Here is a 1,070,577-nt window from a genome sequence, read left to right as displayed (position 1 = left end):
CCCCCCCCTAGTTGGGTGGCCGGAGCTTTGTTTCGCCGGCGCCTGGTGGCGCCTGGTCGGTGCGGGTTTCCCTGTGCGGGCCCCCCCCCCCCCCGCCCCTTCCCCCCCCCCCCCCCCCCCTATGCGTACGGCGTAAACTGACCGATGAGACAGCTTCTGTTGAGTGACAATTATCTTCCCGGTAAGTTCCCATTCATGTGGGATGTGGAATTATTCTAAATATCTATAGGTGCTATGGTCCTTGCCCATTCCCTACGTGACAATGGTACAAAAGCGAAATTGGTGGCACTCTTTACGCCAGACCGACTACAATCGACCACCATTGATGAGCTAAGGGTACGTACAGCATCCCCATAATCTCCTATACTTTTGGCTTACCTATTAGACCGTCTACGACGAGCTGGTCCCGGTGAACTCAATGGTAAACGACACGCCGGCGAATCTCTGGCTCATGGACCGTCCCGACCTAATTGCCACATTCACCAAGATCGAGCTCTGGCGCCTGACGCAATACCAGCGGGTCGTATACCTTGATTGTGATATCATAGCTCTCCGAGCCCCTGACGAGCTGTTATCACTGGAAGCAGACTTTGCTGCCGCGCCTGACGTTGGTTGGCCGGATTGCTTTAATAGTGGAATGATGGTTCTCCGACCTAATCTACAGGACTACTATGCGCTGAGGGCACTCGCCCAACGAGGTATCAGCTTCGATGGCGCTGACCAGGGTCTGCTGAACATGCATTTCAAGGACTGGCATAGGCTAAGCTTCACGTATAACTGCACGCCAAGTGCCAATTACCAGTACATTCCTGCGTACAAGCATTTCCAGAGTACCATCAGTCTTATCCATTTCATTGGTGCCCGGAAGCCGTGGAATATGCCGAGACAGATTGTCCCGCTGGAGTCTCCGTACAATCAGCTTCTAGGCCAGTGGTGGGCTATCTATGACAGACACTATCGTCTGCCATTTGTAAGTGGTATGAAAGACTATGAAGATATGGACTGACATTTTTAGGTACCGACCACGTCAGCTGAGATTGAAAAAACGGCGTTGGCTCAAGGTCCTGTTGGAGATCCCACGAGCTTCCACGGCAAATCAGTCGAGCACGAACACTCTGCTGCCGTTCCTGTTTTGAGTATGGTACCGCAGTATGTTCGCGGAGAGGAGCATGTCTCAACATTTATCCCACCATTTCCTCCCGCGCCAATCACTTTTGCGCCTCGACTGAGCCACGAAACATACGAGCCAGAGATTCAAACACCGACACAGGCACAGCTCCACTATCCCAGTGGCCATATTCACCAACCACAGCCGCTGGTGCCGATTCGTCCAATTAGCGAGTATCAATCGCCCCCATCTCCGGCCCCAGATGCCTCGACCTTTGAGGCGCCAACGTGGGATCCTTCACGGTGAGAGCTTATCCCTCGGCGTCGTCTACAATGCTAATATCCCATAGAGAGCCGCCACCGGTCAACACGAGACCCGAAGGTATTAGCTTACAACAGAAAACCTACAATATGTCTGAAGACACGCATCTATTCCAACCCCCGTCATCCTACCCCGAGGCGCCGAAAAACATGTGGTATGAGGTTCCAGCCAAACCAGAGCCTAAACCTACTACGGTCTTCCCCTGGGAGCACCATGCTCCGAAACCCACCCGCGTCTTCGCCGAGGCACCTGTAGAGTTAGTGCAAACTCCCACGGTACCATCAGAAAAAAAGCAGCATTCACCTCCAAGCGAGTCTACTCCTCCCGGACCCTCATCTTCTTACACCCGGGTACCATATGAACCCAGTGCCGAATCATGGCAAACATACACTCGCTCCAACGCCTGGGATGAGGACCCAGAGATTCAGCGCTATATTGAGACGATCCAAGGACGGCGCACAAAATCACAAGTGACCAGCCCGGGAGCTCAATCCAACAGCCCCGGAAAATCACCTCCCACGCCAGGCTTCCACCCCAATACCAAAATTACCGACTTTCCAACAGAAGTCGAGCGCCCCAGTCTGCCTGTAACGCCGGCCCCGATCCACCGCACCAGCTACGGGAATGAAGCCTCCGGTACAGCCGCTCTCCCTACCGCCGAGGGCGTGTGTAGCCAGGAGGAATGGGTGGGTATTACGGCTGATGTGTTCTCTTCTCTCCTCAGTGCAACGTACTTATTATGGCGGTTTATAGAATCCCCTGGCTCAGCTCGAGGAGCTGCATCGTCAGCACTCGGAGGTTTTGGAGCATCCCGAGCGGCTGTCTAGTCGGCTTGCCGCTGCAGCATATCGTGAGCGTTGACAGTACTTATTCCTTTTCTTTTCTTTTCTTGTCTTTCTGAATTTTGGGATAATCTGACTTTATTTGTTTTATGATTGACTGATTAGGAGATGTACTCGATCTTGTTTGATTGTTGTTGCATATGCATGTGTATGGAGATTTCATGGGTGATATTTTGTTATGAAATAATAACTGAAGGGAGCATTGAATTCTTCCTACGCTTACATTTCAATTGGAGATCCATTTCCTAGGAGATATGAAGGAAGTCTCAAGGCTTTAAATTAGTTATTTCTACCAAAGAGTGTGTCGTTGGCTTGATATACGCTCCAGTTCGAAATTCCTGTCACTTCTGAACCAAAGTAATATTGAACGATTCGATCCGATTCGAATGTGGACATGAAATCGATATCCCCTCACACTATACGCAAAGTAGGCACCAGGTAATCGAGGAACTCGCACGGAACTAGACAACAGATATCGAGGCTTTGATTCCGGTGTATGATACCTGATATTCAATGGCAAGAAAAGCCTCTCCTGGTCAATGTAGACCACACCTCGAACACCTTTCAACGCGATGACCAACGTATTGGCCAGTACAAATTATAGGATTGCGAATAATGGCTTTGAAGGTCATGTAATTTTGATTGCGTGAGGTAGAGTATCAGGTTAGGTTAGGACAGAAAAAAACATTTACTCCTGAGCGAAAGTCTCCGCACCACCCTCTGCCTCTGCGGCCTGCTGCTCGGCAAGACGCTGCTGCTCGGCGGCCTGCTGAGCGGCGATAGCCTTGGCACCGTAATCCTGGCTCATAGGCTGGAGAACGGGCTGCTCCTCCTTGGGCTCGATGATAGTGACCGAGTCGGGGAGAGTCTTCTGGGGACCGGCCTTGCCCTCGGGGTCGGAGCCGCGCATGATCTTAACCTTGATACCGAGGACACCCTGGCGGAGAAGAACGTGACGAGTGGCGGAGTCGATGAACTCCTTGGCGGGCTGACCGGAGTGGATCATGAAACCGTCCTGTTACTTGTTAGCCATAATATTCTTCAAAAGCTCGTTTTGCGATTGATTCGTCCGGCGCAATTCCTCTGGTATAGACGTACAGTGAACTTCATGGACTTGGCGCGGGCGGCACGGAGCTTTCCGGACACAACAACCTCGCAACCCTTGGCACCGGACTCCATAATGAAACGGAGGACACCGTAGCAGGCACGACGAACGGCAAGACCGTTAAGGAGCTTGTAGCGGAGGGACTCGCACTGAGCGACAGCGGAGAGACCGCGGTTCTGGACCTTGGCGGCGTAGAGGGAGACGGAGTTCTCGGGGAACTTGAAGCGCTTCTGGATGAGGGAGGTGAGCTCGCGGATGCGGCGACCCTGCTCACCGAGAACCTCCTGGGTGTGGGTGGCACGGACAACTGGAAAGCCCGTTAGCATCAGATCCCCAATCGAATTCCGCAGATCCCAACGCGATCGTAAATCGTCCTCTTCCTCCTCTTTCCAGGCAATTTCACCAGCGATTTTCAAGCGATCACACGAGGGATTGGTTTTTCGGATTTGACGTACTGATGTCGGTGACAGTGGGAGTCACACGGACTTCCACACCGGAGTAGCCCTCCTCGGCCAGCTCGCGCTGGAAGAACTCGTTCAGCTCGGCATAGAAGACACCGTCGGCGACGAACTTTCTGCGCTTAGAAATAGCTCCCTGAACAGCGGCCATTTTGACGTTCCTGGTGGTGGTGGAATCGGGGGTTGTCGACGGAGGGGATCGTGGTCGAGAGACTTCAATTCTGAGAGTGCATTATTTAGTGGGGATTTTTCGGGACTAGGGCTGCTTGCCCGTTTGGGCCAGGGCTCAACCCTCGCTTGCCGGCGCTTTTCCTGTTTGGTCCTAGTGTTGTTACCTTGTCCCTGAGGCAATATTCGTAAGGCAATAAGGCATTACCTAGTCTACGGATTACGATTTAACATTACATCGAACTATACGGAGTACTCCGTCATTGGACGAATCATTCATGGTTGTTTAAACGCAGATGCATAACATACAGTTGTAAATTCTTGCAAATCATATCTGATTCCTTTGATTATCCCGTTCATTGCATCTCTACTTCTAACTCGGTCGGTTTATCGGTGCGCTCCGCTGGAAATGCAAGCTTAGATACACCCGACGTCACAGCAGCTGCCATCCCCGAGACATCAGTCGTTTTGACAGCACTATCTGGCCTTGCAGTCTCAATACCAGTCAACACCGTATTTTCCGGGATATCACTGGGTGCCGATGAGGAACGGGGGCCGTTCATCTCCGCATCTGTTCGACCGAATACCTCATTCCACCACCGTGTTTCATTGACCCGGGGAAATATAAGTCGTTCCTTGCCGCGCTGATTGTCATCAATGACAGGGTCATACAGATGGTTCGTGAATTGTTCCCTGCGAGCGAGGAAATAATCCCAAACGCTACGGGTTCGTTCACTGGCTTTCCAATCCACGCGTTCCTTCTCGTTGTTGAACAAAAATGTGCCATATTGACAGGAGTAGAGATGATAAAGAAGTCGTCGCAGGAAACGCTCATTAAACTCAAACCGTGTCGGATATTGATGAAGCAGCTGATATGTTGCGTCTAAGAACTGATGGAACACAGGGCTCGTCTCTTTTGGCTTAGTTATCTCCTTCTCGGGAACCCCCGAGCGCGGTATAGTAGGCTTCTTCGCAGGAGTGTCAGAGTCATAGGTTTGAAGCTCTCCATCCAAGTCCGGCAAAGAGTCACGGCTATTGTTGTCCCGACCAAAGAATCCTTTGGCACTAAGGAATGCATTTTCAATGGCCTTGCCTGCACCCCCGCCGTCACCAAATGCACGATTTGGATCTCCACCGATGCGTTCATTTTCAATCTGGAACCATTTCTCGCTGTTCAAATGACCAGACCGGTGTCGGAACATGTGTCCAAATGAAAGCCAGTCTTTCTCTACCAGCACCATGAATCCCTCCAGCGTCCGGAAGTAAGGATCCAAACAAATCTGGCTCAGCGCACTGAGCTGACTCGTGCGATCCCAGCCATCAGAGCAGTGGATCAAAACATGAGAATGAGTGAGACCAACTTGCCGAGTAATCAGCCTGGCTCCGTCCAAGATCCCGCCAATGTGCTTCAACCAGCCGCTGCGCGCTAGCTGGTCACGATTTGGCCCTAATGGAGTAACATCTGAGTCCTTCAAAGCATCGATCACTTTGTTCAGCGAGTCTCGCATGACGTGGATATTGTCAATACCAAGATATGCCTTGGTAGCGAATTTGTAGTTGTCCATGTTCTCTGATCCAAGTCCAACAGCCTGCATGGCAAATGCATTCACCGTAGGGCGTGCGTCCACTATCAGATTAGACTGCTGAGCGCCATATATCGAGCGATGATCTTCAGAATCGCCACTTGTAGCAGCTAACAGGTCGTCCTCGAGTTCCTCGGCATTGGTGAATTCGGGGACTATCACCTGGTTCATCTCCGGGCTGCTAGAATCCGTATCTTTCTCCGTGACCGAGAAACTCGCCAATGGCCGCTCAGAGCGAGAAGTCAAGAAAATAGCGGACAGAAGCTTTTCGTCTTGAATGCTTCGGTTCTGGCGGACACCGACGAGCGGCTGTGAGCTTCTGGTAATGGTGCAATTATTGACAGGGTGAAAGTATGTGAGGGCAGGGATTCTTGCTCGAGATCGATAGCGTCCTGCGTAATTAAGTGTATTGTCGGAGATGGAACAAGGTACGGGTATGAGAGCGGGATACGTAGGGGAGAACTTAAATGTGTTAGTAGAGCACATTTGGACTAATTTGTGCGAGCATACCTCGTAGTTCATGTTGATCTCTGAAAGACGCCATGCTTTCCCTTCGTCCAAGCAGCCCTGGCGTGCCCATTCCTTGCGCGGGTCATACAGCTCCCACCCATTAAACTCCTTTTCTGGCGGGGGAGGCTGATAGCTAAAGGCGTAAAGCTTATCAATACGACTCGATTTGCACGTCCACTGTTTGATGCTCTCGAATACATCTCGTGCTTTGTGCTCATTTACAAAGTAAAAACAAACGAATGTGAAGTCTCGGCATCGGAGGCGGATAGAGGAGAGCTGACGGGAAGCGGCGGGAGCTGGCCGCAGGGTGCAGAAAGCGATGATAGGGTATGTGATCCACAGCTCTCTGGGCCTTGTTATGACGCCCTTTATCTGGTCTTCTGGTGAGATTGGTGGGGTGTGCGAAAATATGAGGTGGTGAGGGGTTAGATGGAGGGTGCCATCGACCTGCTCTCCGCGGCGAGCCAAGGTCACATTGTCAACCTGGAGTGACATGGTCAGTGATTGGTCTGTGGTGGCACTCAAGATATGTTTTTCGAACCTTAGCAATCCGTGTTTTCTCCATGCCGTATAAATCACTGGCGCATGGTCTTCATGATGAATATGCTGGGTGAGGGGAACAGTAGGACAGGAGAAGCGGAGAATCGGAGGGCAGCAGTGATCACGAGTGAGATGGACCAATATAGGTATATATAATTTAGTGTGGGTCTGTAATCAATTGGGGCGACTACTCAGTCTCAAGCACCTGCCTGGGCCGCCTTGGAGTTATCGTGAGGCGCGCAGAGTACATGTAGTTGGGATGAGTGGTGTTACACGTCACGGGCCTTGATCGGCTGTGGGGCCTCACCAAGGTCACGCCTACAACCTATATTATGTTCTATGCATTTTTGCGATACCCGGTCAGAATAGATTAATTTCAAATGAGAAATCTCGGCCTATATAGATTAAAAGCCAAAGCATAATCCGTGTCTAGAGCATATATATTTTACATAATGTACAGTAAATACAAACCCAAGACGCCGCCATGATGGCCGTTGATGCACGCTGTACAAATTCAAAAAAGAAGTGACCCATGCTATTAATCCACGTATCTTTTGCCGTGGATTTTGAATGCCATGTCACATGCCGCGTTGTAGAACGAGTGGAACTCATGATCAAGCTGCTCGGAGTGGTTATTCCCTGCGGCCAAGTCAATTTGAGGAATCTGCATACCCAGAGAGACCTCGTTTGTCCGAGCAGCAAGGAACGAACCGCTTTCGTAGTACCGGTAGTCAAGCGGCCGTCCATCAAAGTTGTACTTTTGGATAACGGCGCCTCGAATGTCGCTGAGTGGAGGGAACATGTATTCCACAGCGATGCTGCTCTCTGCCATTGATTCGTCTGACTTCTTGGATTTGGTTTTTTGCGAGGCAGGCTGGTGAACAAGATCACAGGGAAGGATGATGTTGCAAAATATAGGAATGTGAACAGGACCTTGCGAAGCCCCACTGTTGACAATTGAGCCCTGGAGTGAGGTTTTAATGCTTTGCAGCATTACTTGGATCGGGAGCGAAAAGGAAGTCTCGGGGAAGAGGTGCTCAGAGGAGCTTTGCGGGTTTTCTGAGTTGGGAGATGACTTATACAAGAGGTCTTGGGAGATAGTTCGTGTGAAACGCAGGTCCAGACCATTTTCCGGAAGCAAGTAGTCAACGCTGTTTGTGGCGAGGATAGCCTTTACGCTGTGGACGTCCACGCCATTCAAGTTTGAATTCACGGCTATCTCAATTTCGAGTTCCGGTGGGGATGCTGTGTTTGAGGTTGGAGACAATCGAAGTCGATATAGCTGTGCCTCGTTCTTCGGGCGAATAGGCGTGAGTGAGTTGATGAAACGCGACACCAGAGGTACGTCGTTTGTGAAAGCCCGTGGAAGGGAGAGTCTCCCTAGCTGTGCCGGACTGATGGCTGTATCATCGAAAGAGGGCTTTTGCATAAAAAGGCATTTCCCAACCACGGCTGTCACGGATTCATGCAAACCGGCGACAAAACCGTTCTTCGGAGGAGTAACCCGGAGAAGCTTCAATAGTTCATCTGAGAGTCGTGTTTGATGCTTGTCGAAGAAAGGGGTTTCGAGGGATTCCGCCTCCGCGTTTTGACTGGAAGACATTGCCCAGCGGAACCAAGACTTTTGCTGCTCGAACCACGAAGCATGACTTTCTGGTTTGTAGCTATAGGCACTGGCAAGTTCTGAAGCAGGTAAATATGTTGAAAATGGCGTCGATGGAGATGTAGTGTTGGATAAGGCCAAGTTCAAGGTCCTCCGCGCATTATCCGCTCCCAACTTATTCTCGTTAAGATAGAGAATCTTTTGTGGTGGTCTGTGTGCTCGGTGTTCCACAAATACACCGTGTGTGCTGTTGACCCATTCCAAAAAGTCTGGTGTAAAAACTTGACTTATTCCATCTCCATGAATATATGGGTTGATTCCAACATCATCCTCGCGGATTCTGCCAGTGGCATCAATGATAATCTCGTGCACAGACTCACAATCATCTCGCTTGCCAGTAAGTGATACAAGGCCCGCAGATTGTGTGACATCAATACCACAGCCATGGAGACTAGCTAGCTCATGGAAAGAGAAATGCTCAGCATGGAGAAGCAAGGATATGAATTGAGCTGGTATGCGGAATTCCAGCTGGCCACGCTCGCCATCAGCCACCAGCTGCCAACAATTCCGAACGATCGTCTCTGCAGCCCGGGATTTTCCCCTGAAGCCCTTGGTCTTTCCCAATAACGATTTGGAGTTACTTGACCCCCATGTCCAACCTTTCTCTTCTATCACAGAATTGCGGTTGTACTCTGAAATAAACTCCGACAATTGCTTGTATGTGAAAGAGGAAGCTAATTTTGACCACAATGCCTTGAGATCGGCAGCAGGCAAGATCTGTCCTACTTGATATGATCCACGAATCTCATCAATTCTTTCATGGACTGACTTATCGCTGGGCGATGAGTTTTCCTCGTTAAGTTCATCCAACATGGTGCTGATTGTGCCGGCATATTCATTCCCGGGCTTTTTGTTGCGATTGCGATTCAACATTCGGCGGCGACGGGAAGGCACAACAACTATTTGCCCTGGCTTTCCAAGCGTATCCACATCCAATGTAAACGTGCCTGTTTCACGTTTTCCATTATCTTTCTGTTCGCGGTTTCGTTCGGATTTGGGGCCATCGAAAGCGTCGCGTTCATCATCGCGACTCCAGTTACTCTGGTATCGGGGAAGAACAGCGTGTGGGTATGACAATAATGGTCTCCGATATGAAAGCGACTGGAAGCTCAGAAGCCCCAGCTTGTTCCCTGTGGGGCGTCGAAGCATGACAGAACAATAGGTCTATTGCAAACCTGGTGAAGGCAAATATCTGTGATCACTTTTCTCCGGCGATAATCGGGGCGCTAGGCCGCGATAAGAAAATAATTCCTGCCTCAGGCAGAATTCCCTATCTACTATGTGTACGATTTTCAACAAGAACTTTGATTATGTAGGACAACGCTCTCTCAGATATCTCTCCTAATTCCGTGCGAAATGGTTTATCTAAAATAGATGATTCAAACCATATGCTAATAAGTAACGCAGAAAGGTATGTAGAATTCATTCCTTTGGTACAACTTCCCAGCTGCGCAAGTCCTCTCTTACATCGAACTCGGAAAGCTCATTATTTGTATCTGGCACCTTCCATGCCCGACCCATGACCCCCTCATACAACTGCTGCTCGATGCTTCCACCCTTCTTCTGATGCCCAAGCGCAGCGAGAGACTCTGGGGTCTTACTGCTCCTATGTGAGCGATTGCTGGAAGAACTCTTAGGGCGCCGCTCGAAACTTGGAGACAATTTTTTGCCAGACCGGCTTTGTCGTGGAGCCGTCTCTGTTGTCAATAGGATATCACGGCGATCGCCCGCTGAGATGCCAGCGTGGGAATTGTGTGCATCGTTGTTCCAGCAGGAACTTCCAGCAAACAACTCTTCAACCAACTGATCAGCAGGCAAATCACCAGCTCTGGAAGACCACGACGCTGCTAAGGTGCGCCGATACATGTCTTGCATATCTGCAGTCTCCCGGCTCTTGCTGTCAATAGACGGCAGCTGGCCAAATTCATCGGCGTTGACGGGCTGATCGGTGGATTGAACAACTCCGGCGATTCCTCCAAAGACAGTGGCAGATTTCAGATGTGGTCTTTTGTAATCAGCATTGAGAGTGTGGGTCAGAAATAAGTTTAGGGCTTCACTTACGTCGTGAAGTTGCGGTCTCCTTCTAGCTGACGCATCGCGATCCCAATCTTGACAGTACTGTTCACTTTACTTTCATGCATCAGGTATCGCCGAATGATCCCTTCGTCTTCCTCGGTTTTTTCCACGTATTCAGCAAGATTGAGTTTGATTTTGCCCAGCACGCTCTTTTCGGACATGGGCGACGAGGTGAACTCTTGTATGACTTCAAAATTGAGTTCACACTCCTGAAGAATTGATGTCCTGTCAATTGTAAGCCTTACTTGAAGGCATTTCTCATAACCCCAGTAAGCGCGGTGATCTAATAGAGTTGCTTTCTCTGTGTAGCCTTGGTGTTCAGTGGAGCTTGACGATGGCAATCGCCATCGCACAAAAGCAACGCTGTTTCCCAAGGGGACGTTATTGATATCGATGATCTTTTTGAGGTCAGAAATCTTAATAACATTTCGACGGTCTGTGTATAATGCATACCCTTAATATGAGCTCGAACCTAGGCTGTAGCAGAGTCAGTTACAGATGTAATTCAGTCGGCTTTATTGGTTAACTTACTCGTCTATTCTTGGGGACTATGGTGAGTGTGTTAGCTTACATCAATTAACAGGTATAGAGGAACATACCAAATGCCTGCATGTTAACGGTCACGTCACCGGCTCAAGCTTGTGGGAACTCAGATGCCACAAGCACATCAACTGGTCCACTCAGGACCGACCTCGAGGAAATATCTCGGTCTGAGGCTGAGAAGAAACTCAACTAGCATGAATATCAAATGCCAAGCAGTGATAGCGTCGTCAAATTGGCTAAGAGTCCTCCCCGCATACACCGTGGACATTATGGGCGGTGAAGTGTCATAACATGGCAGAATCAATAACCAGACTCGCCAGTATCCATCTCACCTCTTCTCCCAAAGTCTCAGGCGATCAATACCTGTTGCTTGCGAAATAGTACCAATTTCTTTCAACCTTATATCGCTCCACGACCATGGTGAAACCCGAGCCTACTCCTCCCGCTTCATCTCTCCCTGCCGAAGCCGCAACAGTCCCTTTGGATTCAACAACCCGCGTTACCCCAATCCACCCCGATCTCACCGAAATAAAAGTTCCACAAGGGGCACTGCCATCATATTGCTATGACCCAGTAACATGCCAACCAATCAAACATCGGGATTACCAAACTGAGCTTATGCAACTGGAAGAACAATACAAAACACGTGAGGCAGCGCTCCATGCGCAGGAAGAAATTGCCAAAGAGGTGAAAGAGAAGATTGAGACTGCGGAACGGAAACGAGAGGAGGTTCAAAAATCTATTGACAAAAAGGTCAAGGAACGCGACACCGAGATGAAGGTCGTGTCCAAGTTTCAAGAGACCAAGGCATCGGACATTCCGTCTTGAGGGAGGTGACAGCAGCGCTTTTTCTAAACCATTCAGACGACAAAGGAGTAACCAAGGTTTTCTTCACGCTATTGTCACCTTTTCTGGCGGACAGCCTACGCTTCACAAAAGAAACTCAATTCGCTTTCAGCTCGAAAGAACTCTTCATCTATAATTCCTGTGAAGGCAACTACCCCGACACTCACTATGGATCATATCATTGTCAACAATTCTTTAGAAAGAACATCTCTGTTTGGTTTAAATGTGGGGAGGCAGGCAAGCTAAGGAACATTTGCGCCTATGTCTATCCGTGTGAGAGTTCGCTTGAACACTATGCCAATGGGCTCTCCAATCCAATTCCAACATCTTGAAGCGAACGTCACTCGACTCTTTGGGGAATTTCAGCACAATTATAAACGCCTCTCGCGCACAATATTAACTCATGGAAATCGAAGAGCTATTATCACATGTCAAATAATTCTCCTATCTAAATAGCAACCCATCCAGATCAAATCGTCGGAAATTCAAACAGCATCAATAAAACACCCCGACATGCTTTGAGATGTTCTGTTTAGACGTATACGAAGGCTGTGAAAGCATAGACCATGCAGAGGACTTTCCTATGTACAACTAGAGATGTCAGTGGGAATGGGGTGATTGGACCCGATGCCGGCGGAGAACTACGCTTTTTCGTTCCGTTTTCACGGTTTCGAGCGGGCTGTCTATGACCTCCCAAGCCGCCGGCGAGGTTGGGGTTCATATGTCGTCAATCGATCCGTCCACTGTATGAAGCTAGTTGCTTGGACTTACGGGAGCCACGAATAGCGATGCTGGATTTTACGACTTGCAGATTTAGCATCTCGCTTAGTTTGCGTGGTTTGCACTATGGTTGCTTTCTTGCTTGATGGTATTAATCTCGTTTGGCTTAATGTCCTGAGCAGATATCGCACTTGACCGTTGGTTTCGTCTAACGAGACGATGCATTAAATCAAGCCAGGAGGGACAGTGTCGGGCCCTATGATAAGCGTATCTCAGTGAGAAAATGAACCACACCCTTCGATCAATAGTGTTTCAAGTTCACTATCCTCACTATGTTTCGTTCAACCTTGCTGCGGGTTTCCGGTCTACGTGATTTGTTCCTTAACAATGGCATATTTGACCTTGGTATATGCTCCCCCATGAGGCGGGTGAGTATATAGAGCTGCGGAGAGAACAACAATGTATCTCTATAACTATCCATTGTTCCTCGTGTAGTTCCTACCCTCCTCTTAACTTTATCCCGGAGAGCCCCATTGTGTGATAATCTTCTCTTCATATGTTTTCCTCACTCGCTATGCTTTTCTTATTTTTGGAATTACATCCTCATACGGTACTCGGCCACTCTATGCTCCCCTACGCTAAAAATAAAAGCTCCAACAGTCATTCGATGCTAGATACACGGTTCCCGCATTGCTACATAGTTTACGTCATCGTAGGAATGTGTCAACTCGCCTACTCCGTAGTAGAATATAACCTAACAATGATTGAGAACAAGGTGTAAGGCTATGGCCCTCAACACACTATACAAACGTTTGTGTGAAAAGCCGCCAAGAGATATGCCATCTCATGGCCACAGCTAGAGGGAGTTATTAAGGCCGAAGAGATATAATAGGTAGGAGTAACGAGTTTCTTTTTGAGAGAGACCACCACATCCTGTCGAATGATAACCCCTAATGACAACTCAGCAGTATTCTTACGTATCGTTATTCCAACGGCTTATCAGGAAACCGAGTCCTTGAGTCGTACTATGAGGAAGCGACAAGCCATACCTTACTGGTGAGACATGAACGATGAGGCTCAATATATGTATTCGTTAATGTAATGTATTTTGTCGAAGAACTGCTCTTCGGAGCTATAGGGACCAACTGAAAAATCTAAATGTATAGAAAGGTACAATTTATGCTCACCGAGTCAATATTATGTATAAAAGAGTAGTCATAACGCCACAATGTTTAATGCTACGAAAGATGTTTTTACGCTTTCTCAGTAGCGATGTCGTTACCATACTCTCCGACCTGACTTATTGGTAAGGGTGCTTTGTTTCCAAGGCTGCCAACTAGCATAAAAAATGTTCGGAGATTTTCAACACAGCCAAACGCATTACTCGGAGGTTTGAGTACTACCCAACAATAGGGGATGTCTAGGAAGAAGAAAGGAAATTCTATCAGGGCTGTTGCAAAATGAACAATGATTTGTGAGTCACGGGTTTCATGATCAAGTGTACCACTCATTCATGAATAAGCCCCTTGGGTATATTCCAAAAGCATAAGTCATAGTAAAGCAGTTGCTTAGCATAGCTAAAAGCAATGATTTATTCCGGATTCACCTAGGAGTTTGTCCAACGAACGGTATCGCGTCCAATAGTAGAGCATTGTCTAGCTTCGTTTCAAATCGAACATCATCAGACACATATGGGTCATAACAGATGCGGTCTGCAAAATATAATGGATCTCAGATATAACTCCGTTTATAGTGCAGTGATGTCAATATTCCAACTTGATGGCAGCCTTGACAATTACGAAACTAGGCTTGATAGAGCTGGGTTTCAGTACCCGCCTGGCTGTGGATGTGGTTAAGATCTACCTGAGATTCCAGCTCTCAACTCTTGCCAACTCATACCTCTTCTCCAGTGGGTTTTCAGCAAGACAAGTGAAGTGGACAGAGGGAGGCAAGAAAATATACGGAGTAGTAAGTTACTACTGTACTACTCCGTAGTAACTAGGGCTTTGCATTGTATGTCCATGTGGGGCCGGAGATATCCGCCACAACGTGGCGAGTAAATTGCACCGCCTCATATCTATTTTAGGAAAAGCGACCTCGGTCGCATATCGTTAGGCCATGCTACTCTATAGATACACAATAACAATGACGAAAGCTCATCCGACTCAAAGCGAACCCTCATACACCCACACAAGACCATGTGACCGAACTCATATGCAGCAGGGATTCCATTTTAGGGAAGAGGCAGAGGCGCCTGCGGAGTACAGAGTAAGATGAGATCATTGAAGACATGAATCATGTGGAGAAAACAATAGGAAACGGTATTTCAGTACGTGAAGGCTAGTGGCGCCGACCCAAAGTCTGGCAATGGAGGCTCAGCCCAATGGCAGATCGTAGCAGGGATCTCAGCTTCCTGTGCATTGGCCGGACTCGGTTGGTCTCAGCGAATCCCAGCCCTGAAGTGACTCAAGACGGGCTCTGCCCCACGCTTGGTCGACCCTCCATCAGCTGAGGTCTACGACTCTGTATCGTCCTAGCGGCACTCGATAGGTCCAAAAAAACCTTGATATGGTTGATATGGTTGTTATGGATGTGTTTCGTGTAATTTGTTAATACAGTAAACCTTGGAGTATTATTTTCTCTTCTCCAAGGCTAATATCCAGTTGGATATTGAAGCACAAACGATGTTGAAACAGAAAATGGGATCGAAACTAAGGCTTGGCCTGCAGCCAAATTTAAATTAGAGTCTTCACCCAAGCGTGGAATCTTTAGTGTTGAGGATCCTGTATCTTTTTTAACGATGTGTAGATCTTGGCGCACACTGAAATATGCACATCGCCCAGCTGAGAAATGTATATTTTAAGTCCCCGCTAGTTGTAGATAGTAATTTGATCGCTCTAGATGATCTATGGAGACTCAAATCTTCCTGTTTCTTTCCGTTCACGGCCGTTTCCATGGATCATTGGGGCTTAGCTGTTGCAGTTTAGGGCACCATGCAGCTGTTCTGGCCAAATGGACGTGCAACGGGTGAGACTGGCACTGTGCGAGTCAACCTGTCAAATTTGATGAAACGTTTAGATGTCGCGCATTTCGAACCGTTTCAAGTGGTATTATCGCCACTGAGTCTTCAGGTTGCAGATCGGGGAGTCCGAGATGTGTATGTACGTACTCCGTACACTGACATTGACTCCATCAAGCTGCATACCAGAATAATACCGTAGAAAACTTGGTTTATATGTTTTTTTTTTCCTAATATGTCCTAAGAGCCAAAAAAATAGAAAAATTAACATATTATTGTGGCCATTAAATCTCCGCTTATGGTCCCCCTCTTAATTATTATTCTTCTTAACTTCCCTCTTTTCTTCTATAACCTCACTCTTGACTGACTTTCATGTCATCTCCTTTCTTTTATATTATAATTTCTGTTCTTTTTGCGCATTCGCCCGCACTTTAATACTGGATTACTCGACATATCAACCCAATCTCAAAAAAAATCCAAAACTTCTTGTGTGGGCGAATGTCGCCTTTATGATTCATGTTCTATATTCTACATTCATTTATATCAACTATACCAACGCCGGACGTATCACCTTTCGCACAGTGTCATAATGCAAACAATCTTACTCCCATCTTCTGCCGCTGCTTTTGCGCCGCGATCATCCCCGAATGTCGTGTTGAATACCAAGGTTGAGCCTTGGTTGACGGCCACCCTGAAGCGAGTTAACCGGGTCAAGCGTCCTTTGAACAATGTCACCCAGCATACCCGGTGTTTGACGGAAACACTTTCGTCAAAAAATGCAATCTGGACTCTATGTTCCATGATGTTCACCAAGGCCCCCCAGGCAGAGCTAGAGAAGAACGAGAACCAGCTTTGGGAATCCCTGCACAGCCACCAAATGATTCACATGGAGGCCTATGTTGTACATGTCGACATGGTCTCCCGCAACGAGGTGGTTTTCAAGTTGACTCCGGAAACCATCGAATCCCTGGTTGATTTTCACAAGGATGTCTACTCGGTGGATGCCGCCGCCAACACATACGACTGGCCAGGAAAGCACGGTGAGCTGAAGAGGTTACAGGAGGAGTTTGTCCAAGCAGCCAACAAGTTTGTCTACCGTGCCAATGCCCAGGCACTTGAGGGGCTAGAAGAAGACGGCGCCGGAGAGCTACTAAGCGGTCGCAGCGACGAAGCAAAGGCAGCCATCGGCAAGCTCTTTGTCCCACTGGTTGCCCCTTCACCTCCAGTGGTGGATGTTATGCGCCCAATTCCTCTCCTGCCTAGTTCGACAGGCCCGGAAAACTGGTGGCAAAACCCGGTGCCCCAACAAGCACCACTCGAGTCGTGGAAAGTACTGTCGCCCAGCCCCAACCCGGCCACCACGGGTGATTCTAATCCGAATCTTTGGGCTAGTCTCAGTTTCAGTGATGCCCAACTTGCCTCACCGACCCCGTCTTACAGCCAACCCTTCACTCCTTCGCCGTTCCAGACCTACAACTGCCTACCAACCACCTGTATGCCAACTACCTGCATGCCGACCACGTCAGCCGCCATCAGTCCGCTCCCGTTGCCGACCATGTTCCCAAGCATATTCCCGAGCATGCTTGTACAACCTTGCAGCACAGCTTTCAACATGGGGGGCTTTAGCTGGGCCGACTTTGCTCCGCTACCGTATGGCACGATCGTCTAGCTCAGCCCTCCTGAGTAGACTCAGTGATGTCGACCATCTCCAGTCCAGGCTCCCTCGGTTCATACAACGTGGGTTCGAGAAACGTGGATCGTTTCTTAGAACTAGATGTGCGCGCAATTCTTTCGGTTTCTTCTTGACTCCCCAACTCCTCTCTCTCGTCTCTCCCTACCGGGAACCCGATTCCAAGCAACGACAATTCGCATCCTTGACGGCGTTCTCTTTGATTTGACACTGTGCATCTGTGATACTCCCTCCTGCCTTTTGCATGATAACCAGAATTATCTTTTTCTGCGCTTGTTTTGATAGTTTTGATGTTTGATTCTAGCGCCAGCGTGTCTTTTTTTTTCTTTCTCTTTTTCATTTTTCTTTGCATTAAGAAGCGGCGGGTCGGCTCTCTGTTATGTTTCGTTTCTTTTGTTGTTCCCGCATATATGTCATGAAGACTGGTCTGCCTCACGGCATGTGGAGGATATGAATTTGGACGTGGAATGTCCAACGTTATGTTTTCGATTCTTCTACCGCAGCTCCTGGAAATGGAAGAAAGCAAGTATGGGTTACCCGACTGGACTGGGTTCAGCGTCTGCCTTTGGTTTCCTCCTTTCTTACGAGGTCTGTCCTTCTGGTACTGGTTACTGGACTGGCTAGTTCTCTTTATCTGAGAATTAGAGGATATGTTTATGCGATGGCGTCACCTTCATCCATGTATCTGTGATACTTGATTGGAGCACGCATTTTTGTCATCTTTGGTTCAAGGAGGTGCAGATCAGCAACACGAGTGTGGGAGAAGATTGCCTTCAACCCTTGTCAGACTCGAGTACATCCGCCTGTGGTAGATTCCGAGCGCAAAGGGCGATGCACTGGATTTCCTCCTTTGGTCTGTGACCTGGGGATCTTCACATTCCGCCCCAAGCGGCAAGTGGTATGAGTGGCAGTCATCTCCGTCCTCTGTGCTACGAACTCACCTCTAATGGCCATAGTTGGCTGATAGATTCATCTTCTATCGTCCAGGCTGGTTTTTAGATATTCCTGGACAAGCTTGGTCTGTCGGTGGGCTCTTTCACTGGATGTAAGAGCCCTTCATTCTTTATCCCGACGACAAGAATCAGATGCTCGATCTGATAGATACTCTCCTTTATGATCTGTTTGGTCGAGGGGCTGGTCCCTCGCGCTGGTTGCTCCTTTTCTCCTGGTCTTTTTTGTTGATCCATCAGCAGCTCTGTCCAAATCTTCCATGTATCTCTTTAGCTTAGTTTTGAAAAGAGCTTGCACAATTTCTTCCTCTCAATTTGTACCTATTCGTCGGAAGTAAAGTATCAAACACAGTGTCCGGCATTTCCTAATAGAATAAGACTCATCATAACAAAAATTTGAATATAAATACATGTCTCAACATCCAGATGATGTTGGTTGTGTATACATAGTTATTTACCCCAGGTGTATGACGTCAACGTCAACCGCCAAGACAGCCCGGCCTACATCATATCCAAGTTGATCGAGACTCGGCGTGTTTCGTTCACAGGTCACTTCTTTTCTATACTTGCATCTATATCTGGCTTCTTTTATCTGATATTGGCTTTTTGCATGTAATTTCGTTGCATTTGTCTCTTATCTGGGATTTACCAGCTCATGCTTCAGCAATTGATAACCTAGAGCCTTTCTGCACAGAACCATTTCCGCCTAAGCAAGCCACCTGAGGATTGTTAGACATTGCAATCTTCATTAGATTCGGATTATCTTGGTGCCCAAGTGTCCGCCACCCGCTTATCCCACCTCCGTGGCCTAATCCCGGCATAACCACGAGCTGACAAACCCCGCTACTTGAAACAAGTGGACATCCCGAGGTCACTTGCACTACCGGCACAACTTGGATAACATCACAGAAGGAGAGGACTTCAAATATTAGGGCACTCCTACTGCACATATGGCTACCTTACACGATGCCCTCCAATGCCTCAAACCGACGTCATGGGACGAAGTCCCCCAGGATCCCGACGAGCTCCGTGACTACTTGCGCGCGATCTTCAAAAACAGCCGCCTGATAGCGGAGTCACTTCCAGACCCTCCAATCTCCGATAATCACGACTACCCAGGATTAGACGACACACCGAATTCCTCCGACCGACGAATAGTCCCATCACCCGCACGAGTGGAAGAGACCGATTCGGAAATTACAGACCTGCAAAAGGAATGGGGGAAGCCGCTCAAGATGGGCGGACCGAAGGACAACCCGTTAGACGTGACTGTGTGGAAACTTTCCGCAAATGACGGCGGGGGCTCATGGTTCGGGCGACGGAGTGTGCATGAGGGCATGCCATTCTCACGATGGCGGAAGAAGCTTTCATCTGAGTACGATGAAACGCTCAAAGTAAACCGCAGAAAGATTGAGAGGGGGCACACGCCTGACAAGAGCATTCGCGGGATCGGCGCCGAAGGAAAGATGGATACTATTGAGGTCAAGGATCATGATGGTTCGGTTCTGGGCCATTTAGTTGTTTACCATGTATCGGCGCAGTTTCCCAAACCTACTTCTCCCCGCGATTTTGTGGAATTGATCATCAATTCCGATTCTGGATTGCAAATTGGCGGAACTAAGCAGCCAGGTCGCAGCTGGATGATGATCTCTAAGCCGTGTGAACACCCCGGTATCCCGCATAAACAGGGATACACTCGCGGACAGTATGAGTCTGTCGAGCTCATTCGGGAGATTCCTAAGAAGCACAGCAGTGGGAGCAGCTCTTCTAGCCAGGGGAGTAAGAAGAATAGTGATTCTGCGTCCTCCAATTCGCAACGCCCTGTGGGGCTACCTGGGCAGGATGGAGCTGGGGATGAGGAACATGAAGAAATGAATCCTGTTGAATGGATCATGGTCAGCAGGAGTGATCCGGGCGGGAACATCCCGCGGTGGATGGTGGACAAGGGAACACCACGAAGCGTGGGGACAGACGCCGCTAAATTCGTCAATTGGGCTCTTCAAGATGACAAGCCGCCCAAGCGAGGAGAAATCACAGGAACGGAAGCTGCAGATACTTTATCAGGCGTCAAGGCTAAACCCGGGGAGTCTGTGAATGAATACGACTCCGACCAGGAAGATGACTCGGATTCGGATTACGAATCACTCGACAGCGACTCCGACCAGTCCCATCATGGTCTGATTGCTAGTGTCACTGGCTTGCTCAATACTGGACTGGAACGGTTCGCGCCACAAGTTCTAGGCTATGGCGCCCCCACTAGGGTATCGGGTGATCTACCAGCCGAGAATGAGGTTTCCTACATTGATGCAGATGGAATGAGACATCTACGTCCAGAAATTGCCCAACAAAATAAATCAGCGTTGGACGCCGAATCTTCAAGATCCCAAGAGCAAGACGATGTTTCATTATCCTCGGCCAATTCCGAAAAAGCAGCAACTGCCGTCGAGGACGTAACGAATAACATGTCCCCGGAGGAACTGATCCAAATGACAAAGAATGGCAAGCTCAGTTCCAACGAGAAGGAGCTCGCAAAGCTAGCCATTCGCAAACGCAAGGTTGAAAGCAAGCTAGAGGAAGTCCGCGCCGAAATCGACAAATTCCAAATCTCATCGCAACCGCCTAGTGTCTCAGGGACCCCAGTAAAAGGCATCAGCGAGGCAGATGGTGACACTACCGGAATGCGCAAGCGCGCAGCGACGAATAGGTCTTCCAGGCCTGCCAGCACTCGCACACAGCAGAGCCAAGGCCAACCGCAGAGCGAGATCAGCAATGAAGACCAACCATCTCCTGGGCGGATGGCAACCCCCGACCCGTCGCATCTCCCCAAAGCAGCCACCCACTATGTCCACGGAGAATCTAAGCTGCTTAAGCAGCTGCGCAAGATCGAGGCTAACCAACTGAAGGTTGCGTCGAAGATTCAAGCAAGGCAGCAAAAGGATGAGGAGCGCTCGGAGAAGTCTAAGTCCAAAAACAAGTCCGAGGTTGATACCTTGAAGCAGGAGGTACATAATCTCAAGAAAGAGGTCAAGCAGCTTCGCTCTGAGCGCCAGAAATGGGTCGATCTTGTTTCTTCGTTGCAGGCGGAGAATACGAAGTTGGCGGCAAAGTCGGAGGTTGCTTAATTGGTGGATGACCATAATTCTATGGCTTGTACATACTCGTTGTTTTTTTTTTCTTGTTTTGATTTTGACGGGAGGGTCTGACATGTCCTATGATTTTATAACGACATACTTTGTCCTATGTCTTTTACTGCATATTTCTACGGAATGAAGGTTGGAATTGGATATCTTCATGTCTCAATACATTATCGTCATGATGATTTGATTATGATATTGCAGACCATGATAGATCAAGTGAAGATACGGCTCTGGGACTGTTTTCCCTATGCATTGGGTGCAGTTGAGTAATCTGATGCTCTTCAAGCAATTCCAGGCCATCTACAGGCCATGGTGCTAGTTGGGTAGTTCAGAACTTGCTGATAACTTCATGTGGTAGGCAGGGTATATCACAAGTTGTCCGCTCACTGACAAGAATTGAAAGATTCTCGAGGTTCCAGAATACGGGCAAACACTCGGGGATACCAACTGCCAGAAAGAGGGATACGACGGCCTTGTTCGTTTAGAGCGTTTCATATGTTGAGTTGGAATTGTTATTCCTACCGAAGGAATCGAGGGGTGGTCGGAATATCGGGGGATCTGTATGGAAATCCGAGGACGCGACAAGGGGTATCAAGGAAAACAAGAATAAGCCACACTTAGTAGGTTTACTCTTGAGTCTAATCATTGGAGAGCACTTGTTAGCCAACCCATCCTTGTATATGCTGAGCAACTCCGCAAGATGCCACATACCTCTGGCGGATTACCAGCGCCTCTAACCATTTTCTCCAGCATCATTGCGCGCACCTTCTCTTTTGGTTCGCCCATGCCGACTGCCATGTAGGATAGCAGAGGAGGGTGACCAACGTAGGAGGAGTAGCTGTCACGGAGGATGTTGGATGTCCATTCGTACTTGGTGGTGTCGGCGTGTCCGGTACCGATGTAACGGGCCTGGAGAGCCTCAAGGTTCTGGATGGTACGGAGCTTGTCGGCCATGGTGGAGAATAGAGATGTTGACGTTGGACTGAGAAGGATCGCGGGAAACTTGAAAGGACGACAAAAGATAGAAGGGAACTAATTATGCCTCAGGCATATATTATATGGGTAACACGTGACTGTGTGGGCATCTTGGGATTCTTCAATCCTGTCTTTGCCTTCAACAAAGCCTTTGGTTGTTTAGAAAATTGCTACTCGGACTGTGACCATATCCAATGTCTGTGGACACATCTAGTTCATCATTACCGTCCCGGATAGCATCGCTGGTTCATGCACATTTCGATGCTCTGCCAACACGCAGTAAGCCAACCATATTTCCGGATGGATCGAGAGAATGGATTCCAATGACTGGTATTGTAGCTGTCAAAGGTATGCTCCATTACTTACCATGACCAGGTTATCATCCCTCATCCATGCATGTAGTGTGAAGGGGATGGGTCCATCATTTGCTTTTTACTTCATCCTCACAACACTTGATGTTCTATAGTAACGTTTTTGTCTCTTCCCTTATAGGAGAAAACACACATTCTGAAAGTCTGACCTGCATATCTGTCACGTAAGTTTTGAATTCCCCACTTCCAAGTCTGACCCATATTCACTGATATTCATGTAGGAGTGGCGCAAAATGCTTGTCAGCATCTCACATCCCACGCTGTAGGGGTCTTGTACTACATGACTGTCACGCCGAGATATTGGCCATCCGAGCATTCAATTATTGGCTCTTGACAGAATGCAACAGTGTCCTATTTCGGGAGAAGCAATTACCGAATGGCCATGATACTTGTACCCTCGATAATGAGAAAATCTCAGATTCCCCATTTATACAAAGGAGAGAGATTGAAGAGGATGAAGATAATACTAGTACACCGCCCACAGAATGGCCGCCTTTTAAGCTTCGGCCTGATATCAAGATTTACATGTATTGCACATGTGCTCCCTGCGGCGATGCGAGCATGGAGCTCTGCATGGCAGCTCAAGAAGACGCTACACCGTGGGAGATTTCACAGCAAGAAGCCTCTTTGTCAGAAATCCAAGACGCAGAGCTCCCAGATACAGAGACCCTTCTAGATGGCCGGGCCCATTTCTCTCTTCTCGGGGTCGTACGTCGAAAGCCAGCACGAATGGACGCCGAGTCCACACGCAGCAAGTCCTGCTCAGACAAGCTTGCATTACGGCAGGTTTCCTCCTTGCTGTCCTGTGAGACCAGTCGCCTCATTGCTCCTACAGAAAACGCCTATCTAGCAGGTCTGATTCTTCCTGAGGACGAAATAAGCCAAGTTGGCTGTGCCCGTTCCTTTGGCGAGAATGGCCGAATGCAGCCTTTGGGTGGGCGATATTGGCCTAGAGGGGCAAATTTCAAAGAAAGCACACCAGGATATCGATTCCGGCCATTCCAGGTTCTTTCGGTGCCGAGTGAAGAGGTGACAGCACTTTGGCGTTTCGCTAAGCCCAAATCCGGGCCTCTTCCTGCAGCTTCTGTGGAGCAGCAAGGAGACCCTTCGAGCCCCGGTACAAATGTTAGGAAGACCAGGCCAGGGAATGTGAGCGCCATTTGGGTATTGGCTCCCTCGTATCATCACCCATTGGTAATGACCATGGATACCGGCAGCAAGTCAGTGCCAACTCTTTGCCGTTCCAAGACTGGTTTGTATGAGACTATCATCAACGGTGTGAAGCAAGGAAACCGGGCATCCTCACCTGGTGCCCGTGGAGCCTCTTCTCTATCCCGAGCCAAGCTTTGGTCTCTATTTCGCGAAATTGGGCCTACATCCGTTCCACGCACCTATACAACTGATGTCTCCCCAGCCGGACCGTTATTGGGGACTGAAGATTCTCATATCAAGGCAGTTCAACAACACATGCCAGATATAACCACCTACCAGGATTTCAAAAATCCTACCAGATTAGGAGACCCGTTGCAAATCCGTATGCAGGCCATCAGGGATGCGAAAGTGGTTCTCAAGGGATGGATTCCTAATGCAGGAGATGAATCTTGGGGCTTGGATGTTTTGGTTGACCCCAAAAAGCGAAAGCGTTGATTGTGTCCAGGGATGAAAGAGTGCTAAAGATTACTCTAGGCCATACATAGTAAACCTATCGTATTCCCCTCTCAAGATACCCATATATCGTTTCTAAACAAAAAAAAGCCATATGTTTAAAAAACTTCTTGCTATCAGAGAGAAAAGAAGAGGACTGGTTTGTACCGTTCTTGATTGGCAGCCAAAGGCGTCAAACAAAAAACCGCGATCTAATCAATCAGGGTGTCAATGAGTCCAAGAGAATGTCAACAATGGGATGTCTCAGGGTTTTTCTCACACCTTTGATTGTTTGTTCTTGTTCTTCTCACCACTATCTTTCTTCTCCCATGCTTTCTGATTCCAGTCTCACCAAGCTACGACTTCACACCTTAGATGTCAACTCCCATGAGCAACATTCGATAGAGGAATCCGCTTCTTCAAGAGAGCACTGATTTCATACTCCAGCTTTGTCTTCAAAATGACTCCGAAGGCTCTAGCCGAGTGTGCAAAATGTGAGACAAAAGCTAAGACAATGTGTTTGGGCTGCTCGCATGCACCCGAATACCAAAGCGGCGATTCTCGAGTTGTTTTTTACTGCAGCCACAAGTGTCAGATAATGGACTGGCCAAAACACAAAGCCTATTGCAAGAATATGCAGCGACGGAGATTACTCTTCCGAGCTGCCCTGATATTGAAGGCAGCCATGTTGGCATACAGAGAGACTGTATACGACGTGGATCTAACCAAGATTGAGTATCGAGATGGAGTCCTGTATCTCCATCAAAATCAAAGACCGGTTTCATCTCTATCTAAACATGGTCCCTTCCCAAACCACATCACTGACAACATCGACCACAAGGAAGCGGCTCTCCTGAAAAGCCAATCCACAGCAGCCATGTCACTCTTAGGTCCCTTGACCAGAAAACTCCTTGGAGGTAAGAATTATTTCTAACTCCTAAGTACCCAAGTGAGACATGGCTGAAACAAAGCAGGGGTACCCTTGAAAATCGAGACCATGGTCGTCAATATCGGGAGGCCACGGGTTCCAACTAGGCTTGTTCCTGGTCCTGACTTGTACGGCGGTCCGCACGCGGTTTTGAAGATAGAACGGATGGAGAGGAACGAAACATGGATTATCGATACAACAGGTTGTCAATATGGATTCCGAGATGTGCTTGTTCCATTCGCCAAGTACTTTATTGACAACGAATGCCGGATATTGGACGGCCCTCGGGTTTACGACGCATGCGAGACAAAGGAGCTAGACTACTTGTCAACCCTTCATATCTTCAACAAGACAAAAGCACAACGGCAAGATATGCGACTAGAACGGCTGACCCGTCACCATTTTGCTGTCTTCGTTTATATGAGTGTGCATGATAACTTCCTTGTGGACTCTGGCGCCAGCTACAAGAGAAAGATTGATCGCTTCGTCAATGAGCTCAAAACTCACATGGTTGATTCTATGAGGAAGGCAGGTGACAATTTTGAAGATTCTGAAGATGATTGAAGAACAACGGAACGGTTCATACTGGTACATTTGTTCAATGAGTTTCAAACTCGCGTCTCACTTTCGATATCAATTATGTAAATAATTTCCCCTATTCCCTCCATCCCTCCCTCCTCTACTTGGTAGTTATTGCCATGGGATTGACACTGAGGAATAATTTTAAGTTGATCGGAACGAGCAATCTATCTTATTCGAGTAATTCCCGCCCGGTTACATAGACCAATTCATGCAGATATTCCTTTGGTGGCCAACTCCGATTGCTCGGTTAATAGGAAATTCCGATATCCCTGGCATGCCGAACACAGCTCACGGATCGAGTCAGAATATCAGAGATGACTCCGGGGATTGGGATAGCTAGTATCTTGCTCCTTATACCCTTGAGAGCAGGCTTGATTCGGTGGGCCTATTATAAAAGTAATCGCAGATAAAAGTATTCGGGATCATTAATATACAAAAATAAGGCATAGAAGTAAATCCAAAAACATGTGAAAGTAGTTCTTGATAAAATCTCTCAGTAGATTCCAGGGATGATGCGATTGCGGACGATCGAGGTATAACGCTTCCAGTCAGCGCCATACTTCTTCTCGCATTTCTCCTCATCACGCATCTCACGGTGGATCAACAAGATACCAAAGTAGAGCATGTAGAAGTATGTGAAAATCATACCCCAGCCACGGATTTCTGGGGTCTGCATGGCTTGCTTCTGGACAGCGCCACTGGCTGGGTTGATGCTCTCGATGAGAACATATCCCGCAACACCAGTTGGTAGGCAGTAGGCCCACGACATAGTCCAGTCGCCCAGGTAGTTGATGTGACGCGCCAGACCCCACCAGCCGGAGATCATCAGTTTAGATCCAGCGGCAGTTTCGATGTACTTGATGTTTTTCACGCGGGGGTCATTGGGATTCGTGCGGAAACGGTTCTTCTGATTGTTGGCGCCGCGGAAGATCGAATATCCAACGGCTGTGACACCTAGAACAACAGCCATACCGGTCAAGCCAAGCTCGTAGGGGAAGACAGAGAGATAACGGCTCTGGATGCTGTACAGATGGGGCACCCAAACCACGTCGCCAAAAGATAACATGAATCCAAATCCGTCCATGATTACATCCATGGTGGTCATGATTGCTGGCTCCATGTATAGGGCATCAAGAATGTAGAATCCCTGGAAAAGAGTGACCAGCACAATTGAGTCAGTGATATAGCCATAGGTTCGGTATTGGTGGGCTACATTGGACAGGTTCAGAATTGTCCATCCAAGCAAGCCCGGTCTCATCTCCATGAACACCTTAATATCGACAGTACGCGATGCCTCACTGACAAACGGAATGGGCAGGCGAACACGAGGGTTGAGTTCACGTCCAATGAAGAAGTCGTAGAGCATGTTGCCCGTATGGCCACCAGGTGCCAGCTCTCGTAGATTTGGGTTTGCCTGCCCTGGGGCTGGAACTGTGAAGCTCCTCACGTAGACGAACAGTGCAGCAAAAGAAGAGATCAACAAGTTTGCTGTAATGACCTGGACATAGTTGTCCCATAGAAATGTCCACACCACAAAGTCGGCTCCATAGAGATAAGTGCCCCCGGTGAGGCCCGAGAGGATAATGATGGCAGAGGAGAACGCTACAAATGAGCCGAGTCAGAAAAAAAAAAACTTCAATGTTTGAATGCGATGTGTGAGGGAGGACTGCTGCCAATGCCATACCATTGAATTTATACTTCAGTTGTCCTCTGCAGGCCAACACAACACCATCTGCCTCCTGACCGGGAAGGAAGACCTGCAAGAACAGACTGAAGACATAGTAGCTCAGTGTCCACAGTGTAACATTGGTATCATAAAGCGCCGTGATTCCCTCCTCCGGCCAACCCACTTCACGCTTCAATTGTTCGAGTGACAAAGTCGAGGGATTCAGTAGCGATGGTGCGGGACAACCAGAGACATCGTTGCAGACGAAGGTAAAGAGGTAGATCAGGATGGGCAATCCAAATATAATACCAAAAGCACCTAGTCTATTGCAAATGTCAGCTCAGCTTAACGCGATTGAAAGGGAAAAGACATACGGTCCACCAAACTCATAACCACGTTTCTCCGGCACTGGCTGCACGGGTGTTTTTATGGAGTCCTTTTTGGTAGGCATATTGAAGTGATGACTGGGCCAATGGATAGACAGAGAAATAATCCAAGAGCTGGGGAAGATCCTTAAATAAGACCCGGGAGCCTTAAGGCGCGTACGACATCGGATGGTTGGTGTTCCGCCAGGTTTGCTCCGCATCGCCCCCACAGCGGTGATGCTACGTAAGCCTCTATCTCTATCAGCCCGGCGTTACCTGCACGCATACAACCTACCTCCTTCGCACCGATCCATTAAGGTCATTTCTATCATTTTGCAGGTTATATATCTTTCTCTAGTCTCTCCACATTCTTTACTTTATTCCATTTCATCTCGTTCTATTCTCAGACTGCCTTAGGCCTGGGTGACCAGTCCACCATGAGGCTCACTAGCTCCGCTCATTACTCCATTTTCCTTCTATCCTCAATTCTCGGATTATCTAGCGCATCATACTCTTCCCATTTTGAAGATGACGCTCCCTGTGTTGCCCGCTCGCCGACCACTGGATTGTACTTCGACCTCAATGCGATCTCATTATCCCCGCCCAAAATGAAGGACGGAAACAAACTCGCGAAGGATGCGCGGACCGAGAGCTGGTATGCCAGGGGTCATGATTACCCGGCTAATTTCACAATCAACATATGCGCGCCGGTCATTGAGAACGTGACGGATGTGGTCGGGATAGAGTCATCGCGGTGGAAGAACGTCAGTGCATATTACGAGCGGGATGATAAAAGATACTCCATAGGGTATGGCAGATCTCTATCTAAACCGGATACACTAGTTGTATTCCCTGCTTACTGTGCTAACGATTCTCGGTCATATACAGGCAACAAGCATCTGAACCTTTCTTCCGTGGCCGCAAACTCGTTCTCAATTATACCAATGGCTCGCCTTGTCCGGACAATTATAACACGGGCAGTTCCAATGCCTCCACACGCAATAAGTCGACTATCATGTCTTTCCTATGTGACCGCGACGCTGCGCCAAACGTGGCCACGGCTTCCTTCGTTGGCTCCATGGATGAGTGCTCATACTTCTTCGAAGTCCGTAGCTCGGCGGCATGTGGTGGAATCGCCGTAGATCCCAACGCCGGCGGCTTGGGACCGGGCGGCGTATTCGGTGTGATGTGAGCACCCCTTCTGTGTCTTGGGGGAACACCCCATATAATCCATGCTGACCCTGTCCTCTAGTATGGTGATCGCCATCGCCGTATATCTGATTGGTGGCTGCGCCTACCAGCGAACGGTCATGCATCAACGTGGCTGGCGCCAGTGTCCAAACTTCAGCCTGTGGGCTGGCTTTTTCGACTTTGTCAAAGTAAGTATCCTAGCATTGATCCCATGTTGGCCTCGTCGCAAATTCAGACATGGCAAGTTCGTGTCGCATAAGTTTCGGGATTCAAATGGGGCAGGACTACCTGTTTCAAGGATGGATTGAACTCGCTCTGGCTAGTCTAGGGACCAATCCCTTCGGGAAAGACGATTGCGGTTGGCCTGTCCCATCCATTTCCTTATTTCTTGTCAGGCATAGATCATTCTTTTTTTTACCTGCATGTTCTTTCCTTTGATTCTGACCGCCTGTGTTGATCACGGCGTCTACATTTCCATATGTTTGACAAGATGTCTTGATTCATGCAAGTGGATTGTCCCTTGGGTACTTGTCAATGAATCTGCCACTTCATCTTCGGGATGGTAGGAGACAGCTCCTCTTACTTGGTTAGACGGACTATATGTTTTATTGCGTGTACTTAAATGATTGGTTTCAATTGCGAGCCTCATTGTTTGAAACATGACACTGACCACTTCTTTCTTTCTGCACCAACAGGACATGTTCGTGATTCTCTTTTCGTCGCTAGGTAACCTCTTCCGTTGCAGGGGGTCCGCCGCAGGCAATGGCTACACCCGCGCGGACTCGGACGGCCGTGGCGGTTTCATCGGCGCCATCGGAGGACGTGGGGGGCGTGGGGGACGCGGTCAGGGGCGTGACGTGGATGCCGAGAACAGGCTCATAGATCAACTGGATGAAGAGTGGGATGATTAGTCGAGGGTTGCTTTTACTTTATCTTCTCTGCTTTCCTATACACTTTCCTTGCCTTTTTCGTCTGGCAGCTATTGCCACTTTTGTTCCTCAGCTCTTTCAAACAATAGATTTCGAGGCCTTCGCCCTTGTCTTTTTATCTGTGATGCAAATAATTCCCGTGTTATCATATTTTGTAAGCGTTTACATATCTCTCGAGGTCGGTGGAATATATATTCACATTCAAGACTCTGTGTACCATATCAATTCACACATTGCCTACAGACTTGTTCAAATGTGAGCAGAATTGTGATTAAATTCTAAATGAACTTATCCAATCACATCTATCAAATTCAATTACGCATACCTACTTTATAACTATTTGATCTTACTTTCAATGTGAATTATAGTCGTGAGTCTAAGCAAACATAGTCACTACAGTGAGGAACAAATCATACAACTAGCATCATTGGTCTAGTGGTAGAATTCGTCGTTGCCATCGACGAGGCCCGTGTTCGATTCACGGATGATGCACAACATTTACTTTTTTGTATCTCATTTGCAGGATTTTATTTGGCAGAGGAAAAAGATTCCAATTGCTTTTTTATTTATTTCTTTAGATCACCGGAGTCATTCGGAAAGTTGTAATGTCTAACCAAGAAGACCGAGCCATTAGACTTATATTATTCAGAACATCTGCCCCAAAAAAGGGATATAAATGCCGTAGACAAGACAATAATATTTACACAAATCAACACAAATGGGGTAATATGAATAGCAGCGCGAAAAGTAACAAACCCCAGCCCCAAAAGTCCGACTCCAACCCTTTGAAATCATCGTAAAGAAAAGTGAAACACCACGTAGCAGTCGTCGAGAAAGCATTAGCTGATGGATAGTACATGATCCGATCATGGCCGTGAGACTTTCATATTCGAACCAGTCAAACCAAGGTCATATGCGCTTAAAGGCATGCCACCAGCACCCCTGAAGCCATACATATCTACAGAAGGGAGCCCGGGCGTGCCGCCACTATTAACTACCCCAGGCATGGGAGCTGGGGGTGGAGCTTGTGATGGTTGGTTTCCACCGCCAACAGGGTCAAGATTGAAAGGCAGGAACCACGCGCTGGGCTGGTAGAACTCGCCCATTCCAGCAGGGGCACTTGGGTCCAGATGGCCCGTGAACAGTGTTTGATCTGGACTTGGTGTTTGGACGCCATTGAGTGGTGGGATAGGAGGGTTGTTTGGGACAAATGAGCTGGGGTCGAATTCGGAAAATGAACCATAGACGAATTGCCGGTCTAGCTGCGGTAATTGGTCTGGTGGGATACCGAAGTCGAATGGCGGTTGGCCGAACGACATTGGTCGGGATTGTTGGAGCATGGATGGCTGTGGGAATGCGCTGCCTGGAACACTCGGGGTATTTCCGATGGTTACTTCCATCATTGATGGTGATGAAGACTGTTCCATGCCTGAAGCTCCATCGGATAGTTTGCTGTTCTTCCGAGACCGCGATTTGCGCGGTTGGCTTGGCTGTGGAGTAGGGGAAAGGCCGGCAAAGAAATCCTCCACGCTCTGGAGGTCAGGTTTCTGGCCCATAACTGCGTCTTCGCCCGTTTCTTTGTGCCGGGTATCGGGGTCCTCCCAATGCACTCTTGACACTCCATGGGGATACTTATCGAACCAGTCACCATATTGGAACATGGGCGTTAGCGATGCACCATTCTGAGTTGCCACAGAGCCCTTGATAGCTGCATCGGCGAACTGCCGATACCGATCCTTGGCACTCTCAACCATATAGTGAAACATGCCCCAATACTTTTTCATTTTATTGAGATAGCGGTACGTATGCCGTAGGTTCTCTTTTGACCGTGCCTCTAGCTGAACGTTCTTCGAGAATATCCCCCAGATGTGGACTGTACTTGCCGAGTAAGCACAGTATCCAGCAAAAGGAACAGTGAGGGGGTAGGCTGAAGCCCGATCAAAAAGCACTGAAATGTGATGCGCCGCTTCCACCGCGGCTCGACCTGCATTACTGAGGAAGGACTTTGGCATATCTCTTGGTGGACGCCCCCCCGGGGACAAGGGAATGGCGAACTGGTTGAGAAACAGCATGTTTTGGTGTATGATAATGTGGAGGAAAATGAATTGATTTGCAATCTTCTCCGCTGCATGGATTTGAAGATGCTCGTAGGTGAAGGTAAAAGGCGCCGGAAGAGACGCGGAGAACTCCTCAATTTGCCGCTTAAGCTGCATGTACCCTGACTCTGGATGCCAAAGTGGATGTAAGTCCTTACTCTTTCCACCTAGATTCAGGTAGTCGACAATGCGCCCCCAAATGACGATAGCGCGGATAATGTACGCTGAAACACCCATGTTTTCTTTAGCGTTAGATAATTGGCCGGCATCGTCAGGTACAGGATTAAGAATATCGCCATCAAGATCTTCCGTCGGACCAGGTATCTCCATCTGGAAGTGGGGTTCCTTGATAGGAAGCTGTATTTGTAGGAACTTCTCATTCCCAATAGGTGGCCGTTGGCTTCCGGAAGAGTTATACCGATCCATCAAGTAACATGCCCACATAGTCCGGCGCCGAATTTCTTGATCTGTGAAGCTCAACTTTGAGCTGTTGCCATTGTTCTGACTGGGTAATGGATCCTGATCAAGCTCCTGATGGAGCTGCAACGCGTATGCCATCCGTAATGCTTGACCTCCAAAAGACCAACTTCGCCCACCATGACATGTCCCAAACTCATGAAGACCAAGAAGTAAGAAAACCGTAAGAATTGTAATGTTCGGCTCGTCATGCCGGCTCAGAGCGAAGGCCGCTGCAGGATTAGCCCAGTTTTCTCCACGTAAGAATGGCGGATCTGAGTTCAGCTGAGGATGTGTGGAGAATCGCGCAGATACGGCACAGACAGCAAGAATTAGGACAGGGGGAATTGTGCCTGCTTTGAGCCGTCGCATAAAGCTGGGTTTGTGTAATAAGAGGTATGACTGCCCATAGACACAATCAAAAAATACCTCCGCAAGATGCTCTTGAATCTCCAGTGAGGGCAGAAACTCAGCTCCTTCGATAAGAAGCCCAGTCCCATCGGTGGATTTAGGTTCACGATTCATTGGGAACGTCTCGTGTGGTGGGCGGCTGTGCCCACGAGTCCATTCATCCATCTCTGCCGAAAATGCCTCATCTGCGGTTCGTTTCTTCTGTGCCTTTGACGGCTGAGCCGAGGCGGAAGGTCTGACAACCGATCTTCCAATAGAAAGCATATCCCTTGTCTCCTCCTTAGGTATTGTCTTGATTACGCGATCTTCCATCCTCTTCAGTCGCTTGTCCAGCATAGCCATATAATCCGTGCGCGGCGCCGCCTTCCGCGTAGTAACTTTATAAACACACGGAATCCTCGAGCGCGTACAATGCTTGCAGGCAGGCTTCTCGCCCGAGCAGCGGATTTTCTTGCGGCGGCATGCGATGCATGCCAGTGGCAGGCGCTTCCGCTCCTTCCCCGCCTTGGTCTTCATCTCGCTCCAAGCCGGTTTATCGTCGTCGTTTAGATGTTCAAAATTGGACGGGCCGTTGCCGGAGTCGTCTCGCCCGTTGTCTGGGCCTAGCGCGGGGTCGACGGTTTGTGTGCTACCAGGGTCACGGGAACTTGCATGGCTTTGGGTATCGAAATCCTCGAGAGCTGCTGCCGCCTCCTCCTGGCCTACATCAAAGCGGACACCAGGGGTTTTCGATGGCAATTCGTCGGGAGCGGGTTGGATCATGACGGGTGCGGATACCCCAGGACCCAAGCCCGAAGCATCCTTCGGCACGGTCGGGGAAAAAAGAAGGCGCTTCCGAAATGGAGCGCGAGGTCGTTCCGGGGAAGATCAATTTGGAGTGGAATTTGAAGAGCGGGGAAGAAGGAGAGGCGAAATGGAGGAGAAAGTGAAATCAGCCCCGAATATGGGGAAAAGGTTCAGCGGCGAATGGTGGCTTGGCAAATAATTACAATTCGGCCACTGGCGGCGCTGATATTACGAGACTCGACCACAATCTTTCTATATTGGAGTATAAAGAATCAATGAAGTCTGCTGTAGCTCATTGAAAACACTTGAAACAGGGAAAGTACATACGCAATCGACTTGAGGTTATTGGATTCGGAGGCGCCCCAACCATATATCCCCCTTTAACTCCTATATTATTCCCCTATAGTTCTACGTCTGGGAATATATTTGCAATCTAATTCCACTTGAGCCACGCATATTAAAAATGGCCCCAGACTCATAATACCACCTTCATGGATATACTCGCAGTATGCCTGGCTCTCTCAGGACGGACCGGGACAGCCGGATTGGCATACGGGCTGGCACATCGGAAGCTTGATAGAAGACTAGGACTAGCGTGCAGCTACATGCCAGGGGATCCTTATTGAGTGGCCAACATAATAAGATAGTTATTCATTGATCATCTCGAGTGCATTACAGAAGCAGGACCCCCTTTTTTTTCTCTTAGACTAGCCATCGATCGGTAAATGCCACCTACCGATAGATAGGCCAAAGTCGTCTGGTTTTTTCTCTCAAGAGTCGCTAGCGTCATTGCACGTGTCGCATTTCTGTACGCAGGCTATTCTCTAGTTTGCGCGACTGATCCTAGGTGGATTTCGGGCGTCCAACCTTATGGCGTGGTGTTGCGAGCTCAAGCGAGTTCAGAATCTCGGCCCCGAGAACATAGATATTGTAGCTGGGAAACACGAGCCACAGCCCACTGAATGATATTAGTGTTATATTTCATGTAAACATGCACTAGACGGAGCTCACTTAGGGAGGATCCAGTAGAGGAACAGAGTAAGCGGGTCGTTGTGACCGATGTTCTCGAAGCCAGAGAAGATCTCGTTGAGCCCTATTTTGTTTTGTGTTATAATCCGACACACAAAGCCCAGGAAATAGATATAGCTTACAGTAAAGGATGGTCTTGCTCAGGGTCATGACAGACGCGGTGTAGGCGACCAGAAGTGCGGTCGCACCAATGCGCCCAGCGACGACCTTGTCCCCCTTCAGCAACCAGGTGAATTCCTTGGAGATATTCTGCGATCTGCCACCTCTCCCAACCGTCGATCCATAGTGGTAGACAATCCAGAGGTAATAGATGTAACCGATAGTCTCGAGGACGTTGAGCATAGTCTGTGCAGCCGTGAAGCCATTATGCGCATTGAAGGCTGGCCAGCCATAGATATAGTCCACTTTTCCGTACAGCGCGTAAGGCGTCCAGATGGGAGAGTGTAGACTTCCACCGGGCATGCTATGTGGTCGCAACAAGACATAGCCTGTGTCCCATATTACCAAGGGAACCGAAACAATGAGCCAGATTGTCAGCGCAGCAGCGGGCGTATGGGTCCATTTGCGCGAATTGGCGCTGGTGGTAGCTGGGGGTAACTTGGCTAGCTCTTTCCCGACCTCGGGGGAGGGGAATTCGCGGGGATGGTGTCGCGTGGAGACCATGATGGAAGGGGTTGCAATGAATAATGTGAGTAGGACAGAGTCGAATGCAATCCTAATAACCTTTACTATGAGAGGGGGAAAAGTTCAGGTAGAAACCAGCCAGGCGCAGAGGAATGCCGGGGGTTACAGCTCAGGCGCGACTGACGGCCAATGACGTCGAGGGTGATCGTTTGCCATTTTTCACCCGACGGCTACTTGCCTCTCGCTCTCACTTTTGTATGCGGTTGAATTGGAAATCTGACTGCAGATTTTGGAAATTAGCGTGAATTTCGTTGGGTACGTATATGAGCGTGTCACATATATACATTACATATGTTATTGACGCAAATCAACACACATCGACAGTTTACGGTACCACGAGCTAACTTTTGGCATTTAGTATTAGTACCCTGGAATAACTGGTTAACTAGTTAGCTCTGAATCCGTTTAGGTCATCGGATCGTAAACTAGTTATCAAACTCGGGAAGCTGCCACCTATCGTCTATTCTTTCACATCTCTACTCATCCAACGTTTCAGGTTTATCAAGTTACCAAATTATTTCAAATGATCAAACTACACGCCATCGGTCGTGGCGCCTGCGGCACTGTATGGGCATGCGAAACAGGACCCGCATACAAAAGGGAGGACGGTAACCCAGCACGATCCCTCCAAAACGACTTCGAAATGCACAATCGAGTACTTCAAAGTCGACAAACCCTTATGAACCCGAGGAAGTCGACTCAAGTTGAAATACAAATACCATCCTGTCACAACTTTATCGAGCCAAAGAACAAGGAGTGGTGGGCTGCACATCTAGAAAGGGTTCCACAAGGCTATACATCATGCAATATGATCGGAGCACCAACGCATTCCACCCTTTGGGGGATCAACCCGACACCTTCTTATTCAAGCATTCTACCCGGATGAGATCAAACAAATTATTATCGAGAGTGAGCCGGATCGAGACTGCTTAATTCGACTATATTTAGGCAGGCGTCGAACACATATCCAGGATTCGAAAACTTTCTCACAGTTCCGAGCATTCTCTTTTCGAAATTACCCGCTACATGAAGACCAACTAGAAGAGCTGGCGATCACAACAGACGATCTTCAACAATATGCCCGAACAATGGCAGAAGCACTCGCTATGATGCACTGGATTGCTGGCATAGATGCTAATGATGTTGAGTTTGTCCTCGCAATCTACAATGATAACGATGGTGGTCGCATCAATAATGTTTTGGGAAGGCATAGCATGTGGATGCTAGACTTCGATCTATGTAGAAATATGACAATGGGCGAGAATGGTGTTGCAAAAGCCGTGAAGGCCTTCTAGAGAAACTATCCTTTCTATCCTCATCCGGGAAATGCCCTGTGGGACACATTCCGAGAGAAATACATTTATACCAGTGATGAGTGCCTGGAGCTTTGTGGCATTGAAGAAAGGGAAAAGCGGCGATTCCTGTCGAGGTTGTTTATTGAACAAGTGGAAGCCTGGGGCACCAATGCCAACTCTTGAAAGTCTTGGCAGCCTGAATAATTTATCTGTGGACCCAGAGGCAAAAATGTAGGGCAAGCATCATAGCTTGAGACATTCATGGCACACACAGCACAAAGAGAATCGTAGGAAGATTAAATATGTAGTTCACGTGACTTCAAGAAATGTCCACGTGACTGCTAAACAGCAGCCATAAAAACTAGGCAACGACGTGAAACATCATTTCGGAGGTGATTTCGGAGATTTCCCGAACTCGAAATTCAAAGGAGGGACTGTCAAACTGCCCACTACTCATTCTAATGTGCGCTTTGTATGTCAAGTTTAACTGATAGGAAGCTCGGTCATGCTCCACACTTCGGAGTCAGCAACTGATGGATTCAACCAAAGAACAGAAGGTCAGTCACATCCGTTTTGAGTAGATGCGGTCAATCTAACTAGCATAGAAGAATGTGCGACTCGCACGGGTGCGTGAAAACCAGCGCAAGAGTCGAGCCCGGAAGCTGGAGTACGTGAATGAGTTAGAGCAGCGTCTTGCGGTGTGTAAAGAACAAGCCCGCCAAAAAGACATCGAGCACCGACTAGCAACGCAAAATGTCGAAGCTGAAAATCGGCATTTGAGAACTCTTTTGGGATCGCTGGGAGTTTCGAGTGCTTATGTCCAGCAGTATCTGCAGGAAGCGGATACGGGAGTAAACACCAACCGGAAGGTTGCTATCCCCGCCATTCAGCGAGTAGAGAGAGATAATCCTCTATCTCTATCGCTTCGTGATACTCGCAGATCAAATTTGTCGATGGCAGTACCGCGCGTTTACAAAGAGGAATCAAAGACGACTGAACTACCAACAGCGGTTAGTAGTACGTGTGCCTTGACAGTGGTGCAACGAACAGATCAGCCGTCAAAGCAAAACCCCCAAGAAGAAGATCCGGCTTTGTGTGGATGCCGCTCCGAGAGACAGAATCCGGAAACGGTATCTGACGAAGATGTGCTCAATTCGACGCTGTGTGCCATTGCAGAAGAAATGATCAATCAATACAACACCAAAGGAATTGATGTCGATGAGATCCGACGAAGAATTTGGTCTGGGTTCCGAGCAGGTGCAAATGGCACAGGCTGCAGAGTCCAGAATCACATTCTGTTCCAAGTGCTAGACGATATCAGCAGTGATGTCTGACTTTGGCATTGACCTGGCTTCCACAGTCATTTGGGATATTAGTATTTGAGTGAAACTGCTAGTTGCAGCTGCAGCTGTCTTTGAATTTGGCCAAAGGCACGAGGATGGAGATCACAGTTTCTACTAAGAATCGCTTGCAATCATGTCATCTTGTCATCTGGAGGAGTGAGCCTTGAGTATAACAAAACCGGTCTAGAACCCACCAACGCCTACTAAACCAATTGCTCTGTTCCGCACTCCTCGGCCCCATACCCTGAATGCGACGCATTCTATGCCTCAAAATTATACCAATATGTGGGACCACTCTACACCGACAAGCCCATGCAGGATATTTCTCCGGTCCAATCCACCCCACCCCCAGATCCAGATGAAATGGGCAACAGTACCCCGACTTGCAGATCTGAATGAGAGATGGATAATAACCCATAGCCATCGCATTAGCTATGCCGATGATGCAAATGTGTTTCATATTTTCCGATGTAGCATCCCAGGCCACAAATAGCAGCTGAATTAATGAGCACCACCTATCCAAAAAGAATTCCAGTCAGAAAGCACAAGAACAAGCCCATCACGCTAATAGTACCCCGCAAACCATTCGCTCCTGCACGAGCCCCCAGACTGCTGAACACCCAACCGGCAAAAGCCCTGGAACTCAACAATATTGAGCCGGAACATTGATAATTAGCCGGTAACACCGATGATTAGCCGCAAATCAGGAAAAGATAACTGCTTGGCGGTGCATTCCGTGAGGGATCAGCGTTGTTCCTCATAAGTTTTTCTAATTGCGGGCAGTAGAGTTCTGGGATAGTCAGACTTACATAGAGAGGTGTTGGAGCATCCCTAAGTCAATGCGGGGTCCGATCTCCACGGCAGCAAAAAAGCCTAGCTACGGATGGAGCAGTCCTTGTTGTGCCACAAAGATGTTTGTGTAGGAAATAGACAATGCATTTATGTTAGAGCGAAACATACAGCATGCTGTCTTGAAGCCGAACAGAAATGCACGGAACACTTTTGTAATAGGATTGTTAGCATTGTTAGCATTGAGAATTGAGAATTGAGTTCAGGTGTGCTTCCCCACACTCTCTCGAAGTAACGTAATAAGAAGGGTTTCCCCATCCGGCAGGACGAGCGGTGATCAGTTGGACGTGAGAAGATGGCTAGATCAGATTAGAATATTGAAAGTCATCTCCGTATATTTATTTGATCAGGTAAGAGTGGTGAGGTATCTGCCACGGAATGGTTAGGAATTTAGGATAGCCGACATTATGTGTACTCCATAGTTCTACTCTGTATACCACCACAGCATAAGAAGCTGAATTCCAAGAAGAATTACCAACGACTTTTTTGCTTGTTCAATATATAACGAATAATTAGAATTAGAATTAGCGGGGAAGAGGCGCGGGCGCGGTGTTACGATCGTCACGACGTCGACGTGAGACGCCGATATTTCGCCGTCGTATACGGAATCGAAGCAAGGCGATGGATTCGGAAATCAATGGCTCTAGAAGTGTACTCCGTATGCTGTGTCGTGTAAAACGGAGTGGCTGGGTAATTCTGGTGATGTACTTGGGAAAGGGGTTGACTTCTCACCCTGCGTTTCTCCTTGTCTCGACCAGCCACAATTTGTACCTTGTGTCCCCTTTCAAGGATGAGTGTCTCTCCAACTTCAATGAGACTACGGAGTACATACTCCATAAGAATAAGTCATATCCAATGATAGGACACGATATAATGTGATTAGTGGGATAGTGCATATTTTGTCGATCCTTTTCTCCATTTTTATTATTTTTGTTGATCTCATTTGATCTCATTTTATGGAGTAGATATATACGCTATGCATTCTATTATAGCCCCTGTGAGTAATCAGGAAACAGAACATTTAAGATCCCAGTCTTCCCCTCCGAGATCTGTGGCTTGTTCCTTCCTCACGCCCTCTTCTTTCAATACTTGTGCCCTGTGAGATCCTATCCAGCGCTTTCACAGTAATGAAGCTCGCGTGGTTTGAGGTAGCCGCCTTGTCGGCCTCGGTGACCAGTGCCAGTGTGAGTCCAATTTAAACGGTTGACAATATCACTGCTAACCAAGTCACATGAAAATAGTCCCTGGCCTATTCTCCTCCATACTATCCCTCCCCATGGATGACTGGCGAGGGCGAGTGGTCCGAAGCATACACCCGAGCCGTCGAGTTTGTCTCAAACCTGACACTGGCCGAAAAAGTCAACTTGACAACCGGTACTGGCTGGGAGCAAGAACGATGTGTTGGTGAGACCGGTAGTATTCCCCGACTTGGCATGTGGGGAATGTGTATGCAGGACTCTCCATTGGGTGTTCGCTCTAGTAAGCTTGCCAGTTCCAAATAAGCTTGTCGTTGCGGTTAACTAATGAGACTGGAACAGGTGATTACACCTCTGGTTTCCCCTCTGGTGTCAATGTTGCCGCAGCATGGGACAAGCGACTTGCCTACCAGCGCGGTGTGGCAATGGGAGAAGAGCACCGTGACAAAGGTGTGGATGTGCAACTGGGTCCTGTTGCTGGCCCTCTAGGGAAGAACCCTGATGGCGGTCGTAACTGGGAGGGGTTCTCGCCTGATCCCGTTTTGACTGGTGTGATGATGGCCGAAACCATCAAGGGTATGCAGGATGCCGGTATCATTGCTTGTGCTAAGCACTTCATTGGAAATGAACAGGAACACTTTCGTCAGCCCGGCGAGGCTCAGGGATTCGGGTACAACATCAGCCAGAGTATGAGCTCAAACATTGACGACAAGACTATGCACGAGTTGTACCTCTGGCCCTTCGTGGACTCCATCCGTGCTGGTGTTGGCTCTGTCATGTGTTCCTACAATCAGATCAATAACAGCTACAGTTGCGCAAACAGCTACTCCCTCAATAAGTTGCTCAAGGGCGAGCTTGGCTTCCAGGGATTTGTTATGAGCGACTGGGGTGCACACCACAGCGGTGTCGAATCTGCTCTGGCCGGTCTCGATATGTCTATGCCCGGTGATGTAATTCTCGGTAGCCCTTACTCCTACTGGGCAACCAACTTAACCATCTCCGTTTTAAACGGTACCGTCCCCGAATGGCGCCTCGATGACATGGCTGTCCGGATAATGTCTGCTTACTACAAGGTTGGACGTGACCGCTTCCGCACTCCTCCCAACTTCAGCTCCTGGACCCGTGATGAGTACAACTTCGAGCACTCTATGGTAAGCGAGGGCTGGGGCAAGGTCAACGAGCACGTAAATGTCCAGCGTGACCATGCCCAGATCATCCGCAAGATTGGCTCTGACAGCATTGTTCTGCTTAAGAACAAGGCTGGTGCACTGCCCCTTACCCATGATGAGAGATTCATCGGCATTATAGGAGAAGACGCAGGCTCCAATGCCTATGGCGCCAATGGCTGCAGCGACCGTGGTTGTGACAACGGAACTTTGGCCATGGGCTGGGGTAGTGGAACCGCCAACTTTCCTTACCTGATTACACCCGAGCAAGCCATCCAAAATGAAGTCCTGGAATACAGTAACGGACAGACCAACGTCTTCGCTGTGACTGATAACTGGGCCCTCACGGAGATGGCCGCCCTTGCCTCCCAGGCTGATGTTGCCCTGGTTTTCGTGAACGCCGACGCTGGTGAGGGATACATCAGCGTTGACGGCAACGAGGGTGACCGCAAGAACCTGACGCTCTGGAAGAACGGAGAGGAGATCATCAAAGCTGCTAGTCAGCACTGCAACAACACTATCGTCGTGATTCACAGTACATCCGCTGTTCTGATTAGCGATTGGTATGACAATGTCAACATTACCGCCATTGTTTGGGCTGGCTTGCCAGGCCAGGAGAGCGGTCGGAGCTTGGTGGACGTATTGTATGGTCGCGTCAACCCTGGCGGTAAGACTCCATTTACCTGGGGTAAGACTCGCAAGGACTACGGCCCTCCTATCCTCACGGTGCCCAATAACGGTGTCGATGCTCCTCAGGTTAATTTTGAGGATGGCGTCTTCATTGACTATCGCCGTTTCGATAAAGACAATACGGAGCCCATCTACGAGTTCGGTTATGGTCTGAGCTACACAAATTTTGCCTTCTCCGACCTCAAGGTCACCCCTCTAGCCTCATCCGAACAGCGCGAGTACAAGGCGACGACTGGAAAGAGCCAAAAGGCCCCTGTTCTCGGCGAAGCCGGCAAGGTCTTGGATAACCTGTTCCCCGAGGGAATTACACGCGTCCGCCAGTACCTTTACCCGTGGTTGAACTCCACCGACTTACGTGCATCGTCCGGTGATCCCGACTACGGCATGGACTCCAAGGACTACCTTCCTGAGGGTGCTACCGATGATTCTCCGCAGGACCTTCTTCCCTCTAGCGGCAGCTCCGGCGGCAACCCTGGTCTGTTCAAAGATCTCTACCAAGTGACCGCCACTATCACTAACACCGGCTCCGTAACTGGTGACGAGGTTCCTCAGTTGTATGTCTCCCTCGGCGGCGATGATAACCCCTCAAAGGTTTTGCGCCAGTTTGACCGAGTCACCATTGCCCCTGGTCAGACCCTGCAGTGGACCACCACTCTGACCCGTCGTGATGTCTCCAACTGGGACGTTGCCTCACAGAACTGGGTGATCTCCGACGCCCAGAAGAAGGTGTATGTCGGCAACTCATCCCGCAAGTTGCCACTATCGGCCGACTTGCCCTCGGTTGAGTAAATGATCTTCCTTTTTGGAATGGAAACTGGAGGATAACTACACATGTCCACATGAGTCAATTCTCTTGATGTTGTACAGCCAACATTGCGTTTTTGCACATATTCTCTTTTTCTCAAGACATGGCTCCTGTGACTACTTCCATAGCTAATGAAACTCATTAATATCTCTTATGCAGTTCGTTCACCGAGGCATACAATTGCTATCTGCAGAACCATACTTCAACTCGGACGTAAAAGCCAGACATCCATTCAATCTGCCCCTCAACCATATCTCTCACACAAATTTATACACCGGTAAACCCGTAAAATGCAATCCATCCGTGTCCACGCAGCACCACCCTCCGCAACACCATATTCCCAACCAAATCCGACCGCCTCAAACCAGCTCCTAATCCATATCAAATCAACAACCATAATCTGCAGCATGCTCACATGACCCGATAAATACACCGAATTTACACCATCCCAGAGCACGACTTCTCAGGCACAGTAGCATCAATCTCCCAAGCTTCAACAACAACCCTGAAACCCGCCGTCTTCGGCATGACCTCCATAGACCGCGGCTCAACATGGTCATCGTATGTGCTTGTCACAACCAATGAAGTCGCACTCAAACCAACAGGTCTCGGGAGGGAAGAGGCTGCGGAGTTACCGCTTTGCGCGCAGACGGCGTACGAGGCGCTCTTTTTGCATGCGGGTCTTCAACTTCCGCTTTTGGGCAGGTGTGCGCTGACGGAACCACAGTGTTACCAGGAACAGGATCACCAGAATGCTTGGCAGTTGGGAGAGCGCGTGCTTGGTACTGGCGCTGCGGGTGGTGGTGGTGGTGGTGGTGGTGGTGTTTTTCTCGTGCAACTTGCTGCGCATACTGAGATGCATGTTGTTAGGGCGGGTGAGTCTGTTGCGAGATTGGGACGTTTTGATGGAGTTGGGGATGAGGAGGTTATTGAGTATGCGGAGTTTGTGGGACGTCCACCAGGGTCTGTTTGATGTTGTTGTTGATTTGGTGGGTGGGTATGTGTCGCAGCGGTGTTGGTAGTCTGTGAATGAGGAAGTGTCTTGATATCTGTCGGTTCGGCGAGCTTTGGTTTTGTCGAGGTTCATACAAAGCGTGAGTTGAGAAGTAATAGAGTTAAAGCGTGATTTTTTTATTCTTGAGGGAAGTGGAGAGGTCTTGCGTGCGCGACGGCTCGAGGGAAGTTGCAGTCATTTGTTGCTGCCAATTTTTGCTTATAATTATGTTAATGGAAGGGCTGATGCTTGAGGGAAGGTTGTGCTTTATATTTTAGATTCACTAGATCTATGAGCATTGTAGCAATTCCAAAATCACTAGAGCTCGCTTAGGTAGAGGTTAAATCATCTTCCCAGTATAAACTTTCCCTGGCAAGCTGTCAAAACGTCTTCGCGGTGTGCATTAGAGAGAGATACACCCCTCAAGTTCAAGGACTGTTCCTCAAAAGTCGGTATGATAGTGCGCAAAAATGCCTTGAAGGAATCATAGGTGATTTCAATGCAATAAAGATTAGTTAGGGATTTGTTGTGAATTTGAGTGTAAGACACGAAGGGCAGCAGAGCACAATGGTCATTGCTGCATATGCTCGGCATACTGCATATCAGGCTTTAGTGGCAGATCATCTCAACATAATCAAATCCGATACGGTTAAGAATCACACTATCATAAGATTGCAGCTTAAGCACTCGGTTTTTTCCCGAGATACAAATCCAATTGCAAAGAATGATGCCGGGTTCCTCAGCCGGCGCGGGATAAACATCAGCTTGGATTTCGAGCCATTCGGATTGAACCTCAGAAAACCATACACAACCCCTGGAAGAGCATGGTTAAGTACCATGCTATAGCTTTTTTCGGCTCTTCTAGAGGCAGCGGTTGCCTCCAATAGGAAACTCAAGAAGTCAGACATTAATCTAGGCGACAGTATTAGGCGGCCTGTCTCTATGTGAAGTGGTGCACACTTGAAGAAGTCAAGGTTCATCTTATGAAAGCCCTCGAACAAGGATGATACAGTCCATAGCTCTTGGACTCGTGTTCGGAGGTCAACCCGTTTAGTATGAGAGGTCTGCCGCCACAAATTATCTTTTAGTTTACAATGCCTCTTTCAAATCCATCACACTTGCGGAGACCCGATTATTGGTGCCAGATAGCACTCCAGCAGAATGTATGACCAGGTATCGACCTCCATCCTCCGACAGCACTCGTAGAGACCGTGTGTAGCCGTGCTCTTCGGGCGAAGTGATCTCTGTCCACTCTCCTTCGCCAAGAGCTTTGTTAATGAACAGAGTACTCTGTGTGCCGGAGCTGGCGATAATAGTGCCGTTTTTACCACCGTATGGTGTCCACACAACGTAAGGCGAAGATGTCGGCCGAGTACCACTCGAGACAACTAGACGCTGGCCTGGGGCGGAGGCGATTTTTTCGGGGTCGGACGACAGACGGTAGTATATAGGGAAGGAGTAGCTTGATGTACCGAAGAAGGAGCCATACTCATATATGTAGAAGTATTGACCGTTCGGGAGCTAGAAATGTTAGAATTCTCCGGGTATGACAGAAACCCATCGTAATTGCATTGGTGTCTTGGGTTTAGCTTACCTTGGTCAGAACTGGCATGCCGGGTCGGTCGGTATATGTCGGGTAGGTGACATCCTCTACAATATCTCCCCAGTTCTTTAGGTCAGTTGAGACCTGGTGAACCATTGTCTGTCCGTGTGTTGCATTATCCCGCTGATCCGAGTAATAACAAATCAACTTGCCCTTACTGTGAAAGGAGTTAGGGAGTTATTTCAAGGCAGAATATAAGAACATACTGAGCAAGTAGGAATGGCTCCCATACAGGAGTCAGTCCATTGTTCGGCAGTGCCTCTCCTCCGGCAGCAATATGGCTAACAAACTTCCAATTCACGCCATCATCTTGCGACGCGTAAAGATCGATGTGTGTGGACGACAGGTCAGTTGGAATACTACTACCAGCTAGAAGTAGAGTGCCTTTTTCAAATGAACCGATGCGCTCGGGCAGGGAGTAGAGGAATGGCTGGTAACGCAGGCCATATCCGTTAACAGTGTCATGGACCTTGGAGATCTCGTTCCAGGTCTTTCCGTGGTCCTTGGAGCGGTATATGGGGAAGTAAACCGCCGGTGGCTCTGGAGAGTAGTTTTCCCATGTTGCGAGAAGGTCACCATTAGGAAGCTGCTCGTTACGTGGGTAAAGTGTTCGTGGGACGATGTAGTCGGAGGGTGGTGAGAAGATGGTCACGTTTGTGAGCGGGACAGGAGAAGATTGCTTGGAGCGCGAGATTGTCACTGCAGCTGTAGCTGCAGCAAAAGCAAGGACCTGTGGAATTCTCATGTTTGGTACATATGTTGGAACTGGTATTCTATATCTCCATTGGCAGCATTATCCTGCTTTTATAACCGCATTTCGTAAAAAAGAAATACGGGTTGATTTTTTGAGATACATAGTATCCCGGGGTTATCCCACCGGAATTAACCTTATTGTGGACTAATTGGAGTGTATTTCATCTGAAGAATTTCCGTCAATTACGGCCATCGTAGATAATCCGGGGAAATATGAAATGACGACATCAATTGCCAAGATATCACGTGGCATCACGTGATGAAGAACATGGGGTTTCCACCATTCCTTCGGGGCTATACCCCGTCAGGATCGGGGGATAACCTCGTATCGACCAAAATATACTTTGAAATTCGAACCTTTGAAGTCCACGCCAATTGGGCAGCACAAGCCCCCAGGCAGTTTGGCCCCATCATCCAAAGCCAAATTTAGAAATGCCCGAAAAGTTGACCAATTATGAGTGTGGATCTACATTATTCCAACTACGTTGCCTATCAGCACACAGCCTTACAGCATCGCCACGTTTTGCTGGCAACCAACATACCTGAAAGTGGTTGATTGGGAAAAATCGGGCTATGTATCATGAGAAACTTATTTACCTTGGATTGCCTCCATCTTTCTGTCTTCCAGATTTCACCTTTCTCCAAGACATCCAAGACAGAAATATCCGTTTCCAAGTTACAGGTGCATTTGTCTTAAAATGGTACCTACCGACTTCGCACACCGGCCAAAAGCCCAGTTGATAGGGAAACTGCAACAATCGACGAGGGACCTCATCAGTCGTTCAACGGCCATGTGGGATAATTCAAAGTATCGCTACCATCAATCGATAATGGAAATCAGGCACAAACCAGCAAACACAATAAATAATTCGACGGATAGGTGTCACCAGTCAACTGAATTGATGCTATATCGACCGGTATCAAAACGGAATCAGTCAGCAGACCAGTTACACCGAGTCGCTCGTGTTGAAGACACAACACAACAGGTTGGAGCACGCGATGGGCAAACCCAAGAGCAAACGCCCCCACAATCACGATTTTATTCACGGGCATTCAACTCGCAGTCAACAAACTCATCTCCAAATCCCAAGACCACGTCACGCTCCACAAAAGTGAAATCAATCAAATCTGCCTCGGTCACCGGACCTTCACTATCTCTGGAGGAGCAGATCGGAGGGTTTTACAAAGCAACTATACTTGTCAGGTCCACGGTGAAGCAGGCAAGACAGTTGCGGGATGATAAAAGAGCACTCCTCGGCGAGATCGAGCTTGAGTGGATCAACTCGACCATCACCGGTGCCGAAACTGCCGCCAATGATTTAGCTGCGTCTGTGAAGCGATTCAAACAGAGCAGCCCACAGAACCGCTGCAGTTGGAAGCGTCGTGACTACGAGGTCACCCTGGAAAAGGAATCCCGTGTGCTTCTTGCTCATGACAAAGTCAAGACGGTTCTTAGCCATCTTGGCTCACTACAACTCACCTTGGGCAAGGATGAATTATTTTTCTCTCCATCTGAGGTTTCAATGGTCGCTTCTGCGATTTTGGAACTTCCATCTGAGACGACTGTTCTATCTGACTTTGAGCTTTTGCCTGTGAAACCTGAGCGACCTATACCGAAAATCGTGGTGACACAATATGATGACGATAATGAATACTCCCATAGCTATCAAAGTTCCCCTCCAAGCTACGAAGCAAGTGGAATGAATGCCATGGCAGAGTTTCGGTGATCGTACCACTGCATGGCTTCCGAACGCTGAACAGGAGCGGTGTGATTGTTCTGTAACTTATGATGGACGATACGACATGAATAATGGATCAAAGTTTTGGCTCTATAGTTACATTAAATTCCCAGTTCGCAAGCTTCTTGGCTTATGTCGATCCAATGCTTCTGCCTGGTCAATGAAATCTAAATAAAGCCACACCGCAAAAATACACCCAAAGTGGACACTGCGAACAACATCTAAAGACGCGACTGAGTATTAAGCGCGTTGATCTCCTCAATCACAGTGTCGACTGCCTCAACCGCCATTCCGTATCCAGCCTGGTAACCGGTTCCACCGGCGCCATAGTTATGGACAACAACCCCCCGACGTCCTGAAGCGCCTACTTTCACGTTCTCCCTGGCAACGCGAGCGCCACCCTCGCGAGATGGGCGTAGCCCAGCAAAAGCACCAAGAATCTCAGTCTCGCTTGAGTTTAGAGCAGGAAGCAAAGCCGTTGTTCGAGTAAGGATTGATTCTGACTCTTCTCCAAATGTATCCGGTGTACTGTTGATATAGTTCAGTTGCTGTCATATGGAACACCCGGGAGAAAATCCCAATGGACTAATGCTACTGGGACAAAGGGCTGAAAGGAACCTACTTACCCAACATTCTTTTGCATGAATCCACCAAGGATCACTTTTCCATTCGAGTATGGTCGAGGTATCACGTAGGTTTCATAGTCCTTACCATGTCTCATGATGTTTTGTTGAACATGAGGTGCTTTTGCAAGCAGAATCTGACCTCTAGTGGGAAAACACTTTGAGTCTTGGACTCCCGGTAACTCTTTCGCTGCATTGCCAGTGCAGTTGAATACCACCTTCGTATCCGTGCTGATATAGCCGGATGAGACTTTGGATAACTTTTTGCGAATGACTCGCACCCCATATTCTTGGGTGAGCTTCTGGAACAAATACCGAAGGTGCATTGGTGCATTGAGAGTTATTGTTGTGAACTCTATACCAAATGCAACACCCGCTGGCAGGTCGTGTGTGGCAATCTGTTTGAACTGTTCGATGGTAATATTGATAAGCATATCTAGGGTAAGCAAGGAACTCATCCATAACTCACATCTTTGAGATACGCGGCCATCGAATCGATCTTCTCATGGGCTGGAAGCTCATCCCAATACTCTACCGATGGTGTTTCCTTCACAAATGCATTCTTGCCATCCTTGGCAGCAAGATCGAGAAGATACATATATCCAATTTTGTCCCACCGCAACGCATTTGGGTCGCTTGCAGAAATAGCAGAGAAATTGGCACCAGCCCTGAATTCGGGTTAGTCGTTTGAATGTGAACTGGCAGCAGGAGCCCAACATACCATGGTGATGTGTAATTTATGGAAGTATCTCCTGGAAGATGTTCTGCAATGATGGTTATGTACTGGCTATAGCCCTTTTCGCAGAGAACTAGGGCTACATTTAGCCCGATCACGCCGGCCCTTACAAAAATCAGTATCAACACCCCGAAACAGTCATGTATGTTTTGGCTCTCACTTACCCGATGACCACTACAGATTCGCTTTTCATATTCTCCGGTAGATTTATTGACCTTGAATGGAATTTAGTTTCCTTATTTGTCCCTTTTCCGCTCCGTTTGAGAGCTTTAAATACTTTACAATCACAGTTCTTTGGATTAGATGGTCTGATTGATTTAAACCGCGGCAAAGTCCGCGGTCCATCCCCCGCGGGCTAATTGAGGGCTCCGATTGGCGGCATGGCTAGTGGGGACGGATAGGGACTGGCGGGGACAAGCGGTATCACATATCATTGGTCAATATTATTCTAACATCGATGAGCCTCATCACGACGGACAGTGATTTCGACGACCGATGGGGAATCATTATACGGCTATGGAGGTAACTCTGAAAAGGAATTCGTTTGCTCGGGAAATTGATTCAATTGTGCCTAGAACCCACTTTCAAAGAAGAGAGAGAGTAAACAGAGGGCAAAATAGGTAAAGTCTGGCGTGTTTTCTTTTTCCACTGTCTTTCATGAGATCTTTCCAATTCTCTCAGATATAGTAAGAAGCACAAGATCTGGAATTTTATAAACCACTCTAGTCCTACAGCAGATTTCTACCGTCTATGATGAAATCATCTCTTCTCAAAATATGATCGCTCGAGTACGACTGCTGTCCCAATTCTAATCGGAGCCTGCTAACGTCTTCGGTCAGCGGGCTGGCCACCCGTAGACCTCAGGCATGTAAGCTGATTGACCGTCCCAAAACACAAAGTAAATGCAACGTTATATCTTGGCAACCACGTTTCTATTTAGTTTCATTACTTGTCGATAGCTATCGACAACCATTCTCAGTAGTATATATCAATTTCAGATAAATCGAAAATTTACATTATTATGGTATTGAAAATTACATCACTGAACTCTAGAATTATATCACAGTCATTACACATCTTTATTAGGTTTCTTGAAACTTCTTCGAGTGGCTAGATATAAAAAAAAATCTCGAGGCTATAGAAAAAACCCCATTTAGAATGTCATTGTTGATATAGTTCAATATCAAGTTGTAATTTATCTCATTCATAATTTAGCTACTGGCCAGCCCGGGGCTAGTAACATCCCCGAGCTGGAACCCAGGCCGCTTAGGCATCGACTTCGGGAAGACCCGTAGACGTTTTCGGTGTCAAGACCCACTCACTAGTCCTAGGTAGCCCGATGTAATTTTAGTTATATGCCCAACATGTTCCATATCTAATTAGCTCACGTCTCCAGGGTTCTCCCTCTTACGGTATACTCACTTCTTCTTCTATACCTGTCCGTTTTCTCCAATGGTGCATGTTGCCGTGCTTCCACAGCCAATAGAAGGACTCATCTGGCGTGAAGATAAGAACTTGCTAATACCCAATATTGGCAATGATCTCATATAATGGAAATTATTAAAACAACTTCAAGACTTCAAGTATCAAATTCAAATAGGAGAAAAAAAATGCCTCAGGGTAGATGCGGAGATACCTCGGCGGTGATATCTCGGTATTCTGTCGGGTGAGACCGGTTCACAAATTTCAGACGACCCCTACTTCACATGTCATCATATAAAGGAGCGAAACCGCCGCGCAAATACAAATCAAACTTGAGATCAATAAATTTACGGATTGTCAATACATCATGTTTCAACATATTGATCATATCGGTTCACAAGAATCGATCCCTAGAATGAGCAAGTCAGAGTCCTCCTCCGTCGTGAATCTCAACGCCACCCTGCAGGAGTCACATCCTTCACCTCTCCAGCGCTTGAAAAAACATTGGAAGGAGATAAAAAAGGAGTGGGGACCTCTCATGGCGGCCAAAGAGAGCATTGATGACGAGTACACTTTCCCACCGGGCCGTTATTGTGGACAAGCGCACAGATAGCTTGACAATGGTGAGTGTTTTACAGTCTGCCGCATACATCATAAACTGATCTCATCTAATGTTGTTTTGAAGAAATATACAGGACTCAATATTCTTGCCAAGATGGGAAAGGAGTGGAACTTTTTCGAGATAGGGAAAGGCCAAGTCTTTCCTAATACTTCGACGATCGTGGCCATACAAGATATGCGACCTTCCTACTATCAACCTGGCCAGTTGTTTTCCACAAGCATCTCAACTTCTTTTCTTTTTTTTTCATGATACCGACGAACCCCTTCAAAATAATGGCGCTTGCTTTGCGAAACATAGATGGGGACTATTTTCCAACATGGCGTTACCCTTCTTTCGGTCACATTTCGCTAGCGGACCTCTTGGGATGTTGAGGATTTGGCTATTTCCTTCAAGATAGAACGATAATTCATAACTTATAATATTCTAATTCACATCATAAGTACTGCTGTCTGCATCTATATCTTGCTGTCGACCTCGAATGGAGCTACTAAGAGAATGGAAAGAAAACAGAAAATAAGAGACAGAAATGAATCAGGGTGGCAAAAACAAACAGAATTACATATTTTCATTTCCCGCTACAGCGTATCCGAAGCGTATCCCCTAGTTAACAAACTATAGTTACAGTGGTGTTTCATGTGTATTTGACCTTGAGTACTTCGGCCTGGGCCCACTTTGTAGGCCCACTTTTAATATTGCTAGGCAGAAACCTCCGAAATTCAATCCAATTCAATTAGAGAATAAGAAAACAGTGCAGGGCGCGCGAGGTTTAATATACTAATATAGTAGGCGGTCTAAAATGGCGGTCGGAGCCTAAGGTGGGACTCGAAGTACCCAAGGTCAAATACTCATGAAACACCACTGTACGATGAAAGTTCTTTGCCTGAGTATCGAGGCATTAATAGTGGGGATGTTAGTGAACTACGCTTAACTCTAAATTTAGAAGCATCCATCAAACACAAATTCTGGGATGTGAATTTTCTATTCAGATCAGTTAGGCACTCATAGGTTCTCCGGGTTTCTGGCCGTAAACCACCCGCAATTTTGTGTACAGGTGATGCGATGTATCTCGCAGCTCCATTCGAATTCCTGCCAACAGCCCTTCAATCTCGGAGCGTGTCCACCCAAGCACTCTTGAAAACAACGCATATGTATAAATAGGCATAGCTTCAAGCATGTTGAGCTGATGGTACCGACCAAGGTCCTTGAGCTTGGGGTCTTTAGGCCATGGACTCTGGGGCAGCTATTCATCAATAAGCAAGCGGTTCCATTTTCGTTAAGAGATGGCGGAACATACCTTGTAGATATCTTCTTTGACATTCACAAACCCAGCCTTCTCCATCCGCGTTTTCCAGGATGGGGACGATGTCATATCCTTGCCAAACATGCGCGCTGATTCATGCATGTGCTTGATGGATAAGAGAAGGTTGGTTGCGCCAAGGTGAGTTCCGTCGTCCGAATAAGTGTTGACGTCGAAGCTCGCTATCTCAAACCATCCATTGGGATTCAGGTTGCTAAGTACCCGTTTGAAAAGAAGGTCATGGTCACGGATGGAACCTTCCAATTCGCGTCCATGGATATAGTCAAATGGTTTGCTGTACGACCATGGTTGTTCAAAGTCGTCAATCTCAAAGCGGCAGTTTGGAGGCACCCTGGACATATATCAATATTATATAGGGAACCAACATAGTAGCAGTGGCACATACCATGATGGCTGAATAGCACTTAGGTCAATTCCTATTTCAATTAGCCAAAGATTTGATCAGGATGTAGGTAGATGCCCATACCAATCACCTCGCAGTCTGGATTTGTACTATATTTCTTGTTAGAGGGTAGACTTTATATATTGGAGAAGAACTTGCTCTGCATATTCGATTGCCCATAAGCCTGTTCCTGTCCCGAGATCTAGCACTCGCTTTGGATTTTTGATTGGTGCCTGGAACAATTCTCCTTTGAGGAGCATTAGGTAAATGTGGTGGCTCTGTTGCTCATTAAAATTTTTGTGTCATCAGAATCAGCAGGTGAGAACTAACCAGATCAAGACGGTCTTGTTCCCGTTCATCATTTGGCTGTTTGGACATTAGGCTAAGACAGAGAGTAATCGTTGATAGGGTCATGTACCAAAATGTATTCCCCTTCATGATATGAATGATATCTGCGACCGTTCTGTATCTGATCAGCACAGTTCGTGATCCGTGATCAAGTAGCGTTGTAACACACTTCATATCTGCGATTATTAGCAACCATTGAACAAATATTTCAGTTACATTAACATACTGATAGTCCAGCACGCTCGATGTGATACTTGTGGTGTAACTGGCATTGTCAAGTCTATCAGGGTCAGTAGATATACACACCATCATAAGTCACTGGTCTTACGAATCAGGGTATGATGAGGCCTCGGCATCGGACTAATGATGTTAGTTGAATAGGAAATAGTGCACAAAAAAGAGAAACACTAACGTCAGGTTCAACCGGGGTCGATCCGTGTTGTGTAGCTCGATGCATCTTCAATAGTTTCGGTCTATAGGATAGCACGCGAACTCAGCGAAAGCGCGTTATAAGTGATCGAAGGGATCAGGAAAAAAGTGAAAAGTGAAAATTGCAGGCACACCGATTGCAGTCCTAGGACCCCCCTTATGACCCCTCTGTCTTCGATGCAGCTGTTAGCGTCCCAGGTTGTCGGGTCCAGCGTTACCACGTTGTATCCCACGATGATTTGCACCGTCAGCCGGATAAGTACTCCTTCGAGTAAAGAGGGCCGCTGTAGGACGTACTTTTTTCCTTGGAGTACATATCCCCGTGCAACGTGCAACGGCTTTGAATGGCGTTAGTTGGATAATCTAAGTGGTTAAACAACAATCTAGCGTATTGATCGCCCGAAGCTGATTAGCTCACTCCTGTGTGATGATCCATAGTGCTAAAAAGGGGCTGTTTCTCGGCCAATCAGGGGTGTATTGCAACGGGTGGAGGCCCACAAGGTGTAATTTGTACCAGCCACGCCCCATTAGGTTTGGCTGATATCTACTCCGTACGATGTATACTAATCCAGCAATAGGTAGTTATATACAAATTCCGTTAATCCTTTGTGTAAACTCGGGGTTGCAAAGTCGAACTCCTACTACAACGAAGTCCGTGCAGTGACCACATCAGGGTTAGAGTGGGGCGGACAACGTAATTGTTTGTGAGTATCCTGTACTTTTGCCCAAGTCCTCGTATTCATTGTCAGAAAAGTGTTCAATTCGCTGCTAGTAACGCAGTACTTGACACCGTCAGTCCCGACAACTTGGTCGTTCGCTACTAGGCAGCGTACATATGTGAAGGAAAGACCTCGGAACTCATTCCACTCATCCTCCGTGAAGATAGTCGCCTCGGCCCAGGTCTCAAATATCTTCGAGAGTTAAGAAATTGTGATCCGTAACTAACGCATTGATGTTATTGCTTTGGGGACGCATATAACCAGTGCTCTAGAACTCGAATTCTTGGGTTCGAGGCACTATCACATGCTAGGTGTGTGATATTTATTTATATAACTTGTCGGAGACAACGAGTAATCGCGGAAACGCACAAGGCTACGGACCCGGTACGATAAATCCAAGGTGCAGAGAGACTGAACTACTTTTAAGTACTTTTTACAGGAGGCGAAGCAGCTAATCCTAAGTCGAGACCCTCAAGAAACATATTTTTGAATGACTACGGTGCAAGTATTTTATCTAATATGTCATGCATAAATCATCAATGAAAGATATATTAATTAATTCAGCCCAGTTCTGCATTTATAAGACCATCAACAGCAATATCTATTAGATGTATTGATAAAGAACGTTCTATCACCGAGGGCAAAAATGATAGTTTTTCCTTCAAGTATTTCTCCGGATTTTGCTGATAGAAATAATCTCGAATTCGTAAGTTGCCTAGATGAATGAGGCAAATGGGTGTTCAAATACCCAGCATCCTCTATCGACTCGAACAGAAGTCCGGCATCCTTTGGCATGGTCGCATGTTACTAGTGCAATAAAGATACTTTTATGTATTGCATCAGTGGCGCTCACCCATGTATATTACCCAACAAGGTGATATTCGCTGGACCTGACTCGTTTCCCCGCATGGCCCTTTGTTCAGGGATACAAAGCCGGCCTCTGGAAGTTGCATGCAATGAGGTGAATATCCCTAAACGATTGGTTGGTTTTGCCCTAAACATTTATTGCTCTCGCGTTGCTTTGATTGATTCCATTGCGTGGTTTCAACATCGAGTGTGCCTGCCAAAGAAGGACCGAAGTGGCCGTATTTCAATTTCTTACTCTCTAGGTGACTTCAACATCCATTCTGTGATTACTAGCTTGAAAATTAAAGCAATCGATCTTTTTATACAGTACAAGAATAGTAGGCCACATTTGTGGCCTCTGTCGCTGAGAATGATATGTTCCAGTATACTAGTCATTTTACATGTTTTCCTTTATATAGAAAGCTTGCTCTCCTTAACTTTCCTAAGTAGACAGGCGCAGGCAGAAAAAGGCTTAGATTGTATCTATAGCCTTTGGCACAAGAGCGGGAGATGGAAATGAACGAGATGTGCACAAAAACTATATGCATCGAACCTCCTATTGAGTATCGCTATTGATTGCTGATGTCAAATTACTCAAGTCTCTTGCTTAGAACAGCACCGTACCAGACTGTAGCAACCAGGCTGATCAAATTGACCAAACTTGAGATGCCATGCACGCGGCCGAACTTCTTGTTCAGAGCCAGCATCTCCTTGGAATGGGGCGCCGGGTCGTAGCTCCTCTTTCCATCACGAGTTTCTGCGAAGGTTAGAATATTCAATTGAATGTTACCCAAGCATGGTGGCAGCAGCTAACGCACCTTGATGCTTGCGCTCGCGCATCACGTTGGTGGTGATGGGACGCAACACGAACATGTTCACCAATCCGGTCACTGTCACAGTTGCCAGAGGCAAGAGAGTGTTAAGGCGGTTCTCGGGTGCAGCGAGACCTGACAGACCCAATACCTGTCCCCCGTGGGAAGCGGTCAAGGCGACCACTATAGGTAGCGCAGATTGCAGTGAGAAATATATGGGGAAGATGGCGGTTTGCAGATTAGCAAACTGAGGCCGCGGAAGGGCGCGGAAAGCAACGAAGCCTCCAACAAAAGACTTCGGATATGTCAGACAATGCTTTTAGAGGCGACGATTCGACCATGCGTCCGGTTCAGATATTGATCTCACCTGGAAGAACTGTGTCCCTAGAAGGGTGCCGTAGCTACCTCACTCATTAGCATATGAGCCATGACGTTCGCTAATAAACAAACCTTAGAACGTGATAGGGGCGAGGATCCATGATTTCGGATATGGTATGACCTTGGGGAAGTTGAGTTGAGTTGGCGATAAAGTTGATGTGAAGTCGCAACGAGGGGAAGAAGTGGTAATTATCGCTACGACCCAATTATTAATGAAACCATTATTTCCACTGCCAATCAAGCGTATCTGACTTCTAACGACGCACAGACCACCAAAAACCGACAAACACAGCGTGTGATGTCATGTGCCTTCGTGTTTCGGTCTAAACCGCAAATGGAAATATCACGCGTCTGCCTATTGTCTTTGAGCCTCGAGCAATTTTGACTTGCCGTTTTCCCCAAACACCACCATCACCATCATCATCATGGCGGAGAAAGAGGCTACAGTTTACATCGTAGACATGGGACAGTCTATGGGCGAGCGCCACCACGGCCGTCCTATGACAGATCTCGAATGGGCCATGCAGTATGTCTGGGATAGGATCACCGCCACGGTATGCGACTTGGCTTTGCTCAATACCAGGACACTAACAATCCTAGGTGGCTACCGGCCGAAAGACGGCTACGGTTGGCGTGGTCGGTCTCAGGACAGATGGTAAGTGGTAGCCTACCAGTCAGTACCCATTGGGAGCCTTGTCTCATGTTCGGAGTAGAAACCATCAACAACTTGGAAGAAGAGAACTTCTCTAATATCTCTATCCTCTTTGGGCTTGGTCAGTATGTGTGGTTTGATGAGTTGACTGTTTCATGTCGGGTCCCTTGACTAAATTTCCTTTCAGGGTCCTCATGCCTGATATCCGGAAACTCCGAGAGACGATCAAACCCAGCAATACTAACAGAGGCGATGGTATGTGACAGATGAAATCTCATCAAGCTGCTTTTTCTGACATTATACAAGCCATCTCTTCTATTGTCATTGCCATGCAGATGATCATTGAGTACACCAAGAAAAACAAATACAAGCGCAAGATCGTTCTGGTGACCAATGGTACCGGTATGATGAGTGATGACAATATCGAAGGTATCATCGAAAAAATGAAAGAAGTCAACATTGAGTTGGTGATCATGTATGTTCCTCGTCTATATGACTCCGCATTATGCTAATACCATCCAGTGGTGCCGATTTTGATGACGCTGAGTATGGTGTAAAGGAAGAAGACAAGGACAGTCGAAAGGTATTAAGCCGTCTTCAATGTATTCCAATATTCATGTTAATCAAGTTCTCCTCAGGCCGAAAACGAGACTCTTCTCCGAAGCCTGACTGAGGACTGCGAAGGTGTTTATGGAACGCTAGAACAAGCTGTTTCGGAATTGGATATTCCGCGCATCAAAGTGACTAAAAGCATGCCATCTTTCAAAGGCAACCTCATGCTCGGCAATCCCGAAGAGTATGACACAGCTATCACTATACCTGTGGAGCGATACTTCCGAACTTATGTCGCCAAGCCAATCTCAGCAAGCTCGTTCGTGCCACGCTCCAGCACCGAACCCGGAAGTCAAGCACCGGTTGAAGGCAAGGGTGAAGGTGAAGGTGACGCTCTTAGCTCAGTGCGAACATCACGGACATATCAGATCACAGACGAAACCGCCCCAGGGGGTAAGATTGACGTTGAACGCGATGACCTCGCCAAGGGGTACGAGTACGGACGTACAGCAGTTCCCATCGAGCAAACTGATGAGAATGTTGCAAATCTACAAACATTTGCTGGTATGGGGCTGATCGGGTTCGTTCAGAAGGATCAGGTGTGTCTTCATACTAATCCCATGTGTTATACCAGCTAATCCCGTCAACTAGTATGACCGTTACATGCACATGTCCAACACGAATATTATCATTCCTCAACGTGCAAATGACAATGCGTCTCTTGCGTTGTCTTCTCTCATCCATGCACTGTACGAGTTAGAGTCCTATGCGGTTGCCCGATTGGTGACCAAAGAATCCAAACCACCAATGCTTGTATTGCTTGCTCCATCTGTTGAAGCAGACTATGAGTGCTTGATTGAAGTACAGCTTCCATTTGCAGAAGACGTGCGGTCATATCGGTTCCCACCTTTGGATAAGATCATAACTGTCTCTGGCAAGGTGGTAACTGAACACCGAAACCTCCCAAGCGCAGCTTTGAAAGATGCGATGAGTAATTTCGTGGACAGCATGGACTTTATTACCACTGATGATGATGGGTAAGTAGAGTTCACTTGATTGTCCAGTCAACTAGCTAATCAAAAGAGCCAGGGAACCCACCGACGATCTCCCAATTGACGAGTCATTCTCACCATTACTGCACCGTATCGAATCAGCCGTGCGATACCGTGCTGTCCATCCCTACGATCCTGTCCTTGATCCCTCAGAGCGACTCACCCAATTCGCACACCCCTCGGAAGAGATGGCCAAGAACTCTAAGTCCCATCTGGAGAAATTGATGTCTACGGCAGATGTCAAGAAAGGTGAACCCTATTCTTAAACCCCATACATTCAGAAGAGCCCCTACTCACCACCGAATTTCGTTCTATAGTTCCACCAAAGACAAAAGGCCGTAAACGCCAACGCGAAACAGAGAAACCCCTCTCAGGTCTGGACGTCGACGCCCTCCTCAGTCTCGAACCAAAGCGAACGAAAATTTCCACCGAGAATGCAATCCCAGAGTTCAAGCAAACGCTTTCCCGAGCAGAAAACATCGATGCAATCCACGACGCTGTGCAGCAAATGGCTAAGATCATTGAGACCCAGATTACGCACAGTCTCGGTCACTCGAATTACGACCGTGTTATCGAGGGCCTCGGTACTATGCGCGAAGAACTGGTGGACTACGAGGAACCAGTGGTGTATAATGACTTTGTGCGCCAATTGAAGGGTAAGGTGCTGCGGGAGGAGCTGGGTGGGGATCGGAGGGAGCTGTGGTGGTTTGTAAGGAAGGGGAAGCTCGGGCTTATTGGGAAAAGTGAGGTGGATAGCTCGGCTGTCGAGGAAGAAGAGGCCCAAGAGGTGAGCTTTGATTTCTTAGTGGGGAGTAGAACGAGTGCTAACGCTGCATATAGTTTTTCGCTACCAATTGAACGGTCGAGTGGGTGACAATCTATGGTCTCGATCTTGGAACACATGAAATAGTGCGTATGCGAGAGATATGGAATACTCATGATATTTTTACGCCAAATTTACCCCCATGTAGATCTTGTTGCGTCCGTGATGTTATATAGAACGCGGTTGAAGCGAAACAAAGTTAAGAGTCCACCTCAGATGACTGGATTCGATAATACTGACCATCTAGATCGAGGGATACAAAATTAAAAGAGTTTAGGGAGAAATGGGACCACTGATGGAGCTCATGCAATATTGCCATATCGACGTAGAATTGACACATACAGGAGCGAAACCCGCAGACGAAAACATGTGGCACGAAATGAATCGGTACCCAATTGCAAGGCATCTGACGATTCGACAACAAAACCAAACGCCGCGCACAACATGCCCAATAATAACCAGTACTCGCTCGAGAAAACAACAATAGACCGAGATTTGCAAACTCCAACATTAAAAGCATCCAGATGCATCACGGAAAAGGGGTATGCAGAAGTATTGCCCGGATGGGACGAGAAGAATGGAAGAAGCGCCTCGAGGAAACTTGCACAGTTCCTTGGGGCGAAAGAAGAGAGCAGGACGTTTAGTGGATGGTCTTGATTGCCCGTGCGGGGCTGATGGTATTGCTACCAATACGGCCACTAGGCTTACGAACACCGCGAGACTCGCTGCGGGTGTTTTCCGTTGCCCTGCGAGGGCTGGAGCGAATCTTGCTAACCGAAATTGGGGCAGCGCCGCTCTTACGGGTCACAGGAGTCTTGGGTACAGAGTGGTCAGCCCAGTTTTCCTGATCCTTGTGGTTGTCTTCTGCGAGGGTGTAGCTGGCTGTGACGGTAGCAGAGTAACTGATAGACCGTGATGTGGGTGAGGCAACAGGAGATCTAGATGATCGCTGGGCTAATCGGCGGAGCTGAATCTCTTCTTCGCTCTCACTGCTCTCGTTGCTCTTCCTGTGACTGCGATGGCTGCGCTGCTCGGTTTCAACAGCGAGAGATCCGGAGACAGTTCGGGAATAAGGATGGTGACGCGAGTCCTTTCGGTGTGACTTGCGAGGCTGGCCAGGAGTTGGTGCAGGAAGATCCTGGTCCGGGTAAGTTGCAGCTTCATTGTGATCAATCTCTCCAAGGGCTGCGCGTTTGGAGTGACTATTGTTTGGTGGGGTGGAGACAACCCCGTTACTAGTGCGCTTCTTAGTCGACACTCGGGGAGTAACAGGTATGGACTGTGCTAGCTTCTCGCGCATGCTATCCTCAAACCACCATTCACGGAAGGCACCTTGGTTGAGGTGGAGCCAGTGCTGCTGAGGTCCAACGACCATACCGGGTCGCATGAATCTCATGAAGGCAATTACTTCATTGGCGGTGAATCCATACTTGTAGATCAGGTAAGCGCCAATCAAGCAGCCCGTACGGCCCAAGCCTGCCTTGCAATGAACTGCGATACCCTTCTTCTTGGTAGTTATCATCTCATGAGCCATCTTGATAAACCGTCTGACAAGCTGCAGGGGAGGGCACGTGCCATCCTCGAAAATCATGTCAATATGGGCGATTCCCATTGCGGTGAAATAAGACGGGCAGTAGAGCTCTGAGTTGAGTCGTACAACGAGACCGACGTTCCGCTGGTGGAAATGGGCCAGAACATTCTTGAATGGCATAGAAAGCTTCGAGGAAGAGATTTCCGAGATGGTTGTGGGCAATGCGTTGTATTCGGGGGTGCTGACAGGAATGGGTGCCACGGGCTCCTGCTGAGGGGATGCAAAGGCAAGGAAATCCGGCGTAACCCAGTTGAAGTCACCCATGTCGACTCGCTCAAATTTCTCATACCTATTGAACAAAATCAGTACTCAATCTTCGGCAGTATAACCAGTGGCACTTACTCCTCGAGATTGAAGTCGCGAAGTCCGCAAAGAGACTGCTCCTTAGCCTTCCAGACTCCATAAACGACATCTTGAATATTCAAAATAAAATCTGCCTGGCTGTATCCAGCATCTCGGAAAGGCATGTAAGGGGGGTCTGCCTGTGCGATGGGTGCTAAAGCCAAATGAGGTGGCCAAGATTGAATCATGACCATATAGCATGCAACAAGGCAGGCCGCATTGGCGCGACTCCGGGAATCAGTCTTGCTATAGAAGACTACTGGGCGGTCGCTGTTGGCTGGGTCGCCAAGAATCTCATGGAAAAGCACGGCAAATCGGTAGAGGTGACCAATGTGGAGTGGGCCGAAATCAGCGTGAAAGGCATTGTAAAGAAGGGTGTCATCGATAGTGAAGTAGACAGGAGAGCGGCGCTTGCTTGGAGTGGCGGGCTGGGCACGTGCTCGCTTGCTTGGGGATTTAGGTGCGCCCTGATGGAAGGGAAACGGGGTTCTGGAGCTGGGAGCAGAATCATAAGATGCAAGGTATAGGCGATCTAGGTGGTAGTTTTTCTTAGCTCTCTATACTAGGTAAAAGACATTCAAATTGTCCGAAGAACGTTGTACCAACCTTGGATGTACTCGATCATCTGCCCGCCGTGATTGAAGTCGGTAGTCATATTGGGGGTTGTTTGTTGACAGCCGCCTAGATCTGCAGTGATTGTGGAACGCTGGAGCGAAGGCGAATCAATATGGTACCGTTGCAGGTCCTGATGTTGTTTTGGGGTGACTCGGAAGATGGCGAAGCCAATGGTAAGAAAATAGTCGCGGTAAAAGTCAGACCTAAACGTTCATGATCAAACTGAGGGAAGGAGATCTATGAGCATAGAATGTTAAGGATAAAGAGGAAATGAAAGCCTGGATGCAAAAAGCCTGTACAGGTGAGGGGATTGGAGAAGAAGGAAATCAACACAAAGTCCGAGTTCATGATGTTTGGGGCAGCTGCCATGCCACTGTTATGTTGTGCCTTACCTGTTTGGGCCTAGTTGCAGCCGTTGACGTGACAACGCCTTGGCCTCAGGCATTCAATTGTCTGCCTTCCGCATTCCAAAACATGGCAACCACAACAAACAAACAATATAAACACCACAAACTTCACAAACGTCGCAAACACCACAAACATCAACATCAACATCACTCATTATTAGCTCACATCTCATACATCTCATACATCTCCTCTCCAGTTCGTACCCCGTCTTCAGCTTTGCCTCCTGATTGCACATTCCCATGTCAAATTATATGTTTGGCGAGTAATTGATTCATGTGGATAAACGAGCCCAAGAACAAAGCACTCATGCGCCCCTCTACTTCCATTTAGGTAACGAGGGCCGGTATATCATCCTCGTGATGGTCACTGCGGTATCAACCTAAAACAAACCATCGCACTGAAAGGTGATGTTCAAGCCGCTGCTCTCTAACACTGCCTGAGATTGAGTGACCTATCTGGTACAGAATATGCAGTTAGGGCCTCCAAGCTGCATTTTCTTAACACAACATCTGCTCAATACAGCGGCTTCTTGACGAAATTTGCTTCATGTTGAATATTCTCGATGGTGCCTATCATGTTCAATGGTTGTGACGGTACAACACTCGACCAGTCATCTCCGATGATCCTGGGATCACAATCTACCTGAATGACGTCTACTGCATTGCTTTGTTTCTGTAATAGAAGACAGTTGCTGAATCAAAAAAGAAACTTCAAAAAACAACATAGATGGTCTTCGGTTTCCACTTCCACTTCCAACATGGTGTGCCTCCACATGCCATCAAGTACCAAGGGCAGGGTGGCTGCTACAATCTCGGCAGAGGCTGTGGCTCATGCAGATTCAATGCAAGGACATCCCTCGGACGATGAACTGTATTTGTTTCGAAGCCAAAGTGTTCCATTCACGATTCAGTACCCCTGGGAATGCGGTGATCGACACAAATTTGGGGCCCCATATAATGACCCTTGCCTGAGCCTACCGTCAATCAATATACACCCCTCACTTGAACTTCGAGAGTTCCGGGTGTTGTGGTATTATTCTTACTCTGATGGAGCAATATTTGACTTGATTCCACAAGTTCGAATAGACCATGCTGAATCTCCCACGCAATATTCTCTGTAACTATGAGGCTGTGAGATAGTCACCCCAAATATCCTGCAAAGAAGAACAAGCTTCTACAGTTTATCAGCCTGCTTTATCCGGCCCAACCTTGCTGAAACTTATTCATCTACACCACTAAACTAAGACCTGCTACTCATCCTAACTCGAGGCCATGTAGGCACATACATCCCTTGTTTCGCGCAATCTCCGGTGAAATGAAACTATCTGCGCGGCTTTCTAAACTGCAGCCCGTTAGCGCCAGTCGTGCTAATCAAGTACCTTAATGGACAATACCAACTACAGTCAAAACATCGGTCCTAATAACCCCAAATGCGAGGGGCTCTCAACAATCGTGCGGGGCACTGCCAAAACAAACCCAGTGAATTGTATATAACCCGGCATTTCCATCCAAATGTGTGTCAATTTCTATACACAAGTCATTCATTCACTTTCAGTCACTCTTCTTCTACCTGTACACTTCCTACACACCAATTCACTCTTTTCACCCGAGACTCCACCCACATCGAAACAATGAAGTTCACTGGATTGACCGTTTCAATCATCCTTTCTAGCCTATGCTACTCCACCGCTCTTCCCGTCCTTGGCAATGTCGAGGGTACCTTTTCTAGCATCGAGGGTGCGGTTGGTGGTGTCACAGGCTCTGCTCCTAAGATTGCTGCGCCCATTACCTCAGCCACTCACGGCCTACCTGGCACTCTCAAGCGTGACGATACCGCTGCCCTCGGTGGGACTGTCGAGACCATCCCAAGCCTGGCCAATAGCGCTGTTACTGTCGCTGGCAGTGCCGTTGGTACCGGTGAAAGCCTTGTCTCTGGTGCTGCTGGTACTGCCGAGAATGCGGTTGCCGGCTCCGCTACGAAGCGCCAGCTCAACGACCTTGTTGGTAGCACTTTAGGAAGCGCTGTTCCTGCCATTATCCAAGAATCCAAAGCCGGTGGCCTGGCTCGTGCCCTCAAGCGTGACGATACCGCCGCACTTGGCGAGACCGTCGAGACCATCCCAAGCCTTGCCAATAGCGGTATTGCCATCGCTGGCAGTGCCGTTGGTACCGGCGAAAGCCTTGTCTCTGGTGCTGCCGGTACCGCAGAGAACACTGTTGGGCATACTTAGTCAACTCGATATGCCTCATATTATGTCGTTTCTTCCCGCATGTTGGTCATTTTTCGGGATTTTTCATGATTATTGATCGATGTTTCGTGTACAAAGCTTCAAGGTGTCTTTGGCACTTCTATAACTCTCAAATGTGTTTTCTTCTTTGCCTTATTTTTTCCCCAGAACTTAAAACCAGTGAAATCGATTGAGTATTAGGATTTTCTATGATTTTCTTTAGGCGTTATTAGGGGATAAAAATAAAAAACAATTGACGCTTTCTTCAAAATTTTCGTTTCGCAACAGTTTTTGTCTAGCCGTGGTCACCCAATACCCGAATGGGGATTGTCCTGAAAACTGACAATCTAGTCAGCGTAGTTAACTGCCAAGACATCAAGACCCTCCATTTTCCACCTTTCTGTTTCCCCAAAAATCTTCAGCGCTACTTTACCTGTTCGGAACATAAGAGATGCCTTACACTGACTTCCATCGACCGCATTATGATTCGAATCCATCCACCGTCTTTGTTGACTCAGATGGATCACAGGTCTATGAATCGCCCCACCAAGGTCTACTTTCCCAAATCATCTCACGAAACGATTCGGCAGCTCTGAAGTCGTATAACGATTGTCCTCATACCTATGTGTTCTGGAAAAATTACGAATTCGATGAAAGCAATCCGTTACACATTGCCATCTACAACGACAATTTCGATATTCTGCGTGAGCTCGTACAGATCTAGTCCTTGGATACAAGCTTGACACAGCCCTTGCAAGACTACATCAAAAGCCATCATGTCTCTCCTGTTGTAGAGGCTTGTGCAATTGGTAACCAAGAGATGGTGCTCTGGTTGATGAACCATAATCCCTCGTCAGGGACATTGGAAGATCGGGATTCAGAAGGTCACACAGCGCTTTTCAGAGCAGCCGAGGGCCTGAAAGAAGTGGGCACTATGATGATGCAAGCACAAGATGAAGGAAATGAAGCGCTTCCAAGACCAAATCTCGATCAGCGTTGGGCGCGTATATAACCATTTATTGGTTGGCTTCTGAACATGAACTGCCCTATGGAGATGGAAGACGAAACGAATGAGGAAAATGACAAACAACTACTAAAGGACGAATGCGCCTACACTAATGTTCTACCTGGAACTGTACTCGGTGAAGCTGTCTCCTACGCAAGCTACAATCTAGTCTCACGTCTTATTTCCAAAGGAGCAGATCCTCATGCATTCCAGAGATGGCATGGCGGCAATAGCTTTGCTATAGAGAAAGCGGAAAAAACAACACCATTACACATTGCTGCATTGTATGGAAATGCCGAAGCCATCAAAGCTTTGTTTGAGCATCGATTACCTGGAAAAATACAAATAGGGTGTCTATCGTCGATGATGAGGGACGAATCCCGCTACATTGGGCCGTGGCAGGAACTCACGTGGATACAATCGACTCTTATAAGATCACGTCGCGGATGGTAGCTAGTGTCAAGTTACTCCTTGATTCCAACCCGGATACTTTTCACGCTCGAAACAAGCTTGGCGCTACAGTCTTCCATTACGCAGCCAAAAACAACACAGGTAATGGGGCAAATATTGAGGCCATAAGCATACTTCTGGAAGCTGCTCGGGATTGTTCAGATATGCTCAACTCGCGAAATAATTCTGGGGTCAGTTCTCTTGGAGAGCTAATCGATTCTCACCAACTCATTCCCAGTGGTCTGACACACATGGAAGGGATTACCAGGCTTCTACTGAAACACGGAGCTGATGCGCGGCGATGTGACGAGGCTGGACGAAATATTCTGCAAAAATTATGCAGCCTTGCTTGGCTGGAGCCAATCAGCTCGACCTTTATAGACCAATTACTCCAGCAACTTGGTGTCAACGAGAAGGATGACTGTGGCTGTACAGCTCTTCACTATCTCGTAAAGAACTTCGATCAAGCCGATGCTATCCGACACTTTTTGAGTCACGGTACAGATGTGAATGCAGTTGACAAGGAAGGGAGTACCCCCCTGCACGAAGTGATGAAGGGTACAATGGTTCGGAAACGGGATGACCCTACTAGTCTTGAGCAACTTCCTATGCGCCTCAAGAATGCACAGGATAAGATCATTCAAATGCTATTGACTTCCGGGCATCTGAAGGAATTGTCAACGGAAATGGAGAAACACCGAGACAAGTACAGAAGAGGGTTTTAGAAGAACGCGCTCACCGATTGGCGGCGCAGAAAGTCGCCTGCGGAAGGGGTCGAGGAAGAGCAGTTCGGTAGATAGGATCGTGTTTAGTGCAATAGGCTACCAGTATGTTCTCATTCACATCAGTAGTATCAAAATTAAATGTTCCAACACCCACTTTGATGCTTGACCTACAACGTTAATCACAATCTAGGCGTACTAATGTCATCGTTTCTATCTGTGACAGGAACCAAGCATTCTTTCCGATCTTCCATTACCTACCTCGGAATAGGGGTATGAGTAATATTCCGCAATGTCCTCTGGAATACTCTAGGACATACAAACGTAGAAATGAAAGGGTTGACGCTGGAGGTGTCATGCTGTGTAAACCTCCATGGCTGTGCTTGCCAATCTTACTATTCAATTCTGTCAAGTCTGTCTCTTTTTCTTCTTCCCTTTCCTCAATATCGCACCCTTGGCTTTGACATGATGCTTTCACAATCTTCATTCCCTGACATGCCTGTACAACCCATCATTATGAACACACCTGATTCAATGCAATCCACGACCCTCATATCACTCCCTGGAAGAAGAAGCGAACTCGACCTGTTCGCAAAGCCAAGAGTTGGATCGCGGTACAAACGCCAAGAAGTCAATCATTCTCGACGAGTTGGGCGACGCATTGATTGACCAATTCTATATCGCCAGTCTAGGGGATCGTTTGGAGACACCCAATGTATCCGTTGTCGAGCATTTGCGCACCAGCCTTCATACAGCACCGATTTCCGATGTCAGCTCAGCCAGCAGCAGCCACGCCTTGACTGTCGTCGAAAGCCACGTCGAAATTACACCTGCAACAAGTCTAGACGAGGATGATACGTCCCTGGGATCGCGCTTTCCGCATCCTCTGCCGTGATCGACCTTTCTGAACAAAACGGAACAGCCCCCCGCCAACAAGAACGATACTGGGTAAACGACTGCATTGGGATAGGGCTAGCGTGGTGCATTTTATTAAGGTAAGCTGCTGACTTGGTTAACTAGTTAACTAGCTGCTCTCCAACTTTTGCTCAGGCAAGCCCTTGAACTTATGTAATACTCAGGCGCGTGATCAGTTTTAGTTACTCAGTGAGCAAAAAGCGGCTAGGGGTAAACAGGTCAGCACTAAAGCGGAAAGGGAAAGCCATGTCGCGCGGCCTCAAATCCGGTGTGTACAACATATGTTTTGGATCGATGTCAGGTCCACCTGCATGCCTTGATCACCTACGCATATACTAGTAGTACATAGACACACAGGTCACTGAGTCCCGCCATATATCCGATCAAATAAATATCACATATATTGAATGGCTGCTAGTGACATCTTAATGCATCTTAATAAAAATCTTGACTCTCCAGGGCTAGATTGCATCCATGGATTGATTACAGTCAGCAATGATTTGGAATAATGTTATGTACTGCATAAATGTACTGCTTTTGAACCAATCAGGTGACTCACGAACATAAATCAGGAGACAACCCAATCAACAATCGGCTCGGACGACTTCCTATTCCGTCGGCTCCTTGGATACCCCGTGGCCAGCCCAGGGCCAATTGGTAAGAAATTGAACCAACCGAGGTCAATTCATTATCAGGAGAATACAAGAAGAAAGTCATGTTCGCGTGTTCGCAAATGTCTACTCTATCACATTCTGCCAAGTCTCTCCGGTCAACTTTATCAACGACGTCATCCCATTTATCCCCGCGGACACTCCAGAGACACTTCCCTGTTACCTTCCCTATTTTCCGTCAAATAGCAACCATGTCGTCTGCTACATCGTTCTTCGACTTTGAGCCTCTTGATAGTACGTACAATTCACGTGGTGTAACTGCCAATATTCTTCCCTCATCATACCCCAAATATAAGCTGCGAAGAACCTAATCGCTAACCAAACCCCGCATACGAACAGAAAAGGGCGCACCCTTTCCTCTTTCCTCCCTGAATGGCAAGGTCGTGCTAGTTGTCAACACAGCCTCGAAATGCGGATTCACGCCCCAGTTTGAAGGCTTGGAGAAACTTTACCAGGACCTGAAGGCCCAGTACCCCGATGACTTCACCGTCCTCGGATTCCCGTGCAACCAGTTCGGCAGCCAGGATCCCGGCTCGGACGATGAGATCCAGTCTTTCTGTCAGCTCAACTACGGCGTTACCTTCCCCGTGCTTGGAAAACTGGACGTGAACGGCGCCAACGCTGCACCCGTGTGGACTTTCCTGAAGGAGCAGCAGCCTGGGATCATGGGCATGAAGCGCGTCAAGTGGAACTTTGAGAAGTTCCTTGTCTCCGCCGATGGAAAGGTTGTGCACCGCTGGGCTTCCCTTACCAAGCCCGAGGGACTTCAAGATACAATTGTTAAGGAGATTGAGAAGGCAAAAAAGGAGGGCACTCTTGCTTCGTTGAAGAAGAGTGAGGCTGGTGCTGAGCAGGCTAAGCTGTCGTAAGGCTGTGCTTGAGGTGTTATTTTCTGAATTATTGTGGTGATACCTTCATCTGTTTCATTGTATCTATATTCTGGTGCTTCTGCTTGTGACATACTCCTTTTCGGTTTACGATTTCGGTCTCCGATGGAAATCAAACCGAGCAGTAATAGTAATTCATATCCCAGTTTCAAAGCTCTTGGACACCTGTTTTGTAAAATTCACCAGATCAGTTCATTGGATCTATATCCAATTCTCCTTAACATGAGGCCCGACTTGGTGGTATGCCCGATGGCCCATGATGCCCTAAATTAAGCAGAGGAACCACCCTTGGGAATCAGATTTCGTAGCGACAGATCGTAGACCACATCCTCGACCTTCTTGACCTGTATTGCCACACAAATTAGAAATTTAAACGGCGAAATAGACGCTGTCATGTTTTGAACGTACGCTGTACTTGATACCGTCGCTGCGCTTGCGCAAGATATCGTTCTTCAAGTTTAGGAGCTGGAACCCAGCGAAAACTTCCTTGACGAAGATGCCAATCTGCATGGGACGGGTGTAATCACCCAGAGTGACTGAGTTGACAGCCAAGCGAGCCTGGAACAAATTAGCTGTGAACAGACAGAAAAGCTCTGAGATTTGGGAAACGAACCAGTTCCTCAACCATGGCAATCAGTGCCAGTAGGTAATCCTCAATCGTCAGGTGGAAGGCATCCTGCTCCTTTAAGTTGACAGGAACTGATCAAAGAAATGCTAGTTAGTATTATTGTAATTAATGTATACATACAGCACCCGTGGTGCTCATCATAGAAAGAGATAAACAAAACGTACTGTCCAGGAATTTGCCCACATCATCGATAGTCATGAAAGATGTTGAGCTAGGTCCCTTGTGCTCTTGCAGTCCTCCCAGCCATGCGCAAAGCTCAATAGAGGCGACCTGATAGATTGGATCAGCATCAGTCTTCCGACATTGAATTTCAGAACACAAACCAGGTTTTGCAGCTCACGGGTCCATAGCCCGTTGTACTTGTAGAAGGGATGTTGATCTGCCACGGCCTTCAGACGAGCAATCTCTTCCTTTTGGGCAAGGATTTCCTTAGTGACATCGTCAAGCACGGGCTTCACTATTGTAGAAGTCAGCAAGACGGTTCACGAAGAATAGAGGATTAGTGTGGAATTCTGCCTATGGGAAAAGTGTGGGAATTTGAACGTTGTACGGTGAAGAAAAGAGAAGCAGTTGATCCAAAGGATGATACCCCAATCCTCTCATCAGACCACAGATAGATAATGGATACTTACACTGATCAGCGGGCGTAGAATGGGCCCGTGACAGGATAGCCTGTGTGGAACGCCCTGTAGCATTCAATATCAGTCCTCATGTTCAGCTTCAATCCCGGGGGTGCCGTCCGGACAGGGGCAGGCACCTGGAAAGTCACGCATTGTAGAGCATACCTCTTCTGGCGAGTGTGCGGACAATCTCATTTAGTTCCTATTCAATATTGTTAGCTACCTGTCGGTGTTCCTAGCTCAAGGGTCTTGTTCCGGTGTAGGCTTGGCGCGCGAAGAATTCACCGAAGTCAGGACACGCTTTGGTATGACTTACATCCCGGACAGTGCTCTCCTCGTCGATCTTCGCCTGGAGATTCTCGAAAATGCGTTGATCAATCATTTTGTCGCTTGGTTGTGATTGTAGATAGATATTTGAAAAAGTTGAAGGAAGGTGTGGTGTTAGAAGTGCGCTACGTCAAAATCCACGTTGAAAAAGAGGATAGCGTGCACAAAACAACGCAATTATTTGCTTACATCGAAAATGATATGATGAGATTTGATATTGCTTTTTTAAATATATTTTACTGTCGGAGGATACTTCCTCCAGAGTAAAGTGATCTGAGGCACTTTTCTTTTACCATGATTTACGACGCAGCCTACAGCTACCACCCACGAAACGATAATAAAGCTTTGGAGGATTTTCAGCTTCTTGTTAGAGATTTGGATCCCACAAAGAATGAGGCTTGTATGTGACTTGTGTCTACCCCCGATCAAAACGATTGCAAAAGAGACTCCTCCGCAGAAACAAAAAAGAACGCCAGAACCATGACCATATTTGCATATTTTATTGTTGCCAGATCAAGTCTAGTGTTCGTCGTAGATGTCGTAAGGAAGCGATACATACACTGGCCGGTGCCAGGGTAATCACGCAGCGATGGAGGCAATGCTTAGTATCGGTATCTGGTCGAGTAATCTGCGAAAAGTCAGTTGTTAGCGAAAGGTGTTTCTATTCTAGGATGGATATTGAATGTACCTTTGGGGCTGACCACCAGACCACGGCCCTTCTTGGCGCCCTTGTATATCGTCTCGATGATGTCGATCAACTCCTGCTTGTCCTCCAGCACCCAGTTCAACTTGTTGTTATTTCCTGTGCCGAAATCGCACATCATGTGCTTGTTGCGGTAAAAGAACATGATCGTCATCCGGTCATAAAGCTCGTACATTTGGTTGAAGTCCGAGACTTGGTCAAGGTCGCATAGGTAAATGACAGCGAAGTCTGGGGTAGGCTGGTTAGATCCTTTCGGTTTACTGTTGGGGTATCTCGGTCACTCACTCTTTACCCGCTCGGCGATTTTGTAGAGGAGCTCATCTTGGCGGATACCTGGGAGAATGGATTAGCCAGGGACGGTGGCAATGTACGTAGATAGCACTCACAGTCGGGATCATGATCTCGCCCGAATCGGATCACCACCAGGCGTTCTTCCTCAGAGAGTATAGCCTGGTCCACATGCCAGGCTGTTTGCAGGTGAGGGAGGACAATTGAACCCATAACGATGGCTGGTTTTGTGTCGATAAGAGTTCGCGCGATGGGAGAAATGAAAGGCTTATCGATTGGGCCCCGCGATCGAAGCTATTGTGTCATGTGACCACTTTGGCTGTTCTGGACAATGTTGTATAACTGGGGTGTTGCCTAGACTGTTCTGTTTATTTCTCAGTGCGCTATGTTAGAAATATCACGGTGATTATTCTAAGGTTAGGCTGTGTATGACCTCATCCAGGCGCCTCACCTAGGCATCTTGGGCTAAGTACTACACTGTAGGACGCATTCTATGAACTACAACATATATCACAGCTGGAGATATACAAGGTAACGCCTTGTCTAGACTGTTTAGTCTGTTGTGCAGTTGGTGTAGATGTGCATGGGTCTAATCCACGCGCCTCGGTATCCGATTAGGCAAGTACAGTGTAGGACGCCTTCTACCGATGACAGCTAACAGTTAGCGTCTATTCAACTAAGAGAAAAACAAGAGCATCGCAGTTTGAGATATTTCAATACCCCAGGGTCTACTCCGTAGTAGCCGATCAATCTAAAAGTCAAAGAAGCCAATGATGCCGAAGGCAGCTGGCCGAGAAAGTCTCCTAGGTTGATTCTTTCTGGTTGTATTTTCTGATACTAATTTAAGAGACAAATTTTACAAGATAAGAGCCCAATCTATGACTTCTTCTCCAAGTGCCCGGACTAGCCGAGCAGTTGATGAAAAAGAGTTCGTGTCGATCGGGGGTAGTGTAAGCCCAATGACACTGTGCAACGAGGCATGCGCAAGCACAGGGGCCAAGTCGCGGGATCCAAAAATAGGAATAATCAAAGTGTTTCCTGGACGGAAACTTTCAGAGATTAAACTGAAAAGAACAGATACTACACTTGATCTAAGCCAATAGGCAAAGAGAGCTGAAGAAGAAAGAAAAGAAGAGGAACATCTGGGGGCAGGGACACCTTCTTATACACAAATCGATGTGGGTCTATCACCAGCGAAATTAAGCGATCCAATCGGGGATAATGATCCCGAGACTCCGGGGATGTACCTGCTCAGGCTAAGCGATAGTTATGCTGACTCACCCAGCTGACTCATTGATCCTTGCCCTACCCTATATCCCAATTGAGCCTAGCGCAACACACCTCTGGCCGTGAATTTTTGCTAACCAACATTGGCTCCACCGCGAAATTTAGGAAGTTGTCTTGACCACTCTCTCGCCGGCGCAGGATATTCACCTCTTTGCGACCTTTCCCAATCCCCCAAAATTCATCTCCCCCCAATCCATTAACAATGGCTCCCGCTGCTGTACGTTGAAGTCCAAATCGCTTTGCTGTTCCCCCCACCGGAGTCTCTGCGGGCTCGTCTTCGACAACACTGTGAAACTCGGTATTGAAAAATCTATCGAGTCTCCCATGTTGTCGCAACCGAATCTGCGAGACTACCACCGGGGATCGACATTATGGAGCAGTAGGCTAATTTGATTCCATGTGGTATAGGCTCGTGGTCGCAAGGCCCAGAAGGTTACCCAGAAGTTCGTTATCAACGCTTCCCAGCCTGCTAGCGACAAGATCTTCGATGTCTCTGCCTTCGAGAAGTTCCTCCACGACCGCATCAAGGTCGAGGGCCGCGTCGGCAACCTCGGTGAAAACGTCGTGATCTCCCAGATTGGCGAGGGCAGAATCGAGGTTGTTGCCCACATCCCCTTCTCCGGCCGCTACCTGAAGTACCTGTGAGTTTATCTATTTCCCGGGATGCCTCCCGATAGGTTGGACTATAATTTTGCTGACCATTTCCTTTTCTTCAATTCAGCACCAAGAAGTACCTCAAGAAGCAGCAGCTCCGTGACTGGCTCCGTGTCGTCTCCACCTCCAAGGGTGTCTACGAGCTCCGCTTCTACAACGTCGTCAACGACGAGGCTGAGGATGATGAGGAATAAGCGTGTCGCTCCTGTCATGTATTGTTTCTTTATCCCGTTCATCGATCGGTTCTAGTCTGTGTGTCGCGCTTGGAACGTCTGTATGGATTGAAAGCGAGAGCCATGGGGGGGATAAGATTGGTCTATGAGGCCACGAATAAAACTAAAAAAGTTTATACCCTCATTCTCTTCCTAACATAACGCGCATGATCATGTAGATTGTCCTTGTGGTATCTTGTACAAGACAGTAAAAAATAAAAAACCAACAAAATACGTGAATTGAGGACGAGAAAGAGAAATACATATCCAAGATCACCTGCTGGGCTTTCTCTTCTGAACCGTTGTCCATGAAGATGTCAAGGCTGATCCTTAGCCATCCGGACAGACCAACTTGCCCCCCTCGATTTTTTGTCCCTTCTTCTTCAGCTCTTTCCATTTCTCGCCCACCTTCACTCTCACGAGATCGCCCGTAGCAACTGAATCTTCCTTTGAGTCGTGCCCATTGTCTCCGACCTGAATGTCGCGGCCAAGGTGCCTTTGAACAAGGGCCTTGAGACTTATCCGAATGGGGAGACCCTTGGGGTGGGGGTACAAGAGGACGGTGTCAATCACCGTAGGGTGAATGATACGGCAAGCGTTGAGGTCGTTGTCGATTGCATGACCAATAAGAGGTGTCTCGGGCTGGAGGAGCTTCAGAAGTAGATTGCGCGCCTCTGCGGGTGACTGAACAAGTTGCAAGGGTGGGTGGATTTTATTTTTCTCGTCTCCTAAGGATGAATGTATGTTGGACATCGGAGTACCATATGGACTTGCGGAAGCATAGTGTTGTGGTGTGACACCGGAAAAGCGAGTGTTGAGATCTAATACTTCGCCCATAGGCCGAACCAGCACATCAAGAAGATCATCGCCTTTAGGCCAGCTGACTGCAGTGAGACGAATCAGTTCGAGACCTAATGTCGTGTAGCCCATCTCGCAATCAATAGAGACCGGCTCAAGTGGTCCTTTTTCCGGCTGAGGCGGGGTTGTCTGAAATTGGAGGACGGATGCAAGTCGCTTGGTCTCCGAGACTTTGAACACATGTGTTTTGGCTCTGGTACACCCGGTAGACGTTCCCAGTGCTTCGCTGCAGCAGGGAAAGTAGGGCTGGGAGGGACCGGTGACATGGTCTGTTTTCTTGCGCTGAGGGTAAACAGGCCGTCCTGGATGATAGTCACAGTAGCCACCGCTGGCCAGGGTACCATCTTCACGACGACCCGGAAATACCTGAAATCGTTGACCGCATCTATCACATTTCTCCCAGCCCTTGGACTCATCAACGCCTCTCTTGGCAGTTTCTATATCTGCATCCGTGGGCTGCTTTGTGACATATCCATGTTCTTCAAGACCAGTGAGGGGTGTGACTAGCTGGGATACAACTGCAATTTCTTCTGCGGGGGTCAGGCCTGTGTTGATGGGTCTGGGAATCGCTCGCGGCTTTTGAACGGGGTTTATCTTATAGTATCGCGCGTTCAGATGGGACATCACCTCTTTGGCCCATTCGTCGATACCCATCTTTGTAACTCTCACGATTCGAAGTTTGACAACATTGCCGTAAACGCTTGGACTGTCCCTCGCAAATTTCTCTTCCTCGTCAAGGGCCATTGTGATGAGTTCGTCGGGGGTTAGGACAAAACATCTATTCGAGCTATGCTTGTCTTTTCGTAGCTTCTCATTGAGAGCAGTCATGGCAGAGTGCAACTTCTGGAGAATGGCAGTCCGACTGCCATGAGTTGCCGGTGCATGGGCAAGCATGCGAGGATTCAAAGATTCTTTTGGGGCTTTGCGAGGGGGAAGTTCAGATGAAGATCCAGCAGATGAGGTATTAGTGCGCTTCACAGGCTCGTTCCCCAAAGGCTTTGGTGTGCCATGGTTTGAGGTAGGCTGGGCGGTTTCTTGAGCTCCTGGGGTGTCTTGTGTATTTTGATTTTGCTCGGAGGCGACTGATTTCGATGAGCGGCGTCCCATTTCGAGCGATGATTCTTTCAAGCTGTGAGATGGAATGAGGGACCCCAGCAACTGTGAGTTTTCCACTTTGGCCCGTTTAGAAGGAGGGCCATCGTCACCTGACACTGATATCTTCGAACGCCGAGCCTCAGCTGGGGTTGGGTTATTATCATGAGAGAATATGCATTTCAAAAGAGTGCAATCCTTGCCTCGCGGGCATGGAATTGCCCCAAAAAGGCCGAGCGGCGTGAACATGATGAATGGTCACCAGATGAGAAGATAGGTTAAGATGTAGAAATCCAGGTCTCGAATGCAAGAGCTAGTAGGCCGATCACAATTTTTAGAAGTACCTAACGAATATGTATAGCTATCGCTGCCCAGCGATCCTTTTGTGTTTGTTTTGTGCACTGAATAGACCGAAACGATAAGCTATTGCAGGTAGTTAATGGGATCGCATTATTCAGCACTTGCTTAGCTAAAGTGCATTATATCAAACATAGCAACCGGGAGATTTGAAGGTATTGAGAGGTCAGATTGATATCACTTGAGGACAACGTTGGAGCTGTTCAGCGAAGTGGTAAGTCAAGGATGCAAAGAAGACAAACACTCACATAATGCCTGATATTTCAGGCAGAAACGAGTGGCATCCAGTTCATCTTTATTTCCTGTTGACTCAAGGTTTGTCTCGATGCTAGAGAGTATAATTCTCATTTCAATTGAGCCTAAAACTCCTACAACAATGAGCACACAGATCTATGTTGTACTTGAGGACTTCGCCGGCCATCGAAGTCCCTTATCGCCGATAGCTCCAGGCTGACACGGATGCGGCCTTCGGGTGAATAGACATCCGGTTGTTGAATACCAGGCTCCTTTTCTTCCTTTTGCCTCTGGAATCAGTTCCATTCTCAAAGACGGAATCAAGGAATGAAACAATGGCAGGTACTTCCAAAGCCGACCATCTCTGTGTCTTAGTTCACGGGTACGCTGTATTCTCCTTCTCAATGACGTACTGACGAGCCGCTAACGCAAATCTCCCCAATAGACTTTGGGGAAACCCTTCGCACCTTGATTACATCGCATCCGCTCTAAGAGACAGATATGGCGGCGAAAACCTCTACATCCTCTGCCCAAAAACAAATAGCGGCAACTATACCTACGACGGAATCGAGTTGGGCGGAGAACGAATAGTGCACGAGGTCGAGGAGACTCTTGAATCTCTAGCCAAGAAGGGACAAAAGATCACGAAAATCAGTGTGGTTGGATACTCGCTTGGTGGTCTGCTCGCGCGCTATGCGATCGGCCTGCTCAATGCACGGGGTTGGCTGGATAAGCTGGAACCTATGAATTTCACGACCTTTGCCACACCACACGTTGGAGTGAGAGCTCCACTGAAAGGATACAAGGATCAGATTTTCAATGTTTTAGGGCCGAGGACGATCTCGGCATCTGGCCGCCAAATGTGGCTGGTCGATTCCTTCCGGGATACCGGGCGGCCGCTTCTCTCTGTTTTGGCTGATCCCGAGAGCATCTTCATAACTGGATTGAAGAAGTTCCGGCACCGCAGTGTCTATGCGAATATCGTCAATGATCGCTCAGTTCTCTTCTATACATCTGGTCTCTCTAAAGTGGACCCATTCCGGGATCTGGAAGACGTGAATATCAACTACGTCAAGGGTTATGAAGATGTCATTATCGATCCTGACATGCATGTGCTTCCACCGGTGGAAAGAAACCCCGAAACCGCAGCAGCGCGATTCTGGAAGAAGATAAAATCGTTGACTCTTTGGGTACCTCTGTCACTCTTGATCATTGTTCTCTCGCCTCTGGCTTGTACACTCTTCCTGGTAAATGCCGGGATCCAGACGTTTCGCAGTTCAAAGCGAATTCGTATGCATGAAATTGGCGAAAACGGCGAGCGCTTTGGAAGATACAGAGTACCGGTTTTGGTCCAAGATGTTCAGCATGTCGTGGAGCAGGCCTTTGATAACGTCAATGCTATACAAGAACCCGCTTACCTGTCCAACAGCGATACTGAGGTGTCTGATGCGGCGCCTGAGAAGCCCGCTAGATCGTCTGTCTCGAAGTCCGCGCAAAGCGATGACACTGAGTCTGCGTCGGCTAGACGTTCATCAACGACGGAGGTTTCGGTGCATTGTCCTCAGCTTGCATTGACTCCCGAACAATTTGGCATCATTGATTCCCTCAACGCCGTGGGAATTCGGAAATATCCCGTCCACATACAGAAGCACCACCACAGCCACGCAGCTATCATCGTCCGGGTTGAGAAGGATGGGTTCCGAGAGGGTAAGATTGTGATGAAGCATTGGCTAGACAATGAGTTCGCGTTGTAATTTTAATTAGACATATAGCCGCCCTCGAGCGTTAGAGCATGCATGTATTTATAGTCTCGACATTTCATCAACTGATTATCGAATATTACTTTATATAACTATAGATTCATCCTAGCAATATTCAAAATTATGCTCAATTCCCGAAGAGACACCCGGCCAATTCCCTTTTGCCGACTTATTTTACGGATAACAACAACCCAAGCAAGCTCGTCCTCGCAATATAAGTACCACCACAGGGATTGTGATCGAGCCCAGCTATACTCGCAATCCTGGTACTACCCTCTTCAGCACTATCCCGTGGTCAATATCCGTAGTGCGGCATCAGCAAGGTACACTGTCCCTATTCTGGGGACCTAGGTTGGCATGTTAGTGATGGTATATCGGGTTAAAGCTGGAAAGTTAGTACCCTTATAGGTAGTTACCTACTGCTACCCTCCTGGATATATGTACTTACTTTTCAGTGAGGAATTATGTTTTGTCTGTTTAGTTTTCAGATCATTCATTTGGAAAGTTTCTTTATCATTGATCGTTCTGGAATCCATTTCAGGCTTCCGGTAGTACTATGTAGGGAAAACATCTAACCCATGTTGTAATTTATCTGCAAAAAGAACCGTGCCATGAATTGCGACACAATGCAGAAGTTCAAGAGAACAAGGAACAAGGAATCATATCAGAACAGGTCGGGGAAAAAACGGAGGAATGGACTAGATTGAGACCACGAAACCGGTTGTCGAGAAAACGCAGTCATGAGTGAAAGAAGATCACATCATACCGACTTATTTGGGAGGTGCTTCGCTGATGTCATAGTCGAGCTCGGAAACAGTTATTCCTTTGGAAGTCTTTCGATGCTCGCGCTCGATAGCAAACTTGACGGCATCAAAAACATTATCGCATATCTTTCTGGGTGGATAGCGTGGGACAGCACCATCCTGGTAGACTCCAGTCTTAACCAGAATGGAGAACCAGTCATTTTCCGTAGTCTCGTTAAATTCATTTGTGCCACGGATGTCGGATTCCGGAGTATCGCCAATGAAGTACACGGTAGACGGAGACTTGTCGATGCCACACGAGTCCTTTCGCCACTTTTGCAAAAGCCGGGTGGCAAATCCATAGGTTCCGAGCTGCGGCTTACCGAAAGCAGTAGTGTTGAGGTCTTTGCCTGTGATAGCCGCGTAAACAGCCTCGAGGGAAGCGCGCAGCGCTCCCATCCCAAGACGTGAATGTTCATGCGATGTTGACCAAACCACATCGGTGTGCGAGAAGAAGACAGGTGGGCCTTCAGTGAAGATCTCCGACCGTTTATTCAACCAGCCGTCTTTGCTCATGAGGCAGTCCAAAATGATTTGCTGGTCACCAGCCCAGTCGCGACTATCTGCAAAGACGAAGATCGCTTCGATGCGGACCTTGTCTAAATCGAGCAGCCGGGAATTTTGGTGCTCCTCATCCGTCAGCGTTCGGAATGGCGTAGTATCGTGTCTCGTCTTAATGATATCTCCGGGTGTGATGACATCCTTGAATCCATATCCTTCAGCCACGACCCGGCATTTTTCACCCTCGCCACCAACCACCAGGACGGTGTTGTATCGCTCTGCCATTTCGCGCATGGGCGTGTGGCCACAGATAAACTGGCCAGGGTCGACTTCCAGGTCGAGTTGTTTGCTGAGGTCCAGGCATCGCTCTTTCTCTGTCTTCCCGCCGCCGTTGGTCAAGAAAATATAAGGACTATAATGTTGCCGTTAGATTCAAATTCCTTTTCCGTCTTTTCTTTTTTTGCTCGCAACTGTTTCCCCTCGCCCTGTCCTGGGTGAGGAACCATGGAAATAACACCAGGGCAAATACTTACACTTTGACTCCGTAGGGGTTTTCGCCGTTGATATACTTCATAGCATCAACGGCTTCGGGAATAGGCTCGCCGCCCTTGATCAGAACGCCATCGATATCGAAGGCTAGGGCGAAATCATCGCTAGTAACCTTAGGAGGGTTCGTCATAGGGGTGTTGATTGGAGATTCCTCAGATGATACTTGATCCTGCTTGGCCATATTTGAGTTGAAGATATTGTCAGGAGTGAAAATCATCGAATGCTTAAAGACGACGTTAGGCCCATGGAGATCGGTCACCCTTTGAGTTCCTGATCTATCTGTGGCCATGGAAGATGAAGGGTGTGGGGCGGCGGGTACAATGACGCTGGCGCTGCCTTGTGATGAAGCGTTATAATTACTTCGCGTCAAATCTCTTACAAATGGGTGCCAGCTATTGAGCTAGCTATTCCGATATGTGCGCTGGGTATGCGCTTGAGGTGTAGGTTGCAGGATACAAGCAGATAGAGTTGTATGTTACTGTATAGAGTAGTGGGGGGGGAGGCCAAGGGTCATTAATATAGCCCAAGGCCCTAAAGAAAGAGGTTTTACATCATCGACCCTTTTACCCCAAAAAAATGGGGCGTTCAGGTTCAGACCTTGTTCTGCAGGTTTTTCTGGGCTAAAACAAAACCGGAAAAAAAGTGATTATCGATCCAAAACGGCAGGCTACGAGTCGGGTCGATGACGCTGATTTGGTAAGAAAAGAAGCGCAACTTCGGATTTACCAAGTGCGCGGGTTGAGGGCAGTGGAGGATTGACAGGTGTCGCAAATCAGGACCAATCACGAGGGTAGGATTTGACAAGATCAGCCCGCTTCAAGCCTTTTTGCTTGCTTTACACCTGGTCGCTGCTGCATATCCTTAGGAAGCGCCTCTTGCATTCTTCGGATGTATCGCGTATTTTGAATTTGACACAAAGGCCCCGCGGCTGCACCCACAGGACATATCAGGCCATTGACGTCATGAAACTGGGTCCCAGGAACGGAAATAAAAACCAGCAAATTAACACCCATGGATCTACGACTTATACCGTATGAAGTTCTTAGTGAGGAGTAGGGCCTAGACTGGGTATGTTGGCGCCGCCACATGCTGGCCGATACTACTGTACCTCGGACCAACATTTAGCATTTGGGCTAAGGAATGCAAGCCATAGCCAAAGGTCACGGTTTGGATAAAGATGAAATGTATTTCTGAACGCACATAAAATATAGGAAGAAGTTGGCGCCAAGAGCAGTCCGAGTCTTACTATTTTGAATGTTCGGCGCAATGAACACTTTGATGCCCTAAACTCGGTCTAATGAACTCGTGATATGCGGGATACCTGCCAGACTGAGTCAGAGCGCCAATACATGCATATCTGAGCTAATAATGAGAAAGGAAACCATGGGTTGTATTGTGTCTGTCACTAAGAGAGAGAGAAGAAGGAAGATCAAACAAGGTGGGGAGCAAGTCCTATTAACCTAAAAGCAGAAACAGTCTCAACAACTAATTATAGCACCATACGGACTGCAAGCTTTCGAGTCTCTTCAGCTGATGGAGGATTCAGCCGTGGTCAAGGGATGTAGGGTGCAACCGGGAGTATTCTATAGCGCCATATGCGGCTGTCAACAACAGCTCCATGTAGGTAGTCTGTGCGGTTAAGGAGAGGAAGGGTCACGATCACCTATACAAGCAAGTCTTGTTGGGTTAGGATGAGTCCGGACCTAGGTTAGAAGACCTTAATAAGCCAAGTCGAAAACCTATGTTTCCTGACGAATGTTTGGTTGCCTAGGTGTGAGAAATATCAAGATGTATCTGCTGGAACAAGATCACGATCGATGGAATCCGGGGAAGAACTCTACCGGCTTGTCCACTGAGTTGCTTTACTTTTATGTTCCATTGTATAGAAGAATGTTACGCTGGAATTTAATATGGATATTTCCGTGAGGCATATCACAATCGAATCATGAGATGCATCGGACCGGTAATTATATTATGTAAAGTCCTCAGGCCGAGATGTCAGATCCAGACTCCTCCGCAAGGTCATCCATAATAGCGTCAAGGTCCATTTCATGATCAATATCGGCCCAGTCGTCAAAGAATACATCTTCCTCTCCATATTCGTTCTCCTCCCACGGAAGTGCCAGTGGTTTGCTCGGATGGTAGAACATGCGATGGTAGAAGGGCAGACATTCGCAAGAACACACGTCGTATTTGGGCATATCAAGAGGATAAGGAACGGAGACCATTGACATCTCCACGTTTAGTTCCGCGAACTTGCTTTTCCAGGTGTTGCCCTCCTGACATATCTCGGTGACGGGGGGGTTGAATTTGGATTCATTGATTGATGGGAGATGCTCTATGATTTCCGGTACCTCGCAGGTAAAGCGACGCAGCTTTGGAAGTTTTCCGTCCTTCACCATCTCGTAAATAACCGACGGGAGCCAGGCCTTCACTTCATCGTATCTTATCGTAAGACTTTCGAGGTTTGGCGGTAGAATATCATCTAATGGATCCAGTTCTATGCATTCCCTCCCTGCAAGTGTGGCGAGGGTTGTTGTGAGATGCTTGAGGTGGACTAGTTCACCGAAGTCTGTCTCCTCATCACCTCCCCAGTAAAGATCGTAATCTATGTATTCCAGGGAACTGTCGTGTATGAGGGCCGATTGAATGTAACAATACGGTTCTCCGTCGGGGTCTATCAATTCATGTGATCTAGGTCCTCTGAAAGTAAATCGCTTCAAGGCTGTTAGGTATTCCAGTGCTGTTTGGAGGTCAAATGGATTTATAACGCAGTTCAGAAGAGTCAGTTCCTCTAGGGGCGATGTAGATGATGCTGGAGGTGCAAGGTCGGCTTGGGACAATCGGAAAGTAGCGCCAGTGATACAGAGCTTTCGTAAACCTGGATGACAGAAAAGTGCTTCATTGAAAATCGGTAAACATCTGCCGTTCATCTTAGGATTGTGCTCATTATGATCATAGTCGCTTCCGATGTGACCTGGTAACATTAGATTTTTTTTATTCAGTAGAGATAGTCAATTACAAGACTCACAAACACGCAAAGCGGGCAGCCCCGATGGGGTTTGAAGAGAAGCGTGCCAGAACAAGGTTTCAGCCGCTCGCTCGTAAGTAATCTCGTGATCTGGAGGACTGAACGACGATTCTTCTGAAGGCCCATACCCCAACTCTCGATACTCTTTCACGCTTCCTGATCCAGAGGCAATCTTTTTCACCCATTGTAACAGCGCGTCATCTCTGGCATGGGTACTGGCCCACCGAGTAGAATCAAAGGGCCTGGGATTCCTTCTCAAACTCAAGTTCTCTAGATTCGGCAAAGTCACAGCCATCTTGTAGAACTTGAGATGACGGTAGGACCAGACTTCTGACCCAGCATCCTGCTTGTGTCGAATCTGACGAATGAGTGGTGCTAACTCTGGACGCTTCTCTATCGTGAGAGCAAGACGAGCACCACTTTCAGAATTGAACAGGCGTACGCATTTGTAGAGCTGAGGGTCAATTCTGGAATAAAGTGCGGGGCATGTTTGAGCAAGTCGGCTCAGATGTTGGGCGGATTCTTCATCTTGTAGGTATTCAATGATGATATCCCACAGCTCCAGAGGAAAGACGGGTAGTAATGTAGATCTCTGGGCGAACGTTCGTTCCGTTGGAGTGGCCATTGAGGATGAATCAATAGGACTAATGATATATTGAATTCCGTATACACTTCGGAAGATGATGAGAAAGATGTGGAGTCCACGGGTGATGGGTTTTCTACTCTTTTTTGGCGGGACCCAGCTTCTTATCTAAGCCCCGCCTTCTGACCTGTACGCTTGACGCGTTTTCGCGTTTCCTGTCCTGTTTTCTTGAAAACAGATCTGAAGATATACAAGATTAGAAATATAAAAAGGAAGCTATTAATACGAGGAAGCCAAGCCGATATTCAATGCTATTCTTATGCGATACAAACGAAATTCAAAAAATTCAAAAATTCAAAGCTCTCCCCCCTTATAAAAGAACATAGTAATATACAACAAATGCAAACTCTCATGATGGCATAAATTCCGGGTGACATAGCCCCATCAAAGAAAATAAATCTATTCATCAACGCGAAGAATCAAATCATCGCCCCTCCTCGACGGCGTCAAATTCCGACTGTTCGGAGAAACCCGTTTCGACACAGCGCCGGCCTTCCTTTTCGGACTATCAGGATAATGCACATCTCCAGGATGCATATCTGAAGGATACGGCAGTTCCCCAGACGGTTCTCGGGACTTCGGCGGCGCGAGGCCGCGTCCACGCTCCAGCCATAAGTCATCTGGGCAGTATGGCGCGACGACTTCGCTGGGTGGTCGTGGACTGTTGCGGATCTGGACGCGTTTGATATCGTTTCCACGTACGATCCGCGGCCTGGATACTATCTCTGAGCCTGGAGGGAGGGTTGATGATGATAGGGTGGGGCAGGATTGAGGCGCCTGTCGTCCTGGTGACAAGCTGCGATTCTGGGGTTGAGCTTGCGTGGTCTTGATGGGAGCGGCAGGGAGAATGTTTGGGTTTGAGCAAGAGTATGAGGTTTGTGAAACTTGATAGGGTGTAGCGCTACTGTCTGTTGACGAGGTTTTGTAAGCTGGGTTGGCGTTGGAAGGGATTGCTAAAGCTTTCGGGGACCCGGATCTTCGTTTGAAATTGTCTGTTGAGAATCCCTCTTTGAATGCACGCGGATTGGCTGGCAGTCCTGCGAGTTTTGGTTGGATACCTGGCCTAGGGGGCTTGTTTTGCGTCATTTCTGCTGTCGCTGCCGCCGCTGCTTGTTGACTTTCGTCCTCTTCAAATAGAGTCTCCCCACTAGGTGGCCGATGACTCCACTTCAGCGGCTTCGGGTATAGTCCAGCTATAGGATCTGGGAGTAGTCGTGCTATGCTGTGCTGTGACGATTGTGTCCGAGGCGAAGTTTCCCAGTCCGAGTCAGAGCTGATGGCAAACCCTATTCGTTCTTGGTCTGTGGGCTCTTTGCTCTGGCCCAAGTGGTGGACCTTGGCATATTGCGGTGAGTATCGTGGTGGTTGAACGCTTGCCATTGAATGGAAAGTACGTGGCCGCTGTGCCATTGTCTCGCGGTCACTCGTTGGGCTGTATGAAGACTCTAAACCCAAGCCGTTCGTTGGGAGCCGTGGCATGGGTTTTGAAAAGTCTGGAGGCTCAGACATGGCGCCTCCGATCTCGAAAATGTGTGGTGCTGTCTGTTCCCGCTGTTTTCGTCGCCATCTCTTGCAGCAGAAAAATACAGCAACACCGATGATGAAAAACCCTGCCACGCCTGATGCTACTGACATTCCAATGATCGCCGCTGGAGTGATACCATGGTCACCTTTCTTATTCGTATCTTCAGAAGAGTCACTGGAAATTTGTCCGGTAGAGGATGTTGGTTCAACTTGAGACCCTGAAGATGAAGAAGCAGCATAGAATGTGATTTCAGACGTTTGACTAGTAGTTGACGTCGGTGTCGATGTTGATGTTGCTATAGATGTACCCATAGAGGCCTCGGAGGTGTGTTCAGTTGTCGAAGTAGAAATAGTTGGTGTTGTCTCTCTACTAGTTTTTGCATCACTCGTCTTCGTCGTACTTGTGTCAGAAAATACCGTCGCGGTAATCGTCTGGTGTGTTTTCGGAAGAGCTTCAGATACCGAGTCGCATATGTGATAAGCCTTTGACTTTGCGATGACTGTCTGTGAGCATACAGACAGAACACAGCTCAAAGCCGCTTCCCCCAATGTCAAGCTACTGGTTGTCTTGGTACGACACAGACACTTGATATTAGACGGTGACGTGCATTCAATGAAGGTGTATTCGGACATGATGAAGCTATCGACGCAATCCTTCGCACAGTCCGGGACCATGTCATATAGAGCTGAGTTTGCTGCATCGCTGGAGGCATTTTCGGCGGCAGAGCAGAGTGTGGATAAGAGGAGGATCGCGATGAGTATCCTGTGGATAGGAAGGAGGAGCATGCTGTGGTAGCCCTATACATGTTTATCATGAGCGACGATCTGTCATGTACATTTCTCCCATCAACTGACCTTGGAAATTCCTACATGGGAACGATTACCCGTGAAAGCTTGTACATGCGGTTACCATAGTTGGTAGATGTGTCTGCGAATTGAGTAGCATATGTGAAGGTAGTGAAATTCCAGAAAGAGGGACTCCAATCTAGTTAAACACCAAGTCAGAGCGCGACATCATCAGAGGCGCGAGGCAAAACTTTCCATGACGCCCATCGACTGTTGCGTCCAAGTATCTGCATTTCGACATCATTCTGAAACACAGTGCTTGAGGCTGTGTATGTATAGGCGCTAGAGTGAAACCGCATAAGATTCGAGATGGTAAGACCCGCCCACCCACATCCCCACTTCAGGAGACGAATCGTTGTAATGGTATAGCGCCCTATCAGGATGGTGGGCCTAGTAGGCGTCTCCGATACGCGCCGGGCCATCGAAAGCGCTTAGACTGCAGAACGAGGGGTGGATGGCGCCGGACTCGGTTTCAGATTTCTCAAACTTGGTGGACGAGTAACTGGATTGTTGTTTTGGGCAATCCAACCCTGTAACGCTGTACAGGGTCAGAGTACATACAGCGTTACGGCGTTGTGGTTAGTTTCGCTTGAGTTGTAGGCCCTCGCCGGACAATATGTTATCTGAGGATTTCTGGAACTGATTCGGAAGCTCGCGGTGACCCGAGCCCTTTTTCCTGTCGGGTTACACGTGGCTGAGATTCACAAGGCTCATTATGTTAGGATCATATTTTGTTTGGTCTGCCTTTTTACCAGTTACGATGGATTACTCCGTATATTGCATGTCCGTACTTAACCGCCTAATCTACAGGCGCTCCCTACTCACAGAGAACTCAGGAGGTTTATAGTAAAAGCCCATTCCCATGAATAATGAAAACTAGCCAACGGGCATTGATACGAAATAACGCAAAGTCAGACCGTATGAGCTGGTATCATTCATAACGAAAAAGCAAAAAAAAAACCCGCAGTATGGAGCAAGACAAAAGAAAAGAAGCAAAATAAAAGCATAACCATGCGACCACACAAAATATTAGGGAATTATGAACATCATGTCGGACTCGCGTCGGACCCGATGCCAAGTGGTGGAGGCTGCATTAGGCTAGTCTCAACCGGACCTCCACGGAATCACGCTGACACCGACGCCCAGAATATCGAATCGCACCGACCCCTACTCTCAAAGCGCAAGGCAAAAGCAAGGGCTTATGTGAAATTGATCGCAGTGCATTCGCGTTTTCAAGGGACATTAATCTTGGAGAGCGTTGGTTGCGAGGTTGTGTGGGAGGTGGGTATCTCTAGTATTTGAAGATAATGTAGCTATAATATGGTCAGCGGCTGTCACAAGATGCTGGCGCCTCAAATAAACACATACATGGCGTGGATAACACCGGGGATCCATCCCAGAATGGTCAATAGGATGTTGATCAGGAAATCAGCACCACATCCGCGCTCCAGGAAGACACCCAGAGGAGGCAGGATAATGGCAAAGATGATCTTGCAAATGTCACTATTGGCAGTATTAGTATACTGAGCATAATCCTACTCACAGGCGACAGTGCGACCTGAACAGCGCGACCTGGGAGGGCTGGGAGTGAGGGTAACAGGAGTGACAGGGCGACAGGGTGACAGGGTGACAGGGTGAAGGCTAGGACTTGAGAAGAAGCCATAGCCCATGACATAGAGAATGGACAACTTACGAAGCGGTGAAAGGCATTTTGGGCAGATTTGATGGAGGTTTTGAAATGTTAACGGGAGAAATGGGAAGGGAAGTGGAGGGAGGGAAGTCTTAAAAGGGGAGGACAAGGCTGAGAGCTTGGGTCAATTACATCATGGGCCGCCACCTTGGTGTGGCTCGTAGAAGAGAAAAAAACCACCAAAACCAAGGAAAAACAGCCTGCAAATGTGGCTTAGGCTATGCCCTGATTTGGCTTTTGACTTTTCTTGACATTTTAATTTTAACTTGTTTATCACTACTTCGTACGCTGTGCGACCTACGGAGTACAATTATTACATTGTCCAGGGTTGCCAAGATACTGATCATCTGTGCTGGCGGCTGTCAATGTCATTCCCCCTAATGTTCCTCACCTATCCCGTTCATTCTTTTGCTCGCTGCCTAAAAGAAACTTGGCACTAGGGATTCACCTGCACTTCAATTTCGAATTTGTCGATCGTCTGTGTTCTAAGATTTGACTGTATATGTTGTACAGTACGGGGTTCCTTGTTACCTGCATGTACGGAGTACATCCAACATATGCGCCCATGCTGCAGTTTAAGTTTCATAATGGTGACGATCTCTACAAACACCGTCATTTCTAATTTTGGCGTGAATCTTTACTTGGTTAGGCCTGCCAAGTACTTGCCGGACTTTGTACGGTTTGTAGTGCCAAGTCCCCCTAGATCGTGGTTAGACAGGCCAGACAGCTCAGCCCTATGATGGGCCCTTGCCCCCCCACCTGCCAAGGCACCTGGTTTATGTGGTTGGCGTTTATGACATCCTCGAAATTAAAAAGTGGCTGGGGAGCATTGTTAGTGACACAGCAACAAGATAAGCATTGAGGCAGTGAAGGGACCATGGGTCACGCGTGATGCCGAGTTCTAAAGAGGAAATTACCAGACTGATCAAAGTCGGGTTTACATATCGTTTTTCAGCCAACATCAACTGCATCTAACAAGGAGTTCCATTGCGGTATGTATGTAGATCTGGCGCAACAGCAACAAACTCCGACCAAAGCTGTTAACTAGTATGTACCAGCCTCCTTACCCAATGTCAGTGGTCAAGTCCCCATTGGCAGCGAGTCTACTCCGTAGTGTTTCGCGAGTAGCTACGTGGTTCTTTACTTCTGCAAGAGACCCGCCCTGCGGACCGGGGCCCCCTGCGGACTTAGATGTTCAGGGCCACTGCTTTTGTGGTGTCCACAGCAGCATCTGCATGTTCTTCTGAACCCCGTGGATTAGTGGTCTAGATTCCACTTCTTGCTCCACACGACAAGGACAGTCGATTCTACTGGTGCATTATTATAACCAAACAGCGCATGAATACGGAGTACATACTCCGTAACTGCCTCTTCAATATTCGCAATTTACCTAAAGCTTGGAAGCATACGGAGTAATTATAAGGTGAATAGGGGCTACCGTGTGCTTTTGGGTAGTCTTTTATCGATGTCATTCTGGTTATTCCGCTGTCCCTTTTATAGCTAGAAATGTGAAAATTTGGGTAAAATGAAGAAAATATCCAGATGACTCTGCAACATATAGAGTACCCAGGGAATATATATCGATGGACGGCGGAGGCTCTTACTTGAATGAGGCTAGCGTGCCATATTGAGTGGTTCACTCACAACCTTCGCTCTGTATCATAACCTTGAACAACTCAATCTAAAGCTGGTGTCAAGTATGTTGTGTGATAGTATTGTACATTGTGCATGATCTCTCCTGAGTACGGTGAGAACAGATGTTCCGCTCCGCGACTGACCCACTATCCTCCGCAATGACTTCCGCATTTTCCTGATTGGATCAGCTTTAATCTTGATATCTCAATGTCAATGAGATTCAAACAGATGAGGGTAGCCTTCACTTCCGGACGCTGGCAGCTTCTGGGATCATGCAAAGCCCCTAAAAGCCTCGGTCGCGCCAATAGATGGTATGCGACACAGAATTTGGCCAAAGGTGGCCGGCCCTTTGCGTACACATGGCTCACAAAGACAGCAGAACAGACAGTGAGCAAAATCAACCCCCTTACACCTTTGGAATCCAAGCTAAATAGTCCAAGACCCCAGATGATATTTTATCCAGTCTTCCTTCAGGGCCTGTGAGCCCATCAGCCGCGCCCGCTTCTGTCCCTCTCCTCCTCGTCACCCCAAGCTTCGCCCACTGGCTTGATTCTTCTAGTCCTTTCTTGTCGCAATTTCTCAGTCGCCTTTACGGCAACTCCCCAGGGAACGATACTCTCTATGCCGTTACAGCCGTAGTTGACGCAATCCCGAATACTACATCCGAAAGCCGCAATTTAAGTGAGTCTGAAGGGCTGTCGCTTCTGATAGTAGGGCAATCAGGCGTCCAGGCAAAGGCTGCACCACCCCGTCTCATCAGAAGCTCTGCCAGCGAGGAAACCAATCTCTTGTTTTCATTCCAAACCGATGTGATTGGTCAAACCAGCAAGGGACCTGCGCATGAGATTGGGTTGCGCCTAGCAAACACTATATTTGTCAATGGGAGGGAAACCACAATTTTTGGTACACGTTGGCTTTGGGATAAAACCTCAAACAGATATGCTTTGGACAATTCGGTCGATTTCACAAGCTGCATGCTTACAGCCACTTCCCAGGCTGTAGATTCTGCATTGGAGTTGCCACTGTACCCAGTGACTGGACGGCGAAGAGTCATGACTAGCATGGGAAACATTTTACGGCAACTAGCAAAATCGATGGATCTGACATCGACGGACACAATTCCTGCTTCGTCCGAGCTCGAGAAGGAGCTTCCGCGTTATATCGCAGAACATAATATCGTTGACCAGCGTGTATCCGTATGGGCACTTGTCGAGAAACCTGACTTGGAGGTGGCTGGTTCAGGCTTATCTACCCATGATCGCTTGATCCAATCTCTTCACCGAGGTGGGAAATTGCACCGTGTCATGAGCGGTGGAGGTGGATGGGGAAAGAAGCAGGGCCTTCTTTCGCTAGATCCTGAAGTCAGCTTCTCTGGGACTGCCAACCGAGACGATCTTGTCGCATTGACTCAAGTTTTGGATCCTGATATCGCACAGTTGGACACACTTCCTTCTATTGATAAGGGGATTACTGTAGATGATCTATCTCTACTTTCACAGGTTGCTACTGCAGGTGATTATATTCAGTTCTTTGTGTCAGTAGAACCAACTGGGTCGCAGATCAAAGTTCCGAGCAATCATGACTTGCAGGAAGAGCCTATCAGCTATCACTTTGGAATGGTAGCTGATTCTATGAAACTTGAAACACACCAAACGGATGAGGAAAACAATGGGATCATTTCTTTGCCTCACACCTTTGGCGCATTGTCCGAGAAGGCAATCGCCTACTCGCAGCCCATCAAGGGAGAAACACGGTCGGAGTCGTGCACGAAGCTGGATATTCCAGGATCTCGAGTTGTCCTCGAGACTGTATAAACAGCATGATACATGTACAATAATGCATACATAACCAACTGAAAAAACCTACCCCAGCTGAATCTAGTCATACATGTCACATATGCTGTAGTCATTACCTGTCCGGTGGATATGCCAAGACACCACACGTGACCCAGAGAGGCCAGCATGTTTGCCGTCGACCTCCAAGCCTCTGGACTCTTTCCATCCTCTCCGACCGCATCCAACTGAGCTCGCCGACCTCGGGTGTTTTTATTTCTTTTTAAAGGTCTAACTACTCCACGAAACCTCGCCGAGTCGTCTTTGATCAAAATGGCAACTGAACTTTGGTAAGTCGTCAGCTAGACCTCCCTCCAGCCCCTGGGTGCTCAACAGCTTCCGATCAACACCCTGTTATCAAGCCCGTCATCCCCCATAATTTATGGATCAGCCTTGCTAACATTTAGATTGACAGCCCCGTCTATGCGGTGAGTCTTGTTAAATGCTAGATCTCGACACCCGAGCACAACCAAGCCAATCGCCCGTGTCTCGGCCCTCCGCGTCATCCATCTGCTCACAATGCATCCGAATGATAACTAATATTTCTTCCTTTAGCCCTTCTTTGGCGCGCTGGGCTGCACCTCCGCTATCGTCTTCACCTGCTTCGGTGCCGCATATGGAACTGCTAAGGCTGGTGTCGGAGTTTGCTCCATGGCCGTCCTCCGCCCCGACCTGATCGTCAAGAGTACGTGGATCTCAACAAGAGCTCTGCCGATCTGGCAATGAGATACTCCTAGTCTCGCGCAAGGATATATGGCAGCAATTCGCTAACTATTCTCCAGACATTGTCCCCATTGTCATGGCGGGTATCATTGGTATCTACGGTCTTGTCGTATCGGTCCTGGTCGCCAACGACTTGACCCAGCAGCTTCCTCTCTACACTGGTTTCATCCAGCTCGGTGCTGGTCTGTCTGTCGGTCTGGCTGGTCTTGCTGCGGGGTAAGTTTCCTACACAGCGAATCGCCTATTGTTCTAAGTTTGTTGCTAATTGGGATTACAGTTTCGCTATTGGTATTGTTGGTGACGCGGGTGTTCGTGGAACGGCTCAACAGCCTAGACTGTATGTCGGAATGATTCTGATTCTCATTTTCGCTGAAGTCTTGGGTAAGTCGTAGCTATTCCTCATACCTCTGTATAATTGCATCTAACCATCCCTCACAGGTCTGTACGGGTTGATTGTTGCTCTTCTCATGAACTCGCGCTCGAAAGCAACCTGCTAAACGAAAGACCTCCCGCAGCATTCCGGGAATGTAACGTCGAATCGCTTCATGGTCCGCGCGCGATTCCTGGTTCATTCCCGGATGTGCATTCTCAACATTTCCCCGACGCAAACCAATGTGCCCTCTTCGGTCGGGGAAGCTGACATGATAAACTTGGTGCGGGGGCAGGATCGGATGATATCGGAAAATGTTAACGATTTCAGCCCATTTGAAAGTGAAGATTCGGTGATTGAGTGGATGTAGAACCGGGAAATCTGTTCAAGAATTCGTCTGGGACTCGGTGGACAGGTGTGGGTAGATATTGGATTTTTTTTGGCTTTACGTTGCATGACACCGCGCTGGACTTTGTACTTTATATGAAATTCGCTGATCGGGGACTTACGTCTCCGTCCTCTCTTCCATTATGGTGGTTTGGCAGGATCTTCTGTAAGGAATTTCTTGTTTCTTTCTTGTCCTCTGCCCTCCCTGTCGACATATGTTTCTTCTATCTCAGGGTTGCTTAATTCTTTTGAGTGATTTGGGCTTGGTAGTAGTAGTGTGCATTCAGCCCTTACCTAGGTACGGTGTTGTGACTCATAGACCTTGGATGTAACTACGTATAGATCTTCTTAGGCGTCGGAATATTGTGAGTGAGTTTGTAAGATATCATATTTACTGAGATAAAACAATACCAAATCAGCCAAAGTAGTAGCGCCATAACAGAAGCCGAGTAATTAAGATCTATTTGCTTATCCGAATGCATGGGAGAGTCAATGCCCACATCACACAGCAGCCAAAGACCGCAATCACTTCTGCGCAAGTTCAGCAGTTCGCAGCTAAAACACCAAGAGAGAAGAAGTATTTGTGTATTTGTGGATATTTGATCGAGTATAGGGCGAGAGAGAATAGATAAGGGAGAATGGAAAAGGAATAAAAAAAAATGTATGAAAGCGAGGATATATGCCCTGAACTCTCACAAGACTTGCCTCGACCCAAAATGCACAGACGCAGGCAAGATGCAACTGATAGCAAAAAGAACAAAAGTAAACCAGGAAACTTCAAGCACAAGTCTACTTGTCGAGTTTCCGTCTTAGAGTACGCGTTCTCTTCATCAGCTTCTTGAACTTGTGCTTCTTCATCTTAGCCTTGCGCCGTCTCATGGTGCTGATAGCATGCATGGTGCGGTTGTTGCGCAGCCGTTCCATATATGTCATACCCGCAGCGGAATCAGAGGGAGCCTCGATAGAGATCTCGTCGCGCATATCAGATGGGTCTTCCATCTCTCCGCTGCGAACGAAAGGTCCCGTGTGTGCCTCATAGGTCTTGCGGCCGTCGGCATGACGAGCCTCGCGAATAGTCAGGACGGTCGAGTAGGTTTGATACTCATTGTCGACCTGGGCATCGATGGTCTCGGCAGTCTCGGCAATCTCGGCAGCGGATGTGTTCATGGCGACGGGCGGGGGAGGAGGCTGGAATGGGCGGAGACGACGGGTGAATTCCTCCACAGACATCTTTGAGTCGGGGCCATCAAGCATGCGGAGTTCGCCGTCCTGTTCGCTGAAGCTCCGAAACTGGTCTTCAGACTCTGACATGCCTTGAGAACCAGTTTCCATCGACTGCACGGCCGATGAAAGAGTGAAGATGACGTCTTCCGGTTCATTCTTCAGCGGACGCTTTGACGAGAAGATCGCTTCGAAGGCATCGGTGCTCGAGGTGGGGGGCACAGTGGTCGTCACCGAGATTGGCCGGTGGATGGAGAAGAACGACGCTATATGAACATCTAGCAGCGAACAAAAAGAAAAGTCAGCTTCCAGTCATCTATTTGCGAGACAAAACCATACACGGGGCTTGCTGGGGTTTGAGTACTAACCATGTGGCTGTCGGTGCTGTGTCGATGGAACACTTGGGAGGTTGGAAAATGCCGTATGTTGACTAGACTTTGAAGATCCGTTTCGGGTAGAGCTATCCTTCCCCCGACGGCGGTTAGCCTTGCTCTTCTCGCTAGATGAGTTGACTCCTTTTGCCGGGGCAGAGGTGTCCATTCGTCGGGAGCCATCGCTGGGCGGGACGGGCGGTTTGGAGGATGAGGAGGAATACCGGCGTTGGTGCAGAGGTCGGGTTGCGCCGAGCAAGCTGCTGGTAAGATTTTGACCGGAGCGAGTTATACCGGAAAGCGGCATGGGAGTCCATGCCGCCCGGCGTAAGGATGTTGACAACATGGTTGGTAGATAACCCAGTCACTACTGAGAGGGTGAATGAGTCTGAATCGGAGGCGAAATCAGTCGGCCCGGAACTCGGGGTCACTGATCATGCGGATGTTTATGTAATATTGATGCCTAAGGCGTGACAAGTTATAGACCACGCAATTGTGGTTCCACTTGATGGGGGAAAACCCCTTCTTTTATACATATTGACCGTATTGTTTCTTCGGGCTATTTCAAACGGCCGGATGATTTGATAGCTAAACTTAATCTCTCAAGGTACATCAAGGCTAGAGTCCGAAAAGTGAAAAAAGTGCCCATAAAAGAGCAGGATGTCGAGTTCATTCAGAGATAAGATATAGTAAATAAAGACCCAGAATGATTGTGATAATACAGAGCAGTCGTTAGTAAACACAGCTGCAAAGACAAACAAATGGTATCACTATGCATTAAACCAAAAAATGGAGGAAAATGGGGATGGCAACGACACAGTCGCTAACCGAAACGTGGGCATTAGTTGGCGAAATCGGATAGGCTTTTGGATGCAACGTGATAGACCCAATGATGTGAGCAGAGAGCAGATAACAACCTCTCAGTCAAGACGCCTCGTTAAAAAAGAAATCAAGAATGAAAAAAAAAAGAAAATACGGCAATGATCACGAAGGAGTGAACGAATTGTAGCCGCCCTGGAATGCAACCGGAAAATAACTGGTAGGCTGAAGAGCTTGAGAAATAGGAAATGAAGTCCGAGAAAAAAAAAAGAAAGAGAAAAATCATTGTCAGACAGGGTCATGGGGAATGCCTCGGGAATTTGAGGGCCTCTGCCTTATAGTATTAAGGTATGCAGATTCTTCTGAATGATCATGTCCTGTACTGAATCCATAGTCGCCTTGAGTAATGTTGTATCAGTTGCGTTAGTGTAATGGATGTAGATTTCGCGGTCTGGGATGCGGTTGATACCGCGGAATCGGTCTGCAAAGTACTGTGCCGAGGAATCATAGTCGGTGTCCGAGCCGGTATAATCTGGGAAGTGTTTGGAGATAGAGGAGATGGTGAGCTTTCCTTTGAAGAGATCAATCTTGTTGAGGAACAGAATGATTGGTTTGCGCTTGAACCATTCGCCGTTGACTAATGATTCGAATAACATCATGGCCTCGTGCATTTGATTCTGTAAGATGTGATTAGCGGTGCTGGCGAGAGAATTGGGAAAATCATGCTTACAGCATTCTGGTCTTCGACTAGACATTGGTCATATCCAGATAAGGCGACCATGAACAATAGACACTGGACACCCTCGAAGCAATGAATCCATTTCTTCCGCTCTGACCGCTGTCCTCCAACATCCATCATGCGGAAGTTCATCTGCCCGAGCTCAAACAAAGTTTCCGTAATACCTGTCGTCCGAAGTCGAGCCTGCAACATGTCCTGATTATCAGGAAGCCAGCCCGGGGCGAATATGCGATCGAGAGATCCATAGAAACTGAATTTCATTAGTCCAAGCCCATGTAATATATCACCAACTCAACTTACTAGTGCAAGTTGTCATGGAGAGCAAATTCATGCCCTCGTGCAACAGCGTTCTGCACACCTTCATCCTTCCACATGGCCCTCATCGCATCGCGAACCTCGAGATTGGAGAAGGCTTCGTTGGATCCTACATCTGGGTCCGTATTGTCTAATAGGTCGGCAAATGGCTTTCAACCCTCGTTAGCTGATGTCGGGCTCTTGAGAAAAAGGCTGGTTAGTACCTTGGTCTTTTCCTCGTTCTCAAAATCAATATCCTCGGCATTCATGATATCCAACAAGACCTTGAACGCAATGACGATGTTCGAGTAGATTACGGCACGGGTTTGATGACGCTCTTCCTCGGGGAAGCCCCGGCTGTGAATGATTCGCATCTGCTTGATTATGGTGGACTTGCCGGACTCTCCCGCTCCTGAATATTCTATTAGTAACGCGATCCTGAAGCAATCCGACAATCAGCGACCGAGAATCACCCACCTAATAGCAGAATCTTGATGGTCCGGTCCAGCGTCTTCTTGTCATTCTTGATGGTCCGGTCAATGCGCGCATTGCGCTGGAAAGCATCCTTATCAACCTCCTCGGGCTTTGAAACCAAGCAACCCATGGTTTATGTCCGGTAACGGCAAACTACCTAGCGCGATGGTGGTTAGCAACGGTTTATTACAAGCTGAACTAGTTTGACAAGGCACTCGACGGATCAACGCGTTTTCAATCCGAGTCAGGGATGCGATTGGATTGCGCCACACGGGAGTCCGGTCGAAGCTCAGAGACAAAAGACTCGACTAGACTCCACCAGACTCGACAGGTGACTAGACTCTCTCCGCGCAAGGTGATAGATGTGCATACCTTGAAAAAGAACAAAATCCTCCTCTCTATTATGCCTAAGTCCAACTCCGACCCAACGTCGAATGACTGGCGTGTAACGTGATAGGCAGAAGCTTGAAAGGTTCGATGGGTGCTTCCGTTATTCCCCACACGTATCGACCACGTTCCGTTGCGAATTGAGCGGTCGTGTTTCCAATTGGACTAGGTTATCCTCCGAGACAGGCGCCAAACGTGAGCGACACAACGTCAGCCTGCCGAAGGCCGAATAGGAAGCTTGAAGGGGAAGGACGTTGGCGGTGACGGGGGGGGAGCCGAGATCGCGTTCCAAAGTTCAAAATATGGACATTTCCCGAGTTCTGAGGACAAAAGGACGTTTCGGAGGCTGAGAGCCGAGTTCTCCGGAGGGGAGAGGGGGCGAGAAATGGAAGAAATGGAATGGCGCATTCAGGTCGTACGTCTCTCCCGTCCCACGAGCGAGTCCACAAGCGGGGAGGAGGTGATCACCTGTCAGATATTCTGGTATTTTGTATACTGATTTCGGTATCTTTGACTTGAGTTTGTGTCAATGTTCGGTATTTGGAGTATTTGGAGTATTCTCAGGTATTTTCGCGTGTTCTTCAGGAAAATACGTATGTCCTCGTTATCATTTCCGTTAATTTCTTTTCCCTTGACGATCTCCTCTTTGTATTGGAAATACTACAAAGGCTTTACTTTTACGGACTCCATCCAAATCTTCACTCCCAGGGGGCCGCTAAACCGATCCACTATGGGGTGGGCGCTTGACCCCCTGTCTGCAGCATCTACGAGTTGCGGACCTATCAATTGTAAACAGATACTGCAGCTCGGTTGTTCTATTGTTCGATTGCCTTTTACCGACACTATATCTTTTACAGTCTGACAGGAGACATAGAGGGATGAGGAAAACTTAGGGATCCATCAAATGGAACTATTGGAACCGCTTCGGGTACTCCGTCCACACCCACACGTTGATCCAATCAGCAGAAATTCTGTGACAATCGAATTGTTTTTCAATTTTCCTTATTTTGTCTTACTTTTGCAAATCTCCTTCCTTAAAGAAAAGAAGAAATCGGCATGGAAATATGTACAACACCCGATGTACGCAATATCAAAGGAATAATGTACGAAGTACAGAGTACTCCGTACGAAATGGTGCATTCGCCAAGCCAATTCGGAATGCAAAGCTCCAGCGATCGACACGAAGCTGCTGAAACCCGCATGGATGTGCCACTGGCCAATGCAAGGGCCATCCTGAAACGTTGGCGGATTCCTGTCCCGGGTTTAACACTAAGGGTATGCTTGGATCACTATGGGCATTTGCTCTTCTTCTTCTTTACTTCCAACCGAGATGTTGAGTTCGTCTACTGGAGCTTATGAAATTCGGATTCCCCAAGAGAACCGTATGAATACATCTACGACCACAGTTCTACCGAGGTTCTGACGGAAATAAGGCTAGCACCGGAGTACAGCGCTTAAGGGGTTCCGCACAAACCAATCAGAGAGTAGAGTTCAAACCCAACATTCGACATTCTGAAGGGCTCCATCAAGAGAAACAGATGTTCGGTACGAAGTATTCCGTGGGTGGACCGTGACTATCGTTTCTCTTCGCCCCCAAGCACACAATTTCTGCCGTGCTTGAGCCGCAGATGTTGTATAGAGTATCTTGAATTTGACTGTGACGAGGATTGCGAGATGACCAACTGTGCTCAACGATTCATTTCTGCATATATGCAACCCCGCAATACTCAGTACTCCAGGCCCGTCAAGAGGGGGGACAAAGACTGATTGCCCCGTTCTACCGGCAGTTGGCAGTCCCCATTTTCAAGATATGATTCTCATTAATTGCGGGCAATATCACCACACCATCGTGCTAGTAAGGCAGGGGTGATCCTTCTGGGACTGGTCAAATTCACCTGTGGGGATCGATTAGGCTCCTAAAAGCCATGTCACATTTAGCCGGAATCCTAAGAATAGACCATACAACGTTCAAGTTTGTATGGGATGATCCGGATCAACCTGGACCAACCTAGTTCGCATCACCGAACAAAAATTCTCCTTGACTCGACATGGTATAGGAATCGCCATGCCGGAGATGCGATCGAGATTATACTTTAGGAGTATGAAATATGTACTCCGTACATAAGTACGGAGTACCCGGAGGGTCGATCTGTCCATGTAGGTTGCCCCAGCTGCTTACTGATGTAAAAGAACAGCCCACGGGTCTCATGCTCAAAGCCTGAGATTGGGTTATTTCCCCACATGCAACTTTCGAGGAATTTCCCACGTGTGGCATGTCTTTTCTCTGGCAGGTTTTTATATTATCCAATCCCCTGGCATTCTATTTCTGTTGTATGCATAATGGGTGTTCCGCTGGTATCAAGAAGTTTCAAATAAAATCGGGAGCTCACAACACAAATACCTCACACAGTACGGAGTATATTGTATGTATATGTGTTCCGTACTCCGTACATACCTAACAGATCCCTCTTAAGAAACGGGTATCTACCATCTTGCTAGGGATTTTGACACTAAGGCGGTGTGAAGGGCGGTAATTCGAAGCCTGGCAAATGGTCGAATTAGAAATCGGAATCCCCTTAATCAATTCCCTTCCCGGAGATAGTCAATAGGGTTTAGGTTCGTCAAAGCTAGACGCCACACATAAATAAATCTATCTATGAAACTACACAGTACTACTCCGTACGTATGTCAGGAACTCTGTGGCCGGTATCAAAGTTAACGGTAAACCTACCAACGGCCAAACTAGTACTCAGGGGCGTTGAATGACTCGAGCAATTTAAACGTTGTCGATCGGCATTTGACTGGTCCAATCTCTTGGTTTTCAACGTCCGAGCGTGAGTCGTTCGGGAATAGCTCCGGAGCTGATATACCTAGTCCAGCATAGCACTCGTTTAGATAGCGAGACCTCATTGGGTTTCTTTTTCGAATGTAATATAACTGCTTCGCTTCGCTCCGCAATGAGAATAATTTACTCCTCTTACTACGGAGTATATATATATTCATCCTTATCTCTCCGACGCACCCGTCCTTTATATAAACGTTAGCTATCGCTTCATACAAGTCTAACTAGAAGACAACGTAGAAACTTGACCGAGTCTAATTCTTAACCCAGGGTAGGGTTTTCATCCTAGAGGCTAAGTCAATTATTATAAACCTACTCATCTAGTTATTATCGGCCTTAGATACGCCCTTAGTTTTAGACTACCCCTCTTAAACCTCTATACATCGGGAGGACTTTAAGACTCACAAAAGAAAGACATAAGTATCGCTCATCGTGGCAAACGGCCCAAGTCATTCAATATTGGCTTCTGATTTTCCGTTCCTTGCAGTTCAACTTGAACGGGTCTTCACCTGGCCTCGGTGATTTCGTCATTTTAAACTGTATTGCTGTGTGAACTCAAAACTGATAGACAATTTACGGAGATCAGACTGCTAATATCGGTGCTTCCATCTTTCGTTAGGAGGGGATCAGCGCCATCGAAATCTCGCAGAAGTTTCTCGATAAGTTCAGCACGGCCACGGCCACGGCCCACTAGCATGGAGAATGTTACCGATACTTGCAGGGACAGCTAGAAACCCCGGGTTTGGATCTCTAAGAAGGGGATCCTTATTCAAAAGGTGATGAAATTTGCCGTCTGGTAGTTATGTCATCTGATGAACTCACAGGCTGGTAGCCCTGTAAAGTGATTTAGGGGATACTTGACGTTCGACAAAGGTGGAGAGTTCTGATATGACGGATGGACTTAAGTTTCGCAGGTCCGACAATGTAGTTTGTACAAGTCAAACAAATAACAGAAGAGAAAATTTTGAACTTGGATGGAAAGGTATTTTGGACCTTTGTTCGGGAACGAGACCACGGGGGAAGGAAGTTATAGGCTTCAAGTGGAGAAGAGAGATGTAGTAAAGTGGGGCAAATAAAGTGGGGCTAGCCGTCCTAGTCATGTGACAATTCGTGAAGAAGCGAAGATACGGCACAACTCCGTATATTGTGGTTTATTTTATTTTTTTTGTTTACTAGTCCCCATGCTAAGAGATGGGGAATACTCCGTACCGATACTTGTCTGTCGATCCTTTTCTATAAGGGGATGAAATTAACTGATAGCGTGGCAGGTTTCCACTAAATAGAATTCTTGCACGGAGTACTAGATTCTCCGTAGTTAGTAGTTACTCCGTAACTAGTTAATCAATTAAATAATAATGATTAGCAAATTTTCACTTCGATAGGAATCCCGAGGTCCACTGGTACTCTTCGCCAGTGCCCAGAGTGCAGATTGAACAACAGATGTGAAGCCTTTGTGGATGCCTCGGAGACAAATTGTTGGTGACGTCACTGAATAATTACAGAAAGAGACCACATTTCACAGAACCGAGTCTTAGTTATATTCTCTATACTCTTCAGGTCTACAATGGACCACATAAAGAAAAGAGCGCTAGTGGTTGTCTTCCCCATGTTCAACATCCTTGATGTGAGCGGTCCAGTTTCAGTACTCTTCAACACCACGGACTTCTCCGTGAGCTATGCCGCGAAGGATGAGCTCACAACGTCTCAAGAGAACACAACAATTAAGAGAGACATATCCCTCGCTGAAGCCAAACTTCATCTGTCCGACTATGACATATTGATCGTCCCTGGTTCACGACCAAACAATATCCTACCGCTTGTGGAAACCGATCAGGGGCCGTTATCGGAACTTGTCGAATTTATCACCTGTTTTGCATCCGACATGGACCAAGATAGCATGCGGCAACGTACTATTCTGGCCGTCTGCATGGGATCCTACTTCCTAGCCTTTGCAGGTGTCCTTGATGGCCTCACGGCAACCACTCACCGTCTTGCTGTCCCCGGGCTCCGAGACGTAACCCAACGTTATGTGGATCGAACCCCTGCTGCGAAAGGGACTCGAGTCGTCCCCGAAGATCCCTCGGATCTGGTTTCCTACCTGGATGCTGGCCAGAATCAGGCCGGAGTCAGAATCATCACGACGGGCGCTATGGCCAATGGCATCGATGCCACATTGCATTTTGTTGGCCTTTGTTCGGGTCGGTCACTTGCGATTGAGGTGGCGGAGCTCATTGGATATCGGTGGAAGGAGATCTAGATGTGAAGCTAGTGGTACAAGGAAAGCCATGGGGCAGGGTTGTCTTGGCAGACCTGGCTGTTTTCATACATTCGCAAGCAGTGCGGAATACGAAATCACCGCATAGAGTCTAAGGTCTGGTGTTATATGCCTGTTTGACGCAAACAACCACGAGCGCTTCTCTTGATTGCACGATTTGCCCTTATCAATATGTCATACTCAAAGACCATGCCCTCAATTTGCCCATTTGTCTACCTGGCCTTTTTGTTTGTTTTCTAAAAGCGAAAGTCCATAATCGGAGTTAAGCATATGCTAGCAATTGTAATATTCAATGTCACCCATATGCCTGTAGTATAATGCGGACCTTCATCAGACTTAAACGTAACACGAATGATGGGACGCCCCTAAGGCCTCCACCAATCAGATAGGTTGTAGATGCGACTCCACGCTTCGAGTGGGAAGTACATATTGCTTGGAATGTAATCACACCGGAAATACAGAACTGCAGGCCTTGAGTCAGGTTAAAATGCTTTAATCTATTGCCCCTCTCCCCAAAGAGAAGACTATATCCCAGTAGGTGTTCCAATTTCTAGAACCTTGACAAGTTGCTATAATTCGAGGAACAGGCGGTAAAGCTATAGTACAGACAGAGTAAGCTCCCCACATTTACCCCTCACGTTGACTGCAGCTATCAAGAGGTCTCTCAAGATTTCCCGTTACCTCTTGTTTGCAATGGCAAATACCATATTATCAATAGCTGACCTTGAGGAGGCGGCTTCCAACTCTCTACCCGTCTCTGCGAGAGGTATTTATTGGTTCCCCTTGTTGTTATCTCCGATATCTATCTTTAACACAGAGAAATAGACTTCTTCAACTCCGGTGCAACGAACGAAGTCACACTCCACGAAAATTATGCTGCGTATAGGAAGTACCGTCTCTTACCAAGAGTTCTGAGAAATGTGTCACTTGTCGACACTGGAATCTCCCTCTTTGACCGAGATATCACATTTCCGCTTTGTGTCTCACCCACCGGAATCCAGGCTATGGCTCACCCAGAAGGAGAGCTGGCCACAAGCCGAGCCTGTGCCAAAATGGGCGTCAACATGGGTATCTCCTCTTATGCCAATCACTCGGTTGAAGAGATCACCGCCGCTGGAAAAGAAGTAGGGTCAATTCATCATGTGATGCAGCTTTACGCGATGAACGACAAAGCCAAACAAGAACGAATCATCCGTCGGGCTGAGGCTGCGGGGTGCAAGGCTTTATTTCTGACAGCGGATAGTCCCGTACTCGGGGTGCGCTGGAATGAATGGCGGAATGGATTTATGCCTCCAGTTGGCTTAGGGTATCCGATGTATGAAAGAACATCTGCCGAGATTCAGCAGCAATCTCACGATGATGGGTTTAGCTCGACAAACTCGGATTCCCATTCCTGGGCCACGGAGATACCGTGGTTGCGCAGCGTCACGAAGATGGAGATTTGGATTAAGGGCATTCTCACTCCGGAAGATGTCGAGACTGCTATTGAATATGGCTGCGAGGGTATCATAATTAGCAACCATGGCGGTCGTCAGTTGGATGAGACACCGGCCACAATTGATGCGCTTCCTGCCTGTGCTAAAGTTGCACGAGGACGGATCAAAATCCATATTGATGGTGGAATTCGATCTGGGGTGGACATTTTCAAAGCCTTGGCTCTTGGTGCTGAATGCTGCTGGGTTGGTCGTCCTGCACTTTGGGGACTTGCGGTAAGTGCTCCTTGTTTATTCAAGAATCCTGATAGGCGGTTATACTTACTTTTTTGGTAGTATAACGGTCAACAGGGAGTCGAGCTGATGCTCAGGATCCTGTTCGATGACTTCAAGCGATGCATGCAGCTCACAGGCTGTAGATCGATATCTGAGATCAGCCCCGCAAGTTTAGCAGTTGTCAATGCATATGGGCCTTTGTCTAGACTGTGATCACTGTTGTGATTACATCTGGTGCCCAAAGCCTTATTTCCATACATGCTTAGCTGTTGCCACTTTTTGATCCCGGTATAATAATAAGGTTCTAAGCAAACGGAGCCACCTGCCCAGAATTGGGGGCCACTTGGTGGACCTTGCCCGGTTCCTAGTCCCAAAGGTGAGGCTTGTAGTTGTCATGGCTTGCATATATTTAATCTGCATCTCCGTATAAAGCATAGGCCTAAAACACCACTATTAGAAAAATTATGACGGATATAGACCATCTATGAAATACTGTTGATAGAACTTGACTATGACTCTTTGGAGGGGGCAAAGTTGTGAAAGTAAATGACGTTAACCACCTGATTTTCGACCACCTGCCTTACAACTAGCATTTCAACCACCAACTTTGCAACCTGCTTTTCGGTTCGTAAAGTTGGTAGTTGAAATGCAGGTTGTAAAAAAGGTGGCTGAGACGTAGGTTGACCAGGGGCAATCGTGAGTCTAGAAATCAATTGTCGATTGCCCGATAACCCTGAACTCTATCGAGGAATTGATCTGCGCTGATTGATAATAATAGCCCATTCCCAGGGCTTAGGTGTGGCTTAACTTATTGTAAGTTGAAAGTGTATCGTCCCGAGGTCACCTGCGGGGGCAAACCGCTGAGTCATCATTGGTCTCGGGACAGCTGGAGCCGCTAAGCTAGCCCCGAGTGTGACGCCATTATCCCGATCCCAGCTTCTCCTCATTGCCTAAGGAGTAGTAATATGCACCGAGACTCATTCAGTCCATGATCCTCGGGTAAGTATCATCTTCTCGAAACAGTCTATCATTTTTAAGCACGGCTCCATCATCATTCAGGTATGTCTTCATGTCCGGCAGCTATGAGGAGGTGCTAATAGCTCCTCTGGGACCATAGCAAACGTGACTCCAACGACCTCGTTGCCCAATATGCAGTCCGAGAAGGGTCCGCTTCTGGATGTGAACGAAGTCTACGACTCCGAAGACAATGACTTTGTTTCCAGCCACACCCTCGACAATAAGCTACAAAGAACTCACCCCTGCTGGGCGAGGGCCCTGAGAAAAGGGCTCTGCGTCTTTGGGATCACCGGTCTTATTACCTACTATCTAGGCTTATCGCATGGTATGAGCCCCCTCTCGCTATTATAATGCGTCACTAACATGATCGTCCATATGACTAGGCTCTCCGTCTACTGAGAAGAATCCGTCCCCACACTCGGAAGCCCCCCAGCTTTGCCAGTCACAAGAATGCATTCATGCTGCTTCCGAAATCCTCTACAATTTGGATGCCAACTACGAGAACATAGACCCCTGCACTGATTTTGACCAATATGTCTGCGGTGGATGGAGAGAACACCATGACATGCGGCCCGATCAGGGATCGATATTTGCGGGCACAATCATGGAAGAGAATGCCCAGACTAAACTTCGCCATATCTTGGAGCGCACAGAACCGCCGCAGTCTTCTGATGCTGATAATTTCAAGAAACTCAAAGCTGCATACGATGCTTGCTTGGACGAGGGTACAGTCATCAAACGTGGCAGCAAGCCTTTGACTAATATTCTGGATGAACTGAAAACTATCTATCCCGCAAAGGCAGAGGGTCTTGTGAAAGGATCACATGATCAACTCACCAGCGCTTTGTTATATCTGGCTAATGCTGGTGTCGAGGCTCTGGCTTCTTCCGGTGTCACTGTAAGTCTATGCGACCTATCCTTTATGGGCGCCACTAATGACCCCTTTAGCCCGATGATCGAGACCCTGATAATGTTGTTATCATGATCTCACCGCCTCGTGAAATCGGACTTCCGGCAAGAGAGTACTATAATAACACAAAGACCGTGGCTGATTACACGACCGTTTTGAAGCAAGTTGTTCGGGGACTTGCTGGAGATGGATTCGATAAAATTGCGGAGGATGTTGTAGCCTTTGAAAAGAAGCTCGCGGATGTGACCCCGGACACCCAAACCCAGGAAGATGTCACCAAATACTACAACCCCCTTAGTATCAAGGAAACGGAGGCGCTGGTACCTGAGATTTCTTTTACTGATATTATTTCATCTTTGGCGCCCCGTGACTACAAAACTGATCGCCTAATTGTTGGATCGCCTTCCTATATGAAGGCGTTGTCCGTTCTCTTGAAAAACACACCCAGAGAGACTGTTCTGCTCTTCTTGCAGTGGAAGCTCATCCAAGCCTTTGCGGATGTTATCGAGGATGCCTCCATTGAACCTCTTCGGCGATTCGAGAATGAACTCGCTGGCAAAGAGCCTCAGGCTAAGGAGGAGCGATGGCGTAAATGCCTTGGGCGTCTGGATGAAGGGCTTGAATGGAGTCTCAGCCGTTTCTATGTGCTTGATGCGTTCTCTGAGGACTCGAAAAAGCTTGGCGATCAGATCGTTTCCGATATCAAGGAGCGATTTATCTTCACACTGGACCAGACTAGCTGGATGTCCCCAGATGTGCGAAGATTGGGCATTGAGAAGGTTGGAAACATCATCCAGAAGATCGGATTTCCTACAAAGAGTCCCAATGTTTTAGACCCTGAGGATGTGAATAAATTCTATCGGGAGCTGGAATTGTCCAAGGACACATTCTTTGAGAATGAGGTGGCTGTGGCGAAGTTTCAACTTCGCGGCGAATGGTCTAAGCTCGGAAAGCCCACCAACCGCGACGAATGGGATATGAGTGCACCGACTGTTAACGCTTATTACAACCCGCCAGGTAATGAGATCGTTTTCCCTGCCGGCATTATGCAGCCGCCAGCGTTCTATGGACCTTCGGCTCCGCTGTATCTGGCATATGGTGCATTTGGTGCTGTGAGCGGCCACGAACTTTCACATGGTATGTTCAGTTGTCTGCAAACCTACTGCCATTTTCCCACTGACCAACGTGATATAGCTTTCGATTCTACCGGTCGACACTACGACGAGAGTGGAAATTACACCAACTGGTGGGACGACAAGACAGTTGAAGCATTTGAAGAGCGTGCTCAATGCTTTGTCGACCAGTATTCCAAGTTTACAGTCATTGGTCCCGAGGGCAAGGTCCTCCACGTGAATGGACGACTGACACTGGGCGAGAACATCGCCGACGCTGGAGGATTGGCAGCATCATACCATGCGTGGAAGAAGCACGATGAGGCAAAGCCTGATCTCCACCTCCCGGGATTGGATGCATTTACCAAAGAGCAGCTGTTCTTTATATCTTATGGCAATTGGTGGTGTGGAAAGACTACTCAGGAGGCGGCTGAGCGGGCGGTCTATAACGACCCCCATGCGCCCAAATCGGCACGAATTATCGTGAGTTTCGTCGATGCATTCCTTTCTTTGTGTTCTATCACTGACCGCTGTCACAGGAAACTATGGCCAACTCTAGGGAGTTCAAGAATGCCTTTAGTTGCCCAGACAGGAAGCCAGCTTGCAAGCTCTGGTAGTTTTGAGTAGTGCACTCCTGTCAATGGCATTCACTTTTATGAGTTTTTAATCAATTCGAGGATTCTGACTTCGTCACGACTGAAGTATCTAGCTGCGCATCCCATTTCATCCTTGCCCGGTACTTGAATGGATATTGATGTAGCTCGCTCGTTTTTCTCAACCTTTCAATTTTTTACCGCTGGGCCAGAAGCGTTGCAAGCTAAAATTTCTAACTTTTAGCGAGACCGAAGTACTTAACATATATTACTCATCATTTAAATCAGCAAAGCAACTCGTTGGCACCAACGATGTCTGATACATCACTGACTCAATATATGGATGCTAACGATGTCGGAGAGGAGGACCTCCCGCTCGGCCAAGATGCCGAAGCCCTTAAGCTGCTGATCTCCACAGCGATCGCTGCCCGAAACAAGTGGGAATAGGCGGACCAGGCAGAGGAAAAAGAGGTTATGTAGTTAGTTACAGAGCACGGAATGAAGAGTCGGCCAATGGATTTAGTTACCTAGATCAGCAAGGACCTAGCCCCCTCACTTCTTCAGATTTAGATGATTCTAGGTCCCTTTTTTTTTTCCAATGTCGACATGTCAAATCTTATGGACCAGTGTCAGTTTGATCGACAGCTGACATGTGATGTCTCACCCGTATGCTTGGAGGCCAGATCGACATTGAGCACTCCGTATGTTGTGCTCCGTACAGAGTCGACGAGATAAAGGATCATATGAAGCTAACCAGAAATAGTGATAATTACCTGACCTCCTGAAATTTTAATCATACGATCGTGGGACCTCAGATCCTCGGTCATGTGAGAGAGTCCGGCATTAGCGCTAGATCTATTAAGTAGGGCAGCCAATGGTCCCAGTTAGGGCGTTGCTGCACGGTAGTTGGTTTGCAATGAGAGAGGTCACACAGCCTGCAATCGTATAGAGACTTCGATGTACTCCGTCCGAAGTAAAACATCTGAATTGATCGACCCAGATCCGGGATATGTCAGACAGCCGGTAGCTCCGTCAATTTCCAGTTTCGCGTCACTCCATTACGGACGAGTCAACCAACCAGAACCCCTGCACTGCCAATTTTACCTACGAAGTGCGGTACTTTGGAGGTGGTTTTCGCTTTTCACCGGCCTTCCGGAACGTAGTGACCTATCAGCTCTGGCGTGATTCGTAGAAAGAAATGAGGGATGAGTAGTAAGATATTATTCAAGTACATGTATATACCCCGTACTCCGACTCCTCCGGAGGGAGAGTCAGGTATGTATAGAAAATAAAGTAAGTAAAAGGGGCTGGACAGTTCTATGGAAGAACACGACCCAGCGTTCCCACTTGTGTTCTTCCGCCGCGTCGGGTCATCTCCACAAAAACAAGAGTCGGATTTCTTCCCTTTTTTTCCTTTCTAAATTTCCTTCGACCTCATAAGTCATGTATTACTTTGTATGATTTTGCCCTGACCGATTCCAGTGGTACAAACCCTGGCCCCGTCGCCACGGGAGCATTTTGCGCCGTTCTCATAGCTCTCGCGCCATGGAGCCCTTTCCTCCACCCGTCGACCCGTCGGAGTTCAAGGATGCCTTTCTGGGCCCGCAAGTCCAAATCAATGAACTGCCAGCCTCAAATCAAATGTCTAGTGGAGGGCCCCAGAATCCAATCCCGAATCTTCGCCGTGCCAATACTGTAGCTCAGACCGGCAATGTCAAGCGGAATCTAGAGTTGAAGGCAGCTCGCGAGAGAACAGCAACTGGGATAAGCGCCAAGGATAGCCATGAGCCTATACGACAGAACAAATTACAACGGTCTCAAACACATCGTGGCCCCCTAGAGGCGCGTTCACCTGGGAGGAAGGCCGGCCATTTCACCGTAAGAAGTGTCGGCCAAAATGGCAAAATATTTCTCAGGTACACCAATCAATCCATAATTCCTCGTGCTCGGTCATATACTGTGCAGCCTGCTGATAGTAGGACTATTTCAATAATTTAGGCCGATTGCCAATCCGCCCCAGACAAGCCCACAGCTTGCATCCTTCTCTCCGGTTGATACCTCGAAATCCAGTCCCCTTCAGCCGCAGTGTCATGCACATACCCGCGAGGACGCAAATCCTTTCAGGTGGTCGAGCTCCCAACTATCCGAGTTACGCCCGCGCCAACAGCCCGAAGATCCCGACCCCGTCCTCGCTGTGTCTCCTCCCGAGCTCTCGAACCTGCACCGCACGAGACCGGTCTCATTTTCGACGATATCGGACCAGCAATCGATAGCCGGTGCTGGGAAGCGTGGGGAGCTGCGGATTGTCATCGATAGATCCGAAGACCGCCCCAAGTCTGCAGGTGAGAATTCGACACCAGCATTGGAGGTTCCTATTCCGCGTTATCGGCTTGGGTCGCCGCGATTCAACACCGAAGGCAGTGCAATAATGCAGAGTTCTGTCTACACGCGAACCTCGATGTCGGATAACTTTCCAGATTCGACACTGCTTGGGGGTAGAGCCGACCCTCTACTGGGACTCCATAGTCCATATCCCCGAGACTCTTTCTCGCGGCATCGGCCGTCTTTTGCCATTTCGATGTTCTCAGGAACCGCGGCGGCTATGGACATGAACCGAGCTGAGCCAGTCCCGAGGAATTCTATGGTCTATGAACTGGAAGAGCCGGTGGAGCCATCCATTTACGAAACGCTGGTCTATGATATGGATGATGGGTCGGTTGTCCGATACATTCCTGGGACCAAGGATATCAGTGCTGCCACACCTGCCCGAATCGTTGCACAAATCTCCTCCGAGTCATTCATGGACTATGAGCTAGTATCGGACTTCTTCCTTACCTTTCGTTCATACCTATCTACAACACACCTTTTGGCTCTTCTCCTTGCGCGCTTAAAGTGGGCAATCAACCGGCTACAAGATGATGGACGCATTATTAGGATTCGCACATTTGCGGCTTTGCGACATTGGATTCTCAATTACTTTGTCGATGACTTTGTTACGAATTACGAGCTTCGGACCCACTTCTGCGAGACCATTAACAAGCTATATTCAGAGGTCAGATCTCGACAACATGGCGGCACGAGTGATCGAAAGATTCTTATTGACCTGAAGCGTTGCTGGAATGGCAAATGTTCGGTTTATTGGTCTTCCCCCGACTTGTCTCGTGCCTATAACGACCCAGAAATATCAATCGTGCCTGGAGATGCTCAGATTGAGTTGCCTAAAGTTGAGGAACTGCAGAAAAACGTCCCTATTCATGGAACGACGCCCCGTGCAAACACCACATTTCGGGAAAGTCTTGCTTTCCCCATACAGCATGATCGAAATGATTCTGCAGCAACTTCACAAAGCATTCCATTCTCTGACAAAAGCGAACAGAGCTTGATGGCACTCTCGTGTTCATTACCACCTAAATCTCCCAGGCGCTTTTCCATGTCTGCCTCGAAAGGCAAGGCACCCCGCCCTGTGGTATTGGGTCTCACAAAGTCCAAGTCTCCGTCTAGGACTCATGAACCACCTAGGTCACCTGTATCTTCCATGGTCTCCCGGCACCCATACACCAGTCATAGCCATAAAAGAAGCGGAAGCTTCTCAGACTCGGTGCGAGATGGTCGACTGCCAATTTTTGCGATGGAGCCTGAAACGGGACCCGCACCACAGGAGATGCTCGATCCGGTTAGTTTAATACGTGGAGAGATGTACCCTCCTGCAGAGTCGTATATGACAATGATGGCACCGGAGTCGCCGCCTCTTCCTCCGCCGTTGAAGAACCTAAATCCCGATCGTCGGAGTACACCGGGTGTGCCTAAGTCGTCACCTAACTCGGGTATGAGAACAATCATTGGCTCAATCAAACGAGCGCTGCACACGAGGAACGGTGGGCAGAGCGTCTCTGCTCGCATTGCGAATGCCCACGAGGCTATTTCATCGCCTTCCCGAGGAAAGACGTCGGCGATGCCAATTGGACTGGCTTTCGGCTCTGAATTCTACCGGGAGAGAAAGATGGCTGCCACTCCTAAATACCCAGGTCGAATTGATCTACTATGTGACGAGGTCCTCAAGCAATACCGCTTGGCCATGAACCAGGAAGGAACGAAAGAGAAAACCCAGCCACCAGCTGCTTCTGACTTTCATCAAGTGACCCCACAGGAGCCTGCTGCCAACACTTCTAATCTTGTACCGACGCAAACCCCCAATTCCGACTCCAAACTCAGGAGCGGTATCACCATGGGCAGCGAATCAATCATTATAGTTGATGATACCGGTTTCGAAATGCCCTTTATGTCAGGGGCAGCACAGGAACCAATGCCAATTGTTAATGACAATACTTGTGAAACGCCGGAACTCGAAATGCCCGATAACGCCTCAACGCAATCGATACCCGTCGAAGGAGAACATCTCCGGCCGGTCTGCTACAATGCCGAAAAATCAGTTTCAGCTGCTCAGTCGAATATGTTCTACCCCCTTCGCCCTCTTACGCCACAGAGATCGTCATCGGCCGAACGCGGATCGATGCCCACAAGAAAGAAAAACAATTCTCTATCTCTCCGACTCAGAAAGTACGCGTCCTTTCAAAGCGGGATCTCGAAACAGCGGTTTTCGATGGGCAGCGAGACGGCTCAATCCACTATTGACTCCTTGGCGATGCAAGATCAGAACAACAAACAGTCAGGGCCAGTTCTTCGCAGGCGTCGAGGTGGAAACCTCCGTCAAATGCAGAGTGGAGATGAGGCCGAGCCTCCTTCCTGTCGTGACTCGTTTGCGTCTTGGGATGATTCAGCCGTGGATGAAATGGGTAGCTCTGATGGCGGTGTCTCAAGTCCTCCTTCGACATTGATACCTCCAAAACCCCAATACTCACTTATCCAGCCGCGCAGTTCTCGGCAAATTAGGCGTTCCTTTGAGTCGGTCATTGCGAAGTTTGCACAGATTCCTGATGATGGCGACGGTGGTATCGAGTCAACGCTGTTGAAGCTGGAGGGAAAATGGGATGGACCATCCAGCGCCAATCGAGACGATTCGTCTGCACCAGCAGAGGTGCCTCACTCTCACCGTGAGCACTTTTTGATTCCGCATTGCGTCGAAACTTCCAAGCCTGAGTGGGATGTTCTCTCTCGTAGGCGACAGACGGACCATTCCGCGTATTCCACGGTTGGGGGTCGATTGGCACCACCTAGACCTTATTCTGATTCTGTTACCGAATCCGAAGAGTCTTTCAACTCTATTCCGCTTCTTGAAAGAGGATTGACCGACGAGTCCATGAAATGGCAGCCTACAAGCCAGCCACTCCAACATGACTCGCACGGTGCCCCGCTCACCCTCGTATCGAGCTATGAAACTTCCGAACTTGCCTCATCACACCCCTCAATTCAAATTGTGCACGAAACGGACAGCATGCGTCGCATTCCTCGTGGCGCAACCATTCCGGCCTCGGCCACTCATGATGCTGGCCAGGTTACTCCGAAGCGCCTCTCAGCTCTGTCTTCTGAGATGTCGGTCGACTTGATTGATCCGCGTGAAGCTATAGGTGCAAGGATTTCGACAGACACCCGTAGTCTCAGTTCGTCGACTGTTGAGATCCCCTCTCATCCTCTAGCGCAACCTCCCTCCCCGCCGATGACCATCCAACATCCGGGATCTTTTACTTCCTATCCTTCACCGTTGAACACAGTCTTGTTTCAGGCCCAGCCCCTTACGCCCGACACATCCCCGCGACGCAAAGAAGTGGGCATCTCTTCTTCGCGCCCTCTAGACATACAGCAGGTTTCGAGTGATGTGTTATTTAATTCAGAAAACAATCGTTCTGACCAGAACCCCATCATCAACACTTTACCTGACCATGTCCCCTTCATCTTAGCATGTGAATCCCAGGTCCTCGCACACCAACTGACATTAATCGAAATGGCTGCCCTGAGTGAAGTTGACTGGCGAGATCTGGTCGAGATGAGGTGGAGCAGTGCCTGCCCATTAGTCACAAACTGGGTCCAGTTCCTGACATACGAAGAACGCAAGGGTATTGATTTGGTCGTCGGCCGCTTCAACCTTATGGTCAAATGGATCCTGTCCGAGATTGTCTTGACCCGTGACATCAATGAGCGGGCTCGCACAATTATCAAGTTCATCCATACAGCTGCGCATGCACGCCGCATCTGTAATTACGCCACGATGCTCCAGATCGCCATTGCTTTGTCTTCGTCTGATTGCTCCCGGTTGCAGAGTACGTGGCAGTTGATTTCAATTGAGGATAAGCGGCTGTTCAAGGATATGGAGTGCTTAATTCAGCCGGTGCGCAATTTCAATGATTTACGCGTCGAGATGGAGACGGCCAACCTGCAAGAAGGCTGTATTCCATTCATTGGTGAGTTGCAAGCTCGTTTGCTTGAATAGCGCGCTAGATCTTGTTCGCTAATTTTTCTTCTTCTTTCCAGGCCTATACGTCCACGACCTCACTTATAATGCTCAGAAACCCGCACAAGTGAACAACACTAACGGCGGTCTACTTGTCAACTTTGAGCGCTATCGCACTGCTGCAAGAATCGTTAAGAGCCTCCTCCGTCTCATCGACGCCAGTACAAAGTATAGGTTTCAACCCGTGCAGGGCATCATCGAACGGTGCTTGTGGATTGCTTGTCTCCCCGAAGACGAAATCCAATCCCGCAGCAAAGCCCTTGAATAATCTCTCATTTTTTTTTTTTCCTTACCTTTATCCTTTTGATTGCATTCCTATATCCATTTTTGTTCTACAATCTTGACCTCCGTGACTGGATAGTTTATACCCCCTTTCCAGAGGCTGCTTTGTCCCTCTGCCATTTTGTACCGATACTTATATCTGGTTAATGCCTCTTTCTTTGGAATTCCTTTTTTGTACATACCTCGGCTATCCCGGCGCATTTGACCTTGTCAGCGCTCAGACATTTCGGGAATGCCCGCTGTCATATTGGTTTAGGACTCGCTCTCCAAGGCCCCTTATTAATTTCATGTATATTTTGTTGTCTGGGTTTATTGTCTCATGATTACAGGCCTTATACGTTGGGATTTGGGTGCTTCTTTCTGCAATATAGCGTGGGCTTGGATATTATATGCCTCCTCTATGGAGAACGATATATTTGGAGCGATTCTGCAGATGAATCTCGTATTGGTCATTCGTTATCAAACCCTGGAAAGGTGCTCCTTCTTTTCACATTTGCCATATTTATTTATTATGTCTTTCCCTTGGCTGAAGCCCTTGGCTGAAGCTATCAACTTAAGGTATAACATCATAATATATTCTACATTCATATAATGTTATTATATAGAGGGATATCTGATTCGACAGGAGACATTTTTGCAGGTTAATATGGGTTCCTTACCTACGATCTAAATATTAGCTAGAAATGAAATTCTCAACCAAAACATAAAGCGAGAAAAACCTACCAGGTTAGTTGCCTTCATTGGCTTCATATCCTAATATTATACACCTCGACATTCAATATCACGAAGGCATGTATTACAAAGCTGCGTCATATCTCCCGAGGTATTCGGGGCCGCATCGCGGGAGCTGGTCCAGGAACGGAACACCAAATCCACCGCCCGCTCATCACCACGACCTCCCTCCAACAACCAATTTCTGCGCGTGGAGGGTACCCTCCTTACATAACATATCCCCAGAGAGGGCCACCCGATCTCGTCCCGAACTCAACCCTTTTGATGTCCCGCCACAACTCTATCGGACAGCCAGCCCGCCACGATGGTGGACATGACCGAATCGCGGCGCGGGGCCTCAGAGGACCCCATCGACTCCAATGACTACAGCGACCATAGCCCCGCCTCATTCCACGAAGCTAAACAGGAACTCCCAGATGATTTACCCAGATCACTGGATGATCGCCGCTCCGTTCCGGTCTTCCAACCGGAGACTGAGATGTACGATGCTTGGCAAGGTGAGTGCTCTTGTGTCCGCGGAACTATTTCCCCGTTTCCCCGACGCGGGCGACCAAACTATTTTTCCTTGAGCAGTTACATCTTGGAAACTTTACTGGCTATTTGGGAGTTCAAGCATTAAGGTCTAATCGTTCAACAGGGCAATCACAATACCTGACCGCGCCAGTCGCCGCAAAACCCTTATCCTTCAGCCTAGCGCTCGACGATCACTCGCACGACAATGAGCACGAACTGCGGGCTCAATATGGGCGCGATATTGAAGATAACGACGCCCGACTGATGGAGATGCTTGCTGCTCAAGCTGCCCATCGGGAAGTGGATTCGCTTACTGCAGATGAAGAGACAATTGCCGCCGACGAGAAATTGTCCGATGACGAGAAGCGCGATATACTCCAGAAAAGCTTGAACATGGCGGCCAGTAATGGCGATGTGGATCGCGTGCGGAAACTGGTACAGGGCGAGGCCAGGACTTACGTGGATGTCAATAAGCCCGACGAGGAGGGAACTGTACCGTTGATCTATGCTAGTTGTTTCGTGGGTTGCTCCTAGGTGCAAAATATCGATGCGAGGCTGACAAGTTCTAACAGGGTCATCAAGATGTTGTTGCTGCGCTCATTGCCGCCGGTGCCCTCGTCGACAGGCAGGATCGTAACCAGTGGAGCGCTTTGATGTGGGCTATGACTAACAGACACAAGACGATAGCGAAGATTCTCCTCGATAATGGAGCATCACCGGATATCAAGTCATCATCCGGTGGTAGGGCTTTTGATTTCGCTCAGCCCGGTAGTGAGATTTCTGAATATTTGCATGAGAATGGTTACAATTTTGGCTCTGGTAATATCGACGATGACTTCTATGACGCTGGCTTGGCGCATGGCCGTTTCGAAGAAGAACTAGCAGAGAGCGAGATGAAGCGACGAATGATGATGGAAGAGAGCGCAATCAATCTGGAGGTCGATCTGTCTAGTCTAGGGCTTGACGAGAAATTCGAGGTCAGTTTATGTCGTGAAAATAAGGTTTCTCCCTTGACTGATTTGAGTTCTTTTATTACATAGCCGTTTGATGAGGATGAGCTCGAGGAAGATCAGCAGGAATTTGTCTGGGATAAGTGCCTGAATGATCAAATGTTTGTCTTTCAGGACCATGAGCTAGAGCGCATTTTGGATATTATCATCACCAACATGACTCCCCAGCGGTCTCCATCCCAAAAGCCAGTGCCTGCAAATCTTCTCTTCCTCAGCGCCCGTTACGCGCATTATCATGCCAGCCCCGAGCTGCTCGCAACGCTACTATCGTCTGCAATGGAAAAGATCAATGACGTTGTAGAACGTTACCAGTGGGATATGACAATGCAAGCCTTTTGGTTGTCAAATGCCACGCTTCTACTTCATTACCTGAAGAAGGATGGGGGCTTAGCGGAATCTACCGTCGAGTTCCAGCTCCATCTGGCGGAGTTGATCAACGAGATATTCGTTCTTATCATTCGTGACGCCGAGCGTCGAATGAACAAAGTCCTGGATGCGGCAATGCTGGACCATGAGACCATCCCTGGACTGGAAGATGTTGCCTTCCAAAACGAGTGGAAGCTGTTCCGCAAAAATAAAAGCAAAAACCCCGAGCCTGACGAGAAGCGATTCCGGCCTCCATCGCCGCGGCGACGAGCACAAATCTCGCCTCGAAATATCACATCTTTACTATCATCGACCCTCTTTGTACTTGATCTCTACGATGTTCACTCGGTGATCACGACCCAGGTCCTCTCTCAACTTCTCTACTGGCTCAGTGCTGAGATATTTAACCGGATCATGAGCACGAAACGTTACTTGGCGCGCACGAAGGCGATGCAGATTCGCATGAACGTTTCGTCATTAGAGGATTGGGCGCGCACGAACAACCGCGTGCCAGAGCATTACGAAAATGGTTCTACAAACAGCACTGGAGAGTCCACAATTGACGCCGCTCGTCGACATTTAGCCCCGGTCATCCAACTCCTCCAATGGCTGCAATGCTTCTCATCGCTCGGCGATGACCACGAATCTCTCGTAACAACCCTGCTCCAACTCCAACAACTCACCCCCGCCCAGCTTTTGCACGCAGTCAAGTCATACCGCCCAGAAGTAGGCGAGAAAGGCCTGACCAAGCAAGCAATGAAGTTCCTTCTCGACATGCAAAATGACCCCGAAGTTCTGTATCGCGAGCAGCAGGAAATTCAAGAAGACAAGGCAAGGGTAGCAGCTGGGCTAGGGCCTCAAGCAGCAGCAGATGCCCGTCCAAATACACCACCAAAGAATCAGCCCTCCGCAGCACCCACATCTCCTGACACTAGACTATCCCCAGGCCCCGCTGCTGAATCATCGCGACCTACAAGCATGGTCGCCACTAGGAATGAGGAGCGCCCAGGCAGCGGCAATAGTGTCTTCGTCGACCCCACCCTTTTCCTTCCCTTCTCCCTTCCAACTAGTACAGATATGCTGGTCAGCTACGGCGCTGGCTTTGGTGGTACAAACCGCGAAAGAGCCCGCAAATACATTCCCACAGTCCCGCCTGAGGTCCTGAGTCGATTCGATCGTGGCGATGTATAAAATAAGACAGCCATAAGGACTGCTTTTTCTTCATTTCCCCCCAGCTTGGATTATTGATGGCACTGTTCAGGTGCCTAAAGTGCGGGCACGGTGGGATAAGGATGGCTAATAAAGCGATAGGATACCCTTTGAACCCTTTCTTTTGCTTGAGGATATTCTGGCTGTGGCTTCCGTGTAAGCATCTGCCGATGCGTCGAGTATATATTCTAAATGAATCTGTTCCATGCATACATAACATTGTGTGCGGTCACTGTGGCTTCTATATGCATACCAACATAGGCTATGGCTCTTTGCCTAGAGTAGAATAATATACGTGATATGAACTCCATTTGGACAGACTGCTGCTCGTAGTGAAGAGGAAGGAGAGGGGAGAAAGAAGGGGGGGGGGTTTCACTCGTAGGTGGGGGACATTGCTCCTTCCAGAAAGATGATAAGACCGGAAAACAGACACTTGGTCGGAAAGAACCAAGAGCAGGTACTCGTAAACATGAATAATTAGAGCTCGCTCACAGCCTGGAACCAAAGAAAAGACACCGAGTAGACACAAAATATATCAGAGAGGGTTACGTGCTAAATGCGCAAGAGTATGTTGTTTCCTATTTGGGATTCCATCCTCCCACCCAAGAAAGCCAAGAAACTCTTGTAACTTCCTGACAACTGTGGTTTTTCTGAATTCAGAGCGTTGCTGCCCAGCTGGCAACATGAAGCCCACCTCCGAGCCCCCGAAGCGTACGAACGGGAATAATGACCTCCACGAGGCTACCAAAACAAAGAGCCAGTGTCTCCCATCATATCTTATCCCTCGACCATCCATAGAGGACCAACCGACAAACCCCAATCACGCTATGAGCTCACGTCGATACCTGGTCTTACCACCGGAGATCAATCGCCTACCTCCACAGCCAATGACGACTTCCCTAAACCCACAGCCAGCTGGATGGGAGGACAGGAAGATGTGGCTGCACGCAAAAATCGAAGAAGAGCGGCGCAGACAGGAAGAAGAAAAAACACACCGGGCTAAAGTTGTACTCGAACAGCGGCGCATCGAACAGTCAATACTGTCAGATGCTCTGGATGCTGGTGTCCCACCCAACATGGTCCCACTAATCTTTAACGGCATCTATACCACTGGTGCCAATCTTCAATTAGCGGCTGAACTGCAGAGGCAGTGGTCTGCACCTTCTGCGATGCCCCAACCGCAAAATAACCCGGGCCCAGCGTCATCTGCAAGGCTTCCAGTTGCGCCCCAGCCGCCTCAGCAGGGCCCTAGACAGCCTCCTCGAGCACAAGCTAGTGAGCTACCACCGACGGTCTCAAACCATCTGCGGGAAACACGCCATACTTGGTGGTCGGAGGCCATGTCGAATTCACATCGAGCGCGAGTGATAAACTCTGAACGAGAGCAGCTGAGGCGCAAGCTGATAGCTCAGAACGTAGAGTTCGCTGACAAGGACCTGTTGGATACAGCCTTTGAACACACTTTCCCAGTTACGAGCTCCATGGTCCAGGCCCATCCCTCTCGATACTGGGCTAGTCCTTCCGATAAGACATCTAGGTCGCAAGAAAAACGACAGCAAGCCCCCCAGAAAGCTCATCCCATGGTTTCCCAAGAATCTGGCCGGCTGCAGCTAATAAACACTGCCAGTGTCACAAATGTCCCATCTCACGTTCACCCGGAGCAAACAAATCCACTTAGCCCGAAGCGAAAGGATCAGAGATCGCATGAGAAAGTCCCTCCACCTAAACATCGTCAAAATGAGACATTATGCTGTGAACAAGATTTATCTGATGCTGTCCATGTATCGAGTCCCGTGGAAGACACAATTGTAAGCATCAAGTTGGAGTGATGCCTAACAGTGCGCCACTCCATTTTCTTTTCTTGGCTCTAATCAATTATTCTTTCGGATATTGCGTGTTGGCCGGCTTTCAATGTTCGGTGGATCAGCCCATTGGGGCAAATATGTCTTTGTGGGCGTTGAGGGTGACGTTCGAGCTAATTGCATGCTTGGACCTTACCTTGAAGAGCTTTTGTCAATTTCAGAGATACCAAGTGTTGTTATTGTTACTTTGATACTGTGGATTGGTCGGTCTGTATTGTTATTCTCATTTGTTCTTGACTGCTGAATCCTGCATGCCAGGAGTTACTAGCAGCAGTGGAAATACTTGCATGGATTGAACTTCAGCTTTACAACCATCTCTCTGTACTGTGAGGTATAGTTGAAAATTATTAGAAGCGAAGATGCCACTCGGAGGGGGCGTCTTTCCTATTCGGGCAATCCCTTTTGGGTGTCTGTTTATGCTCGCTCTAGTAGGGAGCTTAAGTAACGAAACATGTAGTTAGAAGTAAAAGAATGGATAATCATCCATGTCACATTTCTCTGGAATAATCAAGGTTGATATAAAGTTGTCAAAACTCTTGGCGTGTCCAGTATGACATTCATGAACGTCATCGCTAAATGAAACCTGATTTTTTTCGTGGGGGACTTGTATATATAGGAAGTCAATTCCGCTTGATACCTTAACTCATCTTCAACCTCTCCCCACCTTCAAAAATAACAATAAATCCTACCAACCTCCAAAATGACGACCTTAATGCGCCTGAAGACTGCATTCCAGGCCCGATCCCCAGTTACAGCTCTCTCCATAGCGCACACTCAAACACCTCGCGCCTCCATATGCCGAGGCTACGCGACCAAATCCTCGAATGACCCCGAGCAAGCCACAACCGATACAGGCTCGCCCAACCGCCCAATCCCTTCCAATAAAGCAAAACCCACCCTCAACGAGGGAGAGAAATCGCCTCTTGTAGACCGAGAGGGGAATCCGAAAAAAGATATTCCCGAGGATGTGAAGAAGCACAATCAGGATATGGAGCAGCGGTATGATAAGCCGTATAACGGTACTGCTGATGATGGCACGGTCAAACCTGCTTTCAAGGGCTAGCTTCCTTGGCTGGTATCCTGCTCTGCTGGTGATCCGTCCCCTATGATATGCTAGGTTGTGAGATGGTGCTGGTCCATCAATTTTCTTTTGGGCTTCTGGGTTCAGGCGCCTGCTTTGGAGCGATGTATGAATGGCTTTTCTTATCACTAGATGTTTTTGCATTAATCATGGGTTTTGTATTTTGGGTTCTCTGGGCTTGTTTATCAATATATACGTGTACTCAGATGGACGAGTGAAATTCCGAAAACACGTCGAGTCGCTTTTAGTACTCCGTAGCAGAACACAGCTCTTCAGATCTTACTCTGCCTACTAATGAAAAGTGGACATTAGCTTACATCTATGTTCATCGGATTCATAGGAAGATCATTGATTGTCGGTCAATCTAGCTATCCATGATGATGTACAAATCAAGGCAGTTCTCAGGCTTGTCCCAAAGCCAATATCCACCAAAGATAAAATCCTAAGCACATTGCAGCGAAGTAATCTGATGACACTTCAAAGACATCTATGTGTCTCGAGAAAGCATAAGTTGAATTTTTTTTTTGTCTTTTTCGATAGATTTTTGTGCATAGACAGGCAGCTTGGCCACGTCCCCACGTCGCCATGTCGCTCTTTCGTGAATATCATCAATGTGTCCGGAAAGCAAATATTACGTTCCAATGTACTCCTCAGCTCACAGGCAGCTTGGCCATATCACCCTTACCGCCCTTGATCCATTCAGGGTCAACCAGACGCTCGCGCTCCGCGTACAATTGTTTGTAAGCACCACGAATGGTTCCATCACTGACATGCGCAACCTGGGAAATCTCCTTGGCAGACTTGCCATGGCCCATAAGGAATGAAGCCATGTAGATGCAAGCCGCAACAATAGACAGGGGAGAACGTCCGGCCAAGTCACCCATGGCGGTAACGCGGTCGGAAAGGGAGACGGAAACACTGGTGACCTGGTAAGGAAGGTCGAGAAGGTTGCAGAAACGATTGCAAAGATCGCTTGGCTTGGTAGAGGTAGTCGCGTTGTAATCGCCAGCAAAATCGTGAGTTTCGCCATTTTCCAAAGCAGCATTATGGCGCTCGACATTCTGGGTGGTGAAAAACTTCTCTAGAGCCTTATAGATGCGACCAATCTCCTTTCGGGTGACCTTGGTCACAGCGAAGATCTCGGTGAAGGTACGAGGAACCTTGCACTGACGACATGCGATGAAGATGCAACCGGCAATAATGACTTCCTGCGACTTGCCCTTGAAGGCCTTGGCGTCGTCGACCATCTTGAAGAGATACTTGGCGGTATCAGCGACAGTCTTCTGGATGTTGAAACCGTCGCACAGAGCACCGATTTCCTTGTAAGCTGCTAGGAGGGCCTTGTTCGCCTTTTCGCCGGACTGCTTGTTTTGCGCGCGGTACAAGTCGCGGGCACGGCCAGATCCTCCACTTGCGATAGAAGTCTCCAGTTGGGCGCCGTTGAGCAGAGGGTTCGAGGCGTCTCCGACACGGGAGGGATCGTCATTATTTTGATCGTCGTTGGAGAAGGTACGCCATTCAGAGTGCAAATCGATCTCACGGTCCGCAAGTACAAGCCCACAGGAACCGCAAACTGTCTCGTGGGAGTCGGGGAATTCCAGGTTCGGGGGATCCTCTTTGCATTCGGGGCAAACGAGATGGGCGGACAGGTTTTTCTTCCAAGGAGCCGCGGCCTCGGGTTTTGTAAGAGAAGTAGCCATATTTTCGGTTTTCAGATAACTTGAGTATCGATTGCGGCAACGTCTTGCAAGTACTTTTGGCGCTATACGGGGTAGATGGTATTTCCGATTATAATAGCGAAGGAGAAGTGGCGAATACAGCTTGGCGGCTGTAGTGAGGAAAACGAAAGCGGGCCAGCTGCAGAGAATCCCTCAGCAAGGGAAAAGGTCGAAAACGCAAAAAACGAGCTCAAGGCCACTGTTTTGCGCAATCATGTTAGCTCAGCCCAAAGGAAATCCATTGTCTCCCGTATCGCTAATTTGTCTGCTCCTTGACCTCCAACAATGTCATGCCAAGATATACTCTAACAAAAGAATTTTCATTACCTTTCACAGGCCAGAGCCCTCGGAAATCTAAGGAGTCACCCCCAGTCGTAGAAAACCCTTCACCAGTCTGCGCTTTCTTGGGTTGAAAGTGGAACAGAAATCTCGCCTCAGCTTGTCCAGCCGTGTTGAACCAGTCAAGGTCTCCGCAAGAAGTCTCTCACGAAAATGGGGACAGGCTGAGGAGGAGAGAAAGAAGATGCCAAGGACTGGGGGAGGATGAGGGAGGGCAACGATGGGATGAGGTGAGGCTTCAATAGGCGGCACCGAGAAAGGGTCCAGATCGAGCTTAGTAAATAGGTCACGTGGTATATGATGTCTCCAAGGTTTGATTGGTTCGAGGAAGTATAGGATACTTTTTATATCAAACAAACCTTCTTTGTTCGCGTTTGCTGCTCTAGATAAACGAAATCTAACGAGGACAATGAGACTTCAACTTTGGATCTTGGCAGATAAGTGAAAGCCAACAATAAAGTCAAGAAATTTAAACATTCCTATACGGGTGGTCTCGGGAATTTGTGTAGACTGATCGGTTCAGAGAAGTGTGGCCTCTCCTCGTCTTGATAACATAATGTCAACGCTTGAATATAGCCTTAGCCAACTTTCACTTTTCATCGATAAATTGAATTACCGTCGACTATTTGTTTTGATACTAAAATGGAGTGTGGAAGCCCTGGAAAGATTCGGGAACAACATGGCCCGGCTGAGTCATCTGCCAAGAAACCTTTCCGAACAGAAGTCGTTTGAACCTCCAACTTCACGGAAAGACGGATCAGACCTATTCTGTTGAGAACCACCCCTCATTCCTCATCTACACCCTCAGCCAAGATGATGTCTCAATCTCTCCGGGCCTCGGTGAGTGCTGCTTGATCTATAGCAATCAATTTCGACCCTCGACTAACGCGAAAAGCAGCGCACCCTGTTCTCCCGTGCCTCTCGGGCACAGGTCTCGGTCGCTCGCCGCACCTTCCTGACCTCCGCTGTCCGCCAGGGTACGTAATTTACCTGGGGACTATCTTCAATATAATCAAGATGTCCCCTGCTATATCGATCGGTCGCATTCTCGCTAACCCGCAACCCGCCGCAGCCGACCCCGTCCAGGACCTGTACCTCCGCGAGCTCAAGGCCTACAAGCCCACCCCCATCAAGGCTGGTGACGCCGACGAGCACGTCCAAAAGTTCTCCGCTCCCGCGCCTCCCAAGTCTCCTGAGGAGGCCAACCTTGCCAGCGAATTGTCCGCCTACGAGAGCCAGGAGGTCGAGGTCGAGGGCCAAGCCGCCGCCGGCGAGGCCGCCCCCGTCGAGGAGAGCTGGTTCGAGGAGGAAGAGGAGGCACCCGCTGCCCACTAAATTCCTCTTTCTATTTCATTTAGCAAGGTCTGGGGAGATGCGGGGGGAAGGCCGGATTTAAATGCCTGCGCCGCAACTAATGTGGCCGCCTCTCGAGGTCCTGAAGCTTGTAAATTAGACCACATTTTTGAACGTTGAGACTTCTATTTCCCTTGTTTTTCACCTATTCTGCTTTTATGCAGGGTAGGATTTAAAAATCCAGGGCTACGCCGGGGGGTTGTTACTAAAGACAAGTATTTGGTGAGTGCAGCAGACTCCCGGCTAGGGTCATCCGCTTCAACTTTTCGGTCAAAGAGCGGGGTTTGTAGTATTCAAATGAAGTACTTCAAGAACCATGATACCACATAGAAGTCATCTAGATGGTTTGACTGTGTGGTGGACAGGTAGCATGGGCAAAATATGCCATGGAACCGCTGGTTTACACAATGTGCATTGTATGGCTTAAGTAGGCTTATTGCCATGCTCATGCAACAATCTTCCGGTACTGAGTACCCGGTCAGGCCTCGGAAGTATATGCGTATGGATATTCATATGAGGGAACTATTGGTACTGACTATTAATTATTGGGATCTACTGCTGCAACCAATACTCCGTAGATCAACATGTAACGAACAGACCAGAAGTTCATGGCATTGCAATTGATTCTGATATATCAAATTCATGGCTGGCAAAGCTAAAGCTACCCCGTAAAGTTTAGAAAATCCCGGAGCAAAGAAAAGGACGATTCAAGGGGGCGCAATGAAAACATTGGTCACCAAGGGTTTGTACAATGTGATTCATGGTCGTACCCGGGAACTCTTGGATACATCCAGAGAGAAAAACATCACCATTTATAGGGCTATCTGTACTCCGTCCCTAACTAGTAGCTAGGGAAAGTGATTTACTTTGGAAGCGTCCTAACTATGGATCCAACCCCTGCAGGGGAGATTATAGGTAGTGGAAATAGCTCCATACTTTGGAAATTGATTTGACTCTAATCGAGGCGTGTGGAAAGCGCTGTTTCTTATAAGAAAACATCGCCAAAAAAAATAGAGAATTAGGGTTGATGATGCCATTGGATCATAGCGAGGCGATATTCTAACATTCCGTGGCCAAGAATGAGATACGAGAGATCTGTGCCGGTGTACAGCTGTCCAGCTGTCAAAGCCCACTCGGTGAATTCTGCCTAGTATTATGTTCCGGAGAGGATGCGATTGGTCCTATCGCCTGTAAAGACCTTGCGATTGGGGCTGAACAGAGAGAGCCCAATGGGCTTTCCGAATCAGACTTGCTGCATGGCGCAGAGAACATGGACTCGAGCTGATACCGTGAGACAGAGCAGTATTACGCGATCATGATGTCTACAGAGAGAAGAAGAGGAAGAAGTGGAGTCAAATAGGGATGTCTCAGCTGAAAGGAAGCATCTGATTTTAATAATAAAATGAAGTATGATTACTCGTATGGAATAGGTTAGAATAATAAGTTAAAAATGTCTCGAGTTAATTAACCAAGGTAACTAAATAGTACTTTGGAGACTTTGCAGACTTGGGGGACTATTTGGATTTCTCCAACTTCTTCCTTCTTCTTCTCTTCTTCTTCTTCTCTCCCTCACTTCCTCTTGACATTATTCCCCCCCACACACGCACCCTTCTGCCTTTTGCCCGGACCGCCCTTGGGGGAGATATTTCCCGCCGATCACTTGCTGAATCAGAGTGGCGCCCTTGTAAGCGGCTGCATAGACGATCTATCCACCCCGAAACTCCGTAATTCCAGGGCTGGATATTATTGTTTTGTCCCTCTCTACCTCTTTCTGGCTCGCTGATTCCCTCCTAAAGTCGGCATTTCAGCATTGCGATTGTGCCTCATTTGCCCTTCCCAGATGCCGCGCGCCTGACCACTTTGAACCGGAACCTCCTGGTGCACAGAGGAGCTGGTCTCTTCTACGCTCGGAATCTTGGGATTTAAGGGGAAATGACCAATAATTCCTATCAATAACCAATCTGCCCTCCCTTTATCCTCTAGACAATGTCTTCGCCTTCACTGGAGACGAATGATGACCAGAAGCCCCAGCTCTCTCGTGCCGCCAGCTATACCGATCTTCCCAGTCAAACCGCAACGGAATCCAGTTTAAGACGTACTTTCTCCGATTATGCTGTGCCGACTTTGGCAGAATCACCCACAAAGGAAACCGTGGCTGCAGGGAAAGACATTCTTCGCCGCACCTCTCTTCGCTCCAAGGACAGGTCGAAGCCAACCACTATCTCACGTTTCACATTATCGTCGGAGGATTTGAAGGATGCCGATTTGAAGGATGCTGATTCACATGTGCCGGAAACCAGGGCACCAGAGCCCGCTGCGAGGCCATCCAAGAGCCGGTCAATGTCTGGAAGGATCGTCAGCCTTGCGAGGAAACCATGGGGCTCTTCCTCCCGATCTCCGTCACCGTCAGCGAAAAGGTCCAAACAGCAGGATTCTCAGTCCCCAACTAGTTTCAGCGGTCGAAAAACAGAAGATGATCAGACACAACCTTCCCGCAAGCGAACGATCCTCTATAAACGCCCACGCCGGCCAATGCTAGCTGTTATAGCCAAGGGCCCCGAAGACAGTCCCGGCTCTCCAAACAGTCCATCTGGCAATTCGCTACGGCACCGGTCCTCATTCGAAAAATTCACAGCATCACTTTCTGTTTCGACCCCGCTCTTACCACCTATGCCCAAGGGAGCTGCGGAAACTGCTGCGGCGTATGCGAATTCCGGCACCGAATCTGCACGGAAAAAGGACGAGCTTTGGGGCGTCTTTCGTGGCTTGGAGGCGGATTTCCAAAAGTATGCGCAATTACATTAACCCTTCATATTACAATTGCTGACCAGATAATAGGTTCCAAGCCAAATCTAGCTCGCTGAAAGCTAACGTCATCCGTACCTCGCTCCTCCCTTTTCTCAGCCGCCATCACCTCCATGGCTCATGCAAGAACCTCAGACCGGAAGACCTGGATCGCCGAGTCAATATTCTTAATAAATGGTGGATTGGAATGTTGGAGATGCTCAATGGCAAGCATAACCAGTCGATATCGGGAACCGACAGACCGGTGTTCCTGGAAGCTATCGTGGGAGTCATGGCTCGACCGGAATGGCGCATACCCTTCCCCATGGCCCAGAATGGAGATGGGCCTACGGAATCATTGAAATATGCGTCAACTTCAGTGTCGGAAACATCGGATGGGTCAGGCTCCTCGGGTTCGGATTTCCTGGTTGAATCGATTCATCACAACATCCGAAACATCTTCATTCAAAACCTCCTTTCTCAAATGGGATTCGTGGTCGAACGAATGTCTATGAGACATGCGCCAGCTAGCCTGGTTGCTTTTTGTGGCAAGGTTTGCGCATATGCCTTTTTCTTCTGTCCCGGGGTGCCCGAGATCCTGGTCCGCCTGTGGAGCACGCCTCCTAATATGTTCCGACGCATCTTGTCAGAATCAGCCGGGTCGCGCACTGGAAATATGCGTGCATACACGCAAGAACTCGCTCTGTGCTTTCCGCCGGCTCTCCGTCCCCTAGCGTTTCACTCACAATCCCCTCTGTTGCGATATCTACGCCAGAAACCCGAACTACCCTTGAATACCACTCATATTAACTGGAACCGCCCGTGGATTGCACGATGGGCTGGGCGTGACACGGACCTCTTTTTTGTCTTCGTCAAATACATTCATATTCTGTACGCTGAGTATTTGCCTCCGGGGACTGAAAAGGCAAAACGGATATTGGCACCTGGGCTGCTGATAGTTCACGCGCAACTTCTGCTCGTTCTGGAGGACACGATCTACAAACAATCGGCACAACAGGGGTCCGAAAATCCCCACACAGCTGCTGCAATCACCTTTGATGATTTTATCGAGTCGCCGGATGCTTCTGCCTCCACTCAGCATCTTCGAAGCGGCAGCAACACTCATCGGTTGATGGCAGAGAATCGTTTGATTATCCTTCTCCGAGACTTACTGTCTGCATCGTCGGTGGAACCAAATCGAGCTCGATTACTATTTGCCGAATCATTTTGTGGCATAATCAAAGCCGCAGCGCAGAAAACGTCTCTCTTTGATCATAATGCATGCTTTTTGTTGTGTGACTTCCTCGAGGAGGTCATTCCAATCATCACACGTTACGCCCAGTCGATTGAAACTGAATTGTTTGATTGGGGCTTTTGGCTCGATGTTTGTCGTCAAATGATGCAGAGCCACAATTCGCTCACGGAGGTACGGGTATTTTCTTTCCTCTTCTGCATCTGGGGTACCTGGACTGCGACAGAAGAAAGAAAAGCATCTATCTGTCTAGACTTCTTGTTGCATGAGCCGGTATTCTATCACTACTTCAATCACTGGAGTCCGATGGTGCGAGCCTATTTTCATCGTTTGTTGTGTTGGAGGGTCGGTCGGTTCCATACTGATCCCTCATCACTTGACTCCAATGTCTATGAGATTCTTTCAGATCGACTCCTACGAGTCTGGGAGTATTACATCGGGTTCCAATCTAAGGCTGAACAAGGCATGGCAGCTCCTTTATCCTCTGCTCCCTGTACACCCGCTCCAGGACGAAGAATCATCATTATCCGATGCGAGAACCAATTGTCTCCTGTCAATCTTTTCGTCAGCTTTGACCGAGTCGTTCCACCCGTTCCCTCGAATCAACTGACGTCACACAATAGAACCGGATCGTCCGACTCCAGTGGTTCAGATGGTCAACCAGCTAAACGACGGTGGGGGATACTCAAGGCTATGTTTGGCAGCTCTTCCAACCCACGTTCCGGCGATGGAGTCAGCAGCAGCAGTTCTGATGACTCCGAGAATCCCGTACCAGATCCACCAATGACTGTGGATAGCAAATGTATGGATGAACACGAACAAACTGCGACCCACAGTATGGACGACGAGATCATCCGCCCCAAAGCTCTCCACCAGCCATTCTTTTTCAAATTCTCTCTGGAATGGATGGATCGCCCGCAATGGCCCACGAAAAACAAACGTCTTTTCACCCCATGTCTCCCTGTCGCATCCCAATTGCACGTCGAGCATCGACGTTCTCCCGAGAAGTCGGAGTATGATACAGCATCAGAGAACCCGGGCCAGTCCGACCTCGAGAACGATGAACCAGAACCAGACATCATCACCACCGACCAAGATACTCCCACGCAGCCTACCTCAGATACCCGGCCGCGAACACCTACAACCAAGAACTCCCCTCTACCTGAACTTCCTTCCCAGCCTTCTTACGATCATCTTGTGTCCAGCAAATATGCAGGCCGTGCCCTGGCGGAATGGGCACACATTGTCTCCGAATGTGATAGCTTTTTCGCCCGTCGTCGTGACGAGGGCGTCCCTACTGATCAAATGGTGGAAACCCCAACCCTAGGGGTTGATAACTTCCGCAAATAACCAAAATCCAACATGAGAAAGGAGCCCTTCTCATCAACACGGATCAATTATAGACTCCCCGTGACATGTTCAAGCAGATGTCTGTTTTGAGATGTTTCGGTTCATTCCTCTTTTTTGTTTCTTCTAATTTCACAACACTGTGTGCATGGCGGATCTGGAGCATAGGGAATCGGCGTTTACTTAGCCTGATTTTGTTCTTCCAAGGATTTCTCATTTCGTGTACTAGGAGCGAGACACGCAATAATCATAGTAAAACATCATTCGACTTGATCGTCCAAAGAAACTGTAGTAGAGCATAGTCAACTATATATAACATTTCTTTATGTAACAAGTGATCTCTCTCTCATTCTAAATCTAACTCTGCTGCTCTGCCTCCCCCTTCTCCTGAGCAAGTTGCTTGTTCAGTAAATGCAGCAAAACTCCCTGCACATCCTCCCTATGCATAAAGACTTCAACAAGCCTCACCCCAGATCCATTCTGAATCTGCTCGCTAGCCAACACATCCTTCAACTCGCCACAGGTCCTCGCCGTAAAACTATTATTCGCCGCATGCTCTTGATCAGCTCCGAAATAGTTCAGCGCCTGCGCGTGTCTCCAGAAAGGCACATCATTGTACACCTGCTTGCGTCCGTGGATCACCCGCTCAATGGTATAGCCTTCGTTATTGATGATGAAAATAATAATGTTCAACTTCTCACGGATCATCACACTGATCTCCTGCGCTGTCATCTGCAGACTTCCATCGCCGATGAACAAAATAGTCTGACTCTTGCTTTCTGTGACCTTGTTGTGCTCACGCTGCGCTAGCGCTGTGCCTAGTGTTGCCGGGAGCATGAATCCAATCGAGAGCCAAGTGACCGCGCCGAAGATGCGGCATTTCGGAGGCAGTTTGAAGTTCCGGCCGCCATGCGAGGCGGTGCCCGTCTCGGTGAGGATTATGTCGCCTTCGCGCAAGAGCGGGTTTACCAGGCGGTAGAAGTTGTCTTGCGCGAGGGGGTCTGTGTTTTTGATGTTGGCCAATGTGATTTCTTGTTTCGGGGGTCCGGTGGCCTTGACTAGGCGGGTGGAGTCGAGGCTTTGGAGTATGTTTGATAGAATGTTGCGGGCGGACAGGTCGCGATAAGTATCATTGTCGATTTGAACGGTACTGCCTGAAAAGGCGATTGACACTGCGGGCTTGGGGATTGTCGTAAAGTAATAGGTGTTGGAGTCGCTATTGTGCAGTCCGAATGCCAGAATCAAATCTGCCTCGTCGAAGTACTCCTGCGCTGACTTGTCGCCAAAGGCTCCTGCGTACAATCCGTACACATTTGGCAGCTGCTCGTTGACTAGGCCTTTGCCGTACACGGTTGTCCATGTGGGCCAGTTGGTTGCTTTGATCAGAGCATCGATCTGCTCGACGATACCAAGACCTGTGCTTTCTCCGTCCACGAAGATGAGCGGACGCTTGGCACTGTACACTTTCTCCAAGATGCGAGCCAGCACTTCGGGCTCTTGTGTAGAGCTTGGTGGTTGAGGAATGCTGATCTTTGTTTCCAAATTTTTAGCCGACACCAGCACGTCGGGCATATCATCGGGCAATTCAAGGTAGACCGGACGGCTGTGGACCAACGCCTGGCGCAGGACATAGTCGATCCGTTCCGGCGCTGTGGCAGCGTCTTCCAGCCTCACTTGAGCTGCAGTGACATGCTTCGACATGTTCGCAAAGCGACGGTAGTCGCCATCTGAGAAAGTGTGGTGCATAAACGTGCGCGCGCTCTGAAGTGGGCGCGGTGGAGTTCCGACAATGTGTAACACAGGTGTATTCTCGGCATAGGCGCCTGCAATGCCGTTGATAGCGGACAGCTCGCCAACGCCATATGTAGTGATCAGTGCAGACAGGCCTTTGATGCGACCATATCCGTCCGCTGCATAGGCGGCATTGAGTTCATTGCAGTTGCCCACCCAGTGGAGACCGGCGGGAGTGACGAAATCTAATAGACGAAGGTTGTAGTCACCAGGGACGCCGAACATGGAGTCGACGCCCAGCTGGCGCAACCGGGTAAACAGGTACTCTGCGAGTTTTATATCTTGAGTCATAATGAATGTGATATTGAAGTTAAGAGAGGGACGCAAAACGAGTATTTATAGATGGATGGAATGGATCCCCGCATCTTATCGGCGACACGCCGATTCTCCGACTCTCCGATCTCGCCATTGTTAGCCGACTTCACCCTTTTGTCTCCACTGGCGGGACAAACTCCGCGAGACCAGCCATGTCACGCCTGGCTGCTTGTGAAGCCTGCAGAAAGGCTAAACTGGCATGCGACCATCAGCTGCCCATTTGCACGCGTTGTAGTGCTAGCAAGGGGATTTGCATCTATAGGACTACGCCCTTCAAGCGGAGAAGAGTCGAGAAGCAAAGGTCAGTTTCATACTTGCCTGGATTGTATCCGAATTGGCTAATAATATATTTGCAGCGTGAATCCACCAGATAAATCGCCATTATTTAATCCAAGGCGTAATCCATACCCAAACCCTGGGTATCTAGGATCATCTAGCCATGCAGCTATATTCAAGCACATCACTCCGGACGGAGACCATGGCCCCGGTAGTCATCAAGTCGCACCAGAGGATCTGCACTCGGATTTCTTTGGGGACAACCATCTTGTCCTACAGGGTGCAGATATCCTCAAACATCTCTTGACAACATATAAGTTGTCCGCCATGAAAGACCTCGTCATGTTCTGGCTAGCTAAAGGAGCCAATCTGGCCCTGGCAGAGCCCTTTGTTGACCAATGTGCCCAGAGCGTGAGCCAATTGTTCACATATCATGACGACAACTGGCATCTAGTCTATGCAAGACGTCTCGTGCAGAACTCGGCCCTACCGCTACACTTCAATGATACCTCTGACCTGGCTAGTTTCTCGGCTCAATTTTTGGATCACAATTCTCGCTGGGAAACGTTGGGGATATTCTTTGCCGCTGTTAGTCGTGCGACAGTTGACATCGCGTTCTTTCCGTCTCTATATACTACTGAGCAAGAGCAGTACACACTCCGAAGATTGTGTACTAAACTTTGTGATTTTGCATTGGAGATATCTCTCTCTTTAGATTGCTTGAATGATCTACAATTGATCATGCAATACGAGAACTTTATCGTCCATTCCTACGTGGATGGAGATCAGAGTAGGTTGCAAGCCGCAATTGTTACCTCCACTTAGCCATATGTTAATTTCTCAAAGGCTACCATTCCTGGCGCAAACTGGGCGATGCAATATCTTCCACATTTGCCCTTGGCTACCACGAGAACATCGAAATTAAAGCAGGAATCCCGCCATTCCTCAAAGAATTGCGCAAAACAGCCTTCGCGCGTATATACTCCGCAGACAAGAATATAGCAATATTCCTCGGCCGCCCACCACGAATGAACAAACGCTTCTGTCACTTTCAAATCCCATCCTGCAAGAATGCAAAAGAAGGCTCAGCCGACTGGACCCCAGACGCGGAACCCGGGTACCGGGCTGACACGCGGTGGTCTGCACTGTGCGCATCACTAAAGGAGGAGATATGGGAGCTTCTTCAAGACAAGCATGATCCATCATGTGCGCAGCGAGCAAGGTATTCAAAAGCAACGCAATGCCACACCGAATATCTCAAAGTAAACAATAGCTAATCAAGAAATGGCACAGTGATATACAGTGCCAAGCAGAGACGCAGTGGCAACAACTGCCATCCCACTTCCGACTCGAGAGCAGCCTAAAGAATTGTACACAAGGATCCTTCGAGCGAGACTTCGTCGCCGGTGTACGACTGCACCACTTGCATGTGCTATTCTTGCTTCGTCTTTTGCTTCTTAAATCACCGACTGAGCCCGATCTACCGATCATCGAGACGGCGGGTCAGATGCTCACGCTCGTTGTGGAGATTATTCTGCTGCGGGATCAGCTCACTAATTCTGGGACGGGTCTTATTTGGAAGGTATGTATGGAATTGACTTGATGTTCAAATTAACATACTCTGTCTACAAACCCCCCAACTTGCAAGCAGTAAACTGAAATTCATACTAACTAGGTCGCATACTACGGTCTCCCCGCTGCGGGGATAATGCTTCTGGCCATGTTGAAACAGCATATGCCACGAGCGCACCGTACACGGTCGTTACAAGATCTCAGTGTGTTTGTGGCGGAGGTTCAGATCGGCACGATTGTAAAAGCAGGGGACCCAAATTACCCATTGCTTTCTAAGGCTACGCGGACTATACAGCGTTTTTTGGACTCAACACATTCGGACCCAGCGCAGCCTTTGCCTGAAATGACCGAGGTTGAGGGGAATGATGAGTGGGCGGCGTTATTGAGTCAGGATTTGTGGGATTTTGAGGCTGGGTTTTGGCAGAGTTTGGCGGATCATCCGTCTTTGATGGCGATTGAGCCTTCTTTGCCGTCTGTCTAGTTTATGATACCTATGAGTAAAATATGAGTTGGGCTGGAAGAAGGCTCTTCATCTCTTCATTTGATGTCATATACTCATACTGACTTTTGACTTAGTTTTGACTGTCTTTGTCTAATAACTAGCATTGACTTACATGGTAGTAGGTCATAGCCAACATCCACATTGTTATAAGAGTGCTCTTTCCCGCTCCAGTCCACCCGGTCAGTAGGACCCTTTCCACATACAATAACCATGGAAAATCATATAAGAAGACTCTGAAAATGTGACTCTTACATAATGAAATATTTCCATTTGGAAAATGAAGTACTACCCTAAGGGTGGAGCACTTGGAGCGAGCAAGCAAACCATGTGGACTGGCAGGGTTGGAACCCTTTAGAAGCTAGATGATATATCCCAATATGAACGCCGGTGCCTGGGGCAAGGAGAAGCTAGATACATTCAAGAAAAGATGAGGATGAGGCGACCAATGGAACCAACAGAAGGACAATCTGCTAAGGCCCGTATGAGCTCAAGACATGCGTGGTATATGATGGGCGTAAAAAGAAGTTCCCAAAATGCAGGTATAGAGGTATTCCGACAACCAAGTGACAGGTGTCGGGCTGTACAGTGCTCGTTTAGAACATGATAATAGAATCAATCCGACAAGAGCGGATGAAGTATGGCGGAGAAGAACGACAAATAGGAAAAGGGTAGATAGATAGAATACATTAATGGAGCAGCTTGTCGCTGGCGTGGTGGATGGTGTTAGCGACCCGGTCGATCCAATATTGGGTCAATGTCCAATTCCCCGTGTTGATGCTGTCGCGGATAGCAGGGAAGATCGAGGGATCGTAGCCGGACCACAGCTCTGGCCCAAAGATAACGTGTCGGAATTGTGTGCGGTTGGGGATCTGTACAAATCATCAGTTAGGGCCGAGGAATGAATCAAGCAGAACGTCAACTTACACCTCCGCCTTCTTCCAAGTCAAGTAGATTGGTATCAAAAGCAGCCATTCGAGCATTATGGTTCACCCGCTGGACTGCCATAACATTGCTTTCATAACCACCCATGCCCCATACAGTATCGTGCCAGATTTTGTTCCAGGACTGGAATGTAACAGCATTGGCTCTCATCTCGGTCGCAGCCCTGAACATGGGCTGCATGTCTACCTCGGCGTTCTTTGATTTGGCAAATTTGTCCAAGTCTTTGACCCATCCGACAATGGAGTCGCCGTAGACTTCTAGGTCAAATGGCAGCATGGGATTCTCCGAAAGGTCTAGAAGGAGAAGCCCCCAGAATTGAGCCAGGATTTTGTGGTATTGGAAATCGGGGTCTGCGTTATTAACCATCCAGTCATATGTTTCGTAGCAGCTGTGGTATGGATAGGGCTCGCCCTCAAATCCGAAGTCAATGCTCGAAGTGCCAGCGATATCCTGGAACGCAACATAATCACTTCCAGCGCCAAGTGGAGTAATCTTTGAGCCCTTTTTATCCCAAATGTCTTTCAGTGTTGCGTTCGCATAGGGGTCAGAGATACGACCCAGAACCTGTAGCACGGTGCGCTCAAAAACAGGCGACGCAGACACACGGAAATCGGGGCCCGCAACGCCCACGTCGACATTCAGGTAGGCAAAGGCATTTGCACGGAGATCATCGATCTCCTTCTCGACATGTTCGGTTGAGCCGATCAAATTGTACTCCTCTCCGTCCCAACTGACAAATTCAATGGTGCGAAGTGGTCGCCATCCGTAGGTGAGCAACTCGCCGAAGGCTCGTACAACCTCTAGGAAAGTAGCAGTGCCACTTCCAGGGTCAACACTTCCCATGCACCACGAATCTCGGTGGTTGCCAACAATGATCTTCTTGTCACGCTCGTCCATTCCGGTTATTATGCCGTGGATGTTGTAGATAGGTTGCCGCTCTATTTCATCTTGCAGGTTCATCAGATGAACGATCGGGGAGTCCTGGTCACCTGTCCACCACTCTGGTACGTCAGGAACACCGCCCACCCATTCCTTTGGTACTTTGGAGCCATGGCCTTTGAGGCCCTGCAAAAGTATCTGTGCATCGCGCCAAGCAAGTGGGAGACTGGGAATCTTGGGTAGACCGGGGCTGTCCTCGGGGGACAGACGATGGTTTTCTCCCGGCGTAGATGCCCATCCAGGGCTGAGAACATCGCCAATTACCTGCGACATCATACTGACACCGCCCCTTTGCACGCCATCGCTTGGCATGTATCGCCCTTCGGGGAAGGCCGGGCCTTTGACAAATCCGTCCTGAGCGGGATCGGAGTAGATGATACAGCCGGCAGCCCCGGCTAATTCAGCAGCCTTGATTTTCAATGCGCGATCTGATTCAGTACCATAGTATCGGACCAAGGCAATTGAGCCATCGAGTGAAATTCCTTTATTTGCGAGCAGCTCGAAATCTTCCCGGGATCCGAAGTTAGCATACACCAGATGCCCAGTGACATTGCCGGATTTCGAATGGCCATGGAAGATCAGGTCCTTGGCGTTGTCCTCTTCGAGTTTCGCCTCCCAAGCTAGACTAGGTGGATCGATGATGGCGACTCTCCTCCCATCCTTGCGTGGGTAGTTGAGGTAGACCTGGAATTCCTCCCGCGACACTTCATCAAACCCTGCATTCTGGAACTCTTGTTCAATCAATTTTGATAGCGCAAAGCTGCCTTCCGTGCCAGCTACGTGGGTGTAGTTTGTGACTCGTCGCAAATTATCGGCGATATTGGTCTCGTTGATGTGGCCTTGAATGAAGTTCTCGACGGAGGCGGCGCTATAGGACTGACCCATGGCCATGCGACTGTTGATATTGAAGACATCTGCGATGAAGAACACATACACTAAGGTGACCACCAGTAAAAGAGCGAATACTCGGAGAAGCATGATGCACCCCTGATCTTTTAAGCGTGCCCTAGCGTCACTAAGGTTGATCGTGAAGCGGAAAGTAGGCATATATCGTTGGAAGGGTCGTTGTATAGCGGACAGGGTACGACCCAGACTCGATAGCTGCTTGGAAAAACGATGTCGTAGAGGGGTGTGTCTGCCGGTTAAGGAGGCCGATGCCGAATCATCCACGTCCATCTGGTCTAGCTCCCGCCGTAGTTCTTCCACCGACTCTCGGTCTGAGTGTGAGGCCAATGATTCCAGGTCATCCAGGCTAGAGCGCGCCGATTCGACGGTTGGTGGGTGGTAGCCGCGGGTTGCGGCATGATCGCGACCGAGTAGCCCCTGTCGTTCAACATCTGTTCCATCGCCAAGGTCGGATCGAGATGAGGAGGGTTGACCGGTAGCTTCGGCGTAAGAAGGGATGGGGACGGCCTGATAGTCAAACTTCTCGTCGCCCATTGTGGGAGATACGGGGCTCCGGAGAGCTGTAACTAGGGTGTAACGCGGGTGCGGAGATCTGGAGGATCATGATCTGTAGGAAAAAGGAAAATGAGCGACGTCCGACATCCTATGCCGATGAATGAGTATGTCCAGAATTCGATGGAGTTGTATAGGAGAGAGACAGGAGATAGGCAAACGCCCCCGGAGTGAGAGTGACCCACGCTTGGCAACTCGGTACTGCATTACGCATCATTTAGAGATTGGGCATTCTTTAATGCTATGACAACATATTAGTAGATTAGAATATTTTTTATTAGTCCAAACCGGTTTGGGAGTCATTTCTTTTTTATATATGTATCAGACCTCGGACGTGCAGTGTCGTGCAGATGTTCTCCATTATGCTACGGAGTACATACCCCATCCACGCCAGAAGATGAAGATCCGAGGGCAGTATCAGAATAATACAACACAGCAAAGGCAGACTGAACTCCGTACAGCATAGTAGACGGTATAAGTGACCACCTGAGAAGAGTCTCAAAGACTTCATTATAGAGAAGCAAGTTTCGGGCTAATTAGCTAAAACATCCGAAGTGATGCCACTGAACCATCTTGAGGTACGACCGGGAGGTCCATTGCTCCACTAAGCAATGATTCGAGGATGAGAAGGAACCTTCCACTATTCAAGATATTAAAAGATCTCAAAGAGGGAAAGCTGAGCCTGGAAGATGACCGGAGTGGAGACAAGAGAGATCGATAAGATGGCAGACTCAGTTTTACACCGTAGCTTGGATGTTGAGGGTTTTAATTTTCAAAGCCACGTAGCGGATTCTAACACAGAGATGTAACTATGTAACTGTTTATTACCTAACTATGTGCTAGCTAGTTACTTACTGTCAAAGTTGATGTTGAAGTGGTAAGTTAGCGGGGAGTGTTGTATACACTGCATCACGGGGTCCACGAGTCACGAGTATAGCTTCACGTCCAAATCTCCCCGTATAACCACTTCTTATATATCTCCTGGGGAATTATCCGGCCCAAAGGAACTGCAAGAGAAGTAGCAAAAGAGGGCAGATCTCCCCACTCGAAGAAAAAAAGAAAACGCGAAAAAAAAAGAAAAATAATAAGTGGTGACAGATCGTACACGGTAGAACCGAGTACACAGACTCCTTTTCATTCTTATATCAGTCGCCTTCTCTTCAGACTTCTCCCTCTTCTCTTGATCTTAACCTCAACCTCCTTCATATACTTCATCTCAGTCATCTTCCTTCACCCTCACCTTCTATTCCTCTTATAACACAAAGTTACCCCTCTATACCCCCCACCATGGCTACTCGTCCCCAAAACATCGGCATCAAGGCCATTGAGGTCTATTTCCCTACTCAGGTAAGGGTTCCACGTCTATCGTATCCCCTGGGATCGATGCTGATTTGTCAATTGTAGTGTGTCGACCAGGTCGAGCTCGAGAAGTACGATGGTGTCTCCGCCGGGAAATATACCATCGGTCTCGGACAGACCAAGATGAGCTTCTGTGATGACCGCGAGGGTATGTGCACGGGCATATTCCAAAGGGGATCAAGACCAATCAGCTAACCTTTCTCGGCAGACATCTACTCCATGACCCTCACCGTTCTCTCCTCCCTCATGAAAAAATACAACGTCGACCCCAAGTCCGTTGGAAGACTCGAGGTTGGCACCGAGACCCTTTTGGACAAGTCCAAGTCCGTGAAGTCTGTTCTCATGCAGCTTTTCGCTCCCCACGGAAACACCAACATCGAGGGTGTCGATAACGTCAACGCCTGCTACGGTGGCACCAACGCTGTCTTCAACAGCATCAACTGGGTCGAGTCCTCCGCCTGGGATGGCCGTGATGCCATCGTGGTTTGCGGTGATATTGCTCTGTATGCCGCTGGTGCTGCCCGTCCCACTGGTGGAGCTGGCTGCGTTGCTATGGTCATCGGCCCCGATGCCCCTATCGTCTTCGAGCCCGGTCTCCGTGCCTCCTACCTCACCCACGCCTACGATTTCTACAAGCCCGACCTCACCAGCGAATACCCCGTTGTCGATGGTCACTACTCCCTTCGGTGCTACACCGAGGCTGTCGATGCCTGCTACAAGGCCTACGACGCCCGTGAGAAGACCCTGAAGGCCCAGGCCAACGGTGCCAATGGTGCTAACGGTGCCATCGACGAGTCCCTGACCCCTCTGGATCGTTTCGACTATATTCTGTTCCACGCCCCTACCTGCAAGCTCGTCCAGAAGTCCTACGCTCGTATGCTCTACAACGACTTCCTGGCCAACCCCTCTCACCCCGCTTTCGCCGAGGTTGCCCCCGAGCTCCGCGACCTGGATTACGAGAAGTCTCTTACCGATAAGGTCGTCGAGAAGACCTTCATGGGTCTGACCAAGAAGCGTTTCGCCGAGCGTGTCAACCCCGGTCTCCAGGTCGCCACCCAGTGCGGTAACATGTACACTGCCACCGTTTACGGCGGCTTGGCCAGTCTGCTCAGCAACGTCGCTTTCGACCCTAAGGAGCCCAAGCGCATCGGTCTGTTCAGCTACGGTTCCGGACTTGCCAGCTCCCTGTTCAGCGCCAAGATTGTCGGCGATGTGTCCAACATGGTTGAGAAGCTTGACCTCCAGAACCGCCTCAATGCCCGCACTATCCTCGAGCCTGCTGCATATGATGCCATGTGCAAGCTCCGCGAGCACGCCCACCTTAAGAAGAACTTTAAGCCCACTGGTAACATCGAGACTATTGGATCCGATGTCTACTACTTGACTGAGGTGGATGACATGTTCCGCCGCAAGTACGAGATCAAGGCTTAAAGTTTCTTTGATGTTCTGCGATTGCCTTTACCGTTCAATGTGTTGTTTAGACGGTTCAAAGAGATTCCCCCGAGCGTTTTGAGTGTTTCGTCAAGGTGCATAGAAGACCTTTTTTCGTTTTCCTTTTTTACTCTTTCGGTTAGGTCATTTCGACCCACATGAAATGAATGTCATGAAATAATTAAAAGACAAATTAATGAGATACAATTCTAAAATAACTCGGTACTAAAAGGTCGATATTAACTACACACAATGTGCACTAACAGCAGTGAAACACCGGGGGTCAATGCACGGTTATGGGTTGACCACCCCGATTTAACCACCTCGATTTGATCTCAACCTCTTTCTAGGTGTCTCCTGCATGAACTCCTCATCAACTGCATTAATCGTTGCTAATTATGGGACATTGCTTAGTTTCAAGGATCAAACTATCCAATCACTGGATATGACGCCAGGTGCCCGGCGCGTACATCAAACTCATCACCACACATGTAGCCGCCGACGTCGATATCACATTCGGCCACTGGTGCATCTAGAGCAGCTACTCTCCCTTCAAAGGGTCTTTTTACCCTGCTCAGACCCTGGAACCACACATTTCATAACCCCGATGGCTATTTTTATCCGTTTGATTTCTTGGAACCCTTAACCGCTGACCCCGCGAGTCCTGAAGCAGAAAAAGTCACCAACAAGTCTGCTAATTACCCTGCAATGTGACCTAATTGTTGCCGTTTTTAGAACGCCTCGAGAATCTTGCAGCAGGCTAACCATTTGAGGCAATCTGAAGAACGATGTTGGAGAAAATGCAAAATATAGTAACATCTTAACGCGCGACAGTCCGATGAAACCGCACTATGCCGGACTAGACCCCCTTCGAGGGGTAGTTTCAAGGGCTTGTTGCTCAACATGCCTGTCTTCAGGCACAATGTCGGCAGTTTCGTGTTTCATCGAGTGGGTATGCCTCTGATCGGAGACTAGGATCCCAAAAAAAGATTCTCAAGGCGTTACAATGGGGCTCTTCTCCATGTTTCATCTTTTCTAGATCGACTAGGGTTCGTCCGTCAATCTTTTTATATACACCATGCTTGGCTGTTTGAGACTCTGTCGATGTTCATTTAACATCCAGACATCCTCCTTCTGAATCATGTCTCTGTGAACGACTTGGTCAGACATCAGATCCTTATTCGTTTGTTACTCTTATGATATATTGTTTCGGTGATATACCTAGTCAACAACTTCACTATCATGTCTGCTGTCGATTCCGCTCGCTTTCGGCTAACGACGCCGCCGCGTCTTTCTCTTGAGGAGTACATCGGCTCTGGACATAGTCGTCATGTCTCCAACTCTTCCGTCTATTCAAGCGAGTCTTCTCCCTGGTCGACTATGACTGGAAATACCAGTCCTACCACCTCGCCAACTAGACATTATCATGGCCCGAAGCTATTGCCAAAGATCAGGCCTCAAGACGTCGTGATTGAGCCAGTGTCTGCTGGCGGGCCTCTTCGTAACCGTCGCGTTCTCTCTAATACACGGAACCCGCCTCCTGGATTCATCCCTTACCCACTGGTGCGGCCATCTGTCAACCGCACACAAGATGTCGCGGACCGCTTGACATTGGCCTCTCCCATCTCGCCGGCCCCAATGACTACGCAGGGCTGCTTCCCTGCCTTGTCATCGCCCGTGACTATCACCCCTTCGTACAAGCGCAAGGCAGGCGGGAGCCACTCACGCTCAGTATCGGCATCTGTCATCGATGCCGCCACTTTGACCCGATTTGGGTATCCCACCTACCGGGAGCTGCCAAAATATGCGCCTCAAATGCAGGCCCAGACGACCCCGACCACCCCAGTTACGCCAATTACCCCAAACATCATGCCCTATCCATCATATTCTCAAAGACTGGGGGTGCAGAATGCTCCTGCAACTCCACTGACAGTGCCGACACCTCAATATAACTACCGCCACGCATCGGCTGCTCAGCATTCACCGGTCTCGCTCAGTCCCCAGGAGAACCTAACCCCAAGGTCCACTACTCTACTGTCATACCTGACCTTACCAATCCAACCAATCAATCTAGTCCGCAACGTTAGCGTAATTCCTACTCGCGGTCTACACGATTACTTCTGGTGGGACATCCGTAACCTGCGCAGCTGGAGCTCCTTCTCACTGGCGGCATTCGACTCCCTGGATAGCCGACTAATTCAGCTCCTGAAGACCGAAATCCCAGCAGAGCTCACACCGCACGTGGCGGTATCCCCGGCAAGCCTAGCGCCAGAATCAGAACACGACCTAGTGAGCCTAATCCGCGACCTCTACGCACCGCCCGTAAACGCCGCCCTAGCCGTCTCCCAAGGCGAAGACCACCTCCAACTCTACGCTGCCCCAGACGTGCGCAACACAGGCCAAAAAAACCACGGCCATCCGCACTTCCTAGCAAACTATGCCTCAGACACTGAGCAAACAAGCGCCGGTCTCCCGCGCGGCCGACTAGTTGGCATCGTGAAAAGCTTCGACCGCTGGAACACCGGCATGCGCAACGAAGCCCCCCACAGGCGCGTAAAGTACCTGAACGGACTCGCCCACCTGCAGCGGTGCATGCGCGAGCACTCCTGCCGCTACGGTTTTATAATCACCGAGATCGAGCTCGTCTGCGTTCGAGCAGGCTGTGACACCGGCGACGACATCCCCTACTTTGGGTACCTAGAGATCGCGGCATCAATCCCCCTCAAGACAGCAGCTACAAGGAGCGGGCGTGCACACGCGCGCGATGCACCTCTCACAACACCCATCAGCGCGCGCTCTTTCTCGTCGTCATTCCCCTCGCATCATGACTCCTCGGACCCGGACCCGGTTGAGGATGCGTTACCGGCTATGACGGCGGGTCTAGGCTTGTACTTTTTGTTGATGCTTTCAAAGTCGGTGCCGCTTCCGCATCAGCCTTCTGCTCATCTCAACGTTGGCGGACCTGGTGCGATGACTCGTCAGAGGATTTTGGAGGAGCCGAAGGATAAGTGGATTCCTGAGCCGCAGGTTGGAGAGAAAAGGGATGCTAAAAGAGTGAGAGGCTGGGTTTGGCCTTCGGATCCTTGGCATCGGAGAGAAGGGGGTGCGTCTAGGCGGAAGGCTGGCACGAAGGCTGGCGCGAAGACAAAGAAATGGCATAAATGACTCTATTTTCTGTAGGCACAAGTTTGGCTTTTATGATGGATGTTTGGGATTTAAGTATATTTTGTTTCGTTTCTCTTGTTGCTTTTCTTTTTTGGTGGTTTTTGGTGCCTGTTATTCCCCCCTGCAAATCTTTCCTTTCATAGTAATTTAATTTCTTTTCTTCTTCTCGTCTTGTCTCATATTGACCAATCAAATTGGGCTTCATGGATCCGTCATGAATATATATTGGAAGGTCCCAGGGTTTCAATTGAATTCAATTTCTTACCTTGTTTCATCTCCGCTCCAGGGCTCTTATGGATGTACACAGTGGCCGTTATAGAGCTGTTAATGCTTGCCGTACCATGTCTAATGTGGCTTAATTGGGTGGAGGTTCGAACAAGAGGCCAAGCGAAATCAGCAACATTAAGGATTTGTATCGGATTTGGTGCATTTTTTCTCTGGATGGAATCCATGGCCATTGATGCTTATATTCACATTGCTAGATATGGCTTGTGTATGTATGTCCAACACTACATTACATTGGAAAGGCTTAAGTATAAAGGCCAAAATGATTCAAGTCATCCCTAAGGTCCTCAAAGATTGACTCCAATGTGATCAAATCCGTGATGTTAATTGTGGAGTATGAAGCTGTCACTATATGTTGTCATCCCTCAAGGACCTTGGGGACAAGTACCTCGATAGTCAGCTCACGAGGACATTGTAGAAATATAGTATGCCCGTAGAATATAGGCTATAAAGAATAGTATTTCTCCTATGATCGTACGTTCCTGCAAATTTACTATTTTGTTGTACTACTATAATCACTACATTTTTCTCATACACCATAACTCTAGCCCTACCTCGCCTTTCTAACATGTCGGTATCCCAAGAATTACCAGAAGACGATGAGATCCGCGATGTAATCATCATCGGTGCAGGACCATGTGGCCTCGCCGTCGCCGCACGCCTAAGCGAAGAAACACCATCAGCAGTCTTCACAGACGAAGAACACCAGCGCTATCACTGGATAAAGAAGCACAGCGGGCGGATGAATCTGGTCCAAGGACGACACGGTAAGATTAAGGGCGTACGAGCCGCAAAATGGGATAGCGAACGCCGATGTCCTCGTCAAGAAGACCCGAGACGTACCTCTGACCCTGCGTCTCCTGTACCATCACTATCTTCCGCATCGTCGACGTCGTCAACATCCTCGACATCATCTATCTCAACTCTTGTGCTGGATGGCTCTGGGGATAAATGGATGCAGCGGTGGCACAATGCATTCCGCACGCTGGAGATCAAACAGCTCCGCAGCCCGATGTTCTTCCATGTTGATCCCGGAGATCGGGATGGTATGCTGGCTTATACACAGGAGAGTGGACGGGACGCAGATCTTTGGGAGATTTCTGGGTGCGTTGGGAAGGAGATGAGTAAACATAAGAAGAAGAAGAGAAGACAGGGTGGGCAAACTCAGTAAGTGGTGTCCAGTGCGAATGTGGTTGAAACAAAGCTCTAACCATGGGATCCTTGTAAGCAGAACAATTGGAGCTGAAATAGACGAACGTGATCGGAAAGATTACTTCTCGCCTTCCACAGACCTTTTTTCGGATTATTGTTCGTCGATTATCCAGCGGTATGCTCTGGATGAGCCCGGTAAAATCTTGCAGCGTGAGGCCACGGATCTCTCGTATGATTATCTCTCCGATAGTTCAACCTCAAAGCTGTTCACTGTCACCACATCTACCGGAGAGAAGTTTTATAGTCGGTCTGTTGTCCTGGCCATCGGCCCTGGCGGAGCAGGTGTATCGAAGATTTATCCGTGGAAACCCTCGACGGAACAAGAGGGTGCTGCAGCATGTTGTCACAGTACGGAGATCAAATCATTTCCCAGCCCCAATGTACAGAACAAGATCCAGCGGCGACAGGAAACCAATGTTGTTGTCGTTGGAGGCGGGCTGTCGTCAGCACAGATTGTGGACATGGCGGTTCGCAAGGGTGTGACGAAAGTGTGGTTCTTGTTGCGGTCCGGCATGAAGGGTATGTATAACATCCCCGGTAATCGTTGAATTTTGGACAATGTCTCATTTGAATAATAGTTAAACACTTCGACATTACTCTGTCATGGATGGGCAAGTACAAAAACTGGGAGAAAGCAGCCTTCTGGTCTGCTGATACCGATGAAGGTATTTGTTAAAAAAGCCCTAAACCAATCTAAAGACTGACACTAATATATTTCTCAGAGCGCCTTGAGATGCTTCAAACCGCCCGAAATGGCGGCAGCATTACACCACGCTACACAAAGATTGTAAAGCAGCACGCAGCTAAAAACCGCGCCTCCATCCACCCTTGCACAGTAATAAAAACCCACGACTACAATCCAGTAACCAAGACCTGGACCTTAACAACCGACCCACCAATCCCCGACCTCCCTGCGATAGACTACATCTATTTCGCAACTGGAGTACGGGCGGACGTGCGCGAGATGCCGCTGCTCCGCGAAATGAACGATAAATACCCGATCGAGGTCAAGTCAGGACTCCCATGTCTAACGAATGATCTATCGTGGCGGGATGACGTCCCATTATTCATGACAGGCCGCCTGGCATCTCTCCGGCTTGGGCCTGGGGCGCCGAATCTCGAAGGCGCGAGGGTGGGCGCGGAACGTGTTGCGTGGGGCATGGAGGAGGTTCTGCATAAGGGGCGGGATGTTGGTGGGCAGTGTGAGGGCTTCTGTGGGCTTGGTAATCGGTATGCTTCGCTGCTTGGGGAGTGTGATGAATAAACTTTTTCTCACATCGTTGTGAAGGATGGTATCATAATGCACAATATACTTGTTCTTTTGGACTGCAGATCATACTTTTTTGGATCTGTGACGAGGTGATTGGAGATAGTACGACATTTATGCTGGATATGTACATTGCCTGCTACATTCCTCCCTGCATTCCGTAAATTTACGTTTCAGTCGCCAGAGTTATCCTTGACTACCCGAGGATACTACGGGGAAGGCTGGAAATTTATTGGGTCAGAAGAATGCTGTTGATCTCTTGTTCTCCAAGGCTGTATACTTTCAATATAAGATAGCTGGTATAGCAACATGGGGTTGAGTTGAGTCTATACGGTTCGACTTCACTTTTTCTAGGAAGCCCAATATTTGCTAGAGCATATAACATGGCGACAAAGGCAGATACATTGGAGAAGGAGCCCCCTATGGAGATATTCAAGCTCCTACCGAACAACACAAATCCTAATTGGATCAAAGATAGGGGGCTCCGTAAATTGAATTTGGCTATTGTGTTCATGTTCTCCAGTGCTTCTTCGGCTGGGTACACCGCAAGTCTTGTGAACAGCTTGTTTGTTCTACCTGAGTGTAAAGTCTCCATCCCGATATTGTGATATTTATGCTAATAATGACATAGTTGGTGCTATCATTGGCGGACTAGACCCCAATATAGTTGGTTTGATAATTGCTGCCACTTCACTTGGGGCGTTAGTCTCCTTCGCACCGGCCTCTTATATTGCTGATGCATTCGGACGAAAGACGTGTATTTTCATTGGGGCCAGCATTGTGATCGTGGGAGCTATCATCCAAACCGCAGTCAAAAGCCACTGGGCCTTTTTTGGCACCAGAGTCTTGTCCGGTATAGGGATGGGCATCGCCCAGACTGCATCCCCACTCCTGGCCACTGAAATCGCACACCCACGGCAGCGACAGACGGCCACGGCCCTGTACAATGCATCCTGGAGTTTTGGCGTTATTAGTGCGGCGGCGGTTACGTATGCAACCATAGGAATAGCAAATAGTTGGTCGTGGAGACTTCCTTGTCTGCTGCAAATATCGTTCCCGTTGTTTTCGATCCTAGGATTGATCATGTTTGTGCCCGAAAGCCCGAGATGGCTTGTGTCCAAAGGCAGGAAAGACGAAGCTCTGAGTATTTTGGGGAAGTACCATGCGAATGGAGACACAGACGACGAGCTGGTTCAGTATGAGTACCGTTTGATATGCAGCACGATCACAGCCGAGATCACCAATACCACGGATTGGAGCTCCTTCTTCTCATCGAGAGGCGATATGCACCGATTAACCATCTGCGTATTAGTCGGACTTATGCAAGAATGGGTTGGAAATGGTATGTACAACGCCCTAAAAGAGACTTAGTCACTAACGGCATCGCAGGCCTCTTATCCTATTACCTCGCACCGATTCTCGCATCAGTGGGAATCACGAAGGCAGCCGACCAAGCTGCTGTGAACGTCAGCCTCAATGTCTGGAACCTCCTCCTTGCGGTAGCTGGTGCATTTGCATCGGAACGATACGGCCGCCGCATTCTATGGCTTATTTCCACGGGAGCCATGATCGTTTTCCTGTCCATGTCCACACTGGCCGCTGGTCTATTTGCCGAAAAGCATCTTCCTGCTGCTGGGATAGCGGCTGTTCCGCTCCTGTTTCTCTTCTTTGGTGCATACGATATCGCTTATGCGCCTCTCTTCATATCGTATCCAGCTGAGATCCTGCCCTTCCAACTGCGTGCCAAAGGCATTGCTGTCACCCTTTCGGTGGACGCTGTGGCGTGTTTTTTCAACCAATATGTCAACCCAGTGGCGTTTACGGCGATTGCATGGAAGTATTATTGTGTCTTTCTTGGCTGTCTGATAGTGTTCCTGGGTCTTATATACTTACTCTTCCCCGAGACGAAAGGGCGGTCTTTAGAAGAGGTTGCTATGATTTTCGACAAGGAAAACAAATCAGAGGGTGAGAGAGAAGACCGACAAGATACAGATATAATATAGATAGTGGCCATGGTGGCCAATCAAAGCCTGGCTGATGTTGCTGATGTTTCCCCCGCAGTTGCAACGCGCAGTTACAGTTACAGCGCGTGTAAATTGCAACCTCTCGCGCTGAACATTTGTTGATTATATATAACTATCTCTACTCTTTGTTTAGCCCTAACAGGATAAATAGACCTTGTCAGAGTCGAAAATCCCTTCAATTATTCGTCATATTGTCATGTTCTAGATCCAAAAGCTCCAAAGCTATCCCAATATTTCAACCAAACCTCAAATCAACATGAAAGAACCAATACCACCTCCCACGGCGAGTACTCCCAGCTACTCCTTCTCACCATCGAAGCAACTGCGATTCCTTGTCATCGGCGCCGGCTCTCGTGGAAACGCCTACGCCCGTGCAGTCACAACCGTAACACCGGGTGTAATCCACGCAATTGCCGAGCCCCACGCATTCAAACGGCGCGAGTTCGGACGAAAATATATATGGGGCCTATCCAAATCCCATCCAGAGCCTCAAGAGGGCCAGGAATTCACAGATTGGCGCGAATGGGTGCAGTGGGAACTGGAGCGACGGAAGCGGGCGACTCAAAACAATGAGGATAACACAGCAGACATAAGCCCAACTCCCGTGGGGGTAGACGGCGTCTTCGTCTGCACACTAGACGAAACACACGTCGAGATCCTACAAGCCCTTGCTCCGCTCCAACTACACATTCTCTGCGAGAAGCCACTTGCCCTCTCGCTGGACGACTGTCTAACAGTATACCGAACTCTCCAACCACCAGAAGGCCCAAACAACACCCCCCAAGCCCCAAAGAAGATATTCTCAATCGGCCACGTCCTCCGCTACAGTCCGCACAACATCCTCCTTCGCAAACTCCTCCTGACAGACCGCGCAATCGGCGACATAGTCTCCCTAGAACACTGCGAGCCGGTCGGCTGGTGGCACTTCTCGCACAGCTACGTCCGGGGCAATTGGCGACGCGCAACAGCAGCGGGCGACGGTTCCCTCCTCACAAAATCCTGCCACGACATTGACTTCATCCTCTGGCTCCTCTGCTCCCCACCCTCACCCGAAACAGCATCCAAACAAGGCCACAAGCCGCACTTCCCGCGCTCGATCTCGTCCGCTGGCACGATGACGCAGTTCCGCCAAAAGCGCAAGCCCGTTTCCGCAGGCAAAGCTACAAACTGTCTCTCCTGCCCCGCTGAAAGTGACTGTAACTACAGCGCGGTTAAAATCTATAATGACCACCATCTCGCGACGGGTCATACGGCTTGGCCTGTTGACATCGTCTGTCCGGATATCGAAGATGTGTTCCGTGCCCAAGGCGGCAAGGCTGCCGAGTCGCTGCTCCTATCCTGTCTTGCCGAGGACTATGACCGGGATACAGTGTCGGACTCGGATATCGCTGTGCGACCTTGGTACGGGCGGTGCGTCTACGAAGCAGATAACAATGTCTGCGATGATCAGGTTGTGACGTTTGCCTGGGATGATGAGGAGACGGTGCCGCATCGGCTTGCTAAAACGGCGAGTTTCCATATGATTGCGCCAACGGAGAAACAGTGTGAGCGTCGGGGCCGGGTGTATGGTACTACTGGCGAGGTTTCTTATGATAGTACAACTATTACTGTTTATGATTTTGCTACGGCGAAGACTTCTGTTTTTGATGTGCCGAAGCCACCACCGGGGCAGGTCGAATCGCATGGTGGCGGAGACTTCGGGCTTGCGAAGCAGTTTGTTAGCGCTGTTGAGGCAGTTGAGGGGGGGTTGGATGTTGAGACTGCACAAGCAAGGTTTGTTGGGTGTTCACTCGAGGAGGCGGTGCGGAGTCATGCTGTCGTTTTTGCGGCGGAGGAGGCAAGGAGGGAGGAGAGAGTTGTTAAGTGGGAGAGCTGGTGGGGAGAGAAGTTGAGGGTTTCTGCTGCTGCGTGGAAGGCATAATTACATAGATAGGTTTGATGATTTACAATTCTACGATGCTACGATTCTATGATACTTTTGTTTGATATCTGGTATAGTATAGGGGACAATAATGCATATGCTTCATTAGCTTCATAGACCTGGAGGTAAGCCAAGACAAACTCGGATTATAATAAAGATGCAGTTCATCTCATGCCAACGTATACTCTTCTAATCTGATCCTGCTTTTCGATCATCATTCTTCTCGTGTCCAGATATAACTGCAAAACAATTATAAGGTGATTCCCATCCAGCAGGTTCCACATTGACCCTAACAACCTAACTAAACTTAGGTCTTAACGTCAGGCTCCTCGCGGCCAACATACTCCTTGAACTTGAGCAGAGAAAGCGCCAGGGAGATGTTATCAGCCAGGTATTCCTGAGCGGTGAGACCGAACTTGGACTTGTCGGCCTCGTAGCGCTCAACGTACAGACGGATAGTAGCACCGCTGCTGCCGGTGCCGGACAGACGAACGACAATGCGGCTGCCATCATCAAACTTGGCGTACAGACCTTGGTTGCTGGAGACGCTGCCGTCAAGGTCGGTGTATGAGAAGTTGCCAGCGTCAACGACCTTGCGACCGGCGATTTCCGAGCCAACGAAAGTGTCGCGGTTGGCAACCAGGTCGGACAGAGTGCCAACGACCTTGTTGGCGCCCTCGCTGTCAACGTTCTCGTAGTCGTAGCGGGTGAAGAAGGTGCGACCGTATGTCTGCCAGAACTCGTTCTGGATGGAGCCAATGCTAGGGGTCTCGTTGGGCTTTTGCTTGGCGACACCGGCAACGATGTTCAACCAGGCCACGATGGCCCACAGGCCGTCCTTCTCGCGGATGTGGTTGCTGCCCGTGCCGAAGCTCTCCTCACCGCAGATCGATATCTTCTTGTGGTCGAACAGGTTGCAGAAGAACTTCCAGCCGGTGGGCACCTCGTAGCTCTGCAGACCTTGAGCCTTAGCCACGCGATCTACGGCACCGGAAGTGGGCATTGAGCGGGCCAAGCCGTATACACCCTGCTTCTGGAAGTACGGGATGAGCTTGGCATGGTGGGCGATGATGGCCAAGCTGTCACCGGGGGAGACGAAACTGTTGGCACCGTAGATCATGTTACGGTCACCGTCGCCATCACTGGCGGCACCGAAGTGGACGCCGTTCGCATCGACGGCCTCCACGAGCTCGTGGGCGTACACGAGGTTGGGATCAGGGTGACCGCCGCCAAAGTCCGGCTTCGGCTGGCAGTTCATTGTGCTGCTGGCGGGCAGACCGAGCTCCTTGACGAAGATATCCACACCGTAGGGACCAGTCACACCGTGCATGCCGTCGAACAGGACCTTGAAGTCCTTGTGGGAGCTGAGGAACTCCTTGATCAAATCGAAATCGAAGATCTCCTTCATCATGGTCACATAATCGGCGGTAGAGTGAACGATCTCAACTTCGAGGGGACCGTAGTTCTTGGTGCCAATGGTGGAGGTATCGACATCAGGAACATCGAGGTATTTGTAGGAAGTGAGGGCCTTGGCAGTCTCGAAGATCTTGTTGGTAATGCCCTCGGGGGCGGGAGCGCCGTTGGCCAAGTTGTACTTAATACCAAAGTCGTTCTCGGGGCCTGAAAGTGTTTGGTCAGTCTCCAGCAGATCTCGTAATACTCCCGACCATCACTTACCACCGGGGTTGTGGCTGGCAGTCAAGAGGATACCTCCAGTTGCCTTCCGCACACGAATGAGGTTGCTAGCAGCCGGGGTGCTCATAATTCCATGCTGTCCAATCAAGATCTTCTTAACGCCATAGGCGGCACTGATCTTTGCGATCTTGGAGATGACCTCGGGGTTGTAGTAACGGCCATCGCCACCAATGACGAGGAAGGAACCCTCAACACCCTCGGGAATCGACAGGAGAACACTAGTAATGAAGGACTCAGAGTAGTTGTCCTGCTGGAAGACCTTGACCTTCTTGCGAAGGCCTGAGCTGGGAGCAAGTTAGCTAGCAGTTCAATTGCGGGGCAACGAGTAACGTACGTTCCAGGCTTCTGATCAGTGAAGGGCTGGATAGAGACTGTCTGGACAGACATGATGGAATAAGATTGGAGGGGAAGAGGTACTTAGGAGAATAGGAGAAGAGGGGAAGAAGTTCGAGAAGTTCACCGACTTGTTGAGCTCCACGGAGAGGGGCCAACGTTTGGCGTCATGTGTTGATCATTCCGCTAGTACTCTTGTAGTACTTTGCCACAACATTTTAATCTACTTCGTATGTACTCTGTACAGCCCAAGGCTCTGATTTGTTCTATTCAGTCTAATCTATAAGTTGTTCGTCAAGTTACTCTTAGAAATTGTCCATCGCAGGTCATTCCGGCGGGGGAAGCAAGAGCCTGCGTCTTGTACAACAACCAAAGTATATTGTACACTGTATGGAGTCTTCTCACATTAGGGAAATGTAGCCGAAAACAATGGACAAGTTCAACATGCAGAGTTTTAAACTACTTCCCAGACATGTCTCAGAGTAACAGAGAAAAGCAAGCCACCAAATCAGCCACACCATCACTTAAACAGCTTCTCTTTATAGAACCGGATCTCCTCAATACTCTCAAGAATATCATCCCTAGCAAGATGAACCTCCCGCTTAGGCGGGACCTGCTCAAGCAGTTCATCACTCCCCCATCTTCGCGCCGCCTCCTTCAAGGAACTAACATCTAGTATGCGATAATGCAGGTGATCCAGCACCTGCGAGTACGGCGTACAAGCAAGGAAAGCCTTATCGGCGTGAACACTGTTGCCCGCGAGGAGGGCAGTGCGCGGGACCGGGACATGTTGGCGGATGTAGGCGAGGAGCGAGTCTGCGGCGGTGGAGGGGGAGGTGGTCGAGGCCCGCACGGCAGCGGTGAGGCCCGTGCGGCCGTGTGTATCGATGCACCACTGCGACATCGCGTCGAGGGCGGAGTCTGGGACGTGGATGACGGTTTCAAAGCCGGTCGGTTCGAGGAGGTTTAGTTGGGCGTCTGTGATGAAACAGCAGATCTGGATGATTTTGTCGGTTTCCGGGTTCAGGCCTGTCATCTTGTGAATGGGGTTAGTGGTGAGAATTTTGAAATGCGCTGTAGCAGGGTTTGGATCGGAGATGGGACGTTTAGACGTACCTCGCAGTCGATCCAGACCAAAGGGTCTGTCGAGCGTTCGAGTGGCATCGTGGATTTGTAGCGGATAGGGGCTCTTCCTGGCTATTGAAGCTGTTAGTGATTCGAGGTTCAATTGGGGCTTGGCAGAATCTCTCTGACTTGGTGGAGAAAGCCGGGCTGGACCAGAACACCGCGGAATGCAGATGCACGTAGAAAGATACTTCTGAGCATGGATGTGTAGTTGAGGAGTTTGAAATAGGTAGATTTGTCTCAGCTATAGCCTACGGTTTAGAAGCTTATCGGGGTTTAAGCCGGTCTAGCAAATGCTTGACAAACGCAGTCAGACGGACACCGGAAACCTTTTAAAATATACAATCTACGATGTATACAGTGACTTCTCTCGGCGTACAACGCCTAGTTCAGCCTTAAACCCATGATCAAGCTGCCCTGATCGGTGCAGCAAATGTATTTCTCCTTCAACATGTTCCCTGTATTGTAAGTAGTGGACATAACGGCGTAATTGTAGAAAAGCAATATTTATGACCATCCAGAGGACCCAGTAAATCCAACGAAGATCCCGCCCACTCGCAGAATCCTATCTAGATCCATAGGACGCAGCAAAAACGACCAGTGCTTTCCAAAGCGAAGAGTAGTAGCCTGTCAGGCCCAACGGCTCAAGCGAGATCTCGACATCAGATGTAACCTATTTTCGACGATCACAGAATTACAACTCCTCATCATGTTCTGGGGGCCCAGCAGAAAGATCAGGCGTAAGACTGAACCCATCACCGAATATCTTCGGACTGGTGAAAGTTGATTCCGTTGGAGCGGAAGAGCCTAGAGTTTCATTGATTCTACCGGACTCTGCGATCCGGCGTCTAAGGGCATTCTCATCTGCGGTCGAGACACTCCCCCGCTGTTTTTTCAGTGGACTACCGAAAAGGCCATCTTCTGGTTCAACGGCTAGCAGAGACGGCTCGGTGAGGTGCCCACCTGCAGATCCAGCTGCGGCAGCCTTTGGCGGTGTTTCTGAGCGCTGTTTTACAGGAGGCGTAGATCCAGTTCCAGAAGCCGGCGTATCGGCAGAGTCACCGACACTGCCTCCAGGTGGTTCGGCGGAGTGCTGACGCTTGAGCTGTGACGTCGTTAGCAGAGAATTCATAGAATGTTAGAATTATACCTACTCGAATCTTTCGCAGGCTCTCCGCCAGCTCTCCCTGGCGTTGAATGTCATCGGGAGAGAGGAACCGATCGTCATCCTTGGCTTCTTCGTCGTCTGCCTTGCCAAGTATGGGGTTGTCGGTGTCGTCATCATCGCTGTCCATATCGTCGACGCTCTTCTTTCCCTTCCGCGGCTTGGCTTCGCTGTCCCGGAAATTAAGGAATCCAACAGAGCCACCAGGTTTGATAGGGCCGAGGTTTGCAATATCAGCTTGTATGGACTTGCGCTTGCTGGCAGCAGGCGTCTCTTGCACTTTGGCATCTTTCAAGATACCCATCTTTTGCAATTGACCTATGTTGATGTAAAATTAGCAACCATTCCCATCAAGAGCGATCCAGGCAATACTTACGCTCACCACGGTACATAAAAGTGAAAACAGCGTATGGTTTATCAGACGGGTCAATACCAGTAACAGTCTGCGTACTAATGGTCTTTGGGTCGAGTGACTTTGGCTTCGCGAAACTTGTGGTATGGTCAACATCGGCGTCTCCTCCACCGCTGTTATCTTGACCACCCTCCTCATCGTCGTGCGCATCAAATTGCGGGGAATACTCGCCCCGCTTGATCTCTCCCGATGCCAAAACCCGGAACAAAGCAACCTTAATCTGGCCCGCCGTCTCAGGAATTGGATCATCGTCGTCAGAGTCGGAGGAGAGGTCATCATCTGAAACATCCTCGAGGGGCGACTTCTCGTCATTTCCGTATCGCATAATACTCTTGGACTTGGCGGGATGGTTGTCCTCCATTTCCATGACGGTCGGGTCCTCGTCAGCGGCGCGCTTTGCACGGCGCTTCTCCATCTTCTGTCGCCTGCGTTCAATCTTGGCTGCTGCATCCTTCCCTTCCAGGTCCAGTCCGTTAAGCCAGCGTTCCAGACCGACCTCGCGGAACAAGAACTCGCGCTCGGCAATTCCCCCGCCTTCGCTATCCGGAACGCTGACCCAGCGTGAATTCACCCAGGTCTCTTCCCCTCGTCGCAGTAGTGTAGCCACCTCCTCCTTTTGTCTTCCGTCGAAGTAGATGTATGCAGCCACGGTCTCGTTCGCCGAATTTGTCAAGCCCTGGTATGGTGCGACCGTCCCGGCGATTTGGCCTGATTCACCGGCCAATTTCCCTGCCACTTTTGGTTTCGGCCAGGGGCAATCTGCTGTCGGCTTTGGGGTCGAGTACGGGACATCTTGCTCGGGGTTTAGGAGGGTGACGGAAATGGCGAAGGTTGATTGTTCCGCTTTGCCGGTCCCAGATTTGGGGATTTTGGGTGGAGGAACGGGGATAAAACAACCTATGCGCGAGGCTCGAGAATGGCGTTGAATGGAATATTCGGGGATCGGGCCATCGGGCGTGTGAATGCTCACGGCAAGCCCTTTGAAGCAGGGCATGGTGGGAATGGGTTAAGTGGAATATGGGTATTGCACTGTGGGGAGAAGACTCCAATAAAGACGCAGGGCCAGATCTGCCCCGCAACTAAGACAGGGATACTTCAGGCAAAAACACGAGAAAAGTGACGCCAAATGGAGGATAGGCAAACTTCTTTCTTAGTAGTTTTTTTCTCCCCTCCCTCGTGGAGTTGAAAGAATAAGCTATAGGTGGGAGGCGGTCAAGGTAGTGGGTTTCCACTTACCCAGCAGCCCACAGCAGTTCCTTGAGCTCCACTGCAGCTGCTGGTATGTTTGTTTCTGGGTTTCAAAATGGAGGGTCACGATGACGGGGGGGTCATAAATATCCTGAGGAGTGGTTTGAACACACGACAATATGGCTTCCGGGCTCAAATAAGCACATAAGACGTCAAAATGCGAACAGAGGAATGGAAGTAAGAAAAGTAGAAGTGAGCTCTCTCAAGGACAAAGGTGAGGGGCGGAAGTGGACCAAAACATGAGCGTTGCCATCCCCGAACTCCCACGTGATAATACCTATCAAGCCTATAGTAGCCTACAGCATGCCTACTTCTCTAGTCATCGATAGTCGTTGATGGTCTATCCCATGACTCTACCTGGTGAAATACCACGATTCGCACCTATTTATCTACCAAAACCATCCCAGTCATCGCAATTATACCAACATTCAACTTGTCCAGGTCATATCTCCACATCAGCTGATCTCCCAGCAACCATGGATTCTGCGAAACCGTGTGGAGCACATTTTCCCTTCTTTGGGGTTATCCCGCTGATGGGAGTATATACCCTGCGAAATCTTTTATCTTTTCTAATATCTAGAGAGGGTCAAGTCTTGTAATAAATCTCATTTGCATTGTTTCTCAATTGAATATTCAAAGATCGGGAGCTAGATGCAACCCGGGGAACAAAAACCGCAATCAGAATCAATCCGAGTCATGTTGACCAGACCGATTTACGACTTTCCGTGGTCAGAGAAAACACTCTGCCTCCGCGACAAGATAACATCCTCGTTAGCACTCGCAAGATGGTCAAACTTGTAGAGAGGCTCCAGCTCAACATTTTGACGGAAAATGTAGCGTCTGAACCAATACGGCAGCGCCTTGGTGACTTGATACTTCATGTGGACCCGAGTAGGGACTGCGAAGATATAATCCAGTTCTTCAAGAGTGCGCTGCTTGGTTTCGGGAACCCAGAGGAAAATCATGACCATGGCAGTTACGTTCAGACCACTGAATTCTACCGTTAGATATTTGGTGAGAAACTTGCAATATGGGTAGAAAGACTTACGCATAGAAGGCGAATGCCCCAGTGGCAGTCATTGCACTCAACATTTTGGGGAACGTGATTGAGAGCACGGCAGCCCAACCTAGGCAGGTTGCCACGGCCCAGGACATGCCAACCTCTGATACCAATGTTAGTTCCAGAAACAATATTAAGGGAAAAGGGGAACCAAAAGTGAGAAACATACCACGATGGGAAAGAGGGAATACCTCCGCCGAATAAGTGAACGGCACGGGTCCTTCACCAGGCGAGTAAAATGCGGCGAATAGGAAGACAAAGAAGGCGATCGAAGCGAGATGACCTGTACCCTCGGGGGTCCAGAAACAGAAAGCAGCGCCAAGCAAAGTCCATGCCATCTGCGGGAAAGTGAACAACAATAGAGTCCGACGGCCATATGTATCGATGGTCCAGATAGCAGGGAAGGCGAACACAAAGTTAACCAAGCCGAATCCCCAGGAAGCAAACAAAGCCTGTGTATCATTTGCGCCGGCGTTCTTGAAGACAGTCGACGAGTAAAAGGCAACGATGTTAATACCGCACATCTGCTGAGCGATCATGACAACAAACGAAGCAAGAGTGGCACGGCGCACACGAGGAATAGTGAAGAGCTCGACGAAGCGGGTAACATAGTTACTATTGCCGATTAGGTCCATCTCGATCTTGATCTGGGTATGGATGTAGTAAAGATCACGGGCGGCCTGCAAAGGTGTGTTACGGAGACGGCATAGGGACCGGTAGGCCTTGTCCATCTCGCCACGTCGAATGTACCAGCGAGGCGACTCTGGGCAGAAGTAAACACCGAATAGGAGAGGGATGGCTGGGATGAAGGCCGATCCGAGCTGCAGACGCCAGGAGATTTTACCTGTATCCTTGACAGCAAGGTTGGCACTAAATCCGAGGAAAATACCAAAGGCGGTCCAGAGCTGCCAGGACATGACCAAACCACCGCGGATGACAGCAGGAGTATTCTCGGCGCAGAAGATTGGAATTGTCGAGGCCTTCAGACCCATTCCAATACCCAGGAGGAGACGGACCACAAACAACTGTATCCAGTTCTGGGTCACCGCAGAGCCAATGGGAGTAAGGACACAGAAGATAGACGCGATGAAGATTGTACCGCGACGGCCTAGGATCCGATTGCAGGGGTCGGAGAGCCAGCATCCAAGACAAGCACTAGCGATATATGGAGCAGCATTGACGATACCAACGAGCCACAAGTTCCGATTGGCGTGAGCACTCTTCTGGGGATCTTCTGAAATACCAAAAGCATCGGGGAATGACAGGTTAGCACCATTGGAGCCAGTCTGGTCCCAACCTCTGTATTTCTGTTAGGGATGTACCTAGTGTGTGTACTGGGGGAATCACATACTGCACGGCTGCACCAATAGAGCACAGGACAATGGTGAAGTAGAGTGATCTAGGCTGGCGCCATTTGTGAGCCACTTCGTCACGTAGGGCAGTGAGCTCTAGCTCAGTCAAGTCTGCCACTGTCTCGAACTCGGCAGGGTCACGCGCAACAAGCGCTCCTTTTTTCAACTCAGGTAGGATGTTTGTGACGTTGTACTCCTCAGCAAACTCTTCCACGTTGCGGAGTACCTGAGTCTTGGTCAAGTCGGCCAAGGGGTTCTTGATCCTGGTTGATGTTGGTACACTGAGAGGGAAAAGAGATATATGACAGGAGAATGAAATGAGTGAACTTTACCTAGCGGTAACATTGTTCTGAAGGTCAACTTGCTCAATGTATCCCTTCTCGGCGCTGTTTTGATCATTGCTGGAACTATTGGAACTGAGATGAGCATTGCAAAGAACATAAGGAAGATCCAAATCTTACCGCTGGCCAGAATCGACCTGAGTGATGACCTCTTGAACCATTTTGACGATTGCCTGGTCAAGCTGTTGATAGAAACTAAGAAAGAAACCAGAGACTGTGGCTGAGCTGGCTCTTTTGATGGAAAAGGGGAACAGATGAAGGTTGATAGAGGAGGGTGATGGAGAAAGGATGGTAGAAGGGTGATGGAGAAAGGGTAATAGAGGAAGGGTGATAGAGAGAAAGAGTTGGAAACCCAACCAACGATTTCAGTTACCAGACTAGTTCGTTTGATAGTGAATCAGGCTCCAGAGACAAACAAAATCGTGAATGGTGACTATTTTATTGACCTTGGGGGAGGGGCACCTTTTATATCCATTGAATCTTTTCTCAGACCAGTCCATTTGAAAAGGTGCACAATATCATTGGCTAGAATAAAAGATGTCAAAGCCTCACGAGTGAAGCTCCAAGGAACGACTTTCTACTTCCCGAAACGGAATGAATCTGGGGACCCGCATCGGATTGCCCACGGGGAAACTCTAAAGTCTAAGAAAAATGGAGACAAAGCCAATACCCCAGACTTGGTCTCGGCAAAATACTACATTGAAAGTGCTCTGCTACCTTGGTGAACAAGGCTCTCGGCCCAAGCACAACTACATGCAGCCAATGATCCTCCAGGATTTGTCGCTTCCGATCGGGATTTCTGTCCAGACCGGTTCAAAGTCGGAAATTAAAGTAAGCCTTCTACCGTTAAGCCCCAGGTATATTCTCTTTCAATTATGCGGTACTTGTCTCCATGCAATCAGATCTTACAAGCCCATCCATAATTCCTGTCGGATACAGATATGAAAAGTAATTCTCGCGAGGTATCAGGGTCGCCGCTCTCGATATTGGCGTCTCAGGGCGAGCGCCACATTCGCCTCTAGACAGGGGCCAGAATTGTGATTGGCGAAAAGGATTTAGGCATATGGCTGAGAGCCAGTCATTTTTTGGCGCTAAATTAGGCTTAAACCACGTTCGGGCCTGTTTCCGGCGACTTCACAGGGCTAAGATGTTCACGTGGTCGGTATATTTGCCCTTGAGCCCGCATCGAGACCCAAGTCCCCTCGGTTATAACGACTATAAAAAATGACGAACATTTGAAATTGAGACATTTTCCGAATCCAGTAGAGAGAGGGAGAGGGAAAAAGTGGAAATCCGGGGCAATGCGGGGGATATACTCTAAGGGCAGTCTATCACCTCGGGGATGAATTTCCCTCTCGGAGCCCAACCACGGTATGAGGGAAATATCGGAAATGGTACTAGGGTTTCATTTAATCCCGATCCCTAGTCAAGTTATCCCGGTCCCCTTCAAGCCGTGTGCCCCATAAGCGTTAGTTACTGGCATTAAAACAAGTAGCCCCAGACACGGCAATTATTCCAACCCGATAAGTTAGTCCCGGAACATGGCGCGCTGATCCTAAAGCGGCACATTGAAAGATCATCGCCATCATCACTCAATTTACTGTGACCGCCCCCGGCGATATCTCGAGGTTCGAGCGGGCCGCGTCTAGGGTTGCATCGTCAAGGTGCTCGTGGCTGGCCATGTGGAGATCAACGTGTTTTATCTGGGGAAATATTTTGATATGCTTCGGTAACCTCTCAACGCCCCATGCGAGTCATGACATCGATTTGTGGCAAAAGAATACTGGCTACATCCTTTCTTGTCCATTTTCGGCTTGTCCTGCACCGTTCAAAGTATTTTGTGTTTGACATGTCAGATGCAGAATGCCCCTTGGCATATTAGTTAATTCTATGAGCCAAATCCTAAACTAGCTCTTGGTGGGAAGAATAGCATGGTTACATTGCCGATCAGGCGTCCAAGCGTAGTATATGTACCATGTGCCATGCTAGATCCTGGGCCATGCTATCCCGTATAGAAGAGCATCTGTCCTTCCAGAAAGGGATCGCCCTTGCGGGTGCCTGCACACCCTACCATGTAATAAACTGTCGAATTGCATGGCCAATGCATCCTTAGGAGAGCGTCTGTGTGCCCTGCTGCAAGGAGCAAAGCAAATACAGAAATAAATTTCCAAAATTTCACCATCCCATTGTTCTCATCTACAATACTCGCAGGTGGGATATTATACCCACTTTGCTTCGTGCGGAAACGGCTTCAAAAAGTCGAAAAATGTATGTTACCTTAGCAAGATTGCATATGTTATATATATCTGATTATATCTGGCGATCGAACCTTTTCCTTTTCCGATTTACTGCTTCTCGTTGAGTGAGAAATGAGCTAGGATTTGTCTCTACCTTCCGATAGGCCAGTTAGAACTCGCAGCGATTCGAAATGTCTCGAGGATGGCCTCGAGCTGATCCGCTACGAGAGAAAAGATGGCAATTGTGCTGCCGTGCATGCGTACAAGCGCTTGGTAATCGAAGCAAGGGTCTACCATCTTTAGTCTCCTCGCGGAGGGAGTTTCAATAATCGTAACAGTCGTCTCTGGAGAAGTGATCTGAAATAGACCTACGGCCATCTGGCAGATTAGATAGAACTTCCCATTCCCCTCAAAGATCCCCCTCCCACATGTGGATCACCATACTTTGGTAGCACAGCAGATTTGAGGTTCATCTACTTCGATACATAATGACCAGAACTACATAGAGGTGTAATAGATTGAAGCCAAATGAATATTTATGAGACACAGTTGAATACTTCGATATTCAGTCAACCAGTGTGATATGACGTCATCTTATCTCCGAGGGCATCCATGATTGTGGAGAGCTGACAAATTAGAATCTATGAGCTTCTTATAACTACATAAGTACTACTTACTTGCTTCCTTAATTATTCCAGATGTTCTCTCGTTCATTGAAAGACTTACCTCGATTATCTCACCTCGCGTCCAGATTTCACCCATATTCTACTATGTCTTCAAACATTACCCTATATACCTGGCCCACGCCGAATGGCATCAAAGCTTCCATCACCCTCGAGGAGCTTGGTCTAGCTTATAAAACTGAAGGCCTTGATATCTCCTCCAATTTGAATCCCCAAAAGGAAGAGTACACAACCACCTCTACTACACAATACGACATGTCACATAAGCTGATGAAAGCCCTTGAACAGATGGTTCCTGAAGATCAACCCCAACGGCCGCATCCCCGCCCTACTCGATGGCTCGCAGCGCGTCTTTGAGAGCGGAGCAATCATGACATATCTAGTCGACAAGTATGACACCGACCGGAAGATCAGTTACGCCCCTGGTACCTCGGAGCACGTCGAACAAACATCCTGGTTAATGTTCCAGATGGGTGGGCTCGGGCCTATGCAAGGTGCGTTCAAAATCTCTTGTACGTGTGTTTCAGGTTCTCTCTCACACCCAATAGGACAAGCGAACCATTTCCGTCTCTTCGCCAATACGCGTTCCGATTACGGTATCAACCGTTATATCAACGAGACGAAGCGCCTCTTCTCGGTCCTCGAATCGCGTTTGAAGGAAAGCCCTTACCTCGCGGGTGAGAAGTATACTATTGCCGATATTGCGAGTTTCTCTTGGGTTCGTGGTGCTCCTGTTTCCTTGGAGATTGATCTATCTGAATTCCCCGCTTTGAAAAAGTGGGTCGAGGAGATTGATAAGCGTGCTGCTGTTCAAAAGGGAGTCGATGTTCCTCATTCGACTAGGACTCCTGAGCAGAGAGCTGAATTTTTCCGGAATTGCCGGGCCAAGATTGATGCCATGACCACTTCTGATCAGCATTGATTGATGGTAGTATATTGGGTTTCTGGTCACAGTGCCGAAAAACAATAGTACAAAGGAACAAGTCAAGCTCGTTGCAAGAATATCATAACATTCCTTGCATCTAGGAGTGATCCTATGTCAAAGGTCTGAATTATACATCAATTCCTCTAGTAACCAAATTCTGAACAATAAACAAAGAGGCAATAGCAATTTTGAATAGTCAAAGCTCCCCGGGCCTGTAGCTTCTCCAGGTCTTGAACCCAACCTGCTCATACCACCCGTCGAGCGCAACCCAGTCTACAAAGACACCTTCAATGCCTCGCTGCTTCATGTTTTCAATAGCATGACAGATCAATGCCAGTCCAATGCCATGCTTGCGGTGTGATTCATCAATTCCTACGGCACCAATGAGCCCTGTGTTTGGACCACAGGTTTGGGGGAATGCCCAAGACTTGTTCAAAGCATATGATGGACCGAGCATTAGTGTCCAACCAACCTGCTGGCCGTGAGAGTCGAATGCTATCATCACACTGTCGGGATACTTGTCGGGATGTAAAGCGACGTATGCCTCCACCCAGCTCTTGATAAAATTTTAGTATGAATTCCAACAAAGTACAAGTGGAGAGAAACACAGGAGTCTTACACTGTCCTTAGAGAAGTTTTTTCTTTGGCCAACCAAACAGGCCTCGTAATCTTCGGGTTTTAATGGCGCGAAGCGGAAGCCTCGCTCCCGGGCACGAGTGATATACTTCTCTGGCGACTGGAAGTTCCGAATATCTTGGTACAAATCAACCGACCGGGCACTGGGAGGGCTGAGTCGGAAACCACGGTGAGTGAAGAAATGTTGCACTGTTTCTGGAAGGTCCTGGGGTATCCCGGGCCAAAAGCGGGGGAATGAGCTGCCCAGCTTCACATTATTGAAGCCAAAGGTTGCCCGGAAGTATGCTCTTGTTTCGTCTAGCAAGGCAATTCCAATGCCTTGATGTTGGTACTTTGGCGACACGGCAAGAACTGCGATATACACGGTGTTTGGTGCACTATGGGCATTTGTATAAGCAAGACAGAAGCCTACTAGCTGCGATCCAAAACGCGCGATGAAATGGTGACCATGCGGGCGTACTATCAGAGACCGCAAACTTTCAGCGGGAATAAGGTAGGTCGGGAGAGCAGCGGCCCAGACTTCGACCACCTCATCCAGATCTCTTTGCGCATCAAATGGCATTACTACCGCAGAGGTCTTTGTCGAAGCATTAATCCCCAGCGGAAGAGCACCTGTCGGGACTAATGCTCCAAACATGATATCGGCAGCCACAGAAAATGCCTCGATGGTCGGCTCGTATGTGGTAATATAGGTCTTCACACTAGGAGCATCAAGGAAGTCGTAAGGGTTGCAAACAGCAATATGCACCAATGCATGAACACGTTCAGCGAGTTCCAAGCCTAATGACTCCTGGTATGGCGACTCTCTTGCATTGAATGAAGTGAAAATCACCACATCAGCGACTTCAAGGGTTCGCCATTGCTCCGAAGTCAAACCGGTCGCTCCGTATCTGAGCTCCGCAATGGAATTGTTGTGTTGCCGCAAGACATCAAGATATCTGTTAGACTGATATAATCCTGGCCTCCCCGTTCCTTCGCCGTCAACCGCACCACCGACTGGGATATTATCTCCAGGGAAGAGGAAGATGATGATTGAAGTCTTTGATAGGGGGAGAATGCCATTTTTGTCACGAACGAGTGTGGTCGATCGAGAATATATATCCATAGTCGTCTCGGCAATTCTATTGTTGAGCGAGTTCAAGTCTGCGAGATTAGATTTTTGAAGAGCGACATCCCAGTTCAAATACTTGTCCTTCACCGTAGCAACATGGCGACAAGCGTCCGCCAGTCGTGACTGCTCGATTCTGCCGGACTTTATTGCTTCACAAACTGCCTTGATCGATGCTACCTGCACATCAAAGGTATGACAGATCATGATGCTATCGCTGCCAGCGCGCAACGCTAGGACCGAGCCTTCTTCTGTACCGTATGTAGAGCGGATTCCATCCATCTCCAGGCAGTCTGTGATGATCATACCATCATAGGCCATGTCCTTGCGCAAAATCCCCATAACATCCGGAGAAAGTGTTGCAGGCCGCGTGAGATCGATACAGGGCAGCGAGATATGAGCAGTCATGACGGTCTCGATGCCTTCAGCGACAGCCCGCCTAAATGGAATCAATTCGCAACGCTCCAGCTGATCCCTTGTTTTGGGAATCACCGGTAGTCCATAATGCGAGTCCACAGCTGTGTCTCCATGACCTGGAAAATGCTTCACACTAGGGACGATGTTTTGCTCCCGCAAACCCCGCGCGGCCGCACTCGCAAACCGGCCCACAAATTCAGGGTCATCACCAAAGCTGCGTACACCAACAACTGGGTTTAAGGGCTCCGAGTTGATATCGCACACCGGTGCATAGTTCATGTTAATCCCGAAGAAACTCAAAGTTTCCCCCGTGGCTTTCCCCGCACTGTAGGCGCACTCCGGGTCATGCGTGGCGCCGAGTGCCATGGCGCCTGGTACTTGAGCAGCGATTGGCGGAGATATGCGAGTGACCAACCCATTCTCCTGATCGATTCCGATCAATAATGGTCGCTCATGTCCAGCCAATCTGGCTTCATTCTGTAAAGCTAGTGTCAAGGCCTGAAGAAGATTAGTCACGCGTCAAGATACTTGGAACCTCGGATATCGCACCTGGAGCTGTTCTGAATTCTCAAAATTGCGCGAGAAGAGAACGATACCTCCAACGTGGTAGTCATGAATCAAAATCTTGATTTCGGGACTTGGGGTGCAGCCATAGAACCCCACCGCGAAGAGCTGCGATCGTCAGTGAGATTCACAAAACAGGGGTTTCAGAGCTCATATACCTGGCCAACCTGCTTTTTAAGATCTGAAGAAACCATTCTGGGTTTGTTGATTTTATTTGGATGGTCTCATGGATTGCAGATGGTTTAAACGGGAGTGACGTTGAAAAGGATCGGAGTTGACTCGGTGTCCACCCGTGAACTTGATGCAACATTGCACCTACACTTGCGCTTGAGGATATTTCAGCTTAACCTCTTAGAGTCTAGCGAAAGCCAATTGCGATTGGAACATTTGAATGTAACAACATCTGATATAAAAGATAAGGCAAGTTCGATGGATGCGGGGTAGGTAACCTCCAGGGCTTGATAGGAGATATATATCTTGCAAGTGATATCTCGTCCAACTTGAACTAACACTTGCACTTCCAAAATGGCTGAAATTCATGAAAATGGTAAAAACCCCACATCGGTTCAGGTGGCCGCCTCACAGCCACATTCTACCTTGGAGGAGTATGAACAGCTCTTTGGCGTCGACGAGGACGCGTATGAGCAGCCAACCACCACTAGGAAAGAACTATGGTCCTATTATCTCTATTACAATGGCGATAACGGTGTCGGTCCGGGATCGTACAGTCAAGCTCTGTATGTACAAATGGCAACGCTGGAATTTTTCGACTAATCCCATGAAGCTTCCAGTGGGCCTTGAACGGTGCCGGACATCAACCTGGCTCGAATCCACCTAAAGCCTGCACCGATTCATCGGCATGTGTAGTGCCGTGGGCGGGAGGCACGAGATCAGTATCTTCCGTGGTTCTTATTGCCAATGGCCTTTGCTTCACTTTCATGACAGTGATATTCGTCTGGCTGGGAAGTGCTGCAGACTACGGAACATTCGGCCGATGGCTTCTTCTGGCATTGACAGTGGTCTGCTGGGCACTGCAGTATGGTATGATGTCCATCCGACATCCAAGCCAGTGGCCAACGGCGATGGCATTGTACGTTGTTTCATACATTGCCTACGGCGCGACGCTAGTATTCTATGCTGCTGTATTTCCCCGTCTGGCACGGTATACGCCGCATGTGCGCAAAGCGAGAGAAGAGGATCTCAGAGAGGGTAAGATCAACCAGGAAGAATACGATACGGTTGAATCACTGGAGAGAAATCATATCAGGTGAGTTGGGAAACTTTGAGCTCCTGGCCAAGATGTCGCTGACGATAGTAGCAACATTTCAACTGCACACAGTAACATTGGGTACCTATTCACGCTCGTGCTTAATCTTAGCGTCCTGCTTCCACTCCAAAACAACACTTTCTCGAATAACCTGGCCCTCTGTCTTACCAACTCATGTAAGCTTTCTGAGCAGTCAATCTAGTGTGGGATTTATCTAACGTTCTACAGATTGGGTCGTTCTTGGCATCTGGTGGTTTATTTTCCAGCAAAAAAGGCCAGGTCCAAAAATACCAAAAGGGTCAAGCTACACCACCATTGGCTTCAAGCAGATCTGGCTGGCCATTCGGGAAATTCGGTCTCTCCCACAGACATTTCTGTACTTTTTCGCCTATTTCCTTCTTGCCGATGGCCTAAACACTACTGGTGGGTTCATTCCTTCTTTGCTTGCTGCAACGAGACTCTATAGCCCCATGTGGACAAGGGAATTCACTAATATGAATTATTAGGTACCCTCGTCAGCATCATCCAAAACGACTCCGTCTCGTTTTCTTTCTTGCAGATTACATATCTCGGCATTACCCAAGCGGCCTGCTCGATCACCTCAACATTCGGCTTTTGGTATATACAACAGTACTTCAAATTTAAGACAAAGACTATGTTCTTGTTCACAAATTTCTTTACCGTTTTGATCCCCTTTTGGGGCATGCTAGGACTATGGACCGATCGCATCGGGTATCACAACAGGGTATGTATCAGGCCCCAACTGAGAGTCTGCAGCTAACAGCCATGGAGTGGGAGTTTTACTTCTACAATATCATCTTTGGGCTTTTCCAGGCTCCATACTATGCGGTAGGTGGAACTTTGAATGGTCTTCAACACAATTCCTGCTCCCATAGCTTCTAATATCGTGCCAGTACGCTCAAACGATGATCAGCGAATTGATGCCACGCGGCTACGATAATATGTTTTTCGCACTTTTTGGAATAACCAATCGCGCTGTAAGTCGGATGTCTTGAATGTTATATTTCCTTCGAATCACTAACCTTCTAGTCTTCAATAATCGGTCCCAATGTCATCCAAGCCATCATAAACAATACCCACAACAACTGGATGGGCTTCCCATTTTTGTTTGCAATCTGCGCTGGGGCAATGATCGCTATCTGCTTTGTAGACATCAAAAAGGGTCGTGAGGACTGTCGAGAATTCACCGAAAAGCGCAAGATAGATCGTGTCGTGGCGGAGAGTGGTCTAGATCCCGCTTATATCGCAAAGGGGAAGCAATCAGCTCGTAACGAAGATGTCCCCGAAGTGCAAAACGAGCTCGCAAGCACTTCGGTGAGGGAGTGAGCGTGTGTATTTTGCGAACATTTGAGTTGTTATTCTTCAGCTCTCTTTTAGTCTCTGTTTTGATATGTCACATGCTATCATTAAGTCTTACATAGATGTCATGTCTCCAACGAGATATTCTAAATCGACTCTTCATGTCTCAGCCTTTTTTGTTTCCTGCTGTATCTCCTTGGTGCTCTCCTCGACCTTACGCTGGTCCCTCTTTTCGACCTTGTCCCGCCATTGATCGCCGAAAACAGTCGTGAGCCATACACCGACCCCGGATACAATCAAAAATAGGGCGCTGATGGTACTAAACCACCCCACTCCCATGCTCTCTATCGCCGGAAGAACAAGTCCAGACCCCAGAGCACCGAACACGTACCGTGATAGGTAGCTACCGGCAACGACTTCAGCACTCCGGCCGCTTGACTGCATAACATCCAGGCTGTAGGTATTGAGACTAGGGAAGCAGAACAGCTGCGCCACTCCCTGGAAGAACATCGCAAGCACGGGGACTGGAATTCCACCAACAGCCTTATCGACCGTCCAGCCGTAGATCAAAATACAGCCGGGGATGACGACACCCAAGAATATCAGACAAGATTTAAGTCTGTCTTCGGGGACTCGGACACCACCGCGCTTGCGAATCCATTTCTTCACAGTGTGGTCTGCCCACCTTCCACCCATGAGTGTGCCAACAAGATAACCACAGCCTGGAGCGATGTAAAACAGTCCCGTCTCGATAGGGCTAGTGAGGTGGAAGCGTGGGTTGAGTACATATCGAATCGGAGTCAACAGAGAGTACTGGTTCCAAACGAGAGCGCCGGCAGCGAGACCCGTGCAGAAGAGGTTGGGGTATTTGAATAGCATGATAGCAACTTGGAGGGGAGAGATCCGGTGCCAAAGGTATTTGGCTTTTTGCCACGTCGTCTTGTCGGCTATGTCGCCTTTAGTCAAATTCGGGTAGGTTTCAGGGAAAAAGAAGAAGACAAGAAGCGTGCCGCAGCCTCCAAGAGCAGCCTGGAGCCAGAAGATCGCTCGCCATGAGCGAAAGGTGACAATCACGCCCTATATTAGTAGATCAGCGGATTGTCTCGGCGCCGGGGTTATAAGATAGACATACGCCAATGAATGGTCCAAAGGCTGGCCCAACCAGGGTTCCTGACAAAAACCACCCCAACGCTGTTGCCCGCGCTCGAGGTTCGTATACATCACCTAACGCCGAGCTCCCAACTACCAAGAAAGATGTTCCTTGGAATGCAGTCAAGACGCGGAAAATATAATACGCTGGGAGGTTGGGTGCTAGTGCCGTGCCGATGCTAAACGCGAAAAATAAGAATGCGCTCACAAGGAAAACCTAGTCCCAATTAGCATGTTACTTCAACATGAACATATGCTCGTTACTCACCGGACGTCGCCCCCAAACCTGACTAAAGGGCCCCCAAAAGGGAGCCGCAATGCCCATGAATGCCATATATAACGCATTGCTCGCGTTTATCACACTTCCTGTGGTGTTATAGGTCTTGGCAACTTCAGGTATACCAGCTAAGATAGAGGTAGAAGAGATAGGTGCCAGGAAAGAGCAGAAGGAAAGGATCCCAACGATAATGACCTTGCGTGCTGGTGAAAAGCGTAGATATTGCTCTGCGTTGACCTCCTGGAAGTCATCGTTGACAACCATATCATGATGTGAAACATGGCTTTGTACGTGATCAAGACTATTCACAGCTCCTTCTCGCTGTGAGCGTCGGGATTGGGATCTCTGAATTTCGGTTTCATTCGCCCAGGATTGAGACCGCCTGTCCTCGCTGGAAGCTTTCGAGGTAGTTGGAGACATGGCAGGAACCTTTTAGCAAGAGCAAGTGCGTGCTAGCTTGTGGTAAATCAGATCCGAGTCTATCGCAGTGCAGATGCAAGATATGAAAAAGAAATATTTGCAATCGTTCTTAAATTCGGCTTCTTTCCGAGATCATGCTCGTCGGGTAGATCCGTGAACGCAGAACGTCTTCAATTGAAATAGTAAAAAGTGAAGAGATGAAAGTGAATGAATTGAGTCTAAGCAAGTCAACAGCAACGAGATATATCGCAGACTTAAAGCGTGAGTCAGAGAAATTTGAATGGCTCTTTTCCCTATCATCTGGAAGGATCGGCGGGTTGCTTCCGATGTAGCATTTCTAGAGGCCAGCGGCCCCCGAACAGAGGGCTTGCTATCATCTCTGGGGGTCCATTCTTCCCAGTTTAGAGGCGATAGACGAATGTGATTCGGGGAGAAGACCGGCGGGTTTGTTGAGTAGGGCAGAGGGGCGGAAAAGAATCCGGGGGCTACGGGTGCCGGAGATACGGTTAATCCGTACGGAGTACTAGTTGGGCATGGAAGACGAAGAAAAACACCTAACTATACTATAATGTATGTTGTAAATCTTTTGGGGATCTTATAAGCTAATAGATATTTACTAGCTTTTTTCAAATTCAGGCTCTCATTCCTCATTCATTTTGTTACCTAGTACTGACCCACTACGGCTAGTGAGATGGGAGTCTTTCACATGTCGAACAGATGCTAGTATATAACTACCTACACGTAACTAACTACGTAATTATAAAATAAGTAGTTAACTAGTTGACTATTTAGTTAGTTAACTATTGATCATTTAATAAAAAAACTCTTTCAAAAGGAGTATCTGGAAGAATGCCTATTCTGGTGTTGTGGCTGTTCAGCCCCTGCCCATGACGTTATCCCCTTCTGACCGCCAATGACCGACTTTGTCCCTCTACCTACCTCCCCCACGCTTTTTGCTTTTGTCCTGGAGATTTCGAGCCCAATTTAATAGCTTGCGAATTCATTCTTATTCCAAAATATGTCTCCTCAGAGTCAGGTCCCTGCTAATAGCAAGGGCTCATGGACAAGTTTCCTAAAGGTATACAGGCTCATTTTGTTCGAGTATACCTTTGCTAACAAATTTCCAGTCGATTGCCTCCTTTAATGGCGATCTATCCTCGCTGACCGCTCCTCCCTTCATCCTGTCTACTACCTCTCTCACCGAGTATTCCGCCTACTGGGCCGAACACCCCGCCCTCTTCGTGGCACCAGCTAAGGAGGCCGATCCCGCGAAGCGTGCTCTGCTGGTTCTCAAGTGGTTCCTCAGCACACTGCGCCAGCAATACTGCAGCCGTAGTGAGAAGCTCGGTAGTGAGAAGAAGCCTTTGAACCCGTTCCTGGGAGAGCTGTTTATCGGCAAATGGGTGGGTGACGCGGAAGTAGGGGAGACTACCTTGATCAGTGAACAAGTCAGGTACGCGAGACCACTTTTGTATAAAACTACAACCCACTGATTGAATACTAGCCACCATCCTCCGGCCACAGCCTACGCTATCTGCAACGAGGCAAACGGTGTCGAGGTGAGTGGATAAAGATTGTACCAAGTCATTGAGATGTTAATAACTGACAGTACAACCACAGCTGCAAGGATATAACGCGCAGAAGGCCTCTTTTTCTAGTACCATCCTCGTGAAGCAGATTGGCCATGCGCTGTACACTCTCACCAAGCCCGGATCCGACGATAAGGAGCAATACCTGATCACACTACCCAACCTACACATCGAATCGCTGATCTACGGCTCGCCCTTCGTCGAATTGGAGAAGTCAACCAAGATTGTCAGCAGCACTGGCTATGTCGCTAAGATCGACTATTCTGGTAAGGGCTGGCTGAGCGGCAAGAAGAATACCTTCAGCGCAAGCTTGTTCAAGGAAAGCGAGGGCGAGAAGAAGCCTCTTTACACTGTAGAGGGCCAGTGGTCGGATAAGTTCATTATCAAGGACGCCCACACCAAAGACGTCGTCGACACCTGGAGTTCCAAGGAGGACCCCGTCACTCCGCTCACCCTGGCTCCCCTCGAGCATCAAGATCTGTACGAGAGCCGACGTGCCTGGAGCGAGGTGGCCGCCAACATCCAGAAGGGCGACATGGATGCCGTATCTGGGAACAAGTCGCGCATTGAGACCGCTCAGCGCGAACAGCGCCGCCTCGAGAAGGAGGCAGGCCGCGAGTGGGAGCGCCGTTTCTTCAGCCGTATTGAGGAGAGTGCCGAGGACCCCCAAATCCAGCATCTTGCTAAAGCCATCGATCTTCCTTTCGAGGCCGACAAGACTGGCGGTATCTGGCGCTTCGATGCTCAGAAGGCTGCTGGCGCTCAGCCGCCTTACCACAAGATTGGCGGCGAGGGTCTCGGTCTCACCGAGTAGACTATTGCTGGGATTGGACAATTCTCTGTCGCCCTCTGAATTTTTCTTGGGACCTAGCTTGCACAACATAGATTTGACGTTTTTGGATTCCTATTCTGCACCGTGTCATTTTGCATTTCGATTGTATATAGTTCCCGGTCCAGGTTGAAGTTGAAGCCGCGCACTTGCTTATAAGCTTGGACGGCTCAACTTTTCCATATAATGATATGGTATCTTGAAATAATTGATAGTTTACATCTTTGAACTTGGTGAAAGTTCATGTCGAGGCTGAATGCTGCGTCAATGACGAACAACTAGTACCTCCGTGACTACGAGAAAGCTACAATGTACAATACTAGAACAGTCTCTATATATAGGCGCCACACTGGACAGTACAGGACATACATAATTCATGACACTTTTAGCCCAGAACGCAACTGGGCATTGGATCTACCTCTACCAGACCCGTTCAGCCATACATCATAATCATCGACCGATATTGCACATGGTGAGGGACAAAGACAGAACAACAGAAGGGAGAAGTAGGTTAAAAAAAAAAAAACTGGAAAACCGTCCGCGGAAACAATTGACACACCGTACCCGAATAGACACCGACTAGGTTATAGCGAGAAAACAAAAAAGAAAAACAGAGAAACCTAGAGAGGAATTGGTGAATTTAATACAGAGACCGCATCAGATGGGAGCAGTGGTAGCAAAGAAAAGCAAGACGGCTGAGAGGAATGGCAAGGAAACGAGAAAGAAAACAAATAAACATCAAGAAGACAATCCCCCAAAGTAAAGAAAACCAGCCAAGCTCCCCCAAAAAAAGAGAAGTAGAGATTACACAGATGTTGAGGAGAGAAAGATGAAAAGAAATCGTCTGAGTTCTGTCTGTCCTTTTGACAAGACATTAGAGGTTTCTGTCCCTGTAAAGTGGACAAAGAACCAAACCCCTTTTCAAATCATCCGCAAATGCAACGCCATATGTGTTTGGTGGGTCATTATGTCTCCCCTTCGTTTCTTTTTGTCTTTTTAGTGGCCGTAGTTGCCACCCCAGCCGCCACGGCCAGAGTTCGCATAGTAGTTACCGAAGCCTGCCCCGTAGTTGTTACCATAGCCAGAGGCCTGGTGAGTCTGGGTGGCCGCACCCTGGTGACCGAGTCCACCGAGTCCACCGTACTGCGGGTTTAGCTGAGGGTAGCTACCGAAGGACTGCTGACCCTGCTGACCCTGGAGCGGGGGAAGACCAGTCTGTGCCTGGGGCTGACCTGGGACGCTGTTGGTAGCAGATCCCGGACGGTTCTGGGCGAGAGAGGGGCTAGGACCACCGGCCTTGGGAGCCTCAAAGCCTTTGGTCTCGTCGGTGGCAACAGGGGGCTGTCCGGCGATGGGAGGATTTGGGCCGAAGCTGCCCTGGGAACGGCTGAAAACATCCGACATCCCAGTACCAAAGGCATTGGCGCCAGTAGCAGACTGGTTATCAGACTGCTGGGCGGAGCCAGTACGGCCGTAGACAGAGTCGCGGCTGGGCATGGCCTGGCTGAAGCTACCGGTGTTTGCGGGGGAAGACGATTGCTGGTCATAAGAGAAAGCCCCGTGGGGTTGGCCGTACATGCCACCCTTACCGGCATAGGGACCATACTGGCTACCATAGCCGTATTGCTGGTTATGCTGCTGTTGCTGCTGCATGTAGTGATCCTCATACCGGCGAGCATCATCGTACCTCGGGCGGTTACCGCCACCGTATTGCTGCTGCTGCTGTTGCTGCTGCTGGCCCATCTGGTTCATGTAAGAAGCGTAGTGGGGGTTGTTGTAGTAGTTAGGATATTGGTAGCCATAGGCGTGCTGCTGCGCACTTTGGCCAGGCATATGCTGAGCAGTGGGAGTCTGCTGGGTTGCACCGGGAATGGTGGGATTGGGAGTGTTGTGGCCGCTGTTAGTGGCGTCAACAGGGCCGTAGCGGTTAGGAGGCTGCGTGGTGGTAATCTGAGCCTGGGCCTCAGCACCCGAGACACCAAACCCAGCTCCGGCGCGAGGACCGGCGGGGGCGTCCTGGGTCTGGCCGTAAGAGCCATAGGAAGCGTAGTAGGGGAAACGCTGCTGCTCAGCAGCGTAGAAAGGAGAGTACTCGCTGCCGGTGGTGGCAGTAGGTTGAGCAGGAGCCTGGTTGGCGAATGGCTCTGGGATCTGCGGCTGCGGCTGGCTCACCTGTTGGGTGAAGGGATCGAATGGCTTCTGCTGGGGCTCAGAGTAACGAGCGAAGTCGGTAAAAGAGTCGGCGGAAGCACCCTGGGGGACCGGAGGCAAACCAGGGGCAGGACGCCCAACGGCACCAGACTCCATTGAGTGGGGTGCCTGAGTCGCGGGTGGAAGAGAGGCACGGGGGGCAACGGGGGAGTGCTGCGGGGGCTGAGCGCGGGTCTCGGCCTCCTCGCGGTTTTCATCGATGTCAATAGCGTCACCGTTCAGTCCCATGCTACCGAATTGAACAGCAGCACGGTCTACTGCGTGATTGCCGGGCATAACCACAGCCTGCTGCTGTTCCATCACACGGCGTTGAAGGCCTGGGGTACGGCCCTGTTTGGTAGCGCTGGGAGGGTATGCAGACGCGGGGAAGCGGGAGGGAGTAGGGGCAGCTGCGGCCACAGCTGCGGGATCAATACCACTGCCAATGGTGCTTGCGGCGGTGGCGGTAGGAGCGGGGGCGGATGCATCGGGGATTTGTTCGAGGTTCGTCTCAGTCAAGTCGTCCTGAGGAGGGTTAACGGCGGCGGTCGGAATGGCGGGGATCACGGGATGGGTGGGCTTGGCGACGGGTGTCTTCTGTGAGGTAGCGGGCGCAGACACAGGTGCGGGAGCGGGGGCGGGGGGAGATGGCTCGGCGACAGGCTCGGTGGGCTTCTCGGTGACGGGAACAGGAGGAGCGGCTTCGGGCTTCTTTTGCACCGGAGGAGCGGGTGGTTTGGCAAAAAGACTCGCCCACCCCTTCTTTGTGCCCTCAGGGATCACACTGCTCTTAGGCTCGGGCAAGTCCAATTCGCCTTCAGTTGTGGGCTCTGCATAAGTCTCCTCTGCCTTAGGCGTATCCCACTCGGATGTGATAGCAATAATAGCAGAAGGCGCCGGAGTCTCTACAGCAGTGGATACTGCGCGAGATCCATTTGTAGTCGCTCCTGCACGGCCTCCACGACCGCCACGGCCTCGGTCTGCGCGAACACGTCCACGACCCTCTATTCCACCGCGACCACGGGTTCCACGAGCAGAAGCTGCAGTCGTCTCGGTCGAGGCACTGGGGGCCTCCTTGGGCTTAGGACGAGTCCGGTCTGCGGTCTTCTTCTTGACCTCACCCCACTGAGATACATTACCTGTAAAGCCAGTCAGTCACGGTCTTCGAATCACAAGGTTCGATTGATTTCGAGTCGGGGAGATTGGGGTTGACGGGAACTCGACCTTCACTGATGCGCTCAATTGCCTCCAAGAGCTCGCCGTTCGAGTCTTCCAGTGCAAATACCAGATCTTCGTCCTTCCAGTCTGGGAACATTTCCCTAAGAGTTGGCAGAGTGTCGGAGTACTTCTTCTTCATCTGTCCAATTTCACCCTCTTCAAAGGATGAGATGTCTGAATTATCATTTGCAGATCTGTTTCCACCACGACCACCTCTGGAGCTGAAGCCGCCACGGCCACCACGGGCGGATACTCTACCCCGCGAGGCGGAGGACCGGTTCTGAATATCGGACATGTTGATTGATGAAGATGTGTGAGATGGAGAAGTATTGAGGAAGGAGGTCACGATTCGCAGGGAAAGGCTATTGAAATGGAGCACCCTCGCAGAAGAGGAACAGCACCAGAACCACAGGCACAAGGGCCAGAAGAGACAAAAGAAAGAGGTAAAATCAAAGAGATTAATTGGGGGAGAGGGAGAATGCGTTAGGAGATGACAAGATTGAAGAAAGGATCAAAAGCTAACGGGATCTGAGTTGCTTCCCTTCAAGTCTTGGCGTTGCCTGGCTTTTAGCGAGTGGCGCTTATTGGATGCTGGGGGGGATTTACAGTAACAAAGGGATCTTTACTGGTTTCTTTACATTTTGAACGGAATCTGATTCCGAATAATTATATTGGAAGACATTTATAGATCTAGATAATTCGTTGCATTCCATTGACCGAATGGAAATAATTTTTGAAAATTGTTTCGTGTCAGTGTGGTTGGTTTCTTCTACTCGTCATTCACCTTTTTTTCGCTTTGGGCGACAGAAGGCTAGTTTCACCGCCCTCGTCGATCCTCCTCTTTACCTCGATGCACATCATCCCTCAGAACCTTGAAACTCTTAAACCATCATGAAGGGTACATCCATTTTTCAGTTCAAGTCCTGGCCTAAAATCCATCAACCCTTACCTCGTACTCCACGAGAGTCTCAGCAACTGTTAAATGCCCTCACGTCTTCTTTTCGTCGCCAACTAGATGGGGCTTATCCCGCGTCAGGCAACAACCATGGCCGGCCCCTCTCCAACCCTGAATCATCAGCGCATGCAACCGATCAGCATTTGCAGAATATCCTCGACAATCCGCTTTTCCGTATTACTCCGACTAAACCCATCTCACGAGAACCCACCACATTGCAAAGCATTGAGGGCCAGCGTCGACTAGCCGAAGAGCCCATGGCCGTATTTGATCAAATGGCTGCAGCTGGCTCAGTCACTACCCTCACAATCAATGATTGTCTGAAGTCTCAACTTCTACTTTCCAGGTCCCCGGCCGATATGAATACATCTCGGGTTGCATCGAGGATCGTTGATTGGTATTGGGCATCAGACGGCACATCGAGGCAAATGCTTCTGCGTTTGCGGTCAGTCACTACGTCGTTGACCAAGTTCATGGTGGCAGAGGGATTACACAGTACTGTTATGAAGTGGTTGCAGATGCTCATGAGCCAGGACCTAGGTAGTCAGAATGGCCGGATGACTGAAGGGCTCGCGCGGCAGACGTTTAATCATCTCCTTGTTGATTTTATAGATGCAGAATTCTGCTTCGGAAATGGCTTCAACTCAGCGATGGCACATTATCTGAGTGTATGCCAGATGCATTTCCAAAGTACTTCTTCCCATAAGTCAAGGAAGCCGATGCTCCTGGCTGCAGGCGCCCACCTGAGCCGTCTGGCCATGGAGCATAAACCATCGGGGGAGCAGGTATCAACACTAGTTTATGATCAGTTCAGAGATACGGTTTCTGTGCTGTCTCCTCGGTCATTACTGCTCGCATCTGTGGCTGTCTGCCACCCAACAGATCCTGATCCACGCCCGTTCCTCCAATTTGTGGAGAACCTCTCACCAAGCAAATTCCAGGCCTGGAATGAAACTAGGCGTGATGCTTTCTTTGAGATTGGTTCAGAGGCTCTCCGTGTCCTCGTTGACCGAAAGAGGTTCCGTGATATCTCACGGCTAGAGCAACATATTTCAGAACTGCTACCGGAACAGCCAGCAACTCCAGTCGCTGAGAAGTCACACACATCGTCTGAGGAGGAACATATCGCCCGTCTAAACTGGAGCTTTACATGATCTGCTGGTCTCAAAACCTATCGAACAATCACTCTACTCTCGCACAAAGCTAGGTTTCTTGAAAAACATTCAAGCCACCAACACTCAGGAGACACACATATCTCTCTATCTTTCAACCACAAAAGAGGTCAACTTCAGTGATGTCGTCACACTGCAACTCCCCTCCGCATGTCTGTGTACTATTACACAATTGAATTCTTTCAGCATGGATGTTTGACGAACCTTCATTTTCCAAATCATCACGCAAAGGAAATACACTCTCGCGACTCCACTCCGAGTTTGAGCCTCATATTCTTGGCGGTCGTACATACATTGCTTGCCAAATCGTCCGAGAGATTTGAGTCACCAGGCAGACTTGGCTGAACCAGTATTTTAGAGGTGTGTGATCTGAGATGCACCTGAATACTATCAATTATCTCAAAAATGCCTCTTCGTTGTACTAAATATACGAAATATCGACCTTCCTGTGATATATATATAAGCCATTGTCAATAGTGGCTCAGCCGGTTTTTAGACAAGCTGTTTGGGCTCAATGAAGAGCATAACCTAAACATCCATACATCATCTCCTAGCTAATGATAAGATTTACAGCCTTTGTGGTCGAGTACTAACCTCGAACAAACCCGTGCTAGTCACAGTACGTCTTGTGGATAACATTGCGTGGCAATTGTAATTCTGCAGCTGGTGAGGCTGTGCGACAGAATGCCGTGGAGAGTTGGAGGGCTGGAGCGGCGAATCAGCCGAGGGCTCTCCAGTGCTCTAAATACGTCACCGCGCGACCTCACCTAACGATCCCCCCAAATTGATCGACTCCTCTGTGGTTTTTTTTCTCCTTGTACAAGCTCACCTGAGCAAGATTTACAGTCGCATTGCTTTTGCGAATACTCTCCCACTCAATCTTTGCCAACTTATAACCCGCTGTCGCGGCATTTGACATCACCGATCTACAATGGCCGAAGGAGCCCGCAATGCAGATTCAGGTACGTGGTTTCCATGCACTACTGCTGAATCCGAGGAGTAATTGGTCTAAGCAGCCCAATTATTTCCTGGAAATATGGTTGCAGGACAGTCTTTCTTTGTTTAGTTAACGCCCAGGTGTAACTATGCCATATGCTGACTAAGGGATATAATAGATCGGGACACTGCCCAGCTAGTCAAAGAACACTCAGGTGCATTCCAGAACAGAGTAAACACAACTCAAACGGATAGCCCGCCTATTCCTGAAACAGCAAAGCCCGATATAGATACCGACCAGTTAAAGGCAGACGCCGGGCTAGAGACACCCGAGCCCGCTCCAGAAACTGAGCCATCCGTGACAGAGCCCGCAGGATCTGCTCTCGGCAATATTCCTATTGCCCATGAGTCGCAGGTTCCAGTAGGACCCACAAATGAAACAGTGCCGGGCGAAAAGCGTGGCATTGATTCAGCTCTGGCGGAAGATGAGCAACGAAAGCCTGAACCGTCGGATGGGCCTGATACCAAGAAACTGAAGACAGACGAAGATCATGTCACTGGTTCTAATGGTACCGCCGCTGCTGCTTCCAATCCAGACAACAAAGAACAGAAGAAGGCTGGTCGGTCCAAGAAGGAGAAGATCAAGGATGCTGTGAACAAGATTGTCCCAGGAGATGGCGTTGGTAGCCGGACTCGCAGCCGGACCAAGGGTGCTTGAATAAACCGAGGTCACTATATTTACAGATTCGCGAGTGACATCCATGTCATCATATTTGTTCCGACTTTGAATCATGACTATTCATGTTCGGCACTTCCTCATTGGTGTCACTGTACACGTGCTGCAATAAGATGAATATTCTTTCCTGACCGAAATTTGGGCGGGGAAGTTTTCAAATTCAAAAACCACAGAAGTTCTACGCAATATCTTCTTGATCATGTATGACGTTTTAAGACAAGCAACTGTTTCACTCCGTAGTATGGTTGTAGACATATGCGCTGCCTTACAACTTCCGCCCTATCACTTTTACTCTCTAATTTGTCCCAATGTTTGTCCCAATGTCAAAATTCTTCCTGGAGTACAAGTTATATTTTCAAATAATTTCGAACGTTTCCCTAAATAACGTTGAATCCCTAAACCCTCCCGGGGGTCTCTTTCGGAGGTTTGAGTTGGTGGCCGATAATCGGGACTGAGTCATTTCTCGGATCGGAATAACTAACCCTTTCTATCCCCGCTTATTACTGGAGGGGAAAGTCTGTGTCATTATTGGTGATAGAGCATTGATATTTATTTGATTACTTTTTCCCTTTCATCATATTCAATTCTCTACTTTCAAAATGGCTGGACAAAAGATTTGGCTGCGTGCTGAGACCAAGCCTGCTGAGGCCCGGTCTGCCTGTGAGTAGTCTCAGCCCACCTACAATGGCGGGGAGGCAATTGGCTAATATACCATCCAGTGACCCCAACCACCTGCAAGGCATTGATTGATGCTGGATATGATGTGACTGTCGAGCGGTCAACTCAGCGCATCTTTGACGGTACGTCCAATTTCCCATGTCCCCCATACTCCCACCATCCCTTGCTATTGGACTCAATGACTGATTCCGCTCTATAGATGAGGAGTTCTCCAAGGTATGATTCACTCAGTAATAGCTCGAACTCGCCCTAAATATCATCAATTGTTATAGGTCGGCGCGCCTTTGGTTGAGGAAGGATCCTGGGTTCAGGATGCGCCTAAGGATGCCATCATTCTGGGTCTCAAGGAGCTGCCGGAGGATGATTTCCCTCTGGAGCACGTCCACGTCACTTTCGCACATTGCTTCAAGCAGCAGGGTGGCTGGGAGAATGTCCTTAGCCGTTGGTCTCGCGGCAAGGGCACATTGCTTGACCTGGAATTCTTGACTGATGATTCCGGACGCCGAGTTGCTGGTAAGACTCTTGTCCCAAAGTGTTCTTGTCTTGACTCAATTGACTAACTCTTGTTTAATAGCCTTCGGGTGGTCTGCAGGTTACGCAGGTACCTATACTTGAACTCCGTTTCCTGATACAATCAATACTAAGCGTGGAACAGGATCTGCTTTGGCTGTGAAGAACTGGGCTTGGCAATTGACACACCCCAACGAGGCCTTGCCTGGCGAGGTTCACTATGCCAACCAAGACCTTCTGGTCGAGTCTGTTAAGGAGGCGCTCGAGGCCGGCAAGAAGGTCGCTGGCAAAGCACCTAAGATCCTTGTCATCGGAGCTGTGAGTCTTGCACAGATGCACAGAAAGCGATACACATATTAACAATGCTGTAGCTCGGACGTTGTGGCAGCGGTGCCGTGCAGCTGGCCAAGGATGTCGGTATCCCCGACTCCAACATCATTGAGTGGGACATGGCAGAGACTGCGCGAGGTGAGTCAATGACTATTCAACATCTTGAAATCTGGTCTAAGCTCACAAATTAATGTCCACAGGTGGTCCTTTCAAGGAAATCTCACATGAAGCGGATATCTTCGTGAACTGCATCTACCTCTCGGCCAAGATTCCAGGTAATATTTTACATACATCCACTCTTCCCGACTCAATTGGCTAATATCCTTTTTTCCCATTAGCCTTCGTGGACTTGGAGTCTCTCTCTGCCCCCAACCGAACCCTGTCTGTTATCTGCGACGTCAGCGCCGACACGTAAGTTATCAAATCCGAAACTATGCAAGCGAGCGCACAGCTAATCCTCAGAAGCTCCAACCCTTTGAACCCCATTCCTTTGTACAACATTACGACCACTTTCGATAAGCCGACAGTTCCCGTCTCCGGTCTGGAGGCTGGAGGTCTCCCTCTCAGCGTTATCAGCATTGATCACCTCCCGTCTCTGCTTCCGCGTGAGAGCTCTGAGATGTTCAGCGAGGCTCTCCTGCCTAGCCTTCTTACGCTCAATGACCGCGCCAACGCTCGGGTCTGGAAGCAGGCTGAGCAGCTCTTCCATGAGAAGGTTGCTACCCTGCCCAAGTCGCTTCAGGTCTAAACTTGTTGCGCTGGTAGGTGTCGAATAAATTTACATGATTGGGTGCATCGGATATAAATACTTACAGATAAGGAATGCTACAAAAGTTGTAAGTTCACACATGACAGATGCTGAAGATATTATCCATCGTTCATTGTTCCGTCCTATAAGGCAGTAGCTCTGCAGTAGCTCTATCAATGTGACAAGCTATGGAGTCAACTTAAAAATGGCTATTTTAAATACTTATCTTATTGTTTTCCGGGCCAATCATCTCCTGCGTTCTCAACCGAATCGCTTCGTGGCGGAGATGACTTGTCTAAAAGTTTATATTTCTTCTAAGAGGCATAAGCCCCGTATTTCCGATAGTTAGAGAGGCATTCTGAAATCCCTGTCATTCCTTGTCCTCCAGGCAAGACATGGCTTTACCCCAGACTACATGGAACCGCGGTCATCCTCATTATGTGCGGGGATGTGTGTAAGACGGATATCCGGAGAATCCGTCCGTGGGGTCTAAGTTCTAACCCACAGAATTGCCTCATTGGATGAAATGAGAGCCTCGCGCGAAAACGAAGAGAGGAATGTCCTCATGTCCTTCATCGTTGAATCGTGACGATCGCGGAGTTTGCCCCGTTTGACTGTGGCTAACCTGATATTGGACTCCGGGCGTGGTTCTTTCTCCGCATAACGCTCCACTCTCACCCTTTCTCCCCTCTTCCCCGAACTTATTCGATTCTGCCCTCAAAATTGATCTGTCAGCCTTTCAACCTCGGAAGACCCTGACCCACATTGGAATTCTCTTGTGATCAGGTCTCTTAGGACATTCAGCGCTCTTATCTAACTACATCCGGGCTAATTCGAGGATGGGGTAATGAGACGTCTGCCTGCTTCGACACCTACACGAACCGCCGAACCTCTTTCCCTCTATACCGCATTGCTTGATGCAAGAAAAGCCGACAACAGTCGCCGCCTATGCGGCCGGGGCATCGCTCGCTGCCGTTGCTCTGTTCTACGTCTTCGGGCCGAATTACACAATTGACGGAGATGAGTCAAACGACAGCAATCGCAAGAAGAGCATCGTGGGCCTGTCTAATCTGGCCAATGACTGCTTTATCAATTCGGTGCTGCAGGCATTAGCCGGGCTGGGGGACCTGCGGGTCTACCTGATCCACGAGTTGCACCGGCGCCAACTGGACGGACCGGAAATATACCATACACTGCCCAGCGAGGATGAGGTTTCGCGGACGCGGGCGCGGTCGGACAAGTTGCGGGAGTTGCAACAGGGAATAACCACACGAGCATTGAAGGAGATGCTGGACCGATTGAACGAGCGGCCGATCTATAAGAAAACAATCTCGGCCCGTGATTTCATCCAGGCTCTGGAATACGCGTTCCGCACGCGCATCAGCCGCAATCAGCAGGACGCGCAAGAATTCTTGCAGATCGTTCTTGAGCGACTCTGTGATGAGTACCATGCTGGTGCACGCGCACGTCAACGAGCACTGGGTGCCATTGGTGCAGCTGCTTCCAGCACGGCAGGCGAAGAGGGCAGCCCACAGGAAAGCTCGTCCGAGGTGGAGGTGCGCATCGATGATGGATCAGCCAATGGACTGCCTGCCATCATCGACACGAAACTCAGGAAAATTGACCAGGAGTCTGGGTTCCCGTTCGAAGGCAAAATGGAGTCGCAGATCGAGTGCCAGTTCTGCCATTACCAGTACAAGCCAAACCAGACGGCTTTCGTCAACCTGACATTACAAGTGCCACAAAAGAGCTCGACTACGCTAAACTCATGCTTCGACGGCCTTCTCAAGACTGAATGTATTGAGGATTTCCGCTGCGACCGATGCCGCCTGCAGCATGCGGTGGATGCCAAGACCACCGAGCTAGCCCGCGCCCGAACACAGGGTGATCGAGATCGGTTGGTCCAGGAGATTTCGCGCCTCCGGGAGGCTCTGGAGATGGACCCTGAGGCTGAGTTGGAGGGTATCGTATTCCCTCCCTCAGAGACCGCCCCTAAGCGCAGGATCGCGCGGCATATGCGCATCACAGCGTTCCCAAAAGTTATTGCCATCCACTTGTCGCGATCGATTTTTGATCAGAGCAGCTCAAGCAAGAACGCGGCCAAGGTCTCGTTCCCGGAGCGGCTCCCCTTAGGAGGCATATTGAGCCAGAAATGGTACAAACTGCTTGCGATTGTCTGCCACAAAGGCAGCCACCATAGCGGGCACTACGAGTCCTTCCGACGGAATCATATCTACCCGCCTTTTTCAACACCTGAGGTCTTTAGCTCCTATGCACAGAGTCGCACTGCCAGTCAGAACCCCTCCGCGACGGCCAGTCCTCGGATAGTACCACGGGGTAGCCCCGATGCCGACGGCGACGGAAGCGTTTCAGGAGCAGGCTCGTCGACGTCGCTATCTGGAGGATCCGCGACTCAACTCACCCCTCCTCAACCACGGCCTACAACCTCTGGCTCACGACGTTCTTTCCAGAGCAACTCCCGTTCCTCCAAACAGACGTTGTCCCCGACCTCGGACAGTAACAGTCCAACGACAGATCAGGGTCACTGGAGTCCGTCCGCCCCGCGTCCCTCTCACAGCATACCCCGCTCTTCCCAGGATAACCCCACTGGGGTCAGCTCGCGACTTCGGCGCCGTCGCAAACCGAATGATCGCTGGTGGCGCATCTCCGACGAAAAGATCAAGGAATGTAAGACCTCGGATGTGCTGGGCATGCAGAAGGAGGTTTACCTCTTGTTCTACGAAATGGAGAAGCCTGACGCGAGCGCTGGCAAGGGACTTTGATTGTCTTCTTTTCTTTTTTTTAGATTCCAGTACATACATACTCCCATACTTCTGTACAGATGGGGTGGATCGAATTAAAAGGGGATTTGAATAGAGATATGTACAGAATCAGACCAAGACATGTAGGTAGTGGAAATAGTTAGTTCCGATAAACGGCATGACCTCGGGATATAGATGATGTCACCAGACTAAGCTTAACTAGTTACTCCGTACCCCTCTAGTGTTCTTATTCTACATTCTACATTATTCTAAATCTCAGATGAATTAAGAAACCAGATATGTTGTCCAATGAGATTAACTAGAACTCGGAACCAGATTGAATCTTGAAACATGATTTTAGTTAGCATACACATGTACAAATAGTAATAGGAAATGGAAATGCAGCGAATGGCCTCGAACTCCTCGGCCCCGCCACGAACAAAATACGGATTCTTCGGGCACTTCTGGGGATCTGGGTGAGCTATTGTATAGCTGGGATAGCTATTGTAGTTGTAATAGCTGTAGCAAGGGTTTATGACTGTGGTTATCAACAACTTTGAAGCTTAAGCCCATGGATATAGGAACAATGGCCTCATCACTCCCGTTCTAAGCTCTTGATAGCTCCCGATCCCTCGACAACATCGGGCTATCACGGGGAAGGTCGGGAACACCAGCGCAAGAGCCCATAAAGTATATTATATCATCTGCCCATCTCTTCTTTTCCCTCTTTTTCCTGAAATCACACTGACCTCACTCCAGTTCCACTAAATCTCCACCACCGGTGAGTCTGCCCTGTCTCCCTTCACCGATGACGCTTGCCCCTCCATCTTTTGCCCCTCCTTCTTATTTAACTCTGCCCGCTTTCAGCTCTCGGTAAGAGCTTGGTTTCACTACATTTAACGACTTTATCATTGGATATCTGACCTTCTTTCCTTCTTTCCTCCTTCAGATTTCTACGAATCTTTGTACAAACTTCATAATGGGTGTCCTTGAGCAACTTAACCGCAAGTCCGGCGTCATTGTCGGCGACGATGTCCTCCGTCTCTTCGAGTACGCTAAGCAGAAGGGCTTCGCCATTCCCGCCATCGTGAGTCCCGAATGTGTTCTCCTGAGGAACCTTGCACTAATTCAATCTAGAACGTCACCTCCTCCTCTACTGTTGTCGCTTCCCTCGAGGCTGCTCGTGACGACAAATGCCCTGTTATTCTGCAGATCTCCCAGGGTGGTGCTGCTTACTTCGCCGGTAAGGGTGTGAGCAACGAGGGCCAGAAGGCCTCCATTGCTGGTGCCGTTGCCGCTGCCCACTACATCCGTAGCGTGGCCCCCGCCTACGGCATCCCTGTCATCCTTCACACCGATCACTGCGCCAAGAAGCTCCTCCCTTGGCTCGATGGCATGCTCGATGCCGATGAGGCTTACTTCAAGCTGCACAACGAGCCCCTCTTCTCCTCCCACATGATTGATCTCTCTGAGGAGCCCGTCGACTACAATATTAACACCACCGCCGCCTACCTTAAGCGCGTTGCCCCCATGAAGCAGTGGCTCGAGATGGTAAGTAGACTTGAGAAACGAGGGACAACATTGACATAATGCTAACCACTTTTACAGGAGATCGGTATCACCGGTGGTGAGGAGGACGGTGTTAACAACGAGGATGTTGACAACAACTCTCTCTACACCCAGCCCGAGGACATCCTGGCCATCCAGAATACTCTCGCTGCCATCAGCCCCTACTTCTCCATTGCCGCTGGCTTCGGTAACGTTCACGGTGTCTACAAGCCCGGTAACGTTAAGCTCCACCCCGAGCTTCTCTCCAAGCACCAGAAGTACGTCAAGGAGCAGACCGGTTCTTCCTCCGACAAGCCCGTCTTCTTCGTCTTCCACGGCGGCTCTGGCTCCTCCAAGGAGGAGTTCAAGGAGGCCATCAGCTACGGTGTCGTCAAGGTCAACGTCGACACTGACATGCAGTACGCCTACCTGACCGGTGTCCGTGACTTCGTCCTCAAGAACAAGGACTACCTCATGTCGCAAGTCGGTAACCCCGAGGGCGCTGATAAGCCCAACAAGAAGTTCTTCGATCCCCGCGTCTGGGTTCGCGAGGGTGAGAAGACCATGAGCAAGCGTGTCAAGGAGGCCCTTGAGGACTTCAACACTGCTGGCCAGCTGTAAATGTTGACCTCTGTGTGATGTCGCATAAATGATTCCCTTTTTTACCTCTTTCTATTACCCTCATATTATCCTCTCTTCATGCGGCCGAAAAAGCGTTGGGCGTCCTGGGGATGTGGGCGTCCAGGTTGTATGTAGCGTTGTATTCTGACACGCTGTAATGAATGTTCATATTACGGTTTTTATGATCGCTCTGGAATACAAACTGTAATGTTCTGCTTGATAATTGTATTCCAAGACCAGCCCCGTTGTAGGTACCAGCCAGACCGTAAGTATACTTCGATCTATCCATCATCAACTCCATTATCGAATTACACATGTAGGTTGTTACATTATATTTCGTCGTCAGTACAATAACTATGTACTTGGTGTTTTTCTTGTCCTAGTTATTGCATTATATCTCAGTCCTGATAATCCAAGCTCTCGGACACGAAGTGGTTTACTCGACGAGCAAACGGGCTTCTCACCTCTCATGTCTGCTACTTGCTTCTGTCTTATTATTGAAGTGATTGACTAACAATCTAATTTTCTCATACCTCTCATACCTCATCTCTCAAATGAACCTCCATCAATCCCCTTCTCCACTATGAAACTCATCTTGTCCCACCATCATCATACCAGCATTACCATGCCATCTACGCAATTAACCCAAGTGCCACAATCGGTACATACAACCAAATCCAAGCATAGCCCTTCCTACTAACTAAGCTATTACTGAACCAGGTCCTAGATCTCAGTGGAGATCTAGAAGAACTGGTATACACCAAAGCAGCAATTGGAATCTACGACCGAACCATGCTGGCAATCGTCAACCCGACAACAACACCGATGGAGCTCAATCTCCACCACGGGTCCTGGCTACAGGCCAAGTCGAAAGTGGCATCGCTCCACCGGAGCATCGTGGCGGATTTCAATCGGCTGCCGCGTCAAATGAAACGTACTTTCGTGAGGGCCAATCGCTTGACTTTGTCGGAGCATGGGTTTCGGCCATCTGCAGATAACTTGGAGATCACCCGTCCTGGTAGTAGGAGGGCTATCGCTTTGCTTTAAAATGGGGAGCTGGGTTACATACTAGCATTGGCATGTTGGTGGAAAGAGGATTGGCTGTCAATTGTTGCTAACTGGAATGTTGTGCTAGAGATTCATCAGCTTGCACCTCTATTCCTGCCCCTTTCTAATGCTCCATTTTGACTCCATACACCAAAACATTTGGTATGGACCTCAGCTGCTACACCATTCATCGCCATCCCATACTCAGTTAGCAACGTTAGATGATTCCACACTCAACAACATACTATTTCCCATTTCAGCGCACAAGAATGCTACTAGGGCAAGTTGTTCTGCTATAGAGATTGTGCTCTGGCTCTATGTCTATGGAGGGAGGTGATAGCTGTCCATATCTCTTTTGATTTGCGTTGGGATGCTCGAATGCTTTCACTGCTGATGGATGGCTCAAAGATGCATTCAAAAGCAAATTGATACTCAGAATTAAGATTTCACAAACACATTGCAGCGGTTCCTGTACTATGTAGGTTCTTTTGATTCACCTATCAATGTATTGTAATCCTGTACAAATTATCTACGCGAAAAGTGTGATGTAGCAATAGTGAGGAAATTGACTGGTAGAGCAATGGTTGATGGCCATATTTCTGCTGTAGTGAGGATGACCGTTCAAATCTGTCGAGATGCTCGTGTATGAAAGGGATGGTGGACTGAAAAGACAATTCACTATGTAAGGCTAACATCTATCTACAGGAACTACTGTCTTCTTCTAACAGAGCAGACCCAAAAAGGGATAATGGATAAAACACTCAGTTGATGACATGGCCAAGTAACACACTATAAATCAAAGCAGTGATGATCAGATCTAGCATTGATGAATTTACAAGAATAACATGATAGCGTTTCAGTCGTAACGGTGTGAGTCTCAGATAGTGACAACTCAATCTATGGTCCGGACAAGATTCCATGCAACATCTTACGCGCTCAGTTCCGAGACGGCAGCATATATGAGTTCCTGACATAAGATATCTTTTTGAAAGAGCACCCAACCCAATCCTCAAATCAGAGCACAGCAATACTATCAACAAGCGTGTTTACGAGTCCACTCCCGCGCAATCTCCTCATAGCGTGACCGGTCGTTTTTGTATTGCTCCGCGATCCGCCCCTCGACAGCGTCGTCAGGCATCGGCTCAGATAGTAGCTGCCGGGCGAATTGAAGAACTGCGGCGATCTTCGAGCTGGGTTTCCATTCGTCGGCTCGGAGCATGCCTAGGCACATGCTTCCTTTTTCGTCGTTTGTTACGTTCGGGTGGTATATTCTCGTTGCGAAGGAGACAGTCGGCGGCTTGAAGGGGTATTCCGTGGGTAGGGAGAGCTTGACTAGGAATTTGCCATTCTGTATTGTTTGCCGAGAGGTTAGAAACACTGTTTATTGGACATGAACTGTGAGGTTCGAGTTCGGGGACTCTTAATGGAGACCTTGGAGATGATGGGGGTAAATGGGGCTAGACTATGGTTTGACTTACCTGATATGGTGAGCCTTCAGGCCCTTCCATGATGACCTTCCACTCGTACACGTTCGACTCATCGGCCAGTTCAACCCTGATCCCTTCCGGGGGGGATTCGGTGAGCTCAGTCAGCTCCTATGAAGGTAGTCAGCACACTGGTAGATGAGATGATCATGTGGAAATATAGGTACTTGCCTTGGATATGCGCTTGACGCTGCCCATTATGGTGTTCGGTTGTGGATTTGGCGGGGTGATAAACAGGAGCGGGGAGGTTGAAGAATGCAGGGAAACGCCTAAGCGCAAGACGCGTTTAAATGTTGAAGCAACAAATAAATAGAGATCTACTAAATAATATGGAAAAGATGCTATGTGCAAAAAGATGCTTAAAGGACAAAGGGGGATTTTACGGTGAAGCTAGAAGCTCCAAGTGGGGTGCGCGGCAAAAGACGTCAGTGGAGAAGTTTGATATGTCGGCCGCTCTATCGATGTCCAGAATAGTAAACACTATAATTGAACACCCATTGTCTATTGATAACTCCCTGCCGTAACATTTGATGCATTTGATTACATTCTTGGCATTATCCAATGTATATTTTCGCCCATTACTCTCTCTGAATCATCACCATCAGTCCCATTAGTCCCAGCATGACTGTCTTGAGCCAGGGGTGCTCGCTGAGCATGATAGTAACGTATCCGACCATAGGTACGTAGCCACGAACACTGCCGACAATATCATCGGTCCGGTGAAGATAATCCTGGCCTAACCTTGTCAGTAACCTTCAGAGATGGCCCCGAATCTTGTATCGCTTACCATCAGCATACAGCTCAGTATCGTCTGCCAAATTGTTATCACCCTAACGATCTGTTAGCAATTTCCTAGGCCATTCGAATTGTCGAGTCATTTACCTTGGTGAGAAGCATATGCGAGTTAGGCTTTGTGTCCCTAGAACTTCGTTAGCATAAGGAAGTAGCCACAAGAAAAATTGCCGGGCAATGATCGAGGACATACACTGTGATTTCTTTCACCTTCTTTGCACTCGCCCGTCCTTCTACCTCAGGGAAAGTGCGAACAACCCTGTGGACAATCGGAATAGACTTTCCCCGAACATTATAAACGAGAACTTCTCCGATCTCCGCCCTTGTGTTTCGGTTCCAGAGAAAGAGCAAGTCCCCACGCTGAAATGCGGGCTCCATTGATCCTGTGGAAAGGGAATGTGAGCTGTGTTCAGACCGCCATAAAAATAGCTTTATTTACCGGACAGAACCACAACTATTGGAGAACTTGATGCGGACACAACTGAAAGGCCTTTCCACAGCATGAAAGCCGTGGAAAGAACAAGCGCAAAGTTCAGCACTTGTGCAATTGATTGCCGAGCATTTGTGATGCTGGATGAGAGGGAGGATAGCATGGTGGGCGGTTCGCGGTCAACGGAGATGGGAGGGTTAGGGTAGGTCGCTCTAATAGTGACTGTTCTTAGTCAGAAACGGTAGGGAGTTTATTTCCTTTGTTTTCCTCATGGTAGATGAAGACGGTACCTATTGTGTTCAGCTAACTAAGCTGGTTGGGTCGTGTTTTGATAGAGCTAGAGGGTGCGGAGATGTGGCCTCGTCGGAGATCGCCTTGGCGCAGATCCACTGGCCTTCCGCCTTGCAGGTATGTATAACCATCGTGTAAATTGTACGGAGTACCACACCTGAGTTCATACAATGGATTTCAGCTGGTCCAGAAATAGTTAATATTGTACCGAAATGAAGCAATATTGTTAGTAAGAAATGGCTGCTTGCTATATCCGTTTCAGGCTCTATCTAGGCAACTCTGTAACTATATATAACTAATCATATTCGAGATATACATGTTTTTCGCGGTCTATATCCTTAATCTCTTGTCCACTCAAAGACAGTATTTGTTATGTTAAATCTAGGCAATGATATACAAATCCTAGGCTCTTGCAGATCATACAAGACCCTCCGGACATCCTCGGACATCATCGGTCAGTGCTTGTTTCATTGTCTGAGATATGGCCACAGCTCGTTTGATATTCCTTATAGAAAATAATACATAGCTTGACATCATAAGCAGATTCTTTTTGTCTATTTTTCTCTGATTTTTCCAAGAGTTTCACCTTTTGGGCTGCGCGAAAAGTCACTATGAAGAATGTTGAAGATAGGCATCCCTAGAAATCAAGTCACTAGACTATGTCTCATGGCTGAAATTGTGGTCATTCTCCGCATTATACAATGGCCAATTACATACATGGTAGTGATGTTTGAGGTATAGACTTGATTTCAAACATGTAGCCTGATCTACCTACCATGTCTTAGCTAACCTATCAGCAGATGGAAATCTGGTAGATTATAGGTAAAATTCCTGGAGATATTTTAGGTGATTGACGCGCGCGTATCTATCGCCGACTGATCTCTAAAGACCCCATTGTGCATATTGCAAGGGGTTTCATTCTTCGGGGCAAGGTTTGCATAAAAATGTCCGAGCAGAAGCATTTTCAAGATGATAAAAGCTCGAATCCCACTTTTAGATTAGCTTTCACACAGGACTGATGTACTGCAAACAAGGGTGACCAAGTCACACATTATTCATTATCATTTCTATGGTTTGCTTCAATATGCAGTCTATCTCCTCAGAATCGACTTTATCGACAGGCGAGCCCAAAGCTTCAGCCATTGAGCTCCTGCATGACCATTATCTTGAGCTTACCCCCGATGGGAAATATGTGCGATGGTTGCGAGATCACCCAAGGCATCCTCGAAATTGGTCTAGCCTACGAAAGACTTACGATATTGTCCTTATCTGTCTCTTGGATCTATTTATGTATGACCAGACTAAATCTCAATGTTATTTTGTCAATAAGCTAACAATACTACTAGAACAGCATCCAGTACCGCAGGTGTGAGTCCATAAAGCTATCTATGACCTACCTTATTGCCGAGCTAACCGTAATATTTTCTAGTCAGCAGCTGCCGCAGAAGCCAAACATGAATACCATATCAGCGAAACGCTTTCGATCTTTATATTTGTCACAATGTGAGATCAGTTGGTCTTAGTCTACTTTGCGTACCTGACATTAAGCAGATTTCTTCTCGGCCAGGTGGTAGGCACCATCTTATTTCCCCCGTGGTCGGAGACATTTGGGCGCAAAAACATGTATATTGTGAGCAGTGGTCTCAGCGCCATTTGCTGTATGATAATCGGACTCGTCCGTTCAATGCCGGTCATTATCATCATGCGCATCGTCGCCGGGCTTCTTTCCGCGATCCCTTATACCATCATCGGCGGCAGCATCGAGGACATGTTCAACTCGCATGCTCGAATATGGACCATGTACTATTGGACAATTGCTTCAAATATTGGGCTCATTCTTGGACCCATTATGAGCAGCTATATTATTGCAGGCCTTGATTGGTATGTAGCACTTAACCATGGTCTATGTCAATTTCTCACAACTCCCCAGGCGATGGAACTTCTATATCTTCGCCATCATTATTACTGCAATTACGGGTGGTCTCTGCTTTATTCGCGAATCACGACCTTCCTTGTTGCTGGCCTCCGAAGTGAAACGGGTCACCGATATGACTGTGCAACATATTCCACCGCCACTCAACCACGACCATATCCCGGATCTCAATACGTTTTTAAAAGAAGCCCTATTTCGTCCAGCCCAGCTGTTTTTCCAAGAGCCTATCATTTTCGTCATCGCAATGATGATCTCCATCGCCATGTCCCTCATCTACATCTTCACTGAAGCCCTCCAACCCATCTACGAGTCAATGGGATTTGCAAAAACCGACGCTTCACTGATATTCGTTGCTATCGGCCTGGGAACTTGCCTCAGCACATTGACCCGTGTGTTAGACAGCTACATTCTCAACTATTTCCGCAGGCAGGGACGCCCAATTAAGCCAGAATATAAGCTTGTCGGGCTAGGACTTGGTGGTCCATTCTTGGCGATTGGTCTATGGTGGTTCGCTTGGACTATTCCACCTGGGACCCAAACTCCATGGATTGTGCCCACACTTTCCCTCGCTCTGGTAGGCTATGCGCTGACGGAAATGGATACCGTGCTGTACGGCTATATCTCCGATGCTTATCTGAGTTACTCGGCCAGTGCTACCGCTGCTGTTGCATTCATGCGAGCGTTGCTGTCGGGTGTCTTTCCGCTGTTCACGACGCAGATGTTTAACCGGTTGGGGAATAATCTTGCTATGTCTGTGCTTGCCGCTGTGGCAACTGCATTTTGTATAGTACCGCCTGTGTTTATCTTTTATGGAGAGCGGATTCGTCGGGCGAGCAAGTTTGCTCGATATAGCTGGGAAATTCAGGAGGAGCTGGGTAAAGAAAAAGAAGATTGGTAAGCTTGGGCTTTAGTTACTATCTGCCGCTTACTCCTAAGAATACGACTTCAGCTCTAGCGACCAAAATACCCGCAGAAAGGCCTTTCGACAATGTCAACTGAATGATCTAGCCGCCTAAAACCGAATTTGCGGCCCCTCATTTGCCTAGTATATTCTAACTAGTAGTCAGAAAATACCTCGTCATAACTAAATGAAGTATGATAGGACTTCCTAAGAGCTCTCGGACATTTTGTGCTACCAATAATGTGATTGGTGAGATAAAAACAGACCCTAGGAGCTCAAGCACCGAGCGATCTTTCTTTCGGCAAAAGTTGATGTTAAGCAATGAAAAAAGTAGGACATAAGAGAGAAAACCGGGAAGAAATGAGAAAAACAGCAAGAGATACCTCCGCATAGCCCTGATTGATGTAGTCATTTTGCATGAGCCAGTCATAGGCAGACGAAGCGAGGAGTTTAAGAACAAACTTGTTGGCACATAGCTTCCAAGGACTGCACGCCGATGATAATATCCCCTTCGTGTTGATTTCGGGGTCTGCGGAAGATGCTTTCAAAGTTGAGCACCAAAGGTGTACCATGGATTTGCCCATATCGGTACGTAACTCTCTGTGTTGGTCGGAAAGAGGTATCCATGTGATTTCGGGTCTTATACGGATTTGGGGAAGGTCCTTCGGACCATACCTCCACGTCTACTCGCCATGTTGGCTTGCGAGTAGTGGCGATGATAACTCTTGGAGCGAGAGAGAAGTATGAAGAAGGTTAGATTCTCTACAACGATCGAGATCTAGCTAAATAGCTAGGTGAAGCCTGACAAACCAGACATCGGCATGTGATCGGCACGTGACCACCACAACAATAACGACGCACTTGGTGAGATGTTCAGAGTTGCTATACCACCAATGGGCGTCCTTGCATTGCTGGGAGTAGGATTCTGATACGCCGACTTCAAGGGCAAGGGTAGGTAATCCCGCCCCCCTTCCCCCCACCCATCCCATCAAAGATATCGGATGGAGAGAGCCACCAGTCAGGCTCCTTAGCCACAGACTTTCCTTGAGTTCTTGGCGATGGGCGGGATACGAACGCCCCATTGTCATAGGAAAGGCCCATTAAGAATAGCTGGATCAATTTGAGAGAAAACGCCAATGATTGAATTGTGTTTCTCAAGGGAACATTCTACAAAGCATTTGAGATACAGACTATAAGGACCAGACCAACAAAAGGTAAACATCATAATAACTTCTGAACATAAGTAAGGAGATATATCAACATAAAATGCACCTATGCCCCTTCAGCGGTCTTAATGGTGGTATCCTCTCTCCGAGTCAGACTCGATTCCCAATACTTCTCTTTCTTGCCTCGACTAACGATCAGTCCATAGATATCAAATGGATCGACAAAAGTCTGGAGCCAATGACGGGGATCATCATAGCCAGGGCCCTCAATCTCGGTGACGCCATCTTCAGCGAGATAAATCTTGTTTGATCGCGGAAGCCAGCGCATGGGATGAAAGACATTCAGCAAAGTGGTATTGCTATACATGAGCACAACCTCAAAGATCCAAAAGTACCATTCCTGTTTCAATACAGGACTGATATTCTCGAGGTCAGTGTAGGCATTCAGACTCGCGGCAGTAAAGTATTCCACTGTGCGATAGATGGTACGAATCGTGATGAGGGTACAACTGCAGTATAACACCAGTAGCGCATGCTTGATCTTGTGGTTCAATACGCCTCCTCGGGCGCAGTTGAAGTGGAATCGGCCCGCCAAGGCCACAAAGCCTGTCATTAGGACGATTTGCATGATAAGCGCCGCCTTCAGTAGCGCCTTGCCTATGTTTTGCGAGCTAACACTAGAGTTTGAACTTGCGACTCGGGCCGCTCCGTTTGCGGTAATGCTCTCGATGGCCACACCTAGGGCTATGAAGGTTGTGAATACGCGGCCCGGATGGATTGGGGAGTGGTATGGGATGTAGTAGAGTATGCGGCCCAAAATGAAGAAGTTAGCACCCTCATATACTGGTCTAGAATAATCGAAGATTGGTTGTCAGTAGCGTATCCCATTATGGGCTGGATACTCCTTACGGTCCGGCGAGCAGAAGCACAGTGCTTGCTATATAGACGCCTATATTTCCCCATTGCCCGAACGCTCCAATAGTCCGCGTGATAAAACCTCCCGTAAACAGAAGGGCAGACCATGGAAGAAGTCCGGTGACTTTCCAGGACTTATATTTGCTGGGGGATCTGGTTAATTTGGAGTTTCATAATGGGTAGGGGTCACATACAAGGATTGATATGCATGGATGCCGCCAGAGATAGCGAAGAGAATCGCAAAGGCAATTGCAGCGCCTTTGTTAGGTGCATAGAACCACAAGCTTCCCTCCTCTTTTTTTGTCAGATAAACTATCAATCGTGATTGACTTGGGCGACTCACGATAAGATGACCTTGGTTCGAGCATAGTTGTTGTAGATCTATATATTGCTTGGTGCGAACGATCGATTTGCGTAAAAACACCGCACTGTGTAGTTGATGTAATTGATGGTAAGTTGGAGAATATGAGTATGCTCAGACTAATTCACCACACTATGTAGGTAGGGGACGTTAGACACATATATATACAACAACTGTATGGGCACTGTTCACTTTAGGTAAGTTCGTATTCCTTCAAAAGCCTCATGAACTTTATTTTGGCTACATGGCTCCTCAAATTTCCTGAATTTACGAATAATACGGAGTAGTCACAGCTAATCTATGCTTGGGCCTAAAATGACTTCGTATTTGCCTCTGCGCTATGCTCCTAATACGAGGCTCACTGCCACAGATCTTCGACTTATGATTCGCCAACTTTATCACGCTAATCCAACCTAAGTAATCTCGTTTTCGCTTGCTTGCAGTGCATGGGATAGGCCTTCAGCGTCATCAATTTAGTTCAGCTCCTAACATATACATAGTATTCCGTAGAGAGGTTGATAAAAATGGGCATGTAAAAATGGGCATGTAAAAATGGAATAGCTTTGAAGCAAGAGGGCCGGGAAGATGTCCTGTCGTGGAATCATATGGCTACCGCAGTCTATCACCACCAGTACTCCACTAGGTTTACCTGTACATTTTGTAATATGATTAAACGCTGAAACTGTACTGATATGCGTGACGAGAGGCCACTGTTGTCCGATTCATTCTTTCCCGCATACATAGTTGCACGTGATCTTGCTGTTGTCGGGGTGACTGATAGCCCAAAGCGGTAAGCGCGATGTTGATCTGTGGATGTTCTGGACTTTCCAGTTTGATCGCGCGACCCGCACACCTTCGAAGGTCAACGTCACCTGCGTGTTGTCTAGATACTCACGAGCCGCCCAAAATGCCGCCAAAACAGCCCCAGACATCGCTGTTCCAAGTTTACCTTCGGTTACGCCCCCCGATGACCCCAAACCCCAATGAATGTGACCGCTTTTTGAACGTTGAGGCGCCAGAGGCTTCGCAGGAGGAAACAGAGATCGTCTCGCCTGCATCAACACATGTTACTCTTCAACCACCAAATGACACGAGAAAGCGCGCCGTCGAGAGGTTTGGTTTCACAAAGGTCTTCGAGGAGACCGCCTCGCAACTGGATGTCTTCCATGACACTGGGATGGAGCCCATCATACGTGGAGTACTGAAGGAGAACCGAGATGGCCTAGTGGCTACCCTGGGAGTCACAGGCAGTGGAAAGGTCTAGTCCCGTGTATTGTAATATCGCGATAACCAAGCTAACGGGTTGATCATACACAGAGCCACACCATTTTAGGATCCAAGACCCAACGGGGAATGACCCAAATGGCACTTGACGTTATCTTCCGCTCTTTAGAGTCGACAAATAAGACCGATCATGGTAGCATTACCCCCGTGATGCTTGCCTCGCTGGCTGTCGCGGACGCTTCTGAAGCCCAATTGTTCTCCGCCCAAACATTTCTGGAAGCTGTATATGGCGAACCAAACGGACGTACATCGAGAGCGCAAACACCGATGAGCCCATCTCGCGCCAATACCCCTTTGACGGTACGAAACCCCTTTACGCTGAACTCCCCCCAAGGATCCCCAACCCCACGACCAAGCACCCCTGGATCGTTTCTCCCAAGACCGAGATCTAAATCTGGAAGCCCCCACAAGATGGATTTGTCTCATATTACCAGTCCCCATGACGCTGCTGGATCTGGCCTTGGCCAGATCTCAACTGAGCCCTCTGGATGGATCACCCCAGGATTTTCTAATCCTATCCCCTACACCCACTGCAATCTATTTGAGCCCAAATCAGCTAAATCTCGACTTTATGTCTTCAAGGAACCCACGCCTGCCTTGAACTTTCCTCGCCGTCACATACGTGAACGACCATGCGCCCTTCCTAGGCTGCCCGATATGAGCCACCTAACTGTAGATATGGACTCAAATGCCGACTATGTCGTTTTGGTGTCAATGTACGAAGTATACAATGACCGGATCTTTGATCTTCTGTCTCCATCAATTGCCTCGGGTCAGGGTAACATGTCCCGCGGAAATAACCAAAAGGATCGGCGACGTCCCTTGCTCTTCAAGTCTACCGAGGGCTCACCAGATCGGAAACTGGTTGCCGGGCTACGCAAAATTGCTTGCAGCAGCTATGAGGAAGCACTGGCCATTTTGGATGTTGGTTTAACTGAACGCAAGGTAACTGGCACTGGAATGAATAGCGTTAGCTCTCGAAGCCATGGCTTCTTTTCCCTGGAAGTCAAGAAACGGACATACTCAAAGCGAACTGGTGAACAAAACTGGGCTGGAAACGCCCTCACGGTTGTGGATCTCGCTGGTAAGTAGATTACATTCTTACTGTAAGTCTGTAACTAATCAATCTAGGCTCCGAGCGTGCGAGAACAGCAAAGACAGCTGGTGCCACACTTGCTGAGGCCGGCAAGATTAACGAAAGTTTGATGTACCTCGGCCAATGCCTGCAGATGCAAAGCAACATACAGGATGGAATGAAGGTATGTTTGGAACTCATAGTTAGTGTGCTCTTTTTGGCAGCTGCTAACCTACAAAGACCGCTCTCGTTCCTTACAGACAGTGCAAATTGACCGAGCTTTTGTTTTCGAATTCATTCCCATCATCTCACCAGATGTCCAGAGGCCAATATCCCCAGAAGGCTATCATGATCGTCACCGCTGACCCTGTGGGTGATTTCAACGCCACCTCCCAAATTTTGCGTTACTCCGCATTGGCTCGTGAGGTTACGGTTCCTAGAATTCCCTCGATCTGTGAATCTATTCTGTCTGCCGCTTCTGGCAGTCACCGCTCAATCAGTGGGTCCACTTCGCCAAATTTTGATTCAGCCGAAGAGCTCGAGAGAGCTGCTGCTGAGATCACACGCCTCACACGCGATTGTCACGGCCTTGCTGTCAAGCTAGCCGAAGAAGAGATTGCACGGGCTGATGTTGAGATGAGATTAAGCGCTGCCGAAGAAAGATGTCTTATGATCGAGCAAGATGTGCGAGAAGAATGCTGGGCAGAGATGGATGAGAAAATGGAAGAGGAAAGGCGACGCTGGCAGAGAGCATGGGATGAGCAGGTTCGTAGCCGTGGATCAGCTCAAAACTTGCAAAATGCTAATAAACCCAGATCGGTCGCAATGACGAGCACATCGACAAGAAGGTTGAGCTTGTATCCCGCGGATTTCAAAGTAAGTCTGCCATTGAGGAGCGAAATATGATAACTCTTAAACTGACCTTTCTCTCCAGTCTTTGAGGATTCGGCGTCGAACGAACGAGTGGAAGAGCTTGAGCAAGAAAACGACCAGCTTCGCCGCAAACTCGCCGCTTTTGAGCGTGAGATGCACAACCAATCCCCGACAAGAAAGAATAGACCCAAGAATGCCACGTCCGCGCGGTCTAATCCCCTCGGCCGCGGTAGCGACGTTGAAAACGCTTTGCAACGCATGGATCAATTGAAGCTTGCAGATACCATGTTTGCTCCTCCATCGCCAGGATCCTCGCCTATCAAGAAGACGAGGAAGATGGGAACTCGGAAATGGGACCTCGCCCCAGAGGACCAGATCTAAGCTGCCTTATCCTCTACTCCGCCATGACTGTTACGATTTATTCTTCTTGTGCTTTGAGATACTCAAGCTTTTAATTCCTATGTTTATTTTGGTTAATACGGAATGATATCCCTTGGCTAAGGCGTTTGGGGCAATCGATCCTTTGTTTAATAAATGTTCATATTTCATTTCCACAATCCCAGATTTGGATTTTGCGAATATTGTACAGGGTAGCTCGTAAGCCATTCAAGCCACCTGTCTCTTAACGCCATCCTATAGGTCAAATAGATCCTGCCCTGGGAAGAACACCCCATGTGCTCCATAAACCGGAAAGAAAAAAAGAAAGCAAGCCCACTCCTGGATTGTAAAGCAGATTCCTCAGGACTCAGAGGATGTAATGTCCATGGCATCTTGTTTCCCGGTATCTCGCTTGTCGGCGACATGCTCAATCTCAGTATCATTGGCAGATTGATCGGGAGTGTGGATCTCTCTCTTCTCTTTGTGTTCTTCCTCCAACTTTGTTCCATCATCCTGCATGTCCTCATCCTCGTCCCTATCACCCTCCCCTTCTTCGCCTTCATTCTCATGACCACCCTCATCGTCCTCGCCGTCACCTTCATCCGCACCTTCATCACCGGTCCCCGCCTCCTCTGCATCAGTGACATGAGGGAAAAGCGCCGAGGTCCCCTCATCACCTAGCTTCGTGTCCTCATTATCGCTCAGCTCAGTCTCGTCAGCACTGCCATGCTCATCTCTTTGCTCAACCGAGTCATCCCCAGTAACAGAAATCTGCTTGGCTGAGCCACGAGACGCCGAACTCGGCCCGGCAGCAGTATGCCCAACACCCTGCGGAGTCGCAGGTGGCTCCGTCTCGCCCGCAGCAATTATTTTACTCGCCACGGCCCGGGGAGCCAGCTTCGTGTTCACGATTGTGTCGGCGCGTTTTTGGATGTCGCGGCGGGCGATTCCCTTTGTCCGGCCGCGTGGTGCCGGGTTATCGGATACTGGAATGAATGTTGGAGCAGTTGAGGTCTCGGGAAGGCCGTCGCCTAGCGTGAGAACGTGGTCGACTTTCATCTTTTCTTTATTTTCCTCGGTTGGTTGTTCGACCAGGTGGGGCGTGTTGATTTCGTAGAGTCGGGCGTAGAGGTCGGCGATCAGGTCTTCGAACATGGTGATTTTCATGAGGTTGTTGTTGAGCTTCTTTAGCTCTAGGGCATCTCGGAGCAGTTCCAAGATGGCCTGGCTCTCTGGCCCCAGTTGAGGTAGGCTTTCCAAGCGAGCTGTCTTGGTAGAGAACTCTTCCCATCCGATTGGTTTGAATACGCTTTCTTCGTGACCTTCATTGATTTTGGCTGCGCGGCGGATGATCTTTGCGTAAGTTAGACAAATGTCTTCCCACAGCTTGGTGTGGTTGAAGAAATCGCCTTGCTTCTTTCTCACACGGCGCAAAAGTTGATCTAAGCTTGCACGATCGTCAAGCTGGTCAAGCAGGCCAACAAAAAAGTACACGTAGCGGGTCGTGTAAACGAAATGTCGACCCGGACGTTCAAATTCCGGCCGCCAGACCTGGATCGTAAGTGTCTTGGTGAATATTTGGGAAAGTTCCTGCTTGGCAGCAATGGCAGCGGTCGCGTTTTGCTGGTCGTCGTAAATGATATGCGCAGCCTATGGATTGTAAGCAGTATGAACAAAAAAAGATCAAGGTGCGGGTGATATACCTTTACACCCATACGATGATGCCAGTTAGACTTGTCAGCGCTCTTGTACTTCCGAAGGACTTCGAGTATGTATGTGTTCCAACCCTCCATATTCTCAGGGGGGTCGATCTTACGGGCCCAGGGAGTTGCAAGGAGGATCTTGCTTCCTTCGGTGGGCTGATATTGCTATTAGAATGGGTCCTTCATATCAGGAGCGATACAACTTACCGTCATGTTTCCTCGACGAACAAGTTTGTGCACAAAAGAGAAGAGTTTGAAATGTGGCTCAAAGATAGGATCAGAGCGTGAGTCTCTTCGCTGCGGAAGTGCAGCAATGGCATCGAGAATAGCATTTATCACCTCTTTTACTTCGACCTTTTTTGGGGTCGTTCTCAAGGAATCATCGCTGGTGAACATTTTCCAAAGACATTTGCCAAGCGTGTAGTGAGTCCTATTGAGTGTTAGTACTCTTTCTAATGTCCCCGCTCTGTAAAGTCCCGTTGAAACCACTTACATCCATCGCTTAGACTTGTCAACAGCTGCCCGTTTGAGAAGGTTGCTAGCAAAATTCCACGTGGAATAAGCTGACATCTCCTTAAAAGGCGTTCCCTTGTACATTTGTTGGCTCACCTCGCTGCTGTAATGACGAGGGAAGTCTACAACACTGAAGACCCCCATGGACAGCGGCTCGCGAGAGGATGAGTAGAGGCGGATACCAAAGTCAGAGTAAAGATCTGACATCGCTTCTCTAGTCTCTGCCGTTGGCTCTGCAGTCCTCATTGCTGTTGAAACAGCCATGGCATAACAATGAATAGCATTTCGCTGCAGTGCTGCCAAGTCCGACCGGTTGTTATTAATCTTATCAGCTGTCCATGTAATGTCTTCATCAAGCTTTGAGTCATAGGTTTGGGCAAGCCTATACCAGGTTTCCCATCTGTCTGTTCCATGATCCAGATCTTGTCTGAAGAACCCGATGGCGTCATCAAGCTCGCTTGTTGGACCAGGGCTGAGACGTTTCTGGGATCGGAATTTGGTGAGTGCGGCATGGCCGAGAAGGAAGAACCACCCCTTCGAAGCGATCTTCGCGTTCTCTGTAGGAACTATCGTCGTCGAAAGCTCTGTAATACCCTGAACAGCACGGAGAAGATTGGATGGGTTGATTGGAGCTTTAAGATATACATTCACAAGGCGACGATTGAAAGTCAACTGAGGTGTCTGTGAAGAAGCCTTAGCGGGGCCAATCGCTTGCTGCATCTTCTCGATGGTAGTCTTCAATTCAGACTTGAACAAGTCCTTCATATTCATCTTGTTGGCTTGTTGCAGAACAAAGTCGATCATCATGATCGCTGTAGGGCGATCTAATTTCTCCGGAGGACATCCATGATCCACAGTCCCATCGAATGCAGAGAATTTGATACCGTGTAGGTCGAGAAGTATTTGACAGACATCAAATTCATAATCACCCTTGGTTTCAAGGCCAAAGAGTTCCGATTTCAGAAGTTTCAAGAACTTCTTTTGCGAATATCTGCACATCGATCGAACGCCCAATGCATTATGGACGGAACGAAGAAAATGGATGCGGTCTTCAAGCGGATCATTGAAAAGCTCCTTGTTTTGAGCAATCGCTTCCATAAAGAGGGTATATTGTAAGATCCAGCATCGAACATACAGCTCTCGCATTTTTTCTTTCATGTTTTCTAGCGATTTCGCCAACGAGCCTCGGAAGTCGCGACCGGAAATCTGCCCTACTCGCACCGAGTCCTCGTAAAGGATAAAGCTATGTAGAAGCCTCACGAGGCGGGCTATAGCAGATATTGAGGTTTGTAAATGCTCCATGTCGAAACAGTCAAATGCTTGTTCCGAATCTTCGAGAATAAGCAGTATAGCCTTGGCCACAATGCCATCGAGGGCTTTCAGCCAGCCCAACAGAGCTACTTGACGATGTTGGCTTGTTTCCTCACCGTGTTTCGCTGCCTCAAGTTCTGCCATTATCACTTCGATGCTTCGTAAATAGCAAGAGACAACTTTAGGAGGGTAGTCAATGGCTTGGTATGCCTCCTGGAGTCGGCGCCAGAGGAATAGTCGCAATGTAGCATCTCCTCTATCGAGGAAGGCAGCCATCTCAGCGAGATGTGAGGTAGGATGGTTCATGTCACTCTCGGTTGGCATTTCAGCATACTCGATCGACGAGGGCTCAAGAATTGGCTCTATTGCTTCGATGAGAGTCACGGGATCCTCAGAGTCTGAGTTGAATACCTTGGCGAAAAAGTCCATGCACTTGAGCTTCAAGACCTCCTGGTCTATCACAGCAGCGGACAATTCTGACATCGTAGCATTATTTATGAGAGTGACACTTGGGTCTCCAAGGGACTGAAGTATCTGCTTCAGGTCTTGGAGACAGAGCAAGATATGTTCTCGCTGTGCGTCCCCGGCAAGATTGACATGAAATGCCGATGCCCACAAATGGCGCAAAGTGAGGTTTGATTGGGATTCGCCGGATGGGCTGTGGTTGATAAAATGATCTATGGATGACCGGGCTAACATACCCCAGCGGGCCAGCCGATCACGCTGTGCGAGTTTTGTTTCTTGGTCTGTCTCACTGCCAATATTCTCAACTGAAGCAAAAACATCTAGATGAAGCTCGTAGATGGTTTGTATCATCTCGAATTCAAAGAGGTCTTTAGCCTTATACTCAAATGGAGCTCTATCGCTTGAGCCAAGAATTCGAGCTTCAAGATTCGCAATCAGTTCGCTGCACGCCCGGTAGGTAAATTCATCCTCCCGAACTAGAATCTCTACCACTGTCTTCTTTAGACCCTTTGGCCACAAAAAATTGACGTAAGTCGACTTTGCCGTCGACCAGTTCGAAGTCTCTTGGCCGAAGTCCGGCATGAGAAGACACTTTAGCCATTCGAACAAAGTTTCATGGGAATGTAGCCAGTCAGAGTTGATAGCATTGGAAAAATTATAAAGTTGCTCCCCGGAAGGAAGCTCTTCCTCGATAACTGGCTTCCAAGCACCTTTTCTTGAGTGTTCAAGGAAAACAGCCAATCCCGACTTGCTTGTGCCACGGATGTCCTTCAGCGGAGATAAATCGTCTTTCTGCTGCATCAATCGAGACTTTTCGTCATCCCATGTCTTCATGAGCCCTCGGAGATCCCGAAACAATCGCGTCTCAATATCTTGGGGTGTATCGCTTGAGTCATTCGCAGAGCACTTTTCTCTTAGGTCTTCAACGCTACCGAGTACATCGATACCGATCTTCGAGAAGAGGGAGTCGACAGTGCTAAACATCCAATCATCGGCATTGACAAAAACCTCGAGACGGTCTTCGTAATACTTGTCTTGATCGAATGCAACTTCTTCAGGTGGTAGAGTGTCGGCATTTGACTCTCGGGCTCGGGTCCGTCTGCTTTTCATGCGGCCGCCCTCCGGTTCTTCGTTCGCAGCCGACGCAGACGATCTTTTGCGGACGTGCACTATAGAGTTCGTGTCAACTTCTTCTGCATGAGTCCCATCTTGTTCGGCCTGTTGATCTTGTGGCTGCGTTGATTGACGTTCCAGCGACTCCATCAATTGCTTTTCAGCACTCTGATCGATGGACGACTGTTCCTCGCCTCGCTCAGAGGGCTCTTTCGTTGGCTGAAGTAAATTTTCTTCGGGCTTGCCATTACTTTCGGTTGCCTCAAGCATCACGTCGGCAACCTCATTACAACCCTTGTGTCCCTCGTTATCTATAGCCATTTCCGTGTCCTCTGCATTGTGTGTGGGTGTGGTTGGATCTTGGGAGTTTATTGCTGGTAGGATAATACCGATGGACCGAGTGGGAACCGCAGCGAGCGAATCATGATCTTCATCGTCAAGTGTTTGGAGAAGCGCCTTGCCAACTGACTCCCAGGTCGACTCGGCAGGATTTATCTCTCGGCGTAAAGCGTGCAGGGCAAGAGGGCCCTTTGTCGGATTTAGGCATCGTAAATCGGCAGGAAGGGCGGGCAAATTTGGGTATGGATCCTCATGCTGTTTGAGGTATTTCAATAATGCTTTTTTTGGCCTCTGGGCGGGGATTTGCGACGCAGATAACTTGTCGAAGAGGGACTGCAGCGTGCTCCGCAAGCGTTGCTCCGCGAATATCTCCTCTAGGCCAAGCTGCTCTGACCTTAGTTCCAAGCGATTGTCATCGTCCGCTAGCACACTTTCCAAGCAATACCGAGACAAACGGTAGCTGTTTAAGGAACTGCTGAGTCTTGCGCTTTGCCTCCAGAGGTTGAGATCTGAGTCGTCACGCTCCAAGGCATCCCCAAAAGACCCTAAAGCCTTCCTTGATGCCTCCGTCAACTTCCTTTGTGTTTCCTGCTCGGATTCGGGGGTCTGTGGCGCGGTTTGTATGGAGTCTTGTACTGAATCGAGGACGAATTTGCCGTGATTTTTATAGGACAGATAAAGCGTTTGGAATAGACTAGAGGTAGAGTCGTTGACGTTGAACTCAGCGATTGATTCTGTAGCAAGTTCATCTTGCACATCGTCGAATGCACCCCTTTTGAAATCAGAGATCGACTCTGGGTATTTGAAGATCTCCGAATTGAGAAGAGCTTGATAGGCCTCCGCAGCCTGGGGATAATGCTCTGGCCCTTGTGAATGCAGCTTCAGGGCACCGTGGTAAAGCTTCAAAGCTTCCTCGATCTGAAGCTCCTTGGTGTCGTCAACTTCCTCTTCGACAGCCTCATCGGGCTCCACATTCAATGCGACCCAGCTCGACATGGTATGAGCTCCACGTAGGGTCCCTCAAATCTTAGCTGAAAAAGAGAAATCTGGCGACAGCATCGGGGAGGATACTAAGACCCTAGACTAGATGCGGGCAAGAAGCAAATCAATTGGTTATCGCGGACAGCACCCATGGACGTTATCACGCGTTGCACCCAATCGGGGAAAGTGATTTGGGGCCTGGGTGCCTGGGTGCCTTGTGGCCTGGAACCCTTTTCTTAGAGAGTAATAACAGTTGGGGTATTCTAGATCACTCTTCGCTTTCCCCTCAGCGCAACCCCTGAAACGTCTTACGATTCACGCAGCATTCATTGCATTAAGATACCCTCATCTTCGATTCCATCGCGCTTGTGCAGGTGCCATGGTCGCGCCCGCTGTTCCTGAGTATGTGCTCATCTCCCCATTTACGTGTTCCCCGGGTTGCGTATGCATGGCCATTGTTCGAGATTGTCAAGAGTTGCCACTACGAAAATTACAGGAGGTGTGACTGACATTGAGAATATAATTTAGGATCCATGAGGAGGAGGACATCTATGTTGCCGTCGATGCGCGAACGGAGTCCTTGCAGAGCTTGCGAGAACTAGGCCCTCCAGACTTGGTCTATTTGGTGAAGCAGCCTAAGGCCAATTCCACTCGCCAGGTAGGTTAGAAGATACCAACTTTTCTTTCATGATACAATCTTTCATCTGTGAACAATCGATTGATTTTCTATCGATCGCAGACCGGACTTTATCACCATGTCACCGGAATCGACGCCTCCTCGTCCGCGAGCTTAGCCGCCTATGTTAATACCCTCACATTCTCTCCCCTCGACAAGACGCATAAAGTGGTATCGGGGATTTACTGGTTAGAATCTATTTGGTACAGTGTTGGGTTCCCATGCTGATGTCTATACAGTTGCTACAATGCATTCTCCCATCTCGATATGCGCGTCGAAGTCAAAATCCCCGGAAGCTTGGAGAGCTACTGCATTGATGAGCGCGGTGACAAGCGAGTTGCTACTGAGGCTCTTTGGCTTGAGACCTTCCTTTGCGCCGTTCTGAGGGCTTACCTCTATGCGGACGACGGAAGTGGAGATTCTGTCAAGAAGATTGTTGGAGTTCGGCGATTCAACCCCGTGACAAACACGGAGATGGAGCACAAATTCTTAGATGCTGCCGAAAAGCTGTTCTTCTTGGGTATAGATATCGAACCAATTTGCCTGCTGTGTCTCTGACTAACAACATTTCAGGCCGCCAACTGAGCTCTGACCCCGAAACCCAAGTCCCTAACACTGTGAGCAACCACCTCACATCCGGCATCCTCAAATACATCCACACGACTGGCCGTTATACATCTGGAATCAACTTGTTTGAGAAGCTCCGCACAAAGGATGTAGAGGTTTCATCCCTACTGGCTCGTGTACAGATTATGGCAGACGAGGAGGTGCAAGCGGTACGCCTCATGTACGACGCTTTGCAGGATGTTCCGATGGACTATGCTCTTCTTGATTGCCAGGCTAGTTTCTGTCAAAGCAAAGGCGAAAGCGAAATGGCACTTGAGTGCGCTAAGCGTGCAGTTACTGCAGCTCCAAGCGAATTTAGTACATGGGCTCGCCTCGCAGAGGTATATGTCGGTATGGAACGCTGGGATTTGGCGCTTCTGACTCTCAACTCGTGCCCCATGTTCACCTATCAAGATAAAGATACCCCTCGCATGCCACAACCGTCACGCATCATGCTCCCAATTCTTGCTGAAAGCCTTCTCGATGAAATCGACGAAGGCCAGCCAAAACAGGGAGACCCTCACGACTATGTTCACCCCTCGCTTCGAAAGATCCATGCTGCTAGCTACCAAGGTACTTTCTTAAAGGCGTACAATCTTCTGACAAAAATTGCTGCTGCCATTGGATGGGATCAGTTACTCAAGGCTCGCAGCCAGGTCTTCGTGATGGAAGAAGAATACCGTGTTGAGCGACAACATGTTCCCAAGCCCGCTACGAACGGCAACAGCCCCGCCAACGAAGATGACTCTAGCTCTGTGGCTGGCCCTGACTCGAGCGAGCCGTCTTCGGAAGAAACTACTAATGGAGATGCGGGAGACAGTCACCCTGAAAGCCCCCTCGAGCGACCGGAGCAAACAGTAGCATCTGAAGTTGCCAAGTCTGGCAAGGAAGATGTATGTTTAAAACAATTCTGGACGAATTTCATAATGAGCTAACTGTTTGTCACAGCCCGACCCATCTCACGCTTCATACACGCAATTCCGAAACAAGCGACTCTGTGAAAGATGGCTAGATAACCTGTTCATGGTACTTTACGAGGATCTGCGCATCTACACCATCTGGCGGACCGAAATGGCCCAGTCCCGTCAACAAGCAATGGAGTACAAGAAGTCTCCTACCGAGTGGGAAATTCTTGGTGAGCTTGCACAGAGACTGCACCATTTCGACGAAAGCATTGAGGCATACCAGAGCTGTCTCGCCACTCGGTTCTCGCCCAAGGCTATGCGTGGAGTGTTGAGGTTATACGAAAAGCGAAATGACACCAGAGGCATGCTCGGCGCATTGATCCGTCTCATCGCTTGGCAATATCGCTGGTACTCCGAGGTATGCTCCTTTCTCTAGCTAATATTGCTCGGACCACTATAACTAATAAACTATTCAGTTCTCCCCCGAACTTTTGTTCCTAGTTCGCAAGCTCATTGAGGACGAGGGTGCTGTCAAGGTCCGCAGCATTGTCCAAGCGACAAACTTGCCTCAAGCCGTCCTCGACCTCACACACCAGTATTGTCAACTATGTGCCACCTTCCGCAGCAGTGGTAGCGACACTTGAATATGTTCGCGATGATCGAAGACAAGCTGAGTTGGAGTTGGAGGACAATTTGATGCCTTCCCCTGGATATCAAGATAGAAAGTGGAGCACAGGCAGGGCTAATGACCACCCTTGATGACACCCCTTGTTTTGCACTTTCTCTTGGTCCGATTGTTAGTTTTCTTAGATGGTATATATTTTATATGTTCCATATCTAGTCGTGTGCGCCATTCAACATGATAGGTGGATCCCGTACGGAGTAACCCTAGTAGTTTGGGGCCCGTATCCATTTAGGCCTCGACTTCTCACTGCCCAACGCTAGTATATGCATCGGAACCCACTGTGGAGAGAAACATAGGACTCAGCCAGTAGCGGCGATTTCTATGCACGTCATCTTCAAGTCCCCGAGAACACAGCGAGGATTGGCTACTTCCATGAACTAACTTGATGTCCCTGAATCTAGACACATAGGACTCTACATTCACAGCATCTCTAGTTGGATACAGGAGACTATCACAGCAAAACAATCCAATCACCCACTCAAGGCCGAATTGTATTTTAGTTCAATAAATTTTTTGCCGTAAAGAAACCAAATTCTCGATAGCAAAATCACTGCTCTTCTTCAGCCGCCTCAATTTCAGACAGATCTGACTCCTTAGGAACAACACCTTCCTTAGCTCGAGCAGCACTGGCAGCCGGAACACTCTTCGTGGCGGTATCAGCGGCACTCTCTTCCTCGGCGTCTTCCTCGGCGTCTTCCTCACCAAGCTCTTCGTCTCGTTCGCCACTTGCGCCGTTCGCGCCCTCGGAACCCTCGTCATCATCGACGGGAATGGCTTCAGTCTTCTGTTTCTTGGCTGCCGGGGCGCCTGAAAAGAGGTGTATGTAAGCGTGGGAAAGTTGGGGATGAAGAGGATATCCATAAAGGCTAAGGGTAAAACGTACCTTCCTCTTTGCCTTTCTCCTTGCTTTTGTCTTTGCCTTTGTCTTTGCCTTCTGCTGTTGGTTTTTCTTCTGCTCCTTCTCCTTCCCCTTCCTCATCTTCGTCAGACTCCGACTCTCCTTCCACCTCTTCCTGTTCTCCCTCGTCGCTTCCTTCCTCTACGTCGGGTTCGGAGTCTTCATATCTAATTCAACGCGCGATCGGGTTAGCAAAGACCAATTATGCTTAGGAGGTTTCGCGCGACGTGTTTCGAGGTCGTCTCGTGATGGAGGCATAGCTAGTACAACCGTGCAGAATTGTAGTGGAATGATGCGTAGGACATGCAAGAATGCGAAGAAAGGGAGAATTGATAACGGGATGGAACAACATATGAACTCACTCTTCCTCCTCTTCGCTCTCATCGCTAGGAAGGGCCTGGAGCTCCTCCTCAGTCTCTTGCTTTCTCTTGCGGGTAGTCATCGTAAAAATATTTAGGAGGTTGGTAAGAATTAACTTAGTACAGAGGGGAGGGAAGGATGGAATTATAAAGGAGAGAGAGAGAGAATGTTCTGAATTGGCAAAAGTCCCTTGAGTCTTGGGGGGGAATGGTAATTATAGAGAGGAGCAGAGCTCTAAGAAGAAGGGAAGGGGAAACCCAAGAGCATAAGCGGGAGTGACGGTGACGACATGGGAGTGACAAGACCTTAGGGTTAAGGTGATAGCTTACACTCCGGAGTGCGTGGTCCATGACAGAAGTGTGCGTGTCGCCAACCCTGGATTCTTGCGCTATTTACATTCCGTGCCCATCTAACTATGGTATCCAAATGTTGATATCCTTGGTATCCTTGATATTTTTAGGTTTGCGTCGATTCCTTGCTTTGCGGGGGTCTTCATGGTCATTGTGTTAGAAAGTCAAAATCTGCCATACTCGGATCTAGCAGATTCTCATCAAGACCAAATCCGTATGTGCCGACCATTCCATAGATCAGATCCGGTGGAGGGAATCCCTGTGCCATGGCATTGGCTCCCCCAGGGACCTCGCGGCCTTGCAGCGCAGTATCGTTGTTTCCTTGGAATTGCCAAGAAGCCTCCCAAGAGTCAAAGCGCTCAAGCATCTTGCCCAATCCACGTGCGATATGTCGAGTAAGATGTCGATCACCGGCAGAGACGCAATTCATTAATTCGATCACACGTTCAACTAGCCGTCGCACTTGTCGAGCGTTGATGCTTAGGTAAGCTGTGTTCCAATTGATTGCGACCTTGAGTAGGAAAACAGCGGAGAATGTAACCATAGTGTGGGTGAAGATCGGAACGCCAACAATCGCATCCCGAATATCAGGCTCCTCAAGAACCATATTGAGACATGCCATTGCGGAGGAAATTGCGATGTTGGCGGATTCCTTGCGGTCCATGGAGAAGACGGGTGTGTTGGATAGTGAGAGCGCACGAAGAGAAAGCGAGTTCAGCTGGAACTTTGCAAAATGGTAGTGCAGAACCACTCCTTTCGATGGATAAGTCCGCACATAGGTGCTATCGGCTGTAATGCATTCCAAGTTATGTTAGAACCGAGAGTTGCTGAGAATTAGGCTAAAATGTCACTCACCAGATCGAGGCTGCCAGAGAAGTCGCCATTGGTCTACTGCAACATTGTATACGCGCAACTGTCCAAAATCTTCCTCAGTCAATGTTTGTTCAGTGTCGCTACCAAACATTCGATATGCCTCAGTCAAAATCATAAAGAGAGCCACTTGAGCTAAAAGTCGAATGTCTCCGGGGACGATCATCGGCAGCGCGAGGAAGGTCTCATAGTTGCGGATCACCACATCCTCGTGGATGACAGGTGGCCGCCCATAAGCAATACTGAAGTGATGGTCGCACACGTAAAGCAGATACCAGAGCTGCGCGCGCTCATATTGATCCGTGTGTCCACGGGTCAGACGCTGATAACTTTGATGGAGACCCATCTCGGTCGCGATTCGTACTGCATGCCCGGACAACTTCCAACTCAACTCTGACAGCCAGAATGCCCCCACACAGAGGCCTCGGATATCATCCAAGGTGTGGGCCCGTGTGAGGGCCATATTGGATACGAGCGATACATACTCGCTGTAGCAGCGGTTCAAAGTTTCCGTGCGGTTCGGAATATGAAGTGCCGCGACAGTCAAAACGGCTGCAGAAAGAAGCGTCGATGCGCGACGGACGGACGTTAAATCGCGGTGTACAAGAATAATTCCACCCCACAGTAGCTGGTTCATGGTGCGACTGAAGTACGCGAATAATTCTTCCGCTTCATGGAGGGAGATCAATCGTCGTGAGATAAAATCTTCCTCTAGCAATGTCTGTTTCGGTGCCTCGACATGATTGTTTCTTAGGTTCCGTAATTTAGTGACCTCGTATAGACTGCGCATAGGAGCAGGCACTAATTCTGGGTCTTGGAGATCCTGCTCCGGCGACGGCTCCCGAGTAACATCCATCACGACGCCCAGTCCCTCCTGGTGACTGATTTGTGTCTGCGATCGACTGACGGAAGGGTGGCCATGATACGACTCGGCAGGACTGGGGCCATTGAGAGCCTCCCCGGAAGCATAGGTTGAGAGCTCAGGCAGTCCGCCTTGTCGCAATAGGTGCGAAACAGCCGCCTGCAGCTGTTGCATAGTCGCATTGGCCTGTGATTTCCATCTATACCAGCGCCATTAGAATAGCGCCCCCGATAGGTCCAAAGCCTCACCAAAGGGCCGGGGCGGGGTCACACGTACATCCCATCATCGTTAACAAATTTCTGTGAAAAGTCGTTTACGACGCACTTGATACCGCTGCGAGTACATTTTGTACAAGTTGACTCTCCTGACCGAAACTCACAGCGAATCTTATGACGCTTGCATTCTGCGCCTATTCCCTGTTAATTAGGAGGCATTGGAGATGATGTGGGGAAGACTCACATGCACGAGCTTTGGAGATCTTGGGGACAGAACGTGTCTTGCTCTCTTGGGGTGATTCCAGGCCAGCGTCATCAGGAGATCGTTTCAGTGGAGTACCGGTATCCATGATGTGATGCTACTCTAGAGGATAGTGGGAAGAGTCGGTGATACTCCGGCACGCAGTTTAGGGGAGAAATCTTCTCCCGAGTGGGGGGAAAGCGTCGGAGTAAAGCGAGTTGGCACGAGTACGCCGAAGAGCCAGAGATAAATTGCAGTTTATATTTCAAGGAGGTTGTTATGGCCAATAGGGTAATGTATGTACAACATAGCAAGAGAAAGGAAGAGGACAAAAATAAATCGTGTGACTTGGGACCCCCCGCAGACTCGACTTCCCCGAAATCCTCACCCTAGACGTTATTCTGTTGAGATATTGTTGGCTTTTTAAGATTCAGGTCTGAATTTCGAATTGGACATGTTCCTTGGATAGAGTCTAGTATATAGCTTATTGTCCTCGACTTCTAACTGACAGGCTGACAGGTCACAACACCCGTGGACAAGGCATTCCCCAGGATTCAACCCCAATTGAGATCCCCCAAACAAAAGAGGGCCCTGAAAGATGACACTCCAAGGCGATTCGCGCACAGCAGTTCCACAGCAGATCCACTTAGGAAGTGAGTCCCGGCCCAAGTCCGGTGCGGAGGACCAGCTACGGATCGCCTCGGACTTGATGCGAATGCGGAGACTAAACTTACATATTGAAATACATCATCATCATCATCCCTCCCATATTCCCTCTTCATCACACCAATCTCAAGAAAAATGCATGTCCTCATCACTGGCGCTGCCGGCTTCATCGGCCAATTGCTTGCGAAAGAGCTGTTGAATGACCCAGCCTATCGCGTCACACTGACCGATATACATCAACCTCCGATCCCCGCGGGCGTTCGCTATCCTCAATCCGCAACGGCAATCAAGGTCGATCTCTTGACAGGCGCCAAGGACATTGTCGATTCTTCCTTGGACGCCGTCTATGCCTTTCACGGCATCATGTCGTCCGGCTCCGAGGACAACTTCGATCTAGGCATGAGCGTCAACGTCGATGCAACCCGCAACCTACTCGAGGCGCTGCGACACACCTGTCCCGGAGTCCGATTCATCTATTCGTCCAGTCAGGCCGTATATGGCCGACCGTTGCCAGAGATTGTGACTGACAGCGTAATTCCGACCCCAGAGTCCTCTTACGGTGCCGAGAAGATCGTTTGCGAAACATTGGTGAACGAATACACTCGCCGTAAATTCATCACCGGGTTTATCCTGCGGTTTCCTACCATCTCCGTCCGACCGGGTGCACCCACTGCTGCAGCTTCGTCCTTCCTTTCCGGCATGATCCGGGAACCTCTTGACGGCCAGCAATGTGTGATCCCCATTAAAGACCGACAGTTCAAGTCGTGGCTATGCTCGCCCAAAACCCTTGTGGAAAATCTCCTTCTCACTCTCCGTCTTCCTGCGGACTCCGTTCCCCCGCACATTCGCCAGATTAATGTGCCTGGAATCTGCGTCACAGTCCAGGGCATGATGGATGCATTGGAAGCCGTGGGCGGTGCAGATAAACTCGCCCTTCTAACAGAGAAGGAGGACCCTGCGCTGGTTCCAATCTTGAAGTCATGGCCGACGCAATTTGATAACACTCAAGCCATCTCCTTGGGGTTCAAACGCGACGAGTCTTTCGAGCAAACCGTGCGGGATTATAAACAGTCATTGACACAATATAGATCTTGAAAGTTCAATGACATCGTTTATTAGTTGATTTCTAAACTCTTTGTCATTTTACCTGTTACATAAAACAAGGAGGTTTCTGGTAACTATAGACCAGGGTTGTGCTAGTCAGTCAGTTGTCAGCCCAAGTCGCCATCTGGGCACCACCCGCTTTTCCTACCAACTCACTTCAACTCTTGGGCTGTTCACCCACTTGAGTGGGATATTCTATAATTTTTTACTCCGAAAATCAATTGTTTCAAAATGCCAACACAAATCTCGCTTCTCGTGTACAAAGGCGTGCCAGTAGACTTCTCCAAATACCGACACACAGCGCTGCACGCCCTCTACTCCGACGGCCAATATGATTGGCTTCATGCTGTCGGCGCACACCCTTTCTTCAAATTTCAAAAGGACACAGAGAACCCGATTTCTGAGCCGCCAATAGCCTGGATTCCTGTATGTACGGTGCCGGACTCTGTCACTAGGGAGAAGATTATTTGTGCATGTGCTTGCACGCCGGTGCGCAATGGCAATAGCGACCGAGACTGGAACTGCCAGAACTGGGTGGGGGAGGCCTTGACTGAGCTCGTCAAGATTGGCTGTTTGACCAAAGAAGAGCGCGGAGTGGCGATTGGTAAAATGGTGGAGATTATCTTAGAAGCGGAGCTGGAAGACGTGAGTCCCGTTCTGGATAACTGTTCTATGCAGGAAATTATGTGGACTAATGTGGATTTGTTGCTTGTACGTAGGATGGGATGTATTAGTCTTTATGGCTTTTTTCTGCTCTGGTCAACTGGTTTCAGCTGTAGGTTGTCAATTTATGTCATGCCACAACCTGGGAGACTTCAACGACAAAATTTCTTCAGAGACTGCAGTAATGATATTTAGTTTAGGTCTCTTAATACATCGCTAGTCAAGGAAACATAGCCAGCTGTACATATGCCACTGGCACATAAAGCATAACACCATCAGATCGGAGACATCATTGCCAAACCTGCGATTCTCTCAGCACGCGTCCTGGAAATTGCATCAACAGCTCGCCCAAACCTGTCCGTCAATGGCAATAAGCCGATTAAACAGCTGATTCCTCGTCTCCATGGCAGTGAGTTGATATGACTGCCCTGGCATCTTGCCAATGATGAGCAAACCGTCAACCACCTCCTTACCATGAAGAGCCCAACCAACAACCAATTTCCCCTTCCATCCCATACCGCCTAACTTTCGCATCTCCTGGATCTCAGTCACCGGCATAGTGAACATAACCGATCCATCTTTGCGATTCTCCAATTTTGCGTCTCCATTCTGCGGCGTATCAGTTGTGAAATACAGCAGCGGAGGCTCCTTGGTCGAGTCAATAATCGCAGTACCGCGCTTGCCTTTGTATCGAGCATCAAATGCCACAGGTCCACTTGGTGTTATCCTCTTCCCTCTATCACGTAGGACGCCAACCCGATTCTTAGCATGATGTGAACCGATTGCTGCTCGTAAGCGATCGATCCCTCTTTTGCTCTCAACACCACTGGCCGTTGTTTCTCGAAATAAGCCTAGAATGCTCGATCCCAATGTCCTTTTATGGCTCTTCTCTGGTGCTGGTGGAGCTTCGACCGCCTGGACATGGTCGTCAGGCTTAACCAGTGCAGCTTGTTTAATTTCCTCGTTACTAGCACCTAGGGTCAGTTCCTCCGGATTCAAAGAGACTGGCCGCGAGGGTACTTTGTCTGGTGAGGTTGGAGGAGGCGGAAGTGGTGACGCATTAGCTTCGCCGATGCGGAGAAGAGTAATAGCCAGCTGAGCATTTGTTGGAATACCTTTCAGGAGGGAACTGTTGCGAGTTAGCATTGTGAGCATATGCACTGATTGAATGCATACTTTTGCAACTGAATAATCTTCCGCCAATTCGGTAGGCGGCGATTTAGATATGAAACCCCTCGTCTGATGACAGGGTCTCCAAAGAAGACGAGCCCGATCAGAAGTGTACTCAGCTTCATAAAAACGTAGCAAGATGTCATTAATGAAGCTAGGAATGCCGGGAACAACACCGTCGCCAGGCGCAGACGAGGACTCAGTCGAGGAAACGGAGTTGTTGCGGATAGAGCGCTAGATAAACAAATTTAACAACAAGCCATGAGTAAAACCACGAGCTCTTACTCACTTGCCCATCTTCTCATAGGTATCTGTGATGTCGCCTATTACGTGCATTGAAGAGTTTGCAATGTCCATCACGCTCTGTTTCATAGGTTGTCGTGTTTTGTCATGGGAGTCTGTCGGTACCTTCCCATGGGCAGCGCTTTGCGCATCGGCAGTATTGGCAACAATATCCATCGCGTCTGGAACGTCATCTTCCAAGGGTGCATCATCAGGGACCCCTTGATCATGCTTCCCAACTGCGCTTCCCACGGCCACACTGGCAACGCTTGCAACAAGATTACTGGCCTCTTGCTCGGCTGCTTCGCCCTTGAATTTCTCGGGGGCCCCGGTAATACTATCCTCAGACCCAAGGATTCCCGCCTTTGGCTTTTGTACACCACCCGTATCTTTGTTGACAAGAGAAATTGGAGCGGGAGGGAACATGAGTGATCTACACGGTGGATAGAGCACCAGGGCAAGTAGGATGACCAGCATAGTTGGAACAAGTAGATCGAGAAGGCATGATAGTACGTAGACCTACATAATATCAGTAGCGCTCCAAATACATTTCTCTAGAATGGAGACATACCGTGCAAAAGGCAGCGGTTCGTCGCGGCTCCTTCCAAGACCGTAGTCGAGCAATATGTTTGATACAATTGGTCAATCCAACAACAACGGTTGTGTAAAAACGTTCAATTGTAGCCCTGAGTTTATCCGGCGAGAATTCATCGTCGTCTTCACGCGTGAAATCCAGTTTCTGCAGGGAAACATCGGGAACTGCTTTGACTCGATACATTTGCTGGTGTGCAAATTGACAAGGTCGGTTTCAATTCTCCTACATTTTCATGTGGGGTGCTCAGGACATACCTTGTCGAATCGTCTAATGAGCATCCACAAATCCTCATTTGATAGCCCGGCCACTAATGGTTCCTCGATGACATCTGGAGATTCATCCCATCCAATATTGCTAATTTCCGCTGTGTCGCCAGCTTTTTGTGCAAGGCCTCTCTCATCCTGTTTTATTTGAGATAGCACATGGCTATCGGTTGGTCCCTCGGGAATTTCAGGATCCGTAGTGAGATTGTTGTCGGCCTTGATTGTAGCACGGTCGACTGAAGCGGATGGCATCGCCTGTCTGTCGGTTGCAGACATGAGTGTGAAATTGTTCTAAAGTTCCCTAGATTAACTTGAAGGGTTTGTTTTGAGGTCAACCCCATTGAGAGGAAGCTTTCCATGGGACCTGGAACCTGTCTTGTAGTTGCGCAGACTGTCGACGTCATCTTCCTTCGGTGGCAATCAACACAACCTTGGAAGCAAACTGGATTATTTTAAGTAACAAATGTCATAGAATAAATTGTGGTAATAAGGTTTGGCTGGTGAAAAAGCACTCGAAGACATAGACCTGACTTTTATTGTTTGGGTTTGCGCGTGGGTTGACGACCAAGGCGGCTGGCTGCACGAGTGCCATTCTGGGTGGTCATCAATTCTAGTTCTAACTGCAATGCAAAGGATGAAAATGACCTCGAGATGTAAATGCGACTAAATTATATAAATGAGCTCGTTGTAAATCGGCAAACCAAGTAAGATGGATGCAAGTTAAGAGCAGCCCTCCCCAGGTGGTCTTACAAGGATTGCAATCAACCTTCCTTATCTCTCTTATCAACACGTGCCAGTATTCCCAGAAAGGCAACATCATCGCGTCCAAGCAAGGAGAACTCATCTTGATGATAATTCGCTCTACTAATCTGCCATCCAGTCACTGGACACTCGACTCGCCATGAGCGAGGAGTGTGCAAACCCCCTACTCCTGGGGTGGATTAAAGAATGGCTGGATCAAGCTCGAGAACGGAATAGCAAAGGCGTGACCGTGTACGTATCTCTTGGCGCCCATCGGGAAAAGACTATATCTGACATCTTGCAGGTACAAGAAGGCTTATGAGTCAATGAAAGCCTGTCCGTTAGAATTTCAACATCCGTCTCAAGCGCAGCAATTGAATGGACTGGGTCCTAAATTGTGTGACCGCTTGACCGATAAACTAAAGGCCCACTGTCAAGAAAATGGACTTCCAATGCCGGAACTGCCTGGGAAAGGTTTGTGGTATCACTTGCACCCTGGCCCCGGAAACGGACGCTCAACTAGGTCGAATAGGTGGAAAGAGAGCATCTGAAGGCGGCGTGGATCAACCGGCGAAGAAGCCTCGGAAAGCCAAGCCGTATGTACCGACATTACGATCTGGTCCATATGCACTGATGTTGGCCTTGGGAACCCAAAACGAGAATGAATCCCAGGGGATGACCAAGGCTCACCTGATCGAGGTGGCCCAACCATTCTGCGACAGTTCGTTCACGGCACCCCCGGACCCGACCAAGTTCTACACTGCCTGGAATTCAATGAAAACTCTAATTCAGAAAGACCTAGTCTATGAACATGGTCGTCCACTTCGAAAGTATCTTCTTTCCGAAGAAGGCTGGGAGGTGGCCAAACGTCTCCAAAAGACATTACCTGGCGATGTTCAAACCGCCATGTTTGGCTCCCAAGCTACTGCAACGACTGAGTCACAGCAAAGAGCATCGACAGCCGAACTTGCCTCATTTCAACAAGATGATGATTTATTGGCAGACGCTCAAGAAAAACTATCCGAACACGACATTGCCAACATCGAGCCCATCCTTTTCCCAGCTAAGAGCTTCACTATCCATCTCGTTTTAGACACCCGAGAAGTCCGCACCTCCACCGACCGCGACTATATCTCCGGCGAACTGATCAAGCAAGGAATTAAGCCGCAAGTACGTGCCCTGGAAGTTGGCGACGCAATGTGGGTAGCCAAGTGTCACGATCCAACTTTCCTCACGAGACATGGCGAAGAAGGTGATGAGGTGATGCTGGACTGGATCGTTGAGAGAAAGCGTCTAGACGATCTGATTGGGTCCATTAAAGACGGCCGCTTCCACGAACAAAAGTTCCGGCTCCGTCGCTCCGGCATCAAGAACGTCATCTACCTGATCGAAGAGTTCGCAGTCACGCATCCTGACTCGACTAGCGGGAGTGCAGCTCAATGCCAGGAGATGGTTACCTCGGCCATCGCCTCGACACAGGTTCTTAATCAATACTTTATCAAAAAGACGAAACATCTGGACGAGTCAATCCGGTACCTAGCGCGCATGACTCTGCTCTTACGAAAGATGTATGGGGTCGAAGATGCGCCCTCCATCGGAGACACTGATAGCAATATCAACCGTAGCACGGTTCCTGCATCTCCAGTATCCAAAATTGGCCTCATCCCCGGCCGCCGTCTCTCCACTGACTCCTACCTCACTATACTGGATAATCTCCGCTCTCAAGATCCGTCCATCACATACGGGGTTTCATTCGTGACCTTCTCCGCACTCACTTCCAAGTCCGACGTTCTTACTCTTCGTGACGTATTTCTTAAGATGCTGATGTGTACCCGTGGCGTGACGGGCGAAAAAGCCCTTGAGATTCAACAGATCTGGCCAACGCCACGGCATTTGGTGGATGCGTACATGGCTCTAGAATCTAAGGAGCGAGAGATGATGATAGCGACTCGGATGTCGGAGGTTGTAGGGCGGAAGAAAGTTGCTAAAGATCTCAGCAAGCGGATTGCAGAAGTTTGGGGGGAGGTGAATTTGTCTTAGAAAGGTTTTCTTTCAAGGCTCCTTTGAAGATGACATAGTACCGAGTTCATTCGCAGGTATTAGATACAAAAGTAACGCCAAAATGAAATAAATGAATATATACCATAATGCCTACCTCTTCCTTCTCACAATCTTCATAATACTTTCTTTGTTAATCCTCAAAGCCAAGCTACTCAGCACAACAGAAATACTACTTAACGCCATGGCCAGAGCAGCCCACACCGGACTCAGTCTCCAGTGCTCATTGGTCATGATCATTTCACCATTAATGGTTTTATGATGATGGCCACTCACGATAGGATAGAGGACACCAGCAGCAACCGGAACCAAACAGAGGTTATATATAACCGCCCAGCCAAAGTTCATACGGACTCGATTGAACACACGGCGACTGAGCAGGACCAGCTCCAAAATCGTGCTGAGATCTGAGTTGAGGAGGATGAAGCTGGCGGAATTGATAGCGACGTCGGAGCCAGATGCCATGGCGATGCTCACATCTGCTGCTGCCAGAGCGGGCGAGTCGTTCACTCCGTCGCCGACGAAGGCGACAATGGGACGTGAAGGGCTTGAACTCGGTGTAGTCTCACCACCGGCCGGTGTTGTATTCTGCGAACGTTCTTGAATCTGACGAACAAAGCTGGCTTTCTCCGCTGGTAGGACATTGGCCATTACCTTGGAGCGCGGGATGCCTAGCATGTCTGCGACGGCGTGGGCGGTAGTCTGGTTATCGCCAGTGCACATGAAGACATCAACTTGACGCTTCTGAAGCTGGGAGATTATCTCGACAGCTTCCGGGCGAATCGTGTCTGATGTGGCGAAGATAATAGCTGGTATAAAGTTGGATGGTTCGGTGGATGGGGGTTGTACTTGACGTAGTGAAAGGACTGCAGTAGACTTTCCAGCTGACTGGTATTTCGCCAGCAGACTGGAAACGAAATATGTGTCTGTTTGGGGGGATAGTAGACTGTTGAGAAGACGTTCATTGCCAATTGCGGCTTCATACTGCCCTTCGTGCTCGGAGCCAGACACAGTAAAAGTTCCTTTCATGCCTTGCCCGGAAATCTCATGAACGTCTGACGACTTGACAGAGGAAGATTTTTGTGTTTTGCAGAATTCAGTGATTGCCTGGGCAATCGGATGGTTGCTGCTCTCTTCCATTTTCCGAGCCAGAGCCCATGCGACCTTCGCAACTTCTGGGTCACTGGTCAAAACTTCATGTTCAGAAACCTTCAGACTTCCACCCTCAGTCAAGGTGCCTGTCTTGTCAAAGACGATTGCATTCAAGCGACTGGCTTCTTGGAAGGCTTCACCACCACCTTTTACCAGGATACCATACTTCGCTGCTAGGCCGCCCCCAACGAAAAGCGCTGTAGGGGCTGCAAGGGCCAGACCGCAGGGACATGCCACCACAAACACTGAAATGGCAAATTCCAGCGCCCAGAATGTCCAGCCACCATGTGCGACATCGAGATAATCTGCGGGGAGCACACCGGAATGACCAAGTGCCAACCAAATAACGAAAGTCGAAATGGCGATCAGAGTAATAATAGGCACGAAATGCGAAGTGAGAAGATCAGCAACTCTTTCAAGAGGTGCACGCTTGCTTTGCCCCTCACGAACCACGGCAATGATTTGGTCAAGCATAGATGAACCACCAAGCTCAGTAATACGGATCCGTACCGGCTGGCCGACGTTAACCGAGCCTGTATAGACCATGTCGTCGGCTGTTTTCTTGACTGGTCGCGATTCTCCTGTCAAAGAGCTTTCATCGAATTGGTATGACGCGCTGTCGACGATGACTCCATCTGCAGGAGGCGAGGCGCCATGGGGAATACTGACGACGTCACCAACTTCCAGCAGGTCGACATTCGTACGCTTAACTCCATCTTCGGAAGTGTCATCGGACAACAGTGCCTCTGAAGGTCGAAGCTTGCCCAAAGATGTCACAGCATCGCCAGTTCTGGCTTTACTGTAGGCCTCCAGGAAGCGACCACCAAGAATGAACAGAGTTAAGAAGACAACCGAGTCGAAATAAGTCGTGCTATGGGGGCTCGACTTGGTACCCACAACTGCGTCAACGATAAGTACCGCCAAAGACGAGATATAGGCTACCGATGTGCCTGCAGAGATCAAAAGGTTCATACTACCAAAACGGTAGAATCTTCGAAGGATCGGCACTCGACTTCCAGGCCGCCATAGCGCATAAACCTCCTTCGCAGCACGGACATGGAACACATCAGTGCCGTAGAACATGACAGGAGTTGACATTATAAACAGCGCCCATTCGATGCGGGTCACACTGCCAGACCACATAGTTTGCTCCAGATACATTCGAACAGAGTTTTCAGATGAGACAAGAGACATAAATACAATCCCTATGAAGAAAGTCGGAATGGCACTGATAAAGACGAAAAGCAATCGCGCCAACAGACGGCTTCTTTCATGATGCTGGATCGCACGAGACCGGTCTTCAATACTAGGCGGGTGATAAACAGTCGCGCGAAAATTGTCATTCGCCGAGTTGATCGCTGAGATTATTTTGCGAACGGTAAGAAATGGTGGCTGTGGAGTATATGTGATTTTGACGATGGGGGTTTTCTCGGAGAGTGCCTCCTCGATGGTGACACCGGGAACCGATTTCACTGCCCCCAAAACAGTTTGTGGGCAATGGTGACAGAACATCCCATCCACTTGTATAGAGATTGTTCTGATATGGGCAGTGCTGAACTTTTCGGTACCAATTTTCAATGGAGAGACACTATTGACGGTGGCATCGTATCCGAGGTCTTCAATCTTCTCTATGATTTTATCAAGATTGTCTCGGCCTTCAAATTCCACCCTGCCGCTATGGGAAAGCAGGTTCACAGACACATCACGAATAAAAGGAAGTTCTTCAAGTCCTCGAGTCACCCCTCCGACACAAGAGCCACAGGTCATGCCGGTGATTGCAATCTCGCTGACGTAGTTTGCTGCCAGCTCTGCAGATGCCGGTGGTTTGGGGACTTGGTTCACCTCGTCAAGAGATGCTTCGAACCCAGCATCATTAATTTGCTCAACAATCTGGTCAACATTATCGCGAGGTCCAACATAAATTACTGTTGCGCTGTTGGTGAGAAGGTTGACAGTGATTTTGTTCACGAACCCGAGTTGTTGAACCTGTGCGGTGATGCTGTTGGCACACGACGCGCAGCTCATTCCTCCAATGCTAATCTGTGCGGTGAACTCATCGGATGATTCAGCGGACGGACTAGGATGTCTTGCGATGTCTGTGGGTAATATTGAAGCAGACACATCAGGTTGAACCTTTGCTTTGGAGGTGGCGAATGAACGGAGACCCTCCTGCACAGCATCCTCTGGGGTTGACTCAAGCTTTGTAACAGTGATGTCTTCTTCGTGCTGCTTGCCCAATGGTCGGAAGGGAATTTGTGAGGACTTCTCGTCCAAAGATCCTAGCTCCGTTCGAGAAGAATGACGAGAAAAGGTCTCTAGCTCTTCCTTCCTGCATGCATCGCAGTTGGCAATATGTCGTTTATGTCGGCTCGTCTGAATTCGCTCTTTAATATTGGACGAGATACTAGAAACAGAGGTTCGCGGCGAGGAGAAGAGCGTAGAGCCGCGGTGATTCCAGGAAGAGGTGTCGAGTTCCGCGATGAGCCTTCCTCGTTGGTCAAATGTCGTTACATAGTGTACTTCAAACGCGGCATGAATCAGCGCGTTGACGAGGTCGGCAGGCCGAATGGCGGAACTGTGGCTCGCACGCACTTCATGCGTCAAAATGGTGACTTCGATGTTTTCGACTGTAGGAGTCTCAGAGAGCACTTCGGTGATATATGCAACACATGATGTGCAGTGCACATTCGATACAAAAAAGACACTGGTCTGGGTATCAACCTCTTGATGGGCTGCCTCCAGATCGAAAGACTTGGTGTTGGGTTTTGATGACATGACTGACGGAGATCTCTGCGACCTAAAGATGAGGTACAGCGTGGAATATATCGATCTTGCAAGTCCTCAGCAGAGTCGATGATTCAATATCGCTCAGACAAGGTTAGAAACGGGCAGTTGTCGGGATTCAGTGTTTACAGAGCGGCCTGATATCAAGGTGAAGGGAAGAGCGATTATAAAACTGGGCAGGGAACCTTTTGCAATGCAGTATAATATTCCACTAAGAAAGAAAAGAAAGGGAAAATCCTAGAAGTGGGTGGCTAAGTTTAAACATGGCGAAGATGCGCCATTTGTGCGCGATTCCTCCAAACCACGCACAAATACCGCATTCCAGACATGTCGACCATGACCCCTGTGACCACTATGTAGTATGTCGCTAGTGTCGAGGCAGGCAATCAAGAATGAGGCCGGATTCTCGTATTCGACGTTGTAAAAGCAACCACTTCATGTGGAGTACCAAGTCTGATGATGCTGTTGCAGTAGCAGTCATGGATCATCTAGGAACCTCAGGCACCGAGGCGCGACAAAGACCAGACGGTTCTAAGCCTAATTGGGCTAGCGTACCCTGAGCCAATTAAGGTCACGTGATTCATGAATGGAATCCATCAGATCAGCCATGGAGCAGGAGACAAGCGACAAGAGATAAAGGAACTGAACTGAATCGAGCGATTTATTCATTTATACCTGACTCACTCACTCCTGGTTCCCGACATCCAATCAGCTAGAACTTCAAGTCGTATGTCCGAATTCAGCTCTGCAGATTCCGGCCAATTACATAAGCAGGTTGAATACTTTTTTCTCACCTTCCACTTTCCCTTATCGCGATTCTCGTGACAGTCGATAAACCCTTCGCTACAAAAAAAAAAAAGAGGCTGCGCGACGTCCAGTTAAAGAATTCTGAGGCTGTGAGGACTCGGCCTCCATCGAGTGCCCCTGTCTACATTCAATCTCTGACCTCTTACTTTTCGCTTTAACCAACATGTCGGCACCCAGATCCGGCGCGCGTCCAATCCCTCCCCGCGGGCCCCGGCCTCCTATGGGACGACTGGCCAGTCTAAAACCCCCCAACTCTACTCCTATCAATCGTCCAACGGCTATTGGACGCTCTCAACCACCCCGCCCGACAACACACCCGAAAACATCTAATTGTCCAAACCCAGGATGCCCTGCTCCGCATATTGTCGATGATGGAGGCGTGAGGGTCTGCACGGGCTGTGGTACAGTTATCAGCGAGAACAACATCGTCTCTGAAGTCACGTTCGGGGAATCCTCGTCTGGTGCAGCTGTTGTGCAGGGATCTTTCGTCGGAGAAGATCAGACACATGTACGCAGCTATGGTCCGGGTTTCCAGCGCGGGGGCGCCATGGAGAGCCGGGAAATGACCGAGCAAACTGGAAACCGGTATATGCTTCAACTTTCCCGGGCTTTGACCATCCCGGAGAGTGCGACCAAAGCTGCTGGTCAGGTGTTTAAGCTTGCCGTGGGACTCAATTTTATTCAAGGTCGTCGCACAAAGACGGTAGCTGCGGTCTGTTTGTATATTGCATGCCGTCGCCAAAATGGCAATACCGTCATGCTGATTGACTTTGCCGATGTGTTGATGATCAACGTCTTCAAGCTTGGTCGTACATACAAGGCACTTCTCGACGAACTCCGCCTAGGTGGCAACGTCTTTCTCATGAACCCCATCGACCCCGAAAGTTTGATTTATCGTTTCGCGAAGCAGCTGGAATTCGGACCCTCTCTCATGGCGGTTGCTGGGGAGGCAGTCCGGATCGTTCAGCGAATGAACCGCGATTGGATGACCACCGGTCGACGCCCAGCTGGTCTCTGTGGTGCCGCACTGATTCTTGCCGCGCGAATGAACAACTTCCGCCGAACCGTGCGTGAGGTCGTGTATATCGTCAAGGTGACGGAAACTACTATCAGCCAGCGTTTGAACGAGTTCGGTTCCACCGAGAGTGGTGAATTAACAGTTGATCAATTTCGTTCGGTCCAATTGGAGAACACCCACGATCCTCCATCCTTCACTCGCGGGCGAGAAGGTCGGAAAATTCGTATCAAGAAGTTGCCAGAGACTGCGGCGGAACTCGAAGATGATGACTCCCCAACGGAAAGTGAAGCAGAATCAGTGCAGCCGCCTCGTATAGATGCCGACGGTTTCGCTATTCCCAGTCTCCCTATCGACCCGGCTTTGACTGCAAGTAGCCTCGGTCGACGTGCATCAATAATATCCAAGGCAGTGAATGAAGTCGTTGAAGATATCAGGAACGAGCCGATCCACTCCAAGGGCAAGGGCAAGCGACAACCCACGCCAGAACCATCTGCCGAGCAGGTTGCATCTGAAGCGGCGCTGGAAGATGAAATGCGGTCTATGCTTGCCCAAGGATCATCTATGATTGAGAGCGTCGGCTCCGACCAACCCCCGCGGCCGACCGTTTCCGACAGCACTGAAATCGATGCTGCCGAGTTTGAAGATGACCCCGAAGTCGCCAATTGTCTGCTCTTGCCTGCCGAAGTCGAGATCAAGGAGTCCATCTGGGTGACAGAAAACAAGGAGTACCTCCGCACTCAACAAGCAAAAGCCCTGAAGCGGGCCCTGGAGGAGTCAACCGGCGGGGGCACACCTCGCAAACCGCGCAAACGCCGCCGTGGCCGCCTGGGAGATGTCACCTATCTGGAGGGTGAGGGCGAAGATGGCCGCAGCTCCCGTGCCTCGACACCGGCTGAGGCGACACGTCGCATGCTTGAGCGCCGGGGCTACAGTAAGAAGATTAACTACTCTCTTCTGGACACATTGTATGGGGGTGAAGGGGGAGATGCAAAGACACAAAGCCTGAGCCGAAGCCAAAGTCGCAGCCAAAGCGTCGTCTCACGGCGCAGCGCCAGCATCGAACCGCAGGCAGCCACACGATCCCGGCGTGCAACGCCATCAGATGCCAAATCCATCCGTCCTGGTTCTACCGCACCACTACCTACTCCGCCGTCCACTGCTCCAGATACCATTCAGGGTGCAAAGCCGCTCATAGCCAAGGATGGCCCCATGAACAAGCTTGGGACAGATCCTGAGGAGGATGAGGATGAGGAGGACGACTATGATGACGACGACAAGGATGATGGCGTCGACGACGCATTTGCAGGCAATTACGAAAGTGACTATGACTATGGCGATGATGATGACTGAGAAAGCAGACCTCAGAAGTCCTTACGAGCATTTTGTCATATGTCCTTTTGGTGGATTGGAGTTGTGAGGATGCGATCGGCATCCACTTGCTTTCTTTGTCTTCTATTTTACGGCCTTCGAGATGATACCATGTACCTATTTCACCCATATGAGCATTGGGGTTTCCAAATTTAATTATCGTATTAATATCTCACGGTTGGAATTGGCACCTTGCTCGGTTGCCTCGACGTGCTCTAAGCAAAACACTCGCTGAACCTGAGTAGTATCAAGCTCTAGCGCACCAATAGTAATGATGATTATCATTATACCACACCATTTTCCCACCTATTTACCTTTCACCTATTCCATGATTGTAGGTAAATATTACTTGAATGGTCAACCGTGCCACCACTAGTTAACTACATCATAGTTCCTGCTTTAGGTAATGTAGCTTGACTGAGCATGGTAAGTATTCGGTTCCTTAGAAATGCCCGCGAAAGGCACCAGGTCCTGAGTTTAGCATCTATTTTGGGTTTCAGATACTCTTGACATAAGCAGGTGAGGTAACAAGGGAAGTTAGAAGAATAGACTGAGATGAGAAATCTAATAGGTACCGACGCTCTTGGCTGGGTCACAAATGACAACGGGCCTAGGAAGTCAAGAGCTGTCGTCAGGACTAGGTATCAAAGTGGGCTTATTTAACGACCAGCAACATGTACTTATGTACATCTGTATACCTCCTGAATGCTAGTGAAAGCAATCATAGTTCGTACAACCAATATACGAAATCAACTGGGCTGGCTCTAGGTGATTTGTTCTTAGGCGTAGGTTTTCCCCTGCTATAACTCGCATAGGTGTATAATACAAGGAACTCGGGTTTATTATGGTATTCACGCCAGAATGATTTCAATCTTTTTGATTTGGTGAGATAGATAGTCGTAAATAAATAACGGTTGTCAAAAGCATGTTGAAGAACTCCCAGATTACGACGCCATTTTCCATGAAAGAGATGGAAAGCAAACCACCCAAAACCATCAAACTCTCCACCGGGCGGGAACCGAATTGGGCCGGACTGGGTCAGTCAGGAGCGTGAGTCTCATAACTAAATAAGCAATAGTGAAGAAATCTTGAGAAAATGTTTTTAAAAAAAAAGAAAGAAGAGAGGAAAAGAAAATATGATAGAACAGTCGGAAAGAAGACCGAGATCGATCGCGGATTGGTTGGATGTCGAGTCATCGGGTCGGATCGGTCGATGTCGTCGGATGGCACGGGATTGAGAAATCGAATGCATTTTTGGAAGAAGTTACGAGTCGATCTCCATTCCCATTTCCGCGCCTCCGCTCAGTTCGTCGAGGCTCGATGCTTGCGGGTTGTTGGACAGGGCTTGTTGGAGAAGTGGCAAGCCAGTGTCCATGGAGTTGAAGGAGACAGGCTGTGCTCTAGGCCGGTCGGTAGCTCCGAGGGGAGTAGAGCCCTCGAATATGATGGGGGAGCTACGAAGGTTTTGAAGACATCCTTCCCAAGAGGAGGCAACGAGCTGGCCTTGAGTGAGGTCTTCGGTGAAGAGATAAAAGGCAGGCAAGGATCCAGAAGTTGGAGTGGCAGCCACAAGATAGGCGTTCAGAGCGCGGCTTTTCATAAGCATCTGGGAGCCGTGCAGGTGGGCCGAGTATTGGTTGTCGATATACTTGGTCCAGCCACGAACAGCAGGCGCCATGTCACCGTCAGTGTTGACACGCTGCCAGCCGATACCTAGGAGACGAGTGGCATCATCTACTAGGGGCTCAACGGGCGGGGCAGGGCCTGCATTGAGAGTGCGGTGCTGATCGTTGGACCTAGGGTCGTCCAGGCGTTGACGGATCGAGGACAGTGCAATATCATCCAGACCTGGTGCAGATTTATCAAGGCGCTGAGACTTGCGGCTTACTTCAGCAGCATCAGAAAGCAGCGCGTTTGACCGCGAGGGGACAGGTGCAGCAGCAGCCTGTTGCGCCTCAGACTCTTGTTCATACCATGTGCCGGTTTGACTCTCGGCAGATATCGCAAGGCCAGTCTGCGGGTTTAAAAGAGCCATGCCTTCTCCATAGATAGGCCGGACCTTGGTAGCTGGCACCGCCTGGTGTGCCAGAGGCGCGCTGGGAGCAACGGCGTCTTCAAAAGTGGCCTCATCACGGGATCTTTTGCGGGAGGGCTTGGGCACCGCAGGGGCAGACGATAAATTGAAGCTCGAGGGGACAGACGGTGTAGAGCTATTGTTGGTGAAGACAGGGCTGGTGTTTGTCGGATAGCTGTTGAAGCTCCCTGGGGAGTCGAGGAAAGAGGACTGGGAGAACTGAGCGAAGGCGTGTTCCCGGGGAGGAGAGAGGACCGTGACCGGCCCGTCTGAGAGGCGATTAAGAATCATTGGAGACATTGTTGCTCGGAATCGTCTTATATTTAAGCCAAAGGGAACTGTTCTGTTAGATTAGGTGAGTAAGACACAAGAAGCTTCAACCACCTGTGGAAAGACGGAAGTAAGAGAGGTAAAAGGAGGAAGATATCTCGGTAAGTAAGTAGAAGAATATATATAGATGAGGGAGAAAGGTGGGTTTGAGAGAAAAGAGAAAGAATTGGGAGGAGAAAAATGGGCGAAATGGGGGAAAAGGAAGAAAGTCGAGCGAAGTAAGAGTAAGAGCAAGGGTAAGAGCGTGAGACAGGAAAGAACGATCTGAAGAAGTGGATGAATCGATGCGCGAAATGCGGAGGTACCAAGCCGAACGGTAATATACCAGCAAAAAGCAGCTATCCGATCGGCCGTAACGGTAATGATACGTGCCCTATTAACGGGTACTATTGGCTCATGCAGCCAAGACCTCAAGTGGAGTCGAGGTGGATGGGTCCAGGCCAGAGGCGATCGGCCTATGAGGACGGACCTGTCGCCCGCGAGGATTACATCACGTGAAATTCATAAAAGACGCATACATATATCACGTGCTTTATGTGAGGTCATATAAGGTTCAAGTCTATTGAGATACTATAACGACATGATGGGAAAAAAGAAAAAAAAAAAAACACAACGACCACAAGATCAGGTCCAAAGCAAACCGACACCAGAGCTCGTGCAAGTTTAACATCAATCAATGCTCGTAGAAAAAAAAAAAAAAAAAAAAGTACACTGCCAACAACAACACTTTCATGTCTTTGTATACATCACAGAAATGTGGCTGGAAAAAGAAAAGATTGGTAATAAAACAGCCAAAAACAAGTTCCTCCTTTCTCCATTGCACCTCAGGGGCCCATAGAGACAAAAGTATGAGCGGCAGTCTCTGCATGTAACCGAGAGACGGGAAGGAACGGATACCCGCTACATAACTGCACTTATCCTCTCGTGCTGTCGATCCGAGAATGGATATTGTGGCTTCAAACACTGGGTCGGGTTTTCGGTGTTCCAATTCATAAGACGGAAAAACAAGGATCTGATAAGTGCACTTAAGCATTACCAGCAGTAGCACCGCCAAGGTAGCCCTTGACACGGTCAACAGAGTCATTGGCGTAGCTGGGAGCCATAGAGCCAACGAAGAGGAAGAAAATAAGAGCGGCAGCACCAAAGACGACAAATTTGCGCTGCGCAGGGCGGTTGTTGCCATAGTCAGCCCAGGCACGGCCGGCAGACGAAGTGTACTCGCGCATCTTGTCGCCGCCAAGCTTGTACCAAACAAGACCCAGTAGAGCAATAGAATAACCGAAGAACTGGAGGCCAGTGACGGGAGTCTGCCACAGGAACATGGAGGCAGCAACCAATAGGATATCCTTGAGGACACCGCACAGAGTCATGACCAGGGAAGAGGTCTTGCCAATCTGTAGAGAGTATTAGTAACGCTTCCCTCGGGAGTAAGATGCGGGTTGCTAAAGTATCACTTACCAGGAAAACGACCGAGACGTTGAGCAGGAAAGCCACAACGGCATTGAGAACTAGAAGCCAGATACCAACGGAGTAGACATGGTCCATGGTGACATGGGGGAATTCCAAGAACAGAGCAACGACACCGTTCATGACGGCACAGATGGGGGCGAAGTAGTACAGAGAAACCATGGGGTCCATCTTAAAGTCGGCGGAGCTAAGCAGACCCTGTACCATGACCAGACGGGTGGCCTCGAAAACGATACCACCGAGCTGGAACAGGAAACCGACCATGTTGAACTTGATCTCACCGAAGGAGGCAATGATCACACCGATCACGATGATGGAGACGTTGGCCAGGACCTTCATGTTGGCCGGAGCCATGCCCATACCCCAGGTTGCGAGGAGAACAGCCACAGGGGTGGTGGCCTTGAGCATTTGGATAAAGGCAACGCTCAGGTAGAGGTAGGTCATGTTACCGCAAATCAAGCTCAGACTGAACATTATACCGATAGGGACGATAGCGCGGAGGTAGACACGGCCGGTCATCTTGACCTTCTTGCGGCCATCGAGGACAGTAGTGGTGCGAGCGAGGATTTGGGTCATGACAGTAGCGAAAGACAGATGCCATGTTGTGAGGATGATGGGGAAACCTATTCACAGCGTGAGGTTAGTGCCAGTTTCCTCGCATTGTATCTCCGGTCTGACTTACGGAAGTTGGCATAGTCGAGGAGGTACTTGTTGAACAGGATAACAGTGGAACTCAAGGTGATCCATGTACTATCAAAATATCAGCAATGTTCTCCGATCTGTCTGGTTCCTTCCGATGTTGCTCACGTCACATAGACCGCGGGGTGGAATGTAATGCCCGGCTGCTCTGTCTTCTCCGCTGCGGGGTTGACAGTAGGCAAAGACTGCTCCCGGGGAGTCTCGCCAGAGGCGCGGACCTTCTCGCCGTCGCTCATTGTAAAGGTTTGAGATTGATCGGACAAAAAGCGCTTAAATTCAAAAGGTCGTGGCCGGGACAGGCTTCCTTGACTAAATGCGGAGGAAGCCACGGAGAAAAGTGGGCAAGATAAAAAGGGAATTAGAGGGAAATGATCACTAAAATGCTCCAAAGATTAACGAGTGCGACAGAAAGACCAAAAAAAAGCGATAAATAAAAACGAGCGTGGATGAAGAAAGCGTGAATGAAGAAATGATGATGAAGGTTGAAGGGATGGAATGGGGTACGTACTCCGGGAGTAATTTTTTTCGGCACCAAACATTAACTTCAATTTGGGGGTTTGACGGAGAAATTAAGGGAAGAAAAGGCAGTTATTGTAAAGGAAATCGACAAGAAGCCAAACATAAAACAGCAACGACAAGAACAGAAACACCAGGTCAAGAGAGATCCACTCGCCGCAAACAGAAAGTGAGAGGAGAAGGCTGGTGTATGAATGTCTGTACATGTATGGAAAGATTGGTATACGAATTACCATTACTCCGGACCTTGGTTACGGCTCTGCTAAGGCCACCTATACTCTTCGCTTATAATTTCTACTGTTACGTAGTGGTTTCATCTGTATACCCGTTTTACCAGAACCAATACCACTTGTACTTTACTAGCTCTTAATTTTAATTTGTGAGGCCATGGACTTGCTCGTGGCGACAGTCTCCGACTCCCCTTTTCCCTGAAATAACCACCAATCACGCCAGCCTAGTCATGGGATCCACTGGCCCTAATCAACACGCTTATCCTTAATCTCAATCAGATTCCCATCCTAACTCATGTGAATATCTATATAGGTATGTTTGACATCGACGAAACCATCGGCACTCTCGGAATGTCCTAAATCAACGGGTTTGAAATTCAAACCCGAAACAGCGCAGATCCAAATTAATAGTAGGGCATTACGCAAGCAGCTGTTAGCCAAGGCCCACCAGAACCCGCGTTCAGTGACCCTCTGGTCCATCTGGTCCCTTACGGGTGGAGAATGCGGCGATCCGCCCTCTGTCTGACGCAATCAGGGGACTTCCAGCCCCCCACAAGCATATTGTGCTTGGACCAGTGGTGGTGGGGGGAGGAGACCCTTAAGCTTTTGGTGTTAACGGGAGTTAGTGTTTCGAGCGGCAATTGGCAATTGGCAATTGGCGGTGTTTGCTGGTTCGAGAAGTTGTTCGTCAAGGGGGCGATCAATGGGATCGGTTGTTTGTATTACTTTCTTAGGAGTGACAATCAGTGGAACCAGATGCTGGCATTTTGTAAATCTCGCTTCTCATCGAGACCGCCAGATGGGATGATCAACTCTGCGGATGTTGCTCCGGGAGGATTCAAGGTGTTTCCTTTTAGGACGGTCTTATTGTATTGGCTATTTGATGCATGTGAGACACAGGGACAGTGTCTGGTGTACTCCGTACATCGTGGTACAATGTATACACGGGGAAATCGATGTGATGAAACATGGATCACCATCTTTAATAATAAGTTCAAGATAGCCTCGTTTGGTCTAGCATCACCCTTGATGGAGGTCCATACAAACTACGGAGTACCAAAGCAATATTGGCGTCCTAATTTAACCACAGCCAACAATGTACCAATGCCTACATCGGTGGCGTTTTTAGCCCGGCCACATTTGATCGAGATTCAATGGTTGCCCCCTATCCATACAGTATCGCCCCTTTTTCTCTGTTTTCTTTTTTTTTAATTCTTCTAGAATAATGTTCTGACCTGGGATTGATATGATAACGGGCATTCCAGAGGGGAGATACTGAATGCTATCCAATACCCACTAGGGGAATTCTAATATCGACTCACCCGCATGCGAAAAGTAAATGCAGATTCCATGCACTCCAGGTCCCTGCTTTTGGAGGTATCATGATAAGCTTAAGACCAATAACGGCTTTGCGCTAAATGTGATGTGTTCAATCTTAACCAGGGTCCTTATTACAGCGTGATGAGATGAGATTGCCTTACGCGTTCTTTTACTCCAGATTACTTGCCTCTTAGATTGAGCCCTGCAGCACTGCCTCCCCCTGAGTACATTATTGTAATTGTAATTGAGCTTGTCGATGTGATAGGGCCTCGGGAGGGCCTGGATGTGAGGTTAAAAAAAAAAAAAAAAGGAAATTAGGCCATAATAAAAACAGGGAATAACAAATCATAACAAATCAGGAATCAATATCAATATCAATCCCAATACGAATCAGTAAAGCTGAAACAGGCACGTCGTCTCCACCGGATCCGTTTAACCCACAAACCCAGGTGCGTCTAGATACCCTTAGCTTGGCCGGTCACGTTGTCCTCCCACTTCCCCTTCTTCTTTGGTTCCTCCGCTTCTTTGCCCTTTATTATCCCTCCATTCCCTCTTCATCTTCTGCAGATTCCTGCAGCTGTGCTTCTATGCTGAACGTCGCCCGCAAGACATTCAAACGAGTCCCCAGTTTTCAGGACCTCCTACAAGGCAGAATGACCCACCCTGACATGTAAGCACTTGTCCACCCATCAACATCCGTCATCGCTGACAATTGCTTCGCAGTTCTGTTGACGTTCTCGTCATTGGTGCTGGCCCAACTGGTTTGGGTGCCGCCAAGCGTTTGAACCAGCTCGTAAGTCTTTCGCTGCTTATTTACTGTGTGGGAGAGGGGCACAAAAAAAGGGGGGAGGGGTATCCGGGAATTGAAAAAGCTAATTGAGTATACAGAATGGCCCCTCGTGGATGATTATCGACTCAAACGAGACCCCCGGTGGTTTGGCTTCCACTGATGTTACCCCCGAAGGTTTCGTAAGTTGCGACTCGGTCTCAATTGTCAATGTCAACACTAACCTAGTTCACAGCTCTACGATGTCGGCGGTCACGTTATCTTCTCCCACTACAAGTACTTCGACGACTGCATCAATGAGGCCCTCCCCAAGGAGGAGGATTGGTACACCCACGAGCGTATCTCCTACGTTCGCTGCCAGGAACAATGGGTCCCCTACCCCTTCCAGAACAACATCTCCATGCTGCCCAAGGAGGAGCAGGTGAAGTGCATTGACGGCATGATCGATGCTGCTATCGAGGCCCGTGTCACCAACACCAAGCCCAAGGATTTCGATGAGTGGATCGTCCGCATGATGGGTACGGGTATTGCCGACCTCTTCATGCGGCCATACAACTACAAGGTCTGGGCCGTTCCCACCACCAAGGTAAGTCTTGACTTCACGTCCCTGAGACGGAAACATGCTGATCGATGATCTTTAGATGCAATGCGCTTGGCTCGGTGAGCGTGTCGCTGCTCCCAACGTGAAGGCCGTGACCACCAACGTTATCCTCAACAAGACCGCTGGTAACTGGGGTCCCAACGCTACCTTCCGTTTCCCCGCCCGCGATGGTACCGGTGGTATCTGGATTGCTGTCGCCAACACTATTCCCAAGGAAAACACCCGCTACGGCCCCAATAACAAGGTCGAGAAGGTCAACGCCTACAACAAGACCGTCACCCTCGCCGACGGCACCACCATTGGTTACGAGAAGCTAGTCTCCACCATGGCTGTCGACTACCTCGCCGAGGCCATGAACGACTCCGAGCTCATTCCCCTCACCAAGCAGCTCTTCTACTCCTCCACCCACGTTATCGGTGTTGGTATCCGTGGTGCCCGCCCCGAACGCATTGGCGACAAGTGCTGGCTGTACTTCCCCGAGGATGACTGCCCATTCTACCGTGCCACCATCTTCTCCAACTACTCCCCCTACAACCAGCCCGATGCCTCCAAGAAGCTCCCGACCCTTCAGCTCGCTGACGGCTCCAAGCCTAAGAGCACCGAGGCTCAGGACGGCCCCTACTGGTCCGTCATGTTGGAGGTCTCTGAATCTTCCCTGAAGCCCGTCAACCACGAGACCCTTCTTGCCGAATGTATCCAGGGTCTCGTCAACACCCAGATGCTCCAGCCCGGCGATGAGATTGTCTCCACTTACCACCGCCGCTTCGACCACGGTTATCCCACCCCCACCCTGGAGCGTGAGGGTGCCCTCACCCAGATTCTTCCTAAGCTCCAGGAGAAGGGTATCTGGTCCCGTGGACGCTTCGGCAGCTGGCGCTACGAGGTCGGCAACCAGGACCACTCCTTTATGCTCGGTGTTGAGGCTGTTGACAACATTGTCAACGGTGCCGTTGAGTTGACCCTCAACTATCCCGACTTTGTCAACGGTCGCCAGAACACCGAGCGTCGCTTGGTCGATGGGGCCCAGGCTCTCGCCAAGAAGCAGTAGATAATGACCCCTTATTTCTTTTTAACTTGTCCCACCATTCTTGTCTGAAGTGAAGGGTTCTTTTTTTTCCTCCATTTTTTTGATACAATTGAAACGAGCTCATACCGTCATGGGAAAATTATACACGAGAGAGCATTTGAAGCGGCATCTGGAAGACGATCGATCTTTGTTGGCGTTTCATCTTGTTACTTAACACCATCCAACCCCCTTCACCCTATCATCTACCTATTATTCCCTCTTCCATTAGCCGACAGCCGGGACTTGCTTTTGATACACTTTTCTAGACTGCCTTGATATGTGCTATTGCTCATTTTAATTCATTCAGTTGACCGATGAACCTCTTCCCTTTCTAAAAATGCAGTGGCTTTCTCGATACTTAGCACGTGACAGTGTTGCACGTGACCCATATCCGACCGCTGCGACGTGCTAAGCAGATCTCACCCTATGTGGGCAGAGTGTTTCGTGGCATTTCTCACCCCACCAATACCATTGCTCCCTCCAGTTACACTCGCCACAATGCAGATCACCAACCAGACAATCACTAACACACACACCGCGAGAGCCTATCCCCATGTATATCCAAGCCATGTCCACCCATGAACCTAGGAACCAAAACCCCTGAATGGCAGGCCCCTGGATTCGACACAATCAATCTACCGGCAAATGCCGCCACAGCGCCATCAACCAGACACGGAAATATACCGGAACAAGGCAGTTCAAGGTTATTCTACGCGGTGGCGTAGTGGATCCGCGCGCAGAGAACGCGGGTCAACCATGAACCAATCGTATCGAGGATCGAAAATGTACAATCTAAACGGCATTTCCTGCAGGCAAAAGCAAAGAAAAGTCCGAGTACAACATCAGCAAAGTACCTCAGCAATGCAAAGTGACGTAGGTCGGGGGTTTAACACCATTCTTGTGGTGAGATGTGTCAATGGCTAAAAGGGCACTGCCGAGGCCGCGTCAGATCTGGAGGCAAGCCAGTTTTGTGGTTCTTCTCCACTGAACTATTGATAGATTTGGGTTGCCGATATTGTTGTTTCAGATATGAATTGTTGACTGACATTCCAGATCGCTTCTTTTGCATTTTAACGTGAGACATTGTAATCTGGCCCAAGGCTTGGAGGGTTATTTTTGATATTTCTTGTGGTATGTTCAACATGTCTGGGACTGCTTATGTGTGAGGCTGGTTTCAATATCTCATATTGGTAATTAAATATTAATGCATACTTCCATTGCCCGTATAGTCGATCATGAGGTTTTGGGGCGAGAAACATCATACCATAAATATACAGAATTAGAGTCGACAGGTCAGTACAAAGCCACAGGTATCGGTAGAAACCCCGCTGGGACAGCTCATGGTGGACTCGAAGTGGCCAAACCGCCGGAGGAAAGCCACCAATTCCAAGCACCCACACGATCTCTTCATAGGGCTCCTATATGGCGATTTTAGTGTGAGAGCCACAGTCCTCGCTGATGCTATTGGCCGCACTGGCAGGCGAAACTGCTTCATCGGCCAAGACTGCCTCGTAAGACATAGTGGACGCTAAGGTTAGGTCCCGGGGTGGGACACTTGCGGCCGGACTTGACGACACACCGCACGACAAGAATGAAACCTGCGGCGTCGAGGCTGGCGAGTCAATGGACATGGGTGTATATATAGCATCTGTGTGGCTTGGGCGGTGGTTTTCTCCGTGACTAAATTGAACTTCCGGTGATTCGTTAGATGGAGCAGGTTTTTCGACTTCGGGAGTTTGACATACCTATCTCTTCTTCAACTGCCTTACCGCTATGGAGCTCGAGTTCGCAGGCCTGCGGTGACAGAGCAAATTTCACCTTCAGTCGCGGTGGGTCAACAAATCGGTCTGCTTGCGAGTACACTCCGATGGGAATTGTCACTTGTACCGACGAGTGTTGGGTTGGAGATTTGAGGCATGACTTTGTCACAGAAGTGTGTAGAATTGCATCTGCAGAAACATGGCTATTGTATCTTGGAGATGTAGACTCAAAACATGACCCGTCTTGACTCAGCCCTGTGGTATCAATATCCACATCCGAATCCGTAGAGATACAGGAGCTAGGATATGGGTCCGTTTCGTCGCAGCTCTCTAGGTGCAGCTGCTCGAATTCGACAGTCAGGGTATGACGGATATAGATCCGCTGGAGGTGAGATTCAATATCCTTTTCCTCCAGGGCAATGATGGTTGGGGGCCGTCTGATCATGTTTCCAGGGATGAATGATGATCAGTCGCACGAAAGCCCTGGAGCCTGGAGGTCCCGTATATAGAAACATCGTGTCTTAGGAAGTCACGTATCTTCACAATCCAAGAAACCTCGACCAGGATATGCGGCCGAGAAGATATTGCAATCGCGAATGCGGCGTAGTCCCTAAATAGTGAATCAGCAAATGCGATAGATGCCTAGATGATATAAATCCTATCAATCCCTGAATCTGTGCAATATAAATGGTGTAAATGTATCCCATCGACTCGAAACTGGACAAATCAGACATACCCATTCCATCTCACCACTGAAAGGGATTAAAATAACATACAGATATCTTTTTTTGTACTCTGAATCTCTCTCTCCCCCTCTAATTCTCTAGGGAAAGCCCTGGAGGGAATATTAATAGTCAAGTCAGGCTCAGCCCCTCGACACTAGACCCAATTTCTACGGAGCCTCCTGTTGATCCTTCCCCCTCTCTCCAGCGTCGACTCTCTCACACACACACACATACACCTCTCTCTTTCCCCCAACTATTCCTCGGATCATGCATCCGCTGCGTTTCCGATAGCCTGTCTTTCATTGACCTTTTCGACCTTGCTTCCCCTGAATACCTCGGCACATCTCCGGTCGCTGCCAAACCTCAAATCTCCGCCATGAACGGAGATCTCAGCCTGTCCCAGACTCTGGGAGGGCTTCGGATAGCCAATCCAGACGATTCGCCTCCCCCAACGGAGGATGCGACCGGTGGGTCAACAGACTCTAATCCGTTCGGAGCGCCGGACGGTTCGGTATCAACACAACACAATCCCGCACATGACGAACACACCTCTGCCTTTCCTCCTGCAACCATCGAAGTCCCGGTGACAGACGACCGTCAGACTTCATTCCTTCAACCCTCCCCCGAGATAACACCACAATCAAACACATATCAGCCCTATTCGGCTCCATCCCTCTCAACGCCTCCGAATCCCAACCGACCCCTTTCCTCCGTATACGTGAATGGCTCAGCAACCTCGGTCCTCCACCGTGAGAATTCATATCGCATCCGAACAGATTCGGGTGCTTCATCCAAATCTGGGTCTCAGGCGCGCTTAGACACACGAGGAGGCTCGTCGGCATTACATGCCGGTGTGCTGGCGCGCGACAACTCCCACAGCGACCGATCCTACCGGACCGCGCAGATTCCGGGCAACGGCCCGGCGGTGATGCGTCAGTCATCTCGATCACAAGCAAGAAGTGGCGGCGCATCTCAGATGCCACGAACGGCTTACATGCCAGAAAACGGCCCAATGGCGAGTAGCGAGGATTGGCAAGACCGTGGCGCCGCGGTCTCTGTGAGAAAGGAGGTGGATGCCAACGGCCAAACTGTCTCTCGCTATATCAAGAAAGGCGTTCGAGACTTCTCGTTTGGGAATACTCTCGGCGAAGGCTCCTACAGTACGGTCGTCTTCGCAACGGACCGGCAGACTTTGAAGGAATACGCGATTAAGATCCTTGACAAGCGACACATTATCAAGGAGAGGAAAGTTAAATACGTGAACATCGAGAAAGATACACTCAATCGCCTGACCGACCACCCGGGTATCGTGCGGCTATATTATACCTTCCAGGATGAGCAGTCATTATATTTCGTGCTGGACTTGTGCAAAGGAGGAGAATTGCTCGGTGTTCTCAAACGGATGACAACATTTGACGAGGAGTGTACAAGATTCTACAGCGCCCAGATTCTTGACACGATAGACTACATGCACAAGCGCGGTGTCATCCACCGAGACCTGAAACCCGAAAATGTGTTGCTTGACAGCGGGATGCATATCAAGATCACCGATTTCGGGACGGCAAAGATCCTCAAGACTCCACGAGTTGATCCCAGTTCAAATGGCATTCTTCCTCTTGACTCGGCCGAGCTTACACAGGAAGAGCGGGCGAGCTCTTTCGTCGGCACTGCGGAGTATGTCAGCCCCGAGTTGTTGACGGACAAAAATGCATGTAAAGCCAGCGACCTTTGGGCTTTCGGCTGTATTATCTACCAGCTCTTGGCCGGTCGTCCACCGTTCAAGGCTGGGAATGAGTACCAGACCTTCCAGAAAATTGTGGCACTCGACTACGAATTCCCAATTGGATTTCCTACTGTTGCGCGTGATCTTGTCGAACGTCTTCTCGTCCTAGAGCCTACCCGACGTCTTCAGATCGAACACATCAAAAATCATGAATTCTTTGACGGTATCACATGGGGTCCAGATCTATGGAAACAGAAGGCACCCCGCTTGAAGGCCTATGTACCCCCCGCGCGCGATCCCATCAAGCTTAATGACAGTAAAAACGGGGAGAGTCTCCCTCCAGTCATCTCCACTGCACCCTCGAATGCAAATGCCAGTTCCCGCCACCTTCCACGAGTGGTAACCGAGCTACCCCCGCCGAGTCAGCTCGATATCGAATGGTCACCAGTACTGAACAAATCCAACGAGCGGATCTTAAAATTGGGTAATTTGGTTGTTCTGTCTTCGGCTGCCTCGCACAGTCCGTCGTCCAAGAACAGTAGTGGCGAGTTTGATGCACCCCGGAAGTTCTCTCGTTTCTTCTCAGGAAGCGCCACAAAGAAACGACAGCGGTTGGTGATGGTCACATCATCCGGGCGAATCATTCTGGCCGCATCAGGTGGTGATGATAAGAAGATAAAGCTCGAGATTCCCCTGCTTGCTCCGGGGACAAGTTACAGAAGTACGACGGATTCTAAAGGAATTTCATCCTGGATTGTGGACACGGTATGTACTTCATCCTTTATCGGTCAAAATGACATATCTAACGACACCCCACAGAGAGAGAAACATTATGTTTTCGAGGATCCCAAGCCATCCGCAAGCAACGCCGGCGCCACAGCGATCCAGGTACAAGAATGGCTGGACGCATTGGACAGGTCTCGGGAGATGTCACAGGAACAAAGCGCAGGCTTCTCCGACGATGCATTCCGCGACCTTTCCTCTGGGTTCCCTAGTCCCGCCAATACGCTAGACCGCACATCTGACATGCAGAAAGACGATAGAGGCCCACCATCATCTGGTCGGAATCACCTAGTGAAACAGCAGGCCACCGATAGCGAGTCAACGAAAGGAAGGAAACGATTTAGCAAGCGACATTCGAAGAATGGTCTCGCTGCGGTGTTCTAATGACATCGAATAAGAACGACACATATTGCGATCCATATATCCACGTGCCAATTGCCTTTCGGTTTTGTCGGTTTGATACCGACTTTCTTATACTACCTGCCTTCGCACCTCGCTATCTCACCATTTGAACACACCTCCACCTGTCTCCCCGCGTCTCTTTTTTTCATTTCTCTTCCCATGCACGGGCATTCGCACAAAGATGGGTTATCATCTCAGCGTATCGGTTATCCTACCCTTTGCATATTCCAGTGACAAGCGTGTTCTTCTGTTTGTTTGTGTTCTTTGCTGGGGAAACATGTTTCTTGCATTTAGATCTGGAAAGGAGCGCATACTTTTTTTCTTTGCCTGACTGCCTATTTCAGACAGAATACCGATTTTCCTTTCCCTTGTCGTTTGCTATGTCTTCCGCTGTTATATATCCCTGATTTGGCCTGAAGCATCACAACATCGAGCCTTTTTCTGTTCGGCTATTTTCATTTCTTTGTTGTTCCTGGTGAGTTATCAGGCTTTATTGAGGCTGACTTATTGATTATCTTTGAAAAATATGAAATCAAGACTGATACGCCCGCGTCCTCATTCCCCTCCTCATTTTCTTATACCTCTTGGTGTGTTGTTTTAGGGCAAATTTGCACAAAAGAATACTTTCCTTGCTTCGATATCGTCATATCTCTCCTTGTGTCTCTTGTTTTCCTTGGTCCCCAGGTTCCTTACAGTGGCATCTTGGTTTGGCCGCATTTTCATTGTGATTTTCTTGCTCGCTTCATTCCTCTTCGAATTCCATCCTTTGTCTCCCCTCTTAGTATCTGACTTTCTGTCTCTTTTTCCTTTGCTCTAGGCTGAGAGATGATATACCCGATTTTCCTATTCCGAAATCATTATTCAACCGTCTTGCTACAATTCTTATATATGTTGAAATCCATAATGAAATACTGCGCATTCCAAGCAGAGTGATCTTGAACAATGTACTGTTTGATAGATAACTATATACAACTAAGGAGACAAACTAGATACAAGTAGACATCAGTCATAAGCGGGAGACCCGTGGACATCGTCCCCCAGATTAGATGAACAGCCAGTCGAGGCTTGTATGATCTAGCTCCTCAATCCAGTCAAACTCAAGATCAGAATCATTATTATCATAACCATTCTGATGCTCACGGCGCTTGAGATCCTGTTTCTGCCACATCAGACGCAGGACCCACGCAGCATTGCGGACATTAACACTCGTCATGGCCTCATAGAGTGAACCGAGCTTTTCAAGGATAAGAGCCCGCTGCGAAGGGCGACACTCCGCGCCAGCAATGAAGGTGGGCCAGATGAGACATTTGAAGTGGGAGTCCGAAGGGGGGATGAGGGAGATTTGGGTGATGAGATTTGTGGCGATGAGTCTATGGTCGGGTGGGAGGCCGACATTTATCCATGGAGGCGAGAAGCCTTCTCTGGTGCGCGAGAGAACACGGCTTGTGTAGAGGTAGACGGCGTCTTGGTATGAGGTTGCGAGTGCGAGACGGTAGGTTAAGTTTGGGATGAAGAAGACATTTTGCATCTCTTGGCTCCATGCTACCGGGTCGAAGTCGCGGATTCCTTGGAGGAGGCTGGCGAATGAGTCTAGGGTGAGGGGCTGACCAGGTTGGATTGGGGTTGGCAGCGCTGTTGGTTGGGGGGTCATGGCGGCGGCTTCGGATTCTGGATACCAGAGGGCGTGGACGAAGAAAATCACTCCCAGGAGATAGGCGGGACATCCGACCCAAGAATTTTCCTCGAGGCGCTTGAGGATCTCTGGGCCCATGGATGAGGAGTAGAAGGGCTTTGAGAGCGCGCCTGGCCGAGCGAGCGTTGATCCCATGATTTCCATTCTGTATGGTCAGCAAGAACTCTTCGCTATAGGCAGAGACCCGAAGCTTACATTAAACACCCGTCAAGGGCAAAAGCGTCGAGGTCATCGAGAATTCCTTGTCCCGGGCCACTTTCAGGGCGGTCCTTGAGAAGCTTCTTCGCACCCTCGATATGATAACTCCAGGCCCCGCTGCCGGACTCGAATATGTCTATGAAGGCAAGCAATACGATAGCAGCTAAGGTCCTGCCGTCCTTCTGCATCGCCGGGTTGAGGAGATCCATGGATAATTGGCGAAGGGCGCGGTGCTTGTACTCCAAGAAATGATGATAGGCCTGCGAAGCGGGTTTTCGAGAACTTGCCGGTGCAACAATATCTTCAATCTCCTTTACTGACATTGATAGATTGCCTGATGACCATGGTAGGACAGATGAGTCCGATTCTGATACAAGGGAGCAATGAAGAGCCCCAAGAGCAGCGATGCTGCTGGCAAGAACAGGAGAATGATTGACCAATGCAGTAAGATCTCGGAACGGATTTTTGTGTTGGGAGTAAAGGGCGAAGTCATTAACCATATATTGATTGTCTTACAAGTAATCGTCAGTGGAGCCACAGATAATGCACTGGGGAATTCTCACAGTGATGTACATAGTACCTTGAGAACTGACTGAGATCTTTGAGCAGTGGATCTACCAGTCCCCATGGCGTTGGAGTATAGTCAGCGGGAGGAGCGCCCCGAGGAACATGAACAACTGCGGTGTCCTGTTCCTCGTGTGTATTGACCTCCAAGTGCGCAATTTCTCCCCCGAATGTTGGATTTTCCGTCTCAAAAGTCCATCCATCGGTCTCCGGACTAGGCTGTTTCCCAGAGCTGTGCGATTCGGCATCGGACGAGGATTCGGGGATAGAGAAAAAGCCGAACCCGCTGCTCGCTGCAGTCGAATCATATATATGCGTAGCTGGCTGGCGCTTTGGCTTGCTAGGCGGTATTCCCACGTCATCAAAGCTGCGGCCCATCATCTTTCCTCGACTAGCCACACCACCCTTGACCCAAACAAGCGGTTTCTGATACCCCAGACATTCCTTCCCCGCATCTCGACACTTCCGACAGGTGGGTTGGCCATTGTCGCAGATAATGCGACGTCGTCGACAGGTATAGCAGCCTTTGGTCATTCTCTGGGCGTTGTGAGACAAACGTATTTTCTGAACTGGGTAGCGAAGAACTGAGCCACTTGTGAAGTTTGTTCAGCGCCACTCTCCATCATCGGTAATGGTCAGGATTCGGAGGCAGGATGTCGACAAAGCCACACGACCATTTCTAGTCGTTTAGGAAGTGACTCTGGCGTCGACAAATGTCATAAACCAAGTTGTCAATCCGTCATGCTCCACGATCTCTTGGATGGTTCAGAGAAGCTTCCAAAATTTGCGGGGAGGATGACTAAGATAATCTTCCGACGATCGAGACCAGGACTGTTCAAGCTTCTTGCATCTCAACCTTCTACTTGCTCTTCCATATCAGTTACACCTGAAAGCTCATGGTCGAATGCTAGAAGAACTACAAGATGGTTTTGAATCTCTTGTTCCGAAGTCTGGAGGTAAGTGCTTTCGCCTTCGCCACTCCGATCTTCACTGACATTGTTCGAACTTAGATCTGGCTCACTGTCCGAGTACGTTGCTCCAATATTGATGTATTTTTGCTTGAGCTTGCATTCTAATACGATCTACACAGCTCCTTCGAAGTCCGATCTTCCATCGTATGGTGGGCCGAGTTCACCAGAAAGTTCAACATATTAGGTACGGGGTGCCTCCGGAGGAGCAGGGAGGCACTCATCTCGAGGGACAAGGTATGCCTGGTACAAATATTTGGTGACATAGTGTGGCTGACCTGTTCTGATTAGATATGAAGTACAAAAAATTCCTTGAGCATTTCAAGGAAGAGCTGAAGGACCAGATGAAAGGAAACCCGCGGAACAAATTTTAATACCCCGGCGCTTGTATGATACGAAAACTGATGATACCCACATGAAACCGATACATATTATATGCTTTGCTTTTACCTTCCGAAAATCTGGATTTGTGCTTCCTATCATCATTTTGACCCTTGTGTCGACACCGGGTATACAGTGGGATACACTTTCGCACTCCTTGGGTTGCATCCCTTGTTTAATCCGGAGAATGAACTTGATTTGAATCATTGACTTGCCCCTTCTACTATTCCCGGCTGTATTTGCAGTCAGGCTGGGATCCAATAACTGGGGCATATATATCGAGTTTCGGGATTGCTCTGAAGGATGCGCTGCAGTAACCTTGGCTACAGACGCAATCAAGATTCGTCGAATTGCTATATTTACATGTATATATTGTTGCTAATTTCGTGCTACTGAATCAATCAGCAAAGCAGATTCCAGCGTGTCTATTTCTTCAAAAAATATGAGAAAAAGTACAGTCGCGATGAATATCACTTTGAACCATTCTTATTAGTCTAAATGACTCGCCGAATACCAATGCAAGCCGATCATGCTGAAGCCGAACCCTTCCTCGGTCTTGGGGTCACTTTTCGGTGATTCACATCCAGTCGTCTCCTCATAACTCGAACTCGGGCCAGCTCAAGTGAATTCTTCACTCTAGCCAGAACACGTCGAAGGACAATTGGTCTGGCAGGCCTCCAGAAGACCTTCTGTATTTCCCGGGGGCTGGTCCGCATGAATATGACCTCAACCACCTGCAGCTTTCCGTCTCTCGGGCTCAGGCTCGGACTCTGAATTCGTTTCTCTTTTTTTTCGATGTTGGTAAATGCAACGAACTTGCGTCTACCAATTTGCTCGGTGTGTAGCCATTCCAGCTGATTTTCATTGCCGAAGAAGGTCACGGAGAGCATATTTCCAATGATGTTCAAATAATTCTCGGTGTCGTACTCATTGGAGATATCGGCATTGGAATCCATGTTGTTCTTGATTTTTCTGTCGGATAGACTAGTTCACGTTAGTATTCGTTGCAAACTTAAGGTGGGGTACAGATCAGTTGGGATGGTACTCACTGGGCGACAACGTGTGTAATATTCGAGAGATTGTAATCCTTGAATTTGCTTTCGTATCGAACGTCGAGGGCGGGAAGCGAGGTTGTGATATCTTCGGGAGAAGAGTGTATATCGGCCATGTTTCTTTTGAGTTGGGTAGACGGAGTGTGGAATAGAGTCGTATGGCATACGCTAATTTTGGATGTGCTAAAAGCTCTAAATGTCGAATGAACGCTGAATTTGCTGCAGATATGCTCAGTGGAGCTGTTATATGCAAGGTTAGTGAAGTCAAGTTGAAATACCAGACAAGAAGAATATATTTATATTGAGAGCTCCCGAGGAGCAAAAGGAACAACAAAGAGAGACTAGATTCATAGTGAAATGAATAAAGAAATCATAGGTCTGGAAACAGATCAAGTCGCACTATTTCCATCTCACTGCATGGCTATTATGGGATATTTGCCCTTTGTCGCCCTTGGCGAGGAACGAGAGCTGCCACTTGTTTTGAGCATAAAGAAAGATCCAAATATAAGGCTGCTATACTTTTCAATTATGCAGCGCTACAAGACGGAGTCTTGAAGTAGAGGCTCCGCTTTGTATTACCCCTTTGTTGTCAAGACTTCAAACAGCTTCTTGTCGATCGCTCGGCTCTCGAGATGCTAGGTGAAGGAATTCTTTGCATCTATAATGATGAGGTCTCGGTATAATGAATCAGCGGTAGCTTTTGCTAATCTCATAGGGGGAATGTTGGGTATCAGAAGCATCTCGACATCTCCAAATACCCTCAAGAGCCGGGACCATCATGTCGCCAATTTGACACATAGTGAAGGAATACTCCATTCAACTACTCCGTACTTAAGATTAGAGCTACGTATATGCGGGGACATCGAATAAGGGGAAGATTCGTAGTCAGTCAGTCAGTCAGAAGTAATAGTCGACTACTTCATTGAACTAATTTTACTTACTCCGCACATTAGCCTCAAATCTACGCAGTGAATGCGAAACGTTTGAGGTCAACCGGTCTGTTAACGCTTGTCGGAACGGGCATCGATACATCGCCGCTCATCCTAGGGCAAGAGTGAAAGAAAAACCCTTCTACAACTTGCATTACCGAGGTCTTCCCGAGGTCTTCCCAACATGTCTGACCTGAACAACAAATAAGCAGCCCTTAAGTGGTTCCAGAAGAGGCCGGAACCCCGAAATTCAGGCTGTCAGCGGCACGCCACATGGACCAATTGGGGTTAGGCGCAAAGGACTCCAGTTTCCAGGTCAACTCCGGCTGTGTCGGCTTTGTAAAATTAAGAGTCGAAAGGGGGTCCAGGTACTCGAGGGATTCGTGCTACCTGACACAGCACGGAAATCCCTGCAGGCTAGGTATTTCGCAGGAAGATGACAACCGTTGATTAGGCGACTAGTGGTGACAGGGTGGTATTGATGCAAGATGTCATACGGCGGCTTGATGAATGCCAATGATATGTGGAAGATCAGAGGCAGATCATGGGAGATGTGCTAAATATGGAGGGGGCAAGCGGGAAGCGAGGGGTACGTCGTCAGACCTGTTCCACATGTTAGATTCCTCTTTGGTGGTATATACAACATAGGTTTTGAGGTCATTCTGCTTATTCACTTATTCGCTGAATTCTCTAACTATGGTCTCATATGTATTCGACTGTGAAAAAAACCAAATCTAAAATAAAACATTTGCACCCACGGGACAAACGTCTGCGCGACCCAGTCGACTCCGTACCGTGTTTCCTATTGCAGGATCGGCCAATCAGCGGCGCAGGTGCCTCGGCGCGTGGATCTGGTCTGAGACTAGGGCGGCCCCATTCGGCCTAGCTCCCTTTCAAAGTTCGGGACAAACACAGCCCAAAGGCTGCCTTTTCGCTTTGACTCCTTTTTCATTTTCCTGCATATCCGACCTCTTTTATCAATTTCTTGACTTCGGGTCAAGTCCTTTCGTTCTGATACTCACACTCGTTATCCCCAACCATGCGTCTCTCCAGCCTCTCGCTCTTCGTCCAGGCTCTGCTGTTGACTGCGGTCGCAGCCCAGAGTGGGATTGTTTCCAATGTCGTGTCGGATCTCACAACTGAGTCCACTTCATCCACCTCTGATGCCCCGAAAACAACATCGACCGCTGAATCAACTTCCACAACCTCGGAAGAGACTTCTACAACGGACCCAACTACTTCCGCCGAGCCTACTAGCACCCCGACTTCTACCACCTCCACCGAGAGTACCACTAGCGCTGATCCTACCACTTCGACCACTTCGACCACTGCTCCTACGGCTGATCCTACCACCGATTCTACCACCGCTCCTACTACCGCTGCTACCACCTCAGCAGAGCCCTCCTCCACAGCGGAGGCTACCGTCCCTTCAACCACTTCCACCGCTGATTCCACCTCCACGTCGAGTACTGGAGGCGATAGCACCACTTCTCAGAGCACCACTACCACCCAGACCCCGGTCGTGAAGACCATCACCTCCTACGCGACCAGCGATGGATCCACCATCGCCAATGTAGTGACCACCACTTCCACCCCCGTTGCTTCTCCCTCTCTTAACGGCGACAAGAGCTCCGGCTCTAGCGGTGTGTCTGCTTCGGACAAGAAGATCATCATCGGTGTCGTGGTGGGTGTCGGCGGTGCCATCCTGATCGGTGCCCTGGGCTTGGTCTTCTGGAGAATCCACAAGAAGCGCAATGAGCGCTACGGCGATGAGGACGATCTGATGGGTGGCACCGCTGTGGGCTCCGGTCCCCGCGAAAAGGCCCCCAGCCCAGCCGGCAACACCCCCTTCAAGAACACACTAGACCAGTACCACAACCCTGGTCCCGTCAACGCGGCGTCTAACTTCTAGGTCTGCGTTGACTCGACACTTGTCGAAGTGTAAATCTTGTACGATCTTCATGCTTTTCTCAGGCGCTATGGACAGGGTATGCGAGTTCACGGTTGCGTTCTTCGGTTGCCAAATTGCTTCTCTTTTTTTTTTTTGGGCGTTTGACACCCCACTCCATTCATTCTAGATTGAATATCTGCGCATTTTTGAGCGTTTTTGTTTCGGCAACCACCACATTCCTTTTCTCGCGATCGCGACTCTCGATCCCTGCGTGACTGACAAAAATGCGGCACTACTTTTCCGTTCTGCCTGTTGTTCTATTTTTGATTCCCCGTATCTAAGCAATTAGTTTCGTCCTATGACGAACCTCCATTGTGCCTTGACCAATATTTTATTCATTTACCTTTTGCAGCATCGGACGTCACAAGTTGTATAGTGTTGATAGACGTGTGCTGCAAAGGTCCCTTCTATCTTGATCTGTATGTATGTAATTCAAGGCAAATGAAACCAACCAGTGAACCCATTCAAAGTATTATATGTCAACTAGTCCATAGGCATCGATCAATCCATGCCGATTAACATCCGCGTTGTTCCGGAATGCGAGATGTTCTCAGATTATACTCTAGAGAGAGTTATTCAGTTGTTGATGGTAAAAGACAATGTAAGAAACATTAAGGTCAACGGACAAGGGTATTGTTGAAGCAGAAGCTCTATAAGGCGAGTACAATGGTTGCATGAGGATCACTGCCAGTTTAGAGATAATCAGCATTTGGGTTGCCAACCCTAGCGACTAAGGAAGGTTTGAAGCAAAACCAGTGTGGACTTCCTATTTAGTGTAAGTTTCGACTATCTACGCTAGATCAGCCGGGTAAACTATAGAGATAGCACGATCTATGTACGGGGTACATGGTATCTCATCTTCCCCGCATCTAATCTACCATGAGGCGTTCAACGGGTATAACCGCCAAGAGATATGCGCCCGCTGCCAAGAAATCCGCTACAACCGCAATATGGCCTTGCGAAATTATTGTTCAACCAGCCAAGCAGGCAAAGTATAGGGAGGAGATCCTAAAATAAAGACCCCAAATCAAGCAAGAATCTAAACAATTATAAATGATGTCATTGAGGCGCCCAGCTGTGGACTTACGGTCACCCTGGGCATAAGCTGACTCGAAGGAAGCGTATAATGAAGTCCTTCAGCTGGTGTGGGATACATAAGTTTCTCCTCCGTAATATCATACTGGACTGATCCCCCTATAATAGATAAGCAGATCCAGCTCATCTTTCAATATATCAAAGAAACGATTCAGCTCACCCTTGCACTCTTTCTATTGGTTGCTTCCGCCCTTGCAAAGGATTGCAAGCTCCCCTCTAGCCTTGAAGGTTGTGACAAGCTCTCGTGTCCTGATAAATGTCTCGGTAATCGCTGGACAGTGGGGGACAATATTGTCATTGGAATCAGACTATCGCATCCCGATGTTCCCTCGTCCTTCGAGGAACCTTTGCATTGCTGTGGATATCATATTGGATGGATTGTTTGAAATAGGCAAACTGTGTTAAGTGTTATTAACTGGTTCATTGTCGAATATCTAGTATTCAAATCAAATCGTGAATCATGATGTATGGGCCCCGGCCCCTTACACTCCGGAGTAGAACGCGCTAAATTAGCGCGACTGTCCCAACAAGGACTTTATCTCTCCATCAGACCTCTACAACATACGGAGCAAGAATTTACCTTGTTCACTCTCGAGTCTCAATCAACACCATATACCTACATAGTAGCCCTGGAACTAAACCCCAATCTTGGAAACCACAAGAACCAACCGACGCATCCGACTTCCGCATCCGACCCACGGATACGCCAGAAACCCATCACCAACCCCATAACCATCCACCATCCACATTATCACAATGTTCGCAACACAATCCCCCCAAACCCCCTTCCGCCAATCCCACTACACCCCAACCCGCTCCTCCCCACTCCGCAAGCACAGCACCACCCCTCCACCGTGGACCATGTCCCCGACGCGCAACACCCAAGGCGCGTCGCAAAACACCGCACCAAACCCATTCAGCAACCCGCCACCGACCTTCAACATCCAAACCGAGCCAATCGCCCGACACACGCAAAACCACCAATCCCCAATCCCAGTGCACTTCAACGCGTCCGCCTCAGCCTCAACAACACCAACCTCAGCAAACCCATTCCTCATCCACACCCAAACACCCACCTCGCCGTCCTCCCCAACCCGCCAGAAACCAAAGTACGAAGCACGCTACGCTTCTACGATTGCGAACCCGCTTCAGGGTGCGGCGGGTCTGGCGCGCGCGAAAACACGGAAGATGTTCCTTAATCGCGTGCGCCATGAACGTGACGATGGACGCTTTGAGGCGCGCGGGGAGCAGATGATGCGTATGGAGCATCTTGCTGATCGGAGGAGGTGGGAGGAGAGTATGGCGAGAGATGGGGATGCTGTTGTTGGGTTCGAGGAGGAGGTGGATGAGGATGATATGCTTCCCGGTATGTTTTTTCCCCTGGTTTCATTAGGTTTGATTTGTGGATATATGTATGCATTGAAGATAGGGTGGACATGATGAACGGCATCTGCTAACGTTCTGGTTTTGGTAGATGATGCTGATGCCCTTGATGAGTTTATATCTCAGGAGGAGGCTATGGAGATGGCTCTTTGGGAGACGCAGAGGGGTGTTCCTGGGAGGGTTGAGGAGTTACAGTCTAATGGGACCGGTGTTCCATTTAGTGATGATGAGTATGATGATATCTTTATGGCATTGTCGGAGCCTCAAGGGGGTCAGTCTCAGTCTCAGGATATGGATATGTCGTGAGCGGGCTAGAGCTAAGGGTTAAGTGTTGATTTTCTTTTGCGAGGCATTGCATTGGGTGGCGTTTTCGGTCCATTTGGGCGAGATCCGGGTATGTACATAAACTAAACAAGGGTATATCGACGTGGGTTGCGCATGAGACGGACGATGTATGAGTGATGGGAAAAAAGCAAACCTTGGCATCAAGGCGATATCTTCCTTTCAAGCTTCGATCATACATTTTCAAGATCATATCACTGCTGTGGGCAATCAGGCACTCCGCCAGCTCCACCCATCGCACCTCCCAAGTCCTCCATGAGGGGATTCGAAACTAGTTCATCAGGCGGGCTTCCCGCCGCTTGCATCTGGAGACATAGTCAGTAAATGAAAGAACCAAGATATCTCGATTCAAATATAGTAAACTCACCTCTTGCATTTTCTCCCACACATACTCTCGACACTTGGGATCATCATCCGAGAACCCCTTCTCCTCAAACTTCCCCACAATCTGCTTGACAACCCGCGCCTGCGTCTCAAACCGCTCCATATCCTCAGCCGAAACCTTGCCACTGTTTTTATTCTTCTCAATCCACGGCCCGAACTTGACGTCCAATTCCTTCATCGGCTCATACAGCATCTCCTTGTTGGACAGCTGCTCCATCATACCCAGGAACATTTTCGACAGGTCTCCGTCTTCGCCAGCACCCGATGCCCCCGCCTCAACCGCCTTAAGCAGCTGTGCTAGCATATCATCTGAAATATCGTCTTCATTACTTACCGCGGCGGTAGCTTTATCACCACTTTCCTTCATGCGGCCCATTGTGCGCTTGATAGCGTCGTTGAACGAGTCGGCGGCTTGCTCTGCGCCTACGCCTGTGCCTGCAGTTGCCGTACCAGAGGAGCTCTGAGTGCCAGGAGCAGCGATGCCAGCCGCGGCTGCAGCTGCCGCAAAAGTCTCTGCCGAAGCTCCAGCTCCAGAACCGCCCTCCTCGGCCATCACGTCGGCGAGGAGCTGCTTGAGGAAATCACCTGGCGGGATCCCGCTCTCTTCGAGCTGTTTAGCAAATACATCAGCGCCTTGGTCGACAGTTGCTTGGAAGTTGGGATCTAAGCTGCTCCCGGCGGCCGCGCCTGGTCCCATCATGCTCGCCATCTCTTGTTCGAGTTGCTTGAGGAAGGCATCTTCGTCGAAGTCTGTGGGTGAGGGATCCGAGTTGGTGATGGCAGAGGGTGCGGGTGGGTTTGCAGGAGGGGCGGGTTTGGGTTTGTTGAAGTCATCGAGGACGTCTGTAGGTATGAGTATCTGTTCACCCTGGAGCGGTGCGGGGGAGCGGGGGCGGGGTGAAGAAGAGAGGCGGGTATGTGTTACCATCTAGCTCATCGAATTCCGAGTCTTCGTCGTCATCTGCAGCCGCTTTCTGCGATTGTGCTAGTACTGGTGCGGGTTCAGATGCAGGTGCAGGTGCTGGTGCGACGTTGGTTTGTGGCGCGGGCTGAGATTCCTGTGTGGTTGCGGTGGGAGCCTCTTCGGGGCGGTCCTCGGTGGGCAAGGAGGTAGCCATATTGCGCAAGAAGAATAACCTAAGCAAGTATGATCTCAATTGAAAATATGGCCCGGTCGGAGTTAAGCTTAACTTTGAGGTAAAAAGAAAGTCTGGAGATGAGGTTGACATGTGACGGGTGTTTGGCGGGGTGCCGATCGCCGAGGTTTCTATGTATTTTGCCAGTCCTACATAGGCAATGTTGTGTACTACTATAGTATAGTCAACTATATGATTTAGAAGTGAGGATATTGATTTACTTTCAAAGTCAAAGTCACCGTTCTCTATATTGCTATAAGGCAGATCTAATCGAGATCGCCAAACTCTGTCCATGTACAAAGTACCGGCATATAGAATAAGATCTAGTTCACTACTGCATACCTAGTTAGCATCTCCAAATTGTACGTAAACAACCTTCTCCGCATCTTCCCATGAGATCATCCAGAATATCCAGTCCTTGGCATACCACCCCCCGCATAATTTCAACCAGGTTGTTCCATGCGAGAAAAATCTGCAAGGCATTCCAAGTCCGGGGAAGGTGCGTCATCCCACGATGATCGCCCATTGGTCCCCGAGGGAAACCAGTCGGGCGCCTGATTCGCTTCCAGGTGCCCCAATGGGTCAGGGTCGTAAGATCATGTGGCTTCTGGATAGGGCGGAAGACACCGAAGCTCCCATAGCGGTTATAAATGGGATGATCTGGTATGCCGGTATCGGCTATACGGGTTTGCGCATGACATGCATTCAAGGTTCTGGGGCAATGTTCTCAATCATTCTCAATGTGTTGCAACTTGCAGGCAGTTTGCAAGTACAAGCTGCAAATGCAATATACAATATTGAATATACTCGTCTTTTTAATTACTCCGTACAGCATACCGTGGAACTGAAACACCCCCCCACCACACAACCTTGGTGGATCATACATCCGAGAATAAGGCCATTCAACTAAACGTGGAACCACCCAAAAAAAGCCTTTTCTTCCCAATCCAGTTAGAAGGTGGAAAAAAAGAAGAAAAAGGAAGGCGAGAAGAAAAGAAAAAGAAAAAAACGAAAAAGTCAAAGAGTCCAACCTGGGCAGGTACGCGAGAGCCCCTCCTGACCGGACAGAATTTTTCTTTCTTTTAGTCAATTGTTTTACACAGGTATTTTCTGTTTCCTCTTTTATCTCAATTCCTCTGACTCTTTCTTTCTCATAATTCGGTTTTCTTTATGTCACAACTTGAACTCCCTCTATCTCGCACGTCCCTTCTGAGTTAGCCGCGCGTGTGTGTCTCTCTCTTTCCCCTTTTATCCTTTTTATCCTTTTTCTTTTTTTCTTTTTTCTTTTTCTTTTTTCTCTCTTTTTTGCCGGCCAGCAGGTCCGGCAACGCGGGGAAAACTGGCTGTGTCTGTTCCGTGTGCGGAGGGCCGCCTACAGGCTTGAATTAGATTATATAATGGTCTCGATGGTTGACCATAGTGATATGGTCATGGACTCAATCGCGCCTAAACATGAACCCGGTCCTGATGGCTCCATCAGTTCCGCCGTCTCAACACCAGATCCGGAAGCCGAACCCTTGACCCAGGATGCCGCGCAGACTCAGAAGAGGAAGGGAGGCAGGAAACCTGTACGTAACATCTTCAACCTGGGGGGCCCCGCATTCCTCCTTTGTGTCACAGTCTTATCTCCTTTGCATTGTATACTAACCCCCCTTCAGATATATGCCACCTCCGAAGAGCGAAAGCAGCGCAACAGACAGGCCCAGGCGGCCTTCCGAGAACGCAGGACGGAGTATATCCGTCAGCTAGAGACCACCATCAAGCGCAATGAGGAATCTCTGCAGAGTCTGCAGCAGAGCCATCGCAGCGCCGCCGATGAATGTCTAATGCTGCGGTATAAGAACTCCCTGCTGGAGCGCATCCTCCTTGAGAAAGGTACCCCTTACCCTGAACCTCCGGTCCAAACTTCAACTAACTCCCAACCCCTTTATCCAGGCATCGATGTACAAGCCGAACTACGTCTGAAAACAGGGGCGCCGGGCGCCCCTCTCAAGGCAAACCCTATGCCCCCAAAGGCACCTAATGTGGCAGGGGGCCGCCCGAACCAGCGACACCCTGCAGGTATCGCCTCGAAGCCCGAGGCGTTCGGCATGTCACAGCGGGAAGGCGCATACGGGATCCCGTCACCGCAGTTCCAAGCAACACCGACCTCCCACGTTTCATCGCCCTCGCACGCCAAGTCCCCCGGTTTCGGCTTCCAGGGCGCCATGTCACCTGTCGAGGCCGGACGGCCCCAGCTTCTCCCCCAACCCCGGTCTTTCGGTCAGAGTTCGCCGCCGGCAATCAGTATGCCGCACAACGAACCGTCAGACCCCAAGGCTCAATCCCGTGGGGGAGCTATGGGGCCCCGCGGTGCGCGGGTCGCAGCGGCTGCTTACTATCCTTCTCCATTCCAGAAACACTACGATCAGCTCGGTAAGCCTCTCTTTGACTTTGTTACTTAGTTCTTCCCCGGCTGACCTTTCAAGCAGAGCAAGAGTACGATGCCCAGGCCGATATGGTCGACGATGACCACGATGGCTCAGCATCTTATGTCCCTGGGTACACCCCGCAGTCCGTCGCCTCGGGCTCCCACATGTCCGGTTTCAACCAACCACCAGGCGAGGGCACACCCAGCGATTTCGGCAATGCAAACCAGCTCCTCGGCCAGTACGAGCCGATGATGGACACAGATCCGTTTGGGTTAAGCGCTAGCATGCACTTCCCCACACCGTTCAATTACGAGCACAACAACTCGAGACAATAAACTAAATTTGTCTACATCCTTCTCTCTTATTCTCTTGTTCTATATTCATATATCCGTCCATCTTATGTGGCAAATGACCATCTCTTCCCTAAAAGTTTGATTTGAGCATTCTCCGGCGTTGTGAGGGTTTTGATACCAATGTTCTCCCCTGGTCTTCTCAGAGGTATATTATGTTACATTTTGTACATGAATCGAATCTTTCCATCACGGCAGTCAGCAAATGTAACTTACATTGCATATTTCCAATCTACTAAACCTTCAACGCTCTAGGATCAATGATACTCGTATCCCTAGTAAGCCCCGCAACGGTCTTTAAAATCTCTTTACGTCGCAAACTCGCCTGCGTTGCAGTGAAGCTCTATATTCATCTTCCAGGATATAGAAGATATTATAGTTACTACTGATTTATGATGTGCCCTGTGTCTGCTGGAGGACTCTTTGCCCGAGGCCAATTGGCTTAGCACCATTCTCATTTTTGTATCAGATACTACATACGCTGCAAAAAATACGATGTGAAAGTCCCTGAGTTAACCCATAAGGCACTTTGGATATTCTAATCATGCTACTTGTAGGCGAGCTAGAGGGAATATCTAGCTTGCTACTATGGAGTTAAGTAAACAGTTATGTCCGAGTTGTACATGGTTCTTTACTCGATGGCTCAATCTATCAAACGTCATGACATCGCTTTCTGTATAGCTTTCATCATATTCCATTGCATTCTTCAAGCAAGTTGTATACATTTGTACTAGGGAATCCCTAATTCCCCTGGCTTTCACCTTCTACATTTTAAGTTTCGTCAACCTCATTCCCGATCCTTTACACTCTCTCGTATATCATGACATTCATTTGTACTATGCACGTCTTCGTACCTAAGGACACCGACTTCACTGGCAGAGCAGTTGTCAACGAGCCCATAGCCGCCGTTCACACGGTCACAGGCCTTGCCTGCTCCGACGAAGCTGCCGCTGCCTTGGCAGCGAAAGACCTTAGAGTACTCCGAGGTTCTTTCCGAGACCTCGAGATCATCAAGCAAGGAGCCAGTGAGACAGATGGTTTAATCAACCTTGCATTCGATCACGACTTCAGCAAGTATGCGTAGAGCTGCCTTGATGAGAAAGAGACCATCGAAACTATAAGCTCGGTCCTGATAGGAACCAACAATCCTCTCATCACCACCTCTAGCACCTTGGGGCTCAAGCTATTGCTGAAGCTATTGGTCAAAGTACAAGGTCTCCCTGCTATATCAAAACCTCTTGACGAAGCGGGAAGTCTTAACAGCTTCATGTCTTTTGTTATGAACATTGATAACTCGACTTCATGCAGAAAGACCCAGGAACTCCTTCGCTGGAGCCACTTGCCGGAAGCTTTTGGATGGTATCAACGCCGGGTTTATGCACAGAATTGAGGAGTTGTCTTTCGCAACTTTTGGGGTTGGGCATATATCAGGACCGAAATGCATACCCAAGGGGAGAAACAAGGACCAATGCGATTGCCAGCCAAATGATGCAGCAATCCCCACCCCCACATGTCAACTTAAATCCAAACTTATCCATCCTACCTGTGCTATGGATAGCTCGGTGATTACATAGCTTCGCAAGGCTGGGAGTACGCAGGTGTTGTCCACAAGTCAGATCGACATACTCCACCGGGACATGTCCGCTCTGTGGAAGCTAATCAATGCATTACCATTTGATATACACACATAGTATCATATACAGAAAGGGTGAATATAGTACGTCCAACAACGAATAAACCCAGGTATACTCCCCAGAGCAGCCCTTGATGTAACGATTACGTAAGGTACCCTAAGCCCTAGACTGCGGGCAGCCAATCAGCAACCGCGGGCATATTCGCTTAGGAACAGAAGCCGCCTTTCCTGATTAGTCACCTTACACCCTGCAACCACAAACCGAGGACCTCTCTTCACCCTGCTCATTCATCATCATCAATCTTGACAGGCCGGATTCCCTTGGGTTCTGCCTTGTGCCCCGTTAACTCCTCTAGACCGATTGTCTAAAGTTGAGCGCCTCCCTCCGGAAGGTCTCCGAAACACAACAGGCGTCATGGCGGACGTCCGGTCCAAGGTACGCTGAATTGGAGCTTTCCTGCGCGCTGCTAGTGATGCAATGCTATATGAATCGCGATCTGGAAGCGATTTGCGGGGTTCAACGGATTTTTTTTTATGTTCATTAACTAATTCGAATTGTTTCTTCTAATATAGAACCTCTACGAGCTTCTGGGTAAATTTCCCCTCCCTTGAATACAATTCTCGGCTATCTTTTCCGACGACAATGAGCTTTTTTCCTATTCCGAACAATCCAGCTCTATTCGCATCCGTTCTTCGGCCGACTGATCGCTAACTTTGCCTATCACCAGGTAACGACCCAGAGCTCGACCCCAGCAGACCCGCTCCTCCCCCCACCAAGGCTATCGACCGCCCCGTTGACCGATCCGGAAAGCGTGATGCCCCCAAGGAGCAACCTGCTCGTCACAATGAGGCCAACGCTCGCCGTGGTGGCCGTGTGACCGCTGGCAACGAGGCCGGTATGTGGTTATAAGAATCGGGTTGACGGAATAATTGGACTAATAAATGGACAGCTTACCGTGACCGCAACGCTGGCCGTAACCACAACCGTGAGAAGCCCACTGACGAGGCTGCTGCTCAGCCCGCCCGCCGTGGTGGCCGTAGCGGCCGCGGTGACCGCCAGTCCCGCACTGGCCAGACGTAAGCGATCCCTCGAATGAACGAATCAACCCGAAAGGAAAATCATGAGAACCATGAGATTTCGTGAGGAATTATACAAGAGTGACCAAACTAACCCGAATTATACAGCGACACCCGCAAGCAGGTCCAGCAGGGCTGGGGTGCCGATAGCGGCGAGAAGACCTTGGACGATGAGCGCCAAGGCGAGAAGATCGCTAAGAAGGAGGAGAACGAGCCCCAGACCCCCGTTGAGGCCGAGGAGCAGGAGGAGCCCGACAACTCCAAGTCTTTCGCCGACTACCTTGCCGAGAAGGCCCAGCGCGAGACCCTCGCCGCCAAGCCCGAGCGCACCGCCAACGAGGGCACCAAGCTCGACAAGAAGTGGGCTAACGCCAAGGAGCTCGCCAAGGAGGAGGAACCCTCCTACATCCAGCCCTCCCAGGAGAAGGCCAAGCGCGAGAAGCAGCGCAAGGAGAAGAACTTCCTTGACGTTGACCTCCGCTACGTCGAGCCTCCCCGCAGCGGCCCCGCTCCCCGCGGCCGTGGCGACCGTGCCCCCCGTGGTGACCGCCCTGCCCGTGGTGGTGAGCGCAGCGAGCGTGGCCGTGGTGGCCCCCGTGGCGGCGACCGTGCCCCCCGCGGTGACCGCCCTGCCCGTGGCGGTGCTGCTCCCCGTGGCAACGCCCGTGGCCCTGCCGGCCCTACCGTCGACGAGAAGAACTTCCCCAGCCTCGGCGGCAACTAAATTGCCTGACCTTGTCGGGAACTCGTGCTCCCAGGCACGGATATTCTTTATCTTCCCGACTCTTTCATCCCTTTTCTCCATCTGCTAGGTGTGCAAGTTCACCCGGAGGTGGTATTTATTGTGTCGCTTCATCTGTGATGGTTTCTATTTTCTCTTTCATGGGGATTGGGCTTGAGGGGAGTTTGTGGGATGTGAGGGATTATCCGTGCTCTGTGGATGCAAAAACTGCCCAGATTTAAGTTTTTTCTTTTCTCTTGGGAAAAGACATATTCCGGGTTGGTCTTATATGTGTTGTGTGTGTGTGTTTACATTTGCCTTCGGTGAGCAAACGCGAATTGGATGACTGAATTCGACGGGCCCATGTAATTTGAATCGATCCAGAAGAAGTCAACCAAAAAAATAGGAACGCAAAATCTTCAATTGAATTACGGGACATGTCTGCTTCTTATACTTTCAAAGAATTACTATCTCATAGATCTACCGGTGGGGTTGTACATCCAACAGGCAGGTATACGCTTTTCGATGTATCGACGGGCTTGCATAGGAATAGACCAAAATCGGGGTTTTATATAACCTTGGATTTACCCAAGGCGCAGAAGACTTAACCCTATCTAGGTATGTACTAATGATAAGATAGCCAAAGTTGCAAAATTCGGGCCCAGAAACGAGAGACAACCGATTTACTGTGTCAACAGCCTCTCCATCCACGACCCCTCGCTGTGACGAAATGCAAACGTCTACAGCTCTCCCTCGCCATGGCGGTTCTGCCCCGACATGTCGAATTCTTTCGCGGCAGACTCGGCACTCTGGGCCCAAACCGCCAAGGTCTCCTCGTCGACTTCGTCGAGGAAAGACAGGCCAGGCATGGCCTTTCCACCACAGGCACGTTCCAACGCTAGGAAAGCAAAATGGCCACCAATGACAGGCCGAGCAAAGAAGTTCGGACCAGGGAAGCCCCCGTCACCCTCCGTGTTGTGCAAGTCCGTCAATGGACGATCCGTGGTGGTCTCATTGACCCAGCGGGCGACAGAATCGAGGATCTCTGTACGCACAGCCTTAGAGGCGACAGCCATTGAGAAGAATTCCCAGTCTGTCTTGGTGTACATGTGGCGGCTGTCGAGGGGCAGGCCGTACTTCTGACGCACGTAGTGGTACCACACAGACTGCTTCTGGTAGATATGACGAGGAACAAACCCAGGCGAATCGGTATCGGTACCCTCTAGATGGAAGCAGAGCTGGGCATCGGCGTAGAGGTTGTAGATCGTCGTCCAAGAGCCATACCAGTCGTAGGCAAGCTTGGCATGGGAACCATCTCGGGACATGCCAAACTTTTCCCATTTAGTGATGTAGTCACGGGCGACTTTCTGCGGGTGTAGTTAGTCAATCTGTCAATGCACAGATAAAAGACGGCTCGTACCTTGAAATGGGCAGCGTCAGCATCGTGACCAGCTACCTCGGCGATCTTGCTCATGGCGTTGATGCCCACAATTCCCTTGAGAGCCAAATTGGTCTGCAGAGCCAGCCAACCTGCAAAGTCATCGGTTGAGACTGTTCTCAAAATTAGCTTGCATGAACATACTATCAGAAAAGACAGAGAAATTGTTCTTACGCTGGTTAGCAGGCTCAAGAGAGAACTCTACCAGATATCCGGTCCACTGTTTCCAAAGGCTATAGCTTCGCTTCACCCATTTCTCAGCTTGGTGCTGGCCCTTACTACCGCCACCCCATTTGCTATCTTGGTGAGCAATCCCAGACAGTACCTGTAGATTGCCAAGAGGGAAGAGTCCAGAAGTCTCGCCTTCAGAGCTTGACGAGGGCAATCCCTGTGTTGACCAAATGGACGAGGCCGCGGTAGGGTCTTCATAGCGGAGCGAGTTCACAATAGCCAAACCCATAATGAGGATGTTACCACACTCTTCAACCGGCATGTACTCGTCCTTCCCGTCAGGATGTCCGGTAGCATTGGGGAAGTGTGTACCCAAATCGTGCATCGCATACTTATTGGGGTATTGGCCGCTCAGCATGTGCTCGATAAGCGGCTCCAAAAGGTACGCCAGCCATCGGGGGTTCGTGTACAGGAAAAAGGGGAACGCGGGGAAGATGACATCGATGGTTTGGAAGTTGCCATTTGAAGAGATCTCCTTTAGGAACAGGATCGGGTCGTCCGGAGTTCCTGAAAATGTAGTTGCGCCCATGACCTGCCGCGCACTAAGGGCAACGATGTCAACATAGTCATCAGCTCCCGACAAGTACGCGTCATCTGCCACTTGCTGCGAGTAATTGGATGCTAGAGAACTAGCTGCAGCGTAGTCCCTGTAGTGGAAATCCAGGAGCTCCTCCGTTGTTGGGTACCAAGATTCCCACAAGGGTCGCATCATAGTGAGCCCGCGAGATGATGCATACTGAACAACGGGGATTTGGATAAAAGCGAGAGTAAATGTGACGCTGTCGTTGTAGATTTTAGATGAATGGCCTAGGTGGAAAGACTTGGAGAACGCAAAAACCGGCGCTCGGTCCTGAATAGCACGGAATTTATCATCGTTGGTGTTTCGCAGAGTTCCAGAGCTAGCAAAGACACGGCGCACGTCAATCGCATCTCCAGATTGGAATTTAGCACTCTGTATTGTGATTAGCTATAGATCAGTTCATTTTGACAAGATCGGACTTACAGATGGTCCAGTGAAATGAAGAGTGCCCCATTCCGCACGGTCGCGAATCTCTGTGAGAAGAAGCTCGTTCTCCCTCTGTACTTGCCATTGATTAAGTGTAAGGTCCTCGTACTCGGTTTTCAAGCTATCCCATTCCCATTTGATCTTGCTACCAGTATCTCCGCTAACCCAGCGGCCGTCAACATCCATATAGATGCTGACGTCGACATCACCTTGCACATCGATTGTGACATAGGAAGCCGGGATTGACTGACGTAAAGTCGAAGTTGGAGTAATAGGTGAAAGGAATGAGATAGTAACGTCTAGAGGGTTTCCGGTACCAGTGTCAATGTGGTAGGTTAGGTTGGTCGTTGAGGCATCGTAGTTCAGGCCGAGGTAATTGGGAAACTTGGTCTTGTAGCTGTAATTTGTTAGTTCCTAAACCTTTCATATATGAGTAATTTTCGAATTCATACCCTGATTTATTATCCAAAGACTCATGGGGCTTGCCCAGAAGAGGGTAGACGGTATTCTGGCTTGGAACGTGGGCCATCAACGAAAGTCCCACCTCCTCCCCAGTATAGAACATAGGCCATTTTAACCAAGGTGCATCCCGAGCATTTGCGAGCCAAGTACTCAGATATGGATTTCGTACGATCAGGGGGATCACAGGCGGAGTGAGCGTAGATGCGGTGCTAACCGATGCCTGGAAGACAGCGGCCAGGACCACGAGCGACAGCTGCATGGTCACACTCTGGGCGAAGGTGACACAGAATTCGGTCCACGATACAATTTATATAACAATAATAGTTGGGGTTGTGTAACGAATGTACTGAAAAAGTTGTAGTAATGTTGGAGAAGAAGAAAGGTTCAAGGGAGGAAGCCGAATGCGGGGGAAGGATCAAGGATCAACATAAGTCATTCCTCGGCTTTTGGGAATAGTGAGATGGGCTTGAATTGCTCTGGTAATTACGGCTTTTCTTTTGTTTAATCCTATATCTTCTATACAATGCAATTCAAGTCAGCCCTGAAGAGTTCTCCTTTTCATCCCCCGATGATGTCATGCGGAGACAGTACTATCTAATCACAGAGAGAAACATGCATACTATGCCTATTCCGGATAATATATGTACAGTATAGTATAGGTTCATTGAATTGTAAAACATGGGCAGAGATCAGTCAAGAGTAGTAGTGGTAGGTTTGAAAAAAAAAACGATGTTATCCGCGATCTATACTGGAATGAAGGACTGAAACCACCAACATCCACCCTCATGAGTACTGTGTCCTATTCTGTCTGCATATTCATTAAGGACATGGGAAATGGTTTGATTGGGAAAGCAAGTTCAGGTCATTGCCATATCTCAGGTGTTGTTAATATTGTCTGTCTTGCATGGTTATATAGTTGCTATAAATAGTTATTCCTATTAGAAACGACATTGGGTCAGTTGTAGGTGTCTTATGTTATGTATAGCCGACAGGCTATGGAGAGGTTTCTATTAGGCAGAATGGAATTCCTAAGAGTCTAATACTATGTAAACTTATCGAACAAGCAAGAAGCACCATAGGGCAGCATCGGGTACTCCGTATATCGTTGAGACGTGACAATATGTAGACTAATAAACCAAGATTACCTACGACATCCCTGTAACTTACGGGTGGTAGCATATAGAAAAGGAACAAAATGAGGCTAGTCATGCACCTAGATGCATGGATTCTATAATATTGTTGGTCACAAAGGCATTGTTCCTCATGATATACCTCTGCCATGGGCTATTCTCTTTCTTCAAGATGATTATACTACTACATAGATATTGTCCATCCTGATCCCCGCAATCTTGTTCTTAAGCGAAAGTATTTCAAATAATATCACCTTTTCTGTTTTTCTCTTATAATTTAATCTTAGACCGCGTCCGTGGGGTCTCTAACCCTTGTGGATCCAGGACACGAAAAGCACTAGACGCGCCCAGGCTAGGATTGAGAAATTGATGTGTGACAGTATTATAACCCTTAAGAAAGAGTCCTAGAAAAGTGAAGTGGAACAATTGAGACCTGAAAGACGTGGAATCTTCAATATCAAAAGGTTTTATAGGGGAGCATCGAGAAGGAAGGTCAATTTTATACGCGTTTATAGGACACCAGTCTAAAACATTCTAAACCAAGCCATTCCACAGTATTAACAGTATCAAAACACAATTGCAATGTCCAAATCGAAATGCAAACGCGTTCTCAGACACGCCTGTGTGGAGCCCCAGTCCGTGCTCTATACAAGGCTAGTAAGTTATCGACCTAAACGCGATCGACGCGAGGACCGTTTTTCTTTTCCCAGTTCGACTTTCTACCTACTTCCTACTTTCTACTTGCTTTCTATATCTTAGCTTCCCACTTACCAATTGTGATAACCCTGGAAGTTGCAGTTCTCTTTACATATCGTATTGGTTCGCGTCAGACTTCCCCGCAGCACTTCCGGATTCTACCATCTCAACCTTCTATTCCCCTCAATACTCCCTCGGACTCACCTGTGCACTATTCGAAAGCTATATAATGAATTCAACTTCGGTGCAATTCAGTCCTCTCAAGGACGGACGACAAATTCTCGGCGAGAGAGACTCAAACGCGTGTCTGCCCCCCGCCACACACGCCAAACCGTCATTCCCGACCATTGGGACCCCGGTCAGGCGGATGCCAATTGCTACCTCACCTAAGAAGCTCCTCCCCTCTCCTATATTTGCAGGCCAAAAACGGACACGGGATCAAGTGGATGACAGGGGAGAACTTCTCGGACACGTGCAGGCGCGGGAATCCTCTCCGCAGCTCGGCGTCCAATCCACCGTAAAAGATGATATGCAAAGCCAGGTAAGCCCATGCGAGACAGACAAAGAAGTCCCGGGAATGACCAGTCCAAAGCTAACACTGTAACGCGCGAATGATAGCTCATCCAAACCCCGACACCACAAAACTCACAATCTGAATGCGGCCAAACACAAGATCTAATGGACATCGATCGATCTTTCAATGTGCCTAGCACCCCCGAGCAAGACATGCATAGCGTTACCTTAGACTCCGACGCGCGCAAAAAGTTCATCCAACAAGTATGCGAGCCATGATCTCAGTATCAAACACCTTCCCCAGCGGGCAGTTTCTAACAATTGAACAGAAAGCAAGCCTTCTCCGATCAAGACTACAGAGCGCGATGCGCAATGTGACAGACCACCAATTTGACCGCCGGGTCTCTGAGCTAGAAGCACACAGTCGTAAATGCCCACGGCTCTCACTCTCCGTCCTCGCCACGCCACCCCTCTCATCGCGCAAACAATTCACATCTTTCTCATCCTCGCAAATAAAGACACCCCGCATCGGCTGCGCTGGCTTCATCTCCACCCCCTCCCACAGCACACCCGATCTTCCAGGCCGACCTTCGCCATTGTCTTCCAGCGTTGTTCAGCAACGCGCAAAGTCACATGCCCAACGAACACCGCCTCGTGCGCTCGGCTCCCCAGTGCAGCTGAGTAGTCCTCCAGCTACGGTCATTCGCCGTGAAGCCGATAGGGAAACAAGCATGGGCCCAAGAGCCGAGCTTATGGATGATGTGGATGCTATGTCGCCGTCACAGCGAGGCGACGCGGTCGATGGGCTATTGAAACTCATGAGTACGACAGGCAATCAAAGCTCGGATGCCTGGACTGGATGATTCGACCGCGTTTTCTTTTTTTTTGTGTTTTGTCTATGCTGTCTGGGCTATTGCTTACCGTGTGGAGCATGCCCGAGTGGATTCAGTCGCATTACAGTGGATAGGAGCCATTGCCAGAGCAATGAATTGCATGATGTATAGGGCCATGACAAACATATCGAGGTTTGTTGATATACAAGTATTGGTCCGAACATGACGGGGTAATCCCATTTTGGAAGCATGCAGCATTATTAGAATAATTCGTCTATATGTTGCGATCAATGATACCATTTTTGCATTTGAACAGTGATTAGTTCTCGTCCTAATTCTAGTATACAGATTTGAAACCAATAGCAGTGCCACTTCCTAGGCAGTACATAAGACTCATATTATCAAGTCATTGAATGTTACACTACAAGTCCCAATCCAGAAAAAGATCGCTAAATATATCAATTGATTCAAGGCCGACAGCATCTATCTAATAACACGCCCCTCAGCGAACCTTCTTCAACTTATTACGCTTCCGTCCAAGGATATCGCGACCCTCATCAATCTCACCCGCAGCCTCACGCTTCGCAGCGCCAACATCCTTGAGCAGACTGGTTCTAACAACACGACTCTCAATATTGACACCTTCCTGCGCGAACTCCTCCATCTGCCTACCAACTCGCTCCTCAATGGCAAGAACGAGCTCGACATCACGCTGTCCAACAAGCGTGGTAGCCTCACCATTCCGTCCCGCACGCGCAGTACGACCAACACGGTGTACATAGTCATCCGGATTCCGGGGCACATCGAAATTGATAACCAGCTCTACGGACGGGATATCAAGACCACGCGATGCAACGTCCGTAGCAACCAAGACACGGGCAGCGGTGGCTCGGAAACGAGCCAGGTTAGCTGTGCGCTCGGATTGCGGGAGGATACTGTGAAGGGATGTGATGCGGTGGCCGAGGCGGCGAAGAGTGCGTTCTAGCAGATCGCATGTCTTGGTATGGTTGCAGAAGACGATGACTGGCTTAGTGACGTTTATTTCGGTGGAAAGCAGCGCGTGCAGGAAGGCCTCGCGGTGTGTCATGGGAACCTTCAGGTATGTCTGCTTCAGGGTTGGCGGAATCTTGCCTTGATTTTCGGTGCCGATCTCGGTCATGAAGATCGGTGGCTTATTGCCTGCGGCCGGCATAGATTTCAGTGCCCGCACTTCGGCGGTCATGGTCGCCGTGAATAGCAGTGTTTGACGTTCGGCCGATGGTGGAAGGGCTCCGAGACATGTTTCCACGTCTGGTAGCATGCTTCCCGGCCCACTGGCTAGCAGGCGATCGGCTTCATCGAGAACTACCATTTTGACGCGGCGGAGACCGGCCACTGTGTCGTCTCCGGACGTCTTGATGTGATCGGCGAGTCGGCCGGGTGTTGCGATGACCACGTGCGGCCGGTTCGCAAGTTCAATAGCCTGCTTCCGCATATCCATGCCTCCAACGACGAGGATAGGCTTCATATTTTGCGGCGCGGAAACGGCCCTGAACTGTTCATAGATCTGGAGTGCAAGCTCACTAGACGGAGAAAATAGAGTCAGTTACCGAGGATGAAATAAAGACGAAAGATAGAACCTCTCATATCCACTAGGACATTGAAACATACCGAGTTGGGGTCAAAACTAAAGCGTAGATCCCGAAAGGATTCCGCGCCCATTGCTGCATAATCGGAACTGCAAAGGCCATGGTCTTTCCGGAACCAGTGCGACTTCCACCAATACAGTCTTTCCCTTTCAAGATCTCAGGAATGCAAGCCTTCTGAATAGCAGTTGGCCTTTTGATCGCCATTGTCGCCAACGAAGAGACAAGCCAAGGTGCGACATCTAATTCCGAAAAAGTGGACAGCCCGCTCTGTTTACCAAGCTCAATTGCATCGCTAATAAGAACCGGATCATCTTCCTTCGATTCAGGCTCCTCCTCTACCTCGCCCTTCTTCTTGATACGAGAGAGGGTGGGGAGCGGCGCAGGCGCGACGTATGAGTCGTTGGAAGACTCTGAGAGACGGCGGCGCTTGGGGGCTCGGTCGTCGACATCGGGTTGTTCAACATCAGAGTTATCAGACACATCGGAGTCCTCGAACTCGGGGTTCTCTGTGATCGGGGGCGCCATCTTCTTTGCGACTGTCTATCAGGACGAAATAATTTTGTGGCAGAAAAAGTTATCTCTAATAAGCGGTGGGAGGTTGCGGGCCTGGTTTATAAGGCACTGTATATGCATCAAATGACCTTGGAGAAAATCCCATCGTATTTAGTTAAATAAGTAGGGTTTCAATTAATACTTAATAGACATCAATTGGTTTTGAGTCTGTGGAACAACCGATCTATTTGTTTAGTCGCTGCCGGAGAAACTAGACATCAATCAATATTCCAAATTGTTCATCGAATGGTGTATAATAGTGGTGAGAACGAAAACATAACCAAACATAATTCGAGAAACTTTTTATTGCCACATAGGCTATAGTAGCACCATTTAGTCCGCCCGACTAGCTGTGCTTCTGCGCGAAACCCGGGAGGCGAGCTCATACGCCTCACCTCGCTCTAGCTCATCCTCTTCGACTGCAGACGCCAGAGAAGCTGAAGTTCGGTTTCGTAGGACTCCGTCATCTCCACTCGAATATTCCTCCTGGGCACCACTAGCTATTGCTTCATCGTAGTCCTCCAGTCCGTGGGTGCCACCGACACTTTCCATGGTGAATGGACTAGCTGTCGGCCCATCGAGTGCTGCAAGCTCCTGGCGGGAGAACCATTTAGGAAGCAGGAATGAGCGCGCCGGGATTAGGAGGAGAATAATAACAGGGAACCCGATGGCAGCGATGGTCTGAGTGATAGCGAAAGTCGCACCAAAGCCAAACAATTCAAGAGCGACGAAGGCCCAGATGGCGAAACGGCGCTCGATTCGCTTCAGAGGATTCGACGCAGAGGTAAACTTCTTGTCCTCAGCGAGGAAAATCAGTTTTTGCGTAATGCCATTGCCTTGTAGAGCCTGGACACCCATAACAAAGAACAGACCAGCCATGACACCCTGTGGAATCAAGTGGAGCACGATGAGGAGGGGTCCAGTCATTGTTCCGAGGGTCAAAAGGCCCTGTGCGAAGTTGCTAACACGCTGCTCTACTATGTGGTCTGTAATCCGGATAGCTTTCCCCTTATTTGTATCATCTTCGTCTGCGACCTGGCGAGTGACGCAGAGGGCGGCAGTGTGGAAGGGGGCCTGGGGAATCAGACCATTGGGGAATGGTACTCCCAGAAGTCCAGCTACAAAGGTTGTGAGGCCGAGGAGCCAGAGGTCCCAGTGGAAGCCAGCTGGCTTTCGAAGAGGAAATTCGGTTCCTTGGGCAATGAGAGATGACACTGGAAGAGACGTGTCAGCCATACAAATCTACTGTAACTTGATCGATGTAGAATACTCACCATTATGATCAAAATAAAAGAGAATTGTAAGAAGAAGCGCAAATGGGATGGCAAGGAAAATATCCCCAACACTGATATCCCAGAACCGCACAAGCCAAGACCGGTCACTTGTAGGAAAGAAAGCTTTGCTAGTAGGGAGCGTAGCGACATCAACATCTCTCATTTTACCGATGTAGACGAAACCGGTAAAAAAGATGATGGTCAAAGGTGTACCATAGTCCTCAAGAAATTTCCGAATGAATCGCTTGAAAAGATGGCCGTTGCCCAGCTCTCCACAGATCCATGCACACATTAGGACAAGTAGTGCAACCATGATACTCAGATAAGCAGAGGTCTCTCCAACAGAGCCCCATTGTCTAGTGAGAACTTGAATGCCCTTCTGAATATAGATGCAAGCAACGTAGAATCCAAAGATGTCGCACGAGAACCGAGTGACATAGGTCAGGGCGTTGCAGGCATTAGTGATGGCCAGTATCCAATGCATAATCAAAGACCAGCTATTATGGATGTCAGCAAAGTCAATGATCGAAGATGACAAAGGAAACTCACATTCCAATCCAACACATAAATGCAAGATACGGTGTCCCTCGAGGAGCCATGATATCATAGACAGTATAGTTGAACACAGTGATGGGACCTACAATCCTCAGTTCAACTTTCCATGTCCATATATTCCAGGTTTCTTACCAGTGACTCCGACAATGACCAACGGTTGGGCCGCAAAAAGCGAAAATACAAATGCACCAAGAACGGAAGCAAGTAGGACTTCATTAACGCCATAGCTTTGACTTGTCTTCTCGAACATATCCAACGAGAAGGCCAAAGCAGGCAAGATACTACACTGATTGTTAGCAAATGAAACAGTGCGCCGGAGAAGAAGAGGTTGATTTAACCAATCAGAGCAAGCATACTTAGCAAAATACATATAGACCGTAGCAGGCACGACACGATAATCCCATGCATCAGTCCAATCGCTCCAATAATATGGTGCTCTGCGCTTGACGTCGTTGACCATTCCACGGAACAAATGGACGTGCCACCATCGTTCCTGGGCTGAGTGCAACCCCGTTGTCGACGCACCGCGATGCGAGTTTTCTTGCGGGCCGTCTTGTCGGTCAAGAGACTGGTCAGACTGGTGTGCGGTACCATGATCAGCTCTGCCTGAGCCCTTTGAGCGCACCGATGATAGCTGTTGCGACTGCCAAGAAGATTTCCGCTGAGCGGACGTGGAGTGCATGTTGGGTCCCGGGAGGGACAAATCCCCGTGTGACGATCCTTGCATATGCAATTGTGGGATAAATCCGATTATTCTTTAGTGTAATACAACTGTGTTAGAGATGAATCAAGGAGTCTACGGATGAAATGTAGACACTCTGGAAAGTTCTCATGAATTGCGTGAAGAGAGAAAAGGAAACTACCTATCTGCTGGGACTAACATAGTTGTTAGGAGCGGAGAGAAGTCACATGACTTCGAACACCCCCCACAACTAACAAATAGTCGAGTTTCCAGCGTAGTTTGAATACTATCTCTCCATGAAAAAACAAAACCAGATACCTGCTTATATACATATATGAACTTAACCCATATTATAGACCGAGAGGCCGATCTGTGAAATCCATCGCTTAAACATGACTCTTCCAAGTGGCTTTGTAAGTCCATCCGCTACCATCTCAGCAGTAGGAATCTTGATAAATTTCACTGAGCCATTCGCGACTTCCTCTCGAAGTCTATAAAACCAGATTGCGATATACTTTATATTCACATGAAATTTAGGATTTAAGGTAAGCGCAATTGCCCCATTATTATCAGCGTAGATAGGAATTAGCTTCACTAAGAAGCCTTCGATACCGATCTCAGAAAGCAGTTAGGATAACCAGATCGCTTCCTATACCGCTAGTACTTCTGTAATATACTCGCTCTCTATGGTAGACAGTGCTATATAAGGCTATTTCTTTGATATCCATAAAATAAGGCCACCCCCCATTTTAAAAACAAAACCGGAGGTTAACAGACCTTTTTCACTATACAGACCTGCCTAGTCTATATCATAATAACCAGAGAGTAAAGCTTCTCCTTCTATAGAATAGGAGAGGACTAGATTCTTCATACCAGTAAGATACCTAAATACCCTCTTTAATACTTAGAAGTAGGCTTCACTAGGGTTCTTCACATACCGCGCGAGTTTAATAACCATAAAAGAGATATCGGGCCTCATCGAAACTATAAGCTATATTAAAGTTCTAACCTTTATCTGAAATTCCTTAATCTATAACTTGGTTACAGTACCCTTATAGGGAATTAAGGCTGTTTTTTCGTCTATAGGTATAGCCACTAGCTTACAGCTTTTAAGTCTAAAGTATATAAGGATCTTCTCTATATAGTCAAATTGTAATAGGAGAATTTTTCCTTTATTATAAAAAACGTTTATTATAAGATATTATTCGAGACGTCCTTTATCAGAAATATTAAAGTACTTCGAGATTACAATCTTGAATTCTTAAATATCGCTCTCAGAGGCGCATAAGACTAGGAGGTTATCGATATAGATCATAATAAAGATAGGAGGCTTCCTATATTCCTTCTTAAAAAAGATAGAGTGATCGGATTGTATCCTACTAAATCCTATAGTAATCAGTATATCGTATAGCAGTCGATACCACTTATAAGGACTCTATTTTAAGCTGTAAATAGTTTTTATTAGGAGACTAATCTAGTTAGGAAATTCTTCTCTTTACCCTTTAGGAAGTTCAATTTCAATAGGTTCTTTTAACTTAATATATAAAAATGCTATTATAATATTAATATAGTATAACAGCCAACCTATAGTAGCTGCAATAGCTATAAAGATTTTAAATAATATTAGCTTTATAACAACTATATAAACTTTAAAGAAATCAAGATCCTTAATTTATCGAAAGCCTCAAGTAACGAGTCTTACTTTATAGGTACTATCATACTTAATTTTAAATACCTAGCGTAAGGTAAAGGGTTTATAACCCTTCCTTCCTTATCCTTAAGGGATTATCCTCTATATTCTATTAATCATTTACTGAGAAAGTTCTTTATAAGTAGTAGTAAGCCACTTCTCCTTCTTAATATAGGATATAGCTTCCTTCCAATCTTTTAGCTCAAAACTAATATTAGTAGGTTTTAGCTTAAAAGGTATATATTAAGGTTCTTTTAAGATTACTATAGAGTAAAGATTAAGTAGAATCTCTAAAGACTTAGTAAGTAGATATAAAACATTTGTATTAAAGAAGGAACGAGTTTAAAGGCTTTCGAGGTAAGCTTAAGTCAGTTTATACTACCTAGAGGAACGATAAGGTTCCCTAACTGGTTCTTAAGTTCTTAATAACGAGATATAAGTCAGGTCAGAGGCTCGGTCATCTAGGATCAACTTAAAATAAGAGTAACCATAGTATAAATCCTAAGATAAATCCTAGGAGAAATTTTATTCAACCTCTTCCTAGATAGGTAGCTATAGCTCTACTTTAATATAGGCACTTAGCTTATCCCGTTATTCTTCTATAAACCTTCTAAAGCTACCTACTATATTAATATCGTCGTTATTCGCTAGGTTAAAGGATTCTAGGTCCAGAAGTTATTCTTTAAGAATTACAGGGTTCGAGGGTTTGAGGGAAGGACTTATTAGGCCAAAAAGGCTCTTATTAAGATCGTCCTTAACTAAGGGAGGTAGAGGAATGCTAAAACATAGAGGTACCGAGGGTAGATAACTTAGGACTCATGGTATATTATTTATAACTAAGGAAAAGTCGAATTACTCCGTAGGTACTCTATAATAATCATATTAATTTAAAAAATTAACTAGAATATAGTGATTAGAAGGGGAAACCTCCTACTATAGCAAATTTATACCTTTAATATTTAAGTTATACTTCGGGTTAGGAAGTACCTTTAATATTAGTACTTTATTAAAAATAACGTTTCGAGAACGTTTAATTTTCTTTATCTATATATTATATAGGACGTAGTTATCGCCTTTATTATAAGTAATCAGTCTAGCTTCCTCTATATAAGGGTCTAACTTCATTTATCTTTTTTCTTTAGAGATTAGGAACCAGTATTAGTATCCTAGAGCCCAAAGATTTAATAAGTTAGGTTTTTTACTATACAGCGCTTTGTATAGCAATATCCCGATTTTTAAGATATAGAGACAGTTCATTATATAGTTAATACCTCCTAGGAGATAACCCTAGAGGTACTTCGGGAGCTAATACTCTATTATAATAGCTACTAAAGGCTCAATAAGGTAATAATTTTTAATCTCCGCAATACCATTTAGCTGCTTTATATAAGGAGGAATAGGATCCTATATCACTCCTTTAGATTTTAGGTAAGTCACAAGAGGTTTATACTCTATAGCATTATCCCTATAAACTTTTTTAACTATATACCCGAACTAAGTCTTAAGGTAGGTCTTAAGCTAGATATATTATTCGGTAACCTATAATCTAGACTTAAGTAAGAACAGCTAGGTAAAACGTATAGCGTCATCTATAAAGGTAATAAAATATCTCTCACCTCTATATAAAGCAATTGAGATAGGACCCCAGATATCTAGATAGATAAATTCTCTAGGGTTCGAGCGGATAGATCTAACTTTCCTAAAAGGGAGTATATATCCTTTTCCTTTAATATAAGGTATATAGGGATAAGTAACTCCAGCACCTTTTTTTAACTTAATACCTTTGGCATACATTTCTATTTTCCGAACTTAATCCTCGCCTATATAATAGGCGCAGCGATAAGTAAGGTTAATAGAAATTAATATAGGAGAATCTTTCTTAACTATAAAAACTAAGTTCAGAGACCCAGTAATAAGGTTACAGTCAAGTATAAAATCTACTTTATCTATACTACAACAATTCAGCTAGTAATATTCTCCTTTACAGAGTATATAGCTAACAATTAACTTAGGAGAACCATAAGTATCTTAGTACTTAAATATCATAATACCGTTCTTTACCTAGGTACTAATATCTACTTTATTAAGAGTAGATATAGAAATAAGGCTAGACTTAAGTTCCAGTATAAGCCAAACTTTTTAAAGAGTAAGAGAGGCCAGATAATCAGTTATATTATAATTAAGAAGTTAGAGAATAACGTCTCCATATCCTTCTATATAAAAGACTTTACCAGTTACCGTTAAGATAGGAAGTATATATTATCTAAAATTAATAAAGACTAACTAATAAGGGGTTATATAAGTACTTATACCTAAGTCAATTATCTAGCGAGAAACGTTATTATTATCGCTTACAGCCTATCCTTCCTTAGAAACAGAATAGGAACTATAAGTAGTATTTACTTAGAATAGCGCATTAGTAAACAGGTTATTATATCTATTAAGGGGGTTACTAGAAGGGGGTCCTTACTATAGACTAGGTAGGGCTATATACAGAGTATAAACCACATTCGCTCCTAGTTAAGGCTATTACTAGTATTACTAAACAGGGATAACCTATCCTTAAGTATCCACTTAGCTAATAATCTAATTAGGTTATAGAACAGGGACTTACTAGATTAGTTATTAGGTAAACTACTAAGATTAGGTATAATGAATTGTATTCGCTACTCCTCGCTTATTCCTTAAAGGGCAGTTTCTTAAGTAGTGATTTCTAAGAGTATTATAGATAGTATATAAAATAATATCCTCCTCTTTTTTATACTATTACTTCTTCTTCAGCTTTTTATTAGAAGAATTATTATTAGAATCGTTATTATTATTTAAAGATCCCTTTTTATTATCGTTCTATCCCTTCTTATTATCCTTCTTCTTATTATCAGAATTAGAGTAGGATAAACTGTCCTTTTAAGTAGACATTATATTTATAGAAGGATTATAGCTCGAGTGGCCTCTACTAGCGATTTTTATAGATCCTTCTATAAGGACAAACTTATAATAGATATCTATTATAAAATAGTGATTACTAAGATCAGGTTTCAAGGATTAAATGAATACCTAATAGCGAGGATTACTCTAAATAGCACAGATAAAAAAATTGAGGGTTATCGTAGGATCTAAAGAGGATCCCTTTTAATAAATCTCGAAGAGTACTTCCTTAAACTAGCAAACAAATTCCTAGGGATTGTTTCCCTTATACTAAAGATTACAGAGGGTTTCGAAGCGTTTAAAGTTAGTCTACTATAATAGTATACTGTATTCTCTCATAAGGATCTAAATAATTTCTCATATAACATCGGTCTACTTAACGTAAGAAGCTAGGATCAGATTAAGGGTACTGAAAATAAGATTATAGGCTCGAGTATTACACTAATCCCATTTATTAAGTTCCTTTCAATAGGTATCGCGTAGCTTTTTGTTTTCGTTTTATCGTTCCTTAACCATTTCCTTCACAATAAGCGGAGTGACCAGTTCTATCTTACCGCTAACTTTAACAAGAGCTAGCTAACGAACGGCATTTTCACTGCAGTCGAGATAGTTAGGACAGGAAGGCTTTATATTATCTTCTAAGATAATTTTAATATATACCTTATTATTTTCCTTCAAGGCCATATACAGGCGGTACTACCATATAGCGAAGTTACTTTCTCCCTTAAGTTTAGGGACAGTCCGATTAATATCGGATTCATTGCGATACTCAAAGTTATATTCAAAAATCGAAGATATATCGAGGGAAACTAGCGTCTCACTATCGACAGCCTGATCGTTAAGAGAAAAAAATGGTTCACAATCGAGAGTCGAATCTCCAAGAGATGGCTGTAAAGCTTCAGAGAGAGGCAACCCTCCGACAATAGGGTCAAGAGATAGAGAGCCCTCGGGGGTCGTTAATTCGGCGTTCCCCGAAATTTTGGGCTAGAGGATAGCAATCTACTACTCGAGGCAGTAGATCAACTTGGATTTTTAAGAACGGTCAGGAATGTGACGGTCGACAAATCAGAGTATCGAACGGCCAGCAAGGTTGACGGTCAACCAATTAGAGTGATAGAAGTGCACTGTTGTAGAGTGCAACAACCGTGGTCGGGATGTTAGTCTCGGCCGGTTGGGATTCCGATTCGCGAAAAAGGAATTCCAGTGTGGGGTGGTGCGACGCTAGCACCAATGGGAGGATAAAAGAGATTGAAGCTTGCAGTGATGCAGTGGCTTCAAGAACGAGGGCTTATAACCTATTAGAGATGAATCAAGGAGTCTACGGATGAAATGTAGACACTCTGGAAAGTTCTCATGAATTGCGTGAAGAGAGAAAAGGAAACTACCTATCTGCTGGGACTAACATAGTTGTTGGGAGCGGAGAGAAGTCACATGACTTCGAACAAACTGGTATGAATTTATAAAGTGCCAGTGACTTGTATTGTACGGAAAGACATATCATATAGGAGGACATGAAGCAGGACATAATTGAAGGGAGCTTGATTTTGCGGAGAAATGTTGGGGCTGACCTATAAGTGGGGCCTGAGGCATCTACTTCGAGTTAGGATCTGCCTAGCTGGTCAAACCGCTACTTTCATTTACGAGTGTACAGGACAAATACGATAATCCAACATTGAATTCAAGGCGAACTAGAAAGAATTAGTCGGTTACTCAAAATTGTATAGAAAAGGACAAGTATGGCGTTTTTGGAACAATCGTTAGCGAGCCGTGGGCTTCTGAAATAAATCCTCGTTGGATTGTCTTTCAAAGCCTCCATAGCCAATTTCTTCGCGCATGAACAAACTATTTGAAACGAGATCTTTTTTCTTCGCTGGGAAGGCGAGGTCATCACTGTGGGGGTGGGGGTGGGGGAGGCAGGTCGCTTGGAGGTGGTGGAGGCGGAGCATCGCCAGGCGGGGGCGGAGGAGGAGGACTGCCAGCACCTCCGGGGTACATTGGAGCCATACCAGGAGGGGGAGGAGGTGCGCCCATACCAGGGGGGGCAGCACCAGGAGCTCCCATGCCAGGAGGATAAGCCGCATATCCGTATCCACCATAACCACCACCATAGGCAGGCTGCTGTCCGCCAGGAGGGGCCGGTTGCTGCCAAGGAGCAGCACCCGGAGCAACACCAGGAGCAGCATAACCACCTTGAGATCCGTAAGCGTAGTCGCGGGTTTGGGGTGGACCTTGGGGTTGGGCCTGCGCAGCCCAAGGGGCAGGACCACCCTGGTTGCGAGATCCATAGTCGTCACGAGGTCCGTGATTGTCGCGGGATCCATAGTTATCGCGGGATCCGTAGTCGTCACGAGGGCGAGGGTCTCGGCGCTGTTGCCATGGAGCCACATCGCTTTGGGGCGGCGGTCCACGCTGCTGCCAGGGCTTCACATCACGGTCGTCGGGACGGCCATTGCCACCGTCGGGACCGGCTTCAATGCGACGGGGCTCGTATTCGCCAGGAGCACCACCAGACAATTCATTCATCAGTTGCTAAGGGGTTGTTAGTACCATGCCCGAGAAAGCAGTCATGAGCAAAGAGAACTTACCTCCATCTCGCGATCCACGGCATCACCAGTGCCAACAGCACGATCGCCACGTGGGCCGCCGGCGTTACGCCAGTCACTGCCTCTCTGGCGGTCGGGACAATCACGAGCCATATGGCCAGCATTGCCACAGACACGACAGATGATATTCGCAGTGAAGTTACGCTGCTCGGGGCAGTCATACTTACGGTGTCCAATTTGACCACCTGATAAGAACCACGGTTAGAATTAATCGCGCAACAAAGGACGTTTGAAAGGTGTTCACTTACAGTTCTGGCAAGCCTGGTTCTCGTCGTCACGAAGGGTACCGTTAAGAGCAGCCAGCTCACGAAGTTGGTTGCGCTTGAGCTCGTTCTGGCCTTCAGGGATGGATGCGGCCTAGCAACTGTTAATACCGGGTTTTGATCAACAAAATGAGACATGGGAACTTACTGTTTCAATGACATTGTGGACAAGCTTCTTGGCCTTGTTAACCTTTTCTTCGGTGTCCGCCATAATCAGACAGTGCAGGTCTTCTTCCTGGTTGCTACCGTGAGCGGCGTCAGACCGACCCTTTCCTTCTTTGACGGAGCCTTTGCCTCGAATGGCAATCTTGGCACCGGACTCGGTCTCCATCTTTTTCAAGGTGTTTCCACGAGGTCCTATGAGTAAGCCAACTGTAAAAATAGCAAGAGCTAGGTGTTAGTGATCCTGTAATTTTTTTAAATATGTGCAGCATCAAGCACCACGGTTTAGCAAGAAACAAGCTGAGGACATCCAAAGTGGTATGCCTTGTCAGCTCGAGTCGAGTAGGGACTCGTGATAGACGCAATGGAAGAATGGTTAGGAGTTAGAGGGTTAGTTATCATACTGAAGTTAATCTCTGGATAGTCATTCACGGGGACGTAGACCTTCTCCTGGGTCTTGGTGGGGCGTCTGTAGTCAGAAGGCGGGTTGTAGTTAGGGATGGTCTTGATGGCCTTCTCGACCAGTTTATGACGTTCGTCCTCAAGACGCTTGCGATAACGGTACTCGCGAGTGTTCACACGTCTTCCGAAGTTGTCGTACTGGGGAGGTGGCGAGGGAGATCTGCGATCAAAGTCAGTATACAAATAAACGGAGTTTACAAAGGATGAAAGCACGTACCTGTCACCATCGGCGGGGACCACGTCGTTGATTCGAAGCTTCTGGCTGATTTCCTCAATACGAAGGTGAAGCGTATAAGCTTCAAGCTGCTCGCTGGTGAAGTTCGCCATGATCATAGTTGGCAGGCCCATAAGACCGGCAGCCTTATTCTCTTGTTGGTCACCCCAGCGGTTGCGCTTCTTGCGCCTCTTGCCATCGCCATCGGTGTTCAAGGGAGCTGGATCGGCTTTGAAGCAAGGTCAGTCTTGATTTTGTTTTCACCTTTGAGTTTAGAAGAAACGTACCTCGAACAGGGCTACGCCCACGCTTTGGACCATCGGGACCCATAGACGAAGAGGGGATAGAAGAAGGGGTCACAGTGCGACTTTCCTCCTCTCCATCCTCGCCGCCCATGCGTCGCCGGCCAAGCGGGATGTTGTTGGAGCCAGTTATTCCCTGGTTGCGCCAAGCCATGACTGCTGCTTTGGATAGAAAAATGTGAGTAGTAAGTGATATAGGTGGAAGAGATGAAAGAAGCTGCGGTGTTCAAGAGGCGAGCATGAACACGTGATTTCAGCAAAATCTTATTTCGTAGGCGGTGGCGAGGCCATACTCGGATTTGGGTATCCCCGGACCCGATATTATGATGTTCTCCGCTTCGTCTTCATAGATGTACAGTCACGGTCTGTACAATTTCCGGATTTTTACTTCATTCTTCTCTTATTTCCTTTCAAAGGCTCCATTGGTCCAACTTTTAGTTAGGCCTATTCAAAGGGTAGACCTTAGCCTGATTTAACTAGGAGGCAGAGTTAGTAGAGCCGGTAACTATTGGGAAGGTTCGGATGGAGATTATGAAAACCAACGCTTTTTGATCCAGAGCAAGATGATCTTTAAAAGGGAAATGAGGTTTGGGGGGAGAATAAAAGTAGCATGCTGGGATGAGAGTTCGATGAAATATAGGCTGAGGATTCCACTCCTCGGCATTAGCCCAGTACCTATGCAGGTAGATGGCTTTAGCCTCTCCGGTTTTCAATCCAAATCTCCCAATTGCTTCTTCTTTTTCCATTGCTTCAGGTCAAATGTTACCGTAGCTCATCCTGTTGTCCATTCCACATGAAAGAAGCCCCTTCAATGGTATTGTGGATGCTATTGTCATTCAAAAGCTCAACCAAGCAAGGTGTTGGCTGGTACATAGGCCGCGAGTCAATGAAGTCGCGTCTGCAACAGCATCTCATATGCCATGCCATGGACTGAATGGAGTGGCTTTCCATCAAGAAGGGCAGGGCAGGGCCTCAAAGCTTGATCACAGAACCTATCACTCTAGCATGACGCATGACGGAGGGTCGATTTGATGATTTCAAGACTGACCCGTTAATGTCCCGTAGAAGAAAAAAACATTCTTTTTGGAAGGGATATCTGGACCAGTCATCCTTAGCAGAATTGTCGGATACTGTCTGGTTCTGCCTTAACGTGTCTGCCGAGCCATTGCATTCAAGGAATTTGCGGAGCATCCGGGGGTGTATCGCTCATTGTGTGTGTATGCAGATGCTGACCTCAACAGGCCAGGACTCGGGAGAGCGAGTCAAGGAACGCGGATAACAACACTGTGTATTCCGCTCGTGGTGTAGTGATATGGAGAGGGAAAGAGCTACCCGTAGGTATCTCCTCTCAGTGCCATCCGACTCCAAGGTTCCTTCCCAGGTTGGAAGTCTAGAGAGATTACGTCAGCAGTAGATTTTGAGGACCCTGCGATCTGGACTCTACACGACGATGAGGCCTTTCGGATCTATGCTTGTAGGTTTGCGATTTTTTCGATACTCAGTGGGCATGCACAGTCTTACTCGGTTATAAAAAAAAAACTGCGAGGGGCGAGCACTGAAATGGAAAGGGAAAGCCCTGGGATATGGCCTACAATCTGGGGTATACGTGCCCATGTAAAGTGTTCCATAACACTCATACACAATCAGAAAAAAAATTTAGTTTATGATCTCTTGATTGGAATTTCGGTTTGAAATCATCTGCGCAGCTATCCAAGTCATCAATCTCCCAGCAGTTCTTCTTTAAACTTTGCCTTTAGCCTGGGCCTGCATCCCCTGTTGAATCCAAGACCTGGCTTCAGCAGCCGTTTTATCCACAGCTGCCTTATTCTGAATTAGATCTTTAATGGTATGAGGAGAAGGGACATGACGACCACTCTCAGTACCTGGATGCGAAGCCATAAGCTTCTCCCAAGCCTTAACATTCGGGAATTCGTCAATATCGATATCAGCCCATCCCGCAGCAGCTATCCATCCCCAGTGTGAGATATCGGCAATAGAGACATGGTCACCGACAAGCCAACCAGACTGACACGTAGCAAGATGTTTGTCTAAAACACCATACAATCGGCGACATTCGTTGACATAACGGTTCACGCCGTACTCAATGCGCTCAGGCGCATACCGTGTGAAGTGGTTGGCTTGGCCTTGCATAGGTCCTAGGCCCGCATTCTGGAAGAACAGCCAGTTCTTCATAGCGTAGTATTCCCGCGTGCCCCTGGGGAATGAGATCTTGTTGTCGTGATCGTACTGCTCTGCCAGATATTCTAGAATGCTACCAGACTCAAATAGCCGGATCTCCTTTCCATCGCTAAAGAGGTCTGTCAAGGCAGGGATGCGGCCATTGGGGTTGATTTTGAGAAACCAGCTTTACGGTAGTTAGCTTTGTTTGTGTGGGTATTTGTAAAGACATACTCTTCCTTTTGAACGTTCCTCGATATGTCAATCTTCTCGACCCTATATTGCAGGCTACACTCTTAGTACCAAGCGTCAGAAGGTCGAGGAAACTACTGTACCCAAGCATCTCTAGCGCTATGGATATTTTGATTCCATTGGGGGTCTGGGTTGTGTAGAGGGTAATAGTTGGTTCTGGCATATTGACAAAGCAAGAAATGGAACTGAAGATTAAACAGATGATTGAGAAAGACGAATTCTTAATAGATGGTTTAAGTATGTATACGATGAGGTCACATTAGCTTTCCCCGGGCTAACCCCCCGGGGCCCACTTGTCGGATTTATAAGCTCGTGGAACTCACGGACTCCGGGAATGTTCTCCCATGTGAAGAATCATATCACCTAAGCAGATGCCCGGGACTTCTTGGGGAATAGTTCCGTTCTATTACCCCTAGTCGCATACATTGCGGCGAGTGCATCAAAATACATGCCCTGCACGGATTGAAGACGTGCGTATCCCTCGAGTGTGGATTGTGGCCTATGGGAATGGCGGAAAAGAAGCAGATATGGTGGATGGTTGTGCAAGATTGAAACAGACGAAAGACCTGTGTACCTAGTCATGTACTGCTTAGTGTCTAGTTAGGTCTGACTGTACTATTGTTATGGCTATGTAGTGAACGAGAGGCAGGGCTGTTCATCAGGCAGGTCGCTACAAGTTAAAGGCTTGTTTGTGGAGAACGACGAAGTCGGCGGTTATTCCCTGGACTGCTGTTTGAATCATTGGGCCTCGATGCTTAAGTTGAGAAGAATTTCTAATCAAACCGTGCATTCGCAGGAAAGATATGTACAACTCTATAAGCCCATGACGACAGGAAGATCGCTGCCAGAAGAGAACAAAACGATCAAAGTATACAAGAAAAGCCAGCTGCAAAGCAAAGCGAACAGGCAACAGGATTAGACTGTCGTATAATCCTGCATAAAAAGATGACAGGGACCATCACAACAAATACGCTCATACGCCAAAAAAAGACAGCCACATATGTCTACCAGTACGTCAGTCTACCAAGAGAAACTCTCTTCCACATAATCAACACTAGACTGAGCCTGCCTCTTTCGACAAACACGGCGAACGTCATCACTCAGACCGCCATTGCCGCAGACAAGAACGCCCATGGCACCAATTTGATTCTCGACCTCCATACCGACCAGTGTGTCAATATTCGGACGGCCAGGGAACATCTGCACGGTTGCAGAGGGGCTCTGGATCTCCTTGGTGTTGCGCGGCCGTGTAATAAAGAGCATAATGCGCAGGACTTCACGGCGGCGATCCATTGCCAAGATACTGGTCATCCAGGGCCGGATCCACTCCAAGTGTTCGGGGGACTGGATAATCCAGACGAGGGTGACGCGGCGGGCGGCGACGGTGCCATTCGCGAACCCGGCGACCAGATGACGGACGAAGGGGACGTGGTGGGTGATGCCGACTCCGCCGGCGAAGAGCATCACCGTACCGTATGAGTCCATGGTGTGAATGTTGCCATATGGACCCTCGGCGAAGGCGCGGAGGGTAATCTGTGAGGTCGGGGAGTTTGAAGCGCGCTGGAAGAGCTTGTCGGTCATTCCGGTCCGGCGGCGGACGAGGAGAGAGATGGTTTCTTTTTGGGGCGCATTGAGGATGTCTTTGCTTGTGAGTGGGAGAGACTTCTCGTCGGAATGACTGTCTGCCGTTTCACTCCAGCCAACGGAGAACGGGTGTGAGGTCCACAAGCCCACTGCTGGGATGTAGAGGTAGATGTGCTGACCCGGACGGAAGGTCCAGGGGCGGGCTAGGCGCAGGGTAATGCGCATTGCGTCGCCGTGCAAAGCCTCGATGGTTGCGGTGGTGGATTCACGACCGCAGTTGCGGTACACAATGATTAAGAAGCGGGTGGCTCGCTCGAGTGCCCAGAGGATGAGGGCAGCAAGTAGATAGGCTTGCGCTGGCAGCCCGTTGAGATGGACCCAGAGGAAACCCATGGAAACTGCCGTAATGGCAATGTGCAAATGGAGGAATGTCTCATAGAATGCATGGCGAATAGGCGAGGGCGAATGCAGCAAGAGCGCAGTGAACGCGCAAGCAGCCACCAAGCCAGTCAGCAAAAAGCTGCTACCACCCAGAGCCATTCCGACAACCTTCCAGCCTTTCGCTTGGGCTTTGGGAATAGCCCATGCAAACACATGTGCAAGACTCTCCAGCACCACGATGCGGCCGAGCCATCGGTGGAGCAGATTCCATGTACCAAAAGGCACATGGAGCATAGCAATTAGAGGGTTGCTACGGCCTGCCATCAAGATCAATGGGATCAAGTTCACCGTTGCCATCACGCCGGTACGGTTACGAATGACACCAGCAAGCGTGTCTGTTTCGGTTCCATAAGGAGTTGTCACACAGCAAAGCGTGACGTTCATGGCGATAACGCCGGTGATAAGGAACGCATGGAAGCGGCTAGGCAAAGTACCCATGTTAATAGCTGACGAGAGCTGGAGTTCAAGGTTGTGTCGGTTTCGGAACAATGCAGCATAGATTATATGCTCCTTGATCCAGGCAAAGGTATTGTGTGTTGAGACGAAGTACCGTTGCCGGTCATCGTTAAAGCTTGCCAGGCGTCGAAGGTGGCGAGAGAAGCAGAAGACGAGCTGCCAGATGTAATAAGCGGCGGCAGCACAGCCAAGGGCAAGGATTGTATAGCGTGCCAGACTATCGTTGATGGCTTCGTAGTAGACAGAGTAACCCGATCGTTTTTCGATGTATTCAATATCCGTCGCACTGGTCAGCCCAGCGAGGGACATCGCCAGCAGAAAGGAGTGCATGATGACAGAAGATGCACGTCAAGTGCTTGGGACTGAACTTGATGTGTGGTTTAGCGAGGCCGGCTCGCTAGAAAAGAGTGTATGAAAAGGGAAACGTTGATATCTGGATCGACCCCACAGAAGGCTCGGAAGATATTGTCGAGAGGTAACAGTAAACGAAATAACCTTAGGTTGCTTGGTCGAACCACAGAAGCAAGGGTCAAAGGGGTTTCCGTTGGGTGGCTGGTGTAAAGTAAAGGACCTGCCTATATCTTATGTATAGAAATCAGACGGAAAGCATGGAATAAAGCCGTTTTTCGATATGTTGTCAGTCCAATCGAGCTCGGTGGGAAGCGAAGATGTTCACAGAACAGCGGGCGATGTTTGTTAAAGGCTTGTTGTCGAAGGGCAACGACAGGAATGCTAGTGATCCAGTCACTGCTAAAAAATGGGCTAAAGATGAAGAATTGTCCACAGTGAAAGAATGAGGATTGTCTCAATAACAAAGACAAAATAAATGAGACAATATTGATTGTAGTTAGAAAAAGAGAAGAAAACGAACAATGAAAGATCGAAAATAGAAGAAAGGACTGTTTCCCCTTGTGTTTAGTCCTAGTGAAGAGAGAGTAAGACAGTGCCAGGGCCAACCGGACCAATATGTAGAATTCCAGCAAGACTCTCCACCTCCAGCACGGCCCATATCAATGTGGAATTCGGTCATTTCCATTTTGGTTTCCGGGATTGTTCTCAAATTTCTCGAAGGAGGGGGGCTTGACGCTGGGACCACAGGTGAGTGTAAGGGATTTCTCATGTGCGTACTCCGTATGGAAGATGCTGCAGATCCAATGCAGCAAATCAGGGGCCCGTATTTGCAGATAACCTCAGCAGAGCTTGGCAAAACATGGACATAGAACACGCGACAGGTCAAGCCCGAGTTGTCGTAAGTGGCGGGAATACCGATCAAGAGCTGTGACTGGCCAGCACTGTTCAATAGTGAAACAGCCAAGTGGATGAAGCAGATCCGTGTTGATGCTTGGCGTCTCCTTTAGCGCCCACGTCAACCCACATTAGGGGCTGTGAAACAACTCCGGTCATTATTTGCTCCAGTCGTCACTGTAAAAGGTTATCTCCCGTCTCCAGGGGGTGTTTTCTTGGCGGATTTCATTTATATCAGACCTGAATCTCCTCTCACGGAGAATTATCCTCCGAGACACTGTGCTTGGCCTGCATCTGATGAATATATTCTTGCCATTTTCCAGGTTGTCCTTTACTCCGTGGTTTGGCGAATTGGAACGGGATGATATGAATAATTCAAGGCCTTGTGCTAGAGTTTCGTTTCCAATTTGTTTTATCTTAGGTGCCATATAAAGTGCGCATGTGAATTGTCTCAGGTTCATGTCCAATCGTGGGGTCTTTCCGTTGGCATCCGTTGGCATTCGTTGGCACCGTTGGCATCATTGGCATTGTTGGGATCGTGAAGTCCAAAGACTAGTCCAAAGTTGAGAAAAACTAAAATCGATTACAGAGGCCATGAACAAACATCCAAACATCCAAACAGCAAAAATCCCTAATCCAACGCCATGGGTATCAAATCAAAAGTACTAAACACCGATTTCCTAAAACAAAAGCGGACCATCCATATCCACCGTTCCCAAATAAAAATGAGCCAAGGTCTCGTAAACGATTGATCAAAATCAGCCATAGACAGCCAAAAGATCTCTTTACAATGTAAAGTGGGATACACATCCCAGATTCATGGATGAACCAGGGGACTCTGGGGGGTATCCGACACTGCTCGCGAAGGTAATCTCAACTAAAATTAGCCAAGAAAGCCCCGGGTCAGGCCCCGATCAAAAAAAGCTGAGCTCGTCGTCACTGTCACTATCCTGAAAATATGGATTGACCTTTTGTCGAGGTTTCGGCGGCTCAACGATGCCGCCCATGGTTGAAACCGAAGGGCGCGTAGACCTTCGCCTCTCTACTGTACGATGGACCTGCTTCGCAGCACGCTCCAAAGGGGGCCGAGCAATAGGCTGACGCGGGCTGCATTCTTTGTGATTGACGATCACGACTTCAACCTTCCGTGCCTGTTGTGTTGCCGGGGTCATCCGTCTAGCCAGATTGGTGCTGCGCTCTCGCAGGATGTCCCGGCGAGTGACTAGTTCCACGGTAGGATTGTATCTAGTCGAGAAAGTAGAGCGTACTTGAGGGGTATTTTCACCCTTGTCAACTACAACCACTGGAGTGAGTCGTTGCCGTTTTCTAGGCCGTGTTGGTGAAACTTCGGTGTCCTCTAAAGTCCGCTTGGCCGCCATCGGCAGGGGAGATGAGGTCAAACTTGAGACAGAGTCCTGGAAGCGATCAGACCCAGGTGAGCCGCTGTTTGTGTCTGTAGAAGAAGCGATACAGGGGACCGGGCTTGATAGCATGCGCATGGGCCTTTGCATCAGGATGGGCTTTCCCTTGGTCGCTGGCGTAGATGCCACCCACTCCCCTATGCTATCTTCCCAGCGAAACAGACCCGTACTCTGGCTAGATTTCTCGGGTTCTTCTAAAGACCTTTGGGCAGTCTCTTCCTGGCGCTGTTTTTTCACGGCTGCCTCCTGAACGTCGATGGCCCAGATGTGGTCATCGGGATCTCCTGTAGCCTCTGCAAACTCCATGGCAGCTTCCGCCGCCACTCGCCCAAGCAAAGTGGACAAAGCTGGTGTATCAGCTAAGCGAACGAGTTGCGAAATCATGTCTCGTATTTCGCCGCCAGTATGTTCGGTTTCATCTTCTGCTTTCTTTCTGAGGCAGCGGAACGCTTGGTGTACAAACAATGCTAATTCTCTAATCATGTCAGAATGAGATGCTATAACCTCCGCGTATTCGTCAATGCTAGCTGTTGACACCATCGTATAGTGGTTGTTTAATAAAATTTCGTCGTTGCACTGTACAAGACTGGTAGCCAGCAAGATGCAGCCACGCCGTAATAATTGATGAGGGGTATTATCAGGCCGCTGCACGACAGAAATTGAGTCTAGTTCTCGCTGCAGAGCAATATGAAGATAGCGTGTAATGCAGCTCGCCTTCGTTCCATCCGCACAATCAGTGTCTTCGGAGGCACGAGACCTTGAAATGTGCATGCCGCAGATCGCTGCCATGAGGCTTATAACGTGATTGCTCAGTGCATCCTTCACTTGTAAGGGACAAGGCCGTGCAATATTTGAGATTTCCCACGCTATGGGGACAGCCCTGGTCGTACGAGCACGGGCAGTCATTCCCTTCTTTCCCTTCACGAGTAATTTTGGTGTAGGACTCTGAGCAGGGGTGACAGAGCGGACACCACTAGCTGAGAGAATCACAGCTTCAATCAGACGCGTAGCTGCAGGACAGTCTTCATCCTCTTTTGAGAGGGATATCGTTGCTCGTGTCATCCAGCTAGTCCACAACTTGGTTCCCATCCACTCTGGAGGTAGCACTCCCCGCAAGAGAAGCTTCGCAAGTTCATCGAAGATGTAAGAGCGATTGGCAACGCCATGATGAGCATACTTGTGTAACAATCGGACCGGATCCGAAAGGTCATGGCCAACCACTGGCCTTACAGCCTGGGGGTATGGGTAATTTTTGCGTGTGGAAAGCAATGTAGAGAGCAAAGAGTCACTTTCTTCGGGCGCAAAGGAACGACATTTCTCAATCAGCGCGCATGCAATCGAATCTGTTATCCAATGATTCTGTATCAGGGTAGAAATCAAGTAGATACCCTGGGCGCGAACAGCCTCGCGAAGTGGCTTCCAGCCTGTCCCATAAGGCGCATAAAATGCTTCCAATTCTGTAAAATATGCATTACACATATCTTCGTCCCCGTCTTCGTCCAACTCGTCCTGCGCCTCTTGCTCGCTCGCAATAAATTCTGGCAAACTTCGTGCCACCATGAACAGCAAGGATCGTGCCCCACGCCTGTTTGTTTCGGATAAGGGCTTCACTTCTCGCGTCGATATCACAGTATTGCAAAGGAAATTTTGGAAGACGCGATCAAGATTGTGTGCTATGCTGGCGAAGCCCGGATCACCAGACTGGTCAAGAAGTTCTTGCCAAGGGCTCTTGTGGAGCGAATATCGATCACGGAACACTTGCGGCTGTGGTAGTTGGCTATTGGGGTTGGCATGGCCTTCCGGGCGTTTTGACGGTGCACTCGAGGGCATCTCCCACCTCCTCCCAGTGATGAGTGGTGTCGCGACCTCAATAGCGCCGGGCAGAGTGCGTGGGGCTTCTGGGCTGTGTATTGATAGTCTATCGCGCTTTTTGCCTGCAGTATCTTCTGCTTTGGACGAATACTTGTGTCTGGGTCGACGTCGCTCGGGCTTTTTCCCTGGAATCCAAGCTGGGTCGTTTTCATCCGGATCCGCATCCGAGCCTGAGCAGTTGTGCCGACTTTCTGGTTTGTGGTCGGGTTCCGAAGTAGGCAAATCATTGCTCTCTGCTGTTTCTTGTAGTTTTGACTCGGTCGCGATCATCGACACCGTTTCTTTGTGCTTTGCGATTCGACGGCAGATGGAGGTCAAGGGGCGCAGGACACGGTTTGCCCATTTTGCGGTGGCTTGGGCATCCTCCATTTAGGACAAAAGGAATAATAATAACTGCTACTAGCATACAAAAGAATCAGCACTGTCACAGGGTTCTTCTGGTCATTGGGGCTGCACTGTACCAACCTCCCTACTAACAAACCCCTCAATGATACATGATAGGAACAATGATGGCACTCAACCAGGTATTGCCAATAATGCAGCAATAAGCCAATGTAAATAAGATATGCCGAAGAATAATTACAGGGTGCGTTGAGTGAAAAATGAAGGACAACATTGGATGAGCAAACAAATAAAACAAACGTTGACTAATACAACAAGGCGGGTAAACACACACATATTGCCTATTATGGCGATCTTAGTCTCCAGATGTATACAATCATGTTCCTGGAGGTAAATATACATGCATCTATTCCATTTCAAACACTTCATATCGACGTAATTGATTCTACTCAGAAAGAGAAAATGACCCAAGTGGCAAATCCGCATAATGCACCAGATATGAGCCCATTTTAAGACAACCGAGTCCTTTCCATGCACGGCCCAGGAGACCACCCAACCTGGCAGATGAAACCAAAAACGAGAAAAAAAAGGAGAGAGGAGAGAGATCTAAAATACAACAGTTCTTTTTGCTCATCAAGCCTGCCCACCGATCCCCAAAATGACAATGGATATAGATATTAACACATGTAATAGCCAAGAAAATAAGAACGGAAACCAATTAATGCTGTTTAAATTGGCTGGAACTGGCTGGCGTAGGAAATCGTTTATGCCTTGTTAGACTGCTTGGAGCCGCGAAGCTTAGGGTTGCTGGTGGCTGCACGCTTCTTCTGCTTGGAGCGCGAAGAGGTGGCGTCGCTACCTTCAATGAACTTCAGAAGCTCGTCGATGCTGCGAGAGTCGAGAGCCGAAGGATCGGTGGGAGTACTGATTTCGGGCGCAGACTGGCCAACCTGGGGCTGAACACGGGTTCCCATGGAAGACACACGAGGGTTCAGAGGGTTGCGGCGCAGACGACGAGCCTGGATGTCCTTGGCGTGCTTGGCGATAGAGACAGCGTTCTGAGTGAGCTGCTCGAGCCAGTTCTCGGCCTCCTTGGTGTTGCGATCTTCGGGTCCAAGCTGAGTGAGGAAGATGTTGTATGCCTCGCGCATCTTGCCGACGGCAGCCTTGGAGTCCTGGTCCAAAGCGAGTGCCTGGGCGAGTTGGAAGAGAATAGTGGCGGTATTGATAGAGTCCTTGCCAAAGAGGTCCTCACAGACGGAGAGAGAGGCCTCGAACCACTTGCGGGAGTCGTTGTACTGCTTGAGGTGTTGCAGCATCACGGCGGCGTTGTTCATTGTGGTGATGGAGTCGGGGTGGTTAGGACCGTAGATGATCTTCCATACATCCATAGCATGCTTGATGTAAACCAGAGCGGTCTTGGTGTTACCAGAGGCGTGCTCGAATAGACTCAGGTTAAGGTAGCTCAGAATAGTGTCAGCTGAATCGACACCCATAGTGCGTTCAGTGACAATGACGGCCTTGCGGGCCAATTCCACAGCAGCCTCCTTCTCATCAGTCTGGTAGTACAGCATGGAAAGCTGGTGGTAGAGCTTGGCGACCTCAGGATGCAGGATACCGTAAATTTGCTCGTGCAGAGACAAAGACTCAAGGATGAGCTCCTGGCCCAACTGCTTCTGGTTCTGCATGAGAGAGATACGGCCGGCCTCCAGGGCCTCCTCTGCCAATGCGCTGCGAGGAGAGGCATCACGGACCAAAGGAACAACATTCAGGATGTCATCAGCAGTGAAAGTGACAGCGGGCTTAGCTGGCGCTGGAGCGGCACGGGTAGGGGACTTGTTGTCTCCACCCTTCTTCTTGCCCTTCTTCTTAGGCTCCTCGTGTGTGGATCCGTTAGTGATAGGAACAACAACCTGCTCCTTGACCTGATCCTTGGTGAAGGCGAAATCACGGGCACCAAGCTGGATACCCAACTTGATAGAGATATCACGCAGAAGCTGCAAGTATCTCAGGGAGTTGCTCCAGTCCTTCTCAAGGGAGAAGCGGAAGCGGATGGTGACCTGCTTCTCGATTTCGGCCCGGAGGGACTCGGGAGTGACATTCTCAAAAGAGAAATCGCCCTCGGGGAAGATCGCACGCAGGGATTCGTCAATCTCCGCCTTGGGAGTAGCGTTGACATCTGAACCGAGGAGACAGTTCAGCAGGTGAGCAAGGCAAGGGGCGACGAAGGGGGCGGGAACGTTGTTCAGGTAGCGGTTGGCAACGTGCTTGAAGGCACGAGTAACCATTTCCTGAACCACGAGGATGGACAGGGCCTGCAGGCGAGGTCCCTTCTCGGCGGATTGCTTGGCCAACGTTCCGAGGTAACGGAGGTTGATACCACGCTTGTGCAACAGCTGGGTCAGCGATTGACCGTCCATGGGGAAGCCGACGTCGCCGTCGTGCAGGTCCTTGAGCAGGTCGGGGATGACCTTGGATCGCAAGTGATCACAGGCATCCCGGACTTCTTGCTCATCCTTTGCCCATTGCTTCTTCTCCTCCTCAGTCTGGGGCACCTGGCCGCTGAAAACATCGGGGTTGAGAGCAAGGTGGAAATCAGAGATGTCAACACGATCCTGCTCCGCATTCTCCTCCTCAGGCTTGCCCTCCTTGGCAGCCTCGGCGGCAGCAGCCTTACGACTCTCCACCTGGGCCTTCACGTACTGGCTCATCTTGTGGCGCCAGTAGGACTCGACCAACTCAAGTCTGAGAACGGACATGCGGTGGGGGTAAACATCGCTTCCATCTTCTTCCTGCCACTCGACATCCAGAGGAGCCACGCGGTAGAGATCCAGGACGTACTTCCTGCCGTCAGTGCCCAAGAGTCCCTTAGTCTCGACGCTACCTTCCAACTCGTGGCGCTTGTTTTCCTTGTCCCAGACAGGGTGCTGCTTGACACGCAGCGCCTTCGAGAGCTTCTCGAAGACCGGGATAAAGTCAGCGTGAGTAGCCACAACCTCCTTGCCCTCAACACCACCGTAGTCAATCTGGTGCTCACCGGGCTCGCGCTGCTTGAAGATACCAGGAACAATGCTCTGGCCAACAATACGCTTGCCCAGGTAGTCGACCACCACGGTTCCGGGAGTGAACAGTCCGTCGATATCAAGCTGGTTAACGGCCTTGATACCGAGAACATCCTTGCCCACAGCCACACGTGCGGCTTCGTCGCCACCCTCGGAGGTGAAAGTTCCAACGCCATCGGCACCGAAAGAGTAGAAGATGTTGTTGTAGACAAAGATCTGGGCGTCCCGCGCCTCAGTGGGGTTCAGAGGAGCAACCTCACCCCGGGCAACAAGGACTGCACCACGAGCGGCGGCCTCGTTATAATCAGCGAACAGCTTGGAAGTCAAACGTTCCCGGAACACGCGATCCTGAACGGTCTCGCGGGGCAGCTCGCGGGTAGTCTGGAACTCCTCGTTCCAGTCACGCAGAGTCTCGGCATTATCAACACCAGAGATCAGGTAGTTCTCCTGCGAACGGGTGATATCGGGCTGGTGAGCATTCAAGCTTGAACTGCTGGGGGCGATGAGCCATGGGCTGTTGGGGATGGCGTTCTGGAAGGGGAAAGTGGTCAAAAGATCCTTCTCATTGTTGTACTCCTGCAGGGCCTCGAAGGAGGCGTCGAACGAGGGCGAGAGTTGAGAGATGAGAGTGAGCAAGGAGTGGGCGCTGCCCTTCTTGGGGTGTGTTGGCTTCGGGGATGGGTCGAATCTGACGCTCGAGCACTTGTTCACGAAGAAACCAGACACATGGGCAGTGATCTGGAATTGTTCACCTTCGTTAGTAGAAACCACGAGGTAAAGCAAGTGGCCTTTCTGGCGGAGGTTGTACGGAACAGGGTTCCATGCAGACAACGAGATAGACTTCACTGTCTTTGGCAGAGGAGCCTCTGCGATGGGCAGGATAGTTTGCAGCGGTGAAGGTCCAGTGAGGTCATATTTGGAGAGCGAGTGTTCCTTGTCCGACTCGCCGGCCTTGATAGCGTCTGCCGTGATAGCATCGTGCAAGGACAGGCCAGCGGAGATACCATGGAGGTTATCAACACGGTCACCAGAAGCACCAATTAGCTCCCTGATCCGCACAATATGCATGCGGGCTTCCTTTTCGGTGTAGGGATCTTCGACCAGGACGATCTCGGAGTCGGCCTCGAGGTCTGGGACCTCAGACAGCTCAACAAAGTCGTTGATGCGGTTGCCGTTGAACTCGAGGTGGAAGCAAGTGTATTGGAAGGTTCCCGGTAACTCGACAATGGATTGGCGGACATCCTGGACCTGTTCTTGGCTGGAGACCTAGAGGAATAAACAGGTCAGATAAATTTTCGCTATTTGTGGCTTTTCCAAACATCGAACCCACCATCACTTGAATCTTATGAGGCGCATGAGGGAGCTTCACGGTGATCTGGAAAAGACCTATAGTCGGGTTAGAACGCCGCTACACAGTTTTGCGCCTGTCTACAAAACATACCACCGGTGTTGTCCTCCTCTGTGCCCTCGGGGGCATTGCCATTGGTAATCTCTTGGGAAGCTTGAGGAGCCTCTGTTCCTCCGTTAGCTTGTGTGCCCTGCATCTTGTTTTACCCGGAGCCCATGCTGTATTCTAATAGACCTTGTCCAGCACGGAGGTTCCAAGGAACACACACCTTTCGAGTGCTCCAACTCCCCATTGGTCTCTGCCATTATGTCGAGCCGGTTATGAAGAGAGCTTCGACGAAAGAATAACAGTAAACCCTTATCTCACAACCGTCACGCGGGCGAGAGACAAAGTTCGGGAAAATGGAACGAAAAGAAAAAAGTTGAAGACCAGTGGAGCTTCCAGGGATTCGGCAGATAGAAATCTTAGGATAGTATACAATATAAGGGCAATTGAGCAAGAAACAAAAACCCCGTACCCCAGGAAGTTGAAAATAAGGCAAGGATGAATGAATAGGACGGTGAAATTGGGAGACCGGAGAGAAAATTTCTCGGATGCGGCATACCCTCGGAAGTGCTCGGGCGGTGGGTTTCAAGGAAGAGCGCGGAGAGGACATTCATTCTCCACAGTGTCTATATTTTGGCTGTGACTTTTTGGCAAGGGTGTAATTAGTTTGCGATTATATATAGATTGGAAATCTATATTCCTGCCAAGGTAAGCCTATATAATTCCCATTGATTGGATGTTGACTTCAATCCCATAGATCTACAAGTATGACGCTGTAGTGCCTCAGGTATCAATATTTTTCGAATGTGCATTAGCGATTGTGTACACCGTGGCATTTTACTTTTCATTTTACTTTTATTGGTAATAAATCATTTCCCAGGCAAGGTTTGTCTTTAATTAGTCTATCTTAATATGCAGAAGATAAAATGTGTATCGTGAAGACGGTTTAATTCTAACGGAGCTGACGCTATATGTACTATGTACTTGACTAAAAAGAGAGGGGCGAGGTAGGGATATAGATGGAGCAAAATTAAATGTTTGAATTCTAAGACCTAGTGCTCGAGGAACTTTTCAACTTTTCAACTTTTCAACTGGGTGAATGAGTGGATTATAGACTCTGCCAGGTTGGGTATATATGTGACGTAGAACAAAGGCTGAGATCTATAACTCGGGGTTTCAACTATTCTCTAGTAGTAGATTAGTTACCTAGATACATATTTACTTAGTCATCCCTTCTAGCAGATTGAATAGGAATTGGATGAGCCCATGGATTGGATATCGCAATTGTTAGTTAGAATCCACGTACAGCATAGAGGCTATGGTACTTTATAGACACCTTATTTACTCTCCTAAAGCCAACTGGGTTTTTTCAAGGATCCACTGTCTTACACAGACCTTGAGGAAAACCAATTAGAGAAACCCCATATATTCATTGTAGTAATACATACTCTACTTGCGCAACGTAAATAGATGGCGATCTGATTCGCCAAGCCTTCCGCGTCCCTGGTTCATCGAGGCTGATGTTAACACCACAGCTCAGCCACAACTTAATTCTTTTCTTGAACTCCTTTCTTTCTTCTAGTCTTTCATTAACCTCTTTTGTTTCCTTGTTTTCTTGTTTCTCTTCTGATACTCAGTCTTTTCGATCCGCAAAATCTCCCACAGTCTCTCTTTCACCGACGCGTCATCCCCTAGAGGTGTGGCTTGCGCAACCATCTACAAGTCTAGAATCCTAGCAGTACACTCCTTCAACCTTTGTGATTTATATCGATACAGGTCCTACACAGCCATCTGCAGTTCTGGTTATCTTTGACAAAGATATACATTCTCACTCTCATTGCCTTTCACTGGACTTAGCAACCCGTACAAACAAAAAGGCCAATCACGATGCTATGGAGCCGACTCGCACAGCCTGCGAGGTGCTATGCCCGACAGGGCCTGCCAAGGCCTCCCAGGACTAACAGCCGCGTTGTATCACACACATGCAAGCGGTTCAACTCAACCCCTGGTCAAATGAATCCAAACCCCTCCGAGCAGAATGATTCGGATGAGGGCAAGGGCAAGGGCCAGGGCCGTAACGGCGATTCTGACCCCAACTTCAAATCTACTATTCTGAAAATGCTTGAAACTGCGGCAACTACGGCAGCATCAATTGCTATTCTAGGGTAAGGTGTACCTGCATTATTCAAGGCATGCGTTACTGTGGCTAATTTTCTCCCAAGCGCGGCTGGTTACTCCTATCACCAGTACTACAAGTACCTGATCTTGGAAAAGATGGACAATGCGTTCGAACCAGGTGATCCTGCCCTCGAGGTCGCGGGTGTTGTTTCTGGGAAGCACCAGTACAGCCATGAGGAACATTGGGTCATTCGCAACGAGCAACCTAGAATTGATGATATTGTAGCTGGTAAACAAAGTGGCCACTACTATCTAATTATCGGTGAAAAGGGCACGGGCAAGACGTCGATGCTTTTGGAGGCCATGCGCAAGATCAACGGCAACAGCTGTGCGTTGTTCGAAGCGCATGCTGATCTTGAAATCTTCCGAATCCGACTGGGCAAAGCTTTGGACTACGAATTCCATGAGGAGTAAGCTTATACTGTTATCATCTTAAACAAATAACGCTAATGGGAGTACCCAGCTATATTGGCAGCCTTTTCAGCATCCGTGGTCCGAGAGACACTACGGCTCTCTTGGACATTGAGCGCGCCTTCAACAAGCTTGAGAAAGTGGCTCTCACCAGAAGGCGGAATGGGTCGACTCCTCTTATATTGATCATCAACAGTACCCACCTAGTCCGAGATGACCACGACGGACAGGATTTGCTTGAGATGATTCAGCAGCGTGCCGAACAATGGGCTGCTAGTGGTCTTGTCACAACAAGTATGACTCCAACAAACGTCGGTTCCTCTTGCCATAGCTAATTTTGTTTTCAAGTTCTTAACAGCGATGACTATTGGGTATACGAGCGCTTGAAGCGTTATGCAACCCGCATGGAGGTCATTCCTGTGTCAGATCTGCCTAAGGACAAGGCGATGAGTGCTTTGAAGAAATATCGCCAGCAATTCCACAACGAGACACTTCCATATGGGATCCTCGAGCAAGTCTATGACAAAGTCGGCGGTCGACTATCCTTCTTGAACCGTGTGGCCAAATCTAAGGATATGACACAGACCTGCGATGAAATCTGTCAAGCGGAGAAAACATGGTTCCTAAATAAGTGCTGGATCCTCGGAATGGAGATGGATGATGATGTGATGGACCAGCAGAAGTACGCCGTAAGTACACACTTTAAGATCTTCTGGTTCTTGTTACTTCGATGCAACTCAGAACTAATTTAAACCACAACATAGTCTGCTGCTATGGTTCTGGCGAAAGCGCTGGTAGAGAAAGAGAAAGAGATGGAGTCAAACTACCACGAAGAGCAAGGCCACATCCTGCCAGAAATTCCGCTCCATGAAGCGCGCGAGATCATGACCCGTGCTGACTTCATTCAATCTTACGATCACGAAAATATCTTCACCATTGATTCAAGAGCCATGGTGCGTGCTGATTCCGTACCCATGCAGCGTGCCTTCCAAGAAATCTGCGCCAAGGAGAACTTCGACAACCACCTGGACAGAACCTTAGAGCGGATTGGAGATATCGAGAGTCTTGGCCGTACTCGCGAATTGACCATCAAAGATCTCTGGAATAATGGCAAGTATCGCATGGTTGTACGGGACAATCGCGGACGAGAGAGTGGGACAGTTGAATTTGCTGTGGCTGAACGTGAAGGTGAAGGTGAAGATGAAGACTAGTTATTTTGTATATGTCATACCTAGATTCACAAATTGGAGGTCCTATTGTAATTACAAATCTATACTATGTGGCAGCCCTGGAGACATCAAGTCGCCGAGTCCTCGAATCTGGCCCTTGGAAAGGCAAGAGTGACATCATCGTGTGCTCACCGCCAACCAAACATTTGGCCCGCCTTCTCTTTTTCTCTTCCAAGCTTTAACCGCGTGAACACAATTACCAGTGATTTCTACTCTTGACTCTGCATTTAATTTAACTCGCTTTTCACATCTACAAGCCTCGAAGCCTCAAAATGCCGACTAAGACCCCTAAGAAACGAACTGTATCGTTAAGTGAACACACGCGACCCGCGCGTGAGCTCGCGATCGCGGCCACTGCACAGACCTCTCGATTGGCGTGCATCCCATCTCCAGCGCGCTTCATCCTTGTCGTTTTAAGCAGTCTCACTTTGAGCTCCGTTCTTTTCACACTCACCTCTACTTTGACGGTTGGCGATCTCGGGCCTATCAGCAAACACCTTGAGGAATGGTGGGAAGTGGGCGGCTTGATCGCCTGGAGGGCTGTGGAGGTCGGATTAGCTTGGGTTCTAGGATTTGATGGTAAGTATCAATACCATACACATGGCCCCTTTTGCGTCCGGACTCGAGGCTCCTACAGCTATATAGACGATGCAAAAAACTAACCTCGTGGTTGCGATTAGGCCGTGATGTGGCATCGTTCCTATTCCTGACGCACCTACCGACATACTCTCTCTTGTCATTCTTCTACGGCATCCGCCCGACTTCTGCACTGGTAGCATATGGAGTCACGATTGTCTCCACGGCGCTTCCCTTCGCACTCCTGCGCCGGCCCTCGTCCGTCCACAACCTTTCGCAAACACCTGCTGGTGCAGTTGCCAATCGAAACATTCTACAGGATAAGACTACCACTATATTCACGACTCTCCTGGCAACCTCGATTTTCAGCGTTGTGCTGTACGCCAGCTATGCGACTTGGCTTCCTACACAGCTGGTCATTCACTTCGAGGGCCTCCCGGATATCAGCGCGGCGCATGCTGGTCCCGCTGGCTTGCCTGTTCTCTTCCTGACACTGATTCCTGCTGGCTGGGCTGCGCGTGACTTTTTATTTGTTAGCTCTACTGGTTATTCAACCGCTAACGATGGGTCTGCAAACTGCTGCGAGGGTGAATATTTGGTTGCGGCCATTTGTCGCAACACTTGGGGCAAACTGACCACCAAGACGAGAGTTTTGGTTTCTCGGTCCATTGTACTCGCGCTTGCAGTCTTACTCAACACGATTGTTCAAGTGGCCGGCACAATCAGTGATGTCTCTATCGAAGGTGCTGCCACTTGGGGAGCGGTCTGGTCATTCGCGATACTGATTGCAGGAGCCACCTTCGGCTGGATCGAAGCCGTTGATGGCGTATGATAATATGTGATAATGACAGCATGAGGGATTGTGCTCCCAGGTTGATTTTCGTTTCAGCTGCGACGGGTGCGCGAGAGGTAGAGGCAGTGACCCTTATCCTATTTCTTATGGCGCGCTTGGTTTTGATATGTCCAATGGTTTTCTTGAATTACGATATATACCTTTTGTTGATCAGCTGTGGGGTTATTGGCCTCATTCATTATCTTCGTTTTGTAAAATCCCCGAGTCTTATCTTTTTTTTCCAAATGTCAAGTACTGCTTCTTCATACTTCTTCACACTCGGAACGTTCCTCTATTACCCTTTCGTTATTGTTTGAATCTGATATCTTGAAAATGGCCTGGAATTGAAATTAATCATAAGTCTATGTCATTGGAACGTTAATCGCTGTATAACATCCAACACCCCAATTAAGTATCTAGTATTTGCTGGGGCAAATCGTACGTAAGAAGTGACAGGTATAGAGAAGCAAGACCAATCCCAAAACAGGAAACAGGCAAACCAAGTAACAAGCACAATGATCAAGCAATCACCAGTGAGTCGGCGGCCCCCCGTACCTGTCCGGTTGATCAACCGAAGTGCGCTCGGTTTTATACGAATCAGCCTTCTCGTTATTCAACATCCATCCAGGATGCAGCACATTAAACACAGCCACCGAAACAATCATCATAGCCCCATCGAGCCCAATAAAGTACGACTCGTGAGAAATGAGATAACCATCCCATCCCTCCGACAACTCGATCGTACGATAGATACTCCGAACATAGATACAGATGATGGAAAGTACCATCGCCCCGAACAGGGGAAGGATCGAGCCGGACCCCGGCTGCAGCAGATTCTTGCGCATAACGCGGCGGATGAAGTCGACCGCGCAAATGACGAATATGGTTACCGAGAAGAGCTGGAAGACAATTCCAGCGACCATGATGTGCGTGCCAGTTGCGGTGTCGCCGCCGACCGTATTGGCTTCTCCGGAGGCCATGCCGCCGCCGATGGCTTGGACGACGAGGGAGATTACGTCGCAGGTGCAGAAGATCCATAGGTACAGGCTTGGCTTCAGGAAGGAGGATTCGCGGCCGAGGATTTGAATGAAGCGGCCTAGGACGACGTAGATTCCTGCTGTGAAGAAAGTTGGGGCTGTGGAATGTTAGGGTGGGCATGGATAGTCAAGGGCAAGAAGGTAGCTTACCGATGATGAGGGTGGAGATCTGCATTAGGAAGGCAGTTCCGTTGTATGGACATTTGGCTGACCAGGTACGACCGGCCCAGCCGATTACTTCGACTGTTGATGTTGTTAGTATTGCGGGGAGTTAGGGTTTCAAATGTCATAGGCCTTACCCAAACATCCCACACTAAACACACTTGCCCACCATTGTCGCTTCCATATGAACTGGATTGTATGGATAATCAACGAGAGGCCAAATAGGGTGCAGAAGGCAATGCCTGCTCCTAGCGATGGGATATATCCATATGAGGTGCCAACGCCTTCGATATAGGCAGGACAGCCGTATTGCAGCTCTAGCACGTCGACCATGGCGAGAAAGAAAACGAATGACCCCGAGGAATCTATCAGGGGATTGGCGAGAAAATTAAAGCTAACAGTAAATCCGTAGTACTTGGATGGATTGAAAGATAGACAGAGATTCCCCAGACGACTAGAGAAGAGATTTATAGACAACCACCCCGTTTGTCCAAAATCGAAAAGATACCAAAAGAGAGCCAAGGATCAGGCTTCAGTATTATCCACGCGCACAATTTGAATATAAGTGAGAAAGAGTACGGAGTAAGAGCATGGCCGAGCATCCACTAGCCCCACCATCGGGAAAGACCTTTCAAGGCCAAAGCCACGGGTCTCTGAATGCACTACGGAGTACAATAATCTACCGGGGAGGATAAGACCCGCATCGGCGCAACCAATCCCGACATTCAAGTTGTTCATGTCCAATGGCCAGTTTCCAGCGTCCAAAGCGGATTGAGAAACAGGCCGACTCCGGTTGGTATAGAAAGGCACATCCATAAGATACGGTAAAAAGCGAGCAGGCAGCCAACCGCCTGGGGGTATCCCTAGCCGATGAGTATTGTACTTTATACACCCGACGGACTACTATGATGTGGTAGATTAAGGATGGCGTCAAAGTCAAGCCTCATAAAAAATGGGCGCGATCTGATAGATAACCGGGCCGAACTACAACTTACCTCGCAAGCCTACACTCTTTGGGATTAGCGTGGATGTCGCCAAGTTTGCCTCATAAGGGATTCTATTTATCTCCGCTAAAACCGCACACAAAGAAGAGTCTTATGAAAGGTCTAAATGCGTCACGACAATCGGTAACCAAGCGCTAGGCAGTTGGAGAGAATCCGGCTTCTATATCTCCGACTTCCAACGTCACTCCATCCTACAATAGACATAGCGAGGCTATGTCTACGGTTGCTCGTATTCAAGAGTCAGTTCCACACACCGCTTCAAGATAATAAGAGACAATCACAATCAAACAGATCAAGTCTGGCTCTGGCCCTAGTTTTGTCGGGATATCGGATGAACGACAATCCAGGTCCGCCGCCTCGGATGGCGCGGATGTACGTATGTGAAAAAAAATTACGAAAAAGAGTACGAGGATCCACATGCACCTTATTCGTGACTGGTTATTTGAATATCACATCTTCTCATATCGGCTTATGCATCCCTGGACAACATAATAGACTGGCAACGTCCATGAATGTTAACAAATAGCCAAAGGAACTCATACTTCGTATACTTATAGGCAAGCCAGAAAAGGTAACGATCGCCGATCTTCACTCTAGCAGATCGCAAAAGCAGTGGAGTATTTAACCTCACGAAAAGCAGGCCATTCACACTTGGTACAGCCAAATAAAAAATTCTCCGATACCGATTCTCCAAGGTCCAGTCAACCAACAGAACAAAGGTATTTCCCAAGTATGATGACCAAACGGAGATTGAGTCTCGCCTGCAACATTGCGGCGGTATTCCGGCCGGACAAATCGAGTGAGCCCATGCAACCATGCATATGTACTCCGTATAGCGAGACAACTCAGACACATGTCACCCGATTGGACACCCCGCCCATAGTCAGTGGCGGAGCCGGGGGCCATGCGATCGCAGAGAGTGGGGGCGATGTCATCCTCTGTATGGATCGGGAGCAACGGTTTTCGTGGGGAGAGATGCAGGAGATTGACACTGGTGCCTGCATCAGTATATCCCCATCCCCCACATCCATTCGCTTCCCAGAAATCCTCCAAACTCTGGCCGCCAAGCATGGCACCCTGACATGGTACCAAAAGTACGTCACAGATTCTGGGCAGCTTCCAATCTCGACCCGCGGACGCCGTGTTCGCTTACGTCATTTCTGGATACCTGCTGGGTGTGCTAGGGCTGCGATGATTAGCCCGGCGTATGAGTGATAGGCTGATTGAATATGATGAATCGGCTCTCACGTGTCGCTGAGAATCGCGCACCTTCATCTTTTTGTTGACTGATCAGACCAAGGTTGATATGAACAGACGACTCGGTGACCTTGGCCAGGGCTCTGTCTTACCTCGTTCAGCTACTCTTGCTAAAACATGGCTATAGTAAACCTATTCGATTGTGGATGGGCAGAAGAGAAGGAGAAGGTAAAAAAAAAAAATGACGAGCTTTCATTTTGGTAACTTTTCATGCCTGATTGCTCTAGAATAACTGACATTGCTTTAAGAACCTTGGAACTACTCAAGATCCCAGAATGGCTCAGCCGGTTTGTGGAAGTTGTGGAATTGTGGCGTGTCATAGATACCCGGAGGATCTATGAGTGAAAGTCAGTATTGCATGGAAAATTGCAAAGAGGATAGAGTACTCACCGTCGCGGTTTGCCACAATATACCTCCTCGTGTTGACGATACTCCCCTCCAGCTGAGCATTCAGCTCCTGCTGATACACCCGGATCTTCTCATTTCCCTTGGCAGCACCATGAATAGCGTGCTGAGCGACATGGTAACGCGAGACACGGTTGAGAAGCATCATATCGAAAGGCGTGGTGGTGCTACCCTCTTCAATATAGCCCGCGACAGTGACACGCTCAAGACGCGGACGTCCAAAGAGCAAGCCCTGCAGCTCAGTTGGGTAGCCATGGTAATTGAAATGAATAGGCTTATCAGCAGTGAAGAGGGAGTCGAATGCCTCAGTGGACAGGGCATGTGGATGCAGACCCTGGTTCTCAAGAATCATCAAGTCCGTCACGTTAATGACACAAACACGAAGCTCTGGTATGAGCTTACGCAAAAGCGCCGCCGCTGCAATGACTTCGAACATCACCTCAACACCAATACCGACCAGCACGACATCCGGATTAATTCCTTCGTCCGTGCTACAGAACTTCCAGATCGAGGCTCCTGCGCGACAGTGACTCTCGGCCTCTTTGGGGGTAAGGTACACTGGAGTTGGCTGTTTCGAACCCACCATCAGATTGACGTAGTTTCTCGACTTTAGACAGTGGTGAACGGTTGTCAGGAAAGTATTCGCATCCGGTGGCAAGTATACGCGAGCTGCAGTGGGCTTCAGTTTCAGCACAGAGCCAATGAAAGATGGGTTCTGGTGAGAGAAGCCGTTGTGTTCCTGGCGCGTCCAAGTACTCGATTCGATGTAGTTTATACTACTGACGCTGGTGTGCCAAGTTGTTTCCAGCGCCTAAATATTTGGTGAGCATAGAATTGACATTAGCAAGGGAAAAGGGAAGCTGACCATCTTAGTGAACTTTGCATACTGCACCATCATCGTATGAATGATGCCGAGGAAGCTTTCATAGGACGGGAAAATACCAATGCGACCGGTCAAGGTATAACCCTGCAGGAATCCTTGACACATGTGTTCGCTAAGGATTTCAATTACTCGGCCGCCGCGGGCGTTGGAGAACTGGTCCCATTGGAAATTGCGGTTTGTGCCTTCAAACACCTCATCGAGCTTGTTGCTTTCCAGCTCGTCCGGTGAGAACAATCGCACGTTCGTCGGGTTATCCTTGAATGTCTGATTGATGAAACTGCCAATCACTTTCATGGCGCTTGCGTCAGAGCCTTTCTCTACGCAGAAGGGCCTCCAATCTGGCAAATTCGGTCGTTTGTAACCATTGTAGGCTTCAATGCGCTGACCAAGCTTCTTTTTGTCTTCTGTGGGAATCACAGACTTGATCTCGTCAATTACATCACCGGTCGAAGTGAACAGCTCGTCTGGTTTGTAACTAGAGAGCCACTTCTGCAGCAGATCGAGTTGTTCCTTGTCTGTCTTTGCCTTGGGCAATGGCACCTGGTGCGAATGGAACGAGCCCTCGAGAAACATGCCATGAACCTCCTTGGGCCCCGACCAACCCTTGGGAGTACGCAGAATCAGCATCGGCCACCTCGGTTTCATGATCGGCTTCCCAGAACGGGCAGCCTTCTGGATCCTCTGGATCTCCTCGATAGCCCAGGTCATGGAGAAGTGCAAATCCGCGTCAATATTATTGAGATCCTCCACGAAGCGAACCTGGTACCCATATCCACTGAAGAGAGCCACAAGCTCTTTGTGGTCCATGCACCCAAATATTGTGCGCTCGCTGATTTTGAAACCATTCAGATGCAGAATTGGCAAAACTGCACCAGATTCCTTGGGATCAATGTACTTGATTGCATGCCAGGACCTGTCCGCTATCAGCGTTGTACAGTGCAAAGGGGAAAATAATCGACGAACGTGGCGGTGGCACCGGTTTCAGCCTCTCCGTCACCCACGATACAAGGCACTATCAGATCGGGGTTGTCCATGACAGCGCCAAAGGACACTGCTAGAGCGTATCCCAGTTCTCCACCTTCATGGATAGCACCAGGGGTTTCAGCATTGATGTGGCTGCGCATAACTGTTAGCCGAAGATCTAAATAGCATGGCAAGGCAAGGCACCAACCTAGGAAAGCCAGCTGTTGTGCTAAAGCTCGAGATCAGTTTGTGCAGGCCTTTGCTGTCTCGCGAATATTCGGGATAAAATCTCTCCAGCGAGCCCTCTAGCCATAGTGCGGCTAGGATTGCTGGTGCACCATGTCCTGGGCCGACAACGTACAGCATGTCCAGGTTCCTTGTCCGGATCAGGTAGTTCAGATGAGAGTAGACCAAAATTAGGCCCGGACATGTTCCCCAATGACCTGGGGGTATGACATCAGTCACGATGGCCGAATTGAATAATTCGGGGATGCTACTCACCGAGTAGTCGAGGTTTGATGTCGTGAGGTGTGAGTTCCGACTTTAAAAGAGTATTTTCTTGCAAAAATATCATAGCTAGCAATAAGTCAGTCGCGCCGTTGCAATATATATAGCACATAACCACAATTACCTGCCGCAATGTAACAAGCCGCTCGGCGAAACTTGAGCAAGGCATCACAAGCTTTTTCATCTAGTTTCTCATGATCCAACTTGACGCTCAGTTTCTCAAGATAATCTGGTAGATACGACGGCAGCGCAGCTGGATTTGGTTGGTCTATAATTTCTGCAGGCATGATGAATTTGATATAGTAGGGTTTTAGTGACTTGACAGGAGCAAGAGAACATTGAATGAGTTCAAGACACAATAGGTGAATGAGTGAAAACTACAAGTGGAATTGAAAGAAACAGGCAAAGAAACAAGTTGCCATGAAACATGCCGTGTACTTCGTGTTATCGACGTCAGCCCACACACCCTGACATCACTACGGCTAATCCTTCACCTTTTGAAATTCGTGCCGATTTTCAAAAACACGCTCGACGCGATAAAACAGGTTCAAAATGACTAAATCTATCCTAGCTGTTAACGCGGGTTCATCTTCCGTCAAAATCAACTTCTATACCCTCGAGAACCCACCGAGACTGATCGCAGATGCGTCGATCTCCGGAATTACTGCACCCCCACCTACATTCAAGTACCACAAGGGAGACAAGAAACACAAACAGGATGTCAAACAAATACTCAGCACCCCCCAAGATGCATTCAAGTATCTCCTGCAGCGCTGTTTTAGCGACCCTGAGCTTTCAGAAGTCGCTAGCATCGACGATTTGGAGTACATCTGCCACCGAGTCGTCCACGGAGGAGACTACCTCGACGCAGTCCTCATCAACGATGAGACACTTGATCGCTTGAAGAAATTGGAAGACCTCGCACCTCTGTAAGCTCATATATCTCGAGTCTTCATATTTCCGGGATTTTATACCTGGAATCGACTATATACCTGCCTTGGTCAATACCCCGCTAACCCCGCCCGACCAAAAGTCACAATTTCTCCGCGCTGGAGATAGTCCGCCTGTGCAAAGCAGAGTTCCCCAAAGTTCCAAGCATCACCTTCTTCGACTCTTGTTTCCACCAGACAATCCCCGAAGCTGTCCGCACGTACCCAATCAACCAGGAAATTGCCAAGGCCAATGGTCTGCGCAAGTATGGCTTCCACGGCATCAGCTACTCGTTCATCCTGCGGACTGTAGCACAATTTTTGAACAAACCGAAGGAGAAGACGAATCTTATCGTTATGCATATCGGGAGCGGGGCGTCGATCTGTGCGATCAAGAACGGAGAGTCGGTGGATACATCGTGAGTCCCGCAAAGTTTATATTGCATCTCAATCTATCTCGAGTTGAGAGTCGTGCTAACACGGTGACTAGAATGGGCCTCACTCCTTTGGCAGGATTACCCGGTGCAACGCGTAGTGGAAGTATTGATCCATCGTGAGTTACATCCAATGGGCTTTCTTGGCAATGAAACTATGGCCAACTAATACTTGGTGATCTAGATTGGTCTTCCACTATACCAACGAAGCAGGCCATCTAAACCCAGGCAGCACGACAAGTATGCATATTAGCACGGTATGAATACCCAAGAACCAGTGCCAAAAAGGAGAGCAAGGAAAATACTAACCCAATCCAACACCTTCAGGCTGAGAACATCCTCAATAAACAATCAGGTTGGGAAGCCCTCACAGGAACAACCGACTTCTCCAAGATCGCAGTGGCGAATCCACCAACCAAAGCACATAAACTTGCTTTCGATATCGTCGTCGACCGCATCTCGGGCTACATCGGCAGCTACTACGTTAAACTAAACGGTGAATTAGACGGTGTAGTCTTCGCCGGTGGGATCGGTGAGAAGAGTGCCTTGCTGAGAAAAGCACTTGTCGATAAATGCCAGTGTCTAGGCTTGGCAATCGACGATGCGGCTAATGACAAGGGGCCTGGAGATGATGAGACGGTCAAGGATATCTCCAAGGATTCCGGCAAGGGGCCCCGGGTTTTGATTTGCCAGACCAATGAACAGGTATGTGGTCTCAAATATTGAGGATTATTGACCGTGACCGTAACCTTGACCTCTCTTGGAGGTGAAGGTTTAGGTTATAGGTTGTTTTGCTTTGATTTACTGACTTGGGATTTCACTTACAGTTTGAAATGGCATACCACTGTGCAGCTTCGAGGAGCTGATTTCTCATGCGCGGTGTCTAGTTTTGTTATTAGTTTCTTCTTCTTTTGCTATTAGTAGCAACAATAGTATCAGTATCTACCTTGGTAGTTAATAGAAGAGGTTGGGGGGTTGAACATGGTTGGATTACGACAGATATAAGGTTCTCTACATTGTACACCTGTATTCCGTACATACTTAATCGATATTCCAAATAGTTAATCGAAATCAGATCCAAATATTAAAAAGCAAAAAGCATGTAACATAGTTGGCTCTTGTCACTGAGGGGGGGAACCCTATGTGGCTGGGTTGACAGGTAGTCTCCGATGGGTCATTTCAGCCCTGGATTGCCAACCCCGGTGATTGGGAATCGGGAAGGGTGCAGTCCCAGGTACTTGGTCATATATTTACGCCTCTTTCAATGCAATGCAGCCTTTATCCTTTATCATTCCTGGTACGTGAGTTCTGCAACAGCATACAGTAGGTAGGGGGAGAAGAGAGGCCTGAGGACACAGTCCCTACATACCAGCGCTAGCTTGGGTTACTTTGCTGTGGATCGTGTACCCCATACTCCGTACAATCGAACAGGAAATGAAAAATCGAAATAAAGGGGAAATGTAACCTGCAGCAGGAGTGAATGTGACACATCCAGGTTGTCGGATTTGATAGCTTCGGGGGGAGGCACTTCCCCGGTTCTCAGAGTTTTCGATTGTATGCAGGACCACGACAAGATAGGTGATTGACGCGATCGAGGGCGATCGCCTCGGGGAAGATCGAGGTCTCAATTGTGGTCCTGGTAGCTCTGATGATCTGCAGGTTAGCGGGTTCAGATAGCACATTGCAATTCGCGAAGTCAACGAGCTAGCGAATTAGGAGGCGCCCCTAGGTCGACTAATCAATCTTGCATTGCTATCTAGAGGATCAGACATCAAATCACCAGTGATGGCGTCCAAGGGCTAAGGCCGCATTGCAGAGATCGACACTGCAGAATGCGAATGTACTTTTGTTTCTTTGGCTCAGCAGCGTGTCATACAGCTGCACAGTATACTCCGCTACATGTCAACATATCTGCATGTACACAGTACAGAGCGCGTGACGCAGGAGGTATGTACGATGTACTTCGATCCTCAGGCATGATCCCCCGTGCAGGAGTACCTCGGGGAACATTACTCCGTATCCGTTGACACACATCAAGTGGCCGGGATCGCCCGGCCAAAAGCCGGTCTATATCGACGTGGGTCGTACCTGATTGTATCTGTGTGGCTCGATCAGTCATAATCTCCTCCTTCGTGCGTCATGTCGTGACAACTAAAATAGGTCCAAAGTACCGAAGTCAGGGGTTGACCCAGGGAAAAAAAAGAAAGGGGACGATCGAACCCGGCACACTGGTGCTGGAGCTGTGGAGCTGACGATCGTCAGTTTTGGTTCTTTTCTGCGAGTTAATCAGGTAACCCGGTCATTGATGTGGGTATGGGCCTGTCACCTCAGGATCCAAAGAGTCCAGAGAGGTCTAAAAGGTCAGTCCACTTTTTTTCCCCTTCTTTGTTCGGCTGTGAGCTGCCGTCGTGTCTCATGTTTCGGGAGTCGAATAGGAAGGCCGGAACTTGGTGGAGGCGAAACGATTTACCAAATAAAAAGGAGAAGCTAGGAATTGAGGCGGCTGAAAAAAGCGTTTGTCTCGGGACGGGGAAGCGGTTCCAGTTCCAACTGATTGGACTTTAATTTGCGTTCTATTTCTTCTTTTCTCCTTCTATTCGACCCATTTGGTCCCTAAATGCCATTGAATAATAGCGGAGTACCAACGGAATACCGACTGTGGACACTACCTAAGTATAGCCCGTTACAACCATCAGCTATGGAGCACATAGTGCTTCCAGAATTTTCCATCTATGGAGCCTTCCTTTGAGAGAATCGGAAAAATGAATGAAGATCGCCCGGCTTCACATCCGCGGCGTCCTAGTGCGCTATTTCCCTGCTCCTATCCATAGTGACATTTGGATTGTACGTTGTAAGAGACGACTCCAACGCCACACACCCAGAGGAAAAAGTAAACAAAGTCGAGTCGATATCCCAATTTCAGGAGCGATAACACATCCACATCTGTCAAAAAGCAAAGAGTCCGGCTGGGGCCCGATGCATCCGGACCGGGAACCCCCCTGCATCCTGATGCGCTGCAAGGCAAATCTCCAAGTCAATGCGGGTGGTGATCCGCGACCGTTTTGTCTCGATATCTCGACGCCACAATCAAGGCGTATGCGGGTAGCTACGATTTCCAGATTCAAACCAAGGAATGTACTTTTGAGAAATATCAGTGCAAGATAAATACAACATACAACAGTGTACGTACCATGGATCAGCCCCGGGAAGACTAAGACGTTCCGGAAACGATGGAAGCCGGTTCATGCAATCGCCCCAACCTTGTTTTCGAACTAATGCACCCTCCCTAGACTTTATCTCGGCTTAGTACATCATCTAGAACCTTGGAACATCGACACCGTATGAACCGTCGTCTTGGGTCATGCAAGATCCAGAATCCGTTGGGTTCGGACGTCATTCCCAACGAGGAAAAAGGGGGAGAAATACCGACCAAGGCTATTAAGGTTGACTGTGAGAGGATTGAGCTGATGGAGCTGATGGGGTCGATGGAGTCGATGGGGACTGATATGGGGACTCTTGTTTTTCTCCCGGTTCTAGCGCCCTTCTAGCTGTAATTGAAACGGCTTCTTTCCGTACGATAACAGTTCAGTTCCACTATAGGAAGCTGGATCATAGGCTTTTTTTCTTTTTTTTTTTTTTTTTTCTGGATTAGGACATGGAAATATGTTTTTACACATTAGGGTATGCTTGTGACTTCTTTTCCTCAAAAACAGTTGATCCACACGATGCTCTCCAGTACGGGGGGAAGTATGGAGTAGTTTTCCCCTATTTTGAACATGTGGAAACGTGTCACTGGGAGATACGCCTGAGATAAAGACACGAGAGAGAATGTCTTGTTTCAATAATGAGAAGCGTAACAGAGCAAGCCACAATGCTAGGATGTAGAGGTGAGATCGATCGAACATGGTTACGTTGAGAACTCTGAATCTCTTAACGGTAGCCATGTACGGTAGATCTTCCAGCCCCCGATTTCCACGAGGAAGACCCAGATTCAAGACCCGCGGGAGAGGAAGTTCCTCCATTCGGTATGGTGTGGACACGGGCTGAAACACGCCTACGAGTCCCTTTCACAAGCCTAGAAGGTCGTTAATGTGAACCCTGTCAGCTGGGGGTCACTATACCGCAAGAGGGTGATTGTGGCTGACCGTGGTGAGATGTGTCGGCCCCAGTGTGGCAAATTATGAGAGCGGATGCAGATACCCTTGATTACCTTCCAGAGCCTAGATTATGGATTATGGGGGTGGGGCTTCCTCTCCGAATGTTTCTAGATGTTATGTGTGATGTACGGAGGACGGAGTACATCCTGTACAACACCTGCGGACACCAAGGTTCTTCATTGTCTCTACCCAGCGTGCCGGGAACGAAAAGAAAGGCTAGAAGGCGAAAAGAATGTTCGTACGTAACCGAGACGGGATTTTACTTTTTCGATCATTACGGGGGCCCTCCTTTTGCTTAGTGTATCTCCACCCCCTATGATGGAGCCCAGGATCGTAAAGATAATCCTCTTTTCTTTTTTTTCCCCTTCTTGATTGGGGCGTAGGGAATCATCAGATAGACACGCCGGGAATGAAGTCAAAATTCCGATATGTTGGAATTGCTTTTGATAAGTCTTGTGTCTGGTTGATTGCGAATTGTAGGCGAATCGACGAGGAATTGATCCCAAGACTTCCGGGACCAGACCCGAAGTTTGCGACTGGTCTTACTAAGTGAGGATTGCACGGGAGGCCGCCTGAAATACGGATGGCCTTAATTAATAGCCGAAATACCCTTGGAGGGTTGGATTATTTGCATCATATGTCATAATCCGTTCGCTGTTGGGGTTGTAGTTTCTTGCCTCTTGAACAACGCACTCTGGACTCCATATACATACATCATGAAAACGAACAACACCGATGGAGCCACGACCACGCGAGAAATATAGAAATTAAAAAGAATTAAATCCAATGCTCGGAGTGATCCGTTTCTCGTTCCTGCGGCTGTTTTTCCCTTTTCTGTTCTCCACTTTTGCACAAAGGCTGCCCGGAGATTTGGTTCCTAGCTTTATAGTGGAGAGCTTCTATGGCTAGTTGATACATAATAGAGAGAGGTCTGGACTTCTGGGACCTGACAGTAGTGAAGACCTGGGTTGGATGTATCTCGTGGAATTGTGATGAATCCAAGGGTACCTTTTTAGCTTGTTTTGGTGTCATAAAGGACCAAACAGGCGCTATAGATTAGAACGTTTGGAGAAGAAAGGGGGGACAAATCCGTTCCCTATTCCCCGGGACCAGGGACGGGAGAGCCGCTGTGCTAAACAAAGAAATGAAAATATAGAAAAACATAGGGAAAATCAACAAATCAACAAATATATGAATTATATCGAATATACCGAATATCCAATATCAATTATATACTATTATTTTCTTTTCCTCTTTCGATTTATTATATTATTAAAAGGATAAATCTAATTTTGATTCCAATGCCTAAGGGAAAAAAAACCGTGTATATCAACGCAAACCCCCCTCCCTTCTTGTTTCCTTTGAACATACTTGATAACCATCTTTCTACACATCCACCCCCCTACAGCCCTCCTTTGCTCTCCCTTCTCCCTTGCGATACGTCGATTTGAACTTTTTCCGGATCGATCGGAGCCAGTTCCGGAGCACTTTCTCCTTGGCTCCCTTGCCGTCTTAAACCTCATATCCCTTCTGCCCGTTTTTCTTGGTTGGGATTGCGACTTTTTTTTTTTATGGATTCGCTGCAGCCACCCTCGCGCGCATCATTTTGAATATTTCGATTATTCCTTGATTTAATTCTCCATCTCTCTACTCATAAAAAGCAACGAGCTGCGACCTGTCCACCGACTCGCTTCTCTCCCAAAAGACTCCATTCTCATTTGTTGGGCTTCGTCACATTCCTGCCCTACGATCTGTTGGAACCCGCACTGGTGCCAGTGGTGATTCTTCAAAAGGACCGACTTTTCCGATCCCGACTGCATCTGCATCTATCGCCTGCACCGCTGGTTTTTATCTGGATCTGATTTTATTCTGTTAATTCGATTTTCTCAACTGGGGGTTGGATTGGCATTTCGTTTGTCCGCGCTTGTTTCCCCAAGGGAAACATCTATATAAGATCCTGGCGTCGACGTCGTGTTTACTTGGTAAGTCTTTCTACCTCATTCCCCACTCTCTGCCATTAGCGCCTTGGAACTCGCACATCTCTTTTCTACCAAAATTCCTACCTTTCAGCATCTAACCATGATTGCCTCTGCAGACCTGAACATGATCCTGCGGGACCTATCTGCTTTCAACATGGGAAGAGGAGCTTACGATACAACTGGCGTGAAGAAGCCCGGCGTGCCTCCACCACCACCGAAATAAATCCATTCGGAAACATACCCTTCGTCATACTCAACATTGCTTTCTACACCATTCGGTCATGTTTCGGATGGTCTGGCGCCCAACAGCGGCTGGAGTTCTCTCTTTTTTTTTTTGACACATGCGGTTTGGAGTTTTACGTGATTTTGGTAAGACATGTCCACTCCGAGCACACCTTTGGGCATCAAAACTAACCGAATTGCCAGAGATCTGTAACACTATCTTGTTGTTCTTCGCCCCGGTCACGGGTCATACGTTTTTCTCGCCTATTCGCTACAGGCATCGCGCGACAATATACCCTATTTAATTTTGCTCGACTTTCGCCAGCATTTTCTTTTCGGATACCAAGCGTTGGCACATTTTCTCCCCCTCTTTCCGACCTTTTGATCTTTCGTCTCCGCACATGAGCCTTATCCTTATTTTTCGGGCCCTCGAACCTTATTCCGCCTAACCTCACGTTCTTCACCTCTTGACACGAATCGATACCACGGTCCTATTTCTCTCAAAAAAGTGCCTTTGTTTTTATTTGTTTTTATTTGCATCTCTTTTGTCTCTGTGTCTCGTTATCGACCGGCGTTTTGGTATAGACGGGATGGAATGTTGAATGGGATGGGCTGATACCAAAATCTAGAGCCTCGACCTCACGGTCAATAGCATGCTTTGATTGCTTTCTTGTTTTACTATTGGATGGGTACAGCTCCCGGGTTTATTTGCATGAGTATTTGTACTTTTTTATTTTGACGTTGATGCCTGTGTATAATATTTTGCGCACAAAAACCATAATTGTCAGCGCCAATGGATTAATTTTTCTCTGCATTCTCTACCTTCTCTACATTCTCTATCTAGCCAGTCTAGACCACCATCGACTTCACTTGCAGTCATAGATGCGCTCTGTAACCCCAAGTTTGCAAACTCGCACTCATCTCACGTCGTACTTCGCTTGTACCTGACCGACCGCGGTTGCGCTAGCATCGGGCAGATTTGCTTGCCGACTAATGCCGAGACAGGAACGACAGCCCGATTGTTGATGCGGGCCTAGCTAGTGCGTCGGGATATTCCCGAGCCTGACCAGGGTCTTTGCTAACTGGCGCCCGACATCATCTTGCAGGCCAGCTAGGCTAGTGCCCAATCTGCGACAGCTGTCAAGGTGCCAGGAACCTGTTTGTCTCCCGCTAGCCTACTTTTTATCAAGTCATAGTACACGTATTTCGATGCACTCTTTTTCAAATCTTCATATCCATGTTATCTGCATGCCATCGGTGCAGTGTATCCAATGAGATGATATGAACCATGCTGGAAATCCTGGAACATCCAATTTAGGTCTGCTGTGAGTTTCTTTAATTAGATACGAAGATAAACTAAGCCTCAATAGAAGTATGAGCAACGCAAATGCAATGCTAGGTGCATATGTCAGTTGTATACTTCAACCTTGGACAGGCCTCCCCGTGACTGGTGACTGACGACCGCGCTAAGCCCAATCGAGGCACCCATCATCATCATCCACCTCCGCCTCTCTCCAACTTCAGGTTCAATCACCCTTGTTTCGACAACGTCTATACTACGCTTTGCATTTCTCATTCCTCGACCAGGATTTAACTACTTTACCAATACTAGGCACAAGCAACGCCTCGTGTCCCGCTGTCCTACCCCCAGACAGCCCCATTCCTGGCACTGTGGCTACTAGCTGAATCCACCTGCCACCTCATCCGGTCGCCTGGTCGCTGATCGATTGACAGTGAATAACGCACAGAAGGACGCCTAACTGTCACCTTTGCTCTTACCGTAGTTTCGTTGTCTCAGCCATGTCCGAATCAGCGAACGCAAATGCCCCGAAGCCGAGCAGCAGCGTCAAGCTTGTGCTGCTCGGAGAGGCCGCAGTGGGCAAGGTACTGCTCTATTCGTCATGTTACATGATTTTGACAGCTAACCGTCTCTTGTTATTCGCCCATAGTCATCGCTTGTCCTCCGCTTTGTCAACAATGATTTCCAGGAGAATAAGGAACCAACTATTGGCGGTAAGATTTCCCCATGGACTTAGCCCCCCCCCACAGGATACAAGGTACTGTTCCTGGCAGATCATAAACTTTTTGGAGAATCCAGGGACGGTGTGTTGTATCCAAAATTGAGTTGTTCCCCGCAAACGGGGCAACCCGGCCCCTTAATAATACTTTGCACTAGAATAACCATCTAACGTCGTCTTTCCAGCTGCTTTTTTGACGCAAAAATGCTCCCTTCCTACGCGCACGATCAAGTTCGAGATCTGGGACACCGCCGGCCAAGAGCGATTCGCTTCGCTCGCCCCGATGTACTACCGCAACGCACAGGCGGCGCTTGTTGTCTACGACGTCACGAAACCCTCTTCGCTGACAAAAGCCAAGCACTGGGTCGCCGAGCTGCAGCGCCAAGCGAGCCCTGGAATCGTCATTGCCCTCGTCGGTAACAAGCTGGACTTGACCAATGACGGCGGAGATGTTTCCGAGGCCGTTGGCGCTACACAGAGCGAGCCTGAGTCGGCCCAAGGTGGAGATGAAGGTGCCGGTGAGGAAGACGAGGGGCAGGATGTCGTGTCCGGCGATGCTCGCAAGGTATCGACACGAGACGCTACCGCCTATGCGGAGGATGAGGGTCTTCTGTTCTTCGAGACTAGCGCCAAGACCGGAACCAATGTTGTGGAAGTCTTCACGGCAATTGCAAATGCCATCCCCGAGAGCAGTCTGAAGACTGGTCGCGGTACCGGTGCCGGAACTGGTCAGACTTCGTTGGGTAATCGGTCAGCAGAAGACTCACGGGTCAACCTGGGTGATCGAAATGCTGCTACGGCTAAGGAAGGCTGCGCTTGCTGATTTGGGTCTTTTTTTTGGCAGATGTTTTTGCAATTATTTCCATGGATACGGGCGTCCTTCTTGCTTTTTTTGTTGCTTGTTCCGGTTTCGATGGAGACTCCGTGTGCTCTTATAGTACATAGTGTGCTACTCTCCCTGCAGCACCTCGTTTCAGCAATGATTAGAGTGTAAATTTTTGAGATTGGCATTGGCAATCAGAAATCATCTCCAGCGTACCTACATACCGTGAAGAATAAGACAATATGGCCAGAAAGAGTCCCGGGGTAGAGTTCTTGACTAAAGACGAGTCGGATAGTGGATCCCCTTCAGCGGCAGCCCCCCAATCAGCAACGAGCCCTAAGACGGACACGCTAAACTAAAACAGGAAATAGCGCGCCCTAAGCGAATGCGCCGATCCCACAGCAAATTCCCATTCGATTCAATCTGCGAACCTCCCCTCCGTCGACATCACCACCAGCACTTCCCGCAGCACCCCGTCGCTCGCAATAATGGCTGCCATCAACAAGATCGCCCCCAACTCGCCGTCCCGGCAGAACCCCTCCGAGCTGGAGACCGCGATCGCCGGCGCTCTCTTCGACCTCGAGAGCAACACACAGGACTTGAAGGCCAGCCTTCGTCCCCTGCAGTTCGTCTCTGCCCGCGAGGTAAGAATTGTTGTCCGAGGCTCCCGACATACGGATTGAATCGTTCTGGAACGGCGTCTGTGAATTTTCGAGGGATTCGATGCTCCGGGGTATATTGGTTGAATTTGTGGATTGATTTCAATTCTTATCCACCAACACCAAAAATCATCAATATGCAGAGGAATCATCAACAAAAGGAGGCAATATACAAATGGATATGAAAATTCGCAGAGCAAGACGCCGTTCCAAGAGGAATTCTGTTTCTGTGTGCAGGACACTTTCAACCGGACAACGCTCTGACATTATTCTCGCTATCTAGGTTGAGGTCGGCCACGGCAAGAAGGCCATCATTGTCTTCGTCCCCGTCCCCCTCCTGAACAACTTCCACAAGATCCAGCAGCGGTAAGCAACCACCAACCCTTCCAACCCCAATGGGCCAACCGAAACAAAGCCACTCAAACCAAAGAACAACCCGGACTAACACCCGCCTCCAGTCTGACCCGCGAGCTTGAGAAGAAGTTCTCCGACCGCCACGTTCTCTTCGTGGCCCAGCGCCGCATCCTGCCCCGCCCCAAGCGCTCCGCCAACTCGCGCACCACCCAGACCCAGAAGCGTCCCCGCTCGCGCACTCTGACCGCTGTCCACGACGCCATCCTCACCGACCTCGTCTACCCCGTCGAGATCGTCGGCAAGCGTACCCGCACCAAGGAGGACGGCTCCAAGACCCTCAAGGTCATTCTCGACGAGAAGGAGCGTGGTGGTGTCGACCACCGCCTCGATGCCTACGGCGAGGTCTACCGCCGCCTCACCGGCCGCTCCGTTGCCTTCGAGTTCCCCCAGAGCGGCGCTGAGTTCTAAATGCACATTTAGAATTCTTTGTTCACTTTGACTTTTTTTGGGGCTAGGGGGCTTGGAATGTGCTCGGCTGATGCGTGGGAGAATGGCATTGTTTCTAGGTTTTGAATTGTTGCTTAGATTCAACGCCATTGATGGGTTCCAAAGAGATGATCTCCATAAAAAATGCATTGACGGTTTTTTCTCTTTTCTTTTTTTGCCCCCAGTCACTGGTTGCATTGCTTTGTGTGTCCGGTGTGAGCTCTGGGTGAGGCGATGGAGTTGAGTTCTCTCTCTATCTCCCGATCTAATGAGGGTGGGATGGAATATCTGATAGTATTCCAATTCAACGATTCCGACTTTTCATTGCTTCTTTAGATGTTTTGTCTAGGATTGGATCTAGCCTGCTGGTAGATTATAGGCTTGATTACCCCTGGACAACTAGATATTGTTGGATAAGTAGCTCATCTGCTGTTATTGACTTGGCAGTATCAGACCCAAACGTCACTAGACGATATGTATTATGCGATGCTTCATGAACGGGAAAAAGGTACACTCGGGGGTATGAAAGGTATACAACGCAAACCAGTCGACGCAAAATATGAACAAAACAATGACATCCCCTATTTATCTACAACGAAGCCTGAATTCTTCCCACACCAAGCACCATCCAATATGCCAACTCCCTGGTAACCTTATCATCAGGCTTAGATCCCTTTCCGACATTCTGCTGATCAAGCTGTGCATCCGCATCCCAATCCATATGCACGAACACCGGAATCTCAAGCACATCCTCATCCTGCCTGGAAGCCGCAATCGCCGAGACATCCACATCATTAGTCTCGGTATCCGCATCGCCATTGCCGTTTTCAGCACTACTCCCAGGCAAGGTACCAGGGACAACCTCCAACACGACGGTCGTCCAGTTCCGGCCCTTGTCCCACACCTTGCCTGCCTCGGGGACTCCGCGTTGAGCGCCGGAGCGAGACTCGCTCGTTAAGGGCGCAGAGCCACCCTGCAACGCCTCGTCCCAGACATCGCTGTTCGCGCCAATCTCAAACTGCGGAGAGAGAACTGTGACTTTCGTTGCAACGCGGCCTGGGGTTACGGGGGGCGTGGCGAGGGTGATGCGGACGGGGTCGAACATGTGGTTTTTTAGCGTAAGAAGGACGTGGATTGGGCGCAGGGGTGGGAGGGAGTTGAGGTCAGAGGTTGGGGCCATGGCTGGGAGGGCTGACGTGGAAGAGAGGGCCAGAGGGCGGAGGGTTGGAAGGGGGATGTAGCTGAGGGCAATGAGGCGGATGCGGAAGCGAGTAGATTGCGGCTTGCTCTCGGGCTTCACGAGGATGTGCTTGCAGGACTTGCAGCGCTTGGCTCGCTTGGTGCGGAGAAGGACTGGGAGTGGGAGGAGATCGTCAACGAAGCGGACGTCCGGTGATTGGGTTGCGCGCTGGTCTATTGAGGCCATGCCATCCCAGCCACATTCTGGAGACTGAAGTCGTGCAATAATGTCCGCTTCGTTGTTTTCTGAAGCGATCAGAAGGCCCTCGCTTGCAGTCAGAGCTTCGCGCATAACAGGTGGCTTGGATTTGGGCTTCTTATTGCCGCCATACAGTCCGCTTAGACGCGACGAGGTCGTATACAGAGACATAAGCCGGTTTAGGGCGCCTGGCGAAGAGAATCCAAATTCCGAGCTAAGACGATCATTTGCTGAATTTGATGTCTCCGCGATTTGTGTACGATAGAAGTTCTTCAGGGCTGCGAACCGGGCATCCATGCCCATTGGAGGTGCAGCCGGGTCTTCTTTTGATGCAGCTTGCTCTCCATCTCGCTCGCTTGCGTTGGATTGCCCATCAATAGAGGCATAGCTAGACAACGGATGTTTCAGATCTCCATAAGAGCGAGAAGCTTGCCTCGAGCGGTCGAAAGAAGCAGGGGCAGTGGAATCTGTCATCTTTTGCAGTTGGCTGCGGATATTAGTCGGCTTGTCGAATTTGATGCCAATGTCTAGTGTTGTCCAAAGACAGTATCCGCAAGACAACACCCACGGACCCTGTCGAGGCCCGTTCCCGGTGGCATTCTCAATGGTAGTCACAGCCAGCGGGGCCGTACAGACAGGACAATTGAAGCAATTTCGGCCACACCTAGTGCGTGTTAACGGATAGTCGAACACAACCCTTTACACCCTAGTACATACCGATTGCCATCACTCCGCACCATACTGCTCGGCGTTTCAAACAAGCAGCTAGGACAATACCAGCTCACAATCTCCTCCGTGATACATCGGGGGCATTTGATCTGGTGACACTCCTCGCAGTAGAGAAGCTGTTCAGGCGGATACAGCGAGAAGTTGGACCGTGGAGAGCGGGGATCAAATGTGTGCTCTTCATCTTCGTCCTCTTCTTCTTGTTCGTCTTTTGCTGACAATTTCTTGTCCTGATCTGTATTCGCTTGCTCCGGTGGTGGTTTCTGCGTGGACTCCCTCGACCTTCGCTTCCTAGCCGGATCGGGGACCGGGGTGTCGGCGCAGGGACATGATATGTATGTATATGGAAAAGGACGTGACATTTTGATATTGACGTGGAGGAGCGAGCGAGATGTTATGTGGTAGCTTTTGAGGTGTGTACTTGGGTCAATTCATGACTCGTCTCTGTGGGGTCGAGAGCTTCGTAATGGAGTAAACAGGTTGACTGGTAGCAAATTCGTATCTTTTCGAGTAAAAATATTTTATTTCCAGGATCCCGACTTTGTTGCGCCAAATCAGACCCTGAGCGGAGCGTGTTGGCGCGTGGGAACTTGTTGGAGCAGGGGGTCACAATGGCTCTGCCACGCCCAATGTACTATGCACAATATAGTCAATATGCACAAAGTAGAAATTAAAAATAATTCCAGGCCAACTGTCTCCAAAGCGCCAATTTTCAAGAAGTCCACAGTTTGCGGAGAGGGAGCTCTTCCGCATCAACAACCGACGTCAGATCCCGCCATTTTCTGCCCGCCATCGCCGCAAAACCATGGACTTGCATGCTTGAAGGTGTAGAATCCTCCATATCCATTCCACAGCCACAATGATACCCCTACGAACATTTCGTGCAAGTCTCTCAAGGCAATGCTCTGCTCCAACAACTACTATCCGAAAATATGCCAGCCAGACGCCTGGTAACCCAATGCTTGAGGTCTTCAATCGCAAAGCCAAACACCTCCAAAAAGATCGGGCAGCCCGGAATGTCGAACAGAGTCGGAATGTCGACTACCTGAAAGATGAAGTAGCAATGCGGCTATGCGAGCGCTTACTGGTAAGCCACTCAACGAAGCAAGCGCGGACAATAGTGCAAAAGTAGAAATAGGACACATCAACTGACAAGAGCTTCTATCACCATGAATAGGACATCAAACGTGACTTTCCAAACGTTCTAGATCTAGGCGCAAACAGCTGCAACATCGCCCGAGCTCTCACATCCCCCAATATCGACTCAGCCATGCCGGAAGGAACCATCACACCACCACTATCAAACAAGATCTCAAAGCTCACATGCGTGGAGACATCGCGCGCACTGCTCTACCGCGACGAGAACGAACCGTTTAACAAGGAGATCAACATTCAGCGGGATGTGATTCCGGACTTGGAGACGTTGCCGTACGCACCGAACAGCTTCGACGCCGTGCTATCGTCACTCTCGATCCACTGGATCAACGACCTGCCCGCGCTCCTGGAACAGGTGAACACAATACTGAAGCCCGATGCGCCGTTCATCGCGGCCATGTTTGGTGGTGATACGCTGTACGAGCTGCGCGGGTCGCTGCAGCTGGCTGATATGGAGCGGCGCGGCGGTGTGAGCCCGCATGTGTCGCCTCTGGCGGATGTCAAGGATGTCGGGAGCTTGTTGAGCCGTACTGGGTTCAAGATGCTCACTGTTGATGTTGAGGACATTGTGGTGGAGTTCCCAGATACCTTTGCGCTCATGCAAGATTTGCAGGCGATGGGCGAGGGTAACGCAATCATGAACCGTGAATCGGCACCGCTTTCACGGGATGTATTGTTGGCTAATGAGGCTATATATCGTTCCATGTATATGGAAGAAGGTGCGCGTGGTATCCCGGCAACGTTCCGGTTGATCTACATGATTGGATGGAAGGAAGGCGAGGGCCAGTCGAAGCCGTTGCAGCGTGGCACCGGCGATGTCAACCTCAAGGACATCCTCGAGGGAGGTGACTTTGATAAACCATAAGCAATGGAAACAAAAGGGCAAATAGAAAGGGCCCAATATTTTGTCACAATATACTAATGTAAAAACTACGCTTAAGGCGACACTTGAGAGATATCATCTACAGACATGTATGGAATGCAAATCAAGCTTCTACCAGGAAGACGAGAACAAAAACAGTCAGAATGTATATCATAAGAAACGAACCTCCATCCGATGTTGTTTGCTCCGCTCAAACCGTCCTACGATCAGTCATGACCCGCACAATCGATCCAGTACCAGCAATATCCACAAGCCTCTCGTGCCAGCTCAGCAAAACGCTCATCTGCTGCCCACCGCCACCTTCACCCAAGTTGCGAGCCTGGATCTGCGAGAAGCCCGTATCCTGAGGCGAAACTGGCTTCTTCGGCGACTGGGCACCGCTACCGGGAGCAGCCGAGGACATTCCCTTGTACCTGTAATCAATAAATCAGCAATCAAATCCATGACTTTCCCTCCGACGGTTCCTCTCCTGGCAATCGAGATAGTAGTTCCACGTACAGGTATTTCATCAAGCAATCAGCCCGCTCAGCCCCTCCATCCCCGCTGCACACGCCCTCCAAGATGCGTGTCATCTCGCCCTGTCGGATACCCTGCAGCACATCGATAACGGTAGCAAGATGCACCTCCTTGGCACGGTCGTCGCCGCCCAGCGGCGCGGTGTCGAGGACAGTCCGCAGAGCGCCCTCTGGGTCACCGCCGCGCAGCATCTGGCGCACCTGTGTTGCGGCATTGGCGGCGTCACTGGCACTTGCGGGTTGGGGGAGTGTGGCGGGGAGGAGGGATTCCATGGGGAAGTTGGCCGAGGACTCGGGGTCCAGGGCGTCAATGTTGATGGTGCGGTAGTTGATTTGCGACATGGTAGCGGTTGGGGTTTGGTTGAGGGTTGAAACAGAGTAGCGTTGGGTCTCGATCAAATTTTGGCTAAGCCAGTCGAATGGGTTTGGTGTTGAGGAAGCTTTGTGGGGAGCTACCTGTTTCCGTTTGGTATATCGGTGCGGTGGGCGGAAGCGGGGAGATTAGGTTGAACAATGGGAAGGCAACAATGTCCAGATAAAAATGTACATGAGTATAATTGTCTGTGGGAGCTGATCGCTCTGAGATCTAACTTCTCCTATAGAATCTTTACATAATCATGGCACGTGGCTAAAATGTGCCATTTCTAGTTAACAACCCCCTGGGCCGGTATAGTCGCCTAAATGTCACGATGCAGTTGTACGGATCATCGTGATGTTGACTGTTTGTCTTGTTTGCTTGCCATTTGCAGAGCGGCCAGCTATAAGCAGATTCTAATATATTCCAATGATTATTTTAATGCATATTCAATAAGCAGTTCATGGAGCAGTTGATGAAGTAGTCGATGAAGTATTGATAACAAAAGGGACTTAATTTTGTTAGTGGCTTACATACAAATTGCAGGTACCTAATGTCATTGCATAGGGAGTTCGACACGAAAGCGGTGTATAAAGTAAAAGGCGGTGTGAAGAGGGATAGGCAGAAACAGGGTAGTTACCCAATTAGGAATGTGCATCTGAAAAGTCAGGCGGGGGTTAAATAAATCTTCAATATATATTGGGAGAGTGCTAAGATATGATACTAGGATACTGGGTAGAATTGCATGTATCATATATTCTAGGTACAACCCATATTGGGGTACAGCATAGAATTGGACCCAAGACCCAAAGTGGGCTGGGCTGGGCTGGGTTGGGTCGTGGGTTGTGCCGAAGTCTAGTTACTTCGTATTTAGGTAGGCTTATAGAAGGAATAGTTTTGGGATTACGTACTAGGATCTAGCGAGAAATACGTCTTATACTTAGGGGTACGGGAGCCCATGATCGTATTTAGATACTCTCGTTGAATAAGATATATAGACACATCTTCTATCAAACCCAGTGTTTTTTTGTACAAATAACACAATAAAATATCAAACAGCCAGCCCAACGCTAATAACACAAACGCTAAAATGACAGCTAAGGAGACGTAGTAATCGTGATAGGGGGAATGACGACAGGAGTAGGCGTGGCCAGACGCTCAGGAGAGGGCTTTTGCGTGTTCAGTTGTAGTCTCTCAGGAGCTTCTTCAGGATCAGTAGACTTTGGTTTCAACTCGAGTTCATCTTCTGACTTCCGCTTGTTGAAAATACGGCGAGTGAAACGCTTCACAGGCCTAAAGAAAGACCTGATGCCTCGACCGATTACCTTGCACCCCTTGGAAAGCGGGCGCAAAACAACAGCCATACCGCCAACAACGGCATTGAAAACAAGCCCGAAATAGTAGTCTGGGATAAGTCGGAGCACGATAGCCCAGGGCAAGCAGGCAATAGAACAGATCAAACACACGCCCCAGAGGGTGCCGTTCAAGCGAGTCACGTTGAATGCCTGGCCGCCCACGAAGACGATCATGACCTGGCCACCGATCATGATGGCGTTGATTCCTAAGAACCAGTAATTGCGGAACATGCCTTCGAAGATATTGAACTTGTTGTCGAGGCGGCGATTGTTGAATTCGTTGAAGATCTGCATCCACACGAACGTGTTGAACACCACGGTCGAGAGTTGTTTCGCGCGCATCTCGGGCTCGGAGCTGAGATGGGCGTTGAGGAGCTTTTCGCCTGCGAAATAAAGCATGAATGTGATGGCTAGCTGGTATACTGCTTGGCCAAGAATCATCTTCCACATGGTCATTGTGAAAAGGGAGGCGTGTTTGGAGACAGGCTTGCGGTCGAGAATCTTTTCAGTCGGGGCATCCGTGGCTCTGATTTTCCAAAACATTAGCGAGAGGTCCAGGGGAAATATAAGAGGAAAAACACGACAACTTACAAGGCGAGAGCGGCGAATGTGTCCATGATCAGGTTCACCCAGAGCAGCTGCACAGCTGTCAAAACACTGGTGTTCTCGCTGCTGTACACAGATGACACAAAAGTGAGGATCACGGCCGTGATATTGACCGTGACCTGGAATTGCAAAAACTTGGCAACGGCGTCATTAACAGCTCGTCCCCAAGCGATCGCTGTGATGATGGACTTGAAATTATCATCCAGGAGAATAATCGAACTCGCCTCCTTCGCGACCTCAGTACCAGCAATACCCATGGAGAAGCCGACATCTGCAGTCCGCAAAGCCGGTCCGTCGTTGGTACCATCACCTGTCACGGCGACCGTTTCACCGAGGGCCTTGAGACGTTCGACCAAGATTCGCTTGTCTTCGGGGGATGATCGTGCCAGCACTTGCAGGCGCGGAACCACTTCATCCATCTCCTCGTTTGTGAGTTGGCGGAACTTGGGACCTTCCATGACCAATCCATCTTCCGTCTTGATTCCGCAAGAAGTTGCAATAGCAGTGGCAGTGGCAACGTTGTCACCAGTCACCATCTTGACCTGGACGCCTGCCGAGTGACATTTGCGAATGGCCGATGGGACTTCGGGGCGAAGAGGGTCTTGGATACCTACAACTCCAACCCAAGTCATATCATGGAAGAAATCCTCGAAGTTTGCTGAAGGATCCTCAGAATGTTTGGCTTCGATCGGTGGCCAGCTTGCGAAGTCCTTGTAGACTATGCCAATCGTTCGAAGAGACTTGTGGGCATAATTGTCGATGATCTCCAGAAGGTTTTTCTTTTGTTCGTCAGAAAGCTGCTCCACATCGGGTCTCTCTTTGGAAATATCAATGTTGACAATTTCTGCGGTGCAGACGCCGACCATCAACTCGGACGCTCCCTTGACAAGCAGTCGGTAGCCAGCTCCAGGAACACGGTAAACAACACCCATGCACTTCCTGTCGGAGTCGAAAGGAATCAATTGGGTGATCTCAGCGGAGCCACGCTCCGAGACAAGATCCATGCCCATATAATCCCTAGCCAACTGAAGCATCGCAACCTCGGTCTTACTACCGACAAAATCGATGGAGCCGTCCTTTTCCCGTTCAAACGCAGTTGAGTTCAAAGCGATGCTCTTGATAATCAAATCTTTGATGGGAGCTGATAGTTTCTGGGAGATGGCCGAAGTAGTCATTGAACCTTCCACATCTTCATCTTCGGTTCTCTGGCTGAAGTTTTGGTTCGAGCCCCAGGTTCCGGCCACAACGGTCATTTTGTTCTGTGTCAATGTGCCTGTTTTATCAGAGCAGATGACCGTGGCGTTTCCCATTGTCTCGCATGCGCGAAGGACGCGGACTAGGTTGTTCTCCTTGACCATACGGGTAGTAGCGAAGGCCAAAGCCAGCGTTACTGCTAGTGGGAGACCCTCTAGCGAAGAACATGGATGTCAGCAGGGCTCAGATGATTGTAGACATCAGCACTTACCTGGAATAGCGACAACAATAACCGTGACAGCAACAATAAGAATATCCACAAACTCTTTGCCTTTCACAGCACCGTTCCTTTCCGGGTGATTGGGCAGATCGGCTACAAAGCGGAATAGCAAAACAAAGAACAGAATACCAGCAGCTCTGTCTCACCATCAGTAACCTGTACAACAAAAGGGAAGTATGAAAGTCAACTCACGCTGTACCCAAATACCCAATCCAATCCGCCAACTTACCCAGCTTGACTTGAAGCGGCGTTGGGTCATTAGGAGTCTGCAGCGACAACAAGATCCGTCCGTAGGTAGAATAGGGTCCAACACTGGTGACAACATAAGTTCCCAACCCTTCAAGGACCTTGCTACCGGAGATCAGAAACGGGTCGAGTTTCTTGGTTGCCTTGCCGTCGACAATTTGCTGCCAGACTTCATGGCCAGGGGTCTTCTTCATTTGATCCGACTCGCCGGTGGCGGAAGACTCATCGCACTTCACCCCGTAGCCTGAAACTAGAATTCCATCTGCTGGGATGGAATCGCCTGCCTCGAGATGGAGGATATCGCCGACCATAATATCGTAGATTGAAACCATGTCGGGTTTGCCTGAGCGGGTGACTTGAACTTGACGGTCATCGTTCTGTTGGCATGTTAGCTGTGCTCAGTTTCTGGATTGATAGGGGAAGACCTGCCCGTTTATTGAGCTTGGCAAATTGTCTCTCTTTTTGCCAATCGTTCGCAGCTGTAACGATTGTAACAATCAAGATTGCTACACAGATGGCGACTCCTTCCACCCACTGGACGCCTGTGCCTTCCGACACGGTCTCGTATATCCCCAGGGATAGCGAGACCACGGCGGCAATGGTCAATAATATAATAATTTTGTCATTATATGCAGCCCAAAATAATTTCAGGAACCCGGTCGATTTCCGAGCAGGTAGTTTGTTCTGACTGAAGACACGAATGCGGTCTTCGAATGGTGAACCATGACCAGATGACACCGGCGCCGGCGCCGAGGTGACAGGTTTTGATGGAGATTTTTCTGTAGCTGTGTGTTGCGCTGAAGGTGCCACATCCTGGAACTCGACATTGCCCTCCAGACACCCTTCATCAATTGACAAACCGGCCTTGAGATCTGTTCGCAGACCCCGCTCCAGACCTTGTAAGCCACCAAGAGCATGGAATGCAGCCAAGGACTTTGGGTTCTGCATTTTGTTCAGTTGACCCGGGGAGAACGCAAACCGATTATCCTCCACCTGGAAATCGGCTTCATTCCTCGGGTCCGGTTTCAAAGCATCCGACAGCGAGACATCGTCGTAGACATCTTTGGAAGTATGGGTCGGGTCTACCTCGGAGTTCGCCCGCGAACGAACTACGGTATCTGCTGAAGAAGCGAATGAATCCGCCCGCGGACGCAATGTATCGCCATCGATCGACTGTGACAGTCGATGCGAGGCATTTTGAACCATCAGCCGAGCTGGGTCTGGTGGGTTCCACGCCATATCTGGTGAGACAGGAGAAGTCGGGCTGTGATTTAGATCTGTAGGACCCGACCATGCAGAAGAGGCTGTAGACATAGATCGCTGGAAGAGAAAGAAAATAAAACAATTAGCGACAAATTTCCAGATGTTTATAGAATGATGAAATAGCTTGAGTGGCCTACCTCTCTGCCTGAAAAGTCCGTCACTATAACAGGACTCAATAGCGAGCCCTGATAGGAGGGGTCATTGTTTGAAGAAGACATCGCACGGAGTTGATTCCGAAAAGGATATGCGAATTAAATGTAAAAGCGGCTCATGAAGATGTTCATGTAATACGATCTGATATCAAGAAATGTCTCGTGTGCCGCCGGGGTTGCGAGACCTTGTTATCTCTTCCCCTCTCAACGGGGCTGTGTATTCCAAGGATGAATGCCCAGAGACGCCGAGGTTTTCGTCAATTTTCCGCTGGCAATTCGCGACGAGCGTTGTCGAGATGCCAAGTATAAGAGGGAATATTTTATTATCCACCTCAGAAGATTGGAGCGATCCAGAAAACGCAAAATAATATAGACTCTTGAAGTGGTGCCAGGTTGTGCCACTTATTACCCCGTACGGCACTGACACAGCCCCCTTCGGAGGTTGCAAGCGGTTATCTTGATCACGGAGCTCCGTGTATGATGTAGCGGCAGTGTCAGGTTATAGGGGAGGGCGAAGCTCATAGGCATCCATACCTGAAAAGATGAAGAATATAAGCGCTGGGCTTCTTTCCTGTAACTATGCCACAATTCTTCATATCCATGCTACGTGAATGGCGAAACGATGGGATCAGCAGCCGTCGAATAGCGTTACGCCAAGCGCAGGTATCCAATGCGAGGGCGTTGCGCACTCATTGTGGATAGGCCAACAGCTGCTGCGCCTCGGAGATGACCCAATCATTTGGCACATTCTCACCCCGATATATTGGCATTATTGTTTGGCCGTGAGCGCAAGTAAGGAGGCAAAGACGAGTCTCTTGGCGTCATGGTGTCTGTTCTAGGTTGCTGGAGATGGGGTAGGTGTCCACTTGATGAGCGGCTAGACTGTGCGCATCATGAATACGCGGCGCCGCTGTCAGAACCTATCAAGCACACGAGAGAAATGATTATTATTTACTTTCGCAACTCATTACCTAGGTAGTAATTTGTTGAGGTTTCTAGGTGAAAGGGGCGGACAGGGATAGCTTTCGTGGAGTATTGTGGCGGTGCTTAAAATATGTATGTGGCGATCGCCTCATACTGTGGCTGGAGGCTCATGAGCTCTATGACCCGGGAGGCAAGAAATAACTTGGTAAGGGCAGTGCGATAGGTGGCATTCATAATGGGCAGACTCACATCAAGAAAGGGGCTACTCCGAGGCTCTTGAGTAGCTAGGCAGAAGCAGTACAGCCCGATTTTGGTCTCAGGAGTCAGGACGCGTATGTGCGAATTCAGTTGAGCAAAGACAATATCCTAAGCCTCATCTGACACAAATGCTGAGCAGTACCTGCGGCTGCTTTCAAATGTATGTCATCAAAGTTCGACCTTCGATTTAATGCTTGAAATTGTTTTCTTTGGAAGTACGGCTCGTTTTTGCGACGCCGAGGAATAATCTCGTTCAACTCATCAAGCATATGGTAATATCTAATCCAACTGCAGTAGCTAGTCTCAGACAACAACAAGATGGACGTCTGACATGTCAGATGATGCAGTCCTTGATATTGGTCTTGCCACGTGGTCAGCATGCATCGTTGGCCATACAGTGGAATCCGTGCCCCAAGGCAAGGTGTTACACTTGTGTCAGTTACATGTAGTGACCAGTCCAAGACTGATTCCTCTTGGCAGAAGCTATCTATACGTATGGAGAATGCGTGACGTTTCATGTGCGAAGCTCGATGACTTTAGATTATCTTGATTATCCGAGCTGATAGTGTTTAGGTCTTGATTCATACATGTATCATACTAAGACGAAGTAATATATCCACAATGATGCAAATGTCAGAGGTAAGTGAGAAAATAATGAAGAGAAACGAATTCGAACAAGAAGAAAGAGAAATAGATGAATAGAAGAAGAAGAAAGAAAATAAAGATGGGGGGTATCAATAGTGAAAAAGAGAATATAACGACAAAATCACAATCAAAGACAGTAGATGCGCTTTTACAGCAGCATAAAGAAGTAGATCAGTAAATAATAACAATAAAAAGGTACGATCGGGGACAAGCCCCGGAGTCCAATGTCACAGAAGGCCTGCGACCCCACCCATCACTTCATTTCCGTCATTTCACATGTCCCATATCGCAACATTGACAGTTACTGATCAATGACCTCAGTAAAGCGACTGCTTCGACTCCCGTCGAAACTATGAAGACTGCGGCCGAGCCCATCCGGCCGCGGCGGCAGGAACGGCACTGCACTCTGGGGTTGTGCAACGGGGTGAGCCGGTGTCACAGTGATCGGAGTGGAAACGTTGACCGTATTAGAGACTGGGAGGTGCGGAAGTTTGGGCCGTGTCGGCGGGGTGTGTTCCTCGACCTCGCGGGTGTAGTTTGAGTCCAGGGGCACGCCATATGGCGAGGTTGGTGGAGGAGCATAGAAGGAGGGTGATCCACTTGGCCCGGTTGCTGGTGAGGGAGTAGGGAAGCCTGGTGCAGTGGGAGAATCGCCGTCTACTCCGCCCCCATATCCGTCTCCACCATGTGTGAAGACGGGAGGAAGCTTTCTACCGGAAATCTTTTGGAACCCACGCTCGCTGGAGCCAGAGTCGACAGTGCTTCCAGAGCGCGTTGTTGCCGTCGACTGGCGCCAGCGCTTTATGAATGCGGGGGCGAGGTATCTGGCCGTGAAGAGCGGATCATTGCTTTCGCGCCGCTCGACCATTTCTCTAGACCCAGCACCGGCCCCTACCCCAGCCGCAGCCCCAGCCCCAGCCGCAGCTGCTGCGTCTCCTAACATATTGGGGCGTCCCGCTTTACCCACAAGAAATCCTCGGCGGCGGAGGTAGTAAAATAAAAGAAAAAGAATGAGAGCGAGACCGGCAACTGATCCTACTACACCACCCACAATTTTAGGTGTGTCGGGATTGCTTGTCGAATCCTGCCCTAAAGCGTGCGTTTCGCTTGAAGTTGGCGCGGTTCCTGTGCCAGTTGCTGAGCCGGTTGACCCAGAGCCTCCATATACACCTGATGAAGAGGTTGTCTGGCTTGTGCTGGAAGCCGAGCTCGTCGAGGAGCCGGCGCTGGAACTGAAGCTGGAGCTGGAGTCGGTGCCGGAGCTGGAGTTGATGCTGGAGCTGGAGACGGAACTAGAACTGGCGCTGGAACTAGCGCTTGAACTGGCGCTGGAAACAGAGCCGGAACTGAAACTGAAACTGGAAGCGGAAGCGGAAGCGGAAGTAGAAATGTAAATGGAAGTGGAGTTGGAGCTGGAGCTGAAAGTTGAGCTAGAGCCGGAGCCGGAGGAGCCTGAATATGACCAATAATTGTGCGCCTGGGGTGATGTTGTCGTAACAGAAGGTGTAGAGCTAGAAGAGGTGAGGAGGCGAGTCGAAGTCCCTGTAAGCGAACTGGTGGTTGTGGCTGAGGCAGATGCTAATGATGATGTAAGTTGACTTGTGCAGTTTGTGGCGGTCAACGATGTTTGAGTGGAGTTCGAGAAGCTTGAAAGCGACGTTGCAGATAGTAGTGCCGATGTCGGCTGGGTAGGAGCAGGCGTCGGTGAGGTTAACCCTAAATCTATAGAGGCACTCGCACTCGCACTCGCAGTCAAACTTGGACTCGCAGTCGTACTTGCAATCACGCTCACAGTCGAGCTATCCGAGCTCGATAGAGTGTCAGTGGCGTAAATAGAACCCGATATCGTCGTCGGAAAGTAACTAGTAGTCGAATGAAAAGGGGTTTGTGAGCTAGCATCGACTATCTGCAATACAGTACTGATACTAGTCGGGTCGGCGGAGGTCGACTCGTCCCGCTTTTCAAATATTGAGTCAGATTCGTCCATGTCATGCTCAAGACACATAGAGTTTTTCGAGTCGCAATCTTCATCCGCGGGGATATCCGATGCGGGGATGATGGGGGTTTGAAAGGAATCATCCTCCAGTAAATCAGAGCCTGCATCCTGTCCATGAAGCTCTGCTTCTAGGCGGCGCCTGGCGCTAATTAGATTGCCGATGCGCGAGTGACGGAAATGACCATGAGACATGTTGACAGTTTTCCATACACGTCGTCAATTGTCAATCACATGCAAGTATCAAGCAAGACCGAAGACGTATGATCCTCACAGAGGTTGAGATTCGCAGTATTGCGAAGAACGGGACCGATAAGGTTTGAGTAAACGAAAGAAAAACACGTGCTAGCGTGCGCAAAGTTGGGGTAGAAAGATTGATAGATCGTCCCGAGAAAAGAATGACCCGGCTGACAGTATGAATGAATGGATGTTGGCAAAGCGTAGCCAAGCGATGTGTGGATCAACAAGAAAAGCGCAGTATGGACAGCAGGTCAATGATCTCGCGATATATGGCGCACAGTTACGTGGAGGGAATGGCAATCGAACAGACGACTAGGCGGAGTTAGTATGGGATGGATTCAATTGAGGCCCCACGCCATGTAAGCAAGCCAGACCGAAGACGACCAACACATACCTGGAGTAAACGAGTGACGAGAAGAGTGGAATAAAAAGCAAGAGCGCAGTCTCACGTCCTAATCCATTGTGTTTTGGATATCTGGTGAAACCAGAGCAATATAGAGTGTTTAATATGCCGCGAGAGTAAGCAGATGCAAATCGACAGCTCTGAGGGGCACACTGGCACGATCTTCGTCGAGAGGAATGAATATACACGAAATGGCAAGCAAAAAAAGACCCAAAAGTAAAACACACACAACAAGAAAGAGAAGCGAAACGGGAAGATGAAGGAAAAGACCCAGACTGGACCAAACAATCCCCTATCGAGGCCTAGTCTAGGCGACCCGTGTTAGTGACGAACTAGGCTCGGAGGCCGACAGATCCTTTCTTCTTTTTATTTTCTTCCCTTGAAATTCGGGGAATAGTATCTGCAATTGACTTCTGACGATCTTTTTTTTTTATAAAACGAAGAAAACAAACCCCAAGAGCAGAAAAAAAAACAAAAGCCAGGTCGCTCTCCACGCAGGTACCGCCAGGTACCGCGGGAGTCGACGAATAAAAAGTGACGAGGCCCCGATGAGCTTCTGACCAAGGGCACTAGGCTGTTCTGGGATTAGCCTACCATGCAGGTTTAATTATCATCGGCTTGGCCATCGAATGGTTGTATACATAGGCAAGGGACAAGGGCGACGTGCGTCAGTGAAGAGATTATATCTTTGTATAAATGTCTCTTGGTCGATTCAATCTTTCGAGGAAAAATAATGTGCCATGGTGTACGGAGTAACTACGGAGGCACACACTATATGGAGCACTTACGTTGTGCTAACGGACAATCATTCGCCGATCCCATTCTCCATAAACCTATTTTAAGCCTAGGTGTCAGACCACTCCGTGAAAAAATGGGATGTATGCATTTGACTCCATATCTACGCGCTCAGCTCGTCTTATTTGACACCCGCAATGGAAGGAAGACAAGAAAGAATAGAAGGGGGGGTATTTAGTAACGGGCTTTCCTCCTCACGGGCCTAGAACACATTTTTTCGCTTAGAAAGTCTCGAGCTCGTCGGCTGGAATCTCCTCTCCTTCGGCAGGGATCTCGAAACCGTCCTAATGGGGGGCGCACAGGCGTCAGTTGGGGGAATCCTCAGGGAATAGGTCAAGGGAACGGACCTCGGTCGAGTATAGAATGCCCTGGATGTGCTTAACAAGCGTGTCTTCTTCCTTTTCAAGCTCCGGGTCGGCTTCAATGGCGCTCTGGAGCAGCAGCTCAATATCGCGTAGCTTGGCGAAGTAGAAGTCGCGCTCCTTCTCTAGTCCTGCGATCGCTTCCTTCTGTGTGGAGATCTCCTGTTGCAGGGCAGCGGTGGCCGCTCCACTGGGCGCGGCCACTCGGGGACGGACGGCGCCCGTTGTTGGGGTCACCCCACGGCGTGCGCTGCTTGCAGACGGGGCGCGCGAAGCGGGGGCGGCACCAACGGCGCCGGAAGCCTTACGCCGGCCGACGGAGTCGTATTCACCACCGGGATAGTGCTGGTCCCAGTATTTCTTAACCCACTGGAGGAACTCCAGGTTGTCCTGCATGCGGCACTTCGTGAGGGACTGAACGGGAATGGGCTTGTTGACCTGGTGTCGGGCGAAGACGTCTGGATGATTGGATATGTTAAAAGGGGGATCGTTGGCCGATTTGGAATCCGCCTTCACATACTCTGAAGAATCTTGAAATTCTGAAGGTAGGCATATTCAGTGTTCACGTTGAATTTGACCCGGGACATGGGAACATCCACTGAACAAAGAGAGAAACCAGTCAGTATGTATCCCGCAACTCAGTACGGGCCCGTTTCTCTCGACTATTGCGCCGGTCGTATTGATTACATACTGAAAATCGAATCGAAGACCTGGCAGAGGGCAGCACTATAGAGGAAGATAGGAGGTCAGCCCAGCTGATCCATACAAAAGAGATCGCCCCGCGGGCCTTTTGAAAGTCGGGGAGAATCTCGATCAAACCATACCCAGTTCCACATTGCTCAATCTTGGTAAGGTTCAGCTGCAGCAGGTTATTAAGCCATGCGAGCAGTTCCTGTCTGAATCATAAAGCGATCGGCGTCAGTAAGGCCATATCGGTCGCGAGATGGCGGGGAATAGGAGAAAAGTCGAACCTGGATTCACCCATGATGGTGGGGTAGAATAATAATCAATCGAAACACTAAAGGAGAAAATAAGACTGGGATAAGCGCTAAGCGGGAAAAGAGCTGGATGAAGATATGACACGCGAGACCAGGACTTCTTGTCAGTCTACGCTCGTGTGGTTGATGGGAAACAGCGGAGGGATTGTTTTGATGCTAAATCCCACGGATCACACTGGCGCTAGCCCACTTTTTCTGGCGAATCATAGCTGGATTAGTTAAGCACTTACTGATGCCTGAGGTGTCTACTTGTACCTGAGCTCTCACATCGTAGCCTAAGATATTACCTCGGTGCATGAAACTATTATATCGTCAAGTGAGGCACAACTCCATTACAACAGGTCAAATTTCATATATCATATCACCCACCATGCTGTCGCTCAGTGTATCGAGTTATCACCTCTACTTAACCACTGACCGCCGTTTCTACCGTCTTCCCCGCCGCCATATTTGACCGGCAGAAACGGTCGATCTATTGATCTTGTAGCTGCCTTGTCGCCTCAGGCGGGTAGCCGCCTCTTTTGACTTTCTGTCAAATCTTTAAACAGAACCTTGGAATGTGTACAGCTTCATAATATTTATCGTACTCCGTAGCATGTGTGATGTCTTCCACGAGTGACAGCGACCCACTACAATTTAACCGATAAATTAAGAATAAAGCGAATATACAATGAGTCCGAGTATACGAATAATAACTGTAATAATGGTTCGATATATATAGATGATTGAGTGGTATACTAAATATATAATTTTGCACCAGTTCATATGCGTATAACAAAGAACAAGAATTCATTCTGCCAATATTCCAGGCCCTGATCCAATTTGTATCCAAGACGGAAAACCTCATATCCAACTCCCATAATCCTAGCAATGTATAATGATAATGACAATGACAATGACCAAACAAACCCACAAAGGGAAAGAAGCAGCGCTGAAAAGGGGGCATGCGGTATATAAACAAATGCAAATAGATCACTCCTCTAACAGGTCGATCCCGTCTATGCCATATCCAAAGTCCATAATGACAGCCCGGGAGTCCTGGCTCGTCGCAACAATGCGTCTATAATCGGACTGTACGCTCAACATCCAGCTTGTAGTCCAGCCAGGGAAGTCGATGGACATATTACCCGTATCACGGTCGAACACCTTGACGCTCATGTCATAGCTACCGCTAATGATGCGCTTATTGGCGCTGTCGAGATGCAGAGATCGAATGAGACCTGAATGCCCGTGCAGCTCATTGACGAGCTCGCCCGTGTTAGCATCGAATTGATAGATTATGCGGTCGTTGCCGCCAGTGAGGATGGTCCGGCCATCGTCACTGAATTCGACACACGCGAGGCCACGGTCTTTGCTGGTGAACTCCTTGACACATTGGCCTGAGATCACGTTCCACATCTTGGCAACACCGTCACCGCTGGCTGACACGATAAGGTCACCGCGGAGCTGCACAGCATTCACTGGTCCTTCGTGACCGTTGAGTTGCCTCAAAAGCGCACCGGTGTTTCGATCCCAGACACAGATGGTAGTATCCTTGGAGCATGATACGATGTACCGGTCATCAAAGCACACATCAAGCACACCGGCTTGATGACCGGAAAGACGACGAATTGGTCGGTAGTCGTCCTTGACGTCATACATGATACAGGTAAAGTCAGAAGACCCTGTGACCATGATCTCTTCGTCAAACTGCAGGCACAGGATTGATGCGCTGTGGTATATCGATTCTTTCTCTAATGGTGTTGTAATTGCCGCTATTTCGTCCGGCGTGGGCCACGGCGGGGTAATAGTCATAAAGGGGGCCTTTCCCGTGGCCTGGAAAGTTGGATTGTTCACTGGACCATCACGGAAAGTTCGAGCCGCTGGTGGCCCAATAATCTTCTTGCATGACCACGGATAGTGCGCGTCCCATACACGAACTGTCCGGTCACGGGAGCCAGTAATGATTTTGTTCCTATAATCTTGTCAGCAGTGCACGGCATCAACATAATAACGTTAACTTACTCGTCAAATTGGGAACAATAAACGCTGTCCTCGTGACCTTGAAGATAAATGGCTGCAGCCTTGCCATCCTTCCAGCGCTGATCGAGAGCGCGCCGAACAAGGAACTTCTTCTTCCAGTCCTGATTCGGGATTGACTTCCCTAATCCAGATGACAGCTTCACCTTGGAGGCCGTCTCACTTAATGGCCGACGGCCATATGCATTGCGGAATACATGCCTCCAAACATGGGAAGAGGATGCACGACACCAGGCGCGGGAGACGAGCTCTGCGTCCATGAGGGAATCAGGATCCAAATATGAAAAAATGTGTGATGTAATCTCAGCCGGAAGTAGAGCCACGGGATCTGAGAAAAAAAAAGAGAAGTTAACAAAACATGCGCGTTGCCCATCAGAGTGTTCATCCTTACCGAGTCGCGTCATGGCCAGCAACTCGCTGTCTGACGTATCCGATCGATCGCCCAAGTCAATACAAATACCGCTCTCCGAGTCCTGGGGAACTCTCAAATCAAGCATTTTGTTCTCTAATTCCGCTTTTCGCGCAGCCTCCATCTGCTCATTTTGAGCTGCGGCTGCGGCACGCGCCGCTGCACCTGCAGACATGTGATTCGGCAGAACTGGAGGTGCCTGCCCACGGCCCGGGATGGGGGCAGGGATAGAGGCAGTGGGTGCATAGAAACTGTGCAGGGCAGACACACTATTCAAAGAAGGGCGTCTATTGACGCTATATCCCTGGTGCCAAAGTGTTTTTGTTGACCGGAGATCCCAGCTACCGGAAGCCATGCGCTTGTGATTCGCATGGTTCGAACTATGGTGGTAGTAACGGTTTTCATCGTTATCAACCAATTTAGTGTCCTCGGTGAGAGGAGTTGTTTGCTTGGAAGGCTTGCGAAGACTGACGGACAGGCGATGGCCGAGAGCGACCAAACCATCCACAGGATGCTTCAAACTCGAAAAGCTCTTGGCGCCACGGCGTCGCGGAGCCACGTTCGGGAACGGGTCTATCTCTTCCACGACCGATGTGTGGTCATCCTGGCAGATTTCCGTCAAGCGTGGCTCATCCCATGTGTCCAAAGTCATCTCCTTTGACGTCGGGATAGCATGACCTGCAGTGCGTGGGCGCGAACGAAACGACAACGAAGAGCGTCGCTTTGCGGAGGTGGCGTTGGTCTCTCGTGGCGACATGACTGAGGTTGTTGGTGTGCCGAGGGCGAATTAAACAGGAATTGGATGAATATGAACGCAATATATGACGGCGAATGTTAAGACAAAGAATGTCGACGCTTTTGTCTATTTTATCGGGTATCGACCGATGTGATGCTTGGTCTTGGGGGGTTTCTGTGAGATAAGTCTAACAAAGTATGTATATCAACGACCATTCGCAAAACTCCAAGGACCCAAGAGAATGAAAAAGAGAGATTAATGAATGAACTATACAGAGACAAACAATAGGAAAAAAAGACGACGCAAGGAGAAGATAAAAAGGGCGGAAGAATTCCAGAAAGCAGAACGGATGGGCCTGGGTCAGGCGGTGAATGAATTAGGGAGTGATTGGTTCGACCACCGAGTTCTCCTAAGAGTCGCTAGTACTGGGATTCAAAGTATGGTTGGCTATAAGGATTAAGTACCGAATACCTTGGGAGTACTCGCCCCCGCAAGGCTCAGACTTTTTTAGGAGTCGGGAGGCAAATCCTGGGGGGAAAACAGCCGGACGGAAAATGCGGAGTAACTGTGACTTGGATCGCCACGATAAATCTACTGCGGATCCAAGTACCGACTACACTCTCACGGTGGCAATTATTAGGCTTTCGAAGGAAAATCCGAGACAATGATGATGACAGGCTCTGATAGGCCGATATTGGAAGAACAATTGACTTCAATCTATTCAGATAAACACCCCTAAACCCCCTAACCCCCCCAGCCCTCTACCACCTCCTGGATTTTGTATGTTGACACCGACTATATACATAATTCTTAATACTAAACATCATATCTCCTTTATCCAAAGATCTTCTCATATCCGGTCAAAGTGAACCGATAGTGAACATCACCCTTCTTCATGCGCAGCATGGCCTCCTTGAGTCCTTCCTCTCCAATGGGGATCTCTTCCACCCAACCCTTAAGACCCTTATCCGCAGCCAGCTGCAACATCTCAAGCATCTCCCGACGGCTACCCAGGTGGCTGGCACCAATGAGAACACCGTTAGAGATTAGGTTCTGGGCCTTAATGACCTGACCCTCCTCCTCAGGAAGACCAACACTGATCCAGCGCCCATGAACGTCCATCATAGACAGATAGCGCGCAAGATCGAAGCCCTCCGAGGAGTTAGCGCAGTTGATAATCAAATCAAACGAGTACAGGTGATCCTTCTCCCATCCCTCCTCCGCAGTAGCAATGTAACCGTCAGCACCGAGCTTGCGAGCGTCCGCTTCCTTGGCGCGAGAGCGCGAAATAGCCCACGTCTCCGCACCCAGCGCCTTGGCAAACATGACTCCGAAGTGACCGATGCCACCCAATCCAACAATTCCAACCTTCTTGCCAGGCCCAGCACCGTTGCGCACCAAGGGCGAGTACGCCGTCAAACCGGCGCACAGCATCGGAGCCACTTTGTTAGTCTCCAGTGCGTCCGGGATCGGGAACACCCAGTGCTCGTGTGTCCGCACGTGCGATGAGTATCCGCCCTGGCTAACGACGCCACTGTCGGCCCACTTCGAACCGTAGGTGTCCATAGGCTCAACCTGGCAGTATGTCTCGTTGTCGTTGAGGCACTGCTTGCACTTGCCGCAAGAGTAGGACTGCGCGCCGACTCCAACGCGCTCACCTTCCTTAATCAGAGTGACCTTGGGTCCGACACGGATTGCGCGACCGACGATTTCTAGGATGGTTATTAGCACGAGACAGTAGCCCTTTTTTGCTTTTTGAATACGTACCGTGACCCACGCACAGAGGGAACTTTTGTTCACCCCATCCTCCTAGAGGAATACATTAGTCGGTGTTTCTGCTTGGTATTCCAACGGGATTACCATACCGCTGATAGTGTGCACATCACTTCCACATATGCCACAGGCCTCAATCTTAATGTCGACGTCTATACTCGGTTAGAAGCAAGCATAATGGTACCGACAGCCTAACTCACCATAGTCGCCGAAAGGCTTCAGCTTGAACTATTCAGCGTAATAAATCCAGATAAGCGTATATCCTAACCAGAACACAGAAAAGAGCACATACGTAGCGCTTGTGGAACTGGGTGAAGCTGTTAGGTCCATCGACCTGGAAGCCCTCAGCTTCTTCGGGGTAAGGCATTGTGATAAGAATGAGTGATTGGTCTGAAGAATAGAACACGGACCAAAAAGTAAGAAAAGAAAAATAGAAACAAGAAGACAAGCGGGGTGAGGGGGATGTATATCTACAAGCGGGGATCGCACAACGTGCCCTATTCATCCCACGCGGGATATGCTACGTATTGTTACAATCTAGCTGCTTCTCTCCAGTCGGACAATGTCCCGTGGACCCGCTCCGAGAAAATTGACAACGGAGAAGATTCAGAGTGATCGGAGCGGAGGACTCGGAGGTGGCTGTCGCCCGAGAGGCCAACACGCTAAACAGAACGGAGGTGGTCCGGGCAGCGTGGGGTGGTTGTTCTATTTAGTGGGGTAAGATCCGCTACGTAGCCGATAACGTTAATACCAAGTGGTTTTTCCACCTATGAGCATGCCAGGAGAAATTATATGCCGGTTTGGCCTTATCGATAAGGGGTGATATAGGGCTTTGGCTTAGGGCTTGGGCCTTTTACATGGGTTTGGTCTGTCAGGGGCAAGTATGTAGATCTGCAAGACTTCTTCATTTGGTAAAGCCTACATTATAGTTTGCAGAGGGGTGTGGCACTCAATCAGCCCTAGCAAAGTCGACGTAGACAGAGAATTTCCCCAAATAAAGATCGGATGCCCTCAGATAGCCATATAAATGAGCCTTTCAAAGCTATACTGGGACAGCGGAGCTAAATGATGGTTTCCATATAGCTATAATTTCGTGTTCTTAGAGCTGAGCGATACTGGTGCGATAATGGTCAAGAGGCCACGCCCAACGAAGCAGTGAGTGCATCATATCGTAGTACTTCTTCTTGTCAATCTGACCCATGTAAGAATCCAAGGTGAATGATTTGACCTCGGTGAATTCTTTAAAATTCAAGACCGGGGTAAATTGAACCTGAAATCTACCATCAAAGTAGGCGTATAGTACACGGGCGCAGCATCTTTGGTCAAACACTATGATCATGGTCTATATCGCTCGCAATATATCAGTATGAAATTCTTTCGGCACAAGGCATGGGGTTAGGAAGGACCTGAACGTACCGGGAAAACTTCACTGAATCTATGAACACCCTTTGACTCAAGTGCGTTGACGAGCGATTCCAATTCACGGAACATGCCTCTCAAACCCCAGCTAATTAAGGCTATGAGCTCAGCAGCCGAGGGGCGATCGTAACCGCACGAGGTTACATCCACCAGAGCCCATGCATGCGACTTGTATGGGTGATCTATCTCCATTGATCTTGTGATATTGATTCCGTGTATTTTGTCTGGGAGATCGAGGCCGTATAGTCTTTGGAACCTGGATAAAATTGATCAGCCTGAATAATACAAATGTCACATCCCCCAATATCAATGTATCACTCACCAGTAGACTGACCAGTCATCTGTCTCGTAATTGAGGATATCCAGGTCGAAAGTATTCGCAATCACCATCTCATGATCATTATCTGCCTCCTTCTCGCTTTTATCGTGACTTTCATCACTTGGTTTGCGATTCTCGTCACCGCTCTCTTCACTCTTGTCGCCATCTTGCTCACTCTCATCATATTTTTTGTAGTTCATACTTTCCCCTTCTTTTGCCTTGTCACTGTGTATTTCCTCGATATCGCTTTCCTTCCTATGATCCGATTCGTCCTTTCCATCGCTCACCTTGTCGCCTCCAGTGCTATCAAGGTGCCCCGACTCATGAACAGTAGGATCATCATAATTATCTTCTTCTTCGCCTCCATCCAGCTCGTATGGCCACAATTCCGGAATGCTGCAGTCCTGATAGTCCATGAAAACACGTCGAAGTAGATAGTCTGCACGGTAAGTCCCTTTGCCGTAGTTGCCTTTTTGAGATAGAAACCAGTCCCAGCTTGGATCTGCACATATCTTCTCTATCCTAGGTGTACCTCTTCGTGGCATGAAATAATGCGTAACCGAAGGCGAAGTTATCCCAGAAGCAATGTCTAGATGATTGAGATCAATTCGCAGAAGCTGTAGATTCCGCTGGGGGATGGAGGAGGTTGTTACTTTCTTCATGGAGACAAGCATTTGTTCAAGTCTTTCCCATCTCAGGAAAAAGCACCAAAATTGGGGGGTTGTATTTACAGGGGTATCGCCCATTTTGGTAGTTTGTCCGAGGCAGAGATGTTGAACAATAAGGATATATGGCAGGATCATGAGGAGAAACCTGGTGCTAGTAATTATAATAAGTAGATTGTATGTTTACCTAGGATCATATCTAGTTGGTTGAGAAGAACAACTTATATAGGATTGTAAGACTGATTTAATGTACTAAGCCCCAACCAAAAGCTCGTCCGTTTCCTTAAATACCAGGCTGAACTGTCCCAGTGGACGTACTCCGCCGTGGAATTAAGAGTAAAGTATATTTTCATGAACTATGCCAGTTTGGGAAATCAGATAAACTTGAATGATGCAGGGCTTTGTAATGTCGAAGCGCCTCAGGCCACGATAACTATTTGCCTCTACAATATAAGCAACCAACGTTGGAAAATATGGCAACAAAAGAGATGTCATGAAACTTGATATATGCATTGGAATTATTTTACTAGACTTTAGATGAAGCTCCTTGCGATTTCCCAAGATTATGCCACATCGGGCAAGCTCAATTCAACATCCATAGCAGGCTTGATCTTATCGGCAACAGCCTGGTACTGGGCATCAGTAAGACGGCTGAGAGGTCGGCGAGGGAACCCGCCGTAACCGTAGTATGACTGGATAGCACCCTTGGTACCAGGAATAGCAGCCTTTGTGAGAACCCAGTCGGCAGCACTGAGTTGCTGCTGGGCCTCGATGGCCTCTGTGAGACGGCCCTCGGACCAAAGAGTGAAGATGCGGACACACAGGCGGGGAAGGACGTTCGCGCCACCGGCAAGAATGGCAGAGCCGCCAGAGACGAGGGTCTGCAGACTGAAATCGGCGATACCGCCGAAGGCAACGTATGGGTGCTTGGCGTTTGGCTTGGAGACTGTTGCGGTACGCTGGGCCGGAGCCAAGGGGGAGGGAGGGGTGATGGCGCCGAGAGCGGTAGCGACACGAGTCAGCTTGCCGGTATTGGCACAGGTGAACTTGGTGCCGACGATGTTAGGGTGTTCGGAGATACGGATGATGAGGTCGGAGTCCATGTCAATGCCAGCGACGGCACCGGGGTAGTTGTACAGGATAATAGGAACAGGGGAGCCGTCAGCAACAGCTGTGAAGTATTCGTACAGAGTTTCATCATTGCCGACTGCGGTGCGGTAGTAGCTAGGAGGCACGATCAGAACGTACTCGCCGCCAGACTCCGCAACCTCCTTGCACAGGTCGATGGTTCCGCGGATGCTGTTCTCGCTGGCGCCGGCGATGACGGGCACGTTGGTGAAACCAGCTTCATCGAGAGCAGACCGGGTCTCCCGATTGACGGTCTTGCGCTCTTCGCGGCTGAGATGCACAGCCTCACCGTTTGAGCCCATGGTGACCAGGCCGACTAGGCCAGCCTTGGCTAGACGAACAGCGTGACGGCGAATAGAGGGGATATCGAGATCTTCGGTCTGGGCATCGAAGAAGGTCATTGTCGGCGCGTAAACGCCGGGGCGGAGTGGGGTGGGAGACATGATTCTGAGATTATTGGATTTTGGTTGATGTTGATGTTGTTGATATTAGAGAAATGACCTAACTGATCTACTTGGGACTTGAGGGGTATATAGCAATGAAAACATCATTGGCCTTCGGGTCATACTTCTCTTCCCCCACGTCCGGCAAATGCCCCGAGGTACATTGTATGGTGGAGAATCAAATTCCACCAATCAGCACAAGCACACAGAATGTGGGGGACAGGAGGGGTAAAAGCGACGGGTAAAGATGGCTAAAGACGCACTTCAGCCGGCGTTGAAAAGGCCATTAGTCTAGCGGGTGATAAATCGCTTGAGTTCTTGAGTCGTACGTATAATAGTCTATGTGCGCATGGAAATCCCTATGTCTTGAAAGGAAAAATGAGCTTGAAAAGTGATCAACTGGCGTCAAAGCCATGGTGGATGACGATACGGCTATTGAATTTACCCCAGGGCTATTTCAAATGCCGGAAGAATTATATCCAGCGATTTAATACCCCGGCTTCCTGTAAATTAGTTTAAAATTTCCTCTTCCCCTTAGAAATTCCCCGGAATTCAATCACCATTTCGGAATTAACAGACATCATGGCTCCTCCTAGCGTTTTGATGGTACGGACAATGGTTCCCCGCAGTAGATCCTCAAGCTAACTGAGCTCGCAGGTCGGTACTGGTGAATACACCACCGGTTTCGTCGGCGGTGGTGCATCTGGCTCAGACAAGAAGGTCGGTGTAGTAGGCCTTAGTCTATTTGACCTGCGTCGGCGGGGTAAGGTGGGCGACTTGAGCATGGTGGGCGTGTCGGGCAAGAAGTTCCCTGGTATCCGTAAGTTGAGCGAAAGAACAAGCAATTAAACAGGAAGCTAATCGCGAGAATAGGTGACCACTTGCACCGTAATATCTCTCAAGTCTACAACAACCTCGATACCTCGTTCGCTTCGTTCCCCGCGGACGACCAGACCGACCCCGACGCATACAAGACCGCCATTGATGCCCTCCCCAAAGGATCCGCCATCACCATCTTCACCCCCGACTCTACCCACTATCCTATTGCGCTGTACGCAATTGAGCGCGGCCACCATGTGCTCATCACCAAGCCAGCAACCCAGCGGCTAGAAGACCACCTCGCTCTGGTCGAGGTCGCGCGCAAGAATGGCGTCTTCGTCTTCGTTGAGCACCACAAGCGCTTTGACCCTGCATACTCTGATGCGCGGGCTAAGGCAAAGACTCTGGGTGACTTCAACTACTTCTATAGTTACATGAGCCAGCCTAAGAGCCAGCTCGAGACCTTTAAAGCGTGGGCTGGTCGTGATTCTGATATTTCCTACTACCTGAACTCTCACCACATTGATATCTGTGAGAGCATGGTTCCAGATTACAAGCCTGTGCGGGTCTCAGCAACTGCATCTCAGGGTACCGCTGCCGCGCTTGGATGTGTCCCCGAGACTGAGGATACCATCACTCTCCTTGTGGAGTGGCGCCGCCGTGATAACCCGGCGAAGATTGCCACTGGTGTCTATACTGCTAGCTGGACGGCACCTCAAAATGCGGGCGTTCACTCGAACCAGTACTTCCACTGTATGTGATTCTATTTTCCGGCAGTAAACAGACATCTTCTAACATTGGAACAGATATGGCTGCCAACGGCGAGATCCGCATTAACCAGGCCAAGCGTGGCTATGAAGTGACCAGCGACGACCAGGGTCTAATTCATTACAACCCGTAAGACCCCCATTCTCATGGTAATGCTGTAACATGGTTCTATGCTGACTATTATCTAGATTCTATATGCGCTACGCTCCCGACGAAGAAGGAAACTTCAGTGGGCAGACGGGATACGGCTACATCAGCTTCGAGAAATTCATCGATGCCGTCACAGCTGTGAACGAGGGCCGTGTGACCCTCGACCAACTGGACGCCCGCCCGCTGCCCACTCTGCGTAATACAATCGCCACAACGGCAATCCTCGATGCAGGACGCAAGTCACTGGATGAGAGGCGGCCTGTGGAGATTGTCTCCGAGGGCGATAAGTGGGAACTGAAGTAAAGAGTAAACACGATGTAAATGGATTTAAATTATACCAACCAGTGTATTATTTTGGAATGACCGTATATAATACATTTAGTGCTGATTCTGTCATGCGCAATGTCTTACCTTGAGTCGACTAGGCCGCAACTTTAAAAATAGTAAGCTGATGGAATACGAGTGCGACTCCAATTCAGCCTTGTACTTTTAGAATTATCATCCCCCCTCGGCGATTTTTTGTATATATCAGACTAAATCATTCAGAATGATGCGCCGAAAAGAGGTTTATACCAATATCACGCCCATCCCCTCGTCTGTGCCCCGCCAACTAGCCCTCGACATCCTACACAGCCATAGCGAAATCATCACACTAAATCCACTCGTCCTCTCACATCAACCCATCAGGGCTCCACGCAATGCCGTCGCCGACGAGTACTACTCGACGTGGTACGAGATCACAGAACGAGTGCAATACGTCCCGGGGCTGGGCAAGATAGGATCGGGCAAGATCAGCTTCAAAGGCTGTTTCCACAATGTCGCATGGGGTCTACAGACGCACATGTACGCGCCGATGGGAATCGACCTCCGAAGCAAATGGCGCATTGGAGGCAACCAGCGCGACGAACCACCGGAACCGCAAGACAAGCGCGCAGACGGCGCCCCGCAAACCGGACTCTATCTGCGCGAGGATATCGAGATCGAATGCAACCGCACGCTGATTTCTTTCGTCAAGGGTCAGTTGAAGGTCGCTTCGAAGGTGCTGGTAGATCGCCTGATTAAGAAAGCCGAGCTTCTTGATGCTGGTGTCTTGCAGGCTATGATGGAGGATGGCAAATTGACGACATATAATCCGGCCGACCGATCGAGCAGAATTGGGAGGGAGCTGTCGCTTTCGTCGCGAAGACAGTCAGATCAAATGTCGAGGTCCTCGTCGTCTCGGGGACCGCGATCGCCGACGGATTCGCAGTTGGGGCCGATGTCTCCTGGATATGCCTTTCCGCCGCAGTACGGACACCAGCACAGTAGAAGCTTTGCTGTGGAATTACCAGGGGATTCTTATCATCCACAACCTGCACCTGGTGCATATCAAGAGTTGCCGGATACCAGTCGATATCCGAAATCATCACGGCTGGATAAGGCGCATAATGAACTATCTGTTATGGAAGAGGCTCCAGAGCGTGAAGATGGGTTACTTTACAGCCCTTACAAACCAAAGGGTTAGTTGGTTTTAATTTTTTATGTCAGAAGCAGACACAACTGCTATGCATTATGTATTCTTTAAGCTTAATACGAACACGTCCATTCTTCAAGTTGTCTACTGTATATCCCGACATCGTTCGATGAGATCCTGAATCCTAAACTATTACCTTCATATTATCCTACCGATGCGTGACAATAATTCTATCGTTCGGTTCCAGTGAGTTTCGACGAACTGCTTCGGGCATGATCTGTGCCAATGATGCTTCCAATGCTTCCAAATTTATGAACATCTGATTTTTGAAAGAGAAAGCTAGAAATCCAAGAAACGGCGCTACTCCGCACACAAATAAGAAAAAAACAAAACAAGACAGCTCGTGGTATCATGCGAGAAGAATCATTCAAATCCAATTAACGGCGGGATCCACCCTTGATAATGCCATCTTCACCCTTGTGGAGCTTGATACGGCACTGGGGGCAGTACCATTTGGCCGTGCGAGAGGGGACTTCGGTCAGGCCCACGCAGCTGAGATGGAACCATTCACGGTCACACTGCAACGAATAGAATATCAGCATTCTGCTAGAACATATCATAATAGGGATAGCTTACATCTTGGTTCTCACAGCAGATCATCGTCCCAAAACTAACATCTCCACAGAGACAGTATCGGGGCTCATTGGCATCGATCTGTTCGAGGACGCCGTCTTCGTCTACACGGACATCCTGGGAGTCGCGGATGCTGAGGCGCTTCTTTCCGGGCTTGGCTTTGCGGCGTCCGTAGCTTACTGCCGCGCCGCCGTCTTGACCAGTGGAAATGGGACCTGGTGCCGGACGCTTGCGCCGGCGGGCAGGGCCGGGAACACTTGGCGCATGTGACGGCTCGCGGATGGGTGGTTTGTGCGCAGGTGTTGCGCTTTTGATACGGCGATCGCGTCCACTTACTGCTATTGCGGTCGGGACGCTACTGAGAGTTCCTCCTTCGATTGAGGCGGCGGCTACAGAGCGCCGCGATGAGGGCCGGGTCACGGGTGGTGTAGGTGTGGTGACAACTTGGACAAGTGATGGGTTGGGTCCGGAGCCTGCGGGGCTGGGGAGAGGAGGGGAGAACGTGGCTTCAAGTGCGGGGGACGTGTGGGTCTTGATTGGGAGGGTGAGGTCGCTGTTGGTTTCAGCGGCTGGAACGGCCCCTCTGCTAGATCTGCGTCGAGATGGACCAGTCCTAGAAGAAAGAACAGCGACAGGGGCAGGCGGTGCGACCGGGGCAGCAACTTGCGTCGGTTTTGGAGGCTCGGGGGCAACAAGTTCTGTTGCTTCAGGGATAACCTCTTCGCGTTTCCTCTTCCGTGATGATCGATTCGCGGCTGGGGGAGCTTGGGCGGGGCTTGGCAAAGGTTTGACCGAGACACCACCTTCACCTTCCATCAATGCTTGTTCACGGGCCAACTGTTCGCGTTTTAATTTCTTTGCTTCGTTTAATTTCATTCCGCGATTGCTCAGCTTCGTCTCCTCCAAATCTTTGGCCGCCTCGCCACGCCGCGTTTCCTCAATGTTATCACAGTCAATGAACTCTCCGCCCGTCTCTTCTGCCAGGGCCTTCGCTGCACGGTATGCTTCCCAGCCTCGGTTCGCCAGGGCCAGCTCACGGTGAATCATTACTTCACTCGGCTGCCAGACAGCATTCTTTTTCATCTTCTTCCGCAGCCTGGTCATCTCCCATTCCGTCAATCGCAGCCATGGCAGGTCCTCACTGCCCAATTTCGCATCAGCTGGTGGTGGTTTCAACAGCGCAAGGGCCTGTGCTGTTGACTGTGCGGTACCCAGGCTCGGGCGACGTGCTTTTTCCTTCTTTGGGGGTCGCGCGGGCTTGGGAGCAGATTTAATGAGTTCGCCCTCCAAGTCCGATTGCTCGGTACTGGCAAGCGGAGAATCTGGATCAAAGGCCCCATCGGCGCCTAGAAGACGCTTCCTGTTTTTATCTCTCCGATTGCGATTGTTATCCAACCGCAGGGTGATACGCGTCGTGGCATCCTTGATGGCTTTCTTGCCTCCGCGCGCACGCTTCGATAAAGGTTCGGGCAACGGCGACGGTTCCTCTGTGGCAGGTTTCGGCAGTGCTTCGAGTTTCTGGCGGATGCAGCCTAATCGGTCGAAGTGGCGATCTACAACATCGTAGAGGCGACAGGCCTCGGCATATGCCGATTCACGCGCATTTATGGCACGATCGAGCTGAGAGGATATATCTTTGCGCAGTGCAATTGCGCCCGGTCGGGTATCCGAAGGAAGGTCTGGAAGCTGGCCGTAGATATGAGTGAGCTCGTGCACCGCTTGCGCCGAGTCGAGATATCGGTCATCGAGCCCGCGGATGAGGGTTAAGGAGCGGATTAAGTCTGCGGGGAGGTATTCAGTGTAATCAATAAAGTCTGTGACTGTGGCCTGCGCGTCAGGGTCGAAGGGGCCGTCTAGGATGACCCCTCCGCTATCGTCTGTGTCGTCTGTCATGGGCATTTTCTAGCACGATAGTAGTTGATGTTAGAATGTGTCAAATTAGGCGCGTTCTGCGATGATAAGTGAGGACATCGAGGGGTCTAGACGTCAGATAACAGATGGAGCTGAATGCCTTACTGCACGAGGTCCTACAACAGCGGATGATAGTTATTCCAATGCAGCTCTTGGTCACGTGAATATATCCATAGCCCAGATATACCGATTTGGAGCCCGCATGTAACGAATATGTACTCGGTTTTTACCATAGAGTTAGTGCTTCACTTATCCAATATAGTAATAACGAAATTGCCCTTACTCCGAGCTCCATTAATACCTTCTTATATAAAATCGATCATGTCAAAGCTGAGTCAGTCGGTTTTGACCAATTAAAATGGCCTATGAAGCCCCACCTCTCCGAATATCGACACTTTAATGATACCTATACTCCGTACTAAGAGGTCTATATGGAGGATAGACGAGGGAAAAGCCACGGAAGTCAAGTAGTATTAAAGCTGTTTCGGGTTGTACAATTGTAAAGCTCTATACATCTATCCAAATTGTATATAGATGGGCACCTCAGTGTAGAATGCGCTACATGTACACATAGTCTGTTCTATATAGTTTACTGTCTTTATTGAAAGCTATCTCATATCTATACTCAGCCTTGGTCTCTTTAATCAAGAGTTGATTCAATTTCATCTGACTTTTCAAAGTCAGACTAAAGTGCTAAGTGTTTGCTAATGTAGGTAGGATATTGATTGCCAATCACTAGGCAGTATCACCTGCATGTATAATATTGTTATAACGTGACGGCCTGTTAGAGAAAAGAGAGAAAAGAGAGAAAAGAAAGAGAAGAAAGAGAGCAAACAGAGAGATATAGTGATCTCTTTATGTACTTTACTATGAGCTACATCGTTCTTTCCCAGTTGAAATCGTCCCTATCGTCCCTTCCCAATCCGATCGTTCCTTCCTAATTAACAATTCTGATCCCAAAGGCTCGCCGTGCGCATCCTGGCGCGTTTGTTTATATTTTATATTTTCTTATCCTACTTCCTCCTCTCCTCTTCACCCTACACTCCTCAATCTTGCCAAAGCTTTTATCTCAGTCTTCCAAAATGGATGTTCGCGAGCGTCTGAAGATGCTTCTCGAAGGAGACACGGGTCTCAATGACTTGAATACCCACTTGAGCCAGGCTGAAGCCGTCCAACCTGCCCCCAGTGCGGATGGAGCTGATCCAGGTGCTGGGTTTACCAAAGCTAAGCAAGATGTAAGTCAATCTTACCCTGAGGGTGGCCAATTTCCTTTGTCGTACATTCGTACCTATGTGGTTGGAGACATAGGTGGGTCGAGAGACAGGCCGTTGACCCAGATCAACCAGCGTCATCCCCGTCGTACTCCGAAGATGCACATTGATATCCCGGGCTTGAACAAGCGCAAAGACGAGGGTGGCGGCGGTATTTCTGACTTGGATTGCGACGAGGAGTTGGTCACTGCAATCCCGGTGACCAAGTCGTTCACTCCGGCCACCACAATGGCTCGCTTCCCTTTCAGGTATATCCCTCAGAATGATGCCCAGAGCGTCAATGAGCGGTTCTATGAGGGGGATCAATTCTGGAATCGAACTTGGGATCTGTTTGTGAAATCTAAAATCAGTTAGCAAAGTATCTTGTCGCTAATCCTCACCTAGGTATCATCTGTCTGTCCCAATGGCTATTTCTCAAACCCCATTTCTTTTGATTCCCACTTCCCAAGCTCAAGCACTGCTCGATGAAATCAATTCGGCTCTGAACCTCAATTTGTCTCTCACGGGCGTTGACAAGGATGGCCTCGTGATTGACATCGACAATGAGATGCTCCCGCAGCCTATGTACCTTGGCCGAACCAGCACCCATGCTCGGAAGAAGAAATTGGAGAGTATTGTTCCCTCGCCTCTGGAGAACTGGGGACCCCACGCACATCTGGTTGAGCCCCCCGTTTTCGAGGATTTTGAAAAGAAAATCAAACAATCCATCGCCACAACCAAGATCAGGAAGAGCTGCAAGCAGGCGGTCCGGGATGCCCGAATCAAGAAGTGGCAGGAGAGCTTGGGTCGTGCGCAAGCCTACTTTGGGCTGCGCCCCCCACTGAAGCCAAATGATACACAACCGTCGTTTGCCAATGGTCAGATCAGACCGATCGATGTTCTGAAACCTGTCAATTGGGCCTTTCAAGATGCCCCCATTTTCATCTGTATTGACCTTGAGTGGATGGACCGCTATGGCTCTCTGACTGAGGTTGGAATTTCGACTCTGGACATGATGGATTTGGAAGGTGTCGTCCCTGGTGATTATGGCCATATGTGGGTGAAGAAGATTCGATCCCGTCATCTGCGTGTGAAGGAGCACCGGCACTGGGTTAACGTGACTTACATTACCGGATGTCCTGGTAGATTTGGATTTGGGGAGAGTGAGATAGTTCCCAGCGCTGAAATTCCGAAGGTTGTGGACGCTGCGTTCCAGCCCCCATACATGGTTTCCTTGGAGGGAGAAGATATCCCCCGACACAAGAACGCGAAGCGCAATGTGATCTTGGTCGGACTCGATCTCCACGGTGATATCATACATCTCCAGAAAGCGGGAAGCCAAGTTTTTACCAGTCTGAACGAACCCTCTTCGGTCATCCGTGAGACCATCGACGTGGCAGAGCTGTACCGTGCTGATGCTGAAGAGAACCAAAAGCGGGGCCTTCGAGCACTGCTGGGATCACTGAATATCTTGAGTTTCGACCTGCACAATGCCGGAAATGATGCCCACTACACCTTGCACGCTCTTGTGCGATTGATGCTGAGAGTCGCCGGGGAGAAGCCGTGGGCATACGAGCTCAACGGTGAGCGCAATGTTGAGAGCAAGGATGAGCGCAAGGATCAGCAAGGCGACCCCGAGTCTGAACCCAAGGCTGCAGTGTAACGACAACATTGATGGAGACCCGTTCACCGTCAACTCACGAAAGTGGGAGTGACTGAGGGGCTGGAGCCATGAGGTCAAGTTTGAGAATCTTTAAACATACCTCGTGGGATGCTCTTGAGAAGGTGAATGGGCGCAGTGAATTACAACAGAATGCGTGAGATCAAAAATGGGTGAAAATAAAAAAACAAAGGGGATGTATGGCTAGTTCTAGCTTTCTATGGTCTGAGCTGAATGAAAATCTCCGCTGATTTTATGTCAAAGCTTTCTCGTGCTAAGTAGTCCATACCGTATAAATGTACTGTATACTACGAAGGTGTATAGTATACCGTAAAAAGCAAATGATATAACTCCGATGTTATGTCCTACTGACGACACACCATGTTCATCCCACTATCGCCCCATCCCACACAATCTTAATCTCCGATCTCCCCCTCCAACAAACACAAACACCGACCATCTCAACCAATATATATTTCCCCCCAAAATCCAGAAAATGACCAGTCGAGGCCCCTTTACCGCTTACCTGCTCGGAAGCAACCCCAATGCACTCAAGCGCGCAACAACCCACCGCTTCCTCGCCTCCGCAGGCCGCGGCACCCTCCCCAAGTCGCAACTAAGCCAATGGCTCTCCCAAGACCGACTCTACGCGCAAGCCTACATCCGGTACATAGGGCTCCTCCTCTCAAAGATCCGCCTCCCAACCCAGGACCCGAAATCACCGACCACACACACCCCAACCCCGGAACAAAGCGCCATAACCGTACTCATCGACGCGCTCGTCAACATCCGCACCGAGCTAGCCTTCTTCGAGAAAACCGCCAACGACTACAACCTCGATCTAACAGCCATCTCCGCTGAAGAGGGCGGCTGCTCGCTCACCTCCTGCGGCCAAGGCTCGGACATCACCGTCTCGGCCGGCATCTGCTCCATCGGCTCTGGAAGCTGTCCGGGGATCACGGGCGGCGACGAGGAAGGCCCGCCAGCGGACGGGGAGGGAAATGCGGGCGGCGAGCAGAGCGGCGCGCCCGGACACGGCCTGTGTCAGAGCCAGGGAGAGTGCCAGATGCCGTCTGGTGGGGGGCTTTGTGTGCCCGGACCGCAGTTCAGTGAGTATGGGCGCGATATCGACCCTTCTCCTTCGGGCGGGGAGGGGTGTGGGACTCTTTTCTTCTGTGCGAGTCGCACCACTAGGGGTTACATTGATATGTTCATGTCGGCGGGGAGTAGTGGGGTTTCGATCTTGGAGGGGATGGCGGTGTTGTGGGCTACGGAGGTTTGTTATCTTCGGTCTTGGAGGTTTGCGGCGGAGTGTATGCGGGAGGATCGGAATACAGATTATAAGAAAGATGCGGATGGGGGTGCGTTGAGGGAGAAGTTTATTGGGAATTGGTCGAGTGCTGAGTTTGAGGAGTTTGTTAATCGGATTGGGGACGTGGTTGATGAGATGGCGGGGCAGATTAAGGGGGCGGAGGAGTTGGAGATTATGCGGGGAAGGTGTTTGGAGTGGTGGAGGCAGATTGTTTGGTTGGAGGAGAACTTTTGGCCAAATGCTGCTAAATGATGTAGAGTTATCTGATCAACTCTAGATCGACTTGAAATGTCACTATCTCTAGGGTTGTGCACATGCTGTCGCGGTTGAAAAATATTGTATGTAGAATATCATACATCTGACTTGAATCCCATGTGCACAAGGCTATCTAGAACGGGATGACGAGCAAAAGCAAAGACAAAAACAATAACGCCGTCCACAGACCGAGGCAAAATCAAATCAAAACTCCGAACCGGTCTCTGCTCTCAAACCAATGACAATGTCATCGAGCAGACCGTCAAAACACAAGTATAAAAATGACAAAATCCACCAACACCATTCGTAATGCGAAAGCATGAAGCATGAAGCAAGTAGTAAAACACATGGACACAGTCTGGGAAGTGGACATGTTGTACATCACAGAATAAGACAGTCTGCACCAACCATCGTAGGCAACATCACGTAGCAGCCGCACGGGCAGCATTGCCTAGTTGTCGATGGTATGAGCCGATAGGTTCGAAACCTCTGAAAATAGTATTAGTTTCTGCGCGCCGACCAAGTGTATAAAAGAAAACCTACCTAGCAAGATCAAACCCCGATCCATTATCATCATCATCCTCCTCTTCTCGCTCTTCATTCCTCGCATGAGACGTCCCGTTGGGTCCCATATCCCCCGAATCTGACTGGAGCGGGGGCAGAGTCCGACCGGAGCCAAGTCCATTCGACGTCCCGGGTTTACTAGGACTAACGAGATTCGGCGGCGGGGGAGAGCTACTCGGGAACCCGCCGATAATGCGGTCCTCGACCTCACCCTTCAGGGGACTCATGTCCGGCGGCGGACGGGCAGGGGTACTCCCGATATCAGCGAACTTCCAGAACTGCGCGGGCGAGCTCATGGGCATGAACTTCGACGGGATCTGCGCGGTACTGGGGGGCGGGAGACGGGGCTGTTGCCGTTGCGGGGCGGGAGTAATCATCGAAGAGGGCTCTTCGTTGTAGTAGGATGAGGAGAGGACTGGCGGGGACCCGGCTACGTTGTCGGACATGCCGTACGCGCGGGCCAGGTTGTTGCTGCTATTTTGAACCTGCGTGGAGATGCTGGAGTGGTGATTGTGTGAGCGCGACGGGAGCGGCGAGGGTTCATCGTAGTCGCGTGGGTTCATATGTCGCAGTGGGTGGTCGGAGCCGAGCCCTCGACCGAGCCGGGAACCACGCTCTGGTGTGTATGCTTCCACCGGGGCTACGGGAAACGAGCTGAAGCCCGGGGACGAAACGGGTGGCGACTTTCTCGCTGTTGCTGAGAACGAGGTGTCGATTTTGCTAACGTGAGTCCCGCGTGCTGATGACGGGGGCTCTTTCGTCGCCGGCGAGGACGGGGCAGATGACTGCGTGCCGCCCTTGCGTGTTTGCTTCTTCCGGTACTCCTCCCGATACTCTACTGCGATCTGCCACTTCATACCCTTGCCCGGCTCGTCGGTCCGGCGGGGAACCTTTTGGAACGCCTTGTTTAGCGAGAGATTGTGGCGGATGGAGTTTTGCCAGCCGCTTTGGGAGTGTCGATAGAACGCGTATTTATCCATAATCCAATTGTAGATACTGTTCAACGTGAGCTTCTCCTCCTCACTCGAGAAAATAGCCTGAGCGATTAGAGTCGCATAGCTGTACGGCGGCTTCAGGTCCTTGGAGGAATCCTTGCTGTAATCGATTTCCTCCGTGCTCTCCATCATCATGCCTCGGTTGTAAAGCGGGGACTGCTTAGCCGTGCGCTGGCCGGCGGTATCGGGCGATCGCGGTGGGGGCGTCACCTGGCGCTTGTTGAACTTCGGAGCAGGCGCCAACGAGGGCCCGCCGGACGAAGATGGTCGTGTAGCCTCGCTGTTCTGGGAATGCTGAGGATGGGCATGCTGCGAAGCATCCCAGGCAACCGAAGCCGGATCCGGCTCCTGTCCGCTCGCAATGCGCTGCGCACGCTCGATAAAGCTGGGCTGGATATTGGCCTCGTCGCCGGGCGTGACAAACATCATTTGTGTATTGGCCACCTCGATGATGTCGCCACATGAGAGAATCGCATCGGTGCCGCGCTTCACAATTGCATTGTTCAAGCGCACACCATTCCGGCCATTGACCCGGATGTGCCAGGCAGGGGTTTCCTCGCCATCATAAAAGATCTCAGCATGCAGTCTCGACACGAATTTGCTAGGGCCCAAGTCGACATGAACATCTGGCAGCGCACGAGCCGCTATTGTGACGGGGCTAGACTGTTCCACAGCCCGCTGTTCGCGGTCCGGTTCACGGCCGATATTGACATGCAGTGTTTTGACGTAATACGTCCAATTGCGGCCGGCAATCTTAGCATACGCCTGGATGCGCTGTGTATTCTCGGTCTTGGTGTTGGAGTGGTCGCGCGAGACGCGCAGTTCCTCGCGGGGGGTGTTCAGATATGAAATCACTAGATCGACGAGGTCTTGATTGGTAGCGGGTTCGTGTTCGCCCGTTGAGTCCTCGGCTTCGTCGGCGGACTCATGTTTGACGTTTCGAGGAGGGGAGGTACGGCGGTCAACCTGAGGATCAGAAGAAATCTAGTCTTAGCTCCTGTTTGCGCGAGGATCTATTTGGTCTCAAACTAAACGCTCCGTTGTTCTAACTCACCTTGCGCTTCTTCGCGGATGGCCGGCTGGGTGATGAGTCCGGAGCCTCTGCGTCGGAGGTTTCTTGCAGTTGAATTTCCTTGCGGCGCGCGCGGCGGCGGTTCGTAAGCGGCATTATGTATAGACGTTCACTCTTCCTGGTCTCTGGTATGATATAATAGACAACCAAAGCCGGAGTATTTTTTCCCTCCCGTTGCGTAGGCAATCAAGTCCGAGTCGAAGTACTCCACAAACAAGCGCGGGGCACTAGAGAGGAAATATGATGACAAGGCAGAGGCGAGAAAAGGCAAAACACAGTTTAAATAAAAACAAAAGTCTTCCAAGGTTGGAATCGGATTTCAGCGCCTCCAGAATCGGAAGACCGTTCAGAGGTAGAACCAGAGAACGAAGAACGTCGGAGCATAGATTTGCCACCACGGAAGAAAGGGAAAGGAAAAAAGGAAAAAAAAAGAAGCCCAGATAGACTGTAAACAAGATCAAGAGGCTGGATATCTTTTTTTTTACAAAAAACTCCCCCAATCGAAAGGTTGATATTGTGTGGCTGGATGTTATTATCGATAATCCCTAGGCCGATCGACACGCGCAATGGCGTCTGTTTGGGTGACCGCCTTGTCGCGTAACGTGTATGACACAGCAGAAAAGGATAGAAAGGAGAAGGGAATGAAGGGAATGAAGAGAGAGAATATAGGAAAGACAAGAGAAGGAAAACAAAGTGTACAAGTAAGAAAAGAAACCGAAGTGCGATTGGGGATGTGACCGTAAACAGAGTGGTGGAGTTTGTGGTAATAACGGTGTATGGATACAGGGAAAGCTGCCCGAAAGGCGGAGATAGGTCTGAAATACCAATACCAGCACGTGCTCAGCGTGGGATTGGGATGCTTCCGAGTGCAGAAAGTGGAACTTCTTCATATCCAGATGCAGAGATGTTCTATGTTGATGTTCTATGATGCCTACATAAGGATGCAGTTGGTGTAGATATCCTGTTTCTTTGTCTTTATTGTTCTTACTATGCACATATCCATGTCTAACACCTGTCTTAACAGCTAATTTAGATTTCCCTCCCTCATACATACACGAATTCTCAGATCAATAAAAATGAGATCTGCCCGTTTGCGTCATCCCCCGGATCTGGCTTAGCTTGGAATGTTGATTTGCCTCTTTGGGTTTGACATGTCGATCTAAGGTCACATCGCTTTGGATCTTCTCACCTTGAAAGGGTCTACAGGAAAGAGTCAAGACGCAAGCAACACTTTACGTAAATAAACACTTTAAACAGTTCAAAGGGTTTCATGGAGCGCTACCTAATATTCATACAAACAGGAACGACGCACGATGAAAGCACCGGAAGAGTATCAGAAAGAAAGCGGAAAATTTCTCCGTAAGAAAAAATTAAAGCCTTCAAAGAACAAAGAAGACCAGGTAGAAAGGGGGTGTAGAGCGGAAGGCAATAAACAAATGTCGTCACGGCGTGAAACAAGCTACGGCCAATAAAGGCAGAAAGAGCGGAAAGATTTACTGAGGCATCTTGGCGTCCCCATCCTCGTCCTCATCCACACCACGTAACATGGGATAGAAGACTCTCTCAGCTGCAGAATTGGCGTGCTCTTCCTGGGGCTTCTCAGAAGCGGCACGTGCACTGGCAGTCTCAACTCCCTCCATGGCATCGAGTCCGGGCGGAGAAGCCGAAGAGTTCTGCGCTCCATATTCCGCAGTAAGGCTACCGGCCTCGAGCAATTCAGAAACCAAGCGACGGAGGTTCTCAAGCAGGCGGACCTTTTCGACCCAGGCAACGTTGACATCGCGCTCGGCGACTTCAGTGGCCGCTTGCGCAGTACGTTTGACATCCTCCTGGTCGGGATCAGACGAGGTACCCGACAGAGCGGGGTCAATCAAGCTCTCCGAGATGTGAATGGCCTTGGGAGTGCGCTCGCCGTCATCCTTGACATCATGGGAGATATCCATGCGGTCCTCGGTGGCAGCACGGTCGGCCGGCCTGGCGCGTTGCAAGGTACCACCAGTGTAGCGGCGGCGGTCGTCGTGGTCATACGCGCCGCTCAGGGTAGAAGGCGGTGCGGCACCTGAGGCGGTCGGGTAACCGGCGGCCATGCTGTCGGCGACGGTGGCCGACGGCAAGCGGGGGTACATACCCGGGCCGCTCTCGTGAGGGGGCGACACGCGGTGAGCATGGTGCATGGAGATAGGAGAGCGGTTGGAGGTGTATGACTGTGCGCTGGAAGGCGGGGTCAAAGCTGGGGTGCCGACCGATGGGGAGTGGGCCGAAGCAGCCATGGGGGCTGAGCTAGTTGCAGTAACGTGGCTTGGCGGGAGCTGGGTCGGGGGGGAGTGAGTGGCGCGATAGTTCATGCCACCATGCACGTAATGCGCGCCGGGCTGGGCAATGCCGGCAGCCGCCACATTCTCATCGCTTTCGTAGATGGTATTCTGCATTTGTTCGAGGAATTGATCGATGTTGATTAAATCGTTCTTAGTCCGAACATTGGACATGGGGGGAAGGTGGTAGCCCGGAGCCTGGGAACCACCAGGGCTGTAACCACCACCGCCGCCGACCGCAACAGACGCAGGCATTTGCTGATATTCAGGCACGGGACCATTGAGGAAGGGAAGCTGAAGGGCCTGCAGACCCAACAGACGCTGGCCGACCGCGGCATAGGAATTAGGGTCGAACTGGCGGCGCTTCAAGTCGCCAAAAAACTCGTTCAACGCATCGTATCCACGCTTACGATCATAAGGGTGACCTCCCTCTTGTCCTTGGCTCAGGGCATAGTACACATTGCCGTAGGAATGCGGGTTGGGGGCCTGAGGTGGGGGGTGTGGCTGGTAGTACTGTGGGGGCGGTGCGTGCGAATACTGCCCATTGATGCCGTTGATAGGGCTCTCGAAGTAATGTGTGGCAGCAGCATAACCCTTAGGGTTCTGAGGGAACATCATATCCGGATGCTTCATGCCCGGTTCCGGAGAGCGGATCTCCGAGTCGTCGGCATGGGTCTTGACATGCTTCTTCAGATCCTGAGGTCGCTTGAAAGCCTTACCACAGAAGTCACACTTGTGAGGCTTGAGCGGCACGTGAACACGGATGTGGGACGTGATATGATCACGCTTGACTGTGGTGGTGTTGCAAGTACCCCACTGACAGGTCAGGTTGAGATTGTTGGTGCTTTTACGTCCAACATGTCGCTCACAAACATGCTCCTATCCGTTATTAGCATCTTTTTTTTTCTGGAATTGATTGATCCCACTTACATAGAGAGACTCAGCATTGGGTGACTTCTCAGTGCATCCGACCCACTGGCACGGCAGCTGCTCACTGGCGGCCGCAGCAGCGGCGGCGACGGTCGCTGAGACCGAGGCGGAAGGAGGTGAAGTGGCCTGGATGGCCGCCTGGATGGCCGCCGGCTCAGTCACCGGCGCCGGCACGGCTGTTTGGGTAGAAGGAGAATGGTTCTCCGTCATGATGCCAAGAAATTGGATTAGTTGGCGGAAATCCTAGAAAGCAAATGAGAAGAGAAAACAGAAAAAGGATCCAGCGACTACGAGAAGAAAGACCCGATATGTATACAAGAGGAAAGAGAAAAGGAGAGAAAACGGGGACTCCGCAGAAGAGGAAAAGGAGCCGAGCCTTTGCCCAGAAAATACCGCGTTGCTAAGCCTAGCGGAAAGACAAGGAGAGAAATGCGAAGACCAAGACCGGGCCAAGAGCCTGTGCGGGCCTCCAGAACCGAGGGGCGTTGGCGCCATGGCTTTTGACTGGTGGACCGAGGGGGGGACGAGGGGCTGTGGGTGAGCATTCCAGGGCTAACACGTACCACCGTAGGGTACAGTACGGGGGGGATGGTACGTGGGGTACAGTACGGTATGTATTTTAATAAGATTTGATCTCTGGCCGTCTATCACTGGCCTGTCCTGTCTAGTAAGCGAGGCTAAATCAGTTAGTGCACTTGCTGCGGAGTACTGAAATTAACCAGTGCACGGCAATGTTGCATAGAAACATCACGTTGCCGAGAAAGAAACAGAGTTGCCGGTTCATATTGCCAAGCCAACGTCCAAGAATCATCCTGATAGGCAGTGCTTCTTGGCAGCCAAGTGATTCCTCTTGCCAATAATTCCCGCTCCGGAGCACCAAGACTCAGGTCTTGGACTCTTGGAGTCTTGGTATGACCATATCCCTTTCGTATTAACTTTGTCTCTGGTGTGACGAGTCTGATTAATCTGGCTGCCTGGTGCCCTTGTTACGGCCGGCATGCATGAGTCGGTCGGTTTCGGATTTAGATCACCACATCTGAAGGTATTGCCATGTAACCATATGTTCTGGCTTCTATATTGTCTATTTCCTATATATTCTATACTTCTCTAGTCTAGTTTTCTATTCTATTCTATCCGTAACATTGGACCTGACATGTCAGACCCCAACTATACAACTCACCAGGATCAATCATCCCGAGGTCTTCACAAGGGCCTAGCCCAAGCATTCCAATCCTCCTTGGAGCATGGCTTGGCCATTGGCTTGGCCAGCCGAACCCGAGGCAACCACGTGGACGTCTGAGCTCCGCACAAGTACCACAAGTGCCACCTTACTTTCCCGAGCGGTACCTCCGCTTTGGCTGATACCAACTCCAAACGTTCAACCCAACCTTCGTCCCCTTTGTCACAGGGAACGCAGCGTGCCAAGTCTCAGGGTACCCTGTTCCATCCGACCGAAGGTTCTCCCAAAACACCGCATTACCCTTGATAGGCTTGAATGTGATCCCCATGTCATTCCCCTTCTCATCCCGCTGCTCACACTCCAAAAACTGACACCACTTCTCCCCAGCCGGCATCCTCAACCGCGGGAAATTCGTCCCCCCACCTTCACAGTCCGCGTCGATATACACCATAAACGTGCTGAAGCGGTCCCCCCCGCGCGCCAACGACCCGGCCCAGTCATAGTGGTGACGGTAGTGCCCGGAGGCATTGTAGCGCTGCGCCCACATGCGCTCGATGTATAAATCCGGGTGCCAGCCCTGGAAGCGGCGGGCGCGGTCTTCCAGGCAGCGGACTGTGTCGTCGCGGTCGAGGAGGGCACGGTCGGAGAGGCGTTTGGTCGGGTCTACCTGTTCTGTTTTGCCGTCGTAGACAATTGAAGGGGTGTATTTGTTCACACTGGGATTCAGGGGAGGGTTATCCGGTTAGCTTGGTTATATTGTGTGTTTTGTGTGGGTATCCGTGTTCTCGGGGATTTGGTTGCGGTTGAGATTGGTGAGTTACCTCATGTCCAGGATATGGTTTGCTTCGGTTTCGGAGATGAAGTTCTCGATGTATATGATCAGCGGTTCGCGTGAAAGGAGATGCACGCGGTACTCCTCGGCGCTGGCGCAGCGGAATGGCACGCCATCTTCGGGGCTGATGAAGCTGTCGTCGGTCAGGTTGATGCCCGGTCCTGGTGCGCTGGACTCATCGAAGAGCTCGTCGCTGTCGCTGGGTGGTGCCACTAGGCTCGGGAAGAATCCGCGCACTACCGGGTCCAGGATGAAGATATACAAGGGGACGAAGTAGAGGGCCCAGGTCAAGACGGTGGAAAGCTTTGGAAGTGACCCCATTGGATTGGCTATAAATAGTCCCGGCAATATGTATGTTGTAAGCCAAGTAAATGTACAGGAGGTTTGGACTGTTAGCTCTCCATGCGACCGGGGTGGAGGGTTGCAGATGCCAATTGATCTGTCTTTGTACAAAGATGAAGGCCCAAGGGCAATGGAAGAAGAATATGATCAAGAAAGAGTGTTGTATTGCAAGGCCATCTTGCGAAGGAAAGGGTTTGGACGTTGAGGTGGAAATGTCGAAGTATGTGGGTCTAGGCTAGGCTCTAGCCCGAAGTTAACGATGAGCAGGTTTCATTGGAAAAATAGCTACATATGTAGGTATACGGGGTTAGGGCGATCAGGAGTGAAGTCTGGTGTCAGGTAGCCTATTCCGTAGGCTGATTTAGGAAAAGAGCTGTACGGAGTATATCTGGATATGTGGCCAAGAGATTGAGCCTACAACTGTCGAAATGCTTATCTGGTTCGTCATTACCCAGATAGGCCTAGTCAAATGTGATATTCTATATCGCCGGAAATCGCTACATAGTCCTCCAGAGCTGCCGAAAAAAGAGTGACCAAATCCGCTATGTGTGGAGAATGTATCCATTAGATCCATTATGACATACGTAGGCCATCATAGCTAGTTATCTCAGATAGTTCTAGGCCACATACACCAGATATGACGTCCCGACGATACCCTCGCCAACAATATACAACAGGCTCACGACACTAGAAGTTAAATATTGCATACTCTCTTCTATTGCCTAAAATGATAGTATTTTCCCGATTAAGCGAAGATCTACATGATTTTAGAGTCCAGATCTCCAGGGACCAAGGATCCGAGCAGGGGTAAGTGGCAATGCATCCAAAGACCGAAGAGGGCCAAGTCAAAGTGCATGGTAGTTCTGAATACCACTGCAAATTGAGGCCAATTGGACAGCACTTGAGCATTAGCAAGACCTCGGGAAGAGGATGTCTAGTGTCTAGTAAACACAGACCCAGAGATGGTAGGTATGTATATAAACGTGCAAGGTGGCAAGAACTAGGGATAGAAGTTAGGGGAAGTCTCAGACTCTGATTGCCTATCATGTTCCTACCTTGTAAATTTAGTATACGGTTACCAATAGAATGTCTAATGAATATAAGGCCCAGATATCTCGGCCAAAAGGAGAAAGTAAAACATTCCATTCCTCCGTAAATATTCAATCTTCATCATGCATTAGAAACTTCCGACCTTCTTGGCTTCGGAGTCATTGATGATTGAACAATTCATGTTCGAGTTACCTATGTACTTAACTGTAACTACGAAATACACTGTCGATAGAATCAAACAGGGCTAGCTACCAGGTATAAGACATCGCAATGGAGCCCAACGAGTCTTATGGCGCGCTCGACTATCGCCGTCAGGGTCGGAGTCATTGCAGCACCTGGATCTCAAAAGCAAGGTAATACTAGCAGACATCCATGGCCAAGGCCGTAAAATGTGACCGCTCGAATTTCCCTCAGTCTTGGCCCGGACCTATCTAACAGCGAGGTCGGCAATTATCGCCGGCGACGGGTTGAATCCCCACATATTGCCCCTGAGAAGTAGAAGTTAGCGTCGTGATTTTCTGTCGATGAATAAGGAGTAGAATGTTTGCTCGGGTGAGCCTTACTGGTTCTACGCTGGTCCCGAACTGAGCTGCTCAGCGTAGAGGGATGGAGCGTGATTGAAACATTGGGATAACTTTCCATGCGGATTTCAGGGTCTCAAAAGACATGTTGACACGAAGTCAGCTTTACAACACGTGCAGCCTGTAGGCTCGCAAGTATTGAAAGGGAAAAACTGAGATTTGAGGGCTGGTTGGGGAAGGAACGTCGTCGGATAAGGGTTGATCCAGTACTTGATGCAACTATACCAAAGCACATAGAATGTTCACTTATCTCGCTCTTACTCCCATTGAATCAATAATGGACCAAACAAGACACATCAGGGGGTATAGAAATCCGGTATACATTTATAATTGCAAAAGAAAAGCGAGACTCCTAACCCCAACCAAATATCAACAGTTGTTACACCAAGATTTTGGGCATCATAATAGCATATCCTCGTAAAAGGCACAGCAAACGAATATGGCAAACCAGACCAAGGTTAAATGCTGTTAGCATTCATCCACTGAGCCCAATCCTCAGCAGACGCCCCGCTGCCCGGCCGATAGGCAGCATTATTGCCAAACAGATCATCAAAGGTTATCCCTAGATCCATATTCATGCCTATATTCTCATCGATGCCCATGCTGAAAGGAGGCAATCCATTTGGAGCGGGCATCTCTTGCTGTTGGGGTGCGGTTTCAGGTGCCATGTCAGTTGCGATGTTGGCCTGGAAATTGTAGCCCTGCCAGACGAAATTCTGGTTCGGGATTGAGACCAGGTCTGAACTGCTGCTCGCATCTGTCGGAGTCTGGCTCTGCGATATTGGGGAGTGGACGCGGGACGAAGTTCGGGAGTGGGAGGGGCGGAGGTGGCTTGGCACTGATGACTTCATCCCTGCGGAATTTGTGATGGGGTAGTTCGGTATGTTTTTAAAGTCAAAGGTGGGAGTGCCCCCTGCGCTGGAGGGATCCACTGGTGTGGTGGGCCCCATGCCTGGGGCTGAATCGAAGGAATACTGTGACGGCATACCTGCAGGGTCGTGCCGGAAGTGAGCATCTTCCAAGGTGGACATGGGCTGTGTTGGATACGCGAATGGATCGTCCGATGGGAACATCATTGGCATGAGATCTGGGAGGTTGGATGGATTGGTGAATTGCTGAGCCCATGCTAGACTTGATGGCTCTTGATTGGGCATGGAGGAGGTCATGCTGGAGGAAGAAATATGTTCCGGGGTTGTCATGGTTTCTGTTAGTAGGTCAGGCGTGGTTGAAATCCATGTGGACTGGTGATGAATATCAGCCGCAGGGCGATTGGTCACAGGCTGGACATTGTCCACACTTCGTTGCCGGCGATTCTGATCATCGGCGACAGCCGGCTGTGACATCATTTGCACTGGAAAAGTGCTTGACCGAACTGGCAGCGTCTTCTCGAAGGATGGCTTCGGCTGAGGTTCGGCATTGTTCGGCTCAGGCTCGGCGGTGTTGGATGGGGCGGGGCGCTTGAGATTGACAGGGGTCTTTGAGCTCTGGCGATTTTTCAACATCTCGGGCAATGTTTTGAACAGGCACTGCATTGTAATTAGTCAAGGACATTCCAAATTAGATAGAAGAACTTACGTTTAAGCTCTGAGAGCACCGGTCGGCAGCAAGACTCTTCTTGGCCAATCCGGCTAGAGTATTTTTGCCCTCCATGGCATCTTTCAGGACGCCATCTTTGGCTGTGGGCGAATCCGGGTTCTCAAGCACGAAGAAGATCAAAGAGAGGATAGCGAAATAGGTCGTATACATGGTAAACCAGAAGGATCCATTGAGCAGTCCTCTCTTTTGCATTCCGGTCGTGATGTGAACAATATTTCGGGAAACGCTGACGCAGGCTGCCGCGCAGGCATATGATCGCTTGTCTACGCCACGCGCTTGCGAACCGCCGGTGACGTAGTGGAGGAATGGGCGGTACATGACCATCTGGACGTGGGCGTAGCTTATACGCAGCAATTGCCGGACACTAGTTATGTTAGCTAAATTAGTTCCGAGCACCACTGTAGACTGGACTTACCGTTCTAGCTGGGGCGACACTTCTGTGCCCGGTCGCAGAGCAGGGGGTAATTCCTCCATCCAATTTTGCAGATCTCGTTCGATCTCCCGGATTTTGGAGTGGCTGACCATGTATCGCTGGTCTGACTTCGAGCGATAGCGAGCATTCTTGACTGGGTAGATATATTTCACCACCTTTAAGATGATGTTGGAAAGACGAGTGTGTGCATTGCATCCAGCCATCAACGGTGTATAGTTAGACGGGGGTTGAGTAATTCCTTCGGAAGTGATGAAATCACCATCAACTTCCATTGGGTACTCTTGATCGATATCGTCGTCACTCAGGATCTGGGGAAGACCCAATAATGTGCTCACGTAGATGTCCATCTTCCGAACGACCCAGAAGATGCGCTTTCGAAGCTCTCGTTCGAGGGGATTGAAGTCTGCCGCAACAGAGCGATGGAGACCTAATCGCAGTGCTGAACGAAGTGCAATTCCCACATATGAATAGCATGTGCTCAGCTTCGCGGATGATTGGAGGAAGAGAACCATAAAGCAGATTGCTTGTAGAGAAACCAAGTCACGGCAGTCAGTGATCTCCAGTAGTTGTCGACCGGCCTTGAAGAATTGGAACCTGTCAAAGAAATTAGGCGGTGCCAAAATCAATACAGATTAACCATGACTTACCCTTGGCCTATTGCGCCTTCGTAGCCAGCCAAATCCAAGGTACCCTGTCCTGATTCATCGTCCGAGAACAAGCAGCCAACGGCAATGGCAATATATAAAAGCGGCAAGAAGGAGTGATCTTGGTTTGTGAATTGTTCCGGGGGAGTATCGTAAATGCGCTCCAGACTTGCAAAAAAAGAGGGTATATGCACAAATTTCATCAAGGAGCAGGCATGATCGATCGCATTGTGGCACAAACGGCGCGCAGCCGCCCGCGGCGGCAGGTCATGTGTGGGAGGTAATGTTGAATCTTGAGGCGACTCGGACACAGACTTCGGACTATCCATCATATGCGCACTTATCGAGGGGCGCGATCGAGCCATAGGCGCTGTAATATCCGCGGCGCCCAGCTGTTTGCGCAACCGGCGAACAAAGAGAACGCCCGAGGTGTGACCGTGATAATCCCAATGGCCTTGGTCATCTCGATCTAAGCAGCCCGAATTATCGACCATGGTTTCGAGTAGTCCCTCGTCTGCGCCTTCTTGCGCCGGGTCAAGTGCGCCTGACGGTCTGACATCTTCCGTCGCTTTTGATTTTTGCGCGGCTGTGAATTTCTGTTCTGTCGCATGCAGGTCTAGTTGTGGATCATCGAGGTCGACATTTGGAAGAACGATTCGGAGTAGCGCTTCGGCTTTTTGAAGGCGATTTTCCAGGGCCTCGACATATTGCGGGGCGGGATTCCGACGACGGTTGGAAGGCTGGTCATATGAGCAATCTAGAAAGATTTGTTAGGGCAAATGGAAAAATTTCGAGATATAAACATATGGGGCGCATACCATAACTATAAACAGTGCAATGAGTACACGGCTGTTTGCCATCGCACTTGATTTTCTTCCTACGACACTCGTCGCATGCGCGGCCAACGCGCCGTCTCTTCTGCGCCGGCAGTGATTTGGAGTCCATGATGGTGGCATCAGGGGTAGGAGTATCGTGGTGATCGTCATCATGCGAATACTTCAAGTCGGTCATGGGCGCGGGATCCTCCTCATTCTCGCCAGAAAGAGGGCTCGTCGTAGTCGCCATGACTGGATATCTGAGGTGCGTAGAATGCACGGAGTCATGTAAAGATGAATATGGATCTTGGCGGGCAATTCAAAGTGAATACTATCACTATATGACCAAATATCACTAGGGCATGGACGGCCCTATATTGACAGTTGTAAGATAAGTAGAGTCACGAACGAAGACTGAAAATTCCTATGCCAAGTCCGACAATGTCGATCGAAGTCTCGGTGGTGAAAAAAAAAAGTTCGCTAGAATTTGGAGTAGTTGAAGGGTCTGAGGGGGACTAGGGTCTTGAGGGGGGGAAATGGAGATCGACGATGATGAAATGATTATTCCCGAGGGCGGTGTGAGGAAAGATTATATATCCCAAGAGTCCAGGATATCCCAATGTATATATCTTGGAGAAAAAGAACGGCCAAGTTCCCGAGGTCAAAATTCAAGCGAGTTGACACTATAGTTTAGTCATTCAGAGTCGCACGCCTTATGACTGGTTGGTGGATATCGGCGGTTCATATGGGCGACACCGATCAAATAAAGTTCCGCCGTCATTTTCCTTTTTTCCAGAATTTTCGCTCTTTTCCCTTTAATTTGAGGCATTTTCGGCCTTTTCAATGTATAACAGGCCGAATCTCCCAGGTCTTAGCCCGGCTCCACTGCCCCATTCGTCTAGCCCCCGGTCAATTCGCCGACTTCCATGTATGTGTTGTATATGGGATTGCAAAGCGAACGGCAGCGTTTGAATTATTAATAGGCGTGCTGGGGCTAGTTCACTCATGACTACCTCGTATCAGCCTCAGATGAGCCTGTTTGAGTAAGATATTACCGGTTCTGGCATATATCATCCATCGACGGAGTATCCCGGCACAGAAAAGGGTGATCGTCTGGGAACTAATAATACTTCCAAGGTTCCTCATTTCTATTTGTGTGATTCGACTATCGCGACAATAGTACGGAGCCCTCCGTTTCTATTCTTGTTCCCTGCGTAACAGGAATTGCCGTTGCAAGGTACAAAGTACACGCCTGGACCCTTGAACGCCCTTGCGCTGCCATCACGAAGGGATCTGCCATGCAAAGGGGTCCGTTGAAACAAGGCAATATGCGGCAAATAGCTTCGACAGTCCTGGAACGCGAAACAGGGGGAATGCGAACCTCGAAATGACCTATAAACGACAATCTATTTTGAGGCCTCCGAAGTTCGGGTTTCCGATAAGCCTCATCATAGTGCTCCACACGGAGTATATAACATTGTTCGCCAAGTCACCTGCGTCATAATCGTTCAGAATTATCAATTAGCCTATTATTAACTATCCACTTCCTTTTAGCCATCGATCCTGGCGATCCCTCGCATCGGGCATGGCATTCCATTTGAAATTAGCCCCTGTGGCACGTCCCACTTTCCCCAAGGTGGATCGGCATGTATAACAACGCCAACGCGACTTTCTCGCGACGTTCGCTGCCTCGGCCTTATATGGCTCGTCTCGTCCTATGCCGATTTCCACAGGCTATGGGACAAAGCGATACATACTATGACTTTCTACCTCGTCACCTTCTGCTGCGCCTTCGCCGCGCTGGGATCATTCCTGTTCGGCTATGATTCGGGCGTGATCTCTTCTAGTATCGAGCAGGAGGCCTTTCTGCGCCGGTTCGGGTCTCCTGCTTTGTCTGATGCCGTCGCCGGGGGCATTATTTCCTCGTATACCGGTGAGACTTCATCTTCGTTGCATCTTGCCGCGACCCGGATCTAATCTTAGTGATCAGGAGGCGCAATCGTGGGCTCGATGCTCGCGTCATATGTCTCGGACTACTATGGCCGCCGAATGGTCCTCTTTATCGGTGGTCTGCTTGCCACTCTGGGTGCTGGCCTCCAGGGAGGCGCAGTTAGTATCGCCATGCTTATCGCCGGTCGATGCATCGCGGGTCTGGCAATTGGGCAGATGTCTGCCATTATCCCCGTTTATTGTGTAGGTTGATACACGGCCCAGCTGCTAAGCCTCGTCTGACGTGAGCACAGAGCGAGGTTGCCCCGCCACAGATTCGGGGAATGCTGGCTAGTATGCAACAATGGATGCTTGGCTTAGGTTTCCTGGTTGCTGTGAGTAATCGCCGGGATTTCCTACCTAGATACGATCCAGCTGACAGGGTTTCAAGCGATGGGTGGGATACGGGTGTACTCTCCGAGGTGGAGCCTTCTCCTGGCGTTTTCCACTCTCCTTTCCAGTCATACCAGCAATAATTCTCATCTGTGGCATCTGGTTCCTTCCCGAATCGCCAAGATGGCTCATCGAAAAGGGTAGAGAGGGGGAAGGTCGCTCAGTCCTCGCCCGACTCCACCTCAACCGAAACGCAACCAACAACCAGCTACTCGAACACGAGCTCTTCCAAATCCAAGAGAGCCTAGCATCCGAGAAGCACTTCGCCGTAAGGTCCTGGCGCCACCTTCTCCTCTCCCCACGGTGGCAATGCCGAATCCTCCTAGCCTGCGGCTTGCAAGTATTCACCCAGTGCTCAGGCACAAACGTAATCTCAAACTACAGCCCGCGCCTCTTCCAAACGCTCGGCCTCACAAAATCAACATCCCTAATGGTAATCGGACTCTGGAGCGCGCTGGCGCAGCTCTGGAACACGCTCTTCATGCTATTCGTCGACAAAGTCGGGCGCCGGAAAATGCTCATCCCATCCCTTTTCGGCATGGGCGCAGCCCTATGCATCGAAGCCACACTCGCGCTGTACATCGATTTCAACGACCCCAACGCCAACCCACATGCCCTGCGCGCTGCCATCGCCATGTTCTTCGTCTTCTCGTTCTTCTTCACGGCTCTAGGCATGATCTCCTGGATCTACCAGTCCGAGGTCTTCCCCACGCCTATCCGTGCGCGCGGCTCGTCGATGGCGACCGCTGCGAACTGGAGTGTTAGTCTTGTCTTCGCGCGGTGCTCGCCTATCGCACTGACGAATATCGGGTCTAATTATTTCTACTGCTTTGTCGCGTTTAATTGGGCGGCGATGGTACTTGTTTGGGCCTTTTATCCGGAGACTGCGGGTTGTTCTCTTGAGGAGGTCGAGGATGTTTTCACGGCAAAGTTTGTTGAGGAGCAGTCGGAGCGCTCTTTTGTTGACGAGAAGACGCCGGTGGCTATTACGCCGCGCTCGCAGATTCGGCGCCAAGGACTGCATCCGCTGTCGATGAATCCTACTTATGAGCATCCTACTTATGACACTGCTAGTATCGGTAGCAGTCACAGTGGGTCTGGGAATGATATTGAAACTAAGGCGGTTTAGATTGTACGATGTAAGATTTATGATATGAATTGATGAAATGAAGTATTCACGAAGAGAACATCTTATGTTTTCGATGTGATTTCCTTGGAATCAAATCGCGCTACTCCGTCTACTTCGCAATAAGATTAGAAAAGGAAGATTTCAAGGTTCCACCAAATTGCCTCTTTGGGAATACCAAGACCCACGTCCGAAATAGGCAACTAGATCCACCAGCATTTTCAGCAGCTTGAATGCATTATTGATAGCAAAAATTGTCTCAATTAAGACCAAAATGACTATCACAATGGGTAAAGTCAATCACCAACTAGGTGTAGTGTTTCGTCTGTGAGGGCTTTGCTTTGATGAGTTTGGGACTTCGGTTCGAGTGTGGGGTGGATTTGGTGCTGACGATCGATGCGTGTAGGGTCAAGTCGAATGATTGCACTCTTTTGCCCAGAATTTGGATGTGCTGGACTTTGATGGGGGGATTGAGGCTATGGATCTGGGGTTTAATGGGGTAGGTATAGGATGGAAGATAGAATAGCATAGGGCTATCGGCTGCTTTGGTTCCATAGATCCGAATGTTGACGCGTCAGCTTATGAGAAGAGCATATGGGTTCAAGTTGCATGGGCAAAGCGCGTGTGGAAATTCAGTATTCAATAGTCTATACAGTATACCACTTCTACCTCTATGTGGCCGTCTATTTTTTGTGAGTCAAATCAGACCGTCTAAATCACAACTAGCGAGCAGCAAATACTTTAACAGCAAGTTATACAAACCCCAATAAAACATGTGGTAAATGGCCAATATTGCTTAAATAGGCTCGTCACGAGGCTCAACAAGGATCTCGTTGACGGAGACATGCTCAGGTTGCGTCAGGGCGTAAACAATGGAGTTGGCAACATCCGAAGGATCGAGGATCTTGGCTCCGGATGGCTCTCCGAATTTCTTGACGGCTTCAGCGTCCGTCGACATGCCCAGTAGGTCAGTGGAGGTGTTGCCGGGCTGGATACTCGTCACGCGCAAGCCAGCGCCTGCAGTCTCGAGGCGGAGGGCTTGGAGGGTGGCCTCGACGAAGAACTTGCTAGCCGAGTACACACCTAGACCAGGGAAGACCTTTCGTCCGGCATCGGAGGAGATGGCGACAATATGGCCGCGGCCGCGCGAGAGCATGCTAGGCACTGTTGACGAAAGAGCGTGCAAAAGGCCCTTGCAGTTGACGTCGACTGTGCGCTCCCACTCGTCCGTCTGCGTGTTTGCCATCATGGTGAAGTACATGACACCAGCGCATGCAACCAAGATATCCACTGGTCCGAGCTCCTCACTTGCTGCTTGAACGAGAGCTTCCACCTGAGTCTTGCTTGTGACGTCGGTTGATCGGAGGATACACTTCACGCCGTGGACTTCGACCTTGCGCTTGGTGCTCTCAAGAGCATCCAGGCGTCGAGCGCCAAGTGCTACAGCACAACCCTGCTTGGCTAGGGCGGCTGCTACCGCCGCACCGATGCCTGAAGAAGCACCAGTCACCACGGCGACTTGACCGCTGAGTGGCCCCTTCACTGAAACCCCGTTGGGTCGGTTGAGGGCATTCTGACGAGATGGGGGCCGGGGTAGCCATCCTCGCGCAAACCAGTGCCGAGTGTAGGTCTCCAGCAACAGGCTGTCCACCTTGGGACGCTCGATAACGGCCCGGAAAGGCCTGGTCAAAGCGTTATCAAGGACCACGATATCTCGGAGGAACTCGACAGTCGGCATGCCACTGCGAAGAATATCGACGGTAAACGAACCATCACCACCCTTGGCCGAGCCTCTCTTCTCGAACCACAAGGCCACCCATTGATCCCATGGGAGAGGTTTCGTCTCATAACCAAGCTCTTTAAGGTCCTCAAAGACCGACCGAGTATCGACCGGCGTAGGGTCTCCGAGATGGAACACCGTTTGGTCTGCCTGGGTCAGAGTGGCAAGGTGCACAATGGATTTGCTGACAAAGTTCACAGGGGTCATCTCGGCACGCCATCCGTCCACCTCTGGGGCGTATCCAAGCTGGATGGATTCCACAATCAATGCAGTGAGCAAATCCCACGCATTAGCGGAGCCTGTGACACTGTGACCACTGATGGTACCGCACCGGTGAATTTTGACTGGCAATCCACGCTCACCAGCCTTGAGAACGAGCTGCTCTGCAACCCACTTTGTCTGGCCATAGCCATCGAGTAGCTTTTTGGGGACATCTTCTATATCTAGTATAGTAGTCTCGGGCCAGCCTTTCTCGCCAGATGGGGGCAAGACACCATTGGTAGAGATATACTGCACGGTCGCGCCACCCTTAGCGGCGAGACGCAGAATCTCTCTGGTTCCACCAACGTTCGCTCCCCGAAGTGCAGCGTAGGGGTAAACAAGGTTGACAGTGGCTGCAGCATGAACAATTACTTGGACACGAGCCGCGATGTTGTCAAATTCCTCCGGACTCAGGCCCAGTCGAGGCCGGGAAAGGTTTCCTGGTAAGATTTCGAGACGCTCCAGGATAGAATCGCGCCAGAGTCCCATATCTAGGAGGTTCCTGCGGATTCGGGCCACACCTCCGGCTTGATCATCCTGCTCGGGGTCGCTGAAACGCACAAGACAGATGATTTTAGCAGAGGTGTTCTCAATCAGATCATTGAGCAAGAAAGCGCCCAGGAAACCAGTCACACCAGTCAGAAGCACCGTCTCAGCCGAGCTGATTGAAGTGAACGCAGTATTCGTGGGCTTAATGTCCTCGTCCAGTGTGGAATCGGAAAGCAAGACAGCGGGCAGATTTGCTTGCACTTCTTCAGTGTGGCCATCTCTGACAGCACGCACAGTCTCCAAGTGGCCGGAAAGAGTAGTGTTCTCCGCAAGACGAGGAATAGGAACACGGAAGCCGAAACGTCTGGAAAGCTTGGATGACAGATCAGCCAGAGACAAGGAATGTCCACCCAGATCAAAGAAATTATCTTCGGCCTTAATCAGGCTCTTTGAGACTTTCAGAACAGCCTCCCAGATTGCCGCAATGTCATGGAGACCGATCGGGTCTTTTCCTGTGCTTTTCTCGCTGCCATTGGGACTAGAGCTACGAGGCGAAGGGAGATTTTTCATATCAACCTTGCCAGAGACCTCGTTAGTAGGCAACTGGTCTAGTGCAACCCAGAGAGCTGGGATCATGTATTGGGCAAGACGGTTCTCGAGGACACGACGCGAGCTGGGGGAGTGGCCGGACTCGTTGATCACGACCGAAGGGCGATCGGAGGAAGCCTCCTTATCGGCAACAACATATGCGACCAGTTGTCGTTCCAGTCCATCGCCGTACGCAGTGACAACGCACTGACTAACAGCCAAGTATTGGCAGATGTCACTTTCGACCTTTGCCGGCACAACCGAATATCCGCGCAGCTTGATCATTGCGCCGACGCGGCCGGTGATCTCGAGGAATCCGGAAGGCAGCTTGCGGGCTAGATCGCCCGTTCTGTACATACGAGCACCGGGTGTGGAATCAAAGGTGTCTGGAAGGAAAGCCTTTGCAGTGGTCTCGGGAAGGTTAATGTACTCGCGGGCCAACAAAGGACCTCCAATGAAGAGTTCTCCCGATGTGCCCGTCTCCACCTCCTGTCCATCCTCGTTTAGAACGTAGGTGTGTGCAGGAACAATCGATGGGCCGACTGGGCAGTAAATGGAGTCGCCATCAACCATCTCACGGATATCTCCGCAGGCAATCTCATGCGTTTCACACGCACTGTAGCAGTTAAGCAAGCGGGCATTAGGAATAATTTTGATGGCCTTGCGGGCAAGATCGGTTGTCACCACCTCACCGTTCAGCCAGATGATGCGTAAATCAGGCACACGAGTACCGAACCGGGGATAGCGTGAAAGAACGGTAGCCAGGAGTGTGGGTGTCATGAGGGTTTCAGTGACCTTCTTAGCCGAGAGCAGGTCAACCAGAGCTGCGGGGTCATAGCTCGTTTCATCGGGCACGATAACCACGGTAGCTCCGCGCAGTAGCGGCCGCAGCATCTCCCAGATGAAGAAGACATTGCAGGCCACTCGATCGCCCGGTTGTACGTCCTGCACTGCAAATCTCAAATCGTATGATAGTACCGGGGCGCGGTGTGGATTGGCGATTCCTTTCGGCTTGCCTGTTGTGCCTGACGAATAGGACACAAACGCCAAACGGTCCAAATCGTCATCTGCGGGCAACGGAGAAGGTTCCTTGGCGTGTCCATTGATCTCGGCAATGGGTCCATCCAAGGCAATTACGGGGACGGGCGCCTTGATTTTGTCGGTCTCAGATTTGTGGGTGATAATCACGGCGGGGCTAGCGTCCTCGATAACATCCGCCAAGAGGTCCGCGGGGTAAGCCAATTCGAGAACAAGGAACGCACCACCCGCACGGAGCGCTGCCAGACAGGCAATCACGTAATGTGCGCTGCGAGGTAGGAGCACACCCACGAGGGTGTCCCGGCTCACTCCATAGGTCCGTAAGCGACTGGCAAGAGCCTCAACCTCTTCATCCAGCTGGGTATATGTATATGTCGTGGTCTCGTCTTCCAGAGCGATGGCATCTGGGGTTGCCTGTACCTGTCGCTTAAATAGTGTGGGCAAATCCTTAGTGATATCGAGGATGGCCATTGTTTCGGAAAAGGGGTATACAGGACAAAATAAGGAACTAAAAAAGATATGATTGTAAAGTTGTGGTCATAGGGAATGTCGATGTACGTCGATGGTAAAGAGAAGAACGAGGAAAGACGAAATTTTGTTGAGATTCCAAGAGCTTCGAGCAATGGAACCTATTAACCTTCCAGGGCCGTATTCGCGTGGGGTTCTCCGGGAACGGGCTTCTTATCGTGACTCCGATACCGTCTACTTCCATGTCAACCATTTAGGTCTTCTTCTAATTAGAATATTGAATATCCCGTTAATTCTGCTATAGTCCTCTTTCTACATTCCTCTTCATGTAAGCTATATGATGTCAAGCCTCAACAAATATGAAGAAATCACATGTGACTTCCAAGGTTGGCCCCACTTAAGCCATTTGCATGTGAAAGGGCGCTTTTCCCAACACTTTGGTTGGAGGCGTAATAACCTTGGAACCTTGGAACCTTCGAAGGCGCCATGGGCAATTGGAAGAATCTTTTTTATTTTTAGCGTTGGCCCAAGGAAATTAAGAAACCGCCGACTAAATAGGCGTGAACATCTACAGATTCAGGCATCAAACGCACAGACCACTTCAAGCAGATCTGTACTAATGCAGACCCTTGTCAAAGTATCAGTCTCATCTTCAGGCGCAAAGGAAAAAGCTCAATTGCCGCTGTCCGATACTTGAAGAGCTCTCGACAAAATACATTAACAGAACCGTTGACTTACAGATATCTCAATAGCCAAAAAAAGTTCACATTCATTGTCGCTAAAAAGATTAAACCACGTATCCACCTGGGCACGTGCCCACTTGCCTACCTAGGAATAGTGGCACGGCCGAATGGAGCTTCCCGAGATTCATCTGGAACCAATCCTGCGATATTCATACATAAGTCATGTTCATCCATAGATGTCTAGCTGTTGCAAAATAAAACGTTGCACTATTAATGCGTATTCTGATGCTACGTCATCTATGCAGCAATTGATCTTGTCCACGGTTTCCATTGGCTTGCGCATCTCACGCAGAATGGGTGATGGGGTGCATGCTATACTTCGAGGGATACCATGGGGCGAATAGTGCTCACGACCATCATTTATGATTAACACATATCCTTTAGCCCTGTCACTTCACAATCATCTAATTCCATCGATAGTTCACGGTATATTATAAGGGATAGCAAGGGTATATACAAGACAAGAAACCGTGAAAGAGTGATACAAGAGGGTAGAAAACATAAACATAAACATAAACATGAAAACATAAAAAAAACACAAGTCATCTGGTCCAGGCCAGTGCTATACATTACTCAATGAATGAGTGCATCGAGGATCCCACGACGAAGACCCGCGTCCCAGAGTCGATAAGTACCCAGAGAAGTCCGAGAGCTCCTCTACTGAGGCAGCAGGAGCAAAGCCGGCGGCACTGGTGGGCCGTCACTGCGTTCAAGCAGGGCTTGGAGAATGGCGTCAAATGCAGCCATTCATCTCGACTTCGCTGTCATCCACGGATTTCTCGAGCGAGCAAGATTGCTACACGCGCTAGGGTATTGCAGTACTCTTACTAATCCCACATCGCGGTAGTTGTTGAGTGTCATTAACGCTGTGAAATGGGCGACCGTTTGTGTTTGGTCATCTAATGTGTTGCATCGGGCGCTTGGGGTGCCGCGAGGATTTGATGGAGGATGGATGTTTCTTGGACTGCCCTGTGTCGGATCATGTCCAATGATTGGGGGTTGTCACATCAATATACGGCAAGCTGCTCACAGGATCGGAGAAAGTCGAATAATTCTTCATACTGGATCTCATCCGCTGGGATCGCTTCTGAGTAAGGTGGGAATGTTGGTTGAGGTTCGGGGCTGACTTCTGAGAAGCCCGAGGAGGTGGAATATAGCGGAGATAGCATTGAGCGGGGGCTTAGAGTGGGCTGGGGTGCTGGTGGTAAAGTCTCAGATGAGGCTGGCGCATGTTGGTCATAATCATAGAAGAAGGTCTCATCTCCCGGCAAGATATAGTTCTGCCAGTTGGTCATCTCGCGTGCGTCTCGCATGTGCACCTGGCTTATTTCCTTGTGGCCTAGTCGGGGATCAGAATCCTCCAAGGCTGCGGTATTCAGACAGGAAATGATTGCATCATCGGAGATTTCGTGAGGGTTGTCGGAGCGGTGCTCCTGGAGCACGGAGACAGCAGGATCGCTATGAACAAGGGGATTTTGGGTTTCGTCTTCATCACGAAGAATTAGCTGCATATACTAGAAAGGGTAATTTGGAATGCAACAGTACCTTTGATTATCCCAGACACAAAAGTCGGTGTATAACAGTCGTTGGCCATGGGTGACTGGTAATGGGTTTCATAGGAGGAGGCTGGCATATCGTCCACATAGGAGTCAAATATTCCGTGTGCACCTCGCTCCAACTCTATAGGAAGAGTATTGAATGTGTCGAATTGCGCATCGCTGATCATAGTAGTTGGCGATGGCACGAACTGATATGGGAGCATGGAGGGTGGTGGCCATGAGAAATTGTTGAGATGTAGATCATAGCTCGGACAACTTTGTGGATTTACATCAATAAAGTCGTCTAGTAGAAGAGGAACATCGTGAGATTGGACAGAAGATGACCGTGGAGGAAACCGAGGCATATCATTAGATTCAATCAACGGAGGATCCGATGAGATAGAATCCAAAACAAACATATCGCAGTTAGCCTCACCATTGAGATCTTCTCTGCGTGTAGCTTGCTGGATCCTGGTTGATCTCCTCACTCGGGGTTCGTTGTTCTTGTTGTCACCGTCTGAATTCGCTTTCTTCTCTGACCTTCGTTGTGCACCCCGAGTCTTCCTGCGCTCCCCACGTTTTGCTTGTGGTGCCTCTTCTTCACTTTCACTTTGGCGAGTGCCGCCTTTCTTCTGGCGCATATATTCTTGCATAACGTGACGCTTCACTTGGGTTAAGTTGGTTCGCCTATTCTTCGAAGAGTCGATGAATTGCCACCGCCCATTGCTGGCAGCCTTATCAAGAAAGGTTGACATCTTTCTGGCAGAAGAAACGTATATGAGCCGTGCGTCTCCTTGTGGGGCAAGGGAGGGATAGCATGGAGAGGTTTGAGGATATAATCGCTGGGGCGAGTCTAATGTCCGCCCTTAAAAGAAAGAGATCCAAGAATAGAACACCGAAGGAAGAATGGGGCAACTCTGCAAATATTGATCTAACGTAAAAAGAAATATACAAACGCACGATCAGGATAACTAGATACAGAGCATTAATCGGGATATGCTTCTCCACTCATCGTCTTTAGACTAGACTAGAACGGTCTTCCAGCACATTGGCCAACAAGTGTGGAGATCAGCATTACAGCGGGCCAGGGCGCAAATAGCCGTGTATGAGCTATGCACCTCTTGGTAGCTTGGGGGTCAAAGTACTAGAATTGGGACCCCAACTGGGGCGTCAGGGTCGATAAGATCCCCTGAAAAAGCTGTGACAAAACCAACTTTCCATGTTGTCTCCTCCATATTAGGCAAAGCTTGATCTACCAGGTCCATATTTCACAGCAAGTAAACTGGCTCCACTACCCCCATATGTCGAATCATCAATTCTGTGTGTCCGGGTGTCTACCCGGCATTCTACCCGATCTGCAGTCTAATTCCCGTAAGTTGCCTGTGAGTTACAGATTGAAGGTGATCATATAGTTCCCTCGCTTAGAGCATAATCACAGCTGTTTCGTACCTTGCAATATTTTGTAATTGTATCTTGCACGGCGTGATGTGTCAGAACCTTTCTTCGGCGGAAGCATTGCATGACGTTTCTAGCTGTTTCTAATTCGTTGCGGTAGAACCTGCAGAGTTATGCACATGAATGGATATAGAGGACCTCGTTGGCCACGAAATTAAATTGCTTTTGTGGGGCTAAATGGGAGATCTCTGCAGAAGGAAAGTTCGGAAACTTTTACAATCTCAACGGTATCTGAACCTGCTGATCATCTCGTCTATATTGCATTATCGAATTGGCTATGGATACTAGATTTGCCGTTGCGGTGATACAAAGCAATCATAAGATCGTAGAATACCCATATAATGACTCTTTGTAGAGATACAACAAGCCCTTCTGTTGACTCTACCCCAGTGGAGTATATAAAAGTTGGATTGACGTAGTACGCCACAAACCACAGGTTCTACAGAATAGAATGCTCTAAATATCGTTGCAGACCGAACCTTTGAGATTTAAACTATGAGACTATCCGAGCTCTCCGCCCCCACGTTTTACGCTTGCGACATGCCCTCTTGGGTATCCTTTTAGTCGATCACCGACCACCGGAACCAATTGCTATATTCCGAATATCCGTTCTCCAAAAAAACAATTAAGATACGCCAATCCCATGCCATGGGCGGTAATAATCTATAAAACACTGATGGGTTATCAGGACTGGTTGCATATGTGGGGGACATCCTCTAGGCTGTTAGTATGCTCCAGAGTGCGCGCAGTGGCTTCAAAAATACTGTACTGGTCAAGACAGACTCTACCTAGGCGAACTTGCTTGAGCCACCATTCGGTGAGAGTTTCAGCGTGAGATAAAACTTGGCCGGCGTTCTCCCCGGGAATGCCTTTTACCGGCAATGAAAGGCAATAGAACCCTAAGCTATGCAAGGCACAATCACCAATGATGACATTTCCAATCTGGATCCTGCATAGTACAAGGTTCAGAATCTCCTCGTCGCTTTGTCCACCACACGACATACTCTCGGGCAAATGCGCTGTAACCCAGCAATAATCTGGCATGTCGTCGTGGGGATCTGCGATTCGGCCCCTGTCATTCATGAACACACTGGCTTGAAGTTTACAATCGGACGTCATCCTGTAAAATAGTAGAAAAGTCCTTCTTGATTGGCTGATTGGTGGTAAAAAAATAGCTCCCTGTGGATTATGAGAGAAACGTGAGGGAACCACGGCCTTCTATACGTTGGCAACCGAGACAATCTACAGTGGCCTTTGCCAGTCTTTGACAAAGCTCCATAACAATGAGGTCTTTCATAGCCTTATAGATCAAGTCTATATATGCTCGATTTCCACGGATTTGTCGACAAAGGCCTTGCTTGTTCTTTGTTATCTTATGACAGATGAGTATGGCATGGTTATTTAAGGATCTACCCGCTTTCATTTCATACTCATCCTTCAGGTTTCATTAATCCGTATCCACAGGGACAATAATACTATGATACTACTAGTCTAGATCGTACATCGGTCGTTCCGTAGATTTCTCTACTTTGTTGCCACTAAAGTCCCACAATGTGTATCCACAGGTTCGATAATGCCCAGAAGAAAGCAAATTAAGGTGTGTGGAAATTAGAGTGCACATTGCATAGGGCGGAATGTGATTATCTTCCGGTCTTGGAGTACTTTTCAGGTACAAGTAAGATTAACCCCCGCTGATCGTCGAGGACCACTATATTGTAGTTCGATCTGACCATAAAGCAAGGAAAGCCAACCCCATCGGTCTCAGACTTAGATAATCTAACGGTTTCGAAATAGGAAAGAGCAAACAAGTTACGTGGCATTGTATAAGAATCGACGCATATACTCCTTTTGGTCATGATCGCCTTGGTGCACCTGGACAAATTCCCGTTGAGAGGGCTTGATTGTTCGCTTTGTCAAATACTACTTCTATTTGACTACCGCACGTCTCTACTTTTTATACGCATGAGCATCTACATGACTAGACCCTTGGATAGTTACCCCTCTCTGCCCGAAATATCAGTCACCATCTTCCCAACCGGGTGCGACCATAGATTCTGCCATAATTTCTCTCAAACCTCCTGACATGTTGACGAGCATTGTAAATCGCGGTTTCGCTTTTTTCTCGATTCTGCAATGTCATCTGTATCGTCTCGTTCTCTTTAAAATACCTCTGCTCTTGAAGATTCGTCCTAGGTAATGTTCAGTGCTATAGAGGACCGTTAATGGGAAACAACCTCTAGGTATAGCGGACGAGACACAGGCAACGTCAGTCATGGAAGACCCTGGTGCCATAAATATCGATAACCTGGTCCGGTAAAAGGGCGTCTCAGAGGACCCATTTGGACTGTTATTTGCCGAAGCAAGCGATGGAAATCTACAGAACTACATCGACCAGCATCATACTAGCATTAATATATCTCTACGACTTAAATGGTACACACAAGCCGCGGAGGCGATCCAATTCATTTATCAGAAAGGTGTGATACACTCTGATCTTCGGCCTGAGAATTTTTTGCTGCACACTGTTGCCGGAAACGAGCTCGATCTTCTACTCTGTGACTTTGGGGGGTCAACAAATGGAGATATAGATGGTCGGCATCTCCCCGATGCCAGATTTTTCAATCCTTGCCTTCCGCCGGAATCGACGATAAGCACGGATATCTTCAGCCTAGGGTCCATCTACTATACGATAATGACTGGCCATTGGCCCTACAGGTCTCCAGGTCCATTCGAGTCTCTAGAGGAGATGGAGAAATACCAAGAATTGGTTGACGATCTATTTGCCTCTAAAAGGTACCCGCCGGTTGACGGACTGGCGGCTAGACCTGTGATACAAAGATGCTGGACAGGAGAATACTCCGATTTGAGAGCTCTCATTGAAGACCAGAGTTGGCAGTTTGAGAATGATACAATTTCAATGCACCCATAATACATGCGGTTCTACTGAGCCAAGACAATGCTATCTGAGCTAGCGCGTCATAATAAATGTCCTTTCAATGCCCTTTCGAGATGAGCCTACGGCCTCCTTATCGTAAACCTCTCTGTCAACCCAAGCTCGAATTCCGATGCTGGTCATGGAGCTGATTGACTATGGGTTCGTGCAGCCAGCCTCCTCTGTCTATTTGAGGCCATTGGGCTGGAATGCATTTGCTGTAGTTGCCCGATTCATGTATAGCTGGCTATACATAGTACTATTGAACATTTCTGGGGGCTTGAGCGCTCTTAGGTACCCTTTCAAAACAATTGCCAATTACTACACCTCTCAGAATCCAGCTGCAGCTTTCTGGTCTATATCTAAAGACGAAGGTGACCGCCGATATCAGATCTCGCACTCTTCCCTATATCGTTACCGGAATATAGAAGTGCCACAATGACATTCATAATCCTTTTTTTGAAGAGATCTCTGTTGAGGATACTAGTGGCAATCAAAGCTCCAAAGAGATTTCAACCAAAGATCTTACTCGTCCTAGGAAGTATCCGTGGAGGAACAGAAGTGAAGTGGGCGTCTGTCGCGTGTCTGGGATCTGCTCACCGCCTTCGCGCTCTTCGCGCCCAGTCCGCAACTCCGACAATGTCCAATCCAGACATCAAGGCGCTGGACATTGAACCAAGCTGGAATCGAGAATTCTATATGCCCAAGAGAATGTTTCAGATTGTTTAGTTCTCTCAATCACCACACAAGCACCCTCGGCGAAGACATTGGACCAGACCTCATCTCTTCGATCGGCGGTGGTATCGCAACCCTTCAACCCCGTGAGAATTCAACAGTCAACGCAAGACCACCAAAAGCACTTTCCCAATTGTATAAGTGGGATCGCACAGACCGGAAAAATCCCGAAAATTCATCTGCAAGACTCTACACCCTCGATACAATCCACATAATGTGTCCGCTCTCAGTGGAACTCATATCGGTTTAGTTTTGCCCGCGCGATCTTCGCTCGCATATTTGAACCTCGCAGGAGTCCACAAGCTTCATAGCTCACAATTACGAACGGGAATTAGTCGGGAGCTATCATCTCGACCCTCCGCCTAACACAGCTATCCGCTCCACTTGTGAAAGCCATGGCGGAGATGGAGGCGGCCGTCGGCGCAAACCACATGAACGGCTCCGCGACCAAAAAGTCCACAACCGACCCCTACGAAACCAACCCCGATCGCATTCCCAGCGATGACCTGTTTATCTCCCTGAGTGCGCAATACGGCCGCTACACACCCCGCGCCGACGATTTCACCCCTCGCTTTATGAACTGGTATCGGTCTGACCCGACCGTGAACTCTTTCTGGGAGAAGGTCGCGCAGAAATACTGTACCCCAGAATACTCACTAAATATTTCAGGTTCGAGGGAGGCATTCGCGGCTGGGAGTATAATTATCCGGGTTGACCGCGAACTGGCCGACGGAGCGGCGGCTGCGAGATACTCATCTGCTAATGCGAATGAACTGTTAGCCGCGCAGAAGGCAGAGGACTCGCTCAGAGAGATCGGAGTTGCAGTCCCAGTGGTATATTTTTGCGGGACGATTGAAGGGAGGAATGTGACAATCGAGTCGCGCATTGCTGGTGTCTCGCTGGAAGTTGCATGGAGGTATCTCGACACGGAACAGATCGAAGTCTTCAAAAATCAGTGTCGCCAGATCCTCCAACGGCTCGGGACAATCCATTCCCCCTCAGACGAACCATCCTATGTATGCCGTGAACTCAATTCGCAAATTCCCCCCTCTGTCGACACTCGCGAACGAGATATCCTATTTACAGACAAAACCAAGGAGGAAGAACTATCTTTGACACATAACAACCTCATTCCAAGCAATATTATTGTCCAGGATGATCGGGTGGTGGGGATTGCTGGCTGGCGACAATGCGGATATTTTGGCACTGTCAGAGCCGAGAAGGTCCATCGACTCTTCAGGGATCTTGGGCCTGCGTCTCAAAATGGCGTCGACACCTCCGAGAATGGAGTGACGTGGTCTGACCTCTATGATAATGCCTACGACCCCAGTAAAGGCACTCCGCTGGTCGCAAACCAAGATACACCCCTTCCGTCAGTCAAAACCGAGCCAACAAGCTCTACCCTCGACAAATTCCCAGCTAGCAACGACTTGGACACAAATTCACTAGGTCTAGATGGCACGAGCGACTACGCGACGTCCAAAACAGTGGCGAATCTCAAGCATGGGCTGACGTCGAGGGCGTCATCATCCGACCGGTCCTCCCCAGCAAATTCCGTCAAACCAGCAAACAAAAAGCCCACGACAAACACTAGCAAAAAGGGAACTGCGAAGAAGCCAGCCGCCAAGAAGCGCAAGGTAAATGACCCGGACGCAGACAGCCTTGATGGGCGGCGTTCGAACACACCTGTTTCCCGGGCCAGCAAAACACCTGCCAAGAAACAAAATTCTGTCTCGATCGCAGGGTCACCCGCTCCCGAAGAGAAGAAAAAGCCGCAGAAGAAGAAGAAAAAAGGGCCCAAACCACCTACTGCCCAGGAGAATGACGACTCCGACAGCTTCGATGAAAACGCGATCTTCTGTATTTGCCGCCGACCTGATAACCATACGTGGATGATCGGGTGTGACGGCGACTGTGATGACTGGTACCATGGGAAATGCGTCAATATTGATCCTCGAGATGCGGATTTGATTGAGCGGTATATCTGTAAATGCCCATGAGCGACGGATCTATTACATTCAAAACTGACTTTATACACTAGGCCCAAAGTGCGCAAGCGAAGGAAAGGGATGCACAACATGGAAACCGATGTGCCGTCTGATCGAGTGCCGGAAACCAGCGCGCGCTAAGACGAAGCCCCCGAGCAAATACTGCTGCGACGATCACGGCCGGGAATTCATGCGCCAACAGATTCAGCATCTTAAAAAACGTACCGGTCAGGCTAATGGTCTTTTTGAAGATTTGGGTAGTATGGGTGGCATTCTTACAGCTGGGGACTTGAAAGCTGCCGTTATGGGGGTGACATCCACACAAGAATTCCGAAAGCTCGGAGATCGCATCATCTCCCCACCACCACAGGTAGATGACAAAGAAACTGCTATGGCTGTGATCAAACCGGATTCAAATCCGCAGACCGGAAGATGGTTGGGAGTCGACGTCCATGCCAAGGGCTTGGAATATTCACCCGATGAGATTGCGAAGATCGAAAAGCTGCGCACGCAGCGTGAGGAGCTCCTTCATCGCAAGGAGATGCTTGCCGCACGCACAACGTTCGTCTCTCTTCTCAAACCCCGCGCCAAGGGCGTAGTAGAGAAACTGAAACAGCACGAGCCGAAGGGCGGATGGAAAGATATCTGTGGCTTTGACTCGCGGCTCTCGTGGTCCGACGAAGAATTCGATGAATGGCGACTCTCCGACGCTGGAAAGAAAGCTCTCGCGGAGGGAACAGCGGAAGCTTTGGCTGTGAGCTCCTCAGCTGGCACTGATGCAGACGGGGACACGGCGATGAACGGCGATGGCGACGATGATATTGCATTTTGGACGCGTGGCGTGTGCACTAAGAAGCGGTGCGAGAGACACAAGCAGTGGGTCAAAGTGCAGCAACAAGATATTCTCTTTGAGGAGGAAACGGCAGAGCGGGACCTCGCCAAGTGTGAGGAGGAAGCTCGGTCCGTGGTGGAGCGGGGTGTGATGAGACGATGGGCCGAGAAGGATAATCAGGCTTGAATGCCAAATGGATTTTCTCAAGGGTCTTCCATGGCCAGCCGGATTTCACAAAAGCTTGATACCCCTTGACAAAAAAAGCCTCATGGACTGGAGTTGGTATTTTGCAGATTATAACATAGCAGGATGGTACCTAGTGGCTGAGTTTTTGGGCCAATTGCATACAAAACGGCGCTTTGCGAGGGGATCTGTCATGTTTGAGAATAATTTTTTGTAAGAGTATGAACAATTGCATCGAGATCGATCAAGGTCAACTTTTTCTCACAGTGATATGATAAATGGTTTATCGTTCATTGCTCGTTCCATATTCCCCATTTGCCTAGACTCGTGCCAACTCGATCTTTGATCACTTCGACTATCTGAGCTCCCCTCAAATCAGAAACCAACAAATGGGTATCGATGCCTTGGTCTGACGTCTTCATGAGCAAGGTGGGGAACAAAGGGGGGATATCAGAATGGAAGACGGAGTGGATGCCATCTTCCAACGGCTGCCTCGTAGCATCATCTCCATAGGTAGTAGTATTTCCAGTCGAGGGTTGATTTTTATCCCATCCTGGATACATAGATCCCAGTCCATTAGTATTGACAAGAATGATCGAGAGATGAGAGGCGTGCACACGAGACAAATGCGTCAAGGTGCGAAGTGTAGCTGTCAGAACGGCTGCACCTCGAGCTGGGTTGGAGGCTCGAATTACTCCTTCGGCTAGAGTATCGAGACCTGCAATAATGAAGACAATGGGATTGCTGGTGGATGGGCTTGCCTCGGCCGATTTTCTCTGTTTTTCTCTATTATCTTGGATGTCGCGCAGCGCTTCCGAGACCTTACCGATGGCCTGTGCGGCATTGGGGAAGTTTTGTACAGGAAGTAACTGCACAGAGTCAAGTTTACGGATTGCATCATCTCTTGATAGACCAGGCTGGTCATGGGAAGAACACTGCAGCTCATTGAGTAGAGTCCTCGGGGCAAAAGCCTCGAAACTTCGTGGGTGGATAATGAACGCGCTCGGCTCAGATGATGGATGGATACTCCGCAGGTGATTTGTGAGAATGTATCGAGGGATCTATTGTAATACATGTATTAGTCTCATGGACAATTTCCGAGTGGTATTGAGTCGGTCATACCTCTCCGATATACTCATTGCTTTCGCTGCTTCTCATTCGCAGCCTGGAGAAGCCGAGGACAACCCCACACCGAAAGACCCCTTCCTTGGAGGATTGGATGCCCTGTTTCCAATCATTTTTGAGGTTCCAGTCACTTTTTGCGGTTGTCTCATTTGAAGGAGGAGCTTCACTTTCCGTTGACTCCGGCGGTCGGAGTAGAGAATCAGCAAGGACCGGAAATGCGGGCTCTGCCGAGTAAACATCCATTGTGCTTGCCATGATTCCGCGTATATACAGCCTTGTCCGGTTGTTACAGATCTGATATCAGGATATAAGTAGAAGAAGCGAAGAGTGAGCGGTGGGTGGAGACAAACGCGAAGGTGGATATTCCCCGATGTGGTCTAGCCTCATCCAGCCTATGAGCTTCCTCTTTTTGATCGACTCTACTTGAACGTTCAATTCATGTTGCTTAGATACTAGGAATACTATGTTGGTCTTGGCCATGAAGTAGAAATTGCATATATGGAAATTTTGATAGAGAACAAGATGCTCAAGGTACATTGCTGTAAATATATTATCAAGCTCGTTTCCATATTCCACGCCCATCATGTACCCAGCCACCGTCTCCAATGACATCGTCCAAAATGGCTAGCAGATCCTGCCGCATAGGCTCCACATGCAGGTCACCGCTCCTGAACTCTTTCAAACAGGGCAGATTATTCACAGTATACCCAACCAGGGAGTACGAGGTTGCGAGTTCCATCCATGGATCATTAGGGTCCATGGACCCTCGTTGTTCAAGCTCGGTAATATGATTATCCTGAGGGGGAGCCAGCTGCACATCAAGGCGTCGCAGGTGCCGCATTCTCACAACCGCATCCAGTACAATTTGCGAGTGATTGTAAAATGGAAACACAGCCGTGTAGGAAAAGTATGTGAGGCCATCTAAGAGGGCTGGCAGATTGGTCGGGCGTTGAAGCGTACGAGTTGAATCACGTATCCCACTTGTGCCCCATTCTGTAAGAACCGATGGGACACATGAAAGGAAGTACTCGTAGTGGTTGTATGCTTTCAGAGAAGATGACTCGTTAAAAGTCATCGATGTCCAAGCTCGTGATGCTAGAAGACTAGTACAAGGCTGCAGGTCAGGCAGGTGGGATGGGTCCCGAGGTGTGCACTCTCGTTCCAAAACCAAGATCTGTAGGGGCATATCAAATGCCCAGTGGTGTCCATCATTGATCGGGGTAGCTAGAGTGTTTCCAATGAAGACTGGCGGCCCTATTACTAGAACACGACAAGGATCCAAATAGCGGAGGACTCGGCGCCACCAAAATGGATCGATCTGATGATCTGGGTTTTCATCCGCAATCGCAACAAGAGACTTCACATATTGACAGAGGTCTGATTTGACCATAAACGATTGGAAGTTGGGTTCATCATGGAGCTTGAGTCGGACGTAACTGAACAGTTTCGGTCTCACAAGTTGAGATAGGCGCCGTGAGCACAGTTCGAAATGCTTGAGGTCTTTTGTTGGAGACTGGGTGAGTTGCAAACTGGGTGCATGATGTAGTTGTCCGAATGATGGTGGCTCCGTGGATAAGTAGGAGATAATCTGGTCTAGGAGCTCATTGGGGAGAAGTTCTAATGGAGATGCCGGCACAGACATGCCGAATTGCTCATGTCGAGGACCTCGCCCCACATTACTATGAACAATTGGATATCCAGTACCCCGTACTGCCCAATGTAACAGTATACCAAGAGTGCACTAGTCGACTAAGATGGGGGTAGTCGTCGGCTGAGGGGATGAAAGTGAAGTGCCGGGCTTCCCCACTCCACTGGCTCCACTGAACTCTTTGTAATCGGTGACTCAGCGGATGGTCTTTCGAATGGTTTTTGAAAATGAGAGTTATTATAGATGTGTGGGCTCCTTTAGAAAGGAATATCAGGGTGTTAGACAAACATATACAATTAAAGGGACTACGAGTATAAAAAAACTTATAGAAGCGTGCAACCTCGTGGTCCGTGCACTATAATAGATTCGAGACATGTCCGATACGCAAGAGTATTAGGATGGTATTAGGGCATGAAGATAGTATTAGGTGGGTGTATTAGCATTAGAATAGTCGGAATGACGTGGAACAATGGCACTGTCCGATTGCCAAGGATCCCCCCTGTACTTACAGAACAATTGCTTCTTGAAATGACCCAACAAGGAAATCAGCATAGAATCTACTCCGTACAAACAGGGGAAACCCACAGAGTCACCAAATTGTGGAGAGCCTCAGCGTTTTGCTGTGGGGCATGTCTATCATGGCTGGATACGATGTAGAGCACCTCACATGAGATGCAATGGCAATGTCATGCCCCTCTTTTGATTTATCCGTTTCACAAACTTCCCTTGCTTTCTTCTCATGTTCATTTTCTCAGTAGATCTCTAAAGTAAGATACTGTAGCATCTTATAAGAACAACGCTCATCGTCTCTCGCAGTTATCTATATACTCCCTTCACAATGGCTCCTCAACTTCACCAGCGTCCTCCTTTCCGCGCAGAGCATTTGGGCTCTCTCTTACGTCCACACCAGCTTCTGGAAACCAAGCTCGCGTATGAGGCTGGCAAGATCCCCGAATCTCAACTGACTGCTTGCGAGGACAAGGAGATTAAAGCTATCGTTGAGATTCAACAAGAGCTTGGCTATGCCGCTATGTCTGATGGCGAGTACCGCCGTCACAGTAAGAGATCCGGAGAGCCATTGGGTGAGTGAAGTTGACAGATATAGTGTTCTGGGGTACTTTCTTCCCCGGTTTGGACGGCTTCGAGGAGGTCAACAATGTCGATGTGGATGACTTCCGTCCCTATGCCCCCGATATCGCCGCATTTCTAGAGGCCGGCCACAAGCCCGGTGAGAGCGTCATTTGTACCGGCGAGATCAAGCACGTCGGTAGTACCTATGTCGACCAATTCAAGTACCTCGCTAGCCAGGTCCCTGCCAACGAGGTCGGAAACCTAAAGATCACTCTTGCCGCGCCTAACTGGTACCACTTGCGCTACCGCGAGGGCAAGGCTTATCCCAAGTCTGTATACACCAACGACGAGGATTACTTTGGCGACATCGCCAAGGCCTACCAAGCCGAGCTTCAGATCCTGTATGAGGCCGGTTGCCGTAATGTCCAATTCGATGACCCCAACCTAGCTTGTAAGATGTACCTACCCATCCAGCCAATATCGATTGACGAAACTAACCTTCCACCAAGACTTCTGCTCCGATAAGTTCCTCACTGGCTTCAAGGAAGACCCTTTGAATGTGTACTCCGCCGATACCATGTTCGAGAAGTATATCAAGCAGTACAATGACTGCTTCACAAACCTGCCCGCCGACATGCACGTCGGTGTTCACCTATGCCGCGGTAACTTTGTCGGCAGCCGCCACTTCTCCGAGGGTGGCTACGACCGTATCGCCATCAAGCTCTTCCAAGAACTGAACGTCCACACCTACTACCTCGAGTACGACACCCCCCGCGCCGGTGGTTTCGAGCCGCTCAAGTTCCTGCCCACTCACAAGAACATCATTCTGGGTGTTGTCACTAGCAAGTTCGCCAAGCTGGAGGATAAGGAGGATATGAAGAAGCGAGTCATCGATGCTGCTAAGTTCATCGCTGAGGGTAACAACATCTCCCTCGATGCTGCGCTTAACCAGGTCGGTGTTAGCCCGCAGTGTGGTTTTGCTTCCCATCGTGAGGGCAATGCCATCGACTGGGATGGTATGATCAACAAGCTGCAGCTGGTCCGGGATATTGCGAACGATATCTGGCCCAACCAGGCTTGAACTTGGTTTTTAAGAGTAAACAATAAAATCACTTTTCTGTCCGTTTTTAGTTCTAAATTCTGCACGGAGCTTTTTAACATACCTTGGATGAATGTTTTAAATAGTTGTCTGAACGAGCATTTGCTATCTTTATTCTTGAATATGGTTAACGCTTTTTTGAAGTCCGATTCTCTGTCCTCGTCTCATTGTAACACAAGAAGCAACAACGGTCTCTGTCTGCTTACATGAAGCGCGAGGAGCAGCACTAGCTTTTGATGCCCCCCGATCTCACACAGGCTGCATCAGGGACCTTGCCACTTCAAGCTTTTGAGGCATAACAATCTTCTCCTTAACCAGTCTAGCGATCACACGCACAGTCCACCCCTGGCAATTCTCCGTAACAGATTTCCGATTCTCCGCTTGGGGAGGAAGCTCCTCCTCCGCAGCCTGTTTCACCAGCTTGGCTACTCTGGCCTGGTCTTCCGACACAACAGCCAGGGTGTAGATGTTGGCAGTGAAGCCAGCGTCAACGACATTGATCTTATCAGTCGACGGGTCGTACTTCATATCCTGTGCATCCCCCGTGACTTGGTACACATATCCGTAGTCCGGCTCGTTTTCGTCGGCAAGGAAGAGTGCCCAATGGTTGGGCTCTCCGGGGGCTTGTTCTTCTTGGACGAGATAGAGATAGAGATGGGGATTTTCGGCCGGTGGCTTCAACTCCTCGGGGTTGGAAGTGTCCTCAGTCCAATCCTGCGCACCCCGCTTCCTAAAGAATGTGCGGCCGTCGACCTCGCACACTTCTCTGAGACCCCTTGTCTTGATGGGAGTCCCCGGCGGAGGAAAGACGCTCGTCTAGGCGAATGGGGTATTAATATCCTGTTTCCTATGGGTATGAGCCGTTTTATTGATACCTGCTGTAAAATCTGCCGCATAGTGTCGATTTGGTCGAAGTTCATTTTGCTGGTTTTGCGAAAGTAGTGGTCAGTGTAGTGTGGTAGTTACCCAGGTAGATATCGTCAGATGACGAAACCAATCAAACACAACAAATATGCAGGGATCATTGCCTTTAAACACGAGTCATTCAGGCACCGTTGAAGAATATCATTGATTCAATCAGTCTCAGAGCTATTTCCTTGCACAACAGCCCCAAGGAACTCTTCTTCCGAGTCCAGTGATTCTTGGTATACAGTCATCATTTTTTCTTTTCCCTTGCCTTCTATTGGCTCTTTTGGGTCTGCTGTATGTCTTGAATTAAGCTCTTCAACCAATTTTTCGAGACCCTCTCCTATACCCCTTAGATTTTGCAGGTCCTCAAACACCATAGTCTCTTTTGCTTCTTTCTCCCATTTATCCAGCTCACTTCTTTTGATGCGTATTTCTTTGAGTTGCACGAGCAACCTACCTTCTAGGAGATCTTTGCTGCGTTTGAGCTCTTCGATTGTTGATCGGATTTCTCTTCGGAGTAGCATAACTTTCTCAGATCGGAGTGAATCATTCAGAGCTTCGAGAAAGATCTGAGCATTTTCGGCAAGTCGCTCAATGCCAGCTGCAGTCTTTCGAAGTCTGTGGACGGCCGAGTGCCTCAGCTCCCGAAGGAGGCTGATGACCTCATCTAATGGCCTCGTCAAATTTTCCTTCAGCCGTGTGGAATGCCGACAAAATAACTTGGTCCATTGGGTAAGCTCTACAGCCTCTGTACAGTCCCAGCCGTGTTCTTTCAAGATTTGGGGAAAGTCCTGCTGAGCGAACTCGAAGCAACCTTCCTCCAAAAGTCTTTGAATGGCTGTCAGGACAACATGTTGACCACGGTAGTGTATGTACACTGGGTAGAGCGATGGAACTGCAGGAGTTCTGTCCGAATTTAGGCTCGCAGGATGTACTGGGTTGGGTCAGCGCTCGATGCAGAGGAACTCACGACAATCAAAGCTCACCTTCAGTCTCCACGTCTGTTTCCCGTTGATGAGTAGCCCGAGGGACAATTGCATCTTCTCCTGTCGTCTCTCTCTGGGAAATTTTTTGAACTGTGTTTGCCTCATCTCTCGCTGCTTCCGCCTCCGAAGCTTCCCTTTCGGCGCTTTGAGTAGGCGAAACATCGAACAACTCTGGGAAGCGAATTTTGGCTTCCAGTGTAGAGTCAAACACCCGATTCTCCAAGAGCTTCTTGGCAACGTTGCTGGTTCGGTCGACGTTGTACTCCCGCAGAATATCTGCCAATGCGGTTTTGTTCTGTTCTATCAATCCTTTGACTGTCTTCAATTTTCGCACCTGAGAGTTCGAGTCACGAAAGATATGCTGGCATGCGAGGTAAACCAACCTCTCATCAGGGTCATTTCCTGCCATGACGTAGCAGAAGCTTGTTGTGTCCTAAATATTTGCCTAAGTGCCAATTAGCGAATATTTATAAACAGTAGTTTGCTGGAATTTCTGTGATGTAGACGCAAGCAGCGTCTCCAATCAGTGGAATACACCTGAAATTGTAACCTTGGAGGCACCTTCGCCTCTTCAACCAGTGTTATAATGAGACTGTCTGCTATGCTTTTTGGGAGGTCTTTTCACTTGATCTCAGGGCTGTCTTAACATTGTTCTTCCGTGTTTGGAACTCCAGGAATGCTTAGTTGGACACAATACCCGCAACCAACCGTTTATCTTCAGCATCTTGGCCTACGCACCGAGACCGATCGCAGGATCACGGTGCATTATATAACCGTCGAATTTTTGATTGCTTTCATCATTATTTTTATAAATCTCAAGAATGACAATGCACATATTCCAAGCAAATAGACCGAAGCTAGTTTACATTGTATACTTGCATGGTGCTTCATGAAGAACGTATCGGCTAGACTAGCTAGTACTAGTAATTTCAGTGAAACTTCTCAGAAGAGAATCCCACTGAATGTCATCAATGGGGAATATGCCGTCCAAGTCGCCATATATCGACGGCCAAACTGTAGGTGCCATAGCAACATCATTGGGAGGAACTTCCCCCATAGACACATCCGGCCTTGCATCCTGAGATAGCGCATTTTCAATGATATTTCTGACTTGGTGGGGATAAATTCGAGCAAGCTGCCGCATTTTATTGCAGAGACTGCCCACAACATCTGTCTCTTTTTCTGCAGTAGACATGCCCTCAAACCTCACATCCAACGTGTTGGCAAGCTCTGTGACAAGACTGGGGTAATCTGCCATATCGATAACAGCCTGGGCTTGGGATTCGGTGGAAGAGTCAATAGGACCAGTAATGAGATTGAGCAGGGTAAATACTAAAGTGGGAATGTAGCCCACTCCAATACATAAACGAGCACTTGTCGATATTGTCATTTGACTGATTTCTGATATTCGCAAATTTCTGATCGTGTGAATGAGCTCTTTGCTCCGTTGAATCATATTCATTAACATGGTGATGCGGACTGCGTGGGTAGATTCCATAGTCCACAGTTCTTCTCGAAGACATAGTTCCTCAAGGCGTACCTCAATGTACTTGAGTTCTGTGCGTATTGCATTCTCTGCAGAGATCGGTTAATCCCAGCCAATCATATAACTTCAAATAAGGTCCCTGACATACCCGTTGACGAAGGAATCCCGGCGAGGTCTTTCTCCACGGATGCTTTCAAGTTATTGAACTGTTGCAGCAGACAGCCATGCATGACCTGGGCTTGTACTGTTCCACCGCTTGGCTGTATCGAAGCATGGACGTCATCCAATGTTGCCAAAAATGATTGTATGTGAATGAACGGTGCGATCCATCGATCTGAAATTTGCTCGGTTGATGATAAATTCCGAGTGCACCTATCGATTTGAATATCTCGGCTCATGCTAGTTAGCCGACCGAGACTTCCATGGAGGCTGAGATGCAGTTAGTTAGAGCTGCATCTACCAGTGCAGACAGTCTCACCTAGAAGACAGCCAATATGTGCCAAGTAATGCCCGCTGCTCATCTAGAGTTAAATTGGTCTTTTTGTGTAGCCCCAAATCCTGTGAAATAGAAACAACAAATTGAATCAACAGCAGAAGCCGCGGGTGATGTTTCTCCCCAGGATATGAGTACCATGCGCTGTGAACAAGCAGACCACGGAGTAATTCGAGGTTTCTCTCAGATCGTGCCACGATTCTCATGGTGACATGCTTCATAATTTCATCCGCGACAATCTTGCGAAGAGGGGACGCACTGCCGATAGTGGCAGCTACAATGCACAAAAAGAGGAAAGGCTGTGTACGCCTCAGACTTTCAGCCGTCTCACCGCGTCCAAGCAGAACAAAAGGAAATTTAGGAATAAAGTCAAGCTGGAAACTCGAAACTAAGCGCTCAGCCTCGGCTTCGCTCAAAATACCCCGATCAACGATAGTCGGCTGGCCCTCCATCGCAGAGGTAGTAGGCGGATCGGGACCGTGTGACGGATCTTGAGCAGCAGCATGCAGCGCGTCGATGTCTACCGAATCCAAGTCCGGGTCATGACTAGAGGCCGAGTCGTGGGTGGGCGGGTTGAGAGTATCGGACGGGGTCATCACGGTGCGTTGGGTCAAGGTAGCCAGCTGTGACATCAGTTGGTCGACCTTCTTCTCCAGTACATCCACACGGCTGCATCCGTTATTAATAAAACTAGCGCTTTTTGTTTTGGGACGAATCACCTTGGTGCAACCTTGTGCTTTCGCTTCGTCTGCGGGAGGTCAAGGTACGTGCATGCCTTGCCCAAACGAGCGCACCGTTGGCACAGGTCAGCAGCCTGCGGTGTACATTTCGCCTTAGCGGCCGTGCAGGCCACACAGGCTCTTCTTTTGACAGGGACTGTGGCGCTCATGATGTCGCTGCGGGAAACGGAGCGGCCGATCAAGATGTATAAGCCGATTGCTGAGCAATCGGAGGGGGAAACGGGAGGACCGGAGCGTCCGGTCGGCGCCGATTTGTAATAATCCATAGATTCACCGAAGTATATAACACGAGTCAATGTCGAATATCGAAATAGAATCATCAGCATAGCAACTTATTCCAAGTAATCACTGGATATAGTTCAATCAATTCAATAAAAAATGGCCTCATACGCAATCACCGGAGCCTCCAAGGGCATTGGCCTCGAATACGTGCGTCAACTCGCCGCCAACAAAGACAACACAGTCCTGGCTATTGTGCGCAATCCCGAGTCGCAAGGAATTTCTGAGCTTGCCACCAGACATCCCAATGTCCATGCTATTAAGGGCGACGTCACAGACCCAAAGTCCATTCTCGATGCCGCTTCGGCCGCAGCTGCCATCACAGGCGGGAAGCTTGATGTTCTCATCCACAACTCGAACGCCGTTGATATGGCTGCCATGGGCCTCAATCCGTCCCAAATTCCCTTCGATGCTGAAGCCACTCGGAAGATTTTTGAGCCATCGCTTAGCACAGGGGTTTATGGAGGTCTATGGGCGACCAATGCCTTCCTTCCCCTGATCGAGAAGGGCACCCAGAAGAAGATTGTACATATCTCCAGCGCCATGGCGGACTTGGATCTCATCATCAAGTCAGGAGTCAGCTACGCTGTCGCGTACTCCGTCTCGAAAGCTGGAATGAATGTGCAAGTTGCCAAGTACGCAGCGGAGCTTGCGCCTAAAGGAATCAAGGTGCTTGCTTTGAGCCCTGGATGGGTTGATACGTGGGAAGGCGGTAAGGAGTCATATATGCCACTGCATTAGAGATAAAATCTAACAGCCTTGCAACAGAGAAACCGGCCGAATTAATTCAAGCGCTTGCCGGTATGCTGTCGCAGTTTCAGGCAGTGGAGCCAGGACTCACGGGGCAAATCCAGCCCGAGGAAAGTGTTCGAAAGGGTCTTCAAGTAATTGAGAAGCTGGATGCTGAATCTAGCGGCTTGTTCTTGAGTCAGAATGGAAACCAGACAAACTGGTTCTGAGCACTGATGAGCTGTATCAGTGGATGTACAGTCATATTCGAAATCAGTTTTATCTCCACCCTCTTGTGACTTGATTCCCGAACCCTAACTCCAGACACGCTGATCTACATTCTGTCGATCCCCAATTCCAAGAATAGAGATTTTATTTTACATGACGCGGGTGGGACCCCATGTACGGAGTATATTACAAGACAGAAATCCAACCAAGATATACAGGTGGTCTAAACCTCGATGTAGCAAATTGATGCTACAATGGCTTATACTGGAATTCTGGAAACCTCTAGACAAAGCAATTCAGCTCAATTTAGTATGCTAAGTCAATATACATCTCCCACCGGCATGGAAAGACATCGGTTTACTCCGCCGGTCCCTCGATGTTTCTCTCCTTTATGGAGGAGGTCTTGTGGGTGTGCAAGTTCTCTATCGTATAGCGTGTCTCCTCATCTGACGAACTGCGGCCCCCCAGGATTTCACGAACGAGTCCGACGCTCATGCTGGTTCTGGATTGCGGGCCTATTGGACTTTGTTAGACAGTGGTTCATTTGGACATGCATATAAAGGGTGCATCATACCGCCGACCGGCTTGTAATTGACCTTGTCTCCTTCTTTGAAATGAGGCATTGCTGTTGGTTGCAGGCGTGTGGAATTGGATATTCCGAGAACATGTATTGGGTTGTACAAATTTGCGTGAACAGGTAGAGTCTTCCGTATTTGCAGACAGAAAGAGTGCAACAGTCAACCGAAACTGTCATTATATTTATATTGGCTCATGATGGGGAAAGGAGTTCCGCTATCGTCATATTGAGGTAACTGGAGAAACGAGCTGACTGGGTTGGAATTGATGGCTATATGAACATCTAGATCTATTGCGGAGGTAGGCTCCGTGGAAACGACAGCACCCGAATCTGATAACGCACTTCAATCAGAAGTATGTCATTTGTTTATAATTTTTTAGGACCAATGCCAGAACTTGTCTATCTTGTCTCCGCTGTAGCCAATCATGTGCATAAGGGAGCGCATCCACAAAAGGGTATACAAACAATAAGAACGCTAGATGAAGAGCAAAATGAATTAAAGTATTAAATTGGACCCAACAAGCCCATATAAGAACAGAGGGGATATCATAGAAGTGAAGATAAACAATGGTAAACGCAACGAGATAACGAGGCCAACAAAAGAAAAACAAAAACAAAAAGCCCAAATGCTGCATGGTCTTGTCATCAGAACACGGACATGAAGAGAAAAGAGAAAACACTTGAGAATGCGAGATGTTGTACATCGAAGCTGCTCTATGAGCGCCTCTCGAAATCACAGCAGTGTATCTTATTTCTGGGGCTGGGTCTTGACATTGTTTGAGAGCCAGGCCTAGTAAGAAATAGCATGGTTAGATTGACGTTTCCAAAGAGATAGGTCAGCGATACGACTTACAAGACCCTCGAAAATACCTGTTCCATCTGTTGCAACACTGGGCGCAACGTACCACAACTTGTCCTTGAGCTTAGTCAATTGAAGCTGCTGAGTAACTTCCTCCGGGCTTAAGTCTAGGGGTGGGTCAGCGGACATATTCATCGGATTCCAGAGACAGGAGATACGCACGGCCAGGAACATCTTGCTTGTTGGCGAATACCAGAAGCAGAGCATCCTTCATTTCACGGTCGTTGATAATCTTGTGCAGTTCCGAGCGAGCCTCCTCCACGCGTGCTGTATCGCTGGAGTCAACCACGAAGATCAATCCTTGTGTACCGGAATAGTAGTGTCTCCAGAGCGGTCGGATCTTGTCCTGACCACCGACATCCCAAACGTTGAACTTGACGTTCTTATAGGTCACGCTCTCGACGTTGAATCCGACGGTAGGAATAGTAGTCACGTCCTGGTTGCTGAGTTTAAGTTTGTATAGAATTGCTGAAGAAATGTTAGCCAATCGTGTCCGGGGTCTCTATCTAAGGAGGAATCGTACTAGTTTTTCCAGCAGCATCCAAGCCCAACATGAGAATACGCATTTCCTTGGTACCGAAGATCTTTCCCATCATCTTAGAGACTTGTCCACCCATTTTTGCGGGATTTGACGCGGTGTCGGGCGTGCTCAGGAGCTGTTTGGCGGAATATCAACAATTGCGACCCGCCTTGTGTATTGCGGGTTTCGAATAGAGATTGAAAGGCACCGGACGTTTCCGTGCAAAGTGGCTTCGATTGAGATGACTTCGTCAACGAAAGGACAGGAAAAGGAGAAAAGTAGGTGTGTTGGTGCGTGAAGACCTTCAATCCAATTTCCCTGAGGCGGGGGAACCTAGAAAAGGGGCTTGGGCTGAGCTTACTCATCATCTCCTCTCCACGAGGTCCACGGGGGCAGTTTCATCCTCTCGGCTTTGGTTTCATGTATATCAAATCATTCTCGAACTTGTTTCATTCATGATTATACCCATTCCATGGACAATATATTCAGATATCTATCAAAACACTTCGATGTCATTAAATCGTAAGAACCGTGGTTGTGATCTTCCTCATCCACGGCGGTATTACTCCGACAGTATATATATCTTCCCTTTCCTTCATCAAGCACTAATTGCGAACAAATGTCATTTGATCAGGATATAATGCCAATTCTAACAATCAAAGGCCTTCTTAAGCGCCTATTTAACCTAATCAACACGCACCTCCGCCATATATAGCAGCATGCATCTGATATCGGAGCCTCTAGGTATATACTGGCCTATCTCCCCAACAAATACATTGGCGGTTTGGCCGAGTGGTCTAAGGGGATTGACTAGAAGTTCTAGAAATCAAATCTGTTCGTCGGCGCATGCAGCTGTCTTTGTTTCTTTTTCTTTAGCTTTCTCGAGATAGAATCGGAACTAACGGTTTCCTAAATATAGTGCAGCATGTCACCTCGCTTATAAGATACTTCGTACTCGATGACAATTACACTTCTACTATTTATGTACACATCCGAGTATTCTATAAGGTAACCATGGATAGGTTTGAAATAGTTCGAGAAGGTGAATTGGCGTTACGTCATGATTAAATGAAGTCATTCGTCAACTTCATGGATATGGCTGATAGCTACTTCTTTGATTATTTCTTGGATAAATTCAGTTGCTTAGAATTTCTAAGAATCATGCCCGGCGAAGGACAATCGTTCGAACGCCATGCCTCAGTCACACAGCAGCGTCGACTCGCGCTACAGTACAAGCGTAACGCTTGGTTAGGGCCACCGTCGGATGTATGAATGTCTCCGAAGTAGCAGTAAAAGCCACTTCTCGAAATTCTCAATACTAATAGGAATACTAGGCTATCTACGCCGGTATCTCTAGCAACTTTCATGATTACCATACGTCAACTATAGCGATCGCAATCCGCGATACCACATATTTACTAGACTTCCTCCAGAAGCAGTTCTCACCCGATCAAGCCTCTACAGAGGAGGCCACCGACTTCATCATTTCCGAGCTGAAGGCATATTCTATGAATCATCTGGAGAAAATTATTGGGATAGCAATGCCTGAACATGTTGCAAATCACTGCACTCGACTGTGCCCTCGCCTTTGGGCGGAGCTCGACATCATTCCCTTGGTCTTGTCGAACGCAACACTAATAGACAGAGTCAACATCGGACAGGTTAGCGAGACCCGAGACCCGGGATCTAATGGATGGAGTGAGAAGACGATCGACGAGCAGGCTGAATCCATGGCGCGAAAAGGTGTTAGGTTAGTTGGTCCCGCTCAATGCCATAAAGGAGCCATTGGGTCTAAGTGCGCGCAGGCTATTTGGACCGGACAACATGCCCCTGCTACAAGTGGGCTTCTTCGGGCTTGTGGAAGTAGACACAGCCTACCATGTGCAAATGGCGGATCTGAGCGATTTTCAGAAAACCGTCTCGGATAGAACTTGGTCCGCGATGCAGCACTATGCCAATGAATTGAAAGAACGCAATACCAAAGTGGCATTTTTCAGCTCCACGCCTCAGGGTGGTGGTGTGGCTTTGATGCGGCATGCTCTCTTGCGATTTTCACATTGTCTGGGTACCAACATTAAATGGTGTGTCTGTGCCGGTATCTGTGTCTTGAAATATGAAGCCTAACTCAATTATTGTAGGTACGTCCCGAAACCACGCCCGGGCGTCTTCCGAGTGACCAAAACAAACCACAATATCCTGCAAGGTGTCGCCGATCAAGATGACCGCTTAACACCAGAGAACAAGAAACTCCTGACGGAGTGGATTGAGGAGAATACCAGGCGATACTGGACCCGACCAGGCGGACCTTTACTTTCACCAGCAGAGGGCGGCGCAGATGTCGTAATCGTCGACGATCCCCAGATGCCAGGCATCATTCCCATCGCAAAGAGACTAGCTCCAAATCGACCAGTTATATTTCGAAGCCACATTCAAATTCGAAGTGACCTGGTTGCAATATCTGGCTCTCCACAGGCAGAGGCCTGGGAATACCTGTGGGATAGTATTAAACAAGCAGACTGTTTTATCAGTCACCCTGTGAGCGCATTCGTGCCACGGAATGTGCCCCCAGAGATAGTAGGCTATATGCCTGCATCAACTGACTGGTAAGGGCCGAAGTCCGATAATCTGCTTGCATCTGTCATCTCACTGACCGGGACATAGGCTGGACGGGCTGAACAAAACCATGCGCGACTGGGACATCGCGTACTATGGCCGCATCTTCAATACAGGCTGTCACAACTCGGATATGCCAACTATCCAATGGCCCGAGGGTTAGTACCTGAACCAGAACTAGTTATGATGATCACATTCCACGGTGAAAGCTAACACGAGGATAGACTCATATATCGTCCAGATCGCGCGGTTCGACCCGTCAAAAGGCATCGTGGATGTGTTAGTTTCGTACGAGAAATTTTACAACAAACTAGTAGCCGAAGCGCCTGATATGCACCCTCCCAAACTAGTGATTTGTGGAGACCGCTCAGTAGATGATCCCGACGGAGGGCGGATCTACGACGATGTAGTCGACTACCTGGACAAAAGAGTCCCAGATATCCGCCATCTGATCTGCGCGATGCGGGTGCGGCCCTGCGACCGAATCCTGAACGCCATTCTCTCCAAGGCGACTATCGCACTGCAACTATCTACATCCGAAGGTTTCGAGGTAAAAGTCTCCGAGGCAATCCACAAAGGCAAACCAGTAATCGCCACGCGTGCCGGCGGCATCCCGTTGCAGGTGACGCACGGGAAGAATGGGTTCTTGGTTGATGTTGGCGATACCGATGCTGTGGCGCAGCGCTTGTTTGAGCTCTGGACAAATCACGATCTGTATACCCGCATGTCGGAATACGGCATGCAAAATGTAAGTGATGAAGTGAGTACCGTGGGAAATGCTCTCGCCTGGCTCTATCTCTCTTCCAAGTTGCCGTATGGACCTGTTCTGCCCAATGGACGTTGGATCGAGGATATGGCGTTTGAAGAGATTGGTCTCCCTAACAAGAACGACGATTTGCGGCTCAAACGCGCAGTCCAGGTGGAGAATATGGGTTAGTTGTACTTTTTTGTTTGACTCTCCTTCATTAGCAGTTGCCAGTATGTATATACAGACAAAATCCGACCATCTACCACGGGGATACTTAATTAGTACACAGATCGATACATCAAAACACAACATTGAAAGTAGCATGGGGGTATCATAAAACCAGAAAAAGAAACCAAAACAAACCCACCAACCCCTCAAGGCCGTCCAACAACCCGATACCTCTCCCTAGCCATACCTCCCTCCGCCCCCTCAACACCATATCCCTCCCCAACCTCCCCGACAATCCTCGCCGGTCTCCCACCAACAATACACCAACTCGGCACCACCATTCCAGGCGGGACAACCGCGCCATCGAGCACATAAGCATAGTCCTTAATAATAGCCATACTGCCTATAGCAGCACCCTTCCCAACATGAACATGATTCCCGAGCGACGCAGCCTCCACAACCGCGCCCTCGCCGACAAAAACATGATCGCCGATCTTGAGCGGGTAGAACGAGTATATGCCGCGGTGTAGCCGGCTCGGCGGGCGCAGGATCGCGCTCTTGGAGATGTAGCTGTATCGCCCGACCGTTATCGCTACGCTGGGCGTGCTCGGGCTCGAGGCTGCTGGCGCGGAAGGGTTGTTTGGATCGGTGGGAGGGGGAAGTGTTGTCGTGCGGAATAGGTCGCCGCGGATTACGGCTTCGGCTTGGATTACCGTTTTGCCGCCCAGGATGATATGTTGCGTCCCGTGGATTTGAGACCGTCGGGAGATCTTGTTTCCTGTGTCCTGATTTTCTCGGCGGGTTAGGTAGGGGTTCTTTTGTTGTGGGGTCGGTTGGGTGGTTTCAATTGGGAGGGTAAGTTAGGGGGATCACTTACGGTCTCGATGTATTCGCCCTTTGCTGCCTTTGGTGGAGCCATTTTGAGGAGGATTGAAGAGCTTTCTGTCGTGGGATGCTGCAATTGTGGAGTTGGAGTTGCAACAAATATAGCTCGACCCCAGGAATCTAGAAGATGCGGCAGTATAGCCCCAAGGCGGTGTATGTAAACAACTATGACGATTTCGATAGACCGATTGCAATGAATTTCTTAGCTATTGTTAAGTTGCACTCAGATGGGAAAAACTGGAATTAATGAGATATTCATGAAATATACACTACGCTGCTGTCATTAAAGCTTCAACAACCTCCGGATATCCTGTCAACCAAACAGTTCGTCGAAAATAAAACAGTCAATAAAAAAAAGGCATACAATCATAGCCAACCCAAAGTAAATTACCCCCACATGGCATGTCCGCAATTTTATATACGATGCTTCAACTGACAAACCCAAAAGAAACCTCTCAGGAAGATGTAGTCTTCTTCTTCTGCTCCAAAGGACCATCCCAGTGCAGCTTAAGCGACATGGGGAAGGCACTGTAAGCACTTCCGTCACCGCGGAGGTAAAAGGAGTAGCCACCTTCCTGGGGAACCTTCTTAATCTGGCCCTGGGCACCGGCAGCACGGCGGAGACCCTGCAGACGACCGACGACACGCAGCATAGCAACGAGCGCGATTTTGGTGATCTGCTCGCCGAAATCGGTGGTAGGACCCTGACCGTGGTTGAGATATGAGCCAAGAGGGCGGTCAAGGTTGACCTGGTTGGGCTCGGGGAATACGCTGGGGTCGTGGTTGGCTTCGTCGAAGGAGGCGAATACTTGCTGCCCGGGCTGGATGGTGTAAGTTTTGCCGTGGTCCACGACGGTCACACTTTGCTTGGCCTCGCGCAAGGCGCCAAAGGTGCCGTTCAGGCGAATAGCCTCCAGACAGTAGCGGTACAGCTTCTCGTCCGATTCGGCAGAATCGGCGTTGGCGAAGCGGTTGATCTCAGCTAGGTGGGCCTTGTTCTCGGGCGCGGTGTAGAACTCGATGATCTGGGTAAAGACCTGACCCTGGCTGGGAACTAGACCGACGATCGTCGGGACGATTGCAGACCAGGTGATTTCGGAAGCGCTGGAGCCGGCTTCCTTCATGCGGCGGATAGCTTCTGTTCCGAACTCGCGGATGGCGTTGTCATGCGGACGGAAGCTGTTCATGATGCCAGAGAAGAGACCGCTGTTGGTGTCGGCCTTGACGGTCGCCTCAACGACCTGGCCAAGCTGGGTAGAGACGGCGGAGGCGGCTCGGTTCAGAGAGCAAGAGCGAGGAGCGTCGACGTCGAAGAAGAGCGCGGAGAAGATGGTGGCAAGGATCATGTGCATCTCGTGTTCGGTGAATAAACCCTGCGGATTCTGCTCGGTCTTCAGGGGAATGCCGAAGAGAGTAGATGCAAAGTGAACGTGGGCCAGGTTGCCGACATCGCGAGTGATATCGATCTGGTTGATCTTGCCCAGCTGGCCACTCTTTTCAGAAATCAAACGCTCGGTGATATCTTCGTAGAAGGTTTTGACGAGCTTAGGAAACTCCTCGGTGTTGAAAGCCTTGCCGATAGCCTCGCGTTGCTTCGTATCGAGCTCGCCCTTGCCGAAGAGGTCAGACATGGAGCGGGCCCAGCTGGGACGGAAATCCACCTGATTCGAGATCAACAGACTGGCACTTTCGTGAGAGGTCAGGTTGACACGAGGCTCAGTGAAGGCGGGTTTGTCCCAGGAGTAATCCTGCTCACGGCCTAGATCCTTCATGATTTTGCGGTTTTCGCTGGGGATTGTCATGGGGTAGTGGGCATAAATGGAGTCTGGCTTGTAGTGATTAGGGAAGGCGCGCGTGGCCAGCTTATAGAAGATACATCCCTGGTTGATGTTGAGGTCGTAGCGGCACTCGTTGTAACCCCAGTTGGTTAGGTTACGGGGGTTGTAATCAATAGTGTAGTGACGGTCACCGCGGACAAGGGCGACGGCATCCGACAGCACAGCACGGGAGATGGTGTAGGTCGGGGCGATGCCGACACCAGGGATCATGGGCTCCTTGGCCTCCTCGGTGACGATACCGGGGTATAGTTCAATGTAATCGGGGTGGTCGTAGAGATGACGGAGAGTATTAGCGATCTCGGGGTTGGAGTTGACTTCTTCGAAAGTCTCGTAAGCCTTCAAGCCGAAGTGCTTACGGAACTCGTTGAGAGAACCGACGTTCCATCTACGCGAAGCCTCGATACCGAGGATCTCGATAGAGCGCATGGCCTTGGGTACGTTTCGGGGACCGAAAGAGCTGGCCACATCCTCGGTGGCATGGGTCAGAATATTTACAAGCTCTCCATCATCGAAATATCCATTTTCGTCACGCTTCAGACGGGCGAAGGTACGCTTGGCGGGATCAGCATCGAGCAGACCCTCAACCTTCTTCATACCCATCAGTAGCTCAGGCATGGTGACCTGCTCGGCAGGCTTGCCCAGAAGGTCGTAGTAAATCTGCTCAATCCACTTCTCGTCACCCTGGCTAATGGCCGAGTGCCAACGGTAGGCCAAATTGAACTCGACAGAGCACTGGTTGCCGAGACCGGAAGGAGTGGAACCGGCCTTCTCGGCCTGGGCACGAGGATCCAAGCACCAGGTGGAGTTGGTGCGGTTCAGGTTGACAATGGTGCGCAGGTAATCATACAGAGTGATGTTGATGTACAGACCGCAAGTGATAAGACGGCCGGTCTGGAACAGGTCCTCATCACGCTTGGCCCAGGCTTTCTTGGTGTCCTCCTCGGACAGACCAGGACGGGGCTTGCTGAAGCGACCATTCTCGTTAATCTCAGCCAGCTGGGTAACGACATGGTTGTGGAAACGATTCAGCATAACCAGCAAAACACCACAGGCAGCAGGAAGGGCCTGCAGACGACCTTCAGAGAAGCAATCGGGCTTCAACTTTCCGTCCTGGCGGGAGCGGATCAGATCCTGCTGCTCCTGGATATCACCATACAAAATGGACAAGTCAAGGTAGGCAGAGGTCTTGTTTATGTGCTGCTGGCGGTAGTCGGTCTGGAAGATATCTATGTACGAAAACAGCATATTAGCGCCTGAATTATAGATTTCAGTGGGGTCGACTTACCGTGAATAATCAAAGAGGCCCAGTCGAAGAAAACACTGGAGACCTTGTTAGGGTGCGGAGTGAACTCCTGGCGAGCAAAGAGGGTATCAAAAATCAGACCGGCGTCGGGCAATCCGCTGGGCTGGATGGTCAGGGGAGAAATGGTGCGGCAGTATGCAGTATTAGCAGCTCCCAGCCACGGGAGAGTAGGGTTGTTGTTGGAGCCATCGGCCGAGCGATACTGGTACTCGTCTCCCATGTAACTATTCACAGCATTAGCGCGCAATTGCAACACAGCAGTCTCCAAATTGGGGATTTCTCACGAGAGAGGTGGGTGAGGAAGTGAGTTCCATAGCTCATCCAGGAACACACTGGTGAGCTCGGTGCGGTTTTTGGAGTTACCGGGCAAATCCGCGACCATCTGGATTATGCGCTCCATCAAGTAGGTCTTGTCATCAACAAGTTCGCCGGAGGCTTTGCTCAAAATCAGGTCTTTGACAGTGTTGGCATCGCGGAATCCCAGTGCCTTGATGTCATTGAACAGACCGGACGACTTGTCATGCTTCATGTATGCGCCATCACTGGTTTGGTTGGGCAGAGGCTCCTGCGAAGCGTGAATTGCTTGCGCATATTTCTCAAATACAGCAACGACCTCTGCACGCTTCACGATGTGGTTGTCCTCCTTAGTAGAGGTGGACTTCGGGACTGGCAAGACCTTAGAGGCACGCCTGCTGCTCTTGTCTATGCTCTTGGGCTCGATGTCATTGCAATCCTTGCAATCCTTGGCTTCCTTGGATTCTTTGGAGTCTTTAGAGTCCTTGGACCGCCTGAATTGGGTAGAGATTCTCCTCAACATTGTGAAAAAGGACCACAAGGACAAGTTGTGAGAATAAAGAAAATCAAAAGAGAGATACAAGGTTGCTACCAAGGGCCAGATAAGGGGGAATAAATCAGAAGCTCGACGGTGCTCTTTAAAACGAGCTGTTCAGGCGACGCAAGTCAGCTGCAGGACTGTGGAGCGTCTGAAATGTGGCGGATTTGCTATCGTCAATAGCTGATTGACTGCGACAGCATTTGATTTGATGGAGAGCAATAGGACGATCTCTTCTCGGGCCTAGTCTCTGTAACAAATATTCCAGCCCCGCATGGTGCAAGCTCAATTCCCAATTAAAGTCTCTATAGTGGACTCTCGATGATGAGGTATCTCAATATAGTAACTGATCATCATTTATGACTTGGTACACGAAAAAGGGGACATCTGCTCGAGGTAGTATGTACAGAATACGCGAACACCCTGCCCAGGTGGAATCATATGATTGAATATCAGATATAATAGCCATGGTTGCGGTATGCAGGGCATAACCCGGAGAGCTGAAAGGCAAATCCAAATGTAGATCTATATTGCACGCTTCGGAAGAGCGGATAATCGACCAATGACTGTGAGTGCTGTAATACCGGACTATAATCAGCGGTGTACATCATCTGTACGAGGTACTCCTCTGCCACACAGAAGTGCAGACGGATCTCAAGATCGAAATAAATCGACACCAAGTGGGGAAGATTTTCCGCGAAAAAGAAATTCCAATGTACTTGGTGGCTGGCTGTCTATTTCAGAACTTGCTCCAATTAGGGTTATGTGTGTAGGATACATCCATACTTCGTAGGCGTGACGCAAGGTCCCTATGGTAATGTGATAGAGCAGCAGAGATGTCCTTGGAAAAAAGCAAAAGAAAGAAACCTTTCTTTTTTCTTTTTTTCGGTTTTCGCTTGTTTCGATCGTCGCTGGCCCACCTGTTCATCCACTTACTATGGATTTTAAGTGACGAACGGGCCGCCAGCCAGTCATCGTCGCGAATTATTCAGAATCCGATCCATCTCGGGGCATCCACTTCATCCACTTTCAGGGTCTTAGTTCTTGTTTACTCCGTACCCCGTGTCGCTCCCACTGTCCTCGTGGCGCTTTTCCTAGGTAGAACGGGAGTTTCCACGCGAGAATGAGAGAATCAGAGATGACTCCTTTTGAAAAAGCAAAGATGGTCAAGATAGGAGTGATATTTCAATATCATAGTTCGACGAACCACGGACCATTGCATGGGGCCGCTCCCGGATAACCAATCCATGGATGGATAATCTATGCATAAATGCTTTAGATTAGCTACCGATTTACAATGATTCCTCTATTCGCTTCCCTTTTTTGGGGGATACGAAGAGAAGGCTGGAAGTCCCACTCTTCTTCCCTTCCCTTTTAGGTATTGACAATCCTTTCGGCTGGGAACAGTTCCACGTGAAAATGACAAGGTTCTGAGTTTCCATATTGTCAGTAATCCCAGATTCCCAGATTGTATTAGGTCATTATAATCACAATGACACCTCGAGAAACTTTCTCTAGTCTGACTTTGCCGAGGAAAAAAATTGACGGTTCACCAGTGGGTCGCGGCCCTAGGCCGTGAAGGAACATGAACCAATACGTATCGATCGATACGATGCTATGGCAAGCTAGCGCCAAAGCTAGATCCGATCGCTCAAGACCGAACCGATGCGCCGGAACTCTCTCAATAGGAACGCCCCCTCTCACCCCTTACGCCTCCTGAATCAATGTTGTAATATTAGTGACCGAGTTTGTGTGGAGAATGATCGACAATAATGTCCCGAGCACCACCTAGCATCATCTCCTTTCAAACCCTCATAGGGCCAATGATTAGTACTGTACTCCGTAGCAAAAAGTAAGATCTGCACGTCTCGCTTTGGTCTCTCTTCAGCTCCATCTCATGGGAATTCCAAATACATACACTAGGTGACCAGGTCCGCGCCGCGCAACTTGCATCCCTCGTGCAGATTTTTTTCGAGTCAAGCTCAGGCCTGTTTGCAACAAACTCGCATATCCAGCAATTACTGCCGGCACATCTCCATTGGGTAGGATGCACCCCCGCTACGACGAAGTAGGGTTTCGTGTAACCTGCACCTGCGGGCAAGTCAGCGATTGTTGACAGGAAATAATTCCAAAAAGCAAGAGGCCCGCCCATGTTTGTGATGGGAATGTGCCAAGTCTGGGGGCCCGCCCGTCAACCAGGTTTGGCTTATTTTTCACAAACTGCAGCGATCGGCTAGTGGGTTGTACATTGTTATCCTGCAAACCCCCCTTCTCTTAGATCCGATGTAGGGCGCTGATTCGTGCAATGATCCTAGCTGTACGGAGTACCCAGCTGCATAAGAGAGTCATCCTAACCTTGAGCCTTCCCCCTTTCTCGTATATTGCCTCCTTCAGCTCTGACTAGGTGTGCCTGGAGTCTTGAACCTTTTTTTTGTCTGACCGACGGAATCGCGCGATCATGGCTGATGGGTATGAAACTCAAGGCCCGCCGGGCATACCGAAGCAGTTTGTGCTTTGCTTTGATGGTACCGGAAACAAATTCGCCGGTGACGAGTCGGATAGCAATGTGCTCAAGATCTTTCGCGTAAGTGGGACCGCGAGCCAAGCGTGTGGACCATGCTAAGAAGTCGCAGATGCTTGACCGCAGCAAAAGCCACCAGTATCATTACTACCAGCCGGGCATTGGCACATATGTGACTTCGAAGTCACTGACTAGCCATGGCCGAATCCAACGTATCAAGTCCGCCTATCAAAAGGCCAAGGACTCAGCGGTCGGATCTTCCTTTGACGAACATGTCATGGGTGGGTACAAGTTCCTGATGCGATACTATTCCCCTGGCGATGATATCTTCTTCATCGGCTTTAGTCGTGGTTCATACATCGCGCGATTTCTGGCAGAGATGCTGGACTATATCGGTCTACTCGAAGCAGGAAACGAGGAGCTGGTCCGCTTTGCATGGAAGACATTCGCAAAGTGGCAGCAGCGGTCCAATGACTCGGAAGAAGAGCGCGAAGAGAAGAAGAAGCTCTTCACATACATGAAGGCCTTCCGTGAGACGTTCAGTCGGCCTATCTCGCGTATCCGTTTCATGGGTCTATTCGACACTGTCAACAGTGTGCCGCGCTTCGAGTCCGCGTGGATGCAACGTACCAAGTTCCCCTACACGGCACGCAGCTCAGCCAAGGTGATTCGCCATGCCGTAGGTATTGACGAGCGCCGCGCGAAGTTCCGCCAGGATTTGATCTCTGGGGCGCGTCCAAAGGAGAAGAAGAAACACCGCCGCCACCATTTGCAAATGCCTAAGAACCATCTGCACCTCTTCCACCAGGATAACAAAGAGAAGCCCCACGAGGAGGTCCCAGACACCGTTCCTGCCATTCGGGTCAATGACAAACCCGAGGAGGAACAACAGGAAGAAGAGAATGCCGAGGCTGAACTCAATGCATCCAGATATGGGCCCAGCACTGGAGAAACATACTACCATGCCGGGCACCATGCCTCGCACACAGGCTCGCAGCAAACCTCCCGCGCCGGGAGCGAAAACGGGACAACGCAGCCCGACACATACCGCGCACGCTCTCCCCGACGCAGGCTCGTAGTGCCCAAAGCGTCAACGGACGATCTCCGCTCATTGCGAAGCAAAGAGTCCTTTCACAGTTTGCACTCCAACACCCTCTCGGTGCAAATTCCCGTTCTCGAGGTCGATTCCAGCGACGACGAAGACGACCAAGACATCCACGAGGTCTGGTTCCCCGGCTGCCACGCAGACATCGGCGGCGGATGGACACTCTCGAGCGGCGAGTCATGGGCACTGAGTCACGCGCCGCTCGTGTGGATGACGCAAGAAGCGCAAAAGGCCGGACTCGAGCTTGATGAGCGCAAGATGAAACAATTCCAATGTCTGGAAGAGTTCGACGATGATTATAGCTCCATCCGGGAAGAGATTAATTCCCAGCGGCCGGGCCGGTGCGTTGCGCCTGATACTGATAACGATGATGCTTTCCGCTCTATGCCCGATGATAAGGAGCGCAGTGTTGCGAGTCGCGACTTCTGGCATGCGCTGTATACCGCCAGTACGAAGGGTCTGATGCATGACTGCCTGATGTTCAACCAGGGTATTCCTACCATGTCGGTTATCACGTGGCGCATTATGGAATGGTTACCGTTCCGTCGTATGGATCTGCAGCCTGATGGATCGTGGAAGCCGATTAGCTGGCCATTGCCTCGTGGTGAGGTGCGGGATGTTCCACTGAATGCTGAGATACACGTTTCTGCTATCCGGCGTATGCAGGCGGATCCCAAATACCGTCCTGGTAATGTGATTGTCGGTGGTGGTGGTCGTGGTATACGTGTTGCACCGGAGGAGTATGGTATTGGTGAGTGGGTGGTGTTCAAACATGAAGGGGATTTGGTGCGGGAGACTTACGTCCGCAAGAACATCTCCAAGTGCAAGGAGGGCTAGGAATAGACTAATTCTGGTTCTTCCTTGGTTCATATTATATATCCCTTTCTATAGTGTCTAATAGGTAATTTGGAGAAATTGTATCAAATGCTATGTGTCTATTCAGCATATCCCCTCTGCCTGGCCCTATACACTATCGGCTCATACACTCGTAAATAGTCGCGGCATATCTACTTTGGTGGCAATTCTATAGCTAATGATTATCCTTCTAGATATCATCAAGGAGAAACTCTTCATCTCAAAAGACCCAAAAAGACCCTAGAACACCTACTCCGTATAGTTGTCAAACATGTGAATATGTGGATATGTGGATAGAGCCGGCGAGGGACTGCCATATTGTGTTAGCTATGAAATGAATCAAAGAAGCCCGATAGTTAAGCTAGAAGAGCAATGAGGTTCAAGAAAGCAGCAAATTCTGGACTCAATACATCATCGTAGAGAGAGAGGTGATGCGCAATCACAACTTCGGCCTCCCCGCTCATCATCCCTTTCGACCTTCTGTTCAGAAGGACACCCTCATCGCCAGTTGAATCAAACATAGGAAGCAACCAGGCAGTTTCTGGAGCAATCGCAGATGATATTTGGTGCGATCAGGATTTTCAGTGAAAATGAAGTTCCGCTTGGGCCATGGGCTCCTCTTATGCGGTCAACCTTCGTCTTTTTCCCTTCTCACCTCTTTGACCTTATCATATTATTTCTCAGCCTCCTTCGTTTTTGCTTCTGGCAGGTCCAAGAGTCTCCTCCTTTACTCTATGCCATGATGCGAAGGTAATACTCACTTACCTCCCCTCTTTCCCTCCGCCCCCCCTTTTTCTTCTTTTTTTACACATGGAGACACCTGGAGAGATGCGCCCTCGCAAACCTGGGACCAACACCGGGGTCATCCCCGTTGTCCCCGAGGATAAGGAGGACGTCATGATTACTTTTTCGCTGTCTGAACCATCGGCATCACCTCGGACACGATCCCCTTTGGCCCGATCGCATCTCCGCTCTCGATCACTGGCGGGAATCCCGGGCATGCCGTCTATGACGCGCGCTTATTCTTCCCCAGGGCCGGACTCCCAGGGTCGTTATATCTTCATCAATGGCCGCGGGGCACCAGTCGATGCGAAAAGATCTCCCCTGCAAATGCGCCCTGACGATTACAGCGACCGCATGGGCGCCCTCAACATCTCCGAAACCATCTCCGAGAACGCAGAATTAGAAACCAATCCCAAATCGTCTTCACAGCCAGCCTCATCTCCCGTCCTGATGCCGCAGACTTTTCCCCGTATCAATCGCCTGCGTCCGACTTCACCCCTTCCTTTCCAGACTCCCATCAGCCCCTCCTTACATTCCCCACCCATTCTGGGCTCTAAATACAATGAGTCTTACCCCAGCCACCCCGGGTCTGTTTCGTCCATCTCCGTCCCCTCAACTCCGACCAGCCTGCGCTCCCGAAGCCCCAGCATTTCGTCACTAGAAACAATCCCCGACATCCCCGACGCTGAGAATGAGGCCCTTGAAGAGGATCGGATCGCGGAGCTGAAAGCCGCAGCTGATGCGGCGGACGCGGCAAGTACTGCCAACCGACGGCGCGGGGCATCCGATGCACCCAGTTCATTCACTACAATGCGGGGGGGATCGGGCGGATATGCAACTCGGAGCGAGAAGCGCAAGCGATGGAGTGTCTGTGGTGCCGAGCGACGGCAGGATCTCGACCTAGAGACCATTTGGGAGGATTGAAGGGTGTTTCCCAGTCTCAAACGAGTCCAACCGACCTGCGCGCCTTGTCTACTACGACCAAGTACTACCTGCGCTCCCACATTGTTTCATAGTGGAGTTGATCTCCACAACTTCTTATCTTTGCTTTACTCGGTGGCGCTTTGCTCCGTTCTCTGACTTTCCTTGATACCCTTACATTACCTCCAACTCGTACCTTTCATTTGCAGTCCTGTTTACCATTTCAAAAAGCGCGTTCGTCATGGAGTTCTACGGCAGTGGCGGTGGTACGTACGATGTACCCGCTTTTAGCGGCTTAGCATGTTCGACTCGGCCCATCCATTGTTTTATTATGCTGGTCATAACTCCGTCCTTTTCTGTTTTTGCGGTGCCTTCATTTCCTGGCATCTGTGATGTGATGTCTTCATTGCTTCAATACAATTGAGCCTTTTCCAGAATAATCTATCCTGTTCCGAGTAAATCCATTGTAACCACTACGATGTAGCTGGCATTGATAAGGACATCCAGGTGTTGATAACGGGAACTAATCATCCGAGCACCCAATGACATGCAAAGAATCTTCACTTGATCGTCAAACCTTCATATTCACCGACCTCATTTCCAGGTGCATCAGCCGCATATCCTAAGTTGCTTCCGGAATGGCTCCGAGTCCGCACATCGGCATCATCGGCGCAGGGATTTCAGGCCTCCGGTGCGCCGACATCCTCATCCAAAATGGAGCCCAAGTAACAATCCTAGAAGCAAGAGATCGCATTGGTGGCAGAGTATGTCTTCCTTATACCCGGCACAACTGCAAGAGGCCAAGTAGTTCTTTAACTTTCTTATCGGCTAGGTGCACCAATCAACAGTTGGAGACCATATCGTGGATATGTATGTACACGTACATGACTATGACTTGGAAAGTATGCAGCTAATGCTCAAATCAGAGGCCCCAATTGGATTCATGGCGCGGGGGAGAACCCCATCATGACCATAGCGGAAGAAACGGGGTCTGTCATGTATGATCCCGAAGGTGGAGCGCATATCTCCTACTCGCGAGACGGCCACCCTATCAACGACGAAGTGAGCGCTAAAGTCCAGGACTTTGTATGGACCACTATAGCAGAAGCCTTCAAATACAGCAATCACCATGGAGAAAGCATCCCCGTCGAGCAAAGTCTATTCGATTTCTTCTGCGATCGAGTCCAGCAAACCAAATTCTCAGATGAAGAGAAACAGCTTTGTCTCGATGCCTGTAGGCTTTGGGGTGCATATGTCGGTGATCAAGTCGACAGGCAGAGCTTGAAATTTTTCCGTCTGGAGGAATGCGTGGACGGGAGTATGTACCTTTAGCAAAATAGCCCGGAGACGTATAGCAGAGTTTCTAACATCATCAAGGCAACTTCATCGTGGCATCTACATACAAGCGCATTCTAGAGCACATCGCCGAAACCGCCACTGCAAAAGCCGACATCCGCCTCAATGAACCTGTCACAAGCATCAAAGCACCACCTCACAACAACCAATCACCAACAAAGCACCGAGTAACCGTAACAACAGCCACAGGAACAAACTACAACTTCGACGACGTAGTCATAACCTGCCCACTGGGCTGGCTCAAGCAAAACACCTCAGCATTCACACCGGCTCTCCCGCCCCGTCTCGAACAAGCAATCAACAACATCTCATACGGCCGACTGGAAAAAGTCTACGTGACATTCCCGCGTGCCTTCTGGCACACCCAAAACACCAGCACCTCAACAACTCAAACGCAAACTCAGAATACCGTCTTCGCCCAATTCCTCGAACCATCCTACTACACCCACCACCCAGCACACATAGAATGGAACCAAGAATGCGTCTCGCTCGCCTCGTTCCCAGAACCACACGCCCATCCCACCCTTCTCTTCTACACGTACGGCGACAGCGGCGCAGAGATAGTAAACCGCATTTCGGAGCAAGCGCCCTCGTCGCCCGAATACAGGGAATCTCTAATCGACGTAATGCAGCCCTTTTACTCCCGGCTCCCCGGGTACAGCGCGGAGAACCCGGATTGTGTGCCCGTGGCGCTTCTTGCTACGCAATGGCAGAAGGATGTCTTTGCTGGGAATGGGTCGTATTGTAATTTCCAGGTTGGGGTTGAGGAGGCAGATGTGGATGTTGAGGTTCTTAGGTCTGGGGATGGGATTGGTCCGGTTAGGGGTCTTTGGTTTGCTGGGGAGCATACGGCGCCGTTTGTTGCGCTTGGGACTACCACTGGTGCGTTCTGGAGTGGGGAGAGGGTTGCGAGATTGGTTTGTCAGGGGCTTGGGATTGGGGAGGTTGGTGGGATGGGGGTTAAGGATGATTCTTTGCCTTCTGCTGGGGATGTGTCTTGATCAGAAGGAAGGGTTGTATGGAAACTGATACATGAGGAATTGATAAATATTTAGACATTGGTATTATGACAGATGGTTCTTGTTTGAAGAACTATATCCTGGGAACAATGGTGATAGAGAGATACCGTACGTGTCTAAAAACCGCGAGGTGTGTCGATTATACAATGGACTCAGCAAGTTGAACATTTTCATTCATACTTAAATAATATATTTCAGTTCGTTGGATTCGTTCAAGGATTAGTATCTTTCTCGGGAGCTTTTCACATTTGTTCAGTGAAGCCCCCATCAATAGCAGGCCAGGAGGACCAACCAAGTCCACCGAGTAAAACACCATAGAGGAAAGATAAAGAACCATGTAGATCCATATGCATAAGAAATGCAGGGAAAGAAAAAGAGAACAGGGCCCGAATAAAAGTATATAATGGACAGGGTTCACGTGACAGTGGCAAAAGACCGCCTGCAAGCACATCATGAACACAGCAAGGAGAAGTACAGGGCTCCGAACAAAGGAAAATGAGTATCACAAAGGAAATGAAAAATAAACGGATAGGCAATGGCGCTTCAGAATGTCAATGTATCAATCATGCATCCCTTCAAGGTCATCGCCAGGCCCCCTGGCTCAGCGACAGGAGACCCTGCACACAGTCCAGGTCATCTTCTTGACTATCCCCGGTGCCACCAGCCATGAAAGCCGATACTTCTGCACTGAGTTCTGGCGGGGCTTTGCCCTGTGAGCCGGCCTGGAGTGCCCGATTGCGTTTGCCGTTGGCCGAGATGCCGAGACCGCGATTACGGTTAGCATCACGGAGGACCGGTCGTGGGATGTGTGAAGTGTTGCGGCGACGAATATTTGTCGATCGTGTTCCTGGAACCCAGTTCTCCTTGTCAGAGTCACCGAGGTCTTGCTCCAGATCCGGTTTGCCAGACTTGGAAAATAGAGGCTTCGAGAGCTTGGATGGGTTCACGTTCGCTTTGTTTCGGCCTGTTTCTAATCGCCCCAGAGATGAAACAGCGCGGGCGAGTTTTCGCCTCTTCTCTCCCATGGACTGAGAGATTGGCGTATTTGGCTCGCCGTGAGCAGCGAGGCTGTGCCGCCCTGAGGCACTCCGAGGTAATGAGCGCTGGCTGCGAGATTGGAAAAGACCCGGAGAACCGTTCGGCCCGCTGGTCGGTGTTGATAGGGCACTTCTTGCGTCCGTGTCACAGAAAGATTCCCAGTTACGTGGATCGCGAGAGCGACCGAAAGCACGATCTTTCTCGGTCACACCTGCCCGCGGCGTGGCTGGGAAGACGGCACTGCTGCTACGTTGCAGGCTTGTCATCTTTGTTCGGCGAACTGAGAACATCGCCACACGGTTCTTAGACGGTGATGGTTCGTTCTCTCCGCGGATTACTGCCTTTCCATCCGATGACATCGCGATACGTAAGGCGTTGCGGCCCTTGGGCGGAGACGGCGTTAGCTCGTCCTCTTTGTGTACCAAAGCCTCTCCATCAAACGACATCGACAAACGCAGCGATGGGGGTGACTTGGTAGGTGTGGTTTGTGTGTTTTGTGTGTTTTGTGTGGGTTTTGTGGTTGCTGCCTGCTCATTTTCTCCCTCGCCTCGGATATCCGACACTGAACGTTTCCTCTTCGGTATCTGCAGAAGAGGGTCTTCTGAGGGATCATTCACCAGTTGGGAAAACTCTTCCTGTGTGGTGGGCGGAGTTTCTCCAGCAGCCTCTGTTGCCACGCTTGTCTGAGTGCTCTGGGGCAGCTCATGTTCATCTTTATCTTCAGTCACTGGGTCCGAATCGTCTGAAAACTGCAACAGTCCCCCGTGCCATGGTTTTGATGCCATTTCCTCGCGGTGGTCGTTGATGTCAAATTGCTCTGCCCCACTTGAAGATCCCGGCTCCGTCGACGCGTTATCATCACTCGAAGGTTGACCTGATGAATCGACCCTACCCGAGCGCGGGGCGAGTAATTCGTGAGGTTGGAGGGGTTTGGATTTCCGACGGTCGTTCTGGCGGCGATTTTGGAACCAAATCTGTGAGCCAGTTAGAAGTTGTTTTTGTGTGTGAACTCTTGGCATCACATACTTGGACCTCTTTCTCGCCGAGTGAGACGCGGCTCACGATACTCGTGCGGGCTGCCTTGTCTGGTTTGGGATTTTGCTGGTATTCGGATTCAAGGATTGCGTGATCCTCCGGACTGCAAAATAGTTCACAATCGGGTTAATTGACGCGTTCATAGTATGGACAGTTATGATAGCGTACCTAGTTCGACGTCGCTTCTGGCGGGCTAGCAGTTTATTGTCGACACGAGGAGGGAGGTTCTGTGTGAGGGTTTTTTGCGAATGAACGAGAAAAGCGTAGTTAAGAGGATTGGAGTCGGTGGCCGGGAGAGAGGGCGAAGATGAGATCGCCACCGAAGGCTCCGGGTCAGACATGATACCTAAGAGAGCATGGAGGGGTTGGGAGGATAAAGAGAAAGAAGCAAGAACACCCAATCACCCAATCACCCGATCAAATAAATAAAAAACGAGGCACTGAAGATGGAAAAGCCGTGAGGCTGGTATGCAGAAAAAGGTATCAAATCGCGTCGCGGTGTGGACGCGGAGTAGAAAGAACGTGGCCCGCGCTAGTAGCAAAGTGCTCCTCCGAGGTACTTGGTACTTGGAGACACGGATCTCTCCCTGATTCGATTTGATCCTGATCCTTTCAAGTCTAAATTTCCTATCTCTCTGACTCCTCGGAATGTTCAATTTGCATTTTGTCTACATTTGACGCGTTGGGCTGTAGTGGTTTAGGCCCACACTTGGACTAAACTATACAGTCTGTGTGAAGCGCAAAGCGTGTCCTCGCGTTTGATACAGGCATATTTGAAATCCTCCAGAGTGCTCCGATTAAACAACCGAGGGTTAAACCATTCCATTGGCCTTGATTGCCTTATTTGCCTTCTTTCGCCTGATCTGCCCGTGAGCGCCCAACGCGTGGTAACGCGCCCTCACGTGACCCCACGAGGAAGACTTGCACGTGGTGGAATGTGATCTCTCCGATGATTTTGGGAAACGTGGAATGTCAATATGTTTGGAATATGTTTAGAAAAGAGATCCCATCTCTTGTGTTCGTAGATGCACGACGAGAGGGCATTTATGGCTCCCAATTGTAACACCCTTAGTGCATAGTGGGTCACCGGTGAGGTCCCCATCTAAGAAAAGCAAAGAGCTTCAAATGTTGGTCTACAGCCAATAGCCTAATAGCCTGCTTAGCAGGAGTTGCCGACTGGAATTCTCGGATCTGAGTGTAAGCCAGTTTGGGGACAATCACTTCTTCTATGGCATTGGTCGTGTTTTTCTTATATATTCGGTCTCCTAGTTAACTATGTTGTACAACATACAAGATTGACTAAGTATAGACCGCTTCAACCACCAATTCGCCATCCAATTAGGAGCATTCCTATGTCTGATCGGCATGCAATCTTATGAATAGTCGGAGCCCCTAAATAGTCACATCAGGCTGCACCCGATATATGCTGGCTATGTCATCGGTCTGTTGTCCATGTCCCACTCTAATAAGCCGAGTGTGCAGACCAAGACCAGAAGTGTTGATTTGCTCATTGGTTGACGCACGCTAAGCAAGCCAAGGGAAGAAGCGAGAATACCGCGTATGCATGACATCAACTAGAAATGCAACTGCTAGACAGGGAGAGAGTATATATTTGAATGTGCAGGTCTGCTAATAAGCACATACATTAAAGCTAAACGAATGCGACTTCTGAGAAACTCTATTGCTTCGACCAAAGCCTAGTATACAAGTACATGTTTCACATAGCTATCTGACCATGTAAGGTACTCTTTTTATATGTCCTTCTCACTGGTCATCTTGTGTTCACTATATACCATCACAGCCATACGATGCCTATCTAGTAGACCAGTATATCCCTTTCGCTCTGTCATCATCTAATCATGGGGACTTTCTCACTAACTTGGCAATCGACGTACGGACTGGGCTGTAACTACTGTCTAGTGTTTATTGACCTTACATTCTGCTCGCTCATAGTATCCATGATTCTAATTAGGTTAGATCTAGACCCGAATAGTCCCGGGGTAAAATAAAGTAGGAGTCTAGAATACCAGAAAAGAGTCAATACTCCAGCTAGAATCTTCGAAGAATGTGTCCATCACATTAATACAACCCTTGCAATGATAAAGTAGGGAGTAGGACAGTAGAGGCTAGTCGTCTTGGCTGTAAATCAGTGTTACTAGCATTATTCCCAGACCAATCTCGAAAGAATAGCATACCAATATTAGGCAAATACCAAGTAATAAGAAGGCATCTGGTTATATTCCAAGTATCTCGATGAACCCCATGATCACCAAAAGGACAATCCAGCCGATCAACATTCCGCCCCCGGGCTATCCCTTCCATCTCCCAGTGTTGATTGGTTCGATACAAAGCTGCTCAATGCCTAAATAAGACAATCAGGCCAAGAGGAAAACAACCGCCCATCGTACGATAATCCACGTCTTTTCCCCGCTTTGACGCTTGGACATGGGATAGCATCCCCAGATCAATGCATCTTCCCTGTCATTACTGCAACTCTTACTTTGGCCTCTTTTTTGGATTTTGAGGTCCTTTTCTACCTCTGGACTCATTTCTTCGTATCCTGACTGGTGTCGGCTCTTTGTTTCTTTTTCTTTAAGAAATATAGTGCTATAACACCATCAGACTCTCTGGCCCGGCACGGCGACCGGGCTGTGACACCCACTTTTAGCTTGTGATCACTGGCACTTCGGAACCAAAGCTTTTTGAATCCAATCTTCTATTTCGCTTCCGACCTTGGTCACTATCACACCCATCTCATCGACCCGACTCTGACCGTTCGTGCAACAAAGAATCTTGAACTCGGAGAGATGGCTGAAGACGCGAAACTGAAGAAGAACCATATGGCGATAGTCTTGGGCATCGGACTTGGAGTGGTGCTGCTTATCGCACTTAGTTTGATGTGAGTTAGATTCGATTTTTGCATCTTAGTGTATGCTATCTCTTGTGTCTCCTCCGTCCTTTCCCCATTCTCACCGATACATTTCCTCCGTCGGTTGTGACTTGTTACATAAACCATGCCACTCCATTCCACGCTAACCGTGTCATTCAGTCTGACAATACTCATCAACCGCCGGGACAGGCAGTCATTCTTGAGATCAAGGAAAAATCCTACTGAGCGGTTGCGCAAGTTGGACAAGGTCTCGCCAACTTGTACCCTCGAGAAGTGGTGGGCGACCACGAAGGGGAATCTCGGACTGTCCGAGGCCGTCGATGGACAGTTCGTTTGGTATGTCTACCTTGCTTTGCCGGTAGAACAGTCGCTGACATTCTGTTCAGCGCCGTTTGTTTGGAGCAGGTAGACCGCACGCAGGAGATCCGCGACCTGCGGTGCTTGCACGTTTTTCACCGGGAATGCCTGGAGAAGTGGTTCTTGGGTGACCATTTCAATTGCCCGCTGTGTCATCGCGCATACTATGTGGCAGACACACCTCCCCGCACAGATTATCTGTGGATGGTATGACCAGATACCAGCCAATGATTGGAAGGGAGGGAGAATACAATAACGATGTGATGAATAAATCTTTGCCTCTAAATCATCTCCACAATAATTCAATGACCAAGGTTTATGGCGCAAGGCCCTCGGTAAGGGGCATATAATCCGGATTGAAGTCCCAGATCGTATTGTAGTTTGACCAATTGAGGAAGTTGTCGAGGCCGGTTGTCACATCGTCCACCACATGCTGCTGCACAGGCTCTGGATCGAGTAGCTGATCAAGGATGCGAGACAGCTTTTTCTCGGCTTGTTTGCAGGTATGATAGTTGCCGTGACCAGGGCCTGCGACCCACGATAGGAAAGAAATAAACACGCTGAGGTTGCGGATCAGCTCAGCACGTGGGAGAGGAACAGCGTGTGGACCGGACTCATGCGATTGGCGCAGGAGTTCAAGGAGAAGGACGCTGGCGGAAGGGACACCGTACGTGAGGACCTGAATTTATTAGTAGATGTCTATGAATGGCAAAAATGGATGACATACGATCCAAGAAAAATGCCGGTCTAGATCGACCATTGGGGTTCGGAACGAATTAATCTGAATGACAATAGCTAGCACCCGACGAGATACATCGCAAAGATCCGCCTGTCCGGTGTTTGTGTTTTTGACGACTGCACGATAGAGTAAGAATGAAGTGTATAGATAATCCAAATAGAAATAGACAATGGTAAGCCACCCATCATGGAAATGGTCGTTCGATCGCCGGTCATATCGAAGCTGATCCGGAGATGACTGCCATATGGCGCGAGATTTCTCTTGGATTTCTCTGTCATAAAGTCAGCACTAGGAAAACACGTAAATTGGAAAAGACATACTCGGATTTCTGAATTAAATCATGTTGCTCGCGAGTCCCCAGTACAACCTCAAGAGTTTCCTCCCGAATGATAGCTAGCTGATAGCGTAGGCGAGTTGGGGTTACTAGGTGTAACCTCCCTTGACTGTTCCATCCGGCGCTGTTTAGCTCCGAAATAGCATTGCTGAGGACATCTCCGCCTGCAACCAGGACTTCGTCGCTTAGATCCAATGGAGCATCGAGTGTGCAGAATCGACCATTCATCAGTGGCGGCCGCCCAACAAATGTTGCTATCATCTTGTCCATGCAGAAGGAAGCAACGAAGCAGCGCCTCCGCCACTGGCGAAGAAAGAATGGGCAATTCTCAATGCAATTAGTCTCTAAGTGTAGCCCAGCTGCATAAATCGTGGATACCAGGTCACCTAATCGACGCCATGCTTGATAGCCTAACAGCGGTCAGTAAATCGATAGGACATGAGATCCTACAGAAAGGTAAAGCCTTACTGGAATCACCATATTGTTGTGTTCGCAACATAGCATCATTGAATTGCAACATTGCCAGCAATTCGTTTGCAGACGATGTCTGGTCACAGAAACCAAGGCATACCGTACTTATCACAGTCACCTGCTCTAGTAACCGGTCTTTCGCTCGAGGCTCATCCGAGCCCCGCGTAATGTCAGGGTCATTGTCTGGCGTAATGGCCAATTGCATTCCGCAAAGAGCGAAGATAGACCCGAGTGCCTCCCAGCGGAGGTTGCGACCGGTAAAAGAGGAACAGTACTCCTCGACTGACATAGACTTGTGAGTCCGCATCGGGCGGGAGGTATTTTGAAATATTTGATTCGCCAAATCTTGTAGTTGTGCCGTCGGATCACTGGAGAACCCGTCAAATATATCGCGCACTGAACGCAGAAGTTCGTCTATTACGATCTTAGGCACGACGGTGTTGTTCCATGTCCGACCATAGAACCGAGCAATCAGCATATCACACACAGTGAGATTATACAAAAACCGCAGTACATCAACCCCGGATTGAAGTCGATCGGGTTCCACTATCAACCCCGCAGAGGAATCTGTGCTCTCTTCGGGCTCGAACGAAATCTCACTGCGATGCTCAGTCAAAACCGCAGAGTAGCTTGTCGATCCCAGATATCCAGGAAGAGCTGCGGGTGGCTCCAATGGCGTGAAGAAGCGCCCATTACCCAGTGAGCCCGAGCCTGGGCTAGAAGCACTGTTTCTACATATTAGTATGGGCCTATCATCCGTTGCAGGAGATGCTTACTTTGAAGTTGGTTGACTGGTCAGTCGACTAGAAACTATCGCAGGATTGACTGAATCGGAAGGTCTCCGTCTAGTCATCGGGGCTGGATGATAAAAGCATTTGTCGCTGATTCTTTTTGCGGTGCATCGGCGACAAACCGGCCGGTCATGGTCACATCGCTGTTTGGATCTCCGACAGGGTTCACACGACTGCAAGGTGCCGTTTTTGCGCGTTGCGGGCGATGCAGAGCGCCGATCGTCGTTTCTCATGGCTCGAGAAACAACGCATAGAGGTATATATGATCGATGAAAGAAAGACCTCGGGAAATATGATACCCGCGATGTTTGCCTCGTCCAAATTAGGTTTAGCGTGCCACATCTAGGAGGTCAAAGTATAAGAAACGAGAAGGTCAGTACAATTCAATATGGAAGCTTGCAGATATATATATTTTTATTGGGGCTGCATGTTTCGCGGAGGGTTATATTAATCACTGGAACTGGAACCCTTCTTGGCACGATATAGGACCTTCACTGACGGCCTGCAAGTTCCTTCCTCAAAAAATCGTCTATTATCTATATGTCCCAAGGCTTTCTGTTTTCCTCGTTCGTAGACTGGAGATGATAAGTTACTTGACTGAGACGTCGAACTGTACAATCAGACTTATCCTAACTTTCACTTGAGCCCATTATGCTTCAAAGCTATAAATGAGTATTGGAAGTAGAAAAGTCGAAGAGTTTCAATATTAAGACTTGCTGAAGATTCATAAGCTGAAGTAACTACCTATGAGTTATCTAGATAAAATCTAACCAATCTAACCAATCTAATCCCCGGTCAACCACTTATGCAGCGTGGAGGTAAATCTTCTTGTTTCGATATAAGACATGAGTCAACAATAGCCCCAATCTCGGAATTGTCGGCAGGCCAATTTCCGCTCAAGAGTTGAAAATACTCGAAGTACATGTTTATTCTGCTTTCGGCACATGCTGCTCAGCCCCATCTGTTGACAACGGCTTAGTTTCCTTCTCTAGCTCCGAGCCCACAGATGATTGAACGTCATCTGTGGCTAGCTGGTGGTCGAGCCGAGCTTTTTCCTCATCTGTGGCGCCGGTGAGGTCAAAAGCAACCTCCTCGCCGAAATTTTTGGCGATTTCCTCTAGGGTGAGACCAGCAGTCTCGGGGAAGAAGAAGTAGATGACTGCAGTTTTTGTTAGCGAAATTTTAGTTGACGGGTCGATTTGATATTATTGGGAACACATACCGGGAATGAAGAATGCAGACCAGCAAATAATGACAAGATAATATTTCCAGCCGACATTCCCGAAGCCCATGGGGGCAGTTTGCAGGAGGATGAGGGTGGCTAAGTATGTCAGTTAGAATTTGGAGGCGAAATTGTAACGAAATACTTACCAGCAAATTGACCGAAGAGAGAAAAGCCCATGCCAATTGGTCGGATTTCAGTCGGGAAGATCTCGGAGACATAGAGATACATGGTGGTATCACAGAAAGTACTGCAGGAATGTCAGCTCGATATATTCAGCGGACTTGATATGTTGAAGTTTGACTCACCCCTGGAAGGCCAGATAAAGGTACATGAAGAATATACCAAATCCATTTCCGACCTTGTTTGTTGTACCAGCATACTGGGCGGTCATAGCAGCCAGACAGGATGTAGATACGATAATGCCGACAAAGCCAGTCATGTACATGCCGCGCCGGGAGTTAATTTTATCATGGAGCCAGGCGCCCAGAGGATTGTAGATGACACCTGAACTAGGTTAGCTAACGGTGTACACAGTAGACCCTGGATGTTTATGCTCACCAGCTGTTGTCAGCCAGACAGCACTCAAGAGCAGGGGCATGCCACCCTCCATGCCCAAGTTTTTGTATAGAAGAACAGCGTAATTGTTCTGGCCGTTGTCAGTCGGATATACTTCTCTGTCGGATATTACCACACTTACGATGATCAGAGGCCCGCCAAATTCAGCGCCCCATTGGGCAAGGAAACCGATAGCCATTCGCTTTCGGTATGTTTTCCTTGTAAAGACAGCTTTCCACACGCTGCCGTAAGTAGCTAATCTCTCAGCCTCGAGTCGGATTTGCTCTTTTGTCTGGAAGAACTCTTCCTTGGCAGCCAAGTTATTCGGGTCATCTGGTGATTCACGGAGCCGTTCGAGAACATGCTGCGCCTCATCGAGCTTACCCTTCGAAATCAACCAACGAGGTGAACGGGGGAGCCAAGGAGATCCCAGAAGCAGCACCAACGCGGGCAGACATTGCAAGGCGAGAGGGAATCTCCAGCCAAACCCAGACAGGGGGCCTGTTGCATAGTAGCAGGCATACCCCACCCATCCCGAAAGCATGTATCCGAAGACCAAGAAAATGGCGTGGTGGCCGACAAGCCAGCCACGGCGCAGAGCACTCGACATCTCGGAAAGATACATAGGGCAGACGGTTACGAGGATACCGATTCCAAGACCACAAATGAAGCGACCAGCTTGGAACATACTAAATCTTGTCAGCGCCAGTCTAACCCTCGAGCAGGAGAAGCGACATACGCTAGTGAATTCGAGCCGGCTTGAAGTGCTCCTCCAAATAGAGAAAAGAAGGCACCGAACTGGATGTTTGCCTTTCGGCCAAAGAAATCACACGACCACATTATAAAAAGTGTACCAACAGCACCACCAGCACTGAAAACACCATTTGCTGTCGAGATCGCGGGGGTAGTGATTGTCGCGTATCCCGGTTCACCCTCGGCGGGCAGGCTAAAGTAGGCATACCATCCCGGCTGGCCGATTGTACTGGAGATAATCGAAGAGCAATATCCATATGTCTATTTGTGTCAGTTTAGTGAATAGCAGAGACTTGAACATATCTGCGAGCTCACCATTGACCCAACAGCCACAAAAACAATAACCAGCCTGTTATAGGAACTGGTCTGAGACCCGAACCTACCCATGATAGAATGTTGTAGTCCTTACAAATTTCAAAGAATCAAGGGTGTATAATGAAGGATATCAGCATCAGGTTTGAATGGGGAGAAATTTCAGCATGTTTGTAGCCGACAATAAGTAGGGGGGCCCCGTTGGGGTGCTCTGTGTATGGCCCACCGAGAGTTGCATAAAGTTCGCAAGAAATACAAGTGGCTTGCCGATCACGGCACAAAGACTTTTGAGCCTAGACCCTGAAATTGCGTATGGTCAACATACCAAGTTAAGCAACGCTCGTTTGTCGAGTGAAGTTCGTTTCCAGCATGCTATACCAAGTACAGAGTACGATGTACATACATACACCCTGTGAGAGTAGTATGTTGTACAGAATACTCCGCGGGGGTCCAATTGCGGAGCCATTAGAGTGCGGATCCCGTTCCGAGGCTATTGAGACCTTACATCTCCACAACGGAGGTGCTCCGTACGATGTCAGGGAAAAGATCCTTGCGGTCCGTGCTAGTGTCATGCACGAAGTTCCATTTAGAAAAAGAACACGACATCCCGGGCTCTATAAAGTATACTTTTTGTTCCCAACTTTGAATCGCAGAAACCACAATAGAACAGCAGAACAGCAGAACAATGGCCCGATCTCCATTTGACACCCCGTTTGATCAACTCCCGAATCCAAAGCAGGTTTGGCTAGGAAAGCCAGGTAGCTATGAAGAGGGTCTAGGGAAATTAGCCATCCTTACCCCTGAAGTCGTCGCCGCGGCTTCCGCTAGCGAGATAAGATGTGGTCGACGCGTCACAATGGGATGGGAAATGACGAAGTTGGATTATCCTAATCTCAACCGTCAGCCATGTCACCATCAGATTGTGCCTCTTCTGGGAGGTGTGGCATTCGATGACATCTATACTATGAACCCACGTGAGTTGAGAGTGATTCTGCTTTTCTCCCTTCATTATATTGACTGTTTGACAGAGCAAAGTAGCCAGTGGGACGGTCTGCGCCATTTTTCCCAGACAGTACCTGGTCAGTCTGAACGTCTATTCTACGGTGGAACGACTAGTGAGGAAATCAATGATCGCCAAAATGATCGAATTGGTCTTCAGCATTGGGCTAAAGAGGGTATTGCAGGTACGCATCCCCTTCACATGAATACACGACTCCCCTGATATGAACTCACACAATTGCAATAGGACGTGGAGTCTTGATCGACTACGCCACATGGGCCGAGAAAAAGGGGATTAAGTACACCACATTCTCGACCCACCAAGTGCGCTTTGCCGATATCCTTGAAATTGCCAAGGAGAATAAGATCACGTTTCAAAGGGGTGATATTCTGTTCGTCCGTGTAGGAGTGACCAAGGAGTGGGACACGTCCATGACAGACGCCCAAAAACAAGCTTACTCGGACAACCCCAGCCCGGAGCATGCTGGGGTTGAAGCGACCACAGAGGTCCTTCGCTGGCTGTGGGACACTGGATTCGCCGCCATCGCCAGTGATGCAATCAGTTGGGAGGTGAGCGATAAGAAAGATAGACCACAAATTCCCCTCGATATGTGGCAAGCCGATCAAGAAACTCAACTGACAGATCCACAGGTCTACCCACCACAATCCCCTGACATATTCCTCCATGAATATGTGCTTGCTGGATGGGGAATGCCGATCGGTAAGTCGCCGGGACGTTTTACCCGAGTTCCGCAGGTCCATTATGTATATTGACTCATAACCAACAGGGGAACTATTCGATCTTGAGGCGCTGGCACGGACCTGCCAGGAACTCCAACGGTGGAGCTTTTTCGTGGCATCTGTACCTTTGAACATGCCCGGTGGGGTTTCCTCGCCTCCGAATGTGATGGCTATTTTCTAGGTCCAACTTGTCTGCGGAGTACGATGTATATGTACAATATATGGAGTGGTTTGTCACATAGTCAATCAAGCATCCGGTAGTCATTGCGGGTACCTGGGTAGGATTCCCTATATAAACCCTATTGACTGGCCGGCTCGTGTGGTACCGCACCGTTGGAAGTGTCAAAATTTCATGCTCGCTCAGAGTGTACAAAGTACGAGGGCAACTCGGGCGCGATCAACCGTCATGGAAACGTTGTACATTATGTTCTAGACTGTTCGCCGAAGGCTCGAGGCCGAACGGACCAGCGGAAAAGGATCTACGATGGACACATCGACACGGCAACAAAATAATGATACGCGGTAGAGTTTCCTAATAGAGATAAAATAGAGAGCACAACGTACGGAGTAGTCCGTACACTTTTTGCCTCGTATTTTTGATTTCCGTTTTCTTTTGGGGGCCAGGGTAACTTATCCAAATCTCCACCATCTGTAGCGGACGGACCCTGCGATCCACAACCTATACAGGTTCCACTTTAATTGACGAACCTGCGTCTTCAAAACATGCCGTCGTGGGTCAAAAGTGACCTCTGGAAATCATGCTGTGCGCAACCACGGTTGATGGAGCCGTTCGGGCCCACTTCCCGTATAGACTAACTCAATTGCAAGCCCAGAAATTGTAATTACAACGTGAATGCCAATATGATCAAGAGACTATGCAAGCGTTTGTATGCATATACATATGTATTGCTTGTGCTGAGCTGCTACAAGCATTTTATTGGCTTGATCTGGGCAGTTCATGCCAGGAATATATGTATGTAGGTCGAGTTCCAGGTCATGTACAATTACGATTTGTCATTTAAATGACAGCATGAAAGCTTGAATGCACGTAACCGTGTATTTGTGTGCACCGTGCACCAGGGTGTACATACTACACACTGTAGGTACAATGTATCCAACGTATGATCGTAGTGCCAAAGCAAGACAGCAGAAAAAAAAAACATTTTATTATTTACAGACCTTAGGCATGAATAAGTGATCAATCCTGTTGTATTTGTGAGTAGATAATAGAGTTCTGCTGGTTCTTCTGTTTGAAACGAGCCGATCATAGGTGATCAATAGCCCGATTTCAACAATGCAGCTTCGTAAAAGCATGTCAGTTTAAAATTTCAATCAGGGATGTCTGAACCCTATTTTCTGGCCCTTCTATTTTCTAGCTTCTTGGCTGATATTGCTTAAAAGATGGGGATGTCTTGCGCCTGGCCCCGTTACTGGTTCTAAACTTACAGCAATCCGTGATGTCCCCCATGCCGTTGCTGGAACGAGGCTCTGACAATGCGTCCATTGATCGGAGTGTGCAGAACTGGAACTACGCCTGCCAGTCATTATGTATCATTGGCATGATGGTCTTCTTCGGTCTGCGTGTTTATACTCGGTTGTTCATTCTCAGTGGATTCGGGAAGCAGGATTGTGAGTGAAATTTTTGGATGGAAGCGTACGGAACAGGTAAATGCTGACAGCCTCAATAGGGATATGCACAGCTGCCTGGGTAAGACTCCTACATACATGGAAAGAGGGCAACTTAGGCTAACAGAATATCTCGAACAGTTCCTCGGCATCTGTTACTCAATCATTGCACTCCTCAGTATGTCTCTAGTACCACAGGTGACAGGCTATATCTAACGCAAGGACAGTGGGTCATTACGGAGGAGGCTTACACTGGACGGATGTCCCCGAGGAGAACAAGATTCCTTTCCAAAAGGTATACAAAGCACACGAATGATGATTATCCAGACTTCTGACTCTCTAGACTATATACGCAACAATGGTCATGTATGGACCAACAGCCTATCTCACAAAATTGTGTCTCCTCTGGATCATGATTCGTGTATTCAGTCCCTTCCGGAAATGCGTCATGTTTATTAAGGTCTTTATGGGAATCATGTTGGCCTACTACATCCCGGCTGTCAGCGTCAAAATCCGAATCTGCAACCCCATCGCCAAATTCTGGGACCAGAGTATTGACGGCACATGTTTCGACCAAACATCGATCATTTTGGCTGATGTCGTCGTCAGTGTGGTCAGTGATTTGATCATTCTCATCTTGCCATTACCATTAACTTTGACTCTGCAAATTTCTACAAAGAGAAAGATGCGGGTTATGGGTATTTTGGGAGCGGGCGGCCTGGCTGTTGCAGCCAGTATCATCCGGTTGGCACTTATTGTCGTTACCGGACAGTCGAAGGATCTTTCTCGTACGTTTATGAGAATCAATATGCTAGGGTACGTTTTCTCAGCCTATCTTTTTGACGATGCATTCTAACTGCGAAATTCTTTTCAGTAATGCGGAAGTCTCCATCGGCGTTATCTGTACCTGTCTCCCTTCTCTCTCGGCTCTCATAATTCGAATCTACCACGAATATTCCAGCAACAAAGTAACGCTCGAGTCCGACTACAAAATGAGCGCGATACGAAACCGGGGTACAATGGATCGAAGCAAGAATCAAATGAGTGCTGTAACGACAGGCTCGGACGAGGAGGTACTCATGCACAATGCACAGGCAAATCCGAAGTTCGAGACAATCATCCACGGCAATAGTGAGAAAGGAGGTCCGCCGAAATCGACATTCAGTGGCATAGGAGTGACCCGATCTGTTGATGTGTCAACCTCCGTGGAGCCTCGGTGATTCTGAGTGATACAAAGAACGATGTCAATCTCGTTTTAGACGATAAACCCTGCAAACTATGACGCTGGGTCGATACATCCTTTATATATTTAATGATATATCTCATTTTCTTTGTGATTTATATACGGTTCTTGCTGGGAAGAAGCCGAGTCCTGCATTATGCCTTTCGCCGTCGGTCCGATGCAGATCCAATCAAAGAGCCCAGAATCAACTAGGGGACTGGCCTAGATATGCAGACTGCCGTAAGGAGTAGAATAATTCGAACTCGTTGACCGGCATGGTCCAGAATCCCCTGAATTCACCTGTCCCATATCCCATCAGTGATAGCCCCCTCTGATTCTATGGCATCAATATCACAGGTCCTTGCACTACATTCATATATATCTATACATCTTTCCTGTTAGTTAGGTATCTATAGAACAAGAACACTATGACAGGTACTACACGGGCTTTGGGAATACTGCATACGTACCTTTGCTTATGTCGGTACCCGTGGACATATAGAACCCTCAATGTCCTCAATTGTATAAGAAAGAGATAACAGATGTACAAACCATGTCTAGAATTTCTCTTTAAACATACATTTCACTCCATTCGAAGCTGTTTCACGCAATGTAATGATACCTCTGGGAGTCTTTTTGAGACATGGATTAATTGCACCACGTCATGACTCCAGTCTCCACCCTCAAACATCTAGATATTTATTTTGTACACAATCAATCCTTCTGCTCATCTCTCCATTAGATGTATATACTCAAAATGCCTCCCTCCGTGTCTTTCTCTCATCTTCCAGTCGAAGTCATCTACTTAATTGTTGATCTCCTCGAGCCAGCACGTTACCTCAACTCGTTGGCGCAGACATGTTCGCGGCTATATCTGCTCTTGACCCCAATGCTCTATCAAAACAGCACTCGTTCATCACACGGGTTCCCCATTGTATGGGCAGCACAGCATAGCTCCGAAGGGACCATTCGCCAAGCATTTGACGCTGGAGCTTCCACATATTCATGTCATTACAACTTTCAACAATCGCTCGTCGCGGCAGTGAACAACAACCATGAGACCATCGTCCGACTGATACTGGAACAAAATGAAGACCCTAGTATATTCACAGAAAAGCAGAGCTGCAAGCTGTGCAAAGGCCAGAAATCCGAGGAGGCCGCCTCAAAAGTTCTCAATCCACTATATGCGGCGGCAGTGCGTGGCAACGTGGCCATTGTCAGGCTTTTGCTTGCCTATAAGATCACTTTCGAACATGGTTGCGGAGAACGTACTCCGATATGCTCCGATATCGTATTTGCGGCAGTAAACAGCGGACACCTAGCCGTTATGCAAGTTCTCATCGAGGCTGGCTACGCCTGGGACGACAAAAGAAGAAGATACCAGGATAAGACACCACTCACTGTTGCAGTCGATCAGGGTGATGCAAGAATGGTTGAATACTTGCTGGACAAAGGGGCCAAACCCTCGCGTGATGATAAGCCACTTCTTGAGTCTGCCGCGGAAAATGGACACCTTGAAACGGTCAAATTGCTCCTGGAACGCGGAGCAGAGCCTCAAGGAAGCGCTCTTTCCTGCGCGGCTGGCAATGGCCATGTGGAGGTCGTGGAAGTGCTCTTAGACCATGGGGCGGATCCCGATCCTGATATGGTTCGAGATTGTCTGAGTACACTCTACTATGTAGCTGTAAGTGGTCAGCTACAAATCCTTGATCTTCTGTTGGCACGTGGGGTGAACATATACCCCAAGGACCCAAAGAAAAAACGCTACTTGTTATCATCCATAATCGAAGATGAACTCTGGCGATCAGTTGAGAGGCAGAAGCGGTCTGCTTTCGCTGTTTCCTTTCGAGCCCTCGCCGATTTTGAGAACATGATAGACCACGGAGATGACCTAGCACAAGCTGAGATTCTGTACATAGCTATTGGCTATGGGTGGGATGATATTGTGCAGCGTGTTCTGGAGCAGAGCTTTTCCGCAGATGGAATATATCAGCACTGTAAGCTCCGGTATAACAGGCCTATACTCCAAGCCATTCAGAACGGTGATATTGGAATTACCAGACTCTTGGTTGAGCATGGTGCCAATATACAGGAGTACCAGGGAGAAAGCAAGGATGAAGGCGCGCTATCCTTGGCAATCCAATTGGGCAATGTAAAAATTGCAGAGCTTTTGATCGACCACGGGGCTGATGTAAATTGCATAAGCAGCCGCGGAGAAACTGCTTTGGCAGAGGCGACGGCATTGGCGTCCGAAGACATATTTCGCATGTTGCTTGATCGAGGAGCTGATCCGACGAAAACGCCATTATATACCGATGAAAACGCCGTCACCAGAGCATTGTACTTCGGTGCAGTGGATGCGGTACAGACCTTGCTTGAGAGAGGCATTGCATTGGAAATGCCTCCGTTGCCCGAGGAGCAAGAAAAGCTCACGAACCACCGAGGACTCTATACTCCAAAGAATCCCAAGACATTGCTAGAAGAGGCATTCTTGGGAGGAGAACAAATGGCGGAGCTGGTCTTAGACCGGGGATTGTTGAATATAGACCCTGAGAGCTATGGGGCGCAAGAAGGATTAGAGCACGCTGTCCAACTTGGAATGACTGGGGTGGTGAAGCAGCTACTTGAACGAGGAGTTGATCCTAAAATACCTTTACTATCCGGTCGCCAATCTTTGATAGTGACTGCACCATATTCTCCAGCCACTGACAGTAGAATTAATGCTACAGCCATTCTTGATATGCTCTTAGCCCATGGTGCTGATATCGATGAACGGCGGCTTCCTAGCATTACACCCTTATATCGGGTCATCTTGGATGTCAACTCCGGAAATCAGCAGGTGCGACTCTTGCTGGAGAGAGGCGCAGATCCCTTCGCGGTGCATGCTTGCTATCGCGCACTCGTTACAGAGGCAAGCGATGACAATTTCAACTCAATACTCAGGGTCAAACGGTCAATGCCTAGTCCCGATACCTGGCGTCCCAAAAAAACGTTTATATTTGTGCCGAATATGAGCGAACTGAAAGATGACCCATTCCTTGCATGCATGAGACGGGGCGATAAAGCGATGCTTGAGGCCATGCTTGACGCGATTGATCGGAAAGGACTTCCCTTGGAGGAGTTGAAGGATAGACTTGATCGAGCTCGGATGGAAGCGACTGAGAGTGGGAACCTGCACCTTCTACCCATTCTGCAGGATTATTACTGGGTAAAAAATATCCACGCAAGAAGCTGAAGATTTCAAAATGACAGGATGTTATTTGCTAATAAATTGGCTTGAATGATGCTGTAAACACCCGCTCAAAGGTATATTGGAAGAAGTGCTCTACGCGCAATGGGAAACAGGCACGGTCAAAATCAAGAGATCTTCAAGAGATCTTTTCGATCCTCTTCCTTGCAATATCCATCTTGGATTTCAATCTAGACACCTCGTTAGTAAAGCAGATCAAATCAAGTGGAAAACGTGAGCAAAGGACATAGATGTAAACGAACATATCAGACTCCTCATCCGCCAACCTCAGCAGATCATTCTGCACCTCGAGCTCCTCATTAATCTGCGTGCCGAGTTCCCTCTGTCGAATAATGATCTTTCTCAACTCATCCACATTATCATCCTGGCTCTGCATAATCTGCCTCTGCAACTGCAGCACACCATCGTTGTCAAGTTCTCGAGTTCGCTCCGTCTCTTTGCCAAGGACCCTACCCGCCCGAGCCGGCGTCCTACGCCCACTAGACGCATCTCCAGCGGCATTCCCAGCATTCATCAAAGCTCCTTTATCTTGAATGGATGCGACAGTATGATCAAGCCGGCTCTTCGTTGCCATAGCATGCAAGAGATCCTCCAAGCCGTCTTTTTCCTTGCGCGCATTGATGAGCAGGTCTTTTCGTCGGCGTATCTCGCCCCCACCAAGACTGGACGATGTTTGTGCCTCGGACATCTTATCTCCGCGTCCAAGATGCTTCAGTCCATCGTCCAGAGTGGTGATCATGGTCCCCGCACGGACAAGACTGCCCTTCGCCTGTGCAGAGCTCTCATGTTGCTTCTGTGGCGTTGTTTCCTGGTCTCTGCGAGATAGCTGTAGTCGTGCATCGTGGAGGTGGTTCTTCATGTCGCGGTAGTAGTCGAGCCATAGCGTCGGGTCCGTAATGGATGCATTTGTAGCGGCTGGGTCTGTGATAGCGGTGTGGAGTCGGGTGGACGTGGTGGTTGAGCCGTTGCCCGTTGATGCGATTGCGGTGGGAAGATTGAGGAATGCACGCCATGCGGGCGAGGTGCGCCAGCGCCCATCGTCGGACTCGTTAATCGCGCGAAGGTATGCCTCTAGCCCGCGGCGACGGTCTTCGCACAATCGTTCATTCGAGACGGTTTTCGAAAACCAGGTTTTCGAAGGCAGAGGAGCTGGTGGAGGGGCATTCGTTTGGGAGATGAGGGTGCTATGGAAGGTCGAGAAGTCCGAGTAGCGTTTGGGAACCGTGAAGGAGCGGAGTGGGAGGCGGAGGGTGATGTGGTAGACGGTGTACGGCGGGGAAGTATTTGAGAGGGTAGTATTCGGAATCGCTATCTCAACGGTTGGCGCCATTTTGATTAGAATTGAAATGAGAATGTCATTGTTCTCAAAAGTCGGGGTGTGAGATAGAATGGATGTCGAGCTTGGAGTCCGGGCGGTCATAAGGATGACCTCCTCTTACTCCATTGCCACCTGATTCACAGTTGGGTCGGAATATTCATACAAGAATCTTCAGACCTTCCTTGGCTTTTAAGAATAGTCGGCCATGTTTAAAGCCTTTTTATCTTAAGAATAACATGATCAAGTTAGGTTACTGGCGGTTAGCTGAAATCCGCCGAGGCCTAGTATCTCATTGTCGGTTGAAATTCGCAACGATCAGGCACTACGTATAGAACACAAGGCATTGGCACGTTGTAACACGAAATTAATATTAAATAACATTGGGTATCTCATACATGCAAGTCAAATCCATCTATTCCCAGATCTCTCGTTCCTCCAAAAGATCCCGCTGGCCAAAGAACTCACCAACCACCATAATGATCATATCGAGCACGGCATGAGTCTGTATCGACCAATCGTCGTCTTCTTCTTCTTCTTCTTCTTCCCAGCTACCAGGCGTCTCGACAGAGTCGGAATTGGTCTGCAGGGAATCGTTCTGCAGCAGCCGAGCTCGCAAGCGCGCCTTGGCTGCTTCCAAGTCGGATTCTTCAAGCGATAATGCGTCAGTCTCCGGCAATTTCGCTTGCTTGCTTCCCGCTTCATTTGGAACTGGAGGCTCACGCTGAGCCTCTTCCTTGTTCTCCTCGCCTTGAAATGTAGGTTCCGGTTGAGTTTCCTGCTTGGTCGCTTCCTCATTCTGGACTGTAGATCTCTGCTGAGCTTCTGCCTTGGTATCTTTCTCATCCTCGACGAGATCACCCTGTTGGGTTTTGTCCTTTGCTGGGCCTGCCACAGAATAATCGGCCTCCTCCTCATACTCCTCGTTCTCTAACTCTTGCACCTTGCGCAAGATAGTCGCAGCTCGTTTGCCCAGATTTCGAATAACACCCACCTCTCGGGTGGAAAGTTGTCCAACCTCACGGCACCTTCCCAATAGGCCCCAAGCCCAAGCCCCAATGCGCCGTACGCGCTGAGTGTCGTCGCCGCGCACAACATCAGACATCATCCGTGCTAGTATTTCCAGTACTTCTAACACGCTGTCCATGTCCATGCTTGCCAGTTGGACCATACGTGGTTCGACTGTGACCAAGAGCCGGCGCCATGTTTTGTGCGCAGATCCGGCCTTTCGGGGCAGACTGATAGGGTGGTCATTGTCGAGGGTATTGATAGCACTGGCAGGTGGACTGCATTTTAGGGTCGATCGCAAGAGGAGGAATCGATGTCGCAGAAGATTGTTGTAGGAATTTTGCGCTTCAGGATAGAGCTCATCGAGCTTTGAAGGGGAATTTGCGGCGTTGTTTGTGTTCTCCTCCACAGGCGCAATGTAGGCTTCGTCCTCGTAAAAGCCTGGTAGTAGATGAGGGTCATTCGGTTCAACTAGCGTCAAATCTGGTTGCATATTTGATGCTACTTTTGAAGGGTCTGTGGTCGGAGTAGGTGCAGAGAAAAGTATCGGTAGTGAGTTTGCTTCGAATCTATCGAGCAAAAATTAGTTCAAACTTGAATCACGACGGACAAGCCTCGACATCATTCAGGCAAAGCAAAAGCTATATAGATGCAGGATCAGGCATACCGAACCACGCGCAAGTATTCCAATCCATCGTCCGGGTCGTTGGAGAGTAGGTCATCGCCTCCATCGTCCAACCCCGGGAATGCGTTCTTCTGGCCATAAAGGGGATTATGACGGGGATGCTCACAAGATGCCACCGAAGCTTCGTCGTGTTCATCATTTTCATAAGTTATCCGAGGACGTTTCAACGAAGGGGCCGACATGGTGTCTTTTCTCTTGTCGGGCAGAGTGAGGTGAAGATGGTAGGTCCTGTAGGATCGAAGGAGCTTGGGCCAATCTGCAGACCGGCTTGAAGCTCTTGTAACGAATATAGACTTGACCACCTATTTCCTGAATAAGATAAGAGACTCATATGATAATGAATTTGTATTCAGCAGTTCCTGACAATATTTCCAGCTTTATTCTGCTCATTATCTTACTGCTATCATAATCCTAGTGAAATTTGTATACAACCGAGCCCAAGGCGGTGTACAATAATTGCTTATCGAAGGCGGGGACCTGGATCTGCCGGTAAAAAAGATAAGGATCGTCATCGGACTATCTTCACATCTCCAATTATTTGTGTCAATCCACCCCATGTCTTTTTTATCTTTCCTTGGAACTTTTTCCCTTCTACTTCCATGCTGAATCAACTAATAATCCCACTTCACTTGAGATGACCTGTGTCTTTGCTTCTCTCGGAAGCGGTTCGGTCTCTCTGTTGCCTCTTCCTCGCCATCTTCATCCTTAATTGTTACGAAACGCCACACATAATATTTTCGACACACGGATTCTTCACGATATCAATTTGAAACCTTCTTGTTTGTTCCACTGGTAAAATGCTAAGGCGGGTCGACTCCACCGAAGTCATGACTTCTCCCCAATGTGTTTACCTCCCTACAGAGGTCTTAATACACATCGCCAAATTCATTTTTGATGGTTGGAAAAATAATGCCGACCCCCCAAGTTATCAAGTCACGCTTCAAAGGTTTTGTTCGGTCTCTCGCCAGTGGTACTCTGCTGGCATCGAATTTCTCTACTACCGACCTCAACTTGACGAAGGAAATAGCTTCTTGCTTTTCACCAACACTGTGTGCCCATCGATTCGCTCCCGAGGACGAAGAAAAGTAGACTTGGGTTCACTAGTTCATGTCCTGAACCTCGGATCATTGGTCCACCACAGCTCGAATAGCCTAACGGCACGGCTTCTAGGTCGAGTGAAGAAGAACCTGAGGACTTTTGTTGCTCCGAGGATCTCTTTTTCGTAAGTAAATAATGGCTATCACAACATAATATCCAACCTCAAGCTAATTCCTCTCCACAGGATCAACAGCCTTGCACCCTTAGCAAAATGCAAGGAGCTCTGCTATCTTTCTCTCCACTTAGTAGCTGAGCCAATCGCGCTTCCTGCGATCAAGAAAGCCATCAGCAATATCGACAAATTGCAATCCCTTGAGCTTTCATCTACAACTCTCATCACAGACGATAGTTCCACTGAAGATTGGCCGCCCAATCTAAGATACCTCCAGGTTGGCGGGCAATTTGTTACAGATAGAATGTATTCGTTCAAATGGCCTCCCAACTTGGTATCGTTGACATTATGTGGTTGTGATAGTCTAAACACTCCCATCTTGGAAGATATTCTCATCAATGAGCAGCTCCGTACCACACTTACGCAGTTGATCATTCACAGTGCCAATAGCGAGATGTTCAAGGAGGGACCATCTGGGATCTTACGCGCACTCATGGCTTTAGAGTCTCTTCGAATACCCATTGATCTGCTTTACGAATTTCTCATTCTTCCTGCATTCGACTCAAGGGATTCTCCATTGTCAATTCGTGGACTGGAGCTCACGGCACCATATAACGAGAACTTTTCTACAGTCATTGATCCCGATGATATTTGCAAGGCCCTGAAAATGAATCTCTCTCGATTGTGCGCTCTTGGTATCAGTGCTAGCTGTCTTGGAATAATACCCGAAGCATCACATGCCAAAATCGACAAGTGGTTGTGGAAGAATATTGATAAGTGTCCTGAGGAAGAGCTTGATTCTCTTTTTGACTTGGGTCTCTATGTCATGGCTGAGCCAATGTGCTAAAGATTCATTCATACATTCTTATGAAGTCTTATATATATATGCCTCTCTCTGTATATTAGCCGTTAATGGGTCATGCTACTGCCCCGGCAGCTATCTTTCTAGCAATGTACCATAGCACAACCTATAAAACAGATTGAAGCGAGAGTACTAGTTGGACTAGAGAGGATACATTTTAAGGAGAATAATGATGCACCGACAGCGAAAATGCTGGCTAATCTGTGATTGTTTGGTTATTCTCCCTATTTGATTCAAATACCATGGTCCTTTTCTCTAAAGCCTCGAATCAAAAGCGAGTGTAAAAGTTTGAGAGTGGGGAAATGGAAGTTCGGAGGGAAAGATCTGGCCGGCACGGTCCCGGGGGAACCTGGAAATGACGTACATTTCCCTTTTGTACACATTTCCCAGGATCACGACCACAATGAGATCGCAAACCCTTTGGCGGTCATTTGGCCTATTGCAGCGTCAATCCCTCTCTACTCATAAAACTGTCACCCGCCGAGCTATCCAAACAGCTAGTTCTCGACCGATCCCCAACTTCGCATTTGCATTTGAGTGAGTCTTGACCGGCGAACACAATTCACTCGATTTTCTTCTCACATGCTACAGCATTGATGGCGTCCTCCTCCGCGCATCGAAACCTTTGCCCGGTGCCGCCGACTCGCTTGCTCTCCTGAAGAAACAAGGAATCCCCTTTCTTCTGCTCACCAACGGCGGCGGTAAACACGAGACGGAGCGTGTCGCGGAAATCAGCGAGAAACTAGGAATACCACTGGATGCTACGGACATTGTGCAGAGTCACTCACCCTTTGCTGAGCTGGTCAAGGGACCGGACGAGTCGAGCGCCCTGGAACACAAGTGTGTGTTAGTGGCCGGAGGCGATGGGGATAACTGCCGGCGCGTGGCAGAACGGTATATCAAGGACCCCTTCCTATTGCTGAATGATATATGCTAATTAATAGTAATAGGTACGGCTTCAAGAATGTTGTAACTCCGGCGGATATTCTTATGGCAAACCCCGCTGTCTGTCCGTTTTCGATGAACTTCAGCGAATATTATAAAACATTTGCCCGACCGCTCCCGCACCCCGTTGATTTCAATGATGCGTCGAAGACTTTGAAGATCGATGCTGTCTTTGTGTTCAATGATCCTCGTGATTGGGCGTTGGACACCCAGGTTATTATGGACCTCCTCCTCTCATCGCAAGGCCGTCTAGGCACTTTGTCTGAAAAGAACGGACGAATCGATCTTCCCAATCATGGGTACCAACAGGATGGCCAGCCCCATCTATACTTTTCTAATCCAGATTTGTGGTGGGCCGCCGCCTACCCCTTGCCCCGTCTTGGTCAGGGCGGATTCCGGGAAGCGCTTGAGGGCGTCTGGGCTGCGGCTACAGGTGGCCCCAGCAAGGGTATTGAGTTGAAGAAGACCGTGATCGGCAAACCTTACCAACCCACCTACCAGTTCGCAGAGCGTCAATTGCTTCGGAACCGGCTGAGAACATTTGGAAGCTCTGCTGAAAGCACGCCCCTGGAAAGAGTATATATGGTCGGTGATAATCCAGAGTCAGATATCCGAGGAGCCAACTCCTATCGCAGTGAAATTGGCAGTAGCTGGCACTCGATCCTTGTCCGCACTGGGGTATACCGTGGCGGAGAGCCTGCTTGGATCCCTGAGACAATTGCTGACAATGTACAAAAAGGTGTTCAATGGGCACTGAAGAACTCGAACTGGCCTGCTGCGTGATTATCAAGGGACGCTGGATACTCTACATTGATATGAAGATCGGCATCAACATGGCGCCAATCTATGTTTATGTGTTTGTTCCAAATAGCTACCAGCACCAATCCACATAATTACCTCTACAACATTTTTTCAACCTATCATGTAATAAAAAAATGTAGATACAAGTGATTAACATGCATGGATGTACTCCGTACATATACAGTCAAGGTAGATCTGCCTAAGTCTCCACACCGCCTACCCCTCTTAGGGCTTGATCATTCGGCGGGGTGAGTCGACGAAACAGTTTTCTCCGCAGCTCTACTTACAATCAGCCTGCTGCATTAACTCCTGCAAATTTCTCAGGATAGAAAATCATTAACGTAGGATCCAACATACCTGACCTAACACTTTGCTCCCTCTAATTGTCTTTGCAGCACCATGGCCGACTCCGAATTGCCCCACCGTCCCAAGCCCGAGGCCCAGGATGCCTCCGCTCCCGCCGCGGAAGGTGAGACCAAGAACGCAAGCAAGAACGCACTGAAGAAGGCCGCAAAGGATAAGGCCAAGGCAGAGAAGGCTGCGGCGCGTGCAGCGCAAGAAAAGGCCCAGGCCGCCGCCCAGGAGGCCAACGACACGGCCAAGGATCTATACGGCCCTCTCCCAGAGGCCGAGAACGCCATCCCGTCTACACGATTCAGCGAACTCTCAGAGGAACACTACGAGAAGGAGGTGACAGTTGTGGCGCGTGTGGACAATGCGCGTGTGCAGAGTGCTAAGCTTGCATTCTTGATGCTGCGCCAGCAGGGACAAAAAGTGCAGGCCGTCATTGCGGCCGCGGAGCCCATCTCGCGACAGATGATCAAGTACACCGGGGGCCTGAACGTCAACTCGATTGTGCAGATCACCGGTATTGTGAAGAAGCCCGAGATTCCGATCTCGTCTGCGTCCATTAGCCACCTCGAGATCCACATTCGCAAGGTCTATATGATCTCCGAGGCTGCGCAGATGCTCCCTATGCAAGTCAAGGATGCTGAGCGCCCGCCCCCAGAGAGCATTGATGAAGGTGCTCAGGTTGATGCCGAGGGTGCTCCAATCGTCACCCTCAAGACTCGCCTTGATAACCGGGTCCTCGATCTGCAGACTGAAACCAGCCAGGCCATCACCTGGATTTCCAGCGGTGTCTCCCAGCTATTTGCTGAGTACATGATTAAGAGTGGCTCCCGGTGGATCTCCACACCTAAGCTGGTTGGTGCCGCCACAGAAGGTGGCAGCGGTGTCTTCGAGGTGAAGTACTTCAAGCGCAATGCCTACTTGGCGCAGAGCCCCCAGCTATACAAGCAGATGTGTATCGCCGGTGATATGGAGAACGTATTCGAGATCGCCCCCGTATTCCGTGCCGAGGACAGCAACACCCACCGCCACTTGACTGAGGTATGACCTACTGATATATTTTCCCGAACAGGAAAAAAAGAAACAGATTATTCTGACATGACTTACAGTTCTCCGGTCTCGATTTCGAGAAGACCTTCCGCGGCCACTACCACGAGGTTCTGGAGTTCGCTGAAGACCTCCTTGTCTTCATCCTCACCCAGCTCAAGGAGCGCTACGCAACCCAGATCGCCACCATCCAAAAGTCCTACCCCAAGGCCGGCGACTTCAAGCTTCCCAAGGACGGTAAGGCGCTGCGCTTGAACTACATGGACGGTGTTGCGCTACTGAAGGAAGCCGGTGTCGACGTCTCAGAGCAAGAACGCTTCGAGAACGACTTCTCTACCGCGATGGAGAAGCAGCTCGGCCAAATCATCCGCGAGAAGTACGACACCGACTTCTACGTGCTCGACAAGTTCCCCATGGCTGTCCGTCCCTTCTACACCAAGGCCGATCCCGACGACAAGCGCTTCTCTAACTCGTACGACTTCTTCATGCGTGGCGAGGAGATCATGTCTGGTGCCCAGCGTATCAACGATATCAAGGAGTTGGAGGAGTCTATGCGCTCTAAGGGTCTCGAGCCTAACCAGGAGGGCTTCGAGGATTACCTCAATGCTTTCCGCCAGGGTTGCCCCCCTCACGCTGGCGGTGGTCTTGGTCTAAACCGTATTGTTATGTTCTTCCTTGGCTTGCCTAACGTCCGTTTGGCTTCGCTGTTCCCCCGTGACCCTCAGCGTCTGCGTCCTTGATTTTGCACTGTGTGGAATTATCTCATGGCATTACAAGAAGCATATAAAAACAAAATCTTTTAGCTGTCTTTCAAACATTCATACTTTTATTTTGGTCGTAATATCTGTGGCTAATTTAAACAAACAATTTTGACCCTTGTCTACTCTTAACTTAACCAACGGACAAGGCAGTGTTAAGAATCAAGCTCGCGATTATACACTAATGACAGCTACACTGTGAGAAACATCAAGTGTATGCATGAATATGATATGATATTTGGATGAAAAGTTGCATTGACAAGTTTTGAGGGGTGGACGACGCAATCTAACGAACCAAGACACATGAAAAAGACACACGCTCTTGTCCCCCCAACCAGGATTAAGCACGTAACGACAAAAAGAAAGGGAGAGAAAGGGATTAAGACACAGAAGCAATCACAGCGGCGGCGACGCCCTCTTCTTCTGCCCGAACGGTGATCTTGGTAGTCACACCGGCCTTGCTGGAGTAGGCCATCTTGATGAGAGCAGCGACGCGGCCACCAGAGACGGTCTTGCCGAACAGCTTGAGAGTGTGTGTGCTGCTGTTGAGGGCCACGTCGGTACCCTCTAGAGGTTGCAGAGATAGCGCTGAGATCAGTTGTTCCGTGGCATCTGGGATCAAAAGCGTGAGTATTTATAACATAGAGCAATAAATAGGACTTGTACATACCGTTGATACCCTTCATGTTGCTGAGCTGCAGAGTTTCGCTTTCCTCCTCGCCATTGGCGCCAGTCTGCTCCCAGACGTGGTCGAAGCTGCCGGCGAATGTCGGGATGACATAGTCACTGCCTGTCAGCTCGAGGTCCTCCACCTGGTACTCGTCGTCGTAGCCACTGTCCTCCGGCTCGCCGCTTACGGGATCGATTTCTTTGCTAGTGAACTTGAGGATGTTTGTGAAGGAGGTGACGGGGACGCTGTTCTCGCCGGTGAGCTTCTTGAAAGCAACGTAGACAACACCAGGCTGGTCTGTGGGCAGCTTGGGGGCAGGAATGATAAAGTCTTCCTCCAATACGTCCTCTTCTTCTGGCGTGGCAACCACGGTGACATTCTCAAGAATAGTATCCGGAAGTGTGTTCTTGATATCATATTGTACCACGATGTGTTCCTTGAAAATGTGCTTGACGGCCGTAACAACGTATTCGGTTTCGCTCTCGGAAAGCTCGACAGGCGCGGAGGACTTGAGCAAAATACCGTAAGCCTTGATATCGGGGTACTGCAGAAGTTGCTCTGCGTATTTCTGGGTGGCAGAGGCGCTGGCTGCTTCGGCCATACCGCCGGCTGCCTTGCCCTTCGGGGGACCGGTCGAAGGCGCCTTGAGAGTGGGAGTAGCTGAGGTAAGCTTCTTGGTCCTCTCCTCGGCCAGCGCCTGCTCGTGTGAGACAACCGGAATGGTGGCAACATCGAAGGCAGTAGCGAATGTCCCCTTGTCACCAGACGTCACATACATGACGAGCTGGTGTTCAAACGTGGAAAGGGAATACATTGAGTCTATAACCATTAGTAAAATTACCATTGCTAGTCATGGACAAGACCTTACCGTTCTTAATGAAAGCGCTCGCCGACTCATCGTCTTCACTCATCAGACGCAGGTTAAGCGCAGCACGGTCTCGCACCTCGTCGTCGGTATCATCAAGACAACGGGTGAGGAGAACATGGACACTAGACTTGACTTCGGGGTCTTTCTGGCCAACACCAAATTTGGCCAATGCGGTGACAGCAGCGGCGCGTACGATGGCGTTCTCCAATACGACGCGGTTGTAGATGTAGCGGATATACTTTGTAGGATGGGTAGTCTTAGGGCCCTCGGAACCAAGCAGGTGCAGGATTCTAACCGAAAGCTTGGTGAACTCGCAATCCTCAATGAACTCACAGAGGTGAGCAAGCGCATCTTCCTTGCTTTCCGGGACAAACTTGATCAAATCGAACATGCTCTCAACAACAGTGCGCTTGAACTCGTATCCGCCCTCGTCCCGCAGGATACCACTCAGGAAAACGAGCATACCGGCCTGCTTGCTGGGGAACTTCAAACACAAAGTGCGAATAGCTTCGACAATAGTGACCTTGAACTCGTCGGTGATATCAGCCATAAAGCCCGAGATTTGCTTCATCAAACGGTCAACGCTGGCTTCGTTGCCAGTCTTGAGCAGTGTCGTAATGGCGAACGTTGCGATTGAACGGTTCGAGTTAGAGATAAGGGACTCGATATCAGGGTTGCAGACATTGACGACGTGTGGCTTGAAAGAGGCGAAGTTGTGTAGGATACGGATTGCAGCGAACTTGGTGATTGACCGGGGGGAGGACAGGAAGAGCTGGAGAACATGAACTGCCTGCGTTGCCTCGGCATCGGTGACATCGCGCATATCGCAAATAGCCTTGGCCGCCTCAAAGTTGACCATCTCATGCTTGTGGCGGAGCCAGCCATCCAACATCTGCATCATGGGTTTCCGGAGACCTTGGTCCTCCTCGGCCAATTTGGCCGCCAGACGTACCAACAAAACCAGAGCAGCCGGGCTCTTCACCACACCTGCAGCGCCGTACTGTTGTACCATTTTGACCAAAGACATGCGATCGTGCGAGCGCATCTGGTACAAAAGACCGATGGCGTGGTACTGTGTCATGAAATTCGAGTTCGAGATAGCATGGCTCTGTGAGCCTGAGAAACCAAGGAACCCGGTCGATGATTTCGATGACGAGGCCGCTTCCTGTGTTTCGCTCTGCCACCTCCGGACAACGTCGCGCGCAATGGGGAGGAGATGGTAGGAAGAGACCAAGGCCGCGGAGGACACCGACGGGGTCTTGTCAACAATGGCGGTCTTGATAAGTCGCTCGATACCCTGTACTGTGGAACCCTTTTGCAATTGTCAGCAAATCCCCTCAACCATTGAAGTCCTCGCGACCGACGACCTACATCGATAATGCGGCAGAGCGCTCTGATGGCATTGGCCCGGTACAAGACATCGCTTCCTACCGCAGTGTCCTTCATAATGATACTTGTCGACATGATCACATCTTCGGCGGTGCCAGCTAGCTCCTTCAAGATCAGGTACACCATCTGCCGCAATGACGGGTCTTTGTTCTGGAAGAGCTTGGAGATTCCGAAGAAGAGAGTGGTGGCTTCATTCGTAGGGAACTGCTCCCCGGTGAACATGAGGACAGCGATCTTGGTGAGTAACGTTCGGCATGTTCGCGGCGAGATAGGAGAGGAATTGAATAGGCGTGCTAGGAGAGTTATCTCGTTAGCATTGAATATGTGCAGCGCATGTAGGCGCCAGGGGGTATTGTTCATTACACACCATCTTGGAAAACGGAGGTCCGATCAAGCTTGATCATGACCTGGTCCTCATCTTCGTTTTTCTTCATGTAACTCATATTGCCCAGCAGCTGGAATTGCACCAGCAATGAGTGGTTGCCGTCGTATTAGAAAGGTGGAGTTGGTGCAATTGGGACACGGGTCGAGTACACAGAAGCAGGGTAGGGCGGTGTAGGTGACTATAACAGTTGCATAACCACGCAGGAATTGGAGGCTTAAAGAGGGTAAATCGGAGAAACAGACAAGGATATAATCGGGGTAAATGCGGTGGTAGTGAATCTCGAACCCTCAAAGCTCAGAAGTGCCAGCTATTGACAAGTTGAAGGTGGCCTTCCGTGTGTTTGGCCCGAACCAAACACTGCAAACAGGTGGCATCACGATCCAAGGCAGCGCATTCATCCCCTCTAAACCCCCTCATTCCCTTTGTATTTCGCTTGGATCGAATTTAATCTATACATCTTTGATCATTTCAATCCAATATGCAGGTTGAAGTTGACCCTAAGGAGGATACCGAGTGGTAAGCATATTTACTTGCAACATACCCCCGCTACCGGCAAGGTATAACCTGAAGGCAATGGCTAACCCGTTGTTGAATATTGCATAGGAACGATATCCTCCGTCAACATGGCATTATTCCCGAAAAGCCCAAAGACCCCGAACCTCTGATCCAAGAGGCTCTGATCGCCGCACAGCACAGGGCGCACGAGAACCGACTCGAGGACAAGGACCTTGATGAGCTAGACGCACTGGAGGATGAGGAAGATGAGACGTTTCTCGAGACTTACCGGTAAGCTTTGATGTAATAGTAAGTATACCTAAAAAGGTTCCCTTTGCTCACGGTACCAATCAAACAGGCAAAAGCGTCTCGCCGAGCTCTCCACCCTCCAACAAACCAGCCTGTTCAACCAAGTCTACCCACTTCAGAAAGTCGATTATGCCCGCGAGGTGACAGAGGCATCCAACAATGCTTTCGTCTTAGTCAACCTCACATCGATGGGCGGGAATGTTGAATCGCGCGTGTTGACGGAGCTCTGGCGGCAGCTTGCTGCCAAATTCGGCGATATCAAGTTTTGTGAGATTCGTGCCGACATGTGTATTGAGGGGTATCCAGAGAAGAACACGCCCACAATCCTGGTATATAAGGATACCGAGATCAAGAAGCAGCTTGTCACGCTCCAGCAGTTGAAGGGACCCCGGACCAAGATCGAAGGTAAGTTACGTTCAAGGCAGGAGTGAAATAAGAATTGTATACTGATCAAATGCATAGATATTGAGCGTTTGCTCGTGGAGATCGGTGCTTTGAAGGAGAGTGATGTCCGGCTGAGGAAGCGTGATGGAGAGGACGACTACAAGAAAGACGATGATCTGAACGTTGAAGATTATGATGATGATTGGGATTGATTTCCTTGCGATTGAAAATACTGCAAATGTTATGATTTGGCTTGTGTGTATGTATATTATGAACATATCCAAAAATGATGACCCCCGTTCTACGTCGACAGGAGCCAAGAGAATGATACCTTGTTAGCCCCGATTGGAATTACCTACATGTGTAGACAGTTTCTTGCCATATAGGCTGGGTTGCATGATGGCGACTATCTAGTAAATGTGGATACTCGAAACCATGCGAACTATGTATGTAGCCACCCATTGCAATGGAGGTAAAGAAGCCAAAATTCAAGTATATAGCCCAGACGCTGATAAACGCAACCGAATCACGTATATACTGAATTAACAACGAATTGGATGACAAAATCGCTGTTCATCCCATCAATTCCAACGCCAAAGAACATCAATCATAACCGTATCAGCGGTACCCGGAGAAAAAGGATACCGCATCAAATCAACTCATCACGACCAGCAGCCGCACTTTCCTCAATAGCCCGGCGCACCTGGCTCTCTTTAAAAGCAGGGCCCTGTCCGTCACACTGCGACATACCCTTCAAACGCTCCGTGACATCACCGATATCAAGTTGGCCGCGCTCAAACAGTTCATGTTTCTGAATAAGGTCCCACGTAGCACCCGCATCCAGCAGCTTCTCACCGGTAATCGGACACACGGTGAGACGGTGGTGCAGGTTTCGAGACGTGCCAGGGCTGTCTGCCATAAACGTGGTATGGAAGTCTGTTGGGGAGTACTTCATTGGGCCCGTAACCGTTGGTTCAGGATTCTCGTTTGCGCCGACATGTCCGCGGTTGGCCTGTTGTGATGTCGCGCGCAAGATCTCATTCTCGGTTGTGTACCGGGCCAGCTCGCGCTTGAGGCGCTCGTTGTCGGCTTGTAATGTGTTGGAGGCTTGTTCGAGGCTATTTACTTTGTCTTCGAGGTCGCGGACGTGCTGTTCCTTGCGCTCCCGGAATGCCCGCTGACTGTGTAACGAGTGGAACCTGTTAGTGTTTGCTTTACGGGGATAGATGTCTCTAGACACGTGGGTTGGATATGTCACATACGCTGCTCGGTTTTGTGCCTTGCGCTTGCTTTGTGCGGGCGCTGAGTCCTTTTCCTCGCTGCTACTCCTCCCTAAAGCTGGGTCGGCGAATTGAGTTTCATCGCCGTCGAATGAGGTGGGGCGTGTGTGCTGAGTGTTGGCGGCATCGCTGGAAGCAGAGTGCTTGACCGAGTCTGGCGGTGAATGCGGTGGCGGGACAAAGGAGGGGTCGGCAGGGAATGGGGGGATATAGCCAGGGAAGTTTTGGTAATTATTCTGGTCTATTAGCGACAAGTTCTTGACGGTTAGGGGGGAACAAAGAACCTACCACAGGGGCGAATGTATCTGGTTGGGCATGGGGTTGGTCGGGGGTAGGCAGCCCGTAGAGCGAGAAGCCCGAGGGCTGTGATCGGGGATCATAGAAAGAGTAATCCATTACAGAATCGTAGACAGATTCCAAGGTCTCGAGGGCTTGTCGGAAAGTTAGGAGGTGAGGGTGGGAAAACTTTTGAGGAAAATCTATTATCTGCTCGAGTTTCATGTACCGGGGGGGCGTTCCGTTGTACGATGTACAGAATTCAATGTTGTCATGACACTCCTATACCATCTCGATTCAAGGTATACTTCCAAGGTCTACATGTAACCTCTCGTATGTCCATCGATTCCAAGAGTGCTCGGTGCATGGGCCAAACTTTCGATGATCTCATCGTTTTTTACTCTTTTTGGACCGGGAAGTACGGATGTTGGGGCGATGGCGGTCTGGTTGCGAGTTGAATAGCACAATTCCAGTTGAAATGGGAGTAAGCAAATTGAAAGTGCAGTGTAGAGAAAGCTAAGAGAAATAACTTGACACAAATCGACGCATACCACCCCGGAAGCGACCCTAACCAATGTCCGTCGCCAACCACACCAGTTTCCTGCAGAGCGGGATTGCCCTGGAAGCCTTCTGTAACGGTAATTTCTGCAATGTAGCTTGAGCAGAAATCCAGAAAGCCTGCAGAGCAATGCTCCCGAAAGCTTTCTCTGTCCCGAACCCCCTCTTGGCCATATTGGAGGCCACACCTCGTCCCCGTTGAGCGTCGATAGTTCACAAATTAATCATCGCCAGATAAACGCAAGAAAAAAAGCAAGGGAGGATCGAGGGCAGAGAAGAAACATGATGAGTAAAGAAAGGGGGGTAAGCAATGATTGGCAGCGCATCCGAAGATGCATTCAAGGATCTCCATTACCAGCGATTAAACAATCCGACGAGAAAATTTGCGGGCTGAGGCCGTCGTTTGCATCTCCCTTAGTCTTGCCCTGTGGTCATTCTGACCGAAGATGCCAGGTTGTAAAGAGAAACCAAAGGGCGAAGACGTAAGAATAAGCCACAATATCAGAAGCGTTTCGAGATGTGTAATCGGTTGTCCCGCAGAACGGGTACAAGAATCCGAAAAGACAGAAAAATAGTCGATAAAGTTTTCGCAGGCTCAGCACAAGATTGTCCACCCAATTGGCAAAGCTTTCATGGGGCATAGAGCAGGCGATAAACAGAAGCGAATCGAAACGGCTGAGATCGAAATCTGATCGAAAACGGGATAGGAGGGCTGTCGGGGAGTGCAGAATGAATAGAGATCCAGGAAGAAAAAAACAAAGAAATATCCGAGAAGGCTGAGTGCGACATGGTCCGCTCTAAGGCGACATGAGGGTCCCCGGTTTCTTAGTAGATAAGAATGTGAACAGACAGGAGGCACATATGACACATAGCCTCACTGTCGTGTAAACACTATTAGTACCAGTGCTCCTCCGGTCCTGCGTCCGGCTTCGAACGGCCACCGGAGGGTCCATAACCCAAAGCAGCACCTTTCGAGGCAGAACGTAGCCTAACGCCGAAGACTATGCGATTAGTCAGATTCAGAACATAAGGGTCCTCCACGCCAGCGTCACGAAATGCAAATCACTCAACGTAGGAGATAAGAAAGAAGGGGTTCCCTACTCGGAACCAGGTTTCATGTACTCACATCCTGTCACTACCTCCCACGGCACGGTTGGTGTCCGGAGTGTCGAGGGCGCCGCGTTCGACGACCTTACGACGCTGGCTGGAGATGGCACCGGGCTTGGTGGCACCACTAGCTCCAATCTGGCCAGTAGCAGGCAGAGCCTGGCGGCGCTGCTGATCCTCGGCATCCTTATCCTTCTTGGAAGCGTCCACGATCATGGCAGCGTTCTTCTGGTACTTGTAGACGGTCCAGTCGAAGACGTAATCGTACTGGAAGGACTCGCGGACGAAGAGGTCGCGGAAAATCTTGCGCAAGTAGGAGTAATCGGGCTTGTCGTCAAAGCGCAGCGAACGGGTGTAGTTCAGGTAAATGGCGAACTCGTTGGGGAAACCACGGCAGAGGACCTCGGTAGGGGTGGTCATCTTCTTTTCCATGATACGGTCGTACTTCTGCTTCTTGGTAGCAGCCTTCAGACCTTGCCAGGGGAGAGAACCACGGCAGAAGTAGAGCATGACATAACCCAGAGATTCCATGTCATCGCGTCGAGACTGCTCGACACCGAGGTGAGTGTTGATACTGGCATAACGGGCAGTTCCAGTAAGGTTCTTGTTCTCACGATAGGGAATGTGGAAGTGAGTCTTGGGGTCACGGTATTTCTTTGCAAGACCGAAATCAATTACGTTGACCTGATTGCCACGCTTACCGATACCCATTAGGAAGTTGTCGGGCTTAATATCACGGTGGATGAAGGACTTGGCGTGGATGTATTCGATGCGGGAAATGAGCTGATCGGCAAGAAGAAGAACGGTCTTCAGCGAGAACTTGCGGTTGCAGAAGTTGAAAAGATCCTCCAAACTGGGTCCCAGAAGATCGATGACCATGGCATTGTAATCACATTCGGTACCGAACCAACGAACGAAGGGGATACCGACACCACCGGCGAGCGACTTGTAGACACGGGCTTCATATTCGAGCTGGGGGTGCTTGGCCTTGACGCTCTCGAGCTTGATAGCAATCTCCTCACCGGAGATGATGTTCGTTCCTAGAAATTATGAGTTGCTATGCAGGGGTAAAGCAATATCTGTTATATGCATACCGAGATAGATATCACCGAAACTGCCACTGCCGATCTTACGGCCAATGCGGTACTTGTTACCGACTCGCAAATCCTGGAGGCAATGTCAGTAAAACTGGTGGTTTGGACATCTCGTTGACAATCAGAAAGTCATGGTATAATCCGAGCGTAATTTTCTCCAGCCACTCGAGGTATGACTCCGGGTGAAAAAGAAAGGAAGGAAGAAATCGGGTAACACTGACCATGGTCGTCATCTTGAACCGATGGGGGCACAGCGCTTAGCCGTGAGGAAGGACTTGAGGCTAGAAGATTGAGAATTAGTGTTCAAATCCTGTTGACGAAGTAGAACTGTATGCAAAGCTGATATCGATGGAGTATAGAGGGGTGCAAAGGAAGTGGAGAGGAAGAAAGAGGTGTGAGGCAAAGAAACAAGGAAGTCAATGAGAGGGGTTGACACCTAATCCTCAGGCAACTTGAGAGGGCTGGGCCAGGTCAACGAACACAGCAGAAACACAACACACTTTGTATATGATGCAATGAAGTACATAGGGCAAGGGAATGTAACAGAAAACTGAAAGTCAAAAAGGCAAAAAGGAGAACGACTCGATCTAGGCATACCTGAAGATAACGGGACCGAAGCTGTACTGAGGTCAAGAATAGGAGATGAGCCGGGAAGGTCCGGGGGGGGGGGAATATCGAGAGAATAAAGAACAAGGGCAAAGCCTTGAATAAAACGGAGAGATGATGCTGAGAGCCCTGAAGAAGAAGAAAGAGGAGAGGAGGTGAGTCGGTGAGAATTTCCTTTTGGCGGTTTAATATGCAGGGGACGGCAGTCACGCCCGACCGTGGTATGGTAAGATTGGTATTGGGCATCTATAGACTTTTACGTACATTTTACAGTCGCCGTAGGAATTGGTATAGATTCGTATTAAATCATATCAGATATCAGAATGCATACAGTCACTATATCTTTCTTGTCAAACTCCATACTCACACAATCCATGGATTACGTCTCAGCTTTGGTGGGTATGCAATCCCTCAGCTGACCGGTAGGTGGTCAATGAGACCTGTGCGGACAACAGGCATCAAGCCTATAACCATGCGCTCATCATCGGAGTGATACCCAATCTAAGATGTGTACGCTTCTCATTTGAATCATATACAATCATATTGCTCCTCGCGAGACATGATATCCGCAGTGGTCTTGCTTATGCATGATCATCAATCAACAATACCAGATATCATACTCCTTAGTATGCGCGATTTTCCTCAATGGGAAAGTAGTTTCAGTCTATTAAGGGGCAAACGTGGAGCGACCTAACTAGTTAGGTATCACACCCGGTTACTAACTATTGCCAACAGTACAGAGAGAGTATGTACTTCTACATCGTAGAGTAAAAAAAGGCATTGCTGCAGAGTAAGTCTGTACCTATCGAATCGGGCTGATGACAGGTCATCATTTCCACCCTGGTGTTGTCGAATTTACAACCCTTCAGGTTATCCTTATCATAATGGGTTTGGTGAAAGATAGGAGCCTCCACAGGGCAATTAAAGCGATTTTTCGACTATGGATGAACAAGGAATCCGCGTGGAATATGCTAGTGGTACAGCCAGAGTCCAATGAACATCAGAAAACCGGGGTATAAAAAGGACAGCCAGGAGGTTGAAGACAAAATCAAAACTGGAAAGGGAAAGGGCAGATAAATGAGCGCAATGGCGAGACGGAATCAGAAGATAACACCGTGCATCGACGTAGAGGAACAGAGAAGATGAAAGCACACATCATACATAGAAAGAGAGTGGGAAAACACAACGGGGAAAAAAAGGGAAAGTATTGCAAATACAGGTGCAGAACGCTCAGACGGTGCAAATCACATATCTTAGGGCACATGGTCATAGAACAATAATGGAGAGCATGATCTCTAGATCACGTTAGAGTGTTCGGGGTGTGCAGCTCCATTGTTCAATGGCCTGGTTTGCACATCAAACCCAGCCCTGTCATCATCATCCAGTCGCCTTCTCCATTCTGCCAAGCTATCACTCATCAGTGCGGGTCCATCACTATGGTCCTTGGTAGGAGTCCGCTCCAGATCCAGCTGGCTGCTCAGACGGTAATTGCGGTTGGTGCTTTCCCAGTGACTTCGCAAAGCATCCAACTCGTTGGCAAGTGAATCCAGAGCCATGGAACCACGATTATCGGGGAATGTAGAATCCTGAGAGGCATTGCTACCAGCTCGTGGTCGCCCATTGACTCCGCTGATGGTGTTGCTAGAGGCGTTGCTGTGTGTGCGCGAGAGTCCAAGTCCATTGGGACCTTGCCCGTGGTGGGATTGACGGCGATAATGACCAACTGATGTTTGAACCTGCTCTAGAAGCATGTTCACCTTACGCTCTGCATCGGAAGCACGAGATTCAAGGTGGGTGTTCTCTTGCTTGAGCTGGTTCAGCTCGGCACGACTTTTCTCAGCGGCAGTACGGAGATCTTGCTTAAGGCGCTCATGTTCACTTCGCGACAACTGGTTCTCAGCGGTGGCTTGATCGAGATCTTGCTTGAGCTCCGTGATCTGACTTTCAAGGCTGGCAATAGAAGAGGCAGTTCGATCTTGGAGTTCGGACATCGAAAGCTCAAGGCGGGACCGTTCAGCGTCCCACTCAGCAGAAGATCCAGGTGTCTGGCTGTCTGAATTCTCAAGGTTCTTCTGAGCCACATCCAATTCAGATTGCATTTTAGCATTTTGAGCCTTATACCGACTTAGCTCATCTTTCATCCGCTTCAACATCTTCTCGGTGCCTTTCACGTAATGAACCGCTGACTGGTAATCATTCTCAAGTTGCTCAAGTTTCTCTCGGAAAGCTCGGTCGGCTTCCTGCTCACGACTTTCAAAGCCGTTCTTCAGGTCGTCATGAGCCTTGATGCTAGCCGAGAGTTGTTGCTCAAGCTCCCGTAGTCGGCTTTGCTCCGGAGTGCCGAATCGTGATCCGGGCGAGTCAAGCCGTGGGGACCGTCTGGTGTCACTGTTCACCCCACGCTCACCAAGAAGATCCTTCAAAGCAGCGTGCTGAGCCGCTAAAGCTCCAGCCTCTCGCTGGTGAGTTTCAAGTTGTGCCTTCAGGTCCCGATTAGTTGTGGCGGCCGATTGGCTTTCTTTCATTGCAGTCTGAAGCTGTCTGCGCAATTGCAAGCCTTCACGGCTAGCCTGCTCCTGGTATGCTTCAAGGCCAGCAATCCGTTCCTCTGCACGCCGGAGCTTATCTGAGGCTTCGTTGGCGGCTGCCTGGTTAGCCTTGGCTAGAGTGGTGGACCGCTCGATCTGGGCCTCCATAGCAGCGACTCGCTGGTCAGCACGAGATCGGAACGAATCAGTCAAATCTGTAGAAGATGCGCGTTCCAGCCCAGACAGCAAGGCAAGCTTGTGGGTTTCAGCCTCCTTCGCGTGGATCTCTGCTAATGCCTCCGCATCTCGAAGGCGACGCGTAATGTTCTCCAAATCAGTAGTCCGTTCTTCATGCTCCGATCGAAGCTGCAGAAGCTTTCTCTCCAGACCCTCGCGACGCTCTCGCTCCTCTTGGAATTGCTTCTCGACGAGGGCTGTCTTCGCAGTGGAGGCGGAAATAGCTTCTCGAAGGCCGCCAAAGCTAGAATCATAGTCCTTTAAACGGGTGGAGGATTCCTCAATCTGCGCCAACAAGTCTTCTTTGTCTAGAATAAGTTGTTGAAGAGAGGCTTCCGCTTCTCCACGCAAGAAAGCCTCTTCTCTGGAAAGAGCCTCTGCTTGGTGGAGCTCAGCGCGCAGATTTTCTGCTTCCAGAGTATTGCTTTGCATCTCAAGCTCTGCCAGGTGCTTCCGGGTTGCCTCATTCGTCTCTTCGGCAAGGTCCTTGGCTTGACGCTCCTGCGAAAGCTCTGTGGTCTGCACATCTAATTTAGCTTTCAACTCGGATAGGGAGGCCAAAGCGAGGGCAAGGCGGCGTCCCATGTCGGTGGGTCGCTCGTCATCTCCATCGCGAGAAGCATCAGGCTGGGGAGTGCCTCGCTGACTGCCACCATGAGCAGCGAGCTTCGCACGGGAGTATGCGGCTTCATTGATAGCCATATCGCGTTGATGTTCCACTTCAGCAACCCGTTTAGATGCGATGGCCGCTTGTCGATCCACAGTGGCCTGCATCTTGCTCAGGTCAGCTCTCATAGCCAAGAATGCCTCAACCAGCGGGCGATCCTCATCGCTCAGAGCCTCATTAGCCCGATCGTCTAGCGCGGGGCTACTGGTTGCATTGGGAACATAGCCACATTTTCTTGCCAGTGCGAGTTCGGAGGCATACCAGGCATTCCGGGCCTTGGTAACCTCCAACTCTTTTATCAAAGCCTCTTGGTGGGGCGTAAGTCGAGGAGACCGTGGCTCATCACCAAGTGTCTTGGAGTTGCGGAAGGTCCGAGATTCCACCGAACCCTCGATGCTAGTCTGCCGACCGAGGATTGATTCCTCACCGCTGTCAACAGACCCACGCTGTCTTTGAGATCGGAGCGACCGTTGTCGACCTGGGGTACTGATCAACGGAGCTGCCTCGCCTGCTTCCATGGCCTTCGCTGATGGCTTTTGATGTTGTGTTGGGGTTCGGCGACCAGCTGATGGAGGTCCCTGGGAATCTTGCGGACCTTCCTTCATAATTGGTGATTCTTCGCCACGCTCGTCGTTTGCTCCACGGATATCCGCGGTTGGTGTGTATCCGCGATCATTCTTTGTCGGGGTCTTGCTACGAGGGTTCGCACCAGCTGGAGCGCCATTACCACGAGGCCCAGGAGAGGGTGCTTGTCCAGGAGGCGGTGGGCCAGCAGGGGCTTGGGCAATTGATGCCCGTGGCAGTCGAGATCCAGGTCCCAAATTTGGATTGGGGCCGAACTCACCTGGCCTATTACCAGCCGCACCGTGTGTCATGCTCTCACGCGATGGCGTTGGCCCACGTCGCATTTGCGGTTCTGGGACTGCGTTTTGTGCCTCGCGAGACGAGCGTCCAGACGAGATTCCAGGTTTATCAACACTTGTTTTTCTGGTCGCCGGCTCGGGAACGCGTCCCCCAGGTTGCGAATCATTGGGGTACCGGATCTTGCTAGTATCGAGGATGTAGGACATGCTAAGCTCCGCCGAGTCCCTAGGAGCCGAGCTCGGCTCACCCGCCATAACAATGATCTGCTTACCGAAAGCAGTCATGCTGTGACCAGATCGAGGGGACGGCGCAGGGCCCATGTTTTGAAAGGAGTACCAACGTCGAGTTGAGATGCGGAAGGCTGACAGGTCTCCCAGGTCCACACCTTCATCCGTGCGACCTCCGAACACATACATCACATCGTTGACCAAAGCAGAGGCATGACCCTCCCTAGGAGCCGGGATAAAACCAACGCAATCAATCTCGGTCCAGCTGTTGGCGATGTAATCATAAGACCAGACATCATTGAACCACTGCACTCCATTCGTACCTCCAAATAGATATAGCTTCTCGTTAAAACTGACGATAGTGTGGTTTGTTCTCGCTGGAGGAATTTGGCCTGGCGGGGGTCCGCCTTCGTGACTGTTCGGGATCAAGACCTCCCATTTGTTTGCTGGGTTTTGAAGCTGGTTCAAATCAAAGGCAATCAAATCATTGAAGAAGAAGCCCTCCACTTGGCCTCCGAAGACGTAGAGTTTGGAGCCTAGGATGTTCAAAGTGTGACCGTAACGCCCGGAAGGTCGAGAGCCGGGAGGAATCGCGCGGGACCATTGGCGGGAAGCTAAAAAGATAAAGAGTCAGGGTCATAGTAATATGAATAATCGATGCCATCCTTACATGTGTTCAAAAGATACAGGGTGTCGTCGAGAGAATCATTCTCGTCGATTTTGGTATCACCGCCGAACACAATGAACGCATTCCCAACAAGCAAACTGGCATGACCAACTCGCGGGCCAGGGCCTTCAGATACCGTCGCAACCTGCAGACAGTTCAAGCCCCCACCACTGCTCTCAATCATCCAAAGATCACCCTTGACGGTTGATCCATCGATCAGGCCTCCCATCATGTATATGTCTCCTTCCTTTGATGCCACCGAATTGATTGCTGCTCCATACCGAGGAAATGGGTTCATCTGGGGAGAAGAGAAGTTCAAGCGGCGTTGCGACCATGGGTAAAGGGATGAACCGGGGCTTGGATGGGGGATCCCGTTGGGCGGTTGCTGGGGTCGTTGCATCTGTCGTAGACATTAGAGCTATGTCCTCGTCAAATAGCGAATGGATCGCGAAACAGATACCCACCTGGGATTCCGATTCCGCTCTCTGTCGCGGCCGTACTGCGTCTGGACTCGTCGGGCTTGCGGCTGAGCGTAGAGAGTTGCTGAAACTACCGCTCGGGGTCGGTGTCTGGGAATTTGTGCCATCCCCCTTGACCCCATTTGCCATAGTAGGGGATCCAGCGGGTGGAGCACCCTCGGAGGTGTGGACATTTCTAGTTGCCGGGGGGAGTGCAGCTGCAGCCGCCTGCTGACTGTGCTGGTGCTTCTTCGATTTAAACAGAAAGGCCATCGTAATTTATGTGGTCGTAATCGGTCGTATCAGGGGATCTGGCGCAAAGTCAAGCTGCGCCTAAGTGTGGACTCGATCCGACACCCAAATATCGAAAGAATGGCGTGGTCCCGAAAGATTAAGTGGAAAATCCGAGGGATAGGGGAGTTGTCTATTTCAGAAGTGAAGTGGGAACCAGGAACCACTAGGAACCATAAAACGTTCCATGCACAAGCCGCTCAGCGTCCCCCCAAAAAAATAAATGTGGGCAGGGGGAGGCTTCTGAACAGAAGCATTCGCACTAAGAACTCGAAAAACAAATCAAAGCGGCAAAAGCCAAGGGAAGAAAGGGGGAGGTTGAAGGCAGGAAATGTGAAAGAGGAAAAGCGAAGATGGAAGAGATGGCCGTTTCAATTTCCCGGAGATGCTCTAAGTCAAACTAGTCTTAGTTTCATTGGACATGCATACTCAGGGGCATACTATCACTCGAATCTTTACTTCAATGCTTGTCTTCTACTTATATCCCCCGTACTGCGTACATTATACTATTTCCTTCATTCCTTTTTCCCAGTCTCTTTTTTCCAGCCTCCAGGAACCGAGGGGGGATTGACATTCCACCATATCAGCGACACGTCTTGAGCATTCGGATGTTAGATGTCGGTATTCCCAAAGAAAGTGAAAATTATATAGAAAAAAAAAATATATAAATATATCAAAACTATAAAAAAGGTTTCACAACAATGTCGCAAAGCCTTGAGAATATTGAGCTGCATTATATCCAAGGGTTACTCCGTACTTCAAATGCCGTCCACAGCCCTGGACCTGGAGGCTTGTGAACCCTGACTATCACACTATCACACTCCAATTGCTATATGCCACGGGCCGAGGACTCGCCACGGTGTGAACAAATGCAGGTCCAATAACAATTCATCCTAACACTGCATTTCTGGCGATCCATACCCCACAGTGTGCAAGAAACACTGATTCAGATTAAGGCTGTACAATATAACTATGTGAGCTAATGAGTGACTCTAAATACCTCGCTAAGGAAAAGACAGAGCTTTTCGAGCTGATAGATCCAAGGGAAAGGGGGTTCCCACCTATGAAAATAATCTGGGCGATCTCTCGTTTCCCGGCTCTAGGGTTATTGTAGGGATGAGCCTCTTGATACTGATGTACTTTTGCAGTAATCTATCTTCATTGGCTACGTCTTTCTTGCTTTTTCTTTTTGGTCTGCTATTTTGTATAAGAATCGACGTGTCAGATTTTGGATGTCCATCCTTTCTTAGGTGAAACCTTTGATGTCCCCTATGATTGCTGTCTTAGACATTTCCACCATACAATATCTCTCTTAGATTACAGCAAAATTAACTGATATGTTCCTAAATTTTGTCCTACCCAGATAGTTAACTAACTAACCGTAGTACTCCGTGATGTAAGCAAATTCCTACCTGCTTCTAGGCTGGTGTCCGCATTCAACATCTCCAATTAAGATTTCGTGGTTCATACACTCTATAGATAGGCATTCAAAGCTGACTACGTTGGAAGAAAGAGCTATTGACCATTTACAGGTCATAATTGCCTCTGTCATATTGTAGAACGACGCGCCAGAAAACTACACATTTGAGTCTATACTTCTGAATGCCAAGACATCATTCTGAGTAATCCCCGGAATATCTGTGTTTCCGCATCCATCTCGCCTCTCCGAACCACATCCGCTCTAGACCTGGCAGATTAGCTCTATTTGGACCAGAATTCATAGACTGTGCGCTGAGCTCTCTCCGCGCTCCTGGAATATCTCCAGGGCAGTCGCAATTTGAGACCAGTCTATCACTACAAATTTGACCAACTCCAAGGTCACCCCGGCCATTTCATCATCTATCTCTTCCCCAGCTTCAGTCGACAACACCCAGACCCACACGAGGGAACTCAAGGAGGAAACTCACTGGTTGTGACCGATGACCGAGCGGGGATACTCGCAGCTTGCCTTGACATATCTTTCAGCCCTCCCTCTTCCCCTATACTCGGGTAACACAATGAACAATCATACAACATGAGGGATCCCACTACCGATATGGAACAAAACTCACAGCAGACGACCAACGGGTCCACGGCCTCGCGTCGCAATCCGAATAAATCGGTCCGCGTCGCGTTTGGTCCCGACTTAGAGACTACGATTCCCACCCGCGAAAGATCTCCAGCCCCGTTGAGTAGCCATCATCGTTCGCTCACAGCAGTTGAACACAAGCAGCCCACACTGACGCCACACGGGCGCCCAACCAGCTCTTCGGGAGAGAACATTGCCATCGGAGAGATCCCACCTCGCCGTCCATCGCCTCGGAGATCTGAGAGTAGCCGACCGGCTATGCTGAAGAGAGCTAAAAGTGATTATGGACCAAGTCGGATAACCTTCGATAAAGTGGCGGGCGATGACGACGAAGATTTCGCTATGCGACATGGATGGCAGGAGGAATATACCTCCAGTGAATATCTCAAGATCTTGCATTCTGTGAGAATGACCACTCTGATCATGAGTTTCCGGAAGCTAATATAAATACCCGCTGGATATAGAATTTCTACATGTATTTCACCGAGAAACGCCACGAGACCAACGGTATTCCCAGGGACCCAGTCGGGAGTTGGCCAAGCCAGGACTGGCGCATGAAAGACCGCCTGAAAACTGTGTCTGCGGCTTTGGCAATTTGTCTGAACATCGGAGTCGATCCTCCCGACGTGGTCAAGACGAACCCGACATCAAAGCTTGAATGCTGGGTGGATCCGAGTTCTACCACAGGTGGTGGTCAAAACAAGATCATGGAGCAGATTGGCAAGAAGCTACAGGAGCAATATGAGACTTTGAGTCTTCGGACAAGATACAAACAGTATCTGGATCCATCAGTTGACGAGACCAAGAAATTCTGCATCTCACTTCGCCGAAATGCCAAGGACGAGCGAGTGCTTCTGCATTACAACGGACACGGAGTGCCGTTACCAACTCAGTCGGGTGAGATCTGGGTCTTCAACAAGAATTATACCCAGTATATCCCTGTCCCACTGTATGATCTGCAGTCTTGGCTAGCCGGGCCTAGTCTTTTTGTCTTTGATGTTTCACATGCGGGCAACATTGTCCAAAACTTCCACACTTTTGTTGAGAAGCATGAGAAAGAAAATATTGAAACCAAGAAACGAGACCCGAATGCCGTCCTTCAGAATTATGGTGACTGTATCCTCCTGGCTGCGTGCCAGAAGACGGAGTCCCTTCCGACCAATCCCGACCTTCCTGCAGACCTATTCACCTGTTGCTTGACAACACCGATTGAAATCGCATTGCGCTTTTTCATCTTGCAGAACCCTTTACGCACAAACATTCCCATTGATGACTTCCGAGTTCCCGGTCGCCTACAAGATCGCCGAAGCCCTCTTGGGGAGCTGAATTGGATCTTCACTGCAATTACCGATACGATTGCGTGGAACACCTTACCTCGGGCTTTGTTCAAGAAGCTCTTCCGCCAAGATCTTATGGTCGCCGCTCTTTTCCGCAACTTTTTACTCAGCGAACGCATCATGCGCACATACAAATGCCATCCGATATCTTCGCCGGAATTGCCAGACACACATCATCACCCTCTATGGAAAAGCTGGGACCTCGCAGTCGAGATGGTGTTATCTCAACTAACTGCTCTCATTGATCATGATGAAGGACGCCAGCAGTACGAGTACCAGCACTCAACGTTCTTCGCTGAGCAACTCACTGCTTTTGAGGTATATCTGTCGTCCGGTCCTACAGAGAAGAATCCACCGGATCAGCTTCCTATTGTCCTCCAGGTTCTCTTGAGTCAGGCACACCGCTTGCGGGCCTTGATTCTTTTGAGCAAATTCCTGGATCTCGGACCATGGGCTGTCCACCTTGCACTGAGCATTGGCATATTCCCTTATGTCGTCAAATTGCTACAATCAGCAGCTCAAGAATTGAAACCCGTTATGGTTTTCATTTGGGCGAGAATCATGGCAGTCGACCACACTGTACAAAATGATCTACTCAAAGATAACGGCATTCACTACTTTATCTCAATTCTGAATCCCTCTTCGCCCATTCCTGTGGGCAACGCCAGCGAACACCGGGCTATGTGTGCTTTCATAGTCTCAATCTTCTGCAAAAACTACCCTCAGGGACAGAACGTCTGCCTTTCTGTCGAGCTGTTTGATTCGTGTCTCAGGCATCTCGGGGATGTGGAAAATCCTCTGCTACGGCAGTGGTCTTGTCTGTGTCTCAGTATGCTCTGGTGCGATTTCCCCGAAGCAAAGTGGATGGGCATTCGATGTGCAGCTCCCGCTAGGCTCTGCGAGTTGAATTTCGACCCTGTACCCGAAGTTCGTGCCGCCATGCTTCACGCTGTGACTACGTTCTTGGGAATTCCAGATCTGACTGACCAAGTTGCACAAATCGAGGAGACTTTAGCCCTGGCAGTCTTGCCCATGTCTGCCGATGGGAGTGTGGTCGTTAGGAAGGAGCTTTTAGTGTTCTTCTCAACATTCGTCAGACGCCACCAAAACAAATTTTTGGTCGCAGCATTTGAGGAGCTTGAGGAAGAAAAGCGGTCCCTGTGTCATCGCTGGGAGAACGAAAACTCTAAGACTAGGCGCGCCGAAGGACAAACTGGAGCATTAGTTTCTCATGCGAAACACCCCCAGCTGTCTCGCAATACTACTTTCGGAACAATCTGGAAGCAGCTGCTGGCTCTCTCGGTTGATCCTCATCCTGACATCGCCCAGGATGCCGCCGTTATCGTTGATTACATTCACCTTGCCTTGCTAGAATCCCCAATGGCGCCACTTACTAACAAACTTCAGAACGAGATTCTAGAAGTCACAGGCTTGACGAAATCCCAACCTCGCGAGCGAACTGAGGTGAAGAAAACCGTGCCACCTGCAACGCCTCCCTTGTCTGGAGCAGCAGCTTCGAGACAAGAAGGCTATCTTTCTTTGGGTTTTAGGCGAACTGCCAGCGTCGCTGCTTCCCTGAAAAACCTTGCTTTTGGCAATTCGTCGCCAGACCTATCCTCAGATAATTCAAACCCCCCTTCGCCTTCAACCAGCCGTATGACAATTACCCCACGCGGCCGCGCCCCTCCTGAGTGGACCCGACCCCCGGAAGGAAATGATCATGTTGCTCCCGCAACAGCGTACCACCAGGCTCCGATTCCCACATCCCGAGGGTTCCAACCCAAGGGCATTGATGTCGTGCCCGTTATTCCCCTAAAGAGTCGATTCCTCGACTGGTCGACCGAGGTAATTCCGGATTTTGAATCCTTTCTCTCCCACAACTATGATTACCAGCAATTACTCACAATTTCGAAGTATTTCCGGGAGCCCCAAATGAAACCCAACGAGCCGGATGAGCCCGGTAGCTCCGACTATAACCAGCGCCTCTGGAGACGCGGCCGCAACGAAAAGATCATTGCTGAAACCCAACCCCTCAAAGGAAAAGCTGGAGCAAGCCGATGGGACAACTCGATCGCTTTGCTATCGAATGGTAGCCAGCCCCACAAGATGTGCTTCCATCAATTTGAGGATCACATTGCTGTCGCAGATGACCGGGATACAATCTCGTGGGTACAACAAGTCACCTGTTCTTCATTATCTCCTAACCATTAGTTTCGTATAGAATCTGGGACTGGCAGAGCCACAAACGCCTCAATCAATTCTCAAATGGCAACCCGGTCGGGTCAAAGATCAACGAAGTTCGATACATCAATGAGGACGACCAAGCCCTGCTTATGACTGGATCTTCGGACGGCGTGATCAAGCTTTTCCGCCATTACGAGACTAATAAGAAGATTGAAGTGGTCACAGCCTTTAGAGCCCTTCCTGAACTGATTCCAAGCAATCGTAACGCAGGCCTTGTGCTTGATTGGCAGCAAGGTCAGGGCAAAGCTCTAGTTGCAGGTGATGTCAAGGTTATCCGCGTCTGGAATGCTGCTACTGAGGTGTGCACAAACGTAAGTATTCAATGTCTTGTCTCGCAAATATACCACGTTACTCACAAAAGCTCAATGACAGGACATTCCGGCAAGATCGGGCTCCTGCATCACATCCTTGACATCTGACCAAGTGGCGGGCAATATATTCGTTGCCGGTTTCGGTGATGGTGCTGTCCGAGTCTTTGATCAACGGTTGAAGCCAACCACATCCATGGTCAAAGTTTGGCGCGAGCACAAGCAATGGATTACAAATGTTCATATGCAGCGTGGCGGTCTACGAGAATTGATATCAGGTGGCCGAAATGGTGAAGTCCGACTTTGGGATCTTCGCATGGATAGCCCGATCTCCACCATCTATGCTACTAAAGACACCCTGCGGACCTTAAGTGTTCACGAGCACGCTCCTGTTTTCAGCGTGTACGTTTCCTCCGCCGCCATATTCTAATGTTTGTTGTACGCTAACATAACGCAGGGGTACAAATCGCCACGAAGTCAAGACTTTCAATGTGGATGGCACCTATCTTTCTACGTTTGAGCCATACTCGAGCTTCCTTCATCACAATCGATCCTCGCCCATTGCCTGCACTGCCTTCCATCCCCACCGGACTGTGCTTGCCTGCGCCGCATTGAATGACCATCATGTGAACCTAGTGTCCTGCTAATTCCAACTCAGCTCCGAAATCCATGATACCTTCGTATGGCAACCTTCATGACGTTGTTTCTTTCTCTTGTCCTAATATTACCCTTTCTGTAATATGCATTCGCATACCCGATGAACAAATCTACACGGCGTCTTGGCGATTGACTTGATCAACCATACATTGATGGCTCTGCGTTGTTTTTTTTTGTTCCCTCGGGAATGCTTCACTGCCCTTTGATATTCGTGATGATTCCTTTATTCTTCTATTTCGTGTGAGACAGTGTGCCCAGTTTCGGGTCTATGAATTTCTTTTTCCTTCTTTTCCATTTTTCTCTTCCTCGGTATTAGGCACACAATATCTTGTAGCAATCGGCACTAGTTGATTTCCTGACAGAAGAACGTATAATTGTTGGAGTGCTCGAGCTCTGCTCGCTTTAATGCAGTAAGTACAGCGCACCAGAGGCAGTCCTGTCTTGACTGATAGCCTGGCCTGGTTCTATTCTTCTTCTATGCTTTTTGATGAATCGATACAATGCATTAGTTAGTATTTTGTGGGATCTAGCTTAGGTCTTTATGGATGTACTTGATGCTTGGCCGCGCACTTTACCTTAGTGCCCCACCTGGGCAGGATTAGGGCGTCATACGCTCGCTGGGTGGAATACGCTGGCCGTTTCTTCGTTAATATACTTCGGTGTAGTTGAAGGGTTGACAGCCACACTTTGTGTTTCTGTTTAATCTCTTGCATGTTTCCGGGCTTATTCGGCCGATTATGTGGTCTTTCTTCTTGAATTGACGGTCTGACGTGTTGAATAACCTGAATTTTCAAATCATTTAGAAACAATATCAAGCCGTTGAACTGAACGCAATACTACGATATCTGGTCTGATAAGTTTCTGGATATATCTTCTGATCATCACCCTACCACATGTACACCATGCCCAAGGGAATCACGGAGGAAGTCTTGGTTATATCGCATCCTCCCGAAAAGGACATTTTCATTTATATCATCTAATGTGTTGTGCCAGGTCTGATTGGGAAGAGGCAGAGTGAGGGCAAATGTAGTCACGTGTAGTCATCTACAAGTAAAGGTAGTGAAAAAAAGCAGTTAGTAGTTTTAAAAGATACGTGCTTTGTGTATGTAACGAAAAGCGATCTATATAATTACGAAGCATGAGCCGAAAATGTTTGCAAATGTATCTTCAATTATTTATCCTGACCAACTTGAATTGACGATCATTCGAATGCAGTGAGATATAACAAAAAAGTAGATTGATATTAACATTGTTTGATCATTCTCATAAATTACTCAAGCTATGAAGACAGCCTAGAAAATTTCATATAACATCACACTCATCAATCGCCTAGTATTTGCGCTCGCTGTAAACCGTCTCATCCGCGTCGACTCTAGGGTCAAGCTTGTTCAATAGATCGGAGCTGTGGGGACCAGAGGTCTTCCCAGTCTTCGAGGTTTCTGTGTAGCTGTTGCCACCGCCGGATTGCCCAGTAGTGCTGTAGTTCTGGCTGCTAGATAAAGGATTGTTCGAGCTGTGACCGGTCTGTCCAGTGGTGGTGCTGCTGTAATTGTCGTTGCTAGACAAAGGGTTGCTGGAGCCGTAGCCAGTCTGTCCAGTGGTGGTGTTGCTAGACAAGGGGTTGCTGGAGCCGTAGCCAGTCTGTCCAGTGGCGGTGCTGCCGTAGTTGTCGTCGCTAGACAAAGGGTTGCTAGAGCCATAACCGGTCTGTTTAGCAGAGTGGCCAGTGGTGCTGCCGTATTTGTCGTTCGAGCCATAGTCGGTCACTTCGCTAGAACGGCCAGTGCCGCTGCCAAAGGTGCTGGTGGAGCCCCGGTTGTCTATGTTTCCATGTTAGATAAATGACTCTAGTATGTTTTCCAGGGGCAAGTTAAACTTACCGAGATCGCTATCGACACGGGGATCGGCCTTGTTGGCTAGCTTAGAGTCATGGGGACCAGCATTGATCTTACTGGAGCCGGTGTTGGATGAGCCATATCCGCCAGCAGTGTTTGATCCGTAGTTCTCGGACGTTCCTGGGCCGACATCAATTGGACCCTTGCGGGAATCATGGATAGTGCCAGTGCCAGTGCCAGTGCCAATGCCAGTGCCAATGCCACTACCGTGACCTCCAGCACCGGTTGTGGATGAGGTCTCATAGCCGGGGCCAGAGCCAGAGCCATAGGTGTTGGAGCCTGCGCCGGTAGAAGTGTTTCTATTAAAAGTATTGTCCGTAGTCCTGTCCGAGGATCCGTAAGTATCCCGGGTATCTATGTTAATAGAATAATTAGCATCACACTGCAATGGCTTTTTTTCTAGGAACAACGAACCATCAGTCTTGCTGCTGGATGTCTTCGACTCATCATGATGATGACCGGTCACGGCATCCTTGACTTTGTGAATGATGTTCGACATGATAGTAGTGTTTTGATAGTAAGGTGAAAGATTTGGAAGGAGTTGTAGTTGGAAGTCTGACTATTGTTCGAGTCAGATGATTGTTTGTTTAAGGAAGAAGTGGAAGATAATGTGCTTCCATAGCCGGTTTATATACCCTATTGTCTTTGCGTGTCTTGACCAGCTCATGAGTTGATCCCTACTTGTGGAGACTGAGTGACGCCATAACGCGGGGGCTCCACGAGTATAATCACCGGTGAAACATGGAGAACTCCTTCACTGCCCTGTTTACAACTGTCATGACGTCCCAAACAAACTTTACACATACAGACTCATAGTCTTGGCTGAAAATGCGAGCTATCTTAATGTCATTCATCGTCATGTCCCGGATCTTCAAGACCAACACGCCACTGAGCCAAGTCTTACAAGGATATGCTGTCGATCTACTCGCCGACTGAGATTTCATTTCGAGTGGGTTTTCCAGACTTTCGTGCCAATAATTCTCTGAGTTTGACATTGCTATATCGTGGACCATGGAAGCTTAGCTCTGAGCTTATCTTGTGTCTTTATAAGAAGAGTCTAGGGTGTTATTATTAGTCTCTTATAGACATAATAAACGTATCGAAGGCAGACGAAGAGATTCTCGAAAGATTCCTGCAATATCCACTAGTCCCCTTTAGTATATACACGTCATATGAGGGGTTACATAATTTCCCACGCTAATCCAAATATGGCAAGTGGGGACAAGCTTTATCGATCGTCAAGTCCAAAAATATCTGACGGGTGTGCCTTGAACTTGTTTTAACATTGGACATAGAGTATACTAGCTGATTCGATCGGATACTACAACATACAGTCTATGATGTTGCACACATTCATAGCGCTGCTTCAAATCAAAACTGGAAAAGGGGGTGGCTTATGGAGTTGCCTAGCAGTGCCCAGCCCTGGAGGTGATGGCATGATCGGCGTAGCTCGAGAACCTTGGAAGCGATATCAAATCGACTCGGTACGGAGTATATCAAATCTACAATACGTGTCTGTTATTGCGAGATCCAAATGAGGGGGCAAAAACGCACCATGCCATCTTGCTAATATATTGTGACATTGTACGAGTTACAGCATTTGTCGATTTCTCTCACAATACTTGTTGGAGTCTTCTTTTCACATATTAAGCGCCTGATGCTATAAATGAGCGGAGGATATGCAAGTCGTTAGCTGAGCCAGTATAGCACCAAGGTCTAATAGTTACATATTCTACATAGTGACTCGGTATGTGATTTAAGGTCGTGTGGTTTGAGGCACCAAGGCCAATAAATGCCTTAGGCTTCCAACACATGACACGGCGGACATGCCGTCACTTACCCGGGGTTAGATAATCCACATCATGAGTTCATTTCCCCTTCTCCACCTGACTTCACTTGAACTCCCCTCCTGTCTATCTGACTCCTTGTTCGGTTTGGCTTCCCTACACTCGCGTTGGCTGTCATCTGTCGACTTTCTTCAACCAGCCATAGTGCTGCCCATTGTACTCGATGAGTGGCCGCCTGCTAGCTTGCCGCCAATTGTTGGATTGGTCATAAAAGAGTCCACCCAAAGTACTGTGGTACAGCGGAGCCGCTGGCATCGTCAATCATTCACTTGATCCACCCCATTTTGCAGTGATTAGATATCTCCGATTAAGCCACTCTACGGTAGAAGAGGCTAAACCCATCTATCAGAGACATGCGACCGCCACGCCTGCTCATCGTACTCTTCTGCCTTATCTTCTTCCCGATCCTCCTCACCTTCTTTTCCGCGCTTACATCACCCGATGTAGCTCCTAATACTCTCGCTGGTCAGAAAACTGGGCTGCGAGCTTTGTTTTCTTTTAACATACCATCGTCCCTTTTTCCCCCGTCGGCTATTATCAGTCTCACCGATGACAACTCGACCTTCTTTCTCGCCCGACCAGCGGCATTTGGCTCCCTACTGCCAACCAAAGGCCTTAGCGGTCAGCTATGGGTGGGAAGTGGCTTTGGTGAGGGGGGATTAGCTGGTGGTGTGGAAGGAGAACTGGGCTGCTCCGATATCCCCGGCTGGGGTGAGAGCAAAAATCATAAGAAACAAGATAAAACCTCTAGAGCCGCGGAGCAGAGTTCCGGGATCTCCGGGGGAAGTACAGTGAATGATCAATCCTCAAACCGCCCGCGGTCGGTGTCGCAGGTCGATACTACGCAGAACGATAGAGATTCAACTACCCCGCCTTTGACGAACGATGGCACTGACGACCATCTACACCATCCACTCCCTGAATCTGGTTCTTCTAACCCCGGGATGAATCAGAAATATGGAGATTACGTCCAAAATAAGCCGCCTGCGCATGCCGACATCCAATCGCTACAGGAAACTGCCGAAATCCAGGGTAAAGTAGTGCTGTTGAGTCGGGGTGGCTGTGGGTTTTTGGAGAAGGCCAAATGGGCACAACGACGAGGAGGGATTGCTTTGATCGTCGGCGATGATACCCGGGGTGGCAACTTGGTCACTATGTACGCACGAGGCGATACATCGAACGTCACGATCCCGGCCTTGTTCACATCTCACACTACTGCTCATCTTCTATCGTCATTGGTTCCTGGGCATACAGGTGGAACTGCCGGTTTAGAAGATGTAGTAAAATCATCACAAGCGAAGCTGGCAGGACAAGCTGAAGCCGATAAAGAACGGGTGGCAACTACTACCGCAACAACAACTTTTCCTAGTCCGACTGCCAGCAGCCATTCGACAACCAAGGAGAAACCTGCACCCTCTTCTCACTCGGAAGGCGGGGTTTTCCGTGCAATTGGTGCATTCTTGGGATTGTGCGATAAGAACGGAGGTTCGCGACGTCTAGAAGACAGCCGACGTCCGCCTAGCAGCGGCAACATTGATTGGATCAACCTAGGCTCACGGAATGAAAAAGAAGCCCCGTCGAGCGCTTGGAGGAGATCAACAGATCTCAATCATCATGGTCGGGCCAAGGTAGACGACACATTCGACAAGCACAAGGCCGACATGTCCACTGAAGGTCTTGAGGATGATGACTTTGTCATCGGGGTTCAGGACTGGAGAGATCCTGACTTGATGCCCCCTAAGAGTAGCACCCATCCGACAACTAGCATCCCTGCAACTGGCAAGGATACCTCCAAGACTGCCAGTGCGGATAAAGATGCCTCTTCCTCGCCCAACGGTCTTCAGGGTGGTAGCATCACACCAGGAAGTGGAGAATACCAGAGCTTCGAGAAATCCAGTGCTGGTTCTCATGACACGCACCGCAAGGGGTCTGAGAAAGAAACCATCGGAACTCATGGGAAGTCCAGATCTTCTTCCACGAAGGGCTGGTTCTCGAGTCACTTTGGATGGGGAGATGATACTCAGCAAGACCCTCAGCCTTCTTCGTCGCCTTCACTCCAGAAAAGTATTGCAACCAACGAGCAGAAACAAAACAACGCTCCCACATCAAGCCGTCTCAGCGCGGAGTCTTCCGAACACGAAGGTCTTTGGGTTACAATGACACCTACCAGCATGTCCACCAGCCCCTTTTTCGATACTCTATTGGTACTTGTCGTCAGCCCTTTGCTCACACTGACGGTGGTTTATGCCCTTTTGCTGATCCGGTCTCGAATCCGCCGTCGTCGCTGGCGTGCCCCGAAGTCGGTTATCGAACGACTTCCTGTCCGAACCTACCACACAATTGCCACCACTTCGTCCTCGTCTTCCAACTCAACGCGCCCCTCCAGTCCCAGTCCTCTATCCCCGACTTCTCCACTCCTTGGCACAGATAGCCGACCAAGCGCATCCCGATCCAATAGATCACGTTCACAAACATTCTCGGGCACTATACTAGACTCATCTGTCGTACCCAAAGAAGAGAAGTGCAACCTGCAAGGTGGATCTACCTTGTGGCGACGGAAGTACACAGGAAGGCAGGTGGAGTGTGTCGTATGTCTTGAGGAATACATCGATGGTCAGAGCCGGGTCATGAGTTTGCCATGTGGCCATGAATTCCATGTGGAATGCATGTAAGTGACGTGAATTTTTTTGTCTTGGTTGCGAAGTTTTACTAACCTCTTTTCTCAGTACCCCCTGGTTGACCACTCGTCGACGAACTTGTCCAATCTGTAAGGGCGATGTTGTCCGTTCGTTGGCTCATTGTCAATCCGGCGATTCTCGGGGTCATCGTGAGCAGTCTCTTGATGATGTTCGCAGCGTCCAGTCAATCTCTAGAGGCAGCGCATCTTCCGCTCCAGTACCAATTGAGGGCGTCAATGACGATGCTTCAGATACGGAACAAAATGCAGGTCTACCTGGCGACCATGCAAATTCTGCCCCACAGTCAAGCTGGCGAAACCTCGCTACCCTTAGCTTTTCTGCTCTGAGTGGCGACACCATATGGCACCAGGCTCGCGCAGACCGCAATCGCTAACATCTATATTCTATCCACTCTTTTCGATTTTCATTAAAACATTCCCCCCTCTGTCCTGTGGAATTTGCTCTCCTTGTATTGAAGCATGCTGTATTAGCGGTCGTTTGGAGTTTCTTATGATTTGGATCTGCTTGGCGTTTGGTGAGAACAGTTCGGCTTGCTGGGCGGTTGCAAAGTGGCTGCAAGGATTGTTGAAGCGGCTGGAATATACCGCAGGTCAGTCGTTCAAATCGTGTATGTTCTTATGTTCTTTTGGTAGAATGGGTGTTTGAATGGATTTCATTGACACTTGGCTGTCATAATACTATTGCTATGCTACCATCCTCTAGTTTATTGACACTGAATAATCGCCTACCAACATGGCCTCCGCAGCTGCACTTGTTTGTAATTTATAGTAATCGAAGCTGCTCAAACCACACCTCGATTCAATCACTCAGACCAAACGCTCAACCTCATTCCTTCTCAACATAGACATTCCTAGCAATATCCCCAAACACATCAAGTGTATGAACCAGTCGATCACGCGCCAATTCAAGGCGAGGAATCATATCCCGACCCAAAGGCAAGAACCACTCACTCTCACGTCCAACACCCACGCCCTCACCAACGATGACTTCATACATCGCCCTCACAGCCTTATCCGTATCGCCATCAGGGACAAAATTACCAGTCTGTAAAACATCCAGCGTCTGCGCAACCACAGAGCCGACATAGTCGACCGGTAAAGGCTCAGCGGGGGAACGACAACCAGCCCCGAACTGCGTGTTGAACGCTCCCAGCCATACCGTCAGGACACGGACGTTAAAGGGCGCGACTTCTTTAGCGAGGGCTTTACATAAACCTGCGGAACATACACATCAACACATAAACGAGACATCCCTCGGCAGAAGAAAGAGAAAAAGGAGAACTGTACCATCCATAGCAGCCTTCGCCGACGCATAAGCACCCATACTCTCTCTCCCTTCCACTCCAGCCCCAGAGCTGACATTAACAACAACCCCAAACCGTCTTTCTCTCATCCCAGGCACAATCGCTCTGATCAGCCGATTTGGTCCAAAATACACAGTCTCCATCTGGGCCCGCAGCTCCTTGTCCGAGAACTGTTCCACTGCCCCGAGGATCGCGTATCCGGCGTTGTTGACCAACACGTCGATCTTGTGTGTAGACTCGAGCTTGGATACCAGCTCAGAAGCGGCGGTTGGGCTGTCAATGTCTAGTGTGTGCCATTCGCCCCCGTTTTGGGTTATCTCCGATACTATCTCCGGGGTGCGAGAGGGTTGTCGTGATGTTGCAAGTACTTTGTGGCCGTTTGATTGGGCGGCGCGTGCCAGTGCGAGGCCCAGGCCCGAGGAGCAGCCGGTTATAAGCCAGACTAGCGGGCGGTTGGGTTTGGTGAATGTTGGTGCTTCTGTGGCCATGGTGGTTTGTGACAGGTGTTGGATGATGGTGGTAAAGATTTGACTGTTGTGATGTTGATTTGCGATAAACTTATGATTACAGTATCATAATATCAGAATAGCATGTCTCTTATATCGTTCTATTACTGCGTGCCTCGGACTTAGGGCGGAGTTAATATGGTATGTCAGCATTGGGGCTTCCATTTCGAGGATTTAAGGTGGAAAAAGGACTTAAGCTGGCGTCCGGCGGTTGACAAAGGTCATCATCGGCTTGATCTGATATCCAAGCTACCTCACATCCACAAGGTTGTAAATGAAGTTGTCATAATTTCTACAGAGTGACTCCAATATAAACATGCAAGCCAAATACATACAAAAAGAAATCACAGAAAAAAAAAGAGAAAAGCAGCCCATCACCCCGGAAAAAAACAAAAGTCAATGCCAAGTTCAACAAGATCCCGGCACACACGACAAGCTACAAGCGAACCGCCGGAACGGTAAAGGCCGAAGCATCTCATTCGGACAGCGGGGCATCTTCATTCCATTCTCGAACGGTATCAAGTCCCACCACTCCATCCATTCAGCACGGGGAATCACGTACTCCCGCTGGCATACGGAGCAGGACTTTCCACCAGCAGCACGCACTTCCCTCGCTTGTTGCAGCAAGGGCACAATCAGCGCCGGATACTCGGCCAGCTCTTCATCGGTGGTTTGCTCCAGGTAAGGAAGCTTGCTCACAGCACGGAGCGCGACTTCACGGAGGGATGGGGCGTCGTTTACAGGAGATGCCAATCCTGGTGTGAGAGTGAGTCTGTTGCTGGATGGGCTGTCTCCCATAGGATTGCCCTCCATGTCCATGTAGGTGATCGTGCCTGTTGCGAGGTGGAGAGGACCCCACCTCTCCGTGTGCGATTGGACCGCAGGAGACAAGTCCTCGTGGTTCTCTTTTTCTTTGTTGTTGTAGTGCCGTTCTGCGATCTTCGCTTTGTCGTATGTGAGGAATGGGTTCGGGCGTACGGTCAAGTGTTTCAGTTCGCCTTGCTGGATGAGTTTGAGAACCTCCCAGGGAAGGTAGGTCAACTGATTGACGGAAAGGTTCAAAACTTCCAGTGCTGTCAGTTTGCAGATTGTAGATGGGATTTCGGCCAGCTTGTTGTTTCGCAGGCTGAGGACTTTAAGGTTGCTGAGCTCGAAGAGATCTTTGTGCAGGGTTGATAGAGAGTTGTTGGGGAGATATATGCTGAGGAATGGCTGCAGAGACGTGAAGACGTTCTCTGAGACCGGGGCTTTCTTGACTGATGGAAGCTTCGTCAAGTGCTGTAGGGGTAGTAGAAGACCGGGTGGTATAGTTCCCAGATTGAATTCACTGCATAGGACAAAGCTATTAGGATCATTGGCATGGGTGAAAAGGGACATCAGATGAAAATGGCATTAGCACATACCCCAGGTCAATGCTTTCATGTCCTTTATCAAGACAATCACCGATAACCTCCCGGGCAAACCGATGAGGATCGGATTCCTCGGGACTTTTGAATGCAATGCGAGTCTGTGAAGACATGTTCTCTGTCTCAATACTGACAGGTATAGAGCTTCCAGGTTTTCTAGGATCAAGCACAGACTTGCGCAAGTCTTCCCCCCACGCCGAGCCATCCTCCGACGGCAAAAGCGACTCAGCAACCGACTCATCACTCCCCATCCACACACCACTATCAACATTCCTCTTATCCTTAAAGTCTGCCCTTTTCCGCTTCGGATCCAGCACCTGCTCCCCCCACCAGGTCCCTCGATACCGCCGTTTCCGTCCCGCGCCCGATACTGGCGCATGGTAGTTCTCCAGCCCGGAAGCCGGGATATCGTCACTTGAGAAAAGCGCAGGATCACTGGATGGCTGACTAGAGCGGTCGTCGAAGCGTGATAGTCGCTGTGCGCGCTGGAACGAGACCGCTGCGCCTGTCGCTGAGGGATTCTTCACGGGTGAGCGGTGCCGGACTCGCCGCGACGGTGGGAGGGGGATCTCGCTGTCCATTGCGATCTCAGTTCGCGGATTCAGACGAGTCTCTTATAGTTCTCTGCCTAGATCATTGGGTTTCTATTCTAACACGGTTTCGATCTGATGTTCGGAGTTGCGCGACGCGTTGTGGTCCTTGTGGAGACCCGCGATGGAGACCTGCGGGTGTCAACAAACGCGCTAATGGATGGCGCGATTGGGAGAGATAAGGGGATAGGATCGATTGGAATCAATTGAGAGGCATCTTATATTTTGGAAGAAAACCAGCTTCCCGGTTGGAATGGAAGAAGATCAGATCAAGAGATAAGATCACAGCACACGTGCACGGGCATATCAGTTGACCCCGGAGCTCACGGCTTCCCCACTGGAATGTCGGATCGACACGATCTTCTCTATCTTTCTACCACGTCGCTGCTATTGGTGTTTATAGTTGGAATTGGCATCAAAGGAGAAGAAGAAAGGTGTCTATATTCTGTGGATGACTCAAACTCGACTCATGCAAGTCCTGGATATCAGCCAGACCAGTCTGACAACTAGCAGGTCACCCATGACAACGTATATGGACAAAAGAATTGAATCAACAGGGTTTGAAGAAGAGAATAATAACAGCATCAACTCATATCGGTCCAAAAAGTCATAATGAAGTGAAAAAAATGGGGTATTTGAAAAAAGCGTTAAGCCATTTCCTCTCTGAAAACGGGTTCTTCAGCTGACCGAGAGGAATAGAAATGTTAAAGTGTAAGAAGAAAAAAGAAGAAGATCCCGGCTCTGCTAGAGATAAACGGCAATCAACAAGGCAGCAAGTCATGCAGTATGAACTGGGCGCAGTATGGCAGTGGCTCCAATTCATGATCGTTGCCTGCATGAAGGCTTCTTGCCGAGAAGGCGCGATTGTAATTACAAGGCTTGGCCCACCATCACAACGATATAGCCAGCGACGGCCAAGGCAGCTGGCATGCCGGCGCCAATGTTGGCCGCTGCGCCGATGGAGGTGGCGGCTGGAACAGCAGAAGTAGTGGAGGCCACACGAGAGAGGGGAGTCGACGTCGAAACAGACATGGTGCTCAGGTATCTCGCGCTGGAACTTGGGCTGGGACTTGGGCTAGGATTTGCGATGGTACTCGCCATGGTACCCGCGACGGAAGTCGTGATGGAAGTCGTGATGGGAGTAGGAGTTGGGGTCACCGAATTGACGCGAACCAGAGTCTTAGTAACGGTCGTGGTTGCAGTCGAGGTAATGGTCTCCTCTGCGGCGACGAATGGAGCCGCAACTAGGCAAAGGGAGGCGACGATGGTGGTGAACTTCATTTTGCGAATTGATTCGAAGGTAGATATCAATACGGAAGAGGGAGCAAAGTGATTGAATTGGATTTAAGATTGGTGAAGCGTTGATATGGCGCCAAGATGAGAATAGATGTTTCAAATTTGATCGCAAAAGAGTGAGCGTCAAAAGAGAGATTCAATAAAGATCGTGTGGAGCGCTGCTCAGACAGTATAAAGAGTGACTGAAACGAGTGTATATAAGAGAAATCTCTGCGTCTAGGGAAAAAGGGAAAAAAAAAAGGAAATTTAGGGCATGGCCGGGGCTAAATAAAGTCTCGAACCTGGGGAAAAGAGCCATTCAGTCAAAGAAGTCTTGTGGCGCTTCTGTTTTGGTCTTGTATTTGCTCTCTTGTATTATTGTTTGATTTGCAAGTGAAACATAACCTTCCTATTGGTCCATTGAACACGACCCTGGAAGATTGGGCTCCATTCAGACCGAACTATAACATCTGAAGCCCTAAATACCAAAGGGTTTTCCGCACAGACTCTACAACAAAGACGCCAGGGGTAAAGTCTGTGATTATCGTATGAAGAGTAGTTAAATGCCATAGTTGGGCTTATTTACATCTGTTGCTCGTGATTTCAAACTGTGTCCCTTGGTGCAGCAAACACGAGAATTCTTCGCCTCGTACTCCGTATACTCCGGTGTAATTACGCCACTTCCTATGTTCAGAACTGTTTCCAGTGGCGCCTTTGCTTATTTTGCTTACTTTGTTGTTTTGCTGTTTTATTACCCCTAGAGTGATAGTTAGAATGACGATTCTCGCTGGACATCACATGCTACTGCAAGTGTTCACTCCCTCGCGGGCACTTCCGTCTTTTCCGGACCCCTGGCGTCATGCGCAGGAAGAACAACCTTAGACATAACAATTACAGACAGTTTATGGAGGAATTGACTTGGGTCCTGATCTGACATCTTACCTGCCTTAAAATGGTTCCGGTGGTTCGCCCCAATACTGAAATTTACCGCAATTTGCCCGGTTCCCACACTATTTAGAAAGAAACTTTTTGTGTTATACATACGGAGTACTACTTCCTATGTTAAAGGCTCTGTAGATCGTTTCCGTGGTTCTATTCAGGAACGAAAAACGATCGTCGCTCGGGCCTACTGTGTTGGGAATCTCGACTCCGTGGCGTAGAGTCTGGGGAGGAGGTGAGTCATTCGATGCTCACTCATTCGTGTTCTTAGCCTTACAACATATAACTACATTGGCACATGGTGTTATGTGTTGGCACCATGTCATTATAAGAGGTGTCTTTTTCAGGGGCTCTGGGCTCATTGGGCTCGCCAAGCCCTGTGTCCTCCACTTGGAACACAACGACAAATCCTACTACGGAGTATACTCTGTCGTGTCGATCGACTTAAAATTTGAAGATGATCATTATCCACTCCATTGTCCGTACTCATCCGTCTAGGGTCATTTGGACAGGAAAAAAAAGGGAAGGGGGAAAGGGGTTCGCTCTTTTCCTTCTCGTGTTTAGCGCTCAATCTTATTTTTTGTTCAATAAGATTGCACAAAGTAGTTGGTTCAAATTAGAGGCACTCAAATCCTACACATGATAGGTTAAATAGTCTCTTTTTAGCTTTGGTTGTAAATCGGTGCTTTGGAAATAGCGTTGAGACCAATACTGTCATGGTTAGATGAAATATATATCAGTACCCATTACCAGTTCATTGGTCCTTAAAATACCATCATTTTCGCTGCAACAGAGCCCGATATCAATCAAAGTTGTCTCTAGACACTAGGTTCCTCTGGGAGAACTCGGAGAACTCGTGGCCATTGACATTTGGTCTTTGATGTGCGATGATTCTACGTCGTAGACCTCTAGGTAAAGACTGTATTGTATGTAGTATCGAAAGTAAAGACCAAGCATGTCAGAATTGTCAATCACATTTGCACTCGCTCATTTCCCAACTATTTCCCCATTCTTGTCATCTTCAATCATTCCAGTTCTCTCGCTTACAACGCAGGCTTCTCATTTTTGATGTCCCCGAACTGATTCCGCCAGAGGTTCTGATATCTTCCACCCTCCTTCTTCAGCAGCTCTTGGTGAGACCCGCTCTCGACAACCTGTCCCTCATGCACAACAAGGATCCGGTCGGCGCTGGAAATAGTTGAAAGTCGATGGGCAATGACAAACGTAGTTCGCTTGGCTCTCAATCGGTCCAACGCAGTCTGGATGTCCGATTCCGTGCTCGAGTCTACGGCACTCGTTGCTTCATCCAGCAGGAGAATCGGTGACTTCTTTAGGAAAACCCGAGCAATGGCCATCCGCTGTAGTTCACCGCCAGACAACTTGACACCCTGCTCTCCGACTGTGGTGTTGTATCCGTCCACAAACGTGAGGATTTTCTCGTGAATAGCTGCGGCACGACATGCTTCGTGGATCTCTTCATCCGAAGCCGAGGGCCGGGCATACCGCAAATTCTCGATGATAGATGCGTTGAATAAGACGGGATCTTGTGGCACAACACCGATAGTCTGACGTAGTGAGCTGAGGCTTATGTCGCGGATGTCTTGGCCGTCAATATCAATATGACCAGCAGTAACATCGTAAAGTCGGAGAAGGAGTCTAAGGATTGTTGTCTTTCCTGAACCAGTCATACCGACCAGTGCAACTGTTGTCCCAGGTTCGATAGAGATATTCACATCCTTGAGAGTCTTCAACCGGGAATCATAGGCAAAGTCAACATGGTGGAACGAAACACGGCCATCACCAGGCTTCAGCGGCATCGCACACTCCTTGTCAGTGACGCTAGGCTTGGATTGAAACAGGAAGAGTAGCCGCTCCGCATCAACTAGATCAGAGACAAGCCAGCGATATTGCGCGGAGAGGTAGGCCAAAGGAGAGATGAGCGAAGACCAATACTGAATGAAGAAAACAAAGTCTCCCGTGGAGGCGCGTCCCACAGAAATCTCATGTACGATGAGCGAGGAGAGACCAACGAAGCAAATTGGTTTGAGTAAGTCCAGGAGTGATCTGCCTATTGCTCGGCGTTGACCGAAACGGGCGCTAGCCTTCAAGGCGAGGTCAACCGCTTCCGCAAAGCGAGACCTCTCGTACGAAAACTGGTTGAAGTATGTAACAGTCTGCCAGCCTTGTACGGCCTGATGCATAATCCGAGTTTCGTTTCGCTGTGTCTGTGAAACATCACGTCTGGCGTCGATGTTCCAGTTAGAGGTAAAGACTTCCGTCGCAACATAAGCAATAGATACTATCACCACCAGCAAGGACGCGTAGATATTGAACTTTAAATAGAAAACAACACATGCAATAGCCAAGTCAATCACTGTCGGGATGATTTCTAGAATGGCAACTTCTAACAGACTGTTCAGCGCTCCACCTTGGTCGATGGACTTCATAACTTCTGCCGAGTCATTTTCGATATGGAAGTCCATTGACAGATTCATGACATGGCTGAAGGCAGCAGCAGTGATCTGCCGGTAAGAGAACTGCCTGATAGGAATCTTGACAAGTGCCTCGATCAATCCTAGCCCAGCTCCGCCACTGATGAGCTGCAGCAGCGCCCATTTTCCCAGTGAAGCATATGGGGTTTTGTTGGCAAAGATGCTATCGGTGACATCTGCTAGTTGCTGAGGAATGAGGATGTTCAGAGCCCGGTGGCATACTAAACAGAAGATACTGGTGGCAACACAAAGCTGGACCTTGCGATTGTTTCTGGGGACCAAGTATGGCAGAAAGATCGAGAAGCTTTTCAGATATTCCAACCAACCCTTAAATGACTGCAACTTGTCATTGCGGAGTCTTTTCCTGCGCATGGCTGCATCATTCTTATTCTTGCCGGTGTCCGAATCGCTCTCGCTCTTGGAGTCCACGCTGCTATTTTCCGAGTCGTTGCCATTCGCTGCGCCATATCTTGTATGATTGCCATTTAGGAAAGGGCGCGACTCTTCCGATATCTTTTTCTTCCTCTGTCTAGTCTCAAATAGAATCGCACTTGCCACAAAGACAAGCAGGGCAAGTCGGACCGCTGAGATGGTGAGCTGCGTGATTGGTACCCACTGTCTCGGCTTGGGACACAAAGAGAGCGCAAGGAGTGGAATTTCGAAACCAGCGGTGACCAACGAGCTTCCAGCCACTTCGTACTTGGAAGGATTCTGTCGTAGCCACAGTGCCGTCCATATGACCGCTTGAGAGGTCATATGCACCAAGAATGGCTGAGAACTGTCCAGGTCATCAGTGGTGATTTTCAAGGCCGTTTGACTGACATATGTGAAAACGATCAAGCTAGCCAAGATAACTCGAGGTCGACTGCGGCGCTTGGAGCGAGTCTTTCTTCTCTTTACCGGAGTGCGATAAAATAAAATGCATATTACAATGTAGAGACTTGCTATCAAAGTACAGCTATAATGAAGGGGAGATGCTAGCTGAGTAGCCATGATGGGAGGTGGGACGGAGGTTCTGGGTAAAACCTCTCTAGCAGGGTACTAGCAGAGGTGGTTCTTTATATATTCCCCCATTCTGAGCCTCATTCCTATACCAAAGACCCGTTATTGACTGAGCGACTGCTTATTGGATAGACGCACTGATCATGTCAAAGGTGCCTCCTGCGCCAGGGGGCTGGGAGAAGGGTGTCCTAGCGGCTATCCAAACTAAACCGGGCTGTAGACTTAGGCCGAGGCGGCAAAATGGCTTCATTATTGGTTGGACCATGCAGATCAGACTGGAATTTACCTGGCTACACCGTAAGTTGATGCTCTTAGTTGGCAGACATGCCTTACTACTTACTTTGTACTCCGTGCAGTGGACATCTAAGGGGCTGACTATGTTTCGGTGACTTGTTCGAGGATAAGTAATAAGGGAATAATCCTGTTCCTAATTATCACACTGTGATATAGGTTCTATTCTCAAACTGCGACCGTGACCGTACTTCGCCTTCGTTGTCTGTACTTTGATATTGATCTTCACCTACTCTCTATAAAGAAAGTTCCATATAACATGACATTCTACTTACCGTTACCGCGTACCTGCACATGTCAAGGCAAACAGTACGGTCCCTAACTGGAATAATCTAGGATTAAATCTCTAAATCCCCGAGAGCGGCTGGAACAGCAATCTAACATCCGTCTGCATCTGGTTTCAGGATCAGACAAACGGAAACAAACAGAACTGAATCGCTGGTACAGCTGCCTGTTAGCTACTTGTAGGTAGAGATGGCTCCTCTTAAAGGGGGTTTCTATAGTTTGGTGGCTATGATCAAGACAAGACGGTTATAGCCTTACATACTGCCTAGCCTGGGCATCAAGCCACGTCTTGAGACAAAATAGATGCCAGTCCAGTCAAATAATATGACGGTTGGCTGTGGTTTTACTAAAAGATTGACAATCAACGTGGTCGTATTCAGAACCAACCAGATTTCTTGCCCTGACTTTGGACTTAATCAACAAGGGTAGCCAGACTAGCCCATACATAGAATCTCTGACCTCGTAGATTGATCCCCCGCCCCTTTGAGCTGGATTCTCACATCATTGGACCGTCCCCACACAGAATCACAGAGGAATTTTCTTTCCAAGGACAGGATTGAATCGTGTAACAGAGAAAAAAAAGGATATATTATCACGACAACGCCTCACATGGAACAACTGAGACAATTGAACTTCAACATTCATGTTCTGGGTACTGCTAGATTATGTACATCGCGTGTTTAAGTAGCGAGTACCCATGAACTTGTCGTCACAGCCATATTTGGGTAGTTGTCCTCTCTCGAAACCACCAGAAAAAGTATCTCTTAACCATAGAGATTATATCGTACAAGGGACGTCGCCAAGGAGTGGTCATGTCGCATGTTTCCCGAACATAGCCATAAGACTGCGAGAAAAACTGTGTTCACTGGCGCATTGGCCGGAGGGGACTCTGTCGGGGGAGCATCATTGGGGGGCCCCGAGCACGAAGCCAGGCATCGTTGTGAGGTCCTTCAGAGCGGATGACGCTACCGATGGACATGAAGAGTCTATTTGAAGGGAAGTTGATTAGCCAGTGATTCTCAACCAAAGTAGTATAACTTCAAAGCTTTCAAGGAGTCAACCATACCCGAAAGTGGCGCCTGAACCTAGCATATACTTGCCGAGAGTCCGCATAACACCGTTGGGGCCAGCGCCATATTGGAAGATCGTCACAGTTCCTGTTTCAGTTAGCTTATCATGCACACCTTCATTCGGGGACTAAGTGGGACCAACCAATAATGAAGCCCATGATACCACCAACAGCTGAAAGGGGAGCTATGTTAGCAAAAGCTCTTGGTGAACAAGGCTCGGTTGTTTTGTGATCACGTACTGGAACCCATCAGGCAGCCCATTTTCACTAGGAATATGTCAGCATACTTGGTTCACCATATATATATAGTACCCAAGGAAAAAGGACACCACGCGGAGGGTGATCTATATCACTAGGTTGTAGATGACATACTCTTCTCCAAAGTTGAGGGAGCACCCCCTGGGCCCGCTTGAGCGGGAGGTCCGGCAACCACAGGCATTATGGAAAGCTAAAAAGAAGCTTGTGAATTAGATTAAAAACAGCATGCAACAGCGCTGAGCCGAATGAAAGATCTCGTTGTGAGAGTCAAGGAACAAGCTCTTTTTCCTCCCCGGCTTGATGCTTCTCCGCCTTCGTCACGTGAGTCCCTAACGGGCTTGAAATCGCACACGTGCCGGTATAGCACGTGACCCATTTTGCCTGTCGGCGGCATCAAGGGCGTAGGAAACAAATGGCACTCTTGCGCTCTTGCGTGGGTTCCCTCATGGCAACTATCCTCGGTCTCTGATTTCTTTTTCGCTACGTCTTTTAAAGGGCTGCCTGAAGCCTGCGCCGAGGCGGCAGTCCCGTCTTGTGCTTATATCATTGCCCTGGCGTGAGCCCGGTCGCTCACGATTTCCGACCTCCACACAACTCCTTGGTCTTGAAGCACCTATTTTATTCCCTCCTAAATATCTCTCAGTTCACAATTCTAAAGTGAGTCCACTTCTTACTCCAAATACACAACTATTTTTTGTGGGGTCGAGGCAAGACCTCGACCTAGGAGTCAATCTATTTGTCTCTCCCTAAACAGCACTAACGCGACCGTCTTGACTTTAGTCGGGCGACCCAAGTTTCAATCACCCTTGCGCGCATTCAATATCACCAACCCCCGGGCATAAACCAACATTACTAGACGTCCTCTTTTTATACTTGAGACCTCCTCAGAAGACGGCCTACGGCCCCTTTTACAGTTCGCAACCGTGGACGCGCTCCGTGCTCCGTCTAGATATTCCATTCCCTTGAACCATTCGCATCCTTCTCTATGACTGCCGTGGCATCTCCACCTAGTGTCGAATCGGGGTCTCGCTTGGGATGGTACAGCTCTAGTAACGGAGGAGAAGGAGCTCTGTCTTCAGCGAATGCGGACGACGTGTCACGGATGTTCATGCCACGGAAACACATTCAACGCTCAAACTCCTCGTCCTCTCTAGGGTCGAACTCTTCGGTCTCCTCCGCATCTACTGTGACCACCCCTTCCCAAGATACCCATGCCGCGCAGAATTCGGCCAGTGAATCAGAGACTTGGTCGTCATCAAAAAAGAAGTATTCGAAAAATATCTGGCCTAGCTCGAAATCCGAGCCGGTATCAGGGGTGACAAACGCGCGATCTCAGGCGGTGCCTGCGTTCTCGTCGGGCCCAAGTGCGTCGTCGACAATGTCCGCAATGCACCAGCCTCTGAACATCGTCCCATCGCAACAGATGCCCCAGTCATCGCAGCAGAATGGCGTCCGTGCGCCAACCGGCCCACCCTCAGAGAATCTAGCAATTTTGATTCTTTTGCCGATGAACGGCACTTTTGACAGGAAACAGATCAATGTACCATATTATCCCGACGTCCTACGAATCGGGCGCCAAACAAATGCCAAGACGGTGCCTACGCCTCTCAATGGTTTCTTTGACTCCAAAGTTCTCTCTCGACAGCATGCTGAGGTATGGGCCGATAAATCTGGCAAAATCTGGATCCGAGACGTCAAATCCTCAAACGGGACATTTGTGAACGGTCACCGACTGTCTCCCGAAAATCGGGAGTCAGAGCCGCACGAACTGCGAGAAAGCGATACCCTAGAGCTGGGTATTGACATTGTCAGCGAAGATCAATCCACCATCGTCCATCACAAAGTCTCATCTAAGGTTGAGCATGCCGGAACTTATGGCACTACTCCTAGTATCCTTGATCTGAACTTTGGGGACTTGGATCCTGCCTCGGGGGGAGGCCTTCTTCCTTCTCCCTTGAGCCAACCGCTTTCTCATACGCGCGGTAGAGCCGGTAGCAACGCGAGTAGCAGAATTGCCCAGAGTGTTGCCAGCAATCAGCTCAATGCTTTGCATCAACAACGGCAGATGAACTACTGGAATTCCCCAATCTCTATCGAACAGGTTGTCAAGCGGCTTACGGTGTGTATCACAATTTATCTGTATACTACATATCACTGATTTTTTCCAGGGCGAACTGAAATCCGCAAAGCAACAGACAACAGATCTTTCTCAAGCAGATGAATTTTTGACGACGATCATGAAACCAGGCTATGCAGAGAAAGAAAAGCTCATTAAGCCTTCTCCTTTGGAGAACAGTTCTCATCGCCAGATGAATGGTCGGCCCAAAATGCCTCGAGTCGACTCCTTCTCCAGATTCTCGGATCCTCCTGCCCCTCCACCTCAACAGCCTCTGCCGGAGAAACCCGACGCGTTGTCACGAAGTACATCAGAGCCGTTCTCACCGCTGAAGCGCAGCGATACAGAAAAACCGAAGAGTGGTACAGGTTCTCCTGTCTCCCGCGATTCTAGTCAGATATTGAATCTCATCGAGGCGCTATCTTCTGCCAAGCGAGAGATTGAAACCCATGGAACACGTGTCAAGGAACTAGAAAATTTGCTGTTCCAAGAGCAGGCTGCTCGTAAATTGGCAGAAAACAAAGTCAATGAATTGGAGATGCGCTCATTGGATGTTGAAGTCAAAGTCGAAAACGGCATTGTTCCACCTCCAGAGAATGGCGTAGACAGAAAGGAGGAACAGGACGATCCAGAAGCAACCGTACAGGTTAACGGCACCCATCCTTCGGAAACTCTTGCTCCCGACAACAGCCAGGCAGACGCTCCTGTGGAAGACAAGACTGCTGAACTTCAGACTCGCTTGGAAATTATGATGGAGGAGATGGCAGAGATGAGAAAGCAAATGGCATTCTTTAAAGATCGAGCTGAGAAGGCTGAAGATGAGACCACGGAGTCTCGCAAGTCGTTGAACGAAATGATTGAAACCTTGCGCCAGGAACGCGCCGAGAAGGCATCAGCCACGGCGCTTGACAAGAAAACCGATACGCATGATTGCGAGCCAAGCAATGGGTTAGCAGAACAGTCGCTTACGAGCGATGATATTCCAACGGATTCCAAGACGAAGACTCCATCGATGCAGGGCTCCGATTCGGTCACCTCGCAAAATAAGGACATGGATGCTGCAACCGCAGCCACAGCCTTTGCAACACAACGCCATCGATACAACTATGTACAAGAAGCAAGTCCTTACGCTTCTATGTTTGGCGTGGTCTTATTGGGAGTAGGCCTGATGGCCTATCTCAACAGTTGGCAAAAGATCGACAAATAAACCAGCCTGGCCTCGCTTTCCTATCCCTTTGACGGCTATTTCTATTGCATAGGCCCTTTGCATAATTTGACTTTGTCTTCTATCTTTTTCAGTCTTTGCCAGTCACGACTTTCTGGCGATGAATGTGCTGATTCTTGTCTCGCTTGAGGACCATCTTCTTGTCTTCATATTCGGAGCATATTCCCTTTAGCCCACACTGTCTCTTTTATCTCACGAATTTTTTGATGACTTTCTCGAGATCCCTCTTGGGAATCTCCTTCTTGGTCGTCTTCTCCGACGTCCGTTCCTCCCCCTCTGTCTTGCCATCTCCTTTTTCTTCGTTCTTCTTCTACCTCCTACCATGTTACTATTAGCCTGTCACCCTTTTATAGGTCGACATCTCTCTTTCTCTTTTGTCTGTACATGATGGGAAAAGCAGGATACATTCCTTGCAGCCTCTCTTTGAAACGTTTCGTTCGACAAAGGGTTTTCAGGCATTATCATTCATCATGTCATGTCAGCACAGGGCTTTGTGAGCGTATCAAGGAGTTCTTATTCGTACTATGTCGTTTTCTATTCATGCCATTTGTTATTCGCTGGCAAATTCGATCATTCTCCCTCTTTTAACCTCTTTTCTTATTGGAGTAGTACCTTCAACCTATAGTCCTATCTCCCTCTCTTTCATTTTCCATATAAGTCCGTCCAGCATATACAGTGCGTCAAGTCGGTTGGATGGAGCATGCGCTCTGGGGAAATCAGAGTTTATTTCTGAAGTATACTCTCAATGTACATGATTTTGCGCTAGGCTAATAACCTAAGGGCAAACAAATTGTTCCTTGACTGATCCTGATCAAGGGCCTTCCGCACCTGTAATGTGGATATTGCACCTGTAGAGCGGTGAGGGTGGTAAAAAAAGGCTTGAGGGCTCGACTGCAACCCAGAACAGGAATTCAGGATAAAAATCTCCTGAACTGGGTTACTGGGTGGTGTATAGTCACCATCAGCGTTCCATTTGGATCGTAGTCACTCAGCAGGATGTGCGTGTACTCAATGTTCTAGCGGGTAATTCTGGGCTTGGCCACAGGCTCATAGTTGGTTCGCAGCAATGGGTGTGAAGCCTTGGAGTTGAACATCCAGCAGATGATGGTCGTGCAATCGGATGACCGACTAATCGTAGGAGTTTTGTCGGGGTGACCGCAAGCGAATTCACTTAAGGCTGACGGCGACTTCAACCATTTTGATCCACCTTATCCGGCTCTCGGGGAGCTCGGCATCATCCTCTACCGCGGCGGCCTGACGTTTCCTCTTCTTTGCGGCTGACTTGGATTCCGGCTTAGAAGCCGCATCTCCCTGGTCAGTTGGGGTTTGCTCTTGCTGCCGTTGCCGTTTCTGTTCTTCTTTTGCTTTAATTTCTTCGTCCTCGACGATATCATCCACGACAACCACGCTCCCCGTATTGACACAGACTGTGTACTCGGTTTCCTTTTCCTCGAACCATTTGGCTACGTTCAGCGCCTTCTCAATAGCCCGCCCTGTCGCCTTCACAAAAACTTTCTCTCGCTTCTCTGGTATCTTCGACAACTCCTCGAGTATCTGTTTATCGTTCTTGCGCGTATCCTCGAGATTGATGTTTGCTGTGGCGCGCTTCTCGGCCTGCAGCAGGAGTTTCTGGACGCGCTTGACGGCGCTCATGAATGGCGTAGTCTTAGACACATAGACAATCTTAGGTACTAATGCGCCAGCATATGGGGATGCGACTGGGGCATGAGGTATAGGACGCTTCTCGACTTTGGCATCTGTTATCCAAAAGTCAGCAGTTGTGATCCCCGGTTCTCAGCATTGGCCGTTTAGGCGATCGGATGGGAAGGCGCACGTTTTGGGAGTCTAATAAGGTCTTTGTTCTTTTTCTCAAACTGGAGCTTGCTTTCCAATAGCCCCTTTGCCATGGCTAATATATGCCTTGCACGAATGAAAATTTGGAAAATCAAGTCGAAGTATTAGAGCTGCACGTCTTATCGTCTGCCTTTTTCTGCCGGCCGCCTGCCCAGGTGATGTGGTCTGCTTATGTCATCGCCTGTTGAACCTGCCTAATTGGGAATTGGGAAGCTACAACTAGGTATTTCTCCAAAGTAGATCGGCAAACTGTATGATACCTAATTAGGTAGCACCTTCTCACTAATTTGATATCAGTAGCCTGATCATCCACATAATTATGTAGCTCTATGCACTTGTTGATGTACTTGAGTGTAAAGGAGAAAACCTAGCGATTCGCTTCGGAAGGCCCGCGGTGTGCTGCAGACCGGTGATGTTCCGTATACTTTCTACTTTCGATTGAAAGGGAAGTAAGGTTGACTTGAAAGCCTACTCCACATTCCTGAGCCGCATTAAAGACGTTGGCTTAAGTTATGTACATACTGTACTCAACTGTTACCATGATCCAAACGCCCAGACTCCTGTCAGGTTCTTTTTTCACTAAGCTAGCAGGCCTACTGTCCAGCACTGGGCCCGGGTATGGGGTCATTGAGCAATACTTTGTGTTTGGCAGGGTGGACCTAAGTACGGAGTACAGGCATGGTCATCTATTTGGGTGGGCCAGAAGTCCTTTTGATCGGATGGAGTTTCCAGGTGCCGGAACACGCCTTATCGCCTAGTAATACCTACACCGGCTTGTTGCGTTTCGGAGAGAAGATATTAGCTCATAACCACACTCCGTAATTCAAGAGACTAGTGGGCAGTGGACTGCAGATCTCGAACGGCGATGAGCAGTGTGATCTTTGTTATGATTCTGAATGGGGCTTCTAACCAGGTGATCCTGGTCTCTCGGTTTATGTGACTATCCGTATGGAGCACACGCATCGAGAATGCTCAGTTAAGGCCTATTCAGATTAAGGGCGATTGATGTGTAAAGGGGTACTTTTTCCCACTCCGGACTCCGTCCTATATAGTTTAAAGTGGAGAACATCGATATGAACAGGCAGTTCCTTCTATATTGTAGATACCCAAGGGGCCGCTTGGGCATCTCGTCCAATATTTAAGGAATGGCTTTGATAGGTGTTCCGTACATTCTAGTTGATCAAAGCACCGTTGCGGCATCTTATGTATGTAGGTATCGAGGCAAAGAGGGTCCAAAGTGTCTGTTGACCCGAGTATTCGGTAGCTGGTTCTCGCAATATCCATATCTTGGACGGAGTAAGGAGTAGGGTACGGAGCACTCCGTACTCCATATAGAGTACAATAAGGGCGATCACCACGTGAGCCCCCGATGGTCTGGCAAATTTTCCCCTGAGGCTGGTCAACATATGGAGTACGGATTACGGTATAACATCGAATGTGAACCAAGGCGTTGACGATCAACACATCTAGGCTTGATGGATCGACATACACCTCGAGCTGAAAGCTGGGCAGTGATGTACACCAAACTAGTTTGGGAAGGTCGCCAAATTGGCGGGCTGGTGGGTCAACTGGGCAGTGTTAATTTGTTTCGCCTGTTTCAATGATGAAAGTTAGATCATGTGCATATTTGATGTTTGATCTTCACTTTTAAGAATCCCAAGTATCAAATTGAGTTGATGTAGCAAATCCTGAAGGTTGGAAAGTGGACCTACGGAGTATCATCGGCGAACAAAAAACGCCTTAGACTAGTATGCCTTAGGCACTTACTGACAGTAGTATCGTAGTCAGGTTACTGTGGAAGACCATAGGTAATGTCTATTAACTCCGGCTGTCTGCAGATGAATGATTGACTTAAAAGCACTGAGGATATTCTAGCTCTTGTATATATAAAATTTGCTTTATCCCGTGTGACTGCTCCAACGGCTCCTTTTTCGAGTGCCCAATGCAACGGTCACAAGTGGGTTCATCACCAGGGATATATATGAACACAATATAGAAGTTGCAGGTATACATACTCCATATTGTGTATGTACTATATCCAGGGGCCCATAGGCGATCGAAGCCAACACAATCGTAACTGTTCATCGGATCTACGTATTATGAATTGAAGGGTTGAAAATAGATAGGGCGACAGGATGGTTCATGCTGTACTATAATAATAATGGACACTCATGGGTACAGAGAAAAAAATAGTCTGTGTATGTTGTTTTTAGATTTTCACAAAGGTACGTGGCCAACATGAGCCACAATCTGGAAAGATCTGCTTGCAGTGCATGGTAGACATAAGCTGAGGGTAATACATAGCTGACACGGAGGCAAATTTCCGAGAAATCGCCTCTTCTAAACTGACCTGTCGCCTTCTGCATAAAGAACATTACACTGCACTGGTGAATATGACAGAGCCAAAATATTTGGTAGGCGTAACGGCTCCCCCAGTTCCCGGTCACAACGTTAGGGTTCCGCGTGCACTGGAGCCTTAAATGCAAGACAGCACTAGTCGTCTCCGGAAAGGCACGGGGGATGATAATCCAATCATAAATGTGAGCTAGGCTCTTTGGCTTGGAACCTACCTGAAGAGGAAAGGTGTTCAACGTAGGCTAGTGGGGTCAACGGCTGTCTCTGAAGCATTCCACGCCAATGGTAAACCATAGGAATCGGAGCTAATGACATGTTCCAGCGGGTCGGTGCAGGTGGAGTAGCTTTAAAAAAACAGAATCCATGGATCTGGACTCGGATAGGGAGGGGTTTGTCTTAGTTAAATTGATTAAATTATGGGTTTCATTGATTTAAACAAAGAAAAATAATAAATAAAAATAAATCACACGCAAAGAAAAAAGAAAAACAATTTAAATGATTAATGTAAATAAATAAAAAAATCAATAAATCATTTAAACAATTTGGATTTCCAGATTTTGATTCTCGCGGACTTTTGCGCTCGAGTGCGTCTCCACCTTGTAGAATGGTCCAGCCAAAGGGCAGCAGCTCGCGCCTTTTTGTATGGGACTGTTCCCCTCCACCGAACTATTTTGAACTCTTCCTCCTCAACTCTCCTTGACTTCCCTCTACATTCACTTGGTCTCATATTCCCAGCCACTTTGGTCCTTTCTCTGTTTAACGTTCTCTACTCGATCCTTGAAGGGAGTTAAGACGTGTCTCACGTTTCAGCCGGAAGCTAGCCATTGAAGCCGCTTTCTTGCGTTTTTTTTGCATACATCAGATCTGGCGTGCAGGAGATCCAACAGATCCCGTGTCGTGATTGGTTTATTTCTCAAGGGATATCCTAGAGACAAAAGTACTCGCTAGTCGCAAAAGCTTTTTCTTTCTTTGTTGGCCTCCTTGTACCCCAGGGCTGATCCGACCAACCGGGTCCCCTCCATCAGTCTTCTATTCCTCTTTGGGCCTATCAGGTCTCCAGCTACCCCTTGACGGCCTTTGAGCTATCCCAGCCGCTACGACTCATAAATATCGCTCTTTTGGCCACTGGACTCGCATTCGTTTCTTCTCTCTTCCTATCTTATCCCTAAAACACTTTTTCTTGTCCCGACACCAGTCCTTCAAAATATTCATAGCATGTCTCCAGACCCTTACTATGAGACATTGGATGCACCCGACGGGACAGCATTGACGTGGATCTTTGATCATTGCTTGCGTTACGCTGACAGCTACGAAATTTCCCTTCGTGCTGCATACGAACTCAATTGCCACCCGTCGAAGAGCACAATGACACCTTCATTTATTCCTCGATCACCCTCCATCTTCCGCGATACCGTTTGGTCCAAAAAAGGCCACAACTCCAAGTCTTCTGTCGATGCTCCTTCTTATGACACTAATGCCGAATTCCGTGCCTGTTTGAGCAAGACTGTCGCCGAAGTGCCTTCTCAACCTTGCGCGCTCCCTCCCAGCTTCATTATCTCATTTGTGCGCCGCTGTTTCTGTTTGGATTTGTCCGAAGTCGACTTTGCCCAGGCTTTGACTGCCCTTGATTACATCAGAACCCTCCAAAATCGCTGGAAAAAGGAGATTGATGCCGCCTTCAACCGACTCAACGTAACTTCAGAGGATGCAAGGGACCCTGAGCACTCGGAGGTGGCTCGCAATTATCCTAACTTGTTGACCTGGTACGAAAACATCAGCAACAAGGCACGCACGATCGATTTTCTGTACACTCAAGTCTATATCGGCCTGCGTCGCTGGGTAAGTTTTATCCCGAGATCGGAATAGCGAGTTGTGTGTCTAACGTTTGTTTCTCAGGTTCTTGTCAATCAGATGATGCTCGAGCCATTCGACAAAGCCAACTGCCTTGCTCTTCTTAACACTCTACTCCCACCTGTCCACCGAGACAGCTCTACCCCAACACAGCAGTTGTCGACTGCCACCCTTGGGCTCTATCGTGATACCTTTTTCAAATACATTACCACCTTTGAGGCTGATCCTTCAATCGTGGAACCTATCATACAGCAAGGCGCTGCACCCGGTGATGAGAATGGATGGCCTGCATTGCATGCCACCATTGAGCGATACATGAACGCAGCCCTCGAGATGATCGACGAATGTGTCTTGATCAACGAGCCTTGTCAAATTACCAAGTCTGGCGTGCAGCGCCGCACCGATTCGGGTATCAGCTTCGGCGTCGATTTCGGTCCCTGTCCTACTATTTCGCACTCTTCAGACACCGAAAAGCCCCTGCCTCATTTCCCGGAACCGACCATAGGCACTAGCAAGCATGGTTCGTTCCTGGAACGATTTTCCTCCCTGTCAGCATGGGGCAAGAAGAAGGATCCCAAGAAGGAGCAGCAGAAGGAGTTTGCGCGCAGTCTGAAGAAGATGCAATCCCTCGGAAAACTCACTAGTCCGACTAGCAGCGCCAAGAGCAGCACTAAGAGCATCAAGAGTGTCAAGACACCACCAAAGTTCAAGGCAAATATATCTTTCGATTTGACCGAAGACAAGCGCCGGCGTTTGATTGATGAAGCCCAAGCTCGCAAGGCAGTCGGCGCTACCGAGGCGGCCGAAAGCATCGGCCAGGCCACTTAATCGCAACTTCTCTGCAACTCCTACCAAAGCAAACCAGCAACCAAAAAAAGAAAAAAAAAGAAAAACCCAAAGCCCAGCCAAGGGAGGGGAATCAACGTCCCCTCCCTTTCCCCTTGATTTCTAGCACTCGACTCGGTCATCCCTTACTCTTCTTTCATCCTCGCTGCAGTCGCCCCCCTGCAAGCACAAAACCGAGAGGGAGCATTCGCTTCCAACTATGCCAATGCTAGGCCTCTGTTGTGCAGAGCCAGCCTGGCTGCACTTATGTGACTTACCTTAGTATGTTTCGGAACAAAAAAAGGCGTTTGGACGGAAAGCATATGGGGGTTGATTTACGACTTAATGTCTTCACGATAGCGTCCAGTTCACTGGATTTGAAACAATTATTATTACCTTTATCTTTATCATTCTCCCTCCCATCTCTCATCCAGTAGATATAGATACACATAGGATCTTACTACTGTAGCCAATGCGATACAACGCGGGGTAGAATATGTAGTCGCCATCTAGGTATACTCGGGGATTGGGGGTTGCGCCAGTTGCCGCTCAGTCCGCCGTAGAAGCTGCGATAAGATAGCGAAACTTCCCAAGTGTCCAGATCAGATCAGCAGATTCATTCTCGATCTCACTGCCGTCTTTGTTGAGATCCCTGGTTATTTGGGGCGTGATGATTGTAAATGGATTGACCTGCATATCTGCTAATTAGGAAGCCCACCCTGCATCACATACGGCTCGCCTGATACGAGGCTATCCCCTATACCATACAACAGATATACACAACTGCCTTCTCACACTACATTGCGCGATAATGAGGGTTCCTACGGGATCTCACATTCCCTGGCAGTGGTATGCCGTCGTCGGAGCTCTGCTACCAGGCTGGGTTGCCAATGCTAGTCCAGCCGTGAACGTGGCGCTCCAAGCCTCCTTTGACTCGGCCCCATACCTCGTCGAGCTCCTGTACGTTGCACATTGAGTGATCTCTCGCCTGGGATATATATGTCAATATGATGGCTAATTAATTCAATGTAGGGAGTCTGCTGCAGAAGAAAACTCCACCGCCTATTTTCCTTTGTTGGATCGCATCGCCGATGGGACGTTTGAGGACCTCACAACTGAGAAGGAGCTCTACGACCGCTTCTTGACAGTTGTGAAGGATGACGGCCATATTCGGACTCCGGAGGGTCTTTCCTCGTTCAAATTATCGCTTTCGGTCCGATCATCGGCGCCTCGTATTGAGGCGCACTTCCAGTTCTATAACACCTCAGTTCAGCAGTCCTTGATGGTGGCTCAAGATGCGGTGTGTCCCGTGTGGGTTCACTCGGAAGGAAAGCAGTATTGCTCTTCTACCATGGAGCGCGCACAGCAGGACGTTGTCGGAGAATTGTGGGTAGAGCTTTGTTCGTGTCGCATGGACTCTAATAGCTGACATTGAATTTGTGCCTTTAGGGATCCTAGAGAGCTACCGTTTGATCGTGTCCTAGGCGATGCATCGCTCCCTCCGGCCGTTCTGTACGCAGATATCACCTCTCCGATGTTCAGAGATTTTCATGAAACCCTGAGCGACATGGCAAAACAGGGACAAGTCTCGTACCGTGTACGCTATAGACCTCCCCAACACTGGATTTCTCGTCCCTTGTTTGTGTCTGGATACGGCGTGGAGCTTGCTTTGAAGCGAACGGACTACATTGTTATTGATGACCGTGATGCAGAGCAGCTCGAAGAAAAGGGCGCCCAAAGTCTTCCAACTGACCCGGATGAGACCAAGGAAGATGCTCCAGGTGACCTCCGGCCTCTGTCTTCCTCCGATGTGACCCGTCTAGGCTTGAACTCTGCGGGCTACGTTATGGACAGCGCTGATCCTTTGGGAACATTGATCAAGATGTCCCAAAATTTCCCCAAGTATTCATCGATAGTAGCTGCCCACAATTCCACTGGGGAAATGGCACAAGAGATCCGCCACAACCGGTTAAAAATGCTTCCTGGTGGTTACAATGCCATGTGGATCAACGGTGTGCAGATGGACAAACAACAGATTGACGCATTCTCACTTATTGAACATCTTCGCCGAGAGAGGAAATTGATTGAGAAATTCCGCGGCCTCGGTCTCTCTGCGGATGATGTCGTGAAGTTACTGTCACATCGACTCCTCACTGAAGCTCAAGCTAGTGGCGAGGAGCAACGGTATGACTACCGGGATAATTTAGAAGGGAACCAGGTTATCATTTGGATGAACAATCTGGAAAAGGACTCGAGATATGAGTCCTGGCGTGGTGATATCGAGGGGGTTCGTACTTATTTCGTATGGCTATTGGACGGAATTCATATTAACATAATTCTAGTACATCGCCGGCTCTTACCCGGGACAATTGCCTCCGGTGAGCCGGGATCTGCACAATGTCGTTGTTTCTATGGACTCGTCTAATCCAGAACACATGATGCTTGTTGCTGGAAACTTGCACGCCTTCATCAACCGAGGAATCCCTGTGAGATTCGGCTTGGTACCTACCATCTCGTCGCCAGAGTCCATTGCGCAGCTGAAGGTAGCGCATTACCTTTCTGATGCATATGGCATAGAGTCTCTTGTGCAATATTTCCAAGAGTATGCCGCGAAAGGCAAAATGGGCTTCCCAGACAAATCATGCTTCCAGTCTGCGACTAGAGAACGCGACCTGGTTGACGAACACGAAGCTCTGTCTCTTGATCAAGTCTTGAAGAGTGAAAAGTATGACGCTGTGGTGTCCCAAACTGGTGCTTACCAGCGTCGGTTGAGTCTGACGGGCGACGCACCTCAATTTCTAGTGAACGGTATCCCTGTCTCCCGAGAAGGCAACTGGATGCAGGGAATGAGCGTACAGATCAGCAAGGACTTGAAATTGATCCAGCAAGGCATTGTTCAGGGAATTTTCGAGGAGGACACATGGCTTCCGGAGTTTTTCCTAGCTGACGCATTCGCGAAACGCAATACTTTCCTCATGCCCGAGGATCCCAAGAGTGTACAGATTGTGGACATCGCTAATATTCTTGCCTCGGATGAAGATGCATTGAGTAAGACTCGTGTTCTCTCAGACAAGGGAGCCCTAGAGAGCACTCATATGATAGTTGTGGGCGATTTCGAGTCAGAGGCGGGTGTGAAACTACTTACCGATGCTCTTAATCTTCGAAATGAGAACAGTGACGTGGAGATTCTGATGCTGCACAATGCGGCATCGGACGCCGAGGATGATGCCCCCAAGAATCTCGCTACTCTCTATATCTCGCTTGCGAAGGAGGAAACTATCGACCAAGTACTGGCTAAGATTGCATCCGGTAATCTCGAGACTGAAGTCCAAGATATCTCTACCATTCAAACTTTGCACCAAATCCTGGCCAAAGAACTTGGATTCAACCCTGGCACTGAGGGACTTGTTGTCAATGGGAGAGCAGTCGGCCCTATTGAGAAGGAACATCCGTTGAGTGTGGGAGAGATGAGCCAACTGATTGCCTACGAACGGGTGAAACGCCTCGATTCTGTTGCGGCGGCTGTTGAGGAACTCGGATTCGCGGATAAGATTTCAAACCCGCTCGATTTCGCTAAATTGACATCGCTTGTGGCTCTTTCCACCATCTCTGATGTCCCTGAGGGCATTTTCGAAAATACTCCTGATTTCAGAATGGACGTCTCCGGTAAATGGAGGACGGAGCACTCTGTTATCACCATTTCCAACTCCGATGATCCCACGATTCACGTTGGTGTTAGCCTTGACCCAGCATCCGAGGTTGCCCAGCGATGGTCGCCGATTCTGAAGGTACTGTCCGAACTCTCCGGCGTTCAACTGAAGATTTTCTTGAACCCGAAGGAAGAGCTCACGGAGCTGCCAGTCAAGCGATTCTACCGCTATGTCTTGGAATCAGAGCCATCTTTCACGGATAAGGGGGCTCTGGCTCGGCCGCAGGCGTCATTCACTGGCGTGCCAGTCGAAGCACTGCTGACTTTGAGCATGGATGTGCCGTCATCTTGGCTCGTAGCACCCAGTGAATCAGTCTACGACCTGGATAACATTAAGTTGAGCTCGGTCAAGTCTGGTACTGATGTTGATGCCGTCTACGCTCTCGAGCACATTCTGATCGAGGGCCACTCTCGTGATCTTACAACGAAGACTCCACCTAGAGGTGTCCAGCTTATCTTGGGCACTGAGAACAACCCCTATTTCGCCGATACTATCATCATGGCCAACCTGGGATACTTCCAGTTCAAGGCACAGCCAGGCTTGTGGCAGATCAACTTGAAGCCCGGACGTAGCGAGAAGATCTTCAAGATCGATAGCGTTGGTGGTCTAGGATACAATCCGCAGAGCGGTGACGAGAACAATGAGGTTGCTCTGCTATCCTTCCATGGTCGGACGCTATTCCCTCGACTGTCGCGAAAGCCAGGCCACGAGGAAGACGATGTTCTCGAGACAGGAGTCCAGCTAGGCTCAAAGATGGACTATTTTGCCAAAGGACTCAACTTTGCATCTGACGTCCTCTCCAGTGTTGGTGTCGGGTCCAAGAGCGGAGGCGAACAGCACGCCGATATCAACATCTTCTCAGTAGCTAGTGGACACCTCTATGAGCGCATGTTAAACATCATGATGGTCTCAGTGATGCGACACACCAAACACACCGTCAAATTCTGGTTCATCGAGCAATTCCTCTCCCCATCCTTCCGCGCCTTCCTCCCTTCTCTCGCCCGCGAATACGGCTTCTCATACGAGATGGTAACATACAAGTGGCCGCACTGGCTGCGCGCCCAGAAAGAAAAGCAACGCGAGATCTGGGGGTACAAGATTCTCTTCCTGGATGTGCTCTTTCCCCTCTCCCTGGACAAAGTAATCTTCGTCGACGCGGATCAGATTGTGCGCACCGACATGTACGAACTTGTCACCCACGACCTCCAAGAAGCGCCCTACGGCTTCACGCCGATGGGTGACTCTCGAACCGAAATGGAAGGCTTCCGCTTCTGGAAACAAGGATACTGGTCCACCTTCCTCCGAGGCAAGCCTTACCACATCTCGGCGCTGTACGTCGTCGACTTGAACCGCTTCCGCGCGCTTGCTGCTGGCGACCGTCTGCGCGGCCAATACCAGATGCTCTCGTCGGATCCAAACAGTCTCAGCAATCTCGACCAGGACCTGCCCAACCACATGCAGCATCACATTCCCATCCATAGTCTGCCGCAGGAGTGGCTTTGGTGTGAGACTTGGTGTTCGGATGAAGATTTAGGTGTGGCGAAGACTATTGACCTTTGTAACAATCCTCTTACTAAGGAGCCTAAGCTAGAGAGGGCTAGGAGGCAGGTTCCTGAATGGACGGTCTATGATGATGAGATTGCGGCTTTGGCGAGTCGCGTTGCTGGCGAGCAGGCTGCTGCTGGGGTTGAGTTTGTGCAGACTGGCGAGGACCGCAAAGATGAATTATAGTTGACCCGGTGGGTTTCATTGGAGAGCGATTGCATTCATGATTACACTTGTTGCATTTATTGGATTGAATAGTCAATCTCCGTTACATTTTTATGGAAGATTTCTTCTACTGCTTGCTCTCATAAGAATTGACATCCTAGCAAACAAGTGTATAATTGAATCTAGAAAGCAAGCAATAGCAAAGGCAAAATCTTCATTTCATGAAGTTTCACAGCTCTTCCGAGTCACTCTCGTACTTGAAGTAAACTTCGCTGTCCTCATCTCCGCCGTCTGAGTCATATTCATCATCGACAGCATCAGCACCGTGAGAAACAGGTGATGTGGGCAATGGGAATGCTTCGACAACAGAATGAGAGGGCTTGACCAAAGAGGTAGGGCTGCCAATGGAAGCTTGTTTCTGCTTCTTGGACTTTTTCTTCTCCTTAGGGGATTCATTACTGCCAGATGCCTGGTTAGCCTCCTCGGCAGCGAGACGTTCCTCTTCTAATATCTTTCGCTTCTTCTTCTCCTCCCTCCTCTTCCACTTTTGCTCTTTGCGTGCGGCCTTGTCTTCCGGGACTTCTTGCTCAATCTGCTCTCCCTTTTCTTTCTCTTGCCTCTTCTTCTCTCGTTGCTCCTTCTTCTCGCGTTTCCTCTCCTTCCTCTCCTTCTTCTCGCGCTTCCTCTCCTCCTTGCTCTTTTGGGGGGCGCCGGGAGATGACGGGGCTTTCTCGATGGGACCGGACGCGGAATCTTCATTGTGCTTGCGCTTAAATTTTGACTTCATATCATTTTTGAGAGGTGCGGGCAAGTTGGGCTCACCCTCTTTAGACTGCGCTTCGTGGTCAGACTCGGCATTGGCATTGACAATGGAAGATGGTGCTGCCTCATCATGGGGCTTTGAGCTCGGGGTGGTAGTTATCATGTCCTCGTCGTCATCAGTATCCTCGTTCACGAATTGAGAGCTCTTCCTTTGCGTCTCCAATCTCATGTTCCAGTGGGCACTTTTCTTAGCAGCGAGTTTGGGATCGAACACCGCGTCTGGCTGGCCATTGGCCCGCAGGACCATGACCTGTTTCACGATCTTGCGCCATTTGTCTGCACATTGTTGTCGAGACCGCACATAACCAATCTCCTTGCTAATGTTACCCCATACAATGAGGCGCTCATCCAGCTCGTACATGTCCTTGCCTGCCTTATCGGGAAGCATTGGCTTCATGGTGACCCACGTTGATTCCACGGCGTCAAGGAACATCTTGTGTTCTTCCTCCGACCACGCACCTTGGTTCATGGTGTTCTGGTGCTCGAGCTTGTTCTTCCAGCGCTGAGTGACATCGTCATCACTGCGCCCAATGAGCTTACCAATGAAAGTCCATTTCGGACCGTGTTGGGCGTGGAGCTCGATAAGCTCATCATCTTGTTCCTTCGACCATTCGTGTGCCCTTTGAGCCGAAGCTTGGAAGTGTCGACGCATGAATCGGTATACAGATCGCCGATCACGATCCGGAAGAAGAGCGTAGATCTCGTCCCAAAAGTCGCCTTTGAGGATGCCATATGAGAAGAATGGAGATTCGACGCTTAATTCACGGGTACGCTCAGAATGCTGAACCATCTCGTCGAATTTGGCACTAGGAATGCCATGCATGGTACAGACATTGACTTTGTACGCTTCGATTTTTCGCACTTCATCCGGCGTATAGAAGCCAATTTTCAAATTGTCCCTCTCCCTAATGCGCGAGCTTCTAACTCCCTTGGTCTTGCCTCCTGGCGTGTTGCTATCCTCAGTGTTGGGCGAGTCAGGGGCTGGAGTTCGCTTGGTGGCAGCCAGCTGCTTTACAGCGGACGGTCCTTCTGCAACCGTTGATTCGAGAGTAGGTTGAGCAGTGGATGAAGTGAGGATATTCAAGTTTTTGCCATTCTGCTTGCGAACCTTCTTTGACGAAGACTTAGGCTTTGATGTAGTGGGTTGGCTGGGAGTGGGGGCATTGTGAATAGCAATTTCAAAGCGGGTTGAGCTTCTTTCTGGTGAAGGTGACTCGGCAACGGACTTTTCTGATTTGCGAGGCTTCTTGATCTTTTTTTTGCGCTCAGGTTCAGAGTCGCGCTTTCGCTTTGAAGGATTCGACATGTTCGAGTCTAATTCTGAGAGGCGCTCTGTACCATAGGCTTTCCCAATCACTGGAGATAATGCTTCGGTTTCTGATGATATGTGTTCCTTATTATTTTTCTTCGTCCCGCCAACCTTGGGGGGATTGGGAGTTTCAGGGACTGTCAGATTGCAAATTTTAGTACCGAGTCGCGTGAAGATCAAGTGATTTCACCAACCGATATCTCCAAAATCGTCAGCAATTTCAGGGTATGGTTCGAGCTGAGAAGATGTATTTCCCATGGCAATGAGCTGCAACAATGAGTAGGGAGGGGGGAAGATTAGCTGCTGCAATGAAAAGGAGAGACCAAGCTTCTTCAAAATTTACAGCATGCAGCGCGGCAATTGGGTTCACCGCTGAAGCTGACCGCCTATGTGGAACTATATCAATTGCTACAGTACAATTGTCGATGGTTGTAGGAGAACAATAGAATCACAACGAAGAAAGGACTTGAGACTAAGATAACATTTGCTAAAAATATAAAGCAGAATTATTAAACAGTCCCAAATAATGGCTGGCCATTGTACAACTTTACGGAGACTCATGTATTCCATACAGTGTTGCATAACAAATCTATTATGTATTCAGACATTGAGCATTCGTTGAACACAGTGCTGGCAGGTATCATGCTCATGATTGCATTAATAGTGTACATGCTGGCATAAAGAACATAAGAAGCAAATGCAAGTCGTGAAACCAATACTCTAGGTCCTACTGACACAGTCAGGACACGAGCTTCATATCCCTTAGGATTTTCATCACTAGTTTCTTTTGGTCATGAGTGTGAAGATTTTGTTGATCGGTCTCCTGTAGACAGCGCCCAATTGCAACAGTGACCTTGACAGCACTTTCTGCAGCGATAGAGCAGTCCACCCACACCTTTCCATTGCGGCCAACTGCAATCTCAAATCCTCCCAAGCTCTCCAGCTTCTTTCCAAGTTCAGAAAGAACAGCCAGCCCTTCAATTGCATCCGTGTTCTCGGCAGAAGTGGAGCTTGCTCGAATCAACCGGGCCGCCATACCAGTTGAAACATCAAATACCATTCCACCTGTCAAGGGTCCCAATCCTCCATCAGCCTTGCCAGTTGCTGGGTTGACACAGGTGAGTTCAACTTCGGCGCCGGCACCGAGTCCCACGGACTGTACCCGGGCATACACCAGCTCGCCTTGCTTCAACATTGGCCTTGTCTTCTTGGATGCGCCCTCAAAGGACAGCTGACCCAGAAGCGCGTGAGCCGTGTGTGGAGTTACCATGCAGTGAAAGAAATCAACGCTGGAGTGGTGGATCTGAGCAATGACGAAGTCGTTGACGGTGGGAATGTATCGGCGATTCGGGAAAGAAAGAAGCGAGACGGTGTTTCGTTTCGCATCGGTCGTCAACAGACCGGCCTGTGTTGCTGTTAAGACATGATTGGACCCATTTGAAGAGGGCTGTGATAGGATACGGAGGCCGGGGCCTAGTCGTAGAGGGTTGGAGTTGTTGGTAGGAAGATGGTCTTGAGGTACCTCATCGCTAGGTAATAGGACAAGGGCAGTCATGATGCTAGACTGATAGCTGTATTCTGAAAATATCCTCAGTGTAGAATACTCCGAGGGAAGAGGATCAATGCTTATTGCTGAATTTCTCTCAGGCAGTCTCAGGTAGATAGATGCGACTGCTTTTGCGCATTGATCCTGTTGGAAAGAAAACGACATTTCTTATCACCATGTGACCTCAATGAATGCCCGCGATGCCTTATCGACAACGCCACAACCACTATCGATAACTATTAGCCACATTTGCGGCAGACGAAAATCTTCAAAAATCTTTTTCGATCGTTCCCCCTCAATCGAGATTTCCACCAATTACCTCCGATACCCCCGGATCTACTCTCACGCCGTAACGTGAGATCCTTGTTCTTTCAATCCAAAAAAGTACATATTTACAACTTCGACATGGGTGACGCTGCCAACAGTGCGCCCGCTGAGGCTGAGCGCTTTGCTATCGGTATCTCCTTTGGTAACTCATGCAGTTCGATTGCCCGTATCTCGCCTGTACGTCCTGATATTCATTCTTTGGGTCAAATAACTGTGACTGACACATTTATAGGAGGGCAAGGCTGAGGTTATTGCCAACGAGGAGGGAGGTGAGGACAATCAAGCCCCACGATTTGAGAATTTGAATTAACATACTCAGATCGTCAAATTCCTTCCATTCTTTCTTATATCGACGGCGAGGAGTACCACGGCACACAAGCCAAGGCCCAGCTTGTTCGTAACTCCGCCAACACCGTCGCATACTTCCGCGATTTCCTCGGCAAGGAATTCAAGTCGATCGACCCTACTCCCTGCCACCAGTCGGCCCACCCCCAGCAGCAGGGCTCGACTATCGCGTTCACCATCCGCGACACCTCGAGCGAGACCCCTAACACTGTCACTGTTTCCGAGATCACCACCCGTCACTTCCAGCGTCTGAGACGCTCCGCCTCAGACTACCTTGGTAAGGATGTCAACGCCGCCGTTATCACCATCCCCACCGATTTCACCGATGCCCAGCGTGAGGCCCTTGTTGCCTCCGCTAAGGCTGCTGGTCTCGACGTTCTCCAACTGATCCATGAGCCCGTTGCCGCTGTCGTGGCTTACGATGCTCGCCCCGAGGCGACTGTTGTCGACAAGCTGGTTGTCGTTGCTGACTTCGGTGGCACCCGTTCCGATGTTGCCGTTGTTGCCTGCCGCGGTGGCATGTACACTATTTTGGCTACTGCCCACGACTACGAGCTTGGTGGTGCCTCCCTGGATAAGATCATCATTGACCACTTCGCCAAGGAGTTCATGAAGAAGCACAAGACTGACCCCCGCGAAAACGCTCGTGGTCTGGCCAAGTTGAAGCTTGAGTGTGAGGCCACCCGCAAGGCCCTCAGCCTGAGCAGCAACGCTCAGCTGAGCATTGAGTCCCTGGTTGACGGTGTTGACTACGGTTCTACCATTAACCGTACCCGTTTCGAGCTTCTTTCCGGCAAGGTCTTCAGCCAATTCACTGCTCTGATCGAGCAAGTTGTTAAGAAGGCCGAGCTCGACGTCCTTGACATTGACGAGGTCATTTTCTCAGGCGGTGTTTCCCACACCCCCAAGCTCGCCAGCCTGGCCAGCAACATCTTCCCCGAGAAGACCAAAATCCTGGCTCCCGCCACCTCTGTCACTGCCGTTAATCCCTCCGAGCTGTCTGCTCGTGGAGCCGCCTTCCAGGCTTCCCTCGTCCAGGAGTTCGACCACGAGGACATCGAGCAGTCCATCCACCCTATGGTCACTGTCACCCCTCACCTGACTAAGGCTATCGGTGTCGAGTTCACCTCCCAGACCGAGACTACCTTCCAGCCCCTCCTCGGCGCCGAGACTGCCCTCCCCGCCCGCCGCATCGCTCAGTACTTCGCCCCCAAGGAGGGTGGCGATGTTCTTGTCCGCGTGTGCGAGGGTGCCCGTGAGATCAAGGTCACCAAGCCTGAGCCCAAGGCTAAGGAGGACAAGCCCGCCCAAGACGAGGATGACTCCGATTTCGATTCCGAGGATGAAGAGGAAGAGGAGACCCGCGAGATCATCTGGAAGACCGAGAATCCCGTTGCTGAGCTCGCCGTCAAGGGTGTCAAGGCTGGCAGCAAGATCGAGGTCATGGTCCACGTCAACGCCGATCTTGGTCTGCAGATCGCCGTCCGCGAGGTCGGCTCCCAGAACGCTGTCCGTGGTGCTGTCAACGGCTCCGCTTAGGTTTTTTTTCCTCGTGAAATAAAAATAAAAATGTTGGATTTCGTTTATGGTGTGATGATGCATGCATGACTGATATAGAGGCTGTGATTTTTCTTTTTGTCCACGATTTGTACTGCAGTTATCGTCATGGAGTCTTTCCCTTTATTAGTTCTTAAATAGACTCAGTTATATGCAACCAATCAATACTGGTTCTCTTTTCAGCCAGCTTCACTCTGCTAGGCCCCTTTAATTTCTGACGTATCAGTCGACATTTCTCCTTCTGCTCTACAAGGAATAATCATTGAGACTAGCTTTGCTCCAAAGCGTGGTTACACAAGAATCCAAGCTATATGACTTTATACCATTTACATCGCAAAGATCATCAAATAACGGTGGTAGATATTATATTACAACTAGATTAGATAGGTTCGCAACCGAAAGCACAAATTCCTGCATGATCTTCAAATCGGGGAGAATCATCGAACCATGGGATTCATCAACAGATCATCAAAGGCTCGAGTGCCTTAGAAAACATAACCGGACTCAAGGCAGGGAGAGTATGGCGCGAAGAATGCTCAATTGCCATCTTATACAGGAAGGCCGTAGATTTATCATGTGGTAAAGATCGTGAGGGGTTCGTGATAGCATTAAGCGAGTGTGGGTGGTTCGATCTTCCAGGCTGCATCCGGGTCTATCAGATGCAGATTGACAAGATCGAAGTGTAACAAGCGGCCTCCTGAAGAAAGAATAAACTCTCAAAGGGGATATCAACGCGGGAATACAAAGTCGTGTGTGAAATGGTCCAGAGATCGACGTTTTGAAGTCGACATTTTCAGGTGCTCCGGCTCGTTGTCGAAATGAGGAAGCGGGCTTTTCATGGCTTGAGGTATATCCATTTAAGCGAAGCTGGTGCCCTCCTTCTTCTGGCTTTTCACGCTGTTTGAGCGCTGCGAGGAGAAGAAACCACGGCGGCGCTCCTTGCGTCCACTGTATCCACCGCTGGTATCTTTTCGGCCGACGGCACCACCGAGGCAGTACATCAAGCATGAAAGGAACTGGCAAACGGATGCGGTCCACATGAAGGCGAATGCCTTGACACCGAGGTGTGCGTCCTGGCCGTTACTCTTGAACGCATGGCGGCCCTGGACAAAAACAGCACTATGAAATATAGTTAGCATTTTGTCTTTGGGACAAACTAATTTCCGATTATAGTGATACATACGTCATGAGACAGGTCGTGATGACCTGGAAAGTCAAACCGATCCAGGCCAGGAAACCGGAGAGGTAGCTGGCAATGCGGGTGCACATGGCCAGCATACCAGTGAAGAAAGAGCACACGGCGAAGAACAGACCGATGATGATGAAGGGGAACATGAAGCGCGACATCAAGAAGTAGTGCTTCGATCTATAGCGCGCGTATGTATGGTTAGCGCGACCCGGTAAATTAGGATATATCAGTTGGAAACCTACCCGACAAACTGATGAGGGATATTTTCGGTCGTATTAAAGTTACGATGGCTTGGGGGGTCGAATGGGAAATCCACATGGGTCTCTCCGCAGTCACTCCTGCCGTTGGTCACTCCACAGAGGTTCCAGAATGTCCATCGCGAGGTCGATGCTGCGCCTGGGATATTTCCCGTGTCTGCCTCGAGGAAGTAGATTTGGTTCAGCGGGTTGCTGTTGCGTACACCTCCCAACAGAGTGAGGAAGATCAGCAAGATCGCTCCTGCCATGAAAAACAGGCCCGTAAAGCCCAATGTTGCTCCTAGAGACGACGATCAGATCAAGGTGTTGTAGAGTTGTTAATCAGGGGTCAATCAACTTACTGCTGAAACCCATTTTGTTTGGCGCTTATTATAGATCACCTGGGAATTGAGGGGCTTTTTTTTCTTTTCGAAGGTTTGTCTCTGGTCTCAAAAAAGAATGAGTTGCTCAAGGAGAGTGTCAAGATATGAAAGAGAAGGTGTCAGAAATTGAAGCGACAAACGCTAGCTGGTATATGGATACATATAAGAGCAGCCGGGGTATCCGGGACCACTTGAGTAGTGTGATATAATGACGAGTGGGCATCATCCTGCTCTCCTCTTCTCTCTACAAAGCTCAAGCCCATCGACGATCATAACGTCATGGTTGCACCTGATTGACTAGCCGTTCCTAGTTAGCTTGCACTATACTTCCCGCGCTAGACCAGATCGGGTTAGTCTCAGGCGGTCCATGACGAGGTCAACAACCAACCGACGTTGCACCTCTCGCAACAACATTGGCCCTTTGGAAGGAAAGTGACGTGGACCATCGTGGACCATCACATATGAACCTTCCAAGATTTCGGTCTTACCCACTCCTGTGCCTTAACGAAAAAAAAAAAAACCTTGTCTGCCCAACCCAATCCCCAGACTCGACCAAGGGTACACACTGCGTACCTCCCAACCCGTACAACGTTGTAATGGCGACCTGGGCATACCCGCCACTGCCCGCAGAGCAGATCAACCGTGAGGCGGACACTGCGCTGGTATGTAAAACAATATATGGACCCCTACAACAGGCGATCTCTTCATGGAGGCCTGGTTGGCTGTAGCTATGATCCATGAAGGAGTGTGGAGCCCTTTTAGTATAATGCCAACAACGTCTTATCTTAGGCCCGAGAGCTAGAATGGCTATTGCATTCGCTGCAGGATTCACTTGCTTCATTGAAGGAAGGTCTGCAAGAATGCGTCGCCCTCCTAGCTCCCCAAGAACCGGGGTCAACCTTGGTGCTGTCCTCCTTGCGGTCGGAAAGTGTCAAGGGCTTCGTGACTAGAGTCGGCACCAAGGTCGTGAAAGGCGTATGTATCTTGAGTGTGGGGAAGACCAATGAATATGCAACTAAACCGATATCCTTCTAGGATGTTCAACTTCGACTTGCATCGCTCCCGCCTCCTCGGGGTGCCCCCAGCACCCGACTGAACATATCCCAGTCCCCTGGAGCTCCGGAACTCGTACTTCGACAGCTGTTATCGGTTCGAGATCTCGTGGCTCAGAGCCTGGATATTGTGGATGTGAGCACGTGGACAGGCGATCCCCTCAACGCTGGCTTCATTTTCAGTCAACTACACCTTTTGCTCGAGACAATCAGCGAGGCGCGACAAATGTTGAAAGGAGAAAGCGACGAGACGCGAGGCAAGTGGTGGGATACCAGTGCCACCGAAGATGTATGTTCGATTTCTTTGACAGACGTACTTCGATATTTTTGCTGATATATATACTACACAGATGTTTGACCCTCCGCTTCCGCCGCATCTTTCTTTCCATCTCTCCATCACAGACTCCGCCCTGGTCCTTGTCCTTCGGACACTGGAGCCCACTGCCCTCAATCACGCGCCAACCGCTTTTTCCTCGGATATCTCTCTGACCGGGTTCTCGCTACGAGATCGGATATTCGGTTCGCGAGCGCCAACCCATGATGAGGCCGGTAGCCTTTTTCAATGGCAGGGAGAAGAAGTTCGTGTCAAGGAGAAGGTGCGGGTGGAGAGCCAAGATCCCAGTCTGATGGCGGTCATGGCGAAACTATCGGCCCTTGAGCATGAGGTGATGCGGTGCGTTGCTGCGCTGCGGGTGCTCATGGGCGATGAAGATACAGAGAGCGAGGCTTAGTTATTTGATTGATACCCTACTGCATTTGGATTATGAACAGCTGCTTGTTGCAACACTTGATTCATTCAGTATTCGAGTTAGGGCCTTTCGAAGTATTGAATGGGCTGTAGTTTGAGATATGTTTTTAGCGGCCACCTTAAGGCTTCCTAAGGCTAGGACTTTGTTAGCATGCCGTATGAAATAAATGATACCAAAAGCACCCAGCAATATAACCGCATATTCCTAAATATGTACCAACAAAAAAAAAAAAAAATCATCCTTGGATGTTATAGATCTTTGATAGGTACCGAGCTACATAGAACGCGACCGGGGGACCAGCCAATGAGAGGCCCGCAGTTTGTGATGGGCCCGCATGACCATCTTGGCATCTTTTTTTAGGCTTGGCCATTTTCTTTTTTTCTTCTCTCAACCTCTCGAAAAGGGACTGTCGACAAGAGTTGGAAAATGTTATCCTGGTCTTCAGCATCAGGCGCTAGTCGGTCGCAATCGCGCGAACTATTTCACACCTTTTCTCGCCCTTCTGGATCGCGACAGCTCCGCGGACCTGCCAACCGTGTGATACCTACACCGCAACGCACTTTCATCCAGAAATCGTCGCCTTTGGTCGCGTCTAGCAGTTTGGCGCACCGAAGGAACACATCAGCACAATGTCAGCCTCAGCGGAGGTTTTTGTCAGGCCCAGTATCCGCCGACTTGCCACCTCAACCCAGCCAATCCACCGAACCAGATGATATCAATATCCTAATCGATCGAATCGGCGAAAATGAGGCAGAAATGGTACAAATACTCGAAGAGCTGGAAATTATGGGAGAAGAGGGCGAAAGAGACGAGCTCATGGACCTGATCGCCCAGCGAGACGAACACACTGCAGAGTCGTGGGTACACATGATTAAACAGCGCTTTGGAGATGAAATGCCAGAGGGGTTGTTGGACGATGCTGAGCTCCAGATATACGCCCGCCTCTATGGAGAACCAATTATTCGACGGGAAGTCGAGGAAACGGTTGAGGAAGAGGAAGATCTGAGCTTGCTCCGCGAAGATGGGCAAGGAGGATGGGAGGAAGTCGATTTAGAAGGAAACGCTGTCGCCGAGGACGAGGCCCCACTCGTCTATGATATGGACTTTTCCCCGGAAGAGCGGGAAACACTTGCCATGCAGCGGACCAGAGAAGTGGCAGAGCAGTTGGGCGGCGAGGTCATGCTCGAGGAATTTGAGAACGAGGCAGTTCCTGACTCCGCTCCAAGAATGCATCCACTCACCCTCGAGGGAAAATACGGAACTGATCCTTCAACTATCCATCTGCCCCAGGATACTGTCACTGGTCCCATATCGGTAATTCTATCGGAATTCTCCAACAAACACATTTCCGAGACTGCTCGGCGCCTGTTTGGAGGACCAGGATTGCCCCATTCGAGTACAACGGCACCTCCACGTGCCCAATTACCACAGCTTCCTGTCGCTCTTCAGGCTTCGCAGCGTCAAATGGGAGAAATGGAGGCCAACGCATACTTGGCAGCCCTGTACCCTGGGATCTACGCATCGACCCTCAGTGTTATGGTTGAGATTCGCAAGCGATTGGGCGTCGATTGGATCCGCCGTCTTATCGCTCAAGAGGGTGGGCCAAACGTTCTTGATGCCAACGGTGGTGGTGCCGGCATCCTGGCCTGGAGAGACATCATCCGCGCAGAATGGGAGCTCATGGTGCCCGATCATCCCGCGGGAGCACCCATCCCATTTGGGAGATCAACTGTGCTGACAGGCTCCGATGCTCTTCGGCTGCGCGCTTCTGCCATCCTGGAAAACACGACTTTCCTCCCACGACTACCTGATTACGTCCATGTGCGCGGGAAGCCTACAATTGACGACTCGCGGAAGGCCCCTAAACGCAAGCAGTACGATATCATCATCGCACCACACTCTCTTCTCGGCCTTGAAGAAGAATATGAGCGTAAACAGCACGTGGAGAACCTATGGTCTCTTTTGAACCCCAACGGGGGTATTTTAATTCTGCTCGAGAAGGGCCGCCAGAAGGGCTTCGAGGCTATCTCTGGCGCTCGTGAAATGCTCTTGAAGCGCCATATCGCAAGCCCCGGCTCTACCGAATTTGACAACTTCCTCGAAGACCCTGACCAACGCGAGGTCATTGAGAAGGAGCGCGGAATGATCGTGGCCCCTTGCACCAACCACTCAACCTGCCCGATGCACAATTCTGCAGGTGCTACTAAGGGTCGTAGGGACTACTGCCATTTCGAGCAGCGATACATTCGCCCTCCATTCCTGCAGCGCATAATGGGAGCGAAAGACCGCAACCACGAAGATCTTAAATTCAGCTACCTCGCCGTGCAGCGTGGCGTAGACCTACGACAAGAGCAAGCAATTCGTCAAGATTCCCAGGCTACAGATGCCGCATTTGAAGGGTTTGAGGACCCTGAGGAGTCTGATATCCCTAACAAACCAGCCTTCCACGCTCTGTCTCTTCCCCGCGCCATTTACCCACCCATGAAACGCCGCGGCCATGTCATCTTCGATCTCTGCACACCCGCCGGCAAAATTGAGCGCTGGACCGTTCCGCGCTCTTACAGTCGCCAGGCCTACCGCGACGCCCGCAAGTCTCATTGGGGAGACCTGTGGGCCCTGGGAGCCAAAACCCGCATCCCGCGCAACCTGAACCTTGGCGATAAGCATGGTGAGGGTAAGAAGGAGCGTCTGGCCCGCCGTGTGGCGACCAAGAATTCTATGCGTGACGCAGAGGAAGAGGGTGACTTTGAGAATGAAGGAGAGGAGGAGGAGGATGAAGACTATACAGTTGATGACTCGGATATTCCTGATGTCCCTGTCAAAAAGAGGGGCCAGCATATCCCCAGTTGGAAGAAGCATAATGATAAAAAGAAGCTTCGTCAAGTGTACAACAAGCGTTCTGCCGACGAATAAGTGGCTTTGATTTGGCGCAATTCTTTTTTTGGGGTTTGGATGTTCGAAAACATGTACTATACTAACTACTGGCAGCATTTGGCATTGGGACGGGGGGCGGATTGGATCTTGTTTGTACACTAGGATATTATTCTCACTTCTACAGATGTAAATATAGCATCTTCACTCTAATCAATGTTTGATAGGTATCTGATAGGCGTCATTTAGCCCAGAGTTGATTTCCCTCTCCAATGAGACGGTTGGGGAGACGGTTGGGCATTCCATTAAGTCGGTCGTAGTGAAGCAAAGTCTTGTCACGACCTGGGGGAACTGAGCCAGGCCCAAGAAGCGCCGGTAGTCACAGAAACCTTATCTAAGCTCTGCAATGCACAGGCCGTTCTTTAAAATGCACCGGGCGCGCGGGGCATTGATGTTCTGAGAAAGACAGCCGCTGGCTTCATGCTTGGTACTGTTCTAGCCAGAGCTGGCGCACCATCCACAGTCAGGAATGACATGGATAGAAATCAAATGAAAGTCAGGTTGGAGCCAAATCCTACTGACAAGCTAGTCGGTTTTCGTAATAGCAGATATTCCTATCTCGCAAAGTGACACCGCCACATTCACTGCGCTGCCATACTCTTTCGCAACTGCCTTTGCTTCTGTGTGCTTTGCAACTCCAATCGATCGACTGCAAATTTGAGCCGTTCTTTCTTCTGCACGAGTCTTCTCAGCTCTGCTGCCTTGGATGCTGCTGCATTACCCGACGAGCCAGCGCTGGACCCCACCATGCGACCCCGCAGTGAGCTGCTTTGAGGTTGGCTGCGAGTAGCTGATGACCGGCTCTCCGGGGTAGACGAGAGTCGACCTTCTTGAAGATCGCATTTCGCCTTGAGGCCTTGTTCGCGGCGCGCGAGCTTTTCAACATGGTTCGATGATAGTGTGAGGAGGTGGGCGATGCTGGGAGTGATTTCGTCAAGGAGGGATTGCTGCGCTTCGCGTAATGTAGGCTCCGGGAGGAGTTCAAAGTGCTATTCAAAGACAAATGGTTAGACTTATAGCTTCTTGTTTCTCCTCTTGGATGACACCTTGGGAGAGCATACTCGAGTTGTCTGGAGGACTTTACATAAACGAGGGAAATCGTTCACGCCCGCATCGAGGGTGGATATAGAGTTGTCCAAGATCTGGAGAGAGGATCGTAATGAGGTAACCGAGGAAGACAATGAAGCTGCCATAGTGTGTGATTTGAAGCTCAGTTTGGAGATGGTTGTTTACAGTGGTCGGGATAGATCGGGCTGTAAAAGCGGCATGACACCGCCTTTAAGGCGGCGTGGCCTCGGGACCGGGCAAACCTCCCAAACCTCACTTCTCCTCTTCCGTCCTCCTGCCTCACCATCTTCCCGAACGCCGAATTCTCCCCGCATTCGATTCACCTGTCAAAATGTCTCTCCTCGGAAAGAAGTTCCCCGGCGCTCTCGGTATGTGTTTTTTGGACCACGATCATGACTTGTCCGAGAACGATATGAGGACCATTGACTGACGCATATGCTCTTTTACAGCCACACCTATGACTCCCTTCTTCGCTGCCGGTATGCATGCCCTTGAAATCCCGAAATGCCCTGAAAATCCGCAACGCATGGATTGCCAATTAAGAACACTGCACCCTTTCAGCAGTCATTGATGGAACATTACTCTGACGATTCTCCTCTCCAGGCCTCATTGTGCTCTACGGTGTCAACTCTCTCCAGAACGCTCTGTCCAACAGTGAGTCCACTCCGCACGGCTATTCATAGATGACGACGATTTTGCGGTCACATGCGACAATATCCACAAAACAACGCTATGATGAGCATCTGCGAGCATCAGCTACTAACCTTCATATCCGTACAGCCGCTCAGTACAAGAACGACCCCCGCAACGTCAACGCTAAGCCCGCTGGCAAGGCTGACCACTAAATTGGGTCGACAATGAATGCATTTTGAGATCCCACTTGTTCGTTGAAGAGGAGCGGGACGAACCGTCGCGATGTGTGGGCGGACGGAGATGGCCTAGGTCATCAATGGCCGGCTTGCACTTTTTGTGATTACTCTGCGAGCAGTTTTCCCCTGTTCAAGCATATAGAGTGTACCCACTTCGATTGGGGTGACTTGGATCAATTCACAAACTGTACCAGTACCGTTCTGAGCAAGGCGCCTTTTCCTTTTGTAGTGTCTCTTCTGCTGGATGATATCCTATATTTCAGAGCAAGGAAATTAACCTAAGCCGAATATTCCGGAGCCTGTTGTATTGCAGGTAAAGCTATAGGGTTTGGACTGTATACTTCATATCTGCTCATTGCGGCGCTATCTCACTTAGGGCTAGTTTTTCACTTCTTTGCGACCGCGCAATAAGTCGAAATTAGCCCCTATTCAATGCTTTGTCATTTGATTTTAATTGTAACAGCTAACTATGCCTAGTACTAGTTAGTAGTAACGTAGGGCTTTGATACCGCTCTCTTGCATCAAATACGCTAAACCCGATCGGGCATCCAGTTTTCGCCAACTCCGCCTGGCCGAAGGACAATCATTTTCCGACCTCAACTCCGCAATAACCCCAATTAAACACGCCAAAATGAGCAAAACGACTAAAATGGCAGGGCTTTTCCGACCCAAGAAGCTTGATCTCTCTGGATTTGTCAATACCCGCTTGATTCGGGACAACAACAAGCGCATGGCCTTCGAGCAGACTGAGCCAGAACGGTACGAACACTGTCCATCTCCTAGATGCCCCAGCTTGACCGAGGATGGCTATCCCGAGCTGGAAAATGCTTGGAATTGAAAAACAAATGCTGACTCTGTCTTCCTTCGCAGACAAGCTCTCCGCTACATGATCCGCAACACCTCTCTCTCTGGCCGAGTGCGCGCGCAGGCTCAGCTCCAATTGGCGCAGATGCACCCCTATACTCGCCCTACGCAGATCAAGAACCGTTGTGTGGCATCAGGCACTGCCCGCAGTGTCTTCCGCGATTTCAGAATCAACAGAGTAAGTGGAAGACTTCAGCCAATGGCCTCATATTGCTAACACTATATTTTTCTACAGTATCAATTCCGTATGCAAGCCCTCGCTGGTGAACTCCCCGGCGTGAGGAAGGCCAGTTGGTAATTGTATGAGATTATTGCTAGTTCTCTGTAATATGTGGAGAAATCTAGTTGAATTGTTTGCACGATGGCGTTTTCTTCTTTCCTTCCATGGGGTGGAAGCATGTACAGTATGCATCTCTCATTAGTAGAGAAATCAAATCTTTCTTTGTTATTTTTGGATCCTCCGATTCAAACTCTGCTACTCTCGGCGTAGGCATTGACTTATTGACAGGCCTAGGCGTTGCCTGATCCTCGTTTGCTGATGTCGTGAGATCAGGCTTTCTTTGTTGGCAGTGTTGAGACCGTCTCAATTGGGTTGTTTGCTTCTATCATGGTGGTTAGTTGCAGATCAGCCTGGCTCATTTGATTGATACCTGACTGATAATTCATCATATCAGCTCAGTGGTGGTGTATATCATCCTCAATATCGGCGAGAAGATTCTTCATGTCCGCATCATCCCCAGTAATTGCGCAAGTAGGGAGCTCCTCGATACTTGCCATAATCATATCGTGCCCTGTCCTGAAATCACTTTCAAAGCTGCGGTGCCTTCCGGTCCTGCTCGTATAAAACCTCCCACCTCTTCCTTTCGTTTTCTTCTTCCTCTTCCTCTTCCTCTTCTAATTAACCATCACTCATAAACATCACCCATCTTCCCCTTTTGTCCCTTTGACCTTCTTCTCAAATCAACCTCACACATTGATTTGAAGCTTCGCCACAATGAACAGCATTCCGGAGGACCTCCTCCCCGATGACATCGTCTTCCCTGAAGACCTGCTGGAGCTTGGGTAAGTTTTTCCGTGGTTTTCAAGGTGACATCTTAGCCTTGGAGTCTAACAGTCTATTGAATGGTACAGATTCGTCATCACCAAAGATGACAAGATTCGTTACATCGACGCCCCGGGCCAGGGCCCTCGTTACAAGATCAACCGAAGTGACCGCATAAACCAGGTCCACATTGAGGCCCTTCACAGTGAGTTTACCATTAGATTCATTTCCATCCTAGGATGTGGTTTGGATGAATCATTTGGCGCTAACAACTCCACAGAAGCGATTCACATCAGCATCATTGACCGCCTCCTGGGAATGGGCATGCATTTCATGAAGGTCCCCGAGGGCAGCAGGCAGCAGCTTCCCATCATGGTGTCGGGCAATGTGACCGCTGCACCTCGAATTGTTGTTTTCTTCGGTGAGATTGTCGAGGACCTGGGTGTCTTCTCGTACCGTGACGCTTGCGACGACGGTATCTCTTTCGGTTCGATCCTGGGCTTTGCAAAGGGTCTGCTCGGTGAGAATTCTCTAGATTCGCCGAATGCTCTTATTCTTGCTAACGCGGGCCAAACCGTCTGGTACAATGGAAATGGTGGCTCGGCGATGACCACAGACAGTCTTCATGGCCAACATCGTGCCTCTGCCGTGCACCGCGAACGTTCACTGGGTGCCCGTAACATCATTAGGGGCAACATTTCCATTGATGATCATGTCCGGAATATCTTTGAGCAAGTCTTGATGCGCAGTAACTTCCGAGTCGATGCCAGAATCGACGTCATTGGCCTGTCTGAGGGCGGCCATGCTGCCATGGCATACCTGAAGAATCGATGTGAGTGTCTGACTGAATAAAATACCTAGAGTTCGCTTACTGAGATGGTTCTAGGGAGTTTCTGGATGCCCCACATCTCCTCCCTGTCCTTGATCAACCCCGAGACGATTGTTAGCACTGACGCCAACAAGGCATCCGACCCAAAGGAGAATGACTTATTCGGCTGGTTCATGAAATACCGTTGCCGTGGCTGGACCATCTGTGATCAGCCGATTGGTACACGTCTGCGCGGTCTTACCCTCCCTCATGGTTGCAACACGTACTCCTCCGGCGAAGGCACGAAGTCGTCGGGCATGATTACTCGTGGTGTGGGACACATCTTGACCTGGATGAACATTATGCATTACTCCCCAGCGGCTATAGAGAGATTTGATGTGGTCAAGGGCCAGTATAATCCCAACTTCGCAGCTGAGCTCGGAGCAATGACCTACGGAGACCAGGCACAACTCCCTAGCGGCAAGATTGAAGTGCACAGCCTGGATGTTATGAAACAGATTAAAGACTTCCTGGCCGGCGTCAATTTCACCGAGGAAATGACCACTTTTTTCAATGACAAGTCGTACTTCAGTGACGATAGTGACAACGAAAGCGATAACGACAGTCAGCGTTCGGTCGTTTACGCAGATAAGGACAATGGTGTGTTCGGCGTCCCTCCTGCCATTCCTGGCACTCCTAACTCCTTCAGGTGCTCCCAACACTCCTCCTGACACTCCTGACGCTCCTGGCGGTTCTGGCGGTTCTGGCGTTTCTGGCACTCTTGACATGCCTGTTGACATGCTTCCTGACGCTTCCTCTGGCACTTCCCCTGGCACTTCCTCTGATGCTTCTGGTGTTCGTGATGTTCCTTCCACCATCCCTGGCGGTCCTGACGTTCTTTCTGACTTTCTTGCTGACGCACTTTCAGTTCCGGAAAGTCCAACCTACTATGACGACGTAATCGTCGGTAAGACTGGCCCGTTCGACCTCAGTGATCTGCAGGCCATCCGAGAGGAGGACGAAGGGCAAGAGTAAATTCTCTGAGTGTGCCCTGGGTTTCTTCTGGATTTTTTGTTTCCCTGTGTTCCTACCGGTTTATTTTTGCTTTTGCGCTGAGATTATTCGCGAGCAGATGCATGTTCTTTCCTCCCTACTTGAGGTCAATTGACTAGAAAACACAAAAGCACAAAAAAAGGAGGGAAATGAAACCCATCTGCGGAAGCGAATCAATAAAACCTAGCGTATCAATTTCCCAGGCCATTTTTACTGTATGCGACGTGAGTACATATGTACATGTAAGTATGTTGGGATAGAACGGTGGAATTGTTCAATGAAAACCCGGCAAAATCAGGGCCAAGACGGCCACGACGGTCACGACGGTCACGACGCAACATTCTCAACCCTTTCCGAGACAAGCATTTCCCCCCACCGGAACAGTTTTGATCGAGTAAGAAGAATTGGACCGGAAGATGCCCAGACGAGAAGACAGTTTCCATCGAGTAATCTGATAAAGCGGGCCATTGATAAGCGGCAATTGCCCGGAGATTCCACATCGGAGGTGGCCGACGGCCTTTTCTCGCCTCGATCGATATGCTATACTCGTCTCAACATGCCAATATCCCAGAGATATAAAGGCACAGGGGCATGGCCTCTCAGGTGCTTCCTCGTATGGCAAAGGTGAAGGCCATTCTGCAGCTGCATGACTGTCCGAACCGGCTGGTTTGCGAGTACATAATGGCAACACCGGGGTCTGGAATAATGGCTCGGCAGTGGGCCTGTGGATATTCTCAGGATATTCCCTGGGTAATCCCCTTCTTCGCTGGGAGGGAGATCCTCTTTAACCCCAAGGTGGGCCCGGACTGTTTTTTTCTTCGGAGGCAGTGGGCGTATTTATATCTCCCCCGGTCCCCTTATCTTAGGCCTGTTGCCCCTCTTATCTTCTGCTTATCTGAACGGCTTTCTTATATTTGAAGGTTATCTTTTGGTTATACTTCAGTCTTCAGTTCGACATATCTAGTTATGGCAACTAATCTCCCCTCCATTGCTGTGGTGGCTTCATCTCGCGCCGTTATCTCCGGCCGTTTGACTTCTGCCACTGTTGTGATCTCACTGACAACCGGTAAGATCACCGCCGTCTTCGATTCCGTGATCCCAGCATCGGAGTTCCCTGTGAATACTCCCTATACCGACTACTCGCCTCATGTTTTGCTACCCGGCCTGGTTGATGCGCACGTTCACCTGAACGAGCCTGGCCGCACGGAATGGGAGGGCTTCTACACAGGCACCCAGGCCGCTGCCTTTGGCGGTGTGACTACTGTCATTGATATGCCTCTCAATGCCATCCCTCCCACCACCACCGTGAACGGCTTGAAGGAGAAGATCCAGGCTGCCCAGGGCAAGTGCTGGGTTGATGTCGGTTTCTATGGCGGTATCATCCCCGGCAATGCGGGCGAGCTCAAGGCTCTTGTCCAGGAGGGTGTCCGCGGCTTCAAGGGTTTCCTGATTGACAGTGGTGTAAGTGAATGATATCAGCATCGTGTGTTCTCCAATTAGTATTAACATTCTTCAATAGGTTGATGAGTTCCCCGCTGTCGGGAGAGAGGATATTAAGAAAGTCATGGCCGAGTTGGCCGATGAGCCAACAACTCTCATGTTCCATGCCGAGATGGTGCCTCCCATTACCGCATCTGTGGGCGACGAGGTTCAGACATCCGATGCACCTGCCGACCCTGCCGGCCCCCTTGAGGCGTATGCGACTTTCCTGGCCTCAAGACCTTCTTCATTCGAGACCTGTGCTATCGAAAGTATTCTGTCTTTGGCTCATCTTGCTCCCAATCTCCCTCTGCACATCGTCCACCTCTCTGCAATGGAAGCTATCCCCTTGTTGCGGGAAGCCCGCGCCAATGGTGTCAAGATCACAGCCGAGACCTGCTTCCACTATCTGTCCCTAGCAGCCGAGGAAGTACGCGACGGCGACACCCGCCACAAGTGTTGCCCGCCTATCCGGTCAAAGCTGAACCAAGATAGTCTGTGGGAAGAGCTGGAGAAGCACACTGGTGACGGCGTCATCAAGACCGTTGTCTCCGATCACTCCCCTTGCACACCAGATCTGAAAATGCTTCCAGCCCATGTCCCTGGCCACTGTACCGGCGGCAAGGAAGAGGAGAGTGGTAACTTCTTCTCTGCCTGGGGCGGCATTTCTTCCGTCGGGCTGGGCCTGCCCATTCTCTGGACAGACCTCAGCCGCCGGAAGGGCCTGACTTCCTCGCCAGAAGACGAGAACACCAAGAACGCCCTTCAAGACGTCGTCCGTCTCTGCTGTGCCAACACTGCTGCCCAGGTTGGCTTGCAGTCGCACAAGGGCGACCTGGTTGTCGGCTTTGATGCTGATATTTGTGTTTTTGATGACTCTGCCGAATGGACGGTCGAGCCGAGCACCATGCTCTTCCGCAACAAGTGCTCTCCCTACCAGGGCCGTACTCTGCGCGGCATGGTCCGCGAGACCTGGCTGCGTGGTGAGCGTATCTTCAGCCGCGACCAGGGCTTCCATAGCCAATCGCCACACGGCAAGCTTCTTCTTGAGAAACGAGTTTGAGATATTCCCTGCTTTCTTACTCTTCTTCTTTCTTTGTCCACGCTTATCTCGGCATTGCGCCTTGCTATCTCTTCTATATCTCTGCCACTTTACATCTCGATCTCAACCTGTGAGATCGAACCCTCTGATGAACCCTCTGATGAGCACTAATGATCGCACAACATTCATACCCGTTAGATTAATGACCTCGCATTCTAGCTTTTAGATAGAATACTAAAAGCAATCAATTGAATCCTTCCAAGTCTCTTAAATCAAGCTAGCACAGAGAAATACAGTAATACAGTCATTATTGTTGAATACTATATAGATACATATCAAAGACTCCCAACATCCTTCTTCCCATCCCTCCCCTTCTCCCACTTCTCCCTAACCCTCCTCCTAACACCCCCATTAACCCCCTTCCCCCAAATTTCCTCCTTCTCCGTCCCAACCTCAACAGCCTCATCCGCACTATCCTCCTCTCCAACCGGCCCAATAACAACCTTCCTCTCCTTAACCGCCCTCTCTTTAACCCTCGCCCGATCCACCTTTTCAAGATATGTCCAGTACAAGAACGCCTCTGCAACGGCAACACTCAGCGCCGAAAACAACCCGAGAAGAACCTTAACCGCCTCGCTCGCCACTATCTCCGGCGTCGGGAACTTCGTGAGCGCCGCGTACACGCCGAACCCGGTCACCACCACCGAGATGAAGACACTCGAAACCAGTGAGACCGTCAGCGTATCTTCTTCTACTCGGCCGTCGCTCGTGTAGGGCGATGCGTGCGGATCCGCGTGGTCAGCGTTTGGTCGGTAGTTTGGGTTTAAGAGTCGGTTGTAGGATTCTTGTTCAGTTGCTGCGATGAGGCGTGCTTTTGATGCGAGGTATTCGGCGCTCTGTATTATGTAGGATGTTAGAATCTGGTTTGGTGTGGTTTGTGTATTGGAGGAAAGGAAGGGATTGGATGGGGTTGTGTATAGACCACGTACAGGCTCTGGCTTCTTTGGCGGCGGAGGGACGTAGACTTTCGTGCCGCGGAGGAGGGAACTGAGGACGGTTGGGATGTGAGAGGCCTGCTCTTTGTATTCTGGGTCGTTTTGGAGGTATCTGGCGAGCCGGATCAGTTGTTCGTGGGCTATTGGGCCTTGTGCTTCCAGCGTGGTAGGCAAGTCTAGCTCCTCGTGGCGCGAAGCTGGAATAGCTTCGAACGCGGCGAGGATGCGATCTGTCGTAAGAAGGAGGACCATTATGATACAATCCAACGGAATTAGGGCAGTTCAGTAGAATTGAGGTTTAGTTCAGTTCATGGGGAGATAAAGCGGAACCCCAAAAAAGTGGCAGTTAAGCTCCCCACATCGTCATATCTTCCTCTCTCCTCTCTCACACACATTTTTGCGACTATGGCGGACTCAAAGAAGAGGTAAATTTATATTCCTATTCTATATATCTACATCCCCTTCTATCTGCCAACCTCCAACCTCAATCCCATGCCCGCATCCACAGAATCCAGAAAACTAACCCCTCCAACAGCACGGTAACAACACAAACCAACCCGCGCGGGATCCCCGTCGCCCCATTCATCGACAATGTCAGCGACTACGTCTCCTCCCGCGAGGAAGTCGAGCCCACTCTCCGCTCCTTCCAGGAGATGATCTCCAAGTACCAGTTCATGGAGGTGAACACGCAGCGCCGCGGCCAGGGCTTGCGCGAGAAGATCCCCGATATCAAAAAGACGCTGGAGATGGTGCGGTTCTTGCAGCTGCGCAAGGAGGTAAATATCCCCCGCGCGCATCCCCCATATATCATACGCACTTCGGAGAAAAGGCGATTTGTGGAACATCCAGCTTTGGGAAATTGAATCGGAAATTGGAATTCGGGAATATCAAGTTCACTAACACTCACTTTTCTAGTCCAACCCAGGCTCCGACCTCGAAACTAGCTTCGAACTCAATGATACCCTCTACGCCCGGGCTGCGATCTCACCTGCTGATGCCGAGGAGGTCTACCTCTGGCTTGGTGCGAATGTCATGTTGGCCTACCCTCTCGACGAGGCGGAGACCATGCTGGATGACAAGCTTGGTTCTGCGGAGTTGAGCTTGCAGAATTGCGAGGAGGATCTGGAATTCTTGCGCGAGCAGATTACGGTTAGTTTATTCGGTTTGCGGGCATAGGTGTGGGAGGTTGGTATATTGGCGCTTTTGCTAACATTTGACTTTTTGCAGACATTGGAGGTTGCCACGGCGCGTGTGTACAACTGGGATGTTGTAGAAAGGCGTAAGCAGAGGGCTGATGGCAAGGGTGGTGAAGAGGAAACGAAAAAATAAGAAGCGCCCTGGTGGCTGAATATGTCTTGAAGGGATTTATGGGATATTATAAAAATGTTGCCAATGTCATCGATTATGAAGGGTCTATTATCTTCCAGGTTGAATGTCAAGGAAAAGAATCAAGAGAATCATAATGCAGCATGGAGAAATATTGAAAAGAAGTAGTGAATATTAAGTATACGCTCCAAACTAAATGCCCTATGCATATAAACCGAAAAAAGAGACGCATGTCATGATTCGTGAAAACCTTGAGAGGTAATAGAAAATCGCCACAAAAAAAAAGAAAGAAAAAACAGACCATCGAAGTGTCCTCCATAACTTCGTTGAGTTTGAGGACGCCACCTTCACTATGAACCTTCCAGTCCACGCGCCTGTACGGCATATTATTGTTGGCGACAGGGGATCCGAAGATGGTAGAGAATCTCGACGGTGCGCTGCTGTGTCCCAAACAAAACGAAATGCTAATCATTCAACTTTGGGAAACAGAATCATTGGAACATGTTGGAACCTAGTCTGTCGGCATCAGAAGCAGCTCGCTCACGCATCCGCTTCGAGATGTCAAAGCCAGTTTCATCACCGACAAAGGTCCACTCCTCAATGTCATCAAGGTCATCATCGGCTCCATCCGGGGAGGTCTTAGCTGTAGGTGTAGGAGAGAATGGGGTGGACGAAGCAAGCGACTTTTGTCGGGCCAAGGTCTTCGCGTATTCAAGATCACGATAAAGGGCCTGAATTGCAGTAGCCACGCCGTCTTCCTAAACAAGGGAATATCAAATTAGCACTCCATCAATTAAGCTTGGGTAGACTTAGAACAACTCACATTCCGAATCTGAACACCCAGATTTGTTGCCCTCATAATCATACGTTCACTGTGCGTCGCCTCCCACAGAGCCCGCGAGAAGACACTGACGTTCAGTTTCTTCAAGCAGATGCCAACACCTAGATCCTCCACCCGGGAGCCGAAGAAGAACTGGTCTCCGAAGAATGGCTTGATGATGGTGGGGACGCCAGCTCGAAGACTTGCCCCAGTGGTTCCTGCTCCACCATGGTGGGCTGCAGCATCGATTTGAGAGAAAAGCCAGTCGTGAGGTGCAGATTGGATCTGGTGGATTTCTGGTGGCAGAGGTATCTCGGTCTTCGTGCTAGCTGGGTCGCCAAGCCTATCGGACCATCCCTTCGAGAGGATGCATCGGACATCTGCTTTCTGGACTGATTCGATGACGGTCCGTGTCAGAGCAGAAGGATCCGAGACCACAATGGATCCAAACCCGATGTACACGAGCTTCTTGCCATCCGCTCTGGCCTGTGCAATGAAATTCGATAGTTCAGTAGGAGGAGTCCAATCTGTGCCCTCATTCAAAAACCAGTAGCCGGTAATGCGAATCCAATCTGGGTAATCAAGAGGAGGGACCACCACGGAGGGCGAGTAGTTATAGAGGAACGGAACTTTGTTCTGCTGCATCTTGTCTAGGGTTGTGGCCTTCAATCCCAACTCGTTGTTTCGCCAGCGGTTCACTTGCCCCGCGATGGCCTTCCAGAAGATGTTGTCGAACATGACGTATGTGATGTAGTTGTATGCTCCACCCATGCGATTCTCTGGCACTGCGAAAGCATGAGGGTAGGCCCGTGTTCTTGTCCATGGCATGGTGAATCCGCGGAAGTACGGAATCCTTAAAGCCTCTGCAATGTGAATTCCGGCCATGGCGCTCGGTGACTCGATTAGAAGGTCACTGCCCTGACAACCAATCCAAGCCGACGACAAGAGGTCATCGATCCATCCTCTGAACTTCATTGAAGCTTCCCTAAGGAAGGAATATGTAAACATCCCGTTCTCCACGCAAATTCGCATTAGCTCTGCAGGATCACCGTCAACGGGAGCAAAGTCAATCCCGTGTTTTCTGATCCAGGGCTCGAACTCGGCGTGGGTTGCAATTTTCGGTTTATGGCCCTCCGCAAGCAGTCCTTTGCAGAGCGCAATGTACGGTTGCACATCGCCCCGGGAGCCGATGGTTAGGCAAGTAATCCTTAGAGGCTCGGAAGGTTTGAAGTTGATAATGGAAGCGCGAGGATCGTCGAAGAACGGATGTATTTCCGATGAATCCTCGGTGAAAGTCGGACGTGCATCATCTTCCTCGGGGCTGTCCAGCCTTGCTTCCTGAAGCATGCGGTGCTCAGCCTTAGCTGCTTCAACTTCGTCTCGTTCTTCTTCTGCTAGCAAGCCAGATTCCACCAGGAATTTCACGGACTCTAGATTCTGATGCAGTGTGACTGCACAGTCGTCTCGTGAATCGGAGGCATTGAACTCAAAGAAAAGCTCTTCATGGCCACGGATGATGACAACAAGTCCATGGTACCCAAAACGGAAGCCCTTCTCTTTTTCAACGTTCTCAATGTCTTTGAAGGGTAGAATCATCTTGGTCCGAGTGCCAGGAATCAGGCTCCGGAAGCAAAGTTTCTTCTGACTTATATAGATCTTGCCGTATAGCGGGAGCACACGATGCAAATAGGCGTAATAGGTCGCCTGCAGTTTTTCGGTAGATGGAAGAGCGAAGTGTGCGCGAAAGCGATCTCCATAATTGAATGAACCTTCGTTGTCCTCGGGATCAACGTTCTGATCTTCAAGCAACGGCCCTTCCCGTTCTCCATAATGCTTCTGGCCACCAATCCACATGCCAGAGACCTTTTCTATATAGCCCATTGACTCTGTTGCTAAGAGTGTACTCATTTGTTTCGAGCGGCTCTTCAAGTATTCTGCAAAACCAGCGGCGCGTTGAAGGGGGTATGCGCCCACTTTGACAAGATCGTTTAAATGAGTAACGGAGCTCGGCCCTGAAGATTGCATTGTATTAGATTCGCCAGCGATATATCGCGTGTCTTCGGTGGTTTCATTGCGACCTAGTGTTCTAGATGGAGAGCCTGTCGCTGCACCTAGGTCCAGCCGTGTAGACGCGGAGGGGGTCGTATCATCAGAATTCCGTTGAATATTTTCTCCGACACCCAATGAGCGTCCTTGCAGTGTGCGCATAGTGGGTGATTGGAAGACGTCGCTTCTGTGTAGTATCTGACTGGCAGATTCAGTGGTATCTGTCATGGATTGTACAATCGGCGATGATTCGGTCCCTTGCTCTGCAAATGAATCTGTCGAGCCTTGATTTTCGTGTCCTACGCTGGAGCTTCGCTTGCGCGGTGAAACTTCCTGCCTCTGATCAGACAAACGAACGCTACTGACTGACTGTCTCTTTTGATTTTTGATATCGTGTTGGCTCTGCGGCTCTTTCATTGCAGAGGTAGCCGACGCAGCATTGACCAGGCGCTTGATGTAGTTAAATGCGTCTTGGTCCGAATCAAAGAATGAGAAAAAGTACTGTGAACTGATCAGCAATGAACTTAGTAACGTTTCATCCAACGACCTACCTCGTCAATTGCGTATGTTTCGCCGCTGTCGAGAACTCGAATCTTGAATGTCTCTGCGAAATCGGCCATTGGGCTCTCCTCCAGGTCAATAATATTCGCTATTGGGAATGATACTTTGACACTGTCGCCTTCATTATGCGTCCGGAAGATGACTTTCTGGAGGGCTTTCACCCATTCCTTTGCACTGGTAGCACTGTCTGCTCTGAATAAATATGTCCGCTGATCAGTGGTGACCTGAAAGTCCTTCACATCACCGTCTTTGCGATCTGCGAGAGACGCAGAGATCCCATATCGAAGATCGACATGTCCGCTAGGGAAATAGAGATTGGAGGGATCTGCGTAGTATGAGAGGACATCACCCTTCAGCGCAAACCAATAGCGATGATACGTAGGGTTCTTGCGGCCGCGTTTGGATAGGTATCCCGACTTTATCGCCACGTTGGACTTCTTTGGGAGGTAGGCGTAAAAGCAGATGTGACCTTCTGTCACATACATGTAGCCTTGAAGAAGCATGCTCTGGAGCAACGAGCATGCATACTCCACCAGAACCTTTTCGGGCTTCGCAAACTCAAACATCTTCATCAATCGCGTAGAAAGAGCGGACGCGGACGATTCCGGTTGGTCTTCCATGGGTTTGTTTAGATCGGGTGGCGAGTGTGGTGTTGCCGATGTTAAGTCAAAGTGAGATTGCGCTTCAACCATGCGACTTAGAACCGGGGCTGCTCGCGGCGTCGCACTGCGAGTTCGCCTTAAAGGAGGCACCTTGAGCATCGGGTCGATTGGGTTTGATGACTCGCTTGCCTCGTCTTCTGAATCTAACTTGGGTAATCTCTGCAAAAGCTTATTGTCTGACCTTGTTCTTTGATGGCGACGTCCTCTTTCTTCCAGAACCAGTGTGTTTGATTCTGGTCTCTTGCTTGGCTGGCGGGAGTCCAAGGATGGCACAGGCGTCCGCGATGAAGGGTTTCCACTAGTTTGCTCCATCCACGGGTGTTCTTCCATATCTCCATCACTATCACTTGATTCCTCAAACCGGGCATGGAAGTCCGACTTGGACCCGACAGCAGCAATCATGGAGAAGAGGGACTGTTGCATATAATGCAAATTGCCGTCCCGTGAACCCATACCTTGCGGCGGAGCTGTGAAATCAAACTGAGCATCATCCCCATCCTTAAATTTGTCTGGCACTCGATCTGAAAATGGACGGTTGGACGAAGTAGGTTTCATACTTGCGCTCAACTGCCGGTCTGCCCGGCGTTTGGCATCGTCTCTAAACGGTTTCATCCTTATCTCTGGTACACCGATACGATACAATCGATGCAAAATGTGGGTCAAGGATGGGAGTAAACGATGCTAGGGCGCGGTGAATCACTGAGATCGGTCGGGCAGTCAGAAGCTCGAGCCAGGTGACAGCTCGGCGCTGATAGGACTATGACGATCAGGTATACACTAGTCAAACGGCAAGACACATCAGTCTGGACAACATGTGACTTTGTCATATCAAAACCGCGGTCAGGCGCCAAAATCGTGATGAGCAGGGTTAATGGTGAACAACGCACGGGATGGCAGGGTCTAGGCCGATAAGCGCTTTGAAGCTTGGACACTATATCTGGATGAAGCTGTCAATCCACACTCCAAATCAGCCAAGCGCCATGATATATATTAAAAAGATGATGGAAATGAAAAAAGAATGGAAAGGAAGTCCAAATCTATCCCAAGAGTTCACAGAAATCTCAGAATGCACAAAGGGAGAAACATCACCTGGGCTCTCTCCGCATGCATGTGATCTATGACTCCATCGCCCCTTATGTCAGCTGAGTGCCTGAGGCAAACAGCATTTATATGTTGTAGGCCTTTATGCCTCTTCAGATATATTGAATACCAAATTGAAGTTAAATTGAAGTTGAAGCCTATTACTTTGCGTGGAAGGAAATCTTAACTTAGAGAGGCGTTTAAAAAAGAGCTCATCGGACTACACTCATTGCTTCGACACTATCAAATCAACAAAAGACAATGGAACACAGAGAAAATAAGATTGTAAATTGTACATAGTATTGGGGACGTCGTTAAACCAAAGCTATTCTCAAAACACACTAACGCCAAATCATGCCTTTTCGGACTTCTTCCGCTTCTTTTCTTCCTTGTCCTTGTGGGACTTCTTCGACTTCTTCCGGCTCAGATTATCATCCTCATCCTTTTCTTGTGAGTGCTTCTTTGACTTCTTCCGAGGAAGCGCTGCAGCTTGGGGAGCTTCATCCTCAACGTCATCGTGATCAAGCTTCCTCTTCCGTTCCTCTCCCTTGGGAACCTTGAACGAAGGCGCCTCACCCTCCGATTCCGAGCTAGATCCAAGCGTCTCTGGAAGCGCACTCGTTGTACCGACAGGCCGGAAGCGCATTTTCATGTGCTTCGGCTGCGGCCGGGCTGGCTTGACATATTCGCGCAACTCTGCCACTACAGCATCGGTCTTTTTTGATGTGCTTGGGAGACCGATCATTTCTTGGACGTGGTAACTTGGGATGCTTTGGGCTGCTGTGGAATATGTTTGTGTCTTCTCGTCGAAAAGAAGTAGTGATTTGGTTGCGGGATCGGCCTCGGAAAGAGCCTCGGCTGGGATGCCGTAGTTCACACCGTCGTGGGAGATGATCGGTTCACCCTGCATGATCTTGGCCATGCACACCTCTTTGATTTTGGACAAAGGTAGAGAGGCCGGTGCTGTGAGGTGAAGGACTTGCTTGCCGTCGAGGTTGGAGAGAAGGGAGGAGACTTTGGAGGATGGCGGGGCCTGCTTCTTTGCAGACTTGAAACCCGCTGGTGGTTTGTATAGCTGAGGACCGGAGATTACAACCCTATGGGCACAAGTATTAGTTACCATAAGAGCCGATAGAGGATAATCTCTCACTTCTTGCCTGAGCTGGAGTCGGGCTTCATCTCGTTGGAGTCGTCGGAGTCGCTATCCGAATCCGAACCTGAGTCCGAGGTATCATCTTCGCTTGATTCCTGTACCTTTGTATTCTTCGTCATTTCTTTCTCTTTTTCAGTCATGAGGTCAAGCGAGGCCGATCTGCTCGAGCTGCTATCGCTGTCGGATGATGCCATGGCGATTGTTCAATTGTGTAGGGCAAACTCGAGGTCGACACTCAAATGCTTTCGCAAGAATGTGCGGCGTTTGGTACACCCGAAATCCACAAGACGAATGAAATGAAACGATGAAGTAATTTACAGGGTATATACGCGAAGTTTCAGCAAAGCCGATTTCGCAAAATGAATTGGATCGACGTTGAGTGAGGATGCTCAGGTCCAACGATCTTTTTTTTTCTGCTCCGCGGGAGCACGGACCACCAGCCAACTTTTTTTGCTTATCGGCTTTGGATCGCATTATCGAGGTCGATTTCTTTTCGAACACAAGCTCGAAGCTTGTCTGCCCGGACTGTATAATATCATGGTTAAGCGAAAGGCCGAAAAACAGCAACCAGCTGGTAAGCCGTCTATCCATGCCCTACAACACTAATTTGAAGCTCACATGTCGTTTCTCTAGGCCCTGTTAGCGCTGTCGCTGCTTTGGCAGCGCGCAGAGCTCGACAACAACAAGAAGCACAGAGCGCGAATGTACCAGCGGATGCACCGCAGGCTATTGTTGCGAGCGAACCACCCTCGAAAAAGTCGCGACAGTCTCTCGATGGACCTGAGGCGACTGGGACAAAAGAAGAGCATCGTACACGGACAAAGGCAGCAAAGAAACAAGATAAACTATTGCGCACAGAGACAATACCGGAGCGGCCACTAAGAGCTACCCGGCCTCAAGAATTGGAAGTGAAGCCCGAGTTGGAGGATACTCATGAGCACCTCTCAGACGAGCAGTCTGAAAAGGACCAAGTCGAGCATACAGAAAAGATGGATGAGGATGATATTGCATCTGTTATGGGTGATGCCGATGGCTATGAATCACCCGCAGAAACACCCGCAGAGCTTCAGAATTTCCCTCTATCCAAGGCTCGGTTGAACGAAAGCAACATAGTCTACAGCGATGAGAGCACACTTTGCATTCGCATTAAGGAACGCACGGTATGGATGAACTTTCCGGCCATTTGGAGTGAATACTGATCTTTCCCTTAGAACCTGGCGTTGGTGGGCCATTATGATCTCTGGGTCAAAAGAGGTGTTGTCAGTCTGATGGGCGCGAAGTTACATCCGTCCTCGCAGTTGCATAGAGTTTATGCTCCCTCGACCCACTCTTTGCCAGTTATCAAATGTGTTGCTGGAATTGATGGCGACGCAGAAGTAGAGATCAAGTCTTGTACTAGCGGTATCTCCCGCCTCCGTGACCTCTCGCCTCTGTATCAAAGGATATGGGCTGGTGAGAACACCGCTGCAGATAAAATCACCCTGAAAGGAGCCGCCAAAGACTCAAAGCGGACTTTTTCAGTGGTATGCAATCATACTCTACTCCAGCTCGAGCTGTGTTCAAAGCTAATTGACTTGACAGTTGTATACTTCGGCAGATGATTCTTTAAATAGACATATCCGACCCCTTCACCTCGACAAGAAATGGAGCGCGTCGATGAAAGGTCTCTCACAACGTGAAGGCCAACTTCGTGTTCTAATTTGTGGCCCCAAAGCATCCGGAAAGTCCACCTTTAGTCGCTACTTGTTGAATCACGTTTTAAGTCCGACACCCGAGACCGAGAATGGATATACTAATACCGATGGAGTTGCTTTCCTGGATCTAGACCCAGGTCAGCCTGAGTTTGCCCCTATGGGTCAAGTGTATCTCGCGCGGTTGCGCTCTCCCTTCTTCGGTCCGCCTTTCACCCACCCATCATTGGACGATTCCCGTGACGGTGAAATAGTGCGGGCGCATCATATCGGCGCAGCGTCGCCAAAAGAAGACCCCGATCACTATGCACTGGCCGTCATGGATCTTATGGATCAATACCGCTCGTTGCTGGAGAAACATCCCCAATGCCCTCTGATTATCAACTACCCTGGTTGGATCTTTGGGCAAGGATTAGAGGTTGCGACTTGGCTGGTCAGATCTCTCGGTCTCTCTGATGTGGTATATATGAGTGAAAAAGGCCCATCAGAAGTCGTGGATCCGTTAGGTCTAGCTGCCCGTGAGGCCCGAGTCCCCTTGACCATTCTCCCATCTCAGCCCACTGATTTTGTGAGCCGATCAAGCGCTCAATTACGAGCGATGCAAATCCAGTCATACTTCCATATGTCTCATCCAAATGATCTCATCACTTCCCTTTGGTCAGATGTACCGCTATCTCGCACGAGGCCTATTACTGTGGACTATGCCGGTGCACGACAAGGTATTTTGGGCGTTATGGTAATGGGATCACAGATCAATCCCGATCTACTGCACGAGACCCTTGAGGGTGCTATCGTAGGCGTCGTTGCAGTGGAATCGCCGAACGCCATCATGAGTGAGATGTCAGCATCAAATGACGAAGGCCATGACGATATTGACATGGGTTCAGCAAACTCAGGCGCGGGTAATTCGGCTGAGCTTTCCATCCCTGACTGCATTGTGCGAACATCCGAAGATCTTCCTTATCTCTTTGTTGGTTCCGGTAGTTGCACCCCATTGGATCCCAAAGCGTCAAACTGTCTTGGTCTTGCTTTGGTCCGTTCGATCGATACCTCTTCGCGCAAGCTTGAGATCTCCACTCCTATTCCCTCATCTCACCTAGAAAAGGCCATCGAGCAAGGTCATGGCATTGTGCTAGTCCGTGGCCAGCTTGATAACCCGAATTGGGCTATTAGTGAAGAGTACTACGCCGCTCGTGCGGCAGAGCGGCGCTACCAGCAATCGACCTCTGGGCCGAGGAAAGCTGGAGACATTGGCAGTGAACAGGCATACGAGCTGGATCCGGCCGAGCATAGTCGAACGCTTGCACTGCTGCGAGAGAGGGTTCGCCGAGCGAGCAATGTGCCTTGGATGACTGTCGTGGAAGATAATAGTCGTCACCAGCGTGAAGTTGCTGCGCGACGAGAAAAGTCACTATGGAAATTGAGGAAGAAGGCATATCCCGGCAGCGAGAGCGAGGCGGACTACTAGCTCCCTTCTATCAAATATATACATAGAATTTAAATGTGACAGCAGTTTGCACATAAAGTTACTGATTTCTATGTATAGGCCTGGAGGTTTCACAAGGCATTTCCACTCCAAAGTTACTCATTGTTTGATTCTATGACCTGTGATTTCTCTCGGGTTTGGCTACTGATTGAATCCGTGATCTGTATGTAGCAACAGATACGAATGAAGAGACTAACTTGAAGCATTGAAAATACCGCAAATTGAGCGAAGATAGGAGGACTAGGTGTCAACTGGTAGAATTACTATGGCCTGAATTTTTATTACTTTCCATGCAACGCACTTGTCTTGACATACAATTCTAGCTAGTCAAATCTTTTCATTTAGACCTATAGATTGATATCTGGAAGGATGTAGTCCATCCTGAGCCAATGGCAACCATACATCCTCATGCGATTCCACAATTCAGTCTTCCTTCCTCGCTTAACACAGTAATACTTTCCATAATACCGTAGTTTTACTTGCCGAGATCGATAGATGTCGATACAGATATACTATATTCCGACTTTCTCCCCGGCACTGTAGATACTATGAGATCTTTAGACTTGTCCTAGTTCACCCCTTATGCAGCCACCATTCTACAACGGACTAGAGCTATGGTAATGCCAATGTTCGAACAGACACAGAGTTTTCCAATTATTCTACTCAAGCACAGAGATCCTGTCCACGCTTAAGGGATTGAGATATTGATGTCCACGTCATTTGGTTGGTATAGACAGAATCATGCTAGGCTTAGGGTTTGAGGAATGGCTAGAATGCAAAGGAGGAAGCCATCAGTGATAATTTCCTTTTCAAAAGATACTAGGCTCAAGTCTGGCGTTAAGGCCTTTCCCCCGATAATAGTACCTTTCCCTGATAAGATCTTCATGAAACCCTTTTGTTCTACCATCTTTGCTTTGTCCGTGATTTTCTATGCCTGTAGCCCGCAGCCCTTGAACTGTGGAGGGAGGTATGCAGCTACTTTAATCCAAATTTTTCCCAAGCCATCATCATCGTAATAGAATATGTTCTGGCCTTTTTGCAGCCAGTGCGCGCCGGGAAAGAAATAGGCAAGCTGATCCATTGGGGTATCAACTCCTGGAGCGTAGGCAGTAAACCCAGAGACTTCCATCCTTAGATGGCATCATGATTCTTAGCTTACCCAATTATGAGGAGGCCCATCATAGGAAATAATGGACTGCTTACCTAGTTAGAGGCGTCGCTTAGATCGAACAATGGGTTCGTCCGAACAAGATGCTAGTTGCAACCAGGCTGCGGTTGAACTAGAGAATCGTTTAGTCAGGCCGAATTCCTAGGAAACGTAGAAGCATAGTTTCACAGATTCAAGGAGGAATAAGGATGATTTGGAAGACGAAGCCCGAGATGGTGGGGTTGAATAAGACAGCGGGGTGACCTTTGATCGATAGAATACGGCGAAAAAGACCAAATGATAAGTGATTTCTCACTTAATCTTCTATACTACATCGTGGAAGCGAGATTGATGTGTCTAATGACTTTATAAAAAAGGCAGTTAACTAAGAGATTGTGTATGTGCTGAATCATCCGGCTGCTGGTGGTAAAGTATCCTCCTCCCAATCGACAAGATGTATAAATAAGCTAATATCGACTTTGGTTGTAAATTGAGGATGACTTTGAGGTCCCATATCACAGCGGTATTTATTCTCGAGCCAACGTAGTTCCATGCTAATTTTGTAAACCAAACTGCATACACACTGTCTTCACACTTCCCTCCGCCCCATAGTCGCTCAAATCCATGTCAATAGGATCCCCTATATCATGAAACCCGCACTTCCGATACATCGCGTGACCTGCAGATGATGCTTCCAGCCATGCTGGTATCTTATGGAAACTGGCTTCCTCTAGCCCTGCTTTAACAAGTGCAATGCCGACGCCTTTATCCTGGGCTTGAGGACGGACCGCGAGAACCTCGAGGACTATAGGACATCTGAGTAAAGGCTTCTATCGTAAAAATCTGTTCAACTCACGGCTAGCGCATTTTCCAGTAATCCATTTTCTTCGCCTTGCTGCTACAGCTCTATAGAAGTCTAGGAAGGCTGCCGGATTACCCGCAGTGTCGGGGGCTGTTTTCTGTCTCTCTTCGGTGGCTGCCGCTTCTCTTTCATGGGTTTTTTGGTCAAGGTAGACAGTCCACAATGACCACCCCATGATTTCACCAGTCTTTCTGTCCGTCGCCTTTAAAAACAGTGCAGTTGAACTAGTCGTGAGTAGCCCCCGAAGGAATCCTATCATGTCTTCTCTCTGATCTGGCGAGCCGTACATCAAATGCATAAGCTTGTCATTTTCAAATGCCTCATCATGGATACGAACGAGGGTCGGAATATCCTCGGCGGTGACTGGTTGTAATGAGAAAGAGGATAGCCTAGACATTGTGCCTCGAGGCTTCCTTGTTGCGGAGGAATTTAATTAAGTGTCAAAAGAACGGCAATAGAACGGGGACTTTCGAAATGTATCTGTATCTGCTGCGACGGCTTTGAGGTCTTAATTGGAAGCTCGACATCAAAATGCCTGTGGGGATAACTGTCGAATAGAACTCCGTAGAGTCCGCCCCGCTATCATGTGATCGATCCAACTACGTTTATAGTTGGCGATAGAGGCATAATATTGGTTAGCAGACTGTGCTTCATCCCGTGCTAATCCATCAGACTGTGCACGTCTTTGTACCAGCAAGATCCCCTCATCCGAAAAGGACATTTGACATGACAAGTTAAGCGGTACCGTTATTTCATTCTATATCGAGCGGTTCATATAAGATCAGGTTGTAAATAACAAATGCAAGGCTCATAACAAGAAAAAGACTTTCCATGCATAACGCTTAGTTTGACAAAAGGAGGCTGGCAAGCCAAGACAAGATATAAGCAGGCTTACAGCTCCCTGTCCCAGGACGAGGCATCACTGTCTGTCTGATCTCCTTGCTTCTGCCACGACTGGAACATGAGAGTTGCCACGTTCCGGCCCATCAACGCACTAGTCTCCATTGTCGAGATGAAGCTCTCGATGCCACCTGTGTACCACACACCTGGAGCTAGAAGAGTCTCCTCAAAGGTCACTCGCGGATACAGAAGAGGGTATGGGTTCCATAGCTTCTCATGGAACCAGCTGATATCGCCTATCGATAGGTCTCCAATGGTCGTATTGCTCCCCGCAATCTCACTCTCCAGCCCCAGAATCTGGGCAATGAATTCAGCCGTGGGCCGCTCTGGCGAGAAGATTTTGTAAACATAATGTTGCTGTTTGTCTTTGGAACCCGCAACAGAATGATCTACTCTTCGAAGTGTACTAATACTCCAAAATTCAGTGAGGCCAACACCATCTGGGTTCGAACCCAGATCAACGCCCTTGGGTAGAGTGGTCAGAATAGTCTCGGGCGCTCGAGCATTTGAATCGTTCAGACCAAAATACTTCGGCGAGATGCGGTGAGGGGATGCAAAGAGAGTAACGTGCAAGTTGACATATGGAATCTCATCTGGAGTGTTTTCCAAGGGAGGGGAGACGGAGATACCCGAGTACTGCAAAGGACCGGCAATGACAACTTCGTCGAATAGCTCATGCTCGGAGCTGGTAGCGGTGTTGACCTTTGAGGAGACCCGTACAGTCCCATCATCGTTGCGTGAAATCTCAGTGGCGGTGGTATTCACTTTGATATTCACCTCCGAGGCCCTCAGCGCGCCATCGAAAATGCGCCAATTTCCACCCTCGATAGAAACCGCTCCATCCGTAGCCATACAGACGACAGATTCCAAGCCATGAATCAGCTGCAGGTTCTGTCCATAATTCACTCGAGTACTTGCTTGGATGATCTCATTCGCAAACAGCGAGCTGATTTCATTTGCCCGGAGAAACACATCGCCAGGAGATGCAGTAGCATTGATCAAGTCAGCCGCAATAGCTGCCTCAGTAAGAGAGCTGAAAGGGAATAAAGGCTCTTCATAAAGGCGGAGAAACCTGCCAACGACACTCTTTACCAGATTCTGAGTACGCAGAGGCGCCAGTCCATAACGCCAGAAGAGCCGGCCGATATTCCACCAGCTATACGAATTCGTCAACGTGAAAACGAACTGGGTCCCATCCCAGATCCCGATACTCTCAGCAGTCTCCCTAGGCCGTGCATGGTCAGCACTATTGACCGTCAGGCCGAGATCACGGGAAGCGTTGACCAGGTTGTAATTGATCTGGACAAAAATGGAAGCACCCAGTTCAATGGGGTACGATGGGTCGTCGAATACATTGACTGTTGTTGAGCGGCCGCCAACATATGATTCACGCTCATAGACTGTGATTTCCACAGGAATGTTGGCTTCATCTGCCAGCTTGCGCAGTTGATATGCAGCAAACGAGCCTCCGGCTCCGGCGCCTATGGGAGTATCAGCCCCGTATGGAACTGTGTTCTTTAGAGAGAGGCATACCGATTATTGCCACACGCTTTGGGGTTGCACTGGCGGCTTCTCGCAGTTGCTCTTGTTCTGCTGCATTGCCAAACGAGACGAGTAGGGCAGCTAGGATGGAGTACAGTAAGAGAGGGATATGCCATGGCATAGACGGCCACATTATTATGGTAGCACTAGAAAATGGCAGAGCTAATTGGTAGTTGAACAGTAGATACTGATTAGCCAGAGATCAATGTATTTCAAGATATCATCAGATGAAGGATCAAGGGCGGAGGTGATGCCATCCATGAGTCTAATTTGGTAGTCGGCCCATGTCACGCTAGTCTCTTCTAGGACTAGTGCGTTTCCATATCGCTTATCTTTTTGAGGGGCATCACAGTTTTGATTCACTTAACTCCGAACAATTCAAAATGGATTCCTATGACAGTGACTCCAGTGTCGATGAGGACTTCACCGATACCGGTGTGCTTCTAGGCTATGCTGCTGAGGATGTCATCGAGGATGTAATCAGCCATCTTGGAGGCTGGCCGGTAAGTTACCACGAGTGATCACTTTGTATAACCAATTTCAACTAACCGCTACTTTGGTTCAGAAATGGCTCGATGAAGCATCCCCAGCACCTGGCGATTTCGCCAATTGCAAAGTCTGCAACAGCCCAATGCTGCTCCTCCTCGAATTGCACGGCGACCTGCCCGATCACTTCCCGACTGATGAACGACGCCTATACCTATTCGGCTGCCCCAGAAAGCCCTGCAACCGCAAGCCAGGCAGTATCAGAGCATTCCGCGCAGCGCGTAAAGTCGCCGTCGGTGGACAAAACAGACAGGTTGAAACGAAAACAGAGGAAACCCAGCCCGTCGCACCAGAACAACCCAAGCAGGACCTAGGAGCGAGCCTGTTCGGCGCAACAAACTTGACGAGCAACGTATCTTCGAACCCGAATCCTTTCTCATCCGCTTCGGGCCCAACACCCGCGGGAAGCAACCCCTTCGCGACACCAGTTCAGGCGACAGCACCTACAGCCGAGAAGCCCGCCGTGTCTGCAACCAACCTGGCCTCATCTTTCGCCGATAAAGTGCGCATCTCCTCGCCACCGCCCTCAGCCGCGACAAAGAAAACACCGGAATCAAGCACAGCGGTCCCGTGGCCCGCGCAGTCCGCGTTCCCTCCGCCGTACAAAAATTTCTACCTAGACGCAGAATACGAAACTCTCTCCCGGCCATCTTCACCCACAGTGCCAGATAATGTGCAAATTGAACCAATGGAGGAAGAAGGCGCTGGTGGCGCGGAGCTCAAGGACACTTTCGAGTCCGAACTCGACAAGGACTTTATGAAGTTCTCGATGCGCATCGAGCACAACCCGGAGCAAGTTCTGCGGTATGAGTTCCGCGGTACGCCACTGCTGTACTCAACTGGTGACGAGGTCGGTACCCGGCTGCATGTTCACAGTGCTCCTGGTGCCAAGATCACCACACTCGGTTCGGGGAGGATCCCGGCCTGTGAGTACTGTGGAAGCCAGCGTGTGTTCGAGTTCCAGCTTGTGCCGCATGCTATTACTATGCTTGAGGAGGGGCGTCCTGGTGTTGGGCTTGGGAAGGATGATGCGGGCATGGAGTGGGGCACTATCATCATGGGAGTTTGTGGTCAGAACTGTACGCCGCAGGAGTTGGGCGTTACTGGGTGGCGGGAGGAATGGGCTGGTGTGCAGTGGGAGGAGTTGAGATAGATGTGGATGTGGATGTTTTGCATTAGATGTGAGGGCTTTGCCTACCCTAGGTTGTACATAGCAATGTGACCAGGAAAACGGAGTATTTTGGATGTATTGCCGAGAGATCGCCTTGTTACTTTTTTGTCACTTTTGATGCAGAGAATGGCTCTCGTATATCGAATGTTTGAGTCTGCCCACGGAGTAGGAGTGCTGCGTTGGTGCCATTTATGCGACGATGATTCTCTATGTGAGTTTTGCTCTCTTTAAGTGGCCTCGGGAGAAGTTCTGTAAAAGAAGTTCTGGAGATTATATCGATACAGATGGGCTTCGCCCATTTGTCAGTAGCAACTTAGACATAGTTAGGGCACGGGTACCTCAACCGGTTAGTTTATATACATAAGAAGTGTGTTAGAACCAGTTACGGAACTTCCTTGGTTTTCTAGCAATCTAGGTTGTATGTATATTTAAGGTAGAGGACATGATAAATAAACCTAGTACTATCATCTTTTCTCTTAAAGTCTATATATCCGCGAAGGATTGATTGAGCGCTTGAGGATTCTTTGACTGGGCGGGTCCCTCCTGTTAATTCAGCTGTATTCTGATTCAGCTGGGAATAAGGTCATATCTGAATGTTGTTGTCATTTGGGTTGATAACTATCCTTCGCAAATGACACTATGTCGTGCTGTATCCCCATTGCTTCTCTAGAACTGGCTCTGTATGATTTTTGATATTGGCAGCAAAGCCGGCCTTATGGAGACACGACTGAAGTTATGCTAATGGTATAAACATCACATCTATCTCTCTTCCTCATATTACCCAGTGCAAATATTTGCACGGACAAGTAAAAAAAAGAATCCAATACAGACAAGAGAAATAGAAAAAAAAAAAAAACACCGGATGCGCCAGGCCCCGACTCATCTCCGAGCCCCTCCTCCATGCGAAATCTCTCATCGGTTCGTCACTTGATCGGGGGTGGGATTCATGAACTCATGTCATGGATGGAAATCAAACGATTTCCCTCACACAGCTTTTTGGAGATTTTAAAAAAAGGTGATGCGAAAAAAAGAAGATCAAGAATAAAGAGCTTCCGCAGTAGGCGCTTATGCGGGCAACTCGAAGCCACGGCGGATGACACGACCGAACTGCTCGATACCGACGTGCTCGCTCTTGACCTCGGAGCGGGCCTCGTTCTCCTTGTTGGTAGGCACGCGGATGACGGCACCATCGACCTTCCAGCCGCAGACGTCGACGACGAACTTGTCGAGCGCGTCACGGCTGCGGACATCGAGCCAGGACTCGAGGTTCTCGGCGGTGATGGAGCGGAAGGTGTTGCCGACCTCAACAGCGATGCGGATGCGGACGAGTTCCTCGAAGCCGGCAACGTCGGCGGTCAGGTCTGCGTACAGGTCGTCCGAGTTCAGAGTGGACCAGAACTGGGCGTACTGGGCGGACTCGAGGAGTGAGGACAGGCGGGTGAGCTTCTGCACGGACTCGACGAAGTCGGAGGTCTGCGAGGCGGAGTGGGCTTCGTTGGTGGTGGGGAAGGGCTGGGTGTTTGTTGGGAGCAGAGCAAGGCAGAGCGAGAAGGCGGGCGAGGGGAACACGGTCAGGGCCTTGACCAGGATGTTGGTCACAGTGTCGGGTTGGATAAGGTGGGGGTTGAACTGGAAGCTGGATTTTTTTGAAGAGTGTTGTTGTCAGCTTGGATTCGCAAATGTTACGATGATTTAGGCAACCAATCAATGGGTTCTTCACGTTCAGTATCTTCAATTTCTCAACATTCCCAAGTATATTATGGGATGTCAGGTAATAGGAAACGTTTTTAAAAGATACTCATCATAGTGGAGCTTTCCAAATATGATTTTCGCAATGCAATGCCTCGCTAAAAGAAAGGGGTCTAACTCACAGCTTCAGCAGGGCCAAGTTGGCGTAGCAGTCGAATGACCGGTCCTCGCACTGCTGGGACACATAGTCCTGGAAGACGGTGGTGGTCTCGGGGTTGTACCGATCGAGGCCATTGAGGATTGCCTCAATATGGGCCGGCCGGGTCTCACACTTGTCGAAGGCGACCATTTTGATATTGCTGGAGGGAGGTGGGAGGTGATGCGGGTCTTTTGTCTCTGCTGTTCTTTTTGGTGGGATTTTCCAAGGTTTGATTGTGGCCGTGGCCGGATTAACCTAGAAGGGCACTATTACCCGGGATTCTTCCGGACTATACCACACATTTGCAAACAATAATACTCGATTCTCCGAAATAGAAAAGTGGCCAATGGCCTTAGATTGACTCGTGTTCAAATAATACATAGAATACATATCTCTTGAATGCCTCGTGCGATCGTGACATCTCAATCATAAATTAGCCCCAGTCCCAAGAATGGAAACCCGCTAGAGACGTGCTCGAATCGAACTCCGTGAAGATCGAACGAGGTGCCCAAGAGAAGAAAGGCATGTCCCTTCAAGAAAAAAACCGAAAACGAGGCTGGTAAAACAAGAAACTCCGTTCCGTGTCTGTCAGACGCCATAGTCTATGCCCATGCCCATATCGCAAAAAAGAAAAAACAAAAAAACAAAAAAGCAAGGAAATGCCGAATCGTATGCAGGAAGCAATGCAGAAATCGGTCGAAACACCTTGCCAACCGGCATAAAAGCACAAAATAAAGCGCAAAAACAAAGAATAAGAGAAGCTCAAGGTTGAAGGTGCCTGAAACACAAGAACAAAGCAGGCGGGTATCTCAATAAGAGGTTCATGCAAATGACGAAAATATTATTTCAAGCCATGACGGGACGACGAGGCGCAATGGGAATCGCCTTGGGTCCCGCCGAGATTTCAAGGGTAGACATGTCGATGTCGTTGGTGTCATACTTCTGGCCGTTCTGTGGCTGTATGGCCTTAGATACGAGGACTGGCTGAGAAGCACTAGGAATTTCATCGTCGCCCACGGTGCTGCAGACAAAGCGTTCCTCGTTGAGAGGGATGCCGCCAAACATTAAGCCCAGCTGTTGCAGAAGCGCGACGAAATGAGCATGTAATTCGGTAAAGATGTATTCATTGCCGACGATTTCGGCCAAATTACGGGCACGAATCTGACCGGCCGCGCGCCGGCCCGCCGGGTCCATACCCCGGCCGGTGAGGAAGGATGAAACGGGAGGGTACTGGCGACCGGCCTGTCTTGGGTTGTTCTGCTCATCGCGGGTCTTCTCGTCTTCCTGGAAGCGTTCAGCAGCGCGGACAATGCTAGTGGCGATGCGGCCGAATGCACGCCAGATGATGGGACATGCGCGGAATGCTCTTCCGGCATCTCGTCCCGCCAATGCGACCAGTGCATAACTACGTCGCTTGCCGCGGGCCATGGGGTCCGGCAGACGGAAAATGTAGGCAATGGTGTAACCGGCGACTCCGTCGCCGAAGCAGATCGGGCCGGACGAAAGTCCCCGGGGCAGGAGCTCACAGCTCAGGGTGCGAATAGAGGAGCGTCGGAGAAGAGCATAGTCGGCGGGGTTAGGCGGCCCGCGCTGGGAGAGATAGGTATGGATGTGAGTGTGGCATGAAGAATCGGAGGCAACCGAGGCAGAGTGAAGTGATTCGGGAGGAGAAGCATGAGTGTGATAGTCGGTCTCATCATCCACCTCGGAATGGTTGTTGCCACATGAGTAAACGAGCTCGCGCGAGCGAAGCACCGGACTAGTAGAATTGCCTTTGGCGTCGCGACTTCCAGGCGCCCCGGGTGGCAGCTGTTTGCTCACATTTTCTGGCAGAGACAAGCTGCAACTCGCGCAGGTGTCGCCATTCACACCACCTCGGCTGGATTTTTCATCGGGTGAGGTCGGATGTCCCTTGAGAAAGTATGGGTGATCTTCAATTCTAGGCGACTTGGACTCGGCAGATTTATTCGATCGAGTCTCATCGAAGCGCGATTCATGTGAAGCCGGGGTACCCTGGGGAGAGTGATCGGGTTCGGGGTGACATTGCGGACATGAAAAAGGTAAGACCTGCGAGCATATGATAGAGGTTGGACCATGCACCTCGCAGAAGTGCGTCAAAGAAAGCTGCCCAAGTCAGTCTAAGCTCACGGATATACTTTTTTTATACTCACAATGAAATCCATGGTGGACCTGATCAAGCAACAACCAGCATCTTTAGTCCATTGTCCCAAGGCATGCTGTGACTGGATAATGACGAAAGGCCGGTATGCGGGTCCACACAGCGACCAGTTCCAGGGGGGGGGAGAAGGTTAAAAAAAGGCAAACTAAAAAAGAGGCGAAGAAAGAGAAGGGGGTTTCGAGTTGAGATATTAAAAAGAAAGAGAAGTACGGAGTAGTGGAGTTGTGATGTGATAAATAAGAAGACAAGCAATAATAATCGAAGGGGCTAAGGCCCTGGGGGGGAACTTCTTCGGTGGAAGCCCGGGAGTTGCGCTTTCGGGAACTTCCCAAATGGAAGGTCGATGGAAGCAAAGAACGTCGAATCCACTTGGTTTCGGATTTTCGTTCGTTTCGTTTCTATTCTTTCGTCTTCGCTTCTTATATCTTATATCTCGCTTTATCTCTTCCCTTGAATGGCTGTACTTCACTCTAGTTACACCACCCTTCCGGATGTCTTCCGATCACATTCTTTCATGCTCCTCTCCTGGATTGCTGCATGTGAAAGTCATTATAAAATCGGGCCGACCATTAATATTCCTGGGTTTCCGTGCTTTGCCTAGCGCCTTGTCCCGAGGGGCTGTTCTCGTTTGCCCTTGGACCGTTGCGTACAAGTGGAGATAGTGGCTGCAAACAGGGGCTCTATTGTGGAAATATGTGTGGTACCAATGATCGTGCAGAGAATTTGACTGAATATTACGGAGTACATCTATGATCTTCATCTTGATACATATATCAATCCATACAATCTATATCAATGAATTCAAAGGTTTGATATGATCTATCAGAGGAATCGACAGGGGTAGGGGCTCACCGCTTCCTCTCTCAGCCTCCTGTATAGATGTAGCTTCTCTTTTTTTTTTCCCCTCTCACTTCTCATGTTACTCAAAAATCAGCATGTGTCAGATCAGTCGACAGCCGTCTCTATTCCAGCCATCTGCCCGGTGGATTTCTCGGGGAGTAATCTGGAGATAACTCCGTGTTAGGGGCACGGCAAGGAGGTAAAGGGAAGAATTCCCTGTCCTCCGATTTGCTGGTGGACGTCATCGTATTGGATGTGTACAATATACATAATTTCATGGGCTACACTCCCTGACCTCTGGACACTGGACAGACGATCTTTGGATCCCAAAAAGATGCTCATCTTTCCCCAAGTGGGACACCAAACAGTTCCGTGGAAAAGTGGGAATCGGGGCCGATTCCATGTTAGCGTGTTCAGCAGGGACCTAAAACTTTGTGTTGGGATTTCCAAGCCTCCGGGAGTCGTAGGGTCATCGTTGATATCCCTTTTCCCCGTTACATTATCGTCTGCGATATTCAATATACTCGAGGCGAAGGATCTCCAACATAATCCCCCTTTCATCCGGATGAGGGTGTTCTTCGGAGTTAAACTCCGTCAAATATTGACTTTGTATTCCATCCGTCCAAATGGCAAACGGAGGTTTAATGTGCATCTCCGATCCTATTTCGTCCACCGGGTGAGCATATCTTTTCCAGGCTGTTTCCAAAAGATGAAACAGACCTTGATACTCCGAAATAGGAGCCCCGGCATTGGGCCGGATTCCTAAATCCTAGATCCTTGCCGACATACGAAGCCAGGTGACCTCCGTACGGACTACGGAGTAGTCGCACACTAAGTACGGATTACTCCGTACGCTAGGTGGCACTAGTGGTGTACTCCATACAATGTGTCAAATCCTGTCGTCTAGTTACCCTTTAGTGATATACCCCGGCTCATTTCTTCATCCCGGCTACTATGTCATCTCACCCTATCACGCCGCGGGCATTATTGATTTCCCATCGCTTTTAATTTAGGATTGAGGGATTTAAGATACTATTTGTAACGGAAAACGAAAGGAACCGTAAACCCACTCGACAACCCACTGACGAGCGGATCCCCTTATTAATCTCGCCACCAAATAAGCACACGACACTTGACCGGCGTTTGGCAGGCGGAGTACGCAGTACCGAATATCTATTCCCGCACTGAGGGCGGAATGGGTTTCCCTACGTTATACAGAACGTAGTGGTATACCCACATGGGCATGGACTCGACTCACATAAAACACCGACTCATGTGTTCCACAATCAAGATCTACTGAGTACACGTGAGACAAAAATGGATATGTTGTATTACTGTATACCTTATATACTACTCCGTACTCCGTGTAATAGGGTTATCCACCCACGAACCGGATACCCGATTGTTTTGGGAAGGTGGTTTATGTATTTCGTACGTAAACGCCAATATGGTTTTCATGCAGAAGTGGATCGGCAATGAGACATTCTTATATTGGCCCGAGGTCAGGCACAATCGGCAAGCCCAAACACTTGGCTCGATCCAAGACATTGACGATCTAGCCACGTGGGATTTTTAAAGTACTAGATTGATGATCAGCGTCATAGATGCAATGCATAGGTACCACATACATTCGAGTATCTACAACACCGAACAATATACGGAGTATGTATACGATCATTGGAATCGGCTGCACGGCCTTGATAATAGCAGGTCACACGATCTGGTCACCACTCGACTCCACAGAACCGTTGCTCCATCGACAATTTCGCCCTAATATATATGGGTACTACGGAGCTCTCGCCAGCTGTCGCCACCCTGCGGGTATGCCAGTCTGCATACATAGCTTATCGGTTTGAATAATATTTATCATGCAGCTTTAGCTAGCCCCACTAGCACTAGTTGGCAAGTTTATTCAAGCTGCTAGGGACCGTCCCGTTGAACCATATATCCTAGGGGAGTGGAACGTGTTTAGTCTGTATGTGGCCAAGTTCTATGTGAATTTGCATATACACATCCATAGAAGGCGCGAGGGTCTAGCAGACATTTAATTTATTTCCGACTTAATTACATCTTTGAAAGGATATGTAATTGATCCGTAGTTAACCTAGAGAAAACATATCAAGGCACCAAGGCCTCATTAGCCGCCCTAGGCGGAATTATTGTTAAGCCCGACCTAGATCACATAGTTGAATCCACCTGAAAGATGGAATCATAATGTTTTTTTTTTCTTGTTTTTCCATCAATAGCCAGCATGGCACTTGAAGGATGTCGGTTCGGCCGCGTCGCCAACCCTCTCATCCCCTGCGGCGGGGGTGTAAGGCGATATCATAGACCTCGGGAACCATATTGACTAGCAACCACAATAGGAACAACCCCTGTCTTTGGTCGACGGATCGCTTTGTCTAACTAAACGAGACACTTCAGTCGATCGCATGGGGTGGCATTAAATCCATTGCAGATTCAGAGTCTGTTCTTCCTTTCTCGGGCATGTCGAATGATGACTCTGCATAGCTCGAGCATATCATCTTCAAGGTCGATCATATTTGGGCATGCGCATGTTCATCATTGACAGCATATTGCCCGCCGGACCGGAGGCTCCAGCTTGGCCCTGAAGACTCTCCAGCAAATTCTTAGCGAGGTTGATGTTGATGTTCTCATCCTCGTCATCCTCATTGGAGATCTTGGCAGCCTTTCCTTTGGATGTACTTGCCCCAGAAGACAATTCTTGCGGGCGCCGGTTGAGATCGAGCACACCCGTACCTTGCAATTCCGCCTCCATTCGTCGGGAAAGCTCCTTGATCTGCTCCGTGTCGTCTTCCCCGTCCGAGTCAAGCTCTTCCACTCGTTTGCGGATGGAATCGGGTGCAGAGGGCATGCCCATCATTTCTTTCATCATTCTAGAGAATTCCTCTTCGTTGAATGACGCATCCTTATCCTCGCCTTCACTGTCAACTTCCTCGTCATCATCATCATCGTCGACGTCGGAATCCGACTCAAAGTCATCAATGAAATCGGCACCATCGAAGCCCGCTGAGTTGTCATTCAGGAACTCTTCAAATCGAGCCACGATCCGTTGAAGATTTTCCTGGGCACCAGCGTCACCGAATTTGCCAGCATCTGCTCCCTTTCCTTCACCTCTCCCTTTGAGCTCTGACTCCAAATCCTCATAGTTGATATCCAGCCATTTTTCATCGTCTTCTCGCTTATCCCAGGTTTCTTGGATTTCTTGATCGGTCGGAAGGGTTTCATCACCTGTGTCCACATCCTCGAGCAGGAACTTCATTTCCCTGACTGCAGGCTTATCTTGATTTTGGGGGTCGTACAGCAGCATCTCGAACCCACACGCCAGTTTCATCCCCGCTTCCGCCCGCTCATATGCTTTGTGATCCTCAGTTGGGGGCAATTTGCCCGCCCAGGTCTTTGGCACCGGAAATTCCTGGCTTTTGAGTTGCGCATATCCGACACGGGTAAACCGAACACTAACGTCGACCAAGTCATCCGGCTTGAAAACAAGGTCGGACGCATCCTTCGCTCGTAATGGTCGCATGGCGATCGGATCACGAACATAGAACGCCTCCACCGCAGGCGAGATATATGCTGGTTTTTGATGTAGGAGAAATGCGACCTTGCGAGGAATTGTAATGATGGCAGAGTGGAGGTTTTCGCTGATTTGCTGCGGGTACTTGCGCAGACGGTAAAAGGCCTCTTCTTGAATTATTGTCGAGCGAAGAAGGCGACCGGGTTCATTCTGGATAATCTTTCGTGCCTCTGGGAGTGAGATTTTCTCCGTGACCTGTCTCTTCGCCTCCTGCTTAGGCTTGATGATTCGGAGCTCTCCTTGGTTAATCCACACCTATAGATTGGCTGGTTAGCATGATATCTTGAATAAGCCGACACGAATCAACAAGCCATAGCTCACCCTATTGTCTGCGACATCTGGCTCTATCCATGCTGGGAGTGTTCCCGCAGCCTCAATCAGAAGAAATTCGCCATCGCCATCCGCCACTTTGACCCAGATATCTTTGTGCCGCTTAGTCAGTTCACGGAGTAAGTACACAATGACCCATTCATCTTCGATAGAGTCACCAAAGGTGGTGCGACCCTGTAGTGAGGTGATTCCTAAATCCCGCGACAATTAGCTTTAACGCTATTCAGAGAGAGGTCAAGAGTTCTGTACCATCTTCTTTTGTAATTTCCAATCGAAAGGCATCACGCTGCCAAATGTAATCTTTGAGCAAGTCTTTGGTTAAATCGGCTGCTGTACGTTGCACCTCCAACAATCGCGCCCGGGTCTCGGCAGCTTCATCGATAACGGCGGGGGTGGGGGGCGGGATATGATAAATTGAGTATTCGACCGCGTCGTCAGGGAGCTCTGGTTTTGGGATAGGACGGAAGGTTGATTGGAACCATGCGAGATCCTCCTCAGAAGTCATGGCTGATCTTATGCTCTTAAAGACCAGAGATGACCTCATGCATTCTTCTGATAGAAAAAAGCAAAAGCGGCGAAATTCACATCCCGTGATCCATACGCTAATCCCCATTAGGTTAGAAATCAACAGAGGTGTCCACGCTAAACCTAACGCAGCCGGGGATAACTCGCCCAAAACACGTCTGTGATTGTTAGGCGTGAACTTCCTGTCTCAAATTCGCTCCTGCCCTTATTGACGGTGATGGTTACGCGCTGAAAGGTTCTGGCCCACGTCTCCCTGTTCAAATATGGCCTTCCCCTACATCGACACACCGCGCACCGAATACGACGGCAACGCGACTTATCTTACAACTGGATTTCGCAGCGCGGGGCGACATAACCTCTCTGCACTCGATTCTCTCGAGAATTCGTTCCAAACACCATCCAAGGACAATGATTTGATCAAGGGTTTCGACAAACGCGTCACTCCGCGCGCCGGTGCAGCTTCTAAGTCAACGAGAAGCGCGTTACGACATCTTCCAGCAGCAGCCCCCGGGAAGGGAGAGTTTACTCCGTTAATGAAGAGCGCGACGAAAAACAACCTTTTGAGAAACATGTCTGCAGCCCGAGCAACAGACGGTCCGAAAACACCGGGATATCAGCGAGAGACCTATCGCAGCAACGCTCACACACCCGGCTTGCCTGCTATGGACATGTCTGATATATACGAGGAGGATCGGACAATGGAAGAGGCAACTCCGGTTCCACATGCGGCAAGCAGTAGTCCGCAAAGTACACCATTGCCAGGAGGTAACGGGGGAGTCCTTGGTGACGGAGGGAATAATTTGTCGCTCAAGGACCAAGCTATGGTATGATACATATCCCAACAATTGGGCTTGCACGCAACTTTCTTCGGGCTAATGCTGATGTTCATAGGCCATTGATCGACTGAGCAAAGTTAATTTCAGTCTGAAGCTGAGGATTCACTTCATGGAAGAGCAACTGCAAAAAGCTGGACCGGAATACAATAACGACGCCCTCAAAGAGAACAGAGAGCTCAAGCTCTTGCGAGTAACGATGCAACGCGATATTTCTCGATACCGGAAGAGCCTCCAGCAGGCAGAGAAAGATCTTAAGGACTACCAGCTACAGCTAGTGGAGTTGAAGGAGAAATCATGGAGGGAGCAAGCGGATCAGACGGTACAACGCGAAATGGATCTGATGCGCGAAGAGCTTGAGTCGCGTGACCTCGAACTCCGCGAAGCGCGCGACGAATTGAGGCACATTAAAGATACCCAATCTCAAGAGACCGATAAACTTCGCGACGATATTGAGGATTTAGAAGCAAGCGTGAGGGAGAAAGATCGGCTACTCGATCAACGCGAAGAAGAGCTCGAGGATCTGAAACGTAACGCCGAGGAGAATGGCGCAGCTTCAGAGCTCCAGCTTGAGCTGAACCGTGCCAAGGAGCAGATGCAAGAGCTCCATGATAGTCTTGCCCAGGCCAAGTCCGAGATCAGAGAGTCAGTTGATGCCGCAAGGGAGGCCGCTGAAGAGAAGGCTCGTGCCGAGGAAGATTTGAGAGAATTGCAGGACGAAATGTCAAATAAGTCTTTCACCACCAAAGGACTGAGCCGGCAGATGGAGGACAGGACCGAAAAGCTCGAACAAGAGATACACGAGCTGCAACGAGAGAATGGTTCTCTGAGAACAGAACTGGAGAGTAAAAGCAACCATGCGACTCTCCTCGAAGAGCGTTATCAAACTATTCAGCACGGCCTAGAAGATAACGCCAACCAGCTGGCTGAAGATCTTGCTGCAACCAGGCGTGATCGCGATCAAGTCCGGCAGGACCTAAAAACTACTTCTGCTCGACTACAAGAGGCCTTGGATGAACTCCAGCGTGGAGTGGACGAAAAGGAACTTCTTCAAACTCGTCATAATGCGCTGACCGACGAATCGGGGGGACTACAAATCGAACTCGACCGTGCACAATCCAGAATCCGCGAACTTCAGAAAGCGGTTCAAGATGCCACATCTCGGGCTCAGGATGAAGGGCACAATATTCGCTGGCAGCACAAGGCAGAACTTGAACGGCTGCAAGAGGAGATCGAAAACCTTCACCACGAAATTGAGGAGAAGGAGGGACAATTTGCAGTCGATCAAAGTCGCTGGGAAAGCACCAAGCGGACTCTGCAATCAGAGAAAGCATGGGCAGAAGGCCAAGCGGCAGACTTGAAGCGCACTATTGACACGCTTCAGGAAGCCGGTAGCACATACTCTGGGAAGGAGTCTAGGCTACAAGAGGCCATTGATAGCGAGAAAAAGCGTTACACGCAAGAAAAGTCTATGCTGAACCGCCAAATCCAAGATCTCAAAGACGACCTCGATAAGACAAGACGTGACCTTGATGAAAAACGAGACGAGCTTCTTACAGCGAAGCAGGATGCTCGGCTATCTAGACGCGAAGAGCAAGCACTTGCAGAGAAGGTGCGAGCCCTGGAAGACGAGGTGATCGTTTTACAATCGACTCTGGCGGATGAGCAAGAGCTTGCCAAGGATCGACAGAATGGGACATCTGATCTAGACAAAAACCTGGAAAAGTCTATTGCCGAGAGGCAGAAGCTCCGTGATCAGCTTGCAAATGCTCATGTCGAGATGTTTGACCTAAAGGCTTCGGCGCAGGAGATTGAGGCTGAACGCATCGAGCTCCAAGCTCAACTCGACCGAGTCCAGAACGCAGATGGCACCACCCGGTTTGATCGCGACAAACTTGAACTACGCAAGACTGTGACAAGACTTGAGAACGAACTTAAAGTACTGCGAGACACCAAATCGTCCCTTGAGGACCAGCTTGTCTCAGAAAGTGAACGATTTGCAGCAGAGGAGGGTCGTCTTTCGGCTGAAATCGATCGTCTTCAGGGGAAATTGCTTGCTAATTCGGGTAATCGAGATCGAGAACTGACTTCGGCCAAGACGAAGGCACAGCGCCTAGAGCGTCGCGCCCAAGAACTGGAAACTCTTCTTGAGCAGCAGCAGCCTGTGATGGAGAATGAACAATCTGGTACACATGGGGACCTATCTTTACTTCGGCACAGCCTGGAGGAGGCTAGGAAACGCGAAAAGATCCTCCTCCAGCGTGAATCCAAGCAGAAGTCTTCCGCGCAAAGCTATAAGTCACGAGTAGAAGAATTGGAGAAGGATCTTCATGATGCGATGATGAACAAATTCGAGTCACACTCCCCACATAATTCTCCATCAAACAAGCTTCACGAAGAGCTACGCAGTCTACGAAAACAAGTCGCTGAAGCGCACCGATCCCTTCAGAAGGTGAACACGAAGAACCGAGAGCTAGAACGTGCCGCGATGAAAGAAGAGGACCAAAAAGACTTCCATGAGCTCCTTAGATCCTCCACTCTCGAAGCCGAATCATTAGCCCTGAAACTTTCCGAACGGGAAGCGCGCCTGAACGAATTGAAAACACATGTGCGGCGGATTCGCGAAGAACGAGATACCCACAAACGTGAGGCTGAAGCAGCAAACAAAAATCTGGATGTGTTACAAAGACGCCACGACGAAATCCTCGAGAAGAACTCCCTTTCTAAGACCACCAACAAGACCAAACATGAGAAAGAGATCCGAGGCCTAGGCAAGGAAATCATCTGGCTTCGTGCTCGCCTGCATCGTGAGGAGAAATTCCGCCGTGATCTAGCCTGGAGCAAGGGCTTGATGGAACTGGGTGAACGCGTCCGAGTTGCATGGTTCGTAATCCCATCTCTGCCGAATACTATTTGCAATATAGCTAACAAGTTATCAATAGCAACGATGCCGATCTCCGCATGATTTCAGAGATGGGCGTGCAAGCCCGTGACCGAGCTCCTGTCCGCACTCCACGCCATAAACTAAAATCCGCCATATCCCTTGTGAGGGCCGCTGTTCGCATGCAAAAGATGAGCAGCGATTGGAAACGCACCAGGAAACTAGGCGAGGGCTTGAAGCGTGCCAAGACTGAAATGCTCAAGCGCCGTGATAGCTCAAACAAGAGCTTGCTTGGCCAGTAGCCCTGGAGATCGGTTCTATCTTATGTCATTCGTTCTGATTTTGTCTCTTGTTCTTCCAGCGTCGACATTCTGTCATGAGAGATTCCCCCGACATGTCTTGCAAGTATACTAGTTTTTTTCTCGACTTGTTTTGTGATTCTGTCTACCTTCTTTTTTAGAGTGTTTTACAGCTGGCTTTGTGCCGGTTTGTTCGAATCATTTGTGTATAGTCATCCCGACAAGGAATTTGATGATTCAAAAACCGTTCGTTACTCATTTATGTAGCGTCTGCCAGTACAGAAATTGAGCCTTGATGACACCTACAAACATGGGCGAAAGAATCATACAGGTTGTAGTCTTGAAAGCAGTATGTATGCGACTCGCACGCTTTCCTATGACGGAGACACTTGCGGGGATAGACACTTGAAATATTTGCTCAGCCAACGCCTCGCCGTTGCCAAAAGTAATTGAGAAACGCTTCTAAACACCGAAATCTTCGGAGACACCGACCAAAAACACAGGAATCCGAGATGAAGCAAGCGTTGACATGGGCACAGATAAAGCATATGAGAAAATAAAGAGACTATGGGCAAGGGCATGGGATATTCAGATTTCGTCCTCTCTGGACAAGCCAAGGAGCCATGGTTTTATGCTGTCGATGAGGTAGAAAAATTCACATTTCGGAGGCCATGATGGGAAGGATATCGATTCTTTCGGAAGATACGATCAGGCACCTTCACTACCGAATTCTTGGGTCCATTCAGCGTTCCTCGTGAGATCCTCTCCGCTAACGGTTGGCCGGGAGTTCTTGACTGCCTTGACGAAATCCTTCAGAGCGAGAGGTGGCTCCAAAAGCTTATCTGCATCGATATCGAGCCAGCTCATTTCCACTGCGCCCTCATCCCCTGGTGAGCAAGGCGTGACTTTCTCTACACCCTCATCGAGTACCTATGATGGAGTCGGGTCAGTCGCTGTGGTCTGGGACGGTGAGAACTGAGTATACATACCTTCTTATAATGTGTTGCTCCTTGAATCTTGCGGATTGGCTGCATTAGTGCATCCTGCACGCAAATACTAATATCGCTACCGGAGTAGCCTTCGCTCAGATCGGCCAATTGGCGATAGTCGGTCTGGGTCATTTGACACGGCGTCGAGCCCACGGCTAGCATGAACATCTTCATTCGTGCATTGAAGTCGGGAAGACTGATGTGTATTCTTCGCTGGAATCGTCGCCGAATAGCAGCATCCAGTTGCCAAGGGATATTGGTTGCGCCCAAAATCAAAACGCCCTTCGAGTCTTTGCCGACACCGTCCATCTGTACAAGCAATTCGGTCTTGATACGCCGTGAGGCCTCGGACTCTCCTTCGCCACGGGGTCCGCACAGCGCATCGACCTCGTCGATGAAGATAATCGCGGGCTTATTCTCACGGGCCATGTTAAACAACTGTTTCACAAGTCTAGACGCGAATTAGTATGCAACTCTCGAAACTCCCGTAGATAAAGATATCGCATACCTTTCACTCTCACCCATCCACTTCGAGACCAGGTCACTACTGCTGACACTGAAGAATGTGCTGTTTGCCTCAGTTGCCACGGCTTTGGCAAGATAAGATTTTCCCGTGCCTGGAGGACCGTAGAGCAAGATACCCTTCCAGGGTTGGCGCTTGCCAGTGAACAAATGAGGGAACTTGATGGGTAGAATGACTGCTTCCTTCAATGCTTCCTTTGCGTTCTCCAGGCCAGCAACATCTTCCCACTTGACGTTCGGCTTCTCCGACAGAATAGCTCCTTGAAGCGCCGATCGAAGCTTTTTCGCATCCGCATCTTCGCCGTTGTCGTCATCTTCCTTCCTGTCCGATTCAGTGTTGTTAGCGGGAATACATAGGACAAAAGCTCACTTGCTAACACTGTTTATCACACATATGGCGGTGCTAAAACATAAACTTTTGTCCAAAGAAGTTGATACATACCCTCCCTTCCCACTGCCTTGCGCCACCTTTCCATTTGCGCCAACCGCACTCGGTTTTTTCCGGTCCTCAGCGAGGTGGTTCTTAAGCTTCTCCGCGCGATCCATATATTCGCCGGCCTTTGAGCGGATCATTTCCTTCGATTTCGGGTTCTTCTCCCATTTCAGGGCCAGCATGAACAACTCCAATGCGGAGTAGTACATCTGATAAGCCTTTTCGTACTCGCCATCGTTGTCATTCTCGATCGCCTTCTTGACCGTATCAATCGCCCGTCCCAGGAAATCTGTATTACTCATGACGGGCAATGCGGGTGCTGTCTGTAGAGGTAGCAAGCCGACCGCGGAGGCAGATGTGATAAAGCGGGGAGAGGGGAACAAGGGTTAGGGCAATGGGCCAAGGCTGGAAGGATAGGCAGCGAGTGCCAGAAGAAAGACTTGGAGCTTCTTGGGTGTAGAAGAAAAGAAGAAGTGCAAAACAGTCCTAGAATCGAGAGTTGATGAGAATTGGAGGGGAAAAGTGAGAGGTGGAAGTTGTTGACGGGCGGGATCCATTGATTTTCCCTCCTCCCACTTCACCTCCAAGTTCACCATGGACGCCCAGAAACAGCTTCAAGCACTTTCGGAAGAGTTCCAGGGACTGCAGAACGGTATGTCTCTATATTTATTTGATGATAGCAATAGCTGCTGACCTTTTCCACCACCCAGAGCTTGAGGTTCTGGTCGATGCTCGCCAGAAGCTCGAATCGCAGCAGCAAGAGAACGAAGGCGTGCAGGCTGAGTTCGTCCAGCTGGACGATGAATCCAACATTTACAAGCTCATCGGCCCGGTATTGCTGAAGCAGGAGAAGACCGAAGCCACCATGGCCGTCAACAGTCGGTTGGAGTTCATTGAGAAGGAGATGTTAGTGCCACTTCCTTGACCACTGTGAGCCAACGAGAAATGCGTGCTGACTGAGATGTTACAGCAAGCGAATCGAAGGCGAGATTGATGCGACACAAGACAAGAGCGAGAAGATGCGCTCAGAGGTAAATCGCCCTCATCCAACTGCAATCCACACCCCACTATATGCATATTCTAACCCCTCACCCAGCTCATCCAACTCCAAAGCCAGGTTCAACAACAGGCTGCTGCTGCTTCAGCCTCCGCATAAGGCCAAAGAACTCCTAGAGCCTGCAGGTGAAAAAGGATATATCACCCGGAGATGCAATAATATGTGGCGTGCGAGCTACGACTAGGATGGGGACCAACCCTCAACCGTTTCACTGTGATTCAGTACATGCGATATGCAAGTCGTGAGCCCCATTTGGGGGTAGCCCAAGGAATGTTTGGGCGTTAAGGACCAAATCCCAATTGAGATGGGGTAGCTTGGAAATGTATGATTTGTGCAGTTGCCTGACACCAAAACAGCGCATGGATCGGTTCAAAAAAGATATACCCTTGAAAATTTAATGCAATGCTGTCAAAAGTGATCGATTGATCTTTGAATGAATCAAAAAAAATATATATTTGCACGATCTTTTCTTAATGCCTTCTAGTGAGAAGATTTGAAATAGTATTCAATTTATATCGAGGACGCATGTGATTGCACTCAAGAAGGCCATCTGAAGCACGCAAAGAAGCTAGAGGATGGATGACTTCTGATGCCATGTGTATATTGACAAAATTCTATTCGTTGATTCATAATCAAACATTTACATATGGGAAACTTGATCTAGGACTTGACCAGCAGACTGGTACCGGTCATCTCCTTGGGTTGCTCGACGCCCATGGCTGCGAGAACGGTAGGTGCAACATCACCCAAGACACCGTCCTTCTTAAGGCTCCAACTCTCAGGGGCGTTGGCCATAACAAAGGGAACCTTATTAAGGGTGTGGGAGGTCTTGGGGGTACCCTTCTCGGTGAGCATCTCCTCGGCGTTTCTGTGAATGTGGGTTAACTAGCAATCCTCTTTGATAGGAGGTGATCGTATTTCCCAGAATAACTTACCCATGATCGGCGGTGATGAATAGAACGTAGTTGTTCTTCTTGCAGGCCTCATAGATCTCACCAATCGCCTTGTCGGTGGCAGCAACACCCTGGATGGCGGCCTCGTACACGCCAGTGTGGCCAACCATGTCAGGAGGGGCGAAGTTGTTCATGACAAAGTCGAACTTGTTCTCGCCGAGGCGTTCAGCCATCTTATCACCGACAGCAGCTGCACTCATCTTTGGATCAAGATCGTAGGTAGCAACTCGGGGCGAAGGGATCATATCGCGCACTTCTCCGGGGAAGACCTTCTCGATACCACCGTTGAAGAAGAAAGTGACGTGAGCATACTTCTCAGTCTCCGCAATATGGCACTGCTGGAGGTTCTTCTTGCCGAGCCATTCGGCCAGCACGTTACCCATATGTTGCGGGGGGAAAGCAACATTGAAGTTGTAGTCAGTTTTGTACTGGGTCATGGTGGTAAGGGAGATGTTCTTGGGGTAGGGGAAGTCCGGAAGGGGGGAACGGTCATAGTCGCCCAGCAGCTGAGTGATTTCACGGACACGATCCGAGCGGTAGTTGAAGAAGAAGAGGGTATCATCATCTATACAGGCTCAATTAGTTGTCATGGCATTTCCTTTCAGTTTGGACCAAACGCACCCTGGACACGGCGCTCCTTGCCGCCAACAATGATGGGCTTCAGGAACTCATCGTTCTCATTCTTCTCGTAGCGCTCCTTGATGGTCTGTAGCGGGTCCGAGCTGTCCTCGCCCTCGCCAGTGACCAGACCCTTGAGGCCAATCTCAACACGCTCCCAGCGCTTGTCGCGGTCCATGATATAGTAGCGGCCCACGATAGTCGCAATCACACCGACACCGATCTCCTGGGTCTTGTCAAGCACTTGCTGCAAGAACTTGTCGGCGCTCTTAGGGTCGGTATCACGTCCATCGGCGAAGAAGTGGATGAAGACCTCGGGAATCTGCATGTCCTTGGCGACCTGGAGCAAGGCGAATAGGTGAGCGATGCTGGAGTGAACACCACCATCTGAGACCAAGCCCAGAAGGTGCAGACGTCCATTGCCCTCCTTTGCGCGAGTGAAAGCCTTGACAATGCTGGGCACCTTGCCCATCTCGCCCTTCTTGAGGGTCTGGTCAATGCGAACACTGTCCTGCCAGACAACACGGCCAGCACCAATGTTCAGGTGACCGACCTCACTGTTGCCCATCAGACCCTCGGGCAGACCAACTGCCAGCGAGGAGGCTTCTAACTCGGCATAGCCTTGGGCAGTCTTGGAGTTGGGCTCAGCGAAGCCGGACATGTGTGGGGTATCGGCCGCGGCGATTGCATCTCCCTGGGGTGGGGAGTCGGGGCCTGCAATACCCCAGCCATCAATCACAACTTTGAGACGTACATTAGCGGTATATCTTTTTGAGGACCTGGGTGGCAGTCGACCATACTCAAAGCAACTTTTTGGTCGGCCATAGTGGGGTTTATTATGGTGGCTGAATCACACCTAGAATTTTACGACACTGGTCAATTTCTGGGCCAAGAGAAAATTTGAACGATTCACTTACTTTTAGACGGATGTTTAGAGAAGAAGAATTTGAACGACTAACGCAGATAAAAGGCTGCCGGTGAGGGGCATGAGCCCCGACGTCACCGTCACCGGGTGCCAGGAGCGTATTTGCTGATCTAATCATATGTTGCGGCCGTAGGAGCGGGTGTGTCCTCCGACTCTTCCCTAAAAACTTACCCCAGCCGGGATCTACTCGTCCTTCAGATATATATCCTCGGAATCATTCGAGTCAACATTTCCGACAATGGCTTCTCGATCCCCGCCAGTGGGTACTCCGCTGCTAAAATCCCCTGTGCCCGAGACGCCCTTCAAAGACGCGCCAACACCAGTACCACAAACAGTACCTTTTCCTTCACCACAGACCTTCGAGGTAATCCCACCATTGCATGGGATTCTTTCTCGCTTGCTCTCCTCCAAAGGTCAGCAAAGCGGTCCATCAGACGCACCTGGGGATACAACAGGTGTCCCAGGAGCTTCCCAGGCACAGACCCAACAAGCACCTTCGAACATCCCCAATGGCGGGCACAACGGCAACAATACATCATCACATGCCGTACCAGAAGTATCGGTCCTCGGTTCAAGCGCTCATCCGCCGCTCGATGTGAAAAACCTCCCTACCGAAACTAGCTCTGTCAGGATTCGAATCCAGAAGGCTCGTACAGTCGTCGAAGGGCTACCAGATGTGCATCGGTCTGTCAATGACCAACAAAGAGAAATTGCAGAACTAGAGGATCGTGTGAGACGTTTGCGCTCTATCATCTCTGACTTCGGGTATCGAGCAGGGATACCACATGAGGACACCACAAGGACCTTGGAAGCATAAAGCTCGAAACCAGAGGATCTCGGGCTACAATCGGAACTCCCAAGTTACCCAGGTGCTGCAGGATTTTGAGATTGATTTATTCGGCGTTTATAAGAAGGAAATACCCTGGTGTTTTTAGCGATCATTTCAAGATAGCAAAGGCTCCATCATTTCATGAGCTGTGGCAAATCTAGCAATTCGTACTCCTAGTTTCTCTTCTTTCTTTTTTTCAAGGAATTCATTCTTGTATGAACCTCCAGCCAATCTAGTTCGATTTGCCGCACCAATTTACAAATTTTATAGCCAAAACCCTAATCCGGCCAACCGTCTCCGATATCGTTCGGTGGGTTAAAGTTCAGGGCCTGAGGCAACGGAAGATCCCTCCCCCACCACTTGCATTTATTTTTTCCCCTTCTCTTCACCTACCATCCTCCATATCAATTTTTTCTGTTTACCTCATAAGACAGATTACCATACTTCATCATGTCTTACGCTCTTTCCGAGTCCCACCGGGACGTGAGTATCACAACTGCCCTCATTTTCAGCATCTAGATCGTTGACTCATCGATTATAGCAAATGCACAACTCCCTCGTGGCCAGTGATCCGGAGATTGCTGCCCTCATGGTACGTCGAAACTATATACCATTGAGACCTGCAGTGAAATGCATTGTCTCCACCAGAAAATTCGGCTGTGCTAATTCTTCTACTCGTACAGGAAAAGGAAATCCAGCGTCAGCGTGAGTCAATCGTCCTGATTGCCTCCGAGAACTTCACTTCTCGTGCTGTCTTCGATGCCCTCGGTTCGCCCATGTGCAACAAGTACTCCGAGGGTTACCCCGGTGCTCGTTACTACGGTGGCAACCAGCATATCGACGCCATTGAGATCACCTGCCAGCAGCGTGCTCTCAAGGCATTCAACCTCGACCCCGCCAAGTGGGGCGTCAACGTCCAGTGCCTTTCTGGTAGCCCCGCCAACCTCCAGGTCTACCAGGCTCTCATGCGTCCCCATGACCGTTTGATGGGCTTGGATCTCCCCCACGGCGGTCACTTGAGCCACGGCTACCAGACCCCCTCCAGAAAGATCTCTGCCGTTTCCACCTACTTTGAGACCTTCCCTTACCGTGTCGACCTTGAGACCGGTATCATTGACTATGACACTCTTGAGCGTAACGCCGAGATGTACCGCCCCAAGTGTCTGGTTGCTGGTACCTCCGCCTACTGCCGTCTGATTGACTACAAGCGCATGCGCGAGATTGCCGATAAGGTTGGCGCCTACCTCATCGTCGATATGGCTCACATCTCCGGCCTGATCGCCGCTGGTGTCATTCCCTCTCCCTTCGAGTACGCCGATGTGGTGACCACCACCACTCACAAGTCTCTCCGTGGCCCCCGTGGCGCCATGATCTTCTTCCGCAAGGGTGTCCGCAGCACCGATAAGAACGGCAAGGATATCCTTTACGACCTCGAGAACCCTATCAACTTCTCCGTCTTCCCTGGTCACCAAGGTGGTCCCCACAACCACACCATCACTGCTCTGGCCGTTGCTCTCAAGCAGGCTGACACCCCTGAGTTCAAGCAGTACCAGCAGCAGGTTATCAAGAATGCCAAGGCTCTCGAAGAGGAGTTCAAGGTTCTTGGTCACAAGCTCGTCTCGGACGGCACTGACAGCCACATGGTTCTCGTTGACCTCCGCGCCAACAACCTTGATGGAGCTCGTGTTGAGGCCGTTCTTGAGCAGATCAACATTGCCTGTAACAAGAACTCCATCCCTGGTGACAAGTCAGCCCTCACTCCTTGCGGTATTCGCATTGGTGCTCCCGCCATGACTTCCCGTGGTATGGGTGAGGAGGACTTCAAGCGCATTGCTCGCTACATTGATCAGTCTATCACCCTCTGCAAGAAGATCCAGAGTGAGCTCCCCAAGGATGCCAACAAGCTCAAGGACTTCAAGGCCAAGGTTGCCGATGAGAGCGTTCCTGAGATCCTTGCTCTTCGCAAGGATATCTCTCAGTGGGCCAGCACCTTCCCTCTCCCCGTTTAAATGGGATATTGAGGACGGAGTATGAGTTACGGAAAAAATAAAGAGGGATCTGAATCAGGATCCTACGAGTTCAACATCATTTCGTATAACAAAAGAAAAATACACGGGTGCGTTTTTAGGGGTTAATTACCGGTCTGCTTTTTCAACCTGACGCGGGTCATTGGGATATGGGAATGCTTTTTTGCATGTGAAACGAGCAATTGTTTTTTTTTTCGGCGGATGGGCCTCGCACTTATTCAACAGCGGGCTCACATGAATTTCTGAGGGGGAAAAAGTTCAACATTAATTGGGCGTCCTATGTACATTCTACAATCTGTTCTCAACACAAGGATCTCTAGAATCCAAGGATTATTTTCTTCTCTGCTTTATCTTTCCAAGGTTCCTGATACGGTCCTATTATCTATACATGTAAGAATAAGTCGTGTAAACCTTTTCTGGTTAGTTTTGCCCGACTTCGAGCCCTATACTTGGCGCGCGATATGGCCGTTGAAAGCACATAAACATTGTAGCGGCGCAGTGCCGTTATTGGCTTGTCCTGGTTCAAATCTTAGATAAAAAGTCTTTCGAAAAGTCCACCACAAAGACATTACTCGGCCGCATTAGCGGCCGAATATTCTTGTTCCTCATATTTAGATGGAGAAAGAGCGAACCGCTACGGATGTATGGATCTAGTAAATATTCATGCCTCAACGGAAACATCTCCGTGCGAATTCATTGTTCAAGATCCCTACTCCAACTATCCTCTGAATTTTTGACTGCATCATGCTATCAGTTCTCCCAGGCGCGTGAAAAGCTCACCATCCGCTCAGCCGCATCTGGCTGGCTGAGAATTTCGCCCATCGGGTCTTCTCCAAGATCCTCCTCCCATACTGTCTGCGGCTCGGAATTGGCCTTCAGGTTATTGTACAGGCACATCCGCAGGTGCCAACGAAGCAGGTCGGCGCTCATACGCCAGGTTCCACTCCGAGCAGAGTCTCTGAGACGGTTAGCACCAATTCCTGTAGGAACCGGTCCGAATACGATGATCTTGTAGTTAGCCTATGTTCACAACCATTAGTATATACCGCCAAAATATCGTATATGGAAAGTCTCACATCTGGGTCAATCCCTAGTTCGATACTATCAAATAGGGAGTGGATATCTGCGCTGAGGAGGAGTCCATTCTGAGCAGAGTATATACGTGACTTCCCGATCTCGGTCTCGGGGAGAGGGTCCGTGATATACTGCTGGTATCCATCTCGTCTCTACTCTTCCATACTGCTCACGGGGAATATATGTGTAGCATCAAGGTCGCGGAAAGGGTCTTTAAAACTGCTTGCCCTATTCTGCCCAGTGATTGCACAGCAACCGTCTCTTTGACGGAGGCTATTACGGAATTTCGTTTGCTATAGAAATGATTAGCACTGGCTGTTTATGTTTTTAGTCATTTCTACGTCTACTTTACCAGACGACTCCATTCACTCCGGCCCTGGGATTGGGAATCGGGGTCTTGAGTTCCGGTATCTTGAGTTCTGACACGGCGGGGCGCATAGTTGGTTGTCAGCTCGATTAATTGGTGCCCTAGCTATACGATTCTCAATCTTGGAAAATTTAGTTATGAGACGTATCAAACACACTTAGATCCAAACCCATGTAGTTACCAGGCGCCACCGAAATCCCACTGTTAAGCTGGAGTGCAGTGGTACCTTGTGTGTTATTGGCTCCTAACTTATAAAATTCCCGCTCGCTTGGGTTATGAAAGACGAATGTGAATGAACAGTATCGATAGAGCATCTCCGGAGAGATATGTCGATCTTGTTGGGCAGTTGGGATTGCCAGGGCTATAACAAGGCTGTATTAGTCGCACTGGTTCCTATGAGGCTATCGTGACTTACAGGCAAGAAGAGCGCCGTTGCTATTATAAACCTGGAGGTTTAACTGCGGGTACCTTTGTGATTGAAGAACAAGAGCTGGCATAGCTGTTGCCATATTGGAGCTGATGAATAGAGAAACATAGAAGCAGTTATACTCCCCAATTAGGTTAGCTTGGCTCTGATGTCATCCGTAAATTCCTCAGGTGTCGATGTATAGAATATAAGTCAGCCAGACACTCCATCTAGTTATAGAGAGAAGTACCTGTCAGCTTGTGTTCCCGTCTTTTTTGGCAACTGACCTCGATATCGGGTTTATATCAGGATCAGAAACCGTGGGCTTACCATTGGAAGGGGTTGGGGGTTGCCTCTTCCGAGTGTTTGTCTATAAGCTAAGGATGGAATAGTTAGAATAAATGAAATGTAAGTGAGGAGGAAGTGGGAGATACCAATGAACTGTACCGGGGTTGCACTGGCAGTACAATGTAAACAAGACGCGGTTGCATAGTAGAATAGTAGAAAGTCAAAATTTACACCACACACCAGCCACGGCAGGTATGAAACCAAAATGTCGATTTATAGATGATAATTAGAACGATGACTTCCAAAGAAAGCAAGAAATAAGAGCAAATAGCAAGTGAGAAAACGCAAGTATTTTGATGGAGTGCGCAAGTGATCTGTACCGGATACCGTACCGCAGCCTGCAGACCCAACAGCCAATGAGAAGCGCGTATTTGTATATAAACCTCACTTTTATCACATCAACTATGCTTCAACAACTTCAAAAATTGCTTTGTAATAATCAAGGGATTAAAATATATAGGTGTGAGATACAAGATGTAGGGTTTTTTGACTACTCCGTATGTAAAGTAGAAGTCTGGCAGAATTAAATTGATACCTTCTATGTAAGGCAGAAGCAGGCAGAATCAGGCAGAAGGGGGGGGGGCGGTACATTTAGACGTCCACGTGAGCTCCGGATAACTCAACCTTGGAAGGTTCCTCGTTTTCTCTCTCTCTATTCCTCTCTCTCTCGGTCTCCCGAGATTTTGTTTTTTTGCTCTTTTCTTTTCATCTCTTGCCCTTTAACTCTCGTTACTGCACTGCTTTACAATCCCCACGGCCTTCCTGAATTTGGCCCCTCATTAGAGTTCCAGGCTCCATCGATAAGGACGCAATATCTTATCGCTCCGGTCCCTCACGGAGGGCATATACTTAGATCAATCTGCGTTTGATTAAAAACCGGAAACAGTGCAGTACATCTTGAAGAAGTCACCGGCGAACCAAGAGAGAACAGGACCTTGCCCGACATGGCGAATACCGCCCAATGCTACTATTGCTTTGAGTCTCTCCTCGCTTCATTCGAGGATCGCGAGCCCACCACTTTGGCAGCCGTAGAGGCTCTATGGGAACAGCACGAACAAACTAAGAAGTTTTCGAGTCTTGAAGAGCAAATTGAAGAGGAAGATACAGGCCGTCAGCAATCCGTAAATGAACTAGACGAAGATGACGATAGCCACCAATCGTCCCAGTCAAGTAGTCAACCCACGAAGATGAAACTCCGCAGCATCAGTCGTCTTCAGAGCCAATTCTCTACCTCTTCCAGCATAGCCACGTCTTCGTCGGCCGCATCCAATACATCTTCCATCTCACTACAGTCGAGCTCAACCAATATCACCACGCCAAGTGTGGTTTCCGAGACCCCCCAGCTGAGATCGCCTGATCAGCGATATCCCCTGTTCGTGACATGGAACACCCTATCACGAAGCGGACACAAGTCTCTACGCGGGTGCATAGGCACATTTGAGGCACAGGAACTTGCAGCGGGGTTGAAGTCCTACGCTTTGACCTCGTACGTGTGTTCCGATTGAATACCCCTCTCTCACTACAACGCTACAAGCAACGGTACACCCCTATCTATAGATCGGACTGACTCACGTGAGATTTTGTTTTAGGGCCTTCGATGATACGCGTTTTGAACCCATTCCTAAATCTCTCCTCCCCTCACTGTCGTGCTCTCTTACCCTCCTTGGGTCCTTCGAGCCGTGTACAGATGCCATGGACTGGTCTCTAGGCACTCATGGGCTGCGGATCTCCTTCATCCACCGCGGCCGTCGCTATGGTGCCACGTATCTCCCTGACGTCGCTGTCGAGCAGGGCTGGACCAAAGAAGAAACCGTGGAGAGCTTGATGCGCAAGGCAGGCTGGGATGGTGGTAGCAGCAGTACTGCACGGAGACTGCTACGCGGTGCAACTGATGGGAACTCCAGCGCCACACAGCCTTGGGACCAGGTCTCGGATTTCCGTACTGTGAGATACCAGGGCCTCAAGGCAAGCGCTAGTTATTCAGAATGGCAGGAATGGCGAGAGTGGGTTCTCGCCCTAGATGACGGGGAGGAAATCCTGGAAGGCGCGGATTAGACCGCTTTGCTTCTTGTCCCACATCTCAATGCTCCAATTGGAACTGATGATTATAATGACCAAGATGATACGCTTCTTTCGTGGGTTTTCGATGAACAACTTTTCGGTCTGGGTGTTAATAAGGAATGACAATGGTCCGAGAATTCACGGTTGTGATGAGAATTTGATATGGTATCTCAGCTCTATAAAGATAGACAAGTGTTTTAAACCGAGAATTATCCGAGAATTATTAATTATAAACACTGGCATCATTCATTGTATTGATAATAATGTGATAATGCAGACATTGCAAAGGAACCCAAGCGAAGGAAAAGCCTCAGACCATAGAAGAGCAGCCAGTGATTGTCCTAAATCCGAATCCGAACATCCCTACAGCAGAAACACGGCATTGACAAAAGCCGATACATATCCATACATTCTACCGAGGGGTACGGCTCCACAAACCAGCAACCATCTCCTTGACTCTTCGCTCCTGGGCCCGGATCTGCTCCTCAGTCTGCCCGCGCGCATTACCACGGCTATCAATCTGCATCTGAGCCCCGCCAGCATTGGCCGGTGCAGGCGGAGGGGCATGGTGCTCCTCCTCGGTGATATCATCCCCATTGACACGCTCAGGCTTGGGATCAACGCTCAAAACGCCGTCCATCATGAAGCCACCGCCCTCGCGGAGCTTATTGATGGCACGCACGGTGTCGATAGCACGGTGCAGCGTGCGGCGCGCGTTGAAGTTCTTCTTGACCGTTGGCAGCAGGTCTTCGCCCGAGCCGACCTTGCCGCTGTCGGATGCCTGGTTGACCCAAGGGTGCTGGAGAGCTTCATGGGCTGTCATCCGTGACTGCGGGTTGACTGTCAGGCAGCTGTTGATAAAGTTGCGCGCTTCCTGCGATACACCACGCCAGTACTCAACCGGCGTGAAGGAGTAGTCTGCTGCTAAGATTGCTTGCATCTCTTCGAGATTGGAATCCCGGTCGAAGGGTGTGTATCCACAAAGCAAGAAGTAGGTGATCACGCCGATGGCCCAGATATCGCTGGAAGAGGATGGCTGTTAGTAAAAGATAAAGAGACCGTAATGTGATGACTTACACTGGCTTGCCATGACCGCTCTTTTTGAAGATTTCTGGTGCCATGTATCCTGGCGTTCCGCAGGTTGTAGTCAGGACATGGAACTGCTCCTCGTCCATGATCCTCGACAATCCGAAATCGGCAATCAAAAGATCGGCGTTGTCTTCTGGCGTGCGGAAAAGTAGGTTTTCCGGCTTTAGATCACGGTGCACGATCCCGTGGTCATGCAGATAGGCCACGGCAGAGAGCACTGCGCGGACGAGGTCTGCAGCGTCAGACTCATAGTAGCTGCCTTTGCGACAGATGCGGTCAAATAGTTCCCCGCCCAGCGCGAGATCAGTGACAAGATATACTAGAGAGCACTCGTTAGTGAGGGTGTAGCTGGAGCTATCATGGAAACACACAATTGTTCATCGTCTCGAAGTAGTCGACCAGTGTGAGGATGTTCTGGTGGCCCAGTGACACCTTCTTCAATACCGCGATCTCATTCCGGACCTGTATATTTCGGAAGACGTCAGTCCATACTCTTGTCTTCGTAGTCGTAGTTCTACCGGCATACACACCATATGCTCCCGCCCGGACATGAGACGCTTGTTGATGACCTTCGCCGCATAATAGCGACCGGTATCGATGTGCACACATTCCTTCACAACAGAGTACGAACCAGCGCCCAGTGTCTTCCCGGTCTTGTATCGGCACGGTTGGACCTTCGGCTTCTGGCCGCTCGGGGGTTGTGCCGCCATTGCGAATAAAACCAAGTGCGGGATGCGCGACGCGAATTGTGGGGGGATGGGGAAGTTGTGCGATGCAAAGCGTGAGTGAAGGATTGAGCGCAGTGGTAAAGGAGTTCGACTCGGTGATGCGCTATATATGCCTATCCTTATGTACCTGCGCAATCCAAAGTCAGCCTCGCCGTAAAGTGGCGCAGGAGTCCAGTGCGAAGACCTAAGGTGAGAGTGCGCAAAAGATACTCACAGTTGGGCGACAAAGCCTGATTACAGCTATATGGGCTTATGGTTTCCTCGGCGGTCTTATGATGTTTTCCGAGGGGCTGCGGGGGTTTGAAGTCGAAGATGGGGAATCCCGTTGGCGGGGCGGCTGCTGAAACGTCAGATGAAACTATCAAACAACTCAACTCCAACAGCGTTGGCAGTTGGAATAGAAAAATGAATGAATAGAAAGTTGAATTAAAGGCCGAGATAAATATCAACGGCGCGATTATAGGACAGGGCATTTCTGCCCAGTTGGCTAGTTACATTTGCCCCAACACCAGCCCAATGCAAAAAAGAAAACTCATAGAAAATGGTACATTCAAAATCGTTCCAGCACTTCCTCGACAATGTGCTCCAATAGTTGTAGCTTGTGGAATTTGGCTACGCTCTCCAACACTTGTAGTTTCTTCTCGATCTCCTTCCGATCAACTGTCGCAGTCCATGTACCACTGCAAGAACAGTGCTCCATGAAATCACTGATCTTAGGATTATTGCACTTCGAGCACTTGATATCCTGCGTCTGCCATTCAACAACAAAACCATGGACTTGGCCAATGAGAAATTCTTCAGTTGCCAGTCGGTCGTACTCGGCATGACAGAAAGGGCATCGCCAGGGCTGGGCAGATTTGCTGGCTTCTGAGCTGGCATCAGGCAAAACATCTTCGTCGCGACAGAGGTCGAGATCCCGAATAAGGCAGCACGAGTTGCAGGACATTTCCGGCAGCTTCAAGCTACCACTAGGGTTCTCGAATCGGCCCTCCTTGCTGAATTCTCGGACCTCGAAAAGGGCAAGAAGCTCGCGCCGCAGCAACCGGGATTCCAGGGTTGTTGTCTTGGACAAACTCAGAACCTGCATCAGCAGTTTGGCCAACTCCAAGGATGGGTTGCGTTTGTCCTTGCGGCCGACTAGAACTCCTGGTAAAACGGGGAAGGCATAGTCGGATGCAAGCTCAGGGTGGAGCATCTCATCGCGTTGTCTGCGGATCAACCCCGAGATTTGCTTCTTCAATGGCTTTGAGAATCGATCAGAGAGAATTGCAGTGATCTCCTCATCGTCTGCTTCGTTGGCCCGTCCGATGGGAATCTGTGTTGGCCGAGGAGTTGACAGATCCCCGTCTTCGAGTTCCGGCCGTTTCAGGCCGTGCATCAGCTCGATGTACTCGACAATCCAGTCATGGAAGATAGTCTGCATGGGCATTGGCAGGAACCGGCTAAGCTGCCAGTGCATCGCTGTCTCGAGGTCCTGTTCGTCGGCCTCAGTGACCTCTCGACAGCCCTTGCCTCCGTAGTTGTATTCATCATACCAAACGAGGTAGTCCCAGTACTCCTTGATCTCTAGATCGATAAAGTGGAATGAAGGGTTAGCGCGGATTGACTTGAGGACATACTGGCTGTAGGCGTAGGCGTTGCCGACCTCGGTCTTGGTCGTTTGGAGAAGGAGGCGTGTAGGGCTGGCAAAGATGACGTGGGAGCCAACACGTCTGAACTCTGCCATCAATCTCTGGAATGACCTCCGTGACAGTAATCGCACGTAGTTGTGTAGAGACCTGTCATAGAGACAGGACACAGGGCTTTCCACCCATCGAATCAGATGCTGGACCATAATATCGGCCATGCTGTTGCCTGCACAGGCCTCTGTCCACCAATGTTTGACCATCTCTCGAAGAACGACAACGCCGGCAGAGGCAAATGCTTTCTCTGAATAGAAAACACCAGTATCTTCACCGTCTCCAGAAGGAGCAAGTAGCGTATCACTGCCGTCCATTTCGTTGATGATAGAAGATGTCAGAATCGTATTGATCGACAAATTGCGAACCTCGAGTTCAATGCACACTGTGGAGTAAGCACCTGGTACATTGACAGATGGCATATTGACCTTGTCCAAGGCACCTAGGATGTCATCCCTTTCATAGCCCGCGTGATCAGGACGCGGGCCTGATGACCACCAGAGCACCACATTTTTTTGTTGCAGCCGTCTAGCGTACGAGATATCGATGAGATACCGAGGATCCTCACTTTCCAGGTTGCAAAGCGGAACATCACCGAACCGAGCGAGCATGGTCAAGTGCTGGATCCAAGAAGACAAGTATAAATAGCGCGTGACTAGACGTCTTGCAACGAATGCCTGCCAGCCAAGTGGGGGAAGTTCCATATCCGAAGCTTCGGGCTTCACGGACAATAATGGATACTCCTTCAGGATCGGAATATCGTGACACAGGCGGTCTTTTTGTTGGGATTGAATGACAAGAACGGCAGGCTGACTCTCATCATTTCGAATCTTTCTGATCAGATCACCGACCTCAAGGTGAGCCTTCCTGCGCGTCATCACTTGCGTAGTTTTGAAATGGATATTATCCTGGTAGTCGAACGCATGCTGCGATTCATCGCCTGATGCAGCCTGTATCTTACGTGTGAGAAGCTCGGTGTAGATTTTATCGACGTTGGGAAGACCCTGGACATCCCTCGTGCGGTTGAGAACGATAATGTGCGCCTCATTTTTGGCAGTCGAGAATATCGCGAAGACTTGTCTATCCCCAGAGACAATGTGATACAGGTAGTGGAACACTAATGACGAGTCCATCAGATAGGGCTGCTCGGAAGATGTGTGAAGTAATGTCGAAAGGTCGAAACCCTTGTCCAAGCCGTCACCTAGGACACCGCGTTGCTCTTCATCGAAGGTACAATGGCTTCCTAACTTGAGCACTGCTCGAGTGCTTAGCGGGATGTTTCCCTCGTAAACACCCTCAACGCTAGGGTGCTGGAAGAGAATATCCATCTTGTCGGCTTCTGCTAGATAATTCTCTTCTGACAAAGACAGCTTGAACAAGTAAACAGAGGGATGCCCGTTCGGTAGGGTATGGTTGACCTTCTCGACTTCGCAGTCTGGAACGTCAATGTCCGGCAAAGAGTCCCGTTTCAAGTTCAAGAAAAATTGCCGTGGAACTCTGACACTGAGGGCATGGATCTTTTGGTCAATCAACACAAACGCTCGCACAACTCCCGGAACGCCCGTCTCGCAAAGCTGCAGAACCTGCCATGTGCTGATGTACAGCATTTGGGCTTGATTGCGGAAGAAATTACTCAAAGAGTCCGAAGCAACGTTGCTTCGTTCGCCAAACAGCTGACGACGGCGAACCCGTGCTTGTTTTTGGATCTTCCATTTTTGCTTCTGATACTTGAGAAATCCTTCATAGTTATCAGACATCGATGGCATAACTGCTGGCAAGCTAGCGAAGGGGTCAAGAGCTGCATTTGAAGCATTTTCTGGGTGCTTTCTCTTCTGGGCGACCTTGGTGGGCGTTTTGGATTTTTGAGTCGAGCTCGCGATTGCTTCATCTAGATCGCCAGCATACTGAACGCGATGGTCAAGTATATTTGCATTCGTCGACGAAAGTGGCGTCTTCTCGGACTTGCTAAATAGATCAGTCATCTTCTTTTGCTTGAACCTGTCATCCTTCGTGTTGATCCGACGTTGCAACCAATCAGGGTGGGCAACCCGGGGCACTGGATTTCGAAGCTTCTGAAGCGCAGCCGGAATGGTAATCAACTTCTGGATCACGGATCCTAAACGCTCTAAGTAATAGTCCCAATCGATAACCGTTCGAGGATCCATATCGCCGGGGTCTTCTTTTAGCCATTTTCGCAAGAAGAATCGCTTGATGTTCTCTTCAGCTGAAAATATAGCGACAGGAATGGCTCTTTCAGTGACAGGTGTATTCCGTGGGCGTGATGAGATGATGTACTTGCAGTTGAGACCTTTGTCCTTTACCATCTGTTCACCCAAGAACTCTGCCAGGCGTTTTGCCGTCGTGATGGATGTGGACTTTTGGGAACCGTACTCTTCCAAGGTCTTGGACATGCTTCGGTTTTCCGAAATGAGATCGATCAACTCTTCATCGGCCAATGTCGTTCCATGTTCGTATAAAACATCTAACCACCGGTCCGCAACTCGAGCAACAGCGGCGTAGGTCTCGGCAAGATTAGAGCCCTCTAGGAAGAATTTGAAGAGCTGGGTCTGGAAGATCTTAATCAACTTTAGCTCTCCTCTTCGTTTAACTTCGAATCCCTTGAGTTCAGCTAAAGAACCATCGTGATTGAAGACTGCATATCGTTTCTTCAGGTTCTTGTCTTCCTCCTTCGATGTTGGTAAAATCATTGCCCGGTACGGTCCATCCACTTCGAAGAAGATTGAATTTTCACTGTGAGTCTCATACTTGAAAGTTTTCGGGTCGACAAGTGCCTGGTACTGGTGATTGGTGTATCTTGCATGGACGAGGTGGTTGAGCATGACACAAGGGTATGAGATACCCAATTTCTTCCCATTCTTCAGAGTGAAGGAGAAGTTATCTGGGAACCCTCCAGGAAGCATACACCAAATACCATCAGTATCCAATTCCAGGGGACGACCGATGCGTTCGACAAGCTCTCTTGCCATCTGAATGATGTGAGCGCCTGTCAGACAAGTGACACCAGCCATTTCCATGGAATACCACCGAGAGCCCTTTCGCATCACATATCCGTAGAAACTATTGAGAATGACCTTGTGCGCAAGCTGAAGAGAATCGTACAGAATAATCATCTTCTTCGCTTGCTCGATCTCAGCGGCTGAGCCGCCCGACGACTGCAAACTATCGGCTTTGTTTTTCCAGGATTTTTGCTTGCCCTTGAAATCATATCGTCGGTCACGGAAATCTCTGACAGTATCGACATAGAATGGATTTTCTCTTTGGCAAATGATGGCCTCTCGCTCCATTGTCTTGCTATCGTGAATCTTGTGGTAAATCTTCTTGCTGTAATCCTGCAGCCGTTTCTTGACCACTCCAGCCTGCTCTTCGATGCTCAATTCACCGAATGACCTCATTGGGGAGTTCGGGTACCGGCCTGGGAAACGTTCATTTGCTGTGGCACGTCGGATCATGTTATATTCATCACGTTTGGCAGGCAAGAATTCACCTCGCCATGCCCAAGGCATGCGTCTATCGCAGGTTTTTCCGGGTCGGTTGAAGTCGCAGGCGGCACAATTCGACTCATCAATCAACGAGTCTGGTTGCAATCGGTTGGTGATCATGATGTTAGGATACATGGAGGCGACGTCTAAATGGTAAATGAAAGGCACTTCGTTTCGGACTGGATTTTTCTTGAGATCGAGCAAACGCTCCACGATTTGCGCCCTGACCTCATCATAGTTCACAACATCGTCCATGCTTTTTTTCTCTTCAACCTCGATACTGAATTTGAGGGCGTGGTCGAGATCCTCGAGAAGCTCATCAATCGCAGTAGGATCAACGGTAAAATGTGTAGGGATATCACTTCGGAAGACACCAGCTTCAATACTTTCGACATGGCCGCCAACGTAGGTCTCCGACTCAAGGAGGTGACCTTCATAAAAAGCTTCTGGGGGATTCTTGTGTTTGTTGGGCAAGACAATCTCATGCTGGTAGGCTTGAACCATGAGAAGCATCTCACACAAAGTTCCAGTTCCCTTCCGCAACGTTTCGTCGGCGCTAAGGGGAATGATCGTGCAGAGCGAGAAGATGAATGGGTGGACATATTTCATGTATAGATAATAGGTTGCGACAGCATCGGAAACCGAGTATTCAGCTAGGGTCTGTGGCCTTTCACTCGCATACGGTGTCATAAGCTCTGGGTCGAGTTCATCCGGGTCGTAACCAAGCTTTGCGACAGTCACGGCTTTCAAACCACGACTTCCCTGAGGGAGGTAACTGTCACGGTTGACCCAGGCGAAACAGTCCATATGCACACAGTTGTCGGCTTGGTAGATGTCCTCGCTGTTTTTCCGGAAGCCGATCTCCATATACATGTCAAGTCCCAGAATACTGGCTCTTGTCTCCACAAATGGCCAATCGAAGAAGTCACCGTTGTATGTCGCGATAACGGTAGGCTTGGAAATTTTGATATGCTCGAAAAATCGTTCAAGAACTCCTTTTTCATTGGGTTCATTGAAGATGATGAAAGGTCCATTGTACTCTGGTTTGGGAGTATATTCAAAGTCATGAATGTCCTCAGACACAATCTCTCTGTTGGTAATTAAGAACCCTTGCCCATCAATCATGTATGAAATCATCATAATCTGATCCATTGTGGCGTCGGGAAATTTCAGTGGTAACTTGGTACACTCGATATCAAAAGCGAGAACGACAGGATCGGCACGTTGAAGCCGATCTTCCAGGCAGGTCAGCGATATCACGCCATGATCTGCTTCCACATTGTACCACTTTCCAATCCGAATATCTGCGATGTGTCAGCGACAAGGCCTCACCGAGAGTCACGGAAAATACTGACCTTTGTCAATGCAGACCCGGACATGGTATGGCACGTCGTATTCTCGAATATCAACAATAAAATCACTCGCTTGTAGGTTGCCATTAGGTCGTTGCTCATTAATTATTTCGTCGTCAAAAAGGTCGATGCCAGCAGTCGCACTATCTATCAATTAGTTCAATGTTAAGATCGAAACACGTAACACAGAACAAACCTGGTCATTTCAACGTATGCGTCCATCGCACTCTCATTTTTCTTGTTCTTCTCTGCAAGAGGAAGAATAGTCCTCCTAACCTCTAAAAGGTTGCTCACGTTGGCGAAGCTGAGCTTCATGTAGGTCTTTCGGTAGCCGAGAAGGTGATTTGGGAGGTTGAGATCTTCTTTCTCAAGTCGCTTGAATTTTTTGACCATGCCGTCAAAGGTTCGGCGACACCACTCTTCTACCTCCATTTCGTAGCCTTTCTTGACTGCGATCAAGAAATAAGGATCATATTCCACGGTAGCTTTGAAACTTCCTCCGTCGTCCTGCAGAAAATAATAATCCACACCGGCACGACCTCCAGGCACTTCTGAATCCTCAATCGATGTGCTGTGCATGTTGACCAACCAGCCGGCTCTTGTCTCGCCAGACTCGAATCGAGGGAAGCCGAGAGTCTCATCGATGCTGTTGGCCAACCGAATGGCCTCGAATTTCTCATCTTGGGAGGTTGCCTCGGTCGAGCGTAAGGAGTTGAATTGGACCGTTTTTGAGCGTCGAGGATTCGAGGATGCAGCACTAGATCTGAACTTGTTTCCATACTTGCTGGGCTTCCGTGGAGGCATTGCGACGCTTCGCCCGGCTGGACTTGTTAAAAAGTACCTCTTTCAAAGGGAGGGACCAGAGTAGAACATGGAATGCGCACTTGGTAAATTTCAGATCAAACAAGAGAAGGAATAAAGTATAGATAGGCACAAAAAAAGATCTGGTTCTGGGGCTAATTGTGCCTCTAGGAGGGTCCAGCAATGGCTTACGATCTGCTCTAATCAAATCAATTTCGATGGTCCCGACGCGTTCGCGTACCGCCCACGCGCGTCCAAAGTGTTAGTCAGCCTTCCGGAATAACCAGCCACTTTGGGATAGCCTGGATTATCTATACTCCCGATATTGATGATCTTCTTCAATAGCGGACGAAGACAGCTAGTGGACATCTAGAAGCAAGTCACTCTACACATCTATGGCGGAAGACTCACGAGACTCCAGCACTCTTTCGAAGGCTGGTAGCAACACACAAATACCAAATGACCTGGCCGATTCTCAAAAACCGAAATACAATCCGTCTCAGTCACAAACTGGAAAGCTATGGGATGCCTTCGGAAACCCCGAGGAACCGGCGAATGCGCTCGCCCGAGCAACCTATAAGCCTCGGGGCAAGGACCCTAAGGATGTTCCATACTCCGAGATCATTGGATCATTCCCGGTCTCCGAAATGACCACCCTTCACAAAAGACCGTGTGCACGAGAATCCTTGTTGACTGGCATTGGTGTCGGATTCGGAGTTGGTGGTCTACGGGGTGTGCTCAAAGGTATATCTACATTCTTTCGGTATTCGGATACCGGAATCATGGGGCTAATGTGTGCATGCAGGACGGTACTATCTATGGTCTGCTGGAAACTGGGCTGTCGGCATGTTTGCGATCAGTTCATTGGCCTCATATGAATACTGCCGCTGGCGACGAAATAACGAATTGAGTGGTATGGCAGAAGCGCTCGATCTCATGAACCAACTGAAGGCCAAGAAACAACGTGAGAAGGATACGGCAGTGGAGGAAGCGGCATTGCGCGCGCGTCTTGCTGAGGAGGAAAAGAAGAGCAAGAGTTGGACTAATCCCTCCAACTACAAATTCTGGTAATGCTGGTGAGGCATGAAAAGGAGTCGTGGAGTTCATGAAGTGTTTCGAAAACTGTATATTCCGATCAATAGATCAAGATCAAGTAGTGATCGACGTCATGTCATAAGTCATCTCTGTGTATCATAGCTCTCTGCAAAGTTCATTCCAATTAATCATCGTTGGAGTCTCCCACTTGTCCGAAAGAGAAAAAAATGTAAACCGCCCATATGCCTGCCTTTCAAGAGGAAAACGCCGAAGTAAAGATCCAAAATGTGTCTGCATATTGCGCAGCTCTGATTACCCCGCTAGAAATTGAATTTCACTCGCTTCTGGATTGCACCTTCGTTCATGCCGCGCAATTTGTCTAGCTCAACGCCATCCCTCCTCCTTTCGCGTCGTCTTTCACGAGCCTCCCGGGCTTCACGATTCTTCCATTCTGCCACTTGCTTTTGCCGCTTCTGTGATCTTTCCCACGCGATTGAAGCGGTGGGCTTGAAGCCTATACCGTTGATCCCATATCCATCATCCGTTGGGTCTGATGGATTGTGGCCAGTTATTTCCGAGTCATGCCATACAAGTGGGTCTTCTTCAGACGGAGTGTCCGCGAGAGGAGGGGATAGTCGTTGCTTGCGTTTAGATGGTGACGAGGGATTCAAGTTCTTCCGAGAGAAAGTGGCTGCCTTTTTCTTTGAGGGGGAATTGGGCAAAGAAGTCGGATCCTGTGTTGCGGGCAGCTCGAATCGCAGGGCTTGGCGGTCGCTGGGTTCGCTGCTAGTGACCGGTAGGGCTTCAGGCATAGTCTGGAGCTCGTGGCTGTCAGGCTCGCATGCTTTTTGAGGCGGTAGATCCAAAGATCCCTGCTGTGAGATGCCAGTCAAGGTCTCAGAGTCCGAAAGAAGGTCGCCACGGATGGCCAACTCTCCGAATCGTCCAGCCACTGTAGTGCGAGGACTGTAGCTTTCCAGCTCGTCCTCGTCCTGAAGTGGAACCTCTTGGAAACTGTCAATAGAGGTGGTCGATGTGGGTGATGAAGAGGGACTATAGCAATCTGATTCAGATGGCTCTCGTTTGCGCTTGGGAGAAAAAGATGAAGGTAAGCCTGTCGGCATCATACTGAAAACGGACGTAGTGGGGACGTCACCGAGCAACCGGATGGATCTCATTTGTAAATAAATAGGGTATCCACCACCAAGTTGTTCTCAGGAAATGAAGCTATTCATTCTGCAGAGCCCGGAGGTCAGGGCTGAGAGGGGGTTTGGTCTTGGGCATGCGGCATTGAATCAGACTGTGGGGTACCTCCGTACAAGGATCGCCACCCGCGCATACAACATACATCAAGAGATTATTATGTATCTTTAGTCTCGTTTGTCCTGTTCTGCAAGGAATGAAAATAGCTTCCCTTGAGAGTAGAAGTTCTACTGGCTGGAAACATGATGAACAACTTAGAACACTTAATTGAAAATATCAGAGCAGCGATAGTCAGAGCTGCTGAGGCAAAAAGGCCTGGTAATAATTTACAAATACCTGCAAGCCGTACCAATCGAGTCATGAAGACAAAATCAAAACCTAACGCCATGACGAAGACTCCCAAGTCAAACACATTGCGCATCTAGGCCTTTTGCTTCTTCTTGGAGGGCTCGGCATCCGTGTCGTGCTTGCGCTTCTTCTTCTTGTCGGACTCGCCCTCACCACCCACGGACTTTCTCTTCTCTTTCTTTTCCTTCTTCTCCTTCTTTTCTTTCTTCTCTTTCTTCTCCTTCTTCTCCACCTTAGCCTCAGCGACTTCGGCATCCTCCATTTCCGCATCGCTCTGGTCGGCATCGACATCGAGGTCAGCCAGCACGGCATCCATGGCGTTTTTCTGCAAAGTATTAGTCTTTAAGTGTTCATTTCTTAGGGTATATAGAGGTCAACATACCATGGCAACCTCGTTCTTAGTAGGGGCAGCACCGGAGGAGTAGAATTCCAAGCGCTCCTCAACCTGGCTCTTCAGGGCCTCACCGAACTTGGTGTTAGGCGCCTCTGAGAAGTTGTCAATGCGGGAAGCAATTGAACACTTGTTGGCGAGGAAACGGGAGATTCTGCCCTTGTTCTTGGGGCCAGCGCGGGCGATGAAGGAAGAGTGGTACAGCAGACCATACTTGGGGGTGTTTCCCTTGGTCTTCAAGGCACGGAAAAGAGCCTTCTCGGCACCAAGAATCTGAACGGTAGAGGCGGGGTACTTGGAGAGGTTGGTCAAGCTACCGGCGTGGGAGATCAGACGGGCGCCGACGATTTCACCGATCAGGGCGGCAAGGTTAGGAGCGACGACGCTCATCTTGGCAACAAGGTAAGCGTAAAGAGACTTGCGGTACTTGGCGAGCTTGACAACGCGCTCGGCGAAAGCAACAACATTCTCCATATCAGCCTCGGAGATCTCTTGGCCCATACTAGTCTTAGCAGCATCAATAATGCTCTGGGCAACAGCCTCGTCATCCTCAACAAGGGCGGCAATGTCGTGCAGACGTTCGTTGGTCAGGGCTTGCTTATCCTTGATGAAAAGGGCGAGCTCGGCGTAGCGCTGGTTGTCAGAGACAATCTTGACGAGCTCGGGGAAGTGCCACGAGTACCATTCGCGAACTCTCATGGAGAAGGTGTTGATGGCCTTATCGAGCTGATCCAGAATGGCGATAGCCTGGATGATGTGGTTGTCGTCACGCTGGACGGAGAACTTTACCTTAGCGCGGGAGTAAGCGTGACCGAGACCGAGCTGGGCAGTGTCCATGTCACCATCGCGCAGCTGCTTGAGGAGTTTACCAGCGTGGAGACGAATACCACGAAGCATATCCTGAACGACCTCGCTGGTATCGCCAGTCTCACATTCCACGAATGAGAAAGCGGACTTGATGCTTCCTGCCAAAGCCTTGTCGGCAAGACCCAGGATCACCTTCTTCTTCTTGTTCGGCTTGGGGAGGTTCAATTCAAGGAAAGAAACTAGAGTATCGGATGCGACACCTTCGGAGATGTCATTGATTTCTCCAAGAGCCTGCTTGTTGTTCCTAGAAATTGTTAGTGGGCGATAAAAAAATGAAAACCTTTTCGTTTAGATAGATAGAGCGTACTCGAAGGGCAAGAAGCTGGAAAGTTCGACCATCTTGCCGAACCTAGCAAGGTCATTGACACCCTCCTGAACTTCCTTCAAGGCATTGCCAACAGAATCACCCTGGTGGGTAACCTTGAAAAGCGAGTAACCCATAGGGCCCTCGAAAAGTAGGAAATCGGCCATCGTGTTAGCGCCAATACAAGGTCAATCACAAAATAATGATAAGAACTTGTAACACCGGCCAGAAAACCTCGCAAAGTGCAATTCGATGGGGTTGCTGGTGAGGTTGGCGACGGCTGGAAATGGACAATTTTTTTTTCTCGCCGCTAGTGCGAATCCTAAGGCAGCGAACCGGAGGTATGACGGTCGGCCTCGGAGCGGACGTTTACCCGTCCCGCTGATATAACCACGTGATCATATCGATGCTCGAATGTGGGCTTTTTGGCCGCGGACCTAACGTGGAACAAGCTCTCTATCATCCCTTAATTTAATATTTTTGAGTTACTGGACGTGATACCCTGCCATTCATTACCTGGGAGATGTCTGCAACTCAACTACTTAACCCCAAGGCGGAGTCGAGGGTATGGAAAATATTCCCAGATGGCCCCTCAATGATATGCCCGCACACTAACATTTCACGCAGCGGAGAGGAGAGGCCTTGAAGGTAAACATCGGTGCCGGTGAAGGTCTTCAGGATGTCCTCAAGTCCAACCTGGGTCCTTCGGGAACTCTCAAGATGTGAGTTTTCTCCGAATACACCTGACATACAAAGGCAACGGAACTGACAAAACTCAGGCTGGTTGATGGTGCAGGCGCAGTACGAAACCCCCGATTCCTCTCGAACGACACCAAACATCCCTTTTCTGATACAAGCTTGCTATTATAGATCAAATTAACCAAGGATGGAAACGTTCTGTTGCGGGAAATGGTTCGTTTTGCCCCCAGAATCCCAGCATTTCGAGCTTGCGAGCTAACATTAAACAGCAAATTCAAAACCCCACAGCTGTAAGATGAAATTGTTTTCAGAGTCTGATACGTGTTGCTGACAAAACTGAAAGGTTATGATCGCTCGCGCTGCGACCGCACAAGATGATATCACCGGTGATGGAACAACATCTGTCGTCCTGCTAGTAGGAGAGCTTTTGAAGCAAGCCGAGCGTCATATCTCCGAGGGTCTGCACCCCCGTGTCATCACTGATGGCTACGAGATTGCCAAGACCGAGGCCTTGAAAGTATGTGTTGCAGATTGAAAGTCGAATGTCCAGATGGGTCTAACACATTACCTACAGTTCCTAGAAAACTTCAAGCTCGAGCGCCCCATTGACCGGGAGCTGTTGCTTTCTGTCGCCCGTACCTCCCTCTCAACCAAGCTTAACAGTGCTCTCGCTGAGAAGCTTACCCCCGACATCGTCGATGCCGTGCTCGCCATTTACAAAGCCCCTGAGAAGCCTGATTTGCACATGGTTGAGATCATGACGATGCAACACCGGTCGTCATCGGATACCCAGCTTATTCGCGGTCTTGCCTTGGACCACGGTGCCAGGCACCCCGACATGCCCAAGCGGGTGGAGAACGCTTTCATTCTGACATTGAACGTCAGTCTGGAATACGAGAAGTCGGAAATTAACTCCGGATTCTACTACTCCAACGCCGAGCAGAGAGATAAACTGGTGGAGAGTGAGCGCAAGTTTGTGGATGCGAAGCTGCAGAAGATTGTGGACCTCAAGAAGGAGGTTTGTGGAAACGACCCCAACAAGGGATTCGTCGTTATCAACCAGAAGGGTATCGATCCCCTCAGCTTGGATGTTCTTGTCAAGAACGGCATTTTCGCCCTTCGACGAGCAAAGCGCAGAAACATGGAGCGTCTGCAGCTAGTCTGTGGTGGAACAGCTCAGAACAGTGTTGAGGATCTGTCTCCGGATATTCTTGGGTGGGCTGGTCTGGTCTACGAGCATCAGCTTGGTGAGGAGAAGTTCACATTTGTTGAAGAGGTCAAGGATCCTAAGTCGGTGACTATCCTCATTAAGGGTCCTAATGGACACACCATCAACCAGGTTAAGGATGCCGTTCGTGATGGTTTGCGCTCTGTCTACAACACCATTGTCGATGGCTGCGTCATTCCCGGAGCTGGTGCATTCCAAGTTGCATGTGCCGTGCACCTGCAGTCTCAAGCCTTCACCAAGACCGTCAAGGGTAAGGCCAAGTGGGGTGTTGGTGCATTCGCTGATGCCCTTCTGATCATCCCTAAAACCCTTGCTGCGAACTCAGGCCACGATATCCAGGATTCGCTGGCTGCTCTTCACGACGAGGCAACTGATGGTAACGTTGTCGGCTTGAATCTGGTCACTGGAGAGCCCATGGATCCCGTCCAAGAGGGTGTTTTTGATTCCTTCCGTGTTCTGCGCAACTGCATCGCTTCCAGCACAGGCATCGCATCTAACCTCCTCTTGTGCGATGAGCTCCTGAAGGCTCGGCAGATGAGCAAATCCGGTGCCGGTGGCCCCGGTGGTCAGGAAGAGTAATGCACTTTCTCATTTACGAAGTCAGGAGGTTCATGTAAAGTTTAAAAGGGTTAAAGACTTGATTCCCTCACGGAGTCAGGGGCCAAGAGCCAATCTATTCAAAAATGCACAAACTTCACGTTGCTTCTCATTGTCGTCGTTAGATGGAAATACGTAATCAGCGCTATCGTACATAAACTTGGAAGCTGTCTCGTTGGGAGAATCAGTCTTCTTCCGAGCTAACGCTTTGGCCATCCCCATCAGACACATTCTCGCGGGGCCAATGTCCCTCAAAGCCTTCTTCTCTGACTGGGTCGTCCAGGGAGAGATGATGTGCTTGAGCCCACTCCCAGACATCGGATTTTCGAATGGTGACCATCTGACCTGGTGGTGTAGTATTGTCCTCCGCAGCTGTACGAGTGGATTTACGTTTTTTCGGGGTGGCCTGAGGTTCAAATAACCCCATACTCTTGAGTGCAGTGATCACATCCTCGGTCAACATACCAGTTCCCAGGCCGAGTTCTTCGACTGTAATGGTCTCGCGCAAAGGTCTCTTGCGGGAGCCTTTAGGGGTTGAGCTGGGCTTCTGTTGGTCGGTTTCAAGGGAGCTGCCGCTAGGTTTACCGCGGAGTAAGAATCGGGCAATCCGTTCGGCCCAGAAACGGACATAACTTTTGTGGCCCAGCTCACTTAGTGGCTTCTCTGGTCCACCGATGCACCCACCATTTGAGTCCCATCCGCTGAGCTTGTAGCTGACCCCCATCAACAACTTCCCAAGCTGCTTATGTTGGTAAGGCGGGAAGATCAAAATACAGGCAAGATTGTTCGCGTCCCATGAGAGTTTCTCTTTTGAAAAGAAACCGAGCACAAAGTAGCTGTCGGGGTCATCCGGGTCGGTGAAGGTGAGGATGTAGTACAGGAAGGTTGCGACGTCGAAAAAGACTGTCTTGTGGTCGAGGAAGAGTTTCGCAAAAAGGGACAGATTCTGTCCGAAAAGTTTGTGGTTTTGTCCATCAACCTCCCACACTGCAAACCCGCCATGGTCGTAGACTTTCATGCCTGGTGGCGTTATTCGATGCTCGCAGGCGCTTTTGTGTTCTTCAAAGATATCTTCATCGCATGAGTATCGAAAGCACCAGCGACAGACGTAGAGTCGATCGGCGTCCTTGGCGACGAGGTCTTCGGGGTAGACGGATTGATTCCATGGCTTGAACAAGAGATCGCCCAGTACGACATTGTTCACGTTGCGACCGGCTGGGGTCTGCAATGGCGCAGACTTCGGGGTCGCCATTGGATTCTTATGGGTATTTGAGCGGCACAACGTGATATCTAAGTTGTCGGAATGCTAGGTTTCGGGAGCGTTCAAGCGATGTACCGACTCCAATAGACCAGCCATTGGTATTATCGTGGAAATGAGACCTGTAGGTGGAAAAAAAGAGTGGGCACGATCGCGCAGGCATTAGGCGACCGTTATGGAAACATCCTCTCAATAATAATAAATGTCATTCATTGCCCATTGAATCCATTCAAATGTCCCGTAGTCGGCGCCTCAGATTCCAGGCGAATATCTAATGTCATGTGATCGGAGCGGGGATCCTCCGGAGAGCTTCATCATGCTCTCATGCTCTCTTTATCCTGTTGCCTGAACCTCCCTGCTTTTTAGAATTTGTTGAATTTCTTGGATTTCCCCATTCCTTCTGAAAAATCCGAACTTGAAACCTGGAAGTGTTGCCACAGGCGGCAGCATATGAATCTCGTGATCTTTTTTCCCGTTTATACACTCGCCGTCTCCAAGGCCTAAGAGGCATCATAATTCCAACCCATTTCATATCTTTATATCAACTCTTTCAACTCTAGTTTATCGTTTTTGTTTTTGATCCTGTAACACCGCCACCCACCTATTCGTGTTCCTGATCCGCAGGGCTCACAGTACATCTTCTCTACGATGTTGAAACCCTTCCAAATCAGAAACCTTCGGGTATCCCAACCCGGGCAGTCTGCGGATTCTCGTACTCCTGCAGGAGTTGTCCAAATCTCTGCTACAGATTACGATGATTTGGCGTCAAACCATCCCCGCGCAAGGTTGACTTACATGGATGACGATGATGATGACGAAACAATCACCGTAAGTTCAGCACAGTGTTTATCGATCATCGAAATCTCACTCTTTTCCTTAGGTTGGATCCGCTTTCGAGCTATCTCAACGCCTTGAGGAGCCCCTAGACACTAACACACAGCTTGAATCCGTCGAACTCTCTCCCCAAGATATCCCCATGCACATCTTTGATATTCGTCGATCAAACTCCGTGACCGAGTTGTGGAAGCGATTTGAAGATAACGTTCCAAAACAAGGCATGGCTGATGAAAAGGACGAGACGCAAGCTACTTCTAAAACTATTGTTCTCGAGGAGCAACATGAAGTCCCAGCTCCTCATATCACGACCTCGCCGTCGGTCTCTAGGGACCAGCCTCGATCTCTCATGGAAGCATTCGAAGCTGAGCTAGCAGACATTCTCAATGACGCTGAGTACTCGAAGAGTCGAGTACCTGAACCTGACTCGCCACCGACTGGGTCATCAACCAACACAGACTCAGGGCGATCCCCTCATCCCGTTGAGATTTTGGCAGCACAGGTTCTAGACCACCTGATCAACGGAGCCACTATGGTACAATCTGAATGGAGATCAAAAATACCCGAGCTACAGCGACAAGTACACAATGCTCAGAAACAATTTGAGGCTGCACAGAGAACTCTGCCTCAGAATGTGCAAGCCTCATTGCGGACACTACTCGCCACTGTTGAGGCTCACCTAAGAACCGCTTATAATAATCTTCCAGATGGCGGAAGGCAAATGGCAGAAGATGCCTTCCAGGCAGGAAGGCCTGTTGCTGAGAATGCTGCTGATGGTTTTCGTATGATGGCCTCCGAACTCAACGAAGTCGGAAGAACATTATTTGCCGCATTTGAAAGCGAGTTTGGGCGCGCTACACCAACAGCCTCTGCGTCGACCCCGGCTTCTGAGATGCCAAATTCTAGAGCAACCGGGCCGTTCTTTAACTCTAGTTCAAGCAATGAATCTGCGGCTCCGAGCACTTTGTACCAGAACTCAGGCGCACATTCTTCAAGCACAGCCAGAAACGAAAAGTCAACGGTAGACTCAGGTCATCCGCACTCATCTAATACTGCACAAGCAGGAGTACCCCCTATCCAAAGTTGTCATGGTCAACCCGCATCCCCTCACTCAAATCACTGGGCACCTCCCGCATGGCCTGCTCCGTCCTGGAATCCATTCCAAACTTATAACGCACCCCCGCCTCCGTGTCCTCCACCACCGGCATCGCTGCCGAACTTCACTTACTGGCCTCAAAGGCCACCTGCGCCTCCGCCTCTTCCTACGTTCAATTCCCCGTTGAAAGCTACACAGACATCGAACGTCATGTCTGGAGAATTGAAAACCGATTCAGCAACTAAGTCCTTGTTTATTGGGAATGTTGGTTTCAAGGTTACCGATAAGATGATACAGGATGTGTTTGCTGCCAAGGGATTCCTTGTCGAGGTGGATCTCCCATTAGATACCGCATCAAAAACACATGCAGGCTTCGGCTACGTTCATTTCCCCTCGGATTATCCGGCTTTTGCTGCAATGGAAGCATTGCAAGGTGCTGTCATTGATGGTCACTCGATAAACCTTGAGCCTATGTATCGTTCCCCCATCGAAGGTGTGCGTCCGGTGCAGATTTCACCCAATGCCAGTACAACCACACACGACACTCAGACAGACAGCGCCCCGGATGAGACGAGCGATATAACCGATGCTCCCTCTGAGCGAAACAGTACCACATCGGGGCCCTTTGCCTACCCGCTTGCTATCAAGCTACAAAATAGTCCATCCAAGCCTGGCAAAACGGATAATCAGACGGGACCGTCCGCACTACTTGATTCCCCAAGTGACGATCCTGCATTTAGCGCACGTTTCCCCTCGCTTCTACCCGAGACGAGTGCACAGCGTAACGATCCATTGAGTGATCAAGGTGTTTCCTCATATTCGCACACGGAGTCTGGTTTCCCACCTGTGTCTCAATGGGAAGCCCAACTTCTTTCAAATCGGCAGGAACACCGCGGAGCAGAACCTATACCTGGTGTTTTGCATAGTCAATCACCAAACGACCTAGAACACCCTGAGGTACTCTCAACTCACGGTTCACCCTTGCATCCTACCCCGAAGGCATTTGCTGGATCTCAACCAGCTTCTCGTCTAGAGGCAGCCGGCAATCCGTCATCGATCGTTGGTGCTAGACGACCTTCCGACCATAGTAAATCAATGCAAGATCAAATCGGTCATTCTTCCGGTGCCAAGGAGACTGTGCGCCCAGTGCTAGATGTCAATGACCCCCAGTATGCGGTCAAACTGAAGCGTCGAGTTACTGAGCACCAAACTTATAAACCAAATCATTGGAACGCTGCGGAGACTGGCCGTCGTAATCCCCTCGGTCATTCCGCAAGCGTGCGTCGTCCTGCAGACACATGGGCTCGGCTGTCTAGGCGAGAACGAAATGGTGTATCTTCTCACGAGCGAATCCCCGGAAGCTTCCCAGTGGACGATACAATGAGGGTCGAACTCCCCAGCACTCATGATACCAATGTTCCTGAGTCGGATGACGGGACAATCGAACAATGTGTCTCTGCTCTTGTCGACATGGGCTACGGGGCTGGACAGGAGGGCGGACGGTCGAGGATGGCTGTGTATGCAGCCATGGCAAATGGTGTCCTCACGGATGCGATTGATATGATTGAAGAGGAAAGACAGATCTATGAACGGCGGCCTTCGCAGTGAGGCATGGAATATTTGCTTGCTTTTTTTGTTTCAGGGTTATATAATGACCCAGTCATTCCTTTAGCTACAGTTTAGCTTGACTGGACCTATTGTGGCGTCATTCATTCTCAGTAGGGTTGAAATCCCACTTTTTGCTTTAATGACTTGCTAGGCCAATTATCCATGGGACTTTTCGAGACCTCAACCTACTATGTTGCATGTCCCATAATGAATTAGTGTATCTACCTTTTAGGTGAGCTTGACTCTTTTTTTTTTTTTTTTAATATCCTTCTTACGTTTGGGAAAGACAAATTGTCTGAGTTGGTAGACCGTAGGAGTGGCCCGTTATATATAAACCGGTGTACAACTCAAGAACATAACAGTGAAATGATAGCTAACGATGTATTTATTTGGAGATTAATTCATTTCCGGAAGAACAAATTGCTACCAACGCAACAGCGCTCTAAAAGGATACAATCAGTGGTCTTTATAGTAATGTACATAGTAAATACAGAGAATGCTAATCGGACCGACATCAATGCCGATAAGTTTCCTGGCAATCTCCGAACTCCCGATCATCCAACTCACAGCAGCCAGGACCTTCAGCAATGCAGATATGGCGGCGAACCTTCGCCACATCTGTGGGCAGACTTAATCAAAGCTCAATTAATTCCCGTCCCTCTCTTGTTCGATGCGCACAGATCCTCCAAGCCAGCAAGAACGGTGGAGTTTGCAGCTTCGAGGACCAAGAAATCAAAGTGAATGGGTTCATTCGATCTGTACGGAAACAGAAACGCTTTGCATTCGCAGAAATATCTGATGGGTCGACCGTGGTGCCATTACAGGCAATTCTAAAACCCGCGCAAGCAGCAGAGTATGTTCGCGTGAGCTGTGGTCCTCGACTTGTTTGTCCATGAAGACTAACCCGAGCTTTCTTTAGTCTGTCAACTGGAACTGCGATCGAAATATCAGGCATATGGAAAGCTTGCCCACCGGGTAAAGAGCAAACTCATGAGCTCCAAACAAGCGATGTCAAAATTATAGGCGCAGCGGACCCAGAGGTGAGACCAAGAGCATTTCTACAGTTGTTGCTCCTCACACTAACCACGATACATATGGTTACAGACGTTTCCAATCCAAAAGAAGTACCACAGCCCCGACTTCCTGCGCCAGATTCCACACCTCCGCATTCGAACGCCCTTCAATTCTCTCCTTTCACGCTTCCGATCTGAGTGCATATTCCAACTTGGCAATGTCTTCCACTCTCATCCAGATGGAGCTTTCACACAAGTTCAGCCTCCTCTTATAACGTCCTCAGATTGTGAAGGTGCAGGTGAGACGTTCACATTAGCACCACGCGGTGCCGCTACACCCACCACCGAGAACGAGCACTTTTTCCGAGCGCCAAAATACCTCACTGTATCGTCGCAGCTTCACCTTGAAGCTTATGCGGCAGAGCTAGGAAACGTCTGGACATTGACACCCGTGTTCCGGGCGGAGAAGAGCGATACGCCACGCCATCTCAGCGAGTTCTACATGCTCGAAGCCGAGGTCAATTTCATGTCCGATCTTGACTCGCTGACAGGGTTAGTGGAACACCTGCTACGCGATCTAACGCGTCGTCTATATAATACTCCGGTGGGCCAAGAGATCCTGTCGGCAAAGCGGTCTGGCGAGCCAGGCCAGGAAACCGCAGAGGAGACGACAGGATCTCTACGGCAAAGATGGACCGATCTTATGGATGGGCCAAAATGGCACCGGGTCACATACACCCAAGCAGTGGAAATGCTCCAGCGTGCTGTCGCCGAAGACGGAGCATCATTTGAGCATTCCCCGACATGGGATGGAGGTCTACAACTTGAGCATGAAAAGTATATCGTCGAGGTGCTCCATCAAGGGCGTCCTGTCTTTGTGACAGACTACCCGAAATCCGTCAAGCCGTTCTACATGGCCCCTTCGCAAGTCGCCGATGGCAGCAACACAACCGGAGAGACAGTGGCATGTTTCGACCTGCTCCTCCCCGAGGTCAGCGAAGTCGCCGGAGGCTCTCTGCGCGAGCATCGCCTGCCTGATCTCATTCAGAACATGCGTGAGCACGGTTTGATCAAGCCCCGACAGATTCCCGAGTCAGGTGATACAGCTCCAGATGAGTCGCTGTATCCCCATCTCACTCCCGACGAGGACCTGAGCCACCTCCAATGGTACGCTGACCTCCGACGCTGGGGGTCTGCTCCCCATGGAGGCTTTGGGCTCGGGTTTGATCGATTCCTCGGATATTTGACTGGTGTTTCCAGCGTTCGGGATATTGTATCCTTCCCGCGATACTTCGGTCGCGCTGATTGCTGAGACTTATCAGAGGTATCACCCAGTGTACGATAGATATGTAAAATAATGTACATGAAAACTAAATAGTTGAATAGAGGGAAAGTTGGAAACATGGAACCGCAAGCGACATGAGCTGATCTACTGTGCAACTTTTGACTGGGCCTGGATTTGCTCCATTGACAATAAATCTAGTATCAACCGGGGCCCAACGACGCTAGGAATAAAGTCGCCGATTGATTCCCGAATAGGAACTAAGACAGGCACTTATCCGCAGACATCCGCATAATGGAGCCTCCGTCGCGCTATGTGCCCAAATCCGACTAGTGAGAATACAAGTCTCTTACCATCTGAAGCTAAAAAAAGGGCTTGTGCTAACCGGTAGTGTCCGGCTCAGCTTACTTTGTACATTAGTCTCCTTTAACCATTACGCAATTAGGGCAAAGGTCACGGTGGCAAGACATTTACCACATGGGCGTTTTATTGTCCTAGAGTACTCCGTAATGGAACCAAGGAAAGACAGAAGACGAAAACGACTGAATTCCGACCTTCATACTCCGTAGATGTCGGACTATCTCCGTAAGAGCTAGGAGCAGAGCTTATTTATTTACATATGTCCCCACCTTTCCATGCCGATTTAGCCTATCTTGTTTGCTAGTCAGATTTTAACTTTAAATCGTGACTTCGCAGAGCTCCAGGCAAATGGATAGTCGGCCGAAAAAGAAGCTGGTTACTGGGTTATAGTGAATATTATGACATTATTGGATCTAGCCCCTGCCCGATCATCCTAGACAGCCAGTCGAAGAAGCCAAAACAATTAAAAATCCGGAATGCTACGGACTTGCGAGAGAATATTACTTCCGACACCAGTGGCCTCATACCAAACACGGGAGACATTTGTAATGTGATATCAAAACAGGATGATACCAGTCTGAGCCCAGAGTTGGATCTACGTATGCTTACTCCATATTTTGACGTGTCCAGGGCTAAGCATCGAAGGAATCAGGAGTCAGACACTAGAGGAACTAGAGTGCGACATATACTCCGTACAATATACAAACACTGCACGGACGAAAGAAAAATGGCTGAGTTTAATTTAGCGAAGGCAAAAATAAGGCATAGATCGTGCATTACCAAAGCGCCAAGTGTAGACGATCGTTTCACGATAAGAGTAGCTCTGCGCAATACTCCGTAGACCGTGGCATATTGCCGTACGGAGCATAGTACTCCATACTCGTATACGGAGGCCATGTACGGCAGATCTTATCCCTGATTTTATGCACCGGAGGTCCGGACCCCAAGCAAAGCCAAGCACTGTAGTCTGGAAACGAGGCGCCCCACAGACCAAATGTAAAAACAATGGGGCGTGGCACTAGTTGGGGTAGTACGTAGGTTGCTGATGATTGGCAACGTAGATGCATATCAGTACCGCGATTCGGAAATAGGACAGCAAGGCGGATATGGCAACGGAATTAAGGACAATCGAATCTCGGCGTACCCCATTAGGAAAAAAAACGTGGTCCTCCGAGTGGATTTGGAGTATTTTGACTCACGAGTCACTTTATTTCGGACCTCGCTTATTTATGCCTAGCATTTTTGGATTTATAGGTTTGGATTGCCACTTGTCCTTATTATTATTCTGAGAGCCAATGATTGTATGGCTAATAATAAAAAGACCATGATCAGATTAACGAGTTACAGCTATGGATAGACGTGTACAGCCTTACAACACAGCCTTGAATTAATCTATTTGACTTTGATAAAATGAGCCCTGATTCCATGCCAATTAGGGGGTTAGGATCAGCAGGCCAAGGGGTCCCAACCTTACCAGGGTTAAGCATAAGCAGAAAGAAGTTCGGGCAGTGCGCTTGAGTAGGGCATCCCTGTCTGACGTATCACATTGCAGATAGCCTACAGGAGATGTGATTTGTGGTAATAATAAGTAACTAGTCAAATAATATCCCATTATTTTAGTATGCACGGGTAGGGTAATTGATAATCCAGGATGATTACAACCTAGGTCAAGGTTACACTCCAAGCTAAGACAATATTACATAGTTCAAACAGATCAACCTTCGTATTCGGTTCTAGCAGCTCCCCGAGGAAAATAATATTCCGCCACATGGTCATGTAAGACAAGCAAGTTGGAACCTTGGAAATGCCTAGGTAAAGTCAAGTAAAGTTAAGTGAAATAAAGGTACGGAAGAAACGTTAACCATAAACCTGCAGCCACAGGTTCCATGGTTCGCAATGAGAAAACTGGCTTTTAGGCTTCGATGACATTGTCAGCCAGCCTAGCCACTCAAGGTTGGCACCCGCTTGGCATTCACAAGCTCTTGGCCCCAAGAGTTACCAAGGTGCTTCTTGCCCTTAATATGTAGGCACCAGCATTTGTCGGTGCATTGCCTTTTCTTAGACCGCCGTGGAGTATGATGTGTTGAATGTTATTTATAAAGTTAATATTACAAACAGACCAGAATAAAATGAACCCCATGCAATGAAACATAACCATAACCATAAATTGAATTAAATTAAAAGGAAAGAAGGAAGAAAAGCCATTTCAGCATATTCTCTATTCATCTAGACAATGGATACTTTAATTATGCTAGTGGAGATAAGCTCGTGTGACGTTTCACAAAATTAGTTCTTGGCAACCTTTAATTCCAGGGTTGCAACGAATGCATGACAATACAAGAAACAGTTACTCGCACGTCATTTCTAGTCGATTATAGATTTGTGTCAGTTGTATATTTGATATCTGGTCTCCGACTGGAGAGATCAAACACGGCAGATACCTTGACTTGGGGTTTATAACGTTAGACCGGATCACTAATCGGAGATTATTCATGAGCAAAGGCTGTGTAGCGGAGTTACCTCTTGATATATTCAATCCGAAGGAGCCCGAGGCCATTAATAATAGATTAGCAGCTAACGAATACAGTTCCAGAAGGCCCACATGAACCACGGTCGGCGAAACAGTCGGTTTATCCCGCAAGGGTATTCTATCAGCTGGTGAGATATAGTTAGCGAGATGTGGAGCTGGACCCACTCAAAAAAAGGAGTCTCCGGGTAACCGGATAGACCTCAAGAGCATACGCAATCGATATTGTTTTTCTTTACGGAGTACGGAGTAGTGAAGTGCATGGCAGCTCTCTTGGATTACGGAGCAGAAACCCCTGAACCCAGACATTGGTGTCACTATGCCCTAGGTGTGGATAAGGGGGGGCGATGTAGACCTAATAAGCTGGAGATGGGTTTCCACCTGGCAAATGAGAGACACTAGACTATCCCAATGTAGCAAGACTTCGGGATCACGGCTGTTAAGGGTGGATCCAGGCGATCTTGGGAATTCGAAAATTCGGTCGGGGCCTGAGCTTCTACACTAACATTGAAGTAATTGTATGGTTGCATGCTCCAGGTAAGGGAATGCATTTAGTGATCTGAGTTGGTATGCTTCTTTTAGCGTTGAAGGAAATAGAGCCGATGTCAAGGTGAAAATGTAACGATTCCGGCTTTTTCTGATAATGATCAGCTGCATCAGTCTGATTGAAACTTGGACCCTGCCAGTTAACCTCGATCATTTCCCAGAGCCTATCATTAACCGTTAAATAATTTTGACTGTGGCACAAGAGCACAGCATAATCGTACGGAGTATTAGTCCGCTAATCCTTATATCTTGCATATTCAATCATACGCACCAAACTATATCTTCCATAGCTTGGTCACTCAAGCCTTGTTTCTTATTCCATTGAACCTAGAGCAAAAAAGCGGTGCGACCTTGCACACTCCGTATACCTGGTAGACGGAAGACCGGGTCACGACGGTGATGTTTTAGTCACACAGGACGGCGCCATGTGAGACATGTAATGCAGGCGATATAACGTATGTAGGAAGTACGCTGACACTATGATCGGCTCGTGCCATGCTTTCTGGGAATAGAGACACATGGACCCCCCAGCGTTTTAAACTTCAAATGGGCTGAAGCCAAGGAGAAAATCAGCTGCCAAGCTGGACTAGCTTCCCCGAACCCTATTAGAGTGATCCTTGTGCAACGGGGGAGTTTGTTGGCGATACGCTTTCGCTGGCTTGCATTATTCGGCCCGTGCGTGACAGAATCCCGAATAGAGTTATAGCGCAAGTTCAAATATGAGAAAGATGTTTCTGACACCTTTTACGTATGCAATGTACCAATATTGGATTTAGAATGTGAGGCCCTACCCACCTGCGAGGCTAATTAGGTACAAGGCTAAATCTGCACGGCGAACATGAACGGCACGGAGCGCAGACTCGGACCAGTTAACCTTATCGTTGAGTCAAGGTGTCAGCAGACATGATTCAGTGGAATCATATTTTGGCCGACCGCCTGGTAGTTGGCGGATCATGTTAGTTTAAGCCATTATTTATTGTTCTTGGTCCTACACGAACGTTATAAGTCAGATGTGAAGCAGTGCACTTTCTAATGTAGCCTGTGGCTACTCCGTAGTATAGCCAGTCGTAACTCATCATGTTACGTGGCTTGCTGCCTAGCTCGCCGTGCATCATTTTATGCACGCAAACAATATACGTACAAAATAGGACCGACCTTGAGACCGAAACCCGGAGATTTCTTGATCTACAACACTCCGTATGTATATGGAGTACGGAGTACACTGCATCGGTTTAGTTTATGTTTTCTTTTCCCCGTATCATTGCTTTGATCTGGACTAGGATTTTGTCAAGCTTTGTGGTCAGCGCAGTTAAAATCCAAACACTGCGTCATTGGACCTAATACGAGTACGAGTTACGAGGATATGACCACTGTGGCTTAGGTTTACCATTTTTAGCCTATGAGATATTGAATATCTGATATAAATTAAATGTCCCGGGTCAGATTCGCTAAGATCAACCTTGTTTGGATGTGACTCGTATGGGATTTGCCTGCCAAGGGATAGGGTGCTGGATAAGGCCACATCGGACGTAACCGCTCAAACTATGTTTCGACGGGGTACATAATTATTAATCAATGGCTATCCTCGGTCCTATTGCTAAATTCCGATCGTCAAGTGGGCTTCTATTCCCTGGTAGGTGGAAAATTACTATGAGGACTCTTCTTTAAGAATGGCAATTGAATTGGTGTTTCAATAACCCGGTTGAATATCTAAGGTAATATATACCGTTGACTACATACTACATTGACTACGACTACCCTACAATATAAGTATGTTGTAGTCCATAATCACCAAGTCCCACAATATAGAATTGATAAAGTTCCCCTTTTGCCAATAATGAAAATACCCAAAGTGGAGGTGTGGATGCCTTATAAGCGAGCATAAAGTTCAGCGCCGGTCTCCTCGTGTTGGATTAAGCTTAAGAGTTCCGCACTAACCTTTTTTTGTGACCAGAGCGCCACTTTTCTGACACAGACCATTTCCAATGTTTTCTTTTCTTGTTTCTTACCATACGGAGGATTCTCTGTTTATTAATGTTGATCCTATTATATTTAATCTATCAGGAATGGAGCCGTGAAGGGGCCAAATTAACCTTACTCGCAAGGGTTTCCAAACCCCGTAAAGCCGAGCCAAGAGTTGCATGGCATTAACTAGCCAACCCGGAAAACTGGTTCACTCCCCGTCACTGATTATATTGAATTTGGTTGTAGACTCACAGTTATGATCCATGACGTGCTTAGATAGCTCTAACATATAATTACTCCGTACAGGCTACACAATCTGAAAGCCTTTGTATAGCCGTGCCACTTCAGCCCCATGTCGAGAACTCTCCTTTCCAAGGTTCCCATGCATAAATCGTGTGGATTTCCCAGATCCATTATTTCCATGTGTACCGAATCCAATAAGAAACTAAAATAAATTAAATAATTCTCTTGGAATCTCGGCGTTTAACAAGTTCCGTTCGATCTTTTCGCTTGGATCGCTTGACCCGCTCTTCTTCTCTCCGCTTCCCTTATTTAACCTTCTTTTTTATGATTTCTTCATTGTTTCTTATAAAGCGTTGCGGGAACATCTCCTCTTTTTGGTTTTCCTCTTTTCCCTCTTCTTCTAGCTTTCTCTTTTTCTCTCTTTCTCGTTGGTATTCACTTCCCGAGACAAGAACAGCTAAGCCATTCCTTCAGAACCCCGGTGGAGTCATCAAAGTAGGTCGCCCCCCATCTCTCTTTGTGCCTTTTAGCCTTGGCTCTCTCCCTTGTCCGGCATTCTTATGCCTTCAAGCCCACCTGGCCCACAATCTCTGGTCTCTTCTTCCATTTTGGGATAAAGCCTTGAATCTTGAATCGGTCCAAAAAAAAAAGAAAAAGAATGAAAGAATAGCCTAGCCGTCTTGAGCTCAAAGCTCGGCCTTACCCACGCTGGCTTCCAGGCTTACCCCATACTGACTCGGATCCTGGTTCCTTTTATATTTGGACCTGAACCCTATTTTCGTCCTCTCCACTTGCGCCTCTTTCCTTTTCCCTTAGATCTAACTCATTCCTCTCAGACACTTTTCGTACTCCATTTACCCTTAAAAATCCCTTTATCCTTCAACCTGGCAATCAGATCAAATCAACCGGGGTCGTCGGTTGACTCGAGAGCTTGGATGGAGACGTATTACGGGCACGTTCGCACGCCTGCGGACGCTATTATTCTTTTCGAGGCTTGCCGCATCGGCCTTTTACCTCGCGTGCAACGACGATTATCAGAGAAAGAGCGACAGTCCATCCGTTCCGGTTCGGTCTTCGTATGGGATGAGCGAGAAGCGGGGATGCGGCGATGGACCGATGGGAAGTCATGGAGCGCCAGTCGTGTATCTGGTAGCTTCTTGACTTATCGTGAAATGGAAGGCAAACGCGGAGGTGGCAGTGTCTCTCAAGGCTCTGCCTCCCGCGGAGGCAAGACGCCGGAGAGTCGAGGCAGTGACGATGAGCGCGCCGATGGAACAGATGAGGGACCGGATGGGTACCGTTACAAACCAGATGGTTTGATGAAGCAGTCTTTCAGTATCACGACATCCAACGGTCAACACTTGCATCTGATCAGCTATTATTCACGCTCCCATCCTTCTGCCGCCAACTTACAACAACCGACTTCCGATCCTGCCCTGCGTCATGTCCGACCCCAGAAAGGTCTCTATCCCGAGTCGACAGTTAATGATCAACAAAATCTCCCTGTCGTTACCCGTGGACCTATGCCAGGCGCTGCTTACCCAATAACTCCGCATCCCCTCGGCGCATACCCACGCGTCACTCATACACAGCCATACCCCCCTGCCTATGCTTGGCCGCCCACCCCTCTGGCCACCCCACCGACTGTCTCGGTTCAATATGGGCCTGGTCCTTCTTATCTCCCCCCGGTTGGTGCCAACGGACACCCTCATTATGGCCCACCACACCATCAGCCTCCGCATCAACATGGTGGACTCCCACCCCCTCCACACGGGATGACCAGCCCCTATGATCGACCACATATGGAATCAACATTACCTCCAGCTGGACCGCCACCACAACAACCAAGCTACATGAACCGGTCGCCGCGATCAATACATGAGCATGCTCACGCCCACGCTCAAGCTCAGGCCCATGCTCATGCTCAAGCTCACGCCAACGCACACGCTCACGCCCATGCCCACGAGCAACGCAACGCACCGGTCTACGGACATCTAGTTGATCCTCGTATGGCATCACCACGCGTGCCAGTCCAGTCCCTGACGCAGTCAAATGGACACGTCCACAGCCCTCACCTAGTGAAGCAGGAGCATCCTGCCGCGTTGTCCTCTCTCAACCCCATTGCCACATCACCGAAATCTTCCGATCCTGCGAGTACTGGAAATGCAGTTCCTGGCATCAGCTCATTGATGAATGGTGCAGCGTTGGCTCCTTTCCCCCCATCGACTGCCTCTCCCGGTGGCCCCGCCACGAGCTTGAATGGAAACCCCGCACAGAGCTCTTTCGCCGACGGGCCACGGGATATCCCTAATGAGAAGATCGGATTCGGAGGCGAGGATACGAGAGCGCTGCGTCAGCTGGACCGCGCCTTCATCGCATGAATCGCTCGATGAAGGTTGTTTGATGGATTCACTCAATGAAACAAAAAAATCTATCTTAACCCCAACCCGCTCACAGGGTTGATGCCCAACTTAACCTCACACTTTATCTTCATGTCTATGTTTCTTTATTTGCTGCGGCTCCAGGGAGTCTTGCTGCTGTTCCAGTGATATCCTTTTGTTTTATCTTTGTATTTGTCATTATTAGCATCTTGCATGGGTCGGGGCAATTCGAATTCTTGCTTTTATGTGATCGGGTCATGGATACGGGTTCAATGGAGCCTTTTCATATTATGCATTGGGATCGGTCTACACGGTTGGGATACGGCTTTTATTTCTAAATGGGCTATCTGTGTCTTGTCAATCGACTTGCTTTTTCCATCTATAACTTTGCGTTGTGCTCTCCGTATACTTAGACGTATCTGTGTAGACACCTGAGAACTGGCTTGGAATCCGTCGTACTCTCATTGCTTTCGCGTCACATACTTCATGTATCTATGTACGGAGCTCTGCATGCTGACTTTCCTATGGTAAGCCTGAACAATCATCAACTTTGACAAGCTCGAGCTATGTCGCTTTAGCTTCTTTTGACGTCCAAATAACCGACGACTCCTCGGACTCCCGTGTTACCTAGGACTCCACCTCAGGCGTCTGGGCAATGGGAATGAGAAAGTGATATCCAAGACCAGTAATAGTGTCGTAATCACTGATCTATATGGGACGTCGTACCTTGTGATCATAGTGTCCCTCCTAAAGTGAATACGCAACGTTCGTTCGACATTCCTGACCATTTTACAATCTTACAAATGGCTGCCTCCTTCGCGGATCATGCCCATCTCGAATCATCGAATCAACCTATGAGAATTGAAATCCATTCCTTACGCTGCTAGTTATTAATGCACGTATCAGATTACGTGGTAGAAGATAAGTGATCAACCAAACGTGATGATCTAGCTACTGCCATGAAGCTCTCTAAAGAGCTTCATACGAACAAAGCCACAAAGATCTCATCCTCCAGAATCTAGAAGAAACATCTCTGCACGTGGATAAAGAGACTGCCAATACGGCAAGCTACCTGCGAGAGGAGAGAAAGAAATGCCAAAGAGAAGTCTACAAACTGCATAGGGAAACAGTGAAAGCGCCCAAATGCATCAGCTATTCGCCGGCTTCAACCAATCTCTTGGTCTGGGACGATCTCCATGGGAACAAGGTAATTGTCAAACCTCCTCAGAGATCTCATTGGCCATTAGCTCAACTCTATTTGAGACCTAGCTATTCTTATCATTCCCCAATGCCTACACCGGGAGAGAAATTAAATCTCATTCGGTGTGAGCTATAACATTGGCCTCAAAAACAAGAACAAGAACACCAAGGAATGAAATCATTTACGAGGCTTTGCCCCTGAGTTCTCCCCGGGCCGGGTAGGTGCATGATGGTCATGCAGAGGCAGCTTTGCCGAATGCCCATCTCTCGCCTAGGAATACCTTGTACATTAGGAAGTTCTGATCTGTCGATTCGATGATACCAATCACCTGAAGGAGTCTGCAGAACTTCAAAACTTAATTCTGCGGTCTTTTATTTGCTTGGATTTTGGCCTGGCTGGACCTCGTATTCTGAGACTGCTTCGGGAAGATATGTGAGGGTTGGATCAGGCTCATCAAAATAGGCAAGGTATATTCTGATACAGACACGTCGATAGAGCCCTGGTTAATATTTATAGATCACGGCAGACAAACTCGGGGAAGGGCTCCCTACATTGAGTATAGCCTTGCCCAGTTAGATTGTGTTGCCTTAAATGACGTATCCGCGCTACGATCTCCGTTGATAAACTAGTGAAGTATCTGCAGGATCCCGTGGCTGCAATCCTCGGCGTCACCATTCAACTAGAATACCTTAGAAGATCTACTCGGCCCATAACTTCTGTACTCCTTTTACTTGATTATCTGGTGGTATTACTCGTAGTATAGATCGGCACCCGTGATATGCCTGGTTCCAGAAGTCCCTAGATATTCGCTTCGTGGAGGGATGTAATTTCTCACATCTAGGTTCAACGGCGGTTTCAAAATGGAAGCTGGTTATCTTGGTTGAGAAGCCCTGTCTGGGTTTATAGGACCCTCGAATTCCCACTACATGCGGTATACGGCATCGGGAATGACAGTTGGTACGCCTGGGTTCATTTTGTGATAGAGACCAAGTCAAACGGGATGATTCTGGATTTGATGCTTGTTTTGGACCACCAACGATGGATACATCGATCCAGTTGCTTCCGATACGAGCTTTACTCGAAGTCAATGCTGTCACAACAATTGTCAACGAAGTTCATGAACCTACCATTCAGGACAAATCACAACACACTGGCGTTGTGCTTATTTTCTAGGATATTAATTGAGATAGGAAGGTGCTACATCCTTCAAATTATATGAGGAAATCTCGCTCATGAACCAGAGTAATGCGATTGTCACCAAGGAGAAACAGGTAACCTAGCTCGCAAGAGAATTAACCAATATAATTCCTAGTCTATCTGGTCGACTTCAACTACATAGTCATAAAGCAAGAGCCTAAGAAGGACCGTGAACTTATACTATTCCTTGTGATACATATAATATTGGGTTATGTCAATGCGAAAAAAAGAGGTTCAAAACATATTGCCATCTGTTAGGATGTCGATATATAATGCTGTCGTTTTCATTGGATAGCATCTAAGCTCGGTCTTTAGTCTCACAGCTAGTACGAAAAGCTCCAGAACTGTGAAATATTCTGGCCCCTGTATAACTTCAAAGAGTAATCTGAGTATTCGCTGCGAAACGGTGAAACAGTCTGTATGAATTCAAGTACACCCAAGAATGGCACATATACTCATTATTTCCAGATCTCCAAAATCGTGAACCTTCCGAGATGCCATTTTATATTTCACCGTTGTCCTCCGTAGTGTAGACACTATGTCATGTTTCACAAATTATCTGTTAGTCTGAGCTTCGTGACTCCCGCTACCAAGTGGATGCTTCCTGACTTTGAGAGATCCATCGAATACGGCCGAGACGGTGGATTATGGCACGGTCAACATAGCGAGAGAACATGTTCCGACTGCGACTAAAATTCAGGTGTTATTGCCGATGGGATAATAGTCTTGATGCCTCTAAGCCTACTCTCCTATCTAGTATAGTTTTGAATACCTTGAGACTATACAAGATCACCAAGAGATGTCAACGAATACATATCGGATGACATAAAAAAAAAAACCAGTCCCGCTTTTTGGGCTGCTAAGCTGGGCCGATATACAACCTGGGGTTCTGGGCTCATGTCCTGGATCCGAAAACGTTGAGACGTGGAGCATTCAACTCTCACGATTGAAGTAAGCACATTCCTCTGGGTCATAATTGGCTCTTAGGAAGCTCGAGGGATCTGGGAGAAAAGAAAGAGGAACCTCATGAATAATTTCGAGATTGCCTATCCACAATCCACCAGCTGGATGCCGATCACACTATAGCCAGCCCCTGTCGTATGAGAAACAAAAACCAGCATCGCATGATACATTTGAACCCTCTTACTAAGTCCAGGTAACTAGTTAGTTAGTCAACTAGTTAGTTAGTTAGTTGGTTAAATACCTCATTAATGTTTGTTCAGTGGCTATATTCAGAGGGGTGAAGTTTAGCCTGTTTTGTCAGGCCGCATAAGAGTAGTCCGAGCGTTTGCTCGATACTAGCCACAAAATGCTATGAGTCTCTTATTTCGCATGTCGTGCGTCATATTATCTCAAAAGAGACATGTTTCAGATATCCATAGTTTTCCACTAAATCCCGAATGGCCCAGAGACCTCATGATCAACGCCGACGAAATTCCGATTATTCCTATGGGCAGTTGGAGCTGAAAGAGGCCGAACCGAACCGAAGCTAAGCGAGTGGAGCTTGAAGCGAAGTCAATTCTTTTCCTATAGGTTATACAAGTATGTGCAAGGCTACAAAAAGCTTACTCTGAATGGTTTCATTGGAGAGATTGGAAGAATTGAATGGAGCCTGTGTACTCCGTACGGAGTACAACCAGTAGTAGGAAGGTGGAAGCCGAAAATTTTTACTGATCTGACTAGTGTGCTGCGCAAGGCTCAGAAATCTGTTCAAGTGTCGCTGATTGGTATATACAGCATCGTCGGCCCAATTGTCGTGCAGCGGTTCCGGTGGTGCCTGGCGGGGCTTCCCTTATGCGGCGAACACCGGTTAGACATCATCTCCTCGTGTCCACTGTTGGCGGCGTGCAAGTCTTCTCTCGGGGGTTCTCCGAGCGTGACTGGGGGTAACCGGATTAGGCAATAGCCTCACTCCACATCTGTACGGGGGAGGTCAAAGAGCAAGAGGAAGAGTCAGAGTGAGAGGCCGAGCGAGGGGAAAAAGTACGAGGACAAGCTAGTCCAGACCTTAACTTCGGCTTAGTTACTGGATTGGTCTATGCCCTGGAGGGGGGTAATATGGCTCCGACCTATGAACCGAGCCTGGAAATAGTATGTCCTTTCGTTTGTACTCCGTTCACCCCCTTAGGTAGCTATATGGCTCATTTACTCACACCCCTTGCTCCTTACCAGGAACCCGATCAACATCAGTTGAAGCAGCCATGACTTCTTTGTTTCCGGCCCCACTGGGCGGGAACAACCGTTGACCCGCCTTGAACCTTGGAAACGGATATTTCTTTCATTGTTGAAGATAGTATATAGATGTAGATGGGAGAAGGAGAAACACAATAGTGCTCTGTAGTACGGAGCCAGAGTGGGGATGATGCAACATCGAAAAAGCAAAGTGACTTCAGGGCGTTCCCCATATTTTCACGCTAGATCACCCGTATACATTGCCTGACTCGTTAGTGCCACATACCGTCAGCGAGCCATTGGCTCAGGTCGTTGGTCGGCCCCATCAGATCAATGGACTTGCATGGTCGATCTTTGAGCAAAAAATTGAAACGAACTAAAAAATTGATTTGAGCTACTCACATAACTAGCCCGGCCCTAGTGCATGACGGACTCCATATGAAACTCCACGTTCGAAGCGAAGACGCTGTACGGGGTATCGGGCAACCACACAGTAGGGGGTATGAAAATCATCCTCTCTGCCGTCTCAGCTGATGCGTCAAAATGGTTAAATGCTAAAAAAAAAGAAGGACGACATTGGTCCGTTACTAACTCCAACCGAGTGTGTTTCCTTGTTAGTCTCCCGGCAGATCCACGGGGGCCTTGCGCAGTCTGTACTTTTGGTGACCTCGCCACATTCCACCCCTTTGGGCTGTGCCAGGTTAGTGAGCAGGATATGATGGAAAGGGTAATCGACGCGAATAGTAAAAGGAAGAGAATAGGGTCTACTAATAGATCCCCTACAGAACATTAGCTCTATTCTACAGACGGAATGACGGCCACGGATTCCGATCCTTGTCAATTCCCTGCAGCGGATGTCCGTGCTGGTCGCACCCAGAAGATCTGGCCCACTCTTTACCCCAGATTTGTTGGCGTAGCACAGAGGGAGTGAGAAACGAAAATAGAAGAAAATTTCAATGTGGACGGGGATGGGGGATGCTGCGACCCGAGTGATGGAAACTGTCGCCGAGAATAGAAGATCTCCATCGGTTTTCCGGTCAGCGCGCTTCTCCTTCCTAAAGAGAAAGGGAAGGAAGGGAAGGTAAAAGAAGATTCGACAGTGTGGCTTGTACATCAGATGGTTCGTCGGAAGTAATATTAACTCATTTCTTAGAGTACACATCATTCTACCTGAATGTTCTACGGATTCTTGTCTTGGCCTAACCCTAAGTCCCCCCACGGATCAAGGGGGAATGTCTTATAGAATTTCATCTGGAGTACATATGGAACTCGTGACGAATCACCCACGTTATTTCGTAGGAACATATGTAACATGTCCTATATAGCATGGATGTACCCCGTAGACTATGCAAGACACTCTGTATTATGGATCCGAGGTCGATCCCAAGGCAACGAGTGAAAAAAAGAATAAAAGAAAAAGAATTAAAAAGAATTCCAGAATTAAAATCCCCAAATGAAACGTAACACTCCATATGATGCCCTGGTCAATTTGCTCGGCTTCTTCACTGCAAATCAGGGCATCAGATTCGACATGCTTGGCAGCCTCCCCGCATAGCAAAGTTTATAAAGGAAATAAATACGGAGTCACTGCTCCGTACAGGTGTTGGAGAGTCGAATTGGATATTGATTTTCTTTAAATAAATCACGCAAATGACTGGAATATACGGAGTACTCCGTCCTCCGTAATGGATTCTGATTTATAGGCTAATGCGTTCACAGCTAGAGACTAATGTAGCCTGGGTTTCCATTACGCATTAGATTCACCCAAGAATACCCTAGCATGTATATATTAATGTCCTTAATATCCTTCTAACTAAGTTACTAGTTTCCCCTCTTTGCTCAGCTCATACCTGGATTGCCATCGAAAGTGTATTCTCTGATCACACGCACTGCGGTGGACCAAGCACATTTTCCCGTACGAATTTCCTCCCCCTCCATTTATACCCGACAGCCCCTCTCGTCAGCGCGCATCGGTGCTCTTATCGGATGCCCTTTCTTCTATCCATGCATACCTCATTCTTCACCCACCAGGATTTGAATGGCTCTGAGGTGCAGGAGAACCACCGATCGGATATTCCCATCTCTTCATTAGGCGTTCGTGGCTCCGTCATCCGCGGCAGCACGTCCAGTGCCAGCACCGGGATTAGCACCGACGATGCCTCGGTCGATTCACTGGATTGGAATAGCGAACACTCGCCGGAACAAGACCAGCCACTGAAGGGGTATTCGCAGTTCGATGCGCAATTGAATGATATTATGGAGTTGCCCAAGGTGGAAGAAGTGGAAGAACTTGGCGATGACTTGTTAAATATCAAACAGGCGGATGTGGAGTCGGGCGCTCCCGCTGTTCCACGGAAACGTGGTCGCCCACGCAAACATCCACTGCCTGCTCCCGGAGGCCAGGTCAAGGTCACCAAAGGTCGCTCCAAGACGGGTTGTATAACCTGTCGGAGGAGGAAGAAGAAGTGTGATGAGACAAAGCCGTCGTGAGTTGTCGTGATCCACTGGGGTGTCTTGTCTAACAGGGGATAGTTGCCAAAATTGCCAGAAGAATGCGGTCGTCTGCGAAGGCTACCCGCTCAAGGAGATTTGGAAGAGTGGGAGACAGAGAGTCGCTGATGGTAGGTGTAGATTACATTTTACATTCTAATCTTGACCGTTCGCTTGAGACACTAACTTGGTTTTTTTCCCCTGTAGCTCGATCCCAGTCTCTGACAGCCGTGCCGCGCAGTTTACCCCTTCTCATCGACGGTATCGAAACGGACGTCGACCGTCGCTTTTTGGACCATTTTGTGTACGGCTTCAGTCGCGTCCTGACGCTCATCAACGATGATTCAAATCCCTTCAAGGAGATTCTCCTCCCGATGGCGACGCAACATAGGGGGCTGATGCATTCGTTAATGTGCTTGTCCGGATCGCATCTCTCAGGTTTGGATCCCGAACCCAAGCTGAAGGAGCGGAAATACTTTCATTTCCACCGCGCTATTCAAGATCTGAAAGATAATATCAATGCGTCATCATCAGCCCAGAGCCCCAACGAGGAGGATCGATTGTTAGTCGAGGACCCGATCATCGCATCTACCATCGCCCTCAGCTTGAACACAATCTGCGAAGGTGAAACCAACGGCGAATACCGACCGCACATGGATGCCGCCCGGTATCTGCTGTTGTCACAGCAGCCACGGAACGAAAAATTCCGCCAGTTCATCGTCGAGTTCTTCCAGTACCACGACGTCTCAAACTCCCTCACCTCGCTTGACCGCCGTCCTAATCTCTTGCACCCCGAACTGCACATGCCCAACTTCGTACCCGGCGTGTCAGCGGGGATGTTCCTCGGCGTATTCGATGGTCTCTTCAACTACATCTCGGAGATCACCCAGCTCCGCGACCGTATCCGCGAACGCTTCAACGAGGGCTATGAGCCAGCCGTGGACTACCAGACGTTGAGCGAAGCCGTTTCCATCGATATGGCCATCCGGAATTGGGAGACCTCGCACGAGCCCGATACCCCGAACTGGTGCCTGGCCCAACTATACCGCCAGTCCACCTGGGTATACCTGTACCGGACGATCCGGCCCTCGCGACCGAGCGATAAAATCGCGCAGGTCGTCAACGACGGACTCGACTATCTGGACCAGCTGCCGCAAGATGCATCCGCTTTCAGTATCGTGCTGATGCCGTTGTTCCTGCTTGGTTGTTCTGCGTTCGTGCCCGAGCAGCGCCGACGCATCACGCAGGGCTTCGAGAATCTCAAATCCTATTCTAACCTCCGCAACATCGAGCCTGCTTTCAAGGTCGTGGTGCGGGTTTGGGATATTATGGATACCCGGATGCAGGATAGTTGGGACTGGGAAAAGATCATACGTGATATGAATATGGATTTCTTGATTACTTGAATATCCTTTTCTCCCCTACCTTCTTACTCTTCTTCCCCTTACCCTTCTGATACCCTGTTATTTCTTATTTCTACGTTATTTATTTATTTGTTTCTCGTTGATTATTACAGTCTTGGAAGGGGATTCTTTGTTTGTCTCATACCATGGGGACGATGATCTCGATGTTGTACCATGTGGCGTTTTGATTTGATCACCGTGAGTGATGGTGATGCATATCTATATGCATCTCGGTCGGGGGATATTACTATTATGTTTGCATTTGTGGTTTTTTCTTTTTCGGCTTACGAGCGTTGGTGCGCCGCGAAGTCTCCGTGTCAAAGGCGTATTCTCTGGCTGCATTGCATGGCCGACATGGGCGCCAAGCCGGCTTTCCTCCCGATTCAAAAAAGGGCCGAGTCGGTGTTATTTCTGTGGTGGATGAGTGATGTCGAGTGGGTGACTGAATGATCTCATGATGGAGGGCGTTTTTGTGTCTGGAGGAGGCCTGGTCTGGCCCTGCTATTTGATTTGGTTTAGCTGATTGTGTATATTCAGATCTCCCTGGGGTTTCTCGCGTGGCATAATAGGAATTGGGTCTTCATCCTTGTACAGTATCGGATTTGTCTTTCTTTCAGATGTATTGGGGAGGATCATCCAGTCTAGACCTGGCCTTGCATCTTCTACTTTAATTCTTTGTTCTTCACTGGCTGTTCCGGGTACATCCTGGGCTATAATGCAGTCAGATTAATGCTCTTACGTATATTGCGGGTATGAATACGAGTTAAGACTTCTAAAGGCTTTGGCGTCACATTTGTGTTTTTACTCTTCGTGAATATTAGTTGAATACCATTAACATATTCGAGCGCAATATAGTCAAGGAGGTACCTATAACGCTCCTCGCCTACGTAAGGACCACGTTGCGGGGTGACAGACCATTGCAGACCAATCGCATTAGAAATCGGAGACTAAGAATAGTCCGGGGTAGGTCCGAGGCAAGGAGAATTAATTTTCTCAGACTTACATGACTGTGCAGGTGAATTGCAAGGGTCTGATGTCGAATTAGCCGTCCCAAGAGTCGTTTTTTCTTTTTTGGCAGAATCCGGGGATCATCCTGCAGTCATCCCATACCCCATCCCCATCCCTGTAACTCCAGTCCACCATCTGCATAGCACATCCGAACAGGGTCTCTTGTGCGGGGGGATGGCCGCTACATGACTCGTGCCCAATCCTGCGACACCGGCAAAATACACCATGGAAAAAGACCAGATCATCACCGAATTGAGCGCAAAGCAACTCGGTCTCCCTGCAGATGTGCAAGATACTGCATACAATCTCTCTCTGCGTGCAGTAAACCCAGTATGCATCAAAGTCCGCAACTTATCGCTCGAAGTCAACACCACCCCGCCAATATGGGAGACCTCGCCATCACAGATCTGGCAGCGCTTGCGGGGTCAGGGGCCTCCAAGAACCAGCAAAACAGTTCTGGACAATGTGTCCGCCTCCATGCCAAGCGGTAGCCTAACCGCTATAATCGGAAGCAGTGGCTCGGGCAAGACCTCTCTACTTAACTTAATGGCCAACCGAATGAGTCTCTCCCGAGCAAACACATGCGGAACGACGACTTTTAACGACAACCCCAACATCGCGCACATCCGCAGCGCCTACGTCATGCAGGAGGATGTTCTAATTCCGACGCTAACAGTCCGCGAGACCCTGCGCTACTCAGCAGACCTGCGCCTCCCACCACCAACAACTCCAGCTGAGCGCCACGCAATCGTGGAACAGGTCATCCTGGAACTAGGCCTAAAAGAGTGTGCCGACACCCGCATCGGCACGACCGCCCACAAGGGCTGTAGTGGCGGCGAGAAAAGACGCACCAGTATCGGCGTGCAGCTTCTAGCGAATCCCTCCGTGCTTTTCTGCGATGAGCCCACAACCGGTTTGGATGCTACCAGTGCGTTCCAGATTATCAGGACTCTCAAGCGTCTCGCTCTGGATGGGAGGACGGTCGTTGTCTCAATTCATGCGCCGCGCTCTGAGATCTGGAGTCTCTTTGATAATGTTGTTCTATTAGCCAGGGGAGCGGCGGTTTACAGTGGTTCGGTGGAAGAGTCCTTGGCGCACTTTGAGGAGTGTGGACATGTTCTTCCGCCGTTCGTCAACCCGGCGGAGTTTTTGATCGACCTCGCTGCCATTGATAATCGGACGGAGGAGCTTGAGGCTGCTTCGAACCTCCGTGTTGAACGACTGAGGGATGTGTGGCGGTTGAAACAGACTGCAGCGGATACAGAGGCAGAGGGCAAAAGAGGAGAGCAAACACCGAATGCCGAGATCGGTATATTTGAGACTGGAGCTGTGAAGCAGGTCTCATTTCGTCGACAATTCCGCGTTCTGACGTCTCGCACTTTCAAAACTACCATTCGTGACCCGATGGGTGTTGCTGGTAGTCTTCTTGAAGCCGTTGGAATGGCTGTTATTAATGGCTGGATCTTCCTGCAGCTCGACGAAAGTCAGGCAGGGATTCGCTCGCGCGAGGGCAGTCTATACACCGCTAGCAGCTTAAATGGCTATCTCATTCTGCTGTACGAGACCTACCGGCTGACTATTGATATTCGTTTGTTTGACCGTGAACGAAACGAGGGCGTGGTTAGTGTGCCGGCTTTCCTTCTCAGTCGACGAGCAGCTCGGTTACCATTGGAGGACTTTCCAGTGCCGTTGATTTTCTCTCTCATCTTCTACTTCATGGTGGGATACCGGTTGGATCCGGGACAGTTCTTTATCTTCTTCCTCCTCACCCTGCTCACGCACTACATTGCCGTAACATTTGCTGCAGTGGCCATTGGTGTAGCACGGAGTTTCCCTGCGGCTAGTCTGGTGGCAAATCTATCCTTCACGTTGCAATCCTTTGCGTGTGGATACTTTGTCCAGTCTAACCAGATCCCGGTCTACGTGAGATGGTTGAAATGGTGTGCGTATACATTCTACATCTTTGGGGCTCTGTGTGCAAACGAGTTTATTGGACCCAATGGCTCGGAACTGGGGCAGTTCTACGCCTGTCCATATTCTGATAATCCCCTAGACCCCGCCTGCAAGCAATATACCGGGCGCTATATCATGGAAAGCCTAGGAATGCCGTCGCAGTGGATCTGGCGGCCTATTGTGGTATTAATCGCGTTTGCCGTTTGCCACTATATCTTCGCCGGTCTGTTGCTCCAATATAACCGCTTCGCGATAGATGTTGCCCAGGCACGAAAAACCGAAGGAGACCCAACTAGTGGAAAATCCAAGCTCGCTATACGCCCAAGAGAGGAGGCGCGCAAAGTGGCAATATCGCTTGACAAGTACGCGTTGGATATTCGAAAGCGACAATACCCCTGGGAAACTGCGAAAACACTCCAGATTCTGAGACCTATTACCGCTGAGTTTCAGTCAGGCGAGCTGAACATTATCATGGGCCCATCTGGAAGTGGCAAAACATCACTGCTCAACTCTATAGCCCACAGGCTGCACGGGTCCGTAGGGACACAATACCGCGTCCATGGTAACATGCTCTACAACGGCGCGGTACCTTCAGAAAGTGTGATCCGTTCGGTGACATCCTTTGTAACGCAAGACGACGACGCACTGATGCCCTCATTGACCGTTCGAGAGAGTCTACGCTTCGCCGCAGGTCTACGCCTCCCAACCTGGATGTCAAGCGAAGAAAAAGACCGACGCGCAGAAGAGATCCTCTATAAAATGGGACTTAAGGAATGCGCCGACAATCTCATCGGTAGCGACCTCATCAAAGGAATCAGCGGCGGCGAAAAGCGACGCGTAACAATTGCAATCCAAATCCTTACAGACCCCAAAGTCCTCCTCCTCGACGAACCAACCTCCGGCCTCGATGCCTTCACAGCAATGTCCATAATCGAGCTCCTTCACAGCCTCGCCGCCGAAGGCCGCACCCTAATCCTTACCCTCCACCAATCCCGCTCAGACCTCTTCACCCACTTCTCCCAAGTCCTCCTCCTAGCCCGCGGGGGCTACCCCGTCTACGCAGGTCCCGGAACACAAATGCTCGCGCACTTTGCCGAGCAGGGCCACGAGTGTCCACGCACAACCAACCCAGCAGACTTTGTCCTAGATCTCATCACTGTCGATCTCCAACAAGCAGACCGTGAACTCGTCACACGCGAGCGTGTGCAGGGTCTCATTTCCTGCTGGCAGAGTAACCCTCTCGAGTTAAGGCTAGACCGGCAGACGTCGCAGATTGCCACGCCTGCGGAACTGGGCAGTCTCAAGCGCCAAATGCTGCCATTCCGCGTGACATTTCCCCTGGTATTGCATCGCTCCGTGGTCAATTTCTGGCGCCAGCCGCCGCTGGTTATGGCGCGGTCGATGCAGATCCCAGGGATAGCGATTATCATGGCGCTTTTCTTTGCGCCGCTGAAGAATGATTATGCGGCTGTGCAATCACGTATGGGGTTTGTTCAAGAGTTTGCGGCGTTGTACTTTGTTGGTCAGCTTACTCTATTGTTCCCCGGCTCTCTCTGCTGGATGTCGTTTTTGTATAGGCAGGCTAATATCCTAAATAGGAATGCTCCAAAATATCGCTATTTACCCCAGCGAACGAGATGTATTCTACCGCGAAGAAGCAGACAACTGCTACACGGCATCAACATTTATCCTCAGCTACACCGCGATCGAAATCCCCTTCGAGATAGTCTCATCACTAATCTTCGGCGCGTTAGCTGCCTTTGCAGACAACCTGCAGCGCACTGTCACGATGTTCCTCATCAGCGCGTTCAACTGTTTCTGCATAATCAGCTGTGGCGAGTCCGTGGGAATAATGTTCTGCACGCTGTTCTCGCACGTTGGCTTCGCCGTCAATGTGACGTCTATCCTGCTCTCCATTTCGACGATCCTCGGCGGCGTCATGAGTCTTAATGTCAACAATGTGCTGCAGGCGCTGAACCATCTGTCGCCGATTAAGTATGCCATTGCTAATCTGGCACCGTATTCCATGCATGGCCAGGTGTTTCATTGCTCCGATGCCCAGAGGCTCGCTAACGGGGGCTGTCCTGTTGATTCCGGTGAGCAGGTGCTTAAGCTCTATAATCTGGATAAGAATGGGCCGATGAATATCATGGCGTTGGGTGTTTGTACGATCATATATCGGGCTGTTGCTTATGCATTTCTCAAGGCTATGAGGTCGCATAGGCTCATGGAACGGTGGAGGGAGTGGCGGGCTCAGAGGAAGTCTAGATAGATCTGGATCTCCTTTTTGGGTGGATTTTGTCTGTTTCATACTTGAGATACCCTTTCACATGTGGCTTGCTTTCTTTTCAAATCTATGCGCTGCACTCGACTATATCTTGATAATGAAAGTCTGTAGAAGAGAATCAGAAGATGATAAACCTATCTCATCAACCTGGACACGTACACATGTCTAAGATGGACATAGCTTGTATTGTGTCCCTATGTGTAAGCAAACTTGGAAAGTGCGAGAGAAAAGGAGGAGCAACATAATACTAAAGACTCAACAGCGGGTGGCCTAGTGGTAACATGCATGTGTACCACGAGGGAAGTGCCGAAGATCTTCCACTACCTGGACTGTTCCGGTTCGACTCTGGTCGTTCTCGCCTTTATCTGTTTTTTTTCTATCTTTTATAGAAGAGAGATAAACCAAAAGCCTCAAATCACAATTGTTGCCTGAGGCATTCAAGCTCATGTAGTATTGATAGCACTTTCCTTTCTGCCTTTCCGTTATTCCTAGGTGCCCTTTTCACAATACACTGGTAACTCTAATTTATGGACCAGAATCTACAAAGAAATGTTGCATTTTGTGTTACTTTGCAAACAGACACCCCATCTCGACAAACGAACCCAACAAACGAACCGTTCCATAAAGTCAATACTTCGGTTTTATGCCATGGATATAAACCATGGATGGCCTTTCCATCCTATTCTAGTAGACTTTGGATCTAAAAGACTATAATCCAGTTTGATGTTGGCAACAATGAAACTTGATCCAGATTTACTTGATGCCTCCAAATTTGAGGTCTAGACGCCTTGGCTTCCAACCATTACGCCAAAGCCAAAAGGCCGGCGATAAAGGAACTCTATGCGATTAAGTACCTTTGACACCAAACCTAGTTTGCACAAAGATAACTCTAACTTGTATGAAGCTGATACTTGAAGCTGATACTACCAAAGCCATGGTCACGTGGTCATCCATACCCGCCACTGAGCACGATGTGTACATTGCACAACGCAAAGAGAGTACATTGACTAATATGGAAGGTTGACCCGGTGTCAACTTTGACCTACCAAGATGATGCCTAATCAACGGTGAAGCCTGTGACTCACAGTTCTACCCGAGAGCACCCGGTACACCCGACTAGGCAGGCAGCATTGAATCCCTCGTGAAGGCCAAATACGAAGTAGACGGTTCAATGGGAATGGAGTTGGCAGGGGTTCACCCCCACCCTGTAACAGTGGTTCTAGACTGCGCATCCAAGAATCAAGCCATGCCGAGGTGAAAAACGGCAATCTTGGCATGGGGATGGAATACTAAACGGGAAAAGAGTTGGAGAGATTAAGCATAACCGGAGTCCATTGGCGGAAATAAGCTTAATAATCGGCATCCTCCAACTGCCGGTTAGTCCCCGTTGGTTCCCAGAGATTTAACCGAACGTTCCACGGTTGACGACGGGCGGTTCAACCGGACAACCGATGTCGCCCCTCAACAGGAACAGTCCTGACAGATACGGTCCGCTCAACGTGAATGGATAACTCGGCACTTTGAGTTATGTACCTGCCTTGAGAGTTTGTGTACCTGCCTGCCATGAGTTCATACCACGTGTACTTGTACTGGATTGTACATACTACCCACGGAGTACCTATGACGAAAGTAATATAAAGCACACCAAAACCGGGATAAATGACAACGCTGTACAACTTAAAGCGTTGTTCGAGAGCGAAAAGCGCTGATCTGAGCCAAATTCATCCGACTTGATTCCTTGGAGGAATAATATCCAGCAAATCAGATCGAGGCTCCGTCGGAAATCTCCAATCGAAAATCTCAACGCTACGTGGCCCCGCAGTGGACACTTTTAAACGCCATCCGCCCATCCGACTGGCGGTGGGCCCTGAGATGTGGGGCCAGATCTACAAATGGGCGATTTGTGTGTTGGGGTTGTCAAGGGTCCCTGTCTATCACTGGTTCTAGAACGTGATTGATTATTCCTTCGCACTGAGTATGTGTTCTGTATGTGATCATTTGGTGGATTCGGGGATCTTACCGGTTTGAGCCTTCGCTCGTGCTCTACAGCCTTTTTCGGGGCTTTTTTGCCTCCCAGAGAATTCTTCGTATTTTGAGGATTCCTATGGATTGTTCTTTAGGGCTGGTTTTTTCACGTCTAGTCAGATAGTTTGAAAATGCTAAATTCGAGTAGATTTCTGAAGTAAAGATCGTATATTTCGTGTGTAATCTTCAAGATCTGATGATCATCTATCTATTCACAAGTCCATCTATTTTCTCCCCCGCCATATATAACTCCCTGTCTATATTCAACCATTCCCATTCCCATTCATTCCAAGGTGGGGGGTATTTCGGAAAACCGTAAGAAATCATAGCTCGTGACGAGACATCCTGCCCCAGCGGGAATCAACCTGCTATAGATGGGGAGAAGACATGTCGAATCAACCGAACATGTTGCATAACAAAAAAATCACCAATCTCATCATCTCAAAAGGGTATCACCACCTGGGGTGATATAAAAGAAAGAAAAAAATCTGCCATCTAGGGCTAGATGTGGGTGTGAAAGGTATGTATAAAAGAAAGGATGCACAGTTCAACCGGCAGAAACAAAAGTAAACCAGTGGACAAATCTAGGACTGGCCAATGAAGAGATCCAGAGCAGTGTCGATGGGGCAGCCGTGGGTGGCGTGGTCATCAGTGGGCTGGAGGTACGCAGCGGAGCAAGCGGTGTCACCGGCCTTGCAAATAGCCGTGGGGCAAGTGGAGGTCTCATCGGAAGGCACGACGGAGAAGCCTTGGTCGGTGAACTTGTTGCTGCCGGACTGCATGTCAATGCAAGACATATCCCAGAAGATGGTATCGCCAGCCTCGGTGTACTCGAACTGGAGGACACCGATCTGCTCTGGCTCGAGGGCCAACTTGATAGAGATGCCACCGCCGTTGGGGTTGGTGCGCCATGTCTCGGAGTAGGTGCCACCGTTGCCCGAGATGGTCTGCATGGGACCGACGTCGCCGGCCACGGACCAGGCGTAGACGTCCTGGGACAGGTTGTTGGTGATCGTGACACCGCCGCCATCACGGCGGACGATGCCCGAGCGGCGGACCATCTCCTGGGGAAGGGCCGAAACAATGGTGGAGAAGAGAGCGGCAAGGCCGAGGGTCTTGGTGAACATCATCTTGAAAGATAGGAAGATGTATATAGACTGATGTAGATTGGAGTGATGTGGTCTGGTCGACAGACGTAAAGAATGAGACGAGAGTCAATCTCGAGACTGAAGAGAATGAATAAAAAAGAGAGAATGTACTGGTAGTACTTTGATAGTGAATGTGTTTGGAAGAACAGAAATCCCCGGGTGAACGAAGGGGTTTATATAGCCTCTGAACTGAGAGAGGCATATAGACCCAGGTACAGTTGAAAGAAAACGTGCAAAGCCACCCATACTTCGAGCCATGGATCGGTTCAGGGAATTGTGGGGCGATCCAAAGGCAAAAGGCGAAAAGGCGAAAAAAATAAAAAGCAGAAATTCGAGAAAAAAAGAAAGAAAAAACAGAAAAAACAGAGAAAACACAAAAAAGAGTGGAACGAAAATCTCGCCTCGGCTTCTTTCGAGTTTCGACAGAGAGAGCCCAGACCGGTGAGCGAAGCTTTGTATACATCCAAAAGACATCCAAATTAAGTGCGTACAATCAGATGATATCAGATATATACTACATAGTTATAACATTATTCGACTTATCAACTGCATAAAGTCTGCATTGCTACCAGTTAGGGCATCACCGCCACAGTTTATATACGAGGTAGGCCATAGTCTGGGGCGTGTCGACATAGGGACTTCTGCGTGTTCATACAACTTACCACTATAAAATTGGCCCACTGATCGCCTAAAAGCCACAACTCACAACGTGGCAATAGTGCCCATAACCCCCCAAACCCCACACGTCATGGGCCGTCTGACCGCATCCGCGGTTCTAACAGATGGAAAGAATTGGTTTGAAGGCTCGAACCAGCAAAACCCATGGCAAAGAACATGGTAGAAGCTCGACTGCATGGCTACACAGCCACTTATCGCACTTTTTTCGCCAGGAACGACTGGGGATTTGGAGCTCGTTCTGTGGTTGTGGTGGCCACTATTACAACCTTTCTATCCCATTTCTCGGATACTAGAGAAATAATCGTACATTAGAAAAAATTCAGAATCTAGAATGATAGTCTAACCAAATTGAGGCAAATATCAGCAAGCAATGAGTGTCGATGAGAACCCAGGGTGCACACTGTACGGAGTACTTCAACATCATAATGTGGCAAGTAGGACATTACCAAGCAGACAACTATATTGCCCAATATACAACATACGCAGTCTTCTAAAGAATGTCTGTCAACCGAGCCAATCATAATATCTCCTATAGATTATTACCACAATTACCAATTCGACCGGCCTGGCTCCATTCTCGATGCCAATGCTCGATAATTCTTATACAAACTAAATCCTACTAGGTAAGTGGGAGCTGACTCTCCACAGTTCAGACCCTCTTACAAGAAAATCCTACAACATATAAACTTTATGTGTTGGAGTATGTAGTCCTGGACCCCTGTGTCAAAGAATCTAAGCCAATGATATCTTTATCAACACCCCACCAGACGCCTCTGACGTTGATCTAGTGCCCATACAACCGACTGTGCCTGGCGATCGAGTCTGGATTCTTTTGGCAAAAGCATGTTCTACATCCTACATTGTACATAATACGGACTACTAACTCTATGATAAAGTTTTCACTAAAAGGTTCTGAATTAGGGCTTAAGTTTTTGAATTAATCAAATCCGACCTGAGTTAGGCAATGGGATGTATGACCATGGCATTTATCGCCATGTGCATAGAGATTATGACTTGAAGAACTCTCAATAATAAAAGAAAACTAATCCTGGTATACACAAAGGATTTCTCCCATCTCCCAATTATTCTGTTTGTTTTTTTTTTCCGAACTTAACCCTCGATCACTGCCCCTGTAAGCCACTATAGTCCGCACCGGAGTTCCCCGTGGGCCTTCCCAGTCCGCGAGGAACAAGCTGGACCCCTACCCCCATCAACCCCACCAATTAACCCCCCTCCACTTCCCTTGTTTGCAGCTTACCTGCAGTCTAGATCCGGGAATCAACCGGTAAGAAACAGTGCCTGGAATGAAAGGAGGGATGGAAGATCCCGGATCAAATATCTACCAATACGGAGCGCGCATGGCCGACAGACTAGCCAATGCGCCCTCGCTGCCATCCTCCTTCTTCCGGTGACCTGCCAGCTCCAAGTTAATCTGGCGATGGATATGCACCAGCCAGTCAACGTAGCTCTGAGCCTCGTTATTCCGGTCCTCCAGCAGGAGTCGGGCGAACTCGTATTCTGCTCCGTCCAGGCCTTGCCGGGCCAGTTGGATCGTTACGGACTTGGATCCGCGCACCGTCGACAAATACTGCAGCAGATTACGCACCTGTGCGTTCAAGTGTGTCTCGAGCACAGGCAGGGACGAAGTGTTGGGGTTCAGGCCCTGGATGGAGTCGTGGCCCGGCCCGAATAGGTCTTCCAGTAAATTGGGTGAGACCTGCGCGTGCAGCCAAAGGATGACTGCCTGACCGTTGTCCACGATGTAGACACCACCTTCTTCGATACGGGAAAAGCTGGCTCGCAGGGAGGGCGGGATTTGGAGCTGTCCCTGCTCGTTCGCAAATCCATCTTCCGGCTGCATGTTGTGCACGGGGATAATGCGAGGGTAGAGGTACAACGCCATTTCCGTGCAGCCCATTGACCGGATCATGCGCATATCATGCACCCGCCGGTCTGATGACTCGGGGCCGGCCTTGAATGCTCTCGATTTGACCAAGCTGAGCATGTACATCGAGAACTCCTTCAGATTCTCCGGTAGAACTAGCTGGCCGGGAGGGTGCGAGCCGGAGAAGATCTTGCGGTATCCGCTGAAAATATCGACTGTCTTCTCTGAGATATTGGCTCGGATGTCCTTGAGGTTCTTGTCCAGGGTCTTCGAAGCGGCTATGATGGTATCAGTATACACGGTCAACATTTTCTAATAGATCGTCCAGCTTACCCTCTTTGGCAATAACCGAGACTACGGCATCCTGGTCGACAAACTTCATCGTCTCCAGGCCTCCTTCATTCACTGCCGCCACAACATTGATACATCGGACACGGCGTTGACCGTCTGCGGAAGTGTAAAGCAACGCGGCCTGGAAGTGCGCATCTAGCTTGGGATCAAGTTTACCGTCGTAGCTGAAGAGCACGCCGACAGCCTTGTCGGCATCGACACCGGCAATCTCCAGATCAGCGCCGAGTGTGTGCTGGACAAAGTTTCCGTGGTAGGCGGACACTTGAAGTCCATTGGAGCATCGAACTTTCATCAGTGTTTGATAGCCCGTCTCACGAGTGACGGCATGAGCGATTTCATGTCGGAGCTTGAGGAGATCGCGCGGGGCATGGAAATTAGGGTAGAAGAAGGTCTCGCCTCCGGTGAGACTAGAGACATGTCCTATGCACCATATTAGTTGGCTCTTTGTATAGGGCTGAATGACGCTTTCAACATACCAATTGTTGCCACATCGAGGTATGTGCCACCAGGGGCTGCCACGAACAAATCCATGCCCACACCGGCTTCAGCCAACTTGCTTGCCGTCTTCTTCCAGGCTGGGTTTTCCGTGGTGAAAAGTTTCCGTTCCGCATCCGTTCCATAAACTTTAGGATCTTCTCTGATAGCCAAGTGTCCCGGGCCGTAGGTAGGTAAGCTAGCCACCGCGCAGACGATCTTGCCACCTGTAGCCTGCAGTGCGGAGAGCGCCGAGTTCAATGTCGGCAGCAAAGCTGAATCGGGGTTTTTGATAGAAGAGAAAATTTTGGGTATCCGACTGAGAAGAGAAGTGATCACAGACCTAAATATCGTTAGTGATCCGTAGGAGACCAGAACTATAAGATCGCATACTTGGACTCATATGGGTCCACAAAGAGACCTTCGCTCAGCGGTACAAATGGCTCATCCAAATCGGTCATGACCATCATCTGCGCTTGATCCAATGCCGCCTGCGAACGTGTTAATAGAAGAAGGGTATCGCAGAGTGTGGAACACATACGGACAGGTTGTAGAAGTGCACCTCCTTATCATACGTAACAATGCCGACCTTCGCCCCAACAGGTAATTTTCGTGGTAATTCCTCGCCTTCGGCGCCCTCTGATGCTTCATTATCACTACCGTACAGAGCATCCTTGATACCTGCGCAAACACCCTTGAGGAAACCTCGATGAACCGACTCTCTGCTGACATCAATTAAGAAGAGGGTTTGAAGGCCCACCGGCTCCTTGTTCCAGTATTCCTTCGGGACCGTAAACTCCACGGTTCCCACCAGTAATTCAGGACGTTGCATGCGATCCACACGTCCACCGGAAGGGTCCAGCGGCGCAAAGTATTCGGGAGGCGTATCATTCGGGAACGTGCACATATTACAGACGAACTTGCTGCCGCCAGATCGGAAGGACATGAATGGGTTGATATATGTTCGGCATCGTCGGCATCGTGGGGGACCAACATCCCCGAAGTCCAGCACGGGGATCGGTTGTTCGCCGGGATCTAGAGGCGCGAGAGGCTGCAAGATCATACCCAATGGCAAGCCGGTCGAGGCAAGGAAGTCAGAGGCGGAAGGGATGTTATTGAGCGTTAATCGAGCGTATTTAGGAGAGGAGTTGCCTTGGTCCTGAGCCACGAACGGGATCGCTGCTGGTGGGGGGAGGTGTTGATCCATTGTCGGGTAGACATGGTTGAAATAGTACCGAGCGGGCAGGTCGCGCGATCGCGGGATGCTAGGAATATGCTCTGGGTCAATTCGCCCTGAAGTAGGCACAGAACCTGCACCACTCGTCATACCAGGTATGTCGGCGACAGACTGCCCAGATACTAACCCCACCGCCGGGGAAACTGGTCGTTCAGCATATTGGTTCAAGCCTGTGTTTAGGAACTGCGATTGTTGTTGTTGCTGCTGTGGCTGCTGCAAGCCTCCTTGATCCATGCCGGTATTAAATTCTTGCGCGGGGGTTGCTGCACCCCCGATGTCGTGGTGAGCATGACGGTGCTTCTTCCGGTGTGTCCTGGCCCCCGTATCTGCTGCAATTCCTAGCCCGCTCATCTGGGAGGCTAAGCCTGCCATACCAGGATCTCCTGCTGTCCCCATTGCTTGTTGTGGTGCATTGTACGCAATGCCGGGACTCGCCAAATTCGGTTGTTGTGGTGAGCCGTAGGCGGGCCACTGATTCGGCGCTGGGTTGGCGTAAGGCGCTCCTGGTTGTGGAGACGCGGTGCTGGGAGGATACCCAGCTTGATATTGTGCAGGGGGAGCCTGAGCCATGTACTGCGGATTGGAGGGGTCTTCGCCGGATCCCTGACCCATTGTGTTATACATTGAAGGGTCGGCCATGGTGGATCATGCCGCGGAGGTGTGAGGTGAGAGAGGTCACACAAGGGTGGGATTGAGAAATGGAGAGATAATCTCAACAAATCATCACGTATGGAACAGTATTAGAGAATAACGAATAACAAGAGCTTATGTTGACGATATACCGAATAGACCACCTAAACTCACTCGGATTTACGTACTTCCGAGGATATTCACGTGGGGCCTTATCGTTGTACTTTGTGACTTGTATTTCCTCTTCCTCTTCCTTAAGGTATTATAGAAGACATCCTCAAATGAAATTGTCATCCTTTCTTAATAGAATCTAACTAGTATGACCCGCTATTCGTCACTCTGCATAACTCCGTGTTAGCGACCAGCCGGAGACCATCCCACTCTTTGATGGCTCCGAAGCCATACATATGTCAACATCGTCTCCAGGGCTTTGTCCTCGTCTCAGCGCCTTAGGCAAAGCAATTCATCCTTGTATGGCTTGGCCGTTTTTCGAGGTCCAATTTACGCTTATCATATTCTCTCCAATCACGTCAGATCTCTAATCCTGGCTCCGGCTCAAGCTCCTTAGGATACATCTTTTTCTGGCGTGTTCGACTCACCGTACTTTTCCCGTGCTTGATGGCTCCCCTCTAGTCCGGTTTCCTGAACCGACGACCCCTGCTCTTTACACCGTAGATATAATACAAGACTTCTGTAAGTTCCGGCATTTCTCTTTTCTTTTTCCCACCTTATCTTTGCCCCTCAAGCTCCTTGCATACATATATATGCATTGGTCGTATACCTACTCCTTATCATGGACCTGACCGCAAAACCAGACCCGGATCGCAAACATCAGACAGAAGGAGTAGATACACCAGCCCCTCTTCAACCTACAATGGCTACTATTCACGATGATGATGAGCTGTTGTTGGCCCGCATTGGCTATAAACAGGTATTGGCGCCCAACACCTGGTGGGGATCATAGCGGGGCACAATCTGATAACAATCATCCTGAACTAGGAGTTACGACGAGAGTTCTCCAAATGGTCGACTGTCTCATATGCCATCTCTATTCTTGGAGTCCTTGGCTCCGTGCCGGCGACATTCGGTGCGCCGTTGTCAGCTGGCGGTCCAGCAACAGCTGTATGGTGTTGGTTGATCGGTTCATGCATGGCTATGTGCATTGGAAGCTCCGTGGCAGAGTTAGTATCGGCATATCCCACAGCCGGAGGGATGTACTTTGTCACAAAGCAGGTCGTGCCTCCCGATCAGGTCCCAATTTTCTCCTGGATCCAGGGCTGGTGTAACCTCCTTGGACAGACCGCAGGAGTCTCCAGTGTGGCATACACGGTCAGTCAAATGTTGCTAGCCTGTGTCAGTATGAATTCGGATCTTGTAGATGGCAAGTATTCGTATGCACCGTAAGTCAACTAGCCCGAATCGCTACGTTTCTAAGCTGATATATTCAAGGACGGCGCTGGAGACCGTTCTAGTATCAATCGCAGTTCTATGTATTCTTGGGGTGATTTGTTCGTTGACTACGAAATCACTACATCGAATTATCCTATGGTTTGCTCCCATAAACAGTGTGTATCAAGAGAACTTCGTCGTCTGACTTGTACTAATGAATTCACAGTTGGGGCGACTATCTGCATATGCATTGCGCTGCTTACTCTTACCCCTAATTTACAGCCAGCCTCTTGGGTCTTCGGTCATTTCACTGATGGCTCAGGATGGGGCTCAAAAGTCTTTTCTTTTTTCCTGGGCTTTTTATCTGTTGCATGGACAATGACCGACTACGATGGAACGACACAGTATGCGACTCTGAAATTCTCTATTAATTCATATTCTAACCTTTCATCTTTATTATAGTATGTCTGAAGAGACCCATGATGCCGCCGTGCGAGGACCAGTTGCTATCCAGACAGCCGTCTTGGTATCCGGGGCACTCGGGTGGCTCCTAACCGTCTCAATGTGTTTTTGTTTGACCGATTTCGAGGGAATTCTAACCTCCCCTACCGGTCTTCCCGCAGCCCAGATCTTCCTCAATGCCGGTGGGAAACGAGGTGGCACAGTTATGTGGGCATTTGCCATTTTGGTCCAATTCTTCACAGGCTGTTCAGCTATGTTAGCAGATACGAGAATGGCCTATGCCTTTGCGCGAGACGATGCGCTTCCATTTTCAAAGTAGGATTTTCTTACCTTTGCACCCGATTGAAACTCCGCACTGATACATTATAGGTACCTTTCCAAGGTCAATCCTCGGACTCATACCCCGGTCAATGCAGTGTGGTTCGTGGTTTTCTTCAGCGTAGGCTTGAACTGCATCGCTATCGGCTCCACGCAAACGGCAACCGCAATATTCAACATCACTGCCCCTGCACTAGACATCTCTTACGTGTCTGTCATTCTCGCCCACCAGCTCTATAAATCGAAGGTCAAATTCATCGAGGGCCCTTTTACGCTGGGCAGATGGGGTACTTCTATTAACTATATTGCTGTTGTCTGGGTCTTGTTCATCAGTACAATTCTTTTCTTCCCGCCACAGCTTCCTGTGACACCCGCAAATATGTAAGGCGCTTGAACCCGGTTTATATTCAGGTATGAAAAGGTATACTAACATGACTCTACCTAGGAATTACGCCATCTGTGTTGGCGGCTTTATTGCCGCTTTTGCTTTGATATGGTGGTGGGTTGCGGCTCGAGGGTAAGAAACATCTAAAATTAACTTATACTTCCAGCATCATTCAGGTGGATACTGACATGGCCTCCTTTATTTCTGCAGAAAGTACACTGGTCCTCAAACTAATGATATCATACGAGAAATTCCCACCGAGGACGATGGCGACGATTCCGAAGAGTCAGGCGAGATCACTGTTTAGATGACATATTCATTCCTTACGCACAACGACAACTTGCGAGTTCAGTTTTCTAGATTATGGATTAGATATATATTATGTTCATGTTTGTTTGAAGTTTTAGGCATTTTAGAAATGGGTCATGTTGGTTTCGGGTTAAATTGTGTGTCGATGATAATGTTGTTTTTGAATATAATACTACCTGTGACATTGACTTGAGCAAACCAGTAGAAGAAAACCTGTTTGATTATGAATATCTTGATTTCGGAAGAAAGAAGTGGCTATGAATGCTTTGTTGACCATGAAGTTATACACCGGAAAAAGATAGAAATACATGTCACGTGTAGTCTTAGCTGCCTGCAACAACAGCCAGGCCCTCGTAGATTTTCCTTTTGACAGCAAGGAAGCTCCCTATTCCACGACCACCAGGCCGAGCTAGTGAAGACTGTGCCGTTGCTTCGATTTCAATCTTGCCCGTTCCAGATTTGCGCACAGCTACGGACTTGTCAATGAGAAGCGTTCCCTCGCCTCGGAACTCGGCTGTGTGACCAGCGGATTGCATCAGCTTGCGAAGATCAGCCAATCGCAGGTCACCGACATGAAGAGGGCGAGCCATAGACCTGGTTCCCGCGGCCATGCTAGCTGGGAGAGTGTCAAGTAAAGGATAGACTTCTACCTTCTCGATTATTTTGGTGTCTGCTTGTTCCAATGTCGGGGCGACGGCGGAAGAGGCTGCTTCGTCCTTCAGCTGCTTCACCTTCTTGCCTGATGTTTCGGCTTCCCCGATCTCAGCAGGCTCTGGCCCTCTCAACTGTGCCATGAGAGCAACGACGCCGAGGCTGCGGACGTGTTGCCAATTCAAGCGTCGAACGAGCGTGTTGCTCAGCTTGACCATCCAGGCATTTGTATCAACACTTGCATCGATGACTTCGCCGTTCGCAGGAGTGAAGATAATGGCAGCCGAGTCAAACGCAGGGTCAGAAACCGTGGCGCCGACCTTGACTGTCAGCAGTTTCTGGCATTCGGCTGCCAATGCTGACGTCTCTTCTTTCATGCTACCAACCAGGATCAATTTTTGAGGTTGGATCAGTGGAATTAACATCTCCAAGCTGCGCTTGTCGTGCAAGCCCATGAAGTCGATATATGCAATCCTAGCGTTGATAGTGATGGTCTGGGTATGGTAAACAACCTTCGCAGGACCTTCGAAGGACTGGCCTTCTACTTCGTCCTCGGACTCTGCAGCTACATCGGCGTCTTCGTCATCAGAGGCAAGGCTGAGATCATCATCTTCAATCTTCTTGCCATCAATGTGAGGACGCTTCCGTCCTTCTGCACCGCCAGACAACTTGCGTCCATTGGGGCCGGCTGCATCATCCCATCGTCGTTTTTGGCCCAGCTTAGTCTCGGCGTCGGTACGCCGTTGTTGCATATCAATCTCTTCACGTTCTTCGGCTCGGAGATACTCTTCTGGACGAATGAATTCTCCATATTCGTCTCCCTTCTTTCTTGGTGCCACGTAAGGAAACATGCGCTCGCGGCCCTTCTTGCCACGAACGTCGTAATCATAAACGTTCTTTCGACGAAGAAGGATGTTGATGCCCAAGTCTTCGTCACTGACGGCAAGTTTGCTTCGAGTAGCGTGTGCAAGTGAGGCCGAAAAGTTCAGTGCGCGACCTTGCTGTTCAGGATCCGAGTCTTCAGAAGAGGTAGAGCTCGATCCGTCATCTAGAGCATCCGCAGCAGTTTCGAGAGTTTCTTGGCCAAGTGTTTGAGATGTGTCTTCAAGTTGGCGTTTGGTCGCGAGATACTGCTGGTATATTAGATGTTCCCCGGTATCGAGAGGGGCTCGCTGCACATCTGTCCAAGACAATTCTCGTCCACCGCTGTGGACTTGTTCGATGTGTTCGCCGTCTGATGCTTTTTCTAGAGCCACACCATCTCTTCGCTCCTCGTACCACTGCCAAATCATACTTCCAATGGTTGCCGAACTCTGTGATGGTTTCGATTCTTGAGTCGTCATATCCTTGCGGAAGGACTCCGTCAGCAATAACAGATTGTTGGGTCCTTCGGCCACTTGTCGAAGCGCATCCTTTGAGAAGCCCCAGTCCATTGATGTATTGGACGCAAGGATTACCTTAGGTCCAGGCTCTGCCAGGAGCTTCTCAAGACGCTTCTTGCGCTCAATGATCTTGAGATGTTTGAAAGTGAATGGCCCACCCCCTTTGTTAGAGCTCTTGTCCTGTCCCCCCGTCCTTTGCCCGTTCGTGACGTCTGTGCTTTCCGCCGCTTCAAATTCGCGAACAATGTTCTCGTCCATCCACTCCAGCATGCTTCGGGCGAGTCGGATTGTGTTCGTAACCTTTTTGCCAGCCAGATACAACCCGGCCCCTTGAAGAACATCCTCTTTGTCGCCATTCGCGGCATCGCGCCAAGAATGTTCTAGTGCGTAAGCTAGTTCAAGAACCCGCGCACTTGTGTCTGTAGGGATGAGAACTGTTCCACCTTTCGCAAGGCAACTTCGGATCATGTCGAGGAGGAGATCGTCTCGCTTTTTCCGACCTCCCGAAGGTGCCAGCTTATCGCCTCCTGTTGTACTACAGATCAAGGCCGTGGGTTTACGTAACTGTTCAATGACTTCTGTTCCACTGGCACCAGAGCCACCAAACCACGCAGCACCCGCGACCACACTCTCACGAGCTTGGTTCCAATCCATTGCATAGACAATGGATTCCAGCCCATGCTGAATATGCCATATCGTTCCACCGACGGTGTGACCGGCATTGTAGGCTGTGAGAGTGAGCCCGTTCAACGGCGGGGAGAAAGGCGATGGGAGAGGTTGGTGCGGTTGGGAATATTTGAGTGGCTGAATGAGAGAGAAGTATCGAGATATATCCTCCGCTGTCGGCGATTGAAGAAGTATTCGACTTGCGCTGCCAGTGGCCTCGGTGTCTCCGCCTGACACAGTCGCAGATCCTGCTGACGATGCGCCCGGCTCTGAGACAGAAGCCTTCGGTAGAAATGTGGCAGCGAGCGGAGCGGAGGCATAGAGGTCTTGTAGGAGGGTACGACCGAAAGCGATCACAGGATTCGTTGCATAGATTGGGATTTGCGTGAAGAGGGGGAATGTTCGGCAGCAATGGACTAGAGCGCCAATGTGGGCGGGTGTGGCGTGTGTCAAGAGAATGAGAGAAAGCGTAGGAATATGCCTGATTATGGTATTAGCCCATCTGAATTCAAAAACCTTGGAAGGTAACCCAGATCGCATGCTCACTTCTCAAGTTCCGCCAAATCAAGGGTATTAAACTTGTCATCCCAGCCAACATCCACTAGGATTTTGATGCCTCCATCGAGCTCCAAGATAGACTGTTGTGCCTTTGAAGATGACGACTGGGCGCCAAGGAGGGGAGTGAACGTGAACATCTTGAGAATCTGCCGTTACTGACGGCAAACCTAGCAGCGCGATTGTTCTGGACCAGGGATGCGGCGACAGATCAGTCACGATCAATGAGGTAATGCCTCGATGTATTTGGTCAATTCCAAGATTGATCCATTATCCCATATCCCAGGGTGTCAAATCGATCCGACTTTCGCGAACAAAGACGAAAGAGATACCAGGCGACGGGCGAGCTTGTTTGTTCGGTTTGCACGTGACGTCTAGCAATATAAAGCCGAACTATTGTAAAGGTCAAGTCCTTCCCTCGACACCTTTCAAGGGATTTTTTTCAAACTTACATTTCACCTAGCCGTGGATAGTTTGGTATTGTATACTGGCTCCTGGTGTTTATCCGAGTTTCGTGTAATCATGCGTTGCCCTGCGATTATGCCATATTCTACAACCGGGCTTGAACATGCAACTATGTTGGACAATATAAATGCTTCGCTCCAGACTAGTATCGTAAAAATGTAATGCTCACCAGAAGAATGATGAAGGTCAGATAAAAATATGAAAGAAAATAATAAATTTGAAGGAAAGAGGCATAGGCATCCCAAACTCCGATTCTATATAAATCCGATTAAACCACAACACCCATAGAAACAAACTTCACTACCAAACTATGGAGAGAAGGTACACAACAGGTTTATCTAAAGGAAGACCACTGGGCTGAACTGACTGACTGCTCTGCTGCAGATGCTGGTCTTGGCCTCCTTTTACCTCGCCCTTTGCTCCGTCTTTTTGATCTCAAGAGCTTTGTGCGCGCCGCAGGCGTAGGAATTTCCCCAATCTAATAGAATATGGTCAGCATGGCTCCTCAAAAACCTAATCAATGGATTAGGGCACTTACTGGATCCTGCCATTGACCGAAAGGCCGGTTCCTTTCAGCCCAAGGGGGTAGCGTAGCATCGACTTTGGGTTTGATCTCATGGCCCACCAATTCCTCCCCTGCCCAGACTCTGGCTCGGCGAATAGCAATAGGGTCAGGGAAATGCCTCGCCCTCCGTATTGGGTCATTGAGGTATATTCTTGTCTGTTCTAGGAACCTATCTTGCAGATTAGGCGGAATCTCAGGACTAGGTGCGTCCACCTGCGGTCTTGCACCCGCCTGGTTTCCTATGGTTTTCTTCAGTGCCACCGGCGGCCTGTCTGATATTTTATCTGCTGCAGCTGCTCGCATTTCGTCCCGTTTGTCTTGTTCTGCTCGAGCAAATGACATGACTTTATCCACCGTGATCTCAGCCGCTGTTTTCCTTCGAACTGCGGATGGTGATGGTATTGATGGTGACTCCATCCGTATTCGTTTACTTGATTTTGGAGCCCCTATTATTTCAAGTTCTCTTTTTCTCGCCTCTTTCTGTGCGTCTTCCAGTGAGAGCTGTGCTCGGCGCTTTCGCTTTGACGCTTCGCGATGTCCAACTCCGCCTAGCCTCTCAACTTGAACAGAACATTAGCATAATTCACTAGGGTGACAGCTAAACATATTGACTCACAATTTTTTTGCTTCTTCCTATAATACCGTTCAATCTGCTCAGGGCTGAAAAGCCCATCGTGGGATACTGGGGATAGGTTATTCGTCGATTGATCGCTATTATCGTCAGCGGTGTTGACCTTGCTAGGCTCACTGGTCTTGGAAGAAGCGCTGACCTCGCTGTTAGAGCCGGACCCAGACAAGGGGCTATCAGGTGATTGCTCTCGAGAGTCTCGAGCTGAGTGAGGCTCAGTCTGAACGTCATCGCCGTCGCCAAAGATTGAACCGTCTTCCGAGATTGTAACTAGAGCCTATCAGTCAGCGTATTGTCCGAATAAGTCTGTAGTATGCAGCATATAATGTCAAAGTGGTTAATCCTCTTCCCCAGAAACGCGACAACCAGTCGTCTTGGGTATGACTGCTTCTATGTACCGTGCCCCACAGTGTAGTTGACACTCGCATACCTTCCGAAGGGTCTATTGAAAAGGCAAACGAACACGAGAATGAAATTCGAGTCAAACTAAGCACATTTGTACTCACCACATGAAACCTTTTCATCATTTCGAAAAGGCGCAGGGGCTGCCGGTTCCGAATAAGTACCCTCTGGATCTTGCGACTTCCTGGGCTCGGCTGTGTGACTTTCTTCGCTGCCCTGTTTGCCGCCCCGTTCGCTTTCCGGGTCCGGACTGGCAGAGCGCGAGGCAGTCGGCCATTCTTCCGATCTTGGTCGATTGTAGATGGACGCCACGGCATGCGGATGCGGTCGCGCCATGCGATCGTCACGCGGTCGGACTGCCATGCTTGGACGATCATAATTAGGGAAGTAAAAGGCCGCATTACTTGACTTTCGACTGGATTGCTCGGAGGTTCCTGTCGCAAAGTGCCTTGTGATGGGCACTGGCGGCAGAGCTGGGTCAATGGCCACAGCCTTGAGCAAAGGGCCCTGGGCTAGGGAATCATAGATCTGCTCTCGGAGCTCTGTATGGGTGAGAGTATATTCGAGGCACAGGTACGCAAGTTCGTAAAGAGCTGGGTATTCTAGCCCGGTCCAGTTCTTGAAGTCACCTTCTTCAAAGGTCCACTGCAATTCTCCGAAGTCCCTCGTACCACCAGTTCTCCCGGAACTGGCTTTTGAGGCATGTCGTTTGGAAGGGACTTTTATGTTTGCGCTGTTTTCGCTTTGAATGATCACCCAACGAGGCTGTGGTGCAGCGCCTCCAATATAGATGGGTGGTAGAGGTCCGTGATATTCGTCCTCCACACCTTCTGGGACATGAAGTTTCTCCATGTACGCCCAGTCCCCAATTTTTGAAGCTGGGCGTTTGAATGTGGCCCGACCGATTTCCACATTAGGAACCAGAGTCTTAACCTTGCGTCTTTTGGCCTGTGGTTCATAGTTGTCTTCTTCACTTTCTTCGTCCTCGTCTTCGTGATATTGTTTTGTTGAAGCCTTCACGGTAGCTGCGCTAACACTGCTCTTTGTAGCCTTCGCCTTCTTGGCGGTTTTGGTGGCTTTGATGGCCTTGGTCTTCGCAGCAGTTGTACGCTTTGTGCCATTCTTGGTCTTGGCAACCTTTGAGATTTTCGCTGCAGCCTTCTTTGCATCCTTCTCAGCCTTCACTGCAGCTTTCTTCGCGTCATTTACAGCCTTAGCTGCAGCCCTCTCGGCCTCCTTTTCAGCCTTCATCTTGGCGACTTTGGCGGTTTTGACAGCTTTTGCGGCCTTGGAAGGCTTAGCCAGTAGCGGCTGAGCCTTTGGACGAGTACCCGCAGTCGTTGATCGTGTTGCAACCATAATTTGAGTTGGGTGATGGTCTTCAGGTCTGATTTGGTTTGTTAGTTGGAGAATGTAAATTGGTAACGTCGGGACCATACCTATTGTTTGTTGGTGTTGTTACGATAATGATGATTGATCTGATGACAAAAGATTTGAGTCAAGAATATTGTGGTCTTGTTGGTTAAGGGAAAATTTGGATATGTTGACTCTATATTAATAGAAGACAGAGACGAGTCACCATTCGTGCCAATAGACAAAGCACGAGCAGGGACGAAGAAATCTGCAGCTAGTTACCAGCACAAAGAAAACCAAAAATATATTTTCGAGCCCTCTTCTTTGTTGACTGCACCCAGCTTGTTATCAATACGCCGATGGCCTTGACAAAGAGCGCTTCGGGTCAATCCTGATACGAAGTTCCTTTTTTGCAATCGAAAGTAAGTTTAGGTCAGATTATTCAGGGTTGATAACAGCTGTATTGCAACACCTGGACAGGATTATAATTTTTATCACTGTTCGTTGCTGTGTTCATTTCGACACAAAGTTTCGAGGGACTGTAGAAGACCAAAATCAGTTCGTGAGGATGGAATCAAAGGAAGTCAATAGAACAGACCATAAATGTAACCCAGAGAAACCGGGCAGTTCGAAAAAGAAAAAAAAAAGAAAGAGAGAAAGAAACCAAGAGTACTTCGAGGGCGCATAAGAAACAATGAACAAGGACCGGGATCATAGCAGTACCAAAAACAAAATAAACACATCAAAGAGAGCAATTCCCAGAAGATCAGTCCCAGAAACAAAACACCTCGTTTCGGGCTCATAATGTGCTGATCTGATATTGCTGATCATCTCGATAAACTTGCACCCACCATGCTTACTCCAGAGAGGTCCGGATTTTTGTATTTGAAATCCAACGAAGTAATATCGACATGTCTCCCGACAAACTGGGAAATTGGGAATTGCGAAGAGGTGGGCGAGTCAGGGCTTGATTCCAAGCGGGGATACCCAACCAGCCACTTCGACTAGGAAGCAAAGCTGAAAGGCAAGATCGAATCTGGTTCATGTCCAGATTTGGCAATGGCCCGCCTCATTTCCTATGGTGAAAATGCCTCTTAAACAAAGCGACTCGTATTTCCCCATTGCTGGGCCTGACACCAGAACGATACAAAGAGATTTGAGGATGGGTGAGTCCGTGCAAGCATGAAGGAAAAGCGTAATCAGCAACGGCGGATGGAAAAAAATTGCGCAGGCGTGCTAGTCTGCTGTCATTGACCTATCCTGTTTCAGATTATCTCTGCTCGTAGCCAAAACTATTATTAGCGAACGCCTATCACGGGACAAAGGCCATCTCAAAGATCCTGTCATATACACCATCTGAGACAATACCCTAAATTTCGGTCCCTCGGATCGTGCAATGTACGAACGAGTATGTAGAAGAAGGCCGAGGAGCACGAGCTAGAAGTGAATACTGCTAAAATAAAATCATAAACAGAAAATCCTCTCATCATTCAAGTACACTAGGTATATTGGCAGCCCCAAAGATAGTGGGATGGCTGCCTTGTTCGGTCCTTAATTATGTCACGATATGGGCAGACTCATCGAAAGTAATCCCCTTCAAGCGAACTTTTGCGCAATGAAGACCCAGGCAGACTGTCTATTGCCAGTACCTGGGTTCATCGAAAACATGGTAGCGGTGTCCGCGAACTCCCTCGCCGCGGAACAAGGCAGGGAAGCGGCGGCCAACGGGGACCATCTCCTCTGGGATACGCATCTCATTTTCGGGTTCGGGCTCGCCGATGACGAACTTTCCAACCTAGATCACGAAACAGTCAGAAACTAAGCACGCGTAGGAGAAGAAATAAAGAGAGAACATCACTTACCTGGATCTCCGTATCCGTGATGGTATCACGACTAATTCTGGCGTAGCCAGTGCGATGCAGCTTCTTGAAAAGAAGGTACTCGCACCATCTATCCCAGTCGGTAGGGTCAATATCCTTCATTTGGCTGCGCTCGCTCACATAGGTGTTGTAGTTGCCCTCGAGCGGCTTGGTGACGAGGTAACTTAATAGGATCAGGGGACGTGGGGAATCACCCATCAACTTCGACAGATACTCGCTCTGCAAGCGGCGGTCCTCAGGGTCTTCTTCCTGTCCGGAGTGGAACACAACAATATCAACCATCTCGCCGTACATGTCGAGTGTGGCGTGGATTGCAGGTGCCAGCTCACCCACAGGCGAGGGGAGAAGGTGGTGCGTAGAGTTGACAATGGGGAATTTAGACAGCAAGGCAGAGCCCCAGGTGTGCTTGTTTGGACCGGGGCCGAAGTCAGTGTAGTAGCCAAGGTCCTCAGCGATGAACTGAGTAACGTCCTTGTTGCCCATGATGATACGCTGATTGTCGGATTCGAGGAAACCAATGACATCCAGCTCAAGCTCACCGATGACATCGCGCATGCGCCGCTCAGCGGACCACATGTTGTTGTCGAGGCCGAAGTGGACAGTCCAGATACCAGCAGTCACAACCTTGTCTTCCTTGTGATAAGGTGTGTAGTCATTGGTCGGGAAGCGGAGGTAGGCAATAGACACGGAAAGCAGTTGCAGCACAGCAAGAACGTAGATATAGTACGATCGCTGTCTCCTGCTATTGGGGTTGACAGGCTTGTGAGGCTTGCGGGAGCGAGTAGAGTTCGAGGTCGCCGCAGAGAAAACACCCGCACCAATGGACAGCATTGTAGTGGTCATGAGCCAGTCAGTGTGCTCACGAAGGAATGGACCGCCTGGAACGAAGGCATAGGCGACAACCCAAACGTGGAAGAGCAAAAGAACCACATAAACAAGGAAGCCGATGCCGAAAGTGCTCGCAGGAGAGTGAGCAACGCTGGATACAATCAGAACCGGGGCAACGGCCATGGTATAGAACGCAAGAATGAGGGCACCGTAGAATCCAGTCCAGTGGTGGTAGCAAGTAAGAAGAGCAGCACCAATGGAACCGACACCGTAGGCAGTCCAGCTTCCAGCGATTCTGGGATGGAAAATGCCGTACACAAGGCCAGCCCCCATTGCGAAGATCGTCAAAGCACCGTGAGGAGCTGCGATCGGTCCGCGCACTGGGTATCCGTCCCAGACCCATGAGATCATGGTACTGGAATCAGTCAAAAGCGACACAATGGTGAACATCAGACCGCCAAATCCAACACCAGCAAGAATGGACGAGCCCTTCTTGCCACCTGCTGGCAAGTAATCACCGCCGCTCGTGTTTGAACCTCTCTGGGACCTCAAAACCGCGAACAAAGCAATGAAGATTCCAATTTTATTCCAGCCACCATTCTCGGCGTGAACAATTGGCCAAAGGGGGTTGTTGGTCTTGCATGCAAACTTGGCAACTACAGACAAAACCAGACCGATTCCCCAAGCCATGATACGGGCCTCGAGACGAGGAGCGTTGTGCCGTTCGGAAAAGAAGCTGGCGGTCCATGCTGCACACGTAGTAGAAAGAGCGAATCCAGTCACAAAGAGGCGGTTGGCAGGATCCTGGAACTTATATCCGAGAAGACCAACGAGCGAAACCAGGTGAAGAAGGCGGAGGTTCTTCACAGCTGCATATCGCAAAGATGGGATGACGTAGAACAACGGGGATGCGCAGCAAACAATGGCAACCTCGTAACCAGAGATACCCATGTGCCAAAGAGGGAAGTCTATCAATATCAGACAAGTCCATATAGAGAGGAATATGTGTCACTTACACCAGACAAGGACAGGCAGACCAGTCACGATGGTCCAGAAAACAAACTACAGTCCATTGTCAGTAACACAAAAGACCAATGATCGACCGGTATAATTTACCCCATTGTAGACATCCGCGGCGGCATCAATGATCTCGGTCCAGAAGAATCCCTCGCCAAAGGTGTTGCCCACCGGCTTTCCCTTCCTACGTATGTGGTTAATTTCCGGGATGGTTGTAGTTGGTTATGGGATTGTACACACTCTTTCTCCAAGACAGAATCTGCAGTCGTTTCCAATTGCCTAATGAACACAAACTTAGACAATGTCTTTTTTTTTCAAAACCAATATAGCCTTTGGCACTATACATTTGATGCGGGCAGTGTCATTTTGGAAGCCACGGTACATACCCTCTGCTAACACCCTTAACATCCCTCACCACTAGTTCGAAGCACTCAAAGTCAAGAGCTGTGACAGCATCAAAACCGACATCGAACAGGATTAGGGACCATTCAAAGAAGGCATATTTGGTGTAGGCTAAAGGTTTGACTGATTAGCATGCGATAAACCCCAGCTGAATGCTCACGAAGACAAGTACTCACCACCGGGAACCTTGTGGACCTTGTGCTGAATGAAATAGTAAATCAGTGGAACCAAAGTTCCAAAGAACAAACTGGCCAAGATTTTGCGGTACTTGACGGCGCGGCGGTTGTTCGGGCTGAGTGCAAGGCAACCCAGGGTCCACGGCAAGGTGGCCACCAAGTACGAGATCATGAAAATGTCATGCCAGTCGTGATCATCGGTAGATGTAACATAGGTCCAACCACCACATGTCAATGTCCGGAAAATGCCCACGCCGGCAACCAACTTAGGTAAGGTCGAGTTCGGGCGCGAAGTGAGGATGTACCACAGGAAGACAAGCGCGAAGCGAGGACCGGAGGTAATAGCAATGAAGACCTGGAAAAAGGACCGCTCGGGATAACGGTCACCGATGGTCGCAGACACGGAGGGGAACCATTCAATAGGGTAGCCGTAGTGTTCATTCTGGACGATCTTGTGGTAGTGCAAAGCAATGCCGACAATCAACGCGCTGATGAACGCTGCATATGCGAAAACCGTGTGAGTCCATGCAACCCATTTGCCGTTGATCTGCAAAGATATCAAGTCAGTGGCGTTTCTAGATCCGCATCAGATGGCGCTTCAGCACTTACGGCGACCACGGCATCTCCGTCCTTGTATCGGGGAGCCATGGCGGCACAGAGGTAAAGGCAATCTCTGCACCTATATGATTAAAAAAAAAAAGCTAAAATTGAGAAAGAAAAGAGCGTCGGAAAAAGAACGAAAGGAAGAACGGCTTCAACAAGATGCCACGAGCGAACGGCCCCTGAGAGAAATCGGATGAAAACAACGCCCGGATGCCTCGGTGGTTCTGAGCGTCGTTTACGCTAACCCAATGCGGCTAAGCGCACCCTGGGGCTGATCGGTGTTTTTTCAATGCGGGATGCCGACTATTTTTTTTTAACATCTTGAGTGAACAGCAATCATGTCCGCCGCAACAGATAAGGCTCGATTTTTCCTCGAGAAGTCAGTGCCTGAGCTCAAGGAATATGAGCGCAAGAAGATTTTCACCAAGGTAAGCCTGCGAGGCGGAATTCTTCCATTAGAATAACAGCTAATGATAACTAGGATGAAATCTCCTCAATCGTTAGAAAGCGATCTGATTTTGAACACAAGCTCAACGCGCGCGGGGCGCAGCCAGTGGACTTTGTGCGCTATGCTGAATACGAAATGAACCTCGATGTGCTGCGAAAGAAGCGGGTGAAGCGACTTGGAATTCGGTCGGCAGGGTTCAACGGCCAGCGACGCATCTTCTTCGTTCTCGACCGAGCTACACGCAAGTTCCACGGCGATATCAACCTCTGGGTCCAGTATATCGAATATGCTCGCAAACAAAAGGCACACAAGAAGCTTCTCACGATTTTCACCGATGCTCTGCGACTACACCCTACCAGCGCCGACTTATGGGTTTATGCCGCTAAGCACGTCCTCGATGACCACGGAGATATGACACAAGCTCGGAGTTACATGCAGCGCGGTTTACGGTTCTGCAAGAGCGCGAGGGCAATTTGGATTCAATATGCAAAGCTGGAACTGATTTACATCGCAAAGCTGGTCGCTCGCCAACGGATTCTCGGTCTTGATGAGGAGAGCCAGAAGCCCAAGGCCATCCAAGAAGCAGAAATTGACGACACTGATGCCGACATGATTGCGCTCCCATCACTCACAGCCGAGGACATCAACCCGAGCACAGGAGTGGACGGAGAAGTAGACCAGGTTGCGCTGCAAAACCTGAACTCCACGCCCGCTCTGAGCGGTGCTATCCCGCTCGCCATCTTTGATACCGCCACGAAGCATTTCGACCACGATGATCGGTTCGGTCAGGAGTTCTTCGACATGGCTTGGGAATTCGGGGATGTGCCTTGCCTTCGCAAGATTTTGGAACATGTGATTGAGACGATGCAGGCCAACAAGCCTTCCAGCCCACGGACGCAGATTTGCTACATTAAGTTCCCGACCGCTGGAATCCCTTCCACTTCGGCCGAATTCCCGCGGGCGCTTGGTACTTCGCTTGCCCGCCTCAGGGAGTATCCCATGGGCAAGGATCTCGCACACCAAGTGATCAACTGGCTCCAACCCGTCCAGGCAACAAAGGATCTGGATCCTTCGTTGCAGAAGGTTATTGCGGTTACCATCCGCAATGCGGAGCGCGCGGCACAGGAGTAGTATACATATAGCATACCCAAGTATTGTACTTAGCACTTAGGCGTTGATCGGATATTATCAAAATTCAGGGTCCATGGCGAACTTTTCCCTTTACTACCATTTGCATGATCATTATCAATCATCGTATTTGCTTCCCCGGCGACTGCTTTTCTTGTCGCTGTGCTGTTTCTTGTCTTTAATCCGACCCTCATTTTGAGCCCTCTGCCTGTGTTTTCCTTTTGTCAGATGTGCTCGATCGCTTCCATGAAAAAAGTGCACGTACAATTTTTGCACGCGATTTCTTTGCTCTTGGGATGTTTCCCCGGGGATCACCTCCTTAGCCGAGCTCTGCAATAGCTGATAGAGCTTGTCAAAGCAGGATTCCACGTTGCTAGACTGTTTCCGCTCCTCGTCCGACTGGATAATTAGACATTGGGCTCTTTCGGCGGCATATCGGGAAGTGCGTAGTGGACGGTGTATCAGACGGGGAACCAAGGGCAGCAAGGCGTCCAATGGGACTTTCAAGGTGGCCTTGGAGTTGACCCTATTTCCCTCATCTCCCAATTAGCATCAATCCAGTACTGGTATTGCTGTACAAGTGGGGACACTGACTTGTTCACATTTTGCCCGCCCGGCCCGCTGGACCGACTGAAAGAGAGCTCGCAGATGTTGCGGGGGATGGTCTTGGAATTGAGGGTTTTAAGCCAATCCCTGGCTAGTTGTACATCCTGTTCGGCTTGAGATGCAAACCTTCTCAAGGGTAGTGCCCGAAGGCAGGGTATACGCCATTGGCAATACATGAGAGAGGCAGTCCGTGGCCCCGGGGAGAGGTGGAGTGTCTACCCTTGGAAAACGAACGGCTGTTTCTCGCCTGGTCTAGCCCCGCTTAGCGCTTTAGCGTACGTAACAAAAGCTTTTATTTTGACTGGGATGATGATTTAGATTGATTAGAGTAATTGGAGTAGTTGGAGTGGTTGGTTGGAATGGATGATGTAGTGATATGTATATGTGATGTAGTATAGCTACATTAAAGTACATCCCATTCCTATACTCCATACAAAATTCCTATGGAATATCCTCCTTCTTATCAGAATCTAAATCAATTAAAACAAGATCCATTAACTTGCCCTCGTGATACTAGAATAGACATCCCAAATACAGAAGCCCAACGCCTCCGGTTGCTCACCTGACCTACATTTTTTTCCATATTTCCACTTCGCACCTCTAGAAACCCCACCTATTCCCTATTCCTTCTTCATCGCCTATTTTTTCTTTCTTTCTACTCTTCCCCTTTCCCTTCTGGGTGAGGTTTGTGAAATACGACCCATCTTTTTCCCATCGCCCCACCTTAGCTTGCGATTGCGAAAATTCCTAGGACCCTCTTATTCACCCATCTCGCCCCGACACTTCCTCTCCGTAGATGAAACCACCACTTTCTCGAAGTCTACATGACGCCCAGTCCCCCCGATGAAGCGCTTCACTTTCGCGGAAAGACTCTGACCCCGGAAAGCCCTCGACCCCTACACATCCCAGAGCCATCCAATATCCCAGTTTTAGAGAACCAAATGGACCCCGTCTTCAACGATACCTCCACCTATGAACGCTCGGTGTATAAACAGGCCCCGCAAACACACGATGGATGGTTGCACGGAGGATCAAAAGATGGTCAGGGGGGACCGAGTCAGACCCAAGGTGCTGGTAGTTTTCATGGCTCGCAGCCGAATCGTGGGGTGCAGAATGAAATGATTGCTTCTGCATACTATTCTCCTCCCAACCCAGCGTCCGGGTCGGAAAACACCGGCCATCTGGGCTCTGGTCTTTCTCCTCCCGATTCCACTTATTCCCACACTGCTCCGGTTGCTCCGGTATCCCAAGGCTTTGCCACTGGGAGCGAAGTAGACCCTGCCCACAAACCGGAGCAGTCAAGGATGTCGGACCGCCTAATTGCTGAGGAGCGTGTGGGACATAAGGCGGGAGGTGTCAATTTCCAGCAACTCCTCGACAACCTTTCTCGCCCCAACCCTGGTGCAACTATTCCCGTCACTTCTTCGGCTGGGCACTCGTCTCTCCACCAAGCGCCCGCTGGCGAGTCCCTCAAATCCCAGGGCATCCCCGCCCACCCTCAAGCCCAAAGCCACGATTCTGTCCAGGCCCATTATATGCCAAATGGCGAGGTGGCATATCACCAACTTCCGTCTGCCCATGATGCTGCTGCCACTGCATCGCCTGCCTACTCAGCCCAACCTAGTAATACCCAAGCCCAAACCCAGCCTCAGCCGATTGACACTTCTTCTTCTGGAGGTGCCTCGGTCAATCTACCTCCTCCTATTGCCACTTTCCCGCAACCCCCATCTACCTGTGCCGAACCTCATGGCTCCTTGCAAGAGCCTTCTGTAGCCTCCAAGAAAGGCCGTGCTGAAAAGCGGTCCATCAAGCCCGCTGACGATGATTCGCCATGGGGTCCAGAGATTCAAAAGAAATATGACGAGTTCCTGCACGATGAGCGGATCTATGTGACGGAAGGTCTTTGGGATCGGTTCCCCGTGGGCTCCAGGCTGTTTGTTGGTCAGTATTGTTTCCGCTTATGTCTACTCTTCGTCGATCTAACATTCTCATCATGTGCAGGAAACCTCCCTACCGAAAGAGTCACCAAGCGAGACATGTTCCATATCTTCCATGATTACGGCAAACTAGCTCAGATATCGATCAAGCAGGCGTACGGCTTCATACAGTTTCTGGAGGCGAGTTCTTGCCATGAGGCTCTCAGCAACGAACAGGGAGCCGTCGTGCGGGGCAGGAAGATACGTGAGTTACTGGAGCCATAGCTCAACAATTCTTCTCTCAAGGAAAGACCTAACCGTTCTCAGATCTTGAAATCTCAAAGCCTCAGCGATCGACGCGGCCCGCTCAAGCATCCGAAGATTCCCGTGCACCGCCACCACGTCGGTCCCGATCACCGGAGTTCAACCGTGCCCCTCCTGGGCGAACTAACGCCCGGGCCCCCGTCGATCGATACGACCGATCTAAGCCATATGAAACAAATCGGGTTCCATTCAGCGATTTCCGGGATGAGCCCTCTCACCGCAGTCGACGTGACGATTATCGCCCGCCGCGCTCACCATCCCCTCGACCATTTCGGGGGTCTAGAGATGGGTATCGGTCGCGCGATAGAACTCCAGAAAGATTTGATCGCCGCGAGCGAAGGCGCTCCCGCTCTCCACGTTCTTCTCGCTCTCCTTATTCCAGAGATCGACGTTACCGCAGCATCAGCCCCCGGCCACGTGGGATCTATGAAGGTGAGGCGGATTTACCCGTGCCTCGACGAGCTCAGCGAGATGTACCAGAGGTGCAGCTCCTCGTGCTGGAGGAACTCGATAGGTTAGTTGAATCCCTTGATGTCTGTTTAGACAAAGTCGCTGACATTGCGAAGAAACTTCGTTCTTCATGTAGAGAACGCTTTCCGCAACCGTGGATTACGAGTCGATGTCCTGGTGCTTGGTCCACGGATCCCTCTTGGCGCCGCTGTGCATCGTCAGTTTATTGAAGGCGTTCTTGCGGTTGTCCGCCTCTCTCGTCCGAATCAAGTCTCTCGAAAGATTCCTCTGCAACTATTTGATCGAACCGCTGGATTAGATAACGTCCGCTTCCTTGGTAAGCGCATTCTGTGTTCGCCTCTTCATCGACGCCTTGCTCATCTTTCTTTCCCATATAGATTACCCTGAGCTTGAGCCTAATATGTCTGCTGAGCTCCTGAGCCACCAATCCCAAGCGATGCAGCGAGGAGCAGCCCCAACCGCATTTGCACCCAACCCTGGTTTCATTATCCCTCCAGCACAGCCCATGTCGGTTCCTCAACCTGGCTTGTCTGCGCTTTCGAATCCACCCAACATTGCGAACCTCATTAGTTCACTGGATGGCCCTAGTCTTTCAACTCTCTTATCGGCACTCCAGCGACCTCCCCATTCGCAACCTGTGTCTGCTACTCAGTCGCCCTTCTCCTCACCGAACCCACCTCCGGCCGACCTCGCCAGTCTCCTGACCAACGCACATCGGCCCCAACCCATGCAAACTACCGCACAGCAACCCCTTCCTCACCCACCCTTCAATCTCCAACCTGTAAATGCACCCGTCATCACTGATCCAACCTTACTCTCGTTCTTGGCCAAAGGACTGGGTGGACAACAGCAGCAGGGCCAGGGACCCGTCGGTGCTCAGGTACAGAACCTGATGCAGCACCTCGCTAAATGGAAGCAATGATTTCACGACTCTCTTATTGCCTATCATTCTCATTCGAACTTAAGGTTCATCTTGTCATCATTTTCGGAGCCTGGCGTTCTTGCAATCCCTACTTGGTGGATTTTAGTGCTCTGCTTCGGTTCCTTTTTTTTCTGGCTGGCCGAAAACCAGTTCTTGCAGCACTAGGCGTTTCCTTTGCTTTTCTTTTTTGCTCTTTGCTTTTCTCATGTGTCACAAATGCAGTAAGATATTAGGTAGATATTAGGGCAAGGCGGTACCTAGGATGGAGTTGATATGTCTTTTTCAATCATTGGACTCTTGCTCATTGTGAATACTGGTTTATTCCCCCCCCTTGGACATGATACGGATGTTTCCTGTATACTTATTTTCGGTTATATTATTGCTGGATATCTCTCCATTTGACATCAAAGCGTGTGCTCAGGCAGAATGAGTCAAACTTCAATCCTCCAGGTAATCTTGTAGATAAGTTCACGAGTTATCTACATATAGTACGCAAGTTGAGAATCTTCCGGGGGCTCTCAATGCAGTCTCAACACCAAAGCCCTCCCATATTCCTTTATTTGTTGCGGAGCAGAAGACATACAATGCAGTCTCAACACTTCTGTTTCTCTCGCGTCTCCTTTTACTTGGCTATACAGATAGATCACTGCAGAATTGTATGCGAGCTGGTCTTCCGTTACCAGGGAATAAAAACCCAACATGCAATATATAGTTACAAGTATGTAGTCTAACTCGACTGCTGCCGTAAACAGTGATGAACCCTCGACCTTAAAGTATGGGTTATACGGGGTATAGGACGGAGCAAGCAAAGCACCCCAAGCTTGCAGCTTCTAGCAATGTACCTAGGTCATCATGGTACGTGATAAGAGAGGATATGCTACATATTGTACAAAGGTTACCGACAAAGTCCCCCTGGCTTCTTATTTCGGATTCCAACCTTTCTCCTTCAACTCCTTCACCTTAGCCGCATCCTCATTTTGAATGCGCTCGATCGTCTTGTCCCGGTTGAACTCCATCACACGCTTTTCCTTGAAGTATTTCACCTAGTAGACGCCAAGAATCCCGAGTCAGCAATCTGCCAATGGATAGATGTAATGTAGAGAAAGCTAGGAAACACCAAGAATGGCAGTTATGAGTAGCAAATCAAAGATCCCATCATACGTACCCAGCTCTGTGAACATGCCGCCTCAAACTCCGCGACCTCGTTCGCGCACTTCTGTCGTGCCTTCTTATCATCTTTAATAGCGTCTAGGATATCGTTCTTGTCAAGGCAGGCGAAAAAATGATCACGGCCTTCCCAGCAGCGTGCGCGACTCGTTCGGTCTGGGGCAATGCGGCCGCCGTCGGAGGCTGCGTTCTTGTTTGAATCACCGGAAGACCAAGGTAGCCAGACCATTATGGAGAAATGGTTATGTCGGAGAGGGAGCGGGTGAGAAATTGAGCTGTCAAGTTCAAAATAGTAGAGTCTTCTGTGGTTTGTAGCGAGTCAAGGTGTCGGTGACGGCAGATGCCCAGATGTTGGCGGGTCAGGCCTGTGACCGCCAAGACTGTTGATCCCAAGCAGGCGATCTTCATCTCCGGACCCTTTCTCACTTACGCACTCCACGTTCTGGAGCTTACATATAATTTTGAGGCCTCTAGCACTAAATACTTATCGTCCCTGGATCTCACTTGGAACACCCTCACCGCATTGCATGTTCCCTTCCCTTCGCCTCCACCGTCTTACCCGAGCCTCGAGCCTCGAGCCTCAAGCTCAATCCGACCTGACACATCGACCTTGAACCAAGTTCGCGAGGGTGACAAGAGCCCCCAGTTTCTATTTAGTTGATGTCCGCGCGCCGACGTCCGCCAGCGGGGTCACGCACCGAACTCCCTCCGCTGAAGATTGTCCGCAAGATCCTCTTGCTGCAGCTCGCTTACTATGCCTGCGCCACGGTGCTCATCCTGTTCACGACAGTTGTCTATGGCGCCCCATTCTCTCTAGACCTAGTCTTTGGCTGGGACTCTCTGCGCGGTGATACGACCCTTGGATGGATGTTGGGGTTGGTGTGGATGTTGAATTGCTTTATTAGGTGAGTTGTCCGCTGAATTCCACATCGTGAGCAGCATTTCGATCAGCAGCTAATTATAATCTCCTCTCGGGGATGCTTAGCGTCATGTTCCTACTCGTTTTCGTATCCCGCTCAAAATTGGTCCCGGATTTCGCCCTGACGATCCACTTCCTCCACCTCATCGCCACTACTTTATACACCCACTCCCTCCCTTCAAACCTACTCTGGTGGGCGCTTCAATTCGCCAGTGCATCCATGATGACGTTCCTTGGCATGTGGGCATGCCAAAGACGGGAGCTGGAGCCTATCAAGTTTGGTGGACATAATGGCAGCGCCCAAGCTGGCTCGTCGCCACAAGCATCTGCCGGCGATGGTCAGCAGGAGTCGAGCTTTGGCCGCGGCCGCGGCCGAGAACGTAGCTTGCAAGAATATGAAATGGATGATATGAAGCACACGGGTGAGCATGCTGTATGATTTCGCATTCGCTCGCCCCCTCGCCCCATCGTTGATGTTCCCCGTTGGGGCGATGAACGACTTTTTGTTGCCCTGTTATATCATTTTTTTTCTCCTTCTTGCGCTTCGGTCTATCGTGGACTCTTTGATGCATTTTTTCCATTCTGTATACCCTTGCGGCAGTTGCATCTGTATAGATGGCGTTTGTTCTGAGGGAATTGATTTCCATATTCTTTTGTTCGATACCTGTTTACATTAATATCTGCTAGCTTTGTATTATTCTTCTCAGTTGGATAGTCTGACGGGCTATGCCTATGAAAAACTCGTGTACAATCTCTACTTCTCGAAAGCGATATTGTCTTGAAATGCTTTGAACCGAATCGGAAATTGTTATATATTGCTCACACCTTACAGTAGAAACCTTCCGTTTGTCTCTTCGATAAGCAAATCATACTCAGGCTGGAATTCGGTATAGAAGTTGTGCTAAAAATTGTCAGCGTACATATTCTCAGGTGCTTTGGCATATATGTCTATTCCACTTACGGGATTCTGAGCAGCATCGGCGGTGAACTTGGCCGCTTCATCCTTGATGATCTTCTTTGGAAGACCATTGGCTGCTGCTGCTTCCGCAAGAAGCTGTGACTGACAAGCATTCTCTAGCATAGAGTAGAGGATCGCGGCTTCATCAACAGTTCGACCGACAGTTAGGAGGCTATACATGAGTAAGGTTAGATAGAACTAGACGCATATAGAAAATGCAATGGCGAAAATCGACTCACCCATGGTTTTGCAAGATACATGCAATGTTTTCCTTGCCCAAGGCCCTTGCAATCGCCTTTCCTTCCTCTGCCGACAGAACAATGCCGCCATGGTCTTCGTAAACACCCACTCTGCCAAAGAAGTTGCATGCGTCTTCATCCAGCTTGTTAGCACAAAGCCAAACCCCTAATACGACTCCAAGTGTAAAAGGAAAAGCCACCAACCTTGTGTAAGCATCTCGATTGGCTTTCCAAATGAACTCCACGTCTTTCCATGAATACCATGCGTGTGCGCCGCAGCCACAACATCTGGACGTGCTTTGTGGATCTCCGAATGAATCAGGAATCCAGCTTCATTAACAGGCAGCTGAGCTCCACCGTCGACGACGAATCCATCAGCATCCAGAAGAACGAGATCCGAAGCCTTGATAGTCGAGAAATGTTTGGCGAACGGATTCATCCAGAAATGGTCCTTGAGGATTGGGTCTGCAAGTCGTCAGAATATTCTTGCTCCCATAAGGTATATTTCATTTAAACAATGTGTCTGTATCAAACCTACCTCGCATCGAAATGTGCCCGGAGACACCCTCCCCATACCCTAGCTTGCCAAAGTACCGGAATGCAGCAGCCATGTGCTCCTTCATCCACTTGCGCTTCTCGGTCAGATCTGAAAATGTGGGAATACCGCGGAGTTTCAGAGTGCCATTTCGGCCTCCACGAGCTAGGCCCTGGAACGATGCATCGTTTGCCGCTGGTGGTAGTGGGGGTAGTTGGTCTTCATTGGTCAAGCGAACAGACTGCACTTGCTGTGTTATTGTTGTAGATGTCGACATGATGAAAGATTGTCTTGATTTACCGCACTAACTCGGGGACTGGGCCTTTTAATGACGAGAGTTCGAGGTCCGGTACTCGGGCTAACCTCCGAGCTCTTATCTATGGGGGACCCCGCTCTGTCGTTGGAAGGCGCCGGCAGCAAATTGGAACAGAGGCTTGTCAACATTGAATGCGTCTGGATTATTTCGGATTTGAAATCAAGTAAATATTGGCTCTAGCGGCGTATCATGCCATTGTGATAAGATTATCAGATTGGTCAAGGTTTCAAAGTTGGTTCTCTGCCTCTGAATCCCCGAATTTGCCTGCATTGTCAATATACACCGGATTTCAGGCCGCGCGAAATAGCTTCCCCTTTCCCTTAGTGCGCACCCTTGGTCGCTCTTTACTCACTGAGTATGTTGTAGAGCTGAGCACGCCCCTGTGTATCGTAGCCATTAAGCTCGCTGAGCATCACCATCACCTGATCATTATATAAGCCGGATACTTGCATACGCGACTATCACATGACATTTACTATCCTCAGCCGCAGGACAGCAAAGTCCACTAGACGTTTGGACTCCCGTTAGGACTAGATAGTCGCTTATCCTCCGGTTCTTGGTGTAATATAGCTTCGAAGACGACATAATCAAGATAAGTGAGAGCTCCATGCTTGAACCGATAGCATAGGTAAATTGTTCATTTGATGTATTTCCTTTAGACGATGCGTAGATCTACAGAGAGCTTTAGGAAATATGATTATATATATATCTCGAGGCGGTGCTGGCCTCTGGGTGATAGGAAACAAAGTCGATATTTCTGTTTGTCTAGCCTTTTATCCAGCCTAGAGACGATATTGCCTGGTTTTCCTCGGGGCTTCTGAACCACTTGCACGCACAATGAAGTCGCAGCCTCTGATGGTGACCCTCTCACCACTCTTACGCCCTCGCATTGCAACATCCAGCCCATTAGCCATTGAAGGCAAACCACCACTGGCTGGTCCCAATGCATATTTTATCTCCCATTGGCCATCCGTCCACTCTTCTCTTCGCGCGCTCACCTCCTCGCCAGTGATTTGAACAACCAATTCTCCAAGGGATGTTCGCCTAACCATGTGGATCTGCTTCTGATAAAGCACCAAATAGGAGCCCCCAATTTGTGCCAGAAACGATTTGGTAACTTGGTGCTGGCCCTCTTCCAGGACACCCTCATGAGACTCCAAGATCCACGAAAGACCACGCCCTGGCCCATCTGGCCCTTTGCGAAACGGAACATACCTCCACACCTCTTCATAATCCGTCATCACCGCTCCGGGTACATCTGGTCGAGCCATGGTCCCAGTCTCCAAAACATCTCCATTGGGTAGCGGGATGAATGGACATGGGTTGCTCACGTTGAAATTATGGTGGGAGTCAATCTCATGGGTGAACACCACGCGCCCTGTGTTAAGTTAGTCGTTTATTGTGTGATGCACCATGGTCAGGAAATCCGATTGAGATCATACGCGGGTCTTTGCTTTCCTGAACACATTCTCCTGCGAGGGCCCAGTCGATTTTGCCGGTTCTTTTATCGACTCGCAGATCGACGTACCATTCGCCAACCATTATCACCAGTGTGTCGGTGGTTTCGAAGGGTGTTTCTGATGCCCATCGCATTGAGATTCGTGTCATTAGAATCGATTCCAAAGCTGGGACAGATGAACTTGACATTTTTGGGATGATTGCTCAGGATGTCTACTAAGAACGGGCGTGAGAAAAATTGACAGGTCAAGGATGGTACAGGGTAATCTGCATGATTCAATTGGAAATATAAATACTTCAAAACAAATATGCTAACATGTTTCCGATCAAAGTGTTTATCACAATCTCCAACTTCCAAGAAATCCGACGCCACGCTCCCCAAAGTCTCGCTGGCGGTTGCCGTTTTCGCGGACTGAGATAAATGACTCACTTAGTTATTCATCGAAGGTCGAAAAACTATTCACACATTTAGTCATTATAAAGATGATAAAGAAATCCTTAATGAAAATGTGAAATACCATCCCGTCCTGATTCTATCGCCGTCGCCGCTTGGCAAAGTGAAACGCAATGACTTGGATTCTGATCGCTGCTTTCATAGTAGCCTTTCTTGTCTACCAACTCTCAGTTTCCACTTTGTTTAGCCCTCTTGCACGAATTCCCGGCCCAAAGACTTTCGCCTTGACCAAGTTCAAATTAGCCTATGAGGACTACAAAGGAACTCGCACGCGAAAGATCAATGCTCTCCATCACCAGTATGGACCTGTCGTTCGTATCGGCCCCAGTGAGGTGACCTTCAACAGCACATCGGCCGTGCGTGCAATCTACGGCGCTGGAAGTGGGTTTGAGCGAACTGGCTTCTACCACATGTTTGAGGTTTACGGTCGAAAGAACATGTTCTCGTTCGCGACCACGAAGCAGCATGGAGAAAGGAAGAAGCTCTTTGCCCACGCCTACGCCAAATCTGCGATGCTCAAAGGACAGAATGCACAAATGGTCGAGCAGAAAGTCAAACTGTATATGGATCTGTTGGAACGAGATGGGGGGAAAAGCGAGATCTTTTCTACCTTGCACTATTTCTCCCTCGACACAATCACCGAGTTTCTTTACGGATCTTTCGGCAAGACTGCATGTCTCGAGGGACAGAGACAAGATTGCGCACTCATTGGAGACATCATCGATATTGCCCGCCGCAAGCTATCGTGGTATGCAGTTCACTTCCCCCACTTCACGGAATGGCTCTACTCCAGGACCGGAGTTACTGGCTGCATTGCGAAACGGTTTTACCCGATGCAGATGCCAACGACGTACAGCGGTATCAGACTTCACGCGCTGAAAGCCACTCAGAAATATGCCAGTGCTTCTGCCAGCGCGAAAGCGAGCACATCGGCCCTGATATCCAGACTGTGGAGCCACCACCATTCCCAAAAACCAAATGGACTAGATGATCTTGATATTGCATCGGAATGTGCCGACCATCTTTTGGCAGGCATCGACACCACCAGCGACACACTGATGTTTCTGATTTGGGCTCTTTCTCGACCAGAAAACAGACAATTCCAAGACAAACTCATTGAGGAAGTCTGCAATATTACCGAAGACTCGCTCGATTCGGATGGCATTCCCAAAGTCGAAAACAGCGACAAGCTTTCTTACCTCGATGCAGTTATCAAAGAGACACTACGCCTCTACGCACCTCTCCCCGGATCAGAGCCACGCTCACTTCCCACGGCAACCACAATTGATGGCTACACGATTCCACCTGGGACGGTGGTTTCTATCTCCCCATACGCGCTCCATCGTAACCCTGACGTTTTCAAAAATCCCATGAAATTCAATCCCGACCGCTGGTTGGATCCTTGTGAGAACTTGGCAGAAATGAAGAAATGGTTCTGGGCATTCTCCAGCGGTGGAAGGATGTGTATTGGCATGCAGTATGTTCTTTGTTTCCGTGGAGTCGACTTCCAGTCGTGACCATGAAAGATGGCTAACGAGAAGCAGTCTGGCAATGGCAGAAATGACTACTTTGGTCGCAGCCATATACCGAAAATACAGAACCACACCAATGGGGGATTTTGACACTGTCTCCCCTGGTATCACAGGTCGCTATGAGGTGTTCTACGATGATACTTGTAGTCGAATGCGGGTATGTTTAGCTAACATATTTCTCTCGAAGACTCACTAATCATGGAGACAGGAACATGAATGTCAGATTGAATTCACGCCACATTAAGCAATTTAGGGATATTTATGTGGTCGTCTTAAGTATGTAGTTGTTGTGCCATGTGTTTTGATTTGAATGGGCTCGCATCATATTGGGGCTTCACAGATTAGATGATGATTGAACCCTAAATTTTATTATTTGAAATTAAAAGAATTACATACCATTTTCTCGCAGTTTCTAATCTCAAATTCGTTTTCTTCTGTGATATTGCAACTACTACTACTAGTACTATCTCAATATCTCCACCTGGCCGATCTTGGCAAGAACCCCACGATGATTGTGGAAAGAGTCAGCGAGACAGCATGTCTCATTGATCGGATTTGCAGGATTTGCTGATCTGTTTTATTTGGTCTTAAGATAGCGCTAAATTTATAAAGAGCAATGGCTGCCCCCAATTCTACTCATGTACAACGTTTTGAATTTGTCGAACAATCTTCAAAATGCGCTTCACTACTTCCACATTATCTCTTCTTTTGCAGGGCGCTATTGCTTTGAATATCGGCCCAGAATATAGTCATCCGATAGAAGGTCAGTCACGCAAGGTGACCCAAAGATCAACGTACTAAACAGACAATAGATCTCGACGTCGATCTTCCATTCTCTCAGCCAGTCACATTTGCCCACCTAGAATGGCAAAGATGTCTCGCAGCATCTCACAATAATGTATGCAGCCAAAACATTTGTTTACCAATAATTCCACAGAGACCTAACCTTCGCAAAAGCCTCTTGACATCGCCATTCTTGGCTTCCCCTACGACACCTCAACATCATATCGTCCCGGAGCAAGATTTGGTCCTCGAGGCATCCGCGCAGGATCGGCGCGTGAGAAGAAGGGCCGAAGCTATAACACCGTGTGGGAGGTGGATCCATATGAAGAGGGACTTGAAATTGTGAGTGTAGTGCATTTTAAATCGATGAAGTTTATGAAATGCAATGTCGGGATCGCTAATCCATCATTAGATTGACTGTGGTGATATACCCATCACCCCATTCGATGCCGCGCACGCTTTCAAACAAATGGAGCAGGGTTACAGACAGGTTCTTTACCACCCGACGTCCGAGGAAAACTCATGGGAACATCCTCGGATCGTGAGTCTGGGTGGAGACCACTCGATTGTCTTGCCTATCTTGCGATCATTGAAACATGTGTATGGACCGATCTCCGTTATTCACTTAGATTCGCACCTCGACACTTGGGATCCTTATGAGGGTTACACTGGAATCGCGTCCAACCAGTCGGCAATTACACATGGAACTTTCTTCTGGCATGCGAGTCGGGAGGGCTGTATTGCCAAGGGGACGAGTGTGCATGGAGGTCTAAGAACGAAGCTTTTTGTGAGTTGTGCGTGGCTCTTGTCGGGAATGAATACTAATCGGAATTATCAACAGAGTCCTAAGGATTACGAGATCGACCGAAATGTTGGATTTACGATTATCGAGGCCCATGAGATTGACGATATCGGCATGTCCGGGATCGTTAAAAAGGTCCGGAGTGTTGTCGGGGATACTCCGACTTATCTTTCCATTGATATTGACGGTGAGATTGCCCTTTCCTCTATCTAAGACACAGCAGATACTAATCCTCAACTAGTCCTCGATCCGAGCATTGCCCCTGCGACCGGAACTCCTGAATCGGGCGGATGGACCACTCGTGAATTGAAGCGATTCATTAAAGGCCTTGAAGGTGTGAATCTCGTTGGTGCCGATGTGGTGGAAGTCAGCCCACCATATGACACCGTTGCTGAGACTACTTCTATTGCTGCTGCGGACTTGATCGTTGATATTCTGGCTTCCATGTCGAAGTTGAAGACAGGTCCTAAGGTGAAGGCGCCAAGTTCAAGAGATGAGCTGTGAGCAGAGCTTGACATATGTTTCAAACTTTGAGATTTCAACCATGTATGAATCACGCTATATGAGACTTTGCTTTCAGATAGGCAAGACCAACTTGCCCGATTGTTTGAGCGCATCTCTCCAGTTAAGCACATTCTCATCTAAATCCATGATGTTCCAGATTTCCTGTATGACTTTCCATTGCCTTTTGAAATTGCCCATTGAGTACCTCTGAACTCGCTCCCACCATTCAACCCAAGGTTGTCGATCGATCGCCTCGCATGCAGCGATAAATGCTGGCCAAGACATAGGAGCTGCGCGTTTTCCGTCACTTGAGTATACATCTTTAAGGTCTTCTGCCAGCGAAAGGTTCTTCCAAATTGCCCCTACTTGCTGCTGAAGATCCACCGGGCTGGAGTCTTCAATTGCTCGATAATAAAAAATTGCGATCGCGCTGTGAAATGATAGAGCCTGGCAACGTATTATCTCAAGCATCGTCGGCTGCTCTAGCATGACGTGATGGAAAGACTCGGAGTCTATATCCCACGAAAAGATTTCATCTTTTAATGCCGAGCATGCCTCCAGCAAGATTGTTGGCACTTCAGCACCCTGGTAGAAGGCTAAATACTCGGCCACCTGACAGGTCCTTTGTAGAAGATTCCCCAGATATGGGGTAATCCCATACATGTATTGGATGTTGGTGTCGTCGTCGTGGAAGTAAGGCTGCTCAAATAATGGACCTTCTGTTGTCCATTGTCTATGCTCTAGCTCGTGTGCTGTCGTTCGAGCCAGGAGGCTTAGGAAATGGCAAATACTGCTAACCTGCCGACTGGAGTCATTGGGTGAATCGGACGCACGGCCTGGTCTTTCCAGCTGACGACAACCCTTGAGATGAATTGGAAAATCTGAATCTTCTCCCGTCATTGTCTGATTTGTTAGATTTAATAAGCTTTTTTATAACGTGGAGCGAAAGCTACCTACATCGATTGTGACCAAGGCCAGCATTGCCGTGAGATAGACTGTATATTTCTCAGAGTCATTGGGCGTTATGAGGGCAGTCTTGAGTGCTTGTAAAGCTTTGGCCCGATGCTGGAGACCAAGTTTGTGGTATTCTCGTGAACCACCCATGATGTTCCGGAGGTGGAATGCAGCCGATGATAATATACTGTGGAATAGTGAAATCGAGACTTCCGAGGAAGGCACCGGATTTTGGACGAGACAGAACTCAGGGCAGCCCTCGAGGGCGAATGGGAGATATGTTGTGCGCCAAGGGTTCCTCGGATGGAAAACTGGTTGTAGGAGCTCCGCGACATGATTTTTGTAGTGATACATAAGCATTGACGTATTGTGATCTTTGAACAGAGGTATTGAAAGCTCCATGTCTGGTGATGGATATATTGTGAGTGACATTTTTCTCGAGTATGGTAATGTTGGAGAATTCGATGTATCCATCATGGCTATCACTGACTCCCAGTCTGAGGGGAAATCTATGAAATGGATTTCTGAATTAGGAATGACAGTGTCATTCGTAATTATTTCAAAATCTCCGCTGGACAAGTCAACTGTGTCCACTGGACTAGGAGCGATCTCAGAAGTACAGTCCTGAGTCTGATGACTGTTCTCCAAAGAAGCGTGAGGTTCGAGATATTCAATGCCGGGTTCCCGGCTGGAGAATATTGAAAAGGGCCCTATACTGACTGTGCGCGATGGTGTTGAGATTGTGTCAAGAGAGGATATCATTCGGTTGATCTCGGCATCCGAAATGCTAGGGGAAGTGGATTGTTCTTAATTATGATATCTATCAGTGAATGTGCCTTTGAAACAAGGCCAAGAAGAGGGTCGGAACTCACCTAGTCTGACCTGCCTGCGTCGTAGGCCTTGAATATCTCGCTTCTTATCTGTAATCCAGCACAGATTCACACCGTAGCCGGCGCATTCCAGGCGGGATTTCTGGCAAACTCGACACCCATTTTCTTGACGCTCATCACATTTGACCTTCCGAGACCTGCAGGTCCAGCATCTGTTCATGTCAGCTTGAAAGGTACGTGGAAGTTCGAATATAGTTGAAACTTGATGTATTACCCTGTGAATGTCACCGATTTCTGCTTTGCTTGGCGAATACGTTTGGTTTGTTTTCTAGGAGCTGTCACGGGGCCACCCATTGTATCGGTCTGACTGTCAATATGAGCAATGGGAGTCACCTTTCGATGGTCGTAAGGGTATCAGAGAGACCCGCGTTATGGCACAACGTGCAGTTGGATGGTCAAGACCACGCAGTTCTCGATAGTGGAGCTAGCTTGAGATACGGGGTCAGTGAGGACCAATAATTGCAGGTAATAGCCGATGATGTGCCCCTTGTGCAAAGATATCTGCTCTGGACCCCAAGACTGTGGGGTTCAAATATCTTGATTCCATGACATAACATATTTTGGGGATGAACTCCGCCTTATCAGGTTGGCAAGCCGAGGTCTTATCAATTCTTTATCAGTGTCTTATCTTATCACCCTATCTTGGATAGGCCTTTTGAAAAGGGAAGGAGCCAGCGAGAGCAAGTAATCTTAGACCAGTTGGACATGTAGAATGGACGTATTTTTAGCCACACCAGGATAATGGCTTTTGCGGCCTCTGCCATTAGTTGGGTTGATAGTAGTTCTTTAGATGTTTCTTTTTATAGATATCTTCTCCCTTCTTACGGTGGAAGAAGGCAAGAAAAGGCTTAATTTGGTAGACAACATTTCTATGTATAATCTTCGATTGATATCATTGGCTCAACCCATTGACAGACTGGCACGGAATGCTTCAGCCTATCTCAGTGCAACTCCACCTGCGGTCCTGTATAGTTCCCTTTTCCGTGCAATATCCACCACAGCGCCACTAACAACGTCAATCCACATGTGATCACACTGGTATAGTTCATATCTTCCGGGGATGTTGGCAGGGTATAAGGGAAGCAGTAAATCACAAAAGAGACAGCAATGTACATGCATGCGACAGAATTGACAACAGGGCCAATTTTCCCCATCCAAAATGGACCAGGGCGGATGTTCTTGCGTCCAGTTATCAAATGTGGAAATATCGCGAGGAAGTATGAGACTGTCGTCAGCAGCACAAACGAACCGATAAAGGCCGAGAAGGCAGTATAGGATCCCACATAAATTGCTCCGATACATGTCAGAAACACTCCGCATGCCAAAGTTGCATACAGTGGGCTATGCCATTTCGGGCTTATAGCCCCGATATGTTTGGAAAATGGCGTCGCGTTATCGCGACCCAGGACATAGAATGTCCTTCCTGCGGTAATATAGCATCCAATCGTTGCAATGAAGATGGGTACGATCGTGAGTGTAAGAAGCCCCACTGCACCTGCTCGGGAACCGGTTGCTTGCAAATAGATATCACCGAGAGGAGAGATAGAATCGGCGTTCACAATGAGGGATAGGTCGGTGACAGCATAGAATATGGAAATCAGATAGCAAAGACCAGTTGCGAAGCCGATGGTCACTTGGCAAGCAAGTGCTTTGGGGATATTCCGTCTCGCACTAGTCGAAGTGTCAGCGAAAGAAGCATTACCATAGACCGATATTGCCTACTCAGGAATCTCTTCTGCAATGTGAGTGACGCAGTCAATGGCGCCGATTGCAAATGCCCCGTTCAACATGCCTGCAAGGAATGTGAATCCGTCAGAGTAACCAGTAATGTTGTTCCAGTCTGTCCAGACGAATTCATTCGATGCATATCCTGCTCCATCCCTGCTTGGCATAATAGCACAAACTAAGACTGAGATGACAAAACCGACAATAATGAAGAACGATCCGATCCTGCTGATGACCGCGAGAGCCCGTTGGCAGAACATCACAGTAAGACAACATAGCCAGGTGATGATCAAATAGCAAACAAAAACATGCCAGCGCTGCGGTTTTACCTCTGGATGGTAGAGCGTGTATGAATAGACAATCATGCTTCCTGTCATGGAACAGTTCCCTGCTACGGCGAATGTCCATGCGAGGCCATTCAACCACCCTGCAAACCAGCCGCACAACCTGCCATAACGAGGACCAGCGGTTATTGTAGCCCAGTGATAAACGCCCCCAGATGCCGGAATAGCAGAAGCGAGCTCGGCAATTGATGCGGCAATGAAGCAATAGAAAAAGGAGGCAGTGGCGCTATCCTTCGTGTAAGCATCCTAGGAAAAACTTCCGTAAACGTGTGGGGACCTACAACTCGTATATTACTCCAGGTGGTCCACCATTGTAGAGTGAGGCAATCTAAGATGTTTTAGTAGTGCACAATTTGGAGAGAGTATCTGGTGCTTACAATTCCGCCTCCCAGGACCGCCCAAGCATTCCCGGTAGTGATTCCAGTTGCGCAAGCACTCAGGAGATTAAAGCTCTTCGCAAGTACAGGCGTGACCTGAGTCTCAGTAACCTCTTTTGTCGATCCTTGGAGGGAAGACTCGAGATCGCCAGGGTTTTCTTTGGTTTCAAACTGTGCCATGGCAGTAGACATGAATTGCAACGCAGTATGTAAGATTGTATATCACTCACATCTTTCGATGGAAATTGCTTTGGATATTTATGGCTTTTCTTTATCTTTACAGTTCCCTTAGTCCATTACAAGAAAGGCTTCGTCCCTTCAAGATATGTGAGAACAGGTCGCTGGCTCTTACTTGAAAACCAAGATGCGATTGAACCCGACGATAGTATTGGCTAAGAGATACTTTTATCTTTTGTCTCTTTTAGATATATTATATCGTATGTCGAATCAACCTACGGAGTACAAGCTAATTTCTCTTCGCTAGCTCTTGCCATACGAATTCATTTCTGATAAGACCTATGATTTCACAGTACTGCGTAGTGGCAACAAGCTGTTATCGAGAAAAATTTCCTATCACTATCGCGACCCCCGTGTTGAGTGGTAACGCATACCCATTCTACTCGCTGGCTGTTGCCGGATCTGGATATGCTCGCGGGCCTGATATTTCCCCACCGGACCGACCTATTATACATTATGACTGCCCGGTGAAGTTCATATATTCCGACTTCACAAATATAAAGCACGATCCATCCCTCTTACCCTTGGGCTCCTATCTAAAAAATCTCAGACTTGCAATATTCCACAAACATGGCTCACTCCCTGAGTAACCAATCTATCATCATAACAGGGGCCTCTGCACCATTTGCAGAGGCTTTTCGTGCCTGCTATGGCGGTAAGTTTAATTAGAAATAGAGAATTATATATCAGCTAACATCTATCAAGGTACCAAGAACAAGACTATCGCGGTCAACCTAGATCATCTAATATCTAGCAATTTGACCGAAGCTCAGGCTCAGGTAAACACCGCTTTCAGCGCTCTTGGGGACCGAATGGAGGTTCTTATCATCGATGCCAGAACGCAGCAGCCATATGGGCTAGACTCGATTTGGGAGATTCCGTTGAGTGAATGGGATCAGGGACACACATCCATGAGCTGTCGGAGGAAAATGCTGGTGCAGGCAAAGTTGTTCCTTCAGCACCAATTCCAGGTCAGCAAGTTGAAGGCCCATGAGAATGAACCAGGGAGCGGTTTTTCTGTTGTGGTCCTCGGTTATCAAGATCTCTTCGGTGTTTCACTCGATCAAGTTATTTCTAAACTCCAGAGAGACGTCTCACGACTTCACCCGGGTGCTTCTTTCAACTTCCTTGATCTTAGCACCTCAAGAGAGGCCTCTGTCGCGTCCATCGTCGCGGCAACAGCGACACTGGTCTCAGCGAAACCCACCTGTGGAATAATCTCGCTCAGCGACATTGCGAGTGTAAACCCCACTGAAAAGAGCAAAAGCGACAATTTCGTTGCTGAGAATACCCAGCTTTGCCAAAGTCTCCCCTTCCATCATAAGCACCCAAAGGTCAAAGTTGCTTTGTCGTTTGACTTTGACGCAGTCTCTGCCTTCCTGGGGACAGGACACCATCCAGACAACAACTTGGCAGACTACAGCACAGGCATATTCGCCGGTCGAGTGGGTGCCAATCGGCTACTGCGCATGTTACAAAAACACCAAGTAGCCGACAAAGTCACTTGGTTCATCCCCGGGCACACGATGGAAACCTTTGAAGCAACTGTCAAGGAGATTGTTAAGTCCGGTGCCGAGATAGGACTTCATGGTTATTCCCATGAAGGTGCCTACCAAATGACACCAAGTCAAGAGCGAGATGTGCTAGTGAAGTGCATGGAATTGGCCCAGCGGCTAACCGGCAAAAGAGTGCAAGGCTATCGCGCGCCCATGTACCAGCTGCGCGAAACAACAATCGAGCTTCTGAGGGAGTTTGAATTTCTATATGACTCCTCCCTGAGTCACCATGACTCACAGCCATATTTTACACCCAGCGATCCGCCAATTAAACCGGTGGATTTCTCCCAGCCGGCCAGTACGTGGTTGCGCCCCACGCCGCTTTCTGAGACGAATGCCCGCCCCGTCGGCCACCCACTTGTGGAAATTCCGACCGGCTGGAATAATGAAGATATGATGGCGTTACAGTACTTCCCGCATCTCGACAATACCAATGGGCAGGTTGATGCACGGGTGGTTGAGCAGAGATGGAAGGACATGTTTCTGTGGCTGTGGGAGAATGCAGACGTTGATGGGGGCGATGGAAGCTTTGTCTTCCCTATCTTGATGCATCCCGATACCAGTGGCATGTCCCATGTGATAGGGATGGTTGATCGTTTTGTAGGGTGGCTCCGGGGATGGGGGGACGCAGTTCAGTTTTGCACTTTTGAGAGTATCACACGGCAGTGGTTGGAAGAGCAGCAAAAGGCCAAATGAAACCGTAGGATATTGATTTATAGAAAATGAATATGTTTGTTTGTCTAGGTGATTAGAGGAGGAATCAGATTACTCCGTATATCTGTCTTTGATCGAGGTATATTGGATTCAGTTACTGGGTAGATCATTATATATCTATAGCTGCTTTCACACCCTAGAGACTCCTGGGATAAGCAATTATAATCTAAGTTCCCAATATGTAAGATTGCTCTAACTATATCGAACGAAGGCTAGCTCTACGTCTGTTTTAAAAGAGCTTCTACCCTTGAGAATGTTTATTAGGTATAGGTTCTCGCAGAAAACTCTACATTGGCGGAATCTCATGGCGAATCTTTAAATCACATCCTTTTTGATACCCAGTTAGCTCGTTTGGTTCTTCAAGAAAACATCCCTTGTGTGCTAGCATATAGCCTCCCCAATTTATAAGATCTTTCCCGAGCCTATAGTCTGTCGGTCTTAATCTTGACTGGACAACCGACGAGGGACTGGTAAATCTTTGGACTATTACTTCATAGTTGACAAAAGACTTATCAGTCACTACTATGGCCTTATGATCTTCTTGCCAACATTATTCGAGAAACTCATGGTTCTCAATCCTCGACGTAGATACTTGCCAGGCCCCTATTTAGTCCTTTGACACGCCATTATTCATTGTCACTGGCAACTTGTTTCCTTCCAGACTCGACCCATTCTTGCCAATGGTCTCTAAAACCTTTCCTGATCGGTGAACGAGGGGTGCGCTTCAGCAAAACCCACGGGAAAGAGCCTCCGTGTGTTGTCTTGAAGAAGGAGCCCTTGGGATAAAAGCAGTAGCTTCCACCTAAGAATTTCCTCTTGTCAACAATACACCTCTACTGCTCGCATCATTTGTGCTGCCGCTTTCTTCTGCTTCTTCTTTTTTTTTGATAAAGAAAACAAGATCTCCCCAATGGCAGATGCCCAGCCGCCGCGGAAGCCCTGTGTTAGTGTTGATCACCACTGCCATACCTTTCTTTCCTGCATCCCTCCCAATCCTCAATGCAATGATACTTCTACCATGACCATCATATTCCATATATAGACTGTCGGGATACGTACTAATATATGACAGGGCTTCTGCCACTTTTGCAACTTCCCTGGGCACACAGAGGAGAATTGCAACCGCCTGAGGGCATTGGGGTCACTGAACAGAATGTCCCTCTTCCCACTCCCCGTAAGACCTATATACCTGCTTCTGGGGAAGTTTATATTGACTCAAGATGTGATTGCTACAGAAAAAGCGCAAGTCGCACCGCATCTTTCGAGGCGGGAAGGCCAAGAAGGGCATGTCATGTTGTTTCCATGATATCTTACCCAAAATTAACTCTCACCTCACTCTCACTTAATCTCTCGCTTCATCTCATCTATTTCTCGCTCCATTCTTCTTTATGTTGCTGTCTTTCACTGCTTCATTGCTCCGTTGCCCTGTTGCTCCGTTGTTCCGTTTCTCCGTTGCTGTTGTGCCGCACAGAGGAATGGCTAACGTATGAACAGCCAAGACTGCTGCAGAGGGTACGTGTTCCCAAACAATTCTACGGAATAAGCCAACAAAATGCTGACGTACCTTGTGTGTTTAGCAGCCGCCTCCAAAGCAGCGCTCCTTCGGCAGCCACCACAACCATCGGTAAGCCAAATGCCGCTATACTCGTGTTTTACCGTAGAACTAAGTCCTGTCTTGATGTATTGAAGTGTGTTGCTACTCTTCGTTTGTTGCTACTCTGCGTCGTGTTGCTGTTTTGATTCCTATTTATTTTTCTTGCTACGCCGAACTGTCACTGTTATCGAGTGGTTGTGCTAACAGTTAATTAGTGGCCACCCCCTCCAACAAGGAGGAGAAGAAACAGGAGTGAGAAGTCTTGCCGGTCCTTTTTGGTTTTTAGTTTTTCCTTTTTGTTACCTGTCTCTGTTTCTTATGAGTCCGGGCTGTGGCTTAAATGCAATCAAGACCGGCGTGACCACTTTTAACCACTCATCTGCCGTAGAGAGTAAAAACACGTCTCAAATTCATGCTCCCATATCATTGGCTTTGATCTGAGCTATCATAAATTTCCATATGCCTGCTTAAAAGCACGTTATGCCCAATTTCGAACTTTCTGAACAACTTTCTTTCTGCTAAGCCAGGTATTTCACTCTCTTATTCTGGATTCTGACCCTATACACTCTACCTATGTGGCTCAGCCTAGTTGAGTTGCCGATATAGTCCGTGAACTCTAAATATACATAGCTAGCAACCTTAAAAATCCCGTGGGCTTCGTCTGGATGTTAGCTAATCAGCCAACTTCACCTGGGCACCTCCAGGCTAGGTAATCTTAGAAGCTCTAGAGAGGGACTAAGGACCTCAATTTTGAAGCGTAACTAGGAGAATTCATCAACTGTAGGGTAGTGGTTCGGATCCATGATTACACATGTACACGTATGCATACATAGGTAAACCTTGGGAGAACGTTCGCATGACACCTACACCGTCCACCATTTTCTCTTTCCACATTTTCCTCATTTTTACTCCTTCAAAACACCTCAATATGGCCGAGACACAAGATCAGCCTCGTGCCTTTTCTTGTTCAACAAGCCAGAGATCTTGAGCCTGACTTCCTTTCTCTTGAAGACTTCCAGAGGCTTGGAGTTCAAGCATTCCAAGTATCCCTGGCCCCGGAACATGGCGAAGGTCTCCAATTTGACCCGTGCTTCTTTCGACCACACCCCGATAAACTGTGTGAGAAATATCCAATCTACATTTACCACTTGGAAGATGATCCACGGGATATACAATTCACCACCTTAAATGATTACATACAGGATGCCCTAACTGAGCATTCCCCTGAATACGCTCCGATAATTGCGAGAATGGAATACGAGGAGGGTTTTGATGTTCCACCAGAGCGTGATTCATACATGCATGCCCAGGATGTAGAGGAGGCTATTGAGTCTCACATCAAGGCTGGAAGATCCGGACCGCATGAATGGTTCTCACTTGTAAACTTCAGAAAGAAAGATCAAGAACGTTGGAAGTAAGTAGACAGTCAAATATTGGATTATAGCATGGGACTAACAATTCCTAGCCCAAACCAAAGAGAAGACGACCCTCGTGTCTACGAGGGATTAGAAGATCCAAAACCGTGGCGTGTGGTCAATCATTACCGATACATCAGTCGTCCTCTTAAGCCGCATTCAATTATGTCGTGTCTCGCTCAAATTTGGCCTGATGGAAATCAGAGCCTCACTACCCACGAGTTGAGAGCCATCGTTAACATGATGCTTCTTCGAGTGAATCACAAACCGTTTCGCAGATGCCATATCCATCCAGTAGGTGATTTCCCATGTTTTACATGATAATGTCTAAGACCAATATAGATTTTGGTTCTCTCTTATATGGGTGGTCATCACGGCAGAATCATTCAGGCTTCGTATGATGGAAAGGGACTGATTCTATAATATTCGCATCTATGGAGCTTTGCGGATATCAAAACAGCACCGGTGGAATTGTTCGTCCGATACCGTTTAAGCAAGCCAGTTGGTGCTATTCGCACGTTGTCCCTTGAATAGCTACATGTTTAAATCCCTTTATTATGATAGAGCAGTTCATGAAGCAGTTGCTGAAGTAATGTTTGGAGCAGTTCTTGGAGCAGTTTTTGACGTGATAAAAGTGACTTAATTTTGTTAGTTTTTTATATACAAATTGTAGGTATCTACCGTCTTGCTAGAGAGTAAGCTGAATCCCGGTGTGACAGAGTCTAGCGACGTAATCTTTGACACCCGAATAATATAAGTGTTCGATATCTTCAAAATAATAGATGCTACTACAAATACTTATCGATATCTATCAATCAATAGTGGAAATTAGATTAAGTTGTTGTGGTTGAAATATAAAATTGTACTCTATCGCATAGGTAGCTCGCTCGGTTATGGTGGTGGTTCCGGGGAATGTATCAGGTGACTAATCAATGTCACCTGATCCGTTATCGGCCATGTGGGCTTCCTATCTCCAGGCCAATATCCCTCTCTCCTCCAATGACCAAGTCGTCTGATGTCAAAACATTGAGAGCCGCATTGAAGACATATTAATTCCAAACTCTACATTCCCCTGATTGGCTGGATTAAAAGATCTTCTCAAGTTACTTCATTGCTCTTCTCTTTTATGCAGCCCCATTGAGATAGACATTGGACTTGTCTAGACCCATCATGGTGGAAGGAGATCCGTCATACATAGACTATGAGGCCTTCTTAGACCCTGACTTCTCCCCATCTTCATTTGCCAATACATTGGTGACAAGCACAAACAATGCAACAGATACCCCGTTGGATTTATCAACACCATTGTCACGGGTGCTCTTCGATCTTCAGGAGATCGACACACACATCCATGCATTGACAACCAGATCAGCACTACCATTGCTTTCACACACCCAAAGCCAAACGGCTGCCGCTGATAATATCTTGAAAGAATCTGGGACGCAGATTGCTTCTGTGACTCAAGGGTACGAGCGCCTCCAAAAGGAGGTTGTACAAAAATGGGAAGCAGCTGACAAAGCTCGTGTTGCTGCTGAAAACTCGCTTGAAACTGTTCGCCTAGCAAGGGCAGTAGCGCGCTGCTTAACTCTGGGTAGACAGCTGGAGAGCCAGGTTTCTGAAATTACAGGCCGAGGGCCGACGCCATCATCAGGACCGGATGGAGCAACATCACCTGGAAAAGATGGCTTCCGCGCACTGGAGCGAGCAGCGTACACAATTCTGAATCTGCGCGAAATGTTCTCAGCCACGACACAGGGCGATGAAGGCTATGGTTTAGATCGGGTGAAAGCCATTCGCACTCTACGTGGAGAATTTGTAATTCCCGCGGAGAACATGGTCAAGTCAAGAGCACAACAGACCATCAGTCGATTTTCTTTGTCTTCCAACTCGGCAAGCGCCAATAGCCAGTCATCAATGCCATCTGGCTATAAGCAAGCTCGTGATGCCCGAGCACGACTGGCCACCGCTGCCATAACTCTATATCTTCTTTCGCCTCTACCAAAAGGCGCAAGCACTGCAGCCGACTACAAGCCAGAACTCTTATTGTCAACATTACAAGGGTTCATGCACACAGCGATCATGACATCCGTGAATGCCCTCGCCCGGGCTCTCACCCAGCTCCCAATCATGAACCAAACACTTGCCGACACCTCTGCACGATGCCAAGATATAGTTGCCTTGGAGAGCATTCTCAAAAACATCCGCCCACCACCACACCCTCTCTTGGCCTCCACTGCCACATCCGACGAACCAGCTCCCGAGTCCCAAACAGCGGCCTCGAACAAATATAATCTCCTGCAGCCTCTTCTCCAGGCTTTGGACACCACATCACTTCCTTCCTATTACTGGCGCTCCCTCGCCTCTTCTCTCGCGCCACGTGTCCAGGACATCGTCAACCGAGGCGGTGTTTCTTCCCGTACATTACGATCCAACCGTGACCGACTAAGAGTCGAGATCAAAGAGTGTGTGCTCCGTGCGTCGCAGGTGTCTGCTACCAGCCTGCTGGCCGAGAAGGGTCGACCAGGAACCGACACGATAGTGGTTGGAAATTGGGAGCGAGAAGCTGCCGTGATGGTGAGCTCCATTGTTGGTTCTCTGGGACGGTAATATGTGGCTACTGCAAGCATGGTGTACATGTTACCGACTCAAGATTCGGTACCAGATAGATGATGTCAATCGCATGGATTGACTACAGCTTTAATGAGAAATATAGTTGTATGGCATTATCTATCTAAAGTGGGATATTACACCCGAATCTGTTGTGCTCTGATATTTAGATGTGAACTAGAGATCCGGGGTTGATTCTTCCGTCTCATAGAATGAGAACAGTCGGCGAGGATTGGGAATACCACATAAAGCACTTAGTCACTCGACAAGAGAAACTAGAGGTCTTGAACATGATAGGTATCAGGGCCAGCGATGGTTTCTGAATATGGAACACGTTCTGCAGCCATTCTTCTGGGAGGACATTGAGACTAGCACAAGTGCTAATGGCTCTTGGTATATCGATGAGTCGTCTCTGTGCTTTCTAACATGAAGGAGAGTCATCAGTAGGCTCTTCATGTTCGTCGACGACGATGTACATGATATCAGTGTGGATTTGAAGAATTGCCTTGCTACCGTTGGTCATTATAGGAAGGTCGGCGATGGATGACGTAACGATAATAAGAAAATACAAACTAATAGCCAAGCTAAGGGAGGCGTTCGTACCTTCCCAGAGGGACAGGACGTTCCACGGAACCGATCGCGTGGCGACGGATAACAATTGCATGGTATGTTTTCGGTGTTTCGGCGTATCCTCGGCATCCATGTCGCCGTGCTCTTGCCAGACAACAATTGTCGTTGTGTGGGTCAATGTTGCCACGGGTGCGGATTGTCTTTTGAAGATCTTCCGGGTCCTCTACAGTACGTCCCGAAACTGGTGTAACCACTATACTCTTCGATTGACTTCCCTGCCCCTTATGCCAAGATGCACTAGTCTACATTTGGAGTTCTTCTGGTAGTTGCGTGTGTATTTCACCGTACGTATGTTACATAGTAATTTCGGGCATGTATTTAATTGAAATTTCAATATATCTGATACCTCTATGCCCCTCCTCCGAGGCAGCTTTCCTTAGGAGGCGCACTTAACAATCTATCACAAGTGGTCTAACCAAATATAGCTCAAAACCTAGCCCCTTCCGAGCATGAGCTTATCTATGATATGATTCACAGTGGCGAACTATCTATAACTTAGATGGCACAGGCCGCTAGTTATAATAAGAGTACTATCTCGAGAATCTCTTCTAATATAAAAATGTTTGGTAGCGTTAAGGTACCTCTAAATAAGGGCGGACGACCCTGTAGTATTACTCTAGTCATGCTCGAGGCCTTGTGCGACCATCTGATTGAAAAGCCTGCCTTGTATCTAGACGAATTCGCTCTTCGAGTAATGAAATTGAGCGTCAGTTGCGCCCTTAAGTCTAAAGGCTGGTCAAAAAAGACTGCTCGGGTTAAGGCACAAGAACGCAACCTTGACCTTCGGGACGAATACCATTATTTTATCTTAGACTTCAAGTCTTACCACCTAATCTATATCGATGAATCTGGGTGTGATAAAAGGATAGGCTTCCGGCGAATAGGTTGGTCCCCCCTTGGTACTGTACCTGTTTAAGTATCGAAATTTCATCGTGATCAGCATTATTAGATTCTGCCTACGTATGTATAAGATAGCATGGTTTTATCTCGAGTGTTCTAGGGTTTAACTGATATATCTGTCTTTAAGGATTTTATTGAGCAGCTCCTCTAGCATTATAGGAAATGGCCTGAGCTAAAGTCTATGCTAGTGATAGTGCATAGATAACGTATCCTTTTATCACTTAGATAGAATTAAATAGATATACTTAGAAGCTGGTATAAAGCTAGTATATTTGCCTCTAGATTCTCCTGATTTAAATCCTATTAAGGAGTATTTTGCTAAGCTAAAGGCGACCAAATAGTGTAATTTTATTACCGCATTCGTACTTCACTTCCTAGTATACATGCGAACATACAGCCGAGTAGTAGACATACCAACCGCAAGGACAACTACTGAGATTTTGAGGGCTGTCGACTAGACGATTGCAGACATCAGTCCCCATTTGATTTAGTGAGATTTGCGTAGCCATATTAAGCGGAGGGCTTTAGGCGGAGATATAAGAGTAGGATGGTTAAACGAAATCTTGATAACAATCTAAATCAAGCAGGAATTTTCAAAGCAAGGAGTATATAAGAATTGACAAAGATGAACTACTTCGAACATAAACCTTGGATATAGCTGTATTACTTATAGTAAACTTCCGAGTATACTAGTTTTAGTTTATACAACCCCAGTCACACTTCGAGTGTTTGATAACAGCGCTGAGCCTCAGATATTATAAGTATCATCTCGCGCGCAGGAATACGCAGTCAAATGTGATTCCCATGTCTAACAGACTAACTGAGAATTTAACTAATACGTACCACAATCTAAGCGCTTGGCTTATCTATTATAGGGCTTCAAAGCGCATAGGAGGTTTTCGAATTACTATTAGACAGGTGATACTTTCAAGACACTTCAAAGTGGGTATAGATATAACAAGGGGAAAGGGGGGCTTATTGCCAGTTCGTTCACATGACCTGGCCCGTGTCTCTATACAAGGAAAACGAAAATCATCCTTAGGTCGAAATTAGTCGCTCCCACATTGGAGATACTTTATACAGACCACTCGTCTTAGGATTCCATTTTGCCATGATCAACCCTCAAGACAGATTCTGGTCCAAAGGCCAGAAACTACCGCGGCCCGAGCGAAAAGCCCTCCACCGAAACATATTGCAACGTCTGGGACTGGGATCAACTTCGGATGGTCAAGGTCAAAGGCACCGCCAAACTATTCCCGCCCAAAGAGGATAGGAAGCTCTCGATTTTGGCGCAATTCGTCGATTATATATCGCCGGAAGTTCGCGCTATCACAGTCGACGACAATAGGCTCCTTACCGGGGTTTCGACAGACCTGGAAGAGGATGATACTCTATTTCTTACATATGTTCCTTTCTCACTCTGTGAATCGCTGGGAAATTGCCATACAATTCAGTACCCTAAGCTCCAAGAGCTTGACCGGCTTAGACCGTGCATTGATCTTATATCGTACGAAAACGAATCCAGGATTCCCCAAAATGTTGTTTTCATGTTCAACGTCTTAAACAAGCCTTTAAGAATGCAAATGGCCTAGGATAAACTCAACATTCTCAAGAGTCTACCGCCACATCCTAATGTAATACCATTCGATCGCGTTATTCTTAAAGACTAGGAGTCCCGGGTGATTAGGTTCACAACGAAGTATATCCCTAGAGGAACTCTCGCCAATTCAAAGATCCCTTTTCGATTCGAGTGGCTACAACAGCTTACTCAAGTCATGGATTTTCTCAACCTAGAACTAGGGATCATACACTAAGATATCGCTCCCCGAAATCTGCTGATCGATCCTTACACACATAAGATCGTCCTCTTCGACTTCGACCGGGCTGTATCCAGGAAAAAACGGCTATACGAAGGTCGAGATGATATTACTAGTGTCGTCTTCACACTCTACGAGCTTGTCACTAACGATACATCCTTCTCGGGTATCATCCACTCGGATCGACATATAGGCATGGTACAAAGTATCTCAGAATGGATTATTAATCGCGAACTTGACTCTGACATATCGAAGATTCGCAACTTCTTAAGCGAATAGGTAGCAACACGAAAATCTGACAGGGATATGGAAAGGTATCTCAATACACCACACCGATTTACATGGCCAGACCTACCAACAGCGCCCGACTACAATATACCATTCGAGATAGGCACAACCTGGGATGGAAAGCCAAACTAGATGACTAGCCATCGGTCTAGATTCACCGCAATGAAGATGGGGCAGTACTGCTTTCGCTAGGAGAGGCCACCACAGAGCCGCTCGTTGATCGAGGCTGAGAATAGTGTATAGTCGATCAGAATACTAGACTGCGAAATGAAGGAATCTATATTTATAATACTTTCAGATGATTGGTATACTCCTAATGCATGTTGGGTAGTCCAAATAACACAGGATTACCTTTATTCCGAGGCTAGTCTATATACAACCTAATACGTCTGGCATTAGGGGTAGAAAACGAATATAAGAGTAACAGGTACTGAAAATAATTTCCGGAAGCCGCTATCAGCTAGTCTTTCCTTTTGTCTATTCAGCACGCATGAGAACATAACGGTAGCATCACATGTAAAAATAAACAGCCTGCCAGGCGGGATTAAGGGAGATCTGGATTCGCCATAGAATTGTATATTCTCGCACATGTCAGTGACCGATGGCTCACTTGGTTATTTTAACCGATTGTGAGATGGTAGGGCTCTTTCTTCTATTAGACAGCATCACGCTTTCTATTTTCGGGAATTTGCGCCATTCTACAGCGTCTCAGGCTATAGATGCTGCTACAGTGGATAGCGAGAACATCTTCCTCCCCAACGACTGTCTTTCTGTTCTCGGGGCCCACCCACTCCCAAGGCCTTAGCGTGAATCCTCTAACTAGACCTCACTAAGTCGAGGGCCACTATAAAATACTCTTTACCTAGTCTATGGCCATCAATTTTTACCGCCCAACATTCAAAGAACGGCATATAATATAACAGGGAGAGATATAATACCATACACAATTCATTATACAGCGGCCCCTAACTTAGTATGGCCTAATGAGAGATCGACGCTAAAGCCTTACCCAAGAACAGAAAGGCAGTTATTAGGAAGGAAGCAGATTTCGCTAGTAACTATAGGCTGTTCTCTAATCAAAGCACATAATATATCTAGACTAGATAAATATTTTCGTTGCCAGTCACTTCCTTACGTCGATTTACCCTAAGGCCGATGTCACGAACGAACCGCCGGGCGGCACCTACTTTCACACTGTGCTTAATAAAGAAACCTGGGTCTTGATCCTTATAAATCTGCATAAGGTCAAGACAATTTTCGAGGATCACATCGTGTGCTTTGTTAATGTTCTCCCTGAAAGTCTCGTTGCTCACCCGCGATTGCTGCCATTCAGTATATTCGTCTACAGCGACATCCAGCAGGCCGTCAACCATGATTGATTCAGTACAGCCGGGCCCGGTGAGTATGGCGTCATTAGTAGGAGGGTGTATCGATTGCTGAGATGATCCTGCTGGGAGGATAGTGATATTGATTGGAGGACACATGGAACCCATTGTAGAGTTCTCCGCAGCTTTCTTTTTCTTATCCAGTCGCTGGTTCTCCTCGGCATAGAGCTGCTCGCGAACACTGTCAGGGACACCAGCGTAGGTCTCAAGAACCCCACCTTGCTCCACATATTTGACGAGGGCCTTCAGATGGTGTGTCTTCAATCTATAGTGCCTTTTTCCCTCTGGATCTTGCCAGCAGTATTGTCCTTCGTGGCGATATGGCGGCCCGGGACATCGCATGACACGATACACATCGCGCCAGAGCGGGAGGGAAGTGACAGGTCGCCAGATTGTCGAGGCACTCCTCAGCTCTATTGTTTGCCTTTTGGCATTTCCATGGAAAATTCTAGTTCCCTTGGATCGCCAATACAGTTACGAGACGAGGCACCGTATTTTAATAATAGTAAATCACGGTATCGAGACTGGTACAGGAATATTGATATTCCTGGGCTATTCCCAATACGTTCTAGTGTCTCTTGGCGGTGGGGCTAGAGAATCACCTTAAGAGTGTAGGCGGTTGCACCAGTTTCGGGACGTACTGTACGCAAATGATGATTCGACTTTGACTTTAGCATATTGGCCGATCCCTGCGTTACAGTTGCCACTTATAAGGTGTTCACCACAGTAGTTGCCCCATGCCTTTGAGAGGTGTTTTGGTGCCTAGGGGCACATCTAGGATGTGTCAGAAGAGACTGATGTACAGGAGGTGGTAAGCTTTGGGGAAATGGAAAGGAGTGAAGATAGTGTGATGAGGGGAAGGATAAAAATGGGGATGTAGGAGAATATATTGTAGGAAAAGAGTGAGTCGGAGCCGAAGATCAGAAGAGAAAGAGAAAGGAACATAATTGGGGAAAAGGCGGAAGACCCCATTCTCCTGTCATTGCGTAGATATGGATATGCTTATTTGAGCCTCAAACGTTTGAATGTGAACGGTCTTCGGAAACAAACTAATAGAAGCTCTCACTATACACTTGACTCCACGTAAACAAAGCATCAATGCCACATTTTCAGACTTTACTTTTCCACTGGCAATAGTTGCTACATAACGATCATCTCCTTCTATACTCAATCCTAGAATGATGCCAGCTCTCTCGTGTCTTAACTATTAGATTCTACCATAACTGTAAATACCTGAACGTTGACGTCGCACCATGGGCGACAGACCCTTGGAAGTAACAAGCACCTCGGCACATAAGAGCAACCAACCAGGCGCGAAGCCAAGACGCGAACAATTAGCGTACCTGACTAGGAGCAAAAAAACCGCTAGGTACATTCGGACAACCATCTTAGTACCAGGTTATTGGGACCAGATCGTCAGATCGTCAGATCGTCAGCTCGTACAGAACCCAAAGCAAAAACCTCCGAGCATCGGAAATCATCCCCATACAATGTACATATGTACTCTGTATATACACATTAAATATGATTTGCCGCAGATAAGCGAGTAATATACATCTGCAAGTGCGTTGTACAAGTACCCGAGCGCTGGATGTTCTAGAGTCAGATGACTCCCACGCAGTGTACCACTAGGCAGTTCTGAAATGGCTGAAAGCTGGTAACTATGTGTACTGCATGTTGACTCAATGCCCTAGATGCAGAGGGGACAGATGCATGTCAGTTGCTAGGAGGTGAGGGTGGTTGGTCCAATTAGCTTGTGGGAATGGCATGGGTATGGATTAAAGAGGTAAGTGCGCTTTGTCCGTCCCGTCCGGTCTGAAATTCACATGTGAGTTGAACTTTCAGCCTCCTGTTAGTACTTATTGTATGTACTATGTGTGTATTGATTGATGTCTAGGGGTGGTAAGGTTGATTGATGTTTTAGATGATATGTTAGTATCTATCTTACTACTCCGCAGATGCTGCTATCATATGAGACGAGACTATATTATAGTAATATTTTTTTAATCCATATAAGGCGGCTCCTACGTGGCCCCCAGGTACCTATCCCGATAAGATCAGGTACAGTTTACATGGATGGACCTGGTATGGGATGCATGGCCTGTGATTGGACTGATTAGTAAATGATCGATGACCAGTCAGATTAGACGGCTGGAAAGGCAAACGGATCACCCCAGGGGCAATAAAACGGGTGGCAGCATGCGGAGTCCAAAGTACTGCCACATAATAAAATCCCGATCTCTGGAAGGCGTGGAAGATGTGGAAGTTTCAGCCGTAGCCCTGGAGATCTCACAAGTCAAAGACGTCAGCATATGTATCCACTGACCCGGATGGGCCCCGGCACTATAATCAGGTTTATCGATAAGCCCTGCGGCTTGGTACCTGGCTCTACTTGGCCGTGCGCCTCCCTGCCAACCCTGCAGATGTACCTACAGGTACCCGGGTCTGGGATTTCCCCCTCTTCTCGTACATCCCTAGGTAGGCTATTTGTAGCGACGATCTATCCATGCGTTCTGAGCCCCCGGTATATCCATAGGGGCAGACACCATATGTGCGTTGCATGTTTTATTTCTCCGTACTTCACATGGGACTTTTCCCGTGGCTTTCCCGTGGGAGATAACGTCAACTAAACTGTCGATCATTTAGACTAGCGGCAGGAGCCCCATCCTCACCTATTTCACTTATAGCACCTGCTGACATCCCCGAATCATATTCCACAAACTATAATACGTAATGTACCGTCCTTGCTCAAGGGAACCATGTCTCTAGGGAAGAGGAGTGTATATCGCCTCTTTTCCACCCGCCAATCGTGTTCGCTGGATCATAACCGAACTTCCATGGGGCCGATCTGGGGCCAATGCGGTACCGTACATGAGTCAGAACTTTTAGATCTACAATACGAAGTATACCCAAGGGAATAAGCACATCATCCAGATCGGCCGTGGCATCAGATCTCGATCTATTTCCCAGGATATTTGATCCCAAGGCTAAATAAAGCCAGGCGAATAGAGTACATTAAGGTACATGAGAACCAAGGAATCAAGGATCTAAGGATGTTGTACAACATCAACTTCCAAGCCTGGGAATTGCCGTTTGCAGACTCGAGGGAAGTGGGGGGAAAGTTTAGTAGCGACGCAGGCACGATGGGCCAACGGGCTTAGTCCCAGGGGGTGAAAGTTTCAGATGGGGAGTTGCCTGAATGCGGTTTCAACGGAGCTGCCGGATCCCCCAGGTGACGAGCTCTTTTTTATTATTATTTTGGTCTTGGTTCTAGGGCATTTCCGGAGAAATAAGTACATATCGAAAGCGGGATGTTCTAGAATGTATAGAATGTATAGAATGCATATTATAGAATGTGTACAATATGGAAATGAGATCTATCTCTTATCAACACCCCCCGCAGTCTACATGTATAAATCTAAAATTATCATGGGCTCGGACCAATGTGAGATCCTCCATAGAAGGGCTCGAGCAAAGGATACTGTATGAAAACTTCGTATCGGGACCATTCGGAACTCTTTCCCCTACCGCGTAACCATCTCTCTGGTAAGAGTATGACGAGGTGCGATACATCCACGCGATGTAAGGGGGATTGGGGTGGTGGATGTGGTTGAGAGGAGGGGAATGGGGAGTATATCGAGGTTAACCCTAAAAACTCCACCAAGAGTCTCGACCTTTTTTTTTCTCCCCAAGAACCAAACTTGTCGATGCTTGGCAGTGTCTATTTCCAGGGTCTGGAAAAGATGGTTAACGTCAAGGACCAGTCCTCGAGGGTTTAACGTCCCTCTATAATAGACTCCTATATCGACCGGGGGGGCAGGATTAGGTCTAGACTTGGATCTCCAGGTCAATCGAGTCCACGTAGCTCCAGGTAGCTCCAGATCCAAGTAGTCCAAGTCCCTAATGAATCATGGAGGTGCCTGGTGCCTTTTGGATAAAATGGAGACACGCGGATATCTGGTGAAACACCTAATGATTCGCATCGGTAGCCCCGGAAGGTCTTTGAGTTCCTGTTCGAGTTCCTGTCTCTTTGCTCTCTGCTCTTTTCTTTTTTTGCCCCTCGCTTCCTGATAAGCCTCTTCTTCTCTCATCGTCACCATTTTTTGTTTTCTTTTCTATAACCTCCCTCGATAGTATATATATCCTGCATATATACTGCACCTTGGTCTTTTTCTCTCTTCTTTTTCTTTTACCCGGCTGGTCGGATCTCTTTTTCGTTTTTCTTTTTTTCTCTCTTGGAAATATTTCAGAGATGATCGCGATCAGCTAATAACCTTCCCTTTTCTCTTATTTCTTACATTCTTGACCTTCTCCCCGCCCTTGCGTTTGGGATCCTAGTACACATTCTATTTCCGCCCCTCTTTCTCTTCTTTCTCTCTCAGAGTAAGCGCACTTTCAAATCGTACGTGTTGGAACTGATCCGAGTCTCTTCGGGTCTCTCGTTTTTTTCCCTCTCTTTTTTTGTCCACTCGAGTAGTGTCCAGGTTACTGAGTTTGCGCAAATGTTCACAGTCAATCCGGCCAGACTCCGCGTCTTGATTCACCCCGACTTCTCCGTAGCGCTGCGGTTTTTCCGACTCGGTATAGTGACATATAGAACTTCAACTGGTTTTGGGGTGATTATTCCGATCGGATTGTCGGCTTTGCGATCACTGGTGGTCAGGAACATTCGCAGTTGGCTCTCCGAAGACCTGACATCACTCCCGCCTCCCACCCTCTTACGTCGCTATGGCTTCCTTTCTCCCTGTCAACAACTCGGCCCCTGAAGACCACGCGATGGACGGAGCAGCTACACCTCGTGCGATCTCAAATAGCGTGCCGGTCACACCGGACGTTTCTTCGACGGAGCAGTTCCCGGACGGAGTTTCACACCGCAGCCGCGGTAGCGACACTTCATCCCGCACAACCTTAACCCACGCTCGAACACCGTCAACGTCTGACGAACCAATGCACGATTCCGAGGGAGAACAGGACGATTCCGATCATGATCAAAATCCGGGGAGTAACGGACCCCCCTCGAAAAAGAAGAAAGGCCAACGGTTTTTCTGCACCTCTTTCCCTCCTTGCAATCTGAGCTTCACCCGGAGCGAACATTTGGCCCGCCATATTCGAAAACACACCGGTGAACGTCCCTTCCAGTGCCACTGCTCTCGGCGGTTTTCCCGACTCGACAACCTCCGCCAGCACGCTCAAACGGTCCATGTCAATGAGGAAATCCCCGGAGATTCGCTAGCGGCCACGGGCACACGGTTCCAGCGTCAGGTCCGGACAGATCGAGTGCGGCCACCAGGCCGGGCGCGGGCAGGCACAGCGGGCAGTATTGGTGGTCATACCCGGGGTCATAGCAGGAACTTGTCAAGTTCGAGTATTGCATCCACCGCTTCGACATTCAGCCAACCTCCGGAACTTCGGCGGCGCCCCCCTCCTTTGATCATGGCCAACGACCCCGCAGCTCGATCCCGACTGGCGATGGATTCGATGGGAGAACCTCCGAGCACACCCCCAGGCCAAATCCGTGGCGTTCCTGGTCCCTCGACAGCTGGATCACCGTACACCCCCTCCAATATGTTTGCTGTTACTGGGGGAAGTCCCCAATTTGCGTCGCCCATGTCTGGCACAGCCCATGGGTTCTGGGAAGGCAAGACGGCCGCCCGTCGTCTTTCAGTCCCAACGAGCAGCAACCCTTTCCTTGGACAGCATGGCAATGCGTATCCCCCGGCATACCACACACCCGCCGGCGCACCTTATCCGAATGCCGCTGGCGTGTTTGCAAGTCCTACTAGCACGCATTACTCTGCATCTCGTGATGAGGGCACCTTGAGCGCGGCTGAGGCGGAGATGCGGAGAAGAACGTGGCACCCTTCTTCCTACACAGGGTTTCCACGTCCTGCGACTAGTGGCCTGAACCAATACCATACGCCCGACAATGTCCCGGCCTCATTCGGCGTGAACGGTTCGAGCGAGCATCCGCCCCGACTCCCCGGAATTGAAAGTTTCGACAAAGTAGTTCAACGGCCGATAACCCCTCCCACTCGGAAAACCAGCCCAATGCAGCTGGATGGCCACCATCGTCCAACTAATCACGGTTTTGGATCTGGATTCAATTACACACAGCCAGCCCACCGTCCACCGCCCCCCATCTCCGGCCCCGGTCACCGACGAGGCCATGTATCCTGGGATATGTCTTTGCATCATAACTTAACCGGACTGGATATCCGAGACCGACGTCCATCCACTGCCTCCGCTACTCAATGGAGTCAACAGACGCTCGCGGAACTCCAAAATGTCTCTTCCCGGCCATCGTCATCTTACCAGCCTGCATTCGGCCCAATGGCTGAGAGAAGCCCTGAAGAGTATCGGGGACATCGCCCAAGCCTTTCAACTGGGAGCCGCACGCGAACTTCCCCCGAGGATTCCAGTAGCAGTGAGGGTGTCCATACCCCATCCACCGCATCGCTTGAATATCATCCCGCGATTGTGCACAGCAGCGGATATATCGAATCTCATGATTCCTCACTGCCTTCCGATCACCCTCCACCGGTAGGAACTCCTTTTCGAGCGGACGGCTATCGCCCCGGTTACTAACGCCGACATAGATATGTGGCCGCCAGTCCTCCCACGCGGACGGCTACGAATCCCATAACGACCGGGAGCCTAGGCCCGACGTCTTCTCGGACTCTCCTGCCCGACACTCGGGCATGGGTCGCCTAGAGGCTCTTGTGGCCGTTGCCACAAGTGAGAACAAAGGAGCAGCCAAGCTATTTCTGTAAATTGTCTGGACACAGCCCTCCTATTCTATACCATACTACACCATTCTACATATGAAAGTCATCGTCGCTTCCTGCAACTAGCTGGAGAGCGATCATCATTATGTATACTTGGCATTTCCCTTCCCGTCTATCTCGAACTCCCAACCACTCTTTCCGCTCCCTCTACTTCCAACATTCAGCCCAATGGCCTTTCTAGGCTCTTCCGATTCTTTCTTGTTTCTCTATATATTTCGGGGATTCTCATACATGCTTATGAGAAGCCCTTGATGAACTGACGACTTTGACGACGACTGATACACGACCGGGAAACATAGCCCATCTTTCTTTTACTTGTGTTCGGGAGTCTTATGTTTGTGTTTATGATCTCTTTTTTTTCGGACGGTTCTGGAGGGCAATCTTTTTTTCAGAAGTTCTTGGTCCTGAGCTGCATGTCCTGGCGTTCGCATGGGAAGTTTTGTATGGATGGAGTCGTGTGCATCATTTGGTTACCCTTTCATTTTTGGTGTCTGCGCTGTGGCTGAGTGTTGTTGCATTTCACTCTCTTTCTACGCGGACTCTTCATCTCTCCCATCTCTCCCATCTCGAGCCCCTCCCATTCTCTATCTCCTTATCTCGCCTTCTCGTTTTCGTTTTGTGTCTTACTATATTCTTTTTGGGGCGGATCGTGCCTGATGCTCTAACGGACTACAATTATGAAGGTTTTTGACATCGGTTACGAACTAAATATGACTGCAATGCATATGCCTTTCTCCTGATCACATGTGCAAATATATTCTTCGACAAATGTAAAATGTCATGCAAACATAGACCAATGGGCTTGCGAACGGAGCATTCAGGAGGTCGAGTAAGGATGTGGAGTACAAGATCGACCCGAACCACCTATTACTAGTATAGCATACTATGGATCATCCGTACATAGGCCCAGAAGTTTTGCTCTGCGACAATAGCCAGCCATATGTGGATAGTAGGAAGAATCCCAGAACCGGATAGCAATGAGGCAGCGATGACTTGCAGGTGACGTCGACGGGAAGTTTAGCTTTCCGGGGCTGGGCCTTCCAAGGTTGAGTTCGTCCCCACTTGTAACCCTGCGCGCTTCTATGAACGCCGTTGGAAACGTTATTGTAGACATTCAAGAGGGATTGGGGATTGGAATTATTACTAAAACAAGATCCAATCGCCAATGGATATATCAATTGCAAAACAGCATCTGGGAAGGAGAAAAAGGAAAGAGAGGAGAGGAGAATAAGAGAAAATACAAGGCAGAGGCAAGGGTCTAGCACGAGGACTGGGAACAAGACGTCATAGTCGATTCTGTGTTAAGAACTACCTATAAAACCAGGGATACTCCGATCCGTTAGCCACAGTATCTACTTCAATTACACGCTTTACTCCGTACATCTTCTACTCCCAACACTACACTACAGCATCATGTCGAAGAACCGGGTTCCCATGTATCTGGGCCTCGCTGCGGCGGGTGCAGGCGGATACTACTTGTACTCTGCCGGCGGCGATCCTTCAGCAGCAAAGCACCAAATGAAGAGTAAGTGTTCTGTCTGATAAATTCCTCGGTTAATATTGAACTGCCTCGGAACATTAAGCTGACTCTCTCTCTCGCTATAGTTGACGCTGAGAAGGCACGCGAGAAGCTCCCAAGTACAAATAACGCCGAGAAGACTGGCAAGGATTTCGGCAAGGAAGCCGGTGCCAATATCGACGATGCTGTAAGCCATGTCCTGTCCTTGGTGCTATACCTGCACTGCAGATAATGTGTCATATAATACTAACCATCCAAATCTAGATCGCCAAAGCCCGCGCTGAGGGCAAACGTATCCCAGAGTTCGCCCAGGAGAGCAAAGATAAGCTTGATGAGCTCCGCGACGAAGCAAAGAACAAGTTCAATGCCAATCGGGAGAAGCTCAACAGCGGTGTTGATCAGATTGATCGTGAGGTCGAGCAAAAAGCCGCTGAAGCCAAGGGGACCGTCTCTGGCTGGCTAGGTGGAAAGAAATAAGCTCCTTTCGCCCTTGAGCGACAATTTTATGTCATTATTTTATCACGGCGCTGGTCGTTTCGCCAATATCACGAAGAATTCCATGTCTATGCAACATATGCTTGTTTGATGTCGATGTAGTTTGGAGATCGTGTATGCCATGTTTTCAACGCACCTGGTCTGCCCAGGGCGCAACATGAAATTGAATGTAGCTGTTCAATTATTTCCCGATAGTAAAGACTGATTTGGAATTTATTCTCTGCCATACATTAGCATCAGACATCCCACGCGTTCGGAGAAATGTAGAGGCGCTGAGCTTGGACACAGTGACATTCCAATGCCGGAGTACTATTACCGTAGTGACGAGAATGCCTTGGCCATGGAGCTGATATCTTTCATACACAATATTTTCAGGAATTCATTATATTAAGACTTTCTCTCTTCCTTTTGAAACGAGTCTTATATTCCATGCTTGAATTGAAGATTTTATAGTTCGCGCTCACGCGTTTCTATTTAGCCTAAACCGGCTAGCGTGTATTTTCAACGCGCCCTCGAACGCGTCTCCCCTTTGTACCTTCTCGGACATCTCCTCCCACTTCCCACTTTCCACTTGTACACTTTCCAACTTCTTGCTCGCTCTAATATCTCGGTATCTCTTACCTTGTCTATTATAATACACTTGTATCCATCGCCCTTGCTTCATTTATTCTTCCTCGACAGGCAAAAATTTTTCAAAGCAGTCGCGATGCCGCGCACTTCCCGGTCAAGCTGCGTTGCCCAGCCAGCCATTCAAGCCTTCGCTCGGACAACCAAAGCCGGCATCACTCCGCAACTGCCTGCAAAGAAGATAGCATCCCTTCCGGTCTCGCCTTCCAAAAAACGCAAACTGCAGGAACTCGAAAACTTCGACAATGGAAGCAGACAGGCACCAATTGAGGAGGAAGGCACGCCCTCGAAAACTTTGCGACTCAATGAATTATCCGTTTCCTCACCACGCAGCGGCCATTATGTCTCGCCCAAGAAGGCCTCGCCTGCGAAGACCCCAAGTCGGACCCCGAGTCGACGGGCTGCCCCTGTCAAGAACGTGTCCTCGACACCCGCGACCCCTTCAAAGCAACGAACCCTGAACTTTGAGAAGGTTATTCCTGTGAAGGCGGAACCCCTAGCGATTGAGCGGCCCGCATTTTTCAACGACATTCTCAACCTTCACTCCTCATTTGTGCAAGCTTTCTCCATTCACATGGCACACAATGGCGCAAATACCCCTGCGGACCTCCGAGAATTTCTTCCCAGCGTGACCCGCCTGTGGAATAAGCGCAAGGTACAGATCAAAGACTTGCAGCGTCTTGTGTGGGTCTGGGAGCAGAGTTCGAAAGCGAAACACATTTCATATCGCCTGGCAAATTATGGACTCGGTAAAATATGCATGGAGCGTACCGTGCAGGCCAACGTGCAGCCCCCAGCTTTGCAAGACTCTTTCGAAGAAACCTTGGACTTGTTGTGGGAAAAGGCCCCGGAGGCCCTTCGGGATGCCAATGAGGAGGACCAAGCTACTTTGTTCATCGAGTCTCTCGGTCTTTCTACAATCCACGAATCGCTCACCCCTTTTACGGTTTTCCAGAAAGGCCAGCAACGACTCCAGGATCTAAAGGGCGGTCTGCTCCGTTTGAAGGCCGAGAGAATGCGCTCAGAGTCAGCAGAGACGACTCCCCTGGAGCGGACGGCAACAATAAGCCGCCGCCAGAGCCTGCTAGATCGCATTAAGAACAAGGAGCTACGCCAGTCCAAGCTTCCCCCTCCGCCTCCCAAGAACGAGCTCCTACGACGTGCAGCCGCCGATCGGGCGGAGGAGATAGCTGGGATTCTGGCCATGTTGCGTCCCGTTGGGTATGTGGGCAATGGTATCAAAGCCATGCTTGCAGCCCAACGTAAACCCTTCAAACTCGACGTGATGGTCGAGCATGTCCGTGACTCAGTCCGCAACGAGATTCCTCGTGAGGAGGTAGAGATGTGTCTTGAGATTCTGTCGGATGCAAAGGTGGCTGGTGACTGGATCAGTGTGGTTACTGTTGGCCAGATGAAGTCGGTCGTGTTGAAGTCTTGCAAGGATGTCTCTGCCAAAGACATTGGGGCGAGAGCCGCCCAGCTGAAGGCTGACTGGGAGAAGTCTGCATCTTGTGTGCAGACTCCTTTCTTGTGATTTATGATTTTTTTTTTGGTGTGTTCTTTTGTCTTTCATTGTTGGATACCTCGCATCCGCGGAGCTGGTCTGCTCGCGGTCTTGCATCAGCGCTCGATACCCTGTACTTTACCATATGTCTCTTAGCATGAAACTACCTTAGGTAGTACTTTAGCAACTAGGTCCTCGGACGCCCAATCATAATCCCACTACCACAAGAAAAGTCAACCCTCGCCATGTCTAATGTTTGTTAATTTTTTTTCCCCTTGTTACTTACATGTACAACTAGCTAGCAAGACGAAAACGATGTAAATATCATAAACTTTCTACGTACGGATTAACCACCAAAATTGCCCACTTAACGCGCGACGCGTGCACGGACCACACGAATTCAAGCGCGTCGAATTGGACTCGTCCAAACTACCCTGATACCAGCATTTGCGTTGTCCTTTGCTGCATTTCTTTTCACATCAACCGACACCATGTCTTCCCGACCTGACTTGAAGGTATGGATTGAGCTATCTAATATTCCCTAAACCCACCAATACAGCATTCACTAACTCAAACCCTGAATCGACGCAGGTCGACGACGAAGTTGGCTTTATTGGCTTCTACCGTGGCCTCCCTGCACCCGATAATAATGAAACAATCCGCGTATTTGACCGGGGCGACTGGTATTCTGCACACGGCGCCGATGCCGAATTCATCGCACGCACCGTCTACAAAACAACCTCCGTGCTGCGCAACCTAGGCCGCAGCGAAACAGGCGGCCTTCCCTCGGTCACAATGAGCGTCACAGTCTTCCGAAACTTCCTTCGCGAAGCCCTCTTCCGACTAAACAAGCGCGTTGAGATTTTCGCCTCCGCCGGCTCGGGCAAGAGCAACTGGAAGCTGGCGAAGCAAGCCAGTCCTGGCAACCTGCAAGACGTGGAAGAAGAGCTCGGTAGCGTGGGCGCGCTGTCAATGGACTCTGCGCCTATTATTCTCGCCGTGAAGATCTCCGCTCGGGCAGCGGAGGCCCGGAATGTCGGCGTGTGCTTTGCTGATGCGAGCGTGCGCGAGCTGGGCGTGAGTGAATTCCTCGATAACGATATCTACTCCAATTTCGAGTCTTTGGTCATCCAGCTCGGTGTGAAAGAGTGTCTTGTGACCATGGATACGGCTCGCAAGGACGTCGAGCTGGCGAAGATCCGGGCTATCGCAGATAGTTGTGGTATTGCGATCTCCGAGAGGCCTGCTGCCGATTTCGGTGTTAAGGATATCGAGCAGGATCTTACGAGATTGTTGAGGGATGAGCGTTCTGCCGGTACACTGCCTCAGACGGAGCTGAAACTAGCTATGGGATCTGCGTCGGCGCTGATCAAGTACCTTAATGTCTTGACTGATCCTACGAACTTCGGCCAGTACCAACTCTACCAGCATGATCTGTCGCAGTATATGAAGCTTGATGCCTCGGCGCTGCGGGCGCTGAATCTTATGCCTGGTCCGCGGGACGGGGCTAAGACTATGAGCTTGTTCGGTTTGCTGAATCACTGCAAGACGCCCGTGGGGAGTCGCTTGTTAGCCCAATGGTTGAAGCAGCCTCTGATGGATCTGGGTGCGATTGAGCAACGGCAGCAGTTGGTGGAGGCATTTGTTGTTAACACTGAACTGCGTCAGACTATGCAGGAGGAACATTTGCGTTCCATTCCGGATCTTTACCGGTTGGCTAAACGCTTCCAGCGGAAGCAGGCTAACTTGGAAGATGTTGTCCGAGCATACCAGGTTGCCATTCGTCTGCCTGGATTTGTAAGCGCGCTGAGTGATGTGATAGACGAGCAGTACCAGACCCCTCTAGAGACGGAATACACCTCTAAGCTCCGTGGTTATTCCGACAGCTTGGCCATGCTGGAGGAGATGGTTGAAACAACAGTGGATCTTGCTGCTCTGGAAAATCATGAATTCATTATCAAGCCCGAGTTCGATGACAGCTTGCGAGTCATCAGGAAGAAGCTGGATAAGCTACGACACGACATGGATATGGAACACCACCGAGTTTCCAAGGATTTGCATCAAGACATGGAGAAAAAGCTCTTCATGGAAAATCACCGGGTGCACGGTTGGTGCTTCCGTCTCACTCGAAATGAGGCGGGCCGTATTCGCAATAAGAAAGAGTACCAAGAGTGTTCGACCCAGAAGAACGGCGTATACTTTACCACGTCCAACATGCAGTCCCTTCGCCGAGAGCATGATCAACTGTCCTCGAACTACAACCGAACTCAGACCGGTCTGGTTAACGAGGTCGTCAATGTTGCCGCTTCGTATTGCCCGGTGTTGGAGCAAGTCGCTGGGGTACTCGCACACCTAGATGTCATCGTGAGCTTTGCCCATGCTTCGATGCATGCACCTTCGGGATACGTTCGCCCAAAGATGCACCCCCGGGGAACTGGAAACACCGTTCTGAAGGAAGCTCGTCATCCTTGTATGGAGATGCAGGACGATATCTCCTTCATTACGAATGATGTTTCCTTGATTCGTGATGAATCGTCTTTCCTCATCATCACCGGTCCCAACATGGGCGGCAAATCTACATACATCCGACAGATTGGTGTGATTGCACTCATGGCACAGATCGGCTGCTTCGTCCCTTGTACAGAGGCCGAGCTGACCATTTTCGACTGCATTCTTGCTCGAGTTGGTGCGAGCGACTCGCAGCTCAAGGGTGTATCGACGTTCATGGCGGAAATGCTTGAAACGTCCAACATCCTCAAGTCTGCCACCTCGGAGTCCCTGATTATCATCGACGAACTTGGCCGTGGAACCAGCACATACGACGGCTTCGGCTTGGCCTGGGCTATTTCGGAACATATTGTCACCGAGATCCGGTGCTTTGGCCTGTTCGCAACTCATTTCCACGAGCTCACTGCCTTGGCAGACCGTTATCCTAAAGCCGTCAAGAACCTGCATGTCGTGGCATTCATTGGAAACGGCAATGAGGGCGAGAGTGAAGCTGAAACCGAAGAGAAGAAAAAGCGCCAAGTCACTCTTCTCTACCGCGTGGAGCCAGGAATCTGTGACCAGTCCTTTGGTATTCATGTGGCCGAGCTCGTGCGCTTCCCGGATAAGGTTGTCAACATGGCTCGTCAGAAGGCTGAGGAGCTTGAAGATTTCACTTCTGCGACAACTGAAAATGGGCAGGCACAACTTCCTGCGCCCTCGCTTGACAAATACTCGCAGGAAGAGGTGGAGGAGGGCAACACGCTCCTCAAGGAAATGCTGCTGAAATGGAAGGCGGCAACTGAGGGCAAAGAGATGACGGCGGAGCAGAAGCGACAGGTCATGCGTGATCTGGCTCAGGCCGATGAAAAATTACAAGCAAATCAGGTGTTCCAAAGTATCAAGGCTCTATGAGGATGTGAGCTATTCATGGGATTTGGCGTTGATGGAAGGAATGGGTTTGAAAGGCATTGTTGTATACTCATCTTTTACATGTTAAGATAACCTAGCATTATACTTTATACTCTAATCTCTTCTAGATTCTTCTTATAGTTCTCTTATAAAGTAGCCAAAAGGTTGTAACGACGGAGTACGGAGTATACTCCGTTAATATAGAGGCCAGTCACGTGTAGGTCGGTCTAGATGATCAACGCGGGATTGTGACGAAGCCACTTTATTACAAAATCCAAATGATCGTTCTTTTTATTGTCTCCAATTCGTTCATTTGAGGATTCAACTTTCAACAAACCCTTTAAGCCTGGACTTGTGCTGTCGCTGTGTCTCTAAACCACCCTCGATCGATCGCCTCATCCAGCTATGCGCGCAACCTCAACGCGGACGTCCTGAACCATTTCGATTCATGCACCCCTTTTCCGTTCTCACTCTTGGGATCTTCGTCGCGGGCTATATTACCGCTAGGTGGGACCTTGTTACCCGTCTATACGAATTGGCCATCTTCGCCTGGGATCACGGTGTCGTGGTATGTCTTCCATCGGCCATCGGTCCTTTGCTCCGCTTGCGACTTTATCGGCTTGGTGCCAGCGCACGTTATATTTTCAATGTCGCTAATTTGCTATTTAGACACGAACTGCGAAGGGGTTTTTGTTTCTCTCCGTCTTCTTTTTCCTCCTCGTCCTGCCGATCAACCATCTCGCGTCTAAAGAGGGCCAATTGGTGAGCCAGAACTACCACAGCTGTGGGCAGCGATCGAAAGATAAAGCGCTTGATGCTGGCTTATGAGGATTTGCTAACAGGAGATATATAGCATCCGCGCCACGTGAATCTCGGCGTCTCCGCGCGCGAACAATTGCGTCGTCGAGGTTCATTCTGAGAAAGGTGGAGGATGACAATATGCTCATGGGTGATGGACTGTTGCGGGTATTTTGGCCATACGACCTCCCACGATCCTCGTCCCCGGGCGTGATTGTCGGATGGCGAAACTCGGAGCTTGATTTGTTTGTGCTCACGGTGCTGGAAGATGTCGAGGTAGGTGGTTGCAATTGCCTTGTCTGCTCGTTCGATATAAGCTGATCATGCTCGGGATGAATAGTCTAAAAATGTTGACAATGCTCTACGGGCGGGTATTCTCTTTCGAAACAGCCCTCACCCTATTGTGCGCATCTTCACTCTATGTGGACGCTCTCAGATGCATGTCCTCGGCTCGACCAACTCTCGCGAGCCTCCGACTTCTTTCAACCCTTCCCACCTGGATGTGACTACAATATTGTCCCCGAAAGCTCCTCGCATCTTCTGCCCACCAGAGGCAAACCTGTCTGTCCAGGTCATCATGTACCACCGCCCGCACCCAACACGCATGGAATATATGTCGCTCGATCCGATTTCACTAGCCTTGGGCGATAAAGCGACGAAGACAGAAATATGGGGGCCATCATCAGATACGATCGAATCAGAGGAAGAGGGTGACAAGGTTGGGCCCAAGTTGTTGGTTGAGAAGCTCAAGCTTCATACGGTCGTCAAGCACATTCCATCACAGAAGGAGCAAGCCCTCCCGCTCATTATCAACCAAGTCAATTGTGCGTATGAGATGGGACAGCTCATGCACAGAAATAGCCATTTGATTGGAATTCGGGCGAAGAGAAGTATGAGCGTCGGAGAACGTGTCGTGGAATCGGCGACAACTTTATGGGGGTTTATTGTCCTTTGCATTGCACATGTTTTCTGGCAATGGCTTTGGCCCGTCGTCACCCGCATCTTCGTGATCGGGCTTGTATGCCACCGGTCTGTTGCGGAAATTGTCTTGCGGGTTCTTGAGTGGCGTGCTCGGCCTGATGCCGCTGCTCTCAAGGATATCTCAGCAACAGCCCAACAGGTTGATATAAGATTGCAGCAGTTCTGCTACTGGCCGATTCAATATGTCAAGCTTCGGCAAAGGAAGGATAACTGGGAGAGTGTCACGACCAGTCATCCAGACTATATTCGGTTCTATAACAGTCTGTGGCTTGTTGCCAATGATGTGATCATCGGGATTGCGTTGGGGTCCTACATTATTGACAACGCGAACTGGGTTGCTTCGCAAATCAACACTGTTTTGACCGGCTGGACGGTGGAGGGGTTACAGCGCACTATCTCGTGGCTAATGGATTGGCCAGCCGGCTTGAAACTCAACAATGAGCTGGCGGCGTTCCTCGGTGACTTGTTTCTATGGGTCATTGAGAACTGGGCAGCTTGCATTGCCAACCTTCAGCCTTACCTCCCTGCTGTCATCTACATTGTTGGATGTTCAAGTTTTGCTGGAGCTAGCATGCCAATCGCTCTTTTCTCCGACCTTCTTTCGATCCTGACGGTCCACATTTACTCTTTCTACATTGCCTCTGCCCGTATATTTAACTGGCAACTCACCATTATCATTTCCCTTTTCCATCTTTTCCGTGGAAAGAAACGCAACGTCCTCCGCAACCGAATTGACTCATGTGACTACGACCTCGACCAACTCCTCCTTGGCACTATCCTCTTCACCGTCCTGTTCTTCTTACTGCCTACAGTTGTGGTGTTCTACCTTACCTTTGCCTCGGCCCGGATGTTAATTATTTCAATGAAGGCAGCGCTTGACACCTGCCTCGCGTTCTTGAACCATTTCCCGCTCTTCGCGTTGATGCTCCGCGTGAAAGACTCGCGACGGCTACCAGGAGGTATCCGATTTGAGCTTCGGAATGAACCAGACAAGAACACAGCAGACAGGGACTTGTCTGCGCTGGTTTCTTACATCCACCTCGAGGTATGTTACATATCCAACCAAAACATCGCCTCAGAAAAGCTGACATATTTTTTAGTCTATTCCCCTCCCCCTACGTGCAATGTTCGACCAATACTTCCAGCTGGGCCACCGGCTCCGGAAACACTACCTCGCACCTCGCGTCATCTTCTGCCTTATAACCGGCCGATTTGTGCCACCTATCCATCGCCGCAACCTCTATAGCATGCAGTACAGCATGCTACCTGCCCGTCGTGCTGGTATGGTAGAGGTGTGGACATTGCTCACACAGCCGAAGAAAGGCAGTGGTGGCAGCAGTGGCTCTGGATCTATGGGTGCAGGCATTGGATCCTTGAGTAACCCAATAGCGAAAGTTCCAGCGAATTTCGGGCAGAGTGATCTTCGGAGACGGGGTCATCGCTGATACAAACTCCCTCTTGTACATAATGCCGATAATGCTTTTATACTAAGATAATTCTCTAATATTGCCTTGCTAGAATAACATAGAATGGATAAAGACACTCCTGGGGCATAATAGAGATATATATTAGATAGAACGGTCTCCAAAAGACCACACCGTTGAACTTTTGTTCACGAACTGTAATGGCCAGTGAGTTGTATGTCTAGCACCAGCCTAAAGATAACTGCGTACATAATTCTAGAGCAACTTTAATACGAAATCACATCACTGAAAACAGAACCTCCACATCATTTTACTACCTTTCCACACGTTTATGTAGATGCCGCCTCTGAATCAGTATGTCTCTCCGACCAAGACAGGAACATTGTGACCACACGAGCTCTAGTTTTTGACGCGTAACATACCTATCTTACGGGAAACAGCTTACCGTGGGCTACGGAAGGAGGTCATCTATTGGGAGATCCAGCTCATTTCGTCCTTCCGAGAATGGCTTTGTAACACAAATGGGCAGAGCAGCTATAACTTGACTATAGACAGACGGGAGCTTTGCCATTCATCCCAAACCAGTAAGCATTCTTTCCTCAATAGGTATATTGACAACGCTAATACTTTGACGACAAACAGCGGATACAGTCGCAGGAGGTTTTGACTTCCCTCTGAATGCTCAAGATACCAGCCCTAGTAATTTCATCGCAAACGCCGCCACAATAGTGGGCGGAGAAGATCACCCGGAGTCGATGGCTTTACTGTCGTCAGCTTCCAATGGCGTCAAGGGGACATGGGTCGGTGTGGATTACCGGATTGGGCCAGTAGTGATAGAAACAACAGGCCATCCAAACTGTAAGGACTGCGCACCTGGGTAATTGAATATACTAGTTCCATCACAACAACCGGCAGGTACGGCATGTGGGGAAATAACGGTCTGGGGGCCTTGAGGGTGTGATTGAACTGAGGCTCTCAAGTTGGTGTAACATGAGACGAACATAAGCGGATAGAAATATCAGAGAAGTCACTGTAATTATCAGCTTATTCTCGGTCTGGTCTGATTTTCTCCCCCAACCCCCTTCATTCGAAGCTAGGTGGTCTGTACAGGTGTGGGGATCATTGCTAGTCTCTGTGCCACTTCGGCCATTCCAGCGCTCCGCCAGACCCGGTATACCGCGTAGTCACCACGTTCGTCTTTAGGCCCACAAAGATTGAAGATGTTCTGTATTGCCTCATCTGTGATTTGGTTTCCATCCGTTGAGAAAAAAAGTACACCACTCTCAGTGAGGAAATCAGGCCGGTCGAGAATGACAAAAAAGGTACGAGATGGTACGGCATGGCTACCTCACTCCCGGGATATAACTTTGCATTCGATCCTGCGGGAAAGTCCGGCCGTCTTGGTGAACCGATCCTATAGCTACCTCCGGTCGAGATTTCATGAGATCCCGGTGCGATGCTAGGATAACACCTAGGGATTGAGATGCTGAGAAGAACTCAAAGGTGATTGTCTTTCAGCGAGGAATTTTATTGATGATCGCAGCAGTAGAGGCCTGCGCAATAGGCATAAGTCCTAGCCCGAGTTATTGATGAGGAAAAGCGATATGAATAATGTACCGAAGGGCTGGTTCTGGTACTGTTGTTGTAGGATGCGATGTAATGACGACAGACCCCTCGGAAGGTGATTGTAAATTGAAATCCCCATGACGTAGTGAATTGGCTTTTCTATGTAGCAACTCGATGACCTCCGGCGCTGGAGGCTGATATGCTAAGGATGGGTCTCCCTCATCTTCGTCCAAACCATAATCGAACTCATAATCCCCAATATTGCAGTGACTCAGCCTAGCTAACGACGATATTGTCCGCAAGTTGTGACGCATTGTTCGGCACTTTCGCACCACGAGTTCTTCTCTTTCTGAATAGACAACACATCCATCGGGGATTGTTGAAGGATCAAAGCTAAATGGGGAGAACCACTCAATCCGGGAACGGAGATCAACTTTCGCTCTAAGCGGAAAACCCGATTGAAATTTACCCACGGCGGACCTGATTCGGCTTCATAATCCGGTTGGCCGCTAGCACGGAAGCTATAGGATGTAATCACTAAGAGAAACCCTTGCAAAAGTCGGTCCTCGTTGGGTGCCACTTTGGCAATACCAGGAAAAAGCCCTTCTCCCGGGAAATTATTCTTTCGGTGAAGAATCTCGCGTCTTTGATGCTCCACGCAGGTGAATACATCAGGCTGAGGACCGTAGATCTCAAATGACAGTTGGGGATAGTCATGGATCCTCGAAGAGAGATATCGACAAAGAGCGGTATATTCATGCTCGGCGTGCAAGTCTAGGTGGACAGTACTGTAAACCTGGATGGCGATTTCTGGAATAGGATCTACCAAGGCTTCAGGGTTGGTCGCCCTTTTCGCCATCAAAATCGCAGGTTGGTTTGCATGGTCTCGGTACCGTTGCGCATTCCATTTCGAAAGCGGAGCCCTCCACCAGTCTTTGATCCTAGCTATCGCGCTGTTTCTTCTGTGGGATGAGAGGGGACTTCCAAGGTTGGAAGGCTAAGGCGCTGAATAGCAACGCACGCTCCCATCCCGATGTCAGTCACGTGAGCCACAAGCGAGCGGTAGTTAACTTGTATGTAATAACATTTGCAGGCATCCAAGGGAGGTCGCGTCTTTTATACAATGTAGGTTGATGGCGTAGTGAGGCGCTAAATCCAAAAAGGCAAAACTAACTCGAACAGGCAATTAACAGGTCCGCCGTTTACATGGAAGATGCATGGTATCGCTGAAAAGAACAAATGGCGCCAGAGCCAGGCTGCTTTTACGATCATCCGCGAATCAGGGCGATTCATACAGGGATTTAGATGTTCCTCTTCAAGATTTCTTGAGGAACTCTGCATCCGTTTCACTGCTGCCGCTCTTTCGGGCATCATCGACCATGGCGTCAATGCCCCGTTCCTTGAGAACTTTCTATAAGCATTACATACCTCTGTCAGACATCTTGAATATATAGAGACATATAGAGGACATATCACAAGGCAGGACTTACATTCAAACACCCCTTGTAGTTCTTAAATAATGCTTCGCAATCATTGGATGAAGTGTTGCCACGCAGATATTCTGTTCTAGGATTAGCTGCTGCTGTCATCGAGACCTTTTATTGAAGGAAAATAGTAGCATACTCTCACTATACCACTTGAGGAAGCAAGTGTCATATTTCCTGGTATATATATTAGCTTTTGGTTAACACTTTGAAGCTAGGTATGTTCACTATAGCTCACTCTTTGATATCGTTACATTCGGGGGCGATAGAAGCCGCCATATTGGACGTAATAGGAGATAGTTTATCAGATGATATCCGGCAGACCTTATACTTTTCTTGCTATGTCGAACTGAGTATATTGAGTATTTTAGAGGAATGAGAGGAAAAGAATGCGGTGACAACTCGAAGATCGGCGGAAGTCCATACAAATATCGCCACTCTGGGAAGGCGGTCAGGGCGGGCCTACCATTTCTCCATTGACATTTTTTTCGGGACCTTGAATCTTCATGTCACTACTGTTTCGCGTTTCTTTTCCTCATTCTTCCTTTCGCTAGATTTAGTGAACTGGAGCTCTGCAAGTCATCATGGACTCTGCAGAATTTGCACCGTTCCGGGAGAAGTTAACCTCCGCTCTGGTGCAGGTGACGCGAACTGTCGGACAGCTCTCATCGGAAGACCTGAACTTCCATCGCACCTCCAGCGCAGAATTTTCTGAGTCGCTAGATGAACAGAGCGCGCGCATCATTGCGCTAACCTCCGCCGTTATCAAAGCTGCCACCGCGGGAACCGATGTGACTGGACCAACCCTTCACGATGAAGATTCCGTCGAGGACAATTGGCGTGGCGTGGTGGATGTGATTGACTCGCTTTTGGAAAAGGCCGATGCCTGCTTGGATGAATTTACTGGTGTGATTAAGAAGCTCAGCCCTTCCCAGGAAGAACGTGCACCGATCAAGAAAGCGCCCAACTTCCCGACTATTTACGATTATGGCCCCTCTAAGATCCCCAAGCCGCAATTGCTCTTCGATCGCAAACCGGATAACTCTGATATGAGCCCCTTTAAGCCTCTTCTCAAGTCTAAGCCTCATGCGATTGTACCGTTGGAGAAATGCTTGAAGACGAAGAAGATAGAAGGTGTAATTGGTTATCCTCACCCTTATGAGGCGGAGATTCTTGCTTCAGAGTACCCGAAGCCGGTCTATCAGGTCTCCCCTCCGGTTGAGTATCTGCCTTTTGAGAGTACCACGGCTACTTTCGTCGATACCTTGGATGGAGTGAAGGAAATGCTGAAGGAGCTCAAGAAAGCGAAGGAGATCGCTATTGATTTGGAGCATCACGATGTACACTCTTATCACGGTCTTGTCTCTTTGATGCAAATCAGCACTCGGGACAAGGATTGGGTTGTGGATACCTTGCGACCTTGGAGAGAAGAGCTGCAGATGCTGAACGAGGTTTTTGCGGACCCAAAGATCTTGAAGGTCCTCCACGGTTCCACCATGGATATCATCTGGCTGCAACGTGACTTAGGCCTATATGTGGTTGGGATGTTCGATACTTTCCACGCTGCATCTGCATTGGGCTTCCCAAAACGAAGCTTGAAGTTCCTGCTGAGCAAGTTCGTCAACTTCGAAGCTGATAAGCGGTATCAGACGGCTGATTGGCGGGCTCGTCCACTTCCACCGGCCATGTTCGACTATGCACGATCAGACACGCATTATCTTCTTTACGTCTACGACCGCCTACGAAATGACCTGATCGACAACTCCACGGAAGAGGCGAGCCACATTGATTACGTCAACGAGCGGTCTAAACATGAAGCCTTGCAACGCTATGAACGTCCTGTCTACGATGCCGTCAATGGATATGGCCCCGGAGGCTGGTTCGATATGTTGTGGCGCAACTGGAGCCACCTTTCTAAGGAGCAATTCGCCGTCTTCAAGGCTGTCCACCAATGGCGCGATGAAGTAGCGCGCACGGAGGACGAGGGTTGGCAGTGTGTTTTCCCCAAGCACATGCTCTTCAAGCTTGCCATAACTATGCCGGTTGATTTGGGGACTCTATTCCGAACCCTGTCACCTATGACTCCGATTACGAAGGAACGGTCACACGATCTTTTGGATGTTATCAAGCAAGCCAAGGTTGCCGGTATTGATGGTCCAGAATGGCGCGACGTGGCACCCCCTAAACACCTCGCAAGGGTCCTAGAGGCTGCCATCCCGGAAGCTGTCGATTTCCCCATTGCTGAACGCTATGAAACGTCTCAATTTTGGGGCAACGTCTTGGAAGCCAGGGAATCACCCACTCCCCCAGAATATGCGCTTGCCGCCGGTGCTGAGGCTATGCGCCTTTCTCTCCCCCTGCCACCCATGCCGACGACCGTCTCCGAAACCCGTGACCACCTCGGCACCGCAAAACCCGCTCCCCTTAAGCCCACACCCGCTCCCCAGGAGCCAGAGGAGAAGAAGTACTTCACTGTCAAAGACCTCGGCGGTCCCCGCAAACGAAAGGTCACTCCAATCAACAACCCAGAGCAAGCCCTCTCCATCGCAGCCGACCTCGACGACACAAGCAACGACCCCGACTCCACGCAAAAGAAAAGCAAAAAGTCGCGCAGGGAGAAGAAGGCCAAGAAATCGAGATCCGACCCCAAGCCCGAGGGCGAGGCTCCCTTCGACTATGGCAACGCCGACGCCGTCCTCAACGCGCCGTCTTCTGCCACAGTCGCGCACCCTCGCAAAAAGGCTTACAACCCGTACATCAAAGCGTTGGAAGCCCCCTCAGGCGCGCGGAAGATCAAGCGGGAAACCCCCGGTAAGTCTCTTACGTTCCGCGAATAGACGGTTAGTCCGTCAAAAAAAAGCATTTACGAATGGGGTTCTGGTTGGGTTTTCTTTCCTGTTGTTTATTGTTTAGATTATTGTTAGTTAGCATAGCGATACCCGTCAGTTGGAGACTCTGGGATTACTGTATGTACATGTATAGAATATCAGGTTCTTCTCGGCAAAGAGATAGTGTGCTATTCTTGTAAAATTAATGTTTATTCTATTTTTGCTTTTTCAAATATTTCTCGATCAACAGTAATTCCGCTTGAAACACCATCTGTCTTTGATCTAGATCCACGCGATAGTTAGTAAAAGGAGACTATGTTTCACTAAGCCCAAGCCCACAAGTTTTCTGGGTCTAAGTCTAGGTTGGACTCCGTATGGGGTAGGAGTCAAAGACTCCGCATTGACCATTCCCCGCTATAAAAAGCAAATATGAAAAGAAACATCAATAAATGCAAAGTTAAATGAATCGCAAACGCCAACCCGGGAGCATAAGTACATAGGTGCGTACTTTGTCTGGTTTCCCGGGACTTTTTTTCAACGGGCCTAAAGAGACATAATGGGTGCGACGATCGTATCCGGTTTGATGGGTTCGGAGAGTAAGATAGGTGAACTCGACATAATTATATGCGCAGTAATCCAATCCGTACTCCGAACAGCATAGCAGAGGATGACATGCACACACCCACTGCCGATCCCTACTATATCGCCGATGATAACAGCTGATGGTCATGGATTCCGGCATAAGCGGAAGGATTCCTATCCGAGCGCGAATTAGCGGAAGCCCGGATCGCTCAAGCGGGCCATGGATGTCTACCCTGTTTTTTTGTAGTACTTATACACAGATGGATTTTATATGCAAACACTAGCCATGGATGGAAGTATGTGGTGATACATATCAGGGGTTGGCAAGTGATCTACAGAGACTTGGCGCGTTTCATAACAGGATGGGATGCATATTGGCCCGTGTGAATGATCGGCCGGATGAGGATGATATTCTCGAGGGAGCCAAAAGCCATGAAGTCATGTAGAGTCATGTTCGGTAATCTTAAAATGCATGTCTACTTTGTACATCTGCATGTGTATTATGTGTAGTATGCATACTACATCCCACATGCATGTATTGATAAGGGGAAGTTCGCGGAGAGAATCAAACTCTCTCTCTGTCTCCCCCCACTCACTCCACTTTTTCCGTTCAATTACCCCTGAGAAAGAAGCATAGACCAGGAATGCACTGTCGACCTTGAATTTATAACGTCCGTGTCGAGGGATTTTGGGGGAAAAAAACCTCAAGGTGGATTCAGTGCACCCCCGCATAGTTTGCTTTCTAATGCTGATATCAATTTAAATCAATCAGCCCAGTTCCGCATATCATTCGATATTCATTGGATAACAAGAAAAAGGCAACTTGGAACCTTGAAGACTCAAAGTTTGGTTTCTTCCCAGGGGTTGTCCCAGTCCACTGGTACTGCAACCCCAACCCACTGGTTCAATCCGGGACTACATCTATGATAGGAGAATATCGCAGAGAATATCAAGAATCAAATAAAAAGTAAAACATCTACAAGCATGTCGGATGTAGCCGAGACTCCGCTATGGTCTGAGACAACCCGTAGGCATACCACGGATGTATATTGTACATCGTATGTACCTAAGTGGTATGACTCTTGGAAGAATGAGGCCATAGTCAACTAAGTACTGAATGTGTACAGAAGTACCGAATACGTGAGAAGATTGATTACGCGTAATTAATTGATAAGGCCATACTCCGTACTTGGTATGGGCTCAACCTGAAACCAGGTTGCTGTGTCGAGTAGTTTGCGAGTATTGTATCCATATTCATATATTAGGATTCAATTCTAATCTACGGACAATATATATAGACATCAGCATTCAAGGACCAAGTAACATTCCCGAGACATCCACATGGAGGTCTCGTGGGCTTAGCCTGAACGGTTCAAGTCTTTTACAATATAGACGCAGGTACCGGTTAGCGCAACCCCCCTGCAGACATGAAACCGTGTCACCTTCCTGTAATACATTTTTATTGGGTTGTGTTATGTATGTCCTTGATGTTATTCCTTTTCTCGACCCGTTAAGAAATATAAACAGAGAGATCTGACGTCAGGATGTTCTATGATTGACAAGTAAAACAAGTCAAAGTACGGCTTGAAGTTAGCGCGCATGGGCCAAATCCTGAAGACAAGGATGTTGATCGAGATCTTCCTAACAGTCCAGGGCCATAATCTCCAGAAAGGAGGGTGTTCCTAATAGTGGCGAAGTGCATTGGGCCAGGGGTAAAAAAAAAGGCTGTCCCCCTTGCATAACAAGATACGTCTCATTCCCAAATTTGTTTTTTTTATAGAAGAGAGAGAATATGGCAGTAAAATGAAATAGAAATTAATACGAAATAATAGCAGAAAAGATAAAGCAGAAAAATACAAAAAAACCAGTTCCCCAGAACCGCCCTAACAGCAGACTAACGAAATAAATAATCTCCCCTCTTTACTTTACTTGACCCTCAACCCTCCCCCCCCTCCTTCTTCTTCACCTTGATGATTCTTTTCTTTCTTCATTGATTCACCACAGTACCGTGGTAAATCGGTCTCGAAAACCCCATATCCTCGGTACGGGTGTCTCCTCTTTTACGGCCCCATTCTCTATCCTCAAGTCCCTACGCCAGGGTCATCGCAGTACATAGTCAACTCTGACGATCGTCACCCCCCCCTAATACCACAATGTCCGTTGCGACGATGCTACAACCCGCATCCAGACAGTCACGGGCATCCTCGTCCTCGTCCTCCTCGTTTCAACCCGTGGCACGGCATAACACAATGTCGTCGCACGATACTCGGTCGCTCCGCCAATCCAAGCGGATGTCGGTCACGGCTCTGTACCTTTCCATGTCCGCCAAAGATCGAGACTTGGAGATTTCCGATGACTTGGCACGAGGTACGAATTCTGGCTTATCCCTAATGGTCGCGCTAATCCTCCGACAGCACAGAAGCACCTGCGCGATTTGAAGTCGAGGATCTCCTCGCAATCGAAGAAGAATTTCGTGTTGGAAAAAGATGTGCGATATCTGGACTCGCGAATCGCATTGCTCATTCAGAATCGAATGGCCCTGGAAGAGGTAAGGATCCTATTTTCGTGGCAATCGACACACATCCGCTAACCTGTCTTTCGGTCCAGCAAAATGAAGTCGCCAGCCACCTCGACGATACGGCAGACCCGCAGGAAGGGTTCTTCCCGAACGATGAACGAACCCAGAAGTACGGCAACCTTCTTTTCCTCCTTCAATCAGAACCCCGTCACATCGCCCACCTCTGTCGACTCGTTTCCATGGCTGAGATCGATTCTCTCCTCCAGACCGTCATGTTCACCATCTACGGAAACCAGTACGAAAGTCGCGAAGAGCATCTTCTGCTTACTATGTTCCAGTCCGTCCTCACCTACCAATTCGATAACACACCAGAGTACTCGTCTTTGTTGCGCCAAAACACCCCGGTTTCACGGATGATGACCACATACACGCGCCGTGGGCCCGGCCAGAGTTATTTGAAGCAGGTGCTAGCAGACCAGATCAACTCTCTGATTGAATTGCGGGACGTGGATCTGGAGATCAATCCCTTGAAGGTTTACGAAACCATGGTTAAGCAGATCGAAGAGGAAACTGGCTCTCTTCCAGATTACCTGGCCCGGTCTGTGACTGCCGAGGATGCTGCTGAAAATGCGCAGGTGCAGGCCATCATCGCCCCACGTTTGAAGATGTTGACGGATATCGCAAACGGATTCATCACAACCATCATTGACTCGGTAGACGAGGCTCCGTACGGTATTAGATGGATCTGTAAGCAGATTCGCAGTCTGTCCCGCAGAAAGTACCCCGATGCACAGGATCAAACCATCTGCACTCTTATCGGTGGTTTCTTCTTCCTGCGCTTCATCAACCCGGCAATCGTTACTCCTCGCTCTTACATGCTGATTGATGCTACGCCCACGGACAGGCCGCGCCGTACCCTGACGCTAATCGCTAAGATGATTCAGAATCTGGCGAACAAACCTTCCTACGCCAAGGAACCTTACATGGCCAGCCTACAGCCCTTCATTCAGCAAAATAAAGAACGTGTCAACAAATTCTTGCTTGATCTGTGTGAAGTACAGGATTTCTATGAGAGTCTTGAAATGGACAACTATGTGGCCTTGTCGAAACGGGATCTTGAGCTCCAGATCACTCTCAATGAGATGTACGTCATGCACGGTCTCCTAGAGAAGCACAGTACATCGCTAGCCCAAGACCAATACTCGCACCTGTCTCTGCTGCTCCAAGAATTGGGTGGAGCTCCCCCTCAAGTTCCCCGCAAGGAGAACCGCACCATCACCGTGCCTTTGTTTAGTAAATGGGAGACCGCTCTCGATGATTTGACAGCCGCTCTCGATATCACCCAAGAAGAAGTGTTCTTCATGGAGGCCAAGTCAACCTTTGTCCAAATCATGCGATCCCTGCCACAGAACACCTTAGTTGCACGCCGACCTCTACGCCTCGACCGCATTGCCGAGGCTGCAGCAACCTTGAAAAATGATGCCGTAATGGTGCGCAAGGGCATCCGAACCATGGAACTCCTCAGCCAACTGCAAGACATGGGCGTGATTGACCGCTCTGACGAGTTTAGTTTGCTTCGTGACGAAGTGGAGCAGGAGCTGGTGCATCTAGGCTCACTCAAGGAAAAGGTTCTGGAAGAGACGCGGAAACTCGAGGAAGTTTTCGCGACTATTCGCGACCACAATGCTTACTTGGTGGGCCAGCTGGTAACATACAAGTCTTACCTCCACAACGTGCGTAGTCAGTCCGAAGGCAAGAACCGTGGCGGCAAGACGCCAAAGAACCAGGAACTTGGCCCGTACAAGTTCACCCATCAGCAGTTGGAGAAGGAGGGTGTCATCCGACGCAGCAATGTGCCAGAAAACCGACGAGCGAACATTTACTTCATGTTCAAGAGTCCCTTGCCAGGGACCTTCGTCATTAGTCTGCACTATAAGGGTGAGTCCTTGGATTTAATCTTCGAGGAAAACGGAACATCATTGCTAACGCATTATTTAGGACGAGCCCGTGGATTACTGGAACTTGATCTCAAGCTGGACGATCTCCTGGAGATGCAGAAGGATAACCTTGAGGACCTCGATTTGGAGTATGTCCAATTCAACGTCACCAAGGTGCTTACACTCTTAAACAAACGATTTGCACGAAAGAAGGGCTGGTAAGGGCGCTATACACCCCAGGCTCCCCAGAGTCCCCCTTTGATGAATGATGAGCTCGAGCGGAGGTCGGACAGCTCCCCCTATTTGGTCTTCCATATTTACTTCGCCTGCTCAGCCACCTGATGACCGACCGTGCCCTAGGCGCTTAATCTTGCGATGAAGATGGACAAATATGTCATGCCTCTCCATCCCAAATAATAGATCGGATGACTGCTCTATGCACCGACTGAAATCTGCCCATCTATGCAGTTCGGGCGAATGCCCTTTGTGCGTGTCGCCGACACGCATATACTCTTAATGGAGAATGATCAAGGCCCTCTCCCCGCTGGTACGGGGGATGTCGATGATCCTGTGATTTGTGTCCTTTCCCCTATCTTTTCCTATTATGCTTGCCATTCCTATGTCTCTCATCCTTTCAATGTCTATACCCAGCGCATAGTTGTTACCATTTGTTTTTTTCCCGGTTTCATTGGGGGCCCGAGCCCTATAATCCCCCGGCATGTCCTTCTGTTTTGTGTTTCAATCACCGCCCAGGCCTGTCCGGTCTCATGCGCTGTGTATAATAATGCCTATTTGTGATGCTGTTTGTTGAATTGTTTTCAATTGAATACCCGTATGTTATGTTGTGAATGGTTTATTTCCCCACAGAATGCCTAGGCAGATTACAATTCATTTCGGGACTGGCTACTGTGATATATCTGTCTTCTTTCGTAAGGTCTAATATGTCAAATGCTGGTGTCCACTGATAGTTATAGAGTGGATTGATTCGTCACTCGACACCTCGACACCGCCACGTCTGCCCCTCGCCTGCTTGCCCCCTTTTTCTCGAGTGGAATCTTCTTTTCAAGTATGCGAGCTGTCTGAATATCAAATTTAATAAAAGAATAGTACAAATTTGGAGTCGGGAACAGACAGGAAGTGCTATATATTCTATATATGCTAGGAAGTACATACAATAGTCGATCCTTTATACCCAAATGACAACCCAATAACTCAACTAGTAGTCGACTTGCAAAATGACGATAGTATTGGCCCCTGTAAATCCCTGGGAACTTCTTTGGCAAGGTGGTTTTATTGTTGTTCAATAATTAGAAATAACATTGGTCCCTAGGGATCCCCCAGGCTTTTTTTTATCATAAAAGTGGCCACTTACGCTAATCCCCTCCCTCCGCCTCCCGCTCTTTTTCCAGAACAACAACCCTCCTCTTCCCTTCGACCATATACCTCCCATCAATCACAATGGCGGCCACAGAATCCCAGTTGCCTACGGATCCTAAGTACGACCACTACGACTTCCCCACCACCGCTCCGGAAACGCAGCCTGGTCACCCCGGCCACACCTCCCCCGAGCAGGATGCAAAGGTGCAACAGCTCCGCGCTGAGCTCGAAAAGCTCGGCTACACCGAACGCTTGGATACGCTGACCCTCCTGCGATTCCTGCGTGCCCGCAAGTTTGATGTCGAGGCCGCCAAAAACATGTACGTTCCTTGATTCTCAAAGGGCATGGATGTTTGTTTTTTGGAGTAGTTGGCAGAAAGCTTTCTATTCCGGAATTTCTTAGCTTTCGGCTTTTTGTCGAGGCCTAATTGTCTAACTTGATATCTCAGGTTCACTGCAAGCGAGAAGTGGCGCAAGGAGTTCGGCACCGATGATCTGGCTCGCGACTTCAACTACACCGAGAAGGAGGAGGTCTTCAAGTTCTACCCTCAATACTACCACAAGACGGACAAGGTTGGTTTTCTGTAGCTTATACGTATTCAGATGCAATACTGACATAGTCCCAAACAGGATGGCCGCCCCGTCTACATCGAGAAGCTGGGCAAGATCGACCTGAACCAGATGTACAAGATCACCACCGCCGACCGCATGCTGCAGAACCTGGTGTGTGAATACGAGAAGCTGGCCGACCCGCGTCTGCCCGCTTGCTCACGCAAGGCCGGCAAGCTGCTCGAGACCTGCTGCACCGTCATGGACCTGAAGGGCGTGGGCATCACCAGTGTGCCGTCCGTCTACGGGTACGTCAAGCAGGCCTCAGACATCTCGCAGAACCACTACCCCGAGCGTCTGGGCAAGCTTTACCTGATCAACGCGCCGTGGGGCTTCAGCAGCGTTTTCAGCGCCGTCAAGGGCTTCCTTGACCCCGTTACCGTTAGCAAGATCCACGTCCTCGGCAGCGGATACCAGAAGGAGCTTCTGTCCCAGGTGCCCCCTGAGAACTTGCCCGTTGAGTTCGGCGGCACTTGCAAGTGTGAGGGTGGCTGTGAGCTCTCCGATATGGGCCCCTGGAAGGAGCCTGAGTGGGCTCGTACCCCCAAGTGGGCCCTGCCTAAGGAGGAGCCCCCTCACGCTGGTGAGCTTCTTATTGAGGACGACCCTGCACTTGCGAAGAAGGATGTCGAGGGCCAGGAGGCTGCTCAGACTAGCGCCTAAGCTTGCTGAGCACGTTTCCTTGTCTTCTTCGTTGGAGATCCAACAAGCCGATTGACAATCTCCTTTTATATGGCGACTGAAAACAGACACCCAGATGGGGATGCTGGAGGTTTATTTTCAACTCCGATCAACCTGAAAATCTCAAAAAAAAAAATTATCTGGCGGTTCGACAACCCCCAATACAACCCCAATTCCACAAGGCAAACCGGAATTTCTCTCTTCTGGTAGTTTCAACACCTCTTTCCCGATCCATCCACAGCATGTGGACCCTTACCCTACATTCGCTTTTTGCGTGTGCTTTTTTTGTTCCGATCTAGATATCATGGAGAGCTTGCTTTTGTTTTTGCTTTTGCCTATCAAGATAAGCAGCGTGTGGCTGCCACTGCTCTCAGTATAGAAGGGACAGGACGCGATGAAATTTAAAAGCGAGTTGGTGTGAAGATGGTGTTTATCTTGGTTGTTTCTTTGTTGGTAGTGTATACACGAATGAGCACATATTGAAATGGTAGCTGTCATGTGTAGGACACTATTTGGTTTTTGTTATGCTTATGCTTATGATATACGATGTAGTAGCAGTAGCAGTAGCAGTAGCAGTAGGAGAAGTAGAAAACCAACAATATTTGCCTTTGGTATAGAGATCGTAGACAGAGTTTAGTCTGAACATGAAAGACGATATGTAGGATTTTGACTCAATGGAGCCATCAAGAAGAAAAGACATGGTATCATGATCCCTAGGACAAGCCCAGGCCCCCCAAACGCCCCCAACAAATTGCAAGCGTAAAAAGAAAAAAACGAAGAAGAGAACGCTAATCAACCAACCCCAAAGTCCTCAAGGCAATCACTTATTCATATTCTCCACAACGTCAGCAGCACGGCCAGCTCTCTCAGCCTTGCCCACCGTCGTTGCCAACGCATTACCCTCCACACCGGCCTCCGTATCAGCATTGCCCTCGCCCTGCAAGCGGAGCAACATCCGCAGAGCATCCTCATAGACACTCGCAATATCCCCACTCTTCCACCGCTCCTGCTCCGCCTCCGTCCCGAGCGCAGCCTGCAACGTCCACGCCGGGTCGTACTTTGCACGGGCCTGGGCCCCTGTCCTCACCGACCCAGTGCCGTTCGGGATAGAATCAATATCCATACCATCCGGCTCTTGGCCGGGTATTGTGTTCTCGTTTTCATTATTCGATTGGGGCTGCAGATTCGTAGATTCGCCCATTTCCGTATCGTTATCGGCATCTTTCCCCCCATTTCCAATCTTGTCTTCGTTTTCATATTCCTCTTCCTCCTCTTCAATCATCTTCTTCAAATGCGCGGCATATTGTTTCGCCGCACGTCTCGGCGCATCCCGCCTCTGCTGCGCGACTGTCGTGTTTAGAGATTCCAGCTGCGCGTACAGCGATGTCACACGCGACGCAAGTTCTGTATCGTATGCTTCGTACTCGATTTGTTCAGTCGGCGCGGTGAATGCTGCCGGGAAAGGGAACTGTGGTGAGGTGGAGTCTATGCCGTTGATGCTGATTGAGGTTGAGGCTGATTCGAAGGTTTGGTTTATGTACTATTTGAAGTTAGAGTCTAGAGATACGTGGATTTACATGTTGTTCTGGTCTCACTTCGTCGATTAGCTCCCGGACGCGTTCGCGCATCGGATCTGGGGTGTCATTATCCGTTGCAGAAGGGGGGAAGTAGAGGTCGAGTTTGCGGCGCGATAGGGCGACTGTATTGGCGTAGAGGTAGGTGAAGTCTGCTGGAGATTGAAGCTCGACTTTTCGATAGTGTGGTGCTGCCATGGTGGGCTCTTGTGGTTGTTGATGTTTTTCTCTGTTCCGATTTGTAGGAGAAATGGCCTTGGCATTCCAAGGTTCATCCCCGCAAACGATGTCATCGATGTTGCATCAACTTACTCTCCAAGGTTGACTTTTTTTGCTCTATTGTTTCTTGTTTTCTGCTATTTATTTCTTTCGTTAAGATAATTTACAGATAATCTACACTTCTTCCTCCTCATCTTATATCCTTCCTTCTACTCTGATACGACCCCTTGAGATAATGCAAGTGCAGCATACTCAGTGATATTCTACACTACAGGGCTCGAGGAGCCATTGGGACACATCACCACTATCCTAGACATTCCTTTACATACCCTCACACCGAATATGGAGAGGTCGACTTCCATTTCCCTCGTGGATAACACCGTCCCACAGCAACCCACCGGTGAAGGACCTCCACCGGGCACATCAACTCATCACCACAAAAGCCTGACGAAGCACTTGAGCCGTGCATCCGTCCACAGCCAGCTCGCAAAACGGAAATATGCAAAATGGCAACCGGATAGACTTGGCATTAAGCCCGACACGAACGACTCGCTTAGCCGAGAATCGTCCCAGGTGCGCGGAGACTCGATATCAGCAAGCTCCACCGGAGAAGCCAGCGGGACCGGAGATATTGAGACAGCTGACATTGCCCCGTCGCGAGTCTCGACTAATAATGGGAGCGGCAACGGCAGTGGCCAGGCGACCGGAATAGGAGACCAATCCAACGGCCATGAGGACACCAAATCCCGCTCAGAGATGGACGTTCTCTACGAGAACCAGCGGGGCTGGTTCGCTTTTGGTATCCCACATTACTCGCACAGCTCACTGTTGAACTTTGATCCCAGCCCCTGGATGACTCGGGACCGCAGAGTCAGTCCTGTTAATATCACAAATGCCCAGCTGCCTGATCCGAGCTGGGAGTGGACGTGGAAGACATGGTATGTCGACATGTCTGGTGATACCGATGAGCAAGGGTGGCAGTACTCTTTTTCGTTTGCCTCGTCTTCGTGGCATGGCACGCAGCTGTGGTTCCATTCGTTTGTTCGAAGGAGACGGTGGGTGAGACTACGGACTAAGGCCCATCCACGGCGAAATCGTGATCGCTCGGACTTCGAGAAAGCCCACATGCTTAATGAGGACTATTTTACCATTCATTCGTCCAAGGCCAGAAGTCGGGAGCAAAGCACCGCAGGACTGTCCCGGGTGGACACTGGATTCTTGACTCATGCTAGCGCGACGGTCGATGAGGAGTCAGATGTCGATGAGATTGCGGATATACCTAGTTTGATGCATGCTTTGAAATTAGCCTCCATTGATCGAGAGAGGATTGATGCACTGAAGAAATTTATTGAAGTTGGAGGCGACGAGCTCTATTATCTGAACGACAAGGTGAGCTGGGTGATTTCCTCTAATCTATATGTTGAGACCGGGCTAACTCTATTTTGGCATATCAGATACCAGATATAATGTCCATGTTCTTATTCCAGACCTCACGCTGGCAATTTGTAACATATCTTTCTGATGTCATTCGCGGGCTCTCCAAAACTCCCACTGATTCTGATAAAGACGCCGATGCAGTCCAACGCAAGAAAGACAATCTCGCCCGTGCCGCAGAATCCTGCAAGCATCACATTACCGGGCCGGATTTCTTTAAAGATGATCATGGGGAGTCAGGAACGGAATTGTTAGACTTGACTCCGGTGGCCAGGCATGATACACTAATGGCTAAGCGACCGGTCTTGAAGGAGCGTGTGAGGTCGATGAAACGGATTTTCAAGGGCATTCCCAAGGCCGCTGAGATTGGCCATGAAGGACACATTTATTAATGTATTAAAAGCTCTCTGTATAGACCAAATAAATGTTGTTATTGGGAGAATCACATAGCGAAGTATAGCAGCTCACCCGGCAGAGCCAACCTCCGGCCACCGCCTACCCGTTCGGCGGCTAGCAATTTTCGGGGCAAAAAGGTCCATCGAAAAACACCTCAGCAACGCGCCCAATTCTACTCTCCTTTCCATTCATGTCTCCGGTGCCATTAGAGCATCGTCCCTTATGCTCTTGCGTGGCCGCCCGTGTCTAAGGAGGCGTCTTTCTGCCGTCTTGGACACTGTCGCGACTGGCCCGTATGAGCCTCTTCTGTTTCTATATCCTCGCTGGGCTGCGCCTGCTTTGCAACGCCGACAGATATCTTCCCTGAAGTCGATTGATACTCCAGCGAGGATAGGACATACTTCCAGTGGCCCAATTCGCGCAGCAGTCCGCCCTTCTCCTTCGCTTTCTCGGCACTCGCGCCAATGGATCTCCTCTGTGTCTTCCGCCCGGTCTCCCGACGAGTCAAATCTGCACCCGTCCCCTGCGGTGGTTGGAGAGAATTCTAATATACGCAAGGGCAAAGAAACTGGCTCCGATGATCTGAATGAAAGTGGTGGAGGTCGGCTCTCCGCAGGTCAGAAACAATCTGTCAATTCCCTTGCAGATGCCGAACACGCCACTTCTCGAGAACCGCTACGGGGCTTCGCGTTGACAAGAGCGAAGAGAATACAGCAAGGTCGACTGCATAACAAACCCCTGAACGCCAAACCTTCGTCTCCCACACAGAGACAGCTTTTTTTACGAAATACATCAATTCGAGATCGGAAGAAGTTGCGGTTTCGCGAATATATGAAGAAAAAATATCAATCTCGTTCAGCAAAACTCTTCGACAATGCTTGGTTTGATACAAAGGAGATTCTGGACCAAGTGTACCGCGATATCCGGAAAAATCCCCAGAAGAGTTTGAACAAGAAGGAGATACTTGTACCAGAGGAGACCCTTGCTCTGTTTTCTGGTGTAACCCGTTATACCCTGAAAGAGAATATTTGGTACATTCCGCTCCACAATGGATGTCGTGTGCACATCCTACCTGCAAGTCAGAGCAAGGGATTACTCCGTCGAGTAGTTTTGAGTGCCACCGACCATATCATGGCGCTGGTGGAAGGGCATTTTACCCGTGCACAGAGCTTACAAGCTATGGGAGATCCACTGGTTGATATTCACAAACCACCGGTTCCAATGTGCATTTCTCGGGGCGCGATGCAGCGTTCGAAGCTGCCTGTACCGTTGGTTCGTGGAAATTGGCATTTCGGTCAAACATCGGATAGCAGCTCGAATTTGGACGAGATCCTGCTACCTCGTCCGGTTATCGCCACCGTGAAGGAGTTTAACGAGCACATCGAGGATGTCACATCTGCGAGACAACCAACGCTCGATGAGAAGGCCATGTCTCTATCAAAGCTTCCGCACCTGGTCCGGGTTAAACGACATCTTGAGGCGCTATTCATGGAAGGAACATACTCCAATTATATCTCGACTGCGGCTTTAAATAATGCACTAGAATTCCTTTGTCGGCATGAGTTCCTTCAAACTGCCCGATCCTTGTTTTCATGCACAGAGCATGTGGCTACCACTGATACATATAACATCTTGTTGCGAGCTGCTGCGCGGCGTCAGGATGTGGCTGTCTTTCGTCACTTCCTACGAATGATGCCTCGATTACACATGCGCCCAAACTCAGAAACATGGCTCGCATTGCTCAGCGCCCTAGTTGACCCTAGCGAAAAAGCCCAACTCATTGAACATATGGTTCAGCGTGGCCACATGTCCAACCTTTCCACCATCCACAGCGCGCTCCAGGAGACAATCCAAGATTCGCTTCTAGTGCATTTGGACAGTGGGCAAGATATAGGCTCATTCATTGGCCTCATGACCAATACATGGGGTGCTAATTGGTTCAGCCCTTCCATTATTGGCCAGATGTTCAGTGTGCTCGCTCGATTGAAGAAGTTCGATTCCATAGACCGGCTCATGGAAATCTGCATCGACAACAAACTCACCGTTGACAGTTATCCACTCGGCCATATCGTGCAAGCGCTGGGCGCGAATATCCACGTCGCTTTGCAGTATACCCTGCGGTTCTTCGAGCACCCTTCGTTCGAGGTAACCTCACAAAATTGGGAGGATTTGTTTTTGGCTGCCTTCAGGCACCGCCAGTACAACATCTGTCTAGTTCTATGGCGATATTCTTGCATGAAAAGAACCGTGACCTACAAGATGAAACAGGCTGTCTTAACTTCCTTATGTCGCAATGCATCCTTTGGTAAACCCACGAGACTCAACAAAGATTTATGGAGTTCCGATGCCGGCAAGGTCATTATCGGTATCGACCAAAACCATGAAAGCTACAGGCTCCCAGACTCTATTCTTGACGATATACCTTCCGAGTTCCGTCACAATCCTATTCTCTACCTCATCGGATGGAAGCCCAGGGGTGAACAGCGTGATCTCCAAATTCGCCTTGCCAATGCCCTCATTAAGCGTGACATGATTCTTGGTGCAACTCGCTATGTCCCCCAGCATCCTTCCCCGATCATGCTGGATGCAGCGTCCATCTTAGATCAGGAATGGCGTGGTGTCCCGCGGCCTCTGACTTGGAAGATGCAAAACGCCATTCAAGTTCCCATCGTCCGCAAAGACAAAGACCGAGAGCAAGACAAAAACGAAGACCAATAATCTCCCAATCATCCTCCCCTTTGCATCCTCATTCTTCGATCCTTCTACCTTTTTTGACGCTAGCGTGTTGCATGAATATCCCTTCTGGCGGGCTTGTTTTGGCTGGTGTTTGTTTTCTGTACGCTAGTCTGCCTACTTTCCCGTCACCTTGTATCGTATACTTGTACATTATTTGGAAATATAGAATCATAGAGCTTCAATGTCCAGAATAACGCCATCTGAGTATATATTCATTCAATCGTGAGCGAGTACATTCCCTCTTTCAAATATAAAACCTCTCAAAATCTAAGCAATGCATCGAGATCATTCATAAAACTATTATAGGCAGAAATAGGGTCTTCAGGAACTCTCTCTTCCTCCGGTGAAGCAAGGCCCCCATTGAGAATTTCAGCTTCGCGAGCCAGCGCGTTCTCCCACCCAATCCTTGTCTCTGCAGGCATCGGAGACAGAGACCGAGACTGGGACCGAGAAGCAGGTATGCTGATCCCCTTCACCTCCACACAATCCGTATATAAAAGATCAGACTCAAAGCTCCCGGGAGAATCCAGCACTGACGAATACACATCCCGCCTTCTCTCATTTTGTGCAGTTTGGCAGTGTGTAATGCCTCCTCCAATTCCAGGCGAATGTGGGGAAGTGGAAGTAGAAGTAGAAGTAGAAGTAGAAGTGAGGGAAGGTAGTAGCCGGCGCATCTCGGAGTAGAACGAATACATCGAGCTCCAAGGGGGTATATCGTGATCGGTTTCTTCTGGCAGATAGCTGTTGAGCTGGAGTTGAGGTTCGTGTTTATTACAAGCTTTCTGGCTGTTGTGGTTGCGGTTGGACAATTGTTGCCGAGTAAGTCTTTCCAACAGTTTTGTAAGTCTTGCTAGTATCTATATTTTTCTTCCTTTTAACATACCTGTCAATTGAATCTCGCGGGATGCAGGCTTGACCTTCTTTGCGGCAGTGGGTGCACTGTTTATATGGTGGGGAGATGTCACATCGCTTTTTCCGGGTGTGGCAGGCCACGCAGGCTATCTTGCCAGGTCGACGACCTTGCTTATTTGCTTTTGTAATCCCCGATGGGCCTTGGAGTCGAATTGTGCTTAAATCCATTGGAGCTTGAATATGAGGATTCTAAAATATAGACGTAGGTGGGCTATATATGGAGAACGGGTGCTCCACACTTTTATGATGATCCAGACTTACCCCAAAAGCCGGCACAACCGTGTTGGACGTTCCAAATTGGGGAAATCCAGAATTGGGGAATGGCCAATTTGGGGAAATCGACCTCGGGAGAAATTGGGGAAATCTAGAATTGGGGAAATTTCCAATTGTGGCCCATATCGTGGCGATTGACTTCAAGAGTTCAATGTTACAGCAGCATTCCTAATATACAATTTCGTGTTATATCATTCCGTATGTGATTCTAATTTCTTCTCATGACTTATTATGTATGAGTCGTAAGGTCAATAACTACTACTCCGTACTTTGGACTATATCATTCTACGCTACCTTGCTGGATCCACATAGAATAGGAGTACAGACACATGTAAATGGCCAGAAAGATCGACACAGGTCTTAGATTGTTTGCACAATCGCATTTGAATCGCAGTTTTCAGCCACGGCGCCGGGAGTGCCCGTAAAGGATAGACAACCCTGGAGATCATGACTGATCTAAAACGGAATGCTACACCTGGGAATGTTCCTCGTATACCATGTATAGATTGAGTCTTGTTCATAACCCAAGAGCATACTGTTGGAACAGTATATTCCGGGCTCGGTGCATACTACCTACTCCGTAGACACGGCATGCCGAGAAGCGGTGCGGGGACATTGGCTTTTGCCTCCTTTCCGTTTTATCAACGTCATCTATGATCTTCTAATAATAAACTCATGATGATTGCATATTCTGCTACGTAGTGCAAATTACCCTAGAGCCACCTCTCCAATCTCACCGCATATGCTTCTCCAAGCACTTCAAGATTTGAAACATTTTTGTACCCAAAGCGACCTCGAAATGATTTCAGAGCACTTTGAATAGCTCTATCGGTGCTAGCTCACTTTCCTCTAACTCCAATATAGTGGATCTGTCAAGTGTGATGATTCAAGCTATCAAGCTAGGAAGAACCTGCTCCTCTATGGAGTGCCTTTATTTCCGGTGTATATATGTCAGACCATCAACACGTCTTTTGGACAACGGAATGGATATCAACCAGTCGGTGGGCCATGGATCCCCGAATTTTGGGTGAGTCGAGCTGTCATTGGTCCAAAGCTGCCTCCTTGTGACGTCCAATGGTTCAATACTAATCCCTTGTACCATGTCGAGATGATAATATGCTTCTTGATCACGGAGCCGATCCTAATCGTCGATGTAATATTGAATTCCACGCCACTCTCCTACGCTGTTGAACACGCTTCTTTGCCACTCGTGAGTCTGCTACTCAATCGTGGCGGCGACATTACAGAAGGGCAGGTTTTGCACCACGCAGTTTCTCGCAACTCCGATGCAGTGGAGCTCCCGAAGCTCCTATTACTCGATCAACGGTATCATGTATCAATGCCATCGGCCTTCTTGGGACATGAATTTCTTAGTGGGGGAAACTGTTCTGCACAAGGCAGTATTTCTTTGCAGATTCGATGTCATCCATTCCCTTCCTAGGGAGGGAGTGAACCCTAACTTCAAAGATGTCAGAAACTGAACCGTCATACAATGTGCTGATGAAAATATTTGGAAGAGGATCCCAGGATGGGCACAATACTAGTTGAGGCAAAGGTCGACATAGGGGACAGCATGGAAATACAAGTACATATGTAGGTATTGCATCCCTCTTACATGACATATCTTCAATCAAACCATATTAGCTATTCGGCACACTGTTTAGGCAATTTGTCTTTCTATACAATATAAGTTCCACAAGGACGCCAGCTCTCGTGAGTTATATATATTCTGGTCATTTCCCATTATCATGACATATCATGCCAGCACAGCTTGACAGAGCAACGAGTTAAGTTCAAAACGCTGCTTACAACCAAAAATCAAACCAATGACCCCATGTTTGCATGAGAATGCCCTTCACACCTATCAGGGAGACCGGGTACTGGTGGTGGAAGACCATAGGGATCAACAAGTGCCGTCCGAATCGCACCCACACCTTCTTTAAGGTAGAGCACAAGCCGGTAGGCCGAGTTGCCGTTCAAGTAATATCGGTGGAGCTGTTTGCTACGCAGGAAGCCCAGCCGCTCGTACAGTTTGATCGCACCAGTATTGGTGATTTCGGTTTCGAGGACGATCTGCCCAAACACATACAAGTCAGCCACAATACCCTCGAGACCACCCTATTTGCGGACCAATAGCCACCTCCACTGTGTAGACCTACCTCATCTGCATCCCGCTCGATCATAGCATCGATAGCCATGCGCACTAGCTTGGTTGCAATTCCCCGGCCACGGTACTCTTCGCGCACGGCCAGCATGGCGATATAACCTCTCAGCGGGCCGTCGCGGTGTGGCTCTAGCTTCGATACCACGACCCCGACCATCTCGTCCTTATCGTCCATCGCGAGGAAACACAGGTCACCCCATTGGTATAAGAAGTAGCGGTAGACGTAGATGCTGTAAGGTTCAGACAGATCTTTGGAGATCAGCTGGCGCATTGCGGCGACATACTCCTTTTCGCGCGAATTTTCATATCGCACGTAGCGAAGATCGGGAGCATTGCTCATCACAGCGATGTCATTGAAGTGGGCTGATGGTTGGAGTTGACGGAGGGGACGGGGGTGGGATGTGTCCGAGAGGAAAGTTACTCGCAGCCATGTGATGCCGATCCGCCCGTTCGCGGACTTATGCGCTTCCGTGTTTTTGTATCCCCTTCCTTTTCTTCCTGCTTTCTTTTTCTTCGAATTTGTTTGTCTTGTTCTTGATATTGATTTCCAAGGCAAATCGCACCCGGTCCTCTCCTTCTACTCCCTCCCTCGCGGTTGGTTGCTATGCTCCGTCGCCGCACGGGCAAGGACGGGGTCCCGCCCTCTAACAAAGATAGCGGTACAGAAACCAAGGAAGAACAGCTTCGTGCGGAGTCTGTTGATCCAAAAGCCACCCAGCTAGTTATCAAGCCCCGGAGTAAACGTCGCAATGGGTTCATCTTTATGTTGGGCGGGATCTTCGGCATCTTCATCGCCTTGTTTTTCGCAAACCAGCATGAGGTCATAAGCCTGGATTCGCTCATGGACCTAAATCTCGATTCATGGATTGATGCTATCCCACAGGGAATTGTGAGTGACGTGAAGGAATTCTCGGTACGTGCTTTTTTCAAGGGCTCTTACCTCTACATCTAGTTACCAGTTGACTGACTTCCAACCGGGTTATAGCAACATGAACGCGATACCGTCAGCTATGATTCGTTTGCCGTTGGGCTACAACTTCGCGCCATGGGCGTAGAAGCCAAACACCCTATCGTGATGATCCCTGGAGTTATCTCGACCGGCTTAGAGAGCTGGGGCACGGGGGAAACTTCGCGACAATACTTTCGCCGACGATTATGGGGCAGCTGGAGCATGATGAGAGCGTTAGTTATGGATAAAGCTGAGTGGAAGAATCATGTCATGCTCGATCGGGAAACAGGCCTTGACCCGCCTGGCATTAAGCTCCGTGCGGCGCAAGGATTCGATGCCACGGATTTCTTTATCACAGGGTATTGGATATGGAATAAAATCTTGGAGAACCTGGCTACCATTGGCTATGACCCGACTAATGCGTTTACGGCTGCATACGACTGGCGACTTTCATATCCCAACCTTGAAGTTCGTGATAAATATTTCACTCGACTCAAGTCCTACATCGAGACCGCAGTGCACATACAGGGCGAGAAGGTTACATTGGCATCGCACAGCATGGGATCACAGGTGGTGCTGTATTTCTTCAAGTGGGTAGAGAGCGAGGACCACGGAAAGGGCGGCAAAGACTGGGTTAACAAACATATTGACTCGTGGGTCAATATCAGTGGTTGCATGCTGGGTGCCGTCAAGGGATTGACTGCCGTTCTGTCCGGAGAAATGCGGGATACAGCGCAGTTGAACGCCTTTGCTGTGTATGGTTTGGAGAAGTTCCTATCGAAAGAGGAACGCGCGGAGATCTTTCGCGCGATGCCCGGTATCTCTAGCATGCTACCAAAAGGCGGCGAGGCTATATGGGGAAACTCAACTTGGGCACCGGATGACCAACCAGGCCAGCCCCTGAGCTTTGGCAACCTGATCCATTTCCAGGAGACCAACTCATCTGTGACAAAACGTAATCTCACCACGCCAGAGAGTCTTCAGTATCTCCTGGACCAGAGCGAGGATTGGTATCGGAACCAGGTTCTGGGTAGCTACTCGCACGGCGTGGCACATACAAAACGCGAGGTTGAAGCCAACGAGAAGGACCCGCGCACATGGCTCAACCCGCTAGAGTCGCGCCTGCCCCTCGCCCCAGACATGAAGATATACTGCTTTTATGGCGTGGGGAAACCCACGGAGCGCAGCTACTTCTACCAGGAAGAGACCGACCCACTGGTCAAACTCAAGGTCAGCATGGACACCACCATCACCAACAACGAGGGCATTGACCACGGTGTTTTAATGGGCGAGGGCGATGGCACTGTGAACCTGCTTAGCACGGGCTACATGTGCGCCAAAGGCTGGCGCATGAAGCGTTATAACCCAGCCGGCACAGAGATCAAGGTATTCGAGATGCCTCACGAGCCTGATCGCTTCTCGCCCCGCGGTGGTCCCAACACTGGTACGTAATTCTTTGCTTCCTTACCTACCTGACCTTTCCCCACGATATGTAACAGGCGACTAATTTCATATAGGGGACCACGTGGATATCCTAGGCCGTGCCTCACTCAACGACCTTCTTCTCCGTGTCGCTGGCGGCAAAGGCGATTTAATCGAAGAGACTTTCTTCTCCAAAATCCGCGAGTATGCGGATCGTGTACAAATCTTTGACGACGAATAGATCAAATGGGGTCCCTTACGACTGTTCTGAATATTTGACTCGCGTTTTGATACACTTGATACACCCACATATGTACCTCCTTTTAGACATTTGGGATTTTTTTTTTCTCTTCTAGACGGATGGGGTTTTGCTTACGATGCAGCATTCTTGTACATTTCTTTATGACAAACCCCTTATATGAACATTTTATATTCCTTTCCATGGCAAACCCTATTTGTTCAATTATTTAATACTAGAATACCCAAACAAACCATGTCGACAAGTCCAAACATACGTAAATCTACCCTCTCGTATCACGGATAAGCCCGGATACGGTTTCTTTCCTAGCCCTAAAAATAGGGACTTATGCAAGGCCATTAGCTGCTACTTGTAGCAACTGATCCCGTGTGATCGACAGAGTTATTGGCCCGCATGAGAAGCAAGGGCATAACGTCCCGTTCTTATCACACTGGCGGGGTTGCCGGTTCTCCTCACCTCGAACCTGAAAGAATTCGGAAGCTAAGTTGGAGGATGCTGTATACACATACTACACTAGTTCCTACAAGATGCGTTTACAATAATAGAACCCAGAAATGTAAATAATGTACAATGATTCATTCATACGCTAGTGATTAAAAATAATGCTAGCAATAGTTACCCAACAGGATCTCACCGCGCCCAGAAGTAATGATAAGAGGTATGCACACGACCCAATCCGGGTCGTGTAGAGGGTGTCACGGAAAGCGTAGATGTAATAGGTTGTCGGATCAGGTTCATCCTCGATAGCCAAAGGCAAAGAGAATGGGTGAAGCTCGAGAGCAGGTGGCCTCCGTCAAAAGTACCAAGCCCTAGCTGCCATGAAACTCGAGCTCTGAAAACAAGACCCCAGCTTTCAGTATTCCCCTTCTTTCCTTTCCTCGGATCTCTCCGTGTCGAATCCACACGGGAAGAATCCACACAATATCGACGCCGATCAATCACCTGCCAGGCGGCGTGGACACAGAGGGAAGATCGAGACGATCTTTTCAAAAACCCCCATGTGCCGATGCAAAATGTCGTAAAACAGCCAATTCCAGAACCCCTTCTAGTGCACATCAAGTGTGCAGCAAAAGTGCCGAAACTTTTCATCTCTCCAAAAAAAAACCAGTTTCTTAAGTTCCCAGGCGCCTATGATGAGCGAGCGACACGAAGTAAAAATATTTGTTCATCTGAACGAGCCGAAAGCAAAAAAAAAGGTGGCTCGCCCATTTCATAAAGTCGTAGCGAAAGACATGGGTCAGAAAAATAGAGGGGATCGCCCGAGGGCGTCCGAGAATGTGTACAAGGGAAGGTTGACAGCGGTGGCGGTGCGAGAAATTGGCGAATGCGGGCAGGTGAACATGGCCCGGTCCCTTCCGCCACCAGTATTAATATTATAGACGGAGTTGCCAGCCCAAAAGGTGGGGTAGCGAGGCATGTACAGCCAGAAGGTGAAGAGTACCTTCAGCTCGGGGCGGAAGTACCGCGCGAACCGGAGGTTTTATTAAAACCTTAAGGTGTTGAAGATTGCTCGATGCAGATAATGTTCCCAAACATTGTCGTCAAACATAACGCCGATTCAAAAGTAGTAGATGCAAGAATGGACTGCGCCGAGTGTCATGTGCAAGTGGAGCTCAAGGATTAGCGCCCGGCCTCAATATCGTGATTTGAGGTGAGTGTTTCGCTTTCCCAGTTGTAATGATCGTCCACGGGGCTCAAAGAACCCGATGAAACAGACGATGAAGAGCCCACGGTCCACTCGTCGCTGTCCAAGTTGAGGTCGCCATCCAGGCTGGCAAGATCATACCCGGACTCGCGGGAAGAGTCACCGACCTCAACATAGTCGTAGTCCCAGCGGAACATCTTATCGGCCTGAACTCGAGGCAGGAATCGAGTCTTGGCATAGTAGAAGGCAACCGTGGCAAGCAGACCACCGCAGACCAGATCAACTGCATAGTGATGCGAAAGATACATGGTAGCCCACCACATCCACAGGGTGTATGTGACCCAGAGGGGCTTCAACCGCGGGAAGACGTGGCTCATGAAGAGTGCTGCCAGTGTGGAATCGGCAGCATGCAGCGAAGGGAATGCACCAAAAACAACAGGGGACTGCTTGAAGCCCGAAGTGTAGAGATCGATACCCAGCAGCTTGTCAATGCGAGCAAGACCAGCCGGATTTCCCTGCATCGAGTAATCGGCTGGGGCCAAACCGTACAGATTTTCATACCAGGGTGGCGAACAGGGGAAAGCCAGCTGAATGAAGACAGCGGTCATGCTAATGTATCCGAGAGTCCGGGCGTACAGAGGGGTAGTTCCCGGGGGGCCGAAGAAGAAAAGGATGAGTGAAACGACGAATGGCGCTCCGTAATGGCAGAGTCCGTAAGGAATCCATGCCAAAATGTCAAGCACCACATTTTGGTGGGCAGATAGAATGTTACTGATGTTGGCACCGTACAGGATGTTTTCCATGGCTGGCAACACTCGGACCCAAATTGCGGGCCGCCAATCGCTTGGAACGAATCTAGAGAAACATGTTAGCGATGTTGAATTCCCAGCACATTGCTGCTCACGCCACAGGGCCATGGCAAGCGCATATGCTGCAGGAAACACGAGAGAAAGCAAAACTTACTGGCAACCATAGAAGAAGATAAGCCACCCAGCAACGGGAAGGAAAGGCAAGAAGAATTGCCGGGTGATTGGCATCAGGAGGGAGCACAAGAGTCCAGTGGCGATCGCAGTCTTTCCAAGTGGACCAGGAGATTGGATGATTGTCAAGGAGAAAATGCCGATAATGAGGAGCAACAAGTATTGGAAGTCATACAAGGTCCATCGGTGTGCTTGTAAGGATCTGAGGGTGTCGGCGGGCGAGAAGGAGGTTTGCAACCTCGATATGGACGAGGCGGGCGAAAGGCGGCTTCGGAGTTTGGACCGGAGCTTGCGACGCATGCGATGTGGTACCAGGAGCTGGAATGAACGCCATGGCACTTGGATTTGAAGCTTTCCAAAGTGATGCTGTGTGCGATCTTTCCATGACGGATAGGAGGCGCTCATGTTCGCGGCGACTCTCCTCCAGGAGGGTCCGGATCACTTTTGGAAAAGGGGTGGTTGAGACTTCAAGGAATGCCGCGGGACGAGACAGAGGGAAGTCGCGTAACGGAAGGAGGTTTATCGTTGGGAAGAGAGACTCCAGAAAAGGTGAGTTGGGCGCGAATAGGAAGGCGAAGGATCGAGGGGCGTGAGTCCCAGGGAAACTCAGGAGGTCACGTTGACAAGGGTTGGGATGCAAGGAGGAAACGCAACCGAGAGAACCCAGGATAAACAGCACTCGAGAAGACCAAGGAGACCACTTTAGACCCTGAAGCGGAGATATTAAAGAATTAAAGAGGAAAGATGGGAGAGAAGGAAGGGAAAGAAAAGAACTGGATCTCACGAAGCCTTGTATTGGTATTACCAGCAGCTAAGTTTTGTGTAATTTTAAATACATGTGTATAGTGCTACTTTCCCTCTTTCGTAGGTCTATGGCGTCACTATTTGGTTTGGGTTTTATTTTTTTCAGGTACGCAACCTGGAAGTCGGTCTTTCTAGCTTGTCCTATTGCAATGCTGACCGGAGCTCTCGGCAGTATTCAATAATACAGTGGACATCCGGTCTGAGGGTTTAACTCGGAAGCCACGGAAGCCACGGAGATCACAATTCTGGGCATATCTCGGACTTTGTAATGCCAATGGTCCGATGTTAGTATGTTCATGCAGAGACTCCGAGACTCCCGAGAACGTCATTTATGGCTTCCTTATGTTGTATATTTATATCGTATATCGCATAGTTATATAGATATAGAGAACATCTCCATATATCAACCTCAATGACCTAATTCTACTTAATTAACTTCAATCGTGGTATGTGGTTTGTAAATTACCGAGACGAAAATTTCGCAAATTTTCCATATAAGATCCATCGCCGAGCTCTGATTGGCTGTTGCTCCCTTGCCCCCATCGTTGAGGCCCGGTATTGAAATCCATCCGACCTCTTTAATTTCGCTTATGCACAACTTGTAACATCTTACCAGTTCAACCGTCGTCCTGGTGATCGAACCAGCTCGCCTCATACGAAGGCAATCGGCCCAACGCCCAACGCCTACTTTGTAGATGCTACTCCGTATACATTATAGGCATTAGCATTGGCATTGGCATTGGCATTGAGGAAACTCAGCCCCGGTTATGCGGTTGAGCCACACACGATCAGCACTCAACAGTCCTAATTTGACTGACACTATTACTCTGTGCTCCGTAGTGCGGTTTTACATGGGCCCAGCGCTTAGATGAGGACGTGCCTTTTCTCAGGGGATACCAACCTCCTGATTTAAACAGCAACCAGTGAACTTCGTACTCCGTACAACCACCTCTGCTGTAGAAAGAGATTACACTATAAAAGACGGGACAGCTGATTGAATATACTTTCCACCCCTCGACTCCGCGTTTCAGTATCGCGCGCCCGCAGCCAATTACCCCTTGACTTCATAATCTAGCGTCAAAGCTCCCTGGGGATTTTACAATAGGCAGTCGCTATTCCGGACTCCGTACTCCGTACAATGCTCCGTATCCCGAGGCTTATTATTACAATATCTTACTTGACTATTGTATTCATCTTTCCATCGAATATGACAGCGCACGTTCGTATTCGTATCTGGAGGCGGCTGCCTAGAGTGCCCAGGTGGACGGTCAGGCTTAGAAGTGATGTAAGGCTGATGTGTAGAGCTGCGCCACAGATATGAAGTCAACTTGCAGTATCCCCAACCTAAGGTTTTGTTCGCCTTGCTACTAGGCCTTATCGGGATCTGGCTGCAGGTCAAGAATGTAAGATATGTGATCTTACTTGTAACTCACAGCTTCGTTGTCAAAGATATGCAAATGCCAGAGACTCGATTTGCGTGCAAAAGCCCTTGGCATTACACAGGATTACATGTCACATTTAATAGCTCTGGGATTACGCCCGTGCTTATTTGATACGACCGTTTCTGCGTCGTCGATCCTACCAGGCTATCATACTACGTCCCCGCAAACCCGATGCGGTCGGTGGGGGAAAATGACTACATACGCCGTACATTTGCGTTTTACCTCATTTCTTACGACAAAATAAATAAATTATAAAGAGAGAGTTTACATTCTCGTAGCCGTGTGCTGTGCCAAGTATAGGCTACCCTGTAATATGTCAAGGTTGTACATGCGCCGAGCTAATTATACCTCTTTTCCGAGGTCGGCTAAGCGCTTCTCTCGTCATTCATTGCATATGCTGCGGCCACGGAGATGAAAAGGATAATAATAGAGGCTTGTGCATTCTGTTCGGCGCTTAGCTTGAGAGTCTGCTGCCTATATAATTATTCGATATATATAGTATCCACCACCCCACGCATCAGACTACACCGCCGAGCATACTTCTACAAATCTTCAAAGTTCACAGCATACCTTCTCATTTATTGCGTTCAATATGTCATCCACAGTTTCAATTTATGTCGCCATCAGCGCCAGCGAGGGCGTTTACAAACACTGGGGTGTTTTCATCGATGCACCCCGAGAAGAAGACAAAATGTTCCTCCAGGTGGCAGGTTCTGATGGTCGATTCCGCTATGAGTTGGAAACAACAGACGTTCGACAATCGGAAAGACTGGTGGAGTTGCTTTTTCTATATGATGTGGACGTCACCGAAATTAACTCCATCCAGACAGTCGCTAGTCAAGCCACCGTTCACAATGAGATTCGGGGCTGGAATTGCCAAGACTACGTACTTGATCTTCTTGAGGCACTAGAAAAAGAAGGGATGGTGAACGGCAAGGACGCAGGCTACAAGAAGCAGAAAGGTTTACTTCATGGGAAGCAGGAAGGGCTGGCATAGGACGTGTTCTCCTTTCTGATTTGTGATAATTTGTGCCCTGTTATCCTTATTAGATCAGTCTCTTCAGTCAACCATGGCAAGGCGCTTGGGAGGTCTGTGGAAAGGTACCAATGAGTGTCAAAATGATGAATGCCTTGTCCAAAGGCATCACCATAGCAAAAGAGCTCAGTGGCCTGAGCTTTCTGGAACTCAACATAGCAGCAACATGTGAAGCTCATTAACTCTATTCTGATAGTTGATGACCCCTGTGGTACGTCGGTTTTTACTCTAATATTAGGACAGACAATATCATGGTGTAACAAGATCCCTGTATTAATTTCCGCTAAATTGTTGCTAGAAATATGACTGGGAGAAAAATAGCAATTGAGTGACTGAATCAATGTCCTCATTCAATTTTAGTTCCGCAGTTTGCAAATCAAGATGAAAACCCTAACGCCAGCCGATGTATCGTTGTAAACCGAGAAAAAGAAAGCCGCCCAGCGCCAACACCGTGGAATAGTAATGAGTCTTCGACGACCGCTCAGTCATGTCTGTGGTCTTCATGACTATCAGCCAGCATCTGGAAGCCCTTCACCAGCCCCATTGCAGAACCAGCGGCGATACCGCCGACTAGTACCATTTGTATACCTCCAATGACACCCTTGCGGATATTTCGACGACCGCGCCAGCCACTGACAAAGCATGTCTTTACATAGCCGAAGATAAACAGTGCAATGACCATGGTAGCAATGGACCAGCGCAGGGCGATGAAGGCTTCATGGGGTCCGACGAAAAAGTATGGTATGAGAGGAATAAATCCACCGATAAAGTATCCCATGGCAATTGTAAAGGCGCAAACGATAGCCCGAGAGCCCGAGGGCTCGGGCAGAGTGTGGTGGAAGTTCATGAGAAAGGATGGAAGCATGGGAGAGTGAGAAAGATGATTTTTGAGTTGTGCAACCAGTTCAGATGGCAACTCGTAGGGCTCAAAAATGTCGGAGATGGTGTCAGATACAGACGCGGGATCCGTCAAAGTCTGCGTCTCCGTTTCTTTCAATGTAGCTTTGTATGACTCCCTAGGAAGATGTCAGCTGTCAAACCTCCAATAGTTTCCCTAGTATATTTTCATAGGAGGCAGGCTTTGAGGATTCAGGCAGACTTACTCCTCGCTTTTAGCACCTAGATACCCACCGAGTCCCATCGATATCGCTCCTGCGATGAGCTCTGCGAGTCCACCGAAAACAACGATTTTGGTATCGCCCAACGCAGAGAGTCCAGCCGTTAGGGCGAAAGGCACAGTCATGCCGTCGGAAAGACCGATGATGGCATCGGACACGGTGCGACCGTCGAGAATACGAGACGACCTTCGCTCCGGGTCATTGTGACGGTGTGTGTTGTTCCCTGCCTCGATATCCGGTCGAAGTTGAGCACGAGGGTCCTTTTCATCTTCCGAAGAAGCTCTGCGATCGGGAAGGGGCATATAACTCGACATGGCGCCGAATAGGGAACTGATTAACACGGTGAGGTCGGAGGGATTGAGGACTGAAATGAAACCTTGCAGTATCCCTTGAAGAAGACCTGGGAATGTTTGTTTAAGTGAAAGCGAGGGATACAGCGCGATTAGAGAACCAGCCAGTTAGAGCACGCGATGCAATCATGAGGCTTGCCATGCTTGCAACCTCATATATTGCCAGAGAAGTGATCAGCTCCCACCGTTGACCACAGCCTATCGAGTGACACAGGAAGACAACGTGCTTGGCGTTCCCCTCATGGCCAGGGCACGTGCAACGCTGATTCGAGGAGGTTCGGCTTTGGAGTGGGGCCATGTGGGACCGTGAAAGGGACTCCCGCTGCTTAACTTGGGGTGTGGGACCAATCAAAAACTACCATTTCTAATCCAGACCCCTTTCGTCCATGGACTCCGCACGGGCTCACGTGTGAATATAAACTATACCCATTGCCAGCCCTAAGAGGTTACGGTCGGATATTGCGAGACATTCTGAGGTTAGTGGCAATATCGCTTAGACTTCGCAGTCTGGAAGAGTTTTCACCGCACGTGGGCTACTGGGCATGGAATATCATCTCAATCTAAATAAAACAGGGTTGAAATGAAGTCCGATGATGTTATTCTTGAATCCACGAGGAACATTGATATCCAGCTGAGCATGACTTTCACCTCTGAGCCCTCTGACTCTGTGGCAGGTGATAGTGTACGTAGATGTAGAAGACATAAGGTAGTTGTAAGCATATTTCCTTTCTTCACTTCTTCACTTTTCTTTTGCTTCTTCGCACGCTTCACGAAGGAGCTCACAGTCTCGCGTTGAACAAAAGCAAAGATGATTTTCTACTGGGGCTTCATTATTCTCATGGCTTTGGCCAGTCTTACATCCACTCATCCAACTGGGAATACTCAGGTGTGGGGCCAGCTGCGAGAGAACGTGAGTGGATCGCACAGCATATAACCCCAAAGGACCACATGGCTTACAAGAGCACTTCCAGATCAAGCATGTTATCTATCTGACTCTTGAAAACCACTCATTTGACAACATCGCTGGCTATTGGGACTTCCATCCAGAAATTGACAATTTGCGCAATCTCACCTTCTGCAATGACTACACCAACCCCAATTGGACAGTCTATGGGGAGCCACTAGCAATCTGCGCTGAACCGGATGCAACCGAGGTGCCGCTCAAAGACCCGGACCACAACTTCGGCGGAGTCACCTACGAAATCTTCCGCCAGTGGAACCCGACCAAACAGGATGTCCCTAAAATGGCAGGTTTTATCGAGCGCCAATCGGAGAAGTACAATGCTACCCCTGGAGATTCGGCATTCGTGATCAAGGCCTTGAACCGGAAGAAGACAGCCACTCTGGTGGAGCTGGCAAGCAATTTTGCCTTTTTTGATTCATATGTGGGTTCTTCAGTCTACACTTGGCTACGATATGTATTATTGCAGAAAACTGACTGTCGACTCTACCTTGCAGTTCGCCGAGCACCCGGGTCCTACTAACCCTAATCGACAATTCGCAACCTCGGGCTCATCCTGTGGTTTTGTCGATAACACCGATCAGTCCGCTGGGTTCTGGAACAATGTGACTGGGACTACTTGTGCGGTCTCGATCTTTGAATCGCTCAGCAAGAAAAATATCAGCTGGAAGAATGTGAGAAAAGTCTTGTTCCTTTGTACTGACAACTGGCTAAACATTTCTATGTAGTACTACGAGACCGACATTGTCGATGGATTCATGTATAAAGTCAGTACTTTTTGTACTCCAATTGCCAGATCAGTTACTAACGATAATATCAAGTGGGTGCAAGACAATGCAATGGACCGTCTCGTCCATGCGACAGAGCTGTATCATGATCTAGAAGCCGGCACTTTGCCTGAATTCTCCTACCTAAACCCGGAGTGCTGTACAGTTGACTCAATGCACCCTACCAGCAGTATGGCAGCAGGGGAGCAGATGGTCAAGCACTTATATGATGCCCTGCGTCGCTCTAAGTACTGGGACAATGCGTTGGTTCCGTTATCCTCATGTTGAGTGCGGTAATACTAACCCTGAAATATAGTGTTTTGATCATCAATTTTGATGAGCACGGTGGATTCGCTGACCATGTCCCCACGCCAGTCAATGTGCCTCAACCCGAAGACGGCATCATCTTCAATGGCACGTCATCAAACCACAATTTTACGTATGACTTTACACGTCTAGGAGTCCGGTATGCATTCTCATCCCAATTTCAGCTTTACCGTATGAATATTCGGCTTACCTTCTCATCATAGTGTCCCTGCCTTCATAATCTCACCTTGGGTGCCCGCCAACCTTCTCATCCACGATCAAGGCACCATGTATGCCGACGATTCGGCCTACACCCACAGCTCAATCCTACATTTTTTGCAGGAGTTGTGGGGGCTTGAGGGCTTAAACAACAGAGTTCAGTGGGCCAAGACATTCGAGACGGCTTTTACCAACAAGCGGCGAGACGATACGCCCAAGACGTTGGTTAAACCGACCTGGTATGGTGGTAGTGGGCAGCCAGAACCGGAACCGTTCTTCTTTTTGAACCAGGATGAGAGCTACTATGCACGTCGCAAGGCCCAGGCTAAGGCATAATGGATGAAAGTGGAGAGTTGCTATATTGATAGTGCAACTACGGTGGAATACCGAGCAAATCCTTGAGATTTCGGGCTCGATGCGGGAATCTCTCGTTTTATGATATCAGGTAGTCTAATGGAGTGGAACGATACCTACCCAGTACACTTATTCACAGGGTCATGATAATGCAATCCAGTCGATTGACACCGACTCAACGCTTAAATTGTCAACATGTAGTACACTGAACAACTTAAACCAGAGGCGATCTCAAAGCAAAGTCGAGTTGAGAGCCCCGTATTGATTTAGGAAGCATAATCTGGAGTATATGGCGCATAGTGATCGCAAATTTGAATGGAAAGATCGTATATCAGGACTGGCATTGACCGAGACGATAGAAAGCCCAGAACTACTATCACTAGTACTATACCAGCATCGACATGTCTCTACAATTTAGATGACATACATAAGCGGCGGGGCACCAAGAGGGTGGATCCACTCTGATCTTCGATCGGGTAACTTTTTGTGGAAAGGTGGCCGTTTCAGCCTTGAAAGTGGTCATATTAGGGCATCAATTAAATAACTTCTTAGATTCTCGGTGTAGATCCACGAGCGGATAAGTGTTCATTGCGAAACCTCATTGCGAAACTTGGTGCAGAATGAAGCAGTCCGGTGAACCAGAAACATAACCAAGAAAATCATGCAGGTCCAACATATCACTTGCGTTTCTCAGCAACCTTCTGCTCCGATGAAGACGAGCCAGCCATATCCCACAGTCGGCTTTTGTAAGCGGGGAAGGAAGTGTGGTTCCACATGTTGAATAGGACACTATGGGGAAAATATCGGGTCAGTCGTCACGCACAAGCAAGGGCGGGAAAAATAACACAGCAAGACGAAACGCACCTCTGGGTCTGGTCCTTGTAGGCCTCATCTTTGACCTCCCTTACTTGCACCTTCATGCCGTCCTTGGTGAAAGCTATATTCTTGCGCTCCATCTTTTCGCGCGTATTTTTGCCTACATCCTGCATGATGCTGTAGACGACAAATCCGACCGCGGCGATGATGCCAACAAAGACGAGGAGCAGGATGAGGGGAATGATATTGCGGGCGCCCATGGTGGGGTTTTTTTATCGGTGGTACCGGAGGGTAGTCCAGGGAATTTTTGGAAGAAAAACGAGGCGATAGGTGGAATTAAAAGATGAGAGCGGGCGGGGGAAAAAACAATAGGCTAGTATATGCCAAGAACGGGTTTCTTGTCGAAAATAGTTGCAGCCTTGGGTCTTTTTCTGGGCACTGTTGCTGCCTGGAGTGGATCTGGATGTTTGTTGCACAAGAATGCTATTTGAATTCCAGCGGGACAAGGCTCAATATGAGAGTCAGGGGGTTGAGACCTTGCAAGGTTGTTTCAACGGTTGGAGTACACAATGACGTCTGGTTTGAGGGGAAATGGCACGCGTCGTGGCTGTGTCAGATTGCGTGGCTTTCCCGTTAGCCACTTCAGTTATTTTTATCGGGAGGCTCCGGCCCGGTCCCGGGGGCATTTTTGAGGTTAATTTTAGGCTGGCATCTCTAACTAGATGCACTCCGTGCGGAGTACATACACTTGGACTTAGTCTACTTTGATGGGACGGGTTTGTACTTGTCACTAGTATGAAGATCACCTCTATCCCGACATGAACTAAAGCACCCCACTACCTAAAACAGGATGATCGATCTCGATCTCATTTGCGTCATCATGATAGAACTCCAAACTCAACGTAACTAAGCGGTGAATTCTCTATCTGGGGAAGCTCATTTCTTCGAGAAATCTGTCTGGATGAAGGTCGGGACATTTCTCTACAAATTCTAGTTCATACACCTAGCAGCTTAGCTAAATCCGACACGATGGCCGACATCCCTTTCATTCCGATCTTCCCCATCTGCTTCCAATGCGGCACTGATCAGAACCCATGTCACTGTAAAGTGGTTGGCCCGACACTCGGTAAGTTCGGTTCCTTATGCAGTGTGAATGGCTGAAAAATGAACCCATGCCTGACGAAATGGACAGGGTTTTTCACTACCGTTGTGTCAGCGGTAAGTAAATATAGTATCTTCTCGAGCAATAACATAAAGACTCTCTTGCTTGAATCCAGGCTCATGACAACCCTTTTCTAGGTCTTCTGCTATCCACTATCGATCTTTTGTGGCTGCGGCTTCACTCAAACTGGAAAGGAGTATGTCCCGCTGTCCTGCTACTTCTTGATATCTAGACTAACAAATAGTAGTATGCTGGGATACCCTGTCAAGTTAAATCAGAAGATCAGTAATGCCATTCCATTCTGATATTGCGAGCTAGGCGCTTGAGATATACTTGAGGGCCTTTTTATTGTACCTTAACCTTAACCTTTAATCATTATCTCTCTTTTTTCCCCATGCGTTTAATAAAGCAAAGTACTTCCGCCCATCTTTCAAGAAATTGTAATTTCTTCGTAGAGTCGCAGGGGATAAATGCTCGAGAGCTTCTGGTGACATTGCGTTTGGATATTAAAACCTAAACTAGCATATACTGTAAGAAAGAGAACCCAATGCGCCAAATTGAACACCCGTCTTTCTCCATGACATGTATTCCCAAGACTACTTAGGTGGAAGTCTTGTTAGGAGCAGGCAGATAACCCGCAGAGTATTCTTCGGCTTCATCATAGTCTTGCAAATCCAGTCTTTTCAAGGCTCCCTCTTCCAACAGATCCGCCACACTAGTCAGAGCCAAAAGCTGGGATCCAAACCCAGGCTGCTCAAACCAAGGCGAAATGGGCCCCAAAAGGACATCAAATTCCTTGGTCACCTGGTAGACATGGTAGTTGTACGGGAAGCTGCTGTTGGTTGGCGCGAACAGATTGGATGGTGGCAGGGATCGCTCGATATATGGAGCTCCAAGAGGTGCCAAGAACTTTCCAAATTCAGACCCGAATCTATCAAGCTTCTGGCCCACGCGGAGTGTAAAATTGCCAAGAATAGACGCATTCGTGGATGTTTGGGCAAATCCATCGCTGTCTGGATAGATCCAGTAAGCCGTGGGGTCGGAAGCGTTCACGGTCCATTTCTCCAGGAACTCAATTGGGCAGAGCTCGCCGAAGCGGGCGTATGTCTTGAGCTCATTGGAGAGAGGGAAATATCTGGGGAGGACTTTCGGACCAAGTCGTGGGTCACCACAAACAGCAGTAGAGTTCACGTGGGTCACTCCTTTACAGGGGTCGGGGTAACATCTTTTTGGGTAATCCGGCTCCTAAGAAGTATGAGCATTTGAAACTTATATGGCCTGGTACCATAAAAGGGGTCTTGGGACCACTGACCTTGTTTGTAGCGTGCCTGTTAGGAGTGATGAAAGAAGAAGCTTGTGCTAGAGCAACCGAAAGAAGCACGGATATAGTTGAGAGATGCATCATGAATTATCCTGATAATTTCTCTCTGTGGGTTCACCGAAGAAAGGAAACAGAGCCATTAATATACTAGAACGGCCAACGGAGCATTGACCTTCCAATCTCGCGATCTACAGCGCTATCCAAATTCTGCGCCTAAGCTATGCAAGCAGATGGGTCTGTCCTACAGTTTTTCTCCCGGGGGTTAGCCACGCGCCTTTTCGAGCTCGCTTCATTCCAATCGGCGGCATTTTTCCCCTTGCTACTCCACCCTATTCTTACCCGATTTGTAGGTCGTACTCTGTACTCTGTACAACATACAAGGTCGAATGGAATAGCCTACAATGTGGTGAAGGTTTCGCACTCTCCATGCCTCGCAACTCATCCGACCCGGAAAGATCACAGATATTCTCAGAGTACCGCAGAGTACATAATTTATTGACAATATGAGATCGGAATGCCAGATCCAATCGCTTATTTGAGAGCAAAATTCAATTATGCTGAGAGTTTTACTCTATGGACCATTCAAAGAGCCCTAGAAATATGTGGCGTTTGAAAAAGCCAGCTGTGTTAGCTCTTAATCCACAAAAATGCAGATGCGCATAGCTTCCTATTTAGGAAAATGAGAAGCAACTGTACCCGTACGGAAGCACTCCATACCTGCAGGCGCATTAATTTGCTCAATACTCTTCCCAACATCTAGCAAGAATTATTGTGCACGTTATCATTACAATTCATTTGATTGTTATTCCCCTGTCAGCTAGCATTGGTTCGGTTTATTTCACTTGGTTATTTCTATTTGATTTCAAACCGGGCGAATAAGGAGCTAAAGGAAAAAGTAATATAAGACAATCAATAGTTCGTGATCTACGTGCATGAGCATGAATCTATTCGGCCATGAGATTCGAGATCCACACCTTGGCTTGCAAAAGACGATTATTTCCTTCACAGGCTGAAATCTGAGATCGAGGACTCCGTACAAAGTAGAACTTAGCCAATAACTGCATCATACAGAGTGGATCCAACAGTAGTCGCGTGACCAGGTACAATTCAGGGACAGAACACTCCTAATCGTTAGGAGAGATGGGGAATTATCTATCATCAACCTTGCATAGGCAACTGGATGTGTCGAATTGACGCATCAGTGACCATATTGGTTAGCATTAAGCTGCAAGCAGATGTCCAAACTTGTACGAGTAGTACTCCGTAAAGGCTGAATCTATTTAGCCAAAGGATTAGACCCGCTACAGGGCCACTTATTTTCTCCCCTGATGTAGGCAGGTGGGCTGCGTTAATTAAAGATCGGAAAGATCATAGAACTATCGATCGAGACTACTCCGCACAAAATACAGTTATTCCTATGCTAAGCGATATTGCTTGATAGTACCTACAAAACCCCCTTCCATTTCATTACAACAATCGACATCTTCCCTCGTCCCTTGTTTGGGCTTGCCGGAGCCCAGTCTTTGAATGTACCAACCTCCTCAAAGTTGTTCTTCTCAAATACCTTCATGCTCCCTATGTTCCCAACAAAAAAGCTGCCTCTAAGAAGATGAAGGTTCATCCGAGGGATAGCCCAGTCTTGAATGACAGTTCTAACAGCAACACTCATGATTCCTCGGCTGTGTTGAGTAGGAGAAAGATAGTCTGTTAATATTATTAGCAATTGACCTCGAGTCTCACTAAGGTGCCCATACATACATCCTATACCCCAGACGATATCCTTGTGCCCCACAGGCAAATCATTATTCTGATCCTGTGCCAGCACAAACTCCGAGCTATTGGGTTGCAGCTCATAGAAAGCATACCGCATCAGTGAAATGTCTCCGATCAAGACATCTTGAAGCGGAGCGCCGGTCGCAGGGTCTCTTTCTGTTACTTTGCGGATACAAATGAAAGGGCATTTATCAAAAAACTCCAGCTCCTCTGGGGAATTTGAACCGTCGCCCTGCTGACTTTGCGTTTCGAATTCTCTTTGCAGAGTAGACAGGACACCCTCGTTTTCTGCTACTTTCGTCTTGACCCAGTCTATGCCGTGCTCAGGCAGAAAAGGGTAGGGTGGCCCCTGTAGCCAGGAGTACACCCGTGAATCATTGAGGATTTCGGTCATTGCAGCAGATGCCTCCTCGATCTGGTATTCACGGTGTGGAGTGATGATGATGTTTGTACATGGTGCTGGGAGTTGGAGATAGGGCTCTTTAGTGAGCGGATTAAAGTGGACAACCATTTTGCCAAAAGCCAACCTAAGTGCAAGGCTTCCAAGTGGAACAACTGCACGCTTTATGTATGATTGTATTTCAACTGCACAAGGCTCGAAGTCTTCGTGAGTCACTCGGCAAATGAGAGCTAACCAATTGTGGCAACACTACAGTTAGCTTGATATTACCCCTATATATAATTTTTTCCTCCAACTTCTTGGCTAATTACTGACTATTGATTCTTTGCCGTTCATAAAGTCCGAGTTCGAAGGCAGCTTATTCAGACCTTCTATCCTCGGACCTGACAATGAGAACATCCCGCAGGAACTGCATATTAGGAATCCGAATACAAGCAGCCCAGAATAGAACCCGGCGATGCAAGTATCGCTAGCTAGCTGGAATCTTGAGGCAGCTAAAGTATACAATATCTGGATGCATTTGTATGTGGATCATGTCAATTTGACAGTCCGCTGAGAAGGCAAGAAAAACGCTTCGTTATGTTCTATTATACAAGGACCCCACCAAGTGCCACCACCATCTCGAAATGGCATTAACCTTCCGGGGTATATGAATGTTAATTTACCGGCACTCGACTGGTCAATTGCTCCAGACGTCCTGCCAAAGCTCGATGTTTGCGCATGACCTCCTCCCATTCATAGGCCATATCTTCGGTATCTTCCTCCCCGCCTAGCTCGGTCAAAATCATGCCAAAGTCACCGCCTAGCCGACCAAGACTTGCGGCACAGTAAAGAAGCTGGGTGAGAAGACTTTCCCTTGAACTCCGATCGCGGACGTTGGGGAGATATGAGCGCATTGTATCCGTGAGCAATTGCACGAGATGCATTGGGAAAGTAGCCAAAGCTGGGGGGAGACGTTGCAAGGGATCATCTGAGTGTGCTGGCTTTGACTTGGCCTTGGAGTGACCGTCTGCACCTCGTAAACCTGAGATGGCAAACTCGGATTCGGATTGCTCGGAGTTAAAAATATTTTTGTATAACGAGACAATTGCAAAGCTCTGCTCACGGAAGATCTCAATGTATCTTTTTAAGTAGCGGTCGGTCTGCTGACCACCGGACCACGAGTTCGTGTCTGATTTGTCCTTGCCAGCGAGTCTCCGTTGGGTTTCTTGGTCTGCGAGCTCGCGAAGGGGATCCAGGGCTTCAAGCGTCGATACCAAATGCGCTAGTCTACAGACCAGGAAGATAGCACCAAGAGCGCCTTCTCCTGTCCCGACTGCCCCATCACTCTGAATCATATCTAGATCCGGGGCCACTCGCCGCAGCCAACCCACAGTTCGGATACCAGCTGCTAGCCGTAGGTTCTGGGTTCGGAGCCCCGTAATCAGATTACTGGTCATGTCCTTCATAGCATCCTCCGCCTGGGATGCAACGTCTTGAATCAATGGTGATTCGGGGTATAATGTTTGTAGTCGCTTGATATGTGCATGCAGGTCAAGTGCAGAGGAGTAGGTTGTAGAGGAGACACCGGTACCGGAGTTGACTGAGGCCGCGGAGACGGCTTTGGACAGCAGACTTGGTAGTTCCAAGATATCTGACAATCGATCGACGTTGCGAGAGAGCTGCATCGCTTTCTTCCGTCGTTCTAGGGCGGCATTGTCTGTGATTTTACTGTATTTGGTGGAGAACCCAACGGCCTCCTCGTCGAGTTTGGGGATAGCATCGCGTAGCTGTTGCGCCTCACGGGTCAACTGTGGGACAGATGTACATAGTGTGGACAAATTATCGGCAGAGGTGACAAATGCCCGGTGCGAACGGTTCGATAGGGCTTGAAGGGACAGAAGGGTCGAGTGGGAGGATTGGGCGAGCGATGGGGGTTCTGTGGTCTGGAGAGCTTCGAGCGACAAGGTTGAGAGGCGAGTGAGATATTTGTCTGTAGTTACATCGTGCGATTTGGTTGCATCTAGATGTGGAGCGAGTAGCTCCAGCAAATCGGCCATGGCGAGTTGATGCTATTCGTAAGATGCGTAAAAGAGGAGCGCTGAACGGTCCACGGATCACCCGCCCGTTGGCCCGTGCGGGTCAGTTGTATCCCCGACTGGAATGAACTTTTTCTTTGCTTTTTCGATCCTCTCTCTCTCTGTTTTAGATAGACAGATAGTTAGGTCATCGTTGTTCTCTTCTTTCCTTCTCTTTTTCCATCGTTGTCCTTGTGGCTGCAAATAGGATACTTCTACTAGCCCCTCCCCCGCATTCGAAACCCATTACGTTCCCCATGACCCTTCCACCATGGGGAAGCCACGGGTAAGTCTCTATTTCTGAGTGATTGACATATGTCTTGGCTTAAACTGACAGTTTCCTACGTACAGATGATCATTTTAGTGCGCCATGCACAGTCAGAAGGCAACAAAAACCGCGATATTCATCAAACTATTCCAGACCACCGTGTGAAGCTCACTGCTGAAGGATATCGACAAGCCGATGATGCAGGCCATCGACTACGTGACCTTCTCCAACCCGACGATACACTTCACTTCTTTACTTCCCCATATCGGCGGACAAGAGAGACTACCGAGGGAATTATTGAATCCCTAACCTCTGATACACCCGCTCCTTCACCTTTCCGGAAAGACACAATCAAGGTTTATGAAGAACCTCGGCTGCGGGAACAAGATTTTGGTAATTTCCAGCCATGTTCCACGGAGATGGAGCGCATGTGGATGGAGCGGGCAGATTACGGTCATTTCTTCTACCGGATTCCCAATGGTGAATCCGCAGCAGATGCCTATGATCGAGTTAGTGGGTTTAACGAGTCCCTCTGGCGCCAGTTTGGCGAGGATGACTTTGCCAGTGTCTGTGTTCTTGTTACGCACGGCCTCATGGCACGAGTATTTCTCATGAAGTGGTATCATTGGAGTGTGGAATATTTTGAGGACCTTCGCAACATCAATCATTGCGAGTTCCTAGTATTGACCCTCAATCCCGAAAACGGGAAATACACACTACAGAACAAGCTTCGTACCTGGTCAGATCTTCGAAAAGACCGAGATCGTGAAAATGCATCGAAAGGTCAGGTCCCTGCGCCCATCCCACCTCTCGGTCACACAGATAATACCCCAACTCGGCGCAAGTGGGGAGGCTGCCCCGACGGCTGTAATCACGGCATGACTACAGAGGGAAGACAATCGTTGCGAGTGAATCTATTGAATTCCAGCTATGCCCAACCAAAGCATGCCGATGACCATGTAGGCGGCTTTGGCTCCAAACTTCACAAGTCTATATCCATCGACGAGGTGGTATCGTTCTCAGAAGACAATTTCGCCCAGGATGATACCAGTCGAAACCCCAGCGTTCATCGCGTCTCCAATCCGCAGCATACACTTCGCGACAATGACAACAGAGACACCACAAAGCAGTACGATTCAGGCTCCGAAGCCCGACCAAACGTGAATTCATTGCCTCCAAAACGTCCAAACTTGCACGGACTGAACCGAAATAGCCAAGACCATACACCCACATCATCTGCATCATCATCGGCGCACCTAAAGTATGCCCTTCTCCACCTTGGCGGCCGTGACGGTGGAGGCTCCATGAGCGGAGCGAACAGCCTCGCCCCATCCGATGATGAAAGTGACGATCATGCTCACCGTCGCGTTGTACCAACTTCTCCCGGCATCGCCACTGGCAATTTGTCCCATATGAACCAGCAAAATTTCGAATTCCCGTCCAACGAGCAGACTCAACAGCGTGGTCCCTCTCAGGAGTTCGAAGATGACGGCGATGACGAAATGAGCGGCAATGCCACCGAGAAATCGAAGAAACCTCGTCTGCACCATCCCCATCAATACCATCACTATTATCACCACCATGTTTCTTCTTCCACCGACCAACCCGAGCACCGCATGGCCAATATCCTCGGCGACGGAGACGAGTCATCCAACTCGGAATCACAGGCGCGAAGACCAGAAAGTTCTTCATCGGATTCCTCAACTCATATCCACATCGAGGAATTATCATTAGAAGAGCAGCAAAAGCAAAATCAAAGTATAGAAGGGAGCGTTTACTAAATCTGTTCCAGTTGCTTTCGTCGATGCCTTGGCTGCACTTCTCCTTATTTCCTGTCTCTTTCTTTTCTACATCTACGCTTACGACCCGTGACGACTGTCTGGATTACCCTCTAGTACAACTGCATTTGACCTACATCTTACTTCAGAATGATGGCCCTTTTCGGCGTTAAATCAATATTAAATTCCGTCATAAAAGTATATATTACGAGACCTGACTCAGAATTCATTAAATGTCCCAAAAGAGCCTAAGAGGTTGCCAAATCTAGCAGTGGTTATAGAGTAGTGGAGGCTCACCGTTCAAACAGAAGGTACGAGGGGGAAATCCATACGAGTCCGAGAACAAAACACCAAAGTTTGGTAGTCCTGACAAAGACAATATTTTGCCGCTAATTAGTGAAACATCTAAGGAACTGAGCATTGACAGCCATAGCCACGGACGCCCGTAGCCAGGTCAACGCATGACCAATGGAAGCGGGACGGCCCCAGCTCGCTGGCAGTGCCGAATGGCAAAGAGCAGAAAAATTCAGCTATACTACAGTTGTCAAATCGCGGGAACTCACTAGACTCTCAAAATGACATCAGACAGGAGATGTATCAAGGGTACCGAAATCCCAAGACCAATCGTATGCCATCTGTGTCACAAGCGAGGGGAGAGAGAGGTGGGTGGGAATGATGGGATACATCATGCAGCTTAGAAGGCTCGGAAAAAATCCTTGAATTGTTGATCTCATTGATTGGAGAAGAACGGCTCGGTAGAGCAAGATAAAAACAAATCGAAGGAATCGAAAGAAGAAAAAAAAAAAAAAAAAGGAATGAAAATTGAAAATTTGAGTTGAGAAGTGAAGAAACACGATTAACGTCGGGGCACTGCACGTAGCGTGGCGAATGGGAATAATGTACCGAAATGAAATGGAAGTGAAAAAGAAGAAAAAAGCACTCTATAGGTAATCACCGCGAGACACAAATGCCAAGCATAAAACAAAAGGACCAAGGATATGAACCGAAGTCGTGGGTAATAAACAAAGAAGTCAGATTTTGGGGATTCGTGATAGTCGTGACTGCGGCCCCGGCAACCTTTGGAGGGAAAAATGAAAGACCCAACAATGAGGTTAGAAGTAAGACTCAATGAAATCAAAGTGATACCAATATAACAAGTTGAGTCAATATTCTGCATTGTGGGCTTGCCGGGAGCATGCCAATGTCCGCTGTGGGAGCGTTTTTCCTCTTTTTTTTCCATTTTCGAGTTTTTTTTTCGCTTTGCCAAACGAGAACCAGCGGACGCAGAACAGAAATACTTTTTGGGACGCGGTAGGCCAAGTGCTCAGAAGTAAGTGAAAGTTGAACGAAGCAAAAGGTCGAAAGGCGCAAGATTGAAAACAATTCAAGCAAAAGAAGAAACGGTATCGGAATAAATCCCATGCGAGTCGCCCAAACTAACGGTGAAAGAAGTCTAGAGTTGTAGCAAGAAGGAATTATGCGGCGAGACTTGTGATCTTGAGCCGTCGACACAGTCTGTTCCATCCGAGGTCGTGGGCAGAACTTGCCAAGTATCACCAACTAGGTTGCAATCATCGGCTGATGCATAGAGGGAAATGCATTGTTGCACATGTAGTGCTCGAGATGCTTGGCACAGTAGGTGCAGCAGCACGACGAACCATGACCCGTCCAGAGACTCTGTGCGAATGGCAAACCGTACGCCGGAGTGTGATGATAGGACGGAGGCTGGGAGCGAGGTGCAGGGTGAACCATGTACTGTGAGGGTGCGTTCCAGCCCCGCGAGTAGGGCGGAGGCGGAGGCGGGTTAGCGTAACCCCAAGGACCAACCGAGTAGTAGTCGGGGGTTGTGGGCCCGCTGGAAAGGGCAGAGGGAGGCGAGTACTCGGACGCGGTCGGGTTGAGCCACGAGTTCTCAATTTGGGAGCTCCGCTGGTACTGCGGCGGGATAGGGCCTTCGGGGGACATAAGGGGCTTGCTAATAGCCTGGCCGCGGGCCACGTTGGTCTCGAGAGGTGCCAGAGTCTGGCGAGAGTCCTGAGTCCGAGCTGTTGCCTTGACCCGCCAGGTGTCCCAGTGCGCGCGCCACGAGGCGAAACCATCCTGCTTGTCGTAGATGCGGTCGTGAATCTTCCAGTCAAAGGCAAAAAGCCATTCCAATTCCATGTGGTTCAACTCAGCAACGGGGATGTTGCTAACCTCAGCCCAGGATTTGTTCTGGAAGGTATTGTCATCAAGGAACTTGCTGCCCAACAGAAGAGCCACAGTCAACATGCGGTAGACTTGGCTACTGTCTGCCTTGGTGAAGGCGCGTTTGGCTGACACCAGGCGCATACGGCTGGCCAGGTAGAAAAGACCGAGCAGGATGGTAGAACTTGGGAGGCGTGTCGAGGACAAAATCTGAAAGACGTATTTCCGAAACTGGGGGGGAACCGAAGATCCTGGGTAGATGCTTCGCACGAGGTCAATATCTGCAATGGTGATGTTGGTCTCGAACAAATCATACATTCCCTGAGCCATTTCTGCCACAAAGTCGGACATGCGATCCATCTCATAATCCAGGTGAGCTGCGACACCTCCAGTTGCTTTCTCCTCCTTGCGGGGTTGTTCGAGCTGCTGTTGCATCGGGGCGGCTTCCTGTCGACGGTAGTGAGGCGGCATTGTAGCATCCATGGGGGGAAGCTGGACGTTGCTGCGGATTGAGGGCAATCCAGTGCCAACCATGGGGTTGAACATGGGCTGCTGGTTCATTATGTGATGATCGCGAGCAGTGTTCATCGGATGGGCGGACTGGTGGAGATTCATCGAAGTGGGTTTGGCGTAACACAGAGACTGCGAGTATTGTTCGATGAATTCATTGCCGCTTTGGTGGTAGCGAGGAGGGAATCCTGCGTGACCAACTGGGTAGAATGATGGGTCTTCCATACGACCACCGTTGACATGGGGAGGCGTAGGCAGGCCATGGTGGCCTGGGACGAAGAAGGACGGCATCTTGAGAGGGGGAAGGGCGGTTACCAGTTCAGGACGGGGAGCTAGACGTATTCTGTTGCCAGGGAAGATGATGAATCAGCATAAAAGGCCTCCGGGGTAGGCAAAAGCCTGATGGACCGAGAGACAAGAGTTAAAGAAACAAGGAGACGAACCGTCTACTCCACCAGATCCTGATCCTGGGGGGGAGGAAGAGGAGAAGAGCGGTGCTCGGCGAGCGGATCGCTCTGTCGTATTCCTAGGGGGCAGTCTCTAGTTGAATGACATCGAGGTGCGTTCAATGATCCAACAGACAAATGACAAGTAAATGGGAATTGGAAGGAGTGTGGTGAACGGTGAACAATGACACAGTCCTCGCTTGAAGTGCCTCAGTGACGCAGCTTGTGGGGGAGGGTGGTAGATCACAATCCAGTCAATTCGAAGGGCTTTGAGAGGCGAATAACCAGGTCGAAGCGAAGCGGAAGAGCCCACGTAGAATTGTGAACCGAACGCGCTGGGAGAAGGAAGAGCACCGGTGGAAGAAAACTAAATTTCCCACGCGTAGACGCAAACCTCACAGAATGAGGTGATCAACGACACTTAGTGAAAAGCTCGTTGACACGGGAGAAGATTGATACAAAAAACGGGGTTGAGAAGGAGGATGAAGAGAAGAAAAGTTGTATAGGGGCGTTGTGGGAAAAGGCCGTTGGGTTGCCCCGGTAATTTTACATGTATTTGGTATACAGGGAAGGAGTCACTCGGCCCACATATGGAAATTCTAAATTTAAAAAGCTCAATTGCTGTTTCACACATCGTGTCTCTGCTAGTATCAGGTAAATTAGGCCACCTACAAAGTATGAATCATGATGCTTATTGGATGTGAATTTAACAAGATCGTCATTTCTTATTAGTTTTCTAGACTATCCCGATTTTTTGGATTTTTTACTATAAAAATCTATCCTGCGTTTCCTATAAGTTGAAAACGTGCACAGTGCATAGTGCAGGTATTATCATGTAATTGTATTGTAAGGCTGTTAAAGTAAAGAAAAAGGCCCTAGACCCTTCAGGCAAATCCGGTGATGCAACGTCCGTGTCACTGGTTCTCGCTGGTTCTGACTGGTACGGAGTTTTGTATTGAGCTTTGGCAGAAAAAAATGAAATTCGGGCTTAGTAAGCTCAGTATATTCCGTCGCCTTGGTTGGAATTCGTTTTCAAGAAATTTGAATAGTAAAGAGTAAATACTAAATATCCCCTTATTAAATCACTAGCATTATCATATCTATAAAAAAACATCTGAACATCAAATGCCGCATCCCTCCGTTTCTGAATCTACAAAACCCCTACGTAGTGCTACCTACGGATGTGTTCATCCGGACTCTGCCAACAAACCAACTCCAATTATGTACAACTACGGAGTACAAGTAGGCACTATAGTCAAACTAACAAACCTTACAGCTGTCGCCGGGTCATTCTATCCCTCGATATGTAATCACACGGCTCATTATTCCGTACACCTAAGCAAGGGCAACCGACACCATGCATCTGACAAACACTCCATCTACTCCGTACTCCGTACATAACTAGCACTCCCCCTACCTCTTCTGGGCTTTGACATGTCAGACACAGTCTAACTGGCCACCTAGGGAGGAACCGGGGCTCTGACTCACCGTGGACAACTCCGCCTTCAGCGAAGACCTGGGTGTTGATCTCTGCAGTCTGCATCCTAATACGGAGTAGCGTCATGCTGCATGGGCAAATGGATATGTTGGAGGTACTCCGTACATGTACTTACTCTTGGAGGCAAAACAGTGTCTTGGCAGGTATTTATCTGAGGCTGACAGCCCGCTATATTTATGTGCCTATCTGCTTAAAAGGCGCATACATCTTCTGCGTGCCAATAAAAAGCCCCATATATATGGAACTCATTTCTCCAAGAGGGGTCTAGAAATACATTATTAATCCTTAAATACTTAAAATACTTAACTATAACAGGCATCGAAAATTGCGCGTATTAATGAATTCCAGAAAGAAAAAAGGAAGCCCCTCGGACCTCGTGCCTTGCCATGCTGATGCAGTTCCTCCGATTCTTTCAAGGTACCATATAGTACATGCCTATATACACCTTGCACCACATGTGATGGTTCTAACCAACATAGACAATAAATACATCAATAAATGGACCTACAGAAAAAAAGGAAAAGGAAAAAAACAGGATAACAGGACCAACGATGCCCGACCGGCTACATTCGGCAGCTTTTCCCCTAGAATAAAACATCTCCATATTTCCTGGCTGCACTATATGATTCCATTTCGCCGTAATTTAAGGAAAAAATCGGAAAACTCAAGCACCCCTCCTTTCTCCTCAGGGCGGGGGAGGCAAATAAGAGGGCACAAGTACGTAGGTACGCATGTTGTACGGAGTAACTATAAGGTTGATAGTTAATCAATGATCTCGAAAGCACTGTCACATTTGTCATGATGGTATGATTCTTCGCAGGTTGTTTCTTACAATTTCTGTTTTGGGTTCCTTATATATGCCGGTATTGTATATGGCTGACCGGTCTATTCTATGCTTTGGTGAGCGTTTGGGCTTTTATGTCAGGTGCCTAGGTCATGCATGCCTGGATAAAAAGAACAATTTACTACACTGCCTCTGAATGGGCTGTGACAAGCCTGCCAATGAAGAAAACACTGAAAGGCAACCAATTAGAAAGGCGTATACAAAGGCCTTTTGAGCAAAAGCAGAGGAATATCGTTAATATTCAAAGCATGTTGCAAAACAAAGCTTCGGACTTTGAAAGCTCAATCGACCTTCTAAAGGCAAACCATAAGCTTTACTAGATATGTTATATAACTCTAGACTCGGTCCTTAGGAAAATGCCAGGATCCATTATTATCCATATCAAAAATATACAGAAAAGATATGTACTCAAAGGAAAAGTGCGACAGCAGCGATAACACCAAGAGCAGACAAGGCGCCGGAAACAGTCGAGGACGAAGCACGGTTGAACATAGGTGATGCACTTGCTGAGCTGCTGCTTTCTGTAGTAGAACCCGAACCCGTGCTTGCACCTGCGCCTGTGCCTGTGGCAGCAGTAGGAGAAGAGGCCGCGGCGGGGGAAACCTTGGCTGTGGCTGAGTGGATTCCGGCGGAGATTGAAGGTGTGGCTGAGCTGATGCGTGTGAGTGTGATGCCGGGCAGATTAGAGGGGTGGCCGGTATTGCTACCAGCGGAGATATCAGAGCCAGAGCCAGAGCCAGAGCCAGAGCCGGTCGAATCTTCATCTTCACCTTCACCTTGGTTCGCCGATACTCCGGAACCAGGTCCACTTTCACCAACGCGAGAAACACTAGTCTCACTGATCACACCTCCCTCGGTAGTAGCGGTGCCAGTGACAGTGACAATAGAGTAATCGGTCGAAATCCTTGTCTCACTACTAACAACAGCAGTCGCCGTCTGCACAGGAACAGTCGATGTATACACTGCGCCAGATGCCGTGGTGGTCACAGCGGTGTTGATTGGGACCAAAGTGGTACCGGCAACGATAGTCTCAGTAGTGACGTGTGTTGTCTGGTCGCGGGCTGGGCAGTCAGTCACTGTTTCCGGGCATTGGGTTAGAGTGACAGTTCTGGTTGAGAGGATTGTTGAGATTGTGTAGTCATTGTCACTGCCAGATAGGCTAGTAGGGCTGGATTCCTCGGAAGTAGCGGTGCCTGTGATGGTGACAATAGAGTATGCGGTTGAAGTCTTTGTGTCACTGCTAAGAACAGCAGTTGCCGTCTGTACAGGAACAGTCGATGTATGCACTGCACCAGGTGTCGTGGTGGCCACGGCGGTGTTGATCGGGACCGAGGTGGTACCGGCAACGATGGTCTCTGTCGTGACGTGTGTTGTCTGGTCACGGGCTGGGCAGTCAGTCACTGTCTCCGGGCATTGGGTTAGAGTGACAGTTCTGGTTGAGAGGATTGTTGAGATTGTGTAGTCATTGCCACTGCCAGATGGGCCGGTAGGGCTAGATCCATCGGTGGTGGTCGTTGCATCTCCAACAGGGCAGACGGTGGTCGAGACGATGATAGTCTCGGTTGTAATGTGAGTTGTTTTGTCAGTGGCTGGGCAGTTGGTGATAGTTGAGGGACAGGCTGTGATAGTCGCAGTGCGAGTGGTGAAGACAGTAGAGGTTGTCATATCCGGCGTAGAAGTTTCAGCTGGGGAAGAGCTAGTGGGCTTCACAGATGCAACAGTTGTCGGCGCCGTGGACTCTGAAAATTCTGGTGTTCCCGGTGTCGAGGCTGAAGACTCGATGACACTGCTGGAAGCGGGGTTTACAGGTCCGGTGATAGTGGTTGTTGAATGTGGCGTAGGAGTTCCAGCTGGGGAAGAGCTAGCTGGCTTCACGGAGGCAGCTGTTGTCGGTGCGGTGGACTGGGAAAATGCCGGTGCTCCAGGGGTTGAGGCTGAGGGCTTGATGGCACCACTAGAAGCAGTGATAGGTGTTGTCAAGGTGATAGGGCCTACAGTGCTACTTGGTGATACTGAGGAGAGCGATGAAGATCCCGATCCCTCGGAGCTAGAATGGCCAGATGGGGAGACAGAAGAGGCGAGCGGAGTGCTGGTAGCCACAGGCGAGCCCGATGGGGTCTTGGTAGGGACCGAGACGCTGGTCGAGGTGAATGAACCACATCTCTTCTCGAACGAGAAGTTGTTCACATCCACTGTTGCGCCCAATATCGTGGCACCAGGGCAACTAATTAGGATGAGCATGTCGGCTTCCGAGCTAACAGCCGTCCATTGCTTGGTGATAGTCTGCCAGGAACCGGCTGTAAGAGTGCTAACGCCGACATTTGCACCATTGAGTACAAGATCCACGGTACAAGAGCCAGCTGTCAGGCGGAAATCGAAAGAGACAGAGTAAGTCTCTTCCGCAACGGCGCCAGTAACGGTCTGGATCAACAGTGCCTGCGATTGGATAGCTTCGGCACTCAGATGCCTATCACAAAATATGAGTCAGTTCATTTATACTCTGCAAGGAACTTTGGTCTGTATGTATGATTAGGTAGGTACGAACAAGTATCCATCGACAACAGCACCGGCCGTGGGCGGGAGAACAGTCCACACACTGTCATCGAGATCGATAGTCTCGAAAGCCACATCCTCAATCAAGTTTTCAGAAGCACAACCCAAGAGCGGAGCTAAAGAGGGAATAGTTTGACTAGGCGCGGTGATAGTGAGTGCAACAGCTGGAAGAACGTGGACAAGCCACATCAAGCAGCTTTGGACCATCATTTTTGTATAGAATCTAGCCAATGTAAACGAATGGACTGGTGACTAATCACCACAAAGGAGCAAAAGAATGTTTAGATGAGCAAGTGAGCGAGTAAGTGAATGAGAGGATATCGTGGGCTTTTAGCCCCCGGATGGCTACATAGTAATCTCCCCAGGTCTGTGGCGTTACTGCTCCACTTGGAAAACATGGCAATTTGAAGCGAGGATTGTCTCGCTCAAGACAAGGCAATTGGTTCCTGCATGAATTAGACTGACTTGATTAAGGGACCAGGCACACATCAAATGAGTAACTAGAATCGTGTTATTCTTCCACTTAGGGCTTGGGAAACCTTGTAAAATGATTACCGGCACCTGGCATGGCTTGCTGTCCCTTGCTGTCTAAGAGTCTCGGGAAGATTGGGCTTATTGTAGACGCCGTATTTCTCACTTTATTGCTGAAATCACAAGAGATTCATGAAATAACTGATATCAGGGGTATCTACGTTTTGATGTCCCCTCCGTTCGGCTTATACCAGTGGCATGGGCCTTTCAATAGCCTGGTCTATTTTTGTAAATGTGCGCTATGGCCCATCAGTAACCGGGAAATCTAAGACATGCCATAAAGTTTAAAGACAATGCATTGCACAAGAAAAAGAAGATCTCAGAGTTATAGGCTGTCAACAACCAAAAAATCCTCCATGACAGTCTGGTTGTACCTGTATATGCTATCTAGCCCCAAAACGCCCAGGAAACACAACAGGTCATATGGAAAGCGAATGAAGCCGATGTACCTAATCACACAAAATGCACCCGAATAACAAAAGACAAGAAAATGCTAAGTGAGAAAAATGAAAGCGCTGAAGTCATCACATCATATATAACATACCTACCCTACGCAAGAGACGTGGGCAAGAAACAAACGAAGAACAAAAGATACGCATATAAACAGCCACGATCAAACAGTGCCGTAGCGGCCGCGCTCTGCGCCCAACAAAGCCTGTCCCTCTTGAGAAACCGAAGATTCCCTTGAGTCCCTCCGGGGCGAAGCAGAGGGGATCCAGCCTCGCATCCAGCCGTGAACATGCCTCCAGCGACTGCGACCGCGCTTTGGGTCATCCCCATCGCCACTGATGAAACTCTCGTCATCCTCGTGCTCTGGACCATCGCCATACATGAGAAACTGAACACCCATGAACCCGTCCAGTCCCAACACACCGAATGCACCCAAGAAGAACGGCGTAGCGCGTCCAATCCATTCCAATCTGTTATTGCCGTGGTTGTCAGCCCAGCCGCCGCCGCCATATGGGGAGAAATCGGACCAAGCATTCGGGTTGGTGAGCATCGAGCTGGAGTAGAACAGGTTCCCACAGAATGCGGCCATGAAGAGCAGTGGGGAAAGACCTTCAGTGCTCTTGCGCTGGTAGTTTTTGTATAGCTGTGGAGGGCGTGAGCCGAGATACAGGATTGTTGACATCCAAGAGAAGACGCGGCCGATGATCTCGACGATGGTCTCCCGCGGTGCTTCCGAAATGAACGTGTCGGACTTGTCGGTGGGGGCAGCGTTTGCGAGTACGGCACAAAGGAGTGATGCCATGAGCATCGTCCGGGGCAGTGCGAATGGCGGGCTCTGCATGCTACTGCCCAACCTTACAGATCGACGCGATGAGCTCAATTTCTCGTTTGAGTATGACGCTGTTGGCACATGGGTCGAGTCGAGTGCTGACCCGGCCTGGAAGCCCCCATCCTTGGCCTCGGGGTGCTTGTTGTTCATGTTGACGGGAGCCGGGGTCTGATTGTCTGAGTCGTGGCCTGGAGGAGGCACGCCTTGAATGATGTTTCGACGAGCCGAGTCATGCGAATGTGACAAGTCGTCATACGAATCATTCTGGCGAGGTTTGTAATGAGTGTACCAGAAAAACTGGAATACCAGAGCGATATCAACGAAGACGTAATAACTGGCAATCACGACCTGCCACCCTGCCTGTCGGGTATATAGCGCTCCAACGAGGTTGCTCGCGTCACCAAGGCACCAGATTACCAAGAAAAATATCGATAAGCCTGACGTCGACTGCACTTGGTAGTTCTTATAAATCTGGGGTAGTTGTGCGAAAAGCCATGAGACTATGCTGAGGGTCCCAAGGACGGAAGAGATCGCCGCGAGAGGAGTGGGGATGCAGATGTGGAGATGCGAGGAGACGGCGGTCAGGAAGGGCGAGGTCGGTTCACAGTGGTCAGGAAGGGTCCCAGAGAGGAGGTACTGTAATAGTGGAGGAGACATGGTCTGACGATCAGGGTGTCTTTGATAGATCCGGTGACTTGGTACAGCCTCGAGTAGTGACTCGTGTAGGACCGTGTGGCATTCAAAGTATGGGGTAAGGGCGATAAGCGGATCCGATGTGAACGAGAAGAAGAGAGGATGTATGCTCTAAGTCTAGTAGAGCTAATAGACCGAGTAAGTTGGAAGGAGAAGGTATTAAGTAAGTGAACGAAGCAGGAACTGGAGAGAACAGATCTTGGGGTCATTCTGGAGTGTCACGAGAGCTGAATCGATTGCCTTATCGAGCTCATCGGCGCAGATCGGATGACTCATGCGATAAGCATAAAATGGGCGTATCAGGGCTTCTCCGAGCTTGGAAATGCAGCACCCTGCATTTAGGTAACACATCATTATGTTGTACGATGTGAGCCATGATAGTTAGTTATCATAAGGATCGATTAGTCAAATGTTCTATACCTAACTAGGTACCTACATGTCGGTACGTAAGGTACCATCTAAACTCCCAAGATCTTACATCCCATAAATAACTTGGAAGTGGCAACGACACATCTCAAAGTCATGGATAAGAAGCTAGAATTCAATTAAAATAACGTATATAACCGTGCTAAGCGCCCGACACAACATCTTCCCAATTAGGTCTCTTTTGTATGGCTTACTCTACTTAGGCACTATATGAATTTTCTCAACCCTCGGACTAGCTAAAGTAAGAGAAAGAGCACGAATATATAATGATAAATTTAGCTTCGTTGATTTAATGCTAGCATTAATTCCCGATATCCAATGAGAAAGAAGAATAGTATTTAACAAAGACACTATACAAAGGTTCTGCGGTGGCAATTTCGGATTCGGATTTCTCATAGCACGTAGATCACTCGGTCCATTGGAGGGGTAGGATGTGAGTGGATTTTACTGTGGTTGAATGCCCATTTGAGCACACTTTTACTGCCTTGATGCTCGGTATACCGATCAAGTACTGTAATGGTGCAGAGGGCATGTCAGTCGTCGCCCTCGGGGGCCTCTGCCTCCACGAGCCATGTTCGTTGATGATGCAATTCATGTTTTCAATGACTTGCAGGTTTCATAGCAAGAATTGAAATGTTAAAATGAGATTATTTCCTAAACGAAAGTGAGGGTAGATAGGTCGACTAAGGTGTAGTGTGATATGAAGGTCAATTGAAACTTCATGAAATGAGAGAACTTTGATAGAAGTTTTCAAATGATCATTAAATTTGGTGTAATGCTTGTTTATAAGACAACAACCTAGACGCTGCTCCTTATATCCGAGGAGATCCACGCTGCTAATCTTTATACGCTTCAATCAACTGCGGTCGCCTGTTAATCTCTAGATATCCTACATAGGTAGGTCCCTATTATGACGTCGAAGCAAGTCAGTATCAGCCGCTCAACTCTTCAGCCAGCTGGAAAAGGTCATTAGCACATGCATTGAAAATCCTGAAGATGCTGCCACGGTCACTAAGTAGAAGGGCGAAGTGGAGCTGGCGGCTATGCACGCCACTCGCAGCCATTTTGATGTTGTCCAATATTCGTCATCGAATTTCGTATTAATAGTTCTATACTATTTAAAGGAAATTGTAGAAGAGCCTCGCTACCTACGGCCCGGCCGCACGCCCCGTATTTATAGTTGGTGTGCATTAATTTACTAGTGTAGTAATTCATTGGGCTAACTGTGCATGTTGTCACACATGAGGTAAATTAAACTCTGCTTACATCCCGACATTAATTGTGTGATACATGACTCGCTAGCTGCTATCTCTATACCCCGGCTTTTACGCGGGCTCACTCAACGAGAGGTGGCTTTGCTATATGTGTCTGACCCGCAAGTCGGAAGCTGGAGACTCGGTGGTCCCATCTTCTATTTTGCTGGAGTCTTGTTGTCTTGTTGTACTGAACTATGGTATGATCCCTCACGAAACTTCAAACCAGCCATGTCATGTGCTCATTGCCCAATTATCATGCCACTCCGCACTAAGCGTTCAAATCACGCGGCCAGTGATGTAGTAAGACGAGGTGATAGGCACGTAAACCCCGCAAGACCAGGAAGGTTCTCTGGTTCGGGTAGGTCATTGGACAATGGTGTTGGCGGTCGTACCATCCGGGCGTATGTAGAATGAATTACATCATTACAAGCATTCCCCGCATTCTGGGGTAATATATATATATATAAAAGGTTGACATCTCTGAATTGATTTCCAGGAGTCTCACTTCTACAATTCTTCATCAATTATCACAAATACCTCACAGATTTTCAATATGGATAATATGGACAAGTACAATTCTCAGTGGGTCTCGTTCCACATTCGGGACCACATCAAAGATGGCGAGATCCTGGTGCAAAACACTGTCATTGAAGGGTATCTATAATTACAGAGATACAATAGATCTCTACTAACACTCGGCAGCGCCGAGTTCACCGACCCCAACAACCGACGCAAGTCGCTCACTGAAGAGGAGGTTGACGAGATCAAGATCTCCCACGATGGCGTTGGCGAGATCGGCGCTAGCAGCCGCCGTGGTAGTGAGGGCCGCCTGGACTTATTTCATGACAATGACAAGATTTGTGAGCTCCACTGGGAAAACCGAGGTGGAGACTACGCCAACTTGGTCGAGGTGCTGGACAAAAGCGACAAGTACACCATCCAGCATGGAGGATGGAGTGCTGAGGCCGGTCCCCTGGGACATGTCTTTGTCGATGTCGTGGAGAAGAAGAAATAATTACGCTCCACAGGCTGCACCAACTCCCTACTTGGGCGTTGAAGAGCAAAGAGTGCAGTCCGTGGAGTATGAGTGGCAACATTTGGCAGGGAAAGTTGGATGTATTCTAAAGTGTCATAAACAAACCCAAAACCACCAAAAACAATGCAAAACTTTGAAAACCAGTATCAATTTTTATTCCATCCCAATTCTAATACATAGGTGGGTGCCAATCAAGCAATTTCAAAGAGCTGCCCACCGAGCCACGCGGGGTCAGACAACTTCATTGATGCCGAACACGAGCAGTGCCTTATCGCCGAGGGGCTAGTTTTATGGTTGGATTTTGGTTGGCTTGGGCTCTGAATCCTTGTCTGAGTAGTTTGGAAACCCACAAGGTACCATAAAGAATCAATCCTTGAACAGGCAACTAAGACTCCCTTCCGCGAACCAGTCCTTATCCTTTTTCCAGCCGTGGACGATCAAATCTCTTCCGACCTTCACCACCTCCTCAATTTGCTTTTGAGTTCCCCATCCAGGGACTCTACTTCCCCAGCAAATCAGGTGCACACCAACGTGGATCGCAGTGCGGAAAGCCATTTCATCATCAAGGGCCCCGTATCCCTCTAGGAATCCTTGCATAATCCACAGTCCACCGTCCACGTTCTTGAACAGCTTTGTTTCGTACAACTCTGCAATCATTTGGCCCAAGTCCAATGCCCGGCTTCCGATATGCGACATTTCCCAATCGACAATGAACATTGTCGTCTTGGTTTGACGAGTGAGAGGCTCGTTTGGAAGAAGAACACTAGAAATCACGTCATTAACTTGGCTCAGTTCATGAAGTCTAGATCCAATAGAGCATACTTTCCAGTCCAGAAGTCACCGTGAATAATTCCATATCCATCATCATGACTCTGTCGCTCAAGCTCCGCTGCAGCGAGGTCGCGGACCTTCTCGAAAATATCACGATCCTCCTCCAGAATACTGGGGAAGTTTTCAATCGTGTCCATCAGCATAGTGTAGTTCACCCAGAATTTCAAATCTTTCATGAATTTGTTCTCGCCGAGAAGTTTTGTAGATTCCATTTGCTGTTCATCGGCCGTCCAATTGTGAAACAATCTCAACCAGGATCCCAGGGCACCGCCCAAGGCTCGCCCTGAGGATTCGGACAAGTCATGCGAAACCTCTGAGAGCAGGAAGTTCTTCAGGTCGATTGAATTTGGAAGATCTTCCAAAACCTGGGTGTCTGTCTCCTGATTAAAGTCTAATAAGTGCGGTGCTTTGACACTTATTTTGCCATTCGTATATATTGCCAGGCCATCGAGGGCTTGAAGAATGGCTTCCTCAAAGTGCTAATTTGAGATCAGCATAGTTCGAAGCAGGCTCATTCAATTAAAAGCAACTAACGCATCTCTTGACATCGATTTTAAAATCTGGGTTAGAGGCCGAGTGATCCTTGGTGTGCTTGATGACGATTGATTGTCCAGTTGAGGAAAGTCTACCTCGATAGACAAAGTTGGCTGTGCCCCCAGACAGGCGTGTGAGCGAGGAGCATGCGAAAGGAGTGAGGGAAAGTTGCTGGGCAATTTCATCGCGTGTTTGATCCTCATTGATATTTGCCATGTTGTATGGCTTCTTTGCGTAAGAGTAAAAGATTGCGTGAAGGTGAAGGGTTCAAGAGTGTTTCCCTCTAGGCTTAAAACGCGCTAGTACGTATATCGTCCCCGCATTTTATCTCCACTGGCACACCCATATTCCGCTTTTATCGCCACATGTCTCCCAGGCAAAGTCTCACCTTACAAAAATGCGATTACAGAATATTCACCCTAAAGTGCAGGTCAACAGGCATTCTGAATATTCCCTTGTTGATGTTATGGCCTTGTCACACCAAAATCGTGGGCTGCATAGCATCAGCGATGTCTATCATAAATTTCAGCCTGGTCGAGAAGGATAGGAGAGCCCAGCTCTAGGCTGGCTAGATTATGCTACTCAAAATCTTGGCCAACCCTTCTTTCGCAAGCTAGCTTTGCTGCCTAGTCTTATATGGAAGGGAAACGGGCTCCAGCGTTGCTTCCTATGAATCCGAGACTGTCTACCTAGATCTAAACCAGGGCATACATATATATGTAGAAGATCAATACTACTATCGCTTAAAAATGGTTCGAAAACTGCCAGCTATTGAATCCGTCGCTTTCATATTAGCGATATGGGGTAACAACGCCGGATTACCGTTACCACCACAGTTGCAACATTGGAAGGATAGTGTGGTGAAATCTTTGTTTTTATGGAAGATAGAAACCCTCCTAAGCCCATGATAGCTCAGTATCTAGGCACAGTACCGAAAACATAATTAGGAGGGTATTTGTCCTTTATCGGAATGGTTGAAGAGAATGATGAAAACAAGTGCATCAAGATAATAATGCTGTCTCTAAACCGATAGCAAGTCTCGAGCAAAGTAGAGTACATGACTTAATTCCATGGCATAAGGTCGGAATCCTAGCGCGACAAAAAAAAAGGAAAAAAAGAAACACTAGGCAAAAGAACACTGTCCGAAGTCGAGATCCGCTCAGTATTCATCCTCGTAGTAATGTCTCGAATGGCTGGTATGATGAGAGTGCCCGCTATGGCCGCTATGACTACTATCCCTCGAATGGCTCCGATGGCCATGATGGTGGTGGTGACGGCTCCGATGATCACCGTGATCATGCCCATGCTCATATTCACTATCAATGTCACGCCTCTTGTGATCCTTCACTTTGTTCTCTATGAAGTTCCCGAGTAGCGCACCACCAATCGCACCCAGCAAGCCATGTTCCTTCTTATGGCCGAGATAATAGCCCGCCACGCCGCCAGCGATCGAGCCCCCGAGCCCACGGTCCATACCCCGGTCAGTGTCGGTATCTGTATCGAAGCGCTGTTCGCCACTGCGCTGTGAATACTCTGGCTCTGATGCATAGACGGCGGGAGGGTGGGGACTTGCGGAGGGTGTGTACCGTGGTTGGCTGGCCGGATGGTTATTGCTAGGGCTCGGTGTTAGTACTATAGCTTTTCACAGCTGGGTATGCATCGCCCACTCACTAGTATTCCGCGTTCCCGGGGATTCTGTCTTGCGCATGTTGGTATCCTGTCGGAACCACTGGCCCAAGGTAGTCTGGCTGCCCTGTCGGCGTATAGCTTCTTTCGGTGGAGGATCCATATGGATCTGGCGCAAGTTGGTATGGACTTTGCTGTGGAGCATAGGCTTGGTTTGGGTTTGGACTGGGCTGGTAAGGCTCTGATCCGGGGTTCTGGTATGGCCCTTGGTTTCCGTAAGGCTGCCGGTGACCATATACCGGGTACTGAGGCTGATCCTCTGGGCGATAGTAGTCAACCCCGCTCGGGGTAGGCGTTGAGTGTGAGTTGTAAGTATTGTATGGATCTCCCATGGTGATGCGATAGATATGTTAAGGAATCCTGTCGCGTCAAGAACGGGAACACAGGAAGGTTCCTATATACTCCGTACCTATGTGCCGGGTTTCCTTTGCCCCTTCCGTATTAGTACTCGCCCCTCCCGCCGCTTTTGCTCATTGAGATCATCTCAATCGATCACCGAGCCTGACCGGAGTGCCCCGATTCGCTCATTGAGCCTCTTCGGAGCCTCCGGAGCGGAACAGTAACCTAACTAAACTACCAATACACTAGCCCCACTGATCAACAATATTTCATTTTGAGCATCGCTTATGTTGTACGAATCTGAATGGAAAGTGAGCCATTTGTAATTGACCAATCGGTTCTCAGCGTAGTTCCCAAGCTTTCGGGCTCAGGCTTAGGAAGCCGTGGCACTGAAGCGTTGTCGTCACAGATTCATTATTGTTGAAGAGTTGTATATGCTGGTATTGTTGTCAATTAGATAAATCAATCTTTGGCCTCTCGCTTCCTGAGCTAGAAAGGCGTTTCCGTACCTAGCTCCTATTTGCACAAAGATGGGGGACATGCAACTCTACTATACAGATCTAATAGATTGATACTGATCCGCCACGTGACTTCACCGAGCAGCTCACTGAAATTACTCGGTGAGCCTGACTCTGAGCGCCCTGATTAAAGCGGCGGCAGCTAAAACAGGAAAGTCTCACCTTGCAGAGATAGATCAGACAGATGACTTGCGGGCCCTATATGTACATGCGTCATGGTGCAGCTGACCAACCCACACGACCCTCGCCGGGACTTCGGAATGCACCTGCTCTCCAGTCAGATACTGATCATTTGCTTATCTGTACACATGTATAGTTTGAGGAGTGTGCCTTCTAATGTTTTTTTTTTCTCTTCCCAGGGGAAATCTGTTCGGCAACTGATATTGTATTGAGATACGCCAGTCGATTAACCTTGAATGATAAGATGTGAAAGAAATAAAGCTGAACACGGATGAGTCGGGGTATTCCGGTAAAAATCGAAGAAAAAGATGGAAAGCATGGTGTAAATAGAGCTGGCCGTTAGACGTTCAGGGTCACATCGCTCTCTGGGGCGATGGAAAAATGCAGAACAAGAGTGCGCCAAGCAGTGGCATCAAGACACAGCACAAAAAGTAAGAAAAAATAAGAAAAAAAATAAGACCGGCCAAAAGTGATGCGCCCAGCACATTCAGAAACATCCTGGCCTTCATCGCCATGCAAGGCGGACTACCTATCAACACATGGTTTTGGTTTCAAGAGATTCATACACACTTGATTACACTTGTGGACTCCGAATGCCACGAGTCGAGCTGTTACTCCGCTGTGACATCCAGTTCACAAGCATCTCGTCAAGCTGGTTGTTCATCTCCTTGAGCCTCTTGCTTTCCTCCTTGAATAGGCGACCGGTGATGGGGTGGTCAGGGCCAGCGGGAGGTACATTTGATTTGTCGTGGACAATAATAAACAAGTCGCGAATGTCATTTTCTTCGTCCATGTAGGATCGCAGACTGGAGTCGCTCCACGTCGGGGTGTCCACAGAAAGGGTGTCGACTAAAGCAGGAGTAGCCGTGCCACCCTTGGGGTAATTGACGTCCTGTCCGGGTGATGATGGTGGAGACGGTGGCGAGCGAGAGCGTACGTCTCGAGGAGAGACATTGCTTGTCGAACCGCGTGCGCTCATGGGGGAATAAACCTCCACGGGAGAAATATTGACAGGAGACTCCGACTCATCTCCAGCCACCAGCGTAGGGACGAATTTCTGGGCGGACGCTGGTCCGGCCGTTGTACGACTTGGATCGTTAGGTCCCCTCCATTGAGATTCACTAGATGGTCGATCAACGGGCGACTCCATGGGGTCCATGGATTCCAGCGGAGTAGCAAAGGGATCCTTGGAAAAACTCGATTGGCTGATAGGCGATTGTAACACAATTTCACAATCTTCGTAACTGCTCTCTCTTTCTTCTTGTGACACCTGTCGAATGCTTTTGTTGCCCTGGCTCTGGTTAATGGCCTCGTTGCCCCTGGCGAACTCGGCCATCGTAGGGTCAAGGACAGGATCAACCTTCATGATTCCTCGGGGCTGCTTGTGTAGCTTGTTGTTTGAGAATTTCTGGGGCTTAGAGGGTCGCTGTTGTTCGGGGGACATAGACTTTGATGAGACAGAGTCCATCGAGGTCTTGGGTTGGGGTGATGTGCGGGATGCCGACTCTGGAGACCTCTCTAGGTCGTCAATGTCATCTTTGCTCTTCTTGCGCTTGAATAACCCGCTCAGCATTCCAGGTTTTTTGTCTTTACGCTTCTTCTCCTCTTTGTCTTTGGTCTTGTCTTGAGAGTTCGAGCCCTTTTCGATAGATTCAAGGCTTCCACGAGGCTTCACCAAAACGTCAGCCAACCAGTCTTTGGATAAGCCCACAAAGGAAACATACCTCTTTCCACTCAGCTAATGTGTTTGTGCTGTTTTCGTCGCGAATATCGCGCAGGAGATTTGGAGTGAGAGAAATCTTCTTGGGCTCGGCCGTGTCGTCTTTGAAGAAGGAATCGGTGTTCCGTACAGTGCCATTTCTGGATCTACTGACGGGGGCTTCTGCTTTGTAAAAGTAAGTTCAGATACCGCCAGAGAGAAGTTGAGTTGAGTGTGTTTACCTTCTGCTTCGAAGAACTCTTCACTAGACGGGCGTCGATCAGAGTTTGAACGCTGCAAATCTTGTTTCTCTACACCGTTAGCATCGACATGCTCTGTGGGGTTTTGGTTCTCTTTCTGGGCTTTTGGCCGAAGAGGTTCCACGACAATATCTTCAGCTTGCTCTTGCACGTCTTCCTCTTCTCCGTCCAGAGTCTCGTCGTCATTGAAAAAGTCGCCGTGTTCGGAATCGTCGTCCGTTGAGTAGTCGACGTCGGAGGCATCGATGTACGTCGGGGCTCCGAAGTTGACGGTCTTCGCATTCCGACGGCGCATGGCCTTCTTCAGAGGATTCTTCGACTTTTCGTTATTGTCACCCAACATGGTCGCAGACAAATCCACGTTTCTGTGTTTATTCAATCTGGCAAGCCTCTCGGTTGGTGTTTCAATGTGTTCCGCAGGGAGGTAACCGATGCTGCCATCCTTCACCACCCGCACAAGCCACCAGTAGCTGTTGCTGTCGTCGAGAAGAACCATAGTATCACCCTTTGCGGCATTCGCTTGCCCATCGACCGTCGCGACGAAGTTATGAAGCGCATATACAAACTCGAAGTCGATATCCTCTGTATAACATCAGTTAACGCCCGATTGATGTCTATAGTCCCCGAGAGTCCGTACCATCATCGATAGAGGGCGAGCTGGAGATTTTGTCCATCATATCATCGTCCATCATATCATCGCTTTCGCCGTCTGCCAGGTCGCCATCTTCATTCTCGTAGTGATTTTCATCCTCATCGTCTTCCTCGTCGTCTGCTTCGCGATACGCCTCCTTGTCGCTGCGGTATTCTTGATTTTTGTGCGATCCGTCCTTTAATTCCGCTTGCGAATCTTGCTCGGCATGGCGAATAGCAAGCCCTTGATTGGGAGCAGGCCGGCCGCTCCCAAGAGGATCTGGTTGTTCGGGTTGTTTGGTGTGATCTTTGGCGGAAGGGGTATCGTGATCTTGAAGGTCCAAGGTATCTAGTGGCGGTCAACACCTTCAATTTCGAACCAATTGGCCTCGCGCTCCAGAAGCATGTGACCTACCAGCTCGGATCATCTGAGGCCTAGTCATGTTGCGGTGTAAATGAGTGTGGTATCAAGAGCAATGGGATTGGAACAAGACGTGAGCGCAAGGAGTGACTAGCGATCCAGGAATACGGAAGTTAAGAAGACAAGCGCGGGATAAAAGCAATGCGCGAGCCTTCAAATTTCCTGTATCCAAGTAATCCACAAATACTAGACAGTAAAAAAAGTCGACCGGGGTCGCGAGCACTTGGTGAGTTGGTCTAAATGAGAGACAGTGCCTTGAATCAGAATAGTGGGGGCTGGTCTGCACTTCGGTCCAGCACGGAGGTCGACACAAGGAGAAAGAAATTACTGCCAGAGCGACAAGGTGGGAAAAAAAGGCAGGAACAAAAAAAAGGAACAAAGGAGATGTCTGCCAAGACGACGTTGAGTCTGAATAGCAACTCCTTTCACATCTCCAAAAGCCAAAAGGAGGTATTCCCAAACAAGCGCCCCTTGCGCGCGGTTAAACCCATGGCTTGACCCCTGAACCCATATGCGGGCACGTAATATTGGCCGACTGGTCAGAGCTTCTATGGTATACTGGCCTTTGTAAGTCTACTAGATTGGAGCTTTTTTTCAGGCAATTCAAGTATAGAATAATATGCTCTTCGGCACTCGATACAGACTACACAGCACTGTGAAGAACTATCAAAGTCGTACGGAGTACGGAGTATACCATATGTAATCATAATTACCCTGCATGTCGCTAATTACCGCTGTATCCCTGACACATCTAGAAAATTAGGGCGTGGGATGCTCTTTAGTCAGGTGATCTAGAAATTATCGCCGTCATCCGAGTTTCCCCGGTTTTTTTTTCCCCTCTCATTTACCAGACTACTCCGTACTTGACGAATACCTCACTCGCAGTCTCTCTCCTACTACCTTTGTCTATACTCACTGTGCTTAATCTCGATCTTTTTATTTGCTTTCTCAAGTTTAAACCCCCCTCAATTACGCCTTCCTTTACATCACCACTGTATCAAACGTTCTTTCCCCACTTTTGACGCTATCACCCCACAATCATAATCATCTTGAACGCCATCGCGAAGCGTACCGAAACAAAAAAAGCCAAGCAGAGGGTTATATAACCCTACTGCGAGCCTATCACGGGCTGACAATACCAACATTTCGCCTCGTTATCCTCGTTAGGGCATGGCACATAGCGAGAGGGCCGGATTGGCAAGTGGATTGGCAGGTTTAAGGATTGAAACGAAGTTTCATGAGCGGAACAAGTCCAAATGGACAAATGAGAATTCTGTGAGGAGAGCGACGACGGTGGGCGACGGTATCGAGAGCGATCACACCAATCAATCTCATGATTATGCGCGTCGCCACGATACTGATCAAGACCACAGTTTGTTAAGTGATCTACACTCAGCGACCCCTCCCATCTCCGTTCCTCGTCACGATGCGCAGCATCATGCAGTCGATGCCGATAGCTTCCCGCATAAACCCGATAGTGTGCAAGGGTCTCCTCTCGACAGCTATCTGCACACTCGTCGACCTTCGATCTCTTTCAACCCGAAGGTCTCTGTGGACTCCGGAAACCAAATTCCACTAGAAGAGCCACTGTCGATGGGAGATGTGAAGAACCGTCCACCACAAAAATTTGAGTCTCGGAGCTCTGGACTCCGAAATGCTCTTTCACAAGATGATGAGCATGTCGAAGCGAGCCAGTCCCCGAACTGGAGTCCTAAACAATCTCTGGATCGGAGTTCTCCGACCGGGGAATCCCGAACCCAACCCTTTGCTATATCTGAGAATGGCTCGAACGCGGGCTCCGAGCTCGTTCGTCCGACGTCCCTGACATCGCAGTCGACGGTATCTCCGGTCACGGACGAGGTACGGACCCCTCCCGATTACTCCAGTCACACGTTGCTGTCGCCATTTTGCGTGCCGTCACCGACGCAATTCTTTGCATCGCCTGAAGACAACGGCAGTTCTTGGTCGGGAGGAATCCCAACATCCTTCGGAAGCAAGCGTAGCTCTACCCTCGATCGCAGCAGCAGTCTTCGGAACTCCACCCGGCACAGTTCTCGGCGATCGACTAACTCGGGTGGCAAGTCGCCCGCCAGTATGTTTCTTTCCATGTGGAACAATGTTGAAGAGCCTGCTCCCCAGCCCGATGACGAAGGACAGATGGTTGGAGACGACTATGTTCTCGGAAAGCAAATCGGATTTGGGGGTTTTAGTGCGGTGAAAGAAGCCTATAAGGCCGAAAAGAACGGTGAAACCAAAAGACTTGCCGTCAAGATCGTGAAAAAGCAGATTACAGGGCGAAGCGAGCACGAAAACGACCAAGTACAAGCCGAGTTCGACCACGAAGTGCGAGTATGGCGGTACCTCAATCACCCGCATATATTGACGCTCGATGCCGTATACGAAACAGATCACGCCACGTTTTGCTTCACCAAGCTTGCTATTGGTGGTACTCTCTTCGATCTAGTCCGCCAAAATCGATCCGGTCTAGATACACAATTAGCAAAGAAATATGCGTACCAACTAGCCTGTGCAATCCGTTACCTGCACGAAGATGCCCGCGTGGTTCACCGAGATATCAAGCTAGAGAACTGCTTGCTCGATCCTGTTGAGTCTGCTGACGACACAACATCTTCAAACTTGGTATTGTGTGATTTTGGAATGGCTGAATGGATGTCCATCGACAATGGTGGCGACTCTCCCGATCCCTACGAGGATGCTGCTGACCGTCCACCGCCTCAACAAATGGGCCCTGCCGGATCCAGTACCAGTGTGGCTGGTAGTCTGGAATACGCATCGCCCGAACTGCTTCAATCAGTAGGCGGTGTTGTTCACCCTTCAGTAGACATGTGGGCCTTTGGCGTTATCGTCTATACCGTTATTGTCGGCTCACGACCTTTCCAAGACTCTTTCACTCCTCGCGTCCAAGCAAATATTATCAGCGGCAACTGGGATCATAATGCTGTATACGGCGACACTGTGGACGGCCCCCTTCGCCAAGATCGCCAGTATGCCCTCGAATTAGTTCGCGGCTGCCTTGAAATGGATCCCAACAAGCGTTGGACTATCCGCCACGTACTAGCTTCGTCCTGGCTACGAGAGGTTCATGAGGCAGCTGAACCCTCACCCGATACTGTGTGGAGACTATGAGCCTTTGCTCATCTTTTCTTCGATTCGGTGATTATGTCCTGCCCTTCACTATAACTCCTAAGGCAAATGAGATTGTCTTGAAGGTTTTAACTTCAAATTTCTACGCTGTGATGGCTCTCTCTTCACCGGCGTGGATATTTAACAGGCGCCTTTGAGATCACTATGATACCCCTCCGTTTCCTTCTCTTTGATTATTTTGATTATTTGCTTTGCTTCTGCTCAAGACTGTTAGCATGTGCCTTTTTTTTTGCGGTTTCTATTATCTATTTTCAATATCCCCTCGCAGCACATTCTTGGTTTTGATTTTTGGTTGAATTTGGCCTTGGCATTACGAGACGGACGACTATGATTTATTCTTATAGCATGCGTGGTGTTTCATATTATTATTATCTTTTGTCGGACGTTACATGGGCGTTCGTCACTTCAGTTCTTTGCTTTGTGTTGTTAACTTAGCTTGATGGTTTGCTTCTACTGATGTACTTTATATCTGCCGATCTTTGATTTACCGATCTGGCTTTGTCTTCTCTACTCGATTTGGTGAGATATCTGTCCGGCTGGCTGGCCTGTCCTGGGTTCGGAACAAGACTGATCAAGTTATGTGTTATATTTTGCAACTCGCAAGAAAAGTCGGCTGCACATGCGGCCTCTGTCCTTAACCGCATAGCACTTTGATAATCTGATCTATCTGGCTCAAATTACATGATATTAAGCGTATTCTATCTAAAATAACATTTCGATATCTAAATTTTGTCTCGGTGTTATAGCTAGGATGGTAGCATGGGACCCCCCTTGTCTATGAGACTAGCGCCAGGAATCAGAATAACAGTACGAACTACACAGGTATATCGAGCTTTCCACAGGTGCGATGGTAGAATCTCTCAAGGTGCAGATAATAAAACGGCCTTTCCGTATATATATGTGGGCAGGCAGGGATATTTATACATAACCCTCGAGATGCTTATAGGTAATGCAACTATTCAATCTTCCCTAGAACGAAAGGTCTTTTGGGGAGTATAATAGAAAGATAGGGACGAGAAGCATTTCATTGCCAAGCCTAACATATCCAACAGAACATATTTATACATATACAGCAGACCAGTCTAAACCAGCCTTAAAAAAAAAACAATGCCGAGCAAACGAACAAACCATCAAACAGAGATCAAGTATGAGATTCTCACCAAGCCCTCAAATCTACCAAAGCCTATTCTCAGGCAAGACCTTCTCCTTCTTAACACCAGCAGTAGACTTCCTCTCCTCAGAAGAGCGGAAGAACAGACTGGGTCCCTCAAGCGGCTTAAGCAGGTGGGAAAGATATCCGCGATGCGCAGGATCACGGTAGTACTCGATATCTTTACGCTTCGTCGGATCCGGCAGTCGGTACTTCATTTGCCGGTTGTTGACTACCGTACTCCAGGTCATCCAGGCCGCCGTAGGGCGAACTTTGGCGAGTTTGTAGAGCTGTTCGGAGCCGCTAGCGCGCGCCCACGCAGCAGACAGGAAGCTGTGCGTCTCGCCGTCCAGGATGCGGCGAATGGACGGCCGCGTGTAGTAGCGGGTAGTCACTGAGCCGCCGGCGCCTTCGATGGCTGCGATGGCGGAGGCGGAGACGCGCGAGGCAACGACGTGGATTGGTTGTTTCAAGTCTTGGGCGCCGTCGCCGAGGATCTTGAGGCCGTCGATGGGTCGGCTGATGCACCCGCTCTTGTAGAGCTCCTTCAATGTAATCGGTTGTTTAGGGTTGATGCGGCCTTGGTCGATCCAGTATTGGATACGGTCGAGGTTGACGGTTGCCATGTCGACGGAGAAGCTGGAGCCGAGGAGGGAGACTGATTAGAGATGCACTTTGGGGGTTTGTGGTGGTTTTGACAAGGGAGGATGACTTACATGTTGACGCCGCCGCGCTCGCCGTGCACGATGATATCCTTGGTCTGACCACCATTGAAGCCCGCTGGGACTTTGCCGTGCTGGCCTTGACCCTTGTGACCGCGACCGGAGGTCTTACCCTTGCCTGAAGCGGGACCGCGGCCTCGACGGATGCGCTTGTTGTAGGCAGTTGGGTTGTCGGAGAGGGAGGCTAGGATGGAAGCGTTGCGGATTTGCTGGGATTGGGGGAGGAGGAAGGCGAGTGGAGAGGCATTTTGAAAGGTCCGGGCGGAGAATTGTGCCAGCTGCGTAGGCAGCCCCATCAGCCGGGGAGACATTGTGTGTGAGTTGGGTTATAGCCTCGCTGGTGTTGCATTCGCGGGTTAGTGGTGAGTTTCGAGATCTCTGTCGGGGCGGGTTATGTTTGATCCGACTCCGGGATGGCCCTAACTAAGTTCAGTATATCAGTCGAGCTGGGCACCGCCAAGCCCTGTGTTGCTCGTTCGGATCTTTCAAGATATCAGCTTTTTGGATAAAGAAACAGAATGTGTTTGTCACGTTCCTTTTTTAATATATTTATATCGGCGTGGATTTAGATAGTCTGGCAACTGTCAATATATAGCCCAAAGCCTTGGTTATACATCTAAATCTACTAAAACGCTATGCAATATGATACAATGGAAGATAGTGGTTCAAGGGAAAAAAATACCAGTTGGCAAATCTAAATTCATATGCTGCAGAGCTAAAGCTATGTCTGCGAAAGTCAAACGCCGTATGTATGCAGAATGCGATAGGAGCAGTACATTGCCGATGTGCTCTGAGGCACATTCGACGGGCGAAGATAAAGTCAAGAATAACGCCGCAGATGCCATCCCCGAGATTGATTCCGTCTGCAGGGAGGCGAAAACCGAGTTCCTTCTAAAATGGAGCGCCGAAAATATGCCAAATACAATCGTGAAAATGAGGAAGTCTGTGCAGTCGAAAAAGGAAGACAGGCAAGAGAAGAGAATAGTAAGGTGTACAGTGAATGAGATAATTTTTTTTCTCGTGTGACGGGTCGTGGCGCGGTGAAGTCATAAACGCAGGAGATGTGGTAAAACGGGGCACAGAATGCTTTAACCAGAGTAACCGGTGGGTGGGTAGATAGGATGCAGGTAAGGAGCTTGGTTCCACGCGTCAGGCTGGATGTAGGGCAGCAGGCCGGTCTTGCGAGAGGTGTTACCCTTGCTAAGCGGCTGGTAGTGCATATGGTCAAACGGAACATTGCGCTGCTGCTGTAGAGAGCTTGACGGAGGTGGAATCAGCAAGGTGTTGACGGAACGCACTGGCCGGTAAGGCGAGTTGCGGTTGGCGAGGAAGAAGGAAGGAGAGAGGTGGGTCTGCGGAGTGTGGGCGGAATAGGCTGAACCAACCGGCGAGACGGTGGCAGAAGACACGCCGAATGGGCTCTGGTGGTGCCGGCCGAGTTCGGGCAGAGAAGGGGTGGTGTACATGCTAGATTGCATCGGGGGTACGGAGAGAGGAGGCATCTGCTGCCAATTCGCCGGGCGATTGTAGATAGGAGGCATGATGGCTGGAAGGTGGGAGGGTGCCGTGGAAGGAAGTGTTTGAGGCGCGGGGTAGGAAGTTGGGAGGGGAGGCGGATGGTGAGGATGCGGAAGACGAGAAACGTTCATAGGTGCCACCGGGGCCGAAGTGGGAGTCAAGACAGGTGGCAGGGTGGGCATCGTATTCATGGCAGTCGCCGGGACCGTCATCGACGGAGCAGATGTGGCGGAAGACGGCGCAAACCGCTTGGTCGGCTGAAGCTCATCGTTCTCATCGCGGCTTCGTTTCCGAGAGCCTCCCATCGCAGCCTCACTGCCGATGTGCTGTGGCGGCAAGTATGGCAATCCATTAGGTGGCATATACCAATTGGGCTGCGGCTGGGATCGGAAGGCATCGGTGGTAGGCGACGGCAACTTGGACGGCGACTGCGATTGCACGCGGGGAGGCGAAACACGGAACATGGCGGCTGATTCGGCGGGTAGCATCGAGGCTTGGTTGAAGTAGTCCCCGAAGAGTCCCAGCTTGGTGTGCCACCGGGACCATTCGGTCTCGGAGGAGAACAGATCATAGCGAATGTTGCTCAAGAACTCGACCTCCATAATGTGAATCTCGTGCACCGCAATACCCGATACCTCAGCCCACGTCTTATTGGTGTAAGTGTTATCGTCGAGGTCTGTGGATGAGTCAGCTACGTTGTCCAATCAAGGAAAGGGCGGTGAAACTGATAAGAACCACTCACATTTATTGCCGAGCATCAGCGCAACCGTCATCAAACGGAACTCGCTGCCTTTCTTGCCCTTGACCCCAGAGTTGAATTTCTTTAGGCGGTAAATGAATAGAAGGGCCAGTAGAATGACGTTCTGGCTGACTTGCGTCGTGGAAAGAATCGTGGCGACCCATTTTTGGAATCCGACGGTAGGTATGGCCTCCGCGACCAGGGAAGGAACGGGATGTTGGCGGTCTTCGATAGCTTGCAGTTTCGAGGTCTTTTCGAACCAGAAGAGACAGGTCATCTAGAAATCCAGCCCGTTAGCTTCCACCTCACTTTTGTAGACCTGGGATTTCTCACCTGAGCCGCAAACTCGGCCAGACTGCCCTTGCTGTTGTTGATGGATGAGGGGATGCGGAGTTGCGATCCAGTTGCACCGGTTGACTTCTTTTGCGCCGTTGGTTCCGTTACGGGGGCTTCTTTGGGCGCGGGGTGGGCTTGCGGTTTCATAGCCATCATCGAGGGAATGGAATCGAACTGCGGGCGAGTAGGGCCGTATAGGTGCGAGGGCACCCTGTTCGGTTTCCCCCCATATGCGATAGGTGGCATGGCATTGTAGGTGACGCCGGTCATATCGTGAGGAGGGGTGGGTAGACCGTTCCGAATGGGAACAGTCCGATAGGATCCCGAGGTCTGGCTCTCAAAAGCCTTTGCCGGATGATCCTCAGTCAAGTCAATGGTTGGAACTCCCAGTGTCGAAGAGGAGGAATGGAAGCCCAGAGTGGAAGACATAGGGAAAGAGTGGTGAGCAGAGAGGTCGACACATGGAGTTTTATTTCTTTTATTTCTTTTTTTTTTCCCTTTTGATCAAAGCAAAGAAAGGCGTCGGCGGATAGAACCGAGGAGTTTCAGTGATCCATGTTCTCTTCTATCAAAGGTGAAAGTAGAGCGCAGACAATCGATGAGAGTGTCCAATTGGAATGCAATCAAGGAGGAAAGGGCGACCGGCGATGATTCCAAGTGAGGGAAAAGTGAATATCGACCGTTCACAGGGAGTTTGAATGATGTATATAGAGTAGCCACGATAGGCCCATATAAGGAAAGTAGTGATAAACCATCAGAGATCTGGCTACTCCACTTGGAGATGAGGAAAGCGAAAAACGGCAAAAATACGGGAAAATGCAAAAGAATCCAATAAATAAAACCAAATAATAAATGTCAAGGCATCATCTCCATCAAGTCCACCGACCCCATCCGGAGAAAGCGATAGTGGCCATACACAGAGTTTGACCCGGACGCAGGTCCAGGTTGATCCTCCTTTCTGGGCTCGTTTGGGTTCCGGGTTTGGACAATCTAGAATTGGAAATATATAAAATAAAAGAAAGGAACAAGGTAAGGTAACAAGTAACGGGTCAGTAACCAAGTCAGAAATAATAATCAGAAATACCGGTTGATGTCAGAGCCACGGGGTGCTAAGTGGATGCAACTAAAAAGGGTAGGTCACAGAATGTTTACCTGGTCCCGGCCTCACATTTGCAGTAAAATGACCCAAGTTGACTATAGCGTAGGACTAGTGAAAGCAAAAAGAGGGAAAAAAAGTAAAAAAAAACAAATGAAAAGTAAAACCCCAACCAAGTTGAAATCAAAAGAGACCATCCTGAGACCCATCTCAGATCCAATAATAAGTCAGGTTTAGCATCAATAAATTACCAAACCGTGTTATGCGGAAGGGCTGTGAGGGTGCGCAAGCATGTAGGTACTGCAAAGAGAAAAAGGGCTAAGGGGTGGTGGTTGCCGGGAAGCGCGGGGGGGGGCCAGGGAGGTTTGAGCACGGTGGCTGGTACATTACTTGTCGTATACTATGGGAAAGGCAAAGGAATGAACCGAAAGAAAAGAAACGGAAGAGAAAAAAAGAAAAAGAAAAGAAAAAGACACCAATGATGAGCGAGTGGAAGATCAATTACTTGGTTGAGGATGACCGACCAAAGAGAGGGCAGATCGGGAGTCTCGGTAAGAATGGTGCATTCTTAGGTAAGAAGGCAAAATTACTGGGTATTGGGCCAATCAGCACCCAGAGCCTCGGTATTGGCCGGAATGGTCCACTCCCAGTCTCAGGCCATATTTCGCTTTAATCTTTTTTTATTTTCTTTTGTTAATTTATCCCGTGTACGACCGGTCCACGGTCCAGGGCTTTCATCTTGCTCTATCACACTTGTGCTCGCGTACTCCCCGACTTGTTAGCCGCCAGTCATTGGTTCCGTATATTATGCCCAGCTTTATGGGTGAGAGGTAATTTATTCGCGTCTTTTCGTGTCCTCAGGCTTGGTCTTATCCCGTCCACTGTTCCGGCTTTCCTGTTTATGATTCAGGGGGATCTCATCATAATTACAGGCTACTATCCCAATTTTGATAGTTCAGCCTCGGGAGGAGGGCATACCGGCCATCGTCTGATTCGTCCGGCTTTTATGCACTGGATTTCCCCAAGGTATTTCCCTCTCCAATATACAGATTGGTCACCACATACTACTCCGTACCTACTTTCATATCATGTACAACTGGTACATCGGTATTTATCTCCCGTCAAGACGCCCTGGCATATACCACCGGGACTGTTGGCCCCCAGTGGGATGAATGAGCGGTTTCACCCTGTTTGACCTGTCCAGACGGCACAAGCTTCACGTAAGGTGGCATGTAGTTGCACTTGTGATCCAGTGTAGGGTAGAAAGCTGAAATTGCAACGGGCCCAGATCGGCTGGTGGAATTGGAATCCATCGCTCGTGGCGCCCTAACGGTCATCTTTTCGAGAAAACAAGCCGTGACGGCCCAGAGATGTGCACACTCCTCGCAAACTATATTGCTGCATACACCGGTACCATGATGTGGAAGTATCGTGTCTAAGTGTCTCTGTCAGCAACTCATCCTAGACACGCAAGGCATACCTATCGAACCACTGGAATCTTCAGAAACCTTCATCCCCATATGGTCTTTGGGTGGACTCTCACAGAGACACTTCTCTATCACCGTTCATGTCCGAAACCAGGTTACTTGGGTAACCTCCAAACTTGCCTAGGGATGATCCAATTGTGCTATTTTAGTGGCAAAACCACCAAGCGAAGTGTCCGGTCACCCAAATCGTGGACCTTCATAAAAAATAAGTTGATCAGGTGAATTTTATAAAAAAAAAGAATTCAAAGAAAGAAAGAAATTGCACCCTCTTTCTCTCCACTTTGGTTTCTGAGCCACCGCCACGGAAGATGTTTCGTTTCTAGAACCCCCAGACAGAAGGTGGATTGAACAAGGGAAAGTCCACTGTGTCATAATGCTCCATCTTGTTAGACGATCTATGCTGTTGTCGATGGTTTGAAATTTTCTTTTTCTTTTCACTTTGGCCCAGAGCCGACTCCTGATTGGTCAAGTGCTAGAGTGCCCCCGTCTTTTACTATTTTAGGCCGTGTGTTCGTTCACTCGTCACAGTCATACACAAAAGAGCCCTGGAGCCTTGGGAGCCAGCGTCAAAGGTTGTTTGACTCGGAGCTTTGCCCTTTTGTTTCCCCCTTGATCTACATTCGCTTCTGCTCTTCTCTTTGGTGGGTCGAAACAGAAAAAAAAAAGGAGTTTGCTAAAATGAAGTCTTTACCCTTGCCATCCCGGTTGCGGTATTTCATTTCGACTGCACAATTCCCGGTAGCTCCACAAGCTTTACCTATCGCCTTTCGCCCTTCGCGGGTGAGATTCCTCGGCACAGTACTACATGCAGAGTTCGCCTGGCCACAGGCTATTTCTAACCTTTCTTAGTCTTTAATTATTGTATAGAGAGAGTGGGGGGAAAATATATTTAATTGCTTTTTTTTGGAAAATGTCCTCCCTTGGAAGAAGTCCGGAGTATCACCCCCTGTGTGTATAGCCACCGTCTCTTTAGACAGGTTGTACCTCCGACCATTGGCGCATGCAGTTGGCTGCGACCGCTATGATCGTGATCTTCTCGGCAATGTCATAAATTCGAATGTGTATCGTCTACCGACATACTGTGTGTCGACCTGATGCACGCGGAACCCCATCCTATCATGGAAATCATCCGAGCTCACACCTCGACCTTAGGTCCGAGGTACTTCTATCACCTACCAATCCTACCATGTTGTATGTACTCCGTATAATCACGGGGCACTTGGGAACATCTCCGCAGCACTTTGCGCAGCACTTTGCGCAGAACCACACTTCAATGTTGCCTCTTGATTGGCGACGACTAAATATCCAGAGTTTTCACTTTGGTAGTTGCGGACAGTGTGCTCCGTACGAGAAATCCACGCAACCTGGAATCTAACCAGGGTTACGGAGTAATAATGGTTGGGATGTCTAGTGGCTGATCTAATCTCGCAAAGCTGAAGCCGATCCCTTTACGTTGTTGCTCCTATATCGTATACTCCCTACTCCGCAAGGAGTAACTTCTTCTATAGTATAATGATAATCCATTCAATCAACAGATCACCGGCTTACTCCGTACTCAGTCTCGACTATCACAACCAGGATGTGTTGGCTCTATTAATTACGCATTAACCCTGACACCTTCCTTCATCATTACACGGCGGGGCTTGGATTCCGGTACAAGCCCTCTGCGCCCGGCATCAATTTCCTCTGGAATTTTAAATTGCTTACAATATTGTGGCATTTAATTTCCTTTTCTCTTCCAAGTAACCTATCTTATGCGTCAGTCGCAAGGCCAAAAAACCCCCCCTACACTTTGTGAGAACACTCAGGATCTCAACGCCGTGTTCAACCACCTTGCGCCTCTTACCTAGCACGGCTCCTTGCATGTCTCCCATCTGTGCCTAAAGTACTGAGGGCGACGGAAATATTAAATAGCATAGGAACCCTAGATCATTGCCTCGATATCACATAACCACACATGTAGTATTCTGGTTCCTCTATCGGTGCATACACTATCTGGGATTTTCTCCGCTCTCGTAACCTTGTAATACGCAGGTTACAATTATCTATGTCGCGGATTATCGGTTTGATGCGCTGCTTCGTATACATTCTGTTTTCGATTTCAATAGCATAAGGCTGCTGCAATTAATCTTCTCTTCCTGGCGTCATTTGACCCACTCCCGGGATGAAGGACACGGCATGCAAACATCTTTAAACTCTTAGAGTAATCCTTACTAGACCCAACAACCGGGGTGGAAGTTGGTGGAATTAATTGGAGACTCGAAATTACAGATCCGGTCGGGACCCATAATGTATAGATTGTCGCTACGAGTAAAACGTTAATATTACCTAGATGCTTTCTATATGACGTCGGCATCCGCAGTACAACGTTCTATACGGGGTATATTGGATGTGATATACAGTATGTATATCCTGAAGTTGTCCTGTGGGTGACTACGGAGTACTTGGCACCCATATCCATGGGTAATTCTAGCGCTGCAGTCTTACGATGATCACACCCATTGACCCTGCACGCCACCCCAGAGGGTTGCCTCTTCCCTTTAGTCTCTTCCGAGTAGTCACCGACAGACCGCCGCAACCCGACCTCGACCCCCGGAAGTGCACAATTTGTCAAGGGCAAAGACAAGGGCAAATGCAAATGCAAATGAGCTCGGGCACGGCCGTGTGACAGAACGGGGTCATCTCGAACTATCAGTTGATGTTTTTTTTTTTTTTTTGAGGCTGATCTCGGACTCGAGACTCTGTGCTTCACCACCCCGCGCACAGGGGCCAACCGCCAGAGATACTCCATAGAGGGGGCGAGCCCACACAATCCACACAGCCCACATGCTCGCAAAGTTTCAGAGGCATAGCAAGTTGAGGGGCAATAATAATCGACCGGTTCTTTTTTTAGCTTTTTGACTTTGTGCTTGACCAAGACTTATCTCACAATTTGTCTGGATTGTGCAAAGCGCCCCGAGCACCAAGCAAAGTGCTAATTCCGAGACTAACAGGGTACTAACAGGATCTTGAATCTTGCCTTTTTCAAAGACTCTGCTTCCGCCCGTGATTTGACTTTGGCGGATTCGAGAATATATTCCCTCAATGGAGCCTTGGCTAATCGATACTCTTTTTGCCCCCGCTCGGGTGGCTTATAGTTGATCAACGATCAATGCGGTGACGGTGTACGGAGTAGAATCTGAGGTTATGTGATCTCTGATATGGTCTAGACTGCAACATATGTACTGTAGTCAGATTCGCATCCATAATATACTCGGCACACAAACTGTGGGGGAGGACGTATTACGCAGCCTTTGTCTCAGTCGCTTTCAACGTCTAAGATTAGTTTTCCAGGCTTAATAATGCAAGACACTTGGGGCTTGGGAGTCTAGAGCGATGATAATATCAAGTCACGACTCGACGATCCCAGTCGGAACGCACTGCACCGGCATCCGATGCCAGGAAATAAATTCTTCTGCCTTAACATTTTACTTAGCTTTGAATGGTGGAGCAGTCAACGCGTACTCCATACACATTCTGGCTTGCACCTTTCTTGCTACCGAGTACCATAGTCCAAAGTGTACACAAGATCGCATATTCCGTCTCATCCGGGAGCCACTTCTTTTCACTTTTTTGTTCTTTTTTTATTCGAAGATAAACCAAAATAAATAACAGTGTAGTAAAGGCTGTCCTGTGGGAAATAACTCCTCTGCCCCGGTCCAAGACGTGTTGCAATGCCAGGTACAGTCCCGAGGCGAGCTGGGCATGTTTCCAATCTGCAGCCAGTAGCACTGTACTCCGTACTCTTCTGTACATTGTATATGCGAAATACAGATATGCAATAATACCAGTGCCAGTATGAAATTCAAAAGAGAAAAAAAAGCACGGATATACGGCAAAAGAAACCCTCCAATCTCGGGAAACTTCACATTGTCACTTTTCGATTTTATGTGGATCAGCGAACTGCCTTCGCCTGCACGGCACCCGGTGGGTGAACAGCACATATGTCACAGTCATCGACATCTCACAGATCGAATCACTGTCGTTCGAGATAACCGACCTAATGACCTAGACTCAATCGCGTTTCAATTCAATCATCATTCAATTGCATCTCCAGATCTATATCGCTTGGAACTAAATCTTTGACCTCTCGGAGTTGGTGGACGACGGCTTGGTCATTTCAAGGTCTCCGGGGCAGACATGGTCATAGCTATGACCAGGAACACAGGCCAGTGGCGGGTTTGTGCTTTTGGCGTAACCGCCCTCTCACCCTTCGTGTTCTTTTCAATCTTTTCTTCTCTTTGGCAATCGCGGATTGAGGCCGATCAACTTCCAATGTTTCTTTGTTGGCCCTCGAAATAATCGGGTTTATTCAATCGTGCTATTTCTGAAACCGAACAGGGCTTTACTGGTCTGATCATTTCTTTGACCTTAGTGGGTTACTGGTTGTGCGTCGCGGGTGACAGACTGCTCACAGTTTTGCCTTGGGTTTCTTTCTTTTCGTTTGCCTGGATCGGAATCGACTAACCTGGATGGGATGCACCATGGCATGCGGTTGATTCTTCGTTTCTGATTTAGGATTCCGAACACAATATGCCAACTAAAAAAATGCAAGCCGACTAAACTCATGCAAGTTGCATATCGGTCTAGCCTTGCTTCGAGAATTCAAGGAGTCTGATTAACCCCGGACTAACCGATGCATTCGCCTTTGAATTGCATGTCTATTCATTTGCAGCACGTAAACTGATTTTTCCGAGGAGACTAATTGCGATGTCTAATTCTGGCCTGGAAGATATCTTCTGCGTTATTGTTTCGATCATAATGCCACAACAGTTCATTCGAGAAGAATCAAGCAAGAGACTTGAGGTTTCATAGGTAAGCATTTTCGAAGCGGATTACATGGCCATTATTGAGAGTCTGTCTTGTATTTTTTGGTAATTCGAGCAATGGTCTATCTACTCCCTATCCTCTTATCAGACATTTCAGACCACTGATCTGTGAAAAGGAATAATTGATCATACCCGTTGATATCACCCTGATCTCATTAACATTCTAGTCTGATGCCTTGCCTTTTCAAACCCGAAGGCTCTGTGTGTACAGACTCAAGACAGGAAGCAATACGCCATCAACCAAGTGCATCCAATCACTCACAGGACCAACCAGTTCATGTTGATGAGAGCAAGCAAGGCGGAAAACAATCCAATAGACAAGGCGAACTCCCAACGGAATAGTACCGCACTCTACATGACACAATTTGCTCGGAGATGCAGACACGAAGCCATAGCAGCACCTCCGACATCATAATTCGGCCTCGTCATGGCCATAATGGAACCTCGCCTTTCCCGGATCCGAACTATCTCATGAAGCGACTGGCCAAATTTCCACCTCACAGTGCGGCTATATGTACATTTCCCCCGTAACACAGACAAACGAAACCCGAAGCATAAGCGATGTCAAACCCAGCCAGACAGAGCCAATGGAACAAAAGGAAGTACAGCTCAAGATATTCTATACCACACCAATCTAAGCCGCATCTTGCATAGCCGTACCTCCAATGAAGATATGATACCTCGTGACACGGAGACCCCGATATACTCAACCAACCCAGATGCGATTCAGATGGCCGCGTAGGCGGGGCAAATAATTAGCTGAAGGGTGATATTATGCTCATACCCGCATAAGAGCACACTTGTACACTTGTCAAGCAGGGGTTGGGCCTACTCAATAGACAGACTCGCCAGTTGCAGGCTCCCAGCACTGCTTAATTGCATACGGATAGGCGGACATTTGTTAACGCCGTTATGTTTGGAATTTGTCCGGGCTATCACTCGTAGATACATGTAGAATTGGTATCTAGGCTCTGCTATTACGGGTTGTGATGCAGTAGGATTGGATGTGTTATTCTTCTTTCTAGTTTGGTAGATTGCTTATCTTCGTGTTATATAAGAGAGTGTGGGGTCCTCGTTGGATTATATATCATGCTACATGTATCTTATTATAAGCTCTTTGCAATTGGATATAATATTAACTTGTTCTAGTCGCAAATTTAGCATTGCTCCTAATGTCCGAGTGTCTGTCACATCGGATTATGATGTCTCGGTTAATATCCTAGCTTATACGTAAGTTTTTTTGACGCTCTAGGAAGCCGAAGTCATATAGCTGCATTTGATATGCCACAGAATCAATGGACGACCCTCGCCCTTTCGGTGATATGAGCATAAACGAAAATTTTATTTATGCAATATTGGATAGACTAATGAAAAGAAATCTCTTAGGTTTATATCACATTTGCAGATATCCACATTTTTTCTTGGTTTTACTTATACTTGCATCTGAAGCGCTGAGACCTCCACTCCTAGCAGATTTTCTTCTATGATGCGTCATATCGGAGCGGGTATCAAGTCTCCACAATTAGCGGGTAATAGAGGGCGAAAATGTGTCGGACACCCAACAAGAACTCCGACTGACACGAGAAAGACCGGGAGCGCTGCCGATTGCTCACATCAGACGTGCGATTAAGCTCCCAGAGACAATGATAGGCCGACCCGGGCCGACGTTTCCTACGATATGCACGGAGTAACTAGGTCGATAGTCAGACCATCGGGATTTGTAAGGCTATAGATGGGAGAAACCGGGCCAGTTATGAAAGTGGAGCTTCGAACTTCCCCGGATTTTGTCAAATATAGCTTTGGCGCGGGAAACGTTAGAGAATAGCGTATTTATGTGGAACATAGACGTGCGTATAAAGAGAGTCCGTCGGTATGCGGGTAATACCGGTTGAGCGTCGGAGAATATCGTAGGTCTTGGGAATTGGGGGGCGGGGGAGGAAAGGGGAATATCGTTCAGCAAGGTGAGGGATCAGTTCGAATATCATCAATTCGACCTTGAGAAAGAGCGTGGAAGCGTGGAAGCCAAAGTCGTAGCATAATTTTACCCCAAAGAAGACCCCGACCGACCGAGTTTGAAGATCGCCGGTTAATTTTCTCCTCACCGGGAAATTGCTTGTCCCCTCAGTTCTCCAATTTTAGTATTTCTTGTCCTTTTTAGGGAGGTTTAGGCGGTTATTCGAGCTTGGACAGGAAATAAGTACAAGTTTCAATGGACGTTATGAGCTTAGATCTTAGAGCAGCCTAACTATCCCCGTAAATAGCAGGTGAATCATCGCAGTGGCAGAAAAAAAAAAGAGGAAAATGTACCCAGTACCTCTGCTTGCTGCAGGAAGCACGCAATGGGGGAAGTACCAGGTACACAGCTATCCCCTTTGGTCCGGCTACACCGATTCGCCTAAAGCAGCAGCCCAACAATGGAGCTTATCAAAGCTTTTTTCTTCCCTTCTTAAATTATTGTCACCCTTGATTTTCATCCTATTTGTATTTCCTTTACTACATTTGGTGCGCCCTTTCACAATGGCTGGCAGCACGCTAGCAATTCGCAAGATGGCTCCGTCCATGCAGCTGTCGTCCATGACGCGCAGATCGATGTCCACGCAGCTGGCCCTTCGCGCAAAGCCGATGCGGTCGACCAAACTTATCCAGTCTGTGTCGCGCATCACTCGTCGTGGCTACGCCGATGCTGCCTCGAAGCCTACCCCTTCACCCGCCCCGAAGCCTAAGAAGCGTTTCAGAGCTCTGCGTTGGGCCTGGCGGTTGACTTGGCTCTCCGCCATCGGTCTAACCGGTGCTGTCGCATACAGCATCTTCGACCTCCGCCAACCCCCGGACCAGGCCCCTCCTGACCCATCAAAGAAGACTCTGGTCATTCTTGGTATGTATCGGTCGCGATTGTACCCCTACAGCCGACGTGTCGCTAACGCGACTGTGCTCGTTCAGGAACTGGCTGGGGCTCCGTTTCCCTCCTGAAGAAGCTTGACACCGAGAACTACAATGTTATCGTCGTCTCTCCCCGTAATTACTTCCTCTTCACTCCCTTGCTGCCCTCATGTACCACCGGTTTGATTGAGCACCGCTCGATCATGGAGCCTATTCGAAATATCCTGCGCCACAAGAAGGCCAGTGTTCAGTTCTACGAGGCCGAGGCAACCAAGATCGACTACGAGAAGCGGATTGTGTATATCAGTGATGATTCGGAAGTTAAGGGTGATATCTCGCACACCGAAGTTCCCTTCGACATGCTCGTGATCGGTGTTGGCGCCGAGAACGCGACTTTCGGTAGGATTCACTCTCGCATCTGAAACGATGCATTTTGGACTAATATCGTAACCTATAGGTATTCCCGGTGTTCGTGAGAACTCCTGCTTCCTGAAGGAAGTTGGTGATGCCCAAAAAATTCGTAAGCGTATTATGGACTGTATCGAGACTGCCTGTTTCAAGGATCAGACCGAGGACGAGGTCAAGCGTCTGCTGCACATGGTTGTGGTGGGCGGTGGCCCCACTGGTGTTGAATTCGCCGGTGAACTCCAGGACTTCTTCAATGATGACTTGAGGAAGTGGATTCCCGAAATCAAGGACAACTTCCACGTCACTCTCGTCGAGGCTCTACCCAATGTTCTGCCCATGTTCTCAAAGCAACTGATTGACTATACCGAATCCACCTTCAAGGAGGAGGAGATCTCCATCCGCACCAAGACCATGGTGAAGCAGGTTACCGACAAGTACATCCAGGCCGAGGTGACCAGGCCCGACGGTACCAAGGAACTTGAGACTATCCCTTACGGTCTTCTCGTCTGGGCCACCGGTAATGCTATCCGCAGCGTCGTCCGCGACCTCATGTCCCAGATCCCTGCTCAGGCCGAGTCCCGCCGCGGTCTCGCTGTCAACGAATACCTCGTCGTGAACGGTACCGACAATGTCTGGGCCGTCGGCGACTGCGCCATTGCCAACTACGCCCCGACCGCCCAGGTTGCCGGCCAGGAAGGTGCTTTCTTGGGCCGCCTCTTCAACACCATGGCCAAGACCGAGGCTCTCCAGCAAGAGTTGGAGACCCTGTCAGAGCGCCAGTCCCACGCCAAGGGCGACGAGGAGCGCAACCTGATTTTCGACGAGATCCGTGAGCGCCAGAAGCAGCTCCGCCGCAACAAGCAGATCGGTCCCTTCCAGTACTCGCACCAGGGCTCCTTGGCCTACATCGGTAAGGAGCGTGCCGTGGCCGATATCAGCTGGCTGAGCGGCAACATCGCCAGCGGTGGTACTATGACCTACCTGTTCTGGCGCAGTGCCTACCTGAGCATGTGCTTCAGCAGTAAGTTCTAAGCTCTATCCAACACTGATTGAAAGTCATCATTAACATATAATCTAGCTCGCAACCGTGTCCTTGTCTGCCTCGACTGGGTCAAGGCTCGTCTCTTTGGTCGTGATGTCTCGCGGGAGTAGACATATCCACCCGGCTCTGATGACCTTCTGTAATCTTGCCAATCCCACTACATTTTCCTTTTGGATATTCAATGCCTTCCCTGACACATTGACTGTGTAATGTGTCCCGCTACGCCCCCCTTATGCCATCCCCAACCATCCTTCTCTTTATTTCTCTTTGCACCTGTGACCGTGATAAACATATTCATTTCCCTTTTTTTCTCATGACTCACTGTTGGTGCTGCGATTGGTTCCGCCCAGAGACAAAAGCATTAATTCGCATCTTCTTTGTTTCACTTTGGGTTTCTTTTCAGACTGTACTGTACGCTATAGGAATATATAGACTGGGTTTGGGGTTGTTGTATCAAACCTGTCATTTCCATCTGTGTATTATCTTTCTTCCTTGCACAGTGTGGTATCACACTGCGTGCTTGGACTCTACCTCTTGCTCGCTGAACGAAATTCCTTTTATTCTGCGGGTCAATATCACAGATCTGGCTCATTGTCAGCCGGAGGAAGGTATCCGTCGCCGTTTTGTACTCTCTTGCTCTGCACGCGCACTTCCAAGCTTCGCACCTCCTTGTGTCTTCTCAGCCCATAGCCCTTACCAAGATTGACATCTCCCACCGGCGATCGAAGTCCTCATACCAAGTCCCACGCCCAAGTATTCTCGCCGAATTGCGGCCAAAGATAGGCTTCAGTTTATGACGAGTTAGCTCGATGACAGTTTTTAGGAGGAGGCCTCATACATTCATGTGTAGGTCTTATACTTGCCGGCCAAACTCTAGTGTAGCTAGGATTTTTACAAATCAAGAATGAAGAAAGGAATAGATTATCAACCTTGCGATGAATGGTCTATATATACATTGACTTCAAAGCAGTTAGAGATACATACTCCCAAGAGGAATAGGGGAAGAAGACGGCTAAACAGGATAAAGAAAGCGATGAGAACACTAGCAGAGGTATCGAAACTCCAGATCGAGAAGAAAAAAAGAGTGTTTCGCACAGGCAGTAAGGGAGAAGAGTCAAAAAGCCCAAACATCATATCTTCTAGAAAAGGTTCCAACGGCCCCGCGGTTCCTTTCCAGGAGGCGTACGATCTGATTTCCGAGCGCGGCCGTCAAGCTGTCGGATGCCTTCGATCTTCTGCAGAGCCAGCTCCAGCAGCTCCTTTTTGCGGATGATGTCCAGGTGACGGCGGATGCGGGGATCCTCGCGGGCAAACCGCTCGACCTCGGCATCTGAAAGTTGTCGTCCAAGCCTTGAATCAAGCTCACGCGGGAAATTATAGTAAAACTCAGATAGGAGCTCGACGTTGAGGAATAGCACGGCCGTGGATGTAAGTTTATCTGCCACAACATCTAGGAACACCTCTGGGCAATAGTACTTGTTCTTCTGTGTTGCGCATTGCTTGGACCGGACAGCGAGAAGTCTCATCTTGATAAGATCCGCTCGGTCTCGGAGGAAGAGACCTTCTCGTCCTAGATAATACATGTCAGTGTCTGTAAATAAACGAAGGAGAGAAATACCAACCTCTCGCCAACAAGGCAGCACTGAAGCCACCCGCACCGCCTTCGCCGTTGCCCTCTAGTACTACTTCGCCCTTTCGCACTCGGTCGATAAACGCGACAACGTCTTGGAGTTTTCGCTTTCCAACCGTGTCTTCCACATGCTTCAGGGCCGACTCGCACGATTTGAGCTCTTCCTTTAGAACTTTGCCCGCGTTATCTCTGCCTTTAGCCCATTCAGGATCTTCGATCTCAATCTCAAATTTATATGGCTTGATGCAATTTTCGACTTGATCGCTGGTGCTGAAAAACTTGTCATTCAAAATACCGGTGCATGCATCGGTGATCTGTTTGCGGGCACCAGGGTGGGAGGCGAACGTAGAGGAGGCTAAAAGCGAGTCCACATGATTGTTGAGGGCATTGGCGACAACTGTCGTAGCCAACCGACCAATTCCAAGCTTTGTTAATGAAGAAGTAGAAGCATCAAGCTTCCGGTGCCAATATAGGGACTCAGCATCGGCTTTTGGAAGATCCTTGAGAGGATCTAATTCCAGCAGCGGAGGATCTAAGTCCTCGACTGGCTTGTTCCAGTAACGCTGTGCCAGAATGTCCATGACTCGCTGATCCAACTCTGCCTTAAGCATCTCCCGAACCTGCGGTCGCCCGAAACTTTCCGCGAATGCCTTGAAGGAGTGCTTGAAAGCATCGAGGCTCTCAGCCAAGTGGGACTCCGCGCTCAAAGGCCGATCATTATATTGAACCTTGAACTCATAGGTTGTCTCTTCAAGCTCTTGGCTAATGGCGTCTCTGGTTCCAGACAGGCTAGATGACATGGTCTGCTCAAGAACCTGCATCAGTGTTTTCCGTAATGTCGAAACACCGACTGAGACGTCAGAGTGGGGACCGAATTCATTTTGATGCGCAGAGAAGTAGGCATGTTCATTTTTGAGAATGGCGCTAGTAATGTTTCCAGGGCCTCTAGAAAAGAGAGCTGTTGTTTGAGGAATCCTGGTAACAACACCCACGTAACCTAGCCGGAGGGGGTATTTTTTATCGGAAAGGACATCGTGGCCACGTTCGGGGCTGACAAGGTCCATCTTCGTAATCACACCGATAGTCCGTTCACCCCGAGGGTCTACTCGACGACTGGCTCGAAGTGCTGTCGAGTTCGCTAGGTCAACGTCGGCAGCCGAGATCGCCAAAATGACATTTGGTGGCTGAATGTACCTATCGCAAAGATCAACAATCTTTTGCTTGAGCTCTGGGGGCTGATCTCGGCCCGCAACCTGAATATATCCGGGCAGGTCGATCAAAGACAGATCCGGAACATTGGGAGAATATATCGTAAGCTGAATGGGATCGTCTGTGACACAATCCTTTTCGGGAACGGCAAGGTTCAGGTCCGTGAGTGTGCGCTGAACTTGAGAAAAATCCGTGATCTTTCCGAGACCCAGAGCCGGGAATTCACCATATTCTGCCTGGGCGTTAGGGGTGTTGACCAATGTGAGCTCGATTGGCCGCCGGGTCACCATGTTCGAGCCCTTGGGCAAGAACTCATGGCCGACGATAGCCTCAAGAACAGAACTTTTGCCCGACGATTGGGATCCAATCACGACAATCGACGGAAGAGTGAGCGTGCCGGACTGGCCGATGGTCTGGAGAATATTCCGGATTTCAATCATTTTGCGTGTGAGCAGCATCATTTGGTCATCCTCCGCAACATCTCTCTCCGGTCGCAAATCTCCCTCCCCCGATTGAGCGTATCCAAATGCCGCAGTAGTAGCAGCGGCGGCGGCAGCAGTACCAGCCCGACTTTGTTTCGGCTCTTTGCCTCCACCACCAGACGAGTCACCATTTCTCGACTCGGACTCCTCGTCGAAACGTAGGACCTTCTGCAGCCAGTCAGGCATTTCGATGTTTCCGGTCGTCTTATTCCACCCGCGTTGTGTCTGATCAGCCATGCCCTGTAGCCCTTGGAACAAGGTCGAAGCTGTATTCCCCGCTGTGTCCGAGGCTTGCCTGAAGACATCCATCACATAGTTACCGGCCTCTGGAAGATTGAATCAGCCTGAGCTTCTGCTTGCAGTGAGCTTGATACACGAGATACATACGAGTTGCTTGGTATTGAAAATAAGCTAGACCCGCGATTGTTGCACCGCCGAACATAGCCGGAATCCTGAAAAGCTTCAATGCAAGCTTCGGAAGCATTCGAGCAAATGAGATTGATCGAACAGCAGGGACATTGTGGATGGCATTTGCACCCACTGGCCATGCTCGTCCTCTGAGAGCAGCGCCACCATCTGCGCGTAGCAGGCCTCCGGTCCTCGAGCCTGCATTATGGATATGGCGAGCTAGTTGACCGTTCCGCAAGAGCGGTCCTAGCCGATGGGAGAGTATCCTCCCACTCATTATTGTTGTAATATCATTCAATAGAAAATGGATATGAAAGTGATGGCCTTACCGGATCACTGCACATGTGACATCAAGCCTAACTTACAGTCCCCGTGACCTGCGCAAGTAGCCGCGTAGCTTCCCGTAGCTTCCAGTAATACCACCGTCACGTGAAATATGACGTGCTGTGCAAGGGAAGTGAGTTTGCTCTTTTGTGTTGATTTGATAAAAACAATCTTTCCTCTTCGTGATCTCTAGCAAAAATAAAGCTCAAATATCTTGCTTTTTTGGCTGTAAGATCGCGGGTGACGTTTGGGCATCTCACCGGTTCCCAACAGTCGGTGACTCTTCTTCCGCCCCGACCCTCCTCATACATCCTTTGACACCAGTACGGCCTTGTTCAGACTACAAATTTGGCTTACACCTTGAAGCTACTAGTAAATTTGGAAGTGGAATTTGATACAGTGTCATTTCCACCGCATTGAATCCAGGCCAAACATGTGTCGATTCCTGGTAAGGTCCATCCCTCCAAGCATTGGGCCCGAAGCTAATATCTCGATTAGATTTACAAAGGGCGAAATGAGATCCGTCTCAGTAAGCTGATAACCGAGCCAAGTCATTCAATCCTCACTCAATCATATGATTCACGCCTGAGACTGGTAAGTACCCACATAATTAGCATATCGCAACACGCTGACATGTAATATCAAGGACAATCGCCGTCCTGTCAACGGTGACGGGTTTGGTGTGGGCTTCTACACAGACCCCAAGCTTGGACCAGAACCTTGCATCTTTACTTCAACACTGCCGGCCTGGAATTGTGAGAATCTAGAGCGACTCGCTTCCAAAACATGCTCAAACCTGATTTTTGCGCATGTACGCGCAACAACCGAGGGTTCTCTTGCCGAAAACAATTGCCACCCGTTCCAGCACCAGTCCTTGATGTGGATGCACAATGGCGGTATCGGTGGGTGGAGCTACATCAAGCGTACGCTGGGAAGCTCACTCGCCGACAAGTGGTACCTGGGTGTGAAAGGTGGCACCGACAGTGAGTGGGCATTCGCCCTCTTCCTTGACTTGCTTGAAAAGGAAGGAGTGGATCCAAGCTCTGACCCCGGCCCTGAGGGATTCGGGCAGGCTCTCCTACGTCGTGTTTTGATGAAGACCATTGCCAGAATCAATGAAATGGTCAAAGAAATTCCAAAGAAATATAATGTCACCGGAGTGGAGACTCGGAGTTTGTTGAACTTTGCTGTGACCGATGGCCATACTGTTGTTTGCACTCGATACATCAGCAGCAAAACAGATGAGCCTGCCAGCTTGTATTTCTCTTCTGGTACTAAGTGGAAGGAAGGTGAAACGAAAGGACACTTCAAGATGGAGCGACACGATAAAGGTGCTGATATTGTCCTCGTGGCTAGTGAGCCAATCACATTTGAACGACGTGAGAACCCTTTCTCTCTCTCTATGCCTATGAACATATGCTAATTTTATACGTAGACAATTGGGTGTCAGTCCCAACAAATTCAGTTGTCACAATTCACAAGCAGACTGTTATGCTTCACCCAATTCTTGATGAATTCTATGGCGAAAACCTCAACCACGACCGATCTTCCTGCTTTGCTGTATCCAAGGGACTTGTTAGCACCGCTCCTGGGACAACCGTTCGACCAACGAATACGCAGGAGTCTTGCGCCCCTTCAGCAACTTGCAATGCTATCGGAAACACCAACAGTGGTATGGAAAGCTTACGATCTGGTCATGTTACCGAATGTGCCGTGTCGTACTAAATTCGGCATCGAGCCGATCATTCTTGGAGTCTACTGTGAGGTTCAGCCAGAGACTTCAAAGCACTGTCTTAATATGGCGTTGGAAAGATGAATATGCCGGGATATCTGAGTCAAATTGGAGTTTATGAGTTGGAATGTAAGCGTTTGGGGTTGTGTGGTCTTTCGGGTTATATAATTTGCAGAATTCGAATGTAAAATGAATGTCAAATTGAATTTGGAGAAGTATTAACTACTCAGCCAAGAGTAGACCACATGGTATTCATACAATTGGAACTCTGAATCCATGATTCCGGTTTGTTTGTATATATATAACACCCGGTCACGTGGTTACGTATCATGACGTAACTTAAAATCAAAGTCCACAGGTGGACCTAACTAACTAGTCAGGAAGACCGAGTCAGGCATCATCTGCTTGGTTAAATTACTCCCTAACTCTCTATGTCTATTTCATGAACATGGTTGTCTGAGAATCTTAAAATGAGGAAGACTTTACTACTCGTCTTTATTCACGGTTTCAAGGTATGCAAAATGCCTGCTTGTTGAAGACCTGGTCCCCGCAAAGAATTACAGATTTCAGCCCAACAAGATTTGTTTTTTTGACCTAGAACTTACGTTGACTGATAAAATCCAATTCTAGGGCGGCGATGATACTTTTGGCACGTTCCCTGAGTATTTGCGCGTTTTCGCAAGCAGAGCACTTCCTGCGGTCGAGGTCGCCACTGCTGTCTACCCCAAGTATGAGACTAAAGGTGACTTGAAAGAGTGCGTGGCAAGATTGCGAGATTGGTAAGACTATGCTCAGCTCCTCTTGTGAACACATACAGGTTTTACTTACGACGATATCTCTTCTGTGTAGGTTACAAGATACTGTGATTGATCTTGAAGTAGCCAGCCATACGGCATCACCCACCGTTGATCCCTCGGTCCATGTCGTTCTGATCGGTCACTCAATGGGAGGAATAGTAGGAGCAGATGTTCTCCTTTTGCTAGCAGCGGAACAACCAATTCCTCGAAATACGCAGCCAGGGTTAAATGGCATCGAATCTATCGTGGAACCGGGTACTTTCATGTTCCCTCATATACAAGGAGTGCTTGCATTTGATACCCCATTCTTGGGCATAGCGCCAGGAGTTCTGTCATATGGCGCAGAAGGACACTATCGTACTGCTGCAACCGCCTACAATACCTTCTCCGAGGTAGCAGGTCTGTTCGGTTACGGTGGGAACAATGCATCAAACCAGGGGACCACCCATGCATCCCCGAAAGAGTCCCCCAAAATGTCGCCTTCCACACCCGACGCCGCCGCGACACCTTCCTGGCAACGATGGGGTAAATATGCCATGTTCGCTGGCGCGGCTGGTGCTGTTGCCGCTGGCGGCGCAGCCTTATATACGCAACGCCAGAAGCTCACTGACGGGTTTGGATGGGTATCATCGCACCTCGAGTTTGTTGGTTGTCTCGCGCGCACGTCGGAATTGCACGAGCGTCTCCTGCGATTGTCAAGTCTCAAGGAGGAACGTGGCATCGGATGTGTGAACTTCTACACATGCCTCGGAAAAAATGCGACTAGTCTTGTGGAAAAAACATCAGCAAACAAAACATCCTTCAGCCAGAAAATCATTAGGTCGAGGAACAGGACCTTCTGTTCATTGCCAGCAGAGGTGGAACGTGGCGAGGGATCTCAAAGTCCAGGACTTTTGTGGACCAGGGCAGTTAATGACCAGGCTACTGACGAAACAAACGCACATATTACCATGTTTCTGTCCAAAGAGAATCCTGCATTTTTTGAAATGCTCAGGGAAGCGTGTGCGGTCTTGGTCAAGTCGATAGACAAAGGCTGGTATGATTCGTCCACCGAACCGCCCAAGAAAGACGATATCAAGCAACCACATGCAACAGAGGGCACAAAAACCAAAACAGACGGGGACTTCATGGATGGCGATGACGTTGTTGTCGTTGACTGAGATCTGAGATCTGAGATCGCAAACTCTAATTCGACCCACAAATCCCCCAGTTTTCGTTACCATAGACGTTCTACAAGAACTCTACTCCGTACCTATCGGACTTCCCCTGGTCGGCATACCACTTACTTAGACTTCGCGTGCACTGCACCCTAGCGCACAGCGAACTACATGCAAAAGATTCGATCACCATATCGAGATTTACCTCCACAGGCAAAACTCGCAATGGGCCTTGATCGTCGCGCAAAGTCCAGAACAAGGCGGTGCGGTCGTATTCACTCCGCTTCGACTTTCTGAGCAGTCATACCCGAAGTTTTCTCAGTGGACGTTTTCTTCGTTTGGGAACATGGCAGTGCTGATCCTGTGTCCTACTTGTTCCACTCTCTGAACGATTGTCTGCCTACTCCGAAGCGATCACACCCTTGAACTGGTATGACGTGGTCCCGAGATGTTGGGGATTTGCCCGGGCCGTTTTGCATTATTATAACGCATGGTAACACTTCAAAGTTTTCTCTTGCGATTCACATTAGTCTATAGCTTCTTGTTATGTAGCCTATCCCTGAGGGTCTGACGCCTAGACGGTTTGCTGAGGGGTGATGGACGTCAACTTCTTTCCAAACAAACTTGTCGCTAGGTCGAAATAGAACTCTCAATTCTCGTATATTGTTTCAATCACTAGTGGTAAATTGCGTACAGTTTTCTCTATGTCAACACTTGATCGGAAGAGCAAAAAGCAAAAATATCTTCCTTTTATTGTACCCCTACGATAATTGATAATCATCCATGTAATTAGTATATGACGATGTAACTTATACCCTTGCTAGAAAGAATGCCCTAGCGCGCCGATATGGTGGAAGCATTTGGATAGCCGCGAAAAAATATATAAATGAGATATCATGAAGTCAATAGTCACATATACAGCGCTTGAATGAAAGAAGAAAGGAGCGATGAAAACAAGAAAGAAAAACACAAGGAGGTAAGGAAGAAGGGTCAATAATTATGATGACCGTACGTTGAAGAGCGATGGTGGTACAGGCTGCCCGCATACTCGGAGTTATTGTCGGGGTAGACCGTAGCTCGGCGCTCTTCCTCGGATAGAAGTTCCTTAACCTCCCAAGTGTTTGGCTTGACACCGACGGAGAATTCCAGATCCTCCTTGGTAATCGAGTCCCAAAACTAAAGAAAGTTAGCAGGACCAACGCCATAGGCGTGAAACGTGAACTTACCTTGTAGACCATCATGACTGCGAGGAGATTGCAGAATGTAGCAAAGAAAAGGCCGTCCAAGTAATGCTGCACGTTGTTGCAGATAACGTCACTGAATGCATACAATATAACCTGGCCAATGATGAAGACGAACACGCCGAACGAGATATGGCCTAGTGGCCAGCGGTCATCCAATGTGTTCGCAACTAGGAGCAATTGCATGATCAAATACACAGCGATGGAGATGGCGTTCAGCAAGTAGAGCACCACGAACAAGCCAGTGGTATTCTTGGGACCCATCGAACCCCATGACTTGAAAGTCGCCAGCGAAATCAGAAACGAAAGAGCGAACATCGCTGCGGAGGGGACTCGGATCAACCAAACGGAGAGGGCTGTGCCGTCTTCGTACAGCTGAAAGCCGACGAACCCGTTGACGAGAAGACAGGTGCATAGCGCGGATATCAAACCGTTCTGAACAGCCACGAAGTACGGGAACGGGCCACTTCCTGGAGGAACGACACCTGCATCAATAAGAAGCGAGAAAAGTGTCAGAGCTAGGTAGATGTAGAAGAAGGTGACGATCTCTTTACGGCCTATTTGTAGTGAAAATGTCAGCTAGTTTGCGCCGAATGTGAGTGAGGAGGATGCCAGACGAACCGACGGCAGTAAACTTAGATCGAACGTGCAAAATCATGATCACTGTCATGCTAAGCGCCATGATATGCATAAAGGACGCGGCGCCCTCGAATATAATGGTATTCGCAACCTCAATATTCCGCGCATAGCAGTTAGATATGATGCCAGTTGACCCGGAAATTGTCGATGCCGGGCCCACCAAGGAGCACAAAGGCACGGGCGCCTTCTCGCATATCGTGTCGAACTGACCGAACCCCATGATGTCTGGTCACTAGGATATTGAGTAGTGCGACAACAAACAGTTCAAGTTCCAGTCGCGGCGGGTCACGAATGTTGAGTGGACGGTCTCCACAACGACGGGGGTGGGATGGTGGAGGAGATGACGGTATGTGCCTCGGTCCCCAATAACAGCGTGGCTCTTTCTGCACCCCAGCTGCACTATTTAAATCGGCTGATGCCCGCTGACAGCCAATGTCGAAGGTCAGATCACCCCTGTGTGAATCGTTGATGCGAGGGGAAGTGTCTCAGTTTTCGCTTTCAAGATCACGGGATTGGAATCGCCTTTGTAGGTTTAGCGTCGTTGCTAGGGTGGCCCCGGGGCGGAACCTGGCTTAGTCATTCGGAGATCGGAAACGCTAGATCCAAAATGGAATAGCTCGAAGAGATCTCATGTGACTCGGGTCCGAACTCGGCCCAAGCCGAACTACCACGCTAGTTATGTCAATTATACATTAAGGGGTCAGGGCACAATAACACACCATCCAACCCAATTTAGAAAGTCGACTAGGGACCGTTGGGACTATCCGCATACTGCAAGCTATCTTATCTACTTTTTCGGTCTCCACAAGCCGTTGGACTTATGTGATCAAGACGATTTGGTGCTGGTCATGATTATTGGACTGTAGTCTACGGAGTCAAAGTTGGGGTTAGATGGGGTTTGTATTGGGCAGTTCACCTTTTTCCTTTCTCTTTCTCTTGTTATTGAATTAGACTTCCTCTGTATGTGGACTGACCTCTTGTCTCCACACGACCCTACAACTGGGGCATTGTCGCACCATCGTCTACTTTGAGACTAGGGTTTACCAATCCGAGGCCTCACAGTCATCTGTTCGCCAGACCAGCTCCCAGTTAGGTGATTGTCTCTATGAATGGATACAACGACGCAATCCTGCAGATGGGATGGCTTGATCTTGATCCGAGTGAATGGTACATTTTGCCACGGACAAATATCGCCTATGCAGATTGCCTGATAATCGGCTTCCGAGTCTTCGGAAGCGATTAAAATGAAAGGTATCCATTGCATCAGGTTTCATCTATAGGGCATGGGTTGAGATCAAGTAACCTTGTATCGATCCCCCTTTTCTTTTGACTTTTGAATTCTAGCGTATAGATGTCATAATGCGGCGGAAAGCCGTTTTCTATATAAGCTCCCCGATCTTTTTGATGCCATCAACGCTACTACACTGATTTGTCAATCTGCTTAGAACACTTTATAGCATTCCTCAGGTGTTTTGTTTCATGTATACCACTCATAGTCTGATTGTCGAACAGTCTTTGCAACATTATATGACTATCAAATGTGGGTAAGTCCCGTCGATCCTCATGTGGCACAGAGGCTCAGACGCAAAGCTCCCTTTTTGATAAGAAATAAACAAAGAAAATAAATTATCGGAGCTTATCACCGGCTCCGACTGCCCAACTCGTCCTTTCTCCGGTTTTCCAACAGGCCCAATCTTGCACAATGTTATACTATCGACACCAGACTATCTCCCAACAAGAGAAATCCTCCGTGTTCGCCTGACCCCTGGCTAGAGAGAAAAAAAAACCAGAATAAGCAGTGCCAAGGTGTTTGACAATTTGGCTTAAGGTCTCGAGATTTAAGAGACTGCCGAAGATATTTGTCTCATGCATGAAGATCCCGACTAGCGCCACGTGTGAATTTAAGAAGCATCAACGGCTGCGAGGAACCGTGTCGATCTCCCATCTACCCGATATTTGCGATGTTCGTTCTCGCTTCCTGACAGTCCCCTAAACAGAATATTAAAAGGAAACCAAAACAAAGCAAAAACGCTAGAAGAATTCCTCTCAACGGTCATACAAGTTAAAGCCTCTCTTTATGCAGGACCCGCTTTCTTGACAAGGGTTTTAGGGGGTGGAGATGGTGGAGAGAATGCCGTGCAGTACTCAGTACTGTATACTACATCTTTACCCATCCTTTAGGGATCGAAGGTAAATTTCGTTTGAATATCTTGGGTTTTCCATTAATTTTATTTAATTTTCGGATTTTTATCCTTTTACTTTATTTTATTTTATCCTGTTTATTTATTGCCATGCCCTTGGGCGTCATGACATCCACCCTCCAAAGCAAACTAGTGACTCTTATATCTAGTCGAGCCTCCATCTATATTTTTCCGATTTCCTACACCTTCAAGATTGATATCTCATCCCTCACAGTTCAATCTATTACACAGTGTTGATTCTTTTCATTCCATTTACTATCTCCCCGGTCATACTTCCATCGCAGCTGGCCAGTTTCACAGATCAAAACCCCCCTCGATGGGATCGAAATGTGCAACTTTTTCAAAAACTTTTACATATATTCCACTTGCTCCAATCCTGCCGCCCACTTCCTCCGCACCGAAATGGAGGGGACAAAAGACAATAGCACTTGCAAAGACAGTCCACACGACCGATTCATTGTGGTGGTGGGCAAATGTGTACTCTGCTCGTCTGCTCGATGATTGCCTACCATCATTCGATACTTCGGGCCTCAGGGTACTCGAAATAAAAATTTCACCTCTGAAACTCGGTCAAGGGCATTTTCTAAAGTTTACCATCCCGCTTCCTCCTGTCCGTGGTCCTTGGCATGCAAGACTCCATCCAGGAACTATGTATTCGGGGAGAGCCGACCCTCCACCGATAAACGCGGCTTTCTGAAAAACATTCAACCCTTCTCTACGTGACTATGATCGACAAATTTATAAAATTCGGCTTCTTTGATTTGGATTTGTGGGGCAAACCGTGCCGGTTTAAACTTTGCTTCGCGGTCGACGCGTTCTCCGATACTTTGTATTATTGGCTTTTGAAGCGTTCATGTCGTCCCGTTTCATTGTATCTCTTTTTCCCTATTGTCTTTGTTAGCGTCTGGTACCTTGTTTGGGAGTCTGGTGGGTTTCATATATGAAACTTAGACGAGTGAACCTTCTGATTTTTCAGGCTTTGATTCCCCGATTTGGAGGGTTTGCCCTAACTATGGTTCACTTCAATGCCTTGGTATGATCCGAGAGCTCTTTGCTTCTAATGGACAGGGAGCTGGAAAAAAATGTATTGTACAAGTACTCAACCAATTTTCAATTGGTCCCTAAATCACATGCTTGTTGGAATGCTCATGCACGCGGAACGGATATATTTTCTGCGACTTCTCTGACTGGTTCCCAACAACGTTCGGGCCCAACCGCTCACAGATAGGTAATGCAATCCGTTCAATCTAACTCTCTAGGGGCCACATGCGCGACGTGGTTGATCTCTCTTCCATCACATTCCGCCATGTCTAGGCCAGGGGCAAAAGGGGGTGTCCTAACACAGTGCGGAAAGACAACCGCGCACAAGTAAAATGACAACAACCAAGTGACTAGAGAGAGATTAAGGTACCTATGCCGTAAAATGAGCATCGAATGGAGGACTCCTATAGTTCCTGTAGTAGGGTCACTATCTACGAATTCCCCCTCGAGCAGCTTCGGCTGGTCCGCTTACACAAGGGTTGAATTTTCTCCCCGATCGAGTCCGTGCTTTTCCATGATAGGATGGACGGAAACATGAAGGATTGGAATCAGGTTTTCCCATCTGTTGAGCCATACTACAGGGCATCATCCATGGAACTAGGGACACCCAACACAGAGCGAAGACCACGCAATCTCTGCTTCGGAAGTACCGATTGAAGAAGTAGAGATCAGATATAGTACACAGCCCTCCCCTTGCAGGGATGTTATAGTCTCGTTCTAGCCATTTGTGTTCTTTGCCTAAGTTAGCTTACTCTTGTCATTTATACTTGCGTCAATTTCACCATACTTTCGCCTTACAGCCCCGTTATTTTCCCCCCTGGAACTATATTATAAGTCCATGCACGATGCCACGTGTAATCTTTGTAAGGGACCTGGGGCAAGGGTTAAATATAGGTAGAGGGGTGAACATTCATACCCCAAGACCCCAAGACCCCGAGAAGCTATTGGCTCGTTCTCCCTGGGAAACACATCCATGGGCACATAAGAGCTTGGGGCTTTCGTACCCGAATAACCCGAGGTGTGGATCCACGGCTGATAGATGCCCTTCCGAAACAGCCTTGGGGGGGACCGGCGGTCCACGCGTCCGTCCACGGGTGGTGTAGCTGAATCAGTGGAGTGAAACTAGGATGCATCCATGGATCGTCTATTGCAATTATTTGGAACCCCACGGAGTAATTTCCTGGTCGAACTACGGAGTAAATATACGGAGTAGTACTCCGTACTCCGTAGTACAATTGAATTCATCGAGAAAGCCCTGGAATCTGCTCAGGTGAAAATGTGCTCAGTCTGTTTCACACGTGCATATTTCCCAAATTCTCTTTCCTATTAGCGCTAGTTCGAGATTTTCCGGAAATGAACCGACTATTAGAGTTTCCGTTGGCTTTTTTTTTTTCTCTCTTCCACGCTAAGACTGCGGATTCCTCTATCTGGACTGTGTTCTGCTAGGCCACTGCGTTGTCCTGTAATCCATACATACAATATGTATTAACTATTTGCTTGGCTTCCGTCAATTAACACAGAAAATAGCTAAGGCGTTGGCGGTGAATGAGCTTGTGCGCCGTCCGTGCAATAATAAGCTGTGATACCAATATCATTGCGTATATAGGGAGGAGTACAACGTAATTTATACACTCACAGAAAGCCAAGTCTTGTTATTTGTTGTACCACCCCTGAAGATTATAGTTAGGAACTATGCCGACGGCTGAATCGGGTAAGTGGCACGGATAATGATCTATGGATCAAGGTCAAGGTGGTTTGTATACAATCTACTTCATATTTATTCCCTTTTTTTGTCAGGGTTTTTTTATTCGCCGAGCCTATAATTTATATTACGGCTCTATCCCTAATTCAAAATTAAAGGTATGATGTACACGGTCCCTCAAAAGACCAATGTCTAGAACGTTATGCTCAACGCCTTTCTGCTAGGCTAACGTGGCTTGCTTTTTCACATGTTCATGAATACTAAACACCAATTGATTACCATAGCTTAATAGTTCAACAACCGCGGCGGAAATAACCACGAGGAGATGATAGCCATGATTGTGATACGCGACATGTCTATAATTTCCACGATTGAGCTACCGACAGGGGTCTCATCCTTTTGGGGGGAGGGGGGGAATGCGCATCTAGACCTGTATGGCTCATTAGCCTCTAGAAAAACCGTCGACTCGGATGAATATCAATCTCCAAAATAGAATATTAGAACAGGTCGCACGCCCTTGTTCTTGCTTTATTTGCTCTTGCCGGATACAGGAGCGACGAACTGAGTTGGGCTGGAAACCATGCGATTCGTTTATCGCTGAATATTTTTAATCGGAACGCTTTTTCCCCTAATAAAACACTAATCTTATTTCCTCCGATAGGGGTTTCTGATATTTTCTTGATTTTATTTGTATGTTGTATGGTTCCCTTCTATGATCGTGTTGTTCTATTCAATTAGACTAGCTCGTGGATATGAGGCTTAGCATGCGAATCCAACGAGAGGATGTCCTCGAAGAATCAATTGAGTAAAAATTGGTGATTGATGTCCAAAAAGCCCACTTCTCCAGCCTATGTATGTCCCCGGTCATAATCCACGCACCACGTGCGACTTCACGTTTTACACTATGGACGAGATATCTGAGCCTTGTTAGGCATAATATCAACTTCGGCAACCCAAGAAACGTGGCCAGATTTAATAACAGACACAAAATAGCCAAAGATTATGGCATTAACAACTGTTCGTGTGCACATCGAGTTTTTAAGGTTGAGTCCTGAAGCCACAACCGGTTACATACCGGGTTGTGCCTGAGCTAGATCATGAATACCAGAGCAAAGTGATTTGTCGGCAGTAAGGACGAGTCCCGGCATTTCTACCAATCCAAACTAGCTAAAACATCTCGTTTCTTTGCTGAGATGGTAGGCAATATCCAACCGCGTATAAGCGTATAACAAGAGCACAATACAACAAAATCCCAAACAGCATGCAGAACAGCCCAATCAAACCACTTTTCACCCAAACCTTCACCCCAATCCCGAGCCCCTAGAAACGCACCTCAGGCCGAATAACAAGCCTCTTGTGCACATATGGCGGAGGAAGAGTAGTATATCTCACGCAAGGCTTGCACGGGAGTTTTTCTTTCGAGGAAAATGGCAAACTTGGGAGATCGCCAAGATGTAGACTCAGAATCGACGAGGCTCTCTTCCGATCAAAGATTCCTGATTTAGAGCCTAGTGTCGAGGCTGAGGGAGTTGGTGTATGGCCTGGCGTATGCTGTGGCAAGCAGGAGACTGTTATCAGACTCCGAAGATGGTAGAATGATTCTTCCTCTTCCTCCTCCTCCTCCTCCTCTTTTTCTTCTGGTTGTTCCAGCTTAAGTTCGGGTGCTGCTGATGGGGGCTCTGCTATGGCGGCAGCCACTGATGATAGGGCGCTATTGCTCGATGTGTTGCTCACGGTAGCTGCAAGAGCAGCTAATTGATTGATGATTTGGTCTGCTTCGTCGTGGTGTCGTGTTGTAGTCATGATTATCCCAGTTTGATGAGGTTCTTTATCTTGGGATTTGAGTTCTTGGGACGTAGTTGGGGAAGTGGAAGATTTGTTCGTGTCTGATCTTCGTCGTCGGGTCCATAGATTTCTTAGCAGAAGGAGAAACATGGTAACGATTAAAGAAACCACTTAAAAAGAGATGTCAGCTTGTCCAGTGTCTAGATATGTCCTCGGAGTACGCACAGTTCAAGCGACTAATCAATATTGAATTTATCAGTTATCCAAAATCCTTCAAATCTTTAACTAGAGATCCGATGTTTAAAATCTAGGGTTCCCTTCTAAACCTCAGATATATATGTCCTCGGTCAACGCACGAGCTTGATACAATGAAGGGATTCAACGAGCAAGACTCCGACCAGTCGGTGCAATACAAACCAGACTGGATCTGAAACACCACCCAGAATCCGGGATGATCAGATATTTCCCGGAAGACTAGGCCGTTAGAACTTCATGAATATGACTGGATGAGCTTAAAATGTGGATTCGGAGACTAGTACTGCCCCTCTCGTTTAGGTGCATCAATATAAACAGATCAACATGCAAGCATCCTACCGTACGGAAAGACCCTACCGAAGAGTTGATAGATCATTCCCCAAATTGGAGTGTTGCAAACGGATAGATTAGTGCGGATGTGTATCCCGTAGATCACTATGGCACCACATTGCCACAAATATTAGATTCGAGTAGGTTCGAGCTATCTTGCCCCGTTTGTGGATTGAGAGATGGGTGGGTCGGATCGTTAGGGCTGGTTTATAACGGGGCCGGAGTTAAGATTACCAGGGCAAATTAAACCATCAAATTAAAGGATATGTGTCCATATTCTTCGAATGTCATTGCGGACCGGTCTATGACATACTTCGAATTTGGCCATGGACCGAAATCGTAATATGACCTAAGCATGCAAGCCGAGTCATAGAAGCAAAAGCAAAAGCAAAGGCAACAGAATCACTCCGTCCTCGGATCCCGGACCATGCAGTACAACTACCAACAATCAAAGTCAGCAACAACCCAAACAGATACGAGCCCCACAAGCAAACACTACCAAACAAGTACAATGTACATACCATGCAAGCATCCACCCCATCCCGACACTCCATCTCCTTACTCATGTGAAAGCCCATACGCTCATAGATCGCCACATTAGGCACATTCTTCGAGCTCTCGAGGTAACACTTGATTCCCTCCTCATCCGCCCGTTTCGTAACAGCCTCAAACAACAATCTCCCGATACCCATCCCCTGCGCCTTAGGACTAACAGCGACAATATTACAGAAATAGTACCCGCGCGGATCATCCCAGATAGAAGCCTGCGCCTCAGCCTGCCGCTGTTTCCAGATCCAGTACCTGTTCGTGCGCAGCCCGCCGCGGCCAAAGTACCGGATGTTGTTGAGCATCTGGCTGAAGGATAGGGCCCATGATTGGAACCAGGAGTACCAGCTCTCTGGTTGCGCGGCAGGGTGGGGCGCTAGCCAGCAAGAGACCCCGAGGATTGGGGCTGGGGTTAGTGTGGTGCTGTGGGATTTGGAGTCGGTCTCTTGGGTTTCTTTTGCAACGTAGAAGAGTGCATTCTTGATTCCCCAATGGCAGCGTGCTGCGAGAGAATCGTAGTTTCTTTGCTTGTTGAACTATACGTGGAGTTATCTCTCAGGAGACGTAACTGCCGGCCAAGTTGACCGCGTCACGAGAGAGATGTATGTTAGTCTGATAATAAGGAGTGGATATATGTCTTTCTTCTTTTGCTTTTGGTAGCGATTCTCAACGCGCGACGTACCTTGGATGAATCGAAGGCCCACTTGAAATAAGGGTCGTCTGCAAATGCCTGCTGGATTATCTCAATAACACCGGGGATATCAGTCTCGGTAAGAGGCAAGACTTCAACAGCCATAATGGCGGCTTGGGAACTCTGTATGGCGGGTAGATGACCACAATTTAGGCAAATCGGAAGAGATAATTGAAGGAGACAAAGAAAAAGCAAGTCATGGCAGTTGGGGAACCAGACAACCTCGGGAATGTGGAGAGAGTTGGATGCGCCTTATCGCTGACACATCAGTTCTTATCTCTAGCCCTGAAGGGCTCCAGTGCCAGTTTTTATGAGAGTCGGGATTTCCTGGAAAGGTTTGATAGGTTTAATACTTGAGATCATTATTCAGTTTATCACATGTATCCATATAAGGTATCTGACTAAATGACCCATTTCGCCTTTTGTCCCCGATCAACCTCGGGGAATGAAAGTCCAGTATCAACACCAGCCAAAAAGTATAGCCGTTCATACATGAATCATAAACAAAGTGCTATTAAATGGAAAGAATATAAATCCAAATATAACCCAGAGAAGAGAAAGAGAAGAAGAAGAGCCCAAACTCAGATCTGAAGAATAGATAGCATAGCTGGAAAACATGTGCCTGACACCAATCCCAATATGAACATTAGCGTAAATTCATGATTCAGACCTCGTGACAGCTTTCTTCCTTTTTTAGAAAAAATTAAGAATAGCAGTATTACTGGAAATAGTCTTCGAGTCGCACCCATTCGCGGGGCACGTCCATGCTGCGGTTGACGCGTCCACCCGGCGTGAGGGGTACATCGACGCGGCCACGACCGCGGTCATCGTCTTCATGCTCTTCATAGAACGATAAACGGGAGAAATAATCCTCGAGAACGGCCTCCCGGTCGTCCCCGACAATGGTATCGTATTCTGGAGGTGGGGTGACAAGCGGTGGCGCGGGAGGGACGTCCTCGAAAGCGGGGGGTGCGTAGGAGGGCGCACGGAGCAGATGCATTGGGCGAGGTAGGGTAGGTGTGTTGCGGTCGTTTGGTGGTGTTGCAAGATGTGCTTGTGGAGGCCGGGCGAGACCGCCAGAATCGTTGGTGAAGCTGCGGGAGAAGTTGTGGCCTGTTGAGCCGCGGCGAACGATGGTTCCTGGTGTGGGGCGGCTGTCTTCACGATCGGATGATGTCGCTGGGGCGATGACTTGCTCTCGAGGTGCAGGAGGTGCGCCGGGGCATCCGCATTCGAATTCTTGGGCTGGGGAAACGGGTACTTCGGCTGGGGTTGTGTAGGCTGGTAGGTAGATGTTGGCCTGCGTGGCCTTGCAGGAGAGGATGTGGAATGGCGAGTCTATGGAGATTTCGAAATGTCTTCGTTTGGTGGGGTCTCTTTCGTCGATCTTCGAAAGACGGAGGACAATCTGCGTGGATCGATTAGTATCATTATAACCAAAGAAAGAGGAAAGACTTGACATACTTTGATCCAGTGGTTGATCTGAATGTTTTCGTATGTGGTATCGAAATGCAGCCGCTGACCCTCGTCCCTGCCCTTCATTTCGTGGCAACTTGGCAATTGCACGTTGAATTCCATCTCAGTTGGACCGACACCAGAATCATTCGACAGATTGCCTAGCAGATTCGTCCGATTCCGATCCACAACCTCATCCCCCCTTGCAGCAGCAGCGCGGTGGTCCCAGTCGATACCGCCGCCTGCAGTGACACGCATGGAGCTGCCAGGATACGTGCTGACACTAGACGAGTCTGCTCGTTTTTCGAAAAGCAACACCTTCTTCGCTGGTTGCAACCGGTGCACGCTCTTGTCTGCTGTCCAGTGCTGAATGTTCTCCGTCACAAAGACCTTGATTCGGTGGCACTCTACTTTCGCTAGCGGAGTTAACTTGAACGCAATTGGGATCTGTGAGCCCAGCGGGAAGGACTTCCCCGAGATGACGATGTCGTAGTGAAGTTGGTCTTCCCAGTTCCGCGAAATCGCAATCGGCTCGACTTGCTCCAATGAACCCTCGGCAGGGGTACGGATCACAGGGATTTCCATGGTACCGAGGAGATTTGGTCGGAATGCGCCTGATCGTTCCACCATTGCTTCTAGGTCGTATCTCACAGAGCCCAGATCCGTTTTGATTGTCTCTGGCAATGATCCGTCGATTGGAAACTCGAAGCTGTATAAATAATCGCCTACGGGGAACATGCGGTAATTTCGCTGTGGCTGGGGTTGCGAAGTCGGAGGTTCGTTCTTGCTGAAGCTGCGTGAATGTCCGTGGTTGGCTTGTAGAGAAAGACGTTTGACTTCGCGGGGTGTTGGTAGGGCGAGTGAGGCGGTAGAATTGCGATTGGAGAATATATGTAGTTCTCGAGTTGTCATCGTCACTCCCTCCTTGCCTGGTACGGACGACACCGGTTTGGCATGCTGATAGTAATGTGCGCCATAGTCATTCTGCATGAGCGCGGTGTCACCGTGATTGAAATAGACCACACCATGTGTGACGAGATCTTTCTTATCATGGAAGTGGATCTTCCTAGGAGGAATACCTGAACAATGTTAGCTCATGTTCAGGTACAATTTGATGCTGTAGATTCTCACCATCTGGCCAATCGGTTTGGGCATGGCCACGGAAGCAGATCGAGATCTTCTTGATCTTGACACATTTGGTAATCTTCAAATGCATTTGCCCCCGCAGAATTGCAGACTTTTTACTGCTTGGGTCTTGCTGATCATAACCCTGCAAGAAAAGAACGGGTTCTGTGAGGGCAATCCCGACAGAAATGCCACTCCCAGTGGCTACAATCTTCTCATTTCGCAAGGGAGTAAATGGGGTGGTAGAATCGGTATTCACGGTATGGGGTTCATGTACTGAGCGAGGCAGCACCTCGGTGGACGATGAATCCGATCGCATCTCGTCCTCCAAGTCGACCGATATCGGCGACAATATAATCTCCGAAACTGGTCGTACACTAAGACGTTGCGAAGGCGCCTGAACTCCAGACGACCGCAAGCGAAGGAATCGCTTTGCGTTCTCACGTGGGCGCGCCAGCTTTTTGAAGATTGAGTCCCGACGACTCCGTTTAGGGATCTGATTTTCAATACAAACCGTGTGGCGACGAGGCGAGCGAGTGATGAGATTGGAAATTGATACTCCTAGCGATGGAGTTCCTGTGAACTCCGAGGGCCGAGTGGGGTTGCTAGAAGCCGACCGAGAAGATAACTGCGCTGGCAGAGGAAGGATATTAGCACCCATCATGATGTTATTTGTCTGCTGAGCATCGCCGAATAATTCCCAAAATTGTACGTATATCCCTTGGATACGCTTGTCGCCAAATTGGGCAAAACACAAGCCTGGTCTTCCAACAAGAAAGGGAATACAAAAGTGCAGGGAATGTGTTAGACAGATTCAACATACCTTGGATCTTTAATCTTGTGAGACGATGTTTTCTTTTTTTTTTCGTCCCTTGAATCCTTTCACGCAAGGAGACTGATCTTTGTAGGAGGATGGAATTCTCGGGGGTGCTGACTTCATAAGCAATCCTCCACTCTGATCATCGTGCAGATCTCTATTTCGACGTGTAGGATTGGCTGTTATAGTGCGGAATTGTGGCTCCTTTTCCCTTTTCCCTTTTTCCTTGATCTCTATGACTCCGCTCACAAGGCGTATGTGGCGTCGTATGTGATTGAAAAAGGTCCGTGAATATAGTTAGAAAGGCGAACTACTTAAACTAAAAAGAGTCCTGATCCACGGAAGCGAAAAGAAGAACCTGAAAAGCAAAATATAAGGTGCCAGAGGAGCAGCATAAATCCGAACTCGATGACAACACCATTGAGAAAGCCGGGGGGAGAGACGGAGCCTGGTCTCATATCCGGCGATCCGGGCCATACGTCTCTACCATCTACGGTTTACGGATTTTGCTCGGCATTTCTGTCAATATTTGTGGAGAAACATTCCATTGGGGTCTAGAGTTATAAATGCCTCGGATCTCACGGCCTATACAAACGGCTTCACGGATTCACGGCATAGGGCAGTGCTAGCGCCCAGCTCTTGGATATCTTGGCCTTGTTGATCTACATAACAACTTAGAAAACTGCATCTTTAGTTGCGCTTTAATCACTCTTTTTATGACTTTATTTGATACGTTTAGGACTTTACACCAGATCCCATGGATTTTGAAACCATAACAAATATGATATGAACCTAGACCTTTGCATTTCTTAAATCCTCGTATATCATCCTCCGCATGACTTACTTATGATTTCCGTACATGGCTAGTTACTCCGAAGTTGACTAACTACCTAGTTAGTTAGTTAGTTAGTTACAGTAACTCGTTCAGGGCCTGATTTTCAAGGTTCACTGCACGGCTTACACAGCTTAGGGCTTAGGTGGAATGTGAATGGTCGGAAGATAGACCCCGATAAAGATGGTGATCAGTTCTAGTTCGTCACCATCACCTATGTGCTGTACATCGTAGGCACATCAGACTATTATACTAAATACTACTGGCGTGACGACATGTCCATCTTACGATAATGACCTCATCCGCCACCTTATGCCTAGACTCTACTCCGTACATATATAATCGTATAGAGCAGATCTATTTCGGGAAGCAAATGCCTTCGTTCTCTCTGGGGTGATCGCCCTGTGGACTTCTCTGCCCTGATTTACTTCCCCACGAGCCGCGTCGATCTTGAACTACGTCACTAGACGTATAGACTACATAGTATATTTAGTGGCCTAGGGATCTCTTCCCACAACTATCTTGTAAGCACGTATTTTCCTAGAACCCAAATCAGGCACAGGGAAACACGGTCCCGATTCAAATGTCCTGTCGCACAACGAGCTCTGCTTCACCACTGGAAGGGTTCATGCGTTCGGTGGAGGCTGTCTAGGAGCTGTGGGCCTGGATCATGGTGGTTTCACTATCTTCTTTCGAAGTGTCAGAACTTTCCTTATTTTTTAAAAAAGGTCAAAAGACATTGATTCTCCATGAATCATACTCCTAAGAGCTATTAGCTAATAATTGCCGTATGTATCATTAATGTTCCACAGCAGCTACCCAGTCAGGGGGAGCCTTGAACCTGAGTAACAACAGATCCACGTACCTAGTTCATAATAATCAATGCTTCCAGTCACAGAATCAGGGCATATGCCATTAGATTTATGCTTAGTACCACTAGTGCCAAACGCGAACGCATGCAGCTAGCTCATAGGATACCTTTTCCCCTTCCCCCAACTCCCCCAACTCCTCCACTTTCCCCTCACTAGCCGTTGCTCTTATCCAGACTGTATCAATCCCAATAGTGTGCCCCTCATTTTCATCAGTTGAACCAATTATCATCCAGCTCATTACATGCGTTCATCAGGCTATCCCCTTCCAGCTGATTGAAGTCCCCATTATTCTCTCCAAAATTATCAGTGTCCATGAACAAATCGTCGAAGTTTGATTCAGCGGGCCCCATGAAATCCTCCCCGGAGTTACCCTGTAGAAAATTGCCGTCATCCCCTTCTGTCTTCTGTAACTCCATATCAAATGCACCACCACTAGCAGGGACATCCGAAGTATTCCCCAGAGGTTGAGTCGTGCTTAACCTGTCCGCACCACCAGCAGCGCCGGAGGCTGTGAAATTTGACCCGGATAGGAAAGCTTGATTGCCCATGTCATCATCGTTGAAGTCTAAGCTAAGACCAAACTCGTTTGTGCCCCCAGCGTTGTTGAGGACTGAATCAAAAGTGAGATCTTCATTGGGTCCAGGGGGTGATTGACGGGGAGCATTGTTATCGCTCTCATTTTTGACAACGACATCATCGCCTGATTGGGTGTCGGGCTTGATCTCTGCCGCTGATTGGCTCACGGAGATAGCTTCTTCTGATTTAGGCATAGTTTCAAGCTCTGTGCCCATTTCGACTTTCTCAGTCGGGGGAGGTTGAATGTCAGGTTCAACCTGTTGGTTCACATCGCTCATTGTCACATCTTCGACGGGCTGAGGAGCGGCACTAGTGGCCTTGAGAGCCTCGTAATCCCTTTCCAAAAAGGCTTTCGCGATGAACTGCATAGGGTCAGAAATGAAAAGGGAACCCGAAAAAAGCAACAAAAAAAAAGCAAAAATGAGTATATTTGAGATTGTTGATATTTACTCACAATTTGCTCTGATAGGTTATCCAAGGCATTTTGGAAGCTATCATGATACAACGGAATGGATCGTTGCAGATTGATTCGCGACGGCATGGAGCCAGACTTGCGAAACAAACGACCGGTATCAATGAGCTAGAAGGTGTCAGAGGCTATATGCCAAGAGTGATGTTCCAGAGCCAGCGCTTACCGTCCGCTCTATTATGCTTGAGAGCTCCGTAAGGGATTCCGGGTTTGAATAACTAGTTGAATAGCTGGCCATGGTTAGAATATGGGAATGTGAAGACGAGTAGTGTAGTTTTCCAACTCGGACGATATACAAGTTGAAGGAAGAACTTGGGAGAAGTTAAGAATTTGGGGAGACCGGAGAGTAAATAGACTAAACCCATTGAGGTAAAGTGTCCTCCCCCCCACCCCTAGCGGTTAACTTCCTCCCTTTACCTTTGCTCTTCTCCAGTTCCTTTTTTTTCTTTCTGTATCCTCAACTTCTTTCCAGTTCCCTTTTTCCTTTTTCTCTTTTCTTTGTTTGGCTTTCCCCTGTAAAGGGACTTGCATTTGGTTTTCTTCAAGCTTTCTCAGCCTCTTTTTTGTTGGGCTTTCTACCCTTCCAACGCGCTTTGTATCGTTTCAAACAAATCTCCGACCGCAGCTTTATCAGGCCACAGAAACATCTCCCTTATTCTACCGGAGCTGGATCGAAAAAAAAAATCCAAAATCCAAAAACAAATCCCCCCCCCTCAACTCAGGTTCCATCTCGGTGTCTCTGTTACTAGCACTGTTTATACCCGGTGCTCTTTGTTTCCCCATCTTAGGAATCTTTCTTATTGGACTTCCATCCTGGTCCCCCGCGGCCTCCTATACCACGTATATTTCCCCGGTCTTATTTGCGATAGTGGCTTTCGGCGACGCTCTGCATTGTCTCAAATTCCGAATTTGACAGATCATAACACTGGGCTCTCCCGGTCTGACATTTAACCCCGTCCGACTTCCGCATCTTTAGCTTCCTCTGATCGTCTTTGGGATATATCCGTATCTTTTCAAAAAGCAATCATAATGGCTGAAAACGCTCAAGCCTCGACCCCCTCGTCTCTTCCCCCCGCGCCTCAACCCGCTGTCGGTCAAGCCCAACAGTACGATGCTCCTCAGGGCAATGGCCAGGGCAACCAGTCCCATATGCCCCCGCCCCCGCGCCCCCCGGTGATAATTCCCCAGAATACCAATCCGATTCCCACCGCCATGACCTCTCCCATGTCCGGAGTTGATATGATGTCCCCCACAAGCGCTGGTGGATATGTCCGCCGAGCGGCTCCTGAACCAAACAAGAGAGCCCTGTATGTGGGTGGGCTGGACCCGAGGGTCACTGAGGACATCCTCAAGCAGATCTTTGAAACCACTGGCCACGTGGTCAGCGTGAAGATCATTCCCGACAAGAATGTGAGTTCTCCTGACAGACAGCCCCCCTGCATATCCGCCCCCTGAGTTGTTGGAAATGCTCTCTGGAGCTCTTATCTGGGATACCATTGCTAGTCCTTGATGGAATACTGGTTGCTGACTGTTTTACTCATTCCAGGGGCAATTCACCACCAAGGGCCACAACTACGGTTTCGTGGAGTTCGATGACCCAGGTGCGGCCGAGAGGGCTATGCAAACCCTGAATGGTCGCAGAATCCACCAATCGGTAAGTTTCCTTTCGTTCCTGGTATTCTGTGGCTGTATCTAATTGCCTCAGGAAATCCGTGTCAACTGGGCGTACCAGTCCAACACTACCAGCAAGGAAGATACTTCTAACCACTTCCATATCTTCGTCGGCGACTTGAGCAATGAAGTCAACGATGAAGTCCTGACTCAAGCATTCTCTGCTTTTGGTTCAGTATCCGAAGCACGTGTGATGTGGGACATGAAGACTGGTCGCTCCCGTGGATACGGCTTCGTTGCTTTCCGCGACCGCGCAGAGGCAGACAAGGCCCTCAACTCAATGGATGGTGAATGGCTCGGTTCTCGTGCTATCCGTTGCAACTGGGCCAACCAGAAGGGTCAACCTTCAATCTCCCAGCAGCAGGCACTGGTTGCTATGGGCATGACGCCTACCACTCCTTTCGGACACCACCACTTCCCAACCCACGGCATTCAGAGCTACGATATGGTTGCTCAGCAGACTCCCCAGTGGCAGACTACTTGCTACGTAGGCAATCTCACACCTTATACCACCCAGAATGACTTGGTTCCCCTGTTCCAAAACTTCGGCTATGTCCTTGAAACTCGCCTCCAGGCCGATCGTGGCTTTGCATTCGTGAAGATGGATTCGCATGAAAATGCAGCCTCTGCGATATGCCAGCTGAACGGCTACAACGTCAACGGCCGTCCTCTGAAGTGCAGTGTAAGTTATTGCTATTCCTGTGATTTCCCGGCTTATTTACTCACTATCGCAGTGGGGTAAGGATCGTCCTCCCACCGGCCAATTCGACAACTTTTCTCCCCAGCAGGGCAACGCCGCTCCCTTCAACAACAGCCCTGCCGGTTTCTTCCCCCAATACGGTGGTCCCGCGAACCCCATGAATCAAGGTGAGCCTAGTATTCGTCGTATCTCTCGGCACTCGCTTACTGGTGTAATAGGTCCTGCCCCTGCTGGTCGAGGCTGGGATCAACAACCCAACAATTTCAATGGACCTGCTATGGCTGGCCAGGGCTACGCCCAGGCAGGTAATGCCGGGGGCTACGGCCGTGGCCAAGCCATGTCCCCGTCCGGCAACTGGGACCAATCCACCAACTTCAACGGAGGCTACCAGGCGTAGCTCGGGTTTTGACAGTCTCCAGTCAGTCTGCTCACATACGACACTTCCGGCATTTTCTCACAGAACTAAGTTTATTTAACGTCCTTTCTGTGTTTCTTTCCATAGCACCCTTCTACAATTCCCCATCACCGTTGATATTTTCTTTCTTTTACCTAAATTGAGTGGATTTTCAAGCGAGCAAGTTGCTTTTGTCTGAAACGGAATTTGTGTGTTGCGCACCCCATACCCCAAGTCCACTATGTTGATTTGATTTTTCTCTTTACTTCTTTTTTCTTTTTCTTTTCCTTAAGCGTGCCTTGCTATCAAGGATTCTTTGGACTTTTGTTGGCTCCGTCACGCCCCCCCAAATAAAAGCGACCTCCCTACTCTTCACCCGCGTATTTGGACTGTTGACTGTTTGTTCATTTCATTTCTCTAGCTGTTTTATCATTCGAGTACATTTGTTGTATCAGATTTGCTTCCCTGTCTTTTCTTAGGCTTGCTTTCTTTGTTCGATACTCATTCCACTCAAAAGATGCTTTTCATGGGTTGCCATGGATTCCTCGGTTGACACATTGGTCTGGGCACTTTCCCACGAGTATCCGTATATGCTGTGATGAATTTCTTTGGAGCACGCGACATCATTGATCTTTTTTCTAAATATCTCTGCCTTGCTGGCGTTCTAGCCCAGATACCAATTTGCCTTTTTTTCCCCTGCATTTTGCCTTTCCATTGCTTTAAACTCATTGCCGATGGCACTTTCTTTGTTTATTTTTATATATACTATGTATGATGTGCAGAGCAGACGGCGGATTGCATGATATTATCTGCCTATAGGCTCGCAGTGAAACTAAATATGTTGTGTTATGCTCTGCGGGGCATTTGAAGTCGAACCGGTTTCATAGCAGTTGGTATCTCATTGTAGCGTTGGTTGATTGGTAAAACCGCAACCCTTCTCTTGCTGCACATGTATGCAGTGTGACAATCAGATGTACGGCATGTTTTAGATTGGGATAGGCAATGTACATGCTCCATCCTTTTTCTATTCCTCTGAATTTTCTCTGTACTCAACTGGAAAACCGGGATCGGATGGTTATTTACTAATCACGAAGCTATAACTCCGTACTTATGGATATATGTGCATAGGTATTCCGGCTTTAAGTATTCTATTTACTCTTTCAATTAAAAGACACCATAAAAGACATGAAATTAAAGCCTCTAATATAGTATCAAGACTTTGCAGCATTACCCTCTAGCCGTGAGAAAATATTGAAGGTACATACTGGGAAGGCGACCGAGTTAAGGGAAAGTGCCTCTCAAATTGATGATAAGATCCAATATTATTATATAAATTATTTTACTCCATATCTTACCTGTTATTGCTGATACTTTATATGCACTAGAGACATAATTCAAGGCTATTTGAGCGTGTGTCGCCGCTGGCATCGCAATATTGATATACAGTTACATTGTTGGTGCCTGAGATATAGGGCTACAATGCCACTCCTTTACGGCCCTGTGCAGGTAACATTCATGGATGTCTTTGCAAAACAAAAACACCAAACGAGAAAACACAGATTCCGAGTTTCACCAAGCAAGAGGATTGACCGAGCTGACGTTCCAGCTCTCGGTTCCACTCGCACTAATGGACGATGACGAGAGAACCGCGGACTTGGCGGTCCACGAAGTATCTCCTCGCACGCGATCAGGCAGCGTAAGTAGCGGCCACAAACGAAGCCTTTCGGGTTCCCTCCTCTCGAGACTTTCCTTCCTTCGCGTGAACCAGGTAGCACACACCTCCCTGGAACGACACCACCCCGGTATGGATCACGATGGCGACGAAGACCTCCACTCCGGTATGCCGCAGACCACAGGCAAGGGAGGAACTACCAGCAGCCGGGCAATGTCTGCCGCTCTCGCACAACACCGAACGCGCCGTCGGCGTGGTTCACTCCGCAAAACTGCATTGCTAGGCACCAGGCTCGAATCGCGCGACAAAAGAGCCACCGCCAAAGCCGCCGAAGCTCTCGAAGCCCTCCGCGCCGAACCTAGCCGACTTCCTGCCGCCGATCTACAAGCGGCTATACAACTAACAGATCAAACCCCCTCCGATAATGGGCCTACGCGATACTCACCGCGCGAGAGCGGGGCCTTCGACGATGACCGCGACGATACCCAACAACCGGCCTGGTTCAGCGCGGCAAATACCCAGAAACCCATTCGACCCTCAATAAGTCGCCGACGCCAGGGCCTAGCACAGCAAAATCTCCAAGAACAAGCGACCGACGACGAGGACCTCATCTCCTTCCCTCGCCTGCACTCAAATCCCACAGCGGCCGACACGGGCACCAGTCCTAAAATCGGCTCTGCAACTGGCTTGCACATCTCCCCGCCATCCTCCAACTCGGCTTCTTTTTATTCGCTCCAACCTCAGCCCGAACCAGCATACCTGCCCGTCCACCGACACAAGTCCTCGCCCCTGGTCACACATCCGGTTGAGATGAAGAGCAGTCCCGATGTGGACGTGGACTACTCCGAGACCGAATGGTGGGGCTGGATTATACTGGTTGTGACGTGGCTAGTCTTTGTTGTGGGCATTGGGAGCTGCTTTGAGGTCTGGAGCTGGGCTTGGGATGTTGGGGAGACACCCTATGCGCCGCCCGAGTTGGAGGATGATCCGACTTTGCCGATTGTCGGGTATTATCCTGCACTTATCATTCTCACGGCTGTCATGTCTTGGGTTTGGGTTGTTGTCGCATGGGTGGGTATGAAGTACTTCAAGCATGCTAATATATCCGGGGAGGATATTTGATTTTCTTCTCTTGTTCCAGCGCATACCATATTATAATACCCTTCTTCTTGTGAGCGTTAAATGGCATAAATTCCGTGGGGTTTTGTGGTTGGCTGACAGTGTTGACAACATTCGATGGTCAATACATATGGGCTGCGCAAATATTGCAGCTATATTGCTGCCACTGCACTATCAGTTTCTGGACATGAGCGACAAAGAGGTATAAGCATCGCTGGAATTTTTCCCAGCAAATAATCTTGTTGTCGTGGCCTCATATGTACGGCCATCTAGTCTATAAACTATGTACATACTGAGGGGCATGTATAAATCACAAATTTGCAACGTCCAACTTCCTCAAGCGCAACATACTATCCTGCAAAGAAGTCGCTAGCAACGTCCCATCAGGGCTCCAAAGATGACTCTCATGCGTCCCCCTGTTCTCCGTAGCCCGAGGTGTCCAACCCTCCTGCACAAACCACTTCATAGGCAACTCACTCAGACCGCCAACACCGCCATCTCCAACACTCTCCCAATCAATCATCCGCAGAGCCTCCCCATGCTGATGCACAATAACCGTAAGTGTAAGACTCGCCATCTCAGTCCAGTGCTTGATCCCCAGCGCGCGCGGAATCAAAAGAAGCGAGTTTTTATCACTGGAATACATATGCGCACACGCATACAAATTATCATATTCCCCGTTCTCTTCTCTCTCGCGGATCTGCGCCAAACTCGCAGCAGGGTCCTCATCCGGTGATCCTTTGAGCCGGTACTGCGTTAGCTGGCGATATCGGTCAGGGTGTTGCTTGACATCCTCGGTGCGGTTATAATCCTTCATATCAGTCTTGCGCACGTCTAGACCGGGAAACTCGTGCTCGGAGATGTTCCCCTGTTGCACGGCATCGATCCACCAATCTGCGTCCACGCTGGGACTGGGAGGCTGGTCTTCTGGTCGTTTTGCCGAGAGGATTGAGTCGAAGCGCGCTTGTGCTGATTTCGGCTGGTGCTGGAAGAGACGCTGCTTCTCATCCCGCTTGAAGGAGCATATGCACGAGAAGCAGATTCTGCCTGCTTGTCTCGCGTCGACGGCTCGTGCGCTGTACATGAATCCATCGCGGATATGTCGCACTGTGTACACGTACGGCGTGTCGAGCCGTCCCGCTAGGATGAATGTACCCGTCATATCCTGCCGATATGTCAGTTTGAGGTTCTTTGAGGGAAATTCATGTATAATATCTTACGTGAATCACTAAACCCCGACCGACGGTCTTGGACGCTGCATAGGCTGCTTGGGCGTAGACATGTCCGCCGAACGAGCGCGTTCCTTGACCAGGATTGAAAGGTATTGCCAGCGAGCGAAACCGCTCAATCTTCTCTGGTCCGGTGGAGTCGGGATACGAGATCAAGGCATCTTCGAGTCGCTGCAGCGACATCAACTCGGTGAAAGAATGCGGGGAAGTCAGCTCGCCGTCATTGTCCGGGGCCCTGCTTTGTGGAGACATAGCGCGAAAGAGGCGAGAGGCGGTTTGATTTAGGCCCTTTTCTTCCCAAAGAGTACAAGTAGTGTGAAGCAGTTGCTTGTCGACAAGGGTGATTGTTCTGCGGGCTGATGGTACCTGTCCGATCAATAACAACGGCCTCTGAGCGGTCGTGGTATATGAAAGTAGGATTAAGGATCTGAGCCTTATACAGTATTCTGTTCTTTAACGGAAAACGGGTAGGATTGTCTTGTGGGGAGTAGAGGTGAATAGATTTGATAATGGATGTATGGTGATTGGTACCGAGTACATACCCCGGACTAAGAGACGGGACCGGCCGGTGCCTCGGCTTGTCAGTTTGACTCACGACCCTACAATAACTAAATAGTTCCTCCGTAGTTAGTACAAAATAGGGTGAATGTTCTAAGTGTAAATATTTCGCATAAAGTAACTCATTTTATGGCTTCTGAATCGATTATCTATGTACATATAGCATGCTTAGTCCAAATTCAGCGTTCACGACTGATCGGGTGAATACATTTCGGCTGGAGCGCTTTGCTTCAGGTTTACATAAATCGAACCATGGTGGCGTTCACAGGGTACGGCATGTCGATCTCTATATATACGTTGGGTTCCTTTGCCATGCTCGCCGTTGCCATCTTTCATGGAGTCAAGAATGGAGGGAACAGGAATTGTATAGTAACAGCCACAAAATAGACTTGTAGATCAAACTGGTATTTTATACAATATGCGCCGATTTTGCTGATAGGTTCGAGTGGCAGTTCCCTATGCCCGTGCCATAATAATACAAAGAACAAAAAAAAAGTGCTGGAAACTAAATGACGCTCCCAAATCTGATATCAATAATCAACCAAACTTTCGTCGAAAAGATCACGTCGATTAGATCTGCTCGGTAATGGTGGAAACGTTGTTCCACTCGACCTTGCCCTCGATATCCTTGATCTCTTCGAGCTTGTCGCCGAGTTTGACCACGGAAAAGTTGATCATACGCGGGTCGAGGCCGAGAGTACGGCGGATAGATGACTGAACAGAGCCGGAAGAGTCGAAGCGCATGATGAAGTGATGACCTTCAGTGTATCGGGCCTGATGTTTTGTGGTGACCTTGGGCAGACGGAAGGCACCCCAGTTGGTGTAGCCGCGAACGACGCCACCGGAGCGGATGACTTGGGTACCGGCATTACGGGCGATTCTGCAGTAAAATCATCTATATTAGTATTCGACAGGTTCGGATGATGGAGACCGCGGCGATGGTGTTGGTTCAAACGTACTCTCGCACCTCGTTGAGGCTGCCCGGGCGGACCTGTTAGCAGAGCGGTTAGCAAATCCAAACATTTCTTTGAGTGTCAATATGACAGTTTCGATGGAACTAAAGCATACAATGGCAATTAGCTCGTACAACATGGCATCGAGGGTTGGCGCGAACTAGAGACAGAAATGGAGCAATGACCATTTGAAGCCAGCAAAATCCGACGAGGTTAGCGCGTTGCTTATCGTAGTCTTGGCATTTCGTTATCGGGGAAATGCCGTCAACGAAACTCCGCCGGAGAAGCGCATCACCTTCTTTCCCTTTTACTTAAACTCTCTCCTCTTCTCATTTCACTTTCCACGCTTCTCATTCCTTTTCCCTATACCTCAAAATGTCCTCTGTCGCTCGCGCAATCCGCCCCTTTGCTTCCCGGGTCATTTCCCAGAAGCCTCTTGCATCCGCCTGCCAGGTTTCGCCTGCTTTCCGTTTCCCGCGGGGAACTAGGAGCTTCTCCCAAAGCCCTCTCTGTGAGTACTATGAACACCCAATGCTGTTAATGCTGTCTAGGACGATGTAAAACATACTTGGACCGGCATTGGAGCATCAAAATTTATCAAACATGCTCTATGATGTTACATTTTACTAACGGCGCACCAATTCGCAATTATAGCCCAGGTGAAGAAGTACACAGAGTCGCACGAATGGATTGAGCTGGCCGAGGGCGGCAAGACTGGTTAGTGAACAACCACCTCGATCAATTGGTCTCATACACCTGCCTTCCATCCATTGAACCGGTGCCAGGTGTATATGGCCTCCAATAGTATACAGAATATGGAGCAGCGAGCTAACTAACAGACTCTCTACAGCCAAGATCGGTATCACCGACTACGCCGCCCACTCCTTGGGTGATGTCGTCTATGTAGAGCTCCCCGAGGTCGACCTCGAGATCGTTGCCGGCGAGCCCGTCGGCGCTGTCGAGTCCGTCAAGTCTGCCTCTGATGTCCTCTCCCCTGTTTCCGGCAAGGTTATCAAGGGTAACAGCGTCCTCGAGGATAAGGCTAAGACCATCAACGAGAGTCCTGAGGGTGAGGGTTGGATCGCTGAGATTGAAGTCGCTGATGCTGCTGAGCTCGATGCGTTGCTCGATGAGGCTGCCTACAAAGAGACTATCGATGCTTAAATTTGTGGAGTGATTGATCTTGGTTCGTAATTTATAAATGCCTGTCTGGAGCTAGATGTGGTGAATTTCTTCTTTAACTGATGTTATGTTGTCATGTATGACCAATGGTGACCAATTTCCTTCAACGAGAGCGTTTAGATCTTGTCGATCCGTTTACGGATCGACGAACTATTCAACAAGATTTCTGTATACGTGGACGGATAGTTGTTTTATTTCCTTGTAGAGAAACCATAGTCCATATATCTAGGTGGATGTATATTTAGAGCTAGATCACGCATGTCGCAATAGTGGAATGCAGGTCTGTGTACAGGAAGATGATATCATGTATGAGAAGCATTACAACATAAGTTATACAGGAGGTATGGATTCACGACAGATCGGACATTGGAGGCGAAGTCTCATCCAGCTTTCCAGACAGGCAGTGTGGAATATATGACGACAAGGAGTGACCATATATAGCCGGCGACTCAAGATGCTTGCGGCCCCATCGGTGACGCTACTTCCACCCGAAGCAGAAGGCGCGGGAAGGACAGGAACCTCGATATCCTGCATGCAAATAGCACAGTCGAATATGGCCTTCTTGCGGTCTTTCCGCTGCTTATCATCATCCTTCGAATCACTGACTAGATCTCGTTCATCACCGCGCAGGGATGCAATCGACAGAACGCCACCACCGGCTTCGAGATCCTCGTCCGCTCCGGATAAATCGCGCAGCATGGGATGGTAATCGTATGCATGCGGTGCCCAGCCACGAGGCACAAAGAAGCGTGGCCCGAGAACGTCCTGGCTGACCAGGATCCATGCTTGAATCCACACCCATCCAGTCATGATGAATGCGCTTGTATAGTCGGGGCGGATAAACAACACGTTTCCCCGTGCCGTGAGGAAGTACAAGAATGGGAAGAGTCGCAGAACACTTTGGCCGGCAACAAAGTCCCACCGAAGAGCCTTGCGGCAATTTCTCATCGCGTTGCGGTAGACCTGTGGAACCCAGAAGGAGAGATAGACTGCTGCCAAGAAGCGGGTGTATATTGAGCCGAGACGTCTCGGCAGGAGGAAAGCCCAGATTGACAGGATGAGCATGCCAAATAGGGTAAGATAGAACCGTGCGTACATTGTTCCTACGTCGCTGCGGATTTGCCTTGGAGTTGGGGGAGTGGCTCGGGTGGTTGGCGGCGGCGAATCCATCTCATCGTCGGGGGCATCTTGGTCGGGTGACAAGATGATTGGGGTCGCTCCCGAGTCTCGTGCTTCCGAAGCAGTGGCAGGCAAAGGCAAAGTTCCAGGGCGAGTTGTTGGAGTTGATGGATTGGGCGGACGATCTTGCTCTCTTCTTTCTGGCTCTTGCACTGCCCATATTTCCATCATGAACTTCATTCCAATATAACTCACCGACAGGAACGCCAAAAATGATGCAGTAGCCAAAACTAGGAAAGATACTGCGGCATATAGTTCCAAAACAATGAATGTCAAAACAAATGCATCGCCGAGCGCCATCAATGCGATGGTATAGAAGCTGATCCGACTCCGGGTAGAAGGAGTCGAAGCCTCTTTGATCTGTCGAAGAAGCAGGGTGATCTGTGCAACAAAAACACCAGAAACCACAAAAATGAGACGAGATGCATATTTACTGTACTCTTCATGCTTAGGCCCAGTCACATATAATGCATCAGAAGGAGGAAACTCAGGGGTTCCTTTCGTTTGAAGTATGTACCCGCAGTCTGGGGAGAAGACAACAGCAGACATGACCATAAGAGGAGGATCTGGGATTGGCGCTCCCATAGGATATCTGAGCTCTTGCTCCATACGCTCCAATAACAATCGGTCAGCAACGGCATCTTCGAGCATGACTGGATGCTGCTGCAAGTAGATGATATGTTCACATTTAGGCGCAGGGAACTCCATCTGCTCTGTTCCTGTCAGAGAGGACCAGGGGAACAGTGTTGGGGGTCGATTTTGCTTCTCCGAGATGGTGTCCGACAGTGACTTGAGAAGAAGCTCGTGTGACAATTCGTAAGTGTCAGAAGATAGCATGAAATGCGGCAACGAGAAGATGCCGCCAAATTTCTCACTGGAAGTAGTCAAAACGATACTTCCGGTGTCTGGGAAGTGTACACCTAACAACGAGATGTACCAGGTACTTCCCCAGAAGTCCTCGCTCTCGACCGTCAAACTGGCTCGCATCTCTCTCAAAAGTCCATCGCCCATCTGAAGTTCTTCACCACCTCCCTCTTCAAGATCAAAGTAAAAGGTGCCGCTATTGCCAGTGATATTATGACTGAATTCATGAGTAAAGTATTCGTGTTCTTCAGCGATGGCTGTCGTGTTCAGAGGTTCACGGCGATGAACACCTTCAGTTCGCCGAACCCAGTCCCCCCGCAGCTTCCCGGTTGAGTTGCGATATATCGGAAGCAGAAGCTTGGTCAAGTTCAAAGTAGGCGAGACAATGGGGTCTTCTAGACCGTCCGGGGATTCTAGCCCGGCATTTGAGACCGCTGATTGTAACTGGTGGCGAGCCAGGCCTTTGACCTGCGGAAAAAGGTCCCAAGCATAGCTGTCATTCCCTCTTGAACCCGAAAAAGGAAGCCATCGATTGGCGGGCGGATCGAAGTCGCCATATTTTGATCCATTCAATAACCGAAGGACCTGTCGCTCATGGTCAAGCTCACGTTGCCGTGCCCGATCTTCATCGATCAATGGCGGTCGAGACTGGGAACTGAAGAGAAGGTAGAACACCAGCACGAAGAAGAAAAAGGAGCCGCGGTTATCCATCTATGCCACGCAGTCTCGGCATCGGACTCTTTTCTCAAAGACAGACAATAAGCATCGCGATAAAGAGAAACCAAAAAAATGCGAGAAGGAGGCGGGGAGCTCGGCTAAGTTACAGAGGGAACAAACAGAAAAGAACTAATGAATGACGAACGCAGTATAAGAAGGTGTCTACGGAGCGGAGTTGATGATGTACTCGACCCCGGGGAGCCTGCCCGCCGGGCACCCACTCCTTGCTGACTCATGACGCCTCAGGCATGATGGATGGATCGATATCAACCCTGGAAACGTTCTACTTCGGGATTTATACCCCGTAAAATTAAAATAGAGATGAACAAATTGTTTCTTATCTGACCATTCTTAGCCAGAATTTAGAACAGACCAAAAAGATAAAAAATGCCAATGCATTTTATGGCAAGAATTGTCCACTAAATGCGAAGACCCGAATGCTTGATATCAAACCGGTTGAATTTTGGTACAAATAGAAAAACGCATACACACAACGACCATCTCAATCATAATAGCTCTGCTTTATGATGCAGCAGCCAGGACACCACCCTCGGGCTTCGCATCCCGCCGCCGACGCTTCTCGAGAATGGCCTCACGGCGCTGTGCAAGCATCTTCAATTGTCTGCTCTCAACACCCTGAAGCCAGTAACCAAAGCTTCCACCAACACCGGCGAAGAGAGGATAGACCCAGAGGGATTCCTTGGCAAGGATCGGACGCATCTCGATACCGAGTTGCCAAAGGCGGACGGCAATGCCTGTCGGATCAACACGGTTAGTTCCAATGGCATATAAATAACTTGAACAATCGTGCTACCAAGCAGCGTGCTCTTGTGATAGATTGAAAGCTGGGGAAGGAGATGTGACGTACCGAAGCCGCCCCAGAAGAGTACTTTGTGAACCATGATCGCGGTCGAGCGCGGGGTTGTGGTTGTAATTCGGGTGCTGATGGAGATCCGAGAAAGATTTTGGGAAGGCGGATGGGTTGGCTGGTTGATTCAACACCACAGCAGCCGGGATAATTGGGGGCGGAGATAGATGTTGCCGTCGCAATAGTCCAGGAGAGACGAGGTTGAAGCAAATCAACGGGCCGCAGTTCCCAAGCACGGAACAACCATTCTTCCGGTCACACTTGTTATCGCTTATCGCTCGCGCGACTTCGACTTCCCCAGGCCAACTATGGCTTCTGATGAGGCAATGGATGATTCTACAGCTAAACGGCCTATTGATATTGAGAGCGTGAAGCGCAAGAAGTTCAAGACCGACGACCTTCCCTTGTCTGCGGCGCAACATGCAGTCATTGACAAACTCTTACATTCATTCAAGAAGAAGGGTGGCTTTGATAGTGTCCGAAAACAAATATGGGCTGAATTCAATGACGGAGTATGATATATTATCCACATGTTTTTTCGCACCATGCTAATCCTATGCGAACAGGAACTTCGAACCGAGTTTACCAACAAGTTAGTCGCACTTGCAGAGTCAGCGATCGATCGCGAGCCGGCACTGCTGTCCCGCGAAAGAGGAAAGGCAGCGACACTCATTGAGGGCGCGGTGGACCGCGGTGATGTCTACAAGAGCGTGGAGGACTCCATCGACCAATTAGCATCCAAACACCTGGATTTCATCCTGGAATCTGTTCGTGAGATCCGATGTCAGGACGTTGGAGAGGAAGTGGCTGCCCGTGAACTCGAGCTAGGGAACAAAACCGATGCAGATTATGAAGCCTACGTCAGCGCCCAGCGGGAGGAGCGGGAAAAAGTGTGGCGCGAAGAGGAGCGCAAACAGAGAGAGATTGAGGAAGAGGAAAAACGCGTCAGGGATGAAGAACGCAAAAAGAAGCGTGAACTTGAACGACAGAAAGACGAAGAAGACCGGGCCCGAAGAAAGGAAATTGATGAACAGAGGCGAGCTGATCGGGAACGCCAACGCGAAGAGCAACGAATTCTCGACGAGCAGCGAGAGCGAGAGCGAGAGGAAAGATACGAGCGACGAAGGCGTGAAGATAGGGAGCGATATCGAGGCTGGGACCGTGACCGCAGTCGAACTCGAGATAGAGACCGTTTCCGTGATCGCTCTGACCGTGGGTTATCACCTAGGCCCCGGGATTCAAAACACGACAAGTCATCTACATCGAATGTTCCCACTCCTGTGCTACCGCCTCTTGTGGATGAGAAGTCACTCGAGGAGGCTGCTTTGCAAATGCTATTGAAAGAAGGCGAAGAACTTGCAGCCAAGGCTCGACAGAAGCCCGAGTTTGACTTTGAAGAGGCCGAGGCTATTGAGAATGGACTGAAACCGCCAGTATCAGCGTTAGGGCCGGCCAAGACTGCCAATGATTCAAGGTTTTCTAATACATCTACGAGAGCGGCCAGCATATCCCGAGATGCTAACACGAGGCGTGGTTCTCTTGCAGACCGGGGTGATCGGTCCCGACATTTGACTCGGGATCGAAGCCGTAGTCGCTCGCGTCGACGACGCACCTCACGTTATGACACAGATCGCCGACGTGAACGGTCTCGGGATACTTCTGTGAGGTCTCGAGATCGTGATATGGATGCGCGCCGTGGCTACCGCGACTTCCGGGATGATCGAGGTGGTGGAAGCTACAGACCAAGCCGTCGCAGCCGCAGTCGATCTGCCGGCCGGGACCGCAGTGTTGGCCGCGACCGAGACCGCAACCGAGACCGAGATCATGACAATTATCGTCCTCGGCGCAGTCGGCCCTCTCGCTCACCTGTACGCCGACGTTCTCGCAGCCGCTCGCGCTCGCACCCCCCTCGTGCTCGTGACCGTCCTCGGTCACGTTCTCGATCTACTCGACGGCGATCTCGGTCTCGGCGTCGCTCGCCTTCTCCTACTCTAGATATTGACCGCTACGTGCCCTCCACCAGCAACCGGAGCAAGTCACCCCGCCGCCGGGTCCGATCTCCGGAGCGAGAGCGAGAACAGCGACCCCGTTTAGCCGATATTGACCGTTACAAACCGGTATCTGAACGAGATAAGGGTTCGACTCAAGCAAAAGAGGGAGATCCTGAGGTTGACATAGAAAAAGAAAAGGAGAAGGAGAAAGAAGAAGAGAAAGAGAAAGAGAAAGAGAAAGATACAGATGATCGCCGACCTCTTCGACGAACCCCTAGTCGCCGAAGGAGTCCTAGCCGACGAAGAAGCCCAAGTCGACGACGAAGTCGCAGCCGCAGAAGGAACCGGAGCCGATGATTTTTATGCAACTTTGCCATGTATGAAAAGACCAGGGAGACTTCTGCTTACAATTAGAAAAAGATTTTCGGGATTGACGCCGAAAATGACCGCTTTTGAGGCCAGAAACGGCTGCCTTTACACCCGTAACTTTGGACCACTACAACATTCTACACCCGCCCAGCACTGTTAGTCATCCTCTAGCCCTGATGTTGACGCTCGACTTGTACAGTTAGTTGTTCCCCGTATTTCCAACAACATGGAGCCTTCTTCCATACGTAGCCTTATCATCTTTCAAAAGAAGGGTGGTAAATGGTTAAACTGCTTCGACCCGGACGGTTATTGAAGTGAGTGCGTCTAAACGGGCGAGGAAAGAAGAGGAAAAAAAAAATAGAGCAAGCTCAAATGTGCGATTTGACTAGATGCTCACCACGAAGCACCCGTTCTTATTAAGACCAATGCTAGTGAAAATGAATTTATCGCATTCTATTGCGGTCTTATGCGATCTCTCCTCTGTGCCCAAGACTGTTGTGATAGTTTTCCCATTCAATACTCAAGTCTTTCCTTTTCCATCCTTCGCTCCCAAACGCCAAGCAGCACCGAAAAGCTAGCAATAGTTCTAGGTCTGGGGCTTCAGCTGTTCTTTCAATGTCCATTTGTCACATCTGTGGCCCGGCTGGCCTTCCCGCTCATCCTGTATATCCTCGCAGCGCCTGACCAGCAGTTCAAACAGACGTTATATTTCATCCAACTGTTTTGCTTCCCGCGCCCTCCCCTCAGTTGACTCTAAATGACTCGGGTCAGGACAAAAGTCGGCATCCATCCAACCACCTAGATACAGCACCCAGCGGCCTGACATTGTCCGCGCGGGAAACACGAAGTCATGTTTGACACATTATGCCACGCCATGGCTGTATAATAAGAGACAGACCGTGTGAATCAGCAGATGCTCAGGACTTCCCTTTCTAGCTCGTACTGCTGTTTGGCCGACCTTAGACTCATGGGTAGGGGCCTTTACGACGGCTCCCGTTAATACAGCACGATGCCCTATAGTTGATTTGTGGCGATGGCGATCCGGCTTCTGTCGCTGTGATAGGTCTTTCTTGGAGAAGACTTACTATGTAGTAAACTTAGGGGGTAATACTTCAACTATGTATTCCCAAGATCACATGCATCGATATCAGATAAGCTTATCCGTTATCAGTTCTCCACCCAAAAAAAGTTGAAAATGCCCAGACTCGCCAACTTCCACTCTTTCAAGACAACCGAAGACACTGAGATCATTTAGCCATATAAAAAATTTGTATATTGGCACGCATCCAAGTTGCTAAACCCCACATCAGCGCATCACAATCTCTGAAAATCTCTGCTACCCCCAGCGAACCACATACCTCCAACATCGAAACCATGTCAAACGCAACGATAAGATCTGAGGCTGCTGCAAGCAATCCCTCTCCACAATCTTTAAACCTAGCAGACCGCACTGCGCCCCGTCGACAGCGCGCCAGCTCTATTCAATCATCTGACTCCGACCCAACCTCCTCCTCGGGCTCATCTTCAGAGGATGACAACGAGAGCGAAAGAGAAGACAAACAACACTCCGACCAAGAAATGAATGGCACCGAGGAGTCGACCACCCATGCAAATGCCTCTGATCCATCCTCAATACCCCACATCGCCGGCCGCCCGAAACCGCGCATACATCGTATTAGAGGCGACTCGGGACTTTTGTCGCGGCTCAACGCTTTCTTGCCGAAGATGAAAGATGCAAATGAGAATTTGCAAAAGCAGATTGAGGCTGGGGAGGCTGGAGATCTGGTTCTCGATAATGCGGACGAAAATGCAGAGCAATATATTGAGATGGTAAGGCTTATTGATTGTGCTTATTGATTGTGATGGGGTTTGCTAATGGATTTAGGATCTTGGTCTTGGGGTTTTGGAAGAGAAACGCGATGGTGATTCTTCGAGTGATGAGGAGAGTGATGACGAAGGGTCTAATGGTGTCACTGGCACTGGGGAGACCCCTCAAGAGATGAATGACTCGGATATCATTGGGAAGCTTATGGGAGGTAAGAGTAAAAAGTTGAATACGGACAAGCCGTCTATCGAGGAGATGGCTTAATAGGCATTTGTTCGTTTGATTTAGTGGTGGGTTGCATTATTTATAACATTTTTGGTGGAGATGCGCGGTCTTGATTCAATCACGATTGACATTCATTTGCATTATCTTGGGCTTTGTGTTATCATTTAGCGTCTAATGCTTTTCTTTTTCCCTCTACAGAAGTGGCCCAGACCAATCGCGTGCACAAAGACACATACATTCATTCCCTTTGTATGCAACTCATCAGGAATCAAGTCTAGATAAACAGATATGGAAGAGGAAAATAAAACTGTAAAACAAAACATGAGCATATCGCGGATCCCTATATATGCATGAACCCATCATACACTATGACCGAATGACATTATTAAAAAGTGATATATTTTGCGTTTCACCATCTCGTTTCTTAGGCCACTTCCTTGATGCGGCAAGTCCAGCCGGATTCCTGGCTCAGAAGAGGCAAGCTGCAGCAGGTCAGTATACTGATTAGAAAGGGACGGCAAGGAGTGAACTAACCTCGCACCAAGACACCAACCCAGCTCGTTGTTTTTGATCTTCTTGGCTATCTTGACCTCGCGGGACAAGGGAATTTCGTAACCGGTGTGCAGCAGAACCGTCATGAAGCTAAGGTCCATACACCATTCCGGACGATCCCGAAGCTGTGCAAGCGCATTATCCTCACCCTCGAACTTAACACTTTCGAACGCCTTCCATTCACTCTCACCAGCACAAACGGTGGAGGTCAGCTGGTTAAGCTCATTCAGAGTGAAAGATTCCGGCATGCCAAGTGGAGCCGTGCGGTCGAAGAAATAAGAGAAGATGTACAAGTCCTCTCGAGCGAAAGTCTTTGCGAGAGATGGCTGGTGCACACCGTTGAAAGAACAGGGTGCAAGCTTACACTCGCCGCTCTTCTTCAGGATCTTCTCGGCGATAGCACGGCACTGGGGGGTCATAGACTTGTCCTTCGGGCCAACCATGCTCACTTCGACTTCAGGCCCCAGCGGATGATCAGCGGGGAACTTCAGCTTTACTGTCTTGGTCATTCCTGTGCCAATGCAGGGGTTGGAGATAGGCTGCTTAACCCAGGAAAGGTCCTTGGGGCTCTGAGCTAGCATCGCCTCCACGACCACGGTGTTTATGGCCGTGCGAGCAGACATGAGACCGTATCCTAGATGAGAGTGTTGGTACAGCTCGAAATGGCGGCCACCAAAGTTGAGGTCATACTTGTGGTCACCGGGAGCAAGACGCTCCGGCATACCACCAGCCTTGCTCTGCTCGAATGTGGGTTCGAAGACAATCTGAGTGGAACCGCCACCCAGATCAAAGACAGCGGCCGTAGGAGTCTCATCCGGGCCACCAATCTTGCCCAGCAGGTAGTTGGTTGTAATCCAAGCGTAGACACCTTCCTTTGAACCATCCATGATCTCGACACCACCTCTCTCCTTGGAGACAACGGGGAAGGGGTAAACAGTCTCTAGACGGTGTCTAACGGCTTCCAAGATCTTGTCGCTCTCTTCAGGACCTAGAAGACGAAGTCCGGCCGTGGCCTTGACGGCAACCGGAGAGCACGACCTGTACTCCTCGGGGACCGACTTCACAGCGACCTCCATAAGAGGGTCCAGACTCAGAGCTGCACCCTCGGCATCCTCTCCAAAAGAGCTGAGACCGGAGGAGCCTCCCTCCTTCTTTTTCGTTTGTTCGAACACTTCATTCTCAAGTTCTGGGGTAGGGCCGCAGTTGTTGAATCGGTATACATGAATTCGGGACCCAGTGCTGCCGGCGTCAATCATGAGAGCGTACTGAATAAGAGGCTTGGATGAATCAAACGGCTTGGTGCATACTCTCGAAGTGGACGCGTCACTGCTTGAAGGTGGTTGCTCTGCCAAATAATCAGTCCTGCGAACGGCAGCGCGAGCAAGGGGAACACCAACCGTTGGTAAGATTTGAAGTGCTCGGCTGTGAAGGGGAGAGCCACACTAAGACCATAAAGATGAACGCAATAATTGCCCCCGTCTTCAAGTAACGCGATCTCTGGGTCTGTGCCATGTTGACGGGTTGTTTGTCGGAGAATTGACTGGACTTAATAGACTGCGATATAGCAGGTCCGTCGCTGTTGGAGATGGAGCGGTGGCGGGTGGCCGAATCTATGTAGTCGGATTTGCTGTTAGGGATTTGATTGTCGACTCCAGTCGACATTCGAGCAGTTGTCAAATTATGAGGGTGCAGTGACAGGTGGCGTTTGTTGCTGGCGCAAGAATGGTGAAACGATTGTATGGGGTTAAGAGGAATAATGAAACAAGTAAGTAACCATTGATCCCGATGTCCTCCAAAAACACCAAGCCAGCCTAAGAAAAAAAGTGGATGGATGTAAAGAGGGAAAGTCTCAGGAGAGAAAGGAGATTCAGGGTTTCATGGTTGTGGCGCAGATGTGGCGTTAAATGCATGCATGGATGTACATACAACATAGTACTCCGTACATACCACGGGGAACTTCCAGTATTTACGCACAATAGGAATGCTAATATACAATCATAGCATCTTTCTCTTCTACTAAGTCCAAAGTAATTTTCCTTCTAAAATCAAAGAGAAGAAAGGATAAGCAAGTAACGTAATGATTGTACAATTCAATCAAGTTGGCGGTGCAAGCTACATAGAGTGCTATATACACGAAAGATAAAAGAACAAAGTTGAAGTATACTCAGCTTCCTAGAGTGTACTCCGTTGGGAGAGTACTCCGTACAGCTCGTATTGTTAGCGCGTATAGGGATTATTTATTGCCAGTGCGCCCCGACTCTTGAATTGAGGGAGCAACTCACATTTTCCATGTGTGTATTAAGGCAGCTAGCTGTTTTAGACTACACGCGGGATGCCGGATATGCTTGTTAATGTAATGAGCCATCATAACTTGGCCGGAAGCATCTAACCTTTCAAGGTTGGTATGTAGGTAGATACCTAGTCCGGGGGCAGTGGTTTACTAATGTTTGTTGTGTTTGCATCCTGGATAGCCATACTGTTCAACTTACTCCCTATGTGTTGCAAAAACACTACATCTCTCCTCACAGGCGAGCTTGCCAACCTTCTACAACTCCTGCTACATTTTCCGCTACCAGCCGACAATATGAATCACACACGCAGTTTCATATCATCCGCCCAGGCCCTACGCCAGATCTTCATCGCACCCGTTCGCACCTCCAGAGTTGGCATTCTTGCGTTCAGTCCTCTTCAGAATGCACCCCAGACTCGGTTTTTTCAACAATCCCATTGCCTAGAGCTTCGATCATACCGGCCACCCGTTGAAAAGCCCCCGATAAACGAAGCTATCCGTGCGTCGTTTGTCCAAGTTGTGAACGACGAAGGTGACCTCGACCCTCCCACCAGACTAGAGGATGTCCTTGAAAGCTTTGACCACACCGAGTTCTTTCTTCTCCAGGTGCAAGAAGGAGACAATGACAACCCACCAGTTTGTAAGGTCTACAATAAGAAAGAAGTGCGAGCACACGAAAAGGCCAAATCAAAGTCAGCTCGCGAATCCAAGGTTATATTCAAACAAATTGAACTGAACTGGGCAATCGATGCCCATGACCTGTCGCACCGCCTGAAACAACTCTCCACCTTTTTGGAGAAAGGCCGCAGGGTGGAAATCCTATTGACCACCAAGAAGCGCAAGCGCAATCCCACAGTGGATGAGATCAAACAGGTCATGCAGAGTGTTTTGGACACAATCAGAGAGGCCGGTGGAACTCAGACCAAGGCAATGGAAGGTGAACCGGGGAAGCAACTTAGGATTACCGCACAGAAGAATATCTAGCGGAGAGGACTGCTTCCATGTATACTATATGGCATTGAACTGTACGACAACGTGACATCGCTGTTTCTCATCACTGTTATACTATTCTTTGGGTCCACTCGCACATACCTTGGAAGTAGCCCGGAGAGCTAAGGCCGTTGGAACTCTCCGTATTGAGACACATCTATTCATAAAATTGATGTTTCATTATCTCCATTTCCAGGCTAGGTATTCTGCCCGCAATTCGAGGCCTATGATTGGCTGATGACTAAGCTGTCCTGAGATGGGTCCATTCATCCCGGAACCCATCTTACTAGAAAATTTGGTGTTGACCTGGGCTTCTTCTTTCCCATCCTTACTCCATCTCTTTTAATCTTTCCTTTTTGTTCTTGTTCCATCGTTTTATTTATTGAACCAAGATGTCGAGCATCTCTCGTTCATTGAACCTCCTGGCGCGCACTAGCCGGTCCTCCCTGCTGCGTCCGACTACCGTCAACCCCGTCCACCATGTCTTCAGCAACAAGGTGACCGGCCGTGGGTTGGCCACTGCTTTCGAGCGTAACAAGCCCCACGTTAACATTGGTATGATCCTGTCGTTGGCGCATAATCCATCTCCACGCTAAAAGGTTGTTGCTTAGGTACTATTGGCCACGTCGATCACGGCAAGGTAAGCTATTCGCAACTTGTTCCGACATTTCCGCCATCTTCGAACATGAGATTTAACCCGTCCGCCCATAGACCACCCTGACTGCCGCTATCACCAAGCACCAGGCCTCTAAGGGTCTTGCCAACTTCCTCGACTATGCCTCCATTGACAAGGCCCCTGAGGAGCGCAAGCGTGGTATTACCATCTCGACTGCCCACATTGAATTTGCGACTGAGGACCGTCACTACGCCCATGTCGACTGCCCCGGTCACGCCGATTATATTAAGAACATGATTACCGGTGCTGCCAACATGGATGGTGCCATTGTCGTCGTTGCTGCGTCCGATGGTCAGATGTACGTCCCCCGGTCTAAAAACCTAGTTTGATGAGTGTGCTGACGCAAATCACGCATTAGGCCCCAGACCCGTGAGCACTTGCTGCTTGCCCGCCAGGTTGGTGTTCAGAAGATTGTTGTGTTCGTTAACAAGGTCGACGCTGTCGAGGACCCTGAGATGCTTGAGCTCGTCGAGCTCGAGATGCGTGAGCTCCTCTCCTCTTACGGATTCGAGGGTGAGGAGACTCCTATCGTCTTCGGCTCTGCCCTCTGCGCTCTGGAGAATCGCCGCCCCGAAATTGGTACTGAGCAGATTGAGAAGCTCATGCATGCCGTCGACACCTGGATCCCTACCCCCGAGCGTGATATGGATAAGCCTTTCCTTATGTCCGTTGAGGAAGTCTTCTCTATTCCTGGCCGTGGTACTGTTGTCTCTGGCCGTGTCGAACGTGGTCTCCTGAAGAAGGATACTGAGGTTGAAATCGTCGGTGCAACCGACTCCGGCAACCCCATCAAGACCAAGGTTACGGATATTGAGACCTTCAAAAAGTCCTGTGACGAGTCCCGTGCTGGTGACAACTCCGGTCTCCTGCTCCGTGGTGTCCGTCGTGAGGACATCCGCCGCGGCATGGTCGTTGCTGCCCCTAACAGCACCAAGGCTAACAACAAGTTCCTCGTGTCCATGTACGTTCTGACCGAGGCCGAGGGTGGTCGCCGTACTGGTTTCGGTGCCAACTACCGGCCCCAGGTCTACATCCGTACTGCTGGTAAGTTCAATTTCCACTGATATGATATCAAATCGATAAGGGATGCTAACTATGCTCTAGATGAGGCTGGTGATCTCAGCTTCCCTGATGGCGACATGGCCAGACGTGTCCAACCCGGTGACAACGTCGAGATGATCCTCAAGACCCACCACCCTGTTGCTGCGGAGCCCGGTCAGCGTTTCAACATCCGCGAGGGAGGCCGCACCGTTGCCACTGGTCTGATCACCCGTGTCGTCGAGTAAATGGTCCAGTAAATGATCCGCTCACGCCCTTGGTCAGGCAGGCGAACTGTCTGACCCTTGTATTATGAACCCTTTTTCTTTAACATGTTGTTTGTTTTGGCACCTTTCATTCCACAGCGCGGGAATCATCGATCAGCACGAGGGATCCGGGGTAAACCGGAGTTTTCGCTTGAATCTTGTTACTGTCTTGGAGACAAATGTAGTCGGATTTTCTTTCATTTCTCCACTCCCGTGAAAATGTATTCAGACAAAATTCTTCCTAAACTCATATATAATTTCAGTCCAAGTCTTAAGTCAATGTGTACAAGATATCTCGCTGCTTCACCTCTTATTTCTTTATATACCATGAGAGGAACAAACTTGAAAGCTAGATACATACTTGTAGACTTAATCGAAATACTCCTTACATCAACGCCAAATCGCAGTCCCGTCGATACCGGTTCCAATTGATGTTTCGCCCAGCGCCTGATTGCGGTATCGTTTAAGAATAATACAAACGTTGCGCATTTTCAAATACGCCGTGCGAAATCAGACACTACAATCGACACTATATAGAGCTGAGCAGGATTTGGTGCTGATATATGGTGCTGCGGACCTTCGCAGTACTTATTAATATGTGATGCTACGCTAGTTAGTTAGCATACGATTCGCCCAGGTGGTACGCTATCATAATAGAAATCCATATACGGAGGATAGTATCACTGAATTCTCTCCTCCGATACCGGTGCGCGGGTTATAGAATACAATAGTATATATCGTGCTCCGCGCATCAAGCATTTCATATCTTTATGTTGTATGTTGTACCTACATATGCTGTACGTACCTGGAAGAATTTTAGGGCGCATTACAGTGCGTACGGAGTGGAGTAGGGATGTTGACACCTCTAATTGGACCATCTAATTCCACATAGCTATATTTTCCTATCATTGGGCCTTCTATCAACCCACAGATACGTTATCAGACAGCGTTCGCTTACGCAGTTCACTTTCATTGGCGCTCCAGGGCTGTCATTGCTACCTACAGTAGAAGTATGTAACCTCACAACCCGCAAAACCAATCGGGAGAAACGGAGAACCGCATCAAAAGGATTAATATATTGGGAAGAACTCCACAAACAATACCGGAGAAACGGAAACAAGGCCAAAACACTATATTTAAGGGGAAAGCCATGGGCACATATGTAGAGGGCTTTTCTGGAATTTTTGGTATTTTCTTAGAAGATCGCGGAAGTGTTTCGCATTCTTTACCACCATGAAGAATCGAGACGATATTGGTCCTATAGCCAGTGGTGGGACAGTTGCTGTGACGCCCTTGCAAGCTCAAGATGCACCGACTTATCTTTTTACGTTGTATGATTTTATTTTTACATCAATTGAAAGGAGAGAAGCCTAATGACCTACCTAGCGGAGATTCTTACACCCAGACCGATTTCACTGTCGATGGCACACAGCCATCTATCTCAAACCCGATGGGGAACCCGATACTAGGTGAGTGCTATTCACCTGAACAAGTAGGATTGAAATAATCTTAGTGCCAAATAGGGACTGGCACAACGAGCGGTGGTATCAATTGGGTCGGATACTTGACCACTCTATACAATGTCTCGCCGGTACTCAGCTACAACTTCGCCGTCATAGGAGCGACAATCGACAACTCTATTGTCGATAGCAAGGTTAAGGATGTGACATCACAGGTCCGGGACTTCGAGTTAGCATATAGCAAGAAGCCTACATCTGCACCATGGTCTTCAGATAATGCGGTGTTTGGGTTTTGGATTGGGATCAATGAGTATCGCGCCTTAATACCCCGTTGTCAGTTATGTTCTAATGCTTCCAATTTGTAGCATCGGCCGCGGTCATCAAAACACCCAACCTAATGTACTTGTGCCGACATTAATGGCCCAGTACAAATGTCTTATTGAAAAAATATATGCATCGGGCGGACGGAGGTTTCTTTTCCTCAATGTCCCGCCGACAGATCGGAGTCCTATGATCACCAAACAGGGACCGGAAGCCGTCAAAACACACGCTACGTGGGTGAGGGCTTACAATAGCGGCCTTCAATCAATGATCAGTGACTTTAAGTCCAATCATACCGATGTACGTTTTGATCTCTTGCAGTATGTTCATATAATTAACCTGATCGTAGACTACTATCGTTCTTTACGATACCTGGTCCTTTATGCCGAAGATTCTGGACGATCCTCAGACATATGGATTTCCGAATGCCACTTGTTTCAATAAGGATGGCACATCCTGCATTTGGTGGGATCATTATCACCCGGGGCAGAACTACCATAAACTGCAGGCAGCAGATATGGTTCAGTACTTGCAGCCTCTCGGTGCTTGGTAGACTGGCAGAGGCGGAGCGAGATAGATAGACGTGAATCACAAGAGGGGATCAAAAAGCAGACCATAGAATAGTTAGCAGTATGGAAAATCCCAAACACAAGTCGTATAGAGGTTAGATATATATGTGGTAGACGGACTTAAGCGGAAGAAGCGTGTAAGTGATGCAGCTGATTGGCCCGGGCAAAAATATCCCACCACTTCGGCCGAACTTGACGGACGAATATCTATGAGAGCTAACTACTCAACGAGTGTGGACTTCTTTTTTGTTCTTTTGTTTAAGATTACGTAGGCCTGGCTTGACCTCGAGTGCTGCCTTGACTCTTCAGGGCTGTTGCGCCCCTTTCTCGGCCGTTTTGTCTCTACTCCCGAGATTATTCCTCGCCCAAAGGATGATGCTGTACAACCTCCAACGGTCATTAATCTGATCAACCTCTTTAGCAATATATCGTCGGTTGACAGATGATCTTATCCTTGCCTTTTCACTGTATGGGGTAAGATGAAATCCTGCACAGACCAAGAACCGCGAAAGCGGATGAGAAAGGGGACCAGAAGTTGCACAGAGTGTATGTGTCAAATGATTGATAATTGATATCTCGGCGCTAATAGCGTTCAATTATAGGTCGTCGACGCAAGATCCGATGCACATTCCACCCCAACCGCCCAGAAATCTGTAATGAGTGTCGGTCCAGAGGCATGAAATGTGTTGATCAAGAACATGCGGTTATCACCCCTCCATTATCCGGCTACCAGCGGAACTCCCAACTTGGCGAACAGCCATACAGCCTACGAGCGAGTCGCGCACCTAGAGAACCTCGTGGAGCGGTTGACCGACCGACTTGACCAACGGGACTCTGACACTCCGTCTTGTGAGCACCATGGGATAAATCAATGTTGGTATCTCCTGGATACGTGTGTATTGATATCGCGTGATTGACATTAACTAGCGGACGGCATAAATCACCCAAGGCCACTGGCTGCCGAGCCAGACGAACTAGGCCCATCCAGTGACCAGATTTGCAATGCACCAATACTACAACTGTTCGACAACTATATCGTGAGCCGCCAAGAGGACTCGTCGAATAATGATAAATTCACCGGTGTTCATGATATGTCGCCAAAGGCCGAAGCGGTGCGTGCCGAACTCATGTCTCTCCTTCCTCCCGCAGAAGATATGAATAAGATAATCAACGCGTCGTTCCACTGGTACGTGTGGCAAGATCATCTCCCAGAGCTGTTCGATCGACATGTCGGCAGACTCGCTTTTAATGAAAATTGTCGCGATAATCTAGTGGCTCCCGCCGAAGTCGCCAAGGCACTCATGTGCCTGTGTATCAGTGCGAGTCATGCTCCGTCTGAATTCGACTTCGGTACTTTAACCGTGCCTTTTGAGCCTCAAAAATTCTCTGATCGATGCATTGAGATGGTGGACCGTTTAATCGTCCGTGATGACAACTTCGCGGCTACCCTGCCCGGTATAGAATGTCAGATGTTGCTCCACAGAGTTCATTTGACTGATGGCCGGCTCCGGAAAGCTTGGCTAGTGATTCGTCGGGCAATCGAGTTTGCCCATTTAGCTGGAATGCATCTGTCCACCAAGATTCCAAGGCCAGGCGACTCCTTTTATGAACGGCGCTTGAAAATCTGGTGTTCCCTGGCAACATCGGATCGATTTCTGAGTTTAATTCTTGGCCTGCCTTATGGCATCAGCGATCAATTCTTTTTACCACAGATGGAACAACGCCTCAATTCAAACTTATCAGCTCCCGAGGAATACGTGTTGCGCATTGGCATTATTGCGGGACATATGGTTGACCGAAACCAAGACCCTTCCAAGATGACTATCGCAGCAACATTACGACTGGATCAAGAGCTGCAGGATTCTTGGGAATCTATGCCAAGTCACTTTCAAGTCGCAGAGCCTTGTGAGGATGAGAATCGGGAACACTACATTGAGAGGGTCCCGTTGCAATTCATGCTCAAGCTACTGCGTGCTTTTCTCCATCTACCCCTGATGCTGCAATCTCCCCATGAGCCTCAATTCCGTCCTTGCCACACGATCGCGATTCAATCCGCAAGAGAAGGCCTCGTTTTATACAAGGTCCTTCGATCTACCACCAAGCCCTATTTGTGCAAAATGATCGACTTTATGGCTTTCACGCTATGTCTTCTTTTGATAATCCACCTGCAAGGCTATTCCGATGAGAATCCATATCAAAGTAAAGAGCAAGATGAAGAAGACTGGGGTATGGTAAAGAAGGTGATTGAGATACTTCGTCAGGCGGCAACAGAGCTAGGAGGCTCAGTTGCTGCTGAGTCTGCGAACATCCTCGGCGCTATCCACGACACCAAAGATTTCAAGCACGATTGGAGCTGTCTCTCGAGCTGCAAAATTACAGTGCCCTATTTTGGTACTATTACTGTCGGTGCAGGAACCAAGTTTTCCAAGGGTCGCCCCCAAAGCAAGGAGCAGACATCAGTAGGATCAGGCACAATAGGGACGGAGGCTTCTTGCTCGGAACAATGTCCCACTCAGCTCTATACGCCGCCGATGTCTGACCCTGAAGGTGCGCTATGTACCAACAATGATGCCTTGAACGGTGCTTCCCTCACACCCACGATGGCGTCTGGATATCCAGACGAATCATGGCAGTCGAGAAGTGAAGTAGTGGCAAACCCATATGTCGGCCTGGAACTCAATGCGTTTAATGGACTGTTCGACGATTTTGGGCAGTACATGTGGCCAAACCGTAATATTGACCTCGGACTTGATCAGGGCTGGAATCTGAACTGGTCAGATGGCGAGCCACCACCATGAATTTAGACACCCTTGTGGCTTTACTTAAATGTCTGAAATATTTATATGCTGTAAATTAGAACATTTGACAATATATGTATTCCGTCGAAAGAAATGCGATTTCTATCATCTGATTGCATGACCGGGAACTGGATCTGTTGCCAGACCCTGGTCATGTCCAAATTGGCCAAGTAGCATTGATTCCCTGCAGTGTCAATACCATTAAGATTAGATCTCAATATCCTGTTAATAAAATGTAATAGAAGAGATCAGAACAAGAAATCGAGCCTAGAGAGGTCTAGAAATGACGTTGCCCGGGGGTTAAAGGGGGTTATGTAAGATTGTTTTCCCCAGCATCGACCTCGGGCTGATTATCTCAATGAACCCGTGAAAGGACCGTGTGATCCCTGAATTATTCCCATTTGCCCGTTTGATTAGTCTGTTGATGTTTCCCAGTTGCATGGTCCTCTAGATCCTAGTATATCCTTGTTATTTCAACTTGCTCTTGCCACAACACCTCCTCCTTGCCTAACATACACAGAGCAGAAGATAAACATGGCCGAACAACGCCCCTCGGGGTTGGAAAGGAGTCCAACTGCGCCGCCGGTTCTCTCAAACGGCCACTTTGCTTCGATCGGCGCCGAAGGTGATACGGCCTCCTATGAGCATGGCGTGCAGGTGATTGATGGGAATAAGGAGTTCAAGTACGACCACCTACATCTATGGTTTAACTAATCATGAGCCCTGAATGCTGATCGCATCACTATAGTCCCAACCTGTCCAAATATTTGGCCCTTGAGAAGGTCACGCCAGCTGGTTTCAACTACCATCTCATCTCCGTGTTCGGTTCGCAATCCACCGGAAAGTCCACACTGCTCAATCAACTGTTCGGTACCGAGTTCTCCGTGATGTCCGAGCTGGAAAGAAGGCAAACGACCAAGGGTATCTGGCTTTCGAATAACAAGAACCAGGGCGAAGCTGGCGCGACGGAGCGAATGGCTGATAACATCTTGGTCATGGACGTGGAAGGAACTGACGGTCGCGAGAGAGGCGAGGATCAGGACTTTGAGCGCAAGAGTGCGCTCTTCGCGCTTGCGACGAGTGAGGTCCTTATTGTCAACATCTGGGAACACCAGGTGGGGTTGTATCAGGGAGCCAACATGGGGTTGTTGAAGACCGTGTTTGAAGTCAACCTGCAACTGTTCCTAAAGGACAGACAGTATGTATACTTCTGATGGTCCCTTTCTCTATCGCTTTAGGTGCTAACCTCTCTCCAGCACCACCCACCGGTCCCTCCTATTTTTCGTCATTCGTGATTTCATCGGTACCACACCACTCAAGAACTTGCAGAAGACATTATTGGAAGACCTCTCCCGCCTCTGGGACACTATATCGAAACCTGCGGGTTTGGAGAAGTCGACAATTCACGACTACTTTGATTTCCAATTCTATGGACTGCCGCACAAGGGTTATCAGCCTGACCAGTTTGTGGCGGAGGCAAAAAAGCTTGGCCTGCGTTTCCGGGAAGGTCACCGAGACCCAACGAGGGATGCTCTTAAGGGCGAGTTCTCCGAAGGAGGAGTCTTCCTCCCAGAGTATCATCGCCGCATCCCGGCAGACGGATTCGCACACTACGCGGAAGGAATCTGGGATCAAATCGTCAACAATAAGGACTTGGATTTACCCACACAGCAGGAGTTGCTTGCGCAATTCCGTTGTGACGAAATTCTGCGCGAGGTAATGATCGGCTTCGATGAGGCGATCGTCGCATTTGAGGATAAGCAGGCCGAGTCCGTCCGTGCTGGTGCGCCAGAGGTTCTGGGAGGACTTGGCGTTGCCATGCGTGCTGCGCGTGTCAAGACGCTAAAGAGCTTTGAGACGGAAGCCAGCCGATACCACAAGGGTGTTTACCAACGGAAAAGCGCTGAGCTTCAGGGCAAGGTCGATACCCGCCTCAAGGCACTTTTCCACGGCCAGCTGTCGGCAGCTCACAAGTCTGGAATCCGTGACTTCAGTGATTCTGTCAGTGCTACTGTGAAGGATGGCCAAAAGAAGGGCGGCAGTTACGACTTCGCGGAAATCGTCACCAAAGAGGCCCAGTCTTCGTTGGAGAAGTTCGAGGAGGTTGCCAATTCCACGTTGGTGGATGGAGCCTCTTGGAGCAACTACGAGCAAGAGCTATCTTTGTATAAGAAAGAACTGGCTGAGGTCAGTGCCGGACTGCGCCGCGATGAAATGAGACGTTTGGCCACCCGTGTCGAGCGATGGGTTCAATCCCGCCTGGGTGAATCTGTGGGCCTTGAGTTCAATGCCCTCGGGTCTGGAAGAGCTGGCAGTGGTGCCCCCGAGAACGGGGAGAAGCCTGCCGAGAAGGACTTTTGGGATCGGATCTGGAACTTGTTCGAAGAGACTGTTCTTGACGCTGAGCGGAGATTCACGGACCGTGCGAGCAGCTTCGATGCTAGCATTGATGAGGTCGATGTTGGTCTTTGGCGACTGCGCCGTAAGTCTTGGGGTGTTCTCCGCGCCAAGATCGAAGAGGAGATGATTGAGGGCAACTTGCTCCTCAAGCTTCGGGAGAACTTCGAGGACAAGTTCCGCTACGACGAAGCCGGAGTGCCACGGATCTGGCGCCCAACAGATGACATCGAGGGCATTTACACCCGTGCTCGCGAGTCTACCTTGACAGTGATTCCTCTTCTGTCTCGTTTCCGGCTGGAAAGAACTACTGCCCCACCCCCGCTTGACCGATGGATTGGGCACACTCCAAGCACCGTGACATCTGCGGATGAGGAGGATCTTGCCCCCATCGGGGGGGTAGATGAACATGAGGGCAAGAGTTTGGAAGAAGAGATGACAATTCTTAGCGATACGAAACGCCAAGAGCTCACTGTACGATTCAAGAAGGCCGCGGACGGTGTCTATGTCGAAGCCAAGCGGAGTGCCATTGGCGGTATGACACAGGTCCCCTTGTATTTCTACGGTTTGTTGCTGGCTCTAGGCTGGAACGAAATCTGGGCTGGTAAGTTTTCATTGATGAATCCTTCATTTTCGCAGTCTGTATACTGACGTTGGTCTTCAGTCCTGCGCAACCCGGTTTATTTTATTCTGCTATTTGCGTGTGCTATTTGCGTATACATCACCTATCAGCTCAACCTGTGGGGTCCCATGCTGAAGATGACCGAAGCCGCCTCCCAGCAAGCTCTGGAAGAAGGCAAGCGCCGCCTGCGCGAGTTCCTCGAGTCCTCTGACGCTGGCCGCCAGGCTATTGCTATGTCGGCTGGGGAGCGTGCTGCGTCTTCAGGCCGCAAGGAAGAGTATGAAATGTCGGATATGCAAAAGAGTGGCTCGAAGGCTAGTGATGACCTGGATGGCATGTAACTACCTTGCTCTTCTGGCGATCACACTGTACTTTACTTTCTGTAGCTTCTATAAGCATACAATGTGGACTTTTTGACTACAATCTCTTTGCACAGAACAGAAGATTCGACTTTTACGACTTTGACTCGATTGAACAACTTACTACATATTTCTTGCATCGTCGTTGTGAATGCATCCACGCATTACAGGGGATGGTGGGGGACAGAAGAAGAGAAGGGGGGGTTTATACTCGCAGGTCAGGTGAGGACGTTGCACCTTCCAGAAGGATATCGATTACGTTATTAGGCAGGTGTACACAGGTTCAGAAGGAACGACAAGGGTTCTGCATTCCATTGGGATACAGAAGGGTGCGGCAGCGCGTGAAGGCATATTCTGGGCCTTCTTGATTTGCTTCTATTTCATCGGAACTCAACTTCTACATCAGCTCTTCGGTGATATCATATCCTGCTATGTTAGTAGCATCTCAATGGCGACCTTGATATACCAAATTCAACTACTGCGGGGGTCATACCCACGTCAAGGGTCCGGACTTCCTCCGAGGTGGGGTAGGTATATATTCACCCAACCCAGCGACTACCAAACTTAGCTTGTGCAATGTGAAGCTTTGAAGTTATTTGGCTAATCTCCTTCGCCAATTCCCTTTATCCTGAACCATGTCCGGTATTCCTAATCTCCCTGAGACATTCGATGATCTCCCCGACAAGCGTCGGTTCTGGCCTGGGACCGCAGGGTCAGAAGAAGAAGGGCTGGGAATGCTCCGCCTTCTGACGCCCGAGTTAGTCGCTCGCGCCGCACAAACACAAATCCAAACAGGCGAGCGGGTATGCTTAAACTGGAACATGGAGAATTTGAACCCACCAGGTAGAACAAGGGCACCTAACCGTTGAATAAAATGAGAACCTGTAAAACTCACAACTCGAGAAACCAGGATTCGGTCGCAAACCATTCGAGCACCGTGTCAAATGGGTCGCTGAGGGTGTCGCTTTCGATGACGAGTACCACTTCAACCCACAGCAGTCCTCCCAGTGGGACGGCCTCCGGCACCACAATGCGCCGGCCCCAACACCAGAAGACGAAGACCGACGCCTTTTCTACGGCGGTACGACGGCCGAGGAAATTCTAAACGAGAACTCGTCGCGGATTGGCATTGGGTTTTGGGCGAAGAAGGGTATTGCCGGGCGCGGCGTGCTGATCGATTACGTCTCCTACGCGGAGAGGAATGGCCTCAGCGTAAACGCGCTGAGTCGGCAAGTAATTTCATTGGACGAGGTGCAGAAGATCGCGCGCGAATGCAACATCATATTCCAAAAGGGCGATATCTTTTTCTTGCGGGTCGGCTTGCCCGGGACGTGGGAGCGGATGTCGGCCGAAGAGCGGGTAACATATAGTCAGCAGGGCATGCCGCAGCATGCCGGAATCGAACAGAGTGAGCGAGTGCTGCGCTTTATATGGGATAATCATTTTGCGGCTGTTGCATCCGATGCTGTTAGCTTTGAGGTTTTCCCGCCTCTGAACCCGGAGTTCGATTTGCATCATCATCTTCTGGCTGGGTGGGGTGTGCCTATTGGGGAGATGTTTGATTTGGATGAATTGGCTGCGACATGCAAGCGTTTGAAGCGTTGGAGTTTCTTTATTTCGAGTAGTCCGTTGAACTGCTCCCGGGGAGTGTCTAGTCCCCCTAACTGCATGGCTATTTTCTAGGTTCTTTTAAGAAGCTTTAATCCAAGGCAATTTGTAGATTCATAACCCGATTTATCATTTGGGGAGTACGGAGTATCTTAATGTCATATCCATTACCGCCACGTGACCCAGCCAACAGACACCTAATATATAAGGCCAACATTTTTATATGACCCACTTTTCCCTTTTCCCCCTTTGCCTCGGAAGCACACGGCTTCATTCCAATATTGTTTATTGTACAGATGAATCCTCGACTCGAATTGAGGGTAATATTGAAGGTCGAAATCATGTCTTGAACATGCAAATCTTAGCATGTAGGCCTTTTTGAAATATGACTGATCTCGACGCTCAGCCACATCCTAGAACAGGCTAACGCTAAGGTCTAAACATCGCTAGATTTATCCTCATGATTTTTTTTTTCCTTTATAGGCGAGGCATGCTGCCGCCATGTGAAAATTTATTTTCCTCTCTGAAGATATGCCGCCCACCATCAAACGGGTGGCGGCTCTTCTGTCCTGCATCCTCCTAGTTCTAGGGCTCTATATTTACTATCAACCTGAACCATCACGACCACTCACCCACAATGGAGTACTTGACAAATTTCCTGCCAAAAAGCCAAATCGACAGCAATTGTTTGATGGCTCTTGGGATTATCAGCGCGATAGAGATAATCTGATGCTCACACAAGACCAATGTGACCAGGCATTTCCCGATCTATACACTGAACTTGATCGCGCCAGGGACGATCGCAAATCTCGTCCGATATCCCTCAAGGAACTGGATGCAATCCCAGCCCGAAATGGATATATTCGAGCTATGATATATGATCAGCAGGTAAACAACATCATTTCGTGGGTCATCTACTTAGTGCTAAGCGTGGTCTAGTTGTATGTGATCGACAAGGAAGGCTCCATTTGGTCCCGAGAAAAAGCTACACTGTCTGCGATAAATCGAGCGATCATTTCATCGCCAGAGCCGCTCCCCAATATTGAATTCGCTTTCAATACAGATGACTCGGTCGATGAATTGCCCCTCTGGGGATACGCTCGTCGCGCAAAGGACAAGTCTATATGGCTGATCCCGGATTTCGGATACTGGTCCTGGCCAGAGACCAAAGCTGGGTCTACACGCGAAGTACAAGCCAAAGCCGAATGGGCGGAAGAAGAAGGGTTGACCTGGAGTAATAAAACCGCCAAGCTGCTCTGGCGTGGAGTGCCGATCATGGGCCCGACAATTCGGGATAAGCTTCTTCAAGTGACGAAAGACAAGTCCTGGGCGGATGTGAAGCCGCTTGTGTGGAATGATAAGGACAGTTTGAAGAATGACTACAAGACTATGCCGGAGCACTGCGAGTATCAATATGTCGCGCAGACAGAAGGGAATACGTACTCTGGTCGTCTGAAGTATCTCCAAAGTTGCAGGAGTGTGGTTGTCTCGCACGAGCTGGAGTGGATCCAGCACTACTATCATCTTATGAAATCGTCAGGACCCGAGCAAAACTTTGTCCAGGTGAGGCGTGATTGGTCAGATTTGGAGCGACAAATGCAGTATCTTTTGTCTCACGACGATGAGGCCAGACGAATTGCGGATAACAGCGTTCAAATTTTCCGCGAGAGATATCTCAGTCCTGCGGCAGAGGTGTGCTACTGGCGTCGGTTGATGCGAGAGTGGAAGAAGGTCATTGATTTCGAGCCTGAATTCTTCAAGATGGTGGATGGGAAGAAAGAATGGAGAGGCATTTCCGTGGAGAGCTTCTTGTTGATGGGAGAGCTGGAGTATGATCCCCGATGAAGGCACTGAAATATATACATGTGATACCCCGATTCGAAGCTTAAATTTGGATCCTTTCCCTTATTGACTAAGATACTTCGCAGTTGGGATATGCTGAACGCGCGAGCTGGGTATTATTCAACTGGTTTGCTGGATAGCCCGGTATCAGCCAAGCCCACACTTATATAGAAGTAGGCGAGAATTACTATACTAAAGGCTACAATTAAACTATAGAGATTACTTGGCCCCCTGTAAAACTAGTGCTTCATTCTTGTGCGAGATCAACATTTATTCGCCAAGACTGTTTTACGCATTCCGACCCTTTTCCCCTTCCCCCCCAGTGCCTTCGTGACTCTGCTGCAAAATACTAGGTAGGTAGTACTCAATTAAAGTCCTACATTCCAAGTTCTTGGAAAATGTGTTGTTTTGAGACTATGTTTACCCAACCACAATGATCGTCGCGTGCCATCGCTTCTTGGGAGCAACTACTTAAATACTATGAGACGCAATTCCTCGTCAGGTTCCTCGAACCAACTACTTTCACAACATCGACACTCTCTTTAACGCCTTTCCTAGCCGGAGAATTACTTTCTTTACCCAACAATCTTTACTCCCGACCAAGATGCACTTCTCTAAGGTGATTCCACCCCTCAATCGTTATACTTAGATGTACACAACTTGCTAACACAAACAGACCCTTGCCACCGCGGCCACCTTTGCCATGACTGTATACGCCGGCTTCCCTGTCGCCAGCGTTAGTTTCCTCTCATGGGAGAAGTGCGACATTGGCCGCCCCGCACTCGGCGAGGCCAAGTTCTCCGCCGATGTGAGCGTCACTCCTGTGACATGCGACAAGACCCCTGTCAACCGTGACTGGAGCATTGACAACTATTCCTTCCGCGCTCGCTTGGATACCAAGGACACCGTTTTCTGCCACGGCGTGACCATCTGGAACAACGATGGCTGCTCTGGTGAGCCTGTGTACTTCCTGCCTTTCGAACACAGCCCCTTCGCCGAGGGCCAGTGTCTCCCTGACATCCTCCAGCCTGGCTATGTCTCTTTCAAGCTGGCTTGCGAGGGTTTCCCCTAGAGGCTTAATATTCGATTTCCATGCAATCATGACTTCCGAGATTGTCATATTGGATTCTATGAAGACCTTGGATCGGCGATAGATACCTACATTCATTCATTGTCTGTTTTCTCTTATGTGTTTCTTACTTGGCCCTGGCTCACGGATAAATCTGGTATTACCGAGTACTTCCTAGGCTATATTTTCCACGAGACCACACTTCATAGCATAATGTTTCCTACCGACCGGCAAATTCAACAACTAATTTCTCTTCCATGAAGAACATACAATGCATAGATAGGCAAGAAGCATCAAATGTTGGCTAGTCCTGAGTTTTGACGCTCATGGTTCTGTACATATAACATGAGGATATCAACCTTATTACATGGTTAGGCTACTGTTAGCGTGGCGACTACTAGTCCCGAAATTAGCTCAACCAAGCCAAGGATGATGTTTATTCAAGCTGGTCAATGACGACGAGTTCAAGTAATCTCGCTTGACTTACCGTGTCGTTTTGCTTTGTTAAGCACTCAACTATAGATCACTGAACGCTTGGCAACTGCCAAATCTGCGTCAAGCGAATCTAGAAAGCCAACAAACCAGACTCAATAATCATGAAGCTAAAAAGTCTGGAATTCTAGCACCTTTCGGTAGCTTATTCCAGGAAGATACTCCAAATTTGGAACGGCTAACTACGCATAGAGCTTGCTAGCTTCATTGCCGGACCCTCTGACTGAATTAATACGGCAGTAACTGTATGACACGGTTATTAGCAAATTACATAACCTGTCTGTAGGATAGTTCACCTGCATTCCAAATAGCGCTAATACCAAAATTGATGGGCAGTAGACTTCTCGGCATGGAAACAAGGTTGGAGACACTTGTCTGTTCTAGTCCTCCTCTGAATTTGAGTCTTTGGCAGATACAGACAGGCAAGAAGTAGAGAAGAGGGGTGGGCTGGGAATCAGAAATTCTGTCTAATCCGGCGAGGGAGGCAAGGACCGACCACATGGACAGGTGACACTTGCAGCTGCGCTCGTTAAAGGGTCTCATTGTTCCTTCTCCTGTCCCATATTCCAACTCATATCCCTATTCATACACAACCGTACGACTATCATGCCTACAGACCCGAAAATTGACACCCTGCACCATCAACTCTTCGAAGAGGGGCTGAAGGTGTGCTGGGAGGATCCTTGGCGACGAGTACATGGACCGGGCTACCCACAACGCCAACACCTTCCCCCGGAAAGGGGCTCATTAGCGAGTGGCTCCCATCTTCCATTCCTATCTGTACCCTTACTTTATTAAATATTATCTTTTTTATCTTCGTCTTATATGCCTTTTGCCTTTTCCTATCTATTTCCTATCTATGGGTACTTACACGTCTGCGGGTAGTTCAGCCAGCCATATATGAACTCCTTTCCAACCCATTGCTCTCGATGCCAGGTTGGGCTCGTACTCGGTTTCAACCGGGTATGAGCCGCGGATCCTATAATTCTGCTGCCCGGTACCTTAGCTTAGTTGGTACTACTACTCCGTACTCTATATCTATCATATTTGAAGGATTTGGAGCAAGCTGGAGTGCTAATACCTAGCGGCGTTCTGTAGATATAGTGAAGTGAAGAAATACCCTACCCATAACTGCTCCGTACCGGTTCGTACATCTCGCAAATTCAAGCAAGGAGATCTGGACGCCCAAGGGTGGCCGGGAATTCTTGTCACTGTCTGCATGCAAGGTGATCATTTGGCAGCCTCATATATCATTCTTCTTGTGAGATTATGCAGGGGCATAGGGGCTAGGGTTACTTTCGGATTTAATGCAATTCATTGAGGCCTTGTTGCCTGATGTTGGCCTTAATACTGACCGCTTCTTGGAGCGAAGCGAAGCAATCACAAGGTCTTCTTAAAAGTTTTCGCCATGGAATAACTACCTCCAACTCGACAACTTTTTTACCACCTTACTCTATCAAGATAAGCTCAATAGATTTGATTTTTATTAGAGTGTTTTGAATTTTTCAGGTCCCGGTATGGCAGTCAAAATTGAATGTACCTTCCAGAGAAAACAAATTTGAGGTAAATATCTGTCGCTGAGGTGATACTATTGCCGAGTCTACGGGGTACGTTGTCACTATTCAGCTGTCACCACTGAAGCCCTATTCGGCGTGCCGTCTGCCGGGTGCCGCCTGTTGTGTACCCTCTGCCGCTTGCCGTCTACCTGTTACTTCCCGAAGCTAAAGTCGTAAAAACCTCTTATATTAGATGAATTACCAATTCTCTATTCAATATAATAAAAGTCAAGTCTATTGATATCGAGTTTTGTAGGGTTATCACTGAATTCAGGCTCAAACCGCCTAAGAATCATGCGATGTATGGATTGTATGGCAAAAATAGCTTTATATTCATGGCGCCAGATGCGCAGGCCTCCGTAATAGGTATCTTGATTTTTCTGCCATACCAAACTAAGGTATTAAGGCGCCATTGTATGCATTAAATCCGAAAGTATCCCTGGCCCTATGCCCCTGCGTAAAAAATTGGACGGGATCTCGAGGCGTTTCACCATCAGAGCAGTCTATTTGCTGCTCATGTTGCGGATTATCGGTCTGGAACGCTGCACGTGGAAGGCACCGTCCCTCAGTGTTGCGTCTCAATGGCGAGACCGACGATGCCAGCTGAAGGAAAACCTTCAGTTCATAGCCGGATATACTGAGAGGATATAAAAAGGGCTGTTTATTCCCGCTGCATTATATCCAACAACATTCCAACGGGCCATTCTGAAAATAATCGAGTATATGAAGAGTACAAAAACCCCGATACCTTAGTTCTGCTGTCTCGCCTTCGAAAGTTCTACATCATATTTCCTTTAAAACAAATCACAATGCCTTCCGCCGTTCGGCCTTCTGAGATGCACACCCATGTTGCCATTGTCGGTGCCGGACCTCGAGGAACTAGCGTTCTGGAGCGTCTTTGTGCCTCGGCACCCGAGTATCTTGTCCCAGGGGCACGATTGACCGTTCATATCGTTGATCCATCGCCCCCAGGCGCGGGTCATGTCTGGCGTACAAAGCAGTCGGATCAACTTCTGATGAACACAGTCAGCTCCCAGGTGACCTTGTTCACTGATGATAGTATTAGCTGCTCAGGCCCAATTCGTCCAGGGCCAAGTCTCTACACCTGGGCTGCCGATAAGATCCCTGGCCTTGGACCTGATGATTGTGGAACCCGTGCCCAGTACGGCCAATATCTCGAATGGATCTTCCAAGAGACTGTGCGACAAGCACCACCTCAAGTGCAGATTGAGGTGCATCCTGCTTTTGCTGTCCGCTTGTATGACACGTCCTATGGCCAGCAAACGCTCAAGCTGTCGAATGGCCGAACCCTTTCTAGCCTCGCAGCTGTCATTCTTGCGCAGGGTCACGTCCCGCTTCTGCTAGATATTGAACAACTGAAAATCAATGCTTACGCAGAGCTAAATGGCCTTCATCATATCACGCCCTCAAACCCGGCGGATGTTGATCTTTCTGTTATTGCTCCCGGAGAGAACGTTTTCCTGCGTGGTCTTGGTCTCAACTTCTTCGATTACATGGCCTTGTTAACATTGTCCCGGGGTGGTAGCTTCTCCGAAACTCCTAACGGCTTGAAATACCACCCATCGGGCAATGAGCCTCGGATGATTGCCGGATCTCGTCGTGGCATTCCATACCACTCCCGTGGCGACAACGGCAAAGGGGCATACGGCCGCCACATGCCCCTCGTCTTCACCGAAGAAGTAATCAACGCTTTCCGCAAGCATTCTGATGCTGGAAAAGCCCCAGACTTCCTCCAGGATATTTGGCCTCTCGTTTCCAAAGAAGTGGAAACCGTTTATTACTTGACTTTGTTGAAACGCGATAAGTTGGACCAGACCGACTTCCAGAAGAGGTTCCTAGAAACTGAGCCAAAGAGCCCGGAGGAAGCGCAAGTCCTTCGTGACTTTGGTATCTCGGAAGAGAAGTGGTGGTCCTGGGAGCGTATCCAGCGCCCACAGGGAGATCAGGTCTTCAATACTACCACTGAGTGGCGTGAGTGGTTGATCGCCTACCTTCGTGAGGATGCCAAGGAGGCCGCCCTTGGAAATCTGAACGGTCCACTAAAGGCAGCTTTGGATGTGATGCGCGATCTGAGAAACGAACTCCGACTCATCGTGGATCACAATGGTTTGACCGGCGCTTCTCATCGAGAGAATCTCGACCGCTGGTACACACCTCTGAATGCCTATGTGTCAATTGGACCTCCTCGCCAACGTATTGAGCAAATGATTGCGCTCATGGATGCGGGGGTTTTGGAAGTCCTTGGTCCCCGTCCACAGGTAAAGGCTCAGGACGAGGCTTGGCTAGTCCACTCGCCTGAGGTACCAGGCGAGCCAATCCGTGTTACCACATTGATCGAAGCCCGCTTGCCAGAGCCGAAACTCCGAAACACGGGAGATGAGCTTCTTTCCCATTTGTTCAAAACTGGTCAATGCCGCGCTCACACAATTGACGGATACGAGACTGGTGGTCTTGATGTGACTCAAAGCCCATACCATCTCATTGACACCCATGGCCGTGCGCACCCAAAGCGATTTGCTGTCGGTGTTCCAACTGAAGGAGTCCACTGGGTGACCGCTGCTGGTGCCAGACCAGGTGTGAACTCAGTCACACTTTGTGACACTGATGCCGTTGCCCGCGCTGCTCTTAGCGCAGCAGCTATCAAGGCTAAGATCACTCAGACCAAGATTGATGTGAAGACATTTCCCTGTATTGAGGTGTCCAAGCTCCGTGTCCATGCTTGAAGCGAGTGTGGTTATCATGTGCGGAGAAAAAAAGAGAGGGATATATTGGTGAAAGTGACGAGGAAAGCGAGGAATATACCGGAATGGAAAGGGAGAATGTGACATGCCATAAATTTTCAAATTGATATTTTTATGTATTTGTAGTTCAAATCAATGTTTGGTTTCCAGAGATAGCCTGATCTTATTGCGGAGCGGCTATTAAATGAATGATCTTAATATACAGGGGTATCCCGTAGAATGAATGAAACATATGCACAACTGAACATATAAGACAATAGTAAGACAACAGCTATCGATATCGAAGAGATCATGTACGCTCAATCGTGAATTGCAAAGACACCTCCCATCTTTGACCCCCGGTGCCATACCCACCACCTAGCCTGTTGCGAATCAAGCTAGATATCTTCTCCCGTAGCCGGACAAGATTATCCTCAGATCCGTTGACTCGGAGCTTGAGGTTTGCCATGCACAGCCCATAATGGACCTGCCAGAATCGAGCGTCGTCAATGCCGAACACAGCAGCGTCGGCTTCAATATCCTTGATAACATCAGAAACTCCTTGGCCGGAGTAGGACATGAGAAGCATGGAGCCTAGAGTTTTCACCAAGCGAGTTCCCAGGAAGCACATTGAGAATGCAATGGTACCAGATAAGAGCTTATCGAGCCAATCATAGATCCGGATCGAGACCAGAGGTAGAAGCAGCAGCAGAGCTGAACAAGAGAGGGTGAGAAAGTGGGACGGGTTGCTCAAGACCGATGGAAGAGATTCGATGTACCCAAATCGCATAGCCTTACCGATTCGAGCGTGGTTCTTGAGACCAATGGCTGACACGAGCGTTGATGAGATAGCTAGAATTGCAGTCACATCCACACTACCCAGAGAAATCCGATCATGGTCATGGGGGTGATGAGGCTCATGACCAGCCTTCTCGAGGAAATGCTGCAAATTATGGGAGATTAGATCCATCCCCATAAATAAAAGAAGCACAGCCATAGCGAATCCGGCTAAAACTTCTGCACGTTCAAGGCCAAACGGGTGGCGGATAGTTGATCTCTTCCAAACTTCAAAATTGCCAAGCACATCTACCGCAACACATAATAGAGCCCCGAGTGAGTCAAATAGAATCAGATGTGACAGTGCTGTCATGGCCAAGGATCCATGTGCGGTCCAGAGCGTGTATGCCGCAATGAACATATGGCACACACTCCACCAGAAGCGGGTCTTTTGTTCCTTCGACATGCTAGATCGGCATTCTTTCAGTGTTGGCATGGGCAAGGAGTTCGGAAGGGCTAGGGGCGCGCGAGGAGGAGGCTCGAGGAAGATCTGGTGCGAGATGCTACTGTGCTTGTACTTGTGGCCACGACGTTGTCCCATGTTCTGAAACACGAGGGAATAAGTTAACAATGCCGTCGTCACAGGTCATCAGCGCAATTCAACTCACCGATTTGATCACTGGGCTCTTCGCCATTACAGTAGTATTGAAATTGAATGGCCCGGCGGATGTGTCGCCCAAGCCATTCTCGATCGGCGTCTCTGCATCTTCAGGCGAGGTTGCTAGATTGAAAGAAGACTTTGTGGGGCTCAGAGTATTTCTGATTTCGGCGTCCATGATACCCTTTGTAAAGGAAGCCTTAAGCGGTGATAGGGAATTGCGATCGATGGGTATCCCCGAGTTGATCTGGGAGGCATGTTCGTCGTCCGCTGGTGGAGTGGGGGTGCGCGGGGGGAGAGGGAGAGGAAGATTCGAAGCCATCGTGCTGGCTTTACGAATATAATGCCTTTATGAATTGATGTTTCCTATATACACATGAGTACATATATAAGTTCAGTTCGGGGCTATCACTCCCCCCGGACGAGCTCCAATGTTTCTGCCGACCATCACGTGGGCGGCCTAAAAGCACCCTGAAGTCTGAATTATGAGATAGGTTCAAGGGTCGTTTGGACAAAAACAGGTAATAAACTAGTCTCAATGTTTATTCTAGCTGGGCTCAAGTCTTATTCGATATAAGCCTATGACCTGCAGAAACATGCACAAGTACGGAAGACTTTATTTTCATTGGTTGTGATACCATAAGCGGGCGTGGGGCCTTGTTCCATACCGAGAGGCCATTTTTCGGACTTCATCTCAATAACAGCTATATATACAGATATACAGAGGTATAAGTAGTTGCTGTCTAGCATGTGGGCTTATGGGGGTTTAGGCGAATGAGTTTATCGGGGGAGGGCCCGGGTATGCATGGCAAGCACTATGGACTAACAGACTTCGATGTAATTGTTCGAAGAAACTAGTCATTTGAATCGGCCAGGATGAAATAGGTACAACGAGAGTAAAATTTGATTTGTTTGAAAGAAAAGTCGGGTTCGGACCTGGTATATGAATACAGAGTCATGAAATCAGTTTGCTTCGCAACGCTCGTTTACACTATTTCAATATATCGCTTCAACTCCCTATAACCGAGTTAGTCTTGCGTTTATAGGTTGCACAGTATTTTCAACTTACCAATCAGTCACAGCTTCTCTCCAAAGTCCCAATTCGTGCTGTCTTGTGGCTGTGAAAAAGTCTACAAACTCCGAGCTCAAAATCTCCCGCGCAATACTTCCCGGAGCTGAGAAACGGTCCAAAGCCTTGTCCAAAGTATTGGGAAGAAGTTCTGGACGGTCCTCTGGCGTGCGTGCAGACATCGGTGGGACCTTGATCTCAAGCTTTTTCTGTACACCCCTCCAGCCGGCTGCAAGGATGACACTCAGTGCATAATGGGGATGTAGATCAGCCCCAGGAATGCGGACTTCGAAACGCGTGGCACCTGGCTTGCATACTGGTGGCGTGATAAGACGGATTGAGGCAATCCGGTCCTCGAGTCCCCAGCTAATGTGCACTGGTGCCCAGTAGTTCTCCACGAGGCGCTTGTATGAGTTCACAGTCGGCGCAAACAATGGCATGATATCTGGCAGAGCTTCCAGAAGACCAGCAAGGAAATGACGTCCTGTTTCGGAGAGGTATGCGATGTCCGACCATTGAGGGTTCGCCTCGGGTGTCTCTCTTGCAAACAGATTGTTCCCATCCTTGTCAGAAAGGGAGATGTGGATGTGTCCGGAGCTGCCTGGCATGCCTTGCATAGGCTTAGCCATGAAGCATGGTGTAATGCCGTGGTCAACCCCTAAGGACTTGGTTAAGAGTCTGTCGACTTGTTAGAGCTAGAAGCAACATTTGCGGTATTTGCGGCACTCACTTGAATAATGCCACTTTGTCTGCCATTTCACTAATTTCGGAAACCTTCAAGGCCTATGTAGAGTGTCAGAGTAGTTCACGGGATGACCTGAACGGATGACATACTGCTTCATAGACACCGGGCCCTCCCTCAGTGTGCCATCCTTCAATGCCACAATTTATCTGCGCACTGGTATTGAAAATATCGTAGAAGTACTTCTTGTTGACAACCGGTCGCGTTGAACTATAGCAAAACATGCCAGCTGTAATTGGCCGCAAGGCACTAGGGGGGTTTTTCTCTAAGAAGGTAGCGAGGTTGGGGTGCTGGGAGCCTGCACTGCCGTATCCATCTTCGGAAGGAGTCTGGAAGTTCATAAATTCGAGTTCGACTGTCTGATATCAGCTTTTTAGACTCCCTCGCCAAAATTTCCCGTGACTTACCTCCAGCTAAAGCATGAAGCCCTTCCCCCGCAAGCCTGTCACACAGACTCCTCAACATACTTCTCCCATCCGCAGAAACCGGGCGTGTATCATCAAGAAAACGCACTAGGAAGAAAGGGATATTTTCTTCCCAAGGTAGACGGCGGAACGAGTTCAGATCTGGAACAGCCAGGAAGTCTGCGTACCCTGATTCCGGGGGCGCGATCCGAGTATCAGTTGTCCATAGCATATCGTGCATGTCCCAGCCGAAAAGAGCTGAGCTGAAGCCGAATCCCTTTTCAGCAATCCCAAGGAACTTCTCCTTGGCCATAACTTTGCCACGAAGCACTCCATCGCTGTCGATACCGGCGACTTTGACTTTGATGTCATCGGCCAGAAGGCTGGGGAGTGATTCGAGAGTGATTATAGTGGGCGTAGTCATTTTGGAGAAATCCAACAATAGCAGCAGGACTAACTAGCCGAGTTCAACAATTGGGGTGTGAATTAAAAGAGACATTTCGCCGGCCCCTGTGGCTTTATACAATTGCGTGAATTGTGGGTTGTTGAAGTTGCGGGTCCAACATGTGGTCGACATTAATGCCGCGCATCACTGAGACCGAAAATATCCCCGCGCGGTGCAGATGGTAGACAATAGCGCGTACTCTCTTTACACGCAACTTTGGAAAACAATGGTCATAGGTGAAGCTATGATGGGATGTGAGATGCTCCGCGGTCCGCGCTGTGGGGTTCCGTAGATAGCGCGCTTATCCTGTCGAAATGATACAGAGCTTGAGAGTCCGGCTTTGGATTAAATTGTATTAACCTCATGTGTTCATTGTTCATTCTGAATCTAAAGTGGAAGTACACATTCTCCAGTATGATACCCTCCATTCGCATTCATATCGCCGTTCTCGTGTGTGACACGCCTATCCAGCCTATTCTCAGAAAGTATGGCGACTACTTTTCAATATTCCAAGACCTTTTGAGGAAAGCCTTGAAAGACTTGGAAATATCCGAGAAGTTCAAAGATATTATGGTGGAATTTAGTGAACATCAGATGGTGGACAACAACCGATTTCTTGATCTAGAGGACGTCGACGCCATTCTTCTGACTGGAAGTAGTATGTTACCATTCACTTTGATATCCGAATGGGGCAACTAACACTACTTGGTAGAACACGACGCCTGGGCTGATGACCAGTGGATCCGTGACCTCACCGGCAACGTTCGTGAGACTGTTTTAAAACACGAAAAGCCGGTGATTGGGATTTGCTTTGGGCATCAGATTCTTGCTCGGGCACTAGGGGCTCGAGTTGGCAGAAACGAAGCTGGATGGGAGATTTCTGTCGAGAAGCTCACCCTGACTGAGACCGGGAAGAAACTATTTGGAAAGGATACACTGGCAAGTGGAGAAACATCTGGACAAGCTCGGTTGAGGGAAATTCTGATTGGATACAGAGCATTCAACAAATGCACCGGGATATTGTCTTTGATGTTCCAATCGGTTGCGCAAACCTGGCTACAAGTCCAAAATGTGAAGTCCAGGGTCTTTACTTGCCCAATCGAGTGCTGTCGGTACAAGGACACCCGGAATACAACGAGGCTATAATGTCGTGCCTGCTCGAAGCCAGACATGAGAATGGGATGTTTGACGATGAATTATATAACGATGGTTTATCCCGAATGGGTGATTCCCATGATGGGTGGTTAATAGCGAAGGTAATTGCAAGATTCATAGTAGATTCGAAGGCCAAATAACAAAACAAAATGATATTGTTAGAAGATCGAGATAAACACTAAAAGTGCAAGAAAAAATAAGTGAGATAAGCTGTCAGATATGCAACCGCGCCGGCTCCGCGCTATAAATTCCACCTCTCCCACCTTCGGGATTCCACTCTTTTTCTCACCAGATACACAACCTACGCTATGTCAAACCAGATCCGTACAGTCTGCCCCTCAACGCACGAGGTCATTTTTGACCAGCCTGGCACTTCACTCAAAGAAGCTACCAAAGTTGCTGCTGCCTCAAAGCAAGCCTTTGAGTCATACAGAACAACCTCTCTGGAGGATAGAAAGAGCATTGTGAAAAGAGCATTGGATATCATTGAGGAGCGTCGCGATGACCTCGCCAAAGAATTGACTGCGCAAATGGGACGACCCATCCGGTACTGTGCATCGGAGATCAACACTATGCGTCTGCGCGCCGAGTACTTGATGGATATTGCCGAAGAGAGCCTATCTGATCTCCCTGGTCGGCCAGAAGCCGGCTTCCGCCGAACAGTCAAGCGTGTTCCCGTGGGACCGGTACTTATTGCGGGTGCTTGGAATGTGAGTGAGCACTGCTATTGAAGTATCCTCAGATTAGCTCATCAATATGATAGTATCCTTATCTGACTACTGTCAATGCCCTTGTCCCGGCACTTATTGCTGGTAACAGCGTTATCCTGCGCCCTTCACCACAGACCCCGCTATTTGGAAATAGACTACTCGAGGTCTTTACTGAGGCAGGACTTCCGCCTCAGGTCCTTCAGATCATTCACGTTGGAGATCTGGATGTCTTGGATCAGGTGGCACAGATTTTCGAGATCCAGTCTGTCTCATTCACCGGTTCAACTGCAGGTGGGATTAGACTCAGGGAGGCAACCGCCCATCACATCAAGCCTGTTAACCTCGAGCTTGGTGGAAATGATCCCGCATATGTTCGTCCAGATGTCGACGTGAAGCATGTTGCAGAGCAACTCGTCGACGGAGCTGTTTTCAATTCAGGACAGAGCTGCTGTTCCATAGAGCGGGTATACGTGCATGAAAAAATTTACGAGGAATTTGTTCGCGCTGTGCAGGAGGAGCTGAAATCGTGAGCTTGACTACGTTCGAAAGGGAATATCTCTCTGACATTCGAATCAGGTATAAACTCGGTGATCCACAGGATGAAAGCACAACTACAGGCCCTGTCATCTCAACGCAGGCCATGGAGAAGATCACTTCCCATGTCAAAGACGCGATTGCTAAAGGAGCCGTCAACTCTACTCCCCAGAACCTAAGCTTTGAGGTAGCAACCAACCCTCAAACCCAAAAAGGTAACTTTGTCTCTCCGGTTGTTTTGACCAATGTCAACCATACCATGGCTACGATGAAGGAGGAGACGTTCGGTCCTGTGATGCCAATCATGAAGGTCTCCAGTGATGACGAAGCTATTACATTGATGAATGACAGTGAGTATGGTCTGACGGCGAGTGTCTGGACGAAGGATATCACTCGCGGAGAGGAGTTGATCGATCGCATTGAGGCCGGTACGGTGTTCATTAATCGCTGTGACTATCCAAGCCCGGTAAGATATTTTGACAATTTATCGACTTTTCGATGGCTCACTAATGCTAATATTGCACATTAGGACCTTGCCTGGACTGGTTGGAAGACGTCAGGTTTGGGATGCACTCTTGGGCCACGGGGATACGATGGATTTGTGAAGCTGAAGAGCTACCACATCAAGGATGGCTCAGCATGAGTAGGCGGGTTTGAAGATGATTAAATAATGTTGTGATCTAGAACAATTCAAGAAATCTCAATACCGTTATTTATTGGATATTGTGGCCTTTGGCCGTCACTTGTATGCCTCAGCCATAGACGGCATAGACCCTCCTACGTAGGACAACTCTCACCCTCACACAGTAGCCCCGCAACAGTTTCATTCAACTATTCAACTGTCCGATCCGAGCATGTCTCCTACAATTTGAACACAAGAATTCACCATAGCCAGCTCATGAGGTTTGTAATTGGTAACCCCCGGGCCTGTGAGCATCCGTGGGATGCTTTATCCAAAGAGACCCCCACTATAGGTAGCGCGGTCCCGGACCGCGCTCCCTTAGGCCCAAGACCCAACCACTACCGGAAAATGCTTCATGCACTTGAACGCGTGAAGATCTATCTAACAGCTACCCCTCATGCCCCGCATGTTGAGCTCACCGCGCCATCGGGTGGGGTAGTAGGAGCGCGATGGAGCTTTGAACTTGTACCACATTTGTGTGAATTGAGATGACTCGAAAAAGGGAAAAGGGGGGAATATAGCGCGTTGACCCGCGCGGGTGGTCTAATTACCATGTGGACTTGATATCGGTTGGAGCTGCTCCGGTATGGAGATTGTACAATGTGGACTGGAGATTGGAGAATTGGAGATAGGAAATGCTATAAATCCAGGCCGTTACCAAGAGCCCTCTGCAGTCATTTTTATTCATTCTTGTCAACCACCCAAACCGTTCCATTCTCCCTAGCTCCTTCAATCATATCACACACACAAAATCAAAATGGTTGGACGTCTTGAAGGCAAGAATGCTATCATCACCGGTGCAGCTGGGTATGTACCTCTATCCCACTATCCAACCGAACAATAAAAGACAGAACTAACAAAAGCAGAGGTATCGGTCTCGAAACCACAATCCTCATGCTCCGCGAAGGCGCCTCCGTCCTAATGACCGACATTAGTGAAGCAGGCCTAGACAAAGCACTTTCCAAGGTGAACAGTGTCGTGCCCGCCTCAACCCGCACCGGAAAGGTCGAGACTAAAGTCGTCGATGTGTCAAATGAGTCCCAAATCGAAGCAGCAGTCGCTCATCTCGATGCCTGGGGTGGATTAGATATCATCTTCAATAATGCTGGGATCATGCACCCCAAGGACGGAGATTCGGAAGAGTGTCCCGAGGATATCTGGGATCGCACAATGAATATCAATGTGAAGGGCGTGTGGTATGGCTCGAAGCATGCTGTACGCGCATTCCGGAGGCATGGCAAGAAGCGCGCTAGCGTGATTAATACTGCTAGTATGGTTGCGCTGGTTGGGGCAGCGACACCGCAGTTGGCGTATACCGCTAGCAAGGGTGCTGTATTGGCAATGACCCGGGAGCTAGCTATTGTTCATGCCCGCGAGGGATTCCGATTCAATTCCCTTTGTCCTGCGCCTCTCAAGTATGTGATATCTTGGCATTTCCCCGTTCAAACCCTTTGATGGAACTGACATTCAGATAGCACACCTTTGTTGCAGGATTGGCTTGGTGACGATAAGGAAAAGCGCTTCCGTCGTGAGGTGCATTTCCCTACCGGTCGGTTTGGCGAGGCGATTGAACAGGCCCACGCTGTGATCTTCCTTGCTAGTGATGAGAGCAGTTTCGTGAATGCTACTGACTTCGTCGTCGATGGTGGTTTGACAAAGGCATATGTTACGCCTGAGGGTCCGGCGACGGAAGCGCCGAAGAACTTGGCTGCATGAACGGATGGTGACTTTGCTAGGTTGTACATAATATGAGTAACAGGATGACGCTCAACATCATGCAAATGAGATCCATATTTGGTTTTGCTGCATTGCCCGAGAAATATTCCATGGCCCGGCCTCGGACGCAGGTGATTCCCACATTGCTTCGAGCAGTAGAAGTGTTCGGTTCATATTACCAAGACCAAATGTCTCGGTCATGGCATTCAATCGTCCTCGTAGGCAATTCTGTTGGTCGGGGTTGAGAAGGCATGAGCCCACCACAGCGATCGGCCAACAGAGCCCGGAGTTGATGCGCGCACTGGGCGACAGCTCATCCAGGTATGACATGGCTTCTGTCACGACATTTTCCACCATGCCTTTATACATTCCATCTCTGGTGTATTGGAATCCACCTAAAGAGGTGTACAGATAGACGAGTATGGCTTGTTGGAAAATTAGCCCAGCCAGACGGACCTCCGTTTCGACATTGGGATAAGGTGACCAGCGTAGAATCTGGGCTTGGATAGATGCAAACATGGCAATATCATCAGCTGTTGGAATTAGCGCCTGCGTGTCGTCCATGATCCACTGTCGGCCAAGATCGAAGATACACGGGATCAGCAGCAATAGCTCCAGCCAGCAACCGCACAAGTTGCCCACGTACTGAGTCTGAAGTAATTCACGCGACCGTTGTTCGAGATCCAAGTTTAAGAAGATTTGCCCGCTAAAGCGAGCATCGATTGAGATCATGCTGACGGTCGCAGTATAGGTGTAGTATTCGATGACGAAATCTTTCAAGTCTCGTGGAACTGCCGAGTCACTCTGGGCAAGCAATTTGACTAACAACGAGTTGGCGGCGGATAAGTGGTCAAATATTGTCCCGTTCATATCACCCTTTGCTGTCTGTTTTTGTCAGATTGTTGAACCCACTACTTTTGAATCATGGATTTCCTACCTCGGTAAAACACATCAGAAGTGCCCCAACTAGGAGCACGAGGGGGTTCGATTCTTTGCCGTTGATAAAGTCTGTTACTCCACGGCGGAAATGCTGGAGGGCTTTTGAGTAGTGGCTGTGGGCAATTGTATCCGATTCATCTCGTGACCGAAACGCGCGGTGAGCGGCGCTTTGAGTGATTACCAGCTGCAGCAGCAAATCACTAGAAAATGCCAGGGGTACAATCTGTACCAGGAAGGGGTTGACAGGCGTGGAGCCATTTGCCATGCAGTCGGCTGTTGTGGCCACGTAATGACTGAGAAGCTGATAAGACTCAGCATCATATCCAGGCATCATGGATAGGCTGCGCGGCAGCACGTTTCCTATTGAGAAAGAGGCGACAAGAGAATCACTGGAAATGGCAGTCCTGGTAGACGTTGACACTTGTCGTCGATTATGGATCTCCTCATGCAGCGTTGTGTCTTCAAATTGGTCTCCGGTAGTCACCGAGTGCCCTGAACTCGAAGAAATCGATGGCGTTCGGTGAGTTGAGGGACTCCTAGGCATCGCCATTTCGTGAATTTCTTCGGAAATATTCGCTCGGCACTCATCTACAGTAGGTGCTTGAGTTTCGTCCTCATGGCTGGGATCTCTCTTGCCAGGTACATCTGGGGGCCACTGGCAGCCCAGGTCATTGCGCTGACAGCCAGCACAGATTGGATGTGTCTCGTCGCATTTCTTCTTGCGACGCCTGCAGGTCAAACAACCTGTTCTTACTCGGACAATTCGCTGCACACGTCGATCTGGCGGCATCTTTGATTAGAGGAGATCAAAAGAAGGCAGGAGATTAAAGGATCTCAGCGCCAATCTAACGGTTATCTCTGGGTAGAGATAAGAAAGTGTGGGGTAAGCCGAGCCGGCCACTTCTATTCCCGAGCACGTTTAGAGAGGTTTGTACAAAAATGGGTTTGATGGGCTTGATGGTTTGAATGGTTTTAATGGTCTTGATGGTCTTGATGTTCTTGACAATCTTTCTAATATGAACCTCTTTAACTGTATATCGAGCTTCGTTCGGCAGCAAATGATCCATCGCCACAGTATTGCATTTATCTAGAAAGCCCCAGACCTCAGCTTCCTTATGCCACAAATCGTTATATATGCAGCACTCTAGCACGGACTTTCACAGAACATTTCTGGAAAACTCCGAGTCTGATCCTAAGTTATTCCCCGGCAACTCAAGGGTCAGCCACGAACTATAAACCAGCGGTCTAGACTCGTTAATATAAGAAAAATGTAACGTAAATCGGACTACCGAAAACGATCGGAAATCGGACATCCGAAGATACATAAACACCGGCATATATTGTATAGATCAATCATAATGTCTCCAGCAAATCTGCGTGATCCCGGGATAGCAGCCTGTTTGTATCGGACATAAAACCAACACAAGTGTCAGCCAATGAAAAATATCCCGGAACCGGGAGAACCCTATACCGGCTTCCCAATGTGGCATATGGTATTGGCGATCAGCCATCGCACGTGACTTATGTGCCGAAGACCCGACAATCAACACCTGAGGCTGCAAACGGAGCCACGAAATACCGCTTCTCCCCACATGCACACTGCCTTAATGACAACCCAAGACGGGTCAAGCCGCCGGTATTCAGGAAAATTTGTGATAAACAAAGGGGCAAATGGGGTCTGGCCAGGGGTCATCCGTGTCAAGCTTTGGGTACCAGCCAATCACTATGCACAATATTCCAAACTGGAGAGCTGTGGGTTTTCTTCTGGCGGTGTTAAGGTCCTTCCTGCTTTATCACCGTTCGCAATGGTTGGAATATGCCGGCTTTCTGCCTGATGGTTTTTTATTGTGGCTATTGATTTGATATAAAAACGTTCCCCGCTGTTGCAGTCTGGTCCTTTTTCTCTAGGGAATCAATCAGTGTCGCGTGCCCATCTAGTTGGCTTCATATATTAAAATTTTTCAGTCCTTTCCCCAATTATTCTCGATTGGTTCTCCGCATGAGCATCGATAATGTCGGACCATAAAGAATCTGGCTCGACTAGACCACAGTCGGCATCAATATCCAGTACCGATTCCGAGTTTCAGGCATCAAGAACGCAGTCACGATCTCAGAGCTTGGCTGGTTCTCTACGGACGAGGCTACGGTCTCTGTCAAATTCAGGAATGACCCAGGTAGATCGAGTTTATTCGGGTCGACATCTCAATGACCAGTCGGTATACCACAGCGATGAGTTCGATGGGTCCGACGATGATGAGCCGTCTGTCGGAAACGAGCATATGCCCGATATCATTCAGGAAGTACGGAACGGGATTGTGAACGAACGCGATTTGGATCTAGAAAGAGCCGATACTGCACAGCCTGAACTGGAGAAATCAAGGACATCAAGGTCGAACCGGTCTCGTCACGACCCAAAACTGGTAGGTTGTTCCATGTTCCTAAATCTGCATTCGATATTAAGTTGTACAGGTACAATGGGATGGCCCTGAAGACCCCGAGAACCCAAAAAACTGGAGCAGCAAGAAGAAATGGGCTGCTGTCATCACCGTATCACTATTCACCTTCATCTCGCCGGTCTCTTCGTCAATGGTTGCACCGGCACTGCCATCACTGGTAGCGGACCTCAAAGTCACAGACGAAGTAGTTTCACAACTTATGCTCTCAATCTTCGTTCTAGCCTACGCTGTTGGCCCATTATTCCTCGGGCCATTTTCAGAGATCTACGGCCGAACCATCGTTCTGCAACTCGCCAACCTCTTCTTCCTAGTCTTCAACATCGGGTGTGCGGTCTCACGAACGAAAGTCCAAATGATCGTCTGCCGATTCTTTGCTGGACTAGGAGGCAGCGCCCCGCTAGCAGTAAGCCAAGCCGCAAAACTCCGCTCAAGAAAAGCTTATATCTAACCACATCTAGATCGGCGGCGGGGTCCTTTCAGATTGCTTCCGGGCTGAAGAGCGCGGGAAGGGGATTGCAATCTACAGTCTTGCACCACTCCTAGGCCCAGCCCTTGGCCCTATCGCAGGAGGCTTCATCGCCGAAAACACAACCTGGCGCTGGGTTTTCTATTCAACCTCAATAACCGACGGCCTAATCCAGCTAATGGGCCTCTTCTTCCTACGCGAGAGCTACGGTCCGAAGATCCTCCTCGACCGCGCCGTCCGCCTGCGCAACGAAACGGGCGACGAATCCTACCAAACAGAAGCAGAGCGCCAAAATAAGACCTTACCCGAAGTCCTGCGCAGCTCGCTCATCCGTCCCTTCCGCCTCCTCCTCACCCAGCCAATCGTCCAAGTCCTCGCCCTATTCATGGCCTACATCTATGGAATCATGTACCTCGTCCTCTCAACATTTCCCACCCTCTGGACAAGCCCAAACTATTACAACGAATCAACTGGCATCGGCGGCCTGAACTACATCTCTCTCGGACTAGGCTTCTGGCTCGGCTCACAGATTTGCGCCCCGTTAAATGACCGTATCTACCGCCGTCTCAAGGCCCGCAATGGCGGTGTCGGAAAACCGGAGTTCCGCGTCCCGCTGCTCTTCGTCGGCGCCTTCTTTATCCCCTCTGGCTTGTTCATCTACGGCTGGACTGCTCAGTACCACTGCCATTGGATCGCACCGAACATCGGTGCTGTACTGTTCGGTACTGGCAATATTATTGCCTTCCAGTGTATCCAGACTTATATGGTTGATACCTATACACGGTTTGCGGCTAGTGCGCTTGCTGCTAGTGCATTCCTGCGCTCGCTAGCTGGGTTTGGGTTTCCACTCTTTGCACCGTATATGTATAGTGCTTTGAACTATGGGTGGGGAAATAGTTTGTTGGCGTTCGTGGCTATTGTCATCGGGGTGCCAGCGCCAGTGTTTTTGTGGAAGTTTGGGGAGACGTTGAGAAAAAAGAGTACTTATGCGGCTGGCTAGGTCCTTCTGAGTTTTTTTAACATTATTATGCTTAGAAGGGGTTTTTCAATCGGCTAACTCAATATTTAATTCCTTTGCTGCGAAAGTAAGAAGCTATGGCGAACACGGCTGTTTTTTTGGCATGTGGCCGAGATTGTCTTCATGAATGCCTCGGGCCCTATAACTGATACTTTATACCCCTGGTTTGTTTGATTCAAGACACGGAATTTATGCCGAAGCACATGTAAGTTTTCCTTGGTTTGACTCTCCTAGACTTTCTCTAGTCGGTGCTCGATCTGCAGGGGTTTCCAAGGTCCTCGTTAGTTACGAGTTACGACACACAAATTGGAGGTTGAATCTGAATGGAATGCCATCGTTAATTCGACCAGCTTTGCACCTAAAACTCAGTGTAGAATTATATATACGATATTGTCAAGCCTTATTTACTTTCCATCTTCACATAAGGAGACACTAATACTATACTGTGCTGATGGTAGACTGTAAGGGCAAGAGGGGACATCAAAGGTATTTAGATCCGTTACAACAATGTTTAGATAAAAGAAAGATTTTATGGTAAAAAGTATGTATTCAAATCGAATGAAATGTCGAGAAAAGAGAAAGAGATCGTAGAGCAGACTATTCACATACTAGTCTGCCCGCTTTCCCGTTAGACACAGGGGGGGTATAGAGATTCTATGGTCACATGATAATATGAGATCCGAAACAGATGATTAATTCGATTCGCTCCGCGAATCTCACTCGGCCGACATCAACCAAGGGCAACTGACGATTGGAGCTTTTACTCCTCGTGCTTGGTATCGCCATTCTTGGCCTCACTGCTGCTGCTCATGGCAGTCTCGGCCTTCTCGGCCTCAGTGTTGACCTGGAGGTCGGAGGTATCGAGACCCAGTTCGTTCTGGAACTGGGTAATTTGGGCAATGGTGAGCTTGGGCATCTCCTGTGCGACCCGGTAAGGCCACTTGCCCTCAACGTGGGCCTTGGCGAAGATGATGTCAACCTCCTCGAGATCACGACCGGCGGTCTCACAGTAGAAGAACCAGGCGAAGGGGATGGCGATAAAGTTGATAAGCGCGAAGAAGAGGTAGATACCCCAGTCGGACTGGTTGGAGAACACAGGAGTGAACATGACGACGGCGAAGTTGGTAATCCAGTTCATGCAAGTGGAAGCGGAGGCGGCCTTCGTACGAGTACGGAGGGGGTTGATCTCCGGGGGGTAGATCCAGGGTAGAGGCAGCGTAGTAAAGGCGAAGAAGCAGATGAAGAGGAAGATACCGACAATCGCACCCTTGGCGTTCTGCGAGTTCGACCTGACGAGACAACCCATGGTGATCATGAAGCTGAGACCCTGACCGAGGAAACCAATCAAGAACAGGTTGCGGCGACCGACCTTCTCAATCATAAAGAAGGATGGGATAGTGGCAAGAGCGTAGACGGTGGCGAAAACACCTCCTAGAACCAGGGGAAGCTTGCCCTCCATGTGCAAGTTCTGCTCGAATAGCAGGGTCGAGTAGTAGATAGCGGCATTGCAACCAGTGAATTGCTGGAAGAACTGGCCAGAGCAACCGATCGCCATACGCTGGAAGTGCTGAGTCTTACCACCAGTGAAGAGGACACGCCAGCTACTAGCCTCAAGACTCTCCATGGCCTTGAGATCAGCCTTCATCATGTTGAAATCGGCAAGCACATCGTCCGCATCGACAGCACTATCGTTGAGCTGCGCGAGAACCCTGAGGGCCTCCTCATCGTGACCCTGCATGACGAACCAACGAGGCGACTCGGGCAGCATAAGAGCACCACCAGTGACAAGCGCGGCGAACAGAATCTGGAAGGCGACGGGGAATCGCCACTGAACGGAGCTGTCGACATAAGAGAGACCGAAATCAATCCAGTAGGCGATGAAGGTACCGACGGCGATGATAGCACCCTCGAAGCAGACGAGGAAACCACGGTTGTGAGCGCGCGAACACTCTGACTGCCAGACGGGGATAGTCGCGGTATCCATGCCGTTTCCAAGACCAGAGATGACACGTCCAATAACGAACTGGCCCAGTCCCCAGTGGGGACCGAAGGCAGCAGTAGAGATAACTGTACCGATGATCATGAGGATACCACCGGCTACCAGGAGAGGAGTGCGGCCAATACGCTGACCGTACATCATTGTGAAGATAGCACCAAAGAAACAACCAAGTTCGTAACAGGCAGTGACTGCACCGCGCAGGACGGCGACGTGTTCAGAGTCACCATGGAGAGGGGGGAATTCCTTGGTGAACTGGTCACCAGAGATGATACCGGACATCAAACCCTGATCATATCCGAAAAGTGAGAATCCAACGACGGATGTGAAGGTGATAGCAAGATGGAGCTTCTTGCCCCGTAAGCCGGAGGTTGTGGTCCACATGATCAACGTCCTCTATTAGATGAGAGGGAAATACCAAAGCGACATAAGAAGAAAAAGGAAGCTCAGACACCGGGGGGAATGTTTCTGTACCTTATATGCATTCAGTGCGCATGTCCATTGGGTTAGTGCCAAGAAGAGAAAAGTTCGGAGTGACATCGGCGGCGCTTCAACATTGGATAGGCAAGTCTTGCGACCCGCCGTGGGGGCCCAGGAGGGGCTAAGGAGGGGGCCAAGGGCCAAATGAGTGGGGTTGCGGGGATGCAACAAGCAAATCTCGCGGTCTGCCAAGTGCTCCGAGCGGCGTGTGTTTACCGTTTTGGGCCTTGGGTTATCTATCTCACTACACTAACTGAGCAACGTTACATGGAATGGCGTATATTCGTTAAGATAGCAGGCTTGCTCGTCTTCTTATTTTCTCGTGGCTTTTGTGGGGGGTGGATCACAATTCCCGGGGGGCGTCTGGAGGCGTCTGGAGGTGAGCGACGATACTTAGCCGGAAAGGGAATCTTACCCGACCCTCCACGACCTCCGCGGCCAACTCCACGACCTGCAAGTACTGGGGGAATAAGAAATTAGAGGGGGGGGAAGGTGGGTCAGGGGCCGAGGATTTCATTGAATGGCCATTCGTCGACCGCAATTGGCAGTCCATTGGTTTTTCTTTTTCGCACGCTCGGTGCCGATTGGTGTGGCCCGAATATTACGTATTCCCATGCTTCCAACGATCTCGTGAAAGTTTCCTTTTTTCTTCGGAACTGCGTCGTGCCCGATGCCCCGGCCGGTTACGGCGACGGGTCAGCCGTGGACTGCAATAATTTCCCGGGGTTCTGAGGGGATGCCGTCTTGAGCAATGATCATCGGGATCACGAGCCATATTCTTCTCCATATTCTACTCCATACTCTACTCCATACTCCGTGGTCACATGAGAACTGTGGGATGTAGACTAACGGCTTGCGGACTCAACAACAGAACGTCCCATCTACGGGGTATGAGTATGCCCGATGCAGCCCTTCCCGAAGACACCATCCCGAAGAAGCATCCCGAGAACCATATCAAAGAGAGTCAAAAAATTGGGGAGGAAAAGTGGGCGGACCCATTCGCCAAGATGATTCCGCATTAGGAAGGGATAACCATGTCAAAGACAGCGGATTTCGAAAACTTTTACAGGTCAACCACACTTCCAAGATCAGGATATTTGCTTACTCCTTCTTGGCTCATCAACCAAGCCTTCCAAGTACATTTCCAAGAAAATTCCAAGAAAGCGAAGCATTTGACAAGCATAGCTTGGTTATATGCCTATTCTGGCCATACTTCGTACGCCGTATGGGAGAAAAAAAAAATTATTCACCTGGGCCCACACAAGATTTCGGGAAAACACTGAAAGTCAAGCGGGCATTATCGGGCACTTCACCTCCGATTTGATATCTTCGCCAGTAAAATCTCTGCTCGTCGGGATATGAAAATAATGGAACCTGGATTGGTAGACGTGCATGTGAGTAGGGAGGTACAAGCCTATATTAATTTTCCTATTGGACCAATAACACAATTCCCCGAGTGGTTGTACATGTAACATGGGCGAGACAGCCCTCGGTACCTGAGCGAATCAGAACATGCGCTCTGTCCGCGATGATGCCATGTTAGATTTGAGTGCAACGTACATATCTCTTGGCACCCGTTAGGCGTCGTCGCTTAGGAGGGTCCCCGACATATTGTACGAGACGAGGGGGAGCCGATACTTCGCGGGAGTGCAGATCACGGCAAGGCCGTTCATAGTCCAAAGCGAAACTCCTAAAACGTCATAGTAAAGCGCCTTCTAAGTATGTGGCGCTTCGAGGGCCTTGGCGTGCCCCCTCAAGTTCCTCGTGGGAATCATGGGAAACAGATTGCCATGTGGCCAGCAACTCTCCGCAAAACTTCCTTGAGATCTGAGAGACCTCGGGTGTTACTTGGAAATGAATCCCACTATCCCTGATTGGTTTGTGTAATGTCGATCTCCGTTGAGATCTGGCAGATGTGAAGCCAGATTGATCAGGGTAGTTTGAGCTATAGCAATAATGTCTGTAATTGGATTATGGTAAAAAGAAATCATTGAAATACAGAGGTTTTATCGGGTCGGCATTCAACTTTGGGCAATGCGTCAAAGAGTATTTCAATAGTAGTTTCAGCACTATCTGAAAAGTATCCTGCCAACTCTACATGAGGGCATCGGCGGTGTGACATCAGTCCATAAACGGTCAACGCGCTTGGACTGCACCCGCCCATATTATATCAAAAGCATATCAGAAAGGAGAAAACCAGCTTTGAGATAGAGGGTCGTTTCTACACTGTTGTACTCATTTTATTATCGATCTGTCTATCTTAGATTCTGTCGTTCAAAAATCGGAGGATTATTAGTGGAGATTGTGGAGATACATATTTCCTGGGGTAGAGGTAAACTGGGGATGCCCCCATACTCATCAACATAGTCTGTAGATCGTACATTGGAAGAAAGTCACAACATTCGGATCTACAATGATTATGACAAAATCGAAGAACTATTTTAATGTGGTAGAACAACATAGTATTCAATCAACTTTTTAAACACTAGGGTAACTGCTTATGTTCACATCTGACACGGTAGTGACAGTGTATCATATATATATATATATATATATGTCGATTATTGGTTCCCAGTGATACCAGACTGCTTCTTACCGTGCTTCTGTAAATTATTAGCATTAGAATCATCAGAGGGAAGAATGGGAAGGCTCCATACCAGAGTACGCGAGTACTTGATGCCCAGGTTGTTTCCACTGGCCTCGTCATACGGCACAGGACTGGTGTAGTCGCGGGTAGCGTGAAGACCGTGGTAGGTCTTCTTCACGACCTTAGCAATACCATTACCAGCAGAGCACTCGCCATCGGTGAGAGGAACGGGCCACTTGGCGGAATAATGCGAGTCAGACAGGGGGCCAGGGTAAGTCTGGTTGAGGTAGGCACTGCTGAGATCCACTTCCCAGTTGACGTAGCCGGTCCTTTCAGCGACAATGTCCAGCAGGTTGGCGCCACAATCCCAGCGGCCAAGCGATGGCAGACCCCAGTTAGCGGACAGGGAGGCAATGATTGAGTAGTGTGTGTAGAAAGTGTCGTCGGTGGTACCCTTCAGGTGTTGGGGGACAGCGCCTCCAACCAGGACGCTGAAGACCCGGTTGGGGTGGGTGTAGTTGCCTGACTCGTCAAAGGTGAGCAACACCAGGCTGTTCTTGCTGAAGTATTCGTTTTTCAACAGGGGAGGCAGGAAGCTTTCGACCCAGTTGCCGGCCACACCGATGTTGGTATCGTGAGCGTCGTTGGTCATGTTCGGTGTGATGAACATGTGTTGGGGAAGGCGGTGGTGTTCCAGGTCATCGTAGAAAGTGGTGAAATTCTTGATTTGACGCGGGCGCACGGCGTCGTTGGTAACCGAGTCATACAGAACCAGCGGGTTGTGCTTGCGCACGTACTGGTTCGCGCCGCTGAGGGGGTACCGCATGCCCTGGTAGCCGGCATAGGGCATGTCCTCTTGATACTCACCCCAAGCGATATGCCTGGTATCAAACAGATCGGCAATGGTTGAGACATTGGCGGGGATCTGCAGGAAGTCGTCACTGTCCATGCCAAATGTGTCACCACCGGCAGAAGCACAGTAGTTGGGTTCCGAGGGGTGAGTGACGGCAAAGTAGTTGGTCAGGAGGATACCCTCCTTAGCCAGCTTGGCCAGGTTCGCGTCTGCAGCAGCGGTTTCGTAGTCCTGCAAAAGGGTGAGCACGTGGTCATTGCTCGTTATGCAAGGGGGGGACCTACCGTGTTCTCGAGCCAGATGTTCACAAATCGATCAAAAACCAAGCCCCTCACGTTTGACACAGGAGAGTAAGGCCGGGCTGTAAGACGGTCTGCATCGATTTCTGCCTGAGTCGGGTTCACTTCAGTGGTAGTCTTGGCCGCAGCCAGGGCCAGGGCCCCGACGACCGCGAGAAGAGTCTGCTTGGTGAACATATCTGGGATCGCTGTGATGAGATAGACAACAAAGGAGCAGATCGGTGGGTCGAACACGCGATCTTATACTCCAGCCAGCGTCGGAGGCATGACATTCCCCCCATCGGCAAAAATGCGCTATGTTACACGGCACTCTTAACCGACACCACGTTGTGATCGATGCAGGGCTAACTGGCTGTATTTCCAAGCGTTTTTTTCTCCCGAGCTGTCAAGGCTTGAATAGAACTGACCTGAAGAAATTAGAGTCCGAAATCAAGTTGATTTGATTGGATGAATGGCAGATAGTGGACCGGGTACCTGCCCGCCGCTGGTCCCTGCGTTGCACGTTGTTACTGTTCGTGCCCTCACTGGCTGACCCCCTACGCTCACTGGCCCGCCCCGGTCAGGAACAGCTCTGGGCTGACCATACACTCACCTTCCTTGAGCAACGTGATCACTATATATTAATTTGTATAGTAATTTCTAGATTGTTAATAAAAGCTTTTGCCGAGGAGGGACATATGCTTACCTCTTCTTGGCTCAGAACTACATAACTCAAGTACGGAGTATGTGTAGTATTACAACAATAATGATAATTTATACTTACTGAAGGGGAGATTATCATAGACACCAGCAACACTCATGAGTAATTCTTATATTTCGTCCTTGCTTGGTAACATGACTGATGTTTAAGGTGAGCTCGGTATATAGTACAAAAAGCACTTGGTTCGAAAAGTAGACAATTCAAAGCCGGTTAGATATATCATCTAGATGATTCGTGGATGCCACGGGCGAGGAATTATGCCATTTGGCACTTAATTTTCACTGGTTAATACTACCTGACCGTATTTACTACGAAGCATTCATGGATATATATATATATCAGGATGCTTATCTTCTAAGTTGGCTATGATAAATATGTTACCACCATATGAATATACTCTTCAGAAGGGTTTTGTCTAACCTCTGTGGTAGGAAGAATACTTCTACATCAAAAAGACAACTAGAACGAGAAGGCCGTTTAGACAGCCGACTATTCTCGTACCCGTAGCTCTCGCCTGTACGTGCAAAGATCGCGTGAGTCGGGAAGGACCTTGGATTTATTTTCTTCTTTTGTTTCTCCATGAATATAAGGTTCGAGGCTATTTGGTAACCAATGATACGACAAGGAAGAGAATAAGAGCTACAGTTTGTGAACGAACTGCTCTGATTTAAGTTAGGCCTGAGACAAACAGGCACATAAACTTTAATCCAACCTCTAACTCCGTACTTATGCGTGTATGCCCTAAAAATTGGTGAATCTGGATCTTCTCATTAACCCTTAACACAGCGCACCACGGCTGTCATGCCAATCCTAAGACTATGGGCAATTTCGATGGCTCTGGTGAAGGCTATGAAGCCGAAGCATTGTAGAATAGCTGAGCTTTTGCTTAGACCCACATACTTTTCATCAAATTCAAATATATGGTGCTTTGACTTTGACTTCCTTTCAACTCTATCCAAGTAGAGCTATGGTGGAGTTGCTATGTGTATGGTGATAGGGAGCTATATGACACTAAGAGAAGATTCACCGGAGTTTGTTCCTTCGGTTTCAAAATACTTATAATATGGAAGGGAGGATAGATTGTTTTCTCTTGCAGGTCACAATAGTCCGTATAGCTTCTTTGCTGTCTTAATCTAAACGAGTCACCGAGGTTCGCAAATACTTGTAGCTTTAACAGCATGTGCGCCGCGAATATACAGAGAAAAAAATTCACATAAAAAAATACCAATCCTTTGCTCGTTATTCTTGACTCAATGACTATTACATTGTTATCTTGACAGGTAAAAAAAAACAACAGAAAGAAAAAAATTAATGGCACCATCAATTAGGAGAAAGCGGCACGCGGCTCGTTCTCCGCCGACATTGGGCCAGACTTGAGCCAAGAAAAATCCCCTGGTGACATGCGGAGGGTGAAAAGAAACGAAATAAGATGAGGACACCAGGGAATAACGTGCACGCCGGGAGTAAATGTTTTTTTACACAGAAAGACCGCTAACACCGTTGTTGCTCAAGATTTACTCAGGCTTCTTGCCAACCATGAGGTACATGGGGGTGAAGAGGTTTTTCTCAGCACCTTCGACCAGACAATCAGCAGCCAAGGCCAGACTGTCGGCGGTCTTCTGGGAACCCTTGGGGAAGAGACCGATGGACTCGCCGGCACCGACGAAGCGGTGGGCAAGGCCACGGCCCCACCAGGTCATGCGAGCGATGGTGAAGAAGTCCCAGGCCGAGCCCATGTGCTTGAAGGAACCCGCCAGCGGGTAGTACCAGGGAATAGGGTCGGGACGGGCAGCGAGATCCTCGTGATGCTTCAGTTCAAAGCCAGCGTTCTTCATGGCTTCGAGACCCTCGGAGATACGGACCATGTTGGAGATACCGTCACCCTGCTCGATACCGAGACGGATGCGACGGTGCTCAGGATCATCGTTGTTATAATCGTCGGTCATGAGCCACTCGTACACAGCGAAGGTACCACCTGGCTTCAGGACACGGAAAATCTCGCTGTAGACACCGACAAGCTCGGGGGCGTGAACAGTGGCTTCAATGGCGTAGACGGCATCAAAGCTGTTGTCGGGGAAGTTCATCTGCATGAAGTCGCCCTTGACGAAGGCCATCTTGTCCGAAAGACCCTGCTTTTCCGCGTAGTGGGTAGCGCGGTCGATCTGGTAGTCGTTGTTGTTCAGACCGGTGACGTGAGCACCAGTGAACTTGACCATCTCGCGAGCAGGGCCACCGACACCACAGCCAACATCCAGAACCTTCATGTCCTCTGTGATACCAGCCTGGAGGGCAAGGTAGTGCTCGTGACGGGCAATGGCCTGGTGGAAAGGCTCACCGTAGGCGAAACGGCAGAAATGGAACGAAGAACCCCATCCGTACTCGTAGAAGTCGGTAGCCAGGTTGTAGTAGCTGTAAGAGAATCATTAGTATGAGTCGCGTTGATCAATGGGGGGTTTCCAAACGTACTGTCTGGTCAAGGTAGCATATTCAGCCTTGCGGGCCTATAACACAGAAAAAGTTAGCGATAAGGACCAATTGTTTTGGATGCCTACTGCCATACCTCACGGGTCTCGGGTGTCTCATCAGCGGCATTCTGGTTGTCCCAATGCTTGAAGTACTCATCGACGGCGGCCTTCTGGGCGGCGGCGTCCTTTCCGCGCATAGCAGCAAGACCACCCTGGGCCTTGGCTGACTTTCCATGCAGAGCCTTGTTGAAGGCAGCGTCACGCGCCTTGTCCTCACGTTCCAATACAGAGGGAGCCATGTTGAAGGAATGAGTCGCAAAGATTAAAAGGGGTAGAGTAAAAGGAGGCAAAGGCGTCAATTTCCAAGAATTTCCTCGAGAAAAAGACAAAAAGACAAGGTAAACCGAGATTGGAAATACCACAAGAGAAGCGAAGCAAGAGAGCACAATTGAAGGGAATGGATAGCGACTTGGAGAAGTAGGAGAAAGGGGAAATAAATAAGAGTCGAATCCCAAGCAACTTTTTGACAATCCAAAGTGGAGAGCCAATCAGGGGGTTCTTCCGAACGACTAGACCGAGCCTTAGTGTCCTCCGGGGGGCAGATTGGGGAGTGGCCACACTCTCTTTCCCTCGCGGGACAGCAAGTTCCGGCCTGTGGCTGAGTCGGACGCTGTACCTCCCGGTGGGAAAAATGGTGACCTGAGGCACATAATCACGTGATACACTAGCCACATTGTGGCACACGCCACTTCTATCAATCTTGATACTAGCCTTGGAAGCTCTCACCTCTCTCCACTGACCCATACTGTCCGATATGCCTCCTCAAATCAAGCATGATTTGAATCGATCCGGCTGGGAGTCGACAGACTTTCCCTCCGTTTGTGAGAACTGCCTTCCCGAAAATCCATACGTGCAGATGATCAAGGAAGATCATGGCGCAGAGTGCAAGATCGTAAGTCTTTTTTTTCTGCTCCCCCGAGGCTAGTTCATAACCACATACTAAATATTTAGTGCACGCGACCATTTACTATCTTCCGTTGGAAGGCCGATCGGACCTCCCGCCAAAAGCGATCCATTATCTGTCTCACATGCGCGCGCCTGAAGAACTGCTGTCAATGCTGCATGCTAGATTTGTCTTTCGGTCTTCCCCTTGCCGTCCGTGATGCTGCTCTCAAAATGGTCGCCCCAGGACCGGAAAGCTCCATCAATCGCGAGTATTACGCGCAGAACAACGAGAAGGAAATCGAAGAGGGACGCGGCGCTATTGAAGAATACGAAAAGACAGACGACAAGGCTCGTGAGCTTTTGCGACGCCTTGCAAACAGCGAACCGTATTACCGCAAACCCAGACGAATCGAAGCACCTGCCGAGGAGGAGAAAGCGGAGGAAGGCACGGCGACAGATCAACCACGAACAAACAGTCGGTATGGAAATGGACCAGGTCCGGTTCGCACCAGTGAAAGCCGCGCCGGAAACCGCCTTCCAGGCCGGGGAGGACGAGGTGGTGGCCGTGGTGGCCGCCCATTCCCCAGTACCACCCAATTACCGCCATCGGCTGCAGATATTCTTCCCCCTAAGGATCCCAACGTCACTTCCTTGTTTATTACAGGCGTGGAAGACGATCTCCCTGAACATGCGCTTCGCACATTTTTTAGCGAATTCGGCCAGCTCCGGTCGCTTATTTGCTCCCACCGCTCCCATTGTGCTTTCATCAACTACGTCAACCGTGCGGATGCCGAAACCGCCGCCAACCACTGCCAAGGCAAGGCCATCATTCAGGGCTGCCCTCTACGTGTTCGCTGGGGAAAGCCGAAGCCACTGGATAATTTGGACCGTGAAGAGAGAATGCAAAATGCCCGCGAGGGTCGCCAGACCGTGGCATCGGTTGCCAAGGGTAAGCAAGCAGATCGACAAGCCATTACCTCTGCAGGCGAGGGTGCTAGCCAGGAGAAAGCTCAGCCTCATGTTATTGCACCACCGCCCGGATCGGGTGAGATCCAATATGCCAGCATGAATGGCGATTGAACAGACTTGGGCGGATACCATTAAATTAAATTGAGGGTTCGGAGCGGGCGTTACCAAGGATTGTTATTCTATGCAAATCTATGTACTTCAATCGAAAATACCCCGAAGACGCCAACGATAAAAGAGTCGGGTATCTTATAATACATGTCCGGTCACTGTCGTAGCTTATTTTACTGTTTCATATGCCGTCAATTTGACATATGGTCGTAGACTTGGCTTCGACTCTGAATAGACTCGGAGAGTGCGCTCAAATTCAACTGAGCATGATGGCAGGAAGTAGAATCCTATCATGACGAGCAAGCCTTGTGGATTTTCACATTCTGATCGCCGATTTTGACAGAGTCGTTATCACCGCGTTCAATCTGGTCGTGAATATTGAGTTCTGTGGATCAATCGCTCGTTAGTAAACAGTTTGAATGAGTACACAAGTACCAAACCACGAAATGCAATCGCGAGATTAAGAAACACCTACCCCACTTAGCAGCTTCATCTCCCTGCTCTCTCGAGCCCTGGACGATGTTGTGGCGCAGGATATCCGCAACCTCAATCCCGTGCTTAATTTGCATTCCAGTGTCGACAGCGGACCGACGGTTCTCCTCAAACTTCTTGCGAACTTCCTGGCGCGCAGCGATGAAAATTGGGGGATCGTCTATAGCGGACGTCAGTATGAACAGATGCCTCAGTGACGGTTGTGTTGGTCAAACGAACTATGGAAGGCCACCCGGGTAGACCGGAGAAGTTGCCGATAGACACCCTTAGCAGCAGCGGCAGTGGAGGTGGCCATAGTGAAAGGCGGAATTGTCACAGAAGTATAGACGTGGGTGTTTTTAGGAACAGGCCGGGAAGCAGGTGGCAAACTGCTGTAGATGATCCGCACGAACAATGAGATAGGATAAAGTTAGAGGGTGGTGCTGTAGATGCGATGTAGAAGTTGTAGTTGTCTAAAGAAGAACGCAGATTGATCAGACCAGAAAATTTGAATGTACAAGTGAACAGAGAAAGGAAGCAAGGCCGGGTGCCATCACCAATCTCAAAACTCTAGAACATCCGGCCCGTGATTGGCTGGAGGGGCGGATATTTGGGGCAGAAAAAAAAGGTATGCAAAAAATTCCATCGCGGGACCCGACGCCCTCCACACACAACTTGGTACCGTCACCAATACCATTACACAATGGCTGCTGCTCAAGTTGTTGACATTACCCTCCCTACCTTGCCTCAGGGCTGGGCTGGTGAGAAGGATTTCAAGATTGTCGGTGCTCTGTCCGGTGCCACCAAGCGCAACGTGGAGCCCGTTGGCCCGCACTTCCTGGCTCACGCTCGCCGAGTAAGTTCTTCAAATTCACTCATTCTTGTTTCGTCAGAATTAACCACATTCTAGTCTCGTCACAACCGTACTTTCTCCGAGGATGAGCGCCTCCAGGCCCAGAACAATGTCAAAAAGACCGAGACTGAGGAGGATGATGATATCTCTGAAGATGAGGATCCTGTCATGCTTGCCCGTGAGGCCAAGGACTGGAAGGTCAGTAATGTAACATTTATTCTGGCTGGTCATTTTCTAACTCCTAGCAGGGCCAGGATCACTACGCCGTCTTGGGTTTGAAAAAGTACCGCTGGCGTGCAACCCCCGAGCAGATCAAGCGGGCTCACCGCAAGAAGGTCCTGCGTCACCACCCTGACAAGAAGGCCGCCCAGGGTAACAGCGATGAGAACGACAGCTTCTTCAAGTGTATCCAGAAGGCTACCGATCTGCTTCTCGACCCTACTCGTCGTCGCCAGTTCGATTCCGTCGACGACAACGCTGACGTTGAGCCCCCCACTAAGAAGCTCACCGGTAGCAAGTTCTACAAGGCCTGGGGCCCTGTTTTCGTTGCAGAGGGTCGCTTCTCCAATAAGCAGCCTGTGCCCACACTCGGAGACGAGAACAGCACTCAGGAGCATGTCGAGACTTTCTACAACTTCTGGTACAATGTTGACAGCTGGAGGACTTTCGAGTACCTTGATGAGGATGTGCCTGATGATGGAGAGAGTCGTGACCAGAAACGTCATGTGGAGAAGAAGAACGCCAATGCCCGCCGCAAGCGCAAGACCGAGGACACCGTTCGTCTGCGTGAGCTCGTTGACGAGTGTCTCGCTTCCGATGAGCGTATTAAGAAGTTCCGCCAGCAGGCTCGTGCCGGCAAAGACGCTAAGCGTCTCGCCAAGGAGGAGGAGATGCGTCGTCTCAAGGAGGAGAAGGAGAAAGCCAAGGCCGCCGAGGAGCAGCGCAAGAAGGACGCTGAGGAGGCCGCCAAGGCTGACCGTGAGAAGAATAAGAAGGCTAAAGAGGCCGCTAAGAACGCTTCCAAGAAGAACAAGCGTATCCTCAAGGGCTCCGTCAAGGATGTCAACTACTTCGCCGCCGGTGAGCCCACTCCCGCTGATATCGACAATGTCCTCAGCGATGTCGACCTCATCATGGCCAAGATCGATGTTGATGAGCTTGCCGTTCTGGCTGAGAAGCTCACCATTGCCGGCAGTGATGGCGCTGCTGTCAAGACCGCTTGGTCTGGCGAGGCTAAGCGCCTTGTTGATGCTGGCAAGCTGAAGGCCGGCGAGGCCAAGGTCTTCGTTTAAATATTCTTGTCTACCCGATAGATGAGGGGTAGCCTATATACTTAGGCTTTCCTGATGATGATTATTCACGCCACATAGAGTAGAAAAATGGATGGTGCTCTTATCTAAATGCAGTGTCTACCTATGTATCACTCGTAGTTCTTGTCCTCAAATCCGCATGACAGAACACATTGGCTTCGAGACTACGCTCCAACTAACTTCCAAGGTTACTACATTCAGCCAACTGCATGTCTGACCACTCCCAGCCACGTGATTGGTCATGGATCGGATAGTGCGCTTTTTCATCATTTGTTTCTAGGCTCATGTTCTGATTGCGGGGTCACAAGCAGATAGACACGATGGATGTCTCTGGCGAAGGTCGGTTTGTTTAAAAGTGATCCCATATGATTACACCACGTTGACTAGTGAAGGCACTTAGAGCGACCAGAACTCAGTCTCCGGAAGATCATTCGAGTTGCCCAAGACAGATTACTTAAATATGGACCCTCCCAAGATATAGAGCTTGAAGCCGAGAATATGCGCTATATCTCCGAAAACACGGCCATCCCGATCCCCCACGTTCACGAGACCCAAATCCATGATGGTGGCGCTAAGTCTATATTAATGGACTATGTCGAAGGTCAGACGCTGCAAGATGCCTGGTCCAGCATGATCCCATCACAAAAGATGTCCGTTGCGCAGGAACTACGTGGATATGTACAGCAACTCCGGGGGCTAAAGCGCGAACCTCTGGAACCTTTCAGCCATAAACATATATACATGCGGCGCCCAGTCTACCTTGACGAGTATCTATTTTCAAGATTGAGGACCTCTGTCCCGGATCTCCTGCTCAATTGTACGGGAAATAAATGGCCGGAGGATAAGTTGGTCTTCACGCACGGTGATCTGGCACCGAGAAATATCCTGGTTGACGACCATGGTCATGTCACTGCAGTTTTGGACTGGGAACTTTCAGGATGGCAACCTGAATGGTGTGAGACTGTTAGAGCGTATACTTTTTGCAACGATATTCCTGGCTGGACCGCCTATCTATCCGCTGTTTTCCCACCGGGTGATGCAACGGAGTATATGGCTGTGGCGTTTGCTAGACATATGAAATGATGAGAACTGGATGCGATATACGGATTTATTCATACATATGAATTTATTTTGCTATGAATGCACGCCTGGCATTCCATACCTCGGACTGAAAACAAGCCATATTCTGGGAAAAAAGATGCGAATAATGGCTAAGAACAGGCCCTAAAATGGATACGAGACTGAATTCACTAGAGTATGACTGTAATATTCCTCTGTGATAAAGAAGATTCGCAGGGATAAGTTGGAATTACTATGAAAATCGTCGATTGTGGTGATACTACTTCGGCCTGTATGTAGTACATCGAGAATGAGTCTAGTGATCAAACCCTTAGCCCCCTAGGACACATGTCACTCCTAGCTTCTAATATGTTCCGAGATAGTGTACTCCCAACCCCGCGCAAAGCATATGTTGACCGCGGCTCAATTTCGTTGAGCTCCATGATTAGTGATCCAATCTGCATGCCCAAGTGAAAGCCGAGGCGGACTGACATATAATTTGCGAACATAAGTAGATTCCAGTCTGGTTTATCTTTAGTGACCACAATGATTTTTGACCCAGACACTATCGAAATTCCCAAGTCTTACGAGATTCTTCCATTGACGGATGTCAATGTCCCACCACCCAGCCGGGGCCCTCGAAGCTACCCCTGTCATTGTGGTGACGCTAAACCGACCAGAAAAGAATAATCTATTCACTCTAGAGATGATGCATGTGTTTGAGAAGATATTTTATATGTTTGATGTTGACGAACGCGTCAAAGTTGTAGTGCTTACCGGTGCTGGCAAAATGTTCTGTGCTGGTGCGGATCTTGAGCGAGGGTTTAGTGAAATGAAGAAGGAGAGGAACAAGGATCATCGCGATAGGTAAACCATGAAGCTCCAACCATAGCTCATATATCAATTCCGCTAATACCGATATCAACAGCGGCGGCCGACTCGCTTTATCCATCTACCGCTGTCGCAAGCCTACTATAGCGGCCATGCAGGGCTCCGCTGTTGGGTTGGGCATGACGATGTCCCTGCCGGCTGCCATACGCATTGGCTGCGAGAAATCCAAGTATGGATTTGTCTTCCCGCGACGAGGTCTAACGATGGAATCAAGTTCTTCATTCTTTCTCCCGCGGTTGATTGGTTACTCCAATGCTCTTTATTTAATCACAACGGGCGGCACCTTCCCGCCTACGTCGCCGCATTTTGGGACCTTGTTCCAGGAGACATACCCTGATCCAAATCAGGTAGTTGCGCGTGCGTTGGAGCTTGCTACAGAAGTTGCAGAGAACATTAGCCCCATGGCATCATATCTTTCGCAGGAACTCATGTGGCGTAGCCCAGGGAGTGCCGAGGAGACTCACCTAGTTGATTCAGCGGTGTTGTATCATATGTTTAGTGGGAGGTATGCTCTCTCCGTCTCGTTTCATTTAGCCTTCTTGGGAATATTTGCATTATAAGAAGCAATAATAACCGTGTTATAGGGACTCAAAGGAAGGCATCAAGGCATTCTTCGAGAAACGAAAACCTGTTTTCAATGCAACTCTTGAGGTTGATGCACCGCCCAGCTTTCCTTGGTGGTCCAATGTTGATATCGGGAGACGTCCGAAGGCAAGTAAGATGAGTAAGGCAAAATTGTAGGCAAGTGCCACTGCCTTCAACCAGCCCAGAATGTGCACATTTAGAACGGGGGACGAGAAATGTGATTCTGTGGCACAAATGTGTTCTGAGAAAGCAACCTTGTATGTAAGCGGGTCCGGGATGTGGCGGAGCATCCCTGAGATAAAGTTGAAACGGAATCTGACAGCCGCTCATTACGGTCTCCATAATTTCCAAGTTTCCAGCTCCATCCAGCTGTAGGTATCTAGCTCCACTTTCTTGTAACTCAACCTTATCTCATACTTTAAGCTCTATAAAAGTTGACTAGTTTGTAGATGTTGATCGCTCAAGACCACATAAGACGAATGTTGCTATCACTACAGTATCGGCACGAGCGCTTGGTGTATAAATAGTATAAATAGGCAATCTAATTTGATGTTGAAGTATCTAGATGATGAATTGCTAATTATTTACGAACTCTGCCATGGCCTTCTTTCGGTCACTTGAGATGCGGATGCGGTCCTAAACACAGAAGTCGACGATGGCATTGGATGTAGGGACACCGGTTCCTGCAGATTGCCATTTCGCTGCTCGGAGCGCTCTTTAATCCAAGGCCGGAGGTTGAAAATACCGCCGCAGATGAATATGCCCACCCAAAGGGTCAATTCAGTTCCATAAATAATTATCCCAAGAGCAGAAATAGTCGATCCAAACACTGCTTGCATATTAGCCGCTGACCATCTCTACCTAACGATGAAGTTGACCTACAGACAGAGAGGAGCGAAAACAAGTCCCCAGCAGCGTCAATACCGACAAAAATGAAGCTGATTCCTCGGACAGTCCGGTGGACATAGATATCCCAGTAATGTCTCAGTACACCTGCTGCAAGTAGGCACGCACTCAAAACTGCCATCAAGATGAGAGGCCATTCTAATCCGCGCCTTTTCGCAGCTTGCAACGCAAATATAAGTCCTGCTTCAATGCCGCCGAACAGCAGCAGAAGCGAAGTGACTGCGACACAGCATTTCATGATTCGGTATTTCTGAGTTTATATGAGTATTATGAGGATAATGTTGAATATAAAGCAAAGTGTTTACCTTTCCATAGTAGAGACACTGCGCCCAAGTAATTAGGCTGAGTGTCGTTAGGATTTGAGGCTGAATCCTCAGGGCAATGTTGAATTCTTCCACAATGTTGTACACCCCGAGGGGAACCCCTGCGGTGGCCCATAAGAGCATCATTGACCCTTGTAGGCCTTCAGTGTCATGTCTCCTGTAATTGATGACTATTTGAGGAATGAGCTGTATAATGTGATCAGTGCGGGCTCAAAAGTAATTGGCACACAGCAACCGCATACTTGGACAGACCAGCATACCTAAAGAATAGTTAGTTCGCTCTACCAATCGGGAAAATCGGGAAATAGAACCCACTGCACCCAGGGTACCGAGAACATTCTCTGCAACTCGATTGTCCATTTATAAGAGGCTTCGTCGCTAGAGCGGCGGACACACAGACTGAGAACGAGATCTGATAACGGGGCTCCTAAGTTTGCAGGGTTTGCACTATTATGCCTGAGGCAACAACTTGGCGATGACGCACTTCTCCCGAAGTCGGCAGCCGCAGCGCTTGCTAAGTAGGCGTGCATCAGCGAACCCTGGACGATCCTTACCTATAGATGTGACACGTGAAGGTGGGCTATTTCTTGAACTGTCTACGAAAGTGGATCAAAGTGGTTCGAGTGATCATTGACTGACAATATACTATCGTGTTTCCTTTGTCAATATTAATACAGACAGGTTATGTAGCTAGTGTTCTGTGAATATGACCCATCTCATATCTCATAGCCAAATTCTGTAATGTTCCGGAGTATTTTAGCGACATGTGTGATCGAGAAAAGGTACACGCGATAACTCAGGGTAAAAAAGCACGCTCCATTTAAGAACCCCCTATCTACGGAGTACTCCGTACTCCGAATTTGATTTGATAAAAGGGCTGTGCGTGACTAGACCCTGAAAGCATTCAAAGTCCAGGGATCGATGGCGATCGGAATTCAAGTCCGGTCACTAATAGGGAAGAGTCAACCAAAAGATGGGTTAGAGAATTTACCTTTGAAGTAAATAACTGTACAACTATGTTGGCCAGGGTGGAAGCATTTGGCTACAAGTTACCTAGTAGTTTAGATGTATGACAACCTTGAAAGAAACCCTAAGATGAGATCAAACAACGTAGAACCATGGACATGAAGATATCAAGATTCCAGGGTTTCTCTGCCGATCGGATAAGAAATTTCTTTTCTTCCCAAGTGATTTACCTTGTTTTTTTTTTTCCCTGTCGGCTGGGAGGACCGCATGGTTGCCACCTGTGCCACCTTTTTTTGGAAATCCAGCCACCATATTTATATCAAGGTGTAGTCGATATAAATAGAACGAGTCTCACGAACATAGGGAGTACATTATAGGAACTGGTGGTGATTTAGGGACGAGTACGTATGCATCTGCGTAAGAGGGGGTCCCAGCCCCTCCCACTTACCTGAATAGGACTAAATGATCATCGACTGGGGATGATATCATCAGGAATGAAAACCCGTTGTCGGGGAGGTTCCACATTAGTACGGAGCACGGGGACGGAGGATGAATTCCTGATAGGAGATCTATATTATATGCATGCATGGCTGGGTTCGACCGGAGTCAAGAAGTATACATGTGGATGCCCGGACGTAATTGATGCTTGGCACCTTGAAACATATTCTTTTTCTACTTCGTACTTGCGGAGTATAGGTAATAAAGGAAATTCCTAATCTTAAATTCGGTGGGTCCATCATAAATTGTGGACTTTCCCCTGTCAGTCTAAAAAGACCCTTAAGAAACCAGCCCTCCTTTCTCCTTGCGCTTTTTCAATCGTCTACCAAACACGCCTTCTACAGTCGTCTTCAAGGCACCATGGTCTCTACTCTTCGCCTCTGCCTCTTGGCCGTGACTCTACTTTTCAACTTCTCCTCCGCATTCCCCCTCATCAGCCGCGACGTCCAATGGTCCTTCACCCTTTTCCCGTCAGCCTCATGCAACGGAACTGTCGGTGATCCTCACGTCGGATCTGGCAGCACAGGCTGTCGCGCCGATCTCTACAGCGTTGCCTCTGCCTACACTCTGAACTCTCTCGCTGAGGGCTGCCGCATCGAGTTGTTCGATAACACTATGTGCGACCAGAACGAACTCTCCGACATCGCCAGCCAAGCCAATGCCACCCAAACTTGCCGCATAGCTGGAACGAGACGCCACTACGGTTCATATCAGGTCACCTGCGCCTGAACATCTTCAAACCTCTGTTCGAATGTCGCTGTTTGAAACAGTGAAGGGTCTCTGGCGGGCTCCTAGATCCTATGCGCAATTTTTTTGAAAGTCTGAAAGATCGATTGGGATCCCTCGGTGGGAAAGTATAATATGTATAGACTTTTTAATGATACCCTTAGATTAAATGAAATGAGTTTACGATCGTCGATATAAGTTGCACTCTTTTCCTGCTATTTACTCGTCGATGTCCACAACTGCCGGTCTGCGTGTTCTGTTATCTGTCGTGTCGGGCGGCTTCTGTCAATAATGCACCATGGAGATTATAAAAATAGAGAATTTGAGCTGTCCGAGATCTGCTCACTGTCTCACTCCCTTCATAGCAGCGAACATCATACGTCGGCCTGCAAGCCAGGATCAGCTTGATGAAATATGAGGACGCGCAATGGCGGGTAACCTGATACACTAGGGATCATTTTCCTTGCACCGTTTAACCATGAAACATTAAACCACTATTCATTGGAAACACTGTTCTCAAAACACGTCATATAACGGTCTTGACTTCCAACTCCATGGTTGATAGATTGACGGATATATATTCTCCTACGCCAATACCGCATTTACGGATATACATATTCCTGCGCCACTTTTCTCGAGCGTGGCGAGGTTTATACCCCGGAAGACAAACGTGCAGACTCGTATGCGTGGCTCTCATTCGCTAGAAATTATCAGATCTTCTCGGTCTTCTTCGGAGTTAAGGCATGGGCTTTCCAGAAATGGATAAACTCCGAGGGATATACGCCGCAAGCGGATGGACATTTTTGGACCTTTATTAAGGACTATTCGCGCTTCTTTTTTTCATAGTCGCATATTCCCTACAATCTGTTTGATTATGACAGTAGTAAAAACTGAGTTGGAAAGCGACACCAGCCCACCTGCGGCTGTATCATTCTTTGATCCATCTCTCAATGAGATTCGAAAGCGGGTATTCTACCAATGGGCTCGCACTTGTAAGTAAAGTCTAGAATACGGCAACTCACGGAATGCAAGAGAAATTAACGGAAAACAACAGTATTGATTCTGTGCGTCTTCGTGTATGCCGTGCTATCTCTCTTCTGGGGAGTCCAGTACGGCACTGAGGACAAGTTCCCAGTGCTGAAGGTATGGGTTGTCGATTTCGACGGCCAAGTTGATCCATACCGCTCCAATGATACCATCGTTGGTCCAGCAGTTACGGATGCTGCCAAGAGAATCCTGCAGTCTGACAGCCTCCACCTCGGCTACACTATCAAATCCCCCGCCGACTTCAACTATGACCCCTTGGCCGTACGCCAGGGCATCTATGACGAACATGCCTATGCCGCCGTGATCATCAAGCCTAACGCAACAACGTTGCTCCGGGATGCAGTCACCAATGACAATACAACCTACGATCCGACTGGCGCCATCGAGACAGTAATCATCTCCGCGCGCGATGAAACAACCTACTACACCTATATCATGCCCGACCTAGTCATCCTACAGGGCATGGTGCTAGCAGAGTTCGGCCCTCAATGGGTCCAATCTCTCACTTCATCTGTCAGCAACCTGTCATCTGTGCCCCCGCAGGTGATCAACCCGGCCATTGGGTTCACGTCCATCGATCTACGTCCTTTTGCCCCGGCTGTCGCTACGCCTGCCGTCACCGTCGGTTTGATCTATCTGATCATCATTGCCTTCTTTAACTTCCCCTTTATGATACCTATTCATGCTCAGTTCATGAAACCAGATGGCCATCCACCGTTGAAGGTGCCACATTGGCTCCTTTGGCGCCTTTTCTCGAGCCTGGTGGCTTACTTCTTTCTTTCGCTGTGCTACTCACTGGTGTCTCTGACTTTCAAGATCCCATTCAGCAATGACTCTGCGTCTGATGTTCTATCCGCGAACAATCCCAATGGCTATGGACGTGGCTCATTTGTTGTGTTTTGGATGCTGAACTGGGTTGGCATGGCTGCCTTGGGGCTCCCCTGTGAGAACATGGCCATGATCCTCGGCTTCCCATGGAGTGCTTTGTTCCTTATCTTTTGGGTTATTACGAATGTTGCGACTGGGTTCTATGCCATTGATTTGGCTCCGAGGTTCTATAGATGGGGGTATGCATGGCCGTTACATCGAAGTAAGTTTCCCCCTCATCGTGATCGATGCTCTGTTGCTAATGATCATCTAGTTGTCGAGGCTCTACGAACCATCCTTTTCGATGTTCATTCGCGCATTGGATTGGACTTTGCTATTTTGTTCATTTGGATTGCAGTATCCTTGGTCTTTTATCCTGTCGCGACCTTCATCATGCGGTGGAAGATGCTGCGAGGGATATAAAATAGGGCTAAAATATGAAGTTAAAAGGCAGTAAATAGACAGCGAATAGGTTGGGACAGTCTACGGTAGCCACTGGCCGCTAGTGCGCTCAGGTTGTGCCTGCAGTACATATAGTATAGTTTGTAATATCAGGTATCTTATAAGATTCAATACTTCCACCTAATTACATGTATTATGAAGTTATGACTACCGAGAAATGCGAAAGTGATATCTTCAAAGACAGCGATCTAGCCGCAGAGCTTCTTGGCTCAATCATTGAAGCCTGCTGAGTCGATTGAGGTCTCAACTACAAGTTTCGTTGAAGAAAGGTCTTGTTTTATTCATAAATTCAGTAATCCTCGCCTTGTATATCAATAGCCAATGGCTACCTGTTCGCTGTAGCTTCCTCTCTGGTTTTAGCTTAATGTATGTAAATTCCAGGTCTGTCTGGCTATTACGATATGTTGTTAATTTTCCATATCACTCCTTAATTTCAGTTAGGTCACGATCCATTTCAATCAATCAATGTTGTTTGCTTCCCTGACGTTGCCACGACAAACACACCCATCCCACCTTGGCAGTCCTCGCAAACCTTCCAACCTCTACTCATTGCTTACTTCTACCTATTGATAATTCAGCATGGCGCGTATGGTCACAACCCCGTTCCCTGGAGACCATTCTACGACCACAAAGCCAAAAGACGCCGTTGACCAGAAACGGGCCGCGAGCCCAAGTACTAGCCAGGACGTGCTCAACCCTACCATATCTCCAGGACAATCGACTGATGTAGCAATCGAAGAATTCGAAATTACCTCTGCACTGAAGCTCATAGCCGTCTCAGTGGCTCAGCAGCGCTTCCTCGCCGCTAAATCCCTCGTCCTTCACCCGACCACCCTAACCCTGGTAGCCGCGAGTTTCGCATACAGTGTCGGTGTCATTTATCATCACCCATCTTGCTGGCCCTACATTGTTGTTTTCTGCACCACCGCGGTATTGGCCACTCTAGGTATCGTCACACGCTTGCTTGAGGGATACAACGATGAGGCTGAGAAGGTTGGAACACTGAACTGGCTGTACGGGCACGATCCTAGCAGCGATAACACTACTCAGGAAGATCCTGCCTTCAACTCGGATAGTGGGATCACCTTTGTACTTGTTTATCGATTCGGGCGCTACATTGTCGGCGCGCTTGTCATGAGCATCACCTACAACGGCATCCAACCCCATCCGAAAGCCAACGCAATAACTCTCCCAATAGGAGAAAACTACGATGCCTGTGTACGTGCCTGGACAGTCCAAAAAGGCTTCCGGGGATACGGGATTGGCACTGCGCTCCTCAACGAAGCTATTAGGATCTGCTATAAGCATGAGTGGAAAGGACTCCGGTTCGCGACTTCCCACGCCAACTCCCTTCGCGTCTTTCACTCCCTCTTTCATAGTGACATGGACCAGGCGTCCGCTATGTGGAGCTCGTATCTGCGCAAGCGGGTCGAGGCTTATCGCCAATCCTGTGCTGTTTCTGAGACTAGAGTTCTTGATGCGTCTCTACATGCGAGTGAGAGCCAGAGCACGCTGAGTGATACACGGATGCGGTTTATTTGTACCGAGGCGGAGAAGCTCAACCGGATGTACTTCCATGTACGCCTTGGACAGGTAGTTGATGCTCAAACTCGGTGGAAGAAAATCTTGTAATCGGTCACGCTTCATTGTTGGCTTGCTGTTTCTGGATGTGGTGTCGGTGGAGTTCAGGAGTATTGATGTTGAGGTTCCCCTTCTGCAATTTTTATCTATCTATATGGATGATTGTTGCACCAGGAACTCTCATAGTCTTATGAAGAACCTTGGAAGGGTTGTTACCACATCTGGCTGCTCTGACTACAGTGGTAGTGTTTTGTATTGGTTTCATTGTCCAAGCCTGTAGGAAGAATTAGGTTTCATCTTCGGAGCCAATTTGTGGCGGTGACTATCCTAGTGTTTGTAGTACTAATTACTAGCTAACTAGTTACTCAAGCAGTTTCTCAAGCAGTTTCTCAAGTGGTTGCTTGAGTAGTTACTAAAGTAATTGACGATAAAGCAGTTAATAATGATATGACAAAAGGCATTTAATTTTATTAGTGGTTTACATACAAATTGTAGGTACCTACTGCCATACTATCATATGGCAGGAAATAAGCCTAATTGTGAACGCGGTACTGAAATTACAGGCAGGGGGAGAATAAGCCAGTAAGAGGGGGGCTTTGTGTAGCATTAAAAGTTGGAATCAGTCGTTTCGCTCTGCAACAACTATCTGGAGGCCTTAGGCTGTCGAGATCACTAGTATATTTTCCTTCACGTTAAATTAGCGGTCCCATTTCGACATTCGCTCGGCTGACGGCCGCCAAGGACTTGCTCGAGTACTTGGGAGCATAGGCGCCTGAGGCATACAGCAAGTTATTTGCCTCAGCCACCGAGAGGAAGCAAACCCTGCCAACCTCTCGGGAGCACAGCGGGGAGGAAAAAGAGCTCGTGACGGCGTATTGAGGAGCTAAACCTCATAAGTCAAGAATAACCAGAAAAGGTAATTCACAGATGCGGCGTTTACAGCTACAATATGAGCACCAGGGGGATTGAGGCCAGAAATGGCTGCCTTTCCACCCGTAATTTTGGACGTCCAGCCGCCCCATGACCGCCATAACGTGTAACACCACTATTCTGTACCTACCCAGCACTTTTAGTCACCCTCCGGTCCTGATCTTGAAGTATGTTGGCTATTTGAGCCTGGAAATGTAAAGAATGTAATGCAGAATATCTGATATCGTCCGGTTCACGAAGTAAGCTAGGGAGGCAAGATTTCATGGCAAAGGAGTGAGTCCAACGAGATTGAGACCCGCTTTGGTTATGATCTCTCGGAGGGACGCAATGTCAAATTCAAGCCGATCACTGCCCTGGGAGCTTGAGGCAATTGCGCCGTTAAAAATGTCGTCTTTGGTGAGATAAATGGGCAGTTCAAACGCCCCATGAACCGGGAAAATTCGGTTGCTCGCAATCATGCATGCACTGCCTGTAGAATTTCGCCCCCAGAGTTCGATTGTTCCAGCAACACCTTGTCTGCGCTGGAAAAATTTCACAAGAAGAACCTTACACACACCCACTCCTTCCATCAAAGTTTCGCATCATCAACGAGGCTTCGATATGTCTGATTGAAGCCAACCTCAATAATTATCCTTGGTTCATGCAAGTAAGGAAGTCTGAAGCAAGAGATGAAGGTATCGGGTTCTTTTTGATCACCGGTGTATGGAGGGTTGCTAGCAGTAACTCGCGGGCTTGCTGTCACCATAACATTGAGATGTTCATCAGGCATAAGTTGACCGTTGATATTCCAACGGGTCAGCTGTTGGACAAACCACGCATGCGGGGCTGAATCGGTATAATTTGGCATTTTCAGTGTTATAACTTTCCTCTGGGAGAATAATCCTTTTCGAACACGGGGGAACTTTGCGTCGAGAAGTTTTAAGATCAATTGAAATTTCATGATCCACCGAGGTAAGGACAACAAACGAGTAGAGAGACTGGTCGAAGAATCCACTGCCTTGGATTATCGCCAATGCCTCGTCGGCAGATTTGATTTTGTCAAGGGAGATTTCTTTGTCAAGGGCGTAGTCTTCACTGCCGGATGACTGTTCGGAAATCTCGCTATTGGCTGGCGTGGAATCGATTGGTGAAGACATGATGTGCAAAAGAAAGGAGGGTGCTTGAAGATGGAAAGTGCAAGTATGGAAGTCGCGAAGTGAAGTACAATTGGGACACGTGATCAAGGGAAGCACTGAGATTCTATTGGGTAGTCGCACGGAGATGTACTCTGTAGTGTACAGTAATATAACCCTTGATCTCTTCCCTCCTTGCTTGTATGCAAATTTACGTATGCATAGTACTTATCACATGCACTTGATCGCATATATTCTGTAAAACAACAAAAATACATAAGAGAGGGCTGAAATCAAAGGTTTCAGCCCGATACTAAGTATAGAAATCGGGCCAAGTCACATTCCAAGGGAAGGCGCTCAATGTCTCAGATAGATTGACCCATCTTACCTCTTTGTTTTGCATTTGCTTTCTCGTCAGACTATTCAAACCCTCTTTCGAATTCACCAAATTTCACGGTTCAAAATGTCTACGACTTCCTCCACTACCTCGTCCGTGAGCACAACCAGTACTGCCTGCGGTGGCAGCGTCTGGCAAATCCCAACGACAGACTCAGCTTGTGCGGCCGTCATCAGCGGAAATATGACCGATGTGATGGATGAATGCTGCAAGGACGCGAAGGTCTCCAAGTACGACAACGACTGCGGCATCTACTGCCTCGCGCAAGGCCAAAATGTCGACAAGCTTCAGTCTTGCCTCACTAGCAAGAGTGGCAACTATCACGATGTCTTTTGCAACGCCGCTCTCAATGCGACCGCTACAGCCACAGCGACGGGCTCAAAGTCCACTTCCTCAGGCACCGGTAGTAGCACGCACTCGTCTGCTGCCTCGACTTCCACAAATGCCGCTATTTCCAACCAGCCTATCTCCAAGTCCGGTGTTGGAATGATTGCGCTCCTTTTCGGCTCTGCTTTGATGGCTGTTATCTCTTAACTTGGCGGATGATTTGATGTTTCGTTTGGGGATTCAATGCCTGTCCTGATAAAATATGTTTCTTTTTCTAGCGAACAAGCGACCGTGTTTTCTTACTCGCATCTAATACGAAGTATGATTTGAGATGCATAATGGAATTTGCGCACTGCAACGATCAGGATATATTGAGAAACCCCATGACGTCATCGGGTTGCACTGAATCAGCATCTGTTTATCCTGCCCCTCCACTGAAGATCAGAATATCACTACTCCGTAGATACAACTGTGTTCGAAAATGTCATCAATCGCAAAAACTGTCATCGCGACAGGCACCTCGTCCGGCTTGGTAAGAATTATATGCCCTTGGAATATTCAGGATCCTAACATCGGTCATAGGGATTTGAAACAATCAAGCAGTTACTCCAGCAGACACAGCCGTACAGCTTCATTCTAGGCGTTCGTGACACAGAAAAGACACGAGTCGCGTACGATGATCTGAAATTCGACACTTCAAAGCACAGCGTCTCTATCTTGCCCCTGGATCTTCTGAATCTTAAGAGTGTGCAGAGCTTTGCCAAACAAGCACTCTCTGAATTGGGCAAAAGGCCGTTGAACTATCTTTTCCTTATTGCGGGGTTCCTTGCCAGCGCTGAAGGGCCGGGGCCTCATGGCTCACAATGGTGCGAATCATACGTGGTAAACCATCTAGGTATGTCAAAACGACTCATCGGCTACTAAAGGAGTCTAGGAGGCTAGAGCTAAACATTCATCTATCGCAACCCAGCCCAGCATTACCTGACACACGAATTTGCTGAGACCCTGTCTGCCTCGCGATCACGTATCGTCATTGTATCTTCGGGTGCAATTCGTAATGTGAGAGGAGGCGATCCAGGTGAGTTTAGTTCCATTCTCCCAGCTGTGTCGCTGTCCGAAGCAAAGTTGTTCACAAGGCTGACTTCATATTAGCCACTCTTGACATTGACCTAAAAGCAAACTCCGGTGCAAACGCCAGAGTAGTGTATAGTGCATCGAAATTCACTCAGCTTCTGGGTGCACACTACTGGCGTCGTAGCCTCCCAAATTGCACAGTCGTGGCTGTCTCGCCAGGTCTCATCCCTAACACCAAGCTTGCCCAGCATTCGAGCTTAGGATTGTCCATGGATATGCCCGATGCCAAGACCGTGCCAGAGGGTAAGGATCTTTGCATTTGGATTTTTGATTTGAAGACGATATCTAACAATTAATAGGTGCCCAGAATATCCTCCGCGCGGTCACGGTCGAGAATCTTCCCGCTGACCCGGAACAGATTTTCTTGACTAGCTGGGGTGAATGGTGGCCCAAGGATGTCTATGCGTTGAGTCTTGATCCTGCGCTGCAAGACAAGTGGTGTTTGAGCAAGGAGGATATCGAGAAGTCCGAGCCTGTGTTCAAGGAATAAGGAGCATAGTATGCACATTTTACTTCAACGGGTCTGCAAATAGTATATCTCACATGGAGTCTGTTTTGCAAAGATACTGTTCCAAGAGCAATGCTATTCACTCACTGGCTCGCGAATCGGAGAAAATACGTAGACATGAATGAGTCGAATTTATCCCTCGTGTAGCAGAAAAGTCTTAAAGTGGGAAGTTTCCTTGCGTACATCTCAAGCCAAGGCAAGTAATAAACAACAGAAAGTACTACAAAAAGGACATACATATTGCACAAGCGCCGACAAATCGAGCCAGCCACAAGATCATTATATTTGCAAATATAGAACAGCATCTATGTGTATATAGTATGCGTACCGGAATTTCCCGACCGGTCGAAATCAATCATAATCTAAAATCCAGTACATTACATCAACAAGAAAACTCGAACCTACTCAGCGTTCGCAAGCTTGCGCATGGTAGCAAAGTTGGGCGACCCGAGACCAGAAACAGGGTCCCAACCCTTAGTAGCGTTCCAGCTAGCACCTGGGATCGACGGACCACCGTTATTGGCACCACCGAAGCGGCTCTTGCCATCGCAACCCGTGCTGCCGCCATCGACAATGTCCTTTAAGCCGGCGCGCCCTGTCGAGTACAGCCAAGGATTAAGGAAGCCCATTGGTGGTTTGTTGACTTTGAGGCGAGCGTCGTTGAGGAGGGCGATGACTCCGGCGAAGGCAGGTGCCGAGCAGGAGGTGCCGTCGACGCTGGTCAACGAGCCCTTATCGTATATAGCGTAATTGCGACCTTGGGCTGTGACATCGGGGAAGGCACGACCCTTAGGGTTGAAGAGGCCAGACCAGCGGTTACCCAGGATCTCGAGGTACTCACTCACGGCCTCCTCTTGCCATTTCGGGCGAGCCCAGAGATCGGAAAAGCCGCCGGACGAGAAGTACACGGCCTGTTCGGGCGCGGTGTGGGTTGTCGCGCCGACTGATGTCACCCACGGGCAGGCGGCGGGGAACTGGGGTGGGAAGCGGGTCGCGTTCCTGCCGTCGTTCGTCAGGCACGCGGACCCAACGCCGGAGTCGCCAGATGAGAAAATGACGGATACACCACGGCTACCGAGCTGCGAGTACAAGTTGCAAACACTGCGGGCGTACTTCTCGGGAATGCTCTACAGGTTGATATTAGAGACCGACAAAATCACGAACAAAGGGGGGGTGGGTGTCATACCTGCTCGTCCTCACCATAGGAGGTAGAAATCACCTGGGGAAGGTCCTTTTTGTCCAGCTTGAGCACGTTCTGGAGGAATTCAAGGTATGGCTCGTTGTTGTTATCATTGGGATCAGGCTGGTCGAGATCGGGAACAAGTTCACCACGGCCGCCAACGCTAAATTCGGTGACGGGAACAGGAGAGCTGACTCCAACAATGTACTGCAAGTCCAGGTTCGCCTCGCTGCTGCTACCGCTGGAACTTTGATCATTAAGACCGCCGTTGTACCTGGTGACGGAGAAGTTCTGGCCCTTGGCAGAGGGCGCGATATTTTTCTCAAATAGTGCCAGATCGGAGTATCGTGCATACTCCTCTAGGTAGCTGGCAAACCCGACCTTGTTCCCATTGGTATCATTGGCCTGGTAATCACCGATATTATATATATCCTTGAGACACTGAGGAGTGATGATACTGTTGCAATCCGGCTGAGCGGACACGGCGTTTGAGCGGAAAGCCTCGTCGGATTCCTTGACCTGGCCGTGTAATATGCCCCGATGGGCGCGCAGCTGGCCGAAACGGGTGGTTGGCTGGATCATGTTGATGTGTGGCACCAGAGCCTTCGGGACTGAGTACTTGAGTGTGCGAAGACGCTCAATGTGCCTGACATTACTGACGTAGAACTGGAAATTGGCTGCCAGCAGCTCATTTGCCGTCTCCACGGTGGTGTAGAAGGTCATCCAATCTGCATCCTGTTCGATCCTGGTAATACCCGCGCCTTCGAGCCAGTCACGGATTGACTCCGCGGACTCCGCACTGGGCTGTAGCATCCGCTTCATTTCTTCGTGGGTGGTGAAGTGGTGCCCGTAGCTAGGGTGATCGGGGGTTGACATCTCCATCACAGCCTCTTCGAAGCCGGCAGTATCCCCCTGTGTCAGAGCGATCTGTAACTTCAAGGGCTGATCAGCACGCGGCCTGCGAGAATATCTCCATCCTAAGGTGGGTCAGTGAATCAATTCCGTCGGTTTCGTTTCGAACGCAAGTTGCTCACCTTGAGGAACAGCAGACAAACTCTCAAATACATCGGCTGCAGCAGAGGACGCGAGAAGCGACAAGACCGCGAGCGACAATGCTCCACGACTAAATAGGGATGCAATCATGATAAAAAAACGAGCGATATGAGGACACCCTATCAGTCTAGGCCTCTGCGCAGCGAATACAGGGAGTATAAATAGTCTAACAGAAGACTATCAAATACAAAAGAGGGGTAAAGACCGTAAATTGGTGTTTATTATGGTTGCATTGGCGGGGGGAATGATGGGGCGACAAAGAATGTGTGTTGAAGAAGTCCAGGATAAACCAGGACAAGACAATAATATTGACAATGGAGTTCTTTGATCGAAGTTTCACGTCATTCGCTTGGCACAACAGTGGACCCTTTGTGGATGCCCGCCTGGTGAGACTATTCTAAATCAATAATCGCTAGTAGCGGTGGCTGGGATTGCATCTTCCGGATCTGGCTCCATACTCGCATCGTCGCGATATCCTTTCCCAACCGGAGAGCGAATGTTACTGATGGAATCGGTATAGAAGCAAGCCCTCTATCCCATTGTGATATTGGGCCTCCGTCGGGGGCGCGTTTATGATCGGCAGGGGTTGACCCACTGTGTTTGAAGGAAGCAATGCGAGGGGCGTCAGGGGGCTTGTATTGCCGGGTGGCTGGATGACTTGGCCCTAAAACGAGATCAGCTCTGATTCTAATTTACATGAAGCCCACAGTTCATCTGCGATCAGATCTGATCGATGGGAATCCGCTAGAGGATATGTTCATGATCAAAATCATTCTTCTCCTGCCAAATTTGGGTCGTCATGCACCGTTGCACCAGGCAATTAGGCTATCTCATCAAATTTGAAGATAAGCTTGGAGGGATAGGTGCTAGGTTTCTGTGGCGTTGTGATGTGCTGTCGCAACCCGAATGACCATCGGTTTTATTTGCATTGCTGTGCGTCGGGGTGCGTCGGGAGTGCGTCGGAGGCTGGGGTCACAAAATTCCAATTTGCTAGTGCCATAATTTAGGCACTGGAGACAGATGTGGCTGGTGATCTCTAGTTATCTCCCTTCATTATTCGACGTGACATCTCAGTCTCGGGTAAAAATGGCTGGGCAAGAATGCGAGGTGAGATGAGTACAGAGTACTTGCGACGCTTGCTTTCGTGACACCTATCAAGGGACGAGATGATAGTTCCCGTTGGCCCCGGACTGTTAGCGATTCTATGTGTTGTCCGAGTTATATTAAAATGTTGACTTCGTCGCAGACAAGGTTCTCTGGGGTTGCAACAGTCTCCATCGTCCGTCGGTACTCCGTACCCCGTGACTTTCCGCCAAGTTATGTGTTTTTTTTCTTTCGGTTCTCTTTTTTTAAAGAGATGATGATACTACATACGGAGTATATATTAAAGCCATTGACTTCGATTATCTCTAGATTTTCATTATAGGAAAACGCGACAACCTGGTTACAAGTATACAAATCCAACCGGATTATGGTGATGCATATGTATAAATATGTACATGCCTGTCGGTCCAAAAAAAAGTATAGCTTCTATACACAAAAGATGAAAGCCCATGGTATTATTTATAATCAACGATGACTGGAGCTTGAACAACAGGAACAGAGCCATCAACACCCACCTCATTCAATTCCAGATGGTGGGCGTAGACCATCGAGGCGATGGCATCTTCAGTCTGAAGATATGTTCGGTTGCCTCGGATGAACCAGAATGCAACAGCGATGACCAGCATAACGCCAAACACGGCAATGGCAAAGTTCATATCACTGGGCGCCGGGTTGGGGCTGCCAGGGAACAGGAAGAAAATGGTAGTGATGATACAGTAGAAGATGCTGACCCAATTCAACCACGGCCCAATGCGACCGAGCTTGAATGGACCCGGGGGCAATTTATCACGGCCGACGACGAGCAAGGCAAGAATCGGCATGGCGTAGGAGACAGTCAGGGCAATAGTGCTGACACTGAGAATCGCCTCGAGCACAGTGTTGGCGAATAGGTATAGGATGCCGACAATACCGATGACAATGCTCTGACCCCAGAGAGCGCGAGCAGGGACTTGCCATACAGGGTCGACGTGGCTGAAGTAGTTGCTGAAAGGCACACCGCCGTCGCGGGAAAAGCCCCAGGTCAAACGGGAGGCAGTGGTCAGGATACTGATGCCCTGGCCTAGACCATTGAAGATGAACAGTGCAAGGAGTACAGCGGCTCCTTTCAATCCAACAGTCTCGACAATAAGCTCCATGAAGGGGAGGTCGGCGTTAACGACATTGTCTACATTCTGGATGCAGAACAGACAGACCACCATGAAGATGAATCCAGTCACGGCACCGAACAAAACGGCCATCCAGATGACTCGAGGAGCATTCTTCCGAGGCGCAGGGATTTCCTCCACCATGTGAATAACCGAATCGAACGCGGTCAACCCGTACGCGGCCTGTACCAAGCCGGTGAACCAAACCACACCGTCGCCCCAGCCAGTCTCATTCTTCCAAGCACCGAACACGAAAGAAGCCGGCTGGAATGACAGATTACTCTTGGTTCCGACCGAGATAAGTAGCACAAGAGAGAGAACGATGAACAGGCCGAAGAACCAGACTCCAACAAAGTTGTTAAGCCAGGGTAGGATCTTCTCCTTACGGCAGCTGACGACGTTGATCAGGGTCAGCACAAAGACCACCGCGATGTACACAACAAAATTGAGCCAGCCCTTGTTGGCTCCATCCCACTCGGGGTCAAACATAGTTTTCATGCCCAGCAGGAACTCAGTCATGAAGGCAACCTGCGACGCAGTCAAGGTCCACCATCCAAATACATTGATCCATGCGCACATGTATGAATTGAATCGACCCAATGGTGTATCCCACAGTCGATATACCCAGTAGGCCTGACCGAGGGCGGTCGGCATGCTGCTAGTCAACTCGCCCAGCGAGAGCGCAACACAGAGGTTGCATGCTGTGACTAGCAGCAGACCCCAGAGGATAGTAATAGCACCACCATTGGTCAGACCGCTGCTGAGATCTTGGGCGAAGGTCGAATAGGTTCCTTGGACATGTTAGCACACATTCGGGCTCCATCGGGTGGGGGAAAAAACCGAAAACATACCAAGTACACAGAAGGCCAGCGCCAGCATACTCCACATATCGAACTTCCGCGTCAGGGCCTGGGAATGACCCAGATCAGCGAGATCCTGTGCATCTTGCGCATGCTGATCCGTCAGCGGTGGCTTAAGGGGTTGCGAATTGTATTCCAAATCCATGCCGTGGTATTTCAGCCGGAGGTAATATATGTCAACTCAGTGGGCAAATAAGAGGGAAATGCGCCCATTTTCTGATTGAAGATCAATGAGAAGCACAGAGGGGGGAAGCATGATTTCTATATATCTGGCGTCCGGCGTATTTGGTTCGCCTTGACACCTCGCGGATTCTGAGATAAAGCTGGAGACCAATTGCGAGTAGCCAATGACGCGGCGGGGCTGATACTAGGTTTTGGTTGAATCAGAACGATTGGTCATGGACTTGGGAGATGTTGATAATAGAAACGATCTAGTTAACTAAAATTTCTGGTTTTTGCGGGGAGTCGCCTTCGGGAGGACCTCCTCCAGTGGGCCGTCATCCATAATGTCCACAGAAATGCACTCCACAGATAAGAACTGGGGTATAATTGGAATTGAATGGTGGAATTGACGTTGGTCAAGTAATTGAATATCATATCCAATCCATGGATGTAGGTATTTCGCAGCTTGTTCACAAATTCCATCCGCCACACGTTTCATAGCTCCGAGGTCCGACCGTTGTACCTGAACAGCTTCTCTTCAATATCCATTGAAGCCTAACAAAAGTGCGAATTCCAGCAAGAACCGCATGATCTCAACAACTATCTTCCCAATATAAAAATCAATAGCATTGTAGGTTAACATCAAAATACAGTCAGTGGCAACGGCTGACCCAAAACGGCAAGTCCATGCGTGGCCGATAAGAATTAACGATTAGCGGTGCGGCTCCAGTACGGTTTGGGTGTCAATTCATTAAACATGCTTTGGTGTGTAAATAGACATCATAATAGAAACGGTAGAGCTGCATATCTGCGTTTCATATGAGACATTAAGCTGCATATATGTGGAGTCAATACCACATGCTCCGTATGCGCCATAGCCATGGCTTGACCGGCGGAAGCCATCGTGATATCAAGATGTATATGGGGCAACAGCTTGAAACATCTGTCAACAATCAGCCGAGGGTCAGGTGGCAGGCTCGAGGATGGCTCGTGACAAGATTCTCATCGAAAGCGGGAAATTGGACACGATGGAGTCGGAATGCACTTTGCTTTGCACCACTGAAGCAGCAGCTTTGAGCTTTGTCCGGGGAAAACTGCCATCAGGGTCCACTTCTTCAATTGTTGTTTCGTAATGAGAATCAACAGCCGTCGCTAAGATTGAGGAGGTCTCCTCAGTTGGGCATCGCCGTAGGGTCCTCTCGATCCGTCTGACCCCAAATCTAAATCTTGCCCAGCTCAACCCCACAAAAGGAAGGAAACGGAAGATGCAAACACCGAGACACGGCGACGTAGACCAATGAAGGACAGACCGTAGACGCACGGTTTGGAAACAGCCCCGTGAACCCCAGAATGGTTCAATTTGATTATCGCCATGGTGGACTCCTACCCGTGACAGACCGACAAGCTCACTATCGATTGCATATTCTCAAACTCAGTTCACGAGAAGTGTAAAGTCGTCTGATGGCATCCGTGCAGATGTGTGGTTGCTGCGATATTAAGGCACGGCGCAGCCTAGTCCCAACGGGGAGTATGACCTATTCACCCTGATAGGGCCACGGGGTTTGATGAGTGGCTTCAGGAATCATTCCAGTCTCTGCTGCCTGCTATAATTAGCATAGTCAGCCCTCTGCTGTCCCCTTTTCATACTCCTTGCTCGGAATTATAGGCAATCTCCGGTGCTATATTTCGCTTATGCTATCCGCTCCCCCTGATCAAAGGCCGCGTGCCGAGTACGTCTCTCGAGGCGATACTGTTTAACCTGCTTTGTAGACTCATCATTTCCGTCGACTCTAAACCCGAGGGTTGAATAGGCTGGGTTCTATTCAATGCGTGGTATTTGCCAGGTCGAGGCAATGTTGAAAGCGATATGAAAGCCGGATCCAGGTCACGATACAAAACGCCAGCATAAAGTTTGGCAGAATTCACCTTGCTAACCAAGAGTGGCCAGTCAGTCCAGCACAGGCGTCAAAGATCACAAGACGAAGGAACATTACTTACACTGCAGGTATATATACGTGGATGGGACCACCCAAGGACAACTATTTCCATATCGGGAAGCATCAGGCCATACCCGCACACAATCAGGAAAAAGAGAAAATTTGAGCAAAATGAATCATCCGAGTCTTGGCAATTATATTAATGCTTTAGGACACTATCCATGAGGTATTCCGTCCCTGTAGGGGAATCACAAGTCACAAAACACTTTTGTGGTCGCCAGGACACGAAAATCAAATCATGTCTGAGAAGAGAAGAGGGCCACATGAGCCCAAATAATAACACTGGATCCGGAACTCCAAAAGAAATAAAGGAAAAATCAAGGAAAGAATATGAACGCCGACCGGGACCACGTTGACCGGCTACTCTAAGAATACAACGCTCGTCGCGGTCATGAGAACAACAAAGGGAACAACAAAGATACTTGAAGAAGCAGCAGCATCACTGTGGTTGGATCGGTATGCACCTGATCAAAGTCGGGGGTTTTTGGTCTGACGCCAGATTCCTCCCGCCGGTAGCAGGTTTTGCTTGAGCATTGCGAGCTCCTTGTGCAAGGCCTGGTTCTCCTGCTGAATGCTATCGATGTAGGTGAGGGCATTGCTGAGGATCTCGGACTTCTTGAGAGATCCCGCGCCAACCTTGGTATGTTTTTGAACCCCCGAGGGCGAGATGGCCTGCTCGAGAGAAACAAATTTGGCGTTCATGTTGGTACGGTAGCGCTTCTCAATGATGTTGTGGGCGGCACGCTTGGCTGCATTCCGCATTTGAGGGTCTTGGCCGCCGGTTGAGGAGTGGTTGGAGTCTCGGGAGAAGCTACGGGTCTTGCGGGATGTGGATGTGGTGGGTTTGGAGGGTAGAGGAGTAGCAATCTCTTCTTGCTTCATCTCTGGACTGGATGACCAGCTTGCTGAAGATGAGCGAGTCTTGCTCTGTGTTTGAGGTTGAGACGAGGTGTAGTTTGAAGTCAACTCGGTCTCGAAGGCGTTTGAGTCAATGGATTGACGGGCAGCAGAGGGCCATGTTTGATCGTCGCTTTCGAACTCCTGTAGAAAGATTAGCTTCTGTGACAAAATATTGATAGGAAGGGTGGACAATCGTACAGATGAGAGAGAAGCTGCGTCCTCGGGCATGGAGAAGCCACTGATTCCGGAGCTGGCAAAGGGGTCGTTGAAGAGATCCTTGGACTCGATGTTGGTGAGGCTGTCGGCGAAGTCGAACGAGACGGGCTCCATGTCGGAGGGGTTGATAGAGAACAGGTCAATCGCGTTGTCGTAGCTCCAGTTGGCAGCGAGAGGGTCAGGTCTTTCGAAGAAGTCGGCTGGTCGAGACTGAGGACTCAGGTGTTGGCTGAGGTAGGTCCCCTGGTCTATGCAGAGATTGGGGATCTCATTGGATCGGTTGCAAGCCATGATACACATCTTGGATCATACGTTGGCCTCGAAGGCAAGTTTGGCAGTAGGGTGATATAGTAAGGTGAAAGAGTTGCTATGAGCAAAGGGTGGCGAAAGAATCGAGTATTTATAAATAAATCGGAACTGAAGATATCATGGAACAGGATATGGGTTTCGGCCGCGGGGCATTTATATAAACCCAGAGTAAGCCCCGAAAAAAAACAGGGGTACGAAGGTGATCCGGAACAGATTACGCCTGTGTACGAAGCCGAGATTGACCTGTGATGTCAGGTTTGGACCAGACGTATCGAAAATGGCTTAGCCTCCGGCTGGTCACTCGCTTGCAGGGTTGTCGAAGCCGAGTTCACCCCTAAGATCTCAAACGGCCGGCTCCGACGAGGATATTTTCCGATGGGCTGTAACGTGTGAAACGGTTGAAGTTAAAAACCGTGTGGGCTAGGCCTTGGCCCAAGACTCCGCCGGCCGAGTCTCGGACCCGATATTATGTATTTTTGTGTATTTTGTGTATTTTGTGTAATTTATGTCTTTTTTAATGTATTCTGTACCTCCTTTCTTGTTTTCACGGGCTTTGTGTTTTTTATTTTGCTCTTGCTGCTTTGAACGGGTGGTATAATTGAGACCTGGCTGCCCAGCAGGCTATCTACAGCAACTTGGAAGCCAATGATGCCGAGTCTGAACACTTGCCAGTGGTTCATTAGAATGAGGAGATTTCCAACTATGCCTGATATTAGAAGATCTATAACTATGCCGTTAAAAAATCATTCTTTCATCATAGACAATGATACTATACTTCCAAGTAGTCGACTACTCCGTACCTATTGACCAATTATATCGCACAACCAAGATCTACCCGTACTGCGTTATACGGACAACGCAGCCCTAAATTGATCCTCAACCGTCTTAGTAAAAGCGGCATTGTCAGAACCTATCAGTATAGTCATCCTCGGCTTTGCATCTTACATTCCTTACCCCTACGGTAAAAGTTATATCCTGTTTCCTCATCTCGCGTGCTGATTGCTTGCCTCACCATTATACTTTTTGATAGTCACCTGTCGTCGACTCCATCGAGCCATTAATTTTCCGAAAGACGGATTGATATGCAGCTAACCCATGCCATGCTGCACAAAGTCTAGAAGAGACGAGAGATCATATCCGAAATAGATTGATACATCTACTAATGCAATATACGAATACGTACCCGCTCAATAGTTTGATGTTCAGAGTTTCTTGGAAAGGTCACGTATATTCCCGGGCAGTGCTGTCGGTTTCCGCCCGCTTGTGGCAATGTCCACGAGGCGTACTCCGTGGTATCAGTTGAATACGGTACTTTATGCCGCAGGTATTTTTCACTTCTGCTCCGTACATATAAAACTGATATGTCACAGTCAGATGCATTAAACAACGATGCCTATTGGATAAAAAAGCGAGTTGGATTCCGTCGAGTACCTCCGTAGTGCCTCGATCGCAGTGTCGACCAGTCGCGAAGCAGCTAAACCCCGCTTATTCACTTTTTTCCTTCCCAAATCGGTCCCACCTGCCCTTCGGAGTGGGGTGACTCGGAAGTTCTCATTCCCTTGCCCTTCTTCGCCTTACCCTCCCGATGTCGACCGAGACGATACGAGAAGCTCCTGTCTCTCTCCATATTTTTGACCTCCGGTCAACGTTTCCGCATGGCATGAGGGTTCGTCTCCTGATACTCGGGTGAATCCTTTTGGAAGGTCGAGTGTCGAGGGTTCTTGACGGGTAGACGGAGGAAACATTGCATTTGTTAGACTTTGTGGCACATCTGTGGCTAATGGCCATCTCATTCTGATATCTCAGATCTATCACAACCTTAAAAAATCTTCCATGCACCGAGTCATCTAGACCGAGGCTAGCCCGTTACACTCTGTGTTACGGCTCCAAGATGACCTCGGGAGGGTCAGTCCACCCGGCACGCCTTGACTTAGTGGAGAAATAACGGGCGCTAGACCTGTCATCTGCACAGAATGTGTACACGGATCTTGACTCGATTCCGGGCCCGACTGTCCTAGATCTTGATTCGCGGCGGATCTCCATTAGCTAGGATCTTTCCGAGGTTTACGCTGGGTCGATATGACGCAGTGGCTTGATGGCTTTGAGGCTTTTATGTTGGTATGACCCCTATATATATACACATCATGAACGTCCAGGTAACCGGACTTTCTTGAAATTCGGTTCTATCTCCGAAAACAATCGATTGAGTTCTGAAGCATACATGTCTAAAAAAGCTCATCCAATCAACGCCTTGAGAGTAGTTTCGAAGCTCTCCGGTTCACGCCCTAAGATCTCACGTAGAGTCGGGGTCACAACCGCAGTCTCACCCCGTCGGATAGCCTCCCAAGCCGTAGCCCACTCCCTCGACAGATTGACCCCCCTGTAGGTAAGATGGTCACCAATCTGAGGAAGATTCACGAACTCATCGACAGAGATCTCACGGATCTTGAGCGATTTCCCAATCGCCCGACCGATAATCTCAACCGTCTCCGCAAGAGAGATCTCCCGAGGCCCAGAGAGCAGAAGAGCCTTGTTCAAATACCCAAAGCTGGTCGGGTTCTTGACATACGAGGCAATCAACTTGGCGGTTGCCTCGCCCAGCTCATCGCGCTTGACCCACGCCACACCTGGGCCTGTACCCGAGTGAGGGATCGTAACCTCGTCCGTTGGATGCTTCGGATCGAAGAATGCGGTATATATCGGGAAGGATTCAGTGTAGAGACCCTCGCGGATTATGGTGTGGGACACTTTCTCTTGCAGAGAAGAGAGGTATTTCTCTGTCTGGATATGGGCGCCCATCACATGAGCGACACTCTGGTCGGTTAGATCACCGCCGAATCCAAGGGAGGAGTAAAAAATGTACTTGACGCCACTTTTGACGGCTGCATTTATAGCAAGAATGTGTGCCTGGTTATCATTATCAGCCCAACTCCTCCGTACTTAGGTGAGCTATCACACTTGATTTTCTTACCTTGGTCCTGTGATCTATCTCGAATGATGCATATGAAACCAGCATCAAGACATCGACGCCTTCGAAGGCTGTGTCTAATGTTGATGGCGCATCATAGTCGGCCCTCCGTATCGTAGCACCAGCTTGCTCGAGGTCGTGCAGTTTCTCGGGGTGTCGGCCAACCAGAACGAGATCGGATTTTGGGACTAGTTTTGCCAGGTGGTTCACAATGCTTGATCCAAGGCCCCCGGAAGCGGGAAAGACGCCGATTTTGGTACCCATTTTGATATGTGGCGAGAATGATAGAAGGGTAACTCAGTAGTCTGTAGTTGGGAAGGTATATATAAAACACTTGACTGGAGGATTTTTCGAGCCTCTTATATCCTACATATCACATTTCATGATCAAATGCTTACAAATCGATATCAGTCCATGGCAACAACGACCGGATGCGATGATTGTACAATATTCTCTATAATTCCATGGATGTCGATCCGTTGCCTTTTAAACAAAGAATGTTGCGCCAACCTTCAGCGCTGCCTGGAAATCCAAGTAAACTCCACCCAACTGAGAGGAGTCACCCAACTGAGAGGAGTTATCCCCTTTAAAATTCATTGCTTGCTCAGCAGATGGGCAACCTTTAAGCAAAGGATCTTGTGACTTCTTTCATTCGTCAATCGTAATTTGAAATTTCAAGAGATGAGATATGTACTTCTAAATGCGAAACAAATAACGGCCAGGGAAGAAACAATTAGTCTAATTCTAATCATACTCCGTGCTCAATGAATACCTCCCGTTCCGAACAATTCCATCTTGATGCGATCGGCACTCACACCCCTGGCCTTGAGACTCGACTCCATATCGATCATGAACTTTCCGGGTCCACAGATATAGTAATCCGTCTTGGCATCATCCAGGAACAAGTCCTGATCCTTCAACTTAGTCAAGTCCACCCGCCCGGCATGGTCGTAGTCCACGCCCTCCACCTCTCCCTCGGAAGGATGACTCGTGTAGGATGTGGTTCGAATGGAGGGGAATTCGTTTGGAAGCTCGGAGATGTGCAACTTGAAAGCACGCACGCGTGATGAACGTGCGCCATGAATGAAATGCAGCTTGCGCGTTGCGGGTGATTTGGAAATCAATGTGTTCAGCATCGACGTCAGTGGTGTTAGACCCACACCGGCGGAGATCAACACGATTGGGTTGCCTGCTTCCGACTCGACAGGGGGAAGGAAAAAGTCACCGTAGGGATGGGAGACATTGAGCTTGTCGCCGATGTTGACTGTATCGTGTAGCAGATTTGAGATGTAACCCGGGTGAGCGGCGGCACCTGGAGCGGCTGGGTCGAGGCCCAGTTCTCTTTTCACACTGATGCGATAGTAGTCCGGCTTCGGCTGGTCGCTGAGAGAGTACTGTCTGGCCTGCAAGTGCTTGAGAGCCGGGACGTAGGTTTGGATGGAAATGTACTGGCCGGGCTGGAAGGCCGGCAGTGGTTTTTCATCGACAGGGGCGAGATAGAAGGATGTGATTTCCTCGGATTCTTTGACTTTGTTCACAATCTTGAATTCTCTCCAGTCAGTCCAGCCCTCGGCGTGTTCGTAAAGCTGCTTTTCGCGGCCAATCATGATATCTGCGAGCTGCCAGTAGGCTGCACCCCATGCGTCGTGGATTTCTGGGGTCAATGCCGCGCCGAGCACCTCGCCCATGGCTTCGAGGAGGTACTTGCCAACAATCTTGTAATCGTCGGGCTTGATATACAAGGAGGCATGCTTGTTGCAGATCAACTCAACCGCCGAGCTCAGTGCGCCGAGATCGTCGATATGCGATGCATATGCGTAGAGTGCACCGGCCAACGCACGAGGTTGATGCCCATTGGCCTGGTTGGTACTGTTGAAAACGGTGTTCAGCTCCGGGTGGGCTTCGATCATGTTGCGATAGAAGACAGTCGTGATGGTGTTGCCATGTTCCACGAGAACCGGCACCGTCGCCTTAATGAGCGCGATCTGGTCTGGAGTCATTCCCGGATTAGAAGCCATTGTGGGTGGTCGAGTAAAGAAAACGTTTGATCGGTGTCTGCACTGTGGCTTAATTATAAGTAACAGATCAGAATATGTGAGTAATAGGAAACTAATTGCATTTGGTTGGTTGTCAAGCTATTTATCTTCACCGTAATCGGATTACTAACAGCAAGAAACCGAGTTTAGAAAATTCGGAAGGCGTCTGGCATGATCTGTGAAGATTTTCAGAGATATCTCCGCGGAGAGCACCACCGAGAGGCATATGGCAACGCAGCAAGGGATAAAGTCGGTCAATTTTTGCGACCTGCAACTTTAGCTTGTACATAAAATTGTCTCGCATGTTTTATATTCCTGGTACATGCAGAAAGTCATCCACTATGTAAGCTGTATGATAGGTGATGTGACCCACCTTTAGTCCTCGTCGATCTAGATCCTAATATTTGCGAGACGAGGTGATGAGTCTTCGTGCTCATGAAAATGAAGTCGATAATGAATAGCTCTCTGTTCATTGTGACATTCCTTCCATCTTCCTGAAGGCAGACTCTGCTCTTCCGTCTCACCGCTTGCCATGATCTGGCAGAACACGTCTTGACGAGGACATTCAATTCATTCAAGATGCCCAAATGCGACCTCTAAACAGAGAGACAAATATCTACGTCGATGAGGGTCTTTTTTTCTCTCTGTATACAACTTACACCATTCTGTATGTTGAGTCGTCATACACGTGGTCAGGCCACACGCGAGAATGTCGTCGGCTCCAAACGGCCCGGTTTCTGCCGAGCCATTTAATAAACCCGATTGTCCAGGTGACCTTGAGAGTCAGAAGATCCGCCTGGATACTTCCTTAGGACTATCCAACATACATAGTGTTCAAAAAGTCTGTTCCCACTGCCCCACTTGCTATCCCCCTAACAACCATCGTGGTTTTTTTTCTTCTTCCTACACACCCCCCAATGGCATTAACCAAGGATATCCTTGGTTTAGGTCGTACAAAATCAGGTGAGCTATCTGTTGCTCAGCGCTCAGCTATTATTTATGCCCACCAGGCCGGTGCCACCCAGTCAAAGCTAGCACTCGATTTTAGGTGCTCCCGCCGAACGATTTACAATACTTTGAAACGGTTCAAAGAACACAATACTGTTAAATCTCTCCCTTGAACCGGTCGCCCAAGGATCTTTAGTGATCGAACTCGCCATTTACTTTTTATACTCGCCCGCCGGCACCCCTTTTGGTCCTATAAAACGCTGAGTTGTGCTATACCTGGTCATCCATCCCGCTCTACTATTATTAACGTTTTAAGGCTAACCGGTCTTCTAAAATATAGGACAAAAAGGAAGATTCTAATCGGAAAGGAATTAGCTCGACGACGATATCGTTTTATTCAAAAATGGCGCTCTGAGTGGTCTAGAAATAACGTTTAAAACTAGGTCTTCTCGGATGAGTATTCCATATAACGAACAATAAACTATAGACCACAATGGTATTGGCGCTTTCGGTCGGAAGGCTATAGAAAAGATCTTATAAATACTAAGGCATACGTTAAAGATATTTCATAAATGGTTTAGGGTGTAATCTGGTTAGGGAGTCGATCAGAGTTGATTATTATGAGGCGGGAGAATATTATTAACCTGGAATCGAAGAAGATAGGATATACTACTATTTCCTATATAGATACTCTCGAAGAAGGTCTACTTCTATTCTATCGACCCTGCTCTATCTTTTAGCAAGATAACGCTCGGATCCATACTACTAAAATCACATAGGAATGGTTTGAAACTCACGGGATATATGTGGAGGAGTAGCCGCCGCACTCACCGGATTTAAACCCGATTGAACCTATATGGCGGTGGCTAAAGGTTAAACTTTTTGAGTTATTTCCTGAGCTGATATATATAGGAAGGTCTGAGGAGGATTGGATAGTATTCAAAAGGTGTATAAAGATAGCATGGGATGCTATTCCGCAGTCGAAGATTGATTCATTGATTTTAAGTATGGGGCGCAGATGTATGGCAGTACGGAAGGCAAAGGGGTATTATACAAAATATTAAATTTAAATTTTACCCGAGATTGGCATAGGGTTCAACCCTATTTAATTCGAAGTAAATTGAGTAAAGTATGGTGGTGCTATGCATAGATATATAAAGATATATATTTCAATGTTCATGGGTGAAAATGCGGGTGGGAACAGACTTATTAAACCCCACTGTACTACGGAGTACATGATATGAAATACACGGATTAGGAGGCAATGCCGTTTTACCCGTTCTGACACTGCCATCAAAGACTTTTCCCTCCTTTTTCTGCCGTCAACCTGGAAATTTTCACAGGGGAGAAGATATTACCCAACGAATGACAGAGGCCACAAACACAGACTGTGCTTGCCTCTACCATGGTAGTCCTTCATCGGCGATTCTAATTCGCCAGCTCTAACGTGCATAGTAAATTCCGATCTGTCAAACCCTAAAGGCGTTCAGAGATCTTTCGGTCGATCTAGATCTCAGACGCTAGCCCAATCAGAGAAGATCGACACCTATACTCCGTACGGAGTAGATAGACCATTGGACAATCCATTGAAAATGACGTGTGGGAAGATCTAGACACCAGACTCCCGCAGCCGTTTGCGGAAGGCATACTACTCTCGTTCAACGTTGACTCCACCAAACCCTAACCTTATTATTCTCTAGCTGGGGAAACAGGAGCCTATCCCACCTCACTTGGGAAAAGGGACGGACCACTGCCATAAATAAGCTCCGTCGCAGTTGAGTCAAGCGCTAATCGATCATACATGGTCCAGTTGCGACGCCTCCGTATTGAGTAGTGACGTCTCGATTTACAATGGTTGTAGTGCAAAGAAAGATGGATAGTAGAAGAGGCTGAGATTTTCTCATTCTGATGAGACATTAGTCAACTCCGACTTCAATTAGTTCTCTTCATTCCGGCTCCCTTACCCTTCAGAATGTTGTTCAGGAAACGCCACTCAACCGAAGCCTCGACGCTCAATGGGACATCCGGTTCCAGTGAACAGGGCCAGCTGCCCATGCTGCGGCTCCCAGACAAGCTGCGGTACAACTTGCTTTGCATGCTGGGCGAGTTCGTGGGGACTTTCATGTTTCTCTTCTTCTCTTTTGCGGGTACACAGGTGTCCAATACCCCGATGCCGCCACCTGGCTCCCCGCCGAATACTTCCAATTTGCTGTATTCAGCGCTTTCTTTTGGGTTCGCTTTGACCGTCAATGTCTGGGCCTTTTTCCGAGTCACGGGTGGTCTCTTCAACCCGGCGGTATGGTCATCACCATCCAGGAATGAGAAGATTTGTAGCTGACATTCACCAGGTTACTCTTGCTCTCTGTCTGAGTGGCGGCATGCCCCCTCTCCGGGGATTGTATGTATTCCCTGCGCAACTGGTCGCCGGAATTGCTGCGGCGGGCGTGGTGAGTGCCCTATTCCCGGGCCCGCTCAACTGCGCGACACGACTCGGCGGTGGCGCATCCATCTCACAAGGACTCTTCATTGAGATGTTTTTGACAGCGCAGCTTGTGTTTGTCATTATCATGTTGGCGGTGGTGAAGCATAAGTCCACCTATCTAGCTCCAGTAGGAATTGGTCTGGCTTTCTTTGTTGCAGAACTGATTGGTAAGTGACGGTCATTATCGGATTACTCCACAACGTCCTATGCTGATCCTTCACACTAGGTGATTACTACACCGGAGGATCTCTCAACCCTGCTCGCTCCCTCGGACCGGATGTAATCAACCGCTCATTTCCGGGGTACCACTGGATCTATTGGGTCGGTCCTCTGCTCGGATCCCTTCTTGCCTCTGCATTCTACCGACTCCTTTGTATGGTGCGCTGGGAGATGATCAATCCTGGTCAGGATTATAACGAGGAAGATGCGGCCAGAAAGGAGTCGTTGATTGGTTCAGATAGTACCATCAACGCCGATGCCCCTCCAACATCTAGAAGAGATAATGGGTTTGATGAGCATGTCTAGCGCTGCTCCATTGTCCGAAAGCCTGCTCCATGGATAACTGGCGATCCATATCAAACCAACGTTGGGAAGTACTGAACAAATTTTTCTATTATTTATATAGTAGAGGCCCTCGATGTTGCCACCGGATTGGAGTCAATAATTCAAACTGGCAATGAGGCTGATGTATAAGTGTGGATATTGAATTGGAAGCAGATGCTTGGCATTTTTGGAATACGAGTTGGAAGTGGTCGGCAAATGCAATCAAGCTCAAGTTCGCTGGTCTACACGATGTACATAGCAGCTACAACCTAACAGACATGGTCAACGCAGGTGTGTTTGGATGATTTTTACTCTTTGGGATAAAAGAAGTGTATTCCCCACGTCATTTTCACCATTCCCATCTTTAAATTCTGGTGAAATCATGTTATCGTTTCTGTAACTGCTTTCATTTTCAGCTGGCTGTCCTGTTCGGACTCTAGCATGTCTAAATGGCAGCAGCCTTCCTCAATTTGCACTTCTTGAGACATTTCGGACATAATTTGGATTCGACACGGCTAGCTTGATTATTCCCTCAATCTCTAGGGAGGCTGCATCGGAGGCAATATTTCGCACAATTCTTGAACTCCGTCAGAAGTATGGAATGGACACTGATATTCACTGTCCCTATCGGGGCACGTTATTTGTGATACACTATATCGGCCATGGTGTATCTGAAACAGAACAGAAGTTCGGGATATGGTATGGACCCTAATAAAACCCATCCATTGTACCTATAGCATTACTGATATCCACTCCCAGTAGAACACGCAGTCCTGATGCAGTTATAATCTCGTGGCCTTCCATCTATCTTAGGATGAAGGCAGATGTCCTCGTTCTCATGGATAAATCCTACTCCGGAGACTTTCTTCAGCCATGTCACAGCTTGCAAAGAATATTGTAACGCAGTGAGAATTACGCCGAGTACCTGTTCGCAACAGGCAACGAGATTTCCGATCAAAACGGTCCCACTTACGATGTAAACAACAATTTTACGACCCGTCTGACAGAACTTTTACACGCTGAGCCACCAGTATTTCGTACTGTTGTCCGACTTCACGAAGCTCTCTGTACCCAAGCCAATGATCCAAGTACTAAGCTGCGCTATACTCCTCAATACATGGGCTGTCGCAAACCAACAACCATCCTCCATTGTCTCAGTAATCACGGGATAATAGAGAACCCGACACCACAGAGACACTTTTAAGAATAGGAATTATAATTTCTTTTCCGGCTGCATAGCAGATTTTAATTGAACAAACACATATAAATAAATATATATATATATATTACTTACCTACGTTTCGGGTCCTTATTTCCGTGTCTGTTCTTGGGAAAACAGTTCGCGGCCAGGTCGGAGAGTGGCAGAGGTCGCTATCAGAAATGGACCCCGAGTTGACCATCGAAGGTGTTTTTGACCTTCAGGGGTGTTCTCTATGTCTTCTATCAATGCCGTTGTCGTTATGGGATAGTTTTATACACCCAGCGTATAAATTCGTGAGCTACGTGGATTCTCACAACGTCCTGGCATCGGGTCCCGTTGCTGATGGCCTCTCAGTGACCACGCTACCAGAGAGACCGAAGGATCATGCATATGTTGACTATGTAATGCTCTCTGACACGGATGAATGATCTGGTGACACGATATGCCGGTGTTTTATCTCCATATTTCGAGGGATATCCCTGCTGTGATGAGGGGAGGGGTGTTTCTGTCTTTTTAGTCTAAACCGTGAAACCTGTGCAAGATTGTATTCGTCATTGGTATCCTTTATTACTACTGCTTACTCTAACTTCCTTATTCGCTCTTGACCTTTACTCTAATCGCATCTTAAGTTATGTCTTTGTTCACTCTATATAACGGACAAAGTATGCTAGGGAGTGGGATCAATAAAAAATATGTTCAATTGGTAATAAAATGCTCGCCATGAGCATATTAAAATGAATTTGTGGAATAGCCGAGGTATTTGTACAGCCTCAGAACGCCGGCATTAAATTTCTGTCCCCAGATGCTAGGAAGAAAATGACGAGACAACTAGGAAAATCGTGAAAAAAGGCGTGGCGGATATCATGGCTGAAATAAAATCCAGAATCAATGGAGCGAGGTATCAACAATTTACAGTGCAATCATGACACCAAGGACACCGGCCATACCAGCAGCAACAGCGCCGACAGCAGTGGGACGAGCGAAGGCCGCATTGTCAGAGACAGAGGAAGAGCTAGACGGAGACGCGGTGGAGGAAGAGCCGGAAGAAGACTCAGTAGACGAAGAGCCGGAAGAAGAATCAGTGGAGGAGGAGCCGGAAGAAGAATCAGCGGAGGATGAGTCGGAAGATGTGGTGGACACTGCGCTGGTCAGGGTAGTGGACTCGGTAGCGGTGGCCGAGCCGGCGGAGTCGGTAAGAGTAGTCTGAGCAGAAATGGCGGTGGCAACCCGGCTGGTGATCTCAGAGCCGATGGAGCTAGCATCGGTAGCGACGGCAGAAGCCTCACTCTTGATGGATGAGGCGGCAGCGGCACCGCCGGTGCTCACGGCCTCGGCGATAGAGGTCGCCTCGCTTTTGATGGATGAGATGGCAGCGGCACCGCCGGTGCTCGCGGCCTCGGCGATAGAGGTGGCTATTGAGACGACATCGGATCCGACGGATTGGCCACCGTCGACGACAGTTGAGACGACGCCTGTGACATCGGAGACGATAGAGTTCACGTCAACACCGTCTGGGGAAGCCATGGCAGTGGTGGCCAGGAAGAGGGCGGAGGAGATCAGAGTGAACTTCATATTGGAGAAAGAAGAACGGATTGGAAGGGTGTTGTGTGATTTAGGAACAGGATATTTAGATTGTAAATTAAAATGATAAACTGGAAATCCGGGGGGAAACTACTGCTTCTTATATTTGGTCAATGGGCACTAGTCTCCTATAGATAGAAACATCGGAGATTGATTGCGCCTGGATGCTAGGCAGCCGAGGTGGCAGTGGCGACATGAGCTCAGCCTTGTGAAGAATGATTCTGATGTCGATCGTAGGGTCCATTCAGGGATAGAGGGGCTATGTACTCACTCCGTACCGTGTTAGAGACCTGTACAGGGTATCCCACCAGACGGCTTTGGGCAAATTATATCATCCCGAGGTCCTGGGGTCCACTTTGTAATGAGGCGCAAGCATTGGAGCCGTTTCAACGCCCTAGTCCCTTTCAGTCCCTGACCCCCGGAAACCAAGAGTTAGACGTGCATGTTCTATGAGCTTGATTCTCATGTTCTCGCGTGAGCATGGTTTGTCCTACTCGTGAGCAATTCAACAACCCACACTCCGGAAAATTCACATCGCAGCAATGTTTGGGTATTTTGCTGCCTTAGCGATCCCAACAACTCGATTCGCACCGGAGACACCGGCACCGTCCCCGTTGGGGTGGCTTGGAGATCAACTGCCCACAAAGTGGTAGACAAATGGTATGAAAGCGCGTCTTACCGATACAGTGGGTCAACTCCTGCTCGGCGTCCGTCATTATGTATAATTGTGACAATGAATCCCACTCGCAATTTCAAAGTATCTCGACCCCTGTGGCATTTTTGGCTAGTCAAAGATAGCCAAGGGATTTCAATGACGCGTCATGTAGCAGGTTTGAGCGCCTTTAATATTGCAAAGGGGCAGCGAAGAAGCCAAGTGAATCTGAATCATAACTGGTCATGGACGCAGTTGCCGGGGGCGATGCGGGTCGGAATCTATCCACCGGTCGGCCTGAGGCAGCACATAAACTCACGTGCCAGTGGGAGAGATCAGGTCATGTGGGCCCGCCTGAGACCTCACGTTGGTCAGGCGGTCAATGCTCACGTTGATACCCCTAGTTTAGGCTTATAGAAATGCTGTTTGGTCTGGAAATGTACGGTATCTTTGATTAGATCATTCCGTTTTGGTATGAAATATGTGGTATATTTTGTACATATACTAGTTACGATCGTTTAGTTGAGGGAGATCTATACCCTCCTTCGATTTTAGGGTGTAGTACCATTTGTATACAGTCTAAATGTGAACAACTGTTAGTTTCATCTTCAATGTATCGTATTTTCATCTTTTCTAGGACCTTTTCATATTATCTTATAGGGTTATACTTATATACATCGCGTACTTCACTATGGTAGCGGTAGTTATATGACAAGTGATGTTGGTGGTTATATAACTAATAAAAAAGTAGTATGGTACTGGTAAGAGAGAAGTGGGTAAGTTAGTTAAGGGAAGTGGTAAGGTACTGAAACCCTTAAGGCACACAAGAACTCTTGGCTGGTAGCCTCAGGCTGCTAACCCTACTGAACTCTCAGGCGGGCCCACATGACCTGTGGTCACTGCCAGTGGCGATCCGCTAAAAAAAGAAACAGGGGAAATGCCATGGATGGAACATGCTGGAAATTGGAATAGAGAAGCAATGACTTTCATTAATTATTATCTGTGGTTTAAATTACTAACAAAATGCATATGTCCAGTGATGATGATGCAATGAGACGATGTCACGCTGTAAACTGGCCGTACACCTGGATGATGGCTTCCCACCCGCCTTGGTGGTCTGATTGACGGGGATTGCTCTTTCCATCGAGCACCATTACATCCGTCTTGCGCGTGCTGATCGAGTACCAAACCAAATTCTGAGGGTCATTCGTCACCCGCATCATGTTGGTTTGGCAGTTCCCCTCGCAAGGCATGTTGTACAGACCATTCCAGTACCCGTCGAAAAACGCCCAGGCAGCTGAGTTGTACAGCGCGATGTTGGATCCGCCGTCGACGTTCGTAGCTATCGCGGTACGACACTTTTGATCATCTGCAGCACACCACGAGAAATCAGGGTCACCGTATTTGGCGACAGCTGTCCATGGCGCTGGTGCGGCCTGGTACTCGCCTTGGCCTTGCATATACGGTGTTTCTGTTTGAAGAAGACCCGCAAAGACGTTCTGGGCTTTGTGGAAGTTGTAGTTATACAGCCAGTGATGCTCGGAACCGGTTCCAGTCAGCCAGGTGCCCTTGGTGGATTCGACCAAGATTCCGCGGCCTGTTGAGATAATAGTGAGAGCTGACTCGCTATCAAGGTTGTGATCGGCGGTCCATCCCCAGAAGTTCTCAATATATGCGGACGAACTGTTGGTCAGGTGCATTACCATAAACGCAGCCATACAGTCCTTGGGGTTTTGCGACGTGCAAGCACTGGAGATACTTGTGTCAGCGGTCCCGCCCACCGTCACCATCGTGTTCCAAAGACCGATATCGCCGGGCTGAGCACCTGCGGCATTGATTTCAATGATCTTGGCCCCTGGCAGGATTTCGCCAACGGAGAATCTCATGTCCTGAATCTCAATCACACCGACGTCGCCAGGATTGCCAAGTTGAACGACAGGTCTCGGATTGCCGGAATCCTTGAACTTCTCCCCATATCCAGAAATAACAGACCATGCTTCTCCAACAATGCGAGTTCCGACTGGGACGAAGATAGTGTCTGAGACTCGATATACACCAAAGGGGATGTATGTCACCTTGCACGAATCGGCATTTTCAGCCAAGATAGCGTTCAGGCCTTTGGTGTCGTCAGTCTTACCGTCACCTTTCACTGTGTGTCCAGATACGGTCTTCACATTTACAATATCCGCTGTGCTGTAATCTTGATAGGTGGGCTGGGCCTTCGTAAAGTATTTGTCTCCAACCAGCAAAGCGGCCGGCCGCTTTGTTTCCCAGCTCACCCCAGTCTGGTAGGTTTCTGGAACAACAGTGCCCCAGACCCATGTGTCGACATGAGCATTAGCGGCCAATGCCACTTTGCCCTGAGCGTCGACCGCGATAGCGTTCGAAGTATCGTGCTTGAGGTTCTGAATGAGAAACTGACTATTTTGGTTTCCTGAATCATGGGACGAGTCATAGAATCTGACTACTGGTCCCGTGTTCGTGGAAGTGGAATCTAGAAGCACTAGGCTACCCAGTCCATTTCCAGTCATATCGATACCAGTGCCGCAGCTATCAAAAGTTGCTTGTTGGAGCAACACCGTCCACCCACCTGCCGCGGAGAATGCTGTTTTGCAAGATTGGAAATAGATGTTCTTGAAGTTGACCTGTTGGTTGGAGTTCTTGATCCCGATAGCTCCGCCAATAATATCCTACGCTTTGTTAGGCTGCTTTTTCTTCTTCTTGGGCTTCTCTGAATTACTTACCACATCCGTGACGGCAATTGTTGACCCGGCATTGATATCAATCCCAGTGTGACCCGTGGAATCTTTTGGCATGCGAATCTTGACATTTGTCAACCCCGACCCTTGGGCAACTCCCCACTGAAGAGCAGTGAAGTGGCGGTCCGGGCTGAGGGCTGTCGTATCAACGATCACATTCTTGACAAGCGTTGCAAAGCTGGTTTCTGGGTTGCCATTGTTTGAATCGTACCCCATGATGAGATAGTCACCACGGAAACCTGGTGCAGCTTTGATGATGGGTGGGTTCAACGGATTGCCAACAATTATCGTACCAACAGTCAGGTTGAGAGTGGTTTCAAGCTGGTACACGCCGCCTGGAAGGTAGACCTGGGCAGGATACCGCGTGACACCTTGACCCTTGCGACTGCCGCCCGCCCCATCATCGTCTATAGCCTTCTGTAACTTCGGAGTTTGGTTACCGCTGCCATCATTGACGACCGAGTAGTCCATCACATTGCGATACACCGGGTAGAGCGACGTTTTGGCGTAGGGAGCAAATCCTGCTCCTTGCTGATTGTGGTCCTGCTCGTCCAGCCAGTAGGTCTCCGGTGATTTGGTGGTAGGGGCAGCACATGTTTTTGTCGCGGGCGAATGATCTACTTGAGATATTGGACTGGACAGGTTGTCAGCAATCAAGTATCCTATGAGACGTTAAATGACACATACGATGGGGTTGAAGCACTGGCTGCTGTCGTAGTAGCCTGTGCCATATTCGAGGAGGAGCCAGCCACCTTTGTGGCCATCAAGGTATCGTCAGCCTTGGATGGAGATTGCACGGTCGTGGAAAGAGTATTTGCTATAACAGACGAAGCCTTGGTACATGCGCAGTCATGAACAATAACAGTGGATGATGTCCCGGTCAGACCTGCCAAAGAAGATGCAAGCGCCCAATCAAAAGGGTAGTCATTATTTGACGGCCTTGCATGAACGGTTGGAGATGAAAGTGCGTGCGATGAAGACGCATGCACCAAGTCTAGAGGCACAATGGCACCTGATGTTGTAGACACAACCGCTGCAATTGCAACCAAAGAAGAGAAGCCCCTCATATTCGATCGACCACAAACCACAACCTCAATCTCGAATTAGACAGAAAAGAGAAACCAAAAAGGGAATGAATGGATACTAATAAAACCATCGCAGGTCATATGTCAGGTTTTCTTGCAATTAGCATGCCAGGTGATCTTGGAATGCACACGATCACCTTGTATGAAGAATGTATGTATAGGCTTTGTTGGTACATCTTGGCTGAAAGGGCCATGGGTGATCGACGCCCCTTGCAAGACTCGGGATTCGCAACCTTCAGGCATACTATCGCTATAACTCCCCTTGTATCGCCGAATTTGTTGATTTCGTGGAATTCTAGGCTTACATTATAATATGCTGCATGGTCTCCATCCTACAAAACAGTATTAAATAGCTTCAATTGGATTTACAACATTGTGTAGCTCGAACCGTTAAAGGATCTCATGAATATATACCAAACTGTACACTATCCAGATCAGACAAAGTGATGTTCTAGGTTGTATCTTGACTCCTACCATCGTTAATGCCTAGCTAACACTCACAATTGGCGTCAATGTGATATTGGAAAATAATAATCAGATGTGTTATATGATGTGTTTCTAATGCTCTAGACTCGTGCCACGTGGTAACCGGTGGAACGTCGGCACAATCAAGGTTCCTCACGACACCCCTTGCATTGGGTCGAAGGTCCCCAGGTAGTATTGATATAAACTTCCATGCCAATGGTAGCTATGCAGCATGAAGTATGCCTCCTTCTGATTGCCTGCCGATCTTATTTGTTAGACTTCATCTCCATGAGTATTACCTCGGCAGGTTCTATACAAAATTATACATGAGTCATATTCATGAGGCCGTCAAACTATGACTTACAATAATTCCAGCTTTGGTATGTCTCTTACTTGGAATCTTGCGCTTTCTGCAAATTGTAACTATAAATGGAGCTTAAAGTTGCGTATCTACAACATCCCATACTGCAATCGTCGGAGACAGGGAATTGCCAATGGAACAAAATGTTAGAATCTGTTCTCTAGGGCTGCTAATTTATCTTTCTAAAGCAACTGCATAATGATATTTAGGATATGTGAGGTGGCGAGAACCTACAAGGCCGAGATTTGCGTGGGATAGATTTCCGACGAGGCGACACCCGCAAACAATACCCTATGACTGGCGGGAAAAGGGCTTAGAGTCCCGTTGAGTTGATGATTTCTTCCTTTGAACTGCATGAAAATGAATTCCCTGTTGATTGCCAACCGTGGTTCACACGTCTACCCCAATAACGTCTCTGTGAGCTCATCTAGCGATTATGATAGCCCAATTTGGCACGAAGATCCTGAAAGCATTAGACGAAAGACCTTGTATGATTCAAAAGCTTCATCGAAAAGAGGTTCACAAACTACAAACTCATTCGTCCCCGAACGATCGGAGACTAGATGTTGGCGAAGGAGTGAAAACCACGCGTTGCCTTCATGTCGGACGCATCCATCAGCAGCTTCAATGATGACTCGGACCCAGACAATACAACCTCGTCCGAAGTTTGGCAGGATGCGCCCCAAACCAGTCCACAAGAGAAAGAGTCATCACCCCATATTCGATTTCGATCAAATGCGGGTTTCATACAGGAGGCCAAGCATGACGAACCGCCAAAAGTTTTTCGCGAAGAATGGGATTTGGCTCACCATGAAGGGCTGCCTCATCGGCCGACAATGCCATACTCCCATGAGTCTGAGGATATTGCCGATACACCACAGCGAGATCGTGAGCCACAGTCGAGTGAGACGGACAGCGAGTCAGGTGTCCAAAGGATAGACCAGAACAAGCGACCGGGAGGTGAGAAGAAGGAAGACGAGAAGAAGGAACATGAGACTTCTGAACAGCAATCCACACTGGAGAAATGGCGAACTGCGACCAGGAATTTCAGACGGAAAGCATCAGAGTTCGGTGACCGTCTGGGTCGCCCACAGGCCGAGGGAGACGACTTAACATCCGGGAGATATCACGCGGACTGGGCGACCGGTGGTGCACCTCCACTCTCTGATGTGACAGATGACAAGCACAAAAGTGTGGAGGCGAAGCAGCGCGACCAGAAAGGGACTAGCTCGGAAGCCCATCGTCTAGTGCGAGATCTGACGCAAGACCATTCCCAAAAACGCCGCAAAGGCCGTGGGAAACCTTATCCTCACCCCGACAACGAATTTAAAGACGAAGAGAATGAGACAGGAGCAGATGCGAGCTTGAGATATCGCTCTGGCGGCGGCGGGATCCTGTCGCAGTTGATCAAACTGCAGGGTGGTCAGCAACAAGGTGCTGGAGGCCAGTCTCGAACATCAACTGACTCATCTAGCAGCGCAGAATCGGCCCCCAGCGGGGCCCCAACACCAAAACCTAAGAAGCAAAAGCCAGTGAAATGGTACAAAAAGCCCAAGAATACGTCGAACTCGACCTTGATTGGTGGGGGCGCAGATAGTTTCAGTGGTGCAAGCACTCCTGTTTCAAGCGAAATCCTATCGCAAGCCTCGAGGCGCCGTGACAAGGAGGGTGGCGGTGGCGGCGGTGGTGGAAATCGCAATATGCGGCTTGAGGATGAGATTCGAGTGACAGTGCACATTGCAGAAATTATCTGTCGGCAGCGGTATATCATGCAGCTCTGCAAAGCATTGATGTTATTTGGTGCTCCCACACACAGGCTTGAAGAGTACATGCAGATGACCGCAAAGGTATTGGAGGTTGATAGCCAATACCTGTATCTGCCAGGCTGCATGATAATGTCGTTCGACGATCCATCTACCCGCACGACAGAGGTGAAGATGGTTCGAGTAGCCCAGGGAGTTGATTTAGCTCGCCTATCGGACACACATCTCATCTACAAGAATGTGATCCACGATGTGATCGGCATTGAAGAAGCAATTCAGGAACTCGATGCGGTCATCAAGAAAAAGCCCATATATCACAAGTTCATCGTCATCTTGGTGTACGGGTTGGCCACTGCAACAGTCGGGCCTTTCGCTTTTAGTGCCAGGCCGATTGACATGCCGATCATTTTTCTCAATGGTATACTTGTCGGTTTAATGCAACACGTCGCCGCGCCTCGTTCCGTGTTGTATTCAAATGTCTTTGAAGTGACATCGACAGTGGTGACGTCCTTCCTCGCCCGCGCTTTCGGTAGTATCTCCCTTGGAGTCGTGAATGGCAAGCCACAATACCTCTTTTGCTTTTCCGCCATCGCGCAATCATCGATTGCATTGATATTGCCAGGATTCCTTGTTCTTTGTAGTAGCTTGGAACTTCAATCCCATCAGATCATCGCTGGCTCGATTCGGATGGTCTATGCTCTCCTCTTCTCGTTGTTTATTGGATATGGAATTACCGTTGGCACAACCATCTACGGTCTGATGGACAACCACGCGGTCTCCGACACCTCCTGCCCAGACAAGGGAGCCTTTAAGAATCCATATGTTCAACGTTTCCCTTTCGTTGCAATCCAGACAGTCTGGCTTTTGATCATCAACCAAGGAAAATGGAAACAGCTTCCACCTATGATCATCATCGCAATGGCGGGCTACATTAGCAACTACTTCAGCACGAAGAGACTGGGATCAAACTCCCAGGTAGCGAATACAGTCGGCGCGTTTGTCATCGGCATCATGGGAAATCTGTACAGTCGGCTCTGGCATGGCCATGCCGCGACCGCTATTCTGCCTGGAATTTTCATTCTGGTTCCATCTGGACTTGCTGCGACGGGATCTCTGATCTCGGGTGTACAGTCCGCGGATGAAATTCGTCAAAGCGTCGGGTCTCATGGTAGCAGTAGTTCAGCGCCCGGCGCTGGCTTGCAATCCAATTCTATATTCAGTCTAGGGTTTGGCATGATCCAGGTGGCTATTGGCATTACGATTGGTTTGTTCATTTCCGCACTGGTGGTTTATCCATACGGCAAGGCCCGGAGCGGACTATTTAGTTTCTAGGCTTTTTGTCACGCCGTTGACAGTTGGTTTCTGATGTTGATGTTGATATTGGGATAATGTGCATAACAAAAAGAAGAAATAAGGAACATATTCTACGATGATGAGTACTGTAATTCGGCCCATGTGACCAAGCGCCTATTTAGGGAAAGTAGCATGATGCCCTAGGAAACTTCAACTGTCCCATGGATTGTACTAATGCTACATACATCCGTATATGTATGATTGAAGTCAGCGCACTCTCAAACCAGCCGTCACAACTCAGAAACATACAAAATTTTCTACGATGCTATTCTTCTCACTCAAGAGGGGATTCGGAAAAAGGAGCGAGTTCTTCAGACACCCCCGAACTCCCCGCGAGATTAGCAGATTCACAGTTTGGTCACTATTTTGGACCCCCTTCATCCTGGGTAATATCTGGACTGCGAAAGTAATAGAGCAGGAGAGCAATACCGACATTCTCATTCGGCGAGAGTAAATCTATTATAATACCCTTACGGAAATACGGCGTGCTTTCTAATGCTCAGATACCTCCCATACTCGAGCGATATCCTGATTATTCTTCAAATTGCCGGCCGGTCGCTATTCCCGAATGCCTATATGAGTCATTATCGACGAAGAAAGCTCAGGTTAAGAGCATAAGACAGAGAGGGGCAGATGGGATAGAAGAAGGGGACTATGCTACGTGGGCGTGTTCGGTTGCGCAGAAATGTGATGAGAAATGGAAGGGAGAAGTCCAGAAGAGGGAAGAGAGGGATATATCTAGTTGGGGGTTTATAGCGCTTTAAGTTTCTTCCCAGGTAGATAGCTATCGTGGGAATGAATTGAACCAGCCAAGGCACCTTTCCCGTTGTCTTTTGTGAGTGAACGAAAGCATGATATGAATATGAAGGTTATCAAAGTGAATCTCCAATGTATTAGGAACAAAATACCTACTGTATGCTAAAGAATCAAGTCTAGCATTTCTAGGAGAATAGTGAACGAAATCCGACAACGCAATGCAAATATGAAATAACATAAGAATTAACCGGCGACCAGTCGCCAGCCAGCTCGCTTTAATACCATAGGCCCTAAGGTGGGTCGGGGAGCGGCGATAGAATCATGTTTCGAAGATATTAAGCGTGCTCTATTCTGTCATCTTGCGTGGTTGTTATGACCTTTTTGTGATCTTGAGAGATAGCATGACCCAGAAGTTCGAGCAGGTGTCGTTCGCGATATGTGAAGACACGAACACCGGTTGTTTGTAGGAATCGCTTTGCATGCTCCAGGATGAGCTCTAGATGGATGGGAGGAAGGCGAAAGAGGGTGTCGAGGGAGACAGTGATTTGGTCCGGAGAGGTGTTGAGAGATGGAAATGAGGCAAGAAGATGGTGGGTGGTCTTGTCGCGGGCGAGGGACTCGCAGTATTTTTCAAGCATATTTTCCCGGACAATGAAGTGAAGAATCGAGTCCAAGGAGCCGGGATGGATAATAGCCTGCGGTAGGGAATGTTCAAGGTCGGCGAGAGCGCGCTGCATTACAATCACATATTGCAGATCTTCAATGAGCGGTAGCTCTGTTGGTGATGTATGACCAAAGAGTGGGCGATCATAGCCGAGCTGCTTTCGCCAGAAATAGTTGCATAGGATTAAAGAAATAATACACGGGATCAGGACAACGTATCCCCACCAACGCTCGGCAGTGACCATTGAAGCGGCACCAGCAACAAGACCATTCAACCCATTGACAATGGCATGCCATTGGAATCCACGGAACCGGGTATGTAGACGGCGACGTATATCATCACTCGGCTCGCGGGCAAAAACAGCAGCGTTGTACACATGGAATCGATGGAAGAGATAGCCAGACCAGATGGCATTGAAAAGGCCAAACACTGCAGCGAGACCATTCCCAATATATCCAGACAGCAGATTACTAGCTTTGAAGACATGGGGGTTGGCGCCGCCAATCGCCATCAAAGTGCCAACACCGACCAACAACGAGCCGAACCCCATCAACACATCCATCACGATCCGGTCAATCACTTCGGTGCCAATTTCACGGACTCCAACCCCAAGCCGGCTGTCAATGAGCCGGGCTAGTTCTGCGTTCTTGCAGTGGTATTTCCGCAAACGTTGTAGGTGAGCCCGCTCCGCTCGCAGCAGCTTGACATTGATCCAGCTCAGCCGAAAATCATGAATAGCAACCAACACCATTCCCAATGCTAGTGTACCACCAATTCCCATGAGCACAGCGGCAAACTTCGGAACGGGGGTCTGATTCCAGACGTTGGCAGCGAAGTCACCGGCGTTGGCTAGCTCAAGGTACCCGACACTGGCGAGCAAGCTGTTTTTGAATTGCTGCTGGTGCAGTAGACGGAATCGACCACGTCGCCGGACTAGCACAACCTGGGTTTTTTTGGATTCCAGGGATTCCTGCCATGTGATGTCACTGGCTTCACGGATGAGTTTCGGGACCACGGGTGGTGGGGACTCGGCCGTTGATAGTAAGTCCATTTCCGTGGCCATCGTCGTGGGCTTGGAAATTGACTGTGCGAGGTGAACGGGAGATGGAGGGGTGAATAAGGTGTCAGAGGAGGTGGTAGGGGTCACCATTGTAAAAGTCGTATGCGGGTGACCGTAGGAAGGAGAAGCTCACACGGGGCCATCCATGCCGATGCTCTGTACAACCGAGTTTAGAGGGTTGAATGAAGATTAAATTGACAGCAAGGAGGGGGAGAAAGACAGGAGGAGATACAAAGGGACAAGGAGACAAAGTTTCGAAGAAGAAAAGACACGCAAGCACGTAAGACCAGGGAATCATCCGGGGTCTTGAGAGTTCACGGGTGGAGCAAGACACCCGCCTTGGCGTAGCCCTATAGGGCTGAACATATACTTCGGTTTGCAGGGGATCATTGTCCGTGAACGTCTACGGTATAATATTGTACAAAAAAACCTAGCTAGTAAATAAATTGAGTGGAAATGAGCCACAGGCATGATCCCTCAACTCCCAATACTTACATTACTGGGTGATACAGCCCAACCAATCCAAGGACCTGGCGATCTTTACATAGAAAATCCTAGGCAGCGACCTAATGTAAACTGTAAATATGGTCTAAAAATACATAGGGGCGAGATAATCTATGCCTCTTTCGAAGATTTAACATCCCCTGAGTGGGGTGTGCTTAATGCACGTATTAGCTTGACTCCTGCGTCTGCCATATCCCCGGAATGAGCGCTCCAGAACTGGGCCTCACGGTCGGATCCACGAAGCACATCATTCCAGGGCTCTTCTTTGGTCGGAGAGGGAGTGCCATCGATTGACGGCTCTATTTCATTCGAGCTGTATACATTGACTCGTTCGTTGAAACGCACCCGATGACGAGTGCGACCGTTCGGCGAGCCCTGGGAGCCGGAACTGAGGGAGGAGTTCCTCGCCAGACTAGCAGCAAGATAATCCTTGCGCACTGCATACCGTATAGCCTCTTCTCTTCGGATCGAATCCGAGAAAATCTTCTCAAGGGCTGTAGAAGCAGTGAATCGCATCCCCAGATAGACCTGCTCGGCGACGAACAAAGTCAACAGAAGCGAGGAGAGCCGGACCTCGGAAATAGGACCCCGATAGACATGCACAATTGCCGCTGTAGATAGAGTCCCCAGCCAGGCCAAGAAATCTAGCCCCAATAGACATGGGCCGATCGAATCCGACCGGATGGGTGGTGGTCGTTGGCACTCCAGCGTGAGCTTGAAGAAGTCACCCCGCAGCTCCAACCAATTATTCAACAGGAAGCCGAGCGGAACCAGTGGCCAGGCAACTCCAAATAATGCGAGATAGCCAAACTGTACACACATCTCCATGATGTCCTCCTCCACATGGTATTCCTCTGCGCCGGCCTCGCTACGCAGTCTTTTCATAAATGCTGCTTCGTCTGGAGAGTCAACCAAGAACGAGCTAGTTGTTGCGGAATGCTTCCGTTTGCGGCTGTACTCGGCCTTTCCATCCCGATAGTTTTGCCACTTCTGATTCAGGACATGCTTCACATATGGCAGGACAACTTCCTCGCCGAAGCTAAGTACCTGAGCCGTCATGGAAAGATATATCACCTCCTGCTGGAATCGGCTTGTATCGACCTCGAATTTCTTGTGCCCGCTGGCCATATCGGCCGTGAGCCCCGTTCTTCGGAGGATGTCGAAGTATGGAACAATTTGTTTGCCGAAGGGAACATAGACATAGGCGGTCAATATCGTGGGGAGGAAGGAAGTGATAAAATTCATGACGAAATTCTTCTGAGTCAGGGCAAGATCGTATTGATCCTGCGTTCGGTAGTTCTCGTACTTAGTCAAGCGGGTTGCGATGCTTGTGAGAAACGAGGTGATGGCGGGCAAGGATAGCGAAAACAGGACGGTCGGTACGAATTCCAGATACTCTTTGAATGGACCGTCGTATACCTCGGATATGAACACCTCCGATGCGAAGGAGGCAACGATCAATGCTCCGAGGGCCACGCTTGCAACCGAAGCAAAAGGAACCAAAAGCAGCTGGCGTAGGAACTGCTTCCAACCTGGGAAGACATATTTCACTTGACCACTGATTGGGTCCTTGACCTCTTTCTCCCAGACGTACTGCTTGCGATTTACCTTGAGTCGCCCAACACCTTTGACATCCCATCTCTGACTCAAATCGGCCTCTCGAATCTTCCAGTACTCGACGAATACAACGCACCAGGCACAAAGTACAGTTCCATACACAATGGAGTATGGACCTAGATACAGCCACCCAAGAATGCCCAATCCTGCGGGCACCACGAGGAATAACGAATAGCAATGGATAAAAGCGTAGTAGAAAGCGACCTGCACAAGGTTAGCTGTTTGTCATTAAACCGAGCCAAAACAGTCACGGATACCTTTTCACCAAACAATGCTCGAATCGCATCCAGATCGCTAGTCGTCAATACAGTTTTTCGATTCCATTGACGAAGCATTTGCGCGCAGGCCTCCTGATCGTGTAAGGGAAACGAGGCGGTGATGTTCTTCCATTTTCCAAAACCCGGCGTGATGCCTGCGCCTCCTATTTTCTTTTGCCAGGTGACGGCATGGTATACCGAACGAATCTCTTCGGCTGGTGTATCGGCGTCGGCGATAGCTGTCTCGTCGCCGTCCGGTAAGGTATGAGTAATTCCAAACAGCCAATCCTTGATTCTGTGAAGTGTTAATTGCCCCAAAATTCAATCGTATGACATTCAAGACCCCCAAACCCCACTTACCTTGACTGGTGTACTAAATTCCCGAGATGATCCCGCGGAACCCGAATGCAGACTAATAGCGCTTCCCCGTGGCCGTGACGAACCTGAACCCGAAGGCCAGCCTCGCCCAAATCGTGGATCAGCGTCCGAAACTCTGTAATAGCTTGGGCTTGATCTGAGGATCATTAGTATATATGCAAACGGCCAAGGGGATCCCACGCGATTTACCGACGTCGCCAAATTCATATTGTAATACCCAATCCACGCCCAGGTTATCGTTATCATCTTCGTCATTGCTATAGGCCGCGAGCCAGGACATGTTGGCTAGGTGTGGCCTATTGAGAAGAGCAATTGGAGGGTAACAGGTGGTCAGAGTGGTTCAAGTGGTCAAACACGTCACATCAAAAGTTGAAAGGGAAAATGTGGGGAGATTGCCCTTCAAGGTTGTCACCATTACATTATTACTCTAGTTAGTTATGTATTTTTCTATTTCCTTCTATTTTGGTTCCACCCGGGTATACGGTATATCATTGCTGACCACACAGCCCTACCATTTCAACTCAACTGCTACCTGAACCCCCGAAGGACTACAATATCCAGTTGAGATTCCTGAATTGCACAATTGCCTTCCCCAGTTCCCATCCGACTCCTACATACAGTCGTTATGCTACCGGAAATACGAGTCAGCCCCACAAGTCAAGCTTCAGCCCTATGAGGGAGATTTCATTTGCATGAGGATCCAGTTTGCCATCCAATGATAAGCAACTTACGATCACCATTTCTCACCATTTCTCTGCCATGCCCCCTTACATGTTCAGGGGAATCGCAATTGCCTTTTAAGCCAAAGGAAATACTCGAATGAGTTAATCCGGCACTATATAGGCGACTTAAAGGACTCCCCTGTTCCCAAGGGATGCGCTGTGGGGTCCACTGCGGGCACGTGCAGTTGTCGGATTGGCGGGAATTGGCTAGGGCTGAACAGGAGAGAGAGAGCTTCTGGTTCATTAACGCCCTAAGAAAGCCCCCGTGAAAGGGCCAGTTCTCTGGTCCAGAACCAATTCCCGGGGTATCTCCTCTCAGGATTGGCAGACTGTTGGGTGAAATGCTGTTGCCTACAAAACTCCATGCCAAGCCACTAATTCGTGATTTGCGACGATTCCAAGGAAAACCCACATTTCATTGGAGATCCGCTATTTGCGGTGAAAGTTCCCCAACGTATCTGAACAATATTGGTGCCAAGAGTGGAGGCGGGAAAACTTGAATCCATGACGGCGATGGCGCAGGCATCAACAATCCGCAGGTACGGGCTATTACGGAGTACATACAGCTTTCTGCTGAAAGAGGTGCTCTCAGCCACAATGTTGGGGATAGTACCCATCCGGCGCTTCCCATCGTGGCTATAAGTACATGGGGTAACATGCACGACCGAGCGCCATGAGATCATTTCCCACGAAAAAAACCTTTTCTTTCCTGGCGATTATTCACGTTATTCACGTCCCTAGCGGCTTACCGTATGTACTCGATTCTCGAGATCATGGCCCGTCGGTTTCCTCGTGGGCAGAATCTTACCCTCGGGTTGAGTGTCTTCCTCTTTATCTTCATGTTTCTGCCTACCTTTGTTATTCTGCTAGCCGTCATCGTATTCTTTGGGCTGGTGTATCCGCGATTACGCAAGTCGTACAGCCTTGACCCCGAAGGAGAGCTGGAGTCTCGGCAGTCGGAAACCAAAGATTGAATGATCGGAGCATGGTATGAATATATGCAATGTGCTCGGTTATGTTCAATCACTAACGTGTGTAAAGATACCATCTGGGTGTAATACTATTAAACCCTGCTACCGAGTCCACGAAAATGCATTGACGCTTCTTTTTTTTTTTTGTCGGATTGTGCACCAAGCACAGGATTTCGAGGGCGTTTTGGGTGTATCTTATTGAGTTCAAGAATCTGAATGTTTCATGTTATTTCAACTAAATGAAGATCTCTAGTCATAAGATCTTGAATAGAGAAACATATTATTTCTTGCAATCCTGCTGTATATTAGGTAAAAGATAAACCTGAAACAAATGCCTAGCAAGTCTAGAACGAAAATCACAATGTCTTACATATATGTACAGTCATGTAACTAAACATTAACTAGTACACCATTCGTACCATGACTCTAACGGGTAGGGCTGACACGGTACATGGTTGAAGGGCTCCTTCCTCTTTCCCCGTTCCTCCCGAGGTCTCTCCGTTCCTCTTTCCCCGGGTCATCTCCTTCATGAATACACTGGATCAAAATCCCCATCCAATCCCATCTCCTTGAGAGTCCTCTTCGAGAACATATAATGGGCTGAACAGATTCATTATCTTCATCCATGGAAGCTGGATCTTTCCAGAAAACAGAGCAGCACCCCCTAAATAACACCCCGCTCAATATCTGATGGCATCAGCCCAACCGCTCAGGGTATTCATCATCTCACCCGCCTCTATTCTGACTCAGGATGCACAACAAACAAGAAAAGCAGCTGGAAATCGACCAGCCACTGCCTGATCGGTTTAGCTTCTTTTCGTCAAAAACCCGACAAGCGACCGCCTCGTCGACATGGGATGGTCTTTTCCCCAACGAAAACATTGACCATATCTTCCAGGAGAAGCTTAAAAGTCGCCCAGATCCCAACCAGCCAATCTGGTGGATTGACATATGCGACGCCACCGAACAAGATGTCAATGCCATCTCACAAGCTTTGTCTATCCATCCCCTGACGGCAGAGGATATTGCTATTCGTGAGCCCCGGGAGAAAGTCGACGTCCACAAGAACTACTACCTGATCTCGTTTCAGACCCTCGTGGTAAACAAGGTCAATGAGCGACCGGGAATTCCCGTCTCGGCTGCATTATACATTCTTGTCTTCCAATATGGCGTGGTCACCTTCTCGCCTAGTGGTTGTGGGCATGTGGCTCGGGCGCGAGAGCGGATTCGCAAAATGCATGATCCCACTATTCTGACGAGTAACTGGGTTTGCTATGCAATGATGTGTGTTCAACCATTTTCCCGCTCAGCAACCCCCTTTTCAATGGATGCACGGCTAATTGATCTTCAGAGACGATATCATTGACAGCTTTGGGCCATTTGTCCGGGAGGTGGAGCGCGAGTCCGAAGCAATCGAGGATCAGGTGTTTATCAGTCGCATCGATGACGCTCAGGCTCTTGTTCCGCAGATTGACTCCCTCCGGAAGAAAATCACTCACATAATCCGCTGCCTCAGCGGCAAGGTCGACGTGTTGAACGGATTCGTGAAGCGCTGCCAATCCCCCGATAAGAACCCTGTTTTCCCTGACCGTGATCTACTTCTATATCTCGGCGATGTCCAGGACCATCTAATCACGACGTTGTCGACACTTGGGCACATCGATGAGATCATCGGTCGGTCCCAGGCGAATTATTTAGCCCAGATGAGCGCTACAAATCTCCGGTTGAGTCTGACTATTAACTCTGGTTTGAGTAAGGTCACTCTTCTGGCTACGATCTTCGTGCCGTGCCACCTGGTCACGGGCTTGTGGGGAATGAACGTTCCTGTCCCGGGACAGCATGCTAGTGGGCTAGGGTGGTTTTTTGGTATCCTCGGTTCTTTTGCGGCATTCATGGTCATTTGCATCGCCGCGGCTACGAAGTACAAACTTTTGTAGACGTTGACCGATGGATACATTTGGCTTAGGATATTTTAGTGCTAAGAGACAATGTATTGAATATTTTTGCTCATTCCTTCTCTAATTCTAGGCCTCGTTTTTCAAAATAAATCAATGGAAGTTATTCACAGGTATTGCAAAGCTTTCGTAGCCCGAATGGCGACATATCGATGCTGATCAACACCGATATTCAACGGTCGGAGCCACGGCATTGACTTAGTCCCACCATCGTTGATCATCAATTCAATGCCATAGATTCAACAGTGGGCACTTCCGGCTTCTGCGCCGGGTGTGCCGTCAGCTACACACTTCTGAGCAGGCATTTCTTCCTAGTATTTTGTGGCGCTGCTTGGAGGCTGTGTGGTGGAGTCGGAATCGGTCGTCGGCCCAAGTTCGTAGCTGAACCAGAGTTCGGTGGTCTTGATGGTCTTGTATATACAGCATCAACAAATTCTAGACAGGCGAAGGGGGAGAAGAAGAGTTCGCTACGCCGGTCAAGATCTCGGCTGATAGGGCAGGCGCTCTCTTCAAACAGGAAAGATCAGCATGAACTTTGTTATACACACCATCAACTGTCATTATTACCCTCTGCATTCCGTACTCGATAGCTGCTTTTCTTTTGGCTTGCCTATTGGTCTCTTCGGTATCTTGCATATTCCGTGTACATCATTCGTGCATAATGTACTCCGTACTGATCCGAGGATACCTGATAGGGTCTTACCTCTGGGTACGTGCAGGGCCGACGATTGCGTAATGTGGCAGGCGAGTTAGTTTGTTAGTTATCGGTGTCAACCAGTGAGTCAGATTCGAAAAACACCAGTGGGTCCGACGATGGCAGATTGTGGCAATAGCTAGTGACACAGCCACAACAGCAAGTACCTGTGGGGCGGAAACTCCACAAACCAACGAGAGGCGCAGCAGACCAACAGCTGTACATCCATGTATCGAGAGATACGGAGTATGTGTTGTACTCCGTAGGACAGTCGGACATGGGTGGAGCCGTTCTGAAAATACTTAATGACTAGTGGTCAATGAAGCACGACAGCGCATACATCCAACGCACATTGTACATTGATGTACTCCGTGCTCCGTAGAGTGTACAGAAAGCGCCCTAAGGTGTGACGAGCACCCGAGGAGAATAAGCGAAAACAAGACCTCAGTACCAATAATAAGAGCACCCAAATACGGGGCTTGATGGTCGATCCCGACAATAATTCACCAATGATGTTGAGATTCGTGGATAGCGCGTCATTGCTGGATTAAATTGGTCCAATTGGTCCAATACAGAGTAACCCCTGCAGCATTCAGGATTGACATCATGCTAGGGATAGTATAGTATAGGGTGACGAAAGACAACGCGAGGCTAGGAATGTTTGCATAGGTTAACGGTTGTCAAACATTCCTTGAAAGAGTAATCAGGATCTGCAGGGCTGAGATAAAAGGACGGAAAAAGGTGTGGCGTTGGAGAATCATCACGCCAAGCTGCCAAGGCCATAAGTCTGGCCCCTTGAGAAGTCAACTGTCGACTTCACTCTTCGCTCTTTCCTATTTTCACCTACTCCTACTATCTTATCATCATCAAAGGCTTGTTGCCTTCTTTCATCTAACTTTTTTTCTCTGAAATACATGCGTAAGTAGTTTCCCAGAGGAGGCTCAAAGCTATAGCTGTAGCTATAGCTACCCCGAGATCTTGTCTCCACTCCTATGTATCTGGCTAACGATGTTCCCTTTTGCAGACCGGATTCACTCGTGGGCGAAAGCTCACGCGTCTTCAAGCGGCCTGCCAGACCAGTCTCCCTCCGAACAGGCCGCCGACCCTGTTAATTCCGAAAAACCTTCTCAACATGGACAAGTGAATGTACCTGTGGAGGACCCCACTCCGGGGTCCGTCACGGAAACCAACACCAAACCGGGTCTTTTGATCCGTATGCGAAACGGGTCCGGCCGTTTCTATCACCATACTGCGGATGCTATCTGCCACAGCTGGATTAATGTCTTGCTGATATTTGTACCGGTCGGCATTGCCTGTGAGGCCGCGGGTCTCAACCCAGCCCTCATCTTCGCGGTGAATGCAGTAGCCATCATTCCCCTGGCTGGACTGCTCAGTCATGCCACGGAGAGTGTCGCCAGCCGACTTGGTGACACCATCGGAGCTCTGATCAATGTCACTTTTGGAAATGCAGTCGAGTTGATCATCTTCATCATCGCTTTGGTCAAGAATGAGATTCGCATCGTTCAAGCTTCTCTTCTCGGCTCGATTCTCGCTAACCTGCTCTTAATCATGGGCATGGCTTTTCTCGCTGGTGGCCTTCGCTTCCGAGAACAGATTTACAACAGTACTGTCACTCAGATGAGTGCTTGTCTGCTCAGTTTGAGTGTGGTCAGTCTCCTGCTGCCCACTGCTTTCCACGCCTCATGGTCGGATAGCAATAATGCCGATCGCGAGACACTCAAAGTCAGCCGTGGTACCAGTGTCGTTCTGCTGTTGGTGTATATTCTCTACATCATTTTCCAACTCAGAACACACTCGTATCTCTACGCCAGTATCCCTCAGGCCATTATTGACGAGGAATCCAAACCTGGTGTTTTGGCAGAATTTATGAACAGCTCTTCGGATTCGTCATCTAGCTCCAGTGATGAGTCGGATGACACTACAACTTCCTGGACCACCGCCAAACGGATCAAAAGAGCAATGAAGTATCGCAGACACCGAAAGTCAAGTACAAGCTCGAAAGGGACAATCTCTCATAATTCCTTCCAGAAGAGGGCTATGGCATCGACTTCCAATGAGAATCACGGTTCCATCTCCAATTCAATTGGTAGCAATGAACACGCCATTGAGCTCAGTGATGAGATTCGTTACGATGCCGACGACGACATCCTGCCCTCTTCGGCAGTCCGTTCTCGCGACTTTGGTTTGGCTCTGAGCCGCATGGACAGCAAAGCGAGTAAGAAGTCGAAGAAACGAGATCACAAGAGGCGCGAGACCCAGAAAGCAGAGAAGAAGGCTCAGATCGAGGCCTCCGAACACAGCGGTCCCTCCGATCAACGTCCGGTCCTCAAGGGATTCCCATCCGCCCCTAACGTTGTTGGCTTGGAAAGCGTGGATGATCCCCGGAAACGCCGGTCTCCTTTCGGACCTATTCCGTCTCTGCTTTCCAACACTGTTTTCAGCTCCCAGTCACCCGCGGGCTCACCCCGTATGGGGGCCACTTCCTCGCGGCCAGGAATTTGTCGCAGCAACTCGCTCCCCGCACATACCAGTCGTCCTCCGCTGGCCGGAAACGCAGTACAGTTCGCCCGTGGCGCTTCTCGTCTAACCGAGCATAATGATATCGTGGGTCCGGAGATAGCTTCTCAGGCCCCGGAACCCACAATGTCACGTACCGCTGCTGTTGTCATGCTCCTGCTGTCCACTGCTTTGGTGGCCGTTTGTGCTGAGTTCTTGGTTGACGCTATTCCCGATATGATCGCTAGCTCAAACGTCAGCGAAGCTTTCATTGGTCTCATTATCCTGCCCATTGTCGGCAATGCAGCTGAACATGTTACTGCCGTCAGTGTTGCGACTAAGAATAAGATGGACCTGTCAATTGGTGTATCTGTCGGTAGTAGTATTCAAATTGGTAAGATTCCATCCGTTTTGATGATGTTTCTACGTGTGCACATTCTGACTATGCCAACAGCTATTTTCGTCACACCCCTGGTCGTCATCCTGGGCTGGTGTATGGACAAGGACATGTCTCTGTACTTCACGCTTTTCGAGACAATTTGTCTCTTTGTAACCACCTTCGTTGTCAATTTCCTTGTACTGGACGGCCGAAGCAACTACTTAGAGGGTGTCCTCTTGATTGCAGCCTATATTATCATTGCGTGAGTTTATCCCTGTCCTCGGTCTCGCTTCAATGTGCTAAACATTTCTTCAGCCTATCTGCGTTCTTCTACCCGCCTAGTACGAAATCAAGTGTTATCGCAGGCTGATGAGCATATTTATGAACCCGCGCTGATGGGATCTCGAGCGTGGGTTGGTTGCGCCGTCAAAGGTCTGTCCGCTGATTGATCGCCTTTGATCGCCAGCGCTAGAGCGCCATTGATAAATACACGCCTTTAATTCCACTCTTTCCTCGAACGATATGTTATTACTGGTATGCAAGTCGGTAGTAGTGCACGTAGTGTGAGCAGGAATAATATAATCGATGTATATCCCCAAGATCTCGTATTGCTGGCTGGGAATCTTCTATAATTAACTGCTCTAGCAACGCGCGTTGGATGAATCACGGGAAATGCTCCATCCGTGGCCGATCATCGCGGTGCTCGTAGAGCCCCTGGCTGCCTGCTATTATGCGACCTGAGTGCTTTAGTTACTCAACAGAACGACGAAAGACAGTTCGGCATTTCCCTCGGTCCCACTGATCAGCCTACAAGAATCGAAAGAGTATCACTTAGACTTTGGCCTTAGGAAACGGCTCATTTATTTCCAAGCCCCTGACGATCTCAGGCTATGACAATATTCACACTATCCTGTGCGTAGCTTAGGACAATGCATATCCGCTGGCTCTTCTTCCGCTCTACGGCCTACTAGGATAAGCACTTTTCTGCCTCTCCCACGCGGGCAATGCCCACTTCACCATATACTGGGACCTGAGGAGTTGGTCCGCCTGGGTCGTTCCGCAGGTTCAAACGTCATCATAGCTCTGAGGAAGTCCTCCAACGCACGTAGTTCACCACCTGCAACGTCCCATTGACACGTCTGCTCCGTCTCGCCACGGCCCATGTCCCAAAGTCGCTGACGCAGAGGCCGGAAGACGGGAGTGCTGATACGGCGGAAGTTAGCGACCCATGACCCATCCTTCTCGAAGAGTTCGGAACGATTCGCCCAAGAGTCTCACCATCTCATGGGCGGTTGGTCCAGCGTATTGACCATTTCGGCGATAATGTCATCTCGGTCCCAGGCAAATGTTTCGAAGAGTACGCGCTCGCCTAAGAGTTCATACAAGTTAACACCAAGTGTCCATATATCAGCTGCGGTGGGTTGAATGATGGGTTCATTAAATAAATCTTCTGGTGGAGAGTAGAGAGATGGGGTATGGAGAGTTGGTGAGGGAGTCTGTGCCACAATAAAGGACGTCCCGTAGTCCGAGATGATGATTTCCGGGTCATCCAACTCGTTGGCAGGCATGCTCAAAGCCATGGGATAGATGGCATAGGGTGGTGCGTGGGGTTCACCACGCTTTCCACCCAGTCGTATGATAGGAGCCTCGTGGTTGTACCAAAACGCTTGTATAGCTCAGATGTGGTTAGGCCGTCGAAGTTCGGTATGCGTAAGAGAAAATTGCGCAAATGAAGATCTGCTTGTAATTAGTATGCGGGATCAGTAAGCCGGGATGCACAACCTAATGACCCCCACCTCCGTGGAATATGCCGTTTGCATACAATTGAGACAACCCTAAGAGGAGCTGGGCGGCAGCAGATCTAGCAGCGTCCGGCGGAAACATGAATTTGGGCTGTCCTCCTTGGGATTAGCAACATTGGCACCAGCAGGCTCTCCGACCAAGCACCGATGATGTCCATTTGGACCATGAAACGAGAATTGACCTAGTAGCGATGGAGTGAATCGCTTTCCAGAATGAGCGAGGTCGCTCTTCATCGGGAAGTGGTTATCTGGCGATGCTCTTGCAGTCAGTATCTTTAGGGATACATAGCGCTGGCGTTGGTGATCGCGGGCGAGCCAAATCGTTGAATATCCACCAAAACCAAGCTTGTGGACGACGGTGTAACGGCCACTACACAAGGTGTCTCCGATGAGAGTTGGGTGGTATCCGCCGGGTACATAGTCCTCGGAATTTTCAACATCTGCCTCAGGATGGTATATATCTTCCACTTGTATATATGAGGAGTCAGTCATAGCATGAAGGCATCGAAATGGGTGCGGTGACGGAGGGACTCTGTTACGACGGCTGGTCTTTGGTGTGAATGGAAACCGGCACGGGAAGATATCCTGATTTTGTCGGCGAATTATCGCGAATTATCGCGAATTGGAAGAATGGACGAGGGAGTCTCCAGCCATGGTTCAATTTAATCTTCATGTCTTTGCCGGGATCATCGAGTCGACGCGCTGGCAGTACTGAAAGATGGTGTGTGACTGAGGCCTATCTCCACCAGCCACGTGTGTGACAGTCAGTGGCTGTGTTTTCCACAGCTCGGTTGTCCGAGCCACAAGCCACATCGTGGCTTGGCAGTAGCACACGACATATTGATTTTACCGCAATCCTTAATGGCCCCCCTATAGAGGGGAACTCTCCACTGCGGGTGATATTTTCCCTGGACTTATTATTATTTGGTTGTATACGGAGTATGGAGCACGGAGTACATCGTTATGGACCCCTTTTTATACGAATTATCCAAAGGCCGAACCGTGGAAATAAATAGTCAAGCTCCCGAGTGGAGCAAAGTCGCTCCTGATCTGTAAAGCAACCCCTCTACTCCGTACTCCGTGCTCTGTACGGAGTATGTATATACGGCTTATTGTGACACGCTAACATTGGATAGGGGTCACTTGGCATGCTGAAATCGAATCGGTCATTTGGCTGAGCCCTGCAAGGCGATGGAGTTGTCAATCTGGCCTGTCAGCTCCAGGGGCTCGTGCTGCACTTTATATCGCATCTGCCTAATCGGAGTAGACGTGAACTTGGGCGCTAACATGTAACTCCTAGAAGTGGGGGCATCATTCTAGTGTTGGACAGATTTGTGGAGTTGTCTCTTTCGGTTCTGGGCGGAAGGTGATGGTCTACAACAGTTCGCGCTCTTTCCCATAAAAGCCCTGCTCGCTCCCCCATTTCTAAGTTATCCTCATTTTCTCTTCCCTCCTTCATCTCTCTATCACCATTCATTATGTCGTACGCTCCACCTTACGGCGATCCTTATGCTCGCCCTCCCTCAGATCGCCCACCATACGACCCCTACGGGCGCCCACCTTCTGATCCCTATGCGCGCCCTCCTCAAGATCCATATAACCGTCCCCCCTACGACGCTGGTCGCCCAGCATACGACCGAGGCCCATACAGTGCACCCCCGCCTCAAGCCCGTCCCCCTCCAGGCCCCCCGCCTCCCCTGCCCCAGGGCTGGGTCCAGGAATGGGAGCCCAGTACTCGTCGCGCATTCTATGTAGAGCAGGCTACTGGTCGCTCCCAGTGGGAGGCGCCTTACCAGCAGCCTGCCTACTCTGGTTACAATGATGGTTCTCGCAGTGTTCCTCCTCCCCAGCCCCAAGGAGGCTACTATGCGCCTCCCCAGGGCCCTCCACCTGTGTCTTACGATGATCGTAGCGCTGGCTACTATCAGCAGCCCGAGCCTGAGAAGAAGAGCAGCAATGCTGGCAAGTATCTCGCAGCTGGTGCTGCTGGTTTGGCTGTCGGCGGTATCGGTGGTGCTTTGATTGCACACGAGCTTGGTATGTGATCTCTCTGTTTGGGTTGAATGGCTTGTTTTTGCGCATGCTAATTTTTTATTTTTTTAGACGAGGACTCGGATAGATCAGATCGCGAAGATGCTTACGAGCAGGGCCGTCGAGATGAAGAAGAAGAGGCTCATGAGTCAGACGATGGCGGTTGGTGATTGTGTTCACCCATGGGCTGTTGCTTGAAGGTCTTTCATCGGTCCATCGTTTTTCTAAGATTCACAATCTTTTTTGCTGGGATTGAGGCTTGCATTTTGCGAAGGTTTACATCATTAGGTTGCTATCACTTAGCATTGCATCGAGATATTTCTCTACTATCATTTTTTGAAAATGCGAACCACCTTTAAAGGCAACAATTGTTCCATCTTTACTTCCAACACAATATCTCCCCATGCAACAACCCAAACCAGGCATCTTCATCTTCCACAAACTGTCTCCATCCCCTTGCAATAACTTCCAAATCCTCTGACTCTGCGAAGCCCTCCTCGACAACATTCTTCGCAAACCCAGAAGATCTAGCCCTTTCCTCCATAGATCCACCCCAATACACCCTCTCCCCGTCACTCCCAAAACACCAAGCCCCCGCACTCTTCTTCACTCTTTCCTTGTCAAACCCAGCCTCCCGTGCCCAAACATGAATCATCCTCCCGGGATGTGGATGACCACCTTTAGAAATTTGCATGCGCTCGGTAATCTCGCGCCACTTAGCGATCCCCGCAGACTCGGGATACCAGCTCAGCTCTGCCGACTCACGACATGCAACAATGCCGCCGTCCTTAACGACCCGCCTCATTTCCTTTAGCGCATGAACTGGATCAGCGATATGTTGCAGAACCTGATGGGCATGTACCACGTCGAATGTATTATCCTCGAATGGCAGGTCGTGGATGTTCCCCTCTTGGAAGGTAATGTTGGACACGCCTTCGGCTTGCGCAAGGGCACGAGCGCCTTCTAGTGGATCAGGTACGTACTCCACACCTATGACATGTCCGGATGGGACCTGTTTTGCCAGGGAAATTGTGATTGAGCCAGGTCCACAGCCTACATCCAGGATTTTCATGTCTGGCTTTAGGTGTGGCAGGAGGTATGGCGCGGAGTTGAAGACTGTGCGCCAGCTGTGCGTGCGGAGGACCGAGACTGAATGGTCTGTTGTGTAGACTTGAGACATATTCGATGGGTTGTGGAGTTGTATTTGTGATTGTAATTGTTGGTTTTGTTGAAAGAGCGTTGTTGGGTGAGGTCGGCAGTGGATTTTATAGTTGCGGGAATCTAGACCTGCTTCGGAGTTCCGTAATGATCTTCAATATCAGTGGCCATGCCTTTTAAGGTTAATTCAACACCTTCAACTTGGAGCATTCAATTGTTTCTTGTAAATAACTCGTGAATGATAAGAGTCTAAACCATGAGATCAAGTACTAGGCAACAAGAACCTGACTTTAGCGTCACACAGTAAGTGCTTGAGATACACAAACAATGCGTGTTTTTCGAAACCACATACCCAAAAGAATGCAAAGTGACCTGTGTACATAGTTACTGTTAAGCGTTAACTAAGAGGTGCCCAGCATGACTTCATAGCTTGGCATTTAGTGCGGAACTCCGAAAACCTTGCCGGAATTCCGAACTCTCCTCCGATTCCATTTCATCTTCAATATGGACGAATCAGATAGATACGAGCCATTAATCCCTGCTTCACCTCGATTTCTCCGCACTGCGCGAAGAAAGGCATGCCGAGAATGTGTGGGAGCTAAAACTGCCTGTGATCTCGGAAAACCGAAATGCAAGCGATGCAGAGATCGAGGCACGAGTTGTGAATATCCAACACACGTCAAATCAAGAAGTGCTGCTAGTGCAGAGAATCAACACGCCACTGTGAATGTCTGCCCTCTCAGTACCATTTCTTATGCAATATCTCCGGATTCCACATTGCCAGAGGGTTTGGTCAGAAGCACTGGGAATATATCTCACGCCCCGAGTTACCCCATTACGGATAATGGACCAATTCGTCCAGATACCACTGCTGGCCTGGACTTCCATCAAATTGATCTAGTTCCCATGACCGATGCAGAGGAAATTCGCGATCGCTGGTTACGCCCCTACATCTCGAGTTCGACGGGCCAAGAACCCAAGCAGTTGAATGCTCACACCATACAGTATCTCACCTGCGTGTTGAAATCGTATCTTAGAAATCTACTTAACTCAAAGGCACCGCCTTTTGTTCATTCGATGCAGCAGATGGGGACTTGTCCGCCTGTCTTGGCTTATTGCTTCACCCTGGTTCGGACATGGTTGACTCGGATTCCTGGGTGTGAACCTTTGATTTTGAGGACGATGCGGGAAGAGATGAGGAATATTGAAAACCAAGTATGTTGGCACCTTATTATTCGTTGCATATCTGCCTAATATTACACAGGATGCCATTCGAAGTGACTTTGATAGCCTATGCTCGTTCCAGGCGTATCTCATCTACTCCATGACAATCCATTTCTTCCCCCGCCCAGACACCGTCGAAGAACCCAACAACTTCGATACCCAAACGCAGATAAAATTACAAGAAATTGCTTTCCGGTCCGCCAAAGCAGGTCTCACCTGCAGAGCAGAAGAATCTCAGACCCGGCCGAGCTGGGAGTCATGGATAGTCGCCTCTGCCAAACGTCGTACCCTCTTTACTATGTATCTTTTTACCAACGTCTACAATACCCAGATTGGGCTGCCAAACTTCGTTGCTGAAGAATTGAGAGGGATTATGGCCCCGGAAAGCAAAATACTCTGGGAAGCTTCAGATCGTGCCGTCTGGGAAAGAGAATACAATCGCCACTTGTCTCGCTGGGAGGATACGATGCTCGAGATATCAGAGCTGTGGAGGTCTGCTGATACTGGAACAGACGCCCGGCGGGAGAGAATTGAGCGGTGGCTGCAATCTGCTGATGAGTTTGGGATGATGTTATTTTCTGTTTGTGCACATATCCATGGTTGCTAGTCACATATTTCTGTGGGCCTAATTTGAGAGAGAGCAAGGATACTAGATACCGAATAAATTTAGATCAAAACCTTGCAGTTGCTTGGTTGCATTGCTCTGTCACAATATACATAAATCGAATCGAAATGTCCAAATCACTTCACTTCTTCGACATACTGGCCATCTGCTCATCTGCAGAATCCAGAACAGCCTTGATGGGCTCCTTTGAGATCATGCGCTCAAGCCACTGCTTCTCGTTTGGGAACTCATCAACGTCGAACCCTTCATCAACGAGTACTGTATGTGCCGCCTTTTGCCAAGGAATGAACGCTATATCAGCGTATGACATCTTGTTGCCAACCAACCAGGGACCATCCCCAACATGCTTGTCGTTGGCCTCCTTCTGCTTGCCCAACCACTTGTCAAGCACACCCGTCACACGTTTCGCTTCTTCAACATAGCGCTTCACTGCGCTAGGGAGCCTCTCCGCGTGGTATCTCTTGAACCAATAAGCTTGTCCGTAGTACGGCCCTTGACCAGAGACTTGGAGGTGGAGAAACGAGCGTGCAAGCTCGGCTTCTGCGCTGCCCGGTGTAAAGCTGAGCTTGCGGGGTTCGTTGGTGTCGTAGCGCTCTATGAGGTATTCAATAATAGCGCCACTCTCCCAGATGGTCAGGTTGGTGTTTGGGTCATGGATCGAAGGTAGGCGCCCATTTGGATTGATCGCTTCGTACTCGGGTTCCTTGACTTGAGCGAAGCCGACTGGAACGGATTCAAATGGTACTTCGAGGAGCGTGAGGATGATTCCCACTTTGAGGGGATTTGGGCCAAGAATGCCACCATAGAGCTGAATGGGTTTGATTGTGGGTGACATGTTGTGATTCAACTGTGATTGAAGCTAGAATTGATAATTGTGATCATATTTACAGTGACGGGTTTCCATTTTATATGTCCCAGGGGTTACGTTCAATTTACTTCTTCTCAGTCATTCTTTGTGATTCCTATTATCAATCGCTGTGGATAGTTAACCTGTTGGATTTGTAACATTGTCCTTAGAGTTCGTCCGTTGTTTGTCCGATCTTCAAACCGCGTCTGAATATTAAGTAATCTTCGGACTCGGGCAACTTTTAAGTCCGAAGACCGCACCTTCGGACTTTCGTTATTCCGTTGCCGGATTACTCACCAGTGGGCCTTCCAACCTTGGAAGGTTCCCCCGGGGCCGAGGTCCCGAGATCCCGAGATCCAACCATGGATTGTAATGAAGTCAAAGTCGATCACTCTATGAACATCCTCGCCATGAAGCGTCATGCTACCCGAAATCTGATATATACTTGCATCACCCATACGACTATTTTGTTAATTCAATCTTGACCAAGATCACTATCATGAACGCAATCCTATAGGCTACGGACCATCTCCTTAAATACACATCCGCACTCAGAAGCGAAGTGCGGCCACGGTAGGGGCAGAGATCGCGATTGTAATACTTCGGGTCTTATGTCTCCTTGGAATTTGCAGTGGCTGGGTAGTAACTGATGGTGAAGGCGAAGGAGTGTACGGAGTAGACGAGGTGCTCTTCATGTCTCATTCCTGAGGGCACACAATGCCGAGACCACAACCCCGCACTCGTGACATGAGGTTCATATAGAGATGCCTCCGCACTTTTCATTTTTTCTCCTTGTCCATGTCCATGTCCATCCCCTAAAATCAATCTCTCTATTACACATAGCTAAATAGCATCAAATATTCTTCTACCATCAAATCGATCAAACATCAGATTAGTCAAACTCTCCCGAAACCTCTTGCCGACTCTTGCGAGGAGCTAATGTGCACATGCTGGCAGCCCCAATCCCATATCTACCGAATGTGTACCAATTCCGGTCTGTTTCATACTTTTCCTACCACTATTGGGTATTAAACCCCGACGACGACAAGTTCCCACATTCTCGCAAATGTGCGGGTGTCGATCGTTGTTTGCCTCTAGATACCCAAAGCAATGGCGACCTTTACGGCATGTTGACAGTTTGAAACCTGTCTACGTGATAATGAGGTCTCCTACATTCAGATACATAGGTCTCGAACACATCAAGCAGTATATATTCTCAATGTAAATATCATAGCCAAATCCAATTCATCATTTAGGTACATGCCACAAAGTTGTTGCCGCTGGCACCGGTGTGAGTAATGACACCAGCTAGCTTGTCGGCGCTGTTGAAGATAACACGGTCCGCACCAGGAGAGCTACCAGTATAGACCTTGCCACTGCTAAGAATGGGGAACTCGTAGTAGGTTCCTGAAACGGGAAAGCTGAAGCCTTCATAGTTGTGGTACTCGTGAGGGTAGCTGGACACAGCATCATTGGCGCTGTAGAGTTTGTATCCCGCTGCCTGGGCGGCACTGATGGCACTGCTGGTGTAGCAGACTGTGCCGCAAGTCGCGGCACATGCGCGAGCTTCCACATCCAACGGGGCAGCGAAGGCACTGGATATGAAGACGGAGGCCAAAGCCAGGAGCTGAAAGTTGTGTTAATAGCTGATGGTTGATGCTATTGATCTGGAAGAGGGTATTACCTTGGTGTATTGCATTTTGGCGATGTGGTTGGATAGGAAATTTGAGTGCTCGGCTGGCTATGAATATTTCTGGAGTTGTAGACCTTCAATGTTTCTGGGAAAGGTGATGGTTTAAATATGCCTTGTCGGAAGTCTTTCCGCATTGTGAAGAGAGTCTACTCGCTATCAATGCGATGTTACATTCTGTGTATCCAGCCGTCTTGGTCTTAATTGGCAATCGTATACTGCAGGTCCAAATGATCAATTGACAACAACCATACCGAATGAGGTACATCCACCGAGCGGTGACCATGAAGTATAGAGGTCAAACCGAGGTACTAGATAGTCCCGATTGGTCGATTGGGGACAGCGTGAAGAATCGAGTGGTGCTAGGACTTCCGGAGTCCTGAAGATACGCCCTATCCGGGCAGGTGATCGACGGGCGGGGACTATGTGGGATGGAGTCTCTTCCTTAGACCCATGCGCCTGAGATGAACAGGGTCTCTCTATCGGGCCAATCATGGCGGCAACCGTCGGACACGATGTTGATCTAATGGTCCATTACTCAGCGGGCCATGTGGGGATAGACATATTGCTGTCGGCATTTGAACATTGAGTGAGAAACAGTGGACTGCATGCATCTAGCTGTGAACAAAATCCAAGCCCTTTGCTTGTCGAGATAAGGTATTTCACTCAATTGCGCTTCGTATATATTGTTTTCCCCTCATGTGTCCCCGTGTTCCGACGGTCTCCGTGCTGATCGCTTGAATTGTCATATCTGGCCCGCTGGGTGCCAACTAGGCATGTTTTGTTTCTTGCTTTTCTGTTGTCAATCGCACAAGGCCACATTCGGCAGTTACCCTTTACACGGTGGATTAGATGCAAATGTGTCATATGCTAGTCTGCATATAACCGAAGGGTAGCTTCAGATTGTGTATGGATGGGTATAGTATAAGATAAAGGGTGACTGGTCTACCCTATAACAACGGAATATATGCGAGACCACCACTTGGCAACCTTTTTGGATGACTCGGGCTCTTCCGAATCGACGAGCTCCCTTCGCCCCGTCCAGATGTCCATATCCTCCAGTCGGACGACACGGGTTTTATTCCAGAACTTGTACACAACCACAAACAATACAAACACAGGGAGCAGGATATAGTTGATCACAAAGTCCGTCGAGCTAAAGGGATTGAGGAAGCAGGTGTACCCCTGAAAGAAAACGAGGAAAACATTTGCTGCCAGCGCAAGGTAGGTTCCCCATGGGTAAAAGAGAGCCTGGTATGGGAGCTTTGATGGGTCTTGGCCTTGCGCGACCAGGGCTTTTCGAAATCGAATATGCGCAACTCCGATTACCGACCAAATAATAAAGGTAGCAACTATACTTCGTCAGCAGGGAACAATGGTGGGAACGGGCAAGGAAGGCAAACATACCCCCCGAAAGGGTTATCAATGCCGAGTAGACTCTCCCAGCACTAGAGGACTGTTCCAAAAACACAATGCATGCGAAGACGTTGGTGAAAACTAAGCCAACCCATGGAACTCCGAGACGATTTGTCCGGCCAATGAATTTTGGCGCTTTTCCATTGCGAGACATGAAAAGCAGCGTTCTAGATGCCACATAAAGCGAGCTATTTCCAGCAGAAATGACACTAATCACAATGAGAGCATTAATGAGGTGGGCAGCTGGGAGGATCCCAGCATCCTGTAACGAGATTGTCAAGGGGGAGCTGGCTGTCTTCGACGTTGTGCCCAACAACCTTTTGTCATTCCATGGGATGAGCATTCCAATGAAGAAGATGGTACCTAGATATAGTTCAGTAATGCTTCGGTCTTCTGTTTTATGTGAACTCACCAACGTAGAAAATCAGGATACGCCAAAAGACCTGCCTGATAGCCTTAGGCACTGCTTTTCGAGGATTCGTCGATTCTCCAGCAGTGACACCAACCCTAATTTGACTGTCAGCTTTCGCCATTTTCTATCATCTTCGATATTGGGGAATATACATTTCAGTCCCAGCATACAAAGTTCCCGCAACAACAAAGGTTTTCGCAACGCCATTGATTGAATCTGCGAATGCCCCCGGGGCACGCCAATATTCAAATCCAATGGCGCGCGGTCCAATGCCACCTGCGCTGATGATAATTGCGAGAATGAAAAAGACAATCAACGCCAACACCTTGATACTGTATTGCATTAGTCAGTTTCATGCTTCAAACGTAAGCACGCGGAAACGTACAGAGATAGCCAAAATTCCATCTCCCCATAGGCCAAAATTCCCAGATTTGACAGGGTAAGGAACATCACCCAGAAGATCAAGATCCAGCCCCATTGAGGAACAGCATCTGTCCAGTACCCAATTACTAGCGATATGGCGTTATATTCATTTGCAAGGACCTAGAGTGTCATGTTAGTAAGGGATGATCCATAATACTCGAATTCCCAATGTATGCCGTACAGTTACCCATAAGTACCAATATGCCCATCCCAGAGCAAACGCAAGAGAGTCGTCAATAAAGCGCTCCGCATACTCGGTGAACGATCCAGTCACGGGGAGTAGCGTGGCCATCTCACCCAGCGATTGCCTGTAGCCATTAGAATCATTCTTAGGGCAAGGAAATACACCCCTTACATGACGAAGAAGACGATAATGCCCACCAGCGAGAAACTAATCAAAGCCCCTGCGGGTCCACCCTCATGTAGTGCATTGCCCGAGCTCACCAGCAGACCAGGACCGATAATGCCTGAGAATACTTTAGTCAACACCAACTACGTAAAACAATGTGCAAGCCCACCTCCAATAGCGATCATCTGTAGATGCCTAGACTTAAGCTGCCGCTTCAATGGTGCAGACATAGGATCTGTTGCAATCTCTTCATCCGATCGGTTTATCTCCGATCGGAAGCCTTTCGTAGTGCCATCCTGAACAGGTCCTCTGTATGTTATGGCGCTGACATCCGTTTTGTCCGTCATATTGAGGAATTGCATACAAATAAAGAGAAGATATTGAATCAGTCAAAACACAGAGACTAAACTTTTTTATTTTTTTACGCAAACACCCCTAGACATGCGCCCATGTCAAGGAATGTCGTGATAAGGCACGGGAGCGGCGTCATGGGTGATCTTGTGGGGCGATTTAGGCGGGGGAAGTTACAACTAAAATGGCCACATTTGAACACTAGGTGAATCCAGTAAATGCATAGGGGTTAATTGGCCGATCCATTGACGAAACGAAATTCCAGCAGTTTCAGCATCAAAAACAGCCTTGTCGCTAGGTTCAATCGAGTCATCTGTGCTTTGAATAGAGATCTCATGGCTGCGGTCGGCGATATTTGCCATGGAGAATCTCTGTAGCGATAGATTTTCTCCAAAGAAATCCCTCATGATCCACGGAGGGTATGTAGGGGGTTGAAGGGATGTAAGTTTGTCCGGATGGCAGTTGTCCGGCTGGTTGAGTATAATACGGAGTTGAGGTTGGAGTGTAGTCTGTTGAGGTTGGTGTGTAGGCTGTTGAACTTGGATTGTAGTACACTGAGGTCGGGATGTAGCCTATTGGACTTGGAGTGAAGGCTCTTGGAGTCCGAGTGTGGGTTGTTTAGATTGGATCATAGATATTTGTGATTGTAGAAATAGGGACTGGAGGTGAACGAAGCCTGGCTGGGGTTATACAATAACAAATTGATGGATAATCTGGGAACAATGATGGTGAGGTATCTTCCATGATCACCTCAAAAATCGTGAAAATACCAAGGGTTCCTTTGACTTTGAGGAGCAATGATTTCAAATGCTTGGAGTTGATGCAAGTCTGATGGAGATGGAGCTCTTTGAGCCGATTGAATTCGATTTCGCTAGACAGCTCTTCAAGAGAATAGTCTTGCGAGAGCGCAAGTCTTTCTAGGTGGGGAGCAACATGGATAAGCAGAGTGATCTAGGTTGTACTCATGACATAAGCTGGCTTTATGATTCTGAAAGCTATGCAAACGTAGAGGTCCTCTAAATCACCCAGAACGGATTGAACAGAGCTGTATTGCTCTTCTGTGGGGAGGATTTCGGGGGCAATTTTACCACAGCAATCAGGATTACATGTCTGTAACTTTGTGATTTTCCGATTGGTTCCACTGAGCGTCTGCAAAAGCCTTGACGAGGCTAAAGAGATAATCTTGTCCATTACGCTTCCGCTACCATGAAGCGGCTCGAGGTTCTTACTGCCGAATCGGAAGTCGACTTGATTAAAGAGGCGGCGCCAGCCAAGAAATCGGACTTTTTCTTGTCGCGGGTCGAGCAAAAAGCTCGTCGTGTAATGTGCAAGTCCAACCGTGTGAAGGTTGTCGAACCTTTCCAAGCATTTACGTAGCCGAGTGCTAAAGGCCTCCAATTCTAGAAGACTAGAATTGTCTGTAATCAAGACTTTATACGTTGAAAAACGAGCCTTTAGTTCGTCATTGAATACCGAGCGACAACTCTTCGATGACACGGCGAATTCGGAAATAGAACTTTCACTTTCTGCATGGGAGCCATCGAACACGGATGGAATCATCGACAACTCTTGAAATCATTCTCAAATACCATCTGTTTCGGCGAGTGCTTCTAGTTCTTTAAGGCTATCGCTTGTCGCAATGAAGCAAATGCTCTTGAGATATTGAATGGAAAATCCTTCGAGGGATATTCTGTGAAGTGCGCGACATGAGAATCTAAGCGCTCGCCATTTAGAGAGCTGTAGAAAGCTACAGACTGTCGACATAACTTTTACTATGTGTTTTGGGGTGCGCAGCTCGTTTACCGAATACGTTATAGGCCTCCGTACGAGGGGAAGTAATGACTACCGGTTCCCTAAAATTATGAGAACGGGGAAATTTAGCCAAGCTGAAAATTAGCGCAGTGCCAAATCCACACAACTCAAATTTTACCCTTCTTTTGAAGCGAATGTGGTGTTAGTTACAACGAACGGATTAGACTGATAAGTACAATGAAGGCAAAGTGCTCAAAGGTGTCCCAAACAAGTGTAGTTTGGTCATCAAAGATGGTCAGTATGCCACTTTTATCATCATTGGCATTAAGCAAATCACTGATGGGTAATAGAAGCATAGGAAGGAAGTTGACAGAATGGCAAACCATAGCAGCAAGGTAACAACAACTCAATTCTTGGTATTGAAGGGCCAATGGGATTGCCAGGATGAAATTCATACACCGGACATAGGAACTTCGAGTACGAAGAACTTGGGAAGGGTTTTGAGGATATGGAGGTATGCATTTATTTTTCTTCGGGGCTCTCTTTGTTTCACCACAAAGGACGGATTCTTGATAAGGGAAGGCTCGGATATAAATGAACGTCCAGTGTGGGAATGGAAGGGACAAAGGGCTGGGAGAGCTGAGCTAGAAAGATGGAATGATCTTAGCAAATGTAATTCAGTAATATGAAATGGGGTTCAAATAGGAAAGTTGCAATCAAATGTAGGCTCAGATATGAGGGTTTTCTTTTCTTCAGTCCTCGGCTTTTTCTTTTTTCTTTTTGGCTGACAAGAACAGATACTACACATAAGCCGAGGTGTAGGTGTAAACCCTTTTCATCATCGCCAAATGAAAACAATGGAACATAGAAATGGACTTACAATTCCATTAGCAAGTGCTATTTTAGAAATGAGTAGGTATATCGAGTGGCGAGATAGCAATAGCGGATCTGTAAAGGCAGCCACAATATTAGCAAAATTCATTCGGTAATTGAAACGTTCAATTAGGAAGGCTTCTATCAAATAAGTGTAGGCTCAGAAATCGGGGTTTTTTCTTCAGTCTTCGACTTTTTCCCCTTTTTTTTGGCTGAAAAGAACAGATACTACACATAAGCCGAGGTGTATGTACAACCCTTTTCATCATCGCCGAATTGAGAGCTGGAGAGTGTAGAAATGGACTCACAATTCCATCGGCAGGTGCCGTTTCAGAAACGAGTAGGTATATCAAGTATCGAGATCACAATAGCGGACCTGTAAAGGAAGCAACAATGTTAACAAAATTCATCCAGTAATTGAATAGACGTCCAAGTAGGAATTTTTTCATCAAATGTAGGCTCAGATAGGTATTTTCTTTCTTCATTCCTCGGTATTTTTTTTTTTGGCTGATAAGAACAGATACTACACATAAGCCGAGGTGTAGGTATAACCCTTTTCATCATCGCCAATTTGAGAAATAGGGTGAAGAAATAGACTTACAATCCCATCGGAAAATGCTGTTTCAGAAACGAGCAGGTATATCGAGTATGGAAATGACAACGGGGGCTCTGCTAAGAAAGCAAAAAAGTCCAAACTGGTAGGTCAGAAGCTGATCCAAGGCACGAGAACAGCTATTGGCCGTCATCACTGTTATATTGACGGTCACCAAGGGCAGGAGACTAGAAGAAACAATCTCATTAGCAGATGAAAAATCATGATTTTGTGAATCAGGCAATGGGTTTCAAACGGTGCCTCAGATATAGCAGTGAGTTCATCAGACATCAGCGCACAGAAAAAGTTTTGAATATCATCATTGCGCCACCGAAAGAATATGAAACCCATGACTAAGGCAAGAGGCAAGAAGGATAATGTGAGTTGGGAGGGGGTGCATACACATAGATGGAGTTGGGTCAAAGCAGGTAACTTGTAGGCACTAGTCAAATGAGATATGAGTAAAATATAAGTCACATAGCATCTGAGGGAAAAGGCAATGATAACTGTGTCATCTTATTTCATCGTCATCATCATCATCATTGAACCGAGAGAGAGTGGACATGAAGCCATGGAAACACGTATCAATCGGCGCAACAATAGAATGCTGTGATGGAGAGGATGTAGGGGGTAGCAGGAGAAAACGTACCAAGAACAAGGTGATGGAAACACAATTAATAGTCAAGAAACACAAAGACAAAAGCAACCTTGGAGAAACTTGCGAACGAGTAAGCAAGGACGTCGACGACGAAGCGAGGTAAACAAGTCACCTAGGCAGCGAGGTCATTGACACACGAAGCAAGAGATCTTGAGACTCACCAAGGTACACCCTGCAATGGTGTAGTGTAAACAAGAGATTACGTGCATTGGGGTCAGAAGGTCAAGTCCAAGTCATGATGCAATGAGAAAGAGTACAAGGATGGAGTCTCTGAATTTGGATGCAATAAGAGAGACAGAGAGTGGTGTAGGAGGAAAGAAAGAAACAAGACAGAAAAATTGAGTTGAACAATTTATACTCGTACTCAATGCTGATTGGCGGTGGGCAGGAGGTTCTGCCTCCGATCGGACGCTGATTGGTTGGATTTAGTGAGTCTATGGTATATGTACACATTGCTCGGATGTGATAGATGCTGTGAGGTGACAGGTTTAACCCTACTCGCATTAACATAGATATTGGCACCAAACTTGGTGAACTTGTAGCTAGGATAGTAGTCTATATTTGTACAAACTTTCACATTGTGAATCGATGCAGTGCGCGAGATAAAGCTAGCTACAATTTGCTCGAGCATCGGGGTTTCCGGGCCAGGTACCTAGATCTATTCCAACTGCTTTGGCATTACCGCTTTGCGCTACCGCCTCATCATTGCGGCGATTGACTCCAAGTAATCCAAATCTCAGCAAAAGAAGGAAGCATTGCCCACGACAACATGAGGAGTCCAAAAGGAAACGGACAACTAGGCAAAACGACTACCGACGAGCAAAATAGCCATCGACAACTAAGCGAAGGAATACGGACTCAAGCCAATAGGCCAATATCTCAGGAACCGTGGGCAAGACAAGACGACAATTCATTCCCTATGGTAACGGCAAGCGAATTGCTTTCGACAAGGGGTTGAAAACACTATACATATGTCCAGCAGTCCTCGACAATCAACATGGATCCCCGGGTCGTTTACAACGGAGGGCTAATTTTTCGATGAAAGTCTCGCCCCATTTCGCACTGCCCAAAGTTAGCAACTGACAATAGGAAAGCAGGAAAGTCCTTCGAACCTTGTGTTGGTATTGATAAAGTCTCGAAGATACTCGTACTTGCTCCTTCGTTCGGCCGGGTCCAGATTCAACGCATTGAAGATCGCCTCGGACATTTCCGTCTTGTTTGCAGGATGGAACGGGATACTACCCTTTGTCATGAAGGTAGCCGCGCCAGCAAATTCGGAGAGAACGAGGACACCGTGACGCTCTTGCTGGCATGCCACATACTCGAAGGCCACGAGATTCATTCCGTCGCGGGTAGAGGTGAGAAGGCAAACATCGGCTACTGAGTACAACGCGGTCAATTCGTCGAATGGAACGGAGCGATGCATATACAGCAGCGGAGTGCCCTCGGGTGTGGCTGGCTAGTTAGTACAATCCCAACATTTGTGGCAAGGTCTTACCATGTTTCCCGTTGATCTTCCCGGCGATAGTAGACAGTTCGGTTTCGAGCTCCTGATATTCTTTCACTTCCTCGCGGCTTGGAACGGCAACTTGGATAAGAACGACCTTGTTTTGCAGTTCTGGATGATCATCGAGAAAAGCGTCGAATCCTTTCAATTTTTGCGTGAGGCCTTTAATGTGGTCCAGTCGGTCGACGCCAACAATTACCTTGACGCCTTTATAGCGTTCTTTCAAGTTTCGAATGCGCTCTTGAACCTCGGGCTTTTTCAGGGTGTCGGTGAACTTTTCGGGATCGATGCCGACAATGAACTTGTTTACACAGACTAGCCGATTTTTGTACTGAATTTGGTTGGGAATTTCGGTGCGAGCGTTGCTGTGGTGGTGTTAGTTGATACTTCATAAGCTTGTGGAGTAAGGGAATTAGGGCTATTGCTCACAGGAGACTAGCACAGGTGTCGATGAAATTTTGTTTATATTCGTCCGTGTGGAATCCAATCAGGTCACTGGACAGCATGCCTTCGATGAGATGCTTTCGAACAGGGAGATTCCTCCAAAAGTCTCCTGCTGGAAAGGGCGTGTGGAGTGAGAAGCCAATGGCACAGGTTTTACCTTGCCGTTTGAGTCGATCACGGAGAAGCTCGGGCAGAAGCATGAGATGATAATCATGGACCCAGATCAATGTCCCAGTATCCGCTGTCTCAGCAATCGCATCTGCGAATAACTCGTTTACCCGCCTATATGCTTGCCACGGAGTTTCGTCGAAAACTACACCTGATTGATAATGGAGAATTGGCCAGAGGATACGATCTGGCGGTCAGCGTGGATCGCGGTGTTAGGGCACGGAGCTTACTCGAGAACCCGTTATAGTGCTCATGGGCCAGGGTACTATCGAGGAATATGGGAACGGCATTATGTTCTCCCAAACTCTTTTTCACATCTTCTTGATCCTTTGGGTCTTTAACTTCGATTCCTGGCCAGCCAAACCATTGGAACTTGGTGGACTTGGTCAACCCAGATAGAGAAGTGACGAGGCCACCACTCGAAATAGAAGATTGAAAGGCACCATTAACACGTTTCACAGACAATGGAAGACGATTTGAGACGATGATGAGTTTTCGCTTTTCGTCGGTGATTGAACCCATCCTGTTACAACAGCTGGAACTTTATGTATCTTCAACAACAAAGAACAAGTGATGAGTCACAGACAGAATTCGGCCAAAATGATATTCAGCTTTGAGTTGAAAGAAGCAGAAACCAAAGAGGAAATCTGGATTTATACATCGCCGCAGAAATGGCAAATGGCAAATTGCACCTTTACGTCAGTATGAAAGAAAATGCTTCCCTCTCCTCTTTATTATCCATATGCCTAGATCTAGGCCACATTGGCCTCGATTACATTCTACCTCAAATATTCCATTTGTCTGGAATCAGCTGATTTAAAAATGGTTGGTTGACGATCCTTCCGGGTTCTATACAAGCAGAGATATAAAATCGACACCGGTCAATCCGCTTTACTTGCCACAGAAATTGTCAACATATAGATACCGTAGCAATTCTCCATCTTTAATCATTAGATTAATTATATTGATCTATTTACAAATTTCCAGAGCTGCTTCTTATTGCAAGATTTCGTCATGGGCATGTCAGAGCTAACGCCTCAACCTTGTTCAGCGATTTGCCTCTTTTCGTTCGATGAAGCAATTCAGTACAGATATATACGAACATTCAGCAAACACAATCACTTTGAAGCAAGTTCTCAAGCTAGTGGTCAAATCTAAATCCTTACAACTTTGCCTCTTATTATTCTTTTTGTTGTCTTGAAGCATTGGCTCTCTGAGGAGCTCCATTCTCACCAGTTTTCATAGCAAAGTCCCAGGATTTTTGGACGGATTTTGCGCTCTGATCCAAATGCGCTTTTGAGCCTATTAGGGGTTTTGCCGTTCTACACGTTCGGAACCCTCCGTGACTGGATGGAGCTTGGTTGAGATATATATAGATCTCAGGCAGGCTAATCTCAACCCTTTTTGATATGTTCTCACTCAGCTGCAGGGCGACAGGAACGCAGTCCTATAGGTGCTAGGGGCCATATCCCAATCTTTAGTTAATACCGATGCCTTAATGAGCCGTCTACTTAGGGAGAAGATATATAGAAAAGATACCTCAAAATATATAAGAATACATCTTAAAAAGACTACTATAGAGACTACCGTCGAGATAACTAGATCGTGTCGGTTGAGGCTATTTTTGTAATAGTACGGAGTAAGTCAGGTGGTTTAATTCTTCTGCTAGTCATAATTCAGGCGTCTAGGCCTAAATAACATATTGAGGCATCAGTATTTAGTAAACACAGGGGTTCGGCCCCTTGTGTCTATATCACTGTGTATGTAATACCGTTCGGAGGCGAAATATGAGATTTATACTGGCCTAAGTAAAAACAAGTACCTATGTAGTACGTATATCAGAGGTAGAGACAGCAGAGAGAAGCCAGTATAGCCCCAGAATTAAATCAACTAGAAACAAATACAAGAAAAGAAAACACCATAACGATGGTATGAAATAAAACACCAGTGCCGGGCCAAATGAAAATCCCAACGAATATGATCCCATCCCCGCTGGTTATGCTACAAACCCATCCGCTGTAAAACAAGTACGCCGACCAAGACCCAGGCCCAGAAATGAGAACAGTGGCTTAGGTAAACCTGCGCTTAGTTGGGCTCGGTGTCCGGAGGTGCTGCTCACGCTCACGAGAGCGCTCGGTGACAAAGTCCATCGCCCGTGTGTTTTCGAGCATCAGGGGCTGATCGTATTTCTCGTCGTAAGCAACTCCTTGGGTTTGCCGGGGGTCTTGCTGCCCGTAGTATCCGAAGGAGGGGTTATGCTGCAGCTGTGGGTGCATGGATTGGGGTGGTGGTGGGTGTTGCGCGTAGTTCTGTTGCTGAAGACGTTGTCTCAATGAGCGGAATGACCAGTTGCTAAAAACGGTGACAGTAGATATGGTTGCGAGGAAGAACAGCTAGTATAAAAGTCAGTAAAGATCCAAAACTGAGCGCGCAGGGAAACTCACAATCGCCTTCCAGCTAATGGGGTCAATGAAACTGTTGATGATAATAGCCATTGTATGAGCGGAGACTTTGGCGCGGCCAACCTTTGCTGGATCACGATTCATACACCGTTCCCAGTTCTCGCATATAGTCTCCAGAGCCGGGACGCGACTCGATCGCCCGCAGTCGTTGTCGATATAGTTTTTTGTGCAGACCGCCATGTCGGCCAAGATAGTATCAGACATTTCCTGTGCAGCTTGCTCGAACTCGCCTCGAATGGCCGACACAAATCCGAAAACCACGTAGACGGCCAGAGAGAACAGCGATAGGTTGACCACCAGTTGGGCCCACCACGACAGGATGGCGGGGACATTCGGGTGTGCCTCCAGCATGCTGAAGAACTCAGACCAGGATGAGACTCGCGAGCGATCCTGTTCGAATTTCTCTCCCTTCCCTTGCTTCGTGGCTTTCACCGGCTTCTCCTCCCTGCTGCTGGGCCGGTCTTGGTCGCTATCGTCATCGCTGTCGACTCGTATTTGCCGACCTAGTTCCTTGTCTCTCCGTCGTTTCTTTTGTATCCGGTGCAAGGCTGCGTTGGAGTGGTGGGTTAGCCGAGGGATTTCGCCTCGCCCTGGGCTCTGCGGATTCCGGCCATGAAAGTTGAATAGTGACGAAGTTCCCTTCCCTGACTTGTATTGCTGCTCGGGCGTGTCCTCGTTGTCTGCATATTCCGGTGACGACATATTCTCAGCGCCAGATGAAAAATCCACATCAAATTTCCGTGGTGTCTGGAAAGCAGGTTGGCCGAATTTAGCCTTGGGTGATAGTGGTGCGGGTTGTTGTCGGGGCTGTGAAAAGAGGAAGGGTTGAGAGTTTGGTTCGCGGAGCGAGGGTAACGCTTGCTTCTGGGGCGATTCGAATGCGCTGTATGTTCCTGTAGGAGTGTCAGGGGCTTGTAATTGCAGTTGTCGTCGTTCAGACCGGGATACGAACGTTTCTTGTCATGCTGCGCTCCAAGCTGGTAGAAGGGTGAGGTCACGTCGCCGGGGGCTCGAGTTTGCCACTCAAAGTCCATTGGACTCTCTCCCGTTCGTTTGTCCATCTTTGTTTCTCGCTGAATATAGATCCGTAGCGGGTGGATGGTGAGTGTCAAAAGTCGGGAAGTTTTTTGTTTGGGGTAAACATCCAGATCCCGTAGCAACCTTGGCATCGACACTCTTTATCTCCGACAAGGACCGTACTTCATCTTCTTCGCACATATCTTTGCTTTGTTTTGTGGTGTATATACAGCTTTAGGAAAGAGATTTTAAGCAGTCGTGCTTGAGCAGACCTAATCGAAACATTGACATCGGCCCGTGGAATGGACCACAGATCTAGAGATCTACAACGTTGATATTACAAATGTATAGACAAGACTCAAATCCAACATCGAAGCAAGTATGATCATTTGACGCATCGGGCGACCAGCACCCACTATGGGTATTAAACAAGATGGAAAGCATACAAGACAGACATGAGAAGCCATCTACTCATCCATCTGCCACTGGTATTCCAAAGCCTCAAACCGACTCTTCTTGTTCCGCGACGTAAACCAGTCTTTCTCAAATCCATTGCCACGATCCACGCCATCCCAGCGGTGCCCTGGCCGGATCCCATATCGATTAGGCTGGAATGAGCCCTGATAAAGCGGCCGCCCCGTAACACTGGCTCCCGCATCACGCCGGGCAGTAAGGAACTCCGCAGCGGGATCATTCCACCGATCGCGGGCCCTCATATCTTCGTTCAGTTCCTCGTCCTCGATCGTCCGTGCAAGTGGCATGGCCTTGATATCTTGTAAGTTCTGTCGTCGCTCCTCGCGCTGCTGTCGCTGCACATCTCCCATCAGCGCCTCGCGCGCCTGTTCTTCTTTCTCGCGCTTTTCTTCTTCTGCGCGTCGGGCTTCGGCGCGTTTCATGGCCACGTTGATGATTCGGCCGGATGCGTCTCGGTAGATTGTTTCTTGGCTTTTTTGATTCACTGCTGAGGGATCGCGGTACTGTGCTTCTTCGGCCTTGCGCCGCTTTTCTTGGGCTTTCACCATTGCTGCGGTTTGGGCGGCGGTTTGGAGACCCCCTCGTACTCCGGACTCCATGCGCCCTGCGCCGTCGTCTTCATTTTCTATCATAAGCGCATCTTCGTCGTCGGGGTCTTGGTGGGCGGCGCGTTCAGCTGCTGCATCGGCTAGAATTGCGTCGGCGGCTTCTTGTTCACTTCCTTGGCCGGACGTGGGTCCTCCGATTGTCTTCCAGCTTGACTTCTTTGCGCGGCGGAATTCTGTGGTTCTGGCGGATGTGTCGAAATAAGGTCTATCCTCATCGTCTTCTTCCGTATTTCCTAATGAGCGAATGTCTGGTGGATCATCATCGGCAATGATGAGACCAGAGCCTGCAGTATCGATGGCTTTGGTCTTCTTGCGCTTCTTCTTTGGCCGCTCGGTGGTAGGGTCAGCGGTCAGATAGTTCTTTGCCAGGTAGTCGGCGAGTGAGCCAGGCATAATTTCGGTATGCTGTATGTGAGGAATGTGAAATGTAGAGGTGCAGGTTGAGCTCAGTGATTTAATGATCCGGAGGAACGTTTCCCCGAACTGTATGCCGCCTAGCGCTAAGTTAACAAGGCGTGAACGTCATTTGATTATGGACTCGGCAATGCAGAGTGAGACTTCGAACTTGCTCGCTGAACTAATTGAGAGGCCTGTACAATGCCACGCTCCGAAGAAGCAGAGTGGTGGGCCAACGCAGTCTACGAAGCCATCAAAGAGATTCCCCGGGGCAAAGTCACTTCCTACGGTCATATCGCACGCCTCCTCGGTGAACGTATGGATGCAATTATATGCTTGTTGGATATATACTAACCATTTTTCTTTGGTAATAGCTCAGCGCCCCCGCCAGGTCGGAGTCTGTCTCAAGGTGCTTCCGTCACCGGAGTCTGGCTCGTATTTCAACTCGAACACTGTGCCGTGGCAGCGAGTGATTAATTCTAAAGGAATGATTTCGCATCGGTGCGTTTGTTCTAGGCTACCTATTCCGAATTCTTATATCATATCAAACTGGACCATATAATCTAGACTTGAAACGAACTTTTATACGTGTTCACGGCTGACATCTATAACAGTGGACCCGGGAGTGCGGAGCGTCAGGCAGAAGCTCTCGCACAAGAAGGTGTGGAGGTTACTACAGACAGCATGGGCGAGATGTATGTTGATTTTTCTCGGTATGGATGGTTTCCAAGCGAGCTGTCGAGCGAGGGAACGGATGAGCAGCCAGAGAATAACACCCCATAAAGACTCTCGAAAATCCTCATACATTGGGGTTTTAGTGCCCTTGCGTTGCATCCGAGCGTTAACAATGATTCAAAAATTTTACGGAGATTGAATCCATACATAGCAAATAGTCATAACTTGTCTGTCTGGAGCAAATCTAGAAGGACTTCCCAGACGAGTGGGAAGTGGGAAGGGATGATACAGGAGACTAAAGACCCATCACGAATATGATCAATGGAAATAGAAAGACGAGTCTATCGGGGAGATATGAGATCGAAAAGCACCAGACACAAAAGGTTGACAGACGTGCAGGGGGAAAGGCGAGGCATAAGCATACGAGCATCTCGAATAACACCCCATCCAACCAACTACCAGCATAGGACGAAAGAAAAGCTTTGAAGAAGAACAAAGACATAAACCAACCAGCATCAATCCGTAAATGGAAAGAGAAAAAAGATCGTTAACTCACATCATCGCCATAAGGGCATGAAAACCCAGGGGATAGTCCCATCTAGGCTAAGGAAAGAGAACAAAGAGGGAGGGGATCACTAAGGTCATCTTCATCGCTTTTTGACCTCAGCAGCCCAGCCTTCAATACCCTCCCCACGAGTTCCAGGGACAATGCCCAGATCGATCCCATCCATACCAGGCGTGTCCTTTATCCACTCATGAGCTGCCATACCACCAGCGTTCGCCCTCTTCTCCGGTGACAGATCAAGCATGGGCAATAGGAGTTCGCTAATACGCATGCTCTCCTCCATGGAGTAGTGGTACTTTTCTCGCAGGACGTCGGGCAGGGCCCAGTGACGAAGTCGGTGGATATTGCGCAGTTCACCCTTGCGATTGAAAATTTCTTGGGACCATTTGCCGGACATGCAGAGTGACTTGGGGAAGGGACCCAGTAGTTCAATGATTTGGGCGATGTGATCATCGTCCTTGCCATATTTGGTCCCTGATTGGGGGTCGAAGAGGTAGTCTCCAGTGATGAGTTCGAAAACCTAGACAATTAGCATGTTGTTCGGCTTCGGCTGTGATTGATGATCATGCCACTCACCATGCATGCCATACTCCACACGTCGGTACTGGCACCCCACTTAGAGCCCAGTATGACTTCGGGCGAGCGGTATTGACGAGTCTGAATGTCGTTGGTGAAATGATGACCGACCCAACAAGCATTGCCTAAGTCTGCAATCTTGACAGAAATAATATTGACGTCAAGTTCTTCTTCCGGTGATTTGCTCGAAGAGCCTTTATCGAGGGAAATGCCAGACACCTCGCGCTCCAGAAGATCTCTGTATGTATATTGTTAGATTAGATCAAGCTCTTATCAATCAGAGCAAGGCAGATGTATGTCATGACGTACGCAGTTTTCTCTCGCTGGTTCTGCTGCACATCTTCTTCCTTCACCCCAAGCAGTTCTCTCATGGAGGGCGTTTCTGCTGTAGATGCTAGGTCAGTTTCTTTTCTCGCGCGCGGTCGAGCCATGGGTGCATCAAGGGGGACTGACCTGCAGGCTCATTGACCATCTGGCTGAGGCTACTGTGTGAGTTGGAAGAGCTATGTTTGAAGTCGAAGTTATTGAAGTTGGTGTTGAGCGGACTAGGGAGCGGCTGGCTCCCTGTGATCAGTGTGCGTCGCCGTCTCCGCCCGTTCCGGTTATCCTCTTTCTCTTTGGCATCTTTATTGGCTTCTTCCTTGACATGCGCCTTGACGATCTGCTCCACATCTCCAATCTCGATCAGGACATTCTCCGGCTTCAGATCCGTGTGGATGATTCCACACTCGCGGTGGAGATAGTCCAAGCCCAGCAGTACTTGCTTTGCAATCTGCTTGACTAGCGGCATGGGAATACCGCGATGGTTCCACCGCTTGATCAAACCCAAGAGGTTCTCGCCCAGGACTTCAAAAACCATACAAACATGGATACCGTTGGGTCCCTTGTGTTCAAACGAGTCCAGCAGACTGACCACATGCTTCCGACCAGGGTGAGAGGGTTTCGCTTGAACTATTTTGTTGAGGAGCTTGATTTCGTCGATCGCGGTTTCGGTGTAGTGTGCGGCGGATCGAACCACCTTCAGCGCGACATGCTTGTTGGTGGTTGTGTCCCGCGACAGCCAGACCGTCGAAAAATGACCCCATCCAAGCTTGCGCACGATAATATAGCGACCATTGTTGTATGCTTCGCCCACAGCGACGGGGTGGTATCCGCCTTTGCAATAATCTTCGGAGTCCTCCTCTTCCGCGGTAGCCTCGAGTTCTTCGCCAGACGATGAGGATGATGATCGCGATGCGGATGCTTTGGAGTTTGACTGAGCAGCGCCGGTTCTGATCCATGGGAGATTAGTAACCCTGTTCATCAGAAATGTTTCAAGACATACGATTCTGTAGCACCGGGCCCAGGGTTCGCTTCATTAGTGACGATGGGCTTCAAGTCGGTGCCCTTTCTCCTCTTCTTTCCGCCGTTGCCATTGGCAGCTGACGCAGCAACGTTTGCCATCTGTTTGCCCTTGTTGAGCATCGCCTTGGTAAGATCGACTCCCTCCATGATGTGGAGATTTGGGAGGTCAAGCTGAGAGGCGGGGCACACTGGCTTTTGGTTGGTTCAAGCGGAACTTAGAGGCGGTGGATGTTGGAGGGGGGGGCGCCTCTACCACCTGCACACACAGTAAAGACACGGTAATCAAATATTGCAGAGGAAAAGTTCAAATAAACTGGGTAGGAATAATTTGAGGAGGGGAAAGAAGATGTCAAAGATTGGAAAATTGCGGGTAAAGGCAAAGGCCAAAGAGAATATGGGCCAGAGCGACGATCCGATCGCAAAAGTCAAGTTTTATAAGATCAAGAGAAAGATAGATCACTTCGGAGAAAAGGGGAGTGTTGAGATCGATGGGATGGTATTCCGCAAGCAGCCACAGCGTCGTGGTGGCAAATATGGACGCATTGAGTATAGACAATAAATAGCCTTATAAGAATATCCTGGATGCATGTAAATGTGAAGAAAAGAGAAGTCTCAGCGCTAATGCTTTGACTAGTAGAAACATAGCAAGTAGCAAGTACAGCATACGCGTACATGTCAGAGGAGATACATTCTGTGATGCTGACTTTGTTCACTTGGTTATATACTGTAGATGTTTTAGGTCTTTCCTGCTACATCCACCTTACTCTACCTATCCTATCCTTGACTACATTCTTATTCATTATTCTATTGAATTTCAATCAGATAGAAAGAAAAAAAGAAAAAAGAAAAAGAAAAGATCGACTGCAGTCTTGATGTGACGATCCCCGCTTGGGGTAACTAGCTACCTGACTTGACCTCGGTGGATTCACCTCTTGAACTCTTACTACTCTGAGCCGTTCCTTTGGCTTCTCTGTCACCATGACAAGTCCCTTCAACCGCCGCCCTATTCACGACTACTTCATCGCCTCTCCTCTGGTGGCCCTACTCTATCCAGTACACCAGATATTGCTCCGTCTGCGTGGCCCTCCTCGACTCCCTCCGCCTGGCACTCAACCAATCCGAGTAGTCTGCATTTCCGATACTCACACCCTCGAATGGCCAGACGTACCTGACGGAGACCTTCTCATCCACGCCGGAGACCTCTGCAACAACGGTTCCGCACGCGATATCCAAGCCTCTGTTGACTGGCTCCGGAGCCTTCCCCACCCATACAAAATCGTCATCGGAGGGAACCATGACAGCTACTTCGACGTGCGGTCACGTCTGGATGAGGATCGTAAAGACCCAGCTTCCATGGGGGATTCCTTCGCGGCAATCTCTTCCTCGACGGCATCCATTCGCTCGTTCCACGAGCTGAACGACGACTCCCGCATCGACTGGGGTGACATACACTACCTCCAACACTCAGCCGTGACCCTCTCGTTCGCCGACACCTCTGCGCCCTCGCCCACCGCCCCCAGTACTAGCTCCCGCTCGCGCTCTCTCACAATCTACGGCGCCCCCCAAGTCCCAGCCATCGTCCCCTTCGGCCCCGAACACGCCTTCACATACCCCCCACACCACGACGCCTGGTCCGGCACCATCCCCCCAGAGACAGACATCCTCGTCACCCACACCCCACCCCAATCTCATCTCGACCTTTCCCCCATATTTTCCACCGGCTGTCCCAACCTGCTGGCGGAATCATGGCGTGTCCGTCCTGCCCTCCACGTCTTCGGTCACGTCCATGAATCTGCCGGCCAGGAACCTATCTTCTGGGATGAGGCCCAACGCGCCTGGGAAAGATTGTGTGCCTCGCGCCGCTCGCGTGCACGCTTTAGCCGCATGTCTTCGCTCGCTGGCTTCCTCCGCGATCTCTTCGATCTATCTGCCTGGGTGGATGCCGCGCGGGTCGTGGGATACGGGATCTCAGGTGTGGTTTGGGCTCACATCTGGGGTGGGGAGAACCTTCATGGTGGGTGGATGGTCAACGCTGCTTGCATGTATCGTGACAGTGGCCGGCTAGGTAACCCGCCGAGGGTTTTTTCCCTGTGATCTTCCATCGGTAAGCATAGCGTTCGCTTTTTGGTTCCTGTTCATAATACCATGTTGGTTGGCTTGCGCTTGGTGAACTGCCACTGTAAATAAAGCTGAGCGGTTTACCTACGCCACAAAAGGCGTCTCTTTTCGGCTATTCGCATCTTCAGCCTGAGCAACTCCAAGGTTGGTTCTCAAGATCCACCTTGTATTTCACGTTACAAAAATGATAATTGTATAATATATATATTGGCGGTTCTGATCTTGGTAGCAATAGTAACCTAGTTCATGGGATCAACAGAACCTCATTGAGCTTCTAGTTAATGTCAGAGGGGCAATCATAGTATAAAGGCATATATGTATTCAAAAAGGTATACATACCCTATATATACGGAAAGGAAGAAAAGAAAGCAATAAATCAAAGGCAAATGTAGATGTAGATGGAAATATACGTCTCCGGTTTTTCAGGTGATACTGAGGCTCCTTCTACAAAGTAAGAAACCTTGAATTCCCACGTGTTGGTATGTCAACTTCAAAATATATCTCCGTAGTCTTGGCATCAATCATTTAAGTTCTACAAGCCAAAGAGATATTTGACCAAAAAGAATAATTTGTACATATTGCATGGGTATAGAGATATATATGGACTCAATGGTTATATGCCCAGACGATACCACCCTGTAGACCGACGCGAACAACTCAGCAAGCTTCAACACAAACAAAAATGAACTACAATGCAGCAAAGAGGATTACAGCTTCGGCTTCTCATTAAACCTCGGCACCTGCAATGGATCATATGCACTAAGGCCAAGGGTATCAGACGGCACAACCCCGGAGTGCCCACCCAACAACCCGCGAGTATCAAGCAGACTAGGACTGAGATCCGCCACAGTCGGAGCTCCAATCAACCGCATGTTCATCTCCATCTCATCCTTCAGCAGCTGCATAGCACGGTTCACACCATCAAGCCCATAAGCAGACATGGCATACAGGAACGGCCGCCCAATACCAATACCCCTCGCGCCTAGACAAAGCGCTTTAAGGATATCAGTTGCGCGACGCACACCGCCGTCAACATAGACTTCAATGCGATTTTCCCAGCCACGCTCGCGGAGCGCAGGCATCACCTCGGCCAAAACCTCGATGCCGGACCGCGCGGTCTCGAGCTGTCGGCCGCCGTGGTTGGAGAGCACGACGCCGTCGCAGCCTGCCTCGACGGCGCGCAGGACGTCCTCAACACACTGCACGCCCTTCAGCACGATCGGCATGCGTGTGATGGATTTGAACCAGGGGATATCCTTCCAGGAGAGCCCGGGGTCGATGAAGGAGGAGATGGCGCGGGCGGCGCCCTGGGTGCGGTCGATGTCATCGCCGCCGGACTGGACGTTCGAGCCAGGATCGGAGAATTTAGAACGCATATCTTTCTCGCGGCGGCCGAGTTGGGGCGCGTCGACGGTGATGAAGAGGCCCTTGCAGCCGCGCTCCTCGGCATGCTCGACAATCTTGCGCGTGATTTCGCGGTCTTTGTTGACGTATAGCTGGAGCCATTGCACTTGGTCGCCTTGTTTGGCGTCAATGATTTCGTCCAAGGAGCATGAGGCTAGCGTGGGAATCATTTGTACTACGTTGTGTTCGTGGGCGGCTTTTGTGAGCACCACTTCGCCTTCTGGGTGGCCCAGCTTGCCGAGCGCCGTGGCAGTCACGTAGAATGGGATTGAGCATTTTGTGCCCAGCATTGTTGTGGTCATGTCGATGTGCTCGACATCGACTAGAATTCGCGGCCTGAACCAGATTTTGTGGAAGGCTGCATGGTTCTCGCGCATTGTCTGGTTATAGGTTAGCACTGGGGATTTCGTGCCTGGGGGTATAAATCATCATGGTAGCTTACAATTTCATCATCTGCTCCGCTAGAGTAGTATGCCCACGCCGTCTTCTTCATAACTTGGCGGGCCACCACCTCAAAGTCCAGCAGGTTGTAGCAAGCCTCGAGATGGGGCATGCGGGAAATGCGCTCTTGGCGTTCGGCTTCCTCCGGGTCGAAGGCTTTTTCTTCCTGCTCAACGGTTGCCATGTCTACTGCTCCCAAGTGCTTCGACGGGTCCAGGAACTTGTCCAGGGTATCGGGTGGGTGGATTGGTTCGAACTCTTCGGTCGCATCTTTGCCTGCATACTTGAGGATGATCTTCTGGCCACCAGGGTGTTCTGAGAAATATTAGTACACATTCGAGGAGGGAAACGTAGTAAAGAAACACACACCCGGGAGGAATTCGGTTACGTCGTAGGCTTTGCCGTGCACAATGATCCAGCACGAGTCTTTGGAGTTGTGCTCGGCGACAACGGCGCCGGTGAGCTTGCCTGCGCTCATATTGAAAAGGATAAGAGAGTATATTGTTCGCTGAAGAGTAGAAGAGAGGAAGTAATGAAAGGGAAAAAGATCTAGTGGACCCTCGGGATAAATGAGTCCGGGGGAGAAGTTGCGGGGAGCCTCTCGGCCGACTTGTCGGATGAGACTCGCCTCGTCGGATGAGAACTCAAATGCTCCTTAGGTCCGTATATTAATCGAATTGAATGTACGGAGTATTCCTAAGATCAAGCCCAAAATCCAAAGGATCTAAGGGATTGGTGGGGGATCGTTGTCGGAGCCTCGGTCTGGGTCATTTCCTCTATATTGGATTCAGCCAGTAGTACGGAACGTATTACATGCTCGGATGTTCCCTTCACAAACAGTATTTCCCAATGCTGTTTTTGTTGTGCTATACATGCTGCATTCAGAAAAGAAACAACCTTACCTATAGATTCGCTGTTGACAGCCCTACATTCCCTTGTTGGAATGTTGGGGTCGGGGAAAGAATAGTTCATGGCCTGAGGCAGCAGGACTCACATGACTCAATCACATGACTCGTCACGTGACTTCCATCATCAGAATACAAAATGTGTATCATAATGCCATTGTGTTGAAGTGCAGTTTTTAAGGCTTTTATCATCATCATAAGCTTAATTCAACGGGTAATGTACGCTGACAATTGGACAGCAACGTTCAGATTATAAATAGTGGAGATCATTGGACGGACGAACAGCGAGCCTATGTACCTCGGTCTTGGCTGATAGCGCCACCGTCGATCAGCTACTAAGCTTCTTTAAAACCTGGTTTCTAGCTTGAAGTTCAAAGAGACTACCTACAATCAATATACGGAGTAACGCTGGTCAAGTTTGCAACGCGCGTGAGGCGCACATATCAATTTGTGATCTGCATCGGTGCAGATCCATAATCGGGCAAGTTCGGTCATTCCTCGCACCTCCGGATATCCTCCACCCTCCCACACCTCCGCCATTTCTCCATCTTCGGCTACAGTGGGTGGCCACAGCCCCTCCTTGCTGCGTCGCGGATGCCACTGCTGACGTTGTACGGGGAAGGGGCTCCGCCTAGTGCACTGTCCACGAGTTGTACCATGTGTATGTGGCGCATAATCGTTCAATTCGTCCATGTATATCGAATTGGGCTAAAGCGGTCGCCACCAATGCTTGTAGTTCAATCGAACGGTATAGTACTGTAGGAATCATATAAATGAATATTTGGATCACCTAGCTGAAAAATAACATGGCAATAATAAAGATCAACCAACCACGGAGGATTCATCTACTGGTCGGCTTCGCCGACAGCATATCAGAGGCGCTGAAATCACGACTCAAGACCCCCAATGAAGCGGGTCTATAATGTGCTCCGTTCCTATGGATATGCACTGTGATATCGGATTTTCATACCCAATCAACCTCTTATCGGTTGAGGTCTGTTGAGGAGTCTTGATGGACTGCGATGTAAGCTAAAGATGGATCTACAAAGAGTACAAGATGGGGATTAGCCCCTTCTTGAATTGTGGCGTGAACACGCGGACCTGCCATGGAGAGGCATATTCTCTACTATCGTACGCTTCAACGGTCAAGAGTTTTGCATTCACGTGCGGGAACATAAGGAACCATCAACGCCTTATCTTCATTTTCTGGTTGCCTTTCTTTTTCGTCCGTATCCACTTAGTTGCAGTTCGAGAAAACTTCGAATACGCTAGGAAGTGGTTCAACGACATCATTGCGGATACTAGACGATACTTTTCCGCCGAAGGCATGCACGGAGTACTCTTTGAGGGGGATTGATGGATTATCCCCCATCTTTTAAAGACATGACTCGAGTCGTCATTTGAATGGTTGGAAAAAAAATGAAAAGATTTATAAGTTTTCATACAATTCATGTGTCATCGTTTTACTTCAAGTGGAAAAGAGGCAACATTCAAGGGAGGAAAAAAAGCCGTTGCTCACATGATTCTGCAAACTGTATGACTCCACATGTTGTTTTCGGATCCGAGTAGAAAATTGTATAATATGTTCAGCCTTATATTGTATTACTTGTAGCCAAGATAGGAATCCCGAAAGAACGGAGAATGAAAAGCATTGGATAGAATATTAAACGATCTCAATAATCAATCCTATTCTGTAGAGCAAGGAGGATGGCTTGTGCACATTCTATATCAAGTAAACAAATATGTCAATCCCTGTCCGATCCTTTTAGTGCGGCGCTAGTCCTTTCGCGGCCCCCGATAACATTTCTTTCCGACCTCCTTCGGGATGGGGACGGCTTCCCGATTCCCGATTTGCAACCGGCGCCGATAACACTTGGACTCCGAGTCGCATTTGAGATCGAGTACAACGTCTAGGTACACTGTTATTTGGTAGGGACCTTAGCAAGCGCACATAGCATATTCCCTTGTGCGCAATTTGGTATCGGCAAAGCCGTCAACCAATTTAAGCCTATGGTTGGTAGGGCCTGTCATTCACCTTACCGCTCCAGGTACAGTCCATTTGAACATGACGCAGAATTCATGTATGTCAGTCTACGGGCCCAAGCATCATACCGAAGAATATATCCACCCTTCTCGGAACACCAATCACGTTGAGAAACATTACCGTCGAAAAAATAAGACAAAAAGAAAAGAAATAGTCAATCTGATGTCATCAGGGACGCAAGCTACGAAGTGGATCCTAAAAGAATGCTTAACACGCCATTAGTGATGCATTCGGCAAATAGGCTCCGCTCTCTAACAGCTCTGATTCGTCGAACCACATTTCCTACGGTAGTGGCTTTTGATATTTTGCTTTATTTTATTTTCTTTTCTCCCCAAAGGTCTCGGACTCAACTCGTATGGAGTAGACACGGGGGAGAAAAAAAAATATTATATGCCCCACGATGAATTTCCTTGCCACTTTTGTCAAACTCCATTGAAGAAGCAGACATTCAAATATCTCCCGGTTTCCTCCAGGATTTACTCATTTCTCCACGTATCTCTATATCTCCAGCTATTCCACTCACTCCACTCATACCCACGTGTTTACACTGGGAACTAGTCCTTCATCACTTGGACCTGGGTATTAAGCTATACTGTTATTTTCTCTTTCTATTCTTCATCATGGCGCCGAGCTATGCCGGCATGTCCGGTAAGCCTCTGAGTTTGACGGTGTCGACCATCGCTACTATGGGCTTCCTGCTTTTCGGTTACGATCGTGAGTATACATTGACTTCTGATACGAATTCAACGTTGCTAACAGTCTACAGAGGGTGTCATGTCCGGCATTATTGATTGCGATGCCTTCGGCAGGTTCATGCCTATCACCCGGGGCGACTCCACCATGCAGGCCTTGGTGACTGCTGTCTACGAGTTGGGCTGTCTGGCTGGTGCCATGTATGCCTTGTTCGCTGGTGACAAGTTTGGCCGTCGTCTCATGGTTATCCAAGGTGGTTATATCATGATCATTGGTGTTATCATTCAAATCTGTGCTATCAAGGGCCATGGAGCTACTGCCCAGTTCTTTGTCGGCCGTATCGTCACTGGCATTGGCAACGGAATAAATACTTCGACTATCCCGACCTACCAAGCCGAGTGCTCGCATTCCGCCAACCGTGGTCTTCTCATCTGTATTGAGGGTGGTATCATCGCTGTTGGTACAATGATCGCCTACTGGATTGACTTTGGTGCCTCCTACGGCCCGGATGACCTCGTCTGGCGTTTCCCTATTGGCTTCCAGATTTTCTTCGGTATTATCATTGTCGTTGGCATGTACTATATGCCCGAGTCACCTCGCTACCTCATTTCCAAGGGCAAAATACAGGAGGGTGAGTATGTGCTCGCTGCTCTCAATGGTCACGAAATCGAATCCCACGAGACCCAGATCCAGAAGAAGCTCGTTATCGAGTCCATTGAAGCTGCCGGTGTTGCTGCCGGTGCTGGTTACTCCGATCTCCTCACTGGTGGTAAGACCCAGCACCTGCGCCGTATGCTTATCGGTTCTTCGTGTCAAATCGCCCAACAGCTATCTGGTTGCAATGCTGTGATTTACTACCTACCTGTCCTCTTGAAGAAGTCCCTCGGCCAGACTGAGTTCATGTCCATGCTTATCGGTGGTATTAATATGATCGTCTACGCCATCTTCGCCACGTTCTCCTGGTTCTTCATCGAGAGGATTGGTCGCCGCAAGCTCTTCATCGGCGGTATGACAGGTCAGATGGTTTCTATGATCATCGTCTTCGCTTGTTTGATCCCCGACCAGACCGAAGCTTCCAAAGGTGCTGTCTTTGGTCTGTTCCTCTATATGTCCTTCTTCGGTGCCTCGATTCTGCCCCTCCCCTGGTTGTACCCCGCCGAGATCTCGCCTCTCCGTACCCGTACCAAGGCCAATGCTGTCTCGACCTGCTCAAACTGGCTGTTCAACTTCACTGTTGTTATGATCACCCCGGTTATGCTTGAGCGTATTTCCTGGGGTACCTACCTGTTCTTTGCCGTAATGAACTTCATCTTCATCCCCCCCATGATTCTCTTCTACCCCGAGACAGCTGGCCGCAGTCTGGAGGAGATTGATCTCATCTTTGCCAAGGGTTACTGCGAGAACATGAGCTATGTCAAGGCTGCCAAACAGCTGCCTAAGCTCACCAATGAGGAGATTGAGGCCAAGGCTGCTGAGTATGGCTTTGAGTCTGACCGCCGCCGCGGCGATACCGAGAATGGCGGCGAAAAGGGCTCCCCTCGAAGCACCTCCAGCGATGGCAAGCAACTTTTCGAGGAGGAAGAGAACGCCACTACCATCTCTTGAGAGCTAGGCTTTCTGTCAACTCCGCTAAGCGGTTATGTTTCAAGTTTCCGGCATGACAGCGCTGTGCGCTGACACCTATCAACGTTATGGCTGTGCTGTTCCCTCTGTCCAATGGACGGGTGAACGCCAGATTCGCGTTTTGCTTTTATTTCTTATTTCTTTACATCTTATACCCCTTGTTTCTGGTCTCTTGGGTGATCGTGTCTGCACTTTGAGTGCAGTATTGCTTTTTGATAATGACCCCCGAAAATGGTTCGGTCGGGCATGGGAATTGTTCAGCTTCATGTACATGCATGGGCTTTTGCATGATACTAGTCTAGCGGACGAACACATCACATTTACTCTTTTCCCATGTAAATTGTAAAACCTGTATCCCATGGCCCTGCATATGACACCTTGTAGCCTGCCGCTCTAGGGTTGAGTTTATAGTGACTCATGCGGGTGCTGCCTTGCATGAGGCTGATAGACCCCAGAGCAAGGGGACCATTCATATTCCTTGCAATTAAAAAACTATAATGACGAGTATAATCTCCTCGGAAAAGAGAGCCAATCAACAAGCCATGCGAAATACATCCTGTTATAGAACCCGATGCAGCCCTTTATCCGCCTGTAAATGTCTTAAATCCCATGTTACCAACCACTGCATGTAAGATAAAGTAGTTGAGTTGATAGAAGCTGACTCTTTTTTGCCTTTCTATTTTTTGCCTATTCTTCTATCCAAGACACGTGCAGGTGACCTCGTGAACAAGAGAGAAGCCATCGGCTGATACCGCCCCCAACTTTTCTTTTCTTTCATTTCACATTCAAATATCTCTTTGATCTGATCGCTTTCTTTCATGTTGTGGTCAAAGAATTTGACTTCTGCCAACATATAATGCGAATACAAAACTTTGACCCCCGCTTCCTCAACCTCGGGGAAACATGAGTTCAAGCCTCGAAGCTAAGATCGTTGTGCTCGGCGCACAGGGTATGTTGGCTGTGAATTACCCAGTTCTAAATCTCATAATCACTTTACTAACCTTATCTCAACTAGGAGTTGGAAAGACTGCCCTCGTGGACAGGTACTGTAAAAACACATTCAACCCCGCCGCGGCTTCAACCATCGGCGCGTCGTTCGTGACGAAGCGCGTCCTCGATTCCACCTCCGACACAATAGTCAGATTACAGATATGGGACACAGCTGGACAGGAGAGGTTTCGCAGCATGTCGAGACTTTATTATAGAGGAGCTCAAGCAGTGCTCCTGTGCTATGATGTCAGTGCATCCACTTCCACACCGTTTCCCCTCTTCATTCATCCTGCGATTGTATTTGTTGCCTATACATAGGCAACCTACAACGTGATACAACCCACATAAACATGAATACTAACTTGCACAGATCACCGACCAAAACAGCTTCCAAGAAATGGCCGGCTGGCTGCGCGAACTCCGCAAGAACATCACACCCAACGACGATGGCACAGACTCCCTCATAATACATGTCGTAGGTACAAAGTCTGACCTTGTCGCGGACGACCCCTCCTCCCGCCGCGTTCCCTTCGAACGCACAATCGCCTACGTCGCTGAACAACTCTACCCATCCCAAGCCTCCACCCCGCCACCAACCGCAACAGCAGGCATGGGCGGGCTAGGCTTTGGAACATCTGTTTTTGGAGGCAGTGGCTGCAGTACATCGAACGCTAGTGCCGGCCCTGCAGCACACTCGTCCACTGCCCTGCAGAGTCCGGACTCGAAACGCAGTTCAGCATTCTGGGGACAGGAGATTGGGTGGGATTGCTGTCATGAGATCAGTGCACGGGATGGCGAGGGAATTGATGAGGTTTTCCGCGTTATCACGCGTAAGCTGGTTGAGCAGCGCAACCGGCGGGATACTGAGCTGGCTTTGTCGATTGCTGGTACGCCCTTGGCGAATGGGGTCGTTGGGCCCTTTAATCCTGGGGTTGTGGAGGGCACGGGCAGTTTCCGCCTTGGTCATGGTGATAAGCGGAGGAGTTGGATGGGGTTGGCACCTGGTGTCAATGTCGAGGGCGCCGGCGAGGAGCGCGTTATGCATGCATCGCGCAACAAGGGGCGATGTTGTTGATCATTGGCTAGGATGGGGGGTTGGATTGCTTTTTCTTTTTGCATTTGAGCCAGCGTCGTTTTGTGTTTGATTATTCATGGATGCATGGGTTAGAATAGTGTAGTTAGGGCTTGGATTGGTTGGGTGGCCTTGTTTTTTTGTCCGCTATGCGTGAATGAAGATACTTTTCGTTTGGTCAATAAGAAACGATATTCTACGCCACATGCACTCATCATGTACTTTTTATATCACTTGAATCTCGAAGCATGGGCAGTGGAGACGGTGGATCCGATCGAGATGTCCCACTGAGTCCACTATGTTTATCTTTTTATAACTATGTTGTATGGACATCCTCTGGCGGATGTTTCTACCATATCACCAATAGCCAACAAGATCATACAGTTCAATACGGCGATAAACCGGATTTGGGCTCACTTACGTCGAACCCCCTCATCTCGCTTATATCGGAGAATTTCCTCTGCCATTGGTCAAAGTATCATGGGGCCAATCAAAGAGAGACTGTGCTTTGCTATCAGAAAGAACCTGTCGATTTCATTCCAGTCCATGTCTGTGTCACATCTTGGCCAAGGAAGTATCTCTTTTGTCAACTGCATCCCTTTGCTGGGCATTTCTGGTCTCCTTTCTTATTCCCTCCAAGCTTTTTGTTGAATATCAAAAGGTCGATCTATCTCTTTATCACATTCATCTTGTTCCAAAGCAGACCCGGTGCTCGTATTCAACCCCTCAGCCCCGTATATCCTGAATCCCACCTCATTTATCATGTCGGGGGTGGAGGTGATCGCGGTCGTAGCTTGTGTGGCAGCCAGTAAGACCATCTCCTCTCCTATCACAATAAACGAGATTAACAAGCCTGATCGGCAAACAGTCGTCTCCGCCTACAGCGATGGAGCGATTATGTTTACTGCCATAAAGAAGAAATACCGCGAGCGCAAATCCACTCAGAAACTAGAACGCTCGCTCGAAAGGTCGCTCGAACGGTCGCTCGAACGCGGCCATGCTGATATTAAATCTCAGTTCAACCAGTACCGTCAAGAGCTTGGCTGGCGATATGAGGAAGGTGACGCGATCGCCCGAGAGCAGATGAAAGATATCATCATCGAACTACAGGGGGCGTTGCTGAGGCATCTCCGCGAGGTACAGGACCGGGGGACCACTCTAGATCTCATGGCGTTGCAGACAGAGTCCGACCGGGGCCGCATTAATACTTTGCTTATTTTGAGCCGTTTATACCAGCGGCTCTCGAGGCCGTCGCCTGTTCCGCCGTCTTTTCCGCTGCCCATCGACCCGACCTATCGTATAATGGCTTCTCATGGCCATGAATATCCCCTTCATGGCCAGGACAGATATTCACTATCCCATTCCTCGGAGACGGGGTACATCTCCGGCTATCCCGTCTCACCAGCCAGTCATTTACCAGGCCAGTTCCTACCGGACGTCGTCCCCGCCTCCCCGACGGATATGCTGGGGCCATCGAGGGAATATGAGGCTATGAATCTAGGAAATCGCCTACATCCATCGGGCCTTGGATTTGCTGTGAGTAGTATGGGCGACTTGTTCCATCCCCGCCCAGGTCGTACATCGTCGTTGCCAGTGTCATCGCCCGAGCCCATGTACATCCCACAACCTGTGGGATCCAACCCAGAGTCACCGTCGATGTTGGGGCGGATTCCGCAAGTTGATATCAGACCAGCCACGCCGCACAGACCCAAACCGCGACCAAGTTCGATACCCCACGATGTCTTGTGGGGGAACCCGTGGGAGCACGAAAGCCTCACAGACTCAACCCCATCAAATTCCTCCACCCGAAGCAGCACCGACGGATCAACCCAGGCAATCCGACCCCTCTGGCCACCCAGCGAAACGAACAACTACCTGGGCTTCTGCAAAGGGGCGTGGAAGGTGCACGTGGGATTACGAGGATTCAAAATCTACTCGGAGCCTGCGGGGTATTACACACAACAGTCATGGTTGCGGTGCACAAAGTGTGCTTTCGAAGCACCCATGGCCCCGAAGAGTTCTAGCAGCAACCCGCAATTCGAGAAAAGCGTGCGTACACATCAAGCCAGCGGTATTCGGTATCGATTCGAGTTCTTGGCGAAATCCCACGTGCCCTGTAAGCGGGACCCGGCATCAGATTTTACCCCTAATACCCCCCGCGGCACGTTTTGTTGCGTCTTTTGCTGTGCGCTGGCACAAAGCTCCACACGGGTCTATGGGAACCTTGATATCTTCATGGCGCATCTGGCGGAACAGCATTGGACGGTTGAGAAGGGAGCGTTGGCTGTTTTGTCTAGTATGCGGTGTGTGGTAGGTCGAGTTGCGCCTGATTCGGAGTATTTCGATGTGAATATTGTGCCGGTGCGCGGCTGATGTCTTGGATATTATTGATCCTGTTGTTTTATTTTGGGGATGTCTTAGGTTTGGACTGGAAGGGTGTCTTGGTCATACCCGTTCTTTTTGTGTATGTGATGTATAGCGTTTGAAGAATGGATTTCAGGAGTGTACATGGATAGCCTGACCAGGTACGAAGTAGTACTCGGTAGATTTCCAGGGTCTAAGTAATCTTTCACGGTTGCACAGTATGTATATCGTACTCCGTACCCCTGAATACGTAAATAACTCGAAAATCAAAAATAAAACCAAAAGGAAATAAAATAAAATAAAATAAACTCAAAAGATAGGCCGAGATCTTTCGATTTCGCCAATCAGAACGACCCCAATGGCCCAAAATGGCCCAAAATGGATCAAACCAGGAACCGACACAGTTCGGTCTGCCCAAATAAGGAAAGCGCCACCTTCCCTTTTCTGCTTTTTCCCTTTACCTTTTTTTTTTCTTACCAGGTCTCTTGGAGAAAGGACCTCCTCCTCTGGATTCTAACTTATTCGACTAATTCCATATTCCTTCTCGAAGTACTACTTCATCCCTTGACTCGGCACTTTCGTCATCTCGCGCTCAGAGTACGCGAGTGAGTTTGATAGGCCTCCACATGGGTCGACGCTTATTACGTTCCTAAGATTGCGCGTTCCGACACCTTGGCCTTTTGCCATCTTCCTCCTTTCACATTCACCCCCTATACCACTTCCCTCGATCCCCACAATCGCGTTATGCGATGAGGTTGTCACTTCGTGTTAGTGCCGCTGCCGCACTAATTATCCTGACTCTCGTCCTGGTCTGTCGCAATCTGAAGACCAAAGGCGAATCACTCCAGGATATATGGCACTTCGATACCGGCTCCTTCCGTACATCCCTCAGACCAAAACCCCAGCCTGATCCATCACAACGGAAATGGCGGGTTGCATCGGACAGAAAACCCGCGTTGGTCTACCAGACCACCGATATCGTGGTCCCCAACCAGGGTGCTATTGTGATGGCCAAGCTTAAGGAGGAAGACACCGCTTGGGTCGGGGCAGAACTAGCAGAGTGAGTGTGACTCGATTGTATTCCCAGAACAAGACCCTAACTGAATATCTCCAGATGGCGCAGCGTCATTTACACCGTCGACGATATCAATGCCCCGACGCACACCCCGAAAAACAAGGGTCGCGAGGCTCTCCCCTACCTCAAATATCTGGTCGACCACTACGACGACCTTCCAGACATCGTGGTCTTCCTGCATAGCCACCGCGACGGCCTACTCGCCGGCTGGCACATCGACACCATGGATTACAGCAATGTGGACTCGGTGCGGGCATTGCAGAAAGAATTCGTGCAACAGGCAGGCTATGTCAATCTCCGTTGCCAATTGAGCCCAGGATGCCCCTCGGCCATCCAACCATTCCGTCAACCCCCGAATCCCGAAAGCAAAGGCGAGGCACACTACGCTGCTGCGTGGAAAGAGCTGTTCCCTGGGGAACCGGTTCCCAAGGAAGTCGCCGGCCCATGCTGCTCTCAGTTTGCGGTTTCCCGAGAGCAGATTCTCCAGCGCCCTCATAGCGATTACCAGCGCATGTATGACTGGGTGATGAACAACGAACTGCCGGACGACGTTACCGCGGCAATTATGGAGTACTCATGGCACATCATTTTCGGCAAAGATCCTGTCTTGTAAGTTATCCTGCAATTGTATTATTTGTATTTTCCCCGCTAACACGTTTAATTGCAGCTGTCCCGATTTGTTCCAATGCTACGCAGATGTCTACGGCGAAGAAGTCATCTTTACCTAAATACTGCTCATTTCTAATCATTCTTCTTTTGCCTACAAGGGCCGATAGCTCTCTTGTATTTCAACCAATACGTTTCTTCATTACCCGGCACTTGCCGGAACTCCCCAGCGGAGAAATACCATGGTTACTGGGAAGACACAGTGCCAATGCCATATGATGACTTGCTTCGATGTCTATTTTTTTTATTCTATCGGAAGCAAATGTACAAAGACCGAAATGTGCCGGGATGGCTATCAGAGTGATATCATCTGTCTCACCTCGAGTTGCACGTCCAACTCAAGCGCATGAGATAATTCCTTTCGTGCTACGGCACCCATGTATATCTTATTGATGCAAATTTTATTCCAGTTCAATCAGTAACCGGGTACCTACCGCGTAGCTATGCCTTTTTCTCCTGTACAACCATCTTCCTCGCTACTTCATCCCACCGGTACATCCCCCCACTACCGACATTATAATGATAATAATTATTTGTCCCGCTAGGAACAACAGCCCGCCGAAAGGTAATGTTAATCCGTCCCTTGGTCGCCTCCCCGGCCTTCCCCTTCCGCTTAGGAATACTATGCAACCAATTCGACTGCGTCGTTCCACGCATAACAACCATATCCCCTGACCCAAGGCTCATTTTAATCTGCTGCAGTGGCACCGCAGCAGCAGGCCTAGACCCAGGAGAAGAGACGGCTTTCAACGTTCCACCCGAAACCGTACAACTCGCCCGCGTCGCACTAGTACCGCCCGGCCCGGAAATTGCGTGTGCAGCAATAGGCACGCATCCACCCGTCGTCCGGTTTGCATTCCCTGCTGGTACTGAAGGCTTAGGCTTCATTAGAAAATCCCGCTCGCCGCCCAGCGACAGCGAGGCGATATTTGGCTCTGGTCCGAGGAAGCGCTCGTCGTCGGAGTGGAAGGCGATACTGTCATCTCCGCTGGAATAGTAATTTACCAGGCAGAAATTGTAGCCGGGTGTTTCATCTGCGTTTGCATTTACGTTTGCTGCTTCGACCTGTCTCCGTAGGAGATCTAGACATGCTGGGATTGGCCGCGGCATGCACTGGTATTTTGTTTTCGGGGTTGGCGTTTTGGCCTTTGTTTCTAGTAGAACGAGGCTGTTTGGGTCGTTGTCTTGTTCTTGGATGAAGGTCGATGTTTCATCGACGCCGAAGACTGTTGTCCATCGTGGTGTGTTGATTTGCGTTTCAATGTCGCCGCGTCGTGCTGTGTATTGCACACGGTAGAAGGGAAGTTCGCGACGGAGGAATTTGAATAGCTCGTTTGCTGTTGGGCGGGGGATATAGGGCTGGAAGTGGAGGAGGTCGAGGTGTGGTTGATTATTTATTTCCCGGGGTGGCTTTGCTGGTGTTGCATGTCCTAGGCCTACTTCAATGTGGGAGGGAAGTTGAGCTATTGGAATTGGATAACTTGGGTGTTGGCTTGGGGGTTTGGTGTCCTCGACTGGGATATTGTCTGTCTCGGGTGTTGAGATTGCAGTTGCGGTGTTAGATTCGATGAGGTCGGTTTTCGCACGTTTTGGAGCGGTGGTTGATGGTTTGAAGAATGCATCGAGCGTGCGTTTTGCCATTGTGGAATGAGAAGATCTTGGGTATTGGCAATTGGAATTGAGGCAGTTGCGCGCGACTTGGAGAATTTCTCGGGTGATGTCATTTTCGATCCCGATCTATGCATTCCGATCTGGCTTGGCACATATTTTGTAGCATCATTGTCATGACATTCTAGAGTAACTCCAAATCGCTTTCTCGGGCTATAGGCTATATAACTACTGCTGAACTCCGTCAGTCTCGGCAATCTTGACCAAGTATTTCACCGCAGATGCCTTGCCAGCCTCTAGATCTTTCAATGCGCCTTCGATACCACCCAGTCCACCTTTTCGCACTTCGTATGGGTGGCCTGAGAACCAACCCTGTGCCAGACCTCGACCAATGAATTGGAAGAAAGCAGCTCCGAACTCCTTATCACCAACAGTCTGGCCTTCGGCAGGATGCATATGAACAGCCCCGACCATCGTCCGCTCGATGCTAATTTGCTTCGGCACCTTATCAGCGTCCGCAGGTAAAACGACAGTGATCTTCCCAGGTACATCGAGAGCAGCACCGAGAGTCACATAGCTTCCCTTCTCGGACACGGCATCGTAGGCATACTGAATGGGATTACCCTTGCCAGCAGCCTTGATCGCCGAGTAGACGGCGTCATCGCCTTCACGATAATCAATAATCGTGTCTCCCTTCTCTCTGCTGATCAACGTCTCGACGAAGGGAGCGCCTTTGCCAGCGATAGCGATGATGGGGTGAATGTTCGATAGCTGAGCGAACTTGATAGCAAATGCGCCAACCGCCGAGGCACCGCCATACACAACTAGCGGAATAGGTTTATCGGCGGGAGCCCAAGGTAGAGGCAATTTCAGTTTCTGATATAGGCCCAATGCAGCAGTCATCGCCGCGAGGGGGATTGTAGCAGCCTCTGGTCAATAAGTTTAGTTACATCCGCGTGATGACTAGGACGGAGACATGTCATACCTTCAAAGCTGGTCTTCTCGGTGAGATGGAATGTCGTGTGTTCCCACGCAATGGCATATTCGGCATAACTTCCATTTGGGGTCATCATCTCGTGGAACGCTGCCACTTTATCTCCCGCGCGGAAGTTCTGGACTCCTGCTCCCACTGCTTCCACATACCCTGCAATATCGTCTCCCTGGTTAATAGTATTGTTTGGTTGCCATTTGGGGACTTTCCAGTCCTTCGGGTTGGTACCCGACACTACTACCCGGATGAGGACCTGGCCGGGTTTGGGAGTGGGGATCTCAACGTCGCGGATGACGACCGAAGTGGTGTCGTCAACAATAGCTTCTTTCATTTTGAACTTTGGGAATCGACGGTGGAAATCAACAGATCAAATCAAATAGATCAAGCCGATAATTTATATTCGATTGATTTGTAATGTCACGGGAATATATAAATGAACTTATTCCCGGCGCTTCCACGGATTTATAATCAGATACCTTAGTTTTAGATAACTAGTCGACTAGTTAGTTAGGTACATAGATATATTACCTAAATCTCCTTAGTCTGATATTGAGGAATAGTCTCCCCTGCTCGCCACTTGTATTTGCTTCCAGTATGATCTTCAGGCAAACGTTGCGATCCAATGAACACCTCGCGAGCCGTGGCACCTTCTTTCTCAATTTCCTCTCGGAACAGCCCTCTCCGTCTTAGTTCAGGCAATAAGAATTCAATGATATCCTCGAAAGTCCCGGGATTCACAATATGAGCAAGATTGAAGCCATCCACATCGGATATTTCCACCCATCTTTCCAACTCATCTGCAACTGTCGTAGGACTGCCAACAACCTTGGCCTGTAGTCCACCCACACTGATATACTCCACGATCCTCCGTTTAGTCCATGGCAAGCTATCCGTGCCAGGGACGGTACCAGAGAATCTCCGAACAATGGACTGGACCCGCGGCGAGTCGCTGAACAGGAAATCCTCATCATCAGAATGACTTGACAGGTCGATTCCGGTCCATCCACCGAACAAAGCGAGCGCACCTTCATCGTCGGCATATTGGAGATAGTCCTCGCGCTTTGCTTGTGCTTCTTCATCTGTCGCTGCGACAATCACGTTGATACCCACAATGACTTTGATATGCTTGGGATCCCGGCCTTGCTGTTTGGCAATATTCCGTATATTATCCACCGTTAAGCGAGCAACCTCGGGAGTCTGACCACCGATGAAGATTGCTTCACCATGCTTTCCACCGAATTGATTACCGGCCTCGGACACGCCGGCCTGGAACAGGAATGGCGTACGCTGTGGCGATGGCTCACAGAAATGAGGGCCAGGAACATCAAAGTATTTTCCTTTGTGGTTTATCTCCCGCACACCATCGCTGGCAATGTATACCCCGAGCTGTCGGTCGGCGAGCACGGCGTCGTCTCGGAAACTTCCTTCCCAGAGCTTATAGAGCACCTCAAGATATTCATCTGCTATTGCGTATCGCTCGTCGTGAGGAATCTGCTCGTTCAGTCCGTGGTTTCGGGCTGCGCTGTCCAGATAAGATGTGACAATGTTCCATGCCAAACGGCCTTGGCTGAGATGGTCCACGGTAGAGAGTCGGCGAGCGAGGGCGTATGGTTTTTCATACGTCACGCTGGCAGTCACTCCGAAAATAAGGTTCTTTGTGACAGCGGACATGGCAGGAACAAGATACAAGGGGTCATTGACGGGAAATTGTGCGCCGGATGCCAATGCGGGCACCACATTCCTAGGGCCCTTGTATACATCGTACGCGCCCAGCGTATCCGCAATGAACATTGCATGGAAACCGGCTTTGTCCAGCAATTGAGCTAAGTCGGTCCAGAATGAGAGTGTTTTGTACTGATCGGTCTTGTTTCTAGGGTGCTTCCATAGCCCAGGTGCCAAATGGCCCGGGGTGTTCATGACGAACGCATTGAGGATGATCTGCTTTTTGCCGGACGTTGGTGTGACTTCACCCATTTTGAGTTGGAATTATTCGAACGTTCAGTGGATTTGAAGAGGCACTTGAGGTCTACGCGATGAGTCTTTAGCAATAGGAACCGGTTTGTATACGTAGTGGGTAGAAGCATACGCCAAGCGCTGTCGCCATCGCAGGGTCACCTTTTATCTCCCGTAATCGGTATTCGACATTTGTGATGACTATTTTGAATCTCATGTCGGCCGATAAATTAGCCTGTGTGGGGTACGCAGTGACCCTGGTTGTGCGCGATTCCAAGTGATTTTATCGCAATCTGGGAGTCGAGGCACGCAATCCCAACGACAATCCCCCTCACACTCCCATATCTTTCGCAATCACCACATGGCGAGCTTATTAACTTTATTTCGTTCCTCCAATGGCTTTGCGTCTAGACTCTTTAGTCGTGTCTCTACCAGTCATTCTGTATGGCGCAATTGCGGGCAAGGACGACGTGAGATATCTCACCCACATGGCAACTCTGATTGTTGCGCAGTCCTTCAGAGAACCCCCAATTGGCTATAGATCTACAGAGACTAAACTTGGCATTGAGGATATGGCGGACCCTCCACACAATAAATATTCCTCGGCCCTGCACCTTGGAACTTGGCTTTACTATGCCCAGAGATGTCTGACATAGATACGTCCGCTTTGATCCCCCAGGGGGCGGCCTATGGCCTCCTCATTGGCCTCAGTGTGGTGTTTTGTGTTGTTGTTTTGGTTGCTGTCAAGATGCAGAAAAAGTATCTTTCTGAAGATTCCGGAAAATCGGAAATGTTCATGGTCGCCAATCGCTCCGTAGGGAGAGGCTTGTGTGCATCTGCAGTCTTCAGTTCCTGGATGTGGATCAACGAGACGGTGTTGTGCGCGGCTATGACGTATCGGTATGGTCTTGCAGTGCCTCTGGTATGTTTCTTTATGCCCTCAATTGACTTTGCACGACTGACGGGCTATAGTGGTGGGGGTCTGGTCTATGCTTCCAAATTGCACTGATGGCAGCACTCGGTGTTATGGCCAAGATTCGAGTCCCTTATGCTCATACATCGCTCGAAGTAGTTCGGATGCGCTATGGCAAGATTGGACATCTCGTGTTTATCGTGCTCAACCTCGTCAACAACGTTTTCGGCTGCGCCTCGATGATTATGACGGGCTCTCAACTCATCCATGGTGTATCTGGAATGCACTATGTAGCTGCCACTATCCTCGTTCCCCTCGGAGGTTTGTTTCATCTTTCTTACTGAAGTCCATCGGGAAACAGGAGCTAACCCCTTTGTAGTTGTTCTCTATACAGCCGTGGGCGGCTTGAAGGCCACATTCCTGACGGATTTCTTGCATACGGCCATTGCACTCATTCTGATCATTTATTTTACGATCAGTGTTTTGACAAACTCGGCGATCGGTGGTCTGGGTGGTTTGTATGATAAAGTTACGGCAGTAGCTGCGGATAATTATATCCCCAGCAACTACCAAGGTTCCCTTCTTACATTCAAGTCGAAGGATGCAATTATCTGGGGTTTAATTCTCAAGTTTGGAAACCTGGCACTTGTCGTTATGGTATGTCAATTCCAAAAAGTGATCTTTGAAAGCTCCCAAGGAAGACTTTTCACAATCACGAACTTCGCCATGTTCTTTCCAAAGCTAACATATCACCGGTAGGATACCGCATTTTGGCAAAAGTCCTTCGCGACCGAGGTCAAAGCGACAGTCCCAGGATACAATATTGCCGCATTGGCTGTTTTCGGTATCCCCTGGGGTCTAGGCACAGTCGTCGGTTTGGCAACGAGGGCAATCCACAATACACCAATCTTTCCAACATACCCTGGCATCCTCACTGCCACTGAAGTGAGCTCGGGCATGGTGATGCCATACACCATCAAAGCGCTCATTGGAGACAAAGGAATCATTGCATTCTTCTTCCTCTTGTTCATGGCTTTGACAAGTACCGTTTCCTCCTCAATGATTGCTGTCAGTAGCATCTTGTCATATGACATCTATAAGACATATCTCAACCCGAAAGCTACCGACAAGCAAATTGTGGGAGTGAGCCACTTGACTGTCATTATCCACGGCGTCTTTATCACCGGCATTTCCATCGCTCTCAACTATGGAGGAGCAAACATGACATGGATCGGGTACCTGAGACCCATCATCTCATGTCCAGGAATTATCCCCATGATTCTCACTTTGTTCTGGTCTCGGCAGACCCGGTTAGCTGCAATTGTTTCTCCTGTGCTTGGCTTCGCTTCAGGTCTTGCTGTCTGGTTGGCAGTAACGCACTATATGTATGGCAGTATCAACATCACTACCACTACAAATCCCTACCCAGCACTATATGCAGCCGTCACTTCCTTCTTTACGCCGGCTCTCTATTCCGTTGTCCTGTCACTCTACAAGCCTTATAAATTCGACTGGAGAGTGTTCCTGCGAATTGAGCTCGCAGATCAAGAAGAAATCCAGTCACCTTCAGACGCGAGCACATTGAACCGGAGCAGCGAGGAAGACCACGCAATTGATTTGAAACATCCCGCTGGATCAGTCTCACCGGTTGTCAATAGTCAGCCAGAGAGCATCAACAACGACCCAGAGAAGATTACTGGCGACATCAGCGAAAAGGTTTCGACGAACAAAACTTCGTCTCCATCCTCCGCACAAATTAGCCTTGATGATATTCGGCACCCATTCGATGACGAAACGTTGAAAGAGCTGTACAGATGGCTCAAGATCGCTTGGTACATGTTCGGGGCTATCGTGCTGATCACGTTTGTTGCTTGGCCTCTTCCACTGTATCGAGACTATATCTTCACGAGATCATTCTTTGCGGGGTGGGTAGTTGTCGCCATTATTTGGCAGTTCGCTGCTTTCGGGGCGGTTGTGATTTTCCCACTTTATGACGGGCGGAAGGATATTGTGATCGGCGCGAGGGGTATCTGGAAGTCTTACAAAGAGCTTTTCGGGAGGAACAAGAAAAATCAAACGAGCTAGGTAGATAATAGGTGCTGTTAAAATAGAGCGGAAACCAGATCGGTCTTTTCAAATAGAACTCAAGTCTTCACGACAGCCTTGGAACATTCTTGCTTTCGTACGGATCCTCCCTTGATCTCAAAGCCGTCTTCCGGGAGCACCAGAATAGCCCATCCTGGAGCAGATGATCCTCAACCCGAGATTCCCTCCTACAGGGCCAGAAAACCCTCTGAAAGGGCCTCGGATTCGTCACTTAGGGTGTGGTTATAACTGGTTCATCTGCTGGGGAAGGCGCTGATTACATAAAATGTGTCCATGTCTCGCAAAATAGGTTGCGACTCGAAATGGGGTAGTGATACCAGCCCCTGCTACAACTATCACCTTTGAGATCCTTACAGAGTGCGGCCTTCGTATATTTATACGATGCAAATACAATAAACGGTAGAAATACGATGCATGCCCGCGAGTTTAAAAAGACCAAGGAATCGCTGGTCTTAACGTTTCTCGGATGTCCACCAACGGCCCTATATTCAGGGACCGGGAAATCTCAAAGGGATTCCAAGGGGAATAGGATGCTTAACACTGGAAGCAAAAGTGGACCCTTTGTAGCAAGATGGGATTTTTACGGCCGCACCGAGATACAGAAGAAGACATGGTTGAATAGGAATGTTGCCCACACAAAGTGCATATACAATTTGTCAGCAACATTGAAGTCCCTTGAAAACTGTCGTTTAGTTAGAGAGTGACAAAGTGAAGATCACCTAGGCATACATTGCCCTAGGACTGCATATCTTCACCAATGGGGTTGTGGCGTTCTTAGAGGCTTAGCCGGAGAGGCTTAGTCGGGGAGGCTTAAGCAGAGCTACCCAATGCACTAAGCCAAATCTGGTATACAAGATGTTCCTTGAGCAGATGCGATTGGCCAATCTTCTAATCCAAGTGGAGTATCCGCAACTCTTACTACAATTGTATATCGGCATCAGGGCGCGTGGCTCTGATTATCGAAAATTAACTGCACTGCCTGATGAAGAAAATTAGGAAAACATCGCGAGCGGAAATGTATCTGGAAGGGTTAAATAGCAGACAAGGGCCCACGATTCGAGAGTAATACAACCATCAGTTCATTTTCCGTCTTCCTCTTGATCCCAGTACTTCATTCCCTTGTGATTATGACTATCGATTATCGGCATGGGATTTCGATCCTAGAGGTCATTGTTTACTCTCCATGCCTCTTCATTGCTCTCTGGATGGCATTCCACCATGGTTTCAAAAAAAGCTCCGGCTGGTACTTTTTCAACATCTTTTGTCTTGCCCGTGTCATTGGCGCAGCATGCTATTTGGCCACGATTCGCTATCCTTCCAATATCAATCTATATATTACCTGGGCTGTTTGCACTTCGCTTGGACTTTCACCGTTGTTATTGGCTTGCCTTGGTCTTTTATCCCGAGCGTGAGCAACCCTCTTACTCATGATTAACTTGATGATTTGCAGCTAACGACATTTATTAGAAATGATTCCATTATGCGAAAGACCGCCAATCCTCTCCACCCGTTGATCTTCCGGGTTGTTGCAACATTTTCACTAGTCGGTGTGATTCTGAGCATTGTCGGCACAACCCAGAATTCCGATATTACCCATGGCTTTGTTACAATAGAGTCGAAGATTGGCCTCATATTCTACCTTATTACCTGGTTCTGTGTGTTCGGGCTGTTCTTTCTGATCTTGAAACGAACGGAAAGTATTGAGGATGGAGAACGTCGTCTCCTCTTGGCTGTGGGAATCTCCGTCCCCTTGATCCTCGTGCGATTAGTCTACTCTTACATCTTTGCCTTTGGTGGAGATGCAGACTTCAATCTGCTGTCCGGAAATGTCACGATTCAGCTTGTGATGTGTGTTTTAGAGGAAATTCTCGTTGTTCTTGTGTGCCTGGGCATCGGCCTTACACTTGAAGTACGACCCGCTGCTGAATACACACAGCAACTCAGTACCCACAGCGGAGAGGAAAATATGATGGAGCTCGAGAGTGGTCACCTGCCAGGCCAAGCGCGTCCAAATAGACGAGTCCAAAGACCCAAGCGTCGGGGTGGACCCATTACGAAACTCGTGATGTATATTGTGGATGAGGTCAAGGACCGGAAGCGATGAATGATTGCATCGATCAAGATCATGGGGTTAGAATTGGGGATCGGGTTTGAATGGACTTGTTTACTTTGACACTTATAAGGTAGCATAGATTGACTAGCTACTAGAACTATTTCTACGCCGTGTAGAATTATAATTAATACCCTTGTTATGAAGACTCCCTCTAATTCTTTTGCTCAAAATCCATCTCTCTGATTGCCATGCAATTGCCAAACTTACTAATTATTCTCATTGTTTATTGAAGATGCTGAAGATGAGAATGTGTGACGTCAACCATCAATGTCACGTAACTAAGCAGCCTGAACGTAAACGGAAAAACATCTCGACTCTCTCCACAAGCCTTCATTCTCCAATGGATCACAACACAGGTCTCCCCTTATTCATTGCCCAGGAGACTCTCTGCTTTTATCCAATCAGTACAATCTACAACTCATGTCCACGATATCTCTTCTATGCGCTTCTGCTAGCAACCTGTGTCACTCGATGGACAGGATGGGTCATGGATGTATTTTTAGGAACTGCAGCGGCATATGCAGGGACCGCGGCAATTCAAGCCTTCATCATGGTTTCCAGTTACCAGACACCCCAAGACCCTGGACCTGTCACTATCCCATACCTGTCCGCTAACTCCAGCCTACAAAACACTTTCTCTTCTTTGATCACCGAGACAGACCATGTTATGATCTCGCCCGCATCACTTGAGCTTGACTCGGATGCTGTTCTTGCAATCGTTGTCACCGGTTATCTCGTCTTTTTACCCCTCCAATGCTGGTCCCGCATCCTAACCCACGACCGAGCACGGAACCTTCTCTTTTATATCTGGCACGCGCTCATGTTGGGTGGCTCTATATGTTCCCTCATCTATGCCGCGAAAGTACCCAAAATATCCCCACAGTACATGTTCTGCTTTCCTGATCTCGCGCCTTTCAATGACACATCGAATGACGGATGGCAAGCCTCATGGAGAACATCCACGTGGAACGACAGTGTGTGGGATATATTTTCGAACCTCGCGCGATGGAATCAACTAGGAGATATTTGCTTCAACCCCTGTTTCAATTCGACCCAAATTTTACGAAAACCAGACTCATTGCATTCAGCCACGGCAGACGGAGACTTCAAAATTGCTACCTCCCATAGCTTCGTGAAGAAGGTTCTGTACTCGCATCGCTACATCTACAGTCTCATCATTATTTGTCTGATCCTGAACTGCCTCCTCTTGACTTATCGATTTCTACCTTATCGATCGCGGATCCCATCAGCGCAGATCATGGTAATCTGGAAAGAACGGAAGACTATCTGGAAAAGCTTCAAAGACGAAGTTTGCGGTGCGATGGATACACCAAGCAATCTAGATAATAATGGAGAAGACCCGGAACCCACAACCAAGAAGACCTCTGTCTGGCGCCGAATGCGACACATATTCAGCCGTCAGTTCCTCAAATCCTTTCTTCATGTGCTTGTTGATGCTGCAATTCTTTTTGGCATACTCTTCAGCATGATAGCCAGTCCGTTCACCGTCGTTGCCTTTGTCATTTGGATAGAGATCCAAATCTCCAATGATGGGCCGTCAGAGGAGACTCCGAGTCAGGTTGGTCAGTGGGCGTACCCCGTGTCTCTAGCACTGCTTGTAATCTCAGCTGCGATTCTGAAGCTCAAATACCGACTAGCTTCGTCGGTTGAGCTTGAACGTGAGATTTCTGCATTGAAAGAGCACCTGGGAGCCTTGGAGAAAATGAAGGAGGCACGATCGGGGCCTGAGTCGACTGCGCTCACAGCTATGACTCGTCCGGCCAAGGAAAACTAGGCCTAACGATATTGTTCACAAAAAGGTGCAATAGAAGAGCTAAATCATAACAATGAATAAATTCACATAATTGATCACGAGCTTCAGTGTTGATGGTGTCTGATTTGAAGGCCTCTTGCTTAGTTTACATGTCTATCCCTATTTCAGACTGACAGTATCAAACTTCCTGACAACGGTAAGCACACCTAAGTATAATGCAAGGCCCTCTGAGATCAGAATTATAAAATTAGAACGAATAATAAATGGCACATGTAAGTTGGGAATTGCGTTATATGGTGACCTGTATATCCCGGCTAGGCGAAGGCAGGTATCCCTGATTGATTCTGTAGACTGTCCTCCAATGTATTCCCTGGTCCAGGTACGGAGAACATGATGTTATAATAGCGGGGAAACGAGTTATGTCAAGGCGATAGTTCTCTTTCCCGAGATGATCGCCTTGGCAGTCCTGCGGGGGACGGGGGACCGTGTCGCATGAAAATAGGAAGAAACCAGCCAACTATCCTTGTTATGTGTTATGCGTCACACAGCGCGGTCAGTGCATGAGAAATCCCGAAAAATAAGACATTCGATTCGAGAAACTTGTCCATTGGTGTTATGAATGGACTCCTATTTATGAATTGACTCCTATTTAATATTCCTTGCTCCCCCCCCCTGTTAGGGTTGGTATGCGGGTTTCTTTGTTCTACCATTCTGTAGGGTCATACGGAGTACATTACGCAGATTTAAGACAAAGGGATTTCCACCTTGTTATCCCCTTGTTGTCCCCCCTGTCATTACTGCCCGCACCTATACAATATGAATCTCAAAGAGACAATCTCCAACAAAGAGTTCAGTGAGAATGTTTGTGTTGATGGCATTCATTCCGGCAGAAGGACATCACACATACCACTCTGGCAATCGTTCAAGAAATCCCCCAACATCGTGGGCTATTGCCTCGCGCTAAGCTCGGCAATTCTTCTCTACGGATATGATCTTGTCATAGTGGGGACAGTGGCTGCAATGCCTCAATTTCAGTAAATACTCCATCCAAAATAATAGAGAATTTCGTCGCTGCTGACACACGAAAGACTTGTTTTCGGCCAGGAACTCAATGGAAAGTATATCATCCCCTCGATGTGGCTTTCCCTTTGGAACGTCTCCAGTTGCATTGGCTTGATGTTCGGCTCCATCCTCGGTGGTTATTATCAAGATCGTCGTGGGCGTCGGATTACGCTTGCTATAGGCAGTTTCCTATCCACCATTGCGGTCGCAATATGCTACATCTCCGATCTACCAGACGGAATAGGAAGTCGTCGAGGGGTATTCTTCGTCGGTAAATTCTTCCAGGGGATTTGTATTGGCATTCTTCTGTGTGTTACACAGACGTACATGTCCGAGGTACTCCCTGTTGCTCTACGAGGACCGGTCATTGCATTCTATCCGATCTTCACACTTCTTGGACAGCTGGTTGGGTCGATCGTGGTTTATACTTCGCTTAAGCATACAGGCGCACAATCTTACCGGATTTGCTTTGCGTCGCAATGGCCGTTCTCGGCCGTTCCCTTTGTGCTAGCGGCATTTCTACCAGAGTCTCCAACTTGGTTGTTGAGAACTGGACGGACAGAGAAGGCTCTTAAAGCACAGAAAAAGCTTGATAACGATCATATCGACTCACAAGCTGTAATCGACGAGTTACAGGCGTCAATTTCAGCAGAGGACGAGGAGAGCGCAACCCATACATATGCCGACTGTTTCAAGGGAGTCAATATGCGCCGAACTATGGTTGTGGCTTTTGCAAATATGATACCCCAGATGTTCGGTTTGCAGCTGTTGGCAAATGCTTCCTATTTTATGCAGATCGTGGGTATGGGTTCATCGAATAGCTTGATATTCTTGATTTTGGGTATTGGACTGGGCCTGATTTCGAATGTTATCAGTCTATGGGCGCTGAATGTCTTTGGGAGAAGACTTCTTATTCTACTGACTCTGGGTATCGTTATGGTTCTATGGTTTGCCATTGGAATCGCAGGGATCTTCAAGGGAACAGTGACAATTTGGTAAGACTCTACATTGGACGCTTAAGACGATGAGCTGACTTGGTTGCACCAGGTATACGGCAGTAAGCATGATGGCTATCGCTATGGTCTCTGGTTTTGGATCGTGGCCTGCGTCCCATGTGGTTGCCGCCGAAGCGTCCTCGTTACAACTCCGAGCCAAGAGCCAAGGTATCGGGTGATTTACTAGTGGCGTTGGCACTGCAGTATTTGCCATCATCTTGCCGTATATCTATAACTCAGATCAAGGAAATCTCAGGGCGAAAACGGGGTTTGTGATGGCAGGATTCGCCGCAGTGGCAGTTGTCGGGGCATGGCTGGCTATCCCTGAAATGAAAGGTCGGACGCCAATGGAGATTGATCGCATGTTCTCGTTGAGGTTACGGACTCGGGCATTCAAAATTTGGCAGAGCGATGTCACACTTAGGAGCGAAACAGAAGACACTCATCCGCCCGCTAATTCATGATTGTTCTTTCTACGCAATTGAAGGTGGAACCGAAAGAGACCGGTTCGACGTGGAGACAAAGTCCTATTACTCAACTTGAGAACCAAATTTATAATTATTCGTTTTATCTGTCTCAGATTAGACCATTACCTGAGCTAAATATATAGTTGGATCCAATATTCTTCTGGTCGATCGCTCAATTTGACCTCGCATACACATCTGCCGGGCCCTGTCAGCAGTCTCGTAGCCGACATTAATATCAATACAATTGGACAGCTTGTCGGGATAAAATGTACCAAAAAGAAATATTAAAAAATCAGAGTACACCTATTCAGATGTTTTTATTTTTTTCACAAACCACAGATACCCAGCGATGCCCACCTTCCAAGGTTAAAGCCCCGGAGATCCTAATGTATGACTAATCTGGGATAGAGTGGGCAATGCGAGTCTAACCATCCTTTCTCACTTGTCATATCCTCGAAACTCATGTCGGATACCCCAGAGAGGAATAAACCTAGCAAACGTGGAACACGGAATTCCCTTTCGTGTGCACAATGTCGCTACAAACACCTTCGCTGTGATGGCCGTAAGCCTGTCTGCTCGCGCTGCGCCACAAATACAGTACAGTGCGTTTATCCTCTATCACGGCGACGTGGAAATCCAAAATCGGCGAAACCCCGGTCGCCTGTCAGAGATGTCTATGATAACACCGTCGAGACATCACTGCAAACCTCCACTGTCTGTTCCTCCTCTTCTACCGCTATAAACGGGGAAATTGAATCAACTTCCAACTCAGCTGCTTCATTTTTGAGTTTATATTATGAGTTCTTTCACGCGGCCCATCCTTGTGCCTTACCTTTTCAAGTTCTCAAGACTCGGCTCAACGAAGCGAATATTCAGCCTCTGCTTCGAGTGATGTCTTATATCGGATCTATTTTTGATATTTCTTGTCCGTCTCAGTTGCTAGAATTTTGTGCTCAACGTGCTCAGGACTCAGTGGTCGAAATTCGGTCATCAATCCGGCCTCTTACACCATTTGACGTTCAAGCTCTGTTGCTTTATTCTATCGCTGTCTACTGGTGCAATGAAACAGAAAGTGGTGTGGAGCTCCTTGACGAAGCAATTCGCATGGCAGTAGCCCTTGGGATGAACAAATCGGAATTCGCCCGAAACCACGCTGAAGCTGATTCTGTACTAGAGGAAAGTTGGCGACGAACTTGGTGGGTGATTTATATCACCGATGCCCATATTGCCGGTATGTCCCCTAAACATGATTATTTCCCCCAATTTACATTTCTGATAACCGCAGGATCTACCCATACGTACCCGTTCCGAACAAGTGGCATTGAAATCACTACCGACCTTCCTTGTGAAGAGGAACAGTATGAAATAGGGGTAGGACAACCGCTCTATTGCTTTTTAGAAGTTTGAGTTGACTTTCATTAGGTCATCCCCACCCCACGATCCCTAGATGATTACGAGAACAGGGAATTCCTTGACGAAGAAAAAAGTGATTTTTCCTCCTATGCGGAGCTTATTGGCTTGACCCGCGGGATTGATCGGGCCTTGTCCCCGGGCAACAGTGCATATGACCAAATATACACTACAATGGCTGCTAGCTGCGACACTAGTGTTCGAGCATGGTGTTCTCTTCTTTCTCCTGAAAAGAGAGAATTAATTCATCCCGATGGATCATTTGATGAGGTCATGTTCAAAGCATTCTTCATTATGCACACGTACGATCTGCACCTTTCTTCTCTGTTGTCTATTTGCCTAACCGAAGTCTAGATACACCGTTGAAATTCATCGGCCGCTGTCAGCGTTGACTCACAGTGCGATCGAATCCGTGTCGCGCTGTGCTCCATTGGCCCCGTCGGCACACCTCAAATGCAGCAACGCGAAGGAACGTGACCTGCATACTGTCAAATGTACACAGGCTATTAATAGCATTGATGAACTGTTGACTCTGCCCACTAATATGACAACCCATTCTCCTTTCATCATTTGCATGATTGCCAATGTGACTATTGCGCATCTTTCGGCTTGCAGGTTCATCTTTTCTGGCGACCGGCGAGCCAAAAGCCGGGAGAAGATTCGTCTGACGATGGGCACTTTGAAGCGTCTAAGTGAGCACTGGACACTAGGCAAACGGACCTACCGCGAGATCGGGATTATCGCCCGAGAATTGCTATCTCTCACAACGGATCCCTCAGTTGGTTTGGATGCCGTTGACCTGTCCCTTCCGGGTCCAACTTCACCTGCATTCCCACCATTGGACACGTTGCCTGACGCCAACTTTGACATTTGTGCCTTTTTTGATACGGATGCTCTTGGCCTAACCGAAACGAGTTCATTTATTTTACAATAGATTCCATGACGGCTTACCCTCCAATGATAGCCCTACAGATTTTGAATCGCTGATGTGATTATCCCGATGCTTTGACAGTGTTCTATCAATAGCTTCGATACCCAGCTATTCTCATTTGCGGTACTCCTCGTCAATTTGGATGAGAGCCCCCATACCGTCTCTCTCAAATGCTTCAGTATCGATGATCATGGTAGCAATGAGCGTCGCCGGCTCTGTCTTGCTAGCATTATCGCTGATGCGATGATGACACCCCGGCGCTTCAAACCAGCTTCCGCCTTCTTCGATGATTTTCATAGGATCTTCATTCATTTTGTTGAGAAGAGTCCCTTTGAGGACATACGCGCCAACGTTCGCGCCCCCGTGACGATGCGGGGGAGTTGACCCGTTGGGTGGGAATTCGACACGCAGGCTAACGATAGTCTTGTTCGGGATGCCGACCAGCTTGTACGAGTAGGAAATCTCGAGCGAGGGCATCGGGCGGCTGTATGTTCAATCAACTTCCGAGTGGGAACTTGGTTTGGTGCTTTATTTACCTGGAGTCGTAGGTTGGTTCCTGCATATTGGAATTTGAATTTTTTGATCGGAAGGATGTCTCTGGTTCTGATGAAGATTTACTAACCCGGCGGAAGTACGTCAGTATTTATATAGGAGATTGGTCAGATAGTATAGTCTACTTTCCAACGTCACGGTAAAGGATAGACTGTTCGGGTGTCCGGGAGTAGCTATAGGCTATCAACAGATAGCCTACCGGGTACCAGAAATAAAGTACACACGTGGTTCTTCGCACGAACCTTGGAAATACCTTCATTTGACGAATTATTCTCCGTGGCTATTCTCGCAACTCTCAATTTGTGTGCTGGGGATAACCGAAATGCTGGCGCCATTCCCGACCGGACAATTGGTGATATCTCACAGGTTCATTATACGGTCTGCAAAATAAGCACGCATTACGATGCAAAGAGGCATCTTCCAATGCTTCTTACGTGTTCTGAATTGAGGAAGGGCCAACAAGCACTAGTAAGTGGTGATCGTTGGTCAAGGATATAATCTGCTTTTGACTGGAGCATACGGGTGGGTTCCAACGAAGACGACGGCATGCGTAAGGCCTCCTTTTGAGCGAAGAGATTTGTCAAAGATCGACAACGTTGGTCGATTGCTACATGCCAAACTAGAACGTCGCCTAGTGCGAACTAGAAGACTACAAGGGTCCCCTGTCCAATTCCCAATTCGGCCTGTGAAAAATAATTTCAGGGGCCGCCCGTGCATTAGTCGGAGGCAGCCGTCGGGTCAAATTTCTCGACACTTCAATATTGTTTTCCGGGATTTGGTAAAGATGTATTGGGTTTCCAAATCCCGGTCTACTAATCAGGTCCCTAGAACCGAGTCTCTCGATGTTGTATGGTGATCCTTTTGGCCCTTCTGAATCCCCCTTCAAACAAAGAAATGTACATCACATGACCCCTTGTTCATTTGCTACTCTTTTTCAATCGCATGTTTTCCCTTATTTCACAACCTTGGAAGACCTGATTCTCTGTCAATTTCATTCCCCAAAGTCTAGTAATGATCTCTGAGAAAGAGTTCTTGGCTCGCCTCCCTCGGTTCATCAGCCACTGGCTGGGCTATCGTGAGAATGCACCAAAGCCTCCCCCGAAATATCTCGTTCATTTCTGGTCGTTCATAGCCGCATTCTGTGGTCTATGTGTGGTACAGGGTATATTCAATTACTCTTCCTACTTCATTGAACGTGGCGTGCCGGGCATCATTGCTTCTTATGTACGTCTCGCTTTTTCCATGTGCCCTTGTCAGATACTGATCCATAAGTAGGGAGCATCAGCAGTTCTCGTATATGGCGCCATTGAGAGCCCTCTAGCACAACCACGCGCGCTGATCGGTGGCCATTTCTTGAGCGCTCTGGTCGGCATCTGCATCTCGAAACTCTTCAGCTTAATGCACAATGAAGAAAAGTTCGACTCTTTGCGCTGGCTGGCCGCTTCGCTTTCGTCTGCGGTTGCCATTGTTGTTATGCAAATCACCGAGACTACCCATCCCCCGGCCGGCGCGACGGCTCTCCTTCCAGCAGTGGACGAAGCTGTGTGGGCACTATCTTGGTACTATCTGCCAGTGGTCTTACTTTCATCGACTATGATTCTGATGGTCGCTTTGGTCGTGAACAACATTCAACGTCGCTATCCCGTTTTCTGGATCAGTCCACCCGCCCCGAAGCCTGTTCTTCCACAGGCTACCAATTAGAAATACAGCCATGCGCCTTTATCACAAGGTGACTATATAGATGTCGAGGGATTGCTGGGGAATGACAGTGGATATTGAGACGCAATCCCTTATGAACAAAATGAGTTGCGCAGGAATAGACTTGCCATGTCTCTTTGGGTGGCAAGTGCAGTGTCAGAGTTTTAGGGGCTCAGTATGACCCCGTCGGATTTACTATGACCTATTGGTAAAAAAGAGTTGTATTCAACATATTGTCTAGATAATTAATTGTCCAAATCAAACAAGAACTGTCACGGAGTACGTACTCCGTTCTCCGTAGGTTTCCCGTTGGTTTTCCGTCGGTTGTGACACTCCACAAGATCGTCATTGGCCTCGCCCCGACCCGCGTTGCCGTGGCGCACGGGTTGCCAAGGCGGCCCATCCATCGATCGCCGAGGGCGGGAACCTTGGAAGGTGGAAACGCAGTTCAGATCTGAGATCTGTATAACGTGCATCCATAGATATCTGTCGCCATCTGCAACCCTTATGCACCGTTTCAGCTTCAAGGGCTTTATGGTCAAATCCGATCTGGCTGAAATATGCGTCTGTTTTACTCGGCCGAGAACCTGAACATAAACACCCATGTTCACAAATGCGGGTAATCACAGGCCCTATGTGGAGCTGAGCTCTAGTCGTATAATCCTTTAGGTATCTACGTACGACATAGGCAGCTAGGCCGAGAATACTCCGTAATATAAATGAAGCTTTGCGAATGCGACCCCACTTATCAACCTTAGTATAGTGTAATATTCTTAAGCTATCTACGAAGTACAGTCTGTTAATGGATAGTTTATATGTATATACTCTACCATCATATAATAACGCTTGAAAACTAAGTGGTGAGATGTATCTATGTCGGAATATGCATATGCATATGTGAACTTGAAAACCCGGAGCAATAGCGGTAAATAAAAAAGACCGAAGCCCCGTGTGGCAAATTTCGTCGCTCCACTAAGCTTTGGTTTTTTGGCTACTGCGATCCTTTGTACAGGGGTAGCCTGCATAGGCCCACACTTGGCTCCAAGCTGGTTCTGTGGCAAGTGGGGGATGGTCGTTTTTCTCCTTCCAGTTCACGTAAGGGACAATAGCTACAACATGACAGGGTGTATACGAGGAATGCGCCAATTTACAATTTGTTGTTTTGCAACTTCTACATCCATGGTTCAAGAGTCACGGCATTGTACTTTCTGTAGCCACCGGTAGAATTATAAAAGGTGGCTGAGTCAGGAACACGACTACTGTTTACTGTTTACTGTTCACTCATTATATTATAGGTCTACTTTCATGGCTAAATTCTCTCAGTGTCCTTGTACATTTCATCATTATGCAATATCACGCCAGCCTCGCAAATACGGTCTTGGCCCGTCCGAATTCGAATACCTAGTCAGTAATGGTCTCTATATTGTCGGGATTTGAATGATTATTGCGTCCTCGATCCATGACTCAGACATTATAGATGCAAGTGCATGCATTGGTGGACCGGAGATTTCCTAAAATACCCGTTTTTAGCGATGAGGAAACCAGCATGATATGCAGTAAGATTTTAGCTTCGGGATACAAATTGGCAGGCGATGGAATCCGTCAGGAACAGCCGAGAGATACATATTTCTACCCCAGGTGTTATATTCCATCGTTGACTCGTGCAATGATAATCTATAATGTCTATCTCAGTGGTCAATGAAGCTGAACTATCTATATTGATTTCATATGTACCCGCGTAGCACTCAATTACAAGCGAATTGATTTAGTCTGAGATAGAGAGCCCACATTTTCTGTAACATAACGGTGATGCACGTCACGGTGATCCTTCTTCATTCCTTGTTTAGACAATCGGGGGGCCCGTCTGCGAGCATCTAGCCTAAATGACGTCCTACTAAGTGATGTATCAATCCTTGGAGTGCCCAATCCAGGAAGGGGATATAAAGTGCCCACTAGATTCAAGACACTTCGTCAAGCGAGCTGTCGATCATGCACATCGGACATCAGACACGATAGGTCGTATTCATCGTTGCCAAGGAATGTTTGCAAGATATCCACTGTGGGTAGATTCAGCCAAGCAAAGAACCAACGTGGCTTTGTCGTATCCGCTTGATATGGCCATTTGAGCTAATTCCACCCGTCTTCTCTTGGTTTGAAGTAACCTCACGCATATGGTCCTCAGTCTAGAACTCTCCGGGCGTCCGAGACCAGCCGCTCTCTTGACTCTTGAAACAGGAAAATGTAGGCGACTGTGGGGTTTTGGAGTGTATAAAACGGTAGTTCTTCCATCGATAACTTCTTGCAACCCAGGATATATACTTTGACGAGATGTCTATTATATATAACAGCACCGAGGCTCCGCTCAACCCCATGCCCATCGATTCAGCATCGTGGCCTATAGGACTTGCCGCTTTGACCGAAGCAAGTACGCCAGTCCTGTGGACACTCACTGCGATTGTCGGAGCTTCGCTTCTCGCCTGGCTCAGAAAGCCCTGGACAGACGAAAATGGTCACCAAATCCCCAAGGGCCCGCTAGGGCTTCCTATCTTTGGTAAATTTAACGCTGGCATACACAAAGGGCACGCATTAACATAACTTACAGGTTCTTTTTACTCTTTGACTAGATATCCTGAGTTGACTCTGGACTACTGGGCGAAGAAGTTCGGGGACCTATATTCTATCTGGCTTGGAAACCAACTGTTCGTCATTGTGTCTGATCCAAACATTGCCAAAGATCTCATGGTTACCAATGGGAACGTGTTCTCTTCCCGCAAAGAAATGTTTATCAAAAGTCAAACCATCTTTGCCGGTCGAGGCATCACTGCTACTCCATACAATGACCGCTGGTAAGTTTATCCTAAACTTCGCTGAAGCCGCTGCTGACCCCATTCAAGGCGCAAGCACCGCCGTATTGCGGCCACATGGTTGAGCCAGCGTGCCGTTGACTCGTACTCTGCTGTCTTAGATCGCGAGTCGCTCTCCTTGGTAAAAGCATTGCTCGTTGAAAGCAAAGGAGGCTTGGCCCCCGTCAACCCTCAAGTGTGTCAATCCCGTTCCTCAATCCCCCCAGCAATTACTGATTTGTGAAGCCTCATGCCGGTCGTTGTTCTCTAAATAACATGACTACTATCACTTTCGGTTTCCGAGCCGACAGCATCCATCACCCGCTGGTGGGACGGGCCTTGAAGCTCAGCCGTGAATTTATGTATGCGCGCGGTCAGATATTTATTCATCTTGACAACAGACTGACTAAGTTACTAGGAATTGCACTGGCCCTATGTCGAACCTTATTGATTTTGTTCCTATTCTACAGTATCTCCCATCCCCATTGTACAAACGCGCCAAGAAACTGCACGAAGGCTTGGTCGAAACATATGGTGGCTTTATCAAGGAAACAGAGCAGAAGATGAAGGAAGGCAAGAAGGTTCCGGACTGTTTAGCTAAGACTATGGTTGAAGTCCGTCTCAAAGAGGACCTTGATGATTTGGATATGGCAATCCTTGCATCGGCCTTCATGATTGGCGGTGTTGAGACGGTAAGTTACTACCATCATATCACTATTACTATCCATCACTGACGCCTCATTCAGACCGCCGCTATTATGCAATGGTTCTCTGCTCTTATTCCTGCCTACCCTGAGATCCAGAAGAAGGCCCAGGAAGAACTCGATCGTGTTGTTGGCCGTAACCGTCTCCCTGGCATTGAAGATGAAAAGAATCTGCCGTATTGTCACGCTATCATCAAGGAAGTCGAGAGAGTTCATAATCCTTTCTGGTTAGGTACTCCCCACGTTGCCAGTGAGGATTTTGTCTACCAAGGAAAGTTCATTCCTAAGGATACTGTGGTCGTTCTCAACACATGGACTATGCACTATGATCCGGCCCGTCATTCTTCCCCCGAAAAATTCGATGTATGTCACCCATGGCCAGCCCTTTGAAAGACCTGTTTACTAATAAACGAAAAAAAGCCCGATCGTTATATCGACGACCCCTTGACATCTGCCGACAGTGTCAATGTCGCTGATCCTATGAAGCGAGACCACTGGATGTTTGGAGCTGGGTAAGTACTACCTTGTATACGACAAAACACAAAGCCCAACTAATACCTGTTAGTCGTCGCATTTGCCCTGGAATGATTGTGGCTGAGCGTGAGATTTGGCTGACAATCTCCCGTATGTTGTGGGCATTCGATATGTACGAGATTCCAGGGGAGCCTGTCGATTTGAAAGAATACGATGGCCTCTCTGGGCGCTCTCCGGTGCCGTTCCGTATCGGATTGAAGCCACGACATGAAAATGTTGCGAAGCTACTAGAGAAAGTTGAGATTTAAATTATGTGTGGCAGGCAGGATGAGTGATTAAGAGACTGAAGATAACTGGGATGGCGTTCTCCCACGATGGGATTGCAGATATGTATGGAAGATCATGAATTCAGTACCTTTTTTCTCTTGATATATATACCTATACGTACCGGATTTTCCCTGGCGGGTGGGGCTTTCCTATTTGAGCTGCCGCCGCTTTTGTGAGGGTGCTCAGGCTCAAGCTCACTGAGTAGATATCAGCATGGGCTCAGATCAGTGATAATGCTCAGATTAATCACGTACAGATGACTGATCCTCAGTATGTGCTCAGTGATGCTCAGTGTCCAATCAGTGAGCAACACTAATGCCCTCAGCACGCCTCAGCACACCGCAGGCTATACCCAAAAGGGATTAGCCCCGCAGGTAGTTTATACTGTAATAGCTAGGTCGTTGATAACATTGCTGCTGCCCTCATTTTTTGGAGCACTATATCCCACCAAGGAAATACGCCATGACAAAGGGGCGCAGGAAAGAGCGGAGAACTCCGTCCGTTTCAGGATATTATCGCCCTCTGTCTTTTAATTGAGAATAGCTCGAGCCCAAAGTCTTAGATATAAAAGCAGACCGTATACCAACATTAGTATATAATTTTTCACAAGCCTTCTATTTAAGAACCTCTTACCTCCTTGATATACTATCGCATTCTTTTACTTTGAATACATTCTCTGCCTCCAGGACATACCGTACTTAATCATGGGTAAAAAAGGCTTTTTTACTAAGCGCGATGAGATTGCTAAGACAAAACGCCGTTTACAGCGAGAAAAGAATGGCTATATTCCTAGAGCCTACAGACAGGAGGACTTAATTCGGGAGAAGGACAAGAGGCTAAGTTTACATCATAAAACTGTAAATCTTTGGTGGAAGTGAGTTGAGCTGCATATAAGGTGGCAATTCCTTCCCATTCATGAATAAGGCTGACCTTCCCTTAGTTTTACTGCAGATCCAGAGAATGGGTTTGAATACTACAAAACTTCCCTTGGTTGTCCAGCTCCAAGTCATGACATGATCAAGCAATTCATTCGCTGGTACACTAGTTCTATTCAAGGACGACTGAACGAGGATGAGCTACCCACGGTGAGAACCGTGAGTGCGCATGCCGAACGGTTTTTTGGTGGGTTTGAACAATTCACAAAAACTAAAATCGTTCTAGATGATCGAAAGGAAATAAAAACGGTTAATTCATTTGTCACTTACCGTCTGATATTATCATAAGCCATTCTAACCTCGAAGTAGTGGATAAAAAATACCTTGACGGCAGATGGCATCGTTATCGACCAAAAGAAAGAGAAGCTCAACTTCACAAAGCAGGATTTTCTGATAACAGTCTCGTCTTTGTGGCAGACAGATCACCAAAATTTTATTCCTGGGTTGCTTAAGGTCTTTGTCTTGTTCGCTCTTCAGCTGTACCTCTTCACTGGGGCAAGAGTCGGATCTTCTATACAATATCTTTGAGAACGGACTCTATATGAAAACGGGAAGCAGTATGGCTTATCGATGTAATATGTTTGGGATTCTCTACCTCTCTGAGGTTAAGTGGCCGAATCGGTGGCCGAAGCTGTAGTAGACCAAGCATATCATTGCGAGGAGCCCACAAAGACCAAATTTGTCTGGGGTGGAAGCCCTGGCAAGCCATTTGACAAAATTTGACGCAGGGTGAGACATGCTTTCAGGTGAGGCAATCCTCGGTATTGTAGGATTATAGTATATTTTCCGAAAGGCTGACCGGAAGCAACTTTGATGTTGATGCTGTTCAGATCAGAGCCCTCTTTCATGGCTCATACTAGAGATGACCGGTTGACAATTGCAAACAATTGAGTCCTCGGCAGGACATCAACGACAGCAGTAAAGAAAGCATCTCGGTGTCAGAGCCAAATGGCGAAATATAAGAAACCACAAGTCCACGCGGACAACTTCACGGCCTGTGGAACTACATTGTTTCGTAACCGTACACATACTGGATAGAGAGTTGGGTCGTAGGTAGTACTTAAATATCCATGGATATTGAGATCATATAGCTCGAAGGTTCCACGTTGATATCAAGATCAAACCTGGAGGATTATGACTTCTATATCCCCCCCCCCCCCAAATATTTCTCAAAACATCCTATCAACCCTATCCCCAGTCTCTAAAAGGCCCCTTAAGGCTTCTCCTCCCCAATCATCGCGAACCACCTAGCCTTTTAATCAATCCCCGGTTTCCGATCCCTCGGATTCCGCGGCTCCGGTTCAAGGAAACCGCCATCCGGAAGGGGGATTTTTTTCTTTCGAGCGATATTACTCAATCCAATAGAATAAATACGACACCCATCCCAGATAACCAAACCAAGTCGTCGCCACGGTTTCATGTTCGTCAGCGAGTAGCATGCAGGCACTGTCCGCGTGAGATTTATACCACTGAGATAGAGGTGTGCTATGTGCCAGTGATGCGAGGCACGGTGTCTCGGCGCGAGCATCCAGGCGGATGTTAACTCTGTGTCCTCGGGAGGATCTGGCGTAGCCCAGAGGCTGATATCTTGTGACTGTGTGGGTGGCAGGTCAAATGATGGGAAGAAAGGTATTGATGTTTCTTCTGGAGCGGGCCAGATAGTTTGGGCGGGTTCTTCTGCTTCTGGGCCAGTAGGCAGCCAGTTCAGGGTCAGACCTAGATCTGAGAGGACGGCGGATACTGTCCAGAGTCTTTTGGCTGTGCGATAGTCGATTTCGCTCCAGGTGTTGTATGCGTCTAGTTCCCGGATTGAGGATTCGTTCCAGTTCCATCGCTGGGTTGCTGCTTTGCGCAGGGGGGAGTAGTGATGCAGATGTCAGAGAGCCCAGTATGTGCGATACTCTTCTGTCCAGGTGAAGGGTTGGCTGGCATTTTGGATTTGGAGTGGAGGTCCACTTATTGAATCCGCGGGGATATTATCAAGAGTTTTGATGAGACCTTCTCGCATAATAGAGAGAAATTTGCACGCAAGCCGCTGGATCTGCGCGCCTATCTTAAGTATATGCCGTGATTCTGTGTACCCTAAAGTTGGCGGATCCTCGCATGTGTCTGGTGATAGTGCTCAAGATCCGGGCATTGCAGTGAAGAGATACTGAGGTGCCAGATGTTATAGCATAGCTTTTGTATTTCTAGCATATAAGTAATCGGATTTAAGAGGATCAGCTCTTGTATGATGCGGGTAGGCTGGGCCTGGAAGACGGCATGGAGTCGTCGAGATGCTAACAAGCTGTTTTTAATGCCTACAAAACTTCAGGGGGCAGTTTCTCGAAAGAATCCATGTTGTAACTTCTTTGAGCGGTGAGAGAGATATGTAGAAGGTTAGATTCTCTACAACGATCGAGATCTAACTAGTCAAATAGCTAGGTGAAGCCTGGCAAACCAGGCAACGGCATGTGATCGGCACGTGGCCACCACAACATAACTGAAGAAACTTTGGGCTGGGAAAGGTAGATGAGAAGGGGGGAGCTTGGAGATATTGAAGGGTTGCACGTGATGGGATTAGCGTGTCGCATTTTATTGATACAGCGTTCCTAATGCTTAAGGAAGACAACCAAATTCTACTTTTATAGTTGGGATATATATAAAGCGCAAAATTTACATCGTTCAAAAAACTCGAGTTCAATTTGAGAACTATATAGACTGCTTTCACTCTCTCAAATTAATGAGCGAGCTATACGCATAGGAGCAGCTTTGAACCAAGCACCCCAAGTAGCATACTCGACTCTTGGTGGAAGATCCACATCGAGAGCAGAGTCCCTTATGAAGCTGTGGACGTCCATCTTCTCAATTGGGATGAACCAGCCTCCACGGTCGAGCCTGGGATCTTTATTCCACTTGGTGTAAAGAAGCCAGACGACGAAAAGTAGAATCACAAGCGGCGCAGCAATGTAGTTCATGAAGAATGTTTCAGCATCCTTTGAAGCCACAGAGACATAAAATTCCGCGATGAGACACAAGATATTGAGACCCAGACCGATATAGCTCCCAACCACACCAAGGGGAGCGGCATAGGCAAGCTCGTTCACGCTGTGTCCGTTATGCGCCCAGGCGGAGCGGAAGCGGATATGGGCAAGGCAGATACTTCCCCAGATGAAGAAGTCGGAGATACCAGACAAGGCAAGAAGCCAGTCGAAAATGGTGCTTCCTGATGGCGCCTCGTTGATGAAAGCGAGTAAACCAAAAGCAATCTGCAGGATAATACAGTAAAGGGGCCGACCACCTTTGTCAATATATGCCATGAATCTCGGTGCCATGCCTCGGGAGGCCAAAGACTGGATAGTACGGCTTGAGCCATATGTCGCGGAGTTCGCCACGCTGATAACTGAAATAGTGATGATCGCATTCATAACAGAGGGCAATCCAGAGATACCGGCATTCTGGATTGATACGACAAATGGAGAAGCCTTGGTGTTGGCGCCAGATGCTCCGAGAAGCCAGTCGGCGTCAGAAGGAACAATCAGGCCAACTATAAAGGTGCCCAGGACATAGAAGATCATAATGCGCCAGAAGACCTGCTTGGATGCCTTGGGGATGGACTTGGCGGGGTTTGCCGCCTCTGCAGCAGCAAGGCCAGCCATTTCTGTACCACCGAAGGCGAAGGCTGCTGTCACAAAGACCGAACAGAACCCTCTGAATGTTGTGAATGCACCAGGGTCATGCCAGTAATGGGCTCCTATGTAACCTCCGTTCGGGGCGCCACCGCAATCGATCACAATTCCAAGGATGATGAAGCCAATCACGGCAATGACCTTGATCATCCCCAGCACGAATTCGACTATATGCCGACGTTAGTATTTATATATCTTGTAAAGATATAAATGCTTTGTCACCTTCTCCGTAGCCTCGAACTCCGAAGAACTGGATCGCAGTTAGAACGACTAGAAACACTGCCACCCAGATTCCGCTGTTCAAAGTTTCACTCCAGTACTGAATTGTCAAACTTGCGGCCGTAAGTTCGAAGGGAAGAATGATGAGCCATCCAATAGCGTAGTCCCAGCCGACTGCGAATCCCCTATCATAAAATGAGGAGTCAGTCTTTTGACCATGAATATAGCACATGAACACGGAAAACTCACCAGGCTGGGCTAATGAACCGTACGCAGTATGTGAAAAAGGCTCCGTTCACGGGATATAGCACGGCCAACTCGCCCAAGGCCTGAATTGTAAGAAGAAGCATTCCTCCAACGATCAAGTAGCATAGTAACAAAGACCCAGGCCCACCCGTACGGAGAGCAGACCCCCAGCTCCAATAGCGCCACCTTACTGAAATTAGCATCAGAAGAAAAGTAAAAACCGTCCGAGGACGCATACCAACAGCGATCATCTGCATATGGCGGTTCTTCAGGTTCCGCTTCAGCGGGTTGAGTTCACCGACGCTAACATCATCGTGAGCTGAAGGGAGACTTTCAGCTGGCTCCACAATAGTGGGTGCTTTCTTCTCGACGTCTGAGTCCATGGCGGTCATGTTTTCGAATTTTACACCAACGCCGGCAACAAAACTTATCCACGGCGAGTGGCAATTTATATGAAAGCCCAGCCGCAGATAACCGTCTGACTTGCATCCCGCCTATGATAAGAAAGGCAGTAAGCTTGATTTGCTCAGCTCGTGGCGTAGTAGAGAGTTCGTATACGGAGTAGATGTGATCAGACTGCAAGATGAAGATAAGACTTTGTGTACTTCTCACGACCCGTTGATATGGCCAATCGTGGCCAATCAGGAGGAGAGCCCAGAGTTCTTGTTTGAGCTTAGTTGACACGCTGCTCTTGGCAACATGATCTTCCCCCTATTTTGCGGGGCCAATTCGTTCTCTCAATGGTCCTCGCCTGAAAATACGGAGAAGCTCATCTGTTTTAGGAACTCGGGGTAAACCTAGTTGGACACCAATTCTAAGACCCCAGATAAGCCCACTTTGACTTTCAAACATGGGGGTGAGGTAGGTCTAGGGTTGCAGTGTCGAAACCCATTTCCAACTTCACATGCCGGTGTTCAGCTAGAAGATAGTATAGAGCATAGAGAAATCCGCATCTAACAGATATTTGAAATACGCTTTCAACTGAAGTGAATCCGATCAGATGCGCATTTCGCGCGCCATTCTCACGCCATGAGGCGTGCCCGAAGAGGAATCTTTTTCCTGCCGTTGGCTGGAATCTCCCACGTCAATACTACGCTGTGTTGAACGGTTTACCCTTATCATCCGCCAATATACTTTCGAGGAAAGGAAGAGATACACATCACATACGCGTTAAATTGCCCGGGCGCTGACGATTGGCGGTGCCTCCTATCTCAGGGGCAATGAAACGCCGACAGCCTGTAGAACTGCAAATACCCGATATGGTACCTCCGAGGTTGTCTCAGTGTTCGTGGGATAGATGGCCATAGTAACCAACATCCTAAGGAGACATTTCTATTGAAAGATATCATTTCATGTGCGATCAATGTATCAAACAATTGCCAAAAATATCAAGTCCAAAAGCTCGCAGAAAACCTTCCTGAAACAGACGAGCCCTGTCTCTAACCGAAGTGCGGCAAGGGCGTGATGTTCTACCTATCCCAGTGCAAGCCACGGAGATGGCCACGGTTGCCTTCAATCGACACTCGCAATTACTCACGCAACATGATCTGCAATGTTATACTCCGTCACCGCGCGAATTTGATTGCTTATGAAACTAGGAAACAGTCCCCCATTATTTCAATCACAGCATACAAAATACTCTTTGAATATGCCCATTTCGAGCTTGCTGTTCTGTATCTTGCCTTGATCACATTCTTCAGGGCCTTCGGCGCTACCTTGTCCCGGTGTACATCATCTATACGAAGGTAATGAGCCAAGAACAATACAAAAGCTTCACCCTCCTCCAATGCTTGAGAAGAACATTGACCGGAGCTTGGAGGAAGCGCATGTGCTGCATCTCTAACGAGTACAACGCCATCTTGCTCCCACGTTGGAAGAGGTAAAGTCCATATTGGATACATGCTTTCAACATGAAGAAATTGAATAATCTTTATCAACAGGTTTCTTTCAAACAGCATTTCTCACGCAGTTGACAAATCACATCAACCATTGCGAGTGTTTCGAGATTAGGACATTCTTCGACCTCGTAGGTTGACCAATCAAGGGAATCCTGGCTGAGAGACGTGATAGCAGCAGACATCGAGCTTTCTGAAAAGAAGTATCCGAAGAACCCGTTCCCACCAAAGACAAAATACATGGACCCCGGTTCGACAACTTCATTTACACCTGCCGCAGGGATGAAGCCCCCAACCCCGACGAGGCCTCTGTCGACATTTAGTCACGGAAACACACATAATATGGTGAATGACTGGATCAAGTGTTTTAATTTTCTACTTACTCGTAGTTCGGGGGATATGGGTCCTCCGTGGTAGATCATCTATTAGATATCTGATGCATTTGGGTATCTCTACAAGTGTTGGTTGTCCGTATGAAGCTTGACAGACCCCTCTTTGGCAAGCTCTTTACCCTCCTGCAGAGACGCGGTTTGGCAGATCTCTGTTTGCTTATCTTGCAGAGATGCTTCTTCCGCGTTCTAGCGCAGGAATTCTTTGTATCATTGATGTATTTGGGTGTTCACTGTTCCTATGTAGTGTTCTAGACCCCTCTTTGGCAGTATCCTTGCTCTTCTCGTAGCCTCATGTTGTTTCACTTGCGGCTTCATGCTGCGCCGTGTTGTGTTAGTATCTTCTTCTAGTCGAGCTGTTGCTCATCTTGCTGAAGATGCTTCTCCTGGTTTCTAGGGGGGGTTTAGGGGGTGGTCCACGAAATTATTCAAAGAGCTTCATGTCAGTAGCTAGATGACCATCTCCATCTATCTACACAGATTTCTCTTCTTTGTTCGTAACGCTCTCACTTTCTTTCTCATTGTCACATTGTCTGTATATGTGCATCATTTTTTGTCCTTGTAAAGTTTAGAGGGTTTTATGGCAGTAGCTAGATCATGATCAACATTTTATCTCAGACAGATCTCACATTGGTTGATCATCACTCCCCACTCTTCCTATCAGAAGACCGAAATCTGAAGCAGAATAACGCAGCAGCTGCGATATCTTCACAGTGCTTCGGACAGGTTTGGTGGGGTACGTTGACTCTTCTCATAACGACTATGAAGATGGGAAGTCAACCGAAGCGTACAAGCGTCATTCGATATAGATCCTTACCTATTTGGGCCTGGCCTTGCCCAATTGTAGAGCTAGAAACACCACTCGTGCTTCTAAAGTCTTGGACTCGGCTATATGTACTTGATCGCGATCTTATCTTTCCTCCTTCATGAAACACTCCTAGTTAATAATAAAATCCTCCCAATGTCTATGGCAAAAGACTTTACAGAAGAACAGGACAGCCAAAGAAATCTTCCTAATTGAGAGAACTTGGTGCAAATATATAGGCACTGGAAAATGAGAGCAAATACAATAGTAGCAAAAAAATGCATCGTTTCAGCGTCTGATTACACGAGTAATTAAATCCAAGAATGCGGAGTCATAATCGAATACACCATGTATATCCCGGTTCACATCACAACACAGCAAGAGTTTTGCTTCTTGGCCTGGAATTACTTGTGTTAATACATTCAAGTGAAAGCTACCCTTGACCCTTGATTTGCATACCTGGGTATAGAATTTCTTGCTCTGACTTGACAGATCGTCACTCTTCTGAACCAGGGTGTCGATCTTCTCACCGCGCTCCAGGACACTTTCGATCTGGATATGGTTAGCACATATAATGGGCTCATACAGACCTAAGAGCATACCGTCTTGTGAAGGACAATCTTGGTTTCGTCAAGCTCCTGCTGGATCTTCATGATGCTGTCGGCCTGGGTTGGGTCCTGGTACTTGACGATATATTCCTTGAGCTGCGGCAGGGGGCACGCATTCTCGCGCAAAGATGGGTCGGAGAAGGCAGTGCGTGGGTACTTGGCAAGAAACTCGTCCACAATCTTGCTCAAAACCTGGTGGGCCACCAGGGCAGGATAGTCCCCATCTGTTACAATAACACCGGCAACACCCTCTGTCCGTCCGTAAGTATGGAATGTGTAGGCCTTCTCCTCAATATCCTGTCGTTGGCCCGGCTTTGTCCTCTCGGCGACCGTTCGGGTGAAGAGCATGAGGAATTCATCGTAGCTATTAAGCGCTTCGCGGTTAGTGACCTAGCTGTGTCGGACCAAGAGAGGAAGGGTGGATATACCTCTGACGAGTAAAGCGCGAAAAGCTAGTGACAATTAGCGGGTTGTTCCAGTCAGTTGCAGGGCGGGCATATGAAATTACCCGTTGAGGTCCTTTTCCCCGCATAGCTCGACAGCTGGCTTAGGGTCGTTCCGGAAAACCTGCGAGGTTGATAAATAAGTACCGTATCTCAGCTAATATTCAATCAAATCCAAGCTGTGATAAAACATACGCCCATATAAAGAATCTTCATGGTGACAGGGTGTTGTCCGCACAGGGACAAGGAGGCAAGTAGGTGTTGGGGTCAGTGGGGCGTTGCGTGGTGGTAGGTGATTATCAAGGAAACACTCTAGTGTCAAAGAATTAGGCAACTCCTTTATATTGTGGGAGATCAGCTGTATGTTCAGCTGGAGTGGCGAAGCAAAGTGACAAGTGTTAGGCCTAAAATAGACTCCTGAGTTGCAGATAACAATGATGCACTGGACCCTCTGGATTATGGCCTGAGGCATGGGGGGTACACCGCTCTTGTCATGCGACCAATTGATGTTGGGAGCCTGCGGGCCTGGCCGATAACCACTTTGGGTTCCCTACAATATTGTACATTCTTTGTCGCTCAGCATAACTATCACATCTTGATCTTTACATTAACTAGACAGCCCTCTCCTAAACATGGACAGCATCGCAGCTACCGAGTCACAATGGCTGTTACAACTAGCAGCCATGCGCCAGGCCATTGCCGATCTGAAGCTCCCCAAGGACCTTCCTCATGAAGCGATCGGCTATGGAAGTGATATTGATCTGGATATTGACGACGACTACTCATCCCCGGGAACAAATGATGATGTGTGGGATATCATCAGCTCGGATGATGAATCTTCCGATGACCTGGATGGACTCGACGGACTTCATGTCGCACCAGGATCCTCCTACAATCGATTCTGGCTTGAAGATAAGTGCCAGGATTTGGCTATGCGGAACTCAACTATGGATGCGACGGAGCTTGCTGGGCAAGTCATCGCCACCCTGGCTGCTGACAGCAACGACGAAGAGCTACAAATGTCCTTGGCCGAGATTGTGGGATTCGATGACCTGGATCTGGTGATTGAGCTGATTGCACACAGAGGAGAAATTCTGTCGGACAAGGGACCCTGCTTGGAATCCCAGACAGATGGGCTCATGGCAGGTAGACTCCAAACACGAGCAGAGAGAGAACATGCTCTGCAGCAGCGCGACTTCGAACATAAGAATGCAGCGTTGATGCCGGCCCAAACCCGATCGGAGCCTTCCTACCCGCATGTTTTCAAACAACACACCTCTGGAAATACACTTTCCGCCAATGGAAAGAAATATGGGCTGCCTCTGGGTAGTGAGCAGATTGAGGAACCAAAGTACACCGAATTCGCGATTCCAGCGTCGAAGGTCGGAACACTTGGAAAAGGAAGGAAACTGGTGGAAATCTCTGAAATGGATGGCCTTTGTCGGGGTACCTTCAAGGGCTACAAAGCCCTCAATCGTATGCAAAGCTTGCTCTACGATGTTGCATACAAAACCAACGAAAATATGCTCATTTGCGCGCCGACTGGTGCGGGTAAAACGGATGCCGCCATGTTGACTGTTCTCAACGCCGTGGGAAAGAACACATCTCCTAATCCGTTAGAAAACCCAGAAGCGACTGAGTTCACTGTCCAACTTGACGACTTTAAGATTGTCTATGTTGCTCCCATGAAGGCTTTGGCTGCTGAGGTGACGGAGAAACTCGGAAAACGTTTAGCCTGGTTGGGGGTCAAGGTCCGCGAACTGACTGGTGATATGCAGTTGACCAAGCGGGAGATCGTTGATACCCAGATCATCGTTACTACCCCTGAGAAATGGGATGTCGTAACGCGGAAAAGCACTGGAGATACAGAGCTTGTTCAGAAGGTCCGCCTTCTCATTATTGATGAAGTCCACATGTTGCACGATGAGCGAGGAGCGGTCATCGAGTCCTTGGTCGCTCGAACCCAACGTCAGGTCGAAAGCACACAGTCTCTGATTCGTATTGTTGGTCTATCGGCTACCCTTCCGAACTATACTGATGTGGCGGATTTCTTGAAAGTAAACAAAATGGCCGGCATGTTCTTCTTTGATCAATCATTCCGGCCCGTACCCCTTGAGCAACACTTCATCGGTGTTAAAGGGAAGCCCGGCTCCAAACAATCTCGTGACAACATTGACTCCGTCGCCTATGAGAAGGTTCGCGACATGATGGAGCGAGGCCACCAAGTCATGGTTTTCGTCCACTCACGCAAAGATACCGTAATGACTGCCAGGATGCTTATGCAGCTAGCCGCGGAGGAGGGTCGAGAGGATTTATTCAGCTGTCATGATCACGAAAACTATTCGAATGCCCTTCGTGATATGAAGCATGCCCGTGCGCGTGAACTGCGCGACCTTTTCGCTAGCGGATTTGGAACCCATCATGCTGGAATGACTCGAAGCGACCGCAATCTGATGGAGCGAATGTTTACAGAAGGTCTAATCAAGGTGCTGTGCTGTACTGCTACCTTGGCGTGGGGTGTTAACCTCCCCGCAGCCGCAGTTGTTATCAAAGGTACTCAGTTGTATAACCCCCAAGAGGGTAAATTCATTGACCTGAGCATTCTCGATGTCATGCAAATCTTTGGTCGTGCAGGTCGTCCACAATTTCAGGACACCGGTATTGGATTTATCTGTACTACTCATGACAAGTTGACTCACTACCTGTCTGCGGTGACTGCGCAGCAGCCCATTGAGTCGCGGTTTTCTGGTCGACTTGTGGATAACTTGAATGCCGAAATCTCACTTGGAACAGTCACATCTGTTTCAGAGGCTGTGCAATGGCTTGGCTACTCGTATCTCTATGTTCGCATGAAACGTGAGCCGAGAAACTACGGAATCGAGTTTGCCGAGTTGCGCGATGATCCAATGCTTGTCCAAAGGCGTAGGCAGTTGATCTTGCAAGCAGCACGAGTGCTACAAAAGAGTCAGATGATCATCTTCAACGACAAGACCGAAGATCTCAAAGCCAAGGATGTTGGTCGTATCGCGAGTCAATATTATGTATTACAAACCAGTGTCGAGATTTTCAACGACATGATGCGCCCCCGATCCGGTGAGGCAGATGTACTCAAGATGATCAGTATGAGTGGAGAATTCGACAACATCCAATCCAGAGACAGCGAGTCGAAAGAGCTTCAGCGACTGCGCGAAGAAGTTGCGCAGACTGAAGTTGCCGGAGGAAATGACACGCCACACGCAAAGACAAATCTCTTGTTGCAAGCTTACATCTCTCGCGCCAAAATTGAGGACTTTGCTTTAGCATCCGATACTGGGTATGTTGCGCAAAATGCGGCACGTATCTGCCGTGCTCTCTTCATGATCGCGTTGAATCGTCGCTGGGGCTATCAATGCCAGGTTTTATTGTCTCTTTGCAAGTCCATTGAGAAACAAATATGGCCCTTTGATCACCCTTTCCGGCAGTTCGACTTGCCTCAGCCGATCCTACGTAACCTCGACGAAAAGCTTCCGACTACTTCCATCGAGTCCATGAAAGAAATGGAGCCTGCGGAGATTGGTCAGCTTGTTAATAACCACCGCATGGGCAACACATTGGCCAAGCTCTTGGACAATTTCCCGACTCTGAGCGTCGAGACTGAGATTGCGCCGCTCAATCGCGATGTGCTTCGTATTCGCCTTTCCATCTACCCTGAGTTCACCTGGAATGACCGTCACCATGGAGCATCCGAATCCTTCTGGGTCTGGGTCGAGAACTCGGAAACATCAGAAATCTATCATCACGAGTACTTCATCCTAAGTCGGAAGAAGCTTTATGCTGACCATGAGCTTAACTTCACTATTCCGCTGTCTGATCCCCTTCCCAGCCAAATTTACATTCGTGTAATCTCCGACCGCTGGCTGGGTGCCGAAACCGTTAGCCCGGTTTCTTTCCAGCACCTCATTCGCCCGGACACTGAAAGTGTGTATACTGATCTACTCAATCTCCAGCCACTTCCTATATCTGCTCTCAAGAATCCCATTCTTGAGGAAGTGTATGGACAACGATTCCAATTCTTCAACCCTATGCAAACACAGATCTTCCATCTCCTTTACCACACACCAGCCAACGTTCTCCTTGGTTCCCCAACTGGCAGTGGAAAGACTATTGCAGCCGAGCTCGCAATGTGGTGGGCTTTCCGTGAGAAGCCTGGCTCCAAGGTTGTCTACATTGCACCCATGAAGGCCTTGGTCCGTGAACGAGTTCAAGATTGGCGTAAGCGTCTCACTAGGCAGATGGGCTTGAAGCTTGTTGAGTTGACCGGTGACAATACGCCTGATACACGTACCATTCGAGATGCGGATATTATTGTCACCACGCCTGAGAAATGGGACGGTATATCACGTAGTTGGCAGACCCGTGACTACGTCAGGAAAGTCAGCCTCGTGATTATTGATGAGATTCACTTGCTCGGTGGTGATCGTGGTCCCATTTTGGAAATCATTGTTTCCCGAATGAACTATATCGCTTCTCAATCCAAAGGATCCGTTCGACTGATGGGCATGTCCACCGCCTGTGCCAATGCTTCGGATCTAGCCAACTGGCTTGGTGTCAAAGAAGGACTGTATAACTTCCGCCATTCAGTTCGCCCAGTCCCCCTCGAGATTTTCATCGATGGGTTCCCTGAACAGCGTGGTTTCTGTCCCTTGATGCAGTCAATGAATCGCCCAACCTTCCTCGCGATCAAGAACCATTCTCCAGATAAGCCAGTCATTGTCTTCGTTGCTTCTCGACGACAAACTCGTTTGACTGCTAAGGATTTGATTAACTACTGTGGTATGGAGGACAATCCTCGTCGATTCGTACGAATGTCTGAAGATGATCTGGAGTTGAATCTCGCGCGAGTGAAAGATGATGCTCTAAAAGAAGCCCTCAACTTTGGTATTGGTCTGCATCATGCTGGTTTAGTTGAATCTGATCGTCAGCTGGCAGAAGAACTCTTTGCCAACAACAAGATCCAAGTTCTGGTCGCGACCAGTACTCTTGCATGGGGTGTTAACCTTCCAGCGCATCTTGTGGTGGTCAAAGGCACACAGTTCTTCGACGCTAAAATCGAAGGTTATCGGGATATGGACTTGACCGACGTTCTGCAAATGCTCGGTCGTGCCGGTCGGCCGCAGTTTGACACATCCGGTATTGCACGCATCTTCACGCAGGACTCAAAGAAGGCTTTCTACAAGCACTTCCTCCACACCGGTTTCCCCGTTGAGTCGACACTTCACAAGGTCCTCGATAACCATCTTGGCGCTGAGGTATCTGCTGGAACTATTGGAACGCAACAAGATGCACTGGACTACTTGACCTGGACATTCTTCTTCCGTCGATTGCACAAGAACCCGTCATATTACGGTCTCGAGATCTCTGCAGAGGAACAAAACACCATGGCAGCTCAGGCCACAGCTCAAGATTTCATGGTTGAATTGGTCGCAAAGTCGCTCAATGATCTCGCAGAATCGTCCTGTGTTCTCGTGGACTCGGTCACCGGAGAGGTCGATTCCACTCCCTTCGGCAAGATCATGAGTTACTACTACCTGTCACATAAGACGATCCGGTACCTCGTGTCCCATGCCAAGCGTGATCCGACTTTCCAGGATGTCTTGAGCTGGATGTGCTCTGCCACCGAATTCGACGAGCTGCCTGTCAGACACAATGAAGATCTGATCAACGCTGAGTTGGCCGAGAACTTGCCGCTTTCTATTGACTGCATGGGCGACGCGCCCCTATGGGACCCACACACCAAGGCCTTCCTCCTCCTGCAGGCCTACATGTCACGGATCGATCTTCCCATCACTGATTATGTTGGCGATCAGACATCTGTGCTCGATCAAGGTATTCGTGTCATCCAGGCCTCAATCGATGTCATGGCTGAGCTCGGGTATCTTCCTGCGTGTCAGATGCTCATGACCCTCCTACAATGCATCAAGTCGGCGCGCTGGCCTGAAGACCACCCATTGTCGATTCTGCCAGGCATTCCGACCGAGAAGCCACCTAGTGGTCTCCCGGGAACTCTTGTATCGCTCTCGTCACAGCCTGTTGGTGCAGTCGCCGCTCTGGTGAAGAAATTAAATCTTCCATTTAACTTCACTCGCATTACGTCCCAGCTGCCTCATCTGTCGGTCGCCATTGCAAATGTTTCTGCTAAGGGCGTGGCTGTGTCTTTGACACGGCGTAACCAGCCCACAACCCCAGAATGCAAGGTCTACGCTCCTCGATTCCCCAAACCACAAACTGAGGGCTTCTTCTTGATTGTCTGCAGTGCTCTTCCCAATGGGATGGATGGTGAATTACTTGGCCTGAAGCGTGTTTCTTGGCCACCAGTGTCTAAGCGCAATGGAAACGGCAAGGACAAGGGCAACCATGGTGCTAGTTCCAGTCGCGCAGGAGCTGCCAAAGATAACAAGGTTGACGTGTTGACCGTTCGCTCAAATATTAAATTCCCCGAAGGCATCCTCGCGGATTCCACGAGTACGAGCACAGCTCGGGTGAATATCAGAGTCATCAGTGACTCGTACGTTGGGATGGCATGGACTCTTTCCAATATCGAAGTTAATTTGGATACTGGCATCGATACGCAGACTGTGGCGGAGGCCAGCGTTCCAACGAAGGACTAAAACCAGATGCTCAAACTATTTATTACCATACGACAAGTCGATGCATTTGCGAAAGGTACTGGACTAAATGTAAAACACCGACAATGAATAACATGAGCCTTTCAAGGAATGGATTGAGATGTTGTAGGAAGTATCAAGACCATATTTGGAGAATAGAGAACGATAGGTACATGTAGACAACGTATGAGAGGCGGCAAAGGGGAATCACTTATAGAAGAAAAAAAAGTAAAGAAAGAGGGGGGGAAGAATGTCACAGACACTCTATCTGCAACTCCTGCGAGACACCAGCCCGATGTCCCCGGTGAGCATCTGTAATCTGCGGTGTCAGAGGTCTTCTCTGCACAACCCGCTCCTCCGGGGTTAAATGATCGATCCTCATGCCGATGGGAACCAGAACCTGCTGCTTTGCCCGTGAGACAGAGACAGTGCGTGCTATAGAGACCTCAACCCTTGGGATAGGACGTCGGGGCTCGGGTGCAGGCGCCTGTTCAGCGGTAGCAGGTGTCTCAACGGCATCGACGAATGGCATGCGCATGGAATCTGCTGGCGATGCGCCAGATTTAGGACCGGTTGATGCTGATAATGGAGACATGATTCGGTCAATCTTGTCCTGGGTAGGGTTTAATGCTGAAGGAGAGCTTCGGGACGGACTGCTAGATAGTGTGTCTTTCGCGGGTGGTTGCGGTCGGTCTTCTGTTTGAACTCTGAGACATGGTCGCACTGAGTCGTTGGTTCTTTGTTGGCTCGACGTCATATTTGGCTGGTGTTGCGGTGAAGTAACCTGAGACTGTTTTTCTATGGCTCGTGGCAGGGAATTTTTCCTCGGCTGTGGATGAACCCAGGGCTGAGCGACCGGCTTTGTTACAACAATATTGTGTGGTTGCACACTCTGTTGTGGTCGGGTCTTCTGCGAGGATAGGGTGTTCTTGTCCGGTTGAGAAATCTTCTGTGATTGAATTGTTGTCTGTGGTTCCGGCTTGATAGCAGGAAGAGGTTTGTCGTAGCTACTAGAGGACTGCGGAGTATTGGAACGCTCGGAGAAAAGCTTCGGAATGACAGGTGACTCGAACGATGAGACGCTATCCATATTTGAACCATAACGAAGCTGTGGCGCGGGCATCCTTGATGGGCTTTCGACAGGGAGTGTCTTTGCTCTTATCAATGGGTTTGGTCCACGAGAGAAATTCTGAGTGCCGAGTATCTGAGCCGCTTTCGAAGGGTGTGAAGTTGGAAATAAAGTAAAGTCTGACCGCGCTGGTGATGTTGCCCGGCGGCGTTGGGGCACTGGGGGTGGTGCTGGCTTGAGGAAGTCCTATATCAATGCATCTATTAGTCTCATACCGGTTTCTAATCGATGAAAGTCCATACATTTGCGTCTGGTACGAGAAGATTGTCCAATGTCTTGGCCCTTCTGGCCAGCAGTGAGGGTTTTTGGTTCTTGTTGACGACATCGCTGAACATGACACTGTACCGCTCCATCTGAATATCCGGGATTTCGACACTTAGTAAGAGACCATGGGTACTTGATTCATCTTTGGTTGGCTTGTTGCCGAGTGAAAAATTGCGACTCCGCTGGGGGGTTTGATCGCTTCGACCAGGCATCTTTCTGGGTTCGACCTCAAACTTCGGCCACTCCTCCGTCGAGTTCTTTCTCAGTCTTGCTTTCGGTGGTTTCTCTGGTTGCTTATAGTTGTTGCTGTGTGGCTTGACCACGCTTTCTTGTGCGCCATCCGGGATCGATATAGGCGCATTCTTTGCCTTGAACAATCCGCCGATCTTCTTCCACTTGCTGGGCTTATGGACTGAGTCTCTTTCTGCGATAATGAATGTATCAAATCTGGGTGGTGGTAGCGGCTCATCTTTGGTTAACATGCCGGGACTGCCCAGCGCAATGCCAATCATGTGTTGCTCGGTTTGGGCATGGTCAGTCTGAATGGCTTCATCTGGTGGTGCGGTTATGCGAAAGTCGAAAGTTGCACCTTGGCCCGATGGTGGCTTTTTTAGCCACCCGTCTCCCGCAGAGGGCTGGCTGAAATCCCACTGGCCAATCATGGGTTGAGCTGGACGCTGTGAGGCCTCAAGAGAGAAAAGGTCGTCCCGTGGTAAGGCATCGGTATAGGTCAAAACAGGAAAAGAGATGGTCTCCTTAGGTTGGGTGCGTGACCGGACTGTTGTCATGCCCCTTGCCATCTCTGTAATTGTATATTGGAATCCAGCCGATAATAGGAATGAGTGTTAAAAGGAGAAAATGATGGAAAATGATGGTATTAAAGGAGAGCAGATAGTAAAAGAAGAGACGAGCCTTCCAGAAGGCCAACAAAATGAAGGAAACGAAACAAATAGCAAGACATCAGGGTATAGGCCAGTATATTAATGAAACCAGAGGAACAGATTGAGTGGAGAAATCAAATAACCATATAAACGAGAGCTAGAGTTAACCAACCGGTCTAGTCTGGGACTAAACCAACGAAACATGAGAAACGAGGCCAAAACTCGCAACCTCATTCTGTTTTGGAATTTGAGGGGCCTCTCGGCGTTAATATTCACGCCCGTGTGAGATGCTTATTTCCCGCCGGACGAATGAGCGCATTGGTCGACGGATTAGCTCGCTACCAGGCCGGAGGCGTGTTTCACCTGGTCAAAACTGAGACAATGGCGTATTATTTTCCGTTTTACCCTTGAATCAGGGGGGTTTTGGCTCTGGAGCAATAGCATTGGATGCCCACATACTCAGTACAGTGCAGGGTCATGAATGTCGTGACTCGTGAATTCTCCAGCTTCGCATTGTGAGTCGCCAATGCAATGTGATGCCAAGCCTGTCTCTATTTCCAATGGGCATATCTCAAGGTCTAAGTACTCCGTATGGTGTACGGAGTAAGAGACAAGGCTGCCTGAGACGAAGATAAGACCATCTGAGACGAAAGATGAATCTGCTATTGGTAAGTAGCGGTCAGATCACCCCCTTGAAGTTTTGGGGTTTAGGCACTGTAAGGCAGCAAAGCAGTAAGGCACCAAGGCATGCAGGCATACAGGCACTCAGGCACGCAAGGCAGCATGATGATCGAGTCCCGTGATCTCCCGTGATGATCGACGGTACATGAAGTGACTGGGCTAACTGGACTGGACTGGTACCGCGGCATGTTATATGTATGTCATACATATTCAATGCTGTACTCGACATGACTGCCTAGAATCAACAGAAAAGTTGTTGATGTTAAGCTACTCTGTATATTTAAAGATCTCCCACCGCTACTTGGAGAATATCCGATATCTTATACACAACTCCACACCCTACACACCCTACACACCCTACACAATTATTACAATGTCCCTAGCATAGACAGATTGAATAAGATATTCCGAATCGACGCATCAATAGACATACATAAACAAAAATAAGCTTGTATCCCAAGTCAGTTGCAAACGGTGGGATCGTCATATGGCGGGGTCCTCTCCCGACCGCCACAACTTCTTCTCCCCCCACCAACTCCCCTTATTCTCCCAGCTCTCCTTTTTTTCTGTATATTCAAAAGGTGCGCCCTGAAATTTCTGCTTTCTTCTCTTCTTGACTGTCTAACTCAATCAACTCCAGCGTTATTCTCTCAGCTTCTTTACAGTCATCATGGGCGAGCACTCAGCAATCTGGCAAAGTATGAATCACCTTGCACTGCAGACTGCAGACTGCAGACTGACAGGTCGGCCCTTGCTTCTTCGAGTTCGCTAACATGAGATTTCCCTCGAACCAGGCTATGTCGACACCAGGTAAACCACTGTCCCTCGTCAACCCCAGATATATTCCTCAATGCTACCATCGAAACCGAATCATCTCACCCGTGTTATCCTGTACATATACTGACAAGCTTCTTTTCTCACAGCCTGATGGGCTCGTTTCAATTCGACAAGGCCGGTATTCTCGCCGCTGACTTCTCCGGTGTTGAGGCTGCCTCGCCCGGCTTCGCGGTAAGCTCGCCTATTGTTTTCCCTCGTGCGGGGTGGGGTCACAGGCTTCGACACATTCGCTAACGTTATTGGTTGTCGAAATACAGCTCTCTCAGGAGGAGATCAACTCCCTGATCACCGCTTACACTTCTAGCGAGAAGGCCTTTTCCTCTGGCTTCTCTGTCTGCGGTGAGAAGTTCGTCACCATCCGGGCTGACGAGCGCAGTCTATATGGCAAGAAGGTAAGCATATCCCTTCGACTCATAAATACCTCGGGAATTCTATCAACGCATACCACTGGAATCTGGTCTAATCTATTTGATTTGTGTTACAGGGTAAGGAGGGTGTCATTATTGCCCGCGCCTCCTCTTGCACCATCATCGGCCACCACGGCGAGAATGTCCAGACTACCAACGCGGCGACCGTTGTCGAGAACCTCGTTGATTACCTCAACAACCCCCGGTAAATTGGAAAATATTCAAGGATAACTAAATGATGTGATGAGTTGAGGGGTTTGTGAAGAATAGGAAATAAAGCAGCACTCGACTATTTCTCTTTTGACCCCAGCGTGTTTTTTTCGCTTATGCTTCTTTTCTTGCTTTGTGACTGGATCTCTTTGCCTCAATCGGTCACGTCAATCTAGACATACCTCCCAATGCACAGTATGAGGATACGAACCAGATTGTATGAGGCATTATGTAATTTGTCTATTCTAACATGCATATTAACTGATTACCAGCCGCGCTGGAAGATCAATAAGGGTCATTATTAATACATAAAGCGGAAGGCCGTAGATGGATCGTATCATCCATGTATAGCACAGCGTACTTGCACACAAACAAGGTGATGTGCATCCGATATCCGGTAAGGGTACATCGTGAAATCCACATACTCGGAGTCTGGGATACCATCAAGGAACCTCATTGTCGAGTCGTGATTTGTATATACTCATACAGGAAGCTCGGCATTGCTCCTCCCACCAGCAAGCACCTCCAGCCCACGCTGGATATACGGCCCTACCACAGGGATGTTGCCCGCAAATTGACCGATGGTGACCAGGAAGTCGCCAAACAGGATGAACAAGCCGTAGAGTTCTATCAAAAACCCAGTCAAGGGCCAGCGGAAGAGAATAAGGAGGATACCAGCGGCGAAAGCAGCAGTGCCCTTGAGTTTTTGCGGGCGCGTGAAGAAGACCGTGGTTTTCCTGACGCCAATAATCAGAGTCAATCCGATGAGAAAGAGGACCTAGCATTGTCAGTTAGATGTAACAGTTTTGTTAGAGCATGTGGCACACATTTCCCATGGCGAGTCTAGTTAACAGGCATTAGCATTTATTCTCCCGAAAACGTGAAACGTCTGGATAGACATACAATGACCGGTCAAAGAACATCAATACTCCTCCAAATAGGAACAAGCCTCCTAATTAGCAAAATGAATTAGTTCTCGGGTCCGAGTAATTAGTGATTTGGGAACGTCGATCTCGTACCGGCGGAGCAGAAGATCACACCGATCTCTGTTATATAAATTAGCCTATGCTCGACAATTGCTACACATGTACTGTCACGGTAGTGAACATCACAGCTTGTAGAGCGAATGCGACTGACTCTGGTTCTCTGTTAACCACATGCTAGGCATCCTTCTTTTATTTCAGGTTCGACTGTTGATGATGATATATGGGACCGAAGGTTGCGCAAATATCGGCGATGTACTTTTGTAGGACACACGACACCTATCACTGGTGTGCGAAACAAATGATCTTTGATGGTTGTAGACTCGGTAGGGCGAAACCAGGCAGATGCAGCAGGGACAAAGCGGATATACCTTGGGCGTCGTTCAAAGTGGGTAATAGCGAGTCTAGGTTTGCAGTATGCTCACGACGTGCAATGTTCTCGACACAGATCAAGGTAGCAAAAGTCCCGAGGCACGTAAACAAGTCAAAAATCACAATTCTGCCGCCTAATCAGCGCCAAGCCGGGAATGGTAGGCGGTGACTCCAAAGCGCTTATATCGCGGGCTGATCATTCCGGTTTTCCTTTCCCTTAGTCTTCTCCAATTTATTGGCAATTGAACAAGGTCATTAATGATGTGATAGTTTCAATTGCATAGATTTGTGACAATCTCAATTTTCAGTTCTAAATCTACTGGTATTGAAATATACCGAACTGAATCACACAATATTGAGCACAGCTCATACATACTGCTACTCGCTATTGCAGAACCTTCCTCTCTATGTATTTTTGTACATGCCACGCCGCGACGACAGTCTCTTCGGATTCTGTAACTGGTGCCCTGTTCCATGGGGTGTCGGTAATAGTCGAGTGCTTCTGCACAAGGCGAAGATCGACTCATTGATCACGAATAAGCCGGAGCGTTTTCTTGAGCCTGTCTCGAAAGGGACATGGTGGGGTGGAAAAGGCTTGACTGTGTTGGTCGTACATAACGCTTATTGACGATTCGTATTTTTGTCTAGTTCAATTGATTAGTAGTGCTCTGACAATCCAGATTCGTTCTTGTATGACATACCCGTTCTTATATGATCGTTCGTTTGGGAATTGAATAAAGTAAGCAACGGCCGCCTTTTACTTCAAAATAGTGTGCGCCCCGCGGGCTTCCAGGTAGTTTTCTGGAACACCCTGTGCCAGAGTCCGGATCACCTTATAAATCTCCTTGTTGTGATACCGCAGCCGGGTCTTGGGGTCGGTGTAAGGTCCATCCAGGCCCGTGATGTCGCAGTAGTGATGCTGGTAGGCAGGGTTGAACGATGGTGCGGATTCGATGTTCGTGTAGGTGACAGCAGGACCGGTTGGGAATGTCGCCCGGGCATTCTTCTCCAAGACGAGAGTCGAGAGGTTTTGGGTGGCCTGGGACAGGTTGGGTGCTGCCCCTTCTGCGGGGGTTTGTGTGCCATCGGTGAGAGCGCCCGAGTTACCAGGCGTAGTTTCGCCCGAATTGACCTGAGTTGCCAGTACTGAAGCCTCCTTCCGAGAGGCCTCCGAGATAATCTGCTTCAGATTCTTGTTGCGCCGCTGGGACGGTTTCCAGTGAGGGTTGCGGAAGGGCTTGGGGACATGTGAAATGTCTAGAGTGTTCAACAGCTGCTGGTGAGCTTCATCGTTGGCAGGAGTTGGTGGAGGCATGATATGGAATATGATTCAGGATCTCAAACGGATAAGGTCAGGTCCAACGTAAGAAGCAATGCAAGTAGTATCCCCGGCCCGCGAAGTCTGTATAGCCGCACGTGATCTCATCCCGATTAAGTCCAAATAAACACCTGAACGTCCAATACCCACACACATTACTCAATATTCAGTCATGGTACGCGGTTTCTCTTCCCTGTATCAATTTTGATGCGATCTGAAAGATCCCAGATGCTGATCTCTCCTTAGGAAAGCCCCCACGAGCATCAGCAGACGGTGCTGCTCTCTCGCATCATCACCAACGTCGTATGTGACTGAACCACGTCTGCAAGATATACTCTACTCAACTCATACATAGGAGAAGCTCAATGAAGCCATTATGGTCATGAACAAAGGTCTCCAGGTAGGTTCAAGCCTCTCATTGATATTATCATGTTATTGACTCTATCACAGGAAGTCAACATCCAGAACATGAACGTTGAGCTTGTGGCGCAGATGTTTAAGAACTACCAGTCTAATGTTCTCTTCCATCTTGAAGGTATATATGACTATCATATATCAGAAAACCTCTACTAATACCCTCTAGCTACCGAGAACCTCCAAGACCCATCCTGAGGAATTCTGAGGATGGATAATTTCATGTAACGAGGAAATGTATGGACGAGCTTGCAATTAGTCAACGATACCAACTTCTAAATTCAATAACTAGGCACATTTAAATGGTTGTAATCGTTACATCCCTGTGCTCCGTACTCCGTACCAGCGATAGTGATAGCGATAGCCTCTATTCTTGGCGGTCCAACTCCGCCAAACTCATCAACCGCGTGTGTGTCCTCTTTGTTAATCCGCTACCCTTTCTGCGGTTCATTGGTTTCCTCATATCCAAACTTATTCCCATGCAGTGAGCCCTCTTCGCCATCTACAGATCTCCGACCCCAATAGCTCCTGGTTTCTGGAGCGCAGCCCGCCATGACGATTACCTCTGTGCACACCCTCCTACCAGCTCGCATTGCATCCAATGCGAGTGAAAAACGAACCGAGAAGCCTCCTCCAAAACTTTACACTGTACAAGACTTTCCATTCAAGGGCTACCACCCTCCGCAACCCGAGGGATACCAGCAGAGCAAAGCCCATCCCGACACCAGTGCTATTGTCATTGACAATGGTAAGGGATTCCATAACTAGAGTTTGTGATTCAATTCTCCTAACAGATGTGGTGCGCAGGCTCCCACCTCGTCAAGGCCGGTTGGTCTTTTGACAAAAACCCCCGATTCGCTATACCTCCCGTTATGAGCCGATACCGTGATCGCAAGCTCAATCGCCAGTGCCAATTTATCGGATACGATGCCTACGTCGATGCGACCACGAGGGGACAGCTGCGCAATGGCTTTGACCCGGGCTCCAGTGTTGTCGGTAACTGGGATGTCATGGAAGGCGTGTTGGACTATTTGTTCCTCAAGCTGGGCGTGGACGGCGCAGATGGGGGCGTCGGTCGCCCGATCTTGATGACGGAGCCAATCGCCAATATGCCATATTCAAGAAAGAGTTAGTATCGGGCGGTTTTAGGGCCAGTATGGCTGTTGTTGACACACCTCCAGTGATGAATGAGATCCTCTTCGAATGCTACTCCGCGCCATCGGTGGCCTACGGTATCGATTCCCTCTTCTCCTATCGCTATAATGGTGGAACGGATGGTTTGATTGTGGATTCATCGCATACCTCTACTCATGTGATTCCGGTTATGAACTCGAAACCCATGCTCTCCAACTGCACTCGTCTCAACTGGGGTGGCCTGCAGAGCGCCGAATACCTGATGAAGCTCATGAAACTGAAATACCCGACCTTCCCGACTCGTTTGACAGACGCACAGATGGAGGAAATGGTTCATGAGCACTGTTACGTCTCACAAGACTACGAGCGCGAGCTGAGTGGGTTCCTTGACTGGACCGGGCTCGAGGACCGCGACCGCGTCATTCAGTACCCGTTCACGGAACACATTATTCAAGAGAAGACAGAAGAAGAGCTCGCGCGGATTGCGGAGCGCAAGAAAGAGAGTGGCCGTCGCTTGCAAGAACAGGCGGCAAGAATGCGGCTTGAGAAACTAGTGAAGAAGGAGCAAGAGCTGGAGTACTGGAAAGATCTGCAAGAGACCCTAGCTAACGAGACCAAGAAGGAAATCCGTCGTATCCTTGAAGCCGAGGATTTGAAAGACGAGGCGGCACTTGAAAAGTTGATTCGCGAGCTAGAGAAATCTATCAAACGCTCGCGCAACAAGGATCTGGGCATTGAAGAAACTGAGGAGCAGCCGGAGGAAATGACATTCCCTATGCTCGATATCCCAGATGACCAATTGGATGAGGCCGGATTGAAGGAAAAGCGACACCAACGTCTCATGAAATCTAACGTCGATGCCAGACTACGTGCCAAAGAAGAGAAGGAGCGCGAAAAGGCTCGTATTGAGGCAGAGGAGCGTCTAGACCGTGAGACGCGTGAGAATGATTTCGAGAACTGGATTGCAAAGCGTCGCAACAATCGCCAGGTATCTTGGCCAAACATGATATCCTCGATTTCCGTGCTAATATTTCTCAGGGCATTCTCCAAAGAATCAAAGACCGTGACCGTTTCACGGCCGATCTCGGAAATCGCAAATCTCTGGCCAGTCAGATGCGTATGAAGACGTTGGCTAACCTGGCATCTGACGGTCCTAAGAAACGCCGTCGTGGTGGGGATGACGATGACTTCGGTGCCAATGATGAGGACTGGGGTGTTTACCGCACCGTAGCTGTTGGCGAGGGTAGTGACGATGAAGAGGAGGAGGATCTCAACGGTATGCTCAACTCTGTAGAGAAGGAGCTTCTGGAGTACGACCCCGAATTCACCGAGAACAACACTTTCGCCGCACAGTCCGACTGGACGAAGAGTCTTGTGCACGCGTTCCTTCGCGGGCCCTGGCCTTTCGATCCGGAAAGCCAGCGGGAGGCACACCAGCTCCATCTGAACGTGGAGCGCATCCGTGTGCCTGAGGTTGTGTTTAAGCCGTCCATTGCTGGCCTCGACCAAGCCGGACTGATCGAGATTGCGGCCGATATTATTAACCAACGATATTCCAATCCCGCAGACCAGTCCCTTCTTTTGAAGGATGTGTTTTTGACTGGAGGAAATACGTTGTTTACCGGTTTCGATGAACGCTTCCGTAAGGAAGTCCGCGGGTTCCTGCCCATCGAAGCTACACTGAATGTACGCAAGGCATCGGACCCTGTCTTCGATGCTTGGAAGGGCGCAGCACAGTGGGCTTCTGGTGGTGACCTAGGCCGATCCTCGGTCACGCGGCAAGAGTACTTGGAGAAGGGCAGCGAATACATCAAGGAGCATGAACTCGGCAATGCTACATGGTGAGGTTTAAAAAGCGCGTTCTAAGAACGCCTGTCTGGGCGCACTGGAGTCGAATGGTTCTACTTATCCGGCGTGGTATATTAGGACATGTTTATCTGATACTTCAAAGATTTTATTGCAGAGTCCGGCGGTAGTAAGCGAAATATGACATGTTCAGCCCTCTGTATGGTTACTTTAACTATGTTAATAGAGCCGGTCTTGCCAGAGCATGGGGTAGTAGAGGTGATAAGTATAGGCTATCTATGCATCTCGATGGCAAGGGACCCGGCGAACGTATTCATTCCCCAGGTGAGACACGCTCCTTGCATTTATCAATGAGCCATGTTTAAGTTAGCTGGTCTAGAGGACTGTCGATCATGGCTTATGCAGGGAGACCCCGGTAGTCAACTATTGAAGCTGCATATTATAGTCTTGTTTTTCTCATGTCTCGATGGTTATGCACCGGCGGTGCCATTCACTCTTTCTCGCTCTGATTGGCACTTGATAAGTACAACACCACAAGCTTAGGCAGACGTTGGATTATCCTCCGCAAACTGCCGACTGGGCTTTTGTTTATTTGACGTTATTCTCGAAGTCGCCTTCTTTATGTAAACCTCTAAATCGACCTCACTTATGTCTTTGCGTACGAGAACATGACATTGCCATTACCACATGACCTAGATATCGACGTCGTATAAAATAGAACTAAAATGAACTTACTGCACGATATAGTTCGAATAGCTACACAAATGAAAAGGTAAACAAATTTTCAACTACCTCTTCCGATAACCTGCAGCAGAAACCATTCCAGATTAGGATATGGGCCAGACATAGTGACTTCATCCAGATGCCATCATGACGCACCTAGAGAGTTTTTGCTTTTCGTCCTTGCTGACACTGGCCATGGACTGTGGTGGGTCTTATTGCATTTTATACCTAGCGTCAGTCTTGTTTGTTTGCCTTCGTTCATGCTAATTCCGAGATATAAAGTCCTTCTCTTTGCTCATTTGCCATGGAGGCCAACTCTTTTCCCCCCTCGCTGTATCGCGCCCCCTTTCACGTTTTATATACTTCTTGGTCCTTATATAAACGATGGTCTTCTCAACGAACATCGCTCGTCCACTGCAACTGGCTACTCGCGCCATGCAGTGGAGTAGCGCTGTCATTGTCATGGGCCTGACCTCGTTCTTCATCAATCGCGGTCCCCGTGGTCAGCATACTATCTACCAAGAAGTCATTGTACGTTATTAGCGCTCTATTTGATCAAACAGTTTTCACAAAGCCATGGAATCTAACTGCAAGCTTAGGCTGTCCTCTCAGTCGTCTTCTTCCTCTTGGCTTTTATCTCGCCATTCCTACCCTCGTTGAGCAGATTCGTGCTCGCTATCGACGTGGTATTCTCCTATCTGTATGTCAGCATTCGATCATAGTGTCTGCATCGAAGTCTCTAATATCCATTCCAGCTGGTTGACTGCCTTTATCTTCTCCGCACAAGACTACAGTACGAGACGGTGCTACTATGCTATTCCCGCGGGTCTCAACTGCAATAGCAAGAGAGCCAATGAAGCTTTCATCTTCCTAGCTTTGTATGGCCTGAATGCCCCCAGCCGCTATGGATAGGTGAAAACTAATATATCGCAGTATCTTCACCTTCTTTGGAATCTTCCTTGAAACCGCCGCTCTATGGGCCTATCGCAAGGAAAACACCACCGAACGCAGTTATGAGGATAAAGTCCATATTGAGACCCGTCCACCTCTTGATGCGCCTACAGTTCCTGCAGTTCCTGCTGGAACTGTCTAACCGGTGTTTCAACTACTTCTCTGGATAAATATGCATCTACTATCTCTTGTTGACGTTCTCAATCATTGTGGATATATCATTTACTGGGATGTTCAGGAAACCACCTTGTGCATAATACCTTATATCTGGACTCTTTGATTCTTCCATTAGCCTTCTCTTTTGGTTTTATCTCGGTGGACTTGGATTTTGGCAGGGGCCAAATTGAACATATGTTTCTATGAGCGGGGATGGGAGGGTGAAATTGATATCTGATGGACAGTATCGCAGGCTCGGGATACGACCTTGCAGTGTGCTCTCTCCCAATAACTTAATCCATTCATTACTTATACTGTGACCGAAACCTTCGGGTGTCCGATATGGTGATACCTTTTCCTTTTCTTAATCAACATTACACGACATACTGAAGAGGCCTCTCCCATTTCAGGTTTTTCATTATGTTCTAGCCGAAGGGAAAACATAAAGGTTAAACAATAATGGCCTGATTCGCATAACTGAAGTAAAAATATTGGAAGTAAATGTCATATGACTGCCAGCAAAGCTGTATTTCTATTTTATTGTCTGACTATTTACAAAAAAAGTCAAGTCTTTGCTTAATTGGACTCGACATATCACGCAGAGCTTGGTTGAAGGATAAATGTTGGGACGGTTAGATACTAGCTCGGCGAGGAGCCATCGTCCGCTGCAACTTGCGCTTTTCCTCGGTTTCCTCCGTGATAGGCAGTGAGCCCTCGCTCCTCAAGCGGTCGAGGAACTCCTTTCCATATGCATAGCCGACTTGGTAGATCTCGTCAAATTTGCCGAACTCTAGGGTACCATATGGGTCGACAGGAGGACGCATGTATAGACAGCCAGTCGTATTCTTTGCGCGCTCGAGATTGTCGAACGATGAGACATACGCCAGTCGTGCTTGTATTTCGGAAAGTGTAGGTGGGTTCGGGAGCGAGGAGAAGGGATTCCACCGGTTGAACACTGACCAGAATCCTGACAATGAGTCTCCGAATCCCTGGGGTGTGGTGTCATCGATAGATCCAACATCAATTGCGAAGATAGCATCCGCTCCAAGACTTTTCATGTGCGCCACTGTGAGATTGTCGATGTAGCCACCATCCAGGAGCATACTGCCTTCATCACAGATAGGAGGTATCAGGCCGGCCAATGTCATCGAAGCCCGAACGTACCGCCAGACGTAACCAGACGAGTGATACTCAATTCGGGATCGGCTGATGTTGGTTGTGTTGCAGTAGAACTCCAACCAGAAATCTTCGATTTGGCTATCTCCAAATGTCTTGAAGATTCCCCGGTTGAACTCATGACCTGTGGTGTAGGAAACAGTGGGATAGGTCAAATCCAATGCAAACCGCCACATACTCCCCATGCGCCCGGAGAACTTCTTAGCTCGCCCGTACATGGGAACAACATCAGCGTCACGCGCGTAAAGAGCACCAATGAAAGAACCAATCGACGTGCCACCTATCATATCAATTGGGATCCCGGCCTCCTCGAGGGCTTTAATAACTCCAACATGCGCAATGCCACGCGCTCCACCTCCGCCCAGTACAAGACCCACAGACTTGCCGCATAAACGCCGAGCCAGCCGATGGAAATCACCCTTGAAGGAGGTTTGCGGGGAATAGAGTGGAGACTGTTGTGCACGCCGGGACGTATACTTTTGGATTTCGGCTTGCAAAATTTGCACGCGCTGCTTCAGCACAGTACCGAACTTCCTAGTCGGCGGGTGTGAAGGCTCGGTGGTCGAGCGAAAGCCCATTTGAATGTGGTGATGGCCGCCGTTAATCCACACCCGGTTCTTCAGCCATTCCCGAGTCAGTCCAGGTGCACAGTAACGCTCTGCGTGCAAAAGAACTAGTTCTTTGCGAGCAGTGGTCTTCATGCCTAGCAGGAAGCGCTCATATTCACCAATTCTAGGTGAAGACTCGGCGAGGCCCACCAACAGGATAGAGTCAGCTTGCGCAATGCAAGTCTGAGTCCACGGTGCGTTCACATTGGTGTCAGCGATGTACAAGACCATTCCGAATTTCTCTTCGAGGTCAGCCAGGTATTGAGAAAGCTTAAGCTTCCCCATCTTAGTGAAGGCGTGGCGACCCAAGTGGTTCAAAATTGTCGCTTGGTTGAGTGATGTGACACCTCTGGGCACACCAATTTGGTGCAACGCCTGCAAGAGTCTATGTCCAAATTCTACGACCGGGACGCCAGAAATGATGGGAAGAATTGCCACGGTGCGAAGATTGACTGTTGAGGTTGCAGTCTGAACACTGCCAGTCTGTCCCTGTTCAATCTTCTTTTCGGCCAGCGGATGCTCGACTAAATCACGCATTCGCTGGGCAATAAGTTTAGAGACCTGCATGGTAATTCCAGGATGTTCCTGAGCGAGACTGTTGAAAAGAGACCGGGGGAACTTGGCTAGTTCCGTTTCCCGGATAGCATGCAAGGTAGACGGTCTTGTAGATTCAGTCATGACCTCGAGTTCGCCAACACTCTCGCCCTGGCCGTGTTCACCAATGACGGTTATCTTGCCGTTTGATCCCTCAAGGACAGACCTCAGGCGACCGTTCAGAACAAGATAAATAGCATCGCTTTCATCCCCTTGGTGGTAAATCACCTGCCCTGCGCTGACCTGCACCCACTCCAGCGCGAAATCAATGTGGAGCAGCAAACGGGGCAGCAGAATTGTCAACCGCTTTGCTAGCGTTAACAGAGCAGTTGGATGTCTATCTGCGATTCTCTCAAGGGAAGCACGGGGAAGGAATCCAACGTAAACATCTGTCTTGGCGACAACATCGGTGTACGAGCGGTACGATGCAAGAGCACCTACATACCCTTGAATGCCACCAGGTTTGATCAGGTATAGTGATTTGCGGGACTGAGTCTTTCGTCGAGGGTCATTGCTGCCCGCTGCACCAGCGCGCGACGATGATGTCGTTGTTCGTCTCAGCTTCGGGAACAGCTCCTCTTGCGCTTGCGAGCCAGATACATGAGAGGCCCCAATAAGGGTGTCATTATGTTCATTCGCCGGAATACCCACGTCCAAGAATCCGTCAATGACGTAGTAGAGACCTGGATGGCGCTCACCCTTTTCCACTAAAACCGAGCCTTGGGGAAAGTAAACTACTTCAATGTCATGTCGGAGGTCTTCCCGTAGGTTGATGACAGGCGAAGTCCCCCCTGCACTTGTCACTGACATGGAGGACATCATGGATTCAGTTTCGCCGTCACCTGACGCTTCATAGGGATCGATGAAGCCAAAGGCATTGGAGAACACAGCCTTCTGGCGGCGGTTATCGTAGGAGAGTAGTCTCGGCGACGCATCACCAGAGTGGCTGCTCTTGCGCAGAGCATCGCGTGTGCCTTCGGTGAGCCCAATGCCCTTCATGATACAGTCCAGGATCGACTCGCGGAAAATAGCGTCCTCGTCAACTGACTCTTTTAGCTGGAAAGTCGAGGGTAGACCATTCATTGCAGCTGTGGATACAAATTGAGGTTGCTCCCGCTCAGTAAGAGGAGTCTGGAGGCGAGGTGCCAAATTTTCATGTCGCGGTCCAAACCGGGACAATTGTATTGTCGATAGCAAATCACCGGGGCTAACACTTGCCGAGTCCCTGTCAATGAATGGTGACGACCTTTGTTGGCTATGGAGTGTGAGGGGACGCTCACTTGACACCTTTGCTTGTAAAAAGGCTTCTTTTCTGAGAGTACTGCTCGAGCGTCCTCTACGGCCCACAGAAGGATTGTGAAGAGCAATGCCTTTTCCGATTTCCTCTGGTCCCAATCGATCTCGCTCTCGTGTGAACTTGTCCTTCAGACGATCCAAGGCACTCCCTCGAAGATTATTCGGAAGGTCCCAAGAGGTGAATTTAGACATTTGCCGCTCTATGCCTAAAACCTCGCTAGTCAGGCCCAGATAAGAATGCGCTGTAGCAAACGTTACCCGCTGGAGACGTGTCAGGATAACCTGGACAATGTGTGACGTTGCCCGTGGGTAGACTCTGGTCAGGCGGCGGAATGCGCTGGCAGGGATGATAGCAATCGTCGTGTCTACTGTAGCTCGTGCCACAATATCTGGGTGTACCGACTTGCGGCTTTTTTTCTGGGCATTGTGTTTAGTCTCCGAATGTGGGGAATGTCTGTGGTTCTGCCGGGGCATGGTATGGCTCTCTCCGAGATTCAGCGGAGGCACTGGTGGCAATATATTGCCAGATCCAAGGGATGCAGTGTTCAAATTCCCGGCCTCTCTCACGGTGGACCCGGGACTGACAGCAAAGGTATCAGGCACATGAGTCTGGCCAAGGCTAGGACTGGATATACTGGAGCTGTGACTTCGGGAGTTACGAAGCTCAATGTCTTCGGTAAACAGCTGGAGAATAGAGAATAAAGACGACATTGAAGCGCCGTTCTTGACTTCAGTGAGGAGCTGATAGCCCTGTCGGTTGTGAATGTTCCGGTCCTCCTCGTCTGAAGAGGCATCATCGTCCATATAGATATTCTCTCGCGAACCTGACTTCCCTTCGCGTGCTGATTTCACGAAGATCTGGACCAGCCCATCCACAACCATGCAGAAGCCCTTCTCCTCCTCCAGCATGAGCGTCTCTCCCGCAATCAGCTTCCTAGTTTGCATCGTCCGGGTAAGTTCGTGGAACACGGGCCGTTCAAGGTACCCAAAGACTTTGATAGCACTGAGGAATTCATCCAGATAGTTGGCAAGTCCTGGTTTCGAGTCCCCTTCCTGGATATCAGGGAACAAATCGACCTGGGCTTCTTTGCGTTGAGGCTCCGGGGGCAGGCGACTGTACGTGTTCAGGTACCGGTAACGGATGAACCAGCTGAGGGTCGATACAATGGCAAGGAAGATTAACATTCTAAGGGTCATGAATGGTCAGCAACGGTCAAGAATGAAGTTAGCAAGACCAAGACCTACATGGTGGTGAAATTCATAGTGAACGTCAAGCTCATAGAGAAAAGCGTAAAGAGCCATGTGGGGAGTGTAATTGTCGCGAATGTGATTATCGAGTAGAGAAGGCTTGGGAGGGTGTGAAATACTAGGGTAAACACCCATCCGATCCACCCCATCATGGTTAAGGGAGCTGGAGGGGACTGCGGGGGTTGAGAGAAATAGGCGCTAGAAGCGAGGGAATTAATTGAGGTTGAAGTTGCAGCCGTTAGGCTGAGGGCGAGGGACGGGGCCAGGCCAGCCATGTTAAACACATGCAAGATTGGAGAGCTCCGCTTTGTGTTCCACCTGGGCAGGTTTGAGGTCGAGACTAACTCAGATTGACCTAGACCAATTCGGAGTTGAACCCAACCGTGGGCCCATTAGGCCAGAAGATTGGAAGCATCGTACTTTATACGGAGTGAAGTGGTAGGTGGGATATGGATGGGAGGGGAGAGGGAGGTTCCTAGTTCCCAAGTCACCTGCTTTACGTTTAAAGGCGGAATGTGAGATTCGCATTTGTATCAGTTTATGATTTCAACTCATGATAATATTCTGTTAGCCTATTCTGTTCCAATTAATATTCTAATGTTATTATTTTATGATCCTATGATCCTATGATTCCAAAATATCCCGGTTATAACAGGCCAATCCACAGTGATGTAATTGTTTACAACATCAGGCCTTACACACGCAGGTAACAACACAACTTCAATTTGATATATGTTGATACTTGGAATGCGAGCAGATCTGAAACATAAAGATTTACTTTGGATGTATAAATTAGAGAAGTTGTAGATCCCATTGGTGTGTTCTACATAGCCCTTTCACGCAAGCTGTACAGCAAATATATATGCAACGTTACAGTCTCAAACCCCCGATACAACTAGAAATAAGAACAAGCTAAATAAAAAGCATTGGGCTTAGTTCGACTGCGAATAAAAATACATAGATTAATAAAAAAATATACTAATCTTCATGAATTCAAGTCTCCAACATGGCAAAAAAAGTAAAGACAGCCCAAGTTGACCTTCCACATGGCAAGTTTCCGCCTTGGCTACGCTTCCAACCTTGGAAACCAATGCTCCCCCTCACTTCCTTTTGCGGATTGCTATTCTTCTTGTTTTTGGTAAACACCCTTGCCAGTGGTCTTGCGTTTCTAGATTCTGTTGTCGTCTGGGTTCTCAGAACCGCGGCAATGTTTCAGGTACCTATTCGCCCTTTCGATGATGTGTGCGCCTTGTGTTCTCACTAACACCGTCACAGCGCCTCCGCGACGCCATCGACTCTCGCATTGCAGAGGAACAAGCACGTCAAAAGTCCGCCCAAGATAACATCGAACGCTCCAATTCCGCTCGCCGTCCGCCCGGACGTAACCAGTCCCCGAGTCGGCGCGCCCGTCCTAGACGCAACACCGGTACCCCCGTTCGAGGGCCCGACCCCAAGGAGTTCGAAGCTGAATTCACCATCGGTGACGATGAATCCATCAGGTCCGGTACTCCCCGAGCAGATACACCAGAGCCTGCTTCGGAAGTAAGCGCCCCTAACGAGGGAGAGAGCCAAATGGCCGAAGGCAAACCGGCGGAGACGCCCGAGAAAGAGACAGGAGAGACGGAGACCAAGGAGGCACCTGCTGTGCTTCCACCTGATGTTCGCGCGAAATTGCGGCGACTTGATAAGCTGGAGTCCCGATACCATGGTATGTATCTGCCTGACTAGACTACAGGGCACACGACTAACTGAACGTATTAGAATTGCTCAAGGCTTACCGTACCGCCCACTCGCGAGTCCTATCCATTGAACCCTTCGAAGCTGCTTTGCGCGAGAACACCCCCCTCACCTCGATTGGCGAACCCAAAGCTTTCACGGAATACCTCAACCAATCAACCCTGAAAAGCGATATGGTCATGGATGAGCTGAAGCGCGTCACCGAAGAAAGAGAAGACTTCAGGAAGAAGTTTGAAGAAGCGCAGCAGGCTACCAAGGAGGCTTTGGATGAGCTTACTGGCCTCAAAAAGGAGAAACCCCAGACGGAGACACCCATAGGGACAGACGGAACACGGGAACAAGCTAGTGAAGAGTTCTTTTCGTTTGATAATGAAGTTCCCCGATTGGAAGGCGAACTTAAGGAGAAGAAAGAAGAGGTTGAGAACCTCAAAACCGAGGTCGAAAAGCTCAAGCGCGATATGTCTGTCACCCGCGAGTCGACCGAAGGTATGGTGCAGAATTTGGAGACAGCCACCCGCGAGCTCGTCGAGCTGCGGGAAACCAAGGACAATCTAGATGCTGAGATCAAGACTCTACAAACCTCTAAGAAGGCCGATGTCGATGACCTCAAGGCGAAGCTAGCAACTGCGGAATCCTCTCTCAAATCAACCACATTGGAGGTCGAGAAGTTCAAGTCGCAGCTCAAGGAGAAGAGCGAGGAAATCGACAAGCTCCAGAAACAAGCCTCCGAAAGAACTGAGTCTGATTCGACCCTCGCTGCTGAGTTGGAGACGACCAAAGAGGAAAAGAAATCCGACGAGAAAAAGCTCGTTGTGCTCCAGGGCTTAGTTGACAGTCTCCGATCTCAGCTTAAAGATACCGAATCTACCGTGTTACAATTGAAGACTGAGATCGACGAGAGGTGCGAACATTCTGCCAAACTACAAGACATTTTTGATCTTGTGGATGAGAACTTGAAAGAGAACAAGGCGTGGGTATCTACCAAGGAGAAGGTTTTCGTTGGAGAGTTGGCCGACTTCAATGAGGTTATCAAGACCCTGGTGCCGGTCAAGGAAGAGCCCAATTCTACTGTCTTTGCTCCTGTCTCTGCTCCTGTCACTACCGAAGGAGAGACACAACCTGCTCAAGCTACTGGTGGTGGCAGCAGTGGAGGAAAGAAGAAGAACAATAAGAAGAAGAAGAAGGGTGGTAAAGCAGATGAACCTTCTAAGTCGACTGATGCAGCCCCTGCAGAGCAACCGCCCCCAGAGGCGCCTTCCACAGCTACCAAAGAGCTGGATGAACTCAAGCAAAAGATCGAATCTCTCACCCTGCAATTATCCGAAAAGGAGGCCGCTATCGACCGTCTCAGTTCCAAGCTAAAAAGCGAGGACAATCTGAAGGAAGAAATTGAGTCCCTGCGCGATGACCTTATCAATATCGGCCAGGGGCATGTGGCAGCGAAGGACAAGATCAAGGATCTTTCAGAAGAAAGGACCTCTCTTCAAGAAACCATCAGCAAGCTCGAGAAAGAATTGGCGGAACTCCGCACCAGCAACGCTTCGACCTCAGCTGATTCGGCGAAGGTGCATACTTCACTCAAAGAGGAATTCGATAACCTCAAGGTCCGCTCTGTTACCTTGGAGACCGATCTTTCTGCCGCTCAGCAGCTGGCTGCTACTCGGTTCAAAGACCTTACAGACCTCCGTGAAACTCTTCAGAAGGTTCAGCCCGAGCTGCGCAGCCTACGTGCTGAGTCTTCGGAGTTGAAGACCCTAAAGGAGACCCTCGCCAGCAAGAATTCCGACCTGAAGGTCCTCGAAGGCAAGCATGAGGATCTGTGCGCTGAGCTGAAGACATTTAAGTCGAGAATCTCAGAGCGTGACGCAGAAGTGGGCACCCTCACTAAGAAGATCCGACAGGAGACCGACAGCCGATTGAAGGCGGAGGAGTATCTTACTGTTGTCCAATCCAATCTACGCTCTGCTGAGGGCAAAAAGCAAGATGCCATCAATGCCAGAGACAGAACTGCTGCCGAACTCTCCAAGACCCAGGACGGTTTGAAGAATACTCGCGCCAAGATGCGGGAGATGGATGAACATATATCTCAGCTGAATAAGGAGCTCGGAAGCCTCCGAGAAGAGATCCAGCTAAAGACAGCTCAGTACACTAGTGCCCAGAGCTTGATGAACAGTATGCGTGATCAGACGACGGAAGTTGCAATGCAAATGAAGGAGGCTCGTGAGCGATGCGAGAGCTTGGATGAAGAATTGGCCGACGCCCACCGTCTGCTGAGCGAACGAACCCGCGAAGGCGAGACCATGCGCCGTCTGCTCAATGATATCGAGGGTCGTTCAGAGGCTAAGGTGCGAGACTTCAAGGAACGCATGGAGGCTGCTGTCGAAGAGCGAGACCGTGCCGAAGATGAAGCCAGCACCCAAGGTCGACGCCGTGCTCGCGAGATGGAAGAACTCAAGGCTAAGGTCCGTGAAGCCGAGCGCGCCCTGCGCACGGTGGAACAGGACAAGGAGGAGCTTGAACAATCCCAAAAGGACTGGCGCCGCCGTCGTGACGAGCTCGAGTCAGTATCTGAGAAGTCATCACAGGAAGTGGCAGAGATTCGACAGGCCATGGCCGGTCTACGCGATGCTCTCGACGAAAGTGAGAAGCAAGTTCGCGACCTCGAAAAGGACAAGGCAGAGCTTCGTCGTTCAGTGGAAGAGACAAACAGCCGACTGGAGAAGCTCCGAAGATCCCACAAGACGCTAGGAGAGGACGTCCGCCTACGTGGCTCCCCGTCCGGTCGACCATCCTCGCGATCATCTACGGATTCAGGCTCTCGTCGGGCCGTCGTATCTCCTGGCAGAAGCGAGACTCCTCTTGGACCACCCAGTAATGCATCTATTGACTACATGTACTTGAAGAATGTCCTTCTCCAATTTTTGGAACAGAGGGACAAGAACTATCAGAAGCAGCTAATCCCTGTTCTAGGAATGCTGCTCCATTTCGATCGGTGAGTTTTTAACTGAACCTTCTCTTTACAATGGTCACTAACAAACATAGAAACGATGAGCAAAAGTGGATGTCGGCCATCATGTCCAAATAATTGGCGTTTATACCCATGGGCGTTGATTGCTATCTGAGTCCCCTGCTCTGTACAATATCATTCTGTAGAGATAATAATATGTTTCCGCTATCAGACCATACCCCTTTGCCTATGAAGACAACGTTGAGATATCCTTATCCAACATCTAACTAGTTAGAAGAGCTCGGTAATATTACCTAATCCGGTATAGTAAAATCCTGGGGTTATCGCGAAGCTTCGCCAAAACAAGCGACGCGCATATACTAGCAAGTACAAAAGTCCGAGAGAAGCAAATAAAAAACAGCTAAGCTCTGTAATTCGTCATGGATTATCTTCGTCCTCTTTCCAACGCCATGGCCGACCAACCCACCATTCGTCTCGCGACGCCCGAGGGCAAGTGCATTGACCCCAAAGCTTCTGAGTAGCTCCCCAATTAACATCAACTAGATGTCCCCTTGATCCTCCAATTCATCTGTGAACTAGCCGACTATGAAAAAGCCCTCCATGAAGTTGAAGCTACCGAAGAATCCCTCCTAGCAACTCTCTCCTTCCCTGGTACCCCGCCCAGGCGCGGGGCGGTCTATACAGCTCTCATTACCCCGCCGGCTACTGCCGACACACCGAACCCGATCCCCGTCGGCATGGCCTTGTACTTTTACAACTACTCAACCTGGAGATCTGCCCCCGGTATCTACCTCGAGGATCTGTATGTGCAGCCTAGCGCGCGGGGTAACGGGTACGGCTTCAAGTTGCTCAAGTACCTTGCCAAGCAGGTGCTGGAGGCATCGGGTCGGCGATTGGAGTGGAGCGTGCTCACGTGGAACGAGCCTAGTATTAGGTTCTATGAGCAGGTTGGTGCGCGCGGTATGGACGAGTGGATGAAGATGATGGTTGAAGGGGATGCGTTGACTCGTTTGGCGGAGGATGTGTAGAGGGATGCATGGGTGCTGGGCGGGATAGGGCTGGGTTGTCTTTTTTTTATACTACGAAAGGCACTGGGAACGGATCAGAGTGGTTTATTTATATTGTAGCAGCTCATTGCAGATCGAGAACAAAAGTGGGCTGGTTATGCGTGCATGTTTAGCAAATATCTATGATCACGGCTACATATGGCTCAATGTCATATTTTCGAAAAAAGAAATTTATATCCAAGTATTAGAATCCAAATCTCACGTCATTGATGTAATTGAATACAAATAACATCCAAGTTGGGCTGTGAGGTAGATCTAGGGGCGAAGCCTTTTAGCGCCAGGTGACGGCATTGACCCGCAGATCGCCTCGATTTGCCCTGTTCCACTTTCTCTTCTTCCTTCAACACCCTCAGCGATGGCGTCAACTCCAGAGAATGCCCAGGAGTATAACTTCCATGTGGACTATGTTATCCGTTACAGCTTCGGAGACGTAGGTGAGTAAAAGAGAGCTCTAGCATGTGTCGCGGGGCACATTCTAACAATTGCAGACCGATCGCAGGCAATTGAGCAGCTCGAAAAATTGCTCCAAGCACTGGCCCTAGTTGGTTTACAAGTCGAGGTACGACAGGGTGATGAGTCGTCTCTGCTCGTCTTTGCTCGAGCTTCGGAAAACCGGCTGAAACGGGCGGTCTACCGGTCGCGGTGAGTGATGATGCATGTCGTTCTATGCCAATGTGCTAATCTCGACTTTGAATATCCACAGAGTACGCGACTGGCTATATGGCATTCGCAATGATGAGCCCACACCTTCCAACTCGACCGAGCCGCAGACCGAGGCTGAGCGCCTGCGAGTGATCCACCAGATGATTACACTTCCCAAGGAAGAGGGCGGTGCCGCCATTACCCCCAAGTATGGCGACTGGAAGAATGTCACTGCTATATTCCCCATTCATGATGTCGATACAAATAAAAAGTGGATACGAGACTGGAGCTCAAAGACTTTCCTCTCCGATGACGACTTGGATCAGATCCGGAACAAGTTTGGAGAAAGTGTATGTACAGCGAAGTTGTTCTTCTTTGGCCTGGCTAACATATGAGGCAGGTTGGATTTTACTTCTCGTTCCTACAGTGTTACTTCCGATTTTTGATTTTCCCAGCAGTCTTCGGATTCTCCTGTTGGTTCCTGCTCGGCGGATATTCGATTATTTATACTGTCGTCAATTGTCTTTGGTGTATCATCTTTGTGGAATACTGGAAGCGCCAGGAAGTTGATTTGAGCTGCAGATGGCAAACCAAGAACGTCTCAGCTGTTCGGACCAAGCGACGAGAGTTCAAGGCAGAAACAGAGGCCTACGATGAGGGTACCGGTGAGATGCGCGGTGTCTTCCCGGCAACTAAGCGCATGCAACGACAGCTACTTCAAATCCCGTTCGCCTTGCTTGCAGCAATTGCTTTAGGTGCTATCATAGCGACTTGCTTTGCCATTGAGATCTTCATCTCAGAGCTCTACAATGGTCCTTTGAAGACATACTTGGTATGGTGATCCTTCCCATTCCCTGTGACCAAAGCTTACCCTTCAGATTTTCATCCCAACCATCCTTGTGTCAGCGCTTGTGCCAACCATGAGCGCCATCTTGACGTCTATCGCAACGAAACTTAATGATTACGAGAACCATGAGACAAGTGACGCCTATGATGTTGCATTGACCCAGAAGGTCTTTGTTATCAACTTCATCACGTCTTACATGCCAATTTTCCTGACGGCCTTTGTTTACGTGCCCTTTGCTAGCCGAATTGTCCCCTACCTCGATGTCTTCCGCTTGACAGTTCGGCCTTTCGTGTCGAAGGAACATGCCATCTCAAAGCGATCGAATTTCCAAATCGACCCAGCTCGCCTGCGAAACCAGGTCGTCTACTTCACTGTCACGGCTCAGATTGTTGGTTTTGCAATGGAAACTATTGTGCCGTATATCAAACAGCATGCACTCCGCAAATACAAAAAGTACAACAAGGAGCGCAATGGTAAGATGAACGGAAACGGCGACAAAGAATCGCCTGAAAGACCCGTCGTGTCTTTCGATGATCCGGTCGATGAAGTGCAGTTCCTCACGCGTGTGCGCAACGAGGTCGAGCTTCCCGAGTACGATGTGACCGATGATCTACGTGAGATGTGTATTCAATTTGGATACCTGGCCCTTTTCTCACCCACATGGCCGCTTGTTCCCCTTTCGTTCTTTGTGAACAACTGGATTGAGTTGCGATCCGATTTCTTTAAGATTTGCATGGAGTTCCGCAGGCCTGTCCCATCGCGGACGGACACGATTGGACCTTGGCTCGATAGTCTGGGATTCCTATCTTGGGTCGGTAGTATCACCAGTGCTGCACTGCTGTACATGTTCAGTGGCAACACGCAGCACGGGCCCAATGGTGAGCCGACAGATATCAAAGGCTGGGCCCTGCTTTTGACAATCTTCTTTTCCGAGCACCTGTATCTTATTGTGCGGTATGCTGTGCGGGCTGGTATGGCTAGGATTGAGCCCCCCAATTCCCGCAAAGAGCGGGCTGATCGTTACCTCATGCGCAAACGCTACCTTCAGTCGACAACCAATGCGGAGGTGGACGAGAAAAACGATGAGGATGATATCACATATATGGTTCAGCCAACTGACGTCTCACGCACGTCTCTTGAAGATGATGCTCGGCGTGCGTCCTCGCATGGCGCCGACCCGGACAACCGTTTCTGGTTGCACCAGCGGGGCTGGATGGAGTCGGCGAAGATCGGAGCTGGGATCATACAGGCACAGCCTAGCAACGATAGCGCGAAGAAGCAACAATAGTGCTTCGGAGTTGGGCAGAGTCAGGATGTGGATGCAGGGGCTTGAGAGGCCTATGTTATGGGGTGGGATACGAGATTACGAGACTATATACGTTCAACTTAGTACGCGATGTGCAGGTACATAGTAATTACCGATATACGTTCGATCTACTTTTTAAGCTGTCCTAAATGGAATGATTGTCCAGTGGCTGGTGCCTCAGGCAGAAATGTCGGAGTACGTGGTGACTATGATGTCATGTTGACTTGGTCGGAAACAAGTAAACCCGTTCCGATACCGGATATGGGCGGCATGTGGTCAGCAGTAGAACGAATCGTCGACATGTCCATGGGTACGACGAGATCATGCAATTGGATGAATGTGACGAGCTACATAGTACATATCATGAGGTTGTTGTTAAACCCAATCATAGCCAACATGTGGTATCAAAACCAGTTTAGCGGCAAAAAAGTGTCGAGATAAACTCTGGGGTAGGAGCTACCGCCTCACTCACCGCCTACTCAATGCGACATCTTCGCTTACCAACTCCTTACATAAATCGACGATCGCCCCAAATCCTCTGACTCAGAATCCTTAAGTAATCCTCCTCCTCCTCCAGGGCCCGCCATCAACTTGCTTACAGCATCGGATCTGTAACTGCTTACCTCATTTTAGCTGTATTTTGTGTTCAGCAAAGCAGCTCTCTTTGCTCTCAATTCTTTTGGAAACTAAAGTGCCGTGCAAAGTCACTGCCCAATACCCTCTCGAATCCCCTTTCTGCTTAATCAATGCAACCTGCACTGGCGCCAGCGCCGCATCCAAGCATGCAGACTTCTGCTCAGGTAAGCAGGTCATCTTGAACGCGTTTGTCATCAGATCTATATGACTTCCTCGATGCTTTGGATACAAGACACTTATGTCGCGTTACCAAAATGTCGGGACGACGTTTCGACGCGTCGGGTCTCCCTGCAGTCTTGCCACGTCACCTTGGTGCTTCGTTTTGTTATTTGCTACTGTCCATGCTAACATATGACTGTAGGACCATGCGGATCAGGGTACGTGATTATAGTTTAGAGCTTTATTGATGTTTAATTGCCATTACTTTTGGGGGATTCAAGGATTCGCGGTTTTCTGGGTTGAAAATACCCTACCCCGATCTTCTACTTCATCTCACCTAGGAAAATTAGGGCTGCGCGTCGCACATGATTGTTCCCCATTGCTGACATGATCTTATAGTCCTTCATGACCAGCTTTTGGCTGCTCAGCACCACCTAGGCGGTCGTCCGCAGGGTGCTCCAGGCCAACAACAACACTTGCAACCCAACAATGCTAGCCCGCGCGACCAGCCAAACATTGACCCTGCCATCTCGGGTGCCATGCTCGGCGCTCCCCAAACTCCCACCCAACCCCAGGGCTCTCCCCCATCTGACGGCGGCTCCAAGAGCTATGGGAAGCGTGAGCTGTCCACTTCTAAGCGTGCTGCCCAGAACCGTGCCGCTCAGGTATGTCCTTTAGATATCGTACACAGAGTACTCTGCTAATCATCAGAATAGCGCGCATTCCGCCAGCGCAAGGAAACCTACATTCGCAAACTCGAGGAAGAAGTGAAGAACATCGACCCCCTCAAGGAGCAGGTCAAGTCCCTGGTGGGCGAGAACTACCAGCTGCGTGAATATATCATCAACTTGCAATCGCGTCTTCTCGAAGCCCAGGGTGAAGTCCCCGAGCTGCCTGCCAACATAGATTTGAGCCAGCCTCGCACCACTGAGATGGCGCTTGCTTCTGCCGGAATTCAGAACTCTAGCCCTCCAGGGTCGGTGCCCACCCCGGGTGCACAAGGCCAGCACTCTTCTGTCTCCGATGACATGAACTCTCTGAACCGCATCGCTGCGGCAACTCTTGGAATGCGTAAGCACCCTGATGACACGGCCTTCCTCAACAACAACAGCTTCCAGCAGAATAAGCGGGTGCGCACAGATGATAGCCAGGACGGAAATGACGGCGTGAACAAGCAGGAGATTCCGCACGGTCTTCCTATGGTCAACTGATCGCCATGCCGTTTTAATGCGTCTTGATTGCCTACGTTCTGCGATCACCTTTCGATACCCGCGTCTGTGTCTTTTGTTTGCTTCTGTCTTATTCAGCTTCGGTGTTACGTTATGCTTGACGACGACACTTGCCATATTTCTATCTCGCCTGTTCTGCTGGATCTCCTGTGCCTTTCTACTTTACCGTTATGTCACGTCCCCCCTTTGCGTAACGGTGTGTGGCGCAGCGAGTGATTCCATCCTCTTGATTTCGAATACGTGATTGGGTGGTGTTTTGAGATTTGTTACCTTCATTGTGGCAGATTGATGGGGAGTTTATTATTATTCCCGCATTTGTTTCATACTTCAATTTGATCTATCTGCTTAATTGCTTAATGGATGGTCACAAGACGCGGATACCCATACCTACCCCCGCGGACTTTCGCTGCCTCGTGGGCGATTTCTATAGCACTCCTTTTATGAGGACTTTACAATGTCGCCCAGCGTCAAGCTTGCTGGGCAACTTAGTCCGGTCTGAGGCTTTTGAGCTGCTCCGTGCTATCGGGTTTATGTGGGCTGTACTCCGTAGCATACTAATATTCTTCGGCGTTTTCAGGCCTTGTCTAAATTAATTCTTTGGAATGAAGTGAATAACCATACCCATAGACTAGAGATTTAGTGACACCTTTATGGAGAGATGAGATCCGATATTGAGGTAATCAAAGCGAGAGGTGTGGCTACATGTCCGTTTTCACAAGCGAAGAAGTCGGTTCACTTCCAGTAAATTCGTTCACTTATATATACACTTATACATGATCCGTGAATCTACTGCAAAAAGCATGACAGCATTGGCCTCATACGATATGTAGTACTTGTATACTTTTAGTGCTTCGAACACCTTCAGTCTGGGAGAAGTCTAGTTGGATATTTCACTGCGAAAAACTGTCATGCTTATCTATTTGTGTCCCTGCGTTGGATATGAATTCTCGTGGCCAGTCCAGATTATTGAACAACCTTGTCTTACCAATACCGTAGTATCTATCACTTACTGTTTATCGAGGCCATATTCCTTGATAAGGATATCAGCACAAGTAATACCAGTCACGTAAGCAGTAGCCTGGGTGTGGTTATTAGTGAGGACAGGAACAACACTCATATCAGCAACGCGGAGGTTCTCCATGCCCCGAACACGGAAACGCGTGTCAACAGCAGCATCACTGGCACCAGTCTTGCCCATCTTCACCGTGCCAGTCATGTGCCAGCTGGAACAGAGCGTGTTCTTCCAGAACTCGAGGATGTCCTCGTCGGAATCAGACGCAGGCCCCATCAGCGTTGAGATAGTGTCCTTCGCAAAGCACTCCTGTCTACTGACATCGAGCAGGTGCCGATAAATTTCGATACAAGCGCGACGATCGTATGGATGTCCGAGGAACCGCGGGTCGAACAGCAGCGGGACGTCTGGGTCAGAGGACTGCAGGTGCACTTCGCCGCGGGATTGTTCGTTTATCATGAATGCTACAAGACAGCTATAGCTGTAATCTTTGAACATTTCGGGCTTCATGCAATGGAGGGGCATGTGGGTGGCTATCTCGTAGTGGGGGATGGTTTCGCGGTTCAGGAACTCTTGCACGGATGTTGGAAGCGCTTTGAATTCGGGCGAGGCGGTGATACGGTCTGATTTAAACCAGCCGGTGCCGATCTGGCAGCAGTATCGGTTCCATAGGCCGGTGTTGTCGTGAAGCCACTCTTTCATTGCAGCCTCCATGGCGGCGGGATCTTTGAAGAAGGAATTGCGGTCATTTGTCTCAGGGTTACGGGCAAGAACCAGAGGAACCAAGTAGTGGTCTCGGAGACCCTGGCCAATGGCGGGTAGATCGTTGACCACTGAAATGTTGAACTTCTCAAGCTCTTTAGCCGGTCCGATTCCAGAGTGCATTAGAATCTTTGGGGTGTCGAGTGTGCCTGCAGAAAGAATCACATCTCGAGAAGCGAAGTCTGTAATCCATGTCAGACGAAGTGCATAGTAAGAGTTCAGAATAAAATATACACTTTGTGCCCTGAGCCTCTACTCCAACGGCCTTTTTGCCTTCCAACAAGACCCGCTGTACTGGGCTGTCTGTGACAACGACAAGATTATGAGGAACATTTTCAAACATATCAACAGCCGTGGTACGCTCTCCCTTCCAAGCAGAATTGATTGTTGCAGCCATGCCAAGGGGATTGCCGGAGTTGTGATCCAAGTTGAGCTTGTGTCCAGCCACTTCGAATGCATCCAGCGTGGGTGCCAAGTCCCTTTCCCAATCCTGGGCATACCCGACGCGCAAGGGACCCGAGTGGCCGTGGTCGGAAGCAACCGAACGGACATATTTCTGATTTTTTGGAAGTACACGACCATCGAAGGTCTCCAAATTCTTGTAGCGGATATGCATCTCCTTCCATCCGAAGGTATCGTCATCCACCTCAGATGCCCACTCATCGTAGTCATCCCGCGCGCCTATAGCAAAGACCCCGAAGTTGATTGCCGAGCTACCTCCCAGACCCTTTCCACGGGAATAGTCGCCATCGTGCCCATTGCAATATTCCTGTGGTGTGGTCCTGTACCCCCAGTTCATGCTTGGTTCCCTCAATGTCGTCCAACGCTTTCCATTCACTCGCAAAGCTTTGTCATCATTGCGCCCACCTGCTTCAAGAAGTAGAACTTTAGGTCTTTGGGCTGATTTGGCGAGCCCCGCAGCCACGGTGCAACCAGCTGGGCCACCTGTTCAATGATGAGCATGAGAGATTGCAGGTGTGTATAGTGCACGATTACCTCCGACGATGACAAAGTCGTATGTGTTTTTAGATTCCATGTTGAAGGTAGCTTTCTAGAGTCAAGAATTCGTCAAGAGCAATCGTGAAGAACCTATTTAGATGAGGTCAGTGGCAACACGTCAAGTATATGTCATATCTTCTTTCTGGCATGTTTATGCCATTATTCCGTCTTTGCGTGCATTAACAGTAAGCCAACATGTGAAAAATAGTACAGCGTATTACCACTAGGCCACAATAATTGGTCTTGGTCTAAAGGCGGCTATATCTGTTCTGTTTCTTGTCTGACACCACACACTCAACATGACGGGTTGTACTCGGTACACCTTGGAAGAACCCAACAATAGATGGGGCAAGGAAATATACACCCCCAGGTTTAAGAGGGCTAGCGTCGAGACTGCAATCCTCACAGGATATTGCATTTGTTTATTTACGACACGGCTAAATGGGCCCTTGAGTCCAGGAGGTTCGTTAATCAGGTCAATTTTGCAGGGGTTGTAAATGTAGATCCTATGGCGAAGGATGCATAGCAAATTGAGGCTAATTCATTAGTGTAACACCAGAACAAGGCTGCAACATGGTATTAACCAAGGGCATTTAAACAAACTCTTTGTCGCACAGCATGGCTCGAATGGTAATCACCGGGATCAAATCCATGGTATTGATTCTCGAATCCAGTACCTTTCAACACTTGCACTGTTGCGAAGTCTGCAGCAAGCCCGATTTCACGTTGCTAAAAGATAGTATAAAGTGTCGCAAGATATCCCAAAATAGAAAACAATAAGACTCAAGCCGGGGATCCACATTGACTAGGATATCGATTTTCCCAAAGCTAGGAGGTTTCGCTTGAAAGTGAGCAGTCGTTTCTTCAGACAAAGCAAGTCATATCGGACGCGTAACATAGGCCCGTGCGGTTATATCTGCAACGGGAAGATCTGACGGGCCGAAGACGCATACGCATATTGTGCGCTCTGCGCGCTATGCATACGAAATATCCTTTCATGCCGATTGAACCATGGAGTATGAGTATTACTAGTTACGGAGTACGAGGAAAATCAGGTTTAAGTCATCAATGTCACGAGACCGTAGACCGACGCGCACGGTCCCTCATGTTGTTTTGGGTCTGGATCCTCCGCAAGAAAACTGACCAATCGCAGCTGAGAGCCTCCTTCCCCACTCCAGTAGTCGCGGAGGTTAGCGCAAAGAAGATTCGTCCTCGGCAATTGAGACATGTCGGTTCCTTATGGAGGGCGAAAGTATATTGTACATACTCCGGATATAGACGGCGCCACTCTAGCCACCCGAGCCACTCGAGCCACCTGAGGTTGTTAATTTCAATGGGGAAGAAAAAGAGAGTAGACCAAAAGCTGAGATTTGAAATCGGAAATGATCGTCTAGTTCTATTGTGTAGATCCCATTTAATTCTCAGTCACTAAAATTGGAACGAAAAAGCCCAAAAGTTCACGTGTGGCGGTTCCAAGGGTTCCCTTTCTCGGCTTAGCTTGGCATAGGGGCAAACCTTTATGCTGGGGATAGCTCTGGAGTTTTCTTTCCTCCTGTCTACTCATACTATTCTCATTATTATAATATAACGGCATTGCTGGACGTTCGCTTAGCTTCAATTTCCGCCTTGAGTCTTCGACCTCGTCATCGGAAACTTCTTTGAAACTTCCAAGTTACATCCGCCATTCTTCGGCAAACGAAATCGCGATCAGAGCCTCCCACAGATCTCAATCTCCTCAGGCCCAAACCCTCGATCCCTTTCATTCGGCATTGACCTCGTTGGCGCAAATGGTCTGCTCGGACTAGCAAAACTATGATGGCTATACCGGGGTTCTCACCAAGCGGGGCATGAAACATTTTCTGGTCTTTCCAATACCAACATTGAATATATCTCCCACCCAGGCTGGTTGAGTCGGCGACCATGACAGACCTATCACAATACCCCGACGGCCTGCATGGTTACCGTAGCCATAAATTGGCGGTGCGGACATTGATGATTGTCTTTACCTCCATCGCATTCTATAACGCCATCGAATTGCTCATATTGTTATTTTTCACCTTCACTCGTTATCGCGGACTCTACTTTTGGACGCTTTTGCTCTCGGTAGTCCTCGGAGTGATCCCTCACGCCGTTGGCCATCTCCTCGCGTTTTTTTCACTGGCCCCATTATGGCTCTCGTTGACTCTCTCCACTATTGGCTTCTACGTCATGGTCCCAGGTCAATCGCTGGTGCTATACTCTCGCCTTCATTTGGTGGTCAATAACAACAACGTGCTTCGGTTTGTTCTTTGGCTGATTATCATCGACGCGATCATTCTCTTGATCCCAACGACTATTCTTACCTACTCTACCGCATACATTGCAAATCCGGCAATTATTCGGGGATACAATGTCATGGAGCGGATGCAACTGGCCTGGTTCTGCGCCCAAGAGATTGTCATTTCGGGAATTTACATCATCGAGACCGCGAAGCTACTCAGAATGATGCCAGACAAGGACCGGCGCCGGTCCAGAATCCTATATGAGTTGCTGGCTATCAATTTCGTCATTATATTGCTCGATATTTGTTTACTCCTCGTGGAATACATTGGGTTTTACTCGTTACAGACCACTTTGAAGGCCATGGTTTACAGCATCAAGTTGAAGCTCGAGTTCGGTGTGCTCGGAAAGCTAGTCGATCTTGTGCACAATCATCGATCGCAACCCACTTCGTCCGAACACGAAGAATACCCTGGCTTCGTCGATCCTTCCCAGATTACAACGGATGTCACCCATGCAGCCCCACGGGAATTGCGACCGGGGGGACGGAGAGGCTGGAATACAATATCTGTGGAGAGCTTGCCCAATTCTGAGCGCGACACTCGTCCGTCTACCCAGTCGACTGGCAAGAGCCTGCATCCATCTTGAGGTTGGACTAGTGATCAATTGTCTACCACTCAGACCAATGGTCGAAATAAAACGAAATCAAGCAGGAGCAGGCCGTAGTTGCTTACTCCAACCGCCTTTCTGCTTTTACGTATGGCGGTGGGTGATGGTATCTTCGTTTGCTTTTCACAAGAAAAGTACCTCGACAAATCTTCGAAAGCAACCCATGATCCCGCCCATTAGAATTAAAATTCCCTGGTTTCATCACGCTTGCGCAGCGAGCCGTTTTCGCACCTCCGGCGCATCAATCAAATGCCCATCGTTCCTTACATCCCAGCGAGATTCGAACAGCCTTGCTGTCAATTCCTACTGAATGTACGATATACCTGTCTATCCAAAATTCCTCCAGGTCCACCATAGGCCTGCATTGTTTATATGTGCCAGATTTATATTGGCAACAATAATTATTTAACGCCACGTCCACGATTTGTTGATTTTCAGCCTTATGATGTAATTACTTCAATGAAATATTACGTCGCCATGACATCTCATCAGACACCAAAACCAGTTGGCAAAGTTTTAAATTTAGACAAAAGCGTCTCTTTGTAGTCAATGCAGCATGGAAACCACCGTCTCGATTTACCACGGCCCGTACGAGTCCATCCCTGACAACGCTTCACCAGGCCTTAAGTTTCTAAAACGATTCCTACCAGCACTAGACTCCCTAACCCCCGGCGAAAATGTGATCAGCCCTTTCTTCACATCCAGCGCCCCCATCCTCATCGCCAGCGATCCACCAACAACCGCAAGCCAAGCAGTCCCTATCCTCGAAGTGCGCAGCCGACATACCTCCAAATTCCACCACCATGTTGATCTCGCCTGGGATATAGACCTTCGAGGTGACACAGGCCCCATCAATACGTCGTACAGCAGGACTGCTCCAAACGCGGACGCCGCCCAAAAAGGACAGCTCTATGCTCCGCTAGTAGGGAACATACAGATGAAGCGCACGGTTATGTTTGAAGCGACATCGGAAACAACCTTCAGGGAGGATCCCGACCAGTTCGCAGTTCGAGTCCGTGAGTTCAACATCCTCGACTTGGAAGGCCGCGACGAGTCGGATCTGCAGATTGTTGAGATGCGTATCTTTTTGGACCAGAGACCTCTCCAGGCTCATTCTGCGAGTCTATTCACGGGCTCCGGCTATTCCGGATCTTAGGCTGGAGTACTCCGTATACGTAGATTGGATAAATGTAATGAAATTTCATGGATCGATGTGCTTGGCTTCTCCACTGCGGAATCATCTACTAAGCCCCAAGTTGAACCAACCCCCGCGCCCCCACTTGGAATGCTTCCATGTCTTTCTTATCTTTGGAGATCATATTCGGCAAGGGATTCCTTTCCTGGCGGCTTTTTGCCTCTTTGCCTTATAAGGTTGCATTGCCCAGTGCCGGAAGTTGTAGACGATTCAAAAATTTTCACGAGTTAACAAGACAAGATGTTGGCAGCACAGAAACAAGCAGAGATCATCCACAATGTCTCTGGGGCTTTAGATAAGTATGAATCCAAGCTCAGTGAGATCAATCTGAAGGCGTGTATGATATAGGCAAGCATATTAAGGCTTTATTAACGATCTATAGATCTGGTCCAACCCCGAACTTTCATTCAGAGAGAATAGCGCCCACGACAACATCTGCGAACTTTTCGAGTCACTCGGGGATGGATACAAGGTTAACAGAAAAGCGTATGGAATTGAAACGGCATTTGAAGTGATCCATAGCCACGGCCAGGGTGGACGTACCGTTGCCTTCAACGCAGAATACGATGCCCTTCCCGGCATGGGACATGCATGCGGACACAATCTGATCGCTACAAGTTCGATCGCGGCTTTCCTGGCCACGTGCGAAACAATGCGTAGTCTGTACTCCGATGGAATTGGCTATTCGGTTCGGCTTCTGGGGACTCCAGCCGAAGAGGGTGGTGGTGGAAAGCTGCTCCTCATCGACGCGGGAGCATACAAAGATGTGGACGCGTGCTTCATGGTGCATCCATTCCCCGTGCTTCCCGGCGCCTCTGATCTTCTAAGCGCGAGTTGCTGCACCGGGCTGTATCTTGCAAACGACAAGGTGAAGGTGACGTTCACGGGCAAGCCGGCGCATGCGTCGGCTGCTCCGTGGAAGGGTATCAATGCGCTAGATGCTGTGGTGTCTGCGTATGTGAACATTTCAATGCTGCGACAGCAGATCTTGCCGACGCAAAAGATTCATGGGGTTATTTCGCGAGGCGGTGATAGACCGAATGTTATTCCTGCCTCTGCGACGGTTGAATACTATATTCGATCGGAGACTGCGAAGACATTGAAACCATTGACCGAGAGGGTGCTGAAATGCTTTGAGGCTGCTGCGATTGCTACTGGCTGCACGGTGGAATACGAATGGTATGAGAATTGGCGATGGTCTATTTTGATACGCTTCGCTAACGCATCTGTCAGGGAGGCCTCGTACAAGGACATGAAGAGCAATAAGCCCATCTGTGACAGCTACGTCTCTGCTATGAATGCTATGGGCCACAAAACTATCTTCGATGCCGCGCAGCAGGCAGGGGGGCTTAGTGGAGGGTCAACCGATATGGGTGAGTGTTCCAGATCCTCACAGTTTGACCTGAGGCTGAGCCACTCCAATCTAGGCAACGTTTCATACGAAGTACCTGGCTTCCACGGTGGATTCTTCATTCACGCCGATGGAGTTAACCATACGCCGCAATTTACCGCCGGAGCCGGATCCGAGGATGGGTTCAAGCGTAGTTTGCAATGTGCAGCGGGGATGGCTGTGGTGGCGTGTAGAGCCTTGGTCGATGCAAGTTTCGCCACTGCCATCAAGTCGGACTTTGAGAAGAGTCTGGAATTGTAAATACTAGGTTTGCATTTAGCGTTCTCTCGTATTTCTTGTGGGATCTTTCGAAATTCAAGTACAAGGATATGACCCGTGCTCCTTGACAACTTACCCTATTTGTACAAAGACGATTCGGCAATTGTCGCAGATAGAGTGTGTGCCGATCGACAGTGGATACAACTGCCGGACTTGGCCTCCACTGAGGGGGAAGCGGATGTTCCCCCAAATTGCCTCCGTCATGACTTTGACACCATGAAAGTGGGGTGCCGAGGAAGATTTATTCTTCGCGGATCAACTTCGCGGGGAAATTCCGGTAACCTCTTACCAACGCCGAGACCGACTGCATGTGTATAAAATCCTCCTTTGGCGTGAGAAGTGTTGCAATCTCGGTTGCGATCGGTCACCGTCGGCCATCAGCCACGGGCACAGGGCTTGATGCTGCCGGCTGAGTCTTCCCTAATCCGTCGATAGTCTTGGCTGATCCCATACTTCTTTTGAATCTATCCAAACCCCCGGAAATGGATCCAACGCGATTCGCCCATAATGTACCTGTTCTATTTCTGTATCGCTATGCGAGGAGAGAACTGCATCGACTAGCCGATAATTCGTATTCTAAACATCCACAGGCCTGGCGAATGTGATACCGGTGGTTCGTTTGCCTCTCACTAAACCCGTGGACGCTCCGATGGCTTGAGAAAACAAAGAGAACCGCTCGTGTCCGTCCACTGTCACTTTATCTCGCACTTCATTTCATTTTTTGTTTATTATTCCCTTCCTCTGTGCATGTTCTGGACCTCGGCGAACACCGACCCTATTTTCCCCCTCTTTCGAATAATTCCCCCTATCAGATATCCAAGAGGCGGTCATAGCTTTGACGGATATGACGAGTCTCTTTGTTATAGCTGCATGATCTGTTTTCTATATGCAGAAGCCCGGTGCACGTGTTGGATCTGTTGGTCTTTTTTTCCTCTGGGAAGTTGTCCTGCTTTCATTGGAAAAATATGCAAATCTTTCGTCGACTCGATGTATCATTATGACTGCGCACAAACTTTTCAAAACACAGACATTAATAGAAAGTAACACATATAACAATAAAAACAAGCATGTCTATAGCGACAGGGGTATAAAATGAAAAAAGCTGGCCGCCCAGTGATGATTCGACTATAGCCAGTCGAAGTTCATCTTGCAGTATACATCACGTATGGAAAATTATGTCCCTAACAAGTTATTAACATCTGTTCTTACTTCGGGCGCTCGATTAATGCCATTTCAATCGAAGACTGCGTATCGGATGAGGGCAGCCGAGGCCGAGCATTTGCCCGTGACTCAACAATGTCCATAGTTGACATTGTCTGGCGCATGGCCTCGTGAAAATCGTAGATTCCGCTGCGCGCTGAATGCTGTTCCGACCTCGCCGTTCTCCCAGCAGTGCCAGCACTGGAGCTAGCTTGCGCCTCAGTATCCTGTGACGGGGGACTGTTTGCGAGCATGTCGAAGAGATTGATGTCGGTCGAACGACGAGCATTGCCATTAGCCCCTTGGCAAAAGGCGCATGGGTAAGTGCGTGTCAGCTCGCGGAGCTGCGTAAGGGCGTGGAATTCGAGTTTCAGCTTGATACTGTAGGCGACTGTCTTGAAGCTGATGACGATGTAGTGCACTTTGTACTCGGCGAGGAGGATCAATACGTTGAGCAGGATGCCGAAGAGATTAACGAAGAGTATTCGGTAGATGATTCTTCGGCCCTGCGGTCCTTTTGATTCGAAGACGGGCTTGAGCGCTCGGAGTGCCTCGCGGACGTAGATGGCACAGATTATTGTATCTTGGATGGCGAATCCGGTTGCCTGTAAACGATCGTAGATTCCCGATACGGGGCCGCATGATATATTGCCAACGTTGAGACCGAAAAGGACGGCCATGGGAATATGGAGGATGAAGAAATTGGTTATGATCATCCATAATACCCATCGTACATGGCGGATATCGGCCACGACGAGGTGCAGTCTGGAATATAGCACGAGCGCTTGTCCAGTCACCATGCAGATCCAGCCCACCATAAAAGGGACTGACATGGCAATGGCAGAGGCTTGTTGTGTATAGCGAATTTGAGCTGGTATGGCATGTAACAATATCCCCCAGGCCGCGACTTGCATGCTCCAGAAGTATAGCCCGTGATACTTTTTGAACCTTTCGAATATGCAAATCACAACTTCCAACGAGTTCCACGCTCCGATCGAGAACATAGCTATGACCTGGACGATCGTCAAGTTGGTATTTAAAATGAGGCTCACCTCCACAGGGAGGTTGCTCATTGAGGTGTCCATAGCGTGTGAATCGGTTTGGCCATGTGGATAAATCAGCCGGCGGGAAAGAAAAAATATATATTGGTCACAGCTCGGACAAATGCCCCATCTAGCTGACATACACCATTATAATGGAGACTTCCCTCGAGCGCCTCATCCTGGGCCACGGGGTGGGACGGGATAAGGTTGACTGCTGGTGTAGAAGGTGGATCATGTCACTGGCGAGTCATGCCCTTCGCATAAATGAGAGAGAAAGCACCAATGCAGTCTATGATGCTAGCCCACGGGGATCTGGGGCAGATGTTCCGGTTCATTAGACAGTCAATGAAATTCTGAATGGGCTATTGGTAGCAATGATATGAAGATCCCAGTTTTCCCTCCCCCTTAATCATGTTGGTTGGAGAGCTTATTGGACACAGCAAACGAAGGGACAAAAGTCGAGAGGCTATCGGCGCGCCAAACAGGGATTCTCGGGATCTCAAACAAAGAAACCCAGCCAGAAGTCGTGCACTGATCACATTTCTTTCGCTAGTGGCGCACCGAAATGGGAGCCCAGACCTCCCATCGAGGCATTCAGGCATTGGTAATGACGATTGACTGAAGAGATATGGAGTACTCCATACGGAGTAGAGAGGAAGAGAAGAAGAGAAGAATAGGGATGGATTGACGTCGACGTTGAGGCTTGGCGCCCGTTGGACTCGGAGCTCTCCTGACAAGAAGTGGCCAGAGCGGAGTACTTTGTGCACAATGAAGTGTTGTCTTTGAAGTAATCCGTATTCGTATAGAAATATAACAATAAGCATGGAGTATAGATTGACCGCTTCAATATTCAACGTATCCAATATATACAGATCGGTGAAAGGTGACACGTACATGGAACTTATCCAAAAGCTCAAGCGCTGTGCTACGAAGAAGAGATAGTACAGAGTAGAGAATGTGTACATTAATAGATTGGATACCGCTAAGCCATGTACCCCTTATTGGACATGTAATTTGAAAAATCGTGTCATGTCAAATCCCTCCTGAATCTCTTTGGATTTATTTCCGATCAACCTCCAGTTCTGGGTAATCAGGGAGTTTCCAGTCCCCATCCCTATCGCTTAAGAACCGTGACAACAGTTGCGGTATGCGAAGGAAACAAGCTAGTCCTAGAATGAGATGCAGAAGTGAAATTTCCCATTGTGAGTTGGGGATTGCCCATCGGAGCAATCCAGTGTTGAATGGCTGAACCAGGTCGATGAAAGGTCGCATTTTCTGATGGTAGTTTTGAAAGGCCTGGGACAAATCTTCACTGCGAGCAAGCTCTCCAGCCAGGATATATGCCCCAACCAGACCACTACTTGTCCCCATTCCACTCAAGGGAGAAGGACAGTATGCCGCATCCCCTAGAAGGACAACCCGACCGGAGTGCCAGGTATCTGTCTTGATTTGGACGACATTCTGGCAGAACCAGTTCTCTGTAGTGTCCATCCCTTCAATAAACCGATCGGCCTGCCACCCCGCGTCGCGAAACCTTTCGGCCCAAAACTGTTTTTGCTGCCCAACTGAACGTTTCGGGATATTCCGAAGTTCTTCCGAGTCAGATCTAAGCGTGAAGTAGACCTGGGTTTCCGCTTGATTGTGGCTTCTAGTCAGGATCATCCGGCCGCCCGGGCAGAGGTACGACTTGCACATATTGCTGTCAGTTTCAATCCGTGGAACAAACCAGTACGCCATGTGTACACCGAGCTGGTGATATTCGTTCGGGGCATCGGGAGGTAGAATGTGCTTTCGAATTTGCGAGCCCTGCCCGTCTGCTCCAACCAGTAGATCAAATGTATCCGAAGAGCCGTCGGAAAAGGTTGCGACTACCCCTTGGTCATTTTGCGCGAAGCCATCCACCGTTTGGCCGAATATATATTTCACTTTGTCTTTTGTTGCGTCGTAAATCATGCGCACGAGATCCCCGCGCATGATCTCATACTCGGATGTCATAGACTGTGCACCCTTGCCAGACTTATTGGCGAGGACTTCCCCCCTGACATTGCCCTTCGCGTCAATGAAGGAGACGCCTGCTTCGTCGACGAGCTTTTCGCGAACGGCGTCCATGAGACCCATCCGTTTGACGGCCTCGATGCCTTGTCCGCGGAGGTCGATCTGGGCACCTGTCGCTCTTAGCACTGGGGACCGTTCGACGATAACAACTTGGTGACCATTTCGGACGAGCCAGAAGGCCAAAGCTGGACCTGCGACACCTCCGCCACAAATGAGGACTTTCAGAGCCATTCTGTAGAGATTATCTAGGAGAGAGTTAGAAGAAACAGATTCTCTGTGTCATCAGCAGTCTGGATTTGAATTTTAGGGGTAGTAAGCCGGCCTCGCACAATTCGGACATAAAGGGCAATTGCTCCTTTTCGCTGTATATACCGGTTTGTCATAGTGGGTCATGACTCTGCATCGGAGGCATCTCATAGGCAACTATTTTGGGGCTGCGGAGGCCCGTGGCTGAAAATCAAGGAACGGGAGTTTCACCAGTACGTTGAGTATTTGAATCATCCATAGAAAAAAAACCAAGAAGTTAATGCATGATAGAGCTAAGTAACACTACAAAAAATGATATGTAATCGACAAATTATTCACAGGCGCGGACGGCCGGTCACAGGGAAACAAGGGATATCATAACGGTCCAAATTCATAACCTTGGCCCAGGCAGCAACAAAGTCCTTCTTAAACTTATCCTGGGCATCGGAGCTGGCGTACAGCTCAGAAAGAGCACGGAGCTCAGCGTGGTGACCGAAGATCAGGTCAACACGGGTGGCAGACCACTTCTTGGCACCGGTCTTGCGGTCGAAACCTTCAAACTGCTCACTGTCAGCGCCGGTTGGCTTCCAGACAGTGCTCATGTCGAGCAAATTGACGAAAAAGTCGTTGCTCAGCTGGCCAGGGCGGGAGGTGAAGACACCGTGGTTTGATCCGTCCCAGTTGGCGTTCAGAGAACGCAGACCACCAACCAGAACGGTCAATTCAGGGGCGGAGAGGGTCAGCTGCTGCGCCTTGTCGATAAGGAGCTGCTCGGTGCGGACACGACGAGTCGAGTGGCCGTAGTTACGGAAACCATCGGCGAACGGCCGCAGCCAGCCGAATGACTCGACATCTGTTTGCTCCTGGGTGGCATCGTTGCGGCCAGGGGTGAAGGGAACGGGAATACCCGCGGATCTTTCAAGGGCGGCAGATCCAGCAAGCACAATCAGGTCAGCTACTGAGACGCGCTTTTCGCCGTTCTGGGCACTGTTGAAGCGGCTTTGGATGTTCTCCAACAGACTGAGGACTTCCTGCAACTGCGCTGGATTGTTGACATCCCAGTCCTTCTGGGGAGCGAGACGGATGTGGGCACCGTTCGCACCTCCACGCTTGTCACCACCCCGGAAGGTAGAAGCCGATGCCCAGGCAGTGGCAATCAACTTGGTGGGCTCAATACCGGTCGAGAGAATCTCGTTCTTCAGCGCAATGATGTCGCCATTGTCAATCAGAGCGTAAGTGGGAGCAGGAATGGGATCCTCCCAGAGAGAAACCTCCTTAGGGATCTCAGGACCCAGCCAGCGAGCGCGAGGTCCCATATCACGGTGCAGCAGCTTGAACCACGCACGGGCGAATACATCGGCGAGCTCATCAGGGTTCGCAAGGAAACGACGGGCAATCTTCTCGTAGGCGGGATCGAACCGCAGAGAAAGATCAGTGGTCAGCATCTGAGGCTTGTGCTTCTTTGAGTCAAAGGCATTGGGAACGATATCGCCCGCATTCTTGGCGACCCACTGGTTAGCACCAGCGGGACTCTTGGTCAACTCCCAGTCGAATTTGAACAGATATTCCAAGAAGTTGTTACTCCACTTGGTAGGAGTACTTGTCCAGGTCACCTCCAATCCACTGGTGATAGCATTAGGGCCTACACCGGAGCCGTGCTTGTTGTGCCATCCCAGGCCCTGTGACTCAATGCCAGCAGCTTCGGGCTCGTCTCCGACATTATCAGCAGGGGCTGCACCGTGTGTTTTTCCGAAAGTATGACCACCAGCAATCAACGCGACGGTTTCTTCGTCATTCATAGCCATACGAGCGAATGTGATACGAATATCTCTGGCAGCAGCGACAGGGTCAGGGTTTCCATCAGGACCTTCGGGGTTGACATAAATCAAACCCATGACGACCGCGGCCAGCGGGTCCTCGAGATCGCGAGTTTTGATATCGCTCTGTTTAGCCTCCTCCTCTGGGGTCTCGGCCTCATAGCGAGCTTCATTAGTAAACCAGACGTTCTCACTTCCCCAGTACACCGACTCATCGGCTTCCCAGACGTCAGGACGACCTCCAGCAAATCCAAATGTCTTGAAACCCATAGATTCCAAGGCGACGTTGCCAGTTAGAAGAAAAAGATCGGCCCACGAGATTTTGGTGCCGTACTAAGTACAAGAGTTAGTATTGATTGAGAAACTAGAAGTATAGAAGTGTATAGTTCTCACCTTCTGCTTGATGGGCCAAAGCAATCGACGGGCCTTATCTGGAAATGAAAGATACATATCAGCATGATATAGATGTCAACTCAACTATTAATGGAACTCACCAAGGGAAACATTATCGGGCCAAGAGTTCAATGGTGCGAAACGCTGCTGGCCCTGGCCACCACCACCGCGTCCATCGAAAACTCTATATGTTCCAGCGCTATGCCAGGCCATTCGGATGAAAAGACCACCATAGTGACCAAAGTCAGCGGGCCAGAACTCTTGAGAGTCGGTCATAAGGGCGTGTAGATCCTTCTTGAGGCCCCAATAATCAAGGGTCTTGAAAGCAGCGGCATAATCAAAGTCCTTATTTTGAGGATTGGTAGCATCAGTATGCTGACGGAGAATATTCAGCTTCAAGGCATTAGGCCACCAGTCAGTGTTCCTGGATGAGATCAGTATGTTGAAGCGGTATATCAAATGTGCCGAGGCAGAATCACGGGAGAACTAGGGACCATACCGGGTACCACCTCCAGCAACATTGCTCTTCTTGTGCGCAACAGGACATTCACCCATGATGGCAGTTGGTATGATAAAGAAAACGGGAAATCTGAAGAGAAAGAAAAGTGTCGGGAACAGGATGCCCCCGCAGTTTAAATGGTACAGGCTGTGGATCCAATGGCGGGTCACGTATTAAGCAGCTCCCATGTTTAGTGCAGATTCTCTCGATATGCTAGTTTAAAGGGAAATCATACGAAGATGACGTGAATTTATCTTTCTTGAATTTATCATTGGCCATGCAGCGACAAAATCCGGGGCGTGCGGGGAAAGCCATAACAGTCCCTCACGAAGAGATCAGGAACTCATTGGCGGAATGCGCCGAAGAGCGCCGGATTCCGATTCGACCCAATATATAATGAGCTGACAAAATGGCCATTTCTAGATGCTGGAGGTTGTTTGTAGATATGAGAAATGTTGAATCGGAGAATCTTTGCAGTCTGGCCCTATGATCTGACTAATGATAATTAGTTGGAGCCGGGCCCTGATAATCGCCCACCGGTCTATGTTGTATGTACGGAGTACGGAGCACGGAGCACGGAGCATATACTCCGAAAATCAATGTATGACCCTTTTTCCTTTTTGATTCACATATAGAATTAGTGGTCTAGTAGTACATAATTCGAAATTCTCCTTGAACGGTCCACTGATCCAGAGAAATCCTTGTTCGGATCATGGTTTATCCGAGCCAAATAGGGCGGTGTGTTCCAGCTTCGGAAGCGATTGCCTAATACAGACTAGCGTAAATATACAACTCTAACCAGCTCTGATAAACTGCATTCATCGTCCTATTCTTTGATAGCTTTACTCACTGGCTGGTTAGATAATAATATAGCCTCACCTATCTCTTGTTCTTCCCTTTCATATCTTCTAGCAATAGAAACCTACGTCACGTCTATCATTCTTCTCTACGGCAAGCTGGCAGAAACAGTTCAAACCCACCCAAACATCAACTACATAATCCGTGATTTATCAATAAAAGTGCTCTAGTATTGAATATCCTACCAATGAATTTAAAAGCTTAATAATTGTTTGAACTATGGGCCATCACTGCAACAGGAAGCTAGCAGGATGATGCTTCACAATGAGCCCAATGTCTCATACATTTCGGCAATAGGAACTCACCCAAGCTAGCAAGATTCAAGAAATAACGGGCTTGGTACCCATCCTCCCACACGAGACTCTCAATCAGCAAAACTTGTGAATTTCTTGAAGACCTCTACATTGGCCTTCATTTCATTTCTTACTGGCAAAACGCCTGTCGCTATTAGAATTGTCCATATATTCCGGCACTTTTCCTTTTTTGATATCCCCTGTGATACACTTGGAAAGGATGTGACCGTCTATCAGTGTGAGGCCTAGCGGTCTGATCAGGCCTTACTTACTATGGGATCAACAAGATCTATATCGCGGCTAACGTTTGATCAGACTATAGCGGCCAATCAGGCGTTAGTATCAGGAAGGTACATGACTATACAATGGCGTCGCCGCGACGATGCGATTAATCTAGTCTCTTCTAGGAACCTATATGCATTCACCTCAAACGTTCTTCTTCCTTTTAATCCTCTTCTTATTCATCCCATCATCTACATTCACGGCCTTCAGCCACTACTTCGTTACAATCTTTTATCATCTGCTATCATGGCAGCTAATGCCACCAGCCATAATGGCCTTCCTAGTCACTTCTCTTTCCGCCAAGGTATTTCCGTCATCAAGATGGAACTCCACATGACACCTGAAGCTGCTCAGCGCTACTCGGATCTGTGGAATATGCTTGCTGCTCGCCAGCTGCCTTCTGAGCACCTTGGCCTGATCATGACCGTGGTGACCCTGGCAAGACTTCATTCCTCCTTTGCCAACAATATAGTCGCCTGCACCCTTGTCAGGACATTCGTCGAGTCGAAGCAAATTGCCGGGCTTCGCGCTGCCCTTCCTCGCCTGCCGGACGAACTTGCGGCTGTCATTCCTAATCTCTTTCAAGAATCCACTCATGCCATCACGATGTTGCCGGCCATGCCTGCCGAATTCTCCGAGATCTTTTCCCTCTCTGCAAACGATGAAACTGCCCTCCGCCGGGAGCTTATCCACCTGGAACCGAAGTTGAAGCCTGCGATCTCCATCTCGGACGATGAGTTCAACATCATTGTCAATAATCTTCCCGACTTGCCGCCTAGCATGAGTGGTACCTGGAAAATTCCGCTCGAAGTGTTGTCCACTATGATCAAGGAGAACCAAGGTCTCTCCGACAAGCTTGGTATTTTCTGGAATGTCCTCTCATACCAGGATTGGTTCGCGGTTTACAATGCCACCAGCTTCTTTGAGGGCCTTACCAAGTTTGCCACAGCCATCGCAGCCATGGATTGCAACGAGTCCCAGGTGTATTGGGATTTCTATTGCCACTTTCTCCGAGTGATTGTGGCTAGGCCCCTCGCCTAGATGCAGGATTCACTGCATTGTCTAAGCAGCGGTCGTTTTCTTTTGCGTCCTCTCTTGTTTCATGAGACCGTTGCTTCCCATTCAGAAGAGCACTAGCCAGCTCTCACTACGAATTCAGATTTCTTTCACTCGTAACATCTCACATCTTCTTATTCGTAACTCATCATATGCACATAAATTTGATATGCCCATCCCGCAAAATATCAGGCCAGCTAAATGTTCCTCCAGACAAGCTCACCTCGTCCCTTTTGGTCCATATCGTCTCAAATATATGTTTAGCCACCGATGCATGAACCAAGGCTGTTGTCCGAGCGCAATTATCAAACCATGACGAGAAGAACACCTGTAACTCAGGACTAACAGCCTCACAAGCAGTGATGAAAGCCGGCCATATCAGAGCAGCATTATGACTACCCTTCTGATCAATTTCCTCTTGTTGAATTTGGATTAGATAGCCCCGGATGGCATTGACATTGCCCTGAAGCATTTCAGGATCAATTTCGTATATTCGGCGGTGAAAGAAAATAGATAATGCTGTGTACATCGCATGAGATGTTGTAGTCATCACCACTGGAAGAGCTCCATTATAAGGCTGAGCATAGCTTGGATTCGCAGCCTGTAGCAAATGGGCAATAGCTCTTTCCAGACCCTTTGCTCGAGTCCAAAATTCCTTGAGACTGAGCCTACTTTGTCCTGCATCAGACATTATCGACAAGTCTCGCTCATTGGCAAGGCGGATCACTTGGGAGAGTAGCATGAGGAATATCTCATCGATTCCGTATAGCGTGGGAAACAGCGTTGAGCTCCATCGGCCGGGTATCGCAAGGTGGAGGTCACGCTGGGCTATCCCGGGGTCCTTTTCCATGCTCATTGTGGTTGTGGAAAAGACTAAATTGGGGTAGATACGAAAGCCTCCTCCATATGTAGTGTTGTCGTTCAAAGTACCACTTGCCCCAGTCTGATTCATGCTCAATCTATCAGCAATGCATGTTGTCTCGGCCATAATGCGCATGTAAGCATAACAGTGGTGCAATGCTCTCTTGTTGGCTGATAGCGCTGGCTGACTGAGCCCCTTGATGCAAATGAGTTTCTCCGTTTGGACGAGATAGGCGCGTCGCATTTCTGGGTCCCCTTTTATCATCTGTATTAGAGAGAATGTTAGCCATGTACAGTGAATTCACATTGAGGCCATACAAAAGCATTTGAAAGACTCAGCATTGCCATCAAAATCTCCTTATATTTGCTCATTTTCGTCGCTGAGATACAGCTTTCTTCCATACATCGTTGGAAATGGTATTGAGCCTGTGCCAAGTATCTCGCTGCTGATAATTTCCATTGCTGAACGTAAGCCATTGAATTATTTCCCAAGTGAAAGGCACTTGTGCTCCATACGGCATTTAATAGGGCAAGCCGTGCATGATTGGGAGACCCATTAAGCATGAGGTCTGCCAATGTTGCCATTGCGCATGGTATTACCAGGCTCATCCAAGGTGTTTCCTTTCCAAGGCACAAAGGAGAGATCAACGGCACAATTCTTTCTTTGTAGTGGGATAAGAGATTCCAGCCCTCGATATTGCCCACGGATAAGTAGGGATTGAGTTCTGCTTGTAGACTCGGTTCGTGGAAGTCCATCCCAACGCTCTGAAGTGGCTCTTGATTCGGCCCTGCTAGCATTACATCGTCACTGTAATCTGCATCTAGGGCATCTGGACTGAACGGGGTCTGGTTCAAGTCTTCCTCTCTTGGCAGCTCCTCGAGCTGCTCAAACCAGTCACCCGAGGAAGGTTGAGTATCTGTACCAAAAGGTAACGGGTCAATCGGGAGTGATCCTGGGCATCTGAAAGCACCAAAGGGTCCCCGAAAGAGCGATAATGGTTTCGAGCAACTGATATCCGAGTCGAATATTTCTAGATCGACGATTGCCTGGTCGGGATTCTGATCGGGCACGGAGGAGATGAGCTCAAGGGTCATGTCTCGGCGTTCAACATCTGCCAAACATTGTCAGAATAAGCCGATGATAGTTGCATTCAAGGCGGACCTGTGAAGATCGAGTGGCGGTGCCTGGCTGCATTCCCCGCATTCAACCATCGAATATCCTCCTTGTCATGAATAAAGGTTAACTGTACGATTTCTCGCATCTTGAGGGCTGTTGTTATTTCTTGGGGAAGTTGTAGTTCCCACAAAGGACTCGGAGTCTCCGTTGGGGATAAAGCCCAAATTGGAATGTGATTCCGATATCGACATGGTAGGTATCAACCCCGGTCTAACCGAATGACAATTTATTCATTTTATAAGAAGTACCAAGCGATTTAAATCGCCGTCTGCATTATACTTATGTTCAATCTTCTGGGTCGCAAAAATCAGTAGTTGGATCTGAGAGACCTAATATCGCTCGGAACTTCTTACCCTCTTGGGCTATTTCCTTCTCACGTTGAGTCTTGATAGTCATTTTCCAACGTTATCTTAAGCTGCAAATAAAGATTACAGACTTAAATACTACTGCTTCGGATTCCAAGTTATACATGCAAGACGCACTAGCACGTTCACTCGGAAAGACAAGCATTATTCTACAGATCGTCTATACACATGTAGTGGAGGTTTGATAACAATCCGGCATTGAATCTGCAGGGTAACTTAAGTACATAAGTATGGCTAGACGATGCATCCCGAGGTCTGACTCTGGATGACTGTTTAGGAAAACAATTTGGCGATTCGCAGATTGTTGTAGTCCCAGGCCGTAATGTCCTCATATTTGCACGGGGTATCGGGCGTGATAAACTTCTTTAAGGGAAGCAAGGAAGCGATACGGTTCGGTTTCGCAAAATAGGCAACAGAATAGCGCTCGGGGATCATCACATCAGAGCCAATTTTGACGGTGGGCGGATAGGTTACCCGGTGACATGCAGCCATGAATGTATCATTGGTCAGGCGCTGAAGAGAGTCGCCGATGTTCAGAATGATCTCGGACTTTCCCCCTGAGATGACATCATGGAACTTCCCCAGATTTTGCTGGTCTTCCACCTGTAAGCCACCAGTGGAATCTTGAAACAGCATGGTAATTGTTCCAAAGTCGGTATGTTCTGCAATGCGCGTGGCAGTTCCATCTTCTAGAGCAGATGCAGGGACAGCTGGATAATGAAGCAGACGGAATTCGTTTTCAGCCTTGTTGTGCAGTAGTTTGAGATCTGATGCCGAAATATCGAGGGCCTTAGCCAACGCATCGAGGATCTCTAATTCGACGTTGAAGCAGCTTTCATAGAAGTCTTCCATGAATTTTCGGAACCCGGGAAGTTTCTCATCAGCTACCCAGATGTTGTCCACAAGGCTGTCGTGTGAGGAACCCATGTCGAGGGTTTCCTGTTCTCGTTAGAATGGATGTTCACGGCGGATCATGCAGGAAGCACCCACCTTGATATCCCGAACAGACTTCCCTTGAGGGAGGCCTTTATCATAGCCACTAATGGAAGAGACTGATTCTTGGCCGATATAACTGTATCCACGGTTGGGGTTTGCCTCGGGTGGGTGTTTGGCGGTCATCTTATCCTCTAGTGAGAGAGAGAAGAATTGACGGGTCTAGTAGAGACAGTCAATATGTGTATAATCACCTCGTTTGTGTCAACTTACATAGTCAAACATTTTCGCAATCAGATTTTCTGGGAGCCCATGGTTTTTGAGCTTGGCCACTCCGCGCGTTTTGAGTGTTCCTAGTAGGGCTGCCGAAACCGCCTCTCTTTCCGCGGGAGACCCTTTCAACAGGGACAGATCAAGAGCTTGGGACATAATTATGAGGATTTGCTCGGAATTATCGTCTGTTATGAGGGTCTTCTTGACTTTCGAATCAAGAATGATAATGAAATGAGTAAAAGAAGAGACCTACAACACTAGACTATATATATTCGATCACGGATAGGACCTACAAGTGGTAGGTGGCCAAGAAGAACTTCATTGGGAAGGTAATATTGAAGGTATGAACACACAGACCTGTAAATTATGGATTACCTTCCATTCTATCTTCATCTTTCATGATGCGAAGTGTTTGTTCCGAAGATAGTGTAACGCACGCCAAGATTACGCCAACAACGCGTCCCCCAATAAGGAAAACAAAATAGTGGATCACCTTCCTAGTATTTCATTTTTCAAGTACAACATACAACATAGAGATAGGAAAGTGCTGTCGCCTTATCTCGGGGACTGTAGAAGTGTAGAGGTATTTCATATTACTTGCCTACGACAGCTAAAATTCCATCCCTTGGATCTCGGTGTACTGTTGAGGACCACTATCACTTTCCTCTTGCTGTTCCAACTTCATGAACGGCTGTGTAATCTCGAGGCCGCGGAGAGCGAGTGTCCGAAAGTAGGAGTAAAAGTTCATGTAGGCCCATTTGACGAAGCCTCCCTCAAGGACATTCACCTGCTGCTGAAACAAGACAATAACTGAATTGTAGCTCAAGGCATTTTCAAGAGCAATGCGATCTTCGTCCACCTTGATTCCTAGAATCAAAAAACTAAGTCTTGGGCTCAATGTTTGCATAAGGTCTCGGATAACAGTGGCTTCAGATGGTGAAATATTATGTTGGACCATTTTAACAGCCATATGGTTGTGACGCCACCTCTGATACATAGTTTCCATTGTACCGACTGCCGTGAATAGCTCCCAATATTTGGGAGGCGATTCAACGGCCGTTAGCTCAGTCCAAAGTGTCTTGAAAGTAAGCGAGTTGTCGGAATCGCAAACTGGTCGGTCATGGCTTATCCCAACTACCGTTTCCGCCCTAGCCGGTGATGGGTGCAAAGAGATTTGGAGCGAATCTTGAATTTCATTACCGCTGTCTGGCTTTTTGCGCTTGCGGCAGGTTTTGTTTGTGTGAATCGGCATATCCCCCCACTTAATTCCAATGAAGTTGATAAAATCATTGGTTTTGAATTCGGCATCTGGGGACAACTTGTTCTTCCAGGCTGTGGAAAGCCATTGGCCCCGTTGAATTGCTTCATTCATGTTGGTGGCGTCGGCGCCGGGACCAATAAGACGTTGAAGCCAAAGAGAAGACCCATCTTCTGGTATGCAGATACGCTCTGCCCTGCAAGCACAAGACAATATCCCAAACATCACTGCAACCCCTGAGTAAGATCCCGTAGCACCGGTAAGCAAGTATCCATAGAATCTCCATCAAATTAGAATGGCGGAGAAATATCCTTTTTGGTTCATACTCGATCAACTGGAAATTGAGGACATCAAAAGTCTTCACGTGAGACGATGCGACCACCAGACCAGCTTGAAAAAATGGCTGTCCACCTGCGGGGTAACTGTCGGCCAGCAACCATCCAGCATCATTGTATCCCCCCGTGAAGACATATACACCTTTCCACGCGACAAGCGTCCGCTGATTGTTCTAGTAGAAGTCAGCAGTGGGTAATTTCGGGACTCGTTCTTTGCGTACATCCCCTCGGTCGTCTAAGTCATAGGCTAGGTGTTGGATGCGATAACCCGCAGGCAAGGTCAAAAGGGCATAGATGACACCTGCATCCGACAAGCGGACGTTCTTGGGATTCCACTTGCACTGGTTGATGTCCACGCCCACTTCTGCTTCAATAGATTTGCGATCGGGGGGATTTGTAATTTTCCAGGTACGGAGGGAGGCCAGGTCTTCCTGGCTTGACAGAATGCCTGGGTTGAATCCAGTGACATCGCCCTCTTTCCATTCGACTGGGTTGCTGCATTTATTCTCCAACTCCCGCTGAACCCATATTTGGCACCTCTGACGCAATTGCGACAGGTCCTTCAGCCAGTCCTCAATGTTTCTTGTGGAAGGGCATGCCATCTCACAAGCCCGGGGCGGGGAGATAGATGGCACCGATACAGATGTTAGTTGACGGGTGGTTTGTAATTGGAGATGTTCCCCCAGGTATTGCTGCTTCTAAAAGGGAGAGGTCAAAACAGGTAGAAGACTGCTGTGAATTGGAACCAGAAACCTTCATAGACAACGAAGGAGAAAGTGAGACGTTGATGAGGACGAATACTGTCTTTTTAGTGAGGATTTGAGAAGTATAGAGAGTCACAGAGAGAAAGAACTAATCAGATGTTTGAAGTGTGCTTTGTTGACGAAGTATACAACGCCCAAAAGGGAATCGGGCAGGCCTCGACGGTCATTGGACCAAAGCTGCGCGATGGCCGCTGCGGGATGCCGTAGCCCCCCACCAACAAACAGCTTCCTGCGCATCACTTCATTCCTCTCCTCACACTTTTTATTTCTTTTCTGCTTTTTTTATTTTCTGCAATACACTGAGCGTTCCATTTTTTAAAGTCTTTTCGAGACTCCGTACTTGTCATGGATTCCACGGGTCTGGGTAGTGATGGTGCTGCCTACCGGTCTCGTGGGTACCAACTCGAAATGTTAGAGGCCAGCCGCAAGGAAAATATCATTGTTGCGGTATGTTTTTTTCTTCGGTGAGGGCTTAGAAAATGCTGACGATTGATAGATGGATACAGGGAGTGGAAAGACTCATATGTATGTTTGGAGGTGACGCTTCCTTTATCGGCACATTTCCCTGACAGTTGCTTTAGTGCCATTCTTCGGATTATAGATGAGCTTGAAAACGCCAGTTCTCCGAACAAAGTGAATAAACTCGTCAATTTGTATATCTATTCTTGGCTCACATATGTCACAGCTTATTTGGTTTCTTGCCCCGACAGTGGCATTGAGCCTTCAACAACATCAAGTTATCACTAGCCACATCCTCTCTGTGAAAACTAAAGTTTTAACGGGCCTAGATAATGTTGATCGATGGACTGATCAAGGTATCTGGGATAAGGTGCTCAAGGATGTCCGTGTGGTTGTCTCCACATATGCTGTCCTTGCTGATGCTTTGGGCCATGGTTTTGTCCGCATGCCCCGGCTTGCTCTACTTATCTTTGATGAGGGTACATACGTGGCACATCTCAAGGTATTCCAGAATTAAACCAATCTAACATCTAATTTAGCTCATCATTGCACGAGACGTCATCCGGCGAACAAGATTATGCAAAATCACTACCATCCTACTCTACTGAGGTCAGGCCCAAATGCTGTGCCTCGGATCTTGGGACTCACTGCTAGCCCAGTGGTCCGTTCGACCCAAAATGAGCTTGAGTCGGTCCATCTACTACATGATGATAATCATTTTCAGCAACTGACCATGTTCCCCCTAGAACGATCGAATCCAACTTGAACGCAGTATGCAAGACTCCACGTGTCCATCGCACCGAGCTGTTGGAAAACACCCATCGCCCTCATCTCGAGCGTCTCAATTACATACACTTTGATGAAGCACAGTATGGCCTTGGAAGTCGACTACTTCCATCTCTCATAGAATGTTGCAGGGCCTATAACATAGATGATGACCCTTGGATCGAATCATTACGGTTAAAGGATCAGATTGTGGAGCTGGCGAAGGCCCTAAATACAGGTAAAACCTTCTGTAGCGAGCAACTGAGGATCTTCGAGGCACGCAGCCGTCACATTTATGAGGAGCTGGGGGGTTGGGCTGCCGACTTTTTCATCAGTGCTTCAATTGATCAACTTCAACTTTCAATCCAAGATGCTAGTGAAATGTCACATTTGGACCAAAGAGAGAGAATTTATCTTTTGGAACTGCTGCTTACGATGCCTACGCCAGTTGCAGCCGAGGAGAATAATCACGTATCCATCAAGCTTGAAATGCTTCTCAACTATCTCGAAAAAATGGATAGGCCTGGCTTTTCCGGGCTACTATTCGTCAAGCAGAGAGCGACTGTTAGTGTGTTAGCGCGCATTTTATCCCTTCATCCCAAAACCAGAGATCGCTTCCAGTGTGCCGCTTACGTTGGTTGGGCGAGTGATAAAAATCGCAAGGGCTGTCTCGGTGACTTACTTCATCGGGACATGCAACGAAATACTCTCGATGAATTCAAAGCTGGCCGAAAAAACCTCATTGTCGCCACTGATGTTCTCGAAGAAGGGATTGACGTAAGCGCATGCAGTCTGGTCATTTGTTATGACAAGCCTGCAAACCTCAAGTCCTTTGTCCAGCGTCGTGGGCGTGCTCGTCATAGAGAATCTACATATGCTGTCATGATCTCAAATGAGGACGAGCTGTTGAGTCTCCAAAAATGGCAGGAACTAGAGCAAGCCATGATTAAAGCGTACCAGGATGATGAGCGACAGCGTCGTGAAGCTTATGCCATCGAAGATACCGAGGAGCACGTGAATGAGACACTTTGGGTGGAAAAAACGAGGTGAGAGCGATCCAGTGCTTCCCCTTGATATTGGCTGACATCATTTGGCCAGTGCTCTGTTGACAGCAGATGATGCATTGCAGCATTTGCATCACTTTTGCGCTGTTTTACCAGTTGATGAGTATTCCGACAATCGACCAATGTTTTCCTTCCAAGAGAATAGTGTAGGTTTGCTTTTAGGAACGGTCACGCTACCAAATTCGGTGCATCCGACGGTTCGCCGGACAACGGGGAAAGCCTGGTGGCGCACAGAGCGAGCAGCCAGAAAGGAGACTGCATTTCAAGCTTACAAAGCCTTGTATTCGTATGGGTTGCTCAATGACAATCTCTTACCACTAACAAGAAAACCAGAGTTGCGGTTCTCGGAACAGATGACGCTCCCATCTATTGTACAAGCTGCTGAGCAGTATGACCCTTATGTAGAACTTGCACAAGGTTGGGCTTCGGGTCAGCTGTGTCAGACACGCTTGAACATATGCAGCAATGGTTCTCCCGATAACGATCTGGCCGTATGTTTGATTTTGCCAAGATTGACCCCCATGCCACACCCCATTCCCCTCTACTGGAACCCCGAGACTTCCTTGGAACTCTACTTTGATCCGCAAGTGTCGACTTTCGAGGCGACAGTGGAGACACTCGAATATATGAGAAAGACCACGGCCCTCTATCTACAAGCCCCCAGCTCGCGCCAGCGGGGCGAAGAACGCGACTTCGTGGCTCTCTTCATTCCCGATATTCCACATGAATACTTGGGACAATGGCTTGCGGTGCACGAAGGAAAGGAGCCTGCACTGGAAGTTTACTCGAGGAATCCAACTACGCCGCCTACGGGTATCGTCCGTGACCAGTCCAAATTCAGTGAGCCACGGATATTCAACAGGTGGGTCGTTCCGGCCGAGGTGACAAAGACCTCGCCTATTGAAGTGGAATGTTCATCACTTCCACGCCGACGAAATCTCCTCCAGGTACGAACCATCAATATCACTGGAGATGGAGAGGTAGATGCACCAAAGAAGTCCCACGTTCTACCTGCAGCTGTTTGCGTCATCGACAAGCTCCCCGCGAAACAGGCTGTGTTTGGACTGTTCATCTCTGCCATTTTGGACCGGCTGGAGGCATCCTTGGTCGCACACCGATTGAATGATACCATTTTGAAAGGAGTTGGCATCCAAAACATAGACCATGTGATTACAGCTATCAGCGCCCCCATTGCGCAGGCTAGTACCAACTATCAGAGATATGAGTTCTTTGGTGACTCTGTTCTTAAATTCACCGTTAGTTGCCAACTATTTTTCCGGAACCCCAAGTGGCACGAGGGGTACCTCTCGGAGAGCCGTGACAAACTCATCCAAAACTCTCGGCTTGCTCGTGCAGCTCTCGATACTGGCATTGACTGCTTTGTTCTAACAAGTCGGTTTACCCCCCGGAAATGGGCTGCACCATTGATCAGGAACAAGTTGGACCCCTCGACTGCTAAGAGGACCATGTCAAGCAAGGTCCTGGCAGATGTTGTGGAATCCCTCATTGGCGCAGCATATGTAGACGGTGGAATTCGGAAAGCGCAGGCCTGTCTCCATCGCTTCTTGCCAGAGATCGATCTCTTCACGAATGAGATTTCGTCCCTCCTCCCCCCACCCGGGAAAGGAGTGAGTAACTTAATCAACCATCACCGATTGGCCGGTCTGATCGGGTACACTTTTAGTGATCCTACCATACTGACAGAGGCACTCACCCACGCATCCTGCGAGTACGATACATCAACACAATCTTACCAACGTCTCGAGTTCCTCGGAGATGCCGTCCTGGACATGGTGGTCATGGCAGTGATAGCAGCCCACCCCGTGGAAATGGACCAGGGACCAATGACATTGCTCAAACATTCGGTCGTGAATGCCAACCTCCTCGCCTTCTTCTGCATGGAGCTAAGCGCACCAGACGAACCTTCCCACATCACACAATTTGCCAACGGCGAAGTCAACCTTGTGCCACACTATAACCAGATCCACCTCTGGCGCTTCCTCCGCTCCCATGGGCCTAACATCACATCTGCCCGGGAAGCTTGTCTCGAGCGGCACCAGGGTCTCCGTGCTGAGATCTTAGATGCCCTGAGGAACGAAAGCCAATACCCGTGGGAATTGTTCGCCCGCCTGCGTGCGGATAAATTCTTATCGGATATCGTCGAGAGTGTTCTTGGGGCGATTTTCATCGACTGCGGGGGCAATTTGGATGTGTGTTACGCGTTCGTTGAACGTATCGGTCTGGTGTGGTACATCCAGCGTGTTATCGCTGACGGGGTTGATGTTGTTCATCCGCGGAACACCGCGCAGAACATGGTGAAGGGAGCAGGAACCTTGGTCTTCAAGAGGAAGAGGGTCGAATCTGGAGGCGTGGGTACGTATCGGTGCACAGCAGTGGTCAACGACACCGAGATCGCGCTGGTGGAGGGTTGCGCTTCTGCCGAAGAGGCTGAGGTCAAGGTTGCCAACATTGCTATTGAGTACTTGAAATTGCACCCATTGGCTTCTACATGATGTCGAAACGACGACTTGGGAAATTGACGTGCTCTTGAATGAATTTTGGATATTTTCGATTTTGCTTGGATAGATACCATTTGAGAAGTCTTGAATTTTGACAGCCTTCGGTGAAATCGTAAGCTATGTAGCTAATTGACATGCCCAAATAAATAAAGTAGTAAAATATGGTCGACTCCTATGCCTTGTCTCCCTTCGCACCGCGCTTAGACCGCCGCACAGGGGCGGGCTTAGGTTCCTCTTCTGTCTGGTCCTCCGCGTCAGATCCAATGGAGTCCACTTGTTCCTCCTCACTTGAAGTCACCATCACACCCTCTTCCGTACTCTCGGAGGAATGGGTATCCACGTCAGCCTTCGACACAGGCTCCCATGTCCCCTCAGCTGACCCAGTATCCTGACGCAAACTGCTAAGGATCTTTGTTGTCTCGCTTTCCACGCCATTCCAAGCTCCACAGCTGCAACACCGCCAGCGGCCCAGCTCTTCCGGTGTTTTGATCCCAGGGGGAGCCTGGCCGTTGACGAGCCGACACGCGCTGCAGATCATCGCCATCCGGTTGCGGGGTTGGGTTTCATCCTCTCCCAGCAGCACATCCAAGACACGGTCATACCAATTTGGTTGTTCAGTGTATTCGCTGTTCTGAGGGAATGCGTTCGGTGCAAAGCTGGGTTGATTGGTGGGTGGTTGGGGAGAGAAAGAAGGTGGGGAAGACGACTGCTGCGGTGTTTGCGGGGCCCGAGGTAGCTCGAGAGGGGGAGAGGGATAATTGGGGGATGGCGGGCTGTTCTGCGATGCCGAGGGAGGACGGCGAATGTTGGCAGTGGGTGGCGGCGGGAGACCAGTGCGAGGCACATTCTGTAGCTGCTGTGCGAACTGCCCCTTCTCGGTTTGTCTCTTTGGGCTCGGGGAGGACCTGGGAGACTCACCACCGTACTTCTCTAGCAGTTGCTGGGTGGAGTTGTACTTGGTTGCGACCTTGAGCTTTTCGATGGTCTCCTCGCGCTGGTTTTGGAAGTCATCAAGACGACGTTGCATGCGGGAGATTCGGTAGTCGAAGATTCTGGAGCTGAGAGTGCGCACACCATATATCCTGAAGAGACAAGAATGTCAGCGATATGGGAACGTGCAGAATAAGGAAAGACGAACAGGACCGGCCCGCCTATGATGGCTGCATATTCCTTGATTCCCCAGCTCTCCCATCCCAGTACGAGGGCGAGAATTATAGAGTAAAACAGATAGGCAAATGTCGAGTAGAGCGTCCACAGAGCCTTGATTCGCCGGGAAGACTGACGTTGCTGGTCGAGTCGCGTGGTGGCTTGGGCGATCTTGGTCGACAGCGTCGACAGTGTCTTCTCAAAAGAAGCTGCAGAATTCGTATCGCCCTGAGTAATATCAGCGATAGTAAAGCAAGATAATCAAGTACCATATATCTCACCTTCCAGGGCCAAAAAGAAACCATTATTCTACATACATAGTATGCCTGTGAACTGGGAAGGAGAAGCTCGACAGTTCCAAATTTAGGAAGGCGATACGCACGGGCCACCTCAGGTCGGCTCCAACTTTGGGGAGTCTACTAGGAAGTCCACCTAAATAGGGGGTCATTGGATTTTGTTTATTTGTTACATTGTGCATGAGTATTTCGGATATCATTACATAGATTCCAGCTATTCATTTTTGTTGAGTTGCCCTTTCTATGACTTTCCGAGCTCAGCAGACCGAGCAGTGGCAGCTTGGACAGACTTGTCGACGATCTCTTTAAAGTTGAGAGACTCAAATGTCTGGAGAGCAGCATATGTGGTGCCGTTGGGGCTAGTAACGTTCTTACGCAGCTGAGAAGGGCTGTCAGCGCTCTCAACCAGCATCTTGCCAGCACCAAGACATGTCTGTGTAGCCAACCGAGTGGCTTGTTCCTCAGGGAGGCCTAGAGCAGTTGCACTTGCGATCAAGTGCTCGACCATGGCAAAGAAGTAGGCGGGTCCAGATCCTGATTGGGTCAGATCGATACTTGTTGATGGCCTTTTACGTAGGAGACTTACCGGACAATCCAGTGACAACATCGAGGAGTTCTTCGCGGTCCACCCACTCGGTAGCCTTGCTAACACTTCCGAGCATAGCATTGACAAGATCCTTCTCATCTGGGGTAATGTCGGCGCCGGCAAAAGCACCCGAAGCACCCTCACCAACTAGGGCAGGGGTGTTGGGCATCACGCGAACAGTGTGGGCGGTACGGCTATCGCTCGTTGTCAACCACCCCTTCAAGCTATCAAGGGTAATACCCGCAGCAATGCTGACGACAACGGGCAAAGTCGCACGCGGCGACCAGGCACCACCGAGCTCCTCGCACACACTCTTGGCAACTTGTGGCTTGACCGCAATGATGACCAAATCGGCATCGCCTCCAGCCTCAACGTTAGAAGTGGTGGTGCGCACTCCGAGTGCGGCCATCTTCTCGCGGTTGACATCCCACGGCTCCGAGACGCAGATATTCTGCTTGTTGACCCCCTTGCTCAGCAGGCCGCCAATGATGGCGGAGGCCATGTTGCCACCGCCAATGAAGGCCAGTTTGCTCTCTTGAATGGAAGGCATTGTATAGATACAGCTGAAAGGGTGCCCAGGTGTCGTACTGTCCAAGTGCGTAGTCGGGGAGTCCCGCACTTATGTAAAAATTTGGTGGGGCACCTGGACCCGCGTTATCGCACCGGCCCGGTGTTCCAAGCGGTTGGAGAAGCTGTCTATCTTTTGGTTTCTGTTTTTATTACTCATTAGGTTTCTTGAATACTCTTTATCACCCTCAATGAAAAGGGAAATAATGCAAAATTTACTTGTAGATTGGAAATTAATAACGGGGTTGGCTTAGAGACACTAAATGGAATTGAATGCTTTAACTAGCTGTTATGGCTCGGTTACAAATCATAGTATCTCAAAAAAAGAGAAGACAAAGCAAAATCCAAAAGCTGAAACCGTCATTCGTAACTCGTGATAGTATGTATACAGGGTATCAATCAGTAGACACGTCGTGCGTGGCTTCCACGTCCATCAGTGCCATGCATGCGGCGGGTTCCAGCAGCCTAGTTTTAAGATGTTAGCCCGAGTCCAAGTCGAATACGAGTCGTTTGGTCCTTACCTTGACTGCGGGGCGATGCGTCAAGCTTCCCTTCAGCTTCAACATAGCGCCGGAGACCTTGTCGCCAAGTGAGGGTTTGCGCTGATGGCGAGTATGGGTAGATTTTCCATAGGCGTTTCGATGACCAAAACGACTCCCAGTAGGACCAGTACGACCAGTAGGACCAGTCCGGCCAGTATGGCCAGTGTGATGATGGCCTTGCATGGGGTTCTGCTTCGTTGTCGTTATGGTTTTGACGGAGCGCGAGTTCGCGTTTCGCCCCTTAAGTCTGGTCATCAGCGTAGGCTTTGTGGTGCGGGTGGTTGTGGTAGCCGGGCGACGTCGATGAAACATGGTGATGGACTGATGGATGTTGTATGTAGTTTAAATGTTTGATATGGAATGTATAATGTATACAAGTGTGGTAGGTTGGTTGTATTTGCAGTTAGGTGGAAATCGACGTCTTTAAATCAGCTGCAGAGATGGCCTTGGGGTGACTTGATGTCAAGCAAAACGTACGCCAAGCGCCATGTCGCCTTCAAAGATAGCATACAGGAGACGTTGACAAAGAGGCGCTCAGCCGGCGCGTCATCCGAAGGACGATCTTCTCTGGGAGTCTGCAGTTAACTTGCACAGGACAGGAGACAAAAATGCCACCAAAAATAAGAATACATGCTATTGGTATAAGATAGATCGTCCTTGCAGATCAAAAAGTTAGACAGGGATATATTTTCTGACTATGTCTTAATGACGAAGACAGGATGAGCGACCTTGGAAGATGACGAGTTGAAGTTGTACAAACGTACTTGTGTTGTGAGACGGAGGATGATGTCATATGATATTGCTCTGTGCGCCTGCCAAGACATCGTTGTACGCACTGAAAGCTTGGGGAAGATCAAATGATGTATTCATGCTAAGCTACCTACGGATAGGAGGTCGCCTCAAGTCACCTTACCGACCGACCCAAATTGCTTCGTCTGCATCGCTCTAAGTTGTCCCACCATAGTTATCGACCGTTCGGATGTCTTTGACGATTGCTCGCTTCACGTCCTTATTCATGCTAAACCCAACTGCGTTGCAGCTTGGGTTCGTCAACGACATCAGACAGGTCGACAGCTACGACGGTACAATCCAAGGTGACGCAGCTCGTTGGTGGGGATAGATTTTATCCCTTGGGAGGCCATCGCTGGTGGGATCGTCTGCAACGGTTCCTCGACAGGCTACAGGAGTAGACAAAGCCCGAGTCAGGGCATATCAACATCTTGTTTTCGATCGTTCACGGCCGGGCTGTGGTAGAGATGTAACGCCAGTCCTTGTAAGCTTGGCCTGTGTCAGAGTGATGTGTTTCCGGTCTGATTCGATGATCGCCTTAAAAGTCACTTGCACCGCTGTCAGGAGGAGCTAAAGCCTAAGAACGATCGCGGATCTGCGCAATAGCCTTATAACTCTGCTTATATATTCCAGCTTATCCCATCTGTCACATAAACCGCACCTGTTCAAAACAGAACAATTAGCCATAGATCATGCAATGGTATTGCAAATTAAAAATAACAATTTCAGTAACTCAGAGACCAATATGAAACAATGTAGATAGACACGGATTCAACACATTCTTTGCAGAAAGGGAAGAGGTCAATCATCATAGAGACTGTATATGTTGTGGTTTGCGAGGGGAGGACCTGAATAGTTACCTGGACCAGTCGGAGTATTCCCCCCAGTGGGGACGATTGGTGGCGGCGGGAACTACCCTGTGTTTGTATTAGCCACTCGTGCCTGGAGATATTGTTCCTGAAGCGGCGGCGAGTGAGGTTCTGCGTAAAAGCGAATGGGTTTTTCTTTTCAAGTGACAACGATCGCTATTTGTCATTCACAGACGTGGTGGGGAGAGGAATGAATGGCTTCCTCCATATTCGTCTTGAAATGAGTGATAATGGGCCAGAAATGATGCAAAAAAGGTGTGGTGAATTCCTATTGCCTCAAGGTGGTTTGGAGGTTAAATCCGAATTCCCCTGAGTGGTATTAAATATCTGTCTCTGGGCAGGGCTAGGGCATCGGCCCTATTTCAGAAATTTACGAGTAAGGAGAGATTATGGAGAATGTCGTCATTGAACCGTGCGACGACGGTGTACCCACCTAGAAATATGTAAGGGCCCATATGATAACTAGGTGAGATGTATGTATACACAAATTTTGAGTCAATCTGGCAAATAAAAGACCATGATTGAAGGCGTGATCCTGTCTGTAGTCCTCGATTATGCCTTTCTCCAGCGGCTACCTTATTTTGCCTAGGATTTCTATTCAATATCAACTAAAACATTATATGCGCCGAGATCAGTCTGGTTGACGAGATACCCTGTGCAGAGACGCCCAAATAACATTGATTGTAGTGGTTCTGGCCAATAAGTTTGACTAGGAGCTCTTATATTGAAAGCTGCTAAAATAGGAAAGCCCCACCCGGCAGGGAAAATATGGCGGAGTGACCTACGTACTTGATTTCCTCTGCCACTTCTTGGCCTTCTGTTTCCGTTTTAGTGCTCAGTCCTTGCCGCTTTTTGATCACTGAGTACAACTGAGCACGCCCCGGATCAGCCTGAGCTGGTCAGTGATCATTATGTAATCAGCCTGATTCACTCACTGAGCCTGACCTGAGCATCCTGATTCACTCACTGAGCCGGACCGGAGCACTCCCCGATTTGCTTACTAAGCCCCCCCGGAGAGGAGTGACCTGAGTAAGCAAGCTCAATAAAACGCGACACACTAGCTCGACCCCTGTATGAATTCTTTCCTAACAAGAAAGCGTTGGCGTCACGATTTTGCCACTGAATTGACGATCTTTCCCGTTACAGGCGATATGTACATAGTGGACGCTGTTTAATTTACAATTAGCCTTATCTTACATTAGACGCTCCTAGGAGCGTTCTCCGTTTTCTCTAATTCATTGACCAGTTTGGCTACGAAAGCGAGGATGACGGTGTGTATTTCTCAGATGGACTACGAGCTTTTGTGCATCTTTACTGGTCACTTTTAGGGTCCTCCTGTGAAGTTTTCATACCCTTCTACCGTAACCGTAGCCAAAGATCTTCTAGGGCCACAACATCATGCCATTTTCGCCATATAGAGTGGATAAGAATGGGAATGTTAGATCTGCTAGCCGTTTATGCCCAAACAATTATTCCTAGGAGCTCCGAGGTGTTCACGAGAACACCTCAGGGCATCATGTTTCGAGCTAATAGAATAATCAATCTCCAAGCAAACATTCTTCTAGGTTCCCGGGAACTTAAGTCTGACCAGAGCATGATGTTATTGCTGCCTATTCTTTTATTGAAGATATAAATCTAAACAAATGTTCCCCCATATGCCGTTCAGAGACTGCTCTAATGTACTGCATAATTTATTCAATTGAGTAAAAGTGAGTGCACAACGAATAAGTTCATCTTTCTGTCACTGATCGCTATTTCAGATGGAAAATTTTCAACCGTTGAGCGCCAACCAAGTTACCGTTCAAGTCGCTAAATCCGCGCTTTGCGGCGTTTAACTACTCCTTGAATCTCTCAATAATGTTCGACTCACCAGTGAGCTCTCGACAGAATGATACGATCGAATTACACGCAGTGGAAAACATAATGCGGAATTTAATATCCCGATTAGAATCGTCAAAGCTCTACTCTTTCAAGCCTGGTCATGAAGTGCACGAATCTCTTTGCCCGGCACTCAGAAATTATAGAGACGTATGCCTTGACTTATGGTGGACTTTTACCAACTCCAGACCATGTTCAGGCAATTATGGTTACATATGCGGGGTGGATGAGAGCAGTCCCAACATTGGAGTCGCAAGCATGGCAACTAACCGGAAGAAGGTCCCGTCTGACCAGAAGAAATTCTACGAGAAGGCTGGCTTCTACATCAACAGCGGTGCCTACGTCCAGCGTCCTGAAGTTATCGAGAGCTTCTACTATGCCCACCGCGTTACCGGGAAGGAAATTGCATGTCTTCATCATACCACTATTACGCTTATTCTGATGGAATTAGCTAACACATTTTTAGTATCGCGACAGTGTCTGGAATGCATTCGTCGCAATCAACGCTACCTGCCGCACTGACTCCGGTTTCGCTGCTGTGTCGAACGTCAACCAGGCCAATGGTGGCTCAAAGTACGACAACAAAGGAGAGCTTCATTTTCGCCAAGGTCTTGAAGTTCTAGTATCTCGCTCATTCTGAGAGTAGGTGTACTGTATCTAGCCCTGTTCGTTGAATCATTGCCAATCAGTGAAAATAGATGCCGCATGGCAGGTCCAGGAGGGTAACAAGAATACCTTTGTGTTCAACACTGAGGCTCACCCTATCAGCGTCGTGCCCGACTAGATACATACCTACAGTATCGACTGCTTGTCGTCTGATGAGTAATCATCAACAGAAAATCTGCCCTACGCAGTAGATGCCCTTTCCTATACTTACGGTAACATACGACTATAGTTCTGTTGATTACTACAAATTGCGTATAGCATCTCAAAGAGTCTCTGAGAGAATGAATTCACTTTAAACAAGTAAATTAGCAGCATAGGAGATTCAAAGTGATTGCACGTGAAAAACCGTATGGGTAACTCGAAAATTGCGTTTACGAAATACTCACAGACTGAGCATCTATATAAGACGGCTATTGCTTCGTCATTACATGGATATTAAACGCTTTTCCACGGCTTGTGTTCTAGGCCAAATTCGGTGTCCAAATAAATTCGGTCATTGTGTCAATCTAATAAACATGATATTGAGACGTTTTGACTCTAAAATAATCATCCACCTCAGAGCAACACTAGAAGTGATGAATGAAATGCGAAAGCAACTTACACGCCGCAGGATCTATGCACTCTTGATACACGACTCGCTAGGCTAACGGGGAGTGGTGCCAGCCAGCTGACTTAGCCTTTGTGTGCTATATTGTTCCACTTGAACTGATGGGACTCAAAATGATGTGGAAATGTAGATATACAATGTAGCGCCACGAAACGAGAAGAAATGAAATCCTATTAATTACAGCTCCCAGGAAGACAGCAAGGTAAGAGCGGCTTCCTGGGAACGTAGAATCCCATGCCGTTATGACCATCACCAAGCGATAACAGATGAAAATAAAAAACGGCTTGACCACTGCGCAACTTATATCTTCATTATTTTCATTCAATCCCAGACCCTCGTCAAAAATTGAGTTAACGAAAGGTTTTGATTTTATCACCCTCCTATAACAACTTCTCCAACACACTCAAAAGTCCTGATTTCATTGAAGCTTTTGTGTCGATCATCATGTCTGATTATCGGCAACGGAGCCCCGTCGATCCCGCGTTCCTCAGCGATAATAATAATTATGATCCCATCTCGATTGACGATGATTCTGATACAGACACAATCCGCATGGACTCACCTGAGTTCTGGAGCGGAATAAATGCAGAAAAGGCCCCTGTTCAGAATGCGCCACATAGCGTTACGCTTACCAAGTCTACTCCGGTTTCAACATTCCTGAAGTATCCCAGTTGCGAAAAACTCGATTGCACCTGCCCCGTTCGATACCCAGCCTCAACGCAAGATCAGCTGGCAGAAGAAAATTCTGAGACCAATGAAATTGAATCAAGTGCGTGAGATCTGCTATTGATGGATATGTCCCTATGATTGGATGGTACTTAGACTGACAAGCAACAGTTCCAGGCTCAAAGCAGAGTCAGAAATCTGATAGCACTGGTCCAAATACCACGGAATTTACGACTCTGTCGTACGAACAGTTCAAAGGTCTCGGAGATTCCGACCAAAGAAAATACTTCGAATATTGCATTTCAATGCTACACCCAAAGTGTTGCAGCTCACCTCAGTCATATACTACCTCAGGATCCAGGGGAGAGGCACTTAATACTTTACACGATGTCACCGGGAGGATTGGTGCACCTGGGGAGGTGGCGATTACAGAAACAAATGTCCAGCAAGGACATAGCCAAGCGGAAGATCAGTACTTGATAAACGTCTGTGCCGCTGACCTGAAAGAATCCTATATCTAGAGCAAGATAGCAAGATACACAGTGCCAATGAACTCATTCTTATCGTCATGCCGATATACGCCTACCAGTGTCAGCAACCTTGATGTTGCTGAAATGAGCGCCTTGAGTCGCTTGTGAGATTGACAAGCCTGTGTACGGGAGAATTAATAGAATTATTAGGGGCAGCGGCTGAAAGGGTTCTTGTCGTTCGTGTCGTTGCCCTCAAGACCAATCATGTCGAATTTCTAGTCTTTGGCGTGCGTTGGCGGCTCGGCTGAGGGCTCAAATTCAATGGGCTTATAGCCTAAAGCCGCGTTCCAATTTACCGATTATCCCAAAATCGTGACTCGCGGTATAATCAGATATATTCCTAGTATAAACGCGGGTCTGTGAAGATTTACAAGTTTAGGCGCAGTACGGGTTTGAACCGCCTTGACAACTGGTACCCACCGCACATGTAACACGTGGGGTCCAGGTATTGCCGATGCACTGCTCAAGCACATTACCATCGCATTTCCAGGCGTTGTCCACACAGGTCATGCATGGGCCGCGAGTATAGCTAGCAAATGAGCCTGTTGCCATCCAAGTCTGAGCCTCGGACGCAGGCGAAGGCTGAGCAATGGTGACCTCAGCAGTGCTTGACGTAAGGGCATCAAACTCATAAACCTGCTCATCAAAAACCTCCCATGAAATCTCTACGTGGCCAGCGTGACAAGCGTCTCTGGACAGCTCTTGAAGCACTTCGTGGCTGAGGTCAATACCCGGTGCGGCGCTTGGATTCCACGTTCTGCTAGTTGAAGGGCCCGAACTGCAGCGCCCACAACCGTCTCCGATAAAAAGAGGCAGGGAGGACGGTTTCCCGTTGACAGAGACAACGACCTTCTTGCCACAGTATAGAGACAAGTCTGTATGAAGTAGGGTGTTGTTCATTGCAACCAGATAATTAGAGCTTATCTTCTCGAGGGAGAGTCCAATCGTTGGATTGCACGCAACGTTGCCTTGGTTCATGGAATCGTATGACCAGCCACAGACATGGGGATCCTTGACATCATAGTATTCAGTAGCGAATCCCTGTCCACTGTAGATGACTGACTGAGTAGAAGCGCCGATAACGGAAAGCAGACAAGCTGCTATAGAAAGTTCGAACATCGTATCACTGTTGAGGCAGGCTGAGGACAACTTATCGTGGTTTCTGGAGTGTGGTCAGGTATATACCAATTACTATTAAATGTCTTGGAATTCTCTGTGGATGCATTTTTGGAAACTTGTGTGTTGGAGTCTCGGACTGCTGTTTATTTATGTGTTTATAATGTCTTTTGGCTGGACAACCCAGACGGCAAGAGAAACTGAGTAACCAAAAGTTTTTGCGGCCCTGGCGGCCTGATGAGTAAGACTTGGATAGAAAGAAGCAAGGGTGTTACAAGTGTGCTCTGGTGCGGCCACTCACCCTAGGATTCACCGGTGGTGAGGCGGCAGCTCCATTCTCAGTATGACTGCAAGCTACGTTGATTAGAAAATGTGTGGTTAATTGCTGAAACTTCAATCACACCGAATACACTACTCATACGATTTCCATCGCCTCGGGTGTCGTAATAGTACTCGAATGTTGATTTTGTCACAACCCTATCGTGCACGGTGGAGTTCCTCACGCCAACTTCAATATGTGGATTGGGAGTGACGGTGCTCGGATGCACAGGTACCTGGTGGGCATCTCATCACACTGGGCACTTCATGTCACCGGGATGGGGTTACTATGGAATATTGGATTTGTGCCCTGAAACGAACGAAGTGAGAGAAAGGGTTGTTGGTCACGCTGACATGTGATGCGCGAGACGTGGAAAGAAAGTTTTAATAGAATGTCTTGCCACGCACTTCTTTGATTTGCTCCTGCGTGCTCCTGCCCCCACCCCCACACCCCTGCGAGTGCCCTCTAAATTTCCCTTTTCGGACTGGCCTGTCTTGGCTTAGGGTTGTAGGGCTATATCTGCTGGGATATGCAAGATTCTGCTCTCTTATTGCTTCGCAAACTGGATTTTTATTGGCTCCGACACTGGTGGAACTTTATGCTATTGCCACTGATCTTCTTGCCTTGGGGGTTTCTTGCCTGGCGGTTTCGATTTTTTCTCTCTCTTCGCTTTCGCTTTTCCACATTGTGATGACCCCCTTTTTTATAAGATAAGAACAAGGAACTGTCTGCCCTAGACCAGGCTAGCTCTGCGCCTGTATTGATTGTAATCGTCTAGTACATTTGTCTTCGAATATTCAACCACCGACGTATCGTTCCGGCCGCTTGTCTTGCTCACTAACTGATATTGTCATTCGTCCTTGCATGCGCTGGATGGAACCGAAAGTGCTTGACAAGCAAGTGCACCAACTCCGGAGAGGCGTTCACAAAGGCCAAGGAAGACTTCATTCGCGGATATACTTGCTCAGTCCAAATAAAGAATACGGCCGAGGATACCGAAGCTTATGTCATCTCTTGTATTGCGGGTATTAGTCATCAGAGGGCTCATTCATTGGCTTATGTAAGGTTTTATTCGTGTTTCGCGCTTTATATAGTACATTTCAAAGTCGCTTTTCACTTCTAGATTTTATTCCCCCTGACTTTCGTTTCAGGGCTGATGCGTGCGACGCGCGCGTCTTCCAGTTTGGTCACGTTGACCTGTGAATTACTTTATGCGGTTAGTTTTGCCTTTTTGGGTTTAGCGCCCCAATACACTGTCACGTAACCTACCTTCAATGCCGCCGACATAAAAGACCTGTCTTCGCTGTTCTTCCTCCCCTCTCTCACTTTTTCGTTCTTCCTACCCCTCTATCTTGCACTCAACGCCGCCCCCTTTCTTTCACTCTGGCCCCCACCGACTACTGCGCATTTGCTTTCAGCCCGACGCACTGCCCTTTTCATTTACCGGAGACGCCGCTCGATCCGACATCCAGCTTGCAATGCCCATCACCCAGAAGCGTAACCACTGGGATGATACAGCATCCTGCCATGTGATTGAAATTATTCCTATATTTTCTTTGAGGGTTTGAGCGAAATTGCCTAGGACTACCCTAGAAGGACGACGGAGATCACACAGCGCAATCACCAACGGCGCTTAGGGAATCACCTCCAATTGGCGACTTTGTCGATCATAAATTTTGGGGGCCCATTTCCAAGAAACAGAGGTTTTTGGGGTAATACAGGGTATCACCGTTTCAATTGTCAAAATTGTAAACGATTACAGTACGCTGGAGACCTGCTGTATCCCATAGCGAGAACAGAGGTGAGCTTTCTATGTAAGTGTGCCCCGGCCGGGTTACGCCATTTCCCAGACATAGGAAAGGGTGGAACCCACGGCAGACAAAGCCGATGGCTTAGGACCTTGATGCAAGGATCGGATGCTTATTGTAGATATCAAGCTTTCAGCCAGGATCAATAACCCGCCTACGCCGAAATGGTAGGAGTCTTTTGATCTCAAGGGTCACAAAATGGATGGCCGGGGCTTCTGAGGCAATCCATGCATCGCGCACTCGAAGTTTGCCTGACCGAGGATGGAAGATGACTTGCAGATTCTCGGCGCCTTAGACTCTCGTTTCACCAGGTATTGTCCCTAGTGATAGGTCGCGCAAATTTTGATGTGACTAAACAATACCACGAAGGCACTCGCTCCAGTATAGCCCCAAACGACTCTACCGATACAGCCCTATCGCACGCATCTTCCGTGAAGCTTCAGTACTTGCTCAATAGATCTCATGGCATTAACTAGTTCTGACTCGTGAGGGTCGGGAAAGCTCCTATTAGGGGGATAATTTACTTCCTGGCAGGATGGGCCACCCGCCTACGACTTTTGGTGTGGTAGCCCACGTCAGTGGGCGGCCCATGTTACCTGGAAGCACGTTATGGCTACTGTAGGTGATCCCACGCCCCGTACAGCGATACCAACGCCTGATACTACCCGTCAACTTCCATCAATTACTGAAGAAATCCTATGGACCATGAGACTGTTCCATAGGGTGCGGCATTATGTGGCTGTCACCGAAGATGGGCTAACGCTTTGGAATGTCACTGCATCAAGTCAGGAACCCGAACAATAAAGCGCACACAATTGTATGATGCTATCTAACTTCTGCGTATCCGACATGGCCAACAGGAAGAAACCTCGTAGCGATTTCATACGTTCGCCTGCTTTTCGTCTTCGCCGACTGATCGCGCTAACTCAAGCACAGTCAAGTCTACCCCAAGGGGAAATTGCACCAAACGCCTTGCCCCACAAGGCAGAAAACCAGGACAACCAGTCGGACAGCCCGCAGTCAGGGGGTGATGTGCAGGGATCTACCCGTCCAGCGCGTGCGCAAAACATAATTTTGAAGCCTCTGAGGTCGGAAGCATTCTAATTGACAAACTTCAAACTTACCAACCAATGACTTACCATGTCGACAGTATATCCGAATGAGCCCTAGCTTGCTCGGCTCCGACGTAAAGTAGTTCGCTTCCCAGGAGAGCTTCAGCCGGATAATTCGGCTGCGCAGCAAAGTCTTGATGAAGACGAGGTTGGACCAAGTCTCTTTCACCACTAGTACGACTACCCACTTCCCATGTTCCCCGAGATTGGCGACCGCGGGTAGATTTCGGTTTTGAATGAATGTGATTGGTAGGTCATTTCTGCTTTTTTGCAATACGCGTTCGACTTTCGCCTTTCGGGCCACCCCGGTGGCCCAAAAATTGTCTGTTTCTGGCCACCGGCAGCGCACAGGGTAGCTTCGTTGGCCTCGGTCGTTAATACGACCGCAAAGAAATCACCATGCTTCACTCGCTTAACAAGAGCAACACTTGCACTACGCAGACTAGGTCGAGCCACATAATCTCGAATGCATGCAAGAATGTGTCGGTAGACCAGTCTTCCTGTCGGACTCGTTAGGAACATTTCATTCGAACGTAAGAGTCCATTAGGTAGAAAGCGACCCGATTAATTTAGCGGGTACGGGACTGTGATCGACAGGTTCGCAAGAACAGCAGCCCGCAACAGCCCCCGCCCACACCCCGGCTCAAGTGGGCGATTTGACTGTGCACGAGTTAGCTCAACGGCCTACCTTATTGCACTAACGCGGAAGAGGAAAGAGCACGAGCATGATTAACGTCTAGACTCCGAACGCGAGACTGACTTGCTCCCGTCCGGTGGAGCTCCCCTATTGCCAACAGCGCTTGCAGTCACCTATCATATTGGACGGAATGTGCGACCTGTTTGCAACTGGGGAATACGGAAGCTCAAACGTCGGACGGAGAGCTCTCCATTCCTCCATCACTTGGTGGCGGCAATTTTTGGTACAGGGAGGATCGAAATCAGTTTCACCGCTTACACACAGATTTTCTTTTCCCAAACCCTCCTCCAAAACCACACTAGACCTAAAATAGTTATTCTACCCCTCACCCCATTCTTGGCGGTATTCCAGTACAGCGGTAAATAAAAAGGTAAACAATCGCATTTGTATGGAATATTTTGGGTTAACTTGCGCCAAAAGCGCTCATCCTGCGAACAGATCAAACCGATCAGAAATGTCTGCGCGAAATATCTGTGCGAAAGATCTGTGGGATGCGCTGGGTGTTGGACTTTTCACGTGATGTATCTCGGGGTTCCTTGAGCATGGTGCCCCCTCTCAAAGCCGCCGCCGGCCTTGAACAATGGGTCAAAATAAAAAGGAAGTACTGCGGCTAAAACTTTTTTTTACCTTGCCGGCCTGCATTCCAAGATCATATAAATGGTTCAAGACCATACCTTCAGTCAGCTTTTGTCGTTCTTTTCCCCTTCTCGTGAATTTCAGGGATATTGCATGTGACACCGCGCGAGCAATATGGCTAAGTTTCGATATTTCTCATAAATTTTTGGGCAGCAAAATATATGTCATGACACGTTGTCGATGGTGATAGGGTGAACGAAGCTTTGCAGCCCGGCGTCAGACCATAAAACCAGTGATCTGACCCATTCTACAAAAAATAAGACTAACTCACTGTCTGCTTGGAACTCAATTGTCAGTAGCACCTCACGAGCTGTATCCATTTTATGCCAGGTGAGTGCTACCTACAAATCAATGTTCGTATACCGGGCTTATGCTGAACCTTCGTAGCAACGGATACGTCACCCACCACCCACCGAAGTATGGAGCCTTCAGGCAGGTGCACTCTTGAAGAAGCTATGCAGAATTCCTCTCTCGTGAAATCTCTCGAAAAGCTCAATCTGCAAGTCGACCAATCCCCAGAGTTCGTTGATACAAAAGGCCAGATTGCAAGCCTTGTTGCGAGGCTCCAAAACTTACCTACCAAACCACCATCTCTATATATTGATCTCGAAGGGATCAATCTCTCACGGCACGGTAGCATTTCGATCTTACAAATATATGTTCTTCCGCACAAAGAAACCTATATAGTCGACATACGTAGCCTCCAGGAAAAGGCCTTCCTACAAACGGCTTCTGAAAAAGGCCAGACTCTACTCAGTATTTTGGAATCACCACATATTCCCAAGGTCTTCTTCGACGTTCGAAACGATTCCGATGCACTATTCAGCCACTTCAACGTTAAACTTGCTGGGGTCATTGACCTTCAACTAATGGAATTAGCAACCAGCTTGTTCCCAAGAAGATATGTCAGTGGCCTGGCAAAATGCATTGAGCGAGATGCTCTGCTTACGACCCATGAATCGCAACTTTGGAAGGCATCGAAAGAAAAAGGGCTGAAGCTATTTGCCCCTGAACATGGCGGAAGCTACGATGTGTTCGACGTGCGCCCTCTTCCGGATGACATTATGGAATATTGTGTGCAAGACGTCAGATTTCTTCCCAGACTGTGGGTCCAATACAATCAGAACATATCCCTGTCTTGGGCTGAGAAAGTCACAACGGAGACTTTAAATAGAGTCAAACACTCTCAAACAGCCATCTACGATGGAAAAGGCCGATGGAAAGCTCAAGTGCCTGTAGGTTGGTGGTAATTCTGAGATGGAATTTTCTATCATGCTATAAGCAGTTTTCAGGTCGTTTGAAATTTGAGACGATTTATGAAAAAGGCCACAGGGTGGCAGTGTTTTTGAGATACTATTAGGATCGCATGGTTGTTATTTGCTAGATCTCTAGGCGGTAAAATGAACTAAGATTACATAATACACCGGCAAGCGAGAGCCCTCACTTGCCCGAGCGTCTTGGCAAGTGCCTCTCTGCCTGAGGCACCTAATTTGTAAGCCCGATAAACCGCAGGGGATCACATTTTCAATGGATGGATGTCACGTGGGGTATAATCTTTCAATACATTTCGGCCAGTGAATTTGAGCTAGGTCAAATAGAGTTTAGCGTGTTTCGAAAGAGGGTTCTGGAAGAAATCCGTGTGCGTAAGTGGTGAAAGTGATTTCGATCTAACCTGTACGCTTTCCGTCGTGCTCTTTCCGCCGGAAAGTAGTTAGTTAGATTGGATGAATTAGGTAAGTAATGACCGCCGAAAAGGTACTGCCAATTATATCTCGACCTCTGGCCTCCCTTTATAGCCAGTCGTTTTTTAGGACATATATCTGGGCAGATGCTTCGGCTCGCCGGAATCGAAATTCCCCCAGGCCCGGGGACATACTCACTAGTTACACGCCTGACGATCAGTGCGCAAGTTGGATGTCGTTTGGGGGCCGGTAAATGGAGACGCTCGCCCCCCGACCGAAGGCGCCCCCCCGGTTCCTTCCCCCACCTCACCTTTAGGCCTTCCCTTCGCTGCCGGTTTGGAGAATGCACCCAATCAGCAAAATCGGTACAACTGAAGTTCAATATTCTTTGGATCTTACCCACATGCGCTAGCCGTAAGAGAGAAAGCTTGGTCACCCCATTCACCCACCCAAGGAAGTAAATTTGGTACCGAGTCCCCCTGCTCGTGAAAGAGTTTCCATGTTTTGCGACCAGCATAAAGATGGTAATAACAAAAAGCACTGTACTTGTCGCGCCATTCAAATCTGGCAAGGAACCCATCAAACCCATCACTCCCTGGAGTGCGTTCCCTTTGGCCCAGAATGGGATTCGAGTAATTTCCAGACTCCTGAATCGGGAGATCGTTGGCTGTACGGGATGGACAGCGCAATATCCAATAGAATAGTTTGGGGGCCGAAATATGACTTGAGCCACCTCAAAGATTTGAATTGGTGGGAAAGAGAACCGAGAAAGCAGCTATCCGTAGTCTACTGAGTACAACGCCATCAAGATAATTCTGTAAACCATGAGGCATGAAAATTACTTAGAAAATCGCACTTGGCTGATCATCTGCTAGCATTCCGACTATTCCTTATCGGCAAGATGGGTCCACCTTCCGACTTCCCCGAAATTATCTCGCTCCTAGCCAGCTAGATCAAGGAGAGTCATTAAGTCAAGGCACCATACTGTAAGAGAGCAGTCCTGCCAATTCTCTAGATGTGGTCGATTTTGCTTGACTTCAGCTTGCCAGAATGACGACGCCTATACACTCTCCTCGTCCAAGTTCTTTCGCTTCTTCACGGAATATTTTATCCCCGGCTCTTCAGCACAACGACCTGAGAGATGACGCTCTCTGGGAAAAGATCCATCGCATTTTGGCATTTCGAAAGAATGTCGCTCATATGGTGAATCGGAGGGATTCTATCAGTACCAAGCCCAGAACCAGAGAGCCTCCCACCACCAGGCCCATCAGCCACATGCCCATCAGCCACACACCAATCAACCACACGCCAATCAATCACACGCCTATCAACTACACACCAATCAACCCCATGCCTATCAACCATACACCTATCAACCATACACCTATCAACCATACACCTATCAACCATACACCTATCAACCATACACCTATCAACCATACACCTATCAACCATACACCTATCAACCATACACCTATCAACCATACACCTATCA

At 48.9% G+C, this 1,070,577-nt stretch overlaps 411 protein-coding genes across 411 annotated transcripts; 201 read left to right on the top strand and 210 right to left on the bottom strand.

The window, feature by feature from the left end:
* Window positions 1-144: 144 nt before the first annotated feature.
* Window positions 145-2,290, top strand: LCP9604111_2832 (uncharacterized protein; the record flags this gene model as incomplete). Its single annotated transcript, XM_039070353.1, has 6 exons — window positions 145-181; window positions 230-336; window positions 386-970; window positions 1,016-1,410; window positions 1,458-2,115; window positions 2,183-2,290. 6 exons carry the CDS (start codon window positions 145-147, stop codon window positions 2,288-2,290), a joined length of 1,890 nt encoding a protein of 629 aa, XP_038931584.1.
* A 669-nt stretch (window positions 2,291-2,959) lies between these two features.
* Window positions 2,960-3,985, bottom strand: LCP9604111_2831 (40S ribosomal protein uS3; the record flags this gene model as incomplete). Its single annotated transcript, XM_039070352.1, has 3 exons — window positions 2,960-3,286; window positions 3,370-3,683; window positions 3,832-3,985. 3 exons carry the CDS (start codon window positions 3,983-3,985, stop codon window positions 2,960-2,962), a joined length of 795 nt encoding a protein of 264 aa, XP_038931583.1.
* Window positions 3,986-4,358: 373 nt separating this feature from the next.
* Window positions 4,359-6,660, bottom strand: LCP9604111_2830 (phosphatidylinositol-3-phosphatase YMR1; the record flags this gene model as incomplete). The annotated part of the gene is made up of 3 exons (XM_039070351.1): window positions 4,359-6,047; window positions 6,096-6,578; window positions 6,637-6,660. 3 exons carry the CDS (start codon window positions 6,658-6,660, stop codon window positions 4,359-4,361), a joined length of 2,196 nt encoding a protein of 731 aa, XP_038931582.1.
* Window positions 6,661-7,173: 513 nt separating this feature from the next.
* Window positions 7,174-9,447, bottom strand: LCP9604111_2829 (putative respiratory complex assembly protein Rmp1; the record flags this gene model as incomplete). The annotated part of the gene is made up of 1 exon (XM_039070349.1): window positions 7,174-9,447. One exon carries the CDS (start codon window positions 9,445-9,447, stop codon window positions 7,174-7,176), a length of 2,274 nt encoding a protein of 757 aa, XP_038931581.1.
* A 273-nt stretch (window positions 9,448-9,720) lies between these two features.
* On the bottom strand, window positions 9,721-10,986 carry LCP9604111_2828 (N-terminal C2 domain-containing protein; the record flags this gene model as incomplete). Its single annotated transcript, XM_039070348.1, has 5 exons — window positions 9,721-10,303; window positions 10,360-10,772; window positions 10,828-10,851; window positions 10,906-10,922; window positions 10,974-10,986. 5 exons carry the CDS (start codon window positions 10,984-10,986, stop codon window positions 9,721-9,723), a joined length of 1,050 nt encoding a protein of 349 aa, XP_038931580.1.
* A 348-nt stretch (window positions 10,987-11,334) lies between these two features.
* Window positions 11,335-11,745, top strand: LCP9604111_2827 (uncharacterized protein; the record flags this gene model as incomplete). The annotated part of the gene is made up of 1 exon (XM_039070347.1): window positions 11,335-11,745. One exon carries the CDS (start codon window positions 11,335-11,337, stop codon window positions 11,743-11,745), a length of 411 nt encoding a protein of 136 aa, XP_038931579.1.
* A 4,346-nt stretch (window positions 11,746-16,091) lies between these two features.
* Window positions 16,092-17,171, top strand: LCP9604111_2826 (uncharacterized protein; the record flags this gene model as incomplete). Its single annotated transcript, XM_039070346.1, has 1 exon — window positions 16,092-17,171. One exon carries the CDS (start codon window positions 16,092-16,094, stop codon window positions 17,169-17,171), a length of 1,080 nt encoding a protein of 359 aa, XP_038931578.1.
* A 1,921-nt stretch (window positions 17,172-19,092) lies between these two features.
* Window positions 19,093-21,264, top strand: LCP9604111_2825 (uncharacterized protein; the record flags this gene model as incomplete). The annotated part of the gene is made up of 1 exon (XM_039070345.1): window positions 19,093-21,264. One exon carries the CDS (start codon window positions 19,093-19,095, stop codon window positions 21,262-21,264), a length of 2,172 nt encoding a protein of 723 aa, XP_038931577.1.
* A 641-nt stretch (window positions 21,265-21,905) lies between these two features.
* Window positions 21,906-22,233, bottom strand: LCP9604111_2824 (splicing factor 3B subunit 5 family protein; the record flags this gene model as incomplete). The annotated part of the gene is made up of 2 exons (XM_039070344.1): window positions 21,906-21,917; window positions 21,991-22,233. 2 exons carry the CDS (start codon window positions 22,231-22,233, stop codon window positions 21,906-21,908), a joined length of 255 nt encoding a protein of 84 aa, XP_038931576.1.
* Window positions 22,234-22,448: 215 nt separating this feature from the next.
* On the top strand, window positions 22,449-24,272 carry LCP9604111_2823 (tRNA-specific adenosine deaminase; the record flags this gene model as incomplete). Its single annotated transcript, XM_039070343.1, has 4 exons — window positions 22,449-22,533; window positions 22,594-22,602; window positions 22,747-22,789; window positions 22,847-24,272. 4 exons carry the CDS (start codon window positions 22,449-22,451, stop codon window positions 24,270-24,272), a joined length of 1,563 nt encoding a protein of 520 aa, XP_038931575.1.
* An 874-nt stretch (window positions 24,273-25,146) lies between these two features.
* LCP9604111_2822 (uncharacterized protein) lies at window positions 25,147-25,761 on the top strand (the record flags this gene model as incomplete). Its single annotated transcript, XM_039070342.1, has 2 exons — window positions 25,147-25,186; window positions 25,244-25,761. The coding sequence occupies 2 exons, from the start codon at window positions 25,147-25,149 to the stop codon at window positions 25,759-25,761; spliced, it is 558 nt and encodes a 185-aa protein (XP_038931574.1).
* Window positions 25,762-26,272: 511 nt separating this feature from the next.
* Window positions 26,273-27,896, bottom strand: erg24B (uncharacterized protein; the record flags this gene model as incomplete). The annotated part of the gene is made up of 3 exons (XM_039070341.1): window positions 26,273-27,381; window positions 27,464-27,768; window positions 27,820-27,896. The coding sequence occupies 3 exons, from the start codon at window positions 27,894-27,896 to the stop codon at window positions 26,273-26,275; spliced, it is 1,491 nt and encodes a 496-aa protein (XP_038931573.1).
* A 522-nt stretch (window positions 27,897-28,418) lies between these two features.
* LCP9604111_2820 (uncharacterized protein) lies at window positions 28,419-29,260 on the top strand (the record flags this gene model as incomplete). Its single annotated transcript, XM_039070340.1, has 4 exons — window positions 28,419-28,618; window positions 28,699-28,998; window positions 29,063-29,189; window positions 29,237-29,260. The coding sequence occupies 4 exons, from the start codon at window positions 28,419-28,421 to the stop codon at window positions 29,258-29,260; spliced, it is 651 nt and encodes a 216-aa protein (XP_038931572.1).
* Window positions 29,261-30,796: 1,536 nt separating this feature from the next.
* Window positions 30,797-33,655, bottom strand: LCP9604111_2819 (putative C6 transcription factor; the record flags this gene model as incomplete). Its single annotated transcript, XM_039070338.1, has 1 exon — window positions 30,797-33,655. One exon carries the CDS (start codon window positions 33,653-33,655, stop codon window positions 30,797-30,799), a length of 2,859 nt encoding a protein of 952 aa, XP_038931571.1.
* An 867-nt stretch (window positions 33,656-34,522) lies between these two features.
* Window positions 34,523-35,371, bottom strand: LCP9604111_2818 (uncharacterized protein; the record flags this gene model as incomplete). Its single annotated transcript, XM_039070337.1, has 3 exons — window positions 34,523-34,637; window positions 34,691-34,772; window positions 34,831-35,371. The coding sequence occupies 3 exons, from the start codon at window positions 35,369-35,371 to the stop codon at window positions 34,523-34,525; spliced, it is 738 nt and encodes a 245-aa protein (XP_038931570.1).
* A 1,849-nt stretch (window positions 35,372-37,220) lies between these two features.
* Window positions 37,221-38,021, top strand: LCP9604111_2817 (bZIP transcription factor; the record flags this gene model as incomplete). The annotated part of the gene is made up of 2 exons (XM_039070336.1): window positions 37,221-37,244; window positions 37,296-38,021. 2 exons carry the CDS (start codon window positions 37,221-37,223, stop codon window positions 38,019-38,021), a joined length of 750 nt encoding a protein of 249 aa, XP_038931569.1.
* A 1,985-nt stretch (window positions 38,022-40,006) lies between these two features.
* On the top strand, window positions 40,007-42,720 carry LCP9604111_2816 (beta-glucosidase; the record flags this gene model as incomplete). The annotated part of the gene is made up of 3 exons (XM_039070335.1): window positions 40,007-40,063; window positions 40,121-40,358; window positions 40,418-42,720. 3 exons carry the CDS (start codon window positions 40,007-40,009, stop codon window positions 42,718-42,720), a joined length of 2,598 nt encoding a protein of 865 aa, XP_038931568.1.
* A 454-nt stretch (window positions 42,721-43,174) lies between these two features.
* LCP9604111_2815 (uncharacterized protein) lies at window positions 43,175-43,598 on the bottom strand (the record flags this gene model as incomplete). Its single annotated transcript, XM_039070334.1, has 2 exons — window positions 43,175-43,304; window positions 43,372-43,598. The coding sequence occupies 2 exons, from the start codon at window positions 43,596-43,598 to the stop codon at window positions 43,175-43,177; spliced, it is 357 nt and encodes a 118-aa protein (XP_038931567.1).
* Window positions 43,599-44,819: 1,221 nt separating this feature from the next.
* LCP9604111_2814 (sialidase family protein) lies at window positions 44,820-46,078 on the bottom strand (the record flags this gene model as incomplete). The annotated part of the gene is made up of 3 exons (XM_039070333.1): window positions 44,820-45,251; window positions 45,325-45,490; window positions 45,540-46,078. 3 exons carry the CDS (start codon window positions 46,076-46,078, stop codon window positions 44,820-44,822), a joined length of 1,137 nt encoding a protein of 378 aa, XP_038931566.1.
* An 838-nt stretch (window positions 46,079-46,916) lies between these two features.
* On the top strand, window positions 46,917-47,813 carry LCP9604111_2813 (uncharacterized protein; the record flags this gene model as incomplete). Its single annotated transcript, XM_039070332.1, has 1 exon — window positions 46,917-47,813. One exon carries the CDS (start codon window positions 46,917-46,919, stop codon window positions 47,811-47,813), a length of 897 nt encoding a protein of 298 aa, XP_038931565.1.
* Window positions 47,814-48,046: 233 nt separating this feature from the next.
* LCP9604111_2812 (FAD-dependent oxidoreductase) lies at window positions 48,047-49,377 on the bottom strand (the record flags this gene model as incomplete). Its single annotated transcript, XM_039070331.1, has 5 exons — window positions 48,047-48,353; window positions 48,452-48,855; window positions 48,918-49,116; window positions 49,170-49,289; window positions 49,349-49,377. 5 exons carry the CDS (start codon window positions 49,375-49,377, stop codon window positions 48,047-48,049), a joined length of 1,059 nt encoding a protein of 352 aa, XP_038931564.1.
* A 2,842-nt stretch (window positions 49,378-52,219) lies between these two features.
* LCP9604111_2811 (class I SAM-dependent methyltransferase) lies at window positions 52,220-53,733 on the bottom strand (the record flags this gene model as incomplete). The annotated part of the gene is made up of 11 exons (XM_039070330.1): window positions 52,220-52,468; window positions 52,523-52,877; window positions 52,932-52,962; window positions 53,013-53,038; window positions 53,169-53,206; window positions 53,259-53,294; window positions 53,347-53,391; window positions 53,446-53,452; window positions 53,503-53,556; window positions 53,605-53,636; window positions 53,689-53,733. The coding sequence occupies 11 exons, from the start codon at window positions 53,731-53,733 to the stop codon at window positions 52,220-52,222; spliced, it is 918 nt and encodes a 305-aa protein (XP_038931563.1).
* A 2,127-nt stretch (window positions 53,734-55,860) lies between these two features.
* On the bottom strand, window positions 55,861-56,561 carry LCP9604111_2810 (DUF4149 domain-containing protein; the record flags this gene model as incomplete). The annotated part of the gene is made up of 4 exons (XM_039070329.1): window positions 55,861-56,027; window positions 56,089-56,377; window positions 56,450-56,483; window positions 56,533-56,561. 4 exons carry the CDS (start codon window positions 56,559-56,561, stop codon window positions 55,861-55,863), a joined length of 519 nt encoding a protein of 172 aa, XP_038931562.1.
* Window positions 56,562-56,885: 324 nt separating this feature from the next.
* On the top strand, window positions 56,886-59,574 carry LCP9604111_2809 (ATP-dependent DNA helicase 2 subunit KU80; the record flags this gene model as incomplete). The annotated part of the gene is made up of 11 exons (XM_039070327.1): window positions 56,886-57,014; window positions 57,061-57,115; window positions 57,174-57,237; window positions 57,300-57,367; window positions 57,419-57,587; window positions 57,635-57,695; window positions 57,751-58,263; window positions 58,316-58,701; window positions 58,754-58,965; window positions 59,034-59,503; window positions 59,557-59,574. The coding sequence occupies 11 exons, from the start codon at window positions 56,886-56,888 to the stop codon at window positions 59,572-59,574; spliced, it is 2,145 nt and encodes a 714-aa protein (XP_038931561.1).
* A 605-nt stretch (window positions 59,575-60,179) lies between these two features.
* On the bottom strand, window positions 60,180-62,127 carry cdcA (phosphoprotein phosphatase CDC14; the record flags this gene model as incomplete). Its single annotated transcript, XM_039070326.1, has 3 exons — window positions 60,180-61,419; window positions 61,473-62,004; window positions 62,079-62,127. 3 exons carry the CDS (start codon window positions 62,125-62,127, stop codon window positions 60,180-60,182), a joined length of 1,821 nt encoding a protein of 606 aa, XP_038931560.1.
* A 1,998-nt stretch (window positions 62,128-64,125) lies between these two features.
* On the top strand, window positions 64,126-64,725 carry LCP9604111_2807 (uncharacterized protein; the record flags this gene model as incomplete). The annotated part of the gene is made up of 1 exon (XM_039070325.1): window positions 64,126-64,725. One exon carries the CDS (start codon window positions 64,126-64,128, stop codon window positions 64,723-64,725), a length of 600 nt encoding a protein of 199 aa, XP_038931559.1.
* Window positions 64,726-65,776: 1,051 nt separating this feature from the next.
* LCP9604111_2806 (ankyrin repeat domain-containing protein) lies at window positions 65,777-66,903 on the top strand (the record flags this gene model as incomplete). The annotated part of the gene is made up of 2 exons (XM_039070324.1): window positions 65,777-66,012; window positions 66,078-66,903. The coding sequence occupies 2 exons, from the start codon at window positions 65,777-65,779 to the stop codon at window positions 66,901-66,903; spliced, it is 1,062 nt and encodes a 353-aa protein (XP_038931558.1).
* A 1,774-nt stretch (window positions 66,904-68,677) lies between these two features.
* On the top strand, window positions 68,678-69,355 carry LCP9604111_2805 (glutathione peroxidase; the record flags this gene model as incomplete). The annotated part of the gene is made up of 2 exons (XM_039070323.1): window positions 68,678-68,720; window positions 68,826-69,355. 2 exons carry the CDS (start codon window positions 68,678-68,680, stop codon window positions 69,353-69,355), a joined length of 573 nt encoding a protein of 190 aa, XP_038931557.1.
* Window positions 69,356-69,642: 287 nt separating this feature from the next.
* On the bottom strand, window positions 69,643-71,003 carry LCP9604111_2804 (translin; the record flags this gene model as incomplete). The annotated part of the gene is made up of 8 exons (XM_039070322.1): window positions 69,643-69,717; window positions 69,782-69,931; window positions 69,987-70,072; window positions 70,166-70,271; window positions 70,325-70,458; window positions 70,634-70,687; window positions 70,787-70,823; window positions 70,938-71,003. 8 exons carry the CDS (start codon window positions 71,001-71,003, stop codon window positions 69,643-69,645), a joined length of 708 nt encoding a protein of 235 aa, XP_038931556.1.
* A 547-nt stretch (window positions 71,004-71,550) lies between these two features.
* Window positions 71,551-72,152, bottom strand: LCP9604111_2803 (DIM1 family thioredoxin-like protein; the record flags this gene model as incomplete). The annotated part of the gene is made up of 4 exons (XM_039070321.1): window positions 71,551-71,576; window positions 71,637-71,879; window positions 71,937-71,984; window positions 72,038-72,152. The coding sequence occupies 4 exons, from the start codon at window positions 72,150-72,152 to the stop codon at window positions 71,551-71,553; spliced, it is 432 nt and encodes a 143-aa protein (XP_038931555.1).
* A 1,276-nt stretch (window positions 72,153-73,428) lies between these two features.
* On the top strand, window positions 73,429-74,074 carry LCP9604111_2802 (60S ribosomal protein eL22; the record flags this gene model as incomplete). Its single annotated transcript, XM_039070320.1, has 3 exons — window positions 73,429-73,443; window positions 73,635-73,867; window positions 73,948-74,074. 3 exons carry the CDS (start codon window positions 73,429-73,431, stop codon window positions 74,072-74,074), a joined length of 375 nt encoding a protein of 124 aa, XP_038931554.1.
* A 348-nt stretch (window positions 74,075-74,422) lies between these two features.
* rex3 (putative RNA exonuclease Rex3) lies at window positions 74,423-76,291 on the bottom strand (the record flags this gene model as incomplete). The annotated part of the gene is made up of 1 exon (XM_039070319.1): window positions 74,423-76,291. One exon carries the CDS (start codon window positions 76,289-76,291, stop codon window positions 74,423-74,425), a length of 1,869 nt encoding a protein of 622 aa, XP_038931553.1.
* A 677-nt stretch (window positions 76,292-76,968) lies between these two features.
* On the top strand, window positions 76,969-78,387 carry LCP9604111_2800 (lipase ROG1 family protein; the record flags this gene model as incomplete). Its single annotated transcript, XM_039070318.1, has 2 exons — window positions 76,969-77,015; window positions 77,079-78,387. 2 exons carry the CDS (start codon window positions 76,969-76,971, stop codon window positions 78,385-78,387), a joined length of 1,356 nt encoding a protein of 451 aa, XP_038931552.1.
* A 776-nt stretch (window positions 78,388-79,163) lies between these two features.
* On the bottom strand, window positions 79,164-80,535 carry LCP9604111_2799 (phosphatidyl synthase; the record flags this gene model as incomplete). The annotated part of the gene is made up of 2 exons (XM_039070315.1): window positions 79,164-80,109; window positions 80,231-80,535. The coding sequence occupies 2 exons, from the start codon at window positions 80,533-80,535 to the stop codon at window positions 79,164-79,166; spliced, it is 1,251 nt and encodes a 416-aa protein (XP_038931551.1).
* Window positions 80,536-82,231: 1,696 nt separating this feature from the next.
* LCP9604111_2798 (uncharacterized protein) lies at window positions 82,232-83,902 on the bottom strand (the record flags this gene model as incomplete). Its single annotated transcript, XM_039070314.1, has 2 exons — window positions 82,232-83,223; window positions 83,278-83,902. The coding sequence occupies 2 exons, from the start codon at window positions 83,900-83,902 to the stop codon at window positions 82,232-82,234; spliced, it is 1,617 nt and encodes a 538-aa protein (XP_038931550.1).
* Window positions 83,903-84,319: 417 nt separating this feature from the next.
* LCP9604111_2797 (uncharacterized protein) lies at window positions 84,320-86,712 on the bottom strand (the record flags this gene model as incomplete). The annotated part of the gene is made up of 4 exons (XM_039070313.1): window positions 84,320-86,242; window positions 86,300-86,310; window positions 86,355-86,429; window positions 86,622-86,712. The coding sequence occupies 4 exons, from the start codon at window positions 86,710-86,712 to the stop codon at window positions 84,320-84,322; spliced, it is 2,100 nt and encodes a 699-aa protein (XP_038931549.1).
* A 3,110-nt stretch (window positions 86,713-89,822) lies between these two features.
* Window positions 89,823-91,429, top strand: LCP9604111_2796 (uncharacterized protein; the record flags this gene model as incomplete). The annotated part of the gene is made up of 2 exons (XM_039070312.1): window positions 89,823-90,002; window positions 90,056-91,429. 2 exons carry the CDS (start codon window positions 89,823-89,825, stop codon window positions 91,427-91,429), a joined length of 1,554 nt encoding a protein of 517 aa, XP_038931548.1.
* Window positions 91,430-91,720: 291 nt separating this feature from the next.
* LCP9604111_2795 (H(+)-transporting V0 sector ATPase subunit c) lies at window positions 91,721-92,667 on the top strand (the record flags this gene model as incomplete). Its single annotated transcript, XM_039070311.1, has 6 exons — window positions 91,721-91,737; window positions 91,863-91,875; window positions 92,003-92,132; window positions 92,230-92,386; window positions 92,448-92,551; window positions 92,609-92,667. 6 exons carry the CDS (start codon window positions 91,721-91,723, stop codon window positions 92,665-92,667), a joined length of 480 nt encoding a protein of 159 aa, XP_038931547.1.
* A 1,049-nt stretch (window positions 92,668-93,716) lies between these two features.
* On the bottom strand, window positions 93,717-94,865 carry LCP9604111_2794 (mitochondrial 37S ribosomal protein mS38; the record flags this gene model as incomplete). The annotated part of the gene is made up of 2 exons (XM_039070310.1): window positions 93,717-94,426; window positions 94,517-94,865. 2 exons carry the CDS (start codon window positions 94,863-94,865, stop codon window positions 93,717-93,719), a joined length of 1,059 nt encoding a protein of 352 aa, XP_038931546.1.
* Window positions 94,866-95,673: 808 nt separating this feature from the next.
* Window positions 95,674-96,975, bottom strand: LCP9604111_2793 (guanine nucleotide-binding protein subunit alpha; the record flags this gene model as incomplete). The annotated part of the gene is made up of 5 exons (XM_039070309.1): window positions 95,674-96,015; window positions 96,069-96,327; window positions 96,378-96,541; window positions 96,596-96,783; window positions 96,849-96,975. 5 exons carry the CDS (start codon window positions 96,973-96,975, stop codon window positions 95,674-95,676), a joined length of 1,080 nt encoding a protein of 359 aa, XP_038931545.1.
* Window positions 96,976-101,638: 4,663 nt separating this feature from the next.
* On the top strand, window positions 101,639-102,331 carry LCP9604111_2792 (uncharacterized protein; the record flags this gene model as incomplete). Its single annotated transcript, XM_039070308.1, has 1 exon — window positions 101,639-102,331. One exon carries the CDS (start codon window positions 101,639-101,641, stop codon window positions 102,329-102,331), a length of 693 nt encoding a protein of 230 aa, XP_038931544.1.
* A 711-nt stretch (window positions 102,332-103,042) lies between these two features.
* LCP9604111_2791 (uncharacterized protein) lies at window positions 103,043-107,714 on the top strand (the record flags this gene model as incomplete). The annotated part of the gene is made up of 9 exons (XM_039070307.1): window positions 103,043-103,115; window positions 103,175-104,058; window positions 104,119-104,125; window positions 105,097-105,117; window positions 105,176-105,400; window positions 105,459-105,973; window positions 106,024-107,122; window positions 107,180-107,580; window positions 107,637-107,714. The coding sequence occupies 9 exons, from the start codon at window positions 103,043-103,045 to the stop codon at window positions 107,712-107,714; spliced, it is 3,303 nt and encodes a 1,100-aa protein (XP_038931543.1).
* Window positions 107,715-109,235: 1,521 nt separating this feature from the next.
* Window positions 109,236-114,364, top strand: LCP9604111_2790 (mitotic regulator LTE1; the record flags this gene model as incomplete). Its single annotated transcript, XM_039070306.1, has 3 exons — window positions 109,236-109,606; window positions 109,689-114,046; window positions 114,117-114,364. 3 exons carry the CDS (start codon window positions 109,236-109,238, stop codon window positions 114,362-114,364), a joined length of 4,977 nt encoding a protein of 1,658 aa, XP_038931542.1.
* A 1,050-nt stretch (window positions 114,365-115,414) lies between these two features.
* On the top strand, window positions 115,415-118,190 carry LCP9604111_2789 (uncharacterized protein; the record flags this gene model as incomplete). The annotated part of the gene is made up of 4 exons (XM_039070304.1): window positions 115,415-115,607; window positions 115,748-116,142; window positions 116,196-116,600; window positions 116,664-118,190. The coding sequence occupies 4 exons, from the start codon at window positions 115,415-115,417 to the stop codon at window positions 118,188-118,190; spliced, it is 2,520 nt and encodes an 839-aa protein (XP_038931541.1).
* A 701-nt stretch (window positions 118,191-118,891) lies between these two features.
* LCP9604111_2788 (uncharacterized protein) lies at window positions 118,892-120,037 on the top strand (the record flags this gene model as incomplete). Its single annotated transcript, XM_039070303.1, has 1 exon — window positions 118,892-120,037. The coding sequence occupies one exon, from the start codon at window positions 118,892-118,894 to the stop codon at window positions 120,035-120,037; it is 1,146 nt and encodes a 381-aa protein (XP_038931540.1).
* A 733-nt stretch (window positions 120,038-120,770) lies between these two features.
* Window positions 120,771-121,133, top strand: LCP9604111_2787 (uncharacterized protein; the record flags this gene model as incomplete). The annotated part of the gene is made up of 1 exon (XM_039070302.1): window positions 120,771-121,133. One exon carries the CDS (start codon window positions 120,771-120,773, stop codon window positions 121,131-121,133), a length of 363 nt encoding a protein of 120 aa, XP_038931539.1.
* Window positions 121,134-121,801: 668 nt separating this feature from the next.
* Window positions 121,802-122,851, bottom strand: LCP9604111_2786 (transcription factor SUA7; the record flags this gene model as incomplete). The annotated part of the gene is made up of 1 exon (XM_039070301.1): window positions 121,802-122,851. The coding sequence occupies one exon, from the start codon at window positions 122,849-122,851 to the stop codon at window positions 121,802-121,804; it is 1,050 nt and encodes a 349-aa protein (XP_038931538.1).
* Window positions 122,852-122,913: 62 nt separating this feature from the next.
* On the bottom strand, window positions 122,914-123,808 carry LCP9604111_2785 (uncharacterized protein; the record flags this gene model as incomplete). The annotated part of the gene is made up of 5 exons (XM_039070300.1): window positions 122,914-123,068; window positions 123,197-123,307; window positions 123,358-123,481; window positions 123,568-123,605; window positions 123,802-123,808. 5 exons carry the CDS (start codon window positions 123,806-123,808, stop codon window positions 122,914-122,916), a joined length of 435 nt encoding a protein of 144 aa, XP_038931537.1.
* Window positions 123,809-124,021: 213 nt separating this feature from the next.
* LCP9604111_2784 (ATP synthase subunit H) lies at window positions 124,022-124,543 on the top strand (the record flags this gene model as incomplete). The annotated part of the gene is made up of 3 exons (XM_039070299.1): window positions 124,022-124,048; window positions 124,107-124,185; window positions 124,281-124,543. 3 exons carry the CDS (start codon window positions 124,022-124,024, stop codon window positions 124,541-124,543), a joined length of 369 nt encoding a protein of 122 aa, XP_038931536.1.
* A 2,004-nt stretch (window positions 124,544-126,547) lies between these two features.
* Window positions 126,548-129,947, top strand: LCP9604111_2783 (DUF1765 domain-containing protein; the record flags this gene model as incomplete). The annotated part of the gene is made up of 2 exons (XM_039070298.1): window positions 126,548-127,347; window positions 127,400-129,947. 2 exons carry the CDS (start codon window positions 126,548-126,550, stop codon window positions 129,945-129,947), a joined length of 3,348 nt encoding a protein of 1,115 aa, XP_038931535.1.
* A 354-nt stretch (window positions 129,948-130,301) lies between these two features.
* On the bottom strand, window positions 130,302-132,026 carry LCP9604111_2782 (alpha-keto acid decarboxylase family protein; the record flags this gene model as incomplete). The annotated part of the gene is made up of 1 exon (XM_039070297.1): window positions 130,302-132,026. One exon carries the CDS (start codon window positions 132,024-132,026, stop codon window positions 130,302-130,304), a length of 1,725 nt encoding a protein of 574 aa, XP_038931534.1.
* A 176-nt stretch (window positions 132,027-132,202) lies between these two features.
* On the top strand, window positions 132,203-134,379 carry LCP9604111_2781 (transcriptional regulator family TF; the record flags this gene model as incomplete). The annotated part of the gene is made up of 5 exons (XM_039070296.1): window positions 132,203-132,351; window positions 132,407-133,116; window positions 133,173-133,548; window positions 133,620-133,908; window positions 134,002-134,379. The coding sequence occupies 5 exons, from the start codon at window positions 132,203-132,205 to the stop codon at window positions 134,377-134,379; spliced, it is 1,902 nt and encodes a 633-aa protein (XP_038931533.1).
* A 707-nt stretch (window positions 134,380-135,086) lies between these two features.
* LCP9604111_2780 (M28 family metallopeptidase) lies at window positions 135,087-137,721 on the bottom strand (the record flags this gene model as incomplete). The annotated part of the gene is made up of 2 exons (XM_039070295.1): window positions 135,087-135,269; window positions 135,325-137,721. 2 exons carry the CDS (start codon window positions 137,719-137,721, stop codon window positions 135,087-135,089), a joined length of 2,580 nt encoding a protein of 859 aa, XP_038931532.1.
* A 1,305-nt stretch (window positions 137,722-139,026) lies between these two features.
* erg13 (hydroxymethylglutaryl-CoA synthase) lies at window positions 139,027-140,529 on the top strand (the record flags this gene model as incomplete). The annotated part of the gene is made up of 3 exons (XM_039070293.1): window positions 139,027-139,086; window positions 139,144-139,246; window positions 139,307-140,529. The coding sequence occupies 3 exons, from the start codon at window positions 139,027-139,029 to the stop codon at window positions 140,527-140,529; spliced, it is 1,386 nt and encodes a 461-aa protein (XP_038931531.1).
* A 1,242-nt stretch (window positions 140,530-141,771) lies between these two features.
* On the top strand, window positions 141,772-143,694 carry LCP9604111_2778 (uncharacterized protein; the record flags this gene model as incomplete). The annotated part of the gene is made up of 1 exon (XM_039070292.1): window positions 141,772-143,694. One exon carries the CDS (start codon window positions 141,772-141,774, stop codon window positions 143,692-143,694), a length of 1,923 nt encoding a protein of 640 aa, XP_038931530.1.
* Window positions 143,695-144,547: 853 nt separating this feature from the next.
* Window positions 144,548-146,455, top strand: LCP9604111_2777 (FAD binding domain protein; the record flags this gene model as incomplete). The annotated part of the gene is made up of 4 exons (XM_039070291.1): window positions 144,548-145,146; window positions 145,211-145,710; window positions 145,770-145,856; window positions 145,914-146,455. The coding sequence occupies 4 exons, from the start codon at window positions 144,548-144,550 to the stop codon at window positions 146,453-146,455; spliced, it is 1,728 nt and encodes a 575-aa protein (XP_038931529.1).
* A 386-nt stretch (window positions 146,456-146,841) lies between these two features.
* LCP9604111_2776 (uncharacterized protein) lies at window positions 146,842-148,461 on the top strand (the record flags this gene model as incomplete). The annotated part of the gene is made up of 3 exons (XM_039070290.1): window positions 146,842-147,040; window positions 147,090-147,800; window positions 147,848-148,461. 3 exons carry the CDS (start codon window positions 146,842-146,844, stop codon window positions 148,459-148,461), a joined length of 1,524 nt encoding a protein of 507 aa, XP_038931528.1.
* A 277-nt stretch (window positions 148,462-148,738) lies between these two features.
* On the top strand, window positions 148,739-150,403 carry LCP9604111_2775 (Gfo/Idh/MocA family protein; the record flags this gene model as incomplete). Its single annotated transcript, XM_039070289.1, has 1 exon — window positions 148,739-150,403. The coding sequence occupies one exon, from the start codon at window positions 148,739-148,741 to the stop codon at window positions 150,401-150,403; it is 1,665 nt and encodes a 554-aa protein (XP_038931527.1).
* Window positions 150,404-150,710: 307 nt separating this feature from the next.
* On the bottom strand, window positions 150,711-152,485 carry pgmA (phosphoglucomutase PGM2; the record flags this gene model as incomplete). Its single annotated transcript, XM_039070288.1, has 3 exons — window positions 150,711-152,023; window positions 152,081-152,382; window positions 152,433-152,485. The coding sequence occupies 3 exons, from the start codon at window positions 152,483-152,485 to the stop codon at window positions 150,711-150,713; spliced, it is 1,668 nt and encodes a 555-aa protein (XP_038931526.1).
* Window positions 152,486-152,951: 466 nt separating this feature from the next.
* Window positions 152,952-153,595, bottom strand: LCP9604111_2773 (oligoribonuclease; the record flags this gene model as incomplete). The annotated part of the gene is made up of 2 exons (XM_039070287.1): window positions 152,952-153,467; window positions 153,548-153,595. 2 exons carry the CDS (start codon window positions 153,593-153,595, stop codon window positions 152,952-152,954), a joined length of 564 nt encoding a protein of 187 aa, XP_038931525.1.
* Window positions 153,596-154,250: 655 nt separating this feature from the next.
* LCP9604111_2772 (uncharacterized protein) lies at window positions 154,251-156,127 on the bottom strand (the record flags this gene model as incomplete). Its single annotated transcript, XM_039070286.1, has 3 exons — window positions 154,251-154,661; window positions 154,711-155,039; window positions 155,098-156,127. 3 exons carry the CDS (start codon window positions 156,125-156,127, stop codon window positions 154,251-154,253), a joined length of 1,770 nt encoding a protein of 589 aa, XP_038931524.1.
* A 967-nt stretch (window positions 156,128-157,094) lies between these two features.
* LCP9604111_2771 (uncharacterized protein) lies at window positions 157,095-159,295 on the bottom strand (the record flags this gene model as incomplete). The annotated part of the gene is made up of 6 exons (XM_039070285.1): window positions 157,095-157,371; window positions 157,430-157,544; window positions 157,611-158,740; window positions 158,793-159,056; window positions 159,126-159,200; window positions 159,255-159,295. 6 exons carry the CDS (start codon window positions 159,293-159,295, stop codon window positions 157,095-157,097), a joined length of 1,902 nt encoding a protein of 633 aa, XP_038931523.1.
* A 2,846-nt stretch (window positions 159,296-162,141) lies between these two features.
* LCP9604111_2770 (glutathione S-transferase family protein) lies at window positions 162,142-162,976 on the top strand (the record flags this gene model as incomplete). The annotated part of the gene is made up of 3 exons (XM_039070284.1): window positions 162,142-162,278; window positions 162,343-162,548; window positions 162,603-162,976. 3 exons carry the CDS (start codon window positions 162,142-162,144, stop codon window positions 162,974-162,976), a joined length of 717 nt encoding a protein of 238 aa, XP_038931522.1.
* Window positions 162,977-163,175: 199 nt separating this feature from the next.
* Window positions 163,176-165,898, bottom strand: LCP9604111_2769 (uncharacterized protein; the record flags this gene model as incomplete). The annotated part of the gene is made up of 4 exons (XM_039070282.1): window positions 163,176-163,535; window positions 163,599-165,638; window positions 165,690-165,812; window positions 165,863-165,898. The coding sequence occupies 4 exons, from the start codon at window positions 165,896-165,898 to the stop codon at window positions 163,176-163,178; spliced, it is 2,559 nt and encodes an 852-aa protein (XP_038931521.1).
* Window positions 165,899-166,229: 331 nt separating this feature from the next.
* On the top strand, window positions 166,230-168,318 carry LCP9604111_2768 (uncharacterized protein; the record flags this gene model as incomplete). Its single annotated transcript, XM_039070281.1, has 8 exons — window positions 166,230-166,441; window positions 166,489-166,971; window positions 167,023-167,147; window positions 167,200-167,394; window positions 167,478-167,716; window positions 167,764-167,820; window positions 167,886-167,969; window positions 168,022-168,318. The coding sequence occupies 8 exons, from the start codon at window positions 166,230-166,232 to the stop codon at window positions 168,316-168,318; spliced, it is 1,692 nt and encodes a 563-aa protein (XP_038931520.1).
* Window positions 168,319-168,450: 132 nt separating this feature from the next.
* LCP9604111_2767 (putative MFS transporter) lies at window positions 168,451-170,137 on the bottom strand (the record flags this gene model as incomplete). The annotated part of the gene is made up of 3 exons (XM_039070280.1): window positions 168,451-169,368; window positions 169,424-169,657; window positions 169,709-170,137. 3 exons carry the CDS (start codon window positions 170,135-170,137, stop codon window positions 168,451-168,453), a joined length of 1,581 nt encoding a protein of 526 aa, XP_038931519.1.
* Window positions 170,138-171,155: 1,018 nt separating this feature from the next.
* On the top strand, window positions 171,156-172,540 carry LCP9604111_2766 (OSBP family protein; the record flags this gene model as incomplete). Its single annotated transcript, XM_039070279.1, has 4 exons — window positions 171,156-171,215; window positions 171,265-171,590; window positions 171,642-171,696; window positions 171,758-172,540. The coding sequence occupies 4 exons, from the start codon at window positions 171,156-171,158 to the stop codon at window positions 172,538-172,540; spliced, it is 1,224 nt and encodes a 407-aa protein (XP_038931518.1).
* Window positions 172,541-173,551: 1,011 nt separating this feature from the next.
* Window positions 173,552-176,258, bottom strand: LCP9604111_2765 (putative RNAPII degradation factor Def1; the record flags this gene model as incomplete). The annotated part of the gene is made up of 2 exons (XM_039070278.1): window positions 173,552-175,884; window positions 175,970-176,258. The coding sequence occupies 2 exons, from the start codon at window positions 176,256-176,258 to the stop codon at window positions 173,552-173,554; spliced, it is 2,622 nt and encodes an 873-aa protein (XP_038931517.1).
* Window positions 176,259-176,854: 596 nt separating this feature from the next.
* On the top strand, window positions 176,855-178,072 carry LCP9604111_2764 (uncharacterized protein; the record flags this gene model as incomplete). Its single annotated transcript, XM_039070277.1, has 1 exon — window positions 176,855-178,072. The coding sequence occupies one exon, from the start codon at window positions 176,855-176,857 to the stop codon at window positions 178,070-178,072; it is 1,218 nt and encodes a 405-aa protein (XP_038931516.1).
* A 949-nt stretch (window positions 178,073-179,021) lies between these two features.
* On the top strand, window positions 179,022-179,744 carry LCP9604111_2763 (uncharacterized protein; the record flags this gene model as incomplete). Its single annotated transcript, XM_039070276.1, has 2 exons — window positions 179,022-179,052; window positions 179,206-179,744. The coding sequence occupies 2 exons, from the start codon at window positions 179,022-179,024 to the stop codon at window positions 179,742-179,744; spliced, it is 570 nt and encodes a 189-aa protein (XP_038931515.1).
* A 617-nt stretch (window positions 179,745-180,361) lies between these two features.
* lys1 (saccharopine dehydrogenase (NAD+, L-lysine-forming)) lies at window positions 180,362-182,028 on the top strand (the record flags this gene model as incomplete). Its single annotated transcript, XM_039070275.1, has 10 exons — window positions 180,362-180,422; window positions 180,482-180,562; window positions 180,640-180,656; window positions 180,713-180,953; window positions 181,015-181,041; window positions 181,096-181,268; window positions 181,322-181,418; window positions 181,481-181,555; window positions 181,619-181,691; window positions 181,746-182,028. 10 exons carry the CDS (start codon window positions 180,362-180,364, stop codon window positions 182,026-182,028), a joined length of 1,128 nt encoding a protein of 375 aa, XP_038931514.1.
* A 917-nt stretch (window positions 182,029-182,945) lies between these two features.
* LCP9604111_2761 (putative ubiquitin C-terminal hydrolase) lies at window positions 182,946-184,811 on the top strand (the record flags this gene model as incomplete). The annotated part of the gene is made up of 1 exon (XM_039070274.1): window positions 182,946-184,811. The coding sequence occupies one exon, from the start codon at window positions 182,946-182,948 to the stop codon at window positions 184,809-184,811; it is 1,866 nt and encodes a 621-aa protein (XP_038931513.1).
* Window positions 184,812-185,769: 958 nt separating this feature from the next.
* On the top strand, window positions 185,770-186,959 carry LCP9604111_2760 (fructose-bisphosphate aldolase FBA1; the record flags this gene model as incomplete). Its single annotated transcript, XM_039070273.1, has 3 exons — window positions 185,770-185,877; window positions 185,928-186,341; window positions 186,399-186,959. 3 exons carry the CDS (start codon window positions 185,770-185,772, stop codon window positions 186,957-186,959), a joined length of 1,083 nt encoding a protein of 360 aa, XP_038931512.1.
* Window positions 186,960-187,542: 583 nt separating this feature from the next.
* On the top strand, window positions 187,543-188,006 carry LCP9604111_2759 (uncharacterized protein; the record flags this gene model as incomplete). Its single annotated transcript, XM_039070271.1, has 2 exons — window positions 187,543-187,620; window positions 187,680-188,006. The coding sequence occupies 2 exons, from the start codon at window positions 187,543-187,545 to the stop codon at window positions 188,004-188,006; spliced, it is 405 nt and encodes a 134-aa protein (XP_038931511.1).
* Window positions 188,007-189,039: 1,033 nt separating this feature from the next.
* On the bottom strand, window positions 189,040-189,688 carry LCP9604111_2758 (putative ubiquitin conjugating enzyme (UbcB); the record flags this gene model as incomplete). Its single annotated transcript, XM_039070270.1, has 3 exons — window positions 189,040-189,354; window positions 189,485-189,601; window positions 189,662-189,688. The coding sequence occupies 3 exons, from the start codon at window positions 189,686-189,688 to the stop codon at window positions 189,040-189,042; spliced, it is 459 nt and encodes a 152-aa protein (XP_038931510.1).
* Window positions 189,689-190,068: 380 nt separating this feature from the next.
* Window positions 190,069-191,134, bottom strand: sec11 (signal peptidase complex catalytic subunit SEC11; the record flags this gene model as incomplete). The annotated part of the gene is made up of 7 exons (XM_039070269.1): window positions 190,069-190,226; window positions 190,278-190,320; window positions 190,373-190,409; window positions 190,476-190,665; window positions 190,722-190,934; window positions 191,003-191,015; window positions 191,132-191,134. 7 exons carry the CDS (start codon window positions 191,132-191,134, stop codon window positions 190,069-190,071), a joined length of 657 nt encoding a protein of 218 aa, XP_038931509.1.
* Window positions 191,135-192,087: 953 nt separating this feature from the next.
* LCP9604111_2756 (uncharacterized protein) lies at window positions 192,088-193,834 on the top strand (the record flags this gene model as incomplete). Its single annotated transcript, XM_039070268.1, has 5 exons — window positions 192,088-192,293; window positions 192,350-192,371; window positions 192,433-192,506; window positions 192,555-192,884; window positions 192,934-193,834. The coding sequence occupies 5 exons, from the start codon at window positions 192,088-192,090 to the stop codon at window positions 193,832-193,834; spliced, it is 1,533 nt and encodes a 510-aa protein (XP_038931508.1).
* Window positions 193,835-195,109: 1,275 nt separating this feature from the next.
* On the bottom strand, window positions 195,110-196,286 carry LCP9604111_2755 (putative RTA1 domain protein; the record flags this gene model as incomplete). The annotated part of the gene is made up of 4 exons (XM_039070267.1): window positions 195,110-195,851; window positions 195,913-196,062; window positions 196,113-196,212; window positions 196,262-196,286. The coding sequence occupies 4 exons, from the start codon at window positions 196,284-196,286 to the stop codon at window positions 195,110-195,112; spliced, it is 1,017 nt and encodes a 338-aa protein (XP_038931507.1).
* Window positions 196,287-197,186: 900 nt separating this feature from the next.
* LCP9604111_2754 (uncharacterized protein) lies at window positions 197,187-199,892 on the top strand (the record flags this gene model as incomplete). The annotated part of the gene is made up of 6 exons (XM_039070266.1): window positions 197,187-197,537; window positions 197,597-198,647; window positions 198,695-198,822; window positions 198,879-199,403; window positions 199,454-199,514; window positions 199,573-199,892. The coding sequence occupies 6 exons, from the start codon at window positions 197,187-197,189 to the stop codon at window positions 199,890-199,892; spliced, it is 2,436 nt and encodes an 811-aa protein (XP_038931506.1).
* Window positions 199,893-200,249: 357 nt separating this feature from the next.
* On the bottom strand, window positions 200,250-206,329 carry hir3 (putative transcriptional corepressor of histone genes (Hir3); the record flags this gene model as incomplete). Its single annotated transcript, XM_039070265.1, has 4 exons — window positions 200,250-201,539; window positions 201,593-201,748; window positions 201,800-202,022; window positions 202,086-206,329. 4 exons carry the CDS (start codon window positions 206,327-206,329, stop codon window positions 200,250-200,252), a joined length of 5,913 nt encoding a protein of 1,970 aa, XP_038931505.1.
* A 364-nt stretch (window positions 206,330-206,693) lies between these two features.
* LCP9604111_2752 (ChAPs family protein) lies at window positions 206,694-209,145 on the top strand (the record flags this gene model as incomplete). Its single annotated transcript, XM_039070264.1, has 7 exons — window positions 206,694-206,716; window positions 206,843-206,972; window positions 207,054-207,178; window positions 207,230-207,510; window positions 207,564-208,489; window positions 208,545-208,919; window positions 208,978-209,145. The coding sequence occupies 7 exons, from the start codon at window positions 206,694-206,696 to the stop codon at window positions 209,143-209,145; spliced, it is 2,028 nt and encodes a 675-aa protein (XP_038931504.1).
* Window positions 209,146-209,733: 588 nt separating this feature from the next.
* Window positions 209,734-210,526, bottom strand: LCP9604111_2751 (uncharacterized protein; the record flags this gene model as incomplete). Its single annotated transcript, XM_039070263.1, has 3 exons — window positions 209,734-209,993; window positions 210,070-210,251; window positions 210,447-210,526. 3 exons carry the CDS (start codon window positions 210,524-210,526, stop codon window positions 209,734-209,736), a joined length of 522 nt encoding a protein of 173 aa, XP_038931503.1.
* A 416-nt stretch (window positions 210,527-210,942) lies between these two features.
* On the bottom strand, window positions 210,943-213,091 carry LCP9604111_2750 (putative C6 transcription factor; the record flags this gene model as incomplete). Its single annotated transcript, XM_039070262.1, has 4 exons — window positions 210,943-211,583; window positions 211,650-212,725; window positions 212,803-212,935; window positions 212,986-213,091. 4 exons carry the CDS (start codon window positions 213,089-213,091, stop codon window positions 210,943-210,945), a joined length of 1,956 nt encoding a protein of 651 aa, XP_038931502.1.
* A 692-nt stretch (window positions 213,092-213,783) lies between these two features.
* Window positions 213,784-214,743, top strand: LCP9604111_2749 (SDR family oxidoreductase; the record flags this gene model as incomplete). The annotated part of the gene is made up of 1 exon (XM_039070260.1): window positions 213,784-214,743. The coding sequence occupies one exon, from the start codon at window positions 213,784-213,786 to the stop codon at window positions 214,741-214,743; it is 960 nt and encodes a 319-aa protein (XP_038931501.1).
* Window positions 214,744-214,983: 240 nt separating this feature from the next.
* LCP9604111_2748 (uncharacterized protein) lies at window positions 214,984-215,486 on the top strand (the record flags this gene model as incomplete). The annotated part of the gene is made up of 2 exons (XM_039070259.1): window positions 214,984-215,397; window positions 215,472-215,486. 2 exons carry the CDS (start codon window positions 214,984-214,986, stop codon window positions 215,484-215,486), a joined length of 429 nt encoding a protein of 142 aa, XP_038931500.1.
* Window positions 215,487-215,751: 265 nt separating this feature from the next.
* Window positions 215,752-218,001, bottom strand: LCP9604111_2747 (DUF3292 domain-containing protein; the record flags this gene model as incomplete). Its single annotated transcript, XM_039070258.1, has 5 exons — window positions 215,752-216,544; window positions 216,592-216,819; window positions 216,875-217,386; window positions 217,439-217,648; window positions 217,717-218,001. 5 exons carry the CDS (start codon window positions 217,999-218,001, stop codon window positions 215,752-215,754), a joined length of 2,028 nt encoding a protein of 675 aa, XP_038931499.1.
* Window positions 218,002-218,626: 625 nt separating this feature from the next.
* LCP9604111_2746 (crossover junction endonuclease MUS81) lies at window positions 218,627-220,506 on the top strand (the record flags this gene model as incomplete). The annotated part of the gene is made up of 3 exons (XM_039070257.1): window positions 218,627-218,718; window positions 218,771-218,940; window positions 218,999-220,506. The coding sequence occupies 3 exons, from the start codon at window positions 218,627-218,629 to the stop codon at window positions 220,504-220,506; spliced, it is 1,770 nt and encodes a 589-aa protein (XP_038931498.1).
* Window positions 220,507-220,617: 111 nt separating this feature from the next.
* On the bottom strand, window positions 220,618-224,451 carry LCP9604111_2745 (putative copper resistance-associated P-type ATPase; the record flags this gene model as incomplete). The annotated part of the gene is made up of 1 exon (XM_039070256.1): window positions 220,618-224,451. The coding sequence occupies one exon, from the start codon at window positions 224,449-224,451 to the stop codon at window positions 220,618-220,620; it is 3,834 nt and encodes a 1,277-aa protein (XP_038931497.1).
* Window positions 224,452-225,430: 979 nt separating this feature from the next.
* Window positions 225,431-227,635, top strand: LCP9604111_2744 (transcription factor TFIIIB subunit BRF1; the record flags this gene model as incomplete). Its single annotated transcript, XM_039070255.1, has 1 exon — window positions 225,431-227,635. The coding sequence occupies one exon, from the start codon at window positions 225,431-225,433 to the stop codon at window positions 227,633-227,635; it is 2,205 nt and encodes a 734-aa protein (XP_038931496.1).
* A 1,282-nt stretch (window positions 227,636-228,917) lies between these two features.
* Window positions 228,918-230,027, bottom strand: LCP9604111_2743 (uncharacterized protein; the record flags this gene model as incomplete). The annotated part of the gene is made up of 1 exon (XM_039070254.1): window positions 228,918-230,027. One exon carries the CDS (start codon window positions 230,025-230,027, stop codon window positions 228,918-228,920), a length of 1,110 nt encoding a protein of 369 aa, XP_038931495.1.
* Window positions 230,028-231,082: 1,055 nt separating this feature from the next.
* glfB (uncharacterized protein) lies at window positions 231,083-232,459 on the bottom strand (the record flags this gene model as incomplete). Its single annotated transcript, XM_039070253.1, has 4 exons — window positions 231,083-231,451; window positions 231,516-232,147; window positions 232,207-232,274; window positions 232,332-232,459. 4 exons carry the CDS (start codon window positions 232,457-232,459, stop codon window positions 231,083-231,085), a joined length of 1,197 nt encoding a protein of 398 aa, XP_038931494.1.
* Window positions 232,460-234,876: 2,417 nt separating this feature from the next.
* Window positions 234,877-236,725, top strand: LCP9604111_2741 (protoporphyrinogen/coproporphyrinogen oxidase; the record flags this gene model as incomplete). The annotated part of the gene is made up of 5 exons (XM_039070252.1): window positions 234,877-234,959; window positions 235,013-235,082; window positions 235,178-235,258; window positions 235,312-235,662; window positions 235,718-236,725. 5 exons carry the CDS (start codon window positions 234,877-234,879, stop codon window positions 236,723-236,725), a joined length of 1,593 nt encoding a protein of 530 aa, XP_038931493.1.
* A 1,436-nt stretch (window positions 236,726-238,161) lies between these two features.
* Window positions 238,162-238,948, bottom strand: LCP9604111_2740 (CDC26 family anaphase-promoting complex subunit; the record flags this gene model as incomplete). The annotated part of the gene is made up of 2 exons (XM_039070251.1): window positions 238,162-238,433; window positions 238,489-238,948. The coding sequence occupies 2 exons, from the start codon at window positions 238,946-238,948 to the stop codon at window positions 238,162-238,164; spliced, it is 732 nt and encodes a 243-aa protein (XP_038931492.1).
* Window positions 238,949-239,604: 656 nt separating this feature from the next.
* LCP9604111_2739 (PDPK1 family serine/threonine-protein kinase) lies at window positions 239,605-242,118 on the top strand (the record flags this gene model as incomplete). Its single annotated transcript, XM_039070249.1, has 2 exons — window positions 239,605-241,716; window positions 241,771-242,118. The coding sequence occupies 2 exons, from the start codon at window positions 239,605-239,607 to the stop codon at window positions 242,116-242,118; spliced, it is 2,460 nt and encodes an 819-aa protein (XP_038931491.1).
* Window positions 242,119-243,178: 1,060 nt separating this feature from the next.
* On the bottom strand, window positions 243,179-245,125 carry LCP9604111_2738 (Zn(II)2Cys6 transcription factor; the record flags this gene model as incomplete). Its single annotated transcript, XM_039070248.1, has 3 exons — window positions 243,179-243,974; window positions 244,025-244,538; window positions 244,591-245,125. 3 exons carry the CDS (start codon window positions 245,123-245,125, stop codon window positions 243,179-243,181), a joined length of 1,845 nt encoding a protein of 614 aa, XP_038931490.1.
* A 389-nt stretch (window positions 245,126-245,514) lies between these two features.
* LCP9604111_2737 (uncharacterized protein) lies at window positions 245,515-245,933 on the top strand (the record flags this gene model as incomplete). The annotated part of the gene is made up of 4 exons (XM_039070247.1): window positions 245,515-245,547; window positions 245,602-245,619; window positions 245,682-245,796; window positions 245,851-245,933. 4 exons carry the CDS (start codon window positions 245,515-245,517, stop codon window positions 245,931-245,933), a joined length of 249 nt encoding a protein of 82 aa, XP_038931489.1.
* A 534-nt stretch (window positions 245,934-246,467) lies between these two features.
* LCP9604111_2736 (uncharacterized protein) lies at window positions 246,468-247,108 on the bottom strand (the record flags this gene model as incomplete). Its single annotated transcript, XM_039070246.1, has 2 exons — window positions 246,468-246,924; window positions 246,990-247,108. The coding sequence occupies 2 exons, from the start codon at window positions 247,106-247,108 to the stop codon at window positions 246,468-246,470; spliced, it is 576 nt and encodes a 191-aa protein (XP_038931488.1).
* A 1,852-nt stretch (window positions 247,109-248,960) lies between these two features.
* midA (putative cell wall protein) lies at window positions 248,961-249,833 on the top strand (the record flags this gene model as incomplete). Its single annotated transcript, XM_039070245.1, has 1 exon — window positions 248,961-249,833. One exon carries the CDS (start codon window positions 248,961-248,963, stop codon window positions 249,831-249,833), a length of 873 nt encoding a protein of 290 aa, XP_038931487.1.
* Window positions 249,834-251,723: 1,890 nt separating this feature from the next.
* LCP9604111_2734 (uncharacterized protein) lies at window positions 251,724-252,656 on the top strand (the record flags this gene model as incomplete). The annotated part of the gene is made up of 2 exons (XM_039070244.1): window positions 251,724-252,333; window positions 252,442-252,656. The coding sequence occupies 2 exons, from the start codon at window positions 251,724-251,726 to the stop codon at window positions 252,654-252,656; spliced, it is 825 nt and encodes a 274-aa protein (XP_038931486.1).
* Window positions 252,657-252,886: 230 nt separating this feature from the next.
* Window positions 252,887-254,194, bottom strand: pex19 (putative peroxisomal membrane protein receptor Pex19; the record flags this gene model as incomplete). The annotated part of the gene is made up of 3 exons (XM_039070243.1): window positions 252,887-252,997; window positions 253,060-253,919; window positions 254,002-254,194. The coding sequence occupies 3 exons, from the start codon at window positions 254,192-254,194 to the stop codon at window positions 252,887-252,889; spliced, it is 1,164 nt and encodes a 387-aa protein (XP_038931485.1).
* Window positions 254,195-255,642: 1,448 nt separating this feature from the next.
* LCP9604111_2732 (bZIP transcription factor) lies at window positions 255,643-256,958 on the top strand (the record flags this gene model as incomplete). The annotated part of the gene is made up of 4 exons (XM_039070242.1): window positions 255,643-255,780; window positions 255,871-256,087; window positions 256,148-256,627; window positions 256,684-256,958. The coding sequence occupies 4 exons, from the start codon at window positions 255,643-255,645 to the stop codon at window positions 256,956-256,958; spliced, it is 1,110 nt and encodes a 369-aa protein (XP_038931484.1).
* Window positions 256,959-257,793: 835 nt separating this feature from the next.
* stm1 (uncharacterized protein) lies at window positions 257,794-260,407 on the top strand (the record flags this gene model as incomplete). The annotated part of the gene is made up of 6 exons (XM_039070241.1): window positions 257,794-257,998; window positions 258,963-259,042; window positions 259,180-259,198; window positions 259,335-259,502; window positions 259,557-259,683; window positions 259,792-260,407. The coding sequence occupies 6 exons, from the start codon at window positions 257,794-257,796 to the stop codon at window positions 260,405-260,407; spliced, it is 1,215 nt and encodes a 404-aa protein (XP_038931483.1).
* A 737-nt stretch (window positions 260,408-261,144) lies between these two features.
* Window positions 261,145-263,800, bottom strand: LCP9604111_2730 (putative glutaminase; the record flags this gene model as incomplete). Its single annotated transcript, XM_039070240.1, has 5 exons — window positions 261,145-261,771; window positions 261,825-261,955; window positions 262,017-263,025; window positions 263,077-263,476; window positions 263,532-263,800. The coding sequence occupies 5 exons, from the start codon at window positions 263,798-263,800 to the stop codon at window positions 261,145-261,147; spliced, it is 2,436 nt and encodes an 811-aa protein (XP_038931482.1).
* A 1,796-nt stretch (window positions 263,801-265,596) lies between these two features.
* On the top strand, window positions 265,597-266,743 carry LCP9604111_2729 (uncharacterized protein; the record flags this gene model as incomplete). The annotated part of the gene is made up of 3 exons (XM_039070238.1): window positions 265,597-265,908; window positions 265,986-266,144; window positions 266,210-266,743. 3 exons carry the CDS (start codon window positions 265,597-265,599, stop codon window positions 266,741-266,743), a joined length of 1,005 nt encoding a protein of 334 aa, XP_038931481.1.
* Window positions 266,744-267,215: 472 nt separating this feature from the next.
* Window positions 267,216-268,866, bottom strand: dbp8 (ATP-dependent RNA helicase DBP8; the record flags this gene model as incomplete). The annotated part of the gene is made up of 2 exons (XM_039070237.1): window positions 267,216-268,275; window positions 268,364-268,866. The coding sequence occupies 2 exons, from the start codon at window positions 268,864-268,866 to the stop codon at window positions 267,216-267,218; spliced, it is 1,563 nt and encodes a 520-aa protein (XP_038931480.1).
* A 360-nt stretch (window positions 268,867-269,226) lies between these two features.
* LCP9604111_2727 (anion exchange family protein) lies at window positions 269,227-271,404 on the bottom strand (the record flags this gene model as incomplete). Its single annotated transcript, XM_039070236.1, has 5 exons — window positions 269,227-270,107; window positions 270,168-270,664; window positions 270,717-270,804; window positions 270,855-271,003; window positions 271,079-271,404. 5 exons carry the CDS (start codon window positions 271,402-271,404, stop codon window positions 269,227-269,229), a joined length of 1,941 nt encoding a protein of 646 aa, XP_038931479.1.
* Window positions 271,405-277,909: 6,505 nt separating this feature from the next.
* bbp (putative zinc knuckle transcription factor/splicing factor MSL5/ZFM1) lies at window positions 277,910-280,182 on the bottom strand (the record flags this gene model as incomplete). The annotated part of the gene is made up of 7 exons (XM_039070235.1): window positions 277,910-278,551; window positions 278,608-278,810; window positions 278,874-278,982; window positions 279,037-279,245; window positions 279,455-279,672; window positions 279,730-279,955; window positions 280,014-280,182. The coding sequence occupies 7 exons, from the start codon at window positions 280,180-280,182 to the stop codon at window positions 277,910-277,912; spliced, it is 1,776 nt and encodes a 591-aa protein (XP_038931478.1).
* Window positions 280,183-281,768: 1,586 nt separating this feature from the next.
* On the bottom strand, window positions 281,769-282,621 carry LCP9604111_2725 (glutathione S-transferase family protein; the record flags this gene model as incomplete). The annotated part of the gene is made up of 3 exons (XM_039070234.1): window positions 281,769-282,393; window positions 282,441-282,494; window positions 282,542-282,621. The coding sequence occupies 3 exons, from the start codon at window positions 282,619-282,621 to the stop codon at window positions 281,769-281,771; spliced, it is 759 nt and encodes a 252-aa protein (XP_038931477.1).
* An 857-nt stretch (window positions 282,622-283,478) lies between these two features.
* LCP9604111_2724 (ferric reductase family protein) lies at window positions 283,479-285,269 on the bottom strand (the record flags this gene model as incomplete). Its single annotated transcript, XM_039070233.1, has 1 exon — window positions 283,479-285,269. The coding sequence occupies one exon, from the start codon at window positions 285,267-285,269 to the stop codon at window positions 283,479-283,481; it is 1,791 nt and encodes a 596-aa protein (XP_038931476.1).
* Window positions 285,270-287,098: 1,829 nt separating this feature from the next.
* On the bottom strand, window positions 287,099-289,846 carry LCP9604111_2723 (uncharacterized protein; the record flags this gene model as incomplete). Its single annotated transcript, XM_039070232.1, has 1 exon — window positions 287,099-289,846. One exon carries the CDS (start codon window positions 289,844-289,846, stop codon window positions 287,099-287,101), a length of 2,748 nt encoding a protein of 915 aa, XP_038931475.1.
* A 737-nt stretch (window positions 289,847-290,583) lies between these two features.
* Window positions 290,584-294,534, bottom strand: LCP9604111_2722 (translation initiation factor 3 subunit CLU1; the record flags this gene model as incomplete). The annotated part of the gene is made up of 4 exons (XM_039070231.1): window positions 290,584-294,147; window positions 294,212-294,267; window positions 294,323-294,394; window positions 294,498-294,534. 4 exons carry the CDS (start codon window positions 294,532-294,534, stop codon window positions 290,584-290,586), a joined length of 3,729 nt encoding a protein of 1,242 aa, XP_038931474.1.
* Window positions 294,535-296,287: 1,753 nt separating this feature from the next.
* On the top strand, window positions 296,288-298,074 carry LCP9604111_2721 (ATP-binding protein; the record flags this gene model as incomplete). The annotated part of the gene is made up of 5 exons (XM_039070230.1): window positions 296,288-296,439; window positions 296,497-296,862; window positions 296,916-297,157; window positions 297,212-297,552; window positions 297,628-298,074. 5 exons carry the CDS (start codon window positions 296,288-296,290, stop codon window positions 298,072-298,074), a joined length of 1,548 nt encoding a protein of 515 aa, XP_038931473.1.
* A 290-nt stretch (window positions 298,075-298,364) lies between these two features.
* Window positions 298,365-299,500, top strand: LCP9604111_2720 (uncharacterized protein; the record flags this gene model as incomplete). The annotated part of the gene is made up of 2 exons (XM_039070229.1): window positions 298,365-298,671; window positions 298,773-299,500. The coding sequence occupies 2 exons, from the start codon at window positions 298,365-298,367 to the stop codon at window positions 299,498-299,500; spliced, it is 1,035 nt and encodes a 344-aa protein (XP_038931472.1).
* A 527-nt stretch (window positions 299,501-300,027) lies between these two features.
* On the bottom strand, window positions 300,028-301,032 carry LCP9604111_2719 (RTA1 domain-containing protein; the record flags this gene model as incomplete). The annotated part of the gene is made up of 3 exons (XM_039070227.1): window positions 300,028-300,635; window positions 300,688-300,780; window positions 300,837-301,032. The coding sequence occupies 3 exons, from the start codon at window positions 301,030-301,032 to the stop codon at window positions 300,028-300,030; spliced, it is 897 nt and encodes a 298-aa protein (XP_038931471.1).
* Window positions 301,033-302,435: 1,403 nt separating this feature from the next.
* On the top strand, window positions 302,436-302,918 carry LCP9604111_2718 (uncharacterized protein; the record flags this gene model as incomplete). Its single annotated transcript, XM_039070226.1, has 1 exon — window positions 302,436-302,918. One exon carries the CDS (start codon window positions 302,436-302,438, stop codon window positions 302,916-302,918), a length of 483 nt encoding a protein of 160 aa, XP_038931470.1.
* A 300-nt stretch (window positions 302,919-303,218) lies between these two features.
* Window positions 303,219-306,005, bottom strand: LCP9604111_2717 (putative phosphoketolase; the record flags this gene model as incomplete). The annotated part of the gene is made up of 7 exons (XM_039070225.1): window positions 303,219-303,295; window positions 303,351-304,176; window positions 304,231-305,161; window positions 305,212-305,364; window positions 305,420-305,654; window positions 305,713-305,787; window positions 305,843-306,005. The coding sequence occupies 7 exons, from the start codon at window positions 306,003-306,005 to the stop codon at window positions 303,219-303,221; spliced, it is 2,460 nt and encodes an 819-aa protein (XP_038931469.1).
* A 265-nt stretch (window positions 306,006-306,270) lies between these two features.
* LCP9604111_2716 (uncharacterized protein) lies at window positions 306,271-307,947 on the top strand (the record flags this gene model as incomplete). Its single annotated transcript, XM_039070224.1, has 6 exons — window positions 306,271-306,647; window positions 306,752-307,066; window positions 307,138-307,200; window positions 307,266-307,338; window positions 307,409-307,786; window positions 307,909-307,947. 6 exons carry the CDS (start codon window positions 306,271-306,273, stop codon window positions 307,945-307,947), a joined length of 1,245 nt encoding a protein of 414 aa, XP_038931468.1.
* A 3,005-nt stretch (window positions 307,948-310,952) lies between these two features.
* Window positions 310,953-313,440, top strand: LCP9604111_2715 (uncharacterized protein; the record flags this gene model as incomplete). The annotated part of the gene is made up of 5 exons (XM_039070223.1): window positions 310,953-310,968; window positions 311,035-311,163; window positions 312,162-312,212; window positions 313,176-313,220; window positions 313,334-313,440. 5 exons carry the CDS (start codon window positions 310,953-310,955, stop codon window positions 313,438-313,440), a joined length of 348 nt encoding a protein of 115 aa, XP_038931467.1.
* Window positions 313,441-315,239: 1,799 nt separating this feature from the next.
* On the top strand, window positions 315,240-316,280 carry LCP9604111_2714 (Rab family GTPase; the record flags this gene model as incomplete). Its single annotated transcript, XM_039070222.1, has 3 exons — window positions 315,240-315,323; window positions 315,389-315,452; window positions 315,643-316,280. 3 exons carry the CDS (start codon window positions 315,240-315,242, stop codon window positions 316,278-316,280), a joined length of 786 nt encoding a protein of 261 aa, XP_038931466.1.
* Window positions 316,281-316,768: 488 nt separating this feature from the next.
* Window positions 316,769-317,761, top strand: LCP9604111_2713 (40S ribosomal protein eS7; the record flags this gene model as incomplete). The annotated part of the gene is made up of 3 exons (XM_039070221.1): window positions 316,769-316,924; window positions 317,223-317,305; window positions 317,398-317,761. 3 exons carry the CDS (start codon window positions 316,769-316,771, stop codon window positions 317,759-317,761), a joined length of 603 nt encoding a protein of 200 aa, XP_038931465.1.
* Window positions 317,762-318,368: 607 nt separating this feature from the next.
* LCP9604111_2712 (putative dynactin Arp1 p62 subunit RO2) lies at window positions 318,369-320,305 on the bottom strand (the record flags this gene model as incomplete). The annotated part of the gene is made up of 2 exons (XM_039070220.1): window positions 318,369-319,881; window positions 319,935-320,305. 2 exons carry the CDS (start codon window positions 320,303-320,305, stop codon window positions 318,369-318,371), a joined length of 1,884 nt encoding a protein of 627 aa, XP_038931464.1.
* Window positions 320,306-320,802: 497 nt separating this feature from the next.
* On the top strand, window positions 320,803-321,963 carry LCP9604111_2711 (uncharacterized protein; the record flags this gene model as incomplete). The annotated part of the gene is made up of 2 exons (XM_039070219.1): window positions 320,803-321,030; window positions 321,121-321,963. 2 exons carry the CDS (start codon window positions 320,803-320,805, stop codon window positions 321,961-321,963), a joined length of 1,071 nt encoding a protein of 356 aa, XP_038931463.1.
* A 208-nt stretch (window positions 321,964-322,171) lies between these two features.
* On the bottom strand, window positions 322,172-322,838 carry LCP9604111_2710 (actin-related protein 2/3 complex subunit 5 family protein; the record flags this gene model as incomplete). Its single annotated transcript, XM_039070218.1, has 2 exons — window positions 322,172-322,394; window positions 322,480-322,838. The coding sequence occupies 2 exons, from the start codon at window positions 322,836-322,838 to the stop codon at window positions 322,172-322,174; spliced, it is 582 nt and encodes a 193-aa protein (XP_038931462.1).
* Window positions 322,839-323,948: 1,110 nt separating this feature from the next.
* pmcB (putative calcium-translocating P-type ATPase(PMCA-type)) lies at window positions 323,949-328,013 on the bottom strand (the record flags this gene model as incomplete). The annotated part of the gene is made up of 6 exons (XM_039070216.1): window positions 323,949-324,732; window positions 324,798-326,220; window positions 326,278-326,423; window positions 326,479-326,909; window positions 326,962-327,852; window positions 327,933-328,013. 6 exons carry the CDS (start codon window positions 328,011-328,013, stop codon window positions 323,949-323,951), a joined length of 3,756 nt encoding a protein of 1,251 aa, XP_038931461.1.
* A 2,062-nt stretch (window positions 328,014-330,075) lies between these two features.
* Window positions 330,076-331,962, bottom strand: LCP9604111_2708 (uncharacterized protein; the record flags this gene model as incomplete). The annotated part of the gene is made up of 1 exon (XM_039070215.1): window positions 330,076-331,962. One exon carries the CDS (start codon window positions 331,960-331,962, stop codon window positions 330,076-330,078), a length of 1,887 nt encoding a protein of 628 aa, XP_038931460.1.
* A 1,464-nt stretch (window positions 331,963-333,426) lies between these two features.
* eb1 (microtubule-binding protein BIM1) lies at window positions 333,427-334,552 on the bottom strand (the record flags this gene model as incomplete). The annotated part of the gene is made up of 6 exons (XM_039070214.1): window positions 333,427-333,489; window positions 333,553-334,025; window positions 334,088-334,165; window positions 334,259-334,293; window positions 334,392-334,463; window positions 334,539-334,552. The coding sequence occupies 6 exons, from the start codon at window positions 334,550-334,552 to the stop codon at window positions 333,427-333,429; spliced, it is 735 nt and encodes a 244-aa protein (XP_038931459.1).
* Window positions 334,553-335,537: 985 nt separating this feature from the next.
* Window positions 335,538-337,750, bottom strand: LCP9604111_2706 (F-box/WD repeat-containing protein; the record flags this gene model as incomplete). Its single annotated transcript, XM_039070213.1, has 3 exons — window positions 335,538-336,519; window positions 336,570-336,912; window positions 336,976-337,750. 3 exons carry the CDS (start codon window positions 337,748-337,750, stop codon window positions 335,538-335,540), a joined length of 2,100 nt encoding a protein of 699 aa, XP_038931458.1.
* An 813-nt stretch (window positions 337,751-338,563) lies between these two features.
* Window positions 338,564-339,869, bottom strand: LCP9604111_2705 (NAD(P)-dependent alcohol dehydrogenase; the record flags this gene model as incomplete). The annotated part of the gene is made up of 5 exons (XM_039070212.1): window positions 338,564-339,441; window positions 339,497-339,538; window positions 339,595-339,654; window positions 339,703-339,730; window positions 339,795-339,869. 5 exons carry the CDS (start codon window positions 339,867-339,869, stop codon window positions 338,564-338,566), a joined length of 1,083 nt encoding a protein of 360 aa, XP_038931457.1.
* A 732-nt stretch (window positions 339,870-340,601) lies between these two features.
* On the bottom strand, window positions 340,602-341,902 carry LCP9604111_2704 (uncharacterized protein; the record flags this gene model as incomplete). Its single annotated transcript, XM_039070211.1, has 4 exons — window positions 340,602-340,844; window positions 340,919-341,177; window positions 341,244-341,709; window positions 341,773-341,902. 4 exons carry the CDS (start codon window positions 341,900-341,902, stop codon window positions 340,602-340,604), a joined length of 1,098 nt encoding a protein of 365 aa, XP_038931456.1.
* Window positions 341,903-342,468: 566 nt separating this feature from the next.
* LCP9604111_2703 (dihydrodipicolinate synthase family protein) lies at window positions 342,469-343,476 on the bottom strand (the record flags this gene model as incomplete). Its single annotated transcript, XM_039070210.1, has 1 exon — window positions 342,469-343,476. The coding sequence occupies one exon, from the start codon at window positions 343,474-343,476 to the stop codon at window positions 342,469-342,471; it is 1,008 nt and encodes a 335-aa protein (XP_038931455.1).
* A 582-nt stretch (window positions 343,477-344,058) lies between these two features.
* Window positions 344,059-345,516, top strand: LCP9604111_2702 (Gfo/Idh/MocA family protein; the record flags this gene model as incomplete). Its single annotated transcript, XM_039070209.1, has 5 exons — window positions 344,059-344,082; window positions 344,134-344,296; window positions 344,350-345,048; window positions 345,102-345,192; window positions 345,252-345,516. 5 exons carry the CDS (start codon window positions 344,059-344,061, stop codon window positions 345,514-345,516), a joined length of 1,242 nt encoding a protein of 413 aa, XP_038931454.1.
* Window positions 345,517-345,760: 244 nt separating this feature from the next.
* Window positions 345,761-346,717, top strand: LCP9604111_2701 (uncharacterized protein; the record flags this gene model as incomplete). The annotated part of the gene is made up of 1 exon (XM_039070208.1): window positions 345,761-346,717. One exon carries the CDS (start codon window positions 345,761-345,763, stop codon window positions 346,715-346,717), a length of 957 nt encoding a protein of 318 aa, XP_038931453.1.
* Window positions 346,718-347,103: 386 nt separating this feature from the next.
* LCP9604111_2700 (putative PHD finger domain protein) lies at window positions 347,104-349,198 on the bottom strand (the record flags this gene model as incomplete). Its single annotated transcript, XM_039070207.1, has 2 exons — window positions 347,104-347,244; window positions 347,303-349,198. 2 exons carry the CDS (start codon window positions 349,196-349,198, stop codon window positions 347,104-347,106), a joined length of 2,037 nt encoding a protein of 678 aa, XP_038931452.1.
* Window positions 349,199-350,292: 1,094 nt separating this feature from the next.
* On the top strand, window positions 350,293-352,123 carry LCP9604111_2699 (uncharacterized protein; the record flags this gene model as incomplete). The annotated part of the gene is made up of 2 exons (XM_039070204.1): window positions 350,293-350,810; window positions 350,866-352,123. The coding sequence occupies 2 exons, from the start codon at window positions 350,293-350,295 to the stop codon at window positions 352,121-352,123; spliced, it is 1,776 nt and encodes a 591-aa protein (XP_038931451.1).
* Window positions 352,124-352,616: 493 nt separating this feature from the next.
* On the top strand, window positions 352,617-353,684 carry LCP9604111_2698 (putative transcription regulator PAB1642; the record flags this gene model as incomplete). The annotated part of the gene is made up of 1 exon (XM_039070203.1): window positions 352,617-353,684. The coding sequence occupies one exon, from the start codon at window positions 352,617-352,619 to the stop codon at window positions 353,682-353,684; it is 1,068 nt and encodes a 355-aa protein (XP_038931450.1).
* A 425-nt stretch (window positions 353,685-354,109) lies between these two features.
* Window positions 354,110-356,414, bottom strand: LCP9604111_2697 (putative forkhead transcription factor Fkh1/2; the record flags this gene model as incomplete). Its single annotated transcript, XM_039070202.1, has 3 exons — window positions 354,110-354,176; window positions 354,231-356,212; window positions 356,301-356,414. 3 exons carry the CDS (start codon window positions 356,412-356,414, stop codon window positions 354,110-354,112), a joined length of 2,163 nt encoding a protein of 720 aa, XP_038931449.1.
* A 1,397-nt stretch (window positions 356,415-357,811) lies between these two features.
* Window positions 357,812-359,770, bottom strand: pacC (putative C2H2 transcription factor PacC; the record flags this gene model as incomplete). The annotated part of the gene is made up of 2 exons (XM_039070201.1): window positions 357,812-359,509; window positions 359,561-359,770. 2 exons carry the CDS (start codon window positions 359,768-359,770, stop codon window positions 357,812-357,814), a joined length of 1,908 nt encoding a protein of 635 aa, XP_038931448.1.
* Window positions 359,771-360,888: 1,118 nt separating this feature from the next.
* On the bottom strand, window positions 360,889-361,893 carry LCP9604111_2695 (oxidoreductase, 2OG-Fe(II) oxygenase family; the record flags this gene model as incomplete). The annotated part of the gene is made up of 2 exons (XM_039070200.1): window positions 360,889-361,456; window positions 361,562-361,893. 2 exons carry the CDS (start codon window positions 361,891-361,893, stop codon window positions 360,889-360,891), a joined length of 900 nt encoding a protein of 299 aa, XP_038931447.1.
* Window positions 361,894-364,003: 2,110 nt separating this feature from the next.
* LCP9604111_2694 (putative C6 transcription factor (Mut3)) lies at window positions 364,004-367,283 on the bottom strand (the record flags this gene model as incomplete). Its single annotated transcript, XM_039070199.1, has 5 exons — window positions 364,004-365,071; window positions 365,121-365,505; window positions 365,557-366,168; window positions 366,222-366,975; window positions 367,037-367,283. The coding sequence occupies 5 exons, from the start codon at window positions 367,281-367,283 to the stop codon at window positions 364,004-364,006; spliced, it is 3,066 nt and encodes a 1,021-aa protein (XP_038931446.1).
* A 1,508-nt stretch (window positions 367,284-368,791) lies between these two features.
* Window positions 368,792-370,544, top strand: LCP9604111_2693 (sugar porter family MFS transporter; the record flags this gene model as incomplete). The annotated part of the gene is made up of 4 exons (XM_039070198.1): window positions 368,792-368,966; window positions 369,024-369,226; window positions 369,277-369,357; window positions 369,414-370,544. 4 exons carry the CDS (start codon window positions 368,792-368,794, stop codon window positions 370,542-370,544), a joined length of 1,590 nt encoding a protein of 529 aa, XP_038931445.1.
* A 793-nt stretch (window positions 370,545-371,337) lies between these two features.
* LCP9604111_2692 (uncharacterized protein) lies at window positions 371,338-375,168 on the bottom strand (the record flags this gene model as incomplete). The annotated part of the gene is made up of 1 exon (XM_039070197.1): window positions 371,338-375,168. One exon carries the CDS (start codon window positions 375,166-375,168, stop codon window positions 371,338-371,340), a length of 3,831 nt encoding a protein of 1,276 aa, XP_038931444.1.
* Window positions 375,169-376,915: 1,747 nt separating this feature from the next.
* LCP9604111_2691 (sigma-70 region 2 family protein) lies at window positions 376,916-378,201 on the bottom strand (the record flags this gene model as incomplete). The annotated part of the gene is made up of 2 exons (XM_039070196.1): window positions 376,916-377,394; window positions 377,454-378,201. 2 exons carry the CDS (start codon window positions 378,199-378,201, stop codon window positions 376,916-376,918), a joined length of 1,227 nt encoding a protein of 408 aa, XP_038931443.1.
* A 4,762-nt stretch (window positions 378,202-382,963) lies between these two features.
* On the top strand, window positions 382,964-385,574 carry LCP9604111_2690 (putative PHD transcription factor; the record flags this gene model as incomplete). Its single annotated transcript, XM_039070195.1, has 2 exons — window positions 382,964-384,554; window positions 384,610-385,574. The coding sequence occupies 2 exons, from the start codon at window positions 382,964-382,966 to the stop codon at window positions 385,572-385,574; spliced, it is 2,556 nt and encodes an 851-aa protein (XP_038931442.1).
* A 287-nt stretch (window positions 385,575-385,861) lies between these two features.
* Window positions 385,862-386,939, bottom strand: LCP9604111_2689 (uncharacterized protein; the record flags this gene model as incomplete). Its single annotated transcript, XM_039070193.1, has 2 exons — window positions 385,862-386,632; window positions 386,694-386,939. The coding sequence occupies 2 exons, from the start codon at window positions 386,937-386,939 to the stop codon at window positions 385,862-385,864; spliced, it is 1,017 nt and encodes a 338-aa protein (XP_038931441.1).
* Window positions 386,940-387,249: 310 nt separating this feature from the next.
* Window positions 387,250-388,338, bottom strand: LCP9604111_2688 (F-box domain protein; the record flags this gene model as incomplete). The annotated part of the gene is made up of 1 exon (XM_039070192.1): window positions 387,250-388,338. The coding sequence occupies one exon, from the start codon at window positions 388,336-388,338 to the stop codon at window positions 387,250-387,252; it is 1,089 nt and encodes a 362-aa protein (XP_038931440.1).
* An 844-nt stretch (window positions 388,339-389,182) lies between these two features.
* Window positions 389,183-390,496, top strand: LCP9604111_2687 (cobalamin-independent methionine synthase II family protein; the record flags this gene model as incomplete). Its single annotated transcript, XM_039070191.1, has 3 exons — window positions 389,183-389,402; window positions 389,450-389,866; window positions 389,925-390,496. 3 exons carry the CDS (start codon window positions 389,183-389,185, stop codon window positions 390,494-390,496), a joined length of 1,209 nt encoding a protein of 402 aa, XP_038931439.1.
* Window positions 390,497-390,524: 28 nt separating this feature from the next.
* LCP9604111_2686 (uncharacterized protein) lies at window positions 390,525-391,434 on the bottom strand (the record flags this gene model as incomplete). The annotated part of the gene is made up of 4 exons (XM_039070190.1): window positions 390,525-390,532; window positions 390,579-390,604; window positions 390,768-391,330; window positions 391,390-391,434. 4 exons carry the CDS (start codon window positions 391,432-391,434, stop codon window positions 390,525-390,527), a joined length of 642 nt encoding a protein of 213 aa, XP_038931438.1.
* A 153-nt stretch (window positions 391,435-391,587) lies between these two features.
* On the bottom strand, window positions 391,588-392,818 carry LCP9604111_2685 (uncharacterized protein; the record flags this gene model as incomplete). Its single annotated transcript, XM_039070189.1, has 2 exons — window positions 391,588-392,357; window positions 392,410-392,818. 2 exons carry the CDS (start codon window positions 392,816-392,818, stop codon window positions 391,588-391,590), a joined length of 1,179 nt encoding a protein of 392 aa, XP_038931437.1.
* Window positions 392,819-393,319: 501 nt separating this feature from the next.
* Window positions 393,320-395,277, bottom strand: LCP9604111_2684 (Zn(II)2Cys6 transcription factor domain-containing protein; the record flags this gene model as incomplete). The annotated part of the gene is made up of 4 exons (XM_039070188.1): window positions 393,320-393,984; window positions 394,044-394,324; window positions 394,374-395,057; window positions 395,108-395,277. 4 exons carry the CDS (start codon window positions 395,275-395,277, stop codon window positions 393,320-393,322), a joined length of 1,800 nt encoding a protein of 599 aa, XP_038931436.1.
* Window positions 395,278-395,506: 229 nt separating this feature from the next.
* Window positions 395,507-396,366, top strand: LCP9604111_2683 (SDR family oxidoreductase; the record flags this gene model as incomplete). Its single annotated transcript, XM_039070187.1, has 2 exons — window positions 395,507-396,119; window positions 396,176-396,366. 2 exons carry the CDS (start codon window positions 395,507-395,509, stop codon window positions 396,364-396,366), a joined length of 804 nt encoding a protein of 267 aa, XP_038931435.1.
* A 355-nt stretch (window positions 396,367-396,721) lies between these two features.
* On the bottom strand, window positions 396,722-396,987 carry LCP9604111_2682 (uncharacterized protein; the record flags this gene model as incomplete). The annotated part of the gene is made up of 2 exons (XM_039070186.1): window positions 396,722-396,879; window positions 396,939-396,987. 2 exons carry the CDS (start codon window positions 396,985-396,987, stop codon window positions 396,722-396,724), a joined length of 207 nt encoding a protein of 68 aa, XP_038931434.1.
* A 702-nt stretch (window positions 396,988-397,689) lies between these two features.
* On the bottom strand, window positions 397,690-398,417 carry LCP9604111_2681 (ADP-ribosylation factor family protein; the record flags this gene model as incomplete). Its single annotated transcript, XM_039070185.1, has 4 exons — window positions 397,690-397,731; window positions 397,795-397,907; window positions 397,963-398,268; window positions 398,324-398,417. The coding sequence occupies 4 exons, from the start codon at window positions 398,415-398,417 to the stop codon at window positions 397,690-397,692; spliced, it is 555 nt and encodes a 184-aa protein (XP_038931433.1).
* A 1,064-nt stretch (window positions 398,418-399,481) lies between these two features.
* Window positions 399,482-401,870, top strand: ccg9 (putative trehalose synthase (Ccg-9); the record flags this gene model as incomplete). The annotated part of the gene is made up of 6 exons (XM_039070184.1): window positions 399,482-399,586; window positions 399,655-400,070; window positions 400,126-400,401; window positions 400,459-400,923; window positions 400,982-401,091; window positions 401,158-401,870. 6 exons carry the CDS (start codon window positions 399,482-399,484, stop codon window positions 401,868-401,870), a joined length of 2,085 nt encoding a protein of 694 aa, XP_038931432.1.
* Window positions 401,871-402,055: 185 nt separating this feature from the next.
* On the bottom strand, window positions 402,056-402,768 carry LCP9604111_2679 (dynactin subunit 5; the record flags this gene model as incomplete). The annotated part of the gene is made up of 2 exons (XM_039070182.1): window positions 402,056-402,664; window positions 402,727-402,768. 2 exons carry the CDS (start codon window positions 402,766-402,768, stop codon window positions 402,056-402,058), a joined length of 651 nt encoding a protein of 216 aa, XP_038931431.1.
* Window positions 402,769-403,189: 421 nt separating this feature from the next.
* On the bottom strand, window positions 403,190-406,692 carry LCP9604111_2678 (peroxidase/cytochrome P450 family protein; the record flags this gene model as incomplete). Its single annotated transcript, XM_039070181.1, has 3 exons — window positions 403,190-405,798; window positions 405,858-406,099; window positions 406,160-406,692. 3 exons carry the CDS (start codon window positions 406,690-406,692, stop codon window positions 403,190-403,192), a joined length of 3,384 nt encoding a protein of 1,127 aa, XP_038931430.1.
* A 2,473-nt stretch (window positions 406,693-409,165) lies between these two features.
* Window positions 409,166-411,170, top strand: LCP9604111_2677 (T6SS phospholipase effector Tle1-like catalytic domain-containing protein; the record flags this gene model as incomplete). The annotated part of the gene is made up of 2 exons (XM_039070180.1): window positions 409,166-409,291; window positions 409,341-411,170. The coding sequence occupies 2 exons, from the start codon at window positions 409,166-409,168 to the stop codon at window positions 411,168-411,170; spliced, it is 1,956 nt and encodes a 651-aa protein (XP_038931429.1).
* Window positions 411,171-412,016: 846 nt separating this feature from the next.
* On the top strand, window positions 412,017-412,895 carry LCP9604111_2676 (uncharacterized protein; the record flags this gene model as incomplete). Its single annotated transcript, XM_039070179.1, has 1 exon — window positions 412,017-412,895. One exon carries the CDS (start codon window positions 412,017-412,019, stop codon window positions 412,893-412,895), a length of 879 nt encoding a protein of 292 aa, XP_038931428.1.
* Window positions 412,896-413,530: 635 nt separating this feature from the next.
* Window positions 413,531-415,249, top strand: LCP9604111_2675 (flavin monoamine oxidase family protein; the record flags this gene model as incomplete). The annotated part of the gene is made up of 4 exons (XM_039070178.1): window positions 413,531-413,656; window positions 413,725-413,762; window positions 413,819-414,210; window positions 414,270-415,249. The coding sequence occupies 4 exons, from the start codon at window positions 413,531-413,533 to the stop codon at window positions 415,247-415,249; spliced, it is 1,536 nt and encodes a 511-aa protein (XP_038931427.1).
* Window positions 415,250-415,848: 599 nt separating this feature from the next.
* Window positions 415,849-417,681, bottom strand: LCP9604111_2674 (homeobox domain-containing protein; the record flags this gene model as incomplete). Its single annotated transcript, XM_039070177.1, has 3 exons — window positions 415,849-417,279; window positions 417,332-417,443; window positions 417,509-417,681. 3 exons carry the CDS (start codon window positions 417,679-417,681, stop codon window positions 415,849-415,851), a joined length of 1,716 nt encoding a protein of 571 aa, XP_038931426.1.
* Window positions 417,682-420,147: 2,466 nt separating this feature from the next.
* LCP9604111_2673 (putative RING finger domain protein) lies at window positions 420,148-420,800 on the top strand (the record flags this gene model as incomplete). Its single annotated transcript, XM_039070176.1, has 3 exons — window positions 420,148-420,239; window positions 420,390-420,566; window positions 420,617-420,800. The coding sequence occupies 3 exons, from the start codon at window positions 420,148-420,150 to the stop codon at window positions 420,798-420,800; spliced, it is 453 nt and encodes a 150-aa protein (XP_038931425.1).
* Window positions 420,801-420,903: 103 nt separating this feature from the next.
* Window positions 420,904-422,984, bottom strand: LCP9604111_2672 (putative C6 transcription factor; the record flags this gene model as incomplete). The annotated part of the gene is made up of 5 exons (XM_039070175.1): window positions 420,904-421,266; window positions 421,315-421,597; window positions 421,647-422,070; window positions 422,129-422,856; window positions 422,908-422,984. 5 exons carry the CDS (start codon window positions 422,982-422,984, stop codon window positions 420,904-420,906), a joined length of 1,875 nt encoding a protein of 624 aa, XP_038931424.1.
* Window positions 422,985-423,848: 864 nt separating this feature from the next.
* Window positions 423,849-425,842, bottom strand: LCP9604111_2671 (putative MFS sugar transporter; the record flags this gene model as incomplete). Its single annotated transcript, XM_039070174.1, has 8 exons — window positions 423,849-424,081; window positions 424,145-424,243; window positions 424,294-424,394; window positions 424,453-424,651; window positions 424,706-424,793; window positions 424,845-425,391; window positions 425,442-425,716; window positions 425,771-425,842. The coding sequence occupies 8 exons, from the start codon at window positions 425,840-425,842 to the stop codon at window positions 423,849-423,851; spliced, it is 1,614 nt and encodes a 537-aa protein (XP_038931423.1).
* Window positions 425,843-426,452: 610 nt separating this feature from the next.
* Window positions 426,453-427,688, top strand: LCP9604111_2670 (uncharacterized protein; the record flags this gene model as incomplete). Its single annotated transcript, XM_039070173.1, has 5 exons — window positions 426,453-426,741; window positions 426,796-426,951; window positions 427,014-427,336; window positions 427,418-427,487; window positions 427,555-427,688. The coding sequence occupies 5 exons, from the start codon at window positions 426,453-426,455 to the stop codon at window positions 427,686-427,688; spliced, it is 972 nt and encodes a 323-aa protein (XP_038931422.1).
* Window positions 427,689-428,964: 1,276 nt separating this feature from the next.
* On the top strand, window positions 428,965-430,353 carry LCP9604111_2669 (putative integral membrane protein; the record flags this gene model as incomplete). Its single annotated transcript, XM_039070171.1, has 6 exons — window positions 428,965-429,136; window positions 429,196-429,215; window positions 429,275-429,311; window positions 429,361-429,428; window positions 429,477-429,949; window positions 430,008-430,353. 6 exons carry the CDS (start codon window positions 428,965-428,967, stop codon window positions 430,351-430,353), a joined length of 1,116 nt encoding a protein of 371 aa, XP_038931421.1.
* A 759-nt stretch (window positions 430,354-431,112) lies between these two features.
* On the top strand, window positions 431,113-433,590 carry LCP9604111_2668 (ankyrin repeat domain-containing protein; the record flags this gene model as incomplete). Its single annotated transcript, XM_039070170.1, has 1 exon — window positions 431,113-433,590. The coding sequence occupies one exon, from the start codon at window positions 431,113-431,115 to the stop codon at window positions 433,588-433,590; it is 2,478 nt and encodes an 825-aa protein (XP_038931420.1).
* A 133-nt stretch (window positions 433,591-433,723) lies between these two features.
* On the bottom strand, window positions 433,724-434,935 carry LCP9604111_2667 (Qc-SNARE protein; the record flags this gene model as incomplete). Its single annotated transcript, XM_039070169.1, has 2 exons — window positions 433,724-433,775; window positions 433,848-434,935. 2 exons carry the CDS (start codon window positions 434,933-434,935, stop codon window positions 433,724-433,726), a joined length of 1,140 nt encoding a protein of 379 aa, XP_038931419.1.
* A 400-nt stretch (window positions 434,936-435,335) lies between these two features.
* LCP9604111_2666 (SIP1 domain-containing protein) lies at window positions 435,336-436,795 on the bottom strand (the record flags this gene model as incomplete). The annotated part of the gene is made up of 2 exons (XM_039070168.1): window positions 435,336-436,497; window positions 436,596-436,795. The coding sequence occupies 2 exons, from the start codon at window positions 436,793-436,795 to the stop codon at window positions 435,336-435,338; spliced, it is 1,362 nt and encodes a 453-aa protein (XP_038931418.1).
* Window positions 436,796-437,522: 727 nt separating this feature from the next.
* Window positions 437,523-438,670, top strand: LCP9604111_2665 (F-box domain protein; the record flags this gene model as incomplete). Its single annotated transcript, XM_039070167.1, has 3 exons — window positions 437,523-437,698; window positions 437,755-437,835; window positions 437,896-438,670. 3 exons carry the CDS (start codon window positions 437,523-437,525, stop codon window positions 438,668-438,670), a joined length of 1,032 nt encoding a protein of 343 aa, XP_038931417.1.
* Window positions 438,671-439,088: 418 nt separating this feature from the next.
* On the top strand, window positions 439,089-440,413 carry LCP9604111_2664 (putative HAD superfamily hydrolase; the record flags this gene model as incomplete). The annotated part of the gene is made up of 3 exons (XM_039070166.1): window positions 439,089-439,222; window positions 439,277-439,579; window positions 439,636-440,413. The coding sequence occupies 3 exons, from the start codon at window positions 439,089-439,091 to the stop codon at window positions 440,411-440,413; spliced, it is 1,215 nt and encodes a 404-aa protein (XP_038931416.1).
* Window positions 440,414-440,590: 177 nt separating this feature from the next.
* dps1 (putative aspartyl-tRNA synthetase Dps1) lies at window positions 440,591-442,569 on the top strand (the record flags this gene model as incomplete). The annotated part of the gene is made up of 4 exons (XM_039070165.1): window positions 440,591-440,679; window positions 440,761-440,772; window positions 440,827-441,823; window positions 441,892-442,569. 4 exons carry the CDS (start codon window positions 440,591-440,593, stop codon window positions 442,567-442,569), a joined length of 1,776 nt encoding a protein of 591 aa, XP_038931415.1.
* A 397-nt stretch (window positions 442,570-442,966) lies between these two features.
* LCP9604111_2662 (coatomer subunit gamma) lies at window positions 442,967-445,957 on the bottom strand (the record flags this gene model as incomplete). Its single annotated transcript, XM_039070164.1, has 5 exons — window positions 442,967-443,199; window positions 443,258-444,076; window positions 444,126-445,437; window positions 445,497-445,807; window positions 445,882-445,957. The coding sequence occupies 5 exons, from the start codon at window positions 445,955-445,957 to the stop codon at window positions 442,967-442,969; spliced, it is 2,751 nt and encodes a 916-aa protein (XP_038931414.1).
* A 420-nt stretch (window positions 445,958-446,377) lies between these two features.
* Window positions 446,378-447,299, top strand: LCP9604111_2661 (phosducin family protein; the record flags this gene model as incomplete). Its single annotated transcript, XM_039070163.1, has 4 exons — window positions 446,378-446,415; window positions 446,503-446,685; window positions 446,753-447,108; window positions 447,166-447,299. The coding sequence occupies 4 exons, from the start codon at window positions 446,378-446,380 to the stop codon at window positions 447,297-447,299; spliced, it is 711 nt and encodes a 236-aa protein (XP_038931413.1).
* A 437-nt stretch (window positions 447,300-447,736) lies between these two features.
* Window positions 447,737-448,763, bottom strand: rsmA (putative bZIP transcription factor (Fcr3); the record flags this gene model as incomplete). Its single annotated transcript, XM_039070162.1, has 3 exons — window positions 447,737-448,268; window positions 448,350-448,603; window positions 448,656-448,763. 3 exons carry the CDS (start codon window positions 448,761-448,763, stop codon window positions 447,737-447,739), a joined length of 894 nt encoding a protein of 297 aa, XP_038931412.1.
* A 1,426-nt stretch (window positions 448,764-450,189) lies between these two features.
* Window positions 450,190-451,635, bottom strand: LCP9604111_2659 (casein kinase 1 family protein; the record flags this gene model as incomplete). Its single annotated transcript, XM_039070160.1, has 4 exons — window positions 450,190-450,202; window positions 450,328-451,348; window positions 451,403-451,475; window positions 451,624-451,635. 4 exons carry the CDS (start codon window positions 451,633-451,635, stop codon window positions 450,190-450,192), a joined length of 1,119 nt encoding a protein of 372 aa, XP_038931411.1.
* A 1,668-nt stretch (window positions 451,636-453,303) lies between these two features.
* On the bottom strand, window positions 453,304-457,929 carry LCP9604111_2658 (putative cell polarity protein (Tea1); the record flags this gene model as incomplete). Its single annotated transcript, XM_039070159.1, has 3 exons — window positions 453,304-457,145; window positions 457,202-457,598; window positions 457,663-457,929. 3 exons carry the CDS (start codon window positions 457,927-457,929, stop codon window positions 453,304-453,306), a joined length of 4,506 nt encoding a protein of 1,501 aa, XP_038931410.1.
* A 2,032-nt stretch (window positions 457,930-459,961) lies between these two features.
* On the top strand, window positions 459,962-464,551 carry LCP9604111_2657 (ubiquitin-binding TORC1 subunit KOG1; the record flags this gene model as incomplete). Its single annotated transcript, XM_039070158.1, has 6 exons — window positions 459,962-460,417; window positions 460,480-463,197; window positions 463,267-463,517; window positions 463,574-463,907; window positions 463,969-464,306; window positions 464,362-464,551. 6 exons carry the CDS (start codon window positions 459,962-459,964, stop codon window positions 464,549-464,551), a joined length of 4,287 nt encoding a protein of 1,428 aa, XP_038931409.1.
* Window positions 464,552-465,890: 1,339 nt separating this feature from the next.
* Window positions 465,891-466,955, bottom strand: LCP9604111_2656 (uncharacterized protein; the record flags this gene model as incomplete). The annotated part of the gene is made up of 3 exons (XM_039070157.1): window positions 465,891-466,381; window positions 466,442-466,810; window positions 466,871-466,955. 3 exons carry the CDS (start codon window positions 466,953-466,955, stop codon window positions 465,891-465,893), a joined length of 945 nt encoding a protein of 314 aa, XP_038931408.1.
* A 1,701-nt stretch (window positions 466,956-468,656) lies between these two features.
* Window positions 468,657-471,375, top strand: LCP9604111_2655 (PA and RING finger domain protein; the record flags this gene model as incomplete). Its single annotated transcript, XM_039070156.1, has 2 exons — window positions 468,657-470,971; window positions 471,030-471,375. The coding sequence occupies 2 exons, from the start codon at window positions 468,657-468,659 to the stop codon at window positions 471,373-471,375; spliced, it is 2,661 nt and encodes an 886-aa protein (XP_038931407.1).
* Window positions 471,376-471,827: 452 nt separating this feature from the next.
* LCP9604111_2654 (uncharacterized protein) lies at window positions 471,828-472,793 on the bottom strand (the record flags this gene model as incomplete). Its single annotated transcript, XM_039070155.1, has 2 exons — window positions 471,828-472,216; window positions 472,289-472,793. 2 exons carry the CDS (start codon window positions 472,791-472,793, stop codon window positions 471,828-471,830), a joined length of 894 nt encoding a protein of 297 aa, XP_038931406.1.
* Window positions 472,794-473,219: 426 nt separating this feature from the next.
* Window positions 473,220-474,798, bottom strand: LCP9604111_2653 (leucine-rich repeat domain-containing protein; the record flags this gene model as incomplete). The annotated part of the gene is made up of 2 exons (XM_039070154.1): window positions 473,220-474,138; window positions 474,215-474,798. 2 exons carry the CDS (start codon window positions 474,796-474,798, stop codon window positions 473,220-473,222), a joined length of 1,503 nt encoding a protein of 500 aa, XP_038931405.1.
* Window positions 474,799-475,677: 879 nt separating this feature from the next.
* Window positions 475,678-476,088, bottom strand: LCP9604111_2652 (uncharacterized protein; the record flags this gene model as incomplete). The annotated part of the gene is made up of 1 exon (XM_039070153.1): window positions 475,678-476,088. One exon carries the CDS (start codon window positions 476,086-476,088, stop codon window positions 475,678-475,680), a length of 411 nt encoding a protein of 136 aa, XP_038931404.1.
* A 1,976-nt stretch (window positions 476,089-478,064) lies between these two features.
* Window positions 478,065-480,506, bottom strand: LCP9604111_2651 (ABC transporter ATP-binding protein; the record flags this gene model as incomplete). The annotated part of the gene is made up of 1 exon (XM_039070152.1): window positions 478,065-480,506. One exon carries the CDS (start codon window positions 480,504-480,506, stop codon window positions 478,065-478,067), a length of 2,442 nt encoding a protein of 813 aa, XP_038931403.1.
* A 1,447-nt stretch (window positions 480,507-481,953) lies between these two features.
* On the bottom strand, window positions 481,954-482,599 carry LCP9604111_2650 (MGR2/ROMO1 family protein; the record flags this gene model as incomplete). The annotated part of the gene is made up of 5 exons (XM_039070151.1): window positions 481,954-482,077; window positions 482,158-482,248; window positions 482,304-482,333; window positions 482,401-482,427; window positions 482,533-482,599. 5 exons carry the CDS (start codon window positions 482,597-482,599, stop codon window positions 481,954-481,956), a joined length of 339 nt encoding a protein of 112 aa, XP_038931402.1.
* Window positions 482,600-483,403: 804 nt separating this feature from the next.
* On the top strand, window positions 483,404-485,741 carry LCP9604111_2649 (uncharacterized protein; the record flags this gene model as incomplete). The annotated part of the gene is made up of 2 exons (XM_039070149.1): window positions 483,404-484,537; window positions 484,587-485,741. The coding sequence occupies 2 exons, from the start codon at window positions 483,404-483,406 to the stop codon at window positions 485,739-485,741; spliced, it is 2,289 nt and encodes a 762-aa protein (XP_038931401.1).
* A 1,185-nt stretch (window positions 485,742-486,926) lies between these two features.
* On the bottom strand, window positions 486,927-487,666 carry LCP9604111_2648 (ribonuclease P subunit p20 family protein; the record flags this gene model as incomplete). The annotated part of the gene is made up of 2 exons (XM_039070148.1): window positions 486,927-487,516; window positions 487,594-487,666. The coding sequence occupies 2 exons, from the start codon at window positions 487,664-487,666 to the stop codon at window positions 486,927-486,929; spliced, it is 663 nt and encodes a 220-aa protein (XP_038931400.1).
* A 3,517-nt stretch (window positions 487,667-491,183) lies between these two features.
* LCP9604111_2647 (uncharacterized protein) lies at window positions 491,184-492,647 on the top strand (the record flags this gene model as incomplete). The annotated part of the gene is made up of 2 exons (XM_039070147.1): window positions 491,184-491,807; window positions 491,865-492,647. The coding sequence occupies 2 exons, from the start codon at window positions 491,184-491,186 to the stop codon at window positions 492,645-492,647; spliced, it is 1,407 nt and encodes a 468-aa protein (XP_038931399.1).
* An 808-nt stretch (window positions 492,648-493,455) lies between these two features.
* On the top strand, window positions 493,456-498,085 carry LCP9604111_2646 (putative UDP-glucose:glycoprotein glucosyltransferase; the record flags this gene model as incomplete). The annotated part of the gene is made up of 4 exons (XM_039070146.1): window positions 493,456-493,604; window positions 493,677-494,030; window positions 494,094-494,931; window positions 494,987-498,085. 4 exons carry the CDS (start codon window positions 493,456-493,458, stop codon window positions 498,083-498,085), a joined length of 4,440 nt encoding a protein of 1,479 aa, XP_038931398.1.
* Window positions 498,086-498,293: 208 nt separating this feature from the next.
* Window positions 498,294-500,453, bottom strand: LCP9604111_2645 (MYB DNA-binding domain protein; the record flags this gene model as incomplete). The annotated part of the gene is made up of 2 exons (XM_039070145.1): window positions 498,294-500,332; window positions 500,390-500,453. The coding sequence occupies 2 exons, from the start codon at window positions 500,451-500,453 to the stop codon at window positions 498,294-498,296; spliced, it is 2,103 nt and encodes a 700-aa protein (XP_038931397.1).
* Window positions 500,454-500,934: 481 nt separating this feature from the next.
* Window positions 500,935-501,750, bottom strand: LCP9604111_2644 (exosome non-catalytic core subunit RRP40; the record flags this gene model as incomplete). Its single annotated transcript, XM_039070144.1, has 1 exon — window positions 500,935-501,750. The coding sequence occupies one exon, from the start codon at window positions 501,748-501,750 to the stop codon at window positions 500,935-500,937; it is 816 nt and encodes a 271-aa protein (XP_038931396.1).
* A 396-nt stretch (window positions 501,751-502,146) lies between these two features.
* LCP9604111_2643 (ribosome-associated complex protein SSZ1) lies at window positions 502,147-503,952 on the top strand (the record flags this gene model as incomplete). The annotated part of the gene is made up of 3 exons (XM_039070143.1): window positions 502,147-502,245; window positions 502,301-502,337; window positions 502,388-503,952. 3 exons carry the CDS (start codon window positions 502,147-502,149, stop codon window positions 503,950-503,952), a joined length of 1,701 nt encoding a protein of 566 aa, XP_038931395.1.
* An 875-nt stretch (window positions 503,953-504,827) lies between these two features.
* On the bottom strand, window positions 504,828-505,770 carry LCP9604111_2642 (SUR7/PalI family protein; the record flags this gene model as incomplete). The annotated part of the gene is made up of 4 exons (XM_039070142.1): window positions 504,828-505,089; window positions 505,154-505,336; window positions 505,402-505,696; window positions 505,758-505,770. 4 exons carry the CDS (start codon window positions 505,768-505,770, stop codon window positions 504,828-504,830), a joined length of 753 nt encoding a protein of 250 aa, XP_038931394.1.
* A 604-nt stretch (window positions 505,771-506,374) lies between these two features.
* LCP9604111_2641 (uncharacterized protein) lies at window positions 506,375-507,561 on the top strand (the record flags this gene model as incomplete). Its single annotated transcript, XM_039070141.1, has 4 exons — window positions 506,375-506,440; window positions 506,568-506,753; window positions 506,814-507,119; window positions 507,181-507,561. 4 exons carry the CDS (start codon window positions 506,375-506,377, stop codon window positions 507,559-507,561), a joined length of 939 nt encoding a protein of 312 aa, XP_038931393.1.
* Window positions 507,562-508,005: 444 nt separating this feature from the next.
* LCP9604111_2640 (tRNA methyltransferase RSM22) lies at window positions 508,006-510,492 on the top strand (the record flags this gene model as incomplete). The annotated part of the gene is made up of 1 exon (XM_039070140.1): window positions 508,006-510,492. The coding sequence occupies one exon, from the start codon at window positions 508,006-508,008 to the stop codon at window positions 510,490-510,492; it is 2,487 nt and encodes an 828-aa protein (XP_038931392.1).
* A 599-nt stretch (window positions 510,493-511,091) lies between these two features.
* Window positions 511,092-511,703, bottom strand: LCP9604111_2639 (DASH complex subunit SPC19; the record flags this gene model as incomplete). The annotated part of the gene is made up of 2 exons (XM_039070138.1): window positions 511,092-511,499; window positions 511,572-511,703. 2 exons carry the CDS (start codon window positions 511,701-511,703, stop codon window positions 511,092-511,094), a joined length of 540 nt encoding a protein of 179 aa, XP_038931391.1.
* Window positions 511,704-513,078: 1,375 nt separating this feature from the next.
* Window positions 513,079-513,609, top strand: LCP9604111_2638 (mitochondrial 37S ribosomal uS14m domain-containing protein; the record flags this gene model as incomplete). The annotated part of the gene is made up of 3 exons (XM_039070137.1): window positions 513,079-513,206; window positions 513,318-513,489; window positions 513,547-513,609. The coding sequence occupies 3 exons, from the start codon at window positions 513,079-513,081 to the stop codon at window positions 513,607-513,609; spliced, it is 363 nt and encodes a 120-aa protein (XP_038931390.1).
* Window positions 513,610-514,305: 696 nt separating this feature from the next.
* Window positions 514,306-516,196, top strand: LCP9604111_2637 (uncharacterized protein; the record flags this gene model as incomplete). The annotated part of the gene is made up of 5 exons (XM_039070136.1): window positions 514,306-514,373; window positions 514,443-514,558; window positions 514,634-515,185; window positions 515,240-515,821; window positions 515,871-516,196. The coding sequence occupies 5 exons, from the start codon at window positions 514,306-514,308 to the stop codon at window positions 516,194-516,196; spliced, it is 1,644 nt and encodes a 547-aa protein (XP_038931389.1).
* A 984-nt stretch (window positions 516,197-517,180) lies between these two features.
* LCP9604111_2636 (allantoinase alX) lies at window positions 517,181-518,756 on the top strand (the record flags this gene model as incomplete). Its single annotated transcript, XM_039070135.1, has 2 exons — window positions 517,181-517,675; window positions 517,734-518,756. The coding sequence occupies 2 exons, from the start codon at window positions 517,181-517,183 to the stop codon at window positions 518,754-518,756; spliced, it is 1,518 nt and encodes a 505-aa protein (XP_038931388.1).
* A 314-nt stretch (window positions 518,757-519,070) lies between these two features.
* Window positions 519,071-519,982, bottom strand: LCP9604111_2635 (TMEM199/VMA12 family protein; the record flags this gene model as incomplete). Its single annotated transcript, XM_039070134.1, has 2 exons — window positions 519,071-519,631; window positions 519,725-519,982. The coding sequence occupies 2 exons, from the start codon at window positions 519,980-519,982 to the stop codon at window positions 519,071-519,073; spliced, it is 819 nt and encodes a 272-aa protein (XP_038931387.1).
* A 153-nt stretch (window positions 519,983-520,135) lies between these two features.
* LCP9604111_2634 (tubulin-binding prefolding complex subunit PAC10) lies at window positions 520,136-521,059 on the top strand (the record flags this gene model as incomplete). The annotated part of the gene is made up of 4 exons (XM_039070133.1): window positions 520,136-520,155; window positions 520,266-520,506; window positions 520,646-520,879; window positions 520,958-521,059. 4 exons carry the CDS (start codon window positions 520,136-520,138, stop codon window positions 521,057-521,059), a joined length of 597 nt encoding a protein of 198 aa, XP_038931386.1.
* A 488-nt stretch (window positions 521,060-521,547) lies between these two features.
* Window positions 521,548-525,700, bottom strand: atg26 (uncharacterized protein; the record flags this gene model as incomplete). The annotated part of the gene is made up of 3 exons (XM_039070132.1): window positions 521,548-521,814; window positions 521,880-524,423; window positions 524,474-525,700. 3 exons carry the CDS (start codon window positions 525,698-525,700, stop codon window positions 521,548-521,550), a joined length of 4,038 nt encoding a protein of 1,345 aa, XP_038931385.1.
* An 877-nt stretch (window positions 525,701-526,577) lies between these two features.
* Window positions 526,578-527,572, bottom strand: LCP9604111_2632 (DNA-directed RNA polymerase I subunit RPA34; the record flags this gene model as incomplete). The annotated part of the gene is made up of 2 exons (XM_039070131.1): window positions 526,578-527,322; window positions 527,376-527,572. The coding sequence occupies 2 exons, from the start codon at window positions 527,570-527,572 to the stop codon at window positions 526,578-526,580; spliced, it is 942 nt and encodes a 313-aa protein (XP_038931384.1).
* A 343-nt stretch (window positions 527,573-527,915) lies between these two features.
* On the top strand, window positions 527,916-530,537 carry grc3 (uncharacterized protein; the record flags this gene model as incomplete). The annotated part of the gene is made up of 4 exons (XM_039070130.1): window positions 527,916-527,952; window positions 528,012-528,538; window positions 528,590-528,901; window positions 528,960-530,537. The coding sequence occupies 4 exons, from the start codon at window positions 527,916-527,918 to the stop codon at window positions 530,535-530,537; spliced, it is 2,454 nt and encodes an 817-aa protein (XP_038931383.1).
* A 1,719-nt stretch (window positions 530,538-532,256) lies between these two features.
* LCP9604111_2630 (uncharacterized protein) lies at window positions 532,257-532,961 on the bottom strand (the record flags this gene model as incomplete). Its single annotated transcript, XM_039070129.1, has 2 exons — window positions 532,257-532,507; window positions 532,559-532,961. The coding sequence occupies 2 exons, from the start codon at window positions 532,959-532,961 to the stop codon at window positions 532,257-532,259; spliced, it is 654 nt and encodes a 217-aa protein (XP_038931382.1).
* A 494-nt stretch (window positions 532,962-533,455) lies between these two features.
* On the bottom strand, window positions 533,456-535,139 carry LCP9604111_2629 (putative prenylcysteine lyase; the record flags this gene model as incomplete). The annotated part of the gene is made up of 2 exons (XM_039070127.1): window positions 533,456-534,945; window positions 534,998-535,139. 2 exons carry the CDS (start codon window positions 535,137-535,139, stop codon window positions 533,456-533,458), a joined length of 1,632 nt encoding a protein of 543 aa, XP_038931381.1.
* A 250-nt stretch (window positions 535,140-535,389) lies between these two features.
* LCP9604111_2628 (small subunit rRNA maturation protein TSR4) lies at window positions 535,390-536,705 on the top strand (the record flags this gene model as incomplete). The annotated part of the gene is made up of 2 exons (XM_039070126.1): window positions 535,390-535,509; window positions 535,572-536,705. 2 exons carry the CDS (start codon window positions 535,390-535,392, stop codon window positions 536,703-536,705), a joined length of 1,254 nt encoding a protein of 417 aa, XP_038931380.1.
* A 1,083-nt stretch (window positions 536,706-537,788) lies between these two features.
* Window positions 537,789-538,761, bottom strand: LCP9604111_2627 (CSN8/PSMD8/EIF3K family protein; the record flags this gene model as incomplete). The annotated part of the gene is made up of 2 exons (XM_039070125.1): window positions 537,789-538,359; window positions 538,595-538,761. The coding sequence occupies 2 exons, from the start codon at window positions 538,759-538,761 to the stop codon at window positions 537,789-537,791; spliced, it is 738 nt and encodes a 245-aa protein (XP_038931379.1).
* Window positions 538,762-539,457: 696 nt separating this feature from the next.
* On the bottom strand, window positions 539,458-540,794 carry LCP9604111_2626 (folliculin domain-containing protein; the record flags this gene model as incomplete). Its single annotated transcript, XM_039070124.1, has 2 exons — window positions 539,458-540,735; window positions 540,783-540,794. The coding sequence occupies 2 exons, from the start codon at window positions 540,792-540,794 to the stop codon at window positions 539,458-539,460; spliced, it is 1,290 nt and encodes a 429-aa protein (XP_038931378.1).
* A 3,363-nt stretch (window positions 540,795-544,157) lies between these two features.
* On the bottom strand, window positions 544,158-546,063 carry LCP9604111_2625 (putative regulatory factor Sgt1; the record flags this gene model as incomplete). Its single annotated transcript, XM_039070123.1, has 3 exons — window positions 544,158-545,483; window positions 545,550-545,749; window positions 545,808-546,063. 3 exons carry the CDS (start codon window positions 546,061-546,063, stop codon window positions 544,158-544,160), a joined length of 1,782 nt encoding a protein of 593 aa, XP_038931377.1.
* Window positions 546,064-546,346: 283 nt separating this feature from the next.
* Window positions 546,347-550,099, top strand: LCP9604111_2624 (putative spindle-pole body protein (Pcp1); the record flags this gene model as incomplete). The annotated part of the gene is made up of 3 exons (XM_039070122.1): window positions 546,347-546,907; window positions 546,975-549,799; window positions 549,859-550,099. The coding sequence occupies 3 exons, from the start codon at window positions 546,347-546,349 to the stop codon at window positions 550,097-550,099; spliced, it is 3,627 nt and encodes a 1,208-aa protein (XP_038931376.1).
* A 705-nt stretch (window positions 550,100-550,804) lies between these two features.
* Window positions 550,805-552,342, bottom strand: LCP9604111_2623 (AAA family ATPase VPS4; the record flags this gene model as incomplete). Its single annotated transcript, XM_039070121.1, has 4 exons — window positions 550,805-551,026; window positions 551,086-551,536; window positions 551,594-551,929; window positions 552,050-552,342. The coding sequence occupies 4 exons, from the start codon at window positions 552,340-552,342 to the stop codon at window positions 550,805-550,807; spliced, it is 1,302 nt and encodes a 433-aa protein (XP_038931375.1).
* A 292-nt stretch (window positions 552,343-552,634) lies between these two features.
* Window positions 552,635-553,196, top strand: LCP9604111_2622 (tubulin-binding prefolding complex subunit YKE2; the record flags this gene model as incomplete). The annotated part of the gene is made up of 4 exons (XM_039070120.1): window positions 552,635-552,692; window positions 552,751-552,946; window positions 553,011-553,071; window positions 553,137-553,196. The coding sequence occupies 4 exons, from the start codon at window positions 552,635-552,637 to the stop codon at window positions 553,194-553,196; spliced, it is 375 nt and encodes a 124-aa protein (XP_038931374.1).
* Window positions 553,197-553,757: 561 nt separating this feature from the next.
* On the bottom strand, window positions 553,758-555,493 carry LCP9604111_2621 (phosphoglycerate mutase, 2,3-bisphosphoglycerate-independent; the record flags this gene model as incomplete). The annotated part of the gene is made up of 4 exons (XM_039070119.1): window positions 553,758-553,965; window positions 554,033-554,615; window positions 554,672-555,409; window positions 555,469-555,493. 4 exons carry the CDS (start codon window positions 555,491-555,493, stop codon window positions 553,758-553,760), a joined length of 1,554 nt encoding a protein of 517 aa, XP_038931373.1.
* A 338-nt stretch (window positions 555,494-555,831) lies between these two features.
* LCP9604111_2620 (mediator of RNA polymerase II transcription subunit 9) lies at window positions 555,832-556,410 on the top strand (the record flags this gene model as incomplete). Its single annotated transcript, XM_039070118.1, has 1 exon — window positions 555,832-556,410. One exon carries the CDS (start codon window positions 555,832-555,834, stop codon window positions 556,408-556,410), a length of 579 nt encoding a protein of 192 aa, XP_038931372.1.
* Window positions 556,411-556,872: 462 nt separating this feature from the next.
* Window positions 556,873-558,431, top strand: LCP9604111_2619 (glycine hydroxymethyltransferase SHM2; the record flags this gene model as incomplete). The annotated part of the gene is made up of 3 exons (XM_039070116.1): window positions 556,873-556,905; window positions 556,964-557,014; window positions 557,106-558,431. 3 exons carry the CDS (start codon window positions 556,873-556,875, stop codon window positions 558,429-558,431), a joined length of 1,410 nt encoding a protein of 469 aa, XP_038931371.1.
* A 768-nt stretch (window positions 558,432-559,199) lies between these two features.
* Window positions 559,200-560,399, bottom strand: LCP9604111_2618 (uncharacterized protein; the record flags this gene model as incomplete). Its single annotated transcript, XM_039070115.1, has 5 exons — window positions 559,200-559,469; window positions 559,526-559,657; window positions 559,876-559,991; window positions 560,048-560,251; window positions 560,306-560,399. 5 exons carry the CDS (start codon window positions 560,397-560,399, stop codon window positions 559,200-559,202), a joined length of 816 nt encoding a protein of 271 aa, XP_038931370.1.
* Window positions 560,400-561,588: 1,189 nt separating this feature from the next.
* On the top strand, window positions 561,589-562,699 carry LCP9604111_2617 (AMMECR1 domain-containing protein; the record flags this gene model as incomplete). Its single annotated transcript, XM_039070114.1, has 2 exons — window positions 561,589-562,130; window positions 562,234-562,699. The coding sequence occupies 2 exons, from the start codon at window positions 561,589-561,591 to the stop codon at window positions 562,697-562,699; spliced, it is 1,008 nt and encodes a 335-aa protein (XP_038931369.1).
* A 418-nt stretch (window positions 562,700-563,117) lies between these two features.
* LCP9604111_2616 (serine/threonine-protein kinase) lies at window positions 563,118-564,504 on the bottom strand (the record flags this gene model as incomplete). The annotated part of the gene is made up of 4 exons (XM_039070113.1): window positions 563,118-563,727; window positions 563,783-564,113; window positions 564,166-564,256; window positions 564,325-564,504. The coding sequence occupies 4 exons, from the start codon at window positions 564,502-564,504 to the stop codon at window positions 563,118-563,120; spliced, it is 1,212 nt and encodes a 403-aa protein (XP_038931368.1).
* Window positions 564,505-564,641: 137 nt separating this feature from the next.
* LCP9604111_2615 (uncharacterized protein) lies at window positions 564,642-564,995 on the bottom strand (the record flags this gene model as incomplete). The annotated part of the gene is made up of 2 exons (XM_039070112.1): window positions 564,642-564,649; window positions 564,737-564,995. 2 exons carry the CDS (start codon window positions 564,993-564,995, stop codon window positions 564,642-564,644), a joined length of 267 nt encoding a protein of 88 aa, XP_038931367.1.
* Window positions 564,996-565,072: 77 nt separating this feature from the next.
* Window positions 565,073-571,857, bottom strand: LCP9604111_2614 (DNA polymerase epsilon catalytic subunit POL2; the record flags this gene model as incomplete). Its single annotated transcript, XM_039070111.1, has 3 exons — window positions 565,073-571,005; window positions 571,057-571,196; window positions 571,250-571,857. 3 exons carry the CDS (start codon window positions 571,855-571,857, stop codon window positions 565,073-565,075), a joined length of 6,681 nt encoding a protein of 2,226 aa, XP_038931366.1.
* A 392-nt stretch (window positions 571,858-572,249) lies between these two features.
* On the top strand, window positions 572,250-572,925 carry LCP9604111_2613 (uncharacterized protein; the record flags this gene model as incomplete). The annotated part of the gene is made up of 2 exons (XM_039070110.1): window positions 572,250-572,598; window positions 572,660-572,925. The coding sequence occupies 2 exons, from the start codon at window positions 572,250-572,252 to the stop codon at window positions 572,923-572,925; spliced, it is 615 nt and encodes a 204-aa protein (XP_038931365.1).
* Window positions 572,926-573,209: 284 nt separating this feature from the next.
* Window positions 573,210-574,016, bottom strand: LCP9604111_2612 (uncharacterized protein; the record flags this gene model as incomplete). Its single annotated transcript, XM_039070109.1, has 1 exon — window positions 573,210-574,016. The coding sequence occupies one exon, from the start codon at window positions 574,014-574,016 to the stop codon at window positions 573,210-573,212; it is 807 nt and encodes a 268-aa protein (XP_038931364.1).
* A 497-nt stretch (window positions 574,017-574,513) lies between these two features.
* On the bottom strand, window positions 574,514-576,169 carry sik1 (snoRNP complex protein NOP56; the record flags this gene model as incomplete). The annotated part of the gene is made up of 3 exons (XM_039070108.1): window positions 574,514-574,765; window positions 574,823-575,942; window positions 576,006-576,169. The coding sequence occupies 3 exons, from the start codon at window positions 576,167-576,169 to the stop codon at window positions 574,514-574,516; spliced, it is 1,536 nt and encodes a 511-aa protein (XP_038931363.1).
* Window positions 576,170-576,525: 356 nt separating this feature from the next.
* Window positions 576,526-578,508, top strand: LCP9604111_2610 (chaperonin-containing T-complex subunit CCT6; the record flags this gene model as incomplete). The annotated part of the gene is made up of 7 exons (XM_039070107.1): window positions 576,526-576,567; window positions 576,630-576,724; window positions 576,782-576,803; window positions 576,873-576,914; window positions 576,971-576,991; window positions 577,045-577,218; window positions 577,276-578,508. The coding sequence occupies 7 exons, from the start codon at window positions 576,526-576,528 to the stop codon at window positions 578,506-578,508; spliced, it is 1,629 nt and encodes a 542-aa protein (XP_038931362.1).
* Window positions 578,509-578,710: 202 nt separating this feature from the next.
* On the bottom strand, window positions 578,711-579,778 carry LCP9604111_2609 (putative histone acetyltransferase (MysT1); the record flags this gene model as incomplete). The annotated part of the gene is made up of 1 exon (XM_039070105.1): window positions 578,711-579,778. The coding sequence occupies one exon, from the start codon at window positions 579,776-579,778 to the stop codon at window positions 578,711-578,713; it is 1,068 nt and encodes a 355-aa protein (XP_038931361.1).
* A 654-nt stretch (window positions 579,779-580,432) lies between these two features.
* LCP9604111_2608 (RNA recognition motif domain-containing protein) lies at window positions 580,433-583,322 on the top strand (the record flags this gene model as incomplete). The annotated part of the gene is made up of 2 exons (XM_039070104.1): window positions 580,433-580,612; window positions 580,665-583,322. The coding sequence occupies 2 exons, from the start codon at window positions 580,433-580,435 to the stop codon at window positions 583,320-583,322; spliced, it is 2,838 nt and encodes a 945-aa protein (XP_038931360.1).
* A 587-nt stretch (window positions 583,323-583,909) lies between these two features.
* Window positions 583,910-585,647, top strand: LCP9604111_2607 (asparagine--tRNA ligase SLM5; the record flags this gene model as incomplete). The annotated part of the gene is made up of 3 exons (XM_039070103.1): window positions 583,910-584,175; window positions 584,242-584,362; window positions 584,427-585,647. 3 exons carry the CDS (start codon window positions 583,910-583,912, stop codon window positions 585,645-585,647), a joined length of 1,608 nt encoding a protein of 535 aa, XP_038931359.1.
* Window positions 585,648-592,193: 6,546 nt separating this feature from the next.
* Window positions 592,194-593,639, top strand: LCP9604111_2606 (camp independent regulatory protein; the record flags this gene model as incomplete). Its single annotated transcript, XM_039070102.1, has 1 exon — window positions 592,194-593,639. The coding sequence occupies one exon, from the start codon at window positions 592,194-592,196 to the stop codon at window positions 593,637-593,639; it is 1,446 nt and encodes a 481-aa protein (XP_038931358.1).
* A 6,574-nt stretch (window positions 593,640-600,213) lies between these two features.
* Window positions 600,214-602,105, top strand: LCP9604111_2605 (Zn(II)2Cys6 transcription factor; the record flags this gene model as incomplete). The annotated part of the gene is made up of 3 exons (XM_039070101.1): window positions 600,214-600,695; window positions 600,742-600,830; window positions 600,907-602,105. 3 exons carry the CDS (start codon window positions 600,214-600,216, stop codon window positions 602,103-602,105), a joined length of 1,770 nt encoding a protein of 589 aa, XP_038931357.1.
* A 1,230-nt stretch (window positions 602,106-603,335) lies between these two features.
* LCP9604111_2604 (putative ABC efflux transporter) lies at window positions 603,336-607,335 on the top strand (the record flags this gene model as incomplete). Its single annotated transcript, XM_039070100.1, has 2 exons — window positions 603,336-606,585; window positions 606,662-607,335. 2 exons carry the CDS (start codon window positions 603,336-603,338, stop codon window positions 607,333-607,335), a joined length of 3,924 nt encoding a protein of 1,307 aa, XP_038931356.1.
* A 2,624-nt stretch (window positions 607,336-609,959) lies between these two features.
* LCP9604111_2603 (putative extracellular thaumatin domain protein) lies at window positions 609,960-610,505 on the bottom strand (the record flags this gene model as incomplete). Its single annotated transcript, XM_039070099.1, has 1 exon — window positions 609,960-610,505. The coding sequence occupies one exon, from the start codon at window positions 610,503-610,505 to the stop codon at window positions 609,960-609,962; it is 546 nt and encodes a 181-aa protein (XP_038931355.1).
* Window positions 610,506-612,540: 2,035 nt separating this feature from the next.
* Window positions 612,541-615,787, bottom strand: LCP9604111_2602 (Sec23/Sec24 family protein; the record flags this gene model as incomplete). The annotated part of the gene is made up of 5 exons (XM_039070098.1): window positions 612,541-613,364; window positions 613,420-613,857; window positions 613,914-614,254; window positions 614,305-614,402; window positions 614,453-615,787. The coding sequence occupies 5 exons, from the start codon at window positions 615,785-615,787 to the stop codon at window positions 612,541-612,543; spliced, it is 3,036 nt and encodes a 1,011-aa protein (XP_038931354.1).
* Window positions 615,788-616,185: 398 nt separating this feature from the next.
* On the top strand, window positions 616,186-618,639 carry LCP9604111_2601 (uncharacterized protein; the record flags this gene model as incomplete). The annotated part of the gene is made up of 10 exons (XM_039070097.1): window positions 616,186-616,249; window positions 616,412-616,471; window positions 616,594-616,709; window positions 616,778-617,178; window positions 617,228-617,343; window positions 617,394-617,571; window positions 617,630-617,944; window positions 617,999-618,328; window positions 618,393-618,464; window positions 618,543-618,639. The coding sequence occupies 10 exons, from the start codon at window positions 616,186-616,188 to the stop codon at window positions 618,637-618,639; spliced, it is 1,749 nt and encodes a 582-aa protein (XP_038931353.1).
* A 325-nt stretch (window positions 618,640-618,964) lies between these two features.
* On the bottom strand, window positions 618,965-622,035 carry LCP9604111_2600 (cleavage polyadenylation factor subunit CFT2; the record flags this gene model as incomplete). Its single annotated transcript, XM_039070096.1, has 2 exons — window positions 618,965-621,821; window positions 621,887-622,035. The coding sequence occupies 2 exons, from the start codon at window positions 622,033-622,035 to the stop codon at window positions 618,965-618,967; spliced, it is 3,006 nt and encodes a 1,001-aa protein (XP_038931352.1).
* A 659-nt stretch (window positions 622,036-622,694) lies between these two features.
* Window positions 622,695-625,314, bottom strand: LCP9604111_2599 (uncharacterized protein; the record flags this gene model as incomplete). The annotated part of the gene is made up of 6 exons (XM_039070093.1): window positions 622,695-622,838; window positions 622,899-623,485; window positions 623,542-623,636; window positions 623,696-623,823; window positions 623,952-623,995; window positions 624,060-625,314. 6 exons carry the CDS (start codon window positions 625,312-625,314, stop codon window positions 622,695-622,697), a joined length of 2,253 nt encoding a protein of 750 aa, XP_038931351.1.
* Window positions 625,315-626,944: 1,630 nt separating this feature from the next.
* On the bottom strand, window positions 626,945-630,259 carry LCP9604111_2598 (uncharacterized protein; the record flags this gene model as incomplete). Its single annotated transcript, XM_039070092.1, has 8 exons — window positions 626,945-627,103; window positions 627,171-628,984; window positions 629,033-629,078; window positions 629,133-629,217; window positions 629,274-629,312; window positions 629,420-629,546; window positions 629,612-630,158; window positions 630,221-630,259. 8 exons carry the CDS (start codon window positions 630,257-630,259, stop codon window positions 626,945-626,947), a joined length of 2,856 nt encoding a protein of 951 aa, XP_038931350.1.
* Window positions 630,260-630,552: 293 nt separating this feature from the next.
* Window positions 630,553-631,793, top strand: LCP9604111_2597 (snoRNA-binding rRNA-processing protein UTP6; the record flags this gene model as incomplete). The annotated part of the gene is made up of 2 exons (XM_039070091.1): window positions 630,553-630,642; window positions 630,696-631,793. The coding sequence occupies 2 exons, from the start codon at window positions 630,553-630,555 to the stop codon at window positions 631,791-631,793; spliced, it is 1,188 nt and encodes a 395-aa protein (XP_038931349.1).
* Window positions 631,794-631,907: 114 nt separating this feature from the next.
* LCP9604111_2596 (peptidyl-tRNA hydrolase domain protein) lies at window positions 631,908-632,561 on the bottom strand (the record flags this gene model as incomplete). The annotated part of the gene is made up of 4 exons (XM_039070090.1): window positions 631,908-631,998; window positions 632,056-632,316; window positions 632,385-632,455; window positions 632,523-632,561. 4 exons carry the CDS (start codon window positions 632,559-632,561, stop codon window positions 631,908-631,910), a joined length of 462 nt encoding a protein of 153 aa, XP_038931348.1.
* Window positions 632,562-633,220: 659 nt separating this feature from the next.
* Window positions 633,221-636,029, top strand: LCP9604111_2595 (putative RNA-binding protein (Nab3); the record flags this gene model as incomplete). Its single annotated transcript, XM_039070089.1, has 5 exons — window positions 633,221-634,337; window positions 634,398-634,577; window positions 634,640-635,150; window positions 635,203-635,423; window positions 635,485-636,029. The coding sequence occupies 5 exons, from the start codon at window positions 633,221-633,223 to the stop codon at window positions 636,027-636,029; spliced, it is 2,574 nt and encodes an 857-aa protein (XP_038931347.1).
* Window positions 636,030-636,949: 920 nt separating this feature from the next.
* Window positions 636,950-637,425, bottom strand: LCP9604111_2594 (cytochrome c oxidase subunit 6B family protein; the record flags this gene model as incomplete). Its single annotated transcript, XM_039070088.1, has 2 exons — window positions 636,950-637,072; window positions 637,195-637,425. The coding sequence occupies 2 exons, from the start codon at window positions 637,423-637,425 to the stop codon at window positions 636,950-636,952; spliced, it is 354 nt and encodes a 117-aa protein (XP_038931346.1).
* A 431-nt stretch (window positions 637,426-637,856) lies between these two features.
* LCP9604111_2593 (protein SYS1) lies at window positions 637,857-638,554 on the top strand (the record flags this gene model as incomplete). Its single annotated transcript, XM_039070087.1, has 2 exons — window positions 637,857-638,101; window positions 638,182-638,554. The coding sequence occupies 2 exons, from the start codon at window positions 637,857-637,859 to the stop codon at window positions 638,552-638,554; spliced, it is 618 nt and encodes a 205-aa protein (XP_038931345.1).
* A 387-nt stretch (window positions 638,555-638,941) lies between these two features.
* On the bottom strand, window positions 638,942-640,124 carry LCP9604111_2592 (class II aldolase/adducin domain protein; the record flags this gene model as incomplete). The annotated part of the gene is made up of 5 exons (XM_039070086.1): window positions 638,942-639,016; window positions 639,077-639,245; window positions 639,313-639,445; window positions 639,517-639,777; window positions 639,851-640,124. 5 exons carry the CDS (start codon window positions 640,122-640,124, stop codon window positions 638,942-638,944), a joined length of 912 nt encoding a protein of 303 aa, XP_038931344.1.
* Window positions 640,125-640,945: 821 nt separating this feature from the next.
* On the bottom strand, window positions 640,946-641,810 carry LCP9604111_2591 (uncharacterized protein; the record flags this gene model as incomplete). The annotated part of the gene is made up of 2 exons (XM_039070085.1): window positions 640,946-641,541; window positions 641,606-641,810. 2 exons carry the CDS (start codon window positions 641,808-641,810, stop codon window positions 640,946-640,948), a joined length of 801 nt encoding a protein of 266 aa, XP_038931343.1.
* Window positions 641,811-642,188: 378 nt separating this feature from the next.
* LCP9604111_2590 (cytochrome P450) lies at window positions 642,189-643,851 on the top strand (the record flags this gene model as incomplete). The annotated part of the gene is made up of 3 exons (XM_039070084.1): window positions 642,189-643,552; window positions 643,620-643,764; window positions 643,816-643,851. 3 exons carry the CDS (start codon window positions 642,189-642,191, stop codon window positions 643,849-643,851), a joined length of 1,545 nt encoding a protein of 514 aa, XP_038931342.1.
* A 431-nt stretch (window positions 643,852-644,282) lies between these two features.
* LCP9604111_2589 (agmatinase) lies at window positions 644,283-645,696 on the top strand (the record flags this gene model as incomplete). The annotated part of the gene is made up of 6 exons (XM_039070082.1): window positions 644,283-644,370; window positions 644,420-644,505; window positions 644,565-644,732; window positions 644,803-645,177; window positions 645,232-645,379; window positions 645,434-645,696. 6 exons carry the CDS (start codon window positions 644,283-644,285, stop codon window positions 645,694-645,696), a joined length of 1,128 nt encoding a protein of 375 aa, XP_038931341.1.
* Window positions 645,697-645,768: 72 nt separating this feature from the next.
* Window positions 645,769-650,166, bottom strand: LCP9604111_2588 (transcriptional regulator family TF; the record flags this gene model as incomplete). Its single annotated transcript, XM_039070081.1, has 8 exons — window positions 645,769-646,599; window positions 646,654-647,456; window positions 647,523-647,692; window positions 647,755-647,847; window positions 648,876-649,211; window positions 649,263-649,835; window positions 649,891-649,937; window positions 649,987-650,166. 8 exons carry the CDS (start codon window positions 650,164-650,166, stop codon window positions 645,769-645,771), a joined length of 3,033 nt encoding a protein of 1,010 aa, XP_038931340.1.
* Window positions 650,167-650,793: 627 nt separating this feature from the next.
* Window positions 650,794-652,475, top strand: LCP9604111_2587 (polysaccharide deacetylase family protein; the record flags this gene model as incomplete). Its single annotated transcript, XM_039070080.1, has 2 exons — window positions 650,794-650,878; window positions 650,929-652,475. 2 exons carry the CDS (start codon window positions 650,794-650,796, stop codon window positions 652,473-652,475), a joined length of 1,632 nt encoding a protein of 543 aa, XP_038931339.1.
* Window positions 652,476-655,337: 2,862 nt separating this feature from the next.
* Window positions 655,338-655,925, top strand: LCP9604111_2586 (uncharacterized protein; the record flags this gene model as incomplete). The annotated part of the gene is made up of 3 exons (XM_039070079.1): window positions 655,338-655,501; window positions 655,553-655,796; window positions 655,845-655,925. 3 exons carry the CDS (start codon window positions 655,338-655,340, stop codon window positions 655,923-655,925), a joined length of 489 nt encoding a protein of 162 aa, XP_038931338.1.
* A 747-nt stretch (window positions 655,926-656,672) lies between these two features.
* On the top strand, window positions 656,673-658,109 carry LCP9604111_2585 (putative Golgi transport complex component Cog5; the record flags this gene model as incomplete). The annotated part of the gene is made up of 1 exon (XM_039070078.1): window positions 656,673-658,109. The coding sequence occupies one exon, from the start codon at window positions 656,673-656,675 to the stop codon at window positions 658,107-658,109; it is 1,437 nt and encodes a 478-aa protein (XP_038931337.1).
* Window positions 658,110-662,838: 4,729 nt separating this feature from the next.
* LCP9604111_2584 (uncharacterized protein) lies at window positions 662,839-663,471 on the bottom strand (the record flags this gene model as incomplete). Its single annotated transcript, XM_039070077.1, has 1 exon — window positions 662,839-663,471. One exon carries the CDS (start codon window positions 663,469-663,471, stop codon window positions 662,839-662,841), a length of 633 nt encoding a protein of 210 aa, XP_038931336.1.
* A 4,386-nt stretch (window positions 663,472-667,857) lies between these two features.
* On the top strand, window positions 667,858-669,899 carry LCP9604111_2583 (C2H2-type zinc finger protein; the record flags this gene model as incomplete). The annotated part of the gene is made up of 2 exons (XM_039070076.1): window positions 667,858-669,669; window positions 669,726-669,899. 2 exons carry the CDS (start codon window positions 667,858-667,860, stop codon window positions 669,897-669,899), a joined length of 1,986 nt encoding a protein of 661 aa, XP_038931335.1.
* Window positions 669,900-671,327: 1,428 nt separating this feature from the next.
* Window positions 671,328-671,910, top strand: LCP9604111_2582 (uncharacterized protein; the record flags this gene model as incomplete). Its single annotated transcript, XM_039070075.1, has 3 exons — window positions 671,328-671,439; window positions 671,520-671,620; window positions 671,698-671,910. The coding sequence occupies 3 exons, from the start codon at window positions 671,328-671,330 to the stop codon at window positions 671,908-671,910; spliced, it is 426 nt and encodes a 141-aa protein (XP_038931334.1).
* Window positions 671,911-672,634: 724 nt separating this feature from the next.
* On the top strand, window positions 672,635-674,089 carry LCP9604111_2581 (DNA replication factor Cdt1 C-terminal domain-containing protein; the record flags this gene model as incomplete). The annotated part of the gene is made up of 1 exon (XM_039070074.1): window positions 672,635-674,089. One exon carries the CDS (start codon window positions 672,635-672,637, stop codon window positions 674,087-674,089), a length of 1,455 nt encoding a protein of 484 aa, XP_038931333.1.
* Window positions 674,090-674,550: 461 nt separating this feature from the next.
* On the top strand, window positions 674,551-677,458 carry LCP9604111_2580 (mismatch repair ATPase MSH2; the record flags this gene model as incomplete). The annotated part of the gene is made up of 2 exons (XM_039070073.1): window positions 674,551-674,574; window positions 674,651-677,458. 2 exons carry the CDS (start codon window positions 674,551-674,553, stop codon window positions 677,456-677,458), a joined length of 2,832 nt encoding a protein of 943 aa, XP_038931332.1.
* A 445-nt stretch (window positions 677,459-677,903) lies between these two features.
* On the top strand, window positions 677,904-680,679 carry LCP9604111_2579 (phosphatidylinositol N-acetylglucosaminyltransferase; the record flags this gene model as incomplete). The annotated part of the gene is made up of 6 exons (XM_039070071.1): window positions 677,904-678,023; window positions 678,125-678,217; window positions 678,309-678,320; window positions 678,380-678,529; window positions 678,594-680,279; window positions 680,335-680,679. The coding sequence occupies 6 exons, from the start codon at window positions 677,904-677,906 to the stop codon at window positions 680,677-680,679; spliced, it is 2,406 nt and encodes an 801-aa protein (XP_038931331.1).
* Window positions 680,680-683,539: 2,860 nt separating this feature from the next.
* Window positions 683,540-683,987, bottom strand: LCP9604111_2578 (uncharacterized protein; the record flags this gene model as incomplete). Its single annotated transcript, XM_039070070.1, has 4 exons — window positions 683,540-683,635; window positions 683,715-683,785; window positions 683,848-683,885; window positions 683,947-683,987. 4 exons carry the CDS (start codon window positions 683,985-683,987, stop codon window positions 683,540-683,542), a joined length of 246 nt encoding a protein of 81 aa, XP_038931330.1.
* A 305-nt stretch (window positions 683,988-684,292) lies between these two features.
* Window positions 684,293-686,545, top strand: LCP9604111_2577 (exosome nuclease subunit RRP6; the record flags this gene model as incomplete). Its single annotated transcript, XM_039070069.1, has 1 exon — window positions 684,293-686,545. The coding sequence occupies one exon, from the start codon at window positions 684,293-684,295 to the stop codon at window positions 686,543-686,545; it is 2,253 nt and encodes a 750-aa protein (XP_038931329.1).
* A 2,726-nt stretch (window positions 686,546-689,271) lies between these two features.
* LCP9604111_2576 (Ras GTPase activating protein IRA2) lies at window positions 689,272-691,795 on the top strand (the record flags this gene model as incomplete). The annotated part of the gene is made up of 4 exons (XM_039070068.1): window positions 689,272-689,485; window positions 689,533-689,666; window positions 689,726-691,574; window positions 691,635-691,795. The coding sequence occupies 4 exons, from the start codon at window positions 689,272-689,274 to the stop codon at window positions 691,793-691,795; spliced, it is 2,358 nt and encodes a 785-aa protein (XP_038931328.1).
* Window positions 691,796-693,031: 1,236 nt separating this feature from the next.
* Window positions 693,032-694,222, top strand: LCP9604111_2575 (SEC14 family lipid-binding protein; the record flags this gene model as incomplete). The annotated part of the gene is made up of 3 exons (XM_039070067.1): window positions 693,032-693,270; window positions 693,400-693,523; window positions 693,581-694,222. 3 exons carry the CDS (start codon window positions 693,032-693,034, stop codon window positions 694,220-694,222), a joined length of 1,005 nt encoding a protein of 334 aa, XP_038931327.1.
* An 838-nt stretch (window positions 694,223-695,060) lies between these two features.
* On the bottom strand, window positions 695,061-696,012 carry LCP9604111_2574 (uncharacterized protein; the record flags this gene model as incomplete). Its single annotated transcript, XM_039070066.1, has 2 exons — window positions 695,061-695,780; window positions 695,836-696,012. 2 exons carry the CDS (start codon window positions 696,010-696,012, stop codon window positions 695,061-695,063), a joined length of 897 nt encoding a protein of 298 aa, XP_038931326.1.
* A 363-nt stretch (window positions 696,013-696,375) lies between these two features.
* Window positions 696,376-697,859, top strand: LCP9604111_2573 (uncharacterized protein; the record flags this gene model as incomplete). Its single annotated transcript, XM_039070065.1, has 2 exons — window positions 696,376-697,422; window positions 697,488-697,859. 2 exons carry the CDS (start codon window positions 696,376-696,378, stop codon window positions 697,857-697,859), a joined length of 1,419 nt encoding a protein of 472 aa, XP_038931325.1.
* A 226-nt stretch (window positions 697,860-698,085) lies between these two features.
* LCP9604111_2572 (uncharacterized protein) lies at window positions 698,086-700,581 on the top strand (the record flags this gene model as incomplete). Its single annotated transcript, XM_039070064.1, has 1 exon — window positions 698,086-700,581. One exon carries the CDS (start codon window positions 698,086-698,088, stop codon window positions 700,579-700,581), a length of 2,496 nt encoding a protein of 831 aa, XP_038931324.1.
* Window positions 700,582-700,859: 278 nt separating this feature from the next.
* LCP9604111_2571 (Zn(II)2Cys6 transcription factor domain-containing protein) lies at window positions 700,860-701,679 on the bottom strand (the record flags this gene model as incomplete). Its single annotated transcript, XM_039070063.1, has 2 exons — window positions 700,860-701,424; window positions 701,483-701,679. The coding sequence occupies 2 exons, from the start codon at window positions 701,677-701,679 to the stop codon at window positions 700,860-700,862; spliced, it is 762 nt and encodes a 253-aa protein (XP_038931323.1).
* Window positions 701,680-703,602: 1,923 nt separating this feature from the next.
* LCP9604111_2570 (peptide alpha-N-acetyltransferase MAK3) lies at window positions 703,603-704,288 on the bottom strand (the record flags this gene model as incomplete). Its single annotated transcript, XM_039070062.1, has 2 exons — window positions 703,603-703,857; window positions 703,944-704,288. The coding sequence occupies 2 exons, from the start codon at window positions 704,286-704,288 to the stop codon at window positions 703,603-703,605; spliced, it is 600 nt and encodes a 199-aa protein (XP_038931322.1).
* A 264-nt stretch (window positions 704,289-704,552) lies between these two features.
* LCP9604111_2569 (phospholipid:diacylglycerol acyltransferase) lies at window positions 704,553-706,560 on the top strand (the record flags this gene model as incomplete). Its single annotated transcript, XM_039070060.1, has 3 exons — window positions 704,553-704,861; window positions 704,934-706,341; window positions 706,415-706,560. The coding sequence occupies 3 exons, from the start codon at window positions 704,553-704,555 to the stop codon at window positions 706,558-706,560; spliced, it is 1,863 nt and encodes a 620-aa protein (XP_038931321.1).
* A 1,638-nt stretch (window positions 706,561-708,198) lies between these two features.
* LCP9604111_2568 (phosphatase PAP2 family protein) lies at window positions 708,199-709,608 on the bottom strand (the record flags this gene model as incomplete). The annotated part of the gene is made up of 2 exons (XM_039070059.1): window positions 708,199-709,078; window positions 709,187-709,608. The coding sequence occupies 2 exons, from the start codon at window positions 709,606-709,608 to the stop codon at window positions 708,199-708,201; spliced, it is 1,302 nt and encodes a 433-aa protein (XP_038931320.1).
* Window positions 709,609-712,041: 2,433 nt separating this feature from the next.
* Window positions 712,042-712,446, top strand: LCP9604111_2567 (uncharacterized protein; the record flags this gene model as incomplete). The annotated part of the gene is made up of 1 exon (XM_039070058.1): window positions 712,042-712,446. One exon carries the CDS (start codon window positions 712,042-712,044, stop codon window positions 712,444-712,446), a length of 405 nt encoding a protein of 134 aa, XP_038931319.1.
* Window positions 712,447-712,966: 520 nt separating this feature from the next.
* LCP9604111_2566 (VIT1/CCC1 transporter family protein) lies at window positions 712,967-713,917 on the bottom strand (the record flags this gene model as incomplete). The annotated part of the gene is made up of 2 exons (XM_039070057.1): window positions 712,967-713,501; window positions 713,589-713,917. The coding sequence occupies 2 exons, from the start codon at window positions 713,915-713,917 to the stop codon at window positions 712,967-712,969; spliced, it is 864 nt and encodes a 287-aa protein (XP_038931318.1).
* Window positions 713,918-714,761: 844 nt separating this feature from the next.
* On the top strand, window positions 714,762-716,542 carry LCP9604111_2565 (uncharacterized protein; the record flags this gene model as incomplete). Its single annotated transcript, XM_039070056.1, has 7 exons — window positions 714,762-714,863; window positions 714,925-715,338; window positions 715,412-715,588; window positions 715,643-715,681; window positions 715,736-715,944; window positions 715,998-716,147; window positions 716,212-716,542. 7 exons carry the CDS (start codon window positions 714,762-714,764, stop codon window positions 716,540-716,542), a joined length of 1,422 nt encoding a protein of 473 aa, XP_038931317.1.
* Window positions 716,543-717,237: 695 nt separating this feature from the next.
* On the bottom strand, window positions 717,238-717,636 carry LCP9604111_2564 (uncharacterized protein; the record flags this gene model as incomplete). Its single annotated transcript, XM_039070055.1, has 2 exons — window positions 717,238-717,349; window positions 717,425-717,636. The coding sequence occupies 2 exons, from the start codon at window positions 717,634-717,636 to the stop codon at window positions 717,238-717,240; spliced, it is 324 nt and encodes a 107-aa protein (XP_038931316.1).
* A 769-nt stretch (window positions 717,637-718,405) lies between these two features.
* Window positions 718,406-718,843, top strand: LCP9604111_2563 (uncharacterized protein; the record flags this gene model as incomplete). The annotated part of the gene is made up of 4 exons (XM_039070054.1): window positions 718,406-718,502; window positions 718,569-718,594; window positions 718,676-718,734; window positions 718,786-718,843. 4 exons carry the CDS (start codon window positions 718,406-718,408, stop codon window positions 718,841-718,843), a joined length of 240 nt encoding a protein of 79 aa, XP_038931315.1.
* Window positions 718,844-719,138: 295 nt separating this feature from the next.
* LCP9604111_2562 (TNT domain-containing protein) lies at window positions 719,139-719,940 on the bottom strand (the record flags this gene model as incomplete). The annotated part of the gene is made up of 2 exons (XM_039070053.1): window positions 719,139-719,783; window positions 719,851-719,940. 2 exons carry the CDS (start codon window positions 719,938-719,940, stop codon window positions 719,139-719,141), a joined length of 735 nt encoding a protein of 244 aa, XP_038931314.1.
* A 1,363-nt stretch (window positions 719,941-721,303) lies between these two features.
* Window positions 721,304-722,143, bottom strand: LCP9604111_2561 (GNAT family N-acetyltransferase; the record flags this gene model as incomplete). Its single annotated transcript, XM_039070052.1, has 2 exons — window positions 721,304-721,563; window positions 721,618-722,143. 2 exons carry the CDS (start codon window positions 722,141-722,143, stop codon window positions 721,304-721,306), a joined length of 786 nt encoding a protein of 261 aa, XP_038931313.1.
* A 545-nt stretch (window positions 722,144-722,688) lies between these two features.
* LCP9604111_2560 (Dor1-like family protein) lies at window positions 722,689-724,071 on the bottom strand (the record flags this gene model as incomplete). Its single annotated transcript, XM_039070051.1, has 1 exon — window positions 722,689-724,071. One exon carries the CDS (start codon window positions 724,069-724,071, stop codon window positions 722,689-722,691), a length of 1,383 nt encoding a protein of 460 aa, XP_038931312.1.
* Window positions 724,072-724,360: 289 nt separating this feature from the next.
* On the top strand, window positions 724,361-726,138 carry LCP9604111_2559 (acid phosphatase DET1; the record flags this gene model as incomplete). Its single annotated transcript, XM_039070049.1, has 2 exons — window positions 724,361-724,375; window positions 724,441-726,138. 2 exons carry the CDS (start codon window positions 724,361-724,363, stop codon window positions 726,136-726,138), a joined length of 1,713 nt encoding a protein of 570 aa, XP_038931311.1.
* A 1,557-nt stretch (window positions 726,139-727,695) lies between these two features.
* LCP9604111_2558 (uncharacterized protein) lies at window positions 727,696-729,123 on the bottom strand (the record flags this gene model as incomplete). Its single annotated transcript, XM_039070048.1, has 2 exons — window positions 727,696-728,584; window positions 728,639-729,123. The coding sequence occupies 2 exons, from the start codon at window positions 729,121-729,123 to the stop codon at window positions 727,696-727,698; spliced, it is 1,374 nt and encodes a 457-aa protein (XP_038931310.1).
* A 2,905-nt stretch (window positions 729,124-732,028) lies between these two features.
* Window positions 732,029-734,383, bottom strand: LCP9604111_2557 (uncharacterized protein; the record flags this gene model as incomplete). The annotated part of the gene is made up of 2 exons (XM_039070047.1): window positions 732,029-734,087; window positions 734,166-734,383. 2 exons carry the CDS (start codon window positions 734,381-734,383, stop codon window positions 732,029-732,031), a joined length of 2,277 nt encoding a protein of 758 aa, XP_038931309.1.
* Window positions 734,384-735,317: 934 nt separating this feature from the next.
* LCP9604111_2556 (PQ-loop repeat-containing protein) lies at window positions 735,318-736,640 on the bottom strand (the record flags this gene model as incomplete). Its single annotated transcript, XM_039070046.1, has 1 exon — window positions 735,318-736,640. The coding sequence occupies one exon, from the start codon at window positions 736,638-736,640 to the stop codon at window positions 735,318-735,320; it is 1,323 nt and encodes a 440-aa protein (XP_038931308.1).
* Window positions 736,641-738,911: 2,271 nt separating this feature from the next.
* Window positions 738,912-739,373, top strand: LCP9604111_2555 (aegerolysin family protein; the record flags this gene model as incomplete). The annotated part of the gene is made up of 2 exons (XM_039070045.1): window positions 738,912-739,012; window positions 739,061-739,373. The coding sequence occupies 2 exons, from the start codon at window positions 738,912-738,914 to the stop codon at window positions 739,371-739,373; spliced, it is 414 nt and encodes a 137-aa protein (XP_038931307.1).
* A 387-nt stretch (window positions 739,374-739,760) lies between these two features.
* Window positions 739,761-740,975, bottom strand: LCP9604111_2554 (uncharacterized protein; the record flags this gene model as incomplete). Its single annotated transcript, XM_039070044.1, has 3 exons — window positions 739,761-740,157; window positions 740,217-740,704; window positions 740,760-740,975. The coding sequence occupies 3 exons, from the start codon at window positions 740,973-740,975 to the stop codon at window positions 739,761-739,763; spliced, it is 1,101 nt and encodes a 366-aa protein (XP_038931306.1).
* Window positions 740,976-741,918: 943 nt separating this feature from the next.
* On the bottom strand, window positions 741,919-742,777 carry LCP9604111_2553 (uncharacterized protein; the record flags this gene model as incomplete). Its single annotated transcript, XM_039070043.1, has 2 exons — window positions 741,919-742,372; window positions 742,431-742,777. The coding sequence occupies 2 exons, from the start codon at window positions 742,775-742,777 to the stop codon at window positions 741,919-741,921; spliced, it is 801 nt and encodes a 266-aa protein (XP_038931305.1).
* Window positions 742,778-744,056: 1,279 nt separating this feature from the next.
* Window positions 744,057-746,514, bottom strand: LCP9604111_2552 (SH3 domain-containing protein; the record flags this gene model as incomplete). Its single annotated transcript, XM_039070042.1, has 5 exons — window positions 744,057-745,151; window positions 745,207-745,367; window positions 745,424-746,023; window positions 746,079-746,420; window positions 746,487-746,514. 5 exons carry the CDS (start codon window positions 746,512-746,514, stop codon window positions 744,057-744,059), a joined length of 2,226 nt encoding a protein of 741 aa, XP_038931304.1.
* A 1,148-nt stretch (window positions 746,515-747,662) lies between these two features.
* On the top strand, window positions 747,663-749,639 carry LCP9604111_2551 (serine/threonine-protein kinase; the record flags this gene model as incomplete). The annotated part of the gene is made up of 1 exon (XM_039070041.1): window positions 747,663-749,639. The coding sequence occupies one exon, from the start codon at window positions 747,663-747,665 to the stop codon at window positions 749,637-749,639; it is 1,977 nt and encodes a 658-aa protein (XP_038931303.1).
* Window positions 749,640-750,830: 1,191 nt separating this feature from the next.
* LCP9604111_2550 (mitochondrial 54S ribosomal protein uL15m) lies at window positions 750,831-751,840 on the bottom strand (the record flags this gene model as incomplete). Its single annotated transcript, XM_039070040.1, has 2 exons — window positions 750,831-751,446; window positions 751,524-751,840. 2 exons carry the CDS (start codon window positions 751,838-751,840, stop codon window positions 750,831-750,833), a joined length of 933 nt encoding a protein of 310 aa, XP_038931302.1.
* A 777-nt stretch (window positions 751,841-752,617) lies between these two features.
* Window positions 752,618-754,551, bottom strand: LCP9604111_2549 (uncharacterized protein; the record flags this gene model as incomplete). Its single annotated transcript, XM_039070038.1, has 3 exons — window positions 752,618-753,723; window positions 753,790-754,063; window positions 754,120-754,551. The coding sequence occupies 3 exons, from the start codon at window positions 754,549-754,551 to the stop codon at window positions 752,618-752,620; spliced, it is 1,812 nt and encodes a 603-aa protein (XP_038931301.1).
* Window positions 754,552-764,090: 9,539 nt separating this feature from the next.
* On the top strand, window positions 764,091-766,013 carry LCP9604111_2548 (uncharacterized protein; the record flags this gene model as incomplete). The annotated part of the gene is made up of 4 exons (XM_039070037.1): window positions 764,091-764,448; window positions 764,514-764,852; window positions 764,911-765,882; window positions 765,940-766,013. The coding sequence occupies 4 exons, from the start codon at window positions 764,091-764,093 to the stop codon at window positions 766,011-766,013; spliced, it is 1,743 nt and encodes a 580-aa protein (XP_038931300.1).
* Window positions 766,014-767,042: 1,029 nt separating this feature from the next.
* LCP9604111_2547 (dynamin-related GTPase MGM1) lies at window positions 767,043-769,909 on the bottom strand (the record flags this gene model as incomplete). Its single annotated transcript, XM_039070036.1, has 3 exons — window positions 767,043-767,473; window positions 767,526-769,550; window positions 769,612-769,909. 3 exons carry the CDS (start codon window positions 769,907-769,909, stop codon window positions 767,043-767,045), a joined length of 2,754 nt encoding a protein of 917 aa, XP_038931299.1.
* A 480-nt stretch (window positions 769,910-770,389) lies between these two features.
* Window positions 770,390-771,681, top strand: LCP9604111_2546 (glutamine amidotransferase subunit DUG3; the record flags this gene model as incomplete). The annotated part of the gene is made up of 4 exons (XM_039070035.1): window positions 770,390-770,404; window positions 770,455-770,550; window positions 770,603-771,335; window positions 771,392-771,681. 4 exons carry the CDS (start codon window positions 770,390-770,392, stop codon window positions 771,679-771,681), a joined length of 1,134 nt encoding a protein of 377 aa, XP_038931298.1.
* A 477-nt stretch (window positions 771,682-772,158) lies between these two features.
* LCP9604111_2545 (esterase/lipase family protein) lies at window positions 772,159-773,645 on the top strand (the record flags this gene model as incomplete). Its single annotated transcript, XM_039070034.1, has 3 exons — window positions 772,159-772,200; window positions 772,319-772,467; window positions 772,538-773,645. 3 exons carry the CDS (start codon window positions 772,159-772,161, stop codon window positions 773,643-773,645), a joined length of 1,299 nt encoding a protein of 432 aa, XP_038931297.1.
* Window positions 773,646-774,632: 987 nt separating this feature from the next.
* Window positions 774,633-775,742, bottom strand: LCP9604111_2544 (chitin synthase export chaperone; the record flags this gene model as incomplete). Its single annotated transcript, XM_039070033.1, has 3 exons — window positions 774,633-774,818; window positions 774,869-775,440; window positions 775,505-775,742. 3 exons carry the CDS (start codon window positions 775,740-775,742, stop codon window positions 774,633-774,635), a joined length of 996 nt encoding a protein of 331 aa, XP_038931296.1.
* Window positions 775,743-781,786: 6,044 nt separating this feature from the next.
* Window positions 781,787-782,269, bottom strand: LCP9604111_2543 (uncharacterized protein; the record flags this gene model as incomplete). Its single annotated transcript, XM_039070032.1, has 1 exon — window positions 781,787-782,269. One exon carries the CDS (start codon window positions 782,267-782,269, stop codon window positions 781,787-781,789), a length of 483 nt encoding a protein of 160 aa, XP_038931295.1.
* A 969-nt stretch (window positions 782,270-783,238) lies between these two features.
* LCP9604111_2542 (GNAT family N-acetyltransferase) lies at window positions 783,239-784,178 on the bottom strand (the record flags this gene model as incomplete). Its single annotated transcript, XM_039070031.1, has 3 exons — window positions 783,239-783,274; window positions 783,358-783,918; window positions 784,065-784,178. The coding sequence occupies 3 exons, from the start codon at window positions 784,176-784,178 to the stop codon at window positions 783,239-783,241; spliced, it is 711 nt and encodes a 236-aa protein (XP_038931294.1).
* Window positions 784,179-784,791: 613 nt separating this feature from the next.
* Window positions 784,792-787,593, bottom strand: LCP9604111_2541 (arrestin family protein; the record flags this gene model as incomplete). The annotated part of the gene is made up of 5 exons (XM_039070030.1): window positions 784,792-785,481; window positions 785,538-786,607; window positions 786,660-787,286; window positions 787,477-787,483; window positions 787,540-787,593. The coding sequence occupies 5 exons, from the start codon at window positions 787,591-787,593 to the stop codon at window positions 784,792-784,794; spliced, it is 2,448 nt and encodes an 815-aa protein (XP_038931293.1).
* Window positions 787,594-789,383: 1,790 nt separating this feature from the next.
* Window positions 789,384-790,457, bottom strand: LCP9604111_2540 (uncharacterized protein; the record flags this gene model as incomplete). The annotated part of the gene is made up of 3 exons (XM_039070029.1): window positions 789,384-790,112; window positions 790,205-790,330; window positions 790,386-790,457. The coding sequence occupies 3 exons, from the start codon at window positions 790,455-790,457 to the stop codon at window positions 789,384-789,386; spliced, it is 927 nt and encodes a 308-aa protein (XP_038931292.1).
* Window positions 790,458-791,248: 791 nt separating this feature from the next.
* On the top strand, window positions 791,249-792,987 carry LCP9604111_2539 (uncharacterized protein; the record flags this gene model as incomplete). Its single annotated transcript, XM_039070027.1, has 5 exons — window positions 791,249-791,629; window positions 791,766-791,873; window positions 791,925-792,572; window positions 792,625-792,757; window positions 792,809-792,987. 5 exons carry the CDS (start codon window positions 791,249-791,251, stop codon window positions 792,985-792,987), a joined length of 1,449 nt encoding a protein of 482 aa, XP_038931291.1.
* A 1,624-nt stretch (window positions 792,988-794,611) lies between these two features.
* On the top strand, window positions 794,612-795,778 carry LCP9604111_2538 (PIG-Y family protein; the record flags this gene model as incomplete). The annotated part of the gene is made up of 1 exon (XM_039070026.1): window positions 794,612-795,778. One exon carries the CDS (start codon window positions 794,612-794,614, stop codon window positions 795,776-795,778), a length of 1,167 nt encoding a protein of 388 aa, XP_038931290.1.
* A 307-nt stretch (window positions 795,779-796,085) lies between these two features.
* LCP9604111_2537 (acyl-CoA thioesterase) lies at window positions 796,086-797,256 on the bottom strand (the record flags this gene model as incomplete). The annotated part of the gene is made up of 2 exons (XM_039070025.1): window positions 796,086-796,940; window positions 796,996-797,256. The coding sequence occupies 2 exons, from the start codon at window positions 797,254-797,256 to the stop codon at window positions 796,086-796,088; spliced, it is 1,116 nt and encodes a 371-aa protein (XP_038931289.1).
* Window positions 797,257-798,132: 876 nt separating this feature from the next.
* LCP9604111_2536 (mitochondrial 37S ribosomal protein bS6m) lies at window positions 798,133-798,654 on the bottom strand (the record flags this gene model as incomplete). Its single annotated transcript, XM_039070024.1, has 3 exons — window positions 798,133-798,442; window positions 798,522-798,553; window positions 798,631-798,654. The coding sequence occupies 3 exons, from the start codon at window positions 798,652-798,654 to the stop codon at window positions 798,133-798,135; spliced, it is 366 nt and encodes a 121-aa protein (XP_038931288.1).
* A 236-nt stretch (window positions 798,655-798,890) lies between these two features.
* LCP9604111_2535 (glycine decarboxylase subunit H) lies at window positions 798,891-799,679 on the top strand (the record flags this gene model as incomplete). The annotated part of the gene is made up of 3 exons (XM_039070023.1): window positions 798,891-799,026; window positions 799,170-799,232; window positions 799,366-799,679. The coding sequence occupies 3 exons, from the start codon at window positions 798,891-798,893 to the stop codon at window positions 799,677-799,679; spliced, it is 513 nt and encodes a 170-aa protein (XP_038931287.1).
* A 348-nt stretch (window positions 799,680-800,027) lies between these two features.
* dscA (ubiquitin-protein ligase dscA) lies at window positions 800,028-802,451 on the bottom strand (the record flags this gene model as incomplete). Its single annotated transcript, XM_039070022.1, has 1 exon — window positions 800,028-802,451. The coding sequence occupies one exon, from the start codon at window positions 802,449-802,451 to the stop codon at window positions 800,028-800,030; it is 2,424 nt and encodes an 807-aa protein (XP_038931286.1).
* Window positions 802,452-802,979: 528 nt separating this feature from the next.
* On the bottom strand, window positions 802,980-803,359 carry LCP9604111_2533 (putative NADH-ubiquinone oxidoreductase 14 kDa subunit; the record flags this gene model as incomplete). Its single annotated transcript, XM_039070021.1, has 2 exons — window positions 802,980-803,212; window positions 803,326-803,359. The coding sequence occupies 2 exons, from the start codon at window positions 803,357-803,359 to the stop codon at window positions 802,980-802,982; spliced, it is 267 nt and encodes an 88-aa protein (XP_038931285.1).
* Window positions 803,360-803,633: 274 nt separating this feature from the next.
* LCP9604111_2532 (BOD1/SHG1 domain-containing protein) lies at window positions 803,634-805,673 on the top strand (the record flags this gene model as incomplete). Its single annotated transcript, XM_039070020.1, has 2 exons — window positions 803,634-803,837; window positions 803,892-805,673. 2 exons carry the CDS (start codon window positions 803,634-803,636, stop codon window positions 805,671-805,673), a joined length of 1,986 nt encoding a protein of 661 aa, XP_038931284.1.
* A 1,386-nt stretch (window positions 805,674-807,059) lies between these two features.
* LCP9604111_2531 (NOPCHAP1/New4 family protein) lies at window positions 807,060-807,774 on the top strand (the record flags this gene model as incomplete). The annotated part of the gene is made up of 2 exons (XM_039070019.1): window positions 807,060-807,515; window positions 807,571-807,774. The coding sequence occupies 2 exons, from the start codon at window positions 807,060-807,062 to the stop codon at window positions 807,772-807,774; spliced, it is 660 nt and encodes a 219-aa protein (XP_038931283.1).
* A 385-nt stretch (window positions 807,775-808,159) lies between these two features.
* On the bottom strand, window positions 808,160-809,949 carry LCP9604111_2530 (guanosine diphosphatase; the record flags this gene model as incomplete). Its single annotated transcript, XM_039070018.1, has 3 exons — window positions 808,160-808,217; window positions 808,270-809,632; window positions 809,685-809,949. 3 exons carry the CDS (start codon window positions 809,947-809,949, stop codon window positions 808,160-808,162), a joined length of 1,686 nt encoding a protein of 561 aa, XP_038931282.1.
* A 922-nt stretch (window positions 809,950-810,871) lies between these two features.
* On the top strand, window positions 810,872-811,561 carry LCP9604111_2529 (putative translation initiation factor IF3; the record flags this gene model as incomplete). The annotated part of the gene is made up of 1 exon (XM_039070016.1): window positions 810,872-811,561. One exon carries the CDS (start codon window positions 810,872-810,874, stop codon window positions 811,559-811,561), a length of 690 nt encoding a protein of 229 aa, XP_038931281.1.
* Window positions 811,562-811,959: 398 nt separating this feature from the next.
* LCP9604111_2528 (translation elongation factor Tu) lies at window positions 811,960-813,529 on the top strand (the record flags this gene model as incomplete). The annotated part of the gene is made up of 5 exons (XM_039070015.1): window positions 811,960-812,122; window positions 812,179-812,207; window positions 812,279-812,541; window positions 812,602-813,287; window positions 813,348-813,529. The coding sequence occupies 5 exons, from the start codon at window positions 811,960-811,962 to the stop codon at window positions 813,527-813,529; spliced, it is 1,323 nt and encodes a 440-aa protein (XP_038931280.1).
* A 1,251-nt stretch (window positions 813,530-814,780) lies between these two features.
* LCP9604111_2527 (SGNH/GDSL hydrolase family protein) lies at window positions 814,781-815,881 on the top strand (the record flags this gene model as incomplete). Its single annotated transcript, XM_039070014.1, has 5 exons — window positions 814,781-814,878; window positions 814,934-815,016; window positions 815,071-815,317; window positions 815,373-815,628; window positions 815,678-815,881. The coding sequence occupies 5 exons, from the start codon at window positions 814,781-814,783 to the stop codon at window positions 815,879-815,881; spliced, it is 888 nt and encodes a 295-aa protein (XP_038931279.1).
* Window positions 815,882-816,376: 495 nt separating this feature from the next.
* Window positions 816,377-818,695, top strand: LCP9604111_2526 (uncharacterized protein; the record flags this gene model as incomplete). The annotated part of the gene is made up of 4 exons (XM_039070013.1): window positions 816,377-816,443; window positions 816,500-816,550; window positions 816,663-816,770; window positions 816,825-818,695. 4 exons carry the CDS (start codon window positions 816,377-816,379, stop codon window positions 818,693-818,695), a joined length of 2,097 nt encoding a protein of 698 aa, XP_038931278.1.
* Window positions 818,696-819,229: 534 nt separating this feature from the next.
* On the top strand, window positions 819,230-822,055 carry sey1 (dynamin-like GTPase SEY1; the record flags this gene model as incomplete). Its single annotated transcript, XM_039070012.1, has 4 exons — window positions 819,230-819,378; window positions 819,444-819,893; window positions 819,952-821,696; window positions 821,757-822,055. The coding sequence occupies 4 exons, from the start codon at window positions 819,230-819,232 to the stop codon at window positions 822,053-822,055; spliced, it is 2,643 nt and encodes an 880-aa protein (XP_038931277.1).
* Window positions 822,056-822,708: 653 nt separating this feature from the next.
* On the top strand, window positions 822,709-823,756 carry LCP9604111_2524 (uncharacterized protein; the record flags this gene model as incomplete). Its single annotated transcript, XM_039070011.1, has 2 exons — window positions 822,709-822,916; window positions 822,984-823,756. The coding sequence occupies 2 exons, from the start codon at window positions 822,709-822,711 to the stop codon at window positions 823,754-823,756; spliced, it is 981 nt and encodes a 326-aa protein (XP_038931276.1).
* A 456-nt stretch (window positions 823,757-824,212) lies between these two features.
* LCP9604111_2523 (CAZyme family GT90) lies at window positions 824,213-825,526 on the top strand (the record flags this gene model as incomplete). The annotated part of the gene is made up of 2 exons (XM_039070010.1): window positions 824,213-824,569; window positions 824,621-825,526. The coding sequence occupies 2 exons, from the start codon at window positions 824,213-824,215 to the stop codon at window positions 825,524-825,526; spliced, it is 1,263 nt and encodes a 420-aa protein (XP_038931275.1).
* A 601-nt stretch (window positions 825,527-826,127) lies between these two features.
* On the top strand, window positions 826,128-826,595 carry ccpA (the record flags this gene model as incomplete). Its single annotated transcript, XM_039070009.1, has 2 exons — window positions 826,128-826,142; window positions 826,200-826,595. 2 exons carry the CDS (start codon window positions 826,128-826,130, stop codon window positions 826,593-826,595), a joined length of 411 nt encoding a protein of 136 aa, XP_038931274.1.
* A 2,854-nt stretch (window positions 826,596-829,449) lies between these two features.
* On the top strand, window positions 829,450-831,384 carry LCP9604111_2521 (FAD/NAD(P)-binding protein; the record flags this gene model as incomplete). Its single annotated transcript, XM_039070008.1, has 1 exon — window positions 829,450-831,384. One exon carries the CDS (start codon window positions 829,450-829,452, stop codon window positions 831,382-831,384), a length of 1,935 nt encoding a protein of 644 aa, XP_038931273.1.
* A 307-nt stretch (window positions 831,385-831,691) lies between these two features.
* On the bottom strand, window positions 831,692-833,138 carry LCP9604111_2520 (cation efflux family protein family; the record flags this gene model as incomplete). Its single annotated transcript, XM_039070007.1, has 2 exons — window positions 831,692-832,762; window positions 832,827-833,138. The coding sequence occupies 2 exons, from the start codon at window positions 833,136-833,138 to the stop codon at window positions 831,692-831,694; spliced, it is 1,383 nt and encodes a 460-aa protein (XP_038931272.1).
* Window positions 833,139-833,802: 664 nt separating this feature from the next.
* Window positions 833,803-835,455, bottom strand: LCP9604111_2519 (glutamine synthetase family protein; the record flags this gene model as incomplete). The annotated part of the gene is made up of 5 exons (XM_039070005.1): window positions 833,803-833,833; window positions 833,886-834,563; window positions 834,616-834,668; window positions 834,720-834,982; window positions 835,035-835,455. 5 exons carry the CDS (start codon window positions 835,453-835,455, stop codon window positions 833,803-833,805), a joined length of 1,446 nt encoding a protein of 481 aa, XP_038931271.1.
* Window positions 835,456-835,890: 435 nt separating this feature from the next.
* On the top strand, window positions 835,891-836,622 carry LCP9604111_2518 (type 1 glutamine amidotransferase; the record flags this gene model as incomplete). Its single annotated transcript, XM_039070004.1, has 2 exons — window positions 835,891-836,134; window positions 836,189-836,622. 2 exons carry the CDS (start codon window positions 835,891-835,893, stop codon window positions 836,620-836,622), a joined length of 678 nt encoding a protein of 225 aa, XP_038931270.1.
* Window positions 836,623-836,939: 317 nt separating this feature from the next.
* Window positions 836,940-838,518, top strand: LCP9604111_2517 (aldehyde dehydrogenase family protein; the record flags this gene model as incomplete). The annotated part of the gene is made up of 4 exons (XM_039070003.1): window positions 836,940-837,341; window positions 837,395-837,867; window positions 837,918-838,341; window positions 838,405-838,518. The coding sequence occupies 4 exons, from the start codon at window positions 836,940-836,942 to the stop codon at window positions 838,516-838,518; spliced, it is 1,413 nt and encodes a 470-aa protein (XP_038931269.1).
* Window positions 838,519-839,314: 796 nt separating this feature from the next.
* Window positions 839,315-840,273, top strand: LCP9604111_2516 (oxidoreductase, short-chain dehydrogenase/reductase family; the record flags this gene model as incomplete). Its single annotated transcript, XM_039070002.1, has 3 exons — window positions 839,315-839,364; window positions 839,424-839,972; window positions 840,033-840,273. The coding sequence occupies 3 exons, from the start codon at window positions 839,315-839,317 to the stop codon at window positions 840,271-840,273; spliced, it is 840 nt and encodes a 279-aa protein (XP_038931268.1).
* Window positions 840,274-840,330: 57 nt separating this feature from the next.
* Window positions 840,331-842,002, bottom strand: LCP9604111_2515 (Zn(II)2Cys6 transcription factor; the record flags this gene model as incomplete). The annotated part of the gene is made up of 2 exons (XM_039070001.1): window positions 840,331-841,158; window positions 841,211-842,002. 2 exons carry the CDS (start codon window positions 842,000-842,002, stop codon window positions 840,331-840,333), a joined length of 1,620 nt encoding a protein of 539 aa, XP_038931267.1.
* Window positions 842,003-843,377: 1,375 nt separating this feature from the next.
* On the top strand, window positions 843,378-845,134 carry LCP9604111_2514 (MFS transporter; the record flags this gene model as incomplete). Its single annotated transcript, XM_039070000.1, has 3 exons — window positions 843,378-843,632; window positions 843,682-844,071; window positions 844,127-845,134. The coding sequence occupies 3 exons, from the start codon at window positions 843,378-843,380 to the stop codon at window positions 845,132-845,134; spliced, it is 1,653 nt and encodes a 550-aa protein (XP_038931266.1).
* Window positions 845,135-845,912: 778 nt separating this feature from the next.
* On the bottom strand, window positions 845,913-847,532 carry LCP9604111_2513 (sugar porter family MFS transporter; the record flags this gene model as incomplete). The annotated part of the gene is made up of 1 exon (XM_039069999.1): window positions 845,913-847,532. One exon carries the CDS (start codon window positions 847,530-847,532, stop codon window positions 845,913-845,915), a length of 1,620 nt encoding a protein of 539 aa, XP_038931265.1.
* Window positions 847,533-849,056: 1,524 nt separating this feature from the next.
* Window positions 849,057-851,544, bottom strand: LCP9604111_2512 (putative acid phosphatase; the record flags this gene model as incomplete). Its single annotated transcript, XM_039069998.1, has 5 exons — window positions 849,057-849,124; window positions 849,189-849,218; window positions 850,225-850,231; window positions 850,286-851,299; window positions 851,353-851,544. The coding sequence occupies 5 exons, from the start codon at window positions 851,542-851,544 to the stop codon at window positions 849,057-849,059; spliced, it is 1,311 nt and encodes a 436-aa protein (XP_038931264.1).
* Window positions 851,545-853,581: 2,037 nt separating this feature from the next.
* erg6 (sterol 24-C-methyltransferase) lies at window positions 853,582-854,831 on the bottom strand (the record flags this gene model as incomplete). The annotated part of the gene is made up of 3 exons (XM_039069997.1): window positions 853,582-854,476; window positions 854,534-854,568; window positions 854,628-854,831. 3 exons carry the CDS (start codon window positions 854,829-854,831, stop codon window positions 853,582-853,584), a joined length of 1,134 nt encoding a protein of 377 aa, XP_038931263.1.
* Window positions 854,832-855,346: 515 nt separating this feature from the next.
* On the top strand, window positions 855,347-856,557 carry slt11 (Pre-mRNA-splicing factor ECM2; the record flags this gene model as incomplete). Its single annotated transcript, XM_039069996.1, has 2 exons — window positions 855,347-855,484; window positions 855,544-856,557. 2 exons carry the CDS (start codon window positions 855,347-855,349, stop codon window positions 856,555-856,557), a joined length of 1,152 nt encoding a protein of 383 aa, XP_038931262.1.
* A 287-nt stretch (window positions 856,558-856,844) lies between these two features.
* Window positions 856,845-857,341, bottom strand: LCP9604111_2509 (LYR motif-containing protein; the record flags this gene model as incomplete). Its single annotated transcript, XM_039069994.1, has 3 exons — window positions 856,845-856,939; window positions 857,030-857,206; window positions 857,266-857,341. 3 exons carry the CDS (start codon window positions 857,339-857,341, stop codon window positions 856,845-856,847), a joined length of 348 nt encoding a protein of 115 aa, XP_038931261.1.
* Window positions 857,342-857,728: 387 nt separating this feature from the next.
* Window positions 857,729-859,170, top strand: LCP9604111_2508 (putative ribosome associated DnaJ chaperone Zuotin; the record flags this gene model as incomplete). Its single annotated transcript, XM_039069993.1, has 3 exons — window positions 857,729-857,881; window positions 857,936-858,076; window positions 858,127-859,170. The coding sequence occupies 3 exons, from the start codon at window positions 857,729-857,731 to the stop codon at window positions 859,168-859,170; spliced, it is 1,338 nt and encodes a 445-aa protein (XP_038931260.1).
* Window positions 859,171-860,860: 1,690 nt separating this feature from the next.
* Window positions 860,861-861,879, top strand: LCP9604111_2507 (uncharacterized protein; the record flags this gene model as incomplete). The annotated part of the gene is made up of 3 exons (XM_039069992.1): window positions 860,861-861,114; window positions 861,176-861,643; window positions 861,723-861,879. The coding sequence occupies 3 exons, from the start codon at window positions 860,861-860,863 to the stop codon at window positions 861,877-861,879; spliced, it is 879 nt and encodes a 292-aa protein (XP_038931259.1).
* A 428-nt stretch (window positions 861,880-862,307) lies between these two features.
* Window positions 862,308-863,312, bottom strand: LCP9604111_2506 (PQ-loop repeat-containing protein; the record flags this gene model as incomplete). The annotated part of the gene is made up of 5 exons (XM_039069991.1): window positions 862,308-862,552; window positions 862,606-862,879; window positions 862,935-863,138; window positions 863,195-863,212; window positions 863,268-863,312. The coding sequence occupies 5 exons, from the start codon at window positions 863,310-863,312 to the stop codon at window positions 862,308-862,310; spliced, it is 786 nt and encodes a 261-aa protein (XP_038931258.1).
* Window positions 863,313-864,776: 1,464 nt separating this feature from the next.
* LCP9604111_2505 (uncharacterized protein) lies at window positions 864,777-865,145 on the top strand (the record flags this gene model as incomplete). Its single annotated transcript, XM_039069990.1, has 1 exon — window positions 864,777-865,145. One exon carries the CDS (start codon window positions 864,777-864,779, stop codon window positions 865,143-865,145), a length of 369 nt encoding a protein of 122 aa, XP_038931257.1.
* Window positions 865,146-866,016: 871 nt separating this feature from the next.
* LCP9604111_2504 (SNG1 family protein) lies at window positions 866,017-867,479 on the top strand (the record flags this gene model as incomplete). The annotated part of the gene is made up of 3 exons (XM_039069989.1): window positions 866,017-866,134; window positions 866,197-867,279; window positions 867,331-867,479. The coding sequence occupies 3 exons, from the start codon at window positions 866,017-866,019 to the stop codon at window positions 867,477-867,479; spliced, it is 1,350 nt and encodes a 449-aa protein (XP_038931256.1).
* A 618-nt stretch (window positions 867,480-868,097) lies between these two features.
* On the top strand, window positions 868,098-869,150 carry LCP9604111_2503 (uncharacterized protein; the record flags this gene model as incomplete). Its single annotated transcript, XM_039069988.1, has 1 exon — window positions 868,098-869,150. One exon carries the CDS (start codon window positions 868,098-868,100, stop codon window positions 869,148-869,150), a length of 1,053 nt encoding a protein of 350 aa, XP_038931255.1.
* Window positions 869,151-870,790: 1,640 nt separating this feature from the next.
* Window positions 870,791-871,165, bottom strand: LCP9604111_2502 (uncharacterized protein; the record flags this gene model as incomplete). The annotated part of the gene is made up of 1 exon (XM_039069987.1): window positions 870,791-871,165. One exon carries the CDS (start codon window positions 871,163-871,165, stop codon window positions 870,791-870,793), a length of 375 nt encoding a protein of 124 aa, XP_038931254.1.
* A 439-nt stretch (window positions 871,166-871,604) lies between these two features.
* LCP9604111_2501 (uncharacterized protein) lies at window positions 871,605-872,072 on the top strand (the record flags this gene model as incomplete). Its single annotated transcript, XM_039069986.1, has 1 exon — window positions 871,605-872,072. The coding sequence occupies one exon, from the start codon at window positions 871,605-871,607 to the stop codon at window positions 872,070-872,072; it is 468 nt and encodes a 155-aa protein (XP_038931253.1).
* Window positions 872,073-872,346: 274 nt separating this feature from the next.
* On the top strand, window positions 872,347-873,489 carry LCP9604111_2500 (uncharacterized protein; the record flags this gene model as incomplete). Its single annotated transcript, XM_039069985.1, has 5 exons — window positions 872,347-872,397; window positions 872,448-872,760; window positions 872,836-872,943; window positions 873,018-873,242; window positions 873,299-873,489. The coding sequence occupies 5 exons, from the start codon at window positions 872,347-872,349 to the stop codon at window positions 873,487-873,489; spliced, it is 888 nt and encodes a 295-aa protein (XP_038931252.1).
* A 419-nt stretch (window positions 873,490-873,908) lies between these two features.
* On the bottom strand, window positions 873,909-875,830 carry LCP9604111_2499 (S53 family peptidase; the record flags this gene model as incomplete). The annotated part of the gene is made up of 3 exons (XM_039069982.1): window positions 873,909-874,634; window positions 874,694-875,664; window positions 875,722-875,830. 3 exons carry the CDS (start codon window positions 875,828-875,830, stop codon window positions 873,909-873,911), a joined length of 1,806 nt encoding a protein of 601 aa, XP_038931251.1.
* Window positions 875,831-876,142: 312 nt separating this feature from the next.
* On the bottom strand, window positions 876,143-878,994 carry LCP9604111_2498 (putative amino acid permease family protein; the record flags this gene model as incomplete). Its single annotated transcript, XM_039069981.1, has 4 exons — window positions 876,143-876,271; window positions 876,336-876,404; window positions 877,360-878,780; window positions 878,841-878,994. 4 exons carry the CDS (start codon window positions 878,992-878,994, stop codon window positions 876,143-876,145), a joined length of 1,773 nt encoding a protein of 590 aa, XP_038931250.1.
* A 2,482-nt stretch (window positions 878,995-881,476) lies between these two features.
* LCP9604111_2497 (transcriptional regulator family: Helix-loop-helix) lies at window positions 881,477-882,424 on the bottom strand (the record flags this gene model as incomplete). The annotated part of the gene is made up of 2 exons (XM_039069980.1): window positions 881,477-882,049; window positions 882,107-882,424. 2 exons carry the CDS (start codon window positions 882,422-882,424, stop codon window positions 881,477-881,479), a joined length of 891 nt encoding a protein of 296 aa, XP_038931249.1.
* Window positions 882,425-884,668: 2,244 nt separating this feature from the next.
* On the bottom strand, window positions 884,669-885,665 carry LCP9604111_2496 (uncharacterized protein; the record flags this gene model as incomplete). Its single annotated transcript, XM_039069979.1, has 2 exons — window positions 884,669-885,340; window positions 885,405-885,665. The coding sequence occupies 2 exons, from the start codon at window positions 885,663-885,665 to the stop codon at window positions 884,669-884,671; spliced, it is 933 nt and encodes a 310-aa protein (XP_038931248.1).
* A 497-nt stretch (window positions 885,666-886,162) lies between these two features.
* On the bottom strand, window positions 886,163-887,419 carry fhpA (flavohemoprotein; the record flags this gene model as incomplete). The annotated part of the gene is made up of 1 exon (XM_039069978.1): window positions 886,163-887,419. The coding sequence occupies one exon, from the start codon at window positions 887,417-887,419 to the stop codon at window positions 886,163-886,165; it is 1,257 nt and encodes a 418-aa protein (XP_038931247.1).
* Window positions 887,420-888,354: 935 nt separating this feature from the next.
* LCP9604111_2494 (uncharacterized protein) lies at window positions 888,355-888,745 on the top strand (the record flags this gene model as incomplete). The annotated part of the gene is made up of 3 exons (XM_039069977.1): window positions 888,355-888,485; window positions 888,582-888,664; window positions 888,726-888,745. 3 exons carry the CDS (start codon window positions 888,355-888,357, stop codon window positions 888,743-888,745), a joined length of 234 nt encoding a protein of 77 aa, XP_038931246.1.
* Window positions 888,746-890,357: 1,612 nt separating this feature from the next.
* Window positions 890,358-891,392, top strand: LCP9604111_2493 (uncharacterized protein; the record flags this gene model as incomplete). The annotated part of the gene is made up of 3 exons (XM_039069976.1): window positions 890,358-890,681; window positions 890,734-891,034; window positions 891,094-891,392. 3 exons carry the CDS (start codon window positions 890,358-890,360, stop codon window positions 891,390-891,392), a joined length of 924 nt encoding a protein of 307 aa, XP_038931245.1.
* Window positions 891,393-893,520: 2,128 nt separating this feature from the next.
* Window positions 893,521-894,183, bottom strand: LCP9604111_2492 (putative GPI anchored protein; the record flags this gene model as incomplete). Its single annotated transcript, XM_039069975.1, has 1 exon — window positions 893,521-894,183. The coding sequence occupies one exon, from the start codon at window positions 894,181-894,183 to the stop codon at window positions 893,521-893,523; it is 663 nt and encodes a 220-aa protein (XP_038931244.1).
* Window positions 894,184-895,905: 1,722 nt separating this feature from the next.
* Window positions 895,906-898,670, bottom strand: LCP9604111_2491 (glycoside hydrolase family 55 protein; the record flags this gene model as incomplete). Its single annotated transcript, XM_039069974.1, has 3 exons — window positions 895,906-897,534; window positions 897,589-898,237; window positions 898,291-898,670. 3 exons carry the CDS (start codon window positions 898,668-898,670, stop codon window positions 895,906-895,908), a joined length of 2,658 nt encoding a protein of 885 aa, XP_038931243.1.
* Window positions 898,671-900,113: 1,443 nt separating this feature from the next.
* On the top strand, window positions 900,114-902,609 carry LCP9604111_2490 (threonine/serine exporter family protein; the record flags this gene model as incomplete). Its single annotated transcript, XM_039069973.1, has 1 exon — window positions 900,114-902,609. One exon carries the CDS (start codon window positions 900,114-900,116, stop codon window positions 902,607-902,609), a length of 2,496 nt encoding a protein of 831 aa, XP_038931242.1.
* A 1,112-nt stretch (window positions 902,610-903,721) lies between these two features.
* On the bottom strand, window positions 903,722-905,200 carry LCP9604111_2489 (uncharacterized protein; the record flags this gene model as incomplete). Its single annotated transcript, XM_039069971.1, has 1 exon — window positions 903,722-905,200. One exon carries the CDS (start codon window positions 905,198-905,200, stop codon window positions 903,722-903,724), a length of 1,479 nt encoding a protein of 492 aa, XP_038931241.1.
* A 525-nt stretch (window positions 905,201-905,725) lies between these two features.
* On the bottom strand, window positions 905,726-908,146 carry LCP9604111_2488 (anoctamin family protein; the record flags this gene model as incomplete). Its single annotated transcript, XM_039069970.1, has 4 exons — window positions 905,726-907,435; window positions 907,489-907,783; window positions 907,849-908,002; window positions 908,056-908,146. 4 exons carry the CDS (start codon window positions 908,144-908,146, stop codon window positions 905,726-905,728), a joined length of 2,250 nt encoding a protein of 749 aa, XP_038931240.1.
* A 2,164-nt stretch (window positions 908,147-910,310) lies between these two features.
* LCP9604111_2487 (magnesium transporter CorA family protein) lies at window positions 910,311-911,496 on the top strand (the record flags this gene model as incomplete). The annotated part of the gene is made up of 2 exons (XM_039069969.1): window positions 910,311-910,843; window positions 910,911-911,496. The coding sequence occupies 2 exons, from the start codon at window positions 910,311-910,313 to the stop codon at window positions 911,494-911,496; spliced, it is 1,119 nt and encodes a 372-aa protein (XP_038931239.1).
* Window positions 911,497-913,122: 1,626 nt separating this feature from the next.
* On the top strand, window positions 913,123-915,474 carry LCP9604111_2486 (uncharacterized protein; the record flags this gene model as incomplete). Its single annotated transcript, XM_039069968.1, has 4 exons — window positions 913,123-913,126; window positions 913,233-915,119; window positions 915,180-915,366; window positions 915,420-915,474. 4 exons carry the CDS (start codon window positions 913,123-913,125, stop codon window positions 915,472-915,474), a joined length of 2,133 nt encoding a protein of 710 aa, XP_038931238.1.
* A 643-nt stretch (window positions 915,475-916,117) lies between these two features.
* LCP9604111_2485 (uncharacterized protein) lies at window positions 916,118-916,684 on the bottom strand (the record flags this gene model as incomplete). Its single annotated transcript, XM_039069967.1, has 2 exons — window positions 916,118-916,307; window positions 916,383-916,684. The coding sequence occupies 2 exons, from the start codon at window positions 916,682-916,684 to the stop codon at window positions 916,118-916,120; spliced, it is 492 nt and encodes a 163-aa protein (XP_038931237.1).
* A 255-nt stretch (window positions 916,685-916,939) lies between these two features.
* Window positions 916,940-917,398, bottom strand: LCP9604111_2484 (uncharacterized protein; the record flags this gene model as incomplete). The annotated part of the gene is made up of 1 exon (XM_039069966.1): window positions 916,940-917,398. One exon carries the CDS (start codon window positions 917,396-917,398, stop codon window positions 916,940-916,942), a length of 459 nt encoding a protein of 152 aa, XP_038931236.1.
* A 986-nt stretch (window positions 917,399-918,384) lies between these two features.
* LCP9604111_2483 (WW domain protein) lies at window positions 918,385-919,107 on the top strand (the record flags this gene model as incomplete). Its single annotated transcript, XM_039069965.1, has 2 exons — window positions 918,385-918,943; window positions 919,010-919,107. 2 exons carry the CDS (start codon window positions 918,385-918,387, stop codon window positions 919,105-919,107), a joined length of 657 nt encoding a protein of 218 aa, XP_038931235.1.
* Window positions 919,108-919,316: 209 nt separating this feature from the next.
* LCP9604111_2482 (class I SAM-dependent methyltransferase) lies at window positions 919,317-920,117 on the bottom strand (the record flags this gene model as incomplete). The annotated part of the gene is made up of 1 exon (XM_039069964.1): window positions 919,317-920,117. One exon carries the CDS (start codon window positions 920,115-920,117, stop codon window positions 919,317-919,319), a length of 801 nt encoding a protein of 266 aa, XP_038931234.1.
* A 1,948-nt stretch (window positions 920,118-922,065) lies between these two features.
* Window positions 922,066-922,779, bottom strand: tpcF (glutathione S-transferase tpcF; the record flags this gene model as incomplete). Its single annotated transcript, XM_039069963.1, has 1 exon — window positions 922,066-922,779. One exon carries the CDS (start codon window positions 922,777-922,779, stop codon window positions 922,066-922,068), a length of 714 nt encoding a protein of 237 aa, XP_038931233.1.
* A 1,264-nt stretch (window positions 922,780-924,043) lies between these two features.
* On the bottom strand, window positions 924,044-924,490 carry LCP9604111_2480 (extracellular guanyl-specific ribonuclease RntA; the record flags this gene model as incomplete). The annotated part of the gene is made up of 2 exons (XM_039069962.1): window positions 924,044-924,418; window positions 924,476-924,490. 2 exons carry the CDS (start codon window positions 924,488-924,490, stop codon window positions 924,044-924,046), a joined length of 390 nt encoding a protein of 129 aa, XP_038931232.1.
* A 936-nt stretch (window positions 924,491-925,426) lies between these two features.
* On the bottom strand, window positions 925,427-927,428 carry LCP9604111_2479 (amino acid permease; the record flags this gene model as incomplete). The annotated part of the gene is made up of 8 exons (XM_039069960.1): window positions 925,427-925,833; window positions 925,889-926,260; window positions 926,310-926,404; window positions 926,480-926,641; window positions 926,695-926,852; window positions 926,914-927,040; window positions 927,088-927,199; window positions 927,251-927,428. The coding sequence occupies 8 exons, from the start codon at window positions 927,426-927,428 to the stop codon at window positions 925,427-925,429; spliced, it is 1,611 nt and encodes a 536-aa protein (XP_038931231.1).
* Window positions 927,429-929,390: 1,962 nt separating this feature from the next.
* Window positions 929,391-933,948, bottom strand: LCP9604111_2478 (trehalose-6-phosphate synthase; the record flags this gene model as incomplete). The annotated part of the gene is made up of 9 exons (XM_039069959.1): window positions 929,391-929,828; window positions 930,065-930,081; window positions 931,052-931,091; window positions 931,299-931,366; window positions 932,326-932,369; window positions 932,420-932,762; window positions 932,806-933,179; window positions 933,244-933,613; window positions 933,657-933,948. The coding sequence occupies 9 exons, from the start codon at window positions 933,946-933,948 to the stop codon at window positions 929,391-929,393; spliced, it is 1,986 nt and encodes a 661-aa protein (XP_038931230.1).
* Window positions 933,949-935,495: 1,547 nt separating this feature from the next.
* LCP9604111_2477 (putative nuclear envelope protein Brr6) lies at window positions 935,496-936,949 on the bottom strand (the record flags this gene model as incomplete). The annotated part of the gene is made up of 3 exons (XM_039069958.1): window positions 935,496-935,819; window positions 935,871-936,781; window positions 936,841-936,949. 3 exons carry the CDS (start codon window positions 936,947-936,949, stop codon window positions 935,496-935,498), a joined length of 1,344 nt encoding a protein of 447 aa, XP_038931229.1.
* A 423-nt stretch (window positions 936,950-937,372) lies between these two features.
* On the bottom strand, window positions 937,373-938,380 carry cwc26 (putative cell cycle control protein (Cwf26); the record flags this gene model as incomplete). The annotated part of the gene is made up of 1 exon (XM_039069957.1): window positions 937,373-938,380. The coding sequence occupies one exon, from the start codon at window positions 938,378-938,380 to the stop codon at window positions 937,373-937,375; it is 1,008 nt and encodes a 335-aa protein (XP_038931228.1).
* A 204-nt stretch (window positions 938,381-938,584) lies between these two features.
* On the top strand, window positions 938,585-939,166 carry LCP9604111_2475 (MGMT family protein; the record flags this gene model as incomplete). The annotated part of the gene is made up of 3 exons (XM_039069956.1): window positions 938,585-938,699; window positions 938,758-938,884; window positions 938,998-939,166. 3 exons carry the CDS (start codon window positions 938,585-938,587, stop codon window positions 939,164-939,166), a joined length of 411 nt encoding a protein of 136 aa, XP_038931227.1.
* A 539-nt stretch (window positions 939,167-939,705) lies between these two features.
* On the bottom strand, window positions 939,706-941,690 carry LCP9604111_2474 (serine/threonine-protein kinase; the record flags this gene model as incomplete). Its single annotated transcript, XM_039069955.1, has 5 exons — window positions 939,706-940,143; window positions 940,200-940,437; window positions 940,509-940,584; window positions 940,653-941,470; window positions 941,524-941,690. The coding sequence occupies 5 exons, from the start codon at window positions 941,688-941,690 to the stop codon at window positions 939,706-939,708; spliced, it is 1,737 nt and encodes a 578-aa protein (XP_038931226.1).
* An 831-nt stretch (window positions 941,691-942,521) lies between these two features.
* LCP9604111_2473 (metallophosphatase domain-containing protein) lies at window positions 942,522-943,637 on the top strand (the record flags this gene model as incomplete). Its single annotated transcript, XM_039069954.1, has 1 exon — window positions 942,522-943,637. One exon carries the CDS (start codon window positions 942,522-942,524, stop codon window positions 943,635-943,637), a length of 1,116 nt encoding a protein of 371 aa, XP_038931225.1.
* A 731-nt stretch (window positions 943,638-944,368) lies between these two features.
* On the bottom strand, window positions 944,369-945,984 carry LCP9604111_2472 (L-lactate dehydrogenase (cytochrome); the record flags this gene model as incomplete). The annotated part of the gene is made up of 3 exons (XM_039069953.1): window positions 944,369-945,445; window positions 945,508-945,821; window positions 945,876-945,984. The coding sequence occupies 3 exons, from the start codon at window positions 945,982-945,984 to the stop codon at window positions 944,369-944,371; spliced, it is 1,500 nt and encodes a 499-aa protein (XP_038931224.1).
* Window positions 945,985-949,075: 3,091 nt separating this feature from the next.
* Window positions 949,076-950,753, top strand: LCP9604111_2471 (putative MFS monosaccharide transporter; the record flags this gene model as incomplete). Its single annotated transcript, XM_039069952.1, has 2 exons — window positions 949,076-949,169; window positions 949,222-950,753. The coding sequence occupies 2 exons, from the start codon at window positions 949,076-949,078 to the stop codon at window positions 950,751-950,753; spliced, it is 1,626 nt and encodes a 541-aa protein (XP_038931223.1).
* Window positions 950,754-951,674: 921 nt separating this feature from the next.
* On the top strand, window positions 951,675-952,836 carry LCP9604111_2470 (Rab family GTPase; the record flags this gene model as incomplete). Its single annotated transcript, XM_039069951.1, has 3 exons — window positions 951,675-951,720; window positions 951,787-952,007; window positions 952,132-952,836. The coding sequence occupies 3 exons, from the start codon at window positions 951,675-951,677 to the stop codon at window positions 952,834-952,836; spliced, it is 972 nt and encodes a 323-aa protein (XP_038931222.1).
* A 759-nt stretch (window positions 952,837-953,595) lies between these two features.
* On the top strand, window positions 953,596-955,206 carry LCP9604111_2469 (uncharacterized protein; the record flags this gene model as incomplete). Its single annotated transcript, XM_039069949.1, has 2 exons — window positions 953,596-953,641; window positions 953,702-955,206. The coding sequence occupies 2 exons, from the start codon at window positions 953,596-953,598 to the stop codon at window positions 955,204-955,206; spliced, it is 1,551 nt and encodes a 516-aa protein (XP_038931221.1).
* A 740-nt stretch (window positions 955,207-955,946) lies between these two features.
* On the top strand, window positions 955,947-957,000 carry LCP9604111_2468 (DUF3431 domain-containing protein; the record flags this gene model as incomplete). The annotated part of the gene is made up of 3 exons (XM_039069948.1): window positions 955,947-956,257; window positions 956,312-956,881; window positions 956,940-957,000. The coding sequence occupies 3 exons, from the start codon at window positions 955,947-955,949 to the stop codon at window positions 956,998-957,000; spliced, it is 942 nt and encodes a 313-aa protein (XP_038931220.1).
* Window positions 957,001-957,379: 379 nt separating this feature from the next.
* LCP9604111_2467 (uncharacterized protein) lies at window positions 957,380-958,579 on the bottom strand (the record flags this gene model as incomplete). The annotated part of the gene is made up of 1 exon (XM_039069947.1): window positions 957,380-958,579. The coding sequence occupies one exon, from the start codon at window positions 958,577-958,579 to the stop codon at window positions 957,380-957,382; it is 1,200 nt and encodes a 399-aa protein (XP_038931219.1).
* A 195-nt stretch (window positions 958,580-958,774) lies between these two features.
* On the bottom strand, window positions 958,775-959,868 carry LCP9604111_2466 (zinc-binding alcohol dehydrogenase family protein; the record flags this gene model as incomplete). The annotated part of the gene is made up of 2 exons (XM_039069946.1): window positions 958,775-959,475; window positions 959,532-959,868. The coding sequence occupies 2 exons, from the start codon at window positions 959,866-959,868 to the stop codon at window positions 958,775-958,777; spliced, it is 1,038 nt and encodes a 345-aa protein (XP_038931218.1).
* Window positions 959,869-960,065: 197 nt separating this feature from the next.
* On the bottom strand, window positions 960,066-961,511 carry LCP9604111_2465 (LLM class flavin-dependent oxidoreductase; the record flags this gene model as incomplete). The annotated part of the gene is made up of 1 exon (XM_039069945.1): window positions 960,066-961,511. One exon carries the CDS (start codon window positions 961,509-961,511, stop codon window positions 960,066-960,068), a length of 1,446 nt encoding a protein of 481 aa, XP_038931217.1.
* A 622-nt stretch (window positions 961,512-962,133) lies between these two features.
* Window positions 962,134-964,488, top strand: LCP9604111_2464 (sodium:solute symporter family protein; the record flags this gene model as incomplete). The annotated part of the gene is made up of 4 exons (XM_039069944.1): window positions 962,134-962,412; window positions 962,463-962,724; window positions 962,783-963,060; window positions 963,163-964,488. 4 exons carry the CDS (start codon window positions 962,134-962,136, stop codon window positions 964,486-964,488), a joined length of 2,145 nt encoding a protein of 714 aa, XP_038931216.1.
* A 1,148-nt stretch (window positions 964,489-965,636) lies between these two features.
* Window positions 965,637-966,613, top strand: LCP9604111_2463 (uncharacterized protein; the record flags this gene model as incomplete). The annotated part of the gene is made up of 2 exons (XM_039069943.1): window positions 965,637-965,917; window positions 965,977-966,613. 2 exons carry the CDS (start codon window positions 965,637-965,639, stop codon window positions 966,611-966,613), a joined length of 918 nt encoding a protein of 305 aa, XP_038931215.1.
* Window positions 966,614-967,172: 559 nt separating this feature from the next.
* LCP9604111_2462 (uncharacterized protein) lies at window positions 967,173-968,417 on the top strand (the record flags this gene model as incomplete). Its single annotated transcript, XM_039069942.1, has 1 exon — window positions 967,173-968,417. One exon carries the CDS (start codon window positions 967,173-967,175, stop codon window positions 968,415-968,417), a length of 1,245 nt encoding a protein of 414 aa, XP_038931214.1.
* Window positions 968,418-969,212: 795 nt separating this feature from the next.
* Window positions 969,213-973,264, top strand: LCP9604111_2461 (MFS transporter; the record flags this gene model as incomplete). The annotated part of the gene is made up of 8 exons (XM_039069941.1): window positions 969,213-969,430; window positions 969,485-970,453; window positions 970,506-970,621; window positions 970,694-970,789; window positions 971,762-972,151; window positions 972,206-972,291; window positions 972,343-972,632; window positions 972,685-973,264. 8 exons carry the CDS (start codon window positions 969,213-969,215, stop codon window positions 973,262-973,264), a joined length of 2,745 nt encoding a protein of 914 aa, XP_038931213.1.
* A 111-nt stretch (window positions 973,265-973,375) lies between these two features.
* On the bottom strand, window positions 973,376-973,823 carry LCP9604111_2460 (cupin domain-containing protein; the record flags this gene model as incomplete). The annotated part of the gene is made up of 2 exons (XM_039069940.1): window positions 973,376-973,745; window positions 973,798-973,823. The coding sequence occupies 2 exons, from the start codon at window positions 973,821-973,823 to the stop codon at window positions 973,376-973,378; spliced, it is 396 nt and encodes a 131-aa protein (XP_038931212.1).
* A 1,001-nt stretch (window positions 973,824-974,824) lies between these two features.
* Window positions 974,825-975,514, top strand: LCP9604111_2459 (HPP family protein; the record flags this gene model as incomplete). The annotated part of the gene is made up of 2 exons (XM_039069938.1): window positions 974,825-975,037; window positions 975,089-975,514. The coding sequence occupies 2 exons, from the start codon at window positions 974,825-974,827 to the stop codon at window positions 975,512-975,514; spliced, it is 639 nt and encodes a 212-aa protein (XP_038931211.1).
* A 2,367-nt stretch (window positions 975,515-977,881) lies between these two features.
* On the top strand, window positions 977,882-979,840 carry LCP9604111_2458 (cytochrome P450; the record flags this gene model as incomplete). Its single annotated transcript, XM_039069937.1, has 8 exons — window positions 977,882-978,062; window positions 978,114-978,357; window positions 978,406-978,550; window positions 978,601-978,716; window positions 978,773-979,046; window positions 979,101-979,421; window positions 979,479-979,570; window positions 979,624-979,840. The coding sequence occupies 8 exons, from the start codon at window positions 977,882-977,884 to the stop codon at window positions 979,838-979,840; spliced, it is 1,590 nt and encodes a 529-aa protein (XP_038931210.1).
* A 2,209-nt stretch (window positions 979,841-982,049) lies between these two features.
* LCP9604111_2457 (uncharacterized protein) lies at window positions 982,050-982,726 on the bottom strand (the record flags this gene model as incomplete). The annotated part of the gene is made up of 2 exons (XM_039069936.1): window positions 982,050-982,639; window positions 982,696-982,726. The coding sequence occupies 2 exons, from the start codon at window positions 982,724-982,726 to the stop codon at window positions 982,050-982,052; spliced, it is 621 nt and encodes a 206-aa protein (XP_038931209.1).
* Window positions 982,727-983,508: 782 nt separating this feature from the next.
* On the bottom strand, window positions 983,509-985,310 carry LCP9604111_2456 (uncharacterized protein; the record flags this gene model as incomplete). Its single annotated transcript, XM_039069935.1, has 5 exons — window positions 983,509-984,629; window positions 984,685-984,866; window positions 984,931-985,010; window positions 985,076-985,113; window positions 985,166-985,310. 5 exons carry the CDS (start codon window positions 985,308-985,310, stop codon window positions 983,509-983,511), a joined length of 1,566 nt encoding a protein of 521 aa, XP_038931208.1.
* A 3,068-nt stretch (window positions 985,311-988,378) lies between these two features.
* Window positions 988,379-989,283, bottom strand: LCP9604111_2455 (palmitoyltransferase YKT6; the record flags this gene model as incomplete). The annotated part of the gene is made up of 6 exons (XM_039069934.1): window positions 988,379-988,414; window positions 988,476-988,568; window positions 988,619-988,988; window positions 989,053-989,076; window positions 989,133-989,191; window positions 989,263-989,283. 6 exons carry the CDS (start codon window positions 989,281-989,283, stop codon window positions 988,379-988,381), a joined length of 603 nt encoding a protein of 200 aa, XP_038931207.1.
* A 416-nt stretch (window positions 989,284-989,699) lies between these two features.
* On the top strand, window positions 989,700-995,714 carry LCP9604111_2454 (RNA helicase SLH1; the record flags this gene model as incomplete). Its single annotated transcript, XM_039069933.1, has 1 exon — window positions 989,700-995,714. The coding sequence occupies one exon, from the start codon at window positions 989,700-989,702 to the stop codon at window positions 995,712-995,714; it is 6,015 nt and encodes a 2,004-aa protein (XP_038931206.1).
* Window positions 995,715-995,964: 250 nt separating this feature from the next.
* Window positions 995,965-997,904, bottom strand: LCP9604111_2453 (uncharacterized protein; the record flags this gene model as incomplete). Its single annotated transcript, XM_039069932.1, has 2 exons — window positions 995,965-997,026; window positions 997,083-997,904. The coding sequence occupies 2 exons, from the start codon at window positions 997,902-997,904 to the stop codon at window positions 995,965-995,967; spliced, it is 1,884 nt and encodes a 627-aa protein (XP_038931205.1).
* Window positions 997,905-998,187: 283 nt separating this feature from the next.
* Window positions 998,188-1,000,119, top strand: pfy1 (profilin; the record flags this gene model as incomplete). Its single annotated transcript, XM_039069931.1, has 7 exons — window positions 998,188-998,267; window positions 999,220-999,247; window positions 999,307-999,364; window positions 999,461-999,476; window positions 999,590-999,674; window positions 999,761-999,895; window positions 999,988-1,000,119. 7 exons carry the CDS (start codon window positions 998,188-998,190, stop codon window positions 1,000,117-1,000,119), a joined length of 534 nt encoding a protein of 177 aa, XP_038931204.1.
* A 482-nt stretch (window positions 1,000,120-1,000,601) lies between these two features.
* LCP9604111_2451 (uncharacterized protein) lies at window positions 1,000,602-1,001,288 on the bottom strand (the record flags this gene model as incomplete). Its single annotated transcript, XM_039069930.1, has 5 exons — window positions 1,000,602-1,000,898; window positions 1,000,948-1,000,963; window positions 1,001,024-1,001,072; window positions 1,001,140-1,001,166; window positions 1,001,258-1,001,288. 5 exons carry the CDS (start codon window positions 1,001,286-1,001,288, stop codon window positions 1,000,602-1,000,604), a joined length of 420 nt encoding a protein of 139 aa, XP_038931203.1.
* An 808-nt stretch (window positions 1,001,289-1,002,096) lies between these two features.
* LCP9604111_2450 (uncharacterized protein) lies at window positions 1,002,097-1,002,790 on the bottom strand (the record flags this gene model as incomplete). The annotated part of the gene is made up of 3 exons (XM_039069929.1): window positions 1,002,097-1,002,119; window positions 1,002,177-1,002,181; window positions 1,002,237-1,002,790. The coding sequence occupies 3 exons, from the start codon at window positions 1,002,788-1,002,790 to the stop codon at window positions 1,002,097-1,002,099; spliced, it is 582 nt and encodes a 193-aa protein (XP_038931202.1).
* Window positions 1,002,791-1,002,965: 175 nt separating this feature from the next.
* LCP9604111_2449 (DASH complex subunit DAD4) lies at window positions 1,002,966-1,003,405 on the top strand (the record flags this gene model as incomplete). Its single annotated transcript, XM_039069927.1, has 5 exons — window positions 1,002,966-1,002,968; window positions 1,003,040-1,003,096; window positions 1,003,149-1,003,193; window positions 1,003,244-1,003,328; window positions 1,003,377-1,003,405. 5 exons carry the CDS (start codon window positions 1,002,966-1,002,968, stop codon window positions 1,003,403-1,003,405), a joined length of 219 nt encoding a protein of 72 aa, XP_038931201.1.
* A 354-nt stretch (window positions 1,003,406-1,003,759) lies between these two features.
* LCP9604111_2448 (actin-related protein ARP5) lies at window positions 1,003,760-1,006,186 on the top strand (the record flags this gene model as incomplete). Its single annotated transcript, XM_039069926.1, has 4 exons — window positions 1,003,760-1,003,955; window positions 1,004,015-1,004,335; window positions 1,004,389-1,005,329; window positions 1,005,380-1,006,186. 4 exons carry the CDS (start codon window positions 1,003,760-1,003,762, stop codon window positions 1,006,184-1,006,186), a joined length of 2,265 nt encoding a protein of 754 aa, XP_038931200.1.
* Window positions 1,006,187-1,007,254: 1,068 nt separating this feature from the next.
* LCP9604111_2447 (MARVEL domain-containing protein) lies at window positions 1,007,255-1,007,963 on the top strand (the record flags this gene model as incomplete). The annotated part of the gene is made up of 4 exons (XM_039069925.1): window positions 1,007,255-1,007,401; window positions 1,007,470-1,007,570; window positions 1,007,626-1,007,748; window positions 1,007,804-1,007,963. The coding sequence occupies 4 exons, from the start codon at window positions 1,007,255-1,007,257 to the stop codon at window positions 1,007,961-1,007,963; spliced, it is 531 nt and encodes a 176-aa protein (XP_038931199.1).
* A 646-nt stretch (window positions 1,007,964-1,008,609) lies between these two features.
* nte1 (lysophospholipase) lies at window positions 1,008,610-1,013,051 on the bottom strand (the record flags this gene model as incomplete). The annotated part of the gene is made up of 2 exons (XM_039069924.1): window positions 1,008,610-1,012,837; window positions 1,012,897-1,013,051. 2 exons carry the CDS (start codon window positions 1,013,049-1,013,051, stop codon window positions 1,008,610-1,008,612), a joined length of 4,383 nt encoding a protein of 1,460 aa, XP_038931198.1.
* Window positions 1,013,052-1,014,106: 1,055 nt separating this feature from the next.
* Window positions 1,014,107-1,017,721, top strand: LCP9604111_2445 (putative vesicle-mediated transport protein (Imh1); the record flags this gene model as incomplete). The annotated part of the gene is made up of 4 exons (XM_039069923.1): window positions 1,014,107-1,014,115; window positions 1,014,175-1,014,607; window positions 1,014,661-1,017,628; window positions 1,017,679-1,017,721. The coding sequence occupies 4 exons, from the start codon at window positions 1,014,107-1,014,109 to the stop codon at window positions 1,017,719-1,017,721; spliced, it is 3,453 nt and encodes a 1,150-aa protein (XP_038931197.1).
* A 332-nt stretch (window positions 1,017,722-1,018,053) lies between these two features.
* Window positions 1,018,054-1,018,632, top strand: LCP9604111_2444 (GNAT family N-acetyltransferase; the record flags this gene model as incomplete). Its single annotated transcript, XM_039069922.1, has 2 exons — window positions 1,018,054-1,018,093; window positions 1,018,148-1,018,632. The coding sequence occupies 2 exons, from the start codon at window positions 1,018,054-1,018,056 to the stop codon at window positions 1,018,630-1,018,632; spliced, it is 525 nt and encodes a 174-aa protein (XP_038931196.1).
* A 394-nt stretch (window positions 1,018,633-1,019,026) lies between these two features.
* LCP9604111_2443 (anoctamin family protein) lies at window positions 1,019,027-1,021,448 on the top strand (the record flags this gene model as incomplete). The annotated part of the gene is made up of 5 exons (XM_039069921.1): window positions 1,019,027-1,019,105; window positions 1,019,160-1,019,313; window positions 1,019,375-1,019,663; window positions 1,019,714-1,020,145; window positions 1,020,192-1,021,448. 5 exons carry the CDS (start codon window positions 1,019,027-1,019,029, stop codon window positions 1,021,446-1,021,448), a joined length of 2,211 nt encoding a protein of 736 aa, XP_038931195.1.
* Window positions 1,021,449-1,022,248: 800 nt separating this feature from the next.
* On the top strand, window positions 1,022,249-1,023,472 carry LCP9604111_2442 (transcriptional regulator family: bZIP; the record flags this gene model as incomplete). The annotated part of the gene is made up of 4 exons (XM_039069920.1): window positions 1,022,249-1,022,266; window positions 1,022,464-1,022,479; window positions 1,022,661-1,022,926; window positions 1,022,978-1,023,472. The coding sequence occupies 4 exons, from the start codon at window positions 1,022,249-1,022,251 to the stop codon at window positions 1,023,470-1,023,472; spliced, it is 795 nt and encodes a 264-aa protein (XP_038931194.1).
* Window positions 1,023,473-1,024,496: 1,024 nt separating this feature from the next.
* LCP9604111_2441 (GMC family oxidoreductase) lies at window positions 1,024,497-1,026,300 on the bottom strand (the record flags this gene model as incomplete). Its single annotated transcript, XM_039069919.1, has 3 exons — window positions 1,024,497-1,025,446; window positions 1,025,499-1,026,209; window positions 1,026,261-1,026,300. The coding sequence occupies 3 exons, from the start codon at window positions 1,026,298-1,026,300 to the stop codon at window positions 1,024,497-1,024,499; spliced, it is 1,701 nt and encodes a 566-aa protein (XP_038931193.1).
* A 1,883-nt stretch (window positions 1,026,301-1,028,183) lies between these two features.
* Window positions 1,028,184-1,029,170, top strand: LCP9604111_2440 (uncharacterized protein; the record flags this gene model as incomplete). Its single annotated transcript, XM_039069918.1, has 1 exon — window positions 1,028,184-1,029,170. The coding sequence occupies one exon, from the start codon at window positions 1,028,184-1,028,186 to the stop codon at window positions 1,029,168-1,029,170; it is 987 nt and encodes a 328-aa protein (XP_038931192.1).
* A 577-nt stretch (window positions 1,029,171-1,029,747) lies between these two features.
* LCP9604111_2439 (uncharacterized protein) lies at window positions 1,029,748-1,030,347 on the top strand (the record flags this gene model as incomplete). Its single annotated transcript, XM_039069916.1, has 1 exon — window positions 1,029,748-1,030,347. One exon carries the CDS (start codon window positions 1,029,748-1,029,750, stop codon window positions 1,030,345-1,030,347), a length of 600 nt encoding a protein of 199 aa, XP_038931191.1.
* Window positions 1,030,348-1,030,626: 279 nt separating this feature from the next.
* Window positions 1,030,627-1,032,037, top strand: LCP9604111_2438 (M20 family metallopeptidase; the record flags this gene model as incomplete). Its single annotated transcript, XM_039069915.1, has 4 exons — window positions 1,030,627-1,030,719; window positions 1,030,769-1,031,565; window positions 1,031,620-1,031,759; window positions 1,031,814-1,032,037. 4 exons carry the CDS (start codon window positions 1,030,627-1,030,629, stop codon window positions 1,032,035-1,032,037), a joined length of 1,254 nt encoding a protein of 417 aa, XP_038931190.1.
* Window positions 1,032,038-1,033,260: 1,223 nt separating this feature from the next.
* Window positions 1,033,261-1,034,340, bottom strand: LCP9604111_2437 (uncharacterized protein; the record flags this gene model as incomplete). The annotated part of the gene is made up of 1 exon (XM_039069914.1): window positions 1,033,261-1,034,340. One exon carries the CDS (start codon window positions 1,034,338-1,034,340, stop codon window positions 1,033,261-1,033,263), a length of 1,080 nt encoding a protein of 359 aa, XP_038931189.1.
* Window positions 1,034,341-1,035,357: 1,017 nt separating this feature from the next.
* LCP9604111_2436 (uncharacterized protein) lies at window positions 1,035,358-1,036,584 on the bottom strand (the record flags this gene model as incomplete). The annotated part of the gene is made up of 1 exon (XM_039069913.1): window positions 1,035,358-1,036,584. The coding sequence occupies one exon, from the start codon at window positions 1,036,582-1,036,584 to the stop codon at window positions 1,035,358-1,035,360; it is 1,227 nt and encodes a 408-aa protein (XP_038931188.1).
* A 350-nt stretch (window positions 1,036,585-1,036,934) lies between these two features.
* On the bottom strand, window positions 1,036,935-1,039,364 carry cat2 (bifunctional catalase-peroxidase Cat2; the record flags this gene model as incomplete). Its single annotated transcript, XM_039069912.1, has 4 exons — window positions 1,036,935-1,038,749; window positions 1,038,810-1,038,847; window positions 1,038,911-1,039,233; window positions 1,039,309-1,039,364. The coding sequence occupies 4 exons, from the start codon at window positions 1,039,362-1,039,364 to the stop codon at window positions 1,036,935-1,036,937; spliced, it is 2,232 nt and encodes a 743-aa protein (XP_038931187.1).
* Window positions 1,039,365-1,040,987: 1,623 nt separating this feature from the next.
* On the top strand, window positions 1,040,988-1,041,782 carry LCP9604111_2434 (uncharacterized protein; the record flags this gene model as incomplete). The annotated part of the gene is made up of 1 exon (XM_039069911.1): window positions 1,040,988-1,041,782. The coding sequence occupies one exon, from the start codon at window positions 1,040,988-1,040,990 to the stop codon at window positions 1,041,780-1,041,782; it is 795 nt and encodes a 264-aa protein (XP_038931186.1).
* Window positions 1,041,783-1,041,945: 163 nt separating this feature from the next.
* Window positions 1,041,946-1,043,920, bottom strand: LCP9604111_2433 (fungal specific transcription factor domain-containing protein; the record flags this gene model as incomplete). The annotated part of the gene is made up of 3 exons (XM_039069910.1): window positions 1,041,946-1,042,923; window positions 1,042,977-1,043,770; window positions 1,043,821-1,043,920. 3 exons carry the CDS (start codon window positions 1,043,918-1,043,920, stop codon window positions 1,041,946-1,041,948), a joined length of 1,872 nt encoding a protein of 623 aa, XP_038931185.1.
* A 553-nt stretch (window positions 1,043,921-1,044,473) lies between these two features.
* On the bottom strand, window positions 1,044,474-1,045,562 carry LCP9604111_2432 (isopenicillin N synthase family dioxygenase; the record flags this gene model as incomplete). Its single annotated transcript, XM_039069909.1, has 3 exons — window positions 1,044,474-1,045,139; window positions 1,045,191-1,045,355; window positions 1,045,407-1,045,562. The coding sequence occupies 3 exons, from the start codon at window positions 1,045,560-1,045,562 to the stop codon at window positions 1,044,474-1,044,476; spliced, it is 987 nt and encodes a 328-aa protein (XP_038931184.1).
* Window positions 1,045,563-1,046,016: 454 nt separating this feature from the next.
* LCP9604111_2431 (uncharacterized protein) lies at window positions 1,046,017-1,047,601 on the bottom strand (the record flags this gene model as incomplete). The annotated part of the gene is made up of 3 exons (XM_039069908.1): window positions 1,046,017-1,046,860; window positions 1,046,991-1,047,172; window positions 1,047,221-1,047,601. 3 exons carry the CDS (start codon window positions 1,047,599-1,047,601, stop codon window positions 1,046,017-1,046,019), a joined length of 1,407 nt encoding a protein of 468 aa, XP_038931183.1.
* Window positions 1,047,602-1,048,108: 507 nt separating this feature from the next.
* On the top strand, window positions 1,048,109-1,052,564 carry LCP9604111_2430 (putative RNA helicase/RNAse III; the record flags this gene model as incomplete). The annotated part of the gene is made up of 8 exons (XM_039069907.1): window positions 1,048,109-1,048,210; window positions 1,048,260-1,048,288; window positions 1,048,345-1,048,396; window positions 1,048,449-1,048,701; window positions 1,048,762-1,048,909; window positions 1,048,969-1,049,091; window positions 1,049,140-1,050,033; window positions 1,050,086-1,052,564. 8 exons carry the CDS (start codon window positions 1,048,109-1,048,111, stop codon window positions 1,052,562-1,052,564), a joined length of 4,080 nt encoding a protein of 1,359 aa, XP_038931182.1.
* A 178-nt stretch (window positions 1,052,565-1,052,742) lies between these two features.
* LCP9604111_2429 (uncharacterized protein) lies at window positions 1,052,743-1,054,021 on the bottom strand (the record flags this gene model as incomplete). Its single annotated transcript, XM_039069905.1, has 3 exons — window positions 1,052,743-1,053,652; window positions 1,053,709-1,053,944; window positions 1,053,998-1,054,021. 3 exons carry the CDS (start codon window positions 1,054,019-1,054,021, stop codon window positions 1,052,743-1,052,745), a joined length of 1,170 nt encoding a protein of 389 aa, XP_038931181.1.
* Window positions 1,054,022-1,054,253: 232 nt separating this feature from the next.
* Window positions 1,054,254-1,055,148, bottom strand: LCP9604111_2428 (pyrroline-5-carboxylate reductase family protein; the record flags this gene model as incomplete). Its single annotated transcript, XM_039069904.1, has 2 exons — window positions 1,054,254-1,054,546; window positions 1,054,599-1,055,148. The coding sequence occupies 2 exons, from the start codon at window positions 1,055,146-1,055,148 to the stop codon at window positions 1,054,254-1,054,256; spliced, it is 843 nt and encodes a 280-aa protein (XP_038931180.1).
* A 416-nt stretch (window positions 1,055,149-1,055,564) lies between these two features.
* LCP9604111_2427 (uncharacterized protein) lies at window positions 1,055,565-1,056,019 on the bottom strand (the record flags this gene model as incomplete). The annotated part of the gene is made up of 2 exons (XM_039069903.1): window positions 1,055,565-1,055,630; window positions 1,055,687-1,056,019. 2 exons carry the CDS (start codon window positions 1,056,017-1,056,019, stop codon window positions 1,055,565-1,055,567), a joined length of 399 nt encoding a protein of 132 aa, XP_038931179.1.
* Window positions 1,056,020-1,059,501: 3,482 nt separating this feature from the next.
* LCP9604111_2426 (uncharacterized protein) lies at window positions 1,059,502-1,059,883 on the top strand (the record flags this gene model as incomplete). Its single annotated transcript, XM_039069902.1, has 2 exons — window positions 1,059,502-1,059,630; window positions 1,059,710-1,059,883. 2 exons carry the CDS (start codon window positions 1,059,502-1,059,504, stop codon window positions 1,059,881-1,059,883), a joined length of 303 nt encoding a protein of 100 aa, XP_038931178.1.
* A 1,077-nt stretch (window positions 1,059,884-1,060,960) lies between these two features.
* LCP9604111_2425 (uncharacterized protein) lies at window positions 1,060,961-1,061,293 on the top strand (the record flags this gene model as incomplete). The annotated part of the gene is made up of 1 exon (XM_039069901.1): window positions 1,060,961-1,061,293. The coding sequence occupies one exon, from the start codon at window positions 1,060,961-1,060,963 to the stop codon at window positions 1,061,291-1,061,293; it is 333 nt and encodes a 110-aa protein (XP_038931177.1).
* A 794-nt stretch (window positions 1,061,294-1,062,087) lies between these two features.
* Window positions 1,062,088-1,062,831, bottom strand: LCP9604111_2424 (uncharacterized protein; the record flags this gene model as incomplete). Its single annotated transcript, XM_039069900.1, has 1 exon — window positions 1,062,088-1,062,831. One exon carries the CDS (start codon window positions 1,062,829-1,062,831, stop codon window positions 1,062,088-1,062,090), a length of 744 nt encoding a protein of 247 aa, XP_038931176.1.
* Window positions 1,062,832-1,065,216: 2,385 nt separating this feature from the next.
* LCP9604111_2423 (uncharacterized protein) lies at window positions 1,065,217-1,066,118 on the top strand (the record flags this gene model as incomplete). The annotated part of the gene is made up of 6 exons (XM_039069899.1): window positions 1,065,217-1,065,266; window positions 1,065,325-1,065,397; window positions 1,065,490-1,065,573; window positions 1,065,741-1,065,772; window positions 1,065,897-1,066,043; window positions 1,066,106-1,066,118. 6 exons carry the CDS (start codon window positions 1,065,217-1,065,219, stop codon window positions 1,066,116-1,066,118), a joined length of 399 nt encoding a protein of 132 aa, XP_038931175.1.
* A 1,605-nt stretch (window positions 1,066,119-1,067,723) lies between these two features.
* On the top strand, window positions 1,067,724-1,068,650 carry LCP9604111_2422 (uncharacterized protein; the record flags this gene model as incomplete). Its single annotated transcript, XM_039069898.1, has 2 exons — window positions 1,067,724-1,067,730; window positions 1,067,788-1,068,650. The coding sequence occupies 2 exons, from the start codon at window positions 1,067,724-1,067,726 to the stop codon at window positions 1,068,648-1,068,650; spliced, it is 870 nt and encodes a 289-aa protein (XP_038931174.1).
* Window positions 1,068,651-1,070,577: the final 1,927 nt, after the last annotated feature.

Source organism: Penicillium roqueforti (genome assembly GCF_015533775.1).
Source record: "Penicillium roqueforti strain LCP96 04111 chromosome Unknown scaffold_03, whole genome shotgun sequence".
In the NCBI taxonomy this organism is placed as follows: domain Eukaryota; kingdom Fungi; phylum Ascomycota; class Eurotiomycetes; order Eurotiales; family Aspergillaceae; genus Penicillium; species Penicillium roqueforti.
Note: the sequence above shows the minus strand (reverse complement) of the source record. Positions and strands in the feature narration are given on the sequence as shown.